This window comes from Falco cherrug, chromosome 4, assembly GCF_023634085.1.
Source record: "Falco cherrug isolate bFalChe1 chromosome 4, bFalChe1.pri, whole genome shotgun sequence".
NCBI classification, from domain to species: domain Eukaryota; kingdom Metazoa; phylum Chordata; class Aves; order Falconiformes; family Falconidae; genus Falco; species Falco cherrug.
Window position 1 is genome coordinate 14,454,899 of NC_073700.1, and position 1,153,433 is coordinate 15,608,331.

The following is a 1,153,433-nucleotide window of genomic DNA, read 5'->3' on the forward strand; positions in this document are numbered from 1 at the left end:
TGAAAGTGCTGGGTGTTAGACTGACGGTTCAGGCTGTACAGCCCAGACTTGCTTCTTGCTCAGCACACAAAGGTCACAGTATCTCTGAGCACTTCTGAACAACCTAACTGATGTATGCATGAGCCTGTATGGAAATCATTTTGCATGTAGTTGATGGTCAGGTTCTGGCAGTCACACTTGTCTCTAATTGTTATTTTTTTTTTAGTTAATTTCCATTGTTTTAAAAAATTATTTTAAATTTCAAGTGCCTGGAAATGTTTGTTTGCAGCAATTTCCTTCAAATATGTATTGTCCCAGCTGCATCTGTGTTTGTTTTGTTGAGGTGCAGGAACTCCTAAACATTGCTGAAAGTGAGGGCTTGGACACTGAAATACAACAGGGCAGCATGGAGAGATGGCTCAGGCTAACGAAGGGTCCCACTGTATAGTCAGAGCTAATGTACCAGAACAGGTCAAATTAGGGCTCCTTCTCTACTGTGTTTAAACACAACTTGCAATATTTCCCCACTGTTTTCAGGCATTATTAGCGCTTGCTGTATAAAGTATTAAACAGGTGCTCTCCATTTATCCACATTAATGATTCAGTGCAAACTTCTGCCTTCCCATTAATATACACTAACCTCATTCAGTGATAAAACTCGATTTAGTCTCCAAATTACCTCAGCACAAAATATCTTGGAGCAGCACTGCCTAATAGTTCAGGGCTACGTGAGCTGTTGTGATAGCCAAGTAACAACAGTGGCAGCATCTTCCTTTGAGGCTTGGTGGAAAAAAGAATCAATCCAGCCCATAAAGAGAGACACAAATAAATTGCTAAACAGTATAATCCAATGATACCATACATCTCAGAAACGAGTGCCTCAAAAATCAATAAAAATTGAAATTGAAAAGGAGGAGTTGTGGTTGTCTAGATAGAGGTGTGTTGAAGAAGGTTCAGGTGAAGGTGCCATCCGGCTGGGTGCCAGGCTCTAATGGGCAGGGCTGGCTCTGGATATGGGGGAGCATGCTGCCAGGGCAGAGTATACAAACGAAAAGGTGATGCTTGTCCACGCTGGTGAGGGTCATGGGGAGAACAGGAGAGGGAGTGTTCTTTGGGATTTGAGGGGCTGCTGCACCATTGCTTTTGCACCTCGACAGCTTTCTTGCATTTGGAGGCAGAGATGGGAGCAAGGCAGACTGCTCGGTGCCTGGGCTTTGCTTCAGTGGGAGGGTGAGGTGTTGGGTTTGGGGCACCTCTATACTGCTGTGCCTATAGGCTCTGTTTGTAGTGTTGTGGCTCCCTGGCCTCCAGAGATAGTGTTGGACACCCCTTTGTTGTGCCTGTGCTGGAGTTTGTGTGGGGCACTGGGGCTTGGTGCGTGCTTTGGGTGAAGGCGATTGTGTTGGAGGTTGCTGCTCTGTTTTTTGTAAAAGAGCTTGACTTTCCTGTCTTGTACAATGCACTGACCCATGTCCCCAAGGACAGATTTGAAGTTAGGATAATGTGGATTTTGTTGCTTTGTTTTTCCCTTGACTTTCTTGTGGACCGGTGGGTGCAGGTTTTTGTCCTAAGACTGCTGAGTGGTAGGTGCTCAGGCACCCCTCAGACTTTAATTTTTGTTCTAGTTTTGCATTTTTTTTAAAATGCCATTAAAATCCAAGTCTTCCTGCAGAGCATGAGCAGACCCAAGCTGTGCTGCTTGCTAGCTCAGATCTGTTTTCTACCCTGCATGCTCTCCTTATTGCTCCCTTTGGAGTCTGCTGGCAGCAGATCAAGCATGGCTTGTCCTTCTTGGTTTGCAGCAGCCTGCTGTCTCCAAAGGTTTTTGAGAACAGTAGGGCCATTGACTCACTCTGGTAGCCAGTTCCTCTAGGTATCCTGTTAGAGCCACATGCATTTCAAAACAACCATGGAAAGAAAAAGAAAAAAAGAAGAAAAGAAGAAGAGAGAACAAGGCAGAAACAAGTAGAGAAAGAAAGGCAAGGTAGACATCTGCCAGTCACCTGGCAAGGCAAGGAAGAGCTAAATAATCCAGAGAGTGACTTGCACAGTCTGAGCTCAGTTCCTGTTGAACTGAGTCTTCTGTCTCCCAAACGGTATAATTTAAAATCATTTGCTGCAGTTTTAGGCAAGAATTATTAAATGAATATTAATCAGTCATTAAATTCTTTGAAACTGCTTCTTCATTCTGGGCTGAATGAGGCCATTTAGCTGCGGCGTATTCAGCATGTTAATGTCTTTGTGTGGGAGGGTTTCTCCCCTGCCAGAGCCACGCGACACACTCAGCCCTGGTGACGATGGAAATCGTTCGGACCAGGCGCCTTTGGGTCTGGCCACTTGCAGTTTTTCCAATTCCTACAAGCAATGGATGACAGCAGTTTGAGGAAATGTCAGCCCAGCCTCCGCTCAAAGTCCCTCCCTACCTGCACTGAAACCAGTACATTCCCTTCAAATTAGGGAAGGTTTGATTGAAATGCTTTCCTCCTTCCCTTTCCGTGTCCCCCAGGCCAGTGTGTATCTTGCCTTGCTCCTGGAGCATTCAGCTCCCAATCTTGATTCCTGTGGCAGGAAAAAAACCCTTGCCCAGCTCCTGAGTCATGCAGAAGCTGAAATACTGAGGGGGAAACTGCAGGCATCTTAACGGTGGGTGTATTTTTGCTGCCAAGACACCAAAGACATTGCTCATGAAGGAGCAGATGTTAATGGTTGTTTGGAAAATAATCCCTTTAAAAGAACATCATCTCCCTGGCTTGACCTGTACCCCGTGCATCCATGCCATCTAGCACTGTGCCTGCTCTCTGCAGATGCAGGAGGCAGCGGGTGGCTTGTGAGGGGCGCAGGGTGGGGGTACTGGCTGTGGCCCAATGCTTACCCGTGTCCCTGTGGGGCCAGGCTGCCCACCCAAAGCCCTCTGAACTCTTCCCCTGCAACTTCTGGTGCTTTCTTGGCCCTAGAAAAACGTGAGAGGCTTGAGCTGGTTAGAGGCAAGTATTGACTAGTGCCAACTCAGCCAAACACACCACATTTCCAGAGATGTCACAGTCCTCTAATTCTTCTTTTTCCAGATTTCTCCTTCTTCCATATATAACAGCAAAGATGGGGAGAAAGGAAACTCTGGATTAATTCCTCCAGCCATCTTTCCTTCTCCAGGCTCTGGCAGTTGTGGATAAGCAGCAAATACTAGTTAAATTCTGGTGTGTATATAGTGAAATCCTGGAACAGGTGTCTGGCCCTGTGTTTGGACTATGTGCCAGCAACAATCATCATTGAAAACTGTAAGAAGGAAGAAATCTCTTTTTTTTTTTTAAAAAAAAAAATCTTTTATTTGCCAGGATGACTTGTGGCAGGGGATCTGGAAACATTTCTCAGAGGATATCTAGAAAGTAGCTCTTTCCTGCTTACTCTTGAAAAGATTAGTCCCTGCAAAATGTGCCTGCTGAGCAAGGTGGCTCGGTGGTTGCTGCTTCTGTGGAGCAGAAGAAAAGAAATGCAAGGTGGTACCTGGTGGACCGCTCCTGGCTTTGATGTCACAGAAAAGGCCTTTGGGTATAAAGCAAACTCCAGTGAGGTGTGCGGATCTAGAAGCAGCTGTGGAAGAACTTTCCAGATATGTGGGAGACTCTCAGCATTTGTGGCATTGCCTAGGTTGTAGCTAAAAGCATTCCTTAGACAAATCATTACAGAACTCACCCAGAGCGCTACAGATTGCTGACTAATTATCTCAGAAGGTGGCATGTTGCTGGCTTGTTGTTTGGTTTTCTTTTTTTTCTTTTTTTTTTTTTTTTTTTTTTTTTTCTGTTTAATAATTAGCAGGAGCAGGAACAAAGCTCAAAATCTTATAGCATGTGTCAAACGTTTATGTGTGCATGTGAGCTTGGTCTAAGGATATAGTGGTGAGGTTTCACTAGCCTAATATTCCTGGAGAGAGTATTCCGCATGGAGGACTATTACTCTTGTAAACAAATCTGCAGGTTATAAAAGGTAGAGTGCTTATAATAGTTTTTAAACTAAAGAAGTCTCTTTTGTGTATGTTTCACTGAGATTTTTTTTTTTTTTCATTGTCAGGCATTCTTTTTAATGATACATAGAGTGAATAAACCAGAAGGAAACCACTAAGCCCATGCAGGAAAAAAAAAAATAGCATGTTCTCATGCTTTCAGGTCTAAAAAATAATGAATCATTAAACCTTGAAGTCACATGGACATTACCAAATGAGTTTGAAATCTGCTTGGGCCTGAGAAGCTATAGAAAACCTGTCAAGTGACTAAAATAGATACTGATGGTGATGTAAGAAATTGGAAACATCTATTAAACAGACGCAGCTTTCCATTTCCTAAAAGTTATTGGTTGGAGTAGTGCAGCGCTTCCCCCGGTGTGCATGTGCTGCAGGGGGACAGCCACAGGCAGAACCTAGTTAACTGAAAACATCACAACCAGTAAAAAGCACTGTTTTCCATTTACTCCTGTTTTTTAGGGGTTTATTTTGTTGCAGCAGCAGAAGGCATCAATTCAATATCAATTCACCTTCTGGGTGGGGAGAGGGATACAGATATTGGCTTTTAATTCTTGATGAAGTCTGTGACAACACTAAGCTTCCTAAAATTTAGACTAAGTGCTGTTTGGTACAACACGGGGCACCAGCTAATCCTGTGTTCAGTAAACAGGCAAAGCAGAGATCTGTTTTGATTTCATGCTTTCTAGCCAGGAACAAGGAAGGGGTTATTTTCCATTTAATCCTTTCTTTTGTCAAACTACTGAACACCAGAATTTCTTACTGGCTGAACTGAAGCTCAGCCTCTCATACAGGGTGTCTTATTCATCAGAGATGGTGCTTCCAGCCAAGGGAAAAATGCCATGTCTCTTTTTTTTTTTGTGTAGATGATGTGGAGTCATTACCTATCTGGAGTATCCCCATACTCTGGTGTGGTTCATGCTTGCTGTTTGCTAATGTCTGGTGTCGTTGTGTTCGCTTCTCTGTGGCCCTTCAGCTTTGGGAGTGCCCTGTGGCCAGGTTTGAGGGAAGCTGGTCTCGGTGCCTGCTAAACAGGCATCTGTGTGTAGTTTTGCACTGTGGTGTGGTTTTAAGAAAAACAACAGAAATTCTTCATGTGGGTGATGCATTTGTGTGAGATTCTGTGCATAACTTCAGTCAGCAATGCAGAACTGCGTGGGGGCTAGATCTGTTCGGAGGCATCTTCAATGATGTGCTTTTCATGCTCAGACCCCTGGGACAGGTCTACTGTGAGCACATTAAATGCACTGCTCCGCTGGCTGCAGCTATTATGGCCTTCTCATGACAGCCGACAGCTCTTCATGTGAGAGAGTCTATTTTGACCTTCTTTTTTTGGAAGCTGATTGCCAGTTTAGTTGTCCTTTTCTGCCCATTTGAGATGGTAATGTGAGAAATGAGAACTGACTGCATTTTAAGTGCAAGCCCTGACAGAAATTGGATATCTACACATCTTTGTGGAACAGTTCCAGCTCGGAGCAGGAAGAGGAGCGCTGCTTTAATACTGACCTGGCTCTCGGGCTCTGCTTTTCAGAGGAAAATATACTGCACTAGAAAGTTAAGTCAGCAAAGCTTCTTATGACCCAAATTCTAAAGGGAAAACCTGAGGCAAATGCTGGGAAAGGAGCTTCATCAAAGGCAGAGAAATACAATATTCTCTGTCTCTTTCTCTCTAAGAAAACCTATTTAAAATGTAATAGAGGAAATATTTTGCTGATTCTGATCCCTGGGTAGCGGAATGTTAACTGCTAGGCTCCAGCTTGAATTCTCCTGTTGTGCTGGAAGAATATTCCCCTGTGTAAAGCAATCAATGATCCCTTTTCAGAGAGTGCTAGCTGGCCACATCCTGCTGGATCCTGGACTCCAGGTGCTCAATTGTGTTAAAAAGGTATTAAAAATACATTACATACTCAGTTCACACTATTTTTCTCCCCTTAACTACAATGCCTGCTGCAGAGATGCTATGTGATAATGAATGTGTTGAGAAGTGGAAGAAGGTAGGTATCAGTATTTTCTTTTTTTCTTTTAGAATTTAAAATTGGCTCTAATTGCAAAATGGATTGACTAGGAAAACATAGGAGCAATAATCTCATAACTTGTGAGCTTGAGGTATAATCTGGTTTTAGGAAACATCTCTTCCTGGAAGGCCTTTGCTGAAGGCTGCTGAAACTTCTTTCCACTGATCTAGATGCAATTCATTTATTCCCTGATCTCTGCTAGCTACCATTCCAATAATCAATTGTACTTTTTCTTTCTTTGTCACAGTGCTGTTTTGGCTGGGGTAGAGTTAACTGTTTTCGTAGTACTGGTACGGGCTGTGCTTTGGATTTGTGCTGGATGCAGCGTTGATAACACACCGATGTTTTCATTACTGCTGGGCAGCGCTTACAGAGCTGGAGGCTGGGGGGGCACAAGGGGTCGGGAGGGGACACAGCCGGGACAGCTGACCCAAGGGATGTCCCACACCATATGGCACCATGCTCAGCATGTAAAGCTGGGGGAAGGAGGAGGGAGGGGATGTTCAGCATCATGGCGTTTGTCTTCCCAAGTAACCGTTACACGTGCTGGAGCCCTGCTGTCCTGGCGATGGCTGAGCACCTGCCCGCCCATGGGAAGTGGTGAATGAATTCCCTGCTTTGCTTTGCTGTGTGTGTGTTTGTGTGTGGCTTTTACTTTACCTATTAAACTGCCTTAATCTCAACCCACGAGTTTTCTCACTCACTTTTAGTCTTCTCTTCACCCCATCCCACCTGGGGGGACTGAGTGAGCAGCTGTGTGGGGCTTGGCTGGGGTTAAACTATGACAGGCACTAAGGCAATATAAGGAATGATATTGTCCTGCTGGTTGGCTGCATCCTGTTTAAGTAGTTTAAGTACTTAAGTAATTAAGACAAGTTTAAGTACTTGTCCTAATTGTTTTGTGCTGTCAGTAAACTCAGTTGATGGCATTCTTCCCATCTGGTCCAAGCTGTGACTGGTCCAAGCTTTCTCTTCCCATCCCTATTTTTTGTGCTGAAGGACAGAAACAGGTAAATTATGGACTGTGAGCTATAGACATATTCGCTTTGGGGTAAATTTGAAGACGTTAACATCCTTTTAATGAAAACCCCACACTTTTGAAATAAAAGTCAGATGTTTTCCTTTAGGAGAGCATATAGCATTTTGGCACTGCCCAAGATATTTTTGTTTTTTGATTAAATGATGCTGTTAACAGAAACTGAACTTTTCTTACGGAAAACTGTTTCTTTTAAAAATGCCACCCTGTTGTATTTGTGCAATACTTAGGACTGACCACTGTGTTTTGTGAGATCATGTCATCCTCTTGCTCTCCTTTCTCACCTTTGATTATGCTTGCACTAAAAACACAGGAGGGTGAAGGACAGAAGCATTTAGCACGTTTTTTCCTTATAACTTTGCAAAATCTATTGATTTCATACAAAACTAGGCTTTGATCATTATCTTTCTAAAGCAATTGGATTTGCTTTATTCCAGCCTATGAATATGGTTTAAATTTACTTGTCTTTCTCATATCATACACTGTATGTCTTCTGGTGCATGCTTTCAAGTTTTAAAGTTTGATTTATTGTAATTTATTACCTAGAAGGTGTTCTTAAATTAGTGCTTCAATAATATAATCTACTAAGAACTCTGAGGATTCATCACATCACACCTGTATTTGACAGCAAATTGATCTGACAGTATTATTACATGTTTTTGACAGGCTTATTTGGAATCCTTAAATCCCAGTTCCCTTTTTGTTTCATTACCATAACATCACTGGCATAGCCTTGTGATCAATTATCCACTTAGGAAGACCCAGACGTCTGCCAGTTAGGTTTCCAAAGAGGTATTCGCTTCAGTATCTGTTGAATATGTTTGTTTTGTCACAGCTTCAAAAAAAAAAATAAAAAAAATTGCCCTGCCCTGTTCTTGCTGGAGAGTTACACACCGATGCTCTGATGTGCCTTTGCTAGACTCACCTTGTGGGCAGGTCTGGTGGCAGTGGGAACCCTGCAGGGGCACAGAGGGTCTCTCCTCTTCCCTGAACATAACGTTCCTTTGTGGAAATTGCAAAAAGGGTGAGCTGCCCAGCACTGCTGTGGCTTCTGGGGAAAGTGATACAGGCTTGCTTGCATTTAATTCTAACTAGATTCAGTTTGGGGAATAGAGTTGGTCCTCTTCTTGCAAACTGGGCATCATCGTCGGGCCAATGTCCCTGGAGGAAGGGACTGACCTTTGTGCCAGCTCGACATCTCTGTCCCAGGATTGAGGAGTGCCTCCGGCTGTTTGCTAGGGTGCCCTGGCCATGTTATCTGCCTGGCTAGGTCAGGGCTTGGTTTCTCCCTGCCTGTTGCTGTCTGCTGAGGTGGGGAGCTGCTGCCTGTCTGTCTGCTGCCCCGCACTCACTGAGGCAGGAGCTTGGATGAGCTGCGTGGTCTGGGATGTCTGTTTCAGTAAAGCACTTGAAGTGCACATGTGGCTGCAGATACAAGCGCTGCCCTGTTGCCATCAGTGCCTGCACCAGGCTGAAGCACCTTGCAGAGTTGCTTCTCCACATGGATTACACAGGCAGGACTTCGTTGGCAAGGATGTGCTTGTTGTTATTAATAATCCATTTTTAAGGAATGAGAAATTTAATTTTTTTCACAAATAGATATCCTACAAAAGGGATAATAAGCTATTTTAATACTGCTAGGTAGACTCAGGGGCTAGATAACTATTTTGATAGCTGAACTTTTCTCCTGGTGTTTCTGCCCATGTCATTAATTTGTACTGATAGCTTCTGCAAAGGGCTATGCTCTTGTTTGTCATGCTCTTGTTACTGGATCATCATTGTACACTTTTAATGTAATAACGGAAAATCTTTCAGCCATAAAAGAAAAAAGTCTCGCAAAATGAGTTTGCCTTCCAGACAAAAACATGCTGTTGGCAACATACTTAATGTAACACCTAGAGAGTTTGATAATCACTGTGTATCTGTGATATTAGCATTCATGTTGCTTATGGCATTTAGATCAACAACAGGGAAAAACTACCTTTTCTCAGAATGAAAGTTAGATTTTTGCTTGAAAACAACCAAGTTGGGACCTTCTTGTTATGTTGCAGCATCCTATGAGTTGGGAGTTTTGAGCTCCCCGTTAGCATTTCAGCTCCTGAAGCAGCATGTTACATTATATTTTGAGTTATATTACACAGATAAGTAGGGCAAATGGCCAAGTGGATTAACAAATGAAGGAGCAAGCCTCAAGAAGAGGAGTGCCACCAGCGTATGCTGTAAAGAGGACGAAGTATACTTTAATGAACATGGATGCTTCTCTACTGATGCAATTTTAGCATCAAGGTCTAGCTTTTGGCTGTTTCAAAAAAAGGCTGTTATCTTGCACAGATAAACTGAATCCGGAGTAACTTTGCTGCTTTAAATAAAATGAGAATTTGACCCAAGAAACATGGGATAGGTTTTCACCAGCCCTGCTGTGCTGGTTTTGGCTGGGGTAGTTATCAGCGTCATGGCATTTGTTTTCTTCACAGTAGCTGGTACGGGCTGTGCTTTGGCTTTGTGCTGGACGCAGCGTTGGTAACACACCGATGTTTTCGTTACTGCTGGGCAGCGCTTACAGAGCGCCAAGGGCTTCTCTGCTCCTCACCCCCCCAGCAGCGAGGAGGCTGGGGGGGCACAAGGGGTCGGGAGGGGACACAGCCGGGACAGCTGACCCAAGGGCTGTCCCACACCACATGGTGTCATGCTCAGCATGTAAAGCTGGGGAAGAAGGAGGAAGGGGAGGGATATTCTGAGTGATGATGTTTGTCTTCCCAAGTAACCGCTACACGTGCTGGAGCCCTGCTGTCCTGGCGATGGCTGAGCACCTGCCCGCCCATGGGAAGTGGTGAATGAATTCCCTGCTTTGCTTGCGTGTGCGTCTGGCTTTTGCTTTACCTATTAAACTGTCTTGATCTCGACCCACAAGTTTTCTCACTCTTAGTCTTCTGACTCTTCCCCCATCCCACTGTGGGGGGGAATGAGTGAGCAGCTGTGTGGGGCTTAGTTGCTGTCTGGGGTTAAACCACGCCTGCTAATGTGGAAGGCTTCACATCCTAAGGATGCTCCCATCAGATCTCATTTGCTGGCAGAGTCTGACTTAAAGGTTAGTGTGAAGATGGTGGTGAGCACCATATGCCTGACAACTTGGCATAATGACATGTGACTTCTGCTTGTGTTTCTCTTTAGAAGATGACTAATGAGTCTTAGACTCATAGAAGACATTAAAACACAATTACACGTTATGTTAGCTCAGCTCTCACAACAGCTAAATTTCGGAGTGGTAGGCATAATATAGTTCTGGGAGACGTGGGGGTTTTTCTGCACTGGATCCCAGTCAAACTCCTCCTGATGCAAATGTAAGTGATAATTCACTGCAGGGACAGAAATATATGCAATCCTGTATTTTACAAGGCAGATTTTTTCTTATGTTTTTACAGGTTTTTCTAGCTCTGGTAAAGTCTGTAATGAAATTCCAATCCTGTAGTTGCCTCATTAAGCTTTCCTTCAATCCATCACTGCAAAACTGATTATCAAGATGTTGTCTTTTGGTGTTATCAATCTTGAGTGACTTTTTTGGAGACTGATGCACGGTCATTCTTATGACTGGCTCAGATGATATTTGCTATTTATCTTGATCTCCTTTTATTTAGTGTTTTAACTTAGAAGGTTCTACTGCCTTTTTAAATTGAATTTTAATGATGAGGTCTTGACTACAAGACAGACCTTGCACAGCTTTCAGTCACATTTTACAAAATAGTGTCCTCAGGCTTTCCTTGCTGACATGTTTCCAGATTGTCATCTTCATGCAGTCCCAGAGGGGCTTTGCTCCACCTTGTGTGTGCTTCTACCCAGGTAGATGCGCTGTGGAAGTACAGCTAGTTTTAAAGGAGATTGGGGATAGGGAATTACTCTGTAGCATAAAGCAGTTATTTGCCAGTTTCCCAGCAGGAGCTGACAGGTCTGCAAGGGGAAAATTCAGGTGTAAAGGAAAGTAAAAGAAGCAATACGTGGTTCTGTCAGCAACAGAATCACCAATAGACTGACACGTCAGTGAAATGTCAGGTCAGCTGTGGCCAGCAAAGTCATAGTTTGGTTAAGCACAGACAAAACCAAGCAAAGAAAACTGAGGAGGAAGAGAAATAAAGGGCCGGGGGGGGAAGCCTCCGAAGGGTGGTGTCAGCACCACATTCCAGTAATGGGATAGTTTAGGGCACAACAGAAGCCAGACCAGTTGGGAGATGTTTTTGAGGATGGTCTCTGAAAGCCTTTTGAAGGGCAGGGCAGTGAAACTTTGAACTATTGTGGGAAATCCGTGACACTGAGAGATGGAAGTTCCTGCCCCTTAGTGTTTCCTTCAACATGTATATCTGACCTATGGCACATCCCTTTCAAATCCATCCATTTTTAGGACCTGCACTTCTCTTATCTAAGAGGACTGTAACCCAGTCTCTGCAGTACCTTGCAATAAAGTTGCCGGCAGGTGCCTAGGACATTGACAGCATCTCGTAGACAGCCTTTGTCAAAGATGCTGCTGGGAGCCCAGTCCTGGGGTAAAGCTGCCAGTATCTTCAGGATAAACATACTGATGCAATCCTGGAATTCATGCTTGTCTTCCACAAGACACAGCTATTCCTGCTAGCATGGGGGCTGGTAACTGTTTGCCCTTGGTGTGGGGGGCTGTGTCTAGCATATAGCAATCTCAGGAGGTAATACCTTTGCATCATTTAGTTTCTTGTTGGGGGTTCCTGTTCACCCCCAGGGAGTCAGACCACTGTACTGAAGGCTTGGGAAGTACTCCCTTAGTTTCTGCTGCAGGACACCATGAGGGTGGTATCTTCACAAATGGATCCATCTGTATTTGTTCAGGCTGATGTCAGAGCTCTTACAATGGACAGAAAATAAGGTGTGCTTAGGTCACTGTTTGACATGTACTTAAAATATGCACCCATACCCCCCCACCAGATGGACACAGATACACACACAGTCATTTGTAACGTGCTTTCATGGTGCTGTATTTTGGGCTCAGATCTTCTGCCTGTTCCCAGCTGCACTTTAGTATCCAACAGGGATTGTAAATCAGCTGATGCATTTTAATGTAGAATAATAGATTTCTGGTGAAAAGCTTTTTTCTCTGTGCCTCCTCTGGAGTTATTTACATCTTTCCACTGTGTCTGCGTGTGCACCAGTAGTTCTGGAGATTAACCTTAATCTCTGATTGAAAGCAAAGCAAAGTGACGTTAGCTTGTAAAACAGACTCTGTGAGAGATACATTTAATGATTTTTTTTTTTTCCTTCAGTAGTCAGAGGTAAACTGCTACTAGCAATGTTACTGGACCTGGGTATCTTTTTTAATTTTTTTTCTTTCCTCTTAAAAGTTTTACCATTCAAAGACATGACGTTTTAGAGAGCTTTTGGATCTAATTCATAGATGCTGCATAGCTCCTGAATGCATCCTTCCTGATAAGGAATCAACTGTTTCTTTGAAAATATTTTCTCAATAAACAGGTCCAATTGATTTTCTGTGGCTGCTGCCAGAGCTGAACATCTATTTCTTCTTGGGGATGAGAAAGAAGAAAACATGTAATAGTGAAGCTGGGTACTTTGTGACATTTGTTTGTCCAGAGAGAGTAAGTTGCTTGGAAAGCCTCAAATCTTGCCAGGTCACACAAGTGTGTAGCTGTTCTGGGTGATTCATAAAGTTCTTAAATGTGTCTTAGCTCTCAAAACAAGAATCATAATATTTCTCCTACTTTTTTTTCTTTCAATTAGTATGTGGGTAGATGTACAGCATCTGTGCCCTTTGCTGTTCTCTGTCCTTGGGGATGACTCTATCAGGCCTCTAGGAAAAACTCCAATCGTGCTGTAATATTTAGTTCCAGAACATCAGAACTGGCCTCTGTATTCCACAAGCCGTCTGTCGTCGGCATCCCTCTGGAGCCTGCCCTGTTCTCAGTAAGTCATCCCTGCAGGGCAGCTGGAGCACTAGATTTTGGCTCCTGGTTTGCAGTGCTGTGAGAGCAGGAGACAGAGCTGATGGGTGAGAGGAATCACTTGCCAAGCACAGGCACACTCCAAAGTGGAGCCTCAATGGGCAGGCAGTTGCTTCGCAAGCTATCATGAAATGCAAATTCCAGTGGAAGTTATTTTTCATAACTCTGCTGAAGAACTAAAGCTCAAGGCAATGTTTAATCTGTCAAATACTTATCAGAGAACTACTACTTCATGTGTATGTTATACTCTGGCAGTGCCCAGCTACTGGGAAAAGGCATCGATTCGAGCAGAGATGGATCTGTACATGCTCGTTGTAGAAATGGGCAGGAGGGAAGTGTTAGAAAGGAAAACCAAGATGCGAGTGCAGCCCTGGGAAGGGAGCAGGCAAGGGGCATCGGAAGTGGCTGTGCTGAAAGGAGGTGCAGCTGAACACAGAGGAAAGCCTGGGCTCAGCATCACCCTTGTGTTGCAGCGTATGGCTGCACCCGTGGGGTGGGAAGGGAATGGTGTCCCCAGGGGGCTGTTCCCTTCTGTCTGCTGCATGTTAGAAAAGCTCTAAAGTGGGATATTTTCAGGTTTTGGTGTACATGAACAGCTCTACTAATATGTCTTGGCAGCAGGATTATCACTGCATGGTTGGGAGCTCTTTCTCCTTGGAGGTTATTGATGGAGCCTGGTCCCAAGAGGCAGCTCAGCCATAAAGCTACTGGAGCAGTTTAAGGAAAACTCTTTTTAGTTGCCTTGTGATACTGGCCCTGTGGTACGGGTGAATGCTTTTGGTGGCTGGAGTCATGCTGTGCTTTGCTGTAGTTGTGCCCAGTGCTGGGCTGTCTGGGATGGCCCTGTTTTGTTGTCAGCTGTAGCTCAGGCTGCAGTGCATGCTGCTACCGTGGCAATATCCTCTTACACTCACTTTGCTTTCCATATCTCACTTTTCCAGCTGTTTTTCAGAAGGCAGCTAAGTGTTTCTTTATGGCTTACAACAATATTCAGAACATGAAGAAATGCCACCTTTGTTTTGCAGCCAGTGTGGCATCTGTATTTTATAATTTCCTCTTTTTATTGTTGCCTATTTCCAAATGCCTTAAAGTCATTGGAAACAGCCTTTAGTGCTTCTTTCCATAGCCTGTCCTTATAAAGATCTCCCATTAATTTTTGTGTCAGTTCAATGGGAGGAAGGAACATGGCCTTTCTTTAGCCATGTGCTATAAACATTTTCCTTTTTATGTGCCTGCTGCAGTTCACCTCCTTGGCCAGGCTGTGCTTTCTTTGGCTTTCTAGTTATTTAAACCAGTGTGGTTTGTGGACCTTGTGCTGTCCCATGTCAGTTAATGTCACGCTGAATTACACTGGCTACTTGTGCACTATTGATGACAGCCTCTGACAGCTGTCCTGGAGGTACCATTTGTCAGATGTTATGGTGATACATCTGAGGAAAGGGCCTTGCACCTGACAGAACGGTTACCTCCATCTCTTCCTCCAGCACGAATCCTTTGGAGCTGCAGAGCTGTCTGCAGCAGACTGCGGCAGTGCCAGCTCCTGCCTGCTTTGGGGGATGTCTTCACTGCTGGAGGAAACAGGTCTTCATAGCATTCCTTGTAAGGATCTTCAGCTTTTTAGGTCAAATCCCTATCTATTATGTTCTTTGAATGATGCAGATTACTTTGGTTATGTTACACCAGTTTCCTTCCTTCCATCCTTTCATTTTTTCTTCTCCTCCTTTAACATCACTATAGCTAAAGAAATCAAAAAGAAGATTGCATCAGCTGTTTTATATTGCTTACAAGCTGACAGTATTGGAAAACTCCTTCCCCCCTGCTCAACCCAGTGCCTTTCATGAGCCCCTGCACCCATGGTGCAGTGTTGCTTCTGCTCTGCAGAGGAGATGATCCAGCTTCCATATGTGCAGTCTCAGCTTCTTCCTGCTCAGTCCCTGGGTGCAGCAAGGGTGGGGATTTACTAGACACTGTTAATGCGCTGTCTGCCTTCGAGTGCTCCAACTTTCCCTAGACTTGAAGTTTTGAGAGCAGTCTTGAAACTTCCCATGCAGGTCTGTTTGATCTTGGAGGGGAGAGATGAATGCTGTTCGTACAGGTTCACTTCCCCAACAAATGGTTCATTGATCCATGCTGGAAATAGTCAGCCTTGTTGACTACAGGGAGCAGAGTACAGATGGGGAGCTGTGTTTCCTTTTCTCTGTAAGCCGAATGGCATTGATTGCCTTAGAACCAATACATTTTCATTAGGCTCATTTTATTTTCCAGATTTTCATCGTTCATAGTGTTTATGAAAGGAGGAAATTAATGGCCCTTGCTAAATAGTGCAGAGAGGAACTGGGAAGGCTTCCCAGGGCTTTGGTCTGATCCTTACTTTCCTGCATTATATCCTTGGCTTTTGCAGGGGTTGTTCTGGTAGCAAAAGCTGATATCGCTTGCAGAGCCTGGCTGATGGGCTCCCGCACTCCCTCACTGTGCCTCCCTGTCTGCTCCTGTGCGTGCCGGAGGTGGGCAAGGTCTTCAGGGGACAAAGATACACACGTTGTCCTCTCTGTTTACAGCCACAGAGCTGACAGTAACGGCAAGCATCCTGGAGGGCACAGGGGAGTGCACACTCTTAACACGAGTGGTCTCAGAGGCAATCATGAGGCAGCACTGTCCTTTCCTGCTCTGATGCTACGCTCTGCAAAACAGGGAGATGCAAAGTTTGAGATCAAAGGGTGCTGCTGCTCCCAGTGAGAGTGGAAAGGCTGCCCAGATCCTGGCCCATCCCACATGGGGCTCAGTACTGTCCTGAGTGGGCAGGAGACTAAAGATGCAGAGGGAGAAGGGTCTGGTTGGGGTCTGTCTGTGGGGTGGTTAGTATTAAAGCCTGCTGGTGTACCAGGGTACTAGTGGTTGTGTATGTCCGAGTCCTGTCCGAGACTCTGGCTCTGGTCAGGGTCTTGTGAGGACTGAAAGCTGGAGAAAGCAAACCAAAACCCAAACAAGGTAACTGGTGTCTGTGGGCTGGGAACAGGAGGCTGGCCTGGCTGCTGGGTGCTGTCCTCAGATGTGACTGCTGCAGACTGGGTGAGGCCTCGGTCCTACACCACGGCAATCTCTGCCTGCCTCAGTTTCTTTCCTGTTGCATTTCACTCGCCTCTGTCAGCAGCAATCTTCCCCCAGCAGCCCTTTACCATTCCACCTCCTGCACCCGGGAGCCCTGGAGGGAAGCCAGCGCCTCATACAGCACCCAGGGTGCGGGGCTGCTGCCACGTTGGGGTGCAATGTTGCTGGCCACTGCTTCTTGGATCTAACCCTTCTGCTCTCTGGCTTTGCAGCCAAGCAGAGGCTTAAAAACAGAAAACAAAACGAAGCTGTCAGAAGATCTGGTATTTGCGTTGTTTCCCTGAAGGCAGAGTGGCATAGCAGGCAGCTGGGCAGTGCAGTCACTTCGGAGCACTGCAGAGGCTGTTTCTGTTGGAGGGGTCTGGATTTTATCACATACTTCTTATTCTGCAGGTTTGCTAGTCTAGATATATTTACTACGTGGTTTCTTGGCTAATTATTTCTAGCGTGGCACTGATTGAGCTGTTAATAAAGTGTGAAGGTGCCTCGCAGGCACTTTTTGAGTCTTAAAGAAATGATGTACATCTAAATTGCAAATAGTAAAATTTCCTTACCCACCAATATTAAGGTGATAGCATCTCCACTATTGTAAAATTAATCAAACTTCTCTTGGTGACAGAAACGTTAATTTAAATTTTTCGTCACAATTACAGAGAGAGTTATTGCAGCCTCTGACTTGTAATTAATTTCTCTTTCTTTTCATCACTGTGTTACAGCCCTTTGTAATAGTGATAAATGAAGTATCTACCTGACCTTTTTTTCTTATATAATGTAAATTACTTTTAGGTTTAAAAAAAATTACTTCTGGTTAATCAGTGCTTTTCCATAAACAGGAAGATAGGAGAGAATACCTTGAGCTTGTTGTTATTTCAAATAAGCATTACTGCAGTTAAGATGACAGGCAGCAGGGGACCAGAGTTGAGAGTAGCAGGGACCAAATACAATGCTAGACACTGTCCCCAAGTTACACCTTGTCCCAGTGGAACCAAGTGCACAGAAACAGACAACGAGGAGATTTGCTGCTGCTGAGGAAGGATTTAAAATAGGATTGACGGAGGACGGTGGTGCATCAAACCACTGGCAGGAGTGAGAACTGGGAGAGGTTGAAGGATAATTGTCACAAGAACAAAATTAATGGGTCCATCAGTCAAAAGTTTTAGATGGGTCAGCACAAGGAATAAAAAGGAGGAACTTCAGGTCTTGTGTATAATCAATGTAATAATTTAAATGCCATAGCAGAGGCTTGGTAGAAAATGGCCGTGGCTAGAGTCTTGATAGAAGAGCATACAGCTTGTTCAGGGAGGACTTGGCCATGTGGGAGAGGCTGATGCTCAGATTGAAGTCACGGTATGTCTGCTGCAGGCTCCTGGCGCTGGTTGTTGGGAACAGGCGGTCTGTCAGACAGCCTGCTATGGACCACCAGAGACATGGGGTGAACAGAGCTGCTGCTGAGCATCTGGCAGGTCAGATCACTCGTAGCATGTGGTAGGATTTGGAAAGAGAAACACAGCAGGACACAATACCCAGCAGCTTTGTAACTGGCTGGGCAGGAGCATTTCTGAAGAAAAAGGGGACACAAGGGTGGAATGGGAAAAGGTAAAAAGCAATGCAGATACGGTTGTGAAAGGCAATGTCATTTGGGATTGACCCATAAGGTCTATGGGACAGCAAGAGAGACCAGTAGGGCTTGAGCCCCTGGGCTTGCCTGAGCCCTGAGGAAAAAATATCTCCTTCTTGCTCTCTGGAAATGAGTGCACCAGCAGACACTATAGATTTCCAAATTTCTGCAGCTATTAGGATACGGGGGCAAACTGAATATTCCCAGCTTTTGGAGTATTTTGAGAGGAGGCTGGAGCAATTTTCAGGGCCAATTAGTAGTTATCCTTGAGAGCGTGAGGAGGTCTGGGGAGACTGCAGGGGAAGAGAAGAGATGTGGGTAGCACCTGCCTGTGAAAGAGGGAAAAGAAAAGCCAGGCCAGTCTAAACTGGTCTGTTTGAATTCACTGCTGGGGTAAATGATCCAGTGATCTGGAGCATCACAGGTGATAAAGAACAGCCAGCACAACTGTCAGGGACAGCACAAACAGGGTGGAAGGAGGGGTGTCAGATCAGCTGTGGTGAGGCTTTTCATGCCATCCATGTCAATCTCCAAAGCAATAGAAGGAAACTGAGTCTCTAAGACAGGCTGTGAATGACTGGCAAATTGTGTGCAAGGAGAAGTTATCAGTGGTTTGCTGTCAGACTGGGGAGGGCTTTAGGTGAGGTACCTCATGGTGCCTATCAGGGGTCCAGGACTGTTTGACACTGCACTTGTGACTTGGGCAGCGGAGTTAAGAGTCTACGTGCAGGGCCTGGAGGTGACACCAGCCTAAGAAAGGTGGCGTCACCTTGGAGATCAGCATTAGAATTCAGTGTCACTGGAAAAACTGAGAAATGATCAGAGAGCAGTTCAGTTAAAATACATATATATATTTTGTGAATATATGTATATTCACACACTGTACATAGCTTTGAGTTGTCAGTAGCAGAGGCACAAGGTGCCCGTGTTAGAAAAAGTATGGCAGAAAAGGATATGAAGGCTTATCAGGGATCAGAAACCAAATGGGTGAGCAACTGTGTGTTCTTGCAGAAAAAACAAACCGACTTCCACTTGTAGACTGATAACCCCAGGTGTCGTATGGGAGAGGGGCAGGTGCCTTTCACCTTCCCGACACCAGCAGGGCAGGGGCTTGAGCAGAGCGTGAGGGTTTGGTGTGGGGAGCTGTGGGGAAGATGGGGAGCTGGAGCAATCCAAAGGAGAGCTGCAGGGAGCCTTGCCGGGCGAGTGGGCATGTGCTGTGTGGGAGGTCTCGGGAGGTGGGCTTTTTTAATTTGAGGTAATGGAAAAAAATGTGATGAGGCGGTAGCTTTTTAACTCTGCAAATGACTGCAGCAAGAGAGAAAGTAAGTGAACTATTCCCAAAGCCCAGTGTGGCTCGGAAAAGGGGGTTTGACTGTTCAAATAGGTTTGTTTGAGGCTTATCCAGGGATGCGGTATACTGTTTTAGTGAAATCACTTGGGCGTCGTATGTCAGAAGTGGCTGTGCATCTAGCAGAGTTGATATTATTAGCCCCTAATTACAGACTATCTTATCTGAATTACTTTATGACATTCAGTGATCTGTGTTACAGTGGAGAATAGAATAAATTACAACAATACTGCCTCAGGCTGTATATTCTCATAAATCAGCAAATATAATTTTTTTGTGTGTTTTTGATATGCATCCGCTTCTTTGGATGCTTGTTTGAAGCATGGTTTTTTTATGGTTAAGTTTCCCACCTGTAAAATTTGTGTCTCTGTTGCAATCTTCGGTTTTAACCCAGAAGAATCTCTTGTTGGAGGCATTTGGCCACCAACCAATTTGCCAGGCAAACTACATTTTTCACTCAAATGTAGTTAATGACCCAAACAAAATGAAATGCTTGTTATGGGCTGATTTAAACAATGTGCTCTAATGACAATGTTCTCTCCTTTCTGCCCACTCTTACTAACAATTCCACTTTATTTCAACTAGGCAAAAAGGAAATGAGCTTTTTAAGCAAGGCTCAGGAATGTGTCTATTGGCTGGAGGGAAGGAGGGGGCACATTTAGCTGGAGATTTTTACTTTGAAATTTCCTGACAAAAATTAATTAGAAGAATCATGTAATTACAATAAATGTATCTCATTGGTCCCCAGTGGCTTGTTTCTAAACACAGAATGATTATTTAGGCATTCACGACAGAACAAAAAGTACCAAATAAATGTAATGGGTTCTTTTAATATACAATAAAAATGACATACAGTAGCTGCATGTTTTACTAATTTGGCAACAGGATCTTAAAGAGGTGGGCATGGTTGTGTGGTTCTTTTAATCTTTGCTGTGGCTGCAGAGGCTGGACTTGGACATGCAAGGGCTAAGATGCTGCCTGGTGCTCCTGCTGGTGTCCCACAAGGCACTGGGGAAGAGAGATGCCCCAGCACCCAATATGTGGTTATCTCTGCTTGCTGTGTTGTCTGCATTGCATGTTCTTCCCATGAGATGGGAGATGTAAATGTTCCTGAAAGGCGGAGAAAGGCTGCTGACCAGTGCCAGCAGAGGCTAAAAGCCCATTGCCTGCAGTGACACCAGCTTGAGCCCATGCAGGGAAGGTGTGGAGGGTGCTTTCACTACCCTACCTGGCGTTCTACACTGACACAAGTGCTCTGGTCCTCTGGTATCTTTAAAGTGGCTTTTTGAGCACGCTTTTGGGATGCCCTTGGTGCTGTCATGGTGCAGGTTTCTGCCTCCCTCAATTCCAGATAATGCAAAGATCCCTACTGAATTCTCCAAGGGAGGAATTGCAATTTGGGGCTTGCTGTAGATGTTGCTGTGTATCCTTCCCCTTCCCACCAGTAATGCGACTGGGACAGCGTTTTGGGTCACGTAAGGCACTGGTGCCTGTACAGCTCCCCTCTGCTCTGCCTGGCTAGGCATTGCTGTGCAGACAAGTGCTTCCATGCTGAGCAGAGCTGCAAAATCAGAGAGGTGTGAAGACAGAGATGCTTCACTGCTGGGTGAAGCTGAGCTCAGTGGCTGTTGCAGGATGTGGTGGCTTGGTTTTCATCATGTGTGTGATGAACTCTCTGTTGTTGCATGAAAATGGGTAAACCCACTCTGGGGCACTTTTGCAGGAGTGGTGCACATATAGAGTCAGGGAAGAACTGGGATTAATCCACCTCTGCTGCTTCTCTCTGCTTGTTACGGGGCTTGCATCTGCAGAAACCTGAGAACTGTGATGTGATTTAGCCTCACAAATGCCTTGAATTCAGGTCTTTTCACTTATTTTTGTTTCACTGTGTTGCCAGGATAAGAAATTTGGAGGGGAAAATCTCATTGATCCAGCATACAAATTGGACTAAAACAGATATATACATAAGGTGGACATGTGTCTTCTTAATAGACTTCCCCCAATCCCTCCCCCCAAGTTGTGTTGCTTCCAGGGCAAAGGTGTTAGTGCTCTACAGCATGGATAATCTCTCCTGTGCTACTGAACATATCTATACATGTAGATGTATCACCAGATAAGTATGTAACTTCATTTTAGCTTGGATTCATCAAGCAGATGGTTGAGCTAGGTGGGAAGACTCATGATCTGGAGATGCCTTTTCCTTTTCTGTTTTCTATAGAAAAAGAGGCTATATAACAAAGCAGGCTGACTGCCTGACTTTGGGATGTTGGTTAGGTGAGGTGAATCCCACTCTAAGTGTGTTCAGATCTTAAAGGTTGTGCCTAAGAACCATTGATGGAGACATATGAACACTGTAAATCTTTTTACTGCATGTACCAACCATAAAGAGAAGTGATCTTCAAATGACATCATCAACACAAAGGGCACTAGGAGGAGTTCCAACTTATGACACAATAAATCATCAAGTAGTCTAGTAATGGACATTGAGCCTAGACAGTTTTGCAAAGTGAGTTCTCTTATAAAATGGTATTCTGCATTGAAATGTGGGCTCCAAACCTGCTTAGCTAGTACCACTTAAGCTGCTTTAGTGAGATCATTTTGGATTTCCACAGTCGACCAATCTTCCCAAATTGCTCCGTGTCTAATGTAATCCCAGATGTATTTACCATACTTCATTGTATTTATAGAGGTGACTAGGCCATGAAGACATGAAGACATGGCTTATTTCCAGGGACAAGAAGTCCAGGTTCTTCAGTGCATTTTCCTCTTCTAAAAGCAATGCTATGGTGCTCTCAGAGTTTGCGGTGAACACATTTGTCTTTGCTCAGTGACGATCGTTGATCATTAGCAAAATGTATTTCGGTATTTATGGTTACAGGCGTATTGACCTTAATGCTACGTACAGCAGTGATCGGATCACAGCCAGCCACCGTTAGGAGGAGGTGCGAGAGTTACTATGCACAGCTTTTTTCGAGCAAAGAAAATGCCTCCAAGGTGCACAGCAGCTGAGAAGGGCAGTATATAAGAGGAATAAGTCCTTGGTTCAAATATGATAAACTAGCTGCTACGAGTTCTTGTCCTCAGCACACAGGCACTGTTAAACCACATGCTCAGCTGGTGCTTTTCTGTACAGCTGCCCTGCAGCAAAGGGAGTTACACTAATCGGTATCGGTGGAGGATGTGGCCCATAGACATGCCTGCTGCTGCTGGTGCCAGAACTTGTGCTTGGGAGGTGCTGTGCTCCTGTTTTGTAGTGTCCGGCTGTAGTTTTGACAGTTTACTGACAGTGTATGTACATTCGCGTTGCATGTTGCTTTATTCTCAGAAGTGCCTAAAGTTAGGTTACGTTTGCAAGACAAATGTATGATATCCTGAAGCACAATTTGTTTCTTGCTAAAGGTTTAGTGTGATTCCCGGCAGCAAAGGGGTTTGATCTAAGCCAGGCAAAAGGCATAATTTTCTGTTGAGCAACATGACAGTCTTGTGACATAATGAATTACACACAGCTGTTTTTTCTCTGGCTTAGGAATTTTGTTTCATTATTACTGTATCTGTGCAATTTCTTAATATTCTTGAATCTGGGCTCTGCTTACAGGCATATCAGATTATTCATATGCTAGAGTGAAATATGATGTGGAGAGGAGCACAGAATGTGCTTTATTTGTGGGTAACTGGGTATGTAATGGTGTATAAAGTCAGGAGCTGGTACTCAGCTGCATCGTCTCTTCTGCTTTCTCTTTCATCCCCAACCCCAAGTGTACAAGGGACTTATAATTGGTAAGCCTCCTCTCCTAGCACTGCTTCTTTTCTCCATCTTACCTTTCTAAAATTCTTTCTTAGCTAACATCCTTTTAGACAGCTGACAGTGGTAATTAAATAAAATAGACTTTAAGGGGATGCCTGACATGCCTTGTGTTCAGCTGCACAGCGGTAACAAGGCTGGCCTTTGGGCTGGGAGCTGTGATCTCCTAGGGTGTTTGTGGGATGCACTGTGCTCCTGTTGACTCCAGACCAAACTGAGAAGGGAATTTAGTATAAGAAAAGGTTGGGGGGGAGTGCTTCTCCTGGCCTGCACTGAGATGAAATGGAGGCTTTTGGAAGGGAAATCTCAGAGGACAGGAGCACCGGTTCTTGCTCCCCAAACCAGCCAGGGGCACAGGAGTTAGGGGTCTGTTTGGGAATATGGAGGCAGACTTAGGATCTTGCTCTATGCCCCAAATCAAGGCCTCAAATTGTGTTTTTTTACACATGAGGCTGGGTAACTCATAACTAGAATATTCAACTTATAATTTATCTGTGGTGAAGTTGGTGTGTGTGATGTTACGAAATACTTTTTCAGAAAGCGTAGGTTTGCCTAGCAGACAGTTTTGGTAGTGTATTATTACTGATCACTTCTGACTCCACATCTTCTTAATGAAGAACACAAGAAGCAATGAATTTGCTCTTTGGGTGCTTCTATTGGTCAATCACATTCCCTAACTGTATGCCCAATTTTACTAACTGCCAATGCCCCTGAATTTTCTAAGTGATATTTTATTTATGCAACTGCATCTTGCTTTTACCTTAAGATTTTACTACATCTTCACACCAGTGATAAGAGACTTCCTTTTGCATTTTGTTAATGCTTCTGCCCACCTCCAATGAAATACATCAAATACTGTGCAGTTTATTACCGAATCCACTGTGCCTACAAGTTTCCATTTATGTAATAGGGTATGCCTGACTTGGCTGCTTCTAGGTGGAGCACTTTGCTCTTGCTGTTACAGGCTCAGGGTCTGGGTTAGATGTCTCTGGAGAGCAGTGTTCTGATTTAATAGCTGGTCCGCAGTTCCATGAATTACATCCAGAAAATTGCTCAAGATGGATGATAACACAAATGGGTTTCTTGGGCTAATTCAAGACACTTTCTTGAGCGTACTGGGTCAATTTTCTAATGGATCAAATGGGTGTGTTTTGGAAAACTGCTGGCACACATGTACATACATTCCCACACTGTATCACGTAGTTCGAGGCAATTCCATATTCTGTTCTGTTTCAGTCTATTCACATTTCACCTCTCTTTGAGACTTTTAAAACTGAATGAAGCACTGGATATTGTCCTATAAGGAATGACCTGGGACTGGTGAGTGGTCTGTATGTTCCCTTTGCATCGCTTTGATTTTGTGAAATCTAAATTGTGGGACAGGGAATACTGGTGAAGCAGAGAGTCCCTAGGCTGAATTTACAAACTTGGTTGCCCTCCAGCCTGGTGATAATACCAAGCAATGGAAATGTATGCAGTGAGATGTCTGAGTACTTACCCTAAGCCTTTCTACTTTGGGATCCTTTTCCTCCACTTGATGAATCAGTGTTGTGGAAAAGCCACAGCAAGAATCCATAGTATGCTATCAAATCAAGCTAAAGCAAAACCTCTCCTTGTTGCATAATTTGGCAATTTTTCCATCCCTCTCCTAAATTTGTACAAATGCATCTTGCTTGTGTAAGCTCAAGCGTGCAGCTGAAGCAGCAAGCTGTGGACGCCCAGACATCTAGAAATGGAGCACAGTCAAAACCTACGGAGGGACATGGGTTTTACAGACACATTTGTCCACTTAAGTGCACCAGAATCTGCTGGATGTTTTATGCTTAAACCTTTCTAGGTGAAAAGAAAGGGAGGCATTACTTGGAAGGTATTAGTGTGGTGAATGAAGAGATGGGGGACAGCTTGATGCAAGCAAATGTCAATTTATTGTACAGAAGCATGAGTTTATATACACTTTCAGAAGCTGCGCGTTTTAAACAGATTGGTTCTTGAAGCTAAGCATTGCATACTAGGCAATCCCCGATTGGTGGATGTTACCTTTCCTTGGCGCCATCCGTACCCCACTCCCCTATGCTCTGTATCATGTTAATTGTTGTCTAGACAAGCTCGAGCACGTTCCCCTCAGCTAACTGATTGCCACGCATGGTCCTGGTTTCCAGCCCGCTCCTGCAAGTTAGAGCTTGTCCTTTCCATGTTAAGGCAGTAGTTTCCGAAGTCAATTAGTCTGGCAGTCCTCACCATCTCCTCTTCAGTAACTGATCGTGTTATGCCTGATGTTCTGCTGATACTCAGTAGAACAGCAGACCTAGCACATTGATTTGTTTTCATCTGTTTTATACAAATTTGCAAGGGGTGTACGGTTTCTGTGAAAGATACTGAGAGACCTTATCAGAATGCAGACTGTGGATGTAATGAAACTCTCCTGTGGCAAACACGTGGCAATTGCCCTTCCTGTACAGTCGTTAGACATAACTGGATTTTGCTGCCTGAGAATGAAGTTGCTTTCCTATTTTGTATCCTGTGTTTTGTAGGAAAACTGTAAGGGATAGACTCCACTTAGAACTTTATTTTCAACTAATAACAACTCAAGAAGACTGAAGGTGATATAAGAAGTTTCTATGGCACCTCAGTTAAACATGAATTCTTCATTTTCATTTTCATTCTGGCTTTTGGTACTGAATTTTCTCCATTTCTTCGTGAATATGAATAACTTCCTGAATTAGTGTGAGTTTTTTTTTGTTTTCAGTACTGGGATCTTTTTGTTGGGTGACACAGTGGCTCATTAGTGATTGTGATGTAAAGTTAAAGTTGCTTAAGTTTGTGGCCAAAACCTGCAGTTTTATGTGTCCAGTGGTTTGTAAGAATCTAAGTGTGGAACTTAGTCAAGTACACTGCTCCTCCGTCCAGGTTTGGGTCATCTCATGGACAGGAACCACGCTGGCTCTGGGTGCGCGCTTTGGGTTTGGATAGGACCTTCGCTCACCACCTCCCATCAAGGAGAGGGCAAGCTGCAAAAGGGTACCCAGTCTCTGGTTATTTTGATGTAAAGGGAAGATACCTGTCAAAGTGTATTCATCCTCAAGAAGCCAAGTATCAAAGGAAGGTTATAAAGTTGCTGGTCAATGCTTCCTAGTCTTTTGGTGTAATTATTAGAGTGGAGGTGATAGAAAAGGTGATGTATCAGGGGCACTCACATTTCAAGTGATGTCTGGGGATGGAAGAGTGTCCTGGGCTGATTTTTAGGCAACTTTAGGACTGTTGAGTTAAGCTGGCTTACGCATTTGATATGGCATGCTACTTTTTTTTTTTTTTTTAATTAGTATTTTGCATAACTAGTTTAGTTGACAGCGTACTGGTTTTGCTCCTTTGATCTCTGCTCAGTTTGACTGTATTTTCAATAACTACTTAGTATAAAAATAAAATGTGCAGGCCGCATCCAATAAACTAATTAAAGATTAGAATGAAAAAGTGTCAAAATCCAAGACCTCGCTGAGGCAGATTAGTCACTGCATACGAGACACGATCTAATAACTAATGGGTTGCTGTAGTAACAGGGGAATCAATACCCCTTGGCTGGTCAGGGAGCTGACAGTAATTTCTGCTGGGTCATAGATTCTGGAAAATGAAGTGCCACCTACTACAACACAAGTAATCTCTGTGGACTTTTTGACAACAGAGCATCCTACAAAGTTTATATCAAAGAAAATATTAATCTCCCAAGTCTGCTTGTTTATCTCTGCAGGGGTTATATGATATTGTTACAGCCACAGACAATTAAGTTTAGCCTCCTGTGTGAGCTTTTGATGGGTTAGCTTTGGAAATAATCCTTTGGTTTTGCTTACTAAATGATGTGTTTGTAGGACGTGCCAGTACCAGGATGTTGGACTGTGGGAAGGGGGACCTGGAAAAGTCTGCTGCTGTGCCAAATCAGCTCTTCTTACTGAATAAGTCAATAGAAGTCAAAAGAAGTTCAGCTCAAGTGGAGAAGAAGAGATATACTTGGGCACTTAAAAGAATAAAGTGGTTTGCAACTGAGCTGTAAAGCCCAGCTTGCTGTAGACTGCGTGTTTTTGTGCCTCAGTACCCAAAGTTTCCAAGGGAATGACCACCCTTCTTTGTCTTCTCTGAACTGATTGCAAACCCTGGGGGTTGGGGACACCCTTATGTGTCTGAGCAGTACCTAGAGCAATGTCAGCTGTATACCCTGACTGCTGATGGATGGCAAAAAGGGACTTTATGCTGGGACAGGCAGCACAGCTCTTGATCCACGACTGGGAGCTACAACCACCCAGTGCAGAAACATGTGCAGGCATTTCCCAGCTGCAGGCAGGGAGAGGACAGCCCTGCGAGCCTAAGGAGTTAATGCTAGTCCAAGAGCTACGGGGATATTAAGGACTTTTTCCAAACATCTAGGGGGGATGGTAGTGCTGGAGAGAAAGTAGGCCACTCACTAATGAGGGGAGTGGTGGTGTTAATTATGTCTTGAAATTGCCTGAGATACTGAGCTCCTGAAATTCATCTTCAGCAGAAAACCATCAGGAAAATAAGTTCGGGCAATTAGGAGATGGGGGAAGAAACAGTGTAAAAATAGCCTGGATAATTAAGAGCAGATAAGGGAACATCTAAGAACTGGCAAGAAGTGCAAGGAGAGCCTCCTTGCCTTTGTTGGACTCCACTACAGTGATCTCACAGGCACAGGGCTGGAAGCCCTTGCTGGCACAGATGATGTGAAGGGCAGGTCCCCAGCCCCACTGTTGTGTGTACTGGTGGCTCAGCTGCATGGGAGCTGCTGGGTGGCAAGGGCACATCTTGTACCATGCTCATGGCAGTGCCACTGACACCGCTGTGCTGCAAAGCCCTGAAAAGTCCGTGTGAAGTTGGTTAGGGCAGGTCTCAGCTGTGGGTGCAAGAGGGTGATTGACACGGAGCAATTACAGCCACAGACCTGTGCAAGTGGCAACCTGCTACCGGGGTTGGCAGGGAGCAAATGTAGCTCTGAATCTCTTAGATGGGCTGTGCTGTGGAAAGGCATGGCTGTCTTCCACGCTCTGCAGCCTCCTGCTGTGGTGTCGGTTGTGAAAGTGCATGTGCCCTGCTCTGCACAGGGAGGGAATGGGGAGCTGCTTCCCCTTCAGCTGCTCCCCCATTTTATGGGACCCAGGGTATGGCAGGGAAAAGCCCAGTGCTAACTCTGATAGTCAGTGACAGCTCTGCAGCTGCTGCTTGTGTTCATGCTTGTTGGTACATAATGTTGGTGAATAATAATACCTGACCTAGTAGAACAAGAACTCTTTTATCAAACACATTTAAAGAAGAATGACAGTTTGTGTAGCATGTAATGGAATGGATGATAAATAACAAAATGGGGAAAAACAATTGTGTTACTCCTGCTGGTATGAGTTCCTGTTCAGGAGGTCCATATGTTATGTTTTTTGATGACATAAATTTAATGAAATTCTCTGGAAGTCCTGACCAGAAGTCAATGTACAACTCAGTCCCGAGAAGTTTCCTAATATCTTTGTTTGTTTTAGGTAATGGATCTGTTGATGTGTATCTCTCCTGTTAAGTGCTGTGATCGGATGCTATGATGAAATCACAATATGGAATGGTAGCTCGACTAAAGCAGCATTATCAGAAATGTCACCCCCTAACAAATTAGCAATTGCAATGTTTGCCCTCTGGTTACAAAACCTTGTTCCTTTTGTCTTCTACTTTGACTTATAATAACAAAGCCTGTGATGTAAATGTCTGTAGGGTATGTTTCCAGTAGCTAAGAGTGAAACATGTTTCAGTGGGGATATGGGCAGGAAAAACCAGAATTTTTTTAAAAAAACTCAGGACAAAGGATTTTTGGCCTTGGGCATTCCATCTGCAGCTGCTGCCGATATGGGTGAGATGGGACTGTATTTCTATTTATTTATTTTTTTCTTTCTAAAGGAAAAAAAGATACCCACATATTTGGTTATGTAATCCACAACTGTTAAACAGATAAACAATGCAAAACAATCTCACCCACAAAAAGTAGTAATTAATTGCTCTGGAGTTTGGTTTATGACGGACAGGTTGCAGATTTCAAATGAGTGAGGTGCAGTTTGTATTTACAACTTCAGAGCCTGGGCATCAAGTGAGGAAACAGAGTGAAGTTTGGGGGTTTTGGTTGGTTTTATTTTTTAAGCTGAAAATAGAAATTCACGGGGCTTGCTCCAGTGCCATGCAAAGACCTCTGTTGGGTCCTATGTTTTTACTTCAACAGGGCATAGGAAGAACCGCAAATTTTAAAAGAAATTTAGAAAAAAAACCCAAAACAACCCACAACCCTCAAAGCCATGACTCACCTCAGCCCTGCATGTGTTGGAGTAGGTGGAGGTGGACTGCCTATCTCTGGCTCAGACTGGGGAGGCAGATTTCTGGGAAGCTGTCCCCAAACCTTTCCCAGTGAGAGCAGGACACACAGCATCTCACTGGAAAGCCCACCTAGCTCTCAGCTCTCCCTCTTCTAGCCTTGCGGGGCTGCTCCTTGCAGCTGGGAGAAGATCTTGATGGGAACTTCTCCTCCCTGTCACTGGCCAGTGGCAGTGGTCCCCGAAGTGGCCAGTGAAGGGTCATGAGCTGCCCATGGGGGTGGGGGTGCAGGGTTTGGGCAATGCAGGGCTGCCTCCAGGGGGGCTGCAGTGCATGCAGGATGTGAGACATGCTGAAAATTGGATACCTGGGAGCAGGTGAGAAAAAGAGATGATGGATTTGGTAGGCATGGCAAGCCATAGAAAATACATGCATGGTTTAGCATGTACAGTTGTGCAAGCCAGCTGTGTGGCAAGGGTCTGGAGCTGGTCTTTTCTGCCAATGAGTTTTCGTTTTATCAAACCGGCATATTCATGGTTAATAATCTTTGCCATCACCCTTCCTAGGAATCAAAGAACAGAATACCTTGTGCTCTTCAGGAGCAACACCTGTCTTAATTTCAACAAAGGAGTCAGAGCCAGTCTTCAGTTAGGTATAATTAAGTGTTGGTTTTTATTTTAAGATGCAACAGAGAAAACTTAGAGTATAGAAGCTTAATCCATAATGGTGACACTTCACTTATTCCAGGCAACTGGGAAGTGCTTAAATACTGAAGCCTGTGGCTTAATTATTTACCTGTGGCTTAATTGGGTGTAATTTTACTGAGGAGTCTGTTTATTTTCCTATGGAGAGGCTCTAAGATGCTTCTAAATGAAAACGTTGCTGGTCCCTACCTGTGCCCCCTGACGTCAGTAGCAGAGAGCTCATTTAAACCTGCAGGAACCTGGAAGAAACGTGTCTTCTCTGGTGCAGCCAGCCTGTGGTTTCCTACTGCTCTGCAGCTGGGAACATGCGCTGGGAGGTGAGAATGACCCTCCCGTGTTCTGCACACATTGCACTGGCCCAGGAAAGTTCAGCAGAGCAAGCTGATACGCAAATTCTTGCTGATGCTGTGCTGGGAGCAGAGTCTCCCCAGAGGGGAGAGGGAATATTGTAACCCCTAGAGCTGCCTCTGGGATGATCCCACAGCAGCACCTTTCAGCTGCACCCGGAGGGCTTAGGAACAAAAGTCTAGATGGCCTTAGAGAGGCTTGTGCTCTTCTTTTGTTTGTTGGGACCTCACCGGGTTTTCATGCTCTGCAAATTCAATATTGGTTATTGTTTCTTTCCCGGAGCTGGGAAGGATCATTTTTGCAGGATCAGATATTCAAAGTTATGCTCATATCAGTGTGTCTGGGGGTATTTGCTGTTTACGTTCCAGGCACAAACCGCTGGTGAATAGAGACAGACCAGGGGCCATACCCTGGCCAGTCATCCTTGTTTAGATGATCTTTTCAACTTCAATGTGTTATTCTTATATGCCCAAGAATAGTTCTGCATGAGAGGTTAGAGGATTCACTATCAGGGCTTCCCGTTTGCATACCCCGGTTAGAGGCTAACCCAGTGCTTGTACCCAAGAGTGTGGAAAAGCTCTTTTTACTGTTCTGCCAGTGTAAAGTGCTATGAAAAGATTTTTATCTTGAATATCCATTTAATTAAAACCAAATGTGCTTGGACACCTTCAGCCTAGGTTTTCAATTCGGCAAGCTGATTTTCCTTCTCCCCGTTCCCCCTCCTCCCTAGCACAGAGGCTGAAACCAGGAACCTCCTTTTGAATATCTGTAGGCAACTTCCTCACAGTGCTTGGATCTCCAAGCTCCTTTGGGCTTCAACAACAGAAGCTTTATATCATTGGTTTTTTCACCCCAAAATGCTTAGTTTCTATTAACAACCTTACAAAAAGGGCAGTGTATTACTACTTGGAGATCCCAATGATAAATGAAGCACATTATATGTGAAGTAAAGGCTCTATTTATCCTTGCTCTTTTTTTTAAAGTCCCAGCAGGTTTAATGTGAGTAGCTTTCTATGACCTTCATAACAAATCAAGAATAAACCTCAGTGCATTCTCATGAAGGTGGACAGTATTGTGGGCATTTTTTTAATTGAAATAACAATAACAGCAACAAGCTGTATTAGGAGTATTTGATAATGCAAAAAAGTTAATGCTCACTGAAAGCCAGGTGCCAGCACTATTTGATTGTTTACCAACATAGTCATAAAGAAACAGAGTTATTAAAGGATCTGAAATCACTCAGTAATTCAGCTGCTGACGTTGATGGATGGAACTTGGCTGTTCCTCTTTGCTAAAGCTGCTGACTGGATAAATGTTTTATTCATGAAGCCCAGGGCAGGAAGAGATGCCAAAGGTTTAAGAATATTTTAAGAAACTCTTTGAGATGTCAAGCAAGTTAGCAGGTGTTGTTAAGCAAAGGAGCTGAAGTACTACATTTAAACATAACCGAGCTCTCAACATATACAACAACAATACATCAAAAGCCAGGATGTGATTCTTGTCTCAAGCAGTATATGGAATGATGAGTTGGGAATACGAGCCCTTTTATTTCCTGCACCTTTGTACCTTCAGTCATCTCGCAGCCTTGTCTTTTTGAGCATTGTTATACCAAAGGGAATTTTCCCACATCACACTGTGAATTTAGGCTTGGAAACAAATAAATATTTAGATACCAAACACTACAAGGTCACATATTTATATCAAAGACGAAATGAATGATGTGATGACAATGTTCATGGAAATTGCAGCCAGGGATGAACAATTTAGATCAGAGCAAGTGGATTCTGCCTGACCTCTTAGTGTGAGAACTTGTTCAAAATGATAATTATTGAAAGAGGCTATTATCAAAATATAGAATAATGAGGATTTTTTGGATTTTTCCCTCTGTCATCTTCAGTCTGCCTCAGCCACCTCTTTGTCTGAGGGCAATGTCTGCTGACAGTGAGCCTATAGCTCAACATCTATTTGGTGGGGCAGTGCTGCTTTGCAGCAGTGAAGGATCTGGTTGTAATTTAAGTGATTCTTTCAAATGCCTTGTTTCTGTTCTACAGGAATTCAGATCTGAATCCTTTGTTGATTTTTTTTTTTCTTTTTTTAAATGGAAAGATGTGTTCTGTATAAAGAATTTTAATGAAGAGATCTTTAGCCCCACAAGCTCCTGCATGGACAAGTGTGTGAATATTTCATAATCAATATTAATAACTTCTTTTAAGTTTCTGCAGTCTCCTAAGAGCAGAACAGATGAGCTCTTGATGCAGCTGAACTGTCAATCCAAACACGGTGACATTAGAAAATAGCTCCATTTCCAAGTCTGGCTGTGTGAAATGTCCCTTCTTGCCAAGGGAGCAGCAAAGTATAGCTTAAATGTGCCTTGTTATGACATCTCAAGAGTATAAAAATTGGGAAAGGTATTAAAAATGAGTAATTAAAATTGAAGACTGATAGATAATGGCTAATAAAAAGCAGGTAGTACTGCACTCCCACTGCCCTTTTGATTTGCAGGGATTCAGTACTGAAGACCAAAAACATATTTCTCATGGGCCCCAGTTAAAATTTAAATCCGATAGACTGACAGTGAAAGCTACTGTCAAAAACCCCTGTCAGGTTGTATCACAATAAGGTACTATTACCTCTTTTTATCTGTCAAAGGCATTGATTATTTTCAATAGAGGAGCCCTCTGACAGTTGCTGAAACCGAAGAATCCCATGTTGAAACGATTTGGTTGACACATGTCACTATTTCCTAAACAGATAAGTCAAATATGTTGCTTTTGACTCTTGCTGTAGGAGAAAGTGTGTTTATGTAGCATTTTACGAAAGATAAATAATGCAGAAAGAAAGGAACATCCATTAGCACTGCACTTTCTCAGCTATTTGTATCAGTGGATTTTTTTGTAGCATCTTTTTAAAATGTTCTTCTTTGCATAAAATCATGTGTTCCTTTGGTGGCTGTGATACATTGCAGGGATTTGCTAAGATACCCTGAAGTAATTCAGATAATCAGTGAACCATGTTGGTGCTACTTTTGATTGCAGCTGACAGTTTACTGTTGACTAACTGACTAAACTTCAGTTTTCTACCAGCCACACATACGTAGTTGTGATACAGACATTAACGGTCTGTAAAATGCCCATTTGTATTGCAGATGGACAAACTGAGAAAGGCAAAATAAGGACGGTGTCCCTGACTTGCTGTCAGTTTTTGGAGTGAAGCTGGGGCCAAGCCGTTGCCCAGACTCTTTGTGTAACTGTCAATTTGCACGTCGTGGATGTGGGCACCCCTGGGTGCTGCCTCGGCGATCCTGCCTTTGCGATTTTTAACAGAGGGGAAAGTCTAGCTGGGGAAACAGCTCAGTTCTGTTACGTCTGGAAGTAGGTGCCTCTTTCCAGCTGAAACTGTACAAAATGGAGAATGTTTCCACTATGTTCCCTTGAGAGGAGGCTATTGAGTGGCAGAGCCATTGTGAATTGCTAACACTATTAAGAAGGTGAGAACTGGCTCAAGCAGCAGCAGTGGGAGACAGGCTAATACCCTTGTACACAGTCTTTGTTATTCATTAGCACATATTGTGCTTCCTCCTAAATATAATTCAGGCTACACTTGTATCACATTAAGATAACACTAAATCTTTCTGTAATTTGAAGGAAATACTGCTCCCAGCTGTTGTCGCAGAAGTGAACTAAACAAAATCCGAAGAGGTGCTAAAGGAACAACCGTAAAACTCCAACTGCATTTGGCACACATCTCCTTTGCTGCCGTTTATCACAGAAGTGGTCGTGAGCAGTGCTCTGCGCTTTTCAACGTGATGGCTCTGTGCTCGTGGCACCTCGCACCTCGGGAATTACTCTGCCAAACTGAAACGAGCTCCTAAATCCCTCAGGTACTTGAGCACTTTGCTGCTTTCAGGGGAGCTGGCTACCTCCGTGACTGATGAACTGGGCTGTCAAGGTGCTGGTGCAGGTTGTCACGAGGGACCCTACGGTACTTGCTTGTGCCCCGAGTGAGGCACGGCTGTGCAGGGTGCTGCCGCTCCAGGAAGAATCTGTCAGCTACCACTGAAACCAGGTGCACGGGGACCGAAAGCCTAGTCGTTAAGGACTTCTGGGTACCTAATTCTGTCTCACCCCGACAGAAGTGGGGCCCTAAACTCTGTGTGATGACCTGGCATGTTTCTGTTTACACCAAATCAACCTGAATGAAGTCGAGCATTTAAACGTCTCCTGGCTTACAAGCTTCTCCTGAGACTGTAAGCTCTTTGGAGAGATGTTGTTTTGTACAGTGTTTAGTGGGATAAGGTCCTTACCCGTGTGGCTGCTCTGGATGAGTTAAAATTAATAATACTAAAAATAAACACTTGTAAATAGGGATAGCGACAGGCTTAGAGTTCTGACAGCCTTGGAAGGCTTTGCTCCTGTATGGGTAGAGATCAGGATGTGCTGCCTCCCCAGATGACAGGGTTGGATGGAGAAAAGAAAAGAGCTATAAACATAGTCTGTAAAGTATGCCTCTGTCGTCCTCCTCAGGCTCCCTCCCCCATTAGCTCTAATGATTTACTAAGAGAGCGTGTCTAAGTACCAGCAAAAAAGCAACTGAGAAATTAACCCCAGCAAACTTACAATCTCACACCTGACCCCAGAAGTGTGTAGCATTGGTCATCCCAGTAGTAATGGCTCAGTGTAAAGCAGAGGAGAATGTGCCGTTAAAAGAAAAACATGGAGTGAGCTGCTGAGTGGTGACAGCCGTGGAAAGATACAAACCAACGCGTGATTCTGACAGCATATTATATCCAGAAGATAAAGAGAGGCGGAGAGAGGAAAAAGCAAAACAAATGGGGTTGCTCTGTACATATGGCCAAAAGGGAATCACAGCATAAACGCCACCAGCCACAAATTATGGCATGTGGATGGAGTGCCTGCCGGGGAGGGAAGCAACAGCCCTTCGGGGCCGGCGCTGGCCAAAAGCCTGGCAGTGAAAGGCAAATGCTGCAGGAGATACGGGAGAGTGTCTGCCCGGCGGTGGGCTGGCAGGTGCTGCCGGTCGTGGTGGTAATGGACTGAAGACAAGGAAGGAGCATGATTTAGGGGGAGGTGGCAGGCTGTGATTTTTGTCTAACTGCAGATTTGGTTTCTGAGCGGATCAGATTTATGCTTCCCTCAGACAATTTTGCTAATAAGCCGATGACTCAGAGCCCACAGCAGATGGGATTCTTTAGCTGAGGTAGAAACTATTGTTTTTGTCCTAAAAGGAAAGTAGCCATTTTTCTTTTCTAGAAAACGGATCTCTGGAAAATGTGATGATTTTTTCCTTCCCAGCAGAAATATAGCTTTTTTGAATAACACCCAGCTATGCTTCTGGACTCCTACCTAATATGGAGAAGTTCTTATTAGATGTAAGTGACTTGTGACAACTTACTATGCGATATGCTGGGGAAATTTTTTTTCTTTTTAAATCATCTGCTGTAATTAATAACATCCCAGACGCCATTGCCAACAACCACAATACTAAGTGGTCATTTGAAGTGAACTCTTCAGCTATCTGAAAGGCAAAATGCCTCCTGTCCATGGGTACAGAAAGCTGCTGCCGAGAACTTGGGAATATTTCTCTAGCCAGACCATATCTATCTAAATCCTTGGAAAGGGTCTTATACTTAGATATGAAGCTGCTGAAGATTCCAGTCATCTCTCTCCTTCCTCCTGTGGATGTTCAGAAACTTGATTCCCACTAAAGTAAATCAACACTTTTTTTTTTTTTTTTGAGGGAAAAGCATCTACTCTATAGGAAGTTTGGCAGTGAGCATGAATATATCATTATAAAAAGACATTCTGCATTCAGAAACCACATGTGGTCTGAATTTCACTGAGAGGGGTGTTTCTTTTCACAGGCTATAGAGTTGTATGGTACACAGGGTGATGAAGCCTTTTCTGACATTGTTTTGTTTAAAATCTGTTTGAAGATTGTCTTGTTCACCTTTCTTGAAAATTGTGTTAGAGCAGGTAGAGGGGTAGGTTTGTTTGGCTTGGTGCTGTGCCTGAGAACGTACTCTGGGAAGCGACAGTCTGCTGTCCTCCTTCCCTCTTTGGGGGCTTATGGTGCAGGTGCAGAAAGATGAGGTTTGAAAATGCTTTAAAAATAAATTAGGCTTTTATTTCTGTTATAATATGTGCATTCTTTATAAATTTTATTTCTGTGGAGGGCACCAGTAATTACATACGCAGTCATTTGTATGGTAGGCACCCCTTGAGCCTGTACCCAGTATTTTATGATCATTTGAAGAAGACAGTAAGTAACAAATTGATGACATTTAATGCTCCAAAGTTTAATGAAATCTAAACATGATTAAGAGTTTTCTTGGAATTTACCAAAGCTATATTAATAAAAAGACTGGTAGAAAAGCGCAACGTGAGTAAAAGGAAATTACTATAATTGGATGGAACAGTCGATCTGATAATGGGGTAAGCTTCAAAACAGAAAGAGATCTTGAAGGGCTCAATGGAAAACATCTGCTCAGGTCTGAGCGGTGATCAGGAAAGCATCAATATGAAATGGCATGACATTAATTTGCTGAATAGAGGACAACACTGAAAATATGACAGTGTTGTTCTAAAGATGGTGATGTGGCCTCACCTTGAGAGGCATGTTTGGTTTGGTTACCCTAATTAAAAAATGATAGAATAGAAGAGGTGCAGTGAAGGGCAACAAACCTAATCAGAGGCATGGAAAATACTTTAGCGCGAAGATTTGCATGCAGGCAGAGACTGCAAAGGTTAGGTCTGTTTATTTTAGGGAGAACAATACATGGGATGTGCCACTGAAAGACAGGCTATGATGGATGTAAATAAAACAACAACAACGCCATGACTTTTTCCTCTCTTGGATAAGAAAAAGAGACATCAAATTAAATTTGAACTCAGTGCATTGAACAGCTTTAATAGGAAGCACTTTTAACCTAAGTTTTAATTAGCCTATGGGACTCATTGCCACAAGGTAGGATATGGAGACCAACAGATTGGCATCATTTGTATGATTAGCAATATCATCTACAATTAGGTGGGCTGGAGTTTCATCCTTTGTACGTCTGGCCATATGCTAAACACAGCTTCTCCCTCAGGCATACTGGTGCATAATCTTCCATTATGGGATTTTACAGTGCCTTTTGAAGCAGCTGGCACAGGTTGGTCTCTAGGCTATTGCTCGGCTCCAGCACTTTGAATCCTGTGCTAGTGATAAGGACTGGGCTATAATTCCTGGATAAAACCCCCATAAGTGTAGAAGTTTGGATTGTTCATATTTTCCCCCTCCCCAGATTTATTGACTTCCCTATGAGCTGACTGTGAATACATCAGCTTGGAGGAGAGATTTTTACTTCCCATGGAAGATGTCTATTTGCCCATTCTGGACTGGTTTGGTTTACTTTCTTTGTCCTTTTAATAGCTTGCATCCTTTACAGTCTTTAATTATTGCACATTTTGGACTTTTTTACTCCAAACCAGCTGCCATCAATAAACTGGTCTAGTAATTATTTCTCTGGCTTCAGAAAATGGCTATCGTGAAGTCAGCGGCACTAGGAACAGGTGGACTGCAGAATGCCTGTTTGATTTGGTAAACAGCATTAAAAAATTGGCACTTTGACTTAGTCCCTGTAACAGACTAGTTCTACAGCTTTTGTTAATAAGATGCTGTATGTTTTCCAATGTCACAGCATACGAATATCTTGCAATGACAAAAAGCATTGTTGGGTTTTTTTCCTTTTGAGAATGTGGAAAGTTAAAAACACATATGAAATATCCATGGGATGGAAATCCTTCCAAAATGTACAGTGGTGTTTGGTTGTGGAGAGCCCTTTGGGAAAAGGGGAGGGTACAGATGGACAGACAAAGTCAGAGCAGGCTAAGCCTGGGGTACAGCGCCGGCACAGATGCTCTGCTCTGTGCAGTTCCTACTCCGTGCCCAAAAATTGTGCTCTGAGGCGCTTTATGCTTGTAGGACAGTTTAGCCTAATGTCGAGCTGGTAACTTGGCATGCAGGAAACCTGCGGTCTGCTCTTGGCTCTGCTCAGCCCTCCTGGGTAAGCTTAGGGAAGTCACTGCAGAAACCTCAGCCCTCTGCAAAATGGGGATTGTGAACCTCCAGTCCCACGTACAGGCTCTGTGAGCTACTGGGGAGCAGTGGTACTAAATGGGGGGGTGAGCTGATTACCTCTCCTTTCCAGGAGGGGCTGGGCATGGGGCCAGGTCGAGCTGCAGTTGCCACACAGCGGAGTGCCCCAGTGCTGTGAGCTTTCCTGCCCCACACAGCATCATCACGCAGCTTCAATCCTAAATAATACATCTGGGCTTCTCTGTTCTTCTCGTAGTCTTCGGTTTTATTCCATATTTCCCTCAACAGCCACTGACATTTGGGAGTGCTGTTTTCCACCGAGGCTCTCAGTAACTAGGTCCTGCAGGAGGGGCTCTGTAGGGCAGACAACTGTTACTGAGGGGCTCGGATGAGCCGATAGCTAATGAGAAAAGTGGTCCTGCACCTTCCACCTCCCGAGCATAAACAGCACTGAAAAAGATACAGGGGACTTCAGTTCCCATCCTGTCCTCTCCATGTTGCCTGGCAGAGCAAGGCTGAAACTGAGAGAGAGCAAACTTTATCCCCTTGGGAGGGGGAGACAGTGGCTGTTCCTCTTGAGAGCACTGTTCAAAATGCATTCTTCCTTGCAGGTCACAAAGGAGCAAGTAAACAGATTCTTCTTATTTCCCCCAAGGAGTGGCTGCAAAATTGTGACAGGGGACTTGTTCCATCTGCCACTGCTCAGCATCGAGGCACATATGTGAGGACCCTGTGCCATGAAGGATAATGAAGGAAGAGACAGAAACTGTGGGGTTTTGGAGGGGATTCCCTCCACCCCACAAACTAGAGGTTTGCTTCTTTCATGTTAGTAGGTCCTCCCAGTATAGCAATCTGGTGATTCTCCATCTAAAGAGCAAGCTGGGTGACAAAAGTGGGTTGAAACCAGCTTTGTATGAAGCCTAGTGGATTTTAAATTGGAAAGAGTGATGTCCCTGCACACACGGACATCTGAGAAGCCTGTTCTTCTGCTTCTTGTGCTAGCAGTGCAGCTGTTAAAGCTCTGGAACATTTTTGGACAAAGAGTACTATGTTCCTGTGAGACGTTAAAAATGAATTAATAGAACATTGATTTAACTTACTGGCTTTTTGTAATGCCTTTGTTTCCAGGCAGTAAAAGCCTGCTTGCCAGTTGTCCAGCCAGAAGCCAGTATCTATAAAAACCTGCCCCAGGCAGTTTGTGGAGGGCCTTAGTTAATTAAGATATGCATTATCATCCCTGCTTTGGGCTGCTTGTGAGAGAATGTAAAAAGCGCAACTAGACAACTGTCTTTTCCTCCTGTTTTGAGACTCATTCTTGATCCCACTGTGATTGCCAGCAGCAGACAAGGAACAGAGCCAGAAGAGTGAAAATTAATAGTGGTGGCATCTGAAATCTCCATCCGTGAGCTTAAAAACATGCCCGCTTTAGACTGGGACTTTATTTGCAGGAGGGAACAGCTCATTCCCCCAGTATGAATGCTGGAAAATTTAAAAATAGAGTGTAAAGACCTCTGCTGTCATTCTGCACAAGGCGTCAGACAGCACATGGACTTCCGTGTGATCAAATGGGATATATCCTGTTGTCTGTGTAACTGTGTCTATTCAGGCATATGCCTTTTACAAAGTGACTGTGTTCTTAATAGTCAGAGGTAAAATGGTATCCTGAAGAGCTCCTCCTCGAGTATTAAGAGCTTTTGATTATTGACACATGGTCTTAGTGAATGAGAAAACAGCAGTGCTTTGTTCTCAGTCTTTATCTCCCCCTTTGCCACCTTCCTTCTCATGTAACTTCTTTGCTTCCCTCCCTCTAGCTGATTCACACTAAGGTGTGGACAGTCCTTGTTCTTCCCACAGGGACCTGCCCTCCCTACACACCTTTCTTGCAACCTGCTCAAAAGCACAGAGTGCCCAGGGAAGTCCAAATGTGCAAGTTTTACATTCTTCATAAATGTTAAAGCAACTAGGTACCACTTGGCCTGGGAACATAGCAAGCTCCAGGCTTCAGCACTTCAAGTATACCCTTTTCCTTGAAGATGGGTGAATCATAAAAGGTGTCTTCTTGGATGTGAGCCTATGGCTGCATTAAGGTTCCCACTACCTTTTCCTAGACCATCAAAAGCTTGTCTGGTGGTAGGTTCTTCAGGCTGCTATGGTTGAGTTGGGTTTGACCTAAAAGGAGGTGGAGGAGGGCACTGAAGGCAGTCAGCGACTTCCAGAGCCATCTATTCCCCCTAGGAAGAAAGTAAGCTCCTAACACCTACATAAGACACTCATCACTTAGACAAATGCGCAGAGATCCTCAAATCCTCCATAGAAATAGGGGATTGCAATATTAAACATAATTATGAAATGTCTATGGAGCTGCAGCTACAGATGGAGCTTTATGGCTGATTTGAAGTAATGCTGCACCAGCATCAATTATCCCCAGCAACTGCACGGAAATATTTTTGGGGTGATATTTTCATTTTACAGCAACATTCAGTCTCTTGCGGCTACCAGCCAGGTGCCTCCCCATTTGCACCCCAAGCATGCAGTGATCTCTCGGCAATGCATGGCCTGTCATGTCGTGTTGCCTCAATAATCAACAGCTCAGATGAACATTTTACCCTATCTTGGCACCTACACTGTCAAAATTACTGTGAATGAGGGAGCCTGCCTCTCTGCTACTGCAGCTGTGAATATTAGCTACAGAGTAGCACTAAATCTTGTTTAAGCTACAGTCATTCCACCCAGTGATGAATGTCACTACCTGAATAATTTGGGTAATTTCCTGCAGCTCTAGTGTACTAGCAGAGAAATGAATGTTAATTTACTGCTAATTTAGTATACTAACCCTTAATTAGCAACGAGCAAGCTCTGAAATATTGGATTCTGAAAGCCCATCAAACTTTTACAAAAAAAAAAAAAAAAAAAAAAAAAAAAAAAGAATCACCCCTCCCAGCTGAACTCTTCACTCGATTTGAGGTTATTAGCAAAATGCTATGGGAGTGCTGTTCATTACCTCTCACTAGGATATATGTAGCTGGGAACACCCCCCTTTACCACTCTCACTGCAGAAGTCCATTAAGAAGATTCTTGCTCTTATGCAGTATATTCAGCTATTGTACAGTATTGCAGTGTGCGGGTATGCTGCAGGTTTAGTGACAGGTAGGATTAATCATAGAATCAGTTAGGTTGGAAAGACCTTTAAGATCATCGAGTCCAACTGTAAACCTAACACTAATGGCACAGCTTATCAATGACTGGTGGCTAAAAAGGTGAAAGAAAGGCTGAGTGCATTTAATGGGCTGGGTGATCGCTACAGGAGGCAGTACCTGGCTATGTAAAAAATCTGGATGTGACAAAACTATATCATCGCTGACTTTCTTCTCTGGGCTGTTTTGTACTTTCCAGTCAGGTCTAATGTACCCTACTCAATAGCTCTGTTGATATTTTTAATTTTTTTGTGTCTGATAACTTGCCCAGTAAGGCACGACGCAGCCCAGACAGCTCTGTGTGACCCAAGTAGGGCATCACATGCAGCAATGCCTGTGAGTGGAGAGCATGTGCAGTGGGCTGAGTGGTGATGGAAGCGGTGGGGCAGGAGGAGAAGGGACACTAGGGAAATGGAAGACTGGAGAAAGGAAATTGAAGAAAGATGTGTGTCAGCTGAACTGCTGAAGCCAAACCAAGCACTAAGCTGGGCAATGGGCCAGTGCATGACTTATCCATGCCTCTGTGTGGTACTAGGGTATCTTTGCAGAGAAAAGGCCAAACTGTCAGGTGAAACTTCATATTGTTGGAGATGAAGTTACACAAAGCCCCATAACGCTGGAGTGGTTTGCTAATTGTCCAGCAGCAATTTCCCCTGCTGTCCAGGATTATTCAGGTATCATCTAGCCCAATAGCTCAGTAATGAGAAGAGCTTTCAGTGTTAAGAAAGACTTTTTGAATGCCTCTTCCATCCCCGTGAAAGATGGACCTGTCTCAGAGGTGAGAGAGGGTGGGAGCTGCTCATGGTGTGGGGTCATGCCCTGATAGCAGGGAAAGGTTACCCACCACCCATCATTGCAACTTGATTTCCCACATCAAAAAAATAATGAACTTCCCTGTTTTGATCTATGCAGACTTGTCCTTCCTCAGTGCACTTTGAGTGTGGGCTTCTTTGATGTTTCTGCCTGGGACCCCAGTATTTCCCTAATATCTGCCAGTCCCCTTCTCCTACTATCGCTTTTGCCTCTTGCGCTCCTTTCCTGGCCTCCATCGGTCACCTGGTTGAGCAACGAAGACTCAATTACTAGTGCTAGGGATTACCAAATGTCCTCTGTAACACAGGATTCACTGCGCAGTTTCAGTCAAATCCTGAAAAAAGTTAATGCAATGGTCTTCTGGAAATACCCAGTGGCTGGACATTCAGAGAAGTGGCTGTTGCAGATAAGCTGTAGCGTGCCCAGGCTCGCTTGCTGTGAGTGTGGGTGGGTGCAAATTGAAGCCTGTCCAGCTGTGCCAGGACTGCTGCAGTTCCAGATGGGCCAAAGACATCAAACTGCAGTGTTGTGCAGCCTTTTCCCATTGCCAGTGCCAGAACAGCCCCTGGCAGCACACAGGTCACTTGCCCTGCATCCATATTGCCACGTTCCTGGTCCTCCCCACTGCCCTGAGACCAACTCCACCTTAAAGAGGTTCCTCAAGAGGATTTCACAGTCAGACAAGTAGAAAAGAACTGTGCTGAGAAAGGAGTCCTCTCTAAGGTGAGTGGAGCTGCAGGGTGGTAAGCCAATTTAAAGCATAGGTCACCCCTCTAGAGGCCACCTTGTTTCCTTCTCTCCCTCTGTTCCCCACTCCCTTCACACTGTGTATTTTGTCTTTCCTTAGGACTGGCCAAATTTCTCTGCAGTTGATGGAGTTTCTGGTGTGTTATCCAATATTTTTCTTCTTTATGTAAATCCCTGTTCAGTGCCAGAGGACCCATTTCACACCACAACTAGCACCACTGCACGGAGGACTCTCTCGCTGTCAGTCCTGCATAGAAGTGCATGTTCAGAGGCTGAGACATGCAGCTCTTCCTTATAGCACCTCTTACCAGTTTCCTTGCAGCTTCTGTTGTGTGCCTGGCCAGGGTAAAGAAACCAGTTACCTAGTGTAAGCTGTGAGCATGGCAGTGGGCTGCGGCACAGTTTTTCCATTTGAATTTTCTGAGGTCTTTGGTATTGGGAGGTCAACATTGCTTCATTAGTTGCTCCTCTTCTCCTGCCAGGAGGAGTGGAGAACTGTTGTATTTGCACATTAGAAAAAGCTGATGAAAAATGGCAATGTGAGCTTTCCATTCAGTGTTCTCTTTGGAGGCTTTCTGAGGGTTTGTTGAGCCCTTCTTCCAAGTGATATAGTTTTCTCAACAAAAAATTTGCTATGGCCGAATGAGCCATTCCATGAAATAGAAAGAGAAGAAGAATGTTGCTGGACTGTGATACTCTCCTGCCTCCCTAGGCAGAAAGCGACTGTGATGTTAATATATAGGTGAGAGGTATGCATTCTTCACCCCTGTTTTGTGGTGCTGACCGTGCTGGAGAAGGGAACAACCATCTCTATGTGCCTATTTTTGGAAAGGGCTGATTCTACCCAGCTATTCTTTACAAGGACTGAGCTGGGAGAACCCCTTACTCCCTCTTGTTTCGCTATGTGCATATAAGAGCAGAATCTTGACATAAAAATTAGCGCTTAAAATCCATTATTTAAAGAAGTATGCACTTCCATATTTATGTGATGGGTGTTTTACTACTGGAGCACTTTAATAAGGTTATACATATTATAATATATTTATTTGCAGTGTATTATTTAGACTCGAAGTGTGAGAGTCACCTAACCTGATGTAGATGTGTTCGTCTTTAGACACATACAGCTTCTGGTACAGTCTGTGGAAGGAAACTGGTACTTTACAGGTGCCATTCATTGTCCAAAAAGATGTGTAAGACAAGTGAAATGAAATGAACCCTAAAAGCCCCTCTTTCTCCCCAGTGATTACAGAGGACGTTTTGGGTGCCAGGCCTCAACGGGTCAAGTCTGCAGTAAGGTGAGTGCCATCCCATAACTAAGGCTTCTGCAGAGCTCCAGGGGAGATATGAGCCTGAAGAACGTGGGAAGAGAAAACTGAAGTTCAGGGTGTGAAAACTGTTGTGTGTGTGCTTCCATAGTTACCGTTTCAGGTTATGGGTCCATTTTACTACGGCCAAACAGAGATCAGTAGTTAAGTTTACAGAGTGGGAATTGCTAATCCTGGAAACAGAGATTAACGTAAAACTTGGAGCACAGGTTGGACTGTCTGTGGGGTGGGAGAAATTCTGATGTGATGTTGTGGTCAGACGTTGCAGAGCAGATAACTGTGTTTATTAACACGACTTTCAGAAAGATGCTGCTGCCGTAATATCTGGCACCGGGTGCAACTATGCCTGGAGTTTGAGAAGCATGCTAAGAACTGGAGTAACCTCAGAGGACCATGAGAAAGCTCAGGGCCTGTTTCCATACCCGTTTGAATGAGAAAGTCTGAAAGATCACAGCCCTGATAATGAAAACTCAGCCACCATCTGTAAGTGCTTGTACAGGGAGCAAGGGCTTGCCAAATTGCCCTTCATCCTAGCAGAAGGGAAGGCCAGTGGTGGGTGGAGTGTGGAACGGAACAAATTGGTGGTGGAAAGAAGCAGGGGTTTCAGTGGGAGCCGGCCCCTGGTACAGCACACCATGGTGATGTTGGCTTCTGCTTTGCTGCCAACTTTATAATCAGGATGGGTGTTTTTCTAACAGAGCTGCTGCAGTTCAAAGAGGGATTAATTCAGGGAAGTTTGTGCTGTGCAGCAGGTCAATATAGCTGATCATGACAGACTCTATGGGAAAAAAGACGGTGTCTCCATAAATCACAGCTGCGGTTTTGTCCAAATGGTTTGGAAGCAGGCTCTTGTTTACTAATCTGTAAAGTCTTTAAGCAGAAATTTAAATTTTCTTTCTGGAAGCTCTTTAAAATTGATTCCCACAGTAAACCCAGCTTCAGGAAATCCAGGACAATGCCAGTTAATTAATTAAGGCGATTAACAAGTAAACTGGTGCTTCCTTTCACTGTGGGCGAGCAGTTGGCATTTTAGCAAACTTTGCTTCATAATAATAGTAATGCTTCTTGGGGCTGTCACACTGTCCTCCCCCACCTCCACCCTTTCCCAATTATAATTCTCTTCTTTTGATCTTGGAAATGTTTTTTATTTTTTAATCTAAAATATGCTGCTTGGAGATGACATTTTATGAAATGTTCATTTTAATTATACAGGGATGGTTATCACTGCAGGGATGTTGGCACTGGCTTTCAGTGCAAAATCCTTCTTTTCTGCTGATTATATCTAGGAAAGCTCTCTGAGCCTTAGGCACCTGAAAATTGTAATGCATCGTTGTTCACTACTGTGAACAGCAGGGAACAGAAATTAAAGCAGAAGTGGGAGGGCAATGGTGGTGGCATCGAAATCAGCAGTCCGTGAGGACAGTGGCAAGGCTGGCATGCAGGTGTGCTGCTCCTGGCCCCAAGCGGGGGAGCGGGACCACGGCAGTGCCCTGTGCACATACTGAGGGACCAGGGTGATGGTAGCCCTCACCCAGGGAGGTCAGAGCCATGTGTCCTCCTTCCTTTGTTGGCTGCTAAAAGTGATTGAGGAGGGGAGTCATGAAGGTTTTCTAGCTGGAGGAGCAGAGATACCAGCCGGTAGACTAACTGTTAGAGCCTGTGGACATCAATGGTGCAGGTCTTGTTGGCTGGCCAGTCCTTCAGTCTGGGGTCTACCAAAGCCTCAGGGTGTAGCACAGGGTCCCTGCACAGCTGTGCTGCACGTCCCTGCTCCCCCAGACCTGCGCAGGGGTAGTATGGCTCCATCGTCTTTTTGGTGCTGGCTCCAACCACACCGATATATCCCGACGGAGATTTGCCTTGCTGGCAGCAGGCTGATACGGGCCAGAGCAGATGCAGGCTAATGGAGTTACTCTCTCAGGTCTAGCAATAGAGCTTCTCTGTTCAAAGGACCCATGTATGACAGTGGCATTTACTTTGGGCCAGGCTGCTCCTTCCTGCATATCTAATACTTCTTGAGGCTTTTATCCGTCTCAGCGGGACTGCCTGAACAGTAAAGTGCTCCTTGATATGGGTAGGGGTGGTGTAATCTAAGGACACAGTAATAACACTCCTCAGCTTTGGTGCTTTCATAAGGAGATATGAAAAACCTGTGACAAAGGAAGCTGGGGCTGTTTTTCATGTAGTGAGCCTGGGGGAGACACGTGCTGAGCCCTGCCCGGAGCACGGGTGGGCAGCTGGATGCAGAACTTGAGCTGCGGTCACTCCTTGGCACAACTTCACAGCAACGCTATTGCAGCTTTGAGAGATGCCCTGTGTCTTCAAATGAACTTTCCTGGTGTCTTTCCCTGGGTTTAGATTTGACCCAGGGTACCTACCTTAGCATTTCTGCTTTTATGCCTACCTGTGCCGGCTGCCTAATGAATGCCACGGCCGTAAGGCAGTCCTGTTACACGTGTCGCAATATGGTCTCGTGGTGAACTAAGATCTGAACTTCATGCTGAACAAACACATGACTAATGGCAGGTTCTTCCCTAAGGACCTTACGTTAAATAGATTATTAAAACTTCTGGTTTGCCACCTAGGCGAAGATGGAGCTGGGTAGGTCATTGGTATTTTGGTTCGGTAGTAAAAGGGAGAAATTGGCTAGGTAGAACAAGCAGTCATGCTTTAGTGCCAAAAAGAAATACTCCTTACTCTGAAAAAATACTTAGTTTACCTCTCTGTTCTTTAATTCTTAAAACTGTCCTGTCTTTTAAAAACCTAGCTTAATAATTAATTTCAAAATGGCATTTAAAAAAATAATGGTGTTGACAGTTTGTTTCCTTTTGGGGGCTAGAGGAAAGGGAAGGGAGTGACAGAAACAACTCATTACATGTCCTTTTGGTCCTTTCATTTCTTCTTTTCAAGAAATTTCATATTGAGAAGAATTAATAGATCTGCATGGAAATAATAACATAAAATGAAGCCTGTCTGCCTAATGCCACCCAGCTGTTTTACAGTCATCAAAAAGAAACAGTGAATTTCGTTCATAAATGCAAAAAGTGAATGTAAGAGCTGGTTATAAGCTGCTGCTGTTGCACCAGGCAACACAGGCAAACTCAGTTACTAACTGAGCTAAAACCACAATGAGGAAAGTGATCATTAGAGTAGCTGAGATTATTTTATCGTTAACGAAAACTAGTTCCAAGTGTTAAAACAACTCCAAACATCTTTAAAACCTGAAGAGTTTATTACTTGGGGAAGAACGCTCAGATACGAAAAGATCAACTTTAAAACTTTTTTGTCTTAACACAAAAGCACAATTTAAAGAAACAACACACCACCCCCCCCCCCCCCCCGACCCCCAATTTCTTGTGCAATAGGATGTTTTGCCTAATTTGATATATTCAAAGAGCGGGAGGGAGGCGAGTAGTGAGGAAGCTGCATGTGGACCTGACGGCAGTGGATGTGGAGAAGAAGCAGGAGGTAGAAGCTCGCAGGGGTGCTGCAGGCTGGCAGCTGCCCCTGGGCAGCAGGCGATGCTGTGCCGCGGCACACAGCCACCCCAGATGCCAGTCAGCCACCCCCTGCCCCGGGGGCTGCCTGCTGCCTTGCCCCTGGCACCGCTGTGCCAGCCAGCATCGCAGGAGAAATGGGTTTGCAAAAAGGTCCAGCATAGCAGAGTGCAGCTCCCCAGGTCCGAGCGTGCAGGGCAGCAGGGGAGGATGCCCCTGGCCTGAGCAGGGGATTATAGGATCCCTCTGTGCTTTCAGGGCAGCTTAAGGGGCTTGCGTGGGAAGAGCTGTTGCAGTTCAGAGCCTCATCCCTAAATCTGCTGGAGTCTGCAGAAGAAGAGCACAGCTGCCCGACAGCCCTTTCCACATTCAGCATGCCCTTTCCTGCAGCTCCACAGCTCATACACCTCTGGTTTGTTATAAAATTGGAAAGAGCTATTAGCTAACTACCTAGAAAACTAATTAACCTATTGTAGCACAAATCCTGGCTTTACTGTTAATCTCATTCAAGGAGTTGTCCTGTCCTGGTTTGTCCCCGGAGATTAATGCAGGGAGCAGCGTGAGCTGGAAGTGTTCAGCACCTTTGAAAAGGAAACCACATGCAGGTAGCCTGCATTAAAGGATGCTGGAAAATAATCCTTGGGCACATTAGCTCATGGATGTGTATGTTGGCAGAGATCAAGTCAGCAATTCATGCTGAGCATCTGAGGTCACAACAAAACCAGCTTCTGTAAAATAATGCTGGCTTTTTTTAATCCATATTTATTTCCTGCTTTCAGGCACTTTCGTAGGTATTGATCTGATCCATGTGAGTAACTTTTTTGACAAACAGGCTTCTTAAAATGCCTTAAAAGCTTCATTATTAGGGTAATGGAACCAAAGTTAAAAACAAATCAAACAATGCACGTGTAAAAGGTTTCCCCCAGACAGCTTGAAAATAAATTGAAAACAAATTCAATTAAAATAACAATCAACCTTTTTGTTCCTTCAGTGGTATGATTTCTCTGAGGCAGGTACACAATGATAAGAGATTTCTTTGAAATGCTCGGGATAGCACACCCATAGGCAGAACTGTGACAGATCAAAGCAGTATTTTTGCTAAAGAACAGCCTGCTACTATTAAGTTTCTACTTTAAGGTCTGAAATGTTTCTTTTTTTTCCCCTCTCTTTTCTTTCTTTTTTTTTTTTGGTTTTGTTGTCAGTCCCAGATGCTTTTGCATCTGTTACTCTTCTTTCCTCGTGCCTTTTACCTCACTAAGCCAGGCCCTAGATCTTGACCCAAAGGAAATGTCTTATTAAAATTTCTTTTTACATGTGTTGTTGTTCTCTCCCTGTTCTATATAACCAGTACATTTCTATTTCCCTGCTTACTCTGATATCCTTATACCGGAAATTTCTTTATGCCATTAATCTTTTACATCCCAGCTGTAATGGAAATGAAGCCCTGCTTAGAGCAGTGCAGGGAAGCAGCGTGGTCAGAGGCCAGTCTGTGCAACGGGGCTGGTCCTGCCTGGCTGAGGAGCGATGTGCCAGCAGCACCGGGGCACCAAAACAAGCTGCCAGCTCCCTTCATGGTCCCCTTGAGGACATTTTGCTGTTACGAACAGAATTACAAATGGGTTGAGGATTTGTTTCTCTGATACTTGGCATCATGCTGGCAGCCCCACATCTGCAGCATCGAGTGCAAAGGCAAGAGTAATGAAGGTGGCTACTGATGTTTGCTAATGATCGTGCTGTATTGGCTCATAGTAGTAAGGGCATCCAGTTACTTACTGTTTTGTATACGATACAGAACACCTTGGCCTTGCAGCCACTCTGAAAAAGACACATTTTCTGTTTTAACCAAGGTCTGGTACTGCAAGAACTATTCTTGTACTATCCATTGATTAGGTGCCTCTCAGGGCTGCCTGTGCTGTGTGCTCTTGTGAAATAGGAGCCTCTCAGCTTGGGCTAGTGATGCTTTGGGTAAATTACAGTGCTATCTATGGAGAGCATATGATGTTTGCAGAAGAAACTTGCTGGGTTTGTTCACAATTTTTGTTGCAAATGTGCTTGATGGCTACTCCTCTCTGCCAAAGTACCTTTTAGTCTTCAAGATGATGATGGGTTTTCTGTTTTGAAGATCCACTAAAATGAGGAATGATGTAGTCCCCTGTCATCTAGTGTGCGTTGAGGCATCATGTTCCCAGGCCTGTAACTGGAATTGGTTTGAATTGTTACTCTGCATGAGGTGGGTACTCGGTTCCCCGTATTGTCAATGCACTGGTAGGCAAGTATGGCCCTATTACACCTTCTTAACAGAAGCAAACAGATGATTAGAGGGATCAAGGGCCATATCTTCAATCTCCCTCTTTGGGCAGAATGATAGCACGCTGCAAGTCTACCATGTTAGACAGGGCCAGGAATGTGCTGTTTGGGACAGTCTTGGGTGTGAAAGCAGAGCTCTGGTAGCTTCACCAAAGCCAGGCAAGCAGCTGGTGTTGCAGCACTGATTTCAGCATGCATTTTTTTCTTCTTCAAGAATGGTGTTTCACCTGGTGGTTCTGTGTAGTAGCTGGGTTCCGAGCTACTACTTGTTTGGTTTGAAACAACGGTGTTGCCTAAGTGTGCTTGTAGTCAAAGGAAGAGTTTGTCTCATCCTGAGTGCAAAGTGTATTCCTTGTTTTTCCAGGCACTGTCACTTCCACAATCACAGACTGTGTTTTGAGTCATCAGAACTGATTTTCATGCCCCACTAATTACTGCCATGTCTGTTCCTTGGAAACCATGGGCAGTAAAGGCGTAGTTCATGGGCATTGAACCAGTACAGTTTATTCTGCGATGAGTTAGTGTCTGGAAGGATATTTGGTGTTAAATAGCTGGAGAGGTCTTGCAAGGTTTCTTGCTGCTTTGGAAAATAATATGCTTGCTGTTACTATTCTGCAATTTTTCTGTTTCCTTTCCTCTTCACTAGGTGACCCAGTCAAACTACACATCAGCTGGCATCATTTGCATTTTATACAAGCTCTGTGTTTTACTGATTTTATAAAGGACTCTCTATAAAATGGTAATTTAAAGATAATTTTGGAAGATGTTTACTTTCTGTCAACTATTGCCTGCCAGAATAAAAATAAGAATTTGGGTTGGTGATGTATTTAGAGCTGTGCTTTGATACATTGAAGAAGAGGCAAAATATGATAGTGGCAGGGGTATAAGAGCTCGTGTGCTGCATTCTTCTGTGAAAGCAGCCATATCTGCAGGAGATTCTAAGCTGGGTGTACCTGGTTATGAGAAAAAAGTTCTGGTAATAGGAAGATCTCAGGAATTACACTGGTTGTACTGGGTAAGAATCCAATGGGAATACTGTACAGGTTAGATACGTGACGTTAACGTTATTTCACAGCGACAAGGCAAGGGGAGAAAAGACAGTTCTTGGGTTTATTTTTCTTCCAAACAGATATGATTTTTATAAGCCTTTATTTACAAACTTTCTGAACGTTGTACTGCTTTCAGCAATTACCAAGCCTTACTTTTTGAATAGGCAGAACACAGGTTTATATTAAATTGATGGGAGCTACAGGTTTTGAATGCCTGTGATTAAGAGATAAACCAAGGCAAGCCAGCTCTTGACAAGCTTTTCTCACTGGATAACTCAAATGTTTGGACAAGTTTGAAAGCTGAACCTGAATCTAAATTTTACGAATAACCTTTACTTTTTCAAATTGCTGAACCCATGTTACAGGTCCTGCCAGCACTGGCTCTTGAGTATTATAGCTTGACCCCATCTATGATGATATAAAAGAATCAGTTTATCTGTCTACATCATGTAGTCATTCCTGGGTGAAATGGCTGAAAACTCTTTTTAGCAGCATAAAGCACAATTTTAGGTAGGAGAGCAAATGATTTTACAGCCTACTCTGAAAGTAATTAACAGAAACAGGGTGTAAACACTGGCTTCTATGCTCACTGAAGTAAACAAAATAAGAATTTATGTTATTGACCTTGTTAAGTAACTAACATTTTTCTCCTCTGCAGTAGCTTTTGCTTTCTCCCATAGTTCAACCCCCCTTGAGTCTGAGGCTGCATGCTACACTGAAATGTTCAATTCCACATTTGAATAAACTGAATAAACCCAGCCATACTGCTAAACATATGGTAAGTAATAGCATCATTAACAATAGCATAGTGCACGTTTGACAACTGAAGGGATTTGGCTGCTTTGTGCCAGGGGAGTGACAGCAGAGAAGCAGCCCTGGCTGCTCCTGCCAGGCTGTCCCCTCTTTCACCCTCCCTCCACCCCTGCCTTGACCTTCTTGAAAATTTGAAAGGCTTCCCACCTTCCTACCTGAGACTTGGGCTCTTATCTCACTCTGCCAGCTCCGGGGCTACCTAACAGTGTCTCTGCGAGACACCCTTTCACCTTTAAACACTGCTGCTGCTTCTGCCTGGGGTGACTGCACGGGTGGGGATGAGAGCATAGCGGGGAGCAAATGCCCTTGGCATCTGGTGGGGGTGATCGCTCCGGGGTATGCCTTCGTGCTGACTGTGTCCTTCCACGGCTGAGCACTTCTCGTGGCATTTAAAGCTGGCTGTGTGACACACTGGGGATGCCGACAAAGTCCCAGCTACTGCAGCACAGTCAGGAGCACAGAGAGCTGGCACATGGCACGTTTACTGCTCTGAAACGAAGAGACCAACGGAGTGGGGCACATGAAAGTAGTCGGTGCAGTGATGTCTGTTAGTTTTGAACTTGTTCAGGGGAAAGCACATCACTCTCTCTCTGTACCCTGACCTGTCCTGAAGACACAGGGGCTGTTGTTGCAGTCTAACCCCAGAGGACCTGCACAAGACCCTGCCCCTCCTCTGCCAGAAGTGCTCCTGCTGCCATGCAGCGGCAGGATGCAGCTGTGCTCGAGGGTCCTTGGGGTGCCTTGGCCCCCGGCGCCTCTTTCCTCAGATGCCAGTAGTGGCTGGGAGACACTGTTTGCTTGGCTTCTTGCTGCTGCTGTCACTGGCAGCGCTTCATAACCCGCATCCCCTGCCTTCTCTGCTGCCCTTCTTTCCTCCCCTGCTCCATCTTTCCTTCCCCTCCAAGCTGTCCTTGACTTGCTCTCTCTCCTTTCCCCTTCTCTCTTTACCAGATTTGAAATCCATAAACCCAGCAAGCCCAACCCCTGCCCATTTCAGAGCTGGAAACACCAGGAATTATTCCAGCTGCCCCAGAAAGACCAGACCTTTGCCTTCTGCACCTCAAAGGGCAGCCAACACCAGCAAATGTCACTCCCTGTCACCCTGGGGCCTTGGCAGCAGGATGCCTCGTGCCCTCTGATTTATTTCAGTAATGGATTTATTTTGCGTCTCCATGTTGTTGCTGGTCTGGTGCCTCATGACAACACCCACAGCCAAAGGAAACTTTTCCTGTTTTGATAGCCAGCTTTGCAAATTCTTTTAGACTCACCCACAGAAACAGCAGATGGCTTCTGACCAAAAAGTCACTCCATCAATATAATGCTTAATGCTAGGGGATAAGTATTAAGACTGCTGCTTTACTATGCATCCTGGATACATAAAAACAGTTCGCTTCATCATCTCTGAGCTCCCTTCACTTGCCACCTGTTATTCTCCTCCTGTGGATCAGCGAGCTCCCAGATAATCTCTCTTTCTGTGGCGGTGTGATGGGCAGAGCTCATGCAGCTCGCCCGCAGCCTGAGCTGGCTGAAGGTGAGCAGCAGAGCCTTCTGCCAATGCTTCCTGCTGTGCAAGAGGTTCTCCCCAACAATTTGTCTGGCAGTATTCATATCCCAAACTTCTGGGTTCAAACCCATCCATGAGTGTTACAGATAGGTCACCAGGTCACACTGTCCCTCTGTTTAGATACTGTTCTCAGTGTCTGTTAGCTGCTGGGTTAGTAAAAACACCTCCATAAATGAAGTTCTTTCGTTTCTTTATTTTCAGCAGGAACGTTTTTTTACATAAATGAGCATTGCCCTGAAGCATTTGCAATCCAGATTTTGCTGCTTTATGTTAATGAAAAAGGACCCCAAAGTGAATTGACAATAAAGTGACGATACATTAAAGAGTACAAACAAACCCGAGAAATCAGGTCCTATATTTTGCACTCTTAGAAATGCGGGAAGAGAATAAGACGTAATAAAAAAAGAAGTTAAATGCAAATGTTTAATATTTTTTTACTTGAATCGTTGAATATGCTTTGAATAATAATCAAGACAAGGACCTTTTTTTTTTTTTAAATAAGAGATTTTAAACAGATTATTTCAAGGCAAAGCCATGTTACGCTGCTGGAGAGAGACACCGTTTTATTCATCTAACTCACCCTTGTTTTTAAAGGAGCATGAGTGCGTAGGGGGCAGGGAGATTCACTGCTGGCCTGCGTTGGAAAGACCAAGAGCTCAAAGATGTGTTTGGCTGTGCCTCAGGTCTGGTGTGACGATGCAATCCATATCCATATGGGAAGCTAAGGAAGAGACCAGGCAGCAGAAAGGAGTCACTAGTAATAGCTGAGAACTTATCAGTGCTGTGGGCTGAAAGTAAGAAAAAACCGTTTTAAAATAAAAAAGCAAGCAACAACGTTTTAACTGAAGGGGACAGTCGGAAAATGAGTTGTTGCACAGGGGCTGTGATTTTCAGCATGAGAGGGAACCCGTAATGCGTTATTGTACCTCGGGAGCATCATCCCAGGTGTGTGCGCTTGCACAGAGCATCGAGTAGGGCTTGTGGATGATTCTCTGTGTAAGCAATGCTTCTGTGTGCGTGAAGCCGTGGGTTTTGTGAAGCCGTGGGTTTTGTGAAGCCGTGGTTTGCTTCCCAGTGCTTGCCAGAAGGGCAGTGCCTGGTTTAGGAGATGTACAACGCACGCTCCCTGCGTTTGGCTTTGGCTGACTTGAAAGATTTAGTGCCCTGGTGCCAGGCGTCGATATGCCTCGAATTTATCGCTCACGCTGAATATTCCTTCAGCCTTCAGCCTTTCCTTGTCCCTTGTGCGGGAGCCCAGCAGATGGAGCAGTGTTCCTGTTCAAGAGGGATGCTGGCGGGGGGAGGGCTGGCGCTGCCGGGGGCCGGATCCAGAGCAGCACCGGGAGGGCCAGGAGAGTTAAGCCGATCGGCCCCCCGTGCGTCTATAAAACACAGAATAAAAGGCTCAGTATAAAAAATATATGTGAGATTCCCAGTTTCGGGGAGGGCTGTGTGTTTTGTAATATATATATATATATATAAGATTAATTGAACAGTTTATATAGAAATATATCGGCTTTTCCAAACTTTATATGCTCTACAGTGGATTGTTTTTACCTGAGCTCTAATTTACAGTTAAAACTCAGACAAGGGCATAACAGAATAATCCTTTTGATCACGTTGCTATTTTATGATAACGATATACTTTATTATTTTTAATAAAACACTAGTAGCTGCTTTTAGCAGTATTCCCACAGCAGCAGCCATGAGCGGTGGCACAAACAAGCACAGAGAACCCTTCTCCATCTCTTTTTTTTTCCTTGATAAATAATTGAAGGAAAAAACGAGAAAAATATGGTGTAGGATCCAAACAATAAACAAAAAACAGGGTCAGAAAGCAGGGCACATGCTTTCTTCTCCTTTAAACCTAACTACCCATATGGTTGTTTTTTTTCTTGCTGTGACAGAGAAATGTACTCAACTCTTTTTGTAGTGAATTGTATCCTGGAACAACATTTTTACATATGGCAGTGCTGAGCAGAGTAACATGTTTAATAGCACATTTTCATCTATGTTACAGTGGTGGAGCTGAGACAGCTGTGCTGCCATGTGAATCCGGCTGTGCCTGCCCTTAACTACCTGCTGCTCGTCCAGAACAGATAATGCACCCAGGTAAGTTTCAAATAAAAGAGGTCAGCATTTGGCTCCTGCAGGCTGATGGGAATTTAGCCCTTTTTAGGTTTCCTTGTCCTCTCTTGACTTCACTGATGGGGCAATAGCTTCATCTTCCAGCTGCCTCTGGACGTTGTGCCTTGCTAGTGTTTGTGCATCTCTGCTTACTTCCCAAACTTTCTTACTCCACTGTATGTCCTTTGGCCATCTTCTGATTTTCCCCTCTGAGACTGCACTGCTGTGATATCCCTCTACAGCATCCTGCTGTCCATTTGTCTGTCTCTGTGTCCAAGACACCCAGTGTTCAATGCTTTTCAAAAGCATCAGAAGTTTTTAACTGCAGAGCAGACCTAACAGGAATGTAAATATCTTCCTCTGAATACAGGTATTTTGCATTAGCGAGACATGTCTGTTTGGCAGGCTTCCCTCCATTTCAAGAGGGTTACATTTGGCTTCTGTTCACCCATCCTACCTGGCTGCACAAGGTAAGCAGTAGAAGTGTGCTCTGAGTTGCTGTGTTAACCACCCTGTACGTACTTCATTTGGCTGGTGCCTGTATTTCTAGTTTTGTGCCTGTAGCAGGAAAAAACTATCATGTTATTTTAGTTCTATTTAAAATCTAATGGGAACTGCTATAAAGTCATAGCTAACAAATAGATTTAAACTTCAGCTTGACCTCCTTAGCCAAGAAAAACAAAAGCTGGAAGCGATTAGGTTGCTTCCTATGAACACATCAAGGGGCAAAAGCCCAAGCGGGTGGGGAAGAGCTGTTTCAGCTGAGGGTAAAGCTAGCAGGAGAACAAAAGGGGCTAGATTTGTCATTAATTAATTTAGGATGCTGGAAGCTGCCTCGTGTCTGGTGAGGGCAGTTCTGGGACAATGACTTGGTAGGAGCAGTCAGGCAAAAAAAAACAGAGCTGACTTTTCAAAGGAGCATCCTCAGGGTGTGAAAAGTATTGTGGGGGTGAGTCCTGCAGGAGCCTGGACTCACTGCCCCGGGAGCCATTCTCAGTCCACCGCTACTTATTCCTGTGTTAACACCATTTAATGCTCTAGTTACGGAGGTACAGAAAGAAGCATTTCTTGTGGCTGCATTGCTTGGGAAGAGCTGCCACTGAGCTGGGAGGAGTAATCAGCTCTCCGCCTGTCTGCTGTTTCACAGCTCTTGCTTGGCAGCTAGGTTGAGCTTGTGCCTCTGCTGTTTCTGGGTCAACCCACTGCATGCTCAAAACCCTTCTTCATCTTTCCACCAGGTCTATGTCCTGACTTTGAAAGCCACTCTGTACTCTGTCCTGGCCTCGCTCTCTGGGAACCTTATCCCATGTCCTTCTCCTTCCCCAGCCCCTTAGCCTCATCTGCACCTCCAGCTGCCATTCGTCTTCCCAGGGAGACATGATCTGTATCTGTCATCTTCAGGTATCTCATTTGGACCCAGTGCTCCACTCTTTACCACCACCACCTCCTCTTTGGAGTCTCACCTGAGTCTGAACAGACGCCACACACCTGCAGTGAATAGGATTGCCTTCCTCCTGCGCTCAGTGCCCCAGTCTCTGCACCTCCTTTCTCAGTGCTGGAACATCTTACACCTGCTATCAGTAGGATTTTGTGGAGGCTAGAGCCAAATTTCTTACTGTGGCTGGTGAACTGTAGCATTTTGACATGGTGGACACTTGGGTCAACATCACTTGCTTGGGACTGCTTTTGTGTCTTGCTGAGCACAGCTGCAGCACTCGATGTTATTATTAAGTGCTCTGGTTACAGTTGGGTGCAGGGAGGAAACTTAAATTAGTGGAATTCTGGGTATGATAGATGTATTTTCTGGGGAGAGATGATCCAATTAGAGTTCCAGTTGTTTCTCCGAGGAACTGCCTTGGATGTTTTATCAACTTTGTCAGCAGGTAGAAGCCATGAGAGCAGATGAGACTTTGTTCAGAGGCTGTGTAGTCTGCTGTTGGGTTGGGGTTTGGTGCTTAGACAAAAGTGACACTTGTTACTGATTTCCTATGGCTCTTTGCAGAGCATGGCTGTTGTGCCCATCACCCATCCAGATGAATGCATCTGTGAGAGGCTGTGGGTCTGCAGTACCCTGGGACAGACCCTCACCAGCCCATGGAGCAGCGGGGCCACTAGCCAGGCAAACAGGGGCTGTTATGCTCTAAATCAGGTGCTACAGCAATTCAGCACACACCGTGGCAATGTATTCCAGCTTTGTACTGCTAGAATGGGGGTCCAATCTATCTGATCCATCTGCTGTCAAATTAAAGTCCAAAGCTGGCTTTTGGATTCGGATCTTTCACAAGAAGCAGCCTGAGTGACAGCTAGGGGAAAGAGTACGGAGATGTGAATTTCCTGCACTATAACTCTTGAAGAATAAAATAGTTGGTATTCATAGTTCAGCTCAGCTTTGGCAGGGTGCTTTGAAATCATAAGTTACACAAAGAACAAATCATGCATGCTCAGATACACTAGATATTTTTTTTATTGTTATTGTACTAACTCTTCATTTCTAGGTAGCTACATGCCAGATGCATGAAGGTGTCCCATCCCACCTTACAACAGGATTTTAAATTCTGAAACCAGTTCTTGCCTGAACTTTTAAGCTCAGCAAGCATTGCTAGTCTTTCAGAGACATAGTCAATAAACTTCTGGCACTTTGCAAGTGCCACAAGATAATATTTTACTTGATTATGAAGTTTGTGCACTTCACATTAGTAGTACTAATACCTCAGAGGAACAAAAGAACATTTTTAGCATTTCATTTACATAATGGCTGAAGTGAGAATTTGTTCCTTGTTGAATAGGTACCCTGGGGGTCTTTGATTTGCTGTAGAGCTCTGTATGGCATGGAAACAGCACAGGAGTTAGTAGCACTGATGGAGCTTGGGTATTTTCTGGCTTGTCAGTGCCTCATTACTCAAACCCATTAACTTGCAACCAGCAGATTAGGTGACTTCGTGCATTTGCTTGTACCGATGCTGATCCACCAACCATTAAGCGCAGTGAGAAACCCGTGATTTCCAGGCAAGTTTAAAGGAAGGTAGTGGACAACAGCATATTTGGAGAAGGGTGCTGTGAGCCCTGGTATATCTTCTGTTGCCTGGGGGGAGAGGGGGACAGCTGGCACCCTGTGTTTGAGTGGGGAGGCACCGTGTGTGTATCGTGGCCCAGGGCTCCCGCTGTTCTCTGTGTTGTGCGTGACCACACTGAAGGATTCTGAGCCAGTGACGTGGGTGGGCAGTGAGCAGTTGGAAACATGTGTCTCCTGACCCTTTCTTAGAGGAGACTGAGGACCAGGCAGGGAGTTTCTCCATCATACAAGGCAACACAAGGAAGCGAGTGAGCCCTGGAGCCAGGCGCTGTTTAGCACAGCAGCTGCCAGTGCAAGACCCCAGCAAGGTTGATGCTGGTGGCCCAGGCACTTTTCTCAGCTATCATATATCCACTGGGCTTGTCCAGTATGATAGACAGAGCTTTTGTTTGGAAATGTGAATCTCAAAACACTGTCTGCTATTGCTTGGTGCAATAACCTAATCTCAAAACCATCCTTGCCCTATAACGTGCAATTAACAACTTCCAGCATGGAAACAACGAGCCCAATTTGTTAACCCTTGTAAAAAAAAAAATCCCATCAATTTATTCAAGAACTTTTGCTACATAAAGGAATGCAGAATCATTATTTTTTAGTATTTCTGTTACAGTTTGGCACTTGCAAGCCTGAAGAAAGGGGAACATGTGTTGTGGTGACATAAAGGAAAAGTAATGAAAATTAAGTAGATATATACATTTAAAGAGAATTAGTTAAACTGCATTTAACCTAAGTGTGAACAATCATTCAGAATTAGTGAAGTCTTCATTTGCTATAATTTACTTTGAAAGTGGATTAAGGTAAATTGAATTAAGGCCTCTTTAATTCTGAATAGAAGCATCTACAGAGTGATGCAATTAACCTAATTTGTTCTGAGAGTTAATTTGAATAATGTATCTAGACCCATGAAAAAGGCTATGGGGCAGTTGCTTAGTTTGAAGAATCATATTTGCTCTTAAAATGGGCACTGGAAAGTATTAGCTTATTTCAGAGATCCATGAAAATGCTATTGGAGCCGGTTGCCCCTGTCCTGAGCCATGCAAAGGCTCTCAGACACTGTCTGCAAAACCTTTCCAAGCAACTTGTACTCCTCAGGCTGTGGATCCTCTGATGCAACTTTCTGAGCTGCTTGGTTCAGTGCTCCTCTCCTCAGCAGGAGTAATAGGCAATGGCTGCTGGTTCATGGGACTGTAACTTGAAAAGCAGATAGAAACTCAAAGGTGATGGTTAGTAAGAGTTATTTAAAAAGTCCACCAAGTTTTTTTATGAATGAAAATGTCAGGTGATTATCGTTAACCCTCTCTGGTTCCACAGCACAGGGTAAATGTTTCCTTTTTTACCTAAAACTTTGTGTATTCTAGCCTGAGAAGGAACATACAGGTGCAGTGTCTATGCTGCTATAGACTGATATATTCTTTTGTTTCCCCCACAATGACTACACTTTTCTTAATTTCCTCTCAATTACACTCAGGCATTAACTAATACTGACTAACTACGGCCCAAAATAATTATTGCTATCTGTTCCCTTTGTAAATATAACTCCAGCACTGAGCTAGAAGAATAATGGCATATTTACAGAAGGCAGCTAATTAAATTGAGCTTCAATTGCTTTCAGTTTGCCAGAAGGAGCCATTTTTACAGCAAAAAATGTGTGCAAGCCTGCATGCTTACCAGGAACAACTTGGTATAACATAATTCAGAGTTCCCAAGACAAAAATTCAGTTCAAGACAAATTTACACTGGCAATAAAAATCTCATTAAGGAAGATATGAAGATCTCTCTACTACACCACGACAGTTAAAAGAGGTTATCATTTTTTCAGTTTATTTAAGGAACAGTATATATTTCATTGTTCCAGAGCAGCTGTAATTGCAAGTGTCTTTCAAACACTGCTTGCAGTAATGCATTTGTCTTGTGACTGTAACTTCAGAACCAGCCTGTTGATGTATCTTCATTAGGACAGGAGAAGATGCTGGAGTTTCAAAGCTCTTCGATGCTTAGTTGAGTTTCTTCCCTGTTTTTCCAACCCTGGCTCCTGCACTTTGGGAAGTCTCTCTCCCCTGTATTAATCAGCCACCTGCGAAGATTTCCCATGGTCACAATTTGTCTCCAAATGTTTGCACCCTCTTTTGTTCCTTTGAGATGTTTAGCTAAAACCATTCATGATAATTACAGAGCAGCAGTCCTTTGACAAATCAAAGTTTGAAAGAGCCATTCTTGTTTGAAGCCTGTTGTTACCAGTCCCCAGGGCCTTTTCTCTTTTGCAGAAACAAAAACAAGGGGATTGTTTTGGAGTTGTTTTTTTTCTCTATAACAAAGAATGTGCCTGTCTTGTCCCAGTGTTCAGATAGAGAAGCCTGCTGTACTGATTGTTATTTACAGTCTTCCTTGCAATAGTTCACTGAGTTGCTGGATGGAAAACTGATTTTCTTTTCCTGTCTGCATATCATTCCTGAATTTGTTTTTATCTGTTGGAAGTAACAATTTGGCAGACATCAGCACTTTTCCCATGTTTAATTAATTCCTTTAATTTTGTGGTAAATGAGAATAACGGGGCTTAATTTGCTATTTATGTAAAACTCATTGGTAATTATGGAAATCACAGGAGATTTGGCTTTACAAACCAAAATTAAGTGACCTCTCCACGAGGATGGCTTGGCACGTCTCCTTCACTTGTTGTGTGAAAGTGGAGGTGGCATGGAAGCAGATGTCGCTAAGCTACATTTAGGTTACAGGAAGATGAAACGTGGAAATTTTTCATTTAAAAATACATTACATGAATGGAAATTAATTCCAAGAGTGAAACACAACGTGCTGTACAAAGACTATTCCTACCAGCTCCTTTTCTGATACAGTGCTGCTTCCCTTTATTTAATAGAAAGTGTGACACTGTCGTGTCTCTGAGGTCTGGGGAGCACAGGGAAAGTCGGATAAATGGATTGTAAGGAGTGTCTGAGCTTGAAGCTCGGGCCTGGAATATCTGGCTTTAGTTTCTCTTTCTGCCACAGAAGACTTCTGTGCACTTGAGCAAGCTCCTCGTTATTTTCTGTTGTACCAACTAGGTTTGTAATATTTCTGGTCTGCTTTGGCTAGTTTGAGTGCCAGTGCTTTGTGGAAGGATTTGTCGTGAAAAGGGCATAGCAGAGGCAGGTCTGCCTCCTGTTGGAGACCTCTGTGTGCTACTAAAGCAGAGATGGTACGTAACACCATATGATGTGTACCAGCATCTGGCGGTTGTGGTTGTCTCCAGTGATCCAGGACCTGGTGGCGCAGAGATGCTGTAGGTGGTGAACTCTCCCCATCCTGGCTCTTCTGGTGAGTTGGCTTTGAAGAAATCTGGATTTCAGTTTGTGCATCGTGCAAATGTGAGCTGAACTGCACCATCCTCTTGGAGTGGCTTTGCTGGCACTGCCGTGAATTTGCAGCGCTGGCTTGGCCTCCCCTGGCTGATGCAAGTCCAGTGCCGATGCCAGCCCCCCCGGCAGCCTGTCAGTTGGGTGCTTTCAGTTGAGCCAAGGCTCTGGGATGAGACATGGCTGGCTGGACCCAGAAAGAGAGAAGAGCTTTTGTTACCCTCTGTCAGAAGTGCCACGGGTATTTGCAGGGAGCGGGACAAGCTACATGGGCTTCTTTGAATTTAGCCTCAAAATCTAATTTCAAAGGCAACCACTTGCAAATTTCCAACTGTCTTTTAGTTTTAATGTTGAAAGCCGCTTGCATTCCCCCAGTGGCAATGCTCAGCAGCCCTTGAAATTATTTCCAGCATGTATTTTAAGTTTCAAAAGAAGGAAGCATGGGGAAAAAAAGACAATCTAGATTCTCCTCAGTGATGCTACATCAATACTTGGCTGATCTGTATAATGCTAAGCACAGCAGAGCAGAGCTGAGCTACCAGTTGCTAGCTAACGAGAGGATTAGCTGTGCCTGCAGATGGGCTGGCATAACTTAAGCAAGAGGGCAAATGTCTAGAAAAGTCAAACTTGGCCTCTGGGTGAAGGTGGTACAGCTTTTCCTCCAAAGAGCGTCCACGGCACAAATGGTGGGCAGGAAAGCAAAGTGAAAGTGGTTGTTTGGTGGAGACCTGAAGAGCATCTTGCAGTGAGTCGGTTCAGCTTCACTTAACGTTTGTTACTACTAATAATTGTATTTATATCCCTGGCCAGCCCAAGTACTCTGAGGTTTATACGTGATAATCAAATCCAATCAAAATTTATGCACAAACTTTCACGAACAGCATTCTCCAAGGTGGGCTGGAGAACTGGGAGATCAAACAAATTGACAGCAAAAAGTTTTCAAAGCCAAGAAATAACACAGCAATGCCTTTTCCCCTTGATCTAGGCAGGGATAGGGATGTGAATCCAGCCTGTGGGTGTAGCGGGGTATGTGCTGTGGTCACCCTGTGAAACCTGCTCAGGACTGGGGTGATCCTGAATTTCTTGAGGTTCCCTTGAGGCTTCCTCATTGAGCAGATGATTCAAAAAGAACGTGGCTGTTTCAGAGGGATCTTTGTCAATTGTTTTAATAGTCTGGCAGGAAAATTATTCAATCTCACACTTAAATGTTTACATTTAATGTCTGTTTAAAATCTGTTACTGTTGGAATAGAAAGTGTTGCAATGTTGCTGTAAAAGATGACGAAATTTTCCATCATTTTAAATACAGAACAAAAATGTTTGCTGTTTATTTCTGCATTTTCTGCATGATGTTTGACAATTTTTCCATTCATCTATTATGAAATCTGCAAACTTACTAGGATTTAAGGTCATGCTATTATATTAAACTTCCATTGTGATATTATTATATTAAAAGTCATAGAATGTCTATTGATACCTTTAGGTTCCTTCTTGAAATTACTCTTCCTTGTTGCTGATTTATACTCTTTGAGATCATAGCCATCATTTTTCCATTTTTGACTGAATTCTGAAATTATTTTTACAGCTTGCGTTTGAATTAGATTTTTTTCCTTTTCAACTAAATAAACCTTCTTTGATGGTTGTAGGGTGGTGTATTTTTTTTGTTTGGGTCTGGGTTTTTTTGCCCCTTATGTCCTGGATATTATTCACTCACACCTTATTTGCCTCAAAAGCATTTGCAGTTTCTGTTTTGGCTTGTCAGTTTTTCAGAGAACCAGTAGTCAGCATTAATGGTCAAGGCAGTATCTGCAGAGAAAGATGAAGTGTGGTCGTGATTAACCAGTAGTGAAGCCATGATGAATATTTAGTTAGGTGATTTGTCCTCTTTATCTATTTTTTTCGTCCAGGGAGGTTGACTACTGAACCACCTCAATGTAACTGCTATATTTTTTGTGTTAGAAAAATATTGGTTTCTAAAGTGTTTCCTGAAGTTGAACCCCTGTGGTAATGTAACTTCTTCTGCATATTATGGCAGATGTATTTCAGTAGGTCTGGAGGGGGTCTCAGAGAAATGGCTCTTAATGCACTGTGGTGGCATGCTATACTAACTGGGTCTTAAATTTATAGACAAGCCTCTAATTCTGTTTTCTTTGTGTTTAGGAGGCAAATAAAGCAGTTTGAGTCAGGAAAAGCAGGAAGTACAGCCATGGGTGATTCGATAAGGAGATAAAAGGTACATATTCAGCAAAGGACCCAAGAAAGCTGCCGATGCAGGATGGGTCAGGTCTAAAGGCACACTAAGGCACAGAAGTGAATTTCTGATGTGTGGGCAAATCACCCTCATGGGCTGGCAGGTGGAAGACGCACCCCTTACAGAGACCTTTAGCTCTCCCAGGGGAACGAGCAGAAGGTGAAGCTGTAAGTACTCAAACATATTAAGCCAAGACTGAGGATGTTGCTACTGGGGGGGGAACTCAGCTTTTGGCTGTGGGGAGCACGGCTGGCAGTGCAGCGCTGCCGTCTCATGGCACTGGCATGAGGAGGGCATGATTTAAGGAGCTGCTTCATGGAGCAATGCAAGCTGGAGTAAGCAGGGGAGGGACTGGTCAACTGTAAGAGCTCATGGTGGTAGAAATGAAAGAGAAAATCATCACTACAAATAGCAGGTGAAAGCAGTTGAAATTAATTAGGACTGCAGCGTGAGGTGAAGTTGCAGAAAGCTGTGCTCAGTGCTGTATGTAACTACCTGCTGATTATCACAATCTCTTTGTTCATCCACAATTCCTCGAGGCAAATCATAGCCCCTTCACTTGAGGAGTCAGAGGAACAATTGGATTTTGGCCTCAGAGAGAAATCCTTGTTAACTTGAACAAGTAAAACATCCATGCTGCTTATTCTATGCTTTTCATATGCTTATTGGCTGTTAGTTTAGCATTTTTCAAGTGAGACCAAGAAGGGGTAATATTATTTTTTCTTTTCACGTTTCTTTCTGTAAATTTATTCTTCATGTTCTGCAGAAACCAAGTTTCCCCCCTATTGTTCTTGTTATTGGCATTGTACATAGATAAAACAATTTAAGAGAGTATTTTTCCTAGTTAGGCAGAGCAGAGATACAATATACCATAGGCACATCTGTCAACATGATGCCCCTGCCTGTCTTTATTTTCTCAGTTTGCTTGTGGTCCATTTAAAATTAGATTACAACTGATTGGTTCCTGCATTCAAACTATTTTGCACAACACTCCATCCATGGGCGTATAAAACAAAACTGAGGTGACTGGAAAGCCTAAGGGATCCATTCCTAATATCACTGTGTAGTAAAGACTGTATTTCCTTAATTTTTTATTGATTCAGCACTCATTCTTCTGTAATGCTGCTGTGGTAATAATAAAACTCAGTGACTGACAGTGGTGCCCCATAGAAGTGATTTAAACAGCCATACCAGGGAAGAAAGCAGGCTTTGTTTTTGCAAAAATTTTGCCCAGACTGGCTCAGAGAATCTCCCTTTCAGGAAAGGAATAGACTGTGTACCTTTTCCCCTTTGAAAATGTATCATCTGTATTTCTTCCAGCCCTGTACTACACCCTTGAAGCCAACAAGGCGCCTGCTGTTGGCACCGCTGTGTGCAGCCCACAGCTTTCAAAAGCAAGTATGAGTATCTGGGTTGTAGATGGCAATGAGTTATTTGTGTAGGGTATGGAACTGATGTTTGTTCAAATGTAACCCCCAGACTATTCATGTGATCCATGATACAAAAAAAATGAGAAGAGCATTCCTGTGAAATGGAAGGAATTTGGCTAATTAACAGTCACAAATCCTCTGCCATTTACAGGTGGGAATTTCAAAGGACCTGGTGAGGTTTGGATTCACAGACCCAGCAGTGAAGTGGGAGCTGGGCATGGGAGTCCCTCAGAGTGCCTGGGAATCCTTGCCTGCCCATGGGAAATGGGATGGAGATTTTGTTTCATGCTGTGAACCTCCAGAGTATGCAACCCTGCGCTGATGAGAGGCACCTCTCGGTCTCTGCTGCCCACGAGGCATTTGGCTGGGGGAGTGGTGTGTTCACAGCACTCTGGCACGGGTTTCTGCTCCCTGCAGACAGGCACAAGTGAAGGAGAATGCTAAGATGAAATAAAACTTAAAAGCAGATATATGGGAGCTCTAGAGGCAGCTGGATGGTAACTGGTTTCTCTGTCAGGAAAGGTTAATCTGCTCTCATGAGCGTGCCAGAACCATAAAAAAGCCATGGTCCAGAGTCTGTTTCTGGACTAGGGAAATGTTAATGGAAATAGTCTCCTGGAGGAGTTCCCCAGGGTCTGGCAGAAATAGTATTTCATGTTGGGGTAGGTATAAATCTACAAGTTGTTTGTGGCCTAAAACTTGGGAACGAAAGCCAGAGAAAGTTTGATCAGAACTGTCCCGGTTGAGATGTGCTAGCCGTACCCATTCACAGAAACTGAACTGCGATTAATGGGCACGTCTGAAGTAACCCCAAACCCTTCAGGGGCGATTTGTGGAAGAGACTGTGGCAGAGCCTCTGTAGGGGCTGGGTGTAGAGGCAAAGCTGAAGGCCTTTTCCCTTGGCTCAGCCTGATTAAAAAGCAAATCAAACCCACCCCTGAAAGAACAAAAAGCTGAGGTCTGGTCCAAAACCAGCACCTCTGCACCCAAGAGGGGAAGCGGCACCTGCTTTTGCTCTAAGTGGCAGTTTCGTTTACTCTGTAAGCTCTGTGCTTGTTGTTGATATCAGATACTAATTAAAAGAGTGAAAAAAAAGGTGGCTCAGGCCTTGGATGAGTGGCATGAACAGCCCTTTGAGCTGTGGTGGGGCACGAGCATCTTTGCCTCGATGAAGGGTGAATGGAAGGTAGCAGTGCTATCAGCTCAGCCAGGAGCAGCAGACAGAGGGGAGCACAGCCCATGCCACCCTCTGTCACACCGGGAAGGTCTCTCACCCGGGTCCCAGTGAGGGATGAGTGCCCCGTGCCATCATTGCTTCCCAAAGTGGAGGGCTGGTTTCTCTGGACTTGTTTGCTGTTGACTGAAGTCAGGCAGTGGCATTCTTCGGGTGTAATACTGAATGAATATTGAGTGTGCCTCTAAGATAAAGTCATTATTTAGGAGCTCATTAAAGTACTGGCCTTGAAAAAATTTCCCGCTGCTAATATCCTCTTCCATCACTGTGTCAGGGATGGGAGCTGGTTTAGAGAAAGCGCAGTGTGCTCCGCAGCTGCCTCCCTCCTCTTACCTGGGGGGCTGCTGGGACCAGGGCTGGGATAAAACTTTTTTAAGCCTAGAGCTAAGAAAGTGCCAGGTGTTAACACAAGCTGTAAATTGCTAAGTAACTCTGACAAAGTCCCTCAGCACCCTCATTTCCAGAAAAGGCCCTGAGGCTATTTTCTCGCTACTCCTTCCTTTAGGGAGCTGGGGTATTGCTCCCTGCTGTGAAAGCATGCTTCTCCCTCCTGGTTTTCCACCCTGCTTTCTGCTTTCGCTCATGCTCCTGAGATTCACCTCTTGCTGTGCCTGCTGGATCCGCAGCGGGAAGGGAGAAAGCAGCCACTGCTGTTCCCACCCTTCTCTGTCCCGTGTGCTGGGAGGTGGCTGGAACCCTGGGAGATGCCATGGATCCATGTCCCATGGGACACCTCTGAGCCTGCCACCTGGGGAGTGGCGTGAGGCTGCCCGCTTTCAGTTGCTTGAAGGTAACTTCAAAAAGGTCGAAAACGAGCTGCTGGGGTTCACCATCACGAAGTGCTTCCTTGCAGCCCCGTTGCGGTTTTCCAGGTGGACCCTGTCAGCATCGCTGCTGTGTGGGCAGCTCGCAAGCTTCTCAGCCACGGTGGTGGTGGCATTCAGGACAGCAAGTGTCTGTGCTGGGGAGCCTGTCTGCAGCCCACCTTTCTCCCAGACGGTGTGCAAAGGCCTGCTGGAGCTTAAATAAATACTCATTTGCAGTAATGGCATTTAATCCTCTTCAAACCATAATTTACAGTATCAGATTATTATCATAATATCTGATCTACAGTTCTTAATACTTTATTGTTATCCCATTACAGGGAGTTCTGCTGGCACTGCATATTGTCTATTTCTCTTACAAATGTTCTACAGAAACCTTATTAATTATTAGTCTCATAAAACACCTGTTAATGTTACCATTTTAATAAATCTCCTCCTTAATTAAATTAGGTGGTTCTGATAGTAATCCTCTAATGTCCACTGCCTTTCTGTTCTCATCACAGTCTGATTGTAGAGTGGGAAGCAGTGTTCAATTATAATTGATGTAGGCCATAATTCAGAACCAAATTATAACATATAAAGCCATATGATCATCGAGGAATATAATAGATCTCCACACTAAAGTGTCATTTGGATTGATTAGTGCTGTTTCTAGAGCCTTGTTAGAGGTGAGAAAAGGCTTAATTCAAAAGGATCTTTTTTTGCTTTTCTTTTTCTCTCTTTTTGTCTTAAATTCGTGCACTCTTATTTCCTCCTTGATAAGCAGCTAATTCATCTACTTTGGTATAAAGTTCACAACACCTATTTTCCCACTCTTTCCCACTTGTATTTCTGTTCTAAAGCTGACCTTTTCTTTTTTTTAATTTTTATTTTGTAAAGGCAGACTACATGATGATTTTATTTAATGATTTAATAAAACTTTTCCTCCTGAGATAGGTGCAAGAAATAGCAAGCACCTATTACTGCTGCTACCCGAGCATGAAAGTACAGTTATGTATGATACAGCAATACTAAAGCTATAAGCAAAACATTAAAAGTATATCAGAACGAAGACCTTACCCTAGCTGGAAACTTCATTAGGCACCAGAAAGGTTTCCTACACTGGACCAAACATGCTCCTCACTTGGGACTAGGTCAGCTCCTCTCTGCTAGGGAGTGTCTCAGGAGAAACCTGTCCTGGAGACCAGGCCGGTGCTCACGCAGTTCCTGTTAGCATGTGTCCTCTGAGCACCTCTCAGCCTTGACTGCTCTTTTTCAGCTTCCTGAGTAGAGTTGTGCCATGTTTTATGGGATTAACGATGACCTCTTATCTTGCAGGAAACCCTAGAGCAAAAAGCAGAGCTTTCCTGGGACCATGGGGAGAACCTGACTCTCAGCTCTACAGACTTTTTCTGAAGCTGCTGGGGAAAGCCTCTGTTTTACATTGCTTCACCGCCTGCTTCCCCTGCCATCATACTCGTTTGCCTTCACCGTGACCGCTACAGTCATTTATTGCCCAGGAAAGCAATGTAGCAAAATGTCTGTGGTTTTAATTGATTTTAGTGTAACTTAGAAGCTCATGTCGTAGCAGTTCTTCAGGATCTCTCACTTGCCCTGTGCATGCCTGCCTCCTCCCCTCCCAGTCCTCCCACTCTCCTGTGGGCTTCAGTGTGCCCCCCCCACCCCCCCCAGTTGAATGTCCTCCTCAGCAGGATATCGGCTGCTTCTTGCTCCATTTCATGAGGTGGATCCGACCCTTATGTCTCAAAGAGGATCCCATGGTTGCAGTTTCTGAATCATTTATGAATCAACCAAAGGATGTCATGGCTACATTGTATATGATGATCTGACCCTTCAAAAAAAACCCAACTTGCTTTCTTCCTTTCAAAACTGAATTACACACCAAAAATGGTTTGGAGAGAAAAAGCTGCAAGCTTCATCTGGAAGATGTTGAAATGAAATATTTTGACTTTTTAAAAATGAAACACTTTGGTGTGTTTGGATTCTTTGCCTCTTGTTTTCCAACAGTGGAAATATTTTATCATTTTTTCCCCACATTTACTCACAGCTTGCTGATACTCTGTTGTTTTGACTCCTTCTGCAGTATTAGCTTTGGGTGCTCATTTGGTCAGCTCCAAATCAATCAATTTTGGGGGTTGCATTCCTGCCCCATGTGTAGCCACACTATATGCCCTTTCAAGCAGGGACTGAATAGGGATGGAAGATGAGTACTTCAGTCTCAAGTAATTAAAAACAAGAAATAAGTGGAAATCCATGGAAAGCAGCTGTGGAATTTGGACTACTAAGGGGTAGGTGCAACACAGGTAACTTTCAAGTGATTGAAAAGCCCCATGAACAAAGTGAGGTGCTGGTTCAGTATGTCAGACTGAATTGCAAGTTGTCTTCTAACATTTTCCTACTGCCCGAACCGCAGCCATTGCTTCCTGTAGGCCTGCAACGATTTGTAAGGAGCAGATTCTGCAGCCGAGGCTTGCAGTGAGACATTAGCTCCTGGTGCCCACGGTGGATCTTCCTGTGGGAAAGAGACGATGCCTGTTTCTCTGTCCCCTCCCGGCACTGAGCGGAAGATTCCCCATTCACTGGCACACAATGTGATAATTGACATTGAGTTTCCTGGAGCTGAATACTGCCTGCCCGAGGTCAGCATCTGCTCTTCCATCTTGCCTGCCTTTGACGTCCGATCTGAACTCCCAGCGTCTGGGGATCGAGGGAGTCCCCCAAGCTGCTGAGCCTTTTTGTTGCTAAGAGATGATTTCTGGAGAAGCAACAGTCATTAACTCGTTGGGAGTGGATACGGAACTGCAAATTAAAGTAATTCGAAAACATTTCTCCCTTCATGCATCAACTGCAAACAGAGGGAAATTATCCTGAAGTCTGGGATATTCTGGTTACTCTTGGAGGATGCTTGTTCCAATGGATTGTTTGGATGTTTCACAGCAGGGCTACAACTGTGCGTAAGTATTGCTGTCCTCCCCCCTCCTCTCTCTTTTGGGGTGCGTTTAACCCATGCAAAGTGTGGCAAAGCCCAGCATCTGCTCAGTCCTGTCTTTGCTCTCCACTTGTCACACAGTGGAGACTCTACTCAGAGACTATTAGTTGGTTAAATGCGGTGATACTCGGGAGCAGTGCGGGGCCCAGCCTCACTGAAGTTTCATAGCTGAAGCATAACTGTTGAGATATACTCCTACTAGAGAGAGATGCATTATTCCTACTAGGAGAGAACGCATTAATTTTCTTGATTTCAGGGTGGTTTTTTGCAATGTCACACATTTCTGCTGGGAGAGGGGAGGCAGGGCATGGAGTCGCTCTTGACCCAAGCACACCATACTTTGTGCCTCACCCTCCCCAAATAATTCTTTGTACCATTTAACATCAACAAGATGTTAACATCTTTGCAAGAAACAGAATGTGATTTCTGCCTCGGGGGAGCTGATCCTTCCCAGCAACACCTTCCTGTCCAGGAGGAAGCCCCTTGGGCAGTGCAGCTTGTTCTCTCTGCCTTCAGCCCCGTGGTGTTTTAGCAATCAGCTGGGGTGAAGGCTTTGGCCGGGGAGGGGGGGACTGTCTCCAACCTGCTAGTGTGGCTGCATTAGCATCCTTTCTGCTCTGGCCTGGGGCAGCACAGAGTACAGCTGTGCTGTAAGGTGAGACACCTTCCCTGTGTCCTGCACACAGACAATCACTTACTACACATTAGCAGGATGTAGCGGAAAATTTATGTATGATTTCCCTCTGTTCAGATTGAACTGAAATACCATTCTGTGGGAGAACTGGGCCTCAACAGAGCTGAATGGCTCAAAGAATGGGTCCTATCGAGGCTGATAATCTTCCTGAGTGATAACACAGTGGATTATACAGCGATTGGATGTTGAGAGTATGCTGACCTTAATCTCCCTTAACTTTGGTTTTCTTTCCCATCTGATAATAATGGAGAAATACGACAGTACAACATGTGCCATAGAAGATTACACACATCCTGCTTCACTTTGCAGATGGCTGATACAAAAATCAGAGACAATGCTAAAATAATTAAAATGCCCACAAAAATAAACCAGTCTATTCAGCTCCTTTTGTGAGGCTGTGGCTAAGGAAACTGAGCCAGCCAGCCTGAAATGCACAATACAAATGTAAGCAGATCTTATTAAGATTCTGTGTGGCTGTTAAAGCATCCTCAGCCGTTGCTTCCAGCTTAGCTTCACTGCTAATGGGGAAGAGAGGAAAGATTAGTTTAGGCTACTCTGAGACACCACAGATATACGTGGGAGGCATCCTCTGTTGCTTGAACTTGTATTTCACTGACCTGCTATGTGACGAGTAGAGTGCCAAAAACACAGAAAAGCTGGCACATAAAATCCATGTCTACTCTATCTACTCTGTCAAGGCTTAAAAAAAAAAAAAAAAGTCCTGAGTGAGCATTGGAGAGTCAACAAATCACTAAAACAGCAGCTAAAAGAGGAAGTTCAGCACGAGTTCAAGTCATTAAAATTCCCTATAATGTATGCTCTCGCAGACTAGTGGGCTGAGTGTGGTCCTGGCGAGCGGAAGGATGTATGCGAACTTGTGCTCAAGTAGAAAATGGACAAGGTTGATGTAACTGACCTTCAGCATTGAAGCCTGATCATTCCTGTCATTTGGGATGGTTATGTGCGAAGAAAAGGTCGGTGGTGCACCTCTGTGCTGGAGATGGTGAGAAATCGGTTTTCTGTACAGCTTTCTTGGGCAAATCCCCACCGGTGAGCAGAGGAGTGTGACATATTTATGTCTTGGACTTCTGCTGGTACTAGCATGCGGTCTCAGAGGAGAAGGCAACTAGGTAAAGGAGTGGCTGTGGTGGGTGTGGACATAGATCGTTTATTTAGAAAACACCTTTTTCTAATGGCAGCATTTGTCTAAAAAGCAGACAAGACCTATGAACGGTGAATAGGTTCCTCTTATGTTCTTCCACACAGGCAACGTGAAGAAAAAGGAGATCTCGTTGTCTCCCTTACCCAAATGTCTCATCGCCCCCAATGGGGGTTTAGTTCAGGAAGTGCAAAACAGATCTGGTAACTATATATCCATTTAATCAATAGCTCTGAGATTGAAAATGGTGGAGACTGGGCAAAGGAAATAACAGCGGCATCTCATATCCATGTGTCGCTTCATTAAACATCTGAAAACGGCAATGAAAAAGCAGAGATTGCAGAATGAGATTCCCAGGCAGCAGGATGACAACATAAAAGGTTCTGTCCTCTGTTTGTACAATATATGTGTGGTCAGAAAAATAAAGGCAGCAAACTATCTTACTATAGAATAGACAAGGATTTTCATAGCTGCTAGTTTGGATGCACAGGAAGTAGAAAATCCTTTACACAGGGGAGTCACTTGTTAACTTTGGATATGTGTATGTGTAACTGAGATTAAAAATAATGTGGTTTCGTCCTTCTCCCTGTCAGGAAATATTGCATTCAGAAGCTCAAGAAGTAACACCAAGTAGCCAAGGAATAGATGACAATATATTGTAAAGCTAACTGATGTGTGCAAGAAAAGTAGTCTTTACAAACCAGGTTGTTTGCTTTTATTGCTGTTTTAAATAGAAAAAAAATTGATCAATCTTTGCCCCCTCAATATGGGGGAAAAAGTTACTAGACCACAAATTGTTGCAAAGCTGCCTGAAGGCATGACAGTTGTTGAAGGAAGGGTTGTTTTTTTTTGTACTTGCAGAGGTGTCCAGTGGCCATGGGCAGCAGAACACTCCTTCTGGTTTTGAATCCATCTTTTGGAAGTTGTAGCATCCAGCAACTCATCCCCTTCTTTCTGAGCCCCATCAAAGAGGTGGGACAAAGCAGCCCCATGGTTTAGTAAGCCTGAAGTGCCCAGATCTGAGGACTTTCTCCAACTTTTGCCAACAGAGGTCTTGACACTAAAAGCATCCCACAGCTGAGATGAATGGATGGTCTTCATAGCAAGGATGATCTTTGAATGATCAGTTTGAGTGGAGGAGACAGCATTGGGTGACTCTGGCATGGGACCGAAGTCTTTGAGGAGCCCAACAGGAACTCCTGGGACTGGACGTGGTCTTGCTGGTCCTAAATAAGCAGGCTTTGGCTCACAACCTCTCTGTTTTTCCTGTGCTCTTTTGAAGGAGTGCTTTAGTTCGCATTCACATCAGAAAGGGAAAAGCAGTGAAAATATTTTGACCAGAACAGAATTCAGATGACTGATTGCAACCTGTCAAGTCCATTTAAGGCTCCAAATAAGTTTCCTTGATCACATCCATCTACACAGTTTAGTTTTTGAAATCTGGTGTTAAATCTGAGGGTAAATAATTAAAATGCTGGGGATAGGCAGTCTCTCAGCCATCCTTATGGAAAATTTGGTCCTGATGCCACAGGGATTGACTCTGCAGCTGTGGAAGTTGGAAAGCTTTCAGCAGCACCTGTAAATCTATGCTTGTGGACTTTCAAAGCCCATCTTTGCCACTGGACAAACTGTGTAAACAGCAGTGTGTTGGGATCTTGCTGTAAGAACTGAGGTTTAGGCCGGTTGCTCGTCATCCTTGCTAGTCCCTTGCTGGCGTCGTCCCTGGAGCAGACATCGCCTACCAGTGACCTCCACCCTGAGCAGCTCCCTGCCAGACCTTGTCACCCTGCCTCTTGCTGACGAACTCCTGTGAAACTCTGAAAGCTGTATCACCTCTCGGAAGCAGAGGTAAGAGCAAGCTCTGGATCTGGTGTGGGGGCTGGGGTCAGAGAGACCAGCATGAGCCCTGTCTCTATGTGGATGACTTGTCTTTTGGCTTAGCTCAGCCTCCCAGCCCCCAGCACCAACCCGATGGTCCCTCAACCAGCCCTGCTGCAGTGGAGATGTTCTAAAAGCCTTTTCTGACAACGGGAAATTTGTAACATAAATTCATACTTGAGTGCTTTTTTTTTTTTTTCTTTTTTTTTTAGGTTTGCCTTCGGTTTTTTTTAGGGAAAAAAGGGTTTTATGCTTTGGTTTGTACTTGCTTGCGCTGTTGCACTGTTAGGTCCCGAGGCAGGCTTTTCCCGAGGACAGCTGTAATTCCAGCTGTGTCTGCCCATCAGGCTTGCTGCTTGGTGGCCCTTCATGTCACTGCGATCTTTTGGCAGCCGCCTTGTCACCCTGGCACAAATCTCCTGAAGGAATCACCTCCTTTACCAAATTCGAACTCAGCTCCCTCATGGGGGAAGGGCTGCCCCTGAGCTCTTGCTATCCATTTGCATCCCCCAGAGTGGCTGAGCTCCCAAAGCAAAGGGAGCAGACGGGCCAGGAGGAGCCCAGACAACACTGGCAGATCAAGCTTTTGCTCACCCAAATCTCACCTGCTGTCCCAGTGGAATGCTGCTAATTCTGGGGCTCTTCCTCATTAGCTTCCATGTGCTCTCCTCTAGCTGTTGTCCAGGACTTTGCCTTTTCACTTGGGGTGTTAAAAGAGACTTTTTAATTAGGTTTTTCGTGCATCTGCATCTGTACAGCATTTCACAAATGATGTGGGTCCCTGCACACCTTTGGTTTGTGTTGGCTTTGTAATTATAGCAATGGAGAGGGATTCCCCAGGAGCTGCCAACCTTGCCAGTGCAGCCCTGCTGGTGGCACCCAGGCTGTGGGCTTTAAGTGTGTTGTGGTACTGGGGTGAGAGCAGGAAGGTGATGAAGATCTCAATCCCTGCACCAGCATCCAACCAGCGCTGCCACAGGCAAGTAGCACATATCGCAGCAACAGCAAAGCCAGCAGCCTCTGGAGTCCAGATGCATTAGAGCCTAAAGAGAGTGCTGTGCTCCCTAATGGGCACATGCTGTGGTTTTGAGCATCTGCACATCTTTTCCTGATTGTCTGCTGTTGAGCAGTGCTGGGTGCTCTGCTGTACACCAGCAATGACTCTTCCAGACTTCCTTGATTATGTCTGTGCCTGTTGCTCGGTGCTTGTGCAATGAAACGGAAGGCAGCAAGAGTGACGGAGATTAAATGAGCAGCGAAAGGAACCTGAGCTGAATTTTGGGAGGGTAATTAGTGGTGCTGGTGGCTCCGAGCAGAGTAAGGGGTTTTGCTTTCTTCTATTATCCATGTGGCACTGGGGGAATGCCAGGCAACTCCCTCCTGATCCTTCTCTAATTAAAAGGTTTTTCTGCGTAAGGACTGGAATATATGAAGAAGTGATAAATTAAATGCTGCAAGTTCCCTGCTCTGTGCTCGTGCTGCAGCAGGAAATAGATTCTGCATCTCGCAGTCAGGCCTGCGAAGAAACTGCTCCTTTCCCACTGCAAACAGGAGCTTGTGGTGCTTTCAGCAGCAGCCAGCTTCCTTCGGCACGAGGAGACAGGCTGCCGTGCTTTCTGCACCCAGACGCCAGTGACAGGGCCCAGCACTATCGAACCAGCCGCGGGACGTAGGAGCTGTCCCGTGAGCAAAGGTGCAATAAATGATTTGAGCAGGGTAGGGCTTTGCTGGCATTAGTCCAGGAGAGGAAGGCGAAGGCACTGCCTTCTTCCAGCAGTTAAAAAGCAATAGTAGAGCTGCTTAAAGCAGTTGCTGCAGCCCCTGGGCTGCACTGGCCTCCTTCCCGGCACGCAGGGTGAAGATGCAGCTTTTCTGCCTAAGCGCAGCAGCTCAGGCTTCCACCTGACATCCCTCACGGCGGGCTGGAGACAAGCAGGGTGGGTAGCAGGGAGGAGATTGGCAGCCCAGAAGGATGGAGCAGGAAGAAATTGCAGCCTTTAAACCCCTGAGGTCCCACAGCCCTGCCGGGACAGCTACAGGAGACCGTCCAGGGGGTATAACCTGGAGACAGAACCCTCTGCTCCCAGCTGATCACCTCGGTGATGGGCAAAAAACTAACACACTAAAGCAAATCACACACAGACAGAGAAGGAAATGTGTCAGGTTGATCCTAAGGGATTTTTTGGAAGTTTTCTCGGTAACATCAATATATTTTATTTTTTTTTTTAAAGACTTGGTTACAATGAAATGGAAAAGGGAGGCTGTTTTCCTGTGGCCCGGAGTCAGTGTTTAAAAAATGTAGTTGTAAGTGAAAAATCCTTTCAAAATAAAATAAAAAACTGCCTCTCAATGCTATAAGAATGTCAAAATGGAATTTCTAAAGTTTAAAGGTCAGGTTTTTAACCTGACCAAAACAACTCAAGAGTTCAATAGCATTTCAAAATACTTGAGTGAATCCAAATCCATGTGTTCTAGAGAAAAAGCTTTCTTTCCAAAAAAATTCAATAAGGTCTCCATAGGCATCACCTCCTGGTCTGTCCTTGCAGGAGGGATGGTTTGTTCCTATCCTTCGGATAGATTTTCATCTATTTATTTATTTATTTAGTAAGTAAAACTCATGCATAGTGTAAACACGCCAAAAAGCACACGCCCTATTGAATTTTCAGAGATAAGTATTTTAAATCCAGCCTTTCCCAAAGCTCCAGACATGCATTATTTACAACAGAGAATAATAATGTAACAAAGCTGTATTATATTAAAATTGTTCCATAAAATATTACGATTATCATTTTTTGTGGCTTGACTTAAGGTGCACAATTTATATAAAACAATATGAATTATTTTCTGTTACAAAAAATTATTCAGTGTGGGCTCTCTGTATTACAGTTATTAATCTTTCTATTTAAATGCAAATTTTTCCTTTCAACTGAGAGCTAAAGATACTTTTTATACAACTAATAAAACACAACTTTGATCTTCTGATCCCTCATCAGGGAGATGGCTTTCTCAGTTGTGTTTGGGATGTCTCTGCCAGAACATGGTGTTCCTTTACAGCAAGGATGCTTTCTTCATAAATACATTAAAAATTATTCCCCGTTAAAAATGAAATATTCATTTTTACAGCAGGGTGTGACTTGGGCAATCTTTAGTTGCTTTGTTTTTGTAATAAGAGAAAAGAGCTAAAAAGTATAGTGTCCTTTGTGTGGGTATATGCCGTGCCTGCATTGTAGGAGGGTAATTTATCCTCAGAAAATCTTGCTTTGTTTCCTAGTGGGTTTGCTGCTATGAAAAACAATAAATCAAGCTTTCTTTGAGCAGGCTGGTGTCAGCTCAGGTGGGAGCTGCAGGGTGGCACTGTCAGGGGAGTTGGATGGGGTGGCCAGAAGTGTTTCATCCAGCCATGAGGCAACAGTTGAAGAAATGTCAGGTTTCCCGATCCCCACAGTAAGTTAAGAAACTTCAGAAAACTTCATGTCACCCCCAAAATACTGTTTCGCTAGAAATTTGGTGCCGTGGGAGCAGTTTGTTTCGCATAAGCATCAGAGACTGTCTAAACCCTCACTTCTCCCATTTGCAGGAGGGAGTGGAAGTGACCCCATCGGACCAGGAAGAGACTTCCAGTGTCTGATCCCTGGGAGCTGCCATCAGCCGGTGTTTTTGCGGGTCTCATCATACATGCAAGAATGTGACGGTGCTCAAGGAGAGAGGTAACTCCTAGCTATCTGGCAGCTTGTGTCCTGAAGCAGAAATCGAAGTTGTTTATGTCATTTCAGGCTAATTTCTGCCAATTCTTGTTCTGACAAGTGCTACTATCACCCTGGGCAACTCCAAGGACAGCTTCCTTAATAATAATTATAGCGTTGGACTTTTAGTTACCAGTATTAACAAAGGAAGTTGAAAACTTGATACTTGCTGTATCTCCATCTTTCAGCCTTGAATGAGCACAGACTTCCCATCCCACCTTCTGAGAAATGCCATCTCCTGCTGGCAGAAAGCTTTCCTATGGTCTCCCAGGTCCTGCATTGGCCAGCGGAGCGTGTTGTCCTCTGTTTGCTGGCCACCGCTTGGTCTCCTCTCTTAGTTTTGGTCTGACTAACCCTTGGTGGGAGCTTGGCTACTTCAGCCAGTGAAAATGTGGGTAATTGAAAAGGCTAAAGCAGTGAGCAGTGTTATAATTAACTGGCCGTATTAGGCGTTTTACAATTCTGACACCTCACAAGAGTGGAAGTTTAATGAGAATGGAGAGAGGCTCAAAAGCAATCCATTTTCCTAGTAAAGATTGTAATGAAGGTGTGAAATGATGCACAGCTAACTAAACCTGTCTGTAATAGCCTCTCTGTAATAATGTAGCGATCTGACAGACTTCAGAAAAAACAATACAGTGTGCATGTATGTATACAGATAACACATATATATACAGCGTTAACGTGTAATACAGCTTGACTGGATGTGCCATGTGTAGGTCAGGTTCCAAAATGTGTAAAGAACTGATTTTTGAAAGAAAATGCTCATTTGCAATGTAAAGATGAGTGCAACCCAAGGAATGCCCCATAGAAACATGTCCCAGAAGAGGACGTGCAAGCAGAGCACGTGGGGCTGTGAGGACCTGTGCCAGGGCCATGGCACAAAGCACTTCTGTGACCCATGTGCGCGGGCACGACCTCCTCGCTACAGTCCCAGCTGGGATGAGTTCCTTCTGAATCTTCCACAGAGGGGCAGAAAGCGTAAAGGTATTTTCTTACTATTTGTTTCCGAAGAGGCTGTGTCTGTGATTATTAATTTAAAATTCAGCAGCAGCAGCTGTAAACGGAGTGTACTTTGCACAGTGAAACCCTGTAGTCTGTCATTGCAATTGCATCTATTTGCCTTCATTTGCAAGTAAAAGATCAGATTAGGGTGCATACGGAGGGAACTGGAATGAGTATAGCACATACCATGTGACTTCTGGTGGCACTTTGGAGCAAGCCGCCCTCTGAGGATATTTTTGGAAATGGGTGTTTTCCCGTGTGATCTGGTGCCCCCCAGCCTTCATCTTAAAATTCTTTTCCAACCTAAACGATTCTGTGACTCATAGGGTCTTACCTGCCACCCCTGCAGGTTTTGCTCTGAGCTGGCGAGCAGCTGGGTACCCCATACTCCACAGAGGTGGGTATGCTGCAGCACCCAGGTGGTGTGGCATGTGGTCAGGAGGTAACTTCTGCCCACCAAATGTCCCAGAGCTGTCCACATTGCAATGAGCATTGCTCCATGCCCCATGGAGCAATGAGGGTGGCTCCAGGTGTATCGCAATCAAAGGACAGGTTTCATTTTGAGTGGGTAAGTTTGTCCGTCTACCTGGGAGCCCTTTGCCACCCGATGCCACCTTTGCTCTATAGCATGTGCCCGTTCTCAGCTATCAGCATCCTCATGTGGTGGGAAAATCAGTCTGCTGCTGGCTCTGCGTTTCCAGCCAGGCTGAGGGACGGTTTCTGTTCTGGGCAGCTCTTGCTCCAGTTTGATCCCAAAGAGAGCTTTTCCTGGCTGACCTGAATTACCTTTTCCTTTCTCAAATGTATGATTTGTATGACTGATATAAATGTCAAACACATAGATGAAGGGTAAAAATGGAGATAAACACGTTGCTAATTGTAATCATTATGTAAATACCCGAGCCCATAAATTTCAACTCACGTAATTAATTTTACAGTTTCCTTTACTTGTCAGGACTTGCATGAATACGGCTGAGCTTTTGCATAGCTGCTTGCAGGATAGAGCCTTGATTTCTAAAGTACGTGTATTTTGTGTGTGGCATATGGTGAGGGCTCATGAAGCATAATTGTGGAACATTAATGTTCAGCTCTCCTGCAGGGAGTATCACATCGTGAAGGGTGACTCCTTTCAGTAACATCAAGAGCCTATAGGAGAGGCACTTCTTTTAAAGATCTCAGCCATATGATTTATGGTAAATAACACTTGCATTTCCATACTACATGTTTCTGTTCTAGAGGCTTGCCCTTGTTGGTGCTCAAATTTGTTTTTGTTTATCATGTCACAGGACTTGAAGCAATACAGTTTTTGCAAAACATGTGGGAAGACTATGTAAACACTATGCAAGCTTTCTATATACTCTGTGTGTCCTCTCCAATATTTTTAAATGTTCTAGCTATGCAGTTAAAGCATACCCATTAATACAAGGTAATACAAAGACATGGTTATTTAGTGGGAACACTTAAGTTACATTTTCACAAAGAGAACAAGAGGATCCCCTGAGACTCTTGTACAAATAACAAAGGACGGAAGCTCAATTAGTGAAAGCATGGAAGTGAAAAGTGAGACAAGAATTGTCCAGAGTAAAATTCAGTAGGTATATTAGTTTTTATAATATACCGATGCTTATACATTAAAAGGCTGCACTGAAGAATGAATGAGTTACTTTTCCTGTGCCAGTTTTCTAAACTGGTGTTGTCAGAATTTTTTTGCAGTGTTGTGACTGAAGGTATGAGAAGTTGATTCCTTAATTCTGATTGATGGAGGAGTCACTTTGATACTTCCATTTACTTTTTTCATTACAAGAAGAGCAGAAATTGTCCAGAATTATTTTTTCATTTTGTGCTTCCCTGAGACTCAAGCAACTGGTGATTATTTTTTTTATTTGTCCATATTGTTTTAGATTAATATTTTCCAAGCAACAATATCTAGAAGCATGAGCCTCAACAGCTGGCCAGAAAGTAAAGAAAGAAAGACGAGTTTACAGGAAATAAACCTAACCCCTATTCTTTTTCCTTAGAAGCCAACAGCGTGTTTCCAACAAGGTGAGACTAGATAACAAAATGCTGCACTCTGGCCCGTGCCTGCAGAGCTCTTTGGTAATGCGACTTCTGAAGCCCTTTGTGCTTTTCCTAGAACAAAGCTGTGGTTTCCTTTCTGATCTCCTGAGAGAGCCCAAGGGCTGTCAGGGCCGCTCGTGGTGTGTACGATGTGGGGATTGCACAGAGTTCAGAGCCTTGAGAGCCTGATTTCATGCGGCTTCACATACTTTAAACCTGCTGTCATGGTAGTTCCCTCTTGGGGACTGCCAAGTGTCTGTACCAGCCAGTGGTCTCAGGGGGAAAGTGCATCTGTACAGAATCCTGGGAATAATCCCAGGGAAAATGGTTGCTAAGAAAAAATGAAATGCCATATACACTGATAACTTCCATTGAAAGCGCTTCCCAATTAATTGGCTCAAGGTGACTGTTGTTGGTAGCCACCTTCTGTCGGTCACTGTTCCCATGTATTTATGTTTAGCTTAGTGATGAAACTACTTTGAAACGAGTGCAAAAACATATATTTTTCAAATTAAGTTACTCTTCACCAGCTAAAAAGGAAAACCAAGGAGAATAGTGACTGGCAGAAATAGGGTCTGTAAAGGGAGCCGGGGCTGTGAGCACCAGCTCTTGTTCTGGGGAAATGTGTGGCACAGTAAGGTTCAACTCAATCCAGTGGAATTTGGCTGCAACCTCCAGCTCAGCGTGCTGCCACCCTGGGAAGGGAAAAGGCATTTTCCGAGCAAAGGTTGTCTTCATAAAGCCTTTTGGAAGAATGTATGAATGTGTCCTTTTCTGAAACAGTGGTTTGTTTCTCAATTACTTTTATGTTCTTATACGGAATTGAAAATCACACAATTCCTTTGACCCCTTAAGTCATCATTATACTACTAAATGTCTCAGAACTTTAATCACTATTTTTTTCTGACACCAAAAAATGACAACGCATTGCTCCTGCCACAAAGATGCTATGAGCCAGGGTTTGGTATGGGCTTGTTTTCATTAGGGTTGGTATACAATTTTAGAATTTTTATCAGCATTTTGCCAATGTTATGATTGGGTTTGCAGGCACAAGAGCACAGTCCTATTCTCTTTTTGAACAATGACTAGGCTGGCTCCCTGTGTGGGCAAACCCAGAAAGCAGTCTTGAAACCTCCTTGCGAAATGTTATATATCACCTCTCTGATGACAGCACCCAGAAGTGAAGCAATACGAGCAGCATTGCTTCATTTAATAGTGAGATCCTCACAGTGTGCTTCAGTATATATTATTCCAGAGATAAGAATCTTTAAATACTGAAGGAACATACAGTGTACAAGCATTGTATTGACATTTTTCTATGCTATCATAACCATGGATTCATCTGCTTGTCCTTATGTTAGCAATTTAATTTTAATCCAGGGCAATAATGAAAAAGTGCATTACTGGGGAGAAACAAATTCTTCATAGCCCATGTTCCTGATATTTTTGGGGGAATTGAATTGCATTTTCTGTTGACAATAACAGTCTATCTTTAGTTCTTCTGTGAACATCTATGAACAACAAAAATAGGTTTGCTAATGTATTGTTAGCTGGAGGAAAATAGACTATTTGTAGCTCTTGTATTTGGGGGCGGATCTGGAGCCCCCATCTGTGCCCTGTGGCACCTTTACTCTGCAATTCCCCGTGAGGCATGAGAAGACAATTCTGCGTGTGCTCACCTGCAGCTGGGAGCCTTGCCCCATCCGTGGAATGTTTTTGCCCACCCGTGTGGCTCAGCGACAGTGCGGGGCTGGGCTGAGCTGCGCTCCTGGGTTGGAGCTGTGGGTCGGAGCCGTGGGACGCTGTTGAAGTGCTCATGCAGGGGTGGCTGTTTCTGCTGGGCAGCCAGCGCTCAGGCAAGGCAAACCTCCCCAGGGCTGCAGTCCCTTTAGATGCTGAAAACCAGAGGTTTCATTTATTTTAGGAACAGGTCAGTGGTGCAGGCATTTGCCTTACACAGTCCAGGTGACCAGCGCTTCTTGCAGCAGGTACTGGAGCGGTAGCTCCCAGCCAGAGCATTCCAGCTATGGAGAGGAGGCTGATCCTGATGCCATGCAGGGAAAAGATGCAGCTTGCGTGGGTGCAGACCGTGGTGTAGCGTAGACAGGGAAAGAGTGTTCAGCGAAGGTGGTCTGAGAAATTCACATTAAACAGTGCTCTTCGCCCTCTTGGGAGACCCAGTTTCTTGTAGGGATCTGGGTGTGAAGTCTCTGGGATGGTGGGTCCTCCCCAGCTCTGGTCCCTTCCAAGGAATGGAGGCACAGCCCACAGGCTGTTCAGGCATAGGTTTTCATTGTTACAACACAACTGTAGTCACAGATTTGTTCAAGACTGGGAACAATCCAAAATCTAAAGATATTCAGATGAGAGGGCAGACTTGAGTAAGTGCTCAGGAGTGTTGTAAAAACAGAATAATATGGATTCCATTTTTTCATAATTTAATCTTTATATATATATATATACACACACAGAGAGACTACTCAAAAATCCTACGTGATGGAGCACTGTATGAGATTTATTTCCTTTAGTTATTTTTGCTAAACTCTTGCAAAGAATCTTCTATTACAATTTTGAGCTTTATTAAAAAAATCCCAGGGGAAATGTCTGCTATTCTTTATTAAACTACATAGGACGTATTTCTGTGAGTTACACTCCTCCCACATGCACCTTCCCACACGTGAGATAAATTAAGAATGTCGCTATCTTTAATGCCAAAAGTATTTCCATCTTCCACTGCAAATATGCAGTGATGCATCTAGAATAGCACTGTCAGGGGAAGAAATCTTCACATGAACAGAATTTAGCTATTTGCGTTCCCTTTCTCCATGCACTTAGTATTTTATCCACAGGGGATATTTTCTTCAGTGGGATCATGCTAGCTGCAGGTAAATGGAGAAAGGAAACTTTTGTCTAAACCTGTTCTGAGTCCTGCCCCTTGGCCAGTCTCTCTGCCAGCCTGTGCCCAGGTCAAAGCCTTGCAAAGCTGTAGGAGATGTTGACTGAGAAGCATTGAGCTTGCTGATGGTACGGTGGGTGCTGGGGAATCAGTCCCACATAGTGGTGGTGCTGAGCGTAGCCTTCACCTCCTGGGTCTGTGCAAAGCTGCTGGCTCCAGTGGGGAAGCAGACAGGAGTGGAGACTGGAGAACTAATCTTGTGTCTGTGCTTCTGCCTCTGTGACTAATTGCTCTGAAATTTGCACATGTAATAGCTTTCACTTTTCCTAACATCTCTTACTAGGCTAGCGTTTAAAAAAGATGTATTTTCTTGTTGTTAACAGTGCGAGATGCAAATGGGGAAGCAGATAGATATGCATTGCTTAATAATTAAAACAGAACCACAAATTTCAGGGAGTGTGGTCAGGCACCAAAGAGTACCTGATCCCGCGTCCAGTGCTCAGTACAGTAGCAAGAAATGCACCCACTGCACCAGTCCTCTATGGGAACGTACAAATTAGAAATTTCAAGGGCTGTTAAACACTGTGAATTTCCACTGTGGATCAGCACAAAGTTATTTGGCACAGGAGGTTCTGTAACTGTGATACATTGGGGAAGTTCATATTGTGCAATGGCCCTAAAACTCACCCTTCCTCCTCTAGTATGCAGAGATCCAGTGCTAAGACGTGTTTAATATAAAGCAGGTAGGATACTAGCTGACTGGAGCAGTTTTTTTGTCTCTTGTTGCCTTTTCATTATTCATCTTAGGATCATCTCCTTTGTTATTTATATTCAGCATAAATAATAATTAAACCAGGGGACAGAGGTGCGATGGTGTGAATGTGAAGAAAAACTCCATGTCCCTGATGCTGCAAAGTTGCTAAACTGGCCGGGACTGGTGAAGTACTTAGTCTGAGGAAACGTGGTCCATTGCGAATGCTTGCTGGCAAGCAGGAAAGCATTAACATGCAAGCGCTACTCTTAAGTGGCCAGAATGTAGTGATTAAAGTGCTCTTGCTGTGTGATCTTGGGCCTCTTGCCCTTTCTGTTCCTTAATTAATTTCCTCTATCACTTATGTATTAATAAAAACAAATTACCTGCTGCATGGGAGGTGAGAGGTTTTATTCATTTATGTTTGCAAACAGCTTAGAGATCTGAGGGAGGAAGGAAGAGGCTACAGAAGTGAGGTGGTTGTATGTAGTGCATGAATGATGTATGACAAGGTTTTATTCCTTGGCAGTCTGATAATTTGGCATAGGAGTAAGTTTTTTTCCTTTTCTTCTGTCTAAGTTTCTTTTTCTGACATTGTCGAATAAGGCACAGCTTTCACCTCCAGTGTGATATGTAAATTAATGGGTGTAGGGACACTTTGATTTTGGGTTCCACAGTCCCTTTGTCATCTGCCGGCAGGTTATATATTTGAAACTGGTGCTGGGATTAAAAATTGCTACCATGTCCCATCTTGGAACAAACATGGGTTTATCTCCTGGAATAATGCTCTGCTTTCTGCTATTACCAAGAGGGTAGTGGCTGCGGGGGTTATCCTGCATGGGACAGAGGTGTACACAGTGGAAGTTGCTGTGTAGATAAGTAGAGCTGGTTGTTCTCTGTTGTCACAACTTGCACTAGAATTCAGATTTTTCTTGCTGTTTAGCAAACCAATGTGCAGTAGCGCTGGCCAGAGGCTGCCTGTGTCGTCGATAGCTTTGTCGGTGGAGTTCAGCAAAGGCTGATGCATACCCATGAAAGGCAGAACGTGCTGTCTGTGGACACCCTTGATGTCTTTCCTCCTGGTGAGTAATGCAAACAAACATGACATTCCTTCCTATCTGAAAAAAACAGTCTCAGGGTGGAAGCAACGTTAAAAGTCAGCATCTCTTCTCTTGTAATGTCCAATAGCAACATCTAATTCCAGATTTTCAAAGCTATTGCCTTAAGGTTATCCTGTGATATGGAGCGTGTTTGTGCACAAACACCACTGCAAGAGCCGCTCAGCACACTTCAGTATGCAGTGAGCTCCTCAGCTGGGGTTCCACTTAGAGTTCCTCAGCAGGAACTAAGGATGTGTCATCCTTTGAGTCACCTCTTACTTTTAAAGCAGCTTTCCTCCGTGAAAGTTTATTTTGTATTGACTCCAAAAACTTTATGCAGAACACCGCATTTCATAGCGCTTTGCCACAGATTTTTGTAGGGAGAGCAGGTTGGGGTGAGATGATGAGAGCTGCCTTTGAGGCTGTGAGTGCCTTCTTCCCTTGTGTATATCATGCTTTTGTCATCAAGCCTTTTTCTTTGTGCCCCTTCCCAGTTTGCTCCTTCCAGGGATTTTTAGAAATGGTTGATGCTCTCTTGCACTGAGCTGTGTGGGGTGGGGAGCTTAAATTGCTTTTTGGTGGTTGCAGTTTGCCTCTTTTAAATCCCTCCTTCTTGGATGCCTGTCGCTCCATCTCCCATCTCAGATCAAAGCTCCAGAGGCCAGTTCCCTTCTCCTTCTTGAATATTCAGGATTTATGTTTCTCATGTACTTATGACCTAGGTTCACCCTGGGGCAGAAACCCTTATGGGGCAGGGAGAAGGGGAACTGTCTGCCTTTGCAGCATGAGTGACTCCAGTCCTCCCACAGCAGCCTCCCCTCATTTTTGGGGGGAGATTTCCATGCTGCAGGGTGCTCTCTCATGAGCTGGCATCGAAACCCTCCTGGAGGCTCCTGCTGATGCTGACATACAGCCAGGTCCCCGTGGGCAGGAGTCGTCTTGCACTGCACCCCTGAGCTCTTGGAGCCAGGTCCCTGTGGCAGCCCAAAGTGGTGGGCTCCTGTCACCCAGTCCTTTGGAGCCAAGGTCTGGTTAATGACATGTGTAAAGGCCTCCCGCTGATGAGGCCATCCATGCTGCTCCAGAAAAGTTGAGCTAATTGCGCGAAAGGTGAAGCCCCAGTACAGCGGCGATTGATTCAGCCTCGGGCCCTACACAGCAGAGAGCAACTCATGAAAACTGAAGACAAGGCGTGTGATTTGCAGACCCTTAATGCAGCTGAAACACTGTGACACCTGACCTCATTAGAAAAAAGCCACAAAACACATCTCCCTGGATTGTTCCTTGCTGTGTCCAGTGAAATACTGGGAGCTCAGCCAACCAGCCAGATATTTCTCCCTCTCCTGCAGAGTACTGTGTTTTCCTCTGTGCCTTGGAAACACTCATAGATCCAGAATTAACTCCTATAAACTCACACAGAGGAAAACTTATGACTTACTAATTAATACATAGATATAATGTGATTGTAGCCACAATAAAAAAAGCTGATACATGTCACACAGGGTGAGAGAGTAAAGCAAACAAGCAAGGCACATGTGGGGTCTTACCAGGGGTCAGGAGAATTTGTAAGCTGGTGTTTCCCTTAGATCCTAATTTTGTTTCCCTTAGATCCTAATTTTATGGGGAAGTAAATGCACAGCCACCACACAGTTGTGGGGCTGCCAGCCCATAGTCTGGCCTAGCCCCTGGTATGACCCCCCCCTCTCCCAGCAAGTCTGGTCTGCTTCAGAGCATAAGCTTAGGTTGCACATAGAGTAGGATGGACTTCACACGTGGCAGTGTCGTGCCTTTGCTTTCAATGCCTATCATGTTTCCCTAGCACAGACAGGTCCTTGCTTCTAACAGCAGACAGCTCTTGCTCCAGCCAATTTGGATGCTGAAGTGGTATTTGAAATTCATGTACGGGAAAGGCGGAGGGGTATAATGGCACTTCCATGCATGTGGCTTAGTTCTTTACAGTGGTTGTCTGCAGCCCATGAATCATGGAGGAAGTATTCCTACAAGGTGGCTTGGTCTCTACAGAGGTGGTACTTCATTGGAGGGAGCAGGCTGCTGCGTCCCAGAACCCTCCTCTTTCTCTTGCCCTTCTCAGTTCAGCACTAGTAGGTGGTCCCAGCAGCACAGAGCAATCTTCCCTTTCACAGCTGCACCACAGGCAGAGGATCAGGGCAACGAGGGATTTGGTTGGTATTTGGGGACTGGGGATGATTAATGTTTCCCTGTCACTAACACATCACCGCTTGTGTCAACCAGCAGTGTCAGAGCAGCTTGATGCAAACCAGCTGAGTGTCATCAACGATTTGTCGTGGTCATTAGCACGGTGTGGAGTGCCGCATCCGCAGGCTCCTGCTGGTGTGCAGCGCTATGGGGTGCTGTCTGCAGGGCCTGCGGACCCCTCTGGGACACTCGCAGGCAGCAGCTCCCATCTGTAGCATTCACCATTAAATGTCAATATGAACCTATTAGAGAGAGGCCAGGGGAAGCAGGAATGGCAGCTCAGCAGGCAGTGACTGATCATGCACTTGGAGAATGATTGATTTACTTATTTAGGGCTCCATTCAGCAGATTCACATCCATGGGGCTTGGGCTTAATGTGAGTTGGGGAGATGAGGCTATTTCAGCAGCAAAGGAAGCCACCAGTACTTCTGTACTGGTACTCTCAAGCACGGCACTTCGGTATTTATCTAACCTGTTGCCCAGCCTTGGGGCCAGCCCCACTGGCAGCGGGATGCCCTTTGCCCCACCACCAGATCCAGCCACCATGAGAGTTTCAGGTGCTGCGGCAGCACGGAGGGAATCTTGGTAGTGCAGGTTTTGGGGGCACTGGGCCCACCCAGCCCAAGCCACGCTGAGCAGGTGCAGCCCCTTGTTGCAGGGGCTGCTCGGTTACTCTCCACCTTTTGCTTTGCTGCAATACACAGGAAGGGGAGTGATAGCACAGGCTTGTGAATGAGAAGGACCATCCTGGGAGCAGCAAGGGCCTGGAGCAGGGTGGTCCTGGGGCCGTTTCACCAGTGACCATAACCAGCTTACTAGTTTGGGAGCCCTTTCTTGTGAAATGGTGTTAGCACACCACAACGCTAACTGGGACAGAGACTCAAGCTGGCATTGCACCCTACAAACCTCTGGTGTGGTCTAGCCCAAACTTCATGCCCAGGCTTTGCTATGCACCTTCTGGATCCAGCTCACATGTCTGTTATGGTCTAACTTGGCAGGAATTGCCAGGCATAATCAAGCTAGTGATTCATGTGCTCTGGGAGCCTTTCTCAGGGCGTAGGCAGCACCAGCTGCTTCCCAGGGAGGTGTGAAAGAGCCCTGTCAAACAGCTACGCCTGACACAGAGGTGTCACTTCCTGGCAGCAGTGTTTGGCCTGGAGCATCAGCCTTGTCTCAAGTGAAAATACAGCAAAGCACAGTCGTAGAGTGCAGAGATTGCAAGGAGAAACTCTAAAAAGGTCTCCCTGTTTCAAATGCTAGCCGAGGAGGGCAGCCACTCATCCTCACAGCTGCGTGTGGAAGAGTTAGAGCCATCTCCCTCCTCCCTGAGACAGATCTTTGGCTGACAGCAGCAGTTTTGATGGAGCTGCCTGGTTTTCCTGCACGCTCTACTGTACCAGGACACCCTTTAGTTTCATTACCTCCTCTGTGCCCACTTACCACTTTCTGGGACCGTTTCTTGGCTGGAGCTGCCATTCTGCATCTTGGAAAAAAAAACCCAAAACAAACATCTATTAGAAGCAGTTAAGTTGCTAATGGAGACAGATCAAGTGTGAAGTCCATCACCTGAAGGCTCAGCACTCGGGAGACCAGGAGGAAGCACTTAGCTACTTAAGAGAGGGATGCAAAGCTGTGGGAGTGAGCTGGAAGGCAGTTGTTGAAAAGAAGCCTTCATCTGTGGGATGCTTTAGCTACCTGTGTAAGGTCTCTGCAGCTCTGCCTAGTCTTTGCTAGTATCCTCTTCATCGGGTGGGTGGTACAGTAGAAAAATGAATAGGAATTAATTAGGAAAGCTGGGAATTTAGGGTGTTATCTGTAACATGCAGGTGGAAAAAACATGCGTTCTCTCTTAAGGACTTCCCACAGATTTAAGTCTCTTGTGTCTTTCCTTCTAATGTCAGTGGTTAAAAAATAGGACCGAAGAAGAAATCTAATATTTTTGCTAGCGTTAAGCTGGCAGCTAGTTAGTGCTGGCTATTTATTGCATAAGGCAAATAGCTCAGCTGAGACTTGCTTTATGGATGTGCAAAATAGCTGTGGCTCTCAGGAAGCAGGCAAAGTTGGAATCTTTTGTCCCTGTACTTCTCAGGAGTCACAGTGACCTGCAATACCTTAGCTTAAGGTAATGAGTCTCCCGTATCTGTGCTTACCCACCAGATAACAGCAGGTCAACTGGGCTCCTGGTAGAGTTGATGAGGCTTAAATAAGGGCGAACGAGTTCTCTAATAATGTCTGCTGCACTCCTGGGGGACACTTACCTGGGATGATGCTGTCCCCTACTGAGTGACCATCATCAGCCTTTATATTCAAATCCGCTGCTTCTCCTGTGCTTAAGAAGGATTTAAGCCTGTTAGGGAAAGGCAGTGTTCAAGTAGGGAGAGGATTGGCTCTGTGATGCACTTTCTTCTGGGTGCTGGTCTGAGCTCTGCACTGCTGAAACATCCAAACAGTGATCACAGGTATGTCTGTTTGTGGTCCGTACTGGAGTTGCCAAACCTGTTTACGGTAGTACTAGGATGCTGTCCCTTCTGCTCCCAACAACTGAACATTCAATGATTTCAGTTCTGATAATGTTCCTTTTTTCTTTTCTTTTTTTTTTTTAATATTTTAATTTAAACAACAGAAAACCAAACCCCTCCAAAACAACTCTGAAATCTGAAAACAAATTACTAGTTGCCACTAATTTCACTAGTGTAGATCCATAAGCATCAAAACCAATTCTTTTCCTGAAGAACTTGTAGTGGTTGCAGCCTGGAGTAGGGTGTCTTCAGGGAGGGGTGGAAGGAGCAGAATGAATCACCAGGCAGGGACTTGCCTTGCAACGGGTAAGGCAGTGCTGGGAGATGGACTTCAAGCTCTTCAGACCTGCAGGTCTCCCCTGTAAGGCTGCATTTCAAATACAAAACAACGTATTTTAATCCACTGTTTGAGAACATATGTTGGGAAGGGACTCTGCATTTGCTAACTGTTTGGGTTTGCTGCCTGGTAGAGCAGAGCCTGCTTGTTGCCTATGAGGTGCTGTGCTGGCTGAACATGCTGCTGCTTTTGCCATGCATCTGATTTTAAGTTTAAAAGTTACTGTTTTGGGGGAGTGGTGTAGCTGACTGAGTGGTTTTGTGATGGCCAAGGAGAGGAGGCTGGGATCCAGCAGTAGGAGTGCAGTGAGGCAAACTTGGGCTCAGATTCACCGGCTGAGCTGCTGGCTAGACCCTGCAGGAGTCTGTTAAAGGCAGGAAAATGGTGATGTGAGGACAGGCTGAGAAAATGGGGACGTTTCTGTCTCTCAGGGACTCCTGCCTCTTCCTCTGCCAGTGTGCATGTGTTGGGGAAAATGTTTCTTCCAACCTGGTACCTTCCTTAGTGTGGTGAGGAACGCTGTGGACTGAACTACTCTTCTGTGGAAGTGTGCTCTCTGCAGCGCGTGAAGCTCTCTGTGGAGCTCAGTGGCCCAAGGAACCAGGCAATAAGAAGAAATCCTGGTTCACGGGTGGTGCTTCCCTGCAAAGACATACAGTCCCCACCTGCCAACACCTTTGGAGTTAGCTTGGTTTTCATTTCAGATATGTTTAAAAACTTCAGTCTGGCAAGATGGGATTCCTCTTCTCAGCTACCTGCAAGCTGGCTCTTTCTATCCTGTCCTGCTCTTTTCCCACCAGCTGCTGTGCTTGCCAGCACGGATCTGCCAGGCAGCAGGAATCCCTGTGGCTGTGGGAGAGGCAGGCAGAGCCCATCTACACAGTCTTTGCTTTCTCTGGAGGATCTTCAGGCTTGATCTGTGCCAGCCAAGCAGCTCTTTTCGCTGGTAGCATCAGTGGATGTTCATTGTTTCCTGCAGGCCAGGCACTGGGGAGGGAGGGATGGTGACCCCACATTGGCACAAGCAGTTGCAGATGTTGCCAGTTCAGGGGTCCACAAAGTATATCTGTGGTGCCCCAGGAAAACATATCCCTCTTTCTCAAAACTATATGAGACGGAGCAGCATCTTCTGTTTATGCTCCCTCTTGCCAGGCTTTTAAATGTTATTTATTTAGCAGCTTGAGAAGAGCTCACCAGCCGGCAGCACCTTCCCTTTGAGCCATGGTCCATGCTGTCCCTCACCATGGCAGGCTGCCCACTTGCCGAGTGCGTTTTGCTGGCTCTTCAGCTGTTTTAAGGACCTGCTCACCAGCTAGGCTTTGGAAAGATTAATAATGTCTCTTTTCTGCACAATGCCCTCCACAAGCCAGAAATCCACCAATTCACTGTTTCAAGCAATTAAAATGATGACATGGCCATCAACCCCCACGCAACCAGTTGGCGAAAATGCTCTGCGATGGAAACTCACAGTCCTCGGTGAGTGAATTTGTATGTAGTTTGGCACAGAACAGCCCTACTGACTTCCCAGGCCGACACTGCTTTGTTACTCAAATACAAACATCTAAAACCAGCATTAGGCACTGCGAGCCGCGCCAAAGCCGACTGCTGTCGTCGTATAATAAAACAGCACGTTGGGGTTTGCTATTCTAATTGGGCAGCCAGGAACCCCGGCGGACGGCGGAGCTTATTTATTGATTGCTCTTCAGATCAGAAACTGGACGGCACCACAGGGAGCTAGTAAAGGAGGAAAACCATTTTAAATACACTGTAAATGCTCCTTTGCAGGATTAATGAGTGGGAAACTGTAATGTGTGTTAACAGGATGCACAGAAAAGTGAAAGCTGGTAAACTTGCATGCCTTTCCCTTCCACAGGAGAATTCTGCTTCAGCAGAGGTGGGGAAATACAGGCTGAAGTGGATGTTCCTTATTTCTGGGGCCTTATAGTGGGAAAATAACCTATATTCTTTCACTTAAGTTCTTGCAAAATGGGAAATTGTTAGAAAATATGGGGGAAAATGCTTTTTAAAAAGAAAAAAAACACCTGAAAAACTAAGGACGAGGGGGAGTTGGAGTCAGCAGAAGTGGGAACCTTTCCTGTTGGCTGCTTATTCCCTCAGGCCTAGCTTGCAAAAGGCATGAGATGCATGCTGTGCTGCCTCTCCTGCATAGCTGGAGGGATTCACCAAGCAAAATCACTGAAGGTGTTCAGTAGGGACAGGTTCCCCGCTCTGTAATGGACACAGTACCATGAAGCATCCCCAAGTCACCTCTCACCATGCAACACATGCCCACCCTCAACAGCTGGTCTAGTCAGTGTGAGGGAGGAGAGTGGGCTCTGATCGCAGAATCATAGAATGCTTTGGGTTGGAAGGGACCTTAAAGATCTAGTTGCAGCCCTGCTGCTATGGGAAGGGACGCTTTCCCGTTTATTGCTTTGCTGAGTGTTTGGATCTTCACCCAAAGTTGTACTTTCAAAATGCCTGGGAGGGGGGCTGAGCCACTGATGCACAGATGTGCAATGAAAGTATAAAAGCCTGTGCTGTTGTTTTAGGAACATGTGCTGTTCCCGTGGTTTGCCAAACTCTCATAATTATCACAACACCTGCAGCTTGCCTGCAGTTCAATCCTGGGTGCTTTTTTCTTGCTTGATCAGCTCATTTCCAGCTGCCTGTCATGTGGGAGATGCCCTCTCCAGCACAGCGGTTATCGTTACTGAAGCAGCTCCTGCAAGTCGGCAGGAAGGGGAGTGCAATTGCTGCGTGCCTCCCGTGGGCGTTTTGTGATCCTGGCTGGAGGAGACAGGTGACAGGCACAGCCAGGAATTAGCACATAGAAGTCCTGAAGTTTAGGCAGTCTAATGTCTTCATAATGAGCTGACTCCTTGTAGAATCACTTAAGAGTGAAATATTAAGGAAATTAAGTAAACCAGAAAGATGCTGGAATTTCTCAGTATAAGAGGCTACTGTTGCATGGGGAATGAACTCACCTGCAAAGCCTGTTTTGTTTTAATATGATGTCACCCTGTGCTTGCTTCCCCTTTGTGTTTGTCCACTTGACACATTCAGTCCGAAATGTGAGCAGCTTGCAACAGGGTATGTTTTTCTTGTGTTTGTAAAGCCTGGAGATCTTGGGCTGCAATGTGGAAAGGGGCCTAGGTAATCTCTGGGGGAGCTAGACCTGATGCTGAACTGAAGCACCGCACCGAGACCAATGAGTTAGATGCTTAGACTTCTGCAGCCTCAGGCATTTGCCATCTCGTGACTTTTAAGACAGGGTTGGCAGTGTCCTCTGGGAGACCTGTCAGCTCATCCACGCATGGGTGTCTCCTGGACCCTCTGCCTGGGAAGCAGCTGCCCAGGGCCACGGCGTGCCCAGTGATGCGCTTTCAGGACATCTTGGCACACTTGAACGCAATGGGCTGGACTGTCCTCACAGGGCTCAAACGCTTTGGCGGTGACGTGACTGCTTCATTGCTAGAGCTATCGGCTTGGAGCTTACTGAGAGATCTCCGCTTGTGCTCAGACCACCAAACACTGTGGCAAACGAGAGGGCTGTTTCTGTTATCTAATCCTTTCTTGTGGAGCGTGAGTGATTACTTAAGCACACAGAGGTTCATGATGCAAGTGCTCATTATCTACCCCAGTTTGTTACAAATGAATCATAAAGTAAACTTAATGAAACAAAGCACACAAAAGTAGATTGATGTTTGACTTGGCTTGGCTTGATGTTTTCTCTTCTGAGGATTTTTTTTTTTTTTTTTTTTTGTCAGTTTGGCAAACACTCTAGGTTTTTATCCAGCTTTGTGATCCCTTTAGAGGCTTTCACAGATCAGTCCAAAGTAAGGAAGAACCACGAAAATGAGAGAGAAACAGAGGTAAAAGCATAACAAGGGTACCAGGGTGTATTCTTTCACTCAAGGTCTTTTGGACCCATTTGGGGTCATCTTGACAAAGAAGCTTGGTTTCTACAGCTGTGGATGTTATTTTCAGGGGACTTTCCTCTGCAAAATGCTTTGCCATAACTGAAGCAGCAAAGATTGGCATGTCTGGGCGGTCATTGCTGCTGAGGGTAACTTCATGTAATGAGTGGAAAGTAAAGTAAAACTTGAAGAATAACTATGGAAAAAAAAATTAGAGGTTATAGTCAAGTCTCAGGGCACATTGCAACTTGTTGCTTTAGCAGACGGGCTGTTTTGTTAGTATCTGTCTTAGGCCTTCAGTGCCCCAGCAATGAAGAGCTATTCTCAGAAGGAATCACCTTAGAGGCAGTTTGTGATCTACAGAGCCTGACATTTAGATTATATTTCTGGTGGACTTCCATGGGCACCCAGGGAATGGTAGCCGTTGGGAGCAGGGAGGTGGTCTGAAGAGGATGTAAGACATACCTTACTTTTTATGCTTTTTTTTTGTCCCATCTCACTAAGGAGTTATAACAGGTTGTGTATTGGAGGATGAATGGTGAAGATGGGGTGTGCTGTACAGAAGTGAGCCATGTCCCTGGCTGAGCTGAAGGCTGTCTCTGCTTTTGAGGGCAGCTGCCAGAATGCGTCTGCAGCAACTTTTGGTCCACCAGCTGCGGAAGGCCCTGGTGCAGAGGGCAAATCCAGAGCCCCTGATGCCTTCTGGTGCAGCCAGACTTTTATGTTCCTTGTTGAAAAGCTTCCCAGGGGAGCAGGAGAGGGGTCTGCCTTGCTGCGTGAAGAGAAGCATAAATAAAAGCCATCAGAAAAAGGAATGGAGAGTTATTTTTCAGGTTGAGTCCACACTAGCCGACAACTTTGTCTCCTCTTAAAAACCAAAATCTCACTGGAGTCAGTCCTCTGGCAGCATAGAGCCTGCTTTAGGGAGGCTTTCTTTCTGGTTGCCTCAGCAAAACAAATATACTCAGGGTATATCTCACTCTGTGGGCCAGGTAACAAGCAAATAAAACCAATCAGCCCATCTCCAGGTGGTTTTTGATGCCTTTTGGTAGTAGCCTACCTGCCAGGACCATCGCTGCAGCCCTGCTGAGAGCCGGAGTGCTGACAGAGTGGTGCAGGCGCAGCTCTGCACTAACAGTGGTGTGTGTCTGCCTGTCCTCTGGGCAGTGTGACGGCTTGAAATAATGTAGTAATTCAGTCTGGCGGGGTGCTGAGGACTCTCATCTCGCCTGAGGCTTCAGGAGGTCTTAGTTCTGATCCTAAGTACAGAGCACCTTGGAAACGTGAGTGTTTGGAGGGCAAGCCAACTGCCCTTGAAATGGGTGGCAAAGCCAGCACCTATTTTAGAGGATGCATGTGGTTATGTTTACTGCTGGCTTGGATACATCTGGGATCCAGGTGATAAAGCCTGGCTCCAGAGTGTCCTAGGTGGCAGTTTTGCAGGCAGAGCATTAGTCTGGTGAAGCCAAACCTTGAGGGTCAGATCCTCCACAGACAGAAGCAGATGCAGTTTTTAGTGCTTTTGGAAAAGCTGGGCCATTAATTATGAATAGAGCATGTGTACTTGCCTGCTTCCAGGGGACACGGAGCATAAGGGTGTCTGCCTTTGTACAAGGCACACAGTGAAATACAGCGATAGTTAAATGTTAATGCTCACGATCTGATATTTGGCTGTCTTCCTGCGTTTCTGTTTGCAGATGAGAGGGTTTTTTTGTGTGAGTTTGTTTGTTGTTGTTGTTTTAATTAAAAAAAGTCTTGAAGAGCAAAGAGCCTGAGAGCCCTCTGTGGAAGATCTGAATGCTCTCCTAATCGGAAAGGAGGGGGGAATAATTTAGAAGCCAGCCAAATAAAACTCAGGTGCCAGTTAAAAGCAAAGCAACCTTCCACTGACATTCGGAGTGGTGTCTCCCTCCTGGAGAGGGAATGGCATCTGTGGAAGCCTTCCAATTCAGACATTTGAGAGACACTTCTATTGACATTGACCTAATGGCTCAGGTCATTTGGATTTGTTACAATTACAATGGGACTTTGATTATGCCTTCTGTGTGGTCATAGCAAAGTCATGAGACTTCTGGACGGTCTACAAGTCTTTGGCTGCAATACTGTTCTTACTTGATGGTTAATAACAACACCACCCATTTAGAGTTGCTTAAAGAAAAATAAAGGCTGGGCAATTGGTGAAATTGTATGTAGTCAGAGTAAGGTAGTATTTTTTTTGCTATTTGCTAACAACAAATACACCGACGTATGTGAAAAGCTTAAATTGTGTTATTGCTTGGGTAGTTGCCTTACAATCTGTGAAGCAGCACAGCGTGAGGTCACACAGTCCTGTTGTCTGAGGATGAGCAGCTGCAGGGAGCAAAGGCAAATTCGACTGCGCCTGTGGCCGCAGGAGAGCAAGGCTGGGGGAAGGCTGCTGGCCGTGCTGCTGGCCCCCACACAGGCTGTGTGTGTCCTGAGGAGGAGCCTGCATGGCCATGCAGCATCCCCACCGGGAGAGGGGGGGGGTCTCAGCAGTGGGAGCTGGGGGGCAGGTAGGGGGCACTGGCCCTCAGTGCAGGGTGTCAGTGCGCTGCCTGGGGGGCTTGGGGTTTTCCACTTACTTTTGTGGAGATGCGAATTCTTCAGCCAGCCTCATTAATTGTGGTTTAAGCAGAAAGTTATTTTTCCAGAACATGGTTTTCTCAATTTGTTTGCCCTCTGGTTTGATGACTCTGTGCGTGATAGATCACATAGGGAAAGGTGTGGGCATGATGTGCCTGCGCAGCCATATTTTAATCCTTCCTGGCTGTTTTGCATGTAAGTGATACACTTGTTCCTGATTTGGTTTTTTTTAACGTTTACTTTGTATTGCTGTATTTGATGTATTTGTATCATTTTATAATCAGAAGTGTCTACAGTGTTAGTTAGTAAAAAACCACATAAGAAAATTGGGCTTTTGTGCCAACATTCCTATGCTAATGTACCAAAAAAAAAATCATATTTAAACACCAATAACATTAAACTGCATTTAAATTAGAACCACTGAAATTCACCCCTTATTTCTGTCAAGGTCTCCAAAACACGCTTTTTCTAAAATACAAAAAGTAACATAAAAGCCTAAGGCTTCTAAAAGGTCATCTTTTAAAGAATAATCTGGATTTCAGCTGGAGGCTGCTAGAAATGCAGCAAACCTTTTAGTGACTGAGCTAAGCAACACTGAAAATCAGGTTTACAGGACTTGTATCAACAGACTGGCTGTAGAAGTTCAGCTTTGTTATCGTGGCAGCTTGCTACAAGTGGTAGGGCAGTATTGAGAAGCTGAGGTTGTGCTATGGGCTGCACTGAGAAGCTACAGGTGAGGATGTGGGGGTGCGTAATGTGAAGCGCATTGCATTTGTCTGTGGAAAACCAGGCCAATTTATTAATGTACATTTCTAACTGGAACTCTCGCTTTCAGTTTGTCTTTGTAAGGATTGAGGACCTTTGCAGTCGCACGCTGCTGTACCTTGCGTTGCTGCCGAATTGAGCGGTCCCTCAGGAGCTTACCCTCACTTACCCTCGGAGGCCGGACCAAAGTGATGATCTGCCAGTCCCATGGATGAGCTGGAAGTGGCTGGTGAGCAGCTGGTGTGTGGAAACCACAGCCCAGCACGACGGGCTGTGTTGTGGGCAGTTCATAACCCCTGGTGGGAATGGCAGGACTGGGATACGGAGGGGCCATGCTCAGCCTCCATCCGTGAGCAGATGGTTTTCTGCTCTGCTCTTTTCTGAGCAGCAAAGGGGCAGAGAGCAGGGGCAGGGCACAGCCCTGGGCTGCCCTGTAGGGCTCCAGGGACATCTAATAAGATGCATTATATTTTCCAAATGGTTCTCACTTCTCTGTGCTTTTACTTCCCTGCTGTATTTGTAGCTAATACAGGAGCAGCTGGCTGCTATTGCTCTCTGACTTCCAAAGATCTCCAGTTCCTCACCAGCCCTGCTGAAGGAGGCCCCAGTAGCCTGTACCAGTGATTTTTCCTACATGACCTCGCCTTCTCCCCACCAGTCTTCAAAACCCAGACACTCTGGCAAAGTTTCAGATGACCCATAGAGGTCCAATCTAAAGAGCTAAAGTGACAGAGAATCTGTTGCATCCTCAGGTAAATTGTTCCAGTGGTTAATTAATAACCTTAAATGTTCTGCACCAAGAATAATTGTATTTCTTTGTAGAAATGCCTTTGGTTTCCAGCCACTGGATCTCAAGATGCCTTCATCTGTCAGATTAAAGAGCCTCATCTTATTACTTATTACTGTGTAGGCACTTGCTGACCGCTCTCAGGTCACCTCTTAACCTTCCTAGGGACAGACTAAATGGATTGAATGTCTCTAGTTCCCCTCTGTAAGTGAGGTTTATCAACCTCCTATTCTTCTTGCTTCTGTCTGCTGAAACCCCTCCAATTTGTTCTCTTCCTCCTTTCCAGCCAGATGCAGCAGGGTCTTGTGCAGTCTTTCGTGCCTTCTACCATGGCTAAAGAGCTTCTGGGCACCCGCTGAGCCTTGTCCTGCTCTGTGCATCCCAGGGCTGAATTATTCCTCAGCTGCTGCTGTGTCCAGGGTCAGGCTGAGCCCTTAGTGCCTCTCTGGTGTCCCCATAAGAATGGAATGGAGAGTGCAAAGAAGCCAGTCCTGAGCTTGGGATCAGCCTGTCATGGCCCAAGGGGTTTTGGTGCCTCTAATTTGGCATCTACCCTGGCTATGCAAAAAGAAAAGGAAGGTCCTGAGACAGGCGGCTGGGCTGGGCAGGAGGGACAGAGGAGCTGCTGGGGAGCTTGGGGCTGTCTCCTGTGTGAGTCTGCTCACACAGAAGTTCACCAGCTCCAAGTGAGTGTAATTGCAGAGACAAAGTCGGAGCAGCCTGAAAATCACAGGGACAGCATAACTTCCAGCCGAGGAGAAAAGGGCCTTTACGAGGTCTTGAACCGGTGTCCTTAGGTAGGTTGTGCGGCGGCGTGATGTGTGAGCACTCAGCCACTCCGCTGCTGGTTAGAAATGAGAAATTTCAAGGGCTATTGAGCACTTTGTGAATTTTCACAGTGGCTCAGCGCAAAGTTATTTAGCACAGGTGTTTTAGTAATTGTGATGCATTGGGAAAATTCACAGTGCTCAATGGCCCTCAAACTTCCACCTGCTTGGTGTGGTGGTTAAGTATTAGTGCAGTGGATTATAAGATAAAATATGCAGGAGAGACTTGCTGGCTGCAGGAATTTTTCTGGCACTGGTTATACTTCTTTGTTATTCTACAAATGGTTTGTTTATCTGATGTGTATTAGAAGGACAGAAAGTTGACTTCAGTGGCTCTTAAAGTTGAGTGTTCTGTACCTACTGAGGCTGATGGGTCCACGTCCCCTCATGGCCCAGCCAAGGGCACTGCAGAGGGAAAGGGGTCTGCAGACCACATCCCTGGCCGTGCTCAGCGGTATCTCTGGGTGTCCCATTCTGGGGCTGCACAGCTGCTCAAAATGCCCAGCCATGAGCCCTGGGTAGGGGGACAGGGAAGAAGAAGGACCTCTGCCCACAGTTCTCTGAAGGTACGCAACTGTACCTGCAAGTCCTGGGTAAGTTTTCCTTTAATTATCCCTTTCCAAGTCACCTCTGCTCCCATGCTGACTGTGCTAGGAGGGCCCCTTCGGGAAGGATGCTCTATCTGTCCTTTCATGCACAAATGAATTGATTAGGCATCTTTGCAAGGATGTGATGTGGCCAAGTACAAAGAGTCAGAAGAAAGCTTTAATTTTACTTTTACTTCAGCCCTGACAGTGGAACATTGTGGAAAGCACAAATACCGAACTGATGACACAGGCCATTATTACAAAGTAATTAAATACAGAAAATACTGTTTTCTGCTGTCTCCTAAACTGAATTGATGGAGTAATCCTGCAAGCTTTACTGATTTTGCTGTGCTGTGGATGGGCAGCTAAAGCACAAGGACCTGTGGCAATGTGGGATGGCTGAGCTTGTTGGCTGCTGCAATTTGCAGAGCAAACTGTTTTCTCATGTTTTAGTTTTTGATGCTGAACGGATATTAGCAATGCGATTCCCCTCCTTCCCCAGCTTTCTTCCCAGATAAACACACATAGCTGACTGGCTTTGTTCCACCCAGTTCTCTCCATATATTCACCCCAAGCCCAGTTATCATGGGAATGGGCCTGCACCACTGAATAGAAATTTCCGAGGAAGGGAGGGTTCAGCATCTGAAAGCAAAAGGTGATAAGCGAGAACACACTGAAAATCCCAGATCTGTGCTGTGAAAGGGGAAGGCTGGTTGGGTCAGCTGAGACTCGTTGCTATATTCTTACATGGAGGTGTAAGTGCAGGTGAGGAGGAGGAAAGCGGTGGTTGTGGTGGGAGTGGGAATACTCAGATTGGGAGCTGTCGGTGTGGCTGCCACACGGCAGGAGCTCTCTGTCACCGACACAACCCCATCGGCCTAAGGGCAACTCAGATCCATCCATGGGGGCTGGAAACCCCTCAGTGGTGCTGGCGATGCTCAGCCCAGAGCTGCTTTTCCATTCATGGTGCCTGATCCTCCGCCACACGCGCCCCTCAGCCCTGCTAACACAAGCAGTGACGCTTTCTTTTCCAGCTCCCACAGCTGAGAGAGCAGCACTTCTACTTTTGCTTCTTTTCCCCACACTGCGTTTAGACACTGACTTTCTAATTGCAACCGGCCACCTCCTCTGTGCTGGGAAGCGAGCGTGTCTCCTGCGAACCCTGGTGAGGCTGCGGGCTGCCCTGCCGTGCATCATGCTGCGGGTTTTCAGCAGGGTGAAACACTGACTCTGTGGCATCTTTGGGTCTTGCAGGCACAGGTGGGACTTCAGTGATAAAAAAGCAAAACCAAAGCAGGCAAAGTTTGTCATGAGCCAAATGCAGCCATTTGCAGGTCTCCGGAAGATTAAAAGCTGGTGTGTAACTGGAAAGTCCTGCTGTGATATGCTAATAAAATTAATGAATGGACTCTATTTTGAGCTTATTGAAATATTTCAGAATTCCCAATTCTAACAAGATTTCAAATGGAAATTTCAGATGTCTTCTCCCCAGTTTCTCCTCAGTCTCCTCTCTCCCTCTCACACCATCGTTTTTGGTGATATTAACATGTAAATTAAGCTCAGTTATAGAAAGTAACATTTTGACAAGTTGACAAGTGTTGTACATGACAAGAGTTTGGGTTGGGAGGGGTTCCTGTTTCCACAATTGCTATTATTCCCTGGCATGGAAATATAGCTGTGTGCAGCAGTGGTCAAGGTGCTTGTGCTGTATTTAGCCCCAGTAGCCGGGATACCCTGCTGGACGCAGTCATCGGTGGCTGTGCAGGGTCTCTCCAGGTCCTACCAAAGCCAGCAGATGATCTGCTTTGTTGCCGCTACAGGAATCAGGTTTGGACCTGTGTGTTGCATAGCAACTCTAAATTATTATAAGGGTATTATTGCTACTCATGAATAAATACAGTTTGTCTCTTTCCTGTTTATGAATTGTTTTTATGCCGTTCCCCAGCCGAGTGAAGGCTTTCATCTCCCCAAACAATGAAACTCAAGTTACTGCCAGAAGCCTGGTAGCTGTCACTCAGCAGCACAGAGGCTGTAATTAGTCTTTTCCAGTGCACACTTCTTGGATTTCATTTTAAGGAGGACTTTAACTTGTTGCTTATTACTCACAGCTGACCCGTCTCAGCTCCCAGTTGTGAAATGGGTTTCCTGGTAAGCGTTGAGACAGGTTGTGTTTCAGGTGTGGGTGTTTTTCTGTGTGGATCCTCATTCCCAGATGGAAAAAGCTTACAGCTCGTCTGTCTTCACCACTTCTAGGAAAAAATCATCCCTGAAAGCAAGTGATATATTTTGCCTTTTTCTCCTATTCTTTGAAAGCTGTCAGTACTAATTTAATTAGTTGAAGCATAATCACAGTTTATCATTTCCAAGTCTAATGTATTATAATGTTGTTTATACTGATTTGATGATTAAAGGCCTTGTCAGAATCTTTGTTTCTTTTCAAAAAGAAAATGTATTTATCACCCTTAAAAAAAATAAATAAGTCTTTGTTGTTATGCGAATGAGACACACCAGATTAAGGATGCTTATTTTACCTGAACAGGTATTTACAATAATTTTCTGTACCTTTGTTGTCTTTTTTTCTTGACTGCAGTGCCCTTGTCTTGCTCTGCAAGATGAATCCTCACTGGGACCAGCTCTCTCACGCAGTGCTGTGGCTCTGCCCAGCCTTGGCCCGTGCTCGTGTCCACCCACACCCTCTTCTCCTTTACCTGTGAGCCCTGTCCACCCTCAGAGGGGCCCTCCATCACTGTGCCTGCTAACAGGGTCTCTCAGAGCTTCATCTGCAATGTGACCCCCTTGCACAGGACTGTCTCTCAGGGATGGTCCCAGTGCACCGGCCCAGCTGTGGGTCCCCAGGATGCTCAGTGCAGGTGCTGGGGTGGCTGTGGGACCCACTGCCAGCTGGGGAGCCCATGTCTGGGGGTAAATTGCAGTGTGTCCAGGGGCAAAATCTCAGTTTGGAGGCTGAGGGAGCTCCTTGCCTCTGCTTTGCTGGTGCAGGCAGTGTTGGTGGGTATGACCCTGTCCAGCACACAGGTGCTTCCATCCTTGTGTTGATGGGTTTTCCCAACTGCCCTTCCCAGAGACCACGGAGCCTCCACCAAGGTTTTACCAAATCCCACTTTATTTCCCCAGTCTCCTTGCAAGATCAAACATCTCCACTTTGCAGCAGCGCTGGACTGAAGATCCAGTCAGGTGAGTAAATGGGGAGAGGCCTGTCTGCTCAGAGCAGTATACCAGGTAAAAGCTTCTGGGTTTGGGCTGTTCACTATGTTCTGCTTTATTTTGCATGCATAAATACGGTGTCCTACATCTCATGGCCATGGTTGTAAGCTGTGTTTCTGGTCCTTGAAAAAGCAATATGTTTCATACACCTTCCTGCTGGAGCCTTAGCTGCAGTTTTCTGCAGCTGGGTGAATGATCATATTTGTGTCTGTCATCAATTCCACAGTCTGTTATTTAAATTACAAAGCTCATTCTTTGCATCAGTATATGCACAGCAAGTTAGCAATCTATGCATAAAGTCTCAGCAGGCAATGATTGTCTCCTGAGGAAGGCAGAAGTAAAGGCCGCCCACTGGATTGACAGAAATATTGCTGAATTCAGATGAATTCCTGGAACAACTGGTTTTCTTTCGAAGAAAGTTGCCTTTAACACTGTTGCGACTGAGCACAGGTGAGCAGGGTGTTGGAAATTAGGCTACCAGCATAATTACAAGCTGGTATAAAAAAAAAAAAAACACCCCAGTGTCATCAGCTTGTTTATGACCTCAGTAAAAACAAACCCCAGACCTGAACAATTATGCTAATTCTGCTTTGATTTACAGCAATGATAACCAGCAAATATGCTGACAGAGCTGCCTGATGCATGTGCTGGAGGAGCAGGCGGGGACCTCATGGGGCTTTCTGCAAGGTTTTTCTTTAATGGGTCATTAAGGTTTGGGTTCTGTTTAGCATTGCTCTCTCTTTGGGTGTCTCCTCCAGCCATGGGTGAAGGGTGATGTGAGCCCAGTGACTTGTTTTTAGTGGTGGGGGAGAATGTGGGTGTGGGGAGCTGCACCCTATGAATTGGGGTATCAGTGATCTGTGCGAGCTGGCGAGGGAGGCAGGAAAAAAGAAAAGGTTTTTTTATTATTATTTTATTTTTTCTTTACTTGCAGACCCTAATAGGGTTATTCTCCCCTTGGCTTAGGCGGTGGTCAGGCAGGGAGACAGAAGGGACTGGTTTAGCCCTGTTTTGCCTCTGTGGTGTGGTCTCTTTGGGATACTGGTAGCAAGCACTGCAGTCTCCCAGATGTGCAAGTTTCAGATGTGCTGGTCCTTCCTTGAGCAGCTCCGAGAGTGATGCCCTGTCCCAGCAACACCTGCTGGGGCCAGCAGAGCTGGCACTGTTGGCTGTGAGTGCGGTGGAGACAGCAAGGCCACCTTTGGTCCTCTGAAGGTGCTGAGCCACCTGGATTTTTGAGCTTACTGTGGATAAAAAGGCTATTTTCAAAGAGATCACTGGTTAAACTTTCAGTGGACAAAAAAGGAGCTGAACTTTAAAAGTAACTGAGCCCTCGCAGGACATTTCCAAGTATCTTTGCGAGGGAAAGTTCTGGGCTCTTGCTGTTTAGCTGGCAGGGACTGAGGGATGTGTGTATGTTTATTTTATATCTACACACACACACATGCGTGCATGCATGGGTGGGAGGGATGCCATGGAGGCTCTGAGATGTCTCTGTGTGCTCGAGGCTGGCAGCACAGGGCTTGTGTACGGACCAGGCTGGGAGTCCAAGCGGGTAAGTCACCCTGGTGGTGGCACCTCCTCGGGGCACTCTGGCTGAAGCCTCCACAGGCACCGGCACTGCTGCCCCGTTCTTGTTTGCAGTGCTGCCCTAACCAAAGTTCATGGTCGCTGACCCCTGGGGGGTCTGTCCTCTGTCTTACCAAATAAATCGGAGGAAGTGGCTCGTGCTTGGGGGGAGCCCACAGTGCCAGTGGATGGGGAGCATCATCCCCTGGCCACCATGCCGCAGCTGAGCCCGCCTGCCTGTCTCCCCACCCCGGGTAGTGCTGAGCGTGTGGAGGAGGCTGTGAGTAATTTTAACCCCTGGAACAATTTCTGGGTCCCTGGTAATGGGCTTTCTTCTTGCAGTAAAGCAATCTGGGAAAGTCTACCCTTCACTTTCAGGCTTTAAAATGACCTTTTTTTTTCCCCTGACATAAGGATAAAATCATGAAAACGAATGCCATAGTTCTTGTTGTTCGGGGTTTTATAATGCAATATATTTTGGCTGGTGTGAAAGTTGCACTCCCTGGTTGTGGCTCCTGCATGCTTCACCAAGCAGGCTCTGAGTGATAGGATTACAATGGCATGTCTTTCTCTAATGAGTTTAAGCACAAAGAGTTACTATTTCTAAATAAATATGTGCTATTAAGTGCTGTCAAACTTCTACAGAAATTATTAAAACATTGGATGAAAAACTTTATAAAAGGCTGAACTCTCACTTGGGAAGCAGCACATAATGCAAATCAATAGAGCTGCATTCCTTTGCCGTTTGACTCACAAACATGCAGCTTGTAAGAGTCCTTCAGGATCTCCTCCCCCCTTCATAATGCTGTTTTGTTTCCAAATACCAGTAAAGGAACGTTTTTTTCCTCAAGGTAATTGCATAACTTCCTTCTGTTTCATGCTCAAAAAGCACCTGTGCAAGTCAATGGACCACAGAGCGTGTTTAGATATCTCTTACCCTCTGCTAATGATGTTCAGTAGATCAATCGAGGAAGAGAGTAATTTTTTTTTTTTTTCCCTTATAGAGGATCTTGATCTTTCTCTGAGGGGAATGACCTTGACTTCGTAAAGCAGCTAAACTGGGAAAGCTGTTTTGCTATTCAAACTGAATTTAGACTATCTAAATGGATAGTAGGCAAAAGAACAAATCTTCTCCCTCAAACAAATGTAAGATATTAAGATGTGGCTTTGGAATGATTATAGGCTAATACACAGCTTGCTGAGAGGTGGTATTTTTGCTTTTTCGCCTGTGTCTCTAACCTTGAATGTTCCATTCATCTCTGTGGAAATGCTTCCTTTTTGTCAGACGTTTTGTGCACACAAAGAACAATTTAAAACTTACATGGCATGGTCAATCTGAGATACCTAACTGGCTCTTTGGAAAACATGAATTGTGTTTTTTTTGGGTTTTTAATACAAACACAAAACAAGTCAGTGGCACCACATTAATCATTCAAGCCGATTGGACAGTCTCCAAGCACCAGTTGAGTTTAAAAAAAAAACAAAAAACAACCAAACAAAAACCCTACACACTTTGATAAGAACCAACTGGGAATGAGATATTTCTCCCCACCCCCACCCCCCCCAAAGTTTCGAAAAGAACGACAAAAAAACAATTGGAAGAATTGGCAAGAAAACAAATTGAACTACCATGGCTGGTTGTAAGGGCCATACTTTGCCTCTGGAGAAACGATTCATAAATATTTATTAGCCTGGGGAAACATGAAAAACAGGATTAGACTTATTCGTGGGAGTTCATCTTTAGGGTCAATGCTAGGGTGTGAGAGCCAAGACAGGCAAATTGCAGTTTTATAACATATTTCCTGGGACAGGCAAGATCTGTGGTCTTCCCTCTTAAAAACAAAAAGGGGGGAAAATCCTGAAAAGACAACAAAAAAGTATTTTCATTTCTTTACACAGCAGAGATGCTGTCTCAGCTCAGGACTGCCCCATGGGTGATGCACACCCCGTGTCCTGAGGCACCGTGCCATGGCTCTGGCTGCGTGTCCCGGGGGCTCTGTGTGGCACGTCCCCAGGGATGGGTGCTGGCCCGTCCCTGCAGACTGCGGCACTGCTCCCTGTGCTGTGTTTGCTCCTTCTGTTGTTGCCTTGGCCTGTTCATCCCTGGGATGCTGGGGGGTCCCCTGTGCTCCTCGGCACTCTGTGCAGAGAGCCGCATCCAAGCAGCCCTGTGCTGGTGGGGGATTAGTGCCCGTGGCACGATGTAGCCCTGTACAGCGATGGGGTTTTTACTGCCTGAAAAGATCCAACAGTTTTGAAGCTGGCAGGATTGCTCCTGAAGTCCTTCCACGCAAAGCTGGTGCACAGCGGAGAGCTAATGAGCTCAAAAGGCTGATGGGATGGGAAGAGTCCATGATGCTTCCAGGAACCACCCCCAATTTACCAAGGGAAAAGAAAATGACTGTGACCTCTGGCAAGATGGCCAGGAGCATGAAGATGTCCATATGTCACCTATCCGCTAGAGGCTGAGATGATGAAGAGAAGCGAGTCCCAGGGAAATGTAGCCAGGTCCAGATGATAACTCAGTATTGCAGGACTTGGAGTCACTACCTTCCTCTGCTTCCAGGGAAAAGGCTCTGTTTACTCCTGCATCCCTTGGTTGCCTGTTTAGAAGGTGACATTGGTATTGCCTGCTGCCAAATGTACGTGTAATTTCTTATAGATTGCTCTCCACTGCCGGGATGGATGGCTATGTGCTGCCGTGAGACACAGACTGATATTAGCAACAGAAGTATGGAATCTGAGAGCGAGCCCCTGTGCTAATATTAAAGGAAAAATGCAGCATGAGCGTACGCAACATACTTTATGAAATCTAGCAGACTGATGACATCTAGAACCATCTGAAAAATCAGACCTCCACTTATCCACCCTCTGCAGCACACAAAGTTAATCATGCCGTAATGCCGCTAAAATGAGTGGGTAAGTGATTTTAGAGACTTTATCCATCATCAGTTCAGGGCAGATACACCATTTGTGATTCCTACACTTAAAATCATATAACCATAGAATCATTGTACTGGGTTTGCATGGCAAGGTTCTGGTAGCAGTGTGGCTGCTGTGAGAAGCTGCTGGAAGCTTCCCCCATGTCCGACAGAGCCAGCGCCAGCCGGCTCCAAGATGGACCATCAGCAACGGTGGTAGCACCTCTGAGATAACGTATCTAAAAAAGAGGGGAAAAAACCTGCGCAACAGCAATTGCGGCTGGGGAGAGCAGCGAGAATATGTGAGAGCAACAGCTCTGCAGGCACCAAAGGCCAGTGCAGGAGGAGGCAGGAGGGGCTCCAGGCGCCAGAGCAGAGATTCCCCGGCAGCCCGTGGTGAAGCCCACGGGTGAGGCAGGCTGTGCCCCCAGCCCAGGGAGGTCCAGGGGGAGCAGATCCCCACCTGCAGCCCCGGGAGGGCCCCGGAGCAGGGGGATGCCCGAAGGAGGCTGTGAGCCGCGGGCAGCCCGCGCTGGAGCAGGGTTGTGGCAGGGCTTGTGCCCCCGCGGGGACCCCCGCTGGAGCCGGCTGTGCCGGAGGGACCCCCGCTGGAGCAGGGGCAGAGGGTGAGGACCCTGTCCCTGAGGAGGGGGGAGCAGCAGAGACAGAGTGTGATGGACTGACCCCAGCCCCGTTCCCTGCACCCCTGCGCCGCTGGGGAGGAGGAGGGAGAGAAAACCGGGGGTGAAGTTAAGCCCAGGAAGAAGGGAGGGGTGGGAGGATGGTGTGTTTCAGGTCTGGGTTTATTTCTCATTATCCTACTCTGATTTGAATGGTAAAAATCTAAATTAACTTTTCCCCAAGTTGAGTCTGTTTTGCCGGTGACGGTAATTGCTGAGTGATCTCCCTGTCCTTGTCTCGACCCTCGAGCCTTTTCTTATGTTTTCTCTCCCCTGTCCAGCTGAGGGAGGGGAGTGATGGAGCAGCTTTGGGGGGGCACCTGGCATCCAGCCATGGTCAACCTACTGCAAGCATTCAGGTTTGAAAAGACCTTTAAGATCATCAAGTCCAATCATTAACCCAGCACTGCCAAGCCCACCACTAAACCCTGTCCCTATGTGCCACATCTACATACCTTTTAAATACCTCTAGCAATGGGAATCCAATGCTTGATAACCTTTTGATGAAGAAACTTTTCCTAATATCCAATCTAAACCTTCCCTGGTGCAACTTGAGGCCGTTTCCTCTTGTTGTATTGCTTGTTACTTGGGAGAACGACCCCATGCCAGCCTCCTTTCAGGCAGTTGTAGAGAGCGATAAGGTCCCCCCTGAGTCTCCTTTTCTCCAGGCTGAACCACCCCAGCTCCCTCAGCTGCTCCTCATCAGCCTTGTGCTCTAACCCCTTCCCCATCTTAGTTGCACAGAGGGATGTGATCCTCAAAATCCGGTAGCTGGGACAAAGTGTTGGAGTCTCACTGCCAGTGCACTAGAACAGGGAAACACAATATACCTTGTAAAGTGTGCATGGGCAAGTGCTGCCAGAGAGTCTTGTCAGAAATTGCACAGGTTTTGTAGACAAATCAGGCAAGGATGAAGCTGAATTTAGGAAAACAATAGCTAGAAATATTTTCTGCTTTGCTATAAGCAACAAAAACCTTGGAAGTGAATTGGTTAGTCTGCAGGATCCTGCTGTTAAATATCAGCTTTCCCAGCTTCAATGGGAAATGCTTTGCCCCATGGTAACCGGGATACTGTAATATTGCCTTGCATTTTTGTCTTTTCTATGTCTGCGGAGCTGTTTCCTCCATTTTTTCAGTTACTGCTGTCATTTCTGGTGCCTTTTAATATGCCAAAGTAACTCCTAGCAGAAGCACCAGAGGCTGAGGGGAAATTGGGCTTTCTCTGCCTGAGCCTTTTTGTGCAGGGTTTTCTGTTTGCTGATTATTATCTTGAACAAGCAGAATTCTGACAAACGAGGGGGGGGAGAAGGGGCGCTCACATTGCTTGAGCCTTTGTACCTTCCCCAGGTTGTTTTCCTCTGCTTGCTGGGTTACAAAGATACAATCACGGTACTTTAATACTCTTGCTTAGGAGCGAGGGATTTCCAGCTCCCCAAGGTGGATTTCACTGAACAGCTCCAAGCCTGATGATGTGGGAAGGCAGAGGCTGCAGGACAGGCTGTGCTGTGCAGCTTTTCTTGCTTTTGATTAGAGCTCATCGCGTGTTGAGGATAACTTGCCGTAAGGGGTAACCAGCGCATGCTAAGGCAGTGCCAAACAGCCGATTGCTCTATTATAATAAGAAGACTTAAAACCTTCCTCCACAGTGGGTCACCCCGAGTGTGCTTTTATCCCAGCCCAGGTGTCCCGTGGCTGTTTGGGTACAAGGGCCATTGTTGTGGTTTAACCCCAGCTGGCAGCTAAGCCCTGCACAGCGCTCGCTCACTCCCCCCAGGTGGGATGGGGGAAGAGTCAGAAGACTAAGAGTGAGAAAACTCGTGGGTTAAGATCAAGACAGTTTAATAGGTAAAGCAAAAGCCACACACACAGCAAAGCAAAGCAGGGAATTCATTCACCACTTCCCATGGGCGGGCAGGTGCTCAGCCATCGCCAGGACAGCAGGGCTCCAGCACGTGTAGCGGTTACTTGGGAAGACAAACATCATCACTCAGAATATCCCTCCCCTTCCTCCTCCTTCCCCAGCTTTACATGCTGAGCATGACACCATATGGTGTGGGACAGCCCTTGGGTCAGCTGTCCCGGCTGTGTCCCCTCCCGACCCCTTGTGCCCCCCCAGCCTCCTCGCTGCTGGGGGGGTGAGGAGCAGAGAAGCCCTTGGCGCTCTGTAAGCGCTGCCCAGCAGTAACGAAAACATCGGTGTGTTACCAACGCTGCTTCCGCCTGACAGGCGGCTGCCAACTTTTGAAGGGCAGATCGCTGCTGTTTTCTCCCCCCGCATGCTTAGGCATCTCAGACACCACCAGCCGCAAACAGGGAGCCTGGAGCCCCGTCCCTCCCCACTCTGCACTTGCTCCAGTCTCTTGCTGTTTTCTTTTTCCTGCCCTGCATTGATACTTCCTTCACACTTCTTCTGGTCCTCGATCACCAGCAGCCAGGGCATTGCAGCTGTCTATATTTTAACTTAAAGTGAGTGGCATCTTTTCTCCTGGCAACAGGCTGCCTTGCTTTCTTCCCCTCTCCTTCGATAAAAAGTGACAAGTGCTCCTTCACAGAGCAGCACAATCAAAGGAGCCGCTCAAAGAGAGCTGACAGTAAGTTGTGTGCTGGCTGCAAGCTGTTTTACCGTGGGACCGCTTAAATAGAGTTCACATCCTTCCCATCTCTCTCCCTCATGTGACAATGCCTTGCACCCTTTCTGATGATATCAGAGATTATCTCATGGTGGCTTATCTGAATAATCAGCTCTGGGGTTTCTAAACTGTCTAGAGGGATTTTTTTGGCAGCTCTGCAAAGCTCTCCGAAATGTGGTACAATGCAGCTGAGAGCCGTGCCAGAGGGCTTCGCTCCTTGCTCTGCCGCTCAGCACCCTGCTAATGGCTAGGTCAGTATATAAGAGGCTTTTCTAAACATTTCAGGATGCACTGATGTGTCTTTAGCCCTGGTTCAGGCAATCACAGACACTCTTTGGATGCAGGATTGCATCTTACTGAGTGCCAGCACTGCCTAACAGCAAGGGAGCCTCTCGGCAATGCTGCAAATCAATAATGTCTGTAGTTTTTCTCCAAATTCCCTCGAGCCAAGGGTTTTACCTCTCCCCTGCCTTCATCTTCAGCAGTCTTCTTCAGTAGTAATGGGCATCTGTTACCCACTACCTCGGTGCCAAACATTTTCAAGTCTGTGTTGGAGGGATCTTGACTGAAACCGCTACTGTTATTGGTAGCAAGCCGACGATGAGCATCTGTGCTACCCAGCATAGCTCCAGTCTCAAAGGGAGTGTTTGTCAGGCTCCTTTTGGTTTGTAATGGCTGCTTTTACAGTACAGCAGTCAATTCAGCAGATAGCAGTGTAAGCACTGATGGTGGATACGGCTGCTCCCCTCTGCTCACCACCGTGGATATGCGGAGGGCAAAGTCAGCAGGATGGTAGCACAAGCTTTAAGTTAAACACATGCTTAAATTCCCTCTAGGGTAAGGTTGGGTTTTGTAACCCAGCCTTGCAATTAGGAAGGAAAATGCCTGCCATGGCCACGTGTGCTGGGACAAACCCATTGCTGCTGTGGCGATGCCGCCAGGAGGGCTCGGTGCTATTGCTGCCGCAGCTACGGAAAGGTGAAGAGTCCAGGGAGTGTTTTTTGCCTCAGGCTTAAATCTGAGTCTGCTTAAATGCCACTCCATTTAGTTCTGTTTGGACCAAGTGCATTTTAAGAAGAAGTTTAAGAAGAAGACTTTCAGAAAAAGTCACCAAGTCTTCCAGTCTGTCCTGCTTTGTATCACCAGTCATTTTATTTTGGCCCATTTTCCTAGAGATGACCCAGTAACGTGCACTGGACTCCAGCATATTTCCAGGAAGGCATCAGTCTCGATCTTCCTGTGTTTGGTGGGTTTTTTTCTTACTTTTATCTACAGTATGTTTCAGTGAGTTATCACCTTCGCTGTTAAATTATTTATTTTTTTCACTCCTCTAATTTAAATGAATGTCGCTTTAGCTAACAAATGTACCTTGGTAAAGAGCATTAAGAAGCTCAGATAACTACTTTGCAAAGATTCTCCTTCTGCTGCTGTGTTAATGAAACTGAAACACTCTTCCTTGCAGTGGTCTGTGTAAGATAGCTGGACTTTTTACATTTCATAATTAGTTTCTGGATGATTATCTATTAATATTTTCATGCTTGATTCCATGCCCACGTCTGCTTTTGGCCAAGGTCTCTTTTGGCCATCTTATTTTGCATATTTGGACTAAGCCGTTGAAGAAAATACTGCCTGTGCTGGAATCAGGGAGACTGCATTTGCTGAGCAGACTGGGGTAGCAATTTGGGAACTTCAATAATTAGTCATTTGTTTCTAGAATTCTGCTTTGGATGGCATGTAAATGTGAACTAACCTTTAGGAATCCTCTGCAGCTCTGACACCTAACATCAAACTTACACTTCGCAACAGGACAGGGAAGCTATAATTTATGAGCTAGTGAAGTATCTTTAATTAAACCAGTATTTTCTAAATTTTGACTTAATTTAATTTTAATCTAACAGAAAGAAGCAATCTGAGTCCAACCAAGGTTTTCCTTAAATACCATCCTTGTTATCTGGGAGGCTTTGAATCAAGTAAGATAGATGATTTTAATTTCCATGTTCTCAGTGTAACACTTGGGGTCAATGTTTGCATACTTATCATAGGCAGTTTACCATTGACAACCACTGTAATTGTTCAACTTTTCCTTGGTGAAGATCTGATTGACTATTATGCACTGTATTTATTATGTCTCACACTAAAATATAGATGATTGATTATTCCATTATTCTATTGACCAAGGCTGTAACAAGGTGTGACAAATATATGCCATTACAGTCCATAACCAACTGTGGAAGGTAGTGCAGTCAGGGTAGGAGAATTCTAATGCGTGCGACTCTCTGGAAAGCTTTAGGAAACTTTCAGGACACTGTATTTAAAAGACTTTACCTGAATAAATGTTCTTCATTCCTGCTAGGTACTTTCTAAGGATAAAAAAAAAAGATAACAGCCCCCAATCTGAAAAGCTTAGAATATGATTGAGAGCCCACTGGATCCAAGGGAATTTCTTCCAGTGAGTTGCTGGGCTTTGGCAGGGTCCTGAGGGTAATCCCTCTGTTTACTTCACTGGGAGTTGTGTCAGCCCCTGGAAATATCACCATTTGTTAGCTGCATTAAGATGTGTGGGGAAAAAAGTGTCTTCTGTCACTGACGTAACACGTTAACGTGAATTATGTGCACATATAAAGGGGGCTTATAGTCGGAAAGAGAAAAACCCTGTATTTTAAAGCTCTTTATCTGCAGCTTGGTATTTGAAATACATAATTTAATTATCTTTGAACTCCTTTGTTCCTCCTTAAAATAAATCACGTTTAATTTTCCTTCTAAATATCATGCATTGATGGACACAGCACTGGGGATCATGGTAACAAAATGGTGTTGAACCAGCTACTGGAAATTAGGAGTAATAAACAATGCATTTGCTACCAGTCTGTCATATTAATTAGTCTTCAGAATGTGTCAGTGCTTTTCATTTGTATTTAACGTTGCCTGAGCTTACTGCCAATTAAATACAATGTTGTTATCAATTCAGCTCGCACGTGATTACATTGGATTAATGTGGTTATTTTCTTTGATCCACTATAATTAAAAATCACAGTTGTGATTTTAAACAAGTGTAAAAATATAATAAGTTTGCATTCACAGCTGCCTTTTTCTTCTAATTTACTTTAATAACATTTGCCTCTAATTAACAATTGTGGAAGTCCCGGGCCTCATTTAGCAGCTCAGAGGAGACAACAGCACTTTGCACGTGCCTGGGTGCTGTCCTCGCCCCCTGCCCAGCTGCAGTGGGCAACGTTTTCAAGCCAGGTCTATGGCAGTTCAGTCCCCAGATCCTCAAGGAGAACTCATCAGCCTCAAGCCAAAAGAAAATACCACCTTAAAACTCAATACTGTTTCTCATGAAGCCTGATGGCTGAGTCTAACTAGCGTCTGCACTGTGCTTAATTCCCAGGGAGGCTCGACCGCTGCGAGTGCTGCAGCAGGCTGTGCTGTGCAGCCGCCTTGTCCCCACAGGACCTGTCGCCCCAGCAGTTACACAGCCAAGAGGCACACGGAGACATTGGTTCGTGCAAAATGGGAGACCATGACATGCTGAGAAGACGCGAATGCCTACAGGCTGATCTACCCAGTTCTGGGTTTTTGGGCTTCGGCTTTCCACTGAGTCGGAGCTCTTGATTTTGAGACCTTCCACCCAGATGAGGTAAGGAACAGGCAAAATGCCACCGCCCAAACCAGAAGGATGTTGTTTCCCATTGCAGCCCACTTCTGTGCTGCTGACAGACAAGACCCAGACAGCAGAAAGGCTGGAGGAGGCTGCTCTTCTACTGAAGCAGATAGAAGTAATTAGTCAAATCACTGCGGCGCAGAGAGGGATGCTGGCCCATCTTCTGTCAGGCAGCAAATGACTCATTGCATAACAACTTCAGTAAAGGAGTAATTTTTTTCTTTTTTTTCCTCTTCCACTTTCAGCAGGGAAACAGAGAGATGGATTTTTCAAGAGGCCACCAAGGCTTTTGTTTGGGAGCTTTGCCTCCCAGGTCGCCTAAAGCCACTGAGAAAGTTACCGCCTGAATAATTGTCATCAGCAGTCACTCTGGTAAGGATGGAGACCAGAGGCATTGCTCCCCTTCAAGAGGCATAGACATACTGAGCAGCTGGTGGGTGAGTTTATTCCCTGTGTGGACCCAGCACTGCTGGATCCTGCAGGAATAAGGCAGCCCTGGATGCTCACCACCTCCCACCACCCAACCCCTTGTATCCCCCTGTCCATGCCGGCCATGGGGGTAGTGCACAGCAAGGACATTGCCGTGCAGCCCCCCGCAAGGCACTGCTGGCTGGAAGAGCATTTTCCCCACAAGCAGCAACAAACAGAAAAGCGCTCTCACACATTCTTCATCACTTCCAAGTGAATGATGAGCAGCAAGCACCATGTTTGCTGAAAGCTGACCGCTTCAGCGACCGCTTCAGCTGAGTTTTGCCCACTGCTGTGTTTCATCAGGGGCCACTGCAAAGGTCTTCTGTGCTACAAGAGGCAGAGTCTGCCTGTCCTGCTGCGTGCCCTTCCTTACCAGTTCAGAAAGCAGATGAATAATAACGAAGCAAAGAATTAAGCCTGAATGAGTAGAAGTTAGCGAAACAGGAGCCATGCCTTGCTGGCCCTTAGGTAAGTAATGTGCAGCGTTCTGCTGAGGCAGGGCTCTCTGTGCACATAATAAGTAATGTTCCAGTGAGATGAAACCTCAGGCTCCTGATTCAGCTGGTATTTCTGGCAAATTGTTGACCTATTGCAGTTTGTTCAGGATTTTTCTAGTCTTGGTAGAGTGGCTCTTAACAGTGACAGATATGTCTGGCTGTTTCTAACAAATATGCAGCTTTTGTGACTCTAAAAATTCTAATACCTTGAAGAACCCCAGATAATAATTGCTCCTGTACTCTGCAGTAGCACTCTGTGTTTATAAGCAAGGAAAAGAATTAATTAAATATTAATTAATAGGATTTAATATAGCTGGTGCTATCTTGTGTCATAGAATAACTCACAGGGACAATTTTAATTTCACCTGACGTACGTATATGGATGATTTCTCTCCCGGGCTGGAACCGGAGGACAGTGCAGCTGTGCTGCAGGCAGGGAGAAGGGCAGCCTGGCTAATGAAAGGTGGCTGTGGGGAAAGGGTTCAGTGGAGCCGTTTGCCACATGGGAAAGATGTAAAGAGGAAAGCAGGAAAATGGCCTGCCTTTCTGTTCACCTTGGGAAGGAACAAATGCAGAAACCATCTCCTTGCCTGGCTTTGATGCAGCAGGTTTGATGGAGAAAATCCTGCTCTTTTAGAGCCCTTTTCCCTGCTTTATGGTAGCACAAGCAAAATTTTAGCCCAATTTTGGATCTGTTAAAATTTAGAGGAATTTTTGGAGTTCCTGTGAAGCGAACAAAACATAAGGGCATTGCTTATGTCACTACAAAGAGATGTGTCAAATGGAGTGACAAAACCAAATGCTAGCTTGTGCTTCACCACCTATTAAGCCCAGCAAGAGGCTGTGATCAAACCCCTTCTCTGAGTGTTGCTAAAAGGCTTTTATTAGCGGAGCGATGCAGCCTGTGGGGACCTGTCATACTGATGTTTCCCTGACAGGGGTCAGAGATCAGACAAACTACTACAGCACTGTACATCCAGGTTGTCTCTCAACATCCTTTGGCCTCACGTTTCATGTCACATTAAGGCTTTTCTCCAAAGTACTTGTGTTTAAGGTGAATCTCAGGCTGACGCTTGCACAAGCTCGTAGATGTGCACCAGCAGCTGGTCGTTTGGTGATTTCAGGGGGCTTGCCATCGCAGCCCGGAGGTCAGGCAGTGCATGGCTCACCTTTGGCTGCCATGGGCTGGATCTCCATTGCAGCCCAGCCTGCATGGGTGAGGATGCTTGCAGACAGCTGAGGTCTTGGGAATTGCTAATGAAACCAACTGCTCTGCCAGCAAACTATCCCGGGTCCCCCACTGGCTGTGTAATTAAAATGGGGACTGTACGGGTGTGAAGTTAATGCTGTATACATAATGTATCTGTCCCAAGGTAAGCCTTCGCATCTGTTCTCTGTAAAACTGTAAGTGCAGGATATAATTAAGCGAGTGAGAAATAGTTTGAGCTGAACACAGCATTGTCCACCAGCAGCTCAAACCGCCTCTCCCTGAAGCAGTGCAGTGAGTCTAACCAGCCAGAGTTAGAGCTGGCATAAAACAAGGCTGGAGGCGCTGGCGGATAATAACGTTTGTGGGTTTGGCTTTTTTTCCTTTCCCCCCTTTATTCTGTCATCGAGTACAAGGAGAAACTTCAGTCTGTAAATGCCACCGGATCTCCATTTCACACTGACATTCCCAGGGACAGCAGAACTGCTTGTAAAGTGTCTGTCACCCAACGAAAATTGGGGAAAAAAATATCTTCCAGGCTTCTGCACACCTTCATCTCTCCTAAATAAGCTGTCGCTTAACCCTTGCCTGCCCTCCTCCTCCTGCTTCTGCCGGAGCTGATGGTGAAATGCTTGATCTGCTGGGTGTGGGCAGTTCTTGGAGAGCTGCTCACGAGATAGAAAAGAGGGAGGGGAAAAAACTTTTCCTGGATTTTTAGGAACATGCCTGAAAATGCTTTTATGTTCGTGACCCAGAAAGGCTCACCCAAAAGATTTGCAACCACAGCCAAACACTGAACTGCCCATCCGGGCTTTTCCTCCCACCTCACCTGGTTTTTTAGTTAAATGTCAGCTTGCTTGTCAGCCCCCGGCTGTGGTTTTGATGTTATTTCCTCCCTTCTTTCAGCAGGATGTCTTTGCTGCAGAAGGACAGAAGTGCCGCGGCGCGACAGCTCCTCTTTCCCAGCCAGGGCTGCGCATGTGAGCAAGGGGCTCCGGCAGCGGCCGGGCGCACGAGGGATGGGCAGGCAGACATCAGACAGACAGGCATCACATCTCCTGGCCGGGCTGGTGCCAGGAAAGGAAAGGAGGTGTCAGGGCATCTGTCAGGCCCCAAAGCAGCAGTTGGCAGATTTAAAAGTGAAATGTGCAAACGGGGGATGTCCGCACTCCAGTGGCCTCTCCAGGCACCAAGCAGGAGGATGCCGCACGCATCCAGGGCGCTGTGCTGGCCCCTCGGCTCCTGTTTGCCCACGGCTTCTCGTGAGTCAATGGTGTGCATGTTGTGTACGTATTGCAGGGGTTTTATCCAGTTACACCTGACTTCATTTACAAATACACACTTTTCATGTATAAAACTGTGCAGGGCTACAGGGCTCTCCTCCTCTTCTATATTACTCCTCTTCTCCTACAATTTAGGTATAATCTTCGGTGATGGGCTGCTGATCTTCTACACTGTTTGTGCCAGCCCAGCCTCGGAGAGCCCCACCTGAGCAGCTTTTCCTTCTGGTGCTCCCGGAGATAAGTACAAGCTGCTCTGTCTGTCTGTGTATTTGTGTATAGGTATGTCCGTGCATACGCCTGTGTGTATATATATAGTGTTGTCTTGGATCGTTAGAGGTTATTACCTAAATCTTTTCACATTTGTGTCTGCCAGGCAATAAGCAAGTATTATTAAAACAGGGCTGCTTAAATGAAAGCAGCTGGAGAATAGTTTTCATTACAAGGCTGCCAAATTATTTGAGCAATCTCCTCACCTTACCTCAGGCCTACCCAGGGGCTGCAACTCAAATGCCAGAAACTCATTTCTGTCGTTTTACTTTTATTTTTTCATTCATTCATATGCACAAGTTGAGATACATAAATATATATATGTGTACCTGTATACATATGTAGACAGACACCAATTATACCTATATATAAAGACCTTAAAGATCTTAAAAAATGTACATTCAAAATATATGTAGAATTATAACAGTATAAATGTACCCAATGAATAGCACAAAAATATAACATATTGTTTTCATATAATTGTGTATATTATATAATTATTATTAGTATATCATATAATTACCGTGATGATAAGTAGATATGTATATATAGTTAGATTTATTCATTATATCCATTCTATATTATATGCATATATGCATATTCACATAAACAAATATACACATATCTATATATAAAGTCCTTCTAAAGTACCTTCATATGGTTATATTTATATGAGGTCTATAATAAATATGTTAAATGTATATATAATATTATATGTGTATATCTATATATAGAAAGGTCTTATATATGTGGGTGTATATAAGTGTAAATACATACGTCTGTATGTATATATATATATAAAAATGTTTTTTAAAGGTCTTTATAGATACATACACAACCAGCATATATATATATGCATATAGAAATGCATATATACACATTTTATATATTAAAAACAGAATTTCTTTTTCAGCTCTATAAAGACCTTTATATACAACTACCTGAAATCTGTCTATGTGTACCTAGTTAACGCATGTATTTTGCTGGGAGGGCTGCGGCGCCGGTGCCTGGCACAGCTGTGCTCGGTGGTGGCCACATCACCTGCCCAAGAGGTCCGGGGGAAGCGGCCGGCCCCCCGTGGGCTCTGCAGCGCCGGTGCTGCTGCTGTTGCCCCCCCTGCCCAGCAAAGCACGGCAAAGTTGCCTGTAGCATCTCGCTTTCAGCTTGCACCAGAGTATTTGTATTTGTTTCCCTGTCCCTTCATGCTGCCCTGCAGGGAAAGGATGGGATCTCTATCTGCTTGCCCCCATCCCTGACCAACATTTCATCTGTGTTTAGACCTGATAAACACGAAGTGTGCAGAAGCCTGGCCCGTGGGAGATGTGCATGTGCACACAGGCACCTGGGGCTCACTGTCTTGCAACTGTTCATTTTCCTCTCCTGTTTTATTGACAGGCCTTGCCTCAACCTACCCCAAAAGTCACTGCAGAGAGTGGCTGAGGCCAGCATAGATCCAGAGCACTGCTCCAGGGCCAGCAGTGACAGTAGGTCTTAGGAGAGGAGACCACGGGTGGAAAGGGTTGCTTTTCTTCTCAGCTGCTGCATTTGACTGGAAACGTCTGTTCAGTGTTTTTAGTACAGGTACTTACTGATGGTTTGCTTATGATCTGCAGCCTGGTTTATGCCAGGGGAGGTCTGGGATTCCAGCCTTCCCTTCCCTTCTGGTTATGGGGCTCAGGGGGGCTTGTGAGCGCTGCTGGAGGAGGCTGAGGATGCGGGCGGTACCTGGAAAACTCAGTTTAGCTGGGGCACAAACATCTGTGCAGGCTTAAGGCGGTGCCGAGTTTCTGCCTTGCGTGCAGTTAGCTGAAGTTGTTGTGTTTGTTCGTGCTCCCTGGAAAGACTTTTAATATTTTTTTTTCCCCCCATTTTATTTTATATCCCTGGCTTGAAATTTATAAAGCGCTTGATCACCCAAGGAGCTGTGCCACTCTACCATCTGCATCGTTGCACAGCGAGCAGGCAGGGACAGGCCACCTGCTTCAGATCTGGAAAGTGCTTCTCAGTTTAAGGGGAAAAAAACTTTTAGGAAGGAGTTGGAGGCAGAATTGGATGAAAAAATGTCTTCTTAGAAAGACCAAGAATTAGCAGAATCTGAGTGGCGCGAAGACGGAAGCCCTTGTAACAAAGCAAGGTCAGGAAAGGAAGGGATGAAGGGAGACTTGCTTAGGCAGACCTACAAACGATTATTCAAATGCACAACTTCTACAACCACAGGGCAAGAGGAGACTGGAGCGCTGCTGGCTCCTAGCACAGGGCAGGAGTGTGGGGGCAAGCATCATGTTTTGTACTGTCTTCCTCAAAGCGGGAGCAATGCCTGGCTTTTGGTTGAGAAGGAAGATTTGGAGCATGGGCTTAAAGGCAACATGGCAAAGGGACTGAATGCAAAACAGGAGGTTAAGAAGGGTATGCAGAAACAAAATTCCAAATCCAACAGCCCACAGTGAGTTAGGTTTTATGACACTCAATTACCCAGTGGGAACTTGCAACAGGTTGGGTTTTTTAGGTATTTACATACTTTTTGGGTTTTTTTAGGCACCGAGGGAGCAGGCTTGGGTGCCCAACAGCAGAAAGTGGGCAGTCTCTGTCCTGAACTTTGGAAGGATCTGGCCCATGGACCCACAGGTGGGTGCTTAACAAGTGTAACAGCTCAGGGGTGGGACTGTGTATATGGAGTGTGGCAAATGTAGTGCATCTATTTAAGAGGGGCTTGCTAAGTGTACAGGGTCCAATACTCAGAACTTGGAGACATTTTTCTGAGAGAAAGACCATTTACAGAGACAGGAAGGCAAATGGGATAAAATGCAACATGATTTACCAAGCAAGATTAACCTGAAATCCCTAACTGATCTCGCAGATAAAAGAAATCCAACGGTTCTCCTCCTCCAGGATTTCAGTGATCCCCTGCCTTCGTGCTCTGAATATCTAACAGTATAAGCCATGCTGGACAAGATGTGGATTAACTGAATACCTCAGAAATGGGCTGGGAACTGGCTAATAGGGCCAAGTAATGGTAAAAGGAGAAGTTTTTCAAGGACTGTCTGTCTTCCTTCAGCATGGGTGTTTGCTGATGGTACCTGGTGAGGATGGCACAAACTCACAAGGAGCTTCAGAACATTTTAGCGAAAGGACCTGGAAGACTGTGAGTACACAGGAGATTGCAACCAGCTGGTACAACATGGTCAAGGGCACCCTGTTGTCCCCCAAAGGCCCTGTGGCAAGAGGGAGCACGCTCAGCTTGACACATGTGGTGTGCTCTCCTGCAGCCGTGCACCAAGGTGCTGGCCTTCCTGGCAGCAGACGGAGCTACATTTTGGATGCCACTAGCTACACAAAGCTGTGAGTAATGCTGGGGCTGTCCATTAGTGGACAACTATTGCCTGCGCAGGGTACACCCCGTTGTGGTGGATGGGCACCTGGTGCTCCAGAGCCTCCTGGGAAAACGCTGTATTTCAGCATATAGGAAGGTACATACAGGAGACTAAACTGGCTGATGGGAACATTGCTCTTGGGAAAAGCATGTGCTGCTCAGCCCCAGAACGTCTCTAGGGAAAAGCAGTGGTGCTGGTGGCATCACGCCTGGTTCAGCAACCCCCTTCTTCACAGCTACCAGGGAAACCCATCACAGCTGTGCTCTGGGTTTTCTGGCTATGCTTCTTCTTGCTGTCACCCATCTCTCTGCATGCCTGAGTTCTGACTAATGTAAATACCCTCCCCCTTCTTTAGCATAATGAATACTAATTCCTTAATATGTGTTATTTTCTACTGTATCTCTATTTCCCTTCTATCCGTCTTAAGAGTGCCAACAATTGCTATCACCGTTTGTCTGCTGTGTGTATATAATTAGAACAGTCGGCTCAGGTAATTACTTTTTGCTTCCTTCAGTTCCTTCCTCTGCTTTGTACTGGTTTGCCTTGTTGGGGTTTTTCTTCATTTCAGGCTCTTTGGAAGAAGTTTTCAAAGCAGGGTGCGTGGCTTTTTACCACCCATTGAATTGGAGGCCACCAGCTGCTAAAGCCTCTAAACCCTCTAAAACCTCAGAGCTTCCTAAAACCTCCTGAGCAGCCAGCTCTCTCTCATTCTCTATTTCTTATCCCTGAGGCTCTAAGTGGAACTTGGTAAATGGTGTTTCTGCAAGTGAATTGCCTGGTTGAGAAAACTGCCCAGCTGCTTTTATTCCCCCAGGGCTGCCAAGCACCCGGCACTGCTGGTGCTCAGCTCACCCCCAGTGTGCCCAGGGAAGGGACACACAGGAGATGGATCTGGCCAGCCCCTTGCCTTCTACCTACATGGAAACCAGTGGCTGTCAGTGGGCCATGAAACCTTCCTCGTTCCAGCAGCAGGGAAAGGAAAACTCCCAGCAGTTTGAGGGATTCATGCAGAGACACAAAGCAAACCCACATCGGAGACCTGGGAAATTCCTGCTCTCCTCCAGCGTGTCAGTTTGCCTTGAAAGATTTCCTTTCACAGGTAAGTATCTGTTTAATTACAGCTATCGCAAAGACAGTTAATAGCTGATGAACATGCCAGTATATTTAAATTGAATATATTGAGCACGCTGAACAAAACCGCAGCTCTTGACCTTTCTCGTAAGTGAAATGTTGGAGCAAGCTCCTCTACATTTGGAGCCCAGGGAGAGCGTGGAGGGGACCACCCACTGCTGTTAATGGGAGCCACCCATGTAAATCCCTTACATGCCAGCTCAACAACAGGCTGCTTAATGTCCAATTATTTTCATTTCATAGAGTTATTGTTCCTGTTGGCAGGGGAAAAAGTGGGAGGAAGGGTCTGGCTAAAGCAGAGCGCTCCAGGTTGCAGCATCTCTGGCCACACCAGCCTCAGCCATCCTGCACTAACACTTTTGTTACCGCCCTGAAGGCTCGGGGTGATTTAATGCTGGTGGCTACAGTTTGTCATTGGGATGGGACAGATCTGTGAACTAACCACCCTCCCCTGCCCTTCAGGATCATGACAGGACAAAGCCAGATTTATTCTGGATGCTGGGAAATGCTGGCCCTTTACCGGTCCGGGTGCAGGCGCTGCAGGGATGTGCCACCCACCCCCCTCACCGTCCCCTCGCCCCAGCCAGCTTCTGTCTTTATTGATTTCTCCGGAACGTGAGCTTGTGATTAAAGTTTGCTTGTGCTTAGGTACTTTCCTGAATTGGTGCTTGGGTCCTTACTCCAGCAAAAACTCTCATTGATTTGTGCTGGAGCACAGGCTGAGTAAGCCCCCGGGGACTGGCTATATATTTGCAGCACGGTTCTTTTCAGACACATGACAATTTCAGGGCAATTTTGTAACATTAAAACAGCATTACCAGTGTGTCTTTAACTGGCCATAAATAGAAACCTTGACTTGTCTATAGTGGTTTGATATTCCAGGCTAGGCAGGAACATTCAGTCCTGGCTCACAATCTGTTTTATCACCAAAAAGAAATTTTGTAGGTTAGACAAGTCAAGAGCTTACTCTTGCAAAACTTCAGCCTGTGTCTGTGAGCTGCGGTGAGGCTGCATCAAATATTCAAGTGCAGGAAGGCCCTTTTTAAGGCTCATTAGAGATGGCAAAAAGATACAAAAAGACCAACACCATTTTAAACTTGTAAAAATACCCCTACTAGATTCATATTTTTTAATCTTCAGTACAAAAGCTCCGTAACTACAGCAAGGCATTAGTTTCCGATGACTAGCTACCTTTTTTTCTATAGCCTCTGGCATTAAAGCTCTCAGTGAAAAGACACTTTAGAGCTAGTTCAGGCAGTTCATTTTCTGTCAATCAAGTCTCAGGCTGGAAGTATAAAGGCAGTAACATGACAAGATTTCTATTTTAATATCTTTACTCTTGATAAGATAATCCTAGAGGAACGGTGGTGATCAAATATTTACAGGCAGTGCTCGCTGGCACAGTCTATTGTAAAATTAAATACACAAAATTATGTGGGGATAATGTTAATGTTGTGATATGAGGACAAAAGGCAGCACGCTTGAAATGAAGGTTGACTCTTCTTAATATATCCTCCTCTGTGGCAGGGACTGGCGCTGCTGGAGCGGAGAACAGAAGAGCAGCTTTCATTTCACATTTTCTGACCTTTCTCCACTTTCCAGTAGCTTGTTTGTTATTTAAACATATTTGCGTACTTAATGATCTTGATTTTTAAGTATGTATTTGTGTGTGCATATCCTGTGGGTCTCTCGGAAGCACTCGACGACTCACAAAAGCCTGGGAGGGAGCAGTATTTTGTACTGAGCTAACCCCTTGCCCCATCATGAGCCCAGGTTCGGTCCCAGCCCTGGTTTGAGCCCCCTGGGAACAGCCAGTGCTGCAAGAGGCCATGCAGAGTGGGGACTGCAGGCGGGGGGTACATGGGGGGGTCTTTGCCAACTCGCCGCATGGGTTGCAGCCAGCAGTTACCTCTGGGGAGCTCTGCCTATGCAGCCTGCAGCCATGCACGTGCCCCAGAGCAGACAGAAGTGCCCCGAGTTCCTGGTTTTACAGACCAGGAGACTCGCAGCAAATGCACTCATGGACAAACCTTTGCAAAAGTGCATATTTTTCTTTCTTCCCCTTTTCTCTGTGCATCCTTGCTGTGTGGAGGTGGGGACATGCAGCGACCTGAAGGTCCTGTCCCTGCCCAGCCTGTCCAGGAGGAGCTCTGGCAGCACTGCGATGCACCGGGGCCCCTCTGCCACCACTTTTTCATGCCGCTCTGCTGGGGCTTAGCCGGAGCCTGGGGAAAATGAAGCGCTGATTTAGGCTGAAAGGCCAGTGCTAGCTAATATGGGAAATTACTCCAGCAATCATCACTCTTCTCCTGTCACTATGGTGACAAAAGAAATGACAAAAGCCTGAGCAGAAAGAGATAGAGTGACACAAGTAAAAAGGGACAGAGCAAATGCTCGGCAGCTGTGGCCGGTTCGGGAGCAGAGCTGAGGAGGGAACACACGGTACTCAAAAACTGCGCCGGAGCCACCTCTCACTGAGGGATGCAGCTGTGTCCCACCTGTGCACGCAGGGCTGCAAACAACACAAGTACTAAGCCCTCATTATACCAAGTGCAACAGTCAATGCAGCTTCCACAGGCCTAAAAAAAATTAATCCTGGCTGTAAAAGGCTTTTATGCCACAGCTTTAATCCTTAATGCACTAACCATTGATTTTTGCACCTCCTCCCTCCACAGCACTTGTTATTTGCCACCTGCCATAAGGACAGGGTCTGCAACCAGCCCAGCCTCCTCCCTATGTTTCAGCTCTGAGCAACGCTAGAGGACACAGCGAGGATGTCTGCGCTTTCCAGCCAAAGCAATGATCACCCATGACCGAGAAACACATGTCCAAAAGGAAGGGGAAAGCCCAAGGGGACACACCTGGAGGCAACCCAGAACCAAGAGGAGCAGCTGAAGGCAGGCCAGTGACTCTTGCTGCTCGGCCCCTTGTCTCTGCAGCGCTGCTGGTCAGGTTTATCTCAAGGCCATTCCAGCACCTACCATCTCCCCATGAACAGACATGGTTGCCAGCTCCTAGACGCCTAAACAGCACATTTTAGCTGCTCAAGGAGAGGAATAACTTCACGAAACTCCAAATAAGTGGTAAGTAGCAGCAAAAAGTGCAGGTCCAAGGGCAACTTGCCCAGGAACCCAGCTGGAGAAGGTGCCAGCGGGTTGGTGCCCCTTCTGCAGCGAGACTCCTTACCCTGGGGGCCAGGAGGAGGTCACCAACAGATCAAACACAGCATCCAATTACTTTCCCACTTTAAGTTAAATTTTTATTTTCTTGGAGTCACTTTCAAAAAAACGGGGTTGGGAGGAAAAAGGGTGGAGTGCAGGGGAGAGCAGAAGAGGGTGCTTGAGGGAACAGTGGAGAAAATGTTCACCCTGACATGCCAAGCCAAAAGTACCCCCTGCCCCACCAATTTTTTTTTTTTTTTTTCCCCCCTTTTGTCAAGAAGGAAAATTGTATTTTCCAGCCAGCTCTATTCATGAGTGATTGTGCAGAGCTCTGCTAATGGGCTATGCCAAGCTGTGGTCACCCTACAGAGCTATTGGCAGGAGAGGTGGCAAGTTGGAGAGGACTACAAGGGAACTCTGCATGATATTTTTTGATGAGCTGATTATTCAGAAATTTCACAAGAGCTGAAATACATCACTCTGTTCTGAAACTCACAGCCCTGCCAACACACAGGACAGCTTACATGAGCAGCAGCGTTTTCTCCTTCACAGTGCTGCTGGCCTGTGCATTAGCAACCAGATGCAGGAATCGGACAAGACTTTTCAGCAGCCATCGACAGCAGTGACAGCGAGAGATGGAAAGTGGGTAGAAGGACACAGAAAGCTGAGATAGAAATGATTTAGGTACTTTCACAGCTGTCACTATGTGAGTATTTGGGCTTGAAAGTTTTTCATTAGCTCCATGGGTACTAGGACATAATAATTTTTATTGCTTTACAGCTAGGATGTGAGATCACCCCCAGATCCCACATGTATTCAAGTATTCTTTTTTCAGGGGTTGCTCAGTCCCCAGTCACATTTCAGGGTGCTATCACAAGCCAGGAGCTGACCTTGACTCTCCCCGTCGCAGCCAGGAGCCTCTGCCTTAGGCATTGTCCTGAGTCTGCAGCCAAGTCAGGCTCCCACAGAGAATAAACAATCATTTTCCCCTCTCTGCACCACTAATTATAAACAAAACACGGTGTTAGTTGAGCACAGGATCAACTGAGAGCATGATACCTGGGGGGGTTGGGCGCATGTGTACTGGAGTGGGTTAGAAGCAGCACGGAGCTGATTTTGGAAATACTGCACAAAGACTCCAAGGAGCTGATGGGGCATGTCCCCAGACCATTGATCTGTCAACACACAAGCACCTTTGAGCTACCTGGAGTGGCACCGACTGTCCCCTGGAGGAGCAGAGGCTGAAGCAAGACTGGTGCTGGATGGCAATTAAAAAACACCCTCCTGCTGTACTCACCACCTTTGTTGTAAGCACTGTAGAATCCCTGCCTGCCTTAGTGCAAGCAGATTTGCTGTAGGTCAACTAGACTGTCTAAAGCTCTCTTTGTGCACCAAGAACCATAATTGTGGTCCAGGCGAGCATACTAGAAAGCCAAGTAGAGTCATCCAGAACTGGGTGCCTGCGACCTTGCACAGCATTGGCCCACGCTGCTGCCACGCCAAAGCCTTCAGGGACCATTCCTAATGGTTTTGCCCAGCCCTAAAAATGTACATGCATGAACCGATGGCTGCCAGGTAGCCTTCTCTCAGGACCGGGTACCTGGGCTGCCTGGCAGGGCAGGGACCGGGTGCACTGGCTGATTGTGTGCTCCCAATAACCCAGCCATTCTCCTACCCGCAGGACTAACCATGCCCAGGACAGCTCTTCTGCAATTTCTGTTTCAAGGCAGGCAGGGGAACAGGGCACGTGGAGCCACATCCTGCTCCCAGCCTGGTCCTACAAAAGTGAATGAAGAGCACTGTAGCGGAACCGCAGCTGGTTTACTAATGAAAATAGAGGCACACAGCCACAGGCACTGCACCCCCTTGGAGGAAATGCTCACTTCAGCAAAACAAACTTTTGGCAATGAAAAGAGTCTGGGAGTCTTGCTTCTGTATAAGAACAGGGAAGAAGAATCCGAGCCGTGTAACAGCAACCACAGTTAGCTCTGTCCTGTTACGAAGCCACCCCATTGGGACCACTCCACTTGCACCACATCCATCTAAGCCCCTGCATGTGCGATTTTTCTCCTGTTTTCTGCTTTTGGTGGAGGAGCTCAGCACTCTGAGGCATCCCCCAGCCCAAAGGCAAGCCCTGGGCCTGACCATAGCAAAGGCAATTATTTAAGGTTTTAAAGGACAAAGTTGGTTACAAAGACCATCAATGCCTTCAGCACAGCATATCCTCACATTTCCAGCAACTGCATCTTTGTATGCAGCACCCTGCCTGTGGAAAATTAAGTCTATAGGAAGCGTATTAATGATCCAGACACCATCCTCGAGACTCAAGTCTTATAAAAAGGGAGGGTTTACGCCACATACTGCTGCAGGATGTCATGTACTTCATGATCTGCCTTTTCTAATCTCGCCTTATCTCTCACCCCAATCCTTTCTCATGTCCCTCATCTATTGCAAATTCCCTTTTTAAGCTGGAGTGAAGCACATAAATATTTTCATGCTGCATAAATAGGTTGTTTTGTGCATAATGCCACAGGCGGCTTTTTTTTTTTAAAAAAAACAGGTCCTTTAGTGCTGTGATAACGGCCTCCTCATTTACACAAATGAAATCTTCCATACAGCTCAGCACTCATCTGCTCAGCAGCCCCCATGCAAAATGGTTGGCGCAGCGCCCACTCATCACAAGCCACAGAATTAATACAGAATATTCCATACTTAGTAGGAAGCCACTGAGCATCAGGTTTGGAAATACCTTGCACACGTAACGGATGCTCAGCTTCTCCTTGTAGCACTCTGCTGGCAGTGCCACTGTTGTCTTCTGCCTATGTGAAATCACAGCTACTTTAAATATTACAGTGCAAAAGCAGAACTGTTTGTGTCGGGCCCATTTGCCAGCATCTTTGCCCACCCTGCCTGCTCACCTTTCCTCCTCTGTCACTTCTTGCCCCCTGACCTTCATTTCCTGTTTATTCAGTCCTTGTTCAGGGTCCAGAAAGTGCAGACACCATCAAAATGGACTTCTCGTTTACTCTGCATCGAAAAAAAGATAGTGTTACAATCTCTACAGTTTTTAAAAGGGCTAATGAAAGACATCGGTGGCCACAGTGGGTCATGGTAAATCTTTGAAACAAACTGGCTTTTCAGGAGCAGTATTTTAACAGCACCACCATAAAATCTAGAATCAAACATCAGTGATTTTGTTTTAGTGTTTCTATTTATATTTGACCCGCACAAAGACTTCAGACCAAAGGACTGAATTCCTCTGCAGTATATAGCAGAGAAAGACTTAGGGAAAATTATGAGAGTTCATCCATTGCACATTTTCATACTTCTCAGGTCAGGCTGCAACCCTTTAGGACATACTATTGTGGAGCATTTTTATTTGTTCTGGTCAGTGACCACACTGTGCTGTCAGGCATGCAAAGCACTGCCAGGCTCTGGTTTGGACCTGACCCTGACCTCCTCACAAGCCTTCAAGCAGACTCTGTGCCCTACAGCTCCCCTCAGCACGGCTCTTACTGAAAGGCTTGGTTCAGGGGACACAGAAAGCTTCAGTTGTCACTTCCCTGCGATTCAAGAGCAAGATTACAGGTGCTCTTTTCATGCATATCTCACGGTCTCGTTTCTTCTCTCCTCCATCTGTTGTTTGACTACTTTTCCCTTATTACACGTTAGCAATCAACAACTAACACGCGTGGTGGGTATATTTCTGTGCAGGGCTCTGAGCGCAGCATCTCCTCCTGCCGGAGTGTTCCACACGGGTGGCTCCCACTCGTGTTGTTCGTTGCTGCAAGCAGGACATTAGTGTCAGTCTAACCCTAATGCGATTACTATGCCATTAGCACCTTTACATATTCATTGATTTGCAGAGGTGGTTTATACCACCTTACGCTCCAGAAGCACTGTGACAATGAATTAAAAGGAACAGAGAAAGGGAAGATCTTAGGAAATGTTATACCACCTTACCTGACAAAACGGTAGCTCTCCAAGCTTCTTTTGGCTAGTCTGTAACAAAGCCTTAGGTTTTATGAATTGTCATACTGCTAAAAAAATAAAAATCTACTTTTTCTGTCATACACAATAACTGAATCAAAAAGTGCAACACAGAGTAAATGCTTTGTAATATACCTAAACACAGTAGCTACCTGATTTTGCTAGCACTTTATTTCAATTTAGGCCAAGGGACAATTTAAAAAGATTCGTTCCCAAGTACACAATTCAGAAAAATATGAGTTACTACTCAGAGCAATATTTTGAATCAGTGCTGTTAGTTGTCTTAGCTGAAATTCAACCTTGATGATATCCAAAGGTCCAATAAAATTTTTCATGGAAGAATCCCATATTTGTAGAACATAATAAAATTGCTCAGCTGCAGCTCCAGGGCCACTGAGAACCGGAGAATGAGGTCTGTCTTTCTGGGAAGTTTCTTATGTCACAGGATATTTTTCAAACACTTTGTTACCTGAGAAATACCAAACATAACAGATAGTTACATATAACAGTATCTCTAATCTTTGTTAGTAAGATAAAGTGTAAGGCTGTTTATTGCTAACGACTTAGGTGCTCATTACTATGTTCCAACAGGAAACACTGACAGCGACAGGCAAAAGGAAATGTTCGGTGTTAAATCCACACACAGCACATTTTGGCTCCTATTATAGCCTGTGCAATAGAGAAAGGAGAAAATCTTTGCACACAACTATTTTAAAATTATATATCAAAGCAAGAAAGAGGACCATTTGTTTGATTTATTATCTACTTTTTCAATAAAGTTCACTTCCAAATAAAACTAATGCCTGTCTTTCACATTGCGCTTTTCATTCCTAACTCACAAAGCACCCTCCAAAGGAGGTCAGCAGCATTTTACAAAAAACAAACATGAAGTGAAGCCACCTCTCTGATGTCCCTGAGTAAGACAGCACAGTCCCCAGCTCTGTTGACCGCTAGTCATAGGAACAAAGGATTAGAAAGGGCATCTTGTGTCATCAAATCCAGTTTCTTACTCTTCAAATCAATTTTGCTATAATAACCTCATGCAAGAGTCTTTGGGGTGCATGATCGCTTATATAAGCTCCCTGTAAATGCTCTTTCAAAATCATCATCTCTTATGTATCCTCATCTAGGCTGACCCTGCCACGGGACTGTACCTGATGCCAAGGTATTACACACCAGTCATTTGGAACCATCAGCCTGAAAATGCTGCAAGTCTCACACACTGGAGAATGAATGGGGTATTTCTTCCCATTCCTGCTCTGATTTTATGACTCTCTTGGTGGTCCATCCTAGTAAAAGACCTGTAATAGGTGCCACGACAGACCTAGATGGTGTCCCCAAAGCAGAGAAATAGAAATAGCTGCAGCCAACTGCAGCTGCAAAAACGGCGTGCAAAATCCCTGCACAAACTCGGCACAGTTGCTATTGCAGTGCTAACTGGAGGGCTGCAGCAGCCCCAGACATTAACACAAGTGGGGCATTTGGGTTTACCGGGCACATACCTGCCCTTTTGGGTAGAGATTGACATCCTGGCAAACAAGGGAGCCTCAAGTATGCTCAGTTCAATATATTTCCAATGTCCATCACCCGCTTCCTTTTTCAAATAACTACTTACTGGAGAAATTATTAATGCCTTTCCACCTACGCAGCCTAGATATCAAAACTCACACAAAGGAAGCTTTCAAGCTTTGAGGTCACTTTTGAGTCGCTGGCTGGAGTGTTCCTCTGGACAGTTCTATTATGCACCAGCTACAGCAATAGGATAACACAACAGAAACCTTTGCTAATAACTGAGCGTGGAGTGGGCTTTTTGCTTGGTATCTTCAGTTTTGTACCTTCACTTCAAAGCATGTTTAGAGCTGGCTTCAATACTTGGAAAATTATTTCAGTTTATTAAATACAAAGCTGTTACTCAAATGTTACACGAGGGCACGGCCCCCAAACTCGTTTCCCCGGGGCTGTGTGTGAGGCTTGGATCCTTGCTGCTGTTGCGGCTGCAACTCCCCAGCCACCCACTTCTTTGTTTGATTGTCTTTTCTCACTGAAACATATGTTTCCCCTTTCGATGGCATTTTGAGCAACAGTTTCCATTGTATGCCCCTCTTGACTGGCAGTTTGATGGCAGCCTGGAAATTACTTGGCACATGTTTTGCAAATCTGCTTGAAGGAGGGTCTGGCTGTTTACTATCCTTTTGCAGCTTTGGGGGCAAGAGATTAGCACCATTTTAGCACAGGTTTGAGTATAAAAGTACTTGACCACAGTTGATATTATCCTTATTTGAAGCTCAGCATTATCCTGTACCTTGACTCTTTTATCCCAGGTCCTGGGACACGATGTCTATCAGTTATTCTTGGCTTTCCCCATTTTCCTTTCATACAATGCAACATACATAAAGCTTAATGATGAACCAAGAACAGACCAGACTGAAAATACTTGGCATTTAACAGACAGCCCAGGTAAGTATCCAGACCACTGGATGTGCAAGTTAAGAGAACATCTGGCCCTCTATCAGCTTCCTTTGCTAACAGTAATGCACTTGCTGCTTTGCCTTTATAGGGTACAATCTTGTCTGTGTCTCTGACCACGACTTTTCTACTGTAGCTATACTCGCAGGATCCGAGCAGTGCTGTATGGGATTCATGTACTCTTTACAGGTGATTTAAATGGCCACCTACAGGGAACTGGGAGTCCAGAAAATGAGGTGTATAGCTTTCAGCACGGTACTACTCTCAGCCTTAAAATAAAGCCCTGGAATACATATGAGGGGGACATTATGTTTATGCTGGCCTCCCACAAGAGAAAGACATTTCGCTTGTAATCATAGCTAACTCCATCGCAGCTTTGTTTTCATAAGAATAATGACATGCTTCAACCAGAAAAATAATCAGCCTCGACGCTGAGGCTGCTGTGCATTAGCACACCACATTTATTTGGGGAAGCCTTTTGCCCTGAGCTTTCTAGAGTGGGTATTACTGCTGTACACAATCGTTGCACTTCTTTTGGCTTTTTACATCTTCCCTTGAAGAGATAACTTAATTCCTGTGCATAAACCTTCTCCCTGCTGCAGAGGTGGTGGGTCTGGATTTTACACTTAAAAACACCAGCATGGGCCAGATTATGTTTGTCTGCTGGATTTGTGTTGATATAAACTTCTCTTGCATTCCATTGAAATGACAAAAAGATTACTTTATATATATTTACTGCAGAAATGGGGAAAAAAAGCATAGAACCTATGATATGATCCATCTTCTCTTTGCTATTTCCAACTACTAAAGCATAATGTCACACTGAAACGCACACTTGGAGTGCTGCATTCGCTTCCTCTCACAGATTGTTGTGATGTTTTCCAAGGTGACCTTTGTAAAGGTTTCTTTTCAAGCTTATATTTCACTCTCAGGTCATAACACTTTCATACAGACACGGAAACCGTCAGCTCCTGCTTTCTAATTAATGGTTCTTGGAGGCTTCTGAGTGGGGGATATAATTAATAGCACTTAAGTCTGGAGTGCAAGAGAAATCTATAGCTGATTATTAGGATGTGTATTTACTTAGGGATTATACACAAACAGCTACTAAGTGCAGCCATGAACAGCTCTCAGCAATGCTCTGAGAAATCCCCAGGACCAGACACCACCTTGAGTCTGGCTCCAGTGGAAGCACTCCAAAAATTCCCCTGCCTGTAAAATGAGGCTCTGAAACTGAGGGGTCCCTGCCTGCTGTACCCCTTTTCCTCTTCTCCCATTCCCCATACCAGAGTCCGCAGCATGTTGTATTTTCTGTGACTCGTGGGGACTCTTGCCAACAGGCTGCCTACAGCGGGGGAGCATCTACTGCTGAAAATACCTCTGACCACATCTGTGTTATCACTGTGGCACCCACCCAGGGGACAACCTGTGCTGGGTCCATGCTGCAGGTACAGCATCTTCTGGGGCAGACTGTGTCCTCACTGCATGGCATATGTCCCAGTTCCACTCTGTGGATCCACTCCAAGACATAGTTATTATTTCATGGTTCTATTCAGTTTAAAGTACCAGAAATAATAGGAGGGCTTTTCTTAAAGTAAAGCAACCAAAGAAAGGTGGTGCAAGCCATCTTGTTGTACTTGCTTAAATGTAAGGCAAGCGATGGGATTGCTCTGGTACTCCCTTTCATGCATACAGCATGGATTGTTAGAGATGCCAGTGCGAAACCAGATGCAAGCCAAAACACCAGTTTAAATTCCCACTGGTCAGCTGCTGCTAACAGTGGTTATTTCCCTGCTGAAGTCAATAGAACAGCATCTTTCCACACATACTGAGATCTTGGTGCAGAAGAGGCAACTGTGAGACAGAAGGAGCACTCTCAAAGAATGAGATTGTCTCTTTTTCACAGTGGGGAAAAAAAAATAATCTATATTCTCTGACAAAGTTGAAAAGACTATATTCTCTAGAAATATTGCCAGGCTGGGGATAAAGGGGAGAACTGACTTCAGAAATCTTGCATGACTACACAGCCTGCATTATTTGGAGAGATTTTAAAATGAATTTTGCATGTTGAATGACACAAAATATTTAGATGGTTAAGCAATTAAAAGCTATTGAATATTTGTAACTCAGCAAGCACTAGGCAACAGAATATCACTGTCAACTCCTTTATGCAAAGGGATGTTTTGACACCATACTTAAGACTGACTGGTTTTCTAATGGCATAAAAGTATTACTTCAGTTATACATAAAATAGGAAAACTTCTACTGAAACTTGTACAGCCTGGTTCTTTCTTCAGAAACAACAACACAGAGTGAAACTGCCTTTGAAGAGAAACATTTTTCATATACTATCTGAAGGTTAGTAACTCTTTTAATCTTTACCCTTTTTTCTAGCATATGTAACTTAAAATGCACAAAACAGACTATCGAACCACTTATCCAGCTACAGACAGATAGAAAATTTAAAAAGTGACTCTGAAAACAGGCTTGGAAATTAAGATGCTGCATCAAATCTTGCTCTTTGAGTAAAAACTCTTTCCCCCTAGATCCACCTCAGAAAGCAACCAGTTACTAAACACAGCTGACCATACGACAGCTGATATTAAACAAGTAATGGCTCATGAAGAGGTCAAATCTTGGTGTTACTAAGCAAAAGAGCAACTAACTGGGGCAATTATTTATTAAATACCCCATCCACAGAAAGTTTATTTTCCTTTTCTTGTCCTCCTCCAGAGCCACATAAAGTTCTGCTGAACTTTGGCCCCGCAGACACAGTCCTGCGAGCAGCTCCACAGAGTCTGCACTTGCTGGGGGTGTTCAAGAAGTGAGAAGTCCTTCTAATGAGATAGGATACAGTGACATGGGCACAAGCAGTGAAAGACTAGAAACACGTACAAACCACAAATTCGCTCACTGATTTCAGTTTCATCCACTCAAGGCAATTGCACACACAAATAAATTATTTTAAGACAAGTATTTTCTCAAGCGTGCAAACTTAGCAAGGCTAAATGGGGTTCATTTCTTTGAGCAAGTGGCTGGTTATTTCTGATCATCTGGAGACTGGTGTAGAAGCACTGAGCTGTGGCAACCCAACCTGCCAAGAGGGATCAGCACCAGCAAACCTAGTAGGGAGAGAATCAAGAGCTTCTTCCTGCCTTGTTCTAGTATTTCTTAGGAAAAAGAAAAGTCACCTGCAAATCCTTCTTGAACAGACAGTCTACAAATACAGGTAAAAGGCGCTACTGTACCTGGTCAAGACATACAGCAGTTGTGACAGTTGGTGAAAGACTTGTGATAAATGTAAGAGTAACTGGGAAAGCTCTGAAACCCAGCTCAATCTGTCCAGGCTAATCCAGCTGAGCTGGGCTTCTTGGAACCAAACACTTAAGTAGAAAAATAATGCATGAGGCCTTAAAATTTTCTATTTATTGGCTCCAGCACACCCACATTCAGCTCTTTCTGAGTTTCCCTGTGCCGCCTGAAAGAACTCAAGTCAAATAGCATCCAGGTAAACTTATAAATGGCAAAATAAATCCTTTGTAGGTAAAAAACAAAAATAGCTTTGAAGAAGGATGCATATAGCCTTGTTAATTTGCCAAATGTTTTCAATCTTCATTACTTCAGAAGCAAGGTTAAGAGCATAGACAAAGGTTGAGAAATTCAGAAGGTGCTCAGATACACCTTTATCTTAGTTTCAGAGCCTTAAACCTCAGAAGCAAAACAATGTCGGGGGGAGAGATTGACAGTGGTGCCTTGTGTTGGGAATCTAGGGTTGGAAGGACTGCCTGTACTAGGCAAAATACTCTCATGATAATGATGCCAATAAGATTTAATTTACCAGTATCAAGAGGTCATTCATGCAGACATACACTGATTTATTTTCATAATAAATGGAAATAAAAGTCCAGCCACATGAATTTGCTTGCAGGAATGAATTTAAACCCTCTATCCAGTTTTGTGTTTAGTATCAAAAGAGCCTAAGAACATTTTATTGATATGTGGGGATTTAATCCTAAGCCCTTTGAGAATCTCTGCAGAAAATCATTGCAAATTCATTTTTAACCAGACCAAAAAAACCCCACCAAATATATAATGGGGAACATCATCACGTTGGAATAGGGATGTACCATTTTATCCTAAGTGCTGTTCATTTGCTGCTGCGCCATTGATGAAGCACTACATAATGCCTCTGTTAGTAGAAAAGAATGCTTACATATGCATTACCTAAGAATATGCTCTTTCTGGCTGAGTAAATAATTTTTGAAAAGTATATTTCTAAGAAGGTGAAAAGTGAGTGTCTAAATACAAATCCAGCAGCCACTGTGGCAACTTGCCTGTGTAGTCCAAACCCTGCTGCTCCAAGCCCTGGAGGACCCTAGGTCCCAGGTGCTGAGGACAAACTTCCTTCACAGATGGGACAGTGTGTGTTACACAGCTTTCTCTGTGCCAGTCCACAGAAGCGTTGGCACAGCTAAGTTAACTGGAGAAGATGAGAGCATGGTCATCATGCAGAAAAAAAAACAACTGGAGAGTCCAATGAACCAGCCCAAATGGAGATGCCAGAATGGCACTGGAGATGAGAGCTGCCACATGCACACTGTGTAGTTTAGCTCAAGATTTCTCAAGCTGAGCTGCAAGCAGTGAGTCACAGGCAGAGAGGAGGGATATTTATGGCATTTCAGTTCGTCAGAGGAAAAAAATATGAAACAGTCACAAATGACAGAGAAATGAGAGTGCTGGACGATGGCAGACGACATATGGGGAACAGGGAGAGGGAGGTTTTGGCATCATTGCTGCAGTGTACGTCCCAGCGTAACTCATATTGATCTCCGGGGGCCAGTTCACTTCTACTGGAAGAATCTGGCTTCTGGGACTCCAGGTACAAAATGAAAAACTCTCAATTTCTAGAGCACCAATGTTAGTGCCTGCCAAGTGTTTTCTTTTTTTCTGTTTCTCCCTGCAAACCTCTTTTGCTTCTACGGCCAGTGGAAAATTTAGCAGAACAGGCAGCTTTCCAGCAGGCATAATTTTGAAAGTTGAACTGATCAGATGATTTAAGATTTGACAGATGAAGTTAGCATTTGTTTAATCACTCTCTAGTCTGAATTCTTCTGGGATTTTGTATGTATAGGTGCATATGCATGTCTGGGTGTACACAGACACACCAGTTTTTAGCTCTTCATAGAGGTACCAAGGCTATTTTCTGTTCTAAAACCAGAGGGAGGATATGTTAGTTTAGACATTCCTCTTAAGCAGCTGATGATGATTCTAATTTCCAGATTTGTTATTTTTTGCTGTCTGGAAACTAAATGCTCTAGGATGATGCTGATTTGTTCAAGAAAGAGAACATTATTTCAGCCACTGTAGGAGTGTTCTGTTCTTTTGGAAACAATACAAACTGCAGAGCTCTGGTTTGCTTTGTTCTATTCTGCATCTTCCCCCTCTGACCTCAAGAAGCCTGTGGAGGCTTGAACAGAGTTTTGGACGTTGCAGGAATAAGTCAATATGTAAAACTTTACCTTTAATTTTCCTGAAAATACTTCTTCAGTATTGCTGCTTCAGCTGCCATTTCTTCTTCTGTCCTCCACTTGTCAGGGGAATCCTCTTTGTCATGTCGTTGCAACTTTTTTGAGGAAGAAAGAAGAGAAAAAAGAACAGTTAGTTGATATCTTTTTTCTAGTTTTATTCCTAAATTCAGAGCATGTCTGTATGTAACCAATCTAACTATCCACATGTCTGTGGGACGGAGGGCCCTGATGATGAAGAGATGAAGATTACTAGTTTAGAGTGGTGACAGTAGTTAACTGGCTCTGATGGATTTATGACAACGCAAGGTACCAGGGTGAACTGTAGGCAGTTGACAGAGTTCACCTTTGTGAATTGATGGTCAGATACCTTGCAAGTCTTTGATGCAAAGCTGGTAGGTAAGTTAATAGGATAACCAACGCACTCAGATATTTTGAGGTGCCCATGACATCAGTGGAGTGAGCTAGGCACAAGCTACCATGCCAGAAATTCATGTAAAACTTTCTCTCTGGCTTTTCCCTTGCCCATGGGGCCACCTTTCCCATCAAAGTCCTATTGTTATAACAAGGCCCTGTTGCAGCTCTTTCCCACCAGCAGTTTATATCAGGAGTTTTCAGAAGAGATACGTTCCCTCCCTGCATGCAAGTTATTAGTCCTTCCTTGCCCTTGCTGAGAGCGAGGCACATCCCTGGTCTAGAAACAAACCCTGTTATTTTAAGCAAACTATATTTCATTGATGATTTACTAGGGAAAAAGATCAAAAGTATGCGAAACAATTTTTGCATCTAGGTTGCATAATATGCCCACAAAATAAATTATAGCCCACATGCAGTATTAAGTAATATTTTTTCCAGCATGACAATTTTAAATACACATCCTTTGTCTCTCCAGAAGAAGGGAGAAGCTGCTTGTTTTCCCGCTCTCCAGAAGAAGGGAATTCTATTTTATGGCAAATAAAACGTGACAGCACTTGAGTGACTATTTGTACACATGTCCACTCAAAGAATCCCTGACACTCAAGGGAAGGCCACATTTAGAGCAGAAACATTTGCATTAACAGCCTAAGTATTGAGATTTCTAGTGCGTCTCTAGGTACAGAGCACAGCACAGATTGTGTTAACAGTATCACTGCTGCTGAGGAACATTGTATCGACTTTTTGTTAAAGTCACAAACAAAGTTGGAAACTAATGAATTTATACCTTTTATTCCTGTACAAATTTTAGTAGAGAAGGTGAAGCAGTGAAAAACCAAAGATGAAGCAATATTGAACCTGCCAAGCAAACTGCATTACTGTATATGGCATGTTTAGCAATAAACTAGGATTGTTAGCATACATCCAACTCAAATGCTTTTATTTGTGCTGTGTTTCTCCTACTCTGAATTTCGCTGCCAGCTATAGTCCTATGTAGGTTTATATTCTGCAGCACAGATTTCTTCCTGCTCAGCAGATGAAGCTGCATTAGAAAGCTATTTCCTTTCATGCCAATACTATACAGTAGCTGCAGGCAAATTAAAGTGTATTACTGTTCTCGTAGTAGAGAACTAATCTTCATTGTTACATTAGCTCTAGGTGTGTTATAAATCCATCTTGTAATAATGCTACAGAATTAGAGAAAGATTTGAAAGCCATGAACTGGCACAACGTATACACTGTCAACCCATGTCCTTTGCGTCCATGTGCCTGCTCTCCCCCACTGTACACACCTATGTGGTGTATAGGTACCTCATCTGAGCTGGCAGTGAGAGGGAGTTATAAGAAACAGCATACATCATCCTGTACTTTCCACGGCCTGTGAGCACTTACACTTCACAAGAGGATGCACCAGGACAAGCCGAGTGGTGGTAAATCAATTGTCTGTGTGAGGTGTGAGCTCTTTTTCTAAAAAACCAATGTCTTGCTCATTAGACCTAACACCAGCAGGAGATACAGCAGGCAACAGCTAGCAGGCAAGGGAGGGCAGCCCCTGCTCCTCACAGCCTCCTTGTTTCACCTGCAAGAAGTGCTTTTGGTGATGTGATTTGGCTGCTGCCCTCCCCTGCTATCCTGTTTCTGTGCAACCCAGGTGAGAGCTGACTCCAGGAGGAAACCAGTAAAGTGGGGATTTGACTTGTAGTTTTTATTTTTGTTTTTCCTGTTCAAAGAAACTGAACAGTAATTAGAAGGCATATCCTGAAACGGCTGCTGTTGTCCAAATTAAAACTGTGTGAAGTCACAGACCATAGTGACTTCTCAAAGCTGGCAAAGGAGAGGGTTTCTTTTGCTACATAACTGCTAACCTTTCAAGATAATCAATCTTTGACTTAAGGTTAAAACCTTAAGCTGCTCTATGGGGAGCAGCAATGCTCTGTGAAACTTGCCTTCAAACCCAACCAACTCCAGCAGCCCTGGCTCCGGGTGCACAGCCCGCAGTCCCAACAGCCTGCCCCAGCCTGGCACAACAGTGCCCGAACACCCCTCACCGCGCTCTGCCGCGGCCACGCGCCCCTTACTGAAAACACGTATCCACAGTTTGTGGGCACACTGGGTATGGCGAACAACAGTCTGCGGTGTTAAATCACTGCCACGGCCAATGTATTCATGGTTCAACTGACTTATAGACGATATTATGTCACTACGAAGGCGCTGTGTCTACCCTAACAGGATCCCAGAACTATTCTGAATTCAACCCTCTTAGCATGTCAGTAATTTCTGAAGTGCAATAAGCAATTAGCACTCCAATGCCACTTAGTCTCTGATATTATCTAACCACCACTGTGGACATTTGGAAGACTTCTCCAGTGGCCACCTACCCTTCTCCCACCACCCTGCAGCTCTGACACAAGCCAAACTGTATAGCCGGCTACTCTGAAGCCAAATAGTTAAATTACGGATAACCTTTTACTAGATGATGTTCTGGATGCCGAACATTATGCAGGTTTAAGATTAACAGTACCAATAGATGAAAGGCAAATAAATTAAGGTCTGCTGATACCACCTCTAGCTCAGGGATTCTACATGCCACAAATTAATGGAGTCTGGAAATCACAATGGAGGCACATCCGTGCATCTGCCCAGTTCTTCAGATCTTCTCTTCTCTTCAGATCTTCAGATCTTCTCTTAGCAGCTGCTAATGGTGATCTGTGATCATAGAGGAGTTGGTCTCACCTGGCTATTTCATGTTTTCTTATGTAACATACTTTTCAAACAGGTTCAGATCTCCACGTGAAGACCTCTGTAAGCAAAACTACTTTATTTAATTTTTTTTTTTTTTTTTTAAGAGCCTAAACCAGTCTCCCTAGTATTCTGGCTGTTGTAAAACAACATTCAGGAAAGAAGAACATACATATTTCCATATTAAATTGTATTCAAATAGAATTCAGGTGGGAGACACATGTAACAGTCGATACTTGTTTCTAAGGGACTTCTGTGCCTTGGAGTGTGCTTCTATTCACATGCACACCCAAGTCCCAGCCGTGCATTTTGCAAACATTTGACATGCTATTGAAAGTTTGGATTCTACAGGGGAAGCAATGCTCTCTCACACCTGGAGAACACTCCAAAGTTCTGCTCAAAGGGGAAAAAAACCCTCTCTTTGCCAGCTATCCATCTGTAAAAACCAGTGATTCCCCTTGCTTTTCTGCCCAGTCGGACAGAAAAAGCCCGAGAACTTAAGCCGACATCCTTACTCTTCTATTCAAACACAGACTAGCTTGAAGTCTGTGATAATTTCTGTAGAACAATTCTACTTCTGCACACTCTGAAAAGAAAACAAATGAAATTTTATCCAAAGCCCCACATCATCTGCCTGACACTATTTTCTGTGAAAGATGTTTCGCCTGGGTTTCCCTGGACAATCTGAACAGTGGTGGGGACTGACTGATCCACAGTGTCTCAAAACCACTTTGGCTACCTTCTCTACAGTTCCTGGGACAAGGCTTCTGTGTTACCCAAACACTCCTAAACAACGACCATTGTCCTTCTTGCAATAAACGCTTCTAGAAGAAACTGCTCACCTTCAGAATCCTTTCCCAAGCAAACGTATGCATTTCCAGTTGTGATAAGTAACCGCTAGTTCAAGTGACATGGAGGTAGCACATGATGAGGTTACAAGAGTCACTTTTGTGCAAAACACTGAAGCAAAGGGGACAGATTTTGCTCAGGGTCTTCCAGGGACATCCATGGGGTGATGGGGCTACTGCCAGGGGCTGTGGCTGAGCTCTGCTGGCACGCCAGGCTCTCCTGACAAGCACTCTTTGGTGGATAGCTGGAGACTTTTTGTCTTCCCTGAAACCCAGATCCCTCAGATGTGGAGCAGAAATGCGGGGAAGCACAGCCTGTCCTCAGCAATGTTGTGGTAATGTTGGCCAAAGCTGGCCAAACACAGACTAAAATTTACAATCTCTACAATAAGTGAAAGAAAGAATAATTAGGAAGCTATAACAATTAAAATAAAATAAAATAAAAAAAAGCTATAAGCTTCAGGCGAGCCTGGCAGGAGCGGAGACAACAAATACCAAACTACAAGGGATGGATCCGCATGGTGGTTTATACTGACATGAGCTCAATCTTCTAACTCTAAGCCAATCCTTCCCTTCCAGGCTGCATGCCAGGAAGGAAGCAGCATTTCTTGGTATCTGGACAGCAACTCCTCCTGCAGGACATGGCACAAGGGCTGGGAGGTGGGGGTCTGCCTACACACAGCGTTGCATTGCTTCAGGCCACAGGGCATGCCAAGGCACACACAGTCCGTAAAACCTTTTCTGTACAACTCCAAGGTAGTTACCAATTTAAAACTGCTGGTACGTTGCCTGTTTTCACAGAAGAGGGGTGATGCAAAAACACCACACCAGAGAGACAAGATGTTCTACTGCAAAACTCAGAAAGCCCCACATTCTCTGAAGCCAAACCCATTGCTGTATTACAGGAGTCTCAGAAGCACAACCATTAAAAATAAGGTAAGCAACCAAACTGGCATAGCTCGCGTAACTTCGAAAGGATAGGAAGAGAGAGCACCAGTATTTCTTTTAGACAATCTCTATTATGCTAACTTTTTCTTTTAATATGCTGAACAAGCACCGAGACACACATTAGTCAATTCTCTAATCGCAGCTGCCCAGCAAATTACACACTGTATCTGCTCAACATTCTTCAAGCACTAAAACTCTTGTTTATAACTTAGTACATCTTCTTGCCTTGCAGTATAAATAAACACGCTATTTCTAAGATATGCCCTTCTTCAAGCAGATCATTACTGATGTCTGACTTCTTGGGCTTCCTGATAAATTATCCTCTTCTTTCACCTCAAGCAGAAAATGCTCTTCCACCAATAATCTATGACTGTCAGTCTTGATTACTTGTAAACAGTGGAGCTCTTTGAATATTTCTGCTTGTGAAAAGTGTTCATTTTCTCACTCCTGTCTCCCAGTGTGAGATGCTGGCAGACCTGACAGCTGTGCTTTATGTTATTTTATTAAAGTTGTTAGTGCTGCAGAATGGTCTATGTTTTTATCACTGCAATTCTTAAGGGAAACACAATATTGTTTTATAACACATTCACATTGGGGAACCTCTGCTTCTTGCCCTTTGTGGAGAAGCCCAGCTCAATGCAGCAGACTACAGGGGACCTGGGTCTATGACTGACTGGTATTTGAAGTAACATCTATATTATGGTTTGTTCTATTTATGCCATAATACCAGTAGAAAAACAACCCGTGTCAATATAGGGCACTAGCCAAAAGTATTGGTAAAGAAGCTTTTGTGGTAGTTAGCACTATTCTCACTGCCCATGAGTATTTACTGCTTGATAGTTAAGAGTTTATAACCTCCAATGCATTTAACTAAAAGAAAAATTACAGTGATGGAGAACAGCTATGCCAAACTGCAGCAACACAACAGAGCTCAACTGCTTCAGCAATTGTAAAATATAGTATTATCAAACCCAGCAGCCAATAGCAACAAAAAAAACAGAACAAGAACAAATTTTTGCCAGCAGTTTGGATCAGATATTAGGCATTACCCAGCTGCTGGTATGCATTATTACCAATGCACCTTGGGATACCCAGGCATCATTTCCACACATTTCCCACACTTGGGTGAAATCTGCAGAGTGACATTTCAGATATTCATCAGATCAACATGTGAGCCATGAGGAGGCTGGATGTCTTATCCCCTGTCTCCAGTGGCAACTCTTTTCCAGAGATGGGAGACAAAAAGAATCCCAGGGCTGCTACATGTAGTTTTTCCTCCAACTCCCTCATGGATCCAGAATCTTGTGATGAACACACACCCCCAGCACATCCTCGCCCCCTGCTCTTGCGCTGCAGCGAGCAGCTGTGGTGGGGCTTCATCCAGAGCATGCCACCACATGGGAGGAAAATGTGACAACTGAGCTGGCTATAGCTCCTCAGCCTTTTGGTGATACTAAGGGCGTCCTGGTGGCAACTTCCAGTCATCTGAGCCTCCTCTTGTTACTGCTTTTACATCAATCTAACTCCTGAATTGCCTCCTTTGCCTTCTTGTCCCTGGTCTTGTTCTCCTGTGCTTTCTTTCCTCTCACTTCTCTTTATATTTAGCTTATATCCTCATCGTAAAACTTCATTTCCACCCCTTCCCATAATACAATTGTGATATTTACTTCTATTATCTGTACCCTCCTGCTATGCTTTAGCCTTTCTTCTCCCTCTGCTGTCTTGCTGAAGGAAGTGTGGGCTTTTTGGTGGGCAGCCTCCTCTGCCAGCCCATGCCTTCTGTCTCCACCTCATTTGCCTACAGTTGTGGTTTGAGCCTCAACTTGACTAGCAACATAAATTGAAAGAATAATTAATGAAACACAGAAGTTTCACAAAGCAGCTTCTCAGGGATGCTGCAATCGCAGCTTCTCAGGGATGCTGCAATCACATGGCTCTAAATCCTACCTACCTGGGGGTAATCACCGCAGAAGCTCCCAGCTGTGGGCATGGCCCAGCTGGATATTCCCCCCTGCAACTGCTCCGGGCAGGGCCCCAGGAAAGGCAAAAATACAGGCAGAGAAAAAGCATTGCATGCTCCCATTTGACCACCGACAAGATATTGCTTTAATACAGTGCAAGAGGCCTGGCTTGCTGATACAGGATCAGGATGAGTTTCCAAGCCCCTTTTACCATTGCTTCTACTCTGCAGCTCAGGCAGTTCAATGCTTTCTGCATCTCTGGGCTCATCTCCATATTTAATTACTGCTACAAGACTGCTGTAATTTAATTGCTCTAATTTACAGTGAACACTGCAGGAAAAAACCCACATCCTATAATTTTCTCATCTGCTGACTTTGCTTAAGATTCTATATCATACCAATATCTGCATTTGCATAAATCACAAATCTCTGATTTTGGGGTGGTTTTTACTCCCTGCGTTAAATCTGAGTTATTTAAGGAGATGGAGAAGAAGCTCAAGTTGCCTGCATTCTATATGAGACACAATTTTTTAACTATCTACTGGAAAATCCTCCTCCAATTGTTTCACCACTTCTGCATGAAATACGCTGCTACCTCACAGCTGCTGATATTATTGCTGCAAAGCATATATCCCATTGGAAACCTCAGTTTTTCAAAGCTGCGTTTTAAAGAGTGGTGTTTTTTTCCTCTCCTATCGACTCTTTGTCATAGTGGCTGCAAATATTTTTTCAGTTTTATTGTTGTGCTTTGGGGAAAGACTTGAACCTCACACTTCACGTGGACATATGAGTAACTGCACCCTTTTTAGCAAAGCACTCAAAGAGAATTTTGTGGAAACACGTAAAGGTTAAGTAAAACCCTTAAGCATATGTGTTTAAGTGCTTAGCTAAAATAAACTCTGCAAACACTAGTTTCTAACAATTCTGCATACAAAAAAGAATAAATATAAAAGGAATCCTAAGAAATTTTCTTTTGAAAGTATGAGACACAAGCAAGCCCACAAGCAGAATGACGGTTGTATAGAAAACACATTTACCATTCGGCAAAATATGTAGATTGCACTTTGAAGAGCTCAAATCTTGACAGATTTCCAGTTTGGCTCCAACTAAGATAAAAATCCTTGGAAAGTCAACATATTACAAAGGAGATACTTGAAGGAATATTCACTGGGGTAAGAAAGTCCTGCCAAAGACTTGGAGAACTGCTATTCACAACCTGATATGAATCCAGGACAGAACCTATAGAGATGTTTGAATATATTTTCACTGTGCCCATTATCCTCCTAGTTATCAGATAATGTTAGAAAGACCTCTGCAGTACTCCTCACCTGGGAAGAAAAGGTAGATGATTGTGGGGAGCTTCCTAATGACATTGGCTAGAGAGGGTTGCCTACACAAGAGAAATGTGTTGTATGGAGAGCCAGGTAAGAAATGGCAATGTCATCAATGTGATAATGTTGGAGGAAATGCTACCCTGTTGTGCATAGCCTGCCATGCAACATTACTCATTTGGAAAAAGGCTATTTTTAATCAAGGAAAAGCACTTTAATCAAGGATAGAGTCAGTGATTCAAAAATTTCATGCAGGTGCATGTATTACTTGACTGAAAGCCTTTTCCCAAAAGGTCAGAGCTGCAGAGCGATGTGTATGTCCCACTCCAAGAGCAGAGATAACCTCGAGGCATCTGTATCAGGCTGATGTATTCTGGCTCCCAGCGCAGGGAGTTTCAAAGTCAGAACTTCCCCTGCTAATCTTCTTAACTTTAGACAAATATTTGCCATACCCTGAGCACACTCAGTAAGATTCATGACATGCCAAGGAAGACACATGTGTTAGGGAGGTTGATTTGGTTTATTTGTTTTCTTTGTATTTTTCTGCCAGCACAAAGGCTATCAGCTGCAAGTCCTACAGCGCAGGCACAGAGCCGACTCAGCGTGCAGAGGGACATGCAGAGCATGCCCCCATCTCCCGGGGGGAGCTTCACCCACCCTGCTCACCACATCTCTCGGAGCTGCAGGGAAAGCCCACAACGGTCACAGCAGAGAGCAGATTTCTTCTCTGGGGAATTAGCCTATTCATATTAAACAAATGCCCACCCCCTCCCAACACTTTCTAAAATTAAGAAGAAAACATTCAGTCAATGTGTCCTGGAGGAACTCATACTCTGAGTCACTCTCTCTGCTGACTGTAGGAGGATTTTAAGGAGACTTCAGTTGTCTAAAATGACACATACTGCAAGCTTGAGGCAAACCACTGGGGTTTCAAAGCTGCTTTTGCGTGTGCTTCTCAGGGGACACCTCACCAGCCAACAGATCTTCCTAGGATAGCCCTGTCTGCTTTCCCTGCGATGCTTAGGATCACAGCGCTCCTGGATGAAGCTACATCCTCAGGACAGGCTTTTCCCCCAGGCATCCCTCAAATACTTCTTTAGCTTTCAGCCTTGCACACGCCAGGCTACCTCACCTCTGAGATTGCCTCCCCGGGATTTAAGCAGCCAATACCCTCTAGTAGGTAGGTACTAAAATAGGTTGAGGAATAAATTGCTCTCATTTAACATTCACTCCAAAAAATACGGCTGCATTTATTATGCAGCATATTGTTTTATATACTGTTTTGTTATAATAAGTCATGTTTAAAATGTCATGACATTTAAATCAACAGCAGTAAGAGGGAAATGCTGAAAAAGAGCAAGATGATCAAAAAGGATTTGAAAAATCTTGGCGAAACATTATGGGCTAAACAGCCTCATTATAGTAAAAATAAAGTCACAAGAGAGCTTAAAACTCATCTATATGAAACCTGTTGTAGAGAAACCCACTCTGTCCCCCCAGGTCTCTGTGTCACTGTGGCTGTCCCCAGGTCCAGTGGCCGAGGAGCAGGTGCCACCACCAGCTGGCCAAGGGACTCGGGCACCTGCAGCAAAGCCTTCTTGGTGCTCTGCCTTCCCTTGCATGATTAGCCTTTCTCTATGCTGCCCTTTGCCACTGAGCCACCGCAATACTCTGGAAAACTATTGAATACGTCCTTGGAACCTGTTAATGCCATTTGTCTCAGTGAGGAGCTTTATTTCAATGACTGTGCTAAGTTATATGAATGAACTTTACATATAATATAAAAGCCTACTTTAATGTGGCTTCATAGCCTTTGAGGAGACACAGAGACTATCCGCCACTGATGATCTACATGCATAATGGCAAATTTTCACCAGAAAGCCTTTTAATGTTTAAAAAAAAAAAAAAAAAAAAAAAAGATAGCTTCGATCAGAGGAACTACCCTGTTTCTGCATATTCGGTGCTCATCTTCTGTATCAGGTCTGGACCCATATGCCAGCATCCCTCACTGCTGCCTCCATGCTCCCTTACCCCCCACCAAGGGAAAAAACAACAACAAGTGCAACAACAAAACAGATGGTGATGCCATGAAACATTAAACCCAATCCCAATACCTGAGCCATACCATGAATACTTCACCGAGGCATGGGGTAGAAAAGACAAAAAAAATGACCTTTTCTATGATCTTAAGGGATATCTAACCTTGTAATTTGTATAGACACACCAAAGACACACAAGAGGGAGACCCAAACTACTTAAAAGAAGCTGTGTATATTTTTATAAATTAGTATCTCAATGTTCCCATTATAGCCTGCCAATATGAATGACATTTACTCTTGCTCTGAAAAATGAAAGAAACTCTAAAAGACCGACTGCATTAAGAATCTATTGATATTCCACTGACCTAGTGACATAAGAACCAGACAAGTTTTGTCAAGGGCAAATGCCCCAGAGTCTGCAAATTCATCTTTTAAAGTAGCAGTAAAGTGGGAAAAAATATCTTCAATGTCTACAATATTTATAAAACCAGTGGAGGCTTGCAATTCTGGATGTTATGATGGAAGTGGATGGCACCAGACACAGATAGGGGAACAGAACTGGAGATTTCAGATGGTCAGTCACCTCTTCCGGTTTTCCCACTTCAGTTAATATAGCCAAAAATCTTATGCAGATATTCTCTTAAGAAACATCAACACGGGATTTTTACCCAATTTCTTTTTTTCCTGTTGTACAACCTTTACAAAGATATGTTACCCATAGCAGAATATGGTCCAAGATTCTATTTGGGATGGATGGGTGCAGAAGGAGTAAGCTTTGCAAGAAGTCCCTGCGTTGCCTTCCCAGCAGCAGTGGAAAGACCCAGACAAGGGAAGAGCAGGGAAAATGAGGAACAGTTTGGTATTGTTCAAGCAGGCTCCTTCATGCATCAGATAAACTTCTTAACTCATACACTAAATCAAATGGGAACAAAATGTCACAGGCAAGGGGCCCAATACAGGAGCTCTTATTTACTTGGTGAAACTCAGACTGGGATAACAGGGGCTTTTTCAGTGGGCGGAGGGGCACAGGCTGACTTCACTTGGAGGAGGAGGAATCTATTTGCTCCTCTTCCAAGCTGCAATGTTGGCCTTCTGTTCAAATTCTTTTTCTGGGGAATAAGACCACAGTTGTACCCACATAAAGCCCACGCTGAAGAACAGGGACAGTATAATAGGCTGGGAATATAATATTCTGCAATTAATTTCAGTGAAGGGACTGTGAATTTGGGGTGAATTAATTTTAGCTGGATACATGTTGCAGTTAATTAAGGCTGATAGCTTCTACTAGTAGGAAGGTGTTTTTGATGAAAATACTTTGAAAAATCTTATTAAACTGCCTGGGAAAAAAACAGTTGCCATTACCCGTGCTATAACCTCCCAGACATCCTGAAGTTTCTATATAGGAATCATGAATTGATAGCATTTGCATAACAATTATTATTCAATATGTAGACTTCAGTATCATTGCTTTTGGACAGAATTAACATTCGAACATTTGAGCACAGACATTTTAGAAATATTCATCAGGAAGAGTCACAGGAACTTTTTTGTTTGCAATATTTTTGCAAGTTCTGTTCCTGTGATGATACCCTGGCAGCAGATCACCACCTTGTCTTACTACAATTCAAAGGACAGGCTTCAGAGATACAGAAAATCCCACACTGCATGGATGGGGCGACCACATGAGCATGGGGGTTGGAGGGTAGGAAGGGTATGGCGACAGGAAAAGCAACCCAAATATTCCTAATTTTCAGAGACAAAAAGTAATTTTGTTTGCTTTCAGTTCAATCAGCTTGTTCATGCCTTAGGAAACAATGAGATCAACAGAAATGAAAGCAATTTCCAGCAGATATGAATAAAACACATGGCTCAGCTGAGAAGAGGCTGTACATTACCCCAGAAGCTCAGTCAAATACTTGTGGATTAAATGCCATGAGAATGAATCTAGCATGGGCTTGCTTCATCCCAATTTGCCAGACTAGGAATTTGCAGGTTCCCCATTCATTCTTCAGGAGAGAGCTGACTGGGGCATAAGCTGTACAGTCACACACTTTGGGGAGGATTTGCAAAATAATATTATTCATGTAGACACAATTCAAAGTCAAAGCAGGGTACCTTGCAAGCAGAACTTCTTCCACAGAAGGTCTATTGCTGCATTTTTCTCTCCTTTCTTTATGTCTGTCTTTTTTTTTTAACTAGCCTTTAAACAAAATTATTAATAATAAAAATAATAAATCACATTTTCATTTTGCATTTCCAGGGTTTTCTGTATGCATGTACCTAGGTGTACTGAGGTCTACAGAGGCACACAAGCTCTCCTCATTCATTCTGACCCATAAGCATCATTACGTTACATTTAATTGCAGAAGACACTGTCTTCACAGCTTTATTTCTCACATGACATCTTGTGAATTGCTTTTAAGAAGCCATTTACATGACTTCTATATATAATGTAAACTAGTACTCTAATGTCATGTTCTTGTTTGCACATACCCTTGTATTCATGTCAGCTAATCCTAATGAAAAAAGCAAGTGGCCCTTCATATATTTCAGTTAGGAAACAGTAGCATGGATTTTCACAAAACAAAAGTTTGACTGATACTATGCAAAATCTGTTCCACTGGAAAACTGGCATCTTGCCCATCATCTTCCACAAAGTTCAGTATTTTTGTCAGTGCTCATCTACTTGACTTCTTAATTGTCTGTGTTCACTGGCTGTATCAAATGGAGTTTTCTTTTTGGTTTTGCTCACTGTGTATTACATCTTTTAATCGGTATATATAATTACTTACCACAATCTGCCATGCCAGATTTTCTAAGCATTAGTCTAATTAACTTAAGCTTGATAATTATGTTTCAGATATCATAACAGTATGCGCAGAACTTGCAGATTGTGCTGTTGGCTTAACTGTTTCTGATAACATTTCTCTCCTAGTCTTACTTTTCACTTTTTCCTTTTGCTTTTTCCTTTGTGCAGGATGGGAGTACAAGAAGAAAGAGACTGCTGTTCTGTTTAAATGACTGGAAAGTTCTCTAAAAGCAAGAGCCGGCTGTTTCTAATAACAAGTCATCAAGTCAGTCAACACAAATGAGAACAGATCCAAAATGCAAGAATTTCCTCTTTTTATAAGAATAGAAGAGAAATATCACTGAAGAAACTTGAGCTTACGATAACAGAAATTGTAGAGGATTCAAGCACAAACCTACGTGCTTACTGGCCAATTATGAAAGTACTCAGACTTTCCAAGGGTCTCCAGCCTGAGCTAGTCTAATTATATGCCTGTTGGCGACAGCATGCCGCCAGGGAGGCAATAAATAAGTGATAACATGCATGGGACCTGGCACACACACCTTTTCAGCACAGAAAGATCATCCTTCACAAAGTGATGCAGGCCATCTGGGCAAATGAAATATGCGAACCTGAGACCCCAAGTAAGAGTAAATAGATGCAGAGGACACATGTCACAGTAATAAATCAAGGAAAGCAAAAGACAACTGTAAAAGGCTATAGATTGGTATTTGGCTTTCTGATGTAAACCAAAATTTCTTCTCGCTTCTGTCCAACTTGCTTTGGTATTGTGCTTTTATGATGGAGAACATATCCCATGTTCATTTGTCTTTCTCCTGCATGAGGGCATGGATATTGTGTCCCACCACACTGAATGGCTTCTACCCAGTGGGAGGTGGGGCAGAGCCAGGAAGACCAGACCTCCTCTCCCTGCTCCCAAGGACCAGGAATCTCTCTTGCTGACTGGAGTCCAGCAGGCCACATTCAGGCACCCAGACCACAGTTTGGGTTGCAACCCCACTGATGTTATGCCTGTGCCAAGAGCTCATTTGTTTGAATTTTGGGTGCAGTGGTACATCTGTTTTTGTCAAGTCGCACAAAGAACCACACCAATGTGTTTCCTCTAGAATTATTGCTGAGGATTTAATCAGCTATGAAACACTGAAAGGATGTTCAACTGCTCCTATTTTTAACACAGACTTTATTGATACAGGGACAGGAACAGGCAGTTCCTCTTGCTGAAGTTCCCCTCATCCAAGCTCTTATTTTCAGGTGATTGAAGGGCTGTCACCCTTGACAGAAAACATTGCCAGCAGTCAAGGAAGTAATCAGGGTGGCCAGTACATAAATAAGCGTAACAAAAATCTGAATATTACTGATTAGCATTTGATTCAATCAGACTAAAAGTGTTAGGCCACTTAAGCAGCGATTCCTTATAGGAAACTATTTAACATTCCAATTATCTTTAATGAATTAACCTCAAAGTATGGCTGAGGTGCAACATCCTATGAATCCCTTTGCTCATCTACAGTCCACTTGCAACTAATTTCACTTTACAAGCCTACCTCAATTAACATTTTTCTGTATTTCACACATGAGTAACTGCAGTACTGAAATATGCACTCCTTTCCTAAATTTAATAGCTGAGATACCTTAATTTTTTTTGATTCTATAAATGAAGGAAAATCATTTCCTGCTACTATCTCAAACCAATTAAAATTCTTTTTATATTGGCTTTGCATCTCTTCGATATATGTATGAACCAAAAAGGTCTTGCATTTTTCACATAATAATTACTTGGAATCGATCTGCTATGTAGTACTCCAAGACAAAAGGGTTTACAATTAGCAAATTTTAAAGCTTGGTTTACATTTTCCATCACTAGAGTTTTTAAAGAATGGTTTTTTGGTTGAATGTTTTATATTAGGAAAGAAAACTCAATTTGAATTAAAAAAAATTAGAAAAAGTGCAAATTTATCGATAAGCCTAGAAAGAAAGGAGAGCACACTGCCTTCTTGCACTATGCAACTACAAGTACACAAATAGCTATTGTAAAATAACGCACAAGGTGTATTATACTAGTGTTCTTTATGTGGCATGGGTAGAATGACAGATCTCAGAGTTACCAAATGCCTCTAAGGTAGGTTGAGACTGGTCAGTGGCTTCCCTATCTGCATAGCAGCGCAGCTGCTGGATGTCATGACTCTTTCCTTCTGCTTTACTTGGTTTCCTCTGTGAAATGTATAAAAAGACATAGTGTCATTTAATATCATTCCTGCTTTAGTGCAGAAACATGGTGAGGAAGCTCTTGCTTTGCACCAGGGTTGCAGTAAAAGGAGCAGCATTCTTGAACAGATTATAAATCTGACGTTATTTTCCTTTTCACTGCATGTTTGCAGCACTATTTTAGCATTAAGAAAAATGAACACACATGTAGATAGCAGCATCCACGCAGCAATATGGCATAGCTGTTATTCTTCTTACAAGCATCCAATTTAATTTTATCATCAGATACCACGCAGTACAATTCTGATGTTCTATTCCTTACTGATTTTAACCTTAGAGCAAAGCATTCTGTGCTTGCACATCAGCCAGAGCTCACTGTGGAGGGCATTGCTGGTGGAGACACGTGGGGGTATAGTACATGAGTCCTCCTCATATCAGGACTGTTGAATTTTCTTCTCCATCTGAAGCATCCATGTGATGCCACAGAGCTTCACTGTCATTTCTTCTCTGAACTACTGAGTAATGTTATAATGAAGTTACACAGACAGAGACACAGACATAATATAACTTGCCTACATAGCTACATAAATAGAGTGTATTTTTTCATATTAATTTTTATAACAAATAGGGATATTCATGGCCTGTTTGATTATATGAGCAAATTCATGCCCTGAAAGACTATGTTCTCATTAAGCAAAGCTGCAAGCCCGAATCTTATCTGAAGTGCTGTTTACTTTGCTGGCAGAACAGCCAGCATGCTACAGAGCATAAGTCTTTCACTATTGCCACTCAAATTGAGAGCACCCCATAGCAAATTCTGAAAGCTTAAAAAAAAAATATTAAATAAACCAGTGAAAGGAAAACATATTAATAACCAGTAACTGCTTAATTTCGCTAAACCAACATTTTTATATAGAGTGAGGTTTTTTTTTCTTATCACACTATTTCTCAGTAGTATTTTATCTACCCTTGGAGAATACTGAATATTCTAATATTTTACCCTTACCTGAATTTTTACCAGCTCTTGGTTTTTATAGCGTACTACACTTTAGAAAGTCTAAATAACAGTTAAAAATAAACTCTTTGCTATCACCCTGTTTCCACTGCTTCCACTTATAACCAATACCACACTGCATTTATGCATGAATCTGTTCTTATTTCAAAACCTGTTTCAAGCCTGCTTTTACTCATGCTCTTTGTAAATGTCACTGGGCTCCTGGAATGGCTTTGGTCCACTCGGCCAAGTCAGGGAGAAATTCTTTACATCAAGGAGGCACTTTTATGCCTGGGCAAGCGTCCAGGGCCAAACCCTTGCATGGAGTTCCACCAGAGCTAATGCACCCTCCAGACCTCTCTCCACATCTTCTCATGCGTTAGGAACCCAGTCAGGACCATCCTGCTTCTAGAAAAGCACTGGTAGGACTATCAGCTGCCTTACAGCCAGGCTGAGCCGACAGGGTAACAGTTCATCGCCTCCCAGCACAGCTTACTGGCACTGACCTCTGAACTGATGCCTTTTGGGTGTTTTTTTGTTGGTTTTTTTTTTTTTTCTTGTTCTTTTAAAAGTTTATTTTAGGTGTCAATGCCAAGCATCTGGAGACATTGCAGGAGATAGCCTTGAGAACATTAGGAAAGCTATAAATACTGTGTTAAGGATTATCTCTGTGACACAGATCAGGTCAAGACTTTCCATCTTTCCAACTCATATCTGGCATTTTGGGGCACCAGTAAAAATCTGGATAAATCAGTCATCACAGAAATAAAAATTGTCCCAGTTCACAACTAAAAAGTCTCCTGAAAATTAACATTGTGAAGCATCTCATTAATTCTTTAATACAGGAAGAGGGAAAGGCTGAGAATAATCTAAAAAAGCAAAATAGTTTGTATCATCTTGCTGCATTAAGCTTTTGCTTACATTGTGAAGACAGATTTTGTGTTGTTTTTGGGACCTGTAGGAAAAGGCTATTATCTCCAACTCATCTAACAAGATCCTAGGAAGGATTGAAATTTTCTTTAAATAACAATTTTGTCAGTAAATCAGAAGCTGATTCATGTCCCCATTCAACAGTGCATTTAAGTTCTCTCTTAATACTGAATGTATGCTTAAGATCTGTCTTAACTCACTTAAGCTGATCATTTGCTTAAATGCTAAAATGGGATTGCACTAAATACCAGTAGGCACATATATAATTAAAAAAACCTTCTGAGCCTAACAAGCATAGCTGGCTGTGTGTTACTCATTGTCTGCATTTGAGGGTAAGAATTTCTGCTTTAAAGTGATTGAAGATGTCTGAATGCTTACATATTATGACAGCAAGCACAGTACAGAATGAGAAATTAAGTCACAGTGTGAGTCAGAAACCACATGCAGAGGTCAATTGAAACTAGGGAAAAGTTATGACAAATTTGCTGAAATCCTTCATGAAAATGTTATCTGCTAGCTCACAGTCAAACATTCTGACAAATTTTAGGAAAACAACACTTCATTCTTAGCATCTCTTCTCTTGCATCTTCAGAAGCTTCTCCTGTTATGACACTTCTTCACCGTCACGTTTCAATCGTGGCTAATGAACACTTAATATTATCTACAGTATTCTTGTGCCTCAACATAGAAAAACATGCATGGCACTTAAGGGGTAAAAGGAGACCCAGCAAGGGAGGATCACATCCTGCAGTGTTTACTCATAAGTATTGTTCTCATTCACTAGCATGTCCCTTGACCTGCTGTGATAATTGGGGTCTGCAGGTCTTCCATAATTGTGAGCTCAGCACAGGAAAATGTAAGGTTTCACATGATAGTCTGGAAACCTGTAACGATCGCTGTTGATAAAAACAGCACAGAAAGGGAGGAGCCTGCATTCATCCTAACAAGACAGCTTTGTATGTAAACCCAGAATAGTGATTAACACATAAAAAATTAGCAGTAGATCATAATTGGCACATCCACAATTACACTGAATTCGTGAAAAAATAAGGTAATGCCTACTCTAATATTTCCCTCTCACTTTGGAGCTTCAAAAGGAGGTAGTGCGAGAAGAGGGGTGAAACAAGCTCCTGTGGAAGTGGGGAGGGTGCTGCTTTTTTGCTCCAGATACTCTGTTCCAGTCAGGACTATAATCTGCTGCTATTGAAGGAGATACACCATCATCCTTGCCATCCTCCCCCTTTGTGTGTTTTCCCATCCTCCATCATGTTGTTTTTCCTCTCACTTTCAACTTAACCTGATGCCCAGCCAGATGCCGTGCAGTACCCAGCGTGACTGCAGGAGATGCCTAACCCAGCGACGGTGGGTGGACAATGAGAGGGGTCTGGGATTTTCAATGCAGGGAGCATGAATTGAGGAGAACTGATTCTCATTCAAGTCATGGTGTCCACAGCACTCTTTCTTCTAACAGACTGTTTCAAAAGCATATTCAAATTAAAACCCTGTACACCATTTAACAGTGATGTCAGAAGTGACGTGTGGCTCTAATTTGATGCATTTGTCTGCGAGGAGAGCTGTATCACTTGCATTCCTGTGCCGCTGTAAAGCTGCTGTGCAGGCAGAGATGAAAAATCCCAGCTGCTTATAAAGAAAGTATCCAATACCCATAGTTCTTTTTTTTCTTTAAGGACACATTTTTAGTATAGATTGAATGAAAAAAATGACACTTTTACATATTTCCCCCAGCAGCCACTTTTGCATTAGATCAGTCCTTGGCAAGGAGCAAAATCACAGCGGGGCTGGCGGCGGAGCCGCAGCTAGAGCGAACAAGCTCCGTCCTGCCAGGCAGCCGCCGCTGCTCACGTCTGGGTGGGCAGCAGGAGGCCGGGGCACGTCTTGCCGGTGGTTATTGTGAGCTATCCGGGATAAGCCCTGGAGCCGGCTTGGTAACTCTGGATTTGCAGAGCTGTAATGGGGCTTTGATCTAATGTCACAACAGGCACAGGCCCCATCTGCGGCAGAATTTGACCCAGCCAAGGGCCTGCTGCAGTCAGTGGAAAAACACCCATTGGCTTCACTGGGAGCTCGTTCAGCGCTTCAGTGCCAGCAGTGGGGCTGGGGGAGGGGAAAAAAAGCTCGAAAGGTCACATAGAGAAAACATAAAGGGGAAATTGTTCCAAGGCACAAGGAGCTGCTTCATTTTTTTTTTTGTTCAGGCTGGCCTATCAGTTTGATTTTCAGCAGAGCAATGCATCTTACCATGCAGCCTCCCCTAACTAACTAGGCAGCAGCAGGATCAGTTTTTAAGAAAATACTGGGTTTTGTCTGCAGACAACTCAATATTTCATTGCATCAGACCCTGTTCCCTCATACTATTTTTTATTGATCAGAATACCTCAGGCTATTAAGTTTATTAATTAAATGATAATTTTTTTCCTGGTGAGTATACAAGGAGATAAATGTCTTACAAATAAACTCAGAGCTTGCAGGCTGAGTCATGTGGTGATTTAGAAGTCATTTATCTTTTTCTCTCCCCCTCAGCAAAAAGTAATCATTGCCACAATGCTCTGCAAGTCTAATGTGGCTGTGAAGTATGCAACATAAAGAGATATTTTTCATTTCCAGAACAATTATACCAAGCTTTTATGTTATACTAATTTGTAATTGCAATGCTAACAAGAGGACATGGATAGCTGCTAATCCATTTAAGCACAAACTGCCACCCTTCTGAAGTAGGGAGTGGTCTGACCCCATCGGCTGAAGCCAACCTTTGTAGAGGCTGAATTTAGATTCGAATGTCTCTATTCTTCAGTGACATACAAGTTTGCACAGGCCTGAATTTTCATTGCTGTTCTGAGTCAGGCCTCTGGTTGACAGGAATGCACTAAAGCTGCGAGACAGTAGCACTTTGAAGAACTTCCCCCCCCCAGTGCTGTTTTTCCTGGCCGAACCACTGGAGAGCACCCAGCCTTTCACTGCACCACCACCCCCCACCCCAGGGCAAACAGAGAAGCTGGCCAGGTGCCTGCTGAGCACATAGAGAAAATATCACCATTCTTTGGTCAAAACCCCAAGCAAACTGGTGGTGCCAAGCAGCACCAGGTGGAAGGGCCAAGTAACAGCAGAAACTAAAAAAGCAAGCATCCTGGTAGACAGAAATGAAGAAAAGGGTTTAGGTCCACTCTGGGAGAGGAGGGCTGCCGGGGACACGAGGACATGTTCAGATACAGCAGTGGATGTAGTTAGCAACACAGACAGTTCAATCTAAACAAAGCCTCTGGACTGCAAAGAAGCTGCATGAAGCTCCCCATACAGGCAGGTTTAATATATGGTAGCATAGCTATTGCTTTAAATGTTTTTAACACTGAATGCACAGTGAAGCTGAGCCCATTCCAGAATCCCTTATTTTCTTCTTGCTTCATCAACAGGACTTTGACTTAAAAAGACCATCATCATGGCAAGCCCATAGTTTATAGGGTAGCAGCTGAAAGCCTGAGTGATCAGAAGAACACTGGAAGAAGGAAAAACAGTATGAACTGAGAGCAGTCTAAATAATTAATCTGAAACTGGAATTGTGTTCTACAGCAAGACAAACCAGCAGCAGTTGACATTATCTGTGTGTAACTGCATTAACTGCAGCAGCCCACAGAATGGTAGGAGAGCTGGAGGAGTGCCAGGGGTTCCTCCTGTGCTGAAGACCACAAAGGTGTGCTTTGCTATTCTCAGTGAAAGTAAGCAAGAATCCAAATAATGCACCTTTTTTTCGTGCTCTTTGTTCTAAAAATTGCAGCTTTTTGTTTCTTCCAGAAGAATGTTACATTTTCTTAGGACGCTCAGCACAGAAAGGGACATAGCAGCATATGGGAAAAGAATGGTGACCTCTTGTGTGAAAAAAAAACAACAAAACCAACCAGACTCCAGTCTGGATCTCTCTTCCCAGGCCTCTTACTCTGATATGGTTTTGCTCGAGTCAAGACAGACTAAAAGGCCTTCAAGATTTGGTTCATACATTTCTCATCCTTAGATCACCTGCACTTTGAATACAAAATATCAAATATTAGGTTTTCTTTAACATTTACCAATCACTTAAAATCACAATAATTTCCCATTGACGCTACCCGTGGCTTTAGGCAGGCTGAAATAATTTGTCTAAGGCTGATTTGCAAGGTGATATTCAAAATTAACATAAGAGCCACATTCTCCTATGTTTGCAGTGTTGCTCTACCAGTCTGGAACTGGAAGAAGGGCTTAGCAGAAAGAGTCATAAAGAGGCAAAGGCAGCAAAGATAGTGCTCACAGGGACATATTTTGAAATAAATAGCACAGGAATATAATGTAAGGCCTCTAATTTTTCATCCCCTTTTCCTGCAAGCAAGCAGCTGCTACAGTACCAACCTTCAGGTAGTTAAGGGACATCTGCAATTCCTTGGGGGAACCATGGATGCTGTTCCAATAACACATTTGATAGTAAGCTCAAGAGACCTTACTGACATCTTCCAGCTAGAAAGTAGGGCATGGTGTTAGCAGCATGCACATGTACAGTACACACGTCTTTTGGCCTTCAGCATGAACATCACATTCTCCACAGACCCACAGCCATCATGCCTCTGCTGGTAGTGTGCAGGTCAGAGAGCTCCCTGCACTCTAAACCAGGCTGCTTCCATCAAAGCAGCTCAGGGGTATTTCTGCAATAACCTATCCTGCTCTCTAGAGCTGTTTACTCACTGTTCCAAGTCAGCATCTGATACAGTTTGAAAGAACCATCGTGTTTAAAGAAATGAAGACCACGAATGTCCTGTGACAGCTACACAAAGAAACAGTGATGCTGCACTGAGTGCTAGTTTGTCAACCTTTGCTACTCACGCAATTCACAGCCAATTTAATTAAAAATGTAACAGATCTGAAAGCTGCTAAAATGCTTGCAATGACTATCAGTCATTTGATAATGGTATGAAAGAGCCATTAGAAGTGAACTGTAAGCAAACTTTTTAAGATTGAATAACAGGGGCATTACAGTTCCAGCCATTAATGTCATAATTTTCGAAAAATTAGCTGTCCATCTCAACATAAAAACTAAGCTTTTGTTGTCTCACACACGCATTTACAATCAAAATACATTTATAAAATGTACAGTAAATTTCATGGTTATGAGCTGCACATTTTGCATACTGAACACTAAAGCAGCCTCTGCTGACTCACTTCATCATTTACTTGATTTAGTACAAAACTTTTTTCCTCCCCTTTTCTGCTTGTTGCTAAGATGAATACTCTGTATTCATTAGTAATCAAATACAATAGCAAATGTAATATTGTTGCACACATGAACTCTTTTTATTACTAACACCCTCATGTTTAAATTATTTCCTTTAAATAGTTGTGTCTTGTTATTCTGGTTCAGCTCATGAAGGAAGCTCTGACAGCAACAGCTTGGCCAAAGAATGCAGAATTAAATAAGTGAAAAAAACCTACAGAATCAATGCGTACTGGTTACATCATTAAAATAAAATCATGTTTAGCTGTGCCCCAACAAGCCTTTGGGATTGACATTGTGGGATAGTGCTGGGAGAGAATTCTACTGCCAGTCCTAAGCACAAATCACACACATTCAACTGCTTTTGTCAGCTGAACACTTAAATATAGGTTGCCTCAACTTTGGGACATGGATTGGTCCTAGAAAGTCTGCAGAGTCCTGCAGGTCTCTTCCAGCAGAAGGTACCCACTAGATGAGAATGCTTGACTTTCAGGTTGTGTAGTCCTGCAGGTGTTGGAAGACCTCTGAGCTTTCAGAAGTTTGAAAAGGTGGATTTTCAGACCCAGGAAGGTACAACTGGGAGGTCGTGACAATATTAGCAATGTTATTTGACTGATGAGAATTCTGCAAATCAATTTTTGAATTTAATTCTACTACCTTAAAGCCACCAGTATTTGTTTTATGAGATACATTTCTCAATTCTGTCTTCTAACTGGAGGACTTCAGATTACCTGCAAAGAAAGAAATGCAAATAGCTTCGGTGCAGAGTAGCTTGGATGGTGCTCCCACAGCAAACTGCCATACACAAGTGCAGATGTAAAAGGAAGCCTGCACTCCTGTGAGCCAGGGCAGCCAAATGCAAAGCTCTCCTGGGGAGAGCTCAGATTTTGTAAATTGTCAAAAACATGAACCAAAGGAAGAAAAGCAAGCTGTGGCTTCCTTTGATCACATAGCTCCAAGAACAGAGATTTTTTTTTTTTTTTAACGATGCTGTATTACAAAGAAAGTGTATATATACACACACAAATTTATGTTTAGATGAAAAACAAGAGTTAATAAATCTTGTGCTGGAGATTAATCCTGATTCATCAAGGTCCTAAGCTCTGTTTTGAAATTCATTTTATACTTGTTATCACAGAATATTTTTTCTGTTTAAAACTAACACAAATTACTTGCTTTATTGAAGTGTTGCAAAGTTAGAATATTTATATGTCTAGCAGATGCTGCTGTATCTTTGTACAATATAATACAACTTTATATCATATACTGCCTTTCACACCAACTGTATTCCCAAACATTGAACTGAATTAAATACAAGGAAGCAGTGGATGCAGGCAGTATACAGTATAAATTACAGAAACCAGTGGTGTAAAGACACTGCATGATGAATAAATTAAAGCACTGAGCCATAAGGCCAATAAAAGAGTGAGAAAAAAAAATTAAGAGGCATATGCAGATGAGAAAATCTACTTTAAAAAAAAAGACAAAAGTTGAAGAGATGGAGGGTTGATGAGGCAGAAAGATACACGGAGGCTGCTCCAGATGGTAGAAACAACAGCAAAGGTTCCTATACCAGAGTGGCAAGACTATGTACAAAGCAGCATGAGGTGGTTGCAGAGTCTGCAAAAAAGACAGAAAGCAAAAAACAGGGGCTGCATGCATTGCTGAGATGAGTCACTGCTGTTTGAAATAAGGAAGGACCCTGAAAAGACTGAAGAATGTATTCCGAGTATGGTCATATTGCTTAAAGTACAAAGGCACCTGAGATTATGGCTGTGAAAGGGTCCTTTAGCTCTGGTGCTTGAGGAGCCTCTATGGCACAGGCAGGGATATCTGCAGACACAAAGGTCTGAAGGGAACATGTTACCAGTTAGATAACCACTGCTTAACAACTGGCACAGACATCTACATGAAACCACGCAATGAGTACACACACATGTGCACAAGGAATTACTCATATACATCACACACACTGTATAAAAAAAAACATTTGCCCAAAGGTATGGTTGACCTGACATCCCCATAGTAACCACTAGATATATACTACTATGTATGTGGTAGATTCGCCTTATGGCTGGGCACATTTTATGTAAAGTGCAGAGAAGTCAATCCATAAAAATACCCTGCTACCTGAACAGATTTTAGCACAGACTGAAATGATGCACTAGTGTCACCATGTTGTCTAATATTTTGAAAAGTCAAACACAACTGTGCTATGCTACACTGTTTTAAAAATATTAATAAACAAACATTACAAATCCTCAAATTTAGATCTTTGGCCTGAAGCTACAATACATGAGTGGCAAACTGGCATAGATGTGTTGGCCACAATTTACTCAGCTCTGAACTAAGTGGCAAAAGTGATGATAGTGCTACTTGAAATCACCAAGCACACATATTTGTGGATCCATTTCACTCTGAAGTTGTCAGTGTGAGAACAGTGCTGAAAATAAACATTCCTGTGTCAACCTCCACTAACAAGCCTGCACAACCTTTAGGCTTTCAGACTAGCAAGGTCTAGTGCTCACACGTGGCTTCCACAGTGGCATTTTCAAGCCGAGAACGACAGCAGTGACACATTTAAATCTTGCTCATCTCCTTCCCATATCCAGCTTTGTTTCCTTGCCCATCATCTGTAGTCTCTGCCAGTCAACTCCCAAGAAGACCCTAGTATATCAAAACAGGATTTAGCTACAATGCTTGTACACGTGGTCTTGCATGCCTCAGAAGACCCAAACATATAAATGCTGCACTTAACATTCATCAGACAGATTCAATAGAGCTGTAAATGAAAAGAAATGGAAAGGACTATGTGCCTAGGAATAAAGGTAAATTAAGTAGCAAGTGTTTATAAGATCAAGACCTAAACCACTGGCTCCTACAACATGGAATCAGTCACTCTGGCACATCTGGGCATTCAGTGGCCAGAAATGAGATCGATTCTCATGCAGAAACCCAGTAAATAACTTACAGGTAATTTAAAAGCCCTCAAGAGGGCACACAGAAAAAGCCCAAGTCACTTACTGAATTAGTGGTGGGACTCTGTATGGTGGCTAAACATCCATCTCTCTAGTGTCAGCTTTGGAAGGCAGTAAACGTAAGCTATCCAGTGCACCCAAAGAAAACAGCATGCAAAGGATTGGTAGCAATATAGATTCACTTTCCTGGCTACCTCCTAGCTTTTGAACTCGGGCATTTCCTTTTAACAGCAGATGCTTTAGACATTTTGGCATTATCAGCTATGGGTAGCCAACTCAAATAACTCAAACTATTTTAGGTCAGATACTTTTATGCTCAGCTTTGAGGATGATGGGTCATTACAAAGAGCTTGCATTACACAAATGCTGTATGATGTGCTGCTGGGTCATACTCCTACCAACGTGACAGTCCAAAATATGAAATGCAATATGAATGGATGCACTAAAAAACAAATCAAACCAATAATTGGTCTTCAGGTTGAAGACAGGACACTGCTGGTTTATATGAAATAGCCCTTGGAAAAAAGTTGCATTATTCATCTATAACCTAACTTGGCATTTAAATAAATTTCACTTAACTATTAATACACATATAATTAATTTTTTTTGCATTTATTTTTTAGATAAAGTTCTTATTAGCAGACCACTGAATCGAATATTTAATGGCATGGTGCTTTAAAGAGCATGCAAATGTCATGTGTGTCCAATGCTCGTGCAACAAATACAGAACAACCCCATGACCAGAATTGTATGTTTTCATAATGGATTTAGGATACTGTCAGTCACAATGCTTTACTCGGAACATCATGCTGATATGCCAGCTGAGATCCCCAGACTAAGCAGGATCTTGGGCTGTCAGAGCAGTCCAGATCTGAACTTTGAAAAGGATTAGGTCTTCCTCTGAGTCATAGGCAAGAACACAGTGTAGCTTCTTATGAAACTCGGAGTAATCTCTATCCAAAGCTACAGAAAAAGTATAATATTTATCAAACCTAGAAGGAAGATACAAACGATCATGGCCAGGTGCATGCACAACTTGGAAAAAAAACACCAATCACAAATAATCCACGGCAGGTAAGCTAGCTGCAATTATTAAATCTGATTGAGCAGAAAAAGCATTATTAAAAGAATTAACACATCCCATCCTGCAATTTATTTGTATGGAACCAACTGGTGGGTGAGATCATGTAAGAATTGATTTTTCTGCCTTGCTAAAAAAATAAGGTTATGCAGACACTAAAAATCATTATCTGAAGTGCCCAGAAGGTCTTAAGCAAAACTAAATCATACCTATAATTCACCCAGTGCATACACACATTTGATCAAGGGGTGGTAAAAGTAGTTGTAATGGAGAAATTACTAAATGCTTTTATTTATTTCAATTTTTAAAATATATCAAATATTTTGAAGACACAGACTAACATCAATTCATTTATTAACTAGGTCAATAAAAATTGCTGTAGCCAAGAGCTCTATTAAAAGTCCATAATGTTACCTTAATGGAGGAAAAACTAATAGAGTTCTTTTGGAAGTTGTCCATAAAATTAATATTATAGAATTCTAGTGGATGTCTTAAATAGTTTAAATAGACATTTTTATTAACAGAACTAATACTAGAATTAAAAAGAAATAAAAGCATTACTTTCTCTAAGAGGAAGTATTTACATTCCAAGCATCTTAACAGAGTTTATTCTTAAAAAAAATTTAGAAACAACACGCATTATTCAACATCATGAAGTCAGAATTGGCTAACTGGCATCCACGCACAGAAGATCTGCCAATTTGCAACTACAGTAGCACTTACTCGGAGCCTCTCTGTCTAAACCACTTTGCGTGGCTGCCATCCAGAACCTAGACCTGCAATACAATCCACCTCCTTGTCAAGAGCCATTCTTGTTGGAAAGCATTAAACTCACCCAGCAACCAAGTAACAACCCCCCCCCCCCCCCCCCCAACCAAACAAAAATATCTGGGTGATCCACAAAACAAATAATTATTGTAGCAGATATCTGCTCATACCGTGTTTCCCTGGGCATTTCACCATTTACAATCATGCCCTTGGTTTATCCCAGGTTATCCTGTATTAATTATTTCTGTGGCTAACTGCTTAGTGATGGTCTATGCACATTTGGAGCTGAATGAAAGCTTTATATTTCAATTGGACTGAGTACTTGCCTGTAGGATTAAAACACCCACCAGGCAATGTAGATGAGCTCAGTGTGAGCCTTAGAAGACCGTCATGGTTTAAGATGCAGATGGCATTCAAGGTGCTGGGAATGGCACATCCTGCAAAAGCAAGCATAGCACTGGAGTAAAGTTTTTGGCAAACTCTTCCAGCTCACAGGGTAGAAGCATAGAATCACTCAGGTTGGAAAAGACCTTTAAGGTCATCAAGTCCAACTGTTAACCAAGGACTGCCAAGTCCTCCACTAAACCATGTCCCTAAATGCCACATCCACACCTCTTTTAAACACTTCCAGGGATGGTGATCCCACCACTTCCCTGGGCAGCCTGTTCCAGTGCTTAACAACCTTTTGTTGAAGATATTTTCCCTAATATCTAATCTAAACCTCCCCTGGTGCAACTTGAGGCCATTCCCTCTTGTCCTATCCCTTGTTACTTGGGAGAAGAGACTGACCCCACCTTGCTACACCCTCCTTTCGGGCAGCTGTAGAGAGCAATAAAGTCTCCCCTGAGCCTCCTTTTCTCCAGGCTCACCAACGCAATTCCCTCAGAAGTCCTATGCACCTTGCACAGCTAGAGGAAACCCAGACTAAGAAGCAAACTTGATCTGGACACCATCCTTAATTTATTGGGGGGGGGGAGGGGGGCAGAAAGCATATTATTATATAGCTATTTAGGCCAAAAGCAGCCATGGAGCCTGTGCCTAGAACTAAACCCCACAGAACCACAGATAAATTTTGCTTTGAGCTTACCCAGGCATTTCTCAGGTGGTTTATGGAGAAGAGGGAAGCCCTGACCTGACAGAAGGGTACTGAAGCAAGTTTACCTTCCTGTTGAACTCTGTAGACTTCCAATTCTGTTCCTAAATTACAAAGCTGATGAATTTCTGATGAAGCCACTGTATATTTAATATCCAATTACTGTATGTGGGCAATTGAAATTAATGCTTTTGGAGTTTTATTGGCCTATGAACATCATCACTCGTCTTTGGTTAGAAGAGTACGTTTTCTTGACATGTCAGAGCAGATTATAAAAGGCATTTCCAGCACTGTTTTGTACACCAGGGTAATGCATGCATGTGCCTTCCAAAGTGAGCAAAAAAATTCATGTGACACCCACACTTCCCTTACCTCCATCACATAAGGGTGAGCGGAAGGTTGCCATGAGAGTGCTGTTTGGCAGGCACAGCCTGCCATGAGACCCAGCACAGCTCCCAGACTGGGGACCTTCATTAAAGGTTTTTTTACCAAGAACCCATCTCTTTTGTGCAGGTCACGTCATGCAAACAGGGACTTACCGCAATGCAAACAGCAGATCATACAGAAGTTATTGGCCATTATGGACTCAATAGTGATAACCAGATTTTGCTTCTTGTTATCAAAATTAGGTTGGAATAGATATTGGTAGAGGTTTCATACCACATCATAATTGCTGCCAAAAGTGGAAGATTTCCCCACCCCACCCCAAAATAGCTTGCCAGAGAGTTATAGCCCTTCCACAGAAACTGGCAGTACGTTAACATTCCAAGAACAAAGCAGAGCACTGGAAACTATTTCACCCATTACCTTACCAGACACATGCAAGGATCAGATCCAAAGGCCATAAAAGCTCCAGGAAACTTTTCATAGTCTATAACAAGGTTTGTATCAGGCTCCAGGTCCCAAGTGGCTATCCCTAGTTTTGGTATTCATGTTTGCTAAAATTGCAAAATGTCCTTTCATTACAGAGAATCTTATCAGAAAATTGATCTCTTTATATATAAAGTCTTCAGCCAAGCTAAAGTCCTTTCAGGAGTTTTATGGTTTCCTATCATTCTTTTCAAAACCCTCTGGAAACTGGAAAATATGCTGATACTGTTTCTGTGTTAAAAAGAATGGTTAAATAAAAGAAAAATATAGTTCTCAAGTGTTTGCAAATATCCAGCCTTTTCTAGTTTCTTTGACAAAAATGGCAAAGGTTAATAGCAAACAGGTAAAAAAAATAAATCAGAATGACACAATTATTTACAGAAGTACCTATCTGAATGTTATCTCATTCAGTTTCTTATAAAGACGACCTACAGCTGTGCTCTATGTATTTAAATTAAATTATCAAATGCAAGTATTATATATGAACAGCTCAGCAAGACACTGCATTGTAACAACACACCTTATTCCATGTAAAAGTGGATTGCTAGTTTTGGGATTGTAAATGTGTCAGACAATTTTATTGCTTCACAGGTAGAAGAACACCCAACGTTCTTGTTCCCAAATGGTGATTGAGTGATAGCTTTTAATATTGTCTAATGATCACAAACATGTGGAGTCTTGTATTAACATCTGGTTTATGGGTAAAGTCGCACACAGAAACTACTCACAAACAAATAACCCCCTGCCCTCCAAAAGCTAGAATTAATAGAACAAGCACATGCTTTTTTATTACTGAAGAAAAAGTAGCAGGGCACACACCAAATATTTCTAGGTATGTTTTATGTAGTGTAACTAACTGAATAGATCACCGTGTTAAAAAAGTTCTTAGAAGTCACAAGCTCTAAAGAGGGGAAAACAGTTTGTCAGGAACACTGGAGGAAGCAAACAACCACAAAGCTAAATCTTGTAATACTGAGCATAGCAAGGTTTCCACTGCAGACAAGGAGAGCTTTGCCTAAGGACAGTCTTAGCCACTAATATGTGATGTCCAGGTACGCTCAAGAACTCCTGAAGGTAAAAATAAAAACACTGTGTTGGTTATTCCATCCTTATGGCTCATTTTGTCAGCAATGAGCATCACATAACCAATAAGACCTTAAGGACTATTAGAAATCTCCTTGGTCAGAGCTACGTTTTATTTGCAGATCTTCTTCTACAAAACTGTATTGAACAGGCTCCACTGTGGGATTTCCAGCCTTTTCACATTTATTCCAGTATCCCAGAAATTGCACTACTGTACTTTTTTCCCTTTAAACTATTTTTATTTGTTCTATCCCATTTTTGCTGTGGGGTTGGACTTTGTCCTAGATGCATAGATCCTTCCAGATGTGTGTTCACAGCCCAGAGCCCTGCTACTGACCGGTATGAATTCCACAGAAGACATTGCCATTTGCAAGGCAGAGCAGCAGCTCTGCTCAGGGCTCACACTGCATGAAAACAAGTCCCCCACACCTCTGGCATATCCCATCACACACCCCAAGGCCAACTTGCACCTCTTGCTGGGCTGTTCTGGAAGGGATGGGAAATATCTAAGACCCAGGGCTGCAGAAACTGCAGAGATGCAGAGGATGGAGAGGTATTTATTGTAATTAACAAAGCACCAGGGGCATTGTGGCCATTTTACAGAATTGAGATGCAGAAAAGGAATTTTTGCTCTGAGCAGAGGGTGTAAACAAGGCCTGCTCATTACACATATCCCATGTGCACCAAAGATCTCAACCCAGCAACACTCTTGCACCTGGGCCACAGGTGCATGTTAAAGACCCACCAAAGCAAAAAGTTTAAGCACACCAATACAGACTTGGCTAAGTGCTGCAGAGAGCTACAGGCCCTGTGAGCCTCTTCTAGTCCTCAAAGCATCTCTGTCAGACAACTTTCAGAAGAGAAACAAAGTATGATTAATGCTGTGAATAATACAGAGAACAACCTTTGGCATTACTGAAGCTTTCACAAGTCTGCCTCTTTACGTGAAACTGTAGGGCACAACTGCTCTTCCACCTCAGCACCAAATAGCCCTTACTGTCTGCTGCTTTCCATGGAGAGCAGATTGCTCAAAATCCCAAAATGCCATGGCTGAGATTTGGATGAGACTCAACATCTCCATCCTCTAGACCCCAACATATGCATATACTCCCTTTCACGCTCTCACCCCTGCAATTAATTGAAGAGATATTTTTTAACAAACCAGTTAATTGAACGGAGCTAAGTTGCAAAATTTAAGAAATTTTGCCACATTTATATACACAGTAATGAGATCAATTACTTTCAGCTCATGTAGACATATTGAGAACTAATGAGGTACTTAAAACATGCACGGAGAAAGTCTACTTTCTATTTCCATGCTGTAACTTAGAGCTTGTTAGGGATTTAGCTCTTTATCAGTTTGAGCTATGGCACTTCCATTGATAGAAGGCCTGTTAGCTGTGGCTCCCGACTGCATTAAAAAGTCTTTTAATGCAGTTTTGTAGTAGCATACATCTCATTATAGTGCAAAAATGGGCAAACACTGAAGACCGCATTGCTGGAAAATACTTTGTCTGAGAACACAGCAAGCAGAAAGCTTATTCTTTGAAGGATAACATCCACCTCACTCATAATTTAGATAAGTAATCCGGAGACCCTTATAATAAGAAAACCTTTATCATTTTTTTAAAGCTATTAAAAAAGACCTGCAAAGTGCCAAATTCTAGAACTGTTATCTTTATGGGTCACTTTTAACAACAAAACACTCTTTCTCCCAATACAAAACACAGTGGTAATTTATTTCTTCAAAGAAATTGCACTGAGAGAACATCTACAACACGCTTCCCTTCATACACTGAGCTCTAGGTTATTACCTGGGAAGCCAATTTTCAGGCAGCGATTTCAACATCTGAGCACAGCCTTGGATACAGCTCCAGGCACATCCAAAGTTTCTCATTAAGTTGGACATGCAATGAAAATGTTGAAAGATGTTTAAGGGTGAGAAGAAAAGGGATATAGATATTGTACAGGTACAAGAAAGAACAGAGAGTAGAGAAACCTTTGACTCCAACATGGAGAGTTACAGGTGAAGTCAGCCCAAGACAGTCTCACCATAGAGCATGTCCCCACTTCCATTTTCTGCACAAGCATACTGGCCAACCCACAGCAGAGCTTTAAATCTTGCTGTTTAGCAGATAAAACCAGCTTCTTTTTAACTATCCTTCTGACCATGTTTTCTGCCTATCAGGCCCTCTAGACATCTTATTTCCCTGGCCCAGATATTAAATGAGACCCTAGGTATGCAATAGCCCTCAGCCATCAGGCTGTCTTCCAGCTCAGTGCAACACCTTTCCCTGAGGGAAAGGGAGTCCTTGTCCACAGAGGGAACGCCACTGCACAGATATCTCAGCTTGGCTCCCTGGGCTCATTCAGGTTACCAGGGACATCTCTGCAGCATGACCAGGAGCTTCCTCTTCCCAAGATGCACAAAACAGCTTTTTGCAGCTCTACCAGTCCAAAGTCACCCTTTTCCTCCTTCAGTCAAAATGGCTCAACAACTTAATTCTACTCATGCACTTGCTGTTCTCCTTCGAAATGCCCATTTGCAACGATACAACACCCACCAGGACAGTACCCCTTCAAATATCAAATCAACGCTGGATGTGAGGCTCAAGGCAGGAGCCACAGGCACCACCTCCACTTGAAGCAGAGACTTTCAGATCTGACTTTGGGCTGCTAAGGGAAGGAAAAAAAACCACTTACTCAGCCGTGGCCAAGTGAAACACCCCTCAGGCAGCAGGAGAGCAGCAGCAAAAACTCAAGGCTGTTTGAGGGAGGATTTAAATAGCTATCTCTCGACCCAGCTGTGATCCTGCTGGGCTTAACCCACCTGCAGCACAGACTTGATTACCCAGCCTGGGTGAAAACAATCCTGTGGTACTCAGGTTTGTTGTTACCAGGCTGGAAGGCAGCTTAGCCCCTGATTCACTCCAGCTGTGGGTGCGTGCCAGGGCTGATGCTCCCCACCTGTGCCAGAATTGCCCTTTGGTTTCATCAGTCACCTGGAAGAGGAACAGACTCTACCCCTATCAGGCTAAATCAGCTGTGTGGGATTTTGTGGGCTTAGAGCTGGGGCATCAAGGCTCCCAGTTTACAGTGAGAGTTGGGAGCAGGTCTGTGGGTCCACCAGCTCTTCCTCCCTGCAGGAGATGACAACCTGCAGAATGGGGGAGAAGCAGACAGCTACAGGCTACACCTGGCTTTGGTTTTCCTTACACCCAGCATGCGTATGCTGATATGCAGCATGTTCAGCCTGAAGATACCGCTTTCTGTAGCACTGATCGTACATTTGCTTGTCATTACAGTGCCTATAAGTAAATACACAGAAATAAATAAGAATACTTAGCACTTTAAGCCCATTAAAGCATTGGCAAAGTTTCACATAAGATGGTCCTTAAAGCTTGATGTATGGCAATAAAATTAGATCAGAAAGAGACAGCTGCATAAAAACAATGTATGCCTTCACATAAAACTGTGAAAAATATTTTGACTGGCACAGATTTTAAGGTAGGCTTATTTATTGGAGCTATGCTTCAGTAATTTACAAAATACACAATCTGATAAATAGGAGTGTCAGATGCTTGCAGAGACGAAGTCCAATGTGCACTCATTTCAGCTGATGAGTTTGAAATCACATTAGGCTCATACCAAAGATTTATACCCAATGTTGGGGAACAATCACACTTTACAGAAACTGACAGCTAACAAAGTAAAATTAAAAATAAGTGGTATGGCAGGCTGAAAAGATTATCTAAAACTATAATATGAAAGGAATATCTAATGACTAAAGACCCATTCTTTTTAAAAAAAATCTAGGAGCATCAAGTTGGAATTAAAACTAGTATGTATTTTTCAAATTCTGCTTCTGGACTACGTGTGTCAGGAAAAAAACATCCAATCTGTGTCTTTTATCCAGTTAGCAGTAATAGAAAACACTTTCCCAGAGAGCGATGCAAAGGAAAAACAGATTCATGAGAGCATCCGCTCCTTATTTATAGCTTTATGCAATTTTTATCTCATATCCTTCTTCCTGTCCTTTAATTGAAAAGCAAAATTTATACCTAAGAGCAACAGTGCAATGAGAGATGGTGCCTGTAGATTGGATTTGAGTCTCTAAAGCGAACTGAGTCACATGAATGATGCAGTGTTCTAGTTTTGGTGTGCTCTTTGCTATCTATTTAATGATATTGTGAGACAAAGGCACAGGACCAGCAGCAGTAGCCTTAGCTAGCTCTTTCTTACCCTGTTTTAAAGTGGTGAATATAGTGGCCTCAATTCACACAGACCAAAGGAAAATAGGACATCTTACTCTCTGGAAATTGTAAAATGAGACAGAAACTTCATATTTTTAAACAAATATTAAAGGCTGATGTCTTTTGACAAGACCTTGGGCTTAAGCAAATAGATTGCTTTACCTTTTCATATCAGAAAAAAAGTTTCAAATAGTCAATGACAATTTGTACAGGTTCTCCATTTACACCTGGACTACCACCGAGCCTGTCTCACATGAGGAATGTCCTATTCATGCATTCTCTTAGTTGTCCATGTGATGAATTCTCATTACAAATTGAAGCCTTTGCAGTCACATTAAAGTCCATTAATCCTCTGATATATACATACATGTTAATTCAGATTATATTCCTCTAATTGCACAAATTAATTGCTCTCTGATGAATTTTACAACACCTTATTTCTAAGGGTTTCTCCTGAAAGTACACTGAAAAGGTCAACAACATGATCAAATGCTACCCTGTTAAACATGCTTTGAAGATTATAATTATATCTAATTAGAAGGTTTTGCAGTTAGCACATACTGTAAGTTTTCCATTCTATGAATTAATAAGATCCTTTTGTATTTATTTACCCTGCCAAACATGCATGCACATACTACACAACTGCTATTGTTGACGGACTATTATAGCTCAGTGAGGACAACAGGACATCACCGTTACTTGGTATTTTTCTGAGGCTCAGATGTCCTTCTCCCTGAAATCTTACCGCTAGTGTCTCCAGCCTGACCAGGACTTTTGGGACAGAAGAAGAATATGAATGAGCTGATATTTAATGTCACAGATATTAGCAGTAGTCTATGCCTTTGTGCAATTTTTTCATTAAAAAATGCTACCGTGAGGAGAAACTACTGATGTATCGGGTACTCTGTGGTGCCCGCTGTATATCGCCACTAAGCAAAGGACAGGCATGAAACCAATGCATTTCTGAGTCTGCCATAAGGCACATTTTTCTCATTCAGAAGGGTACAAATAACAGATTAGTATTCCAGGTACTGGCTGATTTTCAGCTCTTCTCTGAAAGCTACACATGCACTTGTACCCCAGAGAGCAATATTAGAGGAAGACTGTCAAGCTTCATCTTTGCTGTAGACTAATTACAAAACCTAGGAGCCTACTTTGCAAAACTAGGCTTCCTTTGCTGCCTATCCATGCTATTTTATGTATCTTAACAATATGAGGGATATTTTATCATGGTAACAGATATGCTCAGTTTCTGGGTCTCTTTGAAACAGCAAAACAGGACAGTGACGGTATTTGCAGCGCCATCAGGAAGAAAAGCTAGCAATGAGCTAAGTTTGCCTCAAATTAATTGCCTGTTGAAATCACAACAATTAGTTTGTTGATTCGAATTTTACCTAGGATACAAAAATAAACAGAAGAAAAGATTAAAAAAAGGAAAAAACAGTAATGGTGAAACTGAGGTTTCGTTGTCACCTCTTGAGACAGGATCTCTCTCTAACTCTCCAGCACAAACGTACATGGCTATGACAGAAAGCCCATCGCTCTCAGGAAGATTTGATTACTTTCCAAACACAAGAAGGAAGCATCATTCCTCAAAAGCCTGTCTTTCAGAGCATACCTGGGGCTTTCACATCACCATTCATTTAGGGTAGCAACTCACAACATAGCCTCTCCCACAGCAACATCATATCAAACTTCATTTAGAGAATGGCTCATCTCTAAGTCTGTCTGCTGCTTGAGTACGCCCAAAACTGCCCAGAGAGCTAATGACTAGTTTAATGATCAGATTTTAATATTCCTGAGCTGCCACCACATTGATCCTTTCACTGGATTGTATCCACATGTACCCTACAGAGCCATTTGTATATCTACTTGTACATCCTCAGGCATGTTCTGTGCCGATTTGCTCACTGTCTTGGATGTAGTATCTGTTTGGAAGACAAAGAGCTAATTATAAATATAAATAACAATAAAAAACATTTTATCCTTCAAGGCATTTTTTTTAATGTACATACATTTAGCATATATGTGGCTTCCATATCTCAGCTTGAAGAATTACAAATGTATTATTGAGCGTTGGTAAAACTCTTCTGATTTGCTTATATTCCTTACATTCACATCCCACTGAACAAAATCTCCTTTTGTGGGATCTGTTGTCCTCCATCAGTGACATCAATATAACAATCCCTCACCACCAAGGGAAACATGAGTCAGGTGTCTCATTAGAATTGTTTCATTAAATCCTTTTTTATTGTCCCAGAAAATTCAGGAAAAGGTGAAATTTCATCCATTGCTCAGCTACAACCAACTGTGGCATGACTTCTAATTGACCTTGACATATGAGAACTTCACAGGATGGCAAATTACTAAGAGGACCTATGAGTCAGCAAGGTTAAGAGAAGTCAAATAGTGAATAGCGAGAAGGGCAACACAGCCACCAATATGTAAATTAGGAATTGTATTTAAGCCAACATATTGCATTATGCATGAAAAGGTGAGTAATAGCAAATAGTTTAAAAAATCTGTCTGCAATTAATGAATCCTAAATAGCTTTATTAATGTAGGTCAAATTCCATCTTCTTGTGGGAATTTGACATTTACTAATATGTCCCTGTATGAATTATTCAAATAATACATATTTAATATATATACAAAATTGTATTGAGTATGTTCTTCACAAAGGCTGCATTATACTTGTATTACAAAATCTATAGGGGCTACTTAATTTCTAATCCAGTAATCATTAATTAAATAATATTTAAATCATACTCTACTATATCTAAATCCAAATGTTATGCAGAAGTCTGCAAAATACTGTTTTATTTGTAGCCTGTAGCACAATGTCATCACCCATCACAAAGCAGGTATTCAAATTCCGTCTTTTGTCCTTGTAAAATATAAACCTAGTATCAATTCCCACTGTGAACAAAAACTATGATTAGTAATTAAATTACAGTGCATTAAACTTACTTAACTTAAGTTCACCAGCTGGGAAAATTCTATGCCTCTGGGCTTAACAATAACTCCTAATCTTGCTGTTGGCTGTACCTATTTTTTTAAGTTGTATTATAATTTTCTTTATTGGAATTTCATTAAAAATGGTAATGTCATTACTCCTGTTAATGCTTAAAACCAACACCATAATCCTGAATTTTAATTAGTAATTATAATTAATCATTATTTCATTAATGAAATGTTTAGTTGCTAATTGTCTTTGAGCACCCCAGTCCCTAGGTTTATAAGCATTTCACAGCATTTAATTTCTCACAGTTTCTGATCGAGTGGAACCATCAACCTTATTCACTTTTAACACTTTCATGTGGTGTAGTACTTTGAGCCTTTTATTTAGTATTTACACCTGTTCAAATGGATGGCTTCTGGTCTTGATTAGCGTTTCATTAACAGAGAAACAAGTGCCTGAGGTATGCAGCAAACAACACAAAATACTTGGGAGGTAAAATCAGTTCATCCAGGGCTATTCCCACTCACTCTGCTGTAACTGTAGCTGTAGATCTTCATTTTCCACTGTCTCAACATCACACAGGTCTGGGTTCATCCACCTGACATTTGGTAATACAAGGAATGCCCAATGTTAGCACCTGTTCTGCCTAAGAGGGACAGTGGGTGCCTGAGGGTCCCAGGCTTTTCATGGGCATGGGCAACTGTGCCCCCGACTACAAGACCTGGGGTGTTTGGAATTAGGTTGGATGATCTTGGGCCAGTGTGGTTAGATGCAAAGACACGTAGATACAGTGAAGATGTAAACTGCTTCTGAAAACCTGCCTCAGCCCTAGAATGACTGCAAGGAGAAACGTGCCAGTATGACACCTGGGATCCACACACCATGAATTCTGAAAGATAGAATACAATAGCAAAATTTTGCAATATGTAACTCATTACACTATTCTTACAAAAATGCCTACAACCGCTCTCTTGGGATTAATTTAAAACCAGGTGCTGGCTAGCCAACGGCTGGGATAACAAACTTTCTTTTGACAGGGTGTTGGAGGGTGCGAGAACCAAAGAATTCAAATTAATGGCTTAGTTCATGTGTGCTCTAAGAAAACTAACCTCTCACTGCCTGCTCTGAACTTGGGCAAAACCACAGGGGAAGGGGTTGAACCACAAGTGCCTCTAGCCTGGGACTCGTCTCCATCATTGAGCAGTTGTGGGTCCCAAGGAAAGCACAAAAGAACACACTGAGCATATGTTGACACTTCCCCAAACTCTTCTCAAAACTCTTGAGTTTCCTGAACCAGGCTGCTTCTATAATTACTCATAGAAGTCTATAAGTTGTTAATAGTCATTATATGTATATATATGTATACAGGCATGAGTATTATGAATTAGGCGTCATCCTAAATACAACAAAAGAAGGTTTTAGAGATGATCGCAAGTCATGATAATTGTTTTTTGAAGCTGTGGGGGCCGTGTAACAATTGGCTTACTGATGAACAAATATATCACTGCTAACACGAATATATTAACCTTTAATTTATAAATGGAACTCAGTATGGAGTGTAGCCAATTTGATCTGCAAAAGGGGCTGTGAATCTTACAAGGAATGACTGATATTCTGCATCACCATTTCCTAAGTTAAGGTTCACAAGTTACTGACAGTCTGTTCAGCTCTTGCTGGAAACCCTATCTGGTCCACAGAGACATGATGCCCCTTGGGTATTTTTAATTTAATGCTCCTTTCTAAGGCTGCAATGCTATCCCTAAGAAGTTATGAGGACTAACAAATGGATGCTGGCCCAAAAGGGTGGAAAGCCGGAGTTCCAGGTTTATGCTGGCATCGCTGTTAACCTGAGCCAACATTCACTGTGTAAAATCTTGAAAATTGAAAATAAGAATTAACCTGAGGTCTTGGTGAAAATCTGCTATTTTTGTTTCTGCACAGATCTTCATTTTCCAGAAGAAGTAAAGCAACAGAAATACTCAGCATTTTTGAACCCATGTATTTTTGGTTCAACAATAAAATAGTATTCAAGTTACACAACTTAAGTGTCTACTTATCTTGTGAATACACACACACAGCATTCTCGGGGTGGGGTGGGGAATATTTCTGTAAATGATTTTATGCTTATTTTACACTAAATATTCTTTAATACACCTAATCACGTGCAGTCTGTTACTACAAAGCACAAAGAACTTATTTTCTCCTTTTCAAAACAGGATGCTAGATATTTGATAGCTACCCAAGAGACGGTCAGTGAAAATGTCTGGAAATATGGTGGGATTTACATATAAAGAAGGGCTGGATTTTGAAAAAGGCACAGTGTGCTCAGGGAGGCACCGGCTGAGGGAGGCGCTTGATTCCATTGGCACAAGTTGAAGTTGGAGTATTTGTTTTAGGGCTGAAGGTTCAGAATACAAATCTCGGCCCCAATGCACTCAGGGACAAGAACTGCATGAAATACAGTAACAGAAAATAGACTTCCTCATGGTTCACCATCTGGATATTATCTATTTATTAGGAGATAGAAGATATGAAGGAAGGTACCTCTTTGTAAGGTATGGCCTACCCCCAGGAATATCTGACAATGCGCATATCCAAAACCATGATATTTGCAGACAAGGGCATTTAATTGAGATTTATACAGTATTTTCTTGGCTGCACAGGAAATAAACATGCAGAAAGCCAAGAGCATTTTTCTGTGTTATGGTGGCTGATGGATGATAGAAGTACATTTCTACTTACTACACCTCTAAGAGCAACTGGGATGCTGTGCTCTATCATGTTATGGTACTAATGTAGTACTTGATTCAGTGAGAGAAATGCTTAAAAGATCATTTTGAAGCAGATGGGGGATCAATAGTTTCCTGTACAGTCTGTACTCTCTATAGACCAAATAGTATTCATACATCTGAAGTTTAGCAGATGGTGTTTTTGCATTAATTTTCTAAACTACCAACTGTAGGATACTCTGTTTTCAGAAAACCAGTTGCCTTAAGGCTTGAATTTTTAAGAGTATTTCAAATGTTTTCATGTGTTGTAAGCACACCTCTTTCTCAGGTTTTCTCTCCCAAAGGTGCCGTTCTGATTTTGGATCTCAAAAAAAATGAATTGGAACAGGCTCAGATGTGCGGGTTCGCACTACGTTTGTAACAGGAGGGTGGAATACGGCAGCAGCATTTCACCAGAAGGTGTTTGCTCCACTGCCCGACCACAGAGCCACTCCTATGCCATCGTGCAACCTTGCTGCTTAGAAGGAAGGAAACCAAACTGGTGGGTGGAAAGTACAATAAAACCATTCAACATACTCACAAGATGCCGAAGACCATTTACCTCTGTTTCACATAAGTCTCCAAAGCCCACTCCGCACTTGGAGCACCTGTTTTCATCTATCTGCACTTCTTTTCTGACTTAAATTATTCATGTAAACAGAAGCAAACTTTAGAAATTACGAGAAGGCATAGCGCCTCTGAATATTTTAAAGATATTGGATTCTTTTTTTTTGGCCAACTATCACAAGCAACATTTTTGAAAATTTGATTATAGGTATATATATCAGGGCAGAAAAAGTCACCTGAAGGTCACTGTCTCATGGATTTTATCTGAGTTCCTAAAGAACTCACCAAAACTGAGAAGTCTTTGATCCACACCAAAAAGGGCAGAAAAAGAAAACTTCAAAGAAGAATAAAAATACTCCTACTTTGCACCTGCCTTAACTGCAGTCAGTGTGTATTATTTATCATCCTCACCTCACTTCTGCATTGCTCTAAGCATGCCGAAGTCATTCAATTTAGCTTTTCAGTTTGGTCAGCCTGCCAGGAAGGAGTAATCTTGCCTTCACCTTCCCTAGCCCTCTTCTGAACGTAAATATAGTGTGACTGCTAATTTGGTGATTTATACAAGGTTTAATCCACTAGAGTCATAAAATATTAAAGGAATCTTTCTTCGGTAAATTTACAGCTAAATAAAATCATAGCTCTCAAGACTTGCAAGAAACTAGAGTGACATTTTATTTGCTTGAAATGCATTTTCTGATTCACTGAGGTGGACTGACATGGGCAGCTTGCTTATTTAAACCACAGCGTATGCAATGGGCTTGGGTGGTATCTTTCTGAGAGAAAATTTGTTTCCTATTTCACACAGTAATGTAACCATTGCCTTCATCTCATCTTTTATTGTTACTACTAAATAACTGCAATGAAAGAGCAGTTAGTCTCTGCTGTAATTAATGCAAAATAATTAACAGAAAACCCCAAATTAGTGCAAGATGGAAGGTTGGCTGACTTGGATTGAAAAACATTCCTAAGCACCCTGGAAAACCTTGAAATAAGATCTCTCCCACTCCCTCGCAATTAGCAACTAATGGAGCTGGTATTCATTTCTACTGCAAAGTGAAGACTATGGTGTAAGTATCCAAAACGCTGGATAAAGGAGATTCAGTTTCCTACAGCACATCTGCAAACACTATTTCTATCAGTGTAAATTCTGCGAGCACCAACAGTCTAGACAACAGAACATGAAGAAAAAAAAAAAAAATTACCCCCTGTATATATCAGATTGGAGAGAGGTCAGACAAGGCATAGGAAAAATAATTTGATTGTAAAACCATTAATTTCATCCCAAGCATGATCCTGTCCATTTTTATTTCCATGTTTTATTTTACTTTTCATCAAGAGTCAGGCAATTCCATTTTGTTTTCTTGAGTACCTTACAGGGGTCAAACAGAACCTTTTCAGCTGTGTACACCTAGCATTGGACTTTTATTACATAGGGTTATATGCAACTACTATTTAAAAAGAAAGAAAAGACCCATGGGGCTACATCTTTTCTGAGCAAGAGAGGATGGGGAAATGGCCTATAGATTTTAACTTCCCACTGACAAGAATGGACCATAAGATGTCATTTGTGTACTATAGAAATTCCTTTACATAAGTGTTCTGCATATTTTTGGCAATTTCTCTACTGGAAACGCTTGTTTAGATGCTTGGTGTGAGTTCTATAAGGCAATAGAAGTTCTGGGTAATAAGCATTTTGGAAGACTGATTCCTTTACTTAAATGCCTAAAAATAAGATTAAAGAACAAGTCAAGTACCTGTATTAGTTTTGTTGCAACAGATTATTCAAGTGTATCAGAAAAATATTAGAGAGTGTGAACTCAATGAACATTAAAATATACAGATTAACAATGGGAAAACTAACAACTTCCATTTTTTAAGATGTTTATTGAAGAGCCTACACTTAAAAATGGTTATTTTCAATAAAATATGCTATTCCTATTAGAATAAAATCCTTTTATAAGAAGTATGGTTTAGCTTGAAATCAGAGTTGTTCCTTAGCATGGTTTGGAGGCACTTATTGATGAAGTTAAAAATTATTAAAGATTTTAAATCTCCATGTGTGGTTTTCTAGATATAATCATAGTGTAGCTTTGCTGATTTTCAGCCTGCAAGGCAGAACAACCAGTCCTTGAATAAGACCAGTTAACAACCAACTTACAGATCCCATATTTTCCACACACTTATCAGAATTTGGCAGATTCTGAATCCCCAAACTGCAGTATTGCAGAGAATCTCTTCTAAGTATGTCTGTGTTGCCCAAGATAATCTTTTTGATGTAATAAAAACCAAACCACAAAACAAAAAAAGGGTCTGCTCTCTGTGGTGATTTTAAAAAAGGGGACTAAAAAAATTATAATATTTATTCTTTCTGATGGGCCTGCTGTTAAAAGAGCAGCTAATCTCCTCTGCCTCTTCATCACAGAATCAAGTCTGTTTCCTTAAGGATGTAGCTCTGTGGCTGTAAATGATGCTGCACTTCTGCAGGCACAAAAGCCCTGGCACTGCCCCTGCTGCAACTCCAGCCACCTCCAGAGTCCCACAGCCCCACTGCCCAGACACTGGGCTGCACTGCTGTGGCACACTGGTATTTCCCCAAATGCTGGGCACTGGAAATATTTAACCATTCTATCATCTCTATGTCAGGATTGGCACTGTCTAATGAAAATTTCATTTCAAGCTCTCTAATTTATTTTTGAAAGTATTTATTTCATCTCAGCACTGACCTATAGGAAATCATGCTGTGAAGATATTTGGGGTTTATACAAATGTTTACATACATACATAGCAGAAAAAGTCCACTGTTTCCTTCCATCCTGCGATTTTTGTATTCTTTCCCTGTAGTCTGATGTTTCTGTGCCCATTGCATTGGAAGCAGTGTGTCAGCTGGTAAGTCAGCTACATCACTTCTTAGAACTGAGTTTCTCACTACATTTTCTTCTGGTTTATCTTTAAAAATCTGCACCGTTTAACAGTAATCCTCCTGCAGGTCTGCAAGCAGGCTGCTCCATTGCCCTTCATACTAGGTTCATTTATCACCATTCACTTCCCTCTCAGACCTTGCCTCTTTCCATAACAAATGTTCCTGTAATCTCTTTTTCTTCTTTCTCCTAAGCCTGCACAGGAACTTGCCAGAGTTTCTGCAAATCTCAGTATGGCATTAGGTGTAGCTTTGAATTCAGCTGCTGGCTAAACTCTGCCTGCTTGAGCCGAAAGCCCTGGGCCAGTACACCTCTGCTCTTGCCTTGATGAGTGGCTGCAGCCTGCTGCAATTCCAAGTAACCCCAATTCCACCCCTACATGAACCCATACTCCTTTCAAATTTAAGTCTTTCACTAGCCCCAAACTCATCTTCATTTAACTTAATGTCGACTCCTACTCTGGGAGACTCCAGCCATAAGTCTGCAACCGGGATGCTAACTTTTTATATCAGACACTTCAGCTATCTACAGAGGTCCACCACGTGGCTTGCCAATACATGTTTCACAATCCAGTTCTCAGCTGCTGAAGATCCTGAAATTCTTTGCAAATTTCAGGAATTCAGTTATAAATGTGCTCCAACCACTAGCTTCTGCTATCTGTGCTTTCATTGTACTTTTCATTCAATCAGTGTTTTATTTTTTCTCTCAAAGCCTTCCTTTCCTACTACTGGAGCCACAGCTTGGTCTGACACCATTTCCATCATGTTGCCTATCACCTATTTACATACAATATTGCAGCAAAAACGGTTGGAACATCCAGCATTTGGAGGTTCTTGCAGTGGGATTTATCCACCAAGAGATAAACTTGATTTATATGTTGCAGACTTTACACCTTCAGTTCTGTTTTGGCATACCCCTCGTACATTCAATATTCATTCCTGTCACTCTTATCCTTGCAGTTGTTGAGTTTATAAATCCTAATCTGTCTCTGTGGGATGGTGAGGTTGTATTGCATCTTCTGTAGTTCTTTGGCTCCTTGAAGATTCACATCATTTATTAACTGTTTGCGAAAACATGAGTTTGGGAAAAAGCTTTAATGCAGGGCCATGGATTAATCATAGTTATCAGAGCTCCTTTTTAAAATGGATAGCAACAAAGCATACACACACACACACTGCAGTTAGAATTTAAACTGCATTACTAAATTACTTTTTCCATTTATATATAAATTATGCATCTAAACGGAAGTGTTAATAATTTAAGTTATGAAGTTTCTCAGCTAACATCAGATCTTAATTAGTCTTTAGTATATCTGTAAAGTATAAATAGATTGATTATAACATGTAAATTAATTATATGTCTTTTCAGCTCTGAGTACAAAGTGAAAATTTGCTTTTTGTTTGTTTGGGGAGTTTAGGTATCCCAATTGCCATGTATACTTGAAATGTTGTTGTTATTTTCTCCAATAGGCAACAAACAGGAAAGAGCAGATAGAAATATTTAAACTAATTCAGAATTTTACTAGTAACAGGTTTTGGACATGCTTGGGACTTCCACTTTGAAACGCATTCTGAGTGAGGGAAGTAAAGATTTACTGCCATGGAGCTAGCTGCAAGGAAATATTCTGGGGCAAAACAGAGTATCACAGTCGAATTCAAGGCACGACCTCAGGTTCAACAATGCTGGGGAAATAATGATGATGGGAAAAAAGGCACTGATCTAAAAACTGGAAAAGTGTTTTGAAAGTTACTTCCTTCACCTTCAGCAACACAGTTAACCCAATAGTCACATGCTCCTTCTTTGCTTTCTGACCAAAAAGAGATGCCACCTGCTTGGCTGCTTGCAGTCAACCTTCTTTTATTTACATATCACATATTTCTAATTGGTACTTATTCAGCTTTGAGTTCTATTTGGGGGTGGAGAGGACATTAATTTAAATGCAAATGCATAAATATTATGCTTTGAAGAAAACATAGTTCAATAAGAAAAGTTTAGAGCAGGCCTGCTTTTCTTGTGGTTAGAAATTTGAACATGAATATGTGAGTACATAGGCATGTGTGCACCCTGTCATTGCAATACCCCATCCTCGGCACCTCCAGCCATGGGCCTGCAGAATGGTGATTTGCCGTTCAAAGGGACCAGTGAGTTCTGGAGACACCTGAAAATGATGAAGCACCTTGATGGTGTTGTGGATGGGCACAGCTGGTGCTGCCATCCTGCAAAAGACCACCAGCTGCTGGGAATGAACCCCCTAAGCTGTGATAACGGTCACCTCAAACACTCTCTAATAATGATGGCTCAGCCAGATGAGGCACTTGAGCCTGGTCTTGTGCCCCTGCAGACATGGCATAGTCCCGGGTCTCATTTTGCATTTGCTGAGCTGGACCAGGTCCTTGTCCACTCCCACTCCAGGCGGGACTGCGGCTCCTGAGTCTCTCAGGTCCATTTTCTGTTTTTCCCTTTGCAGTCAGTCCTCTAGGAGTTCCCCCCTTGGAAGCAGCTTCTCTCACAGCATCCAGAAATATATATCTGGGTTTGGGGTTTTTTTTCCTTCATACATCTAAGACATTTGCTTGGACTTGTGAGTTGTATTCTTTGGTACAAAGTCTGTCCGGGTGAGCCGTAAGAGCCTCTGTCTCCCAGCCCTGCTTCGCTGCTCCTGGTGCTGCTGTAATTTCAGAGATTAATTTTTCATCCTCTGCTTTCAGTACTTTTTACCCCAGCAGTTTTGAAAAGACATGACTATGGAAGGTTTCCAGACACTGCTTTGCCAGTTTAAGTGTATTTCATCTCTGTAGTGCTTGATTTTCTTTCCAGGATGTGAGAATTATACAAAAAATGCCACCCAATAAGCAACTGTCTGTGTTCCTCTGTTAAAGAATATGTATGTGTACACACAGAGAAATGTATCTGTAAGTGAGGAAATGAATTGCGCTCATGGTGTGTGAGGATGAAGTTTTCTAAACTAAATTCTCTTTGACAGAAGAATTCCAGCTTCAGGGGGGGAAAATAGTAACAGTAACTGTTAACACAAGGCCATCAGCATTTCCATGCGAATTATGATGAGGAAGGGTGACTATCACCATCCAAACCAGAGAAAATAGTCAGCCTTCATCACATATAGACAAATGTTTTCATTTGAAAATTTTGCTAGGAAGTTTCCAGACAACAAATACATCCCTTTATCAACGTCCACCTTTGTTCATAATGTCCAGCTTCATAAGTAAACTTTCTGAAGCCATGAGCTACCAATCATCCAGTGAGCAGAGTCCTGTGACTTTGCTGAGTTACCACATTACAGTGAAATTAAGATGCAGTCTAACACCAGAGAACCTCAGGCCTCCGATAAAAAATGATGCATGTATCTCCTCCTAAATTACATGAAAGATGTGATATCTGCCTCATCAAACAGTAAGGAGATCCTCGAGGCTGAGCTATTGCAGTTAATGAGGCAGTCCCAGACCAAGCACCCTAACCTAAGAGGTCAGAAACTGAAAATGTGCCCATAATTTGCAAAGTTTTTAAATTTAATATTTCAATTAAAAACTCTCCCTCACAGATCTCTTGCAGATCAGGGCACTTTGATCCAATGAGGGAATGTAAGTGTGGTGCCTCTGTCGTACATGAGCAGGTCCCCCGTGCAGCAGTGCTGAGCAGAAGGCACAGCCGCACCAGCCTGGCTTGCGATGGCAGTGCAGTGGCAAAGAGCACCGTGGAAAAATTGGATCTGGGAAGAGCTCAATTACAGACATGTTCTGGAAAAAAGAGTGAATCTGTCCTTGCCAATGCTGACAAATGCCTGACACAAAAGTTCCTCTGGGAGACTGCTTTGCTTCCTCTCCCAGGCTTAATGGAGTTTATTAACAAAAAGTGGGGTTTGTTGCTTTTGTCCCCACATCTAACGCTTTGCTTCCTAGACAGCACTCGTTACCCAGGGGCCAGGGATTTTCCCTCAAGCCCAGACACAAAGTCTGGGCTCTTTCGGCTGTTCAAAATCAAAATCAAAACAGCAGACACTAGTTCAAGGATCAGTCTGCAATTCAGTGGGGCCTGTTTTCCCACTCTCCAGAACCGAAGGGCAGTGAGACCCCGATGTGGCCACCCCCAGTGCTCTGCTGAAGCTGCTCAGCTCCATAGGGCAAGAAACATGAGCCCTCACCAGCATGCCAGTCGCAGCCCTCCACCACTGCCATTTCCAAAGGCCAGGAGGGCCAGCACAGCTTCAAAACTGCTTCCAGACTTCACCGTTCAACTGTGTACCACCTAATTCTATTGTTTGTCTCAAATACATTGCTTCAAAGTTTCATGAGATGTTCCCTTCTGCCCTTTCTTTGGAGGAACAGTGAATAACCCATCTCTTAGTCACCTTTTCCATGTTACCCTATGATTTTTATAGACCTCTGCATTTCCTTCCTTCTTTGCCTCTTTTCCAGCTGGAGAACCTTAACCCTCAGTCTGCCTTCCTGGGGAAGTCATGCGGATTCTCCTGAAGCTTTTTGGTCGAACACATTTCACTGAAATTTCCCTACATCCAAAAAATTCAATAGTGTACTGAAAGCAAATACAATAAATGCAATATGCCCAAGAGGTGCTTTTGTTTATAGAAAGCTGTGAGTTCTGGGTAGAAAAGAGAAGGAAGATTATAATGGATGCTGCATTTCAACATGAATTATATAAAAAATGTTTTTAGTTTCTTCTGCAATTTCACATCTTTGTTGTGTGTCCCAACCACAACGTGGTAATTTTCATTTATTCCACAGTCCAAATGCACGTATCTCTCTCCACAGCCCTTTTTTAATTAGCAAGAATATTTTTTTAGAAACTATTATATCTTACAAAGTTAGAGTGAACTTAACACTTGTGCAACTAGCATCTCACCAAAATAAATGCCCAGACTAGAAACTATGCTTTAGCTAAAGACAGAATCTCATTTGCAATTCTGGTTTGGGACAGAGCAGTTATATTTTAAACTACTTCAGATTAAAAGTTCTTGCTAGCCTTAGATGATGAGAAAATCATACATTTTTAAAATTAATTTGGAGGGATGGCAAGAGCTCAAAGATTCACATTCAGGGTTACAGAGCAGACACTGTATGAGTGATTATAATTTACACCTCCAAATTGTTTTAATAAATATGTAATGCTAAAAGAGGGATACTCTTGCTAGGCATTTGGGGGCTTTATACATTGAATAAGTTATTTAAATTATTTACTTAAATTCCTAGCAACCGAGCTATGTCTTGTTCACACATGCTTTCAAAACTTAATTTTTTACAACGGAAACTGGGTCTAGAGATCCTGGAGACTTCCACATAAAAGTCAGAGGCAGGGATGGGAGGAGGTCTGAGGACAGCAAGTGAGATATCTGACTTTAGGCACGTAATTCAAGTGACATGGTCCATCACCCTTCCCCCCGCAATCAGTACAAGCTGAGGTCCCTTCCATCGAGGAGAGCACTTACCCACTTTGAACAGATTTGTACGGATTAGTATTAGTATAACACATCACTCAGCCCCATGAAACACTCAGAGACAAATAAATGCAAAACAGGGATACAGATGAAACCAAGCCCCTTGCTTATTTGTCCCTCATTTTGTTATTTAATCTTTTGCTTTGCAGTTATGCTGGCTATTCCTTCCCATGAAAAGCATGAGAGCTTGACGTAAAGTTGAGCACATCCCACACCACGGTCCAATGGAACCAGAGCGAGCAAACCTCACAGCCAGATCCTCCGGGCAGGTCTCTTTCACCGCTGCCATGGGACTTACTGCAGCTTCAAAATGATTTCAGAAGTGCATTAATGGAGCTCATTTTGCCTCGGAGCACTATTAGGAGGTTACCATGCCATTGACTTCGTTTGCTGGGGAGAGTGGATTAATTGCCTTTGTTAAGTTATCATTACTGAGGAAAAAAAAAATTACTTTCACTGGGAATATCTCCCCCAGGCACCATCAAGTTATCTTACAATCTCCTAACTTGTTCATTTACTGGTAGAAACTTCATCATTTTCCCCTAATTTATATACATTCGTATATATTATATATATTCCAGGCCAGTGACAGGTACCTTGTCCAATATCTTTCAGCCCATCAGGGTTAGTAACAGGAGCTTTAAGCCATGGAAAACTACAAATCTCATTTTCCCAGTGGAATATGGCTTTATTTCTAGCCTTGAAAGGCCATGAAATGATAGGCTATAAATTGCATGTTTTAATATCTATTTATAGGCACTTCTATGGTGCACATCTATGTATAAAAAAACTTTCTGATCTCTAAAGTACTAAAATATATTACTGTCCTCTATTTCCAAGGTCTTTTTGGTGGAAGTCACAGATCTAAAGAAGCCAGGGTTTCCACATGGCAGGGATCAATAAGACGTGGATTAATTCATGCCAAAGTACCAAACTGCTGCCTCCCTGGACACTACACTCTGTCCACAGCAGCATCACATTCAGACTACTTATCCCATTAATATCTAATGAATATTGAAAAGGAAACAAAAGCAGGTAACCAGGACAGCTGATGCAATGAGCGTCTAGTGCAGAAACTGGTTCCTTCGTGCCCCCCCGGCTCCAGTGACCCACACAACACTTTCATACAGTCACTTGTGATCAATGTGATAGGAAATGGCAGAGTGCTTCCTGCCACTTCAATCTAGGCAAGAGCACAAGTGTGTTAACACGTGAAGAACAGTTACACTGAAAACTTCGCAGGAAGCATTTCCTGGTGGGCCACATCTCTGCACCTCCAACAAAACCCCAGCCCCTCTGGCTTTGTACACACAGCAGCGAGCTGTGGTGGTGAGTGCTCCAGGGGTGGCAGCAGCAAGCTCCAAACATCTGCCAAAACACTGAACAAACCTTCTTCCTGAAAGCAGTATTTACACTAAGCCTCAGGACCTTCTCTTGGACTGGGCGCCATGCAAGCCAAAGTGAAACTGAAAACGGAGAAGCTGTGCAGGTACCGTCAGAGCTGTTAGGAGCAGGCAGCTCTTTCTGGCAGGAACTGCCTCCAAGCCCCTTCTCAGCTGCAGCCCACGCAGACAGCTTTTCCCAAGTCACAAGGCTGATGTATTAGGGATATGCAATGTGGAGCAATCGTGCAAGACTCTGGAGCATCACCCCAGCTGGGCTGCTGTTCTACACTGCACATTTCCACCTCCATTCCCTTTGCACAGCACCACCGAAAGCAACCCCGTAACAGAAACCCTTGCAAGACCCAGAAGCACGGGTTTCAGTGGGCCACTTCAGCCTTCGCAGGAAGACCAAAACACATTGGAAATGAGACCTGACTAATATCAGCTAATGAGAGCTGTGACTGGGTTTATCCCTCTTTGCGTCATAGAAACCGAGAAAGTAGTTCCAGGTTTGTGCCCATGCACCAAAGCGAGGGGCCAGCCGGCAGCGCTGCTTGGCAGGACATGCCGCAGCAGTGCACAGAAGAAGAGGACAGCTGCAGAGCTGATCCGAGAACTTCAAACAACTTTTTTTTCCCCTTCTTTTTTATGTTGACACAGGCCTGAGCAGAATGCTTAATGCTGGTGCACACAGCTACCACCACAGCATACGATTTATGATTATTTTCATAACATAGTCCTTGTCAGGGATTTTTGATTTGATTTTGGTTGGATTATCTATTGCAATGCCAATAACATGTTTCACAGGTTTTTTTAGAATGCAATGCAGTCAAGGCTGGTGGGAAGCAGGGACAGACCCACTTAAATGCGATTTGTTAGTGTCCTCAATTCTAGGAGCTGCTCCCTAGGGGCAGCAAAGTTTGCAATGCTCTACAAAGGAATTACTTATTTTTTTTATTTTTTTTCCTAGACAACTACTTCCATTAATTATTTGAATAAGATTTAACTGAGATGAAAGTCTTTGGTCTGCCTTTGATGTGAATGCATAACTATGATTAACATTTTCTTATTAATAGGAGTTGGGCACATACAGAGGGAAGAATAGATCCCTTCTTATTTAAAGTAAAGCTTTTCCTCTTTTTTCCACCCTGTTCCTTTTACCTCTAATGACTAAAACAAGGGATTAACAGCTGGACACATGCTTTAGTGGTGTTAACAACCCACAAAACATCCTTGTTTTGATGGGAAGCATTTGCCAGCCTCCAGTACAAAGGTGGCAGAGCAACCTGCACTGAAGTTTCAGCTGTTGAGTGACATCCTCATGTGCTTACTGTGGGGGTCACATTTTACATGGCTGATGCCTGCCTCCCCAGCAACTTTTTCCTGGAAAGCTGAGGCATTAATTTGGCTGTTATTTTTGCATTCCAGAACAACAAAAACCCCTAGACTTTTTCCCCTGGAGCCTTCTTCATTAGAGTTAGGTACAAGCTGCCATCTGAACCTTAGAAAGCATTTATCCCCTGCAAAGACCTTACCTACAGGAGGAAATTGGACTATAACCATGACAGTGAAATTCCCTGCATGAGCAAACTACTTTAGAAAAAATATTTAGTCTAGGAAGAGCTACATTACAATGGTATAACTATTGCAATGGAAGTATTTTACTACACTACTGCCAACTGGTTTACAGATGTGGACAGGCTTCACATCTGAGACATTCATGAGGCATTAGGAAAAATTTAAAGGGTATAAACACTGGAAAAAATTACACTATAACCTAAGTAGGGTTGACAACTCTTAGGAGTTTGGTCAAGCCTTAAACAAGTTCCAGCTTCCTCCTAACAAAAATGCATATCCTCATTGCATATCTATTCTCCTGGTTTAGATAAGGAGATTGTGTTTCTTTCACAGAAATACCATGTGAGCAAATTAATGAAGCTAACAGAAACTTAACTTTTTCATTTCCAGACTATATCATTTTAACTGTGTTGGTTTTATGGTGCATTAATGTTGTTGTTGGCATTTATATGGCACATTAATTACATTGCACTCAGTTATTTTCTCTGCTAAACTTAAAAGGTCATATCCTTTGTGTATACTTCTCTATATGGAAATTTGATTTCTTTAGCATACCAAATAGAAGCTAAATCAATGAAATAATGCATTTTCTACGAAACGAGTAAACAGTATTCAGTGAAAGGACAGTTAATCTACAGGCTTGTTGTGAATATTTGAGCAATAGAATTAATGTTTTATTCCATTTCCTGCAGCAGAGGAACTGTGCTGTTCCTGTACAGCACTGCACGTGTTCTGTCAGTGCCAAGAACATTTACACCTGAGAAAGAAAAAAATGAGGGCGTGTATATAGCTTTCTATGTGCATAGTATTATACATGGTATAGAAATACTTTCCCCAAGAAGATAGCAGCATGGAAGACATCTGATATACTACAAGCTATTAAGTTGTCACTAAGTCTACACTGTATATCTTCCCTTGAGTGCAATTCTTGGATGTTTACCTTTTTAAAAAAAACTGGTTATATTTTACCCCCAAAAAATTCCCTGCAAAAATGAAGATCAATGGGGTGAGTAGAGAAGTGTAAATATTGTCTAGTGGAAAAAGCAGTCAATGCATAAAAATTATTGACAACAGCTGGGGCAATACAATGATTTTCCACAGAGATGAGACCATTTCATCATGAAAAGTTTGTATAACAGGAAAATACTCATTCTGCTAGGGACCTGCTGTACTATATTTCTCACAGATTTCCTTTGTACCACAAGCTGACATGCAGAACGCTAGTATGAACTGCAATGATAAGGTGCTTTTTGATCCTTACATTTCAGAAGTACACACGATCGACAGTGATCTGCTTGTGTGCTTGGGTTTACATTTTCTCTCAAAAGTGCAAAGGTCCTGTGGTCTGGGTACTTGGTCCTTGGAGGAACGACTCCCTGAAATCCACAGAAATTGTGTCTGAGGGAAGCAGCAGGATGCAGGATGCCAGCAGCTGCTGGCAGCTCATATGAGGTGTCAGTCCCGTGAGCACAGACGCTCTGTCCAGGGTCAGGGGATGTGTGTCCACCACTGCTTTCTTAGCTAGAGAAATGGCTCTGATCTAACACAGGGAGACATTACATCTGAGCCCTAAAATGGAAAAGAACATGAGAGAAACGTGCAGGACAGCAGGAGCACAGACAGGGGACTGTGTACAGGGACATGATGGGACACTGCCAGTGCTTGCTGTGGAGTCAGGCTGCCCCTGCCTCCCTGCTCTTCATACAGACACCAAGACACCAACATCCTTGTCCCCACCAGGATCTGGGAGTTTCCCCACTACAATAATGCAATATGCAATAATTACATTACAGTGTAATAATACTATTGATGCCTTACTGGAAAATAGCTAAATAAATGTTACTTAGAGACCTGATCCACCAGCTGCAACAAGTTTTTGCACCATTTAAGTGTCTGCCTTGAGACAACCACATCTGAAAAACATTTATTTTGGCCTCTCAGTGACTGAATTCCCATCAGCCACAAAATATTACACTGCTGCCTGGTGCTTTGTAAAAGGCATTATGCAGCTACAGAATACAACTGCCATGACAGTATGGTCAGTTGTGCCCCATCTGACCCAGCCAGCTGCTGGGTCTCGTTGGGCTGCGCTCGGTACAAAAGCCACGGAGAAAGGTGCATGAGGGTTGTCTGTCTGATGGCTATTCCCCACCACATCTTAAAGTCTTGTTCAGTAAGTTTCTGCTAACAGCCCCCAGCACCATCGCATTGTGTGGGGCAGGTTGGCATGGAGGGATATCTAACGTAGTTGCCACCCTAGCTCTTAACTACTTGAGTTTCTCTTTAGTAAAGGAAAATACACCAAAGCATTCTTGGGTTCACAAGACAAAGCGCAGGTGAATTAAGGTATTTAAGTTTTAGCATTTTAGCTTTTTTTTTTTTTGAGAGAAGGCAAATTCCTTTCCGTCAAAATAGCACCCATCCTGCAAGGCAACAAATTACATCTTTTCACCTCAAAAGGGCAGGAAAGAATAGATGGACGTAATGACCATCTGGTTTCCTCAGGCCATATCTGTTTTCCTTCTTATGACAGGCTGAGTGATTTTTTTCTATTTCTGCTAAAATGAAGAGGGAATTAAGGTTGCAATTAAAAAACCAAAAATGTATTAGAAAAGCAAATAAAAAATATTGACATATATACATAAACCCAGGCAAGCACACCGAGCTACAGCATTCCTTCAGCACCTTGGGCTTTTTAAATATATTTCCTTTGGAGAGGGTGGTTCCCTCCTATCACAACAAATATCTTGAAGGGCAGGAAACTGCCAGCAGTGGCAACAGCAATATATGAAATTGCTTCTCAATTCTTCATATCTCCACTATGCCAGCTACTGTAAATCTAGCAATGTAAAAGCAGTCTGAACCTGCTGGGCTCCAGTTGTGCTTATTGTAGTGTGGAATGGCCAGAAACTAGAAGTGAATATATAACCTAGTGGCCATGCTTGTCCAGGCTCCCCCCCCACAAGTAACTGGTGCACTCAAAAAAAAAAAATTTAGGAAAAGATTGTTGCCTGTAATGGATCTGTTTGCTTCTTTTCATTTGTTTTGCAGGAGGAATTTATGTTTTGTTGTGAGGTTGCCCACTCCTCCATGATGAAGTGATGGGGCAGGAAAGGTCTAGAGCCTCCTGATGCTAAGACTGAGGTACATAATGGTTTTTTTCCCAAGGCAGTACTCCCTCTCAGGCAATGCACTACATGTTATTGTGTTGACTTCAAATTTTTCCTGGTTTTTGGCCATGGGGCAGGAATGTGATGGCTGTCACTCCCATCTGCTGCATGGAAGCAGCCACCAGAAGTGCATCCCCTTCTCCTCCAGTCCTCATATACCCTCCAAGGAGGCTCCAGAGAATTATTCCTACAGCTGAGGAAGAGGAGAAACAGATGGCAGAAGAAGACAGGGAGAGGACAACTCCCTCCTGGCTGCTAAGACCAGGCTGTGACATGTAGGGGAGAAGGAAGACAGGAAAGAGGTCAACTCCCCCAGCATGTGGTTCTCCCTCCCTCCTCCCAGTGCACAGCTGTGGTGCAGCCTGTGCTGCAGGGGCTGCAAGCTTCACTGGGGATCAACACCCTGACCTGCCTGGAGCAAGCAAAACCAGGCTCTAAAAGCACAGGGACTAGGTCAGCAAGGTGTGTGCTTGTGCTCCCACACATTTAGGAATGGGCTGAAACCCTGTTGGAAGCAATGACAGTCAAGCACAGAGAGCCAAAAGCTTTGCTGTATCAGCAAAGAAAGGCAAGCTCAGAGCAGGGTCTTGCCCAGGCACCCACTGCCCCCAGGCAGCTCTGCCCAGAGCCATCAAACACCATTCCCTGCTCTGACCCAGCCAGCCAACCCCACCTCACAGCTTCCCAAAGTTTCAACTTTCTTGAAGAAATAAAGAAGAGGTGCCGAAATTGGAAAGGACATTACTCTTCACATTTCTGGTGGGTTATCAATGTTAGAAACTTAAAATAAATTAATAATAGCAGATTAGTACTACAATGAAAAATTAATTCAATCTTTATTTTTTTAAAGAAGATTCCTTTCATGCTGCCGGTGTCACTGTGATATTAACAGTGTTGAAGCATAAATCCTTCCCTCCATGAAGCCCGCATAATTGCACGCTGTGTGCTACCTATTCTATTCACATTGGAAATGCATCCTTAAAACATTTCAGCTTAAGCCTTGTCAGTGCTAATCCTAATGCCTGATGCTGAGATGTGTATTTTATTACTGTGTATAAATGAAAACGGAAAACCTTCATGGAGGATTACAGGGTGTAGTAATGACCTCCACAGCATTACAGCATGAAGATGTTCCCAAGCACAAAATGGGATTCTGGGATAAAAGTGACATGTGCCTATATAACCTTGGCACCCACTCCCGGTACACATGTACCTACCAGCTGTGGGATTGTAAACATATGTCCCTTCTAGTGAACTGAATTTTCATTTATGAGGAGGCTAAAAATAAAGAGTGAGCAGGGGAGATGGATTTTGTCTGAGGCAGCTAATGGGCTCTCGCTTGCCCCTAGCTGGGAAAAAGACTGTTGTTGTTTCGTGCTGTCATGAGAGTGTGGACTAAGGGATGGCAGTGAGAACAAGAAGAAATGGCAGGAGAATGGAAAAAATGGAGGAGAAAAAAGCTGGAGGGTTAGGAGACAGGAAGGGGGAAGGAAGTGAAGGAAGACACAGGAGGAGGAGAGGAGGCCACAAAAGGGCTGGGGCTGGGGGATGCGTCTCCCTGCTTTCATGTCCCACCCCTTCAAAAGGACTGTCCCTCGTGTGTTTTTAGGGATCCCTCGGAGAGGAGCTGTGACAGATCCAGCCTGAGCTGTGTTGCTGTAGCCCAAGTGATGGCTGTGCTTGGGATTACTCCAAAAGAAGAGGGGGAGTACATGTGGGGAAGGAGAGAGAGAGAAAAGTGGGGAAAGAGGCAAGGTTTATGTCATCCATGCTTCCTAAAAATGGCCCTTGCTGCCTTTTCTAATAGCAGTGAAATAGAAGTGAGATGCTTTGAAGCCTCATTTTATTTGGCCTGGTTTTACTCTAACCTAACCTGAGCCCAGAAACACAACTTTTCAATCTGCCAGAAAGTTGTTCTGCTGACCCTGAAATGTCAAACTGCTACAGGGGGCTGAATCTGAAACTGATTACTTCAGAGATAAGACAATAGCCAGTGTTGTAGTGATTTTTTTAAAAGTCTTTCCTATGAACATAAAAAAAAAAAAAAGAAAAAAAAAAAAGAGAAAGAGAAGAAAACACTTTTGCAATAAGAGCAAGTGACCATGAACACAGGGCTTTCTGAGACATCAGCAGTGGCTCTTTGCAGAGGAGGGGAATGAAGCATAGACTGATGCTGCATGTGGTGCCTGCTGCCCCAGGGCAAGAGTGAGATCCCAGGGGTACAGCGCGCAGGGCGTATTTTTAGCCCAGTACTGGTACGCAAACATGGAACTGGGGCCAGCTGGCTGCCTTGACTGACTCCCAGACTGTTTCCATCACGAGCTTACCCCTTGCAGACTTGCAGAGAGGCACATGCCTTTCCCCTTCACCCTACAGCAATTCCCAGTGGCTTCAGGATTCATCCTGCAATGTCCAAAGCTGCAGCAGCTGCTGTTGAGCCACTGCAGTCACTGGGGAGAGCCCCCTCCCACCTGCATCCACCAGAACTCCCTCTGCCAAAGCCCCTTTATTTAACTTCCCCTCCAGCAATGAGAAATGTACACAGGAAGCATTTGGATTACTGTCTGCAGCTATTAGACCATCGCAAATACTGTAATCTATATGTTTATTCTCTGTAGTAAATATGTGCTCTTGCTAAATTCCAGCAATTACAAGTGCTTCATCCTTTTCTTTAGCCAGCCAGCAATATAAATACATTTAATTAGTTAACACCCCCTGCCAATTACAACATCTGAGGAAAGTATTGCTGAGATTGTTGGTCCTAATTATTTTAATATTCAGGAGAACCACTTTAACATAACAAGATAATTACTCATGGATAAGGGTTTATGAGAGCTGCAATCCTTTTCTTTATTTTCTACAGTGCAAGCCTGGGCCTAGTTAAATTTCTGGACACATTTTCAATTTAAGATTAAAAATTGTAATTTGTGAGAAATCATCAAAGCACCACATGTTGGAAGAAAAATAACTATATGCAATCTCTGTTAACACTATAGCAAAATAAATTCACTGTGTATTACATGCGATTAAGAGTGGAATCTAAGGGAACCAGTTTTATTTCTTTTTAAAAAGATCATTTCACATGTACTGAATTGATCAGCTATAAGAAAAACCCTGTCTGTTCCTCATTTTAGACAGAATGTGAGTTGTCCTTTATTAATCTAGCCTGTATCCTTTTGTAGCTATGTAAATCCTCTTTCCCTGCTAAAAGTAAATGGAAAACCTGAGCTACCTTCTCTACTGCATATCTGCGAAATCTTTAACTCATATTTCTGTTGTTTGCAGTATGACCATCAATGGAGGAGTTATTCAGCTGAGAAAAGGTTGGTCTCGGTATCTGTTATATGTTAATAGTATAGCATACCCAAGGAGATATCCCACAAGGGTTTTTCACATGCCAAATACCAGAAATATATGCAGGTATTCATTTAAAAAGAGTTTGGCCAGGGCTGCTGAACAATAAATTGTGTGCTGTTCCCTTCACAAGCATTCAGAAGGAAGCCTTTCTTCCACTTCCCTAAAGACAGCTTGAGTACATATCCAGTGAAATATTTCAATTTTCTGTTTCGCTTTCAGTATTTGTACTCATGGAAGTACAGCCTGTTCACAGCAGAAGCCCGTTTTCAAAGGAAATTTTCCTTTAAGAAAGTAATTTGCCCATAACTCCTGTATTATGTATTTGCTTGGTCTCTACAGTGCACTAGTGGGAAAAGCAGAAGATGAGAGCTCAGCACCACCATTAAATATCTCCAGTTGCTCTGTGTGTAAAAAAGGCACCTGATGACGCAGCTCTTGCTCGGGATGACAGACCCTACTGGCTTTTGGGTTATTCCTATCCGACCATTTGACTTTAGACACAGGAGATTAATAGGCCAGGCACCAACTAGTAATATGAGCTAATCATTAGTTGTACTCCTTTCACTACTGCCACCACCAAATATTAGAGCTAACCTTAGGTGAAAGAGGTTGGCTGCTAATTAGATGTTTAAGTATTAAAGAATAATTTAGAATTAGATAAAAAAAAAAAAAAAGAAAATACCAGCATTGACCATTACTTTTACTCTATAATCAAGATCATTGGAATTTATTTACTAGAATATTTGCCATTTTTACAGTGGACTACCAGAGCGCACAGGGAAAAATCTGTCTGAGTAAATATATAGTAACAGAGAGGGAAAAGAAAGCAGCTTGATTTAGTGAAGCAAACTTTGCCTTTAGCCTGACAAGTGTGCTTTAACTCAGTTGCAAGTGTTGTAAAAACAATGCATATCTAAACAGCGGTGATAAATTAGTGAAATTAATCCAAATAATAGGCAAATGTTAAAAGCAACATATGTAGAATGATTGCAAAGTTAGATTAATTTAAAATAAAACCCTGGAGTTATGTAACCAATTACAAAACTTGCATTTAGCAGTAAAAGGGCAATTAAAAACAAAAAAATGCCCTAACCCCAGACATTATGGCTGGGAACAGGGACAGGGCTCATAGAGAACTCAGAGATGAGCTGGAAAAGCAATTGAACAGAAAGTTTGTCTGGTTTTACTGTGTTATGGAATCAAAGTGCTCAGATATGGCCTCATAATACACAGATGAAAGGCTCGTTTCTCCCCAGATGGGGCTTCGTAATCAGATATAGAAACAGCTATTTTTAATGAAGACCTGCAAAATCATAAAGGCTTAGATGTTGCTGGCTGGGATAAAGCAATGGGAGGCAGACGAAGCAATTTGCTAATCTGCCTGGTGGCACAAAGTCAAGCCCAATCAACACATTTTTCATAGCAAATCACATTCCTTCAGTAGGGCTGGCCCAGAAAGGCAACCATGCCAAGCAAGAGGGGAGACTTGTGCCAACTGGCACGCATGCTCCTCAGGTGGGAGAGCCCAAGCTGCATTACACAGCCTTATACATTAAAAGACAGAAAATACCTGCTGTATTTTTCAGTCCATCATCCTGACAAAATGTTCCCATCAGTTCATCTCTTTTTTTTTTTTTTTTTTTTAAAAAAAAAATATCTCCAGTCCACTCTATTTAAAATCTTTCCAGTCGGGGGCATTTATTTGGTATGCAGGCAGAGATCCTGATAATTACAGTGAGAGTGAACATCTCTGCCTTAACCCCTTATTTTCCATTGTACACATTACATATCTTTTGAATCCAATATACTCTGATATGCAAAGCCAGCATCATTTTTTAAAATGAGGTACTATCTTCTATTGGTAAATATATTGAACAGTGATGGCAGAGAGGATTTACTTCTCATTACAGTACGCTGGAATGCTAACCCTGAAGCATAAAGACACCAAAGAAACAAGCACCAAATGCCTAACAAAAATCTTAGTTGAACAGTCTCAAGCACGTCAAATAAATAATTTCTAATGGGACAAATCTGTGTATTTCTACACTAAGCAAATGCATGTTTAAATCGCTGTCTGAATCAAGTTGAAGTTTTATACCAAAAGACCTGCAGTGTGGAGGTTGTCTGTGGCACCCACAGACACAGCCTATGTACTGGGCACCTGAGATTCACCAACATTCCCCACCTGTTGTCAAAAAACTCAGATAACAACTCTGCAAGAAAGAAGTGATGTCAGTGCTTCCTGGAAGAAGCGACATATATTATTCTTGGCAAAACAAAGTCAGGCTGGTCCTGCCAGAACAGAAATGGAAGTAAGAGATCCTGGCAAAGCAAAGATAGTAGTAGAACTCCTATTCTAGAAAAAAAATATAATAAAACAAAGCAAAAAGAACTTTACATAATTCTTGGCAATGGAAGTATATTGTGTGGGTTTGATTTCCTGACAAGACAATCTGGCATTTGCAGACAAATAGTACCACACAGACACAGGCAACTACTCAGCTCGTGCTTGAGAGTTGCCAGCCCACCACAAAGAGAAAAAAAGCAAACATAAAACCCACAGTAGTTCCACAAAACCATTTTTGTTTCTTTGTGAATCCTGGCCAAGTTATATATCTCATGCCCACAACAAAGGAAGTCTGTCTTTCCCATGTGAAGGTTCTCTCAGGAGTGGAAAATGGTGGGGGGTGGGGGAGAGGGGGAGGCGCGTTACATCCTCATTTCAGCAGTGCCATGACTGTAATATTCCCTTAATAAAGAAATAAAGGCACACAACTAAGTTTCATAGAAATGTTAAGCACCATTAGCAAAAAGCCAATGTATGGACTTCTCAGCCACAGCAACCTCAAATCCGTTAAAAAATAGTCATGGCTATGAGAGATATAGGACATTACCAAATGTCTATTAGCGAAGGCTAGCAAACTGCTGTAAGTGGACTGTCAAACTTGCAATGAATAGAACTCAATTATTTGTCTATAGCCTTATTTGAGTTCAGTGTTCTTCTGACTCACCTGGATAAAACCCTGAATTTCAGACACCCTGTTCACGCTTTTTCTGCTTCAGATTAACCCCCCTCTACTGGTACTGGATCCCAGAAATAAAAAATAAAAACACATATACAAAAACATCGTTCTGATGATGGTTTACCTTACTGTTGGCAAGATACACTGTTTTCACACTTGCTACTGCTTCCTTGTCTGGTATCTATGAATAAGGCTGAGGATGTGTGAAGGATGAGAAACCACAGAAATCTAGCAACTTACAGTTTTGTACTGAAATAATCTTTATCTTGCACTCCTTGGTAAAAGAAATAAATTAAAAAGGAGGTCATAGCATTTCTAGCATACTGATGAATAGGTGAAACCAGCCTTACTGTGAAGTAAATGCTTCAGTAGCCAAAGCAGGAAAGAAGTCCCACCAGCCAGGGACCCTAGCAAACTGCCTGAGAGCTGAAGTCAAGGAACCACGTCTTGGCTGATCTTTTGACCTTGCTGCCTCAAAAAAGCCAGCAGAGCTACCTGCTAGAGCCCCCAGCTCGCTCTCCCTTTTACAAATGCTCAAGGTAGGAGGGTGAGGAGAAACACCATCTTTAAACATGGGTCTGAACTGAGAAACTGCAAGGCATTCAACCAGATTTCTTAAAAGAACTGTGTCCAATCTAGAGAAAAGTCTTTGCAAATGCAGAGGTCGTATACTCTTCTGCTAAGAATGAGCAGACCTCATGGGCTGATAAAATAGAGTGCAAAAGAGGGTCTAGTCTCAGGCCCAGAAAATTCCTCTGTATCAATGACAGCAAAAGAGACATGCCAACCGCCCAAAAGGAGGAGCTCCATCACTTAGCTAAAGAGGAGAGTGAGGGTTCAGCTATGTTGTATGTACTCACTGGAGAATTTTTAATTCAAGAGCCCAGTTTAATGCCAATCAAGCTTAATATATCTTCACACTGGTTTAAATAGGAACAGGACTGGACCCCAAGGAGCCTGTGTGAGCACAGATGTCCTCAGCTCCCAATGCACTGAACAGAAGCTGGTGGTCCACATTCCCACGATCAGGCACTAACCACCCCCATATGCTATCTCAGTCAAAAGTGTTAACCACCTTCAGAGTTTAACATTAACTCCTGATACAGCCATAAATGAGTTCCCAGCAATAATCTGTTCGTTTTTTGTTGGTTGTTTTTTTTTTTTTTTTTTTTTAATCTTGCTCTAATTATTAAGGAGCAAAACACTGATGAACAACACTGATTGCATATTCTAAAAAAAAAAAGTACAACCCTCCAGCTGCTCTGCTGGTGAATCCCCTGCTTGCTGCTTGTTGGGATTTACTCTCAGCCCATTGCATCTGAAACTAATTACTGCAGCAGCATCTTCAACATTAATTCCCTTCTCCTCTCTGGAATCAGGAGCAATATGGTACATTCAGAGGATAATTTTTCATCTCTCTTCATAAAGGGAAGATCTCAGCTGTTCGATGGAGATAATGGTAAATGAGTCACCAATTTCAGAAGGTGAAGATTTCCGACGTCCCTTTATCAGAAACCATTGTCCGAAATTTCAGCTGGTGATTTAGGAAACTTTTTTATATGAATGTCACTGAGACCTAGAGAAATCTGTCAGCTCTCTGTGTGGTCTTAAAGACAAATTGCAGCAATATCTTGTCAACCAGCTCTCTTAAACTTACTTCAATGTCTATTTTCATTGTACCTGTTTCACTATTATTTTTTCTCCCAGAAAACCTTTTGCCAACTTCCTTCAGCAATACCTGCTGGAAATTAAATATTTTTCTTCCTTTTTAATTAAGTCCTTTTGTTTTCAATGAGAAGAAGCACTTATTAAGTGACCAGAATTATTAGGCAGTTGTATTTATGGTGTGGCAATATTAAAAAGAAAGATTGTGCCATCAGGCCCTGATACATCAGTGACATGCCCTGCCATGGTTGGTTTCAGGAAGGAAAGCCACCCCTTGCCACCTGCCAGTACTCACTCCTGTCCTCTGTCACCTCATCAGCCCTATTCCTGCATCTGTCTGGTCTCTGCTTTCCTGTGCAGCTGTACGTCTGGTGCACCTAAGTTTCCCTCCAGTTAAAGATCCTCAGCTCACACTTTAGTCAGCAGCAAATGTGCTGCTGCCCACCTGCTCCATTGGCCCAGGCATCTGAAGAGTGGCTTTTCAAGAGGCAGAGCCTTTAGTCCAAGATATATTGCTATAGCAAATATGTACTCTTACATTTTTCGCTATTCAACAAGATGCTAAAAATAAAAGGAAATGAAAAATCAGTAATTCATTCAATTCAGCAAGCAGATGTAACTTGTGCCCTTCCACATAGACTTCCCTATGCTAAATATTAATCATAACAATTAGACTTTCTAGTAGATGACACTGTGCTTTCTCAAATTGCTGCAGAGCATTAAGACTCACTGCTCAAGTTCTCTGGTGCCTGAACTATTGCATTGCTATGCATAACATTAGAAGAATTAAATAATTCAAAGATGTACTGTTATGACCAAAATTACACAACTGAAGCAGTTTTCAGTTTCTGTGTGTGTTCTCTGAATACAGTCTGAGCCTTTCTAATAATACGTTCAAAACATTTACATCCTGACAATGCATTATAAAGGAAGTTAGAAAAACAGCAACAGGATAAAACGGAACACAGCCGAGGATCTCCCTAGTCATGTAGGTGAAGATGAGAATGCAAAGCTATGTCATTTCAATGAAACTCTGGTCCAAGTACTCCCAAGATCTATCTAGTCTGTATTTTTTAATCTATCAGGTTAAAATGAAGAACTGTTTGTTTAGCCTTTTTTTTTCTTCCTATTATGTTGACTGAGAGATTACATCTGACACTTGCCATTCGTGGTTCACTGATATTTGAAATAATGCAGCCAACAAGTTTTCAATGGATGAAACTGAAAAAGAATAATTGAATGGAAGTGACTTTCATGCAAGTCCTGGAAGAAGGGCTGTTTCTGTTGGTTTTAGTCTGGTTTGATCCTGATGTGAAGCTTGAGTCAGGCACACATCCTCTGTCCAGGCTGATTTAGATTGGAAATTAGGAAAAATTTCTTCACTGAAAGGGTTGTGAAGTATTGGAACAGGCTGCCCAGGAAAGTGGTTGAGTCACCATCTTTGGAAATATTTTAAAAGTATGTGAATGTGTTGCTTAGGGACATGGTTTGGTGGCGGACTTGGCAGTGCTAGATTAGTGGTTGGACCCTGTGATCTTAAAGGTCTTTTCCAACCAAAACGATTCTATGATTCTATGATTTTGTATCAGTGCTGCCCTATACAAACCTTTGCATGGACAAACCCTTACTAAAGCTGTACAGAGACGGTGAACAGCTATATTGCTCCAAGAGGCAATGTCCCACTCTTTTTGTTGCCCCATTCCCTGTGTTTGTGGGCTATGCAGACGAGTCACTGGCACCTTGAGACGATTCTGTTACATTAGGAGCTGTATTTTCCCCCTGCATAGCCCACTTGTGCTTTGAGCACAGTTTTCATGCCCACACTCTGGAACGGGAGAGCTGCAGAGCCAACAGCCGAGCTGAGAGCAAGCTTTGACTGTGAGGATTAGAAGAAATTTGCAACATCGTGTTTGCAATATTTTGTACTCCGTTGTTCCCAGAGATAATGCCTTCACTTTTATTTGGAAGATCTTTGTGTTCCCCACTACAATCAAGGAGAGGAAATCTGACTGTAAACCTTTTTGTTCTACATTATCATTTCACGTTGGTTTGGTGCGTTAATCAAAGTGTCAGTAATGGCTGCAAAGAGAACTCATTCAATCCTCAAACGAAGAGAAAACTGAGCTTTCTAACACTGACACATTTTCCAGTGGGTAAGCTTTTTCACAAAGTAATTATTTCATTTCCCAGAAAGATTACTGATTACATCACACTGGGAAAAACTAAAAGAGGGGCCCTTTATCTTCCCCATGTTTCTGCAATTCTTGTACAAACTTATACTTGTTACCATGAAAAATGACAAATTTGCCATCTGATCAAAATGTTAACAAGGTAAGTGTCAGTGAGATGGATCACTGACTGTCACTGCAAGCCAGAACATGAGGATACATTGATATTTCTCAATATATTCACTGCTTCCCCAATGTTCGCTAACAACATTTCTACTGCGAGTGTAATAAATCAAGCAGAAATAACAAGCTGCATAGGATCTCTAGGATATGATAGATTTGTCGTAATAGCAGTATCTGCAAGGTAGAAAACAATTGGTAATGATCTATAGAAAGACCTAATCAACTGTCATTTGCTATAATGTGGCAGATGAAGCAAAGATATGAAATCCCCAACACTTCTTTAGCCACTGCCCTACCCCTGCATATACACATGCATCAAGTGGGGAATAGTAAAAAGAATTAATGAGCTTTGGGGTCGCAGAAGTAGAAAAGAAAGTTAATAGCATGCCCTGGATGCAATCATTAAATTATACACTGCTGAACAAGGCAAGGGATAATCACAGAAGGTGCACAGTCCTGTAGCAACGTAAAGGCTTTTACCAAGCCTGCTCCTTCTCCTCTGCTTCATGTCTTTTTCATAAAAAGTGCCTGTGTCGAAGTAAAACCAAATGCAAGTGGGGCTGGATAACCAAAGGAAAGGCTCATCCTAAGTTCACAGGGAGGCTCAGAGGACTTAAGGCAAGATGTGCCAAGGCTCTCTATGTGTTTTGTGCAGCTCCAGAGATCAAAAACAAATGGCTGTTTTGTGTTGAAATGTGCCAGATCCTGAACTGGCTGCTAAGGCTTTAGTGTTCCTTTGCCCACTCCCATGTGGGAGTGAAACACCCACCTTTACCAGCAGACATGTGCAAGATGTGCAGTTTCAGTTTACTGGAACACAAAAGCTTATCAGAGCTACTTTCCAAGGAGCTCAAGTGCTACCTAGGGTTAAAGCCTGAAGTCTTGCATTTTTTGTACACTGAAATACCCTCTCCCCATCACATTCTCCATTGCCACCTGCCTGCAATAAATTCCAGGTCAAGAATTAACACTCGATTTAACCCATAAGCTTTCAAGGTTCCACAGACTATTCTGCACAGATTTTTCTTGCTAGCCACATCAGGGGGGAAGCCTCTCTGGAGAACATGGCAGCACAGTGCATCCAAGGGGAATCTTGGGTTTAAAATTTCAAAAGAAAAACTCAACCTGTTTTTATAAGGTGCAAACAAATATTTTTTCTTTTTTTTTCTTTTTTTTTTTTTTTTTAATTTATTTTCATTGTTTTCCCCGGGAAGGCTGGTGGAAGAATAATAGCTGCTTTGTGCTACTTTGCTTGCAAATCACATTTTGCTAAGTGAATGCATTTTTGGGAACAGAGGAATTGCCATGCTGTCTCAGCACAGCAGTGCTCTGCTCCAGCACCCTGCCTGGCAGCTGCTGCAGGGGAATATGCAGGAAACCTCCTAGTGGGCAATTATGGGAAAACCTGTGCAGATCCAAAATTTCCTCCCAGCTCCTCTATCGGTTGATAAAAATTGGCACATCTTGAAACACGAAAGTTTGTCTCTTCTTAAAAACTTGTTTCAAGTTCTTCCCATGTTTGTAATTTAATGTTTTCCATATCAGAGAGTTTGCTAAAAGCTGTATTTTCAGAAGTCCTCATCTTCCAGCTTGGTGCTAAACAAAGCTGGGCAGATTTTGGAAAGGGCTCAGCTCCTTGGTGAAAGGGAACTGCTGAGTTCTTTTGCAAATCTGTCCTTAAAGGGTCACAACAGGAGCTGCTCTGTGTTGAACAGTTCTGAAAATCTGTCCTCAGTGGGAGCTGCTAAGCCTTTGGGAAGCTTTGGAAAGCTGGTACTCAACACTTTTGATAATCTGGCCCCAAGTTAAGTAACAGGGGCCAAATTATGTGATTTAGAGGCAGAAATTCCCTACTGACAGCAGTGGAGATTTCCACTCAGCGATGAATGGCTCAATAGGATTCTGGAATAATAGAGCCATGAAAAGTGGATAATGCAACAAATAAACATCAAAGGGTAGGACTTTCCTTTTCAATCATGTCCTCTTGCACTCTACATAAAAAGGCTGAAATATTCTGACATGAAAGAGGGAGAAGGAATGATTAATTATACAGCTCTGCATTTCCTTCTAAGATGAAAACAGCATTTTTTAGGAACAGTGTATTCATATAACATATAATTGGTAGTTTACACAATATATAAGACACTGGTGGTATTTGGACTAGTCCTCTCTTCATATGCACGGACATGCATCAATGAGAGAAGAGCCTTACATTTCTCCAGTCTTTTCCACACTGGGAGGAAAGTTTTCTCAATCGAGCCCATCTTTCTTTTGCTTAGGAACAAATGACCTTCCCCTCTCTCCCTTAGGTATTTTCAATATTCAGCCACTTCTGTCCACGATTCTGATCAAAACAGGTTTGCACACAATTTGCTTGTGGCATTTTTGACCAAGAATTTCAGGGGAACTTACTGGTACTCAAATGAGCTTGGCAACCACAAGGCTTGAACCTCGGTCAATTTCCCCATGTTTCCATGACAGTTTTGGCCCCATGACAGTTTTGGCCCTACTTACTACTATCGTTAAGCTTTCTGTCCTTCACTTCTGCTGGAATATCCACTTATTGGGGGTTGTCTGTGCATTTAGAGGTGTAGGCTTGAACAGAGAGCTAAGGAGGGTATGCATGTTGTGGACTAGATGGGAGTACATCATGATTCCTTCATGGCTTCAGGTCTCTTCCAAAGCCCTGGACAGAAGACTGTTACTCGCAAGTCCCTGTAACACAGCCCGCTGCAGGGGCACACAGGATTTTTGGGGCCATAGGAACGGCCTGTTTGCAGAAGCTGAAGACACCCTATTAGGAGGACAGTGGGTTGCATGCTGGGGAGAAAATTTGGGCACTGGACTAATTACCGGAACAAGGTTGTTTAGCAAGTGTTAATGGAAGCTTTCTGTTGCAGAGGTTATTTGGTTTGGTGAAACCATGGGATAAGGCAGAAGACACTGAGATGTGGAAGATACTGCATGCTCCCTCCCCGAAAGGAAGGGAGCAAGGCAGAGGATGAACATTTTCATTTCACCAGAGGAAAACTGGTTATCAAGATACGATTTGTTAATAAATGCTGTTCCATGTAATTAAAAGAAAACAACAACAAACAAAAATGACTGCAGACCAGCAGGAAACAAGAAACTCTCCATGGAGAGTGGCAATTCAGAGAACACCCACCAAGCGGCCCACCCTCACATTTTCCCTCTAGAAACAGACCCATTTTATACATGGCGATTAAGGCACTAAAGAAAAAAGTATTAACATGATTCACATGTAGAAAACAAGGTTATTCATTTTGAGCACATTGTTCTCCCTAATAAGCATAGCAACGAGTAATTGAGTTTCAGGCAATCTCCAAGGTGGTGCTTTGTAGAGAAAACGGAACTTGGCATGATGTCTACTTTTCCTTTAATTACATTGCCCTAATGAGCAACTTTCTTTACTCTCAGCAAATTTATTTCTTGAGAAGAAGTAAGAGTAATAAATGGGTAATAAGGAACACCAGGTAGTACCAGAGAAGAAATATCAGCACCTTAAAATGACAACAGATTGCAAAAAGTGGTGGAAAACCAGCAGATTGTTCTCAGCTTCATTACGTTTACCACACTTACAAACAGAGTAAAGGATGTTAATCAATGGAGCACATTATCTAACCTGGGAACTGCCCTTGTCCTACTGTTACCTTCCTTCTGCACATGTCCACACAGCAACACAGAAACATGAAGTGCTGATACACCAGTCCAAAGCTCCTTTGCTTATATGCAGCAGAGGGCAATTCTGCCTCATGCCCTTGTGCAAGATAAGAGGAGAAAATCATATGCCAATAACATCCTACTGTCAATACTGCTCACCACCTTCCAACAGAAGGATAAAGGTCTGGCTTTTCAAAAGTCTTTAAGGCATTTAGACATCTGAATTGAAGGTTGCCCTGGCTGTTTTGCTTATCTTCATTTAAAAAACTCCACCTGAGAACCCACTTATGGCAAAGGACTCCCTGGATGTGCCTTTCTGGAGCACAAAAAGATGGGACACACCATATGTATGTTCATCCTTATCATCTTTTCTCTAAGCATTTGGTAGGAGATATCACACCAGTGAAGGCAGACCCCCAGCCCTAGTAAAACCATTCTTACCTACAGGTGGGTGAACATGTCACCTCTTAAAATACCTGAGATGTCCACCTTCGGAGAGTAGCAGTTGCTACAGCTCACAGGCCTTAGTTCAATTAAGCCAGTGTACTCCCAGGTGACAGTCTGGCTTTGTAAATGCCAACAGTATTATTTTCCAGAAAAAAAGCTGAAGCAAAGCTCTTTAGAGCCATCCAAGTTTTCAATGTTGCTCAAAGCCAAGAGGCACATCCCATCATATCTATCAGCTGCTTTAGGGTCATAGTTTCCTACAAGGAAGCATGAACTTCAGGTGTTGAATTAATCCATGTAGCTGTGGATGGGTCATCAATTCACTTCCCTCCTTTTCCTTGTTCAGAGATTCATGGATGTATCGGCACTCAGCGGCTTTACCCTGACTCGCTCCATAACTTCACAATGTCCCTTCGCCTCTCTGCACCACACTTGCAAGTACTATTACTTAACGCACTCACAGAGCTGGTAGGAAACTTAATTAACATAAGTAAAAAGAATACTCTGAGGTCTCCAAAATCAGGCACTTCAGATGTAAAAGTGTGACATGAAATTATCTTCAAACAGAAAATCTGAAAGTGTCAGTGGAAGCAGACACCGAAGACCTTAAGTGTTTGTGCAGCTTTATGTATTGTTATTTCTTCAGTAAGGCTGCCACAGAAATGGCAGAGGTATGGGAAGAAAGTATGTTAGCACTTAGAGTCTACTCGTAAATGCATTAAGTGCAACTATTTTACTGAGAAAAAAAATCAGGAAAAGAGCAGAGTCCCTTCTCCTGGGGAGCTAATCTCAATTACTGCTCACAATCATGCTTCAGCTGAAGAAAAACCTGCATAACTCCCATGCTGTACGTGATCTGGCAGTTGTGTGAATTTGCCACTTCAAAGACAGTAATGTAATGAACAAGACTAGATTTTTCCTTACAAAAAGAAATAAAAAAGTGATCTTTAATTCTAAAAATAGGCCTTCCATTAAAAACTCTATTTATTGCATTAGCTTCCCACTTCTATAGAGAATACAATCCCTAGAAGAAAGTTGCCAGTACACAAAAGTAATTTGTGTAGGCACAAGGGAGATACAAATGTTTAGGTGGATTTGCTTTGTGAATGTTTACCACAAACTCATGATCAGTTTTTGCAATTAAATACAGGAAGGTGCTCTTTGCCAGCCCCATCCACAACGCTGCGACTGTCTGGGCAGTGTGGGACAAAGGCTGCCTTGGTTCCCTGCTTTCCCTGGTTATTGGATTACCTGCACTTGGATAGCTGTAATTAGGTTGCAACCCAGTCAGGCAGGACTTTGAAGCAGTAAATGATGCTGCTCAGCATGGGCACCAATAAACACTCTCCATTTTGCAGAATACAAAAGCTGAAATTTGGGGAAAATGCTGCACCGCGCTACTTGAAACCCCTTCAGTGGCTCTCTGCAACATGGGAGGCATTTTCAGCCAAATGAAGCTGTTAGCACACAAGTTAGTTGTCAGAAAGATAAAAGTTTTCCTATACATGGAAAACAGAAACACTAGCTGTTTTTGGAAACAGATCATACATTTCAAGTAATTAATTAGATTTTGGACATGTTTCATTTTTGCCCCCCAGGGAAACGCTGTTAGCTCCTCTCTTCTTCTGAGCATCCTGCGTGTTTTAAAACACACATTCAATTCCACAGAGAATTAACAATTCTGAAGTCTTTGCAGTCATACGGGCATTTAAGGCTCCCTGCAGAGAGACATCACCCAGTGTGGGAGTTAAAGCTCTTCAGTCCCCCCACCCCAATGTTCCTTGTGGTTCGAAGCTGAGCAGTGGTCACTGTGGTCTGCTGGTGGCACTGCTGAATCCCTCCTGTCCCTGCAGTACCACATAAACCCTGTGCAGGGTTATAAACGCTATCTAATAAATTTGAGGGCTGGAGAACAGTAGGAGAGAGGGGAGCAGATTCTCACATCATCAGGAGGGAAATAGACTTTTAAAAAGCCAGTTGTGTCTGTGCACAACAATGAAGCTTTATGTCTATATAAACTGACAAGTCAAATTGTACTCCTGGGCCCAATTCTCAACATCAGCGCCATTTGACGGTGATAGCTCGCCTCCTGCCTCTGCAGCCTAATGGCTCTGTCTGCCAGGAAGGGCAGGAAGGATGATTAAAATAAGCATTAGCAGAATGGTTTGGTGATTAGCTTCTCCCTCTCTCTTTTTTCTCTTTGCTTTCTCTTTTTTTAGATATAGTTTTGGTCTGCCAAAGATTGCTAAAGCCTTTTCTTCATTAGCAGTGTACTTAACAAGTGTAAATTTAAAGTATTCATTTTCTTAAGGCCAAGGATTAAAGCAATTAAGGAAAACTGCAGCAACCCAGCACTCAAGTCAATCCTTAACATGAAAAAGAAACAATGGTGCTTAATGTATTTAAACAAAACCAAATTGTGTATAATTATCCTGACACTCTGTCAAACTGAATTTTCACTCTGCTGCAATGATTTGTTAAAATCTCCTTTCTGAAACTGAAATAAACACTTTCTTTCCCAGTGTGGGAACAGGTCTGCGGTCTCTTTGGACTACTTTCATGGCAAAAACATTGAGACAAAAGCTAATGTCCACTCTCATTCTGTACTCATTTTATCATCAGCTTTCTTCCTGATATCCTGTGGGCTTAATCCCCTCACCGGGTCTGCCCACGGGAGGCCTCAGCCCTTGCCAGCCCAGCAACTGGCCTCTGTACTGGCATCGTCAGGGCCCGAAAGAGAATAAAATAATTTTGAGCAAATGTTTCTAGAAAGGGAAGCCATATTCCTGCAGTATTTGGCCTAAAATAATGTTGTGCCTTTGCCCTTTGTGCACATTAGGTCCTTCTTAAAATATGACAATAATTGTATAGAATGGGGCCTGGTCTATCTTTCACAATGATTTCTTCAGCTACTGTTTTAAATGCATGAAACCGAGATGTGCTTATGTGTGCTGGTTTTGGCTGGGGTAGAGTTAACTTTCTTCCCAGTAGCTGGTACGGGCTGTGCTTTGGCTTTGTGCTGGACGCAGCGTTGGTAACACACCAATGTTTTTGTTACTGCTGGGCAGCGCTTACAGAGCGCCAAGGGCTTCTCTGCTCCTCACCCCCCCAGCAGCGAGGAGGCTGGGGGGGCACAAGGGGTCGGGAGGGGACACAGCCGGGACAGCTGACCCAAGGGCTGTCCCACACCACATGGTGTCATGCTCAGCATGTAAAGCTGGGGAAGAAGGAGGAAGGGGAGGGATATTCTGAGTGATGATGTTTGTCTTCCCAAGTAACCGCTACACGTGCTGGAGCCCTGCTGTCCTGGCGATGGCTGAGCACCTGCCCGCCCATGGGAAGTGGTGAATGAATTCCCTGCTTTGCTTGCGTGTGCGTCTGGCTTTTACTATACCTATTAAACTGTCCTTGTCTCAACCCACAGGTTCTCTAACTTCTACTGTTCTGACTCTCCCTCATCCCACTGTGGGGGGTAGTGAGCAAGTGACGGGGTGGGGCTGGGGCTGGGGTTAAACCACATACTGATAAACTCTAGCATTTTTGTTAGCCCACAAACTGTAAAGTGTCCTCTGCTACAGAAAGGTGAGGTGTTAACTGTGAAATAACAGTGAGCTGGTGAACAGAAAGGTGTTAACTCTGGAGCCTTAAGGATGGCAATTTATATTTCAATGTTGCTAACTGTTTCACTGGAGATCTTGTTGCAGAAATACTGAGCAAAGGCATGATGTAATGAGATTTTGCTCAGAGATGTAGATGATGGCTCAAACCCCATACATTTCTGTGGAAAACAGAAAGTCCACAAGTTCCCACAAACTGTTTATGAATAAACCCCAAACACACGTCTATAGCATGCTACAATAGGAAGTGCAAAAATGCAGCATTATTCCTTATCTTAGAGGGGAACAAAAATACTGCCATGCTCCTGAGCCCTCCACTCTATCTATATGTGTAAGCCTATAAGTGTATGTCCATAAAGTGTATGCCCATAAGTATATATGCAAATATATAAATACAAATATATAAATACCTTCTTATTAAAAACAAAGTACTTTTCTTCATAATTTATAATTTTCACTTTTATTTTAATAAAAAATCCATATTTTAAAGTGCTTAAATAAGAGGTTTAGTGATTTTTGTTTCAACTTGAACTGTCAGCATGTCATTTTGGTTTCTGAAAACCACAAACATTCAGTTCTCTGTTTTCCAGTTTAGGCTTATTGATAGGGTTTTTTTAACTGTCTTTCAGCTCAGCTTCCTTCTACACTTTAACTTCCCCAGGAAAAAGAAAAAAAGAAAAAAAAGAAAAAAAAAAGAAAACAGTGGGCAAATATATAGAGGAAAAAGAAAGCATACTTTTTTTCTCCTCACAAAACAAACAAAACCAAAATACAAGCACATATCTGGAAAGCTTATTTCTCATATCTAGATATTTTTTCACTCTTTTGACTCAAAAAATAAATTAACTTGACCTTTCAGATATTGGCAAACCCATCCCATCAGACTTTTATTTACTTCCCAACCAGGAAGAACACTTGGCTCCATTAATATACCACCACCTTCATTTACAAAGAAAGTGATAGATAGGATTGCATCCGAATCACTGAAGCTGGTCATTCAATGCTGGGTAAGCCAGCAAAACTGCCAGCAACAACCAGTTCAGATGGTGTCTCCTATGAGATGATCACTTCCCAGGTACCCGGTCAAAGCTGATCCATCTGACCCATATTTGCAAGGCAGCAAAGAAACTGCCCCAAATTACAGGGTACAAAGAGCTCTTTCCTTGTGGGATCACAGGCTAAAACCACAGCATCTTTAAATAGCTGCATGTGGGTCAGAGGGTTGGATCGCTGTATCAGAATCTCCAAATTCTTGCTATTGCAGAACAGATCACTGAAGTAATCTGTTGTGCAGAGCACTGGATTTTAGTGCTATTTGTTTTGTGGATTATGAACTAGCTGCTCCCATAGCCTGAACCTTAAACAGAATGCAAGGCTGTATTTAATTTTACGTTTATGGCAACATTCCAGTTCAGCAAAGAAAAAAACTCTCTTTGGAAAATGCCAACTACCGGATAGGTTTGTTTACTTTCCAACTCATCAATTCCAAAAAGCCAGGTATCTAGGATACTAATGGGGCATGTTCTCCCCACTAGCATGAATTCACTGTGCATCAAAGAGTAAGCGGAGGTTGGGAGACAGTTTTACCTCCGGGACTGGGAATACACAAGAAGCACCTGAGCAGCTAAGCAAGTCCAAGCACTGACAAAGTACACTGGCCTGAGAGACCATGTTTGCTTAATACCCTTCACAGCAACTTGTTTTGGTTGGAGGCCCTTTGTCACTAAGTTGTTTGCCAATGAACTACCATCAAGGACACAAAAGAGCAAATACTCCATGAGCTAAACACAGTAAACATCCTACAGAAGGGGTCAGGAGATCTTTTGTAATGGTCATAATAATTTGTGTCTGCTATATTATAGACTAAGTGTAAATGATTTTTGGAAGCAAGTCTTTTTTACCTATGAGGAAAACAATTGTAGAAACCTTGAGGCAGGAAAGGGTAAGAAGCAGCAAGAGCAGTGACAGAATGCAGAGAGGCAGGTGGGCAGAAGGGCAATAAGTTTACACAACGGTATGCTAAATGCCAAATGTACCTTACCTTCCAGACAAAGTCTAGGTGTAAAGGGCATGTGTGTGACCATGAGGGATGGCTGCCTTAATGGGAACCCTTCTAACCACTTTGATTTGCTCCTATACTTGAGCTGATTCCAACTCTTTTGATCTGATGGAAGATATCAGTGAATGAAATGGCTCTTAATCAGATCTGATTATGATATCCGGCTATCTTAAAGTAAGTGCAGCAATGTATGCAGCATACAGGAATGTGTCAGAGATTTCAGGTATCAAGAAATGTCTCACAGGGTTGGAAAAGGGAGAAAGTACCACGAACAGTACGGTTTCCATCTAGGGAGATACATGTGATGATAGGATGTCTCCCAGTATTCCTGCTGGTGACAAATTTGTCAGTTTTGCCTTATGTAGGTTGGGCACATGCAAGAAGCTTGCAGGGCATGCTAGCAGTCTCCAGGGGCTTTCAAATCATAATCAGATAAAATATCATGGTCCAGAAAACAAATAATCCTGTTTAACTCAAAAAGGAAATTCATTTGATGGGGGGCAAAAAAACCTTTCAGGTCAACTCAGAATGACTTTTTGTCTGTTCAGCTCCCAAATCCAAAACATAATTATTTGGACAGTTCTAGCTTCTACCGCAATACTCTCCACTGGAAATATTCATGCACAGTTAATCTGACTTGCCCTGCTGGAGTCGCTATAATATCACAAGACTCATGAAGCAGCTGGGAAAGGCTTATGCTCCTTGGCTGGCAGAACCTCCTCTGATGCTCTCAGTCAGAAAGAGCAACATTGGCAAGACCAGGAGAAAATCCACCAGGATAAAATCCACAGCCTACTGTGAAGGATTTACTTGCTGCTGCATCAGAAGAAGATAAGGAAATAAACTTGTAACTGGGAAAAAAAAGAGCTTTTTTTTTTTAAAAAAAAAAAAAAAAAAAAGCACAACAGTTTAGATTCTGTGCTGCTTCCCTTCCTTTCCATGGGTTTATCCATGCAGGATGCAAAGAAAGCCGAGTCTGGCCCCAAGGGAGTTCAGATGCAGCAGACTGATCTACCAGCAGGCTACAATATGTTCCCAGAAGGTGCAATATAATTCCGAGGCCAAGGAACAGCCTATTAGCTCTGCATGCCATTAATTTTCATGAATAGTTCAATCCAATGCTCACAGAAGCTGTTGGGCATCTTTCCATTTTGTCTCGCAGGACCTGGATTAGGGCTTATTTATCTTTTCACTATATACCTTATCTTTAAGTAAGAAGCAGCCCAAACAGTTCAGTGCAGCTGTGCACGTTTCAAGCCCTCCACCAGGCACTGTGCACAGCAGCCTGCGCGACTCTGTCTGTAGGTTGGAGTGAAGGCATGTCACAGTCAAAGCCACTCACGGAGAATTAAACTTCAGGCTTGTTTAACTAAACTTGTGAATTCGCCATCATTCCCCTGTTTTGCCAGCCTGAAGAAGCAGCCCAGCAGGCTACTTGAGTCACATGCCAGAGTGCCTCCTTCATCCCCCCTGGAATTTGAAATGATTACTAATAGGTATTCTTGCTGAAGTGATTTAACATAATATGTTGAATGAGATCACTAAGTCAAAATATCTTTCCCTAAGTGACTCTCTTGCTGCTTGCCTGAATGCCAGAGGGGAAGGAGGACAGCATGAAGCAAATTCTTTTGCTGGCTTCTGCGTTTTACAAAATCTTTCAGTTACTGAAGAATTCACGTTAGGAAGTTTCACCCAGACTCATTACAAGAGGCCAATGATATAGGTCTGGCAGGCAGCCAGGGGATGGAGACACAGATGCTTGGGTTAACCTCTCTTGTTCACACTCTGCCCTTTTGCAGTATTTTCAGTGCTCTTCAGTCTACATTGGGAACTAAGACAGGCAAGGAAATGAGGTGGGCATGAAAGCAAAGCACTCTTTGCCCTGCATGCACAGCCCTGGACGAGCACCACTATTGCAGCTGCCTGTGTTACAGCAGGATGCAACCACCAAGTGAAACAGAATTCATGGAGGAACAGAGGCGTGCACCACAAAACACATCCCTGCATGCCAGGGATGCACAGGGTTTCACTGAGAGGCCAGGCTGCCCTTACCCGTCCGAGTCTGTCAACCTCAAATTTAAATTATTGAGGTCAGTACTCATAACAGCGGTATCGCGGGCTTTTGATTCAGTCTTCCTTTCTGAGAAAGCCCCATACTCTCTGGCCCAGTACGGCTATTACCTGCCAACCTAAAGGATGATGAATTTTATATATATTGCAGTAATGGCTAACCACTCAGTGGAGACCAGGGACAGGCTGTGCTATGGACTTTTCACACACTGAATGAGGACTGCCCACAGATGGCAGAGCGTATGAAACTGCTGAGACATTTCAGGATAATGTTCTTGAATGCCTTGGACACGATGACCTCCAACAACTCTGCAGTACTTGTGCTGACTGTAACAATACAGGGTGCCATTCTACAGTAAGGATGTTCATTCATACCAAATTACTATCAGTTGCCCTGACATGGCCTTATGATAGCAAGAAACTCATCTAATTCAAAGCAGGCAACTCCTTGATAGGAAGGTATTTAAGTGCCTTGATTAACAAATGTAAAAATTTTAATCTATTTCAAACTGAACAGAAAACATAGAGGAATAAGGAGATATTCTAATGAGAAGTTTTCCTAATATTTGGCTGCTATAGTTTTGGCTGTCCAAGAAATAAAGTGGATCAATGAACAAGAACTACTCAAGATGTAGATGAGAAAAGTAATCCAGCAATAGTAAAACGTGAAGGACCTGAACCTATAAAAAAACCTGTAAGACCAATTTAACTCTGACATGTTCACACTTGCAGGATTAGGCTTCAAATAATTGCAGAAAAATGTAAGAACTGAAAAACTATACCTTTAGCTTTCTACTAGAGTGAGCCCTGAGGGTGGATAGCTAACCATTCCTGGGAAATACCCTCCCAAGAAATAGTCCCACAAAGATGCAGAGGAAATAAATCTAAAACATTCACTGCGGATTTTTTTCTCATTATTAGTCATTCTCTCTGTAACTCAGAAAAATCACACAGTGACTTCTTTCATATGCACTGAGGTACAGAAACATATTCTACCACGAACTGCCTTAAAGAAGGTGCTGTGAAAGAGGCGTCAGCCACTCTTTTATCCCTTCTGCAATTAATGTTCCAGTATTGAAGTTCTAAATATATATCCAGAAACCAGCAGACATTAGTATCCATCAGCAACCTTATTAAAATACAAGTGCTAAAGATATAAGTTACCTTTAAATATACTCTTTACACTTAGAAGTTGCTTTAGATGAGGCTGTGTCAGAGCTTCATAGCCAAAAGCCTGAAGATACCAAAGCCCAGCAAACAGACTAAGCAGGGATCAACCTGATACACTTTTTTCTCTATTCAGTCAGATGAGCGGTCACTCCCAAACCAAATGGGAGAAATAAAGCACACTGTAAGAGACTGCAAGTACTTTCTAGCTGTCTCAACTCTGAAAGTCTCCTAAGAGGACTGATATCTCAACAGCTGGGCACTCCTTTTGCTGTCAAACACTCACAGAGCAATGGGATTTGTCAGCAATCTGCTGAGCATATACAGATGACAACTGCCAAGCTTGGAGAGCTCAAAGGCATTTACAGAGAGATAGGGGTTTGCGATAGATACGTTGAACCAGAGCTGCGATCCAGAATCTGTGAAAATTGTGCCCAATAGCTGTAAAGCCTTTAGCTGTGGTAGTTAAACCAGGCACTGTAATATGCAGAATTTAGCCTGTTCAAGGGAGGATGATCAGCCTCCATGTCACATACTACAAGGAAAAGGGTGTTGGTATGATTTTGGAAGCTGATGTTTGCTGCCTAAATTACAACTCTATTTATCAGTCAAATATATGGAAATGAAGCATTGCTTAACAAACAGGTTTTGATTTGTCCCAGGTACAAATGTACAAATTTCATTGTTAACGGATTTAAAGCTCTCTCCAGCACCTACACTTCACTCAGTGGTGCTCCATCCCTTGTAGATTTTCAGCCTGTTGCCCCACCATGATCTACATATCCCTAAATCTTTTTAAAGATCTTCCTGACAAAGGGATATGTTTTGTTGGTACAACACAGAGATGTATTATATCAAAAGATTTTTGCCTTACTGACATAAGCTCCAAATGATTCCCAAAGTCAGCTGTATTTTCAATAATTTGCCCATTTCATGTATTTCAAAACAGGTTTATCCACTTATGACAGCATACTGCTTAATCCCCTCCATCCTCCAATCCCACCAGTGATAGAACTTTGCATCAAACTTTTTATAGCATCAAATGTGGTTTTTTTCCCTGGCATCCTGAAAAAATGAAATTTTTGTTCAGCTACAGTCTGTGCAAAAGCGTAAGTTAGCTCAGTGATATTCAAGAATAACTAGTTAAGACTCTGAGGCTCTACATTCTGCTAAAAGATACATTGTCACATCTGTGTCTTTTTTTTGCTTCCTATGTCTGCTAAAAGCAACATCTACAACGACTATAACCAAAAATAACAAGTTAAAAATGTTTTTCACCAATTTGTCACCTTTTTGCCCTTAACAACAGTAAATGTATAATCTAGTTCATTAACAGTTTCGCCTGTTTATACTTAATGTATAACAAGGGAAAAATAAATGCATTACAAAAGAAGAAAATGGAATTGTAAGTATGACAAAAATGGAAACAGAGTTCATGGATTGGTGCAGCAATTAAAATCACTTAACACATTTGAAAAGGAAAAAAATCACAGAATTATAGAAACATTTAGGTTGGAAAAGACCTTTAAGATCATAGAGTCCAACCATTAACCCAGCACTGCCAAGCCCACCACTAAACAACGTCCACATCTATGTATCTTTTAAATGCCTCCAAGGGGTGGTGACTCCACCACCTGCCTGGGCAGCCTGTTCCAGTGCTCGACAGCCCTTTCGGTGTTAATTCCAAGGTGCCTCACTTAACTGCTTTTATCTACAGCAGCATATAAAATGGCCATCATATGTTTTCATTCAATCTTCTTGCTCAGCAGTGTCATTACAAGGTTTTACCCTTAGTAGTGGGGTTCTCATTCTCTGTGCTTCATGCAACTGGTCAATAATAAACTTTTTTTCCACAACTTTTGCATATTTAAGTCATTAGAAAACTTTAAAATACACTACAGTTTTTTTTTGTGAGTGGGGAGTTCTCATCATGTGTGTATTACAAAGGAAAAAATACAAAAGCAGAAAATGTCATTAATTCTCCTTCAAGCAGATGGTAATGCGGTAGCAATGAACAAGTTTATATTAATTACTTTCAGAAAGAGAAGGACGTGTCATATTTGAGATAGAGGATCCTACCAAACCTACTAAGCATCATCAGTAAATCTAACAACAGCAAAATTTTTCCATTAACTCATTGTGACAGCTGTCAAGCTAGGGAAAACTTTTTGTTAATGCCAGTATAATTGTTCATTTAAACAAAAGCCAGGAATTCAGTCACACTGGAACAGCTTATGTCTCCAGCTCTGCCGCACAATCTGCACACATGCATATATTACATCTATATGCATAGTTGCTCTTTAATTTTCATCTTTGAGGCTACAGTGTGATTTGTCCTGAGCCTGAGCAGAACCCTACAGAAAGCAGACCAGAAGGCAATTTGTGATTGAGTTGTAATGAGCCGCCTGTGTTTTCCCTTGTTGGAAGGAAGGCTTGGCACCCCAGCCAGCAGCTGGGGTAGGACATGCTCTCTGCATGCCAGGCTAACTGCATGGTCACCGATTTTCTCCACGCCTTCAAAATAGGAGAACACAACTATTGGTAGAAATGTCACCTCACTTTTTGTGAGGTGACAGATTGAAGTACCAAAGATGTAGACTGCATCCTCCCTTGGGACCCTGTGTGACCACAGCCTGACTCAGAGCTCACAAGGAAATCCCGGTATAGGTCTTGGTGCTATCACAGGGTCTTTGCAACCAAGGAAGATGCAGAGATCCCATTACCTACCTCCATTCAAGGCAGGGCTGGTATCATTAAGCTGATCTTCTAACAGCAAAACTAACCCTGAACAAGAAATGGTGTGCAGCCCTTACCTCCTCGTAGACATCGTCATTCCTGCTGAAGTCTCCAGCCCTCCTTGGAAGCACGTGGACATGAACATGCTGTCAACATGAAACAAAATAATGGTGATAATCAAGCTCATGACTTTCTTTTCTGGATTGTCAGCATTATTCTCAACACACACAAGTAACCATGCACAGGCTCCCACAGCATTATTTTCAGAGAAAAATACATTAACCTGTTCCATAACGGTATCTCAAGTCTTCAGAGAATATAAAAGGAAAAACATGAGAGAGCAGCTCTGCTGTATTATATGAGCTTCAGAGTGAAATGCCTGGAAGTTTAGGGACTCTGTGAAATTATTCATAGTTGTCATTCAGGAACGTATTTAGCCTCAGCTTTGAAATGACAATGTACCTCTGAACTGACAAGAATAAGAAGGTGCTGGTACAGGACCTGGCTGTAGCAGGTGTGAGCAGAGGGCTTGTGTAGGCAGCCCCGGGCTCAGTGCTGTGCTGCACGGGCCGGGGGACAGAGGAACCAATGGTATACAGCGGAGACCACGCAGGTAGGAGGGCTGTCAGAAGAAGACACTCACTGGGCTGTACAGCATGGCTAATACAATGTCTTTTGCAAGATTAAAATGGTTTGCTTTTCCTCCCAGGAGCTCATAGCCTGAACGCAACAGACTGAAGACCCCGGTGACATGAGGTGTGTGCTGGGGGCACGCGCCTGCAGGGACATGGGCTGCAGTGTATCAAATGGTACCAAACCTGTGAGGCACAAGAATTATGAGCCCAGTTTTGCAGAGGCTGAAGCGTAAGTGTCACTCTCCTGATGGCAGGGCCATTGCTTGGGGGGTAGAAGAGCTAAGGACTATAAGCTGCACAAGCAGCTTTGAGCTACCCAGTATGGGAGGCTAGGAGGTGCAATGTATTTTTGTCACAAATGATGAGAGAAAAGACACAAAAATATGGACAAGAAAGCAAATATATTACTTGCCACCTTGCCAACTTGATGTTGTGTTGTTACTATATTTTTTTTCTCTTAAGAGACTATGACTGTCTCTTGATACGACATAGGAAGGGTAATTCAAGATTCTCAAGACTCAAACTCTACTAGGAAATTAAACAAACACTCATCTATCTGCTTTTCTACAGTAAATTCAGATTACATTGCAAAGCACTCCTTTATCATTTTCCCTTTCTCTTTCACTCTCTTTTGATGAAAAAAATCCACACCACAACTGAGAAGTAATTCTTCAGGAAAAAAACCACAGCACCTCATTGAGGAGAGGCAGCAAATGATCTGAGTGACAGATCACATTCATGCATCTCCAGATCTTTTTAGATGGGGCTTAAATCCTTTAAAAAAACCCACTGCATCAGAAACAGCACCAAATGCCTCACATAAAATTTAGATAGCTTGCACCTGACTCAATTTGATGAGGTAGAAATCAGCTGAAATTCATGCACCTCATTGAAACACTCTCAAAACACGGCTCAAGTCTATAATGAAATCCAAAATCAAAAAAGGTTTTCTTAGGCTATTTGTAAGAAAATTCAAACACACCTATATTGTGTTAGCTTCAATCCATAAAAACATTTGCTCAGTGAATAAAATGAAATCACAAGGATGTTTCAGTTAATGAAATATTCCGAATACCACTTTTTTTTTTCTCACTTTACCCTAGAGAAACTGAATATGCGATTGCTTATTCTTATCATTATCCACAGCCTTCAGTGTATTCAGCCTAGAGATGAGGATGATTCTTGAGGGTCAAAAACTGTGTTTTTGAGTAATACATCAGTGATAGTGTTCTGATAGTGTATTATACTAATATATCATGAGAGTGAAAGTGCTCTTGTGATGTATTAGTGCAATGTATCATCTGAACATCACTGCTCTCATGATGTATTGCTCAAAATCGCAAGGCAAGTTTAAAGATGGTCTTCAGTAGCCCAGGGCCTGAAATTTTGTTTTTGAACAAAGACTTTCAAGTAAAATAAAAGTGAAGATTAAAGTTTGCAGTGGTACTGTAAAATTTTGCTAGTGTGTCACACTTGTGGTTCTTGTTAGATTTTAAATCTACTCATGAAAATAGGGATTAATCCGCCAGTCAGTTTTTTTCTCTTCTACTGCTAGGAGTGAGAGTTTTGCTACAAATATCAATTTTCAGGAATTTCTCCTGATGACACATGTATATACAACCTAATACCAGCTATCAACAACCATACCCCCTAAATGTTCAGGTACCTTTAAAGTATTTTTTATCTCTGTGGCAGAATGTTCCAGGATGCACATAACAGAAGATCAGTATACCCATGACAGACAATTTGGAATATCAGAAAGCACGCAGGGACGTAGTCCAAAGCTCAGTGCAGAGATGCTGCACTGCAGATGCACAGACCAGCACAGCAGGTAATGAATGAGCCTAATGTGATCTTCTACCCAAAATGGGCTCTTGCGATCAGCATGAATAAAAGAAGAAAAAGTGTTTATGACAGCATATGGGCCACTTGGCATCAGTGAGGACATTCCCAGGGGTTAGTCACCTTTACTACATGCATTATGTTCCTACACAACACCAGGCTGCATAGCAAAATCCGTCAACTGTATTAGAAAACAAATTAGTATTTCCAAGGGTTGAGGTAACTACAATCAGTTTAAAAGACAGTAATTTTTGCCAGACATTCCAAATTTTTTTAAAAAAAAATATTTCTGTGCACGAAGCATAAATATATATCTGGATTCTCCCTATTGTTTATGTAACAGAAACAAATGGGATCAGCAATAGAGTCTCAAGCAGTTTCCATCTCTTCAGCTTTACCAAGAAAGCAGGGAAATACAAGCTGCACAGAGCAGCGGCTATCACAGAGAAAGAAACACTGAACAAGAGGATTTCACACCTTCTCTAATCTGCCTTTCAGCTTCTGGCCTTCCCAGCTCAGGGAGGCTGATACTTTGATTTATTAGGAGTTCTTTAATTGATCATTTTTGCTCCTTAGTGCTATTTGTTATTGCTAAAGCCTCAATCCACCAAGGCACTTAAGCACCAGCTCGATTTCCAGCCTGTGAATTGGTTCAGTGGGAGTATTCACATCCTGGATATTATGTATATGTCTGTGCTTTGTGTCCGCTGCATAGGCTACAGGGAGGTCTCCCCAACTAGTGGTAGCAGAAATAACCTCAAGGTACCTGCAAATTACAGTTGCTTCCTTCCAGTTTGTTTTCCAGGCAAAACAAAAACCTGCACGTCCAAAAAAAGACATTTGCAGTTGACTGAAATGTGTCAGTTGATGCAAACAAAACATTTGGCTGCATTGTTTTTTTTAACCAAACAAACAGATTTAGGCAAATCCTCCCTCAAAACACTGCTCGGAGACAAAAAAAATCCAAACATTGTGTATACAAACTGTCAAAATAAAGCATTTCAACTTTTTTCTCCAGTTATTGAGGGTATCCTCAAGTCTGGTGGGTGGCAGACAGCCCCATCACATTCCAGCAGGCTGTATTCAATCACAGTTGATAGTATTTCATTTTTTTCCTAAAAAATTGCTTTCCCCTCATTTTGCATTATTTTGATTAATAAGCAAGAAAAGCAACATACAACAGCCGAGACATTTACATTAATGGACCAATCAATGTCACCTGCATCAGGGTAGAAAATAATGCAGGCACACGCTTGCCTTGCTGAGAGTGTTAGCTACCTTTCCCTTCTCTTGTCAGACACTGATGGAGAAAGCTGCATGCAACTGGAGGAGGTGGGCACACTGGGTACAACAACATGAGGACACAGCAGTATGCCCTCAGCTAGGGGACATCATGTGGGTCAAAGATGCCTGAGCCCCACCAGTTGCTTCTGATACTGGGGACAAGATTTCTTGCCAAGGAGGGTCTGGGGCAGCAGTAGCTGAAAGGAGGCTGTGGGAGCTCAATTTTATAGGACTTTCAAAGTTAAAATTATTAGCCTGAGAGTTTTCCAGGGCTGGGACTGCAGCTTCCTCTGTTTTCACAGTGGCTACCACATTACAAATGAAATTGCAGTTTGAGAAACACCCAATGGTGACAATTATAAAGTGATGCAAAATCACTTTTAAGATAAGTTTTTTCAAGACATCCAGAATGGCAAGAATAGTTAGAAAATGTACTGCAAGGAACAAATCTATAGTGCCATGGGGAAATCATAAGCCAGAGCCAGAGTGATGTCTCTGACCTCCCACTGCAGCCAGAGGATCCTCCCCTGGAGCCCTGTGGCATTCCCAGCATGACTGGGAGCATGGGGCTGCTGCTGGGCACTCTGCAGCACGCTCATCCGTCTGCTGCTGAAATCTGGCAGCAGCACAGGCATTTGTGGGATTATATGGCTGAAGTTGATTTCCAGTGAACCAGGGCTGCAAAATGCTCACAAAAGTCTCAGTCAAAAAACTTGGAGCCTGTTTTGTTGCAAAAACAGCCATTCTGGTCAGGTGAGTTTTGCTTCAGCACTCAAGGCCATGCAGAAAGCAATGTTCCTAGTTACAGCTGGTTTTATATACTGAATTATGGTTGAATAACCAATGTGTCACCACTGCACTGGATGTAAAGTAAAAATACTAGGCAAAAATAGACACTGAAAGAGATTTCCTGGGTAGATCAGAATAGTGAAGAGCAGATGACCCTGCCACACACCACTGGGGAGGACATGGACGTTGCCCGCAATAATTCATGAACATTATGTTGTGTTCGCTCAGCTGCTGTGCTGGTTAGCAGAGCAACAAAGCTCAGCTTCCCACAGAAAGGGAGATAATAGCCTGTACAAGAGTTCCTCAGCATGCACTCAGGGTCTATTAGCAATAAATGTTGCTATAAGATGAATACATAAAAACTGGCAACGCGTCACGCAACCTTGAGGACAGGGGGCTGCCAGAAAGTCGGTAGAGGAAGAGCTGTTCCCACCACACCTGCAAAAGCAGTATATGGTCGAGATGTGCCTTCATACAGCAAAACCAGGTGCCTTTCAGCAGCTCAGTCCTTGCCCTCATTACTTTTCATTCTTTTTACAGAGACAAAGCTTTGCAGTTATGAGCTTCCATGGTCTCATGGTGCAGCAAGATCAGGAGAGGCTGTGATGTGGGGCACAGAGGGACGTCAGGGCCAGGAAGAGTAAACCCCAACGTCCCTTCCACTGTTGTGTTTAGGCAGGAGGAATGGTAGGAAGGGCATTAGTGGCTGCAGGCAGCAAGACTTGCTGGCCAGGAGACCCCCATCAGCCAGTTCACTGGGAAAAAGGATCGTGGTTCGCAGATAAGACCTTGCTTGCTGCACAGTCCCCTGTCCATTATAGAGACACGGGCTTCTTACAGGAGGCTGTGGCAATGCTTCTTCTAAACTACCAGATTAACTGTAGAAATTCCAAACTAATAACCATTCTCCAAGTAAGACTGTTAGTGGGTGATAAAGAAAATCAACAATAATACTGAGATAGCCACATGAAAAATAGGGCAATTTTGTCCTCTCTGTAAACTGGGCTTCCATGGAGCCCTTGTTTGCTATTCTTGATTAACTGCTCAATTATCCCTGATACAAAATTATTCCACGGAAAGCCCTGCCTGTATATCCATAGCTCATTAACAGAAAGCACTCCCTCTGCCGTCCCTGAAAATACATGGCGTTACCCAGGCGCCAGCACACTTCGTACTATCGCTCTTTCTAGGCACTGAAAGCTGATTTCTAGGGCCCTTGACTTGCAGACCCTGGCAAAGGCATCTTCATGGGAAAGCAATTTCTGTTCAGTGAGTACTTATGAGTTCTTGACGTTTTTCCTAGTCATGAATTAGGTTGGGATGGAGAAACAAATTAAAAACTAAATTACGTCCTATCCAACACTAGGAAGAGTTTTGGTCAATTAAAATATTCTGTTTTCACAGCCTTTAAAATTATTTCCAGCATTAATACTATTTACACGAAGCAGAGACCGCTTTGAAAGACCTAATTTTTGTGAAATATTAAAACATGACAGGAAACTACTTGAAACAATTCCTTTCCTACAAAAATGCCTCATTTCCAGCAATCAGCATTTTCCTTTCCAGCTTCCCTAGAACCTCATGCATGAGACTGTACAGATGCAGACACTCGGTGCCTCCTCCCCAGATGGCAGCTCTGGCATTCTGCTTGTGGGGGTGGCTCTGAACCCACAGGTTCGAAGGCTGCACAGACTAATGCATCTTTAACACCTTTGCTTTGGCCCCAGTTTATTAAAACACGAAACTGAGGCTTGGTTTTCTACCTTCATGAGAAACACAAGGAAGCGATACAGATGGAAAGGAGCGGCACAGACTGCCAGACTGGAGAGCGGTATGTGCAGGGGGACAGAGGGATGCTTTGGAAGGGAAGGACAGGGAAATCCACATCTGTCTCAGAAAGCCTAGGCCAACAGCAGAGGAAACAGGTGGGAATAGACTAGAAGAGCCACCAGAGAACAGGAATGGTAGGAGCTACTAATGGGATACAGATAGTGGTGGAAGTTTTGCGAACTAAAAAAATTGTGCAGAAAGAGGGTGCAAAGAGAGAAAACAGAAGAAACTGGAACAAGTCTTGGGAGAGGAGGCCACACAGGCTGACCACACAGTACCAAGCTGGAACATGAGGGCCCTTTCAGGAGACACTTGCATACACCTGGCATGGCCCTGCACCGTACACATACCCTCAGAAGGAAAAAAGAAAGCTCTGCAATGCTCCCTACCAACCTTTATGGATTTGTCTCTGGAAGAGTGAGTATCAAGATACCTGCTCAGCACAGAGGACACGTACTTTGGAAAGCAACAGAATGGAGAGAATTTGCAAATATATCAGAAACCAAACCAGGTGGGGGGGCTTACAGCAGAGTACATCTTCAAAAATGTAGATTGAGAAATGTGCAGATTCAGCATCCTCAATAAATAATGCATCTGTCAACTGTTATAAAGTTTTAAAGAAATGAGCTGTAGATGAGCTAGAAAAGGGATGTAGACCTAATGAAAACATGTGCAGGAAGATTTTTAAACCCACTTGAGATCCGCAGTTATAACTTCCACAGCTGAAGGCAACTTCAGCGTTTGCAAGAACTGCTAAGCCTCCCTTCCCCCCCCCCCTCCAGCCCCAAACCCAAGAAAACTGGCACGATAATGAGGGTAATTAGCCTGGTTTTTGGAAGTAGTGATCCAAATGTAATTTGGACATCTCCTATGGGATCCTCTAAAAGGCAACAAATGAATAAACTAAATGGAAATAAGGGTGGGATGGTGCTTTTGAACTGATATTTCCTGACTTCTAATCTGGTCCACAACTCTAGGAATAAAGGGTCCACACACGGTGGTAGGAAGGTCAGGCCAAGGACCATCACCAGCTCCTCTCACCTGCCATTATTCAGTGCCTATCCCCTGTCTAGCACCCACAGTGGATGGGACAGGCAGACCTGCAGGAGCATCAACCATTACTCTGTGTGAATCAACAGGAAGAACAACACCTTGTTCCAGCCAAGGACCCTGATGGGAAAACTGCTATACCATGTTTCCTGGATTATATGTCAGCAACACCACAAATGGAACACCGAGAGACCTGTACAACATCTTCAACCCCCTGAATACCAAAGAACTGCAAAAACAACCTGACACCCTGGAAACCCCTGAATAAAGTATCACTTCCATTTTACAGATGGGAAGGCTGATGCACAAACCAACGAAGGTGCTGCTAAAGCTGCTTGAGAAGGTGGTGCAGGTTTAGGAACAGCTGGAGAGCACCTGCCTTGAGGTCCTGCCCCTTTGCCTTCCCTCAGGGTCACTTTGCCCAGGTGTTTTTGTGCAAGTTTGGTGTTGCTGATATGCAAATGAAAGCACAATTGCATTTCCCCTCACCTCTGATCTTTAGTTAAGTCTTGATAAATGCATATTGTTTAAACACTTGTGATACGTATAATTAGGGTTCTTTAATTTATGTTTCAATAAAATGTTCTATAATAAACATTTACTGCTCTGTGAATAAACATTTAAATGAAGCTCCTAATGGGGGTTACATGTTTCGAAGCAGTTCATGGCTTTGCCGAAGTTTCTCCCTATATTTAATGAGAGTCATTTCCATAATCTGTGCATTATTGCTTAAGCCTCCCTTCAGGAATATTTTACAAAGTAAAATTCTGTGAAATATTATCAGCCAAAAGAGAAAATGCTAAGAGGATTATCAAATTGTCCCGTTAAAGGGACAGCATAAGCTTTCATTTCCCCCCGAGATGCTAACATTGTAATTATGTAGAATGTGCTTACTAATTATCACACCGGTGTGTTATTACAGTTCTTTTTCCTCAGAGACCCAGTCTAAATGAAAAGGATGGGAGACTTCTGAAAGGTCTGATATGGGGGGCAATATAACGCTAATTTACTTTCTGATATTAATAAGAGTAAGGATTCAATGCCCCAGGCAAATTTTGTAGACGTCAGTTAAGGTCCAGCTCCCTCAGGGGGGGTTGAGTGTTGCTGTGTATGAAGTTGCGTACAGCTGATCCCACAACATCGGCCCTGCAGCCCCACGATTGACACCCAGGGTCTCATCCCCATTTTGCTGAAACTTACACCCATTTTCTCCCTGACTCCAATAATAGCAGGACTCGGCACCCCAGCTGAGATATAAAGTACACTAAGGTTGAGGGCAAGATTATTGTTGGAATACAGAGGGTTTTCAATTCTCTGGAGTATCTGCAATGATACAAACACCTGTAAGATATTTCTTCCATGTGTCTGAGTACATTTGAGGAGAGCATAAAACTGAAATATATCTTTTCTCCACTCACAGGGAATAAGAGCACTATAGCAGCAATGGCCCACTCTCCCTTTAAAGCAGAGGGTAGGGGATAAGAAGAGACAATAAATCAGGAATGGATGTGGCAGGGGAGGACAACCCTTACATACCAGTTACTCTTATTCTGAGAAGGAACACATTATCTCTAATTTTTGTGCTTATTCCCTTTCTAGACAACTGTTGCAACTTCTTCTATGATGGTGAAAAGGTGCCTACGGGACTGAAATACTGCCCTATCTCCTCTTTCCTTAAAGGTGTGTATTGCCTTTGCATGGCAATGTTTTGGCAGTGGGTGGCTTCTGTGAGAAGCTGCTGGAAGCTTCCCCCATGTCCGACAGAGCCAGCACAGCCAATACGGACCCGCTGCTGGCCAAGGCCGAGCCCATCAGCGACAGTGGTAGCACCTCTGAGATAACGTATCTAAAAAAGAGGGGAAAAAACCTGCGCAACAGCAATTGCGGCTGGCGAGAGCAGCGAGAATATGTGAGAGCAACAGCTCTGCAGGCACCAAAGGCCAGTGCAGGAGGAGGCAGGAGGGGCTCCAGGCGCCAGAGCAGAGATTCCCCGGCAGCCCGTGGTGAAGCCCACGGTGAGGCAGGCTGTGCCCCCAGCCCAGGGAGGTCCAGGGGGAGCAGATCCCCACCTGCAGCCCCGGGAGGGCCCCGGAGCAGGGGGATGCCCGAAGGAGGCTGTGAGCCGCGGGCAGCCCGCGCTGGAGCAGGGTTGTGGCAGGGCTTGTGCCCCCGCGGGGACCCCCGCTGGAGCCGGCTGTGCCGGAGGGACCCCCGCTGGAGCAGGGGCAGAGGGTGAGGACCCTGTCCCTGAGGAGGGGGGAGCAGCAGAGACAGAGTGTGATGGACTGACCCCAGCCCCGTTCCCTGCACCCCTGCGCCGCTGGGGAGGAGGAGGGAGAGAAAACCGGGGGTGAAGTTAAGCCCAGGAAGAAGGGAGGGGTGGGAGGAAGGTGTGTTTAGGTTTTGCTTTTTAGTTCTCATTATCCTGCTGTGATTTGATTGGTAATAAATTATACTGATTTCCCCAAGCTGAGTCTGTTTTGCCCATGATGGTAATTGCTGAGTGATCTCCCTGTCCTTGTCTCCACCCATGAGCCTTTTCTCATGTTTTCTCTCCCCTGTCCAGCTGAGGAGGGGAGTGATGGAGCGGCTTGGGGGGGCACCTGCAGGGCATCCAGCCAGGGTCAACCCACGACAAGATGGAAGAGTGATGGTACTACAAGGCAAAAGAAAAGGTTTCTGATGACAGTAACGTAACTGAGACTCATAACTTTCTGCAGAGGATGAAATGCATGAAAGCCACGGTGCTTTCCATCACAGTATCTATCAGTGCTAAGGGAGATTTCCAAGGCTCTGTGTCAGTTCTAAGGCATTTTATACCCTTAAGAATACATTTCCCAAGAACTGGCAAATATCTCTTTGCATACCTACAGCACTCACTAGACTGTATTTAGTTATTTATAATATTAAAATTATATATAGCAGCATGGGTTCCAAAACATGGGCTGTTTCCCTGTTGTATTGCCGAATGTGCACATTCATCACTAAGGTTTAGCTGCTTCAGTTAAACCTTTTAAATGTAAATTATTTTCTATTATAAAAAGCTGATTGTGGGAGTTTTAGTATTACAAAGATGGTAATTTATGTGACTGGAACAAAATAAAACATTCAACAGAAACAGAATTTTACTTGATCAGAAACACTTTTATGTTTCAGTATAGTTTTCTTTTCACATTTTCCTCCTGCAGCAGTGGCCTCTGTCTTTCAATTAGCTTGAAACAGAAGATCTTAAATAAAACTATAATTTAACTGCATTTGCATATGTATCATTCCACAGCTTCTTCACCTCACATCTGAAGTATTTTTAAGCTATCATGAAGCAATGCCTGGAAACCCTTACGCAGCTGCTGAGCTGTTCACCCGTTAACAGTCCACCAAAGTCTCTGGGATGGTGACAAACAGGACCATTTTCCAAGCAAACCACAGGAGTAAGTCTCCTCTCATGTCACCTCAAACCATTTTTATGGCATATCCAGTGAGGAAGCTGAGAATCCAGAAAGCAGGTTTTGGGCATGGATTATATGACTGCTGGTCATACTTTTCTTTGACTTACTTCCCACACACACCATTGAATCTGGGACACAAAATGGTTTTGTGGAAGTAAACGGCCTCCTTGAAAATCAGACTTCATAGGTCACCTACAACATCACCCAAAGGTGACTGAAATCCCCATAATGACTCCTCAGTCTCAGCAGCTACTGGATCAGGCCTTGCAGAATACCACAGTGTCAGCGTTGACACAAGTCACTTTTGAAGATTTTGACAACAGCCTATACAAGGTAGTATCTTCTCCCATGCTACCAGCGCGAAAGTACTTTTCTCCTTGGTTTCCCAAGTAACTAGGATTTTTCTTGCCACTTTTCATAATATGCAGCCGTGCTCCAATTCCCTTTCTGCTCAGGCCAGTGGCAGCACTCTTACTAACTTTAGGTTAAGTCCTTCATGATTTGAAGAGATTTGTCAAGCAGACGTGCTAATAAAGGCAAGGGATATACAATACTATGTCCTTAAACTTCAAAATAAAATAAAATGCATTCCATTGTCTTTATTCACTGTGTAATATTTTGAAACCAGATTCGAAAAGGTACCAATGTCCCTTTCTGAAACATTTTTTAAACTTCTTAAAGTACTTCTTTTGTAAGCCCTTGCATGGCATGCCACATTTGCCCATCTGCCACCTAAGAGTAGTGAATGGCTACAAGGCCAACACTGATAAACACACAGAAATGCATCTTCCATTGACTGTTTGCTAAAACAAGAACTCGATCATTTTAACTTAACCAATTTAATTACAGAAATGTACTATTGATTCAATCTTTCTTCATATTCATGAGCTGGCTAGAGTGAAGAGTGAACTGTTCTGCTTAGTACACTTTCACCTTGACAAGCATGAATTACCCTAATTGGGAAAGGAGTTCTTTCAAAATTGTTTAAATCCACAAAATCCTTTCAACGAGGGAACTTTGGTGGATTTGTAATGCTCACTAGTGTTTGCCAGGAACCCAGCTGAAACCACCAGACTTGCTGTCCTGGAGACCTTTCAACAGACAGTTTGTCCAAATGGACTTTGACTGTGACTAGCAGGGCCATATGGGCAGAATGGTAGCAGAGGTGAACAGTTTGTGATTATGTCCCTAAGTCGTTTAACCTTCAGAACTGCAATTCAACATACTCTGCCACCCAACAGGAGGCTGTACAAGCAGGTGAAAAGATAGATGTCTATTCTTAATGACTGTTTAGGAGACTGCTGAGCTCTGGTCTGTGCCCATGTTGGTTCAGTTCATTAATGTAATTAACCAACAATCAATCTTTTTAAATTAGTTACACAAAAACAGCTACAGCCAGATCAACTGACATGGAAGTTAGGTCACGCTCCATTTCTGCACGATTTAACATCCACACTGGAACAGAATACGGGGCATGGAAGCATAAGAAACTGGAGCCAAATTCATTTGAAGTCCTACAACTTAATTAAAGTGTGCAAGATCTGTGCAGCTGCCTTGGTCTTATTTGCATGGCCTTCCAAGCTTGCAGCTAAACACCTTGGCAATATAAAAAGTGCTCAGAAAAAAAAAGAAAGAAAGAAAGAAAGAAAGGAAGGAAGAAAGAAGTGCTTCCAGGAAATACTTAGCAGTGAAGGAATTTAAATAATTTTAAACAGTGTAACTTTATGCAGGGTTTGAAACTGGACGTTAACAGCAGCTTTCATGGTTCACCAGCATCTCTGTTAACAGAATAAAATGAAACCAGAAGGAGCTTAAGTCACTGTTAGTGTCTGTTCCCTTTCTTTGGGCTAAGAAAAGACCAGCTAAGCACTGTCCGTTTTCACTGAACGCAGGGGTTACCCGGGAAGGGTTACAGCAGTGTCATAGCCAGCCTCGACATGCTGATCTGCTGTCCCGGATCAGAGCGGAGGCCCAGCTATAACTCAGGCTCACAGCCTGCCTGCCTCTTTCCCCTTCCTCGGGGGGCTGGGGAAAATATCTGGTTGGCCTAAAAGTGGTGCAATGCGTTCTCCAGAAGTGCTGGCCGAGAGCTTGCTAAGGTGACCGAATCCTGCCCCTGCTCACCTTCCAGCCCATTGCTACAAGGATGAGGAGCAAACAGCAGCCCTGTAGAGCCTGCTTTGGACCGAACAGACCTCACATTGTACAGACGTGCTCCGCTTGTGCTAGTCTGAGAGGTGGTCTCAGAGGAAGCGGCTCAGTGACCTCTGGCTGCTGCCTGTGCAGCTCCGCCAGGCTGAGCAGGGCTGCCAGGGGCAGGACGTGCCCAGCGTCGCCAGCAGGTCAATGCACGGCTCTGCCTGGTGGGCGCCGAGCATCTGCGAGCTCGGTGTGGGCGCACTGTCAGCCTGGTTTGAGACTAATAGACAATTACTTTCTTAACCCTCCAAGCTGAACCTGAACTAAACTGCTTTCAATTTCCCCAAAAGGCCAAGTGTGCGACTTCGCCTTATGCTTGTCCATTAAGACAGCATCTGGCTTTTTTAAATCCCTCGCACTAACTGAGTTGATCCAATTGCTTCCACTGGGCCTAACGCAGGCATTGCTGCTGAATGACTGCCATGAAACCAGGTTCCTCCCCCTAAATCCACCATGAAATGGATGGGCAGGAGCCTCCCTGCAATGCAGTGCTGCAGGAGGGTTCGGTAGTGCCCAGGCTTGCGAGTCTGCAAATGGCTGAGCACATCCCATGGAGTGCTGAGCACCTTCTCTGCTGTTTGCTGGAACAGCCATTGAAGGTTGCAGGATAAGGCCCACAGATTCCCCTTAAGCGAGGAGTAAGTGAAACACTCACCTGGTTTTCACTTTCATGAAATCAAGCAATTAGGCTGGTGCAGCAGAAAAGGAGGAGTGGGAATTGGGGCAGATGGGAAGGAGAGGAAGATGCCTGCTCAAGTTTCATTTTGAAAGCTGCATGTAAATTAGTGTGACTGGAGGAAAAAAAAGCCACTTCTAGGAGACCAAGGAGGAATGTACAACCAGTCACTTACCACTCCCCACCCTCTGCAGCATTGCTGCCAGAAAACCACCAGAGCAGGTGCCTCTGGAAATGAAACTGAAGCAGACATAAGTGAATTTAAAACTAATAAGAGCAAGAAACTTTAATGAAACTCTCTCTGACTAGCTAAAGCAGCTTTTCTCATATAGGATTTTCTGAGCTTTTATAACTCTGCACTCAAAAAAATCCTAAAAAATGGCAGGTAGCATATTATTACTTTGTGCCTCTGTGTGAACATACATGCATCTTTCCTGCAGCATACATATAACAGCAAAATGCAAGGAGCTCACCCTGGCTAATTCCTTATTCATTACCACAGTGATCTCTTGGCATATGCAATTTGATGTCATTGCTCTATGATATGCATACTGCTAACTGCAAATGGGCTGCTTCTGTAGCTGGAAGACTGGGTTAGGGGAGCTGGGGGAGTGGAGATCTTGCCCCAGGGGAAGCTCCCAGTTTGGGTTGGGTCTGCCTCTTTCCACAAGCTGAGCACAGAGCCTGAGCTATTTGTAGTTTTAGTATCCAACATTGCTGCCAGAGTCAAAAACAGGCTGCAATGCACAAGGAATACAAAATAGAGACCTAGAGGGCAGGCAAAACTTTCATAAATTCAGCTCATCTACCGACATTGAAAGAATTACTAATCAGAGAAGGCAAGCTATATAAGTGTTAACATTAATTCTACTCTGCTACAAGCCACGTGGCTAACACCATGACACCTTGCCATTTACTGAGGGAGAGCTATTTATTTATGTAACCTATAGCTCACATTTAAATAATTAGTCTGCCTGATAAATTTTAGAACTTGCAATCTGTGTGCCACATTTGCGTAAGCACAGCATATTTAATGCAGGTACAATTGTTTAACACCTCCAGCATCATATTAAAGAGTTTCATATAATTAGCAGAGTTAGCCACTCCAACTTTCAGGCCAGTTACAGACTGAAAAAAAAAAAAAAAAAAAAAAAAAGTGTACAGAGTGAAGCTGCTGCTCCAGAAATGTAGCCTGCACTCCTAACAAGGGATGTTCAGAGTGTGATATGTGCTGCCTAGGAATAAGCAAATCAGGTCAGATAAGACAGGACTTGATCCAAAGTTCCTCTCAGACTTTCTGTTATCTCCAAGAATCTGAACGCTCCCCAGATCAGTCTGCTGTCTGGTTTTCTTTCAGCCTACCAGGAGCAAAGGCCTGAATTTAAAGAGGTGCTGACTACTTGTTACTCTCTTCAGCATCAGAAACTCAGTGCGCTTCCTTATAGTCAGATGCCAAAATACCACCCACAAGACTGTGGATCAGAGCTGAGCGGTTTTTACATGAGGCCAGGTTTCTAGAATGTGAAGAGTAACAGTCCTGGGATCCTATTCTGGATGCATAAGTTCTGACTTTTCAATAAGCAGCAGCAGCAGGAGTTGCATAGGGATACAGCTAATGAGCTATATTCACTCCTCAGCAGAATGGTCCTCACTTCCAGGAGGTGCATCAGGGATGAACTTGATCTTTGTTATTATTTTGACATAGTCAAGTAAGCAGAACCCTAGTTGTGTGAATCATATCATGGCAGTCTCTTCGCATCTCAGTAGAATAAGAAAGCAATAAATACAAACATTGTAGTTCAGATTGTAAACATTAAAATAAACCTGAATTTCAGCTTAAAAATTTAATCAGTGGAGGAACCTGAGGTAAAAGCTATGCTCACAGAGAGCGGATGCCCTTGACATTCCTACTACATTAGAATTTACTGAACAACATGAAGTCAACTAGCCTGTATTTTGGAACTTAGGGTGTGCAAAGTGACAATTAGAGAGCAAGGTTATATTCTGAAAACAAAATCAGAAATTCAGACATCAGAAATGCTCACTTAAGAGCTTTGCCTTAGGCACGTCACCTGAAAAGAAGTCCAAAAAAAGTTTATTTGCTTCTTTGGTAACTGTTGCTCTCTAGGCCAGATCTTCAAACATCCAAATTTAAAGCCAAATTTCTGAAGTCATTCTGCAACTAGCAGTTACTGTGACATTGACACTTCTTGTCAGATTTTCAAAGCACTTCAACATTCAGTATGCTTCAGATAAATTAGCCACCTGTACTATCACCAATCAGTTCCGAAAACCCTGTTTCATCTATGTTAAGCTCTCATGAAAGCTTCTACCTGTATGTCTTTTCCAAATGGTGTTTAGGCACTTCAGAAGCAATTCTAAGATTGATTATTTTGAAGACATGTCAAGGTCCTTTGCACAGGGAATTATTTTCTAGTTCAATCTATAAAAAAAATGTAAAGAAACTGCGATCAATCCTATCATGCCTGTTTATCACAAAATCTTGTATCATCACATGACATTCATCCTAGACAAGTAAAATGAAGCCAAACTTAAACTTAAAAATAGCACTATGCAGACTCCTACTTTGGTAACTTAGCTGCTAGGAACATTTACCTGTATATTGTACCAAATTCAGTCAAGCAAATAAACATCTTCTTGCTACTAGTGGAGAGAAGGAGCAAAGACCAATATATATTAAACAAGCCTTGATAACTCTGGGAAAATAAGTTTTATCAGGTGATAAGAATATCATTTCCAAGGAGAACTGCCATGAGCAATGAAGACTCTTAGCAGGAGGTGTGGGGTGAAGCACTGCATGATACTATAAGGGACATAAAAGACTTTTATACTGGCACAAGGAGAGTATAAGCAGCAGAAGAAAGGAATGAAATATTCCATATTCTTCGGCATGAGAAACAAAGCAGTCCATATTCAAAAGACCAAGGAAAGAAGATGCCTGTTCTTTGTTAAAGCAATGCACAAAAGTTGGCCTGGAAAAAAAAAGGACCCTCTTTCTCCACAAAGAAACAAACACTGCACTGAATTCAGTTACACCAAAATCTTCAACTCAACAGGCATTTTAAGGGAAGGGTTTTCCCCAAATTTTGTCCACAACTTGAAAATAAAGAAATTCTTCCCCCCCGTCATTCCTATGAGGAAGCAAATGCTCAGTTTCCTACCTCTCCAAGCACAGAACCAGATCCCTGCCCCCTCCACAAGTGAAAGGAGATGGGGAGATACAGGAGAGAGAAATGTCTCCTTTACCCCCACAGAGAGGTTGTTCACACAGAGAAACAGGTCCTGTCCTGCCGAGGAAGGATGACACTGGGAGTGGGCTGGTGTTGACATTGCAGCAGGATAATGCGTAAAGCTGAGACCAAAAAGACAGTGGCAATGCAGCTGTGTGAGGTCCATCCATGTGGTGTATTTCAATGTCACGAATCATTTCTCATATTGAAACAAAGCCAGAATAAATATAATGGAGTAGTCTGGGAAATCATCCTTTGTAATCTGTAGCTCACAAAACCCAGCCACCCAAAGGGGTATTCCAAAACAGCTTCTGAATTGGTGATTGACAAAACCTGTGTATTCTGAAATGTTAATCAGAGCAGAATTAGCAGAATCAGGGAAACACCAAGTTAGATGAGGACAGGAGACTAGCAGCAGATTACAGTCTAAAAAGGTTTAAATAGACTTGTTAACATCTGCTTAGGGTACAACTATAATTAAGAGATCTCCTCTCCTTGTTTGGGGGTTTGAGAGTTTTGTTTGTTTGGGGTTTTGTCTTTGCTAGTTTTCTGCCTTTCCAGTTCTGACAATGAATTTTGTATCAGGACCCTGGGGAAGAAGAGCAGACTTTCAGCATTCACAATAAGGAGAAGCAGAAGATCATGGCAATGGAAAAGCAGTTTAGTCCCAGAGTTGTTACATACTTTCAGAAGCTTTTCATCTTATGAATGCAAATCTCTGAAAATTCTCTTTGCTCATGGATATACTTCTTTGGGCAGTTATATCAGTAAACACCTAAATTGGCACAAGTCAGTGTTACTCATTTTCCGTACTTGTTTTGCTACCTTAGTCAGAAAAATTAGCTAAAAAAGATCAATTCCTTCCATGTGTATAGGCTGTTAAAAGCAGGTGTCCAAATTATACAACCCTCACTTGATCCCTTATCCCCCTTCAAAAGTATGGAGTAAGCCAAAACTTACGAGCAGGATAATAGTTTTCATAGTGCTTAAATACATTTCAAGTGGCAGGTTTTGAAAGGCAGGGGTTTTTTGACCATCACAACCAAGAGACATGCACTTGTGGTAGCCAGAAAGCACAGCTTTGAGGGATAGTGGCTCATGACAAAAAAAGAGGTCACAGTTTATACAAAAAATGGAAGCCTGGTATTTGTCTTTGGTAAGTTAATGTAGACCTTTCTAAGCAATTTTTTAGGGCCTACTTTTGCTTTAGACCGCTGAAACTAATAGGTGCTTCCAGCACAAGGAGTGCAAGGGATCCTTTGGTTAGGGAGCAACTTGCTGGGAGAGTCAAGAGGACGTTATAACATGAAAATGTAAACATAAATTCCAGGCTTTTCCTGGAAGGAAAACACAACAGAAGTGCAAAGGGCTAGGGAAAGACCATATGATCCAGAGTAATACTACAGGACCTGGTGATTAAATGGAGCTAGCAAAAGCAAGGTACCTGCGTGCAAATTTAGCTACCTAAATGATTGGTTTGATTTTCAGAGGTGATGAATGCCTGCAGCTCCTGTCAAATTCAGGTGCCCACATTTGAAACGTTTGGCCTTTAGTCTTCAACTCAAACTAATTGAAGGATTTAACATTTCAAAGCTAAGGAGGTTTATCCAATCCAAAGTGCCATAGAGCTGCAGTTCCTAGGCATGAGAGATATGACACGCGAGCAACTCAAAGGCAAAGCAGGAGAAGAAAGATGATTATTCCCCAAAGTGCATATACTTGAAAGACAGGCTAATGAGTTCTTAAATGACATAATTTAATCCCAAGGCTTCTCAAATACAATGCTGGAGTTTTCCCTTCCTCAGTCATTAAGGAGTGCATAAGGAAATTTTAACTGTACTTCTCCTGCCCTTTGAAATGCAGAAAAAATGTGCCCCTCAGTTCAGTTCCCCGAGCTGTGCAATAGATCAAACTAGCCAGCAACAGCCCTGCACTACATGTGGGCAGGAAAGCAAGCCAAAGGGGTTATGCCCTCCCAAAGAGCAAGAGACACAACATTTTCACAGTGATCCAAGGCCCATCAACCCTTGGAAGCAGCCTGAAAAAGAAAATTGCCAGGCACTGCGACAGGCTTAGAGACACCTTGCAGAGAAGGGGACACCTCTAGAGAGGTCTAGACTGGTGCAGGCAATCCTACAGAGTATTAGGTCCTCAACATGCTCACACAAGGGATGAGCAGGTTTTCAAGAAAGCCTTGTAGGCCATTTAGCATCCAGTTCAACAGCTGCGGTGCACACTGTGGGGTTTTTGTAAAAGGGCTATTCCTAGGAGCCTCTGCCTACCAGGATCCCCACTGGCTTTGCACCAGCTTTACTCTGGAAAAACTTACATCGGTCTATATGATGATAAGCAATACAATATAGCTGCTTAATTATTGGTTAAACATTTAGTCAAAAGCAAGAGCAGTGAAAATATTGTTCTAAGAAAGGGGTGATAACATTTAAAGCTCAAGAGAGAGTTCTAGCAGCAGATTGAGGTTAAGTGAGGCTTTCTGCAATATGGTCCTTGCTCTGGTAGAGACATTTGAGAAAGCACAGTAAATTAAGACTGCATAAGACTGTCACAAGAAAAAAGTTAAGAATAAACCCATGGATAAGGTAATCAAACACCACTTTACAGAACTGAGCCCATCCTTTTCTTTGCCACGATTTTGTACTGCTAGGAAAGTCACCTCAGCCAGAACACCTCACAGTTGGTCAGCTTCTGGGCATCCACATGAAACATGCTGGCCTGGTCTGCAAAAATCCTGAGCGATGACAAGTGCAACTGTAGTCTCTAAGAGCCATGAGCTGAATCTGTCATTTAAGTTGCTAAGTATGCAAAAGAAATCAAGCTCTAAAGCTGTCACCCAAAGAGAATGAGCATTACTTAAAATATAAAATATACGTATTAATGCTTCAGAGACTTTCAGATACTCTGCTGAGAGGCTCCGTTTGAAAGCTCAGAAGACATTAATAACCTTGTATTCAGGGCAGAGTTAGGATGGCATCTAAGCACCGGAACTTCACACTGAACGATGCAGATAAAAATAAACACTTGATCTTGTCCACCCTGTGCACAGGATAAAGTAGCAGCTTGTGATCGAGTCTTTAAGACTGTATCTCATTCAAGTTCCAAATTAAAGCTATACAGGCAGTCTTAATTCTATCTTTTCCTAATCCTTCAGAGTCCAATTTTACAGTTCTAACTTTCTTTAAAGACAGACCTTTTTGCACATCAGTAATAGTTTACCCATCTCTGGCAAGAATGTTTTACATCTAGTATACTAGCACAGTAAATTCTACTGAAATTATCCCATTAACAACAACACAGCATTACATTTAATTGCTATATTCTTTAAATAAAAACATTGGGCTTTTTTGTAAAATTAGAAATTCTGAAGTGTTATCAAGTAAGATTAAACTAATAAGATAAGATTTGACTGAATGTTACTTGTATAAATAAGATTTTACACTGTGCTATATTCTAGCTTGATTTTAATTTGATTTAGGACACCAGCATCAAACTTTCAGATTCATTTCAGTTAATTTCACGCTAACTTTAAGAAGCTGAGTTTAATAATGATTGCATTGATAGCATATTGATTTATTTTCCTGTTACAGGTGATGTTTTCTGAGCAACAGCACTACTACTTCACAGAAAACACAGAAGGTGGACAGGATTTGTTTAGGTGCAAAGGGCACCTACTTATACGATGGAGAACTTCTACGTAAGCGAGTGTAAGATTAACTTGGTGGTGATGTTTTAGAGCCATGTAATTGCAAGTCCTACCAGGCAGGCTGCAGAGTTAAATGTCTTGGAAACATTCACATGGCCATTGGAGAATAGGAAGGGTTTTTTTTCCTGGAGATAGTCTTTCTTTTGGTGACTGGCTTGCAAAATTAGAGCAGAAAGACCTGGGCATCTGGAGAAGAGAAACAAGTCTCCTTTGCACCAGGTCCTGTCCTTCACAAGTATAAAAACAACCTAGAAGCCTAATATTATAGAATCATAGAGCCATTTAGGTTGGAAACGAGCTTTAAGATCATTAGTGCTGACCATGAAGATTTCAGATGCTTTTCTGTAAGAAACGCTGTTTTACCTTTGAGCATCATCTACTCAACAATTACCATAAAGTATTAATGTATACAGTGACTCTCACAAGCACCACAGCTTCCACCCACAGCAAACCATTGCAAACATTCATTTCAACGACTCTGACATGCTCTTGCTTCTGTTTTGCAAGGGACAGTCCCATAAGATGTCCACCCTTGATGTTTAACTGGAAAAAAAAAAATAAATAAAAAAAAAGGCTGCAGAGACCAGCAACAAACTGTCACACAAATAAAGCAAATACCTGGAAATGCCCAGAAATGAGAACAGAAATAGAGTGTTTCCATTATCTAGTGGGCATTAAAAGCCATCTGCAGACTGTTGAAATTAGACTTGAGTTAAATGGACAGTGTAACTGAATAACACTGGACCATGTGAACAGCATGAAAATCAGCAGTGTAAGTTGAGCAGCCCATTTGGGCAAGATACAGAAAAACAGGGGGTCTTTTGAAAAGGGAATTGTAATAAGTCAAGTGTGAAGAAATCTTTGACTGAATCACACTTGTAGTTGAAGGCAGAGCCACTTGACAGAGGACTTCAGAAACATTAAGCAAATGTTATCTCCGAGTCTGAAGAACCAAGAAGGCAAAAAAAGACACAACTGAAAATGCTCTCAAGATCATCAACAGCACAATGGGGCAGAACAGCACCATAAAGAAAAACAAATAGTTTGATAACTGATATAAAGGCTGTATAGTATAAGCCAACTTAGATTTTGTAATTCATGTCAGAAAAAGGATGTGGCTTTTAGTGATGCTGAGCAACTGAAATCAAGCTCAAGGACACATTCCTACTAAACCTCACTTGGTTACACACTCCTTGCAGGCACAGACTGAACAACAGCATACACAGTTGGACCTACCAACCTCACAATTAACTGAATTTTCAAAAACATACACTTCTTCATTTCAGTACTCCCTGGGCTTTTCCACAGTGCATACTCAGATACAGGTTTCTCTAAGTTCAATAGATTCATCTGCACTTCTTAAGGATCATTACCCTGTGCTCTCTACTTTTGATCTAACTATGCCATTCTTAAAAAAAACCCAAACCAACAAAAAAGCCCTAATAATTTCCAATTTCCATGTCTTTGTTTATGTATCTTCAGAATACAAATGTAAAATCTGAACAAATCCAAAGACCCTAATACTGTTTCTTCAACGCTAGGATCTCTGCATTCCTGCCATATTACTGACATACAGGTGGAGGGTATCAGAGGAAATCTGAGAGTGATTATGGTTTATTCTCTAGCCTAATATATAAAGCAATATAGCACCTCATTAACATACACTTCAATTACCATACTCCATAGCTTAACAAACCACTTAGAGAAAAAGAAGCCTTTGAAAACGGTCCCAGTTCAGAAGGGCAAAATTACCTCCTGCCACTCATAAAAGTGACAAATCAGAGCCTCTCTCCCTGGAACATCCCTCCCCCCCCCAGCTATGATTCTGTCTACAGTCTTTTGAAGGCAGACAGGAATTCATCATTTGCATGCCCAGAAGGCCAGTGTGGATTCAAGCACCAGGACCACCTTCATAAGGTAGATGGCCCAAGCTTGCTGGGTTTATTAGCTTGCATCACGATGATGCTACCACAGTCTCAGGGCTTTTGGACCAAGGCTACTTTGCATTCCCCTGACCTTCAAGCAGACCTCACTTGCAACTACCTCAAAGAACAGGTAGCTAAAGGGCTTGCACTGTCTTCCATGACTGTGAATTACAGCTGTTTATTTGTCAGAGTACTTTTCACAAATAGCTAAGGAAAAAAATCTTTACATACCCTTACTGTGGCTTCCTCCTTTAGAAGCATGAAACAGGCCTTTTTTGCCCTTAGCAAACTTTTATATCAACTGTGCTTTGGTATGCTCAAGCATGGATCCGGTTCAAATGTTACAAAAGACTATTGGATATCATACCAGAGCTTTGGATCAGACACCATAACACTAATGTCTTTTGTTTTCACATGAAAAATCATATCCATATTAATATTCTGAAAAGAGCCTGTAAAAACACAATCCACATAAAATCTAATGAGATATACTATTTGTTAATAAGTTGTCCCAGGTCTTTTTTTCATTAACACTGCATATTTTGTTGCAAGAAATAATTCCAAATAAAATAGAAACTCTTTGTGCATTTATGCATAACTCATCTACTATGTGAAGCTCCTCTGGAGAATAGTATGTGGAGAACAGAGACAATAAAATTTTTTGGCAGTCTTTCTGACATACAGAGGTATCTTGTCACAGAGCAGATGCATATGCTTATGATAAGAGTATACAGTAGGTCATATTGATATTGAAAGTTTGATAACTCCCACAGTACAGAGCTGTCACTTAGCTGCTCCATACAACAGCAATTTGTTTGTCTGACATACAGTAATTCACTTCTGTGAGACAATTCAATAGAGCTAATGGCCAGAGGATTCTCCTAGTGTTGGTTACACTGATTTTACTGCTTGAGAAAAAGCTATTAGCTAATGACAAGAATTTCTTTTGTAATCTTTCTTTCATCTTTGGGGAAAAAAATAATCACGTTCCATGTACGTCAGCATTGCTCAGTTCATTATTTCTGGTTGCAGCTATTTTGTGTTTTTCTTAGGTTTCTAAGAAAGCCTAGTGTACATGCTTTGGTTGATATAAGAAATAAAACGTTAAACACCAAAAAAACCCTGTTTATCTAAACTCTTGTGTGGAGTTAACATTTATCCTCTTGTCTGAATTCTGGATAAGAATGTTATCTTGTTTGCTCTCTATTGCCATGGTTATGTCTGTGCAGGTCATGAAAGGCTGTACTTGCATAATCTACATTGAAGTAGCAGGAATACTCAATCTGTTTTGTGTAATATGAAAACACCACCACCATTTACAGCACTTCTGTGCCTTTTTTATACTGCTAACCTCACTGGGGGCATTTCACATTCTTTCACAGATATCTTTATGTGATGGAGTTTTGTCTCATTGACATTCAGTCTAGTCTACTCTTTCAGTTTATGCATAGAATTAAATTGAACAGAATTGTTTATTTAAAGGAGACCAACCTGCTTTTCATCCAGACCACTTTAAAACTGAATAGCACCTGACTACAATAGGATGATCTGTAGAATAAAGCAGCACTCTGTTACTCTGGTAGGGTGCAATCCAGACCTTTACACTGCAGGTTTATAATGTGAGTGTTTATGATCAACCCAAGCAAAATGAAAAAGTGCTTCATTTTCTACAAAGTAAACCCAGCTTCACCACAATCACTGCTCGAGTAATTTGCCACTTGGTACATTCCATTGAGGTGTAGGTAGACAGAAAAGAATTACTCAGTCAAAGGTGGCAGAGTTCAGTGCAGATTAAAAATTCTGTAAAAGTAAAGGAGGAAGATAACTACAATCTTTCCAACACAGAACCATTCTAATGTGTACAGAACAGCTTTACCTAGTCTCAATCCACATATATTTTCATTTAAATACAGTCCTTTGTTAATTCTACCACTCTCTAAAGTTTACTGCAGGGAGCTTGAAAAAGATGGTCTTTATGAACAGATGGTCTTTTCAAGGAAATGTAGTTACACTTAAATACAGATAAATGTACTGCAGACTAATGGTCCTGTTAGAATGCAAGTTCTGAAAAGGGAAATATGGGACCACATAATATGCTAGCCCTTAATTACAGAGGGTTTTTTTCCCCTTCTGAAGACAAACTAATCGCTAATGAAGCTTAATTAGCAGTAAACAGGTACCAGTGTACAATCATTCATGTACAAACAGATGTCTATTGATTGTATTTGACTGAATACAAACGTGACTAACTGTTGTTTAGGTATTATTTGTACAGAATGGGAAACTGTAACACAACTGCTGCCTTCTCTATGACAAGTGAACAAATTCAGTCTGTCATGCACAGCTGCATTTTTACTGTAAAGGATCAGCTTCCAATCTGAACACTTGGTAGCAACCTTTTAGTGTCCAGCATGCTATCCAATGAGCCTAGTTACATTTGAGAGCAAAGGTGGACAGATTGTACCAAACTACAGCCCAAATGAGCAATATACTTTTTTTTTTACTTTTTTTTTTCTTTTACTTTTTTTACTTTCCAAGACACCTCCTGATATTTGCTCTTTTCCACATTTTTGCAGAGATCCTACAATTTTGTGCACGCTGCCTGGGCCAGCTGAAATGCTGACTGCAACAAAGGACCAACCAGGACGCAAAAGCCTGTTTGGTGGGTGGTTTTTTTTCTTTCTAAAGAGCCTCTCTTCTTTCATCTTCAACAGGGTTCTTTTATGAAGTCCATCAGACCTGAATCTGTGAAAGGCCAGCTCAACCTGAGGAGGCCAGATGACTTTCATAGGAGCAGAATATTTGGGCAGTAAACACTGGCAGATGGGGAACACAATCATGCTAGGGAAAAGATACAAAGAAACCTTGAAATTGAGAAGAAATCCTAACCTTTAAACTATATTGCTTTTTGTGTGCATGTGTGTTTGTTTTCTTTGAAAGACTTCTTGAGCTTACTATCTCAAGTTTAGGGCAATGCCTTTCAATCCTTAGCAGCCAGAATCCACTTTCAAGTCTACAAATACAATGAAATTAAATTATGGAAGATAAAAGCCCTCTGAATTCTTTGTCCACTGACAGTTTGCTGTTAGGTATAATGTTTTTTTGAAAAACATTTAAGCCAAAGTAGCCAAAATGGTATTTTTTTTTTCACTCTCTAATGAAAATGGTGAACTTTTCACCTTCCAGAGATAAGCCCTATGGTCTTCCCTATAGGTCTCTGGAAAAGAGCAAAATTATGTGGGTACTGACAACAGCCAAGATCATTCCCCCGCTGTGTTTGCAATAGGTGCAGCAGGACTAACAAAATTCCACACTCGGCGGTGCTTCCTGCTGCAAGACTTCAATTTCTAGAGATGAAAAGTGAGCACAGCTTGGAGCTGCACCACCTCCCCAGGAAACCCTGCTCTCTGGTTGCGGTGGCACAGATGCATCGGGGTCTAATTGAGGGCAACAAGAGTCTTTCTGACATGATGAGGAAGGATAAATATCAAGAGCTATTCCCACCCCTACAGTTATCCAGTGTCCTCAGTTAGGAGGCTCTCACAGTCACTGGGAGACACTCAAAGAAAAGTCAGTCCTGCAGAAATCCACGTGACAGATCTTAGCAACTTATTTTGGTCTGCTCTAATTGGTTTTTCAAAGTGAAAGAAGCAGTGAATCTGGAAAGGATGACAAGACATGCAGTGCATAGCATTGGGCCAGGACTTTGGAGTATCAATTTATTTCAAGTTCTGCCTGTGGCTTCTTCTTTAAATTTCAGCGTGTCACTTCTCTCCCAGTGTCTCTTCATAAAGCAAGATAACAATGCATCCTTTGCCTGTTCAAGCTCAAGTCTAAGTATAGTTGCATATTTCATCAAAGTACTTCTCAATATAGGAGTGGAGCATTCAAAAGAATTGAAGCTGTGTCTCTACAGCACATACAGTGATTTCAAATGCTGCTGCAATATTAATATAATATTAATAATTTTTTAATAATAAAGCAAGTTGTATTTGAATATGCTAACAGAAATTTTAATAATGATCAGGTTTCCAACTATTACTTTTTCTAGTATTATAGTGGAGAGTGAAACATTCTTTTGAAGGCAATTAGTGAAGAAGATTGAAAAAAAAGAAATCAGTGATTAATATATTGAGTAAATAAACGAACACTGTAAGGCACATAGTGCCAGATAGTATCACAGCTAGGAGGAACCTTATTTCTGTTTTCCCCCTTTTATAGAGTAAATAGATTCAGCTAAAGAACAATGATGCTACATTCTCTTCAAAATCAGATGAGTGAATATGCTCAAAACTGGTTTCTCTTCACTTGGGCAACAAGGATGATATGGCTAAACTTATAAAGGTATTTAGCAAAATAAAGGATGAAAACTCTAACTAAAGGAATGCCAATTCTATTAAGATGAAGACAAAAGAACTATAATACATATTAAAAAACAGGAAGGCTTATTTGATACCAGCTGAAATATTCATTCTGTTCTTTTTGCTGTGGCCAGTATTTCAGCTGAAGCCCTAGTGAGTGGCCCAAAATTTGGTCTTGCCTCTTAGGTATAGCAGTGAAAATCCAGAATAAATCCACTAAAGCAACAGAATTAGACAGGATTTACTCTGGTGTTCTTCAGAGTACACTGAAACCAGTTGTTCCTTTCGCTTTTAACTTCAGGATTTAGTTTTAAACAGGACAGAAAGGATGTCTCACAGTACAGGTCTATGCTTATACCACAGATATTCTGGCTGCCCAACAATCTTTTTTCTTTCCCTCAAAAACCAGCTTGATTCAGAGAAATCAGTAAAGGAACATGCAGATACAACACCAGAATTCCTATCTTGAAAAGAAGTGCTGAACCAGTGTCTCATTTAAAGCCATTTGGGACTGTGCTATTGATTTCATGCAGCAGTCACCCAGCTTCATTAAAGTATGTCAGGTGTGTTCAGTAGACGCATGTGTATCCAGCCTCCTGTTTCTGTTCTCCTCCCTTGTTTATTTGTTTCACCTCACTGGTGCATCGCAGTATTTACAGAAGAGTTAAATTTTAACATATCTATCCATTTGATGGCTTTTGACTATAAACCTTGTGAAGGAAGAAATAACCCTATTTAAAATGTTAAATTGCATGCTTGTCTACCATCCAGAATGGCCTCTGGTCTATGCCTCAAGGAACCTCTGAAAACAAATAACATTACCATATTGCTGAGCATGTCTTTCATGTCTTTCCACCTTGTTTCAACTACAGACATGAAATTTCCTTCATGCAATAATAATCTTTTTGTTTGAAACACAAATATGCTTAGTAACAACAAATAACTGAATTTGCCAAGAAAAGAATTAATTTGAAAAGTCTGTTTTAAATATTTCTTCCTGCTGCAGTTCTAAGTAATACCCATGCTTACTGTAAATAAGAAAAGTTTTGTGAAAATATGTTTTTGTCCTGGCTTTATTTGTGTAGAGAGCAATACCCTGAGCACATCATTCACTCTCTACTGTAGTTGATCAGATATCAAATTTTCACTTGGCTCATCAGCCATAGTGGAGGTGGAAAATAGTAAAATACTGGCCTCCTTGAAGTCATCAAATGTGTCTTTGGCAAGTATTTCTGTAGAGACAAGAATGAACACTACAGCAGCTTTTAAGGAAATAATCAGTACTGAACTAACTTAGTTTGTGCAGTTACTGCTGGAAGTTTGATTGCAGAAGTCAGTCAAGTGGACACAGGCTGATGATAAACACTTGGAGAAAAATCCTTATTTTATAAAAAAATAAATATACTCAACAATATCAATGCTTTGACAGCTGTCCTATGAGGAACTTAATTTTTCTTTCTTAATTTGGAAGTAAACATATAGAAAAGCGGCAATGTCTTTAGCATTTTCTTATTTCTAGTTTAAGAAACAGTACAGAACAAACAGATTAGAGAATATTTAAGAGTCTTTAATAACTTTCTATGCATTTCCCCTTGTATTTTACCTTGATTCATAAATACCATCTTTGCACTGTTTCTGAAATAGGTGACACACAGTATGCCTGCACAATTTTAGGTTTAGAGATTCAAGACACATTTGTAACTGATTCTGTAGCACAGCCACAGATCAAAGCGATGATTAAAATCTAAGTTCTGGTGGGAGTTCAATCACTTCAAAGCCTGTACATAGCAACATTAACATCCAGCCATGCATAGCTGTAGTGTGTGGCTGGGATCAGGAGTCCCAGAGGGAAACAAGGCAGTCTTTCTGTGGAAGCAGATAGCACTCACAATACTCAAAAGTTTAAATCTTGACTACTGTCAAACCCTCTTGGATGGTGAGGAGTCCTTTTGTGTTTATGTCAAAAAAAATTTATATTTTTTTTTTACTTTTGCTAAAATAGTAACAACAGCATTTCCATATGTGAGATTAAATGCACTGCTGTTACCACACAAATGCAGTGTGAAGAGCAATCTTTGCATCAATTGCAAAAAGACATCTGCCCCATAAATCCAAAATAAAATATGTTTTGAAATCATCATATACTACTTCAATGCTCAGGAATGTTCCCACTGAATACCTTTATTGTCTTATTCAATAATACCTCTGCACATAAATGGTACTAACACAATCAGTTTACCTCTGCTATTATTTATTATTCATGTTGTGGGAGCACAGAGAACCCCAGCCATGGGGCCTTGATCTTATTTGTACTTGCTGAACAAATATATCCTAAGAGACAAGTTGCTGTCCTGAAGAAACATTTTATTTACAGCCTAATCAGACAAGACAGACAACAGGTGGGAGAGGAAATAACAAGGTGAAAAGGCTTGCCCACAGTCACACTACTAACCACTGACTGATTGAGGACAAGTAACAAGCCACCATGAAGTCCAAGAATAGAAATCTGGTCATTGGGACTGCTGCAAAGAGCCAAACTCCCCATCCTGGCCCCTGGAGCACAGAATTCCGTCACCCTCTCATAGACACTGCCGTGAATGATCTTATATGGCAGCTGTACAACCCATCACATCTCAAATGCTTTTGCACTGAAACCTTGAGGAGAAGCTACTAGGTTTTCGGGGTTACAGGGAGTATATGCTGCCATAGCTGTGGATCAGTGGCACAGGTTTGTCCTGTGAGATGGCCAGTTCCTCCAGCTTTCATTCCTGTCACATGATGCACATCGAATTTCTTGGGATCCCTCATAGTAACAAAGTTACTATGCTGCAAGTTTGCCTGAACTGGGCCAAAAATACATTTATTTATTCACTCGTGCCTGTCTCAGTGGCATAAGAAGCAATTAGTGCTTATGGGGACTAAATGTAGAAGTCTGCAGTAATTAAAGAACATAGCATGGAGAACTGCTCGATCACCTTCACCACTCCTGAAAGACTCAGGCTCATTAGCTCATCTGTTCATGCAGAACAATGTTAATTCACCCTGAAAAGGATGGCAGGAGGGGTGAAAGGTTGCTACACATCCCTAGAGCTTACATATGGCACTGATAAGGTACAAGCGATAAAAAAACAAACAAATGAAAAAAACCCCAAAACCTGGAAATGAGTGGGAAAGGCCCCTGGATCCTAATGTGGCTGGAAGTGAAACATCTGTCACGTCCAGCTTTCTTCAGAACCAGAAAGAGTCATTTGTTACCCAACTCTCTACTCAGAGATTTATATGCACAGTAACATCTAATGGGTGAATGATGTAAAATGTAATAGTTACAACTAAAAAGGTAGAAAGATATTGGAAACCATCACCAAAGCCGTAAGACTGAAGTTCTGACTCCTGATCATCCCAAATTAGATCCCAGACCTCTGTTCTGTATATGCAGACAGGTTGGCACCAAGGTCCTGGGCAAATTGCAACTGAAGTAACATCGGCCCAGCTAATTTACACCCTACTTCCCCATCTTTTAACTAGCCATTAGATTTTTCTTACTACATTTTCACATGGTGCTTTTAAATGATAGCACTGTATTTTTCCAAAGATGTGGCTCTGTTTTCTGACAGATGGAATAATTTTTATATATTGTTTTGACCTGCCTCGCTGGGGAGCTCTGCAGTGTAATTAACACACAGGACAGATGAAGAGGTTTACAGCACAACTGCATCACTGCAACATAATGTTTGCTTGAGCATCACTTATTTCTTCCTGTTTCCCAAGGATGCAGCAGGCAGTGCAATGCTTGCTGGATGTCAGGCTGTTTGACTCCTCCTAGTAAGTGACTGAAGGACAAAAGAAATGCAGTAATTCTGCCCCATAGTTGCTTGGAACCATCTCAGCACCCAGGCTTCTGTTCCTAACTGAAAATATTACCTATATCAGAAAAATCTGTTCTATAAGAAGGCAGATGAATCAGGTAATGGGACCTCCCAGTGTTGGACATGGGAAAGAGAAGAAACAAATTCAGATGTGCCACTAGCAGTGTATTATCGTGTACTACACTACCTGCTCACATCCTCTCCACAGTGCTAGTGTGGTGGGATAATTCAGAAGTTAAAGAGAAGCAAACCCAACCCCAAACAAAACAACCCATAGAAAGCTGTTTGGCTGTCCTGGTACAACTTTGTTCCTAGTATTGCTTATTTATTAATACTGGGATTTTCAATGATACCTCCCAATGAGATTCGTGCATCTAAATCTCTCAATCTTCTTCAAAATCCCAACCTGAAGGCTGCCTATAACCTCAGCGCTAAGAGCTGTAGCAGTACATACATAAAAAACCACCAAAAACCTTGAAACACAAAAAAAGACCAAACCCAAAAAGCAAACCAACCAACCCAAAAGCCACAGCTGCAAACCAGAAACTGCTTGGAAAGAACCACGGTGGTAACTTTCTTACCCTCTAGAGATTAAACCAACATCAAAGAGCAGTAAAGGAATGTATATCCAGAAGGCTGACTAGTGTATTATTACCTACTATAGACCTTCCTCCTGATGCACATGAGATTGGCCATTATTGGTGAGAAACTGCTAGACTTCAATCAATCAGTCAATCAATCACTGGTGTGAACCAACCTGGCTGTACATGTCACCACACTGCTCCTATGTTATTTCTTAGTGATCTTTTCCCAGTTTCTGTCTTTTGTCACTTGTTGGGCATGCTGTGCATGCGATGAAGAAGCAGCAAGAAACAGCCAGTTTCTGGATTAAGACTGACCTTCTGAAGCTACTATGATAAATTCATCCTTGCTACTGCTAACGATGTAAGTTCCCAAGGGTACCACCAGCTGTAAATGGCAGAGAAAGAAGACTCTGTTCCAGGATTTTAGGGTGCAATCCATAAATGTGACAGAACTACCCATCTCTGATAGTCTTTATACATACAGAATAAAGCCCAACATTTTCATGTGGGCTCCAGTTTTCTGATGTTATTTAATTTTCTTCACTTTTGCACAAAGACAACATAAAATATACACAATATTAAACTGATATATGAATCTCTAGACAAATGTCTAGAGAATTTTGGAGTGAAAACTTCATTCCCATAGCACTTACAAAGCGGCTTCACAACCCAGAAAAGACTGGCATTTTTTTGGTGAACAAAGGAAACAATACAAATTTTTTAGCATTTTGATTTTTATAAACTACCTTAGAATGGAAATTAAGTATAAAGACTTCCACAAAGTCAGCAAATCACCAGATACTTGGATCAAGCCCATGTGAAATGAATGGTTCAAATGGACACAAGTAGATGACATTAACTTAAAAATCCATAAAGTAACAAAACAGTAGAACACAGATGAACCACGAAGGCTTTGCAGACAGATGTTGTTATTGAGGTGAAAAACTACTTTATCTTGGCATGCATTAATAACCCATAGGGAGTGTAGGTATCTGTTCAATAGCGTGAACTATCTGCAAGATCAGCAAAACCAGAAAAAGTTATTGATTGCTCTATCATTAAAAATCAGTTGACGTGAAGTCCTCTGTGAATACGCACTTAGGACTAGCAATATACTCATTGCCAATTTTTTTAGTGACAAGATGAAACAATAAATTGACTATTCAGACAAATCTCTCTTCTCACATTTGCCTTGGAAATACCAGTGTTCTGGAAAAAATATCAGGGAATACCCTTTGTTAGACAACCTTCAGCATATCATTAATTTGACTGGAATTTTAAATTTCAGTATTGGAAATCTGAAAATAAAAATAGCTGCAGATAAAAGTTCTGACATATTATTATAACAAATGGGCAATGTTTAATAATAATAATAATAAACTAAAAATGTAAAACACTCTTTGCAAGAAAATATCTAGAGGAAAAAGTGAAAGAATGGATTATTTCCGTATGTTAGCAAATTAAGTTAGCTCTATTGTCAAATGAATTTTTGCTACAATTTTATATTTAAATAATTCATGCTTTTTTTTGTTCCTCCTTTTACTAACAGGCTTATGTTTCCTCTTTTTATGTGTAGCAAAATCAAAAAGCGTATTTTCTTGCGTAAAGCTAAAAACATTCTGGTGTAGTTAGTTTTCTGACATACATTGTGACGGTTTCTCTACAAAAGCCTTTAAGACACTATGGAGTGAATGCAATATTCAGGGACATGTTCCTGCTTAGCCATCTGCAAAAATAAGATCTCAGCAAACCTACAGAGCAACAGGCTATCCAAAAAGCCCTTCTGGCCACAAACACAGTTTGTTGTTACATAAATGATTATGTGAAGAGTTCTTGGAAAAGGAAGCATGACCCTTGTATTTCTAGCCATCTTTTCCTAATAACATCTCCTTCCTAGTCTGTGTGGCTCTCTGAAATCTTGCCCTTCTTTTGCCAGTATAAGACTACCTTCTCTTGGGTTACTTCCTACTTTTTGATCTTTTCAGTTTGCCTTCAGAAAAACTTTAAATTTCTCTGTCATTTCTTCTTCACAGCTTCGTTGGAACTGTGGCCCTTTCCCTGGTAATCCTATGCATGCACCCCAGCTGCTACCCGCTCTAACAGAGGACACGCGGTAGGTATGTTTCTGCACCAGACAGCAACTGCTGCCTGTCTTGTTGGGCTGGGGCATTGCCCAAGACCATGGCAAATTTAATCTCCTCCACTTACACCTGTCCCCAAGGCCCTGTAAAGATCTTGCCTTAGCCTGTTATTTTGGCCATCTTACCTCTCTTTGCATCCCTGCATTATCTCACTGTCACTTCTTGATTTCACCAAACATTAAAGTTTTTCCTTCAACAGAGATCTACCTCCAGCACCAATTGCACTCGCCTGTCGCATTCTCTTATGCTGTTTAAATACTTTATTTTAAGATAAGACGACATTTGTTCAATTGCAAGCATGATTATAACGCTTCTGCTATGACAGAGGCAATGCCTGGTAATAATTTCATTTTAATTTTTAAGTAAAGCAAAAGGATATGCTTATGCATTTTAGTCAAAAATTAATTACTGCCAACATTTTCAAACAGGTAAAATTACATGAGCTAGGCATATAGAAATCTCAGATAGGCAGAGGATGACTATCAGACTTCGCCTACTGAATCTGTATTACAGAATATCTTTATGCTGCACATAGAGGATAACTCTGCATTACTTCTTACATGACAGATTTTTATTCCTTGTTCTTGTTATACAATATAGCTTAGTAGAAAATACCCGCATTTCCTTTAACAGCAGAATTTAACTCTGGATTTTGCCCTTGTTCTAAAAAAAACCGCAGTAATCCACTGCTGTCTACCTGTTGAGGAGTGTGGTGACAGTCACTCTGTCAGTTCTCTGTTACACTTGGTAGGTGGTAACAGAGCCATCACCTGGGAGCAGCTGCAACATAAGCAAACCGCTCCTCTCTTTCCACCTAGCTGTTCTATAGAAGAAAAAAATAAAGGTAGAGCTGAACTGGTACCACATGGTGCCATATTTACCAGATATAATTTTAACATTTATCACTACAGGTGATGGCATAAAGCCTGTCAACCATGCTCTAAGTTGTGCAGGAGACTGCAGAGCAGACAAATCTCAGTAGATGAAACTGTACATAGTTGCATGGGGAAAAATAAAGAATGCCTTAAATTGTGAATTGTGGTGGGTTGACATTGGCTGGATGCCAGGTGTCCACCCAAGCCGCTGTATCACTCCCATCTTCAGCTGGATGGGGAAAGAAAATATAACGCAGGGCTCATGGGTGGAGACAAGGACAGGGAGATCACTCAGCAATTACCATCATGGGCAAAGCAGACTCAGCTTGGGGAAATCAGTATAATTTATTACCAATCAAATCAGAGTAGGATAATGAGAAATAAACCCAAACTTTAAACACACCTTCCTCCCACCCCTCCCTTCTTCCTGGGCTTAACTTCACCCCCGGTTTCCTCTCCCTCCTCCTCCCCAGCGGCGCAGGGGTGCAGGGAACGGGGCTGGGGTCAGTCCATCACACTCTGTCTCTGCTGCTCCCCCCTCCTCAGGGACAGGGTCCTCACCCTCTGCCCCTGCTCCAGCGGGGGTCCCTCCGGCACAGCCGGCTCCAGCGGGGGTCCCCGCGGGGGCACAAGCCCTGCCACAACCCTGCTCCAGCGCGGGCTGCCCGCGGCTCACAGCCTCCTTCGGGCATCCCCCTGCTCCGGGGCCCTCCCGGGGCTGCAGGTGGGGATCTGCTCCCCCTGGACCTCCCTGGGCTGGGGGCACAGCCTGCCTCACCGTGGGCTTCACCACGGGCTGCCGGGGAATCTCTGCTCTGGCGCCTGGAGCCCCTCCTGCCTCCTCCTGCACTGGCCTTTGGTGCCTGCAGAGCTGTTGCTCTCACATATTCTCGCTGCTCTCGCCAGCCGCAATTGCTGTTGCGCAGGTTTTTTCCCCTCTTTTTTAGATACGTTATCTCAGAGGTGCTACCACTGTCGCTGATGGGCTTGGCCTTGGAGCCGGCTGGCGCTGCTGGTGGACCCACAGGAAACTTCTAGCAGCTTCTCACAGAAGCCACCTGTGTAGCCCCCACCCCGCTACAAAAACCTTGGCAGGCAAACACAATACTCTTAACAAAGCCATTAAGTGATTTTCAAGAGACATAAACAAACAGAACAAGTGATGTGTCATGATAAGAATTCTCCTTTTGATCAAATAGCTTCCTCTTTTTATCTGAGATATAGCAAACAGGCAGCTCTGACTTCTATCACCTTGAACACTTCTGGGCCTACAGGAGAAAGATGAGGAGCGTCAGTTAAGTGTTGCAGCCCATACTATGTCTCACCTAAATAATTTTTACAGAGATGCTCACATGCAAATCCAACAGAGATTTTGCCTTGCAGTATATGTTGGGCTGTGGACTGTAGACAGTAGCCTAATTGAATTTTGCTGTATGTGCAAGCACTTTCAGTGTACCTCTTGCTTGGGGTGCTAAGCTTAAGCATCATTAAATTGACATAAATGCAATAGACTTCAAATAGCAAGCTCAAGCATTAGACATAGAACACAATTCTTGAACCATCTTGTCCAGACCCCTACCCCTCCAGGACTGTTCCCTACAATACATGCTGAGATGTTTTACCTAGTGCTGTTGTATCTTTTTTCAGTCTTGTATAACATCAGTGATTACTGCCTTGTTAACATTCTATACAAAACGATATATAAGGCCAATGTTTAGTGCATTAGCAGCACCCTGTCCCAAGACACCACCCTGTTTGGAGACATTTGTAAACCTAAGCCTTGGTATTTGGTTTTTAATTAACAAAGAAAGCTTAATACGCATTTTTTGTTTAAATCCATCTGGCACTAAAATTGCTGAGTTGCTTCTGTGCATTTTCAGGAAGAGTTTAGGGCTATTAGAAGAAAATTACAGTATATTTCTCTCTCTCTGGTCCATTTGCCTATTTCAAAGGCAAAGGGTGTTTGGAATTGAGAAAAGTGTTAGAGAAGATACTAACTATACTCATATTTTTATGCATTCTTTCTACTGCCAGTAGAAAGGTCTTTTTTATTTGCCTTTTCACATGTTTCCACTGTTCTGTATCAGGTCTCTGCATTTCCCCCCCATCAAATCTTGACACAAAAAGAAAGAAAGAAGAAGAAAAAAAACCCAAAAAGAAAAAAAAAAAAAAGAATCTGCAGTTAATGCATTGTCCACAGGTTGAAACAGGCCTAACTTCAGTGATCCAATTTAAAGACCCTGATGTGGTGAGATGACATAAATGTGGAATAATTTTATATTGCAATCTAGCACTTGTTCTCAGTGATTCCTTTATCCTCTTGAGGGTACCTTCAGGGACTATATATTGAGTTTTTAAATGAAACTCACTAAGTCTTTTTCTTCTCTTCCTTTCAAACTTTTCACTGAAGGAAATGTTTGTGAGCTCTGCAGAGTCTTCTGCAGTGTTCCTCTATCCATATTCCACCTTGCCTATTACAACTTTTCCAAGTACCACATTATAAACAAATGCAAATAAAGTAGAAACAACGTTGTTTTGAACTAAATCACAGAAAGGGGAGAACACCTAAGGAGCATGTTAGGAACTGCTCTTTGCTGACTTAGTTTCATTAGATATCCCAGTGGAAATATAACACAGAACATATGTTCATAAATAAAGTGAACATCTGATTAATTCTATTTCTATGTTTTTAATTGATCTGTTTCTCAATACATAATGCACAAATTACCATATCTAGGTTGCACTGGAAAGCCCACATGAAACCATAGAATATGCAGTGGAAGAGGCTCTGGGGAATTTTTAGCACAAGGTAAGCTTTTTAATGAAATTCATTTTTCTATGCTTTCTGAAAGGCATCCAGCACGCCCCATCTTAACAGCAGCTCCCTGAAATGGATCACCCTATGACACCCTCCATACCAGTAGTACCACCACCTGCCCAAGTGGTCAAAGTAATCCATCAGGGCCAATCTCTTGCTGTGGGACTGGCAACTGGCAGATGCCACAGCAGAAGCTGAATCCCTCTTAACAGTACATCTAATGATTTATATTATCTCGGGGAGGAAAAAAGATTTCTTTATATCTCCACATGACAATTGATAGGTGCAGAAATTGGAGATATAATCTTTGACTTAACTATAATTTGTAACTTGTCTAGTGCCACCACAGATGTTATTCTTCAAACAGAAGCTACCAAAGACTAGATACAAACTTCTGAGTTCGTTACTGCAGACACTGACAATAACATCGGTGTTTTCCTTCCCTGGGAACGAAGGGCGTGTCTATACCGCTACCATTGCAGTCTATCAAATGCTAAGTATTAACTGTCTTCCCTCTACAGTCATTTACCCCCAGGACCAAATAGCTTCTGTAAGAGGAATCAGAGAAAAGTGGAAAATACAGAGTACCAGCTTCAGAACTGCAGAGTTCAAGGAGAATTTCTCTAGATATGTTTTCTTTTAATAAAAGTCCTGTGCAAAGGAACAAACCTGCAAAGCTATGGACTCCAAGGGTGTCAAGAAATCTCCAAGATTCCAAGGACATCCTTGAGTATTGGGGAAATTTTTACAAAGACCTACTTCTCTAACAAGAATTTTCTTCCCTATGTTGGTCCCCAATACTCTATGCTTACCTAAATAACCCAGGATTTAATTCTTTCATTCGTTTACAAACCAAATCAGTAAGTTTTGAAAAGATGCAAAAGCAAGAACCTTTGTCTTTTAGTCTAAAAGGTTAAAATGCAAAAGGCTACATATCTAGGCCTACTCCAGAGTTTGCTGTAACCAGTATGAAAAAAAGGACACAAACCGATGCAGATTATTCCCCTAGAAACAGGATTTTTAATTTACATTAATTTAATCTAAATACATCAAAAGTAACATCTTAAAACAGAATGATGTTCCACAGTTCATATGGCAATTAGTACGAGGTCATGTTGTCCATTACTGTGGCTCTTCTCCTGCACTGTGTGTTTTCATTGCTTACTAATTACAGGAATGCAAAATCAATTAAGAGAAAATAATGAAAGGGAATATATAATTTCCATAAATAAAAAGAGCCACTTTCTTTAGAAACATTATATAAGCAAATGAAGGAAATCAGCTTTAATTTAACAGATGGCAATCCATTTGAAGATGCTGCTCACCACTAAGCCATACTTCCTAATTAGAGAATTTTGCCTCTGTGAACCTTTACTTATAACTGCATTATGATCTTTCCTGCCTAATCTGCTATGAAGGGCTAATTAATAATAACCCACACTAGCCAATACAGATAGACTAAAGTGAAAAGAGTATTAGATATACATTATCTGGAAATAATGCTCACTCTCTGAAAAACAACTAAAGGACTTTATTGACCTATCTTGTTTAACAAATGACACATAAGTAATCCATTGACAAGCTAGAACAATGACAGGACTGAAAGCCTATTAAGTCATTTTTCTAACAGACATCACACTGCATTGGCTGTACATTTCTGGTGTAATTAATTAATTAAGATTTAAATATTTCAGTGATTAATTTCTATGAGCAATTCATAAAATAGCATGGTGCTTCAGGAAAGAGATTAAGGTTACTAGCATCTATTGACTGGGCTGTTAAAAAAAATAGTCTATTTAGAAAAAAACCTCCTAGTTCAGCCACAGAACACTGAAAGCACTTATTGCAAACACTGTGAAAACAAAGTGCTGATATTGCTCTTACTTCTGGTGCATTTTCATTTTTCATTTGAGGACTGCTTTTAGCAGATTTTATTTAGGGATGAATATTCAACTCAGATGCACACAGCATTCCCAAGTCCCATCATCCCAGGACTAGCTTACTTAAGGATTTGGCTTAAAATGGTCGTGTATCTTGCCCAAATACCACAGCTCCACCTCCGCAGCTCTCTGCTGAGTTTGTGCCACATCCAACCCAATCTGTAGACAGGATCATGCCAGCCTTTCCCATCTATCCTCAACCCTGTACCACTCTTCACTGTGCCTTAAGCCTTTTCCCATCCAAGACTCATACTTCTTGTAGCATCTGTTGCCCAATATAGATTACTCTTCTGCTTGCAGCAAGTGGAGGAGTCTTTTTTTTTTTTTTTGGGGTGGTGGTGGTGGTTTTACCATGTTAAAGCAAACCAATCAGCTCATCCTGCCTGTTAGAAACAAAGATGATATACTTTTATCCCTCTTCCACGTTAAAGTCCCAGTTGCACACAGGGAGACCTGGATACCAGTACAAAGAAGCAGCAAAGCCATGAGGCACGCAGTGCCTACACAGATAAAAATTCCTTCCAATCTGTAGAAGATACTCACAGTTTTTACAGCAGGGGACATTAGATTACCCGCACTGACCTCTGTTTTACGGCACATTAGATTCCTCCCAATTACCATTCCACTGAGATCTGCAGGTTTAGGCCAGCCAGCTGACTTTGCAGGATCAGGGCTAACCTCTTCCATCCCACGGGAAGTAATAACAAGAAAAAGAAACTTAGAGGAAAATAAAAAAGAAAATAATTTCCTGGCATTCTAGCCTTAGCTGTTATCAATGCATATTGCATTTCACTTCATCTTCTATACAACTCTTAGCATATTCAGCACCTCTGATGGAAATCAGCATGGTAGAATGACAACAAACACACCCAGGGCTCTTCAACCCTCTTGGCTGTATCATTTCTATTTATCTGTTGTCTGCGTAAGTCCCTTTATTATAAACTCTTCCTTGAGGCTAAACATTAATGAGAGATATTGCAAACTCAAAGCTCAATAGAATTTATAATCACTACAAATGCTTTATATATAAAAAGCTAATATTTTCAATCTTTTTTCTTTTTTTGAATTAAAAGCCTCTTTCATATTTGATGTATTAGCATTTGTTCTCTACAGATATTAAATCTCGATGATAATTATTTGTATGTTAATGCTTATTAGTACATCCAACTGGATGTGAACAATAAATAGGAAAAAGTCTAAAGTGCAAAACACTTCACGTTATGTATTTCTGGAAAAGGATGGGAAGCCGAAAATACCAGTGAGTGCAGCCAAGCCTGCAATAATCAGAGTGAAATCTAAGGTGAAACTAATATGAAAACTGTAATGTAGTTTAACATAAGTTAAAGGTTAGATTAGTTTATTTATTTTAACTAGAAAATAGAATAAATTTAGTTTCTTTACATTTTCTCACATACAGCATTTTGAGTAATGTAAGAAGTTAATGTTTCCCCATAGCCCTCTTCAATTCTCACCAAAATTGACCTGTTCCATGAAGCACACAGAAACGCCAGCAGCCCCGGAGCTGGAGAGCTGCGGGGTGAACACAGCTCCCACCTGAGCCAAAAGCCGTGCTGGTGAGCACCATGTGTGACTGCACACCTGGTCATACATCAGCTCTTCAGCTTTTTGGTGCATCAGAGCTGCTTTCCCACAACTGCTTTTATGCCAGTATCATTGTGCTGACACTGAGGGTTTGGTCTGCATGGGAGTTTTGGGAGTTTTTTGTTTGTTTGGCTTTGTTTGTTTTAAAAGGAAAATATTACTTGGGGTCAAATTGAAGACCTAGCAAGTACAGGAGAATCTTGCTCAGCCTGTTCTTCAGGGTCATTGTCTTTCCCTATCCTTTTCTCACAGTTTTGCTCCTCAGGGATTTTATCTCCCTACTCTAATGGATCACTGTGGGGCTCCCTTCTCTTTCTAGTCCAGAAGCTTCCCACCCTGCTGCCCACTGCCCTGGCAGGCTGCTGGCACAAGGAGGGAGAGATGCCCAGAATGACTCCCAGCAGCAGGAGGGGCAGGGGCAGGATGAAGCAGGGCTCTCTCACCACTGTCACCTCTCATTTGCAGTGAAATTATCAGTCCTTTGGGATAAAACCTGGGTCTTTGTGCACAGCCTCAGACGAGAGGCTGGCTCTGGATCCCACAGCATTTTGGGGAGCTGCTGGTTCAGGGGAACAGATCATCCCATCTCCACTCCACAGTGGCACGTGGCCAGCTGCCAGGGCTTGTGTTTTTTCTCCATGGGGAAAGGGTAATCTCGGTTTAGGATAAAAGGGTTATTCCCTGTTGATTGTTTAAATTAAAACTGCTATCAGACAGTGAATATACACTTGGACTGTGACCACTGTGATTTGGACTCCAGTTCCTGAGAGCACTTGAAAGTCTCTTAGCACAGTCCTAGTCAAATACAGCTCTTCAGTCTGATGTAGGACCTGACCCTAATACAATACTGGCCTGAAGGCAGGAGACCAGCTAAGCAAGGCACACGAACACCTACTCTATGTCAAGACAACCTCTTCTTTCTTAGCGAAAACTGAGTTTAATTGCAGTTTCATTCATGATAATGACCTACATAATTTTCAACAATTAGATACAATTTATCTTTTCTTAATGAAAAAAATGGAAATTAGCAAAGAGATAGGATACTAGAAAATGCTTCATTTAACACCTCTTCATTAATTATGAGGATGTCTAAACACCATTTTGAGAAGTACAGTTATAAAACAAGAATCCAGCTAATAATTTTTTTCATTCTTCTGTAGAGTTTATTGTAATACTCTACGTCAAAAATAGCACCTAGTTCTAGGAGGCACCTGTTTTATTTGGGTACCATTAACTCCACTTCTGAAGTAAATGATAACTCCACATGTACTTGAAGATGCAGCACAACCACCAGTATAAACATGAATGAACACTATGACCTCATTAAATTAAGATGTTTAGGACTTACTGACATTCTTATAAATTGCTTAGATCTTCCCAGAATTTTTAGTGGGCTTTCTATCAACCACAAAATTCTTAAAATCTTTATTTTAAAATTAATTATTGTAATTCACATCATGTTCCTCATAACTAACTCTGACATCAGCATTTGATGGATGAAACAGAACAAGCAGGGCTTTGAAAAGACTGGTATACCTGTTATATTCCTCCCAATGACAATGATTAATAAAACTCAGTGTAATGCACTATATTTACCAAGTCTCATTTTACATTTGTCGACTTACTAAATTACTTTGACTTATATCCAGTTTATGTTCTATTACTGAAGAATAACTACACAACAGATGGCAGTATGTTTGCATAACAATTTTTTTCAACGGGTCAATCTACAAGGTGGTTATAGGGATTGATATATATTGGTAAGCAGAGGTTTTTTTGGGCAATATCAATCAGACAGTCAGTGAACATAGTAATTTCTATATTGCAAAGGAGAGGTTTAGTGAACATACACCATTAAGGACAATTCTTTAAAGAGTAAAACTGTAGTACCAAGGACTAAGATTAGAGTAGAGCCAGTATGTTGAAACTGACGTTTCTAGATAGAATCACTTTTCAAAGAGGGACTTGAAACTTTGAATCTTCCAGCAATATTAACAAAGAATGGCTGTGAAATCATATTAAAATTCATTTGGTACATAATTAAATAGCTATGGCTATACCTATTGCATTCTTCAGCAATAAGCAATAGATAATTACAGACTGTGTCATGTCAAGTGAAAATAATATCTTGCAAAAAATGAAATTATTATAAAGGAAAGCTATGCTGCTTCAAGAACCTTATTATTTATTTTTTTTTAAAAGCAATTCTGAAAAAAATGCCAAATCCTTCATTCCTGGAATACAGCCAAAGACATATGATTGAAAAGTTGCATTTTCCCCTTACACTGCAGACTGAACTAATGGGAAGGACTTTGTTTTCCCCCATATTTTGGGTTTATGTGCCAAGATTTTGGTATTGGGGGGCTAAAGGGGTGGCTTCTGTGAGAAGCTGCTGGAAGCTTCCCATGTCCAACAAAGCCAGCACCAGTTGGCTCCGAGATGGACCTGCTGCTGGCCAAGGCCAAGCCCATCAGTGACGGTGGTAGCACCTCTGGGATAACGTATCTAAAAAGAGGGGAGAAAAAATAATATCTGTGTAACAGCACTCACAGCCAGAGATTGCAATAAGAATATGTGGGAGCAAAAACTCTGCAGGCACCAAAGGCCAGTGAAGAAGAAGGAGGGGGAGGAAGTGCTGCAGATGCCAGAGCAGGGATTCCCCCAGCAGCCTGTGGTGAAGACCCCAGGTGAGGCAGACTGTGCCCCCAGCCCATGGAGCCCATGGGGGAGCAGATCCCCACCTGCAGCCCCAGGAGGGCCCCAGAGCATAGGCATCCCGAAAGGTGACTGTGACCCATGGACTACCTGTGCTGGAGCAGCTCCTGGTTTATGGTGGGCTGTCTCCTGTGGGAGGTACCCCATACTGGAGCAGGGGCAGAGGGTGAGGACTCTCCCCCCCCTATGGGGGAAGGACCAGCAGAGGCAGAGTGTGATGGACTGATGGCAGCCCCATTCCCTGCACCCCTGTGCTGCTTGCAGGGAGGAGGTAGATGAAACCAAGAGTGAAGTTAAGTCCAGGAAGAAGGGAGAGGTGGGGGGAAGATGTGTTTAAGGTTTGGGTTTATTTCTCATTATCCTACTCTGATTTGATTGGTAATAAATTGTACTAATTTCCCCAAGCTGAGTCTGTTTTGCCCATGACAATAGTTGCTGAGTGATCTCCCTGTCCTTGTCTCGACACTCAAGCCTTTTGTTATATTTTCTCTTCACTGTCCAGCCGAGGAGGTGCATGATGGAGCGGCTTGGGGGGGCACCTGGCGTTCAGCCAGGGTCAGCCCACTGCACCTCATTCACCACTCTGCAATGTTATGTAATGTGATAGTACTGATTAATAAACCAGAACAGTTTCATCCTGTGTTAAGATGAAACAACTCTAGAGATGGGGCAGAAAATGTGTTGACCTGCAGTTCAGGACATCTGGCTTCCATTTGTAGAGCCACCCTTGCGCTGTTGCTTGGTCCTGGACAAGCGACCAACTATTTGCATTTCAGTAATGAGGACAATAATTCACTCTCTGAGAGCTAAGAATATAAACCATTATAACAAAGTGGGGTACACTAGTTACTTACAGTAGACATACATTGTAAATGGTTTTTTTCTATTTTGTCTGGTTGTAAGAGCCATTAAGTGACATTCCAATTGATTTTCAGCCAAAGAGACAGCTAATATTAATGACTTTCTGTCAAAGTATTGAAATGAAATAATAATGACAGAGTTCACAAAACACTATTATTGTATGTTCTTCTTAAGGAACATCTGTCAAAGTATTGAAATGAAATAATAATGACAGAGTTCACAAAACACTATTATTGTATGTTCTTCTTAAGGAACAATACAAAGTTCTGATTACTCAGCGCATATTTTAAAACATCTCTTGCCATCTTACTCCAGTGTATAACTGCCATTGGAGAGGGCAGGGAACAGCTGTTTTCTGTAAGAAATTCTAACTTGTCTCTGTGGGTCAGTATTTCTGCTTGTTATGTACCCAGCTTAGTACCAGACCACTAATTTTTAGTAATGCAGGCTCTGTCTTTGATGCACAAAAAGGGTAAAGCAGTGTAATAATTTGGAGGTTGAAAATGCACTGCTTGATGCCTCCTGTAGTAAATTTGACCCTGGAATATTAAGGGGTGTTAAATAAATTGGACAAAGAGGTGTTTGGGGAGTAAAAGTGCCAGACACACTGCCATGAATGAGCAATTAGATGTTCACGAACCAGCTTATCACAAATTACATGCCTACAATATCTATTACTGTAATGACCTTGAGAGTTGACTCATATTCTCCCTTAACCTAATGAGCATGCTGAGTATAATCAATTACGTCTGCAATTAAAATTATAATTTATCTAACAAATTCTTCTTCACTTTCAGACGTTTTTTAACAAAGCCTGTTACATACTGGTATAAGATAAACATTAATTTCCTGTTGTGTTCTCATTTTTTCAGTTACTCTGTGGCTAATTTATTAAATCATATTACCTTTCTCCATTATTTTTTAAGTTTTCAGCAAAATTTAGTTACGTTTCAGTCCTGAATGTCATGGGATAATTATAACATTTAACAGCAATTTATCATTTCCCAACAGGGTTTGCAACCTGTCTTTGCCTGCCTATTGGAATTTGTTTGCATGTTCCACTCAACAGTTACTGCAAATATTCTGCCTTTCACTTCTATACACACATCCTGTTTTACTGGAGCGATCAGAAGATATCCTGCTGAACAGAACTGACATCCATTTGCCAGCCCGGACCGGCTGAGGTCCAGTCAACCCAACACAAGCAAAACACAGCCCTAACCATTAAGGAACAGGATGTCATTCATTGCAATCTGCTGCTACATATAGAGTCAAACAGGCAGGCAACTACAGAACAACATTTTTTGCTTATGTATCCAGGTGTTCACAAACACTTAGAAAGATTCATACGGAAATTCAACATGTTAATCATAAAAAAATGGAAAGAACTGGAAGAGGGCTTTAAAATATAGGTCCATGCATTTTATGTAATGAACAAGCAAAGGAAATCCTTCCAGTTCTTAAGAAAGGACAACCTTGGCTCTTCCAATGTACAACTAGTTCAAACTCCCCAGAGTCCTGAATCCTTGCACTGAGCTCAGAGAGTTTTGAGTGAACCCACGTACCTCAAAACAGTCACTCCACTTTGCCAGGGCTGTTACTTTGCGTGTCACCAAGTGTACAGCACCAACTGGCATTCTGTCCTCGCAGGGAGGGGAATGAGCGCTCAGCTGGCTCTCTGCCACAAAAGTAGCAGTTTGGCTTTGCGCAAATGAAGGCCAGGATTTGTAACTGCAAGCATCACACAAAGATGCTCTATCAAGTAAAGCCAACCTAGAATAATGCTCTGCCCAAGGCAATATGCTCTTCTAAAGTCCTACCACTAGCCTAGCTGCAGTGAGCTGGCTTGGCGATAGTGTTCCCCAGCACAACTGCAACCAAATGCGTTCCCAGGTCCGTACAGATGTGCAGACTCCTGCGCAGGTAGGCTCAGCGCTTCCTACAACAAGCCAAGGAATCTGCCTCCCTGCTTCAGTCTGCTGCCAGGCTAGTCCAGCAAATGTAAACAAAACGCAGCTTTAACAGCTAATGAATGAGATGCCATTGCTCGTCCTGCAATTTTCTCTTAATTATAGAGCCAACCAGGTAGGCAACACCTGAGCCACAGGTGCTGCCAGGGTGTTGCTGTGGCAAGGTGCTGGGCTGAGGAATTACACCCAAAGAGTTTTCTTGCCTGGGACAGCAGTGTTCTGGCACGTAGCATTTTATATGCGGAAGAGAATTAGCTGAAGGACTCATTTCCTGCTCCCATGATCTGCTCTTAAAACTCCCAATTAAGTGGAAGTGTGTCAAACTGAAGAGCTTTATTTGCTTACTTTCCCTTCTTCGATGCGCTTTTCCCAGGACCTTCACATACTTAATGCTCTCTATGAAATATTGATGTCTACCTCAGAAATGCAGAATGGCGAAGTTGTTATTTATATGAAATTAATTAAATTCTGTGTCCTCCGGATTTTGGATCTTTGTACTGTACTACACCTGGATGGAGCTGGAGGATGACTGACTACTGTGGAATATAGTTAAAAGCACAGGAAATGGGGAAAAAATGGGCCTTTCAGGTACAGAAATATCCATGAGTCACTTCTCTCAATATGCTACAGATAATGAATGAACTATCCTATATTTTGTATTTATTTTTGTCAACAAAATCTAATCAAAGTTATTTTTTTTTAGAAACTCAATAGTTACCCTATATTAGATTACATAGAAAATTAAATCATAAATCCATGTAACTAGGCCCTGCCTCTGTTGCTCCAAAACACAACTTTGCTCTCTTGAACACCTCATTTAATTCGAAGAGGCTGAGCTTCCAAACTAGTTATGGATTTGATCATTTAATAACATGAAACAAGTAATTGTGTGTGTGGAAATTTATTATTTAATTAGGCCTTACTGTTAATCAATAGCAATTTATTAATTCATTAATTTGCATATCCCTTGTTTTTACATGTGTCCACAGATTCTGCTAGATTTTTCTTTTAATTTATGAACTTTATACTTTTACTATGCAAAAGGAGGTGCTCAAACTGTATATATTAAGTAGAACAAATAACGGAGAAGCAGGAATGCATGTCTGCCCTATAGAACTAACTGCAGGACAAGATTTAACACTGAAAACAAGGAAAAGAAATAAAACAATAGGGCCTATTCTCCCCAGGATGCATACATAATTCTCATTAATGTTAATGAAAGATACTAAATGTATATGCACTGAGGGGAGTTTATTAGAACCTAACAAATTCTGGTATTTTTTATCTTTTTTTTTTTTGTAAACTTGATAGTTACTACTGTAACAGTGAACTTCTTCAGGTGAAGTGGAAAATATTTAAAGAAAAAACACCCACTGCTATATCAAATTGTGCTTCATAGGTTATTGTCTCAAAATACTATTTTGCATTTGGGACTACTAGATTTATACATATTACTAATAATTTAGGTTTAAATTATAAACTATGTGAAATCAAAGAGTTGTTTACACCAGTAGGGTCAAAAATGCATGTGTAGAAATGGCAAAAGCTCTATTGATTGAGTCCACATATTTTCACAAGTGAACAGAACCATTTATACCAGAGAATAATCTAGCTCCAGACATGAGAGTTGTTCTACTTCCATGGGACTCAGAGAATTGAAGACAGGTTACAGATTCATATTCTGCTAGATCATATTTCTAAATGTAACTCAGAATGGCCTCACCAAAAGGCCACAATTGAAAGAATGGCTTTTATAGAGTTCAGAGATTACTTATTTGCAGAAAAAAGCATCCATTAAATACGGTGTAAATTGATCCACTTCTTAATCTGGGCAGACCAACCACCTGCTAATGATAACTTCTCTCCAGCTGAGCTGTGCTGGAAGGCCAGATGAGAAAACATCACTGTATTATTGACCTTTCTATACCTTCCCAATGGATAACTAATACAGTTCATTCGTAGATCCATTTAAAAAAAAAAAAAAAAAAAAAGGAAAAAAAAAGAAAAAACAAGTGCTACCTCTAGGCATTATCTTCACTTCAAATATTTATAACTAGACTTGAAATCAGAGAAATTAAACATTCATAAAACCAGATAGAGAAATTAAACGTTTCAGATTTTAACATTTTTACAAGGCAGATCAAGACAGTCATTCACACGAGCGCTTTCCCTCCAGTCTAGTTTATTTTCTTCCAACCTCTCACAGAATTTGGATCAGCGATGCTAGGCAGACAACATGAAATGAAGACTGTCATGATAGCAATGAAGGAGGTAACTCACAAAAAGAATAAATGGAAAAGAAAATGGTTTGATTTTTCAGAGATAATAATCTAGGAGCTAACCAAAGGAGAAACCATTTTTGTCCTTTGAAAGAACTGAGCAATCTAGCAAACAACACAGGACGTCTTTCCAAACTTCAACCTTTACCACAGGCTGTGGATTTCTGCTGCTCCTAGCCACAGAGCCTTGCTCTGAAGTGCTACAGGGCAGGATTTATTTAGAAGAGATGTGTGCACGGACGTACCACACTTAGCACTGGTCCTTGCACATGGGTATAGGCAGAAACAAATTTATTCTGACTGCATATATCATTCCCAGTCCAGAAGCAGAGGCAGCCTCTTAGCCTGAACCCAGCCCCATGCTAACAACCTCAGCCTGTTTGCATCTGTCCATGTAGACATAACCTTAATGGGTTTCATCAAGGATGAAAAACTAACCAGTCTCTTAGGGCTCTCCACTTGGGCATGTGGAGCCATGTCCGAGGTCACAGGAGACAGAAAAGCTCAGGACAGAAACAAGATGGTGCAAATGCAAAGCTCTGAGAAGAACACAATGTCGTGCACAGAGGTGAGCTCTCCTGGCATGGTCAGAGCAGGGCATTGCCTCTAAAGGACAGTGCCATTACCAACCCCAGCCTCTTCATCCACTCAACAAAAGAGGAATAATGACTTGGCCCTTCTTTAAATCACTTTTGCCGCAACAATTTGGTTGGTAAAATTGAATTACCAGTGTACTGCACCTAGCAAAGGACTGAAAACTCCTGAGGGGCACCGAGGCACCTCAGACTCCAGAAAAAAACAGTCTGTGATGGAAAAGAAGAATATGTATGTAGACCTAATGGTAAAAAAAGCAAGCTTCAGGATGAATTTTATTCAGTGGGCTAATTATTACAGGTGAATTTTCCCCTTTGAAAGTGAACAGTTTACGTCTAAAGTAGGTAACTGTGTCAAAGCAGGGAATCTAAGCTTCTCTCCTCAAATCTGTCTGTAATCTCAGATAAGGGGACAGTGTAATTGTTAAGAGATTCATTTGGTTTTCCCCAATTTATGCTAACTCTGGTATCATTCCTAGAAATCTGAAATACTAACATATGAAAAGAAATTTAAAAAAATACCCAGAAATGGTTTTATTTACAGAATTCTCTATTTGGAAGTTGCAATTCTAATTTTTTTTTACCTTCAAAATGAAGGGGCTGCAGAGTGTTTATGTATTGAAAGAAAATCATGAGCAGCAGCAGCTACTTCAGAAAGAGAATAATTTTTTTTAAAAAAAAAAAACCTTAATCCTCGCTGGGATTTTATCTACTAGTGAAGCAGAGAATTTCTCTCCAGAAAGGCCTGGCAGTTGTGCTGAACTGCATCCGTGGATGCCAATTTCTTTTATGTGATCCAAAACTGAGAAACCCACAAACCTACCAACCCGATTTTACGAAATAACAGCCTACATTTAAGTAGGAATCATACTTTGTCTCATGATTATTCCTTTCTCTTTTTAAAGACATGTTTCTTAACATTTGGTACATATATGTGCGTGCAAACCATCCAGAGACATTGGCATTCGGATTTCTGCAAAAGGGAAGGTATAGAGTGTTTCTTTAGCTTTTGCTAACACTTGCCTAAAAAAGCACCACAGCGCAAGCAGCAGAGCATTGCTCAGTAGCTGTCACCGAAACAGTAAAACAGAAAACAGCCGCGTGGAGTCATAGACCTCTGAAATACGTAACTAGCTGAGTTACTGCCTTGCGGAGTCACCACGTGAGCAGCACTGCATAAGCTGCAGGTTTTCGCTCCCATCACTAAAGCAAGTGAAAGGAAAACGTAAAATGGTGAGCACCACACAAGAGGTGCACTGGCATCTGCTCTGGTTCAACCTCAGAAACTGCTACTCCAGCAATATTTCCATCACCAGACAGCATGTGCTTTTCCTACCGCTAAGCAAATGAGGAGGGGCCATTGATAAAGCTCCCAGAGAGTGATTTTAAAGGCATATTTCACATTCTTCAAACTACAGCTTCGCATTATGGAAAGAGCAGGAGCCCTGTGGATGAGTGGTCTTGCCAGAGGGCACCCAAGCAGCTTTCAGGAGGATGGGGAACTGAGGCTTGAGAGAGGGGTTTTGCTTTCTTTTGCAGGAAGCTCTTGCTTGTAATGAGCTTAATACAAAAAAAAACCCAAACCAAAACAAAACAAAAAAAACAAACCACAACACTGCAGTATCCAGAATGACTGATGTGTTTTTCTTTTAGTACTTTTAAACCAGTAAAAATATTATATACTCTTCACCCTGTCATCTTGTCTGGAGCTTGCTGAGCAAGTTTTATTCTATTATTTTAACCTTAGTTCTCCATTTCTGAATCATTTCAGCACAGGCTTTTCTTTCTTTGAAAGGAAGTCCTCCATGGGCTAACATGGTGCTGCCAGAACAGACTAAAAGGCGTGGACTAGATCAGATATACTTGTATTTCAGATGTGTTTAGAATTTCAGTAGCTTACAGGACAGTGTAACCACCTACTCTTTCACATGATAAAGGAACACAGGGCTAGGAAAGGCCCCCATTCCCTTGTTAACCACACGCAAAAACATTACATACGCTCTTTCCCTGTTGACATTTTTTAACAACAAACTCATTCAAGCTGTGCAGGTTCTCTGGGGAGCTGAAGGGACAGGTTTAAGTAGACAATTCTTTCATTTTCAGAAGGGGAGGTGACTTTAAGGGGAAAAAAAAAATGGAGCCAGCTTCACATTTTCTTTATTATTGCATTGAGAAGGCAGCCAAGGACTCTAATAAACAGGTTCCCTTTGTCTGGCTGAAACTGGGTCATTAACACGAGCAAAGCACAGTGATCCTGCCCTTCCCTGGGAGACTCTGGATCCAACCAGACCACTGAGGCACAACAGGTTAACACAGATCAGTCAACTGAAGATGCCTTTGGGCAAGAACACCCAATAAACTCGACCAAAAACCAGTTCAATTGTGTGGTTAAATGCCTGCTTATTGAAGGCACACATTGGCATGAAGAAACCTGTTTTGTACAGGACCCTTTGACATCCCTTCTAATCTGTCACCGGCATACAAATAAATTTATGGCAGCTCTTTGGAGGAGGCAAAAGCAGTAGTTGGTAGGTAAGAACACAAAGACAACTGTGCAAAATCATATGAGGTCAGAGCACAGGCACACAATAACCAGTTATAAAGCATTAAAGTAATTTTTAGAAAGAGTTAGTCAGAAACTTATTAAATTGAAATCTAACTTTGCCACACTTGCTTAATAAACAATTTTCACCTACTAAAAACCACTGAACAGCAGCAAGTTACACATCTGAATTAAACAGGAAAGCTTTTGCACATTTCTTGGTGTGTTGCACTCTAGTTGAAAGCAAAGTTTTGTAACAAAAAAGAAAGAAAAAAAGGAAGGAAGAAAGAAAGGAAAGAAAGCATTCCCTGTTAAATGAAGAGGTTTATAAGATATGAGCTTGACAAAAAGTATTATGGATGAGATAGAGCTTGGAAAGAAATTCATACAGTAACCACACAAAAATTAATCAGACAGCCTTGACTGTGCTACTAATGATTTCAGACCTCATACATTGTCTGGGATTTCCAGAGGTTTTACATTTACAGTACAATAGTGCATTTGTAGGACCTGTACTCAAAAGTGGCATTTGATTGATTGTACATACCCTGAGACAGAGAATAATTTAAATGCAAAACATATTGCTGTAACATGGGAACAAAGAAGTGAAAGATACTTTCTAATTAAAACATGGGATTTTTGATCCTAATCTCAGTCATTGTGGGGCAAATTAAGAGCAACATGTAGAGCAATTCATGGATTTCTCAACACCCCTCCCTGTATTGTTTTTGGGGTTTATCAAAAAAATGCCAATTCAGTAAAACAGAAAGCATTTCTAAAAGAGGTTTTGTTTTCATAAAGAAAACATTTTTGTTGTCAAAATACCCTGTTACAACATTTTCAGAGGAAAACTTTTCCACCTTTCTGCTAAAAATATTCTCATTTTTAAATGTTTATAAAAAATATCACTGATTTGTTCAAGATTCTTCTGTCATGAAAATTGTAAATATCTGAACACATACCAGAAAAAGAAGGAAAAAAAAAAAAAAAAAAGTAGTACATTTGAAATGCTTTTGTCAAAGCAGGAGCAGGCACTCCTGGAACTGCACAGAAGGGCAGAGCATGGGGAGCCTTGGCATTGCTTAACCCTTCCCTGCAGTAATCAGTCAGGTCACTGTGGGCAGCCTGAAGCATTGTGTCAGCATGAGCAGGGCTCCATGGGGTGACTGCTCACTTTCCACTGGAAAAGCTGCTGGCACAGCCACCTGCAGCCCCAGCCCTCCCCAGGTCCTCGGGGCTCTGCTGATGCATGATGCGGCTGCTGGGGACTGGGGCAGGCGCCACTGTGCTCCCACGGAGGTTCCTGAAAATGCACACACTCTCCACGTAACGGACATGCAAGCACCTTGCAGGTCTGCATGTGCTACCCACAGTTTAGCTCTCACCCATTGACTTTTGGGAGGACAAAAGCGCCAGCAGCCAGTGCTCTGAAGGTCTGCTGCTGAAGGGGATTGTGCCCAGCAAGGGAAGAACTAGACAGTGGATGTGGCCAACACGTGACTTTTAATATCTGTACACTAAAGCAAATTAAACAAGCATTTGAGCTCACTTACTTGCTTATTAAAGTTTAATTTAGACAGTGTCAATAACTCTGACTAGCTCTGGGGGTATTTTTGGAATTAAACTGTATAAAGAGAATATTCATCTAAGAAATCCATATGGCAGGAAAGAAGTGTAGAATTGCTAGCATGCAACAGTAAAGTCTTCCTTCTCATTACCATTCTTCAACTTACATCTTTTGAAGTTTCTTTTACTTCCCTCCTTTACAGTTGCACATTTGTAATCCTGTTTTGTTTTGGAGTTTTTTATTTACACTCTAGTGCATACAGAATATTCTGTGTTTGTCCAGGGACAGAGAATGATATTACTTTACAAGTCAGTGGTACAGCATGTCATGACATTCACTACTGGAAATCCAAAATCATCCAGGTATAGAACCATAATTCACTGCTAAAGAGAATCTTTCAAAAATTTCTGTTCCCATCCCTTCAGGGAACTTTCACAACCTGATATTTCTAGACCAGACTTCATTATCCAGGTCATCATTTCAATTTATCAGTGCCTTGGAGCCTTTGGTATTCTCAACTAGGATAGTGCCACGTCCATCAATCACTAGGCTGTTTCCACATTCCCAATTTTCTTTCATCTCCTTCAGTCTTCGAAAAACCTTGATAACTTTACATGGGTGTATATTGGACACAGACACTCTTACTTTCGTCAACTGTTACCATGTTTTAAGCACAGGAACTGATCTGTACAAACTATGAGGGCCTTAAGAACTGTTTTCATTCTAGGTCCTGTATGTTATTATTTGTATTAAGGGAGGGTTTACAAATCCACCAGTGCCTCTTTGGAGTATAACCATGGCAAACAGAAAAGAAATACAATGCTTTTCCTAGAAAACTTAGAGTTCAATCAAAACCTGAATGTTAAATATAACAAACAGGAGTAAGAACCTGACAAAGCAAAGAGGAAACTGGGACTCTAGGGTTATACTATTACTATATGGTATATACTACTATATAATAATAATATACTAAGTGCATCTCAGAAAACATAGGTCTGGCCATGGGACTGAATGGAGAATTAGACCAACACAAGGCAGATTTTGAAGACAGCCCTGAAGGAAAGGGCAAGAATTTTTATTTAGCGTGAGTAGAAAACAGCTAGCAAAAGGTTTCAAGGGAGGAGGGACAAACTATCTGCATGCCTGTGCTGCTTCACCATTTCTGTAAGCACCAGTACAATCCTAGCTTTGAAAATACACACCACTAACATCCCACCAAAACCCATCCCAATCTAAGTATCGTACAAAAACAGAGAGAAAATCATGAGCTCAAGAGACATAGCAGCACTGAGACTACTGAATTTGCTGTACCAATTACCTATCTGCAATATTACATATTCTCTAATCAAATACTATTAGTGTGCTTCTCAAAGCAATTAAAAAAGACTGCTGTTCTTCATCAAATCATTTTTGGACATCCCACAAGCTTTCAAGACAATCATGGTTCTTCAAAGTAAAGCAAACAAGACCATTTGTTCACATGCTTGAGTACAATCTGGTTTTCATAACCTTGTTTCTTTCTTCCATGGTTTTATTTCTCTTTCTTTCCTACTTGAATTTTTATATCTGTTTAGAGGTAAGAAAAATCTTTGCATTTCTCAAATGTCAGGTTTTTGTTCTTTTAGGAGAGCAAAAGGTGGTTTCCAATACTTCATTAAACAAGGACTCACATCTGCCAGTTTGCAGGGAAATCAGGCTGAGGCATCAGAAGTATTTCAGTTAGTGAATTTAATCCTTCTGATGCAATCAGTCTGCAATGCAATCTGATTAATTTTAAAGACTCAGACCTGAAGTCTAGTACTTCAGGTCCAGAGATAAGTAGACAAATAGTATGAAAAAGCAGTCTGCTGTGGGCTTAAATAAACCCTAGACTCCACAGTTCAGGTTAAGATTTCTAAAGAATGTAAGCCAGGTGGATTGATTTAACACAGCATTAAAAAACCATCTGGGAAAGAAAAACATGTACATCAAAAAATAATCGTAAGACAATCTTCTCAGTGTAAAATAATTAGTGGAATGTTTGACATAAAATAAATTTCTGCACATACACCCACACTGCCACCCTCAGCCTCGCTTTCTCATTTATTTACGTGAACCTGTAATTGGAAAACAGGCACTTACTCATGGATAACAGTGGAGGTGCTGAGCTGCTGGAGACTTTGACACTGCTGCAAAATAGAGTATGTGTTCGTATGTGTTTGTGCAATGGACACTTGCTGTGCAATATTATCTTGTCTCTACAGATAAATTAGTTGCATCATGCTCCCGCCAGCTTGATTTGTTTGGCTTTTACAGAGTACAGAGTACATGGAGTTTCTTGTGATTGAATCTCACATAAAAGGTAAACCTGAAAGTTTATTCTACACTACGCTATACATCCACCAAGGCAGCTAGAGCACTTGCTGACTTGATGTTAAAAAGAGGGCTATAAAATATACCAGGGAAATCTTGAAACGTCACTCACTTGACATAGCAATAAGAGCCCTGCATTAAGATGCAGAGCTGATTTCCCTGATCCATGAAATTACCTGGATATTTAAGGCATTCTCAAACATAACCAGCACGAAACGTACCCTCCATTCCTGGCACAAGGACACCATAAGTTTTGTGCTCTCCAAGAAAAACAGAGCTCAAAATTACAGAAATAAATATTCTTCAAGAACTTAAGCACAATTTCCTTCCTTTCTTAGGTAAAATGTGCTCAAAGAGTCTTTAACGCTGGAAGGTGGTTATACTTGCTGACACACAACTCGGAGATGCTCAGGTTCTTTGTTGTGAGTTGGTGCAAGTACCTCATCATAAAACACAGTGTGGAAAAGCCTGTGATCACTTTTGGAGAGGGACATTTCTCCCTCTCATATATAGATGACAGGGCTGGAATAGGCATAGTCTGTTGACGGCTATGAAAAAGATTATGCAGCAATACATTGTATTACTTTATGGTCTGAGAGCTGGGACATGGTTCAGAATTCCTTAGCAAACGTATATTTCCAGCTGCTAACAGGTATGAAAAGACCCACCTACATTTCCAAAATGTTGGTGAGCTGAGGGTGAGGTATCATTTACTCCAAAGATCCATCCAATGCAAACACACAGGCTGCACAAATGGGGGAATGTGAAAGGACCATAAGCTTCCCTAGAACACTGTCCTGCAGGCTCTGCTAGCTTAGATTCAAAGGAGTACAGTATCCACAAGGATCAGAGTACAGCAATAATGGAGATACATTTTAGACTATGAACAGCTTCCCATTAGATAACAAGGAAGGTTTCAGTCCAAGAGGCACCACTGAAGTATCCTGACATTACAGTACCTGGTACATCTAACTGAAACTTGCACACGTCAGCAGGTTTCACACCAGCACAATGAACATGTAACACTGGTAGGCAATCTTACTGATTTCTATCCAAAATCAGACTGAAAGGGTAATCTTTAAACCTGGTGCATGCTTTACGCATAACATTTTTTGACATCTCCATAGCAAAGAAAGACCTAAAACTCATACTCAAACTGAGATCCAATATTAGTCTTGAACATGTATTACCATTCCTCCTTCTTGACAAAGAAAGAAAATTTCCTAATCTTTTTCAGATAAAATTTCTCAGTCAGTTTTTGTCTTCAGCTAGCCTAACAGTTCCTCCCATTTTGTAGTAAAGCTTTGCACTGACCCATTTACAGCCAGTACACTTCCCCTGCTTCCTGTAATTATTTTCCTACATAGCAGATACAGTAGCCTGTATTTATACAGGTATACAGAATTATGTACTAATTATACAAAATTATACAAATTGTACAAATTATTACAAAATTATACAAAATACGAATCAAAAGGACTCTTGAAGCCATCTGGTATGTGACCCTGTGCAAAGCAAGATCAGCTACACCTAATTAGCTCCTGACATATGCTTGCCTACCCTACTGAAACAGTCTCCACAAATTCCCTTGGATATTTATTGTGATGCTTTGCTAGTCTTACTATTTAGAATGTTTTTCTAATGTTTAGTCTGTTCCAGAAATTTTAATTAAAACTTTCCTTACAGGAAGATTGGGTTATTCTGCATTCTGATACATGAAGAAAAATACATACAGAAAGACACGACACATTGAATTTAAGGTTCCTAAATTATTTGTAGATCACATAGGTGTTTTTTTCAAACTTTCTGATTCACAACAGTTTAAATGGAACCAGCTATTTATGTATCTACCTTATTGTTCACTTTAAAGAAGATCTTGATCATAGTAATTTCCTCCCTAATTCAAGTTTTGAAAGCTCTAAGTTCTCTGAAGAAAATAGTTGTTGGCACTTTTGGATGATAAGCATCCCAAAGTGATGATGATAAATTACAGCGTTGACCAATGACGCAGAAAAGTAGAGAAAAGCAAACGCTAACCTCTGATTTATGAATACACACTCTTTATTACAGAGTCTAGGGGTTCACAGCTGTAAGAGCAGGCCATTTTCATCTCATTGCTTATTAAAACTGTGAGAAGGAAGCATGAAGGGTGGCTACCATCCTGCAATATATTGGATAGATTAACACTTAATGCACTTTGTCTCCAGTACAAATACAAAATGATACAGATTTTCTTGCCTTTTTAAGGTCTACATGAGTGTACATTACTGGTCACAATCACAGAAGATGGGAGTTTTGCATCTAGTTTTGCTTATTTGTATTAGTAATTTTTTTCGTATTTTAAGGTAAACATCCCTATAAACCTTTTCTTTACACAGAAAAAAAATATTGCCAAAAGTATTAAAATAAATCCTGTGATCTACTAGTTAAAACACATCGGTGTTAATGACAAAATTTGCTTTGGAAAGTAGTTAAACTTAGTATTTTACCTATCAAAAGGCATTCCCAGTGAAACCCACCCAGTGCACTCTAAGTCACAAGCAGAGGAATCTGTTTTGTCACAGTACAGAACTGAATTGCATTACATTCCTTCATCACTCCTCAGCTTCCCAAAGGCTGGGGATTTTCTAATTTCTTCGTCTCTTTATTACCTCTCTGTTAAATATTCAAAGCAGGCAACAAAAAGGAGTAAGAAAAATAAGGTCAATACAGCAAGTTGGAAAGTAGTAAAATATTTCTTATACGCCATCATTTGGTTGTTACAGTTGCCTTAATCAACCCAAACAGCAGCTTTGAGACATCTAATTTGATTTTACAAAGTGCTAACCCATAGCCATATTTGACTTTCCTTTGATTCCGAATGTAAAAAATAGCCTTTGTCTAATGTTCAGGCATATAATCTAACCACACACGCATTTGCATTATGAGGTAGTGAAACATGGCTGGAGAGCCATCTTGGATGTTATCTATGTTATTACTCAAGTTGAGAGTATAATCATAAATCCTTCTCTTCCCCTCCACCCCACTGTCTTTTTTTTTAGAAGAACACTTAAAATCTGTTTTTAAGCTTCACTGGCTCCATTACATTTGAACTTCAGCAACAAGAATGTGATATGAATATATAGAGAGAAGGAATAGACAAAAGGTATATTTTCATAATGTGGTTCAGTTTAACTGTTGCTATAATTAGCTACAACTCATTAGGCAATAAAAAGACAAACAAAGAGATTATGAATGGAAGGGCAATATTTTCTCCATAAAACAAACAAAAAAACTTAAACAGATGCCTCTTTTCCAAGGCTTTCCTTGCATAAATACACCCAGCAGCTTAGAAAAGATATTTTCATGATTGAAAATTTTTACCTAGAAAAAAACCCTTGTAAACATTATCCTGTGCAATTTCAATAAAAAGTATTTACAGTTATTGTACACTTGGGATTTTTTGATCTCAGGGATAAAATAACAATACAGCAATGGTCTGCAGATGACTAGCTTTGATCTTTTATTAGTGCTTTTAATTGTCTCTTAATTTGTATTCTGCATAATAAGCACTCACCTTCACCGTTTGTCCAGCTTCGGGGCCATCCTGTAAGCAAAGGGAGAAGTCTTGGGTTAGAGAAGCTAACAAGGATCATGCAGCAATTCAGAAATCTTACTCAATAATCATTTACATCCAATTTCACTGTATGCTAATTTAACATGTTTTCCTGGGGACCATTCAACACAGTTTTTGGACAAGACGCCTTTCAATATAAGGCCACGGCAATGTTAGAAACTTGTCTTTATCTGACCACAAAACCGACAGATGTTATTTTTTATTCTTTCAGATCATATTTTTTAATAGGTAGCAAGAGATTTCTGATCCTTGTGAATATAAAACCAGACATGTGAGAATTTAATCAAAGCAGGCTTGCTTAAATTCTTATTCTAATGAAATGAGCTTAGATTCCTGATTTGCTTTAAACAGAGCTCTTTTTTGGTATAGAAACACCCAGCACAAATAACTGAAAGGTCAAGACCGATAACAGATTTAGATGGCTACATCTCTTTGCCTGCATATAAATGGCTGTGAGCAGGAATTACCTGTTTCTATCACAAGCAGTAGGTTACCTGCTGAATGGGGTGATGTGGCTGCCTTCTCTAGGTCAATCCTGCAAGCACTTCTTTGAAGAAAGAGTATGAAGAGTATTTGCTGAAATATGCACAAGTAAGCATCGTGCTTGGGAGAATTTGCAGGCTTATTCCAAAATCTTGCACTTACTAATTATCCACACTTATCTGCTGGTTTGTGTTTTAGTTTTCAATGGTAAATCTGGCAGACTGCAATGCAGTTATTGTACTACTTTTTATTATTATTATTATTATTTTGCATTTATTGCCCCTTGAAGTTTGAAAGTCCTTTTGTCATTGGACTAGGGAAGAAGGTTGAAAGCTTGATAAAACAAACCATTAAACCTTTTTTAGTTGACTGGTTTACGAACCTGAATTGAAATGGTGAGCGAAGTGCTGCAGAAGTGTTTCTCCACCACATTGCCAACCCTTTGCGCTGTACAAAATAAATCGGCGACTTCCTCAGGACACAAGTCACGGAAACGTTCCACTGGCCGGAGAGGACAAACAAGGACATCTGAAGGTGGCATTGTCAAGGCACAAATGCAAGTCTGAGTGGTCCAGAAGGACAAGGGTCTCAGTCCCTAGCCTGTAACCTGCTTCTGATCACCTTTGAACTGGCTAAACTCTTCCTCTCCAAGGATTACAGCAAGAGCAACTAAAATATAAGGCTAAATACGGATAATCATATGATGTTTTGTTCAGAAGTTCCCTCAGATATGGACAAAATAACTAAATTTAGGTTGCTACTGAGACATCTAAAAGGAAAGCAAAGTTTTCAGAGACTCAGAGTTACCACTTTGATGGAGAGATACCTGTATTTAAGACCTCTGAATGTCAGAAACATTTCCTTTTGTGATTAAAAATGGGGGAAAGCCAAAGGAATTTAAGATGGGTTTGGGTATGTGATCTGAAACAGCAGTTTTGCAATGCTTTTGTGCATATGTGGTATGTATTTTCAAAAATGTTATTCTTACACCTCTAATTTTAGGTACCTAAATGTGAAAAGCTCACACTATGCTTATAGTAGCAGAATGCTTATTTCTATATCACATTAATTACCAATCACAAGGAATGCTCACCTGTTATAAATATTACATGTTTTTAGAAATACATTAAGATAATTAAGACTATTTCCTTTTAAGTGTGGTGTTCACCACACTGTAAATATACCTTGATGTTATTCTACCCTGGTGACTGCTCTTCATAAGTCAGTGAAAGGAAGCTATAAAGTAAACAATGGAAATACACAGGCACTATTCACAGTCATCTGATCTGCTGTCTTCACAGGAACTAACATTTGCTATGATTCCTCACTTGAACGTCAGTTTCGTAACATTATTAATAGGGTCCAGAATTCTTAGCCAGAGACTCAGTTGTGTAAATCCAACAAGCAAGTACTTGGGACTTGATTCTTATTTCAATTCCCTGCAGACAGGATTTTTTCTCAGATGTACAGTATTGTGTTTGCAGAATAAAGACCTTAAAATCACCTTTAACACCACTTGAATTTTCAAGACCAAAGGCTATGAAAATTAACAACTTCTTATTTTTCAGTATTGAATCGAGTGTTCAAAGGACTATTTGAAGAAACTAAAGTTCCATGCCATTGTATTAAAGTAATCTTTATTTTCACTGCATCTTGAAGTTTGCAGTTATTCAAGAATATTCTCTATACTTCAGAAAAGGTAACTAGGAGATGTTCTCAAGTTAACAGGTTCACAGAAAGGTTACATCAACCTGATTTTCAGGAACCACATGAGGCATTTGAAATAAAGATTAATACATGTGAAAAATATTTATTTCCATAAACAGAGGCAACATGTTTACATTCACCAAGTTTATCATAGGAATCTCATTTTTAATCCCAATTGGAGAGAAAACCAGACATTTTCTGGAAGAAGTAGGGGCAGGTTTTGACCATTTTTCAGAGTCAAGACGAGGACAGACAAGATTGTAATGGATATTTGCTAAAGCAGAAGCAGATTTTTCAAGCAAGCTCCACAGCTAGTAGCTCCCAACAGAACAAGGGAAGACTGGCCCCAGCTGAAGGTGTTAATTTGAAAATCTGGCCCTCAGGGGTTTTCAGTACAGCATCAGCTATACCATCACTATTCTCTTTTTCTTTTATTACAACTTACAGTATTAAAATTTAAGAAAGGAGAAATATATATTTAGAAAGGAAGAACTTGGAAATAAACCAATCCTGGATGGGAACAAAAACCCTAGTTTTGTGGGGTTTTAGTTCTAAAACGCTGTGCCTCTTGGCAAGCTACTGGACATAATAAAACTCCTGTAATTTATTTGTGCCTTCCCAGCACACTGTACAAAGCACCTCCATAAAGGATGCTGTTGGCTGAACTTGGGGCCCAAGGGAATAGCTGGAAACTTGCTTGGCAGACCTGATTTCCATACCAGGAATAAAGGAATAGAAAAACTAATTAATTTTACTCATAAAAAGAAAATCCATGTCAACACTAAAACAGGAAAAAGGACATTTTTTTAATCTGAGTTCATTTTTCAAAAGGAGAGAAGGGAAGCTTTTACCCTTAGGGCATCTGATACTTAAGTAGATAATTATCCTTCTTCTGCAGCACTGCTTTATTATCATGGGTCAACGAACCATTTATAAATGAAGAATTTCCCCTCACTTACCTCTAGCAAAACTGCTGCTTACATTAAGACAAGTTTCCTTTTCTCCTTAAGGATTTTTCCCCAGCAGTTTCTCCACTCTCAGACTTGCACACGCCTCACCAGCGATTGTTTGTTCTCTACCTAGCTCAGGGCCACAGCCACAAGTATGAATTTTTGCATTAATCACGGTTTCTATAACCTTATATTAACACTGTGCTATTTGCTACTGTGATGCATTGTGAAAAACATGGGCTAAACACTGCTTGCAAGAGCTTTTTTTTCCATAGAACATAGCAGAGGGAGAGAGCATGGTGTAAGTGCTGGTTGTGACCAAGACAAGAGATCTGTTTTCTCTTCTTAGTTCTGTCACTAATCTGCTCTGTCGTTTAGGCAAGTTGTCTTTGTACCTCTCTCTCCCTCTCCTGTTCCACACTTTATCTGTCTTATCTGCTCAGATAGCATTTGCCAGTTGGTACAATGGATGTTTTCTTATTTAGCCATGAGACCTTCTTCTCATGTGGGGCCACAAAGCACTCTTGCAATATCAAATGATGCACCCATAAACCATATTGTTCTGAAAAACGGATTTTCAATTCCTCCTTACATTAGCAAGACACATTTACAACTAAAACTAGATTTTAACCATATTTCTGTCTTTGAATGCGATAAATAATTCAAAGGCACAATCACACACTAGAGCATCTTTACTGAACTTTCCATCATTTCAAAATAATTCTACAAAGAATAATGATAGAAATTCTGAATCAGAGCTAAATTAACATGAGAATGTAATTAGGACAACATTCAAGTTATATTTAACTATGAATATATAAAAAGGCAAATGTTAGAATGAATCCATGGATTTGAGGTCATTAAGAAAACAACCATTTGCTGCAACTTTAAATTATACTTTTAACTACAGTTTTTAACATTAGGATAGTGTTTAACTTTATAGCCTGGTCAGATTTTAATCTAAGTTCTCTATTCTTTCTAAGAACCTCAAAATTCTTCCTAAGTTTAAAATTAAATACACTGTTCATTGCTTTCTGCAATTACCCACTGCAAACACTGCTATGAACTACCAATGTGCTTCAGGTGACTGTGTATTAAAGATGCAAGTGAAAGTGATTCTGTACTTATGTCTACATGCAATTACTCCTTAGAAGCATCTACTGCCATCTGAGATGCCTCAGGGCATCCAGCTGACACTCCAGAAGGGCAGAAGTCTTCCGTATGCCCTGTGTCATATCTGTCAACCAGGTGGGAAGCCTGACTCAACTTAGGATATCTGAAATTGCAGTAGGTGCCTATGTTTGGGCAACAGATCCCAGTTTTACAGGGTGGTTCAGCAAGACAAGGGGCTGATACCCAGTAGACATGCTGCATGATTGAAGACAGCATTCTGCCTTCAGAAAATTTGAACTTTGTTTCCTTTCTCTAACCATCATAATTAATAATTTTGTGATTTCTTCATTCATTCTGAACTGTTACTGACTGATGAAGTTTCTATTTTTAAGCTTTGATGTGCACAGCTGTTACTTCCTTCAGATTCTCCCGAGTCAGTCTACATCATTAGAGTATGTGCAATTTAGTATATCAACTTCTCCATTTTAGAGTGTGGCAAACTTTTACACCTTGTTATAATCTGTGATCATATATTCCTCTCTAAGTCTTACAGGAGTCTCTCATCAGCTTTACTTTTTTCCTAATACCTAAATATGCTTACACAATTCGATATACATACCCTTATATGCACTAAAAGCTCCATTAAAGATTCATTAAACGATTAGAAATGTCAGTATTTTCCAAAGACTACCAGTAGATAGTAGATGAACTGCAGGTATATTAGTGGAAGTGCATAACCATAAAGTAGTGGTAAAGCAAAAATGGATCAGACCCATTACCCTCAAACTGAGATAAAACCCAGGGATGACCTACGATTTCAACAAAATCACTTGTTCTTATATATTTGGCACAATAGACTACTCCCTGCACAACCAGGGGTAGGTAGATTAATGCACCAAAGCCTGTAAGCCTCATCCATATTTCAAATTAACAGCCATGCCTGTTGGTCTGTTAAGATTGTAACCTGTTTGGAAAAGTTCAGGCTAGAGGCCAAGCAGGCACAGTTCGACAAGTTTCTACACACCAGCAGAGCAAGGATGATGAAACACGTGCCAGCTCTCAGCCCCCAACAGTCAAGGCTGCACACATTTCTGTAAAGCTCTTTCACTCTTTCATTGACTTTTTAGACCATAGTAACTGGAGCCCTTTGAGAGTGGCATTCAGAGGCATTTATTGCAATGTGTTTCTGTACACATTTACATCCAAGTATTGAAGGATATGCTCACACTGGAGATTATGGGTCACTACTGAAAAGTGAGCATTTGTTAACCACACAATGAATTCAAGTTGATCAGACAAAGAGGGCCCAGATTCTGCAAGAAAAGCAAAACACAAGGCCAACATTTGCAAGCTGACTACTTCAAATGCAGTTTTCCTTCCACTAATACAGAGTGGAGGCTGAAACTCCAAGGCACAGCAGCAATTTTTATTTGCTTTACACAAATTTTGACTTTGAAGCCTATATTATCGTAATTCCATATTTAAGGTCTAATCCAGGCTCTGTGTTTCCTTCAACAGGATTCTGATCAACCCCACAAGATGCCCATTATAAATTTTCACACACAGGTATCAAGGTACACATGTTCTGTAGTTCTGAAACATTGGAAAAGTGGCCATTGGGGGAGTAAAAAAACAGTAAGAAAACCAAAAGGAAACCCAAAAGAAGTCAAAATTCATTTTATGTGACAAGCTTTAGAACAAAACACAGCTTTTTCTTGGTTAAGTGCATTAGTTTGCTATATAGAAAACACTTTCGGTTTTGACTTTCGTTTTATTTCTGAGTTTGAACTTCAAACAGAACAATTCAAAGATTTATAAAGGAAAAAAAATTAAAAGCTCTCCAGGTATTGACATTCTAACAATAGGAATAAAGTTCCTTTTTCTTTTTTTTTTTTTTTTTTGAGAAACCAGTTAAAAACATTAAAATTGACAGGTTTTCTTAATATGTGAGGCTTTAAAAGAACAAAATACAAGGGGAAAAAGGCAGAATATCTAAAAGTGAAAGAGTAATTACTTCTTTATGAAGCTCCTGCATTTGACCATATTGTTAGTTTTCTAAACTATTCTTTACAAAAGGGTTTAACTTAGGAAAATGATTTATTTTCAATGTGTCATGGTCAGGAATCCATAGCTCATGTTGGGTTGAAAATACTGTTTTTGTTCAGGAGATCTTTTATAAGATTTTAAAAAGTCTTCCCTCTCACAACAGCACAAGAGTCAAAAATCTCAACAAAAATAATTGAAAAATATAATTTAAAGATTAGTAGTAGTAAATAAGATTTCATAAACTTTTAAAACTCTTGACCTGTTTCAGCATTCTAACATTTTTATACAAAAAGCAGTTTAGTGAATGATAAAATTTTTCCTTAATAAATTAAGTTTGGGAAACTCATAAAAACTGACTTTTGTATTAATATTTTGACTAACTGGTTCACATTTTTTAAAAACAAACAAAAAAGTGACCCAGACTATGGTACCTAGGGATACTTAATATTGCTTCATGTATTTCATAAGCTTGGGCGAGTAACTTAAAGCACAGCAGCATCTTGGCTGAAAACACCCTAATCATTTACAAAGCAACTCTCACCAAGAAGTCCCACCTTGGAGATCAGAGATTTGCTCATTTTGGGATTAGTACAGACTATAGCACCATGGATACCACGACCGCTTCTTTCTAACAGCAGGAAGCATTTGAGAGACACGTAGAGAGGGTGTCCCTTGAGTGAGAGGGCTGCTCAGTGTCCAGTTTAGCCCTCACTGAGGTGTGAAGACAGTACCTTGGTGTGGCTGCTGGGAGCTCAGAGGCCAGAAGAACCAGCTGCAGAAGTCTGCAATAAGTGATTATTTCTAACCATCTCATGTGTCTGTATGAAAGACCCCTTCTGCACATCCATAAGCTAGTTGATGGGAATGCAGAAGTAATGCACTGTGGGGAACTGGATGAGGGATTATTCTTTTCTTACACTCTGTTTTACATGAATTTGCATCAAGTGCCCCAAGCAGAGAAAATCAGTCAGATGAAGCTTCAGGTATTAAAACTCACCACAATGTTGTCCCCAGATTCAACTGAGGAGTGTAGGCAGGGGTATCGAATTCATCATTGCATCTAAGCAGAAGTTTTCTTTGTTCAAAAGCTCTAATTGCTAACAGAAAGTAGTCCCACAGCTCATAAAAAACACAGGAGAATGCATGAGTAATAAAATTTATATAAATGAAAAACAACTGCCAGTCATTTATCTTTTTTTCTGCCCTTGAACAATTCTTCGCATTTTTAAGGCTATGGGAGAAATTTCTCTATACGAAGAAAACAATCATGGTTCCACAGACACTGCCTATAGGAGGAGTTAAGAAGGAAGTGAAAACAGCTGAAATAGTGCATGCGTATACACATGCAAGACATCAGAAAGCCTTTAAAAATTAATCAAATACATATTCTGCAACAATACATCAAGACATGCGTTCAGTCCCCACTAAACCCTCTGAATTAGGAGATACATAAAACCGTAGTAATGCAAGAACTGATGTCTACCCCCCAGGACAAATCTTACTTGGGACAGAGTGACTCACTTTTGGAAGGAAATCTATAGAAATCCAAACTCTTATTTGGATTAAGAGTGATCATCTCATAATAGGAAAAGTTGGAGGACCACTCTTCCATGAGTTTTACATGTAGAACTGGATTTAAATATATTTTAGAAGGCTGCTTTGGTACAATACAGGAAGAACTTGTTAGTTTGGGAGAAAACTTAGTTGTGAACAATAAAGATGATTAAGAACCAATGAAAATGCAATGAAATTACAATAAAAACTTCAAAATTGCTTCTTACTCTTAAACCCACATACACTGCATTTTTTAAATATTGCTATGGCACATCTCAGCATTAATAAAATAAGTCATTAAGACAAGAAAATTATCTAAACATAGTTGATCTTGATAAGGCAGATCAGTACATGTTTACACTAATACAGAAGACCAGATCTATTCAATAAAACAGAGAATTAGTGGTTCCAGTGGAACCAAGAGCAATCAGGATAAATCTTTGACATGGATCTCTCTGTACTATAAGTTTTAAGACCACAATGCAGCTTTTATATAGCATGGTTTTTTACTCTACCTGATCTTCTCACCCCACTGAAGCTACTTAAAATAGCTCTTCATGTCAATGAAACATGCAATAGTTCCAAGAAAGGAACAATAAATATTATTTTACTTTTTCTGTAGAAAAAAAGGCAATACATTAAATATAGAAATGGCTTATAGTCTAAACCATGCTAGATAGCACACCAAAGTACAAAGTACTGCTACTCAAAGCACAGCTACTCCACAAGACAGAGGGCCACAGCAGGGAAATGTGAGATTTGGAACTGTTCACTTTTCATTTTAAACAAGTCTTTCGTATATTTGATATTCCCTTTAAATGCCTTTAGGGTATGTCAAGTAGGTCAACTGAAAGCTCAGTTCCTCATAGCAAGTGGTATTTTACTGTAGGATTCGTCCTTTTCTGCTAGCTAGTGACCTCAGGGGCAGCCTTGGGCAACAGCAGGTGCCTAAGTGGAACCACAGTGAGAATAGCCATGGGAGAATTCGTGGCTCAGAAACATGCCTCTGATCCAAGTTTCATTTGGTGGAAATTTACTGCAGATCTAAACTTACATTTGTACTAGGAATCATGATCACATTCTAGAATCACGTTAAGCTTTTGATCTTAGAAGACTCAAAAGCAATAACCAGTGGCTGAATTGGAAATGTAGAAGTTACAATACAAAAGGACTTCATCTACAACTGCTACGATGATCTGAGAAGATCATGTAAAAAAAATACGTCTGTACAACAACCCAAAAGTACTATGTCTATATTCCTCCAGACGATATATCATATTTCTAAGTATATAATGAAACTATTCATAATTACATGAAGATATCTATGCACATATACCAATTATACATGTATGAGACCGCTGAAATAAACAGCCATGCCTGAAGCTGACAGGAGACACCCAACAACATCTGGGGTGCAACACTCAAAGAGCATTTTTTTCTGCCTAAACATTGGAGCAATGGCATTTGCCATAGAAACTAATACGTTCATGCAAAGCAGCTCAGCAGCTACAAGTCTTGTCCAAATGATCTGCACCACCAGAAGACTGCACTGAACTGAATTTACCAAAGTTAACCCTGCTGGAATTGCAACATGTCATTGGAAAGCCTCATTTCAAACAGAGGAAGTAAGCTCATGATCCAGCCTCTGCACCTGAGAACAAGCAGCAACTTGTGAGAAAATTCTTCAGCATTGAATCTTAATTAAAGCTGTGGCATCATTTTATATAAAAAATAATGTGATCGTTATGAAGTTTATTCTAGCTCATGATTCAGGAACAATAGTTAGGGAATAATTAATTACTAAATATTAGTTATGACAAATTTACTTTTTTGTAATTCATTGGATGCCATATTCCAGGCATTAAGTTTTATTGGAAACAAGATTTAACCTGGTAGAAAGACACCATAGAATGCGTTGGGAATTAAGGTTCTGTACAAACCATAAGCATTATTGACATTGTTGTCTATGGTACTTGAAAGCACAATCTTTTTTGCTCCTCTGGGCATCTATGGCAGGACACACCAAAAAAACCCACAACCCAACAGATAAATATTTGGTGAACCTCCCTGGGATTTATCTTGCTTAATTTTGAAAATAAATTGGTTTGACCAACAGAGCAAACCATTGGATTTGGAACTGTGAAAAGGCAGTACTTCATGGCAGCGCTGAAGTACCTCGCTGCTTAGGAAGTATCACTCCTCCCATCCTATTCTGTTTTCTCCAGAATTAAGTTATTTCAAGGAGGGTTCCATTGGACCTACTGCTGGGGAAGCTGATAACAGGTCCACTTTCTCCAGCTACCTGTTGATGGCAGATGAGCAAGAGCTTTGTGCGTATTCTTTATAGCTCTGCACTAAGCCTATGCCAAACAGCACACAGAAAGATGAGCTTGTGGTAGCGCATGCCAGACAAACAGTGCCTTCATTTCATAACCAGTGGAGCATCAGCTGGAGGAATGCAGTACAAGATCAATTATCAGAGTATCACAGGGGACAATGAATATGTTTGGATAATCAAGGTTTCAGGTAATGAAGGTAATTTTGAAAGTAATTGATAGATAATGAGGAACATGAATAACAGGGAGCCCTGGAAAACTGAATTTGGATAATTCAGACTGGTTTACACTAAGTGTATTCCTCAAAGAATATTGTAACATATGCTGGGATTTTCAGAGTTTGTAAATGGAATAAACCACCTGATTCCCATTAATTCCTTTGAAGTGGTTTTCTACCTAGTTCTGTTAGGGCATTCAGACAACTGCTCCAAATAAAGTTAACGGAGAGCTGTGTTTACCTTAAGTTGGAAGCTCTCATGGCATATTTTGCACACTTAGTTACTGAAATTGCTTCTAAAGCAACAGGAAGGGCTATGCTGTTCCAAGGAACTATTCCATCAGAATACAATGGGCCTAAATTACAAAGAAGAGAAAGAAACTCTCTTGCAAAGAAGAAATGCTCTCTACACCTCTTGCAGGAACGGCTTAGCCCTCTGTAATAACATCAGCACCTTTAGTAACAGTCTGGAAAACAAAAGAACCTTCTATCTGCCTTATGAAAGAGCCGTTGAGCACATTTGCATGGCAGAAAGGCAAATCGTAGTGCCCTCGCCCTGCAAGACTACATCTTTGCTGCTGCACCTAATAATAATTCTCAGTGTATTTCCATCAGTTCCTCTGAATGTTTAAAATTGAAGAAGTCCATGATGAAGAACCTAGATGATTACCTTTTCTGCATTGGCAGTAACATTTAACACACAGTTGAAGTAGATGTAGTAGAAAGATGACTTTGCAAGTGAAAGTTTATCATTGTTTTTGCAAATGTTATTGCTACTTTGCTGTTTAGCAGGACCTACTGGAAACAGTACTGTTGACATCCCAAGTTCTACATTATTCACCAGTAAAGCCCAGGAGCATGCACATAACCCTCCATGCATTCAGGAGAGAAGTGCTGACCCTTCGAAACAGTAATAGTTGGTGAATGGTTTACCTGAAAAGGTAAACAAGGGAAATTTAACTGAGGACTGATAGAAGTATTTCAAAATGAAGAGGAATATAGCAATAGCCTCTGCAGTTTATGTATCTGGGGATTAAAACAACCAGTGTAGCAGTGCAGGGAATCAGCCTTCGCTCAGCTGCAGCAGAGAGAAAGGTGGGGTGGAAATACCAAAGACCTTACGTAGTGTTTAAACAGAGACTCAGAGGCAGTCTAACAGGAAAAGAAATTATTTTAAGCCACTATTCTTTAGCTACTTAACTTTCACAACTTATTTCATATCTGCTTTAACACAAAAAGCTTGATATCAATAAGAACGTTCATAGAAAGTGCATGTGTTAGGGCAAAATTCTCCCAGAGGTGCATTTTCCCTCACCTGCCAGGGGACTCAGTCTTCGGATAAGTCATACTTAAAGGCTGAGGAAATGTAAAACAGCCGTAGAGTAGTTAATCACAGAACTACCGATATTAAGCCCTCCTTTTAATACAAAAATAAAACTCAAGCAGAAATGGTAAAACATAGTTTACAAAGCACCAGAGACAATGAAAGCTATAAAGGAGAAGAGAATCAGAAAGCAGTTCTCCTGCCGTTTTTCACTTGCATAATAAGCCCTCTTGGATAACAACAGGGCCCTGAATCATGATTGCTTCTGTAGATGTTGTTCTAATACTATCATTGTCATTAACGCTCATTGTTCCCAGCTCTGTGCATCATAGCTAGGCATTTCAGCCTGCACAGTACATAAATTCATATCCTCATCCAGGACTCTTGCAATATTCAAGAACATGAGAATGAAGAAGACAAACTAGCAGTTTAACTCTGAATAACCTTATTTTGTGTGAGTGTCATCTGAAACCATTACTTTAATGTGATTATCTGTTTTTATTATTTCCTTTCTGTGGACTTGGAATAAAGACACAACTGAGACTCTCTCAGACACGGTCATTGGCATCATTACAGTCTTTCTGCTGTCATAACAGAGATCTAATCTGTAAATCAAGTTAGACTGTAAGGGCTACTGAAGAGCAAGCACTCTTTATCATGCTATTACATACCCAAGCTACCACTTCCTCTGGCTCACTGAGTAAACCAGACTGGTTTAGTTCCTTTACATAACCAGAGGAGTTCTTAATGCACAGATTATTGACTTACTGGGGTTTTATCATGTCCCAGTGTACCAGGGGATTCCTTAATCCAGGACTTCTTTACATGATCTATTTTCATGGGTCTTTTTATTGTCACAGTCTGTCATTATAATGATTTGCAAATCCAGACCCAGCATACGCTTAGCTCTTTAACAGTTGCTCAAGGAGGAGAGCAGGAGAAGGCATTTCCTGTCTTGTTTGCCCTCTTGCACTCCATAAACACTGAACCCCATCACATACAGCATGATAAAATCCCTGCAGGGCTGACTGCAGCAGGGAGTTGTGTGACACAACGTTGGCTTTCTGCCAAGAGCATTTCCACATCAGTCCATCACCTTCACCAAATTGCTAGGATGAAGATCCTCTTTTGCTGCTCTTCACAGAGGTCAGCCTTTGTGGGGAGGCACAGAAGACACACACAAAGAGCCAAGTAATCAGACCAGTGCTCTGCAGAAACAGGAGTCTCCAAGAGCAAATATAGATCTCAAAATGGTCTGCTGCATGTCAGTTACTAGTAAAAGCCACCAATGTCTGATTCCTTCGCTGATACTACTGAAAGTAGCCAAAGATGTTCATCCCTAGTCCAGGGTCAGTGCTGGGAAAAACAAATGTTCCAAAGCAAGTGGGTGTTGTCTCAGAACTGGCAAGGGAAGACCCTGAATGTCTTGCAGTTCTGAGATCAACAAAAAACTCAACAGAACAAGGGGTATGAAAAGATGTTTTCAGAAGTGAAATCTCCTATGTCTCCCTCTGTGAGTTTCTGGTCAGTAGAGACCTGAAGCTGCTCTTCTCCCTTCCACTCCCTCCTCCAATTTATTGAGACACAGTTGCACAGGCCCAAAGAGAAACATCCACATGAACCTCAATACCTGCTGGAAGCTCCCCGAGCACTGTACAGTGTGAGGACAGGGTTCAAGGTTATCAGATGCTTTAGGCTGAGGTCCATCAAGGCAAGCATCTGCTTTTACAGCCCTTAAACCCTGACATCCTACCTGACCCTCATTAATAGGTGTTTCTCTTGCCACTGTCGGAACTAGTGTGGGAAATCTGCAAGACCGCTGTGCACTCCAAATTAATCACAGGCCTAAAAGTCTCCCTGGAGCAAGGTCTGAGTAGCTGTTAGCACTTCACAGCACGCCTACATACCCCCAAAGATTTGGGCTGTGATCTCTGGTTTGGACCTCTCAGTGTCATCATAATATAAGCTGATAACAACAGTATGTCACTGTCCTTGTTGCTAGCAGACAGTTCCCTGGAGTGAAGAAAAAAAATGGTTTAAATCTGACATGTTTTCAATGTTAAAAAAAGAAAGTAAGTTTATAAAAAGAAAAAGCCAAACCAAAGAAAGATGACAGTACTCCAACTGCATCCTTGATGCAAGGGAAAAAACTGATGTTGCATTTGGTATCACAAACTTTGTTCCAGTAAGTAAATTTGTAGATCGCTCAGGTTTTTCTCTAAATTACAAGCACACAGCGTTCTTGGGGGTTTATGACCACCATCAAAGCCGTCTTGCTGAGAAACATAGATGTCTTTCTCTCTCCGAAGGTCACAAAGTAGATATCCCATATCTAGGGGCTGAAAAAGCAGGAACATTTGGTACTCCTCCAAATGAAAGCATCTCCACTGTCATTTGTTCAGCTTCCTCTTGTTAAGCTGCTGGATGTGAATCACCCAGTGACCTCTCAACATGTCAGTGATGGCTGTGTACACTGTTATAAAACTCACTCTTGCAAAAGCGATGTGCATGGTTGTTGCTCTGGAAATTAAACACATGTTCTCTACAGAGTCTCCTTGAATGTGCCTGTCTGCATTTCACATGCAACCCCATGCTGCTACTTACCACTGGTGTGAAAAACACTTGCGAATCATTTTTCCTGGGCTTTGCATTGCTATCTTATGTTTCTTATCAGGCCAGTCAGAAACTGGTGGCACAGTCATTCCTGGCTGCATGTCACTGATACAGAACAGAAGACACAAGAGATGCCTAAGTGGAAGCAAGCAAACTAAAAGCAGTATAACTAAAAAAGGCAGAAAACACTGCTTTCCAGTTGTTTATAGGAACTTCAAAGTTCTCCTCAGTTATAAATCATTCTGAGCTACCAGTCTGCCTAAGGATGGCTGTGCTTTTGAAGGTGAAAGCTTGAAGATCAGACCTTGGGTGATAAAAAGAATGTTGGTTCCACTACAGACAGTAGATTGCAGAGGAGATAAAATGGTGTCCAAGAATAGGATAGATCAGGCTGAGATGTTTTTGCCATGCAACTAGTCACCAAGAGATAAAAGTGCTTCTATAGGATAGATTTTCAGTAGGGTAGAATTTAAGGCCTTTTAAGTCACATTTTCCATCAGAAAGAGAAAAAGTAAATAAAAATTCCATTTGACTACCACTTTCTTAAGACGGGAATGAAAGTAACTAAATAAAAACCTCAATCTTTTAAATCAAACTTAAAAAAAAAACCACCCTAAACAAACAGTGAACAATTTAAAAAAACCTACACCTTTGCAGCCATGACGCCAGAGCCATTTATATTTGTTCTACTAATTTTTAAGTGCAAGATTAGCAGTTATCAATGGAGATAAGAAGCCAAAGAACTATATGAGGGAAGGGAAATTGTTCTGTAGCAAAACATGCTCAGGATGTCCTCAAAAGAGGAACCGAAAAGCAATTTAATGTTGATTCAGTCTCTTCTGTTCCAGAAGAAGCTCATCAGACTGCATATGAAAACAAAGAACTGGCTCATAAAACTTTCAGACAAATTACGTTTAGAAAGCTTTATAAAAAAAAAAATCAGCCTTTTCTGGGAAAAAAAATTGATTTGTATGCAAATATACCCCAGCATTTGTCACCAAAACTAAAGGATTTTGAAGTGAGAGCTTTTTTGAATATAAAGTTTATCACTGCTTTGATGAAATGAGATGCCAGCTGCAAGGTTGCTGCTGTCTCCTTTAATACCAATTAAAAGAATGGAGAATGGAGCTCTAGCTTGTGCTCACAGGCAGAGCTGACACCACACATGTAGCACAACTTTGACACCTAAGCCTCCAGTGGCAGCAGCCAAGACATCAAGGGGCCTACATTTAAAAGTAAGCCACTAGACTTACTGGCAGCCTTTATGACCAGAAGCATTACAAAATGCATGAAACACATATTATTTACAGTAATTTAATGTTTTCCAGTGAGAGGAGGAATGGGGAGCCAATGTTTGAATAGAATAAAAGCACAGTTGCTTCCAAGAAAGAATGGGCAGATGTGTCATTTTACATTTTAGCCTTCTTTCAGTTTGTTCAGAAGAGTGTGTTTGCCCTTGGATGTCCTGGATGGTTTCATTTGACCCTTCTAGCCAGCAAGGATAGAGCAGGAAAGAAGTACTACAAATTGAACCCAGTAGCCATGCCTCCCTACCCAAGCAACAGGGAAGGGACAAGTCTTCCAGCACACTTTAAAAGTCAACAAGATCAGACAGAGCTCAAAGCCATGGGGTCCACACGTCAGCAACTCTGTCTTACAGGTCTTAGATCTGGAAACATTTGATAATCCCTCCATTCTTTTTAATTACACACTCTACATTTTTATCTGCACTTACAGAAATCCTGCAAAAATGAAATCCTGCAAGGAGGAGCTTCTTCCTCTCCCAGTAATTTTGAACCTAAATAAGTACTGGAAAATTCAAAAGACTTGCTCAGACTCAGAAAACTATCCAGACTTCCAGATGCTATCACCATTGCTCTGCAATAGTCGATTGCTAATTGATTTCCTTTAAAGTTGTGTAAGCTATACATATATAGATGTATACGTGCGTTGAAACTCAAAGTGTGTTTCCTTGTTCAGAACTCCAATATCAGAACTTCTACAAGCTCCCCAAGTGTACTCTAGGACAACCTTCAGGACAAAAGTAAATTAGTTTTGACAAAGCAGTACAGATTGCTAGAGTAGTGAACATGTTAACACATAATTTTTTAAAAAAATATTTTCTTGCCTTAACTCATATAGCCACACAATAGTTGTGTTTTAGAGGATAACATTTCTGAGACTGGCAGTGATCTATAAAAAAACCCCAAACAACAAAAACTTGCCAACAACCACAGAACACTCACTTGGAGGTTTAGCTTACTTACCTACATGTACACACCTGTTTCTTGTGTTTGCATGCTATAAAGATGTTCCAGAAACAGGTAAAGGCTAAAGTAATTAAACATCATTTTGAACACATCAGATAAAAAAAGTTCCCACAATGGCAAGCACAATGCAAAACAGTATATCTGCACATTATGGCAAGGAAAATACTGTGGAAGTAGACGTCAAGAAAATGGTTTTATCTTGATTAAGTTTCCTCAAGCAGGACTTCAAAACATTTTTCTGAAATATAGCTTAACACTGATGGACAAAAAGCTGGGCTGAGCAGCTGGGACATTTGCACCCCCCTTCTCCCACAACATATCTATTGTGTAGGTAGCATAGGTGATAGCACATCTGGATCACTCACTTTGCTTTGGGCACATGCAAAAAAACCCACAAAGCATGGCTGGTTGTACTGCTGACTCATGGGAGGCTGTGCCCAGGGAGCAGAGACATGGACAGTCAATGGCATGCATCAGCTCCACTGCAGGCAGGAGGATGCAGCAAGGCAGGGATGCAGCCCTCAACCTTGTGTGATATACCTTACCAGTACCCTAGTGTATCCTCCCAGTGCTCACGGGCTATCTCATAGCACAAAAAACATGCCATTAGAAAAGTGCAACTAAAAAAAAAATCTAACATACTACATTTTGTATATTTAACTACAGAAATAGATGCACACACAGAAAAAGCCCCTTTAGAGTTATCAAACAAGTTTTGAAACCCAGTTGCTTCAGCATGGGGCACACAAATCTTCTGCAACAGCTAAAGATCTTGACTGATGGCAGGAGTGCCACACTGATATTGTTCTGTTTTCCACACAAACATGCACAAGGCAGAAACAGTTCTGGATTTCTGGTTTTACAAGGTAGTTTTACTATTCAGAAATGCTAACCCTTGAGATAAAGCAAAGCAAAAAGGTTTTCTGAGATAAGAACTTTTTTTAGCTAAAAGAATGCTAAAAAATCCCACCAAAAAGGTAGAGAAGAAAGGACCTTGGGATCCATCCATCCTGCTCCATATAATCCCCAAACAGGCTCTGTGCAATAAGGAATATATTACTATTTAATACTTTTGCCTTAGATAATTTAGTACAGCACTGGATGTTGCAAAACCATTTGACCTCTGCGTTTTTTTTCTCTCTCAATTTCCACAAAACCTGGTGACTTTTCTCTAAGGAAGTAAGGCATACAAGTTAATAAGTTGAGTATCATTTCATCCTCACATGATAAAAATTCATAAAGAATTCTTAAAAACACCCAAACAACCAACAACAGAGAAATCCGAAACAGAAGAAAATCATTAGTGCTGGAGTTTCAACAGAGGGCAAGAAAGATGGCCTCACTTGGAGCACAGTCCCTCACTCAGAAAAATCAAGGGTATCTATTGCCTTTTTTACAAATGCAGTTTGGAAAACCCATAAAAGCAGTTGTAACACCAAGTCAGGCAATGTAAATACTCAGGTATATGTCCAATTAATTCAGCTTTAAAGATTGGTGCAGTCTATCTCTTTATAAGCAGGCAGGGTGCACACAGGTTTTGATATATATGCTTGATGTATTTACCTTTGAAATCTGGCACTGCTGGTGACTGTTGTTGTTCAACCGAAGCGTACGTATGCAAAAGCTAGATCATTTTCGTCATGCTGTGCTGTGTGTAGCTGCACCTTTCAGACTAAATATCTATACTGCTGAAGAAAACGCCCTTTTTCTTTTGAAGTCGGAGAGCACAAGCCTCAAAGGTTCATTTCTTTGCAAAGACTAAGGCCCTAATGAGCATAACCAACACACTATTACACCAGCTCCAGAGTTACATGCAAATATATCTAAGGTAGATCTTTGTCAATACATCTTATAGCACAAATCCACATTGCAGAGAATAAAGTTGGTATAAACTATGCTTTCATATATTACTTCATATTGAAAGAAATATTGGTGACCTTATCCAGCATGACTGTTATAACAGTAATAAAACTGAATCTTGGAAGATTACACTTCTGGTCAGAGTAGTAAAATGTGACCTTATGCTATTCAACGTTGACATTTATAATATTAATACAGACAAAAAACTGCATTAAAATGATGTTAAGTGTCTAGCTTTCAAGCACAACAGCTAAGAAATTTAATCTGTAAGAAAGACTTCTTCACCAACTCTCCATTTCGCATTTCACCATTGCAACATATTGCACAAAATACTTATAGCTGTCCAGAGGATCTCAAATCTGAAAGTCTGGGCTCCTTAAATAAAAATCTGCTTGTATCTCAGCCACAGGGATCACGGCAGGGGTGACATAATGCATTGTCACATCTACAGTGCTCATACATTGTGCCTTCAATATAAAACCAAAAATAAAAAAAAAACCCCAAGATCAGGAATTCATCTTTGACCACCAGACTCCAAGAATGAATTTTTTCACAGCCATTTTTTAGTATCACAGCAGCACGTTAATTTTCAACACAGAGGAAAAAAAAAACCACCTGTCATGGTTTAACCCCAGCTGGCAACCAAGCAACAAACAAAACCAAACCTAGTCTCAGGTCAGCAAGGAAGATCGAGGATTCTGCAGTCCCACGTACTGTAAACTCCCACCGATTTCACTAAAAATACAGGACATACAGAAAGAGCAGCGTATCAGAGCAGAGATGTGCACTGCAGATCTCAGAACAGAATGAGGTCTGGAGCTATTTTGGGATTTAGCAAAAGTTGAAAGTAGAGCTATCTGACATTCTTTTTTTATTTTTCTTCTGTAGTTGGTGTTTATTCACAGGCAAATACTGCTGTACTAAAAAAAGATTTTTCAGGGTTACAAGACAATTTCTGGTTTTAAAATAATAACAACAATAATAATAATTTAAAGATTCCAGTATCTAAGTGATCTCAGATCAGGCAACAGTATGGTGATTTGAGCATTCATTTGAAGATCTGTCTCATGTTATGAGTATCCTGACTGTTCTGTCCTGTGTTACATGTTCACAGTGATTTTTAATAACTAAATTCAACAGCCATGTCAGTAACAACAAATAGCAGGACATCAAACATTTTTTTCCTAGATCAGAACTCTTATTTTCTGGCCAGCCTAAATTTGCAAATATGCCTAATTTTAACAATTCTGCAAATTAAATGAGAACACTAATGCTTCCTGCTATGTTGGCAAGTTGCAAATTTCTGTTTTAAATTTCAGACAGAAAGTGAAAAACATTGGCTTTTATTATCCAAGTTGCGTAATCTGTAAAGAACTATGATTTGCATCTGGTAAATGCTGATACGCATGTTTAGAAGAGCTAAGCAACAGCAGCTCTGTGAAGAGTGTGGAATCCACCCCCACTCCCCCCACCCTGGCTTGTAGGCCAGGCATCGCAAAATGAAGCTTTACGGGGAAAAATAAACAAAGTGGGTTTGTCATCAGAGTGGCAGACAACCATGCCTATTACATGTCAGTAATCTAGAACACAGACTTTGGTTTTTTTAGGCTATAACTGACAGAACTGCAGCTCTCCTGTAAGGGTGACACTTCATCTCAACAGCAGCTTCACCTCAAGACATCTTTTGGGCATGCACACTAGTCATACTCTCTTCCCAGACCATACAGCTTTGCTGGAGCACCTTGACATCACATTTGTGCAGGAGATCTACTGCTCTTCTGCCTCGACAGAAGCTGTTCCCCCAGGGATGGGTTGACAGTGCAGTGCTCAGTGTCTATGCAGATCCCTTGATTTTGTTCCCTTTCCCTCTCAGGGGTGCAACTGGGTCAGGCTTTTTTTTTTTTTTTTAATTTCCTTTTTGACACATTTCAGCAGGTTTTTCCTAATCCAACCATATTCCTGCCTCATCTTCACATAATGTGCTCTTTTAACAATGCATAATGCTCAGCAGGCCCCAACACCTGGATATAAAAGTCTTCTTTCTTTGCTCTTTAGCTCTTCTCCTACGTTATTTGCATCCCACTAAGATCCATCTCCTCTTATTTATGAGGACAGAAATGTGACTGGTAAGGCATGTTATGAACTAGAGTTTTTCACAAAAAATCTGCCAAGCCCTCCATGGCCAAACTAATTATAACTGTACTCTCTCAGGCTTGATGAAGCTAAATGGAGACATACAAACTGTCTTTGAAAACAGAAAAACATGCAAGTGAAAAATGTTCATATGGAGAAATATGCATAGAACATTGAGGCTTCAGGAGCAGCAGTTTATAGACCCAGTTACTACTACATGCATTTTAAATTTGAATGCCTCCTCAGTATTCATGAAGTGTACCACAGTTCAATAGTTGTTTTCATGAGTTGTGCCTTCATTAGGTGAACAACATTAAACACCTGGGATACTGTTCAAACTAGTCCTAAGGGGCAAATTTTCATGAAAAATGAGCTGAGATAAATTTTACACCTGAAAAAAAAAAAATCTCAATTTTGCAATGGTAAATTTACTACTTGTTTCAAAGAAATAAAATAAAGCAACAAAGACACAAAGTTAATATTAATATTACTTCTACAAAATCCCCACAGAAATGCTTTCAGTTGGCTGTGCAAATCAGAACACTTTCAAATACCAGAAGGAGAGTAAATATTTATTGACACGTGCTTTTTTTTCTCCCTTCAGGTTAATGGGGTTAATTCCTCGCTATCTTTGGAAACTTCTCTATATTCATTATCAGGGTGACTTCTAATGCCTTTAAGGCTAACAGTAACTTACAGATTTTGTTCAAATCTGTTTCCTTTTTCCCTAAGGCTTGCAGCAAGCTTGATTCAATTCTTATTTGGATAAGGTTCCATTGGAGACGTTACCAAATGTACATTTTTGTCTGCCCTCTCTCTCATTGGGAGCCTGCTTCATTCAGCACTGCACAAGTGCCTCAGTGCACACACAGCCCTCCTGCTCAGCCAGCCACAGGTGTTTTCCCACCCAAAAGCTTTGGGAAGGCACAGAGACAGCTAACTGCAAAGAAGTCCTCTGGCCTTGCAGGCCTGCCATGACTTCCCACAGCTCTGGCCATCCCCACTGCATACATGAGAAAGGTTTATTCCCCTCTGGATACTGCTATCAGGACAAAGAAACATTTTATATATGGGGTTTTCTTCTCTTCACTCACAGTTAGCCCTGTCCAAATGGGTGTTAACCTTGACAGCTTACCAAACTGTAAAAAGACTTAAAATACTTTGGACTGCAGGACTGACAGCTCAGGACTGGATATCAGTCTGATATCAATGACTGTCATACAGCCTGGCTGAGTCAGGGCAAGTCTTTTTCAGCTGGCTCCATACAATCTGGGCAGCACGACAATTTCAGTCACATGCCCTGCAGAGAAATATTGACATCACCTGCACTGCAAAATGACACTCATGCCAGAGGCAATAAGGACACAGACAGACTTACACCTCCATTTTGTTCAGACACCAAGGTCATAGAGAAGACATGGTGGAGAAGAAGCAAGAAGGGGCAGGACAACAAGCCTGCTAATCCTAAAGGCTGGTTTAATCATATGCAGGAATATTCAGCATGTGGTCCTTGCACCTGGCATATTCCCCCAAGCACTACAACAGTTGAAAATAGGGAAAAACAGCTGTATTTTGAGATAATTCTAATAATTACTATTTCCATAAACCTTTGTTCTAGTTTCTTAAATCACTGTTGCCCCCTTCTTCAATGACACCATCGCAGTAAGATAATACTGTCTAGCTGAGTAATATGCATAGATGCACAAAAGCCCCTAGCACAACAGAAGCTCTCCAGATATTTTCTTCTCTGCCTCTTTTTACTATCTTTCTGTTTCATTATACCCTAAACAACTCTTCCCTCGGGAGACCTTCCAGCTCTCTTCCAAGCAGCCACAGAGCCTTTCATACTTAATAAAACATAAAAATTAAAGCAATGAATATTAGAAATATCCATCTTACTCGATTACCTAGTCCACAGTGAACTGTAACCCTTTGAATGAGGTTGACTAATCCCATTAGCTGGTCAAGCAATTTTCTCTACTGCGTCTAGAAGTACAGAGCTCACTAGAAAATACATTTAGAACCATGCTCAGCCTTTAGATTAGATTAAGCTGCCTATACAACTCCAAAGCTTTTTTCTAAGGTTTAAGACCTGTATAGTAATCCCTGTATTTTTCACAATTCAGCAGGTATGCAGTGCTCCTAAAAATCACTACAGGCTTGCTTTCACTTAAAGGTTAGACCCTCCTCCAAAGTACCAATTATTATGGAATTACAGGCAAAGGGAAGAAGGACTTTCTTTATAGATTACTAAAAAGATCTTTTTCCTTATACTGAGAAAGAATTTTCCCAAGTTTGATTTATTAGCAGATTCAAGGTAGGCTTGAACAGGAGCAGGCTGGCTTCTCTGGATTGCATTACAACAGCTGCCAACCTTGCTGTGCCCGAGGTTGCAAACTTTGATTCAAGTCTGGTCCTCATTCATGAGGACTCTGTGATTTTGGTTTATTGTTGTAAGATCAGGCTTCAAACCTTCCCTGGGAGAACAGGGGAAATAACGGAGGACAGTTGGAGCCTGCCTCCTGCACCCAAATGTCTCCATTCAGTTATCAGGGAACCCCTGAGAACATAATATCCCCCTTCCCTTCCCACCACTTGAGACCACTTCCCTGTCAAAGTTGGTTAACAGGTTCAAAGCACGGGCAGGCTCCAGGGGATGCTTGGATCTGAATCCAATTTTTCCCTTGGTTTGAAGGTGGACAAGATGGTTCATTATCAACATCAGTTATTTTTATCTCCACTATAAAATACCAATCCCTTCGGGCCCTAAAAGCAAAATTAGAGGCAAGGTGCTAGGTCCTGCACAGATGAAGTAAGAAATAGTCCCTGCTCAAAAACCATGCAGGGCAGACAGGGGACAGGAACGCAGAAGGAGAAGAAATAAAACACATGCTCAAAACAGATATACAGCACAAGCATATAAACATCGTTTCCTAAGGATCCTTTGCTAAAAATCTGCCACAATCTCACTCAGCAAAATATGCAGCAGATGACTGAAAAGCCCAGTAGTGTTTGCAATGTAAACCCTATCCATGTGGATTCATTTTAAAAGTGCAAGAAAGCAAATCAGCACCAAAGTTTAGCTGTTTACATCAGATGATAATGTCAGAAACATGTTGTGTCACTCTGTACTGTATGCTTAAACAAAAGATACTAGAAGCGCAGAAGGAAGATATTTGAAATCAGTAACTAGAAAGGCAAATTAATTTTAAAACAGTGACATCTTGAAGTCTGTTTTCATAAAACGTTAATAAATTGGCTAGTATTAAACCTGAGTTTAGCTCAGAATATTCTTCATAGGTGATTATTCAATCAACATGAGGCTACTGAGAAAACGTTCTCTGAGCTGAACCCTAATATAACTGGTACAAAATTATAACAGTATAAAACATACCTCTCTACTAATAGAGCACATCTTTCAGCGACGACTCTTCCCAAAAAAATGCTACTTTTTGTAATGTGTGAATTCTCTATGTTTTCCAAGAAACAGCAGAGTAATAGTAAATATTTGCTTGGCACACAGCACACAGATCACATACTCTGAGATTTGAGGGCTCCGAGTCAAGAAAATGCTTCAGTGAATGCTTAAGTTTGAATATTCACACATCACCTGCCTTTTTTCCCCACAGTTGCTCCCCACAAGGCCCCCGCGTGACAGCACAACCCAGTAGATTAGACAGGCTCTGCTACAGCTAAATCAAAAGCTGGTAGTGCTGGTATAGTGCTGTGAATCTGGGAGGGTCTGCAGAATGATGTCTGCCCTAAACCAGGGATGTAAGGCCTTTATTTTCATAAATGAAACATCTTTGTGAGTGATACACAAGTGAGGACTTAAGCAGGAAAAGGACAGACTGCAGAAAATATGCCACATCACAGGTATGCAGAAAAAAATCAACTGTAACATTTGCCCAAGAAAGGAGATAAACAGGGCTTTGATGGGTAGGTTCTTAAATAATCCCCAGGGAGATGTTTAATAGGAAATGCATTTAGAAACATATTTATCTACTTTGAAAAAAAAAGCCCACATTTTTATAAAGTCAGGAACACCAAACAGAGGACACACAACAGAGGAAAGCACCGACACAGATCACAGGCACTTGCTCATGCCCAGCACAAGCTCAACGGGGAGCAGACAACAGCATAGATCCCTAAGCACACAGGGTCCCGTGTGGTCACACAAACCTCCAGAACGGGCGTGGAGAGGGGTGCTTACCCCAAACACCTGCCCAAATTGAGCCATGCAATGTCACAGTGATGTGGCTAAGTGGTCCCATGGCCATGCTGATTTCTCACAGCTGCAGCTCTAACCCTCCCTGGGCAGTGCCACTGGAAGCCCTGAGCATTACTGAGGCACTAGAGGTCTATCTCTAAAGGCTGCTGCTGTGTATGTGCATCGCTGTGCTGTTGCTTAGCTATCCCCAAGTCCAGACTGGTCCTCTGCTGCTGTGCATAATTTAGAGGAGTCTGGGGAGCCAGAGCACCACAGCCTGGAGTTGTATTGTTTTCCAGCTTTAACCTTTGTCCCTTCTGCCCCTCAAAGAGTCAAGCTAAGCTCTAGCACAACAGAGAATCTGCATCACAATGGATTACTTGGTAACTGAAGTGCTGGACACTGAAAGAACCAAGTCCATAAGCAGGACAATAGGAGGAGATTAATCTCACTGCAGACACACCTTTTATCTACTTAGCAGCATTTGACACGTTAAGGAAGCCAACATGCATGGAAAAGAGAATGCATTTCAGTCAGTGACATTTTCACTACAATACTGAGTTAAAAATGCATTAGCAGTATCTTTCCATCTATCAAAAGCACGAGGCAGGAAGCAACACTTGCCTGGCAAAGCCTAAGAATGCTATTAAATGTGCCAGAGGCCAGACTCTGTCCTTTTTTTATGATCCATTTGCATAAGTAGGACATTTTCACATAAGTCTACATGGCTCTAGGGCAGCACAACTTGCCACCTCTCTACCTGACTGCTACTTGGATTGCCTGACTACCTAGCATCAAGGGCTGACTAAACATGAGTTTTAAAAAACATTTATACCTTGACCCATACAATATTTGCTCATTATTTGAATTTCTATAACATACAAACAGCAAATAATTACAGTCTCACACAAAGCTACCACACATCAGCTGATTCACAGTAACTGTACAAGTACACACTGTCTGCCCTCAGTGAATACAAGGGACTTAGCCTGCGCTCAAGGAAAGAAAATTACTGTATAGCAATGAGGTCTGGAAACCCCCACATGCTGATGTAATCACCTCCCCTCCTTACGTGCGGTCACTGAGTCTCCATCTTGCCATGGACTTGCCTTTCATTTTCAAACCCATGAACCACCCCACCCTCCTCACCCTTTTCTTGTTACACAGAAGTAGAGATCACTTGCTGTCCCACAAAAGCAGTTCATACTTGGAGCTCCCCACTGATGAAAGGCAGCTCGTGTGAAACTGGTAGAAAGCTCAGGGCAAGAGGAATTAAACCACCACTCCACAGCACCATCTGGTAAGCCTCTAAACTGCTCCATTCAGAGAAGCGGTGAAGTTTGTTACAAAAAGCTAACAGTAAAAAGTTCCCCAAAGCCTTTCACGCCAGAGGCTGTGCATCCATCCAGCATGATCCAACGTTGCCCATAAGAGTGGCCAGGGCTTTCCTGGTTTGGCTGCCAGTGCTCCACCTGCATTAGCTGCTGCTTCCCAGGGGCTTCTGTGTTTGTAGAATAAACACCAGAGTCCAGTATTCTGTGTTACAGAGTGCACTCTGTTAACTTTTATCTGCATATTTAGCTCTCTACAGAAGACTTGTGTTACAGACTTTCAAAGAATCTTCTTTGAAGTGGTGTAAGGTAGGAACCAGCCACAGGCATGCTTGCTCCTGCTCTCCGTGGGAGGAAAGAAGAAGGGCAGGCAAATACCCTTGGTGTCACTACTCTTTCTGCTATTCTAATGAATGCTCCTTACAGCTGCCTTTCTGATTGAAAGCCTGCAGTTTCTTTACATAATGACTTCAGAATAAATTGCATGGGGATCAGAACAGAAAGAAAATTATAACTTCCAAGTACAGTTCCCCATCTTTGCTTCTTAGTTGCTTCTTTATTTGGATCATACTCACTGTGTTTCTGATGATACAAACACATCAATGTATGCAGTGCCTTTACCGTGACTAGCAGTTACTCTGGAGTAGAGCCACGTGTGCAGGGGCAGACATTTAAAGTAGCCAGATGCCTAACTGTGATTAGAAAAAAAAACAGGTTTCCTTGCCATTCCTTCAGGGTCACAATAGTTAATTTTAAAACCTGTTTCCTGTCAGTGAATTTTAGACACTACTTGAAAGAAACCCACAGGTTTAGGAGTAGGCAAACTATCTTTTATATCTTCTTTAGATGCACCTGTTGGGTAATATTCTTTGGGAATTGTTATGGGCATCTAAGGACTGGGGCAACGTAGATTCTTATCAGAGAATGTTGTTGTCACAGACAGTAATACGGGCAAGTGGTCAAGAGCTACTGCAAGTCTTGCCCAAGTAGCACTTGGAATGGCAAACCTATTCATATTAGTGAGGGCAGGGCAAGGACCTGAGAACAGCCATTTGAAAATGTAGTAACCAGCCCAGGAAGCTTCCTGCAAACAGAAGTTCTTAAAAGGCTAAAAAAGAAAACATTTATTTTGTTCTTGAATCCAAGAAATGCTCTGGGATGAGCCAAGGCAAATTTTCCTGGGCCTTAAATATGATAGCGTGAGAGCCAAACTCCCTCACTCATTTCTTGCTATACCTTGGGCTCACTTCACCTAACTTCAGCCATCTAATATTAGGGTAGTGTAAATGTGTTAAAATCTAGTTTAAAGCTATCCTCAGGGGAAAGAGTGAGTCTTCTCTAGAATGCAATTTTCCTGTGGCGGCTGTCTCAGGTAACCAGGATAAATTGCTTCCTGGAATTATCTGCTTCTTTTCAGTCTAGATGACTGCCTGTCCTGATTTTGGCTGGGATAGAGTTAATTTTCTTCTTAGTAGCTGGTACAGTGCTGTGTTTTGGATTTAGTATGAGAATAATGTTGATAACACTGACGGTTTAGTTGTTGCTGAGCAGTGTTTGCTCTAAGTCAAGGACTTTTCAAGTTTCCCATGCTCTGCCAACGAGGAGGTGCACAGCAGCCAGGAGGGAGCAGAGCCAGGACAGCTGACCTGAACTAGCCAAAGGGTTATTCCATACCACAGAACATGATGTTCAGTATATAAACTGGGGGGGTTGGCCAGGAGGGGCCAGTCATTGCTCAGGCTGGGCATCAGCCAGCAGGTGGTGAAAATTGTATTGTGCACCACTTGTTAGTTTTCTCCTTGGACTTTATTTCTCTCTCTCTCCTCTTTTTTCTTTTTTGTTATTTTTGTTGTTGTTATTGTTATTACTTTGTTTCAATTATTAAACTCTCCTTATCTCAATCCACCGGTTTTACCTTTTTCCAGTTCTCCTGCCCATCCCACTGGGGGGTGTGGGGGAGTGCAGGTTAGCTCTCAGCTGGCATGGTACTTGGTTGCTGGCTGAGGTTAAACCACAGCATGAGCTTACAAAGGCAGTACAAATTCTAGGAGTAGGTTCTAATTTCTAACACCTAGATTAGGTATTGTGTCTAGATTGCTCAGCATTAGCAAGTCATCCTCTCTGTTACTTGCCTCACCCTGGTCTGCATCATCTGCCAAGCTGAACAGTAGCAATCTAGTGCTTTCATCCTGACTACTGATAAAAATACTAAAAGTGACAAGTGATACCAAGTTGAAGGATACCTGGAAATCTTACACCGGTATTATCAGCTTTAGCAGCACAACTTGGAATGAAATTTAAGAAGTCCACCCAACCAGTCTCATAAGAACCTTTGCTGCAAACTTACAGTGATAAGAATTACCTTGTTTTCATTTCTTTAGCATTATTAGTTAATTTTTACATCAATTGCTCTGTTATTTTATCATAAAAGTCAAACTTACAATTTTAAAATAGCTGCAAAACATTAGATTTGCTCTAGTCTTCTAAATTGCACAGTCTTCCGAGTCTTATTAAGTCAACAGTAATGGTCGACTCTGAAAAAGTTCAAGAATGTAAGCCACACGTTACATGTAATAATTGAAAACAAACAAAAAATCATGGCTGGCTTTTGCTTGAGTACTAAATTATTTTACACCTTTTTAATTTCCTAACTTCTAATTCCTGTTCAATCATTTTCATGCAGAAGTGGACTAATAACACTGTCAGGCTTGCTTTCTGTCCCTATCTTTCCTGGATCACATTTCTACAAGACTTAGCTTCTGATTTACACCAAAGGATTGAGCACTTGGGGCATCATTTAAAGTTTAATGAAACTTAGAAACAGGTTGTGAATTTTATTCCCCCCAATTATTTTGTCACAGGCCATAATTTTAATTTTAGAAAATAATTAAATTTTAAACCCCCAAAATGTTGAAGTTATGAAGTTGCTATAGACACCTAGCTACATTCTGAATCTCTAGGACAAAAAGCTTTGGGGGGTGGTGGGGGGTGGTGGGGGGTGGTGGTGGTAGGCGAGGAAAGCGCACACGCGAGAAAGCAAGCAGAACAGCAGATATATTTGTAGGAACTACCCACATGTCTAGATTGATAAATATATGTCTGTATAGACATTTACCTAACAAAAAGATAGATAAAATGTGCGAAGAGAAACAGTAATAGTAAATAACAGTTTCTGTTGCTGTTGTTTCTTTCTAAAATTAGTCAATTTGATTTCTGAGGTCTTGATCTACATTTTCTATTGCAGACTATTACAAACACAAGAAGTCAAAGCATCTACAGAACTTCAATCTATTATTAACCTTGGGACTGGCAGCTTATTAAAAGTCATAGGTTGAGTATTTCAATTATCAGCCAAGGAGATGGAAAGAAACAAATTAAACATTGTGGCAAACAACAAGGGTCTTATGGCCCACTGCATGCAGTAAAATCTTGTTTAGTCTAGTGTCTATTCTCAGAGGACTGCAGATTGGGCATATTGTGCTCTTATTCAGAGATTCTTGTGTATTTGTCTCTGTTATGTAAATCCCTGCACTCATCAGGGATGAGAGCTATTAATAGAGATCACAAGGACTCAGAAAATTGCTGTTTCTCTTCCTGTACTACTTTAGACTTTGATCCTGTAAACACTCATGCATCTTAACCCCCCCCCCAAATCTTGCAGTACTTACAAGTGCAAGTGTCCATGTCAAAATGCATGCTGTATTTCCTACCTTACTTTTTACAGGCTCACAAAGTTACTTTTTCATTTCAAACACTAAAAGTTTGTACTGCAGCATGGAAATTCTTCCTCTTGAAACCTGTCAATTACACAGGCCATGCCACTTACAAGCTTGAAACTCTTGTGTAAGAACGTACCCCTTTCTAGTAGCCTGATAAATTGTAAATATTGGCTATTTAATGTCACACAGAGATCACAGTTGTTAGCTTATGTGACAAAATCTCTGGGTTTGGGACAGATAATCTACGTGTTTGCATATGTAAAAGACTTGCAGGAGCTCTGTGTTTTACAGCATTTTAACTGCCTTTTTTATTACTTGCTATTTCTATCATCCACACAACTTTGAACCCACAATCATGCATTTATGCATGATTTGCCCTGCTTGTATCCAAATAGCTCACCAGTGGGACTATAAACGAAGCTTTCTCTGCAGAAAAACTAAGTGGCATGAAGAAGCTGAAGCTACTATTTCCTCCTGTGCCAGTCTTTGCTTAATCACAGGCATTGCAGCCTTTGACCCTTCATAGTAAATTTGTTAAGGTAATGCAACGTTGAGAATGTTACATTTTCTTTCGCAGGGAAGGAAAGCATATCTAAAACTAATTATTTTTCATTCACCAGTGCTACAAAGAGACTTGCTGTGTGGTCTTGTTTGCCACCAAGCATTAAATAGCATTTTTTTTGAAATAGCACTGCAATAAATGCTGATACAGGCACTAGAGAGAAAAATTTGAGGTATGCTTTTTCCCATTAAGGACTGTTAAGTGAATCTAAATCAGTCACCTCCATAGATCATTATCTTTTTTTTTTGTACTGACTTGCAGGGCACTATAGCTCAGAAGTATTTGTCCAAATTTCTACTTGGGTATACAGTGGGTAATCACAGTATCAGATTGAGAAGAAACAAATTTCCTTCAGACAAAATGAATAATGGATTTTTTTGCAGAAAACCTCTCCTTACTAATTGGAAGCCATAATTGCCATCATACAACTGTACAGAGGCGATTTTTGTGCCCCACTTGAAACACAAGTCCCACAAAGAATTACCAGTTAGGAAGACATAGTAAGAAATATTACACTGCATACAAATGAGCTGTGGAAAACATTCATACTTCTGAAGTGTCACAATTAAAATGCAGAATGGTATAACAACATATGAAGAGTGCTATAAATGCATAGCACATCAGCACTTTGAAGGAAAACATTTTTTGTCTTTATATATCTCTTACTACAATAGTACTTCAATTCTGGTATTAATTTGTTATATCCAATCACATTGTTTAGTGACTCAAGAAGAAGTAGAGCATTTTTTTAAAAAAACAGCCAAAAATCCAAGGGAGCACAAGTTTTCTTTTCTTACCACACCCTAAAAATATAAATAAATACTAAAAAGGGATTGTTCTGCAAAGCAATAGAAGCCCCCTAATGCGGAACAGCTGCATAGCACAACAGTAACAAAAGAGTAATAAGATCTGAATGTCATCTCATAATATGATTCTCTACAGAAACAAAATACTTTATGAATAATAGAACACTCCCATTCAGAATTACAGTCTCATTCTTTTGTATTTTTAACCTCTCTTCTTATGTGATAAGGAAGGTACCCTTGACTGCTTTGTACTTCTATCCTCTTGAAGCTGAAATGCACTGGCATATCGTCTATGAGGCACAGAAGAGACTTCATTAGCAATTCCAGGTTCAGGATGCTATGAACTGACATCTCTAGTGTGCATCTCCTTGTCACTTTACCCTTCCTTGGGGGGGGGGGGGGGGGGGGGGGGAGAGTAATCCTGTCAAACACTCTTCTAGACACATGAGTCTCTAGATGGAAAAGAGTATTTTTAAACCAAATCCTCTAATCAGAAAAAGCAATAAGAAACCTGGTTAGTAATGCACAGTGATAATATTCCACATTGATTATGAATCTTCAAAAGCCCAGTGGTATTACTCTAAAGGTTTCTTTTCTTCTACACAAATACTAAAAGTAGCTGCTTAAGCATAAAGTAATCTACTTACAGAGTAAGTGGACTATTTGTGAACAAATAAAACTTTGCAAAAGTAGAATTACACATTGGTGATATCCATAACACCCAGGAAATATATCATAATAACTATGGAATAAGCTTCTAGTTCACTGATACTTAGTGTAAAAAAATAAACAGTATTTGTTTACTGAATACCCATACTCTGGTACAAAGGAGGCTTATGTTGCCTTACCAATTCTTTTGGCTTTAAAATATCTTATGGCCAGCACAGAAACAAGAAACTGCTTCCAGCACCACTTGGCTTCCTTCCACACTGAGTAACATTGAGAGCAGTTCACCTTGCCTTTTGGAAAGCAATCTTTATGGACCTGCTCTACCTACATGTCTCAACTGTCAGTCACAGGGAGACAGGACAGTTCTGGCATCACAATTATTTAAATGTTTAAAAGAATTGAAGAGGGTTGCAAAATGAAATCTTCCTTTTAGGAGAAATTCTAGAAGTTCACCACTAGTTTTCACCTTGAACAGACAAAAATTAAAGCTCCCGCAAATTAACATGTTAAAACTTTGACATAGTTTTCAAATCTTAAAATAAAAATACAAACTTGATACAAAAGATTGAAAACTGTCATCCAGCTGCATGTTACATGATTGGAACCCATTAAATAAATTTTTAAGCATAAACAATTTTTAGCATGACATGGTATGAAGTTCTATGCTTTTTAAATACTGTGGTCAGAAGACAAATCTATATACAGTTAAGTTTACTTTTTTTGAATTAAAATGTTAAGATGAGGGCTAATACCAAATTTGTAAGAGCATCTTTACTCTTCAGGTTTATACATTAGTCCTAAAGTTTCATCTGGAAGATAGATGATACTTTGCATTCACAAAATAATAAGCAAAACATTAATCTCATAATCCTCACTGTCTACTCTGTAATATATATATATTATTAAAACCATTTCACAAAGAAACTGAAAAGCTAGACAGGTTGACCACAGGCAAAGCTGCTGTTTATGCTCAAGCCTTTCTAATTCCACTCTCAACCCAGTTTTGTGCACCTTCCTGTGCTGCCTGGACTCTGTGCAGCCTTCTCCAGTAACACATCTGCAACTTCTCAGCACTTACAGGCTGTCTCATTTCCAGGTAGTTTTGGTTATTCCAGAACAAAGAACCAACTCTTGAGAACAGAAACTCAGCTAATGAGAGATATTTTAACTATATGACAGAAAGGTGCCCTGCCCAGCACAGAAGGCGTACAGAACACACACAGCCAGCCAGCCAGCTACCCAGATATTTCTTTCAGCTAAAGATGTAACCTAGGGCTGGATTTCAAATACCTGTGTGGCCCAGGACTACTTTGGTACAACACCACTTGGTGACCTTGGTCCACTTTTATTGAGAAAACTGTTGCAGAGCTGGGATAGAGACCATGAACTAAAGAGCTGTAAGGTAAGAAGAGTAAAAAGACTGAAGCGTAACTGTTGAGTTGATAATTATTGGCTACTGAAGTGAAAAATATTGCCATGAAAATATATAAAACTATAAGAAAAAAAATGGGCTAAAAAGGAGAAGGTGTCAACTCAGCAAGACTGAGGATCAGCCTTTACCAAGAGACAACAAAGCTTAACACTTCCCCTTCCCTCCTGCCTGGCCAACAGAAACTCTTCGGTGTCTGCTTGGTCGTAGTAAGCATACTAATGCTAAATACATTATGTTGTGCTTATACATATGTACATATAAATACATATGTTGTACATAAATACAATGTGTTGCCATGCAGCACATTTGTCCTAGCTCTTGTATATGTGTATTTTGCACTTAATAGCTGATGTGTCCTCAGATTACATCTGCTCTGCCTGCTGTTTCTCTGTGCACAGTAAAAGATGTCCAGAAAAAAAATTGCCCCCAAAGTGGAGGGGATCACAAACATCGATTGGGACTTCAGTACCAGATCCTACCTTAGGATTCAAGCAGTTTAGTCACACTGAATGGCAATCTGGAGACAGATAGAATAAACATGGTTACAAACACTGGTCAGCAAATTGACTGAGAAAGCCAAAGACAGCTTCAGGCATGGGATGCGTATGTCACACAGTAAATCTTGGGGATTTGTAGAATTGCCTGCTTGGTCTTCTGCTGACTGCATTTTTAAACTCCTATACTACCCAGAAAAGAAAACTGAAGAACTATATCCAAATGCAGCACATGTACAGCCATGCCAGGCAGTGAAGGAAGCTCTTTCCAGTTACCAGCTCAAGGAGCTGTATTTCAGACACCAGAAGGCAGTAAGAGTCCTAGCAACCCTTCATTGCTATGGAAAATGCAGCGCACCCTAAATAGCTTCCTTTGCAGCAAATGAAAGAGTGGAGCCTACTAAGTAATGTGCTGCTGCCCCAGTGAAGCAACAACTGTCAGTGACTCATTAAGAAATGTGCAATGCAGGGCACTTGTACAGGTGCATGGGAGAACGAGGTGGATGCCAGCATCAGCAATCAGCAGCCTTTTCTTCTGCCCATCATGCAAACCTCGGTGATCAGACCCTAAGTTCCCCATTGCCTCATCACTTGTGAATCCAACTTCTGAGTAGGAACAGCATTCCTCCTTCCCCAGACAGAGGTTCAGATCTGCCACATCTCATCTCACCACCCTGCGCCATCACTTAAAGCTAGAAGCGAGTTAGAATTTCTAAAATCCAACTTAAAAGTCCATGAGCAAAAGTTAAAACTATTACATGGTCTAGGATTTTACACAGTAAAAAGTTAGTGGAATTAAAAAAAAATAAAATTATCAAACAAGCACATTAGCACCTGCCAGGAACATTTGGGATCCAAATATTGTAAGAGTCTGCAATGAGTAGAGCAGAATAGGTAGATACCCTCCCATAACATACAAAATGTCAGACAGGTGTCCCTGAACATGCCTTGTTCCCCATTCCTCTTCAAGCCAGCACAAAATTACATCTGGTGACTGAGAAAATACACTCTAGGCTCAATCATCTGTAACTCCATGAAGAGTTGAAGGGTGTTCAGCTTCAGGTGTGAAAGCGAAGTGAGATATTTTAGTAATAGATTTGAGTAGGTTCCAAGAATTTACAAAAAGTCCTACCTTGGTGAGACTTTCATAGTATTAAAGGTTTGCAGAACATCTAAAGCCAGAATGTGACCTCCATCTCCAAATCCAGATTTGATTTGAAAGGCAATTAATTTTAGCACTGTTCTCCTTGGCATGACAGTGATTTCTTTTTATGCCAAGACATCCGATTCAGAACTAAACTAAACAGGATGCTCTTCCAGTCAAGAACATGTGACATCACATTATCTCTCACAGACTCAGCGTGGGTTTCTCAAGATGAGACACCAATTATCTAAACATTCTTTATTCTCTTTTCATAAAACAATTTGGCAAAAACTTAACTGAACCAATAGAATGGTAATGGATAACACATGACACTGATTTGAGCTTATAGCTAAAGATGCTGAATTTCTAGAACCAATCTTAATGAAATTTAATTTAATTTCACTTTTTGTGTCTCTCTTTCAGCAATAATAATCTATAGCTTACTATACTTCCCTAGTAGGAGTATTAGGTCTCGAGGCTGACTTCAAAGAGCCAGGGAAAGACTACACAAAAATGGGAAGTGGGCCAAAAAGCAATTAATTTTTTTCTACCATTTCATTATATTTACACATAAACAGAAATATATAGCCAAATATCATCCCAAGGCTTTCTTTAATCAGGCTAAACAAGCAATGCTCAGCAGATGTCTATTGGGCAACAGTTAATGAAAAGTTGTCTCGGACTGCTGGGGCTTTCCTGACAGCACCAGACCATTTGATTTCTCGTACTACACTGTCATTCCCAACAGTGGAATCCCTGCACACATATATAAGTACAGGTCTCAAGTACTACTGGATTCCAATATCCTGGACTAGGCTTTCTAGTTAGTGCTTGACTATGGGTTTGGTTTTGGGGTTGGGTTTTTTTGTTGTTGTTGTTCATTTTGGTGTGTTTTTTTGTTGTTGTTTTGTTTTTTGGTTGTTTGGGGTTTTTTTTTTAGTTGTGTGGTTTTTTGGCACTTTTTTTTTTTTAAAAACTTGAGTATTTACCATCATGCTTAGTGTTTCCTGAGAGTTCTCCAAAGTCACTGGAAAGGCTTTCAATGAATTGCCTGAGTTTTCAGTCAGGTCCTATGGAGCTTTTTCAACTAAACCAGCACAGCTCCAGGCAGCAGATAAACTACAGAGAGTTCACACTAGGCAACGGTACCTAGTAATTTTAGGGGTAGGGTAGAGAATATCTTAGTTCTCAAAATCTTGTGACTTTATGTGATCAAAGAGATAATTCACAAAAGATAGTTATATATGTATTATTTATACTCCTAACAACCCAGCTGCTTATAGTAGCTCCCTCAAGCAAGAACGTCCAATCTGAATAATGAAATTGTAGAGATCATGTAAAATATAAAGAGACAAACTATTTTTAAATAGTTTCACATTTCCAAGGTATATCTGAGTAACCTATTTCCTCTTATGTACCCAACGTTGCACTAACTGTAATAGCAGCAACATAAACTAGACTGATAATTCTGTAAATACAATGTTTCCAAGAAAAAAATCCAGCCATTTTGGGTATAGGTGGTTGACTGTCTCAATTGACTAAATAAGCAAAATAACTTGTTCGTATACTACAGAGGCCAAGTTTTTAATACCTTCAAATTGGTAAGTTTCTGGAAGTAGGAACTTTGTATCCTTTTAGCAGTCAATCAGTCTTGAGGCGCTGCTCAAAATCCCTTTCACAGATACTGCTCATTAAGTCTGATGATTTTAAACATGCATGCGCGAGAATCTCTATGTGCTTTTATTCATAACCACTCAAATGGCGAGACAAACCATACCCACTTAATGCCAGTGTGGGATCAGAACCAACCTGCGTACATATTATGGCTGCAACTGTCATCTCCAGCCTTACTGTTACACCCACAACTATGTTTGCTGCCATTCTTGTTCCAACATTGTAATCCAGATGTAGCCTCACTATGAATAGTAAGGATGAAGAAGTGGGTCTTCATGTCTCCTCCGTAAGGTACCTACTATGCCTTCAGAGCATTAGGAACTAATGAAATCCTATTATATAGTACCTTAAAAATATTTTTGGATTGCCTCTTCTAAGGACCTAATGAGAGCAGGTAATTCATGCAACCATACTCAACAGTAATTGGTAACTCACTGTTTGGAATTAAAGCTATTGGCTTCAGCGTACTTGACTAAAGCAGCATTGTGAGTCAAAGCTATGACCATGAAAACTCTTTTGAGAAGCACTTGTATAACTTACGGGGCTCATTTAAAGACACCTCAGACTTGCATTTTGTAAAGTGCTGTGCACAAGTTTTCCAGAAGTCAGTGTCCAATCTTTCTTCTTTCAGGCACCCCAAAACTTCTTCAGTTTTGGTTTTAACCTGAGCTAGTATTTTTCCCATTGTAAAACCCAATTTGATTATTTCACATTTTGGGACCCTGTACTTTCTTCTTTTAAACTCTTTCATTCTTAACTGCTTCAATCTGCAGGCAGAATCTAGAAGGAAGTCTGGCTCTAACAAGCTTTCACATATGGAAAACTTCTGCTCTGTTGAAAGGCCACAAAGAAATGCAACCTTTCCATTTTGCACCAAACTGATCGATACACAGAAACCGTATTTAAGAAATTCACAATCTTATAAACATCCTTTTTGAACTTAGCTGGCATCTCCTGAGTCATAATTCACAGCTCAAGACATACTTCACAATACTGTCCTAAATAGTGTTAAATTGGTATTCTCTGCTCCACTGGGCAATCTATCTAGATGTGTAAAGAAAAATCAAGACAGTCACAATTATTTATGGTTGACAGACACTGGCAACAAGAAATTGCAACATAACTCTTGGAAGCTCTATACCTTGCTTGAACCATAAAAAGATAAAACTTCATAGCAAATTAATTATTATGATTAGAAGGAAATAATAACCACCCCAAGCCAAACAACTACCTTGGCAATCAAATGTCACTTAAATTACTTGATTCATTTGACATATCTTTAATGCAGAATACATATTAATATAACACATGAGGAGTACAACCAAGATTTCAGAGGACAGCACTCCAGTAAAGCCTGAGAAAAATCAACCTAAAATGACTTTAGATCACCAAATCGATATCTAGGGATTAACTAAGGATCACTGAATCCTTCATTATTGATCCAACAAAATACCGTCCTTTTACTATGCAGCACACAATTACTTGTTATTTTTACAAATTCACACAATAAGAATCAACAAACTGTGTACTGATTAAAATTCAGTGCTGAATAAATTACATTATGAATTAAAATCATCTCAAAAATGAGAGCATGTTGTTACAAAATTCATAGGCTTCATGTCTTTACTGGAGATATAAAATGCATGCTTGCTTCCTTGTCGTCTCATTTCAATCTTTCTGGGGTTTTGATGTTAACTGGTCTTCTACACCTTCTGCTAACACAGAAGTAGATTTTAAAATGAAAATTAGTCGAAGAAACTCTGTGAAAAGTTTTCACTATATATTTCTACTTTGTAAAAACAACTGTCTTGACTGTTTTCTGCTAAAAAAACCCATAAACTGACTACATTGTATTTGTGTGTTCCAATCCCTTATTTTATCAGTGACTACTGCATTATATAAAGAGAGCACTGCCACACAATTCATATTTCTAACAAATTGTATCATGCTAGATTATGTTTTTTCTCTGTTTTGCACCTTACACTCAAAAAATATTAAATAGGGTGAGACTGGTAAACAAGAAGAGGCTTTTCTGACAACAATATTAAACTTAAACAAATCCTGTTCTCCATAAATAAGCTGAATCTCCACAAAGCATGCAGCTTTTCCCTGCCAATTCCTTGCCAAAAAAGTTCTACTCTTGTATTCAGGTCTGAACAGCCCCGACTGAAAAACCCAGGGCACAGTTCAGTTAAATCCATCCAAGAGCATTCAAATAATGCAGGATTGACTAATTAGCTACACTTTAAGGAAAAATATGGTAAAAGCTATTCACTTAAAAATCTACCACACTCACAGGAATGACAAGTACCTTATAAAGTTATATGCACTGGTTTTGAACAGGAATCTCTCAAAATGCTTAAACCATTTGTTACCCATATTGTTTTCCCTGAAATAACAGTTATTGCTATTTTATTCAGTATCAGAACCTCACAGGGATATTGTCCATGAGTGACCATGTTTTAATCTTCTGGTTTTGCTTCAGTCAGAAGAGTAGAAGTCAAGACTATGCCACAGTCATGATTATTACAACAGCTTCAACCAAAAATAGAGAAGGCATTTTATGTTTCTCTGGTTTTGTATGCACAAACAGAAATTTGTTGATATATAACAAATTTCAGACAAAATTGCAGAGACCCATTAACTATGAAGTTCACACAAGCCAAAACATTTTCACCAGAAGAATGTAATGTAAAAAACCAAACCAAAACAACAAATTGATGTTTAGTTCATAAATATTCTTTGGACAGTTTATATATAATATATATATATATATATATACACACACACACATATATATATAGGTTTTAGGTTTCTATGCAGATCCATTCCCAGAGCATGCAGCCACATAACAGAACGTGCACAAAGAGAAAAAATACTCTCACAAGAGTCCAAGAAATCAGAAAAAATTTTAGATAGTGGAATTTTGTAACACATTTGTTAGAATAAAATTAGAAAGGTTCCAAGAGTGCAAATTAATGACTTCCCACAACACAGAAATCATATAAGACATAAAATGAAAGGGCTTTATAGCTATTTTTTTTTAAAAAAAACAGTAAATTAAATAAGGCAGTTAGGAGAGGCAAATACTCAAACTATCCTGCTAAATTATCCTGCCTTATATCCAGAAATCAGTCTCCAAAGCTTCTCAAGTCTCACCTTGTGAGACACAGTTCCCAAAGGATGCCTGTAAATACAGCCCTGCTTGACAAGCTTTCAACTCAAATAAAAAAGCTGTTGCATTGCAAGTAAATTTAATTTTTAAAAAAATAATTCCCTAGCACAATCCTACTATCTTTTCTACTTCAAAAGTAAGACAAAGAAAAAATAAATCATTATGTGGAGGTAGTAAAACAATATGGTTTATAATTTTCCTTTTTCTGACCTTTGAATGTGTGCAGTTCTCTCTGAACTTACTTCAGTGAGCTGTGCAGTGGTTGGCATTTTTCAATTTGAAGCAGTAATGAAGGAGTGTAACTATGACTAATGTGCCATAGTTGCTTTGCTCTATTCTGTCATTTCCTTCCATCCTAAACAACAATATCTACCATGCATTTTAGAAGCACACAGCAAAGCTTTTCAGCACGCTCTCTATACCATTGTGCCACTGATTTCAACCCTGTTGTAAACAAGCTGCAATGATATTCACCAAGGAAAATAGGTTGCACTGCAGTCTAAGGGAAGCAGCTGCCACTGACAGAGGAGCAAATGCAGACACATCTCAGGGACGGACAACAAAGGTGTTAATTTTACCTATTTTTACTTTTTATACTTTTCTGTTTTTTCCATAATGCATCTTTAAGGTATCACAGAAGGCGTAACATTTTCTGAGTCAATTCTTTGGGGAGGTGAAGGGCTGGATACTAAGCAAAGAGAAAATGCAGAATCTGGGAAATGTGCACCAGTATATTCTAATAGAAAGAAGGTCCTCTTCAATATCTGAATTATCCCTGTAATCTATGTTTCTATACTACAAAAGGAATTTAGCAAATCACAGCACATAAGCTATTTCTGCTGGGTTCCTTCTAGAGGTTTCTCCATATTGATGCCAGCAGGGTATACTGGGAAAAATCTATATATTCAATCCTACATTATCATGCAAAATGGGCTGTCTTCATAAAGGGTGGGCTAAAAGAAGTGAAAATACTGTAACATTTGAGCTTCTCTTAGCACAGAAAGAATAACCCCTTAACAAACAACACTTTTTTCCACACAGTTGGAAAGCAATCCCTAATTCAGGACTACTTTATATGTTAGCTCCATATTTTCACTGAAATCAAATCGAAATTGTGTCTTACTCTAAATAAGCATTTCTTCAATTCAAAGAGTATTAAATAAACTGCACTTCAAGGCAGACAAAATGTTTACTTCCCAAGCCCTGACCTTAAATATTGTTAAACTGCAGAACCCAGGATTATTTTCTATATGATTAAAAAGTTGAATTCCCTTTAAATTTTTGACAAAATTAAGAAATATGATTAAATAGTTAATATTCTTAAGATAGCGTAAATATGTTTTAAGGAAGAATTGACTTCCAAGGGAAAAATCCTCAGCCTTTCCTCCACCTTGAGCAGTGTGACACCACTTTCAACAAACTGAACTGGGAAAACTATAACAGCTATCTAGAAATTATGCATGTCCTACTAATAAATGAATTTTTTCTGAAAAAAAGTTCTATGGAAGATTTGAACACTGGCTATTAGTATTACACACAAAAGAAACATGAATAAAAGCTTGCATCTCATTAGAATTGCATTATTTTCTTAAAGTATTGAGTCCATTTCATTTGCCCAATAGAAAAGAAAAAGATTAAAGTGCTTCCCTTAAACTGTAAGTCGCATGTGAATTTTTTATGTGATCTAACTGCTAAGTGGATGCTTTGGAGAAGTGGTAGTCTCCTGATCTCCTCTGGGGAGGAAGCCCAGGCAATAAACTTGCTCTGTGTCCCTTGCTCTGGGCACCAGCCTCTCTTCCCTGCCTTTCCCATCCCCAAACATTTTGACTTTGAGCAATGGGGTCTGATAAACCTTAGCTAGGAAGTCTCAACATTAAAAAAAAAAAATACCATAGCTATTTCAAGGAAATCAGCACATAGGAGGAGAGGAGAGAGTTGGAGATAACACCACACAGAGAAAGGCTAGGGACATTCAGCAGCTGCAGCCTCTGAGAGCTGTTGGGACCACTTGACTGCATGACTTGCAGGCACATTTGGGATGTGAGAAAACATATGATGGGATGCGAGAAGACATGTATTACTCCATCCATGAACAGACAGCTTCTCTGAGAAGCATGCAATTCAGGGTTCAGGCTGCAAACAGATGTTGGGGGAGATACAAATGTTGATCAAAGAAGGACCTTCTCAAACTCCCCCCTTGTACAAATACTGGCTATGGGAGAAGCCAACACAAGTGCCTAGAGGGCCGTGACTAACTTGGGGAGTGTGAAGATCCACAGAGAAATGCCCAACACCACTGGAGAATAGGAACATCCATATTTTCTGAGTAAACTGAAGATGTGTGAATAGGCAAAACGTTGCCATACTCCTCTTCTGAGAATAGGATGCATCTTCTCCCAAACACTGGAAGCTACAGTCGCTGTCTAATTAGGAGTGTTATTAAAGGTCTTGTTCCCTCTATGATTTCCCTTCAAATGACACACGACAAGGTAATTTCTAAAACAGAACCCATTAATCATATATGCCAGGGAGCCTGCAGCTTGCAGTAAACATCTGGCTGTTTGTTCACTGATGCTTGCTTGTCTTGAAGACTGCCTTACAAAGGTGACAATATTTGCACACCCCTTGAAACCTTATTTTATCCCTACTGGATTTCACACAGTACTGTATGTCCTAGCTCCCTTCACACTGACAAAAAAGAGACCCTACATGTTGCAGCACTCTTGAACAAATATCTCTGAGCAGATCAGACACCCCCTGGCCTACAAGCTGGTGGTGGTCAGAGAAGCTCTCCCAGCTACATCGTTTGTTCAAGCTACATCAGTTGGAAACAAGAAAACTGTTTTATTTCAGCAGAGAGAGTATTACAGTCTCTAATACCATTACCTAAAAGAGGTTTATTAGTGGGAACAAACATATTGTCATATTTGCTAAGGTTTTTCTCATCCTCTCTCTCATTTCCCTCTGGAGTCCCATAAAATTAATATATTAACCCAATGTTGTGTCAGTAGTACTGAAAATAACCCAGGAGTACAACCTATTAATGTTATGGCACATTGTGGCAAACCTTGCTGAGACTTATCGCCACAATAGCTGCCTTTCATTTGGGATAGTTGTGGGGGATCTCTGAGCTTACTTACAGACATGGAAGGAAAAAATGTACCAGGTTCCAGCCCTTGAACGCCTCCACCAAAACAAAAAAATTATATTTAGAAAACTAGTTAAATCTGTTGTCATCCACAGAGGGAGAAAGAGGGAGAGGTCAGAAACAGGTTAAAAGGAAAGCACAACCTAACCCAGATTCAGTGAACCTGAAACAAAAGAAAAAATTTTGGGTCATACTAGCATGAACAGCAAAATTATTTCTGGCTGATTCCTTCAGTGCAGTGTTGGCTCTTCCCCCCCCCCCCCCCCCTCCTCTAAGTAATCTGCAATGGAACAAAGAATCCACTGGATCAAGCACCAATCTTAACTTCTAAGTGAAATAAATGCTGGAGATCCTAAATTTTGACAAAATTTCTGACTCAAGGACTACAAAATTGCTTTACTTACACACTCCACTTATATAACAGCTCTGGAGCACTGCATTTATCAGCAGAACTGTCATTAACAGCACCTAGAGAAGTAGCTGGCAAGAACAGCTTGAGATTTTGCTTGGAGTGCTCCAGAATCTGTATTTGGAAGTTCTAGAGCCTCCAAGAATATATGTAATTACTTTTTCTTGATAGAAAGTTCAGATGCTTCCTGGAATGATTTTTATCTTTTAAAATAAAAGAAATAATGTCTTGTCAACAAGCAAAAATACAACCTTAGTAACAGAGCAACATGGTAATGGCAGAGGGAAAAGAGAAGATCTCTTGGTTAAAGTGCAGAGGACAGACATGGAGATGAGCACTAAATACCATATCACACGATCTACTTGTCCTACATATAGTCTTCCTTGGGCTGTATGGGCTGTTTCTGACTCCACAGAGACAGTGTGATGAGACATTCAGTAATAACTAGGGAGTGTAGAGATACTGCACTAGTTTAGAAAACTGGTTTGCTGGCCATTTCAGCCAAGACTGTTGATCATTCTTTAGGGTTCACACAACACCTTGCTTATCCATAATTTTACCATACATTCCTCCTTTGTGTTTCTGCCTAACTCCTCACTCTTCTTGAGCAGTGAAGCATGCTGTCTATGCTTAGACTGAAAACCTTTATTACAATTTTTCCAACACTCTGAGTAGCCTGCCAGGAGATATTTAGAAGAATAATAAATCTTATTGGTGCCAGGGATGTAGGAGAAAGGCTCAGGACTGATGCAGAGGTCTGGTTTATGGGTGTCATCTATTTCTGTTCTGCCAAAGGAAGAATGGCATATTGAAATTACTCTGCTGTTGGCAAGAACAGCAAGGACAGCACATTATCCTCTCTTGGTACTGGGGCAGGGGATGGGGTGAGGCGTGGAAAAAACATTGATGCTAGTACTAGGAAATACAGCAGATGATGTGGTGCAAGTTAAAGTGTTAAGTTACTATTAAGTTACTTAGTTACTGAAGCAGCAAACATTCCAGAGAGTTGCATAGAGTAGGTTACTGTTCCTGTTTTTTGTGATTGGAAAGATTTCCAGTTGCATTACAGCAAATAAGCATGATATCCTGTAAGTAGAAGATACACACTAGTGAAAGTGAAATGGCTCTCAATTCATACATCTGCTAATGGAAGCAAAGAAGCCTGGCACAACTGAAGCAACCAACGCATATCAGCTGTCCACAGAAAGACCTAACGAGCTTAGAAAGATTTTATTGCAAAATTAAAAAGATCTTGCACATCTTTAATCTCACTTGGCAAAGAAAATGCAGTGAGGGCAGCTACTTCTTTCATGCTATATGAAAGAAGGTCTAGAAGATGTGAGCATTTAAATCTTTAATGGGGAGGACAGAATAAATAAAGTTGAGAGTAAAGGGATTTTTCTTCTTCTGTTTATCAGGATTTGGTCAGCATGTACAACATCTATATTGATGATGTTAATTTATGATAAGCCATCACACATCAGTGACCACCGAGACCTTTACAATTTTTTCCGCCCAAGGAGAGTGCTGGAGGCCTTAGATAAAAATTTTAAATGACATTACTGGTAGTGGGCTACAGGAACCTAAAGAAGAAAATACAGGAACACAACAGTCTTGAGATATATATATATATATATTTATCTATTGCAAACAGAAGGCACCGTTCTCTCCATGTCTGGTGGCCAGAAAACATAACGAGCTTGAACTGTTGCATGAAGGAGCCACTGGAGAAAGGAAAGTTTTTCTGTTGGGGGATGCCCAGTAGGGCTCGGGTGTAGATCCTATGAGGCTGTGGGACCTTGGCACTGGTGATAAAGTCATAGGTGATTCTGCCCTGGGGCAGGGAACAGATTAGACAACCTCTGAGAGTCTTTCAGATGTTTTTGTATAATCGACACAAGAACATGCTTCAGTCATCATGATAGGGAAGCTGTGATATTTGATAAAGCCATTGTGAATGGCTCCTATACCAAGTGTGGATGAGTTCTAGAAAACAGCAGATGCTAAGGAGAAGCAGAATTCAGAAGGAAAGGTGTTCCATTTTCCAGTGAACAATGGTCATAATTTGGAGTAACTAGATACAAACCAAACATCTGTGGCAACGAGGCCCAGATGGGGTCTCATCATTGGACACATTGTGCACACAGAGCTGCCAAGACAACCAGTATTGTTTTGCCAAGGGCAGAGGATGAACTACAGGCTGGTACTCCTGAGACTTCCCCATGATTTTATCTGAGGGTTTGGTCTTTATTTTTTTTTTTCCCCAGAGACCCAGAAAGGCCTAGAGTAGCAGGCTGTTTTATTCCAACTGCAAAATTCAGTACACACATTGACATACTTTTGAAACTTCAGAAAGGTAAAATTTCAGTCTGTAGAACAGGCTTGGCTGATTCTTAGGGTAACCATATCAAGTGACCCATCATAAGCAGAAACTCTTTTTCAAAAACAGAATTTTCAAGCATGGCTTTCATCTCCTGAGAAGGAGGAGAAAGTTGCGTTTAAAGATCCTAAACTCAGTGCAAATCACTTATGAGAATCATGTGGAAAGAATCTCTTCAAACAGAAGCATGGACACAAAACAAGTGTCATTTCAAGTGAAAATATATCCTGTTTTTCTCAAGAAACCCTGGAAACTGAGGAGGGGAACCCCATATGTTAATGTATTCCAGGCATTGAAACCCCCTGATTCACAGCCTTCTTCCCTGCTACCAATGCTCCATACACAACACCATCTAGCTGCTTTTTTGTGCACAGCAGTACCAGCACAGCAAGTGGTCCTCATGCAAGCTCCCAGTCATGGAGCACTGTATGCAGAAAAAAAACCCCTAAAATATCAAGGCTTACATGTAATAAAGGAAGAAAAGAAAACAGGAAAGCATAGACAGATGTCACTAAGTTACATTCTTAAAACAAAAAAAGTCTATTTTTTTAGCATGCCAAGTAAGTTATGTTTTCACAGACCAAAATGGGATATCCCTCCATCATTGCTGGCATTACTTTTTTTTTTTAAAAAAAGGAATAAAACAAGCCAGCTTTCATTTTCAAATGATTTTTTTAAAAAATCCTTTCCATAAAATATTAAAAGCATTATTAAAAAAAACCCAAACCACTCCTATTTCTGTGCTGATAAAACCACAGGTTGATTATAAACGTTTGTCCTTTTTCATGTATTAAGGTAGCATTGTGCAATCATTGCTGACCTGGAATGAAAAGAAAACAAAACAAAAACAAAGAAGCATAGACCTACAACTATCATTATCCACATAGGCTCACCATGCAGATGCTGGGATATTAGCTTGAATTGTGCAAGTATGAGAGGGAAAAAGACCGTGATAGATGAGGAGATAATATTGCACAATGTCACCTAGCAAATGGTGATCACTGTGCTCATAGGGAGCCAAACAGCCACGCTGATATCCAGCGGCAACATAATTATATTTCAAATTAGTTTTCCGCAATGCAAAAGGGAAAATAAGAAAGATAGTCTGATGTGATCAAGCTACAGAAAGAGACTTGAGCAATATATTTGCTTTTCTGGTCCATTATTATACACAGAAAATGAGGCTGTACAATTCCAGCTCATTTCTGAAGGTTCAGGGTCATCTTATTAGGAACAACATATTTACTGGCTCTTCAGGTTCACAGTATTGATTTGAATATAAGCATTTATGCTTGTTTTTAGGATCTGTCTTTTTCTGCACTGTCCTAATGAGCCATGAAAATAACCTCAGCTAAATCAGAAATGCCCAACCATGGCTGGAAACAGGCCTTGTAACTGTGCTATCATTTTGATACCAGTAACATGGAAGCAACAAATTTCCAGCTCAGTGATTTTTAGGAGATACAGAAAACCAGCAAGAGGATATGGGAACACCAGGACTGATTTGCTGTAGCAAAATACTAAACAGAGGCACAATCCAGGCCTGTCACATACATGTAATTACAGGACCAGCCAGTTTTTGTGCTTTGTTTCACCTCCTTCTGCATTGTCTGAAAATGCACAAAAGTGGCAGCATAGATGTTGCCAAAACTTGAGTTTTGGCCCAGTTCACACATGCATCAAGGAAAAGCAGTATATAGTTGAGCAATATCTGAACCAACACAGGCTTGTATCCTAAACTCCATGCTAAGATGACATAAGCAGGCTTCTCAACAACAGAAATAACATCAAACTAGTGTATCATCCTGCTGTGGGATTTTTTGCTGGATTCATTACAAAAGCATAGCCATTTGGAGAATTCTTTCTAAGTAATACACTTTGAAATTAGCATTTTTATATTCTCTGTTACTTTAATGGATTCCCGCCTCTTGTTTGATACTTTGCTAGAAAGAAAATGCCTCCCTCTACACAACAAACCTAGGAACTGAGTCAGCAAACTACTGTTATGTGTGAAACCTCTTTGAGACATAGGCATTCGGCAGCTCCATTTCATTTGGACTAGATGTAAGCAGCAGTAAGAAAGTGGAATAATAGAAACAATACTGATTCATCCACCCAAATCCAAACCTCAGGAAAGCTTATTTAGGAACTGGCCTATATGGACAAAAACGTTTTGTTAGATATTACTGTTATGAGAAGTTTATGTATGTAGAAAGTAGAAAGAGAGAAAGAGAACAGAAACACCTTAAACCTTTCAAGCGTTAGAGAGAAACATCCCAAAAATTATACAGTAAGAACAGAACTGGAAAAGTTGCCCTGTGAGAACAGAAATGGAGCCTTTAAGAAAAGCACTAATGAAGAAAGAAGCCCCATAGACAAAGAAAAGTAGTCTTGTTATCTGCTGCCTGAGGTGTCTGGGGAATCAGGTCACAGGGTGCTTTCTTCTTGAATAAACTTGATGATAGCAAAGAAACAGCAGACTGCGTCATCAGCTTCTCCTCCCTGAGGAAACAGTCTACTAGACTCCAAATGCTGGCTTACCTTCTCAGTAGTACCTTCTCAGCAATAGTACCAATTTTATGCCTAAAGCTAATTTTAAGCCTACGCATTGTGTTTAAGTACCTCACTGCACAATGACAAATGCATAAGAGAAAAGAGAAAACTACATTTTTACAAGTAATTTCCTTCTGGTTTGGTAGCAAGTTGTTATTGATACTAGGAGTGAAAAATGTCACTTCTGTGCTTAAATGCAAGGTGATGGTGTCTTAAAAGGTAGTTTCTTTATCTATCAGGACCAGGCAAGCACTGGTCCTACTGAGCTCATTGGCAAATCTGCTGCTTCCTGTAGGACCGGGGTCAGACCTGTACTTGTGAATCCTGTCACACAAATAAACTCTGTAAAATAACAACACAAGGCTGGCAGCTCAGGGGCACCACGAGGCTCATGGGAGCAGGCGGCCTTATTTAATTTCATTTTTGAAGATGTTATCCTGTCTCCTCCTTTCTGGTTCCATTCCTTTTCTTTCTTCCATTTCTATCTGTCCAGAACATTTCTGTCCATTCATTCTCCTTTACTCAATCCCTCATCTATTTATCTGCTCTCAAATGTCAATTTTGTCTTGTCCCAAACCCCCCAACCCTCTCACTCCACTATCACTTCTTTTAAATTAGCACTAATTCAAGGGTGAAGAGACAAGGAAAAAAAAGGGTAAAGATGGCGAAAAAAGATGACTATTGGTGCTACCACGTTTTATAACTCATTTCTATGGCTTCCCCTGAATCCTGCAACATTTTCTAGCCATCAAGGAGTCACAGCAAAATATAACCCCTGATTATGAGGGGGGGGGGAAGTGAGTGGCACAGAAAACTTGGTAATTCTCAGCCAAGGGCTGCAACTATCTACCAGCAGCAGGGCTGCATTGACAGTCTGCGATTTAGGGTCTTTACCAGAATGTATGCTGGTATTATACCAACTAATAAAGAGTTGCAGCAGAGATGTGCTAATTATATTTTTCCACTTCAGTGTGTACTGAACATTGTAAACTATCATTTAGTGTCATTATTTTAATGATATATTATGTTGACAATACAATCTGGGTTAATTCCCAAATGTGAAATATAGGAAGAAAAAGTTATTCTGATATTTTTAAAATGTGATTTCTCATTAACCCTAAACCAGAAACTACTATAGTCACAGCTTCAGAGAAAGCATTAATTTAACAGCAAAGGTAGCAACTATAATTATTCTGGAAACAGTTGTCCCAAACCAATTGTAAGCTCTGTTATTTTAGTACCAAAGACCCAAAGAAGAGATAAAACCAGTATTTTGTATAGTAAGGCCCATGATTAAGTGCTTTATTTTAAGGCATCTCTCACCTTTTGCTGAGAAAGGGCAAACAGCAGTGTATTCAGCACTGGCACAGAAGAAAAACATATACTTTTGTGTGCCTGTCTCAATGGGACGAGAACACCAAAGTGTAACAAAGTACGTAATTCTGATCACGTGTGTTCCCCATCATTTGAAGCAGTATCAAACACTTGATACTTTAAATAGCAGGGGCTTTCCCCCTAGTCTATTAGCCTGTGATCAGCAAGTAATCATTATCTCTGAAATTCCAATTCCAATCAAGAGACAGATATTTTCATATGTATTTAGGCAATAACTCCAACACAACGCGGGATGTGATGGCAGGTCATACAGGCATTTGCTTACTACTATATACTTTGTCATCGTGTATCTCTGGACTGCTGCAGAAGCAAGGAACGAACCCTCTGTGGGCTTACTGCCCACGAAGTATTTAACTAATTGCTCAAAGCAAGATGGAGGTGATCATTATCCTGGCTATCACAGAATCACATTTTCTTCAGGTAGGTAGTTTTACCTACCTTGTGGTACATACTCATGGTTAATATCCACATATCTCTCTAAAAGAAGTTTAAAGATTGTACGTAAGATTTCAGCTTTAAACATACTTGAAAGCCAAGAGTCTGACTTCCTCTACCTACACTCATATAGCCAGGAATGATCACCCTAAGTAACAGAAGGGTCTGCTAATATGGGATATGCCAATGGGACAAATGAATGAAGTTCAGGATGTTCAGCATCTTCCTCCGCTTCCTGCAGAGGCAGCTGGGGGAACACTGATCAGCAGATGGGCTGAATAGGCTCTCTGCTAAACCCCACGCACCTTCAGTGCCAACTACCTGTTAACAAAGCCCCAACAGATTCATTCATTGTTTATCAAACCATGGAAAAATTAAGTTTTTCCCCAGACAGAGAGAGGCAGAAGAATTCAAACAGACTCGAAGAATCTACATTAGGCACTTCTAGCAGCAGATCACAGGGACAGAGAATAAGTCTTAGCTACTGCAGCCACTGATTACTGGGTGCAGGACCTTGTCCCCAGCCCTGGAGGAAGGGCTGCTCCCAGCAATTAGAGGCAGATGAAACAGTTTGAAAAACAATGGATTTTAGATATTTAGAGGATGCATCAGAGAGTGGTTAAGGCATTTTTCGCCATTTCATCAACAGCAAGGGTTTGAGCCTGACTTCTGACTGTTGTTAGTTGACCAAAGCACAAATAGAAGCTTGCCAAGGAGAGAAGCAATCCAAATACCTTCATTCTATCCTGTGCCATCCTATTTTTACCCAGAACCTACCCCAGCATAGGGAATATGTGAGAATTTACAGGTTATGCAACTTGTATTTTCACTGTAGTTCAACACTGCGATGGCTATAATTGTGCTACACTGAGAACACTTGCAACCTTTTGCAGATCTCACACTCACATTTCTGCCCAACGGGTGTGATGTGCTCGTATTATAACAGCTCAACACGTCACAACCAAAAGCTGTCAAGAATGCTGGCTCATTGATTTTTCTCCATACACTGTCCTTTGTTTAGGACTTTACATCTAACAGTTGAAGCAGGGGATGGAGATTCAGTGCTAGTCACAGCCTTTCCAATTCCTTACTATGACACTGGGAAACCCACCTAATCTCTGTGTCTCAGCATGTCAGTCTGATATACTAATACCCTGCTCACAAAGGCAAGCAATCACAGACTTTAGAAAGGAAGGGCCAGGTGGGTGGTACCACTCTACAGATAAATTATGTAAATCAGATGGAGGTTTATGACAGATTAGGTATCCCAGCAAAACTAGCAATCTTGGTGATTCTGGTCATATCATGGAACAGTCAGCTGTATTTTCCATCAGCTTACTAATGCCTTGAGGCAAGAATAAGAAAATGTTTCCCAGCAGCTGCACTCAGACAGAACAGCAAACACTCTTAGTAAAAGATCCTGACTGTAGTGTTCAAACCTCCCAGAGTCTGAGAAGGAACTAACAACAAATGAAATCTCTCAAAGGAAGCTGCTCCTTTTCCATCTCAGAACATTGCTGACTTGCATGTTTTGCCCAGGGGATGGAAGTGGAGGGGATTTGTTTGAAGCTTTCTGTGTTGTCCGAGGTTTTTTTTCCCTCTCAGACTTCTTGACCCCTTGGGAAGCTTCTGCTCTGTCAGATGAGTACTCAAGCCCAAGGGGAAATCAAATGGGCTCACTTACACAGTCATCATTGGTCTCTACGAAGCCCAAGGGGCTCATGCTTTCTGAGATTTGTAAAATAAATTGAGAAAACATTGTAAAATAAAGGAAATGAAGAGGGGAGAAAAGTTGGAACACATGACCGAGTAGGTCTGCTGGAGGCACCCTATTTTTGCAGCAAGTCCAGCAGCCTCCGTTGAGATTTGTTGTAAGAAAAGAGCCATCAAATCTGAATCACTAGTCCTTTGCAAAGTTTTTTTTCAATCTGCACCTCATGCATCACCTGAATGTTCTAGCTGGAGACAACTCAGCTGTCTCTCTCAAAAAAGCAGATTGTCTGAAAAACATCAGGAAAACAGGCATAGCCTATTAGGAAGGGCTGACAATAAATCCCTTATCTTTATTAAGATTCAAATCTTTCTCCACCCCACACTTATCAAATATATTGATTTCAAAGTAAACAAAACTCTCTGTATAGATTGGCTGTACTATGGATTTTGAATTTAATCTAAGTGTTCAGGTACCATGATTTAAGCAATAGAAAACCGTATCACCACAACAGGCTAGGAAATCATCTTTAAAAATTTGCATTCAATCAAAATATATGCTATGTATGCTATTTGCTATATTGTGTACTTCTATAATTTCTGTATATTAATTTAACCCCTCATGAGTCACACAACTGTACAACTGTGAAGCATTTGAACATAAGAATCTAGGGAAAAAAGAATGATGAGTTGATCTGCAATTTGTTTTGGAAAAAAATTGTTATCCACTTTATATCATCACTGGAGAAATTGCTTTTCAAATCTATTACATCTCAGGCATACTAAGTATACTCTAATGAGTTCAAAAATGTGTAATGACACTGTTAATTCTATGGCTAGCTTAGAATCAAGACTGTTTCTTTTCTTCAAAGGAAAATAGGATTATCAAGTGCACTAGGAGAATTTCCTTAAGATGATTGATAGGAAGAAAGAGTAATCACCTTTGAAGTGCCACTACATATAATACCTCTCTAGTGTTCTCTTTCTCCTCCTGACATCCACGAGTAATTGAAAGTAAAGAAGCTGCTTAGTGTGATCAATGAAGCCCAGATGACAGCCCCTTCTACAACACCCAGCAGCACTGTCGGGTGACAACATCATCATCTTTGATACCTTAGAGTTGACATAGGGCAACATATTTTGGAAGTGCCAGACTTCAGTTTGGCAGGTATCACATTTCCAGGAATGCTAATGACTTGTATTAGGTGCTCCTCCATCAGCACAGAGGGCCTTGCACTCTGTGGGAAATAACGTTGGAAGTTAGGTTGGAAATCTGAGCCAGACACTTGCTGGGTTTGGACTCAGTCTCATACCACCAGGCTTCTACTACAGGAAAGTCTCAGGACCTTAGTTTTGCAGCTATCAAGTGTATAGTCCCCCTCCTGACTCTGGCTGTGACATAGGCTGCTGAGCCCCTCCTAAACATCATCTTTCTGACGTTGCACAGAAGAGCAACAGTTCTGCACAGTTCCTTAAGTCGAGGTACTCAAGGGGCAGGGAGGCACTACCGTGTTTCCCAGCGTGTGATAAACAAACCAAGATGCATATACACTGTTAGTCACAAATTGTGTTATTTGGACAAAATAAAAGAAAATTGCAGACCCCAAGTACGCTGGAGTTAACTCGCTGCAGGTTTCTGAGGGATTACATTGTCTAAAAAAATACCTGTTTGAATGGCTTCAGATTTATCCATGTAACATTCCATAATATTGTTTTGGTATCAACAGCTTAGATATTCATAATGAATTCAATTACTGTTACATAAGGAAGTAGCAAAACAACTGTATCTCTTCTAATGAATTCTTTGCAAGATGACAGGCTGGTCTGAGCTGACTTTTTTTGGAGAATATTTCTCATAAAACCTACAAATCAAGAAAATATGAACAAATTGGGCTTCTATCTTGAGCACTAGAAAAAAAATAATTCCTACACACAGAGCTTCTCTTAAAAAAAATAAAATTAAGTCCAACTTTATTGAAGCTTCAACAGCTCAGATCTATTGTTTCACAGTCCTAGGCACTGAATTGAAGGTGGTACACAGAGGTTAAATCACAGTATTGACAGCTTCTTTTGTCAGACACCTGTCAAAATGTAATAAGGAATCTGTGAAAAGAAATAAGATGCCAGAAGAACATCACAACAGCTTTTTTTTTGTTTTTGTACATCATGATTTGTAAATCACAGAAACCGTATACCTATGAAAACAAGGTGACAGCTACATGCCAACACTTCTTGTTTGGCAGAAAGTTAGACTGGGTCAAACCCTAAAGTCCTGCCTGGGCATGCTCTACAAGGTTGCGTACTCCCACGCGTGGGAATAACCTACTTAAGACATTGGCAAGTGGCAAATTTCTGCTTCACCTGGTAAAGTTGACAGAGGCAGCAGAGATTGCTGAAGCCTGGCCAAATCAATGCCCCAACTCAGCACCTCATATCTGCTGTGTCTGCAGCTTCTCCCTGGGGTCTCCTGCACACCTGTTTTCTGTGATTCCTAGTACATACCAAAATTCCAAGCTCCCTTTTCTTTACAAAGAACCCATGCGCATCAGACAAGCCGACCCAAAACAACAGAAGAAAATCCAAAGCCGTCAACTGAGTCAAGCCAGTATGTTCAAAACCATATTTAGTTAATGTATTCATAGGAGTCCTATCAATACTGGACTAGGGCACTGAGTCTGAGGAAAGTAGGACAGTCACAAGATGGACAGTTTCAAATCTGCAGATAGGTGCACAGGCATAAGACGGAAATAGCTCGAGAGTTGTAACACTGACTCCTTTTTGCTAAAGGGAATTATTTTAATATCTGTTCTTTGTAATTAAGGTGAAGTGACTTCCACGTAGATGAGCTTTCTGAATGCTATTCCAGTTACCAAATGATGCAATCACAGAGTAACTTAAATACCACACATACCTCTTGGCTTGCAAGCCTGCTTTAATGAATTCTAGCTGTACAGCAATAAGCAACCTCCAGTAAATCCCCTTTTCTGTCCTACATTACCTTTATTTATATGAGAAAAATAATGAAAACAGTGGCCAAAAGATGTATATACATTATGTAAAGGCAATATTAATTTCCATGCAAAGAGGACTTATTTCAGAGCGCAGTCACCTTTTTCTGGTTTGTTTTAAAATAGCCCTATTCTGTAATATAGGACAGTACTGTATTTGCTGGAAAGTCTGCTCCTTGAAGTCGATTTCTTTAAAACTGTGAATGATACTGTCTGTTCTGAGCTACCTATGCAGGGCTTTGGCAATAACACGTTATTGGCAGGAAAAGGAGTTTATAGCTGCAGTTTTGCAAAAAACAAGTAACATTTTCCTGTGATTATTGATTGCCATCTATTTTTATGACACATCTGTGACTTTCAGTGACTTACACAGTAAGTGTTCTGCATTAATAATATATCTGTTCCAGTTATTTACATATTTACTTGATAAATCAAAAATTACATACTAATAAAACAAGTCTAAGATTTTCCAGAGAGGAAAAATATTAAATGACTACTTTCAATGAAAGGCCACAGAGCAACACCCAACGAGATACTAACTAGTGGTTTGTATGTACATGTCACATATCCACACACATCAATGAACATACAGAACGTCCCTTTTCTTTTTGTTCCTCCCCCTTTAGGTGGTTCAATAACTTGTTACCTCCTCCCTTGCCAGAGGGGCCAGTAGCTGGGCTTGGCTCCACCTGCTCCTTCAGGGGCCCCAGAAGATAAGATTCCAGACCTTAGGCTTGACCCCTACCACAAGCAATTTGAAAGGGATAAAGTTATCAACAGCAGTCATTTCCCAGAGACTATTCATGCCTTTGCTACTGGCAGGGCTTAAAAAGATCAGCTGCAAAATAAAAATTATTGTTTACTATTTTTTCTTGCAATTTCTAAATATCTAAAAAAAATAATTTTAAAAATGTCTTACTGTGGCAGGTGCACGCACACCCCAACAAAAGAATCCCAGTCTTTGCCATAAGGTTTTCAACCCAAGTGCCTTCTCCTGTACTTTGGTTAGTCTCATGCTTACCTGCAGTTCAATGACACATCCTCTGTGTTGCACGCTACAATCTGCATGAATTTATACCATAATAAGACAATAGATATATTAAAAAAAAAAAAAAAAGAATGAAAGAAAAAGCAGCACCGCTAAAAAGTTATTTCTATTTCTGTCTGTAGCAGTTTTCCAGGCTGGCATTTAGTCCTTAAAGTAACTACGCCTGATGCTGTCCTCTGTGCATCTTCAAGCCCTCCTGCTCCTCAGCAGTTCATGTTCCCAACAGTGCTAGCTCTGTCCTTCTCATTCCTTCTGCAGTCTGATGCAGCACCACTGAGCTAACTGGTACCTCACAAACTAATCTTTTACTAAAAAGTTCAGAACAAAGGCACTTAGGTGTTGGTTCTTACATTTAGAATTTCAAGAGGTCAAACCTTATGTGACCTTTTATATCTACATTAGCGATCAGTTCAGATGAAATGTAAAAGGTTATGACACTCCAAAATTGTGCCCTGCTGCTTGTCTAATGGAAGCTACAATGCACAGAATTACCCTTTAATCAGAGTTATCCTAAACCATCTTCCAGCGCTCTGCATTTTGTAATTAAAACACACTAGCCAGAAGGAAATGTTAGATTAACTAGCATTCACAGCATGCCTTTGAGCAGAGATTTACAGAGAACAAGTCACTTTAAACTGAAAAGATATTCCAATCCATTCTCAAAGTTCTGCAGAACACGAACAGAAAAGCAAAGAGAATAACCAGAACTATTCATACAGACTGCTAATGTCAAAGATGATGAAAATACAAAGTTGCATATTCCTGTTACTGGAGGAAGAAAGATTTCACCATCGTCCTGGTTTCAGCCAGATGGGGTGAAGCCATGACAGCCAGGGACCAAGATTTGCTGTCAGCTCTGCCACCAGCCTGCCAGCTAACCCTGGAAATCAATTTACCCACTTGCACCTCTCATTACAGAGAGGTTCCTCATCTACCCCTCTTTGCTCACACAGTTGTCCTTTTAAAAAGTGCTTTAAAATCCCCTAAGCATTTTGAGCCTGTATTTGTGAGGCTGGGTATCCACATGATGGCCTGTAGTCCACCAGGGAAGTCCCTTTACCCAGGTCACCATGTTGTGCTGCTGTAGCACAATGGGTTGCATGAAGTTAACAGCAGGAGCCAGGGGACATCAAGGGCAGAAACCACTAAGCTACCACTAATTGTGAAACCACAGCTCAACTGAAATGAACTGGGTACATTTTCAGTAAAACCATGAAGCAAAGGAGTTCAACAGCCAGGCTGCCATGTGGCAGGAGCACAAGTCAAAAACACCGTAGCATCGTTTGCATCTGAGTTTTTTTTATATGCTCATAAAACTGCCCGCTCCTTTCCACCTCTAAAATCAGGCACCTAAGAGAAGCCTTTTCACACCGGCATCCCTCAATAGTCTAAGAGGCCCTTTCATACTGTGGAAGTGCGTCTTTTTGGCCACTGTCTATGGAGAAAGCATTATGGACTGAAGTGCCTTAGCTCTGTGCCCACTGCTAAGCCAGATGAACCCCGAGCCTAGAGTTCAACATCCTCTTTCATATTGTGACAGGGATTTCTGGTGATGCTATGGAAACCATTACTTTTCTCTACAGAGACTCAAAGCTGCATTAAATACTTTGCTTTACAAGCTAAACTTTCCTTCCTTCAATGCTGGTCCCATCATGAAAACGGATGCTGACGGGCTTTGCTCTTGACCTCAGTTCAAGCTCCCTGTGTTTCTCTGTCTAGTCCAAACAAAGAGGTAAATGCTGAAGGTGGCTTACAAACACTAACATCTAGGGAAAGGGTGAGGAAAAACTGCTTATATTATCACCTTGCTACTGCGTAAATAGTTAAAGCAAGGGACTAGGTTAGATGCTGCATTTAGCAAGTTATAAATCTGAGGTTTCAGTCTTAAATTCCAAGGCAAATACTGCTCAGCCAGCCCTTCTCTTTCTAGCCTTTAAAAACTGTACCTCATCCTCAGTCCTTTAAAATATGCAACTATGCATAAGCAGAAGGTGTTACAACTCAATCACTGAGTTCTTTCTTAAAAGGCAGGTTTTCTTTTATGCAGCACACTTTAAAAATGTGTAACATAATAGGGCCAACAAAAGGAGCAGGGGTCATTTGTTAGGTCCTTAGGTCCTTCAGTTTAAGCTTCTGGTTTTGAAATACCTCTGCCTTTCTAACTGGATAATGGTTCCGTTGCTATTTTCTTAATCATTTTACACATATCCATTCGCTCCAAACAGATTAAGATGAGAAAATGGGTCACACATCTACAACTGCTAAATAGATACCATCTACTAAAGTGTTATTTGCATGCATACCATGCTGTTACAAACATTGAAATAAAATGCATGTTCCAATGTTCCATGGCATGTAAACTAAGTCACAACAAGAGAGGAAAAAGGAGCTAATTAAAATACAAAGGTGAAAGACAAAACAGAACAAGCAATGAGCCAGGTGACAGCATTCTTTGGGTCATTACAAGGATGCTATTTCTCCATACATTCTTGGTAGAAGCACATGTCTCTGATAGAGATAGTTCTATTATCCCCTGTAAAGGCTTTTGTTTTTATTGACACCATCTTCCTGATGGACAAGAAAAGCCTGAAAATTTATCTTAATACACCCAAAATATTCAGAAACCAAAGGACAAACAATAATAAATCCAAAGTTAGTCCTTTCCTCTCAGTCTCTTATTATATTAAGATAATTTTGTAAGCTTTGGAGGCCAACTCATGCTTCTTGAAAACCTGAAGGCAGTCATAACTACTACTAGGCCAGTTTAATAATAGCTTAAGGGAGCTCCTCTTTTGCAAAGAAATTATCATGTCCTGAGCTAAGGACTTCCTCTGACCAAGAAAGGGCAGCTCTCCAGTTAACTGGAAGCCCAAACGATTTTATTATACTGAATATACTCTCCCTGTTATTTCTAGGGCTCTGCTTAAGAATTACAAATTGACTGCACAGGTAGGTGCTTTGAGAGATCAACTACCTGTCTAACATCGTTGTGTCTTCTATACAGAGTCACTACAGCAGTGGGCAACCTAACCCCAGCCCATAGCAGTGGGTATGGCTTTGAGCACAGTGGAGTCCAGACCCCACCTGCAGTCCGTACGGTCAACGCTGCAGCTCCAGCCAACTCCCTTCTACACTGATTTAAGGAATCTCTGGCTTTGTGCCCACGTAGATGAGTCATGGGAAACCTTGCACTACAAAACCTCAGAGTTAAAACCACCGGAGTTCATCTTCTCTTGTACCACCCATATGCCTGCAGCCAAGCAGAGAGACTAAAGATACAGTTTGCCTCTTAACCCTTAAATATTTAATCCATACCTTCTATACAATATTCTAGCTTCTAGATACACTCCTGTAAAATCACTGAATGTCTGTAAGTAGTTGCCCAACTCTAGATTATTTTTTTTACATATTCCATTCTGTGTCACATACACATATAACGTGAAGGCTGACTGAATTATGCCTTTACATATTCTGACAAGGTCTTCCCACAGTGCTCAGGAATATTTCAGGCAAGAGAAGGAAACCATACTGAAATACAGCAACTTGGCAGTTCTCACCCTTGCAAATAGTTTGCCTTGAGTCCATCCTCAATGCTAAATCCTGCAGAAAAACAGATGTAGTATGTAAGAAATAGTGCAAGAGAGACATAGCCAAGGTGGTGGTGGTGGGGAGTGTATTTTATGCCAAGCAGTAATCTGTGTTTCTCTACAAATACACAACTGAAATTAAACAACTTTCCCAAAAGAAAGACACATTACACTGGTAAATTAATAAACTGTTAAGACCTTAACCCGAGAAACCTGAATCGTCATCAGTGACTACTCCTAAGAGAACTTAGCTGCATCATTTTGTAAATGACACTTTGTTGCCACTGCATTTCACTGCAGCTGAATAATAAGGGATTTACGAATTGTGAGCATTGTGGGAAAGTCAGCAGGATTTTAAGTATCACAGGTGCAATTTGCATCTAGGCACGCAGTGAATGAAGGACAAATGTCCATTTTTACTTCAATGCATTAAATGTATTTATGCATTTATACAATACAAAAATAGGACCGTGTTCTGAGCAGTACTCTTGCCTTTCAAAGATGTGAAGGGACAGGATTATATGTTAGCAGGATAAGGTATGGCTGAGTACTTGACTGCTCAGGCATTTACAGTGATTTCTAGAACAGTCCTTTCAGGAAGGGAGTTACCTATATAATTTTCTCTTCTATTATGAAATAAATAATCAGGTACAATTTCCACTATTGTTCACTAGAAATAAAGTTCCCTCATTCTCCAGGATGGAACACTACCCACGGGCAAAATCTTGGTTTTTTCTTTCTTTTTTTTTTTTCTTCTTCTTTTTTTTCCCCCTTTCCTTTCTGTTTAACAGGAAATTGCTATAATGCTAAATGTATATGTAACTAAGCTCTATGAGCAGGTTTGAAGAAAGGCTTTTATAGCTTTAGTAGTCAGGTTTGTGGTTTTTTTCATCTTCATAGTATCCTTTAACAGGTCTTCAGGATAAGTTTGTTTATTAATTATATCTGTCACACCAGGGACACAAATAGCATTCAGATTATTTCACAAAAGGACAAAAGCACCAATATCACCCGCTGGCTATTGAAAGAAGCTGAGAACAGAGCCTAGAAATCCCCATTTCCACATTCTTTGTCTCCACTAGACCACTGCAGCTCAAGTGGTCTAAAACAAGTTTGCTGCCACATGTTAAAATGCCATAAGCATTTAAAAATGAGAAACAGCCATGGTTGCTCAGAAGTAACAAGGTACTAGAGAGCCAGTGAGTAACGGGATAGGTTCTAAAACAGGAAACTGATTAAGAATTCCAAGTATAGGTTAGATTTTGCTTGTTTCACCTCTCCTAGAGGGGATCTACTGTCTCCAAGTCCTTAAATTAAAAAGTCAGCAAAAGTATGTGCTGAATCCCAGATGTTAATTGCACAGACTCACTGGATTATAACTGCAGACTATTAATTGCCAGTTTTTAATACATGCTGAACTAAATGGATGATGAGATTTCCAGTAGGTAGTTCTGAGGACCAGAAGGGGAAGATTATTTCTTAAAATGAGAGAGCCCTAGAGGCCAAAGTCATCTAAAATGTCTGATTTCAGGAAGTTAGAGAAACTTGGGAGACTAGTGGAATGGCAAGTGAGAAGCTTTAATGCTTGGGTATACAGTGCAACAGCTCAAGGGACCTTATATGCTCCTAAATTCCTTTTGGTAAGAAGGAAGCAGCTTTTCAGCTTTTAGAAATGGGCAGCCTGTTTGCTATGTTTGTTATAAGGTAAGCTATACACAAACTGCTCCATTAGATTTTGCTTAAAAAAACCCCGCAAAACAAGAACTCACACCATTTACTGCTATGATACGATAATCTCATTGTCCCAGTTCTTGGGAATTTAGTTCATCAATTAACACTCAGAATAAAATTATGTAATGACAGTAGAATTAATATACAAACCTTTTTAAGGGAAAAATGTCTACCTTTATGAAGACATTTTTATCTGGAGAGTACATAAAGCTAAAAGAACAAGATTAACACATAGAGAAGAATTCTTTTTATAATTTATACAATAATATAACTGGAAGACTCCAGCCATGATAACAGCCACACTGTACTTGGTGTTACTTGCTCATTAAAATCTGAATTAAAAAAGAAAAGCAAAAGTATACAGTAGCATAGGCTTTAAGACATATATAGTCTATTGTCTGATCAGGGAATTGAATCTTGGTCTTGAGGTCTCTGACTAGTTTGTTACTGCTCCTTTCTATCTTCACGCACTACAGCACTACCCTATTGCACACTGCCTTCCTGGTGTTTTCACTGACACAGGCAGAGTAAGATGTTTTGAGGTTGTTTTTTTTTCCCCTGCAGAAATGTGCTACGGAGACTCTCAGACCTAAATTCACAAGTGTCTGCTGTGTGCTTCTAGCATTTTATTAGGAACTATGACTGAGAAGTATAATTTGAAACTATTGTTATACTGATAAGGCCACAGTTTATTTTCCTATAACAGGTGACCCAAGAGAAGTAATTTCCTGTATGACGAGACACCTAAATGACCATTAGCTGCGGGTATCAGGAAAACATGCCCTGCAATTAGATTTAAAGAATGATGAGCTTATTTTGGCTGGTGCCTGATACCTTTTGAATTACACTTCATCCTTTGTGGTGCCTTTTAAAGGAAGTTTTAGTGTGTCTGGTTTGAAGGTTCATGACCTCGAGGTCATCTTGGATATCAGCCCATCTTTTGATTCTCAGTTTAGCTACATGACAAAAACTTCTACATCTGCAGAGGATAGTAAGTAAGGCTACAACCAAGGCTGTCTCAGGAGGGTGCTAGGCTTTCATTCATGCTTTCATTACATCTCAGCTGGATTATTGAGACACATTGTTCACAGGCCCTCCAGATCAGCTGCTTCAGAAACTGCAACACAGCAAAAATATTGAAGCTGGAGGAATAAGTAGCTGCCAGCGAGCACAGCCCCTTTCACCCATGCTGAGAGCTTAACAAGAACCTCAGGCAGGACAGTAAAATACACTTCTGGTCTCCCAACCCCAACTCTAATACTAGGTCTTCACACCTGCACCAGCAGCATACCCAAGAAATAGACTTTGCCCCTCTGGGTGTTATTTGGTTACTAATGACAGGGCAGACAGAGGTTCAGGATTTGTTGAGTGCTGTGTGGCACTCTGCACATCAGACATCCATGGGGAAAGCAGATTTGCCTTCACACTGTCCCAGAGACTAAGGATTTCCTGTCAAATTTAACCAATAGACCCACTCTTCATTTACTCAGATCTATTTATTTTGTCAAAAGGAAAATGCTGCAGGTCACCTGGACATCACCTAATTCACCTGGGTGAACCCCAGCTCTCTAGTTTGGAACCAGAACTGTTTATTTAAAAAAATAATAAATTACCATTTCGACATTAAACCAAACTTATGTAAAGTGAGAAACTGTACTAATCACACAACAGCTTAAAACATTACTTAGCTGTGAGGTTTAAATACAGAGCAGATAATTTTCTCTATTAGCAGAGGGCTGCAGCTATCGCTCCCTACTGAAGGAAGCCACAGAGAAGGTGTTCACAGGAGACCCTTGGGTTAGATGGCTTAAGACTCAGCTGTTGTGCAAACCTGCTCCGGCTCCACACTCATCTCCTGGCAATACAGTTACAAAGTCACTGTACAGTTACTTTCAGTCTGCATGGAAATATAGCAAAACAATATTAAACACTCTTGGAGAAGAAAAATTAAGACAGGCCAAATATGACCCCAATGTAACAAGGATTTCTATGTTAATGCAATCATGAGAGCCAAAACATCCAGCATGTATCTTTAACACAGAGGGTTTACATTAAAGTGAGTTGAGTCATAACTCACCGAGCATCACACTACAGTCTTGGGATACTCTTAGACATAGTATGAATTTATTTATTCAGCTTTTTTTTCACAATTGTATCTCAATATCTCTTCCCTCTAAGAACTAACTCAGCTTTTATTCTGTAGTTTGTTACTTCTGTGATTTTCCTACACACGAAGGGCATTCAGAATTTTACTGTATTTTGTAATGTATTGGTATAATTAAAAAAATCTCATTAAGGAGGACTTTATTATTGATTTACTGGTTTTCTATTCATTAAATTTCACTATAAAAAGGATTATTACTTTTAAAGTCAGCATGCTTAAACACAAATGGAATTATCGTAAGAGAAACAACATAAAATGGAGCTATTAATATTAGAATAGCTATAGTTTGAAGATTATTCATTTAATAAATCTTTGTGATATTAGCAAGATTGATGAGTAGTAGTACAAACGAGGGGAACATGGGAGAGATGATAATTTATTATCATTACAGAGATATAAAGTATGATTCAGTGTTTCATAATGGATGTTAAATTTGATTTAACATATGGCTGACTCATTCTCTGAAAACTAATCTTAAAGACATAAACTCATTGAAAAGTCAAATCCATTGTCTTAATAATACACATGAATTATCTTTTGATAAGAAAATAACTACTATGTCCTAAGACAAATCAGGCACATTATGGCAAAGCTGCCACGCTGTTTGCCACCAGTACAGAAAATGCACACCTTACATGTAGAAAAAAAATAAATATGCCTCAAGCATGTCACTGTAAGAGAGAATTGAAAACAAGTAGAAAATGTCTTCTACTTTTGTAGCAATTCCACATGCCCACAGACTGATGTTTGCACTGTGCATGTATGCCAGGTACTGCTTTTACCTAGTTAAAAGACAATAGCAACAGCATATCTGATTGTGAAAAGGGACAAGGCTTGCTAATTCACATCACACAAGGACCTGCTTGTACCTCTTTGATGCACAGACAAGGATCACTTCTCTATACACATACATCTCGCCCCACACTCGGACAGAATAGCTTTTTACTAACCAATGGGCTTTGAATCAAGTCTCTGCACAAAAATACCTACACCCAGGTGATGTAGCAAACCCACCGAGGTTTGCTGAAAACACACTTTAACCCCATTCAAAAAGTATGTTTCAGTACTTGGTATGTATAGATCAGTTCCTTGGACAGAAACGTGCAGTCCTAAGTTAGAATGTCTACACAACTCAAACGTTACACTCCACTCAAATGCTGAGCAACAGAAACTGAATTTTGTTACACTGTTAACAACATTTCTTTATATAAAATCAAACATACTGTGAGAAAGGACGATTAATTGCCTGATCATCTAGAATGTACTACTGCTTTAAATACCCTAGCAGATTAAAATACACGTTTAACAAACGAGTCATCTTAAATGAGTGACTAGTATTTCTTGGTGAATAAAGTCCTGGCAGGCATTTTCTGAGTGTATATCTGAAAGAACTGCCATCCAAATTAACTGTGTACTCATGACAAGTTCTGTGTCATAGTAATGTTTCTGCTTAGCAATCTTGGCCTCAAAGACTTCTGAAAAATACTCCTGTAAATTCATGGTTATTTTGCTATGAGTTATGAGCAAACAAAATGTCTTGTCCCCTACCCTGCCCCAAGAATTTCACCCACACATGGAACAGACACAGATGAGACTGAATGAATGTCACGTAGCACCCTCGGGACATTCAACATCTGTATCATGCAAAGTGTCACCATTTTCCACAGAGGGCACTTCTGCTGCCTCTTTCCTTGCCTGCAGTTATCTGCAATAATTTTTGTTTAATTAGCAAAATAATTGAATCAATACATCACCACCTCACTGTTTCACTCCCCTGAAATGCAGTCCTAACAGGATATTTATTTATTTATTCACACTATTGTGATAGTCTAGTCCTTGTTAAAATATTGGCAGCACAAGTCCCAGCAGTATGGTTTACTGGAAGGTTTACTGTTCTGGCCTATGTTGTTCTTGCTCAGAAATCATCCTCATAAATAGACTCCAGCAAAGGTCTGATGTTTTAATTTCTCACCTCTACAGAGTTTTACTTGTTTCTACACTCTGTCATATGCTATAACTAATCCAGACTTGTACTTAATGGAAAAGGATTGCTGAGCTGCTCTGTTACCTCTTCTTATGAAACAATTTACATTTCTAAAGGAAAGGCTTTGTCTTATTCTAATAAATTGCAGGCCTAATCCTGGAGCCTGTTGCAGAATCTGGCCTTCAATAACTTGTATGTTCCTATACATACATCCTCCCAAATATCATCCTAAGTGAAATGTGACAGGCTCAAACATGCAGAAGAGTAGGAGTGTTTATTCTTTGAATATTATAATAATCTAATCATCTGCTAAAATATCCCATTCACTACCTCAATTCAGCCATTTGTTTATTTGGGTAGGAACTGAATCTGCACATCAACATTACATACATCTCAGACACTGTTATACTTCACCTTTTCTCCATCTGTTCTGTGAGAATTTACTTTCTCTTATGCAGCACTATTCAGGCAAACTTCCCAGTTGTTAAATGCACTAAAGAGGTATGAGAATAAAAGTGTGACAGGATGAAAAGGTTTCTGAATATTTGGCAACGGATGGATATGTAGATAATCCACTGAGGCAGAGATGATTCGTAATAGGAAAATTTTAGCATTTACATAAGTTTTAACTCATTCTTCTTTCTAATTTTACAGACTGACAACAGTTTCAAAAGCTCCCAGGAGAAAGTGAGCATGGCTGAAACACAGGAGGTCTAGTACAGAGATGAAGAAGCATTGTTAAGTGAAACTTTTTGAATATATATATATATCCTTTTTTGTTCGCTGCAGTGAGTTTCTGTACTGCTAGTAATTCACTTCTGCTTGTTTACAATTAAAAGATACCATTCCTGTTAGAATATACAAGTGAAAAAGTGTCTTCTGCAGGTGAATAAATGTCATGGAAAGATAGAATGTAAGTTAGACGTGAAAACTGTTAATTGCAAATATACTCCAACATTAGCAACACTATCCCTGTCATAGTCTCCTTCCTAGCAAATCACACCAGAAAAAGACATTTGCAAGTCACACAGAAGCATGGACATGTTTTGCTAATGCTTTGTTGGACAATCCAGTGATTCTCATTTTGTGCAGTTTCTTACAGGTGAATAAACTAACAGTAAAGCCCTGAATATTCAGTGAAGTGCTGAGGAGACAGAATTAAGAAAAAAAGAAATATTTAATTGCTTTTGCTTAGTTTGCGATTAATCAAGATTATATTTTCTCATGATTACTTATCTTACAATTTTAATCAGGCACATACACATCTTGGGCTAAGTTAATCAATGGTGAAATAGCAGATCAACGACATTCAACCAGCAATGAGATTTTCCTAAGTGTACAGGAGTTGTAAACACAAACACAATATTTGGTCTATATGGCAATTTGATGCTTATAAAAAGATCAAAAAGATACTAACCATGCAAACTGTGGCTTCAAGCACACTTTATCCCCCATCATTAGTTCCAGTGTTGGGCCAATCCCAAGTCATTATCCTTGTACCAGCATTTCTTTGTTAAACTAAGCATGTTTTGCAAGCCTTGCAGTGTTTCACTGGACAGATCCATCCGTCAGGTATGGGTTCACCTTCTGCTGATTTTACTTCACTTTCTTCAAAGTTTTATTGTTGCTGATTCAATCTTCTTTCGTGTTATGTGGTTGTTTGTTGTTTGGTGGTTTGGTTTTTTTTTTCCTTTCTTCCTTTTCTTCATATGATGGGAATATTTTATTTCAGAATTGTATCCTTTAGACTTCGGTCTCATTCCATCTCTTTGAACATTTCTAAATGTAACAGGTGTCATGTGAATATTTGAAGCAGAAAAAGACTTGTTCATTATAGTGTTTGGAAATTCAAAAAACATTGATCTATCTTTGATGCTAGTCTTCTCTGGCCAAGGTGTCATAGACTTCTTAATTAGCACTCAGTTCTTTTACATCCACTGTAGATTTTTCCTACTTCCTGGTGTGTGGCATGCATATATATATATGTATCTATAACTTTATATGAATTTCTGAACTTCAAAATTAATAAATTTACTTTAAATAATCTTATAATAATAAATAACAAATATCAAATAATAAATAATAAATAATCTCCTTTGTCTTAATTCTTAAAGTCTTATAAAAACAACCAAAATAATTTAGTGGCTGGAACTAAGTTTATGACCTTAAAAATGCTTTCTCCTGATGTCTCTTCAGTGGGACTACCTTAACATCTTTACACACCACTCATCACCAGACATGAGCACCGTTGATTTGAGCACATTTGCACGACTGGGAAAGTACTACAAGCCTATGAAAATCATCAGAGCCCCAAGAACATGAAGTACTGAGGTCTGAAAACACTAGGCATGCATATTGTTCATTATGTCTCTTTCTTCTCATGGTCCTAGCTTCTAAAACATCTCTCAAAATAGGAGGTGAAGATGTAAATGAGAGAAAGGCTTTCTTGTGCAGCACCATGTTTTATCTCGATCTTTTCATTCTCTCCCAGCGAAGCTTAAACACCATGTAAATGATTTTCAGAATATATGGATTTTCTGTTCTTTTTTCTTCTTGGGCTTCCAACATCGATGCTATTGTTGAGCACTGAAAGGTTCTTTGTAGCCCAAAATAGCCGTACCAAAGACTTTGCCGTATTCAGTCATTTTACCCAGAACCTGATTCTTATTCTGTGGAGTAGTGACGAGTTTTTTAAATCCTGCATGCTTTTGCAGGCATTTAAGGTTCAAAAGTCCCAATGCCTAGTTAATCAATACTTTAGGAAGATTTGTGTAATGCTCATTAAAGTCTAATTCATTGTATTTCTTCAGCTCCTATGTACTCTGCGCTCAGAACACCCTGCAGCTTCTTTCCAGCTAAATGGCCTTTGAGTTCCTCACACAGCTTGTTGAGGTGTTTTCCTGCCCATTTTTCAGTGATACAGCTTAACACCTCAGATAAATCTTTTGTCCCAAATCCTCCCCCTCCTATAGACAATCTGCCAAGAAAATAAGGAGGGGTGGGAAGAACCAACTTCTCAACTGTTAATTCCTGGAGCTGCTACTATGCTTTTTGCTCTAAAGTGGAAAACCTGCAGGCTGTCAGAGGCAGCTGAGCACACAGCAAGGACACCCTTGTGCTCCCCTAGTCCACACAGATAAGCGGCCAGATGCCTTTGAGTGACACTCATCTTCTCCATCTCACTCTTTGAACTCAACTGAGGGCAAAGCTGACAGGCTATATTGCCTTCTCTTCTGTCCACTGCCTCCAACATCAGACAGATTCCAAGTGATGCCAGTCCAAACAACACTAAGTGTCATTTAACCTTTAAGGAGACCTCATCTCTGTAGGGAGAGCTAGAAAAAAATATCATACACTGCTTATTTACAATTTCTGGCCTATAGAAAAGTTTAAGTTGTCACACATATAGTTGCTAATTATGTGCTCAATTATCTGCTAGGTATCTACCCAGGACTACATTTCACCTCAGACTAACTTCCCACACTCTGAACCAGTAGCCCAAGCTGTTCACAGCTGGACCTCCAACAAGCTACTTTGCTACATTTTCCTTCAGCAGTAATGATCCTGACAGACCTACCAGCTATGGCCATACTGGGGAGAAGGCGGCTGCTACGGAGAAGCATTTATACTATGTAACTGCTGCCTGGGCATCATTCAGCATATCACTGGCTTCTGACCAGAGGCACACACCAACCCATTACGTTACCTGGGAGAAATATTAAATAGTACAGCAAACAAAATCCCTATTTTATTATTCCTGGCTGTAAACCCAACCCATCTTCCATTCTGCTATGTTAGGGCCACATTCAAATGAACATGCTGTTTCCATTTTCTCCTTCCTTATTTTCTCCATTTACATTAGTACAGATCAAATGAGATCATCTTGGTCAAAGTAAACACCTGACAAACTTCTAAACAAGAGGCCAAATAATTTTTGAAAATAAATTTATATTCTCCTAATTGAGAAGAAAGGATTATAAAACGACCAAACTGATGACTAATAACTATTTAGACAAGTTGAGATCTTCTAATCTTTAATCACCAAGATAGGCTGCTCTCTCCAAGTCAGAAAGGCAGGCCAGTGTTTAACCTCAGACTGCGCTTGTTTTATCACACACAAGCTAGAATGTACTAAGTGACGTAAACTGCAAGCTACTGTCACTCTCACTTGTAGCTGTGATGCTTGAAATAACAGCTCAGAAGGCATATTTATCTTTTGCCACCTTATCTGGAAAGCACTGTAAAATGACCACCAGTCAATCTTAAATCAGAGCTCATGACAAGTGAGAATCATGTCTAATACAGACATAATTTTACATTCAATTGATTTTTCAAAAGTAGACTTTACAGAAATTGAGCAGCAATATAATCATGCAAGCAACAGCTTCACAATGTAAACCAGTATGTTTCTTGGTGTGTAAAGACACTTAATTAAAAGACTAGAAGAAAACCACAGATGTGTCTATCTTCAGATATAAAGTTCACATGCCTGCCCCACAAGTCTGGCAAAATCTTAGTTTGATAAGCCATGGATTTGGGAACATGAAATACATAACTTCCATAAACGTAATCTATACTACCACACACATCCATTTTCATAAAGACAGCAGAATGATCTCCATTCCACAAATTTATTTGCACTCTTCTGAAGGATATTAGTAACCTGATGTGACAAATAATCAGAGGGGAGAAACACCAAGTAAAACTTGTTTCACTAAAGATGCCTTACTACGCATATCTACAGTGAAACACCTCTACCGCCCCACCTCAGCCTTGCTCCAATGAAGCAAGGCCCATACAAATGTTGAAAAAAAGCATCCCCACAAAAAGGTCAATGAGAATTGCTGGCCTTGGCACAGGGCACAGTTTCCTAATGGCAACAGCCACTGCAAAGGGATGCTGGCTTTAGACACTATCTGACCCAAGCTAGTTAATGCTGTCAGAACCGGCCATTTCACCAAATTAGATAACATTTCTCCTCTGGAGGGTGACTGGCATTTCCAGAGCAAGTTTGCTCAGCTTTCTGCAAACTAAACCTCAGGCATATGAAAGTCAATCTGTGCTCTTTCTGGTTCACACTGAAGAGGCAGCAGCAGCAACAAGATTCTCCTGACCAAATCTTGCCCTCAATTACACTTGTGCAGTCCCAGCTCTGTGAGGCTAACTGGAATACAAAGCAAGTACAAATGTGACAAAAGCAGCATGCTTGGCTCAGGATACACACAAGACTGGTTTGTTGGCAAAGGTGGTGACATTCTTAGGTGATTTTTTTGATCTACACTTTAAAGCAATGTCTGTAGCAAGCTAATTGTAGCAAGCAGAGAAAAAAAATTGCTGCAATTTGAAAAGAGAATTTAAGTAAGGATTTTTTAGATTAAGTCCATTGCAAACTCCAAGAAACTCCCCTGGGAACACATTTGAACATGTTTACTCATGCCTGTGAATGCTGAAAGAAGGGTCTATTTGTTTTTCCAGTACCCAGTACAGAGGAGTTGACTGACCACTAAAGAGTGCACAGCACCAATCTACCTGTTCAGTGACATGGAAAGTAATGGGGTGCTTTAATTCCCCTTCAGTCTTTATTTCTATTTCAGAACATCTTATTCATAGATTCCTAGCATTCATGGAAGCAGCAGATGCCAACTGTTCAATTCCTTTCCTCCTAAATGAGCTCTATCCTTTCTGTTGCAATGCAGTGTCAGTTGGAGTAGGTATACAAATCTCCGATCTATGTAGTAGGTTCCCAACCATCCTTGATTTCAGCTTTGGAGAGTCATAATGATTTCTTAAGGTAATGCTTGGGAGATAAATGCTTAGAGCTGATTTTGTTTTATTCTAGAGAATGAAATGCAATAAACCTACTAATTTCTGAGTGCTTTGGAAATAATCACTCTTTTATTTAGATGATGCTTCTTGCTTTCAGTCACAGAGGTAAATCCAAAGCAACTACTTGAAATCAGTGGAACAACCTCTTCAATTTGACCCTTTGTTTTCATAAGCTTATATAAAAATACTTGACTAGCAAAAGCTACAAATTATAAATAATAATAAACTACAATTTTAGTTTGACTGAGAGGAAAAAATTACCCTAATTTTACCTTAAAGAATAAAAATTAAAGCTTTTCCACATATTGCCAAAAGTTAATGGAACTCTGCAGCAATAATTACAGCAGGAGCAGCAAAACAAGAGTAGCCTCAGTCCTGACCACAGATGTGAGCCTTTTAGAACAAATCACTGGCTTCCCACACAGCTCTGCAGGATGTGCACTGCCCTCTGAATAACAAAGAGCCTCCTAACACCTTATAAAGCAAAGAACTCTATTTTACCATGACAGAAGCAGTATCCTGTCACCAGCCAGGTGGAATAATCCCAGGCTCTCTGTTCAATAGGATCATACCCATATCCATTTGTTTATTATAATACTCAGCTTTTCCCTTGCCTATTTCCATGACCTTCACATTTCCATGAGACAAGACTAAGTACTATCACCCTACCCACTTTCAATTATTGCTTTGATATTTGTTGCTCAAAACTATCAAATTCAGTGTGATTCCAGTCTTGCAGAAAGAAGAAATAGGAACGCGAATATTATTAGGAGAAAAGTTTTGAAGCACCTACAAAAATAGCAATAATAATGAAACACACTTTCCCAAAGATGCCGTATATCACCTTTGTTTAATATTTTTGTCAGTTCCACTTAGAAAAATTAATGCCTTGCGAAGAAATAATTGAAAATGTCTTTCTGGAGTACTATAAGCAACCCCTTGGGGTCTTTATTATTCTAACAATTTCCCATTTTAAAATACACAGGTACTAACAACCAACAAATTATTACATTTCCTTTAAATGAACTGAAACAACAAAGATAATTAACTAAGAACATAATCCTGCTTTCCATATGGTAATACACATCCCAAGGGCAAAGCACTTCTCTTTTAAGGAATTCCCCAAAGACTTCTTATCCACCTTGTAAGGGTAATTAACAACTGCAAAACACAACTGAACTTGCTTTATGTCACAATATTCTGCAATGCATTACTTTTTCCACAGAAAATGAATATGATCTGTAAAAAAGAACATAGGATCTTGAAAGAGTAAGGTGTTATTTTCTGTGATAGAGCATGCTGATGTAAGTAGCAGTATGATTTAAAACCTGAAAAGGTGTTTAGAACAATGTTTACATTGAGGGCTATGTCAAAAAGAAAGCTAAAATGGGAAGCATGGTTTCCCACTTAGCTATGTAGTAGTTCACAGTATGTTCTGTGAACAACAGTTTTTGGAGAAAAGAGAAAGGAACGCACTGGTTAATAGATATCCAATGTGTTAAAGATTAGGTTAGATAAGGCAAACTATGGTTTTATTATAATGTCATTAGTTGAAGCAAACAGTACACAGACTACTAACGCTTTCTTAGAGTGCACAGTGCCTACTAAAATTCAAAAGCATCTTGTCTACACTAGAATTTTAAGCTTGGAAGTATAATAGACAACAAGCCTATTGTTACTAGGAATAATATAAGCGAGAATGCGGTAAGTGCAATGAACTTAAAAATCAAGGGCTAAAACCAGTAAGCACAGGGGAGCAGCAAAGGTAAAGAGATGTTTCTGGATTGGCTGTGGATTTCCATGGGAATACAGCTAAAGAGACAGAACCCCACTCAAAGCAATCCCAGAAAGGAAAGATATGCCCAAAGTAGATCAAACCACAAAAGCAGAAATTATCACAACTTCTCTCTTCCTACAGTAAATGGCATGTTCAGTTTTCCAAGAGAACTTTTCTATGGATATACAAACCCTTTGCATTAATGATATGTCTTTCACTATACAGGAGACTAAACTTGAAATTCAGAGCTACCCTTCCTGTGCAAAAGTCTTCAGGCAAAATTATGGGCAGGTTAAGTCAAAGTAAACTTTGCCATCAACTTCCATGGCATGACTACTTGGTTTTAGATATTTTTTCTTTAAAACAAACACCACCACCACTCCACAAACTGAAACAACCACCTTATTTCCTTAAGGAAGATCCAAAGTAATATCTCATCAAGACTAGTCTTAATGTCTGCCAATAATTGCAGGAAGGCAGGTAGGCCATGCAGTCATGAGTAACCCAACTCTGGTTAGTGTTCAGGTTTTCAAATTTTATGATATTGCTTCAGTGAGGGATTTGACATGTTACCATTGGTGCAGTGTGGACCAGTTTTAAATTCAAGAACATTTTTACATAGGATAAATCACTGAGCTAGAGGGAAGTGAATGATTGACATAGGGCCGAAGTACATTTTGCTTCAAGGCTCTGGACTGTCGTTTGCTAGAAAATCTGTTTTATTAAATGCCATTCACACTTCCCAGATAAGTCACCAAGGGATATGCCAGATTCTTTCCCAAATACTACTTGATTTTCAGTGCTGGTCACTGATGCGAACACATCTCTTTTGATGTTCCTAAACACTGAAGTGTATTACATTTCCCAATGCACCAAATGTTTATAAGGCTAAAAGAGAAAGATATCAACCCTTCGAACAGAGAAAGAGAAGAAGAAACTATGGCTTTATTTAAATAAATATATTACTTGAAAGAGTTCAGGAAAACTCAAAATAGGTGCCAATTGACAGTGAGGTTTTGCGTTTGGTTTTGTTTTTTTTTTTACTTTAGTTACTATAAGTTTTACTTAAGTGTAATTTCAGTCAATCAAGTAAACATTTATTACCAGGAGACAGGAAACAAGAGGGCAATAAGGTCTACTGTGTTAACAGTAATATACCAAGATATACCACCGGGGGCTCTGATCTGCTCCTGTGAAATATGTCTCTATAATCTACCCATGCAGAGAAGGGAGAAGGATCACAGCCTAAGTTTGCAGGTGACCGTGAAGGCCAAAGGAGTAAAAGGAAGCTGACATATATACATTCACTTGTAGACACATACAGATGCATTTCCTTGAACTAAGGCCCCTCATTTGACTCAGTCTTTTTCAGATGTGACATCTAAACACAATTATATCATCCACGTCAATGGCTGCTTTCTACTTCTGCTATATATGTCAAAGGACAATAAATGTATTCCTGCGACACCCAGCAACTGGGCAATTACCATCATGAAAACAGTACTGTTACTCAGGGACCATACAGAATGCTATTCTGCTTAGTCCCTTCAATCATACAAAACATCTTAAACCATTTTTTTTTTCAAAGACTTTATGGGTTCAGATCACCTTTAAAGAACTGTAAAGTGCTCTTATGTTAGAAGTCTCCTAACTGATCATTTAACATACACAGTATTTATAGCAATAAATGAAGTAGATTTACCATTAAAGCTGTGAAAATCAAGGTTGTTACTACACCAAATCTATCCGTCACCAGCCCTTATTTCAGATAGCCTTTTCTGCAGCTTAGGCACGTATACATATTTCTCAAATCGGGCACTGCATTCAAGAGTGATATGTAAAAGCACATCTCTAACACACAGCATGCTTTACAGCAGCATTTTAAAAAAAAATAATGTGAAGATTCAACCAACTAATCCTCATTGAGTATTTTTGCCTGCACCATCTGCATTGCTGTTTTAACCTCCTGCTTCGCTTTGTATCAAAACCAATGACTAACTATACGCCCACATGCACATTATCAAGAAGACTCACAACTAACCCTAATACATTATTCTAATTATTTTCTACAAAGGAGCACATTATACTTGATAATAACCACCAGCAGATCATTATAAATTAAATTTACAAACAGTAGAGGCAGGAAATAAACATTTGTATCACAGGCAAAGATCACTTTACCTCAAATGTAGTTCAGATTATGAACTAAAAGACCACTGATGTTTCCAAGGACTCTCAGCAAATGCAGTACATCCAGTGTTGCCGACATGGTCACACAGAATACTAATTATCAGTTTAATATCGAAGTGAAAATAACATAACACCCTTACTCAGCTGAAGGCTCCGATTCCTGGCAACCGCTGTACAGGATTTGCCCAGTCTGCAGATGCAACCCGCAGGGCGCCATTTGCAGGTGAGCCCCGGGCTCCTGTGTGAAAAGGCCCCTCACAACCCAGACACTGGGGTGCCATTGTTGAATGCACAATTCCACAGCCATCCTGCACAGCAAAATCCCCTGCCCCAGGTTACCAAAAAATCACAAAAATCTACGTAAGAGGTTTTTTCCTACAGCTGCAGGCATGCACCACCATTGCAGCTGGGCTTAGCACAGAAACCCAGCACCGTCTAGGACCACAGAGGCTATAATCCACCCTACAGCCAGCTTCCCACATCCCTGGGATGGCCCCAAGCTCACTTTATTAAGCATTTTTGACCACTATTTAGGTCAGGTTCTGTTGCTCCTGCTCTCGGCTCAGCCTGCTAATGGGGAAGCCCAGTAAGGGAACACCAGCACAGGCCACGGGTAGTTTCTGTATTAACAGGCAGGCACCAGTGGCAAACTGACAAAAAAAAAAAAAAAAAAAAAAAATCAATCTCATGCTTCAGGCCCCTTCTGACACTCACTATTGGGACTGAAAATTTTCTTAGTTCTTTTCTCGGGGCTCATTCCTCTCACACTCACCAGAGCTTTGGGCAGGGCCTGTGTCCCCCCACAGCGGCCGCTTCCCGCCATGGCCATGCCAGCCCCACAGCCTGCGGAAGCGGAGCCCCGGGCACTGCCGGCCTTGGCTCCGAGGCTGTGCAGCTGCTCCAGAGAAAGCCTTGTATCCACTTCCAAACAGGTGATTAAAACATAAAACAACTTGGTCTTGGTGCAAGATTTATTACAAGAACTGACAAATTCCAGCAGCTCCAAAACTTTAACCAAAGCCTCACATGCTTTTCTTTGTTCCCTTTTCTTTCCTTCACAATCTTATCAAGCATGTTAGCAGCGTGCTACCTCAATACATCATAAAATATGTAAGAACATACAGGATAGCAAAGTGAACAGCTCCAGAAGCAGCGAGGCCCTTGGTATTTCCTGACTTTGGGGTACTTTTCATTCTTAAAGCTGCATTAGCGCTATTTTCAAGTGTTTGATGCAGTATTAACTAGCATCACTTTTTGAGGAATAGAGCTGTACAACACTGCCCGAAGGAAAGAGAAAATACCTTGAAATGAAAGATGTGATCATTTACAATGCCAAAAGCTTTTTAGCTATGGGCATTATTTCATAGCAAGGTAAGCTCTCTCTCCTATGAGTATGACTACACGGCTGCGTTACCAGCCCATCCTTCCTTCTTAAACTCACCCTGATGAGAACCAACCTCCCAGCCCTAGAGGTGCCACAGCTGCCCCCAAACCAGCCCACGAGCAGCCACAAAGGGGTTTTCCTCCGGCAGCCCCTCCAGCCTTCTGCAGCACCGCCCCAGCACACAGGGGCAAGCGTAGCTGCACAGAAACCTGCAAAGCCAACAGACATACCTGACCCAGGATGCTGAGAAGGATATGAAATCTGGAGCTGACGCGATGTGCTTGAAGGTAGTAAGGTACCACAGGCAAGTCACTGGCGCGAGGCCAGTATAACCAGCAAGGAGCAGCCATTCCACTGTGAGGGTGAAGTGAGGGCCCCTCCAGAGACCTCACCCTCACACAGCACCCAGGACACAGGTTCCTCCAAGAGTCCATCAGCTATCCTGGAAACAGCAAGTGATCATCCAGAACCCTTTCAAAGCCAGAGACAGGCACACACAGCATGACTCAGGGCTGAGATCAAAATGGAGCCCTCAGAGCAACAAGCTGAGGGGGTGTTGGTAGAGGTCCCAGGTGACGCTGGTCAGGGCAATTAAGCACAAGCAGAGCCCTGGGGATGGCTGCACATGTGTGCAAGAGCCTTGGCAGGTGTGTTTGTGTCTTCAACTCAGAAAGAAGCAGGAGGAAGCAATTTTCAGATCCCCCCGGTTTAAATATATTCTGAATTGCAGGGCTAAACCAAAAGGTTTCTACAAGTCCTTCCTTTGCCTTTGGGCTCTCCAACCCCACCCTAGTTTGTAGAAAGCATGAGTGAGCATATGCAACCCCTCTCCATCAGCTGGAGCACACAGTGAAAAAATGAGTTAACATTTGAATTAAAGTAAATAAATGTATACAGCATTACGGGGCAGACATTTTATTTAATTTCTCAGGTTGCTTATCCCTAAAAAAGAAATTAAGTTTCATCTCATGAAGACCTAAAAGCTGGACAATCTCTGGAAAAAAAATCTGCCTTTCAAGAATGCTGGAAATTGGAATAATATGTTCTATGCAGCATAAATAAACCTTAGCCTACAAAGAGGCTGCCTTCAGCTACACATATATTAATGTGCAAACATATAATTGATGCATAAATTTATTAATGCAAGCTCAGAAGCTTTACACCTTGTAGTCAAGTTGACATATGATCTTTTTATTTTATTTTCCTATAGGAGAAAAAAGTAGTGCAGAACTGATAAAACTGTTTGAGATTAAATTGGATTTTCCACTACAGAAAGCTGTTTGGAGACAGGTATTCCAACAGTGAGACACGGTACAAAAAAGTCTCTCAGAGCCTTAATGAGAGTGACAAGGGGGAAAAAAGTGTCTGTGCTCTTCTAGAATGTTACTCCAAACGCTGCTTTTGTCATAAAATACTTCTGCTTCTTTGCAGAAACTCTTTTCTTGTTGTCATTATTTTGCAGCATTTAGCTGAAAGCTTGGAACAAGAAAGCTACATTATGCAAAAATGTCTTATGTGCTATTCAAGCAAAATAAGACACCAGCTTTAGATTTAGGAAGTAATACACTCATGAATTCAGATTCAAAGGTCTAAATTCAATATAATGAATATGGTATATTAGGGTTCACCTGACAGTATCAAGGGGTTGGCATTATTAGTAAAGTTATCATAAGAAATATGGGATAGCAGTGAGTCTTAGCTCCACAGAATGAGTTCACTCAGCCCAGAGCTTCCTCTGTGCTTCCATCCGTTGCACCATGCTGATCTCCTAACTAGTCAGCTCCTCCTTCCCCACACTGCATGAAGTCTACAACCCCTCCTTCATAACTGGGGAATGGCTTGTCCCTCCTTCTCTGCTCCTTCCCAGGACAGAGGTAGCTCACCATGTCCCTAACACCCTCGTATCCCTTCTGCCTTTTCAGTTGTCTTCCTCTTCTCCTTCCAAGGAATGTTTCAGCTTCACATTTCTCTCTGCCACCAGGAAGGGTTTCTTATTCTCTCCCCTGTGCCGATGACAATGTTCATTCCTCAACACAAACCACCTTCCAGCCCATCCCAGGATCTCTCAGTCCTTGACTCCAACTCATCTCTAGGTACACATGTACTGCCTCCTTCTTCAGGAACCCTGTTATCTCCTGTTCCTGTGGGGTGTCACAAGTCTTTCATTCCCTTCATCACTTATACTCACAATTCTTGGGTGAAGACAAAAGAAAACCCACAAATCCCCAATTCATGCCATGAACAGCAGGACAAATGAAAAACATCCTTTCCTTCAACTCCTAGATCTCTGCCGTCTAGAAAGAGAAGAGCTCTCATTGAAGCTTAGACAAATTGAAGATCCCATTGAAGATGTGAAGCCCCTTACAACTGGAATTATTCTGTGATTCTATGTGATTCTGATCTGCACTGGAGCTGGCAAAAATTAAAGTTATGGCTTACAGGCAGCAGCAGTTGGGAAAGCGATGTTAACATTTTTTTCAGCCAGATCAGACAGTTCCAGTGTCACTGCACATGCAGATAAGTTCATTGAACCAGGAAGGTTTCAGCTCAAATGCGCTCAGCTAAACGAACCGGTATTTTCTGGTTCAACTTTGTCATTTCACAAAATAACTCTAAATTCACACAGATCAAGGAAAACTTCAGCTCAAAAAAAATTATATGTAATTTATTTTACTTTCCTGAAGTACAGAAGGATAGCAAGCTGTTGCTGGTACTGCTAACTGAGCAGTTAAAGGGAATTTGTCTTTTCAGTGAAGAGCATTTGCAGGCTGAGTTATCAGTTAAATCTATCAAAATACTTTGAATCAAATACTGAAGATTTAGACAGTAAATACAGACTGGCTATACAAGCTGCTAAAGAAGCTATTTGTTGTGTCATTCACCAAAGACCCATATTAACAAGTTCTGATATACCCAAGGTTGTAAACACGGAAGTGCAAAATTTGATATTAATTGGGCCTAAACTGTGTAGGTAATGATGATACGGTATGTTCATGTAGCAGCACTCTACTTGGAGTGACTGGGAAGTTCCAGCTGTAATATAATAAATTTTCTCTTAGGTGACGAGTAAAATATCACCTTAGCACTGCCATTTTCTGCACAATAATGCAAATATTCATATTTTTTCAGAAAAGTAATTTATTTTTGCCCCTTTTTTTTCCCAAGCAGCACTCATTACACTTCGCCCTACCATCTTCAACACAGGCATTTGTCTTTCTCTGCACTCCTCAGTGTAGCACTAAGTCTAGCTATTGCTGAGAAAAACAGAACATCACAAAAATGTCATGACAAATGCACAACAGCATCCAGTATAGTTCATGTTATCACAATTCAGAATTCAGTTTGCCCTGCTCATAACAGTTTCTGTTGCATTTTTACCAAGTGAAAATGTTTGTCACCTTTAATAGAGACCTTTGCAATAGAAACTCTTTGAAAAGGATGGATTGAATAACTTCTTAAAAGCAGTAACTGACATGGCTATGAACGTTTGAAGAAGTCTGGAGCCTGAAAAGCAACATATATATATTCTTTGCAAAGAGCCCTGGCTTGCTTGCATGTGGGTCCTGGGGAAACACTGCTTTTCAAGTCTTCCAAAGAAAGGAGCCCCAAGAGCATTTCAAGTCCACAAGCCTGGAGTCACATCAGCCCAGTACACAACAGATAGCGTTGCAACATGCACCCTCCCTGCGAGGGAAATGGTATGAAGAAAGACCAAATCAGTACATCTAATTCTTTGATAGAGCACCCAGTCTGCACTAGGAACATGCAGTCCCACCATTTTCTTTCCTTCCTTCCTACACACTCTACGAAACTCAACCTTGTGCCTACATAGGAGCTATGGACTTTCCTGAATTTGCTGTCTCTTTTCTCCACACAGTCATTGTCTGTACCCACAGTTTCATAGTATGAAGATTCTGGCTGCAATGGTGGCTGACAATTCTTGTCTATCCCCGCACCACCCTGTTGTACCATGCCTCTACTCCAGTTGTGCAAATGTGCATTTTTTGAGGGCTGCAGTACAAAACATTCCTCAGGACTGATGTCGTAAAAATCTTTATACCACTGTTTCCATCACACATCTATTGTCATGGACTGGATACCTGCTATCAGGTCAGAAAGTAGACTGTAATGTTAAGGCACCTCTAGCTGGGAACATCTCTTCTTATTAATGCCAGTTTCCACATTGTTTGCAGTTACTTTGTAATGTCAACAAGTTTTATTAATTTGGACTGATATTTTCTAATTTGTATGCCTTGAGATTTTTGTTAGTTGTTTTTTAAAGTTTTTTGGCCATAATGGTGAAGGTCTTTCTGAGGAACAAGCTAAGGAAAATTACTTGGTATTGTTTTGGGGTGGTTTTTTTTGCACAAATTTGAAGATTCCAAGAAATCTTTGTTAACTCCATTTACCCCACATCTTCAGTATTGCCCAGGACCTTTCTTTTGCCATCCATACAGATGTCTGCTCAAATTCAGCTAACCTGAACTTCTTTAAAATCCTAGCTGTGGTCATTTATGTCATGCTATACCATTTTAATGCAATGCTTATTCATATAACAGACCAGTTTCTCCCAGTAGCATATTAAGCAACAAAATTAACAGCAATAATGTTGTCTAGTCTGTTCCTTGATGCTCGTTACAGTAGGCACTTCCTGGAATTTTGCGGCTTCATCTACTACAAACTCTGCAAGAGCAACCTCTTTGTGTGGGTCATCCTGTTCAGCAGCAACACCCCACCACAATAGGCCATGAAAGGTTTGCATCCAAATGGAAGGAAAATGGGACTCCCCACACTCTCCATTGCTTCCATTCTGCATTTGGATCCAAGTAGTGAACAAGAGGAAGTCTTTTCCAGCCAATTGCACATGCAACCTTAATTTAAGAATTTCCTAACTCCACTTTGCTACTTTGGTATGTGCTTTTAAAATAATTTTCTGCACTATGTAAATTACATAATTTTTTTTAGAACCAAGCTCATGCTTTTGGTGTTTGATATGTTTTAATAGTTCAATGATTCAACTATACACAGCATAGGTAATCAGTCAGAAAGACAGTGCTTACTGACAACTACACTTGGCATGTACATTATAATTTACAGAAATCTTTTTTCTAGATACTTAACAGTTATTTACCCAAATTATCCTCAAGGAACTACTTTTAAAAGAGGAATTATCATCCAAATTCAATGAAACAACTTCAGTTGATTTCAACTTCCAAGAGAAAGGTAAACTTTTTGAAAACAAAAGAAAACATTGGCAATCATGTATGGCAAATTTTAACTTGACTTTCTGTCAGCTTGCATTCAATAACCACTCTGAATAGAACTAACACATTATTCAAGGTTGTCTTGGGCCTACTAATCTTCAGTATATCATGACTTCTGAGTCACTATTATTACCGAAAGATAGATGATACTAATAAAGGACTTTTTTGGAGGATGTATTTTAGGGATTTCATTTCCCACTTTCAAATACCGTTTATTTGTAGGTTTCAAGAAAAATATTGATGTTGAAATTAAAACCCATCACTAAACTCAATCGGATTTTTCTGTAGCATATAGATAGTGATCAGGAATTGATCTGGCACAAGCTGAAGTCAATGGAAGGATTATTATTAACTTTTAGGTCATACTCTCTAGAGAGTGAAAGGGATTCTTTAACAAAAGCATAGTAAAATGGCCACAGTGTGTCAAAATCCATATCTAGCTCCCTCTGCATAGGTCTGCACTACACATTTTGCATATTTTAAGTGTGTGGAGCCTTAAATTGCTGGAGGAAATGTTAAAGGGTACCTTGAAGCTATTCTTTACCTGAACAGACTGACTATCCTTTATCTGGGAAAAAAGGATGGAACAGGGGCTGGAAGCAGTGAGAGCTACCACGTACACCATAGCATCATCTAAAAAGTTTTGGGCAAATTCTATTTCAGAGCAAGAACAAGAAGTGTTTCTTGGAAATTGGCTGAAAACTAGTGATTGTCCCAATACTTCAAATTAATTAAAGCAGCAGAGGAAAATAGTCATGGATATGGCTCCAAGAGCAAGAAGAGTGTGATTTATGTGGCCCTAAAACCTAGCAGAAAAACCTACTCAGGAAAGCCAGCTCAAGGATCACTGAACAACTAAACGTGCTCTGTTTAGGGGAATATCATTTTGTGTAGAAAAGATAGGTATAAAAGGTATATATGACTGTGATCTCTACTGAACAGAAAAAACTGTTCAGCATTCAGGGCTATTATTTGGGCCAGAGAAAGACGAGATGAAGAACTGAGCCATAATAGTCTGGACACAAGTGGAATAAACTGTACTCAGTAAGGAAGATAACTATTGAGGGAAACTTTCCAGAGGAGGAATGTGAAAATAAGGGGCCCTAGACTCTTTCCAGAAGGACCATAATTTGATAAACTGATAATACAGTCACACAAAATCTGCTAACACACATTCAAATTTCACCTGCTCTGTGTTACTGTATAACCACTGAAACAGGCTACTATCTGTAATTTATTAGATGAAGAATTATTTCACTTTGCCCTTCACTTAAAGGCTATTCACATACACATAAAGAAACATGACCTGCAGTAAATGGAGCATTTTCACACTACTTCATAAAACATTTAGAACACATTGAAAGTAAGAGAGAGTAGCGGTACAGTGTAGCAAAACACTACTGGAACAAAAACTGACCAATTCTTAATTTCATGTAGCCAATTTTCAAATAAAGTAAAGGGTGAGTGAATTGCTGAAGTTCTATGGCTAGACCTGCAGTTTCTGAAAAATCTCAGAAATACATGTAATTTACAGCAACTTCCCCAAATTAAACTCTTTCACCTTGCATATTTTGGTATTTTACTTCCCTAAATAGCCAAAGAGGTACTAAACATCCAGTTTTTGATCAACACAAACTCTCTTTACCTGTAGTTGGAATTTTGCTGAAGTATTTTCTACTTCATGAAAATCCATAAGAAGGTAATATATAAACAGAGAATCCAGCCAAAAACATTTTACTTTTCATTTGTCTAAGTGGGTGAAACTCTAAACACAGTAAATCAATTGTAATTTTGCCTGTGACATTATTAAATCAGCCGTTTATCATTTAGCTTTATAGTTTTAGCTGCTCAGCAAGGTATCTTCAAAGGATAGAACAGGTATAATTTTTCAGGGACTGAATTAGAGTGTAAAAGAGTAGATGGTTTGGATAAAATTCATAGTAAGTGTTCAGAACCCAAAATTTGGGCTCAGTTTATTGCAGCTGGTCACTCAATTGGAGCCCACCTGAAAATTTTCTTTAACTGAAATGTGTATATTTTGTAATCCAGCATAAAGCTTAAATGGTCACCTTTAGGTATACAAATTCCCCTTTCCGTAAGTATTGTGCCTTAGCTGGTAAATATTTTTTTTTTTTTCTACAGCTGGCCTGTCTAGCACATGCATTTATTAAAATAATCAGAGAAAGCTAACAGGCAGACAGGGATGTAACTTGGCTACAAATGGAAGAAAACAGCAGCAGAAATTTTGGAGCACAATATAACCAGCTCTAGTACAAGGCCAATACTGTTGAATCTGTAAGATTATCATGAAAATAATAAAACAGAAAAAGGCTTTCAGCATTCAAGTGAACCTCTGATAATTTTACTATTTATGTCAACAACAATTTGTAACAAAGTTTAACATGTTTATATTATCAGGGATTGTTATAAATATAGAGATTTTTTAAAAGGAAGGTATATTTCAGAATACGAACTATATGGCTCTTGGTCGTGAGGTGTTTGTCTCTTCTGCTATCGCCATACATCCAAGAAGAATCCAGTACTTTCTTTTTTTGTAGTAAGCATGTGTAAGCTTAACATATTCTATGTAATAAACATAATTTAAAAGCTGTAGAGATAACATTTTTAATTGTTGCCTAGTAACAGTTACATTATTGGAACTGACCTTCAGCTAAAAATAAAATATTTTAAAACAAAAAAAAAAGAAAGAAGAAGATAACATTCCTATATTAAAAAAATAAAACTATTTTAAAATTACCGTGCTACCATTTCTAAAGGTTCATTTCAGCTTCTTCCTATTAAAATGCCTGGAAGATTTAAATCATTCACCTATTAAGCCATTTCCCATTTCACCATCCAAGCTAAGATTTTATGAAGTGTTGCTAAAACATGACACACAGGATGAGTCTGTCACCTTGACAGCAAAAGTGTCCTGGTTTCAGCTGGGATAGAGTTACTTTTCTTCCTAGCAGCTGGTACAGTGCTGTGTTTTCAGATTTCACAGATTTCAGATGAGAATACTGTTGATAACATACCGGTGTTTTAATTGCTGCTGAGCAGTGTTTGCACTAAGTTAAAGCCTCTTCAGCTTCTCACCCCACCCCACCAGTGAGTAGGCTGGGGAGGCACAAAAAACTGGGAGGGGACAGTTGGGACAGCTGACCCCAGAGGGCCAAAGGGATATTCCATAACATATGGCATCATGAGCCACTGCTTGGGGACTGCCTGGGCAGCACCAGCAGGTGGTGAGCAATTGCATTATGAATCACTTGGTTTGTATATTATTATTATTTATTTTCCTTTCCTTCTCTGTCCTATTAAACTGTCTTTACCTCAACCCATGAATTATACTTTTTTTCCTTCCAGTTCTCTCCCCCATCCCACTGGTGGGAGGGGGAGTGAGTGAGTGGCTGTGTGGTGTTTAGCTGGCTGCTGGTTTAAACCGTGACGAAAAGGCAAACTGAAACCTAATGTAAGTGAACTTTTGATGTCTGGGAAATTTCAAAGAATAACATAAAAAATGGACTACATTCACTGTATTTGCTAAATGCATAGTACCTTTGTTTTTCACCATAAATAAAACAGATATAAAATTTGCACTCACCAAAAGAAATGAGCAGATTCTGGGACAGTTCTTAGTTGTTAGCATGCACTTACATGCAGCTCTGGTTGGAAATCCTCTTTTATGTGACCAGACAAAATGCAGACATATTTTTATAAGCAGAAATATTTTTACATATGTTAAAATCTGAGGTATATAACATCCCAGATTACAGTTTCTCTTAGCCGTTGAGCTATTCATTTGTAAATATTACTTACATTAATAAACAGGACACAATAATGCTAAAAAATAGTTCTGTATACATAGAAATGGCAAGTTTTTTTCTGCAGCTGCTGAATATTTCAGCACTGAAACAGATCCTTCATAATTCAGAGATAACAAATCTGAGGTCCCTTTGCAGCAGCCATATGTACTGGAGAAGATATTTCTCCAAAAAAAGAAATTTCATAGGTGTAAATGGTGATCTTTATGTTAACCAGATATATATCTAAAGGGCATTCATGAAAGTGTTGTCTGTTTTCAGGTCAGTTCCCTTGCTTAGAAGGCTCAGCTTTAATTGAAGCAGTAAGTTAGCTGATTTTACACATTTGGATGGAAGAGGAAAATGGCTTTTGTGATGAGCATCTGCTGTTTTGTTAAAAATGTGGTTAAAGACATTAACAAAAGTGACATTACCAGCTGTTCTAATGTCAAACAGCTTAGTAAAACTGTTTTTTGTCAAATGACAACATATGACACCAAAATCAATTCCAAACCAATAACACTCTCTTAGTTGCAAAACAGGCTGCAATCTAGAAAAAAAAATGTTAATTAAAGTACAAATTATACTTTTTTCCCCCTGAAAGACTAGAACACCAGATTTACTGACAAAACTCAACCTCTTTTCTAAGTTCATAAAAGGCAAAATATAATCTACAGTGAGTTCTCTGATGGATAAATAACACCTTATTCCCATAATATACTCATAATAGCAATAAAACATGACAGGCTGTGCCTTTCAGGGTAATTAAAGCATGCCTCAGGTGGTTAAAGTATGGTGGCCTTTGGACTTGCAGCTTACAACCCCCCTGCCCTCTTGTGCTGTAATCATCAGGCAGGCAGTGCCTGCTGTGTGCTGCTGTTCAACTATCCCACGCTCGTGTTTGCATCATTTATAATTATCAGATTATTAGAAGGTGACACATTAGCAGCCTTTGTCAGCCAGCATTCCTCTAAGAAGCAGATTATAGTCACAGCTAAGCTGCGCGTATTTGGGCCAATGCCCTTAAAATTCTCCAAAAATTTACTTGGAAAGAAAGAAGCAGGAAAATAAATTACCAAAATAAAAATGGCATCATTTATACCTTAATGTTAGGCTTCAAGTCAAAACTGGACAATTTTGCCTTCAACATCCTAATCAACCTGGCAAGATCAGATAAAATGAACCCCTAAATTCCTCTTGGTGCAGACCTTATTTAAGTGGTATACCCTGTTATTTGTGTGTGAGGTTTTTTGTGTGGTGGGTTGTTTTATTTTTGTTGGGTTTGTTTGTTTGTTTTGTTTTTTAATTAGGAGAAAGTTGCCCATCACAAATGTTTGGGAAAATGCCTTCCTGAAACATACGGTGAATTACATGAGTAGAGAGACTCAAGGTAAGTTTAGTCCTCTGAGACAGCTATGCTGCAAAAGAGATTGGTGGGAGAAGCAAGCAAACAGCTGTGCCTTCTTGTTAACTAAATAAAGGACAAATACTTTAAATCATGATCGATGTATGCAAACTCACAAACCTTGAAAAACATAGAAAATGGAATAATGGCTTCCAGATGGAATTGCCAGTAGTGCTTAAGTGACCGAGGTATAGAAGTCTGGTGGCATTCACTGGATTCAATGCTTTTGAACATTAACCCAGCTTGTACAGTACACACCATGGCAATTTGCATTTCTATATTAATCTCAGCCCGCTAAAATGGTGATTTTTATTAAACTATTTTTAAACGGATATCATTTTCCATTTTAAAAACCCAAACACATTTCAATACGCATTTTTAGCCAGCTCCAGTAAAGAAACAGGATATGAAACATAAGTGTTTGTTGCTGTCCCCTCACACCACAGCATATGGTAGGTGAGTTACAGACACTTGTGTTGCTGCTGCAGCTCTTCAAAACTAAATTGTTACATTAAAACCTTAGACACATGCTATTTTCAAGCTGTAAAATACCTGCTTACTTAAACACACAGATGCCAATAATCCCCATATGTCTTGAGAAGATTTTGAACCACTTTTAATAATTGATTAGCTCTGCGCAATGCAAATTGGAAAATGTAATAATAAGAAGGGAAAAATAATTCTCACATTTGTCACAAATAACTGAAGTGCAGAATCCAGCCCCCTTTGCAGGCTGAATGCACGTCCTGGACTGGGTCATATCAGCCTTCGTCATATACTCAGTTGCACCTTCCCTGCTATAGGTACCATTGCTCTTTCCCGTGGGCTAATTAAATCCTAACTTGGAAATGATGCATGTTGCAGAGGATGGGGAGGACCTGGTCCTCTCTCTTCAGTGCCTGGGAGAGAAGACACCCTCAGGCAAGGTGATCCCTCCTGGGGAGAAGACAAAGAAATAGGAAACCCATAAATGGCAGGAATGTGGGGAAAAAAAACATGCCAGGAGAAAACAGAAACTGTGCTTATGAAAAGAGGGAGGCATACTAAAACATCCTGGATGCAGGATGTAGGATGATGTCCTGAGCAGCAGCGTATTGACCGAATTGGGAACTTGTGGCCCTCCAGCCTGTCCAGGTGCTAGGTGGACTCAGCACTCTCTTATCACTGTGTTTACATCATTGTCGACTGTGCATTAGACAGCACAGCAAATATTTTGTGTTCCATTTTCAGTAGGGAAAACAGCGTGTGATGGTTGTTTGTTTCTTCATTTAGGAGAATTATTCTTTTCCAGTCATTCAGTCTGATAGTATCATGTGCACATACCACTACATTTACAGTAGAAAAAGCAGGACAAATGCTTTACCAGTTGTCTGAACAAGATGGCTGAAACTTGGTAGCTTCAGAGTGAATCTGTTGCGTGGTCCTGTTCCAGGACAGATGACTTCACCATTGCTAGCATTTTCCATTCTGAAGCATCCCAACACCCTCCTGACAGCTCAGGAGTGCACTGTGTTACCCACTGTTCAAAACAAAAAGATGGTTTCTGCTCCTGCAAAGTAGTTTTGAGGGGTCTCCAAGGGGGCTTAGTCTATCCAACAAGGGCTCCCAGCAAGGTTTTGCTACCACGGGCCTAGGCCATAGGAAATCTTGAAGAGAGGACCCACAAAGGCCCAGAAAGGGCCAGGTCTTCTCAATACACAACAACCCACGACTGAGGAGGAAGGCCACAGTGGTTCGGTCATGCTCTATTCTTAGCAAGAAGAGTCAAGCAATCCTGAGAATGGCTTTTCCCCTTTGCAGATGCTTCTAAAACACAAACTTGAGAAATGCAACTGTTGCACCAGTACAGGATGTCTGGAAAACAGTTGCCTAGGATTCCTCTTTGAAGGGTCCCTGCTGATCTGGAAATTTCAGTAAAAGGGAGAGTTGCCTGGTTGAAACCACTATTATCTGAATGCACTGTCTCTGCAGACCTGTTTGCAAGGCCTCACTTAGATACAAGCAAATCATTACGTACAGTAAATATAAGGGACTGAACTCACAGTACAACCATTAATCTAATGCTCCCACTGCATCCACCTAAGTAATGAGATTTTTCATTCCAGCCATCTGCAGAACTATGGATTCTCCTCCCACAACTTCTTGCTTTAGCTTGCTCTAAAACAGCACATTCACACAGAGACACAAATCAAGATATACATATTCCATAGTAGTTCATTAGGATTTCCCATCTGCTAATATTAATGATTAGTAATTGTTTTCACCCTGCTGCAAGTGGAATTTCTATTCCACATGTTAAAATGAGGCACCACCAAGGAAACTAAAAAAAAGATGCAAAAGGCTGACAATACAGATCAAAGAGTCAAAACTAAGCACTAAAAAAGGCAGCAGCAGACTGATGTTTAAAGTGTAGAATTAATCTGTAAACTATAGCTTAAACATTTTGTATGTTTTGATCAGGACACAATCATATAATAAAGTACACACAACAACAGGCTGCGTGCATGTGAGTCTGCCATTTCTCCCCAGCTGTGCAGCAGCATGTTGCACTGGTAAAAATTAGAAAGCAATGTAACCTCAGCTGACAGGTTTATTAAGACACAGAAGACATTACACAAGCCCCTTTGACATTATAATCACTAACTCAGTCAGGAGTAGAAATCTACTTGCTGTCATTATTGGAAGTAATTGGTCAAAAAAAAAAAAAAAGAAAGAAAAAAGAGGAAGAGAGTAAGCAAATACTCTTGTAAATGTCACGCTAATTATTTAGAATACAGGTGCTTTCAGCCAAATAGGTTGCATCCCATCTGTACTTTAGTATTTTTCAGTGATCAAAAGGAAAGACTCAGTAAAAGAAGTCTACTATGACCTTGCTCCATTAGTTCAACTGCTCTTATTTATGTTGATGAAACTGTTCATGCTCCTGTTCCACAGCTAAGGCTGTATCACTGCTACTAGTCCCAGTTTGCAAGGATTTATAATTAAACTATACAAAATTGCTCTAGGCTGGGACTTGGTACACACAATCACAATGCAAGTTCTTTCCTTTTTTTTTTTTTTTTTTTTTTTTACTTTTTCCTAACCAAGTTTGATTTTAATGGAGTTGTCTGATTTTGTTATATGAGTTAGGGGAGGAGAAAGATTTAATGGACTTCTTGTGCTCTCCTATATGGGCTTCTACCTTAAATATATCAGAAAATGAATGCAAGAGAGTCAATATTTCTGGGATACACATAAGTAGTTTCCAGCTCTTCACCTGGTGGGACACAATCTAGTGCAAGTCAGAAGCAAATAAAACCTGTTGCCATCCCATCTTTACAGCCCTGCTCATTGCCGTTCCACCTCTGCTGTCCCCCTGCTGTTCCTGATGTGGGAGAAAGCATCATGTCAGGCACCAAATGACAGAAAAACACAATTCCTGCGTTTTTTGTAGTCTGCAATCTACATACAAAGACAAATATGAAACAGGTCAATGGGAAATACGAACTACCATAGAGATGGTATCATCCCTCTAACAAGGATCAATCTAATTGTAATTTTTGTTGGCAAAGGACAGAAGTCGTGCAGCCCTCTCAGAGCCTGGGCTGGCTCCTTATGCCATACACTGAAGAGTGGGGCAGAAGACTGTGTAGCTAATACTGTTTCTTTCTCTACTCCATGATTTAAAAGACTCACACACTCTTCACCCAACTACTTCCACAGCTCTAGAAAACACTTGAAAACAAGACTAAGCCGGAATTTCAAGAATGCTCACTCTACTTTCATGGCGACATGTATGTGTGAGTGCATGTGGAAATGGTGCCCGTAATACACAGCTCCATCCACTCCAAATAAAAGTCCTACAACAATTTTTATTATTTTTTTACACAAACTGCATAACATTTTAAACCTGACCTCTTTTTTGGGGAAGGAAACAGCAATTTAAAGTAATTTTAGTCTCAACATATTTGAACTTGTGCTTTTGCTTTCTGCTTCTCAGGGCAAGACCTCTTTTGCTCCTTGTGTCCTGAGAGAGCCTAGAGCCACAGGCATGTCCTGTGTAGACCTACTGAAACTGCCTCTGGCTCCACTGATTGTTGCTCCCTGCCTTCAGGCACAACACAGGTATCTGGCATGAACTCCAAAGGGCAGCAGTCTCCTTAAAAAGAGGCACAAAGCAAAGATGCTCATATTTGCAGTCTCCTCCATGCATTTTTATAGGACCCCAAACCAGTTCACTTACAACCCTGATCCAATCCCATAAGCCACAGAAATCAGTCATTTGCAAGTGCAGATAACAGCTTGTGAGTTTATGTACACAGAGCTCCTCTGTTAACTTCAAAGGGGAGACCACCTTCAGAGAAACACTGTGTGAGTGTCACTGCAGGTATGTGCATGGATGAAAGGAGATACGAAAGTTCAGAGCAGTGCACTGTATTTATTTTATCTTCAAACTTTTCTGAATAATAATAAATGCAAAGCTAACAAACATTTACCATACTGGATTTCCTGATTTCTACTAGACTGTGTCACAAGGGTCCATTTAATACAAAGGAATTGCAAAAAGACTTGAAGATGCAACCTTTTAATGCTGAGCAGCCACTGCAAGCATTAAGTGTTCAATATATCTGAAAATACGCTTAAAAGAAGTTTATAAACACAGGTGGTGATGTGACTCAACTAGCTTTAATTTAAGAAGAAACCATACAGAGGCCTTAGGTACTCCTGTTTGATAGACATGGTAATGTATGCCAACACTTGTGCCCTGGAGGGATTTAGGGGATGATTTAGCAGGTGCAGAACTGCTTATGTTAAGGGATTCCTTTAATTTATTTATTTTGCTTTTAGAGCTTATATTGAAGAGTACTCTGTGAAGATATCTCAGGAAAGGTCATATTGCTTGGATTTTTACACCTTGTACAGAAAGTCCTCCAGAGAGCTACCTGCAAGCAGTGGTGAATAAACATTCTTTAGTGATGTTTGCTCCCAACTTACCTCAGCAGCCTGCAAGGTAGTAGCAGAGCTCTGCTTTCCCTTGCAGGATGCATGTCTTTCATTTTAATGTCAGTGAGCTAAGACAAGATCTGCTTTTTGTTTCCTCTCATTTCCAGCTGCCTTTTTTCTTTGTCAGAACTGACAACTTAGCGGACAATCGAAACACCGAGTAAGAAACCCTGTTTGACCTTACTGCCAAGAGTCATAAAAAATTAATGTTTACATCTATTTATATGCATTGGGAAATCACTCTTTCACCTTTGAGTTTAGCTGTTTCAAAATGTCTTTTTCAAGCTCTCTGGACTTCACCAAACTCTAAGAACTTTTCACAAGCCATGATCTTCACTTTAAGAAATGTACAAGGGCTGATAAGAAACTAATGTATCTCAAACACCCAGAGAGACAACTTCCAGCCACTGTCCAATGGGTAGATTCACCATAACACAATTCCTAGCATAATATTTTTTCAAAGCATTTAGCTTGCAACCCCACCTGTATCACATGAGGTATTTTCTCCTCCAAATCTATTCCAATGCCAGTCCTGAATCCAGCAATACTTTCTCCATACCCAAAACAAAGGGACATCCTCTTGTCTGTCTTTTTAGGTGTTCCAGCTGATCACTCTGCTAATCATATCATTTGGAATGTTTTGCAGGTCCAGCTTACTTTCCCAATAAAAGGTACTGTTTTAGTAGTAGTTGTAACTAGTGACTGTTCAGTTAAAAAAGCAAGAATAACAAGGGAAAATAAAACAAAATGATTGCACGCATTATTCTATTCCCTACCAAAATAAGTATTTGTGTTCAGCTTCCGTACATCTGTACTCTCCAGCTTGTTGGCAGAATTGGACACAAACTCATTTGAAGCTTAAAGGTCAGAGGGTGCTTCTTTAACAATTGATACTGTTCTCTGAGAAAACACTTGTGTTTGAACAGTTATATTTTCCTCTTGCTTTAAAAAAAAAAAAAGAAAGAAAAAGAAAAAAAGTGCATGCTGTTTTAAAGCTCCTAAGGAAGAGCACCAACAGCCGTGCAGAAATCAAACCAGAAAGACTAACTTGACACATTAGGATTCATCAAGCAAACTTTATCAGACATCAGGCCCTCGGGTAGTGCTTGGAACTATAAGCCAGGATGCTCTTAGCACCAGGTGAAGGTGTGCATTTGACCTAAACAGTGAAATGGTCTTAGTAGCCCTGTGTGAAAAAGCGCTTAATACATTGCCCATGCTGATGTTAGACATTACATTTACACAGAAAGGGGAAAGAGATAAGAAAGGGAATGCACAGATTTAATAAGGAGAAGATGTCATTTTCTCTCTAGTAGGAGGCTAGCATCAGGGAAATGTTTGAAAAATTGTTAAATCAACTTTTGTGGCAGCTGAACATCCTTGAGGTTAGCCAATGTGATCTAAGCCTTCACAATGTGATTTGAAGATCCCACAAAGCAACCTGGACTGGAAATTGCAGTCAGGGTGAAAACATAGCTTCTAGGTCTTTAAGTGCCAGGTAGAGATTGTTCTTTACAATTGCTTCCTACGAGGAGGAGCTGGAAACACGGGGACTGTGAAAGGAAGCTCTGTCAATCAAATTTTACAATTTATTTTTTCCATGGTTTAATTTTCACCCCAAAGCAATACAACTCACCTGGGTGGGAAAAGTGGTTGAAAACCTTTAGAAATGTCAAAGACCACTTCTGTACAAGAAAGGTAGGGAACATGCCTGGCGTGTGCCATTAGGCTGGTAGTCAAGACAGTATCAATACAAGGTGGATGACGGCATGGATGTTGCTTTTTTATCCTGTCTTTTTCCAGTCGTATTGCCCCAAAAGAGCCATTAGTGAGAAATATAGGCAAAGATAGCCAGAATTATACCCTATCAATGAATTGAAAAATAAAATTGTATCAATTTTATAGATATGCTTAGATTTCTGAGGGGTATATTACATTTCCATAACACCTTTGATTGCAAGTGCTCTGCAGACTGTGCATGGAAGAACCACAATACCCTCAGCCAGTTCTAGGGTCAGCAAGAGTAACTGTCACAGAGCTTACAGAACCTCACTGATGGTGGCTAGAAATGTTCAGCACAAGGACCAAAAACCCAGTCTGTATATTCTCAGGTGGGAAGCAAAAAGGAACACAGTAATTATGGTGCAGGAGGAAGAATTAGATAAAACAGAATGTAATCCTGAAACTTGCAAGTTAGCCAGGATATCAGATTTATTATGTAACGTTCAGCAGGCTTAGCAAGAAGAGCAATGCAATTTTCAGGAATTAGTGGAATCCAGGTGGTCTTCATTTACTCTACTAGACTGAAAGTCACGGAGAAGCTTGAACTCCTCAGCATTCTGCAACAGTTGCCACATGTGAAAGACTGAAAAGGCACTTTCTGAGAAAACAAATGGTGAAGAAACCTAGTGATGTATTGAGTTGAAAGTGAAACCCCAGGCACATTTATTCCTTACACCCTGCTGTCTCTAATGATACCCATGCATCCCTCCCATAGACTGGACTCCACTAGGCTGCTGCTGAAAAGGAGCAAGATTTACAACATTGCTCTGAACAGCGCTATCACAGGATAATTGTTGTTCCATTGGATTTGGGTTAAATGTTTACCAGTACTTTGAAACTACAGGCTGAACAGGAGTCTTTGCAGATGTATGCACTCCTAGCAATTCCTTTTAACTAAGAGAAGAAATGCCAGTGTGTGACACGAGGATTAAGACTTCTTTTGCTGACCTCCCCTAACAGTTGGGAAAAATCTTCCCGGTTGTCTCCTCAGCTTTTCTGCTGCACTCTCTCCAAGCAGCATTTACACTTGTCAGAAAGCTGTGCTATTACTACGCTCTCAAATTTTATCTTGCATAGCCAAAATGCTATGTTATGCCTATCTACAAATTTCAGCACAGTGCATTGCAGCATGTTCATAAAACAGAAGTTCATACACACAAAGCCAACATTAATATGCAGCAGTTGAAAATGGATAATCTCAGCACACTGAATGCCAATGTTGTAAAACTGTGGGATACACTAAACTTAGATATACTGTCATATTAAATACAAAACTAATGTTACTTTAGTGGTGAAAGGGAGCACTGGAATTACCAAAAGTGTGTTCCTACTGTTACAGTGGGAATAATTACAGGGTATTGAATATATTATAAAGGGAATTTGATGATGTGAAGCAATGATGTAACAAGGGAAGTGTTTCCATACAGTTTCTGCTCTTAATTCCTTCGGGTAACAGTGACAGAAAAAATAAAGAGGGTAAGAGACAGAGAAAGAACACTAAACTATTTCTAATCACCTTAAGTGTGCATTAGAGAATCTGACTGCAACATTAGTGAAATTACACAGCATAGCTCAGATCAGGGGGACTGGATTTAATATAAAGAAATCCTTTCATAGGCTGTACTGAGGATAATATGGTAAGGAACATTGGGCTGAAAATTTGCAGGGTGAAAAAATGCACACTGTACAGCCTCATTAAAAGTTTGAGAGCTGTTGATATTCTCGGTAACAAATCTTTCAAGAAGCTGCAGCAGCAAGACACAAACTAGCATAGCCTTAAGCTGCTATCAATTGCACAACAGTTTAAATACAATACATGCCTGGCCAGGACAGCGATTACTGTATTAATAGGTAGTCTGGGCAGCCGATCTTGAAGACAGGAGGATTAGCTTGTGACATCAATTATTGAAGAATCCAAAGATGTTTTTTGACAAAACCAACCTAGAAGGACCAAAAGCACTAGAAATTGCCCAAAGCACAATAGCTGAACAGAAAGTAATGCTGACTTACGCTGAAGTCCCAAGGCTCAGGCAGCCACTTGACAATCAGCAGCATGTACACACTTTCAATGCATCTCAGAAAAGAAGAAACGTCTGGGAAGGCAGACGGAGCTCCCTAAGGCCATATAGGAAAATGTCCATTTGTGGGCAAGAGATGGGGAATGTGCGGTGGGGAGAATGTGTGTATGTATGATACAGACAAATGCTGTAACTTACATTCAGACAAAGGCCTTTGCTAGTCGAAAATTTAGCTGTCCAAAAGAGGCGCACCAAGACATAAACTCAAACAAGAGAAACAGAATGTTTACAAGGGGAATTGGATTTAACTAGGTCAGTGTCAAGGCTATCAACAGTGGAGATGTCCATGTGACCGGCAAAAGGGCAACAGATCATGACTGGCGAGGAGGATCCCCACACTTGTTATCCTATTTCTCCATAGTTTTCACTTCTTTTCACAGTTATCGATAGAAAAAGCAGCACTGGATTTTTCACTGCACAGATTAGAGGAGAGATACATAAAAGGGTATAGCACAAAAATAAATATGTGGAGAGAGGTACAGAATGATGGGTAACAGATAGGAGCAGAACATCAGTGGAAGGAGAGTTTTGTAGGGAAAAAGAAGATTTACAAAGACAGGTGTTCAGAGGAGCCAGAAGCTGTCACACAAGTAGAAAGGAGAAACACACAAAGAGCTGAGGAGGCGGCATTCATCTGGAATAAAAGAGCAGGCAATGAGACATATAGCAGACACACAGAGAGAGCAGAGGGTCTGGAAGAGGCAGAAGTGTTTGCAGACTTTCTGGAGGGTGAAGAAAGTTCATGAGCATACATGGAGGTCTGCAGTAAAGGACCAAATGCTGAAAGCCAGTTCTCCCTCCAATCCCTTCATCCACATCAACTGACTTTTAAGACATGCTATATGGCTGATCTGTTGCTGTAGTTTTAGGTGAAGGCTGTGAAATGAGGAGGAGAGTTGTTCATTAAGATGGAGCAGTATTTTATACTGTGTAGGAGGGTGTTGATCTGATATGATGCACTGTGTAGTGTTTACATTTACAGGAGTCCAATAGCATAGACAGATGCTTTATAAAACAAACTAGGAACATCTTAAAAGTCAAAGGTACATGGATATGCCAACACAAGGCAAACGCTATCCTTGTCTTTTCTAAGAGCAATAAACAGCACATTCACACAGATCAAATGTGGTTAAGGCACATAAAGCTAAACTAGGGCAAGATTAAGATTGATACACTGTCTATTTAAGCACTTGCAGAAGAAATGTTGAGCTTCATTCTCAAAGGGCAGCGCTCACAACCTGGTGACTCCTCAGAACTGGGAACATGCATTTTATCTCTTATGAAAGAAGGCATTTATATAATCCATCTCTGTAACTCTCAGCTGTCTGCCTATATCTTATCTTTGGCTGGGACCACAGCCCATCCAGCATATAAGCAGTGAAGATTATTTCTCTTTTTTCTGGCAATGGAACCAGTGGCAAGCTTCACTCTACTAGGGTTCTTGCAGAGCCAACATGGACATCCCCATTTCTCCAAAGCAGGTTATGGGTGGCTAGTGTGACCAAAATAAAGCTGGCTAAAGGACAGCTGCTGAATAGTAAGAAACATAGAAGCGTATAGACTTAGTATCTGAATATTTCAAAAAGGGCTAGCAAGCAAACCTTATCAGAAAGGGATAAAGATACAGGAAGAATCCAAAGGGAGGCGCACATCCATCCTCTTGCCTACGCAGTCAAAGAGATCGCTACAGCAAGGACAAGGACAGCAGAGCTATGCGGCTTTTCTCAGCTCGCTTTGTCTTAAGCTCCAGAATAGTTCATACAAAAGAAAAGAAGCTTTCACACAGGTGGCATTGCTACTTGAGAAAGGAAATTATTTCTGCCTGTGATCAGCTAGAATCCCTTTCTCTACATAGCTTGGGGAAGGGTCATGGGCCTAAACAGTCATCCACTATCTCCCACAGAAAAAATATGCCCTGAGCAACTGAGGCTGGGAAGAGCACTGACAGGTAGGGAAGATCACAGAGCATCATCTCAGAAAGTAACAGCTAGAACAGATAATGCATCAATTTAACCAGGTGTTGTCAGATCAAATCAGAAACACTGCTGCTACCCAGCTTCGAATTAATGTAGGTCAAGGCGCTCTGTTCCTCTCTTCTATATAATCTCCCACACTTGTTATGTAGATAAATGCAAAACAAACAGCACACTAAAAATAGGCTGAAAAGCCAAAAAGATTTCTCAGATTATGCCGTGAGCGTGTAAGACAGCAGGAGAGCAACTGCTCTCAGATTTGGGAGATGAAGCATATTCATGTTGTTTATTTGTCCTGTTTTCAGGGTATAATTTAATTGCTCTTAGCTGATGGGTTAGAGAGCAATGCCACAGGGTATACTGTATTCACAGTAAATACAGGTATATGACCAATGCAAAGCCTTTCAGTGGAATTTACAGAGGTGATAAAATGAGTCATACCAGAAATGTAGTGACCAAATCAAATTGCCAGGCCTTTCTTGACAGAGCATGCACTCAGATACATATAAATTGAGTCACTCTGTAAGAAACCCTTTTTAAAACAAGCAGAAGCTAAAAGCAGCAGGAGAAGCTTAATTGCAGTTGTGTTACACTGTTATCAGTTAAAAAGCCTAATTCAAAAATATTAATTCTAATTTTTAATTAAAGTTTGAGAATATCGTTACACCAGTCAAGGCCCAGTGAAAGGAAATGGTGCATAAAAGAAAGTTGGATGGGGGGTTGTTTTTAAGAAAGTGAATAACAAAAAAAAAACCAACAACCTTCTGCCTCACACTTGCCTCATGAAATGACACCAGAGCTTTTGGTTTGCCCAACTGCTCCTCCCCTCATTTCCTCTCTAGAGTGTGACTTGAGAAAATGTACGAAAAAGAACTGCAAGTGCTGCAAATTAGACTGACTGGGTTTATAAAAATTTCTGCTACTTTGTACACTGTCATTGCAAGCACCACGTTACATTGCTGAAAACTACATTTCTACAGGAACTTTTAAAATAGAGGTATTTGGTAAGTCCCATCTTCAGCATTGTCCTGGTACTGCTGAACCATTTTGCTCTACAAGCTTCTCATTTTCCCTGAGTCACTGTAGCAGCCACTTTTTCTTGGGGTAATAACCCTATTCAGGCAGAGGCTGGGAAGTTAGTGTCCAGCTGTGAGATACATCCCTTCAGCTAGGACACACTAACTGGGCATGTGAAGCAACCAGTTTTACCTCAGTGCAAAGGAAAATACTTCTACCTAAATCATCTTCAATTATTTAAGACCACCTTGCTGTGACTTGCACTGGAAAAGCCCAGACATACTTATGATTTCCTTTATGAGAGGAGCAGTAAATCCCAGCCGAGGCTGCTATCAGCCCTGATACGCATTTTCACATGATTTCACTTTTTGGGAAAAGGATGCTAATCCCTCCTCAGCTGTAATGCAGAAAGGTTAGGACAACTGTCTTGTCTTCAGGCAAGCTCAAGGGCAGTTTCTCAGCTGAAATTACTCCACCTGGACCCTGTCATGATACCATTTGTTGTATATTAAGATCGCCGTGCCTAATGATGGAGGGCAGGGATGTTCTAGTGTCATTAAATGTATTAAATCTGTCAGTTTTTATTTCTGGTCAGTAATTTCACCAACATCTCAGCCCAGCTGAGCTTAAAATGGTCAGACTGGTAGCAGAAGCATTTCAGTGGTGAAGACAACATGGGAAGTATTCTAAGACTATATATGTAAAGAAACTGTAAAAGACTTTAAAAAGGAAAATAAGTAGCCTCGCAGTTGCCTTTGCAAAACACAAAATATTAGTGTTGGCTTACAAAGCACTAAGTGGCATTTAAATATCTTTGATGCATATAGCGTAAAAAGCAAAAATAAGTTCAGAAACCAGAGTCAGGAAGGTGGTTTTGAAGTACTCTGTAAACAGAGGAATAACCCAAAGCGATATAACTGAGGTATTACCGTGGAAAGCCACAACTTACATCTCCATCTTAGCATATTATTTTTCAGTTAAACCAATTACACACAAATCCACTTTTGATGGCTATCAGGAGTTGGTAAAAATATTCCATAAAGCGATACAAAAGCTACATTCTGAAGTAAAAAACCCCCCCCAAAAAAACCCCAAACAACAAACCAACCCACACACGACATAATTTTGTCATTTATTTTCAAGTAAACATCCCATGAATTTGAAATGCATAGCCTGGGCTGGAAGTTGACAGGTACCATCAAATTATGAGGTACTAAAATTTTTAATTCCCGATTTTTAATCAAATTTTCTACCCTAAACATCAAACAGATTTTATGTCTAAAATACCATGAAAAAATGACACTCTTCCCTAGGAGATTTATTACTTCACAGCACAAACACAAAATCTGATCCTGCAAATGCTCCCACACGAGTAACCCCTCGGATACAGGTTAGGTCTCAGATAACTTACTGGCATGAATCTAGTGACCAAAGAGTCAAAGATGGTAAACACTCTTAAGTACCACAAATTACCCGACCTGAGCATTTATCTCAATTTCTGCAGAATTAGACCCATGAACATGGGTCCATAACACAGCTGTTACTCACTGTTGATAGTAACAGCAGCAGACAACTCTCAGTCAGAATTGGAGCCCTACTGAAAGGCCTTTCCCACACACAGAGCCTTTAATTCCATATTAGTGCAGCAACTTTGTAGTATAAAATGTGGAAAAAGCAAGTAACTCTCCCAGTACGGTATGATGGATATGACACGGGGAAATACATAAAACTACCCTGCAGAAGGAAATAAGGGGGAAGATCAAATCTTGCCTGTGTTAAATGCACAACAGATCCATATTCCTTCAGTAATCAAGATTTCAGAATGGTCCAGCCTATTCTCATGAAAACGAGTGTTGGAGGAAAATGCCAGATCAGTGCTACTGTAGGCTGTACACCTCAGCTTTGTCTTTTACAAAAAGCTTTTCTTTTACAACGAGCAATTGGAAAACAGTTTTAAACTGGAAACAACAAATCAGAATAAGCAAAAATGGAATAACTCCTTTGAAGTCTAAAATAACATTTAAAAAATTATTTCAAACAGCATCATAACAACAGGTTGTTGTTTGGGAGTATGGGGCGGGAAACAGAGGACCAAACCAGCCTTGGCTTCACCAGTGTCACCACAGCAATTCTTACCAAAATGAACAGATCTGGAACCTGTACCTCCTCGTGCCGTGCACTGTGCTGGCCACCAACAGCTATGACCAATGGCCATACTGGAAGATACTGGTTCACTTCGTCTCCACTCTTATGCCTATAAACCCTTCAATATTTCAGGGTATCTCACCACTACAAGTGCCACAGCTAAAAGAAATGAAGGCTGATTCAGCGGAAGAAAGTCTTTGAACTGCAACATGAAGCACCTTGAACTCCTGTTCCCTGCTGTGCATCACCCTGCTCAGGACACAGGGTGCTGCCCCCCCTCAGCACGTTGCTGTCTACCTAACCAACCTTCGTTCATCTAACCTTCCTTCCTGCAACCACTGTTTTCTCTTCCTATACAAAGGAAACCATTTTATGACGACTGTATTCACAAACCCTAAAAAACAGTGATTCAGTTCTAAAAGAGATGGTTGTAACATTTTGTTTCTTGGTGTACACATCAGAGATAACAGCGACAGATCCACTTGATGAAACCCTTTGTAACGCATCTCAACAGGAAGGGGTGCTGGGCCTACCATTGCCTTTGCCTCACGCACAATGGTATTGTAAAGGAGTGGATTTTACTGCAGTATGTCTTTTTCAACACATTTCCCAGCAACAGCATTCATAAGCACCACGAGAAGACAGTAACATTTCAGATGACAATCCAATTCCAATTTCAAGCCTCACAGGGTGCTATTACAAACAGCAGGGAAAAATTATAGAAGGTACTTTGGCACCTTTAACTTTTAATAGCCATTTTAATGCAGATGATCTTGACATAATTTTACTGCCTATTTGGTAATCTTATTTGGAAAATGGAATGAACACAAGATCATTTTGCAATATACAGTAACATTTATTTTTTTCAGTATCTTTTCCTGAGCATCCTTCTAAGGGATCTTATCATAAATCAGTATACCCTGAATTGCTGGAATTTATTTGACTGTGTTGGCAGCTGGTGCTGATAGCTACAAATGTGAGTCAGAGAACTGTAAATTAGAATATAGTGCATCAATGGATTTCTTTAGGCAGAGACTTTTTTAATAGCATCACAGGAGTGACTGCATTTATGGCTCAAGTAGTATCTTGAGTTCTTTTCCAGCTTAACTTGTGAAGTCAGTTGAGTGGAATAGGACTTCAGCAAATTTTCCCCTAAAATGACTATCAAAAACCCACAAATGAAATAAAAACAACTTTTATTTTTTCAGAGTACTTAGTGGAACCCTTTTAGGATATAACCACCGAGGAAATGTAGCTATCATTTCTTACTAATGCCTCTTTTGGGGGGAAGGAAAAACAAAATAATCAAACCAAACCCCTCCATAACACCGAGATCAGTGGTATGTCCACACTGGCCAAGATTTTTATGAAGATTAACATAAATTATTTTTGCTTGTGTTCCTTCACGCTTCAGCATAAAGATGATGAAACTATAAATAAAACCTCTGTGTAGGGCTTTACCAATAAAAATACTTAGAACAAATAACAGAGCTTTAGCTAACGCTGCAGTGCAAAATCCCAAGGATGATTTGACATCCCACACATTTGTCTCTCTGCCTTCTGGAGATACTGGTGGGCCAAATGGTATGTTTTGTATTTACCAACATTTTTGCCATGACAGCAGGACCTCAGAACTAGGCATCCACAGGGTTTGTGTTTACATGTTCCCCAGAAGAAAATTTTTCTCTCATAAAGCTATTGAAAGGAACTTAATTAGAGCAAATATAATTTATGTGTATACTAAAATAAACTCTCACACATTAGAAATCAGAAGTAAAAACAAGGCAGATACTTAGATCATAAAAAATTTAAAAAACCCCAAAAAAACCCAAAAAACAAACAGGGGTGGATGGGAGAACACCAAAATTAGTTCCAGTTGAAAATGAAAATAATGATTAAAATTTATTGACAGACCATAAATAGGAAAAAAAAGTTCTTCTGACAAAATTAAAATGTTACATTTCAGCCTCAAACTTAAAGAAATTGGGTAACTTTTAAGGAAATGGTTTAAAAGAAATCTTATTCTAAAAAAGGAAAATATTTTAGAAAATGACAAGATCAAATATTTCAAAATTTGTTTTGTTCATAAATTTTAAAATTGAAAAATTTACTAATTGGCATTTGTGCCAAGTGAAGCTCTGCTCCATTCCTTCTGTTATGTATTTCAGGTAGCCCAGTTGTTTCTACATTTACACTGATGGAAATGTATGCTAAGTCTGTGTTACCAGCAGAACTCTCCTATGAATGCACACACATTTAGTTGGATGCGTCATTTTACAGGACAGTAATTCTGCCTAATCCTTCCCCAAAACCTAGAGAAAAAACAGAAAAAAGAATGGAAAAAAATCGAATCAATTTTACTTCCTTAGTGAAAAGAAAAATCACATAATTACATTCATTGTCATTAATCAATTTTTAAACAACGGTATATTTTGGAGCTTGGAACATAGTTTGAATATAAGAACAGTAAAGCAACTATTCATATACAGATAAACCTGCTAGAAGTGACAGTCAAAATCTGCTATATTCTATCCTCCGTATACATCTTAATGTATTTACAATGCCAATGCATAGAAAGCTAACTCACTTTTTTCTTTGGGAACTCAGCCTTCCTAGGCTGTCCTATTCCTATGGAATGGATTACCAGAATCGCTCTACAGAAAAGCATGTATGCAACACGGAGTCCAACCTGCTAACCAGGGCAGATGGAGCTGAAGTCAGACTGTGTAAATATTTGTTAGATGCCTGTGCTGCAGTGACTGGACTAGTTCGTATTTGACCTCTAAATTCTAGAAAAAATGTGTAAATTCTGCATGCAGGTACCAGTTGGGTTTTTTTTTTGTGGTTTTTGTTTTGTTTTGTTTTTTTTCCAGAGGATCACAGACATCTAAAAAAGCAGAAATAACTATAACTTGGTTGTTTTTCAGGTCATTATTCCATCTAGAGGAAGGTTGGCATACCTAGTGGTACTGAAGACAGGTAATAAATTTGGTATAAATTAATGTTTGACAATTTAGAGATAACAAATATTAAAAATAGTATACTATATTCCGAATGCTAAGGTTTAAGGAAACCAGAATTTTATCACACATCAATAAGAAGTCCTTAAACCAACAAAATACTAACATAAATAAAGGCTGCCTGGAACTTAATACTTCAGAGGTGGCAGATATTTAAATTGTGATTTCAGCTAATTTCTCAAATTCTAAGAGTAAAGCTTCTCCTTTTATTTGAGCTATGTGATCATATTGGTCTATATCTGCCCCAGAGCTCTGGCTGCCTTTTTTTTATTATTATTCAATAAAAAAAAAAAAATGAAAGTGATCATAATTAGAGTCTGCTGGAAGCAAGTAAATCCTAGACAAGGTCAAAGAAATGTTTTTCTGTCCCGAGGGCACCACCAGAAATGAAGTGGTGAGAATTCTGAACCACTTCCTTGTCCTTTCTGTGCCTGTTTACAAATGATAAAAAAGATTTCTCAGTCACCCACACACTCACAGAAATCACACCAGCCAATCCATCAATGATATAAGTCCTTAATACTGTCACACTGGACTCAAGATATTATACCTTTCACTTCTGCTTCTCATGCCTTCTAAAATAAAGACAAACAGATGGATAAAATTATAGATATAATGCAAAAAGAGAATGCATAGATGCTGAAGTTCTGCTAAAAGGCTGTCCTCTGAGACCTGAAGTGTATAACTTTGTAATTAGACTTTGGATGGGAGGACTACCATGTCTTAGTCTATTGTTGTTCTTATCAGTGGTCTCTAGAGACTGTGGACAACATCCGGTAATGATTGCAAAATTTGATCATGTTTCTAAATTAATTGAGCTTTGGCCTGTTGGGAGTATGCAGTCATATCCAGCAGAGAGGAAGGGAATAATACTGTAGCGTGCCAAATAACCCTAAATAGTCATTGTACTCAGCCTAGGCTGTGATCTAAATCAACTCAATTTACATAATCAAGTTGAATGTATTAATTTACATAATCAAGTTCAAATACAGTAAAGGTATATAACTGCAGCACAAATATATTTCTTATTCAGAATTTGGAGTCTACTAGTTGTATTCAAATGATCTGAAGTTTGAAAAATTTCTCCACAGTGTTAACATGGCGAAGAAACTTATCTATTTTGCTGAACAAAGTGGGATTGGGAGAAAGATTAAAGAGAATCAAACATTCCAATTTTTACTTTGTATTTCTTTAACATTCCTTTGTGCCTGATCAGACAGTGACTAATGAATACGCATCTCAACATCCACAGCCACTCTGAACAGGATTCTCACGAGGAAGTAAGCTGTTGTGGAAACCCCAAACAAAAACAAAACCCCAAATTAATATTACAGTACTTAGAATAAAATAAAAATAAATAATTAAAAAAAAAAGGACCTTAGAGCTGTTGCATTATTGAGCAACCTGAATGTTTCCATTCATCAAAGTTTTGTAGATTCTTAACTAAAGGAAAAGCCGGTTTGTTTTTTTTTCCCTAGACAATGAGAAAGCCATAGACTGCTGTTTAGCTGAATGTGTCCTTTAGAACTCTTGAAGATACTGTAACCTCGTCATCTAAAAATCACATCAATATTTAAACAGGCCACTATAGTTGAGTGCCTTCAGTTGAAGATGATGGCTGTGGGACACGGGACTGGCTGGGATACAGGGTATGCCTGGCCAAGGGCTGCGCTGCCCAAGGAGATGGAGCATGGTGCGGAGAAGCCTGAGTGAGCAGAAACCCGGGCTTCTTATCAGCCACCGTGAAACTCTGGCACAGCTGCTGTCTACCTCCTGTGTATGGACAAGGCACTCACCGCTGATCTGTGCATTTCACTTGCAATTCTTACAGCCCTTGGGTTAGGGCACTTCCACCTGTGCCCATAGACTCACCCCTGGACAAAGGCCAGTGCAGAAGCATCATCTTCCACAAAGTCTCACAGTTCCCTTCACCCTGTCAGCACAACTGCCTCTGCTGTGGTGCTGATGCCATTTTTGTCCTTGAGAAGCACCAGGACTAGCTTTGCCTGGGCTCCCAGTGCTGAACCAATAAACTCATTTATTCCAAGTACTACTTCAGAGAAGCCCTAAAATTCTTCCTTTGGCAGCCATGTCTCCTCTTGCTAAGCATAAGCCCATGGTAGAGCAGCTGCTTGGTCATTTGTGCATCAGCTGCCTGTACCACATGTCCAGCCCAGGGCATCTGAGCCCGCACAATCAGCACTTTGTCACTCGGAGCAAATACTACATTTCTGGGCTCCTTCTCATGTTAGCCACAGGGCACCCCAGGAGATGGTAAAAATTAATTACACTTCAAGTAATTTCTCTAAGAAACACTGCTGTGTAAAATGGGAGTGCTTCTGTTCTGCAGTTGTTTCGTAAGGGCTAAAAAAACAGAAACAAAACCAAAAAGAAATTTGCAGGCCTGCAGATAAAATCTGCTTCCCTTCCACAGTTTCTAACATTTCCATTCCAGCACTGCCTTTGAAAGCCAGTTTGAAACAACCCCTGCCTACCAAATTGCAGAGGAATTATTCTCAATTACAGCCCTCCGTCTGTTAAAAAGTAGAGTCACTGATCAGTGCTGACCTCTCCTGTGACAGGTCAAACAGATGAAAAACTCTGACAGCCACTCAGTTTTGAAGCTCCAGGGAGAGGGAGACAGAGAAAGAAGGAAAGAAATAAGGTTTCTTTGCTCAGTTTGATTTCAGTCTTTTTTTGCGCTATTAGTAAAACCGCATTTGCTTTCTCTTTACTGAATAAATTGCATATGGCAATGCAATTTTCTTTAAAGTCATTAGCTTAATGTTTTAATTTTGGTATCATTTGTGGAAATCTTCACACAATCAATCACTTCAGCTTTTTTTTCCTAGTTCTGGACAGTTTTGCTGAGCAGCACAACTTTGCTCCTCTCTCTGTTCCGGTACCCTATATAACTAGATTGCATATAAATCTGATAGGATTCAGCAATGTCAAACAACTGGGAGAGACCTATTGCTGGGGACACCTTGCCAAGCTGTGGAGTAATCACTGAAAATGCCCTTTTGAAGCAGATTTGGGTTAATCAAATTTAACTGCATGAAAAGAGTTTTCTTAAAAAACTGACATTTACCTGTGACTGTTCCTTCCAAGAAAAGAGTTTCTGTGAAGGAAAGAGGCACTGACCTAATGAAAGGTAAACACAAAACCGTCTCACTTAAGACTTAGCAAAGTCTATACACTCCTGCATCCTCAAGGTAGAGCTGTTAATTAGGAGTGGGAACTATTTATATAGCTGGGCTGCCACTTCTAAGGATTTAAAAAAGATCAAAAGGACCAAAGGAAGAAGTATCCCCTCAGGAGCACTTTCAGCCCACATTTAGGTCATCTCATGCTTTATCCTTCAACTATACCAGATGTTTTTTTATTAGGGAATATGGTGTTCTGCCCCAAAAGAAATGCAGCTACTTAATCTCAGTGGAAAGAGTACATACCGGCTAGTGCAGCCCAGGCAGGCCAGCGGAAACAGGAAAGCAACGTTTTTGACATTTTACTTACGAATGACAGTGAAACTCTTAGAGAAAATGCTGATATCCATATTCATCTTCTACTCTGCTATTTTTTTCTACAACTAAAATAAACAAGAAAGGGAAGTCTAGAGCTGTCAAATAGTTGATTCTTGAGATCACTGGCTAAACAGAAAAAAAAAAAAAAAGAGAAACAAGCAGAGAGCCTATAACTTCACAACAAGCCAAAATGTAAAAAAAAAAAATAATAATAAAACAAAAAGCTTTTTTTTTAAATTAAAACAAAAGCAAAAAACCAAGCCAAACCATCTGACATGACACCACATTTTTATTAGGTCAATCAGAACTGTCCCCTTCAATCTGTACTAAATGATTTCCAAGTTGGGGTGCTGCATGTGTAATGATAGTCCTTGCTGAATTAAATCAGACTGATTTCAGAAGAAAATGTTTTTCTGGAAAAAAAATCCAAAAGATTTATTTTTAACATGTCAAATATAAGGAATATTTTCCTACAGCTGCTCATGCCAACCACAGAAACATTTTTTTCATTGACTATTTTAAGAAGCAGATAAGTTATTTGTGTGAAAAAAAGAAAAAACAAATTCAGTTGCCTGTGTATTTTTGCTTAAGTTGGCAAGAAACCATGTTGTTGTTGCTTTTGTCTCTCAGCTAATTGCGGGACAAACTTTTGGGTTTTGTTACCCTCAGCTTTAAACTTGAACAACCCTGGCGGGACAATTCCAACCAGTGAAGCTGGTTCTTTAGTTTCCATTCCTGTAAGTTGTCTGCCTTATTCCGTAAGCCTAAGAAGCCCATTAGCATGCAATATTTTCTCCTCACAACAACACTTACACCCGGTAGCCACAGCATCTCTCAGCCTTCGTTTGATTAAATGACCAGGCTGAACAATGGTTTCTGCACTCTTAGGCATTTTCTCCATTTCTTGACTCATTTTTATTGTTCTTTTTTTTTTTTAAAAAAAAAAAAGTGATTTTTGCAGTCTCACTATTTTTCATCATCCTGTGAGCACCAGAGCTGAGCACAGTACCACAGCACTGGCCTCATTGATGCGGTGCATCAGAAAGTGGAAGGCTTTGGAGGAGATCATTCTATCAGCTCCACTGTTAGCAGAAGACTGCTCCAAATTCATCAAAACAAAAAGTGCCATAGTCATGCAACTCTCATTAAGTCCCCTGCAATTAATAAGTGGTTAATATTTTCAAACTCTTCAATTCTAGCTAACTATTTCCCAGGAAACTGATGGGAAGGAAAAACAAAAAAAAAAAACCCAACAAAACTAAACCAAACCAACCAAACAAAGCCCATTTCACTTTGAGTGCAATACATATGTAGGAATGGGAGAAATCTCAAGGCAGGTTTCCAGCACAGCAGTACCAGGGCTGACAAAGCACTGGTAATGTGATTCAGCCCTGGTGATTCAGTAGGTGATCATTCCCCCATGTCCCCTGAGATATGTCAGATCTCACTGCAAAGATATGGTGTTGCAGAGGCATTCTGAGGACTGAGATTTGGCACAAAAACTGGGACCTGAAGACTTGTTGTTCTTTACTTTCTATGGTAATTCATATAATCTCTGGGATGGGCATCTTGGCACTTTAGGTGCTTTCCAATTACATTTTGACCACAACTCCTCGCAGACCTTATTTTTTATATAAAAGCTGGTGGCTTTTTTCCCATTTCTTACATATTACTGGACACTGCTGAAAGATTTCCATCTCTTTCCTTAGAAAGGATGAGCAAAGCAGCTACTGTAAAACCTCTTGCCTGCCCCACACCCCACCTTGATCAGTTGAGAGGTTGTCCTGACTAAGACTAGCAGAAAATGACCTGTGTTTCACCTAGTCCTTGAGAACAAAAGACCCCACAATAATTATCTTGATTATAATTGCAGTTTTAATAATCTGACAAGAGACATAGCTCAGAAGATACTCTAGAGAGCTTTATCAATTAAACTCACCTCCTCAGTTACTACTGCTACTCATACAAGGACTACAACATTTTTTAGCTTTGCTATCTTGGGTGGTGATAAATATACTTTTATGACTTTCCAGATGTTAGTGTACAAGTCTCTTTCATTATTCATGCTCCATAAACCCATACGAAGAGCTGGGCAGAGATCAAGCACATGGGAAACCTAATTCCAACTATCTCACCATATTTTAGAAGTAATTTAGCAACAGCATGCTCCGTGCTCTTATTTATGAAGGTTATCTGCTTTAGAAATATATAAAGCCTCTACTTGTCCTTTTACAGAAGCTTTTCACGACTGAAGCTTGTAACACATCATGATAGCATAAGTCACATGAACAGCCAGCGAGGGATAATGCCCACATACAACAAAGTGTCTGATTTAACTGACAGTCTCTGTTTTGAAAGTAAAACTTCCCAAGGAGTTCAGGCCTAGAAGTTGACTTGAAGGCCCATTTATCATGACTTTGTGCTGTTAAACATGAAGGATTCAAAGACTTCAAGAGTACAAGAAGAGTCACGCAAGCATGGATGCATTTCTCTTTCAAACACAGGATTTGTAAAAATTTATTTTGCTTTTTAGTAGATTTAAGTTTAAACTTTAAGTTTAAAGATCTTAGTTTAAACCAGTTCTTAGCTACCTGGTTGACCACATTATATCCTGGGCCTTCAAAATAGGTTTTTGTTAGTCAACTAAAAAATACTACCAAAAGATCTATTTTATATGGATGTTGGTAAAGACTAAAATACTTCACAAGATAAAAATCTGTGGTTACATTTTACATGTTAGAAGCATTGTCTCCTTTCTGCAGATGTGTTCCAGCCTTTGGGATCAGAAACCCGCAAACCACTAGTAAGCAGCAAGCAGAACAACAGAGAGATATTCAGACTAGCCTCACTCCCATTAAAAGGTCTAAGCAATATCCCCAATTACTCTGATACCTCCCTTATGAGTGATACATGTGAAGGCACTGGCACAGTCATAAGTGACACAGGGTGTGCAAACCACCCAGTGAAGCAAGTGATGCTCTGAGAGAGCCAGCATCTTCTGATGACAAGGCCTAGGACTACAGCAAACCAGCGAGGACCCACAGGATGAGGTTTAGCTTTTAGTTTTCTCACTTCAGAAGATGCTGCTAAGCAAACCAAAGGGCATCGGACCTTTGGTATACTCAGAAATTTGTGAGCTCTAGTGGCAAAACATCCTTTCTTGCTTCATGAAAGGTGGAGGCAACAGTACCACATGCTTCGGAAATTCCTCCAGCTTAATTCATAATCTGCCTTTCCCTCTATGCAGAAATAGAGTGCAGGAAGTATTCTGCCATTAGTAGAAGAAAATGAAGCAAAATCCTATATCACATGTATCTGTATGTAGGTGGATGCTACCTTTTTTAATGCATAGTGTTTCATTGCCAAGGGATCAGTTAGAACATATGTATCAAATCATCACTTTCACGGAGCCAACTGTGAAGAAAAAAAGGGATTTTGTTCTCATTCCTTTAAGGGACACAACCAGAACAAAATAAACGCAACGCTTTACCGATACTAAGGACCCTTCTAGCCCACTTCTCACCTACAGCTTGGATAGTCCAGCTTAAAGGAGTGTGCCTCTCCTAACTTTCTGGACCTAAAAGCTCAAAGGAGCAACTCCACAGCAACTGCCAGGGTGAGCTCTAGCTCTCAACCGTCAGCTTGGTGAGTGTATACGGGTGAATTCATGGTTTCTGCCCTCTCTCTGTTGCTGACATAGCCCCTACTCTATGCAAAGAAACGAGAAGATAAGGGCTCTCTGGGACACACCATCACGTTCTGCACACTCTGCAAAACCTTAAAAGGTCACTCACACACCACCGCAGGGCTGCCTGGGACAGAGGGCTGGGTTTGCACCAACAGAGCAGAAATCCAGCGTTACATGAAAGAACTCACTTTGCCTTTCAAACTAAGCCAAGGAAAATTGGCTTTGATTTACCCCAGACATCTTCCTAGCTTGCAATACTCAGATGCAGTAACACTGAACTATCTTCTGACCACTTCAGGTTAAATTAAAATTCCGTAGAAATGAAAGTGACAAGCATAGAACGAAGAATGACTGAAAAGTTCAGATCATTTCAAGAGGGTTTGTTATTCTGAAAAGCTCCCAGCTCCATTTATGACATACAGGAATTTCATAACTGATTCACTGAAATTAGGATCAAAACAAAAGTTTAAGGAACTCTTGAGGAACCATGAAGTGATTGTACATCCACGTTTTTAATCTATAAACTCAGTTCTGTTGTAACAAAATCTTGCCTGCCTTTGCTGATGATGGAAACAACAAATGTATAATTTGCCTCAAAGGCAAAGCAGAAATTAAAAATGCATTAATTCATGCAAACTGAGATCTGGGATACAGCCGTTTTGTTTTGTTCTATTATTTAAAAAAGAAAGTTTAAACAAGATGAAAATTTAGCATGAAACATAATCCTGAAACTCCTAGGGTCCACTACAATGCTTGGACAAAAATCAAATACATTTTATCTAAAGTATGGCACCAGCTTCTATCAAAAAATTACATGTTCAGTCACAAATGGTTATTGTAAAATCTTTATTAACCTAAGTGCATATAAAAATTGTGAATTCTTAATACAAAGCAGTATTTGACTTTTAAATTTCATTTTAAGCTTGCCCTGTTCACTTGGAATGTGATTACAGAGTAAATTAAAAAGTAATCACATGTGAATTACATTTCCTCATGAATGTAATGACTTCAGGAGACTGATTAATGTTAAGCAGTGCCTGTCCTACCTCATGCATACCTTCCCAGGTGAGATGTGCAAGATAGCTGTCGTGAGTTGATTTAATTTCCTTTCTCTGGTAGTCCAGTGAGAAATGCTGAACAGAAACCAATTCAGCACGTTCATTAGATCTGTATATGTTCGCTTCTTTTGTCCATCCAAGCACCATCTGCAAAATGCTATCAGTGTCAGCTTATGATTGTGAGCAAGACCCAAGAGACTTAGCTCATCCTGTACACTGTATTCTAGCCAGGAAAACTCTTTACATTTAGATAGAACAACTCAGCTGGTGCATAGAGCAAGAGATACATATGTGTCAGCATATTAAAGACTGATGAAAAAGAATACCTTGTCAATAAACCAGGAAATAGGTCTGTCTAGGAAAATACCATCACACAAATATATATACCGCTGTTAAAAAAAAGCTGTACGTAACAAAACATGTCTAAAATATTTTTTTGAAAACAAGTGGTTTTTTAGACATATGTAGTAAATTAAAACTCACCATACTACAGGAATAGTTTATTATCTATGAGTAAAATAGAAGCCACAGAATTCTGTGTCTAGTACAACAGTCCCACAAAGGTCCAGTTCAAACTTTGTTTCCCAAGTATTACTTTTAATTTAAGTAAGAACCAGAATGAATATCAGCCTTATCCTCAGTTTGTTTGAATCAGTTCTCCTTACATCTTCTCTTTCCCAGGGAAAGATTCATATCTCTCTTTCATTCTTAACTTTAATAGTAAATCGGAATTCACTTAATATCGTGGCTCAAGAAATAAATCTGTCTTTCTGCACAGGCTTATATGTTTCTATACATGGTTTCTATCCAGATAACAATTTCTGGACCTTTTGTAAGCAAAGCATTCCACCAGACACAGAGGTTCAGAAGGGTGTTCAATGCTTGTGAGAATAAGAAGTAAATGCAGAATGTCCTCTGAAGACAGGAAAGGAAAATGTCCCCAAAGGAACCAGTCCTACCTGACCCATCACTGGTCTCGGATGGTAATACTGATGTTCTTCCAGTCTTAGATGTCTTGATGGGCAACAGTATGAATGTGACATGAATATATGCATATCAGCATTTACAAAGCAAACCTCTCACTTTGTTTTCACACAGCCAGGGGAAAAAAAAAAAAAAGAAGAAAGAAAAAGAAATTTAAAAAAGTATAAACCCAGCGATTATTTTATGATTTTAGACTAAACTACCATAAGGTAAAATGTTAAAGCATTAATTCTGCAGCTTAATTCAGCCTTGTAAATACTAAACACAAAAGTACGGTCTAATTGTTCCAGAGCACAGTTTATTTCTGCTGGCAAGAGGACTGTTCTGAATTCTAAATGTGCATTTTAGTGGCAGCATGACAATAAATTCCAGCTTCTTAACAAGGCTTTTTACAATTATATATACATAAGTGTGTATATTCCTTTTCATCACCTTGTGTTGTCACTTTCTATCATTTGTACAGCCTCAGCAGTAAGGCTTTGTTTCTTATTGATTTGCCTCCCCGTCCCAAGCCCACTCCATCTCCTCCTGGCAGTGCTCCTAACACAGCACAGCCTAACACCTCTGCTTTCGCTGCCCTGGTTAGGTCCCAGGTGGAGCCATCCACTCACAGCCTCATTTGTTGGCTGGCTCTGCAGCAGTGCATCCAGCTGTGCCCAAACAGGTCACATTTTGGACTTAAAAGGTAGCAACTGCCCCATTCAAAACCCTATTTTAGAAGCAGCAACAAATAAAACCTCTGCAAATTGGACTATATCCTGATAGGAATAAAAATATCTGCAAGTAATGATTTGTAAACTATTTTATATAGAAAAGTTCAAAATATCTAAAACACCTACTTGCAAAGACGAGGATACCTGTAATGAGACAACATTCAAAGGGGAGCCTTTACATGTCACGTATACCATGCTCATTTTCCAAGCCCATGAGATTACTGCTTTAAATTTTCCTCTTGACACCTAGTACTCCAGTTTCCCTTCCTAAGAAGAGCACGCAATCACAAGAAAACATTTTACAGACGGTATATGGCATCCTTCCTACTATCTGCTTCTTCCCCCCACCCCCCCCCACCCCCCCCCCCCGGACATCAAGGATCAAAAAAGACTATTCATAAAGACACAGAGAGATACTACTGCCCCAACTATCATTCTGTCACTTAAATAATATAACTGGAAATGAATTGGCATTAATTCACTTGTTCAGACTCGTATAGGAGATGTTCTTTACAAAAAGCAGCCATGGTTGACTGATTAGAGATAGGTAATTAATTTAGAAAAAAGGATACTGTAAAATAAGAATCCAATATAATCTCAGCAGGTGTCACTGTAGTCAGAAGAACATATCAGAGCAAGAATTCTGAATATTTAGACTGCACTGGCATCACCTGTCCTGTAGAAAGGAAATCTTTTCTCCATTTACCTGGCCTCTTCCGCTTGTAAACTAATTTGTAATCTCAAATTTCAATTCAGAGCTTGACTTAAGTCAGTTGTTTAGTGGAATAAAGATTCAGAGTGCAAGCACAGTATTTCTCTGCCCAGAATGAGAATCCTACAGCGCACACTGCTTGTAATGACTATTACCATTGAGACATTTCTCTGCAAAACGTGTTTCCTGAATTATAAATGAAAATAAAATGAAACATCTAGCTTGGCACAGGTTACTTCAGTATGCACCCACTGCCATTTTTCAGAGCAGGCTATTTTCACAAGCAATGCAGTGAAAAGGACTGGATGTTAGTGGGGGTGTCAGGATGCCCGAGTCTATTTCAGCTCTGCCATTCGTGTGCCATACCTCTTTTCCAAATGACATCTTACCTCCATGCCCCGTTCTCCTGCTATGTTTACTTCTTATGCTTAGTTTCCAGTCTCTTCTAAATCACTTTTTGTTTGTGTAGCATGTAGCTTAGTGGATTTCCAGCTTTGACTTGGACCAAAGAGAGTACAGGCATGGCTCCGACAGAGGGGGTGATGCACATGTTCTGCATGAACCTGTCCCATGATTGCACTTTTGTGCAATACCCTGGCTTCCCCCTGCACAGCCAATAACCCTGACACTGCCTAGTCCAGATGATGTGGTTTGGTCCAGTCCTATTTCTTACTGACCTGTTCTTTCTCCTTCCTCAGACATTATGCAATGTTGATAAAGCAACACAAAAACCTTGATAAGCTTAGCATTTCTCTGCTATCAGCACTTTATACACAAAATATAGAACTACTAGGAGTTAATATTAAACTGACGTGGCATAGCTGTGTGATAGATATGGCAGCTAAAAGCAGTGCCCACATGCATTTTTTTCAGCTATATAATAAATTTTCTCTGTTAGAAGTTAGGTACTGCAAAACTGGTAGCATAATCAGCACTGAACTATGCCACTTAAGAAATCATAAGGTAGCCTGGGGAAAGCTTTAAGAATAGAAAGCTTAAAATTTTGTCAAGTGTTCTACTGACTATTTTCCATTTATTTTTGAAAGGAACCAAACAAGACAGGATTTTAAAATATGTATTTACAAGGGACTTATTTCTGAAGCCATCTTCTATCACATAAGGCAGTAGCACAAAGAAAAGGGAAAAAAACCTAAAAGAGCTCACGTAAGGATGCTACCATCTGTAACACTTAACTATTCTCCAGCTTAGTTGATATTACAGGCTTCACACTGAAGATCTGCCCAGCTCCCAGCATTATGCAGTGCAGAAGGCTACTCACACCCTAGAAAAAATACAGTTCAGCTATAGAGTGAATATAATTCCTGATGGGTGTTTTTTTGCTTCCTGACAGCTTCAAAAAAATCCCATCCCTGGTGTTTTTTCCCTAACAGCTTGGAAACTCTGGTTCAAGGCCAAAAGAATGAAGAGATGGTATTCCAGCTACTTGCGTGTATTTGCAGCGTGGCATACCAGAAGAAAATTTAGCTCAGAGAGACCTTCTGAGGAAGCTGAAGGAGCAAAAGGGAATCAGTATCTCCTCAACAAAGCTATTGTATTATTATGGATGTCCACAACACTACACACATGGCAGTGTGGCAACTGAAGTCTTCTAAACAAAGTCAACAAAGTCAGCTTGAAAATCCCTCAAGGGATGGGAAAAACCATTCATCTGAACAGGCTTCACTTTGAAAAACTTATTTGACTGTTACCAAAAGAACCAGCAACAAGAAAGCACTACCTCTTTAACTGCCTATGCTCAGCATGTAGAAGAACAAATTTATTAAGCAGACAACATAGACAACATAGAGGGGGGAAAAAAAAAAAAAAAAAAAGACCAGTATACCTTTTAAAATTAAGAACACTCATTTGGGATGCAGAAAACCTAACTTCAAACCCAGACACTGTTTCCTTCAGTGGCTTGAAGCTGGTTCATGCCAAATGAATGCCCTAAGCACTTAGTAACTTTGAAGTGCAGCAGATTACTTGCTCCTGTATTTTTAAAACCTTTCAAAAGAACTTTTCATTCCGGTGAAAATGAAGCTGATTTCACAATATCATGTTTTTGTGCACCTTGGAACAGGTGTCTTCCAGCCAGCCATATTAGAATTCTCCAAGATTTGATTAAAAAATAAATGAAATTACCTTACATCTTCTCAAAAACCCTGAATGCAATTTAGGATTAACCTTCACAATAGCCTTCATCTGTAATATTCAAATGTGGATCGATTCATTAAGGTGTTAAGCAAATATTTCTTTAACAACCGATTTTATCTTGGCCTTTACCACCTATTGTAGGAAGTCAAGCTAATACAGAAAACCAAGGATTTCCAACAAGGAAATGAAAGCCTTTTTTTATTCTGACTGGTCTTGGAGTCCCATTGTCTCATAAAGAAGGCAGTTACCTCCCCAGTAGTTACAACTGAAGAAACAGTCTATTTAATGCATTGATATTTTTCTCTGACTTTTGCACTTAGGCCTTTTGCTACATTAATGCCAAATGGCAGCAGCAAAAGGCACAATAGTAATTGCTTCAAGTGGCACCACAACCTTTAGGCATCATTAAGAAGTGCAGCTAGCTTTTTAAAGGTAACAATTATACCCTTACACTATGTAATTTTAAGACAATTGGCTGAAATTCCAATTCACATCTTGTGTTCTTTGTTTTACTAATAAAATAAATAAAATATATTCCACTACTAAGAGTATTAAGAGGTACATTTTCCTTCTGACAGAGATATAAAACTGTCATTAATATGTTATAAGAGAAGATTATAGTCCTAAATGTAGCTATCCTTTCCACTTCTGACATGCCAAATTAATCTTTGCTTACACCATTACATAAACTAGACACAGGATGAAAATTCATGCCTCTGTAAAAAGACACTGCAAGACCTCTGCAATACTGAATTTCCATTGTAAGTGCTAAGTGAGAACATGGACCTTGCTGCTGCTATGAATCTTCTGTGAAAGGCTCTGGTATTTCTGTGCCAATTGACAATATAACCTCCTAAAACTGCTAGCAAGACGGACAAAGCACTACAAGTGTTACCTGCATCGACCAAATTTTATCTACCAAGGACAATTCACATATATCATATATGTTATGTGTATTTCTGTTAAGAGTCATTAATTCATGATCCAGATGAAAAACCCACATGGTTAATAACCACACAGAACTTGAACCGCCTTACAAGCCACTCAGCAGATTATATCCAATTTGACTACTCGTGATATAGACCTAATCTTCAGTTCTCCATGAAAATTGCTTCAAAGTTGGACTTATTTTAAGATTACAAATGAAATAAAGACCAAGGTTAATAACATTCACACTGTTTAAACAAAGACTGCCAGCTGACATCTTTTAGGGAAAAGGTCCAAATTACTTCTGTCGACTTCCTTTTATACAATTGCACGTTACAGCAATGGCAGGGGTGAGAGCCACGTCTTCAGAGTCAACTGCGGAGGTGCTCAGAGGGTCTGAGCAGCACCGTCTATTAGAGGCTCCAAAGGAAAACAAATACACAGGCTGCTCGTCACAATTAATCCCCAGAGCTTCCAGCCATGGCCGTGTAACCTCCGTTCTTTTGTGAATACATTGTGAACTACAGGGATTCAGGAAGCGAGCAAAGGAAGATGAAGTGAGAATGCTTTATCACCAAAAGTTTGAAACCACATTGCTCCTTGTTTAGCACCAGACATTCCGGCTGTTCTGACTGTGCATTGCTTGGTAGCTAGAGGAGAGTAAATGAGAATACACCCTATCTCTACGGTACGTGCTTTTAAAATATCACATTTCTCCACATAAGGAAGAGCATCATCCAACAAAACCCCCGAGGTTTTAAGCTGGTGTGACTGCATCTAAAGTAGGATTGCATCTCTTGTTAAAAAACCCCACTGATGCGGTAAGCATATATTTAAAGCATTACAACACTGAAATCTGGGAGTGTTTTTCTAACACTGAATTTCCTGCTGTCTTCACCTGGACCTTTGACAGTGTTCAGCAGCATTTGCTGAAGCGGGGCCCAGAATGCCAGGTCCTGGGGAGCCCCATGCAGCTCCCAGCTGTGTTCAGAGAGGCTCTACCAGCTGAAAGCCTTCCAGGGGGACATGGGCCAGCAGGATGTCCCACCTCCCAGCAGCAAGCTACGGTGCTGGCTAGACAGTTTGTCAGAAGCTCCTGAAAGGTGTAGCTCACAAAAGCTACCCATAAATTTACTTTATTTTATTCTGCACTCTTGATCTTACCAGAGCTTACCAGCTGCTTATGCTGATTTTGGTATGGTGGATCTATGTTCATCCAAAGCCATTGTGGGCCATTCACGCTGAAACAGGAGCCTCTGGGAAAATGGTTCTTTGTGCCTGTTCTCACCTCAGCATGCCTGGTTGTGAAGGAAGGACTCAAAGTAATCACTTTACATGGAAATATCACAATTTAAAGTCCCTTTTCTCCACACCTGCCAGGTCCAGAAAGGCTGTTCAGAAATCTCTGATACTAGCGTTGAAAAGCTCAAGCTAAGATCTGGTGTGTTGGAAAACACTGTACCTTAAACTGGGATTCAGTATTTTCTTTGAGCAGTGAAATCCCTCACTTGGATGTGAAACGATGAAATCTCTGTGGCAGGCAGATGTTTTAAAGAGAACCTGAAACAGCCTGTTACCAGACAGAAAGTTGAAGCATATCCAGTCAGACGTGATATGTATACAACCTACCATGTGTGCATCAGGAGAACATACAGAAAAGCATACGTGTGTGCTATCTATAAATGCCTACACGTATATCAACACACACATACACGCACGTGCTGCTGAACTACAGCTGTTAAAATTATACATTCAAAGAGTACAGATTCCATCTGATCAATCACTTAAGATGTATTTACCTTTAGTCTGCATAAAGGATACCATGAGAAAGCCAAATATGTCACTGTGAAGATGTGCTAAGCCAAAGAAATTCTGTGCTTTGGGCAAACCCCCAGCATTATTAAGCATTTTAATCATATTTTTATAGGGGCAGTCATATAAATGTATGACATTGCTGGAAACATGACCAATTTTTTTTTTTTTTTTTTTTGATGGCTTACCAAGCATGAAGCGAGCCAAAGATGCTCTGGAATCAGCCAACTTTATTTGTAAACTCACTTTTTAAAATGAGATATTAACCTGCAGTAAAGTAAAAATCTGAAAGGGCAGCAAAATAGCCTATTAAAACCTACTAAGTCTATTTAAATAAGAAGTTATCTAAAGTAGCAAGAGCACAGCAACTACGATCTTCACTTAGATAACATATTTCAACTTGAACCACTATAGACCTTTCTCAGTTGGTTCTTTCCAGGCATTTCAGAGTGCCTTGAAAACTGAAACAGGGCCTCAAGATTCTCCAGTTGAAAAAGAAAAAAGAAAAAAAAGGAAAAGAATAATAAAGAAAGAGCTTCTTTAAAAACAGCACAGCAAAAGGCAGCCACGACACTACCTTCTGGACACACATCCTCCATGTCACGTTAGAACTGGGGAAAGGCCAACGTAACAAGCAACCTGTAAAACAGCATGGGAAGATACTACCAGCTTGTTTAACTCCCCCTCCTCTCCCACCCACCCGGTTCGGTTATTCTGAGTGCCTTCCATCACTAAATTTGCAGGGTCAGGGTGTTAAAAAGAAACCAGCATGCCTTCCTTCTGCCTGGGCTGACAAAGAGATCCTCTACACAGAATCATGCTAATTTCCATTCACAGCAATTTCTTGAAATAGGCAGGTTGGTAAGATATTGGAGAACCAAAACCAGGGATAATTAGACCATCAGAAAATCCATTTGCACCTTGGTACCTGCAAGAAGTGAGAGGACTAGGAACAGGGAGTGCGGTAACATAGAACGTATACATGTGTGCATGTATGCGTGCAAATGAGAGAGAGAATGTGTATACATACAAGTAATGGAAATCATCAATGTCATGGATTATAAATACAAAATAAGAAAGTAACAAAGTGCAATTGGCTTTCACTCAGCAGAACTCAGCACTGTTGCCCACAACAAGACGTGATTAAGTAGCCTCTTCACAAAGTTCTGAGGAATTTTTTGAATGGAGACTGACATACGTTTCCTGATGGGCGGAAAACCCAGATACATGGTTTGCATGCTTCTGTATGTCTAAACAAATTCTGTTCCAGTTACAAGTGTTGAGGCTGGCTCTCACTAAGGATGCCAAAAAGCCAGCTGAGTGCTTTTTGTTCTGCCCTTCCAAAAACATGAACTGCTTAATGACCTAAAAGTCAATACCTAAAAATGTTACTGCAACATGATCTATGTTACATCCTAAAAGAAAAGAAATAATCCCATGATTAAGATATTTAACAGGAAATTAATAGATTTTACTTCAACTTCTTTCTTCTGTCATAAACTTTACTGTGTGACATTAGCAAATAACTTCATATCTCTGTGTCTTCATTAACCTTTCCTGTTACAAGCATTTCATGCTGTTTGGCACTATATATAGCCTCATACCCATTATTAAACATGAATACCCATTTATTCATGAGGTTATACATACTTTTCCTGAAATTAGTGCTGGAAATCAGTAAAGATAAAGGGGGGGGGGGGGGGGGGGGGAATCCTGAAGGTAAAGAAAGAGGTGCAGAATGTGCTGTACAGAGGACAATGTTTTCCATATTCTAATAGCACTCCTTGTTCGTCAACTAACAAGAAGAGCACTTTCTCTAGCATTTTGTAATTGTTATGTGAATATCTGCCAGTTAAATACTGGCACCAACTTGTTTGTTTTGATTGCGAGGGTAGAAAACTAGATGTAATTGTTCTATTAAAATGTGAAATTAGAGTTGGCTAATTTTACTAAAAAACTGAGGGTTTTTCTCCCCCCCCCTTTAAACCTACTGCAACTTGTTTTAAAGACCTCTCAGTCCTCACAGGATGAAGCCATCTCTGATACTTGACAACTAGACACAGCTTATAACTATACATAAAAATACATTAAAAACCAAAACTAAGTTAATGGTACAATAAAAAAGAAATTGTAGAGAGTTTTCAGTAAACCTCATGCAAGATGGCAGAAAAGCAGTGTACTGATGGATAGCAATTTATCTAGGAAAAACGTGATTTCATCCACAGGACTGCATGGATTACCAAAAGACTGTAGGTAATTTCATAGCATTACCTCCAAGAAAATAAGAGTAATCTTAGCATATTGCTGCAGGGAGAGGTCGAGATATTAAGGGGATGATGATGACCTTGAGATATAAATGGGGAAGAAGAGATGAAAGGAAAATTATCCGTAATTTTTTGTTCTCAAGCACTAGTAAATCTAAAGAATCCCTAGGTGAGCTCCATGCCTCATGATTCTGACAGGAGCACTGCATACTGAGCTACTTAAATATTTACTGGTGATGGATACTTGCTTATCCCATTGCCATGTTTTTAATAGGAAATTTCATCCAGTAAGTTTTTCTGTTCTACTCATGAATACGCAGAAAGTTTGTTAGAGCAACAGGTACATTTCAGCAGGTTCTTTCAGAAACTTCTTTCTATTTTCCTTGGGCAATACCAGTTACTGTTTTAAGAAAACGGCTTTTGCCAAGAGCTATCAAACACTAAGCTACTGCAATTATTCATTCCTTGAAATACAAATAGTTACAGTACTATTCATTTTTAGAAACAACAGTACATTTTCTCCTTCTATCTGCTTCAGTTCGGGTATTAAGATGAATCACATGGAAATACTGAATCTGAGTTGTCTGACCAGCACTGAGCTGCTTTGCTTGTGGTAGTGTTATTATGCAATTTGTTGCCTTTTTTGCTCAACAATGGTGCCACCTTTAAAACTATTAGGTGAAAGATGTACCCTAGCCAATAGAGGACGAGGCATTCCAAGCATTTTATATTCCCTTTTACAGTCCCCAAGATACTTAGTCCTCTGGTTCAGAGAGCAGTGCCAAAATTAAATTCCAGCAGTAGTTCACAGCACTCACTACCACAGAAGAAATCAAGACATAGAAACAGATGCAGAACCTGTTGAAGAGGAAAACAACACAGGCAACTGCTGAGTTCCTGTTCTTTTATTAGTCGAGCTCAAATAAAAAAATTGATTAATGAGCAAAAGCCCACTAAGGGATGGAGCCAAACAGCCCATTGTTTTGTACTTTGGTACAGGCTGTGACGGTATGGAAGTATGGACAGGATGAGATCAATCATTCCTGTAGATTTGGTAACACATATCCCCTAGGTTGCTCAGTCTAAAGTCTGAGCTAATAAAATGTTCAAGAGTAACTAAGAAACAGCAGTGTGACATGCACGCGCAGACACAGCAGAGTCTTCCTGAAACGTGCAATGAGACACAAAGAGTAGAGTGTGAGTAACATTCAGGCAATATATACAGAGTAGGCCAGAATGTACAGTGAAGCGTGTTGCATCTAAACAGCCAAATTACATATACTGTATTTTAGTAAAAATAATGACGAAGTGAAATCAAAGGCACCTCATCTAAATTTGAAATGGAAATATGCATCTGCCACGTTTATTTCATTATTATTTCATGAGGAGTCTATGCTTGTTTATGAAATCTTAAAGTATATTTAAGGAATCAGGCATAATAGTGGTGTAATTATCTCAAACCTATTGCAGTTCCAGGACTTTATGAGAAATCTAAGTGCATTTCATGTAGCTAGCTCCTAAGGTGTCTCACTCATGAGCTTATTCCCCGCTGTGTCTCATTGAAAAAAAGAGGCACTGGCAATCACCAGACATGAAAAAAAACATCACATTACGTGGGTGGGGAAGGCAACCCAACGGTCATGTACGCTGACACCAGTCCCATAAACTGTGCCCACATCCTTCACCGCACCAGCCTAAAGCCAGCAGCAGAGATCTTACAAGACGGGGCTTTTACTGGGTTCAAAGCTAACTCTGCAACGCACTTCTGACCTGGGCATCTGTGCCTTGCAGCCAGCTTGCAATACAGTTGCCACCTTCAGGGGAAAAGAATACTGTTGGGGAGCTGGTATAAAGTGAAAATGATTGAAAAGAGGCTTTGCACTTAATAACACTGCTGCCATGGTGATCCCTTCTCCATTCTGCTGCTCACCAGATAGACAGCACTGGCACGTTCCCCTTCAGGTGTGCTATCAGCTGTTTTTAAGAGGCGGAGGGGATAATGCTTGGCAGCTGGCATAGCAGCAGGGCAGCATAAAGCAGATATAGCTGTTTCCTTTGTCCCTTCTCTTATGGCCCAACAGAGTTTAACTTGCAAAGGGGTTTGGATGCATTTTGGTTTTTTTTTTAAAACATAAGAAAGACAACCCATGTTGTGGATTGTCCCCAGCACAGAAACAAAAAGGCACCACAAAGGATTGCTCAGCGTTCAGCATTTGTGGAAAACACATTTTCTGTCAATCCCCTCAAAATGCTCCTATCAAAAGTTAAGAGTTTGTAGAAGGAAAGACAAGGCATGCAAGGGAAAGTGACAGGCACCATGAGAAACCAGCAAAGACCTTTCCCTTCTCTCCAAGCTGACACAAATATCATAGCTCAGAAATTAGCTTGTTCAAGCTAGGCAAAATTCCTGTCCAGGATTGCTACTACTAGGGCACGTTTCCAGTAGATGTGGGCCAGTTTTCCTGTGAAATTAAATATGGAGATTAGATTTAATTTCAGAGTAGAACTCTGAAACTGTCACCTTGGATTGGACTCGAGCTCCAGCACAAATTATCTTTTGTCCTCTTAAAACTGATCCAGCTAACTGAACTCTTCCCACTCAGTAAAAGCAAAATGAAGTCAAATACAGGCAAGATCATCTGCTCCACAAATTATTCTGAAACTAAGCTTTTCACAGACAACATACCTAATTAATGATTTGAAGAGTGTGAAAATTGAGCTCCAGGAAAACACATCTGTAAATCTCACCTGAAACAGCTCAAAGAATTGCCACTGCTCTAAATTCTGATACACACCTTTGAACTTTCAGTTTTGCTGTGGTAAAATCAAGACAAATGGGAGGTGACAGCTAAGTAGCAACAGTTCTTCAGTATAAAATGAAAGTCATTAGATGAACTTTCAAAGGGTCTATACAGTGTTTCATACTGAAAGAGCATCTTTTCTATGGCCTGTTTCAAGATGTTCAAGATTATATTGTTCCAACACAACTCTGGCTGCAGGGGAGTTTGTAAAAAAATTCTGAACTGATACAATAACGGGATACACAGTCATGGACAAGGATTAGGAGGTTTCCTTTATGGCGCTACTGTAAAAGGATTAGTTCTTTGGGTTTACAGCGTAAATCTCTAAAGAGAAATTTCTTCTTTGAGAAATTTCTTCTTTTTCTTTTTTAATGTATGAACAACAAATATATCACAGTATTTCTTTGTGAGATATGAACTTACTGCAATTTTTAAAACACGCTTCATCCTTATCTTTATTGCTGTATTACAATCAACAAACAGCATTTCCCATGCAATCCTTCCTTTTATCTCACCTTTTGCTTTATTAGCTCTGTCCTTTTTAGACCTAGCTCTACCTTTCAGGTGATATTTGATTAATTTGTGATCACTGCTTCTAGGCATCACATTCTGTAAGACACGCTATTGTGCAGATGATTATACATGGGAAACAACATCCTTTATATTTACCTTTGTTTATAACTCTTTCTCACTGTTCAGTGCCCATTTTTCCTTTTGTGCCAGACATACTGTGTCTGACTTTACACTAGCCACAGAGTTTTGGTCTCTGGTAATTGAAAAATTCTTTATCTAGTGTTACTGAGGTCAACAGCTGTGGACATCTCACATTTTTGAAATGCATTGAATGACACGGGCAAGTAGGTTTTCAGTTGTTTAAAAGAATCATACACAACTGTTTTTTAATCAGCAAAGACTCTTCAGATTAGTTAGTATGGTGCTGTTAACAGAAACTGCTGTTTAGATGTTTATATGAAAAGCACAAAGATTATTCAGCCTGCTTTAACCTAAAATAAACTCATATTATCCAGCTCCAAATCAATGTGCACACACATAGTATAGTCCATATTCTAGCAGTACTTGGCTCATAATTTCTTTTCTACTAATACTGCAGAATTAAAACATACAGTGTATCCCTTTGAGATACAAAAACTGTAGAGATACTCTTGGATCCAATACTGCTCTATGCTAAAGGACTTATTAGAATTTAAATTACTATTGTGTATTGTTTTAATATGCCTTCACAGCATGCACCGTAACAGTTCCTTTGCAGCTATTATACTGTAGATTGGCTACATCAATTAACAGAAGCGCGCGTTATATATTATGGACCTATATAATACCTAATACATTTTTCTACAGTCTATTTATTTTTCCTAATGTACATTCAGAAAACATACTAGGAGTTTTCCTAAAAAAGACATGTATCTGTGCACTTATTCCAAGAACAGTGTGCATATCTACATGTAACTGAATCTAGCGACTCCTTTTTAAAATGAAATTTTACTGTTTCCTTTTGCTAATGGAGTAAAAATCCTACTGTGTTTCTTTTAAAATACCTATTTTTAACTATGGCACTAAATTGATGCTGTGTTCCTAATGCTGAATTACAGGAAAACCCTTATTAACTGCACCCAGCAGCACAAAGAAAAAACTTGTGCAAGTTCAAGTGACAAATGTGAAAAATGTCAAATCTAAGCCAACATGATCAGATGATTACACTTGATATGTAATATCACACAACAAACAGACTGCAAAATACCTAAATGTGATTCACTAAATCAAGACAAAATGTTGAAACTGGCTTTCTTACAGATCACTATTTTAACAATAAACTTGATATTTGTGACTCTGCCTTTAGGAAGAAGAAAAAAATATCTTTAAAGCAGTGCTGAGAATTTAAATATTTAACTTTGACAGTCTGAGAAAAATAGTCAAGCATTTCTAAGAATTTCAATTATGTAAATGAGAAAGTTTTATAAATAACTGACAAAACAAACTGTTTCTTTGGTGGCCTATTAGTATTGTATTGCTAAACCAAAGTCACTGTTATGTTGATCATAGTGATTTATAAGCATACAGTGACTTATGGTTAAGCATCATATATATATTTACATTTATATATATACATTTATATTTATAATGCCACTGAATGCAAAAGCCTTTACACAATTCCAGGTTTGAAATGACGCATACGTATGCAAAGAAAAACAAAAAAGGGGCTTAAAAAAAGAAAAGCTTTTCTAAACTTTTTGCAGAGGGCTAAGCAGCTCTGGCTGTTCACAATAAAATAAAATTCTTCCTATTTCAAGACTGCTGATTTAAATTCAGCCTACGTTGGAAATGACCAAAAGCTGCTTAAATGTGACACGGTCTGTGTGGGAAGAAATGGTGGCTTTGCAGCAGCGGATAAGGACTCCCACCTGCGAAAGTGTCCTCACCAGGGCTGAAAGTCAGGGCCAGCTCAGGGGGAGGCTCAGCTCCTTTCTCCAGGCTGTAACACACCCTTGGCACAGTCTGGGGCGCTTGACGCAAATGATTTAGTGAACCATTGTTTTAGTGAAATGTTCACAGTGGCTCCATACTCTGATGGCAGCTCATAAACCCCTCCAGGTGAGCGTGAAAGACCATTCAAAGGTTCAGTAACAAGGCAGCTTTTTCAGAGGTCTCCAGCAGTGACTTCAGTGCAGATTAGCTGCGCACATCCTCTTCTGCCCTGTCCAGAGGACATTCTAGGGGCCTGGTATATGGATTTAATGTGGGTTGAGGAGAGTACAAAGAAAGATGGAGTGGGTTCATAACGCTTCACAAATCCTTCTTTTTTTCCCTGTCTTATTCCCCTCCTTTAATGTCTCCTTTCATGTTTCTTTTCTTTCCTTCTTTCTCTCTTCATGCCCAAGCAGTGGTGCTGAATGCTAACGAGAGCAGACCCAGTCAGTGAGTAACTTTGGATAATTTCTTGGGGTACAAGCCATGCGATTCACCCTTTGTGTACACCACCCAGCTACCAAAAGGTTAGACTCTTCATTGAAAGTAATGTTTCTGGTATCCAATTTTCAAAACCTGCCTACCTGATAGCAATCTCCTGATTCCATGTCTATTGTAGCTTTGGTTCTCTTTCACAGAGCCTTTTTCATTTTCTCTTCACGAAAGTGCTTCAATCTATCTTACATTTTAATTGAATCAAATTTAATTTAAACCAAATCAAAGGTCCTTTCGATACATCTACATAAGAAAGCACTTAATCTTAATAAACTACCGTTTAAGATGGAGAGGGTATCTACAGTAGCAGTGAAATATATAGCAAATCAAAATTCTCTCTGTTCATATAAAGGAATGAAGCCAAAATAAGCTCACTCTACTGTTTAAACTGTGCTGCATGTAATGTGTGAGGAAGAGAAATGTGCTGCTAAAGTAATACACTGTGACTGTGAACTATTCGCTGAAATCTGAAAAGAATCCCATTTCCCAAAGCAGCTTAGAAAATGACATTTGCTGGGACCCTGTATTAATGAGATGAAGTTCCTTACCCCCTTCAGATTTTATTACATTTCAGAAGACATTTCAAAAAGTCAAATAATTTACTTTGCTTAGGTGAGGAGGAGTTAACCCTCTGGGATTCTCTGTCTCTTCAGCTCTACAGTTGTCTAGCATATGAATTTTACTAGAGCTGTTAACTTTTATTTCCTGCAATGCATGGATATGAAATACTAACTGCTCCTCCTTCCTCCTTTGTGCCTTTGCATTGGGAAGTGCGTACAATTCTTCAAAAGCAAACACTGCATAGTCCTACATTAGCTGGACTATACGTTCATGTATTATTTACTACAATTTACGTAAGAACTAGCTCACATCGAATAAAGATTTGTGATCTTTCAACAGGATTGGATAAGAGACATTAGTTTACGGTAGACAGCTCTATTATCTTTCAAAGTCCTGCAATAAGATCATTAGATTTCTCCTTTAAAAAAGCATTTCTACAGGCTTCTTCTGAAGAAAAAAGCAGTGTTAGGTACGACTCCTTAAGTCGATGCATTTTGAAAACCTTAACATAGAGCATTTGTTCTGGCAAAAACGGTTTAAGGTTGTGGAGCCCGGACAGGCAGCTCTGGTGCACACCTCGGCTGGTTTTTGTAGCAGGGAGCAGAAAGCAAGCAGGCTCTTCGATAGCCTCTGCGCTGGATTCAGGGTCACTTTGTGATAATACCGCACAACTAACAAGACGTCACGTGCTCCGGCTGAAACCTTGGGCATGGCAATAACAGCATTTTTACTATCAGTGGTAAAAACATGAGATTGAGAAACCATGGAAGAGCAACACCTGCACTAAAGCATCTCTCACTCTGCTCTTGCAAACACTTCTGCTTCCATGCTCATGGTGAAATACGTAGTGAGAAATTTTGGGATTGTAATGCACACATAAGAAAACAGCCAAAATCAGTGATATGAATTAGTTTCCTCCACCCTCCACTTGTGGGGCACTGTTGTTAGCATAGAATGTGGCAAGAAAGGGTACTTACTGATGGTTAGCGTGGGTTTGGCTGCTAGAAAAATTTCAGGATACCAATAGTAACTGGTTTGGTCAGTAACACCTGGAAGACTAAGGCTTTTCTGTTTGTAGGAGTGAAGGCCAAGAAATGACAGCTAAGCAAGAAAGGGCAGGACAACACCTCAGAGGTAAAGAAAATAAAAATAAAATAAAATAGGCACAGACTGTGTTATACTTACGTGGCTGGTGGCAAATGACTACACACAATAAACTTGGGTAACTAAATATCTCAAATCTAAGGAGTAAATACTTATCCTACACATGTATTATTAAACGCATGCCTGCATACCATACCAGTGTGACACATTTGGTAGCATCAGGCCAATTTCTTCAAGAGAATCCCTTGGCAACAGCCCCTTGCTTACTTTTGAGGCTCTTGCCAACATTTTGATGCACAGGAGGCATCAAGCTGGCTGAATAAAGGGGACAAAAATTTATACCTCAGAAATCACTCATTGATGCAGAGGATGAGAAGATATAAAATAGAAGATGATATGCTGAACCATGCAGGAGGACTGGCAACAGGCCGGACCAGAGGGAAGGGAAAGATGACTGTCAGGGGGGTGAAAAGAAACAGATGAGCGCTGGAGTTTTCAATGCATCCATGGTAGTGGGAAGTCAGTGCGCACTCTTGAACTTCCCCCATATTAAATACTCAAACCACTACGATACATCAAAAGAAACAGAACTGTACTCCAAGCACCTGAAACGTTTCCTAGCTAAGCTGTTCACGCCACTTACATTCCTGAAAGCATATGGATGTGCCCAGGGTCTTTCCTGGATGTAACATCAGTCTGGCACGGAGTTACCCTGACGTTATGCTGTAGGTCAGCCTGACTTTTTTCTCTTGCTCTTTTCATTATCATTCAATCTCTGAAACAGACACATTTATAACCACTTCATCAGGAATTTCCATCTCTTTTATGATTCAAAGTGCTTAATACCACAACAACAGGCCACTGACAGTGCTCAACTCAAATGAGTCCTCTGTATCAGCTACACAGAGGTGTAATGTGTGGAGTTATGAAGACCATGATACTTAAAAAAATATAATAAACCCTAAAATTTAGTTCCTAAATACAGACTCAGGTATCTGCCTGATTTTCAGAAGCACAAAGCAATTATTAGTAAACTCTGAGATACAAGTAGGATTTCGGCTCCTCTTCCTGAAAACCTTGGCTTTGGTATATATGCCTTTTGTTATCTAACTGGTTTTAAAATCCAGCATGTACAATACATTGCACGTTACTCATATCAACATTCTTTCTCTCTTTCTTGCCCTTTTTTATTGTTGTCTTAAAGATTAGTCTTTTTTTTTTTCTGGGAAGCTAACACTGTATTTGTTGAAGATATGTTTATGTGGCAGCTAGAGATGAATTATTGTCTGGCATTCCCTCATAGGGTTACAGGTGAATACAAAAGCATAACTTTCCTCACTTTGTTACATGTGCTAATGGACCAGTGTTTTATTTTGCTTTCTTTAAATTCTTTCCATATCTCACTTATTTGAGGACTTGTATGGTATAAGGAACGTCAATGACTGACTCGATACTTTTAATATTAACTGTTTCCTGATATATATGGTGTTTCTGAGCTTATGAATTTTCTGGCAACCTCCATTGCTCCCATGTGTTTGACCCCACCAGATGCACCGGTGGGTAAAAAATGGACTTTCCTCCCCCCCTCCCCCATAGCTATCACTCATTTGAAGCTTGTTTTAGCTGAGGAGACAAGGAGAACACACATCAACAGAGTTACTATTGTTTCTAAACTTCCCATTCCTAAAGGTCCTGCTGACACGGCATTTCATTAACCACCAAACAGCTTTGATGCTTGGGCAAACAAAAAGTAACACATTCTCCCAGGAGCAAACTTCCCATTTACGCATGGCTCAAACATCAAGCTAGCATGTTTAGCAAAAAAAGAAGCTTCATACCTAGACATATCTCTTCCCCAACACGTATTGTAGAAGGAAAAAATGTCCATGGCACAACATCAGCTCACGTGTTGCTCCAGGGACCTGTCTCCCCATCACAGGGCAGGAGACAACACAGCTTCACAGCCGTGCCACCGGCACAGCGAAACTGCACTTGCTCTGCTGCCCCGCTCTGAAAAGCCCAGCTAAGTTTCCAACAGGCATATTTGAAAAAGTAATTTAACCACAATCAGAGAGAGCACGGACTAGCTGTATGACTAGCAGGGATAGCCAAAATAGTTAACGGTAACAAAAAATACAGGATCGTTTAAAACCTCATGGATTATGCATAGAGTCTGTTCAGAACTGTATCAAGGCAACTACTTACTGCACCATTCTTTAAAAAACTGAGGGTCTCCAGAGGAGCTGCAAGATACTGTATTGACTGTACCTGAAGCTATTAGTTCTGATAGTTCTGGAAAAAATAGGAGTGGGTTATCTAAAATGTTGAGAGTTGGCTCAAATAGAACAAGGGAGAGCAAGTTCTGAAAAGTAAGAAAAGTAAAAAAGTAAGTAAGTAAAAAAGAAAAGTAAGAAAGGAAGATCATGAGGACAACGTCTGATCCTATCCGTTCCTCTTTGCATTTCCATCTGGAATTCAAGCATAAAGATAAGGCAATTCATAAATCTCTAATATTTTTAGTAGAAGTGTTAATGTTCAGTGCTAAACCAGAGATTTTATACAAGGTAGCTTCTACTGCCCTAGGAAAAACACATAAAATATTTCGAAGTAGACAAAGCAAAATATTGTTTATGCTTAATATTTTTTTAATGACTGGCCTTCTTCCAACTGGAAATCACCTATATTTAAGCCATTTGAATTGATGAACTGAGGCCTAAAATGCCTAGAGATGCTGACAGAAAGATGATTCTTCCTTTAAGTGGTTCTCTATAGTCTGTGTTAAAGCTTCCTGCTATATCCAGTATTTGTTATTCTACTGTTAACTACCTACATTATTCACAAGAACAAAAGTTCCAGTCTCTCCCCAAAAGATAACAAATGTTATGCTCTTTTTGTGACTTCTGATCAAAGTATAGCATATATGACAGAATTCTTCATAATATGGCAGGTATCAAATAAGGAGAAATCCCTTAGAGATAAATAACATCCTATAAACTAGGTCAGTCCATCCTCTTTAAGGTGAAAGGGTCCCCAGTACTTGTGAACTATCACAGAAAAAAAAAAAAATAAAATCCTTATTCTGCCTGACCAAGATATGGATAAAGATGAAAATAAGCCAGAGAAGATCTGAGCCAGAGAAAGTGTAGGTATATTTAAAAGCATTCATTTGCAGACAGTTATAATGACTATGTCTGGTTTCATTCTAATCAGAAAGATGAAGAAGAATTCATAGGCTCCCTTCAGCAGTACCGAGGACATTATGTGGCAGCTGTTTGTTCATACGGTAAATGTATAACACCATGTCTTGATTATTAAATATGTATTTGCAGGTTTACAGGAATATTCCTCTGTCAGACATCAGCATACTTTATATTCAGGTGCAACAGCCTTATCTAATGTTAAGCAACCTCAGCATATTAAGTACACTTTGATTTTCCTTCAGTTATTCCATGACGCTCAAAAAATTGATTTTTAAGATTTTTATCAATGACCTTTAAGGTTCTTTTAGGGATGATTCTCTGCTATCATGGGGATTCATGATGGACTTACATGCCTGGTTGTTGTCCATCACTCCTTTGCAGTGTTCACTTTTTTATATACAATATCTTTTGAGAAACACTTAATTCTTTGTGCTAGATTAGTTGCAGATACTTTTAAGCCCTCTTTGAGATTGCTCTTTCTGTGCAACTTCCTGAACTACGATTTCTCCATCTTAAATGTTAAAACTAATGACCAGGAGCTTGCAGTACCTGATTACGTTGCATGATAATGAATTTCCTCCTTGAATGTAATTTTATGTTACTGTTCCAATTACATAGGCAAAGTGTATAGATTTCTACTTGCATGCATAATTTCTTTCACAAAAGTTTAAGTACAAATTGCCCAAAAACTCATCTAAAGAGATGCTTTGTACTGTGCTGCAGCCTAGAAAACAAACTCAGATCAAGCAGTTTCTCTTTGAAGGGTAACACATTGATCCATCCACTCCCTGTGTTGCACAAAAGAACAGACTACCTTATCTTAAAGGCTCTTTCTACTCTGAAAATCTAAGACTCAACTGCGATATTAGAATAGCTATCTGCTCTCACGATTATAAAAGGATGCTTAGCACAGAGCCAACAGTCCAGAGGTTCTTGCCACAGGTGGTCAAAAATATTCCAGCAAATTATCCTGATCCATGGATTCCACAGAAAGCTTACTGAAGTAGCATCATTTTCACAGTCCCATGCATACTCAGAAAGGAGAGTATTAATGCTTATTTTCCTTACAGCTAACGTATATCTATTTCTCTTCAAATTAGATGTGAGTGCTCACAAATTAAATATGTAAGCAAAACGAGAATGTACCTTTCCCACACGATAACCCCAAATGTAATAGCATTCTCAGTCTATTTGTCATCCTAGCCACGAGTGAGCTGAATCTGGCATCTGAACTCCTTTTTCACTCAAGCAAACACCTATATAGGTCAAAGGAAAATTGCTTTTGTAAAGACTGTGAAAATTGAGCAAGGAACATAGGACCTGGTATACAAGTAGCAGGATACAGTATGCTACAGGGAGATTATGCAGTTTAGCTATCCATCTCCACAGTACTCTGATTTCTCTTAGCAAAAGACACTGCAGCAGAAGCATAAAATACAGCCTACACACATTGTACATTTGAAATGTAAGCGAAAGTGTCAAGAGCAACTAAGTGAAAACAGTGTCTAATACAGACACAAGTGGAATCATGTCTCCCATCAAGACAGTGGAGTTAAATTGGGTACGATCAGTGACTTTGGTTAGGCATCTCCTCCTGTTGTGAACACAGATGTGCAATTTTCCCTTTTTTTCCAGAGGTATGGTGTATGGTCCTTATTGTTCTCTCTGATAACAACATAAATAACTCAGCTACTAGATTAAAGAAAGGTCCATGCTGGAAGTTGGAGAGTATTGTGGGGAAACCTGACTATTTACTTGCCCTGTTCTGCTGGCCTCTTTCAGAGCCAGGCCAGATGAACCTCCGATGGCTGTCCTGGTTCAGTTATGCTCCTTCAGGCAGAAGAGAGCCTCAGACAGGCTTCTCTGGGTCCTGCTGCCTCAATGAGGGCGTACAACCCAAGCTTAATAATATGATGTTGCCTTTGAAATGTCTGTACAGCTTGTACTTTATACAATTGCCAAAAAAATTGATTTACAGAGCCTTAATGACACCTTGAAAATAATTGTAAAAGGACTTTCACTTCTATGATCTGGTAATAGAAAGAGTAAGGAAAAAAACCATAAAGACCTTTTTAGGTTTATTTTTCCCAGATGTTAAAAACACCAAAAGGGAAACATTTCAGAATGACTCATTTGTAACCTCACAATTGAAAAAACTATTTAAAACATCCCCCAAACCTGACAGCCTACAATCAAATGAATCAACCAGGAACAGAACCCAGCCAGAAGCTCCTACCACATATTGATGCCTGGAAAATGTGACGCTGGGAAGCCATCATTCTTCAGCTACAATGGCCTGAAATTATTTGGTAAACAACATGACTGCAATGTAAAGGTAGAATAAACAGCGCAATATTAAAAATTCAAGAATGACTGCAGGGACTGATGAAATTATTACTCTATGTTTTTTTGTTTTATTCAAGTGCCAACAATATTTAGTCATCTTTCTCTCTTGTTTTTCTTTCTGGCATTCCTTTCAAAATGCACTTGTTGTGGTAATGCACTAGGTTAACCCTAACTGAACTACTGAACAGCTAGCTTGAGCACCAGCCACTGCAGTCTTTACAGCACTGAGGAAGGCTTCAGCACTTACTGTTTTAAAGAAAAATACACACATGTATGAGGTGCGGCTGGCTCACTCTGTGCAGCTTCTCCACAGCTGCTCTGACACCAGTGAAACCACACCGCAGTGAGCATCAGCTGAGTTTAGCCAGAAATCACAGCCATTAAATGTAAATGTGGCATGTTCATACCCAGCTGAAAAAGTTCAAGATCAAAAACACTGTCACACTGTCCGAGCTGTAGGTAGCACGATTTCAAGATTATTCTGCCTTCGACAACAACCACAGCAACATTCGCATTTTTGTCATGGGAATGCTCAGAGTTTGGGCAATTAAAATCCATGAGGATTAGGCCAGAAGACAGGACAAATCTACAAGGTCACAAGCACCATAGTGCAGCGTGTCTCTGAAAAAAAAACAGGGTGAAATAGCAGTCTGTGACTTCCTGAGGACTTAAATTGCTACTTTGTCCATGCTGCAAAGAGCTTTTCATGTAAGTGCACATACACAGTATTAGGTTCAATTAAAAGAAATGCAAGAAATCTTGCAAGGATATCACAGAAATTAGTTTAATTTTCCTGGGTCACAGTTGATGCATGTCTTCTCTGCATCCCCTGTGTCAGAGGGTCAGAAGATAATGTACTTCCAAAAAGACAGAGAGGCTGGTTGAATTCGTAGTTATCCTCACCAAAGCACTTTGTTGGTTTTTTTTTTCAGTTCCTCTATTGTTATCCTTCAATAACAACTCTTCTGAATTACAGAGGAAGATCTGCATTTCAAGTAGAAAGCCAATACCTTCCCTTTGGTTCTAGAGAAAGTGGAAACCCTTTTGGTAGATAAAACGGGAGTGAGAGTGACTATTCTACTCTTTGCATCCCCAGTTGTGTTCATTTTTCAACAGGAGAAAAAACTAAAATCCAAGCACTAAACTTCACCTTTCTGTAAGAGACCACACACATGTTGAGGTTCTTGAGCATAGAAATCATAAACTTCCAAGTGTGCAGACACCCCCCATGCTAGGGCAACGTGAACTGATAACTCTGAATTCACTCTTTGGACCCTGGGTTTCATTTCCCTACAGTTATGAGTTTACAAGGAACTGCCAGGGAATTTTATAAATTGCACAGCCCTCAAGCCCTTAACTCAAACTCCAGGCTCTCTCGTCACAACCACAAAGTAATCTCAGGTGAAAATTATGACATTTTTTATTTTAATATTCCAAGTATTTATTGATTTTTATTGTTCTTGACAGAAATTAATTGAAACTAATTTGAATAAAATTAGTTTCTATGTCGATTTAAGAAAGCTCTGCATTTACTTTCTGATGTATCAGCAAATTGACATGGAAAAACATTTGAACCATTTGCGAATATCAAGTAAGAGGTTTTCTCTTGAGGAAATTACTTTGTAGTCAAAAACCTGTACATGCTTTCCAAATAGGGCCATATAAGTTTCTAACTTCTTTCTAGACATAACATACATTAAACAGTCAAGAACCCAGATAACTAAGCCTGGAGCAATCACTTTTCCTCGCCTGATGGCAGAAACCCAAAATAATTTCCCCGTTTCTTTTTGTCCTGAAACATCCTCTCATTTGCCTTCTTACAACTTCTACTACACGAGCAAGTAAAACTGAAGAGAACAGAATCCCTCACTGATGAAATAGTTAAACTTTACCGGGACCTCGGAGCACATTCAAGTTCAACAAACTACAGAAAGTAAAACCGGGTCAAGAAGAGGTGGGTGGGTGGTATAAGCAAAGGTGTGTCACTAAGATTTTGAAGTGATGCGAAAAATACGGCTTCGTAATTCTTTGAAGTTAAAGAAACAGAGCACATACTACTTGTAATTCCACAGTGACACAGCCCACAGGCTGGATCCTCCCAGACCTTCATGAGGCACCCCCTTCCAGAGCTTCTCGATTCAGAATACTGAAGGGTTAATAGAGTTTAAAACCATTAGGCTTCACAATCATTTTATGATAAAGTCCACCTTGCAGAAACTGGAGAATTTGTCTGAAATCTATCTTTCTGAGACAAAACTGAATAAACAGTATCTCAGCCTGACAGAAATATTATTATTCTTTTGTAAAACAACAGACTATTGACATGTTTTGTACAAGATGGCATTTCAGAAAAAAAATAAAAAAGCCAGTACAAAACAGAAGGATTTTTAGTTGCTATTTTTAGCTCTTCTGAGAGATTTATGTATTAAAAATAAACTTGTAAAGAATGTAGTTCATCATACTCATCACATCTGCTACTCTGTTTTCCTTTTAATGCTAGAGAAAAAAAATGAAAACTGTCTGCTAGGTTCATGAAAGAATTTTTAAAAATTATAAATTAAATTATATTACAGCAATAATGGCAAACATTTCAGTAATTACTTCATATCTTACTAGAACATAGATGTATTTGTATTAACTAGGTAATCAGAACAAGGGCAAAACCCACTCATTAAACAATAATAAGAAGTATATTAAAAAACATAACCGAGGCAAATGTTGCCTATTTTCATTGTCTTCTCACTTTGCATTGACACAAAAGTCCTTTTCAGCAACAACAACTGATAAAGGCTCTGCTTGCTCAAGCTGTAGACCTCAGATAAGTATTTGCCCATCCAGTGACATTAATAAGGCTTTTGGTTACTATAGGGATTTGCCTGTGTCCAGTCAAAGCAAGGTCAGACTCCCCACCACAAAGGTCAGGGACTATTCTCATTATGCACAGTTCTTCCCATTCACTCTCCAACCTACACAACTGGTTTTGATGAGAACCCACTTTGTCTTTGAACCAACTCATAGACAACCATCTGTAGTTTACGGCTACTTCTCTCTTTGTTCATCTTCATTTACAAGACACCTCCTGAGAACCATTTCTGGGCAGCTCTGATTAAAATTTCATCACTGAATATTCAGATGTTTCCTCTAACTCACGCTTGCCCCTCAATCGCCTGCATGTTCCCTGTGTCTACCTCTGATAGCTTTCTTTATCCACACTCAGTTCAGCATTAACTTCACATCCTAAAAATAAGGTTTCTTCTGGTTTACTGTAAGACTTAAAGTTCAGCATTTTGTGTAATCTCCAAAATCCTAATACATACAAGAGTTGCATACCTTCACCCATTTTGTTTTTTTCTTTTTTTAAATGGAATTCATTTACTAGCCATTAAGAAAAACTTTACCTGTTCCAACCATTCTTCATGTTAAGATTAACCAGCTATCTCAATCTTAACTACTTAGTAAAAAGAACCATCTTGTTTCTTTTTCGTATTTATTCTAACAATCTCTCTCTTATTCCTTTTCTGGTTATTCCTGTTCCCATCCAAGTAACAATTGAGCCTGGCTCTTGCTCTAAGTATAATGCTTAACACATGTTGAGGATTTTTTCCTTGAATGCAAGTTACATTCTCTTAAACTTCAGTGACTCTTTGCAGTCTCATGGTTGAATTCTGCTCATGCCTTGTAGAAGCGAGGCACTATAACCAGAGAACACCCAAGTTTAACTATTATTCTCCTTGGTGACAACAAAACCATTCTTAAGAGTTCGTTGAGCTTAAAAACATATACCATAGCTTATAAATTCCTTTATGAGCACTTCCATTCAGTCTCGACTGATGAACACACCACAAATGTTGATGGTAATGTATATAACTAAGGCACGTTCTGTTTGGCTTCAATGGTGTTTATCACATTTTGTCAATAGTATTTTCAAGTGCTGCACTATAGTTTCCTTACATTGATCAAATAGATCCACTTATGCTCTTGGCATCACTGCTACCTAGAAGTTAGACATTTTTGCCTTTAATGGAAGTCTTTCTAGACATGTACAATCAACTGTCTACTGGCATACATCCCTCTCCATTCGTTCTGCTGGTCACCATCGGAAAGGATTGAAAAGATTAAATGCTAATATATGTGCACAGACATAGGAATTTCTATACCAACCTTTTAACTGGTGAAATACTGTTCACACCATGTATTTTTAGTCCAAGAAATTCAGCCATGAACCTCTTTCATGTCAATTAGTGTCTTAACAAATTAAAGACAGATGTACAATCTGTAGCATAAGCTTACATGATGGAAAGCAAAAAAAAAAGTAAGTTTTTCTGTAATTGCTTTAAGAACCTTTTTAGGATATACAGCCTTCAAGTGTAATTTGAGTTATTTAGCCATTCTTAATTCCAAGAAAGGAAAAAGTAAGTAATGGCTTAGATAAAAACCTTAACCATGTGTAAGGAATTAGCTCAGTTGTACAAATTAATTCTTGTTGATAACAGATACTTGACTGATTGATTTGTTTTAATTATGTCATAAAGAAATATTCTGTGCATTCACTGCAGTTATTCATACAATGCAAAACTCCTAAACGTATATTAATTTTGGCACTGAAATCCCCAGCATCGTAATGTTTTGATCTGAGCATGATGCTCATTAATCTAGCACAATTACCACCTTTTAAACATTACTGCAGTGTTTACACTTGGATATAATGAGACAGACATTGTAAATTGGACAACACACTAGGGCAATTGAATACTTTTAAAACGAACAAAAACACCCCTAACATTCTGTCAAAAGGCACACAGCAAATTTAGGTGACAGACATTTTCTTAGATAGCCTTGGTTTTTAATTTACTTTAAATATTTTTGAGCTCTGGGAAAACACTTTAGCCTTCTAGAAAGGGTGTGTTATTAGTGACTGTCGATTGATCTGACTAAAGCCTTCATCATAAAAAATTTATAGCTCCATATAATTAAAAAATCCAAGCACTGTGAGTTGACTAAAATACTGTGGACTCTTAAATAATTCAAATTTGTGTTTAGTTACAGCAGCTGTTTAATTAAAAGGTAGAAACTGCAACTAATCCACTATGGTTGAATGAAATATAATCTATAACAGAGTTTAATCCCCCTAAGACAGAGAACAGTGATATGGATTCTAGAAGTCAGGGGCTCCATTTAATGAATCTCACAAAAGGGATCATAATACAACCGAGCCAGCGCATCTTTGTTTCTCTGATTATCCAAATAATGAATCATTTCCCAGCTTGGTGCTGAAATTATAATTTTGTATTTTAATATTAAAAAGAAAGTTCTTTCACATGCATTATGTAAACTCTTCTGTTGGAATTTGTACTCAAAGCTTTACCAGAGTGAGAAATTAGATGCACAAGAAAGAATGCATTTTTTGACTCTTAGCTAACTACTTAATTGTTCATAATTAAAACATTTTGTAACAAAATTCTTGCACGAATGGCCTGGAAGTATCTTTTGTAAGTTAAAAGTCAGCTAAGGAAACTGCTGCACACACGAGTTCTGCAGTTGCTTGCTCTAGCTCGGATGCAATGATTCAGGCACGATTTCAACTTTATATCAATTCCCAGAAGTATACTTCAAGGCAGGAGCACAACAAAACATTTTTTCTTCACTTCTGTATTTTTAATTACAAAACAGAATGAACAAAGCTAAAAATCACCACGTTTTCCTTCTCTGATCCAGAAAGCATTCATTAGTTTGGGATGTTTGTAATCATACTGAATTTTGTTTATACCAAGGTAGAGGGGCTATCAAAGCAGAAAATGGTAGTCCTTAATTAGAGAGGCCAGGTGGCACACAGAGTCACAGCACAAGTGCCTCTCCACATCCCTGCCAATGATTGAAGACTTGACCTCAGCAACCATTCTTCAGGGGTGAAAAATAATACAGTCACCAGGTGGCCATCTCCTCAACAAAGACAGCCATCTGCACCAAAATGTGCTCAATTATGTTTAGTTCATTTTAATGTGAACCATTATCTATTAGAGTCACGGCAGGAAACCACGAGGTCCTACTAATTGAAACTTCAGCTGTGACTTAAACCTCGTCCCAGACAGAAGACAGACACTTTACCTGCTGAGTCCTTCAGTCCAACAGGGTTAACATTTTTTCCTGAGTGTCTGATCAGATACACAACAGTAAATGCCTGATCTGCAAAATAGCTGAGGTTTTGTGGTAGGACTCATTCTGTGGAAGTTTTTATAGGTTTCTCAGTGCTGCCTGTCAGCCCAAAAAACAGTTTGATTTTGCACACCACTGTTTATTTTACTAATGAGCTGAAGGAGTTGTACTTGTGACTTGTTAACAAGCAGCTATTAACTGCTTTGAGGAACACCCTGAGAAAACGCAATGCAATGCAGGCTGCTAGTGCTGAGTCACATACAGAGGGCAAGCTCTGCTTCTGCAAAGAGAACCCCAAATTCTGTGCTAGTCTGTGACCTCCCCCAGCATACAGGAATCACACTGTTTGCTCGCTCATCCGTTCCTCAGGTATGGGGAGACTGAAAACGTACACCGAAATGCAAACAGAGGGTAAACATCTTGGGGAAAAAGCACGGCCAAGGGAAAACAAGAGAGGAGTTTGTACCCATCATAAAGATGCTCCTTCCAATGCTCAAATTTCCCTAAGCACCTTGACTTCTGTAACCGGGAGAAGCTAAATGGGAACCTCCATCTTTATGAAGACCAGTGCCCTGCCACTCAGCAGTATTTCCCCTTTGTTATTTCAGCTGCACTTGAAATAGATCCAGCACTGAACAGGAACTACCGTGGGGAGCACCCACCCGAGAAAGACCACTTCAAGGATCCCAGCAGAAGGCGCACCAGCAAGGCAAGGGAACGTCTGATGGAGCTGGAAGCTTGGGACACATTGACCCACCGCATTCTGCATTTGGAGGAGTGGGGACTGCATGAAGTAAAAGATGCCTGTCATTCCTGCGAAGACTTGATTGAAAGCTCACAGTCACCTCACTGGCTGTAAAGTATCAGTGGCATCACCAAGCCGTCTCTAGCTGGTGCATTAGGAGCGCTGTGCTAGAAGTTAACTTTCTGTGCTGTCATTTACATCTCCAAATGCCCAGGCAATCCTTGTAACATGGACAGGAGGAGATGGTCACAGACAATCGTGGATCTTCACTCAAACAAGTTTTTATTCAAACGAATAAAAGAGTAAAGACAGAGTGTTATGACTCCAAGCACGCACATTAACAGAATCATGGTTCATCAATTTTTAAATCCACATTTAGAGCTTCCTCCTAAAAGCCAAAAAGTAGATACAATACTCTTGAAAAACACAGCATCTGTTCTCTTTCATTCCTTGGTTATAGATAACCTTCATAAGCTGATTTGCTCATGACAATAAATTTATTTTCAGAAATTATACTCCTGATCTAATATGAAACAATAAATAATTCAGAAGTTTCACATTATTACAGGGAATTATATTTAGGAGATCAACTAGGGATCTCTGTAATGAGAAACATTCACCTTGCTAGAGGAATGCTACTCTGCATTTAATCTTATAATATTCCCTTCAGGGTGTACAAGACAGCTTGCTGGAAAATATAATGACTCCTTGACTATTTTCTGAAGGAAAAAAAAAAAAAAAAAAAAAAAGAGTAAAGAAAACAGTGATATGGAAATGAGATCTACATTTCATTTGAAATTTTATATGCACTATTTTAAAGCCACCTTGTTTCAATATGGAGAAAATCAAAAGATTTTGATGGGCCTGATGATGTTATTTAGAAAAAAAGAGATTAAAACCACAAAGAAACAAAGAGTTGGCAAATGCGGTCATATTAATAGAAAGTGACTTTTACGCCACAAACAGGAAAAGATCTGCTTCAGCTGTTTTTGTTATATTATTTGTTACTAGAAAGAGAAGGGAACAAAGTTCCCATTGCCCAAAAAAGCAAAAGCATCTGTTGAGGTCACAAGTGACCAGCTAACCAAGCACAGCAGCACCAAGGACGCTGGCAGCAGCACCGCTCCACTCTCACTTTTAGGCAATCAGCACCAGCGACAGTAGCTGAGCACTGTGGGAACAGAGGAATACATTTTAGAGGACTGTGATGTTGGGCACTCATCTCAAAGTAACAACATTGTAACTAAGTATTTTTCTCTCTTGCCCCCCCATTCGGTGTAATTTATGTTGGCCAAAAGAAGGAAATTATCTACTTTTTCCAACCAAAGCTGATGATGGGGGTCTGCTGCATGCAGGGTAATGAATATTGATGTATGCAGACCTTTTCTCAATGAGGTAACTAAACAATACACACATAGTTTCCACCAGCATGGAGTCTCCAAGAAAAATCATTAAATTGTCAGTATGTATGATCAGCTCTAAAGAAAAAATAAATATTATTGATGATGACAGCTTACTATTGTATCTCTGCATCATTATGCAAGAGGTGTACATTTTCAGAGCATGCTATGAGAAGTAGGCAGACAACACCATTAATTGCCTGTGGGATTTAGGTACGCCATTTAGATGCAACAGCCTGAAAAAACATGTCTAAATTTTCCAAATGCTTTATTATTTTTTTAAGCATGGTACCTTCTGCCTCAAAGTATTTCACATTACATTCTTCAGAGTAATTAAAAATCTACTTATAATTAACTTTGTGGCAAACCAGAAATTTTGTCTTAATGACTATAAATGGATAATCTAAAAGATCAACTTTGATACTTTAGAAAATACAGTGATATTTAATCTATAAATACAAAAGAGCTCCAGGAAGAAGGATCTTAAAAATTTCTATTTTGGTTTCCACCTATGTTGTTATTATGCATCAAATGTCCATAGGCAACTGCCATCACAAAAACTATAAGGCTGAAAATTTCTACTTAGGCACTAATTTCAGAGTTTCACTTTGAAACAAGGATTCTGATATAAATACAGTCTTACTGTGATCTTTTTCTCTAAAAAGTCTCAAAACCCAATGGTCTATGTTGTATTTATGCAATAAACTATAGTGAGTTGACTATCTTTCAAACAAAGTTCCAGTCCCTGTATCGTAAGATTCCACAATAGTAATATGGAGACACTGACCTCTGTCAACTATCTGTATTTACATTTTTCTTCAGATTTGGCAGCTTTCCTCCAGAATTGACTTTATCAAACACATTCACAAATTATTATCTTCCTGCTTTCATCCTAGTTAATTGGAGAGTAGGTTTACTACATACAAATACTATTTTGTAAACAGTCTAGCAAGATATGCTGTGCAATCCACGTGAAAAGAGACACTATGAATATGTAGTATCCAGATGTAATTCCATCCTTAAGTACTCACAAGAATAAAACTCAAAATCACTGCAAATCCTGAGCCAAATAAAAAAGTGTTCTTTGCCATTATCAAGACAACCTCATTTCTTTTACCCTAGGAAATGCAGCTCAACTATAAGTTACAGGTATCAGTTAACAGCATTCGCTACAAATATGTTAAAATGGCATGTATTAAAATTAATTAGATTTCCAGAGGAGTAATGTGGTATTTGGACTTTGACATTAAATCAATTCAAGCTTTACAAATACTCTTGACAACCCCACCCGTAAAATCAATAGTAAAACCTTGTAGCCTTTGGAAAGGACAATGGTATCTATGTGCAAATAGGAATTTAAATAAAATTGGAATTGTCTGTAGTAGATAGGTTTGGGATTATTCTAGCATTTGCACAGTATTTAACATGACTTCTGAGTTATTCTTAATCTTATATTCCCAGTCACAATACAGAGGTTCTTTAAAGATGTAGTTGACTATTGTGAATATTTTCTGTATGATACCTTGTACATTGCACTTTTTTTTTCTCCATTATTAAAAGAAAGTTCTGGGATTAGTTTAAGGTAAAACGTGTATCTTCTCTTTGCACTTACTCTACCAAAGTGGTTTCACAAATCACGCAGTGATGGCAAGATTCTAAATTATACTTATGATAGCAAGCAGCTGTGAAAATCACTATGGGAACATTGGTAGGAGGTGGTGATATCATTTGTCCAGAACTAAACTTTTTATTTTTGTGCTACTTAATAAAAATTACTACTTTTTAAGATGGTTTTCGTTGTTGTCACCATTCATCTTCCAGTTTCTCATTACGTTAAACAACAATATCAAAGAAAAAGTAGGTGTTTTTTTCCAGAAAGACACCATAAACATCAGTCTAGAAACCAAGACCTGACAGTGACAGAAGAAACTGGTGAGACACACTTTCACAATCATTGAAAATGTTAAGGCTTCAAATGAAAAACAAAATGAAAGCATCCCGAAGGATGCAGCTACCACAAAACAATCCTGAATCTCCCAGAGAAGAGTAGAATATAAATATTCATTGTTCTCAACAGAGAATAGCACATTGCAAGCTCACTGCAAAATAGAGATACCTTAGTATATGTTGAGGCCTCATAACAATGGGATTTGCCAATTAAATCTGAGGGGTGTGATCATTTCTGTTGTGATATGGTGAATAACATGCTGAGAGACACTCAGATGAAAGGGTTTTGAAGCAGGCTTTTTTTTTTTTTTTTTCCCATCCTGTGTAAATATGAGAATGAAATGTGGTAGACAAGCCTGGGGAGACATAAAGGAAGGTTATTTTGAGGTTGTTTTTCTTTACTTAAGATAGCTAAATGCTAAACTAATACCAGCTATATTTACTTTTATTTTAAAGCCTGTAAATTGCACCTAATTATTAGACCCTGATGAAGTAAGACCGAAATCCGAGAAAAGGCAGGTATCTAATGGAATTATTCCCTGTTATGTCTCATGATTAAATCTTGGGACTGTGCTGTGCATATCTAAAGAAACAAATCCCCTTGGTTGCTTCCACCAAGTAAGTGTGAAGGACAGAGGATGGCCACCCTGCCACTACTGTAATTTTCAATCCTTTTGTTACAAGGGGCAAAACCCCCTGACTGTGACTCTCTGAGGCTGAGGGGGGAAAGGAAGGTCCTAATGCAACCTGACAGCATTCACAGAGAGCAGCTCACCACATTCCTGCAGGATTCACTGCTAATAATCCTCATGAAGGGGTTAGCAGGTTCCCTATGCCATCCTTTTCAAAGGCTGAGTTAGGTGAGGCACTGAAGTGACAGACCCAAGATTATCCATCACCATCGCTGTTCACATTAACACAGTATGTGGCAGCCAAGTCATGGGCCTCATCCCCCAGACTACACACAGTTTAAGCAAAATATAAAGCCATCTTGCTTGAAAATCTTATAATCCAGCAGAAGGCAAAGAACCCTAATAGATGGAAATTCAGAATAAAAAGCTGCTGTCTGGCATTTCTACAGTAGTCTCTAGTTATTAACCACCTCTCTCAATAACCTGAAATCATTACATTTCTGGTGTATATGCCATAGAAAAGGAGATATTTAAGGAGAGTTTTGAAGGAGAACCAACATTGCTTTATGGGAGTGTGTTGGGAGCTCTTCTGCCTGCGGGCATGGAAGGAGGTGCTGGAAGCTCTGCTGACAGCGTGGTCCATTGCACTCTGCATTCACTTCTTTTCTGAACTGATCTGAGGGCCATATGTTTCCAGTATGGTCATTAATACTGTTTAACTGGCAGGCACAGATATTTAAAGAAATCTAAAGGGAAAACTCCTTTATGTATATCTATATTTAAATAATGTTTCAGATCTCTTGTATAAGCACCGCCCCTACTAGCAACTACCACAGTATTTCAACCTTCAGTAGACTCTGTAAGACGTCATCTATCATTTTAATGTGACATACACTTATTTTCTTAGAAAATGAAGCCCCCAAAACCTAAAACACTATGCTACCAAAACAAAAGGCTACCAAAAGGGATCAATGGTAATACGTGGCTCTGTCTGGAAGATCATTTAGAAGAACTGAATAAAAAAGACCTAGCTAATATATTTAATTAACAACTTCTTGTCCTTTAACATCATGTCTTGTATTAAATGACAACTAGCAAAGAGTTTTCACAGAGCATGAAGTATCTTATTTCAGCTTATATTCTACAGAAATATATTTGATGGCCAGTCCCCATTTTGTCAATATGGCAGATACCATCTAATCTTCGTGCAGCAACATAAATCAGATATATCTTCACTTTTCTTGATAAACTCATTTACCCTCTTTCAGTAGCCACCAGCTCCCAGTGTATGTACAGCTATATGCTAAACCCTATTTTGGTCTCTCAAAATCATTGTCACAATTTCCTTTGACTTCAGCAAGACTTGGATTTGGCCTAAGGAATTTATCCCATTTATTTGCAAAGCTTTTGCTAAGTCTGTAAATCCCTGGAGTAATGTTCATATTGCAGGAAGAGAAATCTCTTAAATGTGACAGAGTTTATAAATTTCTGAGGCACAGAAAAGTCTGGAGAATGCTATTGCTATACTCTGAGCAATCGCCTGGCACACTGGGTGACGGCAAACTGGTTAATGCAAAGGGTTTCATGAGGATTTTTTAAAATAATTTCTCTTCCACCTTTTTGAATGGCCACACAACTACTATCAGATTCTGTATTAATATGCATTATAGGGACAAAGAAGTGAATAAGTTAAGCAGTAGTCTCCTTCCAGGCACTTGCTGCTGATCTATAAACCTTATGAAGTGTAGTATCATCATTTTGTAGGTCATACACCCAAGAAATTTAATTTTGCTTAGTTTTCATAAGAACTTCATTGCTGCAAAATAATTCAGATTCAGCTAGAAAAATAAGCTCACCAATTGGTTAAGACTTAGCTCTAGATGCTTCTTGTCAAGAGTAATCCAGAAAGAAGCTGAAGAATAAAAACAAGTAAAGGGTAATGACAATTTTCATAAGCAAACTAGGAACAGCTGCTCCAGGGTCAGTAACTGGAAAAATGATGTTAATGACCCTGCATTAGCTGGGTAAAGTGTCACAGCTAAAACAAATCAGTCCAGATTTGAACCATTGTGTGGCTCTACATCAGTACCAATTAAGGTGGCAGACGATGTATAAAGAGCATGGACAAGGGATATTATTATGTTACGAGCTGCATTGATTTTTACAAGGCTTGTTTGATTGACTGACTGATACTATCAAGTAATTAGCTTTAATCTTGGGTTACAATGACCAGAAGAAATCCTGAATCAGGTTATATTTGATCTTTGATAGTACTTCACTGATAGGAAAGCGCTTAAATAAGGCAGAACCCTAGTTTCCTTTGTAAAGGCAATGTTACACGAATAGTCTGTGCAGAACTTGGCACGCTCGGGAGGTGCCCAGGCTGCATACAGATTCTGGCCACACAGGCAGCAGTCAGTAAAGAATAACATGAGAAGTCATTCCAGCCCAGGAGTTCTTCATAATTGGTTTAATGTTTTGGCAAATCCAATTTTAAAAAGCATATATGTAAAATAGTATGCAAATCTAGAACTTTTTTTTTTTTTTTTAAGATGTACATTCCCTTTCCTAAAAGACAGCCACAAAGGACAGAGGGGGAAGATGCCCAGCCCACTCGTCCACTGTGGCCACTTCTCTCACCAACAAAGCCAGGACCTTTACAAAAGCATTTACAATTTGCAAGCTCATTATCCATAAGAAAACCAGACTAATGTGGTGTCTGGAAGCTGGCCTTTCGAGTGAGCCCTTCCAGTGCATTTCTGATCCCAAATCCCAATATGACACTTATCTGAAAGGAAATTCTGTAGGAACAGAGGACCAGGTTACAGACATATGCAATACCTCTCCTAGGACAAGTAACAGCAAGATACCTTCATTTTGTCTTTATTGGCCCCAGCTCTTTTAAATCTATTTTACATATATGCCTAAGTTTAGACCAAGGCTATAAGAAACACTGCATTTTTTTAATCTTTGAGTTCCTCAACACACCCGTTGATTTCTAAATACATACTTGCCTTCCCTCCATTTACATACTTGCACTTGCTCAACATGTGGGCCACTCCGCTTCCTTGAATATCACCTCCCTCCCTTCACACATTTGCTCTCACACCCCTGTCCTCCTGACCCATATAATTCAGCTACATACTCATGAAGGTCTCTACTTTCTCCTGCTCACACTATTTTTTTTATATATGTATAGATACTCCCCATTTTTGCATAGGCTTTTCCCCTCTTCCCAAGCAAAGCTTCTCTAAAAGTACCTAGCTTTCCTATTTCAGCTAATAAACCCAACAATTTGGGACTACGAAACCACAAGGAAATACCATCACTGAATTTGCTGGCTCGGGCTTCTCCATCTCCCTTCAGCATGTCAGCTCTGATAAGCTACACATGCCTGCAACCATTTCAACATACTTGTTTGTAAAGCATCTGTCAAATCTTCAATTGCATGCAAATTATAAATAATACCATTGGAAATGATGACAGCAGATGTACGGTGATTTTTACAACAGGCAGCCCCGCTGAATTAAAACCTAGCATAGTGCTGAAGATACCCATCTGTAAGAGAAACAGAACATTATTTCTGCCACTGTGCTAGCTATTGACTTGCAGGATTATCCAGGCTCAAATATAATTTCCTTTCATTAGGATAATTCTATATTCATAGCATTTAAATAGTTTGAAAAATAGAGGTAGCATGAGCAAGCTGCAGCTCAACTTATCTCTTTAGTGCTATTAATGTAAACCCCAGTTCCTGGTCATCAGTGTTGGGGCAGGGGTGGTGTTGAAACGCAGTTAGTTTTCTTGTTAAATCTCTCTTTCCCCCCCCTTTGTTATTGATTTGCAGATCTTTTCTCCTAGAATGAATTCTCAGTTCCTTTTCTGGTGACACATTTGTGCATTGATATTTATTGTGGGTTTGGCTACATATATGTATGCCCCAGGGCTTCAGCTCTTATCAAGAGAGAGATTCAGTTTCTCAAAGCTGCAGGTCCTGTTTTTTCTGGTTCAACACACCCTTGCTCTGGAAGTTTCTGGGTTTGCTTGCCTCCTGAGAATTTACAAACTGAGCCAAAGTTCCAGAGTAAAGATAAATGTCTGTATATGCAACAGAAAAAAAGAAAAATGACAGCTGTTCTGATAAAATAATGCTGCCAGCTCATTTGAAAACTGTACTAATTTAAATTGAGGCAGCATAAGCTGATGCTTGCAGGCAGATATTTACAACCACCCTGCACCCCAGCACGGAGCTTGTACCCCAAGGACCTGCCAAGATCCAGGTGGCCCTCAGAGCCAGGGACAAAACTTCATTTGGCCTATCGACAGCCTAGCTCATGCCCTCGTGAGACCAAATGGAGATTTGCCATTCTTCTCAAAAATAATATATCTGAGTTAAAATTTTGCTAGCTACCACCAACTGCATATGCAAGTGGGCAAATGATACATTATCATACACAATTAGCCTCTGTGAATGCAAATGACACACAAAACCTCCAGTAATCAGGTGCGGAAAAATTGAGTCCGTTTAAAAGGAATTCTTATATTTCTTCTTTTTAAAAGGAATTTGTACAACCTGCCATGGTTTTTACAGTCATTCTTAGGATGATGGGGCATATTAAAAAGAAAGTTTAAGAAAGCAATAAAGGAGGCTGTTCCTTACTGTAACTTGTAAATCTGAAACTAGTGCTGTCTGGGAAAACATCATTGGTGTTGGAGATCATGGGATGGGGAAGACAAGAAATAAAGCATCACGTATGAAAATAAGCATATGCAACTGAGATTTTTACATCTCTCATGAAATCATCTGTCTTCACTTTGAAAACTGTCGAGTTGGTGACACAATTATCAAATTATTAATTATTTTTTAATATTTTTTTGTGAGTTAGTTAAATATGGCTTCCAGGAGGGAGTTAAAAAGGACTTGCATTGGATAAAGGCTTCCCCCCATGGGAAGGCATACAGTCAGAAATGGCTGCTACGTATTCTCAGGGACTTCTCTCTCGTTCTCATTCAATACTGTTTTCTTTGCTAAAGAGAGATACAGCGTCCACATAGCTTCTTACAATAACTGTCCTTTTCCTTCTGATGGGATAACAGTTAAGCTAATGGGATAACCTTAGGAAGCAGAAATTCGACACAAACCAGACAGCAGGTACTTACCAAGCAGATTGCTCTGAAACAGAAATAATGCCACCATAAAGCCTCCATCCAAAATGCCAAAAAATAAACCAAGTCACAGTCCCTAAAACAGTTTTTAGCCCGAAAATAGAGGTTGCAGAGTCTCCGTGAAATCTAAGGACATGCTGGTTTGGATTTTCTATGGAAAACATTCAGATAATAACAGAGCATACAACAATTTAAAACCTTGAGATAGATTAATTTAAAATAAAGCCAGGAAAGACAGGCTTAAATTTGTACAAAATGAGCATACTATGTACTAAGCAGCAGGAGAATATCACATGTTCATCCCATTTTGAGAATGATAGCCAAATTCTTCTTTCTTGGAGTGAAATCCTAGCCCCGCTGAAATCAATAGCTGCATTATCAGAGCTTCACTGTCATCTCAGTCTTTATGACTGCCAGCTCTTTGGCCAATGAAACAAAATTTCAAAGAAAGAATACCATCTTCAAAGGATCTTTATTCACTCTAATATACAGGCATGTATACCAAGTAAATTTTTTGCTATTATGACAGACCTGACGTTCATTTTTTGGTCATATAAAAGCAGCAGATGCCTAACTAGGCAAAATGGGAGAGACAGGAAGGATAATGATAGCATAACAATTCTGTTTAGGAGGGGACAATGTATTCCAGTGGGTTTGAAGAGTTTTCTTTTATCTGCTTTGCTGGAAAGAACTGTTTCTTTGTGAAACAGCCAATATGCAGTAGCTGTGGTTGTTCTTTTTCATTCTAAAAAACCCTAAGACAAACCATAGATAAATTTGCAGATTTTAGATTTGCTCTTAAATTCCAGATGCTGGACTGGCTCTGAATTTAGAAGTAGATGTAACCCCACATCACTGCAAAGGTTCCCCATTCCTTCTGCCTGCTCCCCTGAATGATTTACATGCAGGAACAGAAACTGGAATGAGAAACAGCAGATGCCAGATAAAACCATACAAGCCACGTGCTAAGGAGCTGTGAAAGTACAACTGTAAAGGGAGATGCGTGAATCGCCAGCAGGATTTGCAGCTCATCAGCCTGCCTGGGCTGGGCACTCTCCTGGGGTAGCTGCATTCCCCGGGTGCCCGGCGAGGGTTGCCCACCACTGCTCCTAGGATTTATTATGTTCTTGCCTAAGCCACACCAATGACAGTTCTCTTTAACTAGTCTAAAGCTAATATAGGTCTTATGCAAGCTACAGAAGTGACTGCAATACAGATCTATCCAGAGAGATTGTGTTTCTCTTGGGCCAGAAAACCATGAACTACTTTTGTGTTTTTTCTATTTCAGCTGCTATTGTCTCGTTCCTACAGTCAAAATTCAGTTACAAAGCTGTTCTTTGAAGCTGAATGTTATTTTGTGATATCTATTTTAACAGTAGATACCAAAAAAACCTCAGCAACATTTCATATTACCTTAGTGTCCTGAAAGAGCACAAAACTCTCTGAACACAAGGGCAAACCAAAAGTAATTCAAATTCTGACAGCCTGAGCCACTACCAAAAGGGTTCCCCACATACCATGTGTCCTAAGGAACACAGCTATCTTTGTTCCCAACTTTAGCTGGAACTGGTATAGATATTTTTATCATAGAAAATCTACCAGTAAAGTAATTTTCTTCTCGTCGTTATTTTCTTCATAAAGAAACCTTAGCATTAAAAAGCATTTTAGGAAATTAGAACTGAAAAGCCTTTGTTTAAGCAACAAAACCTGCGCTTTGATGATTCAAATAGCACTGTGAATCCAGTCAACATTAATCATGACAGTCGGCATCCATTCAAGGCAGCAATTAAAATAATGTTATCTCCTGAGTTTTAAGAGCCACTTACTTAACGGGGAAAGGACTTTATATATACAGTGACACACAGATGGCACTTTAGTTCTTACAAAAGAAACAGACACAAATACCTCTCAGAAACATTCAGAACCCAACTGGTAATTTTAATATCTCTATTCTCAAGAGAATTGTCTGTATCTGAAGATCAGTTATCAAATCCCATGATTATCAGAACATGATTACATATAGAATTTACAGTGATAAAATCAAACTATTTCTTTAACAAGCTCACAACAGTCAGAGGAGGGTTTCAAATCACAGCACCACTTCCTATGGCCCTGCACCTCCACTATGGGCAAAGAGAGCACACAGTGGGACATGCTGAGATGCTGCCATCAGCACCAAGAGGGGGGGTGACAACCCTCGTGGGCATGCCTCAAGGCCACTTACTTTTGCTAGCCAGAAGCACAGCATGCCTCGGCAACATGCAAAAAGGAGGTGAGACAACAGGACTCTGCAGTCCACAGCAGCATGGGAGAGCAAACTGAGATTGCCTTCAGATCAGCTATGGAAGAAAGGCTAAGAATTTACTTATTAATCTAATTATTATTAATTAAATTACTTATTATTTAATTATTATTAATAATTATAGATTCATCTCACTGCCTGTGAGAGCAGCATAAGAACAGTCTAAGAGCTGATGCAGCAGGTACTCGTTCACACTGAATTATATACACTAAAGGCTTAGATTTGAAGTAATTTACTTTCCTTACCAAAATCAGAGCGGAGAGAGAAGATGCAAGACTGAATTCAGGGACTTGGCAGCAGTACATTACATTGTAATACTTATTTTTCAACTCCAATTATAAAAGGCAACCTATTCTCAACGTGAAACCTGAATGGGGTATTTACATTTACTGTATGTGCACTGGCAGAAATCAAATACGTATAACATAAATGCTTCCATTGCCATATTTGGTTCAAATCCAGGAGTGACTGAAGGCTGTGACCATCTGGGGGCATATGTATGATCCCTGTTAATTAACTCCCTGCTTCACCCCATGTTCTCATGGACAACTGTCTACAGCATAGTTGCAATCACTAGCCATTTTGGCAGTTTCACGGCTAAGCAAGATTCATGAAAACTGGCTCTGGAAAGAGAACGGAGCGTGCTCACAGAGAGCTGGCAGTTGTGCTGGCTGGTTCTGCCACTGGAGAGTTCCTCCTCCAAAACTGCTGGTTCTCACCTTTTAAAAGAACTAAACCTACACCTGCACAGGCCTACAGAGTATGTACACATAGGTGCAGAGTGGGAACTACCACCTTTTTATGGCCCAACAAAGGGTTACATACCTGAAGAACTTAAAATATTCCTTTTTTGAGGAGAAAAAAAAAAAAAAAAAAAGCTCATTCATTGCTGGCAGATGCAGTGAGCTTCCAGACAGAATAAAATAATTTTGTGAACAGTTATTTACCCTGAACTCAAGGTTTCTCTGCCTACACATCTGCAGAACTACAATTAACTCAGCAAAACTTTGCCTCCTCCACAGTGTCAGATTTTACAGTTAACTGGTGGACATCAGAAGAATTCCAGTAAGAAAGCCAAATAATTGGAAACACCAAGACTTTAACAAATCAGCACAGATGCACAGATTTGGTTTAATTTTCAGTTTGAGTTAGTAATTCTCAGTTCCAGAAAAAAGCAGAGAACAAAACAGTAGTGAGCATCCACTGTTCACTGGAACTTTTAAAATTTTTTACATCCCTCTGCCAATTTACTGCTCACCCTGAGCCGCAAAGTATTAGGAGTGAAACGTAAATCTTCAACTAAATAATGCAAATGTGATCGAGCCAATGTATACTACGTGCGAGTAAGAGAGAATGTGGGAATATACATATGCAATAAGGAATATTAAAAAGTTTCTTGGGCACTGCAGTATGACAATGCACTCTGATGATTATTAGATAGCACTGGATAAAGAGCCAATTCATTAAAAATTAATGGGACAATATTTCCATCCATACATTATACAGGCCCATAAAGTGGATGTGGAGCTAAATGTTAAATCTGTTGGAAATAACTGCAAAGTGAAGTCAGAGAGTGTCATAAAATAATAGGAACCATGTAATATGAAGGCCATACAATAAAATGGGAAGAAAAGAAAGACAACCTCACTGTCTGCTGAGTCTGCAAAATCAAATGAGGAAATTAGAAAAACTACAATAAACCAAAATTTTCCCTGAAAAATTGTTCCCGGAAAGTGTGCAACAGCAAATAAAATAACCTTATTAAAGAGTTACACTGGCGAGTGGTGAATACAATGACAAATGGCAGAAAGATGTTTTATTGCAAAACAGCAGAGCCATTCACAAAAAGAAAACAACCCTATTGTGTCTTTTGATGAAAGCTCAGCAAGGTAGGGCATTAATATCACCGAGGCAGAATCGGTAACAGGCATCAAAATAGTACAGATAAACCTTTTTATTCAATCAGAAAATGAGAATTCCATTTATTCCATGTTTTCTAATTAAATACATTTCTCTTTTAGAGCAATTTAAAAATATATGTTTCAATATTCTAAGATTTCTTACAGTTTTTGATTACAAAATGAATGCCTGTGGCAAATTACATGATTTTGGATTAAAACCACTACTCAGAATACTCACATCTGCTAGAATGATTATTTCCAAGGTTTGTAGAAAGCTTTTGCGTGGACTTCAGCTATCAGGAATAAATAACCATTTGGTGTGTACAGCCCTAATAAGATATGCCTTTATGAACATTTACCATTCCACATATTTATACAGCAAGATACTTTCTGAAATGATTTTGTTAACAAATGATTCCTTCACAGTGCACTGAGAATTAACATTTCTTCATAGTAGCGATGAAGAGGAAGAAATGGAACTTCAAAGAAAAACTGCTTAGTTCAAATATAGATGTATTTTCATAAACACATAAATCCTAATATTCCCAGAACTTACAAACAAGGCACAAATATTCAAAGAACTCTATCTTTGCAAATCAAATTTCAAGAGGAAAATTATATAGAGAACCTATCTGCTTATCTATGATATCTAGCAACTTGGTTTAGGAGCGCAACAAATACACATTGATGCAATTTAAGAGCCCGCACAGAACTGAAGGAACTGCAATAGTTAGCATAAGGCCAATTTTTAAATTTGACCTGGCTGAGGCACAGGAACAGTGTTACTCATATTAAGAATGGCATTACAAAATGTATCTAAAACAGACAAAGCTCCCCTCATTTCTACTAAACTGAAATGAGATCCTGACCCTGCAGCTCTAAGAACCACCAGCCTGACAGTGACAGCAGTAACAACATCCCGTGTCATCTGCGGATAACGGGCACTGGCATTTCTGAGCCTCTGTGAACGTCTGTACTTTGCGTTTCCAGGACGTACACGGCTTTTAATTATCATGTTGCATCACAATACAAGTCACCCTAAAAATGTACTGGTGCACCTCAGTGGAGCTCAGCTCCCTGGACTGAGTCTGAGACACAGAGCCCACCATTCTGCTGTTTGCAGACTTCTCTCTAATAAAGCTGTGTGTTGCACATCTGGTTTTACAATGTATTTATCATCACCGTTAGTCTCATACTTTGATATTTCAAATACAGATCCTTCAGACAACCGACAACCTTTTCATTTTAGCATCTTCTAATGACAGCTCTTTAGAAGAAGCTAGACATAGAGAAAGACTAATGCAAAGAGAACCTGAAAAGCAAGTTTTGAGTTTGGGGTAGGAAAGACCCCTAACAGAGCTCGGGAAAACATCTATTCCATGCTGCAAAGATCCTTGTGGATTATAAATGTGGAAACTACGAACAGAAAAGGAATTATTCACCATATTATTAAACATGACAAAAAGCTTCTGAATTGAAGCTTAAAACAGGCTATTTAAGATTCCAGCAATCCCTGGGACTTTGGCAACAAAAATGTTCAAAAGCCTTTTATAGTTGCTGTCAGATTTATGTAAAGCATTTGAGATTCCTGTGAACTTATTTATATAACAACCTAAAACTTGAAGCCAACTTGAAAGTCTTTCTATTCTAATTATTCAGAATTGTAGGTGCTGCACAAAAGATACAGAACACTCTTTCTTGAACATCTCCTAAAACGGTAGCTAGCAAAACATAAGACTTAGGTGAACATTTTATGGAATGACTGTTATTGTTGATGAGCTGCATCATTTGATATAAAAATTATTTGGTGAGATGTTTTCCTGTTTTCTATTCAGAGACAACAGGGGAGATATCACCGTATGCTACATTCAACTCTAATTGACTGCTCACATTCCACCCCGCTCGTCTCGCATAATTATTTTTAGGAAAATGCTGCAGTATGTAAAAATAAAATAAATGTTTCCATCTCTTTTCAGAAATATAGCACTGGAATACTTCCTGGAGTCAGGCTCAGGATGGACACCCAGATATTGCTGGGAAGTGAGGTCCAGCTGTCCTGGATGCAAGGCACTGTCATTCAAAACCATTTGGGTTATATCCCGCAGGAACACTGTGCCATCATTCTGGGTCACTCCTCCAGATCCAAAATGGAAAGGAGCATCAGCAGCAAACACATCTAGCCTCTCTCCAACAGCATCCACCCAACTGCATGTAGGGGTCACTGTGGGAGTGCAGCAAGACATGATCCAACAGGGTCTGCACAATTCAGTAAGAGCTACTACACAGTAAAAGAGCCCCCCACCCCAAAAAGCCTTTCAAGCTTTATCTTTCAGGATGATTCGATCACGTTTTCCCTTTCATATTCCCAACAGCTCTCAATGCATTTCCTTCCTTCCCAACTCCCAATTTTCCTGTTCCCACCATTGTGCTGTCTCAATGAGGTCTCTCCTGTTTCAACCACCAGCTTCACTCCTCCCTCATCCTTCACGTCAGCACTTCTTAACTATCTAGGGTGTGCATACTCTCAAACACAGACTTGTCAAACAGACTTCTAATTAGCTTATATGTCTTTATATAGATACTGCACCAGGGTGTCTGCAGCTTCAGAAAACCACAGGTCTAAGAAGAAATAAATACAAATGCTAGAGTATTGGCATTCCATATAAACATTGTGAATTGCAGACACAACAAAAGGGCATTTGCCTGTATTACCTGGAATGTGAATTATCTTTTGTAAGTATTGTGACACCACTGAAACTGTTTTATCCCTACACCTCCACAACTGCTCAGTGCCCAAATGTTGCAGTCTCTTCACAAAAACATATAGTTCCTCATCATTCTTATTTCTTTCATTACTATACAACTCATTTAATACTAGCTTATATTAACTATTCAAAGCAGGAGAAAATTTTTAACTCAAATGAGACCAGAAGCAATAGTACACAAGTTCAAAATTCTTTTCATTTATCAAACTTTTGCCATGTCAGTCAAGAACTAGAATTGTTATTGCAGTAGACCTAAAAAGAAGTCCACACATACAGTACTGCAAGTAAATATGTTAACTTGGTTTGGTTGGGCTTTTTACTTGTTTGTTTTCTCTGTCTTTGGGTGTTTTTTTTTTATTGTGCTGATGACATAGTTTAACACCCATGGATTGTTATAAACCAATGTGGCTTCCCTCTCTTCCTCTGTTTCTTTCATATAGGATTATTCCATATACATTCTGGCTGTGGGATTTTTATGGATTAAGACAGAAGCCAGAAACATTCTTTATTTGCTGCTTTTGGCATTAAAACACCACTTTGATTGCTTTCCTTTTTTTCTACTTAATCATGTTTTAGACAGACAGCATCCAGATTTAACTCATCCAAGCTCTGCTTTGCCATTTTCCCTTTAGCCATAAGAGCTACAGACAGAGGTTACAAAGAGCAAAGAAAAGGTAATTTAATATTTAGTTCAATGACGCCTGTGGAAGTGTCTTGTAAACCTGTGCTGATATCTCAATGAATCACCAGTCACTTATGATGCAAAAACAGTGACATAAAGGGGTAAAATGTTCATAAAGTCTTTAAAAGACCATTAGCTACCAGAAATAAAAATATTAATATCTCTGATAAAAGCATCCTTCAGACATCCACACTGCATTGCAGGCCCCGGGTCAACCTCATCCAGCTTATGCCAGGACAGATCCTGCTTAACATGAGGGTGGAAAACCTGTCCACACAGGGAACACATCAAACATAAGCACTTACAATTTCCCTTGTGTTGCTTGGATCACTTGAGTCAAGCAAAGCGAAGCCTCCACAACTTGCGATGTATTTACTTTATGGGCAGGTGTAAGAACAATCCCACCTGAAACCTCTTGGGAGGCAAAAAGCACAATCCAGTGTTTTACCTCCTACAGCAATTCCCATTGCTCAGGGATCAACGTACATTCAAAGTGAACCAGACCATCTCTCATAAGCCACACAACTGTCCTATGAAAACAAAAGATTTGAGAAAAAAAATATCTGAAGACAAACCAAAAATGTGGGGTACATACATCTCATTTTTCCTCGCAAAAGACGTTTTTCATTCTGACAGAGACAATACCCAGTGAAACTCACCACCCACGACAGACAGGCGTGACCTTCCTAAGCCTGCTGATCCACACAGGAAGCCTGCACTTGCTTCTCAGAAGGGCTGTTTCCATGCTTTGTGATCAGGTATCATTTACTTTGGGGGATTGTATGATACTAAGATTGTTAATAGGATACAGAGCCTTTCACCTGTAGGTCAGCGTCTTCAATTTCACCCCAGCTTATGAAGCTTGATCTTGCAACGTGCTGTGCGCTCTGCAGCGACTGCCCTCCGCTCCTGCCGACCCCCAGGAACTGCTCGGGGCGCTCGGCAGGGGACAGGAGCACTCAGCTCCTGGGAGAAGCAAGGTCCTGCTGGCTAAATGTCAATGTGTGCTGTGCAAGAGACCTAGGTGAAACAGTGCTGTTCCCAGGTTCGTTCCTATTACATTAATAGAAGGACCCACCAGGGCTGCCCCATTTGTGGCGTGAAATCGTGGTGACAGATGCAACTCCACCAGGCACACACAGAGCCTTAGCCACTTCTGCAGCCCAGAAGAACCTGTTCACGGCACAGCAGCAGATGGCCTGCTCCAGCCAAAGGCTAATGATGCCTATGATTAGCCACAGAATAACTAAACAGAGTGGTTCTCTAATAACACAAATTCAGGGCTTTTTACAAACATTAAGTTTCTTTTTTCTTATTTAAAAAGGATAACAATGTCTTTTGAATAAACTAATGGCACCCAGGAGTTGGGAAAGAGTTACTTGCAAGTATGCGTTATTTAGACCAATTTTTTCCTCAGGAAATAATGAGCTGAGTAAGACCCTAACAATTCCAGCCTCAGGTACAGCAATGGAGAAAATCACTCCCTCATTTACATATAACTGTGTAACACATTTCTAAGCGTCTACATTACCAATTTGGAAATATACTGCAAGTTCCCAGGATGAAAATTAACAAATGTATGTAGCACAGCTGAACTCTTCAGTTACAGATAACGTTTCTTGGACTAGAAATCATCAGAATCACCTAGAAAAAGATTTCTTTTCCCTAGTAAAAGTTTTAACATTTTTCAGGGAAGACAAATAAGAGAGACTTGTCCGTAGGAACTGTTTAACATATCTGAAAAGCTAATGCATTTACTTTAGACTGAGGTCAAAGCTGCATGTCTTTTTGTAAGTCATATTTTACTGTTATTTTGTAGTAGTATAACAAAAATACAAATTTTACAGAATTGTAAGTCAAAACTGCAATTCTGACTATAAAATGGGATCTTATTTTGTCTTTTAGTCTCAAAAACTGGAACTCAAGTACTTTGTAAGTCAAAATGAAATTCGTTCAAAATATTATCTTCTATTTATTATTAGTAGTCTTTTGACTGAGTAAATATTTTCTATTAAATAGAAAAGTTGTTTTGACAAAATTATATTTTTGTTTAGAAAGTATCTTGCACAAAAAAAAATCAACCTTCTCTAAAAAACCAGAGGGTTTTTTTTTTTGCATATGCCTCTTTCTGTGTGGAAGAGGTGGCTGCTCTTCAGTCTCTCAATTTTGTTGCCTTCTCCTCTATTCTATAAACCCACTGTTAGAGATGCCAGCACTGAACCATCAAACAGCAGTTGGCATTCACCAGCCCAGTGCTCCTGTACAACAAAGATGTATGCCTGTGCATGTCTAAATTTTGGCAGGATTTGACTGAAAAAAAAAACCCTTACTGTCAGCATCCAGAAATAAAAATTATGATGAAAACCTGATTTCCTAATTGCATTTTTAAATGGAAAAATGTACAACACATTTATTACGAAACTACAGCCATCAGAAAACACAAAAATAAATAGAAAACTCCTATCAGTGTACCAATTCTAGGTCCGTGACTGTGATATTTAAGGGCTTTCTGCTTGCTGATATATATTCTGCTAGCTGTCACTTTGTATTTCTAAATTGTTAAAAAACCCCTTACCTATCAGCCCCTAAGGCATTCATTTTTCCCTGGACTTTATAAAAAACTAGAACATGTTTCCGTGATATTTCTTTTAAAATAGGAGGCCTGTTAAAAACAGCATCATGAATATTCTAGTTATGACAGATATGAAAGGACATAATATCCAGGAAACAGTTCTTTCTTAACATATTCATGAAGAGGTCCTTGTCAATCACAGCTAGTGAATTGAATAAAAAAATAATACTCGGAGTCTTAGGAGGATACAACTGATTTTTACATGCTGGAGATATGAAGACTGAAGTGAGACCAGGTTCCACTAACAAGATTCCTGGCCTGAAGAGCCTTTGTGAAATTATTCAGAAACCTGCCAATAACAATATTGCAGGCTGCAGCTATCTCCTTGGCACTTGTGCTCCGTGTGGGTCCGTGTGCTGTTGCCACACAGTTAATGGAGTCTTTCAGCTGGTGCTTTAAAGGAACAATGTCTCCAATTTTCCATTCATCTTGGAGTTTCAAAACAATATGTTTTATGCCCCTTCTTCTTCTGAACATTAAAAAAAATCACATCTTGAAATATTCTGGAAATAAGAAATAAACTGCCAAATGCCTTAAGCAGGTGAAGAACTTACAAGGCAACTTATATAAGTGTAAAGCAACATTATTTACTATTTATGCTGTGTCTTCAACTTTTTCAGTGGTATCCCCATAGATAATTAAACAAAATTTTATATTAAAATACTTTTTTGTTGTCTTTGCTACTTTTAAAGCAGGTAAAAAGTATAATATTTAAAGGATACTACTCAAAAATATACCATATATAGTCAAACTTTACTTGATTTTTTTTACATATATCGAAAGCTAATTCCAAATGTTTTAATACACACAACAGCAGTCTGAAAAAAAGCCAGTTTGCTAAGACTATCAAACAAGGGCACCTCTTGAACCACATGTCATTTTCCTAAGCAAAGCCTAGAGGATAGCTCCTCCTGCAATAATTTACAAGCCAATTTTAATGGCTGTGTCACTTTACAGGTGTAATTTTCACCTTTAATATAATTACACGTCACTGAAAGTTCTGCATCAAAATGGTAAAAAAACAAACCCCAAGTATAACAGATACCTCATTTCATATAAAATGAGTGAAACAAAACGAAAACCGTAATTAGAACAAGTTGCTAGAGCACTACACCCTGGGTTTCACTGCTGACCACTCTCCCCACAGCTAGCAACCACCAGGGTAACTCCCCCAGCATTCCTTCACAGCAGCCTGTTTCCAGGGCACTGAAAATACCAAAACGACTGGCCTAGGAAACGCACATGGATTCTTCTCATACAGCTTCCTACTGGTACTTCAAGCACTTGCCCCAGGATATATTTTATTTTCTTGTCTGGCTGAAGATAGCACTTTGTTTCTCTAACATTTAAAAGCAATCCATCTGAGATCCATTCTGAATTTAAAAGTGTATCACCCAGTCAGATGACATCAAAGTAAAACAGAAAACACAGGTAAACTTGCAGGCTAATGCAGGTAGAAAAGGGGAAAGTTATGAACTGGCAGCAGCACTACCAGAATTTTGGTATGGGGACCTCTTGTGTGAGTTTGTTGTGGATAAAATTAACCACAAGGCCTGACTCCAAGAGGTTTGCTGCTGCACTCAGATGTTATGTGTATATACAAAAAAACCCAACCCAAACAAAAAAGAAAAATCCTGCTTGAAGGTAGAAATCACCTCAACCCAAAACACTGGAGTAAATTTGCAACAGCTTTCAAATTGAAAATAACCATAAAGTGATAGTCAGATTAATGCATGTATATGGCATTTCACAGCCTTGCTTCCTCATGGAGATGGAAAAAATTGTGCACTGCTGGACACTCCAGCCCACAGGGTGATATATTGTCTTGACAGTTTTCATAGATTTGGTCTTTGCATCCTTTTCACAGTGCATCTGATGCCAATTCAATGGGATTACTTTCAAAAAGATAGGTTTCGATACCTAGATTCCAGCGAAGAGCCAAGATTTGCCAGCTCTTATTGGAAAGACACCTTTAAGGCTCACAAAAATACTGCAGTGTTTTTTTGTTTTTGTTGTTGGTTTTTTTTTTTTTTAACAGGAAACAAAAATAATGTGAAACAACATCACAGAGCACATTGCAATGAAATCTGAAATATGGGTTACCAAAACCTTGAGGCAGAATACCAAATTGCCAAGTGACTGCTTCTTAAATGGAAGTGTCTCAGACTTTTATTTTCACCTACTTGTGGCAGAGTACACTGAATTGCAAACAAAAATATCCAAACACATTTTGGACTTCGTTTGCAAGTACCAGCAGAATTGCAAATAATAATAAAAAAATATAAATATATATACATATATGTATCTGCCTGGCAGTCATATATTAGCAATACTTACTACAGGTAAAGTTTGGCACAGTACCACATGTATTATGTAACTCACCCTGTTGAAAATAGTAACAACATAATAACATCTGAATAATGTTCTGCTGAACAGAACACTGCTGAATCGAGCTCAGCCCTGGTTTCAAATTCCTCTCATGTTTGGACTAAAATAAATAAACAGGTTTTCTGAGCCACAGAGGTAAAATTTAATCACATTTTTAAAGTTTAAATATGTGAAAGAACAGCATCAGCATGTACCGGCGTGAAAACTGCAAGAATAATGAGGAACCACTGTTTGAAAACAAAACACCACAGATCTGAAATGCAAAAGGATGAAATTTCTGTGCACAGAAGCTATGTAATTCATACTTTTCCACTGGAAGTCTAAGTTGCTTCACCTTTGGCAAACTTGATTCATCAGTGTATTAACTGACAGTTGTCGTCTTTTCTGCATGATTGTTTTCTAGGTCTATTATGTACTGTTAAACAGCAGCACATGATTAACTACAAATAAACTAAGAACTTTGCTAACAATGGGATATTTGAAAGCCTCCTACCTTCAGGGAAGGAAGTCTGACACACATGGCCAGTTGAGTTGTTTTCTGGAGATTCCCTCACAGTCTTTCAAACACTGAGCAGCACTGGTATCTCAAGAGATTTTGGCTGACATTTGAGGTTGATATAAATGCGTTAATTTTTATTTTGTGCCTTACAAAATCACCCCTTAAACACACAAAGTCATGTACCAGTGTTGGTCCACACACAGAACATCTATCAACTGAGAAATCAGAACATATAAGGAGGACAGCAAAAGGCTGTACCATCAGCCACTTTATAGACCTCCAGCATGAAGTCCAGGTCCAATAGAAAGCCATCCCAGCCCTGGAGGCTTCCAAAGAATCCTCAGATCGATACAGGGAAATTAAGATACTTCATTTTGCTGTCAATATAATTAATACGAATGCCACTTAAGCAAACAGATTATCTATGGTCTCACGGCTCCCCAGAAAGAATTGGAAACTTAACGTGTTGCAATACCAAAGATATAAAGGCAGACGGCTGGACAGAGACCTCTGACAGGCTATTTATCACCCACCTCAGCACTAATGGCAGGAGTTCATAATGATTAAGAAGAAACATTTTGTCTGAGGTTGAAGTTGAGACGGTTTAACTTTCCCTTTCAAATCTGTTTGTGATGGATTTCCAGGGCTATTATATGAACAGTTACTTGAACTGCAAACCAAAGAGGCTTGCATCCCTTCTTAAATGTTCCTCCTAGCCCGCTGCCCAGTTTCCTATTACTGGGGTGAATTACAAACTCTTTTTCTTCTAAGTCAGAAAGCTTCCCCCTGCCTATATTTCTTTTGGGCTTATCTGAAAACTAATTTCAGTAACTAAAATTCCTGAAATTACAAGAAGTCCATGAAGTGTACCCTGTTGCTCTCTTTCAGACCCTATAAAAACATTGGAATCACCTACACTGGAATAGCTTGCTATTTCTACAGTTCAGTTTTAAGATATTTCCAAAAGAACAGAGTTACTGTTGTTTAGGAAAAAAACACTCCCACGAGTAAAATAGTTTTCATCACTTTCAATAACATTAACAGAAAACAATTATTTCACTGTGGAAAACAATTGTGGTCTTTGTATCATGTAGCCAAGATTAAACATCTGAAATAACCACACACAGCAGAAATGGAGACCGCCAGGTGTTTGTTTTATTCCTGTGAAAGCTATGGTGAATAGTTCTGGTAAGTCCACGGTTCATATTTTCAGATAGGTTGAACATGGCCACTGGAATTTTAAGTAAATTTCCCTACACCTCTAAAAACAAATAAATAAATTAATAAATAAAAAATAGATAGGCTATACATACAAGAAAAAGATGATTTACCTTGGCCCATCATAGAATAAAAGCCAGATGCAGTTAACTGGACCCTTCAACTAAAGCTGTTAAAATACATACGTCAATCATCATTTGGGGGCAGTCAGGAAAACAACAGTAATGAAAATTGGTACTTTGATCTTTTGCACCTAACTTTCTTTGTAAAAAGACAGACACATGCACAAGCAAAAAATCTATTGGAAGTCAAAATAAGTTATTTGCCAAGATCCTCAGATTTTCAAATTGTAAACAGCCATGATTAACATGGCTTCTTTTACTTCCTGGACATTTATTTATTTATTTATTTACTTATTTTAAAGCAGTTGTATTCAAAAGAAAGCCCGGTCTATAGCTGCCAAAAAATGCAAAAACAGAAGAGCCTAGATCTTTGTAACATGAACAAGGCTTATTTATTTCAGCTACTGTTAAGATGCAAAGATGAAGCATTTTGCTGGCTGTATTTTTCATTAATATATATACCATTAAATAGTATTTGTTAAACCAGTAAGAAAAAATGATGCATAACACATGGTATGTACATAATCCTGTACTCATCTCTGTAATCTTCGCTCAAATTTTTCCTAAAATGACAAAGTCAGAGAACAGCATCCCTGGGACCAGTTTCCTAACCGTAAAAGTAGAGGTGAAAAAGGTGAATGAATCACTTGTTAAAGCTTTCCCTCTATCACAATATCCTTCTTTTTCTGGCAGGATTTTCTCAACCAAGTAATTATTTATTGCCACAAAGCACTAAATACTCATCTGAAAAAAAACTATTCACTTTTGAGAAGAACATCATCTGCTTCATCAGAAACATTAATCTAAAATGTTTTATTATTAATATTCTGAGAAACATTCTACTTGCACCCCTTCCTAATCCATTCCTTCATAGGCTTTTCTAATTCAGAGATTATCCTGCTTTGGGGATAATTCTCTATAATCTCATCACACTTCCATACAGTATCTTACTGCTGACCTACTTTGGGTCAGATGCTAAGCCTAATAAAGATAATCAAGCACCTTTCTTCTATATAAACTATATTTGCATCTTGAAAAACCTTAAATTTTGCTTGCTTTTTCCCCACCCTCCAAGAGTTGCGACCTTTAGTTACACTTCTTCATTGTTGCATTGCTTCCATGCCTTCAAGCTCAACTTCTCTCTACAAAATCTCCAAAACTGACAGAAGACAAAGAGAGTGAGTGAACTCTTCTGCTGAGGGAAACAAGTGAAGTTTGTGGGTTAAAATGAATTGCATTTAAAGTATCTTTGTGACATATTTATAACAGACAAAGGTAGATTGTCCCATTAATTTTCAGAAGAAACTTACTCAGCATAAGAAACCCCAAAAGTGGAGCATGCCTACCTGACAATGACCCAGAAACATAGGTCTCATTGGCTACAAGTCATAGAAAACTACTGTTTTCAAAATTGACTTTAAGTCACACACAATAAAACTGAATTTTAAAAAATTCAGCATTTGAAAAAGGAAATGGATGTGTACATATTTTGTTTGGCTTGAATCTTTTATGACTAATGTTTAGGCACACAACGGAAGGCTATATAATCCTTTTGCTATATTTCACTGCATTTTATGATTATAATTATTTCATATTTCTGAGTGTAAGCAATCTAAAAATAACTTGTAAGTAGAATTTGAAGAAATCTCAGCTTTTTTTAAAAAAATAAACTTGGAGAAATGAAGTAGCAGATGTATTAAAAGATCAAATCATCATATCATGTAACTGACGGAACTATTCCTAATTCCATTTCACAAATCAGCTACAAAACTTCACTTTGTGCTTTATCAGGAACCATCAAGGACCAGAGTGTGAAAACGTAAAGGACAATGTATTGAATAAATGGAATGAAACAAAACAGTGCATGGTATGTGATGCAGAATCACTCCTTACCTTTACAGCTTACATTCAGTGCTGTCAGGGAGCCAATATCTTGAACAAGAATTAGCCAAATAAAACACTGCTGAATTCCCCTGAGCTTTAAATGCAGCTTTGGAAACAAACCCACTAGGTCAAGCCCCGTCTTGGGGCATTTTGCAGTCTCTGTGAGACACTTGCATTGCTGGGGTATGGACTGCAGGAGCTGAGTAGAATGAGAGGGAACAGCTGGGAGCCAAAACTCACATAGAACCAGAGTTAAACCTCATGCTTATAGAAGTACCTATGCCCCACTATATGCATTCAGCTTGAGTTTCATGCAAATTAACACACATAAGAAGATATACATACAGAATCCCGGAAATGGCTACATAATCCATAGTGTAATTTTGGTGCTCTTATAGTAACTTTGATCAGTTTTCACAATTATCACAGGCTTTTTTTGCCCCAATCCCCCCCCCCCCCCCCTCGTTTTTCTTTTGTTTTTGTTTTAGAACTAAACAAAGCAAAGAGCAAATTTTGAGCAGTCTTGTCCCTTTGGAATCATGCATAGAAACATGACATTTTCCACAAAGGATTTTATTATGCCAAGACTCTAAGACCCACAACAGGCAACATGACAGAAGAAGGATCAAGAAAAGACAAGTATGCCAGAAGAAAATAGGCAGTGCTGCTCAAGCACTTCATTTGAAGCACAAGAAGCTCCTTCCATCAGTAAAACACACGCATCTGGAAAGCCCTTAATTTACAAGTGACAGCGTCTGAATATAGAAATTTACAGGTATATTGGAACTTGCATATAATTGCACAGTCACTAATTTGTCATGAGAATACACAGGCCACTTGACCCTGCTGCTGATACGACTCCTCAGGGAGCTCTCAGAGTTTACTAAATCAGCAGAAAACCAGTGGAGCCAAAAAAACCCGGTGTAGTTTGAACTATCCAGTTTCAGGATAGCTATATTTGGCCACAATAGCACAAAGCTCAGCACCGGGAATTAGTTGAATATTTGTTTGCACAGACCACAGTGAGCTCCATGCTACCACAGCTACTTGGATAAAACAAAACCCAGGTGTGCAGGACTAGCAGTCAAAGCCAGGTCAGGTATGGTTGTCCAGTGCCTCACACTGGTGACGTACCTAAGTTACCTTTGAACGCTTCCATTGTGCTGACTGTATTTATAACAATGATTCACTATGACTGTCACCTGCAGTACTGCAGTTCAGCTGTATGCACTCCAGTCTCCATGCCCTGCCGCACAGGTAGGTGAACTCCAACATCCACCCAGCCATTTGCAACAAGACATCAGTCTCCATTCAGCACGACACCCACCCTGCTGGAATACCTGCATGTCATAGCCTTGCTCAGAGCACACTGCTTCCAAAAGAGCACCACCCGCATCATACTTTATTCTGCTTGGATCACCAGAACAAGAGAAGGATGAGACCAGCCTTGTTTATAATTCTGGTGTCGCTCTAGTAAAAGCCAAAAGGTCTAACTAGTAACTAGCCTCTAACACTTCCCAGCTGCTTCTCAGGATCAGCGATTAATTCTAAGATCACATGTTTAAAGCTATATGAAGTCCTAAAGGAACAAAACTAACCCCCACCACATTAAAAATATATCTTAAGATCTAACCCATTCTAATTCCGTAGTTTTCCTTTATTTTTATTGCAACCATTAATGACTACTTAGATATTTATTAGAGCACCCCATATTTCTCCATTAATGCAGACACTTGCCTGTTTAAGGTAGAGGCCGTGTTATTTATCTGTCTGATAAGTATCGTGAGCAGTTACTGCACTGCATAAATAACAACATATATACACAGACAGATAAGGGACACTGGGCCCAGACAGCTAGGTGTCTTCCCCAAAAATCTATTACCATTGTCAAAATCTGTGCAGTCAAGTTATATAGGGCAGAGAATTTAAGGAATAGAACTGTCTCTAGCACAACCTACATTTTTCCTAAGATGAGAAATGTTCAGCAGTACTCTGAGACACATTAGCTATCAATAGACCAGGGGTCCAGAAGATCAGTACAGAAGGGATGTGCCCTGGAACCACCTACCTGCCTTGTGACTGCTCTTGACTGAGAAGAAGGGCAGAAGGAAGTCTCTGTGCTGTTTTCTGAGCAAAGTCCTAAACTATAAGACTCCTTCATTTCAACCTTTTGCCGTGCTCCCCCTCCCAACAAGCCCTGCATCTTAGGTATTAGCAATGCAACCCCTCTTACCTGATGGGTCACATGCATTTTGGGGTGGGTATCATTTGGGATCTTCTCCACCGTGTACATAGCACAACAGATGATATCTCCCAGCAGGACACTGTGCTCATGTGGGCTCAGCTGTAAGGAACATTTCCCTGGGAAAGCCCAGTACCCTGTCCCCTCCATATTGCCATGTGACCTTTCACACTTAGAGAAGCACCTACCATATGACTACACCTGCAAGAGACCTTCAATAATGTAAGAAAGGCACTTGTCCTATTATGCAATCCAAAGCAGAACTCTCACCCATTAGGATGCTAGAAACTTGTGATGTCTGTATTTTAAATGGGGGAGAGCCTTTATCAGATAAAAAAAAAAAAAAACCAAACAAAAAACCACATAAAACAAACCCAAAACCAAACCAAACAAACAAAAAAAACCCCACAGCACAAAACCAAAAACCAACTCAAAAAAGGGTGGCTTCGGCCAGGGTTTCAGCTGGCACATTGACCTGCAATGCCGCCTTCAACAATTCATCTACAGTCTATCTTTGGGGGGCTAAACAACATGGAGATCTCAATACTGAAGAGCTTCACAGTGCATGTAAGTAAAACTACGCAGGAAGAATTGACAATATAAAAATTACCATCAATAAAAGCAGTTCTACATTATTCTACCCAAAGCCAGGTATCATCCTTGACAATGTTTCAGTGCCAGAAGGCTGCAAGCAAGCACAGAGTGTGCACCACATTATGTGCCTTCCAAGTCTAAGTACAAATAAATCAGAGTATCCACCAGCTTCAAACCCACACTAAATTAATGTTTTCTATAGCAACATATCCTCACTGCTACAAATGTTTAGGTAAAATGTGCTTCAGGGAAATATTTTGTTGACTGCTTATTACAGAACAAAAGGTTGGTTTAGATTAATTTTCTTAATACTAAATACTGGAGTAAACTTTAGCTTAAAGTTGTTTAGCAAACTTGTGATTTAGCTGCCGCACTGCACATTTACTCAGGGTACCTGAGAACTACAAAACATGCATAGTAAAATCTGATAGTACATTTTTCTCTCTTTTAGCTGCTTATTTAACAACAACAAAAAACCAAAACAAAACACACACACACACACACCAACAACTACAAAACCCCAAACAACCTCAAATAGATAGTTTCTTGAAATTTGAAAAGACAGTCTGGTTAGACACCAGAAACCTTCCCCCCAATACATCCCCAGATGAATAGTATTATACTGCAACAAATTTTCCTGGAGGTGTTGTGGAGCCTCCATCACCAAAGATCTGGAGGGGAAAAAAAGGTTAACCAAACATTTGAGATGCAGAGCATCAGCATAACCCAACACAGGCTGATACTGCCCTGGGACAGTGGGGCACACTAAAAGACCCGTTGAGAGATCTTCAAACCTATTTTTCTATGATTCTAAATTGTGTTTGTGTGTGTGTGTGTTCACCACAAAAGGCAAACCTACATAGCCTAAGAGAAATACAGCCTTTAGTTTCGAGATACAAAAGAAAGTGCTTCTCTGGGTGGGTAGAAGTGGGAAAGGTTAAGAACTTCAAACATAGCTGAGCAGATAGTCGTCGTTTCAACATTGCTTTGAACATGCTTCACAGTGCTGCAAAACTCTCAGATATAGAAATAATCAGTGAAAAAGCAGCTTGCTTATGGCTCATCTCATACAGAAGATCCTGTATGTTACAGGATGATTTATATGTAATGTTGCATCTCTCAAAAGAATGCAGCTGACCAGGTAAGCGTGGGTTCTTTTAAGCAGTCACGTTTCTACTTCTCAGTGCATCAGTACTTCCAGTTATAAGCAAACTATGTACACACAAAGGATTTCACCTCATATTGTTTCATGAGAGCCTCTGTATTATGGCAGCTGATGCACAAAACACAGCTGCAGGTGCTGCCAATGGCCTCTCCTCACCACCTATCCATATGTATGAACTAAAGTTTGGCAGAAGAGCTTTAAAAGTTTCCCCACGTGCAGAGGCAAGGAAGGAGGTATGACAGGAATTCTCTAACAGGTAAGAGCATACGCAGGAGGTCTTTGCATCTCTGCCTTTAAGGTGCCCGTCAAACCTTCCTACAGACCGGAGGGGACTTCTCTCTCCGCACTGCAGTTAGCGAGGCACGCAGAGCATCGACCCCAGCCTCGACAGACCAGTGTTCATTCCGGGAGAGCAATTCCAGCGTGGAAGTCTTTCAGGCTAGTAACAGTTTAAGTATAAGGTATTATTCCTGTATGATTTCTAGAGCCAGAGGCTTGTATAAATTAGACGTGTCATGAAAAATCTGAATTATGTGTCGCATAGTGCAGCAGAGGGTAATATACAGACCTTTATTATGTAATAAAACAATTGTGTGCTGGGGAGATATTTATGGCATAATCCTGTATGTCCTCATAGTACTCTTTGGAAACATATAATTTAATACACACTGTATATTTTGTCTATGTGTGTTTACATTTAAAGTAATGCAAGTTTATTCCCTAAAATCCCAGTAATATATCTGGATAGGTTATTGCATGGCAATACTGGTAAACACTACCAGAAGCCATACTCTCTTGAAAACGGCCACTTACTGCTACTGACTCATTCTGCATATTTCTTTAATATTTTTCTTTTTAAGTCAGAGCAAGCTTCCCAAATGCTTAATGAGTAGGTTCTAAGGCTTTAATTTTCAGCCAATCCAAACTTTATTACAAAAGTTTATCAAGCTATAAACACACTACTTCACTACGCTGTCATGTTTTTATAAAGTAGTTTATAAAAGGTGACATCTGGCAAAGAGGCAGATCTATAAAAATCATGCTGGTGGATGTAGTGTCATTTTTTCTGCCATCCTCCCAGAAAGAGTAATATTATTTTGACACACACATTCATCCCCACTGTCAAGCTTCTATTTTTATAGTTAGCTTACTGCACATATCCTTAAGCTATACAAAACCTTTGGGCTAATGTAAAGAATGACATTTCTGCATATTTATTATAACACTTATTTCAGGGGTTGACTTTGCCTGATAGGATATTTCCAAGTACAATGTCATCTTCATGACAATACAGTTCATTCAGAAATGATAAATAAAGATGCACAATAAGTCGTGAAAGGCCAAATATGCACGGACAAGTTTACAGCAACTGAGCTTGGCAAGCCCTACATTTGTCCTTCTTTAATATTTTATCAGATGTGTGAACTTGGAGTTCAGTACAAACTTCAGTGTACAAAACAATGAAATCTCTCTAGGACATTATAGACTCCAGCAGAGTATAATTTTAATACTGTGGAGTTTTTAGCTCTGGTGTGTTGGGAACTACTTTCTTTCAAAGCTTTTTCTGTGTTTGTGTTGGCTCAAGCACAGCCAGGATATAAGCAAGTGAAAGACCACTGAAATCAGAAAAAAGAAGGAGCACTTTTTTGTGATTTAATTACAGCAAATAACCTAAGACACAGCAGAGACTAATCAGTTATCTACTAAAGTAGATGATACAAATCCCAATATAACACAAAAAAGTTGTTACATTTGATTGTGCATAATGACCTGCTCCTTCCAGTCTTCCTCCAATGCAATGGACACTTGATTTTTTTACATACGAAGTCTATCATCATTCACCTTTGTTGAAAGCTAGAACTCTAAAATATTTAGCTTTTAAAGCACATCCGCTATTCATGAAAAGACTTTTTAATGCCCTTTCGCAGTATTTAAAGAAGGAATGGAAGTGTGTATTCACACCAAGTCCGGAAATTAGAATTATTTAACTGCTTTTGAACATGACACTGATGCAGACAAAACCAAAAATAGGACTAGGAATCTATTACCAGCAGAATTATTCTGCCATCAAAAGGCTTCAATACTAAAACATTCCTGAGAAGAGATCATTATTGGCAGTTCACTAAATGATAATTTGGGTTAGAAACAGCATTCTGATCCTTAAACAGCGTATTATCTTTGAAGTTGATGAGAAACATTTTATACTGTATTTTTTAATGTCTAATTCAAACCAAAGAATCTCAGAGATATGCTAAGAAACCAACGTCACCCTCTGGATTGTTCACTATAATTGTGCTACAGATAAAGGCTTGTTTAACTTTATTGTTTTAGGTCAGAAATAAGGATTCAGTACAGTTTTTATTATTGTTGCCATTGCCCTTTTGCAGATGCTATTTTCGGTTGCAATTAACCATAACATCCCACTCTCTAAGATCCCAGTTCCACAGCTGCACATGAATAGTCAGATCTTTGCATCTGTCTGATGCCCCTATAAGCTTCAATTACAGAATCAGGGACTATTTTGCTCTCTAATTAAAATAACTTCAGTTTTAGTCACATAAGAGAAGGTTCTCAAGTGCACTACGCCTGGAGTTTCACAGGATTTCCACTTCTAGGGCACAAGTAAGGGCAAGAGACAGTAAAGAAACAGGAACCCACTAAGGGGGTGTAAATAACATAACTCTGCCATGAATCTATCCTCGCATCCGCTGCTGTAATGTCTTTTCATCTTTATGTACAATCAGTGCTTAAAAACGGGTCTTCAGAAATACTGGAATATATGCTTAATTGTACTGAAATATATACATTCACGTATTGCTATCTTTCAATTTGCCAGGCTACCTTCACAAGTTACATCGGTAGCTAATTCATACCTACGAGCTCCTTTTGATCACTGCATTATATTCAGTGCAGAAAGCGTAATTCTAAAATGCTAATTTACTACCTATATTGCATATGCACTTACTGGGCAATTGGAACAATCCACCACTTGCAATTATGCTGGCATAACCGGGGGAATCCTCTCCTTTAAGCAAAAATTTTTGGCAGTGGCTCTATCTTTCGATATCATCAAATGCAAACCAGCATGTTGTGTTTGGATGGTAAGGGAAAAGGGACATACACATATAAATGTGAAAAACATTACAGGATCATTACAAAGAGTGTTCTGAAAATAGTAGAGTGAAAAATACTGAAGAGTCATGTAAATATAATGCACTGGGAATGCTCTTTATAGATCTGATCTATTTTTGATTAGTTTTGTGGTATTTTGCAAGGCAGTACATTGTAGTGTCATGGTAATCAAGGACTGGAAGTACTATTACCTACAGTCAGCAATAATGAGAACAGAACCTTTAATTTCAAACTATAAGATAACACATTGATTAATAACTGTGGGATGATTAGTCAATCCAAGACCTTAATGCACAATGGAGAAATTCATCCATTATCTGTTCAATGTAATTCTTCTTTCATCTTGGTGACTTTAAAAACAACCAAGGAAAATTACTGTCCCTCAGTAAAGGCTTTTGAATTTCATATGCATTTAATTAGATAACTGCCAGCCCAAGGACAGGAACCATGACAAATAGTTGTTCTTTTCAAATTAGAAGAATAGACTGTTCAATGAGCAATATTGATGTTCTCTTGTACCGAGTTATACAAGAGTTCTGCTACTACTTCCTTTAATTTATCTAACCTTTTTTAACATTTAATGAGTTTTTTAACATGGTTTTAGTTACATATGCTAGTTGGTCATTTTAAAAAAATGTTGCTAACAGCAACAGTACCTTCACAGACATAAATGCATACCCCACCACAATTTTCTTGGAATTAGGTATGAAAGTATAATTTACATAGGGAAAAGAGCATTAGAAATTAAGAAGCCATCTTTATATTAGTAGAAAAACAACAGTTAATCCTGTTTAATCTCTTCAATTGCTTCAATAGCCATAATAATAAAGATTAGCTAGCTGTGAAATACTAACTATAAAACAAAGGAGGATTTTTTTTTTTCCATTTCTGGTCCCGAGATGTTGTTTTCTGCTTTTGCAGGATGAGAGTAGAATGAAGGAAAGATTCTTTTTCAAGTTTTGTTGTTACTTGGTTTTTGGGTCTACTTGGCTTTTGTTTGTTTGTTTCTAAAAGCCTTGCAGTAACAGACTATTTCCTTTTCCCTGCAACATGTACACATAATCTAAAGACTGCCTAGCAGATGAGGAATGGTTTATTTAGTAAGAGAGAACCACCCTCCTATTTCACAGGAGGTTAAAACTTGACCACCCTCAGTTTGGTACAGCAAGAGCACTTTAGATTTAAATGGCCAATGACAAAAATAAGAGCAAAAGACTACCCCTGAATAGCTTCCTGGTCTTTCTATAAGCAAGTTGCGATGAAGTTGTGATGGCAGGCTTGTCCTACCCAGACACAGTAGAGAGGCAGGTTAAGGAGAGGCAGCAAGGAAAGTAATTCAGATTAAACAAAACAAAACAAAAACCAAAAAACCCCAATAAACTCTTCAGTATTCCACTAAACACAAAGACAATTTTTCTGAAAGTTAAAAAATTATTTGGAGAAGTCAGAGACTTTGAACAACCACCCAACCTGGCGCTTTTGGCTTTCTATCTAGCAGCCACTGTTAATGCTACTAATGAGAAAATAATTTCCAGCTGTCATTTGCCTGTGCACTGTTGTAAGAACACAGGAGCTTCCAGCTTGAGCACCCAAGGGGCTACACTACAGCACCTGCACCGACGGCACTGCCATCCTTGGTGTCTGCTTGCAACGATTGGGTGAAAGATTACAACAGCACGCTCAGCCTACAGAGCCCTCCTGAACTGCCTCTTACCAAGGTTCCCCACTGCAGAGACAGGATTCCAGCTCCACTCTTGCCGTGGACTTACAAAACCTTGTTTATGATTAGAAAACCCACAAAGGCCATGGCCATGCTGACTGCTGCCACCCCCTTCAGCTTGGCTTTAACTTAAGAGTTGCTCAACAGGCCAAAGCTGGCAACCAGCCCGGGCCTTGCCGTGGGCTCTGCAGAGGGGTCCTGACTACCCCCAGAAGTGAATTTTGCCTCAAGCTTCCCTAGAGCTCTGGGCACAGATTTTCTGCCCGCAAGAGATCAATTGCATTCCGTAATCACCTATAAGACATGTTTGCCTCAAAGGAACCCTTCATATGTTAAATGTCAGATCTGAAATAATTTATTCCTGAAAGGGTTAAGCTGACAGTACATTCTACTTGACAAGTAAAACAGCGTGCTCTCTAACCATGACATACCGATACCCCGTGATAAAGCATTTCCCAATCTTTATACCATTTTGATAATTCAGTGTGTGTATTACACACAATCAAGACGTACAGGTTTCAGAGGGATTCCGAGCACATCGCTCAGACTGACAGAGCAAGTATTCCAGACAATTGGCTCCCCGAGGGTCAAGACAGTGATGCTCAATCAGGATTCAAACGGGTCATAAACCCTTCATGGATCTCGCTCAAGTGGGTGGTGATGTCTCCCTGGGGCAGCTCATCATTTTCTGCTACAGTCAAGCACTTGTCATTACAGACAAACTCCCTGTCAGTCTTAGGCACTCATTTAATCGAGTCTTAGTGAGAACAGCAAATATTATCAGTGCCACAAAAACCCTAAAGAGACAAATATATTAATCATAACTGCTGTGATGGTAATTTAAGACACTCTCAAAACTCTGCTGGTGGTCCTTATACTATGACTGCTTTTTAATGTAGACTCACATTTTCAAACATGGGTGCAGTAGTCAGGCACTGCCATTTGGGTTTTAAGCTCCTCAAGTGAAGAGAGAAGAGGGGTACCAGAGTACCCAGTTGCTGAGTATGGGAACTGGGACCGTGGCAGAGCACTCCAGAATTTTGGAATTCTTTCACTAGAAATACAGGTCAGGATTCAATGCCCTAATTTTAAGCATAAAAAAAAAGGAAAGAGTCTTCAAACAACTAGAAATGCTAAGAATAATTAAAAATATTTGCTTATGCAACAGTTCAGTTAACCTGGCATATAACCAAGGCAGCTATAATACACTACAAGCTTGAAATGAAAACCTAACACAATCCTGGCAGCTTGGGACACAATGTTTTTATTGTACTGTTTTCATATCTAATTATGCTTCTATGGAAAAAAAAAGGGGGGTGGGTGGGTGGAGAACATTGTTATGCACTAGAAAAGGATTGTAATAATCTAACATTAGGCTTGACTGGCTTTATAAAATCTTCCACACAAGGTTTGCTCCCTTTCCCTATACCATCCTAAATCCACACAATCCCATACTCATACAGTCGCAAATTTAATCTAGCTCAGAATCTCTGACCTGCTATAAGCAGCTAGGGTTTTTATGTTCAGATCATGTTTTAGAGTAAAGCTCAACACATGATAATTTATTTCTTGGGTTACTGTAGCATGCAGAATGAGCTCCTCACTAATTTAGCTGCACATGCACAGGTATAAACTTGAGACTGGATTTTTTTTTTTCCCAGCAAATGAGTCAGCCAACATAAAAGTGATGTCATGTCCCCATGAGGATAAAAAAGCCTCAGTGATATAAATCAGTCTGCAACCTAAATAACTTACTGAAAAAGAAAAAAATACCAAAAACATTTCCCAGCCTTCCCTTTCCAGCTGGTTCTAGTCCTTACAGGATCCATATCTCTGTTTTCACTCATGACAACCCTTCCCTCACTGTCTGCTAGTTTTCTCTTGGCTTCCTGGGTAATTTCAGTGCTAATGTATCCCGGGATGCAGTGGTGCAAACCAATAAACAAGCCAGGTGCTGCCTTTGCACCTAGTCTCCAGGAAGCCCAGTTAACCTCTACAGCCCAAAACCTTTTGCAATTACCAGGGGTCTAGTAGCTCAACCAGTCCATCTGTGGGCTCCAGGTAGCTTCCCCACTGAAAAGCACAAACATAATTTCTGCCTGGCCTCCCTGAGCGATGGCTGACACTCCCATGAGCCTAAAACTGCTTACACATCAGAAAGCTGTGCTTAGCACCCACCAGCTCCTTTCACACAAACACATATCTCAGAGGCCTCAATCTCTTTCTGTCTGGAAACAGGTAAGATACTCTTATCACTTCAATTCTAAACCAAATTTCCTTCACATTGCACATTTATCAGAAAGTTCAGGAACATATAAAATACATTTCTACATACCAGGTGGATAAAATATCTTATTAACGTAAAACTGTTTTAAGATGAAAATTTTGTGACTATATTCCAAAACGCTAAAGCATAAAGCAAAGTAGCTTTTAGCAGGATAAATGAAATCAGAAGCTGTACTTCAGTAATGGGGTTTTACAAGCTACTTGTGATCAGTTTTCAACACTAGTATCAGCAGCACAACAAAGAGGAACAAGGCTCACATGGCCCTTGCTGTTATTACACAGGCTTCTTGATCCTAAACTTCTTGAGGCTTTTCTTCAAAAGACCTTGGATCTGATCAATACCCATAACTAAACAGGCCTGAATATCAATCTATTTGTGTTTTCAATCCCCCACATTTTATGAAAAAGAAATAAACTATTGCGTATGAAACAAAAACCAGATAACCCCAAAGCAATCTGAAACCTTTTTACAATACTCAAGACAGATTAGTGTAAACAGATTCAGTGACCTTACTGAATAATAGATAAAGTTATATACATAGTGACCATGACAGAAAGCTCTGAAAATAATATACAGCTAATAATACACAACTAAAAATTTAATAAGAGTTGAAAAGGATTGCAATATTGGATATTTAAGCCCTGTCCAGCAAAGTACACAAGTTTTGGATTGACTTAACTGCTCATAAGTTCTGGATTGATTTACAGAGTATTTGTGTAACCTGAATTACTGAAAAAGAACTACGTATAAGAATGAACCTGAGCATGTAGCTCTCTTCCAGTCTGGTCTGGACCTTCATTTCCTAAACCAGTACAGGTAGGAGGAGGAAGATTATCCTTACAGTGAAGACCCCCACCAAAATGCAGAAGAAATTTTAAAAGATACCCAAAACCCTCAGATTTGAAAAGACCTGTAATTGTCCAGCAATAATAAGCCTAGAAATGCTGCAGAAGTTCAAGCTGGACAAGGATCAGTCTGGTATAACTTAGGCTCAGCTGAGCATCACTTTGGCAGGGGGATAAAATAGATACACTCTCAAGGTCCCTTCCAGCCTATGAATTTTGTAAAGTGGTTTAGGATCTATAAAGACAAAATGCACCACATAAACACAAAAGGGCAAAATGCTGCTCTTTCTCTAGTGCATGCGAGGCCCCAAATACAGCGGAAGAAACCAGCTTTCACTTTAAAAGCATAAAAAGCTTTAGTGCAAAGCCCAATGCTACGACTAAAAGGAGGCCTGAGGTCCTGGATCGGATGTGAGAGAAGGGATCCTATTGCTGATGCTGCTGAGCACACAACAAGAAGGGACAAGGGGATGTACTTACCTTTGCAAAGTAAATAAACATCATGTCATGGGAAGTGTCTTCTCTTGACATCTTGCAGATACAAGCAAAAGCAACTTGCTACCTGGATCCATGCTAGCTGAATACATTTGTTAACAACTGGGAAGGTGGAAAGCATGGGGTCGTCCTTAAAACTCTGGCAAAATTCTAGAAGAGTTTTGCATGTGAAACCACAGTGAAAACATACAGTATTAGAGATTACAGTCATTCTAAAATGAGAAAATATTTTTCTACCCAGGGTTTTTTTTCCTGATGCCTGTTGTTTCTGATATGAAACTAAAACACTGGGTCTTTATTTTCCATGTATATGAACTCCCAGTGTCCTGAAAATAAATAAACAAAATATGCTCACTTGAGATTTTATTTGAGAAATACTACGAATGAACATGCACTTCATTGTGTCACTGAGGGATTATTTAGTAAACTTATAATTGAATAGAAAAACAGTGCATTAAGTTTACAAGTTTCTTTTCATAAACAAGTTACATTTCTCTTGGCTAATAACAGTATTTCAGATTGATCCATGCATAGCAGGATATTGCTGTGTTGCAAAAACACAAGAAAAATAAAAGACTTAAAAAACATGAACCCTAAAATAAATACAGGAACAAAGCAGCTGTTCAAAAACATCCGTTCATTTAAGCATGAAGTCTGTTAGCTTGGTTTCTCTCATGTAACAACTTTGTTTTAACACACTTGCATTTTACTTGGCATCAGCTCCTTCAGGCTCCTGCCTGGAGCTCAGAGAAATAGTTCTATGCTATAGGAGGGCATACCACAGTGCAGACCATTGAAATGGTGAAGCCAAATCATCCCCATTTCCAATGAGTAGAGATGAGAATTAGGGGTAAGGAGAACCACAGCATCTACCTTGTCAGACCAGAGCAGCTCAGAGTTGCACAGTTCATCATGGCTTGGTACTCAGCAATTAAGACTACACTTTTATGAAAACGGGTGTGAAGGGCACTGAAAAAAGTTATGAAAAGGCAAATTAATTAATACAAACAGCACAAGAGGAATGAATACTGCTGAAAAGGACTGCTTAAACAGATCGGAATTAATTCTGATGAATTTTCCTTCCCTTTCAAACCATTTCCATTTGTGTCTGTAGCATCTCAGAGGGTGAACTAGACATGGTAAAAAAAAAACCCTAATGCAAAATCAGCAATTAGCTCTATAGCCAGATTCACTTTGAAAATTGTTAAGTAGTGGAGCAAGGGCAGAGGGAGAGAAGACAGAGTTACATTTGCAACTAGCTAGCCTTTTACTACCCAATTTCAAAATCGAAGCCACCATGGCAACTGAACACCATTTTTTTTTAGTAATGCAGAATGCTATTTATCTTCACAAAGAAACACTCACTAAAATAAAAGAGCCATCTCTGTAAACCGGACTTCTTGAATGCACTGTTTGAACGAATGCATTTGTCTTCAGTATTACAGACGCATTCAAGAGTTCTTCCATTTCGTACCATGAACACTTGCTTTCCTGGCTGCACTGTGGGGAACTAAAGATAGCTGACAGTCTTGCAACTTACAAGTTCTGTCTTCCATCATTATCCTTATTTTTTGCTGCCTGTATGAAAAGTAAGGGTAGGTAGTCACAGCTACTTTATTGAAAGAACCCTAGCTATGAGTGCATGGAAAATTCTACTAATGTCAGGAAAGGTGATTTTTCCATAGGATTTTTACTAAAGCAGCTAACTAAAGTAGAACAATAACATATGCTGGAGCACGTCCACGTAAATCCTGAATTATTCTATTTGAATTGAGCTTACTGTACTCTTCTCTGGTATGAAATATTCATGGCAAAAATGCAACCTCTTTAGTATGGGGTTAAGCTTTTAAATATTGGGAAGAGCTTTAAAATGTCATGGCAATGCAAAAGCAAGCAATATAAATATTATGAGTTTTCATAAGTCAAATCTTTGGATTTTCTGATAGTAACAGATTATATTCAATATCATTTACACATCAAGGGTTATGCTTCAGGTAAAATCTATAGGGTTTTATGAGTACAGAATTAGTGTGCTACTTCCTACACTATGGGACCTCTCCTTCCACAAAATCTCGTTTCCTGTAGGAACTGTGCATGGGAAATGGCCAAGGTGAAAGCATCAGACCCAGCACATGGAACTTAACTTGCCACCTTCCTTTGCTGACATAGGATCATCTGTAACAGTGAGGAGTTTCAATCCACCATGGAGCCACTCACATCACAGATGATGTGATTAAGAGGATATAGTTCAAACTCAGATACAGAAACATTTCCTTCTGGATCTCACAAAATCCCCTTATTTGGGAGATTAAACCTCTCCATTTGAAAAAGTAACAAGAGGAGGAACCACCTATAACTTCATCAGTCACTGCTCTGATCATTTTATTTTCACACTTAACGCTCTCCTTATCCTTCCTACTGTTGTTGGAAGTCCACAGGGAACAGAATTATGTGTTAGTCGGTTGTCCAGTAACATATAATAAAAGGAGAAGGCTGACAAAATAAACTTCTCTTTCGCAGTCCGACCCCTGCCTCTAGCAGCAAGAAGATAAAAAGATCAACTGTCCAGTTACTGCAGATAGAAATAATGGACACCCAACAATTATCCAGATCCTCAGAAGTGAGACTGTTGTTCATTTAAAGACTTCATTGATCTGTCTCTCCTTGCCTGCTTAAAAGGCCTGAAAGGGTACAGAGGAGCAAAGAAAAATCCAGCTTTGGTAATCAAGCTGTTTTGCACTTCAAATTAATATTTTCCTATTCACTGTAATTTAAAGATGTTCAAATCAGCACATATTACCAAGCTGACTTGGTTATGCGTAATTTTAATTCTTGCAATTTGTCACTTGCTTTCCAGACAATAATGTCATGTTGTTTCTAAACACGGATCATAGTGACTTTCTCACTTTATGCGTCCTGCAAATTGCTTTGTTTTACACAGTCATACTCTGTTATATTTTCAATTACAGTCACATTTTATAACTTTGACATTCTTAAAAGTATTATATGTTAATATATTAATTTAAGGAATGTCAGATGAAGTGTGTAGACTTAGCACAGAACATATTCTGACAGACCTGACAAAAAAACATGAAAAATGTGTGCTTTCTATCATAATGATTATTTTTCAGATAACACCAGCTGTGCAACTATTAAACCAAGTGACTGCTTTTCCACATAACACCAAGTACCAGCATTCAGTCATGAAAGAAATATAAATCTCCATGGGCTTTTTCCACATGCTTTAAATCAGCAGCAATCTGTGCATTTGTATCTGCACTAAAAACATGGTAAAAACTGGGAATGTCTTCCAGCTGGAAACTCTTTGGCATCTTTATTGATAGAGACTATGAATGGGGTTTGTAGTGCGATGTTTATAGGGACACAGTTCAGTTTTAATCTAAGTTCCAAGTTAAATATGACACACACAAAAAAGATTTCACTAACCAAATAAATTGAGCAACTCTACGAATCTTTCATTTCATCCTTCCATTACTTTATTCTGGAAGCCTTGGATTCCTCATCAACTTCACGTTAAAATTGTTCAGATCAAATGCATGACAAAAGGTACCATTCCCCTTATGAAACTCAGAGGTTTTAAAGGGGTCTTTAGTAATTCTTAGGTACTACAAGATTCTGCCTACAAGCTGCATGTTCAATAGCAGCCTTTCCTGACAGCTAACTGGATAATGCCATCCTACTTCAGATGTTGCAAGGTGAATAGAGTCTTCTGCCTTTTTTCTTTCCTACTCAGATGTGCTCATTAAACACCTTTAATTCTCTTTTATATTCATTTCAGCCTCAGAATCACATATCATCACTACATCTCAGATCCTGAGGAGATGAAAAGGAAACAGTCATTTTTCTGGGTACACTGTTAGTATTATGTGGTAAGCTATGAATTCTCCAAGGCAACAGCCTTTTGAAATGATGACGTTTTGAACTGGTCCGTAACTTTAGAATATGATAAATGGAACAGCTTAAAAGTGTAATAATTACATAAAAATATCTGCTTTCAACGATGATGCCAATTCTGGATTCAAAATATGCATAAAATGTTCTATGAAAAAAGGTTTGTGAGTTATAATGTGGAAAAAAATAGTATACCTCAGGTCTGGCTTGATACTGCATGTACATGTAGGGCATATAACTCTGGCTTGTGAGTAATATGGCTCATAAAAGGTCTGATCCCATTGAGTGATAAACAGTTACTTAGGGCCAGCATGAATTAACCAAAAAAGCAAACTCATGTCAAGTCACAGCAAGAGAAACCTTGTACAGTGCAATGAAAGATGAGCAAAACCCCTCCCTGGAGCTTCTGCTGGCTCTCTCCCAGACATGCCACATTCTGTTGCATTTCTCTCGTTTATGATTATGGAAGAGAATAGCAAGATCTTTCACAATTTTTTTAAACGTAGCAGGGCTGAGCTGGCAGCTTGCAACACACATGGCTTCCTCTTAGTGTTTCATACAAATACCGCATTAGAAGAAAAAAGAAAAGAAGAAACAATAAACGAAAAAACCAACAAAAAACCACACACCACGTTTCTTTTAAATCCTCTTGTCCTTACTCTCAGTTCAGGGAACTGCAGAAGAAAAACGTTCCAGAAGAGTAAATAGTCCACATACTGGTAAGATACCTCACTGGAAAAATCACAGGATCTAAGTCAGTACAAAATCTTCAACAATTTCAAAGCAAATCTATACTGGGTCATTGTGTTTAGTCAGAAAATTGAGTCAAGGTGTGTTTAAACCCACAGGGTACCAATGTCCCTATCTGCTAGTGGGAAAGAACAGAATGCTTGTGACCTGCTTATAAGACACTCAAGACACTAAATTACAAGCTCTGCTAGATCTTCTGCTCCATCCACATTCTGCAGCTTCCCAAACTCCAGCACACAGGTTACAGTTATGCCCTTTCTCTCAAAGTTCAGCAAGGCTTGCCAGCAGTCTTTTTCTAACAGCTGTGTGGCTCCTTCAACATTCAGCTCTACTCATGAACCACAGCACACTGAACTCTCTCAGCTCACACCATATCTTCACAGTTCCTTACAATTTTCTTTTCTTTCTGGTTCATGGTAAGAGGAAAAATCCTATCTGAATGAAATAAATAAAATCAATAATAATAATAATAAAAAAAACCAAACCAAAAAAGCCCAACCCAAATCTGCATGCAACACATCAATAGATGATTCTCTGGTTCTTAACAGGTGTAAATCACATGAATAGCTGAAATTATCTGCACTGGGCTGTCAAACAGATGCATCTGGAAAGGTCCCTAGATCTTCCATTCCACCCACCAGTAACTTAAGAAGATCAGGATGTTCTACCTTCTCATCTCTTTATTCTTCATTGTAGCTCTTAACTTTAACAAATTGTTACTCTATTTGGAATGTCTAAGAACAGGAATCTCAATGTGGTTAGTGGATGTTTTCCTCATGAAAAGGCAGAGTAGTGCACTGCCAATCAGTTACTGCAAGTAACTGTTACATTCCTTGGGGTGATTTTTCATGCAAGTATTTTAATTCCAGTTCAAGCATGGTTTCTCTTGTTTCAAAAATCTTTTGATTTTGGCTTACTGGACCTAGAAACATTACTCTTAAACAGTTATGGTTCCACAAACACAATATAAGGCTGAAGTATTTACTTGTTCCTCAGTGAATCTATTAAGGAATGTATTGGCATATAAAGCTACAAAATGGAGTGAGGCCACTTGGAAGTGTCAACAGAGGAAATGCTGGGATTCCTCAGCCATTTATGTCTGGCCAAGAAAATAAACAGAGAGAAGTCCCTAGCAGATGAAGCTGACCTGCTGACTGTTATCTTTCCAACCTTTTGATCCTACCTACCTGTCCAGTCTTGTCTCAAGTAGAGCTAGAGGGAATTGGTTTTGGTGAGTTTGCTGAGCAATGTTGTTTGAGTCACTTCCACACATTTCGCACATAACAGATAAAACTTATCTAATAGTATCACCTGCACAAAGTATTTTCAAGGCTAAAAGTCACAAAACTGCCAAAGGACTAACTCATGTTTTCTTTCACTGAACACCCCTGTCAGCAGCCAGTAGTTTCCTGATGGAGGGAAGCTCTGAAGACTGTCCATGGAGGCTGTTCACACCTTAGCAGCAGCTGAAAATTCAATGGAAACAGGAGCCAGGAACAAAGCACATCTTGAGCTAAATAAGTTCAAACAATCATTCTTTCTAAATGCCTTTGATTTGCATGGAAATCAGAGAAATTCACTGTATTTGGGAGAACTTTCCTTTCATTTAAGCCATGAAGGTCTTGAAGCTGCTCTTTAACCTTGATGAAATCTGTTCACCCTTTAAATCTGCCTTTTCCTCTCACAGTCTTTCATGAACTTTGCCTTTTTTAGATGGTATGATTTTCAAAGCATGAGATAATCTCCTTCCAGGTACTTAAATGTGATGAAATTCAAATACTTGAACCATTAAACTTTATCATTATACAAATAATAATATGCGTTTCCAGGGCTAGCTTCTTCCTTTTGTAACTAGGCTAAAGAGGGATGCAAAGAAACTATAGTCCAAAATAGAAAACAAAAAAAAAAAAGTATATTATACAGTTCCTTAGTCTGCGGTATGGAATGACACCTACAGTGCATGGTGTATGTGCGTGGGTGCACACACAGGTTTGTCTGGTTCATATACACACATTTCCATTCCCCTTTAACAGTAATAACAGTCTTTTTGAGGTACAGAAGTGCCACAGACATATTATGGAAAGACATGGCTACAGCCGTTAGTGGCAAGCGGCACTCTGAAGTAGAGCAAAATGTTGTTGCCGGGTAAACAGCAGCATCATGCAGTCAGCAGCCTGACCTCCAGCTGTGAGTCGGTGCTGCTGGTTTATCGGAGTATTAAGTGATAGAGGCTGTTAGCCAGAACTTCTTTATCTGCTCTTATTCTGAATCCTGTCACGTTATCTTTAAAATTTATCTAAACTACCATGACAAACAAGTAGACAGGCTCTCAGTTTTCAGCTGCACTTCAAGCAGCTTAAGCCAGTAGGTTGCGCTGTCTATTGCCAGACAGAAGAAGAAGAGTACCTGTAGCTGGGTCATCTGCCATCACCCAAGGCAGGCCAGGAACACTGAAGCACAATTATTCACTCATGAAATATTTTGTGACATTTGGCATTATGCACTCCAGATTTTGAGCACACCAAGAGCACCCTGACCAATACTCTTCCATTGGCCTTGGTATTTCTTCGCACGCTCATGTTGTCGCCTCTTGCACTGTGTGTTTCCTGACCAGCTTCTGGTGGCAGGCACTACCTGTGATTGTATCGCATGCAGCACAACGTACGGTTGATAACAAAGAATCCCAACTAATACTATATCAGACCGATTTTCCATATCTAACAGGAGACCTACACATCAGGATTGCATGCCTCAAGTGCAGCACGGCATTTGGTCCTTTTCCCGGATACAGATTTCACACTTCAATTCACATCCAGGTTAGTGAAGAATGAAAAAAAAAAATACTGTTCAAAGTCAGCTGTATAGTATATGAGTCTTCTGTATAAAACCTAGCCAAAACAGTTCTAGATAATGAACATCAATCCATTTTTCTCATCTCATGAATGCTTAAGGAGAGATAGAACAAGATATTTTATTTTTTTAAAATTTTTTTTCTCATAAATTCATTTCCCCAGGTTTGACACTGTGAACGGCTTTTCTTGTAACAGAACTCCAGGCTCAGAAGTGCAATGTTATTGATTTCTCTTGCCAGCATGCCTAGCAGATTGGTCTAACAGACTGGTAATATAATACCTCATTTTTTCTAATGGGTGGAGTTCTCCTTCACAATCTTCTGCTTACAAGCAAGAAAAAAGCCTACCTTTGCTTACAAGCAAGAAAAAGCCTACCTTTTCTTTACCTTTTTTAAAGAAATTCAATCATTTCTGTAGTTCAGTAAACTAGTAAAACCACCTGCAATATTTTTGGGGTTTCAAACTGTGTTATGCTTAACTTTGCTGCACAGAAATTACTTTATAAAGTGATTCAGTGCTCTGTACAAACCACAACCCTCTTTAGAAAACTGGTGCTGTTGACTGCAATAGATTTTTCAACAGAACAGTCAAACAACACAAGTGATTTGCAACATTGCAGGACCCAGTAATTCCCACTATTCATCTTTTCAGAAGAGCTATGAATCCAATGAAGATTTATAAGTGGAAAGTCACTTTCATTCTCAAATAATGTACAACTGGCAATATAACGCTCACACTTTTAGCAGACACTGTTTATAACATGCTGCATCACTTTGTGTTATGACATGCTGTAAAGTCTGACCTAATTTGACACGACAGCTAGAATTTAAAGGACAACATTTCCCACTTCACTTCCAAATGGGATAACCACAATGTTCCAACAAAAGCTGGCCAGCAGAAGAAGGGCAGACGGGAAAGTGTCTGTGGTCTGCCAACTTCAAATTACTGTTGAGTAGTTCAGCATATCTCCAGAAAAAAAACCCGAACTCACCTTAAAAGAATAATTAATCATCATTTAGGAAAGGTCTTCAGTGAAGTGCATTTATTGCCTTGTATTCATGCATTCCAGTTTATTAGCAAACACTGAACATTTCTGCACACATGTCCCTGTACTGCTGTCAATTCTAAGCTAGTAGTTTTCAACTGAATCAGAGAAATATGGTCATTCTAAAACCCAAGGCAAAAAGTGCTCAATGGTATCTTAATATTCTCCAGGTTTGGTTTGTTTGTTTTTTTTTTTTTCTAGAGATGTTTGAATCCAGTGACTAGGACACTTGTCCACTATTAACACACCTCCTGGGGTAATCTCTCTGAATCTGAATTATATGCTGTACTTACAAACAAATAAATAAATAAAAATCTGAGTTTCACAGATTGCAGCAAAACAACTGAGTGATTCAGAAGTTCACACAGCAACAAGTATCTCCTAACCAGTCCAAAATTTCTGCCTTGTGAGCTTAGCCTGTATCCATGTCCCATGAATAAGATCCTGAATGATTTCTTGTTACTAGGACATGCCCAGGACCTAACATCTCCATGCAGTACACGAGAAAGTTATCAGATTTGTTTTAACTTGACTTCATCTTAATTTCTCTCTTCACCAAAATACAGAAGTTTCAGAACAACATATTAATCTAATTTGCATCAACCTGTAGAAAGTAAATCAAAATGCCACCTCAGATTTGTATTTAACTTTATTAAGCCAATATATACACACCTGAATTTTAAAAGCTAAAAGAAGATTTTTTTAAAAAAAAATCTCCATAATTCAAAAACTTCAAGACAGCAACTGCAGCCTGCACTCTACTTCAGTCCCCAGTCAAGCAGACATTGGAGTGCATGACACAGTCAAAGCCTAAGAAAAATGCTATTCAATCAAAGCAAATCCTAATCTTTTGTGCATTTCATGATGGTGGGACATTTAGAAAATGGGATAATTTTCCCAAATCATCTTAATGTGTGGAAGTCATGAAAATCTCCATTTTCCTTCACCTCTGTACTTATTTCCCTGAATGAATGCTTGAGGCAATAATTTTAAAATGCTGCTAAAAAAAAAACAAAACAGCTGGGGCAGTAGAAACATGCTTGCTGTCAACGCTTGCCTTTATCTACTTCAAAATTAGCACTGATTATAGGAGACCTTATAAAACACTAGTAAATTCATTTTTCATCCTCAGTGGCAGGTGCCCTCAAAATCTTGGGGGAAGTGAACTCTTGCTTGTCCTGTCTGGCTTAAGTCTTAATGAACTACTCAGAGCAGTGCAAAGGCACTACTTTCTCCAAGAGAGATAAAACAGTAATTTTTATAGTAACTCTCATTTCTTCAGTGAATTAATAACATTTCAAAGAAGACTTCTGACCTATCCTTTCAACCCAAATTATCCAGTTATAATTACCTGGTAAAATATTATGTCATTTCCATATGCGTGGCTAAACCTGGCCTTCTCATGACTAAGTCTGATTACATTCCAGAGGTGTAAATTATAGAATTTTGATATCCTTAGAGAATTAAAATATGTTAAAAAAATAAATCAAGCAATGTGATTCTCATTAGGGAATTGTCTCTACTAGGTCAAGCAACCCTTATAACATAACAACTAGCTTGATTTTTTTATGCCATTGGCACATCCCTAGAACTTTTGCATAGTGACGTTTACTATTGATCTCTCAAGAAATCAAAGAAAACACTTATCCATTAAAAAAAAAAATTCCCCATTTAGGACAGCAGGGACTATGGCTCTATTCTAATGGCAGAGACTATGGCTTTATTCTAAATATCCATCTCTACTATCCACCTTGATATTATTTCTCTAAGTGCTCATTTTAGGAATATTAAAATAAGGCAATGGAAAACCAGATTAATGCTAAACTCTTTGTAACCCAAATATTTTGATACCTCTATTAAAAAAAAAAGTATCTACCTGTAATGCTAACCTTTGCAGGTCAAATAAATGTTATTTATAGCCATTTATAAGGGGTGTGATGAGAATGTGCCAGGCCAGCTATATTCTACAATCTATCTATCCAGCGTGTTATGTGTAATGATGACCTTGCCAGATGTTTTATAGGGAAGAGCAAGAATCACTGCAACATGCTGAAATAAGACAGTTTGTGTCCTCCACTGAAGGTCTCAAACTAATTCTCAGCAGTTTAAGATGGGGTTCAAACATTGAAACAGAAGCCTTTTCCTACCTCCAGTCCTCCTTGGGTACACAACCTGGTATCATCTGCAGTCTTACTGAGGGTGCACTCAATCCCCTTGTCTAGATCACTGATAAATATATTAGATGAAATTGTCCCAAACACTGAGCCCTGGGGAAACACCACTTGCAATGACCCACCAGCTGCATGTAACGCCATTCACCACCACTCCTTGGGCTCAGCCATCCAGCCAGTGTGTTACCCAGTGCAGAGCACACCCATCCAAACCATGAGCAGCCAGATTCTCCAGCAGAATGCTGTAGGAAACTGTGTCAAAGGCTTTACTAAGGTCCAGTTAGGGAACATCCACAGCCCTTCCCTCATCCACTAGGTGGGCCATCTTGTCGCAGGAGACCAGGTTAGTCAGGTAAGACCTGCCTTTCATAAACCCACGCTGACTGGGCCCGATCACCTGGTTGTCCTGTACGTGCCGTGTGATGGCACTCAAGATGATCTGCTCCATACCTTCCCCAGCGCTGAGGTCAGACTGACAGGCCTGTAGTTCCCCAGATCCTCCTTCTGGCCCTTCTTGTAGGTGGATGATACATTTGCTAACCTCCGGTCAACTGGGACCTCCCCGGTTAGCCAGGACTGCTGATAAATGATTGAAAGTGTCTTGGTGAGCACTTCCACCAGCTCCCTCAGCACCCTTGAGTGGGTCCTATCCAGCCCCATAGACTTGTGCGTGTCAAAGTGGAACAGCGGGTCGCTGACCGTTTCCACTTGGTTTATGGGGACTTCATTCTGCTCACCGTCCCTGTCTCGCAGCTCAGGAGGCTGGGTACCCAGAGAAAGACTGGCCTCTTACTGTTAAAGGCTGATGCAAAGAAGGCACCGAGTACCTCAGCCTTTGTCACTGTGTGTTTGCCCCTACATCCAAATAAAGGATGGAAATTCTCCTTAGCCCTCTTTTTGTTGTTAATGTATTTATAGATATTTTTTTTTTATTGTCTTTTACAGCAGTAGCCAGCTTAAGTTCTAGTTGGGTTTTGGCTCTTCTGATTTTCCCCCAGCATAACCTCACAACATTCTTATAGCCATTCTGAGTTGCCTGCCCCCTCTTCCAAATGTTGTAAACTTTCCTGTTGTTCCCTGAGCTCCAGCCCAAGCTCTGTCTTCCCCACCAGCTTGTCTGTCGGCACACGGGACGCCTGCCCCTGAGCCTTTAAGATTTCCTTCCTGAGGAACGTCCAGCCTGCCTGGGCTCCTTGGCCCTTCAGGGCTGCCTCCCAAGGGACTCAGTCAACCAGATTAAAAATTTTAAATTCTAGAGCATATAAATTATAATTTGCGGTGTTCTTTGAAGCTCTTTAACTGAACCTAAATACAAAGATTCCCAGGCTGCCTACAATCTGAACTATTCTGGTCATGAAACATTACCTTCCCAGCATGTGGTATGCCTATCAGCAGAAAAGTGGTAAAAAAGAACTGACTAACTTTATTTATTACATTTGTATTGCTTACAAAACCATTTACTTAATGGATGACTATCATTAGCAGTCCAACCACAAAAAAAAAAAGAATACAATGATGTGTTTCATAGGTTCATTAAAATAATATTTCAAAGCAATCATTAGAACAAGAAGCTAAAGATCCAAGAGACAGTAAGTTATCTGCAAATAAATGAGGCAGAACAAACATGTTTTGAAGTTAAGAAACATGTTTACCAATATATTACACCATAAAGAAAGCAGGGCATGAAGCTTAGAGACGGCTGTTCATGCAACTTATTAAACAATAGTTGTAACTAGTTTTGAATCAAGGGTCCTCAGACTTGTGGTCAACACGCTCTGCTAAAGAGCGTGTGCTTGTCTGTATGGCATATAGAAGTTCATAAAGCACCATAAAGGTTACATATAAGAGTCCCTTAGGCTAAAGCCAGAAAACTATGAATATTGTCATCCCCTTCTGTGTTTAAAAAAAAAACACCAAACACCACACACAACAAAAACAACAAAAAAACAAAATACCACAAACAAACCAAAACAATGAAACACAAAACAAAGCAACCAAAAAGATGACCCACACTATTGCAGAAGCAATAAGCATCCTTATGTCCACAGGCTTCCATGGTGAAACAGAAGCCTTTCCAGTAGACCAGGCAAGGGTTGTAGAAACATGCTGGTGTGATAACTAGAGAGTCATAACTTCTCCCTTATGATAAATTCAGCCACAGAAATGCGGGTGAAGATTCTTGAGCATAATACTTATTTACTGTGATAGTTACAAACAGAAAAGATGAAAATAGAAATAGGGGGAAAACTGATTTGTCCAACCATAGGGATAAAAGGATGATACCAAAATCATGCTGAACAAATGCAACAGGACATAGTTATACTAGAAAAAAATTAAAGACTACAAAGCAAAAAGGTATAAAACCTTTTTCTTATGAAGAATTACTAAATAACATCAGGATTTTTCAGCTTAGAAAAAAAAAAAAAAAAGACAACTGGGTGAGGATACACCAGACATGTAGGAACTTGTAAGAGGTGTGGAAAGATTGATTTCAACTGTTCACGATAACTTCCAGCACAAGAACTGGGGAGATGCTAAGCTATTAGGTAGCAGTTCCACATGGCTGAGCTATGGATAGTCTTGTCCTGCAATAGTGAAGATTGTAAAAAGCTATCGTGACTTCTAGGAGTGCCTGAACATCGAAGAGAAATTCATTGTCAGCTGTAACACATACAGACGTACTCTGGCTCACAAAGTCCCTAGACTGTGATCAGCTGGGTGCCAGAGAGCATTGGAGTAAGTACCACCAGGTGCGCAGCCTGTCATACCCTCGTGCCCTTCCACAGACACCAGCTTTGGCAACTCTCAAAGACAGTTTCCTGGCTTGAATGGACCCAAGATCTCACGTGGTTTAGCCATTCTTACATTCAGAGATGGAAATAACGTATCAGAAGTCAAGACTAGACAAAGTGACTAGGAAATGGGCCTCTCTGCCCCTCAGCTGGACCTTTTTGAGGTCTTTAAAACTATATTTCAGTAGCACAGAGGGAAACTGATAGACTGAACAGAAGGATGCTCTATTGTCCCAGCTGTTTGTTCCACCTTGAATGGCACCACAGCCTACAAGGTCTTCACCATCCTCAGCCTTACAGGTATCCTGGCCAAACCACTTGCACTTGGCTTCAGGTAAAAATCCAGGTCTAACCACAGCACAAGACATCAGTTCCTGCTGTGACTGCCTTTTCCTTTTGCATCCCTTATCATCCTCCCTTCTCAAAGATCTTTTTTCATGTCTCAGGTTCAAGCACACAGGATAACATCCTTTGCAGTTCTCTTAAAAAAATTAGAATGAGAAAGGCTAAAAGCAATGCATTAATTAGTCCAACAATGCCTCTCCATCAGTGAGACAGGAAGAAATAATCAGCACAGGAGCCTGTCCTCCTTGCACCCACTGGTCCTTTCTGCTCCCTTGAGCCTGCTTCCCTTCAAAGAAGAATCAGATTTGCAAATTGTAGTGCTCACAGTTCTACTCCATTTTAATATATTCCTCTTCTTTCTTAAAACCAGACTGTGAATATTGCTTTTGGTGATTTTTAAATAAAATCTAGCTTAACTAGAGGGAAAAGGAATAAAGAATGTTATTAGCATAAAAGCCTTCTTCATTTCATATTAAATGCTCTAACTGATTTTCATTGTTTTTCTGAATCTTTAATCTTTAAAAAAATGTAAACAATCGTTGCTGTCATGAATCTACAAGGAATAATAACTCTGGCCTATAATCAGCTGCTTAGAATTGTCAGCACCTTTAATTTTCTGGACCACCTCCTATCTAATGAAATTAAGAAAGCTGTCTTCCAGACATCAAAACATAGAGCAGCTGACTGTTTGAGAGGAACTGTTATGCTCCCAGAACCACCTGTGCCACAAATGTTTTGTTATGGGCCAGCAGTTACACAACTGTGCCTGCATCAAACGAGGAGCATGATAGAATGATTTAATAACGAGTATACTGAAGGGGAGAGCAAAGAGCATTACGGAAAGGAAGTAACAGCTCCTGAGTTAAAGCTGCAATCAATTCCTATTACAAAGCTCTCTTTTAGCAGTCTTATAATCAGAACCAGATTGGAAAAGGTGCTCAGCTCAAAAACTCAGATTTGCTCTGAAAGCAAAAGGCAAAGTTTAAATGGGCTTCAGTTCTATCCTGTTAAAATATTGCCATGTTTCAAGATTGCCTTTCACATTTCTTAGTCCCAGTCTCTCTCTCTCTCAAAAAAAAAAAAAAAAAGACCTTTCTCTTACACCCCTACACTATACTTAGTACTCATCATAAACTGTGCTAAACAACAGCAATTAATAGGAAATCTATGTATTCTTCCTGTGGATAGTTTGGGTCATATCTGAGATATCTGGGAGTCTTGACATTTGCTTTGGTAAGATCTTCCACACACATGAGTATGCACTAACTAGTGAAAGTAATAAAAAGGGGAGAAAAAAAAAAAAAAAAAGAAGGCAGCGGTGAGGGAAATCATCCAAACCAGAAAACCACTTTTACAAGTGACAGAGACTTTCCTACAGAGTGAGCACAGAAATCTGGAGAGCTAGTACAAGTGTTTCTGAAGTCATAGCTGTGTACTGTCACAATAGGGGGTTAAGTGACAGGTTTTCTACAAGTGGCAGAACAATTTGGATTCACTTAAAATTCCAAATCAAGAAGCATTGCAAGAGTTCACAATTTATTTTTTTAAGTCTAAACAAAACATCTCTGAAGTGGAAAAGTCTTCTGGTTGAGTTCAAGCAGTAAGAATGCATCATCCAAACACGGATGAAGCCTGAATTTAAGATATGAGAACTTACCCCTTTCTGAAATTTTCCTGACAGGTATAGTAGTTCCTTATGAACCTTTATCAGCCCTGCAAATTAAACATTGATATTGACACCAGTCATGGAACAGGCAGGTTTTGTGGCCAGAAAAAAACCCACCATATTGCATTGATTTGAAATCAATCAACGTTTTCAGGGCAGATGCAGGCACGCTATCAGATTGTATGATGCACACTGCAGTGGACAATGCTGATGCACATGCAGAAAAGCTAGACCTGATGTTCTATCAATGAATCATAGAACAGTTCAGGTTGGAATGGACCTCTGGAGGACATCTTATCCACCCCTGCTGAGCCTCCCTGTTCAAGCAGTCATCTACAGCAGGTTGTCCAGGATCACGTCCAAGAGGTTTTTTGTGTCTCCAAGAATGGAGACTCCACAGCCTCTCTGGCAGCCCTTTCCAGTGCTCAGTCACCCTGAAAGAAGTCTTCCTTCTGAGAGATGAATTCTGTTTCTTCTAAGAAACAAGAGACTTCTAAGAACTCAACCAAAACCAAACAAAAGTATGTTGACACCCAGCTTTCTTCTAACAACTGCTTCTAAACTAGTATAGAAACTAGTCAAAATGACTTCCACAGACTGGGAAGTTGTATTTTGCATTTCCATTTTTATTTTACACTGAAACATCTGCTTAATCAAATAAGAAATGTTGTATATGTTTTTTATTTTTAAGGGGAGGGGGCAGTGAGGACAGAGGTTATAGCCTTTGACATTGTGTTTAAGGAAGTTTAAGTGACTTTCCAATATATACACAAGATAACATTAACTGCAGACTAGGAAAGAGCAATGCTGATTTTTTAATTTATTCTTGTATACTTAAGTATATATTCAATATATCTTATTATTGGAAAACTCAGGCTTGTTTAGTGTACAAGAATAGAAGTTGACAAAGATCTCAGTTTTGTAATACCTGTAACATAAGTGATTGTGATGGAATAGAAGACGACAAAAGGAAGGAAGAGCTGTTAAGCTAAAGGACAGTGTAGGCAAAAAGATAAATGAGTATAAATCAGTAAGTGGGATTTTTGTTTGTTTAGTATTCAAGAGAATAAAAAAATATGCCATGATTCGTATGTCTTAGGAAAACAGCAATCATACACAAGAAAAAAATTGTTACCACTTAATGCAACTAGTTGGCTAGGAAATGCGCAAGGTGAGGGCAGTTTCTGCCTGGGGTTAGATAAGCCCTGCTCTGCACACCCAGGCTGGCATGCAGCTGCCCCAGGCATTTGCCATCAGGCTTCGGACCTGAGCTTCCTTGTCTCAGGAAAATTAATGGGTGAACTGGGATCTCAGCCTGCGCAAGAATGCCAAAGGGTCTTTGTATAAATAAACCCGGAAAAAAATAAAACAAGCAAGTAAGCGAGTGACCCAGTTTGATCATGCCATCTTCACTGAGCCTACCCTCAGGCTAAAGCAGATTAATCTTTTTCTTTGAATAACAACATAATTAAAGAAAAAGTTCCCAAGAATGTGTGGAGTGTCAGCACCTGCATATTTGCAGAAATGGCAGCTTTTAGAGTAAGCAAATCCCAGTCAGTACGCAACACAGGGCATGGTGACCTCTGTGCACATCTGTCAAAGCAAGGACTGCACACATTTGAAAAAAGGAATTCTCAGACTGCAGAGCACCACAAAAATTTGTAGAAAAACAGTTGAGGAGAGTCCTAAATTGATTGATTAGAGATATGAGCAAATTGCATAAGAACAAATTCTTATTTTACATTAATTTACCTGTTTGCAAAACTAAATTATAATTTAATAAGCTTCATATTGCAAATATACTACAGACTGAATTAGTAAAAGTGATACTTACCTATAACATTTACTTGTGTTGAAAAATGCTAAAGGATTACTCGTAACACAAAAAAATCAGCCAATTTTTGATCTTGCACTTTCAAGATTCACCATATGAAAAGTACCTATAATTCTGTTTACTAGTAAGCCTTTAAGAGAAGTTGGTGGAAAGAACAAAGTATTAGAAACTTCTGAGTATGACCTGAGTTTACAGGCCGAGTACTGTCTGCAGGTACCAGCAAGTACTACCTCCATTTTCAGTGCCATGAATACCTAGGGCAGGGTTTTACTAAGCATCATTAAAAAAAAATGTGTTGGAACACACCAGTTTTATATAACTTCATTTATCAATCATATGAATTTAGAATTCAGACCCATTTAACAAGCAAGCTGTATATCACTTCAATAGGATGCACATTCTCAAGAAATCAAATGCACTATTTTTTACATGGTTTTGTCATCTTGAAAAATTCATTAAACACAAACATACATTAGATAGCAGGGAGATCGAGCCACAAAACTTTGTAAAACAAATTCAAGTAATTCCAATCACAACCGCTAATGAAATTTAGGCATGAATAAATAAAAATACCCACAAACACAAAAAACTGCAACTTTTGCTGGGCATCAAAAATGACAACATGTATATAGTAAGGGGACCATGACAATTTACATCCTGAATTAACAATAGTTCCAGTAGATTTCATAGTTTCTCAAATGCTTATACTTTCCTAAGGAACACCTAGCATTATCATCCTGCCCTTTTTGACCAACACAGCAAATAGCTCATCTCTAAGGAACAGAAGGAAACAAGAAAGGAAAAGAATTCACCTTAGTTAAACTCTTTTCTGAAAAATCAGCTCCAGTGAACCCTCCACAAAGTCATTGCTGAAGAAATATACTAAACAGCTCTTAATTTATTGCTTCACTCATCCAGTGAGTACTTAGAAAAATCCAATACTGAATTCATTAATAATATTAAAGCACTAAATTCTATGGTAAAGTTTACAATTTCAATCAACCATAATTCAATGACATTAAATTAGTGCAGCCATAGCAGGTGAGAATTAAAAATTACAGTTACTAAAAAAGAAATTTTGTTGTTGTTGTGGCACATCTCTAATATACTCCACAGCTCATTATTGGTAGTGACAAGATTAAAAAAATTACTCAGTTATAATTTCAGTATGATAAATACATCTAAGGTCTATCTAAGCAAAAGATAATATTTTTAAATGTACTGACCAACATAAGACCAAGGCACTCAACACTATTAAAAAAAAATATTGTGTGAATAAGTACAGCTATATGGGACTAAATACTATTTCAAGTTTTTAAAAAATTGTATTTTCAATATTTATTTTGATCCTTAAGTTCTTGAGGATGAGGACAAGTTTAAACACTTTGTGGAACAATGTTAAGAGTGAATGATTAAGGGGAATGCAGATTGGAGTCTGATTTTCTGGCAAAAAATACTGGTTTTTCCTTTGAAGGTATGGAAACCAAAAACACAGAAATATTAAGTTACCAAAAATTTTTTAGCAAATTTATATAACAGGTACAGGAAACCTCAGTCTTCACAGCCAGAAGAATCACCATCTTAAGAAAATCATTATATTAAAAAAAATAAAACCATATATAATAGCAAACCCTTCTACCTTCAGGGTAAGTACTGCTCCCAGCAGCACGATTTTACCAGTTTGGGGAGCTCCTGAAATCCAAGTAACTTCTGCTGAATTGATGCTAGAAGGTAGAGGAACAGCCTGATTGCTATGTGAAATAGAGAATTTCAGGAGAACATAATCCTTCTACACAAACTGGCAGGTAAGTGTTCGAGTCATTTTCTGTCACCCAGCTGAACATCTTCTAAAGATGCCAATATAATTCTGCCAACACAGAATGGGGATTTTCCTCCTTTGCTGAAAAAAATAACAAAATTTCAAAGAACTCCAAAAATTGAGTAACTGGTTCAGTGTATGCTTGAAAGGATGCAACATCCACAGCTATTCATTGATACACAAAACTACTCAAATTATTTGGAAAACAACAAACTTGTTGGAAGTTGACACAAAAAATTCTCAAAACAAATTCTAAACAGTTTAGTCCTCTGTCTTTAAGAGAATGGCAATGACTTTGTTTTTAGTATGAAATAATATTGTTTACGGATTTAGTTTTTGTCACTGGAGTTTTGGAAAGATGTTTGGACAGCAAAGAACAGGGTAATATCAAAATGTTGGAAATGATAGTTCTGTGCTGCATACAATCGTATGCTGACTTACCTAGAAGTGACATAGTAATTACAAACATGATTAAACAAAATTGTTTAAATTTAAAATTGAGGCAATTGGGTCTCTCTTCAAAGGACAGAATATCAGAGGAGGTTACTAACTTCAACTCAGACAAAAGTAAGTGATATTACATTCTTGCATGTCATGAGCCACACACTTCTAAGGGCTATAAATGGACTTCTCCCAGGCAGAGACTGTACACAATACCGCAGTGTGGATAAGGGCAACCAATTTCATCACCCCTACCATGGGAAGTAACTGGAATTCAGCTGTGCTTATCTGTACAACAGAGTTTGTCTTATATGCTATTAAAAGTCTGATATATAAAAGTGAAACTATTAAAAATCACAGCATCACTGACTCTGAAAGTGTCAGTAAGACAGGGGGACTGTGACACTGCAGCAAACCAATTTGAAGAAGTGAAACATTCGATTTCCAGTTTCAGGCTGTTTTGCTTGGCTGTGCATTGAACAGAAAACATGAAAAGCATGAAGAAATAGACTATTGTCCTTGAAGACTCTGACCCCCAACATGAATCAAGGTTTGCTTGCTCTGTCTTCCAGGGCTAGAACTATTTGATTGGAGATAGTTGTCTTTAATTAAACTTATGTCACAAAACGAAGGGTATTGCTTAGTCAATTCAAATGGACTTCTGACCTGAAATTAGAGTTCCGTGGTTTGGTAGCAATGCAGTCTTTGAGAAATACCAAGGAGATTTATTGTAAAAGTAAAGAGTACACTCAGTAGCAAGAATAGACAGGGTGAAGCCCTTTTTCATATGCAAACATGCACACATAGGTACACACACACTCTAAGCATTCAGTATTTGTTGCAAGTTTCATCTCTGCTTTACAGCTGAGAATGAAGAAAAATACAGGCAAAAAGTACTCAACACGAACATACAGTGCTTCTCCTTTTATACAAATGTAAAACCTCCCTCATACAACAGAAAGATAAACTTCAAAGAGTCTATCCATGCTTATATTTCTACATACTTTTTGGTGGCTTTAGGCTATCTTTGCTTGAAAAGCAGGGATGTGATCTGGCCCAAGACAAACAAGTAGGATCTACTTAGTTATATACCACTTAGTTGTGACATCAGTTCATTCTGTCAGCAGTCAGGCAAGGCTCTCGGACACAGCTTTACTTGTGTACAATACATATAAGATTAATAAAATGCACTGCTGCTTGGCATAGCTCTCCAGTGCCATCACCTCAAAGCTCTTCAGCAAGGAGAAAAAGCTGAAGTGGGGGACGTGGGGAGAATTGGAAAAAGAGAAAAGCTTTCAAGGAGCACTCTTAGCATTGCTGACTTCAGGAGACCTGTCTCAAGGCATACAGAGAATTAATTACTCCATGAGGTACACAACTACAACATCACTTGAAACTATGCAACATTTGTGGATAGTTCCCAGGCATTTGTAGCCAACAGGTGTCTAGTAGTTGCACAATTTTCTAATTAGTTCATGCGCTATACTTCAAAACTAATTACAAAAATGGCTGGATTATAATGTTGCAGGGAGTCATTCATGTGCCACCTACCATTAAAGGGAGGGAAGTTTTGTAAAGGTTAATTAGCATTTTTAAAGTACTTTGGAGATGAAAAGCTTTAACTATAAGCCTAATAAAAGAAGCAGAAGTAATACTTTCTATTCAGTGAATGCCTTTTTGCATCAGAAGTGAATGACAAGGGTTGCTTTAAGTCTGAGAACATAAATTTTCATGTACAAGGAACTAAATCAACGCCCAACAGGATCGATCTGTTAGGGAGTGGAGAACTCCTGCAAGATACAAATCATCAGAGCTGACCACAGCATCCTGGTGCAAGAGGAGCCGGTGCTGGTTCCCAGACAGAGGATGCAACTAAAAGTAGACACTTCCCTATAACATGCCCTTGAAGAGGTCAAATAATCAAACCACTGTGAACAGGTACACTTTTAATTAAAATAACACAGAGATGTTCCCCTCTTGGGTCACATGCTGGCTGTTCTCTGCTCAGACAACACCCACTGGCCTCTCCAACAGGAAATCAAAGTGCATCTGAATCTGTAACCGAAGTGGCACCCTCAGCATTTTGCACTCTTGCATTATGTTAAGATTTTCACAGTGACAGAGGACATTAGACACATGTTCTGTAAACATAAAGTTATTTTCCCCAGACTTAGAGTTACATATAATATTTCTAATGAATTTATAATTGCTTTTTGTGAGCTTGGGAGATAATATACAAATCATTATTAAGCATACACACATATTTTGTATAAAATCTGTTTTTTCATAAGGGTAATAAGGGGGGAAAAGAGTATTCATTAATTACAAAAAATACATTGCAATTATTTGGTTCATATGATTACTATTTATGCTGTAAATCCAAAATTGCCACTGACTTAGAAATTTATTACTGTCATCAACAGAAAGATTATTTTAGTGCTACAGATGGTTGTCCTTTTATAGGCCATTTTAATGACTTGTTCTTATCTAATCTGTCATGCATTATTTTGTTGTCATTATGAACTTTTTAAGTTTCATATCAATCCATTTTGATGTTTACTAAACAGATGGTGTTACAAAAAAAAGAAAAAGTGAAAAGCATAACAATAACATTTATTTCTCAAAATACTCAAACCGCCACACATTCATTTTGTCAAATATGAAATCTATGTCATTTGTTTTAAAAAAACTTACATCAGAAACAAAACTATTCATAAGCTGTAAACTCAAACAGCTTACAAAGCAGAGCATGAAATCAACCAAAAGGTGTTTTTTTCTGCAAGGAGGTTATTGAACTTCAAAAATGTTTGTCAATTAAGATACATTAGGAACCTATTTACTGTCATTCTCAGCATTCCTTTTCTTTATAGAAAGCACTATTGGTTAATATTTGCAGTAATTGCTAAGTGAGGTAGATAATTATTTAATACACAGGTGTGACAGCTCTGCTGCTTGAAATCTACTTGTGAGCTGTGGTAATTATGTAAGCACCTCAATTTACAAAAAGTTTTGCTTTGTCTTTATAATCTTTATGATTTTTTTGTTTAATCAGTGCACTGTCATCAAATAGACACAAAGACCTGAGAACTGAGCACTACAGCAAACAAAATTACTTACACGTAAATGAACTAAGAGTTCAGAGGATGGTAAATAAAATTCTGCAACAGAACAGTAACACAGTTCAATCTCACCTCAACATTATGGGATGAAAAACCTCCCCAACTTCTAAGATTTTGCAGAAATCTACCTCAGAACACTAATATACCAAAGTGAAGCATTCTTAGATGAGGAAATTCCAGAGTTCAGGATCTCTTAACTCTACATCTTCCACACCTGCATTACAATACAGGCTCCAGTTATAGGATTACCTTCCTCACAAGAAGAATACCTACAGTCCTCCTAATTTCAAACAGCAAACAAAAGCTGTTTGTGGAGTTCATCTGATTAATCTCCTGACAAATACTGTAGTAGCTAAAAAGGAAACAATATAATAATCATTAGATCATAGCTCAGTGCCTTCCCAAGCGTTGAATATATCAAGGGATGGTTATCCCACAGATTCAGTTCCAGTCTGTAACCACTTTTACTGAGGAAGATGTTTTACCTGACATCAACCCAAAACCTCCCTCTCTGCAACTTGTGCCTGTTGTCCTCTGTCCTTTCAAGCTACTCCTCTGAGGAAAGTCTGACTAGACCTTCTCTCCAGCCCCATCCAGGTGGTGGGGGACAGCAACTGGATCCCCCTCAGGCTGACCAAACCGCATCTCTGACTCTCCTTCACTCAGGACACTCACTTTAAAGAGATCAGAGGGCAATGCATCTGACTTCCCACCTGTGTGCACACTCAGTCCCCCCTGTTCCCCATCAGCAATCAGCCATCTTCAGGTGACAATAATAGCTTGAACTAGAGCAATAACATCACAATAACAAATTTCAGCTGACGAATCTAAGCATGCTTTCAGGTGGCCAGGGAAGTGTTTTCTCCCTGCTTTGTAGAACAGGAAATAAAGGAAATCAGGAAAATGGATGTTGTTTGTTCCAAGTACTGTCTCTTAGTAACATTGTTACTGGGCTCTCCATAATTTTAGGCAGTTTTATGATTGTGTAAAATGTCCTGAGTAAAATACAACTAATTAGCCTTTGTTAATTGTTACCTGTTTATAGTACGCTGCAGTAGAATAGGTAGCATTCTGTATCTGTTTTCTTATTTAGCCAACAGATGTGTCCCCAGCAGGAAGTTACTTCTACAACATATACTTAGCACAGTGATGTTCCCGCAAAATGTGGATTTCTCTTGGCATAGGCAAAACGTTAAAAATGTGGTAAAAAAAGGCATGTTACAGATGTACTATTTCTGCCAAAGGAAATTAGTAAAACCTGTCAATTTGTACTGTTGTTTCTAAGAGGGAAGGACAGAGTAACTGAATTCCCATTGCCCTAACAAGAATAAACATCTTTTAGTGCAGTAAGTGGCTCACTGGACATGACATGGGCCTGAGTGCTTGTATTCCTGGTATCTAAACTGGGCAAAATTTATCTCTGGTACAGCACTTTATAAGCCACTGGAATTTCACCAACTCTGCATTTGTTTTGATGGCAATCATTAACAATAAGCTGAAGGAAGGGCTGTTAGCAAGGCTGATGTCATTGCCTTTCATCAGATTCCTACAGGGAAAAAATTAGAGTTGACTTAAACTTAGCATGACTTCAGGGTTTTTTTTAAATATATTTGTACTAGTACAACATCAGTTTCTCATTAAACTGAACTCATTCAGGCAGAGATTGCAGAGGATGAAAGTTGAAAACTTTCCACCTTCTCTAATATATCTACTTTTAAACCACTGAAGACTGTCTCATTCATTACTAAAGCACAACTCCAAGCCATCTCTAAGCACGCTTGTATAGAAGTGAATGAAAGACACAGTACCTGTGGCTACAAGCTTATACTTAATGAATAACATTAAGTTTCTTAAATGGACAAAATCAAGTTCTTTTAACAGACCAATTACTCCCTGTTTTATCTCCACAGTCTTGCTCCATTTGCATGTCTGGTGTGCCAACTGTTATTCTTTAAATTAATGCAATCATCTGTTCACTGGAAAAAAGAAAACACTGAACTATATTTAACAAGATGAAAGGACTGGATAAAAGACATCTCACAGGCAAGCTTTATGTTGTGTCAATGATGAGTTTCATCTCAAATAAAGCTGGCTGTAAACATATTTGTTTCAAAACTCACTCGCTGTTCCTGGCTGTACCAAGTGTCACAGATACAGCGTGCTCTACTTTGGGCCATAGTGGGAGGCTAAAACAAGACTCATATTCCCTTTTCTACAGGCTGGCAGAGGCTGAATATGTCATAGTCATAAAGAAATACAAATGCTGTTTATCAGAATAGACATGTCTTTAGGCTGCCACATGCAACAGTATCTCCTGAAAGCCAGCCAAGCAGCAGTCAAAAATCACATCCCTAGCGTTAGGCTGGATGTTTATGAGAAGCAAGGGCTTACTGTGTACTGAAAGCTCATAGCTTTCCCAAGAGTCACGGTTCCCCAGAGGCTCAAGAAATGCCTCAATCACAGATGCAGTCACAGTTTAATGATCAGAGGGCTGGAACACCTTTCCTATGAAGAAAGCCTGAGAAAGTTGGGTTCTTTTAGCCTAGAGAAGGGGAGACCTTACTGTGTCCTTTCAATACTTGAAGGGTGCCTATAAGAAAGGCGGAGACACTTTTGACCATGCCCTGTAGTGACAGGACAAGGGGTAACACTTTTAATCTGAAATAGGCAGAATTTAGATTAGAAATAAGGAAGACATTCTTTATGCTGAGGGTGGCGAGGCGCTGGCACAGGCTGCCCAGAGCAGCTGTGGGTGCCCCATCCCTGGTAGTGCCCAAGGCCAGGTTGGATGGGGCTGGGAGCAGCCTGGTCTGGTGGAAAGTGTCCCTGCCCACGGCAGGGGGGGTGGGTGGAACTAAGTGATCTTTAAAAGTCCCTTCCAACCCAAACCATACTATGATTCCCACCCTTTGATTCTGCTTTTATTTTGGGGGGTTTACCTTTACAGTTTATATTTTACCTGTAGCAGAGCTCTCCTTAAGGGTCTCTACTCAGAGCTTGGGCTTCACCACTGATCTGGAGATCTTGGTACACAATGTTGCTGAGCCCCAGAAGCTGATCATTAAAGGTAAGCAAGCATTAGCAAAATGATCAAAGGAAGGCAAAGACTGGAAGACACAGATCCCAAGCACTGATGCTCTTATCACACAGCTGTTTCAAAGGGGGCCTTCTAACAACGTGCAGAGCAGAGCTCAAGATTTAAAGAAAAAACAATACAGACCGAGAGCTCCCAAGAGATCCTCAGGGCATCCCAGAGAGCCTGCAGCATTCCTTGATTCAACTTAAAAGCAAGAGAAGTCCAGGGAAGTTGGTACATAGCCACTTCTACCAAAGAATAGACAAAATAGCTTTCTGCTCAGGGTTGCTCCCCATTTAAGGTCTGTATCTCCCTGTAGAGGAATGAAGCTGGGTTAATTAATATTGATAACATACAGCTGTGGGCTGGCTTCAGGGGCGGTGGGTTGGCTGGTGTAGACAAGGTGCAGCTGTGGCTGGTTCTGGTAAGGGGTTAGGCAGCCAAGGAAGAAGGAGAGAGAAGAGTGAGGATGAGGAGAGACTAGGAGAAGGCAGTAGAGGGACTGGCATGAAGAGTATGTTGGTATGTGATAGTAAGAGACCTTGTTGCAGCTGGTAGTTTGGAAAGTGCTGTGACACTTCCCTTCTCTTTCCAGGGCGTCAGTAAAGCTGGGCTCTAACCAGACTCCCCAGCATGTGGAAACTGTACTAATGGGTAACAATTCCCCAGTCAGAATCAACCACTGACTGGTAGGGCTTTCTTCCTTCCCCATTCCCCACTTTCTATTTCAAATATAAACATCCCTCTTCTCACTTTCCTCTGGCAAAAGGAATTACTGGTCATTTGTAGTACTGAAGATATACTTTCTATATCAGTAAGGCTCAAATAATTAAAATATATAGAGAAAATTCATAGCATTGTTTTAAACGTCTTGGTCATTTGTTTAAAGAATATTTCCAGTATCTGTCTGCATGAAACTTCACCATTAACTTTTAGAACTATATCACAAAATCCCAAACAAACAGAGTTGGAAGAGTTGTTGCTGCCAGATGCTTGATTTAATTCTGTACCAAAGATAATGAGACCACCTTGCTGACTGTAATTTTCCATTACTATTTAACAAATTATCTGGCAGGTCGCTCTATGAATATTCCTGGTTTCCATAATACTGTGACTTTCACAGCTAAATCCATTAACCAGCTATTTTTTCCAATGACTGTCCATAGAAGTATCACATGGGGTCTGAAAGTTATTTTATTAGCAGAGGTTGAAAACATACAGAAATTGCAGGGAAATATAACAGGAAAAAAAAATAGGACTGCATGAAAATTAAAACAGCTCCTATGTGCTTTGTGTTACTCTAGCTCTTCCATCAGTGAGAAAACCTCTTCTCGCCTATAAGCCAAAGGCATGCAGTGGGTATGGATTAGGTTTTCAACTCCTCTTACACTTAATTTCAGTGCTCTTTCTTTCACTCCCTCCTTTTGCATCTTTATTTTCAAACAGAATGAGGGGTGTGAACGCCTGAATAAGACTTTTCTCAATCTGTCCCTTAGGAGATGCTGACACAGCTCAATATCAGAATTCCACAGAGCCTAGAAAGATTTTCCAAAGGAAATGCCAACAGAACATTTTAAACCCCAACATTTTTCGTAATATTCTTTCTGGAAATAGATTAATAACTTCTCCTAATTCTGTAATATAATCAATAAAAAAAAAGGGGAAACATGCAATGAAACCGTTCAGCCTAAGATCTAAAATATGTCTGTATCATGCATGAGAGTTTAGCCCTGAAAATAATACCTGGTAAAGCTACAAGCAAATGAAAACAAGATGTTTGAATGGGATGTTTTGGATATCTCTAAATCAGTTCCATGTATAAAACTGTCATTTTGTAATTTTAGAACAGTTTTGAATGATATCTGCAGAGCTAGGAGTCCATCATGTGAAGCTGGCCACAAGTTTCTGTTTAATATTATTGCGTTCCTACTCCATGTGGATTTTGCTACCTCAAAGCAATTTTAAAACACATCAATCAAATCCCTGTGAATCAGCAAAAGCAGATGCTGCTAAATGTTACAGGCAATATCACTTGAAGTTTCATTTTCTGCAGTGCTCATTTAATGTAAAATGCATAGGCAGTCCTTGGAGTGGAGGCTGGATCCTGGGATTCTTGCCTATAACTAAATTCTCCAATCTCTAGACTATGGTGTCAGACTTTCCATTCCCTCTCTCTGGTTGTCTGAGCTTGAAAATATTCATAAATTTATAAATACATCCTCACTTTTTTTCCTTTTCAAAAGGCACAGACTCACCTGAAACAGTGAAGCATGCCTTCTTGGTAGAACAGAAGATGTTCTGGTAAACTGAGAACATTCCTGAGACACAAGAGCTGAGGATGGACCAGCTTGACAAAGCCCAACATCCCAAAGGAGCCCTTCCTCTGCTGTGTGGAGGAGTTGCTATCCCTCTTTCAAGTTTGCTTTCTAAGAGAGGGCATTCCCAGTTCAGCCTTTGATGCTATGGGTGCTCAACTTCAAGAGGTTTTGGTCTGTGATTCTCTGTCACAAGTATGTACATTACCTAATACATGAGAAAATGTTTAAGTACCCAAAGCAGGATTTAAACAACACTTTTTCTTCAGTGTTCAGCATGAATAAGCTCAGCTCACAAAGACAGTGGCTGCTATATCCTTCTCTCCCACACAGAACACTGTAGGAGCCCGAACATTAACTTACATCAAGTCCAGAGGCCAATTAAGCACTGTGACAACTCAGCATCAGAAGGTCCAAGTTCCTCTGTAGATTTGGTCAATAGGGCACTATAAGAGCAGCTAGTCTCCCTTCCTGCATGTTTTGAGGAACTATTATGGGAAAGAATTGGGTAACCCTATGTACTATGAATATGTAAATTAAATGTTAAGTGGCAGAAGTGTATTGTGCCTTTAAGGCACAGAGTAACTACAGGCCATAAACCACTGTTGGCTCACACACAGATCTCCCACTGCTGTCAGTGGGAATCTCAAACACAGACCGAGATCTGTGCATGCCCTTGAGAGTCTTTATTCAAATAGGAAATGTAAATGACTGGTAAAGCTATAGGAAAAAAAGTCGAACCCAAATCCTACTGCCTTTAAAACTGGTAAATAAAAATAGGTTTAGTGCCGATTTTATTTTTAATTTCCTTCTTGATTCCACGAAAACACAGGCTTAACAATTTGAGCTTTCCTTTCTTTCTCCCAGAAGCCATGCTCTGGCTGTGGAAATCATGAAGAATGTCTCTGAAAACAGCTAAATATTACTTTGGGCCAAATGTCTGATTTTGCTTACTGTGAAATTTTGCTTATTTAACACTATGAAAAACATTCAATGACAGACTTGGCTCTTTTTCATATCAGATCAAGCCCACTAAATGTTGTTAATGCTAAGAATTGCCATGAAGAATTGTTTTATTCCTGGGGAGCGAGGGGTGGGGTGGGGTGGTGCAACCCAAAAAAACCCAACCCCAAGCACAAGAAGTTAAACCAAAATAAAAAGAATCATAAAATCACAGAGGATTAATATCCTATTAAAGTCAGTTTTGCATGTCACACAATAATTTTAGTTTCATCAAAGACAGTTTTCCCTTTCACGCAACAGGAGTTAAGCAATTTGCCAGCTAGTACTGCCATCTAGAAAATGGAATGATTTCTAATAGGATAAAACCTTCTGCAATGTAGACTTGGGAACTACAAGCCAATCAATTAGACCTTAGTGAGGAATTAGTGCGATAGTAAGAAGTATTTGCTTTCTGTAACAACATCTTTATAAGTAGATGTGATCCAGAAAATGTAAGCTAACAGTGAAAAAATTACTCCATGTGTATACATGTGTCTAAGTAAAATGAGGATGAACCTAAAGCTAATGGGTATTTAAAGAACTCCAACTCTGTTGCCAAGACAAATCCACCCTATTCTTCAATAGCAGGTCAAGGAGTAGTTCTGGGAATTCAAAATCTCTGAACTAAATGATTTAAATCAATAGGAATGAATGTAGAAACAGGGTAAGTACTGATCATAGTATACTCCCTCGTAGCTAATACTTGGTTCTACCAAACATTAGCTTTACATTTCACAAAGTATTAGAAAATGCACTGCAAGCTTGATCAATATGAGCTATACCCGCAATAAACTGCTCAGAAAGTCTGTTATTATGTTAAGATCAAAATGTTGTTCCTTTGTCTATATTAGTACAGTGAGCTTTGTCTATAGTAAATCTGTCACTTTGAGGTAGAAAGTATAAAATTCTATCAAAGAAATAATATTTTAGTAAGAAAACTGTTTTTTAAAATTGCATAAAATATTATAAAAGCTTAACCTATTCTATTAACTGCTGAAATTATGTCCAGAATAGGAATGATATATATGCTGTCTTTTGTTCATCCTTAAAATACACATACAGAAAGAATGGTTTAGTGTTAGAAACATTAGTAAGCAGTCAGATCAAATAACCTGACACTGGTGGAAAAGCTGATATTGAAGCTTATATAAAAAATTCACAAAACACTGAAATCCGTAATCCATATTCTGGCACTAAAAATATGACTTCTGTTTCCAACCGTTTTGGTTTGCCCCTGTCCTTACCCTGTATTTTGTGCACCTTGCAGAAGAGATAAAAGGTGACAACATTCTTCCACCCTCATTGCTACAGTCAACTTCAGAGACCTGGAAACCTAGGGTGTTATCTTTTATCCTGGGATCAATTTTTGCCTTTCAATTTAGGAGGTAGAGGCTGCTTCAAATGGCACGGAATGTGAAGGAAAACTCTGTTCTTCCCTGCAACAATTGATAATAGAGCAGGAAACTGGCAAACAAAAGCCTGAACAGAACAAGTCAGAACTTAAAATCTGTATTCATGAAAGTCATGCTACGGAGGCAATTACCTCTGTTTATGAAGTTATAGTTATTACCATGTTAGAAAAAAGCTTGTAGAAATGTACAACTAACGTGCCATATCTGAAAGATGGATACTAGCGTGAAGGAACATGGTTTGAAATAATTATTTGAAAATACATTTTTTTCCTCAAAGTCCCATACAAAAGACTATTAAGGAAAATAAGTACTGAAGGGTCAGAAGTATGATCTTCAGTCAAAATTTGTCTAAAATAGTGCAGATATTAATTAAGATGATAATAATTAAGACATAGTCAGAGGTCATAAAATATAGCTGAGATGTTCCTAATGCATTCTTCTTATTAAAGAAGAACAATTATTTAAATTACTAGATGAGATCCTCCCCAGACACCCTCTCCCCTTCCCCTCCCCCATGGCATAAAAAGCCCATAGAAGATATGGTCTCAAAATTTTGGTACAGTAACTTGATAGAAACAAAACACAGATTAGATATTTCTAAAGCCAGGACAGTAAGGAGGAGAAGAACTGTATGTGCATACATTTTAAGAGCTATAAGCCAGCCACAGTGTTAGAATTTTTCTTCCCAGCCTCTACCAAGGACCACGTCATTCCAAAATGCTATTGTAAGTTAATTGGTTCATTTTCCTTTCAGCATTTCATTTTCAGCACTGTTAGAGAAACAGGAGAATGGACAAGATAGACCACTAGCATGATATTGTAAAGCAATGCTTACATTCCCAAGATATATTAAAAGGATCTGTTAGTTCTTCACTGAAGCAGTGAAAGCTCAATTTGTTTATCAGAATTCACACTACCATGACTGATTAACAATTAATATACACAAGAGAAATGAGACAACATTATAGACTGAGCAGGAGAGATGTTTCTGATACCAATTTGGCATTTCAGAATCTTTCATTGCTAAGCGATAGTGAGAAATAAGATATTAATCATTTGGAATGGAGGACATATTATTTTAGCACCAGATACTCTTTTTAAAAACACGCTTAGATTTGAATGGTATAAAAAGAGGTTTTATTGAGGTTATTTCCCTAACAACAATTAATTTTGTTGTCAGGATTTATCACTGAGAAGACACAACTCCTGGTCACATGGGCACATCTGTTAAATGAAGGCAGTATATTGCAATATGACATGAACTGCATTAAATCTTTGCAGTGTCCCCAAAATTTTAAACACATGAGCATCATACAGTTACTATGTTGTATTGTGCTGTACTTTGCAATGCATATTATCATTATTGTACTGTGTTGTATGATACACAGTGTATTTCAAATGTGTTAAAAAATAAAAATTCTTTAGGGATTCTTAATAAGGTTCAATTTTTGCACATGACCAACCTTTTATAGCCACGAAGAGTTAAACTCCAGCAGAAAATTATTACATTGGATGGCAGGTAGGAATGGGGGAAAAGGAGGGAAATGAAGTGGTCATCTGGCTTTTTATGCTTTTTTAAGCACCTACAAATAAGTAAAAAACCAAAATGACATCACAAAAGTGAATGTAAAAATAGTTTAAGATCTTCAGCTCTTCTGAGATTCTTCACTAATATAAATCTGTGTCGCCTCCTCAGACAAGGCTCTGAGAACATTAAAGACTGATAGCCACCACAGCAATGTCTGATGTTTGAAGTCTTAAAAAAATTAATCATACTTGGAACTCTTAGAACACTGTGAAATGTTACATGTCCAGTGATTCCATGAGTCTCGGACAAACCTCAAAGTACTTAGACTTCATAGGAACTCCTCTCTGAGTGCAAGCACAATGCAAACTGTCTATTAAGGGAAGATAAAACATATCAACAACTTTTCTTGGATGTTTTTTACATCACTCAAAACCTTGCTCTCCTGAAACTCTCTAATATTTCAATTATAATTCTTATTTCCACACTACCAACATAAAACCTGAAAAACAGGAGATGCAAATAGATGGCAACAACTTTTTCAGCTATAGGAAATCTAATTTATGCAAGAGAACACATTGTTTGAAAGTCCATATACTTTTCAAGACTTGACCATGTCTTCGATTAGAATACATAAAGAAACTTCCATTTAAAAACAGAAATAAAACTATCATCTTGAATCTCAAAGCATACAAAGCAGAATACCATATCCACTACTAGAACCATCCAATGTAAACAAGGTGAGACAGGACCACAAGTGACCTATCACTCACCTACCAAAGCAAATTAATTACCCCTTGACATAAGTATCATTTTTATGTATGGAGTCTGGATCATAATGAGGTCTTTACTATGCAACCATATTTCAAGTAATTGTCATCTTAAGTAAACATGTTTTAATTACTGTCACTTTTTTCATTATTCATTCTGACGCCTACAATACCTGTCAGGGTTTAAAGGATTGTCATCTCCTGCTACTTTCCTGTGGCAACATATGTCCCCATTTATTTCACCAGCAAACTAATTAAAATACCTAGACTATACTATGAATTTAGGGTAATTTTCATGGTGATGGTGTTGCAGTTGCCCATCCTAACAAGTCTTCGGATCTTTTATCTGCTTCTCTGACTACTTTCATGATGCTTTATAACTGAAAATAAGGTGCTGTGTGACTGTGGTTAATAAAGTGACATTTGCCACAAGCACTGTCATTTTGAAGAATATCCAAGGAATAGAAAGGGAATCAATGTAATTGCCAGTTATCAACTTTAAATTTTCATTCAATTACATGATACAGAATAGCATAATTTCAGTTCACATAGTGCTGGGAAAGAAGTGTACATTCTGGGAAAAAAAGTACTGCCTTTTCTCATATCTAATTCTTAATACCCTTAAAAGTAAACAAATAACTTCATCTAGTTATATGCAAGCTGATTACTTCTCTGTTGAGATATTTTATTTACATTGGTTTTTGCCATTAACAGTGGTCCACCAAGAACTTGAAGGCCAGTTCACTCTGCCACTTGAGGATGGTCCTAAAGTTTACTACTTGCACTACAAATAAGGCATCTCAAATATTAAACTAGCTGCCATATTCACACCAAACACTTGTTGAATCTACCTGGTCCAGCAGTTCTTCATCAATTCCTGACAGATGTTTTCCTGGAGCCCTGAAGAGAAAGCAACAACTGGGGACTGTGTTCAGTCCTGTGCCTAACCTTTATATAAATAAAGCAATAATTCTGACAAAAGCAGCTTCAGAACACATTTAAAACACAAGTTAAAATGTAAAAGGGAAAATAACAGGAGCAAGAGAAGGAGAACAGAGGAAAAGACATAGTAGCTTGGATTATGTCTACTTTAACCCCACTGACTATAGGGTCTTTACATCAGAGATGATACCAGATACATCCTGCTCTTGGAGCTATTAGTGCTATTTCAAAGGTAGTCATCATATGTACAGTGAATTATGTTTGACTCATTTCCAACGTTTCTGTTCTGAAGGGAGACAGTAAAACTGCAGTGTCTGCAGAAAATAAATGCACATGCCTTATTGGTAGAAATTCTGCTCAGCATTATAAAGTGAAAGATAAATTTAATACTTTTAAGGATATAAAACCTCAGTGACTTATTTCTGTAAGCCACATATACCTCTCATTTCCTTAACATACAAAGAAATGTCTACTTGAAAGTCAAGTTTTGGAATTAGCATCTGTCTGTTTTTACCTATCAAACACAATCACGCTGGGTACAGCTGAAACTTTTATTGCTCTCCTGACAGACACCTGGAGCCTGTGCTGTCATTGCTCCTTTTTGTAAGCAGTGAAAAAGTGAATGAGACGGACAGTTCTTCAAAGAAATGTTTAACAAAAAGCAGACTGAAGCCTTTTACAAGGACGTCACCTTTTGCAATTCAAAAAGGTTCTTTTTGTTTGACTTTCTAGCACTGTCATATTTAGCAGCTCACCTTCTCTCTTCTCAGGCAATTTTCCCCTGTGATGAACCTACATTGGGGAGGGGACGAAGATAATCGCCAAAAAGCAGACAGAGGAATTCAGGTCGGGTTGTGAAGGTGAGGTAAGGGGAAGACTGTGATTCAGGCAGAGGCCTGTACAGGCATTATCAGGTCCTGGAGCAGCATGGGCAGGAGCTGAAACCCTGCTGTACTTCTGAGGAGCACACACAAGATTCTTCTTCAGTTCCAGGGTCACTGGGGCAGTAGTCAAGGCTCTCACTTCACCTCCTGCTCTGTCTGGGGCAAGGAATGGCCAAGAATTACTCCAGGTAGAGTCCTATGTTAGTACAGGAAGCTCTAAAAATATTCTTTGTCAATCTGACACTGCAGAAGCTGGACTCTATTCATTCTTGATAAAAGCACACGGACACTGCTTCTGGGCTGGTGGGCAGCTGTATGAGCTGGGGGGTTAATAACAATTCTGGTCCTGTTTGGATGCCCTTACTCTGTGTCAAATAGACTACACTGAGTGCTGCGATGATACTGCAAACATGCCTGTAGCATCCCAGAAACCTTTCAAAGGGTTCAGTCGAGCCTGTTAGTTTATGTGCTGGACAGCTCCTGCCAGAAATGTCCCAGCACAGTGAGGACCATGGTACCTTAGTACAGTATCCGCACACCCTTGGATAAAACAGCAAAATAGTCAACAGTATTTTGAAACTGCCCAGAGAAAGATGAATTGATTCCTAACTATAGCCTATTTCTAATCGTTGCTTCCTCTCCAAGTGATAAGAAATATTTGCTTTTCTTCATCAGAAAGCAACAGTAGCTGCTGGAGCCATGGTGAATTATTTCTTTCATATCCTTGGAAACATACTATACAGCCTTAATTAAAAGAGATTTCCAAAAGAATAGCAAAACACTCTTAATGGAAAAAGGACATTCTGGCTTTCAATAGCAAGGAAAAAATGCTTTTGTTTACTTCCCTTGATATTTTATAAGCCAGGAAAGGTCTTCTCTCCATATCTCACCTCCCAAAGCTTTGATTTACTCTGTTCTGCAGTATTTCACTTCCAGCAAAGATCAGGGGCTATAACATGCCAGTTTTCTCATACAACAATTTTATTTCTCCTCTGCACCTACACTTAATACAAGCCATTATTTAGAGAGAAGAAGAAAAAAATACCAAGAAAATGGGTTCTCCAAGGCCTTAAGATCCAGAAGCGTGGACAGCAAACCTCCTTCAATAAAGGAGAGACCCAGAAAAGACTGCTGATTGTACATCATACACCAATATCACTAAACTGGAAAAATCTAACAAGACCCTTGGGAAGCCTCTGAGCAGAGGACACAGAAACAAGGTACAGAGTGGTGTAAGTTACACATCACTGAATAAGTCACAACAGTGTCATATGAACCACATTCATATCTGGGTGAGAAGGGAGGTAAGAAATTATTACTACAGTGCCAATAAACCAAAACATGAAAGAGGAAAAGCTGAAAGTTAGGAGCAATTACTTAAACAAGACTCATTGACTAGCTTTGTATCAAAAGAAAGAATATTTCTTTCTTACATTAGCTAAAAAATTCATACAGATTTCTTCATGGAAAACTGGAATTTTTTGGGCACAGGTTGAAAGCCAGCGCCGAATATGGTTCAAGAATTGTCACTTATAAACCACCAAAGAAAGTCCATATGCAGTAAAGCAAATTTAAATTGATTTTAATACAGTGAGTAAATAAGGTAGTAATCAAGACTTGTGACAAACATGTATGAAAACTAAGACAATTTTCTTGTACCATTCCTGTACCATTCCTGTGATACAGCTCAGGGGCAGACCATGATTACACTCCTATCTGTTGCCTAATCAAAATCTAAGCCATCCAGCAGTAAAGATTATGCATCTCTTCACTTAGTACATGGACAAAACCCACCTATGAGAAAAGCCTCATGCATGCAGAACAGGGTAAGATAGTGTATTGCTCTGAAGCTGCACTATCTCAATAATTATAAGGATATAGTTATTCTAAACATGTTTGTGATCACATGTTCTAGCTTTAAGGGTAATACTTAGGAGGTTTGATTTAAAAACAATAATAAAGAAGAATAAACCTCTCTTTTCTGATCTTTCCCGGTTCCTCAGTATCACAAATCAGGTCCTGTGCAGGCTTTCAGTCATTACATTTACGCATCAGTGCTTTTCCTAATCAGAGATATACAGAAATCACCCCTCTACATATTGCCCTCTCCTCAGTCCCTCCATTTCAGACAATCTAAAAATTTACTTGCCTCAGAAAAAACAGTGAGCAAACTCTTCAAGATAACTGCTTCTAGGAAAGCAAGTCTATCAAATCTTGTATCTTGTAACATGTTTAGAGGCTTAGCACCCAGTAGCTATTCTTCTGCAATGCAAATCCACACATACCTTCCACTATCTTATCAAATATCTATAAAAATCTCCTTAGCAACTTTGACTTAATTTTTCTGGGTACATTTGACTAAATTTCTACTGAAAATCAAATAAAGGACAAATAAAATGAGCCACCTTGGGAGAAACTCACAGTGCAGGAAAAATACAGCTGATCCTCTTAAAGCCAAGATCCAACTCCCAGGATTTTTCTTTTTTAACAAACAAGAAAAAGTAACCCACTTGACACTGGGAATATGGTTTCCTGAAATCCATTCCAACTGCTGCAATTAAATGTGGCAGGCACATAAGCCAAAGACACAGAATTAGTTAGATTATACCTGACACACATGAACAAGATTAACCTTAAAAAGCATTTATAATAAATTGTTCCCTTGCAAAGTCAAGATTGGTGAGGTTAGACAATTTCTGCTATGAATGTCCTTTTTTTGAAAAATTGATCACAGGTGGAATCCTTTGCAGTTTCTTTCCATTCAAAGTGCTTTAAAGGATGTTGCCAGAAAGAAAAGCACTCACACATCATGCTACCCATTATATGCCTTGAGTTTTCTCAGTTTACTGAATTCTCGGCGTACATCCCCCTCCACAATCCACAGTGAATCAGTAGTGATGCACTACTCACATGTCCACCCAAAACTACTATTTTAGCTCATGTGGAACTGTCCCTTCATTACCCTTCACCTGACTGTGAGTTTTAACAATTTACCTACAACTATTATGTCCCCCATCATTCCTCTGAGTCATTCACTATGTCTCATAATGCATATAGAAGAGTAAAGCATAGAAATGCAGCCTAAATTAAAATTGATTTATTCAAAAGTTAAAGTATTGACAATCAGAGAAGGAAAGGTTAATCCTCTGTTCTCCAGATCTGCACACAAGCAGGAACATTGACCCAAACATCTTTCCCAAAGCTCTACATTATACAGAAAGTGACAACGTTATATGAAAAAGCTGTTATCTCAATATTGGTGGGAAATTTTTCAAACAGCATGTAATTAAGTTGGGGAACACAACTCAACAGAACAATGTGTAGGATAAAAGCATAAATGGATTCAAAGAGAAATTAAATAGAATCATGGAGAATAAGTAATCTGTGATTATTATGATGATGATTATGACAATGTTGTCATAATTCACAGACTCATGAAGACTGTAAATCACTGGTGGTTTGAGCTGGAACATGTACTAAAGGGGAAAGCATCACTCTATACTGACCCATGCCTTGCAGGCCATCCAAGAAAAACTACTGCCAGGTGCTGGATACTTACCTTCTGTCCCAGGTATGCATGCATAGTTTGAACTGCACCACTGACCACTGTACTTAGCGTCACATTTATTGTTAAAGTCTATTTAGTGGTTCCAGCAAAGTGTTATACAAATGGAAATGAAAACACGATACGGGAGCACCTTAGCATTTGGCCTTAAGCGATTTTCTGCTATAATCAAATCTTCAAGGATAACTCCAAAAAAGATGGGTGCAGTTTTCCAAGTTCACAGGAATGCCAGCATTCGTAGACATAGCCAAGCCCACCAAGTAAATATTTCATGCCTGAAATATTTATTCTATGCGAGCAAAACATCACAGTTCTTATGTAACATGTTTGGGACAGAGAGCTATTCAAACCCAGACTTAATGGCTTATTGCATTCTGCTATATTACCCAAGCACTTGCAGTAAAAAGATACAACTGAAGGGATGTTAATTAGCATGTGCTGCAGAAAACCAATGCTGCCTGTGCTTACTACAAATATATTGAAAAAGATTTGTTAATCCTAGTTCAGAAATGCCTTCCTTCCTTGTGAGGTTGTTCTCAGCAGCTAAGACAAAGCTTATTCCACGTTTTTCCCCAGACAAATGCAATCAAACAGGGAGTTTCTGAAACACATTAAAGCTTGTCTCTCAGACATCTGGAGCCAGGGCTGCCACAGACACGCTGCTATTCAGAAGAAAAGTGAAAAAGACAATCAGCACTTCAAAATAAATCAATTGCATTTATTAGCTCTTTTTGCTGATGTTTTGGGGCAGGAAGGAAGGGAAGAGAGAAGAGAGGAAGAGGTTTTCAGCATTAAAGGTCTTATTTTCTTTGCTATTTAAAACTCCTATTAGTTCTAGTCAGATCAATGGCATTGTGCATTTTCCAATAATTTGTCTGAGATAAAACTAGAGCTATAAAAGCTTCAGGATTTACTAGGGACATCTATTTCCATTCCAAGAGCTAAATAAAACCAGAAAGAGAAATAGATCAATTTGAGCCCAATATAGTTGGGTATATAGTTCCATTTCCACACACTGAAACCAAGCATGACTCTCAAATTTGCCTTGAAGAAGTTCAGAAGTCAAAACATTTGCTTGCACATATTAAAGAATATAATTTCTAAGAGTACACACATTGCCCCATACTGTCACCGTAGAAGCACAACCGATACGCATTTTAGGAGACATACTGCAGTAGCTGCAACATGCTGGAAAGTGGATTTTTTTCCACCTAAAATTAAACCTGAGTGTTTTATGAAGTCCATAAGGAACTGACCACCAGAGAGAAGAAATAAAAAAATCTTATAACAACTTTTAAAAGATCTTTTTGGATTGGAAGAATTTGTCAACATACTCAAGGCTTCACACGGAAGTCTGGAATACCACATATTGTTTGTCAACCCAAAGTGAAGTCTTCTAGTCACTTTTTCAGACAGAAAAATAAAACCTGATAAGCTGTCAGAATACTGGAGATTTCTGAGCTATATGCAATTGTATTGTCTCATTTCTCTTAAAATAATGCTTGACAACACAATTAAACACAGAAATAGAACAGCCAATTAATTAGATTCAGTTTTCCTTTACACTAACATAAACTGGGAGAGATGATGTGAAATAAGCTGAGTTAATTCCCAATTTATACTGATGACAATCAGAATCTGGCTTAAATATGATCATCTGCTAAAATACATGAACTAAGAATTTAAAAACAAAACAAAGTCTCTTCCTACAGAAGGCAACTGTGAAAAACAGATGTCTCTGCTGTAAGAATGTTCAGTTTGATGCTATTATAAGAATTATAAAAAACAAGATCCACGGAAACTTCCTTCCTGTTGGAAAATACAATATGGTTCGCTTCACTAAAACAAGCAAAATCTGCCATGTAAAAAAGCCAAACAAACCTACACTAGTGTTGCAGTCATTAACAGTAGTTCCTACGTTACAAATTTTGCCCCATCTTCTCATAACCTGAACAAGGTCTCAAAATACTAAAACATTGTTTTAAAATAGTTATGATTCTGCTTGGCTTCAAAGTAAAAGTGATTTGGCTGATGAGTGGGAGTGGAACGGGAGGCAAGAAATAAGAATACTGTAAACTCATTTTTGAGTACAAATAAGCTGAACATGGTGTGGGGAGAATATTGCTGTGGGCATCGTATTAACCACTGCAAAAGGATACACTCGGTTCCACACAACTATGTAGAAAAGAGACAGTTTCTGAAGCTGCAGATATTGAGTTCAAGGCAGTCCAGAAAACCAGTCTGAAACAAACTCTGCAGTGTCAAAGATCATTAGTAACATAAATACAGTAAATAGTAGAAGAAATGGAGGCATCTTTTTGATACCTACAGTACTAGTCAGCACTCCTGTGACTGCCCACCAACTACAATTACTTCAAAGCAGGCTCAGTAAAGCGGTTCGAGCTACCACCAATTTTCCTCCGTCAAGCTCTATGGATTCTCAAGTCTGGCTGAAGCACTGCAACTATTATTTTTCCTATCCAATATTTATTTCAAGAATTCTTCTCCCAAAAGACTTTCCAAAATAAGATTTTATGTCTTTATCTTGGCTTTGAAGCTGACACGTGTCAGATGCGGATCAACTTAAAGGCAGGAAAAAAGATCCTTTTGCTCAGCCCCAGTTTAATTGAAAAAGATTCTTTTCCAGAGTCTCAGAAGCTGCACTGCAACCAAGCTACAGCCATTACACTTTCCTCCTCTATACAAGAAGCCACTGGCAGAACACTTGTTGCTAAATAAGCCTGGGGTTTTCAGTGCTTCCAGTTGTCCATCAGATGTTCAACCTAATCAGATAATGCAGACATTTTAGATGGAACCATACAAATCAGCACATACTCCTACCATCAATGACAGAGTCACTGAGACTCGGTTTACACAATGTGTAATGCAGAAACCTTTAGAAAAAAACACCTGCATCTTCCACCTAGAGTCAGATGATTCCAATCGACCAACTTTGCAAACTAAAAATCATTATTTGCAGCAACAGATACTGTTTGAAAGGAAAGTGATTTTCTGGCTGGTTGCTCTGTGCGCTTATATCTATATTGAGATATCAGCTCAGAAATTCATATGGATAAACTTACACAAGGTTATACAATGTTGTAATTATTGACTGAAACAACACTGTTAATTTAACATACTTTGTTGCTCCTTTGAGCCATTGACTGGTACTGGGCAGCTCTGCGCCTCCAAAAAAGAGTGGGAATAGTGGAACACTCCTAAAATTACTGAAATAATACTTGAAAAGTTTATATGGAAGCACTTTCGTCATAGCATTTCCTGTGACTGTTCTGATTCCATGACAGAACTAGCACAATCAAAAATACACGTTAGAAATCCAGGGGAATACAAAAGAAGTTCAGTTTGTTTTCATAGCCTTGTTAGACCAAGGCATTATCCTTATGTACACTGCAGTTTGCCTTTTGGGATCAGAATGACAACCTGCTACTACACATTTATATCATTTGTACTTTGTCCATTACATACTTCTCAGGAAGATATCAAAGCCAAATAAATAAAAAATAAAAAAAAAAAAAACACAAAAGAAGTCAAAGTCCTTCTGGAGAAACCCGCAGAAGTTTGAAGAGCTCTGTCTTTGCCACAAAAACCTCAGAATTTGAAGGAAATACAACACAGCTATAGCTGCCTCCTGCTTTATGAATGAAAAAAAATACAACATTAAGTATTCTATTCCACCAGCAGGTTAATTAGCAGCAATGACTGGACAACAAAAACTACTTTCTGGAGTCTACACACCTTCCAGTGATACACAGTACCATCTAACTTCAAAGAAACTGCATGTTATCTTGTAAGAAATAAGATGGAAAATATACACTGACTTTACTTACAAAAGCAATTTCACTATGCATTCACAAGAAGACAGGAATCACATAATACTGTCTGTTATTAAAGCACTCTGAAAGCAACAAAAATTTGAGTGCAAAGAACCCAACAAGGGAAAGCAAATGGCATTGGTGACTAATCATTTAAGACTTGCCAAAGAATCGCAGACCTCTGAATTATAAAACCTCCTTTACTTAACAAAAGCATTTGTAGAAAAGACATTGGCTGAGGGGGGAAAAACATTCAAACACTTTTCAGACATTTCCAGGAAGTGATTTATCTATTGGAGGAAAGGTTAAGGGCTCAGAGGAATAGACAGGTTAATTTTGAATGCAGGAAGGGAGTCCACAGAGCCTGTACTATCTATGTAGGTAAAAATAACACCAAGGAAGAGAGATCCCAAGCTTTGACACCTATTCCTAATTTTTTTTCCCCCAAGATGAGAGAAAAAAATGCAAAAAATTATTTTTGTACTTTCTGAAAGCTAAAGGTTCTTACTAGCAGAATTAAATGAACACATGTTTATCCAGATGGATTAAGATGGAAAACAGTTATGCAGAACCATAATCCTTCCTCAGGTTAAACAGGGCAATGCAGGAGAGATGGACAAGGTCTGAAGATGAACTAGAGACCACAAAAACACATCCAGCAGCCCTACAAATTGTTACTTGCAATAATGGCACAGGTTAATATCACACCTGTCAGGAGATTACATGCAATTTCCCAGAGGGTTTTGTGGTGGATCATGGAGCTACAAACCAGGATTCTTCAAATGAAATTTGTCAAGCGACAAGTTTATAAGAAGCTCTAATCACTTTTCATAGTTTTGAAGGTAGGGAAAAGAGAAATATCAGATACCCATGTTTCAGTTATGGCTACTCTGGATAATGGCTACTTTGCATGTATATTAAGAGCTTTCCCAAGGAATTTTACCATACTTTTTAATGCACATAATAGAAAGGAATGGCTCCCATTAGGAAAAATTATATGTCCTTAATAAAAACATATAGAAAGCTAGCTCTCTAATAAAATAACCAAGCACCATTCAACACTGGCAAACTTTTAGAAGACAAAATTACACATCGGATATTATATAAGCCTGTTACTGAAAAGAAAGCAGCAACTGCAGATTCTCTTGCCTCTTGGCTCTGTTTCTGGTCCTCCACTACCTACAACACTGAGGATGCTTTCTCCCCATCCCCAGCTTACTAGCTAGTCCATATTCCTCTCCTAATTTTCTCCAGACTCCATTTGCCTAAACTTTGTGGTCTTTGTGACCCTCCTCTTCCTAGCACGATTTCTGATTGTACTCAGTTTTCCTCCTGCTCTCTCTGTAGCTGTGCAATATCTTCATCTCCCTCATTCTGAATTCCCATGTACTTATTCTGTGCTTGTTTCGCACCTCACTTGTTGCTTTATATTGTATCAATTCAACTCAGTTTCCCCTGACCCTAATCTCCTGAGGTTAGTGGGAACTGGCTGCTGAGACCACTGGATCAGAATTTTACTTTTCATGTAAGGAAACATTGCAGAGGATTTTCTAATCCCCATGATCACTTCAGGGATCTGTGATCAAAATCTGTCCTATATAAATGAGAGCACCATAATCTCTCACACCAACCAAAAGGCACAAACACATGAAAACATGCGAACTCATTCCCTATTCAGATAGCATATGGATCTCATTCACCCGTATGACAGCCCTTGTCATTGCTCCTCCAGGAAGGACACTGGGGCTTCTTGTCTGTCTCACATCAACCATGAGACACGTACAGGGCAGAGGCAGATGTGACAGAGTGTCTGTCATACACACACACACACACACAACTCACACAGGTGCCTTGGTCAGACATGGCACGTTAGGAGCTCTCCGTACTGTGTGCTTCTCCCAGAGCCCACTCGACAGCGCTGGATTCCTCTCCCATCCAACCATCTCCTTGGCCTGGAGGGTGCTCTGACAAGCAGCCCTGTTAATCAGCCCCAAACCTGTCATTGTGTCAGAGCTGACACCACCCACTTTGCAGCGAGATTGGTGGCAAAACCATGCAGCTTAATGGTCAAGGTAGAGGCTTATACAATGGTGAAAGTGTTGAAGCTGCTACTTGGTGACAATGAATTCTAAAGCCTGGATCTCTTAAATGATTAAAATCATCTAACATAGAACAGAGTATGAAGCTGCAAAGTTCTGGTTGCAAAGAGGCCTTGGAAAGAAGGCTAAATCTTTAGCTACCACTCTGACAACAGTGCTCTGTGGGATCTGAGTTAAGCAGTACTCTAAAATGTAGTTCATGACATTTTTGAAGGCAAATAGATATAAACACGAAAAATAGTTTAGCTGCTTACTCAACTTAGGCAAAGAAATGCTTTCAGAAAAAAAGAAAATTAAGAACTTGTATTCATTAATAACTTCCTCTTTGGGAATCTTGGACTGATTCCTTATGTGTTTCTGTTGCAAATATCACCATTCTTCGATGATTATATAACTGGTGGAAGCATCAGGAATATGCAATGTTGGATCTCACTATAAAGCATTCTGGGCTCCAACTGGCATTAAGTTCCCTAAACAGATTAGAGTGAAAGGCCGGTCACAGCAGATGCCCTGTCTCAGTTCATTACTCAACACCTGTTAAACTTGATTAACAGCCCCAGCTAATTATCTGTTAAGAGTAACTCATGCTGTAACAGATCCCAAAGGTCTGAGAAGTTGACTTCATTTACATGTTTGTCTCCTCTCACAAGGTCTCAGTGAAGCAGCACCAAAAAATACCTCCCAGAAAACAATAATAAAACCTCTTTAACTAGAATACCATTAGCACCCATATGACCTGCTTCATAGTTCCAGATGTACACCTGCAGGGAAAGCTTTACAACAGGACTTAAAATGCTCCAAATACACACCTGCCCTACAATTTAAAACTGTCTCCAAACAATGTGCAATAAACTATAGCCATGTGTACTGTAGCAGCTGAAACAGATGTCATGGCAGCCAAACAAAAAAATGTTCTAATTTCAAATTCAAAATTCTGTGCCTGGGCAAACACCACTTCCCTAACATAATCCAGAAAGTGATATTTTCAGGTGCTGAATACAATAGAGATACATGTTATGAATTCTGCTGCTTAGGAAGCTAGAGTTGACACCATCACTCTATTTAGACTCAGTTTTCACACCTGTTTTAGTACTTTTCTAGATTTAAATAAAATTTTGTGTTAGGCTCTACTACAATAACTCCTACAGTCCATGAATTAAGAGATTGTGGGTTTGGTGGGCACAGTGTTTCATAGGACACTGATTCCTCAACAATGATTTCTGCTCTTTAAGTAGGCTGGACAGCTGATCACACGATATGAACCAAAGACTGTTTTCCAGCATTTGATAGTCTGTTTTGGTGAAACAAATCATGTTGTGGCAGTCATTTCACTCCATTCTACAGATGTGTAGCAACATGTAATACAGTAAATTATACCCACTTTTACACTAAATAGGTATTGCTTCCATAAAACTGTACAAAACTGTATAGACCATGTCAGTCGTTTCCTTTCTTTTCCAAGCAAGCCTCAGTGCTATCACTGAACCTCATTTCTGTCCAAAGACCAATTCCCTTTGCCCCTGGAAACACTGCCAACATGTTCCTCTGGGCTGCTGTTGCTTCCTCCTTGCACATCTTCCATCTTTTAGCACCCTAGGTGACTGGCCATTAAATGAGGCGTGTCACATCTTTTGTCTGATATTCGTGCCCTCAGAGCTCAGATCTGTGTGTATCAGCAAGACCCACCGCTCTTCTTCACGTGTCTCCACCCCGGGGCACCTCCTCAGCTGCGCAGGTGCCGTTGTACACTCATGTCCACTGACGTTATTTGCTAGAAATCTACATCCAAAACGTCCTTCTACTGCATGATGTAAATGTTAAAATTACAGCATCACAAATGGATATGTCTCCTTGCATTCTGCACAAATGCTTGTATCTGGATTCTTCCACACTGCAAGGTGGTTTTGCTTAGACCCAAAATTCAAAAGCAGTATCTAGGCACTAGCCTCATACTTGTAGGTGTCTAATTTTACATGCAAGTCTACCATGGAGTAGTTTTTTACAAACAGTGGGGCACTGTGCACTAAAGTCATTGAAGACACAGCCTAAATATAAGACTGACTAAAAGCAGTATATACATTTTTACTTTGGGCAACTTAAGAACACTCTTCAGATACAGATTAGATTATCCTGACTTGCTGCATCTTTTGCAACTCTTCCCTTATAATCATACTAAACCTTACAGTAACTTGAAGGAGGAGTGTCAGCTTTAGTACAATCTCTGTATTCAGTCAACAAGCAAAGAAAACATTATTTTATAGACATTTTACCATTTTAAAATTCATTAAATGAAAGTAGACATGACAATTTTAGATCATGTTCATAAAAGTGAAAAAGACAGTAGTTTTCAAAAGTCCAAATATTCCCCTACTAACTGCCTTTTAGAGGAACTGGCACATTGCAATATTGATGTTACAGTAGCATGCTATACCACTGTACCTCAGACAGAAAGGAGAGATTTAAAACTACATTATTAGCACCATTTAGTGTTAATGGGCCACAAAATCTCTAAAGACAAAATATCTTAACTCATCCTAACAACAGAAGAAATTTCTGCATCTGAGAAGAGATTTCTCAATCTGTTCATGTGAATTTTAAGACAACACACGCAAAATCTAGGAGAAAAATATCTGTAAGATCTGGTACCAAGCAGCCAAATCAGTTTGTAATTAGATATTTATTCCAATCAGCCACCACATTTCCTAAGACTGAACTCCAGAAAGACTTCCAAACAAAACTAAAAGATGAATGATACTGTGCAAAAAAAAAAAAAAGGGAGAACAGCATACCAGGTCAATCAGGACATATATAACAGTAAGTGAACCACAACTAAAGAGCTGAAAACATGCTTTTGTCTCAAAATATGAGGGTTTTTTTCCCCAGCAAGACCTTACTTCTTGCAACCATTACACTGCTTATAATTATTCTAGCACTTCTTTAGCATCCCAGATGTCATATCCAATCACTTTTATCCGTTTTACTCCTTTCATGTACTTCATCCCCCTGATACTATTGGAATCGACCCAGCTATAATCAGAAATCTTTTGTTCTTCCTTTCTTTTTGCCTTGTGTGCATTTTTCAGGGCATGAAACAACTGGTTAATATGGGCTGTAAGGAAGGGAAAAAAACTGCAGTATCTATATTCATACATGGTACAGAAATTATTTTTGCTTATATTAAAGAAAACAAATTTCTACATTTCTGAAATGATATATTTTTTTATACCAGCTGAACAGATAGAAAACAGTTAAAGAATGTGGATTTCCTCTATAAATTCAAACCCATTGCTTCTTTAGCTTTAGGTGTTTATTTTTTTCCCCCTGGAAGGACTGTATTTGAGAGGATATAACACAGGAAGCAAAATAATTTGCACTACTACTGGAAAGCCGTATGTTTTTGTATTTCTTCTAAGCTTCCTAACAGCAGCCAGTATTAAAGTCACTAAAAGCTTTTCCTCTTTTATTCAGATTATAATTTTCAGCTTAACATTTCTATTTTTTCCCTTTCTATAGTACTTTTTGTATAAATACATATACTAACAAACACTTCAATCAGTTCCGTCCCTCAGCTAGAGCAGCACTATACTTGTTATTATTCTTTTTCTTTGTAAGCAACATCTTTAGTCTAGTACATGTCTATGTTTCCCTTTCTTGTATCACATCAAGATGCAGAATTGGGATTTAACATTTCAGATCCTGATATTATCAAATATTAGCTATCTCCATTATGGAACATTTGCTGTCCCTTCAAAAACTAAGCACTTTTTCTCATGCTTCCAGCCTGTTGTTATAAAATGGAAGAATAATTTTATAGATTCTCTGTAAATACAGACATACACATTCATTTCACACCTACAGCAAGATTTTCGTGACAGTGCATGATACTCCAAGACATGTTTCTTTCAGAAGTAACGGATCACAGATACATAAAAAGATGCAATTTCAAGCTCTAGGGGCAGGAGTGAAATTATCATGTCACCAGTCTAAATGTCACCTTTTATTTTACCTCCTACCACCAGGTTCACACTGAAAACACATGCATTAGCTAGCCTGACAAAGACATCATCACATTCATTGTCATCTTTGCTTCATTTTTTTCTTTAAAAATGTTGCCAAGCATTCAGTCATCATCCTTCATTCTGAATCATGATAAACTCTCTTTTTGTCCTCATGTTTATGAAAGTATTAATTGTTGCACAGCATATATCTCTCTGTATAGATACACAGAGGTATGAAATAGTCTGTAGTGGTAATACCGAAATAAAGAAAGCTCTTTTTCATCATTGTTATGCCTCTGTGAAAGAAACAGGAAGCAGCAATTTTATAAGTAATATTCAACTTGAATCCATAGCAGAAACAGGGAAGAATTGGTCATGCCAGAAAAGATGTCTTGTAATCCTCCAGTTTACCTTTCTGCATTACATGAGATGGATATATTTTGAATTTTTTAAAAAAGAGAGAAAAAGAAATTTACCTTTTTCACTGCATGAAAAGGGCTTAAAATTTGCTTTTGATTAGGGGATGTGACAATTTCTGCACTAGTAGATGTGAGACAACAAAGGGAAAACGGCAAACAGTAGAATAAAGATGTTGCTTTCAAAGAAAGTAGAGACAAATAAGGACCATGCTGATTTAGTTGGAGGACAGAACTAGTAGAAAAAACACCCAGTTCATTAGTAAATATATACATTTATAAAGCAGGAAAAACTGACAACAATGGTCTGAAAAATAGTTTAATGCTGCCATATTTTATTTTATTTTATTTTTCATTTTTAGAAAAAGAGCTCTCATTTCCTTACACAATTTTGAAAGTCATTTATGAGCATCAGATATACCTAACTCGTTTCAGCAGCAAAAGGAACACTGATAGCTCTTCAGAGTACAGTTCATCTAATGTCTCAGCTTTGCAATGCGATGGGAACTCTCAAGCTCTCCTGTAACCTGTTGGAAAGGCTGAAACAGCCTTACAGGACATAGGACGAAGGAAAAGTGGCAGAAAAATAGGATAAAGAAGCTGCAAAAAAGGGAGGAGGGAGGAAGTTTCTTTAACAAAAATGAACACTGGGGAAGATGATGTATTGCTCCCTAGCATCAGTCTTGATCTTTGAACACACTCAGACTCTACCAAAGCTACATGTCCTTCACACCATTCTTTCAAAGTGAGGATTTCAGAGGGGCTAACAGGAAAGGAAATGCAAGCTAAGGACATTCATCTAAGTTTATTTTACCTGAGTGAAAATCATGTAAATTCCAGGCATATAAATTACACTTTCAATGCACAAAGTGTAAGTCTGGTTATGAATAGAAAGTGGCAAACAAAGGAGTTATCAAAAAAAAAACCAAAACCAAACCTAAAAAAACAGTCTCAATACTGAAAACAACTAATGAAATAAAACTGTTCCATGAGGCAGAAGCAGCAGTTAGAACTAATCTACTGCAGAGGAGGCACAGCATGCCTCTAACATCACAAGAGCACCTAAATGTTGCAGGACAACATAAAATAAACATACGATTTATGTTATATGCACACGAGTTACAGAAAACAAAGAGTATTTTTTCCTTTCTGGAGAAGCCAGATAAACTCCAAACGCCATTAAAATCTGTTGGGGAAAATAGAAACTTCATTGAATGGACCATAAAGTTAGAAAAGACATAGACTGAGAGCAAAGGTGACAAAGCTGTCTATGAAGATAAAAGAAAATGGAAAACTAGTAATAAAGACATGAGAAAACCCACCAGAATATGGTTATCCCATTGCAGTTATGTGTAAGAGAGGACCAAAACAGTCAGCTAATTCATATAACCCAGTCTGCTCACTTTACAACTGGAACACTTTTTTGAAGATGTACCTGCTCACCTTAGCAGCATCCTCATTTTGCAGTTGTAATTTATATTACACAAGCAGCAAAAGAGTAATCAAACTGAAAAAAAAAAAATCACTTTTGCCCGCAGGCATCCACAGGACATGAAAACAAGCAATTTACTTCGTATCTATCCTAACTTCCGTGCCTAGTTTTAATCAATGGCACTTCTGCAAAAACATAATGATTAGAAATATCACCACTTATCATTTGCCTTCTGTATGAAGAAGCTCCTTGAGCAGAGAGAGGCATTTTTGGTTTATTTTGATTGTTTATCACTTCTGTTGAAGTTCAGGATTCATCAGCTTGCATGTGGCTTCTTGCCAAGCCCACAAGAGATTGACACGCAAACCACAAACACCTTCTGCTACTTAACACCAAACTTAACGTACAGAATATAAAAATGTGTCCAAAAGAATTGAAACCCTTTTCCTTATATTTTGATGGATGTCAGGGTAAACTGGTAGGTTAAACAGTTCCAGCAAAACTCCAGTCATATATAAGATGCTGCATGGCATCCAATACATCCAGCCTTGCTATCAAACACTTTCTAGTCAAGAGCAGCTCCTTTCTTGCATCACTAAAGTGTCAGATGGTATAAATACCTCAAGGTTAATGGAAGCACAATTATTTATACCCGCTGGGACTCTGGATACTGATTTTAGTAAAAATATCTTCTTAAACTGTGCAAATTATTTAAAAGCTATATATGCATCCTTTCCTAGTGCTGAACTCTAGTGCATAACGCAAACCATTATTTTATATTTAATGTACCATGTCCAACATTTTACTTTTTCCCTCTGTTCTAGTCTTTTTATACAAACCTTTCATTTATGTTTAAAGTATTTTATTTTTAGTTTAAAAAAACTGCACCCATATTTTGTCAGTTAAACTTTTATGAAGAATAATGCACATGTGCAACTCAAAATACCAAAGTAAAACATTTTAATTTACATGGGTAAGGATGCATGAAGGCAAATGCCTTTCACAACTTGATAAAGGTAAATTCACTCTTTTGGAAATGCTTTATAATGATGATAAATGAAGACAGAGAGAACATTTTTGAAGTACACTGAGTGACTGTACATCCTCATACACTGAGGTGATCATGTTTCTTTTCATTTTCCTGATAGCAACAGACTTTATTATGGTCAGCAGACAAGTTTCACCTTTTTCTTTAAATGTCTTTGATATTGCCTGACACACCGCATTGAAAAAAATATTTGGGCACTGCTATTGATACTATCTTGGATTTCAGTATTACAGCTTACAGGTTACTATTTTGCCTGCTTGGAAAAAACAAAAAAAAAAAAAGTAAGATCCCATGTTTCCCATCACAAAGCATAGCAACACAGCATTAACTACAACAGCTACGTGCCCTCTGCTTTCTCTCCCACACAAGTTACTTATGGCACAAGCAATACATGGGAGGTTGCTGGGCAGTGTACCACTGTGAATGGATTCTTTGCAAGTAAACTGGGTCATGAATAGGGTCATGTTTCGATAATAAGGGGAACAGTGTGAATAATTGATTTTCTGGCTGAACAGTGAAACTGGAAAGTAAAAAAAAACCAAGCAGACAACACACTAAAGAACCCCAAACTGGTTTTGATTAAGCTATTCCATTATTTATCCTGTTTTTTCCCCATCAGACTGCAATGAAACAGCACAAGACTTTCTCAGTTCAGCACAAGATGGTTAATTCAACCTGACATAAAATATTTATTGTGGATATCTGTAAGAAAAGCAAAGGCAAAACAAGAGCGTGCTTCAAAAAAGTTGAAGGTAGAGCCAGTTCCCTTTTAATGGTACAATTCAGAGCTTAAAATGCCCTTCCATGAGCCCAGAGGTCTGTGTTCATCTTCCTCCGCTTTACTTCCCTGGAGATGTATTATAGATTACTCTGCTGCTGGAGTATTCTCAGTCTCACAGTTAATGCTGTTCTATTGCATTCACTGAAGGAAGTCAGTTACTCCAGGAATCCTCCATGGAATAAGAAGTTATTCTTTCTCTCTCCTTAAATGATTACTTCAGTATTTCAAGCCAAACAAAACACCTCCAGAAGGAACCGAAGGTGTTCAAATAGTTAGGGTATTTACTTAAGCAGAATTTCAGCTTAATAATTATTGCACTCAGTCCAAGGAAGGGACTCGGGTTCTTCCAGCAGAGGTCTTGTAGAACTATTCCCTGAAATGGTCTGAAGCGCTTGCAGCTACACACCACTCCAAACTTATCCTATAGGGATTTTCAAAGAGTGTACACAATCTTATTAAAGCAAAAGAAGAAAGTAAAACATTGCTTTCTATAGATTTATTTAGTAGCAATGTTGGGGTTTTTTGCCATTATTGAAGGACTTGAGATGCTGCAAGAGCTTATAAATATGTATCTTCATTCACAGAAAAACAAGTAATGAGAAAAACATACATATATACATACACTATATATGCTCTAACTTGGAAAACACTCGGAAGGAAAATGTTACAAGTATCTTCTAAAGATATTGACAACATTTAAAGACTTTGTTATTTTTATGTTAAAGATCTAGAACTAGGAAACTATTTTCTAACTTGCATCTATACATTTCTTCAAATGAAGGTAAATTTAATAACTGACCATTTTAAGAAGTAATGTTATATGTGTAGCAGTTCTGTTTTGGGCAGTTGAAACCAAAACCAATTCCGAAACATTTTTGCAAATACAGTTAAGACTGTCTTAAAATTCCTCATGACAGAGTAATTTGATTTAGCTTGTTCTGTTGGAAGCTCACAAAGATATATTTCTTTGTACAATACAGATTGACAAGTAGCATCATACGTTATTGTATCTTTATAGAAAAAAAAAAAAACAACCAAACCCAAACTTGTTTATATGCAAAACTACAAGAGCAGAAAAAAATTGTGACTAGCAATTTGTAAGAAATAAATGCAGATGCTCTTCTCAAAGACAATCACATCTGCAGAAACAGTAAAAACAATCCTACCTCATTTAAAGATAAAAAAAATCACATAGAATCACTTAGAATAACGGGCTAGGGCAGACAATATAAGCATTCAACTAATTTATCATCTCAATTTGCTCCCAAATCCTGCTATTTCTTCAGTATTCCCACCATGGAGGACAGTCAATTGCAAAGAATATTTGATTAATGTTCCATTACTTGTACCAAATAAATACAACACAGACAACAATACCCTAGTTACCATCTAATGAAATGTCTCTAGATGAGCCCTCCGGTCAGTTGCTTTGAAAATAGGCAACCACACTGGAAAAAGGACAGAGGGAAATGCCAAAATTTGGTTTTGACTGTAAATTCTTTCCATTGTTTCCGAAGCTCTAAATTCCAAAGCTTGCCTACACAGGATCATCTTGTAACTTGAGCAGGTATTTTTATGACAATTGAGATCAGTGATTTGACTTTAAATTTATTTTAAATAGTGTCTTACTTTTAAAATGCCCTTTAGAATTTGTTTCCTGCAGTAATTATGCAATCAGAAAATAAAATCTAAGTTTTCGATTTTCCATATCGCAATGATCTGAGTAGCTAATATGCAAAGCGACAGTGGGCTTGAACCATTATGAACACATTAAACAAACCTCACATGAAAGAAAACCACTGTTTTATTAAGCAAGCACATATGGGGCAAGCGTACTAGAATTATTAGTTTTACAAATTGAAAAAAAACTAGGTATTGAAAACCTAAGTAAAATAATCCAAGGTCACACTAGAAACCAAGTACCGTCCTGGTATTTTTCCAGAATTTTTTTTTCCTATCAAAATAATACTGCCAGTTCACTGCATGGTATATTGAAAATTTACCACGTGCATACACACAAACACACACACTCTTCTCCCCTCTTTTCCACACACATACACAGGGATGCCAATGGACACATGAGCTTGCACTGAAGCTCACAAAGGGCTACAGAGAAAGTTAGCAGAAGCTCAGCCAAGTTACTCTGGCTGCCTGCTCTCCACATACTGGGTGTTAAATATCACAGTGACTGCAGGGAAAAAAACCCTAAGATCATCTTTGCTGGACATTGATTTAATGTCCAATACGCACAGACAAAACAGTGTGCTTTCTGCAACAAATAGATTAAAGCCAGGTTTCATTGTTGTATATGCTCTGTTTTGCAAAATGGAATATTTGTATACATTCACTAATTGGATTATTTTATGCTACTGGTAAATGTGATTCACATACCGATTCTAAAGGAGCATGTACCGTTACAGTACTACTCAACACATTCAGCAGAACTGTGCTTACAAAAAAATCTGTCACTTTTTAATAAATTAATGCTTATAATACTAATCCTATGCCAAAAAAAGCTCAAGACTCAGTTGACTATGTTCCTTAAACTACCAATTTCTAGATTTTATGCTATAATAAAATATTTACCTTTACAGTTCTAATACGTCATTGGAAGTGCAGGCATTCTTTATACAGTGAGTCCCTGAATTAATGGACCCAGACTTTTCCAGTCTCAACCCCAAAGTAATTTTCCCTCCCCTACAATCCTATTATAAAAAAAAAAAATAAAAAAAAAAATAAAAAAAAAAATTGAACATTTGCTCCTTAGTGAAGAGCTGTTAGAAATGTGCTTCTGTTTTGCATGTGGATCATTATCCAGCTAAATCCTCGTTTAATGCCCAACACCATTGTTTCTGAGCAGCTGGCATTTAACCAACCTTTTAGCCATTTTGGACGGACAACGGGCTTTGGGGTCAATAAGTATTTTTACCTATTACAAAAGTTTGGTGACCTTTTCCTTGATTACCCTCCTGCACTTTAGGAGTAAGTAGTGGGAAGGAGCAGCTCACTGGGCATCTTTGTCAAAAATCCCTCTACATTTGGATGTGCAAAAGCCAGTTGAGGTGCCATTCTCAGTCAAATACAGCGTCACCATACAGCCTCTATATGCTAAGGCTTGATGCTTCCACAGCTTTTAGTGCTAACATGAAAGGGCCCGCTCTGTTCTTACAAAGGACCAACAGGTTCCTCTTCCTCACATACCTCTCATGAGATACAACCGCTTGTATGCTACCCTCACCACATGTCCTCATAGGTGGAGGAACTCCTAAGTACTGTTTCTACTGCCACTAAAAACTGGCCCAGACCAGGAAGGAGAATTAAACTAACTGGTATAAGTGTACCTATGGATAAAGACTTCAGTACAAAAAATAAATATATTTAAGCTGCTTTATTTTCTTAAAGAGCTCAGAGACCAAGAGAATTAGTGGTGAAGAAAGGGAAAGAGTTAAGCGTGAAGATTTTGAAAAGGATCAACCAAAGAAAAAACTGGTCAGGTAGCCAACTGGCCGTGAGAGAAAAGGATTGGGACTACCTAAAGTGAAGAGGACAGGAGGATCATGCTATCTAGGAAAGGGCAACAGAATCTAGACCTGCAGGGTGTGATGCAAAATAAGTTAATTCATTTTGGTTTCTCATTGATTACTCCTTAGTTTGGTGTAGTCCTAATTTGCAGAACTACTCCTTTTTTTTTTTTTCTCATAGCTGCAAATAAAGGAAGAGATTAACTTTGTAGGTAAAAAGGCTGCACAAAACAGAGCTTTAAAAAATCATGGCTCAGATTTGGCTTCCCAAATTAGCTGATGTTTATGCCCACTCTTCCTCAGCTCCACCTGGATAAATGAGGATAAACACCATCACATCATTTCCCAGCAGAGACAGCATGAGCAGAAGTTCATTACATTTGTGAAGTTCATACATACAGCTGTGCTAGGTGTCACGGAAAGTCCATAAAGCAAATAATACTGCAGATAGTCCTAGTACAGTGTATAAAAACTAAGGCAATATAGTGAATCATGCAAGAAAGCAAAACTCTCAACAGCTGCTCCTGAAGCTAGCGCCACTCTTTCTGCATACTGAAAGATGCAGAGAGCTTAAAAAAAGAAATAGTGTGATCATGTAATTAGAGATGGCACGTATACATAGGAATGAAAAATACCGCTACAATTTACCTTAATTCTCGTATTTCCTAATTCCTGACCGGCTTTGCAATTTCAGTTATGTTCTAGATTTTCTGTATTTATAGAAATATAGATTGAGATTGAGTTATCTTGGAAGGATAACACTCCCTTGGAGACTTCATTAGTTGTGGTTGGACTTCACACAGTATGACAAGCTGTGTCCAGCAAATAAGACCCGTTATTTTTCTGGTAATAATAATAATAGCTTCACTTACTCTAAACAAAAAAGCACTGTTATTAAAGTGATTTACAGGATGATACATATGCTTGCATCGACTGTACTGGAACAAGATTATTGCTGCTGAAATTATAATTACAGCTTTCAAAGTTGACACGGGAGAAAGAAGGACTCTAAGCAGCTGTCATTTTGGGAAAATAATGATAGGATTGTCATATTTGAATAAAACACTCTTAAAAACCGGAGTGATTTCTGAGAATGGTGCATTTGTGTGTTATATTTTAAAGTAATGCCTGTAAGGATGTCATGCGAAGTACAAATAATCATGGTAAGAAAGGAAAACAAGTTGAAAACAAGCTCAGACATGCAAAAGTGGATTGCAGCTGGCCCTGAGGTAAGGCATTTCAGTGATGTGGCATGTGCTTTTCCAATATGTGCTGTCTATGGCTGCAAAACTAACAAAGCGAGGGAATGTTGATACCTGACAGCAAGCTTGTTGTTCTTGATATGCTTTGCAGAAAGCAACTGCTTTTTAAAGAGGGAAGAAAAAAAAAAAAAAAAAAAAAGCGAGAATATACCCCTGGAACAATTCTATTTTGAACCTTTTGTAAAAAATGTTGCTATTGGTGTTACTTGGAAGAACAGAAACAAAAGGATAAGGGGCAGGGGGTTTGGGAGGGTGGTAGGAAACAGGAAAAAACATGTACTGTGGATTTATTAATGATCTGAAACGCTGTGTGAGGACATATTCCAAGAGCACCATATAACAACATTCAGGTTAAAGTCTAGAGGAAAGGCTATGAATACAGATATTTAGCAAGAAGTAAACAAAGGAAAATATGTGCTTTTAGCTTTTCTCTTTAAAACCTGCTATGCCTCTCATGAATTTTGTAAATCATCATGTTCTCTTCAGCCTCCTCCTCTACACAACGCAATGTCCCGTTCTTTTCAGATCATTACTGCTAGGCAACTCCTTTAATAACTTGATTGTTTCAGCCACCCTTCTGTATTCCAAATTGATGTTTATGCTTTAAGAACTGAAATAATAACAAGCTGGGAAAAGACTATTGAGACACTGTCAGATCAGTATGTCAGATCAGCCTGTATTATCTGTAACACAACTGAAACCACGTGCTTATAACTCTTCACATCTTCCCCACAGCCATACAAGAATGTTCTTGACAATATGAATAGCAATGTAAGTCTTGCTTTGAGGTCAAAGGCCAAATATATTTGGAAGCATCACACCAGAAACTGTCTCTGGAAGCAGCAGAGGAGGAAGAGATGCTTTCATGTTGTTGAACCTCTTCTTCAAGTGAATAATAAGCTTCTGTATGAGAGTACTAAAAGTACATACTTCATTAAGTACAGTTTGAAAGAGTATGAAGTTGTTGCCAGCTTCCCCCAACACCCATCAAATACTCTATGGCTGGTAACACTGCTGAAAACAAGATTTCCTCTTGCAGAGCATTTCCACATTTTTACAAAGCCTGTTCTTGAAGAAGCTATATAAGATTATGGTGTTTAATTCCAACATTCTCTCTCTCTCTCTCTCCCCCCCACCCCAATACATACAGTATCAGCATCCTGAAGAATCTTTCTGTTGAAATAAATAATTCCTGACGAGTGGCACCTTCGCATATGAATTTATCTTTGATTCTTCTGCCAGTCAGATATGGTTTCTATTTGTTCACAACAGAACACCAGACACTGCCTGGATACAAGCTGCTGCTTAAGATAAGCTGACTATAATTTCAGAATACAGTGGTATGTTTCTTGCCATAGAATAACCTGACTTTATAGCAGCTGGACGTATGCCAGTTTCCAATTGTTTGTCTTTAGACTGCTGGCTTTCTTCTAATTATTCTCATCCTGGGATACTTGGCTCATCTACTCCTCATTTTGTGCTAAATATTCCTTATAAAGTCTTTATAAGCTTTCCTGCCTCCTTGTATTACTAGTATTTTCACTATGAAATAGTCTTTAATTATTCTAAGCCTAGCAGTCAAAACCTTTCTAAGTTTTAAAAGCCCATGTTATTTCATTTGCCTTCCCTTTAGCTAATAGCCATTTCATTGTCTTCTTCACATTTGAAACCTGCAGTCCTCTCTGATCTAACAAGTTACTAGGACATTGTACAGTATGTTTACAAGGAACCTGGAAGGCCTTGTTTCTCCTGCAGTATCTCTTGTCCACTTTTATGCTGTGTTCTAGTAAATGAAGACGTCTTCCTGGCACTTAGATTATAAATTGTCTTCCCATAAGCACTGGTTTGTCTCTAATCTGGTAGGGTAAAGTAATTTTCTTTCCATTCCTCTCTTTCTATGTGCAAATCTCCATATACAGAAAGATCAGGGGACAATGGGCATTTACTGTTCAAATACACCACTACTAAAGGAACTATATGCAATTTGCACTCTCAACTTTTTGGGGCAGGAACATCTTGTTCTGTGTCTATGTTGTAATTAATACACTATCACTCCTGATTTCCAGTCTGCGTCCCTAGGAACTAAATTACAATGAACATATATTATTATCAAGCCTGTGAAAAGGATCATGTTTTATTTTTTAAAAACTTATTTAGTTAAAATGTTATTGGTCTGTTCATTTGTTGTGCTAGTTAATAATTTGGCATTACATTCACCCCGTCCACTACACAAACAAGAAAAAAGACATCCCAAAAGGTCAATTATAGACAGAGCTAAGGCCAGCTAGCGGTATTCTTGAAGGAATCAAAGCTACCTTGTATTCTGACTCGTTAGGTAACTTTTCTTCTTGATGAGAACCGCAACCAGTTTTCTACACACTTTGAAATACAAAGACTTTGTATACAAATTTTAAACCATCTCTTTGGCTTCCAGAGTAAGCACATGTCTGGTAAAGAAATAACAGGTTTTATTCATCTTTTAAACCAAATCTATTTATTAATGTATATATTAGTTTATACTACAAATAGCTCCTTCTTACGCTTCATGCATAATAAAGGAGGGTCTGTCTCAAAAAGCTTACGATTTAATGAATATGTTTTTAAAAAAGCATGGGAAGGAAGTAAAACAATTATTCTGTCCTGTTATATGGAGAAACAGAGACAGAGGCTTAGATTCTGCCTAGCTAACAATCCTGCTGCTTTCAGCTCACTATCATCCATGGAGAAATTGGCTCTTCTTCCACTGCTTTGTTTCAGAAGCTATGTGAAATCTGAGTGCTTGGAACTTCTACTGACTGTGATTATCGTTTCACTATTGCTAAAACAAAAAAAAAAATAATGAGGTAAGAAGAGGCAAAAATATTTTCAAGGTCAAAAACAGTCACAGGAAGACTTGAGACTTGACCTCATGTCTGGTAAGATTCAGTGTTGCTTTTAATCCTATTTTACATCTTGATTGAAGGCCTATTGAATTCAATGGTCAGACTCATGTGAGCGACAGAGATGAAATCTTCTATTACAAAACCCAAAACGGTGGAGTTACTAATTTCACATGATGAATCCAAGTATAAGAAAGAGTACCTTTAAATATCTGAAGATTTAATAGTAGTCCAGTAGTAACTGATCGCGAGCTTTCAGAACTATCACTCAAGGATTATGATTACTTTTAAAAACACTCCTGCAAAGTGAAAAAAAAATCTTGACTGAGAGGGAAAAAACCACATGTATATTTATAGCTCTCAAGGTACATATTTTTTTCAAATACCACCCTCTGAACTGAACAAATGAGAGCACAGCATGGACACTAAAAGCCACAACAGACTGTTGCACAGACTTAAATAAAGGGTCAAATTGCACTTCCTATACTGTATTTCAAAGCAAAAACTCACACCAACACATAAAATTTCTGTATAGTGACTACAAACTAGAAGCGTGAAAGTATGTATTCACATGAAAAATGAAATAAATTCATCCCATTTAGGTTCCTAATAGTACTGAGAAAATTTCAAATAACTAGGTTACTTGAAGTCCTGCATGTTGGTTTGAATCAGAGACAGATCAGAAGGTGTGGCAACTAATGATTGCATTATGAAACCAATTTAGAAAAGTAGTTGTAACTTACACAGTTCACACAAACTTCAAGGGGTTTTCTAATTTTTGTGGTTTCAAAATACACTCAGAGCAATTCCTCTAGGAAATGTTAAAATGAAATTAAACATCATTACAGAGATTTTGACACTTTGCCCTCCAATGATCCAAATTACAGAAACAGGACTGTGTACATAATGATGTAATTACATACAGTCAGGAACAGTTTAATTAGCGTATGCCTGAGCAAGCTTTTGTTTTAAATTTGAGGTCACTGTTGGAATTTTTTTACTTCTATACCTGACTGATTTTAAGTATATTGATACTGTAGTCCTAGATTGCCATGTCAGCATATAGAAATTAATTCCCTTCTGAAGCAGCACAACAGAAACAGAAAGCAAGTACACATTATGGGTTAAGAAGTCGCTAACAGGCATTAAATGACACTTAGTGCTTCTTTTATTCCTTAGAAAATATTGCCTGTGGTCAGACAGAACTAGAAAAGGTCTTCATTAAAAATATATGCACCAAATTAATTCTGAAGTTGTTGTTGGACAGTCAGCTGCATCTTTAGTTTCTAAACACTTCTTAAAGCCTACCCTTAGCTTTTACATATTTTTATAGAAGTGTGACACATCAGATACACAAAGCATGTTCCCCTGAGGACTGCATCGTACTGCAAAGAAAGCTTCCAAACCCCATTTTGGGATGCACTGGTGCAATGCTGCTCACTGAATAACTAAACTGTAAAGTCATTTGCATTAAAGAAAAACGTGCATGATTCAATGGAGGCTCCACAATAGCACTGTGTGGAAGTTCTGCTGGCAAGCTGGGAGTTCTTTCAAGTGTACATTCACAAAAGATTGTAATTTGGATCACAGTTAAGAGTCAGGCAATATCAGGTTTTCCTAGAATTTTCCTGCATTTCAGTAGTCACATTGGATCTATAAATGAACCTGACAATTTTTAAGTTTTTTTTAAACCTTCTCATTAGCATTTCCACTGGATTAGCCAAGCCCAGTGAGAAATACATTTCATAAAATTGCTTAAGGTACACGGCAAGGAATGATCTGTATGACATTGCGAAGCTAGGAGGGAGCACTAAACTGGTTGTCCTTCATCATCAGGAAAAGCCAGTGGGGTTTCTGGATGAGAAAGGGAAACCAAAACCAGGTCTTCAATTCTCCGTTAAAAAGAAAGCAGACAGATGCATGCCTTAATACATTTGTACTCTCACACTAAAAAGGTATCATGAAAACTCTCGTTTCTCCTAAATATTTTGCAGCACTGCAAGCTACAATTACGTTAGATCTCCAGTATGCGTAACTCCTTAATTAATCAGAATTCACAACCATATTTCACACACTAAAAATAAACCCTTGCTCATCTAACCATCCGAAAATCACACATAAACATGTGAAGAATCTACAACTGTACTGGGGATCCCGCATCTCCACCTACAAATGATTTTAAAATCTAATCATTTTGGTGGTGAACTATCCCACTGAACAGATGAATATTTGCATCCAAATATTACCCTCCTCTGCCACATGAACTCTCCAGGCTTGACAGTAGCTGTCCCAAGTCCTACATCTGCCAGCAGGACAACAAAACAAGGAGACATGTTAAAGCAGAGATGGAGAGCAGGTAGAGGGCAATTTAAACTCAAACCCAACAAGAATCTTTTTTGTTTTATTCTAAGCTTGGCTTTGCCTCAAGCCAATTCTCATTATTAAATGAAATAGATTCATCATTCCATAAGTGGGAATGTGCATTGCCAAAAAGGAAAGCACCCAACTATGATGACCAGTAAATTGCTCACAAACTTTTACATAGGAACATTTTTTCTTGAAAACAACATTAATTTTCTGTTCTTGATTAAACAAAAAATACACTATATACAACCATTGCTAAAGCCATGTTTCTATTAATATTAATACCAAAAGTAAAGTATCTTTGAGACTGAAAGTAAGGCAACCCTGATTGCTTTGAGAAGCACCACAAAAAATTAAAATCCAGAAACCTTCCTCAAGCTGGAATTACTTGAGACCTGCACAGTTAAGTACTTTCCGTTCAACAAGAAGTCCTTTTTTCTCCATATCATCAGTTCTTTACATTCTACTAATAATTTAAGCACAGCCCTGTCTAGTAATAAGCTTTAAATTCAATTAAAAGTGCAGTAGCACTCTTGAAAATATATTCTTGGGGGAAAAGCATCTCAAAATTCAAACTCTAATTTTAAGAGGAGGAGGACGGCAGCAGCAAGGCAGATGATGGAATGAGCCTTACCCACCCCACGTGCACTAGTGGCACAAATTACCTCAGTGTTCCACTTGGTAGTTTCAACCCATTCACTGGAATTACTGCAGGACATGTTGGAACAACTAGAGGTACATCACATGGAAATGCAGATGATAACTCATGTCAGCTCCACTGAGGCCTGCTTTTAAAACATACTTTAAGACAACACTAATTGCAGAGAAAACCGTATTTGCTTTAGATTTTTTTTTCCTAAGGGTTCAGCTGTTTATCTCCCTACAGATCCAAACATTTACTGTACTCTGAGAGTTCACTGTACTCTAGCAATTAAATTAATGGCTGCAGCAACAGCAAGAAATCCTTTAAACCCCTGTGGGCTTGTTCCTTTGATTAGACTAGATCAGTGAAGCTACAGCTATTTGCAGGCAGATTAGATAGGCTAGGTTTTTATTGCCATTTCCACTAGAGATTGAAAGGTCATGTTTGTTGACATCTTACCAAAACCCATCTGTGAAAGTTTACTTTAAAAGTTACTCTTCAGGAATATTTCTAATTTTTAAAAGAGTACCATATGGATCTAAGAATAAGAACTGACCTAACTATACCAATACAAACCAGAGTACTCCATTTTTGCAGTGAGCAGCAGAACATATCTAACACCCGCACATATATTTTCTCTTCTCTAAAAGCAAAGTTTGAACAAATTACAACACATGGGGCACTATTAATATTAGGCTTTGGGGATGAATCATAAGGTAGTTCACGATCTGCATCTCTCTCTGATTTTGCTTTGGTTGAAAGAATGGATTCAAAGAACATTCATATTTCTAGTTAAACTGTGCCATGCTATTTTTAACTCTATAATCTTTTTTTTCCTGCTAATTAAGAATGCTTATAATGACAATGTTGTGGGTAGTAATGAGCATCTCAGAACGTCTTTACAAGCATTAATGTTCCTATGCTATTTGAGGTGTCAAATGACAAACATTCTGGTATCAGAAAATATCTGCACAGCCTTGCGAGAACAGCACTACAATTCCCAATTTCCTGGGACAAGGGTAAATTGACATGGAAATTAGCAGCAGAACTGGGAAGTGAATCAAGCTTTCTGAAGACCTTATCGCCTGCCTTAATAATGAGATGATCACTTTCTCAGATGGTTTGCTTCTCTGCAGTAATACAACAGTCATGCTTGGGATGGTAATAATCCTTCAAGAACTTCCCCAACAAAGCGCAAAAGACACCAGAAATTAAACAAAGTCCTATAAAAAGTGAGATCCTCATATTTGTACTGCAAGGAAACAGCAGTAAGCTAATGGAATTTTAATAAAAATCTATTACATTCCATACAATCAACCAAACCAACACCTTTCCCCATACCTGCGCACTCCACACGCAGTACAAGTCACGGGCCCACTGGGCATTAATGCTCAAACTACTGAACTGTTTGCTTGCTTTAATTTCAACACTAAAGTCAATAATACTTATCAAACAGAAATGGGCTAAAAATAAAGTGCTGTGTATTTTGATACCACATTCCTTATTATCACCAAAATAGCTTATTTTCCTTCTTTCAAATTTAAGGTCATATCTGAAATAGTTCATCGAAGCACTGTAAAAGATGAGATTTCCACCACCCAAATGAGATACCTGTAACTTGGTATTTTAAGAAATCCAGTACATTTTGAGATCTTCTAAGTTCTCAAAACTCACTAATTTTTTAAAGTCAAATTTGTTTAAACAACTAAAGAGAAACCCACAAAAACTTATACTTTTTTAAAATGTAAAATGTTTTGCTCTTTGTAACACGCAATGTTCACACCAACTCATTCTACTCCTACTGTACTGCCAGTAGTAGGTCTGTTTCAAGAAAAAAATATCTTTAATTAGACTCTTATGAGAGAATTAAAAGAAATTATAGTTTAGTTTTTTTCTAAATTATACTACAATAATTCTCTTAGGCCATTGCGTTACAACTCTAATTCCACTCACTGATTGTACTGCTAGGGTGAAGCAGATTTCTTCAACTCTGTTTACAAAGGCATTGCTTTCTGTATGGAATTATGTCTCCTAAGGAGATGAAAGGTTTCGACATTTAACTTTGAAGCATGTGACTTCACCTGAAATGTTCAGTTTTAAAGACTACTTGCAAATAGTAGTACTCATTCCTCCATCCCAGTTGCAGCCCTGCAAATTCGTCATTTTCCACTCTTTTAATTGATAGTACATGGAATTATGCTTGAACCATAATTTTTGAAAAAACAATTAAAAAAGGATGTATGTGGCCATTTCCCAGTAGATTTAAAATTATCTTCCTTAGGATATATCTTATTTTCTTAAACCACATAAACCATACAAAATTTTATCCAGAAATTACATCTCTTCTTTGGCCAGTCAGCTCTTCGATTATTCCATTTTTGCTGACACAAATGTATTCTATTGTTTAAAAAATTTGGGGTGTGTGGAAGGTTAGAGAAGAGACTAGAGAAGAGGGAGCCACACATCTTCCTAACTGTCACACAGATCAAAAAACTCTCCTGAAATATCTGTCAAAAGCTCCGCAGGCAAAATTTCCAGACTGTTCCTTACATATAGCCATAACAGCCTGTTTTGTGAAGGTGTGTGATAACTGTAATCCATGAAAGTTACAGGAGAGATTCAGGGAAATTAAAACAAGAAGATATTAATGGCAATTCAATAATTCTTTTTTCTATATCTCATTTTGAAGAAAACGAAGTAGAATGCTTGAGGAAATAGCCTGTAAAAAGCTGGAAATGGGATGCATCAGATTCCCGAGACCAGGAATCAATCTGGGACCACAAGTTGCTTCTTATTATCTTGGCTCCCCAAACGAATGCTGTGAATAGCCAGCATGGAGCTTCAGGGACTAACCTTCAGACTGAGGGTCACAGTCATAACTCACTCACCCTTACTTCCACATGGATAGTAGGGAACATAAGATTTTTGAAAAATATAATTCAGTTCATAATACAGATCAGCTGTTTTCGTCTTCTAGAATATACAAGTCTCAAACCAAGTGCCAGTACTACTTCATTTCCACTTGGTATTTTTCAAATATTTATATGGCACTACAGAAATGTCTTCTAAAGTAAAAAGCAGAACATAATAGAACTGATCTTAAATGCTTTCCAATTTCAAAATCCACACAAAATATTTTATGGCTTATATTCCTGCAGTTTTTCAGTTCAATATCAGTGCAGGAATCCACTGAGAGTGAGCATGTAAGAAAACCACGAGGCAGCAAGAAATCTGGGTTGTGACTTACCTCCTGATATCATCACTCCTTCTTTTCTTCACACCCTGCAGCACAGCCTCTACCTGATCACACATTTGTTAAAGAGTCTTAGGAAAGGTGTTATTATTTCATACATAAGGCAGTAGCAATAAAAATATCTCTTAGATGTAATTTTTTTAGTTCTTTGCGTTCTAAAGGAGGAGAGGAAGCAAGACACCTACTGGGTAAAGTTTCTGGGTTGGTTTTCTAAAGAACAGCCACCTCCCACCAGAGAATAAAAATCTTTGCATTCAAGTGGAACTCTCTAACTCTTCCCCAAAATCACTGCAGCTGCAAAAGAAAAATTACTGGATTTTCTACCTAAACAATAAAGTTCACAAAAGAGAAATGAGGAAATACATCACCTCTATGGCATCTTTGATTTTTTTTATTTGTATACTAGCTTTATGCCATGCACTGGTAATAAAACAGAGAAGTTAATCATTCAGTGAACTGATATAATTCAATAAGCCACTGAACTTGAATACTCATCTTGGATAATAACAGTTTACTAGTTGCATGATCTGCGCATATCTTTGAGGAGAATTCAATTATCAAAACCAGATTTTCTCTGCCTTTTTTCTAGACTCTATTCTTTCTCATTGATTTTATAGTAGAAATCAACACCAACTACTGAACATGTTTATTCACTTTTTCTCATGCCTTACTGTCTCTAAAAGTCACCCATATGTAACCCTCTTAAATCAGAATGACTAAGGAAACATGGACCAATAACTTCAGTTTATAAAGCATAAATACAATAGATGCATGAAATAAATATGACATACAGAAGAGGGACAAAAATATGTTCTTGAATCACTGCATGTGCTCCAGAAAAATGGTGTTACATATCAGCCACAACTCCTGGATGCATTCTGTAGGAAGTTAACCCATTACTTCCTCAGAGTTTCTATGTTAACCAAGTTTTAAACCTTGCCAGATGTTCTTTCTTTCTTCAGATTGGAGTGTAAGGCTTTATCTCAGGCTGGAAAGGAAATTCTTATACATAGGAAAGCCCATTTGCCATTGCTTTGCAGTGACACAGCTTCCTAGAAAATTTATCCAAAGTATGACACCTACCAGATGTTGCTTCTCTATAGGAAGCCTCGCAGATATGTTCTCTTCCTCCCAGGGCTTTTTTTTCCCAGGACTTTTCCCCCTGATTTTATGGCATTAAAAGATGCCTCATTTATCTGCAAAAAGTAAACCTATGCATATTAAAATATTTTGGTACCCAGTTTATACAACTACTGGGGTCCTATCATTGTGATGTTTTCTGTCCCAGATTAGCCCTAGTTATTTTTTACAATGTTCTTCAGCCTAGAAGACCTTTCCAGGTTTTATTATCACCAATTAAGAGCTTTCCTTTCAGAAAAAAACATGAATGGCATTTGAGTTCTGTAGTCTTCCTGCTTAAGGACACCAGAAAATTACAGTAGTTTCACACAGTTGATATTTTAATATACTGGCAAATAGGCAGATGGGAATGAGGTAATACTGTGGAAAATTTGTAGTTAACTGCAATCAACAAATGGGTTATAAATTTAGGTTGCTAATTTGTCATGTTTGAACCTAGTTTGTGAACTACTGCAGAATGATCTAGAGAAACATCCCTGTACAAGGACTTGGATGCACATGCTTTCACTCTTGTCTGATTGTAGTTTATTGTTTTAATCCATAATCTGATTGTGCTGAGTGGGGCTCATTTTCTAGATATTTAATTGTGATCAAACGTTAACAGGCACAGAATCTAGGATAACAGTCTATGGACCTAATCCATAGTGAAAGCACTTCCTAGGGGGAATACTACTAAAGGTATTCAATAGCCCATTGCTATAGCCCATGTGATAATGGTTAGATAGTAAAAAAGACTGTGTGAAAGCAGATACGTAAAAACCTGCATATGCAAAAGCCCTATCGTCTGACTGTGTTGATGACAAAGTACAGTATATATGGTCCACAGCAACCCGGAGCACAGACTCCAGTCCCAACTACATCACCTTAGCAAGTCTGTCACTGGCCATGCTGCACAAACTACTATTTCACCCAGTAGCTTTACAAACCCTTTGGAAGGTGCCGGGAAGTCACACAATATTGGTTGAGATGTGCACCCTGAAGAGTCTGTTTGCCTTGTGCTAACAGCAAGACTGTGGACTGGGCAACAGATCTCATGGCAAGCTACTCACAAAGGGAAGACTGGATCAATCACAGCATAAAAACATTTTTTCGGGAAGTGAAGTGGCATGCACTGAGCAGCTAGCAATAGTAAACTGTCCTAAGCACAAGCTTGATAAAACTTCAGAACCAGCTAGAGGAGAAAGCATTTCTCACAGCTGTTGTCACCAAATCAGACAGCGTAAGCACGCCCAGCGCGCCCTCATCCTCGTACCCAGCGTGGCCTCACAGGCACAGCAACACACCCAGGGACTGCAGGCACTCCCCCAGCGCCGCAGAGAAACTATCGGGCCTTCTCTGCTTTTCAGGATATAGCAATGGGATGTCTGTATGACACCCACAATGGAGAGACATTTTAAAAAGCAGACTCTTGAAAATACAAAGATTAAAGTACAGCGCTACTGCTGACTGCATTTATTTCTAGTCCATGGATACCACTTGCAAATATTCTCTTCCTATCATCTTTTCCTTTCAATTTCAATGAAGCAGCATTACCAGCATGTTAGAGTTCATTCATTAGAATTAGAAACTTTCTTATAATACTCTAATAGTTTTTTTCTTGATAATAGCATATTTAATCTCTAACTGCATATTTATATATATATGCATACATCCTCTTCATTTCAGATGCAATAAAGTGAAGTTCAGCACATAGATACTTTTGTTCCAATATTGGCAATTCATGGATTTCCAGGGTGCTTAATTCTCTCCTACTGACAAAACTCTCCACAATATTAATTTCACACAGAGAACCATCATATTGCATGCACTCCTTCAAACATATTACAAAAATTTGGGATTTTTTAAAGCATTTGTACAATTCAGATTAATAGAAAGTCCTCACACACCCAAACACATTAGTGTTCAAATGAATAGGACTGGTTTTTTGATCTTAAAATTGCAGCAATTATCATATCTCATAAATTGCAGGAAAACCAAGTAGTTTGAATAAATATTATTTGCTTCCCTCCACAAAAGTGGCATCTAGCATCCACCTCATTGAATGCTAAAGCATACAAGACAAAAGGCTGCTTTCTTTTTTTCTTTATCTTATGTAGAGCAAGTGTCATTAATAATACCTGCATGTTATTAAAACCGACAGTAAAGTCTTGCTTTTTCAAGAAAAGTAGATAAATCAGGATTATTAAGTCTAATTTATTACCATCAATAAGCCATGTAAAAAATGCTGTGTAGAAGAAGAATACTTTTTAGAATTGAAGAGTTCAGGTATGAGGTCCCTCCGGCCTTCATTTCCCATATGTCAGACTCTCAGAAATTTTAAAAATACTTATTAAATCATCTAATAGAACTTCTCCATAAGCACAGATCTCTTCACCTATTATGTTGCAGAGTTGTTTTTAATTCTTAAATTTTAAATTTAAACATAACAGAGTATAAAGATATTGACAGTACATCTTTCTGATAGTCAAGATTTCTGCTGATGCTTTTTCTCTCTCCCCATTGTGCCTTCTTATTAACCATCACATTGCTTTTTATGACTTGATAAAACTTTATTTTGTATTTGAACTTTCCACAGCAATCCATTGTTGTCTTAGGCAGGATGGTTGTAAGGTACACCTTTCCTCAAAGAACAACCTCATTGCCTCACCCGCTTTGATATTCATCGTAACAGTACGACAACAAAACGTTTGAAACAGAACAGCATTCTCCTCCATCCCTCATGACTGCTGAGGTAGACCAAGTTACACACTGGAGATTGAGTCAACATACCAGGTATTCTCAAATCAGCACCAAATATAGATTGCTTTTGGCTTGGTATCACCGCACTATGCAGTCCAAACCATAATGAGTTGATCAAATCACATGACAAGGTTGTTTATTCACCATCTGTCAGCACCTATAGGTGGTCACCTTCTTCCAGAAGAGTATCTATGCCTGTATTCTTGCTCTCCCAGATGTTATGGTGATTTTTCCTACCTGTATCCTATCTATCAAAGCCATGTAACAACCTGCTGGAGGCATACACAGCAGTGTTGGACAAATTTACCACGAAGCCTTTTGCTATCTGCTGGGAGGCAACAAGAGATTTAGCACAATTCAGCTTAATGATACTCAAACATGCTCTTCCAGCTGGAATGCTCAAAGAGACACTGTCAGCATCATGAATTGTTTGGGAAGGATGGAAACAATTTTGAGATTCTTATTCCTGGGATTCTGCTACTCTAGAGACACAATGCCCTTCCAACATCTAGAAAATGCATCTCTCTCCCATTAATGGGCTTGAAGAAAGATAACGACTTCTGTGTGGGAAAACATCTCTTCTTTTCCTTCCACTCCAAAAGGAGTGATGTGTACGTTTTCTCTCCCCTTCCCTCCCAGTATTTATGAGAATACATGGGCCAACGTTCTTAGAGCCCCTCCAGAGCAGATGCAACAGCAATAATACAGGTATCTACAGACACAAATGCTAAAAAGGTAGAGCACAAGGATATAGGAATAGAAATTCATCAGAGATGACTCGCTGGAGAAATCTGTCAGCAAAGGACGGAGGTGAAAACTCTTGAAAAAGGAAAAGTTCAAGGAGATGAGGTTTTAAGCATTCTTTGAAAAGTTATACTAAAATAATGTTTTTTAACAAAATATTTCTGAATTTTCAGAAATAAATGTTTTAACTGTTTTAAAATTTAAATTATATTTGTGTTATTACTTTAAATATTATTTTATGTTCAAGAACAGAGCAAACCCTTTTGATTGAATTGAAACAAAAATGTTCAGAAAATTTTCATTTTATTCTCTATGAGTAAAAAGATAAGAAGGAAAATATCTTTTTCTAGTCAACTATTTTAAGCTACATGCATGGTTACTGTTGTCCACCATTCAACATTACTTTCTAGGGTCTGACCAGGATTTTTGCTACTGTTGTCTTAGTCCCTGAATTTTTCAGTCATCCCATTTTTCTGTCTAGGTATTTTACTGGGTCTGTTTTCATGTCCAACATCTCCTGGCTTTTCAGTCGTAGCTTTGCAAACAGCTAGACAGAGCACCAGACGGCTAGCTGAATTAGCAAAAATAAGCAAGCAAGAGAAAACACCACCCTAGGTGACAGGCTCCCAAACCTTTTTATGCTTGTTTCCACAACTGCAATTCAACATATTGAACAAAAAAGGTTATCAAACAAATTGCAAATTTTGACTTTCTGACACCTATATGATTTGTTGACAAGAAATAATTTTTTGAAGTGACACATCAGTTTGGTTTGCAAAAATAAAATTTCTAGTTCATGTTCAGCTAGTTAGCTGTGGCTTTTTTAAGAGAGTATAAAGAGCTAATTTAAATTAAAATTCAGTGTTTCTACTTGCAAAGTTCAACATAAATGAAAGGATTAGACAAGACTTTCTGATATCAGTTCAATATATCAAAGACAACTTGTATGGCAGGAAACATTCTGGCACATCAGAGGAATGAAAAATTACAGTCATCCTTTGTAATATTTATCAACTTCTCAATCAAATGTATTTGATACATGTGTATCTCTTGCCCTATTTGGAAATCTTCATAATCCTTCCATTCTGTGATTAATATTCAATAAGGAGAGTACATGGGATTCAGCATCCCAGTCACACCAGTGCGAGATAAGCTACTCTGCACTATTCATGCACTACTCCAAGACAAACACTTCAACACTGCTGCATTTAGTTCCCTTAGCATTTAAAGAAAGGAAAAGAGCAAATCAAAACAGCTTAGAGAGCTGCATTTTTTACCAATTACAAAGTGGCATAATCTAAACCTTCTCACTGGAGCTGCTACACAACAAACATCCACCTCAACCCTGGGAAAAAAAAATATGTAATACACACAATCCTTTTCACAAGCCCTGCCTAACCTTGTTGGGTTCAGTGGGACTTGTTTGTGTACTGTTTGTCAAGCGTGTGAATGCTCCTTTCCAGGAAAGAGAAGCAAGAGGAAAGGTATGAAAGAAAGAATACAGCTGAGGGAAAAAACCCTGTAACACCAAGCAGCAGCTTTTTCTACATTCAGATATATCCAAAACGTTGTGATGGTTCCCTGATATTTTCCTTTTTTTATTTGTATCACTGACTACAGTAGATTCTGTAGATGGTTTAGTTTGATACAAACTCATAATTCTTGGTTGCTGAGCCCACTTTTTTTTTCCTTTTTTAATTATTTTTTTCCCCCAGAACATTACAAGTAGCAAGCCTTCACCAAAAAGCAAGAGATATTCCTAGGACAACTTTTTAAAGTCCCTACGTGTTGCAGACCTCTGCATGCAACCCCTCACCCGTGCCCTGACACAAGTCTGGCAATATTGCCAATGCTCCAACACCCGTATTTCCAAAGCTCATTCATTTTCCTACCAGGACTATGGGAAAAACATAAAACAGACTCTCTGGGAAACACAGAACAGAATTATTGTATGCTACTCAGACTAGAGTATGAAAGCGGTCCAGCCTCATAATTTTTCCATCAATACACAATAAGGACATGCTTTAGGAATGCAGATATAATTATATAATCAACAATAGATACTTAAACCTTAACAAGGTGGGGCAGTATCTGTCAAACAGATGATAAATGTATGGAAGCATGTGTAGGGTGGTACAGGTTCCCAATCATTAATGATTTACTCGCTTTTATGACTTAGAATAAGAGTGTTTGGGGTTTATATTTTCATTTTTAACTTTGAACAATCTTAATTCACTTCCAACTAAATTTTTGTTTGCTGGATTATGAATTTAAGTGTTCTCTGTCAGTTTCTCATTAGTTTCTTGTAGTTTAATCTCACTAGATGACTGTACTTTACCATATTTAAATTAAAAACTGTAAGTTAGATAAACAAATGCAGAGTCCGGCAGATTCTTACAGGGTGACTGTGCAACACACAAATTACCTACCAAACATATGCTTTGAGAGAAACTGTATTTTAATTTTCAGTTTATTTATTAGTGATACTAGTGTGAAAGAACTGGACAGAAAAGCACCATAAAGTCAGTTGAGAGGTGACTTTAGCGTTGCCATGGCAATGTGTCTGTGAGCGTTCCTCTGTGTGTACTTGGATGTCAGGAAATTCTGTATTGAGCAAAGTGAGCCGATAAGAAGGTTTAGTCTATTTTAGGCTAAAGAAGCTTGGAGAAAAAGCCTGCATCCCAGAGCCAAATTATACAAGGAGGTTGGCACTAGTAATGTTTTTTAATTTCGTTAAGCATCTTACAACTATGAATAATTGATGTACAAAACCAAAAGCACCGTATCACCCCCATTCACCCAGAGCACCCAATGATGACGGCAGCCCCTAGCTGAGCTGCGTACACTGAGTACCCACCGATGCACTCAAAGTGATGTTACACAGCGATCAGATCAGTGATCAGTAACACCACGATCAGCCTCTACTGCTAATGTGGTAAGTCTAAAATGGGAAAATAATTAAAATTAGAGCTTACGTGTAGAAAGTTTCTTACTGCCGTACCATCTCACTGTAGTTTTCATCTCTGCCCTCTAAAATGGCCCTGTTCTGTATCATAGTTTTGATTTAGATTTAAACATTTAACTATTTACCTATGAGTCTAGCTAAGCAAGCACTGCTTTGCACCTTAAAAGTTGTTTCTATAACAAGTCTCTGCTTTTAAATAACTCAGAATATTTCTTATAATAAAACATCTAAGTAGAAAACTGGCACACAGGCACACTGACAGAAAGGCCTTTTGACAAGGGCTGGAGCTTCCTCAGCACCTTTCTGAAAATCTGCTATTTCTAAGCAACCTTAACAATTTTATTTTGTTTACAAACTTCTTATTGCAAAAAAGGAGCAATATTACAGTGAAAACATTTTCAAGATGCTGCTTTCGATAACATTTCCTACAGGTAAATTGTCCAAGTGAACTTTCACCTTACAATAAGCTTAAAACATCTAAACTTTAAAATTTTGGTTCATTTTATTTTAGTACTTCTGAAAATTAAAACAATTCTGTTAAGGAACACTTATACTTTCTATGAAAGATGAAATTCATCAGCAGGAGATATCTTCATACAACATAAATCATACTTTCATACCACAGAAACTGTATTTTTATTAAGATTCAAATATTGTATTTTTGTGACTCCAATTGAAATCAACCTAGGTTTCTGTTCCGGAAAATAAAGATAATATTTTATACGATAGTCTTGCTACTTCACACCAAGATCTCTCCCTAAACAGTTAACAGCATTCTACACTGATATCATACTTTAGAGATAGTCCTTATTTTATAATTCATAAAATTTGCTCTTAGTTGCTATGTAAGTAACAAATGTTACTGAAGGCCTGACTACTCTGGGTAGGTATTACAAATTCTCTGACTATTAAGGGTGTGTTCATTTGTGTGTGTGCATGCATACATCCACATATACTTTTTTCCAAATAAAGAATTGTGGTGGGCTGACCCCTGACACCTGACGCCAGGTGCCCCCCCCAAGCCGCTCCATCACTCCCCTCCTCAGCTGGACAGGGGAGAGAAGACAGAACGAAAGGCTCGAGGGTCAAGACAAGGACAGGGAGATCACTCAGCAATTACCGTCACCGGCAAAACAGACTCAACTTGGGGAAAAGTTAATTTAGTCTATTACCATTTAAATCACAGCAGGATAATGAGAACTAAAAAGCAAAACCTAAACACACCTTCCTCCCACCCCTCCCTTCTTCCTGGGCTTAACTTCATCCCCGGTTTTCTCTCCCTCCTCCTCCCCAGCGGCGCAGGGGCGCAGGGAATGGGGCTGGGGTCAGTCCATCACACTCTGTCTCTGCTGCTCCCCCCTCCTCAGGGACAGGGTCCTCACCCTCTGCCCCTGCTCCAGCGGGGGTCCCTCCGGCACAGCCGGCTCCAGCGGGGGTCCCCGCGGGGGCACAAGCCCTGCCACAACCCTGCTCCAGCGCGGGCTGCCCGCGGCTCACAGCCTCCTTCGGGCATCCCCCTGCTCCGGGGCCCTCCCGGGGCTGCAGGTGGGGATCTGCTCCCCCTGGACCTCCCTGGGCTGGGGGCACAGCCTGCCTCACCGTGGGCTTCACCACGGGCTGCCGGGGAATCTCTGCTCTGGCGCCTGGAGCCCCTCCTGCCTCCTCCTGCACTGGCCTTTGGTGCCTGCAGAGCTGTTGCTCTCACATATTCTCGCTGCTCTCCCCAGCCGCAATTGCTGTTGCGCAGGTTTTTTCCCCTCTTTTTTAGATACGTTATCTCAGAGGTGCTACCACTGTCGCTGATGGGCTCGGCCTTGGCCAGCAGCGGGTCCGTATTGGCTGTGCTGGCTCTGTCGGACATGGGGGAAGCTTCCAGCAGCTTCTCACAGAAGCCATTCCTGTAGCCCCCCGATACCAAAACTTGCCATACAAACCCAATACCACTAAGTGGTATAAGATGTCCTTTTCAGATCTATGCTTTCTAAAACATAATGTTTCCAGTCTAATTACAAAATTCATAGGAAATCCTGATACTACCTAGGGCAATAAAGTCCTGGCTAATAGAAAAGGCTTCTTTATTTATTTTCAGAGACTGAGAGTCAATAATTAAAGCCTGGAGCTTACCCACTTCTCTGAGCAGCTGTAATAACCAAAGGAAAGCTCATTTTGTTGGAAGTAGCCTGGTGAGATAGGTGTTTTAACAATAGGCAGAAAAAGAGAAGTGGGTATGGTAGTCCTATTTTCAGCTTTTATTTCATATTTCTCTTGTGAAAAGGTCAAGCATGAGCAGCAGCATACAACTCTAATGAACAAAGCCCTTAGTGTTTTCTCAGCTTTCTTTTTCCTCCAATATGTGAAACATCCTTACTTTTAACTACATCAAGTCTAAAACATATCGAATGCTGCGTTCCAAAATTCTGTTTCTCAACTTCCTCATCAAACTTACTGATCCTATTATCTCAGAACCACTGATACAAATTACATCATGGTTAAAATTTTCATAATTATGACACACCGAAGCTGCTTTGAACATATTATTAAGGAAAAACTAAATTTCACCTTCAGAATAAACACAGATAAATCACTGTACATTATATTACATTCAATAGTGTACTTCTGGTTAATAATCTAAATAACTAACTTTGAAAAAAATGAAAGAGATGCTTTCTATTTAACAGATAGTGAATGTTTTGTAATTTTCAGTTTTCATTATACCGAAACACAAGATCTCCCACCAGTAGCAAAATACGTCTGATAATAACACTAGTACTAAACTGGCATACAAGATACATTTTCAGATGCTTCATTATCCATTCTTTATTATACTGCAGCTTCTTGAATAACCAGACTTTTGCAATAAATACATTAGCTTGTTGAAAATGCATTTACTATTATCACAGAAGGGCCTGTTTGGACACACATTGAGTCATGCTTAAGCTCACAGGCCCATCTTTTTATAAAAACAATTCTACTGCTGATATAAAGGAGAGAAATGCCAGAATACCTTTTTGCTGGTAAAAATCAAGCAGCTACAAGATACCCCTATTAGAATTCCTTTTTTAAAGACATATCTTTAGCACAGAGCATCTGTATAAAAAGTCATGGAACCTACACTACACCCATCTGTTTTATTTCCCTTGATTTCCCCATAATGATACTACATCAGTGACAATTGGGAAGACAAGATTTCTCAAGTTTTGCATCCACAGGCATACTCCATTGCTTTTAGAGAAATTATCTGGACATGCTAGAGTAAAGAATCCCTGTAAAATTTTACTTTTTATGACATGGTCTTCCCTAAAATAGATCGACTACTAAATAGACAGTAAAAAGCTCTAAAATGCTAGGGGGTTATTGATATGTTTTTCTAATATAGGGCCTGGTAAGCTAACATTTTAATTAATAAATATTACGTACAGAATGGAATCCCATAGTTCAATGAGCAAAGGAAAGAATGGAGGGAAGAAAGATTAATTAGCAGGTTAAAAATATTGTAACTGTATTGGTCAGGTCTGAACATGTTTTTATCCAGGTTATAAGCCTTGGAAAAAAGGAGTCTGTGACACATATACTGACCTAAAACTATAGCCATTACAAACACAACATTATCATTATGGGGTTTGATTGCCAGCTGGTTGAAAGATCTGCCATCCAGAACAAAATCGTAATTTCTAGCTAGAAACAATCAGTCAGAATTCCCAGATTGTAGAAAACTCATACGAGACACTATTATCTATGCAGCCACAGCTAGATGATGTCAGGGAATCAATTCATATAACATGCCAGCTTAATAAAATCTGCATACAAAATTTATGAACACAGTAATATTCCTTTATATCACAAGTTATTAATGGTCAATTTAATGACTATCTACAGCTGAAGTGCTTTGGTTCTGTATGATATTTTAATCATCTTCAGCCATGTATTTAAATGCATTTCATTTTATAGCCATCAGCTCCTTACAGATAAGACAGCCTTTACATTCACATGGAGACATTTGAGGTAGCTACTAATTCTGTCTTTATGCTGTTATTGATTTTCTGAAAATTTACTACATCAGGAACAGAACTACATGTGCCATTACAACAGTACTTGTTTTAAAGCCCAAACTAGACTAAAAAGGTGTTTATGAGAACTACTACATACATAATCATTCTAATATTTCTTCATGTCTACAATACACAGTCCTACACTGCTGGAAATTCAACATTCCCTAAAGACAAAGAAAAAAAGTTGAATTAAAATACCAGCATCCTTAAGACGAAGCAGTGTTCTCCTTATTCCATATTTACATCAAAACAACGGACTTGTTAAAAGTTTATTTTGATTTTATTTTAATGAAGGTATTATTCAAAAGTTCATTTTCTTGTTTCTGTATAGAAACAAACAGTCATGAATATAAATAGCCTCGTAATAAGTATCTGAAACTTCTACTTGGATACATGGTAGGGCAGGAAGGCAAACTAAAGAAAGTAAGTCCTAGGAGACTGGAGATTATTTTTTTTATTATTATTATACAGGAAAACAACATCTTTAGATCAAAGCTAATTATTGTTCAATGGAATTCACTATAAATGACCTGAGAATCCCTACAGGACAGTAGAAAAGACTAAGACTTCAAGATGGGACATAGCAGGCATAGTTTTAAAAAGAATTCCACCTGCTGAAACCTAACAGCCTTAAGGACATCAGTTTTGTTCATGGTCAGTGATTTCTACATATGAAAGTGACAAGACCTATTTGGCTCTGCCATTTCTTTTTTAAACATATGAATCTGTCTTGTCTTTCTGGGACAAGAGCTCTTTTGAAACAGGGTACCAATTTGAAATAAAAAAATAATTGTGATTATAAATGACAATTCTCATTCTAATTAAGCTGTTTTACTAACCTTAAAATAAGCATGTAATCCATAAATTTTTTTCTGAGAAACAGTTTCTAGTGGGAAATTCATGTCCTACCCATAAGCATATGTAACGTTAAAAATTTAATTTCCATAGCTGTTAACAATTGAAGTACAAAGTACGTGCTAAACACATGGCTTGACTCTAATAATATACACAAAGAATTGATGAGATGCAATTTTTATCTTACTATGTTTTGAAGTGAGCAAGTAATCATAAAATTAGGGCTATTCTTTTTGTTTGCTGTTTGTTTGGCATGCATAGCCAAAGGAAAAGAAGTTAAGAGACTCAGCATAAAGAGATAAAAAGACACAACGTTGGATACTTGGGCATGATTAGTCTTCTTTCAAGTAAAGTCTAGAGCAAATGTATACTCCTATGCAAAACCACAGTCACTTGCACTTGAAAAGATAAAAGACTAAAAGTAATTTTCATGCTTATTTTTCATATTATCACTCAGTTTCTCTTATCATTCAGTATGAGCTAAATATAAATTTTGTACCCTTATAGAATTCAGATCTTCTCCTATAACTCTAATGGCTCACAAAGCTATTTCTTCTTCAATACATGTTATGAATACAGGTAATTATAATTCATTACAATTCACTTTAATCCATTTCAATTTTCCCTGTCTCATCAAGCAAAATAGCATATGCACAAGCATTGGACTAAAGCAACAAACTAACCTGAGAATGGAATTGGCTAAATCAAATTATATTGTACTAGTGCTGTAGATTCTCAAAAATAAAACATATGCCTGATAAACAATACCAGGAGCACCTAAATATATTAATTACATTCACATACAGGTATATTTTAAGCTATAGTGTGATTACAATATTATATACGTATTACTCAAAGACTTCAAAGACTTCAAGAGAAAAGAACTATTAATCTCTAAATAGGAACATGCTTTCTTCATTTCTGTATCATTAATGATACTATAAACAAAGAGTTTTATGAGCAGTGAAAAATAATTAAAAAAAAACCCACCTCACAAAATCAAACTGATTTCCTGTGGATTTATGCCTTGGGGAATCAGTTTAGCATGATCTCTTTACTGCCTTATAAAAGGCAAGACCCTGTAAAATCTTCGCTTTGGATCATCATTAGTAACTCTCCTCCACTCTACTGCCTACTTACATCTGACATACACTCTGCCACTCTGCCAAATCTGCTTAAAATTGGGCAAAGAACTTTTCCAGCCTGAAGTTTAATGATAACATTTAAATGTTATCATGATACATACATGGTAAATGTTTACTGTTGTTCACATACAAAATGCTTTCTACTTAATTTACTTGCAAATTTAGTCTAAACTGATACTCTTAGGAAAGACAGTTGAATCTCTGAAACTGTAACTTATTGACCCCACACATATGACATTCCTTTTATTTAGAAGATTTAAATGTGCAACCAAAGACAGTAATATGTAGTAAGATTTTTTATTATGATTTCATAAAACTTTAAAATGTTATTTTTGTTATATAAATACATCGTCTGTTCCTACAAAGTTTTACTCAAAGCTAGTTTTATTGCGTGACCTCATTTGAATCAGTAGGAAGAGCTTAAATTAATAAGGACCATTCACCGCAGTACACAAAGGTCAAATTAGCACCACCTTTACTGCTTCTTTCTGTTTGTTTTATTCTTTTCTGTAAGATAAGAGCAGTAAGATAACCAAACACAATTTTGAAAATTGCATAGGAATTTGTTTACATCGTATACATGACCGGGGTCAGAGCCCTAGGCTCTGCAGTTTGCTAGCACTGGAATTTTTCTTTTGGAACTGCTTTGCAAAGTCAGGATCTTCTGTATTTGGAGGAGCAACACACTGTGTATATGCACAACATAACTTGCAAGCATCTGATAAACACTGTTACCATTCTGCTACAAAGCCACAACATGCAGCTCCCCGAGTATGTAAAAACACTTGTCCACCCTGTCTGCTGCTGGAAGGATGAACAACTGGCACACTCCATCACTTTGGAACTGCATTCTAGTTTTTTAAAAAGAAAACAATGATGGCAACAATAACGTCTCTCCTCCCCATTGCCAGACTTTCATAATGGGTGAAGGGTTATGTCTCACCATCTTTTGCATATTCAAGGATAGGCTACTTTTCAGCTCCCTGGTAATAAGTTATACTACAAATCACATACACACACACACACATACATGTTTAAGGTTTCCATTTACCACTCGAGCAGTCATTTGACAGCTTGTGAAGTGGGAGTTCTGGTGAGATTGAAAACTTGTTGACTGAGGTAGAAGCCCAGAGCAGCAGGGAACAAAACAGGATTCAGAAGTTTTTAACACTCTGACAATAAGTATTGGAAATCACCTGGCCTTCTGTACAGGGACTTAAGAGAAACCATGCTTCCACAGAAATTCCCAAGCTGCCATCTTCAGCCTGGTTTTACAACTTATACATCATGACCAAAAGGTAAATCAGATTGTTATGACTGTGACTTAGGTTTAATACACAAATCAAGAAGCACTTCAAATTACTGTGAGTATGTCTATAGGGAAGAAGAAAAAAAAGGGGGGGGGGGGGGGGGAGTAAAAAAAAAAAGAGACATTTCAGCTGAGGCTGTACAGAGCTGAACAGAAACTGCAAAATTCAACAGTGAAGTAAGACAAAAGCCAATCTTACAAAACTCCATGCTGTAGGTGGTTAAACTGTAAGAGTACTTCACCAAGACAGTAGTTTGGGTATCTTCAGATGGCATGCGTTCACCTAAGTGTCTATAGGAATTAGGAGGGTTGTTAGTCTTGGCCATCTACCATGGTCCATCATGGCTTTTTTAAAGCTTCAAAGCATAGAAGTAACTGTGCTAGGAAGTGAGCAGGGACACCTATCCCTTACTAAAGCTATGAACACCTACCATACAACCCAAAACCACGGTACAACCCCATCTTAATATAAAAATGATATAGTGGTGTATGATCCTGCAGCACGGCATGCAGCCCTCACTGCACAGCTTTCCTGTTCACCACGTGTTTGTTCTGTCCTTGGCCATACCATGCTGCAGGCACTGGCCTATCTACAGGCTACCTCTTACTGATAAAAGCCTATTTGTATACCAAATACACATTACTGACCCCTACAAATCCTATGGCGACTCCAGGAATTCTGAGAAAATTATCTGTCCTGTGCAGTCAGTCAAATAATTTGCAGATTCATCCTGTTTTCACTGTGAACATAACAGCTGATCCTTCAGGCCCTTCTTAAGTGTGCCACCTCCTACTGGCAAGAACAATGTGGCTGGTATCTGCAGGTCAGGACCTCAAAATTATCATTTGGTATGACTCAGACCTAGCAGAAAGCATGTCATAAAACATTATTACAGTTTTTGTCCTGATAGGCAAAATCCATTTTCACAGCTCATTCATGTCTCCGGTGTAAGATCTTAATTATCCAAATCAATGCAGGTTACTCATCATTTATTTCTATAGGCCATAATTCAACAAACTGCATAAGTGTGTGCTCAGCTTTAGGTGTCTGGATGGCCTGTTTGAAAGTCTATGGTAGTTCCTGACCTAGGCCATCAATTTGCTGTGGATTTTAGTGAAGGAAAAATACCTAGTTGTGATTTTAGTTTAAATTCTAACCAACGACTTCTTGGAACAAAAGCCTGGACTCTGCATTTAGGCTTCTGAGAATAGAGAGTCAAATGTAACTTCTACTGCAAACAGTCTGTATGATATGTTTTCTTTCTACTAATCAGAAAATCACTCAGAAAATTATGATTAGTGATATATATTCTTATGCTGCAAACAGTCTGTAACCTAAGATGCTTTCAATATTTAGCAGAAGTAAAAGTAGAAGTAAAAACTATCACTAGTAGTTACTCTTAGAGACTTAATACATGACCTGACCTACTGAAAATACTTTTCTGATATTATTGACATTTGTTTAACCTATAACATTAATTCTTTGTAGCTCAATAAATCTGAGTATCTTCCCCCTGTATCATCAAGAGACTGGCACTGACAAAGAAAGTCAATCTGCGGCCCACACACAAATAATAGCTTTCCATTACATTTGCCATTTCACCTGAATAATTCCTGATAATCATGAATAATGATATTATTTGACATTCTAATGATATCATGCTGTGCAACTTCAATCCATCAGTCACTGTCAGGAAGGTCAAATATTTGTATTCCATTACATTATGCAGAGTTCATTAAACAGTTAAATGACATTATACACCTTAATTATACTTCCAAATGAAACTAGCACATATCATTTAGATTTTAGAGTCTATGTGATGCATCTCCATTTAAAAGAAGGCTCACGATTTTGAATATTCATTCATGACAATGAAATACATTGAAACTTCAAACAATATTTTTTTTAGCTCTATCAAATCCTGATGTACAAATGAGTTTACTTGATACACCTAAACACAATGTTCCTTCACAGCCTAAGAAAGTTATCATATTTTCTACTGCATTACTATGGGTTACTTCTCAGTGTTCCTATGAAGGGTTCAAATACAGGGTCATAATGATATAAGAAACTGATTATTGACTAGAGCTATCCATACACAAGATGAAGATAAATTATTTATGTAAGAAAACAGGCAGGAAAAAAGAAGAGAAATTTTGTTGTCAGCAATATTTTCTTCTTCAAAGCCACAATTTAAAGTATATCTCAACACAATGCAAAACCTGTTGTAGTGGATCATAACCATCATAAGAAAGAAGAAAGAAGCATATTCAACTGTGACATTAAAAGAGTACTATTTTTTTCATAGATATTCAAAAAACATTATGGTCACCCCAGGTTATCAGTGTAAATATTTACTAACTAGCTACCTATGGCCAGTAATCTAAAAGACTTATTTCGCATAAATACAGTTTCTTATTTTTCCCCTCCCATCAAAACCATTTTCCTTGACAAGAAAAAGAAAAATAATAAGGGATTCTAAGGCAGTCATTAAGTAGCCATCAGAAGCTATGTATTGATTTAAGTAGACTTTTAAAGAGATCATAGCCTTTGTGATTGTACTGAGCATCTTCACTCAACCACAATCTTCTAAATGAGCCACACACAATAGGCAGAGAAGTGGAAAGATTAATACAAGGAAAAATATGTTTAAAATCCACAAAGAATCCAAGTAGGGACAAGACCTTTGTTAGATTAATGTAGTTTACCAGCTTACAAAAGCCTTATAAAAATGCAACTTTCTTCTTAGCTACAAATTGGCTGCTTCCTAAGTGAATCTTTGGGTCTAATATTAATAGACCAAGCCAACCTTTTTATCAGATTCTCTTTAATTCATTACAGTATTTTATGTACAGGAAAAGAAGTAAATTAATTAGATTTCACCAGATGCTATGTGTGTTCCTCAGTTAAAACATACCATGTCATAGAACAGTTTGGGTCAGAAGGGACCTTAAAGATCATCTACTTCCAAACCCCCGCCACCAGCAGGGACACCTTCCACCAGACCAGGCTGCTCAAAGCCCCATTCAACCTGGCCTTGAATGCTTCCAGGGATGAGGTATCCATAATTTCTCTGGGAAACCTCTTTCAGTGCCTCACTGCCCTCACGGTAAAGCATTTCTTCCCAATATCTAGTCTAAATATATACTCTTACAGCTTGAAGCCATTATCCCATGTCCTATCACTACATGCCCTTCTAAAGAGTCCCTCCAGCTTTCTTTAGCTCCCCTTTAGGCACTGGCAGACTGCTATAAGGTCTCCCTGGAGCCTTCTCTTCTCCAGGCTGAACAACCCCAACTCTCTCAGCCTGTCTTCACAGAATAAGTGCTCCAGCCCTCTGACCATCTTCATGGCCTCCTCTGGACTTGCTCCAACAGGTCCATGACCATCTTAAGTAGGGGACCCAGAGCTGAACACAGTACTGCAGGTGGGGTTTCATGAGAGCAGAGTTCTTTATCTAGCTTGAACCGCTGATGGGCAAGGTAACTTTAAACAATCAAAATCAACTCAGTTATGAAACTGAAGAAGCAACAAAACACTACAGGAAAAAAGCATATCCCCTTCCTCCCCCTAGAACATGTCATTGTGAATTCACAGTCTAAGTTCGATGACTTCATAGGTGGAAAACAGATTTGGAAGTTCAGTTCAAAAAAGCAATTAATACTTACTTATTCTTAAATATTTTATTTGAATTATTAGTTTAGCAAAATTTTAAGAATTCTCTTGAACTTGACCTGAATAAATAATAGGGTTTCCTTCTCTGTATTGCATATTAGCTTAGCCTCACTTATAGGGCAAAGCATGTATGTTGGCACCGCTAATTTACAGAAATATAGTTGAAACAACCATATCAATACAGTTTTGGAGAACAAACTCAGACGTTAATTGGGTTAATAACTGCCATCTTATAGACCTAGATAATCTAAAGAGTTTAAGTTTAATTATCTTCCTTTCACTAAGCTATCTATCTTTGTTTTCTGAAGAACTGGGAAAAAACTATTCTTTCCTTCAGATTACCTGTTCTTTCACTGTACTGAATCTCTCATAGATGCCAAAAGGTATTGGAGGGAACAGGGAAATAAGGAATAACAGCCTTCCAGTTTTGGAGTTATTCCTTAGTGTTTCTACAGCTCCAGCGAAAGACATTTTCAAGTTATTTAGAAACTAATTCCAAACGTCCATCATGTGGGGTATTTTTATATTCTGAAGTGAGCTGAACTGCATTGTCATCTGCAGAGTCAAGTCCAATTAATTACTTTTCTACTTCCTTTTGTCAGTGCCAAATGCACCATCACATCCCCATTACCAAATACTGCACAGCAGCGAAGGCCAGGCCTGGGCATCAGTTTCTAACAGAGCAGATTCAAGGCACTAAAAGAAAACAGCACCCAATGTTACATCCTCCGTATTCAGTGTGCCTAGCATCACTAATTCCAAGGAGCATAATGGAAAGATGATGACTGCCTTTTTGTTTTTCTATGGCATGGCTATTTAAAACAAATTTCAACTGAATCTGCATAGAAAGTTTTAGAGTTAAATTAAGTCTCAACAACATAAAAGGGAAAAACATTTTAAGGCTACCATTTTTACATCAAAAGGCACAAAACAAATAAAACCCTAAGATAAAATGTGCCTCTGAAATCAATCTTAAACTTTGCTAATTGGGCAAACTGAATTGCTTTCAGTATATGCAGCACACTGCTGCTTCCCTTTACTTAACGAACAAAATACAGACAATGTAGTAGTAAGCAAAGGTAATGATATTTAATTAGTGTGAATGGCAGTTTTTCAAGGTTTATCACTGTGTTGTGTATATTATAGTTTATATTAAAATTAATTTTGAAAGTTTTCCATTTCATTATTGTACTCAACAAAGCAGGACTGTCATGAAATATAATTAGGAAGTCACAGAGGACCTTCTTAAACAGATACTCAGAATTCTGTGTCTCTGACAGCAGAAGCTTTGCAGAGTGCAGCAGCTCAACTGACAATGAACAAAAATTAGATTCAAGATTTGGAATAACATTAGGTTTCTATGAGTCTGCTGGCTTTCAGTGCACTTAATACTAAGGAACCCATGGGAACCTTCTCAGCCATAGAACAGTAGGACAGTCAAACACGCACTGTCTCTCATGAGAAAAACAAAACACATTATACTTCCACATTGTTTTTCTTCCTTTTCTGTCCAGTATTCGTACCGGCATTATTTTTTTTTAATCTACTGGATTTTAAATGAAGCACTTTTAAATACATGTTTTCACATGCCATATGTTCCTAATCCCAAATATCTGGATTCCAACTATAAAATATTCTCGAATTCCTTTGGATTAAGAATATATTACTGCTAAGCTACCTTCTTTGGGGGTAGAAATGGACAACAGTCTGTGACTACTGACCAACTGGTACAGCATAAGGAATAAGAATACACATCTTGCTTACAAAGGGACAAATACTGATGGTTTTTAAGTTAAAGAAACTGCCCTCCCCACACCCGCAAGTGGAAACAATCATCACTGGAGTCACTCATCATAATCTCAGCAATGGCTTTTAAAATCTAAACCATCAACCATAAATGGCTTAAAAAAACTTGACCATTTTAAGCCACCATATGAATTAAAGACATAATTACATTAGGTAAATCATTATTTTTCTCCTCAGATCTGCAGTGATAAAGAACATAGGAGGTCTCTATGACAAATGAGAACCATTTCATCTCCTCACAAAATCACCATTTCAGTGAAGAGATTTTAGAAGTATGTACCCTTTAGTTGTGCATAAGTAAGTAAATGGGCACAACAAACACTTGAGATCTATAACACTTCCCAATTTTTCTTGCAAAGATTAAAAAGTTTCAAAAGGGAAGGGGAAGTAATGAGACGGAAGACAGTTATTGCTGCCGAATCCTCAGACAGATCAGATGACAATTCTGATTCGGTTTTCATTATGTAAAAAGACAAACTGAGCATCGCTCTGTGCCTTTTCAATCATGACAAAACACAATCATCAAATCACATTATCTTCTTTACTCTGATACCTTGTAGGCAATATAAAATGATCCCCTATGGACAACACTTCAGCTGAGGTACAAAGTTAGATTCATTCAGGTACCACCAATGTGACAGTTAAAGGTTAAGGAGGATATAAGAACATACTCAAAGCTGGACCGCACATCGCTGCCCTTCCCCTGACCCCACCCTCCAAATGTTGAGAGAATTAAAGGAACATCTCAAAAGCTGTACTTTTTGGAATATATATAGGCACAACAGCAATCCAACCATTGCACAGAATAGGCCCTTGTATTTCTACTGGTTGGTTGAAATACTATTTTTTTTCTCTTTCATTTAGCAGTGTCAGACTCATCAATTTCACATCAAAATACTCATCATTATGCATCCTGTTATTTAATTTAGGAGTATTAAACCCCCTTGCATTTCTAGTCAGGTTTACAGACTATCCTCTACTCTGCAAGCACTGTAAACACACGAATGAGCAGATACATCCGTGGGCTTCTAAGAGAGTGATGACTGTTGAAAAACATACAGTCATCAGCTAGAATAAAGAATCCACACTACATATCAGAGTTAGACTAAAACAAACAATACTGCTGTGAGCGCCATATAAATGGATCAGGTTTTTCTTGTTTAAGGATGAATAAAGTCTGACCTAGACCCTTACTAGAGGTTTGTATTAGGTGTACCATTCACACATACAGGAAAAAAAAAATCTCAACTTGACTTCTTGTGCCCCCACAGCTTCAAATTGGATCAAAAAAGTTTAAGATTTATATATAAAGTAGTAACAAATGTTATTAAAAAATCATCAGAAGAGACCTTTACATGCAAGTGAAGGAGCACAGCACAGAAATACATATCTGCACACAGTGCTACAGCCCCTCGCTCCCTAAATAAAATTCATTATTTCCATGCATTATTCCCATCTTCAGAGGCTAACCTGAGCCTGATATGCTTTCTAACATGCACAGTCCTATTTTTTTTTTCTATGGTGCTCCAGTCTGAATAAGATCTGCACCAACTCCATTATTATTAACGACTGTAACTGAACTAAAATATTTCTTCCAACTTTTAATGGTGTAAAAATCAAGCATAGATTACTAGTTGAGCCACGTGATAAAAACCAAGCCAGATGTTATAAACATTAAGGAAAGCAGTTCAGTTTAGTTCAAAATTCTCTCCAATTTTTCTCTTTCAACTGAATACATAAAAGCTATTGTAAGCTGTTTCTTGGTTTTGCTTTCTGCAAACATCTGATTGCACCGGTTCCTTTCAGCTAATGCCTAACTTTCATGTAAGAAGCATGTTTCTCCACATTTAAAAAAATGATTCAGTACCATATGGTATTTATAAGCAAGTCATAATCGATATTAAATGCATTGCATTTTATTTTGTTAAGGAACTGGAGAGAAAAAAGTGAGACTTTCACTGTTTGCTAAGCTAAAATAACATCACCGAAATATCATGCTGAGTCAGCAGTGTTCCATTAACATCACAGTTTTCAGAGTAAGATAAAAATAGGGTTATACAACTCCACAATATTTTTGTGATGAATGTTCTCCAGGTCAGATTCAGAATTTTTTTTGAAAGACCAGCAAGTATAACTTACTTTATTAATATTGATAGGGTCATAGTAAGGAAACGTTAATTGAGCAGAGATGTCATTAGCATCCTTCCACATGACTGGATACCAATTAGGTGGCTTTTTTTGCCTTTTTTTTTTTTTCTAAAGTCTTCCTACTACCTAAGAAGGGTGGCAATTCTATGTTTTACATTCATTCAAAATGACTGCAGAAAGAGAATACCCTAAACAACAAACATTCTCACAATACTCTACTAGTTCCTCTGCAATTCTATATAAGCAGCCATGTCTGAAGTCTCTCACTAATTTTTTTTAAGGAGAGTCATTGAAAAATACATTGAACTTATTCCAAAGTGCTTATAAAGTTCTTGCTCCTGACATAATTTCCCTCCACCACAATAGGGCTATGCAAAATTTAGTATGTTAAAAAATTTGCTTTCATTTTGTCTTTCATTTGCACTACCTGGAGTTAAAGTAATTGGGGGCAGACATGGGGGCATACCATGTAATTTCATTTTGCAAACATGATAGGTGGACCTTCTGCCAAAAATGTCAATAGAACATTGTGACACAAGGCATTTGGCTCTAACAAGGAAGTTTCAGGCTGTTTTCAACATTGCTGGGCGGTCCTTGTACCCAGACATTCAACAGATAGGTAATGCTTGGCAGAGGTATCCTGCTATGTCCTCATGAATAGGCAAAATTAAAATCCCAAAACGTTGATCTCTATTTCAGATACAGTTCAAATTAATTCAATTTTGCTACACACTGGATACAGCTAACAGAAGTTATATTAGGTGTGTAGATGTAAAGAAATACAACCAATAATACACAAATTAGGCAGACGTGTAACAAATTCTAAATTAGCTATTAATAGACAGTTAACAACACAACTTTATGTTCCCTTCCAAGCTCCTGGCAGGAATTTCAAGTTGCAGGTCAATAAAGCTGTTTTGTTTGTAATTCTCTACTACTGATTTCAAAGTTAAATGATATCCCTTCAAAAGTAAGACCCACCTCCTCTGTGAAAGGTTATCCAAATATCTTGACTTCAGTTCCTAACGCAAATCTTTTCCTTCCTTCTTATATCAATCTTTCTTGTAAGGAAGATGAGATTTCATTTTGAAGACTTGAGAATGGAAAAAAAAGTCACAGCTCATTGTTGTCCCATGAACTGTCCATGTCATTCAGCCAGTGAGAAAGAGATAAATTATTCTGATATCCTCCAGCTAACAGATTCCATCATTATCATTCCTCCATGAAGATAATAGCATCTTATTAACCTTAAAGAGAAGTCCAATCTTGATTTCAAAGTACCAAATAATAATAAATGCACCTCAATTCCAGCAGTTTCTTTCAGTCACTGAATTACTCTCAATACTTAAAAAATAAAATAAAAATCACTGCTTATAGTTCATGTATCTCTAGCTTTAAATGTATGGCTACATCTCCTATTAATGCCTTTGCTAGGCTAAGACTTTTATATATTGCTGGAAAAATTGTTCCTATATACAGACATATGATCAAGTCATTTTTCAGCTTCCTCTGGCAAAATCATTCTGACAACTTCTTTTATATTCCTTGTAATGTTATCACAAGTCTCACTACATTTTGAGCTCTTAAAGATTCTGAAATCAAGACTCTTCATGAGCTTATTCACCACCACCACCAAACATGAAGAAAAAAGACGTGTGCCGAAGAAGCAGCTGTGTAACCGTATACAAACAGCACCCAGATGCACCTGAAAGGGCAAAATTAAGATGGCAAACATAAATCTAATTCTCTCTCCCCTTTCTCTGCTTTTCCCTTCTTCCTCTTGCTCCCCATATCACACATGATTTTGAATTCAATAGCATCAACAGAAATGCACTGTTTTCACAACTGAGGTCTGGGTTTCTTCCTGACTTGGAATGCCATTTATCTGCTCAACTATATCATTACAATATTTTGGCTAAACTTTATCCTCAGAGTATGAATGAGCAATGTGAACTAAATACCAAATGAGATTAATAAAACTGAGCCTAAGAAAGTGTTGCTGAAATGTGCACTTATAGTGATTCAACTGCAATGCCTGAATTCTGGCAATGTTAATTTCTATGGCATGATATAAATATATAATCTGTGCCATATATTCTTTCCCTGCAACCAGGCAAATTCTACCTGGGAGAGGCAGACAAAGAACTACAGAAGCACACAATGACACATTTTCAAAAAACATTCATAAATAGCTGCATTTTTACGTACACATCAGAGCAAAACCTTGTATTTGGCTACATGTTCATCAGACCAGACTGCGCTAAAAAGCAGAATTTCCAGATTCACCTATTCAAACTCATACTTGTCACACACAATTTCTAATTCTATGAAACAAGGAGCAATGAGGTCATCTCAATGCATTTCCAGTTATTAACTGATAAAGATAATAAATTCTGAACTAAAACTAACTGTTCTTTAGCAGCTTCTGTAGAGAGGTCACTCATCTGCATACAATATGATGTTAAACTAAAGAGTATCAGTAGGGGAATTCTCAACTTTTATTGTACAACATGAACATCTGCTCAAGAGCTCACTCTAAGACTTCTGCTGTTTTGATCAGAAACAGTAGAAGTCACAGGTTACAAGGAACATCAAAAAGCAAAATACATTAGAAAATGAACAGCAGACTACACACATATGCAACCTTAGAAATCTAGATACTGTATGAGAGATAAAGTGAAAACACCTGTATCACTGAATTATGCATTCATTTCCTACTGTAGCATCATTTTACAACAAAGCCTCCATTGTCTACTATGTTCATCTATAACTTTACACAAGACAAATTATTAATACATAATTTACCCAATTAGCAAAGATCTCCTAAACAATTGAAGGAGCACAACCAAGCAGCCTTGAGCATGCAGCAAAGTGGGAGATACTGTATGTGCTACCTCCTTGAGCAGGCAGTGAAGGAAAGCACACCACTGGGCATGAGTTAACTGCTACGGGAGTGGAGAGGAGGAAAAGAAGGGGAAGAACTCTAAAAAACAACAGATAAAAGAAGGGATAAAGCTCAACAGAGTCAGGGCCTTGCATCTCATAACTCAGTTATTTTGCATGTGTATCCAGAAGTCTAGTACTGCTTCAGAATAAAGCAATTGTTTTCAAAATATTCCTTTTGTGAACAGTTTTCCTTAAGCTGCCTCCTAATAAATCTGTATTGGTGACTGGACTCTCTTCAGACCTCTGTGTCTGCACTTACTGGGAGAATAGAGTAAATTGGATTTCCTCTCAAAGGACTGACACCTGCACCAGGTAGTCTGAAGAGATTAGCCTATGGCATTATTTATGCCCTGGTGAAGGTATGAGGAAGGCACACCACAGCACACTATTCCTTCATTTCTATATGTTTAGCGAGCATTCCTGCTTATTTTTCATTTACATGGCATGCCCTTTTTTCCCTTCTTCACTGTTGGAGATTGCAATGATTTTGCCTGGGACAGAGTTAATTTTCTTCATAGTAGCTAGTATACAGCTGGATTGGATTTGATTTGTGCTGGACGCAGCGTTGGTAACACACCGATGTTTTCGTTACTGCTGGGCAGCGCTTAGAGAGCGCCAAGGGCTTCTCTGCTCCTCACCCCCCCCCCCCCCCCAGCAGTGAGGAGGCTGGGGGGGGCACAAGGGGTCGGGAGGGGACAGAGCCAGGACAGCTGACCCAAGGGATGTCCCACACCATATGGCGTCATGCTCAGCATGTAAAGCTGGGGGAAGGAGGAGAGGGGCCCACACATTCGGAGTTACAGCATTTGTCTTCCCAAGTAACCACTGCACATAACAAAGCCCTGTTTTCCTGGGGATGGCTGAACACTTGCCTGCCCATGGGAAGCAGCTAATAAATTCTTCATTTTGCTTTGCTTGTTCACATGGCTTTTGTTTTGCCTATTAAACTGTCTTTATCTTCAGTCCATGAGTTTTCTCACTTTTGCCCTTCCCATTCTCCCCTGCATCGCACTGGGGAAATGAGTGAGTGGTGGCTTAGCTGTCAGCTGGTGTTAAACCACAACACAAGTCCTTTAAATATATGATGATGATTACTTCTGAAATTATGAAATATCTTCATTAGATTATAATTATGGTACACCAGGGAATATTAAGGTATGTTTCACAAGAAAAATGCTACATATTAGGCTCTTCACAGCAAATAGATGAGATGACAGTTTAACATTGTATCTCTACATCTCCTCTCAGGAGCTGCAGAAGGACGTTAGTATCAGATGCCTCTGAAAACTATTTACTTGAAAAAAACACATAGTTGTATTACACTGAGTAGCACAAAATATTCCAATATGCTAGAAACAATAAGCAATAAATGAAAATTCCAATTGACTTTCCAGCAAATCTATTTTCATTACAAATGGAGATTTTGGATGTATTGCATTACTTATGGTAATTGTGTGACATCTATTATGAATAACCATGTATTCCAATCATCTCTTTTAATTATATTCTGCCATAAGAGCAATCCATGCAATACCTTGCCCAGACTTAGTTAACTGTGTGTGTGCTGCATACCACATTCTGATGGCTCTGTTGAGGACAAAAGGTCCTAGGCATGCACAAACTGTAACGAGAATGGCTTGTAATTGTCACCCCCTTCATTACCCAGAAACTGCTTAAAACAAGAGTGAAAAAAGCTGAATTTAAATCCAGTTATGTACTGAGGAAAAAAAATTATCTTTTTATTCCTTTCTTTTAGAAAGCTCATGGTAGTTGGTACCTGAATGCAAAGCACATGGCTATCTGCTATTGATGCAAGCACTTACATTTTCTATAGTGGAAAAACAGCAACAGCAGCAATCACCTCCTTTGTATCTGTTATCTATTGTCCATTTATGGCTGTTGAGTTTGTTTGGGTTTCCTGGTGTGATGAAAAGGATAAAATTACAGGTTCGTTCCATAACCACACCAATTACAAATTTGCTCTGTACTAGACTAGAAAACATCTCCTGGACCAAAAATATTCATTACTTATGAACAGGACTTCACAGTTTTATAACCAAGAATGCCAATTATTGTGTTACATCTCAAAGGAAACATTTTACTTTTTCTGAAACCTACCTCAGTTTCCCTGCCACTTTTCATACAGAAGTTTGCTACCTTTTTATTTTACTTCCTTCTACACAGCTTTGCCCCTGTCTTTTAAACTTGACTTCTTCCAGCTCCTTAGGATGAGGCTTTTTCACTAAACATTTAGCCAGGTCTCTTGCTATGCTGAAATAAGAATGGGTAAACTTTTTTCCCAGATATCTCTGTCACTCCAGTGAGAGGAACCTCAAAGTAAATTCACTTAAGTCAGTTACTACAAAACTATAGCTTTAAGTCAATGTGAAAATGCTAACATGCTTTGCAAGTTGTTAATGAAGGTAAAAATGACAAAATGGGAGGCTGTAACTAACCTAACACTCAGTGAAATATGAATGTAAATTTAAGCAAGTATTTTCAACCATCAAAAAATCAGCTGCTTTCATACAAAATAGGGTCTCAACAATTATGTCATAAAAATAAAAATCACAACATTGGGAAGACAGTAGGCAGTTTCTGTGAAATTTGATCTTCTATAGCCATCATCAGTCAACTGATCTAAAATTTAGATGGTTTACATTTTTTCACGATGACAGGAACAGGCTTTCCACAGTGTTCTTTATGGGCACAGTGTAAGTATGCAGAATGTACTTAACCCCCCACAATGAAGGGACTCATGGACTAGGTTTCAAAATTTCTTCTGCGTGTCCCTGGAGCTTGTGAGGACAAGCAGTTCCACTTTTAGAGGACATACATGAGTAGCACACCTTCAAAATTGTACCGTGAGTGCCCCTGAAACACACAAAGCGGTGGAGAGGTTCATTCATAATATGGTTTTCTTTAAGTCATTTATAAGTTCCAAATAACGATGATGACAAACAGGTGAATAAAAAGGATTAGATGACAATGGAATTAGAATTTTTTAGCCGCATTTCAGCATGTGTTAGCAAAGTAGCCAAGAAATTTAATTGCACAGATCGAACCCATTATGACACACAGTTTACGAGCTTATTTTTCAGAGATCTCATTACTATCCATACAGCTAGGTTTGAAGGTCAGTTGAACACATCACTAAGACACTGCTCATCCCTCCATGGCCTTTGGTAAGATGCACCAAGCTCCAGCCTAGGAGCTACTGCTACAGCTTTTTAATATCTCTTCCAGTGTAGGTTGTGCTACAATCTGAGAAATTCTTATCGCTAACTGGAATGCATGCAAATGAGTAATTTAGTTGGTAACTTACTCCATTTGCAATTCAGCAAAAATTAGTTGTGATTTCATTATTTTTTTTATTTCCATTTGAAAAACTGGCACAAAGCATTTAGAATGGGATTTTCATCAACTCCGTTATATTTAACGTAACAGTAACAATGCAAACAGAATAAATAAATCCTTATGGTGAAGTACATTCTCCTTCAACAGTGAGTACCTTTCAAGTCAGACAAGATCGGAAGGGAGAGAATTTTTATCAGACCAAATCATACAGTTGAACTTCACCCCCACAAATAAGGGAGACAGATAAGCTTTTGTGCACAGAGCCCTGAATCTATTATCTTCAGAAGCAGCATTTCTTAATGCGAGTCAACCACCATGCCTTTGTTTGTAGACCGCAAACAAAATGACTGCAGCTCTGAGATAATTAACTGGCCTCTCTATCACCACTAAATTCAAGTGGTTTGCATACACAGAGCCGAGCAGTCATTCTTTGGGTTGTTTGAAGAGAACCTTTTTTCCCAGAAGGTAGCTTGAGAAGTGAAGCTGATATACTCGCTGGCTGCTGCCAAGGTCCAGTCCCACTCCTTACCCTCTACACAATATAGTTTAATTTAGCGAAAAATTATTAAGCACAGGAACTGGTTTTCTTACTCTCATTTGTGCAAGTAGATGAGGGACCAGGACTGATCATAAAGGGAAAAGTTATGGAACAGCTTTATTTGGGATTTGAGGGGGGGGAAAAAAAACTTGGGACCTTCCACTGATGGTCAACAGCTTCAGACTGGTATCTCACAAAGAATTTGGCAAACACTGACAATATAGAAAGTAAGTCTGAATCTGTTAGCATTCCTGATAAAGAAATAAAGTCTATACTTCCCCCACATTTTCACAAAAGATCCATCATTTACATTTGTTCTTCCATTCAGGAGGTCTTTTCTACACCAGAAAAGGTACTTTATCCTCTTCCTAGTACTGTCTTCTAGACTTAACTATACATTTTGGGAAAATCATGTAAGTAGTTCACTCCACAGGGTAACAAACATTTTCTGTCTCCACGTGAGACCCTGGCTATCTCTAGCATCATATTTAGCTTACAGAGTCTTTACCAAACCCCCTTATTTTTAGCTCTTTGATAAAGAGCTAAAAGAAGCATGACTGCTCCTTAGCATTGCACTAAAGCAAACTAATAATAATAGTAAGGCATACAAAGCTTCTGTAATAAGCGCTAAAGAGTACTTTCCCACAGGGTTTGATATTTGTAATGTGAAGTTGTAACAATGCAGTGTACATTATTGCGATATGTAAATGAAAATTTACATATTCTGCAATATAACTGAATTTTATTTTCTAAATCTTAGTTTTATGGCAAATATTAACACTTGTTTAGGCTAAAAACTATAAAATTCATAATTACATAGCATAAATACAGATGTGATAAATGTGCAATGTACAAAATACCTAAATCACAATAAAAAGCAGCTCTGTAACTTTATGAAGAATTAGAATTTCATATACATACTAAACCACATGATTTCCAACCAAACTTGTAAGAGAATACTACTGTTGTTTCCAGAGCCAGTGTGCTATCTTCAATGGAAATTTTGTCAGGACTTTTAACTAAATTAATTTTTTTTAAATATATTAATAAACAGTACTAATCAAAAGGATTATTTCTTTTTAACTGCAAATCTTTTAAGAAAAGCATTGTCACAACATTTGTGACAATACAGAATATGTCAGTCTCAAGTAATACAGCAATTCTGACAGCATATGACAGGGAAGCTCACAAACAGACAAATCGTACAGCAAAGCAGATGCTATTCTTATATTGCCTGACCCTGGATCCCATCCCACCCATGCAACAGATCCAGAACAATTACATGGCAGCATAGGGTGTTATCAAGTCTTTGAAGGAGCATCTGGTTCAACTAATGTTTTCTCTACTCATTAATAAAAGGAACAAGCTGCAGTAACTCACAATACAGTACGCTGTCTCGGCAACAAATTATGACCATTAACCTCATATAGTGATGAAGTTGCCAGAAAATATCACATGCTTTGACTTTTTATGTATGGTCTGTTCCCACAACCAGAGTACTTTCTGGTGAGAAACACTAGATCTCTGTGGAAATAGCAATACCACACAGTCCAGCAAAATTCAGTATACAACAGTTAAACAGTGCCTTTGGGGGGAGTTGTTTTTTTGTTTTGGTTTTACTTTTTTGATTGGAAAAAGCTTTTCATAATCAATCCCAGATGAAAAGTTATTGTCAAATGTTTATTCTAATTTATTATACACACATATATGTGCACATACTGAAGGAGCCAAACTGTTCACCACAAATTTCTATAAAATTGTTTGGTCCTGATAACCCTCAGCTCATTGTTCCCAGCTGGAAAGCCTGATCTTTTTAATAACCAGTTCAATAAACTGTAGAAAAATGCTTTGTATAATATAGTATTGCCATAGATCTGATGTTTGTCTCTATCATTACATATTGCATTCAATCAATTTACAAATGCCGTGTTCCTTTTGTGCTAGTTCTTCTTCTGGCATCCTGAAGACAAATCTAAAGATCAATACCTTGTCTACTGAAAAAAAAAAAAAAATGGACATAAAAAATGAATAATTGTATTTATAATAAAAAGTCATAGTCCCCAAATGGATTCTACTAATGTTCAAATTAATTTTTCATCTTTAACACAAGATGAAAGCAAGTATCCTGCACAATGCAATGAGAAAGGCGGTGTTAATGAAAGTTCATGCTTATTGAAGAAATGAGCAAAGCCATGTAAAGTTACGGCATACGGTGAGGAAAACAACAATAAAGTAGGTCATTCACAAGGTATTTTCTACCGTATTAAAGAGCAAAAAGTCCATGTCAAAGAGCAGATGGATTTTCTTTAAAAGACACAACAGTTCTGCTCTGAACTATGGAAGCAGCAAGGCTCTGAATGAAATAAGTAGGAAAACAAGTAGAAGCTTAGCTCATGCTGGTTACATGAGATGATACAGTTTATCTTGTGCCTTTTGTGTGACAGAAACAATGCATTTGCTGACTACAAATACATCCCTCCCTGCACTATTCCAGCTAGTGAATACCTATCTCCTCTGAAACAACTACATAGCTGTTCAAGGGAGCCACAAATGACTTCTTTCACAATCACTCTTTGCAAAGCAGCAAGGTAAAAGAACTTAGAGGACACACGGACTCTGCTTTTCATAGGAAATGTTATTAGTACCTGCATAAGTGTACAAATCCCAGCAAGCTTACAGAATAACCAGCTCACCTCCTCCTCACTCCCACGCTGACTGCTAAGATGTGCACTGCATGCAGTATTCCCACCTAGACTCTTGGCTCCATAACAGTTCACAGGCATTAATAAAACAAAATCATACCATTTCTGTACAAAAGAGAAAACGAATGTAAAAACACACCCCGACATCCAATATATCATTAATCAAGACTGTCTCAAATACCACGTGCCTGGCCAGTCTAAGAAAGACAAGTGGAAAGGGGCAGGCAAGCCCCAATCTTCTCCTTTGACCTACATGCAAGAACAGGGCAGGTATGCATTCCTCATTCTGTTGAGTGACTTGATGTCTTCAGACAGACTCTGGTCAGACATCTCTGAGCCTTTAACCATTTCCCTGTTAGGTGACAGCAAAGGGACTGGATGTCCTGAGGGGAACACGCACTAATCCTGCACCCTGACCACGTGTACCTGTCCCTCTCCATTTGGTAGTGCCAAAAGAGGTGAACAAGTTTGCTACTATTGTCAAACACATGCATGTATTTTTGCTTACACAGCAGAGATTCCAGTTTAATGCCAGCTATCCCCTACTCAATAGTGAGAACCAAGTTGCTTCCTGTTCAAGAATCTGCAAAAACTGCTCAAAGGAATCTCATTACAAACAAGTTCCTGTATCCATGAACTCATTAGACAGAAGTCTAATGCTGAGGCAAATGAGGCGGCTCTCGCCGGGAATGGGGGAACTCTTCCCTTACCATGAATAGCATGTTATTCCTATTCCTGCTCTTAGTTACTATTAGCACAGTTTGACTTTCACGTGTCAAGCTGAATACATGGGATTGGCAGCTGGAGATAAACAAAACAAAACTCTGTAATGTGTTAACTGAACAAGCATGCTTTGGCATTGCTCAAATCACAAACACTGAACTCCACGAGACAATTTTGACTGATTTTTTTCCAGAGTATAGCCTTATTTTAAAACTATTAAAGCAAATTCACAGTTCCAATCCTACGTTCTGTTTCAAGATGGAATTTCAACCTTACCAGTTAATTAAAGCCACCACCTGGAGTGAGCTGGCTTTCAAACTGATTTCCTTTGTCTCTCTAATTCACACACATTAAAATTTTATTTTCTACTTGAATAAAGAAATGAAAAGGGATGTCACAAGTGTGCCAATGATGAGGCAGATAAAATTATTGCAATAAAACAAAGAAAATACACTTGTTACTGCCAGGTCTCAAGATGAATGCTGCATTATACAGACGTTTTAAAGGCTTACAACTGCAAATTGCTCTATTTTACACACTGTATTGTAGCCTTTGCATCAAGATCTTTTCTAATTTTTTGTTACTGCAATGAGAAAGGGAAAGGGTTGGGGTTTTATTACCTGAACAGTTACTCAATGGAGAAACAAAGACTACATCATATATTACAACACATGAGCTATTAAAACAATGTGACACTATAAAATATGCTGCAGTACTCATTATGGGATAACAAAGCTAAACCTGAGCAAAAAAAATTATCTGCCAAACAGCAATAGCTGTACAACTAGAGTTTATAATCTTTAATTATTTAAGAAGGAAAGAAGCTTGTAATAATTAAGTTTTATAGGCTCCTTAAATTGTCATTGCCAGGTGCTCACAAAACTTTAAAACAAGGATCTTTCATCTGAAATAACTCTTATTTTTAACAACAGCTTCAATTGTTCACTTAACTGATTAATTAAAAAAAATCATTAACTTTTTTTTTTTTTCTTCAAACTTCCACACACAGTACAGATAACATTTTATTTACTCTCTGATCTGGACAATGCGTATACCAACATTCTGCTCAGGTGTTTACAGGCTCTGCATCTTAGAGTCACTGATGTGATACCGTCTTTAGAAAGCTTTGAAAATGTTGGGGGTTTTTTTAGGACAAATCTATAAATGACATTGATTTACATCAGATACTTCAGAAACATGAAGTTGAGAAGAACTGTTCACTTAATTCACTGCAATATATTGGTAAGATAGGAATATTTTAAAGTTTCTATAAATGCATAAAGATGCGTAGACCTTATAACCAAAAGGTGGTCTGACTAGTGGTACAAACAGACACCATTCAAAGCAGGTGTAGAGAGAAGTTCTATATTGATTCTGTATCAAACAACTATAATCTACAGAAGTGGCAGGAGAAGAGAAAGGTCTCATGTTTTAGACAAAACACATTTACGGGTCTAACAAAATATATTAAAACTTACAAATTATAAATTACACATTAAATTATGAAAGAAAACATAAAAATACAGAAGAACAAGAAAGCTTCTAATAAGCTTCAGATGACTCTTCTTTTCCCAAAATACATTCAGCCATTGCCTAACTGACTCCCTACTAAAATTTTACCATGGACCTCAATGGAAATGTTCAGCCTTGAGTATTTCTGAAGAATTCCACCTCCAGCCACTGAAATCAGCACAAGTTACACAGCAGCAAAGTTTTGACTGGAAAATAACATGCCACACTACAAAATACACTAAATAGGTACATTTAGGAGCTTGCAGAATCAAGTTCCTATACAGTTTCTAATGAGAACTTTACTTGCAACATGAGGCTTCATTTTTTCCTGAGAAAATGTGCGCACTATACAGATGGTTTATTTAATCTATTCCTACCTAAATTAATCAATCTGTCCCCAAAAAATAAGAGTCTTCATAACAGTCTTCATTAACGGTTGGACTCGATGACCTTAAAGGCCTTTTCCAAACTAAAGGATTCTATGAGTCTATACAGGATTGTGCTGCCATTTGCCAAATTGTGTACCTTTAGTTAGGAGAATTCAAAAATCTGCTGTAAAGAAGTTACCACATCTAAAAATAAGTGACATTATTAAAAAGGAAGCAGGATGTGCTATTTAGCATAATATGAAATTTAAACAGTACTTTCTCAGATACACTTTAAAATGCTTTTAGTAGCACCTGGTTGTTTATACATCTTCTGTGATGAAAAGGTCAATAGAAATTCACCTCTGAGGTCACAGTTGCTAAGCAACCATTTTCGGCAATTCTGCAACACCGATCAAGTGTATTACGTTCCACTGCCTGGTTTCAGAATAAACCCACACACCATCCTACCTGGTCTTCAAAGCGCACCGAGCTTCTCCCGTTTTCCCCAGAGCGCCGGCACCCATCATCAAGGCGCTGCTTGGAAGGATACGTCCTGGGACCACCGGCTTGCGGTTCACCAGAGCAAAGGAGAGCTCAGTCTTCAGGAAGACCACGGAGGGCTTAATGAGGTGCTGCCCAAATCTCAGCATGATAAATGTTAATCTTCAGGGTCTGAAAAAGACAATAGTTAAGATAATTAAGGGACTCACTTTGCCTTCCCAAACAACAGGAATAAGACAGCCAAATTGTTTTAGGCAGCTTCTGAAAGAAAGCATCTCCTGGGCTCACCAGGGCATTGGGTGTTTTGGAAGGGTTGGCAAGGCTTTCCTACAAGTATCACATCTTTGAAGGCGTGGTGGAAAAGGCTTTCTTTCCAAAGAAAAACTCTTACGTATAATTTCTTAAACCCTTTTCTCATCATTTTGGCAGGGCTACAAAATTCTATACAGAGGATGTCACTTCTCCCTCTCATTTTCATTTGTTCTGCATTGTATACATTTGGGTCATATGTTCTCGGAGAAGCATGAACAGTATTCCACATGACCTTTGCCACAATGCAAATCAATGCCCACAGGACTTACAAAATAAAGAAGGCACATTTTCTAAATCAATCCCTCCCTAAATACCTCAACTGAAGAAATACTGACAAATTAAGGAAAGTACATTTACTCATTTTCCATGCATGCTTTCTAGTTCGAGCAACTGAAATGTGAAGACAATCAATAGTTGTGTGCAACATTTTCTCTTACAGAAAGAAAGCCAAAGATTTCCACTTTCATTCACTGAAGTTTTCACTCGTCCTGATGAGAATAAAAATCCTTCTTAAGTAGCTAAGGCACAATCCTAACAGTGTCTATTTTAGGTCTTTAAGCCCTAGAGTATTTAAAGTATTTCATCAATCAGAAATATCCAAGGTACTGCAGGGTAAAAGATGAAGTAACAAAGATTTCATGTGACAATACTTCAGACACATCGAAAGCATTACACTAACACTACCTCACTTGAACAAAGTGACTAATCAGAAAATTCAGTTTTATAATTTGCTTCAGCTGAGGAAAGATACTGTTAAAGTCATGGAGGATCTTTTGCGGCAGTTCTTTTCTTGCAAGCCTACTGTGTTCGGTAAGACACAAACTTTGTTCTTAGTCTAAAAGATTTATCATAATTAAGGACCCACTCCTTGTATCTGCTCCAACAAAAGGGCATACATATAACAACGCCCTCTAAGTGCACACACTTTGAAAGTGTCTGAGAAGTGCTTGTTCATTGGAAGTAAGTTCTGGCATTTTAGCAATCTGATTCCACAGAAGAACTTAACTAAATTAGATTAAGGATAGCAGATGCATCTAGCCAGGTTTTCTACCAGAAAACCATGTATAAAATTAGTATAGGATACAGTAACCAGTCAGATGACATATTCAAGCAATAACCATTCTCTAAGCAGACACCATGTCTTGTTTTATTTTTGAAAATCACAGATGAAAGGAAATGCTTGAACAGACCATAGAAGAGGGGAGATATTAACCATCCCTGATTCAAAGATCTGAAAAGATTATATAATTATTCTTTCCCATAAAGTCAACAGAAGATTAGATGTCTGAGAAGATGTGTCCCTTAACATACACTAAACCTGAAAAGCAACAACATACAAAAATCAAGTCTCTTTAGCTACTAGAAGAATCATTTACCAGAGGAAACACCTGCTGTCTTGTGCTGATGTCTGAAAAAAATAACTATTACAAACTTCAACCAATCTTCCTCATTTCTCTTAAGCAGTCCATCAGCAACACCCCCTGTAGGGGTTTCTCATTCTGATTAAAACATACAAGAATGGTTCTACATGATACCATAGAGAGACATGGGTCTCTTTGCAATGAAGTGTTTCTGATAAAGGAGCGAAACACGTTAAGTAGCCAGGACTACCATCCAGTGATGAAACTGTAAGCTAGTTGCTCCGGTAGCTGGAAAATCAAACGTACCACCGCAGTTGCCATTGCATGTAGCAATACACTGGACAGAAACAAAAGTACTAATGATCATTTCTTCTTCTGTCTTCCAGGCTACCGATAACTCAAAGCACTGTCTAGAGACACAGAACAGACTTAAACACAGAAACAAGGCTTCAAAATAACAGATGCTGATTTTAAAATCTGATGCTTTGAAATTCAATTTCAGGTGGCAGAGAACCTGAGATTTTGATAATCACCAAGTGCTGTTTGCTGCCATAAGCAAAAAACAATAAACCACAGCAGGATAAGGTTGATCACACTGGAAATAAGGCCTCGGTCCCATGCTTCAACAACTTAGACTCCAGGAAAGCTGAAAATTGATGAGCTGATGTTTTTCTATTCTAATTATCTATCTAAAATTACTAGGATCTCCTATGGGTCTTTATCAGATTAATGGGGACTCTGAAACTCACTGTTAAAAATAACCAAATCCCACTCTAAAGTGTATGTTGCAAAATTAGTTTCAGAATGGAACAAATATTGATAATTACAAGATCCAAGGTTAAAGCTGTGTTAAAGGCTTCATGTTAAGGGCAAGGGCATCCCCTGAGGTAAAAGTTTTGCTTAGTCAAAACACCACTGCAAGTAGTAGATTTGTGACAGAAAGGGGCCATACTGGAGAGTTCATAAGCTTATTATTACCACATTTTTATTTGAACAAGAAAACCAATATGAAGATCTTTTCTTTTGACTTAAATATTTACATATCCTAAATATTATACTATATATATAAACATCCTGCTATCCTACCCAATATCCTACTATCCATATGATAAAAATTTGTTTCTCTCTCCCCTTTTAACGCTCAGAATTTGGATTCCTATTTAGATTTAATGGCAGACTACTAATCTGGCCTTAACAGCTCAATTCAACATCTGCAAACAAAAGATGTTAAATTCATGAGAAAGTTTTCAATATCTCAAAATGGGAAGAGCTAGTGCCATGAAGCAGTGGTTAAAATGAACCAGAATGATGGAATGGAACCCAAACTCCAAAAGTGACATTTGAGTTTACCTGAAGTTGAGCACAGCACTATAGCTGGTAGGTACTGCTCCAGCAGATAACCTGTGGCACGCAAGGAAGTGGCAGAATTCCCTCAGCCCAAGAACCTTATTCACAACTGGAAATCAAGACCACGACTCTACAGATCCCTATATAACCATAGGCTGTTAGTGTAACCTCCAATGAACCTAAAGAGAATATGTCTGCAATCCACAGAAACACCGTAAATAAGAAGTGTCTCTTGAGGATATTCACCATCATCTAGACCCTACCAGCTACTGACCATAATTTCATCACATAATTTATGTTAAAATTAACCCTACTGGGAAAAATGCATATCTGATGGCCCTATCAGAAGAATGCCATACACGCTTTTTCATACCTCAAGACAGATTTAAAAAAAAAAAAATGTCAGTTGAGTTGACATCCTGTATAAATACATTAAACATTTGCCAAGATAAACACGTGCAACATTATTAGCCACAGAGTTTAGGTCATCATTGCTCTCCAGTATTGATGGATGGATAGGGTGGGCTGACCCTAGCTGGATGCCAGGTGCCCCCCCCAAGCCGCTCCATCACTCCCCTCCTCAGCTGGACAGGGGAGAGAAGACAGAACGAAAGGCTCGAGGGTCAAGACAAGGACAGGGAGATCACTCAGCAATTACCGTCACCGGCAAAACAGACTCAACTTGGGGAAAAGTTAATTTAGTCTATTACCACTTAAATCACAGCAGGATAATGAGAACTAAAAAACAAAACCTAAACACACCTTCCTCCCACCCCTCCCTTCTTCCTGGGCTTAACTTCACCCCCGGTTTTCTCTCCCTCCTCCTCCCCAGCGGCGCAGGGGTGCAGGGAACGGGGCTGGGGTCAGTCCATCACACTCTGTCTCTGCTGCTCCCCCCTCCTCAGGGACAGGGTCCTCACCCTCTGCCCCTGCTCCAGCGGGGGTCCCTCCGGCACAGCCGGCTCCAGCGGGGGTCCCCGCGGGGGCACAAGCCCTGCCACAACCCTGCTCCAGCGCGGGCTGCCCGCGGCTCACAGCCTCCTTCGGGCATCCCCCTGCTCCGGGGCCCTCCCGGGGCTGCAGGTGGGGATCTGCTCCCCCTGGACCTCCCTGGGCTGGGGGCACAGCCTGCCTCACCGTGGGCTTCACCACGGGCTGCCGGGGAATCTCTGCTCTGGCGCCTGGAGCCCCTCCTGCCTCCTCCTGCACTGGCCTTTGGTGCCTGCAGAGCTGTTGCTCTCACATATTCTCGCTGCTCTCCCCAGCCGCAATTGCTGTTGCGCAGGTTTTTTCCCCTCTTTTTTAGATACGTTATCTCAGAGGTGCTACCACCGTCGCTGATGGGCTTGGCCTTGGCCAGCCGCGGGTCCGTCTTGGAGCCGGCTGGTGCTGGCTCTGTCAGACATGGGGAAGCTTCCAGCAGCTTCTCACAGAAGCCATTCCTGTAGCCTTCCTGCTACTAAAACCTTTCCATGCAAACCTACTACAATGAATATCTTCAATGCTTCAAAAACAACTAGAAATACATTTTCAGCAAATGCTAAATGGATCCATACACAGATTCTGTGCACCACAGAATCTATGTATTCATAATACACCTACCACATGCTTCTTATTTCACTGCCATCTTGTTAAAAAAAGTCCAGAAAGGTTCAGTAAAGTAAAAGCAATGGCCTCACACCTCACCAAGCAACAGTTTGAAGAATCAGGTTACAGCCCAACTTGGTTGACCCGGAATTATTAGAACATTTTTAGATCTCACGCATAGGATTAATTAATACATTATAACCTTTTCTATTTGCTTCCTATACAATAATATATCTGAATAATGTATTACTATCTCTTGACTCGGACTAAGTACAGCATGTGTTTCAAACAATTGTGTCAGCTGTATTGGTTGTGCTATGTAATATTGCAGGGTTTCCAGTGCTGTTCTCTCAAATTCTGAAAAGGGTTATGGGAATTTTTTTTTCTTAAACATTTATTCATGATCTATTATATATTACTTAAGCTGTTTTCTGCCCTTGTGATCCTCTGTGTTTTTCTGAAAAGCATGATTATCTGTGCTCAGAACCAATACAAATGCTAAAAAATATATTAGGGAAATGAGTAATGGGTACAGCTGAAAAATCTGTGTCTGTGCAGCAACACACTGCAGCAAGGCTGGAATATTCCAGAGTGCAGCGAGGCAGGAAACTGCTACCAGCAGAGCAAGTTTTTAGTCATATGAATACTACCTGCTTATTGCTTGAATGGCCTGTAAACAAGCAGAAACCAATACAGTAGAGATGCATGCATGCAGGTCATAAGATGCAAATAGCGTTCGCACAATTTTTCCCGGCTGATTGGGGAAATCGCCTCACTAAGTCTGTGCCTCCAGGGATTTCCATTTTTCACATAAAGAGGAGGTCATTGCCACCTAAAACGGAAACTAAATATAATTGGTGAAAGATGCTCCTTCTTTAATGATAGTAGTCTTTCTAATCCCCAGTAATAAGGAAAACAATTACATACTAATGTTAGAAAATGAAAGAAATCCATTTCTGGTAAAATTTCAGCCCAGTTTAACACAGTTGCTATTCTGACTATTCAGATGAAAAGTGTATTTACTCTTCTTCGTATTGCACATACACATTACATTGCCTATTTCATCTGCCTCATTTTCCTAATTAAATTTCCTTCAAGCTGTGTTCTTGCAGTTGTAGGTAGGAATATAGTATTAAAGGCTAACACAGCAAGTAGACTAATTTTACAGCCAGAACAGATCTCAAATTTGTATAACCTGTGCTAGAAAAAAAATATTACACTGGCATTCTACATTGTACCCTGAAAAATAAGACTGTTAAAATTAAGAAAAATGTTGAGATACGCTGAAATATTTTCACATATTTTTACAGTTTTGTAAAATTTCAAAACTGGGCACATTGCATTTGCCTAGCCTTTATAATTACTACTTATACATTTAATGTGTTTTTGAGAAGAAATTGAAACACAGTTCTCAATTCTCCAAGTTTATTTGGGTTTGGGGGCTAGGGGTTTTGTTCTGTGCTTCAATTTTTAAATAACGTAAGCTGTAGAATCATTGGTGCCAAATACACAGGGAGAACTCTGAAGAGAAGATTAAGATCACCTAAAAACAGGTCCCTAGGACATCAGAGTAGGTGTCTGGTTGTTACACGTCATCTCTAGAGTCAGAGACCAATAGCCTGGAATACTGTTGGGAACTACTTTTTCTGTACTGACTGTAAGGAGTGATGGCACTATAAAGGCTGTCTTCCTGCCTCCATAGATCTCCCCACTGGATGCTTAATTGAGATGGTGCTGGTACTCCAACATGCCTCTTTATCATGCCATTACTTGTCTTAATGACAAGGTGTTGAGATCACCACCCGCTGGGAACCAAGCTCAAGACTTTTGCTGAGCAATCACGTGAGCACTGTTCTAGGAAAGCGACAAATCCAATAGTAAAGGGGCTAACACAAGACAGTGCAAAATGGGCTGCTAACTTAAAACGTGTATGTTCAAGAAAAACAATTACAATACCATTATATCTCTGTCCTAATATAAACGAATATTTTAGAAACATTATGAGGAGTATTCTTACATTTTAGTTTGTCATTTTACCATATTAACGTCACCCGTTCATTGATTTTGACACTTATGGTTCTGCTACTCAATTGTCACTGTAAAAACTGTGAAAATTTATATGGCAAAATGAAAACAAGTTAGCTGATCTTTTTAACATCTTACAAAAAAAAGGTATTTTTTTTGTTTTATTAGCATATTTATTTATTAGCAAGGTAAGGCAACTTGTGTCACAAGTTGTAGTTAAGGGAACAAAGTAACTCGCCAGGAAATGACATTTATGGCCAAGTTCAGATTTTTCAATCACATTTTCTAAGCTGCTCTCTATCCTACAAAACTGTATCCTTAAATGCACATTTGGCATTTTTCCCTCTAAAAGGTTTGATTATGTGGAAAGTGATATTTCTACTTAGCTGAATTCTGCACCATATTCAAGAAGTGATGGTACAATGAAGAACTGCCCCGCATGCCATCTCCCCTCTCTTCATGCTTTATTATTTTTCACTCATTCCTTCCCATCACTGCCACTTTGTGAGGATGAAATCTACACAATTCAGGATATTACTTATTTAACTCAAGCACATAGCAATGAATGTCCTTGTTCCTAGCAGCCAGGTTTTTCCATTTTGATCAAAGTATAAGAAATAATTTTATTCTAAAATCACTCAGTTTTTCTACTAGGCCTTTGTCCCTAGAGCCACTTTATCGCCCAGCATTCTCCCCTCCCACCCTTGTACAAGATTTAACTACTTATTTTGAGTTCTTCCAGTTTCAGAAAATGGCCTCTAATTAAAAAAAAAAAATCCCTCTCCCTTTCAGTGAGCCAAATTATCGCATACTACTGCTATTTCTGTACTGAAAAAGCCAAGAAGAATTACAAAACTAGAAAAGGTGCTCAAGTATCTTTGACAGCCATAGCCTAGATTCTCTCCATGGGGATGGTATTAAGTGCTCTACATGGGGTTGAAAGGAAAAGCTTGTGTGGATTATTTTCATTTTTCGCCACCCACAGCAGCTACTGAACAGAAAGCCCATTAAATGTGATGCATGCAACCAGTCCTGGCGATGTTGACAAGGACCGATTTCTCACGTCATATACAGATTATGATGGACTTGAATTCACTACACGTGGCTTCCCTTGCTTAATCTAGCAGGGAACAAAACATCAAAATTATTACTGTTTAAATATATTGCTATTTTCTTAGCATGGTCAATCAAGCTAAAATACCCAGAAGTAAAATAGACTGTGGTCTGTTTGCATAGTACCTCAGCACCTTAACGCGTGTGATGCTAAGGGTCAGCATTTTCAATCCCATAGCCCACCTTCCTCCCCTTGCAGCTGGTCCCTTTCACCCAAGCTGCAGCAGCATTTCCCAGTCCCTCTAGGACAGTATTTTTCCATTCTGCTCTCTCAGTGTTGATCTTACAGCCTTGCACCTGAAAGCCCTGGTATTGCTGTTATGGATGAGTCTCCTAGGGTGTGACTGTGACCACCAGGAGAATCATCCCTTCCTTTGCGCTCTTCTCCTGTTGCTTGTTTGTAGCTTTTGGGTTACACTAGTGGACCCAAGAACGTGTCTACACGAAGCTTACCAACCAAGCAGCACCCAACCCTGAGCACAGCACGCTCGAGTTCACATCAGTAGCACCATGAGCAGGAATGTGAAGGAGGCCTGAGTAGGGCCTGATGAAAACTAGATAGTTCCAAATCTTACTGGGTCTGTTCCTAGTTGTACTGGATCTGACTGGGATGGGGTTAACTTTCTTCAAGCAGGAATGTGAAGGAGGCCTGAGTAGGGCCTGATGAAAACTAGATATTCCAAATCTTACTGGGTCTGTTCCTAGTTGTACTGGATCTGACTGGGATGGGGTTAACTTTCTTCACATAGCCTGTGTGGTACTGTGTTTTGGCTTTGTGACTAAAACCGTACTGATAACAGACAGTTTGACTATTCCTGTACAAGACCTCTTTTTTTTCCCCACTTTGTCCACCACCACCGAGTTGATATATGTCTTCACCTGTGGTGCCTGATGGTAAAGCTGCATACCTCTAAATCTGTCTCAACACCCTTTGCACAACCAGTCTAGCCCTCAACATCATATATTAAAATGGAAGATGCAAAAAATGAAAACAGAGCACTCCTAGCGTATTTAATAGCTACAGATAAAATACAATACTAGCATACAGTAATTGTATTGGGATCTGAACTTACAGCCCCCAGAATAAAGCAAAACTCAGATCCATTTTAAATGCCAGTATAGACAAGTTACTTTTTAAAGGGAGCCTTACATGCTACTGAAACATCTTCCTGTTACCTCCCTTTGGATCTTCATTTGCTTTGGTTCCCTTTCCCTTTTATTTATTTATTTATTGTTAAAGTAAACTTTATACATTATTTTTCAAAATTGTTCTTTTTCAAGCATTTAACAGCCTATCTACTGCACCTGATAAGCTAATGTGTGGGTACACACAGGTGCATGTATGTAAGCTTATACTCCGTTTCCTCTCTCCTAGTCATCTTTTCTGTCATTGCCATGACTTTTAAAATCTTCATTTAAAAAAAAATAATAATACCAAAACAAAATCCCGAAAAACAAACACTCCCCCCAAAAAAACAGCTTCCCCCACCAAAAAAAAGGCCCCAACCCACCCCAAAACAATTAAAACTTCCAGACACCTAGGTCTTTTGTTGACCAAGATACAAACATCTAAAAGGAAGAGAACAGCTCTGTAACAACACTGTAAAGTAATCACATTGACAAGTTAATCAACAAATGCAGTATCAAGCTAGATACAAAAAGAGATATACCATCCATAACAGATGTAGAGAGCATAAATATTTTTAAATGCCGTAGAAGTAGTTGTCAAATTCATTTCTATAGCAAGCATTTTAGAATACAAATTAGGCCAACTTGTTTGTTTCTTATAATTTAGGTAAAGAGTGCAAAGTTACACACAATAAATGAAGAGGTTTGTAGACGCAAAAAAACTGTGTAATGTATTAAACAAAGAAAAATGAGGCCTTAGAAGAGTCATGAAAGCACTAAACACACTCTTCATTCTTCAACTGCCCATATGTATATCATGTTCACTAGAAGATGACTCATAGCATTTAACCATATAGAGAAAATAATTCTGCCAGTGGAAGCTCATTGTCCCTCTGCACTCAAGTAACAGCTCAACTTTTATATATACTAGGACGTGTTTCCAAATATCACATTCATAATTTATTTGCTATTTGACAACTTAGCTATACCTGCAACTTTGATTTTTTCAAAAAAACTTTTATGATGACTAACATAAAACAAAATTCCTGTCTTGCATTATACTGGAGTTGTTTTATGTCCATTTTATGCCAGAACACATAAGCATGAACTTAACACACCACAATATTACGGAAGCTACCTTTCAAACAGAATCAAAACCCCAAGACTTGATCTAGAGTGTCACAATCTTTTCTGCCAGATGTCTGTGCTGTCTTCCTCATATTAGCAGAGATGATTCAAGATTATAACTCTTCCTTCCACCATCATTCAAGATGACATGAATCCAAAGAAAAGTCTGATAACTATGAATTTTTCAAAACCCATGTACTATATCAGTGATTTTAAGTGATTTTAAGGAAGACATTTTATGAAAAGGGATACAATCATTGGGTTAACCCCTTCATTGACTTCTACTGAAAGAGCAAAATATGTATAAATGTACATATGCAATACAATAAATGGCCTTTTCCTTAGTGTTAATCTCCTAGAAAAAAAAATCAAAACAAACTCACACTATATTTTAAACATTGTCTAATAACTTGCATGCACCATAGCTATTAGCCTGATGCATGGAGAAATCCGGGTTTTGGTTTTGCCTCTGCAAGTCATTCTGATGAACGAGACCTTTAGAGTTGTAATAACTACTGTGAGTAATGGAACAACCAATGGCTTTTATTAAGAAGGAACACTGAATAATGTATTACCAACACTAAGATCAAGGGAAAATACATTTTTATCAGGGAAAAATATTAATATCAATCATGCCATTTTTTAAAGCAGAAAGATGAAAGGCAGAAAAGGAAAAATTTAAAAAAATGCTACACAGTATGCAGCAAATGGCAGAAATTATACTATGAAAATCCTTTTTTCTAGTGTGGTTACCTAGGGCTACATTACATGTTAAAGGAACAATAAAAGAATGTGACATTTCTTGAGATATATAAGTGTAAGGAAAACTACACTGGTGAAAGGAGAGATGGGGGAGGAAGGTCGCTATAGACACTAGCACACTGCACATTGAAACACTTGAGCTTAAGCTCATTTCTTTTGAGGCTACAAACTAAGAGAGCTGACATGATGGAACAACTAGGAAAGTTCTTTTGCTATACCCTTCAGTGGAAAAAAGTGGCTTTAAAAATGTGGAGAGAAGAAAAAGCTGTCATGTTTTAGCATTCTTATTTATTACTTATATAGCACTACATAAAGCCACTTTATAGGGCTTAGAAATACACACCAAGACTAAGCCTTCCCCTGAAGTGGCTTACTATTTCCTTTGAGTGAATGCAATTTGGGCATCTATAGTATTGGACAGAAGAAACGGGCCCAACAGAGTTGCAGAAAAGCTGCAGGGAGCTAAGTGAAAAGATTGAAGGAGTAAAAGTCCATGGGGAGAAGAAAGAAATGGCTCTTACCAAAATTCTGTGATGGTATAAACCAAAGCACAATCAGAAAGGGAGAGCACAGAGTGTGCTATGGCAGAAGGATGGTCCACACAGCTCTGGGCTGGCACGAGGTGAGACGACAGCAAGTGTGCCATGAGCAAAAGATGTTGCATGGTGAGTTTCCAGACACAATCCAGAATTTTTTAAGTTATGCCACTGAGAAACCAGGTGCGTCACTTAAAAAAACCCTATGCATTCACTTTACACTTTAGAAGATCAGTTTTTTGTATTTTATTCTTTTGTCCTTTAAACTTTTTGATACTTACCACCAGGGAAACTGAAAGATGCAAAAAAGTTTTGCCCTCTTCAGATGAAACTACTTTAGTTAAATGACTGCAGTTAAAAGAAATCCAGCCTTACTAAAAAAGAAAATTATCAACAGAAAGACTGAGGCAGTTGAGACTTCTGAAAACTCTAAGAAAAGAAAAAAGCCACACATATACAATGACTTCTGACTGGAATTTTTGCCCATGTAAAGAAAAATAAGACACAAACATTAAGAAAAAGTCTGGGATTAGCATTACCATACTTAATTTCATTCTGAGTGCAACATATTAATATTAGACTGTGGATTTGCCTCTGTAATACTACAAATTTGTTACATTTGGAGCAATGCCTGTGATACCCAAGTGTCTCCAGAAGCATTTTATCTTGCTGAATTAATAAATGTAACACAAACATTTAGAGGAAAATGCAGACACTGTACTTTACTGAGCAATTCCTTAGGCATAGAGATGAAGAGAGTCATTTCGTGAAAATTTATTGTTAGATTTACATTTATATATAGTTAATAATACTAGATAGTGGGTTCTTTACATTTATGTCTAATGCTCGATGTTGGAATCTTTAAGACATTCCATTAGCTTTCATTTTACCACCCTACATATGTACGTGCTCTCCAAAATAAAGCCATTTAAACCAGGTTGTTCCATGGGCACTGGCATTCATGAAGCCTTGCTTCAAAGGATTTATGGTGCCATCTTTCCTCCAACACCCAAGAACAAGAGCCCTCCCCCATGGCCCTTAAGAGTATCCCAGCCAGGTAAGTAATAGCAGTGCTGTGGTTAATTGAGATTTCTGCATGTGATGAGTTGCGAGCCCAGAGGTGCACGTTGACTGCTGACAAGCAACATGTCCAACAGTTGACAGGAAAAAGATGCTCCCATCATGATAAAGCAGGTCAAGGCCACTGCCCAAAACAAGGCTGTTATAACTGTACAGTCTAATCCTATGACCACCATGTACACGTACATACCTAACAACAGTCTACAGAATTCAAAGATGAAGTGCTTTTTTCATGCTGAAATTTGTTAGATTTAAAAAAAAAAAAAATGTTTGTACAATAGTCACTGACAAAATGCAAGTGCGCATGACTTTTTCTTACTATTTCTGGTTCAATTAAACCAGTAGGACTGCAAACTGCAAGCAAACAATGGTGGAAAGAAAAGAGAAAATAGCTGCAAATGCACAAAATGGTTAGTAACTCTTTAAAAAAAAAAAGAAAAAGAAAAGAAAAAGACTGTATAGTTTAGTAAACCATTTGAAGAAAGGTAGTCATGAGGAAAGGAACTTGTCTGAGAGAAGGAGGTTGTACACTTTTCTAGGTTTAGCTTTCCCTCTCTGCACATATTTTCCCTCTGATTTTCCACAAATGCCCTCTGTATACTTGACCATATGTTCCAAAAATGGCAAATAACATTCCGGATTTCTGGCTGCTTCCCTGTCTTTGTCAAAGATACCTGTGGCAGCGATCATAGCGTTCTGCATTGTCGTACAGTGCCCTATGAGGTACTCGGTCAGCATGGTAATCTTGAGTGATAACTTGGTTGCAAGTCAGCTGGAAGAATAAGCAAATTTTGGAACAGGGACCAAACTCACTGTTAAACCAGCAATAAAGCATGATGGGAACCTACTTATAGTTTACTGTGGTTGGTTAGATAATTCTGAACACGATGACTTAACTAAATGTAGGCAAAAATAAGCCAGTCTTATGTGATTATTTTTCAGGAGATGTTCTGGTAGCAGAAAATCGACCCTACTAGGGTTATATCAAAATACATCTATTTACTGAACATGACTCCTTTTCATAAGATACTTTCTGCTGAGAAAAAGTGGGTTGCAGTTCCTGTCATCTAATACACACATGCATTAGATTTAGTCCAGTCCTAACCCTAAGAGGTTTGTGTTTAGATTTTAGCAGTAAGACCTGACTATTCTTCCTCTCCTTCTCAACCAAGAGAGTAGAATTTCCTTGTAAAGCCAACATGAGGTTTGTCAGAGCCTTTAATGGACACAGACCTCAAAACATACGTGACAGATGCTTATAAAAAAAAGGGTCAATGCAGGCTTTGTCCACTTCAGCCTAAACTTTTGTTGGGAACATTGCCATGGACACAATCATGCTAGGGAGAATTTGGTTTTGATGTTTTCTAGAAAACATTGCTACAGCAACAGGTCTAAGTGAATCCATCTCCCTGTATTCAACCGTCTGGACTTTGGAGAATAGGCCTTAGTGTTGTGTCCTGACGTAACAGTAGTGAAACTTGGGCTCTCAAATAGGAATAACAGAGGATAATAATTTCTCTGCAACATTGTAATGCTACAATAAGCCTTATCTAGAGTAGGACAATGACTACTACACTACCTGCTGAAATAGCCATCATTGTTGCATGCATCTCCCAAGCACATGTTATATTTAAATATGTTCACCTTAAATTGCTTTCTTTATGAGTCTTTTTCCACTGTAGACATGAGCTCTTAGCAAATTAACCACTAAAATGTATCATACAGTTTTCTAGCTTCAGTAGGTTACTTTCAGAATCAGGACTTCAGTCCAGTATTTGGTCTTTTGATTAATTTAGACAAACAAAAGAAGTCAAAGATAATATTTTCAATATTCTTAAAATCAATTTTCAAAAACATAGATGTAATAAGGTATTTTCTCTACTGTAATATCTGCAGCAGAAATACAGAAAAGCCAAAACCAGAGGGGAAGATGCTGTTGTAAAGAGCCTAAACCTGCATTTTTAAATATAATGGCCAGCATCTTCTTTTGTAAAAGATTAAGAATTCCTTAAAATTTTTCTTTAAACACAGGAAAATTTTTAAGCACACAGAATCTCTACAAGTATATTATTTTAATGGTCATATATCATAAGTACGTTACATAGCATGTACTAATTATAAGATTTAACAGTAAATGCATATCATTCTCCAGATTGCTCTTTACTTCATATATCCTGAAAAAATATTCATTTTAATCTATCTGTAACTACCCTAAGGTTCCTGATTTTTTTATTTTAGACAATAGCCTATATGATTGTTTTTTGACCTAGTCTCATCATACACAATTTGCATGAGTCACATAATCAAGCCATAAAATAAGCAAACAATTTTGTATGTTTTTGCTGTATTTCTGACTTCTTTCCAACTCTGCATCACTTCAGGCATCGACAAAAAAAAATGTTTTAGCGTTACTGCTTTTAACTTTTCAAGATTTAAAAAAAAAACCCACACATTTGTGGTCACACAGTAAACTGGAATAACTAAGACAGTATTATGTTCCCATTTGTCAGTAAACCTGTTAACATTTTAAATCAGAATTGGGTGCCAGATGACTGGTCTGGAACTAATTCTGGAACAAATTTCTGTATAATCTACTGAAAGTGCTTTGGAGTTCCTTGCCAGCAAGATTTTCTAGTAAGATACTCATGAGTAATTAGGAATCTACAGACATGATTAAATCTTAATTTACAGTCTGCAGGATGAATGTTTAGGCTGAAGTGCAGCAAACTGGCAGAGAACTGAAATGGAGATCCCTCTGTAGGTTCAAGAATTTGGTTGCCATTTGTCAAACCTGAAGCTCTGATTTATTTGTGAATTCCTCAGAGTGCATTGGTTTCCACTGGACAGATAACTCATAAAACAGACTGCTAACTTGGTTCCACAGCCCTCTACTTTGCAGGCCTAACAGCTTGAGTACCGATGTCAAATATTTCACAGAAGGTGGGCATAAATTGGTTATTTCTAATGAAAACTTCAGATTATCATTGCACCTCTTAAATAATTGATTTAATTTGCCTGGTCTTTATTATTTAAAAGGTCATTTACTTGATACATATGTACAACACAAGCTACCCAATAGATAATTATACATAGCCAAGCAAAGTTCTCACAGTCATTTTTTCCTCAACAGCAAGCAGTTGTTCTGTAATGAATGCTACAGAAATACCATTAAGCTCTGGGAATAGCTGGTTCTAAGCAGCCTGGAAACGGTTACAACTGTAAACAAAAGAGATTTTGACTGAAACTACTGAAAAATTAATTTTCTCTTGTTGTTATAACAGATGTATTGGCTTACTCAAGTGCACTTTATAGCCAGGACAAAACCTCCCAACTTCCTATACACAGAGTAGCCTTCCTGGCACAACAGGAGGAATGTAGTCTAATAAGAAGCTAAATGTAGGCTAACGCTAAAAAGATATTTAAAGAAAGTGCTTCTATAACTAGCTAGGCAATTACGACATACATAGCCACTGTTCTGATAGGCAGAACCACACTGAGCACAAGAAAGATTTCACTTCTCTATTGTCAGCTAAAGATTTCAAAGAGCTTTGGAAAAATACATAGAAATATTCACCTTATGGATAAGAAAACACAGCACAGATAGGAGAGCAAAAATTGCCAGAAAAGGACACAATAAAATATTTTTTTCTTGGCCAAACTAGTCAAATTAAAATTCTTCAAAATTAACAGAAAGACTCACAGTTCAATATACTTAGCCTTTGTTCAAATCCATATTGCTGGTTTTAAATGACTATGAAGAACTAAGATGTTATCTTGAATTATCTATGTTACTATTTTAGCAGCCAGCAGGCCTAAAAGAACTAGCATAAAAAAAACTGCCAACAGAGAAAATACAAGTAAAATCAGGTACATGTAAATGTACTTGCTACACAAAATGTGGACATAACACATAAAGATCACCAATTAAAGTTTTCCTAAACAGAGGAGTAATATTTTGCTAGACTTGCTCATGAATCTTTTGCTATTTGGAATGTCTTCATAGAGGAAAGAAATCTGAATATAGGATGAAAATAAATGGAAGTACACTTGCAAAGATCCTGTTACTATGTCATAGAATCATAGAATCATTTAGGTTGGAAAAGACCTTTAAGATCATCAAGTCCAACCATAATTTATTATAGAAAAGATGGTACTACCTTTCAGGCAATATGGTTTCTCAAGTAATATTTATTCCCCAAATTAACTGGATCACAAATTTCAATATTCCCAATTAATCTTTCTCCACTGCAAAAATCAAATAATCAAATTGACAAGGATGAGAATTCAGATAGCTTGTATAATCCAAATTTAAATGCAAGCATTAAGGAACAGTCTTTAATAACAAAATCATACATTAGAGTTTCCAACAGGACCCACTGCCTCTTCTCTGCAGGTGATTCACTGAAGTTTTGCCTTTTTCAGAGAAAGCTCAGAGTTCCTGTGTGATACTACACAAGGTATAAATCAAACTTTTCCTCAGCGATCAAGAGTGCCATGTAGATTTGCAGTTTACACACTTGAGAGGCAGGGGAAGATATCTAGACACAAGAAAAACACACCTAAAGATGAAGTAGCGAGTGTTGTTTTCTGAACACAGGATGTACTATATGATCTGAAGGGCTCTAAAAATCCAATCTTATGTCTTAAAATGTGCATTCAAATTTAGTGAATTCTTCTGACCTTAATCTCTGTCAGTTTTCCATCTGTAAAATAGAGATAATACCGCATTCCTCACTGGGGTTTTGTAGAGATAAATTTAATCTAAAACCTGTGAAGCACTTAGATACAGTAGTGATGAGCAGCACAGAAAAGCCTATGAGAAAATTAATAATTCTGACTTCCGAACAGGGTCTGAACAATGCGCTGTAAATAAGACATAGGGTCACATATCAAACACTGAGGAAAAAACAACATCTTGAATAGCTGCTCATTAATTGAGTACTGTCCATCTTGAGTACTGAGTAAGGAAGAAATCTTCTGGAAAAGTATTATGTGATCCTAAAGACTTCATCATAATGCATATGCACAAGAGAAGCTGAGTTTCGATTGAGATACCAACCTTAATACTAACACCCTTTTCGTGTGACTGCTTGCTTTTGCGCTGTTAATAATGTTCTCTCCATGCAGTTTGTAGGTGTATCATTTATATACAAAGAATGAATTATGATCTCATTGTGAATCTTTGATTTCCATGCACATGTGTTAATGAACAAAGCTTGGTTAAAAAAATTCCATTAGAAAAATAAAATACCAAGCTTGCCTAGGCTTGGTAAATTCAGCAGGGCTTCTACTGAATTTTCTCTTCAATTGCTTGAAATGGTCCAACTGCTACTGCTGTTAACACTCACTATGTATTATCATAAAAGACTTGGGAAGGGAAAAATGTATCAAGGGGCTGTCCTTTCAATTTTTAACACAGGCATTCAATTTTAATTCTCAACAATAACAGCAGCTGACATTTTCCTTTTGCTACTTCCTGTGAAAATAAATCAGGCAGAAATTAAGCTAGACGCGCAGGGGGATCAAGAAGAAATAATATCTCTTAAACATGCTCTCCAGTGCTGCCTTCCTCTTCCAAAAAGAGCTCCTCTGCACCTTGTAGAAGGAGGTGATGGCCCATTTTGTGAGGGTTTATATGCAAGTTCTTTTCCAGTGAAAACTGCCTCCTTGTCCAGACTGCACACATACACTCTCGTGGCAAGGGAGACCATTGCGATCACCCTCCGACAGCACCGCTCTTACAGAATGAGCCCTAAACAGCCCTGCCATCTGACCTGAGACAGTAGACTCTGGGAAGCTGGACAGTTTGAAGTCCTGATTTCACTTAGATGAGGGGTACATGGCTTATTAAAAGCAAGAAGAGTTACACCTAGCGACAGAAGATCAGCACCAGATCCTGCAAGTTTCAGCTCAAGAAGTTTCCTACAACTCAAGTACTGAAAGAGCATAATGTATACAAATTAACATGAAATTTTTGAATACTAAATCATTTCAAAGTGATCGTATATTTATTGATCATTTGAAAAATTAGACTCCCGAGAGGCTAATGGTAAAAAACCTTTATGAAAATAATATTTTCTTTTAATTAATTGCATCTATGTAAAATTATCAACGGTCTTAAATATCAAGGGAAATCTATTATATTCCAGCTCAACATATATGTCTTCAGAGAGTACTTAGAAGACATTCCTTGTTCAAATCAACATTCACTATACTTCGTCAACAAATCTTACATATTTATAACAATTTTTACAGTAATATGTAATATGAAGCCAGAAGATGTTGTACCTAGAATATTCCATCTTCTCAAAAGGGCAACAGAAAGCCAACATCTTTTAAATATTTAATTAGGACTCAAATCAAATTTACATAGTGATATAGTGATATGCCACATTTTCAGCTAGTGATGAAGACAAACATCTCTGCATATTATCAGTACTTGAAAGGGTAGTCATTTCTATTTCACTTTGCTTACAGAATGTCTCCAGAGGTTTTCACACTATTGTGCATCATTTCAGATGCTTCTTTTAGTTTTTTATTTAACTAGTCCATTGTTGATATAATTTGGGACATTACAGTTTCAACAGTGGAATATTTGGTACTTGATCAAAGTTTGAGATGTGCCCTAAAATAATTGTATTTGCCTTTAGCACACATTTTATTTGAGTTTTGAACAAAAACGCTGATGGAAGCTGGTGAAAATTACTCCAGCTTGAAATGCACTGACACATGTGCTATCTAGCAAGGGATTTCCCTGGAAAATTTCTAATTTTCTTTCACTAATTTAGAAAAGGTTTATTTACAATCTGTTAGAATGTACTGAAGTACAGGGTCACATAATATCTGGTCATGGCAATAAAGATAAATTGTAGCTGAGAAACCTAAGTCTTGGCATCTTGAAGAGATAAAAAATAATCCAGAAACCAGAAGTCTTTAAAATTAGTTAATATTTTCTACTGAAAAGAAAAGAAAAAAAATATTTAAACCTATAAAGTGACATGCTTTTCTCTCTTTATGAGCTTTTGGACAAAAGGAAAGGGGGAAAAAATCCATAGAAATCTTTCTTATTTTTCTTCTGTGTTGAATAAGTACTTAATTGTCAAGAAACCAAATTTCAATAAAAGGCGACAAATACACAAGCGCACGAACACCACATAAAAAGGCACTACAGAACTCTTAATATATTTCAAGGTTATGACTTGCAGACATTTCAAAAGTTCAAACCTAGATGTTATCACCTGGCAGTGTATTTCCCTTTCCAAAGTCAAACTTATATGAAATCAAAGAATTTCATCATTAAGCATAAAACCAAAAATGAAAACATGGCTAAAACAAACAAACAAAACAAAACAAAAAAAACACCTTACCTTCAAACTTCTATTAGCTAATAATTTTCCTTTTTCTGACAGCAATATAACCAGCTGAAGCAAGCATTTCCCTCTCACCCCCAGCATGAGAAGTTTGTTAGTCAAAGGTGCAGAGAGAAGCAGTAGCTATACAAACTTGGCACAAAAGTGTAACTATGGCAAACACTAGATCATTTTAGCCATGATTTTGGGCAGCTGAATCTCCAAGGATGGAGATTCCACAACCAATTCCAGAAACTTGTTCTTCAATATGGAAAAAAAGGTAGATTATGAAAGATCACTGAAGAAAAAAAAATAATCATCAGGTCTCCACCAAAAACATTGCAAGCATTATGGGGCAGCAGGCTCTTAATATTAGATAAGTATTACTCCCTTAACTTCTTAGATGGCATGTTGCCACACATTGGCTTTCTAATAATCATTAGAAATATGGAAGGTTGTGTTTCCCCCATCCACTTCCAATCTTTTTCCACTGCTTCCTTGCATGATTAGCACAAGCATAAGTACCCACATGCCCTTCACTGAAAGTATTTACAAGTGCACTGAAGAAAGCTCCTTTCATATTGTCACAATCAAGTTCTCCCAACTTGCCTCTTATAATGGTATTGGGAAAACCTTTCTCTGCAGTAGAAATAGGTAAACTAGCTCATTTTTGCTATATGATTAAACAAAGTATCAACAGATGCGAATTTCCAGACATATCATTGTGTGTCTTGTATCAGTTAAACCTTCAAAAATTCAAAACTTCACAAATTAATGTAATTTGATAGGTAATCACTTCCAAAGGAAGATTTTCTTTGACAGTAAGTTTTAACAACTAATTCTTATTCTTGTGAACTCTGAAGTAATTGTATTAACAATCTAACCTGAGTTAAATCAGGTTATTTAGCATTAATCTTGATAAATTATTCTTATTTTAATATATGCTCATGAAGTTTGCATTGCACAAGTTGAGTGAAGCTTCTACCCTCTAGCAATCCAACATTCACTCTATACATTCCCCTTTGACCTGTTCAATAGCCCTTGCATGAGTGATACAACATAGGAGTTGACTTTCCAGCATCATACTGCTATAGCGTTAAAGCACAGAAACCCACCTCCAAAATGCTGAACATTTCCTAAATACGATGTTTCAGGTGATTAAAACACTTGGAGATTTTCTTTTGTTGTCTTGCTTGCATGTAACACACTCTTACTGCATTTAGGTAAATGGGAAGTGAAACTCAACTGCTACATAGAAACATGTACCAAAATATTCCAGTTCTATGTGCAACACACGCGTTCCAAGCTGTGACCTACATGTTAACTTTAAAGAATGGAATTTTGGGCCTTACTCTTTAAGATGTAGGTCTGGTATTTTGTAATTCATTGTTCTAAGTGATGTTTAACTAAGTGTATACAGGTCGCTATCACAATGGCTAATCTGTATTCCTACAACTGAATACTTTACTCAAAATTATTACTTTTACAAAGGACTTTGATAAGCACAACTCTTCAGAATGTACAGCACAGGATACTACATCTCTAGATTTCCTCAGATGCAGCTTCTGAGTTTGTGCCCGTGCCCCAGACATTTGCACTATTAGAGCAGGCAAGTACGCTTTTGGGAACCTCTGCATTACTGATAGAGAAGCTCTGCAGAATTAGCAACAGTAATCTTGGATGAAAGAGTCACATACACTCACAAGAAGTCCCTGAAGCAATTGCATCTCTTGAAATGTGATTTCAAATTGAAAAGCAATGTGGGGAGCAGCCACATTGCCCCATAGTGAACACTCGTACTTCTGTACATAGGGGTAAACAGAGCGCAATAACCTCATTTTGCAGGAGATTCACCTTCTGAAAGGCGCAATGAAGGAACCATGCTTATGCCTACCCTAGGATAGTGTGGTCAATTACTGGGCAGGGTAAATTCTTTTTCCTTCAATTTCTACATGTCCATAGAAAAAAAAATCTGGCTAAATTTGCAAAACATCCTTTTATTTAATGAAGAAATATGTATGATGAATTATTTGGAGCATCATACTTCATGAGACAATTCTGACACAGAGCATGTTATTAGAATATTTATTTTACTGACACTTGGTGCACACACATATATGCTTATACCCACTCAGCAACACAAGGAAAAAAAAAAAAGGCTATTTATTGCACACATTTTGTCATTATTTCCATGTTGGAGAAAAACCGCAGTAAAGCATGTTTCTCCAGCTAGTTACAATCCCCTTTATCTTTCCCATACACAGGTATTCCCTATCCCTACTGAACACAAACACAGTCAAACATTTATTGAGCACATAGGAAACAAGCCAAGGCACCAGGAGCCAGAGCTATTACTTTCTCAAGTTCAGAATGTAGAATTTACCCACCCTGGTGCAGGGTGTTCAGGGAAAAGACAGAAGAGAGCAGGATGATAGATGAATCTGGACTGAGCAATCCTTTATTCCACAAATAGATCTTGCTAATACAGTAGCATATGAATGATCAGCTCTTCCCCAGAGGCAACCCTGCCCCCCAAAAAACCTAGGTATGGAATCTGACATGACAAATATTGATTTCCCCAGAGGAATTTATTTTCCAAACACAAGTGAAGTATTATTTCAAATCAGTAATCAAACCTCAGCAGCAGTTTGCATTTAAAGACATTTAAAACTATTATACTGTAGCGTATATAATATGTAAATAACCAGGGAAGCCTAAGTTCAGTATGTATTTACATACAATTCTTGAATGTATTAGATATGTGTTGCCATACTTATTTATTTCTGAATCAACACTGTTTGAAATCAATTTCTTGGTTTATTTTGATTTAATTTACTAAAGGCACAATCCAAAGCCTCTTCACTGGAAGGAAAAAATTCCATCACACTAGAATCGACCTAAGATATGTTTGCAGAAATCCTACTTATCAATATTGTAGATCTAGTCTTCCCTGCTATCATTTAATGCCACTTCACTTACATAAAGTTAAACTAGGTGAATTTTCCATAATTTATTACTATTTGGAAGAATTTATATCCTATTTGTGTATTTCATCCATCAATGGCATGGATCTCCTAGACATGAAACTAGTATTTGACCCAGATTTAACCGATTTTAATAACGTATAAGTTCCCCAAACTTGAAGATGAATGAAAAGTGTATTATATATGCATATACCTATTCCATTCAAACCCACACACTTGAGATTCATGCTGTTCTTTCAACCTGACTATATCAAAACAGCAATATGAAATAACATGGAACTTGGAAAACTTAATACTTAAGTGGTATATACAGTTCTCTGACATTCCTCTGGTGAATAAAGGGCATCCATTACTAATCCCCTTCTAATTTACTTACTCCACTAACTCATAATCTATTTGCATAATTTATTTGAACCGCCTATTCAGGGCAAAGAGTGATTTCTGCAATCAAAAGTAACCCTAAGATGATACTAGTTAATTTTCTATGTCATCTGATGAACTTTCAACAATATGTATACTCTTTCACTGTTACAGCCAGCATGTTTTACATGAGTTTTATAGCAGAAAAATGTTCATATACAAGAGCAGCAAGACCAAAGCCAAGCAAAAATTTTGTGTCTCCAAGTATCAGTTGGAAAAATAAAAATAAATATTCTCTAAACCAAAACCTTATTATCCTCAAATGTCCTTTTGTACCAAAATGATCCAGGAACAGTTTCTTCTCAGGCAATTATTCAAGTGAGGAAAGAATCATACAATAATCATGTTTATCAAGCTTACACTCAAACTCACAATCTATGGATAGTATTGTTCCAGTATTCAATCTGTCTGTCAACTTCTACCTCAAAATCTATATTCCAAATCAGAGCAGTTGAATACTTCATCTAACAGGCATGTCTTCTCAAAAAATTATAAATAGATTTCTAGATTTATTTCTTTTTGACACTATAAATAAATTTCTAAATGTATTTAGAATACTTAGGCCAAAAATACTTAGTACAAATTAATAATACCTTCCTTAACCTATACACCTCCAAATCAAACTCCATTTTTCTATGAAAATCAAATGTATACTTTACAGCAGAAACAAGGTAGACTATACCAGATTTATTTACTTGGTTAATAAAATCTGATTTCTTTCTATGGAATATACACAAATATTTTCCCTAAGCACTGGAAGGTCTATCCACAAGGACGTGTTACAGTTATTTTCTTATGATTTTTTTCTAAACTATTGACAGGAAACTGAGTCCTTCATCATATACACCAGCTCCACTGAACTTATACTGTTTCCATTCCATTAGATGATCCATGGTGTTCTGTGATCTTCTAGCGCCTGGCAATACTAACATCTCAAATGAAGCCCAACTTTTAACAGTCCTTTTCATTTGCATATATTTGTGCACACTTCTGTTCAAGAAGCTAAGAAATGGAAATAAATGTGCTATAGTCAAAGAAATAGATTGATCTACTAATCCTAGACTAAAAAAAAGAAAGAAATATGATAACAAAGTTCTTGGAAGACCATTCAGAAAACATCACCATCTTGCCTTTACCACTTCTCCAAAATTGTAAGTGAAGTTAAGATTCAGATGTACAAAACTATACACGATGCAAGAGGACAAAAAATGGTGAGAGTAAACCAAGTAAATCTTCACTACACTAAGCAACTACAGAAACCTGGATTTAAAAAAATGTGTAAATCATTCACTACAAAAGTCAGTTAAGACCAAGTGATTTGGAGTGTATTAAGTCGGGCATATGTTACAAGCTCACAGAAAGTCATAAGTCAAACAGAAACTAGCTCAGATTGATTTTAAAAAAAAACAAACTAATGTGGTTTAGATGAGTAGTAAAAGATACATAACAAATGGAAAAATGAAAAGCTGTTCCCAGCAATACATATGAGTCAGAACTAAGAAACTGCATAACTGACCAGGTAAAAAAGAAAAATATAGAAAAATAAATGGTCAGCAGAGTTTTGGACAATAAGAAAGATTTCACTGAGAACACAGAATTTATAAGTGTGCTGTATATCTGAATTGTTTGTGGCAAAAGCATTAATGGAAATAATACAGAAAAAACCAAGAGTATTCACTAAGTATTAGTCTTCAGGAAAAAGCTAGATGATGCAGTTGCAAGGTGAGGTGCTTTCTACATCAATAATTAGGGAGAGAATTAATTAACAGTTGCTGAAATTAAATAGATCTGGATAACTTACATCCCAGAATTTTGAGACAGCTAGCCAAGCAGCATCAAGAGTGTCAGAAAAAGATAACATTGCTAAGCTTAAAAAAAAAAAACAAAAAAAAACACAAAACCAAAATCCACAAATTGGGCAAGTCAGGCAATTATATTGTTATTAGTCTGAAATCAGCTAATGGCAAAATACTGGAATGGTTGATATACGACTTTACTAATAAGCAATTTAAATAAAGTAAAACTAATGCCATTTGAGATGGATTTGTGGGAAATAAAGTCAGATATCTGGAATCTAGTTTAGTTGCGGTTTTTTAAATGCATTTGAAAGCTTAACTGATGAAAAAAGCTACATCTTCAAAATGACACGTTTCCAAAACCAACTTAGCAGCCCACGCAATTTTCATTAAGAAATTGGAATTATGTAAAGTCAACATAAAATACACAAAATGTATTTTTTAAAAGAATCATTAAGAGACATCAGTAAATAACTGTAAATAAGAATCATCTGGTTTTAGCTGAACACTTTTGGCATTTAACCCCATACTAACATTTTGACGGGTATTTAAAAGGAAATTTAATCCATTACAGATAAGGCTTGGGCGTAACAGACTGAAAAATGGTCTAGAATGCAGGACACCAATGCTAGGCAAGAAAATGGGTTGACTGGGAAAGCTGAGCAAAGAAGAGTAGAGGCTGTGCTAAACATAAAGTTTAACAAAAAGTATGTTGTGATATTTGCATATCAGAAATCTACGCTGAGAATCAGCAGTTTAGAAGAGACCTAGGCATCTGAATTAATCTCATAGACCTTGCAGCAAAGCTTCAGCATCATCACTGGATGTGCACACAGGGAAATCCCAAGCACATAAACGGATGTTAAATTACTTTCTGTATTTGGCACTGGTACAGCCACAGCTGGTATATATTTTTTTTTAATCAGGTGGATATATTAGAGAATATTCAAGTGAGACAAACACAACAAATCAATTAGAAAACACACTTTGCAAAAGGGCATACAACTCCATCTCTCTCATTTATTGAAAGGAAGCTTGATGAGTGTCTTGAGTGCAAAGGCAGCTACGAACCACACAGATCTTCACAATTTAGGAACACAAAGGTATAAAAGCTTCTCTTGATGGAAAGTGGTAACTATTAAAAAAGATCAGATTAGAAATTAAGTGCATGTTTTATTTGCTGTATTTCTTTTAAGAATAATTTATTATTTGAATAAATTAAAGAAAGAGTAATTTTAACAAATAAAGGTCGGATGCTCTTCTGAATGATCTAATTCAACCATGAATTAATTTGGGGAAGTCGTATGGCTTTGTCCAGTGACTCTACGAGCCAGAGTAAGGTGACCACACTGGTGCATACCTCTCTAAACTAAGAAATAGTTCCTTTAACAATCTTACTGCTGTACATAGCAGGTTCACCAATATTTTGGTGCTTTTAGTGTCATAATAATGATCATTAAGCAGACAGGTGTGATAGAGGACTGAGTAAATAAGGTGATTTGTAATTAAAATTAAATGCAAGTTTAATTTCTGCTACACCTTTGATTCTGTTATGAATGCTAGTCCAGTACTCACATAATAACCCACATTAATCAACATTATCTTTGTACCTTTTCAAAATCATGGTATGCAGCCTCTTTTCTCGGTGCCAGAAACATTTGCCACCACAAGCAGAAAAACAGTGATCTACATTTGCTTTCAAAATATAACTTAAAGAGTTTAGGATGGCTGTTGGAAGGCTGGTCATCCCTAATCATACATATGTCTGTACTTGCAATCAGGTATAAAATGAAGTTTAAAAAGCTGATTACAGTGTAGACAATACTTAAAACTAAGTTCAATATTTTTGTAAATAAGTAAATAAAGATTTGGCTTTTTTTCTCTTCAGTCTCTTCCAAAGTTATTTAGCTTGAATTTATTTTGATAAGAACAAAGCTTATTCAAGAGAAAACAAACAAGGGTGGTGGTTAAACATCTGTATTGTCTGGTATTCCATCAAGTTACCAGCTACTAAATTACTACCAGTACCAGAAAAATTAATTAATCCTTGGAGAGTTTATACAACTCCGAATGTACACAACCCGCAGTGACCTTCCATTTCCAGTTGTCTTTTTCAAGATTAGATTCCCATTGAAATTCATACAAGTTCTAAATTTTCATAGAGATTCAGCTGCCACTGCCAGTATCATATATGTCACAGTGTTTCTCTAGGCAGGAGAAAGTGACATTTCTAGAGTTCAGATATTGATTCAGAAATGCACTTATGCATGTTTGTTTGTTCATTTGTTTGTTTTTAAAAAAAGCCATTCCTATTCCCAACAACAGTCAAACCTTGTATTGCCTGCATTGAGACTTCTGGTGAATTTCAATGCCATCTAAAATATAAGCACTATTCTAAACAGAAAACCTCTGAAAATTTTAAAAAAGGACATGCCAACTCAGAACCAACAGAAAAGTGCAGTGTTTTTTTGATCTTTAATGTAGATCAAAGCATGCTCACTTATATTCCATTAGAGCACCGGTATATGATTCTGGGGAAAAAAAGAAACACAATAAAAGTGTGTTTTTGCCAACTTCTGAAATGCATTTCCACATACTACAGGGCTGGTGCAAGTCCTATCAAAAGTCTAATAAAATCCTCCACGAATCTCAAGAGAAAGTTACTCCAGAAACAGCCTTACTACAAGGTTATGCTAGAATATACTAAATACATTCTACGTCTGGTTAGGAAGAAAGTTGCATGCAATTCTTACAGATCTGTGTAAGTAAATGCATTCTGAGATAAGTCTAAAAAGTCTAAAAGGAAAATCAAGTTTCGTATAAGAAAAAGCTTACATTCATAGCCCAGTTATGATTTACCTGATAGGAATCCTTGCAACAAGAAAGGCATAGTAAAAGCAGAGGCTATTACCTCCAAATAACCCAACTTTCTTGACAAGCTATAAAACCCAATTTACAGGTTATTTACATGGGAATAATTTCATTGATTCTGGAAATGTAGCCATCTTTGGGATAAGACACAGAAGTTATACTGCCAATCCAGAAAACTGTCAATATCTTCAGCTAGCAGTGATTAGTAACAACATATAAGCTTGTGGGCTCCAAATCCCTTAAAGGGGAACCAGAAGTAGCTTTGCTAATTCTCTTGCTAGAAACCAGCACTTAGCAGAGTACTGTTTGTCTTACTACCTACATGCCTCTTTTGTCACCTACCTACTCACATCCAGCTTTAAGTTTTGGAGGAAAAATTAGAGTCCACTGATCCAGAGAGCCATCTCCAGAAGAATACTACATGGATCCTGCTTGCTTTATGCTCCTTTCATTAGGATGCGGAGACAAAAAAGGTAATTTCTCCGCTTTAAACCAAAACTAAGATCCTAGACAAATGACAAATGCTAGGCAGCAGCTTCAGCATAAACACTGGAGAGAAAAAGAATTTGCTATCTAATTCCACAAGCTGAAGAGATGGATTCCTAAACAGAGGCCCAAGAGTGAGAGATGATTTGTCCAATGGCTAATACCACTTCAGCAAAAAATAAGTGTGGCAGGCCTCCTGAGAGCCAGAAAAACAGTTTGCCCACATTTAGCAAGCAAAACAGCAAAGACTAGCAAGAGTCCTAACACATACATACACACCACCCCACACACTCCTTTAGAATTTAAAATTGAAGTTTATTAGCCTCCCACTCTAATGATTCCATAGTTTTGAATACGAAAGGACCTTATTTAAAATGTCTCCCTTTGCATGAAGAGAAACATTATAATGATTACAGTGTTGTATAAATACCTCTGCTCAGGGCACATCTTCATTTGTTTAAAAAGAGAAATCTTGTTAAAATGCAGCTTACTTTTTACTACAGGATAAAATATAAAAAAAATTGTCTTAGCAGGAGGCCCTGTACTCTTTAGGGATTGAAAAGTAAAGAAAAGAACAACCTAGAAACCTATCAGCCTTAGAGTCAGTATTCTGTCCTCTTGGAATCAGGTATAGAGATCAAGAGCAAACAGATTAGCAGCCCTTTAGGCAAGGCTTAAACCTTGACCTTATCTATCACAAGGCAAGAACAAAAAACAGTAAGAAAAGCTAAAGAGTGTGCTTGGTTTAACTTTTATTTTCACATTACAAAAATTAGAATGGTAAAATGTTCTCTTTGAGCGAGGATACATCTCTAATTATTGAAATGTTTAAATTTAAGTATTAGACCTGAGCTTTGGATCCAGAGGCTAATGCTGAAATGTATCCATTCCCTGTTCATGATATCATTTATGCAGATAATTATCTTTCAGTCCCTGCTTATGTGTTATTCTAAGTTATGTGTGAATTATGAATGATAGAGTGGCTTGGGTGGGCATGTGGTATCCAGCCAGGGTCAACCCACCACGGTACCCTTGCCAGAATTTGTTCTAAAGGCTGCAGATGTGCAGTGTGATGAAAAATCTCTTTGATAAACGGGAAATGGAGGAGAAAAAAAAAAAAAAAAAGGTCAGCAGACCACTTCTCTGCGTCAGACTTCAAAACTGGTTTCCATTCTAATTAGTTTTAAAATGTTTCCTGCCTATTTCTTTTCCATAACACTTTTCTATTTCTTCCTGCAAAGTTGTCAGTACTAATTTTTAGAGGTGCCTGTACTCAATGTCTTCTCATAGAGTCACAGTTAAACAAGTTTTATTTTTCCTCCATGAGAACTACAAAGTTCTTTTCCCTGTTGTAGTTACAGTAGTCAGATAGCCTGAGTTGGCTAAGGTGCACCCTTATAATTTCCATTTCAATACAGTGCAATATTCTTGCTTGTTTTCCAAGCTAACTGCTGCATTCTGGGGCTGTCTTAATTATGCAGTTGCCAAAGTCTACCTCAGGAAGGACTGCACCCTGCAAACCCAGCACAAATACTTATGTATTTAGTACACAACATAAACTTCAGAGGTTTGAAAGGATGGCACTGCATTTCCTAGCCTCATGCAAACCCAAGCAATCTCACTTGTTTTTAATACACACGTATGAAACTGAAAATTGAGAATATGTAATAAAACCAAGGGACTAAATTATCTTCTCAGTCCTTAAAGAAGCAAATCGAATTAGAGCTGTATCTTATTCACAGAAATAAATGTACATAGAATTTGGCCCAAAATTCATATCAAAGATAATCAGTGCCCTAGAGCTAGCCAGGAAAAGCTGCCAACAGTGCATCAAGAGTTTTAAAGAGAGGCCATTACCTACTGCTGATTTCTTTTTCAACCTAGGAAAAGAAATCACTTGCCAGATGCTGAAACCTTCAGCAGAAGAGAATCTATCGTTCTCTTCTCATTACCATGGCATACATGAAAAGTACCTTCCCTTGACTTCAGTGCAGTTAGACGAGTACAGACTAGAAAGAGGAGAAACAGACCTTATGTTTTATTAAATACTTTAAAAATTGATACAAAGAGTGCTCTGGTAACAAGAGCTGACAGCTTTGATTAACGTAGCTGCATTTCCTTCCTATCCCTATATCATACCCATTGTAATATAAAAAAAAAAAAAAACCTCATTCTACTTCATAAAGTTCATGAAACTTCTAAAAAACACCTATTTGTAAATTCAAAGCAAATAGAAAATAAGCCTAAAACTTTACTCTCCCCACAAGTCATGCTACATAAAACAGAGAAGTCTATAGCTAGGAAGAAGCCCCTGCCTGCATTGTGTGATTAAACATTATTACATTAAGCACTTGAACAGGTGTCTAGAGTCACTACATTACATCTAGACAGAAAAAGCAGCATGCTCTCTGCCCCAGACTGTCTCCAATTTTAATAGCTACAACAGAAAGACAAAGGGAAAACATAGACAATTGCCAAGAAACAGAAAACATTAGTCAACGTGAAGTCAACATGACAGTCTATTTTCCTTAAAAGACTACAGACAGAGCCAGCATTCCCAACAGTCCCATGCAACACGAAACAATGTTTCTCATGTGTTAAGGGTATCATTTTGCCTTAAGATCATTCAGGCCTCTTTTAGTCACGTTTTCTGTTGCTATTTTGCATTTTTTATTAAATTAGGCAAGAGCAAACAGTTTTAAAATCAAATTACCATGTCTCAGCCAATTGTTCGCCAATGAAACAATATTAGTATTGGAGTGTATATTAAAGTTCAGAAGTTAGACTTCAACGCAAAACCTACTGAGAAAGATTACTTAGAACCTATAAATTAAACTGCAAGAAAAGCAGTGGTAAGGGTTTGTGGTTGACTATTGGGGCAGGAGGGCACAAAAGGAGAAGGCATCATTTAAACCCTTCAAGTTCATATTTTAACTTTTAAAACATTTGTGGTTTAAATACAAATAAAACTACTATTTTCATTTATGTATAAATAGGCTGTGATAGCACTAGTTGTCCAACTGCCAGGGCATGTGCACGTGTACATGCTTCCAGCACTGCAAATGTTCTGCTTTTGAGGACAGAAATTCCCTCTATTACTTAGTATTAACTAGTAGTAGGCAAATTCATTTTAGTAGGATTATTTCCAGGCTTACCGACATACCGTGTGCACAAAATCAGACATTTGTCTACTGGCTACAGCATCTCAGAATTACTAGAATTCAACCAAGATTTGATTTTTCTGGGCTTTTCATGAAGCAATTTGGGAGAGAATTATTACCAACAAAAGTTGCCACAGAAAAGACTGCAAAACCTTATGAAAAACTGAAAAGGCTAAGGGAGACCCTAAACCCACATTTTTTCATTTTCTGTCCAAACTGACTTGGAGCTATTCTTTTAATTTATGCTTCTGTCTTTGATGTAACTATTAACTGAATGTGCCACTGACCTTGGCTGGATGACAGAGGTAATCATTTCCCAAGGATGAATTGCTCTTGAACAGTTCTTTATTATCAGACAGGCCTGTAATTTCTTTTAAATACTAGCCATGCCTCTATCTATTATTGTTTTGTTTATTTTGATAAAGCAAGTGTATTTCATTACTTAAAAACATGTTAAAAAACCTATTTTTTTTCCAGCTTGCTGTATTCCAGAGTACAGATTATCTTCCCATGTTTTCTTGAAAGAGACCTGTAAGAACGTTAATGAGAATTACTGGATACAGAACACTTCTGAAAATTGCATTTGATTCACAGGAGCACACAGGAGGTTTAATCTTCATTTAACATTATTTTTTTTAATCTGGCCCAAAAATCAAAGTATTAAGCAGTCAAAATCAGCTAACTCCAGCGCCTAGAAAACTGATGCGGTAGACCTTATCAACCCTGCAATCTCTTATAATCAGGGAAAACTTATTTTTGGTGCCAATTAGTCTTGGATGACTCAAAATGGGAAGAATCTCCCTACAGCTATGGTGTCCTTTGCTCACAGAGGAAAAGAGGACTTCCCAGTGTTACTGCTGCACATTTGCCGCTTTATGTTCCTCATAGGACCACTGGCTTTAGAATAAAAAAAAATGGACAAAAAATAACAACAAAACTTTTTCCTCTTCTTGTCCTCTGTACTAACTAGAAAAATATACATGTAGTAACTTGGTATCTTTTAGCACCTTATTTTTCAGGATTTGTAAAATCTAGACCCTCACTCTGATAGGATAATAATAATAATTTGTTCTTTTCTGTCCACCAACCAGCATGCTATTTTTCAGTATCACTGCTGAAGGTGAAGTTTCTGAAATCCAAATCTTTGCTTGCATTGCATGCATTTACCACCTATTCTGTCTGTATATTGAGAAATTCTGCCATGTTGGTTGACATAACCTGCATTTTACAAATCTACTTATCTGCAATATAGAAAGCCCCTTTCCTGCATATTAACACAAATTAATTCTGCTACTCTATGCGTTCTGACCTGTCATATGTCAAATATCCTTTCTACGAAGGCACAGAATGACACGAGATCTTTTGTGCACCTGAGGTTAAAAACGTTGGCCAAAATTTAGAAAACACAAACACTTAGCTCTTATTTCTGAGATGCCATCCACCAGGTCTCTAGGAAATATTTTAGTCTTATAGGACATTTTTCCAAATGGGCAAAGCACATCTCACATACAAACCCCAAAACATCCCTTCTCAAGTCAAGATAGCATAATTCTAAAGAGGAATTTGGACCTCATGAAGTTATTTGGTCAGTCACTCCTATTCACATTTTCCCTCCTTTAACATACAATGAAAAACAGTTTTTAAGGAGCACAGTTGTTCTAATTTATCTGTTGCCATCTCTCGTTCTTAGAAGTGAATATGCTTTTTCCTATCTCTATGATTTTACTCTTTTTTTCCTGTTATTTAGCTATATTGAGGCAGGGGAAGCAATACCTTACATTAGTCTTCTAAATTCTAGTACATGGGTTGCTCAATATTATATGCAAATACTTCATAATATATTGATTACTCCCTTTAAAGTTTCCTAGTCTCAACGGAGCTGAGAAAAAAGGTGCTTTAAAAAACAATTCACTGACACTGAGTATTTCCAGTTCTTATTATTCAAATTAGTACACTATAAAGGAGAAAGATTTTTTTTACCTATGATCATTTTACTGAATGATCTTTACCTAAAAAGCTCTCAACTGGCTCATCACCTGCTTTAAAGCAGAGTTCCATCCATTCAGTCCATGCCTCTCCATAGGATGTACTCCCCCTGTACACCTCTTTCCAGTCTGTTCATCCTGTATCCATAGATTTCAGCCCTCCAGTCACAAGACCACCCCACTACATAGCTGTTCTACCAATGAGACCAAACTCCGGCAGTTCTGCGTGAACTTGCAGTTCTTCTGGTTTGCTTACTTTGCTGTGAGTTTTTAAGTATCAGTAATTAGAAAGAAGGAAGTGAAATCAGAATTCCTTAGTCATTGGCAGCTGCTCTAAAGCAAGTAGTGTAGCTGCTCAGACTTCAAAATCAAACTTACTGAGCTGAAAAATTTCCTTCTTTTAAAACTACAAGATTCGTATTCTATAACCTTGTCAGGTCATGGTCAGTTGATGGCTATTGTAGAACATTCTCTGAAAGTACGTATTTTATAAGACAACTTCTGAGACACAAAAAGCTTGATGCTGCCTCAGCAATAATCAAGGGCACAAATAGTCAATTTATTTTAAAATTGCCATTACTTGAACAGTAAACACAGCTCTGTCTTGTATATAATAACTTGCAAGTGCTTATATTGGACAGTAATTTTAGCAAGCTATTTGATATAATTTCCCTGTCTTTTAATTAAATGTAACTGTTGGAAATAAGGAGGTACAAGTTGACTCAAGGTTACCACAAAGCACAAGCCCATGCTTTTCTAACTGTGGACTGAAGTCCAAAACTCAGCTGCTCAGGGATATATGGTTTCCATTGATGTAGCTAAATGAAGTTCTAAGGAAAGGGAGGGAACTGACTCCTTAGCAGATTTGCTCTCAGACTTCAGATTCTCTAGAAGAATCAAAATTTACCTACATGACAAAGAATTTCTGTTATTCTAAAATCCTGAACCAGGGGGCTATCTATCTTGTTTATAAGCTTACTGTTGGGGAAGAAAAAAAAAATCCCCAAAACAGACTGCTACCACCTTGTCTTTAAAAACAGGTGAAAGGGAGGCAAGGAAGATATACACTGTTTGTTCAAAATTGTATCAGCATCAAGTACCAAATCAAAGACTAGCAGGAAGTATTTGCCATACTTCTGAATTATCTGATAAAATTTCGGGTTTTTTAAACAAATCTGATTATTCAGGTTGAGGATCCTATACTAAAAGATTACCAGTATTTTGTAACTAGGGCTATAAATTTTGCCCCCAAAAAAGTGGATTTCTTCAACTTCCCTCATTTTTCTGAGATCATGATTTAAGAATACAGTCATTACTTAAAGTACGTTATGAACTAAATTTCGTAAACTTACTATTTAACAGAACAGATGCTCAGCACTTCAGAAAATGCTTTATTAAAATGGATTAAATGCTGTTGCTTCTAATATAGTTTAGGGTTATTATTCTGCTCAGCACCCTAACAGAATTGGATCACCTACTACATCATTCAATTTCTTGTTTTCAGAAATCTAATAGTCCTACCAATGTGAACAGGCTTCAGCACCACAAAATTCTTGTCCATTGCCCACACAGTGAAATGCAAAAGTCACATTAATGCACAGATAAATTATCAGCTGAGCAAGGTCACAAAAATTAACAACATTAGCAAATGGGAATGTTAGAACAAGAATATTAACCTGCCTGTATTTCACAACTTCTGCATACTTTTCAGATTAAAAACCCCAGCAACAGAATTCCCGCTTGGCATTTTCAGGGGACTTTATGAATGCTAGATTTCAACCTGTAGGGTAAAATACTTAGGAAAATTAAGAGCAAGTTAAAAGATTAAAAGAATTCTACAACATTTACATTTAGTGGTTACCTTCATCCGCATTATAATGTCAAATACATTCTCTGGAACTGAAGTTAAATCTCACAGATTTACTGAGCAGCCCAAGTAGAAACATCAGACTATTTTGATATTAGAATACTTCCATTAATAAATGTTTAATATTAATAATTTCTGGTGTGTCCATTTTAAACTTCTATTTCAAAGAGTCATTTCTTAAGGATGGCCTAATGCAGGACAGCATGGATGAAACTCAGAAAGCTTTTACTTTCCAAGTGGTCATCTCTATTTCCAGGCCAAATCCTCAAAAAATAAATTAGGCAAAACTGCCTATCTTGATGGCTGCTGAAGGAAAAGCAAGTTTCGTTTGAGTAATCACCACAGGACCAAAAACAGGGACCGTGAAAGGAGTCAGTGCTCAGGAAAAGCAGTTTCTAAGCTCTCCAAAGGACAGAACTGCCAGACTAGGCATCTTTCAACATTAAGCTTCATATTCCCTAGGAAACCAAATGCAAAACAACCTTACAATGTTAATGAAATGCTAAGATGGAATACCAAATAGTCAGACGTAGCTAATATTAATCTTTCTTCTATGTCAGCTGTGGTCCCATTTTTCTACATATTTTGCAAGTATTCTTTCTTAAATACAAACACTAGCGTCTTTTTTGCAATGTGAAAAATCAATATGTAAAACCACCCCAGGTCTAACCAGTTAATACTTATGTTGTTGCAGTCTTGGCCTAAAAAGATACAAAAGTCCCATCTCACCCCAAACCCTAGTCACAAAGTGGGATTGTGTAGATATTTTATCATTCATGAAAGCCATCAGAAAGTGAGGGGAAAAATTTTGCCCTCCACTACAATCTGTTTGGAAATTATTAAAACAACACAACATATGGAGATATGCACTTCTGGAGACAGAAAAGAAAAAGAAAAAAACCCAAACAACAACAACAAAAAAATAACAGCAAAGTCTAACTTGCTTTGGGAAAATGATGATTTACCAACTTAAATACAGAACTTCTGCGTGTGGAAAAAACAGTTTCCACTGTGAATGCTAACAAGCAACAGATGACTGAATGTCTTATGTTTCTGAGAAGTGAATGTCAAAAATTGAACTTTAAACTGTCAAGCAGGAACCTGACACTTGTGACTTACAACAACTTACAATTATGAACTGGCTCAAAATTTTATTAAATAGTGGAATAGAAGTGTTGTGTCCTGAATCCTCTAATTAAGAGAGCTACATGTGAGCTCTCTTAATTAGAGGATACTCTCTCACCTCCAGTGAAAAGGCTGAAGACATGCTTTTGCATGCCTATGTTTAGATTGGGAAAACCAGACAGCTTGAAGTTCTGGAAACTAGAGGAAGCTGAAAAGAAGGGTTCCCAAAAAGAAGCAGTGGTCTCAGAAGTGGGCCAGGGAAAAAGAAGCTTAAGATCCTGGATTGAGGAATGATTCTGGAGGCAAGAGAAGATCTTGGAGATCAGACAGGTGCATGGATATGAATGCCAGCGGATGCCCAGGGACCTTGCTCAGTAACGCCCAAGACCAGTAACTCAGAACTTTCTGTCCAACCTTTCAGAGCAGCAGTGATGTCCCAGCTGGGAAGGGATGTCAAGACCAAGTGAACACATTGCCAGCAGGGAACAAGTGTGATAAACAAAGAGGGTAAAAGCTCTGGTCTTTTTTGTTCTTTAAATAAATCCCAATATCCAGATCCATTACAGGTTGATTACACTGTGTTGCTCATGACAGGAATTTCTCCTTCAAGAGAAACCATTCACCACAAATGCTACTATTGCCAGTATTTAAAAACTAAAAAAAAAATAAAAAAATCCAGGCATACCAGGAAGAAAAGTCAGAGTAAGTAAGGCAAAGAAACCCTATGATACAATCAAGTCTTACCTGAAGGCAACAAAATAAAATTATGACCCTTGGCAAAACTTTTAGGAGTCCCCCCCTACCAGGTTCGTTCTTGGAATGGTCAGAGCAATATACTATTATTTTTATAGATGTATTTGCAGGCGTGTATATACACTTAAATATACATACGTGAATTTGGATCAATTCGAAGATACACAACAGACAACTGAATGCAAGATGCTAGTTCTGCTAAGAAAAAGATATGAAGTCTCATGTAGTAACATTAAGAAAAAAACTATGGATTAAACTCATAAACTGAATACAGATAATTTTCTTGGTTAATGCATGTACTCTCTCTGAGTCTACAGCCACAGCAAATAAAAAGAAATTGCAGTGTCTGCTTCCAAAAAAGCAGGAAGGAAGCCTAATAAGCCTAACCATGAGACTGAACTGGATAAACTTTCTGTTGACCAGCCAGTACCCTTTCTCTGATTCCTCTTAATGTCTGACTTTTCAAACCTTAGCAAAAAGATTTGTGGGTTCATGTGACTTAACAGAAAGCACACACATTTCAACAGCAATAATCTTCAGTTTATCTGAGTAGAAAAAGCAGGATGGAAAAAAATAAAGTAGTTTCAGTCAAGATAACTAAATTCTGAATCATGTGAAGTACAACTTCAGCACAATTAAGCATTAGATTTGGTGAGAATCAAGAGTAAAGCAGACGCAGTTTTCAACCCTCAAATATATACCTTTCATGTGAAAAAAACTGAAATCCCCAGGATACTGCAACTCCTCTCTAAGATGACAAACAAGACAAAAACAATTAGTAAATGATCAAGAAGCAAGAATGCAGATATAGGATTAAAATATCTGATGTCGTTGCTTGCTAACTCCATTGAGAGTGAGGTAATGTCAGGAGCAAACCGATGACTGACACCAGGCAAAGGACTATTAAGACTATGGGTCCTTACCTATGCTGCTGCATATTCTTCTTGATAGAACAGGCAAAGCATTATTGGGCATGAACAGTACACATGTAATGACTAAGCAAAACATGAATGCAAGCATGCAACTAATAGCTTTCACCAGTTTAAGCCATAACATTGTAGATAACTGATTATCTTTGAAATCTCCAACCAAGAACGCCGCCTGGTACAAAACAAAGGAAAGGAGAAGCCTTAGATCATAAAAGAAATTATGGCATTTTTTAATAGTTCAAGCACAGGGAACAGTAGCCAAAGTAAGTTGGATTTGTCCCTCGAGTTGAAGCTGATACACAGTGACTTGTCATCTACAATTTTGTTTTCTTATTTCCACAGGTTATGTTGTTTTTTCCTACATTTTTTTTTCTAGCTATCAAAAGAGAACTGCAGTACGCAATACCTCATCAGACCTGCTAAGCAATTACAGTTTATACTAAAACTCCTTTATCCCTAGGAACCACTATAACGGAAGAATTAAATGATACCTATTTAAGGCCAGAATAGGTGGAGACTGAAAGTTTGACATATTGTGACTGTTCAATCCAGAAACAACAGGAGTGAGAGAAATGCAAGTAGCCCAGATATACATTGTTTAACTCAGGCATCTAGTATTCAGTTACCAATGAAGAGATGAACATACAAGCAGCGAGGTAATTTAGGTGCTCAGCTTTATTTAAGTAAACTATTATTTAGGTTAGCAGCTTATTGTCAATACAATGTAGTTTTAAAATAGTAAGATGCTGAACCACGTAAAGGTAAAAGATGAAAAGGAAACACTTGTTGCTCTGTTTGCCTTACTGGAGAGTGTATTCAAAGATGATGATCAGCAGAGAATGTCACCGAGCTTAATAAAAACAACAATGGGAATGTTGAGGTTACAGTGAAAGCAATGTCAGCTCAAAGGCAGACAAAAACACATATAAAGAGATGATTTGCCACTTATTTTCAAGAGACAGTCAACACATCTGAACTGCAGCCTTAAAACTTAATTTTTTTTCCTATAGTTAGCAATAAATTTTTCCTTGTGTACAAAGGAGACCTAATCAGTTGTACTTTTCCCTAACAAGATAACATCTGGCAATAACAATTATATTGATTATCTGATTCCAGCTACCTTTGCAGAACAAAGCCTTGGCCATGAATGAATAATTCTCACCTCTCTATTGTGGTTTATTATGCAGTAAGGCAGTGATTGAACTGGGGGAGGAGCTTTCTGCTACTAGTCTTTCAGGTTGTTTTGGTTTAACCCCAGCCAGCAACCAAGCACCACACAGTTGCTTGCTCACCGCCCCCCCCGGCCTCACCCAAAGGGATGGGAGAGAAGAATTGGAAAGGAATGTAAAACTCGTGGATTGAGATGAGACCAGTTTAATAGGGAAAGCAAAAGCTGCGTACACAAGCAAAGCAAAGCAAGGAATTCATTCAGCACTTCCCATGGGTGGGCTGGTATTCAGCCATCCCCAGGACAGCAGGGCTCCAGCACACATAACGATTACTCGGGAAGACAAACACCATAATGCCAGATGTCCCCCCCTTCCTTCTTCTTTCCCCAGCTTATATACTCAGCATGATGTTCTATGGTATGGAATTCTTCCTTGGCTTGTTTGGGTCACCTGTCCTGGCCATGTCCCCTCCCAATTTCCCATGCACCCTCCAGCCCTCTCGCTGGCAGGGCCAAGAACCTGAAAAGTCCTTGATTCAGCATAAATATCACCCAGCATCAACTAAAAACATCAGTGTGCTGTCAGCGTTGTTCTCACACCAAATTCAAAACACAGCACTGCAACCAGCTACTAAGAAGAAAAGTAACTCTATCCCAGCTGAAACCAGGACACAGGTATATTTAACTACCACCTAGCTTCTTTTCCTAATAAAACACACAGTGACTGGATAATTAAGCCTCATTCTGTTTACCAACTGATTAGATTTTCAGAGCCCTCTTCCATTTTGCTCCTCCCACAAAAGCCGGCATGAAAAACAGCCTGCATGAGTAAACTGCTGAATTGCTGCACTGTCAGAAACACTGTGCTTTATGACAGCAAAATACTTCTTAAAAGAGATGCAAGAGAAATGAGCTTTGATAAATCACCATTTTCAGACCTAATCTGTTTTATAGCTAGAAAGCAGATGAAACAACACTTCTAGTGCATGGGAAAAAGCAACATCCTACCCTGTCTCTTCCACCTTCTTCTCTTTACTTACCCATTAAAAAAATAAAAAAAAAGACTCAAAACCAGACAACAGCTTCACAACCAACTTAGTGCAGGATGCTGAAGAAGGGAGATATCTGGACCAAAATCTAGACAGATTGAGACTAGCTTCCTGGCATGTCACACTATGAGAAACTCTGCAAAAAATTGTAACCATTGTCAACAAATAAATACAGCAGTAACATAGAAATTATGTTTGCAATTAACCACTTGTTCTGAAAATTCTAATATCATTCCATTTTGTAGATTTATTAATAGCAAATTAAAAAGATTATTTTTATTGCTGTACCACAGTTTGGGCTGTGTGCATTATGCAGCTAAATAATATTGATAAAACTACTACACTGTTTGCAGAATGTAATTAGCATTCCACTTTGCATATGCAATTGCTGCTATACTATAATAAAGAATGAACTGATAAACAAGATTCAGGATATGACCATTTGTCCTCTTTCCAATCATTATATTTCATAATGAAATGGCATTGCTCAATTTAGCTTCTAAATATCTTAACGGAGAATAATGAACTTGAGATGTTCTGGAAAGAAGGCTAGGGAATGCTGCATTGATAACAGCATTGTGTTCCCATGATAGGAATGAACTGGTAAAGTCTAGGACATTAAAAAAAAGCTCATTGTGTGATGAGGATAACATTGTGTTTATGCTGTATTAAGTTTGTTCATTCTCCTTTCTGTGCATGTGCCTTTTATTTCCAATGCATCACAGTTGAGCATTTGGGTTTTACTTAATTATTCCACAAAGTCATAAAGTGGGGAAAAAACAGACTTAACTCCACTGCAAAACAACTAATTCCCAAGTTCCGGCTTCTATTCTTTTAATTGAGTCTAATAAAGTTTGCCTGTGGGCACTGAACACAAGTGCTAACACCATGAAACACTTGATCTTACAGAAGCTTCGTTGTTCACCACAATTTCATTTTCAAAACAAAAAAGAACAGTACAAATTAGGAGGCACAGCCCTGCAGGTGTCTGTCATATGATTTACTATTAGCTAGTCCTACGAGGAGCAGGGAGTTGGACTTGATGATCCTTATGGGGCCCTTCCACTTGAGATATTCTAGGGTTTTATGGATCCATATACCTGGTATTTGAGAATGCCTTGTTTGGCATAACACATTACAATACTGAGACTGGCAGCAGGAAGTGTAAAACAGGAAAGGTTACTCGAAGGATACCCTATAAAAAAAGCACCACATGAATTCTGTTGTCTGTAAAAAATAGTATTTTTTATTAAAATCGCTATACCAATACACTTTCTTGTACTCCATTTCTACCACTTCAGGAATCACTAACGTACTATGTCAAACTTCTTGCTGCAACCAAAGATGTCATTTTATAGTGGCTACGTCTTGTCTATTTTCTGTTAATGTTTGGGATTATATTTTACAGAAATATGCTGAGATTTATTCACTTTACCAAGTGACAGACTTCAAATGTTTTATATGTTATGCTTTTATTTCACTCTCCTCTAGAAGTAGATTATCTGAACAATGTGTATGGGGAAAAGACAAGTCACTGAAGAAAGTACTTGAATGGCTCAAAGGCTTTAAACGCGCACAGAATTTTGCCACCTTACCTCAAATCACAGTCCTCAACTGTCACAGTCTGATCTTTATCAGGATCTAGAAAAAACTTGACCAAGCATTTCAATATTTTCTTCATGGTATCCAACCATATTTATTCCGATGTTGCTGTTAAATTGGAACTAACAGTTGTGGGTAAGTGCCATCTACCCATTCTCTTCACAAGTAAAGCATTTCTCTAAACTATAAATGTATCTGTGAAATTAAAGGACACTCCCATTTCCAGAATATACCACTTGGCATTAAAAGCAAAATATTATATCACTGCTTAAGATGGAAAAAGAATTACAGAGACAAAAGCAAGCTAGGGAGTAACCAACCACCAACAGCCACCTCCAGCTACATTTAAAATTCCTTTATATTCTCTTTAAACAAACTAAAACCTTGTATGATTAATTAATCCAACATTAGGTTCTCAGAATCTTTAACATATCACTAAAAGTTAAAAAGCATTACAAAAGAAATGGACCAGTGACTAATTCACTGCAATGTGATGAGAGATCACCCTCTGTCTTGCAGTAGCAGTATTTTTTAAATAGAGCTCTAATTAAATCTCTGGAAGTATGGTCGTTCCCCAAGTCTTGCATGCAAGATGCAGATTTGAGAATGTTTCCTCCCAAAAAATCAAAAGTTGTTTTCAGAACTGAAGTTTACCAGTAACACATTTAGAAAAGCAATGCCACCACATTATAAATCTTTCTCATCTTGAAAACACTTTACAATACCAAGCTGGCATCATTATCCCTTTGTTACTGAACAAGGCAGAAAAGGATAAATAACATGGCAAAAGCCTTAACAGTGACAAAGCTGGAGACAGAATTTAGATGACACCCTGTTCCTTATTCTACTTCCAAGGTTACACAGCTTCATATTTATCCTGCTATTTACATGAAAATACGAAACCTATTAGCATTTAGGGTATCTTTGTGCCAAAGGAAAGTTAAAATGTATTAAAAATACTGTGACACCAGCCTACAAAACCATCACTGAACAGGTTCTAGTACATGCCAGTGGGAATGTCTCAAGCTGGCCTTTAAAATTAATTCCTTGTTCTTTTTAGATTAACTTATGCGGAACCAGAACTAGTGTTAATACATTTGAAAAGAAGAATTGCAATGCCCTATGTTATGCTTCATTTGACATCAAATCTGTGCTGGATACAAACCCCAAATATTGACTAAGCTCCCAGCATAGAAGTTTGTTACATCTAAATTCTAAAGTGTCTCTAAAACATTTCAGAAAGAAAACAGCCGAATCTTCTAAAGGAAGTGGAACAGCACTTTCATTTTAAATCAAGACAGATTAATCTCTAGATTTCACTCATTAAAATGGTTTTGGCTGATTGTGTTTCACCTCAGCTCTACTACTGCCACACTAGTGCTTGTTGACTTGTTAATTAAAAATGCAGATACATCAAGGTACTCAGAAAATGAAAAGCCTCCTCAGAAATGGTAGTCTCTATAGCAGCTATCTTTTGCATGCCTAAAGCCCGTTTAGTACACAGGAGAGCAAACTATAGAAGATATTTTTTTCTTTATGCAAGAGCAATGAACAATGAGTAATAAAAGGCATCAATTATTCACATTGTTTCCCAGCAGTTTAGAATTTTGAAGAGGGAAAAAAAGAATTTAAAAAAGCTATACAGCTTTTGAGTAAAAAGTAAAAATTACTTGGTGAAACGCAGATATCTCTGAACAGAGAATTTCGATAAATACATTATTAATTTGGAACTAAGAAAAATATATCCAGCGTGGGGTTTTTGTTTTTTTTTTTCTTAATTTCTTAATGACGGAGATTATTTGCCAAAGTACAATTTCAAGAATTGAAAACTAAGATCACAAAAGCCACTGAATAGCTCATACTTGCTGTTACGAGGCCAAAAACTACTGCCTTACAAGAGCTGATGCTTTTGGGAATGCTGGGAAACCACAGTTGGCCCTTTGCCTCCCTGGCTTGAAGCTAATGTACTTACACACGAACAGCTAAATATTCCAAGAGTTGCTTCCACAGATATGGCACTTGTCTTCAGCTTGCTGATGTTGGAAATATGGTGTATATTGGACAAAGTCAGCTGCCCTTGGGTTTTGGGGTGTTTTTTGTTTTGGATTTTTTTTTGGGAGGGGGGGGTGGGGGGTGTTGTTTTTTTAAAGAAAGAGGTATGGAACATGAAAATTGGAAGTGTCAAATGTTTCAAAATGTTTATTAGTACTTATGAGCTACTAAATACCTTCTACAATGAGGTAAAGCTTTCCAAAGGAATGCAGATTACACATTCTATGCTTAAGAAGTTTTTATCTTGGTGTACCTAATACGAATAATTAAATGGAATACTTCTTCCTGCCATTTTTTTCCCACTTCAGTATTCACCCATTCCCTCTCACTTAACCACATAGAAAAAGCATTTACATTTAGGTTTGTTGGCCATACTTTAACTCCTCTGCTTTATTTATGATCTGAAAGAGTAGGAAGCATCCTGGAAGAAAGCAGAGAGCACTGACCAATAAAAATAAGTTCACAAAAGACTGATCAGCAGAAAAGTTGTATGTTGCCATTGAGAAGACACAGCACCAATAGAACTGGAAAGAGTGAAGGTACGTTAGAATTTTCAAAGATAATTTTTAAAATACTAGAAACTGCTTTGATTATTTTAAGAACCAGAATTAGATCTGCTAGGAAAAGAGCAAAGATGACTACTGCAGATGCTAGGAGGACAAGGAGTATGGACTACAGACAGGGACCAGGTACTCTCCCTGAAAAGCATCTCAAATTACTGCTGTCAGACAGAATGCTGTCCTAGATGTGCCACTGCGCTCATGAAGGAGGCTGTTTCACATAATCTAAGCCAACTGAATTGAAACAGAAATGTTAGATATGACAACAAATAAGGACTAACAAAGGTGAGGGCATAAAGAGGGAAAGCACTGCATTGGCAGATAAGCAGAATTCTTTGTGGATATAATCATACAAAATCGCTCGACAAGAGCTGATGGCAGGAAACACGGACAGACCTAGCTCTGTCAAGCCCAAAATACTGACACCACAGTTTTCATAGAATACATTTTAGAATTAGGGTTAGTATTAAGGAGTTAATGAAATAAGTCAAAGAATAAAAACTATGGTTACCCTATACAGTATTCAAGCACCTGCCATACCCATGGTAACAGTATTACATGGTCTGCAAGAGCTGCAAAGGAAAGGCGTATTAGCTTTCTAAGCCTTTAAAAGGTAACCACCCTATCCATCAGGCATTTGATGAATTTGCCCATATTAGCTCTTCTTAACAGAAAAAAACTCAACAAAAGACTGGCTTCTGTTTTCTTCCTTCCCCAAAGTCCTTAAATTATTACATTACAGTGGTTTAGAATATTGATATAACCATGAATTTTTCTAAATAATAAAATGCGAAGAAAAGAAAGGGCTAGCTTTCCTTTATGGTATTTTTTTAATGAATTCAAGAGGGAAAAAAGGATATCAAGAGTTTATGAACTGTTTAAACATAAAGCCAAAGAATTATAGATAAAGTTCCAAACCATTAATCCATTATATACTGTGAATTGGACAGCCCCAGTGAGATATCATTTCCAGAAATGAATCGAGCAAAGCCATCAGCAAATAGTTAACACTCTGAACCTCTGAAACACTCTGATTCAATTCAAGCTGCAAACCTCTATGTTTAGAAGCTAATTTACACTGGAATCTGGAATTTAATCATCTCTCCTCATGCATTTGAAAAAGGATGACTTTACTTCATATAGTCTAAATTAACTTTGAAATTTTGCTACACATAGTAATATAATATCCAGTCAGATATGCTGATCTTACCTTGAAATAAATTAATTGCTTGATTCCTCCTCTTAATATTATCCTGATGCTAATAAAATTTCCCTAGGCAGCACTACGAGATGCTCTGGACTTTGCTCAAATAGGATAGGATGTATATAAAATTACATAAAGATCATCAGTGATAGGGAAAGAAACACTTTTTAGACAGGAGGAAAGATGAGATGGAAGGCAAATAACTTTTTGTTTGATCCAAAGTTCACTGGTTTCAAAATAAATTATCAAAAGGCCATAGAAATAAATAAGAAAAAAGTTGCAAAATGAGTGTAATGTTGAATTTTCTTTTTTTGTTGTTGTTGTTGTTATGTTTAAGTCAATAAAACTTCTACTTGTGCCACTATTTACATCACATTATCACGTTACTGCAAGAACACTACCAAAGTGATTAGCTACAATTTCCAGAAGTGCTCTGAAGAATCCTCTGGAAGGGGAAACTCTAAGTAGTCTAGATGTTCAGGTGGTAAATACAGGGAAAAGTTTATGATTTTCTCTTCCTCAAGAAACAAATTCTGCAATCAGTAACAAGGAAGGAAAAAAAAAAAAAAACCCAATAAAAAAACAACATAATCAATATGAAGAGAGTCTTCCTATGCTTCAGACTGTATGAAGGCAGATGTGTTTTCTGATAAGAGTCCTCTTTCTCAGGAAGAAAAATGTCAAGTATTAGCACGATCTAGTGGGTTTATTCTTGTTCAACATCTGAAGAGCACAGCAAGTTCTTTGATCCTTCTTAGCCAAAGTCCTGACCTTCACAGAATCACAATGCAGTCAGGCCCTCTCAAGTAAAACCAGGTGATACTAGAATAATTTGTTAATATTAACATAATAAATATTTAAACTGTTTTATTAACACCATGCTGGGCTCTACTGATTCATAGGAGTTCATACTGATGATCCTTCCAGAGAACAGGATCTGAGAGTTGCCATTTTTAAGGACACTAAGAAATTCACTAAGAGGAAACTGTATAGATGGACATTTAAAGCAGAAATTGCTGTAAGAGGATGGGAATTCTTATTTTAATTCTTTGTGACTCTAAAATGAGAATTTTTCCATGCAGTAGAATTACACAATAGGGGAAAGCAGCTTTCCATATCTTTTAGCAAACTGGAATAACCAAGACATAGTATCTCCATAAAGCATACTGGTCCACAGATTAAAGCAAGGCTTTGCTATTTCTACAGGATATTGGCTTCATCCATTAAAGACTAAGCAAATGCAATGAGTGCCCAATTTATTTACAGCAGATTCATATTAATATTATCCCTTTCTTACATATTCCTTCAAAATTAGGAATTAAAATGTTGAGGTCTGATACTGTATTTTTAAATACACGTTCCACAAATCAAAGCTATGCATTCATATTATCTCTGTATAATTTTAACCAATTTTAAACAAAATAACATTTGCAATTTTTACCTCTTACAAAAAGTGTACGCTTTTATAGTTCTATACTATTTCTTATTCTTCACAATGCAAAGTACATTAAGCATAACATGCCTTTATTTACAGTGGAATACAAAATGGTAGCTAGGTGTATCAAGTCCTTTGTGAAGTATTTACGTACCCAAGAAGCAAAACAGTAATATCGTTTGTAGATACAGGCAAATGCCTAATATTGTAAACTTTCAACACAAATTAACGATTGTCCACTACACAAAGACGCTAATCCACTCCATTGGAAGAACTGGAGAGTATTACACACAACTGTGTTTTTTTTTTTTCTCCTTTAAATTGCCAAAATAAAATGTCATTGCCTACCTATAAAATCACTTCTCTTCTGCCTCTTATGTTTAGTAAACTTGTAGTCAGCACTCAATTGCTAATATAGCTTGAAAAGAATGTATGGGGATTTTTCACAAGCAATTAAGGTCAATTAATGCTCAATACACTACTTTACATTTGATAGCTTATACTATAGCAGATATTTAACTTGTAACCACTTACTAAATTTCCTGCTTACTAAGCTAGACTGAAGACTTCCGACAGATTTTTTTCCTGTTGGATTTTTATTTTTAGAGTTCTATGAAAAATGTAAATGTAAACATTTATTCTTAGACACACAGTTATCTAACATACGTGAGTTTTTACTTAAAAGTCTCTTTTTTTGGCCCTGAATATAGGCAGACTGCAAGGTATTAATTTCTCTACTTGGAGAAGAGTCAGTGGCTCGGCAGCCAGTCTTAGTACACATCCACCCTGACTTCCAGCAGAGACAAAGAGCAAGGTTCAGTCCATGACAGGAGTAATGCTACAAGGTGATGACCAAGTCTTGTGCTGAAACTTCGCTCCTCACTCAAAACATCACGTTGCATCAGCATTATTCAGCTAATATGGAAACTGCAATCTGTTCACTTATGAGCCACAGCCACCAGCAGTTAACCAGGCAGATAAATAACTGAACAATAAATCAGCTTAACCTTTAACAGCAGCATGCAGGAGGAATCCACATCACTTGGTTCCAAGCAAACAGTGAATGCATTGAAGAACAGGAAAGTTGTATTTAATAAACTTTAATGTTACTAAAAACATCAGAATCTATAATCATTCATGACATTGACAAACTGACCTCTGTGGCATTGTTGTTGTTATTAATAATACAGTAATAATAGTAAATTATAAGTTTTCATGCATGCAGCTCCTTTTAGTGATTAACTAAGTAATGTCTAATTTCATTTGAGAACAAATACATTTCTGCCTTCAGGAAAAAAACATGATAACTAATTTAGATAGGCAGACATATGAATATCTGTTTTAAAAATTAAGAAAAAAAAAAGGCTTTAAAGGTAATTTTCCATAAAAAATGTGCAACCAGAAAACTAAAAAAAAATTGAAGAAAAAAGGTTTGTAAAAATAGAAGGAATATAAATTGTGGGAAATGTTTATGGCATGAGTTCTCAAAACAAATGCTATGGAAGATGCAGAAAATTCAAATATATTTGAACTATTTTGACTTAGTATTCTTTGTAATTTGCATTTGGCAAATTACAGAAAAGCAAAAGGTTAATTTGAAAGAGTTCTTTCCCAAATGGATTCCTGCCCCACAGTCTTTCCTGTATGCAGAAACTGAGCTTTACAGGTATAACAACAAAAACGACTAATGACCCTTAACATTAGAATTTAAAATATCCTTCATGGACATACACTGGTTCCTTGATTATTTCGTAATACAACAGCAAGGACGTATTAGAAATGGGGGGGGGGGGGGGGGGGGGGGGGGAGGGAAGAAAAAAGGCAAAAAGAGGTGCATGGAAATTACACAATGAAGTAGTTTCATTGTGATATTGAGAGGAGAATGAAATGAATACAAGATAACACTGACAGAGGAGTCTAGAAAGCCTTTTCCCCTCCAACTATCCATTCACTTAGATTGTCTTCATTGCAAAAAAAGGTTAAAAGAAATTACATGATTTAATCTGCTCAGCAGCAGCTTAAAAAGCAGGAAACAATAATTAATTTTAGCAAGGAAATGATTATTTTTTTCTTAAACAGATAGTGTCAAATGAAATCGACCCACAACTTACATATAATCACATCAGCTTTCTGAAAAACTGAGCAATGGAATTTCATATTTAGAAAAAATAGAAATTAACATTTATTACAAGAAGTCCTTTGCCTTTCAGTACCTTTAGCAAATCCACATTTGCACTCCAACATTACTTGAACAGCTAAAGAATGAAGTTACAAAGAATGGCTGCACAAACTCAGTTTGCCTCTAAAAGGGGAATCCTTCTCTGCCTCTGGAATTCCTCTTCCATGTCCCCGACCTTCCAGACTCGCTCCCTCTGCTCAGCTTTGGCAGCCAGCATGCCCTTCAGAAAGCACACTCAGAGCCAGCATAGTGTGCACTTTGTGTTCCATTACAAGTTGAATTAGTTCAGAGATAGGTTCAGCGCTTGCCAGAGCGGGGAGAGCAGAGTAACAGGTCCCCTGCAAGTGGTGGGGAGTTGTTAGAACAGCCGAGATGTCCCAGGTAACTTCCCCTTAAATGCAAGTCAATGACAATTACTCAGTTTCGAAACTTCAAGAAATGGAATAGATTACAAGAATTAAACATCTGTTATTTTAAAAATATTTTTATAGCTAATGTTATTTCATTGGCAATGTAGTTCTAAAAAATTAAATTGAGTTGTATAGACAAGATTATACCTAGCATTGTACCAAAACATAACAACATGAGAAAGACTTTCCATAGTAGATTACAGCTTAAGATCTCAAAGGAACATTCATGATTTCAATTGGCCATGAACCACCACAGGATTAGATCTGAATTTAAGACATTTTCCTTTTAACCAGTCCACCTTTTACAGATTCTCTAGAAAACCTGATTTTCAAAAGAAAAAAATGCCGAACAAATAAATCTTTTCTAAAACACATATGAGCAAAATTGCCTGTCTTACTGTTAGCCCCTTAACATACCAAAGCACAGAAACAGATAAATATTTGTCATGGAGGAAAACAAAAAGAGCTCAAACAAAAAGGACACAACTCTATTTTTTTTTTAGTTTCTATTTGGTTTACTTTCCTACAATGACAATGGTCTCATTTATTGCTGTTCAAAATGTCTTTTTTCTGCCAGTTTGGTCCTTCTCCATTGATCAGACATTGATTACTTTGAACCTCCCTTATGCCTAATAGAAAACCAGAGCAATGCTGGGTTGTGTAACTATTCATTTGCGTGCCCTCCATCATCAGTGAACATTAGAATAAAACTGGAAACAGTTTTATGAAACATGTATTCCCTCTGCCACAGCAAACCCAAATATCACCCAACAAGATGCAATCAAGGAAAACCAATTTTAAGCTGCAAAAAAGTGCCTGACAGGGAAAGCAGTAAAGACACTGCAATGTTTCTTCTTCATCATATCAAAAGGAAGAAAAAAATATCAAAGTAGTGGAGACATTAAACATTTACTATTAAAAGAAACTGATACCACGAGATATGAATACCACCAAAAAAAACCCAACCCAAACCAAAACCAAAACAACAACAACAAAATCAACAATACTAAAACACAAAAAATCAAACCAGAAATCTATTCTCAGACTGTGAGGGTCAGATTTATTACCAAAAGAAAAAGACACTGAAATGCAGGTGTTTCCCTTGATCCCAAGCAGCTTTATTGCAATTAGTGATAGCTAATTAGTGACAGCTACCTTGCCTACAATCCAAATCCCAGGACTAAACTGCTGCTCAGCCAGAGCTAGATAACCATATCCAAATCTCCTAACTACATGTAATGCAGAATAGCCTGGTAAAGCTAAACATGTTTGGGATAAGGCTGAAATAGTATCAAGTTATTTTTATTAGACCGGTCTGACAGGTTTCCTTCTGCAGTTCAGCCAGCACACCATACAGGAATGATTAAAAGATGCCAGAGCACAAGTTAAAGAAAGATGAAAATATTTAACTAGAGATATAAACAAGTAAATATTGTATTTTTCTTCGTTTCCACAAGAAAAAGATAAACTGAACTTACGAATCAGACAAGGATATGTCTCATGGTTACAGCTCTATACATACTGAGAAATAACCCAAAACTAGCTACTATATCTAAACTATAAAATAGGCTGCAGATGGGAAGAACAAGTGACCCTTAAACTTTAGTTTAACTACATATTACACAAGAAAAATTGGACAAGCAAAACAATTTACTTTGCAGAATTCACACAAGTAAATACTATTTGCAGAAGGCTAAAAACGTTCTCCCAGTATTGCATAGCATTTGGATTATCTATTATAAGAAGAAGCAAAAAAAAAAAAAAAACAAAACAAAAACTTGAAAATCGGATACGCTTGTCATGAAAAGAAAGTTTCTGCAGAATAATAAAAAAGGCTCCAAATGGAATGTCATCAAAAAACAATGCAATTGATCTAGTACCAAAATTTAAATGGGAAAAGAAATGCAACATATCAAGATTCCAAGACTATTTCTTGTAAACTAGAAAGGTAACATTTCAAAGGTCCTTTCCTGAATGCTTGTGTACAGCAAAGACCAGAAGTACCAGACCATCAGTCATCACCTAACATAAGGTCTATAAAGGATTGTTAAAATTCCTGTGATTACTTTTGAACAGGAAGATAGATGTGTTGAAGAAATTAAGAACTGGATAAAACAAAGCCAGTATTGAAGACTCTGGAAGCTGTAAAACTTAGGAAAAAGAAAATTCCAAGCAGGAATATTTTCAATTTAAATACTCTACAAGGAAACAAAAGCAAGGGCATGGGGGCAAAGGGGAGTCAAAACATGAAACAGTTCGCTCCACAAAATTTTCATACTCAAAGCTTGTTGATATGTTTTTGGACAATGTTCAGAAAGCCTTAAGATCTAACTACCATCATTAGACCAACTCTCACCTCAGAAATACGTATCTTTTTACAGGACTGGAAAAGGTATTTTCACAAAAGACAACCCCTCAAGAAGCTACAGGTCAGCTCTATTCCACATTCCCATCTCTTACTGCCATTCACCTGATATGCAAACAAACCTGGTACTGGAGATGTGCCCCTCACAAGAGACTTCCCCTCTGCTAGAGGAGATCTCTTCGGGCAATACCAACATGGCTTCATTCATTTATTGCTATTGAAGCTGATGTAGAAAACGGGGGAGTTCAGTGTTTAGAGCCCACCAAATTCTGAAACAAATTTCTAAAAACCTACCAAAAAAAGGACAGAAATTCCAGTGCAATAAAAGCTTAGAGACAAATCTCACTTTGCATGGATTTCCAAATTATACATCCTGTAGACCACTTCAGAGTATCCTTTGAACAAGACTACTTCAAACACACTTGTCAATCTTCTCCTCATCCCCATGTTGATGTTCTCCCTGCCACAGTTCAGGCTTGATTATCCAACAGCAATGAAAGGGCTGTTCATCTACAGCTCACTTGCCTGAATTTAGCTAAACCTTATCTTTGATACACTTATTTACTATGCTGCTGTTGCTCCTCTGATACATAGCAGAAGTCAGAAAGCATGATTTACAGAGTCTTGAGCCCTTCATTTCAGACACTTACAGGGAGCAGAGAGTACTACTTCATTTATTAAATGACCAGAGAAAGCACTGACCCCATCCATCACCCAACAGCTGAGGAATGCCAAGACATCATAGCACTACACGCCTAGGTGATGCAACAGGATACGATTGTCCCTTTCCTCCAAAAGGAAAAAATACATTCCCCACTTTATTAGCGAATTACTATTCTAAAAAGGTGCAACTCCAGCCATAGAAATTACTGTAGGAATAATGGTAATGTATGTCTTTATAGGAAGGGCCCCAATTCTCCTTGTAATGTCTGTAACTCTCATAAAACATAAGCGCACTAACATAGCACATTAAACCTGGTGAAAAGGCAAATCTTTTATGAAGGCAAGTCCAGCCATACGTTTGGTGGGCAGTAAGTCATGCCATCTGTCCTAGATTCAGCTGGGGTAGAGTTAATTTTCTTCTTAGTAACTGGTTGCAGTGCTGTGTTTTGGATTTGGTGTGAGAACAACGCTGACAGCACACTGATGTTTTTAGTTGATGCTGGGTGATGTTTATGCTGAATCAAGGACTTTTCAGGTTCTTGGCCCTGCCAGCGAGAGGGCTGGAGGGGCACGGGAAACTGGGAGAGGACATGGCCAGGACAGGTGACCTGGACTAGCCAAAGGGATATTCCATACCATAGAACGTCATGCTGAGTATGCAAACCAGGGAAAGAAGAAGAAAGAGGGGGACATCCAGCATCATAGCGTTTGTCTTCCTGAGTAATCGTTACACGTGCTGGAGCCCTGCTGTCCTGGGGATGGCTGAGCACCTGCCCGCCCATGGGAAGTAGTGAATGAATTCCCTGCTTTGCTTTGCTTGTGTGTGTGGCTTTTGCTTTCCCTATTAAATTCTTCTCATCTCAACCCTCGAGTTTTATGTTCCTTTCCGATTCTTCTCCCCATCGCTCTGGGTGAGGGGAGGTGAGCAAGCAGCTGCGTGGTGCTTCGTCGCTGGCTGGGGTTAAACCATGACACCATCCTACATGCACACAGCACAGTCAGAAGAAAGCTGTCCCCACAGCACTCAGAAGTTAATGCAGCCCTTCCTCAACCTGTAACAATGGAGATACCATCACAGTATCTAAGAAAAACTGGAAAGGAGCTCAGCACATAATCTCACATGCCCCTTTATATACCCTTTTTTCTTTCATGTTTACATCCAGTTGAAGAATAGTTCAGCACTAATACAACCATCAAACCCTCTCCTTGACACATGAATTCACAGGTTTTCCAAGTTATGTCCACTGAATCATGTCCAAATTTAGTCATTGAATGCCAGTTGCATCACCTTTCGCTAATCCCTTTGTTCCTTTAGCCCAAGGCTAGTATTTCTTTTGATCAATATAAATCTTTTCTGTCATCTTATTTTTGCCATCACGCTGTGAAGTATTATGTTGCTGAGCCAAGATCTTCATTTATCCCTGGTATTGCAGTCCTGTCCCTCCTGACAGTTACCCTGTGAATATATCATTATCAATCTCCCTGATCCTCCCAGGTTTGTACATAAATTCACTCCTCAGGAATTGACTTCCATAAAGTCTTGAGTCCCACCCCATTAAATGCTACCTGCTGCAACACAGACTTTACTTGAAAGTAGCACTATAGAGACATGTTTGTTTTATTCTGTGGTGAAGAGAGCCATCCAGCAACAGTCAAGTGGGGATGCAAGGAGTTCAAATTATGGATACTGGAAGCTCCAGCTGATTTTTCACATCTGTTCAAAGCAGTATCTAATTTTATAGTGCAACACCACTTCCCACTTTTACACTAGAACACCTCTCTATACTTGAACTGAAATACTAATGAAATAATCACAGAAAAAGATAAAGTTAATTTTATATATTTGGCACATAGTAAATATGAGACAAGCATTTGCATGTGCAATAGCTAGACCTTATAAATCTTTGCATCCATATAAACATAAAGCTAAATCCTTTCCATTTGAAACAGCTGAAAATTAAAGTCTTTTTCTCTGCACTGCTACCTGATTATCAAAATCCAAGATATTTCATTATCAGCTAAACAGAACCCCGCTCCAGAGCTGGGGGAAGGAAAATGGTCATAGCTTTCAGAAATGCTGTTTTCATAGCGGTATTCATAGCGGTATGGATTCATAGTGGTAATAAACTGTAATAATGCTATAAAAGTATTACCATTCATCATAGTGCAACACATTTTTTACTAATTCGGAAAACACTCAGAGGCTGGTGTATTTCTGTGCTTTTGCTTGTCCATCCTTCTCGTGTACGTTCCAGAAGACAATATATCAACAGTACAGTTAAGCAGCCAGAGTAAATAGATAATGAGAATATTTAAATACCAGCACTAATCAAAACCCTTTTTCCCCCCTTACTCTTATTCACTTGTTAATACTACTGTTCTTGCATTTTGCTCTCTGGATAATAAGCCCGTATACATAAATACATACATATATTTAGGTTTGTATTTACACCAACATAAGACAAATTAAAACATTTTTTCTGTTCAATCCACCCAAAAGCTGACAAATTCTGTAACAGTAAATAATGTCTTACTTTTTATCATACCAAAGTATAACAACAGGAAAACTAAGTAACCTCTCCATAGACACTACCTTCTGGGTTTGGTATTAAATCCAACACTACCATTGCAAATTTTTCATGAGTGTCTTCAAACCGAGAAAAATTTCCAGAATTACCAATCTCAGATTAGACATCTTAGTCCTTGGTCTTGGCTCAGCCACAAACACCACATCTGTCAACAGGAGCAGCTAATTTTCAGTAGCCTTTCCTACATCTATTCCATTAATTACCTAGTTATCTTTAATTTTGGAGCAGACAAGTGTATTACCACAGTAAATAACAGGGGTAACCACATGCAGAAACAAACTAGAAAAGGATACTAATGTATATCCTTTTCCACTTCCCTTGTGCATGTAATTTTCACAGCTACTGCCACTGAGGCCTTCAACACAAAACAAGATCGTTAGGATGTTCTCCCATCAGCTGTTGAGGTTTCAGGTAGCTGGTTTGGGGGCTTTTTTTTTTTTTTTTTTTTTTTTTTGGCAGTGTGTGTGTTATACATTTTTCAACATACATTGGTTCAATTCTACCAAACTTTCCAAGTCTTATCAAAATGTTAATTTCTTTTTCCACCAAGAATGTTCTGCTAGTGTTCCCACATGTTTACTTATATTAAATAGAACCTCTTTTGATCATTATATTCTGAGATAAAACTATTTACTCCTGGTAACTAAATGCTTGAGCAATATTTCAGAAGGAAAAAAACCCTATACCCAATACTGATGGATGGCTTATTAATCGTAGGAATCTCCCCAAGGCAAATTAGGATAAAATTAACAAATTATGGCAAAACCAGCAGGTAAGTAGGTAGTTTAATTATTAAGAATGTCTCTCAGGAAGTGTTTTTTTGTTTCCAGCACCCATTTCTAGTGTGTGGTTTTATCATAGGTTCTCCTTGAAACAATTTACGTTATCGTGCAAGCCATGGTGGGTAGGTGGGTTTGGGGGTTTTTGTGTGTTTAAAAGCAACTGAGAAAACACCACTTCTGATGTCTTGTTGTTCTCATTCTTCTGGAAAAAAAAAAAACAACACCATAATCATCAAAAAGCAGATAGGCCAGTCCTCCCACAAAGACCATTAATATGTGTGTATCCTGATATGACTGAAAAGGTATGTGATAATTATAGACAGAGGCCAATTTGGATCTCATTATCCCCACACTGTTTTGTTAATGTTACTGCATTTTCCATGACTGTATGTAACTTGGCAAAGCATTATTCCTTTATTATAACTCAGTGTAAAAGTACTTTATGTCTTCGTATATGAAGGATACGACACAAGAAAAAATTCACGTATTGTACAACAATAATATATAAAAGCACTGTCTGGTATACTTCATTGCCTAAATTGATTTTAAAAGGCAGATTTTGTTTTTTCTTAGTCTAAAAGATTCAGCATAACTGAACTAAAATACATCGTCAGAACATCAGAACATTTTTTATCTTACTGATGACTATGCAAGTAGGCAAAAATCTTTAACGTTATATCATTGTATAATTTTTCTTCTGAAGCTTTAATTGATGGGAAAAAATTATTTGAAAAGAGAAGTCAGAAACAAAAATAGCATTTATTTTCTTCAACATTCTATATTAGCAATAAAGAGCTGCAGTAATTCAGCAGGATTATTATGGAGCCTCCTGGTAATAACCTGCCACAGTGAGAAAACAGTAAATAATAGACTGACCATCAAGCCAGGGGAGCCTTTACTCTCTGCAGTGAAATGTATACTGCAGCAGATGTAGAACAAGAGTCACTTTCTGGAACTTGAATGGATGAAAAAATATTTATAATCCTTAATACATCATAATCCCAGTTTTCTATATGCTCTTCTGTAAAGGGAAACATTTCACCTGTACTGTAGGAAACAGAAGAAGCCAGCTTTAGCATATTTGTTCTAGCAGCTCTTGTGGGGACATGAAATTCTGGCAAATAATAAATATTAAATGGTTTTTGAAATTTACAGTCTTTGGAGACTGTCATTTGAGAGCTAGATTACACTATTATTTATTATTCAAGGGGCATAATCAGTGAACACCCTAACTGTGTTTAACATCTAAAATAAGAACGCCAGCAGAAAATAATAATTGGTTTAAATAGGACCTATTTTAACTATAACTGTAACCAGGACAGTTTTGTTAATAATTCAATGTTGGTTGAAAACCACTCTCTTATAACTGATTTATACAGACTGAAGTAGGCATATGTTATGCTACAGGTGGATGTGAGGTCGTAAGAAACCACTTTACAGTCTTCCCAGAAGTACAGTGTCAAAAAGGTCACCTGTGGTAAAGGATCTTTCGGATTAGTCTTTCAAATCAATGCAAGAATTAAAGGCAATTTACATATAAATGGGCTAATACTCTGGCTTTGAAATTAGATGAATTTTTAAGAGATTTAAGAAACAGCAGAGAAGGTCAGTTGGGCATTAAGTATACATAATGCAGTTTTAAAAAACTGCTTGTCTTGGAACTAAATGTTTCTGGTTTATTAATATTTTGTATTCAGAGCCTGCTCTGCTCAGAGAGGTATTGCCAGTTTTTTGTGAGCAAATGCAGGAAAATGATCCATGCTAGGGATACCAGATTTCAGGTAAGTATGGTCTAAGACTTAGAAAGTTAAATATTTTTAATATTAACATAGTTTGAAAGCATATTTGTTCTCATAAGGCAAAACTACAAAGCTTTAGTCAAAATCAGTGAAGATTGTTATATACTGGAAAACAACAAAATTTTAGGGAAACTTCTCATATGACTTTTTATTATCTCCTTCACACAAATCAACGTTCCAGTATGGCTTCATTCCACCCTATTTAGACCCTTATGACAAAAATACACCACAAGCTGCACTGAATTTTACTGCATTAGCAGCACAAATGCATGCCACAGATGAAGGCAAGATCTAAGAATTAACCTTTCGTTTTGTGTGTGCACATATGTGTGTATGTGTAGATAAACTTTTGGAGTCAGGATTTTTCTTCCTCGTCTTCAGAAAGAATCCTTAAATCTATTGTATTTAACATGGACATTTTTTTCCTTAGGCATTTATGTTATTGTCTCGTTCCATAAAAGAGGCATTACTAACTCCTACATGCTGTTACTTTTTCACCACAGTACACTTTGACAATGACCTTTAATTCACAGAACTAGGAAATTACAGTGATATGGGATCCAGTGTTGCATTAAAAAAAAAAGTAAAATGCATTATTACCTCCCTTTTCAATACATCTGTGTAATTAAGTAGTATGTTCAACTTCACGTTCATGGATGCACAGAATTCATATACAAAGATGTAGTCAAACAATGGACACGGAAATAAAGTACCTTGTTCAAGGCCAAGGTTTGACAGACAGTACTTGCTCAAACCATCCAAGTAAAATTCAGTGCCTCATAAATAGAAAATAACAACATGGTTCAATGTTGAAGATGTTCTACTAACAGTACTTCTGCATTCTCAGTATTCATGCCATAGACTTGATGTCCCTGAGGAGGGGGGAGCAGCAGAGACAGAGTGTGATGGACTGACCCCAGCCCCATTCCCTGCGCCGCTGGGGAGGAGCGGGGAGAGAAAAACAGGGGTGAAGTTAAGCCCAGGAAGAAGGGAGCGGTGGGGGGGAAGGTGTGTTTAAGGTTTGGGTTTATCTCATGTTAAACTGTTTTGATTTGATTGGTAATAAAATACATTAACTTTTCCCCAAGTTGAGTCTGTTTTGCCAGTGACGGTAATTGCTGAGTGACCTCCCTGTCCCTATCTCAACCCCGGAGCCTTTCGTTGTATCTTCTCTCCCCTGTCCAGCTGAGGAGGGGAGTGATGGAGCGGCTTGGGGAGCACCTGGTGTCCTGCCAGGGTCGGTCAACCTACCGCAATTCTACAGTAGCTGATGAAGATAAAACTAGTATGTGTCACAGATACTAACAATATTTTTTTATTAAAAGTTTCAAAAACATTTATAATAAAGTCCATAATCCTTCCATACAGTTTATTCCAAAAATCAAAGAATTCTAAATAAAATAGGATTATCTAATCAACCTTGAGCATAGTTTGCTTAAAAGCCTGTTTTCTATCATACAGTACAGTGCAAAACTTAATTTTATGTGGCAGTTATTAAATTGGCCCCTTCCATTACAGGAAGGCAAAAGAAATCAACAGATGCTTGCAATGAGCCCTGCAGCAAGGCACAATCAAAACCAAGAAAATTTTATTGAGTTGATTTCAGAAGATAAACAATGAAATTGTATAGATACAGATAGAATTCTGAGGCACATTAAAGGAGTAATAAAGGCACAGAAAATACACTACAACTAATAAACTGTGTGTAAGTGGTAACAGTACTATTAAGATGATTACTTAGTTAAGTGTTAAAGTAACCCGTCAGTGTCAGATGACTTACGTCCTACATAAAGTACATTATCAGAACCTGATCAGCTTTAGCTTATATTACAGAACACAACCTTCTCAAGAGTCCAGACAGCTAAGCTTTGGAAAAAATAAGGAAAAAATAAATATTTTTATTAAAAGATATCCAAGAGTCCAAAGATAAAAGTACTTCCCAGTAATCTGACAGACAATTCTGATATTACAGAAAGTATTAACCATAAGGGAAGAAGGGACACCATACATCTAGTTACTGTGAATGTATTATATCAGGACTCCTTATAACAAGAGCTAACTGGGCCCTCAAATATAAAAGATAGTTTAAAAGTTTTTTTAGCAACAGTTCTAACAAAGAATTTGAAGATTTATTTTGTACTCTTCCTACAGAAAATTCATTCCTACAGAACCAAAAAAAAGCTTAAACCAATTACTGCAAAGTTGAGAGAAAATTCACACAGTTTTACCTTGACAAACTACCATTCTGTGCAGATACATTTAAAGCAGGTAGATGAACTTGTACAGCCATTCAGTTGATAAAAAATCTAGATTGCCTTTGCTATGTAACTGACTTTTTCTAGTGCAGATTATGCCCATAAATGGGATCATTTCTTTAGGTGCCAATTATACAGAAAAATCTTTTCAGTAAAAGCTACCAGGAAAAAAAAATAATGAAAATTTAACCTTATAGTACAGTGAGTTCAAATGCAACAAATAGTACTTATTTATATCATTTTGAATGGTTTCATGTACAAAAATTTGTAAGTCAGAGGAACATTATCTATTTCATATATATGAGACTCAAAGCCCATGTGGAACAATGCTGACATTTCCAATTACTGATTTATGAGAAGTATGCGAAAATAAAAATATAGATCAGTCATGTACGTACTGGAAGATCTGGGATAATAATAATAATTAAAAAAACACCTTAGAGGAATGAGGTCTAGCCTTTGGAAAAAGAAATTAAGAGCAGATCTCGCCAATTTATAAAGGAACAAAAGGTATACTTGATGAGGCTACAGGAGCTTGTGTCAAATATAACAAAGGGCATGAATTTAAGCTAAAGAAAGGTCATCTTCAAAGAGAATGTTGGAAGAAATGCTTTACACAGAGAATAATTACGATGGAAAATAAACCACTATGACAACTTTTGCAACAAGTGATATAAACTTTAAAAGGTGACAGGCATTTGAAAGACAGTTACTGTGCAAATAGAAAGACGGAGAGAGAGATGTCTGGCCTTTCCAAAAATAGGCTTCGCATCCATCCGTCTTTAAATCACCAGCATTACATCACTATCTGCTGCCTCATAAGCCCACTAAAAGAGAAAATTGACACCAAACTGAACTGAGGGACCTAACAAGAGGATAGTGACAGTTGAAATGAGACTTAGAGATTCCATCTCCAAACGTTATTGCCTGAACTAACTCATTTCAGTGAAGGAATAAATCTTGTCCCATCTATTTCAGAGCCTTCATTTCTCTTCTAATGATTCTTCCACTTTAACAGGCTTTGATTCAATAATTTGGGTGCTTTAAACCAAACATACAATCTTAAGTTGTTATCCATCACAAGTATAATGAAGGTGTATGTTAGAAAACTTAGAATTTTTATCTTGTGTCATCTGGACATCACCCTGAATCCCACATCTTTAAAAGTGAAAAAAAATATTATTTTTACCAATTATACGAGATATCAAGAACAGTTGAATACTACTTTTTGAGTCCTGACCAACAGCAAAATAGGCTAAGGAAAATGTTGGCATGCAGACAAGCCTCTAAGGAACTCCAAGCTATGTTTGGAACTGTATCCTTAGGAAGGCTCAAAAGGAGCTTGACATAATTTTTATCAAATGTTCAAGGGCATACATATACAGTTTCAAAAGTAAGAAGAACTCTCACTATAAGAAGTCTCACTGAAACAAATACAATCAAGTCAAGGTGGCTCCAGATCCTCAGTTATCTAGTGAAGGGATCAATAAAATAATTTAAATTACAGGATTCCTTTAAAAAGAAAAAGTAACTCCACTGTATCCTACTATACACAATACAGAAAACAAACTCCACTAACCATGGCCGCCTGCTTGCTTAAGAGGGAAACTACCTCTGGAAGTTAACATTTACTACTGTCTGTGCTAACAGATTCTACTATGAGATTGGTCTTGGGTTACCATCATTGAATGATGTAGTTAAGAACAATTTTTACCATAATTTGTGTATTTTAGAAAGTATTAACAAGTTGAATGATTGCTAAAATCTTTAATGATTTGTGGTGACTTTCACCATAAAGATGACAATATATTAGTTTATCAGATGCCAGATCGTGCAACGCATCATTAACAAGAGGGTGTTTTCTGAACATTTCCCAAACAAATACCAGCTGGTTTATTTTCAGCAAGCAGCTGTAGTCACAAGCATCTCTTATCTGATTCACTAAACTGATGTCAAATACATAATGTATTAAAATCTCTAATGTTCATTTATAACTTCTTTGTCTCAGAAGCATTATGCTATGTACAGTATACTGCAAAGATCCAAAATGATACGATCATCATTTTCTGACTTAAAAAAAAAAAAAAAGTATCAGGAGTTTAGTAAATTTTCTAAAGTTTATATAAATAGAAAAAATTATTATATTACACAACTATTCCAGATGTACCCTAGAGATTATCTGATTATAAGATAAGGAATAGCACATTTCTTATCTGTCAAGAGTACTTTGAGATCAAGACAGCTGAAGAGGATCATTTCAATGGATTAATAACTTTAGGCCACTTCATTTGAACCATCATATCCACACATTCAAAATCCAGACTAAACCAAACACACTGGGCTATCTGGAATTCACTGGGTATTTTAGGCAAAGCAATATTGATGCTCACTGAAAATCTGCTGCTGCTCATCTTAGAGGCCCCTGACCCTTGCACATCTCCAACATAAATGTAGAAATGCCAGTGACCAGCATTGCCTTGTAAATGGTGAAAACATTTGCAAACGGTACTTGTATCGCTTTCCAGCCCCTTTCCATGGGAAAGGGGAAGGGGTAGGGGGAAACCCCAAACCCAAAAACCAACCCATCCTACTCTTAGAATTCAGCTGTGTCTCTGTCTCCTTTGGGGAGCAAGCTGGCTCTAACAGACTCAGTCTCTAGTGTCTGCCACTTTCCCACTGTAATTGTAAAGCTGGGATCAGGGAATACACATGTATTTGCTCCTCCCTATCACTAAAAGGAAAATGTCTCCTGCTATTTGGTCAGCTTGGAGTATCCCTCCACTGGACAAGATCTCAGTTCTCTAGAGTAAAAGCATAGCTTACAGGGGGAAATCAGAAGAAAAAAAGATTTCTGGAAAGGGGAATAACTTCAAATTTAGTTTATTTTTTCTAAGCAACCTGTTTAAAAAAGAAAAAAATCTTGGTCACAGTTAAAGAAACAGAAATTCCTTGAATAAAGCACAAAATTAAAAAGCCGTTTCTCCCTATCATCAAAAAGCTATAGTTACTTCAAGAGCTGATAATGACAATCTACAGCTTTATAAAGGGAAAAGGGATGAATATCAATACGTGTGAGAGCTGCTGGTTATCAGCAAATAATTTAGAACTCTTCTACTAGGCATGTGTCTACCAATGCATCAATTGCTCGAGTTGCTCATTCCACAGCTAAACTACTGCACAAGTAGCAATTGCAAAACAATTTTTTACATAATGTTTAACAATCAATCAAAACATATCCATTGCTTTTCAAATGAACCATTTTTCCTTTCATGTTAAACATTTAATAATAGGTTTATTCTTAAACTGACTGATGATAATTCTTTGTCTTCATAAAAATACAAATGGAAGAGGGAAGAAGTTCAGTATCCCACTCTCCTGCAGCATGTGCAGTTTATGCCACTCAGTGAGTCAAAGGGCAAGTATCTCTAGATATTATCTAGTTCATATTTTCAACCTACGGCAGGATAAACCCAGGTCATTTCTGTTTTACTCACCCAAGATGATCAAAGAACCAAAGAACTGCAAGGTAGCCTGAAGAAGTTTTGTCCTAACCTGTTCATGTTCATCATGGGAAGATTATTGAGTTTTGGATCCATTTGTGTGCCTAACTAGCCTTGCTGTATTTCTTACCTAACCTGAAACTTTGTTTAAATTTCAGTCTGTTCTGTTTTAGATGTTCTGTTTAGGTTGGGGGGTGGAAAACAACCAACACAAAAAATTTCCCCTCTTTGTAATGGTCATTTATGGAGGTGGGGGTGGAGGGGGGTGGGGTATTTTGTTTTGTTTTAGGCTTGTTTGGGGGCTTTTTGGTTTTGGAGTTGTTGTTTGGGGGGGTTTTTTTGGGGGTGGGGGGGGAGGTGGGGGTTTTGGTTGGTTGGGTGGGTGGGTTTTTATTGCTAAACCACCTCAATCTTTAGGGATTTGGAGCCTGAAAAGTACTCAAGAAATGACAAATCAAGTGAGACTCCTCTTTAACTAGATCAGTTCTATATTAGCCAAGAATTTTATTTACAGAGTAGGAATATAGCATACTTCCCCCCACCCCCAATAGCTGGGTCCATAGATGATTAACTGATGATACCCAGGGCTTTGATACTTCAATACATTGTACTGCTAGCCACATACTCTTACCTCAAGCTTTTTTGGATCATTTCCAACTCCACCAAAACAAACCACAATCCTATCAAAGAGGGGCACCATAATAAGATTAATGAAACCCAAATGTAAGAACCTTCTTTGCTTCCCAGATCAGAGGTATCATGGTGGTTTCCTTGTAAGAAGTGAAGGCAGTTTAATATTAAGATTTCTCTCTTAGCTTTAAAACCATTGAGATTTTTCCTTCCTGAAAAACTAACAGTTCAGTATTGAAAGGTCTGGATTTCACTACGTAATTTCTTTAGGGAATTACTATTAAGTTACCAGCTCACTAGCATGACCACTTGGGGTCCTATTATGGCCACATACATTTGAATGTAAAAAATTGAAGGCTTCAGTGTCTGGAGAGACTCTGGTTTGACTAAACTTTAATTTTAGAATTCTCATAGGCACACCAACTGCATAATTCAGCACTAAATAACATTAGCTTGGTGAAGAATTAGAAGATGCAGAAGGCTACAGAAAGGAAGGCAGAAGAGAGCAGGAGTAGATTTGTATTTGAGCATATCTGACAAAACACTTCAGCAGAAAGTCAATCTCTCTTCAGAGGTTAGGGTGCGTAGCTGGGTACTCTCTTTACTAATGCCAAGCCTCTTGGCTTCATAAAATCTCCTGCTGTGATGGGATTAAAACATTTTTGCAAAAGATACAGAGGAATAAGGTCAATCACAGATCACGAAATAACCCTCACCCCAACTCTGTCTGCTGGGGGTTGGACTCTCCAGCCTAATCTTATTCAAACAAAAAGCCATATATATAGCCTGTGTCCTGAGTATCTAAAGCTGTTTCACATTACTGGATCTACTGTAATCCTTCTGTTTTTAACAAGTCCTGATGCACAAAATTGTGCTCCCAGTTCAAAGACAAGACATGTAGGTTTAGAGACCCACAGAGGTTCCTATTACATGATTCTGGGGTCAGGTTCCCCACCCCCTGCCCCAAGGTGTTTCCAAACACTTTTTAAATAGGTACTGGAATGGATATGTGTTGCATAGATTTTGTTATTCGTTATTCATTGCTGTCAGGAGAAATCACTGATGGGTCTCATGTCTCAGTGAACAGAGCAGGATGTTCATATGAGAAACACACACTTACATTAGGAGGTTGCAGGAAGCTTCTTCTATTGCCTAATCTTTACCTGAAAAAAGAAAACATAAATTAGAGGTCTTTAATAGAGAGGCTCGCAAAATCATTCAATGGAGATATTAATCCACAAGCGCTTGTTGTGTGGGAAGAGGTGTATTCTCCATGGGAATCTTATTGAACTCCTCAGAACAGAATAGTTCAGTTTGGGGAGCACCTAAATTTCTATTTGACTTCCCCCGCCCATATAGTTACAAAAGCGTACATTACTTTGCAGTACATACTTCTGCCACAAAACCACCAAAGAAAAAAAAATGCAATAATCAGTAACATTTATAGCATCAATTATCAGCTACCTGTTGAATTTCCAGTTTCCAAAATATCTACTTAGTAAACAGTATTGTAATTGGAAAGCTTTACAATCAATACCACGTATTTTCAGATACACAAATTTCACCATAAAGCAAAACCTTGACAAAACTAATGTTTGTTTGGTGAGAAGCTTCAACATTATGTCTTTTCATTCAGGTTTTCTTTTAAGTATCAGCCCAAAAATGATGAATTCTGAATTTTAATTAGATCTCCTCTTCAGAACAAGCCACAACTCTATCCTTACAGATAGCACAGCTAGAACTAATCAATCTTCTAAAAGGGTTACATGAAACAATATTAACTTCCCGCTGCTATAGAGTAAACCAATGCATTTTCTGGAGACTAGAAAAGCAAGGATATTTCTCATTTTTGTATACCACTAGGAGCTCCTTGTTAGGACCTATTTTAGCCACACAAGTATTTTAGCTCCAAGAGTAAGAAAAAAATCCATACCATATAGCTCAGTGCAGACGATGATCAGAGTGATTTTGTAGTGTGCAAGGAAGGGACAATATGACCCTATGCATTTCACTCTCAATTACACTACTCCATTACAGGAGAATGGAGATTAAACATTCCCATCATGCACAAGATGTATGCAGCTGCCTCTTATTATTTGGTGAAGGTCATGAATAAGGCCAAACCTATGACTGTATTCTAGCTAAGTAATTCAGCAGTCCCTTTCTCAAATGTGATTTGATAATGAGTTATTAGGAAATACAAGCCTGGGGTAAGAAATATGCCAATGTTTAGGAGACGAGTACGTGCAACAATCCACACTGTTACTCTAAATTAGTGACATGAAGGTTTCTCTGAGCATAAGTACAAAGCCACCATGAACAGAATTAACCTAATGTGGCATTTTGTCAGTTTACAGAGCGTTTAACAACACTTGAAATTGCTTTACCTAGTAACTCACTGATTCCATTAAATCCATCTATCCAGGTGTGCACTTTGTGGGACAGTCATTTCCTCATCAGTAATTTGTCTATTCTTTTGTTGCCATCAATATGATTTACTGTGATCCAATAAAATTATTTTGGTTTCATAAAAGTAACATAAGCATCTATGAAGAGGAAATATTTTCTTTCAGAAATGTAATTCCAGTGTTTACGGTCAACTTTTGTTGAATCAGAAGAGTAAGGGAATTCATACACTGTTCTGTATTCTTCCAAAGCACCTTTCTCAAATGTAAACAAAAAGTTAGCAACAATGTGCACAACATTAGGTATTAGGAAAGCATAAATTCTAGTTGGTAGGGACACAGTATTTTAGAATACAAGGCCTCCTTCCTTTTTTTTTTTTTTTTTTTTTGACTACTCATGACCACCCTAGAATGTTCAGTCTAGCACTGGTACCTGGATTAGAACTGCCATATGTCAGAGTTGACACCCAGAGTTTGGGTTACAATGCCCTGAAATGACCACTTGGGACTGCCTTAATATCAGCTACTGGGAGCAATGCCAGAGCAAAATACTCAGCTGACAAGTTTCAGCAGTTTCTGAGCACCACATTTAAACCGGGATCTGTACTAAAGATAAAAAAATAAAAAAAAAAATCTTCCCAAGATTGAGAAGGTAACAAAAGTAACTCCAAGGAAAAATAAGAATAAACTAATTCATGGATAATTTCATAACAATTCTGTGAAACCAAGTCTGGAGAGAAGCTGCAATAACCAACCACTCCAGCAGCAATCCTCAAAGAAAGTCAGAACACTGGGACAGGCTCCTTGAGACAGAGAGGTTTCTTCAGGAACACATCTTCAACATCACCACATTAACATTTGGAATTACAACATCAACAGAGCAATTGTTTGCTTGTTTTTGTCTCCTGCTTTTACTTTTTTGAAACTTCAACAGTTTACTGTCTTAGTGGCTAAAGATCAAGCAAGAATGGATCCTCCTGTCCCAAATATTCTGTGCATACAACGCAGTCCACGTGCCCTGCCCTGAAGGGCCTCCATGGCCCAACACTAGGGACAAATACCAAGTCATATGTAGCTTTTAATATTCACCACTGCCAAGAACAAGGGAAGGAAGATAAATGCTGATTCTCTTTTTTCTGAACTAGAAGGAGATATCTAATAAACCCATTCCAACAGAAAGGGATCATTTTACAGGGCACCAGATCTCTGGAGAGATTATCGTGGATGTTCTTTGCTGGATTTTTTTTTGTTTACTTTTACCATTTCCTTACTTTTTTCCTCTTCCGTTCATGGCTAGCAGATTTAATACTGCTCTTTCAAAAGCCATTATAATTATAGAATCCAAGCTGTTAAAAGAAATCTTAATAAAAAAATCATCCTCACCACATAAAAGGAAACACCAAAATATTTCATCTTCCTTATTAATCCCATTAAAAACCTTCTACTCTTTATCCTGCAAAAAAGCATACCCATATTTTTCCAGCTAACAAATTTGAAAGTATAAAGGCAACTTTAGAGGCCAATTTAAATATGATGTATATATACACACACATATATATTGTGGGTATAAACACTAGTTGTCAAGCCAACATTTTAAAGAGACTGACGAACATTAACAAAAAGCCTAGCCATCTACTAATTAAGCTTTATACTTGAACATATTTCAGGTATGTTTTAGAAATATACTAATATTTCAGTTATTTGACCTTCCTTGATATCACACCTGTTTGTTCCTCAGCATGTCTCAGAATCATTATTTAAGACTAAAGCAGATAGACACATGAAAGATACTTAAAAGTAACCGTCAAAGGTTACATGAAGGATTTCAGCTCATGATATTAAAACTCCATTGGTTCTCAGTTCCATGAATTTTTATTCTGTTGCGTGGCTTCAGTGCCCACCATTTTGATTCTTTGGAATAAAGAACATAGGATTTAAAACCCAAAGGTATAAGCTCAGGTTTACAGGGCAAAACCCAGGACAGCCTTTTAAACAAGAAGTAGCAAGAAACTTGATTCTTGTGGTGGGTTTTTCATCATGAACTAGAGCAATAAATTAGTAATTATCATTAATAATCATGTATCTTCAAGGATGAAGAGGGCTTAAAGAAAAAGTATAGAAAAATCAAAGCAGCAAGCACAAGTTTTATATATCTATCAGGAACTTTTTAGATGGATTTGGCATTTGAAACATTGAAGTGAGGAGACATTCATTTATCTTTGTATATGGTTTTTTTCCCTAAATTTGTCTTCTCAGCAAGTTACTAAGACCAGTGGAATAAAGGCTATAACTTCTTTATGAAAGAGTTTGTATATATTATTTATAAGCTGTTACATAAGCACGTCTACATAACAGGACTGATATTCCATCATTTAAAAAAATGCAGTAACAAGAAGGATTTGTTTGTTCAAAGTATTGTAGATTTTTAAAATTAGCATCTATATTTTTATCCTTTGGACACATCCATAACATTAAGATTTATACTCCTACCAGTAATTTATAGTAAGATATATTCTATATCTAGGATATCTGAATTTCAATGTGGACTGATTTTAATTCCTACTGACATCGGTGCATCCTATTTATTAAGTCCCAGTAAGAACAAATACAGCTCCACAACACCAAGAAACATGTACAGAAGTATGAGACAGGAGCCTAAAGGCTAAAAACTATCCTGAAAGCCTGTCATGCTACCTGCCACAGATGATTTAAAAAAAAAAAACAAACTGATTTATGAAATATTTCATAATGAATCGGTCTTTTGAACTTGTCACTATTTTAATGCTACATCTTGCATCAAAAAATTTCAACCAAAACACTACCATTACCTAAAATATAACCTTCTCCCTACTCCAATCAGACATTCCTAACTGTGAGGTAGGAGCAAACATAACTTACCAAACCCATCCAGGACATTTATTTAGTCCATCACCTATATGCACAGCAAATATGTCAGCTACAAGGTTTAAATTTAGCCACAAAGATCTTTCAGTGTTTCATTCCTGAGAAAAGGCTCACAATTGTAGCTTGCTCTGAGAAAACTGAAATCCAAAGACTACTTACAGAAGCAGTTTTACTGTATGCTTTAGTCATTCTGTTAGTTACAGAGTTTGCTTTTTTTTTATGAAGATATGCAAAACTACATTCTTCTAATGAAGCAGTAAAAACCTGACAACACTTCAAATCGCTTTTACTAAATGGGAGTATTTAATATTTTTCTGTAATTGCTAAACCAAAGACTAATCATACACATCTGTGACAGCTAATGGGTCTGTATTAGTTAAGCTAGTCAGACAGGATTTAACCTTCATTTCTGTTCAGGTGATGTCCACAAATCATTAAAGGAGAGAATTACCTGCAGTGTATCCAAGAATACAGTGCAATTCAGGGGTTAGCGCTGCTTAATAGCTCTACAAAAAATAATAATTTTTTCCTCTTCAGTTTTTTTAAGTTCACTTTGCCTACATACCTACAAAAACCTTAGCAGCAGTTAAGGAATTGGTCATTTAAGACAACTGCCCAGCACGCCAAACACCTTATTTCTATGCTTCCATACTCCCATCTCTTGGACTGATTGTTTCAAGCCTTCCACTTAGAGGACTGGATCAGAGAACTTTTTCCTTGTAGTTTTGTAAGGCAGCTCTCAAAGCAGGTACTGTTGCAGCTTGATTACTCAGCGCTACAGTAATTCAATTTATGATTATGTGGCTTGTCAAACCTATGCTCTCTAACGTGAAAAATTAAAATACACTGAGAAATTCAAATATCTGTAAAGTTCTACCATTGTGTGGGAGTGAGATGAGCTTAGACCAAGTTGAAAACACAGAATAGTTGTTTGAAAACTGAAACTTATTTTTAAAAAAATCCTTATGCACACAAGCCTTAAAGTAGCAGCTTCCAGTAAAAGTCATTTAAGAGCAGCTTCCACTAGAGCAGACTTTAGGATGGATACTTTAACAGATACTGCCACAGTTTAGTGACATGAAAAAAACCAACTATAATACACAATAAAGTAAGAAAATCATAAAGAAATAAAGTAGCAAGTAATTTTTGTAATATCAAAAGTTTCTAGCAAGCTGCTTGAGATTTTTTTTAAACTATCTCATGAAGTTGAATTCCAGCCTACTAGTAAATGGGACTCACTGGGGTAACAGTGTGCTGAGTCTGAGGAAGGAGAAAAATGCCAAGAGGATATATAAACACATTAAACGTAATTTACATTCTGCTGAATTTAGTGTCTGCCAAGTCTGGCATACTGCTTGAAATGTTGTGTTTATCAGACATCTGGGCAAAATTTAGGAAAGTTGGGAGATACAGAAATTTCAAAACCATTTGGAAGAACCTCATAATAATTTGTTGTCATGCTTCATGATAGGTCTTTTTATAACACAATGACTATATGGTCACTATGAAACTATGATAACATTCTAATCCTTGAAAGTAAAAAAAAAAAAAAAGAAAAAACACACCACAAAAACCCCAACTTTTTGCAACTGAGTGTTTAGGGAATTCCAAAAGGATGGGAATATTAAAACACTTAAGTTTTGGAAGACAGTCTGCATCCATAATCTTTAAACCTAAGATTTAGAGAGGTCTGCAGGACAAAAGCAAATAAATATTTTTTCTACCTTTAACATTTTTTCCAGTATTACCTTTTTTTCCCCAGCATTTTTTAAAAATCTTTTATGGGAAGATAAAAATTTCTTGAAAATTGTTGAACACAAATTTGAGTGTTGTTGCAATATTCAACAGTGCATTGTTTAAGGTACTCAGCTTGTGCTGAATAGTCCATAAATACTGAAGAAAGCAAAACTCACAAAAAATGCCCCCACAGATTAGGCCAGTGAACTGGTCTGATCCTTGCCTTGATTATGGCACAGCTTTTTTAGATTTTCATCTTCAATTCTTGCATTTCAGAAATTTCTGTAAAGAGAAGCCAACAACACAAAAAAAGGCTACTGAGCTTATAGTATTCATTTGTGAGTACGATGTAAAGCTTGGCCCATGAAAACAGTCAGCATTCCTCTTGTTTCCAGTAGGGCAGGACTTCGCTTGCACTTCCCGGACCATTATTTTCCTAATAGGTGGGATATCAAACTGCAGCATTTGCAAGATGACCGTACTTGTGGAAGAACATTTTCTCCAAAAAGTAGACATAAAACTGAAGACATACTTGTATCCCCAGGTCTGCTGCAAGCCCAATAGCCAGGGAACATAGTAAACCAAAGAAAAATAAACATGAAATTTTTATCACCTTGAGACATAACCATGCCCTGTTCTCTCATCTTCCCACAGTTTTGGGGACATGCCTTGTTTCTCATGTGAAAGGCCCGCAATTCCATTCACCCTCTTTAAAATAATTCCTCTATCTATTCTCTCACCACCTTTATACACCTTTTTTTAGAAAAAGACAAAAAGCACCACCACCAAAAGCCCCACCCTCAAAACCCCCTACACAATGCACCCTGAGCATACACAGCCACGGCAGGAAAGCATTTCCCACCATAACTTTGTAGCTGAACTTTGAACCTATAGCTCCTAGGAGTCCTGCTGAGTCTAGCTCAGTAAGTAGCTATACCTCCGCTAGTAGAGAGAAATGTGAGTTTTAAAACAAGACTAATGCTCAGAATCCTGGCCAAATAAGGCAAAACCTCAACAAGTCACATTCTCCTGTACTTCGGATGGTTTCCAGTAAGCCCAGAGCCACATATTAAAACCACCTGAAAGTGCTGATGGCTTGAATTCACCAGACGAAAAACTGAGATTACAATGGGCTAAAAGGAACCAGGCTAAACACAACAAAACCTTTATGTTTCAACAAATATTTGCCCAAAGGCTACAACTGAAGTCTCTGGTTAATAACTTGATCACCTCACAGATATATAGCTTATGTCAGCATGTGGTCCCACACCCACTACTCTAATCCCATTCCTGGAACTACCTAATGGTTTTTTACTTTCATGCTTTTTCTTTCCTGAATAAACGTTTCTTTAGCTAAAAGCATGTCTTGGCTACACCAGAGATTTCAGACTGTATTTTGCTACACAATATAAAGTAGCAAACACACTTTTGGCCTGTACAAAACAAAAAAAAATAAATAAATAAATCTAAGGTTGTACAGAAATCCCAAAGCCTCAAATACACTATCAGCCAGTTCCCTCCCAGAGCAGGCTGCTGCTGCCCTGATGGTTTTCAATTCCTGTTGGGAATAATCCATAAAATGTTCAGGAAAAAAAGCATCTAGAAATGTCCATTATGTTTTTCATGCTTATCTGGGGAGGTCTCTTCTTTAGTTAAGAGAATAATTTCAAGCAAAGGTTAATTACGCACTAGCCTTCTAAGAGCCTATAAAGGATTTACAATAGGTTGTTGGCATCATGTTGTAGCACTGATCACCTCCCTGCATGCCTGCAAAAAAACTTCAGATTTAGCTCTGCATAAAGCAGCTATCAACTTTTTCCTTATTCTCCCTTTAATTAAAAAAAAAAAAACCAAACAACAAACCAGAAAACCTACTGTTCTGCAGTCTAAATTCATTAACAGGCTACACATAGCAATGAATTGCAGATCTCCTAGAATCAGTGGCAAAGCCTCTGTTAACTTGAAATCAGCCCAGATTTGTCCAAAAGGAGTGAAGTAAAAGAATGACATCTAAGGTTCTCAAGGTTACATAGAAAATATGAACAAAGGGGAAAGTTCTTTTACCAGCAGCTCCCTGCAGCTTTCCTTCACAGCCCACGTTCATCCACCCAAGGAGCCTGAGGCAGTGACCTGCTGGCAGCCACACACAGAATTCACTTCTGTCCTAGAAGCAACTTCACCCAACTCCACTAGTCAATACTCGTTATTGATAGGTGAATATGCAGCCTAGATACCATATTCTTAAGTTTGTGAATTTTCAGGATTTCAGAACAATATTAATAAAGACTATGAAAGGCCTGATTCATTACTGGAAATAGACTAAAACTTTTCATGGGATAAATTAGTCTTTTTATAAATATTCATAGCAACAGAAGACTATGAGAAAAAAAGTTATTGAAAAACTGAATACACCACAGGTATCTTTCAGGTACCATATCTACCATGTATATATTTTTTAATGCTGCACATGCCTAATTATGTTACAAACCATAATGGGACTACAGAGGTAGTTGGGTACAAATCACAAATAAAAGCATGGTTCTGAACTGCATCAATACAAGAATTGCTCTAGCAGAGCTCAGAGTAGCATGTGTGCAAAGAAGTTCAAAACAGAGTAAACAGATTAATATCTTATGCACATTTAAAATCTGTAACACTAGTTAAGCATTTATGAGCTAAATTACAGGTCCATGTTTTGAGTTTGGATTAACAATAAAGCAAACCTCACGCAACACAAATGTTACAAAAAAGCAGCCAACGTAAAATTCACATTTTGTCTTTTTGCCAGATGATAAAAATGATTCCCCACATGGAAATTAGATTCTTCAGACCTACCATACTGAATCATTTAATTTGTCTAAGTACTCCTAATGCAGTTGCACACTGCAATGAGCATTTGAATTTTAGATTAAGCAAATGAAGGGCAAGGTATCTCTTCATACACAGTTAGAGACTACTTAACAGCAGGGTGCCACATTGCTTATAGAGACAGACAGTAACCTAGCGCAATTTTTCATCTAGCCATCAGAAAAACAGATGTATCTTTTACCAATATTGGTTTTACTTAAATAGCTTCCCTCTTATATGTAACACTGTCTCATAGCTAATGCATAGAAATAACCTGGTATAGGGTAACTACAATTTCTATTTTGACTCACTGCCATTCAAACTTTCACCCCATTCTAACTTTTAAAGGTCTCTTTAAATAAATTAGTTCTGTTTAGGCAGGGCAGGTCTTCCAACTGTCAAGTTTAAAGTTTGAACACAGAGTATTTAGAGAGAAGTTAAATGATCTTAAAATCTCTTAATAGTCTTAAACTACTTAGTGCATATTTACTAACCCTAAGCAGCTCAGGCACGGCTGAAATAATTCTAAGTATACTTTGTGTTCCATTAAACAAAAAAAAAAAAAAAAAATAGAAGAGCAGAAGTCTAGGCAAAAGGTTTCTAAATTATATCATAAAGCCTTTATTAATAGTCTGAGTTATTGCTACCCTTTTTTACCAACAATTAGAAGTAAAATAGACCCTGAACGCTACTCATCATAGATCATGCAGGCACTCAACTATGACCTGGAGATATCATCATCATCACAACAACAAGAATTACAATAATAATACAAAAAAGTAGTGCCATCTTCAGTACTTCATCTAATTACGAGTGAATGCAGACATCAGTTTAGTGAGAACTGAATACTCCATTGCTTTCTGGAGAAAGAGAGATCACCTATTAGATTTAAGTGGCCAGAAGATGTTGTCAACAAAAGGAAATAAATTGAAAACATCATCAGACAGATGAAAGGCTGTTATGCAGGGGAGAGAAATTTCTAATATGAGGATTAGAATATACTTAAAATCCATTTGACACCTTCTTTCCCCAACCACATTCTCACTATCAATTGCTCTGTTTCATGTGGTTTTAATGTATACTGGTCATTCTCATGTTACCATAAGCACGATCTTACTCATTTTAAGCAAAGAACCCAGTCCTGAGTTAATTATCCTACAGCCTGGCAGGTCTGCAGGCATTTTGTGACCCTTACATGGTAACGTGCACTGTGTTCAGTAATACCACCCCAGTCATTAGGTAAATGGGGGGCACTGACAGTTTTCCATAGGCATCAGAAGCATGCACGTGGTTATTGCAGAGGTTTAACTCCACAGTCCTGCATGGCTCTAAAATCCATGAAAAGGATGAAAAACAGTTGAACAGAGATTAAACATCTGCGCACTATCCAAGTGCGCCTTGTCTCAAGTACAGCTGGATATCTTGGAAAAGACTCAGTGGATGGGCTAGGTTAAAGTGAAATATTTTAGTACTAAGTCTCTCAGAAGTGGTCTGATTGCTTGAATGACTGTTTCTTGTCCTACTACACTATTTAGGAACTGCATGGGATAAGTTAGCAAGTCACCTGCTTTCCCTGACAACTAAACACAGAACGGTTTACTGGTACTACAAATACTAGACGGGAAAAGATTTTTAACAATCTGCAGTGCACCTGGAAACCTAACACAGGGCTTCATGTCTACTGCCAGTAGACTTCAGTTAGAGAAAACTGAAGTTATATTTGCTAGCCCTATAAGACAAGCTGTCACTTTGTCAAATGATTTCTTACTAAACCTGACTGCAAGCATAAAGCATTAACATAATTCATTAGAACAATTAGAATGCATCCTTGTTGTCTTCTAATTGGATTGTTCCTTACACTAGTAATTGCATCAGACAAGAAAAGAATAACAACTTCAGATTTCTATAATCATCTGTAGAGAACGTGAGAGAAGAATGATCAATAATGCTAATCTACTGGAACACAAATTCCCAGAAAGAGATATTTTCTCATGAGTTATTTTTTAAATAATCAGCATTATTTCTCAAAGTCTATGTTACTCCCATGCGTACTTAAAAAAGCATGAGCAGACACTGAAATAATCAGAAACACTGAATGATAACTGTACTTGGAGGGCTTCTGGGCAAAAGGCACATTACCATCTTCTCCCACTGGCTACAGACGTGGTAGTGAGAGCTATCATTACATTATCTTTATACAGACAAAGGGAAGAAAGTGGTGCAGATCAGCCCTCCTCCCCCATACTTCCAATAGCAGAGATGTTCCAAAACATCTGATTACTTCTAATATCTAAAAAGAGTATCTTTCCAATTATTTTCTCAGTGGCAATACCATCAACTGTAACAGAAAACTGTTCACCCACACAGGCTTTTTTTAACCATTGCCAAACTTCTCGGAACTTTGTTAGCACTCTGCATTGACTATGTCAATCAAAGTTGTCCTCAGCTTTAAGAATCATTAAATATTTTACAGCTAGGGAAAAAAAATAGCACGAAGGAAAGCAGGGGAGGATGCAAAAACAAAGAATGAAATCCAGCAAAAATATAAATACAAACAGAAGTAAAAACTCCAAAAGCAGAGCACAAAAAGATACCATCTGATTTCTCCACATTAATGGAAGTAGCCCTGCAGCTGGAGGACATCTCATAGAGCAAGAAGGCAGAGCAGTGTCAACTTTTATTATACTCCTGGTCCATCCTTTTCCTACCAACGTGAAACCTGTACGCAAATTGTAACATCATTGTTGGTTATTTAATTTAACATTAAGAACTACAAAGCGTGTTAAGCACACCATTTTTCAGGATTGTACTCGAGAAACAGGTGACACATGAACTATTATATCTGCTACATTCCATCCTTCAAGCTGTCCCATTCACTCCAAGAGGGGAATACTCCAAATCTTTAACAGTTTTTCACTATAAGGATCCTACTTTTTTTTTCCCTGTATTTCTGCAAAATCCTTGGGGAGGTCTTACAGTCCACTTTCACATTTCACCCACTTAACTATTAGCTTTGGGTGAGAAGAATCGAGAGGCAAAATGGTTTGTAGCACTTTACCTCAAGGTAGTCTCTGGACATTACTGAAATCCAGAGCCTTTAAAAAGCCATCACCCCAGTAAATACCATAATAGCCAACGAGAAACCACACATGAGAAGAACCCAGGTTCTAATGAGGGCACTCTAATCTAATAAAATTCAGATCATGTAAAATAAGGAATGGGAAATAACACTGGATCAGGGAAAAGCAAACTCATGGCCAAAAAGCTAATGAAGCAAACCAGAGGAATACCAGTTTTAAAACTGGAACTTTGAAGAAGAGGAAAAAGCTTACTGAACTTTGGTAATTCACATAAGTTTAAAAGTAAAAATAAAGGTAGGGAAGAGACTGAAGAAAGTGAACAGATGAAGGTAATTACTAAGCATTTTAGTGGACTTCAGCTGGGGTTGATTTCATTACACCTCTGTATGGGATTCTAGAATTTATGGTAACGGATAACACAACAGAAAGTTCTGCAACCCCTCCTAAGACTTCTACTTTATCTAAACTGAAGATAAAGCCTGTAGACCATTTGAACAGTAGACAGTATTTTAATAGTTTTCTTAAATTGTCCATCTTAGGAAGAGGGGTTTTCTTCTGAAGATTAAACACTTCCAGTTTATTTCCCCTAAGCAGTGTTTTGTACCTTGATTAATGGGAATTAAATCCACACTGACTGACAATTTCTAGACAGACACCTTCCCCAGCAGAATCTAGGGTCAATATACTTCATTCCCATTATCTCTTCTTATATATCTGTTCTAGGATCTTCTACAGAGTTTTACAAATCTCAGACCTTTCACCACAGTTGTACTTTTCCAGTTAAGATAATCAAGTTGTCCAAAGGCAAGAGATCTTTGAGCAACTTGAAGCATATTAGCCTTGTCCAACCTAAACCAAAAACTTCATGGAAATACATAATTCATACCATACACTTCCATGCTTGTCCTTCCTTTTAGGGTGATCATATCTCAATCTAAATTACATTAGAATTTTTTTTCATATAAACCCAGAAATTCAAAAACCAAATAATTCCACACCACAACCTTTAAACAAATCACACTCATCTTTTACCCAGAGAAGTATCTGGAGGTCTACTTGAAATAAGAAAAAAGCAGCCAGATGAAACAGCCTTCATCGTGCCCTGCTAAAACTGAAGTCTGGGCCAAAACTTTAATCTTCTGTGGCTTCCCAATAGAGTGCAAGGCTTAATCCATAGGGTTTAAAAGATGGACATACAATCTGGGATAAGCCTGAAATCATCTGAAATCTTCACCTGGCGCTCAGCTGTTCATTTGTGCCTTTTATAATTAGAAATGAGAAAGAACATATGCAAGTGATAAATGCAGCACAAAACCTCAAATTTCCCTTCCTCACAACACAAAGCTCTCAAGTTTGCATAACAGACCTTCTAGTGGGAAGGAGGCCAACATTTAAGTGTGATGGTTTAACCCCAACAGCAACTAAGCCCCACACAGCTGTTCATGCCCCACACGTTAGGATGAGGGAGAGAATTGGAAGTGAGAAAACTCACAGGCTGAGATCAAGACAGTTTAATAGGTAAAGCAAAAGCCAGACACACACGCAAGCAAAGCAGGGAATTCATTCACCACTTCCCATGGGCGGGCAGGCGCTCAGCCATCGCCAGGACAGCAGGGCTCCAGCACGTGTAGCGGTTACTTGGGAAGACAAACATCATCACTCAGAATATCCCTCCCCTTCCTCCTTCTTCCCCAGCTTTACATGCTGAGCATGACACCATATGGTGTGGGACAGCCCTTGGGTCAGCTGTCCCGGCTGTGTCCCCTCCCGACCCCTTGTGCCCCCCCAGCCTCCTCGCTGCTGGGGGGGTGAGGAGCAGAGAAGCCCTTGGCGCTCTGTAAGCGCTGCCCAGCAGTAACGAAAACATCGGTGTGTTACCAACGCTGCGTCCAGCACAAAGCCAAAGCACAGCCCGTACCAGCTACTGTGAAGAAAGTTAACTCTACCCCAGCCAAAACCAGCACAATAAGATACGTGCTTACATGAACACAACACACATTTCCCTCCCTACTGTGGGGTTAACCACTGGATCCACACAACTTGTAAGGCCCAGAGTTTAAGATGCTCCCTTCCCTCCAGGGCCACAGGGAATATAGGGCCTGATTACTGATCATGAAAATAAAGAGGTAAGATCTAATCTATCCTGAAGTCTCAAAAGCTGAAAATATTGTTATTTTTGAGGCAGAGTAACTAAGGAAAGCTCAGATCAGGAAGTGGTCCCTAAATCAATGTGTTATCTTAAAAGTAAAATTATCATTTTATGTTATAAAAAATAAATGCCCTCAGCAGCCCTCATTATCATTTCAGCAATGAAGATCTGGATAAAAATATGCAGCAGTTTTTTCAGTGCTCACTCTGGAACAACTGCAGCTGTTAAACTCAAGTAGAAAATTCAGCCTTTCACATTCTTTACTTTCAAGGATACCTCAGACAAGCAAAGACCTGACTTATCTATTGATAGCTCTGCCAGCTTCCCTAAATGGACTGCAAATAATTTTCTGAAAGCTTTGTAAAAGTCTAGGCACTTTTCAATGCAGTAAAAAGACAACAATCTTGAATTTCTTTTCCATCAGACATTTCCACATCAGTGAAACCGTGCTGCACTAGGCAAATAGGAGATGATACTGTACAAGTGATTGCACCTATCTTCAGTAAAGAAGATACTGAGAATAAGTTTTTCTAAGAGTCGTCCCAAGTCTAAAGTCCTTTTATCTTCTTGGGAGTTTAGAGTTTGTTTAGGGTGTTTATATGGTTTTTGAGGGGTTTACAGGGACAGGGGGAGAAAGGAGAAAGAGGAGTTACACACCTTTCAGAATGCAACAACAAAAAAATCACAGCTAATTGCATCCTATGCATTTAACAGACACTAAATTCAAGATGTAAAATAGCTGTAAAGAGATACTTACCATTTAGAAAACAGACCTAAATCTAATCCTAACAGACTTTTCCCAGCCCACTAACAGGAAGGCACCCTACAGTGAGCCAACATGGTTAACTGCTGATGGAGAGTTCACATTTTATGAATCCAATGGATTTGTAACTGAAGCAAACAACATTACTATACCTAGGAATTCACATCTGAAAAAAGAAAAAAAAAAAAAAGATTTACAATGGTTCGCTCAACTGCAACTGCAGGAGAGATCTAAGTTTTATACCAGTTAACTGGCAGTAGAACAAACCCACAAAGAACATGAATGACCTGAAGGTACAGAATTACACAAGTGAGACCACAAAGACACAAACATATACAAAGGAACAAAAGAAATATGTGAAGCCAAACAAAAAGAATAACAGTCCACATAGAAAGACAGCATTGCTACCAGAACCAAGTGGCACCAAATTCTCTTGAAGCTGTGCTGTTCTTGTCTCCACCACCTAATCAAAAAGTACAGGAATTTCCAGCTGGAGTACAAGTTGAAGTAAAAACAAGAAATTCACTTGACAAAACCTTATTTTTTAAAAAATACCCAAGGAATTTGGAGATTCTCGCCACATCACCTATTTCCCATTGTTTTTGTGCAAAGCTTCCCATTGAAAACTCACCCACAGGAGTTTCACACAGTCTCACACAGAAACAAATTTGCCACAACAAAACTAAAGTAAACACTAAAAATGAGGAGATTTTCCAAATCTATACATCGGAATATCAAGGTGCAATTTGGAGACAAAGAAATTTGGAGAAATTTGTTGCATAGATTTTCATTAAGGATTAGCTTTAAGTATTGTAAGTTTGTAAAGTCAGTATATTCCTATAAGCCTGTTAACAAACCACAGATATAGATATGCTACCATTTGGTGTGTTCATACATTATTTATAAAGTAGCTTTAAAACTCCATAATAAAAGCTACAACCAATAATCTCAATGAAGCAGCTGTCATCAGCAGTCTGCAGGAAGTCTGAGAAAACAGGCAGTAGCATCGAATCTTTAAGAACTCTCCTCTACCACCTTCCACAATTATCTTCAATATAAATTACAGTCTCCTCAGTGACTGCTTCAAGTTGTGCTTTTTTTTTTTTTTTCCTTTTCTGATTTTTTTCCCCTTTTAATTCCTTTAATGACACAAAACAAAGATACAGTTTTTCCAAAAATAGAGGGGGGGGGGGAAACCACCAAGTACTTAATGCTTTTGTTTAAGAGCATCCCTGGAGAGATTTGCTTCCTGAACTGCCCCTTTCACAGCAGAAAGTTTGACTCATGCTACAGATAACTCTGAGGTTTGAAATTGCTTAGAAAAAAAAAAAAAAAAACCAAAAAAAAAACATGAAAAAACTTTGTTTAGTTTACATTTCACAGAAAATTCCTTTCCAGACCTTATTCAGCAGGCATAATTTTATCATGTAGTCACTAGATTGAGATTCATGTTACCTGAGTTCAGCACTTTGCTTTGTCACAGACTTCAAGACTAGTTTTTCCACACAACACTTTATCTTTTTGTGGCTGTAATGAGGGCCAGTTCATTGATGGCTATAGAGCATTCAGATGTCAAGAGTAGAAAAGGAGGAAAAAGGCAAACACAGGGATATCCCCAGTTCACTAGCATCTGGAGGCTTTCCAGCCGTTTGCAAACTCAGAACATTATTGCAGTCCAAACAAGCAGTTGCTATTTTTCAGAACGAAAATAACATGTTAAGTACAAATTTACATCAATGCCTGCAACCCTAGAGGATTTAAAAAATAAGGTTTGAATGCACACCAGAACTTACAGGGCTTTGAACATGAAAAGGCCTAAAATAACCTCTTCCCTCCACAAATACCAATGTAAAAACAAACAATCTAAGAAATATGTATCTGTGTTATTATTTGCAATATCAAAGACACACAAAACCCCATAAAAAACATTCAAATAATTTTTTCAGCTACTGAAGGGTGATTGTTTTATTTCAATGCATCAAAAACTGAATTTTAATATTTTACTAATCTAAAATAAGTTTTATAGATGAAAGAAAATAATCCTTCAGTTACACAGATTCTCTGGAAAAGATTTGCTGGTGTTAGTTGTGTAGGTCACAGACAAAAGAGAAGGACAAATTTTAACTGAATCAAATTTCTGTGTGCATGTTTAAACTTGTCATTGCTGAGAATCAGTTATAGGAATAGTAAGCTTCTTGTATTTGTAAAAGTACATTAAATTAATAAGAACACTGAAAAATATTCTCATATTAAGGACATTATATCATGCATTTTTTAAAAAGGAGCATCCATTGCAAGTGCAAGGTATTAAGGACTGACATGAAGGCCACTGTTTATTTATTTATTTAACCATTATAACAACAGTTGGCATTTACATGCAGCAAAAAGGAACAGTGAGCAAAAAGCACTATTATCACCTACTACGGAAACCCACATTTACACACAGAAAAGGCATTCTATTCAGCTGCCTGAACTACATTAGCATCACCTATTTGCATCACTTCTTTTGGAAACAGATTCAGAAATGTCCAGTAGTAAGATAATGTTGAATTGGCACTTTGACCATCTGGAGCAGAAGTTAATTCTTTGTTGTATTTTAACCTTATGTAAACATGTAGTCAAAGAGAAAAGCAGATCGATTTACCTCTTTGTACCAGATAAACTTGCGAACCAATTTTCCTCTTAATAAATACCCCACACAGAGACAAATTTGCCACAACAAAACTAAAACGAACACTAAAAAAGAGGAAATTTTCCAAATCTATCTTAAGGGTCAAAGCAACAGATCTGATCTTGACAGTCCTTATAGATATAAATGATATACATAGATAGCCACTAAAAACAGGATTTACTTTTCAGGATCCTTCACAAATGTATTTTCCCCCATCAACCCAGAAGTACCATAGTTTCCCACTAGTTTCCCACATCCATTTGCTGCACAGACCAGAGGTTCCTGGCTTGTTTCTCAATGTATGGAAAGGGTTGCAACCCCTCACACTCCTCCACATCAGCTAAAGCCACCACTGTTCCTCACAACAGGCTGCAGCAGTGGCCATCAACCTTCCAAGCTACACTACTTTCATCTGGCTATTTCCACACCACATATGTCCCAGTAATCCTACTCCAGGTAGCAGGGACCAGACACATCTCACTAGCTCTGCACACAGGCAGCACAGAACTGGCCAACCTTATGTGTTAGGTCCCTACTCTGGGTCTCACTTGCTACACACTTGTTCCTTTGTAGTGTGGCTTACCTGCCTGGCTAAGAAACAATACGTTTCCTACATTACAAACCAAAGGTCAACACACAACAAGTTACCAAGATATTTCAGAAGTCTACATTGCCTGTCAGCAAGAGAATGAAAAAGAGAACACTGAAAACTTGTTCCCAAGGCAGGCGTCCTGTAAAGGACTGAGCTCCTTCAGCAGTAGCACAGTGTATAAAAGGGGTCATTTAAAAACAAAAAGAAATTGCATTACTGGCAAAGGCATGATGAGACACATTAAACATGGATCATAATAATTAAAATACAGAAGAAAAATCTGTAAGTTACTCAACTCCTAGCTAGTTTTAGATGGAAATGAAATCCTGTGCGTAGCAAGTCAGCATGATCTGGTGTTACACATTTTCAAACTATTTAATGAACCTTTTCATTGCTGTTATTTGTAGTTTGAAGAATAATTTACAAAGAAAGAAGTGTTTTAAAGCATGATATTTAGCCAAAAAAGACTTAAAGCCTGGCAATAACTCTGAACTCCTTGCACGTCCATCACATCTGTCATCCCAAAGATGAGTAGAAGCAGAGATCATATGTCAAGCAAAGATGAGATGGGAAAAGATGCCCAGTCTGGGGAAGAGGGAGAGGAAGCAAGGGGAAATGGATTAAATTAGTTCACTTAGCAATTGCTATGAAAAAATTAAGTACTGCAGGCTGGAGTAATAGCTGATTTTTAGTAACTGGATTCTGCACAAGATATTGCAAACAGTTCGAATTTCCTGTTGGTTTTTTTGTTTGTTTTTTTTTTCATATAGAAACTTTAGCATTATTAGTAATAACAGCAGCACTGCTAAAGCACCACCTTACTCTTAGGATAAAAATACTTTGCACTAATATTGAACAAAGGGGAAATACAGATCCTACAGTCCACGTATGCAAGCTAATGAACTAGGAGAACAGGTAGGTAATAAGTGGTAGATACTTTAAGTCTTCTACCTGAACTGGCTCTCTGAAACCAACAGAAGGCCAGGATATCAACTCAGAATCTCTCCTGAAGAAGATCCAAAGGGCTTTCCTTAGGGAGGAGCTCCATTCCATCCCAAAACTGAAGAAAGCCAAAACCACTCTCAGAACAGCTGAGGCTCTTCAGACACAAATGCAGAATTAGAAAGTCTAAACATGGAACCTCATGATTTTTCTCTCTGCAAAAAACACACAGCATTTTATTGGTTTTTGCATGTTTGAATATTTTTCAACTGTTCTACTTGTTCAGCATGCCTACTGTATCTTCTGTGGGAATAACACAGAATGTAAACGTGCTTGTAATGTAATGCTAGACACTTCTAATTCCTACCAGTCTGGTTCTCCATTAATCTTCACCTACATCTTATGCATCGGCAACTGTAAACAAACTGAGATTTCACAGAAATCTGATAACTACATCTTTTAAGTGTTTTGATGCAATGCAAGCTTAAAGCAATGTCTAATCAGTTTTTCTAAGAAGGAATAATATTCTGTGAACCACTGCAAGACCTACAGTGGTGTGGTTGGAAAGGAAAATGTTGACTTTGACTTAAGTATTTTAATAACCTCTACTAAGTAACTGGCATTTTGCACCAAGATCTGCAAAAGTAAGGATCAGACACTAAAAAGAAACAATACATGACATCTTAATGTGAGAGGAATCTTATCTCAATCTTAAAACTTTTCATGCATGAATTTACTGCTAGAACTTTGGAAGCCTGTATGAGCCAGTTCCCCTAGATCACTGTGACACCTGTAACACTATATGATATACAACATCATTAAATACACAAATGTCTAAGCCATATATCTGAATTTCTACACCATAAAGCGCAGTGTGCTCAAATAATTTGAAAAAAGTATATGCCTGACAATTCTGTAAAGCTAACCCAGTTGCCATGCATTCCTAAAACAAGCACAAAACCTTAAATAAAGGAAAGCCACCTTTCAGAATTTCTCAGTCAAGTTGGTAAGAAGGAAACATGCTATTATTAAGATGAGACAAAAATGTTTTACCCATTTGGCATGGAAGTATCCACTCCCTTAAAACACTGACAGATGTTCAGTGAAATGTTACACCATCTATGCCATTTACTATAGTCTGCTGTCAAGATCTTCAGCAAACTTATTACCTCCTCTGGCAGTTCTGCTGTTGCACTGAAAGCTTATCTGAACAGCACTTAACATCTTGTTCTGCAGTACGGCTGGGTAATGTAAGGCCAACACTGCAGCTTTCGTTTTCTGTTTCCCTGCCTTTATTAGGATCTCAATCCAAATGTTTCAAAGATAATTATTACATCATGGCTTTCAAGCAGACATATAAGTACCTATACAAACAGATTTTACACAAATAATTTTACAAGTCTATGGCTGGTAAGCTTAAACCAGCCCAGTAGTCACAGTTGAAGTGTGCTTGGAGATGATGTAGTTTTTCTCCCTTTTTCTTGGAACACAACGGCAGAAGGTCTTAGTATTCCTCAAGCTCTTGAGGATCCTGTCACAGACACGATCTTGAACTCCAGAACTTTGGAGCAAATGCAAAATTATCCTAAGATATTTTCAAAACTTCCCATAATCCACAACATACATTAGGCGTAAATGTATTATTCTAGGAATAATACATATAGGCTTGGCAGAGCCAAGCTGAACAAGAATGAAATAGCAAACATTGTAGAAGGAGAAAGCTTTTAGACATCTTCTCAAAATTATTCAAATTAGACGTTGCTGAGTGTTTCTAAACATTTCTTAACCTTTATGACCAAAGCCTTTTCTCTCAGCTACCCTCTTTTACCTTAAATGTTTCTTGTTTTTTTAAAGCTGTGATACAAGAATGAGTAGGCTTAGAAGTCTAGCTTAAGAAAGAACACAGGGAATTGAGCTGAACCTTCGTTTTGGCTAGAATTCAAAGTTGATGTTCAGGCAAGCTATATAAACTGTATATACATAAAACAAGGTCTGCACTGGCCCAACTACATCAGTTATGAGAAACGAGGTGCAACCACTGACCACACTTCTAAGCTCAGCAAGAATTTTTACGAGGAAAATTGTCTTTTCACAAACAGCACACTCTACATACAGGTAATGGACAGAATAAACTGTAGCAGCAACAGTACAGTTCTTAGTTGCATTTATCTTATGGGTGCTATTGCAGCAAACTTTCCCTTATCCAGACCCACCAACAGAATGGCAAACAATTCAAGAGTTTTCTAAGTTGAAATATGTTAATTAGTGATGTAGTATTAACTTGATCCTATCCATAAAAGCCATAGAATAGTTACTTTTTACTGACATAAATCAGCATTACAGGATAGTAAAACCTAGGGAAGAATAATTATACCAACATAAGAATATTCAGTGGTGTAGCTGCATTCAGAAGAATCAAAGAAAACATTTTCCTAATATAAATATGCTGTCATAAGAAAAGCAGAAGAAAAGTAGTAAAAATGTGCATTTCAATACAGCAGAAGTAATACCCACATTTAACAAGATTCTTCAAGTTTCTCAAGGGAGTTGTTTATTTGTAACACAAAACTCTATCATTTCTTGTTTCCATTATGTCATGTGTCATTTGTCTTTCTGAAAGAAATCTGTTATCAATATCTATTTTACTGTTCAGTAAATTTTCATTACATATGCCATTATGTCTACATTCTGTTATTTCCCTGGTAAACTTGCCACTTTTTATATTTTCTAAACAGTGATATGTATTTAAATTCACACACAAAAAAAGAATCCCATAAGTGGAAATCCTTGACTAGGCAGCCTTCTTACCAACAACTAGCATTTCTTTTATTTAAGAATAAATAAATTATTTGCAAAACAAATTATGTCTACAGTGGACTGACGATTTAGTTTCTTTGGAAAAGCACTCACAGGTTTGTTTGTTTTACTTTAAAGGATGATAAAAGTTTTTAGCCCAGGGCCTGGCGATGGAAATCAGCCAAAACCTTTTAACCTGGAATCACTTACAGGCCTTCACCCAAAGCACCGAAATCGATTTACCAAACAGGATTTTAACATATCTGCAGTCACAGGCAGAGTACAGAAAGTATTTCTATCCATTATAAAAAAACAATCCTCCAAGCCAGCAAACTTATGTCATACATAAAACCACTGCATTAAAATTCAGAGGTGTATCTCTCTTAGGCCTTTAGAATACCGCTGATCTCTGAGCTTCAGATAGCTTTTCTCGTGCACACATTTCACATGGTTTCAGATGACAGAAGCAGTTTGAATTTCTTTAATTATTGGTCTGCTTTTCAAATCCCTATGGTGACATTGTTTCAAGCTGATGCTGTAAATTTAGAATTGAAAACCACTTCTGAAATAGTCACACCAGTGCACCATTTCTTCTTTGGTCTAGAGGAATCATGCCATTGTATTGTGGAACAAGACAGAACAGCACAAAAATGTTGTATAGACACATATTTTTCAACACTAATCAAAAGTTACCCATCTCAAAAAAAGCCTTAAGACAAGCATGTTAGAATGGCTTATTAGTATACAATTCTAAGTTTATTACTAATATTTTTAATGTCTTTTGTTCTTTTGAAGCACCACTTCAGAATTCTTTTTTTCAAACACCACCACCACCACCCAAATGATAAAATTCATCATATCCTTACTGATGGCCTCTTGAGGGGAACTTATTTTTAAAATAAATACATATGGAAGTCAATCTTTACATAATATAAATAAAACTAGTCTAAGTAACACTGCCTTCTAATTTATCTTCCCAACACCATAGGTCTACCACTCCTGCCAGTGACATTCCTGTTTCCTGTGTTGTTATATCAAAGTGAAGAGACTCTCTTTTTGGAGTGATTCTGATGAAGGCATTCTAAGGGGGCACTAAAGTCAGGAATAAGTAGTTTCTACAGTTTTGAAGAATGTTTCAGATCAACACACATTTATGAGTGATCAGATTTCAGGATAATATTTGCATTTACATGTTAAAGTATGTCAAGGCTTTTGTCTTGCTTGTCTATACACCAAATGACTGCAGGTGTCAAATTTACTTACATTTTCTGATCCTGTTTAAGTACAGGAGTCTTGAAAAAACACGTATTTTGTTCCTGTTGAAAAAAGTAGTAGTGTTAACACCTCACCCCCCCTACCTCCCCATCTTTGTAATTCTATATAAAATAAGACAAGTAGAAAGAGTGACAAAAAGAAAAGGAACTATTCCTCCAAGGAAGTGCTTTAATGAAATCGAAAAAGACATAAATATCTCTGGATGCCTTGTGTGGAACATGGGAAGTCACATGAAGAAAAAATAGAAGGAACTTGAAAGCTTAGTAAAGCATTCTGTGCCCTGTCAGAAAAGGCTTCTAAATAAAAGAAAAAAGTTACTGCCTTAAGGGAAACCTGCATTTTCTTTGCTGTTTTCTGTTTTCCATCAGGCTTTCCTGCTACAGTGACACTTTTTAGCAAGACAGTGTCAACAGGCTTCAATGTATGGAGAACGAGCATACAACAACGTAACGTATCCAGGCTGTCAGATGGAGTATGTAAATTGGTTTAAATTAATTGGCAAAAGCTATCTGTACACATATAGTAAACTTCTACTTAGACGCTAATAAACCCTTATCACCAATTAAGAACATATATTCCATTTTAACCACTACCAGACTCTTCAGGTGCTCATTCAGATCAAGACAGATAGTAAGAATCACTGAAATCACTCTTACAGTAAATAAAGAATGCTTATGCTTTAGGCAAAACGCCACTCAAAATATTCCAAACTGGACTTAATATCACAGTAAGGAGGCCAGAGGTGGTGTTGGGGAGCATGAACAATAGATATCCTGCTGGGGATATACACCAAAGGACTCAGAAATACGTACAACCACAGCAGAAGTTCATACCGATAGTGGTTTGAGTCAGAGTCCATTGAAATCAATGGAATGAAAAATCTAGCCTGAATGTCAGATACTGAGAAATTGCTCACAACTTAAATGGTATAATTTCACGTACAACTGCAAGTTTAAGAAGAAATGATAACAAGAATGTATGCCTTTTATTTCTTCCTGAAATATCTCAAGGGCAAGTGTCAAGACGATGAGGCCAGGCTCCCTTCAGTAGTGCCCAGGAAGAAGACAAGGGGCAATGTGTACAGACTGTAACACAGGGAGTTCCATCTGAATATGAAGAAAACTACCTTAGAGTGACAGAGCACTGGAACAGGCTGCCCAGAGAGGCTGTGGAGTCTCCTCCTCTGGAGGCTTTCAAAACCCACCTGGACATGAGGCTGTGCAACCTCTTCTGGGAGAACCTGCTTTAGCAGGGATGTGGACTAGATCTCCAGTGATCCCTTCCAAACCTGACCTTTCTGTGATTCTTTGAAATTATTTTTCACATATTTTTCAAGTTATCCAATAAAATGAAGATTAATTCATAGCAATGGTTTATGGTTTTTCAAGTTTCTTTTTTGTGTCTCTGGTTGTTAGTCAACTCTGCAAGTGCCATAAGAAAACTCCCTGCAACCTGTTAGTATCTGCAGTCAACAACTATTAGATCTGCTAATGATCTTATTTCAGTGAAAGTAGGCAAAATTAATAATTCAATTAGCAAACTAGGTTGCACTCAATCACTTCGCTGCTGTTTGGCTTGAACTATGAAACAGGGAAACAGATTTATCTGTGAAAATTAACGGGTATCCTGTGTTACACATTTTTTCATGCAGTTATGCAGTGACAATAAGCAACTCTCCAAATTCCACCTGAAGAAGCAAGGACAAAAGGCAATAGGTACAAACCTATTTCCTTACATTCTGATCATGTAAGGAAAGATTTTTTTCACAAGAACAATTAAGTACTGCAACAGGTAGCCCAGAGGGGCTGTAGAATTTCTCACCCTTAGAGATTTTCAGAGTTAAACTGGAAAAGCTCCTGACAATCTGTTTTAGTTTTAACTTTGAGCAGGCAGTTCATCTAGACTTCCACTATCCTCTGATTTCAAAAAATAACAGTGGGTTCCACTTGAGAACCACAGAATCTGGAAAGCCACTGCATCATAACTATGATGGTCATAATTAGTCTAAAATGGTTACTGTAGTAAGAGTTCAACAGAAAAAATCTGGATAGTGAGGAAAACTGTGACAAAAGTAGCAACGTAAAAGATCTACTTAGAAAGCACTATCTAGAAAGACAATAATGCAAAAATGCAAGTAGAGAAATAAAGCAACAGCAGAAAGCCCAAAATGCTTAGGATGCAGAAGAGCAAGTAGTAACAAAGCTGTAAATACAGCAAACCAGAAATTAATATAAAGAATTTAGACGTTTGAATTTGACACAAGGAGAAAAGGAAAATCAGCAAGGGAACAGAGAGTAACGATATAATGAAAATAGTGGGTGAGGTAGCTGCACTGGCATCAGGGCAACAGCAAAGAAAGTTAAAGCTTTTATCTCACAGTGCAAGATTAGGAAGGTCTTAAGTGCTTTGGCACAGTCACAAGAGAGACATGGAAGAGTTACTATCAGTCCATCTTTTCCTGAATAGCACTGGTGCAACTGAACTAACTGTATCTGAAAGAAAAATAAGTCAGTCAATGAAAAGAATATGCTTGAAACTATTTCACTATAATGATCAAAGTATGATAGAAACAAGAGAACGGCAGTTTTAAAAAGAAAAAAAAAAATATCTATATTTGATCTAGCCCAGGCTTCCTTTGTGTCAGCGCTTTAAATAACACAGCAAAGGTGCTGACAATAGTTCTGTTCACATTACTGTAAAAGCTACTAAAATTGAATGAGGTTTTAAAGACTGCTTATATTTAACTGATGGCCTGAATTGCAAACCAAAAAACAAGATGCTATCCCACCATATCCCAATTTTCAGTGTATTTGGCCTATGTAGAAACAAAGCAAACTAAATGGAAAAGCAAAGTCATTCTTTAAGTGAGAGAAGGAAAAACCCACCAGTAATTCCCAATCTTGCTAAGTTTCTAGCTCAAAAAGCTTTTCAGAATATTCCCCATTTACTATCAGCGCAATTAAACTGCAGCTATTAAGACTTCAAGCACTTTATCTTCTTCATAAATACTGAAGTTCCTTTACTATGTTATGGTGCTATCTATATTACCACAATTGTTATAAAAGCAGGGAGCTGCTGAAAATATCATTCATGACAAAATTATCATTAAAGTGTTTAAAGAATCATCGGCATAAGAATTATTTATTCATTTAATCAGAGAGAAAACAGTAATAGTAAATAGAATATCCAGCAGACTAAAAATACTGAGTTGTGTTAACAGTTGCATGTAATTAACTCTCGCAGCTTTCTGGACAGAACTTGTTTCTGTTCCACTTAGCTTTACTTGTACTCACTGTACTGGAAATTATGGCTCCCATTACTCCTGCTGAATTATGGACATAGTCCAGAGGGCCTGAGAACTGTCTCACAAGTCTAGGTCTCACCTCAAAGTATAAAAAACAACTGGTCCAAGAGGTAGAAGATCCTCACTGTGTGATAAACATCCTCAGCATCATGGTTTAACTCCAGCCAGCAACACAGCCCCACACAGATGCTCACTCACTCCCCCCACATCAGGATGAGGAAGAGAATCAGAAGACTAAAAGTGAGAAAACTCGTGGGTTGAGATCAAGACAATTTAATAGGCAAAGCAAAAGCTGTGCACATAAGCAAAGCAAGAAAACAAAGCAAGGAATTAATTCACCACTTCCCACCAGCAGGCTGGTGTTCGGCATTGCCAGGAAAGCAGGGCTGCAGCACGTGACAGTTATGTGGGAAGACAAACGGCATCATTCTGAACATCCCCCGCTTCCGCCTTTTTCCCTCAGCCTTATAGGACATGGTATGGTATGGAATATCCCTTTGGCTAATTCAGCTCAGCTGTCCTGGCTGTGACCCCTCCTAATTTCTTATGCCCCTCCAGCCCTCTCACTGGCAAGGTCTAAGAAATTAAAAAGTCCTCGACTTAATATAAACATTACCCAGCAACAACTGAAAACATCAGTATGTTATCAACATTATTCTCACACCAAACCCAAAACACAGCACTGCATAAGCTACTAAGAAGAAAATTATCTCTATTCAAGCTGAAACCAGGACACTCAACATTTCTGTATGTGCATCAACAGCCAGAGTACCCACCCCTGTGAATAAACCCCAGTGCTGCCCCTTTCCACAGCTGCTGCCATGACTGTTCCTGCAGGGTGCATTCGTAGTACAATTTTCCACATCACAGTCAGCAACGTTGGACTGTACTTGCCTCTTCCTAACCATACATGCTTTACTACCCCTTAAAGAAGGAACAGTGCCATGGCCATCATTAAACAGCCACTTGCAAATTTCACAATTAACTTTGAAGAAACTGGCACTTTAGGTGGTCTTAGGCAGCAACTTATGAATTTTACTTTTCCTTCGAAAACAAAAACGATGGAGAAGAATTACTTAGCAGTAATATGTAAATTTAATCTTCTGCTTTAAGAAAATAATCTCTGATTGCACTACATAGTTCATACAACATGTCAAGTACCTGTTTTATTATACATGAAGCTATACTGGAGTTGGTTTTCTTATACAGAGAAAAAATTACAAGTTGTTGCTTTATGCTACCTTTTGGTATTCCCTTGTAAAGGGCTGAGGAATTTACACAGTGTTTCTGAACATCAACACTTTCATTGTGTAATGGAAAGTGAAACAACTTAAAATCTACCAGTAGATCTCATGGTATAGTGCATGATTTTGTCCCATTCTGTAAGGTCATTATTTTCCCTTCTAGAACATTTTAGTAAGTTTTGCTTTCTTCTGAACTTTTAATGTGACATTTTACACTTTCTGTTGATACAAATAAAACCCTAAAAATTAGAAAAATTAGGTATTTCTATTCAGTGTAATTAATCAAAAATCAGATTGGAGAATAAAAAAAAAATTAAAACAGAAGAGCAGTGTTACAAAATGCAGTACAGTTACTGTTCTTCAGAGTTCTTAGAAGCAGTAATTAGGTAAAGCTGGCACAACCACCAAATGGAGATGCTTTCTCTAAAGTAAAAGACAGACGTGTTAATTTTTAAAATGCTACACAGGACGTTGTAGTATTTCAATAAAATGCAGGCAGCTAAAACATCATAAAATAAAAAGCATTAAACCCCAATTGCTTTCAATATGAAAAAAAAGGAAGTCAGAGTAACAGCCAAACCCCAGTGACAGACGAACTTCTAACCAAGAAAAAAGGCACAATTTTAGCTGGTTTTCCTCTTTGAAGAAACTCCTAAGCAGTATATGCTTATTATCTCAGAGTAAAGTCTATAACTTAAGAAAAGCCCACCTAGCAGTCTTATGAATAGTATACTAAAGCCGCCAAAATATTTTCTCTTAACGACAAGCAGATTATAATTGACAGTGTAAGAGATTAAAGACCATTTTATTACTTCTCCATGCCACTCTGTTCTTACAATGCTGTAATTATGACTGGTCAAGTAGATCTTTAAATTGCACCCCTCTTCCAAATACTGATTATCTGTGTTCTGCAGACATCTGCAAATACATACATCAAAGCTGCCGACTTTCACAGAATGTTAACCAGGATCCATTGTTCTTATATTCTTTTTAAAGTTGAAATCCAATGCTTTAGGTCTACAAACAAGTCCACTTAGTCATTTTCTTACAAGTTATTCATGTAGAAACTATAATGTTCTGTTCTCCCTGGAAGCTTATAATACATCACATGGATAATAGCATTTGAAAAGATTAAATGAAATACAGGAAATACTGACAAAATTCAAAGTATACCCAAGTTATCACTGGAGAAATTCTTTTATTTTTTAAAGAAATATAATCTATTCGAAGAATAGATGCATGTAAGCACTGTGCAAGCATATAGCCATCTCCACTGGGCACTGGCACTTACAAGGTACTTTTAAAAAATGAAATAATTCCATAGAAATACTTCTGTGTGGTAGAAAAATTTTACATTCAGAAATACTCGTAAACAGTAATACTTAGAATAAACAGAAGCCAAGATAAATGGAAGAATGTCTCTATTAGCTGACAGAATTGAACATGAAGCAACACTAATGAACATCAAACCAGGTATTTAAGCCTTTGAATTATATACAAACTGACCTCAGACACAAACAGTATTCAATAAAGTATTAAACACAAACTGAATTAGAATCAGCTTCATATACACGCAATAGAGCATAAATCTCTACTTAAGTCTTCTGAAACATGCAAAATACTTATGCAAATGAAGCAGTGAGAGAAGAATTTCCTGAGCTGGTGAAAGAGAACAATATTCTGAGCTTTTGCACCAGCTCGCCCTCTCCTGAGGCTAGAAAGTCTTGCCTAAAAATGATGATATTCAAGAACTAGAAAGTAATTTTTTAGAGGTTGAAAAACTACCCAAGCAGTTTGGAAATTTCATTCACTGGAGGTTTTTGAGAATAAGTTCAATAATAGAGGCAATGGTCACAAATTCTATCTTGGGAGATTTCAGCTGGGCATTAAGCATGGTAGTAGATCAACATCCTTAGAAACTGAACTAAAAAACTCCTGGTTGAATTGATCTATTGTTGGCAGTAATTACGCTTTAAGCAGATGTTTGGACTAGATGATACATAGAAGTCCCTTCCAAGCAACATGCTGCCCAGCCAGGCTATGAAATCTCCCAGCTGTGGATATTTTTTACACCTAGTGGACAAGGCTCTAAGAATCTCATTTGAAGTTAAAGTCAGCTCTACCTTGAGCAGGACTTAAGGCTACGATCCAGGCATAACATAAAGTTCATTATTTGTCATCTTTGATATGCCACTGAACCTGGTTGGTCCCTGGCTAAGCTTACAAATATGCCAATTCAATACCTGCTAGCTACACAAGGTCTACAATGCCTAAGTTTTATGTGAGAGCTTTGACTTAGCATACGGAGTGACAACTTTCTGTCTGAAGTTACACAGCTTCTCACTCTCAGAGCTCAGAAAGATCTACCAATGCTCTAAAAGCCTCTATCATAGAGTATACTAAGAGTAGTAAATGTAATACTTAATATTAATTTGCTACTTCATTAGTTCATAAACAACATAGAAAAAGACCATAGCAACTTTTAAAATAGCAACAATCACTTTGTAAACGCATGTAGAAATTGTAAAAATAAGATTTCACATTATTTATATCAAAAGGAGACCCAGATCCTCAGCACAGTCTTGAACTTCTTTACTTCAGAAGTCATTCTTTAAGCAAGCAGGGATTAGTAGCAATACAACAATTACTTATACTTACAAAAAACTCCACTACTTTGCCAATTACCTAAATAGACTTGCATTGCTGCCAACATCTGAAGAGAAAATGTTCTCAGTGATCAACACCTCTGACACAGCATCTCATTGTACCATAATATAGAGCAATAATTATAATTTAATAATGCTGTCTGCAGTGCCCAGCCAGCAGCTGCAAGCATAGAAAATAAGCAAGAGTTTCAATACAAGCAAAATGGCAACGCTGCAACAACTAATAAAATTTCCTTTCTTTTCTGTTTCTGGTACAGTAGGCAGGGTTAATACTGAGGCCCAGAGATGAGAAAGATCATTCAAAACAGTGAATTAATTCAACAATCTGGTTGTAAGACTTTGAAAGACAGCAAGACAAATAAAAACCCTAAGCACAGAAGATTCATCCTTTCTGCCTACCTGGCTTCTTTAGATAAATCAGTTTAACACTCATGACTAAACTCATACATGTCACTTCACACACCAAGTAAACAAGAAATAGAATTAACTTCTTTTAGCACAGAAACAAAATTAGAAGTACGCGGAAATCTTCCATACCCAAAAAACATTACTTAAACGAGTTTAGAACTCACTTTGTTCAAACCCTGAAAGATTGGGAAAAATTGGTTTGAGAGCAAATTTGTTACAGAATTTGTCAGCTCTTCTGACACTCACTCCATTTAGTCCTGGACAGGTAAATTGAAGAAAAGTGAAGTGCAGAGAAAGACTGTTAAGATGATTAGATGAACAGAGGATCTCACAACTTACAGCTTCAAAGTGCAATGTAGAAGCAACTAGCTCATACACAAATTGTTTGTCAAAAGTATATTTACATTTGCAGGGATAATCTCCAAGTTCTGCAACACCGAGTAAAGGTTATTCTTCAGGTGATCTATATGCCAAATGTAAACAACATACGTTGCTGCAGTATATTTTCTGCCTTTTTTTGTCTTTCCCCCTACTCCCAAATTTTGGGGTTTTTTCCCCTAGAAAGTACTGTGGGGAACAGTAAACGCAGCTCTTCGGAAGAAAAAAAAAGTTGAATAACCTATCTCATAATCCAGAACTAACATGTTATCATGAAAGTTTCCAGACATGTTATTTCCTCTATTAAAATCAATCTGCATTATGTTTCATTACCTTGGTTTTGCTAATGTAGTTAAGAGCACTGCTGCTGGTGGTGATAATCATTTTGCACAAAATTAATCTCCAGGGGCCTCAGAGTACTGTAGATTTAACAGAGTGAACACCTATCCCATTACGCTTAGAGGTCTTAATTTAAGCACTTAGACATAAAGACAAATTTTACTAGTGACATGTATTTAAAGTCTGGCATATTTTCAGAAATTACAAGAGAACACACTTAAGCACTGTTCTCAAGTAAGGTAAGAGCACAGAGTTTACATATGTATTTGACAGTTTTGTAAGTATTCAGAACATCATATGACTATGACTTGGACAGTGTAAAAGCAAACCAGCATTTATAAGTGTTTCTTTTCTCACAGAAAGTAGTTTTGAGTCATTCTTTTTTGTTCCTTCCCCCACCCCCTACCCCACCCCCCCAGCATTCAGACTCAGTCTTGGCTTCTTTGGAGGGATCTATCAATCTAATGTGTCTCTGTTACAACCCCTAGGTTCCAGCCATTACAGTAGGCAGTACTAACCTTATTGATACATGAAAGACTACAGATATGAGATACCTCTGATTTCCAAAAGAAATAGAATTGCTCCTTCCTTAGCACCCAGCACAGTTCAACTCCTTTCAGTTGTCAGTTTTTCCCGTTTCCCTTTGTTATTCTCCAAATCAGTAGAAAAATATCACTTCAGTATCCAACTATTGGTACCATGGTATTTAAACTCACCCTTGCTGCTGTAGCTAAGCACGTTCCATATTCAAATCACAAGTAGTAGTCAAGTGACTAATGTGAAAATGAAACTTCTGGTTTTCCTGTTAAAAACATAAACCTCTACTTCCATAACACACACAGAATCTGCACTACTCATTCTTATCACTTTTATAAAGCTTTAAACATTGACTGCATTAACTAATTAATTTGACGTTAACTAATTAATCTACTGACCAAAGAAAGAGAAACCGGCACTGGGAAATTATTAGTTTGGAGGTTACATTAATTAAAAATAGTACAGTAGTGACATAATTTAATCTCATACTTCTCATGAGAGGCATAGAAACACTCACAGCTGCAGCAATTTGTGATAAATCCATGGAGAAATTTCATGATGGGAGTAGAATTAATTTGTGTCACCCCTAAGAGTATAGGTTCTCACTCAGCCTATACTAAACAATATTAAAAATACACAAACTGAACAAACCAAAAGAATCTGTTGTTTCAGCTAGCATGTAATACTTGCCCTTCAATATCAAGATACAATTACTTGTATCAACAAAATTCAGGACATCGCAACAGTGGTCAGGAAAACCACAGCAATTTTTACAGTCTGTCTTTATCTGTGTGAATACACCGTATAAAGTGTAGTCACTTCCTTGACTAGTTTAATTTTATTCTTTATATTCTTCTTTAATCACGATACCTTTTAATCCAACAACTTGAATACCAGGGAATGATTTTAAAACACAGCTGAGAAAAATCTACACGTGATTAAGGGAGGTAGGAAGAGAGAGGAAGATAAACAGAGCTGGGGACAGACAAGACAGAAAAAGGCTATCACAATACCCAGTCTCACAAATACAACTACTAATCAACAGAGCTGCAGACAGTTACCCAACTCAAAAAGAAAGATGGACGACGCCTGCAAGTCATACTTAGTACACAAGTACACTGAGCAATGTACAAAGAAGCAAACAAACTGTACACACACTGTACTCATTCAGAAATATTTTGGACAGTTTTGATGCTGATGAATAAAAAGCCAGTCATCATTTTTTTTTTCTGATTAGCAGGCAAGTTCTTAAATTAACAAAGATACTGTCCTTGGACAGGAGCTCAGTTACATTAACAAAGTATTATCTGTGACCTCAGAGAGAGCCATAGCTCAAGCTATAACCCCCTGCTGAATGGGTATAAGAAAGGTTAATATTTTACATCCAGTCTCCAAAAAAAATCTTAAAGACTGTTTTATGCCACTTGGCTGCAATCACCGCTCAGAGCAGAAGCGGAGCAAACTAAGCTGCCCTGAACCTGCCAAGCACTAGGCTACTCCCAGGCTGGCTCAATGAAAAAAAGCTGCCTCTGTTGAGAAGGCAGGAGCATGGTCAGCCCTGAGCAATGGAAGAGGCAACAGAGGCAGTTCTAGTTCCTGTTGGTTAGGACCAGGAGCAGAAGAATAAAACACTCCAAACATGGATTTACAGAGATAAATCACTCATCATCCTCCACGTTGTGTTTCTTCTCAGCTCACTTACCTGTCACTAGCTATTGAGTTCTTCCATAGCAGAGTACAAAGGTAAAAGAAAACAACTCCCCAAGGAAGAGTCCAAACATGTTTCAACCTGCAGAACTCCTTTTCCCATTTTTAGACTTGCGTTGAAACACCTTGGTGCACAACTCCAAAAATAAATGAGATCCTATGGCAGAAAACTTATTTAAATATCTGCTGTTCATATACTAGATAAAAAGACAATCAAGGCTATGCATAAAGAACCCAGCAACACACAGGGCAGTGAAGGACCACAAACAATACACCATCAAACTCAACACCTCCCACCCAAAACCAATCACTACTTCACTTTTAAGAACCTACTACCAACTCAGAAGTCTAAAAGTTGACAGACCTCTGGGAATACATAAAGAGAGCAACAACTAGATTTACGAAAAAAATAAGTGGCAAAGAAATCTCAGAAGGAAGAGTGAGAAATGGAAGTATGAGCTACTCTAACCACAGGAGTTAGGCTTCTGCAGTAACTATTAACGTCTCCACTCAACTCTTTCCTACATAAAGCCTTCTACTAAAGTAAGGCTCTAACTATCCATGTACCTGCGATGTTTTGAACAGAGGATGAAAAAAACACAAATTGGAAGATTCTTTTGTCCCTACCTCTTAATAACACAAGTCTGATGATAGAACCTGTTTGCAACACAGTATGCTTACAACTGAAAGTAAGAGATGTTTTTGCAGTTTACATATATATAATCCAAATGGATTCAAATTTACTGTTGCAAGTATTAGTGACAATGTAGTTGTAGCAGCACCGTTTTCAGCATTTGTACAATTCTGCCCAGAAGCTAAAGTAGGTGCTCACATTAAGCATGCCATCTGTAAAAGAGAGATAATATTTTGTCCCTCTTCTAGTATTATTGGCAAGGTACCTTATATGTGCAAGCAGAAACTTACACTGCATCTTATGACAACAGCCATATTCGCTAGATGGTACTGTCAAGCAAATAATAGTAATGCTAATAACTAGAAGGAACTATTAAGGTGAATCAATATAAAAAGAAATGACAATGCTTATGTAAAGCATTATTGTCTATTTATTGAAAAATTACAAGCCACAGAATACAACTGATCTGGAAACACAGCTAAATTGTTATTGATTGGCATTGAGAATTTTTCCCTTCTTCTTGACACTTCTAGAATATTTATATTACCATATATTATGGCTCATAGTGAAGATAGAATCTATTATAAATTCTACACATCTGCTGAGATACGCCATTCTGAAATTAACTGTCCTGAAACCTACGTTTGGAGCACAAGAAAGTCATTCAATTTCCCAATATTAACTCCTCTTACACCAATACCTGAATTTAAGATAATTTGCATTCTTGTTCACATTGTAGAACAAAAACCAGAGTCTCTTTCCCATGGGGTCACAAGAAACAAGCAAAACTAGTATTTTTTGAACAGTTGTTCAGAGAACAGATTCAGCTGAGAAGGCTAACGTTTAAGTGGCTGAATAAATCAGTGACTTAAATTCTAAATAAATGTATGATGTAATCAAATTTTTATTACCATTAACATTATTCCCTTTTTTATATAAGCAATTTGAGTCTGTTTTAACAAGGATTTTGGCATACGATATAGACTTCTAACATCTAGTATAGACTAATGAGCTTCTGCATAGCTACTGAGGACCCATAAGTATAGCAATGATCAATGTGAGATACACGCCAGCATCTCTGAAAATGATACCACTCACCGTGGGTTGTGAGTATGTAGACATGTAAATATGCACTGATAGAAAGTTACAGTAATGAGGGGACTCTGGTGAGCATTACATATCTCAGTTATGATGCAGGTACGAACCACTAAGAGGTTTGTTTCAAACAAAATTCATTGTGACTTAAAACCCTCTTAAATTATTTTTCTCCTATGCTGCTGTAATTTCCTGTTGAAATAAAAATTGTGTGATATCAAATGATATCTGAATATTTGAGACACATTATACATGCTATTTGTCTCACAGGCACTGTCGTTAGTTTTACATTAGTTATCTTCAAAACTCGATGGTGATCTAGCAATACTGGATATAAAGACGACAACCATTATTTTGTGTGAGGGAGGTTAACATTTAAACTTCACAAACCAGCAAGCTACTTCCCAATTACTCTCCCTCAAACCTTATCACTGAACTAATGTATCATGTCTGTTGTCCTTCATTGTTAATCTCATACTCCCTCACAAGGAACTAATCAGACAGCAATAAACCAATACCTATGCTATCTGATACCATTAATGATGCGTTTCTTTAGTATTAAGAAAAATCTATTTATCAAAGTTTCAGCTTTAGGTTTTACAGGCAGCTGTGGGTCCAGCTTCAGAAACAGAACCACACTGAAAGGGCTCAGAAAAACATTTCCTTTGATCATTAGCTGATAACCTTCCTCCTCATGTGGACAATTTTAGACTTGGACTACCATCTAGCCTTGCCATCTAATTGGTCTGTAATACTCTACCTGCTGTAAAACATTCATTCAGGAGACACCTGACCAGGAAAACACTCGATACACTAAGAAGATGAACTAATACGTACTACACCAGCACAGAGGCCAAGGGCTAGTGCAGACAGGCCAGAATGTTGTAAGACAGAAAAATTAAATTAATATTACAGAATGGAGTACAAACTGGGTCAAAGTAAACAATGAGTCATTCAGCGGATAGTAAAGTACAATTTTCTAGGGAAAAAAATGGCAGGTAGGCTTTGCGGAGAATGTTGGTGCTTTTTTTTGTTAAATAATCAGTATTTTTGGTTAAAGTTGGATAGACCTTTTCTCCAAAGATAAAAGTCAAGTCATAAAAGACTACAAAATTATTATTTCTTGCACCCACTTCTGCAAACTATCAGAAGTTAAAACACATAAATAAATGAATACAATATGCTGTAAAGGTCTTAGATTTTTATCTGATACTTCACTTGATACTCAAGGAGAAAATTGTGTCTTACTTTGAAGACGCTCCTAAATTAAATTTCCTTGTACAAATTAGGAACTTTGACATTTAAAATTAATTTTAATAGGGTAATAAACTCAGGAAATTTCATAACTCCATCCATGATATGAAGCACCTCTGACCTACTGACAGCTTACACTGAATGAAAGTCATCATTAAAGCCTCACGAGGCAGCACACCAATAGCTACTTCAGAGTGACTTATTTGAGTGATAATGACAAATATGAAGAAAAAACAGTTGAGGCTATTTTTAGCACTATCTTTACAAGGACTTCAAAAACAAGTCACAACATTGTGGAATTTGCATTGTACTCACAAATGTACAGCAGGACGCAATCCTTGATATTTTTCTTAAACACCAAATAGCCAAACTTTTTAAAATAATTCCATTATTTAAAAATTCTACTTTCCACCTCCTTTCTCTGAGTAAAACCTGAAAGTTGACACCAACTGGGCTAAGCGCTCAGAAACCAGGAAATAAATAACAAGAACATTAAAAGTTACACATTTCCACCTACCAGTTCCTTGGACCTTGACTTCTTAACAGACTTTTTTGTATAATTAATCTGTAAAACAAGAAGCACCATATTCAGTACTACTTGGCAAGTCACACAATATAAATATAAAGCTTTAATATTATTTTAAAATAAAATCAGCTAGTATCTGATACTTTTAAAAATTATGTTCCTCTTATTGAACCCTAATGCTACAATGCACTCAAAACCAAGTGCTTGCACTGCATTTCTGCCTGGTTTGCTGTTACAAGACATTGATCCAAGAAGCTTTTGGGATCATCAGCACCTCAAAATCGGAACCATTACATGATAAATCGCTGCTGTTCACACAGGCTTCAGTAAGACTTATTTGTCCAGCACCTCTCAGCACTGAGCTCTCTTCCTCAGAATCCTGCCTGGCAGAGGGCTGCAAAGGTTGCCTTGGTATCCATCCCACAAATACAACCTCAGAGTACAAGCCAACCTTAGGTATTCAGATCCTGTATTACCGATGAAGAGATTGACATAAACTGCATTTTATACTGGCTTTTATGTGATTTTATAGATTGCATTCCTGGAGTTAACATTCTCTCCCTTTTTATCTTTAATGTACTATGATTTTACTTGGGATTAAACATGGGACTTTTTAAAAAAATAATTATTCTAACAGAATATTTCACAGTAAAGAACGTGGAAAATACAAAGCAATACCAATGAACTGAGATAATCCAAACTGCAGTAGTAACACAATTTTAATGGAAGATATTCCATAAATTATGCTAATTATTTTTTTTAAAGAAATTCCTTTTTTCATTCATCTTTTCACAGTTACTTGACTGTCCATCTAATAAAAGCAATCATTCCACTCCTTTTATTGCAGTAACAATCAGTTACACCAACAGCCACAATTTAGGTTTGTATTTTTGGAGGGTTGTTTTTTATTTTGCCCTGGTCATAATCATCAATAGTTATTCTCTACAGTTAGAAGTTTTCTAAGTATGCTTTTGTTATTTACTTTTCCTAGTTTTTCTTAATGTTCCAGCAGAAAAGTCTGTCATATATACCTTTCCTATTATGAATAACTACTACCAAATTAAACACAGAAAATGTTCTAGCTCTCTGCTAGATAGAAAAGGGACGTCTCCCCACTACTAAACTGTTATTCCTAAACTCAGTAGTTATACAAGACATGTTAAAAATTGGCCCAAAGCAACCAATAATTCTGATTTCTGTGTGCCAACTGGCTATAAGAAATGCATACAATCTCTTCCTATAAATCAGGCAAATGGAGAAAGAACCACCAGACTTCTTACAACAGGTAAGTACAGGAAAAGGTAAGAGAAAACGCCAAAAAATATTTATTACAAGAAATTAAAAGTTCCTCTTCTAAAAATGACTTAAGTACTTCAAATCAAGTAGGAGAGATACTATATACTAATGCAGCTTGTTTCTACTAGTATTGTAATGAAAGAAAGAGCTTATAACCAATTGTTCCATAGCCAGCCCCCATCCCCGGTGCCTACCATAGGAAGGACTCCACCTACATCCCCACTCCAGCATAAATATCAATTTGCTGCAACTCCACTGATCTGTACAAGTAATGGAAGAACATTCCTGAAACTACTAAATCTCTCAAGTGCTCACTGATAAAATGAGACAGGCTGGCAGAGATTTACTTGATTTAGAAACAATTTTCTGCTTTACCAAACTGGGTTTAAGCAAGCATTCACAATAACTAGTTTTAATGGAATGCTATAGCTTTATAACAAAATTGGAGTTTATTGCACTGTAAGATGGAAAATAGAATGCTGTTGTTTAAGACTATTAAAACTGAAATAGCAACAGTAGCCTTGGAGGGGGTAGGAAGACCACCAGCTGCACTGCTATTCATACCCTGCTAGCAAATTCATGGAAAGGCATTTGCAAATGGCTTCATAAAGAACACTTCAGCACCTTTCCAACAATAATAGCTTTACAAAAAAAAAAATAAGGGGGGGGGAAGGGAGGGAGGAGGGAGAGTGCCAGAAAGTGCAGGAGAAAGAGAAAGAGAAAGAGGAGAAAAGATAGATAGATAGATAGATAGATAGATAGATAGTTGGAGTAGAAAAATTGAGGACTAAAATGTTCTCTACATGATGAGAACAGACTTCATTAGTAGCCCAAGTTTTCTTTGCAAAAAAGCTCAAAGCAACCGTACATTAATTATATCAGACTCTGTGCCTCGTCCAGAATATCTGTCAGTTTACCATTACTACTACCATACGAGAAGGGGAGAAAAGTACTCAATGCACAATACACACTTTGATTGTGTATAGACACAATTGATAAGACTTTTTTTAAAGGACAGGATTTTAATTATGGAAGTGATTCAGTGCTAGTTATTGATTTACTGGTCAAATGTAAAACAGATTCACTCCTGTATGCCATAATGCAGATTATGAAAGCACATATGAAAACTAATTGCACCTGAATTACGGTGGAAGATACACAGTGTATTGTAACTTTAATTATAGTCAGAAAAATTTGGGGTTAAGACAAGAAATGGAATCAGTATTTCTGCAGGTATCAATACAGCAGTTACTAGAACAATTGTGTTACAACATTCTTTCTTATAAACTAAAACATGACTTTAAAAAGGATTAAACAAATCAATTGTCCCCAAAACACTTCCAAATTATGGCTCTGTAGGTGATTATGAAAAGGAGTAAATTCTATATATGCAGGTTTTTGACTGAAGTTCAAGCTGTGCATGCTTCCCAATGAATCTCATCTCACAGAGATTTGATATAAAAGTCACACTCTCAAATAACTAAACTCCAGACTAAGAATCAAGACTGTCTTGCAAAAGGAACTGAAAGCCCTTACTGAGGCTTAAGAACCAGGGGTTCCCAGTGGGCCATGACACTATTTATGCTTTGACTGTCTGTTAGAAGTAACTTTCCTCCCTTCTCCCTAAAACAGAGGATAGGATAGGCTAAAACAGTCAAACCTACAAACAACCAGGTCATAAATAAGTTACAGAAGCTTCTATAAACCAGCATTAGAAAATGAAAGGCTGCAATCCCCTGGCCAGCTGAGATATCAATGACCCTACAGACTGCCAGTTCATAGTACTCTCAATATTCAAATAACAACGCATCCACCAGGCTTGTCAAGACAGGAATCATTTGGGCAAAAACTGTACTGGTAACACCTGCATTAGCATCTATCATGCATCAGAATGCTTCTTTCTCTCAATTAATACACCTTCTAATTCACCTCATTAAATCTACTCTATTAATTTCACTACAGATCAACAGATTCTAAGATAGCAGCAGTAGTGTGGACTCTTGAATAAAAATTGATAACTGCATGTTCCCAACTTATCTTCAAAAAAAAAAAAAAAAAAAAAAAAGGAAACACAAATAGAAACACTAACAGGGATAAAAATACAATTATGTGTGTGCCTGTGTGCACAAAAATTAGATAAGCCATACAAGCAACAGTGAGGAATTCAGCTGTCATTACACAAATAATTTAAAAGACAATACTGAAAGGCAAATGTTAAGTATCCAGACATCTTAGAATCACTAAAATAAGCATATCATGGTCTGTATAAGTAGAACATCATAAAAGATTATCTCCCACAAACAGAATAACCTTTGTGAGTTTTAATCAAATGCAATACTCTGTTCTTTTCTTCATTCTGCTATTTAGGATCACAGAGGGAAGAGAAGTTTGGAGGAAAGAGGAGAAAAAAAATTGATTTGACCTATATCAACTTCTCAAATTCATTCATTTTTGTGTCATCACCAAGCCATAACATCCACTGGCTATTCAGCTGTAGTGGAAGGGAATCCTGCAGAAACTTGCATGTCAGATTTTCAGGGAAGAAGTACTGTTACTACCTTTTATGTCTGAGAAATTTAAACTATTGCCAGGCTAGTCAGTCTACTTGTGCAAGACTGCAAATTAAATCAGCAGCATTACTCACATGACCAGTAATATGAAGAGGAATTAAGAAACAAAGAAATTGTGGTACCATTACCACTGCATATCAGTTACTCCACAGTAGCTCTACACACACCCTTGGACACAGCCTGATTTTCACCATATAACCCTGTGAAAGACTGTTAAAATCCATCGTGTTATAAAATTCTGCTGGAGAAAGGGCTGCCTAAAAGCCAGTCGAGTTGCACAAAACTGCCTCAAATACAGCCTAAAAAGGCAGGGGGATGGGGAACATACACACTAATTTCTGTCAAGTTAGTTCCACAATTCATTAATGCCTCAGTGGCAGGGTTCCCACCCTCCCCACCACGTACACCATCAATTAGTACAGGGTTTTTTCATCATTATTCCCCCCATCCTCCCCAAGGCTAATTTCAGCATTTTCCCCTTTGACTTCTCCCCCAACTTCTTCAAAATCACTTACAGGAGCTTAAAAGACAAACGCTATAGGGTTTTTCCTTATCTTTAAGCATACACGGCACCTGACCATCCATGTTTTGTTAAGATTTATGAAAAAATTCTCTCATACTTATTCTGCATAAAATGCCAGCCCTTGTCGTCCTCCTCCTTCTTGTACATACTTAATGAAATTAAGTGGGTTTGAAAATTGTTCCACATTCTCACGCTTCATTATTTCACCTCTCACTCATCTTACTAAAAGATTGCTTTATAGATGTCTTATAATCACAGTTGTTTGTTGTCGGTCTTTTTACATTATCAAAGGGTAAGATTTAATAATAAAAAGAATTCTACTTTATTGCATGCCAGAGAGGCTTAATTTGCAATTAAACACCTTCTGGTAAGCCAAAAAATATCCAGTAGGAAAAAGAGAAATATAAGGAGACACGCTACTAATTTTGAAGGCAAAATCAGAAAGAAATTTGGAACACAACACAGATACACATATACATTAATATGAGCACTAGTTGCAGAATCAAAGCCTTTCTCAAATTTTACATTAAAAATGTATTTCAATTAGCCGGTGAAGAGTTATTTCTTGATTTTTCAGATTTTAACTGAGTATAAACACTCCTAAGGTATCAATAGCAATGACACTGCAGTATAGCTCTTTTCTCATCATTTGACCAAAAAGTGAAACAATATGAAAAGAAACACATATTCAAATAAGAATATCTAAAATCAGCATTAATAAGTTTTAGGACAGATGTCCTCCTTTCTCATGTACCAGTAGAGTTGATTTTTAAGCAAGTGACATTAGTTTTAAGAGACAAAGAGCAGCAGTAATGCTGCACCACTCCCACTGCACTGAACAATAATGACACAAGGGGCAGAACATCATAACTACACTTGGGCAAGGTGTTTCAAAAGAAACAGGGTGATTTAATTTACAAATTAGGATTACAATATGCTTATAAAAACTAAAAAAATGTGGATGTATTCATAAAATCGAGAAACAGAGAAACCTTTAAAACAAAAAATCTGTATACTTGGCTAAAACCCCAAAATTTTGGGGTTTGTATTCATAGATGTTATAACTGGGAAACCAAGTAAAGACATGAGCCCGGATATTTGTTTCTGCCCAGTTTATCTACCTGTTTTAATAGGCATTTAATTGAAAACCAAACCATGAAGGAGACAAAAAATAGCACTGGTTCTGTGTACATGCAAAGAAAAAAGCTTGTACATACAGCATAATTTTACAATAACTGCCTCTTGTTCTGACTTATCTATTTAGGTGAGTGTGATTTCATCCTTGCTATTTCAATTTATTATTGTCAAATACTATCTGAATTGCAGGAACTGAGAAATAAGCTGAAATTGTTATTTTACAAACCATGCCTATGGAAAAAAAAACCCCACAACCAACAGATTTCCCAAATTTTCATAATTCTCAAGGTTTTCTTCTATCATGGCTTTTTGTGTTTCTTGAAAATAGTCTTCCTATTAGATGTTCTATCAATTTAGGAAATTCTTATTTTGACTAAAATTTGCCTTTGGGGTGCCATGTTATTATTTTTAGTATCATAAACCTTATCAGGGAATAAATACTCTATAAACATGGGTCAAAGCAGGACAGCTCACTCAAGAGACTGCAAAAGGCAGATGAGAAGTTTAATGGAAACTATGAAATAACATCATTGCTGCAGACATGCACTAGTATTAGAAAACCTGAAGCCTACCTAATTGTTAAAATCTTTGAGATATCACAGTTAAAAAGATATGGTCAAGTTCCCATACATAATTCAGTAGCTATAAATGCATTTAAGGGGCGTCACTACCAAGTGCAAAGGGCAGCATGACCAAAAGCACAAGAGATGGTTACCAGTAAATTTAATTCTATATAATAATTTAACTTTCACTAAAACTAGTGGACATCAGAGCTGAGCTGACACATAGGACCAAAGAAGGACTAATATACTTGTTTGTATGGAGTAACATAGGTTACCACTCCTAATTCACACTTGTAAACACCTCAGGAGTTCAGAGAAGTTATACCACTAACATACAGACAATTTCTTGAGAATGTCAGTAGATCTGAGTACACCTACTGTTCATGGAGCCATGTTCAACTTTCTATGTCAAAGAAACAAAAGCACGTACTTATGAATTAGTGCAAAAGCCAAGAACATCATGATAATAAATGCAGAAAGCAGCATCCTGAGAGCAGTTAAATGACAGGGTTTTCAGGTTCAGAGGTGACTGCAAAGGGTAGCTTGGAGCTAAGTGCAAATCAAAGTTGTCTCTTCAATTCCTAGTGCATTAAGGAAAACAGATTCTGTAGCCTTGCAAGTAAATAGATTTACTCCTAACAATTCTAACATCCTTTTCTTCTGATAACTTCTGAACTGAATAATTGGTTAGGCTAAAGGAATAGCATTAAGCAAGTACAGGACAGAAGCTGGCGTCAGAGACAGCATTAGCATCTCAAGAGGAAATGAGATATGAGAAGTAATATTAGGACAGATAAGGGATCCTAAAAACTGATGCAATTTTCAGGACGTAAGAGAGATAGGTTGAGCCTGCAGAAGAGATACTCAAGGGCCCTTCACAGAAAGACAAACTTTACTTAGAAGGCTAACTTTGGTTCCATTTTAAGTATGTGACTGTCATTGATCTCAACAAATACAGGAATTTTATCATTAATAAACTCAAAAATGAAAGTTGTACAGAGGAAGTACATGTATAGAAACCATTTCCTCCTATGCTTGCTGTATCTTTTACTTGCCCTGTGACCCACAGTGCATTGCTCTGTCATACTCCATTTACTAAAAAAGTTGTTATAATATCTGCACTTGATCTATAAGAAGAGAATCATACAACAGCAGCTCTTCTACATGATGGGAGATACACACATTTGTAGCACCTGGTATCCTACAAAAGTTCTTCAGACAGTATTACCTAATTCTACTCCTAAAATGCATATGTTTTTCTTGTTCTGGATGAAGAGCTTGCTAATGAACAGAACAGGATTCAGCTACATGAAATGAAATGTGAAAATTCTGGCCTTTCACAAAAGTGTAAAATCCTAACAATTTCCTTCCTGCTTCCTCTGACTTAATGGGTGAAAAGAATTTACTAAACACCCAGTGATAAAGAACTTAGCATATGATCCGAATATTTCTTCTTCCTTTGCATACAGTGCTAACTATTTTGATTCCATCCAAATTCTACCATAGAGATATTCAGGAACATCTTTTTTGGTCAGTGTGCTTTCTTCTTCCATGCCTTATGAGACAGAAGCACCAATATCATCACTGCAGTAATGGTCCATTAGGTGTAGATTCAGTGCGACAGCTCTTATTTTTAACTGTTTTAATTCCTTTTTTCAAAATAGCATACCACTTTCTTAGAGACACTCCACCGTTCAGAGCAGAACCTTTCTTCCTGACACTTCTTTTCCTTTTAGAGCAACAATGAATTAAAAACAGACTGTCAGAAGGTCTTGATGTTCAGGGACCAACAAAGACAGACAGACAAAAATAAAAACAAAACCAGAGGCAATGATGATATGGGAATCACAGCAGACCACCCAGCAAACTCTAGGGCATAGAGATGTGAAGAAAGGGTGGCAGCAGAGGAATGACGTCAAGAAACTTGAGTGAAATGCAAGGACAAAGATCACAAAAAAAGCATAGCAGGAACACGACTATAAATCCTTGATAGCCACAGCCCTTGCTATAGAGATGTGTCTCCACAGAAGCAGGTACGGTTTATTTTGTGATTATGTAGGCTTGCTGTATTGTTGTGCCATTTTTTAATTTAAAATACACCATTAGAAGAAAGCAGAGATTTTACAGAAAAAATATCTTTTTTTTTGAAGTAAAACATACATTCAGAGATTTTACGTGGCTGCTAGAGAACAAATTGCTAATTGGCAGACACTTCTACTTGCTGTAGAACCATCACCACTGCTCAGACATCAATAAGGAATACTGAACCCCCACCTGCTCCCCTCTTCATCATCATCATCACTGCAGTACTACCGAGTGAAATGGTCAACAAAAGCAGCAGCGTACAGTGATCTTCATTTAACTGACCAGTCCTCTGTTGTTACAGGGTAGCCTGGATTTCTCACAGGAAAGGAGAAAAAAAAAAACAAACATTAGTTATCCTGGACAGGTACCAGCAGAGTTTTACAGCACTTTGGGGATTCTAAAGCTTTTAGAGATGCTAAAATTTGGAAATTTTCCAGTAAGCACTAAATATCAAAAATAGCACCTGTACTCAGTTAAGCTGAATTACCTGTTTACCACTCATGAGAGTAAAATCATTTAAAAAACTATTATTCAAAGTTCACCAAAAAGCCAACACAAGAGACCAAAGATCCAGAGACCTTTTATACTTTTATGAAGTATTAATTTGACACACACAAGGCTGAGAAAAAAATGTTAGAAAAAGACCTAGATAGTTTTATAAATTAGGAAAAGAACTTTGTGTTAAATTTTTATTGAAGGAATTAGACTTTAATGGCCAACCTATGTAATATTCTGTAAATCAGTATTAGACCCTGGCAACAAGAGCATAACAGCATGGGATTTAACACCGTCATCTTGCTAATTGAAGGGACCTGACCTCATCAGGGTCATGCTCTGCGAGTCAGAATGATAACACTGCAAATTATCACTGCTTTGCAGATGCTAGTGTCTCCTACCTGTAAAGAGAATGTAACTTAAGCACGTTACATTCTGTTGATTAAAAAGTATTTTTTCCCAGTCTACATAGTTTGTAGAAGTTTTAGAAACAGAAGAGCTTAAGATAAGACAGAATGTTGGGGTGCAAAGGTTTTTTCCCCCCACAATTCAAAGGTCTCTATAATTTAGAAAATTAATACACTGTTCCATGTATCATTCAGATTGATATTCAAGTTAGTCCTGGAGCTTTCGGGGAGATGACAAATGAGAAGTTTGTAAGTAGTGATGCATATATGCAGTATTGACCGAACTTTACAAACTTGACTCATGCCGTTTGCCTTTACTTATACAAATAGTACCACTGAACTCAATAAGACAACTTAAGCTAAAAACCTGACTCATACAAGAAAGGGTAAGAGAAGAATAATATTACATATGTACTTCAACATGTAGTTTCAGGACACTCAGTGTCCAAGATTTCTTCCCATTTTTGAAAAACCACGTTCCAAATATATAAGCAAGAGGATGTGACTGCTGGGAATAAAGTTTCAGTTCCCTGTAGGCACTTTTCCTCTGATAAAGGTATATTCAGCATATGAATATACTGAAAATTCAACATTGCTGTTCTTGGCATTTAATTAGGGGTAAAGGAAAATGTGCAGGACTAGAATTTTAAGTGTTGGTTTCATAACCTTTATCCAGCTCATTTCTGAATGATTTTCTTCCTCTCTGGAGAGGCTTCTAATGTCAAACACTGGTATTAAGGTGAGTCATGGTTACTGAAGAGGCACAGAGAAGGCACATGACAAAATTATTAATTATAAGGAGGGAAGGAGTCAGAGTATTCTTTTCACTCCATAAATGTCCTTCTAAAACAGAAGATTTAATATTGAATTCAAATACACTTTCAGTAGTCAATAGCCATTAAAGTCTTACTGGTGTCCATAAAAGTTGAGGATTTAAGAATGTCATTTAAAAACTGTTGTAAATTAGATTTTCAGAAACCACTGGAGATTTTGAGAAGGCACAAAGATTTTAAGTACAATAAAAGAAACTAGGCAACTATTCCCTATCTAAAATATATGGTAATTTAAGTAATTTCAATACAGTAATTTGAAATATACTCATACTGCTGGCTGTTATTGTTCATTTTTCAGATTCCTTCCTTTCATAACAAACGTTATGAATTGTACCTACGAAAAGATGACAGGAGGGGTTGGCCAGTGCTATTTTCTGCTAAACTGAAATCCAACACCTTATGTACTAATGCCAAAATGTATATATTTGGATACATAAAATACAATAATACAACTGAACAGGTGGAGTTTGTGGTTGTTTTTGTGGGGGTTTTGTTGTGGTGGTGGTTGGGGGTTTTTGTTGGGGTTTTTTTGGGGTGGGGTGTGTGTGCAGAGAATTGTGTTTTTACTGTAACCCATTTTATTTCAACTAAACTACCACAGTTATGGAAACTCAAGACTATTTGTTTATGCTTTTTTATTTTGTATGTTACTTGCAACTTCCTATGTGATAAAATAAGCACAAACTAACTCCTGTAAATGTATTCCTGCAGGTGACATTAAGTTATTATGCACTACCTTATAACGATGACAATATACAAAGTAATCAAAAACTAAAATGAACAGTGACAGCTAAAGAACATTAAATTCATGAGCATCACACAGGCTAAAGCCATTGCAGCCATTTTCTTTCTCTGATAGCTTTCTAACAGTGAGCAGCCTGTTTGTGTTTGTAATGCAAATGGAACATGAGTAGAAGAAAAAGCATTTAAAATAAAGACCTTTGCAAAAAATCAGGAATACAATTTCATTTGATACAAGTTCATGAAAACTATGACACCACTGTAATTAACAAGATGAAAACTAGAAGAAAAAGACTGCAAGATCCCTAAAACATAAAAGTAACAAACAAGCACAAACTTTAGCCAAGGGCTTGCAGGTCAACATTGACCATCACCAAAACTTTAACTTCCATTAGACAAAAAGGATAAACTGCAATCCTACAGTGAGACCTAAACCAGTATTCCAACACCAAATTTAATTCAATAATATTACAGATGATCATCTAAATAAATCCAGTAATATACCCTCTCACATTTAATCATAGTGCATGCTTTCTTTACTTCACAAGACAATAAATACTAAAACCAAAAATGGTAATTTGTTTCATAACAGTTATTTCACATTGCAGAAAGCAATATACCTAACTTACTGTTTGACTATGATTGTATATTAGTATGAAAGTTTGACGAAGAAATTGTGAATCCATTTTAACTACAAAATTGTATTATTTAATACTGCTGTTTCAGAATGGAGTTTGCCTTTAGTTTCTAAAACAGACAAGAGTAAACTCTGCTGCCAGTCACACAACTGCTAATCATTGTAGTCTAAGCAAACATACCCTGTTCTACAGCAGTACTGTTCATTCACCTCTACCAATCCACAGCTCTAATTTCCTCCAGTCTTTGCTCTTTCCTGTTCTGTGTGTCTTCCCTAGTCTCCAGCTGGTTTTGACCACTCATATCCTTTTTCGTTGTTTTGCAATCCTTTTCCTAGGACAGACCTGACTGTGCCTTCTCTTCCATAATTCTCAGAGGTTATCAAATACAAACTCTTTAGCATCATCACTCCTGCCACAACACATGAAGTGTTTGATTCTTCTCAGCTGTTAAACATATGCACAGAAAATGTTTTTTTTTTTTTTTTTAATTAATCCTGAGACCCCACCCCCCAAAAAAAATGTTCTCTGCCCTACTGGAGCTCCATCCTAAAAAGTGTCCCCTATTTTATGCAGCCAGCTCCTCAAGGACAATCTCTCCCTGGACTACAGAATGGCTATTTACAAGGTAATGTTTTACATCTCATCTTAAAAATTCTAACAGGATTCAAAAACACCACACTGAATCAAGTAAGAAACATATCCATTTTTAATTAAAAATACAGTTTCTAAAATATCCCTATGGATATCTCCTGCTTCTCTCACCCACAGTGACAGAAAAGAATAACTCTACAAACACAACACACAGTAGGGAGCTCCCTATTTCCCACTGCCCTTTCTGCATTACTCCAAAAATGTAAAATGTTATTTCCAACACGCACATCTCAAGTCTACAATGACAGATATCTAGCATTTCTGGGGAATGCTTATTTTGCCAATATTCACTTAAAAGACAGAATTTGCTTGCAGACCCCCATAAACACAGATTCTTAAGCACAATAAATGCACAACCCTTGAAGTCGAATGACTTTACCTGCCAGTGAATAATAGCCACAACAGTAGATGCTACTGCTTGGATATTATTACAGAACAAAACACAGGCTTATAATATATTCCTCTGGAATTATCTACAACAATATCAGATTAAATTAATAGATTTTCAGAAAGCTATAATAATCTATTTATAATTAATCTGCTATAGTCTAAGTACTTCTGTGTAATAGTCTGTTACAAATACCAGTTACTGCAGCTTAAAAGCAAAATTTTGCTGAATTGGGGCCAAGGAGCTGCATTTTAGCCTCCTATCTACTATGCTGAGCAGCCTTCATTATGAATTGTATCTTTGAACTAACATCCTAATCACAATTTAAGCAGGAAGCTCATGTAGAAGAAAGCAGAAAATAATGTTAACATATCAAATACAATTTAGGCTTCCAAAATGAAACATTTCCATTAAAAGTAAAAAAGTCTGATGATGTTTTTGTCTAGAAAACACTATTCGCATTACAGAAAGTCTACAGTATCCTGAATTCAAGTAATTCTTGAAGTTAGTTTGCCTGATACCATCTTACTTCTTACAAACATCAGAACATTTAACTGTGCCAATGAACTGTGTTTATGAAAAGTGCAACTTGTGAATGCCAAAGGCCACATTTGTCAATGAGAAAAACAATACATCCTTGAAAAGATGACAGTTTTCATGAAAGCCATTCCTCCTCTTTCCATTAATGGAAGTCACACTGGGAATAGTAAGCTTAACATATATGTGGCAGCTCACCGACAAGACATACTATTACCTATACAAAAGGTTATTTCTGAACATTTTGTCCTTAAAGTTTTGATTTTTCAATGATTACAGGTACAATGATGAACACAAGTGCAAGCTACTTGTTAGAAATGGCATATCATCATCCCTGCACTCTGTTTTACCGTACCTTCTACATTAAATGCATCTTTTCTGTAGCTTCCAATACATAACTTTAGCCTAGAACTTCCTCCACGTTCCTTAACATCTGAACTCCTTAACAGAGTTATCCCTCTTTCATTTTCTACAGCTTCCCTTCACCTGGCTGCCTACTCTTCCACCACATCTATCTTTTAAAACCTTTTCTCTGATCCTGAAAAAATAAGCAAGTCTCCTTCACTGACCCTTTAAAGGCATAATCTGTTCTCTCATTATGCAAGCTCTTTTTCTGGCTCCCTTCAACAATATTCAAGCTCTTTGTGTGATAGCAGTCATTTCTGACCTTATCACCAGGAGACAGAATTTGTTGTTGTGAATTTGGGGGGTTTTAAATACAAATATAAAATGTGAGAAAGGGTTTTTTTAAAATAACAGAGAGAAAAAGAAGGGGTTGTATTTATGAAGAACCTTCTGCTACCAGCTGACAGCCCGCAGAAGGTGTCAATAACCATGGTTTTGAACATAAACAAAGTCTTTTGGATATTAAGGGTCATACTGATGCACAAAACCTAAAAAATAGGATGCAGGCATTAAAATATTCACAGAGGAAACAGAAGTATTGATGGAGGTTTCATGTTTCTAATAATCCCTGCTTTTGAGACAGCTGGGTGCTGTGTTCAGTACTGTGCAGGCTTCCACTTTATATCTAAATGTAGAACTTCACAAAAGCAAAAGTCAGATGATATAAGGGATGGGAATCATCACAACCAGATCCGAGTGCACAATATCTGCATATAAACTTGTGGTCACACACAAACTGAAAGTGAATATTTCTCTCAAATTTGAATTTCCACACAAGTATAGAATTTAAGAATGCTACATTTTAGCAATCCAGTAACAGATTTTAAGATGCATGGGGAAGTTCTCTGGAGCTATTAAAGAAACGGAATACAGAAAAGTATGTTGTAGTATTCTGTAGTTTAGCTGAATTTGTCCATGTAATAGGTTTAGAGACAAGTACTTACTTTTTATTTAAACATAGCTTTAATAATGAAATAATACATAACAAGTACCAGCATTTAAATAGGTAGGCCAATACAGTCATCAGATAAAGCCTACCACATCCCTAGTCTCTGTTTCAGTATTAATCTTCATGTACTTAATATGTAGCCCCTACTCAATATAAATTAGAAGTGAGGCAGGTGCTAAAAAGGAGAGAGTGATTACTGTTTATCCAAGCCAGGAAGAATTAGAGGTCACTGCTTTTTTAAATGGGAGAGCACAGGTGAGCTGGTGGCCTCAGCCTTCCTCTTCCCCTATTACCCTTTATTCTGTAGACCCTGTTCATCTGGAAGAAAGAAAAAAAAAAAATACATATCCTATTTCTGTTGGCAGATTATTTTTGCCAAACTCAGAACTTGTATTTTTTAAAGCATTTCTTTGTGACCACTTTTCTAACAAAAAATACAAATACAAATTTGTATTTGACTTAACTTCAGAACTCTTTCCCAGCCTCTGTAAGGAAAGTAGGCTTTGGAGAACATGGGAAAAAAACTGGGATTATCAATGTAGACAGAGACTATCTATGAACATACACAGTCCAGTCTTAAAAGCAAGAATAAGAAGTTTGACCTTGTTGCAATGCAAAACTGATTGGAACGAAAATGAGCTATCCAGATAAAGCAAGGTGGAGGAGGAAAGGAGGGAGAAGGGAGCAAGAACAAAAGATGACTGGACCAGCAGCATTCAGATGGATTGGACTTAATGTGTTTCATTAATTATGCTTATCGTAAAAGTAGTAACACAAACCAACAGTTCTGTATATGAGAGTGATGCTTCCTGTCATAAGTGAAATTTGAAAATAAAACCACCACCTCAAATTTAATACTCTCATAGTATTTCACAATACTGAGTCACATTTGTTAACATTAGAAAGGGCTCACTGAACTGAAGACTAACACAAATTCAAAATGACAGAACAAAGTACTGTGCACGACTCAGTTATAAAAGTTGAATATTCAAAAAAAAAATCATCGTTTGTTGGCAGCACACAACATAACCAATGTAAAATCTCATCTAAAACCTAATTTTTTAAGATTTTACTGTTATTTACCTCTCATGAATTTGGTTTTGGTTTTGCAAGAGCAGGGAAGTGGATGCAGAGGTTTTTTGTATTTCACTAGATGAAATCCCATACACAAATTCTTTTTCTTGCACTACCTCTTTTTGTTTTCTGCATCTATGTTCAGGCAGCCAAAGGGCCTAACTAGCACTTTCACTGAAAAAAAGAACTAATAAAATAATAGATTCTTCATATTCTTTTCAGCCATCTCTGTCTCTCCACAGATGCAACACAGTGAAAACTTAAATCAACTACACTCTAATCAACACTGTGTCACAAAAAGACAATCCACAGTTACACTATGTTAAACTCTTAAGAAAAAATAGAATTTGATTGGCTCAAACCTCTTTTTAGTTTTTCTCCTGTCCCACCATAAACTTATCACTGAATGGAAGTGTTAAATGCCTTTTTAAAAATAACAACAACAGTATGTTAAAATTGGTATCCTATAGTATTTTTTGCTTATTATTTAAAGCAGCATTTCATTTTCTACAGCAGAACAGACCAATTAATTATGTAGTCGTTTCATTTGCTTTACTGATAACCTAACTCATTCAGAAAAGACAGGGGGTACTGGATGGAGCTAAGACAGGAAAGACTTACTAGAATTTGTCAAGATTTTACAAACAGGTTGTAAACATTCCCTATTTCTCATATAATTATATTTAGAACAAGTCTGTTGTATTCTGAACAGTCAGTTTGATCCTAGAGTTCTGCTTTCTCTTTTTGAGTGAGAATACCACTGTTTAACCAAGGAGAGACACTGACATCAATAATAGGACAAGTGCCTCTTGACAAAGCAGCAGACAATGGGGAACAGTTACCCCAAAAAAGTCAACATTACTGAACTCATCCAGAGATGTTCTTATCTCTAAACACCCTTTGTAACAGACATTTCTGCAAACCTTCTATTCAAGGCTTCAGGAAAGAGTCATTGATTAGACAGAATACGTGCAAACAAGATCGTTCAACACTTCCTTCCCTTGTACAGACCTTAAGTAGTGCAGCTTGCATGACTCCACCCTACTAACCTCTTAACGGAGATTTGCTAGTGAAGTTACAACTTAAATGAATGAGATCAAAGATCTGCAATTTATTTTCCACTTCAATGGAGCTCAAAGAGTTTTACTAACTCATGTACAGTGACCTATTATTTTTAAAGGAATAAACCTTCTCCTTTCTAAAAATATAATTACACTGTATTGTAATTTATTAGATAAACAGCACTTTAACATATCTTAAATGGAATTGAGAAAAAATCCTGAAGAAATAATCAGTATGCATAAATGCAAACTTTTTTTTTTATTGGTGATGAAGAGAAAGCAGCCTCCTTTGGTTTGCTTAATTTGCAGAAGCAAAATACATACAACCAGACACTCCCTTTAATAAAGTGTTTCTGCTAAGTATGATTACTGTCCAAATCAATTCTGTTCAGAAATGGATATTTAATTACTAATGGAAGTTAATTGGAGCCTCAAACTCCACCCACAAAAAAAAAGAATAGTTTAACTAATTCAAAGTTTCTTCCATTTCAAATTGCCATAATATTGGGTTTTAGAGACAAAATATATGCCAGCATCTGTATTAAGTCTTTAAGATACTGAAAGCAAACCTTTTTACCATGACTTCTTTTTAATGAATCGCCTGTCATACTGAATGTGATTCTCTGTATGAAATGATACAAGTGATAACATACTTAAATTATAAAAAAACCAATGGAAGATTGTTGATCTATATTTTATTGCTTTTGATATTTCTTTAGCAATCATAGCAGTCTGTCTAAACAATTCTCTGTGCACTGACATTCACAATAATGTGTTTTCATCAAAAAGTTAGACACTGTCATTAGGTTTCACGAAAGGCTATACATTACAGTTCCGAGCCATTTTTTTTTACACCTCACTGCATCATTGGGATGTGGATGCAACAAGTTTTACATCTGTCAGCTTTAGTTACATTTACTTGAATACAAACATTAATAACAGATTACTGGAAATCTGTAGAAAGAGGATGAATTAGTTGTGTTCTTATTAACCAACACTGAAATGGGACCAAGAGAGGAGGGTTTATCACGTCCTCTGCTAAGAGAGAACCTATCCATCAGCCATAACAATCTTCTAGAAACCTTGAGAAATGCAGCTTGTGAAACAGACTTATTCAGACCTCATTATTTCACAGCTGATATTTTACATAAGAGCTCTTAAAATACTTTTTTATTTCCTAGAACAGTTTGGAAAAAAACCCTACTTAACAGCTTTAGTAACTCGAGACACAAGTAGAAAACATACTAAACATACTCTAATGCCTATTACTTTTCATATTCATCTACCAGTGTACAGGGGCTCTGATACAATTCTTTTCCCCCCTTTTACAATCTCTTACACTTAGAAGCACTTGTGTGTGATGGAACCTTAACACAGGAAAGTGTTGGGGAATTTCTATTGTACATCTTGAGGCAAATTAAGCACACATTTCTGCACACAGACCACACAAACTTTCCTGTCCCCAAGGAGGGTCTTTGCCTATAGAGGCAAAGTACTTATGTAGAGTACATAAGGCTCTGTAGAGAGCAAATAGAATCACTTGATGATACCTGCAGACAAAACAAATCTCTGCCTCCAACAAGGGGGGAGGGTGGGGAGGAAAGGCATGCTCCAGCACAATGACATCATCCTAGCTACTAAAAAAAAGGGGGGGGGAATATACAGCCTATCTATAAAAAACGAATACAGATAAAGGTTTACATTAAAGCATTACATACTGAAGGGTGGGGGATCTATTTACAAAAAATATATACTTCTCAAAAAATCTATTTCTAAAAAAAATATAATCTGTTATAAGAGAACTCTGTTTTAAAAGACTGGCAGTTATGAATATGATAAGTAATAGCTTCCGAATTTTAGACTTCAGTTAGACTCAAGCCCCAAACTGCTCCCTTCCAAAACTTCAAGTGATATAGATTTTCTTAAATAAACCTAGTTCCCTCTTTTTTATATATATACACACCCCTCTGCATATATATATATTTTTATATATATATACACACACATATATATAAAAAGCTCTTGCCTAAGAGTGATTTTCTTACACATCTATTTAGATTTCAGAACATCAGTGTATTAATCCTAGAATGCTCTCAGGTAAGAAGTATGAAAAAGAAAACTGGGGTATAAAAGTTACAAATAAATGTTGTCTTAAGGTTCTTTAAATCTCAACCAATTAAGCAACAATTGCCAGAGAGTGCGAGCTGCTTCATAAGCTCCTCACAGATATGAAAAGCCTCCTCATTTATTCATGTCATTGGTGAGTTCTACTCCGGGGACAGCTGCAGTCAGGTACCCCCATGTTCAGCTGCAAGTGTCATTTCTATGTAGCCTAATTCCTAAAATGTTCAGAAGAACAAAGGAAGATTTTGACCCAATGAGAAAAAAGGCATAACAAGTTGAACATCAAACCAAGAAACATTTCTTTAATGTCTATTCGATGGCTGTGGCTTTTTTCTCTGCAGTTGCACTGCTGATTCTAATAGTAAAAGTAATGGTCATCCTTTAGCCTACACTGACAGTAATAAAGCAAATCAAAACCAAGCATGAATATACCTGACTGACAAAAGGTTTTAAAAGCATAAAACTAAGTCATCTGAAAGATCAAAACAGTGATAATTGCATTCTACACGTAGCCTGAACAGTATCATAAGAAAGTACAGCTTCCTCCTTTAAACTTTATCTTTCAGTTCAGCCCTACAATAGACTGCCACCCACACTGCTGCTGGGCTCTGCAGGACTGCATTTGTTCCCACAAAAGCCCTGCTGGGATTGCAGCACAGGTTTCTCTCCCTGTCAGGCTCACTGCCTACCCAGTAGCAGAGGACAGCAAACCGTAAGAAAGAAGGGCCAAGTCAGCTTAAAAACCTGCCATCGTACGTTCTCCAGGTATTGAAAATGAGCATCCACGCAACATCAGCCAGCCATCAGAAACCCACCCTGCTCCAGCATTCTGCCTCTCTTGCCCAAGGAGCAACAAATGCCAGAAAAGTATGTCCAAAGAAAGAGATCTGTGGGGCAATCTGCTGCTCATCCACGTGCCATCTACCTTTGTGTGAATTGGGCAGTACTGAAGAGGAATGAGTTCTTAATCAAACCTGGTTAACAAACACCCCCAGCAATTAGCTTCAGCTCTCTGCAGCTGAGATCCTCACCCAAATATCACACACTTATCTAAAGCCGCTAATCTGAATGCTTCTCTTCATACACAGCCAAGTGCTTTGAAAAAGAGACTCAAGAAAATAGATGTTATACCTGCTTTGGTACTGATAACGTTTGCTGCTCTCTGCAAGTCTGTATGCAGCAATGGCCTGCACAAGGAAGGTCTAAATTCAGGCCTAAGCTCAAACACTTCCTAACCATCTAACTACCAAAGAAATCTTGAAGCAAGATTAATTCTGCATAAAAAATATGTTAGTACACTTTATCTTTCAGGGACAAGGAATTTGGGAGGAAACTCTGAACGCAGGTCAGATATATAAATACCATCTAAATACTTACGATGGAAGACACTATCAGGACAAATTTATTGGCTAATTAAATTCAGTGCCCTATACAATTAAATTCTTAGTCACGTTTACTAAACATATCACTATCAGTGCCACAGAAACCATATCAGCTCGTTTCAACACAGCAATGATATATGGTATCTAACAAGCTGAATTAATCCTGCAACAATAGCTAAGAATTATTTTTATTAGCAGTTCACTAGAGGGGCTTAAGAAATACTTTGCCAAATGCTCTCGCTTCCTCATCAGCATTACTCACAAATCACCTGACATGAAACACTTCACACCTACAGCTCTCAAACTAAATACTACTGCATATTTTCAAACAAGCAGATCAAACATCGCGCATTTCGCTTGAAAGTATTTTAGTATATACTCATTGGCTTAACACTAGGCATTCCTACAGTCAAACCCATAAAGTGCAAACTAGAACTTGAAGCATCTTTCACAAACTAAAGCGAGTTAAAAACAGACCACGCACACTGTCTTCATCATTTTACTTGATAATATGCATGTTATTCGGCATGCAAAAAGAACAGATACTGGCGTTTGCTTCCTAATTTAAAGCAAAAAGGCACGGTTTTAAGTCAGTGAAGTTTGGTTCATCTTTTAAAACCACTCTAAATGCAAAGGTCTACAGACAAGTCAGAATCAAGAGCACATAAATGGAGACTCAACTGTTGCTACACTAAATCAAGTTTCTGTAATTATGTTTCATTGTCTTCACAGATCTGGTATTCCTTATAGCTATAAAATTAAAAATACCTCATAGTCAGTAAACGTATTATTTTTATTCAACTGTTCAGCACCAGTACATCTCCACTTTTCTTCCTCTTTCAAGAAACTTCTTCTATGACAATGCCCTACACAGACAACAGTCATCCTGCTTCCCTGATATATGGGTATTTTAATTCATTTTTTTCTATTAACAAGGAAACAGTCCATTAAAATGTGTGAGTGAAGGGGAATAGCGATGGGGGAACAGAGGGGAGCAACTTTATTTTTAAATCTAGGGATAAGACTAGTTTTCCTTGCTGTTTTCAAGCATCTCTTTTCCCTGGGAAGTATATACCCGTTTACTCCTCTGTATCTTGGGGGGGGGGGGGGGGGGAGGGGGAGGCGCAGAAATTAAAAAAGAAAAGAACCTTTAGGGACATGCTGCCAAGAAGCTGAGAATCTCAAAGGCTACATTAATCAAGGAAAATCTATGCTTTCAACACTTCACAACTTTCACAGTGAAAAAAATGTCAAGAGAATGAAAAAAGCAGTCTTCCCTAGAATCTTGAAGCCTGTTAAAGCGTATTTGTAAGAACAAAAATTCTACAAGGAATAATATTCATAGATAAACCATTTTCCTTATGTCACATTCACTCTAAGAACAAAATAGTCCCTGAAAGAGTGACATGGTGGTCAGCTGTCAAAATGAAATTTAATTTAACAGTAACAATAGGCAAGATATGTCAGTCTAAGTGCTCAATAAAAAACATGAAGACTTCCTTGAACAAAGTTCTTTTAACATTAGCTGTATCCGTAATAAAATTTTAGATCTTCATCTCTGCAAAAAAAAAGTACTATGGAATACTTTCTTATTATTATAAATTTTAAAATACATAAATTATGTAAAATACCATTTGGATTTTCTTCTGAAAATTACCATTTTGCTCTCTTTCACCATGTATCTCTGCACAAGGTACTGATGCTTCTTCCAAAAATAGACCAATTGCTTCAACAGTCCTGAGCACATTCACTTCCAAAGACAGCACCTGGTTTGTTTCTATTCTGCAAAAGTACAGCATAAAAAGTTACTGTACAGCCCAAAATGTTACTAGCCGGGCTCTGAAAGTAGCTCGTGTGATTTGCTGATGTTTACTTGATTATTTTTATATTAATTTACTAAGCCAACTTTCTTTGCCTAAATGGTATAAGCACTTAAGCTCCTTAATACACTTGTAGCTGAAACAGCAGAAGCTGCTTACCAGTCGCTGGATCACTCCTAAAGGCCTATGCTAGAAGTTACTCTTGTAAAATAATAAAGTTTTAAGTGGTAGAAGTGTTTTTGTAAAGCCTGGGGCATTTCATTGATTTAACACCCTGCAGCTTTGTCGATGCTTCAGAAGGGGGGGTGGGGGGGTGGGGGCATGTCAAACAAAACCCTCCCACAAACCACAAAAAAAACCCTATCCAACAACAACAAAACCCACAACTTTAAAAGGCCAAAAAGCAATTATGAGCTTAAACCCAAGAGAGCAGAAAACAACACCGTGAACCTAGGGAGGCAGGTCTGGAAATAGCAACCAAGGATTTCCTTTACTGAAACTATTGCACTCACAGCTGGAGAGGCATGTGTCTTTTACTAGAAAGGGGCTAGAACCAAAGAACTAGCTGACTTGTATCATCATCTTCTGACGGAAAACTTGCAAGGCCAGGTTGTTAGCTAACCACTGGAGCAAGGGGACAGTGCACCAGCTTCAGAGCACCACTGCTCCAAACCTAGCTCACTACTTGTGGAAGCTGAAGAGCAACATCCTGAAAGAAAAAGCCCAAGATCTCTTTTATTCTGGTGAAGACGATGCTACTCTGAAAAGCTGTAACCATTGTTTGAAAGAACTACTGTGAGGAGTGCCATTATGCAGAGGTGTATAGCTCTACATTGTTTATCTTTTACTTCTGTCCCCTAGGGTCACTTCCATTCCTTGCAGTCATTTCTATTTCAGGTGGATTTGAAGGAGATTAAACCCTATTTACGACCATCCTGCTTCTCATCTGAATTTGCACTATAATCCTCATTCTTCAAAGGTGAGACAGACAGTTACACTCTAGACTGAGAATCAGGCACACATGATAAAGAGTCTTCAGAATCAGATGTTTCCTATTCGCTGCTTCTTTAAATATTCGTACATATTTAAAAAAATCAGAGAGGTACAAACCAAATTAGCACAGGTGACAGAGATCAACAGGTGGACTGCATGGGTGCAAACATGCACAGTAACTTTCCAAAATTTTATCTATGGCATTTCCAAAAAAACCTCTATGCAGTTAACTGTTATGCTTCTCTGATATTTTTTGCAAGACGCATTTCAGTCTAACAGCTATAAAAATACACTAGAAGAGCTCCCCACATATTAAAAGAAACAGGTTTTACACAGCACTTTTTCACTTGGAGATGTCTATTTGCCACAAACCAAAAAAAACATCACCAATCATTGTGTAAGCAAAAGAAGCTCCTCTAATTTTATGTAATACCAAAATCTAATAATGCAGGGGTCTTAATATTATCACATACACAAAACAGTGTTTTTATTTAAGGGTAAAATAAACAGTTGAGGCCATTATGAGCAGAAAAGGACAGTCTTCTCTCTAGCAAGTTCATCTTGTCTGTGAGTTTTGATAACACCAGATGTTTTCTAATGCTGTACAAACAGAAGTCGTTAAAATTTATTGCTGTGAAATCAGATTCCTTTCTAGAATACTTATTAATATGCAAAGACACAGATTGAACTTGTGTCTAAACATCAAATGGGAGTCAAACTTCTATTGGGAAACTGAAAAATGTCAATTTGATTGATTTCTAATACTAAATTTGAGCTCAACACAGAACAAAATTAGTGCTATTCTATGACAACTTATGTAGAAACAAAAAAAGAGGTAGTAGTATTTGACAGTAACTGCCTAGATTTACTTTAGGAATTTAGTATTGAGGAAAAGTAACTCAGTTTTACTGAATAAATCTTTCCAATAAGACTGACTTAAGACCTGTGACTTCAAGGAAGGACAAAGAAAACCTAGAGCTAGACAGGAGATGGTCTGTCCAAGTCAAAGGCTCATCTGTCTTGATTCTCTTTCTTACATCCTGAAGTATGAGAGATGGGCAAAGACAAAAAGAAAGAAGCCTTGCCCTCTTTGTCTAAGTAATTATTTAATTTCCAACCCTTAGGAAATCTTCTGGAGGGATAAGTTTTTCCAGGTCTTCCTCAAGACACCTGACTGGCAACAACAACTACCACTACCACCACACCACTCAAAAAAAAAAAAGCAAAAGGCACAGATACAGCCTTAACACTGCACACTCCCCTGCTAAAAGGACTAACTTGCAGCACTGTGAGAATGATCTAAAGGGTCAGTTTGTTCCTAAATCTACCCACTGAATGCACTCCAAAAAATTGACACTTGCAAGTCATCATTCCTCTGTTTCTCCCAAGAGAATAGGTTTCACATTATATATTCAAAGCTATGAGTATGTATGTATATCACAAAGTAATTCCTCTGTAGATCAGAGTCAGAGATCCAAAGAAACAGCAGTGGCACAGCATCAACTCACTATCCTGTGTCCTCACCAACAGTCCAAAAGATTTTTGCACTGTGCTGATGCAGCAGCTGTTATTTAAGGTAGCTTCACACAGTGGGTAAAAATGTGGCTGAGCTAAGTTTTTATTCAAGCCCCTAGAAGTGAGCAGCTCTGATGAGAAAATCAAAACAGTGTCAAGTTAGGTAAATAAATGCTCAAAAGTCTGGTCATATAATGACGTGGGTACGATAGTCATGTCCCTTTCACCATGGGAATTTCCAACATAAGCCTCAGTAATCAGAGCCAGAAAAGCTTGAGTCTCTGTAGTGAAATACAAAAAGGTCACCTTTAGTGAATTAAATTAAATGCACTATAAATCAGACAGCAAAGCTACATAGGCACTGCAACTTATTTAACTGTTCATTGCATATAACAGTTAAGGAATCTACACACACAGTATTCCAGCAGGATTTTTTGCTATTCATCCCCACAAAAGAAAACCTTCCTAACCTTCATTTTTTTGGTGACATCTATAGCATTTTACAGCTTTGAGCTAGATTGACTGAATGCATGTTTTCTAATAATTCTACAAATAATACATTTCCTGAAATTACTACAATAAACTTACTATCTGGTGCCAAGATAGTTTTCCATGTTATTAAAATCCTCTAATAAGTTTTCAGGCTTTTTAGCAAGAGGTTGTAGCATTATCCAGCAGTACTACTAATTTTTGCACACACATAATCTAGACAGCAGACATACCCTAATCTATAGCTTTCCCAAGAAACAGCCAATGTAAGACAAACAAAGCTGTTGTGCATCATCATAAATAAGACCTCTACTTGTTCTGTTGCTAAAAGCCTTGATGTTTTAAATCTCTTTACCCATTATTAAAAACCTTACAAGCCTTATCTAATTTTAATAGCTTTTACATTGAAAAATAAATTAAAGCGATTTTATAGTTGTCAACAAGCAAAGTGCATATCTATTTTGCCTTAAAAATAAAGCAGTTGGGAAGACATCTTTTTAAACAGAACAGCACAGGCTGACGGGTAGGTACACGGCTGAAAGTTGTACCATTCCAGCTGGCGCAACCAGCTGGCTATTTCAAGTCTGCAGGGTTTTTTATGCATCATACAGGATTATTTTGATTTGAACCCATTAGTCTTCCGAGGACACCAAATACATTTTTGTATGACTGTAGGAGTCACTATGTCTCAGAGAAACACAGTACTTCCAGGAATTCTTGACATGCCAAGGAATCAGGCTTATTACTATTGCTCCTTGCTGAAAGTTCTTATTATCAGTGCTGCCATTAACTTAGACTGAAATCCAATTCTGGCTAGGTCCTTGACAAGACTTAAGGCAACCAAATACTTACAAAAACTATTATACTTTTTTCAACCAGACAAGTTTAGTTCTTGTTGCTGGTTTGTATTTTGTTGTTTTAATTTTCTAGAGAAGAGCTAAAACAAAATCCTGCTCATTGAAATTTTCATGCAGAGATGACAATCGCCAGGACATTTTTCATGCATATGTATCAAACTTTTAAGTCCTTTTGGGGTTTTTTTCAACCATGCTAATATTCAGCATACCTCTAAGAAATCTGCTGACACAATAACAACTTATTATACATGTATACAAATGTGCTTTTAAAAAAAAAAATCGAATGTCTTTCATTTGCTGTTTTTAAGATTTCAAGGAATTTTTAACATACCATAGTCCATCTCCATGAATGAATCCCATATAGCCTTTTATGAGTTCTGGAACTTTCAAACTGTCCCAGTCCTACTGGGATGGTCATTGCCCATGTGCAGGAGTGCAGTTCCCATGTCCAGTGAAGATAATGTAAATTTAAAAAAAGGAAATAAAGAAAAGGAGTTATCATCATCCATCTCTAAATGGGAGTGAAGAACGAAAGGTAAGATTTTTCAAAGTAACTTCTACATCTAAGTTCCTTTGACTTTGAAAGCCACTGGGATTTATGAAAAAAATCCTCAAATTACTGGACAAAACCAAAATGATTTGTGCCAAGCAGGAAGTCAGTAAGGAGCAAGAGCCAGGACCTGAGCTTGTAGCTGCTGAACTTAAATCCACTACTATCACCCCAATCTTTCCTTTATTCTTCAGCACTACTGTGATATTTGCAACTCCATGGCTACTTTAAAGACTAGAAATAATCTTCAGTTCAAAACAGCTGTCTGTCACACTTGATTGAAGAAATGTATTCTAGAATCTAGGTTAGACTTAACCAAAGAAGAAATTTTTCTGCAGTTGAGTTAAAAGCTCTTCGGAAAGGTTTTATCTTAAGGGGGGTGGGGGTGGAATATGGCAAAACAAAAAAGAACCCTGCCAAAACAACAGAACAACCAAAACCCTAACCCCTTTAATTACCAGTAGTGCTAATGGCCAAGCCAAACTGAGAGAAACTTTTGTTTAACTTTCAGTGGTACAGTTTAAGTCTCCCTGAGAAACTTTCACTTATTCCCCTTTCACACAGAACAGAGTTTTCCAACTTAAACTTGGAATGTAAATTAGTTTCAAGTCCCACCTGTGGCAGTAAACAGAGAGGAAAGTACAATTTAAACAGTGTCTGGCATCAATAAGTGCAAAAGTTCTATTTTAGAGTTATGTGTCTATTCTCAAGGCAATGGCTGAAAAATCTGGCTGAACAAGGAGGCTCTTGACTCGCTAAACAAGCCAAACACAATATCAAAATCTACTGGACCAAGACACCTATATCAATATCTACACAGGTAGTGTGAGGGAAGCAACCCGCAGCCCAGACTATGTGCATAACATAAAGCAGAATTGTACAAGTCATCTAAATGTGTTCTTCTAACAAACTACGTTAATATATATGTGTGTATATATATATGTAGCATATAGAGAGATTTATGAAATAAGAAGACTTTCTCCTAACTAATGCACATTTAAATTAACTATTTGCAAATAACGGTATGAAAGCGGAACGAAAACAGAAAAGTGTGAGCTGTGGCAGAAGAAAATTTAGGGATTGGGGGAAAAGTAGTTCCTTATTTTGGGGTGCTGAGGGCAAAGTGATGAGAAAACAAGTAACCAGCATAAAACTTAACTGAAAACTCCTCCAGGTAAAAGAACAGCATAAATATGTCCAAAAGAGTGAGGGACTACTAGACTGCAAAAAGAAAACAGTACACAAGAGGATTCAGATGTAAAGTGACATATAGAATGCTTCCACTTGGTATAGATATTTAAGAGTTTTAAAATACTTAACTCATATCCACAACATGCTTACACAGACTAAGATGTAAAAAAATATACCTGCTAGCAACAGAAAAGTTGTTTCAAAATGCTTGAAGTACACAAGACAGAATTTGGTAGGAAAAAGACTGGGACTAATCAAGTAGACAGCCCCTCCAACTGCTCAGGGAGACTGTCAGAATATGGCAAAGGACAGCGCAGTCTGAAGGGTAAGAATTACTAGAATGGAGTCAGCACTCTGAACAATTGCTATTTGTAAGAAACAATTAGAGACTGGCATATGTCCCAAATCAATACATGGAGGTAACTCTCAGACAGTATAATGGTCACGTAAGAGAAACTAAAATGCATATAATTTTGCACTGAACAATATCTTGGTTTAGATGCCATACAGCTTTAGAAAATCTACCCACCAAATACCCTGCCATACATTTTAATTTATTAACACTTCTTCAAATAAACTACATACCGAAAGGTGGTCTGCCCCTTTTGGGGGGTGGGGGCGGAACAACCAAGAAACCAAAAGCAAAACACTGCATGTTAAACAGGTTCTATAGGAAACTGACCTAAAGCCAATAGAAGTCTATGAAAAGATATTGTTCACTTTGAGATTACTTGAGCTGGGGCCTATAGAAATAGTTCTCTGTATGTGAAATTAAAATAAGCCTGAGTGTTTAATCAAGAATTTCTAAAGACACAAAGTTACTCCCTTTTCTTTGGGGCTGCTGACATTAAATTGAAAGATTTTAGAAATACATTAAAAAAAAAAGGGTAAAAAATATCATGGTAATTGAAATGCAATTTCATTCACATTAAAGGAGTGTTATGACCATATTTTTAATACACCAGAACATTATACACAGCAATTAATGCAAAATCTACAACCACAGCACAACTAAACTAAAACCCTATACTATACATATAACAAAAAAATATACAGCACCTTTAATTCTAACTACTCTGGAACCTCAGCATCTGAAATATTTGATCCTTATCTATAACCTCACCACCTTCTAGAATGCCTCTTTCTAGGTATCTTTTTTCCCCCAGGTTCTGTTTCAACCGCTGTGAAATTGTCGAGTTTGATAGTGTGCCATTTTTGCCTGGGGTAGAGTTTATTTTCTTCACAGTAGCTGGTACGGGCTGTGCTTTGGATTTGTGCTGGAAGCAGCATTGATAACACACCAATGTTTTCATCATTGCTGGGCAGCGCTTACAGAGCACCAAGAAATTGGGAGGGGGCACAGCCAGTACAGCTGATCCCAACTGACCCAAGGGATATCCCATATGATGTCATTGCTCAATATGTAAAGCTGGGGGAAGGAGGAGGGAGGGGATGTTCAGATTGGTGGCATTTGTCTTCCCAAGTAACCGTTACACGTGCTGGAGCCCTGCTGTCCTGGCGATGGCTGAGCACCTGCCCGCCCATGGGAAGTGGTGAATGAATTCCCTGCTTTGCTCTGTGTGTGTGTGCGGGGGCGGGGGGGGGGGGCTTTTTCTTTGCCTATTAAACTGTCTTGATCTCAACCCATGAGTTTTCTCAATTTTACCCTTCCAATTCTCTCCCTCATCCCACCAGGGAGGAGTGAGTGAGCAGCTGCGTGGGGCTTAGCTGCCAGCTGGGTTAAACCACAACAGCTGGACTGGCTTTACAAAAGCTACTTGCAAATCTTAAATTTAGTTGCATCAGGATTTCAGTTGGAGAGAAGCTTCCTCCCACAAGACAGACTTGGATGTTTTGGATTCAAGAAACAAAAACCTTACTTTCAACCCTCATTTTAAACAGCTTAACCTAAATCGTACTATAAAAAAAAAAAAAAATAATCAGTATTATACTACAAGTTTGTTGAAGGCTAAGAACTTTCCTGGGAGAAAAAAAGCTTTATTATAAACTAATTCCCATTACACTAAAAGTATACTGTTCCTCAGTGCAAAGTACAACATCCATCTCCTGTTAAGTAACAAGTAAAATGTCCATTAATCAGGAAAGCTTTTTTAAAAAACACAGAAAAATTGTAAACTAAAAAAATATTGTGAAGTTCAAATATCTCCTCCTCCCCCAGCCTGTTAACACACATAACTTTGGAAGCCCCAAGAGAATACCTTACTCCTTTTATACCTAATCACTTGAGGACACACTCTTATGGCAGTGAGGGTGACCTTAAAGGAGGAAACAAGTGTCACCTTGTTCCCGGGCAAGCAGGGTGCTACAGCGTGGTCACATTGCGCAAGCACTCCACAGAGAAAAGTTTTCAGATAACTTTGAAAAACTCATTAATTCATTCAACTTACTTTTCTTCCACTGATGCTTTTATAGTTGTCCAAGGGCTACTTGGACGTTTAATTACTTATTTTTTTAAAATATAAAACACTTGAGCAGTTGCTAAGGCAGCACTGATTTATCAATGTTACCTCAACATATTAACACTCAACTCTCTTTGCCCAATTTTGCACAATTACAGGCAAGTCCCCTTGAAGAGAGCTAGAAGCAATCAAACACCTAGAAGCAATCAAGACCTGGAGTGATAAGCACAAAATGGAACTAAAGAGGTTATTCCCTCAAGGTGGTTACCCTGCCCAAATGAGAAGGGCTGCAAGACTTCATGCTGTGAAGCTGCCAACAAAGAGAGCAGATAAGGATGGTTCAGAGCCATCACTGCAAACAGCTGTGGGTATCAGCTCCTTGCACAGACCAATATGCACCATTGTCAGGATAAAAACCTGGTTATGATCTTAAGTAGATGATGTTTGGTCAAGTGCATGCCCACAAAAATTCACAGGACCTCAACTCTCTGAGGTCATCATCACATTTATTTGACGTTGATCCCTGAGTTTGGAGAGGACTGATAGAAACACAGCATAATTACATAGGGTATGTGATTTAGCAAAGAACGACAAAGTTATGTTAACACAATAAAGGGCAGAAGAGACCAACTTATACAACTCGGGAACACAAGGGACCTCCTAGAATACGTAATTGAGTCCAGTCTCATCAACATCCATTTGTATAATCACATTCATTCATATAAAAAGTCCCATCTAGATCAGGAATTTTATGTTCCACAGTTCTTAGTGAAAGATTCATCTAGAATTTCATAAACTACAGTTAAACAAAACCCACAAAATGACAGTATTAATAAAATTGCAACACTGAATGCTGGAGGTATAGTTACTTAATATAACTAACCTTTTAGGTCTTTTCCAGACAAATTTGAAGTCATGACATTTAGGTCAAATCTCTTAGAATACTAAAACAGTAACAAAGACGAGCTTGTAGATAGATAGATAGATATACAGTCATGCCCTGGAAAGAATGCTGAGCAGAAAAAGGAGAGAGGAAGTAACAGTGGAGTTTGACAGTCATGTTTTCCTTACTCCCGATCTAAACCAAATGGAAAAAGATGAGTTTTCACTACTGTGTGAAATCCAGGCAAGACAGAATATTGAATCTTGTATTAATGAAATAAGAAGTGCTACATTTTTATATATGAGAAGTCTCAGTTTGGAAAAACAGTAAGTGGCTTCTTGAAGATAAAAGGCAGAGAATTGGTAAAATGGCTATGGGGCTTCCACACACTAATTCAGGCAGTAAAACGCTATAACCCAGAATGGAATCCATCTCACAACTTTGTCTTCATATAGCCCAACTGCACAGAAAACCTGCTAGAATTCAGAATTTGTCTACCTTTTTATTGAAGTTTCTAAGCTCTATGCAGTAATTGTAATAAGCACACAAGTATCTTGAAAAGTGTTTTCTAATCATTTCTAGTTTTAGTCATAAGACTGATGCCACTTTATTATATTTTGCAGATATTTACTCCTAGGTAAACTATACAGTGTAACTGAGTTTGTCAGCATGCACTGTTACAATCTTTATTTCTACTGCAAATAAGAAAATAAAAAGGTTTAAATACAAGGGAAATTAAAACATTTATGTGAATATTTCATCTTATAAAGCCCTTTCATTTCCAGCACTCTAGATATACTTAAAAAAACCACACTACTCTGCACTATTAATTTTATTTACACTTTAGTAATTTAAACTAAAACATCTATTACCACATATTCAAAGACACAAACAGCTGAATTTGGCCTCCACATCAGGGTTACAAGCAACATGAACTACAACCAGGAACTGAATTCAGTGTTTGATTTCCCAGTTTTGATTCCAATAGTTATTTTAATCAAGTTGCCTTTAAAGAGTCAACTGTATTTCACAGAATTAAGGAAAAGTAGGTGTAAGGTCAAGATGACAGATTTTTTTCTATTCATCCTGTTCAGAGATTTTCAGCGTGGAATCACATCCCATTTGCAATATCACAAATCAAAACACTGTGGACCTTGAAGAAAGCATAATTATTTTTTTTTCCAAAAAAAGGGGGCATTTCAAGTCATTTCAGATTTTATTCTCTTCCCAGATTTATACAGGGTATTTGGCACAAAGGTTTCTTCCTTTTCCTTTCTAAAGCTGAGCCTATATAGCCTAGACAAGAGACGAGTATTCAGACTGGCTGGCTGTCTTTGTGTCATACTTGCTGTGCTTCTAGTTAATAATATACCTTTAATAAGCTACTTAAATAAGGGAGACTTAAACAGATGATTTAAGGACACAAGGTAAAAATTCCTACAGTTTATGAACATCACTGGCAACTTGTACTTCATCATTTGTTTAAGCAGGGTTGAAGTATTTAAATCGTGTAAATGCGAACTAAAATAAAACAGCTGCTTATTCTTGATCTGACACAGGATATTTGTAACATATGAGATACACTTGCTATCCAGGGGTCACTAGACACATGAAAATACTTTTTATTAACAAAGTTGCACATTGCAAAGAACATTTTAATGCCAGTCAATATCACTTCTTGAACCACAAGATACGTAATGCTTTTAATTTTTGCTTTTTCTGTAAAGAATCTTGCATCTGATATTACTACTACACCAGAGAGGTCGAGACCTCTGGTAAAATGAGACAGATTGCAGTACATACTTCAATTGTTTCTTTGCTTCCAAATAAATAAATAGTTCATAATTGTGTTGGGGTGGGGTTTATTTCAGGGGTGGGGTGGGGTGGTTGTTTGGAGGTGATGGTGGGGTTTTGGAGGGCTTTGGTTTGTTTTTTCTTTTTTTAATGTAGCAAGTTTCAGGAAAATATATGGTCTTGAAAGGTTCTCTATAACCCAATACCTACCATAATTATAAATCATAATTCTAGATCAATTTGTGTATATAATGATAGAATAAGGAACAGATAAAAGGCATCCATATTTACAGATTTTGATCATTTACACTGACTTCAAGTCTTGAATTTGATTCATACCTCTTTTTCTTTTCTAATGTTGGATTAGCATGACTTCATAAAACTAGTCACAACTGGGGTTTTGTTTGGGGGTATTTCTGTTAGTTTTTAGAGTGAACCCTGTAATTAAGGGCTAAAGAAGAAAGAGAAGAGCAACATTAGCTCAAGGTAGGCCAACAAAAGGAAAGCTAAACACATATCAACTTAAAGCCTGGTTCAAACCTCCCCACACTAATATTCTCAGTAAGACACAGCAAACCTTTTTGTGAGCTCCAATTACATAAATTAGATTATCTCACACATACATTTGTAAAAAGCAGCAATACAGGTAAACGGAAAAAGTACAAGCAAAAACTGTAAGACACAGTCGCCCTTATATTCGTACCTTAAAACATTAAAACCCACCTTTGGTAAAGACATGCATTCTGCTACTTCAGATCTGCTCTAGAATATTAGCAAATATTGTACAAGCAAATCCTATACACCACAGCTGCAGCAGCAGGAACCAAAAGTTCCTGTGAAACACTTGGTTTATGCATCCCATTTGTACCTAGTTTTGCTTCTTAAGCTACTGAGATACCTTTTTCCCCTGACACTTTTCTTGAAATAAGAAAAAAAGGTAAATAAAATCACAGTCCTATAGCAGGGTAATAGTAAAAACAAATTTTGATGTTTCAGTACAACTATTTCTGTAAAACCATAAAAAAACTAGTATACACATAGCAAACAAACTTTATATGTTATATGCCAAGTACAGATTTCAAAATACATTGAAATTTTATTTTAGTGACAACAAAATCTAAAATGAAGGTAGGAGGTTCAGATTTATTTTGAACAAATTGATAAAAATGAATGTAGCACCACCTAAAATATTCTATTTGCCACTTCACTGCCGATTTGGCAAGTAGCTATGTACTTGCTTATATTTAGATACCCAAGTAATTCCCTTGGGATAAGGCCATAAATTCTATAGTACCAGCATCGGGGTGGGAGTACGCTTTCTATCCTTAGTCTTTTGCCTCTCACCATAGATTACTCTTCTCTCTCCACTGGCCTAACTGCAAAATTAACTTTGAAGTCTGATTGAACATTTATTTAAAAATATAAAGTGGGAAAAAGAAAACATCTTAGTTATGTTGGGTGTTACATATATAAAGATGGAAAGAAGACACAGACATAATATCATGTTTAAAGAAATGGAAAAATAGTTTTAAGAATCAGTAATGGCATGTTGTGCTTTGAAAATACAAATTATCCCAGGGCCAAAATAGGATTTCATTATGACTGTACACTAATGAGTTCATTTACATATGTCTTAGAAAACTGCATGTACCACAACTTCAAGTAAGATTTAGTCCCAACAGAATTTAACAAAAACAATTAATTTTCTAGTCTCAAAATAAATACTTGGTATATTCTATCATCAGTAATTCAGTCTTTGCACAAAAAAGTTACAACATTTAGAATTTCATTTTTAGTCTTACACTTTTTAATGAAGTTATGACAGATCAAAGTATTTCCTGCCAATCAAAAGAAAGGCTATTAATACCACTCGGTTTAAAGTTGGAGAAATTTTATCTTCACTTCAGACCAACAACTTCACCAATCACTGAAAAGACATGCTTTTCTATTTAGTGCTCTTCTTCGGGGGGTGGAGGGGGAAGGACACTATATGCACAAGAAGAAACCCACCAGGATTAACATCTTGCTATCTGCAAGTATCCAGAAACCCCACTGCTAATTTACTAATTTAAAGTAAGTCTCCCAGAAGACTACCATCCTTCAACACTGCCAGGTAAGACGATGAACTATACACGACTATATATCTTAATGTTGCTATTCAGATGCATTACTGGAATTGCTTCAATTTGCATGCTTCCAATTTGTCCCTACTATGACTTCCAAAAATAAAGTCATGCTAAAGAAAAAAAGCTGGATCATTCCTTAAACAAACAAACAAAAAATAACCACCAATCCACTACATTCAGAACAGGTCTAAACATCACTGGGAAGTTTGGGGGGTTTTGGTTTTTTTACTTTTTTTATACTCTACTACACTGAACATTCACTATGAACTTTATCTCCTTATATGCATCATAACTTAATATCAGAATAGCAAATCCTCAGTGAAATGCCAGGACTCAAGTCCAATTCACAAGTTTCTGTGTCTCTCAGGTATGCAAAATTTGATACCATGTCTACTATGTGAATACATACATTAAGTTGAAACATGCAGCAAATCTGGGTACAAGTGAACTCAAACACTGAAGTTTATAAGCAGTTTCTCTAACTAGAAAAACTATTTGACAAAGGAGTATTGACTTGTTATAAAAACTTGTAAGAGTTTGAGCCTGGTCTTAAAAATCTCATGTTCCTTGCTTTCTAACAAAAGTGAAATTTGTGACATTAAAGTATGTCAGCAGCTTCTGTAGCTTTAGTCATGCATAACTGTCTTTTATAGCCTCCAAGGCAGCAGAGACCTGCTAGCTCCTCTGGAGATCCTCTAAGTCACACACTGCATCAGCTTCCCCCCCACCCCCACCCCTCTTCTGAATATGAAGAGAGGCCAAGGACAATTAGTCAACTCACCAGGCTAAGTTATGTGCCTAGAAAGAGGAGAAAATGTTAGAGGCTTGATCAAAAGATATGACATGATAGATGAGAGTTACAAAACAGCCATATGGCAAAGTAAGAATAATGGTAGGATAATCGTAGTCGCTGTCTTTTACTAAGATCCTGTAAGCAAACAAGCGTTTTTCCCCCCTATGCTGATGCCTTACTCCTTTAAACCAAAAGTACAGGGAGAGAAAGGCAGCAACAACACAAGATCCTCATTGAACATTCTCAAATTACAGGGTGTCAGGGTATGCAGGGATACACCCAGCTCTGTTAAAATAATCATAATAAAAAACCCACAAAACCTACAGCAAAACAGATTTATTTCAGTGCGAGCAGAAGCCAAATTTATCTCTTCTCCTCAAAAAGATTTAGAAAATGCCATTATTTATACAGCTTATCATAAAATTCAAACAACTTCCCCTGCCATAATGAAATTATAGATTGGTTTACAAAAACATTAAGTTTAGAACTATAAAAGCTCACCATTTTGCATTTATTGAAAAGCTACAGCTACAGCCTTGCAAAGAGTTATGTATATACTCAACTTGATGCAGGTGAGGCATTCCACTGTGAAGGCTGTTACAGAGAGGCAGTAACAGCTGGTATAAGCCAACATTAATTTGAAGCACATAGTTGTTAATAGTTAGAAGGGGTTTTCATTTGTGTTAAACACCACTTTTAGGCAGGAAACATTCTTATTAACACAAAATAACTCCTACATTAAGTTAGATGCACAGCCAAACTACAAGGAATAGCACCTTTTTGTTCCCTTTTACTTTTGAGTTTTCGGTCACTGATACACTTGATTAATATATTCCAACTATAAACATGAGAAGGAGTCAGATGTTTCTCAGCCCTTATTTTCATTATTTAGTTCAAAATCCACACTTTTTTGCCTTCAGATCTCAGAGCACTTCACTAAAGTACTTGATGGAGCGCACAACAGCAACGTAGAAAGCAAGGACCATGGAAAAAAGGGTGGGGGACATGACAAAAAAACCCAGAATTTTTCCTACTTTTTTTGTTCACATGTTGAAATCAGGCAGTAACATGTTCTACCCCCTATATTATAGCTGTCTGTAATACATTATGCTCAAAGCAAGTCAGTGAAAAACCTTTTAAACATTTTTAATGTTCATAAATTACTGTCTTCAACAGCCATTTGAGCAGTCATACCTTCAGAAGCTTCACATTCTGCCCTTCAGTTATAGTATGAACTCTGCTATTTTCCCTAGTTACTTTTATAAAGAAAAAAGGAAATCAGTTTTCTTCCAAAATTCTCAATTGTCAAAACCTCTTTTTAGTAGATTTTTATGCTTTGTAATTCCTGTCATAAAATCATTTCTGAGTCACTAGACAAAACCACAACAAATTTGAGTATTAATAAAACAAATCCCTTTATTACATGCAAGAATTTTTAAGTGAAAAATTCTTAGGCATTTGACAATCCACAGGCATGTAACAAAATGAGATTAACTGGAGAAAAGGTAAAAACTTTCAGAGTTAGCATTAACCCATAGTTTCTTTTGATGCTTGCCCCTTTGAAACTAGGTATAGGCTCTCCCAAGCCCAAGTGCTCAGATGAACTGCATTACTACCTCTAGTAAGTCTTATTTACCAATGGAAAGGCATTAACATGAAGAAAAAAATATGGAAAGGCTCAAGTACCTTTGAAAACCCTAAGGCTGTTGCAAACACAGGGGAAGAAGGTAACTTCTTCCCTGTCCCTGAACTCTTAGCCCATAAATCCCAGGAAACTGGGACCGTTGGTATTTAACCAGCAAATAAAAAGAAACCGTGAAATAACTTACCAAGACCTACCAAAAAAAAAAAAAAAAAAAAAAAAATCTCAATTACAGCCTCAGTTATTTTTTGCAATACTTATACAATGACAGATTCTACATGAAAACAACTTGTGTAGTGCTTCAGCATTACTTGGCTAACATGTCTGTCAGAATCTGTGGCCAACATATTACAAGAAAATTAGGCTGTTTTAATTGCCCCTTGGCCATCACTGTTTTCCAGCTTGACAAATACGTACCCACTCACACCCAAGGCCTGCGATGTATATTTGAGTCTGGTCTGAAACACTTAGGGAGAAATACCAAGACAATCCTACCCAAAAAAAAAAATACCCATCACCAAAAAACAAGGAACACACCTTCATTCGATGAAGTTAAAAAAAAATCTTCATTTCCTGACTTGAACAGACATACGAACATGTCTACAAAAACCTCAAGTAAATTTTCAACAGCATCTAAATGATCTAGAGTATGAAGTCCTATTTTTATGGCATAGACAATAACACCTCAATGTTCAAAAGATCTGAAGATAATACCAAGAGAACAAATTGACTAGAACATTCCCGCCTCTGCTATTACATAATACACAACTAATAAATACTGTCCTAATCATAGTGTTACCTTGAGATATACTCCCTGGACATTTGCATCTAATTTTTCTGAGAATACAATGTAAAATCTATTTCTATTGAGAAATAAATCAACTGAAGAAACTGAACTTCCATTCTGCAGAAAAGCTGGGTGCTACTCCCTGCTAGTATTGTTCTAAGCATGCCTGTGGGATACAGAAATACTGAGAACAATTTTCTATCTGATAGGACACTTTCTTCAACAGTGAAGTGCATCAGCTCTATACCAGTTTGCAAGTCCAAAAGAAATCAATCCCGTTTGCCAAAGTAGCCTTACATACCAGAAGTGACCCAAATTTATGTTTTCAAGAACGTAGTATATGACCAAGACTACCAATACTACAAGGTTAAATACTCTGGTGCAATGGATAACTTCTTTCTTCTATTTAGTACAGTACAAATATAATTAGACAAATCTTGGAGGATACCTTTGGCTGGCACTGTTTTTGTTTGCAACACGTTCTTGAAATTTCTCACTTGACTGGGAAGTTAGTTTGTGTTTATGTACAGCCACTTCTCATTGTGGTTCCATGCCTCAAGCAGCAATCACATTCGAATAAGAATAGTCTAATAAATACAGGAAGCTTTTACCAGCTATTAATTTTACATCTGTGTAACTGAACAACCCAATCTACTTTCTCAGAAGCCTGACTGGCAGCAAGACTAAACATTTCCTAGTCAATCCACTTCTGATTGAAGTAATTTTCTGCAGCATACAAAAAGAAGGAAACCTGAAAAAGTAAGCTATGAAGTACATTATTAAAAAAATCTTAACTTTAACACCAGCCATATCACAGCTGCCCCTATTCTGTATGGCCAAGTAATTATATGCAATGAATGACTAATGTATTGGTAGAATATTTATTAAATCAACAGTTTGTCCTGGTTAGCATGTTGTATTATTTATATTATATTGCACTTACAGGCCACAGTGCCATTATGGAAATTAGAAAGTGAAGAGACAGATTTTAAGTTCTTGCAGTTAACACTAAGTAGACCACTACTTTAAGAAAAGTCTTAGAAGCTTTCTTATTGCTTGGACCAAAATAAAGAAAGAACTCCAGGAAAACCAGTATAGAGTTGGTGAACTACAAATACATGCTTGTCTTGAACCAAAAACAAGGTATGGGAAAGCAAAGACAGAGAATAGGAAGTATCGAAAGGTTCAACGGTCACCTTATTTCTGAAAAAGAGAAATCTTCTGAACATATTAACCTGGATGTTTAAAAATCTACTGCATTTGAAGCTGTAAAAATCTTTTTAAATTAGATGAGAATGCCACATCACATGATTTTCCTATTTAAAAATTTAGTACTCATTTATGCACTTATCATTACCTTAGAAGCAGCAATGCTTGAAGAAAAGGTCATCTTGTGCCACAACGATATGCCCTACCTAGGTGTTGCATTACTGGTAATCACCAATCACGATGAGAAATTTATATGGCATTTCAAAAAAACCTTTATGCCTTAATTTTATTTTATTTGTTAACTGCAAAGAAATAACTTTACAAATCAGACATTTTGGTGCGTAAAGTCAAGCATTGCTAATTAAAAAGAATGAGTGATTAATTCCAGCCTCGTTCATTAAACAAAATTGCATTTAACTAGGATTTATTAGACTGAATCTAAAGTTTGAAATAAAGGTTATTTTATTTTGAGAAGCTTCTAACACTATTATAGTAAAAATAATACTTTCCTGGTCAGAACAATTTTCAAACTTTCACAGCATTTTACAATTATTATGCAGATTGTGCAAATCCAGAAACTATATTAAAAGGAGTTTAAATGACTTGTCAAAAGGACACAAAAAACCACCACCAGGAGTCTGAAGAAGTTGCAGGTTTCTCAAGACTCAAACATCATCACTTTTACTACTAGATCTGCATAGTTGAGTATAAGAGCAGGAAAAACAGGGCTATAAATCAAAGAAAATAAAGTACTCTTTCCCAAATTACTATCCTTCCTATCAAGCCAGAAAAACTACAGAGATGGATTCCTCCAGAAATAATTTTTTTTTCTAATAAGTTTCTTCAGCTGAAGTTGTACCTTTCATTAATGTGTGAAAGCATTTAACAGGAAATAATTTTTATATGTTTTTAAATTAGAAGTGTTGGTTATACAACTTAAATAATTAGAACCAACAGAACATATTACGGTATGACTTTTTATTTGACAGATTTCTTTTCCCCTCAGTTTTCAATTTATGTGTTATCTGTGTTGAACTAGATTAAGTGAAATTAGAACATTTCTATTAAAAACTCAGACCAAACAGGAATGCCAGTTTTAACAAATCCTTTGACATAAACTAGCACAAACTTGCACATAGACACACATTGCACAGACTATTTTTTATTCATCTACTACGAGTTTCTTTTAAACCCAGCTCAAATGCAACTCCATTCAGTTGACAATACTCAAAACTTGCTAAGTACCTAGATAAATTTAAAACTGATATGGTCACTTCAACTCTATTTTGTGCATAGACAAAGCTTATTATAACTTGATAATAAGCCAAACATGATTTTCAAGCACAAAAATTATTTCAGAAGCACAGCCTAATGGTTAAAGCTCAAGACTGCAAATCCATTTTTAAATAGAAACCAATTTCATCACAGATCACTGAGTGACTCTGGGCAAGTTAATTAACCTCCCTGCAATCTGTGAAATTGGGATAATACCTACCTTGCAGTGAGGCTTAATTCATTAATGCTTATGAAATGCTGTGAGATCCTTAGATGGATATACTATAGAAATACAAACAAGCTTAGTATTTCAAATGGTACTTTAAAACGTAATTTCTATTTGAAAACACACCTCTCTGTCAAGTAAAATGTCAATCCATAAGTACTATTTGAGTGACTTTAGGTGCACTGAAAATATATTCAACACGATATCAAATCACAACCAAAATAACAAAAAGGCTACATAGTACATGTCTTTTCCTTCAGCTGTGCATAGAATTATTACCATGCATTTATAGAGCTCATCAGATACTTGTCAGCTGTAACTACATACATTGCAATTTACTTTGAAGAGTTCCTCAGAGTCTGCCAGTGCACCAGAATTCTTCTCAATTCAGAATCTAGTTCTGACTGCAAAGCTGTAAAGCTCATTTCCAGTATAGCTTCCGTGCAAATATTAAAACATTTCACTGTACCTTATTTTTACATACTATGTAGCCCCCTGATTCTTACCTTCCTTCAAGACAAGAGTGCGATAGGAAATAGTTCATTCCAAGAACTGAGGTTAGATATGAAACCTGAATGGATGAGGTAATTGGCAGTCATTACAACAGGTTACCAAAGTTATTCAGGTAGAAAGGGGATTTTGAAAAGATGCAGCATTTCCAGGACCAACATTCTTTCTTACAGCCATCATCGTTGGAAAAGTCTTGGCAGCATGCTTGGACTTTCAAGCACTCAGCTATCTCAAAAGGAAATAGGTTTTGCCACAAAAAAAATCTGCAAAATATAAAATTTAACAGTAGTTCCAAGTTTCCTCCCCTGAACACCTGTAAATCATTACTTTTAGATTGCTTGCTCTTTTTAATTAAAACATGGTCTTCTGCTTCTGAAGTCATTAATGCCTGCACTTATATTCAGTTTCTTTCTTTTAATATTCTCAGTAAGAACAACGATTTTTATTTCCTTTGTTGCATAACTACAAGCTGCTGCTGCATAAGAGATTATATTCCAACAACTTTGATGTTTCATTGAGCCTTCACAATCTCTAAAACATTTAAGGACTGGAAAAAAGTCTATAATCCACTAGGTATGCATAATTCCCCCACCCGCACAAACAATTGCTAATACAAAAATTGAATGTAGATCATTCAGTGCATTTTTAATACTTCATTTGACATCCTTACTAAAGCTAATTTAATGGAAGGTGATTTCATATAAAGAAGAGTGCATCTAGAATGATTCATTATTTAAATAAAAAAAGATTTTGTTCAAGAATTTCAAAAGGAGAGTCTGTGGGAACTTCATACTTTGGCCTTTGTTAGAAGTTTTAATCTTCTGATAACAATCCCTGGTATCAAAAGTTTCAACAACAAACAACAATAATATTGTTAATGGCAATACTTTGTCACTTGTATATAGACAAATACATAGACAAAATAGACAGTATTAAAATACCACGTTACAACTACGGTGGTATGCTTTAAATAAAGTTCCTGAATGTATTCAGTCTTGCAGAAAATAGGTACCAAAAAAACCCAAACAAAATGCAACACTTCTAGTGCAAATATGAGTATTTACATTGTCAACAACCATTGAAATAAACATTGTTACCAGCACACCTTTAAAGCTCTAGCTAATGTGTTTCATACAATTACTCTTTATCATATTATGGGCTCTTTTTCTTAATGCTTTTGAGAAAGTTTTACATAACGTATTTTAATCAGCTATTGAATGCAAGTATTCTAATTCAGGGAATACTTCCAAGTATTTCTGTGGTATCTTCTAGCAACCATTTTTGTGCCTGTGCTTCAATAACTATGACAAAAGGCTTGAGAACAAGTAACTAAGGCCACAAAACCATTAGCAAATTCTTCTAAGAGCTCACTGATGGCACATTGAAATATTTTTTTATCCAGAAATGGAAAATATACAAATAATTGTTTGACCACATGCCAACACCTTTGAGCCCAAGAATACAATACAAAACTACCAAAGAAGCCACTACTACTTTACTTCAAGTTAAGGAGCATGTTTTCTAAAAAGAAATACTAAAAAAAAGCTTAGCTTGAGAAACAGGTCCAGTACATTTAGGTCTATTATTTAGTATTGCAAAACCTCATCTTAGCAATTACATTTTCTATTTTAAATATACCTTAATAGGGCTGTTATAGGAAACGGCAGACAAAAATGCAGAAAATCTGAATGGCTGCAACAATGCTGTTACTTAAATTTCAGTTTCTCTCTTTTGCATTACATACTTGGAACATTACCAAAATAGAAAAGCAATGCTTTTCCATGTATTTGGAAAAGGTTACAAGAAATATTGTTATAACATAACATACATATCATCACATACTACACTGTTCTGCAGTTTGTTTAAAATGTCACAAGCATTCATGGCTGAACACACCTTCGTAACGTCTAAGAGGTTAGAACATTTAGAGAAAAGCATCAGTCTTGTAAGAGAAGTGCAACCTATTTTGTTTATAAAATTCTTGTACATGTCCTTCTTCCTAAAGAATATTATGCTTCAGAGCTAGCATTTTTTAGAATAAGTGTTTACATAAGGCATATTAATGACACTGATGACAAACTTTTTTCCCCAAGCTTGGAAGCCAGCAAAAACACTCCTATAACTCATACACTCGATAAAAAATGATCTTTGCTGTTTCCATTCCTGAAGTACCAACTCACAGCCTTTAATACTTCACACACAGACACTGAGAGTGACAATACAATACTGCGACACAAATACAAGCAAAGCAATTATCACTCTTTAGGGCTTGATGACTCCTTTCTCCGCCTACTAAAACACAGTTCACAGAAAACTAATTTTATTAGAGATTAAGGAACATTAATAAGGAATTTATTCCTCCATAAGTCAAGACTTACTGACTACCTAAATACAACAGTGATCGATTATAAATGCATAATAATAACCTGTCAGCCAAAGACAAGCGAACTGCAAAAACACATCATTAAAATCCTTTGGGCTCAAACAGATTGTTTTCCACAACACAAATGACTTAAGATAATATTTAAGGAAGATATTAGGAGCAACTAACTACTCATTTTGATAACAATTTAACAGAACTCTGAACTAGTTAGGACAGTTGTGTTGTCAGAAAACCAATTGATCAGTATGACGCTAATTCTTAAGTGATCCTAAAACTAATCTAATTTTCCTTTAAATTGAGCGATATATATATGAAAAACTTTAGACTCATAAACGTAATATTCTTTCATTTTCACTGTGCTTTACAATTTTCTTGTAGTCTAGACCAACACACAAACATGTCTCAATATAAAAGATTTTAAACTCCAAAACCTGTTAACACCAGTAAAAGAATCATGTTTAGCTATGAAAAGAAGTTACTCTGCTAGAGTTACCTTGCTGAAATAAGGCAAGTAAAAACACAACAAAAAAGTGGATTTTGACATTTTATATTTTGTTGAATACCATTACTGCACATGCAATCACTGTCTCTTACATATAAATTAACATCCTACCATCTGTCAAGTGTTCAGATAATCACAGGGTTTAATGCACAATATGGTTATTAGAATGTGACCTGACAAAAAGAAAAAGAATACAACCTAATTTGGACTACGAAATCTATGATCTCACTTGCAAATGACAGTTTGACAAGCTATTATTCTGCATTTTGGCTCCTACAGTAAAAGCAATTTTACGCATATGTAATTCTATTAGTCATACTGCCAACTGCCTGTGGAAGATTACTTCAAACTATTTGCTTGGTCATTCAGGATTTTGAACTTACACAAATATTTGCACCATGAATAGGAATTCAGTGATCTGTATATACATACCTAGGAATAAGTCACTACGCAAAATAATCCTCTCTGATTCTACTATTAACTCTAACTACAGACTTCTCATGTCAGTTTTCAAGAAAGCATGCATGAAGTCATTAAACCCATTAATTATCTACATATCAACCGACATCAGCTGTTTCGGAAGTATAGTATACAGGACAGTTCTGTATGCAATCTGTTTCACATGCAACTGTGTCATCTACTAATAAGCACCATTAATGATTACTTTCATTCACATCATTACTTACTATCTTTACGGCTTATTTCACTTGCAATACCTTGTTTTGCCAAGGTAAACATTACCAACAGTTGCCTCAAGAGCACTAAAAAAATCCCATTACTCCCTACTAAATAGAAAATCCTAGCTGGCAAGCCCCATGTGCCCATGGCTCCCACGTTTTTCAATGACTCAACTACATCGTTAATGCTCTAATAAAGTAAGTTTCCAAAGGATATACTCTTAACTGTCACTTTGAAGTGTAAAATACATGCTTGGGAAAGGTGAAATTGTGTCTTCAGGAAAAAACAAACAAACAAAACATTCTAAGAATGTGATTCAAAATAACCAAACCACCACAACAACAGAAGTTTAACACAAACAGTTTTATCACGGACAGAATTTCGGCAGGACAACTATGTAATAAGTAAAATCAACAAGTGAGGTAAATTTTATTTCTTTACTTTTGCCTTCAGTCAGCGCCTCTAATTCTAACTTTCACGTTTTCTTTAGGCATGAAACAATTATGCATTTTCCTGTCGTGTTGGCTCAATACACTTGTGAGTCAGCGCACTGAAGCCTCTGCGGTAGAGAATCACCAGATCAGCCTGGGACTATCAAACCCATAGAAATTTAATTTAAGAACAATGTGATAGATTTTTCATCCTTTAGTTACACTACACAAGAACCTGCCTCAATAATAAAGCATCATGATCTTGCCTTCTTGCCAGAAGGCAAGAAAAATCAGATCATGGTTTATGCAAGGCTTGTCAGCACTTCAAAGCGTAGTACTGCTTACAGCTATACAAAACAGCTCTTACTAGACACAGGTCTGCTATTCTGATTACCAGTTTCTACCAAAAGGGAAATAAGAAAAAACAAGAACAAAGCACAAGGAAGAAACTTTCCAAGTACCTCGTTTAGGTTCAGTTTTACATGTAGTAAAAGATTTTCTCTATTACATGCCAGAAAATATCAGTTCTACAAGATAAACATCACAAAGTACCATTTACCAAAGCACCTGAGTGACCTACTGGCCTTATCCCCATTTTGAAAGATCACACAATCTAATTACTGCAGGTCACCAAACTCTCAAACATCTAATAAGGCAGGTAGCAGGAATTATAAGACATGCTCAGCTGCATCATCTAAACCTGTAATTGCTTTGTGAAACAGGTTCATGTGTTTCTTCTAATGAAGAAGAACATTTCTTCTAATGAGCTTCTAAGATTGTCTTCACCAGGAAATTACTGATAAACAAAGGTGAGAATAATCGTGATACAATCTACTAATTCTCTGGATGTCTCCTAGAGTGTACTAAGTGTGAAGAAGTGCAAACAAAAGCATCTTACCTTAGCTTGCTCTGCAAATGTTTACCTGAATAATGACCACAGAGTAACCAACCACCAAGCAGTAAATTCAGTCTCTTGTCCACTGAATTCATGAGGTAAAAGTGTTAACCTTACTGAAAGTGAAGCCTCTTCCAAAACTGGAATTTAGGCACTTCAGTCAGTTGGGTATATCTGAAAGATTTACCCTTAAATTCAACCATTTGGAACATTATTCTTCCATAACAATAACTGACAGCTCAAACCAACTTTAGGCTTTAACTAGAAAACACCACACATCAGACCCCACATTATGAAAGTTGGAGAATTACACAGAATTGTATGTGCCTATAGTTATTAGTGTTTGAGTCCTCACGGCAGACTTACATTGAAACTAAAACTTAACTCTCTGCAATGGCTGCTAATTGCTAGCTGCTCAAGTGACTGGAAGCAGATCTATGTGACCACAGCTGCTAAATCACACCTGATCAGCTTTACTGCTCTACATGACACTTTGAACAGAATGTAGTTGGGCAGCCTTAAATAACCGTGCAGATGATGATTTTATGTTGCAGTCTTTGGTAGGAAGCTGTGTAGCTAGGAACATTTCCAACAGGATATTCTAGAGACTTTACAATCTCACTTTGGACAAAATGCTTCTAGAATACTGCCTCTACTGCGCTTTTATAATTCACAGCTTGTGCCAGCAGAAGTAGGGTTGGGGAGCAGAATAAAAGACTTCTGGGTCAACCGACAGATAGCATAGCTCTCAGGTGAAGGCACTAGGCAGCAGCAGGGCTTGCCAAAAATTGTTTACAGCCAACAGGTAATTTTGGTTGGGTCTGGAACAGTCACTTCTACCACACTGTGAAGAACCTCCTTCAGCACCACCCCCAAACCAGCTACGTAAAGACAGCACCATCCTGGGACAGGCTGCACACTCCCAGAGGGACTGGCACAGTAGCAGATTGTGCGGTAGAGGTACAGGAAGAGTAACATTTTCCAGCATTTTCTGCTTGGGCCAGGCAAGAATCTCTCTTTATGTGCGCTAAACAACTCATCCATTCTTTTCTGTTTAGAGGCAGCACACCAACTCTTTCTTCATTTTGGGCTTGTATTTTTTTAATCACTGCTACAGTTCTGCCAATAAAGTTCTAAGGATGAAGTTTAGGTATTTCAAATCATTTTCTTGTATTTGCACATCCCAGTGGAAAAAAAAATATTAAAAATGAAAGGGAAGAAAATGTATCAAATCACATCAAAAGCTACCATTTTCAGGACTGTTACTCTTTGAATCCTCCAAACAAGGGTGAGAAAAGGTTATAGGCTTCTAGGATTCTCTACTTTATAAGACTTGGGTTTCCAAAATACATTTAAAAGATATGTGTATATATAGGTATTCCACTTTCACTTTTTTTTCTAAGCAACTGATATATCAAGATGCATTTCATTTACCAATGGAAAGGTCTCATTTTAAAGATTCAGTACACCAACTTCTAATTTTCTTTTTCCAGAGAAAAAGTGTTTTCACAGGAAGCTGATAAAGCTTTTGTGTTTTAAGGTCAATTTGCAAGTAGTTTGGCCTATACTGTTCCACAAGGCATTTATATTATTATGATTTACTCATATTCTCTCATGGGAGCATGAAATTGAATACATTAATATCAGAATAACCAAATAATCAGAAAGACAATGTAAGTTTCCTTACTGAAACATTTAAAGTAATTTCTCAGTAGGTCAAGGACAGGGGAAGATGAAGATTAATATCTGATTATCCCAAATCAACCAAAACACATGAGTAGCAGCTGACCTACAGTAGTATATTACAACTATCAAACCAAGTGGCAATGAGAACACCTTTGTAAACTGTGAGAGGAAAATACGTGAGAGGAAAACACTAAAAAGAGTACCTTTGGTAATCAAAGGGGCTTCATACTTCTCTTCCTCCTAGAATATTCAGCAAATTACATTTGCTTCTCCACAATAATTTCATCCCTAACAAGATCAGAAGAAATGATTTATTCCACCCCCAGTCTTTTTACATTTGTACGTCACCCTGTGGGACACTGACTTTCTGAATTGCTTTTGGCCATCTGATATTATATTACTGCAGCCTTCTGCAGAAGGAGCCACGAAAAAAAAATTTGATTAATGCTGAGAATCAAAGTTTATTGACTTTCCCTTGAGCTATAATACCAAAAAGCTGGTTACAGAAGTTGTCAACTTATTTAATGATACCACCAACTCCTCCCTGAACTCATCAAAATATCTTCTGAAAACATTCTCAAAAAAGTTTTTGATGTACAGTAATATATTATTAACTCTAGTTCATATCAATGCCAAAGTTATCTGCCTCTGCTCCTTCTACCTGTTTGTGCCTACCAGAACACTAAAAAACACTGACATTGTAATGAAAAAACCCTTCAAGGGTGCTCAGAATAGTTGCATTCCCAAGCAAACCAACTTCTCATTTTTACATCCCAAGTATGTCCTACTTATTCTACAAAACTGAGGAAAAGCTCTTATTAGAATACAGTTCTCATAAAAGTAAACACCTCATACCCACATGGTAGCTTGCTCTGAGAACTTCAATTCGTAGCATGGTATTCTGCACCATGCTTCAGTGGACAGATTGTCCATAGATCATTATCCTTTTTTTCAGCTTTCACTCACACTGATCCCTCCCAAGCAAAGAGGGCTACCTATACATCTATTTGTTCAAAAAGTTATCTTTGAAATTGCTAACACTTCTTCCCCAGATGTTTTCCTTTGGAGAGGAGATTTCATCTCCCAACACTTACTCCTAGACCAATAGTATCAAAAGCATATTTTCCCTTCCCTCCCTTTTTTAAAATGACTCTAAGGTACAATGTATTACTTGTGGGAAGAGGAAAATAATTACTTAGCTGATAATGAGAAAAAACTGTCAAAGCTACCTTTTCCATAAGGGTCAGCAGTGGAACAGAAGATACCACCTCTAACAAAAGATTTGTCCTTATATCATTTACAATACAGCTTATTTAAAACATACTGGGAAAATACCACAAAAAGATTCATAAGACAAAGCTGTTGTCACATTTTCTGAATACTAACAAAACCAAGTAGTACTTAATTGAAAGAAGAAGCTATAGCTAATCACTCTCTCTTTCAATATATTGTGAGCATGCTACGGAATGTTTCTAGTAAACCTCTCCCTCCAAAAAGGCTGGGGCTAAGAATTCTTTATTTTAAAATCTAAACAACATACAATTCAAAAACCCATAAAATACAATGCCTAAAATATAGCGTGTAAAAGAATGTTCCTCTTCACAGTTTGGGATAAAGGGAAGTTGGAACTTCTAAATAAGCGAATGAGTTAAATACTCTGATTATCTCCATTATTAAACCTGTTTCTTTAATTCACTTATGGGACAAGACAAGTTTGCTAGGTTTTTCATCTGGTGATTGAAAAAAGGGATTTGTTACAAAACACTCTTGCCAACGTAAGATACCTGCACATGTGTAACTTAATCTAACACGTGTTAGTAGCAATAGACAGACCCTTTGACGCTGTAGTGAGTAGGCCCTTTGATACTCATCCACAGTCAAACACCATGTTTAAGATCAGTCCGCAATGTAAAACTGCTTTGAAAGTTTGGCTTGAACAAGATTATTCAAGAAAACCGCTCAAACAAGATACCATAACATGACAGATCTGAAGAAACAGCTTTCAATAAAAGCAGATGGGGCATGCTTCTTTTCTTCTGCAAGGCGATTTGTTCTGTGACATTAGAAGGGACAAGATCAGACAGAACCAACAACCTAATCAATTGAATCAGTGTCACTGCCTCCCACTACAAACAGAATCTCCCATTTAAGCATCTATCAGTCCTATGAGAGGAAGTCGAGACACACTCAGGGAGCAATACTCATATTAAATAGGACCAAACAGAATTCTGTACACTTCCGAAGTGTTATCTGGTTTGCTTAATTAAAGTAGCTTTTGTCAGGTAGGGGAAAATAAAAAAATAAAAAAATTAAACATTTCTAAGTTAGGAGAGGCAAAATATGCATGATAATACTCTCCAATTAATTTAAAATATTGTATTCATCACTAAGCTTTTATTCTTGTAATTAGTTTTTAAATATATAAGAAAAGGGCAAGTCCTTTTTAGGACTTTTCAGTGTTGTCCAGGATTGGAAGTCAGCAAAGATTTTCCTGGAAAAAATTCAGTTTGTAAAACTATTCGAACAGCAGCAACAGAGATTTGCATTACTACAGCATTACCTAGAGGAAATTACTAAATTTCTACTAAATACTAAAATAATTTTTTCTAAAAACATTGGGTTAAATAGCATAAAACGTATCAATAAGTTCATATTACCACTGTCTTACCCAACACCTCATTTTTATTATAATAAAAATAAGGTTTCCCTACCTTCAGGTTAACAGGTTTACCTATATTTTAAACCATACATGTGAATTTATGCTCCCTCATGCAGAGTACAGAACACTAACATTGGGGGAAAAGAGGAATCAATTAGCTACCACAGCTGCTTAGTTCTACCCATTGGTAACAACATTTGAGAGGCAAAATAAAGACTACAACATTTCATTACAAGGACATGGCAAAATGACATCCTCACCTTGTAGCACTGAACCCAAGTTTGAGTTTCTCTACAGCGAAGCCACTCCTGACCACTCAGCTTCACTGAAACCGCTCACCTCAGCTTACCTGAGATGTGTCCCCAGGGCAGGGAGGGACAGCTATCAGACATGGTCTTCCAGGAGAACAGCTGGAACAGTTTGCTCATCTTATTCCATTGAGATGATTAGCAGAGATTCCAAGAAACTCTCTTTCCATTTGAAAATGAAGATGGAGGACAACAGTTTCAGACACAAAATATGCTGTGGCTTTAAAGACGATAATCAGAAGCTTCTTGAAAATTATTTAAGAGTAATTTATTAAAGATTAATTAATTAAAATGTAGAATTATTGAATTAAATATAGAATTAAATCACTGAATTATTTAGTGATAAAAAATACTGCAACTGATTTAAATTGTTATAAATTTCTATTCTTAAATCGGAAATACTGTAACATACAATACTGTGCATTTGCAGTAGTATGATTATGTAGATATTAAACTTTATCATCATACAACAATGGTACTATAGACATCTAGCATGGATAAGCAGGAATAGTGCCTAAGCTCTGTAGCAATAATGAAAATTACAACTTTTAGATATAAATTGGAACCCTCATTGAATTAAGTCAGCCTTTTATGTTGACAGTATACAGTATGAAAGACAAAATTAGAATCTTTATTTAATTTCTACTAGGAGTTCAAAACCGCAATTTCAGAAGTGCTTGATACAGAATGTCTTTTTTAAAAATTGATTTGCATTAACCTTTTGACAGTCTTCCTAACTGAATTAGTTTAAAGGGTGCCTAACATCTGCACTGACATGTACTATCCCTGTTTCTATTCCTAACAAAATTCCCTTGCCAGGCTGATGTATTTCAGTGGCTTTTCCTTCAGAATTATTTTAAATAAAACAATAAATACATGCCAGAGGTTATAGAGCCGAGGGTAGGGGGGTTTTGTTTGTTTTGGGTGTTGTTTTTTTTTTTTAAAAAAAAAGTATAGTTGAAGAAAATAAGACCCTCCTACAAAAGGAAAAATTTATTTTCTCATGCTTATTGTCAAATGATGTCCTGCCATATCTAGGCTTTTGAGTTCAGTTTTGGGTCTGCTTCTACTCAAAAGGCAGTTGACTGGTTTCAAACATTAGTTTTGTCTTTACCCTGTGGGTAGGTGAAATGGAGGGACTTGAATGTGTCAAGTTTTCCTGCTAAGTATTCAAAGCTCTTTGCTAAATCTTCCTGGTGACTTCAATTCTCTGCAACTGAGTTTGAGCACCTTAAAATAAACAATTTCCTATAATACCTTTTGGTCCCGCTGCTCTCACACAGATGTGTGATAGTTAACTTTTAAATAGTAAAATTGTACAGCAGTTTCCATTGGATGAAACCTTGACAATGTAGGTTTCATTAGTAGACAATTTTTAGGCATACAAAAAAAAAGTAAACTACTATTATGTTATTTTTTCAACTACCTTAAATACAAACCATTCCTTTACAAAACATTCAACAAGGTAGTGCAAATAGCATACTGTTTTGCAGTGTCAAGCAACACATACTACTCAGACCAAGCTTTGTTACTGATCTTCTTGTGTTAAAAAAGTTAAGCCAAAAGCTTTAATTGAATGATTAAAGTTTAATCTCTTACCAACTATGATTAAGTGGAATCCCTTTAACTGTAATCTGAACATCTTTTTGCCATTTCTGCCCAGAAGCTATGGCTTCAAGAGACCTAGTATAGAGAATTCTGTTGCACATTATACTTTTACCAAGAACATCAAGCATAACATCAAGCATAATGCATCTTTCATGTTTAGCCTAGTGAACAGGCTTCTTTCCCCAAGACCAAGAAGTTAGCCTTTAACAAAAGCAACCCAGAGAAAAGGATTATGAGAAGTACATCAGCATTACCAATGGGCTTTAAAGCAATCTAATTAGGTAGCAACATGTTATGTTTTGTGAGAAAACAAGCAACCTAATAACCAGATTGTCATTGGAAAGAAAATGAAAAATGCATGCTAGCAGTGAAATACTAGGTTTTCCTCTGCCATCTGCATCCTATAAAATCCTGTCGATATCTCATTGAGCTGACAGACTCTCTACTAAAATGCTTTTGATTATATTTTTTAAGAATTTATAGCCTTTGGAACATTATTTTAACTTAAGAATTACCTGCCCTATTTCAGGCTTGGAACTACAATGAGAGGCATTCCAGTGTAAGTACCACCTTCCAAAAGACAATGATTAAACACCCATTAGATACTGAAGTTCAACTCTATGACGAAGTCATTTTGTATTATATTTATGACAAAATAAAGTAAGTCATTGATAAGACACAAGATATTAGTTATCCTCACTTAAAACTTGAGGAACATATTATTGCCTAAATTCTGTTTGTAGAATAACTAACTTGATTACAAGTAGGCTTTTACACCACCACTAAACCACCTTCAGAAAAAGTGAACACATTTCCCAGAATTACAACTTATGAAGGTTAACTGCTTTGTTTCACTTCGAAAAAAACATCCATAAGCGATTTCAATAAATATTTCCATCTTAGCCAAGAAATAATGGTATAACAATGGAACAGTAATCCTGAGACAGCTGCATTTTCAGTATCATCTAAACCTCCCAGATCAGAAATGTGACATGATCTGACTTGCAGTATAAAAATCACATTTCAGGTTGTATGGAGCCACCATATTTTAGTCCTATCACGATATACAGAATTTTAAGACTGTATGATACAGTCACCTGGAAACCAGGTTGCCACTGCTATTATCTCATTCTCAATCCACACTTAAATTCTAACATAAATTTGGCAAGTAGTATGCTGAAAACCTTTAAAGTTAGAAATCTATGTTGTATACAGCCTGAAAGCTGTAATCCCAAATTTCAAGATGTAAAAGGCATTAATCTTCAGAAGTTTGAAGAGCAATGCCTGCTAAGCTTATGCAGCAAATGCACTGACAAAAATGATTAGTTGAGAAACCAGAAAATCCTTCCAAGCACTGCTTCTATACCAACACTGAGAAATAAGAAAGAACTCTTCCATAAGGGGACAAAAACCACTGGCTCTTGTGGAAAAACCTTTTTTTTTTTTTTTTTTTAATTCACCTATTTAAAATTTACATCTTTAAAATCCCGACACTGCATGCAAAATATTAAGGAAATCTTTGTAAAAAAACTACATACAGCTATATTCTGGTTTTGATAAAAATCTTTCTTCTCTTCTATAAAGGAAGAAAGTACATGACATCACTGCTGTCCTTGACTAAGGCATTGCACATCTTTTGACTGATGTGTCAATAATATTTTTCCATAATACATAAAACTGAGGAAGCAACTCAGAACCCACCAGTCCTCAACTGTGAACAAGGAATTAAAAATTAACATGTGACTGCAGTATCACCCTGGCTGTATCTAAAGTATTTAAGACAATATGATATAAGAAAACCACTACAGAAACTAATAATGGAAAAAAAATATTTCATTCACCTGTTAAACTTATCCATACAAAAAGATGCAGTACCAACATGCCTCAAACTTTACCTGCTCCTACTTCAGTTTTACTTCTTTTCTCAACAGTTCATCTTACTGATGTTACAAGAACCACGGACAGCAAATGGACAAGTGTTCTTAAAATAATGTAATGATTCACTTTTTTTCTTCTTTTCCCTATAATCCCCCCCCCCCCCCATTTTTCAATGAACCCTCTTAATGTGAAAACCTGCTTTTCCCTCAAGCACTCTTTTAGGAGCATTTGATTTCTGACCAGGTTATTTAAAACTAACTACTTGTTATCATTTACAGCAAAGCTCCCATTGATGCCCTTTCTAGTACCGCTGTAGATTAGTTACTATATGCAGCATTGCTTTGTTTCATCAAGTAAATGGTGTGCTATCATTTGAACACTTTATCCTTATATCAAGAACTTCAGAAAAACTGCTGTTCAATAGCTATTGTATAAAACAGTACAAAAAATTAAAAACAATTTAAATCCAGCATACTGTTCTAGTCCAATACAGTAAAAAAAAAAAGTTTTTTTTACTGTCTCATTTCAGAGACAATATACCAGAAAGACAACAGAAAATGCTGGAAACAAACAGAAAATATGAAAGACAATTCTTGATTATAAGCATAACATCCAGTCCTCATTTTATTCCCCAAGTCTCAGTAAAAGAATAAAAAGATTCTTCCTCCCTTCCCAGGAAATAGATTAGGTAGGCATGACATTTTTCCACTTCACTGTTGTATGCGTTTATAAGCTTTCCTTTTGTAGCATTTATGAATTCAAACAGTGCTAGGGTTAAGCTGGAGCAAAGCAATTTGGCATGCTTGCATCTGCTTTTATCAGGGAAAGCAAAAGCAATCCATGAGGTCTGGACTGACCTTAAAGCACAAGTATTTATGTGGAGATTCTAAGGGCTTACCAATTGTGTTTGGTAAGAGGGAATCTAAATTTGATCACGCTTGCACACAATGTCACCTTAATTCAAGCAATCACCTTTCAGTTCTTCTGGTGCATCAATAATATAATTGGCATTCTATTACTATAAATATTCCCTCTTTAAAAAGGACATACTAACCATACAGTCCAATTCTATAATGCTACTTTCTACAGGACAGTCAGGTTTCCAAAGTCAGCTATTTCCAAAATCAGATAATTTATTATAAAAAATTAAATCCATGCTGTTCAATGCAATTATATTTTCAATAAATATATATAAACAGTGATGCCTTCCACAAACAACTGTCCTAGAAAAATATTTAAATCAATCACCTCAAAAGAAAACAAATACAGAATATTGTCTTAGAAATCTCAGATACATGAAGGATGGATGCAGTTTGGAAAATAGGTCTTCATTGCTTTCACTAAGCAAGATATTTCTAAATTAGTCTGCTGAAGTATAAACGCATTCAGAGAACTCACTTTTCTTCCTCTAGGAACTGGACACTACTACTTTGTTCCAGGGTAGGATTACTCCCATTCTTTTGTGGGATTTGAGCAACTATTAGTGTTTCCAACTTTCAAGTCCACAATAAATTAAAAGAAAAGCATATAGGAACAGGTAGTGGGGAAATTTTTGCTGCCTCTCAATGACAAAGATACTTAAATTTATCTTTAAATTTATTTTATATATATATTTTATATTATTTTATATATATAATATAATTTATATATATAATTTTATATATAAATTTATATCTTTAAATGTATTAAATTAAATACAAATTTAGATCCACTGCAGTGTGAGCAGTAAAACAATGTGCATACACAGTCTGCTGCTTTGCAAATGGACTGCTTTTCCTGAACACATCTGTCTTTCCACCTAATAAGCCTTACCATTATTGCCAGGTAGTGATGTGCCAGTGATTAAGATTTTGTTTTAATTTTTCCTGCTTTAACCACTTCCTCCATCCTTTTTTGTCCTTCCCAGGTTACTTCCTTTAACTACTAGATAATCTGAGACTATTTTAAAACTGGTAGTACACGGAACTCATCCTCAGTAACATGACAACAAGTCCCACCTCTCATACATTCTAGGTATGTCAGCATCCTATATTTGAATACAATCTGGTGTCCTGTGGCCCTGACTAATGTGTTTTGGGCTTTTCCCTGTAAAGAGTACTGATAAATCAGTATTTAGGATTGTTTGTTTCCAAATAACCAGCATCTTAAACACCGGACACCATTTTGACATAGTATTGTTCTCTCTTCCCTTTGATTCCTTCAGTCTTTTCTAGCTAGGCTACAACTATTTATTTTAATATTTCAAGAAAAAAGGCAGGCTTTTTTTTTCCCCACCGCTTACTGGAAAAACAAACTTGCTCACATCACTCATTTTCACCAACAGTCTAGTCACAGCATGTCCTTTGAAGGATTTTTCCTTCTTTTTTAAATGAATGGCATGAGAAGAGCAGCTGGACATTAATCCTTCAACATCTCTAAGAAATTAAGGGTCATCTATAATTTTCATAGCAGCCCAATGGCACCTGTTATGCACCATTACATTCTTACTACAATGGTATTTCATTAGTCTATTCAAACTTAAATATATGTTATCTTTAGGTTTAAAATGTTGGGCTGAGCAGCTATGTGTGCTAACACCTTCAACAATTTCCATGGCATAGAAATTTACACAACAGAATATGTTCTTGAATTTTTTACGCCTGGCTGTCTCAGGATGCCAATTCTTACAGAATTCAAAATTATGGCGGCTACACACTGTCAAGTATAGTCCTTCCATTCTGCCTACGCTATCAATCCCTTTCTTACATCAGATATCGAGATTTTTCTTAGTTCTAGTTGTCCAAAAATATTTCTGATTTTGCGGTGTCTCTAATCTGTTATTTGAGGATTCACACACACAAACGTACACTTCATTAAAAGAAAATGACCACTGGCCTACCAACAGGAAAGAGAATTGTTGTAGCTCTTAACAACTCCTCTACTATCAAACTGAACACAGAATTGCAGAAGGAAAGACACTTGCATTCCTTTCTTCTCAGTTGCCTTTGGAGCTCCAGACTACTTGCAGTTCAAACCAAGAATGCTCGGAGGACTGGGAATTCAGGCCACATGTTCTCACAAAAAGACAAATTGATCCAGTTCACCATGTCTGTTCAGGGCTCAAAACCAAAGCAATCTGGCTTTCAACTGAGACAGAGACCAACACATACAATTCCATTACCACCAAGTACAAGGTTCAACAACATACTCCATCACTCTTTACTGCTCAGCCAGTCTGTATGTTAACATCCTACTAACATACTCAAGGCATATCTACGCTGCCTTTTCAGTTCAAAGAAAACCTGCATGATTCTGTTAATCTGACATCAAATCCAGATTAGTAGCTTATGCTGAGGGGCAAGTCATAGTAGCTTGACCTCAGCTCAGTGCTAAAGGGGTGAGACAGCAGCTCATATTCACCAGTTCACAGTGACGGTGTGAAGAGCTTCTAAGAAATCTGCTCTTACTAAGGCAGAATTAAGCACATTCTCCTCAGAGTTTTTTCATCTTCAAGTATTCCTCCATGGAAAAGCAAGTCTAACAATTAATGCACATAATAGCATCTGACAGCAGCTATGCAGATGTGCCACCTAAGGGATGCAGACACTGAAAGGAATCTAACATACGTCTTCACTCTGTACCCAAATAAAGAACAGGAGAAGGAGAACAGGAGAAAGAACCGGGATGGTTCTGTGTGTATAGGAAATGGAAGCCAAAACTATCTGAAGTAAAGATAAATATAAAGAGAATAAGGATATTTGATTCACAGGTCACCTATGGCATGCAACACCAGAGGTACCGCGATAGCTACTGTTAAACTAAAGATTACACAGGTACAAACAGCTGTAAATCTACAAATTGCTGCTGTCACATATATAAGTACATTTTCTTGCTTCTCTTAAAACTTTAACTTTGAAAATACTTCTATTCATGGCAAATATTTGCTCCAATCTTTTTTTTATTCATCTACCTATAACCAGCTTAACTATGCATATAATACTAAAAATTAATTTACCATATCATAAAACGCAAACATGGTCAGGGAGAAAAAAAGAAAAAAGAAAAATCAAAATTCATACGCAGCATAGCATACATTAGTTTCTTCTACGTTCTACAAATCTGTTGTTTAACAAGTGTTTAAACAGTTGATCATAGTGATTTACATTTTATGACACCACAAATTCATAGCAATTTAAATTTCATGGCATAATGTGACTAACTTGAATTTCTAAATCTTTCTTTTATGTTGCAGGCTGCTTTAATTATCACAGTTCAAATTTCTGAAACTGACAACAGACAATCTCAAATTGCAAAAAAGTTGTTGAAAACAAATATAAGATTATAGAATATTTGAATTGGTCCAAAAAAGTTTATTGATGAAAATGGCTCTCTGCCATGGTGCCTGATTTATTATCTAACCTCTTCTTAGCAAAAAACTATTTCTACATTAACTATTAATCAAAGAACAATTAAGTTACACATTTATGAGTAAGTACAGAATGCTGAATTATCTTCAAAGCAAACACTAAAATTACTATGATACTTATACAGAGACATCTATTATGCTCTCCTACCTAAATTTTAGGTATTTATTCACATAAGACACAGTAGAAAATCCACAGCTATGCTGTATTATGTACCTTAATTTCCTGCTTTCTGTAGAACGGCTTGATGCATACTACTACATAAGCAATCCTCATGCAAATTCAGAACCATCATAAAAAAGCCACTTTTAATTAGTCTTTTTCCCCCACCTGGCATTACTCAGCTGGGGATCAAAACCAGTACCAGTGCATTTATTTTTAAATACACTAGCATTAATCTTCGTAAACATAACTAAACCAGAATAACTTAACCACTGTGAACAAAGCAGAAGTTGGCTGTCAATCTCCAAGACTGGGCAAGCCTCAGCATGTCACCTCTCTTTATATTATCCCTCTATCCCTCAGGATTTTTGTATGATAAGACAGACACCTGGCTTCCCGTACTTCAAGGCTACATAAAGGATAAACATGCATATGTGAAAGTAAGGACCTGCCTATCAGTAAGAAAAGAATATTTGGCCTATATATTAATAACCTTTTTCACTTTGTTCAGCTACTACTGTATGAAAAAAGTCTGTACTAATATGATGTTGCTTCTCCGTACTGCTTGAATGATGCCATAATTCAGTTGTTAACACTAACATCATTCAGTAGTCATGTACATAGAGAGGGAAGCCAAGGCTAAAACAATTTTGGCCAGTACCTATTTCCTCTTAAGTTACAGGGGTACTGCCCTGCCAGCCTAAGTGATTCTATGATTCTAGGTTTGTCAGCAAGACAACCCAACATAGCCAAAAAAATCAATTTGTACAAACCAAAGTTTCATCTGGAAGATTATTAACAAACTAGTAGAACCAATTACCAAAGGAAGTGGACACTCACTCCATGCTCAGTTTCTTCAGATGAAGACAGCCTTTCCAGCAGGTACACTTCAGCCTAACACAAGTTATTTGCCTCCATCATGAGAAATGAGTGAAATTTACATTCTGACACAGGAGGCAGAACTAAACACTTCAATCGTCTCTTCTGATCTGTACTACTATGAATCTATACATCACCCTAGTAACATTATGTGCAATTTAAATCTTATTTTAGAACAATAAGAAAACACGAACTTGTCCAAAACCAAGTTTTTATGAGTCTTTTCTTCAGTATTCCTGGAAGAAGAAAATCAAGTGAGGGAGAATTACCTCCTAGGTTCACCTCGTTACTGCTCCACTGAGAAAAAACATTTCTACCATCTTCCCTCTTTTAACTTCACAGCTGCACCTGAATTATAATGATTCTTCAAGTTATTTGGACTAGCAAGATCTGGTTATATAAGGAACAAAATATGCACTCCAAAATTGGGTCAAATGAAGGGACAATGCTGCGTATGTATTAGCTAGGAACAGAGGATTTAGGAAATAGGAATGCAGATTTCAGGTGCATACATCTTCACTATTGTTGAACATTTTTAGAGACACCGTTAAGTGTGCACATATAAATTGTATATCCATGTTTTTATTAGCATGCCTTTGGGTTATCCTCTCATAAATCCCTCTCTCATGCACAGAAAATCTGATTCATGTCTCAGTCTTCTACCAAAAAAACCTGAACAGATACAAAATACACTTTAGCCTATGTTGAAGAGTTTATTACAAGAGCAGCAGCCTTTTGCTGACTTTTAAAAATGTTTTTGTTCACTTACATTTTACTTCAGAGCTTGTTTTGAATATTCTTTTTACATCTGTAACATTGCCATTGATCCGTTCTGGTCAGAAGTCCTACGTTTACTTCTTTTGAGCAAACTAATGGGCTTTCTGAAGGAATCATTTTATTTATTTATTTTAAAGGAAGCTAACAACTAATGGTTTTAGCAACAAACCACACTGTGGCAAGTTACATTACAATCAGTCTTCAAAATCACCAGAAGTCATTCTGGTTCTTTGTTATGCTCTGAACTACGATATTGAGTGCAGGTGCTGTCTATAATGACCGGGCAAACGGAATTCAGCTGAACATCTTAATCTAATTTTTCAAACCTAGAACATTATGTCCCATTTCATTTTTACGAGACTTATTTCAAACTTTCCCCACACAGATCTGGGGTACAAAGAGGATATTTTTCTTTGGGTTTTGGGGGGGGGGGGGTTTCATAGCTCTCTAAGCCATCCACAGAACTCATCAGCTGGATTCTTGTCAGCTGTTGTCGAGCTTTACAACAGTCATATTGATTGGTATCTCCCAAAGGCATATTGTAATCATTTTACCACTGATGGGTAATAGGCAGACACACACTTTGACATTCCCCTTAGATATGATAAATGCAATCCTCATTTTCTCAGATCTTGTGCAATTCACCACATATCCATCCATCACCTCAGAACGACCCTTTCTATTCCACTGAAGCTGCAAAGCCCAAAGATATTTGTGTCTTCTTAATTCATACATATGCCATACATTCCATAGTCCTATTTTTGATTAGTTCGTGGTGGTTCACCTCATCATTTCCACAGTGAAAATATCGGCTGGTGTATTTCTTTTGAATAATTTTGTACAGCATCACTTGGAATAAAACTTTATTAACAGGCTTCTCCCCCAGTGTTATCTATCTCAAATACCAGAGGGTAATGCTGACACATGTGCCTACCATGGTTTAACCCCAGCCACTAAGTACTATGCAGCCGCTCATTCACTCTCCCCTAGCTCCCCAGAAGGATGGAGAGGAGAATCAGGAAGGCATGTAAAACTCAAGGGTTGAGATAAAAACAATTTAATAATTAAAATAAAAAAATTAAATACCAATAATAATAATAATTAGAATGAAAAGGAGGGAGAACGGGAGAGAAATTATAATCCAAGGGGAAGGGAGGAAAAAAACCCAAGTGATGCACAATATAGTTGCTCACCACCTGCTGACCAATGCCCAGTCAGTCCCCAGGCAGCCACCAGCAGACCTAGGCCAACTCCCCCCAGTTTACATACCAAGCATGACGTTCTATGGTATGGGATACCCCTTTGGCTAGTTTGGCTCAGCTGTCCTGGCTGTGTCCCCTCCCAGTTTCTTGTGCCCCTCCAGCCTTCTGGCTGGCAAGGCCTGAGAAACTGAACACTTAGTATAAACATTACCTAGCAATAACTAAAAATATTTGTTATCAACATTATTCTCACATCAAATCCAAAACAGAGTACTGCACCAGCTGCTAAGAGGAAATTTAACTCTATCCCAGCTGAAACCAGGACAGTGCCACATATGGAACAATTTGCTTGTGGACTGCCACAATTGCTCTTATTATTAAGAACAGAAATCAGTTTGTGGTCGTTACTAGCTAAAGCAAAGATCCAATTTGTCTGCTTTTAACAGCATATTCTCCACTGATGCCTATTACCCTCAAATGATCATCAGTTCTAACATGCGTCTAGTTTCTGAAAACGCCTGCAAACCAAACCCACCACTGAAGTAGCCTGTTACTGCCATGTTAGAGAAAACCTGTTTTATCCTCATAGGGACGTTTTAAGACATGCACAATGCAGACCTGGTTAAGGTGCTATGTGTTTATGGAAGCAACAGATAAAACATAATCAGCATAATCTTTTAAATAAAAAGGTCATAAGGATTCCACAAGCACTATAATTAAACAGAAATTACATTCTGTGTCTGTAAACATTACATCCAGTATGCACAGTACTTCATATAGTCAGTTTTCAGAGACAGCTGATTCAAAGAAAATTAATTCTCTTTAAACAGCAAGAGAACAAATCCATGTCAATATAGCAAGATTACTTTTCCATATTAGAATTACGCTTGTATTCAGTTTTGCAGTTAAAGTATTTTTAAATATCAGTCAAGCGCACATCTAACTGGATGCAAGTTGATGCGAATTAGAATAGGTAACTCACATAAGCATTTAAAAAATATAAAACCAATAAGAATATACACATTTTAAGTCACAAACTTGCTAGCTTACCAACTAATGTGCACATTGTTTCAGTTACCAAAATTAGGGGTACTGAGGAACTACATATGTTCGTATGCATTAGGAAGAATAATGCCTTAATTCAGAAGGCTAGACCAAAGCAGAAAGTTTCATTATAAAAAAAAAATATATTGTGATTATGTGTGAATCACCTCATTATTGTAACACCTGTAATGATTAAAAAAAAATAAGTGTCTTAAGTATTTCAAGTCTTAACTATTACACTTCAGGTCAATGCCATTTAAAATTCAACCCATAATATTTTTCCCTAAAGATTTAACTTTATCAATTGCTACTACTACTGTTTTTATATCTGAGAGCTGTAAAATATTTCTAAAATATACAAATCTATTAACAATACTTAAATATGATCTACCTTCAGTGTTCATACCAGAAAAATGGACAGTAAAAAACATTAGTCAGTACTTCAAAGAAAAGACTAAAAATCTTCTAATTTGAGAACAACAAACTTTTCTAAAAATTTATTAAGTAGCTACAACAGATAAAATCAAGGATCAATGAAACAATTATTTTTCAAGTTTTACTCACGTAAGTTAAATATTGTACTACTGTAAATCAAAATATTTGGTTAAATGGAATTTCCATCATAGCTTAATAACCAAACATAAGCAAACAGAAATTGAAGTGTTATGTACTTTCTGTGGTTACTATAATGGCTAATTCAATAACCCTCAATGGAGCGTTACTGCTGATTATTCTAAGTTGGATAAAGTAACTTGTAACAGTTACCGTACTTTGAAATTTTACTCTAGTAAAAGTATTTTTAAAACTATATATATATATATCATAAAGGACCAGAAAAACTTCTTGCTATGGTTGACATGAGAAAAACCTCTAATCAACATTTACTAAGCATTAAATTTTGTGCTTCTTTTGTTAATACTTTCAAAATGACAAGTAAAAATTTGTCACTGCAAAAGTAAAGCAGTCAAGCCAGCCACATATGAGCTTCAAAGAGCAACCTACACAAACTCAGAGCCCTAACATCGATATCATCACAGAAATTCAAAGACTGTTGAGATTATGGCAACATTTGGCCTAGTATACAAAATTCTAGCTGCACTATTTGGGGAAAATATAATAAAATCTCCATAAAAGTTTGACCATTTCAAATTCTAAGAAAGCACTCATAATGAAAATGGAGATGACTGTCACTGGCCCACTGAACAATAAAACTGTTCTTAGCATTGGATCTTAAATACACAACTAAAAGCTTTTTCATCTTTCTTTTCAGATAATGTAATGGCAAACTTTCTTTGGAAATTAACTTTCCACACAATACGAAGCCCTCCATGTAGTTCCTGGACAATTATTTTTTTTTTTTGAACCACAAACCTTTTAATTATTAAATGTGGCTTACATTTGGATCTCTGGAAATATTTTTTTTTATTCGCTATTTTTCTAGCATTTCATTTCACTCTGTTACTCGGGGTGTGAGCAGGTTGGTGATTATGCTGATAGGCAGAGAGTGGGGAGAAGTACTCTCTCCACATTTCATTCAGATAATAGAAATCTGCAAGCTGCTCAGTGTGACAGATGAGCTATGTGAGCTAAAGCAACTTGTTCCGCTTGTCAGACTCCAAGAGCCTCAGCAGCAAGATACAATTGTGATGACACCACGATCGCAGAACTGGGTCAAACATACGGTCACTTTAAAACAGAATGTCAACCATTCTTTCTACTTGAGGAATTTGATTCAGTGACACTAAAAGCTGTTAGATACCATTAGCTTTATATCTAGGTTCAAAATGAAACTGTTACTTTGACAGTATTTGAAGAATCCTCTTGTGAGCCCTACATCACCATTAAAGTTTGTAGGAATCACAAACTGTCAAATCATGTTACTATTGCCCATAGGGACTGGGTACTTTATGACCAGAACACTCTCCTGTGTTGCAGCTGGGGCTCTGTGCCTTTGGACCAATATTTCCATTATGACCTTTGTGGAGTAAATGGATTAATATCCTCACAGGTTTTTAAAGAAGATGCAAATTTTTTTAATTGCAGAAATAGAAAGAAAATATACCTTCAGTCATGCCTAGACCTATTATTTTGTTTAAGTTTACCTCATACAGAAATTATTGTTTTTATTATTTTTGTGGCATAGGAGACTTACTAACTGAATTATAGTACACATTTAAAGAGAACTTAAAAGTATTATCTAATAACCTATTCCAATTACTTCCTTAAATCTTGGAAGATTCACTTGCATTATAAGGTAATGATGAAATACCACATGCAATAATACTAGCATGCAAAGTTCAAAGTTTAAATAACTGTGGCATATAGATGATGCTACATGGTGGACCTAGGTAACATTTGGAAAAGCAGATACTGAGATGAAGATAGTTCTGGTCTTATTCTGATCAGAATTTGACCATCAGAATCGTTATTCAATGACATACAAGACTATTTTCTTGAACAGAATTACACCATGTCTAAGTTTCAGCACAGGTAACTTTCCTCCAAAAGCACTAGAAATGTGGAAGAAAACAACAGAAGATGGAGACATCCAAAAGCAATTTCCTTCTCAATATTTACCAATCTGCGTTAGCAGTCTGAGGCAAGCTCAAATCATGGACTCTGGCCAAGCTCAGATTCCCATCCTATTAGATTCCACAGTTGAATTTATAGGTATTTCAATACACCACATTCAAAACATTTTATATATTTCAGGGTTTGAGGTATATATTTTTCTGGTTTGTTTACATTACATAATTGCCTTTCTAGTTCAACATAAAAATTTTCAGGAAAAATATTTTCAAGAAAAACTTCTGATGGAGCTGTTCAGTTGAGTGCAGTTAAAACCTTATATAATTCTTAAAAATAATTGTTGTTTACTTGCTTTGATTTCTAAATGTCTTTGATCTCATTCATTAATATTCATTAGTCTTCTGATGTTGGACTAATGAGAATCTTACACATTTCTGAGAAACTATTTAAACAATGTTATCAGATTTTTTCTGATTTATGTTTTTCAACACTGACAATACTTTATTCTTTGTATTCTCCAGCTTTTTCTTCAAACTTCCTGAAGACACAGTCTACATACTCTAAAACAAAGTAGAATTCAACAAATGTTTAACTAATTCAGTAATTATGAGCATAGAACCCTAAACGGATACCAGCATAAGCACATAATATATATGGACAGAATGAGTAATGCTCATACTCAGCATCATTTATTTCCATGTTTTACATACATTATTTATGTTTATGATGGAACATCTCTGAAGCAAAAAAAGTAGGAATACAGCCGCTTTTCAGCCTCAAAAATTTACAGGCACAAAAGCAGGGGTGTTGTTGCCAGAAGACCATACCAGCCACTGGTATTTCACATCATAGGTGCAGATGCAACATGCATGAATAGCTAGTCACTTGTATTCTTTGCATTTAAGAAAACATTAGTTGCTTTCATATTTAGTTTCCACTGTTTGCAATACATACCCACAAGAATTTGAAAGCAAAGAGTGTCCCAGCATATGCTTGCACAATGTACCTGCAGTATATATACTGCATAAATTAGAAGCGCCCAGGGGAACCAATGTAAGCTTACAGGCTGAGACAATCCATCAGAACATGCCAACAGTTTCAGGTTAAACAGCAACGGCTCATTCACCCTTCTTCTATACTGTTAAGAGTTTTGCTATTTCCCCATTCAAAATGCTGATTAATGCTACAAGTAACTTGGGCAAAGCAGTCCCATCCTACTACATCCATGTGTATGCAAAGATAATGACAATATGCAGTAACTTTCAAAGAAATACTGAAACTTCAGAAATAATAATCTATGCAATCAGTAACTCTTACTTCTCCAAGCAACTGCAAAGGTCTTTTGTTGAAATATCATTTTGGTTAAAGAAATTATTTGGCATAAACCCCAGTGTTAATCAAGTCAATTTCACACATTCACATTTGCTTCACAGGCATCTGGATTTATGCATCTACCATAGTTCTTATATTCTGGTCTTTCACTGGTATTTCCAACTTAAAGATCAAATAGAATTTTATTTTCTTTTAATTATTTTGAGATACAACTACACCAATTTGACATTACAGCATTCTATCTAGGAATTAACTCTTACATCACAAGGGAAATATCCAATATAAGCTTTCTAATGACAATAAATGTGCAAAAGCAGGAGAGTACATAATTGTACAGTGCCCACTATGGCATACAGAGAGCAGAACATTTGACTGCACACCCATATACCAAATTGCCATAAGCATAGAAAACCATTACTCTAGTCCTAGTATCAAATAACAACAAAAACGTTCAAAGGACTAAGTATCTCTAATTCTAGGTACTCCCACTGACACAGGAGTGCCACTGGACACTTAGTACCTAATAGCACTGGAATCCACCAAACCCAAACATTTCAAGATAATCGTTTTAGGTATATCAAAGTTTAGATGATCTTCACTGGTACAAATGTTGGATTTATCTGTAAAGCTATGCATATTATTATGAATTTGGTTCTACATTACAGTGTGATTCTGGAAAAAATAAGGAAGTAATCTTAGAAGCTGCAGGTAGTACCCAAAGTACTTATATAAGCCAGATCCTGTGGATAATAATCCATCTCTAATTCTGATTATGTGCAATATCAGGCTTTATATATCCCTCTCAAATGTAAGCATTACTAATCTTCCTCTAAAGAACAGTATTGTCTCACTCTACCTTTTCCCCCTTTCTATTCCTCCCTTTTCAGCTGAACTAACATAGGTCTACAATTAGATACTGATGCTTGGTCTTTAATTTTGATACTCAAACTCACCACTTGGAGATGAGCCATTATAGCATATATCATATTGAGATTTTTATCCCAGCTAATCAAGCCTTTCAAAAGCAAGCCACACAGCAGAATTTACATGACACGAAAAACGTTAATGTCACAATACTGAAGGCAATTTTTTTCCTGATATCTGGGAAAGTGAAAAACAGGATAAAATTTTATTTAATAGAAATTGTTCCAAGTAACTCAAACATGTTCAATAGTTCTGTATGGTTTATGTTACAAAAACACTTACATTTTAATTTATACTTAAAATACTCTTAAGTACCCAATTTTTTTGTTTTGTTAAATCACACTGTCAAGGCCTAATAGCTACTGTTTCAGTTGCAGCACTGGGAAGGATACATATAGGTATAAAATACTAGAGCTATTTAATGGACTAGGATTGAAACAGCAAAACTGAGGAAAAGCTGACACAAAAATCTCTCTCACTGAATACACTTATTTAAACAGAAAAGACAGTTCCTGCTACCAACAATAATGAATCAGTGGAGGGAAGCTTACAAATTATACCAATTAGTAAGAAGTAGGCAAGAAAAGAAGAGCCTCAAAGCAGTAGCAGCACCTTGGCAAAATGCCCACAAGCAAACACACTACTAGTCTAGGCCTCACCATCCTTTCTGCGTCTTTCAAAGTACATGGACCCAGCAGTCCACTGTCTGCCATATGAAATTAGAGTCAACCAGCCTGGCCAAATACCCAATTTACTACAGCAATTTTTTAAACTAAAAAGAAATCTGTGAGACCAATCTGTTGCTACTAATATCCAGGCTTGGTTACATGCACACGAACCAAAGCAACTGCAGATTAAATATATACTAAATTAATCTTTGGCAAGGAAGATTAGTGCTCTACTTAGAAAGACATCTATTACTTACTACTGAAAGAGCCGCAGCTTCCTAGATGAGATTTATATTCTTTTACCCATAAAAAGAGACTCAGAACAATTTTTTAACCTTTCATATAGCTGCAAAATATGTCCATCCTTTGCATAAAATGTGCACTAAAACATAGAGTTTTGTTATGTTTTGGTATTATGTTCTTTCAATAAACATGTTCTGTCTCATTCAGATTTAATCTCCTAAAGTCAGAAAAGAAAGAATGTCAGAATACTTTTCACAGAAAAATCTGATTTGGTTAAACAACTCAAGACTTTCCAAGGGAATGTAAACTTTTGAAAAGGCACTTCTGTTCAAGTGAAAAATTGTCATTATTATTGTTTAGAAAATCTCTTTATTGGTATGAGTTACCATTTAAAAAGTCAACAAAAATATTTCTACCAGTATGTCTAACAGACAGAAGTACAATGTAAGGGGACTTACATAACAGCCATTTTTAGGACAAAAATTAGGCACCTTACAGAAGCAGTTTCTTTCTTATTTAATAGACGCCCACTTTATTACTAATTTTCATTGGTTCTGTGATGGAAAACTGCAACTAGTTATGCTTCACTGACACACATGAATCCTTTTGTGATTATATTATTCAACCTGAACATTAATAAGCAGGACTGTGAGAAATTCTAAGGGATTGCACCACCACCCCTATTAAACCATTTGTGACAAGACACAGTTAAATATTGTGTACCTCTTAAATACACTATTCTAGCTAGGAAAATATTAGTCTGCCACATGAATTAAACAAGCCAAGAAATCAAAACCCAAATAAGGCTACTGTTTAATTGTGCAAACAGTACTTAATTTTTAAGATCCCATAAAATATGAAAAAATAACATGCATTACTAATACTGTTGTTTGGTTTTTTAAATGGACCTCAGTTACAAATGAGATCCACTACAGAAACAAAACTGACATCAAAAAAAACAACAAAGGAAAACAACTTTCATTAGTTCAAATGAAACTAACAAGGGCTACCAGCAGTAAAAACCTAACTTCTTTAAATTCCAAAATGAATCTCCTCTCCTGACCTTTGTAGAGCTCAAGATGCATACGTACACAGAATAAACAAAGTAATTTGAAAGCAAATTCACTGTGTGTGCCTGACCTTTGAAACAGCACAGATAATTTTAATCAGATTTGCACAATGTTAGTCTGTCTCAGTTGCCATGTAGCGAAACAAAGATGACAAAACTACTTAAGGAAAAAAAAAAGACAACATTTTACCAAAACAAAAGCATTTCAAATATTTTTTTAAATAGCCAACAACCCTAGAAGTCCTAGGTTCAAGAGAATTTCCTCTGAAATTCTACTTTTACTGCTAAAGCTGTACAATTCAGCTCTAGAGAGAAAAGCCCCTTCTGCCAGTTATGCAAGTTTCTGTCAGTTACACAGAAGAGCTGACACCTAAAAGAAAAAAGCAATTAAAGTTACACAAACATTTTAAAAATTGGGTTTTCTAGGAGTGCCCAGTAGTTGCCTTTGCCTCCTTGATCACCCAGCATACAGTAGGCTATTTAAAGCTTCTCAGTTATGTTGATTATCTTAGATTTTCAGAGATAATGAGGGGAGAAAAAAAAAAATATCAAGATTTGCAGCCTAAATAATCTGACAAGCAGTGCTGACTTGTAAAAATCTCTAGCTACAAAGAAGAGGAGTTCTCAGAACTATACACAAATTAGCCTTAGTTGAAACTAGCTGACAATACTTTCTTTTCTGGAAGGACAGATGTTACAAGAAGAGTTGTAAACAATTTATCAGCCATCAAAGCTGACCATCGCTTGAAATACTTGGAAAAATAAAGAAAGAAACCTTATACTTTATGCAAGCTCCAAAACAGCTTACTGTAAATAGTTGTATTACTTATGTCTGATGAAATGAGAAGAATTAACAGAGAGCTGAAAGCCCTGTTTAAATTCAGAATGTGCAACCTCTATCAGATTAGACCTTCCACACTGACAGTGACAACAGGATTCTGCCCAAGCTGGAAAACATAGCATGACAGTAAAATATAACAAACTAAACAAAGACACTTTTAAAATGCTCTAGTTTGGCTTTGGTACTTTTGAGAAAAGAACAGTGAGTAGAACAGATATCCTTATTAATTTAGTATTTACTCAAGACTAAACTCTATTTAAGAGATGCAACAGGACAACATAGCTTTGTCAAATAATGTGCTTCAATCTAACAGCTGTAGTTGAAATTACTTCTAGCCTAGTTGGTTTTAAAGCTTAAATTCTTAGCATTTACAAGGTTCAGTTTAACAAACCACTTATATATCAGAACAGCCAGAAAGGAAGTACGAAGTAAATGCTGTTAACTACATATTTCTAACTATGCATGGCTCACAAATGAACTTTGTATATTGGTTGTTTCCTTGTAAAACCACCACTACCCTTGTAATCTCTAGAAGCAGCAAGGTGAGCCAAATGTGTTTCTAAAGACAGAATTTTAGGTGGTCACCTGATCCACACTCAGATCATTAAGAACAAATATCAACATTTGACATAGCCTCTGAGACAATAAGCAACAGAAGAGTTTGTAAACCATTTAAAAACAAGCATTGCTGAGAGCTAACACGTTAAGGTGGGATCACGAACAGGACAGTTTTCCAGAACAGCAATCCACCATTTCTGTGTCACTGATTCATTATCTGAACTTGTTGTAGGCCAGCCAATCCTTTTTTATTATGGCAACAATCACATTCCTCTTCTGCCAGACTATTTTGGTCTTTTTCTCTCTCCTTTGCTCACAGTGGATTCTATCCTAGAGCTTCTCTTTTGCTACAGCTATCTGAGGTCCTCATCTTTTCCCAATAAGGGGGTTTAACTTATTCAGCTTATCAGGGAGTTTGTGGAGGGAGCTGATCACTGTGTACAGACACTTACAGAGTCTGACAATGTAAAGCATTCTGACCTTGCAAACAGTCATACAGGACCTAGCCCTTGGAAATGAACACTGGAGAAATTGAAAATTGAATAAGGTCTGATTTCCAGACACTGAAAGTAATCTAAAAGGAGCTGAAAAATTTGTAAATAAGTATTGAAGTAACTTATGACCATGTAATTGCATTAAAATTTATTTACCTGAAATGGAAATTACCGTTCTGCTGTAAGGTAAAATCCAGTTTTGTTTTGTTTTGTTTGGGGTAGAAGAAGGAAGCCTACATCTACCACTAACTACTACAGTTTCCAGCTAGGAAAGCTCCAATCTATAGGATGTTCATCAGAGACTAGTGGAAAAAAAAAAATTACTTCAATCACTCACCTCATTAAAGAAGAAATAATTTTTCTATAAAAAGATGTAAAGAGATGCAATACTCTGTTGAACTGCACTTTCAGGAGAAGATTAGTCAAAACCCGCTTTTTTCTTCAAGACTTTTTTAAACAAATTTAGAAAAAAATTAGACTGAAGAAACCCCACCCTTGTCTGATTATTAGTTAAAATTGCTCTTCTATTTTTTTCAATTACACCTTTCAAGATCTTTTCTAACATCCCTAAAAATCAAAATGGACAACTACACGTTTCATTGTTTTCAATAGGAAAGAACACTAACAGCAACATCTGTTAAGCAGCAACATCTACCTTAAACAGAGGGGTGCAGAGACAAGACTTCACTGTTGACATCCACTCTAACTTCTAATAAAGTCTCCTAAACTGTCAGGCAAATTTTAACGTAAGACGTTTCTCCTATGAACACTAAATCTTTATAGTGACAGGTATTTCAAGCTGTAGGCTTTAAGGTAGTGGGTTTTTTAATTTTTTTTTTATTTTATTTTAATTCAATAAATATACTGTGCTGGCTGCTAAAGGTATATAGGGGAAAATTATTCAGAAACCATATCCAAGAAAAACTCTGTTGATCCGCTCACAGTGTAGGCCAACAATCTATCCATGCTTATTTGATTAGTTAAATTTACAATGCAGAACTTCTATGACCTGTTCAGAATACACACTAATATATTTTTTTTTGTTGAACTTCTGTACAATATTTTTATGTCAATAGATACATTTTAATGTATATTTCTATGTCAGTACTTGTGTACACAGTAATGCAACTCAGCTACTGATCCATTACAATACGGCCATACCCATGTTTGACGCTAATATTCAATAGATCCACTTTTGATGCAGTGCCCATATAGCTGGAAGTCTGTAAATAGTATCTGCAAAGAAATTACTGCATTCAGCTTATCTCTAAAATTGACTGTAAGCATCCCACTGTCATTAAAAGCTAAGAAGCAGTAGCCACCTTTCAACACAGAAATCCAATAATAGAAGAGGTATCTAGTCAACTTTTGATTATAATCAAAATGGTTTAAATGAACCTGTTGAATTTATGGAAGTATTTGCAAAGATATGGCTAGTGCAAACAAGTTGTTTAGAAATTGTTGCTTTTCATCTCAGTTGTAGCAATGCACAAATAAAGCAGCATTTTGTTCATACTACTCCAGTGTAAATCTGGTTCAGAGGATGAGGCACTCAGTTATACCACATTTCCAAACACAATTTTCTGGGTGTTAAGGCTAGCAATTCTTCCACCTTAAGCAACTCCCACTTCTCTCGCCAGACCTTGCATAAGCTTGTGCGAGCAACTGTCTGTAAGCTGTAGAATGAATTGGAGCAACAAACTTTTCAAGTTTGTCAAGGTTGAAAACAACCCATTTTTGTATAGTCAATTTGCTCAGATGTCTCCACTGGTCTGACTCACCACATGATCCAAGAAACAGCTGTACCAGTATAACAAATGCATTACACATGGGAAAGGAAAACAGCAGCTGAGATGGAGTTGTTTGACCTGGAATTCCTTGAGCTGGTTATGATACTAAAAACAAAATAAATAAATAAATAAATAAATTAAAGCTTCTGTTAGTAACTCCTTTTTGTAGTGGTTTATCTGTCCTAAAACAAACAAACAAACAAACAAACAAAACAGTAGTACTTATGCTGTTAGCAAGCAGTTTAGAATCTAGGGGTTTTTTTAATCATTTCTCACTTAAATGATTACACAAGTATCTCTAGAAAGACCCCTGTATCTCTAGACAAACTGCTATATCCACACTAAAGCACTAGCTCAGTATTTCTTGCATCTACATAGCAAGAAGCTAGCCTTACAAGTGCAGATGTAGCTCACTCCCATTACCAAGCTACTCTTCCCACCCTTGACTTTGAACATTTCTGCAGTGGTTTCTGCATGGGCTCAATCCATGCTAGCGCAGCTTCAAAACTCACTATCACTTCAGCTGCCTGTATGGCTATATCCTTCTAGATGCTAGTACCATAGAGCAGCAATACATTTGATCTGGCAACAGCAGTCACAGCCTTACCATTTGAACGATTAATATGTGACTTCATCCTCTGATGCTTAGAGGACCATCTAATCACCATCAGCCCCAAGGTATCTCAGTTTCCATTATATGTTTTCAAAAGATAGTATAGTACAAAAATATTAGTGAATTAACAGCTCTACAATAGGTGGTTTCTTACAACACTGGAAAATATTTTTGGTAGTTGCATCATACAGTCTCAACACACAAAACTGAGAACTAGTTAAGATTTAGATCTTGGAATAAACAGAAAACATTCAAGGAATAACATCGGATGATTTTATCTTTTCTAATGCTGCCTTTATATTCCTATTTTCAATGTACCAACAAAGAACGCTCACATACATGCTAAGTCTACCTCAAAAACCAACATTACAGTAGAAAAATACATTAAAAACAGCTGTCAAACACAGAATGATGCCTCTTTCTACTTTGATATTTTATTTTCAAATTTTCAAGCACCTGTCTACATCTTTAGGCACACAAACACTTTAAAAATACTTGTTTTGCTAAGAAAGCCCTTTTCATTTGACTACTCATAAAAGTATGTATACTAAAATGCACTACTTTGTCTAGCATTACAGTACTTCAAATTGTATCCTGATTTCAAAATAAAAAACACATTAAGATTCTTTGCACTGTACTGCATGAATATCCAACTACCACTAAATCTTTCCTGTTTTAAATCCTGCACCTAGTAACCTCTTAGGTAACTGCAAAAAATAATCCTGATTTTTGTTACAAAGTTACAGACCAGTAACTCCTTACCATCCCACTCTGACCAGTTTAATTGCTACAGTGCAACTGCCAAGAATACTTTTCCTTTTCCAATTCAGTGCTTAGTAGGACAAGTTAAGATAAACAAATTCATAATGTCTTATAAAATAATATAGACATTAATAATACCTATTACATAAATAATAGAGGTTTTGACAGGCCAATGACTACTGTTACGCTATCTAGTGTATCTTTACATCTATCATTACATCTGTAATGATAAAGGAACCAAAACCATTCGTTGATAATCTGCATGCAGCAGCACACAAACAGGCACAACAGTTTGACAATCAGCATCTCACAAAACAATAGCATCGCTGCAGTTTCATGATGTCTTTAAATACAGCTTCTACAAAAGCTTGCATAGCAATGGAGGCTGAAGTCCAGGGTTGTAAAATTATCTACTGAAATATTGTGTAAACTTTTAGCTCTTCATTCAAGATTTTCTTGTCTGTATTTTGTTTTTTCCATAGATACAAGAAACTAATCATATTTTAAACACGACTGCACATTTTCCTCAGCAAAACATCTGCCTAATAAGAAATATGACTTAAGAGATTTATAAACCTTAGATTTAGGCAAGCTTCCTTCTGTCCATCCCCCATCTTCTAAAACTGAATGTTTTAAAGTCAAATTTGACCTGAAAACTTCTCTGCAATGAATAAAATTCTGCTAGTCTGAAATAGTATTCATCACAACTATATAATTCTTAAATATTTAATAACACAACATGCACTCAAGAAGAGACTGAAAGCCTGGAATCATCAGATGTCCCAGCACAAGAAATAAAAAGGAGACATACATTTCCCTGCAAGTGTAATTTCAAAGTCCTTTCACATACGGATCTAAAGACTGTCAGGTTGGTTGATCTGCTACTGTATATTAAATAAGCATGTAATGAAGCTACTGGTTTTGATTAATTGAGATGCCAAAGATCATGGGTAAAGTATATAAAAATAATGATGGTGGGGGTTTTTTGAAAGTGGAATATCAAGAAGATGGTAAGAATCAGGTACAGCATCAACCCCCAAAATATTGACAACAGAAGACAACATAAAATGCAGCACCACTTCATCTTAGTGACCATTTAGAAAATTAATAACGCATAAATGCCTTTTAAGAGCCATTTCCAAATCAAAAAAATACTTGATTTCCTATCAGTTCAGGGAATCGTTACATCATTCTTACTAACAGAACACTGATTCCCAGTCTTAATACAAGCCAAATGCAAATTTGAGCCTTGTATGTTACCTAGCACTTTCAAACATGCCTTCATTATCTCTTAGTTCTCAGTTAAGACTTGCACACAAATCCAGCAAAACAGTTTAGAAGGTACTTAATTTTCAGTATTTGCATAATAACCTTGAACAGGACAAATAATATGCATGCTTAGTGCCAAATGTCAGCACTATGCCAGTTTAAAGCCTTATTCTTTAAAAATTCAGAAACAATTTTGAAAACAAATTAGACACATATAAACTATTCCAACAAGTTATTTGCAATGGCTTGTAAAAAACAGAATACCTCCCAAGGCCAATACCTACCAAAACATTAGATTTTTAGCAACTAAAGACCTTGTTACATCTGTGCAAATGCTAATGTTAAAAACCATTTATGCTCAGATTTAACATAATTTTTTTTGACTATTCAAGCACTAAGCCACAACATTATTTTGATCAAGTAACAGGCCAATACAGAACATCTGTACACTGGATTATCTAAAAATGTGAAGCTGGTAAGTGTAGTTGCCGAGCTGGTTGCGTTACACTGCAAATCTATGAGCTATTCTGGGAATATTCCGTATTGCAGTGAAAACTAATGAGAGGAAAAGCATACATTCTTGTTAAAATAAAAAAATGTATTTACATCTCACAATTAGAACATTTTCTTTAGTGTTGCCCACAAATTTAAAAATAGCTTTTAACAAGGCCTATTTATCATTTTTCAAGTTTACTACTAGAATAACCACACCACTTCCCAAAAAAGTAGGCCTTTAGAAGCACTATATAATTTTGAAAATTTCTACCGCAATTTCAAATGTTTGAGAATGAAGGTTTGTTTTTGAAGAATCAGATTTAGAATTACCCAAACCTCTCTACCATCCAAGGATAGTCTTATTTCTCATGGCACAAAACAATCTCTTTATCCCCAAAGGAAATACAGTATGCAGCATACCTGTTTTTTTTAACATAGGAAAACCAGGTATTACCTATCAACGACCAATCTTGGATTCATTAAATCACTACCTTGCTTTGTATGATCCATCCAAACTCTGTATTTTGCCTATCTATTCACTGTTGACCATTAAAATACGCCTGACCTGACTTTTCCAAGTTCCTTCCAAGAAGAAACAGAAAGCAAAAATTACCAGGGGCTTCTGGCCATGATAATCTATTTGGTTTTCAGCAAATAACAATGCTTGACTCTGCTATGGAGTTGCATGTTGATAATTATAATTATTTTAAGTTTTCAGTGATTTCTACATGTTTCCTTTTGGTTTTGTTGTTGTTGGGGGGGATGTATGTGACAGGACTGTGTTATTCTGTGCAGTTTTTCTAAGATCCAAGGTACTGGTGACTCTTATACAGAAGACAATACTGCCAAATGAATTAGTGTTCAACGGCTTTCACTTACATGAAGACAAGTCAGTATTCTGAATCTTTATAACACAATCACCATTTCTGTGCTGTGTACATATAAAGCAAGAATAAACTGTAGTCTAGGGATTCCTGCCAGAAGGATGACACCAGGGCCAACAGACATACACCGCTATTTATACAGCTATTCCTTCTACCAAGCTCTTCCTTTTCTTTTTCAGAAGTCAGTGCTCTAATTTACTTTTACCTTAAGTATTTTAAAATACACATTCTCTACTCCTTGGTCTTCATTACAAATATTTGCAAGGAGAACATTTCACTTGAAATGTACATGGGAACACTGTCTGGCCTGTCTCCTGCTCCAAGGAAGCTGAAATCTGGTAACTTAAACAGAACAACTGGCAGAAGCAAACTGAAGTAAACTCACAAGATCTGAGAAAGCAAGTAGAAGTGGAAAGGTCCAGTATCAGCAGATGACTATAACAAGGATAAAGCATCAACAATGGAAAATTAAGTTTAAAAATGGTGTTAGCTGTTTTGTCTATTCATTATGAAAACTTGCCTTTTTTTTTAACTCCACTTGGTCTGTGACACCACTCTATACATAAGAAACAAGACAGGAGGAAAAAGAAATTCTTAACTACTGCAGTAAAAAGGAGTCTGGTCAACAAAGCATTTCCTTAGAAATGTCAGCAACATACTGTTCATAATTATAACAACCCGATTACTGTAAGATGTGCCTTGAGAATGCCAGCTTTCCTATATTTGAATGATCGCTATGCTCATCAAAAACCTCTTCAACACTACCTCAAGCTAAATTTTAACCAAACTAAGGTTTACAGATGATTCCTTCAAGTTCCATTTGCCGATCAAAATAAATTCTCTGGCTCAGTATAAATAATAATTCTATTAAAATGTAGCTAATGAATCATCTAATTACTGTCCCAATCTGTGAAATTCCACAGAATGATATCCAGACTGGTGGAATATCACAATAGCAGCAAAAGATCATCATAAGTAAAACTGATTATCCATTAAAATAATCATGAAGTTTGCAATGTTTGTCTCCTGTACTTCACCTGAAGACAGAGGAAACAAGAAAAACAGAAAATAGACCTTCAATACATTGTGCTGTCTAGCTATAAGATTTATGTTCATGATTTCTGCTTTTGGGGGTGGAGTGGTATTTAAAATATTAAAATAGCAAAGTCCAGCACACTCAAAACCAGCCTTTTCTTCGCTCTTACCACAACCATCTGCGGGGACCTATCTGCATACCTTCTCCTCTCTGAAGGTAACCTCAGCTCTCCCACTCTGATACATCTCCCTGAGGGATGACATTTTGTTGAACCTCCACTTAGGGTCCTTTTACAGTAGGGAATTCTTTCTCACAAGCACTTGTAGAGGAGTGCTCTTTCTAACAACTCTCCAATCTGTTCCTTGTAGGAATACAATTAACATACTTGTCTTGAAATTTAAGGAAGGGAAGGGAGAATCAGTCTTAATTAAGGACTTCTGCAGAAGCTCTTCCAGCAGCTGAGTCACTCACTGGCTTTTGAGAGAACAGGCAAATGTTAATTGGATACTCACCAATAAGACTGCATCAACATAAAAAGTGATGGGTTAATCATAAACAGGACTAGACCCAGCTTACAGAGACAACCAAAAAAAGCATGGGAATCAAGTTCAACTAATGAAGATTTTATTTTAATTAGTAAAGCTTTCTAAATGCTGAATATTATGAAGCTGCCTCTCATACAACCCTATTTTATCTCTACTTTGTGTGGACACTATTCTATAAAGAGGTAACTACTTTGCTATAAAAACTTACACTCAGAAATCAAAGGCTTCAAATTCAGACACTGAGTATTTATGACAGATATTCAGAATTACCCTGTAGCGGCTTTAAGGATAATCATATTTCCCTCATGGAGACTCAACCACCCAAAGGAACCCAGCAGGAATTTTATCACCAAATACACCAAACCCAGATTGAGTTAGGCCTGGGTTTGGGGTTTTTTTGTTGGTTTGTTTTTGTTGTTTTTTTTTAAATCCAGTTACATAGAAACTTTACCATTGCATTCAGAAAACATGACTTATAAACTACAAGGCTGCAGAAAGAACACATTCTGCCAAATAAATCTGACAGTTTTATTTGATCAATTACTGGTATAGTAAGAAAGACAAGAAGAATGAACATAATTTATTAAGACCTTCTTTAAAGCATTCACCTTTCCTTTAGAACTTATGGAAATAACAAAGCAACAAAACCATGTAGCCCTGTCAGAATAATTTAAATATGAGTGCAAAAAATCTATAGTAAGGCAAATAAGACATTTAAGCTATTATTTTTTAAAAAGGAGATAATAGGTATGATACTGGTCAACCTAAATTCCACTTAAAAACAATTAATCTTAATGCAGTAAATAAAACATTGCCTACATAACACAAAATTATTTGGAAATAATCAATTACATTTCAGAATCATGCTAATATAAGAGTTTGAGCTATAGAACATAACAGTTATCTTGCAGATTTAATAGACGTAACATTGAGGCCTCTGTAGTAAACGTTACCAATTTGTCTGAAACTGTTTATATAAACATTAATAACATTCTAGGCACAAACCCACTGACAAGGTTGAGACATGGCAATATTTTTACTTTTGCAGAAAAGGAATGATAAATAAATAGAATTATATAAATAAACATAATTGACAAACAAAGCTGCATACACTGAAGAAAGAATGACTTTGACATGTACTAAACTGAATAATTCTATTTACTACAAATTCATAAAAGGATTCCTCTGACTTGACAAAATGAGAGGATTACACACTGTAACCACAAAAATGGTAATTCTATACAGTACGTACACAGCTGTAATATGCAAGACAATGAATATGAGTTGACCCAAGCCATCATTTCCAATATCCTCTCTATATCCTCCAATTTTCTCAACATGTAAATCAATTTTGTCACTAGTGAAGTCAATAGAAACTGCAAACATACAACTCAAAGCATGTCTAAAATATTTGACTCTTGCTACACCCTTAGTTTAACACTCTGTTTCCATTGCACTCAGAGAATGAGCCATAAGCCATAACAAAGGTAACAAAATTACAAGCTGAACACAAACATCTGAAAAATTGATACAACTAAAAAAAAAAAGGTTTAATAAATAAGTAAATGAAAACAAGTAGGCACCACAGTTTTCACATATTGCTGCCTTAATTCTTCTAAGTTTTCTCAAGACTATAATATCAATTAAATTAGCATAATTATAAACAGCATGTTTTGAAGAGATTTAATTAGAACTTGCATCAGAACTGCTATACTTGGAAATGTAACAGCTCAAACCGAATGAAACTAACAAGACTTCTGCCCAAACTTCCTACAAGGGGAAAGGGGGAAAAAAATAAACAAGCCAGAAAAGATACAAGGGGGTGGGGGGAATAAACAAACCAGAAAATATACAACTAAAAGTTTCATAATAAGTGGCAAAATTGACAAGTGAACTAAATTCAACTTTTACCAGCACACTATGCCCAGCATTCACAGGGAAAAAAAACCTCTGTGTGTGCACAGAATTTCTTTTCAGCACACAGAATGTAACTTTTAAAGATAAGAACGGTACTCACCTGTCATTCAAAGATTTAAAACTACTCAGAATATCTAAAAATGTATTTGAGAGGAAATATGAAAGCAGGTTATGAAATCAGGGGGCCTACTATTTATTGGAGATAAAAGACATCTTGCCCTAAGGAAAAATGCAAAGTATTTACTGCCATTTTTCCATTAGGCATTTCAGTTATTAAATTTACAATTAAGTAGCCAGAATCTTAGCACATGCTCTAGAACATCTTATTTGAATCAACTGCATTCAACATTTGAAAATTAATTACTCAGAAAACTGCTTGCAGATGACATTTTGTGTGCAGTTATTCTTTGAACTGAACTTTCTATTTTCCTCTTTAGGAATGTTACCATTTAAGATTTGTAATTACATTACACCCCACAAAAATAATTTAAGCATCAGCTGCTCTTCATCTCAAAAGCAACTTTCAGCTGAACATTCCTGAGCTCACATTATTTTCAGTTCTTGCCTAGAATTAAGAGATATTTTTTTTTTAAGTTCTCCATCTTGATTTTTCTCATTTCCTAACTGACTTATGATGAATCTGCAAAATTAATCTGTTCGTTGGACACACGCTATCCTCACAAAAACGCAACTCCCTTTACTAGGTGTATCATGTTGTCACCCAGTCTGCCCAGGTGCAGCAAAATTCCTTTACGAACTGGCGGTAGGAGCACCGAATCGATCACTTGAACAAAGCGCGTAAAGCACCTAAAATGATTTTAAGTGATTGGCCACAGTCAGCGTGATCCTAACACAGGCAAGCTATTACAACTATTTTGGTTTTGCTGGAGCACGAAAATGCAGGAATTTGCTTTAACCCGCTACATTTCTGCCCAGAAGGCGGGTTCCCCCCCCCCGCCCCGGACCACGCGGACGGCGAAGCCGGGCGTGCGCGCAGCCACCGGCCGCGCCATGTCCGCGCCGTCCGCGCAGCGCCAAGCGCCAGCCCCGAGCGAGCGGAGATGGCCAAGCGCTCCAGCGAATAAACACTTAAACCAGTGCGAGATGCTTTTTCAATATCCAGCCGGGAGGAAAGGGGAGAAGAAAGGGCCGCCGAGCCAGCCCCAGCCCCGGTGCAGCGGCCGCCCAGGGAGCAGAGCGCGGCGGCGTCGGCAGCCACCTCAGGGAGCGCGCAGCAGGCGGTGTTGAGGCGGGGGGCGCAGCGCTCCCCCCCCGCCCGCGCTCCCCTCCCTGCTGGCACACTCAGCGGCGCAGCAACCGGGAGGGAGGAGGACAACAAGAACACAAAATGGAAACTTACACTCCCTCTCCTAAGGCGCATGCGTGGCGCCGGCCGAGCGGGGCGCGCTGCGCGCCGGCCTGCAGCAGCCAGGGGGCGGGCCGGCAGGCGGGGCCAACCGGTAGGCGGGGCCAGCCCGGCAGTAGTGGCCGCCGGGGCGGCACGTGTGCGCGCGGGCGTGGTGATGTTCCCGCGTCTCCCACGCGCCGCTGGCAGAGGGGTGTTCCCGCCTGTCGCGCGCGGCCCTAGCAGGGGCGGAGAGTCGCTTCCTCATCGTGAGGAGAGAGGCTGTTTTGCTGCGGTGGCCGCCCCTCAGCTAGCCTTAGGTTACAGGTTACAGCTGGTGAGTTGAGGAGCCTGCCTTTGCTGTGCCTGGGTTCAGCTGTGGGTAAAGCGAGCCGGTAGAGGAAAGTCCCGCAGATTTGTGTGGATGCGCCCCCTTGACTCAGTATTACCAGTAGATCACGCGGTTAGAAGTGGGGAAGTAGTGTCATGGTATGTGTCCCGTGCTTACGCTGTTGCCTATGTATCTTCATGGCTCACACAGGGTGCAGAGTTGCGGCCCTACCATCAGTTTTACCTTTCCTCTCATGTGGCTTCAGTTGTTGGTTTCTACATAACAATAGTGTGACTTTATCCCTCCTTGCCTCATTTCAATCAGTGGTAACATCCCTGTTGAACCCCCTGGCCCAAGCCGTGAATACTGGAGCACCTCAGTTCAGTATCACTCACACATCGCCTTGTGCAGCTGCGGGCACCTTCCAGAAGAGTTCATCTAGCACTGTGAAGAGCTTCAACCATTAAATATTTATTTCCCCCATCCCTTTCCTAAAGGGAAACATTGTGGTTGGTATCTTGCTTTAGTTTACATGGACTGAGCTTTTATTAGTGAAGGCAAGGTCTTACAGTAGAAAGCCAGGTTTCTAGTGGAGCTTCAGTTTGTAGGAGAGTTCATTTTCAGTCTGGTATCTAACAAAGCTCTCTTACATAACTGCTTTTATGTATATCCAATGCAGAGGAATAAAGTTGCTGAACATCACTGTTATTCCAGTGCTTCAGGGAATCAGATATGCTGGGCTCAAGCCCAAACCTTGAACTTTATTTTATATTCTAAAGGAAATGAGTATAACAAATGGAAGACAGGTTTGATGTATTTGCTGGAGCCAGTACCCCTGAGAATTAATGCAAGGCACTCCTCTTATTGCTGTATTAATGAACACTGCCACAAATAATGACCAATACTGCAAATATCATAGCTTATCAGGTACGCTCATTGAAGACACTGTTGTCACCAACCCATGAATGTGGTATCAAGTGTTATTATTATTTAATGCCAACAGAGAGCCATTATTGCCTTTTGATGCTACTGCCATGGATAATGCCTTGGTATCTGTACTTGCATACATCAAAGTCCCATGCCTAATCCCAAGAATCACTCTGTGCTGAAGTGACAGCATTAATTCCCCCTGCTGTTACACATTTTGCCAGCCCTTTGTGACACTGCACAGTGACAGCTTCCTTGTGTCAGTTGTGTGCAAAGCTACACTAGATATGTCCCTTTTACAGTGCATACACCTGTCTTCTAGGATTATGCAATTCATAATCCAGTACTGGCTGCTCTTCCTATATCCAGTCAGTCCTGAGAAACATACTGAGCACTCATTTTGTTTACGAAAGCAAACATAGTGTATACCATTCACTTACCTAGTACAAGTGAAGGATTTTGCCAACACATGGTCATGTGTGTATTTCTTAATTATTATCTTCTGCAGTTACACCCTGGATGGCAGACAGACCTTTCCCTCAAATTACCAGGTCATTGTGAATGCTAATTTCTTTGTAGTAAATCTTGACTGTCGGAAGATTACTTTGTACTTTCATTAATTCCTAGTGTTTTTAATAACATCACAGTTGTGGATTGATTTTATTACCTTGCACTGATTTGGTATTTTTCCTCATGTATCATTGATCTCACTGACCTGAGTGGATATATAATAGTATAGCAGGCAAGTAGCAGCAACTGTTTCCCCAGATTAACTCACTTCTGTCATTAAGGAACATGAAGACAGTGAAGTCTGTCTCTTCACTTCAAAACCTAATCTGTATCACTTTGTGGCCTTTAAGTTATTTGACTTTTCTGGTCATCCTACCCTCTAAGGATCTTACTTTTCCCATCATGTCATGTTTTACTGCCATTAATTTTTAAGGAGATTATAACAGTAGTAAAAGGAAAGACCGTCAGGCTTCTATGTAGAGTTTAACTGCCGTTTGCAGATGTAACTCCATTCAAGTCAAAGGGTACTGTGTAAGACTCAGTGCTCATCACATCCTGATGAAAAGATGCTCATTTATCCTTTTATTGTGTACTGTCCATTGTTTATTTGGTATTTTAAAATAGTATTAAAAAAACACTCCCTTTTGAGGTCTGAAAACAAAGATAAAAACTCAAGACTACTGTTGTCACACTGTGAAAACAAAAAACTATACTGAAGTGTATGCTGAAAAGAACGCAGACTTCAGTAAAGCAGCACATCAGAAAATCTGTTTAAATGTCAGAAAGTTTTAAAACCAACAAAACAAAAAAACCCACCCTGAATGTTATTCAACAGTGTTGAAAACAAACCACAAATCCTAATCTCTTTGAATAGCTCCAGTCATAATTCTCCATTTCTAAAGCTGCAATCTCTGTCTGTAACCAGAGATTGTGTGTTACATAAATACTTGCAACTGCTAAAATATGTAAAAAGCACATGAAGAGGTGGGCTACTGCTATGGCAGAAGCCTATGCTTACCAAAAATAGATTTAATGTTCTGCTATTAACAAAGAAAAACAAATGCAATGCATAAGTAAAACTGAAGTGTGTTTCTAGATAATCTGCTTCTTACATTCAACTGAGCATGAAATCTCTTATTGAAGAAAAGCTGAGTAGAGATCCCAGGGAAACGTTCTTTTAGCTCACTACTTCTTACTTGTTCAATGGGACAGTTCACTTTGTTCCTTTATACTGAGCTGCTTTATACTTATACAGAAACAATATTTTTTCTCCCTCTAATCCTTAGCAGAAACATGAGCCCTTAATAGCTTGTCTCTGCCAATCTCACAGTTTCAGTATATTAAGTCCTTACAGAAACTGGTTTTCTTGCAAAGTGATATGTAAGAGACTGTCTGGCTCTGTGATGCATGGGAATTAAAGTTTATTTTTCAGTGAATTCTGTGGTTTCCATTATGAAACCGTTTTTATCTTAAATTACAAGTCGTAGAGCTGTGATGTTACATAGCGTGTATTTTCAAACAAAGTTCTGCCTTTTGCCTTTATGTTTCTTGTGTATCCCAGAAGTAGGAACACAGTAGTTCTATGGAAGTAACAATGGTATTAGTAAATCGAAATCTTGCAGCTTTGTTGTCCTTCATATAACAAGGTGATTTTTCTTACAGTCTGTTTCTGCTGGGTTCTGAGATTTAAAGTCTGTGTCTATTTCTTCTTTCTATGTGAAATGACATCCACAATCCTCAAACATCTGTAAGAAGAGACCATAGTGTATAGCCATCAGAAAAGTAACAAAGTATCATAGGACTTTTGTAAGTTTTCATTGTTTTCTTTTTTTTAGTATGAAATCCTAAAGCTATCTTTCCATTTTATTTTGATGGAATCCAGAGAATATACTGTTCTGGATTACCACTATTTTAAGGAGGCTAGGTCTTAGGCATTAATACAGTTCCGTTTTCATGGCTACTTCTTTCTGTGCTGCAGGTTTGCTCTCACCAAGTATTTTCTTCAAGCCACAATGTATTATCCACTGGTCAACTCAACAACTACTTCTTTAAGACCAATTGGCCGTTTCTTCTAACTCACTGTTAGTCATTTCTCTTTTCCTCAAAACTGGGAACAGTATTCATGTTTTTGGCAGAGTAACAACGATACTGCATCTAACCAAAACAGCCCCTTCTGTGAAGCCAGTCATTAATTCCTCTCTGGTAGCTTGTTATCACCAGATGTCTGCTGAGTTTACACCCTGTGCATTTCCCCTGACTGCACCCACAAGGCATCCACAAATGATTCTGTATTTTCAATAAGATCACCACATCCTTTTATGAACTTTTTTCTTCAGTACCTCAGCAGCTGCAGCTGCTGACCACAGAACTGCAGCCTCTCTTTACGTTACGTATTGTACCTCTCTCTTGACTGAAAGAGTCTACAAACAGTGTAATGTTAGTTTTACTTTAAGGGTGGAGTTTCATCATTTAAGATTTTGGGAAATGGGTTTTGCACAGAAAGTAATGAGAATTATTCTACATCCAACACAGAAAGGCATTTGCAGGTTTATATCAACAAGTACAAAGTGTTTTTGTTTCTCATAAGAAGCACTGACAATGAAGTCTAACCCTGCCAATAAGAACGCATATCTGAAGGACTCAGTTATATCTAAGCATGAGGAGAAGCGTAGGCATATTTCCCACCAGAAATCTGCACTCACTGAACATAAATACCAGCAGTAGATGCAATTAGCTATGTCCAATTTACATTTTGAGTGCAAGGGACAAGCTCTCACAGCATGCTTAATACAGTGAGCACAACAAACTGGTTTTTGTGAATGCAATGCACAGTTTCTCAGTTCAACGGGAAACCTCACAAAATATATGTTCAAGGTGTAATTACAGCATGCCACGAATAAAATTTCAAAGGATAATCCAAACAACACTCATATCTTGAACAAGAAACTGGTTAATTGATGTAGGTTCATAGACATATGTCATAGCATACAATACAATAAATAAAATATAAACACTGATTTTCAAATTGACGTGCTGTGATAACTTGAATTCAGATTGTAGGAACAGAAAAAAAAAAAAAAAACCCAACAAACAACCCCCCACCCACCCAAACCACAAAGTAACCCCTACATTACAAACCCTCAACTAACTGGTAAAGAAGAAGGAAAAAAATGAGAACTGTTAATATTTTTCTAACTCATTAGGAGTCTTTCTTTCATCTATTTGTTTCTTGCTCTCTGTGGCCATTGAGACTAGTAGGAAACCAGCCAATTTAGTCAGAAAACTTTGCAGCATAGCAGGGAGTCTCATTTGTCATCACATGCAATAGCAGCTGTCTCCATCAAGAATGAAGTTAATCAGTACAGACTAAATAAATTAGGTAATTCTTCAGATGGTTAATAATGTACTTTGAATGAGCAAAGACCAGTCTGGTACTGGGAAACTTCTCTTTCAGATATACTGATTTTGTGGAAACTAAGGAGCAATGAAGCTCCTTAATGTGTTTTTTGCACAAATATTTCTAGCAACTGAAGATACTCAGTTTACACAAGAGACACGAAGTGTTAAGAGCTATATCCAGACTCACGTTTTCTTTAGCTTTCTTCAGCTTCTTCCATTCTGTGCTTAATTATTTCAAATTCTTGCCTAAATTTCTTAGCCAGGTCAAATGAGAGAATTGCAAGAAACAAGTATAAAATCTTGGGAGCAAGTTTCTTCACGTAAAAAACCTGAAATATACTGTTGTACTGGTTTGAGTTAATATGCTGAACATGTAGCAAATAAATCTATAAAGATACTGAACTTCATGCAAATTTGCACCCTCCCCAACCTCTGCACTAAGTAAAGCAGCTTGTATGCCATTCAGGAAGACAGAATTTTCTTCTTAAAAATTCATTTTGTACAGCCTTGAGAACATACAGGACCTTTCTAACCCCAGGTTTTGTCACTTAGCAAATGTCTCTAGCCTGAAAACATAGATTGATGATGTGGCTAAAATCACTCCCATGGACATAAATGAAGGGAAAAACTGGTTGCATAAGCTTTATGCCTCCTCTCTTTACTTACTCTATATGTTTATTATGGAACTTATATTTAAAGCAGGTAACCAAAGAGGAAAAAAATTATCTATTCTGTAAAATATGAGAGTTACTGATTTAGAACTCTGGCCTATAGCTGTAAAAGATTTGCTTAGTTTTCCTCACAGTTTATGTCATTGTCATCTACTCCTTCCTGAAAAGATCTGGACTGCATGAATATGATACTGTAAGAATATGTGATATGCAAAAAGAAGAGCCCACACATATCAGCTGTCAGTTTTGAGAAGAAAGTACATCTCAGAAGGCTACTGTTTCATAACTCCAAGAATGATAGTAAAATGGAAAAAAGAAAAAAAAAAAAAAAAAAAAAAAGCTAGTATAGTCATAGAATCATTTAGGTTGGAAAGACCATCAAATCCAACCTTTAACCAGGACTGCCAAGTCCATCACTAAACCATGTCCCTAAGCCCTATGTCTATGTGTTTTTTTAAACACCTATAGGGATGATGATTCCACCACCTCCCTGGGCAGCCTGTTCCAGTGCTTGACCACCCTTTCAGTGAAAAATTTTTTCTTAATATCCAGTCTAAACCTCCGCTGATGCAACTTGAAGCTGTTTCCTCTTGTTCTATCACTTGTTACCTGGGAGAAGACACCTACAGCCACCTGTCTACAACCTTCTTTCCGGTGGCTGTAGAGAGCAATAAAGTCCCCACTAAGCCTCCTCCTCTCCAGGCTAAACAACTCCAGTTGTTTGGCATCAGTAGTACTGATGCACTAGTTTATGGGAAAGCCTGTGAATTGTTTAGGTTATTAAATGACCTTACTAATGGTATGACTTGGCCTATGTTGCAATCATAACCTACTGGGAAAGGACACACTGAGTGAGCTAAATCACAGGTATATGAGGTATATATACTGTGAGCATAATGGTTTCTCAGAATGCTGCTTGCCTGAGTGGACAGAGGGGCTATTCCAAAGATGCCATGTGATGAATAACCTCAGAGACTGTCAGGAGACAATTCATAGAATATCAGAGTAAAAGGAAGAAAAAGAAACTGGTTTGTACATAAGGACTTCAGCATTCACCTTACTCTTACCATCACAGTTCATTACTGCTTTCTGAAAACAATAAAGATTTTCAGTTTGTTTTGGGTTTCATTGTAATTCTTTCTGCAATGCTTGAAAAAAAGATGGTCTATGATGCCTGTTTAACTAAAGGAGCAACAAAAAATTAAGCAAAATAATTTTAATATAAAAAGAACTGAATCTTTATCACAAAAAAAGAAAGCAAGGAAGGTCTCATGTATTACAGAAAACTCATTTAACCTTCAAAATCTGCTAGGCAATTTTGTGAGGAACCACAGCAACTAAAACACATATTACAATAATTAAACACAGAAGTAAAGGTTGAGCAGCACATATGTTATCTTCAAAAGTTGTTAAACAATGGATGGGAATATTAATGCAAAGAGTATTCATACTGTGATGCTATCAAGGGCATACATCAAAGTAGAGTACTTTTTTCAAAATCAAGGGGAAATTACTTTTGTTTTGGCACATGCCATGACATCACATATCAAAAGAAATTAGAAAATGTTCTAAAATGTACCAAGTATATTACTCATAAAGTGTTTTGCTTTACTAGGAAGGAAGAAACAAAAGGCAGAAAAGTTGTGGGATACTAACAGCACTTAAAGCAGCATAGGTAAGCATTCTTATAATCTTTGTTCTTTTGCAAACTAGCTCTAGTCTTCACACACAAGCTCTGTGTGAGGAATATGGTTCATACAGATTTAAAGAACTTAGACAAAATTTTAAATTTCTTACGTGAAGTGGTTGCACCTTGATAAACTTCAAATTATCTTTTCCTCCTGAAGATTCCATAAGATAAGTGGATTTAGAGCTCCATTTTATGTAGGAAAATGCTCTAAATTTAAGTATGTCACTGGAATTAACAAAAACAGTCATAGGTTTACTCAAATGTATTTTAAATTAGCTATTGCACAAATGCTGAAGAACTACTTATAGCTGTGGATTCACTTGCAGTGAGTAATTTTTATAAAATTTCCATGTGTCAGTGACACAATGTCATTTAAGGACCTTTTTTCTAAATCACATAAAACTGACTTAAATCAGTTATTGTTTTTAATCAAGTTCTGCTGGCCCAACTTAGAACTTTTCCTTTGAATCCATAAATTATCTGAAGAAAATTTACCTTGAGAACAGTATGATAAAGTATCAACAAACACATAACTCATCTTTTGACAATTCTAGGTGCTTATGAAAAACGTTCAGTGGTGAAAACAGCTGTGCCAGCAGCTATTTAAATGCAGTTCCAATCTTACTTGACCAAACCACAGAAAACTGAGAAAGCTGAAGAGTTTTCACACCCCTGATAGCTTAAACGTTTCGTGTTTTCCTCTTTATGCTGCAATTTTAGTAGGTAAGGGATATTCCAATATTTTTAGATTTCTTCTTTATTTGATTTCTCTGGTGATTTCTTTTTGTAAGGTGTTGAAAGTGACTGTAGGTTTCCTAAACGGTATATGCACATACCTCTGTGAGCACATATGCAGTCAACAGAGGAAAGATGCTAGAAAAAAACTGTAACGAGTTTTAAACAATAGTAAAATACTGTCTCATACTCATTTTTATTACAGCATATTCTGACCTTTGATGTCTTAAGGAACTGATATTATTACTGTAATTTTTGGTAAATGGGAGTCATCAAACTACTGTTTCTCGACAGTTCTCTGAACGGTTGCAAGGGCAGTTGCTTCTGTGGGGCTGCTGGTGGGGACGAAGGAGTCCACAGAGTATCACAGTCTCTCCCTGGTCACACATCATGCTGTCTATATCAGAAAAGGCAAGGCCAAACTGGGAGCAGTAGTACTCACCTTCCCATCAACCAAGCTGTTCTTATAATCTGTATCACAGTATCACTTCTGTGAGGGGAGGGTAAGCCTCCACAACAGAATTACCACAGTACAGATACGCAGTACAATTTCAGATTTTAGTATAAGCTGAATTCTACCAGAGGAAGCTTTACACCTGGTTTTAGAATTATGATTTGAACGTTAAGAAACTTGGATTTGGTGCCATTTTTTAACCAGTATAAATCACAGATAAGACTCATTTGGTAAATTCTTTATTTGGCATCTATAACCAGTCAGTTTTCTCAACTGTTCAGAAGAGGTAAATTATTACTTTAAGCATTAATTAACTGGATAGTTGAACTACAGCCTGACCCTCATTTGTTGACTGGTTGCTCTGATATCAGTATGCTTTTGTTTGCTGAGATTTTGGTTTGTTTTAATTATATGCATAATACCTTAGCGTTAATGATAGTTTTGGTAATATGACTTCTTGCTAATACTTGGGTGTTTTAACAAAGCATGTAAGATCCTGTCTTATATTTCTTTCAGTAAGAAACCTATGGAGTTTTGAATAGGTGGTCCCTGATTAACGTAAGAGTATGACCAGTTTTCTCTGGTAGCATATGGTTCTTATGTCTGGCATTAATCTGGGCATGTAGTCTGCAAGCAGGAAGGCAGTAGCAGAAGAAGCATGGCCTTGTGCAATAAATGACAAAAATCTGCAGTACTCAATGCCGCAGTTTCAGCAGTCTTGTCACATTATTTCCCTGAACATCCCTCCTTTGGGGAAAGCACTTCAAACTGCGATATGAGCAAACGTGCCTTTACTGCTGGTTGTAGAGAGGGAGAATCTAAAGGTATGTGATTTTATTGATGATTTACAGTAATTAGCCATAGGCTGCCACTCTGCTTTTGCCTTCATCATTACTCTGTGGCTTTCTTCTCTGTGCTCTCCAGCAATTGTCCAGAAGCAAACTGAATCATCTGAGACTAACCTTATAAAAATACACACTGTATAAATTAATCAAAAGCTGTGTTGCTAAATTCAAGAGGAAGACGAAGGTATTGGGGGTTTAGGTTCAGTCCTTTATAAGCCTCCTAACTGGATCCATTATGAAATCACTCGTCTTCTAGAATACAATGACTCAGTAGAGAAATTCACAGGTCTTTAAATTGTTGTTTTTCTTTCATACTTTTTGGCAGAAAGATTAGAGTACAAAGCAAAACTGCACAGCTATCACAAGAAACCTCTAAGCAAAGCAAAATTAACATGAGAAGCAAGTAGAGGATTAGAGAGAAAAATGGTGCTACTCAAGAAACAGTACCATTAAGATCCTTTAGTTGGCAAGACAGCAAGCCTCGACTGATTGCCAACAGAATGGCAACAAAAACATTCAGATAAATTCCAGTCTCACAAATGTTAGGCCACATGGGAACTTTTAAATGGAATGTAGTATGCTTGCCTAAATAAGTGGTGGAAGAAAACATTTCTTTTATTTTGGTAGAGGAGAATGGCTAAAAGCTATAGGCAGAATTTTAACCTAGATTGGCATTCCACTCAGGTAGTGTGAGTAGGCAAAAAGGCTTATGCTAGCTGATATATTTTATGATTCCTGTAAGATGGGGAAGGACTCTCAAGTCCTCACTCATTCCTTACTCAGTTTTTAAAATGCACAGGTAGCTACTCTTTGCTTGAAAGAGAAGTAGCTTGCAGTTTGATCTGTTAACACCATAACAATACACTGAGTAGCATGAGAATGGGATATGGATAATAGGATACATAAAAAGTCAGTAGAAGACTATTCCATCTTGAAGCTAATGTTCAAATGAGTGCAGCCCCATGCTTGGGCACTGAGGAGAAATGATAACCAATTTATTGTGCTGAAAAAGAAAGGCCCCATGTTTTTTCCTAATGCTTATTTTCTCACTTCTACACTTTATGATGATCTACCTCCACAGGGAGCAGAATCTAGCCCTGGCTGCTCTAAATTTTTTACGTGATGTTTAATAAATGGCTCTTGGTTTCAGTCTCTTCTCCATAAGATGTCATTTGAATCTTAATATATTTAGCATAAGATATAAGGCCTATCCCTGTGCAGGTATTTTCCCTATTACAAAAAATTACAAAAAATGCAGGCATTCCATTGAATGCTATGAAGGATTATACCTGAAGAATCCTAAGATACAGAAATATCTATTTTAAAATTAAGATCATTTAAAATTAGATTGGAATGATCATTACTGGTTTTTATGACAAGGTTCTTTACACCTACTACCTGTGTACTACCTCCCCATGTGTAAGTACACAAGACCAAGATTAGAATGATAGGTTAGAAAATACTAGCTATTCTGGATTTTTGCTTTTGCAGTGTGAATCCCTAGGCAATAGTGAGGTGGTTGTTTTATATATAATTTTAAATCGTTGTCAATATTTGACTTTAGTATGGCCTTTGACTGAGTGTCATGCCCAGGGAATAATGGCATTCATTAGGGCCCCAATTTAAATCAATTGAAAAAATTGCTCTACAGAAAATAAAAAAACTAATTATCGGCAAAATGTCCACCTCAAGAAGTTTTAAATAAACAAATACCAGTTATGTTTCACCACTGTCTCCTTTCCAAATAATATGCTTATCACAGACATATTTACCAAAATAGCAGTATAAGCCTGTAACGTGCTGTTTATTGTGTCAAAACTCAGAGCAGCTATCATTGTCATATTAATTGGGGTGAATATTCAAAGGTTGTAGAAAATACTAAATATAAAGAAAAATATACAGAAAAATCATAACTGAGCTCTACACTGACATCAACTTAAGCAGTGCAGGACAAACTTTAGTAAGTTGAACAGAATCTGATGAAAAATTCTAAGATTTAGAGTAAATTTAAATATTTGTACCCCATCTTCAGAAAAACAAGCCAGTGAAAAAGATATCACTAGAGTCTGAATGATAAAAACCTAATTTTTCTGATCAGGTTTAAGTGGTTTAGATTTGTTTTCTGTCTAGAATATATAGAAGCCTTTTATAGTATATATTGCAACTCACTTGAGAAAATCACTTTTCTCTGAAATATCCAATGTGGTCACCCATATTGGTCACTTAGAAAAGCCTGAAGAATTTCATGCAGAAAGGAGATTTTCATAATCTTGCACAATAGGAAGCATGTTGCATGTAGTATCTCTTGTAATGAGCTGGACATAACAACGCAGCTGCAACGAGGGTTTGAAGTTTGAAGCCAATACTGTTTCTGTTTTCAAACATGGATAGTATCAAATAACAAAGAACTGTTACTACAGTGAAATATTCCACTTACAAACAAACATACAACAAACATGATGCACAGTACGTTTTTGCTGCACAACATTTATAGTATCTGCTTTGTATTTAATATTCAGTATGATACAGTAGGGGTCTGCAAGGGATGATTTGTAAGAATTCACCTGCATCAGGTTCTCCCCTCTTTGTATAACAACAAGCCATCCCACTTTCCAGAGATGTGAAGAGACATGCAGCGAAGAAATGGTCCAGAACCAGAGCACAGTGTCTGATCATATGTTTTAAACATTATGCTCTAACAAAGAGCCTGTGATAGGGACAGAGTAGCACCCAGTAATTACAGGCATCATTTTGTTTCCACTCCCTCCTCTTACAGGAACAGAGAAACTCTGGCAGCTGGCAGGCTTGTAATTCAACTCATGCTACCTGGCATAGATGACTGTTCACTCAGTGGAGTTGCACTAGTGTAAAACCAGTGAAAGCAAGCTGCAAAGCAAGCCGTTTATGGTACAATAGTAGGTGTAATCTGTGACCTTTAGCTGACACATCCAAATGCTCAATGATGTTTGGTAACTGTGCCATATGTCTGGTAGAAGGAAGCAGACTCTGAGCCCTCCTTGTATTTACTGGAGTATTACACCTAGCAAGTAACAGTAATGCATTGCCACACTAGAGACACTGGTGGAGTTAGAGCTGCACAACACTGGAGAAGTACTGGTGATTCAGTCCGTTTTTCATATGAGTTTATTTATTAATGATGGCAGTCGTATTTGTTGATTTACTTAAATATCACTGGCATTTTGCAACAAACCTTTGGTAAATACTTAGGAATCTTCACTTTATATTTAGGTGGGCCCCAATAATCTGTCTGTTTATGACTGTAATTATTTTGGTAGAAAAGGGCTTTTACATACTAAAGAAAGAAGACAAGCAAATTGGAAAGTGTCCTGTTGGCACACCAGCATTTGGGAAAGGATACAGACAGTACATCCTTAGACATTTATATTTATTTCCATGCTACAAACTGGCTAAGATATTTTATTCTATGCAAACACTGGCAAGACATCAATATAAACAAAATGATCTCAGATGAGCAGCTCCAGCTCATTGTTTTGGCCATTTCTCATGCAACTGCCTGTTTTAGCTATTGAACAATTGCTGGTATTTCTGACATGAAAGTATCAGTTACTTGTCTGTGAAGAATCTCAGAAGTGAGGAGTAAGTGACAGTGGAAAATTGTATACTATGATGATATAAACTATATAAAATAATAATGATTTTGAGGATATTTTTTTTATTCATAACCATAATTTTCATGCTATTGCATCTCTATTTATCAGCCTTCATAGCAAGTCAGTTTTCACATTCATTCTTTTGGCTCTACAGCTTCTAGCAGCTTAGCCAATAAGACAGATACTCAAGATCTCTATCCAAACATGCATTTTCTAGAACATAAGGTAAAACCAGATGGAAGCTGAATTACAAAAGTACAGTAATCACAATCTATATTAATAACCTGTAAAAGCAGACTGAGTCTTTGAAATGCATTCTACATATAGTCCTTTTATGTAGTGTCTGAAGGTCTTTTTTTATTTATCATTATTGATTCTGAATCAAATAGTTAAGAAGGTAGCTTTTACAATGAAAAAGCTACAGCTGGACCCATGGATATTTACAACAAACTTTGGCTTCAATGCAGTTAATATAGTGTCTGTTTTTTCCATGTTAACCTTAATTTTTAAGAAATTCAGAATTTCAACTCAGTCTATTGAGTTGGCAATAAGAAACGGCACAAAGAACTTGGAAGAATAAGTCCCTTTTTGTCATACCTATAAAGAGATGTCTAACTACTCAACATAAGAAAGCAACATCCTTAAAAACTCAGGATGCAGTTCAAAAAACTACTCCCAAGCAATAAATTAGAGTCAGACTAGAAAAAGATGCTACATTCTTTGATCAGCCTTAACTGACAAGTCTGCAGATGATGTGACAGTCCCACCTTAGCTTTCAGCCCCACTTGCACATACACATGAGCATCAATTACATGACCAAATGCCATACAATTAGCAGACCTCTCTGGACCCTACATTTAGATGACACTCCAACTATCTGCATGATGCAAGTTTTGTTTCTCTGGAGTAATCATTGTTTAAAACTTATATACATATACAAATATACTGTAACAGCAGTTATAGTATAGCAGTAGTATTTTTTAGGGGTTTTTTGTTACACATTACCCCAAAATTAAAAAAAAATAGCAACCTGTATCAATGAAGATTAACAACAAATAAGAAACACCTTAATTTTACAATAATTTTTTCTCTGTGTGAAAATATTTCTTACCTGGAATATATTGCCCCAATTCAGCAAACTCTTAGGCAGAGGAATAATGTTACTGCGTTGCAACTTCTACTAAGTCCATGGGTCTAGTTCTAGGCTTAAGGTAAAATCTCTGTGTAAGTGCAGAATCAGAATAAAATCCTAACCCAGCTGAAGCTGATGGCAAAATTCCGATAGGCTACAGTGATGCCAGCACTTAATCACACAGTGTTCATGTTCAAACATCTGCACCTAACAACCCTCCTTAAATTACTATTTCAAATTCCATTATTTTAAATTAGCAAAACTGAACAGACATTATTCTTATATAGCTGTGTATATGAAAAATATATAAAGTACATACTTTAGTATTTTTATGAAGCAGTCGCATTTAAATATACAAGTTCTACATAGTCCCTTAGTCATAAGTAGGGCAAAACAGTCCATTTACAAAATGACAGGAGGAAAAGAACATAATAGATAAGAGCTAAAAATACAAGCAGCTACATCTGTAATACAGAACAGTAGAAATAATAAGGAAGGGAGAAGGCGAAATAAAATTCAAGTGAAGGGTGTAACCTGGGAGAAGAGATGAAGAAAATAAATACACTGTGGATAAAAGAAAACAAAGATCATCCTAAATCAAAAGAAAGGTCAGCTGATACTGGCCAGAGAGAAAAAGAATTGTTCAACATCTACATTTTTTCCTAGTATTTAATATAAAAGAAGAGGGAAGCATGGAGCTTAGTGGAATAAATATTAATGAGGCTTGGGGAATATCTAGCAGCAGAATTAATAAAAAGCAGGTAAAAGAATATTTTGATAATTTAAATATTTATGATTCAGAAGGTCCAAATCATATTCAACCAAAGGATCTTAAGGAAATGGCTGAGAAGAATCTGACAGACATCTTTGAGACCTCATGGAAGAAAGGTTAGGTACCAAAGGATTGAAGAAGGATGAATCTTAGGAAGCAGAAAAAGGTAAAAAATGGAGAATTTCAAGCAAGCAAGCAAGTTCCCACTGTTCCCTACCATGCAAAATAACACAGTAAATATATAATTAATAGCATATAATTTAATGAACAGCAACATCAGAATACTCTTTTGAGACTGTAAATTCTGTCTCTGTCCATCTCTCTTTTTAGTTAATGTCGTTCAGTCTTAATCATTCCTGGATAAAAGTAAAAGCTAGTGAGTTTCAAAAAGCTCAAGCCAGATTATTTGGAAATAAACAGACTTTTTACACAATAAAACAGAATATTTAGCTACAAAATTGTAGAAGCTGAAAAGTTAAACAAAGATTATAAAAGGAAAAAAAAAAGAGGGCTACACATAAAATTACTTAGAATTACACATTTGTTTTAAATTACAGAAGTTCTTGAATGCAGAGGTTCAGTCCCTGCATAAATGAGATTCACGGAAAGCAATGCCATTTCCTGTGGAAAGCAATACAGGATATGACATAAGTCTGAGTTAGTAATCTTCTGTTTGGATCACATAATCATGTGCCAAGATCACACTTTTCACTCCGAGATGAGTGAGTAAGGTTAGTATTCAAAATATATTATTTCATAGGATAACGTTCTGGCATGGCGATTCCTATTTTGTGGGCTTGCCACCACTGTCTCCTGCTCATCCCATTCACAAACTGTTCACATACTGTATTAGAAACCACTAGGTGTTTGGCACTTATTCCTATAGGAAGTTGTTCCAGTATGTCACTCCTTAAATGACTAGAACCATCCTTCTAATTTCCAACTAAAATGTATGCATTGCCAATGTGAAACTGTCCATGATTGGCAATACATTAAATAGCTACTCTCTATGGCTGGTGTTTACTTCTCTGCATTTGCAGACACTAATCAGAACCTTTGTCAATCTTTGTTTTGCTGTCTAAACAAGTCTTACATGTAAATTCTTTACATTTTCTCTAATCACGTTAGTAATCCTTTATTTTCAGCCTGTGATTTTCTGCTGTATTCAAGGTAAGGTCTTACATCACTGTCTAAATGCAGTACTCTTTCCCATACCTTCCTGATGGATGGATCCTAAGATGATGTGTTCATTTCTCACTACTATATTGCCTTGGTCCTTAAAGTTATCTTGCAGCTGATTAAGACTCCTAGATCTCCTTTTGTGGAGATCCACTAGATAAAAGCAAAAATTCTTCTTTTTGCCTTCGAACCCATGACTTTGCAGTGTGCAATATTAAAAGTCATTCTATTTGTATTTCTGAGATCATCAAATCATCTAAGTTGTCCCACATGATATTCTGGTCCTCTTCTGTAATGATTGTATCTCCCAATTTTCTGTTTTCAGGAAGTGTCATTACCACATTTTTGCTTTCTGTGTCACACTCATTAATGAAAATATTAGATTGGTCTTTGAAGAACTTCATTAGCATGCTCTTTTCATCGCAATGCTTTCCCTTTAAATTGTTATCTCTTCTTTAGATATTTCCTTGCCTACTATAGATTTCTTTTACTATTCCCAACTTCTCTTGCTTAACTAGTAATTTCCCAAATGGTATTATATCAAAAACCTTTATGAAGTCCAGATAAATGAGACCTACTTCATTTCCTTTGTCAAAAATCAGTTACTTTATCTGAGAAAAAATATAGATGTTAATAGATTTACATTTTGCTGGTGGATATACTTTAGTTTTTCTACTGCATTTTGATGAAACTTATAGTACTGTGTTCTCAATTGTGAAAACAACTATATGCTGTACTTATCCACTATCTGCATGTTGTTAAAATTTTCATGAGGATTTTTAGTATGCAGAGGCAGTGCTCGTGCTCATCAGCTACATTAACACAATGGCTCTTTTGGAGCCATTACAGTTGATCGTGCCAATGATCCATGGATTATATACTTTTATAAGGTCTGATGCACTTGCAAACAAAAGGTTTTTTCCTTTGCATTTCTGTTTCTCAAGAGACCTTCTTTCTCCTCCCCAAATCATCCTTTAATATTAATGCAAAGCAACCAAACAAAGGAAACCAAGCCACAAAAATTCTATCTATGATGATATGATGAATACACTTAATCCTGGAACAGAAAAGTAATTTCTGTCTCTTATGTAGGCTCTTTGTGGCTGCTTTTCTGTTCTGTGCTTCCTTAGTACAGAAAGGCCCTGACCCACTGTTGGGATCATAAGCACACATGCAAATTTAGTCCCATTTTTAACCATGCCTCCAAGACAAAAACTGTTCCCTGAGAAAAGCACAGCTGTACGTATTTTTGTCTTTATATCACAGGTTATACTTATCCCTGCTTCTCACCATTCCCAAATAAAACTGTATTCTGAATCAAGTCCATGGTGTTATCCCAAATCTGGGTTCTCCACCCAGCGTGCAAGAGCTGATTCACACACAGAGTTGAGATATTTGTTTATTGCACATCTGTGCAGAGGTGGTTACTAGGTGGTGATCCACAGAGCTAGCACACCTCAACATATAGAAAAATTTTTTATACACTTTGAACAATTACTTACAATTACATTTAGTCACACTGAATTCTCATTGGTTCTTACAAGCCTTGTCTCCATTTAAAGGTACAGAGTTCTTTTTTTTCACCATACATGTTCTGTGAGGAGGGGGCTTTGTTAGCAGGGGGCTCTCTTTGATCAAGGGTGGATCTCATAGTATGCAGATTATGATAGTTCACACACAGTTCCAGTAATTTTCTCTTTAGCCTCTTTAACCATTTGGTTCCTCTTGAGCTTATCTTGTGCCCCAGCTTGACGTATTGATGGTGTCAGTTCCTTCTCCCAAGGCCATGTTTTGTTAACTGTTTGTAAGGCTTTAACTAACATTCTCTGTTTTTCAAATTCTTTCTTATTTTTCACTATAGATACTTACTTTTTTGTTTTTCCCTATCTTTTAAAAAGTAAATAATCCTTATATCAATGGTACTGTCCACCTGTGGTCTTGACCCATGCTGGTAGCCATGGCTTCTTGAATAGAGAAAGCCCTGGAGGCTTAGATGATGTCTAACAATGCAGATTATTTAAGGTATTTGGGAATTTGTTTGTCCCTCCTAATTGTAGTTTTCAGGCCATGCTTTAAAGTTGGAACAAATTGAGAAGGGAATAAAAGACATTGGTGCCACCAGATTTCCATGCTTTTCCTCTGCTAATCCTTTCTGCTGACAAGACATCTGCGAGTATCTCAGGGAAAAGGCCGTGCTAGAATCAACCAAAAGTAATCCCTGTGCCGAGTGGAAAGATTCAATTAGCATTAGCTGCAATGCTGTGTTGATTCACTTGTTTGTCTCTAAGCCAAAGCTTCTGATTGTCCCCATTATAAACATACTGGTTTCTTGCCTAACCCCATTCTGAATAAAACCAATTCGTTTGCTGGACAGAGACACCCCAATATAGATTAAAGGGCCGGTGTTACACTCTGTAGACACAGTACAGTCTGAGACAAGTTGTATTCCTTCCACACAATACAGAGTGGTAACTCAGCTAGCTATACACTCTCACTTTAGCCCAGATTTAGTGCAGATCCAGCCAATCTGCCCCAGAAGCCATTAACTCTACTCAGTATGTGCACAAGCCAGTTGGCTTAGGTGCCTACTGCACACATAGTAGAGACAGTATTAATATAACCGGGGACATTGGCCAGCAATAGGGGAACAATGAAGTTTAATAAAAACAAAACAAAGCACCAGGAGGAATTCAGGTAGGGTTTCCTTGTACACAAAACAACAAAAGACGGGACAAACAACTAAGTCAACTGCCAGCCCCATGAAAATACAGGTACTGAATCTGCAATGATTTGTCTGAAGGTGATTAGTTAGAACATCATAGAAGATTCCCATGAAAAGCCCTGCTGTAAGTTGCTTAAAAGAGAAAATGAGATTTAACAAAAGAGCTTTAACATCCTTGCTACTCGCAGTTCATAGACTTCTCACCAAAGAGTGAAGGCTTTGTTTGGAACATGTCTGTGCGAAAGACCTCCTGTGTGACCACAGGAGTGTATCTTACTTTCCCTGTACCTTTGTTACTTATCTATAAAATGGGTAATATATTCTTCCTTTCTCCATCCTTTATCTCGTCTGTTTAGATGTTAGTTTCTTTAAAGAAAAAATTGCCTGTCACAGCAAGGGAGAAAGAGTGCAGGCTCAGTAATAATAACACTGAGACCTAGACATTGTTTGACAAAGGGAGATGATTTCCTCTTTGTCTCCTTGCTCATCAACGAGGGGTGTCAGGATGTGCAAGTCTTATGAGTCAGTGGGCATATAATGGAAGGCTACCTAGCTGGGTAACCACAGGGGCATTCAGTGGCTTTTACCAAGGGATATAAACTGTGTTTGAATTAGGAGCAACTGACATTCAGGGTCTCCAACAATACAGGTAATTTGGTCTTGTGTAAGGAACTAGGAAGTACTTATTAAATAGAAAAGTTGTGCAGAGTACTGACCAGAAAAAGAATATATAAGGGCTATTGTCAATAAGTACTTGAAGTCATCATCCCAGTGAATTGGAAAAAACCCCACACTTGCTGAAATGCATCAATAGAAAGTGGAAAATGCAGAGACATAGAATACTAATGAAAAGATGTAGTGTATAAAATCTAGTTCTATCTGCAGTATTGCAGTCAGCTTTGATTACCTTATGTATGGGATGCTGTCAGTCCTAGAAAGGTGCAGTGCAGGAATTCAGGGTGGTTCCAGTTTATGAGAGTCTTTGATCCAAAGCAATTATGAGGAGCTAGGTTTGTTTTCTCTGGGGGATTTCAAGGACAGTCTAATAGAATAGAATTCAAGGTGACCAAAAGTATTAGGTACCTTTGTACTCAGCTAGAGAGAACCAGACACCTCTGAGAAGCACATAGCTAAAGATCACAGTCTCAAAGAAGGACTGAAGGTGGAAAAAACTTACTCAGGACAGCAACTTAATAATTTCAACAGAGCTCCCTCTCTTTTGATGATACAGATTATTGTTTGGTCTCCCTGGTGCCATGTAGCTCCATATGCCACTCTACTGATGAAGGGAGCACTAAAGGAGCATTTAGGTCACTCAAAGTAATTCCCATTATATGAATGGCACACTGTTAAGATGTATGTTCTATCATTATATAGTTACAGATCATCTTTTTATTTGTGATTTCTATATAGAAATGTCACAGAGGCATATAAAAACCAGGTTTTCTGAGGAACAAACAAGAGTTCTTTTCCTCTGCCTAAATAAACAAGTTAAAATAAGGCAGTCTTCTGGTTTAAATGTTAAAAGGTCACCATTGGCCTCTTTTTGTCTCTTTATGACATCCCTCAGCCCAACAGATTTATTTTTGTGCAATAATTTCCCATGCTAACAATTTTTTCTTTTAATATTCCAATTCCCCTTAGCCAGGTATGTGTCCTCTCAAATGTGTAACCATTACAATTTCATATATTTGGTGATTGTCATTATGTTGGTAAGAGTAAGAAAATATGTATTGCATCCTTATAGACTTTTAGAGGCTGTGGAAATAAATGAACATACGTTGTTAAGATTGATTTGTCTGACAGACCAAAAAACCTCTGATCATTGTGGTAGGCTCAAATTCAGCACTTCCTTCAGCATTATTATGCTGGCAAATGAACAGAATTAGTATTTCAAACTTCTTGGAAGGAGGAATACATTTCATTGTTCCTTTTTAAAATTACTGTGAAGGACTATGGACACTTATGAAACAAAAAAAGGTAAAATACTGTAGGACTAGATGTGCTGATCAATACCTTATAATCCCAGTTGCACAAATTATTTCACTTGCACAACTATAAAAGAAAGTATCGTTTTGTATAGTTAGTTGTAACAGATCCCAGATCTCCATTGTTCATTAAAATTATTGTGGTTTTAGACATTATTCTAATCATAATATAAAATATTAAAAATTTAAATAATTTATAATTCCCATTCTATAGAACTGAAATAAAGGTGCCCCTCTTCTGTCAACTGGTACAATTGAAATTATTGAAGTTACTCATAGATGAGAGTATGAAAAGCACAGAATGACACCTTTTTACAGCCCTAGTTATTCACCTGATAACAATTCACTAAGAGCAAGATCTTCTAAAGTGCTTTACTGGACTTAGATACCTAACTGTGACTTTAGACACATCACGTTTAACCTTCAGATTCACTCCTCAGTTGCCACCTGAAGTCTATAAATGTAAAACTTGTCCACCAGTAATTCATCATGATCATAAACAGTCAAGTAGTAATTGATCATGATCAGAAATGCCTTTTGTCATAACTGAACAATTCAGTCTGTCTCAAATTTGCTGAAATGTTTGATTGCACAAATTGAAGATATGACTGATTCATACTGTTTTCTCTTTTCCTGAGGACTTGACCCTGCCAATTCCATCATGTTGTCTTCAAAACCTAATTATTGATTATTCTAAGAGAAAATACTCACCTCTTGAATTTGTAGCACATTGCATGGAAAATTGAATATTAATTAAAAATTCAATACATGTGTTTATAGAAAGAGATGAAATAGTGAGTGCAACTACAATCTGCCTCTCCACCTGGGAAGTGAGGAGGCCTACGTTCTTTCTCCAATGACTGTTTATATTTTTTAATTAAGCATATTATTTCAGATAGGTCATGTCAAATGGAAACAACAATAGTCAAAACCAACTCTCAAAATCAAACAGACTGCTGGGAAACAGATGAATATGTGTCTTAAAATCTGCTCAAGCTAAGAAGAGATTTGAGGCTGTATTTTTCATATCCTTCACACTCTAACCCTTGATCAACTAGATAAAAGGTAGTGGCAACACTACCACTTCTTCTTGCTGTATTTTGTGAAAAGAGACCTGAAGTAGAGAGCCAGCCATACACATCTATAAAGTTCTGAGGGGCGAAAATGTCAGAAAAAAGTGGAGATTAGGAAATAACTATTTTCTCTCCTTGACATTTACTGTTAGGCAGCATCTTATTCAACAACATAGCTTTGAAAGATACCTAGTTCTTCCCTGGCACTGGCATAAGGAGACTAGTTATTTACTCTAGTAGAGAACAAGAAACTCCAATGGTAAGCCAAAAAAAATAGGTATTGCATGCTGAGCCTAGGTCACCTTTGTGGAAGAGTTATTAATTATTTAGTGATTATGAGGAATTCTGCCAGCTTCAGTTGTTCTGATGAATTTCTAATAAATCACTATTAACATAAATGGGAAGTGTAAATTGCTTGCATTATGCTATAGGCAGTAGTAGCAATGAGAGACTTCTGCACTCAGGTCCAAGATATGCTGCTTACTTAACAGAAACTGACAGCTGAATGATCCAGTTCTCTTGGGAATGTCCTGAAAAAAACAAAATCTTTTCACCATAAAGGAATTCTATTTTACAGTTGCCAAAAAACACCTAGAGCATTTAAGTTATCTGAAGAACTGACAAGAATAAAGAGTATTTTAGTGATCTGCTCCAAAGAATTACCTGAAGATGGAACTATCTGCAAAGAGAGAACTCAATTGAGCCAAAGGAGCTTTGTTTCCTAAAAACATCTAGCAAAAATAAAATTCTATTAGGAAAGTGTAAGTCTTCCTGAAGCACAGTATCTACCGACGATATTTTCCTAAATATAATCTGTTGTTCTTGAAAAACAGTTTAAAGACCAAAATAGTAATTTAAGGATTCATTATTGCTAGAGGAATTCCAGTGCTTTCTGTTTTCTCAGGAAGTTAGAAAATATTTAATAGGTGTTTGCATTAAAATAGGTTGGTTTAACACCTTCTATATTTTGACTGGTGACAGGACAGTGAGTCAGCCACAACACTGTTTTCAATGCACCTAGACCTTCACTCCAGAGCAGACAGAATGGTTTTCAGTTCAGAAAAGCCCACATTTACTTGAAGAAATACTAGAAATTAAACTTTTTAATGAAATACTACTTAGAACAGCTGGGGAAGACAGAACTTCGTTACAGTTGATCCCTTCCAGTGAACAAAATTACTTCCTAAGTCACTGAGTAAATTCCGTTCTCCTTTTGTCGCTGGGATGGTCTCTTCATCTTTTGTGACATTTGCTAGACTGCAGTCTTCCTGACTCTGCAGTGTCTTTGCATGAGCTTCAACCATCAACTTCATTCTTTGTAGCTTTTGCCTGTCCCAAGAAGCCTGGAATTGTTTCTGTCTCAACATATTCAACAGCTTCCCCGAGGAAAGAGTCTGCACAACCTCTCTGCAAGGCTCCACCCAGACAAGCTTCTTAAAAGAACATCAATACAGTTGTGAAGACATAAATAAAACAAATACCATCTGTCATGCTAGCATTGCCCCATATGTGTAACCACCTTTTCTTAGTCCTTTCAACTGATTTTCCACCATACCCAAATACACATTTGGTGTATCAAAGAATGTTAGCACTTTATGGATGCCATTCAAAAAAATTTTGAGTGTAATCCATGGAAGTACCCAATTCTGGATTTTTCTCATCCAGCTACAGCCATTTCTACTTCCTAATCAGCTGTAGATCATCTCTGTGGTTAAGTCCCTTTTATCCTAATTATCTATGGTTGTTATAGTCCTTTCTGGCTGTCTTTTTCTGAGCATCTCTTAGCCCTCACATAAAGAGAAAAGTGAATGGGTCAGACTTATTTGACACAATTTTCCTGAAATCAGCAGTGTTACAGCATATATGACTTTACTGAAATCTTTGCTTTGTTGCTGCCAAATACATCTTTAAGGCTACTCTTAGTCCTTAACTTTATCTCTCTTTTTATCTTTGTAAAAGTCCCATTAAAAATGGCTAAATTTTATTTACTAAAAAAGGATCATTTACTCCTTTAAAGTGGTGACAGAATCACAGAAGTGACACTTGTGAACCAATAGGTTGCAAAGCCAGCGAGAATGTGTGAAGAGATGCTCAGGGAGTAAACTGGTATATCTCCACTGTGCTTCAGGCCAGGTGGACAAAATTGTGAGGGAGCTGAACCAGAAAATGAAGCTGCTCAGTATTTCCCAGGCTTGGGAAGTGTTGTAAAAGCCATCAAACTTCCTCACAGTGGAAATTTTCTGTTGCAAGCTAGCTTTATTGTTGATCCAAAAAAGCCATGATCACTAAGTAAGGTAAACCTGTTCTGTTTACTGAGATTAAATTAAGCATCAGGTTATCTATGGTATTTCACATATATAGTGCAGAAAAATTAATTTCATATAATTTATTACTATATGTGATATGAACTGCCTGAGAGTCATACTGTTGCTTTCAGACTGAAGGCTAAAAACCAAGTGTGCAATAAGTGTCCAGTTGTCCCATGATGGAGGGAGAAAAATTCTGACTATAGATGTCAGTTTGAACTTAAAATTAGCCATACTTACATAAAGGTATGCATCTCAGCTGACAAATTATATTTTAAAAAATTCATCCTTCAGTTAAAGCTGCAGTAGTTCTGGATTAATAAAAACAAAAAAAAAAAGGGGGGGAAATGTAGCATAGAGAGTGTATAAAAGAAAGCTGTGGAAATTCATCTGCTCCTTGTTCAAAGATCAAACTTTACTGAGACTAAAATTCTGAGAACTAGTCTTATTTTAGGGAACATTTAAAATTATTTTCCTGCATAGGGTAGGAATCAAAGAGGAACTTGTCCTATAAAGAATTAGGCCAAAAGAATTACAATGGCTTTGTATACTATCTTATATTACATTTGTTGTCATAGCCATGGTCTTATTTCGAAGCATAAGATCACGATATGAAAGACAGCTCAAAAGGCAACTTGAAAAAACTTGTTGACTGTGTAGCACAGAGGTTTACAAAAGACTACGAAATACAGAAAATTGGCACCACCACAGACAATTTGTGCATCCTTGGGTAGAACACTTAATTTCATGGAGACCCAGTCTATCTGTTTATAATGATGATTCTGCTTTTTCCTATCTTTTGTCTGTCTTGCCTGTTTATATTGCAAGCTTCTCTACAGGGCAGTGCAGTAGAGTCTCTCAGCAGTGGCGTAATGCAAATCCATGAATTAAGAGAAACTCTATACTGCCTAACAGTGTGGGTTCCATGACATTAGAATTTGTCATGCCTTGATAACATTCTTCTTACCATAACTTTATTAGCATGATAAACTTCTGATTCTTATGATAGAAGTGCAAGTAAAAATGATAACATGGAATTTTTCTGCATTTCGGCCCTATGGGACCATAACTGACAGTGTAGCTCCTGAAGCTGATTGACAACTGTAATTGCAAGATGAACAGCAACCTCATATAAAATATCCTGCTCTAGAAGGACAAGGAGTCTCCTACTTAACTGGCCACAGGCAGAGGAAAGCTAAAGACTGAGGAAAAGATCAGCTGGATGATATGTAGTCAGAGAAGGGTTAATTTCCCCCTCTTTTACCAGTCAGTTGGCTGAAATTCCAGTGTTGTTCTGTCAGTGTTAAAGCATTCAAGTGAAGGAAAAATGAAGTTCAGACTCAGTTGCCACAGGCAGGCATACGATCAGCAACAGTGCTCACCTCAGCCCAATTACCATTTAGCAGACATTAGATACTTTCCTTTCTGCCATCAGGCCTGTGTTTTTGCCTATCGTATACTGATATGTTGTATTATAGGCGCTTAATTTTCTCATTTATTATTGCAATATCAGAACACATTACAGTGTCAGATCATAACGGAGAGAATGTTTATGTCTCTTTGCAAGCACAGCTGTATTGGTTACTTGGTACGCTGTAGGTAGGAGGGGGAATGACAGTAAATATTAAGTAAGGAAAATAAAACAGATTTAAAAGCATGTAACATTTTGGTAAGGAATTTTTTTAATGGCCATGGCTTTGGGGAAAATTACTTTTATGGCCAGCTTTTCAACAGGCCTGCACAAATATGCTTATAGTGTTTGCAGGTGCAACCATTTGTATGCAAGGCATGACTGTCTAAAGAAAAAGCTTTCAGCAGGCTGAGAGAGTTTCTTTTTAGTTCCTACTTGCTTTTAAAACACAAGTCTTCTAGGTAAGAAATAACAGCCTCCAGCTGAGCTCCTTAAGCTATGTGGTTGGAAGAGTGAGAAAGGCTCAGCATCTCAGGTGTTAAACTTCCCTGAGAAATCCAGTACTGAATTCTTCTGAATGTCACAGTGGATACAACTGGTGCAGAAGCTTGAAAAATCTGGCCTTAACATCTAGATGACTCCATCTAACTTCGCTTTAGCTTTTCTTTCTCTCACTCTTTTCCTGCTCCCTACACCTCCATTTATATACAGACATGCATGCATACACACACGCATGCACACATGTGCACACACACATGTGTGTAAGATTATGAGTGCATGTATATGCATAGACACACCCACAGAGAGAGAAACACAGACTGTGTATTTCAAAAAATGCAGATTTTTCCTATTCAATCATAACCTGCCTGCAAGCAATGTGTTTAATCATGCTAGAAAAGATATAAGTTGATAATTTTATTCAAATGAAGGAATTGAACAGAACTTAGAGGTTAGAAATCCTGAAGGCTGATTGCTAAGGTTGAGAGCATATATTTATAAGCAATTAATGGTATGTTTGATTTTTTTTTATTCCTACACATTTTTTGCAAAGATAAAGTACTCCCTGTATGGTATCCACCAGCTGTATTATCAAATAGAAAGAAGTAGATGAAAGAAAAAGCCACAAAATCCTGCAATATACTTATTCTCTGCCCACACACAGCTATTCTCTCCTCCTTTTCTCAGTGGGCTGTAATTTCCCCTTGCCCTTTGAAAGAAAGCAGGATTATGAAGAAAATTGTAAACATGTTTAAGAATTGGTCCCAAAATGCTAATATATTACAGTCCTGTTGTGTTCCAACCTGTATGTGGTGAACACACACTCATATGCAGTAGCACTAATTATCAGGGACATTGACTGAAAGTGGAGGTAAGCAGGAGCAAATGGTATTTTCATTGAGTATTAGACATGTACGCCTTTAAGATAGGACAGATAAAGATAAAAATATATTTTTATTAAGGTTTTAAATTGTTACATTCAAATTAAATCCATATTTCTTTTTGCCACACAGAAAACCATAAACCTTCTCTCCAGATGTTGATTGGAAAAGACTTGGAAACAAAGTGTTTCCTGGAAAAACAGTGATTTGTCAAAAGCAAAAGTTTTCACAGGAATGTGCCATATTTTTTGACAGGCAAAAAAATATCTTCAGAAATTTCTGGGAAAAGGTAGAGAGGAGAAAAGAGACTGGGAGTGACCCTAGAATATCTTGAAGGTAGGGTGTTTGCACAAGTGTGGGAGAGCAGTCCAAGACTTCATTTGAAGGAACAGTTAATTACTTCTAGATTATTCCACCATGAGAGACCCTTCTTGTGGTAGTCTGGTGTAAAGTTCTGTCTTGTGACATGGGAATATTGACTTACTCCTATATCTTCCTCCTGTGGGAGTGGATTAACATAGCTAAATATTGTATTAGTTCAAGCTGAAGGACTACAATGACTTAAGAAAGAAAAGTGGGCTTGGAAAGGACCTTGATAGATCCTGTAGTCCACCTTCCTGCACTGCGTACACAGTGAGGGGGCTGGATTAATTCAGTTTGGAGAAGGGACCTATTTGTGAGGTAGCTCTCTCCTTTCCCTTGTTGGAAACTACAGACACTTACTTTGGAAGGATAGCATAATTTGGAGTTGGGAAAAAGAGAAGAAAGACCTTTGTTTGTGTAAACTCTCCAGAATTGGCATTTATTAAATAAAACCCATGGATTTTTTCCATCAATCAGTTTTATTTCTTTTCAGAACAACTGACAAAAGTTAAGTATTTTAGCAGAATTGCTGAGTGTGTCAAGAAGTGTGTGTGAATTACTGGCAAAATGGTGTTTTCCAGTCAAAAACATCCATCAGTACCAGACTTCTGTAGTTTTCCCGTATATAGACTACTGTGTCACTGGAGTCACCAGATCAGCATTGAGAGAAGACCTGTTAAACTAAAATATAAGTTGTGTGATCTGAAAAGTATGCAAATTATTTCTTCTTGTACAAAACATCTACCTTAGACATTTGAATTTTGAAATTGAAATTTGAATTGGAAAGAAAAAAAGTCAAGTTTGTGTTTTGACATTGAAAGCTGTTAGCCCTCGTGTTCTCATATTTTCTGCCTTTATCTGTGCAAATATAAGGAAACCATCCAGATGCAGAGTGTTCAGTTTTATGTGAGGATTTTTGTCCTACTCAGCAGCACAGAAGTCATCCAAGTTCCTTCTCAACAGTCATTTGTTGTTGAATGATGGAGTCCAAAGACTTTAGAAAGTTCAAAGACATAGAAATTTCCTGTAGTCTTTTCTTGCCATGGGGCTAGTCCTAAAATTCCTGAAACCTGTTTCTCCAGGAATTCTTAACCCGTAGCAAAATACTGGTTACTTTATAGAAGTGTGTTGCTGTGCTGTCATCTAGTGGCAAGGATGAATTACACGTCATTCAGTGTCATTCAGTGACAGTGGCTGACAAGGTGTCCTTTTGCTAGAAACAAACGCATGATGTTTGGAAGCTCTCATCATTGCTATGTGCAGCACCACCGCAAAGGTCACTCCTCTGTGCTCTACAGAAAATCACTGTTGCGTAGAGCCTATGGCATGGGCCGTGCGATGGAAACTCTTGTTGCAAACAGGCTTTACAGAACCATGGCACTTCCTGCCACACAGTCTTCCCCTCCATCTTCTGTCATCCATCTTGCCTGTTAACTATTTGCAGACAAGTACTTGAAACTGGATTTTAAACAGTGATTGATATTTTCTTAACTACATCCGTACAGAGCACTGTCAACTAATGAAATGAGTAAATAAATCTGTAATCATCTAAGATGAAGATACTTTTCTCTCAGCAAAACGTCCTTCCTCTTGCATTCATTCCTAATTGACTCTTGGGGAAAAATTGAAAGTGCCACAGTGCAGTTTTCCAGGAGAAAACAGACAAAAATACCCTCCAGAATTAACCACATTTGTTCAGTATTTAGCAAGCTGACATGAAAGTGGACAGACTTCCTGCCATTGATTTCTAAGGGCTTTCACTCAGATCTGTAATATCATACACCAGGTGACATTACACTTGCTTGTCCTTAGTTTGCATTGGTAATGTTATTATTAACACACATAATCACTTACAGTCCCGATTTTCTTTTCAAACTGCAACTGTAATGCTTGAATTAATGCCTTGCATTACTTTTTGTAAACTGCTTATTAAATTGTGTAGAAAGTAATAGAACCTTAACAATTAAACTTGTCACAACATCTGTAACACCTTTCTGGCATCACCTATTGAACACTGCTGGGCTTGGTTGGATTAGATAAACCAGCTGTAGCATATCCTTTGCTCCTTGAAATGCTGATCTCGTTACCATTTTAATGGGAAGCCTGGCAGCTTCTTTGCATAAGTTACCATCTTCTTTATAGACAGAGTTACTCATACGAATGGAGTGACTGGAGGACAATCCATCAGGCAAAGGTGGACTTTTCATAATTATCAGACTCTGAAAAGGAAATATCAATGAGCCATCCTCCCTGCAAAGCACCACTATCAAAGAGGCATTTTGCAATTATGTATAACCGGTCTGTTTTCATTCCTGCAAAATGGAGTCAACAAATAATGCTAAGATTCCTTTTTATGAGAAAGTTGGAATTTGTGTTTATATTTCCCTGTCTTCCTACAGTACAAATTGTGCTCTATCTCAGAATTTAGAAAGATTCCTCAGCACACTAAAAAGATACCTAAATCTCCAAGAAAACAGAAGAATGTGCTGATGTGCTTTACCAATAGGGGACATTTAAGCACATTCTTAAGCACCTTGTCTCTCAGGACTTCAGTAGATTCTCAAAAGAGAAAAAGAATGATGCTCTATATTTATGACCTTTCTTGTTTTGTCCAAGTCACAGACCTCTATCCCTATACTAATGGAAAATATTAATGAAGGCAAGAAACAGTCTGTTTTCCAAATGAATTATAATTAGTCAGAGGCAGTAAATCAATGACCTTTCACATTGGAATATGATAAGAGATTTCTTTATAAATTCCAGAAGAGGTTTAGTTTATTTCTGGCTCAGAATTTCATCTTCCTTAGGTGCTTTATAGAAACAAAATTGCACCTTCTTAATTAAGGAATTGAAAGACAAGCTGGAACAAGGTCAATCAGGTTGAAATAGCTGCATCTTCATTATAATGTAAATGCTTCTTATATTAACTTATAGTATCTTGATATAGTAAATGGTTATATATGTATATAAAGTGTTAAATACAAATAGAAAGGTTTAGGTCAAATACAATGAGTAAAAGTGTACATGCTTGTATGAAATAGAGAGCTAGGTTTTCATACAGAAATAGAAAAAATACAAGCTCTTTGTTAGCAAAAGTTAAAAATGATTTAACACACATACACCAAAAAGAGGTGGAAAAGATACACAAAGCCTTCCAGTGTCACCTTGAAACACTTGGTCAGGGCTTTATGGACAATGAAACTTGAAATTAAGATTGGGTTAAAAGCAGTATGTGAAGGAAGATGAGAGCTGCAATGTTCACTGCCACGGTAACAATTCTGTGGTCATCACGGAATGTTGCTTTTCATGAATGACCATTTGCACATATATTTTATCCTTTTTGCAGTCATTTTTTGTATGTTCACATTTCTTTAAGTGGAAGCCGTTTGTGTGTGTTCACAAATCCAGACCCTGCTCATGATCCTTGCTCCGGATGTTCACATTACCTACATAAACACAATTTAGCAGTTCTGACACTGAATGGAGGAATAACTTGTGAATTATTATTTTTCATCACATGTAAATTTTTAATTTCCTCATCAGAGTGACTGACAAAGGGAAAAAGAAGCAAGGCTGTCGAGTTTGACTTGCTTGTTTCTCCATTTGATTACATGTGGAAGTAAAAGCATAATTATTCCATTTAATGTCATAATCATCTCTCAGCCTCCTACTTACGAGTTTATTTCTCTTTGTCTAAGCATGGAAGGTGGCCCATAAAATTCTATCTTTGCTGATGATTCCTTTGTATTGATAATCCTTGTTTTGACTTGGTTCTTTCTGAAGATGCTCTTAAATGTAATGTTACTGTATGAGGCAACTTTCAGATTTTCTTTGTTTCACCTCTTTCTCAGCATACAAGAGATTTTTTCCAATTCTTTTCAGCTCCAGAACAGACATTTAAACTTTCTCTGTTTCATAAACATATTCAGCTTTGGCTTTACAAACATTCAGTCTTCATCATACAAGTACATCACCACAGAATTTTTCATGCAATTTATGCATTTTGCTACTATTTAACTCATATAATGGCTCTCGTAAGATGGACTTGTAATGAGGATTGATTATTTTTTGTACTTGGAAGAAAAAATTATATATATATATATATATATATATATGAAAATACTAAATTTTTCACAGAGATAAATTTGGTTAAATTCCAAGAAAACTGAATTTTAATGTATATAGTTTCCTTTATTAGATGAGCATGCAATTCCTGCACCCACAGAGAATATGTATGAATTCATCTTACTTTCTTGGGGTATGCAAACAATACCAAAAAATAGCCAAAGTTAGCATGTTCTATATAAAACACATTTGCATATGCTACGCACAACTTCCTACGCTCTTCATGTTTAATTTAGCAATGGCTGAATGATGAAGCCATTGAGTCTTAGGAATATGCACAGGTCAGGGTCTAAATCTTTATAATTCATCCAAATACCATTTCGGTTTGGCCCTTTTTACTGAGGTGCAATCCATCGTGGTACAGAAGATATAAGTGAGCACCATCAATAAATTAAGCAGAAATGAAAGTTCTACTACAAATTATGTTGCAACCAGCTGCAAATGCTACATGACCAACTCTTTTTTTCTAAGTTTGAGGTCAAATCATGAGATTAAGGACTGACCTAAGGTTTGTGGTTGTAGAAAGGAATCCAAAAAGAACTTGGATTCATTAATATCTATGATGAGAACTGAACCTACACAAATACTGTTTCTTTGCCTTTGACAATAGGTATAGGAAAGGCTCTTCTGACTCAGCCTATGATTTGTGCATACTTAATGCAAGTCTGTCTCTGTAAGCAGCAAGGCTTTTTACTTCAGTGATCAATCTGTGCTGTTTTCATAGCTATAGTTAATTCTGTTGTATGCCACCATGAAGGCTATGTTGTAGGAGACAAAGATTCTATTGCTTGGGAAGGCTGATGAAAATATGGAACAAAATATTTTGCTCAGAATGTTACTTTTAACTAACTGTAGTGGTATTGACTTTGTGAAAGTTGTTCCGAGCTACCACAGCCAAGGAAATGGCCCCAACTTCCCATCACATTTTTTTTTTTTATTTTGTATTGGCCTCCATGACTTTCAGCAATCTCTTTTTCAGTCACTGGAGAAAGGTGAAAGCATCCAGCGCATCTTATAATAGCACTTAAGGTTAGGCAGCGAGAATGTGTCCCAGTGTATTAAAGAGCCCAGTTAGACATAATGAATTTAAACAAATGACCAGTTTGTCCTGGAGAGTTCTGGAAAAAGGACACAGCTTCTGGGTGGAAACCTTTAGAATGCTAATTCCTCCTGGAGTTCTTGTGAGGATATGGGATTTTCTCCATCTTTCTTGTCAAGTCAGGGAGCTGAATGTAGGAATTTTGATTGCTGCAGGAAGAAAAAGTAAAAAGGGATTCCAGTCCTTTGTATCAAGTAACCCACTACAGTTGGTAAGTTCATTGCCACATGCCCATAGCTCTGTACTGTCAACCGGAAGTAAAAAATCATTCATGTAGGAAACCTTGTGGCATGCTGAGAGGTAGACTCAAGACTGTGAACAGGACAATAAGCTGTTCCACTTAAAAATTTTCAACACAAAATCCTGTCAGGAAACTCTTTCAGTTTGGAACTTAGAGGTGTGTGCTGCAGATAAAGAGGGCATAGTATTAGAAACATAAATCATTCGAACAATTCCCCTTTTGACATGAAAACTTATACTTTCTCCCAGTGATTAGGTTTGATTGGTTGGGGTTTTTTCCTATCACATATTGGAATATAGATTGGTATAGTAGGTACCCAGGTTGTAAACCCAGAAATTAGATAAGGGAAAGATAAAATAGATCAGGCAGAATTTTATTGTTTTTCTATTAAAACAAAGTAGTGCATTTCAACATCAGTCAAAATTTGCATTTTTCTGCACTGTAACAGACAACCATTTAGTTGGTATTTGCTACCGAGTGTGACTTGCTAATGTAAGATTCCTGTATTAATTTAATGGGGATGTAATTGTGTTGTAAAATACATAATCTCAGGTAACCTACTATGACATTTACATTTGATTACCATATCAATGGCTGTTCCTTTGCATTACAGATACCTTTGGTGGTGTTCTTTAAAAAGTGCTGAGACATAATGCAGTATGCAGTATTTCAAGCAAAAAAATCTCCATTAGGAAGGAGTTATGGTGGTAAATGGCACTTCAGTGTTTCTGCTCCTTAATTGGGATATTTCCCTTTTTTTTTTTTTCTCCATAAGAATACAGATAATGCTTCACAAATAATTGTACTTGTTTTCTGCTGCTAATGTCACATACATCAGAGAGGAGTGCTGGAGCAGGTAGCCAGATTGTTCTATGCTAACACTGTTCCACCAGCTTGTAAATGCATTATTTCCCTGTAGCATGTTGGTTTTTTGTGGTTTGGTTTTTTTAATATTCTTATGCCATGAGATATATAGTAAGAAAAAACACAGCAGGCAATATGGAGCTGCATAGGGAATGCTTTTCATTAACCTAGAATACTATTAATAAAGCTAAATTAGACTTAAATATTTCCTGAAGCACCTTATAATCATTATTTTGGGGAACAATTTCATTAAGAGACAGATGTTTCATATCAAATACTTCTAGCCAATTGTCAGAGAAGATATTATTTGCCATGTTTCCTATAAACCATACATTTCACCCTTCACCTTAATATCGTCCAGAAATAGCTTCCAGACATCTTCAAATTAGTCAATTCACTTTAATTAAATAAGTTATTTTTCCTCAGTAGAACAATGCACTGAATGTACTGATATTTTCTGTTCTTCTTCCAAATGAATATTTTTTTGCAAGCAGAAATGTAATGTGCAACACTGGGACGTAACTTGTGCAAATTCTCTCTAAACATATTTACATTACATAGCTATTTCAAGAATGTTCTAACTCTGTAGCTTTTATTTCATTGTCAAGGTTCAGAATACTTTGAGTCTCTGAACAACTCTCTGAACAGCTACATGTACAAAACAAACTTTAATATTATATCTCTGACAATGGCAATAACAGCGTGAATGCCATCTTTAATTGGCAGACCTGCTAAAGGAGAACAAATTACTACTGTTATCAGCAGCCTCAGGTTACTCTCTAGTAAAAGAGTTCGTACCCCTGGACGCAGGACTTAATCTTTCCCTGGCTGAGGGTTTCAGTGTGGTTTTGCATTGCTTGCTGAAATAAGAGCAGTTCTCCGTTTTTCATTACAAGCTTCTAGAGACCCAAAATAAAACAAAAGAGATTGGGATTGGCCCAGTTCTGTTGTTGAAGGGATTCTAAGTGATTCAGGAGACCTAATAACTGCTGTAAAACCTTTTTTTTTTTTTTTTTTTTTTTTTTTTTTTTATGGAGGCTTTCTTCCTATCCAGACTCACATGAAATGAAATAAATGAAAATTTAATACTTTGCGTGACATGAACCCCTAAGATCTGCTCAAATTCTGATTTTTCTGAATGTCACCTTCTTCAGAGCAGTCTCTCTTATAAAACATGGATAACACGGTTGAGTGGATAGATCCCATTAGTAGAAAAGTGCTCAACTTGATCTTTCAGTGCTTTCCAAACACTTTGTGTAAGCACACAGCCAACACATGCAAGTTACTTGCCTCACAAAGCTTTGATGATCCCAGGTATTTAAATTAATTGAACTGACCTATGGGTCCACCTCAGCGTAACCACAAAGCATCTTACAAATATATTGTGTCTGCAGGATTTGCCCCAAACAGACAAGCAGCTTTGTTAACTCTGCCTTCTCTTTCACCCTTTCTTTTTATTCTCTCAAAGCACATTGCTCAAAATCCTAAGTCCACATCTACCCAATATTATTGCTGCATCTTTCAGGCCTCAAGGAACCGGACTCTTGGTTTACACTGGGAATTTCTTCACAGGGCCTTTTAATTATATAGTGCTCTCAAGGAGAAATTTTGAAATGTGAAATACAAATAAATTGTTATCGTATATGTAGTTCCTGTATTATACGGTTGTCACCTGACGTTTTTATGAAATGAATAGACTAGGAACTCAGAAATAACAAAATCTTTTAAATGAGTTTTCTAAATAGATAATCTTGCATTTAAAAATCATTTCATGTAATGAAGATTTTTCTTTTTCAAAGTGAACTGAAATTAGTTCCCAGACTGAATAGTGTGGTTTTTGCTGTGCAGTTAGATACGTTTAACCTCTGGGGTTCTGACTTGCATCTTTTCCTATACCCAGATGGTCCTTAAGACATAAGGTCAGTGGCATAGATTTTGTTGCAAATGCATATTAATAAAGAAGGAGGAAGTAAGCTTTGCAAAGACTGACTGTAGGCCTGTTAGGAGAACCAGTGCACTACTACATGGTTAATTATTACTTCAGTGCCAAAACACTTTGACTAGATATAATTACCCAATTCTAATACTAGAGTAATTAAATCTCTTTAGACTTCTTGCTGCAGAAGTGTGGTAGCTGTATGATTACAGCTCTGCAGTTTGGTAGGACAGTTACATGTGGTACTTGTAGCTCTGAGTGGCAAGCACATTCCCCACCATGGTCAGCCTTGCTCACCGGCATGTTCCTGTCTCATTCAGCTCCAGGAAAACAGGCTTTGCCCAGCACAAGGTCCCTGGACTGGGATGCCCCTTTGGCTCATGGTGCCCCCAGGGAGGCTGTATCTTATATGCAAGGCCCCCTTTCCCTCTCCATAGTGCTTTATTAATGTTAAGCCTTGACATTAATGCAAAGCATTACTGTATATCTATAGCTACTTTCATCCAAGCATATAAAAGTACTTATAAATATTAATGTCTTAAACCTAATAACACCCCTAGGAGGTAGATGAGAATTTCAGCATACACTGTACCGGTGCGTAAACATCAAGAAAGAACCGACTTCAGACAGTGGTAAAAGGCTGAGATGATGAACAGAGTGCCTCTAGGAGTGAGTCTGGATCAGAGAGGCTGTGTGGCTTGCCTGTTTCCTACACTAAGCCACTGACTAGAGCTAGAAGCAAAATTCAGAAGAACTAGTTCCTACTAGTCAGTATTACTATTTCTGTTGATTGGTTGGTTGGTTTGTTGGGTTTTTTTCTTTGCAATTATAGTAGTACCCAGATATTCCAATTAAAATTCAGGGCCCCATAGATTTCAGGTACTGCGCTGGTGCATAGTAAAGCCCCTGCCCTAAAGAACTTAAAGCCTAAGTAGATGAGATATAGAAAGCTTAAAAGAGAAAACAGAGTAGAAAAAAATCCCCATAGTGGAGATGGGAGGACGCTCCCTGAGTCCCAGTCCAGGGACCTTGCCTCTAGACATAATTCCTTTCCTTTGTATTATTCAGGGGATAACGCTGCCCCTCCTGCCTGCCCCCCACCCCCTCCCCACCCCTCTAAATTAAACACTTCCATTACTCAGGCAGGCAACTCTACTGATAGCTTGTAACATTAGGAAAAGGTTACTTAATGTTTTCTGAACTGGAACATGACAAGGTGCAACTCAAAAGAATGAAAGGCAAAGTTGAAAACAATAGTTGAAAGGTGAGAATTACATGAAATCACTTAATTCTGAAAATTCAGGAGTGTTTCTTGCTTATGAAACCCTTTCTGAAAACTATCATCTTTGAGATTAAAAAATAAGATTTTGCTAGACTCAGAGTACAGCGATGAGAAATGAGAAGGAACTGATGTCAACTGATGTCAACAGCTGGTGGATGAACATGGTGGGGACCATTATAAATAAAAGTGTGCGTGGTATGCAGCAGGACAGCAGCTGATTGTAGTTTTCATGCTCAGTGGCAGAAGACTGCCTGGACAGGGTGAAAAGGCCAGAACTTTAACATCACTTCAGCACTTACTACCTATTGCACAGAGAAATAGGAGGAAATCTGCTGCACCCCCATGCCACCTTGTATGTACCTGTGCTGCAAATAATTAGGCACACTGCAGGGCAGTCAGAAATCTGTAGACTTCACAAGCATTAGGATGCCTGAGCAATAGTATTTCCCAGTCTGCACCCAACAAGTCGGATGTCCACAAAGAGGGGCAAATACACTCTCCCTTTTGCACCAGGGCACTCCCCAACAGAATAGGAAGAAGCACTGCAGCCCAGCTATCACTTAACACAACTCACCGACATAAAATGTTCATGCATGAATCAAGACCTGTAAAAAGGTTGCTTGGGAAATGGAAGAGGAAGATCCCACCATTGATGTGGTTTGGGGTTTGGATGCAACCCTGAAGGAAACCTTGTGTTACCCTTTCACCTTTTGATTGTTGGCTTTTTGCTTATAAATATTACCATGGAGGAGATGCCCAGGCTGACTGTGCCTGTCATCTCAGCACTGCTGAGCCATTCCCCAGCTTAAACCTATGTGCAGATGTACATTGGTAATAAGACAACACTCTGGAGCTTAATGGGCTTGTTTCTTCGAGGATAAAAACAATTATTAATAATTGAGAAGTCCTGTGCTAAGGGAATTTATAACCAATTAATAAAAATGTGGCTGTTGCAGTTAAACACAATAAAAATTACTCTTTATGCACTAAAGGAAAGACATATACACTTACATAATCACGTTCATGTCAGCATTGTTTAATTTATAAACAGATTTGTGTGTATGTAGCTACATTTACAGATAAAGAAGTAATTATTAATCAGAGTTTGTACACTATTACACTAAGTATATGATGCACTAATCTGTTATCAGAGAATGGGCTTTTATGATATTCAAAATCAAACTATAGGAGAGCTGTTGAGTTGTACCCGTGTCATAGATCTCTGCCAGGGGTGGCTGCCAGCCCTCACCTCTCCAGCTCTCTCAGGCTTGCAAGTCTGAATGAATCCATTAGCTCTGTGATAAGAAGTGAACCAAAACTGTACTAAAAATAATGAGATGTAGTACCTTGGTCAAGATTAAGGACTTCAGACAGTGGATACCAAGGCAAAACAATATGCTGTGACATCAGTTTCTGTTATTTCGTTATTATGCTGAAACAACTAAACTCCAGGAATCTAAAATATATGATCTAACAGAAATATCTTGGGAGACCCTCTAGCAGCACTTTATTGGAAACAAGAGAAAGCTCTTTACTTTTCATTTTATCCACAGGATTTTATTCATCTTCTTCACCTGCATCTTTATTTCTTAGGAAATAGAAGCCTTTTTTCATATCATCTAAGGCCTGACCAGCTTCTTAGCACATTAGCATCTTTGCAGATTTACTGTGATTTCCACTTGGGGTTATCTGATTTTTTCCACTAGTCAGAAAAGCAGAATTTGCTTGCATGTTCACAGTAACATCAGAGGGAAAAGTACCTGGCACTACAAACTGCAGTTATTAACCATTGGGCATAACTCTGGAAACCAAAAGATCCTTTCTGATTTGTGTGGTGTTAGGTTACAAATGTAACACTTGCAGATTTCCTGGCAGAGAGCAATAGATTGAAGAGTGAGAAGGCTATGGTTAGGCTAAAAGCTTAAATTAAATAGAAAAGAATTTAGAAAATTAGCACAGCATAAGAAGAGCTTGTTGGCATTGTCTTTTAAGGGTAACAGTAAAATAACCTGTGGAAGTTATGCTTAGAGTACAGACAACATTAATTTCAACTTAGTTTGGGTAAATATAGAACTTTCTGATAGCAATTTTTGAGGAACCACCTCATCTTGCAGTTCTTTTCTGTGAGTGTCAGGAAAGGAAATCTCAAAAGTAGAAACCTAATATTTTAATCTGATTACTGTCAGAGAGCAGATGATTCAAACCATGACAAAGCCTAAGCAATGGGAATGGAAGGGGGCGGGGACAGAGTGGGGGAATATTAAGAAAAGTATAAAGCAGACATGCTTCAGTCTGGTGGCATCAGAAAAAAGCTCCTGGTTTCTCAGAAGTGCAGGAAAATTTGATTTTTGCTTTTCTGAAGGAAACAGCTGGGACTGAGGAGCAAGGAGAGATTTGTGCATAGTAAGGCAGAACCTTCTGCTTTTGTGGGAGGAGCGAAGAGGATGTTACTGCTGCCTCTCCCCACATTTGTCCTGCCCTGTCCTCTCCTGTGGCATCAGAAGGAGCTGTCAGTAAGGCTCTGGGCTAAGCAAAATAGAGTGACAACCCACAGCCAAGCCCTGGCAATTCTGACACCAATGACTGCTACTCTAGGTACCTGCTTTTTTTGCCCAAGCTCAAGCTGAATGGTGCTGAATAAAGATGCCATGTGTCAGAATATAACAGAGGGAACTGGAAGGCTAGAGCTGTGGACAAAAAGAGATGGCCAAAGATCAAAGAAACAAAAGCAAATCCAGATCTTTGGGAGGGGAAGCAATAGTCTCCAAACAGCAATTTAGCAAGTCAGACACATTTGGAAAGCAGTGGAAGAGATGCAAGTACAAAACCAGACACCAGAATACAAATCCAATGTGAGATAATTCCACATCAGATCAAGGTGTAAGAACATAGACAAATACAGAATAATGTACTCAGCAGAAGCATTTGGGGGAGAATTATAGAAATCATCAAGGGATGCTGAGGCTAGTCTAAAGAAAAAGATTTAAACAAGGAAGCAAGCTGCATTCATGCAGCTGCAGTTCCAGCACTAACTTCCAGTAGGCACACTTTGATCAAGCATGTAAGAATCATGTAAGAATTAAAAATAATAATTAAAAAGGGAAAGGTTCAGGGTTGCCAGTATGTCAAAGTAACAGAGGAGAGACAGGGGTAAAATGCAAGATGCCTACATCTCTCATAAGCAAAGGTAGTTCAACCTGATATCAAGAGGAGTAGCTTGCACATATCTGAAGGCAGAATATGCCCAGGAATCATCCTTTGAGACTGTCAGCTAAGAACCTTTCAAAAGCATTAAATACACATGCTAAGATATATCCCTAGCTGCATGAAGCCACTTAGCAAGAACCAAGTGACAGACCTGGGAATGCTTTGCAAGATCAAAATCTAGGCTACTACGCCTACTTTTTTTTCCATTTGTAGATGAATCCACCAGTGAAAATCACTTCCAAAATACTTAAATAGGGAGAGTCCACATTCATAACAAGTAGTTCCCTGAGCAGTGTGAACTACCATTGCCTATTTTTCTGTGGATTACACTCGGATTGCCTCTGTGTAGTTCCCAGTATCTAATAAGGCATGAGATGTGACTGAAGGTTTTTCCCCTTAGCAGTAGCGTAAGGATGCTGCTTTCCTCTCACTGACTACTGCTGTGTATGAAAGCTGTAGGAATTAGACATCTCCATCCCTGTACCTATCTCCACAATTGCATGATCCTAGGTAACCTGTCTGAAACATTGCATGTTTCAGAAACATGAAACATCCACGTTGTCAAGCATCACAGTCCTGTCTGCTGGCCAGAGGCTTTCCAGTGGACTTTTTGCAGTGGTCCTATGTAAAGCCACCGCATGTCCAGAGCTGCTGCTGTTTTAAGAATTAAAGCCCTAAATGTTTAAAAATTAAATTTTCAGTGTGATTACTTAAGAATCGTTCCAGGATACCAGGAAAAAAATATTAATTCCAGGAAATCTGTCATGTCACTACAGAATCTACAAGGCTGTTTCTTCTTTTTGCTTTTTGATATGTCCAATCTCTTTCTCTCTATTTTATTTTTTCTAAGTGTTTTCATTGATTTCTTTTTCATTTTATGCACAAACTGAACACAGTTAATCAGTAGATACAAAATGCATCCTGCAACATTGCCAGTAGCCTAACATAAGGGGATTCAATTGCTGAATTGTCGTAAGATTAGGCCTAAGCCACAGTATAAGCTTCATTGATCCAAGCACAGCAAGATATCCATTCAATAATATGTGTTTTAGCAAGGTTTTGCACTTGTAAAGACTTCCTGCAAATTAGGGTTCATCCAATATGTGCTATAAACACAGTGGATCAAATCTTCTATCAGTTTAAAAAGCAACTCACTCCTTAGGAAAGAAGCAGTGTAACTGGCTGTATTGTGTAAGCAGAGACACACACATGTAATGAAGTTAGCTATCAAGAGAGCCATATCTGTCGAGCTGCATGTTTAATAGACACTGTGCTTCCTGACAAGCTGCCTCTAAAAAAACCAAAGGATGAAAGAACAGATGATGTGCTGGTGTTCATAAAACCGTAGGTTCAGTAAAGCTGTTGTTACCAGCTGAGCAGCTCTTAGATGTAAGCACTTGCGGTAGAGAGGTTACAAAAAGGTGCCTGGCTCTGGTCATTGTGCAGTCCCATCCCTGTAGTATCTCAAAGTCTCACAGTGCAGTGTTTCCCCTCACACCACCATGCAGTGGGGCAATGCTGCTGCCCCACTGTGCAGAGGGGAGATCTGGTAGGCAGGAGCCAAAGGACTGTTCCAGCCCTCATGGCGTTCTCTGTGACCCTAGTTGCCTCTCCTTCAGCCTTGGTCCCCACCTGTTGAGAAGAATATGAGGTTTCAGTGGAAAATGGTATAATACCACAAGAGAGAAATAACGTGGGATTCCAAATTGTGCTGGGGGAAAAACAGGCCTCTAGGGCACCAAGCAGCGCTGCTAGCCTGTTTGTGCCCACTGCCACCTGTTCGTGGATACAAAGGACCCACATAGTCTTCAGTTTGCAAACTGGCTGATTAGCTTTGGTCTGGAGCAGAGACAGGTGCCAATACATGATTAATTTGGAACAGAACCCTGGTGGCATTTTAAGTTAGGAATTGTTGAGTTCCTCCACACAGGATTCTCTTTGTCAGCAAGATAGGCAAAAACTCAAATGGCAGAGGTGATCTAAATGCATCCAAGGGTTTGTGTTGCTGCTTACAATGGCCATCACCCAGCACAAGGCATGCAATGACATATTTGTGATTAGACCTTAGATTCAAGCCACGACAAATGAAGTGGGCATGCTGATGCCAAAGGAAGAGGCTGAATAGCATACAGAGTTTCAAAATTATATACCTCTACCAGGAAGATACAGACTTTATAGCATCTAAGGCTTCTTTTTCTTTAGAAGATTTTCTTTCTTTGGATTTTGCCCAAATCACAACTCCTATTTGGTTCTAAATACCTAAATGTAGATATTTTTTTTTCAGTCCTTCATCCTAGAATTTAAATGCACAGCATGCAGACTTTGGCATCAGAAAGGACTGACAACATAATGATTTTATAAATCTGTGAGGCTTAAAATTACCGCCAGTATGGTCTTATTCACTGGATGCTGCTCTTGAGAATAAACTTGAGTACTGGTAAACATATTCCTGAATACAGTCTCAGCTGGTACAAATACCTTATCATCTTTCCACACAGATTAAGAAAGCCCTTTATTATATAAATGTCCCCATTTTTTCCAATTGGGAACTGATAGCTTATGTATACTTAATTGTTGGTGTTGCTTGAGGAATGAGTCATCCCTATTTCCACTGAGAATTTCCCTGAACTACTTTAGTTCCATGTAGGGAGCAGTATTATTTTGCTTAATTATATAAAGATTTCAGATCACTAAGATTTTATGTTATTAACACAAACGTCAAATGATTTAAGCAAGTTCCTAGAATACCTAAGTAGAAAAATCAAAACAAGTGCCTTAGAGGAACTGCTTCTTAAGTTTTGAAAGTGTGGGCAAATGAAAAATATTAGTTAGTATTTTGCTCACAAGAAAACTAATAAACAGAAAGGCACAGATACCTTCCTTTGAATACGAAACTTCCTATGGCTAATGTTTCACCTTCTTTTATTTAGCCGAAACCCCCACCCTGCAAAAGTATAAACAGATATTTGAATTTATGAGCTTGAGAGGTCTACCCACATGAGCTTTTGCAGTATCGAGACCTGAGAGAAAGATTTCTGTTCATAAAGCATTTTTAAAGTTTTATGTGCCAAATTTTGAGAACAATCTATTTTCACCCACCCACTCTGACCTTATTTGCTCAGCAGGCACTATTTCTAGAGCTGCCAGAAAAATCAACATGGCCATACATTTTGCTGTCGACTCTTGAGGAGATAAGGCTAGTGTTTTCAAATGCTTTATGCACTTAGTCAGCTGGTTGAATGGTTCCTCATAGACATGCTGGGTATGGGATTTTTCAGTGAATGCAGATTCAGGGAGACCCTGCATAGTTCTATTTATGCCATGATTACAATCCTGAGACAAATCTCCTTTGAATGCGAAGCATGACTTGCAGAGTCAAAATGGGGAAAAATGACCTTAGATAATCTTTAGTAAAGCAGAAACAGATGAAGAGCTCAGCTAAGAGGGAGTCTGGTTCCTCTTCCCTGTCCTCTCTCCGGGAGAACCAGGTGGCTTTTGTCACAGTGAAAATCAATCATACTGTTCCCTGTTCCCATCTAGTCACTGTGTGTGAAATAAACCCTATTTCTAGGGCTTAAGTGAGATGCTAGGGGAAACTGTAGCTTGCTTCAGCCTATGGATAATACATCAGGTAACAATCTAGTGAAAGAACTGGATTTAAGGAAAAGTTCCTAAATATGTGTTTGCCCAAAACTTCCTCTTTTCCTGGGAGCTGCAAGTGTGTGAGACAATGCACAGGCCTCACACCGGCTTAAGCTCTACAAAAATAATTGAAAGGTATCGGTTGCATTTTAGTGTTCAGTATCTTTGAGTTTCATACCAGAAATGCTTCTGTAATATTACCTTGCACTTCATTATTAAAAAGAATATGAGGTAACTCTATAAATGGTAATGGAGCTTACAGGAATGTACCTTCCTCCATGATTGTTTTCTTCTCCTCCTCTCCTGAAAGATCCACTCACTGCACAAGCTGGTAGATGAACGGACAGCTTTGTTGAATAAAACTGACAGTATCTGGTTTGAAATTTAGACTAGTAGCTATTTTTTAAAGGCAATGGCTTGTTTGAGCTTCTTAAGAAAAGAAAAAACTTCCTAAAACCCAATTCTTGATAAGCATTATCGCTTCCCTCACCTTTTACACCCAAGGCCTCTAAGCTGTCTTCTTTCCACACTTGTTGAAAAAACAGTTGTCTTACACTTTCAACAGGTTTATTTACTCTTCCTAAAATTCTCAGAGACTTCAACTGTTGTTTTGGTTTCCATGATTCTATGACGAACAGCCTGCAGAATCATTTCAGTACATCCAAAATCTTCCATGGACACTACCAAAGCCTGCGGTAAAATGAAATATAACATTAATAAGTACTAACATTCAGCTCTTGAAGTTTCCTTTATGTCTATCAAACTTAAGTTTGAGCATGCAGTCTGTGAGATTATTCCTACAAGTAGTCACTATAGGATGCAGCACATTTCTGGGACATACTGGCAATTGCCACGACATATCTGTGATACAAAATACTTTGGAAACATCCTTTGTAGGCCCTGTTGTGGTCACTAGACACAGTATGGGAAGGGATGTCTTCTGAGAATTCACTGAATCCTTTTATTGCTGAAGTAGTGTTTAGGAAATACAGGGAGTGCTGCATGGGACACATCACACAGCATGACTACAGGATATATCACAACAGGTTCCCATTTTACAGATGAATCCCAGTAGTAACTGTGAAATTTTACAAGGCTCAGGCAGATCCTCTGTGGTGCCCACCCATTCTACTTCATACTGAGGCGGCCTGAATACTCAGAGGGGTTAGTCCAATTTTAGTTAGCTGAAATAATTGCAAGAAAACATAAAACATTGCTAACTGAATCTAACCATTCCTATGTCACAAGTAAAATTATCTCCTGTTGGTTTATCCTACAGAAAATGAGAGAGTTTGGGCTATAGTTAAAAGCTGGAAAAAGCAGCACAGAGGATTAGACAAGCTCAGTTTTGCATTTCTGGCTATCTAATTCACCAGCCCCAGTTAATTTAAATATTTTAAAACCTGATTTTAAAGTAATATAAAATATTAATAGACTGTAATTACAAATGACAGTGAAAAGCAGAGTTGGTTAGTTCAGACAAAAGTACCAACAGACTGAATTGGGTAGCAAACTCCTCCTCTGGGGTTGTATAGCTTACTAAAACATTTATATTGAAAACCCAAGAGCCTTTCCCTTGTAACTCCTGGGAGGAGAGTTTTTCCCAGGTGTATTCTGCTATAGGGATTGGGCATTACTTTAATGTGTAAGCAGCTCACCACAAGGTGCTGTGCTAGAAATGGAAATATGGCTACAATCTCTCTGCAGGGCATGACAAAATAAGAGGTTGCAGGAGGACTTGGAGTTATTGCCTCCTGCCAGTTTAATCACTAAGACAGCCTGTGGTTCTCATGTGCATGCTTGGCCACCTGCACTAAGCTGTTGTCACAGAGCTAACAGAGGAGATGAAATGGGTAGCCAGTGCTGGCCTGATGTCATGGTGTGCTCCTCTGAGCCTCAGCATGGATAGGATTGGGAAGGATCTTTCTTAGCTGAGGTCAGAACACAGTGGGGAAGAAAAAGAGGGCAATATATTTCTCTTCTTACCTCAGCTATGGAATACAGATATTTTTAAAGAGTCAATATTTAGGAATCACTACTTACAGCTTGTCTGAAGAGAATCTACATTTCGGTGTAACTGAGCAAGAAAAATATGGCGTAGGCTCTATCTTTGATGTCTTGCTCGATGGAACTTAGAAAACTATGACGGGTTAGAAGTAAATATCGACACCATGAGTTTTCAAAATGAAAAAGCATCATTCAGAAAAGCTCAGATCAAACTCAAAACATCACCAGACACCTCTGATAACTCATGTGTGAAATGGACCTCTGCTGCTGGCACGTGAAGCTGTGGGAATGCTAATGAGACTCTGCTGGAGGGCCAACAATTCAAAACTGTGTGCTGAAAGCTTATACCATAAAGATGGAAGCAGAGGATAAACTCTCATGAGCAACAACAAGTAGCGGTCCCAATATTGCATGATAGGCACCATTATAAGAACATGGAAAAGAGGAATGTCTTTAGTGGAGACGTAAATAATGCAGACAGGCACAAACACATAGGCTGCATGAGCTGAGATAGACTGCCTTTCAGGGCAAAATAGAAGTTATTTGCAAAAGGGCTGAGGAGTATGGATTATAAACTAAGTGTTGAAAAGCTGGTACACCATAAATATGGTAAGAGTAGTTTATCTGCAAGAGGATTCAAAGACTACAGAGAATTTTGCATGCTTAGATGAATGTATTCCTGAAATTCTGCAACTCAACTGTGGCTTCCCTCAGTGTGCAAATGGCAAGCAGAGACTTGATTTATTTATCAATAAATCCACAACATAATTGAACATAGAGAAAAAATAGTACTTGAGGATAGTTGAAGCAATATTAAACTACCTCCCAATGTTTGCTGAATCTACCACTTTTGTCCCTGCAAATTACACTGTGTTAGTACACCACTGCGTGGGGAATGGGTTCTCCCAGTGTGTGGGAGGAATCTGCCTAAGACACTCTCTTGCTGTCCTCTCTTGCTACCTTTACATACCCTCTGAACTCTTTTCTGGGGATCCTCTGTCTGGAATCATAGACTGTGTGGTGCTGGAGAAGAGCACGGAAATGCTGGCCATGATGATCAAAGAGATCCCTTTGTGTGATCCTTTCAGCTCCAAAAAATGTTATTGATCATGCATCTCATAGGGTCCCTTCCTGGACTCTCCCTGCAAAAGCAGGGAGTAGAAAAAAAAGAACGAGAGCTTCCCAGCTTCTCTGGGAGATTAAGATACAGGGAAGGCTCTTAGAGGGTGGGTAGCAGAATAGGTATTGCTTATTCCCCAGTTCTACCTTCCCCACCTTCAGCATTTCTATGCCTCTAAGTCCCATACCTCTGTTAAAACTCAGCTGAATCTGGAATCATCAGAGTAAGCAAAAAGATATTGACTTGACTGACTTACCTCTGATCTTTGAAATGCTAGGATCCACATTTTCAAGTTTCTTTTTGTTGTTTTGTTGTTGTTGTGTCTTTGTTTTTAGTTAAAATTAGGGTGTATATGCAACTACAAAACTATGCAATTACAGCATTTCAGGAGCTGAGGAAGACAGGGCTAGCAAGGACCTGAAAGGATGTGTGGTGTAAGTCCACCTCTGCAGAGGTATGCAGGTCAAGTATGCCCAGCAATGCTGACACCTGTTTTATCTAATCTGTTCTTTAAAAACCCAAGTAATGGAGATTCTACAGACAGTCTGTTCCAGCGCTTACCTAGGTTTATAGTTAGAAAGATAATTTAAATCTCCTTTGTTGGAAATTAAAGCAGTTTTCCTTGACCTTACCTCAGTGGATAATGAATTACTATCTTTTTTTAGTAGCTTCTTATACACTGGAAATCTGTTACCATACTCCCTTCAGTTGTGTAAATAAACCGAACTCAGTTTCTCCAAACTTTTCTCATAGCTTATGCATTTACAGGTTTCTTTTTATTCCTGTTCCTGCCCAGTGGGACTGAACCTTTTATTTAAAATACTTAGTACTTAAGCCAGATTCAGTATAAACTAGTAAATCTCCAATAGTTCTGAGCTCAGCAGAGTAACAAAGTTTGGTATGTTACAAGCTGCGCTACTGTTAGTACATTTTACAAGATTTGCTTTCTTACAAGTACATCTCACTTCTCATTTACTGTGGATGTTATCACCTTCAGATCTTCCAGGCTTCTGCTGCCTCTTTGGTATGTGGAGAATTTGGCTTCTCCTGCCTATATGTAGTTCTTTTTATTTCACTTGAGTGAATTTGACCTTGTTGAATTGGGATCATTTCCCAGGTTTATCAAGAGCACTAGTTCTAATTGTAGTGCTATAGTATTTCTAGTCCTTCCCAAAATGGTATCATTCACAAATGTTAAAATCTGTAATTTATTCTTTCCAGTTATAGCTTGCTTAAAGTTAGGATGAGAAGTCCATGATTTCTTGAGCAATTTCTTTTTCCATTTTCGTGAAAGCAAGTACTATATTTGCCCTCATCCAGTTTTATGGGACTTGACCTACCTCCACAGTTTCTAAGAGATGGTAACTAATAATTATGAAATTGCACTGGTTAATGCCTTAACTGCTGTAGGGGAACAGATCTTGCTGTTTGAGTATATGCAACTTAGCTAAATCCTCTCTAATTTTTTTCCATTCCAATTCACACTCCATCACCCTGTTAGAACAAGTTGTGATAAGGATCAAGTTACAATTAACCTTTTTTGAGGTAAGACCCTGAGATAACATTTTAAGAGTGAGCAAAATTGCTACTGCATCCTCTTGGATCCTTTCCCCCTCCAAAGAAAATCCCACAAAGTTTACAAGAGGGAGAATTTGCAAAAAGTAGAGAGAGAATAGCAAAAGCTGTTATGGCAAGTTGAAGTCTTCCTTATTTATCTCTTTGTGTTGTCTGCTAGACTTCCCTCTTTGTTCTAATTAATTGGCAAACTACTGCAGAAGTCATTCATTTCTCAAAACTTATTTATTTTGCCTTACAACATTTATTTGCACAGCACTACTGTTGTGTACAAAGATTACTCTTTAATGGAGTTCAGAACACCCTTTCACAGCATGCATTTCTGTTCAGTCCAAAGAATACAATACAGCATATACGTGAGTTTCTAACTTACATTAATTTTATTTGGTTTTACCCTGGTTGATTACTCTATGTGCTTTCTTCAAGTAATGGGATTTTTACTTATTATTTTGACTACTTTAATTACTTGTTTTCACAAAATATTTACAAGGATATTCCACAGCTTTTTTCAGAACGGTTTGTAATACCTAACTGAAATAGATTTATTTTTAAAAGATCGAATTTAAAAGAACACAGTTTTTTTTATATCTCAGGTGTGTATTTAAGTAAAAATGAGTAAAAACCAGTAAAGTCACACTAAACTCTTTAATATTTTGGACATTGGAGAAAATGTTGGCACTGTTTCAGCATCTCTGGATGTGAACATGCCCCATGTGAAGGTCTGTTTTATAGGCTGTATTGGCTGCAGCCATGTAAAGCACAGCAGGAAGACACATCTGCAAGAGGGTGTGTATTTCTGGAGATCAAATAAAGCTGTCTATTGGCAGTGTTGATCTGAACGTCTGCCCAGGTTTGATCTTCAGTCCTAGCTTACAGACAAAACAGGAAAGAACCTATGTGTGAAAGCAAGGGCTTTAAGATGAGTAAACATCGCCTGCAGCAAGGCTGAAATATCTAACCTTGGCAGAGGTAGAGGACATCAACACTGAGCCTCTCAGACCTGGTGCAGTCAGTCTTAGGAACTCATGGAGGCAGAACTCAGACCTATCTGTCTTGGGCAGGGCAAAATAACAATGAAGATGGTCCCGTGCTGGCTCAAGCAGAACTCTAGAACCTCCAGCAGATCCTGAAGCTCATTCAAGCAGCTGAAGTCAGCTGCTATGCTATCAATACTCAAACTAGCTAGAACAAGCTACAGTAATGTGTCTGCTCACAGGGCAGGCCCATTTCAAGGCTGGTGTCTCAGGCTAGGTCTGCTTTGCAGCCCACACCGCCACATACCACCAGCACTGACGGCAAACATCAATGGTGCAAATCCCAGCGCAGGCTGCAGGCTCCACTTGAGAAGCTGCCTCAGGCTGTCAGCAGTTGCTTTGACCTCCAACTGTGCCAGTAACAGCACCAAAACTAAGAAGTCTGAAGGGAGTGTGTGTCCTGGGAATGCTCTATGACTTTTGCTAGCAAAGGGAAATGAAGTTTCTATACTCTGACTGTGCTGGGTGTTTCCCTGAGGACAGTGAAAGAGCCCAGGGCAGAGGAACACCTGCACAGAGCAGTAACAAGAGGAAAGAAAGATGAAGCTGTGTTTTGTATCTTGTTGTTATTTAAGTGGCCAGTTAAGCCAAAGTCTGTAAGTGATAGATAGGAATAACACCTACTTGATCTGAAAACAGGAGCCTCAGTGACTTTCACATATACTGCAGATAAGCAATATCTTGCTTGGTCATAGATGCATGTATTGACACTGCTATTACTGCCAGTGTCTCAGAGGGCAGCTGCCCCCATCTGCACATCCAACAGATGCACAGATGCTACTGGTACCTCTGCTTGCTAGATAAAGCCAGCCAGTAATATCAGCAGACTCCAAGCTAGCTTTATCTAACTAGCATGTATACTAGTGACATGTGAGGGGCATGCAGATCTCAGGAGCTGCCCTCACGCATTCTGGCAGTAACATGGTGAAATGGTCCATTAAGGGTGGAGTTGTATGCTGCCAAACATTTTAAATGCAAAAAGAAAGCCAAGTTATTTATCTCATTTTATTTACAGTAATAGGGGAATGTTGAACAGCGTGTAAGTGCACTACAATAAAATCAATAGAGAATATTAAAAGTAGAAATAAAGATCAGCCAACCTGAGGAAACTACTAACTTGAATGAAAGGATCCAACAGGAGGCCAAACTGAACAGCTCAGGAAAACCAACCCACCAAAACAAAAGGGGCCAGTACCCGTTTGATTAGATAAATCCTGAGCCTTTTACTGAAACAAACTGCCCTTGACAGGTTGGTTTCTCTTAAGCCTTTAAAGGGAATTTTGCTCAGCAAGTACTTGAAAAAGTTTCATAATCGAGGATCTGAAAATGCATAATCTCCACTTGGTCTGGTCTCCGATGAGTATAATTCCAGAAGCTGATTCATCTACACTGTTACTGCAGGACTGGAAGCCAAAGAGAGCAGCTAACAAGTCAGCAGGACTGACTAGTCTGTCCCTTCTGAAGTCAACATGAGTTTTGCCAGTGGCCTGAAAACAGTGGCAGAAATTCTCACCTCATGTAGAGGGATGTTGGATGAGTATAGATAGACTAATGCTCTCCTTTCAGATGTAAGCAACAGATGGCTGGTACTCTTAAGTTAGCATGACTGAAAGGTTTCTCTGTGGTAAAGGTACTCAGATTCTGAGACAAAGTTTAATGGGTAAAATTCAAGTCTGACTAGAAAAGCTGTTACCTGGATCACTGACGAAGGTTAGTCCAGTTTGTGAACAATTTATATGATAATGTACCGAGAGGTCTGTTTTTAAAAAGCCAGAAATGTATTTCCTGTCAGGCTGATTTCTGTCTGGTTTAACTGGGCTATAAATGAAGTATCAAACCCAGCTACCCATTACTGGTGGTTATGGCAAAAGCCACAGCTATAGTTTGCTGAATATCCTCTCAGCAATTGCCTGATCTCCTCCGGTTGTTTGTAAAGGATGTATTAAACCAGACACCTCAGCTCTTACTGTAGGATTTCAGTCTGTTGACATTGCAATAGGTTAGAGATGTCGCCTGGCTTGTTTCTAACCAAAGACTGTATAAAATTGGGAGGACAATGTAAAGATGAAAACTTGTAAGCAGTTTGAAAACTTTAACCTGATTCTCTAGAACAATGTATTTGATCCAAAATAATTATTTTCTGTGAAAATCTGACACCCTTAAATGTTTTTGAGCTTTCCTTAGAAGTTAGAAATTTTGAATCATCATTGTTCAGTGGTGGCTGTTTTTTAACTGTCCTTTCCTTCATCTTTCTTTCATTCTTTTCTGCCACTGAATGTCTTACAATGAATGATTTGAGGGTTCCATTCTTTACTTTTCAATTTTTCTGTTTCTCTATTATTAATTTGTCTTGTTCTTTTGCTTTTCAAAACTTTTACGTCTCTGGTAAAGTTAAAGAACAGAAAAAAAATTTAAAAAGAACTCTGTCAGTCTCTTGGCTGGTAACCAGGGGGTTCCAAAAACTTTTCAGCTGCACATTCCAGTTTCACTGATCCCAAATAATTGTCCAGGTAATTGAATTGGAAGTAGTTCACATTCCTGTTCATAACTGTTAGGCCCAAAGAAAACAGTGAGTAATAAAAAAGAACCATGGTCATGGCTCATACTGAGAGTGGCCTGTGCATAGAGAGAGAGGTAGGAGGGGGAAAGGTCCAGTGGGGAAAAATTAAAAATTAACTTCAAAGAGTTTCTGTTAAAGCTGTAAAATAATATTTGCATAAAAGAAAGCATTAAAATATGAACACACACACATACTTGTGCATTTAAAGGAGATGCTTATTCCATATCGTAGTTCAGCTAAAAATTCTATGCCACAGAAAGCAGTAATTATTCCGGCTTTGCATATTGTAAACCTGGTCCCTGTCATTCTCTCTTTCCCTCCACATGCCTCAATGCCACATTTTCTACAATCGTGGGGAGATTGCCTTGGCTCTTACTCAGCTGGCTCAGCTAATGCAATTCACAGGCCTTCAAATGTAAGCTTGTAAACTATTTAGTTCTTTTTCTTTATAACAGCTTGTCTATTAACAGCTCATTCAATGGAGGAGAGAGAAGAAGCCAGTGAGACCTCTTTTGGTATTGTTCAGCAGTAACCCTGGCATTCTCAAATTGGTAGCCGATACTCACTAAACAGTGTTTGTCAGTACCTGTTGTTTTGCTGGACAATAGTATATTGTGCTAGCAGCAGTCTGTATTAGTAGCAGGTAACAATGAGCTGGCAAAGTAAGTCTCCTGTGTGGCATGGTAAGGTCATAAGAACAATGTATAAAAATCCAAGAGAAAGCTCATTAGGATGGTCTGATGCAGTGCTGGAAAACCTGTGCCCTCTTGAGAGATCTTTGTCAGCACTTCCCTTTGCGCGTTGTTCAGGAGCCTCATCACTGGGTTGAGATGGAATCGTGGAATGAGGATGGTTCACCCCCTCAGATGATTTTCATGCTGTATGTCCATGATTTTCGCCTGTATGTCCACGGCTCATAGCCTGTACTTCACAAAAGGTGTGTTTTGTCAAGATACCAGGCTCCTTAAAACCTAGGTGTACCCAGAGACTGCCCACACCATGGACCATGCCCATTTTTCCTGTAACTATATGGTAGAAGGCTGTGCTATATACTGCAATGAAAAATGTGTTCTTGAAATGCCTTAATCCTGCTGCAGCAATGTTGTTCCATTTTCGCTGTGCTAAGATAATGTGTTGCCATGCCATGCAATGAACCTGCCACACCCCCTGCCTTCCTAAACGATTAAATAAAATCTGGAGTATTTTATCACCTGATGGCTGATATTTCTTGAACCCTTCTTAGTGTTCTATATGGAAATACCAGGCAACTTTGTGGCTTAAACAGTGTTTGATAAAGAGAATCGTGCTTGACACAGATTTCCCCACCAACAAAATCCTATCCACCTTACTTATAAGCAGTTCATTTATAGAAACATCATGGTTTAGGCCTTGTTTTCTGCCCTGCCAAGTGTTGCAGGTCTTGTGTTATCGCTCAGACAAACTGACAAAGCTGCAGTACAGAGAAATCAGGTTTCAAAGCGAGTGATTAATGCAACACGAAGTTCTCCGCGCAGGCAGCGAGACTCCCCCGTGTGGTACGGCCGCTCCGGCCGGTGCCGCAGACGGCGGCTCAGCCAGCCGGGCTGCAGGGCTGGGCAGGCTGACATGCCGGCAGTTAACATAATTAAATGTGGCCCAGTGAAGACTCCCACGTTCAGAAGTGGCCATCAGTTTGCAATTAATGTTGACCGCTGGAGAATAATGTTGTTCTGTTGTGTTTCTGCTGTAGAAAAAAAATTAATATTTTACTAACTGTGATACTTTGGGAAGAATTATGAGGTCTCGTATTTCTTTACCATGAATTAGTCTTACATCTTTATTCTCAGTTTCCTTTTTCCCCAACAATGTGTCTTAAGATGATACCTTTAATAGATGCTAAAATCTATTTGGACATCATTAGTTATTTTAAAACTGGGAATTATAAATTCATGTGGATTAACAGAGCAGTTCAAGGTTCCAAACACATTTTAATAGTACTCCTCTTCCAGTCATTTTATGATAAACATTCCCCTTTTCGGCTCAGTTCTGAAAGCCTAGTTTTCAGTCCGGAATGGAATGCTTTTACCCAATACTCCTGTAAAAAACTGTTAATTAAAATTTCTTCTACAATCTATTGTGTATCTTAAATATATTTTCTTGGGCATGGACCAGAGGAAGCAATTGTATTCTTCCAAATTAAAGGGCTCGACTCTGTCCTATATTATACCGACTCAAATCTACCTGTCATCTGGATGGAGAGACTTCCGATTTACAACAGTGCAGACGAAGGGAGAATTTGGACCGAAGTGTTTATTGTTCTCTGGAACTTGGCATCTTCTTCTCCCATTCTCCTTCTGAAATCAACATAAAACTGATGCTGAAATTCTAAAATGTTTTAAACCCTCCAATACTGTAGCTATGAGCACAGTGCATTGTAACCACCAGACCTTGATGGCACAAAGATATGCATCATGAACATGAAATCTGGGTAGAAAAGATAACGGCACAGTCTTTCAAAGTAGCAAAACACTGTAGAAATGAACAACCGCATTTTTGTGGTATTCGGTCACATCCCTTCTTGCATGGGCAAAACTTTGACTTGGATCCAAGTAGGTGTAGTTCCAAGAAAGTGAATGCCCGGTCATTTACGTCAGTGGAGTTGTGCCCAGCTACAGTGGATCTATATTTGATGACAATTGAAAAGATGAATGAAAATCATTTCAGTTGCATTAAGGATGTAAGCTGGCAGGGGTTTGGATTACTGCTTGTTCAACTTTTTGGACGGCATCTTTACACTTCCAAGAAACCTTTTTTAGACCAGACATCAAGACGAGATGAACTCCAGCAAGAAACTGGTTTCAGACAAGTAGCTCATGCTCATGACACTGATCTTTGATTGGAGAGTAAGGGAATGGAAAGCATAACTATAGAAAACAGAGGATACTTTGTGGGTGTGCTGTACTGCCAAACCTCAGTGGCCTAGATATGTTGTTGTTGTTTAGCTATTTCCATCAGTGCTTATGGATATGTATTGATCTTACTAGCACTCATGTCTGTGGGGTCACTGTGGGTATCTGATTTTATCCTTTTCTTTGGAAGGTTTACTAATATTGACGCTTCTTCATTTGATTGGGGCACTGGCTATGGAATCCCTTTTTCACGGAATCGTATTAGCTAATGTACGGCTTGTCCACACTCAAATCCAGAGAGCTTCACACAAGCCTGTATTTGAGTAAATGATAATAAGAAGCCCCCCTCCAAAACACGAATCTATGAAAAAAAGAGGAATGGCAAAACCAGAACTATGCTGCAGTCTGCAAACTGCATTTCTCTATTGCAACGTATGAGGCCCAAAATAAAGTAAGGTTACTTGTTCCTGTAACACGTTCTCTCCCTGGAATGTAATTATTCACATCTGTACAAGCTGTTGTAAGATATTATGAACAAAAAAAGGTGGACAGAACATACAAATTTGCATATCATCTTATAACTTGCACTCAAAAAGAGTCTGTCTCTGAAAGAATATAGGTTTGGCAAATGTTCCTCTCTAACTTTCTTTTCTTTCTTTAAACAGATTTGGAGATTGGTTCTACCATTTATAGAACAGATGTTTCTTTTCTTTAAAGTGCTCTCCCGGGATTGGCTCGGAAAGTTTTTTTGCAGCCTGCTGGATTGGTCTTCATTGTGGAGCAGTTTCAGAGGTCTGGCTTTGGACACCATTTGCAATGGGTTTATATTAAAAGGTCATGTCTTGTTATAGAGCCATTATTGCCTTTCCAACTGAGACCACTGTACACATGTGACTTATCCTTCACAAGGAGGTTCTGACACATCCTTTTGACATCCATGCAGGAAGGCAGGAGCATGTTGCACTAACTCCTTTGATAGAAAGCAGCAGTGAAATGGAAGAGGGGGAAAGGAACAGTGGAAGTTCCACCTTCAATAAATTTATTCATTCTCACCAACTTATTTATAGTGGAAAAGGTAGAGTCTGATGCTTTGGTTGTAATGCTTGAGGCCTTTAAAAAAGTAGATATCCTATTGTGATGCTGACTTTCTGAGTTCTCTGGAACACAATGGGTCTGGCAGCTAAGGTTATTAGAGACAAGAAGATTGCTCCTATGAACTGTGTCTATAATATGTCTAGGTCCAGCTTACTGCACCCATGCTGTTCCTTACAGCAGCTTATATTCAGCCTGAGTTCATGCTGCCTGCAAAACCTGCCTGTCCTTGAGTCAACTTTACTGTGTAGAAAAAAATTGACAGTTGCAGTTATCTTGCTAGCAAGCTGCATAATAGCGTTAAAAACATAGATTCTGGATAGAGCCTTCCCATTCAAAGAGATTTTTGCTTTTCTGCAACTGATGTTCCCAAGACATACATTGAACCCAAATATTATTGAAGCCTATAAACAATTTTTTCATCAACAATAGAAGTTCATAAGTCTGTTGTCTCACTAGTTTCCACCTTAAATTCTGCAAAGACAATATATTCCCGGTGAGCTACTTAGATGGTAACAGACAAGCAGGACAATAAGCGGGGTCTTCCATGCTCATCCTTCAGCTCCATTCATTAACATGCTTGCTCTGCTCACTGCTACACTGATAATAGATTTTTTTTTCTTCTTTTCTTTTAACAAGAGAGGATTTGTGAATTAAACACACACAGCCCTAGCAAGGTCATACCACAGGACTCTGAACTACAGCTGCTTTTGAAAGAGAGAAACTCATTGCTACTCAGTCTGACCCTCCACTGTACCAGTTACTTACATGCACTTCTACAGAACACAGTCATTTTGAGGCCATTTCAGGAGACAAAAGAGCTGGATGACTTCAAGATTAAGTTGAAGTTTTCCAGTAGATATTTCAGCATGTGACCAAGTGTCTATTCCAAATGATTTAGCCTAAGGGTACCCTAAGGTGGAGGTTCTTTTTGTAGACCACACGAAAATAAACCTATTGGTCTTCCGAAAGAACCCTGTGCAAAACCCTGTGGGACACTGCCCAGCCAGGACATCTTGGAGGATCAGTGCTCAGATACTCTCATTCATATAATGCTGGTAGTGCTACAGATAGGCATCCTAATAATACTTTCAGTAATCTCTGACCTTACAACATATGTACCTAGAGTCTGCATCACCCATCAACATTTTTCATACATTTTGCTTTAACTGCCTCTCTGGGTTAATCCATTTTTATGTCTTCATAAATCAAACAACACAGCTCATTGCTATCATTACATTGATTTTTTTTAATTTTTTTTTTATCACAGCTGCTTTGCTTGCCCTCCACCTCTGTTTCTCAGCAGATCCTCAGATGCCTTGTTAAGACTTTCAAAGCCTCACTGCATACTCCGAGAATGCATCTGTCCTGAGGCTACGAGAAAGTAACTCTGCAATAATACAATTTATGAAACTCCAAGTTCAGCATCCTTTTTTTTTTTTCCTTTTTATGCAAAGCTAAACAGGAACTAGGGCTCTTGAATTAACCTGGAAGTTTATACCTCACATCACTTATAATTGAACTGCAGCTGCTTCTCTGTACTTCACGCTGATTTATCCTTTCAGAGCTGGATCCTCACCTGCTATTTTCCCCACAGGTTAACCATTCCTGTGAGGCTGGCTGGACGTAAATCAGTGAAAACTCATCCCTTTCTTTCTAAACACAAAAAAGTGTGACTTTCTATTTCTGATTTCTTTCTTTGATTTTTATTCCCCAATCCTTTATATAGTCATTATAGATGTTAAGAAGCCTGTTTTGGAAATGATTAATGCTATTAATATTTTTTCTAATTCAATAAACCCTCTCATCTTTGAACTCCTTGCAATATTTTTGTGCTTTCTTCAGCTTTCCACTAATTCAAACATATGACAAATGTGAGTCTTCGTTTCAGTTTTCTATTATTTCTTCATGTCTGATCAAATAAATTAACAGACTTTCATTTCTTTCCCAGGAGTGATGCCCATATGTTGACGAAGGCAGCATAAAAATATTACCTGTTCAAACAGGAGGAAAAAAAAGATAAAGGCTATCTTTTACGCACTGTTCCATGCAAACCAGAGATGCTGATCCTATCCCTTTCACCTTGACAGCGCCCACTATGTGTAACGGTAAATATTGCAAGATTTGCAGAACACCCATCTGGTTTAACTCCACAGTATTATAATGTCCCTTTACAATTTCTTCATACAGTAGCAGTTATTTTAATCACACCACAGTACTTCAGTCATTGGGAAAGAATCAGCTCTCCTATCTAATGTACACTCTCCCCAGTCACATGGCACCAGTCCAGCAGAGCAGCATGCTGCTAATGCAGTTTTCTCTGTTTGGATAGTTAAAGATACATCTCCAGGCCAATTTGTACCTGTGTATTGTTGATAGACAGCGTGCCGCAGGCAAAGAGATACTGCATGCAGGAAATGGATTCTCATTTAACCGTGTTTAATTTTGTTCTCTGGATCTCCATCATAGCATCTTTCCATTTCTCTGCCCACACAAACCGCTAAAGTGAAACAAAGCTACTTCCCCCACTACAGCTCCTAAACTGATGTGTGACAATGCAATGATTGATTTGCCACTCTGAGAAAAGTGGGTCATTGTACACGTTGTACCACAGCATGCTGAACCAAGCTGTCCGTGCTGACATTGGGGTTTTACAGATTTGTTTCCAGAAGTTCAGACCTGAGGGGACCACTGTGAATATCCAGCCTGAACACTTCTGGTTTGTGATGGGAGCACTGCCATTCTAAAATTTCCCTCAGCAGCTCATAGAGATCTGGAGTCATCTGTGCTCCTCAGGACACAGTATTCTGCTTGTGTGTTTTGTATCTTACTTGCATGTTTGCTCTGAGGATGGAATACATAGAATTCCCCCAATTCCAAGACATGGAGGCAGTTTCAGATTTGTCATTTTCCAGGATAGTAAACCCTAAACTACTGTAAAAACATAATTTAAATGTAAAATGGTGTACATATCAGCTTTTGCAGAGGATTTTGAATCAGTGAGAAAAATATTGATGCAAACTTCTCTTTGAAAAAAATCCATTACTTTTATTCTTTTGTGAGATTGCAATAGTGTTTAATAACTTTTCTCATGTAATGAAACCTGTTGAGACTCACTTTAAGATTGCCTCTTATGATACCAGGGAGCCATCATTTGAAGAGGTAAGTCTCAGTACTAGAGGAGAGCCTGCCTACCTGTCTGTTGCATTAGATCAGTAAAGTTAGGAATCAATTGCTGAAAGGGGAATATTTTGCAGGTTTTTCTGGAGCAGCCAGATAAGTATCTGAGCCCAGATGTCACTGCAGAATCCAAAAGGTCAAGGCAGGTGGGGATTTTGTTTTTGGTTTTCATAGGAACAAAAAATTCAGAGAAATGTAGCCCTTGAAGTTTTATCTTTGTTTTTATGAGAGTTGAAACCAACCTCCAAACTCCACCTGTTTTGGGAAATGATTTAATGAACAATCAATTGGATAAGAACTTCCTTCAGGGCCTATAATTTTTTTGCTTTGATTTAAATAAATCCTTACGCAAGTGCCTTCTCTGCTCTTTGCACACCTCAAAGGGTGGTGCCCTCAAGGGCAGAGAACTCCTAATCAGGTCCTTAAACCCTTACACTGGTAAAATCCCTGTTGGGATAAACAGTTTTGCCTAGTAAGGACTGCACTTTTTAACTTCCAACTAATTTTTGGCAGGCACAACCTGGGCTGTGGACAGAAAGTCAAAGGAAAGCCTACGAATGCCGCCTAAATAGGAGCCCTTTGGCTGCAGTGTAATCCACTGATTTGGCACCCCGTGCTGCGTGGGGTAAACCTGGATGGACTCAAAGCCGCAGCCTCTTCCAGAAAAGTCAGAGCACAACAGTGGTAAGTACTCAAGCCCTGAGGGCTCTGCTGTAGTGATCCCTAAGCTGAGGCAGGGGGAGAGAAAATCACTGCCATTCCACTGAAGAAAATATGGCTTCTGAATCTTCCTCCTCTGCTCTCCTCCTGCTGCCCATCTCCTCCCCTCTGAAAACACCACAGATGCGGAAGGTTTGCAGGTAAGCAGGAGAGATGGTCACAGCAAATGACAGAGCCAGAGCTGAGCATAGCATGCACTGATAAACCCCTGCCAAACCCTTTCCCTTCTGAAACAGAATCCCTGTAATGGAAATAATTACCAAAGAAACAGACAAAAACTACTTCTGAATGAAATTTAAGCTTCAGCAGACCACAGCACCGCCAGGAAATGCCAAGTACAAACACCCATCCCCTCATCCTGAATTCACACCATTTTCTGTTTCTGTTTCCTGTGCAAAGTTATCAATCACTCAGAAACTGGTTGGGGTGTGTGTGTGTGCTGTGGATCAAGGTTTGGATGCAGAGTGCCTTGGGACAGCCTTCGCCTGACTCTGCAAAAATGTCAACTATCTCACTTTGGGGGGGCTCTCTGGAAATACGTAGTGTGCAATACTGGGGGAAACCCAGCATTTTTGTTAGGGAATCACTGGCAATACCCAGAACAATGCATATTAAATAAATATGTGGGGTGGGGGGTGCAGAGGGGGGCCCTCTGGCAATACCCAGTGTACTATTGGGGGGGTGGGAAATCTGTATGATTTCGTGGGGGAGCTCTAGCAATACCTAGAATTATGCACAGTACTGGGGGAAGAAAAAAAAAAGCTGTGTGGTTTTGGTGGGAATTTCTGGCAATACCCAGCACAGCATTCAGCTGTATGGTTTTGTGGGGGATCTTTGGCAATACGCAGCGTGATACAGAGCACAGAAGGGGATGGAGGAGAACTGTATCATTTCGGGGCGGGGGGCGGGGGCGGCCACGTCTGGCAATAGACGGGACGGTGCACACAGCTGGGGGACATACACGGACACCCAACCCCAAGCCCCGGCCCCCTGCGGCACACCGAGGGCGGCAGAATGACACAAGTAACTTCAAACGGGTACCGCCGGGGTAAGAGCGCAACGTCCGAGATTCCCGGCGGTGAATTAGCGCGGCTCCATCACGCACTTTCTCCCCCGCCCGGCGCTGCGCCGGCGCCCCCCTCCCCCACCACACACTCGGCAGGCGAAGGGGAGGACGCCGCCGCCGCCGCTCCGCGGACAGTGCGCGGGGCGCGGTGCAGCGCCGGGCAGCGGTGCGGGTGCGGGTGCGTGCACAGGAGCGACCGTGCGCGCCCCCGCCCCGCCGCCGCGGCCGCTTTAAGGGCGGCGGGGGCGCGCCGCCGGGGCGCCCGGCGCGCCGCCGCCTCGCCTCGCCGCCGCGCCGCGCTCCCTCTCCCTCTTCCCTCGCCCCGCTTTAAAGTCTCCGCCAGGATCCGGGCTCGCCCGCCACTTCCTGTACGGCAGGATGGAGCGCGCCGGGGCCCCGGCTGACCGCCGCCCGCCCGCCCGTGCGCGGAGGCGGCTCTGAGCGCCCCGTCCGCGGCATGCCGCGCGCCCCGCCGCCGCTGCCCGCCTGAGCCGCGCCGCCCCGCGCCCCGCCGCGCCCCGCCGCGCGGGGTGTCCCCGCACCCCGCCGCCGCTGTCCTCCCCCTGCCCCGCGGCTCTGGGATTTTTTTCCCCTTTGAGGAGGCGAGTAGGAGCCCCCCGCTTTCTCCCGCTGGAAGAGGGGTGCGGGGAGAAACTTATTTTCAACAAGTTTTTTTTTCCTTTTTTTTTTTCCTTTTTTTTCTTTTTTTTTTTTTTTTCCTCCCCTGTGCGTTAATTATTTTAGCCCCTCTCCCCTTTCGATGTGCGGCTTTGGACATGCGGAGGCTACTGCAACCGTGTTGGTGGATCTTTTTCTTGAAAATCACCAGCTCCGTGCTCCATGATGTGGTGTGCTTCCCCGGTGAGTGAGCGCGGCGGTTGGGAGGGTTCCCGGTGCCTCCGCCACACGTGTCCGCGACCCCCGTAGGGTGCCGGCGGGGCACCCCGCGAGTGCGGAGGGTGCGCCGGGGGCCGCAGGGGGCCGCTTTGCCCGGGTGGTCCCCACGTAGGTTTTCCTGCAGCACCCTCCCGGCTGCGGGCAGCGCTGCCCGCGCGTGGGGCCGTGCGCGGTGCAGAGGCTCGGCTCCGCGCTCCCGGCACGGTGCTCCCTCTCCCCGGTGCGCTGCAGCCCCCGACGGCGTGGGGCGGGCCGAGGGGGTCCTTACGCGCTGCCCTTCTTTTGCGGGGCTGCCTGGGGGCTCCCTTTGTGCCGCGGGAGTGCCGCCCGCCGCCCCGAAGGGAGCGTGACTCCGCGCTCCCATCTCTTGTTGCAGCCCCCCGTCCCCCGCCAAGAACTTAGTTTCGCGTGGGTCTGCGCCCTCCCCACCTCACTCGTGTCCGCGGTGGGTGTCTCGCCATGCCGGAGCGCTGACCTTGGCGGGGCGGGGGGAGGTGGTGCTGTTGGCGCGGGGCTGCGCGTTCGCTCCGCGCCCGGGGCTGGCTATGTGTCACCCCCCACGCGTGGGAGAGGGGCCATGGGAGCGGGGGGCACCCAGCACCGAGCTTTCCACCCCCCCTTCGCTCCCCATGGCTTATGTCTGTGCATCGCTCCTCGCCCGCCACCGAAACGCAGGGGCCGCGTATAACGGGACCGGGTGAGCGCTTGCCCCGCTCCGCGCCCGCGGTGGGACTCCGCGTCTCCCCCCCCTCACCGCGGGAGCGCCCCCGGCCCGGGGGAACTTGCAGCGCCAGCTCGGGGCTCCAGCTCCCGCTGCCCCCGCAGTACCCCGGGCCCTCCGCCAGGGGCGCTGTCGCTCCGCCGGCGCCCCCGCGGGGCCGCGCGCCCCTCCGCCGGCGCGCAGCGCGGCCCCGCCTGCTCGCAGCCCCTGTGAGCCGGCGCGTAGGCACAGCGGGCTCTTCAGTTTTTTTCTGTCGTACCCCCCGCCCCTTGCATCTGCGGCTGAAATGATTTTGCTGAAAATGGTTTAGCACTCCCGCACGCCCCGAAATGGTTCATTTCTTTACTTTTTCTTGAGCTTCCCCCTCCTGACAGCGAGGGGGCGGGGGGGCCGCGCGGAGGGGTGTGACCTAGGTGGGTGCGATGTGGGCTTTGGCCAGAACAAGCACCCCCGTGAGGCCCTTGTCCCCCGACTCCTCCTGTCCCTTCTGTGGGCTCCCGATGCAGCCTAACGCGTCGGCTGTGTCCGGGTATGCAAGTGTGAAAAGAAAAACCTAAATTCTGGAAGCTTTACAGGAACTTCCACTTCTGGGGGGGGAGGGGGGGTTCCTTTTCTTTTTTTTTTTTTTTCTCTCTTTCTTTTTTCCTAACCCCAAACACAGAGCTCAGCAGATAGACCCATCATCCCAGTCCTTCCAGCAGCTTCCTACATGGTAAAATGATTTGAAGGCAAAAGAAAATAAGTTGGAGAGAGGGTTAATACCTCTGCAGCTCTTGAAGAAACATTTATCTTCTTTGTATTGATTTCTTCTCAATTTCAGCCCTCAGAGTGAAGCCTTTCTCTCTGCTTCTGATATATATTGTACAGTAATTACATGTAGAAGGCAGGCTCCAGAAACGCTTCAGGAAAACAAGCTGTGATGTAGGTTTAATATGACAGTATTGTATGACTTGCCGATTTAGATTAGTGATATTTGAACCAGGTAATATTTGCATTATCGTTTGAATATAAAGATGAATGCAAGCAAGGAGTAGTAGGTCTATGGACATTTGATGTGTGTAGGTAAACTCTTTAATACTAGCAGCTGTAGAACAGTGGTGTAATACTTGAGAATATTTCAAGGCTGTTCATCACTAAAGGTCTGCTTGGGAAGCAAACTGTTTTCCAGAAGGGCTTCTATGCATTTAGTTTTTGTACAGAACTACCATATTAGATCTCAGTGACTTGCTTACTCTTATATGCCTTCTTCTGAAAAGCAGCATTTGTGTGTGTGCGTGTGTGCAGGGGGGTGGTAAGTGAAACATCGTGATAAACAGGGATGCTCCAGACTCTGATCTGGTACATCAGATATGCCCGAGGCAGGAAAGCTGCAGGGAGGATCTCAGTGGACTATAACAGGACATCGGTGCTGACAACATCCAATGGCAAATCATTGGAATTTGTGTTGGCGGGGAATCCCGGCCAGATATTAACCATTTAGTATCTACCACAAATGTTTCAGTACCTTTTCATAATGTTTTCTAGAGAGGATTAGAGAATTACGGTGTGTTTTATTTATTTTATGTGTTAATTTACAAGCATCTTTCTTCCCTCTGCTTGATATCTAGCTTTCTAAATGAAAAAGAGGTCACTGTTTATTTTCTCTCCTGTAAATCACTTTACTTGGTGAAGAAACACAAGGACTGTTTTTTCTTTGTTCAGCAACCACAAATGAACCATGTAGAAAATAAGTCTTTGCAGTGTTCCTTTGTTATGGTGATTGTAATAGGTTTTCACTGTTTAAGTAGGTATTTTTGTTGCTATTCCTTTGGTTGCAATAAGAGGAAGGAGTCATTCTTACACAAAAAATATGTGGGTAAGGTTTTGCTCTTTCTGAAGTGTTTAGTGCATTTCTCTGTGGGCATGTCACTGGTAATTGCATTGCTTAATAAATCAAACTAAGACAAGGTAAGAGAGGTTGTTTCCATGGGGTCTGTTTGCTCATTAATCTGAATTCACAGTACCAAAAATCAGTAAGGCATATTAACATTACAGTGATATTCTTGCTGCATAATTGCTCATGGCTTTGCCAAGAGAGGATAAATATTTTTTTTGTAAAGGAAAAAGTACACATTTTTGCTGTTCTTAGCTGTGACAATCCTGTCGTCTAAGGAGTGACAATCGTTAGCATTCTCTTAGGCTAGAGGCAGGAATGAAAGTAATTTTCTTGAGTGTAGATTAGCTTTTTGGTAATGGATCAAATTGTTGCTGACCTGGTAACTGCCTGTAAATGGGTTTTGGATTTTGAGTCTTCATAGTTCAGAACTGAGAGTTAATTTTGCATGTAACTGTCTTCTGCTTGGAAGAAAAAATATACTAGGAGCTTTTCCCTATGAACTAATCAAATGCTACTTCAGATATTTTTAAAGTTACAGAGAATATTGGCTTTCTTTATTAAAGATTTTTCAAAGGAAGGTGTGTTGTGCACGTAGAGAAATACGGAATGTACAGGAGAGGGCCCTCCAAGACTTTATTTAGTCCTGTGGCTTTTATGAAGATGACACTTCTTACATTTTAATTATCCCTTATTTTCAGTGCCTTTTGGAAAATATGCTTTATGTTACGGGAAGTTGCTAATGGAGTCCTTGCAGATAAAGAATGTAAAGTCAGCCTTCCCAGGCTGTAAGAGCTGAGCTTGCTGGTATGCTTCTGGGGGGGAAAACCCCAGGGAGAGCTTTGCTGTCTGTTAGCAGGTTTACGGGAGCTCATTTGTGGTTAACAGAGCTTGGACACAGCTTTCAAAAGTCTTCAAATAGTCATGGGAGCTGCCTGCACTAGCAGCCAGAGTAAGAGGCTTCCTAAGTTGGGGAAGGAGGAAGAGGCATCACAGAAAGAAGGGTTTTCAGTATATTCAAAAAAGGAAGGAACACAGTTTGAGGGCAACTGGAATTCCCTTGGCCATATTGGGGTGTTTTGCAACAAAGCCTGTATTCAGACTGGGGACCTTGCTCTGCCTCAGAGTGAGGATTTTTGCCTGTGTGAATGAGTTAGAATATCTAGAAATTGGGGATGAAAGGGTTTTTGATCCTTTTAAAAAAATGGATGTGTTGGTCAGAGCAGTGAGGAACTTCTGTGAGTCTAGTCCAGAGGTGTCGTGTTGTTCACCTGTCCCTTGTCTGCACTGGGAACCCCTGCTGAACAAATAAATCGTGCTTGGGATCATAAAAAACACCAAACCCCACCTATTGATTTCGGTAGGATGATGGTTTCACTCGCAGTTTCTAGGTCTATGCAGGGATGAGTGTTGTCTTGAAGTTATCTATGTGCACTCAGTTAAAGCTGTACTGTTATCAAGTTGTGGGAGTTTAATAATTGGGGTTTCTTTCCAATTACAGAAAAGACAGATAACAGTGAGGACTCTATCCATCTTATGATCAGTGCTTAAGGACTAACATACTTAGTTTTCTGAAATAAAATGTTATTAACGTGGACTCTAATTTCAATGTTCAAGTTTCATGGTTAAATTAAAGAAATGACTTCAAACTATTAATCTCAACTGTTCTTGGAAGAAATGCTAATGATTTGGTTGCTGCTTTTTAGCAGCCAAATGAACATGTGGCATGATGTGCTCTGAAGCCTGAGGGTACAGTTATAACACTGTACTTTAACTAATATATAACTTTAATCTGAGGAATTATGAAAAAATGAGACTAATTTCTGTTTGCCTAAGTTACTGTACTTCCATTTTTAAAGATCAGATTTGCTCCTGTGTGTTGATAAAATTGTAATTATTTATATTTACATGCCATGCTACTTAAAGCTTGATGCTAAACAACCATTTTTAAGTGTTTTAGGAAGTGGAATCTCATCAGACAAATGTTCTTAAAAGACATGGAGTTATCTGAGGATGTAGATGTGCACCAAATGGGCTAACTTATGGTTGTATATCCCTTCTGGGAGACTGCTTGCTGCTTTAGGTGCCTAAAATATCTTTACAAATTTTGCCCTTCTTTATGAGGTTAACTCCTATCTATGTTTCTTCCAAGTGGAAATTGTGGACCTGCGTCTTCTTGGACCAAGTTGGTGGGAATGTGACTTCATCAATTGCCAGAGTTACTCGCAGGAAGAACTGAACTTATCAGTTTTGTAGAGACATGCAGAGGTTGGAAGCAATGCAGAGAAGGAAGATATAAATTAATGCACACTTTCATACAAAGCAGAGGAACCTGGGGCATGGCCAACTGGAGGTGTCCAGTAACGTATGATGAAAGCAACTAGTTTTTACATTTGTGTGTCAATAAACCTTTAGAGGAAAAAAAAAATCACAGGAAGATGATCCTTGGTTGCTGTTAATTTCTCCGTTACTCAGTATCTTGTGCTAGTGTTGCTGATCATGTTATGCATGTTGTAGGCTATAGATACCCATCCATATTACTTGCTCTAGGGCAAGTCAAACTGGCTTCTTTCTTTTAATGCTGCTAACATGTGATACAGCTCTCCAAAGTGATCTTGTTCCACTTCAGTGAGGACAGGTGTACTCTTGGATGAATCGGGGGCTACACTGGTCATATCTTCAAATGCTTCCTTTCAATGTACAGTCATCTTGGGGCACAGTTGCCAGGACACAGAGCATTCCTGGTTTATGTCTTGAGCTGCCCCATATTTGTAGCCTAAGCAGAGACTCTTCCTACGCAGAAAGCAAGCAGATGAATGAGGGTGCAGGTTGCAAGCACAGCAGTGAAGACACTGTGATACTCCATGGGTATTGCTGTTCTTGTTTCATTTTTCCTTTTCTCTGACTGCTAGCAGTGTTAATGGGAAGCTGACGAAAACAGTGGTGGTGAATAAGCTTGCCAGCTGACTGGAGGAGGAGGGAGGACATAGGGCAGTAAGGAAACTAAGTTCGTGCAATCACTGTAAGGTAACATTTTTATTACACCGAATGGCCTCACCTTATGGCAATTTGAATTAGTTTTCAAGTGAACTATGGTTGAAGTAAAATCAGATAGTACATGGCCTTTTTTTTTAATGTGGTTTTATTATGCATCTCTAAGTTTGCTTGGGAGTTGAAGTACTAGCGTTCTTAATTATCAAGTCATTTGAAAAATGATGAACACTTTTCTAGAACTTAAAGCTTGACCGCATCACGCACCTGCCAGCAGTACTGACACAGAAAATCTCAACTGATGTGGGTGTTGCAGTTCTCTATGCATAAATCCTGCAGTGATGCCTGAATGTGTTTATCCTATGCCAGTGCCTGCTTTGAGGGACTTTGCATTCATAGCATGAAGGCCTTTCTAAAGAAAATCTAGGTGTTTTGAGACTTGGATGCTTAGCTTACGAAAGCTGCTTTGAAAAAAAAATCCTTTTCTCTGCTTGCAGATACGTAATGAATGAGACCTTGAGCACTGAAAAGCTGCACTGATATTTAGGAGCAAAATATGGGATGTTATTTGGTCTTGTGGCAGCTGTTTTGTTCTGTTTTTTTGTTTGTGTGTGTTGTGTTTTTGGGGTTTTTTTTTTTTGAAATAAAAAGTGCCTGTCTCTCTGACAGAGTGCTGTTTAAGTTCTTCTGTTGGGTGTCTGTTTATTCTGCTGACAGTAAAGGAAAGCTATCTGATAGCTCCTTGCAGGCAAAGCAACAGTTGTTCAGTTTTCCCACACTTCACTCTTTCCATCTTCTGTCTTTGCAGGAGACCTGTAAGAGACATATCAAATGCTATAATACATGCTTTAATCAAAGCAGTGCCTTACCCTTTCCTTGCTCCTAGAAAAGAATCTACAATTTGGATTATCATTTTTTTAGCAGCCTGAAATCTTAGACCTGGAGTTCTTTGGTCAGTTTGTCAGACTGGTTGAAAAGCATGTTAGTTGTCCCAGAGTGGAAGAGGGCTTCACCGTAACAAGTGCTGAATGCTGAATAAGCAGGATATGAAGACAGAATCGTTTGTGCCAATGCACTAGGTAGGCCATTTTTCTACAGCAGCAGTAAATAGAAACAGGTCTGTCCTGACCCTTGCTGATCCTAAACAGTAAGCAAGTTACTTTCTTTGGGCCTCATTCCATTTCTTTGAAAAAAGGATGCCTGTGAAGTAACCCTTGCACCACTGAGGACCGGTGCTTGCCATTTTATCAGTTGGGTGTGCTTAGAAATGCTCTTTTTATATTTTTCTCCCCTACTCTCCCTTTCTGGATTTTAAAATAACTTATTTTACATCTTAACAGGTAGTGAAGTTAGTGATATACATCTCAATAAATTTAAGTCTTGCCTAAGAGGGTTGTTTTAGAGAAAGCTTAGGAATTTGTTTTTTTTTAATGGATATTTGTTTATATAAGCCTCAACATGAAACTGTTGCAGTTTCCTGGGTGTGGGGGAGGGCAGATGGATACAAGTTCAGACAACAAAGATGACTAGTAGCTTTCAAATAATTAAGTACAGATCAATGTTACTATCACATGTGAGTTTAAGGATTAAATTTTCAATACGCTTTCACTGGTATTTAGATTCCTAAGGTGCTTTAAGAGTTCTGGAGATGATGGTATAGATTTGCTGCAGTCAAAATAGAAATGAGGGTTTGCGCAGCATGACTGTCTTTTAAACATTGCATCCATTTAGTAGATAGGCAGAGAGAACCAACTATTTTTTTCTTGTTGGCCTCCATGCTACTTGTAACTAGCTTACTTATTATTCTTACAGTGCAGTAGGTTGTGTATTTTGTATTTAAATCCTTGCTTAAAATATAACAAAAATTTGCCTGTTGACAGCAGTTGCATCATATTTTAATTGGTGAGCATTGCTAATAGAGTGTTCAGGTTCTAAAATTAGTTGTTTATTTTTCCTTCTTTGCCCAAGGGTTTTGCATCAGATTATATGCCTTCTGTATAACTGTTTGTGTTCCAAAGCAACACCTTTGTGCAGTTTTAGCTATTTAAGTAAGTGTTAAAAGTATGGGCTCCATGACAGCAGTTTCAGAAACTGTGACTTTTTAAATTGTTTCTTACAACGTTGTTTATGCACTGTAAAGTGCTTCTCTTTTGTTTACTGTGAATTAATTCATAGTTATCTTTGTAGACCTAGGGCACAAAATGTGCAAGTTTATTATGTTTTATCTTGGTATAATGGCAGGTCCTCAGCTGCTGCAAATTGTCATAGCACAATTGATGCTACTGTTTCTGTGGCAGCTTTCATCAGGTGAGGATTTGTACCATAACAGTCATCATGACATTATCCTGAAAAACGGGTGTGTGTGGCTCCCCCCCCCACCCCAGTATTTCCATGGGCTGGCTTTGTCAAAGCTGCACAGTTTTGATGCTGTCTTCATGCTTCTTGGAGGGTTTTTCTTTTATTGTGTGGTGAAATGCAAAACCTCTTCTTTGTATGATTCTGCTTGCTGTGGAAGAGATGTGACCAGTCCTTCCATGAAAATTCAGACCTTTTGGAGGATGCTTGTTGTGCATATCAATCCTCAGGATTGTTCTGTTGTGTTGTACCTAGTTTTTTGACCAAAGCTGTGGCTGTTGCAAAGGTGTTCGTGAGGTTTTCTGTCAACAGCTATCAGTTTTTTTTTTAAAATAACTTGTTTGATCCATCATGAAGTGATACCCAAACTTCTTTTCCTTGAATGAAGTAGTTGAAGTAAATAGGCCACCAAAAATGTGGTTGTTTGAATTACTTATTGTAGCTGTGAAGGTCAAACTGCAAATATATAGCCACTTTAACAACTGTCTTGTATCTGTTTCACTTTTCTCTACTAGCTTAAAGAGCCCTCTGATATTTTGTTACCATGAAAGTACTTACACATTACAATAAAACCATGTCACAATGTCCTGATTAACCTAGTGACCCGAACTCCACAAGGCCTTTTCTAGCAGGTTTTATCTAGTCCTTGAATAATTTTTGTAGCAAACGTTTTTGCCTTTTTCTCCATTTTTTAAAACTTATTTTTAGAAAGGTGCACACCAGAACTGAAAACTGGTTTTACACATACCATATGCGCATGATGATATGGCCCTTTCTGTTTGTCCAAGGATTTTCAGTGACCTATTTTTCTGCCACAGCAAGAAAGCTCATGTTGATTGTTTGCCTAGTTTGACTTCTAGATCATTATTTGAGTCAGTGCTGAACAAAATAGTCTGCAGTTCAGTGGCTGTGGCCTGGATCACTAATTCTTGGAGGTTTTAACTTTATAATGGCAATTTTAGTATTAGAAAGGTAGGCCTCTTTGACTTAAGTCCTCTGCAACCTTAGTATCTTAGATGCATCATTTGTTCTGATTTTGTTAGTTTCCCAACAGTTTTTAACAGAGTAGCAGTCAGTGCATCCATAATAGTCCTGGTGCCTGTTGTGGAGTTATCTAGGATGGGTGTCTTGGGGTTTGATTTCCATTAAGCATTGTAATACTGAAAGCTTCATGCAGGTCCAGAGCATGACTGTGACCTGGTGAGAGTTACCACCCTTGTGTGGTAACAACAGTGATGTGGATAACAGTTGAGCTTCATCAGAAACTTGGAGTCGGGGTTAGGATTTGCATGTAACCCCGAGGAGGCAATGGTTTTCTTAGGAATGTGTTTTTATTCCCCATCTGTTTGCTCACCCTGTTACCATTACTCATATTGCTGGTTTTGGTAGGCAGTGTTTACTGTAGTGTCCTTATTTTCTTCCGCTGCTGGATGCAGGTGGGTGTGCCACTGGGTAATAAACTATCTGAAAGAATTTAGATCTGCTCTGTTACTGTGGCCCTGTTTCCATTAGGGTGGCCTCGCTTGGATAGTTTTAGCTTTGCACCTTGATGGTGTTTGTTTTGGGCAAGCATGTACCATGCAACAAATGAGGAAAAAACATCCCTTCTGCCCCAGCTAATATATATATATATATATATATAAAATAAAAGACCTGTCTGGTAAGAGGCTGGTGTCTGTGAAGATGGAGAGACCCTTATGATTAAAGTAGAGAGGGAGTCCAATCTTCCAAATATGACATCCTTCACCAAAAACCTCTGAGAAGTCCTGATCCATACCTATCAGCTAATATTGGATCAGGTTCTGGCATGCTGAAAGGATCATAAAATTAATTGTGCTTGATCGATACTGGTGGTACTTGTGTGCTTGTCAGGAGAACAGGGCGCAGTATGAGCCAGGCAGGCCCTGGCAGTGCATGCTGCCTGGAGAGCAGAGAGCACTGACCAGGCAGTCTGCCAGGAAGGTTTTAACTAGCCTTTAAAATGATGGACTAGATGGCCATCACCAAAAGTCCCTTCCAGCATTGTTCTGTGCTGCACATACTCTTACTGTGCACCCTGCTTGCCCTGGAGAAGTAAAGCGTATCTGCAGCTGCTGCAGCCTATGAGAGAACCGTGGTCAGAGAACCTCTGCTGTGCATGGACGGGGAGTGTGATGCCCAATGTTATTACTTGCTAGAGCGTGAAGCCTGCAAGTAATGCTAATACAAATGTATTTCAATTTGTAACCTGGCCTTCTGTATCAAGATTGGACTACTTCTATTCTGTTGCACGTGTGCATCACTTGGGGAAACATGCTGATAGTACTTAACATTTAATTGCTTCTCTTGATTTTATTTGTAAATTAGAATCTAGAGGATCTGTAAGAAAAAACAGTAGAGCTTAATTGGACAACATTTTAGAGTAACTCAAAAAAAAAAGACATGTAGCTTTCCAGCTTTTGGAGCTGAGACAAATGCAAACTTACTTATTGATCCATCTATATGATATCATATTTTAACTACTGTCTAAACTGGAGGTCATATCTATACTAGATTGCTTAAGAATCTGTCTATCTTATCACATCTTGTACTCATTTATAGTTGTTTCCATTTCTGGCTTTGCTAGAGAGACAGCTAGTGTTTCAACCTAAATTAAAATCAATAAGAAGCAATTTTGTTTGTTTTTTAACTACTAGAGCAGGCTTTTTTTGGTGGGTTTTTTTTTGTAAACCTCTGCATGTTCAAGTTGGTCACTTGATTCTTTCCGGCATGATAATTGCCAGACCTCGTTAATTCCTAATTTTTGCATATGTAGGAAGGGGTTTGCATTCCAGTGTACCTAACAAAATGTCAAATGTGATTTAAAAATAAAAATTTATTTTAAATCATCACTGAGAAATAAATGCGGTAAAGAATACTTGGCAGTTAGAAGTAGTTAAAAAACATCTTGAGGGGAAGCATACGCCTGGGGGCTGTGGTAAATGCAGTTGACCCAGGAGTCCTGCTCTGGCAGGGTAGCACAGGCTTCCCCTGGCACATTTGGGCTACGTCCTGCAGGGATGATTTCCAGTGGAAAAAGCAGAGTCTAGGTCTCTGTGCCTTCAGTCCTTGGCTTGGATATTTCTGCATCACACCAATTCACGTAGGAAGCTGTTGTCATGTTGTCAGCTGGCTTTTACCATACAGCCAGCAGATTGCCAGCAATAACAATTAACCTGGGTCAAATTCAGTGTGGAGTTCCAACGGAAGCAATGTTGGTATTTCCTAGAAAAGGCAGTGGTGAACCATAACATAATATCAGAGTAAATATTTGAAGGTAATGCTCTGATGAAGTGTCCAAAATAGGATGTGTTGCTGCTCTGGCGAGTTGATTACAGGGTGCACGAAATCGTCCTCTTTAACTTGCAGTACAGGCCGCCCAAATGCACACAGGTGGACATATTGCTGTGTAATGGTTGCTTTCTATGTTGATAAAGTTTATGAAGGTTCAGTTTTCACTGGCAAAGCTTCTTGTCGCTGACGTAGGTATCCAGTTGGAAGAAATAGTTTGTGTCTTAAACAGCATTTCCAGAACAGGTGGGCCAACTGCTGTGGTCAATAATCTGGCTCTTGCATAGAAGCTTTTGGTAAGGTGTTTACTCTGCCTCTTCTGGGTGAAGTTCAGCACCTAGCAACGTTGGGCCAGTGTCTATATAAACATTTATCATCTTCTGCATCTTGTTTTAAATTGTACAAGGTGAAACTTGAGTCCCTGGGAAAATGAATACCAATATTTTGATCAGGTGGTTCTTTCAGTTGCTGTGATCTTGCCCAGTGCTTCTCACGCTTTCAGAAATGTTTTAAGAATTCCTGGAATTCTTAATTCCAAATCCAAGAACTTTTTGAATGGTCTAAATCACTTCCTGTTTAACTTTCTTTTGAAGTTCCTAAGTATTATGAGCTACCTGTTACTTTAGTCTCTTTGGTTCAGTTTTCTCTCACCTTTTCTTCTGCTTCCACTTGCTTTGATTCAGATACGTTAATGAATCAAGGAAGAGGGCAAACCAAGGGCAAAAAGAAGCAGAACTGGCTACTCTGGTAATCAAAGCAAGAGTCTGTTCCCTTAAGTAAACTGCTAAAGCAGTGTTTTGTAGGAACAAAACATAATTAGTAACTAGATGACACTGAAGAGCACATTTCCTTCATCCTTGAAGGCAAGTTGAGTTGCGTGTGAATTTCTTAAATTTGATGTCAAACCAGCAAACCATTCATTTTTTAACTAATCACTTAAAACCACACCAAAATTTATGTGCCAAGAAGCCAGCTGTGTTTAAAAATACATGAGCAAACCTGGTACACAGTGATCCAGGAACGTGAAGTAAAAGTGACTTGTCTACGTGCTAGTAACACCTATTGTGAGTGAATCCCAAGCCATAGTTCAATGCAAGGAGTGATACATTACAGCACAAACAGATTCTTTGTCAAAAAGGTGATTAATACTTCATGTCAAACACTATCTGCATGTACTGCTTTCTCTATTTCGTGTTATTAAGCAGTGTGACCTTTTCTCTTTCAACAATTAGCTTTCAAGGTGAAAACCAACTTAGGAAGAAAATTAACTTTTTTTTTTTTCATTGGATCTGAGGAGTCTTACCGTTTTGCAGTAGTCTTGATTATACCTTCACACTTCATGGTTTTGATAGCTGTCTTGATCAATGACTCTCCATTTCTGCAGTTTGAGATTGCATTCCCCTATTTGCTTCTGTATTTAGGAGATATCATAGGGTGTTCTGGGTGCAGACTGTGTCTGTAGATGAGGCTTGTAAGATGCATGCTGTCAATGGGTAACAACTTTAGCTTGTCTCATTTGCTTTCTATTAGGAACAAGTTCACTTGCTAAATAATTCTGTTCTGATCTTCAGTTTTTAATTTACCTGACAGCGTGCTTTCTGTTGAACTGAGACTATGAACACTCACTGTAATCAAGTGCTCTTTATTTGCAAACCCAGATGTTTCTAAACGGCAGACACTGAGTATGAGAGATGGCTTACAATTTGGTTTGCCTTTCTGCTTCAATTTGTGAAACAGAAGCCATCCTGGAGTTTGCTACATTTGGTTGCAATTCTTGGAAACAAGGTTGAAGCACATGGGCCTTGCAAAGAATATTCTTTCTTGATGAGCTGGAAATAAAAGACGTGGGTTTGGTGAACACCATTTCTGTTATCACTGACTGTCTGGGCCGTACAATACTGAGCGAAATAAAGGATCAAAGCCAGTAGCACCGTAATGTCTGCCCTGGAAAGCTGATGAATTGTTCAGTGCTTCCCTTGGTGCCTTTCAGTGACTTCTGCTGTGATCAATACAAGCGGCATGAACAGAAATTGGACCCTTCTGCTAGCTCTCATGCTTGCAAGTAAAGTGGAGAAAGCTTGATTTGTTTTGCTGCTTAAGCCCTTGCTGTCCTCACACGTATGCTATATGAGAGGCCTGCTTACCTGTTTGCATTCTATTATGTGGCTCTGCTGTCCTGCCTTCCAGGATGACACTTCAGTGGTGCCAAGCTGGATGTGAAGGAGCTAATGCTGTGATTTTGGATATATATATTAAAACAAACCAAAAAACCCCCAAACAAAAAAAAAAAACCCAGCACCAAACTCCAGAGAACTTTCAGCTGGACTGTAAGGATAATACAGTGCTAGTGTCTTTAATACTTGCAGTCTCTCAGAAAGACCTTAGACTTAAGGTCTACTGTCCATTATTCAGAATTACCAATACCTTTAGAAAGCTGCTTTGCCATTCCTTTACCCTTTCATCTAGACTATTTTCCGCTGATGAATTGTTCCGATGGTCACTGGCCATTGTAGTTGTTCTTGTAGTTTTTGCCACGTGGGCTCCTGAGCCGTTGTTCTTGTTGCAAAACCAAAATCCAGCAACAGGTGCAGTGCTGCCTTCCTGAGCATGGTGTTGTCTTTGCTGTAGGTGTTTGCCTGTCGTCTGCATGAATGCTCCCACTTGGACTGGGGGCTCCTTTCTTTGCCCCATGCCTCTCCTGGTGTAGCTGGGCCTTTACGCTTATGCAGTGTTTGCTAGCCAGGCCTTTTGCGGGCTTCAAGCAGGAATTGTCAGTGCCTGAATGCATAAGCTGAGGCTACCTGTGTCGTTCATCCCCTTGCTGCTGAGCGGTTGGACCAGTCTTCCTGATATCGGGACCTGACTTCTAAGATGTTTATCTCGCCCGAACTGGTAAGGAGGATGCTCTGATGGTCTTGGATCAGTCTTCTGCTCTGTCTGGTCTGTTGCGTGCTTCTGAGGTGCTATTTTGCATTGAGGTTGATATATATATATATATGTATGAATACTACTGCTTTTAAAAGCTGGCATAATAATAATTAAGCTTAGGAATGATACACCTGAATAGGTTTCTTCCATTAGTAAAGCAGTTAATAGGTGGATTAGAACGAACATTCAGCAGATGTTGTAGTAGCAGAGTAGAACTGACTTCACATTGGGGATTCATAATGTGTGTCTGTATCCATGCTTATAGACAAAATGGTGAGATGAGATTTTTTTGAAGAATAGTCTTGCCCAAAGAACAGATGAGGCTACTTTATAGGGCAGGAAACTTCTTTGTTAGGTGATACTGAAGTCAGATGGCCTTGTGATTCCTTTAGCTGAAGTATTTTTAGCGAAAGGTTTTTTGTTTTTTTTTTTTCTTGTAAACTTTGAAGCCAGATTTGTATGTATGCATACAAAAACTGATAGCACCTGTTAATTTTGCACCAGAGCTGAAGTGGTACAGACAAAGGCTCTATTACATAGTAACAGGTAATTAGTTATACAGGACTATTGGTTCTGGTCTGAAGGAAGCCCTCCCTGTTCAGTTCAGTGGAGATTTCCACCTTAAGTGTGATAGGGCAATGTCAGATGCGATCTGACTAGTGAGTGATTTATTGCAATGTTGACAAGAAAAAACTCTACTAAAGGAAATGTTGATAGAGGACAATGATACTTCATTGCAGTTTCTTCCCTGAAAAGCTACAGTGGCATTGATGTTTTACTGTTTACATGTTGCTTCATCAGCTTGGGCAGTTTGTCATGGAGGGGAACTTGTTTTCAAGCACTAATGCCTATAGACACACTTTTTTCAATGAGGAAAACCAGTGAAGAAGCAAGCTATTTGTACAGTCATGTTCGTGGTCAGATTGCTCCCTTTTCCTGTCTATGCTCCATTTTACCAATTATATATTTTCTTTAGTGTTTCGGGGAAAAGACTGGAAAAGCAATAGAAACAGCATCAACAGTCTGTGTAAAATACATATTAGTGTTCTAAAAATAATTTTAATTTTAGCATGTATTTTAACAAACTTCAGCTATGTGTTTCTTTGTCACTTCTTCCCAAGTTCAGCTGTTTGCCCTTCCATGCTGGGAGTGTTTGTGAAACCCATAATTCTCACAGTGCAACACATGAGAGTTTTGCAAGTGACAGTTATAAGGAAATTCCATGGTAAATTATACTAAATCACAGGTAATTTGCCCAAGGCATAAAATAATTGAAGGGATCTGATGATAATTCTGAGGAAAAAAACCCAGCCTGATTCTGGGGGACTGTGTGTTGTAGATTCTTAAACTTGATAGTTTCTTGTATACTCGTTTGAATCTTACTTTGAAGAAACTTAGGCCTTTAAGAGCTATAGGGTGTGTTGTCCCTGAAGACCTCAATGTCTTCTGATGTTCTAGTATCCTTAAGAAGGACACCAATGGACTGGGCTGTAGCTATTTTTAAAATGATGAAGCTGGACAAACATGCTAAAAATACCTTCTTAAGTTGGCTTGTGTGTAACCAGCACTTTTCAGATGACAGTCTGCATTTTCATCACTTCCAGGATGTTGAACCAGGTTGAATCACTCTAGCTTTTGTTACTTTGTTGGATCCAACAGCTACAGAAAAGCAGAATCTGATGTGTAGTCTTCCTTGCGATGAAGGCCAGTGTGAACACATCGTACCCGTGCCTGGCAAACTCTCCTTTGTTCTCCTTAGACCAAAGTCACTCCAAATTGAGAAGCATTTACATTTAATTAGATTGGAAGAATTTGGACCATATTCATCATAGTATACCCGTACACACAATCTGTCCTGGCTCTTTATTAAAACGTTGCAGTGGAAGGAGACACTAAGGAAAACATCCAGTTGTTTCCTTGTGTTCAGTGACATGGATTGTTTTGGTCAGAGAAACATTGTGAGATTCCTCATTGCATTCTCCCAGCTATGTGAACGTGGCTTGAAGGTTCTGGTTTGGTTAGTGTGGGAGCTTGGATAACTGAAGATGTATGTTTGGATGAGAAGCTCTGAGGAGGTGGCTGTGGTTTTGCCCTCCTAGACTCTGGCTCAGCAGGGTGCTGGCAAAGTTATTGATGGTGCTTTCAAGACTTGCTGTACAAGGACAGCAGTTGCATGCCCAGGCATATGGAGTCAAGGCTGACTGAACCAGCTTGCCAAAGCCAGGATGGCTTTTCTTGCTGTTGTGGCAAAGGAAAAGATGAACTCTTGTGCTGCAGTTCGTTGGGCTCAGCTGAATTTAGGTATCATATGGCAAGACTTCCTCCTGCTTTAATCCCTATGGAGACAAAAAGCGAGAGAGCAGCCAGGATATTGTGGAGCTCTGTGTATCTTGGGAGAGAGGAGCACCTTTCTGGTGGGGAATTCAGGATCTTGCTGCATTGCCAATCCCATCAGTGAATTTAGGCTGCCAGAAAGCCTTCTTGACCTGGGAGTTATACATCCAGATAGCAGCCTAGCTGGTTTCTCCCTTTGGGAATGAAGAGAGGGGGAAGTGTATGTTGCACAGCAATAGTTTGATCTGAGTGGATCCAAGATGCTTGTGAGGACTCTGTGGTATCTATGTGGGCACTGTTTATCAGGTTAGGAGACGTTTTTAAGGGCCCTAATGTCTGCTAGGACTGAGTATAAGTACCTTGACAACGAGGAAGACATGGTGTACATTCTCCAGATAAATTTTTTTCCTTTAATGACTTGAATACCTTTTGGATGCATCTGTATATCAGACCTTTCCTCAGTGTTATCTGAATTCCTCTGACCTAGAGGACATTACAGCTACACTTTCACCCTTTGGGCTTCTGTAAGGCTGGCTACAGCATAAATCTGGTTTTCTGTTGAGCTTCATAATCATGAAGTCGGCATTGATACTGAGCTGGTAGACTTTTTCAGAGGACAAATAGCAGTAGTCTTTGCATTTCTCTTTAATCAGATAGCCTCTCGTCTGAGAGAGGCTAGGAGCTGCTAAACTGATGTGCAGTGGCTGAGACAGATAAAAAATGATACATCCACTAATTACTGAATAGTTTCTGAAAAAGAAATTATTTTTGGTGTGTAAAATAAATTGTCTCTGGGTGATGGCATTGATATGCTGTTGATCATGCAACAACCATCTTTGCAAGCCTGAGTTTTCTTTTAAAAAGGCATGATTGTCTGTTAAATATTTGGGCATTCATACTCCCCCTGGGTTGATCAACTATTTGAAATGAATTATCTCACAGTCCTGTGACAATTAGAGTGGCATGCTCAGGTGAAAGGGTTTGTCTGTTTCATAGATTGTAGAGATACGCTCAGTGAAAATGAACATCCTCCCAAGGTTAAATTATCTATTTAAAGCTCCTCCAATTACAACGTTGGATAGAAGGATTATTATTTTTTTTTAATGTGGATAAGAGTTAGCAGAGGACAAATGACATAATTGGAGGGGGAGAGAGAGACTTCATACGTGCTTGCATCTAAAAGAGTGAGAGGGGTAAGGAGAAGATGGTGCCAGAGAACTGTCTTCATAGTCCTTTCTGGTTGCCATAATCTCAAGCAGTCTTTGCAGGTCAGGAGAGTTAGTACTTGTGTAAAAGCTTCCTGCAACTTCTCCCTGGTGTGCGATGTGGCACTTGATGCCATCTGGCCTTTTTGTAAGAGAAAGTAAAAAAAAAAAACCTGACCCTTATATTGGGCTGTATAAATAGCCTGCTTTTTGCTCTTATATAGCACAGAAGAACTAATAGCTGGTGAGTTGAACTGACATATTCCTTTGTGCACAAGTTACAGCAACTTAAATGAAAATTACACTCCTAGCAAGAGAATGGACCTCTGTTTAAATTAGATAAGGAGATTATGACAGAAAAAGATCATTGAATAAAGGGGTTTTTAAAGTAGCCAGTGAAATAAATGTATGACTTCAAACTTTGTCTTGCCAGAATTTATTAATAAAACACAGTGAGGTTTTTGGAATACAACGAAGATCCTTTCCTTTGAAGGTTACAGTGTAATTTGTGTAATTGTGTTTGTATAATTTGACTTCAAGATATGTCCTTGTAATTTGGTAAACTGCAGATCTTGTGCCAATCTATTGCATTTTTCTTGTGCCTCATATTGATGGACCTAATTGCCTCATAAGTATATACTCAGTTTAAAGCCATTGCACTGCCCTCTGGACCTTGAGAAATTCGCCTTCCAGTCTGTAATGATAATCTCTGTATGGATCTTGTCTGTGAAGCAGCTGGCCATCTTTGCTTGCTTCCTTACTAAGTATACATAGATAATTGCTGTTCTGGATAACCTCGTTTTGCTATTGTATAGCTGAAGAAAACACTGTATGACACCTACATTTTTCCCAGCTGCAGGATGCCCTTTTTTGGCAGGGAAGCTAGAACACAGCAATCGCAGGTGTCGTCTTGTCAGGAACTGGCTGATACTCACTGAGAAAATCCCCTAGAATTGTATGTGCACAGCACTGTTTCAGCTGGTCCTTCACTGAAAGTGTTTCCTGATGGAATGGGATAGAAAAGTGGCTGTGGGCAAGGCAGCGACCAGTGTTGGTAGGGTGTGTATGTATTTCTGAATATTTATTCTAATGACACTCTCGTATTAAATGGGCTTCATGCTCTTGCGCTTTCTCAGTACAAAACAGGTGCTGAAACATCCAGACAGGCTTGGAAAAAAGTTACCATTTCAGTGCTATCTTGTTGCTGAGGTCCTTTGAAGTCAACAGAAAATGTGGGCAAACAATTTGTGTTCTGAGGCATTAATACTATGAGTTGTTTGCTCACCCTAAGAATCTGCAGTGAGATTGCTCTTGGCTGCTGGAGCAGGGAGAAATTGTAAATACGGGATGAAAACGCTCGAAACTTTCCTCAAAATGCTGCAGAAGGAGGTAAAAAAAAAATAATGGGTAAGAGGTGTCCATGGAAGGGTTGAGGGCAGACAATCATGCTGAGGAGTTGAGTCACTGGAACTCGAGGTGTAGATAAAGCTGATTTAAAGATGGAGTTTGATTGTGTTGCAGTAATTTCTCTGTTGCCTTTATGTGGTAGGCCCTGAAAAAAATGGCTGTTGTTAAAACCATCAGAAATGTAAAGTGTCTTTAAATCTTAAAATTGCACAGAATTAAAAAAAATTTAGAAAAGGTACCTCTTCACATAGGTATTGATTCTTAAATGAATGGTATGAAACTTGAAAAGAAATTGCACTATTTACAACTTATTTCTACAACCTTGGAGTGAAATATTATGTATCGACTTCAGAGCAGAAGACGTTGAGTGAAGTTATACAAGCTTAATGAAAATAAACCTACACATGACTTTGCATAAAGGGGGTGAAAATCAAAGGACTAACAAATTTGCATAGATAACATTTGAATTGATAATTCATATTGTACTTCATTGCAAGGATGTAATTTTTAATTAAGAATAAAATGTGGTAGATATTTTAAACGGGAAATGATTATAATTGCAGATGGAAATGGAGGTAATGAGAACTGGTTTAATTAATTGTTAAAATTTTTCTTTTTCTTTTTTTTTGTTTATAAGCTTGTGGCCTGTGGACATGACATTTGTTTTGTAGATGTGTATATTTAAACATACAATGTTTAAGGCATGAAATGCTGGTAGCAAACAGTTTGTCTGAGTTGTATCAGTTACTTGAAGGGGTCTGTATGGATGGACTTCTGAGCATCTTTGATAGACAGACTGCTGTTTGCAGGATTGGTGTGAAATTGTGGTGTAAAAACTCTATTTCCAAAATGTTCTTTTTAAACCATATTTGTCTTTCACTGTGGGTTTCACAGATGGCGGAGCTACTTCACTGGGGAAAAATGAGGTGGTGTTTGTACCAAGCAACTGTTGCCTCTAAAGTTCTCCATTGATGAATATGACAATACTGTGTTGACCTGAATTTAACTCGGCAAGATTTTGTTGATCTGTTGTACTCTGTTTGTGGTTAACCAACACAGCCCTTCAGGAAGCTGCGGGGGGCTCTTCATACAGCTGAGCAGATCTGTGCCTGCAGAGGAGGGAAGAACCTGGGGTTATGCAGCTCCTATCATCAATAACTCTACATATGTCTGGGAGGGCTCCCATAGCTCCACAGAGCAGTGTGTCCAGCAAAAGTCTGCCAGCGAAGAAGATAGTGATACTGGAGGGAAAGAAACTCCAGGTCTGTGCAGAAGCAGCCCTGCTATTTTGCTGTGCCTTGAGGGTGTTTTGGACACAGCCTGTTGCAAGCAGCATTGGATTCCGCCACTTATAGAAGGTCCTTCTTCAACACCAGAGCATGGGCCCCTGTGGGGGCTGTGAATGGGGTTTGAGAGTGGGGAGCTGTGGGGTGGGACATAGCTTCTCAGTATGCACTTTATCATTTTTTATTCTTGAAACTTTGTCAAGGTCTGTTAAAGTTTACAACCTTGCGTTTAGAGAAATGCAGCATGAAAACCTACAAAATCACCATTTCCTATTCACTTATGACACCTGAGGTAAAGAAGATAATTTGCATAGAATTCTTAGAATAGAGGGTACTTGTGCCATTTGAAAGCTTGGTAAACTTACTTACCAAGCTTAGAGCTTTGCATCCAGATTTTGAAGTGAACAAAATTAGTGTTGCCACTTATGTTAAAAACCATGTATGAAATCTGTCATCTCTGGCTGCAGAGGGACTTGGAGAGAGCTACAATTAGCACTAATTGGAGTTGCGTCTGAATCTTCTGTCTATTGGTGTGAGAATGGACCCTCAAAGTGATTGGCAGAAACTACCTGCCTGCCCCAGTTCCCTAAGGAGCTGCTTTGTTGCATTGCAGCACATCACAAATGAAATAAGTGTTTACCAGAAGCCACCAGCTACCATGCCTGAATTACCCATGCAGCACAGGTGCTGAAATTTTATGCAAGCTATGCAGTGTGCTGGGTACTTGTAGCTGTAATAAAGATGCACTATGGTTTCTTTCTTGGAAGTCTATGGAGTTTTGATTCTTGCAGGTTTCATTGCTTTGTGATGCTCCACAGAATGGGTGGAAAAGAAGGCTGGGCATACCAAAGAGTTGTCCAGCTCTAACCTTTTCAATGTGTGTGTATTTGGCGTTTTTTTGTTTGGTGTTTGTTGTTGGCTCTTTTTTCTTAATTTTGGATTGTTGTTGCTTGGAAAGCAGCATGTCACATGAAATTTATCTTGTGTTACCCATGCTGTTCATGGGAAAATTTTTTTCCAAAGTAGATAAAACCTATATATGCAGAAAGACACATCTGTACTTGGTTTTGTTGCCCCTGGGTAAATAAAGTAGAAACCTAAGTAGTAAACTAATATTCAGAAAAATGATGAAAGAATTTACTTGAATGACAACATAGTGGTTGTTTTTTTTTTCCTGAAGTACGCAAGCAGAAATATGAAGTATGGTAATGTCACTAGGGTAATATACAGCTGATAGCAGTGCATTCATTTGCATTTTTTCCCCTTACCTTGTGTTTCTTTTTTTTCCCTGAAGCACATGTGTTGGGAATTGAAAATGCAGTTTGCCTATTATACACTGGCAGTAATCTTTCAATTTTTTTAATGTAAAAAAATGAGTCCACAAACATGAGCAGCCAGTGATGTATGGGGCTATTGATGGGAATTGAATTTGCAAAGGGAAAATGGGATTTGGTTGTAGTCTGAAATGATAATGATGCAGTCCAAATGGATTTGTAATGGTCATTCATTCATTTTTTTTTTTCTGCAGTTTTGTGGTTTTGACAAAACATATTTATGCAGGTGACTATGAAAGTAGCATAGGTTCATTCTGAGTGGGAGTTTATAGCTAATGGCAAACAATAAGTATGCAAAGCCTGAGCCTGTTCCCACAGACTTCATTAGGTGAGGGAAGGGATGTTGTGATTTATTTTCCTAAGAAGGCAAAAAATGGTCAGGGTAGCGCTTCTTGGGGAGGTTTAAGAAATAATAAAATGTACATTGACATGAATTCTTAAAAATGTATGGATTTGTAGTATCAACCTAGTGAGCGCTTTATGCAGTGCAAGTATGAGACCTATTGCTCAACACCCAGATAAATAAAGACTGCCCTGAAGAGTTTCCAGTCTTAACTACGATCAAACCAATGTGCATTATGTTGAGGTGCTGTGCTAGGTATTTGAGTTCCTGTAAACTGTAGCTGTACCTGTGTGATAGTCTCCCCTCAGCCTGTAGTCTGAACTTGTAATTTGGGCTGCCAGGGGACTGCAGAAATTCCTGTATACCCCGGCTGCAGGTCTGCGTGCCTTTAAGGTAACTTTCCTGTTGGTCTGATTTCAGGGGAGTCTGTCTTCCCTTCTCTGAAAGGAAGGGAAGAATGACATGCCAGTGTTCCTATGGTCAGAACAAACTGGTGGTGACAGGAAAATGATAATTTAATGGTGTGGATGGATTTTTGGCTTTGTTTTCCTTTTGTTTCTATTTTTTTCTTTTATTTTTTTGATGTTTTTGAATGTCACAGTTGTAAACTGCCTTCCATTTGAACTGGACCATAGTCCTTGTTGAACACCATATAATTTTAAAGTATGAATAGAAGTAATTATGGCATATAGGGAGAGTGTTTCTGGTTTTATAAATATATTAATTGTTATAAATCTTTCCATTTAAAATCAATGCAGCCAGTGGTTCAGATGCAAAGGATGAAACACACGCCCATGTAAAGGAATCTGCTTTCAAGCTATAGAAGACAAAAAAGGGAGCACGTGTGGGGGGGGAAAGATGCAGATTTACCTGTCATTAATATTGCCCCTATTTTCCTCTTGCTGCTGATTAAAGCCTGAGCTTTCTGAAGAAGAGCTTGGTTTAATGCTCTGAAGCCAAGCTGTGATGCAATCCTTGCGGGGCCTTCCTGGGGGAGAACAGGCAGCTCGGGGAGCAGGAAACCGCCCATTGTGAGCAGAATCGCTTAAGTATTTCCTGCAATGTAACTTCAGCTATTTTGGCTACAGGCCTCACTGCTTTTGAATTTTTTTTTTCTTTTGATAAGCATTCCATGAATGGTCCTGATGCAGAAAGCCTGTGAGCATCATAAGTCTGTTTATTTTAATTGGCTTTGCTATCCTGATAAGCTAAAGGCAGAAGGAGCCAGGCGGCTCAGAGGGCTGTGGGTGGGGTTTCGTTTGTTCAAATATTGGCATTTGGAAACTGTTTTATAACCGAAGGAGGCAAATGTTGGCAGGGTTAGTCTGACATCCTGACTGTGTGAACTGGTTGGGGCAGAGACTGTTTCTCTGTCTGTACAGCATTCAACACACTGCAGACCTCTTCAGAGCTTGACTGCTAACAGTATAAATAGCATTAAGGGACGGTACTTTTCTGTCTCCTTCCTTTGTAAAGGATGGAAGTTTCCTCTTATGGTCCATTGTTTTGATCTGCTTTTCACAATGCTAAAGAAAAAGCTGCAAATACCAAGACATGCCAGTCACTCTTTGAATCCAGGAAACCTGTGCTGGGTCTGCCCTTATAAGAGTGCTTAAAGGATAAGTGCTGGAAGAATCAAAGAATTTTGTTTTGACTATGAAATTGCTAAACATTTTCCCTCTGAATTTTCAAATGTTGAAGAAAAACTAGATTTGCCAACGGTTATTTTAAAAATACTTCTGCATCATTTTAATCTCTTGCATTGGTTCTAATGGGGTAGGTTTTCTGTGAGGGATTTAATTGGGATTTTTTTCCCCAATTTAAGACTGGCTGCTAAACAAGCAGATCTCTTGTCATTACATAGCAAATCATGTTTGTGAAGCAGTGGTCTCACAACTACCTGGACTGTGAGGTAATTTGCACTTTCAATGAATGTAATCTTGGGGGGAGGTAGGCCCCTAAAAAGTTATTTTGCAGTTTCAGCCCAGTGCAGTGAGTGTTGTGAAAGGTCAGATGCCAACAGTTATAAAGCTTAGCTGACACAGGGTTTGCGGCTGTCTCTTCAGGAGCAGCATGGTTGCAGGCATTGATGGAAGCCATGCAAGCTTGAGCTCGCAGGTAACACAAGTCTACAGATAGCCTATGTGACATTTTAACTTTGTGCTTGAGGGACAGCCAAATAAAGGTAGATGGAAACGTTCTCTTATTGACTGTTGGAGCAGAAGCTCTTAGCTAATGTAGGAGAGACTTATACTTTGTGATAGTCTTTCATACTTTGTGTGCCCAGCTAAGTGTCTTATGTTGCAACCATCAGCCCGTTTGGTTTAATGTGGTGTTCCTTCTATGTTGGGTCCACAGCACATTTTCACCTCTTTGCTTTAACTCAGGAACGTACTTAAACATGAACTTAACTCTTGAATTCTTTAAGTGTGTTACTGAATTGGAGCCAAAATGGTGAAAGTGAGAAGCTTCTCAATAAATAAGTAGAGTATTGTTTTGACTTTTGGTTTGGGTTTTTTTTGTGGTTTTTTTAATTATTACAAACAGTATTAGTGAATTCTTAAGCAGCGTAGGTGATTACACTGCTTGGAGTTTCCTTTCTATTTTTGCAAACTGTAAATAATTGTTGCTTTAATAATTTTCTGCGTGTGTACCTAAAACACCCTTGTATGCTCTCCAAAGGGAAGAAAATTGATATGCCATTGCAGCCAAATTTGCCTGGATGGAGAACTCTTGTGAAGTCTCTGTTTTGGTCTGAGGTGGGTTGTCTTCTATTTTGTCTTTTGCAATTCAGTAGAGGTTTGCACTGCTACAGCTCCATTATGAAGTGTTTTGGTGATACTGTATTAATATGATGGAATTGTCAAGTGTAAGCCAGTAGCGTTCTGGTTGATCAGTGAAAGTATTTTTAATAGTGTAGCTATGTATGTGCAGACATTTGTTCTGAATATTTTCATTCAATGGCTCAGGGTTCAGTTGTTTTACTGGAAGTAGCAAGTATTTTTCGTCTTTTCCGTACTTAGCACCCGCATAAAACATTATGCTCATGAAACATTTATGGTAGCAATCCATTAACAGGAAGACAAAGGTTTTCCTCTAAAGAGAATCACCAGAATGTCTTGCTGAAATGAAACCTGTTCTCCAGCTGTTTTGTATGCATTATTGCTGCCTCTTACTGAAAGTTTAAAAGGTCCGTGTGATGTAATGCAATGATACCTTTGTGTGCAAAGCTGCTTGGAAGCAATCTGAGTCAACAGGAAAGCAATATCTTCTTAAAGCTTGTGACTTATATTAGTTTTGTGATCTCAGGTATGAAGGAGATAAAAAGGGCAAGGGTTTACTGTAGATTGTCTTGAAGGCATGTAGAGTTCTTGAAGTAGTAATAAATGGCAGATTAAAATTGATCTCAGTGAGACTTCCAATGTTAACCAGTGTTACAGAAGTAAATGACTTCAGCTTTTTGGCCGCTTCATCAAATGGATCATGTTGTATGGTGCTGTCAGGAAGCTGCTTTACCTGAGAATTTCAGCTGTGGGAAGAGCCTTTCCGGAGTGTCTCTAGAATAGTAAGCTTAAGACTATAATGAATGATTGAATGACTATTTGTGTGTATATACACACACATCATTTTAATGGAAGAGATAATGTTCTTGAAGACAAGATTAAGGATTCAGAGGAGCATTAAAAGCAGAAATATTATTTCTAAGTGAAAGGGAGATGAGAATTTATTATTAAAATGTTAAAATAATAATTAATACTGCTAGGAAATGGTAGAAGAAAAACTGTCTGGTTCAGCTGGTATAGATGAGCAGTTTCAAAACCACAATACGCGATGAATCACTTCCTCAAAGCACCAGGATCATTTGGTGTGTGATGATTCTGTTGGCTTGGGTGCCTTTCAGTAGAAGAAAGAAAGAAATACGTTCTTTTACAGTGGAGGGCAACTGACTTTACAACTGTTAGATGAACATGATGACCAGCCTAAAATAAGCAGTTGTTTTGAATACAGAGCCTTGATCAAATTACACCAGTCAAAAAAAGTGCATTTCTGCTGAAGTCAGTGGAGTTGTGCCTGTTTTTACTACTTAAGAAACTGGCAGATAGTTTGCTTTTGATGTTCGGGTATGAACTGTATTAAGTGTCTGGTGCTGTATGGAGAGTATGGGGGGACATTCTTGGTATTCTCTTCTGCTGAAATACCACTTAATTGCACCATGGGTTTCCATGTACTGCCCCCCCCCCAAAAAAAAAAAAAAAAATTCTTAAAAACTTCCCTTCTCCATGTAACTAAACATGGAAGACTTTTATAAACTGTTTTTTCAGTTTGTTTTGCTTTTAATTTCTTCAGATGTGTGGACCATAAAGGATGGCCTAATAGACATGCTTGGCACTGTTAGTACCTCAAGATCTGTTTTCAGCAGTTCTGTCCCTCACAAGAACACTCAAAGGGTTAATCTTGTCCTGGCAATTGCTTAGAGCCCTGAATGAAATTCTGTTGTGTTTGCTTGTGGTTTTTTTTAATGAAAAGTATGATGTACTAAGTAGGTTATGTGTTTTGCTGGGCCCTGTGGTTTCCAGAGGAAAGAATCACAATTTTGTGAGTGCTCAAGCACTTAAAATGTCCAAAGTCTGATAGAGAAGTGATTGGTTTTCTATTGAAGGCTAGAACTTAGCACATTATCTTCCATGGATGAATAAAACAATTCTATTTTTGTTCTGCCACACTAGTGTTAAATTCATTAAATGCAAATCTGAAGTGTATGTACTGTGCATATTTGCCTCAACTCTGGAATGGAATGGAAGTTTATTACTAAGCACAGAACAATTTTTCAAGGTGTCGGTTTACATTCCTTTTGCTTACTAATGAACTATGGAAATTGCTTACTAATGAGCTATAGAAATGGAGATTCTGCTTTCTCCCAAGTATGAAAGTGTTCTCTACACAGTAAGTAAAATGACTAGTTACAGGTTGTGGAGAATACAGCTGTTCAGCATACCACTTGTATGTTCTATGGGGCCAAAGCTTCACCAGCTCCCAACTTTGCTATTGCTGCCTGCAGGTTTTTTTTCTAATAGTTCTGAAAATAAAAATTTGCCACTAATGCATATGTCAGCAGCACTCTAGTAAGCAGATTCTTGCATATAGAAATAATAAGCTAGGAGATACTGAATCAGAACTGAACTTGGGTGATCTGGGTTTGCTTGGAGAAGTTTTATTTCAAATACTGAACGCTGTATATTGACCCTTGTGTGCTGTGAGGTACTCTAATGTCTAGTTTGTTGTGTTTTTTTCTGCTTGAGCACAAAAGCTAGGGGGACAGGATGTGTCAAATCTGTAGAAGGAAGTAGAATGTAGGTTTCCCATCCATTTACAAATCTGCTGGAGATTTAAAAGACCTTTTAAAAGAAATTAAGTAAGAACACTTCCAGTTCTGTATATGAATTTCAAATCTCATGAACTTGAAGCCAGTAAGTTTATGTGCAAATAAAATGTTAACCCAAGTTAGAGATGTTGAGTGTGTGATTGCATACACACGTGCATATATAGTAGTATGCAAAGGCTTTAGAAGGGTTGTTAATTCCATATTTAAAGAGCCACGAAGAATTTACTGATTGGGAAGAAAATAGTTGGAAACAGAAATACAGTTGGTAACTATTTAAAATGCTTTGTTGTACACCCTTCAAAACCAAATAAACAATAATGTATGTTTTCAAAACAAAAGTTCTAGTTAGGGGGACTAGAAAGTGTAAATAATAACAAAAAGGGAAACTTGCAGGAAAAAAGATAAACAAGGCAGTAGCAGTAAAAGCAGCTGGTAAAGGAAGGTAAGTGTCAGGAATTACTGGTCAACTGATTTATGTACAATGAGAATAAATATTTTGAATGAAGGGAGACAAAACAATTACGAGATGTTATGAACAAGTATGGTAATTTGTCAATATCCACTCATCTGTATCATACTAAAATGTCTTTTTTGTAGTAAGAGGGGAACTAGACACTGTGTTCCCATATTGCAAGAATAATACCATAAATGTTTTCCAGTAAGTAAAGAGAATGTTAAACAGTAGTTTACACCCCCAAAGTATCAGAGGCTTCTAGTACATTTTAAGACACTGAGAAGCATGAGGTGATTAGAGAACAACTGTTATTTTCAGTTGGCTAAAATATAGATGGACAGGGGACAGTGTGTTGGTCTCGGATCCATTCCAGGCAAAATGAGGAAAAGCAGATGTGGGAAGCAATGAACAGTGTGAATAAAAGACAGTAATGTAATTCATGCTGACCATCACTGTTTTATGGGAAGCAGTCAGGCTTTCTGCAATGGAGCTTCAAGTTTGACTGCAACACAATGATATGTTATACTTTGATTTCTGTAAGGCATTTGATGTAGTTCCACATGACAGCTTAACTTGAAAAAGAGAGTGGGCTAGAAGGAGAGCAATAGCTAAAACTGGGCAAACTCAGTCTTGAAATAAAGCAAAAACACTTAGTCCATATATCCCTACTGGGTTGTAATTGAGTTTGGGTGCTGGTCCACCAGCACTCCTGTAGTGTTCCTGTGATAGTAGGATTACATTATTTCTCTAGAAATGGCAATTAACAGATGCTTTTTTTCCCCCTTACATGAGCAGAAAGAGCTAGTGCAACAGGAAGCCACATCCGATGCGAATACCATCGGTTTGTTTGTTTTGCCAGTGTAATACTGTCAAAGCTTTATTGAATGAGCTGACTTCAAGCTGTTGATATAGTTCAGACCTTGGCAGCTCTCTAATCTCCTTGAAGCTTTAGTGTTTGATTGCATTCGTTTGCCCTGCAAATAGTCAACTGTGTAAGTTATCTCAAAGTGAGAATATATCTAAAGCCTGTATTTATAATGGACAAGGTTCACAGGAGTGCAGAGACCTTGTAAAACACACATGAGCTCTTTTTTGAATATGCAGTGAAATATTGAGTTCTGCTTTCTGAAACCTGTCAAAACTGCCTGGTTACAAGAATCCTTTAGACACTTAGCTTTAATTATTTAATGATACATGAAATCATTGTCTTCCTGTTATTGGCAGGTCACTGTTTAGTTTTATGTTAATAATACATGTTAGTGCTGTACCTGCTGTATATACATAAACCGCCATTTTTTTTGTCATTATTGGAGGAGAGAGTGATGACATAGATGCAGTGATTTTTTTTTTTTAATTGTTTAATTTTGTTGTGCTTTTCATGTTTTGTTATCTGTATCCAACAAGCATTCCTTTGCAGGTTTTGGTAGGGTAATGAGTTCAGGGAAACAAGTGCATGTAGTCTTTTCCACATTGATAAACTGATTGCTTTCAAATACATGATAGCCCAGGCACAATGTGACTACAGCAGTTGAGGCTCTGTAAACAGTTTCTTTCTAAATGGCTCCTCCTAGGGCTTTATGTCGTCTTTTGGGTACTGATTTGACAAATCTGTGCTTAGTGCAGAATAACATTGCTGAGAATTTGGGTAAAAGTATATTGGCTGCTTTCTAAGACTATGGAGAATGACAGTGTATGTTTTAAGAAATGCAAATTTTTTTGTATCTTTTTTTTTTAATGAATATGTAAGCTTCTTAGTGGGTTCTTTTTACAAAATAAAATCTGCTTTGGAGGGGAGAGGAAATAATAGGAAGGACTCTTCTACTTCAGGGAAAGTATTCAAGCAAGGGTGGCTGTCCTCACTTTCCTACCCACAGTTTCTTTTGTGGGGGTTGGTTTTTTTGTTGGGTTTTTTTTTTTTTAACTGTTCATTCAGGAGGTAGTGGGTGAATAATGCACACTTGAAAACTTTCTGTTCCTGAACAGTAACAGGTAACAGCAGTCTATGAAAGGAAAATAATGGGGCCATGAAGTCCTGTATTTATGCCACCTTCGTACTACTAGGAAGCAAGAAAACAATTAAAAACAACCAAACAAAACCCCATAGATGCTGACTGTCCAGGAGGCTTGAGGTTGATTATCCTATATCTGATCAGCACAGACTCCAATAGTTATCACTGCAAATTTTTTGTTTTGTCATGGAGAGGAATGGATGAATAGGAGTAGATGTATGGTCTTTCTTTCGCATCTGTAGTTCTGAGCAGCTTTTGCTGGAGGCTTTGTTGTTCTGACTAGTGCTAGCTATTCAGTCTTAGCTCTGTGTGGAGTCTTCCATCCTGTGTTGGCACAAGTATTCTTCATGTCAGGACAGTGATCAGATTTTGGGAGGAAACACCGAAAGCTCTAGAAATGCGTCCTTTTCCAGATGGATCTGTTTCTATCTGGTGCACTGCACAGCTGTTGAAACTGCTATGCTAAAACAGTGGGGGAATTAACTACTGGAAAAGCATGGGAGAATGTCTGCTTCCAACAGTCTAAATGTATCATGGTGTTAAATTTCTGTGGTTGTTTCTTGTTCAGCTGTACTAGGTCATAAAAGCTGCTGATCAATGTTACAAACAGGTGATTAGCAGTTTGAGTTATGAATATTTCTTTTAATTTGGTTGATGTATGCAGTGAAAGGCTAGTGGTGGAATGAATGAGTGAAGGAAAGAAGAATTAGGTTGTTTGGTTTTTCTTCTGAACTGACGATAATGCCAAGGGCTCATAAGTTGTCAAATTGGAACTTGTTGCATGCTTTAGAACCAAGAGAAAATCACTTGCTTACTCAGGATCGTTGGATCTGCGAGATCACTCGATGCACCACTGTAGGAGATACTCAGTGCTTGAAGAGAGCAGTTCACTGCATTTGATTGTACAAAGGAATCATTTTCCCATTGAGCATATTTTCATCAGACACTAAGGATTTAAATTCCTCCCTCATGCCTCCTGGTTCCACCTTCAGAAATTTCTTCTTTTCAAGCAATATGTGTGTATGTCAAAATTCAAGTGATAAGGTCTTAAAACTAATTGAAAAGAAGCAGAAAAGTGAGGTCTGTCAAGAGTGAGTTTTCTAAAGTGCAGCACAACTTGAAAGAGCATTGGAGTGCTCTGCTAGAATATTTTGTTTCTACAGGTATAAAGCTCATAGGTAGTTCAGGGTGTTGGTGATGTGTTCCTTGGTGCTCCCATTCCACTTGTGCATTGATTGTGGCATGAATCTTTTGAAAATGTATTGTCTGATAATTCATCTAAAGACTTATAGTATCACACAAATACAGCAGGCTAAAAAGTCCCTGTTGTCCAAATTGCTTTAATGTTTGCGCTTGAACATTTCAAGCTGCAGCCTTAAAATAACTTTCAAATACAGCTTTCTGAATGGAATATATAAATAAATGCACTCTTCCTTTCCCAGAGAGAGGCAGGAAGGGTGTATATGAGTTTAACTATTTCATAATTCTTTCTCAGATGAGTTACTAACACAAAACAATGCTTCCCCTCCACCTCCCTGTCCTGTACCGGGTTTGAAAGAAACACTTACTTCTTGGTGGAACGTGTGGTTGTATCCTGATGTGATTAAAGACTTGGTTCAAAATTCATGTTTCCCCCCCAGGCAAATAGAAGTTCAAATTAACACTTAAAGTTTGAAATGGCAAGTACAGAAATGCAGAAAGCCCTAAGGAGGGTTGTTAGATGTATTAACCTAGTTCAGAATTGCAGTCCCATCCTTACCTCTAAGAAGACCCTTCAGTTAGCAGCTTGTGAGGCATACATACATGCAGGCCCTTCTATGGCCTGACTTTTCTCTCTTTTGCGTTTTCAATATTTAAATCTGCAGAAGTAAATTGCCTTCAGAACATGTGAATTTCTACTGCTTAAAAACTAAGCAAACATGAAACACTTATTTCAGTTTTGCAACCCCAATTTACTTGTTAACTTTCTCCTTTCTTCCTTTCTGTCTTCTTTCTGAATGTTCAAGGTTTGTTATTACAGACAGTTTAAATTCCTTTCCCTCCTAATAATCTCTTGCTTGCACACACAAGATAACAGTCATGTATATGGGTTTGCTGGATTACTAAATTGCTGTTTATTCTGGTGCTTTGTCAATGTGTTGTGAGTAGAATTAGCTGATGTTTAGCCTTCTTTTTAATTTATTCAGGTTCTCTAACTCTGCTTGGCTCTAGTAAGAGCAGACCAATTGCTTGCTTCAGATCATTCTGTGGCATGCAAACCGATTACACTAACCTATCAAGATGAATACTGGGTGTAACAGGGAGAGCCTAGAGCCAGAATATTTGCAGGATTTCTTCGGCAGACATCCAGGAAGAACCTGTTCAGTAATCTGCAAATGTGTAATCCTTTTAATGCATCAACTTTGTTAGAACACATTAGTGTCAAATGTTAAGTGTAATATTTTAGTCTGTGAAGCATATTGTGGAAACAAAATAAAACTGGAATGTAATGTGGTGATGCTGAGGAAAAACTCCCATGAAATCTTTTGGAAATTAATCTTTATTAGCTTCATGAGGTGTTTTTCCATCAGCCTCCAAATGCTGGTGGCATTACATTTGTATGTACCTGGGTTGAAGGTGTTTGACCTTGAACCTGATGAAGGCTGCAGGAGACCTCATCTGGTTTGAACTAACTGAAGATGAGCCTGTGTTGCCATTGAAGTTATTGTTTGGGATTTTCTTGTTAATCTCTTTATTCATATTTGCAGTGTATCCCTGATATATTTCTAGTGGAAATTTGGCTAGTTTATGGAGTTGCTTTGTTGCTAAAGGCTTCTGTTACAGGAATGTCCCTTCCCAGTGGGGTGCAAGGAAGCTTGTGGGGTTCAAGCTGTTATGAAACTTTTGAACTGTGTACTTTCAACTTTGTGTGTTTTGGAAGGGGGTGGGGGTGGAAATGTTCTTTTTGGTCTGCAGACCTTTCCTTCCTTTGTAATTTTAAATCCATTTCCTCCCCTTTTTTCTGTGAACAATCCAACCTGAATATTTTTTTTTTTTTCCCTAGTTATGGGGTGAGGGTGGGGAAGGCCTGTGATAAATGTCAGTGCAAGACTGGTGCAGCCAGGGGCCATAGCCACCTGGGTAATGGATAATCATTGTTCAGTACTTCTGCTGTACTCGTTTCTTTCTGCCTCTTCATTGATTTACTTAATAGTACCCAACCTATACCTGGACTTGGATTATTGGCAGGTTTCCTAAGCTTTATGTTGGTTGAGGATAACTGTCCCCACCATGATATCCTCCCAGCTTGTGGTGTCTCCCCGGTGAGTTCACCAGGGAGTGTACGGACAGGTATTAGATGGGCACTGAATCTTTAAAATCAGAAGGAATTAATATAAATCAAATCTTACTTGAATTTAAGCTGCATGTTGGATTGAGCCTTTTTATCCTTAATGCTACATCCCCCTGCTCTGGCCAGACACTGTAAATCTGCAACCTGTTCAAACTGCCTTGTGCAGGTACTGAAACATCCCAACCTTTTCCCTAAAATTTATCAGTGTCTTGACATTAAATATTTCAAGTGGGTTTTGTTGAACAGTGTAGCTTTTTTGTGTGTGTGCTTCTTAAAGGTTACTTCTTGGAACAAAATAGAAGGTTGGGAGTTCTTAGCAGATGTTATGATTAAATCTGACTGGTTGTAGGTTCCTTCCTCCCCCAGCTCCCAAATGTAACATTTGGGGTGATGAATAGCAGAATTTATAAGTGATGTCAGTAGCTCTAATTGTTCAGGTTTTTAAGTATGTGTGTGCACGCGCATGAATAAACTCTTTTCTGTGAGCAAAACTAGGCTGCAAAACTGATGGGGTTTATCTGGCTTTAACTGTATTTAAATATGTCAGTTAGTTCCCTTCATATGGGAGCGTCCTGACTTCAGAAGTATCAGCTGAAGATAAATCACATAAAGGACTTCATGTGTGTTAAGCTTTTTCTACATGTCTGGTGGTCAAATTTAATGTGATTACACATTTCAGACTTAGTGTTTTTGAGTGCGGAAACTACATGTTACTAAATCTTACTTTCAAAACAGTTCTCTTTACAAAACAGTTCTCCTTAAGTCTTTTTTTGTCTTATAGTGAAATTGCCCGCTGTCAGGCTAGCGTTGACCCAGTCGTCTAATATGTGCCTTTTTTTGCCTGTGGTTCTTCACCCTTTGATTGGTAAAAAAATTAAATTGAGCTCAGTTGAAAGCCTGAGTGGTCCAAAAGCTGCTAAAAAATGTGATCATCTTCCATGTACATAAGTGTATCTAAAGTCTGTAGGATATTGTGGAATTATTTTTTTTTTTATTCTCTGATAAATTATTGAACTTCCGGTTTTAGTGGCAGTGCTGTGTAATATAAATGAAGTCAATGCTGCTGTGTCTGAGCCGTAGAAGCAAACATTAATATACTTTTTAAAAAACACTTCATGAACATAAGTGCATGTGTGTATAGAAGCTTATACGTTCAGATCAGATGAAAACTGGGCTTTTCTTCCAAGGAAAGCCCAGGACTTCCAAATCCAAATTCTCAAAATTGAGTCAGACACTGCCCTGTGCATTCATAGTATTGAAGCCTACATAGGTTTATTTGCCTCGACTATTTTGTGCTTTTGTTAGTTCTTAGACTTCTAAATTATTCTTTTTGAATGATAATTGCACTTTTTTTCCTTGTGATACAAGATCTCGCCAGTATTGCCCATGTGAGTGTAGTGTTCTGAGAGATATGAAGTGATCACAGAAGATTGTGAGCGAAGTATTTCTTCCTTCATGAGGTCCCTGACCACCTCCTGCCGAACACATCAGGGAGGTGAGCAGGGTGACAAGTATAATTATTGTACCTCATCACTTTTCTTTATTGGTTTTTTTTATGTAGAACCTTATGTTTGCAACTGCTGTGATAAGTTTCTAGTGCCAGCAGAGATTTCTTGGGCGATGTCTGTGAAGCAGAAACCTTTAGTTCTGTAATATATACAATACTATACCCTTGCAGTGAAAGGAATGATTTAGGGCAGAAGTCCATTATTTCTGGGCTAGCTAAAGTTACTACTTCACCTTTGAACTGCTGTTCGTTGTCTAGTGGCTTTACAAAAGAGCAGCTAAGGCTTATTGAAACTTAAAAATCAATTAAAAAGATAATAATCCTGCATCTCTATACACCCATTTGTGACCTCAAAGTGGAGAAGGCACACAGATGCCAGATTGATTCCATTTTCATCTTGGATAATGATTCCATTTTCATCTTGGATAAATATTGATACTGTAGTATGTTTTATAAAGATCTGCTGAAATTTCTAGAAATATCTACCTACTAGAGATTGTTAGTGCCCTGACCTAGCTGAAGATAAAGTATATGTTAATATTATTAAAATAGGAAAAAAATTAAATAGTTGAGTACGGTGGGTTCCAATGTCATCTCTTCGTCTAGAGGAGCATTGAGAAGGCTGCTAATACAACTTGAATACTGCTGCTGGTACGTTCTGGGTCTGACAGTCTGAACTAAGCAGGATGTTTTTGGTTGTCAGAATGACAGTAGACTCAACATTTCATTGTCTGTGCTTATACAGTAACAGTCTATATTTAGTAATCTTGAATCCTAGTTAAAAAACAATACTGCTTAAAAGAGAAAGGGGGGAAAAAAAAGCTGTTTGACAATTATGGTAGGCCCTGTGCCTTACTAAACTCTACAATGAGGCAGATACAGCTGCAGCAGGGTCAGACCTGGTAGTCTGTGTACTGTTCCAGGTAGAGATGAAATAGCAAAGAAAAGATCCTGAATTATAAAGCAGGATTCCCAGCTAGGATTGATCATACTGTTACTTTTACTTATCACTCAAGTATTTGTCTAGCTTCTAATTTTAATGGCTTTAGGAAAGTAATATATTACTTTTAGTCAGAAAGTGTTTTGTAGGTGGAAGATATAAGGAGCTTTTTGTTATTGCCTTCAGTGAATCCAGAATTTAATTTGTTTCTTGGTGCTTTGTTAAAAAACTGTAAAGGAAAGAGAATAGTCTCTAACAGACGTGAATCTCCCTTGTACAGCTGCACACGCAGCCTCAAAGCAAGCTGCCATTTTCGTAAGACAAAACCGTATGATTCTTGTTAAAATTATAGCCAGAACATTTCTATGTTAATGCTTCAGTGGGTGCTGCATAAAATCGTCCTGTTCTTTAGAAAGCAAAGGACATAGACTTCTGGAAACAACTGGCTTGCTGTTTAGAAGATGCCAGTGACCTAAGTTTGAATGAGATATCCTTTTGGGTAAATCTATACTTATTATTTCTTTAATATTATTAGAATGAGACATTGTATGAAATGTAGGCTTCAGCAAACTGGATGGCAGAACTGCTAATTTGAATATGCCTGGGCTTTTTTCTTCTATGTCTTGGTTGCTATTACTCCTTTTTTCTTTTTTTTTTTTTTTTTTTTTTTCCCCCCCTTCTTCCTATCAGCCTTGCAATGAACTGTTCAAGGAAAAGAGACGAGCAAGCAAACTCCACATAATTTAAACTGTCACTCGGCAGTCACCCTGCGCAGCAGCTGAAGGAATGTGACACTCTTGTGGTCATATGCCTTGACGGTGAACTTGGACCCATAGAGACCTCTCCAAGAGTATGCTTAATCAGTGTTTCTCCAGAGAGTTTTGTCATTCTTACTTTCTTCTTGCTTATGCCACTGTAAATTAGAAGTTACTCCACTGAAGTTGAAGTAACTAAATCAGCATTAAGTGAGAAGAGAATTAGACTTGTGCCTCTTGATTTTAAATGAATAAAAGTAACACAACTTTTTTTTTAAAAAAAAAACCCCATGATTCTTTGAAAAGTAACATGTCTGGTAATTCACAACTGAGAGTAGGCATTTTTCTGTTTAACTGAATGATAGTCTTAACTTCACCTCCCTCAGACTATGAAGTATTGAAATAACTGAAGGTCAAAAACCAGTGACACTTGCTGGCATGGGTTTTTGGGGGTTTTGGGGGGGGTTTGTGTCATTGCTCTGTGCTTTCTGGCAAAACTGAAAAACTGGGTTCAGTCCAGACAGGATCATCTTTAGGAAGAGACCTTTTCAGTGAGCATCTTCCCTCCACCAGTGGCCTTGTGTAACATACTGCAAGTGGATGTTGACTTGCTGCCTCCTTTAGACCTCAACTTCCTTACCTTCAGGGAACCTAAAAAGAGTTTTCCAATATGTGGCAGTAGAGAGTATGGAGTACGTAGAGGCTGTATTAATGACAAAATATGCTCAAAGCTGCGTGTTGTTGGGTTTTTGTGTGGGTTTTTTTTGTTGGGGTTTTTTGGTGGTTTTTTTTTATGTGGTGGCCATATATGAAGTATCTGGTCGCACTTAAGAATTACTGCTGTGGATACAAAGTTTGAGGTCTTTGGTTTCATCTGTTGTGCCATTGAGTTAATGTACTCTTTGCTAGACCTGCTGGGCTTTCTACTTTTATGCAATTTATTTAGAATTGCTTATTGCTGCAAGTAAATGTAAACTGGCTGAAAACAAACAAAAAACCACCTTACATTAACTTAGCACTGTTGAAAATAATGTAAGGTGCAAAGATAACCTCTGTTTTCCCTTGGAGAATAAATTCAGGAACTTGTACTGTCTGCTGCTTTGCTCTTTGTGTTTATGTAGGAACTTTGCACATCTAAGATTCTAATCTTTGCTGTAAACTATTAAAATACTAATACAAATGTCTTAAACTCATATACGTATAAGCAGTCTACAGTCCCTGTGTGTGTGTGTGAGGAACATGGTGGCAGTCACTCAATGGTAACACTTACTCTAATGATGCAGATAAATTGTGCTTGCTCTTCTCTCTGTATATACATTTATATTTCTTCCCTGCTGTGCACAATTTTAGCGCCTGATTTATCAACCTCAATTACAGGGGTAGAGCTTGATCTCTTTTCCTACATCACTTCCATATGCAGCCAGATGGGTGCATTGGCTGCCATGTTTTTTAAAAACCAAAAACATTCAGCAGCCCATCTGGAATCTCGGTTGGCGTTGGCTAAAGCCAGCATTGAGCAGAGATTCCAGATAAGTGCCAGCAGCAACACATTTCTCCCTTTCAAAAAAATAATGTCATTTTTCTTTCAGTTCTTGAGTTGAAACTTAAGATGGAATCAAACTATGTTAGTTCAAAAAAATGTAGAAGCATTGCAATGTTAATGCAGATAACTTCTGAAATATTCAGGGATTGTTCTGCAAATGTGCTGAGGGTTCTGCAGCTACTTGAAGAGGCTGAGGTTTTGCTGTGTTTGAAAAGAGGATTTCAGTCTGTGTTGTCATTTACATTGTAGCTCTGAGGTAGCTAGAACATGTACCGCTAAGCATGAACTTTGCTAGTATGGGCTTCCACATGGAATGTATTAGCCCAGCAGGGAATCTGTTTACAACTTTGGCTAGCTTTCCCAAAGTAAAAACAATGATTTTGAAGTGAGGTAGACTGTTGGAAAAATCTGACCTTCCCATTTAGCTATATATATAGTTGTTCAATGCAGAGCTAGAAATGTCTTTCCGCTCCCTAAGTTACTGACAGCATATGCATAATTTTAAAGTTGATATAATAAGCAGTGTGTGCATGCGAAGAATAATACCCCATGCCTCTTGCATTTAGAGTAGATATCATATGCTTATCTTTGATTCTGTGTGAATGAAAAGTAAAATGCATGCCTAGATTTTTGAAATTTTTGTAAAGGAATACTGTTTGATTATTGTTAATTACAGAAAAAGACATGTGGCAAGAGTGGGAAACACTCCAGGATCTAGTTTTGAATTTTTTTTTTCTGCAGGTTTTACTCTTATTTTTAATGTGAAGTAAAATGGGAAGCTTTATGTTGTGACTCAGTGAAGCAAAACTGACCCATCTGAATTCTGCCTAGCAATAAGAGTGAATGCAAGGAAATTCTGTCCCAACCAAAGTGTAATGACTGCTGTAATTACTGTTGTTACTGAAATTCTGCTTTTGTGTCTTAACAGACTACCTCAGCATCATTTTAGGGGGAAAGAGCTAGCAGAGCAATTTAGAGTAGTAAATACTTGTATTAAAATGAATTCAGATTCTTTAGTGTAGGTTTACTTTAAATAAAAAATAGCTCAGTACAAAACATAACAAAACCACAACAAACACCAAAGAATAGTGATGGTTTTCTCTCCTCCTTTAAAACTTGATGCATAATTCGAAGTTGTTCCAACTTCAAATTCCATTTTTCAACAAGGAGTTTGAATCTGTGAATATGTGTTCTTTGAGTACATTGCAAAGCCTTATTATCATGTGCATGGGTTTTTAAAGTTGTTTCCATTTTCATCCATGATGAAGTATTCAGAGACTGTATGCTAACACAAGAGCCGTAATAAAGTTAGCTTTATTTACATGCAAGTTACAGAGTATAAAATTCAAGTTAATTCATACTGTTTTGCTGCATTAATTTCTCTCCATCTTCTTTAGAATGCAAGAATATTTTTGTTTCTTTAGACTGGAAATTTACTTTTGTCTTTCAGATGGTAGAGAATAGATGGAACTGGAGACAAGCACTTAGTCTGCTACATCTGTGCATATGGATCAATACTGAAACCAGTGCTATATACCTCACTGATTATGTTAACAATTTTGAATTTTTTTAACAGTGCCTTCTGGTATATCAACTCTGATCTCTCTCCAGGCGGTCCTCTTACACGCTTTTTATTGGGAGTGCATGCATCTAGGTGAAATACAATAGCTAATGCTGTGTAACGGTTCTGTAGACTAGACTGTAGTATTTAGTGGCTGGTGGAGGTGAACTGAGGAAGCCCTGCTCTATTACAGGACTCAATAGCCTTATACTGGCAAGCAGTGAGTGTCCTTCTTGGTAGGTCAAGGAATATGCCTCCCATGAGTGCTTTCTTGCCTACCTTCCTTCACTTTTTCCTCTCACATCCCCATGTAAAGAGGTACAGCACTTTAACCAGTACCTTCCTTAAATACTGAGTGAAAGGTGAAGGAGCTTGAGTTTTCTATGGAAAGGGAGATTTGATACACGGGGAATTAAGATGTTGTGGACAGACTTGGGTCTTGCTGTCTTCAGTCACTGCTTTTGAAAGTGCTATGCTTCAGCAGACTGATGTGAGATGCGATAAAGAAAAGTTCTGGTGCCCCATGATCTGTGAAATAGCCTGGGCTGGTGGGTCAATTTGTAGTACAAATAGTTGCTGCCTGGTTATTACAAAGTAAAGCTTGGAGGATTATGGGCTGAGCTTTTGAAACCTGTCTGCTTACTACCAAAGGGTGCCACTGATGTGAAATGGTTCCTCAGCCACAAAATGTTTTATTCTAATCCCCAATATTGTATTTTAAAACAGTATTACAAAATGCAAGGATTGGATACCTACTTACAATTTAGGTACTCTGTTTCAGCCAGGCCAGTCTTCTACTCCACCAGGTTGTCTTTTGGCACATGAGAAGTGACTGGGCATGAGGGAGCACAAGTAGGGGCAGAATCTTCCAACTTATGTTTTGAATTTTCCAGGTTGTGTTTCTTTAAAACCGGAATGACTTTGAGCAGCCAGAAAATGCAAAAGCTTTAGCATAATGATGTGTGGGTGTGGTGCCAGGAACTGTTATTTCCCTTGAGAATATTTGTCATCCTTTGAATAAGATCAGAAATAGATTTGAGTGCTCACTACTATGAGGTTTTTCTTCTTGGTATTTATTTTATTCTTTTGTTAGATGCTGTTCCCCTTATTTTTTATCTCCTCCTTCCAATACCTCTTACTCCTTCTGTGTGTTTAGACTCCAGCTTGTCCTGTCTGCCTTGTAGGTTATAACCTGTCTTGGCCAGGAACCAGTGAATTCCAGGAAGGGAAGCGGTGTCATTTGTTGCTCCTCCTGCACCTTGCACAGCCGGGCTGTCAGCCGGTGAGTGCCCTCAGAGGTGTTGCTCTAATGCAATGGTAAATATTCCTGCCTACTCCTCTGGTGTATTTCTCATCTTCTGAAGATAAATCTAGCTTAATTTTTTTTTTTTAAAACGAACCAAATGAAAAGAAAGTGCCTACCCAGAAACAGCTCTATACACTGAAAGAAAGATACACACCCACACACCCCCCCATTCTTGCTGAATAGTGATTGAGCCAGTTCAGTTGAGAAACTTCCTTCCAGAGTGATGCTGTAGTTAACACAGGCTTTGGCATCCAGAGGGGTTTGGAGGGGTGCAGCCTCAGCTGGTCATCTGTGTTGTAACCTCTGAAACCTTATCGCCTGGGCTTTCTTAGGTGCTGTTACCAGAAGGGAAATTGTGCTCTCATCTTCTTTTGGCTGGAAGGAAAAAGGAGAGGGGCTGCTCTCAGGTTTATTTTATTCTGCTCTTGAAAGCTAGTCTTAAACCATGTATAGTCTGGGCACAATACTGCTGCATAAGCATAGGTATGCATATAGAACCTTTAAAAATGGTGTCAGGCATTTGAGATGACGCCCTCAGGGTCAGCAAACCTGACACAGGACCTCTGGGATATGCAGGTCCTTCTGTAGCAGCCTTTAGAGCCCTGGTGAGTTATCTCAGAGTATCTTGGATGGCGTGTGAATGAGAAACTACATCGTTTCATGTGTTTTCTGCAGATATTAGACATACAGTTTCTGAATTGTGTGCTGATGGAGACGGGAAGTATCTTCATCTGTACATTGGAATAAATCTGGCACAGCTTGGGTACCACATAAGCAAAACTGAATCTCATCATCCATAGCTCATTTTTATTAACTTTTGTACAGGTATCAGCATTTCATAAATGAGAACAGCATCTCATACCAAGCCAGCTTTCTTTTCTGCTGCTCAGTTGATGGAGTCTGGGTGGCAATGGGCCACTAACTCAAGGCATAATTTTGGTTTATGCTCTAGCTTTATTATACCCTGTTCAAGGAATATATATATATACACACACAAACATGTGTTTTTACTGGCCTTTTCTGTTTACATGGGTGCATGTTTTTTGCCCGTGGCAGGTTTTTTTTCTGTGAACTTTCCCAACTATCTGGACCTTCATTGTCTTTTTCAACTTTTTGTTTGTTTGGTTATTTATTTATTTATTTATTTATTCATCACAGGGAAAGAATATTCTTTGTGTTTTATCTCTGGCAGGATTGTTGAAATGGGGCTGTGAAATTAATTTTTTGCTCATAGGGAGTTTCTTGCTTTCTGCCAAGGTGGAGTTCCCTGTTCTTTCTATATATATAATATTGTGGGGTTTTTTTCTGGTGTCCCCAAGGAGTTCAGAATATGCAGCAGTTATATCATGTCCTGTTTCTCTATGTAACTGCAACTTTGCAACTTGTCAAATTTTTGAGCGTGTAGACTCCCGATACACTTCTTTGAGAGGAGTGTGTGTGTGTTTTGTATTTGGCAGTATGAATTTACAAGACCATTAGGAAGCTATTTTGCATATCTGGAATTTGGAAGGGTTACTTGTGTTACTATGATTCTTCACTTGTAGAAAACCTGGAGTAGTGGTGGCAACTGCCATCCTGTGTGGACAGGACAATGTGGCTTTGTTTACAATTGTTCTCTGTCTGCTCAATAGTTAGTAGATGGAAGAGCACTTATAAACCATGTGTATTTAAATGCAAAAAACTTGCAACAATCAATAGACACACTTTAGTGCAGAAGTCAGATCTGCAATACACAGCAGATGTAGCTATCTCCCAAGTAGCATAAGGATGCCTAATAAATAAGCTCAAATCCCTGAGAAAATTATGCTGTGTTTGAGGGGATATGTTATCTCCTTTTATCAGCTTCTGAGCTGCTGTTGTGCTCTCTACATGGGATTAGTAATAGTGGGATTAGTAGTAACGTACTATAACTAGGCAAAGGGAAGGGAGACATCACATTATAAGCTGTGTGTGCCTCCAGGAGGAAGAGTGTTTTATGTGTTTAGAGGTCAGCTGTTTAAGCTCTGGTTGGTGTGGGGAATTTTTTGAGAGCAGAAAGGACTATGTATGTAGTCATATGCTTGGTTGCCATTTACAGTACTAAGCATCTAAATTTGCTGTTTAAACGTGTTTGTAATAAAAATTATAATAGGCTTGTTTTGAATGGCCAAGCAATTGGTCCTTGACACTCTTCCTCTTCCATGAGAAGCTGCTGTTTTCAGTTGCTACTTTTCCCCAGTGATTTTGGTTGTTCCTTATGGCTTTGTTCTAGACCCTTTACTCTTTTCCTTGATCTTCAGGTAACTTTTTAAATTCATAGCTGAGGATATCACATCTCTGTGCAGATGATCTATAAACATGTCTCTCTGTCCTCAGCTAAGCTTCTTCTGCTTTTTGATCTTGCATATTGGCTTGTTTCTGTAAAATGCCTTTACAAATGTCATCTTAGACTAAATAGTGCTACAGAAGCCTCTGTGTCTCCTTTGGCTCAGGACCACACCAGGCAGGTTACTCTGAATTTCTTCCATCTCTGCAGGGTATTTTCTTGTTCAGGCATTTCTCTGCTATCCTGTTCTGAATAATATATGTTAAGTAAATCTGTCTTCCCAGTCATAGCCATTACTCCTGTTGGTCCAGCCAAAGCACTTCTACTAACCTACCTGTCCATGAAATTCCTTTCTTAGAAATCCCCTGTAAAATCCTCATCCATTTATTGTATCTGATGGATACTTTTTGGCAGTCTTGAAGCTATACATAATTGCGACCCTCTCAATTTAGCTTCACTTGCTAGACTTTCCAAGGTCTCTTGTCACTTCTGCTCTGCTACTTGCTTGTCAGATGTTTCATGATCCATCTTTGTGCCTCCTGTGTGACTCCCTATATGTTAATTTGCAACCTCCCTGCATTTATCTGCACAGGTCCCTATCCTGTCTGCTTTGTAAGTCCCTCTTGAAGACCAATGTGTACAGTGCTGCTCGGTGAACCGAGCTGACAGATGTACAAATTGCTGACTTTTCCCTGAATCAAGGTTCAGAAAAGTGTTTGGAAAATGCCTCACATCTCTATTTGCTGGCAGCACCCACAAAGCAATAATACTTGAAGTGGAAATCAGTCTGACTTCTTGGTACAACTTCTCCACTTGTAACTCCTGGCATGGATGGCTGAATCATCTTCATCTAAATAGACAGTACTGTGAACAGATGGTAAATAATTTACGAAAAGTGAAGCTATGAGCAGGCCTAAGATTGAGCTTCATGTCATATCTTTCTTACTGTCATAGATGTAGACTTGCAGCTCTGAATCACAGCAGACTATACTCCATTTGTAAGATGAATTTTAAATCATTTAAGAGTAAATGAGACAAAGCTGAATTTCTTGAATTAGGCTAATAACAGGCAGTGATCCCCCAGAACAAAGGGCTGCGAAGGGACTGAAAAGCATTGCCAGAAATTCATCTTCTGCCTCTGCCCAGAAGCCCTGGTCCAAAGTAATGCTGAAGCCACTTGTCATTTTCACTTCAGCTGTTCCACTGACATGTTCAAACCCAGCACTAGATGCTGTGTCAGAAAGTTTCTTGATGTTTGAAGAAACAGCATTAACTGTGAAATCGGGAAGATGCTGCAGGAGGAATAAATTCAGTATTTTGTAAGTAAGGGGCCAATACTGGAAACTGTGCTTTAGGAATGTTTGCCAACAATATCTTTGTAAAGTTGGGGAGACTTGGATAGCAGTCCCCACTGTCTAAGATCGTAGCATCTGCTAGCATTGAAGAAAGAAATGAAGGGATTTGTATTCCCTGGCTAAGTTGCAAACCTGTTCCTGGTTGTAATAAGGGGTTGAAAGTACTAAATGGCATTATTCCTCAATTTGTTACAGGTAATCTTGTAGACACCTTTAGGTTTTTTGTTAGTGTGTTCCCCCCCAGCTCCCAGTTTAGAGCTGTGGCTCTCTCAGTTGTTTTAGGGGAAACACAGAGCATTAGTATATGTTTGATGTCATACACCAGTATATAGAGCACTAATTATTTTTCTGTCCTTGCGTGATTGCTTTGAAAGCAGAACAAAGATAAAAAGGAAGGGATGCTTTGACAGCAACCTACATTTGCAGATAACCAGTTGAAGGCTGCATTGTCTCAGTGCTGTATTTTCAACATGGAAAACTGGTGCTAGCTCTTGCAGGGAGAAGGTGATCTGGGCCAGCATAACAGACCTTGGAGAAAAATAAAGGAAAACAAAGAGTTATGGTATGGTTTCTCCTGTCTTGATCAGTAAAGTCTGTCCAGATGTTTTGCATCTCCCACAGCAGTGAAGGTCCTGGCAGTGGGTGGCTGCCCAGTTGCTCCCTCTAAAGGCTGTGTTGGCTGGGGACTGTCTGATCTCTTACCATACAAAGTGAGTGTACCTTTGCTGAAGGCTGAATATTTCCTTCTATGGCTTGAACTAGTCACTGCTCTTCTGAACAATTCTCTGTTTTACAAAACACCATCATTGCCCTTTGGAGGATTCTGTGACTGCTTTTCTTCTGATGTAGACACTTTTTCATGCTAAGATCTCCTTTTTGGCAATGCCTATGGATCTGTTGACAAGAGTTAGTGGAACCACTGCTTAATTCAGTGGCTTCTAGCCAGACTAGCCATGCTTTGTAATGATACCTGCAGTTGCCCTAAGTAGTTGGAGTTTTGCTCACCTTTTGGGTGTATGTACAATAGGGACTGTGTAACCCCTTAAACAAGTGCTTTGTTTACAGAGCCACAACACCTCAGAGAAAAAATAGTTGGTAACATTTGCCGGAAGCAAACTTAGTCCAAATTGTATCTGACATACTATAGTCAACATTTAGTTCTACGATTATAAAATCATAGAAAGGTTTGGGTTGGAAGGGACTTGAAAGATCCTCTAGTTCCGAACCCTCTGCCATGGGCAGCACCACCTTCCACTAAACCAGGGTGCTCAAAGCCCCATCCAACCTGGCCTTGAACAGAAGGGAGTTTTATGGTAGTTGATATGTGAAAAGTCTTGGATTCAGTTGTGGATTATAGACACTTTTTAAGATCCTTTCATAAGTATTCTTTGAAATTGCACCCTTTAATCAAAAGGTCAGTGCTAAGGCTGTTCTGCCTGTAGTAACAACAGTCATGAAGACTGACTTAGTTTTCAGTCAGACGTAAGAGTACAAATTTTGTTTGGACTATCAAAGTAGTGATAATATAGATGTTTTATCATAGCAATGGGCGGGGAGTTTTTTGTTGGTGTCCTGTCCCCCCCCTCTTTAGTCAGCGTTGTGGCTAATGGTACAACTGGTACAGCTTAGGTGACGGTTCTTGCACAGAGAAAAAGAGCATAATTCTGCCAAATGAAAAGTTACATGATTCATTACAAAGACCTTTAATTTGCCTTATTAATTTTTTAGGAATAATTTGTGAAATCTATTAAGCATGGTGGTCTTTCTGAACACAGTGTGATCTCAAAATCACAAAAATTCTCAGAATTCTTTTCAAGATGAGTGCTATCCTGTGCTAAAAATACGTTGCACTACTGCAATCATTTCGTAGCTGGATTCACTCCATCACACAAGCTCTTTATCTGAAATTGCTATAAGCCATAACATAAAGCTTTTTACTTGCACACATCTAATTGAAAGAATATTTATTTGCTGCATATTAAATTCAAACTGGCCTACTTCTGAAGGAATATTTATTACTTTAAATCTCAGTACTTTGAAGAGAGAAGTTTTAGAACAACTCATTCATATGACAAAGTTAATTAGAAACTGGTATTTTAGTTCCTGTAATATTTGAAAGGGAGTAGTGCAGTATTTGACAGAAAGGTATAGTAAATCGTGATTTCTTGACAAAATTAAACTGTAACGAAAATTTAAGTTTTGTTGGGCACAGTCTGAAACAGTTTACAGGGTACACATGGAACTTCACAGACAAATCTGGTGTGTTATAGCTTAGAGTTTATAACGCAGCAACATCTATTCTGGCTTTTCCAGCTTGATCTTGCATTATGGATATAATGTAACGTGGGGACATGTTCCCTGCTGTTGGTTTGGGGAAGCAGTATGGCTAACAATCCCAATGTCTTTTTATAAACTGTTGGATTTTATGCATATGGAAAAATGTCAAAAACCAAACTGTCAAGAACCAAAGCTATGTCTCAAATATTTATTAAATACAAACCAGCCTGCTAGTTCTCACTAGCAATAAAGCTGTGCTTGTGAATTTTGAGTAGACCCTGTAGCACAATAGCTGGCTCCTTCCACTGGTGATTTACCAGCTTACTGCAACCATGGCCACTTGTCTCCTCCCCCATGAACTCTGAAGTAGTACTATGTGTGTATTTTAAGAGGAAGCCCTCTTCCAGTAAACTGTGCTATTTTGCTGATGATAAAGATCAAACTTATGTGCTAGAAATCAGCAGTAACAAACAGCAGTTGTAGTTATGTGCAGCACATCTTTAAAAAGAGGTGAGAGAAGTAATTCATTGATCTTTACATAACATCACAAAAACTTTGAGGTTGCATGTCACGTGCATCTATGTAGTCATGTTGTAGTGAGCTATTTGTGCCTTAGACAGGGTTCTACTTAGGACTTAGAGCTGTTGTATGGTTACAGCTCTTCTCCACTCAACCAAGCGCTTTTAGCCTGAAGTGTACTAAATCCCCGAACAGTGTACTTGGGATGTTACATACTCATGGTTGGATGGGCTTGGATGAAGGTTTGGTGCAGCTTGTGTGGGGAGTTGTGTTTCAGATAGATCACTTGTTAATATTTCCCCCAGTTTATTTAGTTATTTTGCTTGTGATTTCCCTAAAATTGGATAAAATCTAAAAAACATTCTTTGCTTCTCTTGGAATTCTTAAAGAAAAAAAAAAATCAGTGATCTGGGCAGAGCTCGGGTTTCAGTGTGAACACTCAAAGGATTCTACTTTATCTAGGCATGTATAGATATATATGCAACTGCATATATTTTTTTCAAGAACTCTCTACTTTGCAATTCTGTAATGCGTGCATAATGTCTGAGGTGTTGTGTAAAGTCCAAACAAGTTACAGATACAAAGTATCAGCCAACATTTGAAATTGGATGTTAGGTCTTTGAATCTGCCCACGTGCAGCTGAGAAAACAGCAATGCTCTCGGCTCCTTTTGTTCAAAATTATGTGAAAGCTATTTCATAGTATTTAAAAGTACAAAAGCAAAGACAGATTTCGACCTAGCTACAGAACTGACACAGGCCAAGGAAAAGGAGATGTTGAGACGGTATCTGCTTAGACCATTCGAAGTCTTGACCTTCTATCAAAGAGTTCTGGAGTATCTCGTAGAGGCACACCTTATGCTCTGAGTGCCTCCTGAATTATTAAAAGGTCATTAATATATGTTGGAAGTATTAGAGACTGATTTTAAATATAAATGCAACAAATCAGAATGTAATGGGGAATAGGACATGAAACCAAAGTGAAGGTTATAGTATATGAAAGACAGTTTAGGGAAGAAGGGGTGCAACAAAAACACTGGGAATACTGGGCACATGAGAGTCTGTAGCATTTTTTGTGTCAGATTATTTGAACTTTGTTCCTAGGATTTCTTACATACTTTTCTTCCTCTGGCTTGGTATTCTTAAATTGTACAATGTAGTAGCATAGCTTATAGGCTACCAAAGCATAGATTCCCATCTTGTGACGTAACATCAAGAATAATTTTCTAAAAAGGTAAAAACCAGATGCTTAGGGAAATAGCCTATCACAAAGTAACTGGAAGGTGAATGCCATACGCTATGTTCTGCATCTTTAACCATGTAATCATAGTCAAAATGGATATGCTGGTGAAATGGATAACCCAACCACAAATTCAAGGTGCCATTGGCTTTTGACTGTCTATCATAATGTCTTAGTTGAATTCAGCCTGGGAATATTATGGAAAAGGAGCAGTAATATGGTTCAGTGATCTCTGCAGATGGAGACAATAGCTGAAGGTAGCCAGAGGAGAAATGCTAGTGAATCGGTCTAAGCTGATGAGTAAGTGAATCAAGAATCGCTCTCTGAATGTTGCTAATACCATTATTAGATTTTTGGTATAGGTTTTTATATAGTTTGCCAGACCAGGGGATGGATATTTCTTCTCTGAGTAAACATTAGCTAGATGGGAAGCAAACATAGCAAGAGTAGACCTACTGTGAAAGTATAGAAATAACATTGGCTGCCAGCCTTTAGCAAAAAAACCCCTAATATTACTGAGAAAGAGACTTCAGATGCTGAATGCATGGAGTACACTGAGCTTGTACTTTAACCACTTACTATCTTTAGTCCTGTCAGTAGTTACAACTACTGCCCTCCAGTGCTTATTTTTCAAGCTCTTGTTGCATCCTGTCTGTTAAGGAACCTTGTTTTCACTTTTTTGGAACATGACCAGCTTTTTGTACAACTGATTCCTTAGCATTAAGTCAAAAGTTTCATTAAAAAAAAAAGCATGTGTTTCTGGAGCACTGTGAATGTAATGTGATCAGGTATCTGAAGTCATGTGTGTGGGAACTGTTAAATATTCTGCGAACAGCAGCTTGTTGGGTTTTTGTTTGTTTTTTAACATAGTGTCACTTGCACAGAAGTTTCTTCTCTATTGAGTTACTGAAGGTGTTTGAGGGGAAGGGAATGTTAAACTGGATGTTACACCAATGCTATAACACACTATGATTTTAACCTGTTGTTGCCTAATTTACTCACTGGAAGATCTGCTTAGAGCATGATTCAGACACCCTTTGAGAAAACTGGGAGATCAAAAAATAGCTCAGTACAATGGCTTGCTTCTCATGGAACAGCTCTGTTTCTCAAAATTATTTTGGTCAGGGACTGAGAGTATGTTTGCAGGCAGTTGTCAATTCATGCTCTGCTTCAAACAGATGTGGCTATGCTCTGAGCTGTGATCATGTGGTTAACACAGCAGATTATTGGCCAAAGTGAGTTAAGTCCAGTTTGGCAAACGTGGCGGCACAGAATCTGGTCCAAGCAAGCTTGCATCTGCCTGCAAAAGACTATGTGGACAACCTGTGGGGAAGAGTAGACTTCCCTGCTGCTTCTTCATCTCCCTTTCTGAGAGCTGCTGCCCATACTGAGTGTTGCATGACGAAACCCAGCAACAACACAGCAGGTCTTTCCAGGACTGCAGACCTGTTTGCACAAAAAGAGCTCAGAAGGCGGTGTAGCGGTGCTTCCTCGCATTCAGAGGCAGCCTGCTTCAGTAACGGGCAGGTTGTGAGATCCTGACCCTCCTAGGAATATTCCTAGTATATTCATGGTACTCAGAGATCTTGCAGTGTTCAGTGGGATTATTTGTGATGTAAGGTAGTATGTAACACAAGTAAGGGACATCACAATCTGTCTCTCTAAATTAGCAATCTGTTACAAAGATCAAATTAAAATTAAGGTCAGATTTCCATTCTCCCATGCACATATTTGGCTGACATGCAAGTCAACAAGAGTTCTGTGTGCGACTCAAGATGCAATTTGGCCCTAAATTAATTTCATTAGCAAAACTGAAACTCAAACATGGTGCGAATGACATCTGTTAGTCTGCTGATTCATGTCTAAAGAGAAATGTCATAAGGATTTTTAGAATGCAATGCTGCATCAGAGGCAGCTGCACTGACGTCGCAGATCAGTCTGTTTTAAATGAAGTCTTAAACAACAAACCCTTCTGTGATTCTTTTTGTTGTGGATGTATGTCTTTGAAAATGCAGAGAAATTACTGTGACAGTGAAAATGAGATAGAAATGCAGGGAAAGAAGCATGGAAGCTTCCCACTAGTGCTGACCCATCAAGCTTAGGTAAATTGTCACTGTACCTTACCTCCCCATAAATCCTCTTGGTGCTTCCCTTCTTCCCCCACCTCTGTGAAGAGAAGGACTTCGGTTAATTGTGGCAACACACAGTACTAAAGAAATCATATACCTAGGAAATACTAGCTTTCAATGACAGTCTGTTACCCTCCTGTCTGAGCTGGCATTTCATCTGCAACTTCCATTTAATTTAATTGGGTGTATTTTGTATTGGTGCTTTTTGCTTGTTGGAAATATATTTGCTCCCATTGAATACTCACATAGTCACAAACATTCACTAATGGTGACAAAATGTTATTTATTTATGTTTATTTGTTTTTTATTGGCTTTTATAGCATCTGTTTCCTTTGGCATGTGAGCTTCCCTGCTACTATAACTGGGATTTCAGGAACATGAGCTGAAACTGCAGTGGGATTACACTTAAAACTCCTTTCAATTGTTTGTTTTTTTGTGTTTTTGGTGGAAGCTTGGGTATGCATGAATAGCAGGGTAGGTAGCATGCCTCTTCCAGTGAGAATAAGCACTAGGAACACAAGAATGTCAGAGCAATAACAATCCTGTTTTCATGCAAATTTCCCAGGAGTAAGAGAGGCATATTGTAGATGACACATTAACAGGCTTGTCTTTAAATAGAATGTTTTTTCAAAGTCTTCCTTGGGGCACCAATGGCTGTTCAATGCAACATTAATGGATGCATTCTCCTGATAGAATAACAAGAATTTGGAGGCTGAAAGAGATACTAAATTTGCCTCCTGCCAGATGTTGCATGTCTTGTGTTTTTCCTCTAAATACATACCTGGATTGATGGCTTGCTGTCTCATAGCAAGGGAAAATCCACTCTCATGTCTGTAGTGCCAGTTGCCCTCTTTTAGAAGGGAAGTCTTCTACTGTGTAAGCCTGAGAGATTGTGAGTATCAAGTGCAGTAAGTGCAGCTGCTCCCAATGATTTGAATACAGGAGATATACGCTCCAGCAGCTGGAGTGCTGTGGGTTTGTGGAGTGTCTTCTGAACATGGCTCTGGTGATGGAAAGATAATAAAGAGCCTGTACATGGATGCAGTTCCTAGTACCCACAAGTACTGTCCTCTGGATCAGTTCTGCTTCATCATGCAAGAAGCCTCGTAGCTGCTTGAGAGTTCATGGGGCAGTGAACAGCTGCACCACAAGCAGTGATAGAAATGAAAAGTGAATACAAAATACAATTTGGCCGTACTTTGAAGAGTGAAATATATTTCCCCTTCTTCCTTGGTCCCAAAGGAACTTGTCTTCCTCCCCCATATGACTTGGTAAATCAAATAATTTGGCTGTTTTTCAATATATTTTACTATTTGACTAGTTGTCTGTCTTATTCTCCTCACTTTCTTTTTATACTTGTTGCCAAAATCAAAAGCTTTGAAAGGTGTCTCTTTTCTTATTCAAGAGGGCACTGCAAATCTGTTTGGGCAATAAAACTCACCCTTTTGTTCATCTCTTACTCTTTCTGCCTTGTCATTGCAGCGCCCTGTTATACGATCGTCTCCAATCAGCTTATGCAAAGCTAGAATAGCATTTTAACATCAGCATATTTAACTGGCTGTGATGAATTGGCACAATTTCCATCTGCATTATGCATGATTTCCAGATCTCTACGTCAGAGGGGCGTGAAATGTTTTGTCTTTTGACAGGTGTCTGTTTTTTAATTTACTTACTGGGACGAAGTCATAGACTTGTTTGATGAAGGTGGCCTAAGTTAGCACATCCATAGAAAGCCTAGATTGCTACAGCAGTGTTCCAGGGACATAAAGAATTACAAGCCTACCAAATGTGTCTTCTGCTCTTCCAGGTTAGGTCTTTTGTTAGTTACTTTCCACAGAAGCTGTTCAGCTCTGCTTAATTTAAATACTCATTTTAGCAGAATCTGGAGCTTGAGTTCTTTCTGTTCTTCTGCCCCTGGCAAATTCTCTTAAGTACCAGGCAATTGAGCCTTTTTCTGATCCAATGAATATTTAAATATTTTATACAAATATTTGCTATATATTAATTGAGAACAAGTGAGCAGACAAGAATAACTCCATATGCTGATACTTACTGTAGTTTACTGGTACTGGGGAAACAGGATGTTGATACAGCTCCAGCACATGCTTTTGCAAGTGCTTGTTAGGCAGTGAGTAGCTTTGATGCAGCAGTCTGCACTTAGAATATTCTGTAGCTCACTAGTGTAGGGCCACTTGGTAAGTAGGATTGTCAGAAAGGAGATTTAAACTTCCTAGTTTCCAGGTGAATGTTATAATTGCTTATTTAAATTTGAGTTAAGTTCATGCACAATTTTTTTTCCTTAAAACTGCATTTTTGTCTTTTTAATTCTTGGAAGGAGGAGGAACAGTGACTTTAGCACAGAAAAGGACCATTTTGGACTTCACCAGTTTATGCTACGAGAGTCACCTATACCTCTAAGGCTTTCCTTACTTCTACATAAGCCTGGCAGAGCAGGGAAGTGCTAATGCAAAAACCCGCAAGATTAAAATGCTCAAATATACTCCAAGCACTTCTTTTTAAGCACGTGAAAATTAGAATGCACCATATATGATAATTTAAACATTGCTTAATTCATGACTTGGCATCACTGATACACTGGAAGAACCTGTATAGAGTCAAATGTAATTCTAGCCATTAATTCCTTTGCCATAACGTCTTTCTTTCTGAAGAGTAAGTAGTAAGAAGGAAATGCAAGAAACAAGATCAAAAGGGAGTGGCTAATCTTTTTGTATTTTTTTATGTTCTTAGTTGATGCAATAAGAATGATGAAATAATGTTACTGCTTTATGTTCTAATACATAGGTGTGTTTGAATGTCGGTTTCTTGTCAAGTAACCACTTCTGGCTAGTACTGAACTGTTAACTTTAGAGTGGACAAAAAGGCTTCTGAGAAGCAGAACAAAATTCTTCTTTGTGTGGTGTGTTTTTTATAAAGCCCTGAGATACCTGATGAGAGAGAGTGCATGGCAGAGCACATTGCAATAGGCCACAGGGCTTTTTGTCTTTGAAAAATATCTTGGTTATATAAGAAAATTGCTTGTCTTTGTTGCCAATCATAATTATTCTTCATTGGATGGCAGTGCAGAGTCTTACAATATTTTTCACTTGGACTTTCAGAATTGAAACCTGTTATCTTACTGTCTCTTAATTATTTCTGTTAATAGCAATAAATACAGATATTTCTCAACAAAGAAGCACATACTGCCGTGAACGAGCAAATCTGGCAATCATCTTGCTAGCAATGCTGCAGGAAACAATAAAACATACCAGTAAGCATATAATTCTTTCTGCATACCCTTGAACTGAAATCAGTGGCTCAGACTATCAGTCACTGAAAGAAGGTGTTGATACAATGTGTATATCTTCTGTTGGATCAAAAAGACTTGAAGGAAGGTTTTTCTTCTGAAGACCATCTATTTTTCTTGGTTGAAGCTAACAGTAATTCTGAATTGTTTTGCCAAGGTAGGGGTGGGAAATGACAGACACAACAAAAACCCTTCCCAAAACAAATCTCTAATTCAGTAATTTGGTTAAGCTGAGACACACATCAGAGCTGGCAAGTTTTGAAACATTGTCTTTGGAAGCTTAATGCTAAGTGTTTTCTCTTGAAGCTAACTATTCACTAATCCCAAGTTAAACCTTGCCCTCGGCAAAACCCAGAATTCCAATAACACACTTGCACAGAGCCAAAGCAGGCTGTCATGGTAAAGGAGTGGGGATTTTGTCCTTTATTTTTTCCTCTGACCATCCTCCAGAAAATTGACCCAGAATATTCATTGAATTTTACCACTTTAGCCTCACCCATTAAGAACCAAGACTATCCAATAAATAGTCAATTGTGTGTTGATAAACCACAGTAGTTCTTCAGAGAATAATTATTAGGGCTCTCCCACAGAAGAGGGAAGCATTGGATTTCTGGGATTTCTGTTCTCAGCTCTTCTTCTGGATTGCTAATGGAGTTGCTTGACCTTAATGAGTTTATTAAAGGAAGCTTAGTCAAGAACTTTGGAGCATCTGTAAAGGTGGAACAATTTTCAGGTGGTAGAGATTCTTCATTAGAATAAAAAAAAATGAAAAACTATACTTTTTTCCCCCTTCTTTTACTAGATTAACAAAAGTCTGAAGGATTTTTAGGCCAATGCTTATAGGAAAACTTGCTTGGCAAAGAGTGCTAGTAACTGTTTAGAACAGTTCACTGACACTGCTTTTTAATGCCTTTAGCACCCTTATACAACAGATGAGAGTATTACAGAAACAGTTTTGAGGTGTTGTGTTAATATTTAGCAGATTATGGTAAAATCTCACAAATCAATTGATAAAATGTCTGCAAATAGGAAAGCTTAACTATCTCCTGTCTAGTAAAAGCCTCAAAGCTGTTGGCTCAAATCCATTTCAGTGTGGGAACTGGGCTATGAAAATTCTAGTGATATACAGAACAAGAATCAGGTATTTCAAACTGCAGTTCAGTTTTGTCCTCGTTTAGTGTTACCATTTGATAGTCTGGTGCATCAGAAACAGTTCTCTAGAGCTAGCAGCGAGTTCTTATGCTCCCAGATTTGCTTCACTGCATTTTTTTTTTTTTTTTTTTTAATTCGAGCCTTACTATTTTGAGAGATCTCCATCAGGCAGCAGAACGTGTATGTTTTTGTGCATTGCTTTGATGCTTTGGAGGTTCATATGTTTAAACTCATGGGAAAGCTAGTTGCTGAGAAGCTCAGGTCAGTTGGAAGGTGAAGATTCAGCTTTGCTGAGGAACTTGCCTTGTGCACAATCTTGGCACTTCAGACCAAATGCTTTGCATGTCCTGTGGCACAGCCAGCTCAGAGTGCAGGCTGCTTCCAGTTGCTAATTTCTCCCTGAGCCAGCAGCTTTAGCGGGTTTGTGCCACTGGTTGCTAGTGCTTTGTGTTGCTGATTAGAATTAGCCCAGAAAACCATGACACTGAGGGGGCTTTTTGAAGGGAATTTGAACATAATTTTGAGTTTGACTACGCCAAGCGTTCGCTGTGGTGATTACATAGCATACACTCAGCGGATAGTCTTTGTACAGCTTATGGCTGATCCTCCGCCAGACTGGGGGAAGAAAGCAGCAGCGCCTTTGTACAGTGGGAGAGCATAGTTTATTACCCAGTAGGTGTAATTTACAAAGATCTGAGGAAGAGAAGACAGATGTGAGGAGAACTTCTGTCCAAGTAGGGTCAGTTATATTTAGACACCCTGGTATATTTGTGTTTTGAAATGGCTTTTTGAGAAATAGCAGTCTTAAAAGGAAGACCAAAGCCTAGCCAAACAACATGCTGTTTGATTTTTACATCAAACCTTTAAGGTAGGATAATATTCACTCCAGGGAGAAAGAATGGTTGAATAAACATGTAGAAACCTAAAGGTACCGAGAATTTGAGTAATCAGTGTACAGAGATGTCTACTGAAATGCTACGACACATACGACACAGCTTTGTAAATTTAGTCAGAATGGAATTTAAACTACACTGTAATTATAGAGCTGGGGGTTTTGCAGAGGCAGTCTACTCTGCAGGTTTGTACCAACCAAAATTTGCTGAACCTGGTTGTTTTTGGTTTGGTGGTTTTTGGGGGTTTTTGTTTGGTTGGTTGGTTGAGTTTTTTTGTGACCCAGGACTCTGCCCTTTCTACCCTTTCTAATTCATCAGCTGTTGAACTTTAACCTCCACTCAATATTGCTAAACATTGTCATCAAGCTCTTCAGGTCCTTATCTTCTCCCCTGCCTTGTTCACCTAAGCTGAACACTTCTGTAACTGCATGATGGTGGTCCTCTGTTCCTGCTTCCCTCTGGCATCATCACCTATTACCTTTCCTTTTGAAGTAGAGTAACAGCTCCTTGGGAGGGTACCTAAGTGTCTTTTGTGGCCATGCAAAACTGAGCCTGGTGGATTTTCACAGGCAGGGCTTATGAGCCTTGATTCCTAAGAATGTGTTTTATTCACTAATGAAATGACTAGCTGGAAAACACTGGTGGAACAAAACCAAAGTGGCAAAGTATTAGAAAAATACTACTAAGAGAAAATAGATGATCCTGTGTTTTTTCTTTGCCAGTTTAATTTTTCAATATAGACAGATTTGGTTTTTTCCCCACAATGAGGAATTATTAGCAGTTGTATAATGAAGCATGAATTTTTAATTGTGTGTTTTTGCCTTTTTTATGTAGGATTTCATGCATTTTAATGTAGGATTAGCCTGTTTGTGGTTTTGGTTGTTAGTGGTTTTCATTGTTGTTTTTAAATTCATATGTGACCTAAGTTAGGCTGTGTGGGACTCAAATTTAAAGAACCAACCTTCCCCCGCTGGCCTCCACCTCCACTCCGGTACATCCTTATTTGCTGCCTTAGGTCTCTGGCTTAGTCAAAGCTATTACTGTTGGTTTGGTTTTGCTTCTCTCCTTTTGTTCATCCATTTGGTACTCCCACAACTGTCTCTCTGTCAGTTTGAGAAAAGACCTGGTGTGCAAGCAGCCAGTTATGTGCAGCACTAGCCGAAGCTTTCAATCTTTCCTACTATAAGGCACCAGTAGGGATTCAACATATTTCTGTTCCCCCTGCACCTGTCCTCCCCCTGTCCAGCTAATTTTCTGCTGATACTGTGTTCAGTTTTATTTACCACATATTGCTGCTACTTCTTTCTAAGTCATGGAGACAAGTTTGGGCCACCCTTGGTGCCAAAATCATCGTATGCGCTCCTGGGAAGTCCCTGGTGTGGTGTTTATGACTCTACACAGTGCTTTTCCCACATGTTAGTGTAGAACAATTCTTCATAGATGAACAGGACAGAGGGATGTGCAGGAAGATGTTCTAGAGTTTAGTGACTGTGGTTTGACTCCTTTGTATTGGTTGCTCCAATTCTTGTGATATTTAATCAAAAACCTACAGTACTGCTTCCCTGAAAGGCCTAGTTCCTGGAGACGTGGGATTATATGAGGAGTGTTTCTGGGTGGTTTGTGTTTGTTGGATTTTTTTTTTTCCCTTTATCATTTATTTATTTATTTATTTTTAATTTGAGTGCAAGTTGTTTGCCTTTTAGTAGAAATAGATCCCGTGGTCTTTAGAGCTTTAGAGAAAAGCCTAAAAAATGTCACCTGGTAAGGTTCAAAACCTGATGGGGAAATTAAAACATAATGTATTATTTCTGTAAAAAAACACACAAGAAAAAAATTCTCTTGTGACTGTTTCAAGCTGTGTTTTGTGAAAGGTCTGGATTGTAGTGTACACTGGGCGGTAAGCATGAAACAGACCCTGAAGATTTGTATCTTCTTGTATTGCTTTACCCCTTTTCCAAAAAGAAAAAGGAGCGGGGAGAAATACAAAGAAACCTTTGAGGTGAAGTGTTGTCAAGGGGGGGATATTGTGCACATCCTAAAAAAAAATAATAAAAAATTCCTAGGCAAACAGCTGCTGCTCGTCTTTTTAAGTAGCTTTAAAATTATAAGCTAGATAGTGAGGAGGGTGGAATCTTTGCCTGCTTCTAGCTCAGAAATGAATATTTAGTCATGTAGAAAGGGTTTGTGAAAGTAGATTCCCTTTTCAAAGATGATTGTCACAGTAGCTTAAATTGTCTGCCAAGCATCATAATACAGTTTTACTACTGTAGGAAAACAAAAGCAAAAGATAAGCTTAACTTACTGAAACAAAAAGAGAACAGAGTCGAAGAATAGCAAAGAGTCTCATTGATGACAAGAGAGCACAGTGATTTCCATGCAAGTAACAACTTGAAAGGGGCTTCTAAAATAAGGTTAGTGCACTAAACAGATTAAGAGGTGTTTCCCTTTTGCAACAGGGCTCGGGTACTGTGGTAACAAGCATGGGGGGATGGGTTTGGGGGCTCTGGAGAAAAGCCACCCTTCTGTTCTCAAAGGAGGGACTCTGAGGCAGTATTGAGGGCCACATGCCCATCCAAAAGTCCTGTTGAGCAGAGAAGGAAAAAGATTCCTAGGTGGGAATCATGAAGTGATGGAGACATGACCCAAACTAGTGTCTGACAGTTTCATTTCTTGCCATCTTTGTTCCTGTGCTGGAAACTCAATGAATTGGCTAATCTTGCTCTTTGCCTGTTTTCAGTTGGTACTAAAGGCATGGCTCAGGCCAAAAGATGACACGAGAGGCATCTAGGTAAAGCAATGGCTTTAGAAACTGTTTGCCTTTCAGGAAGAAAGGAGGTATTTGCCTTTTGAGATATGCAGTTGGGAGGTACTAGCACTGTCAGGAAGCCAGAGCTCACTATTAGGTTTAAAATGTCACACATCATTCCCATCTAGCCCTTGCTGTCTTGCTATTTTGTTCTCATTTTTTAAATTTGTTTATAAATATTCATTATTGGATATGAAATGAATGAGTGAATATCAACCAGGTGAATGGTTCCTAGGACTGTAAGACATACTGTCTTTCGGGATTGATACATCTCTCAATTTCCAGAAATTCAGTCCTGATCCTGCACATGCTTAGATATTTAGGCTTCTTGTAGTGAATATTTGTGTGTCTAGATAAGAACATAGGATGTGAATAATATTATGCTGAAGTATGGAAAGACTTGCCAGGACCTCACAGCAGTGCTCCATGAAACACCCAGTGAGCTCCACTTTCTCAATGACAATGGTAAAGAATGTATTGCACAAAGCCTTAAACGTAGCTTGACCACACTACTTTTTCCTATTTAAATGTTGTGTTTGTGGTGGGTTTTTTTTGTTGTTGTTGCTTTATTTTTAAGTTTTTAAACTACATGTAGAAAGAAATGATGAGCAGAGTGGCAGATGTGATCGAGGCTCTCGCCAAGCTTTTCTGTCTGCTCTGCCCCTGACAGTCAGTGGTGATGCTGCAGGTAGGGGGACTGGATCGTTGAACCTCATGTTTAGACTTTTAGAAGTAATTTATCTCTTTACTTGAAAAGGGGTCCCCAACATGTGCTCCAGAGCAGTGATAGGAGGCATGCCATTGCTGCCCATCTCCGTCAGCTGATGGGCTGCATGACGGACAAAGAAGAGTTGATCAGGTGGCACCTCCATACAGCGAGGCAGCAGGGTGAGCTGGAGTACCTGTGTACCCCAGGTTGCTTGTGGGAGACTTCTGCAAGCTGCCTTACTTTGGTCATTTGCCTTTCATGTAAATTTTCAGCATAATTTCATAACCAACTTAGGTCTTTGTTACAGTCATCATGGCTTGCTAGTACGGATGTATGTCAAGCCAATCTAATTTTTTCTACAGTAGGATAACATCCTTTGTGGACAAAGGAGAAGTGGCTGTTAGAGATCTTGACTTCAGTGCCTTGCTGTGTATCTATTGGTAGGCGTTGGATGCAAACCTGGCTAGATAATGGTGATGGGAGTTTACTTATCAGTGTTTTACTTACAGAAACGTATGGGATAATGTACTGAGCATGGCTTGGAAAAGGTCTGTCCTGGCACTAGTTCTGTTCAGTATTTCAGTTTTCATAATGATTTGGATGATGCAGAAGGGAGTGTACTTACTAAGCATGCAGATGATGTGAAGCTGGGATGGGCTATAAATACATCACTTAAGTAATCTTTAAAAAAAAACTTTGTTCCTACATTTGCCTTCAATGAATCACAATCATTTGGATTTTTGCAAAAAGCTTGGAGAAAAAAAAAGACCTGGAGCTGTGGTTTGTCACAAGCTGAACATGAGTCAGCAATGCCATTGCAGTGAGAACGCTTCACAGAAATCAAAACTCCTTGTTGTGAGAAGCACAGCAGTCATATTCGGCTGTGCTGCCTGCACGTCACCTGGCATCATCATTCTGCTTCGTGCTGTTCCTGACAACAGTGTTAAGCTACTGTGGCTGGTTTGGGGCACCGAGCTTCAAGGGAAAAGGTGGGGTAACTGAGCTGACTTACCCTGAGGAAGGTTGCCAGGAGCTGTAATAATAGGCTTCAAGAGAGACATTTCTCTGTGTTCTTGGTACAAGAACCTTAAATTTAATAAAGTGTCAGGTACAAGAAAAAGCCAAATGGTAAGGCTGGGAAGGTGTGGGCTAGACAGTTTGAGAGACTGTGGAGTCTGTTTGACAGCCTTCAACAACAGGCAGGAGAGTCTGTTAGCTTTATTGTAAGCTTGGTGCTTTTTGACTTTTTCCTGTGAATTACAGTTGATGCTGCAGCCCTGCTGAACCACAGCCTTGCCGGGAATGAACGCCACACATCAGCAGTGCTCGGTGTGTTGTATGCTTCACAGACAAGTGCTCACTAAGCCTACTCCCCTAGGAGCTCGAGGAGTGATGGTGTGAATGTTGGGTAGAGAGGAGGGGATACATGTTTTATTTATAGCTATACTTTTGTCTAATCCCAATGCAAACAATTGTGTTGAAAGGCTTTATGAAATCTGTGTGCCTGCTCCCACTATTGTGCATATCCAAGGACATCAGGGTGACTCTGTACCTCCATGCTGGAGCCCTGAGAAGGGTGCTTTTGCATCTGTGTGGATTCTGTGAGGGCCAGCTCGTGTCTTTGGAGCTCGTCAGGGCTGGGATTAGTGCTATGAAGGTGTTGGAGGGAACTCTTGGCCACTCCAAGAAGGCATGCCAAGAGGAAATACCAGAGTCTATTACCTACCTGCTCAGGGCATGGTTTACTGCCTCTGCTATGGTAGCAGTGAATGCTCACTTCTACTGCTGCCTCCTCTTCAGTTGTGTTGGCACCACTTTAGACGCTACGTGATGTTTATAGCCCACATGGTGACCTGAGTCAATGAAGTGAGCTAAACTAGCCGTAACCATGAAAGAAAACTGTTATTTTGCTGGAGGCTTTTTTTTGGCTTAAGTGTGGCTCCCCACTCGAACCTACAGACAGCTGTTACCAGCCCAAGTGGGTTTTTTGAGCTGGGAGAGGAATGAATGGCATGGGAGGGCTTGGAGGATGCCTGAACTTTCACTTGTGCCAGGAAAAGCATGCCTTGCTCCAGCCCAAAGGCTCCCATGTCTGGAGCAAATGGCTCAAATACAAGAGCTTCAGAAGCTGTCAGCTTCAGGTGTGCCACAGAGGCTGTATGTAGTGTGCAGGTGTATTGTCCGTCAAGTAGCAAACATGTGATTTGTATTCTGTTGCCTGTGTAAGCATTAAATTACATGCTGTTATGGTTTTGAGGGAAGATATTTAAAGCCATCTAAACTTTAATGGAAACAAGATTTCAATTATTCTTGTAATGATAAGGATGAAGGTTTTCTAGTTTATCTAGAAAAAGCCCTGTTCTTTAATGAACCTCAGTAATTAGAAATGCACTAGTCTATAACTGAATTTTGAATGAATAATCTATAGATTTAGCAGCTTCTGTCTTCATTCGCCTTGTCCTTTATAAAAAGTTCCCAGTAAGCTACATATTTCCCACTGTGCACTCAGAGCACGCTACTGTCTTGCCATATGGTTACCTTCCTCTAGCAATTAATAGGATTGTATGCAAAGGCCCCTGAATCTTTGGGGACTATATATTTGCTTGTGGTCTTGTCAGAACATGCAGCATTTTGATAGGCAATTTCTCACATTTATGTCCACTGAGTAACAAGTTGCTTGAAAGACGGCATAGTAACATAATTGTACAGAACTTAACCAGAGGAATTTGGTTTATACAATTTTTTTAAAAATAGAGAGTGGATATATCTTTTCAAGCTTCTTGGGTCATTTTCTAGAACTAGTGTTTATGGCTGGATGCAGGTTTCATGGATGCATGTAATCAGTTTCTTGGCAAATGTATTTACAAGGACATTATTTACAGTCATTTTTCCCTTGCATTATTTAAAAACTAGCATGACCCCAAATAAGCAAACTTGAAGGATTCAACTAACATTGACAGAGATGTAGTAAGCGAAGGAGGAGAAAGATTATGGAAGCAATAACCAAAGGTCCCTATTTCAAAAAAGGAAAAGTGATTAAATAGCAGTGTATTGATGTTGCTAAGCAGTGCACCTTTACCCCATTTACATGAGCACTGAAGCATTTGAAGACTATTTTAGATAATTTCCACACACATTTTTCTTTAGAGATGAAAACTGTAGGCAGCTTTTTAGAGCAAATGTTATCTGAATTATCTCTTCTTTATGTTGCTGGCGCCTACTTGCATGACATTTGAAAGTGGCTATGCATGATTTCCCCTTCTTCGTAGCTCTTATTATGCATCGTGGCAGGAGCAGTTCTGTGCTGAGACCCACAGCTCTCAGGAGTTTGAGCTGCTCTGTGTTGGAGCATCGCCTCCGCCATGGCTGTGCCATGACAATACCGGTTTCACTGGGTTTTTACTCTTTGTAGGGGTATCCAGGAAGTGGCTGACGGGTGAATCTGACCTGGGCTTAGTGAGAGAAGTGGTGTGTTCTTGTGCCTGTGGAACATGGGCTGCTCTTGAGGAAGGAAGGGGTTTAGAGAGTGAAAAGATCAGTCAGTTGCCTTAATGGAAACTGAACTATCAGGGCCAGTCCTGCAGTTTGGATAACCCTGAACAAGCCTCTCACTTTAGAACTGTTTAGACTGTAAAGTTGTAGAAGGTGGAGCATGTCCTCTTCTGTGTACCCTACAAAGTCTAGTAAAAAAGGACCTTTTTCTGCATGTCTCTGAGGTAACATTAAGGATATCTTTTTAGGTGGAGTCTAGTCCTGCCAAAATAAATGAGGTGCGGGGAGGATGTATTGTATCTTCTGCACAGAAATCTTAACAGCATTGGGGACACCGTGGGTTAACAAATCTGACACTGAGGAAGTCAGTAGGCATTTTATTGCACCAATATTATGGTGACTTGAGAGCTTGCTTACCTGCCGAGGAATTCAAGGTTCTTCAAACCTTGTTTTATTTCAGTATATCAGGAAGGGAAGGCAGAGAGAGGATGATGGCAACTAATCCTCTTGCGATGCTGGAGATGATGGTTTTACTAAATCTGTTAAGTTTCTGTGGGTCTGCCTGGGAACTGGCTTAGGGCAAGGGATTACAGGGCTTTAACAACTGTCAGATGCGGAATTGCAATGGACTGTTGCCGGGTCCTTGCCTTAGCTGCTTCTAAGGTCATGTCAGCATGTCTGCATCATGTGCCTACCTTGATTCCAGGATACCTCCTCAGCATCTTGGGGAAAAGTTCTCCCCACACCTCCAGGTGAACTCTGAAATGTCAGAACCTGTACTTCTATTCTTCTTTCCTTCTGCTCCCCCTCCACCCCCACTCCCCACCCTTTCATTCTGGAATGGACATAAAAGTATGTCACACTCGGCTGTGCCCTGTGAACATAAGATAGTTTTGAGCAGACGCAAAGGATACCAGATCAATTTCTACCTACACGCATGTTGAATCTACCTCAGAAAATTTGGCCAGAGGTTTTAATACTGAAAATGCAGCTGTCACTCTGTTGTTGCTTTTAAAGATGCTGATATAATCTGACAGCGTCAGTGAGTGGGTCGGCTGAGTCTACAAAGCTGTTGCACAGGAAGAGTCCCTTAAATTTCATGGCCATGGACATATTTTGCTTTTTTAGCTACCTTGGTGAGGAAAGAAACTTACTTATTGTAGAGTAACCCAAACAAATTTTGAACAATTGTTCAGCTTGCGTCCCTTTCCCATAAGGTAAAATGGACAGTGACTGTACCTGGACTGGAAGTAACTAGAATGCTGTTGTACCCCAAGGAAGGTTGATATGTTTATAAATGTATCTTGTGCAGGAATATCAAACAGCAAATGAGTGAATAGGAGCTGTACTGATATATTTTGGGCTTATCTATTTGGCATGTGAGTGGTGGGGAGGTGTTGGCCCCCCTTCTATAGTGGCTAATTACATTTCCCACATGACATTTCTCTCTCCTTGACATATCCCATCATTCGCCTCAGTGATGATTGTCACCAGCCCCCCGGCATCTCCTGTGCTTGTTTGAAGGATGAAGCCATTTGTTTAGGGGGAAAAAAAAAAAATATCCCAGTGTTTTTTTTTCCGCTGTCCTAATTTTCTTGCCAATTTATTTGAGATAACTTTGAGGTTTTTATTCTCATAAACAAGCTTACTCTCTAGATAAGCTTTTCCCAGATGTCCCAGTCTTGTTAGATACCTTGGTTTCCATGTGTTTGTTACCGTGAGAGAAGAGTGTATTTGACATGGTATTTTCCTAACTAGAAAAACATATTTATATTCCATACTTTACAGAATACAGCTGTTCTGTGTATTAAGTTTGAGCTGTTGAAGGTTTTTTTTGAGTAGGCATTCTCTACATATCTAAGTGTCCAAACATATTCTACGTACATACCATATTAAAAATGACACCAGCTTCTAGTTTGCAGGAGGACAAGAAGGCTTTTATAATTCTAAAGGCCTCTCAAGGAAATGAAACAAAGCAGGTGGCCCGGTTTATATGTCTTGCTACTGTTGTTCCAGTATCCCGTTTCAATAGTTCTATTCCAGAATAAGAATCCATGTGGAGGTAACAGCATTCCTAGTAGTTGTTCCAGGAGCTGTTGCAACAGAAGTGAATGTGGTGCAGCTTCCTGGGAAGATGCTGACCTTTCAGTCTGGTACAGGGTAGCCTTTCTGCCTAGTTTTCCTCCATGGTGCGAAGTCTTGTAGGAATGGGATCTACATCATGACTTACAGGAGAGTGCTGCCTATTTTCTTTAACTACAACATGAACATGGCCGAAAGCTGCCCAGATAAAGAGTCTCTAACTTTATTTTTATTAATGAAAATAATTTTCCCTATGATGTTGCCAAACTATGTTGAAAAGTTGTTTCACATTTACTCAGGCACTGCTGTGCCAGCAGATGTCCAGTTTCTGCCTCTAACTACCTTTTAAACTCTTCCCCAATAACTAACTCGCACCTTGTTAAATATTCCAGGAAACTTGAAGCTTCATGTTGTTTTTACCTCACAAGTTAGGACTTAAACCTGGCCAAGGAATGGAAAATTAGATATAGATCTGGGAAAAGGCTAATAGTGGGGATCCCTGTGCTCCTTTTGAAAGTGCATTCAGTTTCTTTGTGTGAGTTGAAAGAGGAGACTGGAAATGATGCAGAGTTGAGATAGAGGAGCAGTGGAAGGAGTGTCAGGGAGACCTGGGAGGGAGGGCAGCAGGGTGGTAGGTACAGTATGGGGGACTCAGCACAGGAGGCATTAGTCCTGTGGCTGAGCCTGGCTGACTTCCGAATTAGCAGCAGTCTCATGGCGACAAAAGACTTGGGCGTTAAAGGTGAGCAGCTCCCTGCAACATGGTGGTGAATGGTTGATGGCAATTATTGATTCAGGTCTCAGAAACTGGCATATATATTGGATTTCAGAAGTCATGTGTTGGGCTGTTGGAGAGGAGCAGACATTTTTGGCTTTCCCCCTGACAACTGAATTCAGTCATGAGACCAGTAATTGCAAGGCATTAAGCTTGAATGGATCTAACTGCCTGGGGCCATTAGGGTGGTGCTCTTCTGGAGGGTCTGGTTAAAAAAGCAAAACAAGACAGAACTTAAAAGCCTTCAAGTCTTTATCCTTTGCCAAAGGCACTGTTGAAAAGTGCAGTAAAGGAAGATGAGGGAATGTCATCTATATATAGGTATGTCTATATAAAAATGTATACATCTGTTTATGTGGGGGTTGGCAGAGGGGAATTTGAAAAGGTTGCTACTCTTGGAAGCTAGAAACAGATCCCATGTCTTGGATAGGTAAACTGATATAAAGTGGGCTCCCAGCATATCACTGAAGAACATGTTCCTGAAAAAGTCTGTCAACCTTCTCTTGTACTGAAGCGTAAGATACATCAGATGCTGCATATCCATCTTAATCTTTTTTCTTAGTTAAACAGAAGTGCTCCAAGAGTGCTTTTATTCTGTCTGACCTTGGGCTCAGGTTCCCGAAAGATCTGTGCAGCTAGTGAAAACCATATTGGACCTACATGGTGGTGAGTGGCTGATACTGTATCAAGGTGGTATACTTTGAACGTGTTCTGAAAATGAGTTACAGTTAACCTGGAATTTTGCAAGCAGGTACCAGGACAGCAGTGTTGCCCTTGGCTGTAATACATCAGTGGCCTTAGGAACTCAAGATTTAGTTAATGAAAAACTCTGCTTTGATGTCACCCTCCTCTGTTTCCTCGATTGGCATTGAATGGGAAATCCTCCAAGATCTTTGAAAAGAAGACTGCAAAGTCTGGGAGATGCAGAGGCAGAGGGACCAGAGGTATGAAAGCCACCGCCAGCTGCAGTTTCATCTATGACATTTTACATAAAAAGAACGCACAGCAGTGAAATACCGTTCAACTGTCACGAGATAAACTTTAACTGAAGTATAACAATGGTTTGGGGACTTCTACTCTTATAGGTGTAAATCTGTAGATTCACTGGGTTTATTCTGATTCAAAATTGTGCAGTTCAGGAAAAGCAATGGTCCTCTATTTCTTTAGAGCTCTGCTTATCAGAGCACTTAGGATGAAATCACATCCTTGTTGAAGTCAATGGCAAAGCTTCCACTTATTTTGATGGTGTCAGATTTCATCCATTGCAAATTGCTGAACATTATAGAATTCAGTCACATGTAATCAAAATATAAATGCAAATTGGTATCATCTCATAATGTAGCAAATACAGGGGGAGTATCTTGCTAGTGGTGGTATGAAAGACACATCTGTGCATATTTTTAATGCACCTATGCTGTGATGAACAGATTTAGATACTATGTCATTATGATCACAGGGGAGATAGATTTGCACTGTCATCGACTGATTGCTTCTGCTTATTCCTTGTTATTTCACAGTAAGAAATCTAGGAATTATGATGGACAAGGCAGAAAAAATAATCTAGCTGTTTGTGCTGTGGTTTTTGATGCTGGTGACCTTCTTTTCACCACTTGGATGTCAGATGCACTACTGAATGCTGAGAGGCAGTGGAGTTTCATTCTTTGAGAAACTGTGGAAGGGGAGAAAAAGTACCTATCCATTATTAGGAAGTTAATGTAATGGTGAAATTAGTGAGTGCTGATTAAGTATTGGCTGCTTCAGAGCCTTGTGTAGATCTTCTTAAATTGGTGTTGTATTGGATAGTGTTTTGACATGATTGCTTTAGTTATAGGAAATACTTCCCAGAAGCTTTTGATTTTCACAATGCTTTCCAGAGAAAAACTTCTCAGGACAGTGAGAGTGCCAGAGATGGGATTTAGGTTACTTACTTGGTACAATCAGTCAATTCCCTGATTAAACTGTTCTTGAACCTATAAGATAATCATAAGTTTAAAAAAAACAGAACTGCTATTTTAAAACTCAGCCTTTAAAAACATTGAGGGGGAAGACTTACCTCTTCCAAGTTGTCTGAGTCAGGGTGGGAATCTTTGTTACCCAACATGATTAATTTTAGGGAATGAAGCTTGTGAATCAGAATGGGGCTAGGCTGTTGAAGAAGGGGAAAAGTATCCTGTTTTCCAAGCAACAATTTTAACCTGAAAGCTAGTTCTTTCCTCTTATTCCCTGCTAATATAATGGGACATAGCAGTGGATGAAAGGTATAAGCTAGCTGGCAGAGTTGTAGACAAGTTGGACAGTGATGAGATAGTTTTGGAAATGATTGTGCGGAGTTGCATAACTGTCAAGTATTGCAAAGAAAATGGGGTCAGCATGTTTCTTCACTAGCAACCTGTAGGCCTGTATCTGTTACAAGGAGGAGTACAGGTGGGGTTTGCAGGCAGTTCTGGATAAAATGAGCTATATATTTGTGGTCTGTTTTTTAGGAAGCTTTGATTAACAGCTCTCCGTGAGGTTTCAGAGTCTGTTCAGCATTTCTGTCGCCAAATATTTTGGGAATGAGGAGAGTGTTCCCACTGTTAAGGCAGTCACAAAAGAATATGTGAAGTATTTCTGGTAGCATGGTGAGTCTCCTCACCTAGGGTTTTGAATTAAAATTTCTCCATGAATGTGTACTGTGGTCAAAGGAGAAAAGTCTGTAAGACTTTCTTCAGAAAGAGCTAATACATCATTCTGATGCCTGTTACAGTGTGACATGAGATTCCTTTTATGCTGTATCACCATGACTAGAGATGTTCCCTTCCTTTGTAGTGGTGGTTGGAAGCTACCCAGGACACACGAGCTTATGTCTCATTTCTGTAATATAAATCCTAAGTGCTACTGTAGAGCTTTTAATAGTTAACTGCTTCGATGTCAACATATTAAGCTGCAGGGTGTCCCCTAGATATTGTAAATTCATAGGAGTGTACCTACACCAAGGGGATGGAGGGTGGGGAGGAGGAGGATAAGGCAGGCGGTGGGTTTTTGCCTGGGCTTCTAATAAAATTTGTGTAATTGAATATGTACTAAATGAGAGCAGGCTCTAACAAGAGTAGATGAGCAGAATGACAATTAGGGCTGTGCACTTCAAGCTTGAAACGAGGAACGAGGGCAGTAAACATACCTGGTATTAGGTAGCCAGATAACAGAAAGTTTAAGACTTAATAAAAATGAGCAATGTTCTTTCTTCAGCAACACAAAAAAGAGCAGTCTTGATTCCTGTAGCATTGTATCATGTCCTTTCTTTGTCCTTAATCAGCTGCAGCAGAGGCTTGGAGTTCAATACATATTGACTTAGAGCATATGCTGAAGTCTGAACTACTTGGGTTTCAAAACTTCAGTTGTCAGGAGCAGCATACAGATCTGGGTTAAGCTATCTGTCCCTTTAAAGTTACTTCTGCAGTATAGTCACACTTCTAATTCTAACATATTAAACTTCGAGGTGTTTAAAAATCCATGCATCCTTACCACTGAGCAGCTTGTTGGAAGAGCATCTGTATAACTTATTACAGAACTCTGATTGCCTTTAGGATGGCGTTGCCTATGTCCATTAATCTCAGTAACATTATATACACATAATATATTGATAAAATGCTAATGACCTAAGTTAATGCCAATAAAAGCAGGAAATGAGGGTGTAGGAGTTCAAAGTGTAGCACTCTTTAGCCTTCAGTCTTTCTGGTTGGTTTATTTGTTTGCTTACTGATTATTTTCAAATCATATCACTACCACCCCACCTCCCACCACCCCCTGCATTGCACCAGACTGTATGCAAAAGCACGCATTGTGCCCAGATTCTGAACTAGCTATTCACACATCAGGGGATGAGAAATGTCCTCGGACTAGCCAGTGCACAAATGTTTTGATGTTCTGATCTTCTTTGCCAATTTGTGCTGTTCTTTGGGCACCTTCTGCACACATTGTTTGTTGCACCACTGCTACAGCCAACAGTCAGAGCCTGCCGTGCTCCTGTTGGCAATCAGTTATTGAGTTGTCTCATAGCATGCCAATCACTTATTCTTTTATTTAAAAGGCAGCTGGTCGCTTAAAAGATTTTCCACTGGGAGTAAGAGCACATTGAATGGTCTTGGTTGGAGCCTCTCAGAATATCTATCCTTATGATCAGTAAAACTAGCAGCAAATTACTGCAGAGCCAAACTTTGCTGCTGCTGGTACCTACACAGCATTGTGAAACCAGGTGGATTTCTGTAGCTGGAACTCAGAGGAGAATGCAGCCTGGAAAGGTATTAAGGCTTCCAAGTATTTAAATTAAAACTTAAATCTGAACTCTGTAACACATCAAATGGACAGAGGAGAAAGAGCAACAAAAATCAATATAAAAAATAGTTAATGCTAATGACATTTAACAGTGCTGCCCTGCAGTGTGTTCTCATTCAGGGAGGAGGCAAGTGTATTGGTTATTGAAATCTTACATAAAGTGTGAAATGAAGAATGTATGCTGGAGGGCATCAATATAAATCTCATAATATATTTTAAATTTTCCCCCTCCTAATTAAACCAAACGAAGCTTATGGTGATCCTCATGGGATTTTTCTTGAGAAGAGGGAAAAATGAACTGAATCTAGATTCTGTATGTTGAAGGTTAATTCTAATAAATCAGAAAGCAAAGATCTTGTAATGGGAAAGTATTTTCTGCAGTCACCCAATTAAATGTTAGAAGCTGGATAATGGAATAATTGTAGTTAGTCAATTGCTACAAAGTCATAATAGCTTGAGTACAACTAAGACTCCAAGGCAGTAAAATGCCGGTGGTAAAATAATAAACCCATTATTTCAATAATAATCTCAAGTTAATTAGAATAAGGCAGTGCAGCGTATTTTTAATACTAGACAAAAACAATTAGCATAGTACTTAGTAACAACAATATCCTTATTATCTGAAAGACAAAATAGGATTAATACAGCCGTAAAGCATTGAAGCCATATGTCAACAAAAGAACACAGAGCAAAAATAACTTTGTCAATAGCCCAAGCCCCAGCACAAGGGATGGAAACTTCCACCTCCAAGCAAAGGAAAGCTTGGTTGTAGCAGATGTGTGGTGGAGTTTCTTCATATGAATGTGGTCTTTTCCCTGTGCCAAATGTTTATTTTTGTGGATTCATTCTTCATGAAATGTCTTGAGTCAGTTCTGGTTATTCCTTCTGCTTTTTTTTTTTTCTTGGCAAGATTAAGACATGATATATCTCCACGTGCCCGCCTGTGTACAAAATAACTTAAAGTTAAGGCTGGAGGGATTATTTAAATTATGGTCTGACCTCCTGCAAAGCACAGACCAGAGAATTCTGCTCTGTTATTCCTGTATTATCAGGCTGACATTTGAAGCAGATACGTGTTGTAGATGCCTCAGGTTTCAGGACTGTTTTACAGCATGCAGCAGTCAGTATTCTGACCCCATTGCTTCTTTAATGATAGGGCGAAAAACTGCAGTATGTTTTGTTGCAGTTGCCCTGATAGGGATCTGGAAGGCTGAGAAAACATTCGGCATTTGAACCAAGCCTCGTCCTAGAGCTGCAGAAAGCTTTCCATGGGGACGTGTGAACACTGCCTTTTAACTTGCAGAGAACAGTCAAGAACAAAATGCTGATTTTTGTTCTAAAAAATCTTTATTGTTGCTTTCAAGCTGATCCACTGATGTTACAGCATTTTGACTTTGGTGCTTTTGTCCCCCGGAGGCTCTTGGGTATTTGCTGTGTTTTGCAGGTTTGAGGTGAAATGAACAGTCTCCTTGCTCGCCCTTACCTGCATTGTTACTCACGAGGAAAATGAGGTACTCTTCCTCCATGAGGGAAAACGGTGACTAACAGTAGGTTTTGTATTCGAACCATAGAATCATTGAGGTTGGAAAAGACCTTTGAGATCATAGAGTCCAACCGTTAACCCAGGTGATTAGCTCAAGTCCTCTAAGCTTCGCTGTCTCACTGCCTCTGGCTTGCATTTATTTGCAGCCTAATCTCAGATCAAGAGGCTGGTCAACCTGTCTTCTCACCCTCCTTTTGAAATTTTAGGAAGGATCTGAAGTGTATCCTTGCAGGATAGGGTAGTTTGCAATGCACTTACTTTGCTTTTCTGCTGAAATATGTTACTTGGTCGTTCAGGAATAGCACACAGGAGAGGCTTTCTGCTTGTGCTGCCTGACCCTGTGCTCAGCAAAGGCAATGCTGAAGGTCCTGTTGCCACAAAGGGCTGGAAGCTGTGCTTGGTTTCCCTGCTGAGACACCCAACAAATGCTAATCAACACGGTTCATTATCATATGTTGTAATGCAGCCATCTCATGGTAAGGGCTGTCAGCTGGGTGGGACCTGGGCTGAGCTGGAAATGGTTGCTGAAACGGGAAAAGCATTGGAGAGTTGTGGTATAGAGAAGAGACGGGGAAAGGGCATGTGGAAACTGAGAACATGGGGATCTTGTAATTTGCAAGCTGCTACTCATCGTGGTATATAAATCAGGAGTATTGGAGGTCTTTGAGCTTGCTACAGTTCTTTTGAAAATTAGTTCGTTCTTGGAAGTCATGGTTGTCTTGCTTTCTGTATGTGTTTTACAGACGAATACACATGTGTGCATTCTGGCAGATTTGCTCATTGATGTTGGTATAAGGAAGGCAGTGGTTTTGAGAAATTTGGCTGTACCAGAGAAATACCAAACATTCCTGCATAGCTACCGATATCTGGATTATAGTATCTGCCACGTTGCAATAATATTTTGCAATTTAAGCCCCAAGACATAAATCCAGGAACTGCGGCATAGTCGATAAACTAAAAAATTGCTTGGTGTGGATAATTATGGCAGTGATCTTACATTACATTTTAACCTACATGAGACCCTGCTGACTTGACAGTGTTAGTTAGTTCCTTTTCTTGTAATGCATGTTGCACTGCTTTGGTCTAGTATTCTGGGCAGAAAAAAAGGGCCATGGCTCTGTTCTGCTATGTCTACTCCTATTTTACAGTACAGCTGTTTGATAATCACTAACTAGTTTCCTGAAAAATCTAGGAGATGCACTGTAGGAAGAAATGCTCTAAAAGCATAACTTAAGTTTATTAGAATGGGATCTTAGCATTTTATTACTTTTTATTATCATTTATGATTTTGCTGAGAGTTGTGCATTCCTCTTGGGCTCTATCACTGGGAATAATGGCTGACATTTGGTTGGGGAGCGTGGGGTGGTGAAGGTTAGGGAACTTCCCCATTCACTGTCATGACAGTTTCCTATTTAATCTAGATAAAATAAGAATCCCAATGAAATATGGCCTATGATTAATTTATCTCATTTTGCCTTCTGTTAATTATAACCTACTGTCTGGGGAATTGGTAAGAGAGGGCAAAGTCTCGCATACAATCAAGCGTTTGAAAGAATCAAAAGATATAAGCTAATTCCCACAAACCTATCTCGGAGAGAGAGGCATCTCCCAAAGGCCCTTTACACGGTGGGAAGGCTCTTATTTTCAGCAACATCCTAATGTCTGTGTGTTGCTTGAGATTTTCATGATGCTGTCAGCTGCTGCAGACATATGGCTCCAATTGATTTGTCCTGACAATAACAGTTACCAGCACTCATTTCTCCACACTCAGAATGAGGCACATCTGTTATAAATTTGTTGACTGTCAAGGACCAGTAAAGACCTATCTGAAAAACATCCTTTTTTGTTCTGTACTTCCCCCACCCTCCCAGCCCCATATTAAGTGTGGTTGTGGCCTGCTGTCCAAGACTGTGGCTATTTAAAGGTCATTTCCATGGTATGATGTGTATCATGGGCATTGATTTTTATCCAGAATATATTGCTGTGACTAAATAATTCCCGGCTACACTTGCTCATTTTATTCTGGGAGTTCTTAGTTGTTCGGAAGGGTTTTGGGGGGCTGGCTTGGTTTCTCCTCCGAGACAGTAATTCTGCCCCTTAGTCCCATTTTAGGCTACTGGTGATTATTTTAGTGTGTACTTTTCCCTTTGAATGAGTAACAGAGCTTTATCTTGAGTCTCAGCTAGAGAGTTCCTGCAAATTATAGGGGGACCTTACAGAAGAAAAAAAAGGCATCATTTTTTACAATATGGCAAATATACATAGAAATGCTTCTCCTGCTTTTAGGCAAGTGTCACACGAGCACATGCAGCATAAGGATATTCCTCTGCCACCCAAACCCCCTTTGTTTCATGTACATCTGCCAGTTTCTTCTGTGGTTTAATTCCTGGATGCACTTTGTGAACTAGTGCAGTGTTTGAATTTCTGTCATCACCCTGTGTTTAACTTTTGAAGGACAAATCAGTTCAACTGCCTGGATGGAATATTCCACTGGTGTTCAGGTCTGATTCTGCATTTTAACCCTGATTTGGCTGATAGCCATCAGATGATACTGAATAATGATTTATCTTCTCTGCACCTCAGTTCTTCTGTTGCTGACCACCTTTGCAAAATACTATGGTTTCTAACATTCTACAGGACTATATTTTTATCTAGCTGTAAGCTCCAATGTGTTCCCATTGCTCTCATCCACCAGAGTTGGAAAATGTAAATATCTAACACATATAGGAGGTTTATCTCTGTTGGCACTGCAGGGAGGACGTGCCTGCCTTGCAGGTAGAAGTAGGATGCACAGGCACTGCAGGTATTGTGCTTCTCCTTGACTGGCTTGACTCATTTGAGGATGAGTTCTGTTCCTTTGCTCTGCACTTCACCTGGCATAAGGATGGCTGTAATAATACAGAGCAACAGGCTGTAACTGTTATCCTCTACTTCAGCAGGAGGAACGTGCATCTTGACTTAAGACCTTTGCCCTGAGACCATGCAAAGATGGAAGTTTTAGCTTTCTGGTATCCCTGAGACTTAATGAAGTTTAGTTTTGCATTTTCTTTAAGTTTGCATAAAAATGGAAAAGTTTCTTTTCCTGCTTCTCATTTAATAGCTGAAGCTGGGATTCATAACACTGCAAGGGAAATATTAATTTAAAAGAAAAATCCTTTTCTTCCACTTTAAATTAAATCTAAAATGAAGGGAGACATTTCTATTCCTCCTGCAGTAATCTTTCTTTTGTTTTTAATACAATGTATTATAACATCATAAATAGAAATGTAATCTTACTAAAAGACATGCAGCAAGTACTTCTTTACTAGAAACTTTTTAAAAAGAATAATTTACCAAGGTGAAATATTAATGCAGCTGGCTGGAAATTGCAGATTTTTACTAGGGCATAGTCATTTTTTTAAAAAGCAAATTAAAGTAGATATATTTTAAAGAAGTCAAATTCCAATTGTGCCAAGCTTTTACTATAATATTTTGGCACCGCTGTGTATTTCTAAAATATTTTTTTTTTAAAAAAACCCTCTTTAATTTAAAATTTATCCAAACATAAATTAAAAAAAAAATCTGCCCTGTTTTTCCTTCTTTTCGTAATCGTAACCTTTAAGTGTGGAATAGGAACAGTTATGTTAGTCTCAATTTGACTGTTGTTTGACTTTTATGTAGTACAAATGAAGTTACACCAACAGAAGGCCCTTACCTTTGAATGACACAGCGTATATGTAACACCTTCCCACGTATCGAATTCTAAGGGGCATGAATGCGGCATGTGCTGCATCTCTCAGCTGTGTTAGACCTCAGTGGCAATTAAGAACTTGCAGCTCTTTCAATGATCCTTTCCTCCTGACTTGACATATTCCTTACTGTGACCTGAGAAGCACCTTTTTTCCTTTCCTTACCCATACAGAAAATAAAGAACAGTTATCGATTACATGTTGCTTAATGGGCTCTAATAAATTTACACTTACAATTAAATTTTTAAATAAAGCATTTTCAGATTAATTAGGGCTTGGTTCATTTGCAGTTAATGCTGCTCTGCTGCAGTGGAATAGCTAAAAATTGCACAAGCAGTCTCCTGCTGTGTCTTTCGTTTGTTTGTTATTATAGTATTAGGCTTACATGACTGGTTTACCAATAAGAAAGTAATCGGTGCCATCATAAATTCATGAAGGGTACTCAGCAATAACTTTGGCAGTTCCTGGCCCTAAGTAGAACACCAGTCTGTGATGTTTCTGTTAATATTTGATCTGTCTTGCAGTTGGATTCTCGCTTCTTTGCCCTGCCTCCAGCCTGCTGTGGCAGTTTTGGCTTCATGTTGCCCACCCTTCTGCTCCGGCTGCTTAGGGCCAGAAGATGCTGTTGTGTTCTTGTCCCAAAAAATTTTCTTTTTTTGACTGCTGTGAGCAGTTCCTTTCTGCTCACCCACTGGACCTGCCACCTGAATGCGTTCTTCAAGCCAGACCTTTCTCAGCGTAGCCTTGCTGTGTCTGAGCGTTTTGGGTTCTTTCTGCATAGCATCTCTTAAGAAATAGTCCTCCTTCTGCATACACCCAGCTACATTTTCCCTGCAGGATTTTGTCCCTGAGCGGTTTGAATGATCTTCGCTGCTCTTGTGTCTATTTAGAAAGCTGTTAGGAAGACTGGTTTTCAAGCCTGTCTCTTAAGGTCTGGAACCTTTTTCTCTATTGCACCAACCTCCACATTCCCTGTGGCTCAGTCTTGTTCCACACATCCTGACTCTAGCTGAGGCTGATTGGCCCACTGCTGCTGCTCAGTTTTGAAGCCTCAGCGCCCCTTCTCTGTGCTTTTTGTGGGTTTTGTGGGTGAAAAGGAGGATTGTTTGCTGGGATTTTTGTGGGTGTTGGGTGGTTGTGTTTAGGACTTCCAAAATCCTGGCAAGTCCTAGTATCCATCTTAATAGGATAATAGCTAAGAGCCAGCTCTGCTGGAAGCTAAGCTTCTTGCAGCTTCTTGCTATTTCAGCAGATCTCCTTAAACTAACTTCTTATCTCATGTTTGTATCTTGTAGTTCCTTGCAAAGCAGTGCAGTAAAGAGATGAATATACTCCATGTGAGCAAAGACGGTCTTTGTATATGCCGTGTTAAGATGGATAATATCAGTTGCCAAATACGCTCTGCATCAGTCTTTATTTTCCTGCAGCCTTAAATCTAATCACATACAGTAGATGTTTTACAAATCATTGTTAACATTTTTTGTAGCTTTTTAAAATCCTGTGTTCAAAACTGATTTGGTTGTCAGTTGGCAAGTAGCTTGAGTATATAGATGCCTCCTTGTAATACATCACTTTGTTCATCAAAGAAAATTGCAATGTCAAGAGTCCTCCTCCCCCCATCCCTGAAATTTTGATGCATGTTTTTTGAAGAAGTCATGAAAGGATTTAAATCCAAAGCTGAAAAGCCTGACTGGAACTGATTGCTTTGAGCTGCTTGTTTACAATATATGGATTGGGGGTTAAAAAACACAGACAACAACATGGGGGTTCCTTACGGATAGTCTTACTTTTGATTTCTCTAGTAAAGACTGTGGTGTGGTGTATATGGAGAACATAAAGAATAACAATAAAAGCATATTTAATAATGAACAACTTGTTTGAGGAAAACTAATTTTTGATAGTTGGTGCAGTATTGACAGAAGGTTTTTATAGTTGTAAGATGCAGATTTGCAGATCCCTGTCATGGATAGGATAAATTCTGTCACAGAACAAGCACTGATATGCTGTCAGTGTTTAATGCATTTGTTGTTTAAAAAGTAGTTTCCTTAATATAACAAATTTTTAGATTGTTTAGAGTGAGAGAGAATACCTGTTGTGATGGCAATATCTCTTTTTTGTGGATGAATTAGAATATAGGATATTTCCATGAAGAAATCTTTTAAGCATTACATGAAAGGATAAATCTGGGTTGTTTTTTTCTAACACTGATGCCAGCTATATAGGAGGTGGAATATTGTTGCGGTTCACGGTGAAAGCATAAAAGAAGCATAAAATATGGAAATAGCAACTGTGGTACACATGCACACAATTTGGAATTAATTTGCCTGGGGGGAGTTATTTTCTTGAGTAATTAAACTTTCTGTGGGTATTGAGGACCATTCTGGGGCTTTCTGAGTCAAGTGGGGGCTAAGTACAAAGCTGTATTGTAATTAAATAGCCAAGCCGATCTGCTTGGAAAGTGAGAAACCTGCAGCAGTCGACAACCTGGCTTTCTGCAGGTGGGCTGAAGTCTTTATGAGGGTTCTTACAATCCTTAAGAAAACAATTACATTTGTCAGGCTGCAGGCTGTACACTAGATCACTCTTCCGTGGCACGGTGCTTTTGTTGTGTTTTTTAGCAATTTAAGTGCTTGTAATAACTGTAGGCTTAGTAACACTGGGAACTGGGGAGCGTTGCAGGGTGGTTGAGACTGGAATAGGAAGGGAGTGAGCTCCTTTGCCTGAGCCTTCCCAAGAAGAGTTGCTCTGGGGGACGTGAAAGCTTGAGCACTGAGTGTGCAGCTTTCCAGCTTTCTCCTACCCCTGCCAAGAGCTGACTTCTCTTTTGTTGGCCTGGCAATGTGGACCCGTTCAAAGTGGTTGGGAAGGCTGTATGCTTCTCATGCTATGGTCTCTGTTCTTAGCCAGAGCTGATCTGTAGTGGCACTCAAGCAAAGTATGTGTTGTTCCCACTACTTGTGTGCACAGAGCATCTTCTCTCAGACCTGCCCCCTGCTTAATAGATGGTGTGCATTTGAGCTCCCACTGTGCCCACCACAAGGTGAAAGCATCCCTTTGTTTCTTACCGAGCTCTTCATCTCCTTGTCTACTCTTGTGCTGTGAGAGCACTTCTTGCCTGAAGATCAACACTTCTGAGTGCTCTAAAATCTAACTCTTTATGAGGCTTGTTATGAAAATTGATGTATGAAACAAGGAGGTACAGTGTGGAGTGGGACATCTGAGAGTTGAGAGGATATGAGCATGAGCACACCAAGGCAATGCCAGGCAGGGCTGAGCAGCCTGTGGCTGGGCTGGCTGGGCCAGCACAGAGTGGGGCACAAGGCTCGTGTTAAAGATGCTTTGATTCATTCTGTGTATCGTGTGTCATCCCTCGTTGTCTCTCCCTCCCCGGCCCAGGTCTTACATTTTTGGTTAAAAATGATATTTTTTTTCTTTTTTTTTGAGTAATGGGTCTCAGACAGCATGTGGCACTACAGTGACAGTCTTGCCAAAGACTTTCTAAAACTGAGTTATTGCCTCCAGTATCTCTGTGCATGTGCCCCAGGATAGCAATTGGCTTTTTCTGCAGTGGTATTGCAGCATGAACTTTAATCTAATTCATTATCCACCCTAATGCTCAAGTCTTTCTGCATTACTGCTTTCTAAACAGCAGTCTCTCACTTCATTCCTGCACTGATTATTATTTCTCCCTAACTGCATAGCCTTACATCTATCTTCAGTGGGATGTCTCACTTACATCAGCCCATTTTAGTGAGTTTGCCAGACAGCTGAATATTTTTGAGTCATTCTTGCTTGGTTCTCCTCCTCTTGCTTTAGCATCATTTACATTTACTGAGAGTGGCATTAGCTTTGTTATCCAGATGGTTAAATTGGTTATATAGGAAAGAACAGTGACCCTGTGCCTTTTCAGACCGTGCTGCATACCATTACTGTATGATTACAGCGTGCGCCATTGCTGGCAATTTTTATCTATTTATTTCATCTGAGCTCAACTACTGCTTTCTTGCTCTTGCTGCCAAAGGCCTTTGTGCTCTTGCTCTCAGTAGTATGAGGTTTTGTGTAGAGATAGTTATTGCATTCTCCACAGACAAATGACCCAGGAACCAAGTATTATTTTTGGACCCTCAACACCACCAGACCCTCCTGCTGGGAAACTTCAAGAAAAAAAATTTGCCTGGGTGAAAACCTAATTGTGAACTGCAAAGCGAAGATGGAAGTTTGATTCATTTAACAGATTAGCTCTGTAGTATTTATAGTGTCTTTTCCCTTTGAACAATGCAACCTATTTGGAAGGAAAGGAGAGAGTTCTCAAAATGGTAGGTCATGTTTTGGGGGCGTATCTCCCTGACTAACAACTTGTTCAGTCAGCACAAAAAAATTTCTATCTCAGTTTCCACTTTAGATTTTATATTTTGGGAAATAAATGTGGATGAAACCCTGTGCTACAAAATCTGTATGTAATACAAGCTGTCAGCATAAAAAAAGAAGAAAAAACATGTTTTGTAGATCATAAGCCAAATTAAATACATTTTTACACAAATAAAAATGAATGCTTGTTTGCTTGCTTCTACTCGGCTTTTAAGTTTGATCCTAAAATAATTTTTGTGGATCTGGCTGGAATTACTGTCACATGCTGGAGGCACTAAATCTGGCTACCTGAGTGCTACTGATCTCTTTCAGTGCAGAGTGATACAAATCTCATGTTATTTCTGTTCAGTCTGGGGGAGCGTGCTGGTTTATGCCTTTCCATCTTTTCTCCAGGAGATTGTGTAGCTATAGATGGTGAGACCTGATGGCAAACTGAGAGGAAGATATCTCACAGTGGGACTAGAGCATTTCTCCTTTCTTTTCTTAAATAGTTCTTTATTGAGCTTTCCACCTTCTGCATTAATTTGAGAGCCTGAACCAAATAACCAGGAAGAGATTGATGTGGCCTCACTTTATTTCCCACAGTCAATAAATTGTTAAATGGGCCAAAGGACATGGGTTAAAAAAATCATTTTGTATAAAGAATGAGGGATTTTTATTAGCTGACAGAGCCCCTGTCTCTAAAGACTTTATAATGGTGCAAGTTTGATCTCATGCCATGCAGTGGGAACAGCTCTGTTGGCTTCATAAAGTGCCTCGCTATTCTCCATGTGAATGAAATTAGCACTGTGCCCTGCATTTTCTGCTGAATGAATACTGGGTTTGCTGTTCCTTCAGTGTTAGAGGCAGGTGAGTTTGAAGGGATGCCCTGGAGTGAGGACTCTGTGCGGTGTCAGTGCGGACCTCTCCTCCCCAGGAGAGATCTGTCATGTACACAAGAACAGAGTCTCTGGGGTCGCTGCATAAGTTTAGCAGAGAAGACCTCGGGTTGAAGGTACGTGCATGCTTTTTTTGATATAAGGCAGAGGTGGCTTTAATGGGATGATGACATGAGTAAATGAAACTGTAGGCTACCTACAGGGAAGCAAGATGGCAGCCTGGGTGGACGGAAGTCAGGGAGAGAGCAGGTCTGCATCACAAGGTCCTTGCCATGGTTATTTGGATGACTCTAGTACACTTTTTATTTATCTTTTACCAAGATACTTCTTATGTGACTTAGGGGAATCTGTTCTAAAAAATAAGGCTGTACTATGACAAATACCGTCAGTGGATACAAGCAAATTATTTCCAGAGGAGAGAGGTGAAACTGGTGATTTTGTGTGAGTTAGTGTGGTTTTGTGAGTATTACTGGATTTAGTGAAATGAAAATGGTATGGTTCTATATTAAACAAGGAAGTGAAGGTACAAAATACTCCATAAATATCACATTTATCTGCTCTTCAGAGGCGGCTCTTCTAACACTGTGCATGCTGCAGCACCTCTTCTGTGAGGGTGAGAGTAAGACAGGTGGATCCAGCCTTAAGGTTTAGGTACTTGCAATAAGGCATGAAGTGAAATAAAGCCCTTTTGCTATTGTTAATTCATCGTACAAACAAGTCACTCGTATACATGTGTGGCTTATACATTTCCTGGATAAACCATGCCATGAATGACGAGACCAATCTAGCCCCTTCTGGGTGTGCCAGTGCTGATGGATTCGGGTCTCTTCCACACAAATACGCTGTGCTGCCTCTGCATTCCAGCTTGTTCCAAGCTTGACTTCAGGCTTGCTCTTGGGGAAATGGTGCAAAGGCACTGGAGCTGGCTGTGTAAGCAGTCATTTTGCTGTGAAACCTTGGTTTCGTTGCCTTGGTTCAGTCTGGCAAGGTTACTCTAGATATCAGAGAACTGACTTTATCTGTTTTCTCCCTAATATCTGCTGTGATTCAGTCAGCATTGGCTGAGAGACCATCAGCTTTCTTGTGGAGGTCAGCCTTGCGTATGAACCTCTGCTATGAAGTTTTATTTCTGCTTTTGCATCGTGCATTGTTATGAATAAAATTCAGAGGTGACATGACCCTTCTGAAATACAGCATGGAGAGGTGATGAACAAGGATGAGGATTCCTCCTTTTAAGAAATGCAGATAATGATGGTTAACAGAGGTCTGAAGGACTGTGAAGGATGCACAGACTAAGAGTTTTCAAGGTTACAGAGTTTTCAGATGCTCCCAATTATTTTTCTGTCTTGCTACCCAAATCAGAAGTGCTTAAAAGGAGTCCATTTTTTAAGATGTAATGTGCATTAGTCTTCTCTAAGGTATTTCGACTTAGATGACCAGAATACCATTCTGGTACAAAGAAAACTTTGTCTTAAAGTTAAATGGAGTTTATTTCTGCATGCAGGGAGGTGTCAGGGAACAGTTTGGTGGGATGAAGGATTTTCTCTGGGTTTGGATCACACACAGCTGGTTTTGATGCATTTGCAGTTCTCAGTGATGGGGGATGGATGTTTCTGAAGCGGGGGTCCTCAAACATCGTTTCCGCACCTATCACCATTGCATACTGTTTGCACTGTGACACAAACAGCAGACCTTCCGTCCTGGAGGAGTGCCATTGTCTGAGCTATTTTTTTCTGCTAAGCATTTCTGCATTTTCTCAGGGAAAAGATTACAGACTGGGGTTTTTGTTCATGACTTGTTGCTCACACATGGGTAGATTTGAGCTCACGTAGTGCAGTCTGAGAACCCTTATTCTAAGGGTATTCCCCAAGCTCTCTGGCAGAAAATTTACTGCAGGGCACCACCCTCCTGGAAGGGGTGGGAAGGGGTGATGTTGCATTTGGTTTAATTTGTGTGGGTTTATATTGAGATGGAAATTGTTGGCATTGTTGGTTATCTGGCTGACTTTGCTTATTCCTAGCAGAAGTGCTGCAGGTGATGCCAGTTGACATCAGTGGTCCAAATTTACCAGCTATATCATATCTTGCACAGCTGATGCCAGCAGACTGTAAGCCATGAAAATGCAAAATCAAGCCTTTTCTAATCATCCAGCAGCATCTGTCTCTTCCTGGCCTCCCAAGCTTCTTTTTCTGGGTCCCCTTAATGGGGCATCATTAATGCAACTTGAAGTTGCATTACTGTCTTGCTAATGAGCTTTTGCTCATCTTGCTTATAAAGCCAGGCAGCCTGAGAGAAGGATCTGTGGGAACTCATGACTGAGGAGACTGGTTTGCTTTTCCTTGGGTGGGCATCTGCTCTGCTAGAGAGTGGCTGATAGCACCGGGCATTGCGGTACACTTTGGTGTCCTTGTTCTAGTTTGCCATAAGGCTTGCTCTGAAGCAGGCGATTTCCCTGTCACGCTTAAGCTCCGTCCCTTGTAATGCAAGGAAAAGACTGCACTGCAAATCTGTTTTCTGTTGCTTGTTGACATCAGGTGTAATGCCTTGGGACTGGCATTGATACATTGGAGTAATATAAAATTGCATTACACTTTACTTGCTGGCTTTGAACTCAACAGGTTACCAAGGGTTAATGCACCTAGTGACTGGTGTATTCATGTTTGGGATAAGGGCTTTTAATTCTGCTAGTTAATTTAATCCCCACAGTTTGACAGCGTGTTCCCTGGACTATTTTTCATCTTCAAATTGCAGTCTGCTGGTTAGTTCCTGTGAAGGCCTGCTGTGCTCTGCATTTATATTCTTCTTCTTGGGATTTGCGCTGTTACGACGTCATCTATCAGACACGTGAAAAACGGAGAATGAATGGTGTGAAAATTCCTCATGTCATTTTTAGAGATAGACCTGTGGATTGTGCTCACGCAGGAATTAAGGGGTTGCCTGAGTGACTGTCATCTGGGAAAGGGATATACATGTCCTGGCAGATGTAGCATCTCGGTGTCTGTTATTTCACTTAGTTGCAAGAAACTTTTGATTTGTAACTCCCATATTTCATTAATGGAAAACTGCGAAAATTGCATGTGCATTCATAAGAGAATAGATTTTTTCTTTTATCTGGTAATCAGAAGAAATCTCTGCAGTATAATCAAAGGAAGAAGTCTCAATCAGAATATAATTTGTTGATACTGTCTGACCACCATATGTTGTTCTAAATTTCATCCTTCTTTGGCAAGATATAAAATACTCTGCAAAATATAGTTGAAGAGTCTGTTTAAAGTAATGCACTATCAAAATGGATTAGCTGTGTCTGAAATATTTCTAGATTTATTTGCTGTCAAAAGGTGGTAAAATATTTAAGGCAAATAGCCTAGTTTTGTTTAGGAAGTTGCCTGTGAAAGAGCATAGAGAGATGAATTTAACCATTATTTATTTTAATTGTACAAAGCTATTTCAATTGTTTAATAGTATACATTTATTTCCTATCCGTCCCATGTCCTGTCCATTCCTGTCTCTCCTTCCCTCCCCCCGCCCCCCCCCCCCCCCCTTCCCTTTTAGCTCCTTTGACATTTATTCTAAGAAATTGCCCAGAGGACTGAACTGTTTTCAGCAGAGGGTGTGTTACAGTGTATAGCATTGTGGTGTCTTCAGCTTACCTGCTTCTCTTTAGCACAGTTTGATTAAAAATACAGTAAGTGCACCTAGATAAAGATGCTGCTTTTCTTCAGCTAGGCTTGCTTGAAGCTTTAGGCTTGCAGATGGCTCAGTGTCTTGGCTCAATGATCTCTTAAACTTCATTTAAGAGATGATACAAAAGTCCTTCAGGTAATGTTTCTGTGCCCCCTCCACCTTGTAAAATGCAGTGTTGGTTGTGCAGTCTTCAAGGAAAAATTACAGGCATTGATTTGGTACAGAACTAATTGCTAGCATTCCTTCTGATTTGGTGCGGTTTTGCTACACACTAGCAAGAATTTATTTTTAACTTCCGTGCCTTAAGTGTTTTCATAGTGTGACACTGCTCCAGGTTCCAATAGCCATGTCTCTTGGCTCCACTTGCTTTCCAGTGGTAGCAGCAAGTTGGACTACATCAGTTAAAAAGCATGGCCATGTTAGGGACTAGGAGTAAAACTGATTCAGCTGCTAGTGTAATCCACAGTGGCAAGTCACGGAATGATTATGAGCTGGGCAATCTGTTTACCTTTGACTTTGTACCATTTTAATCGGAACAGCTGAAAACAGATTTGAGTGCAATCCATGTCTTCAAAGAAGGCTTAGAAGAATCCATGTTTGGCACACAATCTAGTTAATCTACCATCATAACTAATGATTTCACCATTCAGACATAAAGTATCGACCTTAAAGGATTTTCCTTACATAGCTGATGGCTTGATACCTTTTAAACACTAATGCCAAGGGTATAATCTCTCTGAATAGTATAATAGCTTTATATTTAAGGTAGATTGGGGATAAAATTTTGTGTTTTCATGTGAACTATGAATACCAGTAAGGTATTCAGGCAGGAATTACGTTATCGTACCTCTGAGGGCACTTATCAAATAATTTTTATTGGAAAGTTAATACATTGAGACGGAGTGAATGGAAAGCTGATCAGAATGCTAAGGCATGTTCCAGCATTGCATTGCTTTTGCTGCCTGCAGATATGCAGCATGGGTTGATTCATTTAGCACATCATCTAAAATCATGTAGCGTTCAGTACCGATTAGAATTATATGAAATTGTGTGTAAGAGATTTCTCCATGTTAGCTCTGAAGGATCCTCTATTCCTTGCAGAAGTAGTTCTGATAGGCACAGCACAACTCCACTGACTGCAGGTGTTACGCTTCATAGGTGCCAATACTGCACCAGCAGCCAGAGGAGTTGCTCAGGATTTAATTTCACGCTTGTGTATCTGAGTGTAAGATTGGTCCCCTTCTCTTCTAATCGTGTATCTGCAAGTCTCAGACCATATATTATAGTATTCATTACTCCTCTTCCATTAGCACTGGCATGATGTATCAAATGAAACCTCACATGGCAAGGGCTTCTGCTGTCCCTTTTCTTTCCCTCTGCCTCCTGATGCACGTATGTGCCCATATTCCAGCCCACCCCTCTATGTTGGCTGCTGCATTTTGAGCCTTGTTCCTGCCCCTCCTATTGGCCTGATTTCCACTTCCCCAGCTTTTCAAGGGTTCCCAGAAGAGTGGAGCTTCCCTGTGTCTCCTCTGTGCTGGGCCAGCACATCTAATTGCTGGCTCTTCATCAGCATCCAGTTTTGCAGGAGTGGAGCAGGAAACCACTTGGCTGCTCTCAGTTCTTGAGCTGTTAACTGTGTCCCAGCTGAAAAAGTCTTGTGGAAACCTGTAGCGATTGGTGCTAATGTAACTTAACGTTCTTAAATATTTTCCTCTAAACTTGTTTGGATGTTAGAACCACCAGAAGATACCAATTGAGTTAGTCTTTTATTTGCATGTGTAGCTTTTGAAACTGTGGAACTGAGCATTTCACAAAATAGAATAAATGTACTCTAATGGCTGGAGCTGAACAAAGTATTTCAGCTGTATTTATTTTCAGTGAAAAAAGTAGATTCAGGAGCACTGAGATGGCTGTTAAATTTTCATTGGTAGTATCAAGTTGTTTTGGTTGGAAGGTGCACCTCCACCCCCACCCTCAAAGTCTGGAAAAAGTAACAATTCTGCCTGAAATACGAGATGGTTTTGATTTATGAAGCAGTTTCTTTTTTAAAATAACTTGTCTTGAATGCTTTGGCTCTTCCGAACTTCTACCTGAAAAGCCACTGTTCTGTACTTTGTACTTCTTCAGTGTGAGAAAGTCCAGTGACCCCAGTTGATATAACGGAACAAAAGCACCATGAGATTGAGTCTGTGGTTTCCTGATGACCTTACCAGTATAAGATATATTGCCAAAAACAGCTATTTGTTCCCACAGTGTGTTCTTGGAGTGTTTGTGTGGCCCCATCCAGACATGCGTGGTCATACAGTGAACAGACGAGGCAATGGAGCTGGCTTAGGGAAGAAGGTGGTGTCCTGATTTCTGATAAGAGACACACCATTACCTTTCCAGTTCACAGGCTTGCCGGAGATCTTGACCTGTCATCCTCTTCCCAGAGTTTTTGCAGCTATCCAGTTAACATATATCTTTTCTACATTGCTAATGACTACTGAATTATTGCACGTTTGTAAAGGGATGATTGACATTAATGCTGGGCTGCCTAAAAATGATGCAGGATTTTACTTAGAACAGGCTGTTCCAATTTGTTTCTTTTTCAGTCCTACAGAAGATGTTTGGTGGTATAACCAGCAAGCTCCTTCCCACAGTTCTATTGACACATACTTCAGCTGCCCTCTTGGTTTGTAACATCCTTTTTAGTGGGAATAAATTTGTGTACAGAATGGCTCTTCACCATTTATAAGTATAGATAAATGTACAGATCTATTAAGTGTCTATGCAGAAAACTAAACCTGCATATTTTTACAAGAATGTCAGGGTTTTAATTGCATAAATAAGATGCTGACTGAAGCAAATGTTCTATTTTATATTAAGGTTAGGCATGAAGGCTTGGATTTGCATAATTTTCTGCACAGAGGATACTGAAAATCAATGGTATGATTCATAGCCACATCGTGGTTGCCATGTGGCTTTTTGATGGTTCAAGCTACGGGAGTACAAAGGGGTTTAGAACTTCAGATGGTTTGCATTGACTCAGAGCCTTTTTACTTTGAACAAATATAGATTATTTAGATGTAGTTTCTTTCGTCTGATGGTGAGTAAGCCAGAGAAGGGCTCACTGGGCAGGTACCTGCAGGAGTACCTTATTCCTTGTAGGGGGCAGGGTGAAATCTTTCATCTGCCTGCAGGAATCAATTTTTCTGGGTGACAGAAGCCTCACATCTATTTGCCTCCTCTATGTAAAGGATGCTTGGAAGAAAGCTGCTGTTGTCTTTTATTTTGTAATAAGGAGAGTCTGTAGGTGTATTTCTCAGCACATGTGATATGAAAGTGAATAATTGGACCTTTTTTACTGATAGCATTTACAGTCATCCACTTAGTTTATTCCGATGTTCTCTTCCTTGGGACTTTCATGGTCTCTGATCTTTGCTCAGGTTTTTGGATTTTTGTTTTGCTTCCCCTGCCTCCCTGAGAGGGTGTGGGTCTCCACATCCCTTACCTGTTCGTTCCTGCTGAAATGAGCGTCTGTTGCCCCCCAGCCAGATAGACATCTTAAGGTAAACCAGAAGAGGAATGTGATGATATTGTGTTGCCTACAAATCCTGGTAGCATGACATGTTCCAGTGTTTCTAGTTTGCAGCCTGAAGTGAATTAGCATTTAGGAAGTTGCCAGGAAATCTGGAAAACTCATTCAAATCAGAGGCTCACAATAAATTGCACAATTAGTACCTTTGCTTGCACAAGAGAAAATTTGGCAGCAGCAAACCTGTAATAGCTTTCCTGAGACTGAATGACTTTCTACCACTTCAGGATTCCAGAATCTGCAGAAATCCATGATCCATGTTGTGGAGTGAAGGTTATCTATAGAGCCGTATAGCGTACATGGATAGTCCTCAGACACAGCATGCTCTTTGCTACTCTGATACTGAAGAGGTGTCACCCAGAAGCTTATCTAAAGGGAAAGCAAGCCAAATGCTGACTTAATGGTGCTTGATGTTCAGTAAAGTCCTGTTACAAGCTTAGCTTCAGCCCAGATGTGGTTGACCTGGAAACAGAAAGGAATATGGTGCTTGGTGACTGCATATGGGTAGCAGTACTTTACATTGTTTTCTGAAGTTTTAATTTGCATTATTCAGCTTGTTTATTACCAATCAAACAAGTGGTTTGGAATCAGTTGGACTTAAATTGCCATAAAGCCAGTTGTTGCGTATTTGTTCTTTGTTTGTGGATGTAAGGTCGGGTTTTTTTTGGTTTGTTTGTGCGTGTTTACTATAGCAGAAAAGTTTTTGGTTGAGGTGCTCTGAGAAAAAATAATTGGATCTATCATAGACTTTCTCTTGACATTTGTGAATTTACATACGTCCAGTTTGGTTCAGTCAGATGCATAGAAACAATAAGAATTTTGCATGTAAAAAACTGAAATGACCTTATGGAAGTTAAGCATTCCTTTACAAGAGAAAATAATATATGGTTTGATGTATAAAAGAAAATCCTGGGATGCAATGTAGGATGTGTTCTTATCTGTTTTGGTTGATGAATTTAATTTGTTCTAGCTTGTGAAGTCTTACAAAGATTTTTTCATTACTGGCTTCTTGGTTTCATGTTGCAAGGCATTGGTGTTGCAGCTGGCTATTTTGTCTGACATATGCAACCTTCCTCAGGCTAGAAGGCAGGGCTACATGTCTGTCTTGCTTCAGTGAATTGCATGAAGTGATGTTACTCAAGCCTTGCTTGTATTGGGACTGCTACCCAGTGTGCTGTGGACTCAGGTCCGGGGGCTCTGCATGGAGGAGGTTAATTCAGTCCTGAGTGAATCAGTTCTACGTGGGATTTTCAGATGAGTTTTAAAACAGGTACAGTTATGATAACCAGGGTAACACTGTACTGGCATATTACACACACTTGCATCTGTATTCTTCTAAGGATCTTGATAATTTTGGTGTTGAATTACAATTAGGAGCTTGGTAACCACTAGCAAAGGAAGCTGTCTTTTGGGTCTGGACAGAGGAAGCTTGGTCAGATGACTTGGTTCATACTTGTCTATATTGGAATTTCTTTATGGAAGTTACTGGAGTTATGCAGGCATGTGCCAGATCAGAATAACGCCATCAGTGAGTCCTGGCTTCTGTGAATCATCTTGGGATGGTGGGTTTTCACGGGTGAGGAACATGCCTGTTAAATGTTTTCTAAGCAATGCCAACTTTGTAGTCTCTTTTGCAAAGATTTAATCTCAACAGTGTAAACTCTAGGGAGTAAATAGCACTTTCTTAATGATTTATGCTTTTTCTCTTTCCAGCTCTGACTGAAGGTTATGTTGGTGCTCTGCATGAAAACAGACATGGTAGTTCTGTGCAGATACGGAGGCGAAAGGCTTCGGGGGATCCTTACTGGGCATACTCGGGTGAGTTGACTTCTTCAGAGGACTGAAACATAAAATATCTCCAAAATCAAATTGTTTACTTGCTTTTTGCTACTACTATGCTCAGAAATAGTTTAGATTAGATTTACAGTGAATTTTCTTCTGCTGACTTCCTTGCAAAACTGTCTCTACAGGCATCCTCTTCTTTCTTGCATTTATGCCATTTACCTGCAAGATTTGCCTTGTTATTTTGTTCCTTCTCTGCCTTCTTTTAGTTTAACGCACCCTTAAAAAGGCATCCTCTCACAAATTTTTCTTTACTTTTCCTGTCCAATCAGTACATTCTCAAGCTCATAATTTGCTTACCCTGTCAAGCCATCTAGGAAGACTGAAGGCATCCATATATATATCCAGATGAAAAAAAAACAAAAACAAGCAAACAAAAAAACCCTAAATATTTTACAATTATTTCCTTCTATGCATATATTTTTGCGGTAGCATATAATAACAACAATGAGACCTGTCAGTGCAGCATCACACCAGGATGCATGATGCTGAGAAGGCAGGACATTGGGAGGGTATTTGATTGTTTGTCCCACTGCTCTTACAACTCTTATGGAAAACCTGATGTGTCTGCACAATTTTGAAGTGCCACAAATCAAAATATACTTCAGAGTGATGTCTTTGATGTATGGTTTGATGGATGGTTCAGGTCTAGAAAATTCCAAGCCTGTATTTGAAGTTGTTAAAAAAACCAAGAACTTGAAATCTTATTAATAGCTATGTTGACTCTGGGGGAAAATGTCTAATATCTAGGAAGTTTTTATTTCAAGATTTCAAACATCGTAATGAACTTGTGCTTGCTTTTTTGGAAGACCTGAGATGCATTTCAAACATTTGGTGCTCATCAGAGAGGAATGTTGTGCGGGCCTGCTTTTAGCAGAAGGAAAAATACTACTTTCTAGGAAGACTGAATACTGATACCAGATAAACAGACAAATGTTGATTTTTAACTGCCAGCTCCTTTCTTTTATACAGACCATAAATTTCAGTGGAAATGAAATTTTATGGGTATACTTAGATGTTGTTTTCCATTGATGTACAAAATACCAAAAGTCACAAGATTTCTCTATTAGATCTCTAAATACAAGGTATCTCAATGTAGTCGGGCAAGAAAAATTACATAGTAATGTAGGACAAATGGGCGCTTTTGTTAAACTTTGAGATTATCAGATGGACAAATGTTGCCACAAGATATTATTTCCATATTGCAGCTTAAAATAACTTCAGATTTTTTAAGCCCCCAAACTCATTAAGAGTAGAAATAAGAAAATAGAGGAAAATTTGTATGTTGGAATGAATGGCCTGTTCCTATCTGCTGTCTTGTGTAAAATATTACAAGTTAAGTTCCACTTGGCAGGGTTTTTTTTGTCTCTGTCACCAAAAAATGTACAGAAAGATGTCCTTCAACCAACCAACCACACCAAAAAAAACCCCCAAAACCCCCAAAGCAAGCAAACAAAGCATAAACCCCCCACAAATCTATCTAACACCAGTTTATGCATAGACAGTTTTCCTAATTCTGTTTTTGTGATGGTGGTGTTTTTCCTTTGAGTAGTATCACTTGTTCACCCCTCTAAAAAAGCTTTTACCACCCACAAATCCTTTTTAGATTTATGTCAAAATAAAATGTATAGTCCTGATGTGTAATTACACCTTACCTTTTGGGGTTTTTCATAGTTTTGTCTATTGATAAATCTCCCGCTTCTATGAGGAAAATAGTCAATCTGTTTTTCAGAGAACAGATAGTGACTTCTCAGCTGTCAATCACATGCCATTCTACCTGATTAGTGCTATCTAATTAGAACCTTTTAGTCACTATTGCTGATAAAAGGAGTAAATTAGGAGATGGAAAAGGTGGGAATGATATATTTACCAGCACTTGTCAAGAAACCAGAAGAGGGTGTAATATCATTTCTTAGGATGCTTTGTCAGGCTACTGTTTGAACAGGGTGATTTGAAGTGGCATTCCAGGCAAACGTGGTTTGGGACAAAGTATTCCAGCTGCAGAACCTGGGTCTTCATCCATGGTTTTGTGACTTGAGGTACACGTGGGAGCAAACAGCCTGCGTACTGTATGCCCTGGCTATGTGGGTCATGTGTGTACTGCATCTGAGCAAGAGAATCTTGGAGGTAGATGAAGATCTGGTGTCCTGAGCTGTGTTGTTGTTTCTGCCTGCAAGGAGGAGCAGCTTTGCCCTGCTGAGCCCCACGTGTGCCTGGGAGCAGGAGGGACAGGGCCATGTGCTAAGTGTGAATGCAGGCAATGATTTGGGTTGTGTCTGAGAGGGAAAAGACAAGTAGAGATTCTAAAGGAATTTTCCAGGGTTGATGCTGTGTCCTACAGAAGTCTCAGTACTTCAAGCATCTTCCTGAGAAAGGGACGAAATCAAGATGGCAATCAGATGGCAGAAAGGAGCCTAGCCTGTGCTCTGTTAGAAACGGGATATTTCTATAGGCTGCTGCTTTGTCATGGCTTTTTATATGTAGGAGTCTCTCCCTCTCTCTTCCCCTCACTTGGTTCCTTCCAGCTCTATGTGGGATGTTCAGCGTCCCTTATCTGATGTTTTTTGTCCAGATTTGCTCACTGAGGTGACCAGAAGTAATGAAAATGCCTAGCTTCTGTGTTTAGGTTGAAGGTGGGAGTAAATGGTGAGCCAGATGCCAGACAGATGTTTGTTTCTAGCAGAGCACAGTGAGGAGGATGACTATGTTATCTGTTTCTCCTTGATTCCTCATTCTCCAGAATATTTCCTAGGAACCTGAGCAGGGCTTGACTAAGCAGTTTGTGCTAACAACGATTGTCCTACGGGCAGGGTTTTGGACATGACTAGGAAATATACATCAAATGAGCCAATGGAGAGTGGAAACTTTACTCTGCAGTAAGCAATTAGCCTGTGCCAATGGTTTCCAGACTCTTCTACAAACATTATCTGGTAGGCTGCTTCCCTTTCCTATCCTCAAATGATTAGGCCAGTTCCCCTCCGGTTAGTTGTACAACATCTGCTGGCCCAGCCCCAGCAATTACAGACAGGGAAGAAAGTTATGTTAGACTGTGCGCTCGTGAATCTGAAGTTTCTTCTAAGGGAATTTGCCAAATGGAGTAAATGATCTTAAAGACCTTTTCCAGCCTAAATGGTTCTACAATTCTACAAATAGAACCAGGACAGCTTCCAACAGCTGTCAGTGGACAGTTATCTGTTGAACCCCAATATTGACCAGCACGCCTATACGTCTGCTGGGTCTGCATTAGGCAACTGTGGCTTTATATTGATTTTGATTGAGCGGTACTGATTTATAGCTGCAGAAGCCTCTTTACATTTATAGCTGTGCCTGCCTGCTTGCAGAGAGCTTTTGTATTTTGGGGCTTAAGTGTTCTGTAATAAATCCTGGTCAGGGTGGAGAGGTCTGAATGCAGCCAGCCAGTTGTGGCTTTCCTGCCCAGGGGTGGAAAAAGGGCATAGCCTTTTTGCTATGGCAAACAATTTTGTCGTATTGCAATATGCAAAAAAAAAAAAAAAAAAAAAAAAACCAAAAAAAAAACACCCCAAAAACAACAAAAAAAAAACCAAAAAAACCCACCCCACCCACTATTGCAATATGCAAAAGCCATATTGCAGAGAGCCCTCAGTCTTTTCTCTTCCACAGGATATTATCTGTCCTATGCTGTTCTTTTAGAGTAATTCCTCTGTAGCCTGTAGGAAACCCTTCTGTGGCTCCATGCTCTTGTGGAGGGCGGATGGTCCAGGAGCTGGTTTAAACTCTGGAGAATCAGGAATTTTCCTGGTTTCATAAGAGATCTGTAGCATTATTGTGTGCTGCCTGGTAACAGTGCTCCTCTCAGGCACAAGAGTTTAATGTGAATAAACCTTAATTATTGATCAGGAGTCAGACAGCCCTTGGGTCTGTAACATAGGCACCTACATACCTAAATGTCCTGTGACAGGACCCCGTGAGCCGCAGTGCCCTGTGCTCATACTGCATGTGCCCTGGACAGAGCCACGGAGCCAGCACCACAGAGCTCTTGCTTCACTGGCTGATTGTAAAGAAAACTATTTTTAAGCCTTATAAAATAAGCCTGTTGTTATAGTCAGAAGTGTGTCTGTAGACATTTATTCCAGCTCAAAAATAAAACTTGCAAAAATAAAGACTAGATAATTAAATGAAGAAGGCCCATTTTAAATGGGTTCTGTCAAAAAGGTAGAAGGCAACACAATCAGCCTTTCAGAACAAACTTCATTATGTCTACACTAGCAGCTCTTTAAACCAAATTTGGAAGTGAGCAAACACTGAAAACCAAAGACTAAACTTGTCTTTAAGTAGGAACTGTAAAAGTGAACAGACTGAAATCTCCTAGATATTCTTTTTCAGATTTTTCAGGAAGCTCCAACTACATTTCTAGCAGGGTTTCTCTGCGTGTGTGTATTTGTATGTTTTGCCGAAGTATTTATTCCATGATAGTGTCTTATGGTTTGCCAAAGACTTCCTAAATTGCAACTGGCCCCATTACTTGTAGTCTAACAGGAATGTGGGATAGGTGCAGCACAGTCAAAGCAAGAAGTAGGTATGGATCATGAATGTGCTTCAGTGTAGTCTTTTCACAATAATCTTTTCCGTTAGGCTAACCACTGAATGGACAAGTTTGAAATGATTTCTAGGACATCCTTATAATTGCCACAGAACTCGGTATGTTTCTAATACCCGCAGTAGTGACAGTAGTTCGGGTGCCTTGTCATTAGCACAGAAATATTTTTGTAAATACATAAGCTGTTTTTTAAAATAAAACAAAACTTAGAAAGAAATCCTACAGAAATATGCAACTGAGACATCTAGCAGATCCAGGGCTTTCTGACTAGCCCTCCCTTGTGTAGTGTATGCTACTTCAGAGCATAATATTCCAGATATTTAAAGATGCCTCTCGATGTCAAATGTTGCATCTGTTGACGCTGAGAACACTTTGCTGGTGACCTGAGCAGATGCTCTTTAGCCTTGCAGTAGGCTGAAAAAATGAATAGTGAGAAGGTCAGGACTTTAGGAGGAGATTACAGTATTGGATATTGATGCAGATGCTTGTATCTTAAGTGCTAGTAGCTCTGAAGGGACTATACCTACTCACAGCTGCTTTTCTGAAAAACTATTATGTAAAACTAATGTGACAATTATTGCATGAGATTGTGGAAAACCAGAAGTGGCTGTGGGGAAATGTTCCTCCTTACTCGGTTACCTAAATCAGGAAACTCCTTTTTGAGCCTTCAGATATGTGATATCTAATTATTAACATATGTGATCTATGGATATAGAATGGGAGTTTGCACTGTCCTGGGGCAGGATGTTGTAGGTGATGGTGCTTTTGTTACCGGAGTTTCCCAGTTGAGTTGTGGTGCTAGCACTGGCGGGGCTTGTGTGCCTTGCTCTCTTGGTGAGTGTTCCACTGATCAGCCTTACTGTTGGAAGCTGACTCATTCAAGGAATGCTCTATTTTAAGTAATCAGAACCATCTGAGTTTCTCAGAGAACAAAAAAGCAGACAGTAGCCAAGCATGTATATGTGTTGGGGTTTGTCTGTTTACTTAACTATGGCTTTGTAAAGAGAACCCATGTAGAAAATGCATACAGTTGTTTTTCTCTTTAATCTTATGGTGTATTCAAGGCATCTCTTTCCTATTTGTGTCTTTGATCCTTCATTTTCTGTGTGAAATTATTAGCACTACATATGATGCTTCTGTTCTTTTTCTGTGTCCTTACTGATGTGTTTTCTGTCGAATATGTGGGATCCTTTCTCTCCAAGATACTATGCAACTACCATGAACATTAGTAGAAGTTAATAGAAGTAGGCTTCACAAGAGTAAGGGATGTGACCCCGTGAGTGAGGAAAAGTGTCTATTAAGAATAGGAACTGTGGCCATGCTGTCATGCTAGTGGGCACTAACTGTGTGAATGCTTTGTTCCGCAACACTTAGACTGTCACTGCTGTCCTTTAAGATGCTATTATTTAAAATACAACTGGTGGGGAATATAAGAATTGAGTGTTCATCTCAAAAGCAATTGCTGGCATTAAAACAGGGAAGATCAGTAAAGGTTATTTCCTGAAAGAATAGCAAATGGTGTTAACTGTGATGAAATGTAACTTGGTGATGTTGTTCGTAAATGTGTGAATTTCTCTCTCGTTGCTGAGTGTTCTATTAAATAAGCTGCTAATGTGAATTAGACAGGAAACAATCAGCACATAGTAAGGAAAGCATAAAGACTTATTGAGCTGAGAAGTAACTAATGGCCTATTTGCCATGGTCAGTATTTCATTCTTTCTGTCCCTCAGAATAATAAATCTTGATATTGACCAAAACTCTGGCATACCACGTGCGCAGTTATCGTTCCACTGTAAGACTACTCATCTCTGTTAAACACAGGATGGTCAAAATGAGTAGGTTCTGGCTCTTTCCCTTCCTCACTCATTTAAGCTGACTTTCTAAAGAGGAACTAAGCTGAGAGGTCTACGAAAAGTATTCCCATTAATATCTGATCTGATCAGTAAACTGAGCCTTGAATATTTTATCTCCATTCCTCTGAGATGATTGGTAGTCTTTGCTGAACCCTGCTGAAGCCAGCTGTGTTGCATTTGTTTTCATGTGCAATCCTATTAGAGTAACAGTTGTTCCAGAAATCAGCGCTACGCTCTTTCATAACAGAAATGTGGAAAACCATAGCTTGAGAGTCTGCTGTTACTGTCAGTGCATGAACTCTGATTTTTAATGTGCATAGCTAAAGCAAGTGGTATACTGCTGTGTGTTTTCTCAAATAAACAGGAAATACCATCTGTATATTTTGATTGTTTGTATTCTGACGGTACTGGGTCATGAGTCTTCGTGTCCATGGAGCTAGGCACTGTAGAAATGTGCGCTAGACACATACTTGTCTGCAGAACCTGTACCAAGACGTGTCCTTACTAGAGGATGTCAAGGAGAATGCTTTTTATCTTTCTTTAGCTATTCTGCATTATGAAGTAACAAATACAAAATACTATCTTTTGGTTTTATTATGAGAATGAAGAAATGAGTTTTCAAGTTCCTGTCCCTGAGAACAGGATATATCTTCCTAACCATAAGCTAGCATGAATAAGGACTTTACAGTCACGTTTGTGTTGAGTGTTTAACATTAGCAGTCCTTTAAGGAGAGCCAGCCTTGCCAGAGTCCAAGTCTGTATCATTTTTACTAAGCCATATTACAGGGGAACACAGCTCTGATTGAGAGTCTTGTCATTTACTTCGTTTGTCTATTGGCAAGTTTCTAAATAATCTGCTAAGAAAACCTCGGATAGTAATTTAGTTTCTACTTAGACACAGACACGATTTCCTTATTGAATACCATTAATACTGTTTACTCTCTCTTCTTGCCACCTTTTCTTCTGCGGCATGCTTACAGTTTATTCCAAGTACAGTTATAGTCAATCGTGGTATCCAGTTTGTAATGAAATGGTTGACTGAAATTTTTAAATGTTGGACATGGTTATGGTGAAATTGCTTTCTTTTTTATTTTAGTTCTTATTTGGCAAGGTTCTTTCTGGAAGTTGATGGTTTTTCATTATTTATATACATTAAAGCAAATCTCTGATTTTTTGAATGCTCTGAATTCTTTCTTTGCTGTTTCTTAGTAGATAGGCCTTTGGCAGATGACCAGCTTTGAGAAGCTTAAATATAAGAGGTGCAAAGAGCCGGATGTTCCCTCAACTATCATTCTTTCAAGAAGTTTTCCCTACCACAGTTCAAAAGGATAAAACAACTAGAGCAGATGCTAGATGAAATCTTCAGACCTTCAGATATAGTTGTTCCAATACTATACCAAAGTATTTTTACTTATCACTGCTGCAATCATAGCTCTGGCTATATCTGTGCTGAAGTGAGGAAGCACAAAGAGCTGCTTTTGCTGGAGATGGGGGAACCTCTCACTTCTTTAAACGTACTGTGCTTTTTGTTGCATTTTCTTTCAATGTGAACACTGGGACATTTGTAGAAAACCTCTGGAATGACAACAACCAGCGCACTGTTCCATAAAACCGAAAGTGTGCTGAAGTGCAGCAAAAAGTTGTCAATTTAGCTGATTTCTAGGCATTGAAATAGGAAATAGTATAAAATATTTCAAGCTCCTTAGACATAAAAACATGTGAAATGACTATATTTTAAGCATACAAAAGAAAGATGGAGTATTTGGGTAGCAGCTGTAATACAAGCTCAGCAAATGGACTGGAGAATACATAGAAGGTTGGAGCCTGCTGTTGCCTTGAGGTTCTTGAATGATTGCAGTAATACATTGAACTTCCAGTCTTGATTTCATATGTAACTGAATGCATATAGGAGAATAACAATGGGGAAAAAAGTATGGGAACAGCAAGGATACTGCAGTGAGAAAGAAAGCAAGCAGGGAAGCTTTGAATAGCCTTGTAGTGTGTGGATTAAAAAAAAAAAAAAAGCTGGCACAAACATTATTGCAATAGTCCAAGCATGAAATAATCAAGGAATGAATCAGAATTCTAGTTGCAGGATATAAGTGGAGTCTTTGTATGAAAGGGCTGAGCAAGGCCAGTACTGCAGTTGATGCAGTAGATGTAAATTTATTTCTGTTATTCTTGTGATGTCAGATGGCTGCTTTGTGTCATTCCAGTTGCTGTTCAGAATATAATCTTCTTTTCAGTATCTCTGCTCCCGGAATTGCCCTATCTTTCCCTCTTCCCAGAAAGTGTCTCCATCTTACAGAATGTGGCATCGAAGACTTGTACTTCTTCAGCATTATGATCCTTGAAAAAAGAGCCCCTGGCTGCCGGAGGAGTCAGTCTGCCCCGCTGGGTTCTTGCAAAGGGATGAGCGAGCAGGAGCAGTGCAGCGGTGGGCTGCTGGAGGGCATTGCCACCCAGCACCTGGCCAGCTGCCCGTGGGGCAGTCTCTGCTGCAGGTGGGCAGAGGTCCCGTGCATTTCTTCTGTGTTGAAGGTCACATGCCTGTCAGTGGAAGGTAGAATTAAAAAGTGTCTCATCTATGGCTGTTCTGAGGTGTCAGTTGGTAGTGCAGTATGAGGGCTTAGCAGTTGAGGGAGAATATCCCTGAGGAATATGTGTTTACGTGGTGGGAACTGAAGGGCAGGACAGTTAAGTAACTTATTTGATAGACCCCATGTGGTGTACGGCAGAGTGGGAGTCTCAGTGCTGTGCACTGATTCTTAGGCCACACATCCAACCTTATCAAATGCTAATTGAAGAGATCTTGGTTGCCTTGGAGACTGCCTTTTCTTGGGGGAGACCATGTCAGTAGCACAGGTGTTGAGAAGCTCCTGAGCTGACAGGAGAGGCCTTCCTGGAGATGATCCAGCTATGGAGATTTATTTTTTCTTCAGCAGCAAACTGAACTTCTCCCTGTGCCGGCTGCCTTGTTGGAGCTCTCAGTCTGTTTGGTGCTCTTAGTGCTTTCCAGCAGGGTTGGGACAATGTTGGGCTTGAGTAAGAAGACATTCTTTTCAGATTCAATACACTGAACATTTGGCTCTAAATTACAAAGTTTTTTTATTAAAGACTCTGCCCACAGAGTTGGATGGGCAGACTTTTAACCATCAAATTAAATAAATATGAAACCCTGCAATGGAGTGCAGAGCTGTGCATATAAATTACATCTTTAAACAGCACTTGAGTGATTTTCTGGAAATGTTTTTAACTCTCCTCTGAACTCTTAAGGGTCATCTCTGTAGCCTTCCTATCTGAGGGAGGCTGTTGGCACTGGAATGATTTATTGAAGAGGTATGTTGTTCTGCAATATAACAGTAATGTCAAGCCTTACTGAGAACCTGAGTATCAAGCTTCTGTTTTTGTAGAGCTGGGAAAGTAAGTAGGTTTAATTCAATTGAACCCTGAATGAATGATTCCTAAGTATGTGTTCCCACCCACTCCCATCTCTTAACACTGCCCAGCTGTGAGGTGAGTGTGACTGTGCGTTGATAATGTTTTCAGGACAGTTAGTGAGATGACTGTTTGCATTCATGAAGAATTAGGAGCAGAAAGATGAAGACGGCAACTTGAGCTGACATAGTACTAGTGGGCATTGCTGACTCATGGAGTGTTTATGGTTGAATCTTCAGTAAGGTGAGATACCTTTGAGATGAGTAACTGCTTTAAAAATACTGAAGTGAACTGACTTGACCAGCAAGTTACTCTTCCACCAAAGGAGCCTGCCATCTTTCTCCATCTCAAAGAAAATCCTGCCTGTTGTCTTCCAAACAGTACTGCCAAGTTTAACCTAAGCTGCTCTATTCGATTGGTGACCAAAGTACACCCTTCCTCCCCTACATTCCTCTTCGAATGCAGTCTTACTTCACGCCTGTTTGCTCCACACTGCCACAGGATTACAGCCTTGCAGGCGTGAGGGCTGATACATGTCTATCCCAGTGTAGCTGCTATAAGGTAAGGTCATACTGTGATCACAGCTGTAAAGACCAGGAGGGCGCAGAGAGGCTGGGTGACATGTCTCAGACTACCCAAATTTGGCTGAGCAGAGGGACAAACTGAGATCTCCTGTAGCTGGCCCATACTGCTTTTTTTACCTTGCTGTAATTAGAGCATTCAGGCCAACATCTCAGTTGTCCAGCTGCCAGAAAGTTCAGGAGGAACTGTTTCACATAGCGTTCTTAGTCTCGGAAACAGGTCAGAAATATTCTCCACTGTCTTGATGTATAAATTTCCTCAAAAATGAACAAAAGAAGAAACGACCTTGCAATTGAATGCCTGAAGGTGGTGTATATTGGCATGTGAAGGTAATTTCTGTTTCTTTTCCTGTGTGGAATAGTGAAACAAATATCTCCTGTCCCCTTTCCAACTCACTTGTAATACACTCGTAGCTAGAGCTGAGGTGACGAAGGTCACTTAAATGTTGATCACGTGCTTTTGACCTCACAGGATGACTTTGATGTATTTCACATCATCTGGTCCTTGAGCATTTGGGTCAATCCCATGTGCCGAGCTCCTGTATGAACAAATCGGTAAGTGGACGCACTCTGAAGAATTGGATGTTACATGATTTGCTTTGCGTTTGTGAGAGTGTATTTCTCAAGTACAGAAATAAGATTTACCCTGAGGTAACGATGACAGTGAAGTCATGGAGAGTTTAGATCACTTCATGTTCAGTTTTACATGCTGTCTTTTGCTCCCGAGGTGTGGTGGTGTGTCTCAGGCTGCTGCTGAAGCCTTCTGGCCCCTTGGGGTATGAAAAGCCATTTTACATGCCAGATGCTAGTCTGCTCCTAACCAGAGGTGACATGAACTTTGGATATGTTCCAACTTGGAAGCTTCTGTGGCACTTCAGATCATGTTTTTAATTTATATTTCTGTTGCTGGAGACTTGAAATTGAGGCAATTATCTGCATGATATGGTATTATCATACGCTTATCTCTGAGGAAGGGTATTTGCTATGTGAAGATAAGTTTGCAGAGAGAATTGGATGTGACTTCTATAAAGAAGGGTTTGGTATATGTGGTTCAGCTACTGTTTATATTGCACAAGGCCTGCTCAGATGTCTGCAGGACTTAATTGGTCTCAGTGCAAACACAGCCAAGTTACCTCTACTTTAAACTTGTAGAAGCCATCTGATATGGCTTGGTGTTAAATGCATGAATAGCTGAAGCAGGGTGTAACAAGGTGAGGACTATGAGCTGGAGAAGGCACTAAGATCCTTCCCTTTCTTTGCCATTGAAAAAATCAGAACTATACGGCTTTACGAGCAGCTAGGTGCTTCATATTCCTGTGAAAAGTCTCTAATGCCTAAGAAGCTTTAAGCTTCTTTCACAGCCTTCAGTAGCGCTTTGGGCCACTGTTCCGTGTGTTGATGCTTTCACTTCATGAAACCGGTGGCTATCATGCATCTGAAGATCACCTGCTTCTCTCGGATTTGATCAGTTAGCTGGCAGGTTCAAAAGTGGTAGGTAAGAGAAGGGGAATTGGTAGACCGGCTGCAATAGAAGGATCAAATGCAGAAGCCTGTTTCCTTAGGAAACAAGGCTCATCCATTATGGACCTCTAGTCAAAATTGCAAGCTCTCATGAGTGGCTTTTCAGAGTACATGCCAGTTAAGTCCTGCTTCTGCAAGGAAGTCTCTGCCATTTCAGCAGATGGGTTCTTAATAGTGGAAAATGTCTGGGTAGTTCAAGTGAGCAAAGTGTTGGTCACAGTTCTGTCCTGTTGTGCTAAGTGAAGTATAACTCTCAGAGGAAACAGTGCGAGTCCCTGCAGCCCTTCTGTCTGAGGCCATCCGTGGTCCTGATCAATGAAGAGGTCTGCACAGAAAACCTTGGAAGAGCACATGGTAGACAACCATTTGTTTTGCATTAACAGAAGACCTTAAATTAGGGAAGGTGGTTGTGGTGCCTGGATACCTGGTTCAACATTGCATCTTGCGATGTCTGTTAGAACTGGAGTGCAGAGTACAGTAAACATTTTCAGCTTTTTCCCCCAAATACTATTGGAAACTGTAATAAAAAGTAACTGCAGGGAAAGTAGTTTTGCTGAGTTATGCTACTTTTGAAAATGCGTAGTGCTCCATAAGTGATACTGGGCATATTTAACATTCTTTGATGTTAATTTCCTGGCATATGGACATCTCAACTTATTAAAATAAATAAGTACTTTCAAATTTAATGACATGATGGAGGAAATGGCCCTTTTTCACATTCACGTCCGCTTCGCTGGATAATTTAATGTTTTAAAATGTAAGTTCATATTAAAGTTTAAAATTCAAGTATTGGTTTTTGAAATTCTGTAATAAAAAGGTTTTGCTGTAGGAGAGATGTATGAATTAGGGCGCATGATAACACGATTAACAAAGTCTAGCTGGTGATTTCTTCTGTACAAAATGCTAGCTGTAAATCCTCCCACTAGGACCTACAGCGATGGTCTGGTGGTAGGATCTTCGGGTACTAGTAACTGTTCCTTTCCTCGGGGCATTGCTGTGTAGCCTGTCAGGCTTGCCTACTGCCTGTATTCCAGAGTGAATGTACATCTGTGGGAAAGGTCAGCCCTTAGGTGCTACCATCTTATTACTAAGTGTAAGAAATGCACTTTGATCCTCTCTTTTGTGCTAAGGGAGGGTAACAATTCCCTGGAGGATAAGTAATGCTCAATATAATTGAATGGGTATAAATATCTGAGTCCTAAATAATTAATACAGATCATTGTGTTTGAATTTTGGAGTGTGCAGATGGTGGAAGTTTGCTCTGTCTTGCATTCCTTGAGAGACTGCTTACATGCCGTTGAAGCCAAGGATAGCTTTATTTCATTTCAAGGCAGACTAGAAACTGAAGAACTTATTTTCAGAGAGAAAAATGGCAAGGGACTCGAATGAAAAACCTACTCGGCTGAAGCAGAGGTGACAAAGTTCACTTTGATTATATTGATTTTAAATTACTGTGTAGAGCTGGGACTAGCCTATGTCTAGTCCTGCTCATGATGAGAAGAAGACCGGAAGAAGGCATGAATACTCCTCTCTCCTCTGCTTCCAAATACTTTGTTACCAGTATGATAACTGAGAGCAGTCTCATCCTCCTGACCTTCCCAACATGCAGAGGCAAGGGCATTCTGGCATACTCAGTGGAGCTGAAAGGAGGTAAGAGGCACAGAGAGACTGAAACGTAATTTGGTGGTGTGGTTTTCCCCCCCTCAGCAGCCCAGCCCTGCGCGCTGGCTGCCTGAACCGGAGGAGCACGTAGTGCCCTGTTTGGTGTGTAACAGGTGCCTCCAGTCTGTGTGTGCCCCCCGCTCTACAAGAGATGATGACATTAATAGGAAACGGAGCGCGGCTGAGTTTGATGCATTTTTGGTGAAAGGTACTACAACCGCCTATACCACAAATCATAACTAAGCTACAATTAATAGCAATTAACAGCACCAACATTCATTTACTAGGAGTTTTACAGAGGAGCCATTAGTGTTTAAGTAGTTTGCATTTGTTTCACTGTCAATGAGAAAATTATTCAGTCAGTAGGAGTTAATGTTTTATTTTAGACCAGTCTTATCTATTTTATTGCCTAGTGTGCCTTTTGGGAACAAGAACCAAGAGCAAATAAAGCTAATTTTGATAGAAATTTGATACGTTATTGTAATGAAACTCTTAGTTGCCACATGACTGAAAGAGCACAGAAAAATGTCTTGTACCTGCACTAAATCCAGCAAAGTTGTGATGGGAGATGTTGTGTCTCCTTGTTTGGTGTGATGGAGAGAATGCCTGAGGCACTTGGGTAGGGAAGATGACTATTTCTGTTTCTTCCCCGTGGTTTTTCAGCAATCTGACATAGTGTGCATGCCTGGGCCTATGCCAAGCAGAGATGCAGCCTCCAAGTGAGACTTTATTACTACAGTCCTAGATGATTAATTTTGTACCAAATTGTACGGGCCTGATTAACCCAGAACACAGCAATAATGCTGTTTTAAAGATCTTTAGCACATCCATTACTTCCATTTCCAGTGTGCTGCTTCACAAGGAAAATATTTGTTTCTTACTGTCAAATCTTCAGGTAGAGTCTGGGCCATAAAAATCACACTGAGCTCACGGTAGCTTGTGCATTTGTTATGTTTAACTTTGACCTCATTGAGGGAATGGCTGAGAGATCCTTACTTGTAGCACTTTAGTAAGGGCAGACGTTATTGCCCCCCCATAACTGTAAGGGAGACAAGAAAGGCATTATTTGTCCAGAAGACTAAGAAGGCCGAGACTAGAATTAAAATCGGGATTTGTAGATGTGCTTCATCCCTTTCAAGGTGCTGGCTACTCTGTATGTGGTAGCACACTCCTCTGATCCGCCCAGGGTGGCAGGTACTTTGTGTATTATCTAATCAGCGAGGCTGTAGCTAGCTGGAGCAAGACCTGTTACGCTCACGGTGCAGTATTTATTGCAGCTGCAGAGCAGGCACGAGGATGCTACCTGCATGTTAGTGCTGGATGTGTGGAAATGGGAAGAGTTGAGGTGGTTCGACAGGCAGGACAGGACAGGTTTTGCATTCCTGACTCTTTTAGCTTTTGTTGTTTGGGGTTTTTTTCTTAATAAGATGTTGCAATAGATTTGGGGTATGTTTGTTGGGGTTTTTTTTCTCTTTTTTTGTTTTTAATTTTAAGCTCCAAAACATTTTGTAGTTCCTTTGCAGAAGTACAGGTTAGAAAAATCTATCCATATTTTGCAAATCACTGAACTCTAATATCTTTATTTAGAAGTATTTTTTGGGCACTGCTTGACTTTTAGAAATCTGCTGTTTGTTAAATCACTTTTGAGTTGTTTTGCATAGTTCAGGTCTTAAAAAGTAAAAATAAACCCCACAATCTTTCTATTGTTCCTGGAAAAGCCTTGTACCCTTATCAACATCCTCTGGCTTGTCTGGGGAAAGCAGATACACTCTCTCGTGCCAATGGCCATATACAGGCACAGTTTCACATTATTCCTGTAGGATCATGACTTTTGTGACCCCTTGCAGTGGAGTGTTTGCATGAATAAATAATGTGATAACGTGTTGCTGGCTGAATTTACCCTTATGGGGAGAGCAGTGGTGGTGTGAAGCAGGGAGCGCCCATTTCAGATGCTTGCACTTGTGCAAAGAAACACTTTTGCCAAGTCTGGAGGAAGAAAAAATGAGTGTGGGAATCCTTTCTTCATACAAGCAGTCAAAGCGTTACCTGTGTAGCCCCATCAGAAGGCCCTTCTCCTAATCAAAGGCTTCATATCTGGTGGAGAGGCAGGGCAGACTTCACATAGGCCTCCTGGGCCTTATTGATGTCTTTGGAGATGAGGGTGCTTAGCAGGATCAGCCGAGGTGACCTCTGTTTCCCAACACGCGGCAGCTCTGCTGTCTGCTGCTTTTCAGCCTAGGTCAGATTTCAGCTAGAGGTGACAGACTTGGGTCTCATTATCTGTTCTCGTCAATTTTCGATTTCCTCACCGCCACACATCTTTCTTCCTCGAATATCCGTAACAAGGCAGAGATCTCCAGCCAGTTACACTGCTCAGTCTCTTCTGCAAACACTTTTTTGAATAATTGTGCCCTTTCTCCCCAAGACTCGCTTTCACAAAAGGATATATTGCTGACTTTTTAGACACTAGATCCCATTATCTTGATGCAAAGACTTTGTCTCCCTAAATGAAGGGGAAATTATTTTTAATCAATGAAACTATAAATGCCATTCCTGTATGGTTTTAAACCCAAAGTACTGGAAACAATCTGGCAGTGTCCTGCCAGCCGGTGCCTCTGAGAGGTGTTTCTCAAGTGAGCTACGTTCCTGGAGGCTGACAGGGAAAACTTACTTCTTAAACAAAAGTGGTTCCAAAAAGTAAGGTTTTGGCTCCCTGAAAACCTATATTTTTGCAGCCACCTGTCCTGACTGCTTCCTGGTGTGATTTAAGCCTGTGCAGTCTGCCAGTGTATGATGATAGAGATTGTTTTACAGTAGGCTGGGCTGTGGGACTGTGTCAAGATGTGCTCTAAGAGTATTTCACTTTCTCCACTACGTGGAGGTGGGCAAAACCCCCCAAACCCTGTGTTGAAACTCCTCATGGTTATATAAAGCTGTTAGACTGCAGATGTACATGGCACACAGATCGACCTGTCAGAAACTAGGTCCGTCTTCACTTTCAAAAAGGACAGATAAAGGAAGAAGCATCCCCTGCAGGCAACTTCTGTAAGTGGAGTTTTATTACATACAGACCTCCAGGACAATCAGACAAGGATTTTGATTTATGAGATAACTGTTACTTTTAAAATACTGAAGGGAGAATTCAGGAGAAGGTTATTGTTAGATTAATTAGTGTTGATAGAATTGACACAGGTATAATGTAACATTGTCATGGCAGGTGGAAGTCACCGGATAGACAGCCAGTGAGAGAATGTTTGTTTAGTTTTGTGCTCACCTTATCTCATCTTTTGCTGTGAGGTGACTCATGAACAAATCTGTATGAATGTAAAATGAGGCTTTCTGTGTTTAATGCTCTCATAAAGAACTAAATTAAAGTTTTTAGACAGAAATTGCATTATAAATTAATTGAAATTAGGTTCGGCTTTTGACAGTCAGTTTCCTAGTATTTAGTGATCCCTGTTGTTGGGTTTTTAAACTGGTTATCAATATTAAAGCAAAGCCAATTGATGGAAAAGAGGAATATGTATTCTACGGCGCTAAAATAGATTGAGTTTTATCTTCAATGGTTTAAGAATGTGCTTTCAAGACCTTACAGTAGGAGTAAATTCTCCAGACTTAAAGGGTTTTTACCTGTTAATCCAAAATACCCGTATCTCCTACAGAAATTGACAATACAAAGAAAGTGTAGGACTTGATTTTCAGGGAGATTAATTTGTATGAATAAATGCTACTGGAAGGGAGAGTTTAGGAGAAATCTTAATAGAAATCTCCAATTAGTTGAATGGCTGGTTATCTGTGAGAAGACATAATATTTACTAGACATTGGAAGCTGCATGAGTACTTACAAAGAAAAGGGTAAAGTAAGATTAAAGTTTGTGTACTGTGTGTTGTAAATTGTGGGCAATCTTTCAAAGGCTTTATGGCTTATTTAAGTTTTTGAGAAAATACTGGGAAAGATATTAATAGAGCATAATGTTATGAAAATGACAGTGTTTGGAGAAAAGATTTTAACAAGGTGCCCAACAACCATTTTATTACTTTTGGCTCTAATTTGATAAGCAAGGCTGGCAGAATTGGGATCTTCTATTTTTGTTACTAAAGGCAGCTCTATGAAAATAAGGAGGAAGAATCTCTAACCCTTTCAGTGCACAAATAAGACCAAACTGAAACAAATTGAAAGCTATGTGGTAAATGCTATGAAGTGTGACTCCTAAACTCCAGTCATCAGATACTTCAAGTTTAAACAAAAATAATAATGAATTCCACAGGAAGTAATGCTATTAAAATTGTAAATTCTGTTCTTGGTCCTAGAGATCGCTTGAATCTTGCATTGATTAGTCGTAGGCGTGAGGATCAGGTGAAGTGGTGTTAGCTCATTTGTAATTACAGAGGGAGTTTTATGATGTGAAATGCCTATATGTGGCTGACAGTGTAAAAGAGAAAAACAAGACAGTTCTTGAAAATGAGTGCTATATGTGAAATGTGGTTCTTTATCCATCACTGATAATTTCCCAGGTAATCCGCAAGATATCTGTCAGTCCTCAAGTAGTGACGTTTCATCCTGTTCATATTTTAGTGCAAGGTCAACCTAGGGTTTCATCACCTTTCCTGGAGCCGTTTAATATCAGATTGAAGCACACACCTGCATTAGTGTGTACCCCTGCTTTTGCATCATTGGTTTTGGTTTTCAATAAGAGGTGGAGACCTGTGGTGATTTATGTTCTAGTTTTGCTAAAAATATTTTCACCTGATCAAAATAGACGACATCCAGACTTTTGAAGTACCCTGGCATGGCTGGGAACTGAAGTAGCAAAGGAGTGTTTAACACAAGTAAATGAAAGGCTGAAAGGCTGGAGGCATGAGATAAAAAGCCACTGGAACAAAACTGGGGGATGAAAGTAAACCAGAGCTGCATCATCTTTTACTGTACTTTACTGCTGAAATGTGAATGTTCCTACTTAGCAGTTGGGAAGTAAGTGTCCTAGGACGTGGTCTTGAAAGGCCTCAAGTGCATGTTGTCTGTATCATAGAATCATTTAGGGTGGAAAAGACCCTTAAGATCACTAAGTCCAACTGTTAACCCAGCACTGCCAAGCCCACCACTAAACCACGTCCCTGGAGTGCCATATACAGTGCCCAGAGTTCATGTTCTAAAAACCTGAAGGGATGGTGACTCAACCACCTCCCTGGGCAGCCTGTTCCAGTGCCTGACAGCCCTTTTGGTGAAGAAATTTTTCCTGACATCCAATCAAAACCTCCCCTGGTGCAACTTGAGGTTGTTTCCTCTTGTCCTACCGCTTGTTACTTGGGAGAAGAGACAAACCCCCGGCCCAGCCTCCTTTCAGGCAGTTGTAGAGAGCGATACGTCCCCCCTGAGTCTCCTCTTCTCCAGGCTGAACCCCCAAGCTCCCTCAGCTGTTCCTCATCAGACCTGTGCCCCAGCCCCTTCCCCAGCCCCTGCCCGGCTCTGGACACGCTCCAGCCCCTCAGTGTCTGTCTGGGAGTGAGGGGCCCAAACCTGAACCCAGGGTCCGAGGTGCGGCCACACCAGGGCAGAGTACAGGGGGACGGTCACTGCCCTGGCCCTGCTGGCCACACTGTTTCAGGTACAAGCCAGGATGCTGTTGGCCTTCTTGGCCACCTGGGCACACTGCTGGGTCACGTTCAGCTACTGTCAGCCAGCACCCCCAGGACCTTTCCCACCAGGCACCTTCCCAGCCTCTTCCCCAAGCCTGTAGTGTTGTGGGGGGTTGTTGTGACCCCAGGGCAGGACCTGGCACTCAGCCTTGCTGAGCCTCATACAGATGGCCTTGGCCCACCAATCCAGCTTGTCCAGATCCCTCTGCCGAGCCGTCCTGCCCTCAAGCAGAGCAACACGCCCTGCTCACCTCCCACCCCCCCACACCCAACTTTGTGTCATCTACAGTCTTACTGAGGGTGCACTCAATCCCCTCATCCAGGTTGTTGATAAGTCATTAAACAGGACTGTCCCCAGCACTGAGCCCTGGGGAACACCACTTGTGAGCAGCCATCAACTGGATGTAACTCCATTCACCACCACTCCTTGGGCTCAGCCATCCAAACCATGAGCAGCCAGATTCTCCAGCAGAATGCTGTAGGAAACTGTGTCAAAGGCTTTACTAAGGTCCAGTTAGGGAACATCCACAGCCCTTCCCTCATCCACTAGGTGGGTCATCTTGTCGCAGGAGACCAGGTTAGTCAGGTAAGACCTGCCTTTCATAAACCCACGCTGACTGGGCCCGATCACCTGGTTGTCCTGTACGTGCCGTGTGATGGCAGTCAAGATGATCTGCTCCATACCTTCCCCAGCGCTGAGGTCAGACTGACAGGCCTGTAGTTCCCCAGATCCTCCTTCTGGCCCTTCTTGTAGGTGGATGATACATTTGCTAACCTCCGGTCAACTGGGACCTCCCCGGTTAGCCAGGACTGCTGATAAATGATTGAAAGTGTCTTGGTGAGCACTTCCACCAGCTCCCTCAGCACCCTCGAGTGGGTCCTATCCAGCCCCATAGACTTGTGCGTGTCAAAGTGGAACAGCAGGTCGCTGACCGTTTCCCCTTGGTTTATGGGGACTTCATTCTGCTCACCGTCCCTGTCTCGCAGCTCAGGAGGCTGGGTACCCAGAGAAAGACTGGCCTCTTACTGTTAAAGGCTGATGCAAAGAAGGCACCAAGTACCTCAGCCTTTGTCACTTTGTTTGCCCTTACATCCAATAAAGGATGGAAATTCTTCTTAGCCCTCTTTTTGTTGCTAATTTATTTATAGAATATTTTTTTTGTTGTCTTTTACAGCAGTAGCCATATTAAGTTCTTGTTGGGCTTTAGCCATATCATTGCATTTTACAAACCCAGAGAGAGAAAGAGGGGAAAGGGATGAGTGTGTGGCTTGGTTCATTTGGTTTTGTTTGTTGTTTTTTTTAAAATCTGCCTGGAAGACTCAGAAAAGAAAATAAGAGGCCAGTGACTTGGTGGCCAGTGACTTATCACCTGTTGCTCCAATGAGAGCTGAACAGGGGTTAGTATTCCCTGGGCTCCCCCTGCTACTCCTGCTCTCAATCTGAATTTTTGTCTAACCCTGTTTGAGATGAAAATGCAACAGTCTGGCATGAATGAACACTGATATAGATCTGTCTAAGCTCCTTTCTCACTTCAAACTCAGTGATAGTTAAGATGGGATTATAAAGAAGCAAGGAAATTCAGCTCAGAAGTCTTAAAATCAAAGCAGTTCACTAAAACTAAGGTATTCTCAAACCTTTGTGCCAATTAACACTGAGCTGTGACAGCACAGTCTCTTTTACCTCATAAAAATTCTAACTTGTGCGTATTCAGGTGGGTGGATTTAAGTAGGGGGAGCCTATAAGACTTCCTTTTGATTAGCTTTCCCGAGGCAGCACGTCAGATCAAGCAGTGCTTGACAGTTGGATTTTTATCACTTCAAAGAAGAAAATATTTAGCATGATACAGGGATTAGATGCCCATGCTGATGCTGTTAACCGTGCTGAGGACACCTTTTTTTCAGCCAAATAGGTGTCGCGGGAGGAGTTTTTTGCTATCGAACAGAAGTATTTAAATTTGGAAAAAATTCTACAGATTTTGCTTCAGATCTTACTTACATGGAACAAATTTGTGAGCTCAGAATTTGCAGTCACTTAAGCAATCATGAAATTTAATTTGTATCAATAGTTCTGTAAAACTATTCATGTGAATTACAGTGCATATATGCTTTTAATAATGTCAGGACACTGGCATCCAGCTGTGCAATACTGTTGTTATCCTCATCAAGCCTGTTTGAAAAGTATCAATTCAACCCAGGTAACATCATTACCGATACAACAGGTGTTTTTACAGTAGACCTTTTCCATTATAAAATTCAATTAAACATTATTATTATTTTTTGTATTCCTTCCAGGAGAGAAATAATTAGCTGGTTTTACAAAATGTAGTTGCTTTAAAGAAAAAAAGCAAAATAAAATTACAACCTTTTCTAACTACATAGGCTACTCTGAGAGCAATGATGCTACAATATACAGAGTTCATTGCATGCACAGCTGAAATTTGGTCAACCAGCTTCACAGCGAAATAAGTGTTTTAAACCACTTAAGAACAGCACAAACCAGATCAGTATGTGAAGTGAGGAATATTAAACTTCACTAAAAGTTTTAGGTGGACAGACTGTCATTACTAAAATTGAAGTTGTCAGGCTCCTGGGATTAATATCCCTGTACTTAGAAAAATTGCTGTAATGTCAATGACCACGAGTAGTCATGACCTCTGTTCTATTTGGAGAGCTTTTAAAAGGTCTCCTACTGACCTTAAAAACCCAATTTCCAACATTTTCGATAAGACCATTATTGCAAAGATAGGAACATAGAAGGATCCATACTGGAGCAAGGATTAGGTCCCTTAGTTCAAGGTTACATCTCCAGCCATAGTTAGTGGTTTGTGCTGGTGAATTTTTTATTAAATAAAAGTTATGCTACCTGAACTACAGGCTTTAAATCGCCTCTGCATGCTGCTACTTTGTGCAGTGTTAGGGCTGCCAGTGGAGTCAGAGTCTGAAGAAAGAAGGAGCTGTTGCCATGGGAATTTTGAAAGCTGTCGTTGTTTCAACCTTTGCTAGCAATTGTGGAGAAACGTGACTCACTGGAGCAAATTCTTCCTGGGGTGTAACTCCGCTCAGCCACGACGAGATGCCTAGAGATGCAGAGACTGGGATAGCTGAGGAGGGGGACAAGGAAGGGAAAGCTTCCTTTTCCCCTGCCCAAATCACTAGCAGAGTTCGCAAGTAACTGGGCAGATTTGGAAATTCATGACTGCTGGGAGTATTAGACCATCTCATTCTTTTCCCAAGGCTTGTGCTTCTCCTGTAGACTCCAGGAAGAGGTTTTCAAAGGAGTTCTGTATTCCCATAGCAAATGATTGTGAAAATGAAAAACTCTCTCGTAAAGGTCAGCCTGAGCGGGGGGCTGAGCTGACATTTATGCCTTTCAGAAGTTCCTCTCAGTTGTTGCTTTGTTACGCACGATGAAGAAACTTACTTACAGGGCACTAAGTAATTTTGGTTTATTGTTTTGTTTACTTGTGTTGTTTCTGGTTATAGCACCTGTTTGATACTCTCTGGGCAATACTGTTATAGTCAGCTGCTCTTGTGGTTCAAACCCAGATTTTCCTGGTAAAATTTTCCTTCAGTCTGACACTTCACAAACTTTTCCCAAGCCAGATATGAACGAATAGTCTTGGAAAGTCTGCTAAGAATCTTTAGCCTGCTATTTTCTGAGCTGTCTAAGAATTTAATCCAATAACCATTTCTAGTGGCTGTGTCAGGCTTTTGGATCAGGGGATCAGACCCAAAGCGTGCCCCTCTTCCTGCCCCCCCCCCCCCCCCCCCCCCCAGTTTAAATTTAGATGTTTATGAGGAACGTCCATATCTTACCTTAATCTGTGAGAAAACGTAGAGCTCTGCTTCTGAAAACATCTACTGGGATATCCACCTTTAGATCACATGCATGTTGGTGAAGAAATCAGTGCTAATTTTATTCCTGTGCTTCCTGCCCATTTACTTTCCCCAAGCAAAGGATGACTTCTTCGTTGAGGGCTGGTTTTCTTCAGTTTTCAGAGCACAAAATAAAGCAGCTGTTTATTCTAATTTCTTTTGTACTGTAAGGACCATTTAGTATGCAAGAGACCAAAAACTTCACATGTACCACAAGAAATCATGTGAGTCTAATGATGCCATTTAACAGACAGTGTTTTTCTTGGTATAAATTAAGACCCCATAGAAAAAGGTTATAAAAATTGGAAGAAGCTGTGTTGACTGAGGAAGATGCTGAAAAAGAGAGGAGTGTATTAAGGAAGACAGTTCTGTTGTTTTAAAAGCTGATGATTCTTCAGCTGAGCAAGAAATTTATGTTGCCATACACTGAAGTTCAATAATTGCTGTTGTTTTCTGAGTTGAGATGAAGTTCCTTTGCTTATGGAAAGGCATTAATTAGAAGAGGGGTTTTTCTGGTGCGTTTTTTTTTGGCCTAGCTTCCTGCAGTTCTAGGGCATTGACTTTTGACTTTTGAGAGAAGACATTGCACAGGAGACAGTGTCTCAATTAAAAGAGCTTTTCAGAAAGCAGCTAGGAAGAATTCATATTTCTAATATAGACATGCAGAATACGTGCTTAAGAGATTGATCAAAATGGCCACCCACCTAAACCTGACAGCCAGAGCTCTGTTGTGCTTATAGCCTGAATTCTTAAAGGGGAATTCCTCTCTTAAGTTCATGTTCTCAATTTTTAAAATTAAAATAGACTGACATTATCATTGGTTTTGGTTTCCTTTTTCACTGGACTGTTTAGGATTTCATTAGGTTTCCCATTGCTGTTGTATGTGGTACCTTCCTTACAAGGCAATCCTGAAACTCTTTTCTTCTGCTGTTATTCAGCACAAAGTTAGATTGATTGACTGGTTTATCTTTAATAGTAACATCCCAGAATCCCATTGCCTATCTTTCTTGCATCAATTAGCTCTCTGTTAACCAGAGGGTGCTATTACCTTCAGTATGTCTTGAGAAGTTGTAAAAAGATAATTGTTAACCTAGATACCAATAAGACTTTACTGAAGACTTGTTTAGGGCTCAAAGGTTTCAGCAGTAATCGATTTGATAAAATAATGGCTTCTGTTCCCATGTGGATATATTTCTGTCTTTTCAGGCACTGTTTGTTGAATGGAGGGAAGTGGTCATCGGATCTATGGCCCTTAGTAACAGGCTGCTGAAAACAGTTGTGACTTGTTCCCTGTAATTTGCGTCTTCGAATTCTTTTGATTCTGGAAGTTAAAGAGAAGCAAAGATTTTGTGTGATTCTGTCAGTACTGCTTTGATGCTTGTCAGAGCATTTTCTGTTATACCTCCCTATCCAATCCCTTGTGTTTTGCATAATTTATTTTATATTTTTTTTTAACCAGGCTTTCACTGTTTAAACTTTTGATGGATGTAGGTGCTGGCTGTTTTAAGCATATTTAAAAACCTGGCAAAAAATCTTTTTTAATTGGCATCTAAGTGTTCGTGCAAATCACCTGCATGGCCATTTGGGGATGTCTGTGTACTGCTGTGGCAGCCTGCTGGTGTTGAACAGTTATCTTCAGCGGCAGGTAGGAGGGCTTGAGAAGCCAAGGCCATGAGTAGCTGTATTGAAGCCTATATTGACAGATGCCCCTGTATTAAGTGGCGACTCCGCTGCTCCTTTTCGCTTTAACTCTTTATGTTGCTGACGACCAAGTTGAATGCTTCCCTGCTGCTTGTTTGCAAGCAGTTGGTATTGTTTGGAGGGAGCTCTTTACATTGGTCTGGCTTTTTCATTTTAAATTCATGCATTGTAGTTCAGAAAGATAAAATAGCCACTTCTAGCTAAATGACAGAAGGGTGTATCAGTTTCTGGAAGGAATAACTTCTCTGCCTTTAATGCATCCTAAGGGAGAAGTAAGTATGTTGAGACACGTTACCAGAGTGGAAACTTGCTGGGAGATTTGAGGGCAGCAAACCGAGGAAGAAAGCTTTCCTCAGCTCCCTCATTTTTCCTCCATTCACCAGTAATCTGTTGGGGAAAAGTTCCATTTAACCTTTTCCCTCTTCTGTTTTTTTGTTTGGGACGCACTCCTGGGAACAGGGAATATCCACACACTGGAGATTTTTTCAGGAGTAGGAATGGTAATGGTGCCCAGATTTCTGTCTCTGGCAGAACAGCTGAGCTTTCTGATCCGTAATCGGGTTTGGGATAGGAAGAACAGGAACTGATCACCCACCTGACACTTCTTTCTGCTTGACTTCTCAGGGTCAAACTGTGATCACAGGCTACAGAGTTTTTCCAGAATTTTAATAGCACAAACAGATTTTTACAAATTCTACTAATACATCATAGTTTAAACTGACTTAAACATTGTCAGGAAAACTTGCCATCATGGTGTCGATTTCTGTGATGTGATAGAGAAGACTTTAATAGTTTGAAAATGAATGAATTTAAAATTGGGTAGTTGAAGGTCAGAACCCTATAGTGATAACTCAGCTAATGTAATATTCATACCTTGGTCTAAAGTACTGCTGTATATCAATGTTGTCCCTGTCTGCCATGATTATATAGGGTAGAAATGCATTTGTGCACTGACAAATATCTAAGGGAGAAAGAGACAGGGTATTATACAGACAACATATAGGAAAATTCAGGAGTAAGGCACCTGAAAGAATTCATAGCCATGAACCATTATTCTCTTCTGACTAAAGCAAACTTTATCCTTTAAGTGTTAACCACTGTCAATACTTGTCACAGCAGAATTGCCTGGACCATCCTTCAGCTGGTTCTGTGCACCAGATTAACAGCTCATTTTTTTTAAAAAAGCACTGAATTAGGAAGGGGGAAAATATCTGATTTGTTTCTAGTGGGCTTAGTTCTCAAATCAAAAATGTGCCCTAAGGATTGAAAATTACTGTTGCCTCTCCAGTATGGATGGACCAAATCAAACGTGATGCACGAGGTATGGATAATCTAACACCACGTGCTGGCCTAATACAGGTCAGCATCTATTCCAGGTCTGGGAAGCAAAAATGTGTCCATGGATGTTTTAAAAGTCAGAGGTCTGGTGTGTGCCGGCAAGGATTTCATGGACACTGTTCATCGGCTGCTATCTCTCCTTGTCTTCTCTCAGCTGTGTTGCCTGGCTAGGGAAGTTATCAAGTTGAAGTTTTCAAAATCTTGATTATCCTTTGTTGTTCTAAAAGCAAATATGTGATAAATTTTGCAAATTGTTATCCATCAGTTAAATGAAGGTCATCTGCCCCCTTGGTTTTAAGAAAGGACAGTGCTTTGCCCTAAAGATGCATAAAATGAGACTACAGGACAGAGTCAGTTTCAATACCGTGATTACCAGTTAAAGAATGAGGAGGCATTGCAATTGTATTTGCAAACATTTACTTGGGGAAAAAAATACTAAATTAGCATTTATCTATGAACTCCAGTGAATTGCTTACCAAGTAGACTTACCACCTGATTTAACAGTAAATACTTTTAACTCTAACTGGCTAGATGAACCGTCTATATGCATTTATACTCTTCTGCTCCAAAAAGAGCACTTAGCCCTTTACTCTGTAGCACAAGCAAAGGCCTGAACTGTAGAGTTGAGAGAGGGGCTGTAGTGGTTAGCTGAGCTGGATGTGATGGGATCAGGATTTGGTATCCCCTCCTTGGTATGCTACTAAATATTCTGGGCAAAGGTTGAACTTCTGTTGTGATTTTGTTGTTGTTGATGTTGTTGTTGCCATTTTGGTTTGGGCTTGTTGTTTTTTAAATCTTTGAGAAATTGGTGATGAACTTGAGAGGTCTTGAGGCTGGTTTAAAATCCCATATCTCTATGTACCACTCCCATAGATTTTATAGACATTACTGTGGTCGTTGCCAGGCTAAAAAAAATGACACCTCTCTGCTATCTTGACAAAAAAGGGTAGTCTGGAAGAGCTAATCTGCCTGAATAGGAGATGATTTATTTTCTCTGGCTGTCAAAAGAGCACCTTTTACAGACACATAAGGTAGAAGATCTGCAAAGGAGGAGAAGCACTTATATGCAAAATGAGCTAAAAAAAAGGAAATCTTCAAACTTGTTAGACAAACCAATTTATAAACACAAGTGTTCTTCCTCTGTTCCTGTTACCAGATTTCTGAAGAGTCAAGAAAATTAATCAAAAGTAAGCTTCCTTAAGAGGATATCTAAATAGATATTGATTTCTTTTTTTAATGCACTTTGTATTTTGCACAGTTTTGTAGTTTATAAGCCCTTTTAACTCATGAGATGGTGGAAAACTCATTGTGGTATTTGACAGGTGGTTGCAATAATGATCAAATGCCTGTCATTTGTAATTGTGCAGCAGTAAGGCCAGGGGAGTGGGGGGTGGGGGGTTGTGCTTTCATGCCATTACTGAGACTAGCATGGAATTGAATTATTTGTATGAATATTTTGAAGAAGTTATTTGAATGCCCTGTATTTTGTGTACAACTAGAGGAAGATGATGTTTTCTTTTCAAAAAGGATCAGTCAGTTACTTTGAAGACAACATCTGAAATTGTAATAATCTGTGGGGGTTTATCTTCTGGATTTATATAAACAGACCTCAATCTCACAAAAAGCGATTTTCTTATACAGCAGAGACAGAATTCAATTTTTTTTTTTTTTTTTTAAAAAAAACCCAGATTTATTAAAATGTCCTTTTCAGGTTCTGGTGACCAGTAGGGAAGTAAGAAAAGAGCACCTTTGCCCCAGGCTCCCTGTTTTGCCAGCTTAGCCTGTCCATGACATAAATGCTTTTGCTCTGAGCCATGGGAGCTCATTTGGTGGCTGCCTTGGTGGACACTCAGATGTAAGATTTTGTCGTCTTCCTGCTTGTTTCTTTGCTCTTAAATGGATAACAGATATCCATCCTGAGCTTAGGCAAGTTGTATAAATAACTGAACATGTGAGGTTCATAATACCCATGGCATAGAGGAAGGGTGGGTCTCAATAGGTGGTAATGTATGGCCTGTGACAACAGGAGATGCTAATTCCAGCCCAACAAGGAAAAGTTCACTGAAAGTAAGCAACCCTTAGAATAATGAAATTCCTTCTCTTATTTACTCTGAGGAATGAGAGTTCAAGGTCCAACCTCCAGTGGTCTGGTGTGGCCATGTTGGATGGAGATCAGTAGTGCCCTCCCTTTGGCTTCTCCATTGTCACTTCATCTGTAAACTAATCTGTAATCACAGCACAGGGAGAAAACTGATGTGCAGTCAGGAGCTGGGCCTTTGGTGTGACCAGCCTGCTGGTGTTCTCCCAGTGCCTCTCTGGTGGTCCACTGAATATGCCCACAGTGGTGGAGACTTGTCTCAGTGGTAGTGGATCATGTCCCACCCATCAAGGCAATCTTCACATCCCAGATTCCATTTTCATCCCTGTAGCAGAGGCTCAGTGTGCCATCCCTGTAAATGGGCTGTCTGTACCTGGGGGGGGGGGCCGATGACGACAATGGGGACACAGCTGAGAGCTCCTGTGGGATGGCATCAAAAACACCCAGTATAGTTGATGCTTTTTGTCTCTGTCATCAACACAGGGAAAAATAAATAAATAAATAAAACCCAAAAATATCCCTGTGAATTTCTTCTTGGCAGTTTCAATAGGGAGAGTGTAGCAAAGTAATAGGTAACATTTTTACACTCCTACTGGATTAGAAAAAAAGGGGGGGGGTTGTGTAGGGTTTTTTTTCCTTTTTTTCTTTTTGGTTTAAATACAGGCTGAGAAGTCACTGCTGTAAATGTATTTGAGAAATAACAGATAATGTTCTTTCACATAAAGCTTTAATGTTTCCTTTTTCCTTAAGTAAATAACACCTTGCTGAGCCATACTTAAGTGTGCCAGTTTCTCTCTGATAAGAAGACTGCAAAGGTGTCAATTATAGTGAGCAAACTAGTTATTAATGGTATTTTTATATTCTTAACATTTATTGGTGGCTAAGGGAGGATGGTTGGAAGGGATGTTTAATTTGTAATACAGGTTCCTTTCTACTAGCAGAAAAAGGATAACAAGAACAGGGAGGATTTAAAATTTTTCTACAAGGGTTAAAGGAGCTGGCGTTCATGCATGGATGGCTGGTTGATAAAAGTTCTGAAGAGTTGCCTTTACTGCCTTTCACTTAAGTGATCCGTGAATGAAAGTGTCCCCAAGTAGGATATGACACAACAACCTGTGACTTGCTCATTAAAGGCTCATATTAAGGCCTGTCTGGGAACTCTCTAATGCCAGATCACTGGGACCACGTACTGGAACAGTGCCTTTAGAGCTCCTGCGATCCTTAATGGTAATGCCTCAATATCTGGCTCATGGGCAGAATATGCAGCATCGCTGTCCTATGGGACTGTTAAAGACTGTTCTCAGAGACCCCTAAAGATGAAAATGATTGATACAATGGGCTTAAAGTAGTTACTGTTCTTTGTGCCAGTAATCTTCATCAGGTGGCAGTAGAGCCATGAGTTGATAGATATTACTGTAGCATAGTAATGCTGTATCATAATTGTAATCACCTGACAGTGAAGTATGGCCAGCCTAGGAAGTATCTCAAAGACTTGTCTGTATGTTTACTTTATATTCCTGATACATAAAACCTTGGTGTGTCCGTGTCTTGAGTTCTTTGTGCAGTGCTGGCATTTGTACCTCAAGAAATGTATACCACTACCTAAAAGAACAGGTCTATGAACAAGAGCTAATGGGAATTTTCAGAGATCCACCTCTTAACATTCCTGATCCTACAGGCTTTTGTGCACCTCCTAAAGAGCTCCTTCAGTTGCTACTGCTGGAGAGAGGGCAGTTGGCCGGGCATCATTCTGACCCACCAGGACATCCCATCTGCCTGTACAGCCCATTAAAGAACGTTGTGCTGGAACCCAGTCACAGTAAAATTTGACCAAAGCCAAATGAGAAGAAACAGCAGGGAGTAACTTATGTTTTGACATTAGGCTGCTTTGATCATCTATTTCATCTCAGTATTTTTGAACATATAGTTGTACAGTCAGCAAACATCTGGCAACGCCCTTTCATGCTGACGGAGCATAGAATACAGGGTGATTTTACTGATAGACCTTTTTCTGTGAAGAGACGTGATGGAACTTGGGTACAATCAGTTATTCAGCTCAGAAGATTCATGGTGCTGAAAATGATATTGTGTACACATGTGTTTTAAGGGTTTCTATTGTGTTACAGAAAGATTAAATGCAAATGGACTATAGATAGTGTTTTTAGGAGGTTTTGAAGAGGAATTGTTTGGATTTTGGAAGGTTTTTTGGGATAACAGCATGAATTGTAGCATTTATGTGTTAGCAGGAGCAAGGACAATCATTTACATGCAAGTGTAAAGCTGCATTTCTATCGTATCTGTGCTGTTGGTGTATGCAAATTCAACACCACCCCAGACCACAGTTAGGTGCTGGTAGTGAAGCAGCAGCTAAGCTAAAAGCTGTGGTTGCAAAGTGGGTCCTGGGAGCCTTGAACCTGGCTTAGACTACTCCTGAGCATTGGCATGGACTGTGTGAACCCCCTGAAGAAATAAGCTGTGCCCGGCCCAGTGGGAGACACAGGCAGTGATGCTACTTTAGCTTAAGTCCTAAAAGGATATGGATATGTCTGTAAACTGTGGGAGCTGATGCTCATAATGGCAGAAACTTTGATAGATGGGAAGTAATTTGGGGATTTAAAATATGTAGCAAAAGGGATTTTGAAGACTGTGGTCCTTAGTCTTGATTTCCTGGTTTGAATGAGAAATGTAATGAAGATATATGTTGTACTTCAGTATTAGATGAAATTGTGTTGGTTCAGGATCAGTGTTAGCCATTTGCTTCTTTTCACCTTCCCCCCCACCTCCCAAGTCCCTCAGAGTTTTCTGATGTTTTCTCAGTATACTGTATTTTTTTCCCATTTTGAGTTTTTTCTGGTTTGGGTCTGTCTAGTTAGGCATGTGTGTTGTTTATTCCTGTGCTGCTGTTATTGCATGGTCATTGGTTTTGATCCCTCTTATTTTTTTAAAGATAGTTATTGCTTCAATAGTTATTGTTTGGTTTTAGTTAGTTAGAGGTTGTTTAGCTCCAGCTCTTCCTCAGAGACTGTGGGTCAAACCTTTAGCTGGGTAAAATCAATGTAATCAATAGAGCACTGCTGATACACATCAGTGCAGATGAGCCCTTGTGTAACATCAGCTCAGCAGAATCCTACTTGAATCTTTGCTTTATTTCCCAGTTCAGCTTTTTGAAGGCATTTATGGTCACAAAACACTTCTTTTCTTTCTGCAAACCCCATGGTTTTCAAAGGACAGAGCAAACAGAACTCAGTTAAGAATGATACTTTCCCATTAGGCATGTCAGAAATGTACCCTTTTTTTTTTTCTGTACAAATAAATGGAAGCTTGGGATATTTTAGAGGAAGAATTCTGATCTTTTCCCCCATGACTGAATATATTAGTGCAAAAGTCCCATATTCCAGGCATTAGCCATTTGCCATTTCGTGACACACTTTCAAGCAACAATAGTAGCAGTTTATGTGGAGTATAATTAGGAAAATATCTGATGCCTTTTTGCCTTTGCCTTGGCAATAAATCCCACATACATGTGTGGGAACAAGGAAAGCCAGCAGTTCTTTGCCAGCCAATTTCTCACAACATCAACCAGCAAATGTTCCCTCTGCAATTGGTGTTCCACCGACCACAATTCAAACCCACTGGTTTAAATACCTGACCCAGCTACCACTGAAGAGGCAGCAAGAAAGCTACCAGTGGAGCCCAGCAGTGGTGGCTGTCAGTCTCCTTCTCTAACCTTTATATATGCTGCCTCTGTGTGTCAAGAGTCAGTAATACATCTTCCTAAAATAGGTGGCTGCAGGATGTGCGGGTAAATTGGTTGACTGACAACATGAGATAAATCATCAAGAGATACACGATAACAAGCAGTATCCTGCACCCTGTCCTGGAGCATCTGCATGGGCAGTCATTTGCAATGAATTTGAGAGATGTATTGTCTTTTTTAAACATCCATTGTCTGAAAAGGAAGCTGCTACAGTGGAAAGGGAGGATCTTTCAAAATATGACAGTAATTAGGATTTGTTCTTGATGAAAAGCCTCTTCACTAATGGGTGGATACCCCACATGGTTCCTTTGCATAGCACACCCACTACCTGTCCCCGTTTCAAATAGGAAAGGCTTAAAACAAAGAAGGGAAGAGCACTGATTACCAGGAAATTGCAACACAAAACGAAGGAACACCAGAAGAGGGTTATGGTACAAACAGGCCTCTCTTTCTGACCTGAGCTGCAATGACTTGCGGGTCACAACACAGAATCAGCTCCTTCATCTACAGATGCTGCTGGGGCAGACTGGCGGGAGTTTAGCAGGTTTCTTCTGGTGGAGGTCGTATGCCAGGTGAGGTGAACTTGGCGTGAAAGAAGCAAAAAAAGCTAAGTTTGAGGGATGTGATAGAGACAACATCATATTAAATATTTGTTTCCTCAGTAAACTCTGCATTTCCCCCCAGCAGGATCTTTCAAAGTCCTTGCAAGAAGCAAGGCCATTGTTTTCCCAAAATACTTGTGTCGTCTTGAGCACCTCTTGACATACAGATGGAAATCTGGGCAGGATAGTTGCATCTCCCTTACGTGACATCCCCTTCTGTCTCAAACTGTCCTGTGTCAAGTTTCCATGACATTTTTTAGAAATCCTGCATTTTCTCTTAACTTTTTGTAAGCAGTAGTCAAGGCTACATTGTCACCAGTGGATGAGCACTGTTACACCGCTTACTTGACAGCTTAAGAAATGAGGATACGTTCATGAGTTAGGAGAGAAGGCTCTGAGCAGACCTTAGAGCAGCCGCCCAGTATCCAAAGGGGCCGACAAGGAAGCTGGAGAGGGGCTTTTTACAACAGCAGGCAGCGATAGGACAAGGGGTGATGGCTTTAAACTGAAAGAGAGAGGATTTAGATTAGATATTAGGAAGAAGTTCTTCCCTGTGAGGGCGGCGAGGCGCTGGCACAGGCTGCCCAGAGCAGCTGTGGGTGCCCCATCCCTGGCAGTGCCCAAGGCGGGGCTGGACAGGGCTGGGAGCAGCCTGGTCTGGTGGAAGGTGTCCCTGGCCCGTGGCAGGGGGATGGAACTAGGTGATCTTTAAAGGTCCCTTCTAATCTGAACCATTCTATGATTCTGTGATTTATAAAAAGTAGCCCACTTTAATGCATAGCTGTATAAAACTCTATGCAACACTATCCCGAATGTTTATAGAAGTGTATTTGTTGGAGGGTGCTGGTAGCCCTTTCCCAGCTGGTCCCTGAAATCTAAATCCTTTGCGTATTTCGGCAACTAATCTATAAATAAGAGTTAGGTGTTTAAATGTCTTCATGAAAGTAAGCCTGGTGTTTTTCCTGTTCTGGAACATTTTTCTTTTCCTTGGTTTAACCCTTAGTTTTGGTTTTAAGTGGTGCCACACATTAAAGAAATTCTTCAGTTCAGAGAAACCATGTCTTTCAATCTGAAAAACAGTATCCTAGCTTGTGTCTCAAGCCTGTCTTTGAAGATACCCTTGATTTAATTCATCAATACCTTTAAGGAAATAGAAAGGAGACTGTTCTCAGTAAATTCCAGAAAAAAAGATTATTACTACCTAGTCATATACACATAGGAAAATTTCAGAACATTCAAGGTGATTAACGATACAATGTATAATACTTGGCACTTAATGTAGACGTACAGACCTGAATTTAAGGAGTTTTAAGTCACAATTTTTAGGTGCATTAAAGAATGAGTAACATTTTTATTTTTTTTTAAAAGTCTTATACTTAGAGTTTTAATAATTTGTTTACATATTTTTAAATACTCTAGAGCTCTTTTTAGTGCCTGAGCGTGCATTACAGACCTGCCAAGGTTCTTCCTGCAGTTACACATTCACCTGTAATGACTTTGTCTTAATCAATAGTTTCTCAAATGGAGACGCTCAGATATTCCAAAAGTCACCTTAAAGGACCTCTGGCAGATAAATAATTAAACGACCCTCTGGCTGTCTTCCTGCATGCAGGGAACTTCTGGTAGAAACCTAATTGTTTGATTTCAAAAATCAAAACCTGTCAACCTCTTGAAAAAAAGGCAGTTTTAGCTGTTTGAAGAATCTCATTGTTTATAACAGGTTGTTGTAATGATGGGCTGTTGTGTGAAAGAAGAGTTCCTTTTAATCTTTAAATATTCTGGCTTACAGAAGAGAAGTTGAATGGAGGGAGGAAGTATTGAAAACTAGTAGAAAAAATCTCATCTTGTCGGGTTGCTAACTAGGAGCTTGATCCCGGAATTGCTCAAGTGCTTTTACAACTTTGCTAGTGTGAGTTGTGTTGACCGCATTATGCATGTGCATGTGTGTTTGAAAGATGAGACACGTGAAATCTGAATCAGTTTCCGTTATTGCCCTGACATTAACTTCACTGGTAATAGGGAAGTCTGAGTGCTGGTGCTAATTGTCTCTCCTATATGTCCTTCTGACCAGTGAATCCTCTGCTCTATTTTGAACTTGCCAGAAATAACTTGGACATGGTGATAGGATGAGTGTTAAGCTTCACAAATGTGCATATTAATCTGGTAATGAAACTAGTTCATATTTGTCATTGTTGCTGATTAGGTTGGTGTATTATCTATCTAGGCAGAAGTCTGCATCTTTTGGAGGCAGTGATTGAGGGTGACAGCTGCCAGCACAGAGAAGGGATGGAAACAGGGGTCTCAAACTCCCTACCTTCAGGAAAAGTTGTTTCCCAGAACTGGTCTGTTAGCAACCTTTGCACATTCGGTATGTCCTGTAGTTTGTAAATCATTGCAGGCTTCAGTAGATGAGCTTAGTCACCCCAGAGAGTAGACTGGGCATTTAATTCTGTTACGTATATTGGATTAAATATTAAGGTAGACTGTCAGATCACTTGCAAAATGCAGTGGCTGGTTCCTTGAGGAAGCAAGATGTGCAAGTCCATGTTATTAGATTTTAGGCAACATCTGACACAACATTTTACTTGCAAATTATGTGAACAGTGTTTCCTGCTGCTTTAAGACTGTTCCGAATGCCAAAGGGCTCTGCTGTCACAGTCTGGATTTCAGGTACCTGCGTAAGCTGATGTGAGCTCTTAACGCTGCGTAACTCCCATGGGTGATGGTCAGATCTTCAGCACCATGGTGGTAACTTTTTTCCCGTGAAAGGTGCTTGCAGGGAGTCAGGTAATCAGCCTTGCTAGGATGAAAATATGCCATGTTTGGGATTAGCTGGGAATGGTGGCAAAAATGATATGTTGCTGTGGAGTTTGGTGGGATCAGCACAGAATCTTGATGGATGGGGTGGTTGAGTGGATATTACTAAGAATGTGTTAAAGAGCGTAACTGAAGTTCTTAGCCCCCTTTGTTTGAATTACTTTTTGGTTCTCTGTTTTTAGCTTCTCTATTCACATGTCTTAGTATCACATATAAAGTAGTACAAACACCATCTTTGCTTTACATTGAAGATGAATATAAAAATGTCTCAGATTTCTCAAGGAATTAAAATAATAATTTAGGATAGCATCTGGAAATAAAAAAAAAAAGAAAATACATTAAAGGAGAAAACAAAAAAGTAATACCTGAGAATGAATAAAGGATTACATCACTGTGAGTGCTGAGGGTACGTGGCGTTGACGAACAAATTCTTCTAAAGTTCATTAGCATCCTAAGACTAGGAAGAATTCAACTCCTGTACATTTTGTGTTTCAGAATTTTGGTTCATGTATTATAAGACAGTGTATGGTCCTCCAGATATATCCCCTTTCCTATGCATCTCAAAACAGGGGTGTGAGGTTGCTTTCTCTGTTCAGCTGCCAAGTACTAAGTTTCTCAGATAAACTGCAATTTTTTTTTAACTAGTCTAGACCTTGATGTATTTAGTTCCCTGCAGTTATCACATGAGCATCTTGGTTATAGCAGCTGAATATGTAACTTGATATTTATAAATTTAAGAAGTTTGGAGAAACCTGAAGTCCAGCCATGCTCAATATCTCCTGTAAAGCTCTCTGTTCAAATATTTCCACCATTACTGAGAAAGGAGTTGCACCTTTCCTTCTTCCCTAGCCTAGAAGATTCTACTTCAGGTAGAGCTGTGTTTCTACAATATGGTATAAAATACCTTCTGTCAGTTTAATTTGACTTGAAGAGGAGGTGCCGAAGTCCTCACCTCTTCTAAGGTGGTCAGCTCATAGCCATGCCTGCTGTCTGTCATGCATTTGGGCAAATGGTGGCCCTCGGACAGCATCTCATTGGAAGCTCCACTATGCAATACTCTTGGTGGACTCCTCCATGGATGCATTCCCAGGAGGAAGAGGGTCAGTGTCTTGTGAGCTGAGAGCCAGGGTGATCTGGCAGTGTGCTTTACTTCTCCTTCCATAGCTGTGAGGGACCTGGGCAGACTGGCTGTCATTGCATGTACTCTGCAGATCAAGATCATCTGCCTGTGTCCAGTGATATTCTGATAAAAATAGTCAGAGAAGCATAAGCATAATCTGTAGCATGGAAGGAGAGTTTCAGTCAAGCAGTCTCTGGTTATGTGGTTTTCTGCTAGTTGTCCCCCTCATGGCACTTTCAGGGCATTTTGCTTCTTCCCAAGCAGATTTTCCTCGCGTCTTTGGAAGCCTTCCAGGAAAAAATGCAAATAGAGCAGTGTGATGAAGTGCATGGTAACACTGATTAGTTTTATTCTGGAAATGCCATACACACAATCTCAGCTAATCATGCTATATATATATTTATATTTTTTACGAAAAATTATACTGTTGGTCTGTAAGGAGAAGGGGTTCTTCCTCTAAAAAATTAATTTTTAATTCCTTATTCTTACTGAGAAAGGTGGTGTGCAGTCACGGATTTAATTAGGGGTATAGCAGGCTTTGTCAATCAAGGGAGGCAGAATTTTACTTTGGCTACCTTCCAAAATGGCAGAGGCTTAAAATCAAAACCAAAAAACCTTCCCCGAAGTGTGTTAACACACCTTGACCATTATTACAGCTCGTGTTTGTTTGTTTGCTTTTCTTGTGCCAGTAAGAGAATATCATTATACTGAAAATCAGATATAACAGATTCTAGTCATCACTGGCTTGGAGCTTTACATCCTTCTCTGCTGCTCTGTCTAGCTTTAATTAAGCATTAGGTCAATCTTGGAGGGGGAGAGCCTTTCGTGAAGTAATATGTAAGGAACAACATTACAATATTTATTTCATTTCAGTAGAGATTTTATTTGTTGTCAGGGCAAGAGACACATAGAAATAATGGCAAGTCGGCAAGGAAGTATGTATCTTCTTATGATAATGGAGCTTTGTTTGCCTGACCTTCCAATTAGTCAAATGTGGATTCTTGTTTGTATCCTGATTACCTGATTTCTCTGGGTTTGCCTGGTTCAGGTACAGATGCAGTTTAAAAAAAGAAAAGCGAGCCCCTCAAAGTTGATTTCCTACACACACCCCCACCCCCACAGCTTGTAAAAGCAAATAAGATTTCAGCATGATGTTAATGAGTAGTAACAGACAGTCAGAATAATTGGTACCTTCCTGGTTGTGATTAGGATTCAGACGAGTTACTTAACAACCACTGTTTCTTAAATATGAATTCTGATGAATAACAGAGACCTTTTTCTCTTATCTACTGTGTCTGTTACTAACACACTTAGCAGTTGCAATAGTTTGAAATTATATATTTCTTTTTATGTACTGTCATGTCTTGAATTGTAATAATCTCAGTGGGAAGTTTTGAGCAGTACATGCCAGTGTGACCCTTGGGTTTTATATTTTTATTATTTTACTTTATTTTCTTTTCCCTTTATGCTTGTGGATTAAAGTGGTACTGTTTAAATCTGCTGCCTCTTGTAAGAGATGCTGAGATAAAGGTTCTTGGTTACCTCTGGCAATACACATGCTTTCAAGAGTGACTGTTCTGTAAACATACGGATGCTATAAGTGATTTCATTATACCCAGTGAGTCATTATACAGAAAGTGTTAATGTCACAAAAATAACTTGGGAAATAAACTTTATTGTGGGTGATAGGGATTTTTTGTTTGTTTGTTTTAGTTTTACGGAGGTCATATATAGCTCAGGAAAAGCGTTGGACCTTTGACAGCAGTCCTGGCCATGTGCAATGCATTAATCCCAAGCTAGCTGCCATATTCACAGCTCTCCTTGCTGTTACAGTTTGGTGCATGTCAGTCTTCATTAACAGACTATTTCAGGAATCTCCAGCCATTCCCAGGCTGCAGCTAATTAAGAGTATTCTAGTTGTAGGAGTGCAGGAGGTCAGATGCTATTTTATGAAGTGCAGTTACATGGCCAGCAACCCTCCAGCTGCTGCTCAGATGTGTTGTTCTGGAAATCTGCGTGAAGCGAGGGGAATGAAAGACTCTTGTCAGTGCATTTTGTCTGCCGATTTTGTCCTGGGACATCGTGGTGTGTTGGACAGAGTAAGGAGTGCTGGTGGATTTGGCTGTTTATTGGATTTTTCGGTGGTCTGGAGGGCCAGAACTGTTTCTGTGTGTCGTGTTTTTAGAATTAGGTTTGAGGGCGTTCGAGAAAAAGTGCAGCATGGAAAATGAATGTTTCAGGGGTTTGCATTAGTATAGTAAAATTTGCTGTAAAAAGAGCAAAGTGGCAGATTTTTCATACCTTCTGAACTTGCTAACAGGTTTTCATATAAATTTAAAAATTTCCCCACTGATGTCAGCAACAGATATTTCAGAACTTACTAGGTCAGTTACAAGCAAGAAGCACTTACTTAATAATAAAGTATTAATATTTATGAGAATTGCATATTTATTCGGGGATCTCAAATCGTATTACAGATTAAATGAATTACTGCATACAACACAGGCTGAGGTACAGAGAAGTTAAATCAAATGCAAGTCATCCGGGCTTGGAGCCGGTGAGGCTCTTTGGAGAGTGCAATGATTTTATTCACATTCTGAGTGTTTGCAAGTGCTTTGTGGAGTCGGGTTTAGTGAGTCATTGGCAAGGCTGGGAATTGAGCGTTGCAGGGCTGTCTCCCAGGCCTGCACTTTAACCAGTAGAGCTTCTTTCACTGCTAATTTGAACTTCGAGTTACCCCAAGCAGAAAGTCAATTTGCCATTGTCAGACCTCCCTATTCTACATCTCTAGTTGATCAAACAGCAAATTCCCCTCCAGATGTAACCGTGTTCCATTAGGGAGTTTTTATTTCTAAAAAGGACTGGAAATGAAAGACTCACTTACTCAAATCATGTAGAGATGACTCAGATGCCAAACTTTTTAACATCCTCACGCCTTTTTTTTTTTAACTTTTTTTTTTTTAAAGAAATTTGTGAACAAACTCCAAAAGGAGCATCAAGAGACTTGAACTGAAAGGAAAGTGAGCGAGCCATTCAAACTGCCATTAAAATCTGGTGGTATGCCAGCTCCTGGTCAGGCACTGTTCTTCACAGTGTAATTTATTTTATTCCTAAAACAAATCACCCCTACCAATGGCAAACAAGAAAACTTCTTTCTTCCAGATTTTAATTGTTGAATGAAAGGATTAGGGAATAAGCAAACCTAGCCCACTTAAATTTCATGGCATGCACCTTCACTGGAGAAAATTGTTTTCCATTTTTGGATGGCCCAGTACGTTTTTGTGCCTCTCTGTTAACTTTTCCACTATACACTTGTGTTGCTCTAGCTGTCATTCAGGTCAGAGTAAGAGCCCAGAACTTAATTCCAGCGTATTATCTGTGCTTCACCTGGGCATTCTGGCCCTGTTTTTTGAAGTGGGTAAATCAACTCATCCTCAGCGGTGTGAGTTTTGTGGTGGTTGTAAATTGCATTGAACTAAGGGGGTGGCTTATACACTTACAGTTAGAGCGCATACTTAGGATCTCTCTGAATGGGGGGGGGGGGGCAGAGGAATCGGTCCTGTCAGCTTTGCCTATGTTGTGAACCAAAAAACTGTGTTAACTGAATAAATTTAAGTTAATTAGGATTAATGTTTAACAGTTTATTTTAAAGCAGAGCATGACTGAGATGTTCAAACTCTTGTAAGTACAGATTTGTAAGACAAGTGCTAAAGCTTGGAAACTTTGCAAGTTGAGTAAGTAGAAATTGGGTATGAAATGAGTATTTTGGAGTCTATAAACATGCCTCTGGCTGTGTTGCCCAGCCTGAAAGGCGATTAAATTGAAGTTTTCTAGAACAGTATTTTTTTTGATCCAGAGAACCATCAAACTTTGTGTGGATGTTTTAGCTTCTCTCTTTTAGCACAGATTGGAAAACCAAGTGTGAATACGCTCATTAAAGAAGGGTTTGTGCAGAAGTATGTATACAATTCCATTGGAAAAAAGATGCCTGTTATGAGGAATTATATGCAAAGTACAGATTAAGGTACTTTCAGATTATGAATAAATGTATTGCTTTCCGTGTGTGGTGTTGGCATTGTTTTGATCCATCGTACACATGTAATTTACTCCCATGTAGAAGCCGCTTACGCTGCTCTTTGCCCTTTGGGAGTGGTTTAATATGATCTTAATGTAAATGAGAGCCCTAGACTAAGGTCCATGCTTTGCCAGCCTGCTCCGTGCATCTTCCTGCCTGAGGCTTACTGCAATCAATGTGATTGGAAAGTGGATATCAAGGCTGCAGCTCTGACCCCTAAACCTGTACCTCTAAGAGTTTTCCAAAAAGAAACTCTCAGAACGCATTTCATTACCTCTGCAAATAAGTTTTTTAAGCAAATGAAAGGAGGATCCTTTGTAGCCTCCAGGAAACCTTGCCATGGACTGACAGACAAGAAATAGAGATCAGGTGTTTATGAGAAAGGTAGTAGTTCAGGCGAGAGATCCTGAAAGGTATTCTCTATTATATGAGCCTAATTAGAGCTAGTGGTCCAGAGATTTGTTACTCTTAAATTATGTGGGAGAGTGTTTCCAAACCTTGGGAGTTTCTTGGGTTTGTTTTGTTTAACTTGCCTGTAGCTTTCAGGTGTCAGAGATGTGATGGGCTTTTTTTTGAATCCTCAAATCTGCTGACAGATAAAACACTTTCTGGCTGACCTGCCACATGAAAAATAATTTAGCTCTGTGCCTTATGCTTTCCCCTGATATTTTTACAACTTGGTTTAAGAAAGTGTGTGTGTGTATGTAGGCATTTCCAGAACAATAAATTATTTGTGCTTTTACTGCGGTAATACATATGTCCTAGAAAATGCCTTGGTTTGGCTTTACTTACCAGTGCATGCAGAGCTGGGTTTCTCAGCTAAGGATCTGAACTAGAGTGAGCAAGATCCTGCTACAAGTGACTGGATCAGTGAGACAGTTGGATCTTGTTGCCTGGAAAAACAAAGCTTCCTGAATTTTAGTTCTCATTGAATGAATCAGATTTTAATTGTAGATTTTTTTCAATTTTTTTTTTCCAGTGCCTACAGGATGGGTTTGTATTTTTGGGTAGAATGACATTGCCATGGTGACCCTTTCCATTGAATGTCAAATCTGTGGAGCCACTCCTTGTTTCTACCCTTTTGCTGGTACAATTTTACCCTTGAAAAGGGATGGCTGCATTCACAACAGCTTCTGTTGTAGCTGGAACCAGCCTTCTGACTTCCAGTTTATCTGTCTGCATGCCATATAGTAAGGACCACATGCTTCTTACTGACAAGCAAATAAACATACTGGGGCTAAGGTGTCAGGTAAGAGCTTGCGATAACTACGGGGTTTTTTTGCCGTTTGATTCTGCTGTAGGCATTGCAGGTGTGACCTTTGAAAGTATCAAGAGTGTCTGAGCTGTTGTCTGGCCTGGGTCGCTGCAACAGAAGCTGTTGCCGATGCAGCTGTCCCTCTCTGCAGGACAAACCATACTGGTAATGGTCAATCAGACTCCTGAAGTTCTGGTGCTTTACAGCTGGGTGTGTACTTGGGTGTTCTGATAGTTTCCTTCTCAGCAGGAAGGCCAGGCTTTAGGCACTGCATATGGAGCTGGAAGTTGTCTTATTTTGGGCAAATGTTCCTGTTCCATTGAACCTCCTCTTACTGCACCATTTGCAGAGAGGTACAGAAGGGAACCTAGGAGAAAAAGTTATTGAAAGCCTTTCCATAAGTTACATATCAAAAATTTGTGCTAGTTATGAGAATAAGCCAGTTGTGGACACCTCTGTGTGTATACAGAGACACCCAGAGCTGCTATATGCATACAGTACACTTAACATGTATATGCTGCATATAGATAGAACGTGTTATTTGTAGCTATCAGAAAGTTTTGTATTTGAGCAGTTTTTCAAATTTTTGTACCAGTTTCACAGAGAACTAGAAGGATATATGCCTAACAAAGTAAGTAGCTCTAGCTTTCTTTGTGTTAGGATTTTTTAATAGAGCTTGCTTTGCCTTTAGCTGTAAAGCCTAACATTTAAATTGCAGCAGGCTTCCCTCATTTCCATGGTTGAAATAAATGCTCTGTATCGTTTTACTATTCATGTCATTACACCAGTAATCACCACACTCATCCTAGCACACTGTGTAGTATGCTCAGTTGAATATCTCTGACTTTCAGGAGGCTTCGTTGCTGGCTGTTGTTTGTTTCTGAAGCTGCGCAATGACATACTCTATTGGGCTAATTTGATAGTTTGCACTCCAGTTGCTGTGAGTTATGACCTGTTTTCTTTGTTTGCCATGTAAATGAAGAATTGAAATTTACAGGGGATCACGTGCTTCTCTGGTCTCTTGATCTGAATTTACGGATTGTAATTAATGATACAAGTTTGGTGAAAGTTCAAAACTTTCACCCTTTTCTCCTCCTTCCCCACCTCTGTAAAAGTTAATTGCTACCGCTGCATATTCAGCGGAGACCTGGGATGGAAATCTAGGAGAGTTAATTTCCTGCTGAATATTGGAGCACATTGCTACTTGGACTCTCATCCTGTGATCAGATTCATACACTCAAGCGTTCACGTCCTTGCATTCACGTGGTGACTAGTTCATTTCCCTTGCATGCCTGTGGCTGGAGGTGCTCCTCGTGAGCAGGGTGAATCGTCCTTGTCTGAAAAAAAACCAGAAGTGGAGGTGTGGAAGCCAGCAGAGACTGCAAGATTGTACTTAATGCTGCTTTAGGTATAAGTGGTGTGTGAGCATGAAGATGTGCAACTAGGTATGTTGGTGAGAGAAAACAATTTGGTCTTAAGCACTTTTAAAAATCCTTCCAGATTTGTATTATGGTTGGAAAAGTTAGTTGCCTGTCTACCCTATACTCCTGCGTGGCCACAAAAGGCTCAAACTGCTGTGGCACAGACAGCAGAAGTTCAGCAAGACAGGGTGTTCAGGGGGTCAGTACAGCTAGCAGATTTGTAAATGAAATTAATACAATTATAGGGGAGTTTCCCTCTTTTTGCCCCCGCAGGCAGCAGGCACTTATCCTTACTTCATGCATGGTAGGTAAGTAGAAAATGTATTTTAGGATATTAACCTTCAGTGGCAGTGATTTACTTCACAAAAAGAGCTCAATCCCTCTATTTTATTAGGAACACTTGGGAAGTAGAATGTTTCTCGGTGTGATGAGACATCTCAGATTATGGCTTTTGCAGTTGCTCATATTGTGAGAGTTAGCACGATCCGTCTGTTCCCAGTGCCGGAATGACTCTCTGCACCTGCCGTGCTTACCAGGTTTGAACTAATATTAAAGCCTTTCATACTCTTAAGAAATGATGTTTCATTTAGAAGATTGACCAGTAAGAGAAAACTGTACAGACATATCCTGCCCTTCTGGTCATGGTGGCAAGGAAAGAAAACCTTGTGTGGAAGTTTTTTGCTTGCTTGATATGGTTTTTAAAGCCAACGCTGAGAACAGGCATCTTAGAAGTTTCCTGACTAGAGGTTAGCCTACTAATTACTGTTTCTATTACGATCCTGAGATCCGCATCATGACTGATGAGGCAAGTGAAAATAAAGGTAAATATGCCACTTGTATCCTGTTTATTTTGTAGTAGATGAGACAAACATGTGCCCTGCTTACCATAACTAGACAAACGGTTTTAAGACTATGTCTGTGCAGATACATATATATATATACACACACATATATATGTATATTCATACTTTAGTTTATGAGTTCAATCCACAGAGGTATGGGGTCTTTATCAAGGAAGGCAATTTTAAATAATTATATTTAAAGAGTAATACAGGGGAAGTCATGCGCAGCTATGGAGCAGAAAGCCTCAGTGTGTTTTGTAGCTCTGTAATAGCTATTATTTATCACAAATGTGCCGTCTGTTTGTTCACACTGAGTAATGAATGACCTTTCTGTTTCCACAGCTAGACCTGTGCAGACTTCAGCTGATGGGGGTGTAGTGCAGTAGCTATTTATCATGCTTCACTTACACTGATCACTGGTTTAAGCTGCACCACCAGGGAAATATCCGGGACTTACATTATGGTTCAAAAAAGGAGCTTTTATGGGGTTAACAGCTAAGAAAAGCAGTTATATTCTGTCCCTGGCTGCTATAATTCAAAATTGACTTTGCTGGAATTTGAATCAAATTACTGCCAATATTGTCATAAGCAAATTTATCAGCCAAGGGCTTGTTTACTGTGTCTTAGCAATGCAGGGCCTGTATTGTTGTTGGGTTGGGGTTTTTTTGTGTGAGATTCCTTTGTAAAGCTTCAATTTCTTACATTGATAAATGGGATAGAATATATGAATGAGAACGAGGTAGCTCAGAGAAGGTAATGCATATACTTCTTAGCACAGAAAGGGTTTATGAAGAAGTTACATTTTTAGCTCCTCATATCGTTCAGAAATGAATAATGTAAAGAACAAAAAAAAAGATTGTATTTGGGAGGGCAAGAGAGAGGTTAGGATGGGGTGGGAGAATGAAGTAACTGAACTGTTCTTTGGAACAATCAAGGTCTCCTATTTTGTTCTTGCAGATTGCACCAATTAGTTATGTTTTACTGACGCAATCTCTGGATGTCAGAAGTCAGTCTATTCCCATTTGGCATGTTAAAAAGCAAAATGCATTATTAATGCTTGAGGTGGGACCTCTGGATCTGTAGTATAAAGCGTTAAATGACATTAATTTAGACAATAATACTATCATCACACTGTTTTACAAGCCAATAACCCAGCTCTTGTTCCCCCTAGTAGTTTATCTCAAGGAGGGAAGTGGATTATTGCTTTATAAAATAGGCACAATGGTATTTGTGCCATTATGCTGCAATACAGAAATACTAAACAAGTGAAGGTAGGGAGCTGAACAAAAGTAGAGAGAGACGGAAGACTGCAACAGAGCAGCATTCACCCTGTGTCACGTAGGTGAACTGAAAACTATAGAAAACACTTCACATGTGTAAAGACATGGATGGGAATGTCTTCTCCACTGTAAGAACATGACCCAGGAGGCACTCACACTTCTTTCAACACAGACCATTGGATTGGAAAGATTACTGAGAGAATTTTGGTCTTGAGACCACACTTGCAGTTTCTGCAGCATGCACGGTTGTGGTGCGGTTTGCCAGGTGCCCACCCAAGCTGCTCTATCACTCCCCCCACCCCACCCCCACCCCCCCACCTCAGCTGGATGGGGAGAGAAAAAAAGACTCGGGGGTTGAGACAAGGACAGGGGGATCACTCATCAGTTACTGTCACGGGCAAAATAGATTCAACTTGGGTAAAACTTAATTTAGTTTATTACCAGAGTAGGATAATGAAACTAAAAAGCAAAACTTAAAAATTCCCTGCACTTCTCCCTTCTTCCCAGGCTCTGCTTCACTCCCGGTTTTCTCTCCCTCCTCCTCCCCAGCGGCGCAGGGGGATGGGGAAATGGGGGTTGTGGTCAGTCGGTCACACACTGTCTCTGCCACCCCTTCCTCCTCACCCTCTGCCCCTGCTCCAGCGGGGGTCCCTCCGGCACAGCCGGCTCCAGCGGGGGTCCCCGCGGGGGCACAAGCCCTGCCACAACCCTGCTCCAGCGCGGGCTGCCCGCGGCTCACAGCCTCCTTCGGGCATCCCCCTGCTCCGGGGCCCTCCCGGGGCTGCAGGTGGGGATCTGCTCCCCCTGGACCTCCCTGGGCTGGGGGCACAGCCTGCCTCACCGTGGGCTTCACCACGGGCTGCCGGGGAATCTCTGCTCTGGCGCCTGGAGCCCCTCCTGCCTCCTCCTGCACTGGCCTTTGGTGCCTGCAGAGCTGTTGCTCTCGTATTCTTGCTCACCAGCTGCAATTGTTGCACAGATATTTTTTTTCCACCTTTTTAGACACACTGTCCCAGAGGCACTACCGCTGTCGCTGATGGGCTCCGCCTTGGCCAGTAGTGGGTCCATCTTGGAGCCAGCTGGCATTGCTCTGTTGGACATGGGAAGCTTCCAGCAGCTTCTCACAGCAGCCACCCCTGTAGCCCCCCTGCTACCAGAACCTTGCCATGCAAACCCAGTACAATGGTCCAGGCTGAATTTGTGCAGTTAGAGCAGATAGCAGGTAACTTACTACCTGCCTGTTGGCAAAGCTGTATCAGCCAGCTTGTTCCTGGAAAGCTTTTGTTATTCTAAACAACATTTACAGCTATGGACCGCAAATTCCAGGTTCTGCAGGGTGTTTCTGAAGGACAATATGGGGCTGAGACCAGCAAATTCAGCACTTAAAGTTGAGGTGATGCAGGGAGGCTTGGTTTTGGAGATGGAAAGGAGAGCTGGTTGCCTGTAACCCCCAGCCCCTGCCCTGGGACTCGAGCAGATGGGTGGGTGTTGCTGTAGCTCTTGCTGCTGAAGGGATGAGGTGTATGGTAAATTCTCCAGAGGAAGGAATTAACTTTTCAGGGTACAAAACACTTGTCTCTCGTCTGGCAGACTTGCAGTATGTGTTTTGGCACAAAATACCTTGTAGCAGTGCTTTTCGCATGTGAAATTAATGGTCTCTCTGCTCATTTGATCTTGAACTCCTTTTCAGTAAAAGCTTTTCAATAAAAACCTTTACAGTATTCAATAAGATAAGTGGTAAGACAGCAGCATTCGATTATCTAACCTTCCCTGTTATTTGGAACACGGTCATGTCCCCTGACATCAGTTAATTACTCTGAAAATTACCTCGGTTATCCAAAACCTCAACTCTCCACACACATACTGTGTCTTTGTGACATTCAGATGCCCAAGGTTGTTCTATATTAGCATAAATATCTGACCAACTCCCAGGAACTAAACGGACAGATTTTGGCTCTCATTACATCTATGTGTATTTCTGCCAACCTCAGCAAGTCTGCTGCTTTATATTTTATATATTTATATATATGAACACATATATATATTTATATATCTGTTTAAATCGGTGAATTTTGTATTATACTTACGGCTTCTCTGTGCTACATATTGCAGAAAACCATAGTAATATACTGTCTTCACCTGAATTTTTGAACTGTTCTACTTTTTTCCTTCATTTGTCAAAATAACATTTTTTTTTATTAATTTTTCCTTTGGCTACATTTAAAGTTAAATTGTATTGCTGGTAGGGCTGCAAAAATATCCAGCAGAGCTTGTTCAAGAAAGAGAAATTTAAAAGTATGTTGGTATTCTAAGTGTATTTTTAAATGTTTCACTTATTTTTTTTTGGAGTAACTGTTATTTGGAATGAAGTTTTGCCTTGTTTTTTGGTAAAAGCATTGGAAAATGTTTCTGCTCTCTATTTGCAACATTTTATGTGTTTGTGTACTCAAAAACACTGTGAAAAAGTGAAATAACATTATCAATTGATGTCTAGGAAGTGTTTCTTTTACTATACCACTCTTTCTGAGTCAGAAGAAATGGGGAGCTAAAAAGGAATGGGGACATTTTTCTATTACTAGGTTTTGTCTTGGAACTGTTGTGCATGTTGCATTTTACTAAACCGTTACTTAGGGTATATGAGGTACTTTGCATGAAGCAAAATATGCTGTATGTTTTTTAGGTTTCATCATAAATTACTGAAGAGAAAGTAACATGCAAGATCTGTGGGAGAACACAAAGCATTGTATTTGATATATCTGGGGTTGCATGAGGTTGGAAAGATGACTTGGAGTGATATAGATTAAAATACGTATTTTCAAACCTAAGTGTGATTTCAGTGGATGCTTTGTTTCTTTCCCCGTAAGTGATTCTAATGGGAAATACACTTACTTGCCATGGGGAGTCATGCTGCTGATGGTTTCGTTCATTGGGATGTTTTGGTTTTAGTTATTTTGTTACCCACTCGCCCAAAACACTTGGCATTAGAGGTGCCTCTTATTGTGAAGGTCACACCCTATGTGTGCAATTATGCTTTGAATAAATGTATCTTGATTGTTAAATGCATCTTGATTGTTATTTTTCTCCTACTGGAATAATAAATGAACTGGTGATCTATAAATCTGTTGATTTAACAGCAGTTAATAAGTGTTTTATGTGGATGAACTGGGTTGTCTTACAAGTGATGCTTAAATATATAACTCTGGAAGTGGTTTTGTTTTAAATGAATTAAAGCAAGCAGGGTTGCCATGTCCCTGCTTGTTTTGATTCTTTGTAATGTCTCAGTAAAAGAGCTGAATTCTCTGGAAAGTCATATGTGTTGAAAGCAGGGCAAGCATTTAAATAGGTTCAGAAATGCACTTTCACATTCTTGATTGTAGTTATTTAACAATTGTTTGAAATCAAGGGAGCTTGTAAATAAGGGAATGCACTGATACTTACATTGTAATTTGGAAAACCGGATGGTGTTACCGTCTTTGTCAGAATGCAGACAATAGATGTACCAGTGGATCTGGTCTTGAGAAAATTGTTCCCTGCTGCTCGCTGCCACATACCTCTCTGTCTCCTTTCTCACAGCCAGGTTTGCAGAAGGTGGAAACCACAGCTCTCACTGTTCTGGCTTGTGGATTACTGCACAGATATCCTCCCTAAATGCAGAGACGGCAGCTGAAGGCCTGGCTGTCCCTTCTGCTTTCTTGGAGACCATCAGTGCTGTCCCAGAGCTGGTAGGAGGGAGCAGGACTGGTCCTTGGCTGCCCTGTGGCCCATAGGCTTTGACTGCCAGCAATAGTGCATGTTTGTATTAACAAGCCAAGTCACGATCCAGAGGACTGAGGCCTGGGCTTCTGTCCCATCTTACCATTTCTTCCTACATCTAGCTGATGGATATTGCAATAACATCCGAAGCCTTGCAGAAGGGCAGCAGTCGGAACACAGCTCTGACTTTTTTGCGTTGTGGTGATAGATAGCAAGGATGTTCTAGTCCTCTGCCTGCTGCAGAGGGAAGAACCTCCTCCTTGCTCATTCCTGAGCTGAGCTCACAAGTTCAGCTATTCATTACTGAGGGGTAGGACAGTGGACATCAGATATGTCATGTTTTATGCTGTTCCCACTTGGTCTGTACAGTGAAAGGTGAGAAGGTGGTAGGGATTGGTAGTTAAAACACAGAGCTATCAGAACAGATGGGCAACAAAGTCAATTCCTGCTGTGGTTCTCTGTGGGAAATATCAGTTATAAGCAGCTTAGTCTTGGTCCTAAGCACCATAGAATGGGATCTGTTACTGCAGTAGAATCAGAAAAGATTCCCTTATCAAGAACAATGAATAAACCCAGTACCTTTCTTGTATCTGAGGACGATGCCTTCAAGCTGCTGTGTAAGAATGCAAAAACCCAAAATATGACAGTTTCTCCTACCTAGTAAAAACACCATGGGAAAAAAAAGTACTTTCCTGAGATAAGTGATGTATTATGTTTTCGATTTCTGCTTTTCCCCAAAAGCAACTACATTTTTTAAAAACTCTTTGTCTTTCTGGGTAGGTTGTGTCTATTAATATCTTAATTGGGGGGAGTTTTGAACTCTGATCAACAATGTTGTTAATAGCTAAATCATGCATGACTTACTACCCAGGTAAGATCTAGGAAGATGTGTGATATTCCCTCAGCCTCCATGCTTTTCTTTATGTTGACTTCAGGGCAACCACACACAAGCTTGCAGTTGAGAATCCATTAGATGGCCTAATGGGGCATTGAACTAACCTAAGGCAATGTATGTAGGGAACTGCTTCTCTCTTAACATCTTATCAGAACTCTTTCAAGTATAACAGGAGGCTAGAGGTAATTAAGCTAAAAATGCAAATAAACATGATGTGACCACTTTTATGCTAAGTGAGTGGCTGAAAATAAGTATCTGCTTGGCGTACGTCGTTTCCATGGAGCAGGGTAAATACAAGCTTGCTGCTTGTAGCAGGGTCATGGTCTCCTGCTGTGGCCCAGATTGAAAGGTGAAGATTCACAATATTTATCTTTTCAGCAAGTGTGTGGGATCCTGTTACAGGAAAGAGAAAAAGATGAAAGATTTGGTAGGTGGTTCAAGTAGTCTTCCCACACTGGGCCACTAGCTTACCTGCAGCAGAAGGGGGACAGCCATCATCAGTGCTGGCTGTGTGGGGACAGTAAAAATGAATTGGTGGCTTCACTCCAGCTCTTAATAAAGCAACTTGCTATAATTGTGCCTTTTTGTAGGTGCTAGAGAAGAAATGTTTGGCAGAACATAGAGGATTAACTGTTGTTCTGCCACTGGAAGTCTCTGACTGAGGAGAGCATGAGCCCGCTGGAGGCAAGATAGCCATGCAACAATTTGTATTCCAAGCTTATCATCATTTGAGAGTGAAATCAATCCATCAGTTTTCACAGGCAATATAACACTTTCCTTACAAGCATTTCTCATGGCCCCTGGTCCTCTGTACACCAATGGAAGCTTTGCCGCTAGCACTAATAGGTCTGGAATTCAAGATCTTTCAATTTAGTCATCAAACAACTATTGATAGAGCTGAATGATGCTCATCTTGTGAGTTCCTTTTGGCAGTGACATCATATACTGCACATGTTCACAAGACCCGTATCTTCTCTTTGGGTCTCTAAGGATTACTGTGCAAAACTAATGGTGTGCTGGTTTCTTACTGCATCAGTTTTGAAGAGGAGCAGTCTTCCTGGAAGCTCAGACCTTTCCTAAGCAATTAAAATATCCATGTAACTTTTCCTGAATGCTAGGGTTTTTTTCAAGCATGCCAACTTGTGATTTGGGCAAGTTGTATTTACATTTAATTTTTATTCTCTCAGAAGATTTTTCATTCAGGAACTGTCTAGCACAAGTTCACAGTAGAAATTTGCTTGATGCCGAGTGCCCTTTTCTCCTGTTGGCTTTAAAACGACTTATGCGTACTAAGCTTCTTGCAGGATCATGCACCATCATTTATTTTACACAAGAGTCTGTTTTATTTAATAAGATTTACAACATCAAAGACAGCAAGAATGTTCTTTTTAAGAGAAAGAGTGTGAACCCTTTACACGCTTGGGAAAAACATTCATATCCTGTATGTATTTCTCGCATACTGGAATGCCTGCTATTTAACAGCATCTAGGGATTTAAATGAAAGCTGACAACAGAAATATCCCAGACATACCTCTTCTGTAAATACCTTTAACTTCTTTTAGCTGCCTGTCTTCTGGCTTTGCACGGACAATAAAAGCCAAAATGTTAGAAGTAACTTTGTTCACAGGATTTCCAGAATACTCCAAATTATTTCTGTGCATGGTGAAAACACAATAAAGATGTAGGAGAGCACTGTCAAAAACACACTGAGGAGAAGCTATCAGGCTTTGTATTTTTTTCCCCCTTTCAGCTGCATTTCTATTGACTCAAATTAGGCAGGCCCAGGACCTTTCCTTTACAGCTTTTGCCTAAGGAAGGAGCTGTTGAGTACGAACCATGTTTCATTAATCTCATGAGTCGTGCTGAAAGGGCAGGAGTGCTCCAGAGAAGTGTTCGGAGAGCAAGGTGAGGACATCTGCTCTGCAGTGGCCTAGTGAGCACAGACCATGTCCGATCCACTTGTTAGATAACGTTTTCTTGATAGCAGTGCAGGGGCAGTTGAAACAATACAAAGAAAATCAGTAAGATGCTTACAGATGAAATGAATTAAATACACATAGTGTTATATCCTTGTCTTATTCACTTATGACAGTGTTACACAAAGGGTGGAAGAGGTGGACTTGTAATTTCTGTGGACCTGGTGGTCAGGAAAGGCCACTATACAATGCAGGGATTTTTTTAATAGGTTGTTTAAAGATGCTTAGTGAGTAGAATATATACTAGGAGTAACAGGTTGAAGTTAATTGCAGAAGTCCGGCCAGTTGATAAAAACAAGTAACTTTCAGCATATTGCTCTCTGAAAAGTTTAGACTCCCCATCCATTGGAGTCCTTTAAAGTCATTTGCTGTTTCATTGCCCTCTGTCATGCTTATCATAACCTTGTGAGATGGGCTGGCTCTGCAACCTGAACAGACTTTCTGGCAGCTGCAGTATCCCAGATTTGTGCGTTGTAAAAATTTGTAGGAAAAAAGAGATCCATGGCAAGCAAGAGCTTTTTTCTTCTTTTTTTTTTTTTCTTTACACTTTAATGTTTAGACTATTCCTGTGCAAGAAACCACTTATTTTTGCTCTATTGCACATAGTTGTAGGGTTAACTAATTTTGTTAAGATCTAGCATGTGCTTTTAAATATACTCTGGAGAAAAATTCTGCCATGGCAGGAAATGAAGAAGATGAACTAATTGGTTGTCTTTGTCACCAGTTTTATGATTCATTTTTATGGTGCTGTGTCTTTATGAAATCATATGAAATGTATGAAATTGTCCTTGTTTGCAAGACTTTTAAAATGTTATGGAATTCTTATTTGCAAGCCATGTTTCATATATAAATATATAAATACATCTAAATACATCAGCAGATTAGAATTTCATTGCTGCAGCTTTTCGAAACTGCTTCAAGCACAGTCTTCATGCAAACAGTGTAATCCCTTTGCTTTGCAGTCCCTAGGTCAAAACTGGGAGAATTTTTGCAGGGACCTGAGTGCCTTTTTTAGCTGGCTCCTATAGAAGAACAGACAGACAGTCATTGGAACAGCTCGTGACATATGTTTGGCAGCAAAAGTACCCCTGATTCCAAGTTCCAGATTATACTTCTCAGCTATGGCTGGCCCTCTTCCTGGGCACTCATTAGCTTTTCTTTTAGTCATTTTACACCCTACAGAGGTAGTCTTCTTCCACTGAGGGTTTTTTGGGGGTTTTTGGTGGTTTTTTTTAATTGCAGAAGACCCAATCTGTCCTTTGTAGTGGTATGAATGTGTTGGGGTTTCCTTTGAGTGAAAGGGTGGCTGGCAGAAAACGTGTACTTTTATATTATAATGAAGAGGGGAAGTGTGAACTGGGAAGAAGAGTTCCTGAGAAATCTAAAGCGCGTTGTGAGTCTTATCTTGAGCACATAGCCCTCACATATGCATACTTCTGTGAAAGGCAGAACCATTTCATCCCCTGTGTCTCAGATACCTTTGTGCGCAGACTGATTCTCTTGTGCTTGAGCAGCAGATTTCTCTAGGATTATATGGGTGGTGGCTCCCATATAGTCTTCTATAGAGTCCCAAGACTGTTCAGACTTGGAGCGATCTTCCATTCCTGGCTGCAGCATCCTGTCTTTCTGAAGGCAGCATCAGAATGATGAAAACCACGTACAGCATTTGAAACAAAGGAATGAATAGCAACAAGAGAAACCTCTGAATGCACAGAGGTGACTGGCTGGGATAATTTAAAATAAAAAATAGCTCTTGTCTAGCAGCTCCTTTATAACACAAAGTTACTGTCCAGAATATCTCAGGAAGCCGTTTTGTATTCTGCTAGTGTAAACCTAGATAGCAGTTTTATCTTTAAAGATTAGGAGTTATTTGGGAAAGTTTCATTTCATTGTTGTATTTAAAATGGGAGATTCCTGCAGCTTTGTCATCTAACTGTGCTTTACATTAATTACTTTAGTGAAGCTGAGTTAAATATTAGTCAGACTGCATATTTAAGTCTACTTGTGGTATCAAGATAAAAATCCAGTCATCCCATGTTATAAGCACTTCCCTTCTCTTCCCTTGACTCCCCCAAAAAAGGTTTAAATTGTTTGGTTGTTTGCATTCTTTGAAGAATATGAAGGTTTTGCACTTCAGACAAGCTCATTTCCTTTTTTAATGGGAAAAGGTCCAAGCATTTCTTTTCAAACAGAACTAGAAAGATTATTTTTGCAGACTTCTGTTGAGCAGTTTTGGACAACACCCTGTAACAGGAAACCATGGCTTCTCCTAAATATCTTCAAGATGAAAATAGATAACGTTCCTGTTTGAAATTACTAGCCACAATTGATGATTTGAGATTATGATAGTAATTTATAAATTGTTTTACCCGTTTTATATGAATGAGTTTATTCCATTATTCAACTCAAAGTTTGTTATTATGGTATTTGAACTTGCAAGGTTATTTTGTTACAAAGAAAGGCTAAGACAACCTACTTCTTACGTAAAAACAACATTCCTAAGAAATGGATCTGGGAGCAGACCTACTGTTTAGTCAGTATTGAGAGTAGTGGGTTTAAGCAAACGTTAAAAGGGAAGATCTTTAGTTAGAAGTGATAGTATGGGCCCTTAAGGAAAAAAGTGATGGAATTTAAGGAACAAGTATTCACAGTTGTGTTGCACATAAACATTTTGAACTTTCTCCTGAATCTTTTTGTTTTGTATCTGCTGATGAGTGTAGGTCAAAAAATATTTCAGGAATGTGAGTTTGACGTAACCACAACTTCACAAACTAAATATAACCACAATTTTACAAAGCATCAAAGCATTTATGCACACAGAATCATGCAGAGTGAGCTGAGAAAGGATATAAATGCCTATTTAATTTCTAAAAACTTTAGTTTGTATCTAAGGAGTAATAATTACTAAGTACACATAATCCACACAGATACACACGGGCATCCAAGTGGTTTTGCATGGCCAGAGGACCTCGTGTTTCTTTTAGCTGTTCTGCGTGTTGAGGACTGGGGATGATTAGACAGAAGATTTCTGTCTTCGCTCAATAGGATGACAATTTTGTGATGCTTTTTTTCATAGTCCATACAGTAGAATGACATGATTCAGCACTTGAGCCAAATTCCTAGTTATCTGCCAAGTTTGGGCTAGCAATTTTAGTCAAAGTGGATGCCCTTGATGAAGTGTGAGGTCGAGATTGCAGGACATGCAAAGAATGAATTGAAAATAAAAGTGCTATTACTGAAAATTTTCAAGATCTTAGATTTGATATCATAGATTGCAGATTTAGGATAGATTGTACTGTTTTGTTAAAAAGAGATGGTTAGCTATATCCAACAGGCCCGTGAGAGCCAGAAACTTCTTACCAAGAGCCAGTTCTGGGGGAAGTGGAACATAATCTTTTGAACTTTGGCTTCATTATGTTCTTGGTTCATTGTATTCCACGGAAGATTCATGAAGGAGAGTCCCTGCTTTCTATTAGTTTAAAAAATAAAAGAAAACAATCCTCCCAAACCACTAAAATGTGTTACGTGATGTTTAGATGGGCATATTTTCAAAAACCAGCATATCATTTTTTGCTGGAGTTCCAGAACCTTATGCTAACGTCTTTTTCCTTCTCTTTTCTTGTTTATTTGAACGATGAGTAAAAAGCAGAAAGTAGCTTTCTGGCAGTAAATGCTCTCCGGCATTGGAAAGTATTTGACGGTTAAGTTAAGAATGAAAAATACGGGGTTGGATATGTGGTGGTTGAGCTGCTGTGCTGGCTGAGCTCCTTCCCGGATGGCCAGGCATGTGCCTTGCTGCCATAGATATATGCTGCGGCATTTCTGCAGAAGGGGGAAGAAAAGACTATTTCTAAATGGGGAGGGGAAAGGCTTTGAACAGAGAAGCTGTTTTTACTTTGGTTTTTTGATGCTCTCTGAAGTCATAATTTGTTTCTTGCCTTCTAAAAGACACCACTGAATAAAGGAGTAATACCTTACAGATTGCCTCACACTTGCACTCCCTTCTGCAGTTCATCGCCATACCAGTTTTCCTCTTGCATGTTTGTAGAGCATCTAGCTCACAGAAACCCAATGCTAGTGGAGGCATACAGGCTACAGTATATTAATAATATTAATGCCATGCTACCCCATCTATGTTATGTTTTCTGTACTATGAAATTACCCCTTAGCCAGATAAGTGACTTAAGTGCCTGCTTTCCTCTTTCCATTTCCTGCAAAAGTGAGACTCGTTTCACTGCTCACTAGCTCAGGGAGAGGGCTTTGAGCATGAATTTCTTTTGCAATTGCCACAGTGGGACAGCACTCGCATACTAGCGTAATTTGCATTGCTGTCTGAGGACACTTCCATGGTTTAAGCACTTCGGGAGCCACCAAAGCAATTTATGCACCGGGCAGCCAAATGCATTCTTTCCTGCACCCTGCTGTGTAGCAGATCTCCCTGCAAAACAGAAATCCTGTGTATTGCCCCACCTTCCTCCCATGATCTCCTGCAGCTACATCTGCTGTTTGTGAAATCAGCTTTCAAGCCAGCGATGTGTGCAGAAATGACCTTTGTTCCTCAAGGAATCTCCCTCTCCCACAGCTCTTTTCCGTTGAGGTTAGCAGCGCCCTGTGCTGCACCTGCAGCAGCTGGATAGCGCGGTGCTGTGGGGTGCAAAGTGAGCAGGGAGAGCACCTTGTGCTTCCCTCTCTTGTGATTAGTTCCGTGTACGTTGGAAGCTATAAAATGGTGTTGGTGATGGTCTTGCACTCCCGTATGGGTAGCCTGACCAGAGTATGTCGCATGGAAGAAACTCATACTTAATTACAAGTGTCAACTTAGAATAGCGCTTCTGTTTATTTCTAACTAAATACATAGTTTAACTGTCATTGCAAACTGGGTATGCGTTCTGGTAGTAAAGTGCAGCTTATCTTTAAACTGAAACTGACTTTTGTGAATAATATGCTTCCTACAGCTTGTTTGTAGTGCTGTAACTGAGCAACTGGAGGTAAAAAGAATGTGCTTTTCCCATAAATAACTGCTATACCAACAGGAGTGCTACTAAGAACTGAGATACAGGGGGGCAAACGATGGTATGGATGCTTATGCATTGATTTTTTTGTTGTTGTTCTTTGATAGGAGGAAAGTAATGAAGACATTAGAAAATTTAGCAAAAGGAAAATAAATATCAAGGTAGTGATTGGTTTACATGGAAATAGTGTCTTATCGCATGGATACTTGATTTTTTTTATAACAATAGATGCTAAGCTAGTACTTAAAGCATGTGTAGCATGATTTATATCTAGGAGCCTAGTGACTGGTACTGTTTGAGGAGGAAAAGGCATATGGCTTTAATATATTAAAATTTGTCTTCAGCAACAGAATTGTTTTTAAATACTATTGCCTTTCCCTCTCTCTACACTTCTCCTATTTCTTGTTTCCCAAATTCCACGGGATCCAGCCATCTGGCTTTCTCATTATCTGGCCCACTGTATATTGTTAGTCTACTTTTCTCTAAAGAAGGGGAGACAAAGAAATTCGACATTTAATTTTGTGTCATTACTCATTCCCTCTTTGGAGTCAGATTTTAGTTTAATTTGTATTCCTTTACCTGTTTCTTGGTCCTGCCTGGTTCTACTCTGTGTTAGCGCCTGCTGATGGTTGCTAGCTCAGTGTGGCGGAAACACTGTGGGCTGAACGGGGTTTCGTTTTTTGCTTGCTGGCTAAACTTGGTTGGTTTTTCTAACCCTTTGCACAGCAGGGAGACATATGCTTTTTCTGTGGCTTGAGCACAGGTTCAAAAGCCTCAGCCTGTGGACTGCCCAGCCTTTGGTGGGTCTTTATGTGGAGCTGCCTGTTCATTTTCAGGAGCTGTGGTCCCAGCAGCTCTCCTGACTGAGAGGTTTCCTTGTGAGTCGCCTTTGCAGGGGCAAGGCAATGACAGCAATTACCCATGCTGAAGGCTGTTTTAACCTCCTTTAGTCCCCTGTAGTGCAGGCAGGGGAGAGCGATGGCTGCAATATAAACCCTTCGGAGTGGAGGGGGGTGTGAAGGTGGTCAGGAGCAGGTGGGATGGGGTCTGTACTGAGCCCCTCCGGCTACACTGCAAGGAGTGATATGGCGCAGCAGGGCAATCCAGGTAATGAGGACTTACAAAGAAATCCAGAGGTCTCCTCTGCTTTGTTCCGCCTGGATGCCTTGAAAATTTGGGTACTGTTTAGAGTAGTAGTAGGGGCAGAGCCATTTCTCTCTCTGCGTATCTCGGCTCTGTTCCACATGAACTGGAAAGGCCTCTATAGCCTCAAGGAAGTACAGGAGTCAAGGACTGGGAGAAGTTAGCAAAATCCATTGACATTAATCCAAATTAACCTTTGAACACCCTACGTTTTCTGAATGCAGTTTTTTTAAATGGCAGCAGACAGCAGTAAATGATCTTGTTTAATATCTCTGGGCTTCAGTGAATGTGAAACATTAGTATGAAATCTCCTTATTGTTATAATAAATATCTGGTTTAGCCTGATAAGAGGTGAGATGGTTCATAAAATGCTGGATGAGTAAGCCTAAAGAATCTGTCTAATTGAATCTTCTTTTGTACAACGTCAGAGTAGCCGAAAATAGAGGTCTGGGGAATTGTAGTAAATGCTGCTTTGGCATTTTCTCATTGGCAAGCTGGGCTGGTGATGATCCTGCTTTGGGTCCCCATGAAACCAATTGTAGGCAAGTCACTCCTAACAGCAGACAAGGCATTTTAATATAAACCTTGGCTGCATGAAAATGTGCATGTGTGGGTTGGGAGACACATAGCTTAATTTCATAGGTCAAATAAGGAAGCGAGGTTGAATTTAACTATCGAGTTTGGAGTAGCAGGAGATGTGTTTCTTAATGTCACTATTTTCCCTGTTCTTTTAGAAACTGTATGTGTTATATTGCACAGGGAACACTTAACAGTTGTGTCTCTGAGTCCCTGTTGTTTACTGATGTGACCTTTCATATAGCTCTCAAATGTGGTGGTGTTTTGGTTTTTTTTTTCCCTCCATGTCAAATGAAGCTTAAATTTAAATTTCATGTACCACTCACATTGGCATGGCTTGGTCTCACACAAGCTGAACAAGTATCCCTGCCTCATCTGCTGGAGCCACTTATATAAGGAAAGGCTCTGAGAAACGTTAGTACGTGCTACTTTAAAATATCCGTATTGCATATATAAGACCTTTATTTTAGGCAACAAAGAAAGAAGATAGAAGGACAAAAAAAAGTGATTAGCTATCACATCCTTTATAAAACCTAACTGCTTCGAAGCAAGTTAAGAAGTAGTTAAGGGGATCGTAAATCTTACACCTAGGTAGTAAATTTGGCAGGTATACTGTGGGTACATAATACTTGTCAAATACAAAGAAATGCTCATTTTGTTACACATAGGTCTGAGCTCTGACCTATAGATTTCTGAGACCTCTAAGAGAAGTTGCTTCTCATTTTATGTCATGATCTTACTATTTCCTGCCATGCTGCAGCCTTCTCGTCATCTGGGAAGAATCATGTCAAGTTGTCAAACAGACTAATTGCTTTAATATTTTGCAATTCTTTCACTTGAAAACTGGTTCTTGCCCAGTGATAAAATCACTTTTGTTTTAAATGTTAGTGTCTTTGGCAGATAGAAGTATTAGATAATGTGATAGGATTTTCAGAATCGCCCATGGGTTTTGGACGTTTAATTCCCATTCATTTCTGAGAGGTTCTTTGCTTCCCTCAGGACACCTTCAAAATCTCAGCCTTCATAAACCTTCTGGTAATGGCAGGTTTTAAAATCTTTTCAGTTTCAACTTAATGGCAAATCTGTTTCTCATGCGGTTTCTGCAAGTATAAAAGGAACACAGGACTTTTCCTTGGAGTACTGGGCAAGGGAGGCAGCCAAAACAAACACAAATAGGATCACAGCGACAACCTCACTGAGATCCTGACGCCTCTTTGGGCGGGAGCTCTGTTTGCTTTTGCAGCGCTGCGGGCAGAGTGCACATCCTCTCCTTGAAATGAGCTGCTTCCCACCGGGACCGAGGGAGGGAGAGGGCTTGCAGGCACAGAAGTAACCCAGCGCTTGTGATCCAGCGAGGACAGCTGTGGCTCCCACTGGTCTGCTGCACCTTCATATCTCCCCATGCCGGGGGCCATGCAGAAATTCCTGATCGTATTGCTAAAATATGGTGGTGGAAGAACTGGGGTAGATCTGATGTCCTTTGACTTGTTATATTTTGTATCTTGGAGCACGAGCCTATAATAGAAGGATGCTCAGCTGGAAGGCTGCGGCTCTGAAGAGATTAGGGAAAGGCCGGTATTAGCTACAAAACCTTTCTTACGGTTTCTTTGGAAAATACAGTTTGAGGAGCTTAGTAAATCCGGGTTAAAATCAGTAAGTGAATTCAGAGGCAGACAATATGGCCTGTGAAACCTGGGCTGATGACTGGAAGAAAGCAGAATGTGTAAAACAATGGGGCTGGAAGCAAGCTGGGAAGCTCGGAGCCAGCTGCGCAGCCTTAGGCTAGCCTGGGAGTTGCGATACACGTGATGAAAGCAGCCTGGTCCAGTAGGGAAATTCTGCCTGCAAACTTCCCTTCTGCCCTGAAATCATCAGCCTTCATCTCTGTATTGCTGACATTTCTTGGCTCAATGATTTGACTTGTCAGTAGCAAAAGACAATGTGAGAAAAAACATTTTGCAATTCGTGTTGTTCCTTTGCGTTTGTTCAAAATGGCTGCTGGGCAAGGGGGAGAGGCTGTTGCCGAAGGTTCAGCAAGGGAGGCACTGCAGAGTGCCCTGGGTCGTGCGGGGTAGTCTGGCGGTTCAAGCATTTGCAGTAATTCCCCAGGAGTTACTCTGGAATGCCCGAAGCTCCTAATGGTTGGGCCTTTTCCTTGTCCCGAGGAAGGGTGGGGAGACAAAAGTGACCTTTGAAGTGATCTTGTCAATCTAGGGGTTGCAAAAAATGCAGCGCTGTTGGTCAGAGACACCCTTGTAAAAATAAAGGGCATCCAGTATGCCATCATAATTTTTCTGACTTGCATTTGTCTGCTGTTAGTAAAGCCCTGTCCTTTGTCTTCAAAAGTGCTGGAGAGATGTGCAGCATAAAAGGAACAATCATGGGGCCACCAAAGAGTCCAGTCTTTGTTGTTGTTTATACCAAAGTATTATGTTATGCTATTGGCAAAGTAATTTTCAGCTCCGAGTGAGACAAGATCAGTCACAGTGGTTTTCACAAGATTGATGTGAAGAGCTAGAGTGGTGCTAATTAATCAGAGATGGGGAGAGCATGTGCCTGCATACTCAATTAGTGTAACATTTCCTAAATTGGAAAGGACTTCTGCCATACAGTAACACTATAGCAAAGCCTGAAGGGTGCAGAAATACAATTCATATTGAACTTCCTTAACTCATTACTCGAACACTTGCACCCCAAGATGTTATTGAATGGTAAGCCTAGAGTGACTTTTCTGTTGTAGGTATTGCAATGCTGGGAATTGCCAAAAATGCATGAAAGGCAATATGTCCTTTTATTTAGAAGATGTTATATAACTAGGCTCCCTAATTATATTTTTACTTACACAGAAAGAGGAATGGGTGTTCGTTACAGTAAATCATCTTTGACATAAACAATACTTAGTTACAGCTGCTTTTCACTGTTCTTTGAAATCCAGTCTCTTTGAAGAAAAACTGAAGGTTGTGATAGCTGCTACAACACTATAAACAATAATAAAATGGTAGTTCCAGCTTTGTTCCAGTACTGCCCATGGAAGTCTAAAAATGAAAACTGGTTTCCAACCTAAAAGCAGACATCGATGGTAGGATAGAATATTTTCTCTGCTTGTTATCTAAATTAATTTTAATATTGAACTCTAGTATTTTTGCTTGCTTGTTCTTCTGTTACAGCAAAGATATTTTTTCTTGCCTATAGGTAGAATAACCTGTAAACCATTGTGATCAAAAATAGCAGATTTTTGTTAAGTCTTTGGAAATAAAGTGATTTAGTGGTATAGCAGCTTTAATTTTATCCAGATTTGTAGTTTACATCAGGCACAGCTGTTGAGTAAACCTGCAGAATGAATTAGAAATGGATTAATGAAGCTGTAAGACAAATACATTAGAATATTTTAAACAGCTCTCAAGGAAACAGTTTAATTTTAGTCATGTAACGGCTTTATACTCTGAGCAAAATAAAGTAAAACAATAGACTCAAATTCTAAATTGACAGCCAACAGATAATATTTTCCATGGGGTTTTGAAGTATGCAAACCCATATAATTATTTTTCTGACTAGTGAAATTGATTCATATGGTTTATGAGGGAAAGAAGCCCTCTCTGACAAATATGGTCTGTGGCAGCTGGCCCGATACCTGTTATGCCACTCCAATGGCTATAAAACCAGAGATAACAGTCCAATTTCATTTGTAGTTATGCTGCTATAAATCTGGAGTAAGTTCATTGGTTTGATTCGAGCATTAGAAACCTAAGTTACTTTTCCTTTCCCAATGTCTGTCATTTGAGGTCATGTTCTGTGCAATATAGTGCGGATGAAATGTGTCCAGTATCTTTGATATCTTAAGCCAGAAATAGGTCACTGATCTTTGATTCTCCAAGGGAAAAATACTCAGTTTAGCAGCCTGACAAGGGGACAGGAGGGATGATAGCTTTTGGTAGACTTACTCAACTTAAGAAATCCTCAAGCTGATTATGTGCCTTATTCAAGATTCTGCCTCGTTTCTGCCGCAAACAGTCCTGGAAAACATGGACTTCTGGTGCTCCTAGGTTTGCTGGAGGAACCTGGGAACGAGTTGCTGTCTTGGTCTTTGTATTGTTGTCATAGTCATCCTTTGAGCATGTGTTACTCCTGTAGCGTGGCTAACACAACAGGAGCTGCCTAGCAAATCTAAGAAAGTGCCAGCAGGTTTACTTGTCTTAATCATACTGCTGTAGTTAAACTGCTGCAAATCTCTTACATTTCAGAATATCCTCCTCCTTGCAGTTTAGCTGAAGTGTTACTACCCGAGAATTTAATTTGGCAGGAGCAAAACTGTACCTGTATGGAAGGAGTGGTGGACTCCCACTGATATACGCACTCTTGCTGAGTTGCTCTGTAGCTGTTTGCTTGAGGTATGACTGTTGAAGCTGGCTAGAGATGGATTTGTTCTTTTTTCTGCTTATTTGTGGTGTTTGTTTGCTTTACAATTGAACCTATTCCTGTAAGAAGTTGAGAAAGGATCAGGAATGCTTAACAAAAGTGCAGGTACTTGGGAATCTGGGTAGAACGGTGTTTGTAAGAAATAATTATCCTTGCCTTACACTCAAGGCATACAAAGTACACTCTTCACCTAACCAAACGTAGGTCAAACTGAGCTTAGGCCACTCTTGAGAGATTTGAAAAGCCTTTGCATGTATTTAAATTCTAGTGCAGTGAAACAAATCCTCTGGTTGACTTCCTAGGATAGGTGGTTGTTTTAAAAACACCACTGAAATTAGAAAGCATATGTAGGAGTTTGTCCTGGCCCCCTCTTTCTTGCATTGTTCAGAATTTCTTACCCTATGGCCATTGAGCATGGCTGATCTGCCTCAAAGTTACCTGCTCTTACACCCTGCAGAATCACTTGCAGCAGCGTATGTCTGTCTTTTTCTCACTGCAATGACTTGGCTGTACTTAACGTCTGTGTGAGTAAAAGTAAATAAAATTCAAGTCAATAAAATGTAATAAATAGCATCCCTGTTACAGGTACAAAATGATAGTGCTGTACCTCAGTCAAGCAGTTGTACAGCAGAAACTGCTTCTTAGACAAAAACGTGATCTTTCACAATCCAGAATGTATTTTTCCCAGTTCTGTGTGACTTCATGGTCTAGTCAGAAAAAGCTCCTATTTTTTTTCTCTTAGACCATATTTTGTCTGTCTTTGCTCCTGCTTTGTTGAGTTCTATAATCAGTCCTAATTATCTCCATGTCTCTGTATCTGATTTCAAAGGATGGTGTCGTGCCATACCTAAAACCACTGGGGTTACCAATTAAATAAAATATTGCAGAGTGGGTTAACATATTAGCAACCTTTGTTCAGAATATTTTTGCAAAGATAATCCGAGTTATTAGCTAGCTGAACAGGGACACAAGTTTGGTCATTAAATGCAGCTGACTGAAAATTGAGTTAAGTCTCCTAATTACATGGACAAACAGCCCTGGAAGCTGTTTCTGTGCAAGCCATTGTTCTCTGATCAAAAGGAGTTTGTGATAGAGTCATCTCTTTTTATGAGATGGGAAATGTGAGTTCTATGAAATGTGCTACCTTAATGTCATCTGTTATGTATTGATGTTTTCAAACTTCTCAGAATGAAACATGATCCTGTAGTTGGCTGTAATGATAGTGTTTGTTGGGGTTTTTTGCTTTGTATGGAAATCACGTATTTCTTGTCTTTTTGTCACTGGTTGAATTTTAGTGTTGATGCTAGCTGTGCCATTCTGATGTTTGCAGTGACTTGTGTGAAATGGGTGACGTTTTAGCCACCTTTCCCAAGGAGCAGACAATAACTTTCCGTGAACACAGCTCTTCAGGAAGGAAACACTGCAGGCCTTTTCAGCGGCGAGAGAGGGAATGAAAACTAGCACTCAGAAACTGAAGTCTCGCAAATAAAAAAATGCATAGTCATGGACTGTTGGTCTGAGCATTTCTCATGTCCCCAGGTTCTTATGTCATCGCTCCAGGAGCAGCTGTGTCAGGGTTCTGGATCTACTTTTTGCTGACGGACGCACCAAAGATGACTCTGTACCGGGCACGGAAGAACTGGGGAACAGTTTGTAAAGTTAATTCAGCTAATTGAATGCAGAACCGAGCTGGGTATCTCTTCCCAGCTCTTTTCAGTCTTAGGGGGCGAGTTCCTGTTTAGGACCATTTGTGAAGCCCTGGAGCTAATAAGCTTCCATATTAACCAGTAGTTCTGGGTTATCTAATCCGGACACGCCAGCTGACTGCTTGGTGAGGCTGCTTGGGTCCTGAGCCGGCTGCTTGGGTCCTGAACCAACGGTAGCGTCTGGGATTTCCTTTGTCTGTTTGCCAGCTGGTGAGAAACTTGACTGAAAGGCACAAATTAGAATCTAAAGAAAGCCTTAATGGAAGGGCCAAGCAGATGGAGATCAGCGTGGAGACTGGTAAACAGGATAGTAAGGCATAAGACACAACTTGTACTGTTGCCCTCAGGCTGCATCTGTTACTGGAAATAAAACTTGGGGTTGTCATTATTTTAACTTGCCAAATATATATGAGCTGACAAAAAGCAATTCTCATGTCTCTAAGCATCTTCATGATAATGCATCTTATGTTTCTGTATTAGGGCACAACCCTTTTGCTGCAACTTCATCTCGTAACACAGACGCTGAACACATGAAGCAGTTGCGTGTATTCACACCCGTATTCACATCATGGATTTGCTGTTAATCATTGATAAATTGTATGCCAGACCAGCTGTACAGTTTAATTTCTGCCCTCTGTCTGTTTGCAAATAACATGACTATGCATATTGAGTCATATTCCAGATACTTTATTGACAGTAACTTTTTATAACCTGATACCCATGGCTATGTTTATCATTGCTATATAGCTACAAAATAAGCACAGTTATTTATAACAAAATGGCTCTAAGTAAAGCTGTGAAGTGATTATGGTATTTTTAATAAGTAAAGGATTTGGAAACCACTATGGTTTCCATTTTTTGTAAGTGTATTAGTATAATTACGTGTTTTAGTGACTAAAATGAAAAACAAATAGCAAAGCATGTTTTTATTCTATTAATAAACTTGGCTAAAATGCTGATTCTCCAAATGCATTCCACTCAGTAGGAAAGGATGAGGTTAATAATAAGATAGCATCCTTTCATCACCTCTGTAATTTGGAAGACTTGTTGATTTTCACTTTTTTTGATGTATTTCCTTTTTCTATTTTGTTAGGGGTTTTAGTTGGGGTTTTTTATTTATATTTTTGTAGGTTTTGGAATAGAAACGTGAGGATCATGTGGAGAGAGTACCATGTAGATGTAACCATGCAAGTATAGTCCTGTTCTAAACTGAGTAAAAGTTTCTAGACTGAATGCTCTAAGTTAACAGGTTATTCCTGTTCATTCCTTGTGGTACAAAGTACGAATCACCTGTAAAATTTTTTAAACTTCAACTTTAGGAGCTGTAATTTGAAAATATTTTGTCCTTCTGTTTAAATGAATATTTTTGCTTATGCTTTTTGACTTGGAAAAGTATAACAGAAGAGCGTTTAACGTGCGTCAAGTACATCAAGGATGATGCTTTAGTGCCCTGTGTAAAGGTGCATTTCAGCAGAGCATATTTGCCAGCAAGTATAAGGTCCATTCCTATACTGGGACCTTGACTCTCTTCTCTGTTCTCTGTCCTGGTTCTCACATTGGTAAAATGAATTCTGGTTTATCTCTCTGAAGTCTCTGAGCTTGTCAGGAGGAAAGCAGTGGGTATTTTATGCGTGAGGTATGTAAGATAAGACACATGGGAAGGTGTAGAGTGTCCACGGAAACTGATGGATGGCTTTCCTCTTAAACAGAGGTTGAATTGGAAGCTAAGAGAAATAGCCTTCCTTGGGTGGGAGTTCTACACGTTACAGCGTGTGCGTGCACACGTATACTGATGATGTAATTGTGAATGCACTTTAAAAAAATTGGCTTTTTATATGAACTGTGGTTTACAAAATGTTTCTAATAATTAGATTTTTATTACATAAACTCTTTTCTGCTTTTAATTAGTGTCTGGGTGTAAAGACTTTATTTTGTATGTCCTTTTGTAATTTCATACAGGAACAGTCAAAACCTGAAGGGATCCTGTACTGTTTGTATATTAAATCAGTCCTAATGTTCTTAATCTCATCGGTAATTAAAAACAAAGTTAACTTGGTACTTGATTGAGATGTAAGGATGTGGTTAATTCATTGTTTCCCTCTCTCTAGAACAGTAAAACTTTGCAGGTTTGGTTCATGTCAGAGTTCCACAGTTATTCCAAGAAGCTTAACCTTACGTGTGTGTGTGTGTTTATATATTTTTTTCTTTGGATAAACTTATTTTGACAGGTGGCAAGATCCATGCAGGTCTGATTGTTTACCATGCTATGCAGTAAGCTGTGTAAAATTTTTTTTAAGTCTCTCTGGGGGCGATGGCATCCTGAAGTAGCTGTATTGTTGCATAAGGGACTAGATGCCAATATCTTCCGTTCATATAAATTCTAGCAATAGTGGAAGTATTGTGTAGTCTGAGTCCCTGTGTAGGATAGGTGTAATATATATCCCATACTTTCAAAGCCAAGAAGTCCATGCTAATGTTTGTTCTTTGTATTGACACAGTTTGTATCTACAGCCAGCCTTTTCAATAGCTTGGTTTAATTCCCCTTGCTGCTAGGTTAAGGTGATTTCTGCCCAGCCACTCTGGGGTAGGTTAAAACTGGATTTCTTCTAGGAGCTCTTAGAGCCCACCGGTCAGCTATTGCTCAAGGAGCCTGTATAGCTGACAAATTAATTTCTGCCCTATTGAAATTAAAAACAAATAATTGCCACAGGGTGACGGTGCATCGTAATGTAAGTAATAAATTCATGGTAAATTATATTTATACTGAAACAGGGAGGCACCATGTATCTTTGGTGATTTATACACGCAATCTGCCAAGTTACTGAGCTAATATTAATTTGTGGAAGACATCAACCTTGCTCTGCAAGATAATTTAGATTATTCCTTGTACAACTCCAGTGCATTCACATGAAGCTGTGGGAACAATAAAAATATTAATAAAGGACTTAAAAATGGGAATGCTTATGGGAAAGGAAAAGCCTCATACGTCCCTGAATAAACTGGTTCTTTACATGCTGAGTTATTTCTTAATTCTCACTGTCTTCTAGTATATTTTCTATAGTTTTCTAGCTTGTATTCATCACCATGGTATTAGAATACTTTTGGGTAGTCCATTAAGTAGCATGTTCATCAGATCATTCTACCCTGTCACTGAGGAGAGGATTAAATAGTGATATTGTATCTATTAATCTGGGAAACTGTGCTTCAATTACAGCAGAGTGGAGAATGGATGAAGGGATGAGTTTTATTGGCATATGGCCTTGATAGAATATTGGTGGTTTACTTAATTTGGTAGTTTTTTCTAACATATTTGTCTTTTATAAAAAAATAAAATTAATTGAAAGTCCATGTACTGATAGAGGAGAATTGCCTATCTCTACTGGGTTTACTAGGTTACTTCCAATTGCCAATTGACATGTAATTGTCATATAAAGAAAAGAATGTTAGAATCTGTCTGTGTATCCAAGGAGAAAAAATAAAAAAATATTTAAAAAACACCCTGCAAGTGAGCAATCAATCTCCAAGGAAGAGGTGAGGAATAGAAAAAAATTACTGAAATACATTTAGATAAGAGTACATCTGCTGCAGAGGAAATCAAACCAGAAGAGTCCGTCTCCTGGTAGTTAAAAAGGAAAAAATTCCATCTGCCAACATCCGAGATCAGAGGGGACACAAATGAACATCAACCAAAGTTATGATAAAATATTAAAGAAATATTTAAAACTATTTCAATGCAGCATTCACACTTCACTGCAAGGATGTGCACAGGGACATAGAAGACTATGTAGTTAGACTATATTAGCTTGCTGGAGCCAGATGGAAAAATTCAGAAGTTACATAAAGGTTTTCAAACAGAGATATTGCATCCTGGCAGAAGAAACAACTGTTGGGATTGGTGACATGTAAAGTGATATAAATTTTTAATTAACCAGATTAAGTCCTTTTTTTGAAAGCTTTTGCCTACATAATTGAAAGTTTCCAGAATGGTGTTCTTCTGCAATCTTTGCCTTTTTGAAATGTAGCAAAGATTTTATGAAACTAAGATTTTATGAAACTAACCCATTAAGATACTTGTCTTCATCAAGTTACGCATTTTTTATTTATCTTTATTTTTAAAGCAATCATTTAAAACCTTTGAGGGGAGAAACTAGCAAAACTTGTATGTTCAGCTGAGACAGCTTTGTGGCCAGGGTTTCCCAGGTGGTAATATAAGATCATGATTATAACAGCAGCCAAGGGACCTGCAATGTGTATTCTGAGAAGGCTGTTGGCAGAGCAGAAGAGGTATTGACAGTGGCTCTGCATCCACTTGGACGTGGCTCTTCCAGAATTAAAAAGGTACAAGTTCAAAATAGGAGGTTGTAGGCTTAATGCTCCTTCTGTAATTACTGATTGCCTTGTAACGGAGCCCCGGACTGGAATGGGAAACAGTATCACGCTGAGGGTCACGCTGCCTGGGTTTAGATGTCCCTGCTCTGTTCCTAGCTCCTTGTGTAATCAGAAATACGGCAACCGGGGGGTTAGCAGGAGGTGACGTGAGGGAAAGCAAAACTAAATGTGAAATGTTCTTCAGGTTAAAATGCCCCCATGGGGAAAATGCAGAGATCGCTTCCTGGATACTTCTGAGTGTGAATATTTCTCATAAATGGAATGAGATTTAGTGGGTGCGTTGTGCCTGCTTTGCAGTAGGAACAGAACTATATAAAGAACAGAGCAAAACGCAAGCTTAGAAAATTCATTCATTCAGTGTATTGCTGTACTATTTCTTGACAGATGTAATTTGTTTATCTTCTGTTTTTACTGAAACAATTAGCTCACCCCCACTATTCTCTCTAAAAGTGGTGGTGATGAGCAGTTAATTACGGAATCTATCACAGTTTCTTAAATGCAGTTGGTTGATTGACCAATGACAACATGCTAATAATTACCTGTAACTCTTTCTGATTTATCTTGTTTTACAGTAAGCTACATTTAATAATAGCAACCTTGCCTTGCTTCCAACCCTCTAGAGACTTGCCTAAGTAATAATTACTTGCAGATGCAGCTCATTTGTGCCCTGATTCACACCCCTTCAGCCCCAGTGAGGTCAGGCCTTTCACATTTGTATTTTCCATCTTTAAGCAAAACAACATGTTGATAGAGAACAGAATATGAGAAAGAAATACTGCAGGATTTGTGTATGAATGCTGCCCATGGGAACAGGGGCTTTGCCTTACAACTTCTGGAGAGTCTTCCTCAAAGGGATACCTGCTGGCTAAAGGTAATAGGCACTGCCTTCTGCACAGTGATTGGGTTCGGCTGAAAACTTGAAAAATTGCTTTTGACCAATGCCACAGCCTGAAACGCAGATCAGGTGGCTTAACTTCTGAGGCTGATGTTTCTGTCCACCTGCCTGTCCTCTCCAAAGTCTTTACACCTGCTGGCAAGGCTCCTGAATATGATGGGACAGGAAAAGCACGGTTAGGATAGTTGAATACATTGCAGATTGACAAGTTTCGTGAAAACAGAACCTAGGGTAGAGAAACAGAGCTCTGTTAATGCCTCTCCCTGAAAGGAATGGTGCTGCAGGGACTGGGCTTTCATTAGACATCTGTGAATCCGCTGGAGAAACAGCTGTTGTGAATGTCTCGATTCTGGGATGGTAGACCCTTAAATCGGATTACACACACTATTAGTCACTGGTGAAGCTAGCCACTAGATGCAAAGTCCATTCCAAAATACAAATTTTAGTTTTGCTACCCAGCTTTCCATCATGTGTGCAAGGGTCTGTTCCTATGGGATGCTGAACGCCTTTAGCTAAAGTAGAGTCTGATCGTTGCTGTTCATTTGCCTTCAGCCTCTCCTGGCTCTTATGGGGATTTGAAAGGTTTTATGTTGCATAATCGACCCTCTTCTGAGTAGGCATTAGTGAAGAGGACATGGGAAATCATCCGGTGACAGGTTTTAGTCGTGAAATTTCAAAAGTGCTTTTGCCTGTGTGTGCCAAGTAAGGAAAGATCCATATATTTGCATGCATTGTCTTTGGGCAGCAATGAAAAAGATAACTGACAACTTGGTTTTCTGGGAAAGAAAGGAGCATTATCAAGGAAGATACTGGAAAAGTTAATTAGAATACTAAATGAGCAAATATTTTACTGTCATTACTTAAGCTTTCCTAGGAAAAGAGATAACTTAACATTAATTGCCTATCAGAGAAATGTTGGAGGATTATGACAAATGAATATGTGGGATATAGGATGAGCATTCAGATACAGGAGAAATAGGGCAAAACAAATAACATTAATAATAGCAATAATTTGTGAATGTGTATGTGTTAGAAATAGTTAAAAAATGTTTTTGAAATTTAATTAATCTTGTATGTATGTGCATGCAATACTTTTTTATTGGATTAGCAGGGGCATCTTTCAGAAATATGAAATACAAGCTGTATTCTCTAATACTGAGAGCTCTTATAATTGCCAGAAGTACAGTAAATGTCCCTATCATTCTCTGGGTTTAATCTCAGCATAATTAGCTTCTTGCACAATAGAGTGTTTAATTTGAATGGCTGCCAAGGCTCATTAAGTTAGAGAAGTAGTTCCTGAGATCTCTGTTGTTAAAATTGGGGCTCTTCTATGAGAGAATTTTCACTGGAGGTGTCACAGGGTTCTTTTTGGTATTGCAGTATTAATTTTAGGCAGGCAACTAAATATTTAAAGAGATACTGATGCATCTTTCTACCAGATGCTTAGAAGCGGGACTTCACACCTTGCTCAAAAATGTGTCTGCAATCTAGCAGATCTTTCAGAGCAAACCGGGACAAAACCAGTGTGCAACTAGTACTGCCTCAAGCAGTACTTGAGTATTTTTCTAAGGGAGGGGTATGTATCCATCTTTGCTGGTGATAGTTGCAAAATAATTACTCTTCCTAATTTGGAGAATAGGAACCCTTACAGTGAATGTTAATGTGATTTATTTGTAGTAATGGAATCCTTTCATCAAATATTTTCACTCATATTAAACATCAGTTTAATATGAATACTTGACTGAGGTTCTCTCTGTTCTGATTCTCAGAGTTGTTTTCCCGGTGCAGAAAACTATTTCCGATGCATGCAGCTGGCAGTGGGACCATGGTGCTGACTGAAGGCAATTGTGTTCCTCATGTTACCTGGCAATTACCTGTGACTCATTCATATTGTCATTTAAATTAAAGCAGTGCTAGACTGCATCGTCTTGAGGGATCTCATATTTTTGGTTTTTTTTCAGAACGGAATACTAACAGTGCTACTTCATATCACTTCTGAACTGTTTGAAATTAGATGTCAAAGGCTGTACCAAAAATGTTTGAAAAATATCAAAAGCCAACAAGCACGTTTGCAGAGTTTGAGGCTGCTTCTGTGCAGAATCGCATGAATCGCATGCTGCTTTACACCGTTGGGACCTTGTCTTTGTTGCTTGTTGCTTAAGGTGTAAGATAGCTATGAAAATATAAGGTGAAGTGAAGGAAAAAAGCCCCTCAAAAAACAACTGACATGTCTACAGCCCCTGTTATTTTGCTCCTTCCTGAAGCCTGATCTTTTTCGATTTATAGAACAGGCGGTGTCAGTTCCTTTATCATGTGCTTTGTGATGGTCTCAGGACAGTAGAAATTATAGGATAAAAAACCAATGAAGAATCAGACCCTTCAAGAAAAGAAACTTACTGTGTTCGTTGCTAATAGTGCTGGTCTGAAATTTGAGAAAGCTATACCAGATGTCTTTACATACGCGTCTTGTACTTCTTTGTACTGACTTGTGTTTCCTATCTCTTGAGATTTCACAGTGCTAGCCCAAGACTGACAGACATGGTTTCCATTTAAATTGCCTAAAATATACAGGGGGGGTTACTGTTGGGGTCCGTTGTGATTTATGCATATGTGAAATAAATAAAAATGTTTCTAGGGATCACTTTTCTTCAGATGTGGCACATTATCTGCATGAAATTCTGAAATGCTTCTCTGCAGTAGTTAGTAGGCCCGTGTAGAAAAATCTCATCTTGTCTCTTTTTGAGACGGTCTGGGAGAAGTGTTCAGGCATTAATTTAAAAACCTGAAATTTGTTCCTGATGCTCTGGTTTGGAGGAGGAAGAGCTGCCTCATCTCTGTTTCTATTCTCCCTACGATCCTTCTACTCTTTTTTTAATATGACTTGATGGCTCTGTGAAGCAAGAACTGTCTCTTCCTCTGTTTGCACAGGACACAATGAGGCCCTGGGCTCAGCGGGGTCTCTGACTTCTACCAGAATATCAACATAATTAGTACTAGCTTCAGACTGCAGAAGGATATGGAGGTTGAATTATTTGTTTATTTAAGAAAAGCTTAAAGAGCTTAGATGGCAAAATTTGCATGAATTATACATTGCCTCAAAGTGGCTCTTTACATTTTCTGCTTATTGCAATGCAGGTGACGGAGCAGTGGGTATCGCTATTTTTAGTGTGTGGTCCCATTGCACCACAATTAAATGTGTTAGAGCTTCATCTTTAGAAAAATACTGAAATGGCCATAGAGGTCAAACTAGAGGTCTGTTTAGGCCAGTATTTTATGCCTTTTGGTAACTCAACAAGATGAGCTATTGGTAAGGGAAGAGCTTAAGAAGGCAATGATGCATCTGCAGCAGCCCTGCCAGGCGGTGGTGGTCTGTGGTTGAGGGGTTTCTTCGGCCAGAGCTTGTATCTGCATAATCGTTTTTGATAGCTCTCGATTGGATTGTCTCCCAAGCATTTGTCTAATTTACTTTTTTGCACCATTTTAATATTTCTAGCCTCTGCAATGTCCTGTGGCAATGAGTGCATTAAGCAAAAGGAAGAAGTGCTTTTTTGTTGTAAACTTACTGACTTATAATTCCACCTGAGGCTCTGGAGCTCTTGTGTTGGCACAAGGCATGAACACTAGCTTTGTGTTCCTCTTCTCCATGCAATTTCTGGTTTTTAAAGACTGCTACCATATTCTTCTCTCTCCACTCTGCATCTTCTCTTTGCCTGGCCCAGACATTTTTTTTTTCTTCCTTTTTGAAACAGAAGCCATTGCATACCTATGCTCATCCTTCCTGCCTTTCCTGATAACATTTTTGCAACCTTTTTGAGAGGAGCAAGCAGAACTGCTCCCACCGTTCAGGACATGGATCTGTAAGGTGCTTGCTTTGGTGTTTCACTCTAATTCTTTCGTGGTGATTCTTTGGGTTCTGTTTGCCTTCAGGCTGCTGTGGAGCATGGAGGTGACACATAGAGAACTGCCAGCCTAAGTGATTACTCTGAAATCTTCCCTGAATATTAACAACTAATTTCAAGTCCATCATTGTATATATAATTAGGGTTGATTCTGCATTGATTGTCATTGAATTTCATCTGCTATCTATTGCGCAGTGTTGTGAGATCCTTGTACAACCCTTTGCAGTCATTTTTTGTGCAAGACAGGTGGCAAGATCTGCTGATCACCAGACTTGTTTATTTTTAAATTATCCACAGATAAATTTTAAACTCCTTTTTGCAGTTAAATTAAGATTTGAGCATCTGTCTTGAGTGGGAATCCCTGCAATGTCAACTTCCTTCCATGGAAAAACCTGTCCCTGTATTACCACTGTTTGTTTCCTATTTTTAAACAGGATTGCATCGAGTTAACATGCCATGTAAACGTGTTTATTTTGTTACAATAGTGCTGCCCCACCTAGGGTATGCTTATCTTAGGTAAAAGTAGGTTGTATTGTTGCAAATTAAGTGGGAACACATTTAAGTTTATTCACCCTCGTACTTATCCTACCAGGATTTGTGCCAGTTTAATTTGAATGGTTTAGAATTTAATTTAGGTTTATATCATAGTAGGTGAAAAACCTTTGCAGAGATGAGTATATGTGGAGTTAACAGTAGCATTTAATTCCAAAGTGTTCAAAAAAAAGGGAAAATCAATAAAATTTTTATATAAATTGGGGCCTTAAGGCAGCTGTTTAATATATAAAGTTACTGCTCTGAATTTATATTCTCTAGATTTGTCTGAGTCGCTGAATTCAGCTAAATATTTCAACATTTAATAAAGCCCTACTATATATTATTTTTAAGGGTCTTAGAGGCTGTCATTTAGAAATCTCTTTCTCTTCATCATATAATTAAGAGCAGTGAACTACAACAGCCAGTTTTAAAGTCAGGATAATGCTAGTTGTTCTATGTTGTTATTTTTAAAACAAAACCAAACAAAAATAACCAATGACGCATGGATGCTTAAAATCCTCATCTCGTCCTGCTTACAGGCTCTGATTAAGCCGGTGAAAGCAGGCTGGATCTAAAAAGGCTGGGGAGGGAAATGAAAGGTCCTCAGAGAAATCACAGAAGAAAATTGCAAAGTTAGTCTTCTCTGTGAGTCGAGCTGTGAGGAGGGATGCGGCTTTCAGCTGAAGTGGGTGTTTAAAACCAAATATCATCTTGCAGTTTGTAGAAGTGTAAAACTGAGTTTCCTTATTTCGGTCCTGCTCCATAAATGCGGCCCACTTAGCAGCCCTTAGAAGAAGTGATGTCCAAGGCTGAGGGGCAGAAAGCGTATGAATGCAAGTGATGGTCCCCTGGAACTTTCCACCTCCAGGGGACATCCTGGCAAGGAAGGTCTCTTTAAGTGAGGAAGGTAACAATTTGTAGTAGCTTGCATTTAGACATATTTTCAATGACCACCTAAAAGTTGTTGGAAGACGTGAAAAGGTATAAGTAGTGCCAGGAGAAAATCTATGAAGGTGGGCTTGCAGGCCTCTTGCTCCACAAGTCAAGCGCGGGAATGGCTGTGGAAACAGCTCCTTGCAGGGCATGGGTAGGTCTGGATGCCCGCAGGCAAGTAAAAAATTGCAGGATAATGTGATAAATTGTACTTGCACCATAAATGTCATTATATTATATTGCAATAGGGCTTTTTGGAGGTTATACTGTTTTATGTTAGAGGTTTTTCATGTTTAGGTTCGAGAAGTTGCCTGCAGCATTGCAGAGGTAGGTAAGCCCCAAGGTGTAAGCAGAGCTGTTCTTACCAGCACCATTTTTTTTTTAATGTATTGTATGGTCCTTTTGGATTTTTGTAGAGAGAAGACAGAGTTTAATGTGACCAAGGGGTTCTAGCAGAAAAACAGAAGTGGAATGAGGTTTGTGACTGCTGATAGTCTGCAAGGAGAATCTTGTCTTTGCCTTTTGCTGGGACTGTTCTTCAAACCAGTGCTGCAGCTGTTCTTCCGTTATCCCAGTGAGACAACTACAAAATACAATATTGATTAGACATAAAAGGGAGGGCACGGCCCGTAGTCCTGCAGTTCTGGGTAGACAAATCCTGCCGTTCCTACTGCTAATGGCTAAATTATGCCCTCCGCCCTGTCAGCCTGAATCTGGCCCTGCTGGAATTAATAATGCGGTTGGAACTGAGCTATGTTTTGCCTTTCATCTCCATTAGGGCTGGGGGTTGACAGTAGAGAGCAGGAATTGGCGATTTGCCTCTGACTACAGAGATGGCCAAAAGTATGGAAATACAATCTTCTTGTTCACTCGAACAAACGTCTGCCACAGGCTACTGAATCTTATCACACTTGTTTTGCTTGTGAAATATTGTTTGAACTGCAGTGATTACTCAGCAGCTCTTTTATTTCCATTCATATTTTACCTATATCCTTCCCAAAGGAGGAGGGGAGTTATTTTATGCTTAATTAAGTGTAAATAAGTGATTGCCTGTTTCTTTTTTTTTTTGTTGTCATGAGTTTTCTGAGCTTTTATTTCTTTATTTACATGCTTGCCTTTGGTCTGTGCTAGAAAACTGATCTATGGAGGGACTGGCCTCTTCTAGAAAGTGAAAGCTTGATCAAAGCACCAGTCGATACATGCATGCAGTTCCTGGGTGCTAAGTAAACTAATGAAGTGCTATGTGTACCCTGCCAATAAAAGGTGAAATATGGTTCCTATTTTCCTAATATTACTCTTGGAGCTTTGCAGCTGGAACTAAATTGCCGCTTTTCTTGTAAATTGAGTTGTAAAGTGCTTGTGCCAAAATGACAAGGAGTTGCTTGAGAAGTTGGATGAATGCAAGCCTTCCTTTGGCCAAATTACTGGGAGCCCAAGTTTAAGTGTATTGTGAGAGTGAAGAATGTATCTGTTGTGTTCGCTGGGTAATGTGGACTGTTGGCCATGAGCCACTGAACTCTGAAAGGGACTACGTAGGGTTGAGATTTATACAGGAATTGGAGTCTGCAGAGAGGTTGACAGAGAAGGTACAGCAGAAATTGGAGACCTCTTCACTGCTCTTCTCTGACACTTCTTAATCATTTTGTTTCCGGCAAAGAGATTGTGAATTCTTAAGGTTGTGATCTCAGAAAAACACACAAAGCAGCCACAGACTGCTTGGATATAGAGCTGTCCTGTAAGAACTGATACAGTATTAAATATAAAGCCTTTTATCTTTATACTGATTATCCCACATAGTATTAAAATGGAGGAAAAAAAAAACCAAAACCCCAACCAAAACCATTTACAAATCCCTTTACCTTTTTAGGCTTTTGCCTAATCATTCCCAGATTTTTCACAGGACCTTTTTTAGATTTGTTTTTTTTTTATTTTATTAGTTTGTTCTGTATCTGGAAGCCCAGCAGATGCCCCACTCTTGCCCCGTCTGGATGTAATGGATAAGCATGTTCATCTCTTTCACCAGAACTAGTTCACTTAGGCAAAGATTTTGATCCTTATTTTTTGCAACCTCTCACTTCTGTATAGTCAAGTTACTGTACAGGAACATTAGCTTTCATTTTTAATACAAAAGAAGTAGTTTCCTGGCCTTCTGCTTGGAAATAAAACTGCAGTGCACTTTTAAATTATGGCCTTTGATAATCTCACGGTAATATTCCTTCTTATTTTAACTTTGATGAAGAGTCTCTATAATTCTACATGCATTAGACTATTGCTGTAGTTGGTGGTGGAAATTTAGCTGTAATGCTCCAACATGTAAAAATGTTCATTTCTGCTGTTGAGAGTTTTTGGAAAAGTAAGTGAAGGCTAATAAAAATGGCTGGCTTTTTTTTTTTGTTGTTGTTTTTTTTGTTTGCATTACTAACAAAAGCTGGTATGTATGTATTCAAGGTATTTTATGCTTGTAATGCTACAGCTTTTCTTGCTGCATAGCTCATGGCAGATCCTTTGGGCTGTTGTGGACTTTGTGTTCCCTGCCGCATAGCAATCCTTTCAGCAGCTTCTGCAGAAGATGTTTCCTTTCTGCATTCCCTGGTTGGCATGTGGTAATGGTGGAATGTGGCTGGTTTTTTCCCTTGTGAAATCATTGAGACGTTAGGTGCTTGGAGTAAGTTTTGGGAATTGCAGCGTACTGTGCTTTTTGTCAAGTAGGAAGAAACTATCAATAAACAGAATCGCTGTGCATGGAGAGGAGGTTAGTAATGTTATTATCACCACTTTTAAAAATAATATTCATGTCATTTATAATGACATCAATTTTTATTTCTATTCTTCGTATGCATCTGTGGGTTTACGACAGATGAAGATTAAACCTGTCCAATTTAAAATCTCAGACATACCAGAGTTTGAAAGAGCCAGCTGCAGGAACTAGAGCTGACTGCATTTGGGTTGTCACCATAACAGCAGAAATAATGGAAACACTTTTTTTTGTTTGTTTCGTTTCTTTTTGGTTTTGGAGGGTTTTTTTGGTTTGGGTTTTTTGTTCTCATAAAGTAACATAGATACTTTTTCTAGGTTCCTCTTTCTCTCTGTTGGTTTGGGAAGCCTAGATGACTGATGCAGATGTTTCCCTTTGGTAGCTTAGGTGGAGCTAGACCCCCATTTGCTATCTGTGAAATGAGGCTGAGGCAACACAATTGCATTTGGCTGTGGGGCAGCCTCACTGCCTGAGCTGCAGAAAAGCAGAGGTTTGGTCTCTCTCAGTGAGCAGTTCCCCACCCAACAGCATGGAGTAACTGCTGCCTAATTACTAAAGCACTAACGTGACTCTGAATCGGCATGGAAAATGCTCTATTTGTGTGAAGTATTTGTTGTTGTAATTTTTTTCTTTTTTTAAACATTTTTATCCCTTAAATTGAAACGTTATTATGCCCCTATGGTCCAAATGAGTAGTTCTGTATCCATATAGGTATTTGTTTCAAAAAGACTATTGCATATGGTGATGCAATGGAAAAATGTTGTACTATGCCGTCTTCTGAGACCAGCATATGTGTTCTGTGTAACAGCAAACCCAAGTCATAAGTCTTTGGTAAAAGCCATGTTCTTCGGGACACATGAGAATAGGGTTGAACAGGGTGGTAGAAGAGAGACCCTGGAGAACGGTTCTGTCCTGGTGGGCATGTGAAGCAGTTGGTGAAGCAAATCTTTTTTTCTTATACTACTGTAAGACATCATATTGTTGAAATAGACATTTGTCGTTTTAAAGTTCTTTTTTAAGGTGTTGAATTTTCGTGGCTGCTTTGTAAAACATTACTCTGTGCAAGCAGGTGTTGGAAAGAGAAGTGTTTTGTGTAGTTATCTGTCTGTTGTGACTATAATTATGGAGAATTTGGCTCAATTAAAAAGAAAGGGGATAACATGGACCATGGTTATAACATACATCACTTCTTAATTTGTATAATCAGTTGTTTCACTTCCTGCTTGCTGAATACATTTCTAAAAGGTGTCTTTATTTAAAAAATCTACGAAAATTTATCATGTGCTATTTAAGCTACTGGGTTGTGCTGCTGCTTAAACTATGTCAGTTTAGTACAATATTTTTGTCCAATTGTTTTTAGCTCTTTTACCAAAGGTAGCACAATTTAGTTTTGTCCAACCCAAAAGCAGAAGTCATAACTTGATTAAAAACCTACAAAGCAGATAACGTTAATTTTATATCTAAACTTTTTGTTTTGTTCACCTGGAAACATTATAGGACTTATAGTTCTTAATGTGTTAAATGGCCTTATGGATTAATGCTGGTTAATAACTGAACAGAAGGTGTAAGAGGGTAATTAAAAGTCAAATTTTATGTGTTCAAAAACTATGTTACCAGTTTCCTAACAAGGAATGTAACAGATGTTTTTTGCATTCAGACTTTTATCTTGATAGGTGACACATCATTATCAACAACTGTTGATTAAGAGCATTTAATACCCTAGGGACATGATATTGTGGAGGTGAAGAAGCCTTCATTGGAACACACTTACATCCCTGTGTGCTTAAAATTTAAAAGCTGTTATCTGAGTTATTAGGACTCTGGGGTTTTTTTCCTTTCTTTTTCCTTCTTTATTTTTCTCCCCAGAAAAAGCATATGTCTTCATTTGTGTGAAATACCAGCACTGGAAAATGTTATCTAAAGTCAGCTGATCTTGGCAAGTATGGTAAAATTAAATGTCCCATTTAACGTCCCACACCAACTCCAAGTATTTTATGTTTGCAAGTTACCATGAACTTGGAAAATAATCAAAAGTTTGTTTTATATTTTGTTCCTTTTTGTATATGTTCTATTGGAAGTATTTTCTATGGCTTTCTCTTGCTTTCAGATCGTGGATGTGAGTCATCGCATATTTTCTCTGTTTTGATATGGTGCAAATAAATAGTGATCAGTAGCTAATCTTTTAATTTAAACCACAGTGCACGACCTTGCATTTTCTCAATGAAAGTCCAAAGCCTAGAAAATGTACAATGTACTTCAACAGCTGACTTCACTTTGGTAGAGCATTAGCATGTTGCCTTGTTGAGAGAAAAATCATGCACAGCAATGTTTTACAATTTAAGTTCTGGACTCTGGCATTTTCAGTTCTTTCTAATGGCAGGTCCATGGGTGTTGGGATATACAGCAAGGTTAGAGGGGATAGCCAAGCAGTGCTTCGTGAGAAATACTGTGGCTCAGGGAATTAATTAAGGGGGTTTTTTTATCATCTTCAGTTATTGAAGAAAAAAAAAGTGTATTTTATTTTAAAAGCTTCTTTTTAAAAAGATGCTTTATAAAATTACTGCTTTTTATGAAGCAATGTTTTGCTATTATGCTGAACTCCTCATGTCTCGGTTATGCGTTTTTGCTTATATAAGGCATTTAAGGAAGCAATATATGACTTGGGACTGCCTATAAATTCAAATAAATCCTCAGCTGAACTATTTAGGGGCAATAGACACAGACTTTTGGGGGAAGCGGGACTTCATTACGTTTCTGAATGCATTTAGATACATTCAAACAATGTTAAAAGTTTTGTTTAAACTGACAAATGCTGGAATATCTCTGAGTGAAAGCAGCAATTAGGGCAAATAGACTGTGCAGATAGAGATGTGAATCCCTGCAGATTCAGATAAAATCCAGTTTTATGACCCCATACACTGGTATACAACTTTCTGACCTCGTGCAGATGGAAAAAGATGCTGGAAGATGAGTTCTGCTGCTCTGGCCATATTTCCCACACCCACTAGATATGGGACGTGGGAAATTGCAAATACAGCCTGCGAAAAGTCAGGCAAGCACTGAACTCTGCCTGGGGATGGGTGTGTGTGTGTGAGATGCCGTGAGAGCCAGTCTTAGCCCTGATGTGCTGCTTGTCTCTGGCTGCAAAGGGGCTTTCTCAGGCCAGGACTGTTTTAGACCCAGGGGGTGGGAATGCTTTTATGTGATGGATGCAGGTTCTTTAGCTAGGTGACTTTGTTGGCATAAGTAACGGAAGATAACTAGCTCTGCAGTGATGACAGAGGGAAATGGAAGGAATTGCTTAAACTGTTGGTGGCTTTTCTCTCCTTTTCTTTTGATGCTGGAATACAGGGTGCCTTACTTGCTTATCTACCTAAGGAATCAGAGAGCGGGGGAAAAATCTCAATAACAGTATTGAATTGTTTGTGGATGTGATTTGAGAAGCTGGCAGGAAATACTTTTCTTGAAGGGCAAGAGGAGATGAGCAGTGAGAACAGGAGACATTCCTCTTTTCATTTGCCTAACACCTACAATTTCTAATCCCTTCTAACCTTTGAGGTTGCCTTTCACAACCCATAGAGGCATTATGCTGGTAAAACACTGCTCTATCCAGACTGAGCATTTTCAAGTGAAATGGTAAAATCCATATTTCAGTTGTTAAGAGCAAAGTGTATGTGCAGAAGTGTAGTACATTCCTGCAGAGTTCATGTAGCTGTCCGAGTCTGTAGTATGTGAATGTGGGTCCTTGTGCCTCTCTCAAATGTGAGTAATTCAGCATCCAAACTTAAGGGAGCACCCTCAGCCTTATAGCACTAATGCCCTATAGCAGCTATGACTATCACAAGAAAAGGATGCTGTGGGTAGCGGTTCAAATAAGGCCGGTGTGCTATAATAGTAAATATTAAACTTGTATTTGTCTTCTTCTGTTGTCTAGAGACATCACCCTGACCTTCGCATCCTGCTAGAATAACACTGACCTCCCAGTCTGGGAGAGTGAATCCTGCCTGGGCTTTTCACAATAGCAGGGGTTGTTGCTAATCCCCTGCCCGCAGCCCTTCTCAAGTGTAGTGAAGTTTTGCTGAGGTGGCATGCAGGCATCGTCATGGCTGGAGTGGACTGACTGTCGCTAGACCCTGCCCAGGCTCCCCCCTGGAAAAGCTGTTGGCCAGCTGTGTCTACTTATTTATGCCTTAGTTGCCAAATGTTACTCCATTGAGGCTGACTGGGTGATTGGCATGTCAGATTCACCCAGAAAAAAATAGATCTTTCATCCTGACCTAAGGGGCCGTCGGAGTCCCTAATCAAAGGAAATTGCTTCTGCCTTAGTGGAGAGGAAACTAAACGCTTTTGGGTCTAGCATCATCTCACAGCAAGGATTCTTCAGAAATCCTGCTTCAGCATCCCTTAATTGTGCCTTTAGACTTTCCTCCTGAAGTGCTTTCTTGGAAGAGTTAAATTAATCACCAAGTCCTGGTGCCGTAGCTGTTTTCCTGTTGTTTTTCTTGTGCTGTGAGATGATTAGCTAACTGGACAAGCTTGGCATCTTGAAATCTGAAACTGTCTCTTGGCGTTTTTTTATTGCTTTGAAACATTTTTTAACATTTAGTACACAGTATTAAATATTACTATACCCTGGGTGTTCTAAAAATTGATAAAACCATTAACAGAAACGCAGGGCGGTGAGCTTTCAAATAACGGTTTCTTGGAAACATTAAATATATTTTATATATACTGGAGACTTTTTTTTCACATGGTAAAAGTGACTGAAAATTATTTGGTTGATGTACCTGTTTAACTGCAAGTCTTTGTTAGTAATACATCTTCATGTAAATTTAAGTTAATCCAAATCTGAAATAATTTTTAAGTGGGCTTTAACTGACCCAAAGGACAAACGTCTGCTCCAAATGTTTGTACAATAAATATACATCCCACTCTCTTTCCAGATTTGAGAAATTATGGAAAGCAACAGTTGGAAATACCATGATGAATTTTTCCTTTTATTAATCTATTTGTTCATTTTGTTCTTGTCCGTCACCCTAAAGCTCTATGCAGCAAGTACTAAATTAGCTGGTGCCACTAAATACTATTTCTTCCTAAAAATATTGAATAAGCTTCTTTCATAGTTAACTGTGAATGCCAAGAACTTGGCTATGAAATATTTACCCACTATTAAGAGCATTATACTCACATCATTGTTCTTTTTTAAAAAAAAGTTGGTTTTCATCTCAAACTTGCTTTTTTTTTAATTTTTAAAGAGGTGAGCTTAATATCCAATTAGCTTCATTGATGTGAAGTTAATGTCTTATTTGGTGGAGGTGAAATATTTTTGGAAGGTTCTGCTTCCAGCAGATTGCATTAACATACATTATAATTACCTTATTTACTAATAGTTACAAAAGTGGGGAATTCCATACAAGATCTTGAGTAACGGAGGAATCAAAATGTGCCGTTGTAGTCTTTCAGGAAAAGCATGTACATTTTATACATTTTTGCATATGTCTTTTTATGACAGATCAATGTCAGACTGTGATCCCAGTAATGCAAATAATATCTTTAAGCCTTGCCTGAATCTGAGTAGTTTTTCACATCTACCGGCTCCTACATTGCTCATCTTGCGACACTGAGTTGATTTCCCAGATTCTAAACATCTCTCAGAAAATCCAAGTGTGGTAGGAAGGACTTCAGTGATGCAGTCAGTGTGGATCGCATCCCACAGTTCGTTCATTCACGTGATTCTTCCTGTTGCTTTTCAACGTGGGTCTGTACGTTGAAGGTCCGTGTAAGGCAGTGGTCACTATTCTTTTATTCATTATTAAATTTAGAGTTTTTCTGTTACTAAGAATGCAGCAGCCTGTAGCAGGGGGCATGGCACAGTAGGGTGAAACAGCTACTTGCCTTTCCCATTTTTTGTTTTGTGACATGTTCTGAGGACCAAAAGGTCATAAATACTTTTAGACCGATCTTCCAAAGCACTGGGGGAAATGTGAGCCGAAGAGGGAGCTCTTTAAGATACTGTACTCGTATTCCTTTTATATATGTAGCGTAGGAAGTCCAGTTCTAGTGCTCCTGCCCTGACATGTAAGTTAGTAAATACTAAAGATTTACAAATCAGAGTTTCTTGGATGTGATTTTTGAGTTAATAAAGCATCAGTATTAATTTCTGTGTTCTCTATAAGTGCATAGACATATATTTATGCGGACAATCAGAGCTACACAGGATATCAACTGTGCTATTTATCCTACAGAGAGATGGCCTGTTTCTGCCTTGTCTTTTTTACTAACACAGTTCAGCAATGAGCCCTAAGCATCGATCAGATAGAGCAAATAGGAATCAATTATGTTTTATGAGGTTAAATGGACCATAATGAAAAGTCTGTTGATATAGCACATATTTATTATAATTAATCTACCTAAAAAAGAATGATACTGATATAAAAATAATGTTAGCAATATCAGTGTGACTTGAATACTAAACTCCTTTTGAGGTCATACCATTGTATCTGCTCATCTCGGGCAGGGCAAGCAGGGATGGAACAGTTGTATGGTGTATTCACAAGGTCTGATTAAGATTTTTGTGTTTATGTGGTTATTCATTAAAGAACTCAGCAGGAACTTCCCAAAATTTTTGTAGCAAGGGTTCTGTGATTTCTGCAACATTTCTGTCCACAAGATAATATACAAAGAAAGCTCATCAGGAAATGTGCCACATAATTTCATTGCTCTGGTAAGTAAGAGATGCTCATTCTGTAAGGGTTCCGATGCTTTGAATCTCTTTCATTTTTCATCCAGAAGCTTCAAGGAACTTTGTGGTTCCAGGATTCTCAGGCAGTAGTAGCTTGATTTTAAAATATGTTGAGCTATTCTCCTTTTCACTCTTTTCAATCAGATTTATAGGTGATAGGAGCCTCTGGAAATAAGATGTGTTTGGCAAATTCCAGGTTCATCCTGACCTGTAAGTCACGCTAATGACCACCAGGAACTGTGCACTTAGCAGAAGAGCAAACTGATTTGATTTCATATGCTGTAAAAATGCAAACCAATCTTAGCTATAACGATAATAATGCAAAGTGTAACAGTAATATTGTATTACATTAACCCTTTGACCCAGTGGCATTTAAATCTTGAGTATTTATATATTAATGTTCTTCGAGAGGTTTCCCCCAGTACAGGAAAGCAGTGTGTTCAGGGGAGGAGTGTAGGGATGTTTTCATCTTAAGTGAGGAGAAATGTTTGCTACAGAATTTCATGCTGCTTGTAACTACCTACCAGTTAGTGATTATATTTCAGTGTTGTTGCATTACTGAGAAAATAAATGTGTAATTTTGGTTTTTTTTTAAAAACAATATTTGTCTGTAAAGCAAACTGATACTTTATAGATTTTTTCTTGGCTTTGTTTTTTTAAATTAAAATTTAATTACAGATTCACATTCTGTCATGTTTTAGCATTAGTTTTTCCTTATTATACTGTAAGCATAAATTTCACTTAAGAACAAAACAATTGCCCTTTAATTTCAGAGTACAGATTTTTGTCATTATGACTGACTTGAATATACTAAAAAGTTGAGAATTGAAGACACTTTGATGTTTATATTTCTCTTAGAATAGTGCACAAAACAATAAGAACCATTTTCATTCTTTTGTTCATATCCTTAACATTAAATCAAGACTAGAAGCTTTAAAGACAAATACACGTTTGTAACTATTATTTTTTTGTATTTAACAAATCATCATAGATCTGTAAAGTTCTGAATCATTGCCGAAGTTGGCAGAGCATAGTTGAAATGACTTCTGCAATGCAGAACCTAACGGAGATTCTTAAGCAAAATGCATAAAGATGTGGGAGTCCCACATTGATCTGATTTTTCTTAGAATTCTATTTAAGCTCTCAATCACTTTATCGTTTATTCAATAACCACTGTTTATTAGCATTGTTCTTTCAGTTGGTCTACCTCTGTATACTGTTAAATTTCTCTTTATCTTGATTATTTTTTTTCTTATGATCTGTATAATCATCTTGATAAAACATCGCCTTAGCATATTTGGTCCCCATCAGAATGTATCAAAAGACCTTGGAACTCAGGGCATGAATGCACAAGGAAATGCCCAGGTAAAGTCATCTGTTCTACAGCTTTATTATATTTACAGCCCTTACAGTAACAACAAAGTGTGTTTAGGAAGCAGTGAAGGACCTGTTCCCTTCACTCTTGGCCTCAAAAAAGACTGTAAGCTCTGGCAGCTGATGTTTTCCAAGTTCATGCCCTCAGTGACCTTTTCTTAGCATCTTGTGTGTCCCTGCCTGAGATTTACTTTGGGTGGACTACTGTCCGTCTTGTTGCTGCCTGTATGCGCTTCCCTTTTATGCCCTGTGCCCTAGAGCAAGTCTTTGGTTCTGCCATAGCCTATTTGGGGACTTATAGCAGCGAAATTGCCCACTTGAAGCACGGCTTCTTCTTTGCTAGATGCTTTTGCTGGTGCCTGTTGAACACTCTTTCTTTTGGAGACTTAATAAATGAATAGAGAAATTAAGAACGCTGGTAGCATACAGGGAAGAGGACTGCATGGAAGGGCACAGTGCAGCTTCCAACCAACAGCTTTGCGTTATTACCTGCTGAATGTGTTGTTGGAATGGAACATGTTGCATTCAAAAAATTGACACTCCTCTAATAGCCTGGTAATAAGCAGACTCAACAGGTAGCTTATTCATATAGTGTAATAAGGTAATCTTGTTAGCATGAGTTTTATCTAGCTTCAAAATTACTGAATTGGGTAATTTCCTCTTGGATGTTCCTCTTCCTCCTGTTTTGTGAATGGTCTGCAATAACCTTCCCTGTGCTTAAGCTAGAGCTAGGAGGTACTGAGAAGTTGTAGCCCCTTTCTGCACAATGCAGAGCTGCAGAAGTCTGTAGGGGGAATTCAGGATTCTAGTCCTGAAATGGGCTGTGTCCAGTCACCTTTTAATGACATGCAAGGCAAGTAATTAATTTTTTGCAGTATAGAGGTGTAAAGTCCTTGTGGATGAATTCGTGATGGTGCGTTGCAGCTCCTAGGATCCTCTGTGCAGGGAGCAGCTGCGGTGCTCTTCTGGAGGAAGGGGCTCAGCCATGTACAGGGCAGGGAAGCCGGGTGCCTTCCCTTCTGCTCAGGCTGCAGCTGCTTTCAAACCTCAGTCTTCCACTTTTTTTTTCTTTTTTTCTTTTTTTCTTTTTTTCTTTTTTCTTTTTCTTTTTTTCTTTTTTTCTTTTTTTCTTTTTTTCTTTTTTCTTTTTTCTTTTTTTCTTTTTTCTTTTTTTCTTTTTTCTTTTTTCTTTTTTCTTTTTTTCTTTTTTTCTTTTTTCTTTTTTCTTTTTTCTTTTTTCTTTTTTTCTTTTTTTCTTTTTTTCTTTTTTCTTTTTTCTTTTTTTTCTTTTTTTCTTTTTTTCTTTTTTTCTTTTTTTCTTTTTTTCTTTTTTTCTTTTTTTCTTTTTTCTTTTTTTCTTTTTTCTTTTTTCTTTTTTTTTCTTTTTTCTTTTTTCTTTTTTCTTTTTTCTTTTTTCTTTTTTCTTTTTTCTTTTTTCTTTTTTTCTTTTTTTCTTTTTTCTTTTTTTCTTTTTTTCTTTTTTCTTTTTTCTTTTTTTCTTTTTTTCTTTTTTCTTTTTTTCTTTTTTTTTTCTTTTTTTCTTTTTTCTTTTTTCTTTTTTCTTTTTTCTTTTTTCTTTTTTTCTTTTTTTCTTTTTTTCTTTTTTTCTTTTTTTCTTTTTTTCTTTTTTTCTTTTTTTCTTTTTTTCTTTTTTTCTTTTTTTCTTTTTTTCTTTTTTTCTTTTTTTCTTTTTTTCTTTTTTTCTTTTTCTTTTTTTTTTTTTTTTCAAGTAAAAAGCAGCAATGAAATTTTATTAAAAGCATTAGCTTTCTTTGCATTACTGCAGTGGAAAATAACTACCGAGAAGATTGGACCGGGCAGCCAGGCCACGATTCTCTGTCGCAGTGTATGGCTTTTCATCTTCATTTTTGAAAGCTACATTTATCAATTAAAAAGTATATTTTAATTTTATCAAAAGTGCTAGTTGCAATTAAAGAGCTACTGAAGGTCAGTAGTAAAAGGCTTGGAAGGGTGGGAGGTGACACCTGAGAATGTCAAGATTATAGCTTTCTTCAGTAAAACTGTGAATGTTTGAAATGAGTGTAAATAACTTATTCTTGGCCGACCTTTTTCAGGCTAGGATGCTGGACTCCTCCCTGGGGAACTTATTATCTCTTGAGTGTGCTCATCTTTACATGGGCTTCTTTTTGACGTTGGGGATGTATCTTGGGCGCTTCGCAGCCGCCTTACCATGCTCAGCCAGTGTGTGAAGGGCTGTACGTATGGTATGCTGTACACAATTTTGGCAGCGTCGTTTCCTACTCCTGCTAATCTGACAGGAACCTGTGGCTGTGACAGTCTTCAAGAGGCGGTGAAGAGTGAGCTCCCAGCTGGGAGCTATAATAACTGTTGTCAGGAGCATCCCAGCAGAGGGAAGATGGGTGGATTTTGGTTTTTTGTATCTTTATTTCTGTGGGGAGGGGCAAGCAGTGAAAGCCTTTTTTAATGTCATCATTTCCTCCTTTAATTTTCCCCCAGTATTTAGAATGAGCAAACAGAAATGAGTAAAATATGGCTGGCTGCCCTCAGGGGCATTGTGGTAATGTCCCTCTTTGGGCTTCTGCAGCTAGAGAGGAGCTTTGTTTGGGAAGATAATTGGTATTTTCAGTTGTGGTTACATCTACAGCAGTGAGGACCTATAATATCTGTTCAGTCCCTGTGCTGTCCCACACAGCTTGCTCCTTGGAGAAGAGGCTTTTGTGTGATAAACAGCAATAATATCAAACTGCAGATAATCTACCCACACCCCAAAAAAGCAGCAGTAGTAATGTGTCATCTGCATTTCTTTTAAAAGACAAAAAAATGATCTTAAACACAGCACAAAAGGAGAGGCTGCCTCCGCTTGTTTTTTTGTTGCCCTCAGCGTTTCCAAAGAGCGAGAGAATTTCTTGGTGATTGGTTTGAGAACCTGGAGAATTGTGCTGAAATCCTGATTAACACGCAAGTTTTTCAAGCCTCTCTAGTGCTTTCAGTGTGAAAGGAATTGGCATTTGCAAGAGAAAGAATCATTGTTTAAATAGCAATGTGAAATATCTTATTTATCTTGTCATTTTCACTGCCTTCATGATTAAGGTGAATGCTTGAAGCTTGCAGTCTTCGTTTTGCAGTGCACTCTGAGCTTTATATGAAAAATGAACAGCTGAGGCATTCTTTCCTTTTCAAACATTGGTGATGGAAGAAGTGGTCTTAATTCTGTAATTCTATGATTGTTTTGAGGTAAAAGGAAATTAATTTTCCAGCAAGAAAACCAAACCTACTGGGAACCCATTAGAAAGTGCATAAGATGACACTGTCACTATTTTGATTTAGCATTATATACCCGAACATCTGCATCTAAGGGAACAATAGAGCAAATCTTATGCAATGACATTGAACTGCAGCCAATTCTGTTTGCATTTACTGCCCCTAGCTGAATAGCAAAAAATAATTGCAGCCAATTCCTGAATTAATGTTCCTGTGCCTCTGTGGATTAGAAAATATGTGGGAAAATAAAATACAGTAAACTGCTCATCTACTGAAGTTAATTCTAATAAATCCAGAAACCAAGAAGCAAAGTCAAGTTAGGGCAGAAATTTTTAATAAATATTTCTGTTCAGTAAATCAGATGATGTAGTCATATTAGATGTTGGTGATTTAACTACGTACCATCACACTGACAAGTAGGCATGATATTGGACAGAAGGTATTAAAATCCATCATTTTTATATCAGTGGGGACAGATAACTTGTATCCAAGAGTTCTTGCAGAGCTGAGAAGTTGATTTCCACTAAGGATGAGTGGTGCTGAATTGCTTTGAAGGAGATGCATACCCAGCTGAGAGGCAAGATGTAAAACTACTTGCTGCTTTTTTGAGGCTCTTGTCTCTCCAGCTCTGTGGGATTCGAGGTCCAGTGTTTCAGATTCGGAGTTCAGTGGCCAGAAATTAGATGTAAAACTCCATACCCTGCAAGTGCAACAATGTAGGGATTGCTGTTTGTGTCTGGACTTTAATTGCAACTAACCTCAAGTCCTATAAAACTCTCAAGTCTCGGGCAGATTCTGGATAGCTTTCTGGGGCGGCTGTACAGGAGAATGATAGTTTTGCATTAAAAGTTGCGAGTACTTTTTTTTCTTTTCTTTTCTTTCCCTTTTGTGGATCATTGGTATAATCTGAAATTTTAACCTTATAAATAAGAGAACCTTGTACTTTCTCTTCCTTGCTAACACAGCCATGGAATTTTAATACATTTTACAGTGAAACTGTGTGTCAAAAACCACTTTATACATAATTACTAAAAATAATTATCTTTTGAACTGTACACTATGCTCAGGACTAAGCAGTAACACAGGAGTCCTTCATTTGAATTTGTAATTCTTGATGCTATAATTGCACCAGAATAAAATTTAAAGCATTAAATGTCTATCTCTTCCTGTCCCTTAAATCTTAGTGAATAAATGTGACATTCTTACCCTGATGACGAAGGTACAGACTCAGTTGGTTAAATATTTTAAAGCTTGTGGTTAGATCAATATTTCACAGCCCTGTGATGTGTACATAGGATGTCGTAGGTAGTTAGTCTCTTTGGAAGCCAGCAATTAGACTGATACGGACTTCAAAGGTGTGCTCAGAAAAATCATCAACTAATCAGGTGTGCTGGCTGACAGTGGTTGCGTTCTAGGTCAAAGCATTAGTTAATGCTTCATGGGCACGCTGCAGCTGTTGAAACAATATGGATTTGGTTGGTGGAGACATGCCAAGCAGGACTTGCATCTCCTTATTATGCTTCAGGAACTGTAGCTTTCAACAAGCCTCCTGCCCTGCAGTGGCTCAGATCATTGCATTGCTATGTCATGCTGAATAATTTGCAGCATTTAGCACTTAAATTGGCTCACTGCAGACAATCCAATTAGAATAAAGTCTATTATCATTTTGGAACCTTGGGATGAAATAGTGTTTAAGCGATGAGCGTTGCCATACAGCTGCTTCTTGTAGCTTCCCTCTAGTCTTGCAGGTCTTGTGTGCTGTGCCAAAATGGTGACCGATGCTGACGGAGAGAAGCTCCTGCTTCCAAGCTCAGCCCTTGGTTGCAAGCTGCATTTTCATCTGAAGATGTATGGGAAACACACAGTCTTGAGAGAGACCTGAGGTGCTTCATTTTTTTGTCTCTTCATACATAGAACTTTGTAAGCGTTTTGGTTTTTGTTTGTTTGGTTTTGGGTTTTTTTTGTCAGGGCAGACAAAATAGCTGGCACTGTGATGTCCGCACTACAGTGGGTGAATTTGGCATGGCTCTGCCTGAGCTGGACTGTTTCCCATGCCAGGCCCAGGAAGCCACGTGTTCTGCTGTGAATTTTGCTGTTGACCTTTTCCTCAGATTTTGATAGTCAGCAGAGGATAGTTTTGAAAGCCATACAGTAAGGTGCGTAGGGGATTTCACAAACCACCTGCATGATTTAGGCATTTATATCCCATGGACTAGCTGGAAACAGTGCCTGAGTGACAGGTACACTTGAAATCCTAACTAGATGTGTTCTGATGTCTTCAGCTTCTCTCTGCTTTAGGACACCTTTTTTTGGTTGTATTTATTGGTGACAAATCGGGTACAAGTGGCTTTTACCCCTCCTCCCCCAGCTTGTACCCAGCCACGTGCACTCCTCTGGTGCCAGTGTTTGAGCTGTGCAATGAACTGATTTGGGAACTGTCCCAGATTAAATATAACTCTTTTCTTCAAGCCTCAGCAGATGACGTAGCTAACGCATTCAGATATTTTTGCTTGTATCAGTAGAAAAATTGTAATAACGTAGATGGAAAACCATATATGAGCAAGCACCTATGTTGAAGTATTGTATATAAGCTAAACTACTGAAAAGAGAATAATACATGAATATTACATTATAATACTAATATTGATTTCTTATGCTTAGATAAGTCTCTTTGCACTCAGGACGCTTTAGCAAAAGGAGATAAGGGCCAAATCCATTAGCTCTGGTGAGATTTGGATCTGCTTACCTTTGGATTTCATGAAGTCAGGTGCTTGCATCCTGAGCAGCCATCGTGCTGGGTTAAATACTGCTGTGCAGAGCAGGGGTACGAGGAGCTTGTAACAAACAGAGAACGTAGCTCAGCAGTGAGAGCATTTTTCACGTAGGGAGATCAGATGTGTGTTCTGTATATCGTTCATCTTGTTGAAAGGTTTTTATTTACGTACCTTAGATCTGACTGTGTATCTAAACATACATGCATATAATAATGTTTTCTCAACCCTGAAAAATGTAGACTGGGATAGATTTTTGTGGTGCTTTGTATTTAAGTATTTGCCTTATTCCTCGGTGACATTAAAGAAATTGTCCACAGAATAACAGTAAGCGCATTAATCTTCCTATCCAAGAAGGTATTTCATGCACAGTGTTTGGCATGCAATAGCTGCATTTTACCAAAATCACTTTGATAATAAAATCCTTTCTCTATTAAAAAAAAAAAAAAAGCCAAGTGAAAGTGTTTACTGCATGACACTTCTACGCAGTAACATATTGAAAAGGAGTCTTAATACACTAACTAAAAAAGATGCCAAGTCTACATGTTGGAGTTTCCCTGAATCTTGTAATATAAGCAGCTCAAGATTTATCAATGGAGATAGCTGTTTAATATGGACAAATTAATTTTGCTGCAGAAGTTAGACTAGTTTTCTTGCCCAGACTCATGGTATACGTGGTACCTGAGATGAAGTCCTTGAGCTTTTAAGCCTTCAACAGCTAAGTGTAGCTGAAACATGTCCCCTATCCTCTGTTGGTCCATCAGTTGCAAAGGAGTGTCCCATTACATGCAAAAGCTTTTTTGTTCAGCAGGAAGATTTTAAAATATAATTGCCTTAGAGTCGCAGTTTTATGATGCACCTGAATCAATTCAAGTTTGTGCCATGCTGGAAAGCATGACTCTGCCCCAGCCATGTGCTGCTGCCTCTCCCTGGGCTCTGGTGACTATGCTCATCTGACCCCCTTGTCGTGTCTTTAGGAAGAATTCACCTTAGGCAAAAAGAAGGGAACAGTTTCAGGCCCCTGTGGCATCAGCCCAGCAGCCAAAGCAATGGAGAAGGTGGTAGGCACATAGGAGAGGAAGGTCCAGCCCTCTTAGCAGCAGTGCCTGGTTAGGATGGCTCAGCCATGTGGCTGGGTCTCACCCTCAGGTACCGCAGCCTGTGCTGCCTCGGTATGTTGTCATGGCTGGTATTTCATCACTGTGCTGGGGAACCCTGTGGAGCTCAAAGCAAGCAGAGTTTTTATGTTGTAAATACCTGCTTTGTGTTTGCCTCAGAGTAATGCTTTGGGAGGAGTGGGTAGGACCAAGGAGTAGCATCTCGGTAGCACAACCTTTTCTTCTCTGCTGACTGCAGCGCAGCCCTAGGAAAGGTGGTAAAAAGGCTGTCAGGCTGAGTGAACACTGGCTTGAGAATGAACTTAGCACCTGCTGCTCTCTTCCCTGCGCATCAGTGTGCTGGCCAAGCAGTCTGTCTGATGTGGTACTGGTTACATCGTGTGTATACTGGGGGATGCATGAGTCTTCTGCTGTGGTGGTATTCTGTGGTTGCTTTTAATACACCTGTTGGTGAGAACTAGGGAAAACACTACATGTCTTCTGGGTATACATTGCTGTAAAATGCAGGAAAGAAGTGAAGTTTATGTTGATTAAAAAGCCTCTTTGTTTATTCAATGGTGATTAGCTTCAGAGTAGTGGTTGGGTTTTGTTTTTAATTTGTACAATCACAGTCTCTCATAGAATAGCCAATTAAAGAAAACATACATAACAAACACTTACTTTTAACTGTCCTAAAAATAGAGGTTCATATTGGAAGTGTTATCTCAACTTTAACTACACAGTAGCATAAGCTGTAATAATGTGGTAATAGCTGGAGTTGACGCAGCAGGTAATGAATCTTCAGTTGGATATGAACTTTATTATCCAATGTATGGCTTCAGCTTGAGTTTGTCTCTTGTTGTCACAAGAGTAGCATTTGCATAATTAAATAAATGATCCTAAAACTGTCTGCTCCTGTGTGGCTGTGAAATACAACGCTTCTTTCTGTCAGCGCTCAAGCTCGTACTCATGGATTATTGGAAAATGCATCACAGAAAATTAACATCAAACCTTTGGTCTTTATGAAATATATAGTAAGCAGAGGACTTACTGAACCAACAGCCTGGGTTTTGTTTCTCATCTCACTTAATTGATCTCATCAGCAATTCTTCACTGAAGAGAAAAAATTAAAAGGGTATTCTGAGGGCCTCTTTACACAGGCTAATATTAAAAAAACCAACCTATGCAGTGGTAAGAGAGACTGAAGGCATTAGGTATTCTTGAAAGGTGGAGGAGATAAGCTTGTGTTTCTGGTTTTTATTTAGTTTCAGTATTTCACGAAGCAGATTACACTCACTCATTGCAGTGTATTAACATCAAAAGGCATTTCAAGGGTGTAGCTTCCACTCTCTTCCTATGTGGTGGGGTTTGTTTTTTTTAATTATTTTTTATATTTAATTCTCTGTCTGTTGTTGCTAAGGGCTACATTTTCTGTTTTTAATTGAAAAATCCAGTGCAACCCATGTGCTGGTGTGTTCCCATTGCCGTGCCCCTGGAGAACGTTGGCTGGCCATAGCTTTGCTTCAGAAGTGTTAGCTCTTTAGCTTGGGCTATACACCTAAAACCGTTTTAGTTCTGGAAGTCACCAGCTCAGTCCCTTGTTTTGGCCAAAGCAGCAGTAGAAGCAAAATAGTATGATAGTGTCATTTATTTTTGCAGTTTCTTTTTGTTGTAGTGGTGACTGTGTTCAATTGCAACAAGGTAGTCCCAGGGCCTTCACCTTCAGCACATGCTGCTTACGTGGGAGGTCCTTGGATCTGTCTCCTACAGCTGGTGGAGAGAGCTCTGCTTAATTGCTAATGAAGCTGGCAAAGCCCTGGGCATGGTGACGAAGAGCAGGAGTATTACTAAGGGAGAGAATGTGTAACCTCACCTTGAGGTACAAAATGAATAAAAAAATTCATGCTGAATTTCACAAATGATTTTCATACAATTTCCTCATGGCTAGAGACACCCATTAAGGGCACTGAACACAGGAAAATAACTGGCCAGTGAAGGAATGTCAGTGGCATTGATATTCTCCTTGTGTCCTCATCCAGCACCTACTAAAGCCCATGGAAGAAGTTCAGCAGTGTGTGTAGCTGGGGCTTATATCACTTGTGAATTGTTACACAGGCATTGACACTTCTCAAGGAGAAAAAAAAAAAAAAAAGAAAAAAACCACTGCTAAAATGGCATATATGTTTCCAAGCTTTGTGTTTCTATACAGGTGTCAACTGTACCATGATATTTTCCAGACATAATAGAATGTCATAGTTCTACCAAAAATCTGTGATTGATTGCCGCTATAATGAAAGCCAGTGTACACTGATGTACACATTTTAAACTATTTTTGCCTTTATGCTTTTCTTGTTTAACCTGACATTTCTGATTATTGTATCGGTGCCTAAATACGTCAAATGTTTATAGTGCGTAAAGAGCTTTTTTGTTTTTTTTAATAGCAGTAATCCTGTTTGAACCTGCGATTTCTTGAAGGTTTTTCTCCATTGTTGCACTTGATGCTCTGTTAAAAAAAAATATATATAAATACCGCTATGTGGCTTGTGAAAGGAGGACAACTGATTTATAACAGTAGTCCAATAGTCTCTTTTAATCCATTGACCGAATTCAGCTCGTTCATCCTAAATTTATTTCCCAAGACATAGAGCAAACATTTAGTTGAAAAGTGAGTACCTCATTCAATTTCCATATGTTTTTAATTGTCCAGTTCCTCTGAGAAAAGACCATTAACTGAACTAAATTACAGTTTGGATGTGAATTTTTCAGCATGGATCTCTGCCCAAAAGGTGATAAATTAGATGCTAAACTGTCTTTGATAGTGACCTGAGAGATTAACACAAAACTATTTTGAAAACAGAGGGAAAGATTTGTTAGCCAGTCAGTGACTGTCAGGTTTGGACATCATAAATTCCTGCAGTACTTGCCTTATTTGAAGTGAATGACGATAAATAGGAAAATTTCAAGCAAAGTTAACCCTTTGGCATCCCCATAAATCTTGGAATTAAATTTGAGCAGCAGTAATGTTGAAATTGTAAAGAAACCAAAAACCTTATGTGGACTACAGCTTGCTGTTTAGATTTTTGGTACCTTTGGTGCAGGAGCACATAGAGGGCTGGTGGGAAGCTATAAAGAGTAAGATAGCTGTAATCCTGGGGGGGGGTTCAACTTACAAATAAAACAATAACAAAATACAACTCAACAATTAAATCTCAAGTCCTCTGTGGCTTTGGTTCTTGTGTTTTGATTTTATGCAACAACAGAAGTAACAGAGAGGTATGTTTTTCCTCCACCACTTTTAACAGCCCTCAAGTTAAATGAGAAGTGGTTAGAGTGTTTTGTGCAGCTGCGTTTGATACATTAAATGCACAGACGTGCTGGCTGTGTTGACCTGAAAAAGGAGAGGATATGCGTTCCTGTAATTTTAGCTGCTCTGTGGTCGTTAGGAAAATGCCATTGTTTTTATGCTTACATCTGCTATTTAGTGATGACCTTTGGTGAATGTTCCTAGTACCTCTCAGCTTGTCTGTAATGCAGTGCCTTACTGCAGTGTGGCCCAGGCACAGGCCACCGTCTTGTTCTGGGTGGAAAGTCTAGATGTGGTCAGCATAGGGCTCCGATTCCTACTTTTCTTAACGACGCTTTTAAGAGGTATTTGCTTAAAAGGTATAGCTAGATCTTGCTTCCAGGATGAAACTAATCTTTGAAGGACACTTGTTCCCCTCTGTTAAACATTTTCCCCTTTAGAGAAAATATTTCCTCCTTCAAGGGATTTGAAGAGGGCTTGGGCATGACGTTGGAGTGGATAATCTTTGCAGCTGCCTTTTTCAGCAAACCTCTGGGGAGAGGGGGGTGAAGCAAGTGTCTGGGAAGCCTGAAGACAGGATATATCTTCAGACAAGTTGAGAAATAATCAGGGGCCATGGGAGGCTTCTCAGGATGAGAATGAAAAGGAACAGATGGATTCTGGAGATTACCCAGCGGGATTTAGTGACCACGTCAACGTGTAGGGTGGGGGGAGGATATTCAGTGTGAAGAAGTGCTCTGATTGCTTTTATTTTAAGGCAGCCCTAAAACTAGTGACAAGGCTGGTGCTGTGTGATATTTGGGTGCTGCCAGTAGTTTACGAGGTTTTGATTTGGTCGGTCCCCAATAAATGTGAAAGTAGTAAAGGAAGGGCAGGTGCTGGCGAGGAAATAGTAGCTCTTACTTTTAAGAAAAATATTGGACTTGAAATTATTGGGGAGCAGCTGGGTACTCGTATTTTTTCAGTTAAAAAATAATTATCTTTTTCTTTCATTGGGAGATCGCTGGGATTCAAGGCTTGCACCTTTCTTCCAAGTCCCTCTTTTCTGGGCTTACATCATTAAAATCCCTGTCTTCGTAATTCAGTGTCTTGGTCAGGTGCGAGAGCAGCAGGTCTGGAGCATGCCCCTCTCAACAGACATGTTAATTCAAGTCCAGCACGACCTTATCTGCTAAAATGAAGGGAAGACACTACATTTTCCAATACTGGAACAGGGCAAAATTTTAACACTCTTCTTTGGGAGCTGCCTTTTGTAATGACATGGTTTTGTTCTTTTTTTCTACAGTAGTTAAATAGTTAAAATTGCTGTGCAACAGAAGGATAATAAAAAGCACCAACTAGCCAGGTTATTTCTGGTCTCTCAAGAAGAGTTGAAAATGCTGAATTTTAAGATAATTATTTTTTTTAATACATTTAACCTATAATCTGGAGGCATAACTATCAAACATTGAACAGCGCTATTTTTGGGCTGTCGGCAAAGACATGAAGGACATGGGGAGACATGTTCTTTTCCTGATGACCCTTTCAATATAGTTGTGGGATTCCTACATTTTTCCTACCTGTTTTTAGATGTAGTTATTCTTTTGTTTCTTGTTGCTTGGCAAAGCAAATTGAATGAAGAAAATCTCTGCAGAAAAATCTTTATCATTACGTATAAGCAAGTGCCTACAGGGTGATGTTAAGAAGTGACTTGAAAAGCTTGCAAAATAGTTTGAATTGATTGGCTGGATTGGTAAATTACTCTAAAAACATAATGAAGAGCAAATGTAAATAAAATAGGAAACACTATTCTCAAAAGACAGGTAGCACTGATGTCCATTCAGCTCAAAATGGACTGTAAAATGCTTGTAGCTCTTTGTATAAATCATGCCCCCTTCAGCTTTGTGAAAGCTTTCAGTGGAGCTTTTGAATCTTAAACAGGCAAAGCAGTCGTATCAGATTTAGACTTTTTTTTTTCCTTCCCCTCCATAGGGCACATAACAGTAACCAGATGTAGTAGTAGAGGCAGAGCAGACAACTGTAATCCCCATTGCCTGTGTCACCGCTGTTGATCCGTTCTATTATGTAGCTCATTCTTGTACTTTCCGCAGTTTTAACGACCCATCTTCTATGTTGCTGAATGTAATTTTTAATCTGCAAGAGCCTCTTTCTGGGTTTTCTGGGTGTATTTCCACTTTCTGCTTTCAGAATGTCACATAATAGATACAACTCATAGACATAAGATTTATAGCTCCTCTGGGGGCTACAGCTGGATTTAGTGTCCAATGCTGTTTGTCAGGTTGATTTTTGTAGTGGTATCACCCCAAATTTTGTGCATCTGTAATGCAGGAACAATGAAACATTTAGATTTGAGACTGAAATCCTACCTTGACACCAGACACTCTTGCCTTGCAAGTCTCCATTTGTAGATGGATTTTTTTTTTTTTCTCCATTTCAGCAGATACCATTTTTTGTATATTAGTTAATTTAGGACAAATCTGTTTGGCCTCCTGGCTGACAACTAAGTATGGAATTGACTTTTGTGGCTCTAGTGGTATTGAATGAGTGAGTGTTCTTATTCTAAGCTTCCTAGCATATTTATTAGCAGTTCCTGAACGCATTGCAATTACTGATTAAACAGGTTTTTTTCATCTTTACAAACTGCTGGTGCTACTAAGATTTCAGGCATTATAATAGAAGAAAAAGGAATTCTTGGACTTAATTTTGAGGAAGAACAGATTCTTTGCAGCAAGTACTTAATGATAACCTGGAGGACACCAGCATTTCATCCTACTTGCTATCCTGTATTGGTTTCCTGTTTAAATCAAGATTAATTTTGGTGTTATACCTATTACAGTGTTCTATTTCCTTCTGTAGACAGTTACGTTTATATGAACTACTTGTCCATGTCCTTACAGTTACTGTTAGGTTTTTATGTTTTAGATTTGACTTGATTTTTGTGGTGGGTTTGGAAACAACTATGAGTTTCACTGGAAGTGTCATCAGAGTTCTGATTTTGCAAATACTGATGAGAAGACATAAGCACCACTCTGGTGCACAGATAGTGGAGACTTTGATTTGGGCTGCAGTGTTTGGGACAAATTAAAAACTTCTGATATCACTTTCACATTGTGATTTTCCTACTGCTTTGTAACTGATATATTATTTTAATCTGAAGTGCTGAAATATCTTGATGTAAAATGTTAAAATCAACTGATTCTACTTGTGGGGAAAGGGAGAAGCTTGATTCCACTCCAGCCTCCCCATGACTGCTTCCAGTCCAGATATCTGCCAGATTCATCTCGAATTGTAACCCGTTAGCCCCCAGATGTGCTGGACGGGCAGAAGTGCAGAAGGCAGGTGTTCGCAGCTGTACAGAGTCTGTCCTGGCTGTGGTGTGGAGACCAGCATGGCTTCCCCTTCGTCTCTAGGGGAATGTCGTGATATTGATACTGATCTGTGGTGATCTTTGTAGTTTGGGGCCTGGCTGGTGAGACTGCTTCTGGGGCCAAGAGCTGTCAGAACAGAGGAGATCAACAGGAGGCCCATTTGTTACATGTCAGGAGGAGGGTCCGTTCACTCAAGCAGCCTTAGCTTGGAATTACCTTCCCCTGGTGGATTGGCAGTTGGTATCCGCTGGCATTCGGGTGACTGTGGCAGGCTCATCTGTCACCCGTGCTTGTGCTCACTGTACTGATTGCAGAGATTGTGATAAACTTAATCTAGGGTGGGAAGTCTATTTTCCCTGACGTTAGTCAATAAGCCATATGTATTTGTGTACACAGGCCTACAGACCACACGGGATAATGCATTAGCAAATCCCTAAATAGATGACTTGCCTTAAATTTAATGAGCCCTTTTTATATAGGGGGGGGGTGGGGGGTGTAGCCACAGACCTCTTCCAATATAGTCAGCTTCTGCTTTTTTCCCTGTAAAACACACCTCACTTGATGCCTTTCTCACATCTGCTCTGGGATGGTACTGGTATGTAGCCCAAAACTACATTGACTCAAAGCATGCCTCCTTGCTATGTTACTGCTTCCCCTTTTGATTCCCACAATTGTGGGGACTGACTTGCTGACCCCTCCATGGGTGGATGTCAGCTTCATCAGATAAATCTCTAGCAGCAGCCCAGGAGCCAGCATGCCATCAGTTGGCATTATAGGAGGAGACTCACCTCTGGTCACATCTGCTGGCACTGCCCCTCCTGGCATCCAACCATCCAGCGGGGCTGGAGAGAGGCTGCTGAGGTTTCCCACATGTTGTCTTGTTGAAGAAACCTTGATGGTATTGAATTCCTGCTTCTGTAGAAACAAAGGTGGCAGTGATGGTGTTTTGTAGGAAGACACAGAACAGGTTGACATGCAGCTCGTGGGGGCAGAGCAAGCCAGGGAGAGTGGGCGAGTTACTATAATATATTTATGTATTGAGGAATTGCCTTAATATATAAGCTGTCTGCCATGTTGCATGACTTCGCTTCAGAAGCCTCTCCTTTTGCTAGCTGCTTTCTAAACGCATAAAACAGGAATGTTTGCAAACCAAGTGCTTGCAGTTTGCGCAGATCCATATCACACATTAAGCATTCGCCAGGACCACTGACACATGGCTCTCCAAGCAGCCAGCTGGCCACTGCCATATATAAAAGTTTTGGCAAAATTGTAGAAACAGATTTCACTCGGGAGAGAAAGATGCGCTGGCTTGAATATGTCTGATGAACAAGGTGGAGTCACAGAAACAAACCCCAGCTTTCTTGTCCCCATCTCTCCCTCCTCTCCTGCATCTTGAGCATTTTTTGGAAGGTGATGTAGTTGTTTTAGTAACTCCAAGTCTACAAATACACCCCAAGCCTGTACATGTATGTATCTGCCTTCTAGCACTAGGGCTGTGAGATTTTCTGAAGGTCTGAGCCTTAATACTACGTGATGCTCTGGTGTGTGTGGCCTTCTGGTCTCACAGGACCTTGAAAGTAAGTCTGCAGTGATCTTCAATGAGAAAAAAACCTAGCTCTCGAAGGGACTGCTGGTGCGAATTTGTGTTAGTGTTTTATGTGAGCCTTTGAACCTCTGGAATACAAAGCGCTATCCCGATATATTGGACTGTGTGCTCTCCTGCTATGAACCTGCCTCTGGTGGAGGGAGCAGTTGTTCATACCAGTATGTACTGGTATTGCTGGCATGAGCAGTTATTACTTGGAAGATTGTAGCCCAAAAATAGATATTGCTTGTTTCTGGATGGGGATTTCTTTCCCTTTTCCTACCAACATGTGCAAACACAAGCTGCATTGTTTTCAGGTAACCTTTTTTCTTTGGACCATAGAGAGATAATTTATCTCGGAGGCTTCCTGGGGAGAATTCCTTGTCGTATTTATGTTGTGAAAAAGGGCTGTATGTCCCAGCTTCAAAGTGAAACTTGGCAGTGTTGTGCCACCTATGTGAGACTGAAAAATATAAGCACCAATATAGGTGAGATGATCACTGGAGAGTAAACAGGCAGAGAAGACTGGAAAGCTCAGCTTATAATGCACCCCCAAAGGAATGATAAACAACTCCTTGGCTCCTTGTCTGAAGCAGATGTGTTTGGGGGTAAAAGCAGAGAGGTAGCAGCAGGATTTGGGTATGTTGTGTTTCACCCTGTGTAATTCAAAGAGCAAAGATGAATCCCCTTAGGGTCACAGATTCATTCCTCCTGAACTTCGGCACCCATCACCCCATTCTTGATGGTGCCTCTTTCCTCACCAGAACAGACCTCGTCCCATCAGACCTCTGTTCCAGAACTACCTGTCATCTGCATGCTAGCGCACATTTCCAGGTGCACCTTCCCAGCTTGACAAGGTTCCCTTTGTGCCCATAGTCTCCTGGCTCTCTTCCTAGTTGTCTACCAGCTGGTAGTCTGCCATTGCTGGTCCTGCACCCCAGGGTTTTTTTGTTCTTTTTTCTTTGAAGAGGAGGACAGCAACGTCGTGGCTGCCCTAAGAGCAACACTGCTTTTGCAGCCTCTCGCTGTATGGGGAATCTTAAATAGGCGTCTTCAGCCAGGCTGTGGAGACCTTGCCTGACCGCTGGTGGGAAGCTTAGCTGTGCTTTGCTGGGCTGGCTGCAATGGCAAAATGCCACGTGAAGTACCTGGGCTTAAATGTCAAAGACATTTATTCAGTTTCAATTAATCTGTGAAAATACCTTAGGAGTTCATTGAGAATCAGAATCTGATGTTGTAAAAGGTTTTCACACGTTGAGACTTTTGATGCAATAGAATGCCAGAAGTCTTCCCTGTTACTGGGGAATGTTGATGCCTCTGTGAAACTGGAAAGGCAGGAGACATGCACAGGGTTTCTGTCGCTGCAGGAGCAAATGTCCAAGGACTGGGAAGAGGGAGAAATGGGGCCAACTTTTTTGACAGCGCTCAGATGTCAGATGAGCTCTGCTGCATCATTTGACTGCGCTCTAAGTGTATTTCTGAGAATTCTGATTTGGGTGTAATAGGGTTTAGTATTTTTTAAGGACAGGAAGCATTACTGGATGTGGGATCAGTTTCATCTCTTTTCCGCAACAGTGTGTTAGTATTTTCCTGTAGTTAATATTTAAATAGCCTGGTGATTATTTCTAAGGAAATGAGATTAAACTATTGGTAAAGTTGCTGAGGAACAGAATGACCTAAAGTGTGCCAGAATAAGTTATTTTAGGGTGGGTTTAATTGAAAACAATGACTTAAGTTTCGCAGAAAGCCAACATACAGGGAACTTCACCGCTACTGGCAATTTTGCAGTTGTTAATTACTGTAGATCTGGTATTTGCTTGTTGCTTGATACCCTCATCTGCTATTGAGTTGTGATAGTAGAAACCTGTACATTTTTGGTGCTGGGATTCATGTTTAGGGATGAAGGGAAAAGGCTCCGGCTCTCGTGTAACTGGCAGGAGAAGGCAGTGGTCCGGTCGATGGGAAGGAGAACATGTCAGCTGTATCCTCAGAGTGCAACAAATGTGTGGTCTCCTACTTTGCTTTCCCTCCATAATCCCTTACTTAATGGATGTTTTCCCTGTGATTTTTTTTTTTCTTTTTGTGAACACTAAGGCTGTTTAAAATGAATCCGTTGTAATCCGTGTAGCAAAGCTTTGTGAGTTCCTCATAATGCCTGTTGGGTTGTTTTTTGAGTGAAGATCCCAGATCCCTAATCTTTTATCTGGCTGTGTCTTTCGACTAAATTTTTACAGCTGGGATTATCTCTTCTCTGGATAGCTGTGTCAGTAGTTCATTTCTTGAGACAGTGGCCAAACAGAGAAATAAGGGAGGGGAGGCTGAAGGTGGGAAATGTATCGGATCAATCCTAAAAGAAGAATAGTGTTTATTCATGCTGAAATGTAAAACAAACCAAAAAGTTTTCAGCTGAACAAAATACTCCTCTGAAGGGTGTTCTTAATCCTTTTCCAAAATGTAGCTCCACTGTAAAAATAAGTATTTCTTCAAAACAAAAATTAAAGTATTTAATTTAAGGCTGGTCAAAGTGGACATTCTTCCAATTTTTTTTTCCTGAAAATACTCAGCAGATTAGACTAGTTTGAATCAGATTTGTTGATTCCAGTTCAAACTGGCTTTTTTAAGCAAATAAACTCTGTATGTGAACAACCTAACAGACTAACTTACGTGCCTCCATGGCAAATCCTGCTACCTTTGTCTTCTGCTGAGAGTAACGTAACATTTAAAAAAGAAGAAAAAATTTCCAAGTGTGGGACCAAAGGTTTAGCATTCCCATATTTCTAACTGCAGATCAGGTGGAGGTGGGTTTGGTAGCGGGGTGGAAATATTATAGACAAAGGGAACCATCTGTTCCCCCTTTAGAAGGAGGGTTGCAAGAAACGCCTGCAATAAGGCGTAAGTCACTGTCTGCCAGTGGCTTAATGGAGGCAGTGGATGGTGACAAGAGCCAGCCGTGGTGGAGAAGCCCTGCAGAATTTGTTGGCATTTCTTCTACCTCTGAATCTGCCTGTTCACACCGAGGTCAGGAATAACAGCACCGTGTTTAGGAAAGGCTCGCGTATGGGAGGAAATTGTTCTATTAATTGCCATTGAGGTTTTAAAAAATTTGTATCACCTTGATCCAGGAAACCAAGTGCTACTCAATAATCTGAAACTATGCCCTGGAGAGATGTCTCCACGAACAGAAGCCAGGAATAATTAAATTTACGGATGGCTTTTTTTCTTTCTTTTTGGTTATGCTATAATCGTAGTAGAAGTTTTATAGGCTTCATAAACCTGACTGGCACATACCTTTCTTCAAACCTGAAGGATTACTATATATTACAGTGCTGGGCAGTGATCAATAGTACAATAACAGCAGTTATGAAAGGCTTAAGACCCAAAAGATGCACTAATGGGAAAGCACATTTTGCATCTTAAATGTGAATTATGCTCCTGCCACTAGAGTGCTGGTGAAGGGGAACTTTCTTCTATTCAGTTGATCTTGCATCGTGTCGGACACTAGAATTGAAGACTAAGGCTAAGACCTTCAGTGGAAGACTGCTAAACAACGGGTTTTAAGGATGTTTGGAGTGTTGTGGGATTGCACAGCCAGTGAATGGATTGGGATCGGGCCATGATCAGTCCCTACTGTACTGGGCAGAGCTCTCAGAAGCTGACTCTCCAAGAAATCCCTTTGATATAGGTGCTGGAAAGTATGAACCTGCATCTCTGATCATTTAACAGCTGTCTGGGTCGCTAGATCCAAGCTCTCAGTGTGTACCAATAGTGAAAAGCCTTCTGACAGGAGTTGCATCTCTTCTGAACAATAGCTATTTGGAATGATACTGGTTGAATTTCAGGAAATTTATTTCAAGGTGTCGAGTTATGTGCCAGGAATAATCCAGCCACTGGGGGTGGCACACTAAGTAATGTAACTTTCAATTCTGAGTTGTGCTGAAATGTTTATTTGAAAATTTAACAGAAGATTCTGACCAGAACATTATTAAAGAATTAAAATCTATGAAAATGTTTTAGTAATTTTCAAGATAAGAATTTGCTTTGTTGCAAGCAAACTATTTTGTAAAACATTTAAAAAGATTTGGAAAACCTTAGCTAGTAGGTTGTTTAAACCTTATCTTACTCCATACCAGGAGGAACAGTTTCCTAGACATCTTGTGGGTGTTATTTTGTTTTGATTTGTTTGTTTTTAAATCAGTTGCTACATTCTACACCCCCACACCCCCCCTTGGTGAAAAATATTAAATTGAACGATAGGAATAACACACAAGCTGCTCATTTCAGAAAACTTTGGCTGTAAAAGATTCTCAAAAGTGAGCTTATTTTTATTCATGGATAACACCAATTTTCCTTTGGTAATTGAATATAAATTCTGAAGGAAGCTTAGGCTTGCTTTCAGCATATTGCCCTCTCTGGGCAGGATACTGTTATCAGCGTAGGTATTTCCTCCAGATCTTGTGGTCTTGTGTGTACTGCGCAGTCTTCAGAGAGCAAAATGAGGAGTTAGTCGAAAGTTGTGTGGCGCCTGTACCACCTGCTATTGTTTTCACTTTTCTGCTTCTTTTCTTTTGTGTTTTTTTGTTGTTGTTGTTTGTTTGTTTAAAATATTTGGGGATTAAATCTTCAACCAAGGAAAAAAAAAATTCTTAATAGGTAGTTCCAAACTGAGATTTCCAAAGTACTGAGATTTCTCCCTGCTGCTCACCCTGGAATGTGTATGGGACAGACTTCCATGTATCACCTCTTCCCAGTTTTGTCCCTCATGGATTTCCCTAGGCATCATCTTCACTTTACTCGTGCACTATTTTTTGTAAAGCTATTCACTTAGGTTAACAGTCCAACCCATCACGGGAGGTGTTTTGCAGATGTTATGGCAGTGGAAGATGGGTTGTGTGCTGTAAGGGTAGATGTAGAGTAACTGGCTTTTTGTGTAGCTTTTCACATGCGTAGTGTACAAAAAATATCTAAGTGAATACTAAGGGTATGGGATGTTCTATAAGATTTAAACAAATTTCTAAACATGTGCTGGGAAAGCAAGTGAAAACACCAATTTTGCTTGGATCCTTCACAGAACTGTTAAGAAAACACTTTGTCTGTGAAACTGAGAATTAAATGGGTTTGCTATCTTCTTAGCCCCATTTGGCTTATGTCATATACAGATGGGTATAGATGTAAAATAGGCCTATATAATGCATGCATACATGCACAATAGATACACATGCACATAAACATTTACAATGTGCATTAAACTTCTGATTGATTTAGGCTTCAGAGAGAAGCCTGGGATATGGATTTTTCAATGCTTCTCACAGTAGTATTTCTCCTTTTGTGTGGAAGCAAATAGCCACTGTAAAAGCAGACTCTACTGGAATAATTAAAAAGCAATTAGGTCGGTATGTTTATAAGTAGTCTAACAAAGTGTCTACTGAAAAATAATCAGTGAAATCATGGTAGTCCTGCAGGGGAACCTGTAAAGAGAGTGAATACTCAGGGGAGCACCAGTCAGCAAGATGTGCAGTCCTCAAGTACTTAACAAATCAGCTGACAAAGGGAGCTTTGAAAAGAAAATCAATGTTGGTAAAAAGAATGCATTTATCAGAGTTTGATTAAACAATGCAAATATATCACAAGGAAAACAAAGGAATTTAAACAGCTGTTTTAAAGTTGTAGTAGTCATAATGATAGCTGTGTGTGCTGGTGTCTGTATGGATGGTGTGCAGTACCGAACACACAGACGTATACCTGCTGTAGTCCGTCACAGGTTTGCGTTTGTGGACCCTCGAGGATCCATGGGTTTTTTTTATAAAAGGTCCATGAATGGTATCTAAGAAAAGAAAACCCATTATCAATGGGCTTAAATCCACCGTCACTGGGATCTGCACCACCTTGGAAGATGTTTTGCAGTGTACAAATCACAAAGGTTTAAAAGCCTGGGCTGTGCAGCATTTGCAGCAGTAGGAAAATTAGCAGCTGCAGGATTAGGCACATAGCCCATATAAGAGCTCCCGTGTAGATTTACATCCTTCAGTACCTCATTAGTCTTCAAAAGTGTGTTTTGAGGGTTTGTTTTTTTTTTTAAACCTGGCTCTCTTGAGTTTTGTGACCCCAGGAGTTTGTTGTTATAGCAAGGAAATGATGCTCTTTTTTGTTTTATGAGAAGTGAATGTTAAATAAATTGAAATTTAATGTTTACTATGGTCCCAAAGGAAGACAAAACCATTAGCTAATGACCATAATGATGAACAGATTTTATTTAAATTTGCAATAATATTTGATCTGCTATGCTATTAATGGTGATTCTGTTAAAAAATTTCTATAAATATAAAGGAATAAGTGTGATTTATGCAGGCAGTATGAAGTTGAAAGCAGTATAAAGAATCTGTTTGGACTGGAATTTATTTATATGCAAGTTTGGATGTTGAATGTAGCTAGAAAAGTTTCCTAGTTTGTAAAAACAGAATAGCAAACTTCCCTGCAGTTACCTATTCCTTTGGAATATTCTTCCCTTAAGTTTACCTGAGCAATAAAAAGGGATTAGTAATTATCACAGAATGAACTTCCAGGAATTAAAATTCATAGCTCTGCACGTCAGAGCTTTGATTTTTTTTATTTTCATTGGAGTGAGCACAACATCTACGTTAACATTATTTTAGTGCTATTTACAGTGTATAATATTTGTGCATTTCCATGTATCATCACAGAGGAAATCGCCAGCGTTTCATTTTTCTTGAACATTGTTTTCAATTGATAAAAATGTGCAAGGTTTAAAAAAACAGAAAAGCCAAGTACCTGGGTGGTGTCAGTTGCCAAAAGCTGCTCAGAGAGATCGTTGACAAGTTTCAGACTTCCAAAAACATATTTATGTATTTCCGTGTAAGGCAAAGCCTTAGGCCATGTCTGTGAGGTTATTCTGGTTACACTTGCTGAAGAGAATCAGGGCGTTGTAGATCTGGGCTTGGTGCTCTGGCATTTAGAAGACCTTGACCTGGTCCTTGGGTCCAGAATGCCAGAGTGCTGCTGATCTCATCTGCCTGCACCAAATGAGGATTTGCAAAAGACCCTCTGTGCTGCCAAAATCTCATGTAAGTCTTCGGTGTGGTGCTTGGGGCTTTATGCAGTCTTCATCACTGTTGTAGGCTTCCCCTGTGCTGTTGAGGGAGTGAGAACAAGGAACCTGGGTCGTAGGGGCCTTTCAGAGTCCTGGTTAACATCTGGAGTTGCACATGGAAGGAAATTGCAAGCCCATAGAGGCTCTGGAGAACAGATGGAGCATGTTTCCCATAGTTAAACGAGTATTATTATCTTGAAATACAATCAAATTAAATAAAAACTGGCCTAAAAGTCTTTTATTGTTTCTAACCTTGGCTGTCCTACAAGCATTTGTTTTAGAACCATGATTTATGAGAGAATGAGGTGATATATATATCACCAAATTGGTTGTACTTCATCTTGGTGCTGCTGATCCCAGCCAGATGCTGATGACACATCCAAAGAAATTTTTCTTTAATCTTTTTCAGCATTTGTGAACTTGGATGCTGTCTGGGACAGGAGTGGATAGGGGCGTACATTTAAGCTGTGTGTCCCTGTATCGTCTGTGAAAGAAGCTTGCAGCTTCTGATAAAGAGTGCTGCAGGCCTCCGAGGGATTGAGTCCGTAGTGCTTACCCAAATCTTTGCAGGTCTGCAAGGGAGGGCAGGCCTATGGCTTCCTTGCGAAGTGCAGGCCACTGCCTTACTCAAAGCACTAGGTTATTCGTCACTTGAAGACATGTTGTGCCATGTGAATCTGGCATTAAAGCCCCGTTAGCTTGGGGGAACGATGGATCCCTTCATCCTGAACTTTGGTCGAGCTACTCATGGGAGAATTTCAGGGGGAAGCCTTTCCTGGCTCAGCACTTGTGTGCAGATTTATTTTGTGTATCGATTAAGAAGCTACCTTTTAAGTGATTCTGTAAATACCTTTGTAAAGAATTACTGACTGCTTGTAGGGGTTGAAAATGTTGCAGTCGGGTATTTTCCTAATGTCACCAAAATGTCCTGGAACATCAGGTCTACTACAGGAGAACTGCAGCAGGGATCCTTGCGTGATCCTCTGAGCTGTGTCAGATGAGCAGCCATGTGAACAGAGACACTGCTTTTCTGTGAATGTTCCCGCACATAACCTGGCAAAGAAAGCTCAGGACATTCAGCTGTAAGGACTGGTGTATTAAAACTGAATTAAAGTGTTGTCATACAGATTAGAATGGAAAAACACACAGCCAGATCTCTAATGTCTTCTCTTTACTGTGCACATTGAATAATAATGATTTTATGAAGATAGTGCATGGTAAATATTTATAAACAAACCAGGCAAACAGTGAGACCACAGTGAATAAATAGCTATAAATGTATCTAAGTCCTGTTTCAGAATAAACTACAATTACATTCCTTGCTATAATCAATACTTCTTCCCTTTCAAAGAGTTATACGGTCATCAGTGTCCAGTTCCAGTAGGATATCACCAGATACATTCTGGCTAAATTTTGGGTTAATATCAAAGTAGTGTTCTTGTTCCACATGTAAAAACAAATAATCTCTAAATATAGATCTTTTCTGGTATAGTAATTACTGCTTCTTCACCAACTATAAGAGCAATTAAGCCCCAACTAATGAGCAGTTTTCTATGTTATAGTTATTCTGCTCTATCTTAATAACACTTATCTCATTAAATAGCTTTTTTCCTTCGGAAAAGGAATGTCTAAATTCATTACACGTTTTATAGCTACCGGTCAGAAGAGCTTAATCCTTTTATCTTTTTCAGGCAATTTTAGTTTCTTTCTTTTCTCAGGTGTATCTGGTCCTGTTTACATTTATTTCCCCATTTTAAATTGGCTTCTCCAGCCAGCTTATAATCTAAATTTGTTATACCTGCAGGGCTGGGGCAGGGGCTTTAATCTGAAACAATGGGACTTAATACCAGGCAAGGAAGGAGTTCTGCTCTGAAAGCAGATGCCTGTAAAGTGTGAATTTCATTGTCTTTCCATCTAACAGCTTGAGAGAGCTGTCTTTGTACAAATTTGTGCTTTTGCCTTTTTTTGCCATGCCTTTTTTAATAATTTAAACAGATCTATTTCTAAACATCTGAAGCAGTAGCTAACAAACTGGTAAGGGACCCTGCGCTGTGTGGTTCAGCAGGGAGCTGCTCAGAATGGAAGTGGCCCAAAGGGGTAAGGCAGCAACGCCAGGTCTAGTAGTGTCATTGTTAGTCTCACAGTATTTGTTCTTTTTCTTAAAGCCACAGTTCCTGGATTCTTCTAATGAGAGGAAGATTCGTCAGCATCCATGTAGAAATGCAATAGTGGTTATGAGGGAGGAACTTGAAAGCCTGTCTCAAATATCATTTTGTGACTGGGGTGGGGAGAAATTGTGTGAAAAGACCCCCCAGAATGCTCTGATCATGTTTTTGTAATCAAATATCATCGTTTGGAGACTGAAATGCATGATGTGACTGGGGATACTGTAAATTGAGAGGCAAGTTCTCTAGCGAGGCCCCTTCCTCTTCCTGATGTAGCACTGGCTGCAGCCCCTGTGCAAGAGCATGGCTCTGCATGACTTCTGGGATATAGGGAAAAGCCTCTGCAGAGGTAGTTTTAACACAGGATAATTGTTTTTTATTTATTTATTTATTTTATTAGTTTAAGGAAACAAACACGTCTCTTAAAATGGGTTGAGAAAATAAGCCTAATGCTTTATTGAACCATGTTGCCACAATTGTAGTCAGTGCTAAATCAAGGTTCAGATATGAAAGGAATTGCAAGTCCTATGGTTATTTAGTTTTCCTTTTTGAAATGCCTGACAGTTTAGAACTGAATTCGTAGAAGTGTTATTGAATAAACTCTGACTGTGGCATATTTGCTTTAGGACCTTGTTTAGCAAAGCACTTAAGTAAATGCGTAATGTGAAGCCCATGAATAATATTTGTGCAATGAATAGAGCACATAAGTGAGCGCTCAGTGTCCAAGATATGAGGAGCCCTTGAACTGGAACTATTCACACAATTAAAGTTAAACATTTGCTGAAAAGACATTAGATTATTCAGCTATTTAAAGTAAAGCATGTGCTTAAGTACTTTGCTGAATCAGAGCCTATAAAAAGAAATGCTCACAAAAACATGTGAATGCTGAAAATGGAAACGAATCGCTAGCTAACTGATATTGTGTCGCAAACGCAAGCGAACTGAAGCTGGGTACGAGGCCATCGCTGGCCGAGTTAGCACCGTGCATCTCACAGCAGAGTTCTAGACTGTGAGCTTTGCTCTTGAGTGTTTGTGCTGACTGCCCTGGGTGACTAAAACTGGAGTCTTTTCTAGGGTGATAAATCCACTGCTTAGTTTGCAAATCGTCATACCAGGAGCATTATGCTACATGATGTGCATACTGTAAATGCAAGGCTTCTCTGAACCACTTAATCGAGGCATAAACTGGAGCTGTGAGGTAAACTCTGGAGGCTGAATGTGAGTAAAGAAGATCAATAAGATGTGTCTCAGTAACTACCAGATTAATAAACTTCTGTTACAGATTTACTAGCTTCACTGTGTTAGTGGAGCTGTAAGTGGTTACATCCAGAATTTACTTCAGAATAACCCTGCTTGCTTTTTTGCTGCTGCGAAAACCTGACAAAACCAGAGAGACCAGAAGGTGTGTTATGTGGATAAAAGTCAGCATCAGTCACTGATAGTTAAAAAGAGACATTAAAAAAGTTGGTGCAACCACTCTCACAAAATCCTACTATTTGCTTGAGCTTCCATCCCTCAGAAAATAATCTTCTCCACCCAAAGGTGTGCACTGGGTTGCATTTCTGGGAGCAGGCACTTGTACAGGACACATCACAACCAAAGAAGAAACAGGAGTGCTTCTTGTGCTTCTAAACAGGAGTGCTCTGTGCTTCTAAAATATTCCTTAAAGAAAGACCTGGGAAAGATCCAAATAAATCCGATTTTACTGCATCTCCTTTCTTGCTAGATAGTATGAAGTATATAGATGTCATCTAGAATAAACGCATCCTGAAGTAAGCAGCAGTCTGTGGTTTTTCACCCTTTTGTTACAAAGGCAATGGGAGAAGCTCAGAGCCAGGCACTGAAGGGTGACTGGCCTTTGGGCACCTGTGTGGATCATATGTATTAGCCCTGCTCTTGGTATTGATGGTTTTGGTTTCTTTTGTTATTTCCCTTGGCATTAGATGCTGTTTGGTATTTGTCAATAAGCTCAGGTATGCTGGAGTACTGCCAGGATCAGTTGCTTGAAAGTAATGAGACCGACCAAAACAAATCAGGGGAGACTGAAAAAAAGATAGTAATTTTAAGGTTCTTGTTTGCCTTCTGGCTCCTGGACCTTTCTTTCGTGTTTTCAAATTTTCTTCTGGAGCCACAGAGCCTGGAAACTTTCAAGTTTAAAAAGCTGGACATAATTCATTCTCATGAGACCAAGACTGAAGTCTCTCAAGCCCACCAACTTCAGCTTTAATAAAAGCATTAAATTACCTAAGGCATGCTCTGTAATCAGGAAGGTTGCTTTTAATCACTTATTTTGGTCTGTGTTCCCAAATACTGCTTCTGCGATTACCTTATAATACTCAGAATACTCTAACTCATTCCTATGGGTTTATGCTGACAAGAAATTCCAGTCATGGATTGACATGTACTTTGTATTTTACTCTGAACAATAGAAAACTGGAAAGTCAGTCTGCTGCTCAAAAAGCTCTTGGCTTCAGTTTAAGCTAATAGATAGCCCAGGAATACAGACAAGTGCAGCGGGACAGCATGGCTTAGCGTAACAAGTGATCTCACGCCCACGGTGAGCTTAATTGGCATCCAGATTTTTTTAGGTGAAACTATTAAGTGTTGACCTAAAGGAAGAAAAGAACTATTGTGAATATTTTTAAGTGGTACCTAGTCTGGAGCTGTTCATCTGTTTTCCCCCTCCATCGCCTTTTGACTGCTGCAAGTCTGTTGGCAAGTCCCATCAGAGCCAAAAGAAGAAATGTAGGCTCTTGGGGGCTATCTGACTTAGGAGGGACAGGTTTCCTTTACTCATCTTTGATCCAAGGAATCCTCTAGCTATGGTAGTGGCAGGCTCTGCTTAGGTCTGTTGAGTGTTTTCTCTGAATTCCCAGCCTGGCTGACTCCCTCACTGGATGATAGTTCTGGGCAGCGCACGACCTTCCCCCAGGAGGAACCTTGTCCAGCCCCAACTGCATTTACTAACCAAGACGCTCTGTAAATATATGGATCAGCCCCTTGAAGCGTGAATGTCCGCAAAGGGAAAGTGCAGGCTCCCGAAAACCTCTTGCAGTCTACCACTAGAAGGCAAACAAAAGATGGGTCAGGAGACCTGATGAGCTGACGTTAGAAGAAAGCTGCAGATTGAAACTTGGAGAGCAATTAAACACTGAAACAATCCTTAAAAAAAAAAAAAAAAAAAAAAAAACAAAAAACACACCCAACAAACAAAAACAAACCCACACAGTGCCTTCTCAAGTCTTGATTTCTTCAACACTGGACACCTTTCTGAACGAGGTGAAAACTTTTTAAGGCTCTGTTGAGAGGTAACTTTGGAAGCGTGTTCATCATGTCCATACATGTTATCCAACTGTATCTTCTGGCATGAAAATCTGTTACTTTTTACTGATATTGTAAACCAAACAAAACCTGAGATTCTTTCCCCTGGAACAATGTAAGTTTCAACAACCTGTTGGAGATACAACAAGGCTTTCCTTGATGTAGCATACTGTTTACAGACGTGAGTAACTATCAAGGATGCTGGTGGTTATTGAGGTAGTCTGGTTTTGATGGAAATCAGAAATAATGAAACCTCGTTTCTATTCCGTGCATTAATATGCCTGTCAAACAAATGCAAATACTATTTAAGGAACATCTAGTTTGTAAATGAGGAAAGATTTCAGGCCTGGAGTAGAGAATCTGTATCAACTACGCAGCCAAAGCAAAGACTGCTCTGTTGGAGGTGGAGTGTGTGGTTCTGCATAACAGGTGAACTGAAAATGATGGCTATGACAGGAGCTGTATTTAAATGAGCCAAGTTGAAAGCAGTGCAAGAATAGAGGAAAATGATATACACAAATCACAGTGAATTCTGTCCTCCACAGATCTATTTCTTTTGTCACAAGCAAAAATTGCTGCAATGGAACATGAGGAACTAACTTCTGTGACCAAATGAGTCGAAACAACAGTCTGAGTTTGGCAAAGGTACATGCCTTGTGGCACATGAAGGGGAAAGGAACAAATGTCTTCTGGACAAGACTGAGCAAAATACAAATTTAATTTTGCAGGGCTTCAGAAGGATTTTTCCTTGTGTAGAAGGAAACTTCAAGATCACAATCTCTAGTAGTTTAGGTCAATGCAGTCATAGAACCTCTGAGCAATGTGTCACGAAAGGTCAAAGTAGCTATTAATAATACTGTGAATGGGTCTTTATTCTAGCCAAGTCCCTGATATTTTTTTTTCATACATTTTGGTGTTTCAGTTACTTGTGGTTTAAAGGAAGGGTCAGGACAGTGTAGAGCAAGGGAAGTGGTTTTGTATGACACTAGCCAGGCTACGCCAGCATGGCATGAAGATCACATGCTTACCAGTCTCTGGTACTGAAAAAATATTTAAGGTAATTAAAGTCTTAGTTTAGAGCACATTTAGATTGGAGGAGCACCCCACAAAGGCTCTGGTGTCTTTATATTCTCAAGGGAAAGTCCTGGTGTTATCAAAATCAGTGCCAAGTCCTGTCACTTCAGACAAAGACTGGCTTTTGTGTTTCGTCCCACCAGTTTGCACTGGAGTCAGCCCAGTATCCTTGCACTGCTGCTGTGCTGAGTAAGTCACCATCTATTTGTATCATAACCTTTCATCTTACAGACAGATAAGTATAGGAGCAACTTTACTCCAGTTTTACCTCTTGACATTCCTGGATGGAGTCTCTTAGGTGGAATGTATAATACATTGCAAATTTTTATTTGGGGAGTTTTCACTGTCATTGAACTCTAGGCTTAAAAGCACTTTATGCTTAAAATAGCGAAATACTTTTATGCGATATAAAAGTTGAAAAGCACTGTTCTGTTCTTCCAGACACCAGTAGTCTCAGTAATGTGCATTGAAGTGAATCTCCTCTTTGCTTTGGGGTTTTTTTCCCCCCTTTTTTCTTCTGTACTGTATGGAACCTGTGTCTGTCCTTGTTATGTCAGACTTTCATAAGGGCCACTCAGGTTGATCTCCGTGCTCACCCTTTCAGTGAACGTCTTTACTGCTTGCCATCTTTTCCCCCTAAAGAAAGTCCCTACATATTGAGTGAAAGTGGTAAAAATGATGTAGTTTTTTTCCATACCACTCAAAGCTCCTGTTGGTACGGGCAGTATGGGTGCATGTTAGCGTCATATCAGGAGGAGCTGCATTTCTCCTAAGTAGCGCTTTGTTATGAAGTTCATTTGACTGAAAATATTTTGCATGCTTAACTACCTGCTAGTGAATTTTTCTATGCCAAGTAATGTGTCAGGAGCTAGCGGAGCATAGTAAGTTAATTACTTGTGTGCATACTGTGAAGGAAAAGCAAACAGCAAGGCACCAGTGATACGAAGAATGAGACTTCATTTCAGTCACCAGAGATTGTGTTGTTAATGAATCCGCTCAATCAGCAGGGAATTGGTAATGTAGATAAGACCAGGTACGGCTGTGTACCGATACGAAGATTAGTCCCTCAACCAAAACATTGTTTTTAGTGAGGGTTTGCTAATATTAAATAGTTTTTCAAAAGCACCGGTGAGATAGAGTAACAACCTGAATAATTATGACTGTCTTGAAAAGATGATGATGATCTTCTAATGTGCTCTGCAGACACCATATAAATCCAATATCTTAGAGATTTCACAGTTAACTGCTATACTCCAGATTCCATTTTATGGTATATGTCACTGTGGGCTGTGACTAAACAGCATAGGGAAGCGCGTTCAAAGCTGGCTGCTGCCTTTCTCACACCGGGACAAGAGGGGCGGGGAGCGCTGTGCAAAAGCATCTGCCTCGCTCCCGAGCATCCTCGGCGGCAGTGCAAGAAGACGCTTCCATCGGAGGGAGCAGGCAGCTGTGTGAGCTGCAGACAGGGAGGTGAAGGGACAGGTGATGCTCTTACCTTGCCCTGGGGAAAATCAATCCCAGTGATAAGCTGTGGCCCAAAGCCTGCAAGCTGCACTCTGGGGTGAATGTCCCTAAATGAAATGTTCATTCAGTGTTGGAGGAAAGAACATTTAAGAACATTTATCCCAGCCTTTTTTTTCTTTTTTTTTTTTTTTTTTTTTTTTTTTTCTTTTTTTTTAAATCAGTGGTTGACTGTGCACCACTGGTACTGTGGGAGTGAATCTCCTGCAACGCTCACCCCAGCTCCATCCGTCACAGCAGTCAGTGTGCTGCCAGCTCTCTGCAGCAGCTGGTTTTTCCCCGCAGCAGCTGCTCAGCTGTTTGCGTGCAGAGGCTTTGCCTGTCCTGGCCAGGCAAGACTGCAGAGCCAAGGGACAGTGGGGCGGGAAGGGGGGCTGCTGCCAGTGCTCTCCTCCAGCACTAACACACTTCTGCCTAAAACTCATCTAGGCAGGAGAGATGCGATGGAATAAGATACACCTTAGGAACATTAGGTACTTTTCAAGACTTTGGTTTGTTGGGATTTGTTGGGTTTGGGCTTTTTTTGTGTTTTTGTTTGGTGGTTTTTTTTTAAACTCTGGACTTCCCTAATTAGAAAACTAAACCTGGTTTTGAATAGTTTAAGCCATTTAGTGCAACATACTGGAAATAAGAAATATAGAACAAAAATGAGAAAAACAGTTGTAAGTGTTCTCTGGCAGCTACAGAAGCAGTGCTATCTGCTAGGGTACCTCACAGTGGATGCTATGGTTGCTTATTGTCTTCCTATTTATTCCTGCTCCTGATGCTCTTAAATTAATGGTAGAAACATAGACTGAATGTTAATGGAAGTTGAGGCCAGGGTTCACAACGTGTCGTTAAGTAAAAGCTGGCAATCTCCCAGAAACTCTCCTGGGAGCTATTTTACTGGTGCATATTAGTGAAAGTGACAGCTGGATTGAGAAAGCTGCTGTAACAGGGATGTCATTAAGAACTTAGTTGGACAAAAGTTGATTTTCACCTAAAAAGGAAATATCATAGCAAAGCCAGTGTTTGTCAAGGTTTAATGAGTGATTTAGGGGACTGCAGTGTTGTTAATATAATTAAACAGTACGGGCCTAGTATGGTGGCTGTCTTCTGGTCAGATTAGGATCACGAAGGGGTACTGGAAGGCAGAAGGTGATGTGTTTCAGCATCAGGTAATTTTATCTTCCTGATTTTAAATTTTAGTCTGCTTAGGACACTTCTGGTTTTTGTAAATTCTAAACCTGATCCAAAGCAACAAGTGAAAATCATTTTTGTGGAAGGTTTCTTTTGAAATCGCGAGTACTTTCACTCCCACCAGTGCCTCTGGATAGGCTTTATTGATATCAGCCCTCCCTCCCTCCCTTTATTCCCTTTCTATATTGCTCTGTGCTCTCTGTGGGTGTTTTATTAACCTGCATCCTGCAAAAATTCAATAAAAATATACAATTTTTTCCTTTCTTTCCTCCTCCTTTTTTTTTTTTTTTTTTATGCTGGCTTTCAGACAGAGCTCTAGGGAAGGCTCCTTTAGTTAGTTACGAGGAACAGATGGGAATCAAGAAAAGGTACTTTCTGTTCCCGTACCCACCTAAATTGGAGATAATTAAGTTACAGTGAGGCATCATTTACGTTAGCAGTTTCTTTGGTGAGATCAAGGCTATTAAGGGTACATGTGAGAAGTAGTAGGATTCAAGTCTGTGGTGCTTTGAGAAATAATTGGAACCGTGTTTTTCCTAAATTTGTTTGCAGGCAGCCTGGCCCTGAGGTCCATAGTAGGACAGCTGAGTCTTGCAGTTACTGCGCTTTTTATTTCTGCAGCTTTCCTCAAGTTGTGAGCAATCCTTGCAGATACTCTGACGAGACAGGTGAACTTCTCCTTTTTTTATAAAGGAAGAGAGTGAAATGGAGCGTGTAGCTCCTGGTGGTAGGAAGGAGACAGAGAAGCAAGATGGGAATTTGAGATTTCCTGACTTAAATGTCACGGCTTATTACTGTCACTGTCATTCAGCATTCATCTCTGAGCTGCTGGGCAGGTTCAGCAGCATGGGAGCCCTCAAACAAGCCAAGATCTCTGGTTTAAAGACAAAATGATCCCATAAAAAGGTTCCTTAGCCCACCACACATGTTCTTGCAGGTTTTCCTCTTGCCCCACTCCTCCTGCAGACGGAGATGTCTCTACCAGTTTCAGCTCAACAGCTGCTCTCAGGCTGCTGCCTGGGTTCAGCATGGGATGGGTCCTACAGGGGCCATCACCTGCGCTCTGGTGGTAAGGTCACAGGCACTGAGCAGCAAGCTGTCTGCTCGGCCCCCTCACTTTTGCTTGCTCTGGGTGCTGGCAAGGGATGTTGAAATTAGTACCAAGCAAAATTCAGATACTCTTCCTTCCTTTTCTTTCAACAGCCTTCTTGAAGACCCCCCTCAGGCCTCCATCTGCATCTCATAACTCTTGGGTGGGAAAGTTTCCTGCCCAGTTTCTTCTGTTATATTTTCTCAGGGATTTATTCACACTGTGCTTTCTTCTTGGAGTAGCTCAGATGGAATCACAGTTTACACCAGCATTATACGTGCTTGTGCTCCTTCATCTGTTTACTTCCATGAAACACCAGACTCATTTCTTCGTTTATCTTTGCTCTTTGGAAGAATTGGCATTTCTTTTCTCATCTGTCCCATGGGAAGGTCAGTTGCCTTTCTGGTGTGCTAGTGGGTTGTCCGGCTCAGGGAGACGGCTTTGTAGAAGAGCACATTGTTACAGAATAGGGTAGGTTAGCCCAGGAGGGTTGCACGCGCTCAAATTTGAGGTGCTTCGTGTTGGATTGCTTGCAGCTCTGTCTTAACATTGTTTGGTTGTAAGTTTTTCGAGGCAGGAGCTGTTTGCTGCTCTGGACGTGGAAGAATGGAGCCCCTCTTCCTTTTCCTGTATTTAGGCACTACAGCAATATAAGTGTTTCTGCTGTCAAAGTCCATTGTTATACAGCTATTGCCCTGTAAAGGAAAAAAGGACAGTGAGAGAGAGACACCCTTCTGCAGAGAAAGTTGTCCTGGACATGACCTGTCCGAGCCACCCGTGCCCTGTCTGAGGCACCCATTACTGAAATATGTCTTCCTCCCAGCAATGCAAAGCGCTGTCATTGAGCTACTGCATTGATTCATAATACATCGTCATTCAGTAATTTCCATTAGGATTTATACTTTTTTAAAATTATATTTAGGAAAAAATCTATTTTTATGTCTGTCCCTAGCCTTCATGGAGCTTTACTCAACTAGTACAGGAATAGAAGAAAGTTAATTTACAATGTCTGTATAAATTAATCTCCTGTTTTCTCCTTATATTGTAAGTTATCACCTCGTTTATTATATGCAGCTCAGGGGTGAGCAGTTTTTAAAAGGCCTCAGACAGTTATGAAATGAATGGTGTGAGATGTCAGATATATTTATTAAAAATGCAGAAAAATATAAAAAACAGAGGATGGAGATGTATATGGTCTCACTCACTTGCCACCAGCAGGCACCTTCTATACGACAATTTATCCTCCCACTCAGTGTGTTCTTCATGATAATTTATTTGATATTGTTGTGCTCTGTGCTCAATATAAATATTTTTGAACTATTAGAGTTACAAAACTCAACAGCTCATTAGTCGTGTCTATCAAGAGTTTATTGTGTGAGACACCCTGTAAAAAACCCCAGACTATTTTGCCAGCATAGCTAAACTTAGTACTATTTTCACTTCCGTGTGGTGGTAAATTATTCAGCTCACAAATGCTAAAACTTGAAATGTTTATGGAAAAAGCTTGTTTTAGTAATTACACTTACTCCACTTTATTGTGAGCTTCCTGCAACATTTGTCTTAAGGTCCTGGTGTTTCCTGATGTTGGATATTTATCATACATTTGTGCCACTGGCAGGTTGATGGGTACAGTGGGAGCTTCATACAAGATTCATGGCAGCACCATACTTTTTTGAGGACAAAATTAGGATGTAGAAACTATGCATATGTGTGTGTGGAGATACATAGTAAAAAAGCACTGTGTTTGTGACTGTGTAATACAGATGTTCACACATATACTACAGATTACAAAGGTTTTGCAAACATATACATTAAAATTTTTGCCAAAGAAGAAGATTGTAAGGTTTAATTAAAGAATCCAGCGATAATCGTAGCATCTGTGGATATGAAAATTTAAGGAGAACATGCACCTCACTCTGTCTTCAGGTTTAAAAGCTACAGACATTATGGGATAGTTTATATTTAGGAGCGTGATTTAAAGCCTTTCTTCGCATCTGCCAGATTCTGTCAGTGAGGCAGTATCACTGACAAAATCAGTTTTGAAGATCAGCTTTGCTTTTCCAGGCCCTTGGCTGGACATTTCTGTAGGTGTGGTGGCATCGCTGCAGAAAGGAGTTGGTGCTTCTGATGTTGCTGCTAGCAGTTGCTCAAAGTTTATCTAAATCCAAACCCTTTTTGTTCTGTCTTCCTGTATTTGTGTTTGTTCCAACAACTGCCGGTTAAGATATCCCTTATCAGAGATTGTTCTTGGGGAAAATGTCTTTCTTTCAGTTCTCAAAAAAACTGTTCTTGGCTGTTTACAACTCTTATGCCTTGTACGCTCATTTCCATACTGAGCTTGCATACTGGATGATTCTTAGACCTGTTCAGGTCTCAGCAAGCTTTTCAGGATCTTGCTCGTGGTATTCGGTCTCAATTTTCAAGCAGTAATTGGAATTTTCTGCAAGCATGAATGTCTCATGTTGAACAGAGTGGTGACAGAGAATAATAAAATGAAAAGCCCTTTTCCCTCTGGGTAGGAAATCCTGAAATCTTTGTTCAAACAGCACTGTGAACTCTAACTACAGGCTGTCCTTCTCCATCTCTTTGATTTTGGTATGCCATCATTTTAGAGCAGGACAATATAATTTCAGCAACTTTTCTCCCTAATATGATTCAACAGCCTGATTGCTTTCTCTGCAATGGGAAGACCTCTGGAAGATGCCACCGATTTTTTTTTTTTTTTTTTTTTTTTTTAATCAGGGATTTCAGGGATTTTTATACCTTTACCCTTGCAGCCTCATGGTAAATGACTCAGCAAGAGATAACGTCATTCAAATTATCCTTTTCTGCCTTGTATCTAAATACAGTCTTTAGGCTTCACCCTGTGGGGTTCACTTGATTTCTTCTTCCTGGGAGGGAACTGGAGGTGAGAGGAGAGGGTGAAGGGACGCTGATTTTTCAACCAGTCCAGGTCTGCAGTACATGCCCTGCCTCCTGTCATAACTCACATGGTGTAAGCACCTTCTCTGGTGCCTTCCTGGACTTACTGATATGGTTGCTTTTAAATGGCAAAAAGTGGTGGTGATCTTGGTTTATAGCATCAAGTAACAGTTCCTATTTTTTTTTTGTCCAAGATAACAGAGAGAAGACCCAGGCTGAGATTTGTGAAGGATTTTAAAATGCATTTGTTTCCATAGTGAATTTCACTGATATTTGATTGTCTTAAATTATTTTTTCCTGTTTGAAAATTCAGCCTGCTATTGAAGTGCATTGCTTTGTAGCTGAGAAAGGGCACCACTTCCTTGTTTTTTCTCAGTGTGAAAAAAGGAACTGGTTTTGTTACTGGTGGTGGCATTTCTTTACAGTGTTTCTTGAGATTTGGCTCATGGTATGACAGAGACTCAGAGGCAGAGATTCACATCTTCAGTGTTGCTCAGCTAAATGCTGAGGTGGTTGGGCAGATCATAGCTGCCGGTCCGTGCGAAGGAAAGCATCCCTATTTATCCAAAGCCTTTAAAACTTGTGATTTCTTACCGGCTGTGGTCCTTTAAGTCTTTAAGCTACCCACCCAGAGCTGTGCAAGCAAAGTTTGAGAGATTTTTGTGTGAAGAAGATGCGCTGTGTCATTCCATCCATCCTTAATAACTGGTTGGATTTTGCCATAAGAGAAGCCTGGAATTTTCCCTTTTATACCCACTTGCACTAAATGGCACGGTACTGTCACACATCCGAAATAGGGAGACGCTTTTGAAAACGCTGTGTCAGAGATTGTCCCCATTGACTTTCAAGTGAGATTTGGCTTTTAAGCACTTGAATCCTTTCTGTTCCTTGTGCGTAAGGCAGGAAGGCAACCTGTGGTAGATGCTAGAGATAACTTGGACATGCAAGCGAGCAGCAAGAGCCGTCTACATGTGGGGTGGTGAAGACAAAGTAGAGCTGGAAAAGGGGTCAGGGATATAAGCCTTTCTGCAGTGCCGTTTTTCTTACGGCTCTGTAAATACCTGCCTTACACATAATGACAGATGAAGGATCTCCCATATTAGGATAATGGGATAGGATGTCCCCATGAAATGACAAAGCTAATTTGCTTCATTTGCAGAAGTGAGGGGTTTTGGTTGCTTTGCAACCCTTGCTACCATTTTCATTCAAAAAGGGAAAGGTTAAGAGGCATCAAATGCAAAGAGTTGTCTAAGATAATTTTGTTAAAAACCCAATAAGAACAAATAATAAACTCCAAAATTAAACTCCTTAAACTAGTTCTTTGCATGCCAGGCCTGGGATTTAAAGTCAGATTTTTGTGAAAATGTTAAAAACAAGTGAAATAAAAAAAAAAACCCAAGTGTTGACATTTCTCCCTTTTTACTAACTTGTAAACAAATGATCAGAATCACATTACTCAAAATTTGCTAGTGTCTGTTAAACTATATTTGGATGTTGTGTAAAGGCATGTGTGTTAGACACCAGTACATACCGGAGTAGCTGATCCATTACTTGGAAAATTATTTAAAATCAAGGAAATGCCAGTGGTTTTAATACGAGATGTTTTAAACAAAAGATTGTGGAGGAAAAATATATTTGAATTTTTTTGAAGTGGAAGTTTCTGTACAAGTTTTAATTAGATTTTGGCAGAATACATTATTTTAATGGTTTTTCATTAATGGAAGACTGCTCATTGTTTTGGCTGTACAGTAAAAAGAAGAAAAAAGTAATCTTGGATTCTATTTAAAGAGCAGCCTGTGTATTAAAAAACTATTAAAGAAATTGCAGTCATTGACAGAAAGATTTTTGCATGAGAAAAGAATGCAGAATTCATATAGGAAGCATCAAGTAATTTCAGATGAGGATGAGTGATAACATCTCTGGTGTTACATGTTGTTTGAAACTTCACATGTGAGAAGCTGCAGTGTTGCTGAGGTTCCTGACCCCAGCTCTGCTCTCACACCTTGGAAGCCAGCAGCCCTTTTGCCCCTGATTTCAGTGGGGATAGGGCCAAGTCTCCAGAGACCTTGCTGCAATCCAAAATGAGCTCAGGGGGTTGCCAGCCCTGGGAGATCCATGGACCCTGCAGCTCCCTGAGCCACAAGCGGATGCGGGGCAGGGTTTCAGGGGACCTGGAGTTACTGGGGCTGTGCTGGATAGACGCTCTGTCCTTTGTACCAGCAAGTGTCATTTAGCTCTGTGTGGTGGGACCGAGTGAGAAAACACCCTGCGGCAGCTGACAGGGGGTGGCCTCCTCTCTGCAATACGCGGGGGTCACTGTAGCCAAATTCCCTTTTCTCACTGCTTGCTTTAGCCCCCAGCCCCATCCCATAGCTCAGGCATGCTCCAGTTGCCAGCTTATGTCGCTGCTGTTCATTTGGCTGACCAGGGGGTGAGCGCAGCCCTCCTTCCCCAGTGTGTGTACTTAGTTGTTGGACCTAAGCACATGATTTCCCCAAGGGAGGACACAGACTTCAATATCTGAAGATGCCAAGTGTTACCAGTCCATTCTGTTTCAGTGCTGCTTTTGCATCAAATGCTCCAGCTCCAGGACGGGGCTGTCTGATGTTTACCTTTGCTTGCTGGTTGCTCTACCATCTCAGTGGAAATGTGTAGTATTTATTAACACAGGTGAGGACTCTTAACTTGTTTGGGTTTTTGAAAACCAAATTATTTGTCAGCCCTTACAAGGGCAATTCAAATTTGTTCCAAATTTTATTTGATTAAAGCCATGATGCTTACTGTTGGAAAAATGAAATACAAATAGCTGTAAGTTATTCTGTTTCAGATGGGTAAATGTCACACACAGAATGAAGGGATTTTTTTTTTACCAGGTTTAAGTGAAACAGAGTCTTTATTTAGTGTCATGTTTTTATTTAAAAGCATTTATTTAAAGTTCTAAAAAACAAAGAATTCAATAAAGCAAGACAGGTGTAACTGCAAATGATTAATGATATAATTCTCAGTACTTTATAAAGTGTCTAACACTGAAGAGATTTATACAGTGCAGAATGGCAATTGTGCTTTGATGGAAGGAATAGGTAATCAATACCTGCAAGCTTAGAAAAAGTGTTCTATTTCCTCCTCTAATGATATAGGGTTTTTTGCAAGGCAAGGATGTCTGGAGCATGAGAACACTTGGAAGAAGAATTAATTTGAAATCAGTAGTGGAAGATCAGTTTCAATTAAAACTGCACTTGAATGTCCATGGAAAAAAGCAGGCAGTTACGCCTAAACCTTCTGATGGCTACCAGTGAATAAATTAATCCCACTGCACTATTCTTGATTACATTTTATAGATTGTTTAGCTTATTTTTTTCTGGTTAGGGGATATAATTTATTTACTTTGGTCTCAAACTAAAAATTTTTCTTCTTGGCCCCCTAGCCTGCCTTTTCACGCTAATTGTTAAAGGTGGGATGGCTCCAGTCCTGCGCCGCTGGGAATGGCAATGTTGGGGTCATGGCCTCTATTTCTGTCTAGAATTGCTGCCATAATGGTGTAGGTCATATTGCATGTAATAATTTGCATATCAAAAACTTCTGAAAGAAATTAATGGAAAACCTAGCCATTTATAAAATCCTGTGCTGATTTTAACTAGCAGGTCTTGAACTTCTAAATCAGAGCTTACCCTTATGACTGTAATTTGGGATGTCAGGACTTGGAGTCACAGCACCAGCACTAAGTTGGGGTTTTGAATTGCTGAGTGAGTTTCATTGCATTAGATTTTTCTTTAATAATTCAGCACCATTACAGAAACATTTTATGCATGAAAACTAATACTATCACACGAAGAGAGCAGATACTGCTAGGCTTTCTTTTGTAAATTATAGTTTTAGGAGCAAGTGAAGCTACTGTATTTATGGAAAGAGATGCATTGCTATTAAATTAATCCAAACAAGTTTAATTTTTAAAAAAGCAGACTTAATGTGTTTTTTTTAAATGATACAAAGCTATACAAGCCTTTAAAGGTCTGTGAAGAGCTACATTTCCACAAGAGTCAGTCCAGGTAACTAAGTGACTTGAGGTTCTAATTCAACATGGTGGTTGGTTTGTTTGTTTGTTCACCTTTATGGCTTATTTTATACATTTTGACAAGACAGTTTTCACTGCTAATTGATTGAGTTGGCTATACTTAAAAAAACCCCAAACAAGTCTTTGTGACAATATGCATGGAAAGAGCCATACAGTCCCTGTTAAATTAAATCTGCCTACTCAAAAAAAAGCCCCACAAATATCTCCCCATTGACACCAAAATATTTAAAGAAAAATTTGAGTGCACAGCTTCTTTTGAATGCACAGCTGAAACTACTGCGATAGCCTCTGTGAGCAGAGTGCTTTTGAAAAGCTTGCCCCATGTTTATAACAAAGCCAAAAAATTAGAGCTGGCAGGTTTGATGATTATGTGTAGTACTAAACATTTTAAAGCAAATTCCCAAATTTCATGGAGTAAACGCAAGGTTATATGAAAAGTAAATCTGAATTGCCAATTAATTTACTGCAAAGCAATTACTAAGAGCATCCTGATGCAGGAAAAATATCTGTGTTTGAGTGTAACACAGGTTTTTAATAATTCTGTTCTCCTTGGGAAATTAACTGGAAGTGGATTTTGCTGACAATGCAAGTTGAGCCATGAGATAAACGTAACTGATTTTTAACCTGTGCAGATGTGTAAATTATTTTTAAAGGATGTTGCTATTTGCCTAAATGTAGTTGAAAGTAAAACACTTTCTTGTTGTTTTGGTTACCTTACAGTGTTTGTGTGTGATGACTGTAGCACAAAGTCTTGCTATTGATTAAGTGTCTTGCATTAGCCCACAGGAAGATAGGAAGAATGCATGTTGCAACTAGACAGATTAAAACCCAGGGGCCAAAGAAGCTGGCCTTCACAACTGCTGGGTTTGGGTGGCACTAATTGAATTTACATATGCTTCTGAGATGGAAGAGTAATAAATGCATATTTGGGCATCATTTACTGCTGTTTGCCCATTGAACAGACACGCTGACTATGTAGTTCAGTGGTACGATACAGGTATGACATCAGGGGTCCCGGGAGAGCAGCGTTCAGCTGTGGGTTGTAACTTGGTTTTGGTATATGAGCTTGGGCAAGTTGCTTCCCTCCTCAGGCCATCAATTTCCCTGTCTTTACATGAGAATAATGTTGCTGATCCCTGCTGTAAAGCACTCCAAGAACCGTGAGCGAGAAGCGCTTTACAAGAACTCTGTGCTGTTATTTCAGGAGCTTAAACCACTGTTTGCACTCATAGGAAAATAATCTCTTAGTCCGTGTTAATACAATTTAAGAATTGGAGAGGGAGGTCATAAGAAAAATTTGAAATTCACTGGAGATGCTCCTGTATGTGCTGCTGAAGGTCCCTGTTTCAGAGTGCATCTAGAGCTGGTATACAGTGGGAATGACAAGGACCTTGCCTGAAACCTCTTTTTTTAATGTATTATTTTTATTGACTGTTCATGCTGGAGAACCCCACAGAATGGGTACGGTGAGTTGGGGCTGTGGTAGACACTCTCTGGCAGATTTAGTGGTGGTTTGTGATACTACCTCTTGCAGCTCCACCACCACACCATAAGATACTGCTGCTTTTCTTCTCCCAGCAGCAGTGCTGGTGCAATCCTGTCATGAAATTTAGTTAAACAATTTAGGGGTTTAAGACTCATAAATACACCAAAAAAATAATTTGGAGCTGGTGAAAGCTCTGGAACAGGAGCAGGGTGCACTCCTCCTCTGCCTTATGAGTTGGCTGGACAGCTGTAATAACAGTATCTTAAACTACTAAAAAGCACTTTAAAGCATTATGCTGAGCCTATGAGAACACTGACGGGCTGGGGACAGAGGCTGCTGGTGTCATTTCTCTTTGTAGCTGTAGGATGACTTTCTCTTATGGACCTTGAATGGTGGCTAGCAATGGGCTCACAAAATACAGAAGTTTATATTGATTTCCAGAACTTAAACCTACTCCCTGTAACTTTTTAAAATAAAAAAGAGAGCAGAGTGTGGAGAGGAGGAGAGGTGACAGTATTTGGTTCTGTGTCTGCTTTTGGCTAGATGCCGTGTAATACAGATGGCTCTGATGTGCTCAGGTACAGCCAAGTATGGTAGACTCTGCCCATCAGTCCTTGGAGCTTCTCATTTACTGTTAATATTTGACTTGACTTGTTTTGAGAGAGTAGTTTATGTCAGGTGAGAACAGACTGTGGTAATAAGGGAAACAGAAAACTCATGTAAGAACAGCAGCAAAAGAAAGTTATGGTGTTTTCCAGACAGGTCATTGTCCTCTTTACTTCATCCAGAGTAAATTTTTTTCTTTCATTGTTTTCTTCAAATTTACCAGTATTCATTTTGCTTAATTCTTTCTTTTTATCTTTTCTGTCCTCAAAACCTCCAAAATAAGTGAGATCATTAATAAAGATCATATTATCTAAGCAGAGTATTGCACAGATGTGGGTTAATGGGGAGCTGTTACATTATTTGTCTCATGTGAAAAGGTAAACCATATAGTAATATAATAAGGCTGAGGGTTTAGGATAAAGTTTCTGTAACGCTATGCTAATTGACATCATATGCATGAGGGGAACTTGGGAATTGCAGATAGTTTTATGGAATAGTAATTAAAAAAAAAAAAGGCCATTGTTCGTTACTGCTAGAGGCAAAGCTGGAGTACTATACAAAGCTAATGGATTCCAATCTCCTCCTAAGTTTACAAGTCTTAACCTCTTTCAAACACGGGAAGTGTGACTGCAGTGGAGTTACCTGAGGAGTTTAAGTGCTTCGTCCTCTTACTTAAGAGTAATCCAGAGCTATTGAGCCACTGGAACGTTAATTGGCGTTGGTATTTTTTAACAGGTACCTATGGTCCCGAGCACTGGGTTACTTCCAGCGAGAAGTGTGGAGGATCTCACCAGTCTCCCATAGACATCATAGACCATCAGGCTCATGTTGGAGATGAGTATCAAGAACTGCAACTTGATGGTTTTGACAATGAATCTTCAAACAAGACTTGGATGAAAAACACAGGAAAAACGGGTATGTTCTTTTTCATTTGTCTTCATAGCCTGCCTGCAGTCAATTAAAAATTCAAGCCATGTTCCACCCTCCTTTTTCATTGTTCTGTTGTTTGGGTTTTGCTGCTTTTCTTTTTTTCTTTATTTTTTTTTTAAATACAGTTTTCCAGCAGCAGCCACCTATGTCTGCCTCTGCATTCTGTGCAAAGCTAGTTCTGCAGATTGATTTTAAGAGGGTTTTTTTAAGGGTTTTTTTTTTTTAAGGTTCTCAGTATAAAATAATTCTCTTGGTAGTCAGTTGTTCCTCAGAATAAAAGGCTATATAAGAGTTTCAAGGTGTAACCTTGAATTATCAGCTTTCGGAGGCTGTAACATCAAATCCAAAAGAATGCTGAGATGCGAGGCTCAGGGGGAAGGAAAGAGGAAGTCTTAGAAATTGGAAGGTTTTAGAGAAGAAAGAGCAATAACTGCTCAGAGTAGTGGGGGCTTATTAATGTGTTTCTGATATGATTATTATAGCACTGTGTTCTTCACTGAACTGAATCCTCTTCTGCTCTGTCTGTTCTGGCTTTCAGAGAAAAGAACAGAGTACTGCTTATTTTTACCAAAACAGTTCACCGAAAGGTCAAGGTTGATTTATATGCAAAGCCGCATGCATTTGATGACTCTTTAATTCTAAAAATGTAAAAAGCTGAAATTATAAGGGCACCCTCTTCATTTGACAAGGTCAAATATTTTTAGGGAATTGGATTAAACCACTAATTAATTCAATTTTACTTATTGGAAGTATATTTTTATCTTTATTAACATTCTACATACATCTCTATAGTGCTTTATGTAATGTGTCCCTAGTCAGAGGTCTGCTAGCAAAACCTGGGGCATGTACCTGCTCTGGGAGTTTGCCGCACAGCTGTGCACGCAGCACAGCCTCAGATACACCCATTGCTTCCAGGGAACTTTGGATCCGAGCTGCAACCTGGAGTTCAGCAAGCGCTTCAGATCCAGTTCCAGAAATTCAGGATCTTAGGGGGAGTTGAGAGTTACTGCCCCTGAGATGAAATGGAGTGACAGGCTGTGATCCTGTTTTCCTTCGCTGCAAAGCAAATCCAGTTAACATAAACTACCACCAAGCATAGCTTGGGTTTTTGATACGATACTGGGGGTTTTTCCAGCTTCACTAAGAAATGCTTCTGTTTACTTTGAAATCCTGATTTTGTTGCCCTTTGTAGCAACATGAGGTTCAAGCAAGGTTGAATGCTATGGAAATTTGGTGTTTAAATAATCTATTCATGCTATGCACCCAGCCCTTTTAGTCACAGAGGGGTGTTTATACTAACCAGTAATAAATGTAATTAGAAATACCACGGAAAAGTGATGGTGCTGTTCTAAGAGAGATGCTAATGCTGTACTGTATGTGTAATAGGAACATATTGTTGCACATACAATAGGAAACCATGTTAGAATCACTGAATTGTTTAGGTTGAAAAAGGCCTTTAAGATCCTCAAGTCCAGCTGTTAACCCAGCACTGCCAAGCCCACCACTAACCCGTGTCCCTGAGTGCCACAACTACAGGTCTTTTAAATACCTCCAGGGATGGTGACCCCACCACCTCCCTTGGCAGCCTGTGCCGGTGCTTGATAACCCTTTTTTTTCCTGACATCCAACCTAAACCTCCCCTGGCGCAACTTGAGGCCTTTTCCTCTTGTCCTACCGCTTGTTACCTGGGAGAAGAGACCGACCCCAGCCCAGCCCAGCCTCCTTTCAGGCAGTTGTAGAGAGCGATACGTCCCCCCTGAGCCTCCTCTTCTCCAGGCTGAACCCCCAAGCTCCCTCAGCTGCTCCTCATCAGACCTGTGCCCCAGCCCCTTCCCCAGCCCCTGCCCAGCTCTGGACACGCTCCAGCCCCTCAGTGTCTGTCTGGGAGTGAGGGGCCCAAACCTGAACCCAGGGTCCGAGGTGCAGCCGCACCAGTGCCCAGTTCAGGGGATGATCACTGCCCTGGTCCTGCTGGCCACACTGTTTCGGATACAAGCCAGAACCTTGTTCTGTTGAACCAAAACGTGCCAGCAGATTTTCCAGTCTCCATGCAGTTGGCAGTGAAAGCTGTATCTTCAGTCTTCTCTGCTGGGTGATTTTAGCACTGCTGCTATATTTGATTTCTTCACCCACTGGGGTATGGATTTTTGCTGACAAGTTATTGCTTCACAGAGCAACAGTAACTGTCAGTTTTCTTGGTAACTTACGGCCTTTTACTGGTAACGTGAAGACTCTTTTTGCCTTGCTGTCATCCCTGATTTCTTCTGCTGAGCTTTTAACTCCTCCCTTATTTTATCAAATCCCATTCCTTTTCTTGGGTTTTCTGGCCTTTTGAAGAAACTTGTCTGAGATTATTTTTTTTTAGGGGGTAAGTGGTAGAGCAGCAAACCAAGTAGGATGTTTTGGCTTGTGGGTAGAACGTAGAGGCAGGCTGTGCCATGAATCGTGATGCATTTTGGCAGCAGAGTCATGGAGCAGATGGCCACATGAGACCTTCATATTGCAGACTGACAGAGACAGTAAACTAAATATCTGTTTAAGCAATGGTGACGGATGTAGAGGGCATTTCTCAGCAATTAATGACTGGTTAATAGAGACAGGGGTCCAAGGGAAAGCCAAAGGCCCTTAACCTTGACACTCATCAACTGGCAGGAAATGTGTTACTTGGGTTATTACTATTGGAGTTAGCAATTCTTTTTCTTTTTTCTTTCCCCTCCCCACCCCCACCCCCTCCACCCCGGATAGAACAATTATTTATTTTTATGCTTTGAAATGTTAAAGATAAAGAGATTATGGCTTTTTAGATGTGTTGTGCTTTTGCTTGTTCCCACTCCTCCACCACATCAGGTAAAGGGCAGACAGTGTACAGAAAACAGTGTTTCATTCAGAAAATGGAAATGGATTTGTTAAGCCTCTGTCTCGATGGAAATGCTTTTGTGCATTATTACACTGACAGAGGCACTAATGTGGGTTCGATTTCATCACCATAGTAGCTGGTCCCCTAGTGGTAAAGATCATTCGGAGTGTATAAGCACATTTCATAGTTACATTTGCATTATTTGTTTTCATCTGTGACACCTCATAATTGTTAGCTGGTGTCAACCAGGCCTGAGGCTGATGAGGCTTCTGCAAGCCTGACCTTCCCTGTGGGAAGAGTGCTGGTGGGAGCAGTACCCTCGCCAGCATTACACAGACATTACCACTTTACCACTTTTTATGTCACTGAGAACTTCTGAAATGCCTTCCACTGAGAAAAACCTGCTAAAATTTCTGCCAGAGGTGTGTTTTTGTTAAGTACTTTTCCTACATGATGTGCGTCACTCTGGCTTGTCCTGACCATCGGAGCCGCTCTGCTAAGACAGGCGAAGAGCTGCTTTGTATCCAGGTTTATTTTTGCTCTCGTGAGGGTGATGGGCATACAGCTCCAGCCCTGATCCTGCAAATGGCATCACACAATTGTGATCCTGGTGGCTGTGGTTTGATAATCTCAGTTATATAGTACTTCAAATTAGCAGGCCTCGGGGTTTGATTCCTTGCTGTGCATTCTGCAGAACTCATTGGATAAAGGCAGCAGCTCTCAAAGCCCAGTAAGGTGATGTTTGGTTACTTTAGTCCTGAATAGTAGAGATCACATGGAAGGGAGGGAAGCCACCACATCGCTGGCAATAAGGGGATGCTGCTTAAGATAGGAAGGTGATGGGAACACGTGTCGTACAGCTCAGCAGTGTAAGAAATACTGTAAAATGAACAATTAGATGAACATTTCAGATTGTACATCCTCCTAATTATCCTTTTAATTATTCATCTAAAACAAGTAAAATGACCCCTGACAGAGCCATAAATGATTTAGGAACTATCAAATATTTATTAGATGCAACTGAATCCCCACAGAGGTTCTTAACAGATGCACACGAATCTGCTTTCCTGTATTCCTCATCTCCTACAATTTTATCTATGGAATTTTTAACCAATTGAGTGAGATTTTCAGTATTTAAAGTACTGCTGAGCTCACTGAGAATTTTTTAAGGAAGAAAGAGAGCGATGGTGCTTTCAGCGCCTTGTGTTTCACAGATTTGGTGTAAGAAGATGGTGACCACCAGTTGTACCCTGGCTGACACAGGCAATATCCTACAGCCAGTCCTGCACCCCCCATCTTCCTACACAAACACTTTGATGCAAAGGGAGTGCTGAACGAACCAGAAATCGTGGAAGAAAATAGTCCCATGATATAAGTAGCACAATTTAGAAACATCTGAACATCTCAAACAATTTAACATTTAGATGATTTTAACATAAACAATTTAAAGTTGAGACGTGTCTGAATTGTACAGTTGAGCCTGAGACGAGGCTGCTGTAGCCAGCTCTCTGGGCTCATGGGGGGGGCAGCCCTGGTGCAGCAGAAAGCGTAGTCCGCAGCGAAGCCTGCCACTGATTCATGAACAGAGGAATAACTTTTCTTTCACAAATAGCTTTTTTTGTTTTTTCAGCAGTGAACAAAATCCTCCCTCTTACATAATAAATTGGATTTATATTAATGTTCCCATTGTGATGACACAGTTGGCTTGAGAACACAGAGAAATCCTTCTGGGTTATGCTATTCCCATTAAAAAAAAAATTCAGAAAACCAACACAAAAACTTTAATCACAGGATTCTGGGCACAGCAATGGCTTTTACAAGAACAAAATCCTAATTTTAGTTCTGTTTTTAAGCAACAGTTTTGTAAGGGATGAGAAGAAAGGATTTTGTAGGGTAGTAATTTTTAGGGATCATGCATATTGAAAATGGAAGATGCTAGAAAGGCAGGTAATCTTTTAGTTTGAGCAGCAAACAGGAAATTTTTTGAAAGCTGGATTCAGTTCTGGGTTGGACCATGGACCTCCCCTGTAACATGTACCAGCTTCCACCATATGATTTTGCGCTCTTGTTTGGACCTGCAGCTTTTATTGTTACATAAAATACAAAGGCTTTTGGAAATAAAAATACAAAGGAGATCCTTCTGATCCTTATTGAATCACATAATAATATTGTCAGAGTGACTAATAAAACCCAGTTCCTATGGAGGACATCTCATGAGTGAGTCTCAAAAACATTATTGTCACTTTCCCCATTTTACAGAAAGGAGGAGCAGGGAGGGTAAGGAAGGTACCCACCATGTGCAGCGGTGGAGGTGTGACAGGGCACAAGGATGTCTCCCCCTGCCCCTAACAAAACAGAGGAAATCCAACAGCCAGAGGATCCATTCTTTACCTAACTTGTGAGCTACTGACCTTCAGTGGTTTGTAAGGCCAAGGAACATAGTCAGCTGTTACTCTCTGGAACCACGATAAACAGGTTTTGATGGAGTTTGCTGTTTAAATTTCAATCAAAGTTCAATAAGGAGGACAAAAAGTCCTTGAGAAATTTGGACTTCAGGATTTTCTGTAGTCTATGTAAATTCATAATCACTTCCATAATTAGCCAGTATTACTTGTAGACTTTTTTTGTAAACCAATCCCTGTAAAGTGGAAAAAGATGACCCGACATTTTACTTACATTAGAAGTATTCTAATGTAATGAGCAAAAAGTGTAAATGCTTCAGAAAAACTGTGCTAAGAATGTGTTTCTCGTTGTTCTGTGTGTGCAGTTGCTATCCTGCTGAAGGATGATTATTTTGTCAGTGGTGCCGGGTTGCCGGGCAGATTCAAGGCAGAGAAAGTGGAGTTTCACTGGGGTCAAAGCAACGGATCAGCTGGCTCTGAGCACAGCATCAATGGCAAGAGGTTCCCTGTTGAGGTGAGTGGAAAGACATGCGCTTATGTTGTTGAAAAAAATAAAATCAGAATGTATTGCTGTAGTTTGAGACGACTGTGAAATAGGGCAATGTTTCCTTCAGTGAACATATCGCTCTCAAGGCCCTTCCGGCCCTTGCAGTACTCCATCTATCATCTCTTATGTGCTTTTGCAATGTCAGCTCTGAGCTCTGCTTTGCTAGTGTTGCCAGCTCTCGTGTCCCATGGGTTAAGTTGCAAACAGCCACTTTTCTTGTTTCTCCCATAAGCTTTCCATGTGTGGGAGGATCTCCTTGCAAATATCCGCAAAGTGACCTCGTTGTCCTCCAAATCTTTTCTTTCCCATGATGCTTACAAACAAATAGCAGCGGTTTGGAAGCCGTTGTGCTGAAACCACTGTTTTTCATTGGTATTGCTTCCTTGCACACGTATGGCCTTCTCCCTACCTGTAGTCAGCCACGGTCCCTTGCCTTGTACTAACAGGGCGTCTACATGGATTTGTGCAAACAGCCGTGCGTTTGCTGGGCCAGGGCCAGCCCTGCTCTGACAGCTGCCCAGCTATCACACAGTGCCGTGCCGCAGCGGGAGCCAGCACCCTGCATAACGCGGCCACGTTCATGGCACTGGGCCACGGGCTGCAGCTGGCCACAAGGACGTGCCTTCAGGTGGCAGGCAGGGCCCTAGCGCCGTGGACTCCTACTGCTGTAGAGGAGCAGTTGGGTCTTGGCTGGTGGCTAATAGTCCTAGGTCGCTCTGTCGTCAGTGCAGTGTTTTCTGTGTCAATAGAGTTTGTTGATACTTTCTACTCTATAGTCAAGGTTTTCCATGGTGAGATAAAACAGATGTTATCTGGGATTACCTTTGCCTGTGGGTAGGCAGATAAGCACTTTCAGAGCCTGGCATGTGGATGTGGCGGGTCGTGGGGGGCTGCGCTTGCCCATAAGGCTCATGTGTGGGCAGAAATGGTTGGCTTGTGAGCTGGGTCTTGCAAGAATTTGATTCAGCCTCCAGCTTGCCGTAATTCGTCCCATGTGGCTTTAGCCACGTCACATTTTTCAGGAGGTGGAAAGGGACTTCCAAAGATCAAAGGGACATTGTAATAGGTTCTGCTGTATGACCAAAACCTCCAACTTCCAGCTTCTTGCTCCAGCTGCCCCATCCCATGAGAATTAGAAGCCATTTGTTGTCTCCCAATTCAGAACCTGCATGGTGGATGTTCTGAGAGGCACAGATTTTTTTATCACCTTTTTAATGAGCTGCTGCAACAGCTTCTGGCTTGAGGTAGCTGTGATTTCTCATGTGGAGCCACTCCTGAACGCATAGAGAAAGGCCCAGGCGTTGTCCTGCTGCCCTGTCTGTCTCAGTTGGCAATACTGGTATGTGTAAACTTATTTCTGGGTGGCAGAAGGAGCACTCAGGAAATCTATGGAATCAGTCAACTCCCCTTTTGAAATTTCAGGGAGTGGAGCTGGTAAAGGAGCCTGGGCCTTCTTGTTTGTGTCAGAAATAGTATTTCCACTTCACAAACCCTTTCTTATAATGCCAGGTCTATTTGATGCTGGCTTGATGAATGGAAGCTATTTTAGTTTGGAAAAAAGGAAATTCCTAAGAAATAATTTTCCTTTGGTTTAAATATTCTTCATTTTCTTTATTATTTTTTTTTTTAGTATTCCAAGAATTTAGTATTCTTGGAATACTATTTTTTTCTACTTTAAAATTGAAGAGTGGGTGTGTGTGGGGAAGAGAGACTGCCTTTCACAATTTAGGTCAGTTTTTTATTAATGCTGTGCAAAATAAGTTGCTGCATCACATGGGTTCAGTGTTAATCCTAATAATAAAAATGTAGTTTTCCAAGTTATTTGTATTCCTTGCAATGACACAAACCTCTGTTCTCTGGCTTTCCTGGGTACGATGGCATTAGCAGAATTCCTACTGCCCTTCCTTTACTATTTTGTAAAGGAAGAACACTTTTCAAACTGAGCCTTTCCCCATTGTGATGCTATCTACCCTCCTACACAAGAACTCCAAATTTCATTCCAAACATGTGCTAAAAAGGATTTTCATGGGTGGATTTTGAATAGTCTAAGGTGATGACACTGAGTCCTTCTTGCCGACACATGCAACAACAATCCTCATAGTTGGGATTAGATGTCTCAAACAGTAACTGTACATGTATTCATGGTGGAGCTTTTAATTTGTAATGCTAATTGTAGTTCAGCTTGCAACTGTCTGATGCAACCCTAATTGCCTGATGCTGGGAGGTCTGTGCCAGAAATACTGTACTTCATTTGAGAACTGGCATTTCTAGGAAGGCTGTGGAAAGGAAAAAACCAAAATCCTATCCTACAGAAAGCAAAGCCCAAATCATTCTGGTTATTCTGAGCCCATGGACATAGGTAAAGCTTTTAAGGAGCATGTAGATATTGGTATTCCAGGTCTGCAGCAGTTACAGTGGTGATGCAGCTGAAAGGAAGCATTTTCTGAATCTAATTGTGCAACCAGATGTGGACTATGCAAAACCCATTAGTTCCAGAGCACATCCCAAGGGAATGCAGATAGATCAGTTTCATCCATAGGCTATGCTCTGAGCGCATGAAGTTTAGATGTTTTTTCCTCTGGGAAACAAAGTGCTTGCTGATAGTCTTTTTTTCTTGAAGAGGATGCAGAAACTAATTACAAACGTCAGATATAATACAGAGCATTATTGTTTGACCATGTTGTTTCGTTTTTATTATTACAACTAAAGTGTCAGATGGTAAGGCTGTCTACGTTAATTGGTTTCCTTCATTGAAGCCCATCTGGATCATATTTTTTTGTGATTTATATGTTAAATTACTTGGTAAGATATATGAGAACATCCTTTTGTTTCCTGCTTTAAAGGCATGTTGGATCAAAGGCATATTATCTTGCACTACTTTCATGCATATGTAGCGTATCGTGATTCCTTTTCAAACCATGGACATACATAATGGTGTTCTTTCATTATGTGGTCCTGATTGCTTATTTATTGATTAGATTTTCCTTGGTGATACTTGAGCCTTAAGAAGCCTTTATGAGCTTGGCTGTCTTTGCAGTAACATTCATGAACAGAGATGCCCACATGCCTCAAACTTTCATCCACAGTAAGATTCCAGTTTGATACCAGGCCTGGTCAGCATGGGCCTGAAGTTTCTTTTCCCCCCTCCTTCTTGCCTTTTTAGCACCATCATCTGGGTGAGGCCAGGCACTAGTGCTGTGGTGCTAAAGAGTAAAGTGATACCATTAGTGTGTCTGTGTGAGTGGAGTGCAAATCCTAATGAGGGCATGGGCTCTGTGCCAGTTTAGAAAAAGTCTCTCTCCTTTTTTCTTTAAGAAAAGGTTTTAACATTGCATTCTCCAAATTTTAATGAATTGCTGACTCCTTTGTATTTTGTTATTGTTCTTCTCCACTATAATTACTCAGGTTTTTCTTTTTCTTTCTGAAGTCACGGCAGTATAAATGAACATGCAAATGCTAGAAACCATTTAAATGGTGAAGTGACAAAATTAAAATTAAAAAGATGAGCTTCCCTCAGGCCAGGAGAGAACCCAGGTTCCCCTCATTAGAGCCAAGAGGAGTAATTGCAGTGCTTTAATCTCCAGTGTCACGGCACCGGTTAGCAGCCCTGCCGGTGCAGAGCTTGCGGCAGGCAGGGAACACCATGCGGGCTGCCTGCTAGGAGGGAGACCCGGCGCTTAATATTTCATAGGCAGGCAAACTGCTGACGTGGTAGTGCTGTGCTGGTGGAGCTCAGTACCACCGTCCCAGCATAACTGATTTTTTTTTTTTTTTAGCTGCTTCATACTCATTTTTATGTAAAATGCTGATTATTTCTGTGAAGAGCAGAAATCAGAAGAGTGATTTTAATCATGACTGTGTTAATTTGATGTGAGCTTTGGCTGTTTATGAGCTTTCTCTTTAATGGCGCTAATTGTCAGTTATAATGTGAACACCATTATACAGTACTATACAGTAATTTATTTAGTAAATGAGAATCTTATTCCAAGGACCATACTGCAATATGCCATAGAGACCTCATCCCTTTAATCTTACATGAACAAACTTGCACTGTCTAGGCCAAATTGGTAATAGGAACATCAACTTCGCTTCTGAAATAGCAATGTGATTTTGTACCCACAAGTGCCAACATGCATGTTTTTGGAGATCTCGAGTTCTTCATTTAAAAAAAAATAAAATAAAAATCCAATCCCACCCCCCCCAAAAAAAAACCACAAAAAAAAAAACCAAACAAAAAACCCACAAATCATCCCAGCAGAAAATGAAGAGCTAACACCCTTTTATGTCGATTAATGAGCTTCTATGTTATGTTCGTAGATTCATTTTACTAAATTATTATTACAAAACAATCATTTGCATTAACAATTCTTGCTCTTCTTTAGGTGTTCTTCTTAGAAGACTTTCCAGGTTCTAATGGTGTCTTTGTTCTTGCTGCTTCTTTGATTTTCTTCTTTTCCCTTTGAATATACATACTAACTTTGGCGTGGTCTAGATCTGCAGCTAGTTGCTCTGATTTGAATGCTCAGATCTCCTTGCCAAAGTTTATCAGTGTGCTATGTTACCTCTCGTTAGGCCATGTAAATTCTGTTGTATATTATCATAAGCAGAAGACAATCAATGTCATTAATGGAGAAGAAATGTGTGTTATCCAGTGCATAGAACCCTTTACTACAGGGAATAAACTGAGACTAGTTAATGTTTTTGGTTTATCCTGAATGTTAGATGGAGTCATTTACAGTATATGTCCAACCTTTTGTCCATCTGTTGATTGCAGGGGATATTTGCTTTTTAATGTTAGAATTGAAGCCTTTTCTGTTCTTTAGTTTTACTCTTGGTGCATTTGTAAGTCTGTTTAGATTTGTGCTTGCTTTTTGACATTAGAAGGTGAATGTATCACAGTATTTTCTTGATATACAGGAGAGCACTAACACCCTATGTTGCTGTGTTGCAGCTGGGTTTATTATTTCTGGCATCCAGCATATCTGGTAATTGTAATTTTGCAAAGATCTCTGGTATTGGCTTCAAGCACAAGTGAAAACTAATTGTGAAAGAGGGACCTAGTGTTGGGTTTATTTCCTTATATTTCATTTACTAGTTGCTCTTCAAATTTCCTTGCCTCCATCTGGCAGGATGTGGCAAAGTAGAAGTCAATAAATGATGGAGGAACCTAAGGAGGATCATTGGGAATATATATCAGTGAGAGACTCTGTCTGAAGTAATGTTACTGTAATACTCCCTCCAAGGATCAAATCCACAGTTACAGGGGGTACTTCGATCTCCCAGTAACTTTGATGGGAGATGTGCTGATGGAACTCTGAGTGAGAGTTTGGATCCATACTCCTGCTGTCTGTGCTGTAGAGCATCCAGGGAATTCAGCATGCTTTGCTTATTCCATCTACATCTCTTACAACACCCCTGACTTAATCATTCAGACAAGGAGGTGGTCTGGGGATTTTCACATTTAATTTTTTTTTTTTTTTTTTATTTTTCTCTCCCCTCCCAGGTGACACTTAGCATGGTTTTTTCGGTCTGTTTTCTTACCTTCTTCTGTCTCCCTTTCCCCACAGTGTTCAGGGGTCTGGATAGCCATAAAATACTCTAAAAATACAAGATGCTAAAAAGCCAGAACTGCTGCTCTGTCTTTTTTCCAGTAAAGTAAGATTTTAATCCAGGAGTCTCCAGACTTTACTCCTCTTTGCTCTTCAGACTTTACTCCTCTTTGCTCTTCACTGCTTTTAAAATTTGTTCGGGTTTCTCATCGTCAGGAAAGCAGCATGTCATAATTTTAAAACATAAAATGGATGGATATATTGAACACATGGCTGAGTTTCTGTCATGATGCACTGTAAAGACCACGAGCAGTGCAAGTTAAACGTCATCTTAGAACAGTCTGGTTTACTGTTTTGTTTTCCTTAGTGCAGCTGATACACTGTCTCCTCGCAGTTGTCTTTAGTGCCTCCCATATACTGACAGGAGAATCAGTTGAGACTTTAATTAATGACTATTGCAATCAAGGTTCCATTTTAGTGCAGAATGCTTCATCTTGTAGTAGTGAAATATTTAGTCTCCATCTGGCTGATCTTTTCTGTGAATGCCCCATGATAATTAAGTAGAAACATGAGAGGATGGTCTGAAATTAAAATATGTTTAGTGGAGGGGTTAGCATATCTTGGGACTGTTTGTGTAGAGACCCAAACAAAATTTAGGGATGTAACAGCAGTTTGGTTTTATGGCAGCATCTTCCTGTGGCCTGCCAGGCCCCAGTAGTTTCTGGAGTGAGTTAACGAATGCTACAGTGCATCCCGAGTTTTATTCTGAAATAACTATCCAGTAACACAAACCAGATATAACTCTTTTTACGTTGGCTGGGAATGTCCTGCTTTCCCCAAAGGATTTCCACTGTCTAGTTGCAAAGGTCAGAGGCAGTAGCACTACAGTGCAATTACAGTATGTTAATGATGAGCTAAGAGTTGTACATTTCTCTTAACATAAATCCCTGATTTTCTACATGATTAATTGGAGTCTGGAAAGACTGACAAGGAGAAGGAGGATCAGATGGGGTGCAAATAAGAGATAAGAGGCTGACAGCTAGTTCTTGTTGTAAAGGAGAGTTATTTTGAATAGGAGAAAAAAATCAATACAAAGGTTGGAGATTTTGACAGAGTTGTAAGAGCTACTTTAATGAAAGGTAGCAGATTCAATAGGATTGTTACTTGAAATGTGGGATTGTCTGAGTTAGAAAAATGGGACTGTCTCTCCCCAGTTGTAAAGGTGAGCTTTACGTGCTGAGCTTACTGGGTACTTAGGCCCTTGGATTTATTGGTATTCACCGTGGGCACTCAATGTGGCAAAAAAAGGGAAAAAAAGTATCTATGGGAGTTTGCTAAATTCTGATCTTCTGGTATAGCGACTTGATTATGTAAGGAGAAGGAAGAGGACAGCAGGATATAGCTATTGCTGCTGCTTCAGCATGTTAGGAAGCTACCACGTTAGAGTATCTTGCAGGCTTCTGCAAGGTAAAGTGTGTTTTATTATGAGGAGGGGGCTTCGTTTAGCCTTAGCTGTAAGGTCCAGGCTAAGGCTTTGATAGACTCAAAGGGACGTTTGACAGGACCTCTCCTCTGACATGTCCATGTCGGCCTCCTTCCCTCAGCAGTGCTGGTGGGAGGTGAGTTCAGGCAGGGAGGCTGTGGTGGAAGCTTTATAAGCCAGGTTAGAGGTGAGGCAAGGAGTCAGCTGAACCTCAGCATCCCTCTGTGCAGATACATCTTGGACAGAAGCACCCCTTCATTTAGTGTGGCTGGATACGGGGGCTCCAGTAACGCTGCAGAAAGAAACTCTGCAGTTGTTAGAGGGTTATTCTATTGCTCTCAGTGGAAACGGCCACCTCAGGCTTAAACAAGGAGCTGGGTTTTCCGACATTGCTCCTAGCTTTTTAAGTTTGGGAACTTAGGTGCAGGAAGGATTTTTTTTTTTCAGAGTCAAATGCACAGCCATGAGGTGCGTGAGGCTTACAGAGAGGTGCCTTGCAGGTCAGTCGAGTGTCTCTGGGCTGAGGGCTCTGAGCACGTGGAGGGGTGCACCGAGCACGCAGGTCAGGTGTGTTTGCAATGCCATACTGCACCAGGTCGGCTGTACTCAAGGGTCCTGGGACACTGGTTAGAAACACGTGAAGTCTGACCAGTGCTCAGCACTGCCCCATTCTGTCAGGCAAGTCTAACAGTGCTAGGACTTTGGGGCATCTTCCCCTGGAGATGTATGACCCTTCGTAGTTATTCCAATAGGCCCTCTGCAAATAACAAAGATGGATAACGTTGCGGGGGGAGAAATAAAAAGAAACATTGCACAAATGTGTTAAGAAGTGATAATGTTTCCTTGGCATGGAAAAAATCAAAACAAAACCTTAATGTGGTTAATGGGCTTGTTGGTAGCTTGTTGGGCAGTATTTCCCATGGAAGTCATTTCACTGGGTCTCAACAGTGAATATAGATTTCACCAATGTTAATCATGATTTAAGGCAGCAAGCATGAAAATATTTGAATTGTCTATTATGCTGCTGCTTTACTGATTGCATTTTTGGTTTTTAGGTGGGTATTTTTTCTGAAGAATTCTAAACAGTTGCTATAATTTAATGCCAAGAGAATAAATTAAGTTAGATATGTTTTTTTGCAGTTAGAAAAAGTACATTTATTCAGGTTTTAATCCCCCCCCCCCCCCCTTTTATCACATGTTACATAAGTGGTTTCTAAAGGATGATGAGCAAAAGCTTGTGTAAACCAGAAAGAAGGATGTAGCTTCTTGTTTGGTTATTCGTGTGTCCAAAAAGGTTTTCATTAAAATCGATTTCATAATGCAGGTCACTGAAAGGCTTTTTAATTCTAGGGGGAGACAGGCTGTCAAATACATTCACTGTGGACTGTGCTTGATCAGTAGTATCATGTTTACATTCTTGCCCTCCCACCTGAATGCCTCTGCTGTCTCTTATATTGAGTTTAAAAGCCCTTTGGGACAAAGCGTGTCTCTTTGCTGGGTTTGTGCAGTGCCTGCCCCAGTGGAATTCCTGCTCTGGGATACAGCAATGCTGCTGCTGCTATAACCACAGGCTTTGCAGGGGTGAATTGCTTTGTTTTTACTATGATAAAGCTTCACATGATGTAAGAGATCAGGCAGCAATATGAGTGTAGTCCCTGTTATTTCCGCAGTTCGCAGGCATTGTATTTCCAGACAGGATGGGAAGGTTAACTAAAGTTGAAAAAGGATCTAAAATGCAGCAAGAGTTTGCCGTCTGGTAGAAATGAAATAACAATCAAGTGGTTGAAAATGAGAAAAAAAGGTATGCGTTTGCTTATGGTTTGAGACACGCAGCACTCATCTTTCTGTAAAGAAAAAACAATCCGGGGAAAATAGTCGTTCCCTGAATACATGTGTCCTCCTGCTCCCTATTTTTCTACCCAGCTTATTAAGCAAAATTCTGTGTTGTCTAATTAGTTGGGCTTTTCAGCACATGCCTCCAAAGGCCAATAATGTCTTTTTCTATCACCATCCCATCTAAGCTGGCTGTCCTCAGAGGGAGCTTTCCTTTCTCCTCTGGCTCCAGGGGGGAGGCAAAGCGGGCTCCTATTTCCAGGAAAGCACAGCCCCCTGTTTCCTGCCTGCAGCTGCCTGCAGCGCGCTCCCTGCCCGGGCAGGAAAGCCTTTGTAATCTTATCCTTCAAAGAGGGCTGGGATATTGTTGTCCATTGACCATTCAGGAGATATATATTTATTTTTTTTTTTTTATAAAACATAGCTCCCGATCTACACATGTGCAAGAAATACAAATTTTGGCTTCCCACCAGAATTAGAAATAGCATTACTGAGTAGGAAAAAGCTTTTCCCCCTGCAGTGGGCTAACAGTTTGTTAATAGTTTGTTCAAGCACAGAAAATGGCACCTGCTCTGCCAAAAGAGCGTTAGTTTCTCCAGAGGGGACTGTTAATTGTCCAGGAAAAGAAGATTGAAAGTGTCTCCTTAATAATTTAAGGATGAATCATTCTTCCCTGGGACTGGGGGCAAATCTGATTTTTGAACAGACTCTCAGACGCAAAATCAAGGGTGGTGAGGCAACCTTGCACTTCTCAGGCAGTAACTTGAGTATAAAAATATGCATTAGCACAAGATCTGTCACACATTTGTTATGGACAGGGAGAGATCTTTGGGATTTGATCATGTCAGGGACGGATTAGAATTTTGTCATTTTTGTCTTTATAGAGCTTTAACTACATTCTGTGTTTTGAAGTTCATGCCTGCAACACCGCTTGTGTTTGCTCTTTACCTTAACTGGATTGCTGTAAGGTGATCTTAGTTGATTTTTGTTCCTACATCAAGCCTTTCCGTTCCTTCAGGATGGTAGTACCTACAAATAAGATAAATTCAGTACCCAATGCCTGTATGCAGTGCTCAAATGTTTTCAAACAGTAGCAGATTCAACTTCTGAAAATGCAAAACTACCCACAGATGGGTAGTCAAAATTACAAAAGTCATTCGAAAAGAGGAGGAAACTTCTTTAGTTTTTCATCAATCTTGGCTAGTGGGAAATTCTATTCTCCTTTCTCTAAGGTCTAGATCCTCTTAGAGCAGGTGAGTGTTCTTGAGGAGAAGGTGGAATGCTGAGAGTGACACATTAAGTCTTGTGTTGGCACATACCAGGTAGGACCATAATAGGCCCTAAGAAAAAGAAATGTCATTACATCCACTTCAAAATAGGAGATTGGAGATATAACAAGGCGGTTTTAAAAAAGATTAATTTGAAATTCGTTGCTTGAGAGGTCTTATTCTGTCCGGGAGGCAGGAATGTGACCACTCACTTAATGAGCTGCATTCAAAAGATTAAATTTCAAGAGAGTAAAAGTAAAGCCTGTTATTTCCTGAACATAAATGGAGTCACCCATCCTCAAAACCAGTCATGTGTTTCTCCTCAACCTCATCTAATATTCCCTTTGCTCCCCATTTAACTAGGAAAAATTTGAGGGGCCCTTGCCTCCAGGAAATACCCAAAGTAAATAACTTCAATCATATCAGTCAGTGATGTTAAACCACATGCTGTTTACTAAGTAATGCTGAAAGCTACATGCTGTTGTTGCTGGCATACCATTTATGAAAGGCCTGTTAGCCCTCCCACTGAACCATATGGTGATTTATCAGACAGTTTAGTAGTAGCAAGACCAAGACCCAAAATTGGTCAAAACTAAAAAAGGATGTTGCTTATGTTGCCTCTGATACAACGTTCCTGTTCCTCTTCCCTTTGTAGTATAGGGGATGTGTGCGCTGCGCTGCCTGTCCCCTTACGGGGCACAGCCTGGAAAGCAGTTGCTGTATTTCCAGGGTACAGGATTCAAATCTTAAAAGTTAGTTTTTCAAGAAACTTAAACCAACAATTTCTGGATGCTTGCAGCTCCAATAGCTGTTGTGTTGGTCTATTTAAAAAAAAAAAGAAATATGAAATATACATGAAACATGAAAGCTGAAGTTTGGGGCTCAGCTCTGAGGAGTTTGAAGGGTGAGACCGTATAAGAGGAAATTAATGTTTTCTGTAGAAGAAAAGCAAACTGTCATTTCAAAGAACACTTCCTAGCAAAATGTTTTAGCCCGCTTAACACCTGAGGAAGCAAAACATCCAGATGCGATCTCTGACTTAATATTGCTGTATTATTAGCAGAGTTAGTTCAGATTTTTTCCCATCATGATCAAGATAAAAGTGGAAAACATTTTGGTAACACTGCAAGGAGTAGTTTGGCAGCGGTCAGAAGCTGGAACTGCAAAAGGGCAGTAAGAGAGAAATAATTAACAAGGATAATTTTCAGGCCTTGACAGCCTGGCTTGTCTTTCTAGCAGTGAATGGATTCACCTGACACCCAGAGATAGCCATCTGATAATAGCACTCATAAGATCAATACATCAATACTTTATCCTTGAAACAGTATTTAAAGTGTGTTCTTAGGTTCATTTCTTTACTTCTGTAAAGTTGTAGCAATCTGGGATTTGAGATAATGCATTCATTACAGTCTCTTGGCCCTTCTTCATTTACTGTATTTTAATGCATCTGCCATGATTGCTGAAGAAGGATGCTCAGTAAACTTAATCTGCTTATGCTTTAAAAAGAAAGGATGCTCAAAAGATTAAAATGGGGCCTCACAGAGAACAGGTTTGAGAGTTTGCAGTGCTTACAATGGCACGGCATTTTGTGCAAGAGGTATTTCAAACATAAAGCTTCTGTGGTGCTGGCTCTGCAGACCTCATGGTGAGGAGAGGAGGGGGAGCTGGGCACAGCTGAGATTTTGCTTTTGTAGATTGAGATTCTGCCCAGGCTCTCACACGGCTGATAATGCCAGAATGTCACTGGGTTAAACCTAATGCTGCTTCTTTCTGGTAGTGTATCTTGCTGGTCCACATCTCTTCACGTTGTGGGGAATTATTTGTGGGATTGTGATGCACACCCCAGGACACAGAAATAGCATGTGCATGCTTGAAATAATGCTTATGCAGATAAGAACCCCGTATGTAAGTATGGCGAGAGATTTCGATCCGTTTCCTTTGTTACAGACTCACCAGATATCCCCAAACATATGCATTTTGAAAGAATTTAAATGGGACTGAAAATTTTCTTTTTAGTAAGCGCTGCTGTGAAGGTCAGGAGACGTGCAGCAGGGCAGTATTGTTTCTGTGATTGCACCACCTATGTGTTCTGTCTCTAGCAAGGGAGAAGCTCATGCTGAAAAACACCTATTTATCTAACAACATCAACGACAAAGAAATCCTTTTTTCTGATAAAACCGGAGAGAACAGTGACTGCCCTCTGAGCACCCGGGAGAAATGACTCGTACCTCTGTCTCGGTATCGATGGGCGCTTTCCCGCAGCAGCCTGAGGGGCCGGTGCCATCCCCGCCGCCACCATGCTGCCGGCCTCACTGTGAGGGGGAAAGTTTAGCACTTTCAAAACCGGTGGGATTTTGTTCATTTTAAGCAGATTATGGCGTGAAAGATGGAAGAGGAGATCAGAACTGGCAGGAGGCTGTAATTTGAATAGGACCTTCAATTTGACACGTGTTATGTCCTTAAGAGAGGAGCCAGCGCCTGGTTTTTGTTGACAGGTGTGGCAGCGGCCTTGAGGGATGATGGGCACTTTGGCAAATCGTTAAATTGATTTGATAATCAGTAAGTGAATTTGCTAAGAGCGGGTACTACGTGCCTTCTTTGGGGCTTGGTTCAACCTAGTGACAGCCTGTTTTAAATGTATTGGGAGTCTTTAGTTTATTTTTCCTTCTCTTTTCCTGGCGAGAGCTCTACACAGAGTTACTGCCAAATAAAAGAAGCCATTTGTCCTCTTTGGCTGTAAAACTAACCTGAAGACAACCAGACCTCACTTTTACAGAGGACCTGCTGTCCCAGGTTAAACTCTCTCCATTTTTCCCAGCTATGCCCAGTTAGCGGTGATAGTCATCGTCAGGTCTGTAATGTTTTATGTCCCCTCAGCGGGGCCACAGTATTTCATCACTGCTTCCCTCTCTGGGTGGGGAGCATCGGGGCTGAGGCAGCCTTTGACTCACCAGGAGCCCTTTACAGCTGCCTTACTCCAGTTCCCAGCTGCTCTTTCCCAGCTGGTCCTGGGAGCCACAGATTTTCCCCCTCAACATGGAGCAGAAAGCAGAGGTTTTTCCTTTCACTGGTGGCACAGATGATGGGTGCGGTAGAGCGGGCAGGCTCTGTGGCATGGGGTGGCAGCCAGCTGTAGCTGCAGGTGGTCTCCCTCGGGTGCCTTTCTGTGTGACCTTTAGGCTGTTTGTGTGGCTCATGCTTGGATTTGCAGTTATCTCCCCAGTAGCCCTGCTATTTACTGTGGAAACTGGACACGGGACAAGTCTGTCGAATTAAAACGCGCTGCCTCCAGCATCAAGCATATTTATTAGAGTTTACGCTGGTTTCTGTTGGAGCTGTTCAGAAGGGGGATTTTGCTTCAGGCGTTTCCAAACAGCAATGCAATTTGTAAAAGTTTAATGTGTGTTTATTTTCTGGTTCCCCAGCAATGTCTGTATTGTTTGCTTGGGTTCAGATTAGAAACGTTTGTGTTCTGGGTAACTCCCTTGCCCAACTATTACAAATAAGAGATGGTTTGGTGTTTTGTGGGGTTTTTTTCTTACATGCATTCATAATTGCCCACTGCTCTTAAGACACAAATTGAAATTGTGTCCTTCGTACCATGATGCTCAAACGATTTCCTTTTCAACAAAGAGTATGTAATAAAGGTTAAAAATTATTTTTGCAATCTATGCATTTAAGTATACATTACTATCTGTTTTAAGGATGGATAATCAATGTAAAAAATGATACTTCCGTGTATTCCTAATAGGTCACTGTGTAAATATCCATAATGGAATCGATCCCTTAGGTTATGGCAACCATTAGTACAGAAAGGGGTTTCACAATAAATGTATCAGACATTTGCCTTTCATACTTACACGCAAAATGATTATTTATTGATTATTTTCAGTCCAGGTTAATGATGTTGAAGAGGTTTCGATATCTCGATTTAAAGTACTTAGTGTGGTTCAAACAGAGATGTCATATCCCTTTCAAGAAGTTGTAACTGATACCTGATAAGTGATTTTGCTCCACATTCTCTCTGTTATATATGTATACATACATATATATATATAAAATATATAAATCAAGGATGTTTATGCAGAGACTAGACTAGAAAGTCTTGGTGACACATATCTGTACCAGCCTGGGTTGTAAGTTTTACTGTTTCTATAGTTTTGTATTTCTGTACAGCAACAGGGTGTTGCTGTAGCCAAACGCTCAGGGATTCGCTGTTCTCAAAGCGTGTGACTCTCATTGGGGTTAATAGCAGTCGTGCATTTGCCACAACAGGGAGGAAGATTTTCTTGCTGAGCGTGATTTTTTTTTTTTTTTTCTTTTTTAACTGCAAATGTTTTCACAAGTTGACTAATGGATTCAGTTATTCCCGTTAGAAATATCCTCGTAAACATGGGCATTATTATCTCAGGTAACCTGCTGAGGGAGCGGGAGCAGAGATGTGGCTGCTAAAAATAAGCTGATTCCCCCAATATCTGCCCAGCACCTTTTCTTGCAGAGCTCTGCTGAGCGCAGGGACCAACAGGATGGAGAGGGAGGGCACTGCTGTGCCCACCGGGACTGGCACCACTGTACGTGCCAAATTCTGGAATGCATAACCCAAACAGAAAAGCCTTTCAGGGGTCTTCACGGTCTCCATTGACAGAGAGGCAAGTAAGACAATCAAGCATGGTTGCTTACTTGTTGCAAGGTGAGGATACAACCTTTACCTACCCTGATGCTGTTTCGGTAGTGTTCTACCATCACACTAGGAAGCTGTGTTGGGCAGCTGGCTGGCCAGGCTCGATGGTTGCACCCCTGGGGGTGAGTACCTAATGGCAGCCAGGATTAGGCCACGACTGAAGGAGTACTTAGCAGTGAAAGTGTAACTGCAAGGAAGAAAGACTATTACGTTTCATCCCAGTTCAGCAGGAAAGGATTTCCAGGCTGTCAGCTGAACTGGTTTTCTTTAGATCTCTGAAGCTTTTGGGTCAGGAAAAATTATTATATTTTTCCGTTACCTACTATATTATCTTTTACAAACTAATTGTTGTCTAGAGTGGTTCGGCACTATGAGCATGAAAAACACATAAAACCAAACTGTATGCTAGAAGACTTACTTGATTATCTTAGAACATTTTGCATTTGTAAAGCTTTCCAACTGAATATCATAGAGCTCTTTGGCAATATTAATGAGCAGTGGGAAAAACAATTAAAAAAAAGCATAAAGTGACTTAGGATCTTGTGCCCCATTTGCAAAGTGACTTGGCATGTAGCTCCAAAGCCTTTCAGGTCAATACATAGTGGCTTCCTCAGTTCCTGAAAGTCAAGCCCACAAGCATCAACACAACTGTTAGTCCAGAAGGAGCCTGATCTCAGCTTCTGGCACTGTGTACCACTTTGGTTTGGGTTTTGGCATGTAAGAAGAAAACCCACTATTTGTGTTCATAGCTTAGCTCTCTTGTGCAAACAAGTATCTAAAAAGAGAAAGATCTCTCCCAGGCAGCCTGTCCCGCCAGACTCCAAAGGGACAAAGGGTGGCTGAGATGAGACATGGACAGAGTCTGTTTTTTATTAAAAGTGGAGGACATTTTCTTCCTCTGATATGTAACTCCAAAGCAACTGAGATCCAGAAAGTAACTCCATTTCAGTTCAGAAGGGTGTTAAGCTGAGATGTTTACCTCTGCTTGATCGTATATACAAGCAGGAGGTGGAGTGCTCGGTGACAGCTTGGTGAAGTGGTGACCTTGGCAGTGGAGGAGTGGGTATGGTGAAAATTCACCGGTCCTCTCAGAGGCAGAGGTGGCATCTGAAGGCTGCTGGCACATGCTGCTATGGCTGCTGCATCTAAGTTCTGAGCCTATAAGGCTGACATCTGCTTTTGAATAAAACTGTGCTGGAAGCTGACATCAACCATTTATGCTGCTTTAAATTCATATTCTCCTTGGAAAAAAATAATCTAGTATTTCAGTGCAGGTTTGAACTTTTTTTTTATTTGTGAGTCTCCTAAACATATTCCTGCTGAAGTGTAGGCCCTTTTTCAGTGAGTTTAAGCCTACTGACAGTAGACTGACTTTTCTTAATTATCTTTTCCAGACCCCTTTAAATTAGTCCCCCAGGGGTCTGTGAACCTCATATTGAAAATGACAGCTTTAATATTTCCTTGCTAAATACTTGCAGAGAGTTGTCCAGGGATGCTGACTCACATAAGATTGCTAATTCCCACTGAAAAACAAAAGAATCTGATTTTAAGCAGTAATGCATCTGAGGGGATGGGGCACAGTATGGAGGAAGAGGAGAACGGCCATCAAATGTGGCCATGGCTTTGTACATACTGAAAGTGGGAGCGTGTGGGAGGGGAAAAATCATTTGAAACCATTGAACTCATGCATAAATGTATAGCTTTCAAATAGCTAATTTTTTTGTGTCATAAAAGAAAACTGGCTGGGGCTGGTTCCTTTTTTATAGCCCTGTCATAAACGCTGAAAAATGAGGTTTATAATTTATGGTCTGAAACCACCTTAACTATTGCAATACAAACAGCATCTCTGTACTGCAGTTTATTTCTAAAATGCCTCCGGTGAAAATATTGCAGTGCCATAATTAACTAATACGAAGATCCTGTTTGTGGTGCTTTGTGCTGCTTTCTCCAGAAATATGCAGTTAGTATAAATCCTCAAGGCTCAGAAGATGGTGGTGCTTCAAAATAATGTCACATCACCATGTCAGTTAAGACAATCATTAATATTGTTTCTGTGACTTACAGAAACCATCCCATTGGATTTATAAGGAGGGGCTAATACAGTTTATATATATGTTTGTGTGTATGTATATGTAAAAAAAAGAAGTACAGAGGAGAACAGCATGCATGCTGTCTCCTAATTACTTTGTTTTCTGATATCTCAGCAACATTGATCTTTCAAAATGATCTCTTGCTGGTGGCATTGGTTTTATGTTGGAAAATATTCCTGCAATTCTGGCAATGATAAACTAATTACAGGCTATACATTTTTAATGATTTAATCTCTTGTCATATTCCTAGAGAGAAGTGATCCTGATTCCAAACAAATCTCCCATGCATGACCAAACACTCATCATGAAATGTATGGTTTTCATTAAACCCTGTTGTTAATACAGGCTTAGAATTGTTTTTGTTAAAATGGGGAGAGGTTGGGGAGTAAAAGCATGCTGAAAGATTACTGTAATAATGCTGCAGTAAGCGTTTTGAATCACACAGAGCTCCCAGCAACATTCCACTGACATGTGCCTCCCATTACGGAGGGCTCTTGACAAGCCATATGTAATGCCAGAGCCACATGTGTCAAAGGGGCTTTGGATGGGTAGCAATTAGGAAGATGCATTCATGTTACTTATTATGTGCTAGAAAGGCAGGTTTGTGTCGCTTGCCCCATCCATGTTAGTCTTCAGGTTTAAGAATAATGATTAGGCAAGCAGTGGATGAAAACAACAGCTTCAAGTGACACCCTTTTTTTCATGCACAGAGATTTCTGCCCTGTGAACTGCTGCCACGCGAGTGCAGTTCGTGCCCTTGTTGCCACCCCTCTCATCGCCACGTGCCTCCGTGGGGGTCTGCTTTTTAATCTTGCAGAAAGACTAAAGCAATGTGCCTTGGCCTCTGACTGGAGTCGGAGGGTGGTGCTGCGATGGGGAAACATGAAACGCTCCTGTCCTTTGCATTTACTGGAGGGACTGGATCTTTAATCCTCGTTGGTAGCAGCTCCTGTATTTGCGCGTCAGATCCAGAAATGGAAGAGGGACTTGGTTCTCTTGAGAGTGCAGATGTAAGAGGTATTGGAGAGATGACAGGGAAAAACAATTGTTAGAAATTTCTTTTACCTATGGGAGAAATTTAAAGTAATTTCAGTGAGCTGTAAACATTCCTGCCATTTTGCTTGCTTTCAGGTGCCTTTGCCCCTCTCCCAGCGAGCTGTTTTGTTGTTTTTAACGCCTCCAGTCTTCAGGAGGTCTGAAGATAAGAACAGTGTTTAGAGGAGACATTTAAATCAAATCTTAGTATATCTGGACCAACTGTGTGTATGCTGATATGCTTGGAAGAATTTGAGTGAGATGCACACACGTACATATGGCTAATAAAAATGAGGGCCTGTAATTCCTTAACCGAGAGAAGTGAGTATGTGGCGGGTGAATTAAGGTTCCTGTGAACTTCTTGTGGTTCTCCTGGCACAGTGAAGATGAAACTATTATTATGAACTGGAACTCCAATTTTATTAATGTTCTGAAGTATGGAAGGAAGCAACAAATCTGATTTAAGTGAAGACATTTGTCTTGGCAGTGTGATTTACTCCAGGGTTGTAAATTTGACATGATGGAGACTAAAATGTACTGAAACTTAAATTTCTCCCATATCTCACTCAAAGTCAAATGATTTAAATAGCAGGGTATGAGAAATGACATGTATCCTTGGATGCAAATATATTTTTGGTGCTGAAGATTTTAATTTCACGTCTGAGGAAATTTATCAATTTGAGGACTAAACTTTCAGGAAAACAAGGGTCGAAGCTTCAGGGCATGGTGTGGGGATGTAGCTGTAATGAGCACATCACCATATGCTGCAGTGAAGCTTTCCTGCCTGTAGCCTCCTATCCAGGGTCCAGTAATGACAAAACAGGTATTATCAAAGGTGGAATCTGCTTTGCTGACACAGATCCTGATAATGCTTCTGTCCTGCAGTGCTCACCATGCTTCTCGCTGGCACAGTGCCTCCTCTGTCTCCTGCACTGTAAAAGTCTGTTCAGGAGAAAACATTAAAACATGTTAAAGGTACAAAACCGTTAACAAACCAGAGTGGACCTGGGAGATGGCGGGGGGGGGAGTTAGCATCGCTCACAGAAAGCTCCCAAGGGGATGCAGCACCGAGCATCCTGCCTGCTCTGTCTGGGGGAGAGTTTGTTGTTGCTGGTTTTCTGTCCTTTTCGGACCAGCTCAGGTAGGTGGACCAAACCAGCATCCATAACGTTGGACTCTTTGCCCTGATTTGGTTTTCCTTTTCATTCAGTGATAACTGACACCTTGCCGAGGGTCACTGAGTCCTTGGGAAAATTTGTCCTCTGAAGAGGCCCTCTCCTGCTGAGGATTAAGGGAATTTATGGGAACTTCACTCCTTGCTTTCACATGTCAAAGGTGCCTGAAGTTAATTTTCAGGCTTTGACTTTTTGGTAATCAACAGGGAGACTTTTTTTCTGATGTGAATGTGAATTTGACCCAATGGCTATATGGTTGATTTGGCATAGCTCTAATTCTCCTGTTCATTTCCTGAGTAGCGTCTTTAAAAAATCCCCATATTCTGGAAGTAAAAATCAGAGCTTAAGTTTAATTTTTATTATTATTTTTTAAGATAAACCAGTAACTTTTACTGCCTTGCTCTGTGATTCCGTGAAATGGGATTAATTTCTTAGCAGCACTGGACCTGCTCTGTCAGTTCAATAAAAGTAATGTGGACAATTTCAGTCTATTACTTTTAAATTAACTCAGCCCATATGACTCTTCCTAATACACTGCCACCTTGTGAAAAACAGGGTTGCGTTTTATTGATTCGTGTGATAGATGAGAATATTAAGTGTTCCCTGGCAAACAGCACCCCAAACAACACGAGGCTCTTAAGGCATGCCAGGACTGGGGAACTAATTATGCTGAGACAGAGGAGGTTATTTTACTCATATGTTGTAAAATGGAAAAAATATTAAAGTAACTTTATAGCTTAAAAACCCACACCACCTCTCCTCCATCCCCCCGCAGCCTGGCTGATACATTTTGTCTTGCCATATTTTAAGTTGGTTTCTGAAACTGCAGAATTTAAGAAGGTCATTGGGGAGTGAATAAGAAAGAAACCAAAGCAGGGGAAACCTCAAGCCAGTGAAAATATAAGGAAATTAAAAGAGGCCCTTGTAACTTAACACACCTGATATTTCAGTGCATGTAGTAGCTCTATTTTCCACAAAGGGAAGAGGAATGAACGGGTTTTGCCCCTTCAAAGATGAAAACTTTACAGAAAGGCTGCTTGTTAAAATTTCACTCAGTGAAAAATGAAGTCTGGAAAAGCTGGTGTGATGATCCTTTGAGGACGTTTTAGAATAATTGTAACAATAATGCATTAAAATGTCACTAGGGGAAATGATTAATTGGAATTACCTTCATTTTTCTCCTCCATTTGCTTGCATTCCTGTCCTTAGTTCCTCATATAAAAAATAAAAATAGTAACATCCAGTCCTAGCACTATATATGAAGTCTTTTATTACTGCAAAGTGACATATGTGAAACCTTGCTACTGACATTCATGAACTTCTATGCCTACTACTTCAATTGCTTTATTAATGTTTTGGCTTTCAGCATAAAAGCTAAAACAGTGAAAACCACTGAAAATTTCTGACCATGGCACTGACATTTATCATTCTGTAACAGAAAGTGTGCTGGCTTGTTTGCTGGCTGTTGGTCTGTTCTTTCCAAGGCAGAGAACCTAATTTTCAGTTATTTTTCTCTCAACTCTTGTCCTCCTATAACAAGGACTAATCCAAGCTGGCACACTGTACAAAACAAGGATCAGTGATAGAGGTGACTTTTGTTCTTGAGGCTCTAAAACACAAGCAAAGTGGGAGTAAATGACAGACAGATGTAATAGGAGCAAGAGAAATTGGGAGCGGGAAGTTTATCTTCATGAACTCTTGCCTGTGCTTGCTGGTTACCTCCTCCAGATGATGAGCTTTAAAATAAGCTGCTGGGCCAGCATCCGAAACTTAACCTTGTGTGGGTGCATCTTCCCTTTGTGCATTTGCCTTTATAAAATCTGTATGGCATGCGGGATTTAAAACTCATCTCCGTATTTAAAAAAATATGCGGTTCTGTATGTCGTCAAAAGAACTAGAGGAGAGGAAAAAAAGAAAGCAACATTACAAATAAGTAAAATAAGTAATCTGCTTGTTGCTTTAGGCATGTTTCTGCTCATTTTAGTGTGTTGTCATTCAGTTTGATTCACTGAACTGATTCAATTTTAATGGTTCGCTTATGCATGCAACTACCTGGAAAAAAAAGATAAAAAAATGCCCCTAAAGCAAATCTTACTGAGATTTTGGTCAAAAAAGGATCATAAATAAGCAGAAGTAAGAGCAAAAGCTAAAACAATATGGCACACATCAAGTAAAAAGAAAGTACAATATGTGAACTGAAGAGTAGAAAACAAACAATGAGCTACAAACTAGAAGTTAAAAAATAGCACCTAAGGTAAAAAATGAAATTCAGTATGTTTTACAATTACACAGGAGAATGAGTTTCTTCAACCTTTAGCTTCTTTCTTTATTCAGTTAATTTAAAGACAAGGCTGGAAGGGTATCTTTTCCAAGGCACCAGCAGTTTCTTAGAGCCCTTGCTGAATGCCAGAAAATTTAGCAAGGGGGAAAATTGCATATACTAAGAATATAACATGATGAATATGTTGTGTCACATACATACCATCTGTGAGTTATTCTGATAGACAGAACAGCTTGTCTGCCAAATCCTAAAGCATGGCTTTGATTAGTGCATACATAGTAAAATAATAGTCTTGCGGACTTTAGATGAATTGAAGTATGACCTTGAACTTTTAAAGGTCATACCATCTAGGTCTGGAAGGGTAACTCCCTGCTTCTGTAATTAGGTCTTTCTGTAATGAGTGCTGTAGAACAGAAGTTTGCACAAATGAGGCTGCCGGCAGTTACCAAGGAGAGGAGAACATCAGGGCATAACTCTTGGAGAACAGTGATGGTGGTTTGTTTTGTGGGTTTTTTTTCTGGTGAACTTCATGATGGTTGTAAAACAAGATGTGTTGCATCCAGGGCTTTATACTGGGGGAGAGTAATGAGGAGGGGAGTTTCAAACTCACTGGGGTTGCAGCCACTCAAGGAGAGGTGTGCTGTGCACAGTAATTTGTTAATTGTCTATGCAGCTCCATAAATCTTCTGCTTTTGTGGTGGTCAGAGTGTTCCGAACTTCTTGGCCCCATGGCAATCACTTACCATGTGGGAAGATGATCAGCGTCTCACAGATTTGGTCCTTGCTATTCTGTTTTTTAGTACTGTTGGAAGTTAATTTCATATGTTATTATTTACTTAAAGCTGTTAGCCTGAGTTTAAAAAAACCCTCATTTTTGTGCAATAACATGATTCAGCTGTGATGGCTGCTGCAGTAAATGTCTTATAAAAGAGGTCCCTTCCTGAGCTATAGTGCCTATAAATATTAGCTTTATTTTTATAAGTGGTTGCTTTTTCAGCAGCAGAGTAGCTGTAACCATAAAAATGCTTAATAAGAAATGCTTTCTCAGTCACTGTTTATATGGTTAAACATTTTAAAAAAAAACATTTTGTATTTCCTGAATAGCCCTTAACATTAAATGTAAGTTCTAAGCAATTGTTTTTCTGTGGTTTGGGGGTTTTCTGCAAAGTGAGTGTGGAAGGCTTTCTTTTTTATTTTTTTCCTCCCTTTTTTTTTTTTTTTCTTTTGAAACTGCTGAGTGGCTCTCAGTGTTGAAGATTTAGATTTTGAGAACGAAGAAACTTAAAAGAGGCTCCGCACACATCCTCTTTTGGCACGCTGTTTTAATACAAATGTCACCAAGCGGAATCGAGGCAGTTTCAAAACATGAACTTGCTGTTTCTAATTGGTACCTGTTCTGAGTCACCCTGACTCGCTGTTGTGGTTTGAAAATCACATTTTCCTGTCTCTCCCCCTTTTGCATGAAAATAATAGAGCAATCCAATTAATTCAAGCTGCCTTTTACTAATTACATGGGGGGATGTGTGAAAGGTTCAGGTGTTTTACGTGCCTTTCGCCATGAGCTTCAGTGGGAGCAAGCAACCAGAACTCCGGGCATATCAAATCCCTGTTGCCTTTCTTAGTCTTTCCATGGCTAGAGAATCTCAGCATCTTTCTGATGCTCTTTGATAGGTATAAAAATCTGCAAGCGTTGCTCATGACTCTCTGGAAGCAGAGCAGAATCCTGTTAAATGATTTGTGACTCATCTAGTAGCACTTCTCTGTATTCAAGGTTTAAGAGCTACCCAAACCAGGAGAAATCTTTGAAGTGTAGCAGACTTCAGAGTGGGTAGGGCCAGACTTAGTCAACCCTGCCATTTGAGTCCAGTCCCAGGGTATCTTGTGCTTTGCTGTATGAAAAGGAAACGATCCGACTGAATCCTCTACAAAAATTTTATCCTACCCTGTTCATTGAGTGTGATCATTTGTAAGCTTTTGGAGAGAGAGAAGAAAATCTATTTTTAAAAGTTTCACTCTGTTGGAAAGTTTCACTCTGTTGGAATTTTTTATTTTGGAGTCTGCATTAAAAGAGGAAAAAAAAATGGCCATCAGCTAGGAACTTATCACTTGATAACCAGAAGGCATAGTGAAACTGCAAAACTCATTTCCATTGTCTCTTCGATTTGATCCTATAAAAATCATGACAATGAACGCAAGCAAGCATAATATATTCTTTCATTATGCTTCCATATTTATTTTGTATAATAGGCAGAAACAATAAGTATGTCTCTAGCAGTTTCCCTTAAGAATATTATTGTTGATTTAAATATATATATACTTTTTTAAAGTCATGTTTAGGTAATGCATTTTCATTTGGGATGGTTTTGTTGCACAGTTTCATTTTTTATAGCAACACTTAATCAGAGGTTGTGATCTCTCCTGAATAATACCTTTAAAGAAAAACTTTACTTTTACTGGCTTGCACAGATATCTAAGTTTCCTTCAGGCCCACATGGAAAGTCAGTACCTGTCCTGAATATAGGATGTGATCAGAACAAAATAATTTGTGATGGGCTATTAAGTTCCATTTGCAGAACACCCAGAAGATAACCACATAGAAGCTGTGGTTGCTCATGTTCTCCGTGGTGAATTTTATAGCATCAAATCAAATAGTGTAAATGAGTTCAGTGGTTTCACTGCTTCCATGTGTCATTGCCCCCCCCCACCCCCCGTTTTTTTTTTGCACAGGGTGCAGTAATTGCCATAAATTCTGCAGAGAATTTCAATCAGACATATTTTCTCTTATAACAAGGGGGCCCAGTTTGAGTGCCTTTGCCAGCAATAGATCTTGGCAGCAAGTCCTCAGGGGAAAAGTTGTTCCTGAAGCTGTTCCTGGACAGGAGACCAACTCTTAAAATGAATAAGCAGTAAGTGCAGATACTAGACCATTAGGTCATATATCACAATCCAGTATGAAAAATGCTACAGCTCCGTCTCCAAATGTCTTTTAGGTGCTGCCTTCACAGCACACTGTAAATGAAAAGAGAAGAAAAGGTTTTACATATTGCATTTGGGACAGCATAGGAAATATGAATTTCCACAGATAGATCAAGATGTTAAAGTTAGATCTGGTTACAGTGGAGACCAGTTCTGTGGAGGGCCATGTGTTAGGAAAGAATGTTCTAGTCTAGAATCAAAAACACTTTCTAAAACTATGTCTTAAAATACGCATTCAACTCCAGAATAGCAGATGCTCTCTGCTCCAGATGCCGTGTATTGGAAGAAGTCTGCATTTTTTTCAGTTGCTGCTAAAATAATGTGTATTGCATTTCAGATTGGAGACACTTTGCAGTTCAGGAAGAAGTTCCCCAGATGGAAGGATGTGAATTATTTATGCAATGTTTATCTCAAGGCCTACTTCCCATCACAACTAATTAAGGCTATTTCATTTCATTTCGTTTCATTAAAACTAACATTTTCACATTGGGGAAAACATTTGTCTAAGGAAAATGTTACAGTATCCACTACTTAAAAGCTTGGAAGGTTCCATCAATCATATAGTCTCATATTCTTCTAAAAACTTAAAAGATGGGAAAGTAAAGGCATTTCCCTGTATTAGGGCTTGCCAAATTGAATTGTAATTAATTGGAATTTAACGAATTAAGATACACGTTCTTTTCCTCTACTTAACAGGAGACGATGGGGTTCAGAAGTGGTGCTCTGTGACCTCAGTTTTGCAGTCCCTGGACAAAGCTCAGCTCATTTTTATCTGTATACGTAGAGCAGAAAAGGAGCCTTTGCTCCCTCTGAATTGCCTTAAGACTTTTTTTTTTTTTTTGCGTGAGCAAAGACTGAGATCAAGCCTCACAGAAACAGAACGTATTGTGAAATAAAATTGGCTTCTTGGTATGTAACTTGGCATTTAAAGTGGCTGTGTTTGCATGGCAGGGAAGAATCTACTGTAATTCTTGTCTTTGTTCCTCTCCTGCTGCCAGTGTCTGAGTGTGACTTGTGCAAAGTACTCCATTAGGTATCTGTGATAGCCAAAGCATTAAACTGAAAGGTCGTGCTAGTATTCATTTTAGAACTGTTTTCCATCTGAGATACTGCCAGGTCTCACTGAGGTTTCAGCAGATTAGATGGTCTTGTGTATAGACCTGCACTAAAGGAATATCATCAGTCTTGGGAAAGAGGGGAAGGGAGAAAGAGAGCCCATTACTGTCATTTGACAACTTCATTTCGGTTCTTGCCCCCCAATAATTATAACTCCTAGAAAAGCCAAATTTTGGAATCGGCGCAGTTAAGATCTGGTCAAACAACTCACGGCCTGTCACTGCATTTTTAAAAGCCTAGAGGTACAAGGATGCCAGCCTGTGAAATATGCTAGGAAACTACAGGCAAAAGTAATGAAAATAACATGTATACAGCTTTTTCTTGGTCTGTGATGGGTTTACAATTATAGAATATGCAGCAGCTAACTTTTCTGGTGGCTTTTTGTGAGGTCTGGATCAACGATATCATGGTAAGAATGTTAAAACATCGATTTATTCTTGTGGCAGGCAGGATTCCTGCATTATCTCCATCCTCTCAGGGGACAGGCATTAACAAAGGCCTTTGGAAGTTGTTCAAGACTAGTTTGCAAACAGCTACAATTTCGCAGAATTTTATAAGTAGGCTGTAGTGGTCTGACAATCAGTTATTGTGATTTCACGCATTTAAGGGGAAATAAACATTGTTTTTCACAGCATCCTGCTGGAAAATAATCTATTGTTTCCCTAAGCTTGTGGGTGTATGTGTGCATTTGTTTATGTGGAAGCTCTGAATCTTAAAACCATGTGCATATAACTACTATTTCTTGGTGAGATACAACAAAATTCTGCATGTGATAAAGAGGATCTAACAGTGGGTGAAATTTCTTTATAGCACGGATTTAGTAAAATGCCTGACATTATTCCTGTGGAGGAAAGTTCATCCTTATTTATGCCTTGCTGCTGTTAACATGGAAAAGAGCAAGATGATAGTGATTACCAACTCAGGTTTGTATGTGACTGTAATCGAGTTGTGATGTGGAAGGAAGGAGGAGGAAATCTCACCTAGGTTGAGTGTGCTCCAGTAGTTTGTTAGGCATTAGGTCTTCTTTAAACCATCTTCCCCCACAAATGTTTGCGTATCTAGTTAGGCCAGAGAAAATCCAAGTAATTCTTGCCTCATTTTTTAAGGCTCTTTTATCTGAGCTGAAAGTACTTTGCGGAAATCCTATGGTTTGCTGGCTTCTGTGGTTGTAGTGCCTTTTGAACCAGGCTTCGTGTTTGTGGGGTTGGATCCTGTACAAACACCAAGCAAGGAGGCTGCCCCTGCTCCGGGCAGGTGCAGAAGGGTGGCTGCAAAGTGAGCCTCCTGCAATGAGCCCTCACTCTCACTGACTACTGGTTTTACTCTCAGCATCCCACTTCCAAGATTTAACCCCTGTCTGGCATAGCAGTGTTTAAACTTGTTTCATCTGTGCGTGGGTGAAAAAGGAATACATGACACAATTAAGAAAACATACCTAAAAGTATCAATTATGCTGTGTTACGCTGCTTGTAACTTATTGCTTTCATCTGACACTTGTCAAGTTGTGCTGGTCAGATGCTTTACATTCTGAAAAGGTAATTTAGCGGCAGAACTTAGTTTATGTGTTCGTGCATACTCTTGCATTTGTCTAGAAGAATAAATTTACTATCACATAGTATAGCTAGCATGATTTTTTTGTGGTGTGGAGGCTGTTAGTGTTATCTGCTTTTGAATATCTACAGATCAGAGCGTGGCTTCCTGTAGCTACAGAAATCCCAGGTCTGAAACCTCACTGGGTGGGTCCAGACATCAGAATAACAGTCACTGTATTAAGGACATAGTCTTCCTTCATATCCGCTCTTATTGAACCATCATTAACTGAAATCATAAGATAGCGTTCAAAGGAGACTTTATCTTTACAAGCTTACGTCTGAATACACAAGAGCTTTGTTCCAGCAAGTCTCAGCACAACGGCTCTAGAAGCCTTTTCTATGTGAGGCTCTGAAAATTATCTTCTGCATTTATTAAATCTCAGTTAATTTCAAGATGGGAAGACACAGGGAATTGCTGCTTCTGTTTCTCTTGCTGACTTACTGATCCACAGAAACTGAAGCTCGGTATAATATAGCTGTTTGGAGGCAAACCCTTCACAGGTCAGGGCGAAGGTCGCATTTAGGTCCAGGATACGTGGTTACAAGTGCAATGAAAGTGCGATCTTGGGTGACCATGTCCCTCCAGGTCTGTTCCTATAGTGGCCACAGAGGAAATGTTCGTGACTGAATGCCACGCACAGACTGTTTTTCCCATGTTTTTCAGACCTTCCTTCTTTTCCACGACAGGATTTAGCAGAACAGCCACACAGCTTTGCTTAGTATTCAGCTGGGCTTCAATTGTCAGTGAGATACTAATGGAAATTTATCATATGCTGAACCCGAAGTGACATATATATATGTTAAAATGCTGTGTTTTATTGCACACCTAAAAATACTTCACTGTCCTTACTTTTTGAGCTTTTTTATGTAAAGTCCTCAATCATAGCTTAAAATCTGGCACTTCCATATTAATCTTTCTCTCTTTTTTTTTTTTTTTATGTAACTTTTTCTAATGAGGAAGAAAGTACAGTGGAAATTTTTGATCACCAAGTTATCAAATCTTTCATCTTGTTTTCATTCGTCATTCAAAGCAGAATTAAGAACAGAAGCATTTCATGACGCACTGTCAAATGATGATGAAACTATTTGATACTAGGAATCAGATAGTCAGCTGCTACAAATTGGCTGTATGGCAATGATTTTGACTTCTGCTTTCTCAGTATAAGGAGATGGCCTCTTTCTGTATTATTGATGGCTGCTTTGGAAATGAAGCTGGGACGCTGAGTGAACTAGCATGAAGGTAAATACAATCTGACATGGTTTGCTCTGGAGAGCTCATCATCTCTAAAGGCTTCTGAATGCCCCTGAGAGGTAAAACTATGGTCAGGATGAGGAGACAAGTATTTTTATGCCTTTTGCTTCTATCTTCTTGCTCTTGACTGTGAAGAAGCAACCTTCTCTATGGAGCAACATGCTGAATCACTCTATTCACAGACCTCTGGTGACCAGAGAATGCAAATTTCTTTCCCCAGTCTCTTTTATTAGCAGTAAGTAATATGCAAGCAGACGGAGTTTTAGGAAAAACATCTTTAGGGAACTCGAATAAAGGCCAGCATTTTGTATGAACAAGAGGTCTGCATTTTCCTGATATTCTAGAGTTTTGTGTGTTACATAAAAGCAGGTTCATCTGAAAACTCTCTCCCCAGTCATGGCCAGATAAACTGGCGTGGGTTTGGATTGAATACTTTTTCTGATCCCTCTATTTTTCTGCTTAGCAATTCTTCCCTGGAATGACAGAGGGATATTCTGGGGGAATAGAGCAATTATTCTTTGTGAGTTAATCCATAAGGATTATGGCATTTTCAGGAGTTCCCATTCAGCTATTCCATCTAGTTATTCTTCCTCTGATAATGTTTTGCTAGGACAGATTTCCCTGCGAGTCTGAGTACTAATTTTGCTCATAAGGAACCTTTGCCAGTGTCTAATAAGGCAGGGTATGCAAATTTTTCTTCCAGAGTAAGTAGGAGGGCCTACCCCCTAATTTTATCAGGAGTTGTCTTTGAAGTCCAGCTAACAGGTCAGAAAAAAATGACCTATTCCTCATCCACACGAGGACTGAAGTGGAGTGTAAGGTATTTATCACCATCTTTGTTACAATTCTGAGAGATTTAATAGTCCCCAGAATTGTTCATTTCTTAAGAGCTATGTGCTATTAAACTGAGGCATTATTTAGCAATCGGTGCTGTCTCAAGAGGATAATTACTCAGAAGTATCTATTTGAACATTCATCTACTGCTAGTTGTATAAATGTCTACAGTGCCTGAAGTATTTAAATACTAAGAGGCTTTATGATTAAAGTTACTATATTACAATATTTAACAGAATGGTGGATTTCCATTAATACTGTGTGTGCTTAGATCCAAATACTGGTATTTTCTCAGTGACTCGTGGGAAGCCGCACCTACTGATGGCAATCCCACTGAGTAAAAGAAAATCGGTACATTGTGTGACCTGGTGCCTCCCCGGGTGCAGAACTGAACACAGTGCAGCTCTCAAGTCAGAAATGCCCCAGTTTACCTGTGTACAGCACTGCTGAGTTTGGAGGGAACGTGACAGCGGCTGAAGTGGCTGCTGCCTGTGCTACGCATGATGATGAAGTGCTTTGTGAAGGAAGACAGGGAGAGTCTTCAATATTTGATCCATACTTGCGAAACTAATGGGGTCTTTCTTTACCTTTGCCGCTTAATTGCAAAGGAACTTGCACGGGTGTGAAGTTTTTGAGAACCTGAGCGAGCAGTCAGGTTTCGATTGTGATTAAATTGGCCGATGCGCTCTAACATTTTTACAAGGGACTGACATGTCATATGCAGACACACACGCAAAGCATATAAATCTCATTTTATAGTTTAACTAGGTCAAAAAGAAGACTGAGTTTGCACATGTAGTAATGAACTTTATATCAGTTATTGCCACTTAAGAAAGTGTTCCCAGAGTCCTTATACAGAGCTGTCCAAACGTGTGCTCAATGCTCAGCAGTAGCAAAAAGGCAAATAGGAAGACTAGAAGTTATTAGGAAATGAGTACAATCAACAGGGAAAAAATCTTTTCTCCGTGGTACATATGACTTGGCCAGTTCTGATTTCCCAGCCTCAAAAATGTATTGTATGTCCAAAAGCATAGCTGGCCTTCTGTGATACAAAACACCTTCCGTGAAGACAAGAAGATAAATAGTTTTTGTGACGTCTCAGCCTGGAAAAGGTGACTCAGGGAACGTGATTACAAAGGTCCGTGAAAGTTAAATAGGTGTTACTTTATATGCTTCATGATATAACTAAGGGTCTGAGGCCAGAAAGATGGAAGGTGCACATTCAGCAGAAAGGAACACGTCTCACGCAGTGTATCCAAGTACATGAATTGTGGAACCCCTTGTGAAATGATCGTCTAGCGGTCAGCAGTACATCCAGGTTGGAAAGAGGATTTAACAGTGTTTTGGACAAACCAGTCAAAGGATGGTTCTTGTGCACCTTCCAGCCCAGAAAGGCCTCTGAGGCTTGCTGGAAGATGCAGGGGTGTAGCTAAAGGGGACAGTTGCTGTTTGTCCATGTAAACATGCACTGTCTTGTTTTTACTTTCTGTTAGTACTTGGTACTGGAGATAGGATACACCTGTACACTAGATGCACCTGTAGCCTGAACCAAGTGTTTTTATGAGGGCTGTCCAGGGCTACATTAATGCAGCCTTGAGTATCAGACAGCATCCACAGCAACACTGCTCCAGACAAGATCAGTGTTTGACATTAAGAACCTCTACAGAAAGATTGCGGATTGAAATAATCTAAAAACCATGGAGATACCCTCGAAGGTATGAGCTTAAATGGGAAGGGAATGGAGCTAGAAACTGGAAGATCAAAACTGGTGTTTTGTAAATCATTGGTGGATGTAATTAATGGATATGCTCATGCCATCTGTAGCCCTTGGCTGGCAGTCTGTGTGAAGGAAGCTTTTGAGAGTGAAAGGGCCAGATGATGTATTGATGAAGGGAAGGAGACAAAATACAGTGCTTGCAATTTCTTGATCTCTAGGGATCTCAGGACCCTGTAATACCAATATACCAACTGCCACGTGACTGGGTGTTCTGGGAAGACAGTCATGATCCTGAGAGTGTTTTGACCTGCTCAGAGCAGCAGTGTGGGAAGCTATGAGAGCTGCCACTGACTGCACCTAAATCTTTAACAGCCCTTTGGCGTGAGAGATACGGATGCTGTCTCTTCTTTGTTTGTTCTTTTCTTCCCCCATCTCAGTTCTTTTCCTTCCTATCTCTTTCTTCCTTCTGTTTAAGGTGAGCCTGGCATAATGAGCCCAGGCACGCTCCCTTTCACAGCGCTGTTGTGATCCCGTGACTGGCGAGGCAGGGAAAAGCTGTGCCCCGTGCCACCCGACAGGGGCTGCCAGGTGTCGGAGTGGCTGATAACAGCCACTTTCATTGCCTGTTTTCCACGGTAATGAAGTTGCAAGCATCAGTCGCAGAAGCTGCTTTATCTGTCTGTGCAATTCTTTTCTTTTTGCTGTTACATTTTTTCCTGCAAAAATTAGGACTGGACTACAGAATTAGCTCCAGCCTACCTTACCTGTTTTTCTGAAGAAGAGCATTTGTCACTACATTTAATACCCATCCAAAGATTGTCCTTGTAAGAAAAACCCATTTGCTAACAGCGATGGGGATAAGGCATATGCTAAAGCTCAAATATTTAATTGGTTATTTTTGAAATTCTATATTTTTCTGCACTGTTCTTAACTTTTATACTATATCTTTAATAAAATGTTATAAAGTTGCTTAAATCATTAGTGTTTCCATGGAGCTGAGCAGTGTGGGTCTGTGCTCTCAACTCAAACCAAGTTTGAATCGTTTAGCGTTACAGGCTGGGTCATGTTAACACCTTAGCTTATGACTCTTCGTACTCCATTTTATTAACGTGAGTGAGCCAAGATGTTGGATGCTTTTTCCCCTGGAGTCACCAGCTCTGCTGCTGGAGGACAGAATGAGGCTCTGGGTCACTGGTGAATACTGTTCATGAACAGGGTGGTCCAACTCCCTCAAGATCAAGCAGGTGACATTACATCTGTTGGATTCAGGTCTCATTTGCTGCCTTTCCTCTACAGCTGTGAGAGCGAGATGCATGCTTTTAGTAAGTGAATATGGGGATTACTGAGTAAACACAAGACTTTTTTATCTAGGGCTCTAATTACAAATCTGCAATATTTCTGTCATAAATTGACCTGTAAGACTTTTCTTTGTGAAGCACTAGCATTAGAAGCTGACAGCCTTTGGAGTGTGTGTGTTTGACAAGGGATGCTGTGGAAGGAAACCAGGCACACTGGTTTAAAGAATGAAGCTAGCCAGGGTGGAAGAGGAAAGCTAAGAAAAAAACTGAAATAGGACATGGACTATATGTTAGAGACAGCAGACCCTCACCCCCTCCCTGCAGCAGGCACTGCTGCTCCTGGGGTGTCAGTGCAGGAGTCAAGAGGTGGTGCCCAGACCTAGTTTAAGAGAGAAAACACTGTGATATGAGTGTGACCTTTAAAACATACTGGGACATAGTTATTTTGTGTATCTAGTGAGGAGCACTCTGGTCTTTCTGAAATGCCCCCAGTAACAAACACTAGGAGATTAGTGATGTTCTCTCTTTGAGTGAAGAAATCATTCTCTTCATGAAACCGGATGTTTTGGAATGTCCTCTGGTGATACACTCTTAGGGGGTTGGTCATGATCAAGGTTGTATGGTTAGAGCACCATTCGCACCATGTTCTGTTTCTATGTAGAAAGATAACTTTAAAATTCTCTTTGAGATACCATCCTGGATTTAATCTCCTTTGAGTATTTGAGTGCAGCATATGCTCACCTTTTTCTAAACCTTTATTACAATAACAGAAAAGTTTAAAATTTAAATCAAGGCTTTAACTTTAATTCTGTTCCTTGAGCCATGGTGTATTTTAAATAGGTGGTGGTATATTTGAACAATCTGTTTGGCAATACCTTGCTGACCAAGACCAAGATTTATGCAAGTAGTTTTATCTCAGATTTGTGATTCATAATATATCTTGTATATAAAAAGGTTAAATAAAAGAAATACAACTTTCACAGAACATCGGCTATAAACAGACTCTTAAATGAATCAGTGATTTGTAGGTTAATGTTTGAATTTTTAACTTCAGTGCCACACTTTTAGTATATTTCAGGCTTCTTGATCCAAAGCTTACTTTATATTCTGAAGGTGTGCAATTGTTTGCTGTAATCTCAAGAGAAGATAAGCATGACATCTGGTTCACACCTGTGGTTTTAGGGATAAGAGTGTAGCTGCTTTATGTATTATTCAGGGCGCACTGTTGAAACTGCAAGGAATTTGACTCTTTGAGGCCCTTTGTCCCTAGGTTTTTATGCTTGCTTAAAGTAAACATGAAATATAGGAGTCTTCTCTCAGTAGGTATTGAATAGACTATTTATTCCAACCTATGCCTGCTGCCAGAAGGGAAATTAGTTATGCAGGTTAATTATCAGATTTATGATAAAGACTCTACTTGTGCAATTCCCGTATTTCAAAAGTTCCATTGAGGCATTTTGTGCTGTGACAGAGCAATGCCAGGAGAGCTGCATGTACTGGTAACACGTACAATGGTGTGGTTCAGTGTCACAGGTGACACCTTCCCTGCCCACAGGCAGCATGGGGCATGCTCTCTGTGGGATGTGACAGGGAGAGGCTGCACTATTTTGCAGGATTTCCAGTTTCCATTCCTGGTTACAGGTGCAAACTAAGTGTCTGGGGCTGGCAGAGACAGCAGTGGCATGAGCAAGAATTAATTTGGTTGGGCACTTCTCGAGCCAAAGACACCCACAGTCTGGAGAAAAGCCAGCAGCTGTCACACTGAAAACCAGAACTTATATGGTGTCCGCTACCCAGAGAATTGTTCAAATGTGAGATGCTGAGGCAGGAGAGGTGCTTTCAGAAATACACAGATGTGAGCTAGGGTGGAAATGTGACTCTCTGCCTTGAGAGTTATTTCTATTATTAAAATGCAGAGTAGAGGGAAGGGACGAAGCTGGCACGGAGCCTGGCTGAGCAGAGACACAACTGTTCATACCTCCCGCAAGGAGTGTGTACTGAAAACGGTACTGAACCACAGCCTGTAAAATTTGGACTCAAATGCCAATCTGGTAGCACTGTTGTGTGCATCAGGAACCCAAAGAAGTTCAATATGCTTTTCTTCCAACATCAATGGCCCCCTAAAAAATTGGAAGTGTTAAAGCTGAGAGGTTGTTTTATTTCACTGTTTTATTCACATCACATAAGGTGATGCCACAAGCGAGCAGCAGTCTCCGATGCACCAGGGGAGTCTCAACACGGCATCTGCAGACAGGTATCAGTGTGGGAAGGAGGTGAGAGTTAGATTTGTGTTTCTGTTTCATAGGCATGGAAGAATAACTTTGACATTTAGCAAAGGACCATTACAGATTGTGTTTGCAGATGTGACAGTGGACAAGGCTTTAACTTTAAAAGGCTACACAATTTCTAGCACTTTTGCTACTTCCTTGAATATTTTGCTTCTTGCTGTGCTGAAGTCCAGTTCTTTTGGATTTGCTAGTGTTAATACAGAATCTTGTCCTTAACAAGCTGGTGCCATTAAGGATGTGTATTCAGCTACTCTGCGTGTGTTTCTGTACACAAAGTCTCAAAGACAAGTAGTTTACAGAATTCTTCACACTGCACTTCAGATGTGTACAAACTTCACTTCCTGCTCTGATAAAGCAGTCCAAGGATAAGGGTAAAGAAAGCTAGAAAATTAGAGACAGAGTACAGAGATATTACATGCAAGGTTTTCCAAGAGACTGTGGAATTTGGGTAGGCACCCCATAGTGGAGACGGATTTCAGTTTGAGGTATTGTCAAGAGATCCTGGGTTTTAAAAAGGATATAGTGTACTTGCTCCTTGCATATTAAGGCCTTTTGAGAAACCTGAAGTAAACCAATCATGTTAAGCAGTTGCATTGGAAAAAATCCCTCTGGTGTTCAGGTGGGAAGTCTGTAGCAGAATTAGTGTCCCTGCAACACAGAGCTGTTCTGCCTTCCTCTGGGAATCTGCAAGTGGCTACTGAGACCTCTGATGCTGACCACTCCGCTGGCTTTATCTTTGGGATTATGATGCTGCCATAGATGGATGTGTATTCCACAAAATATGGGAAAGCCCATATTATTTTTACCCTCTATTACAAAGCCCTCCAAGTAAGCTCTTCTCATGGGCTGGTTCTGTGGTAATTGCCCATGTACTTCACAGTTCATAAATAAAAATAACTCTGCAAGTGTACAGCCCGGAGGATTTCACATCCCCTCAGAGACAGGAATGGCCTTTCGCCCAGCAAAATGCTTCTGAAAACGTGCCCCATCTGCTGCATGGCTTTGAATCCAGAGATGCAACAAAACTATAAATATATCAAAATTTGTTCTGAGGCATTTTGAAGATCATTAAACCTCATGGAAGAGCTTGCCTTCTCCTGTTCAAAAAAAACACACAGAAAACAAATAAACCACACAGGACGTTCTGAATTCCACAGTACAAAAAGAATAATTTGCGCTAAGATATGAGCTCTCCAAGGAGTGAATGCTTGTGCTAGTGCATCTTTAAAGTGAATGGTATATGAAATTGTATTAATCACACATGTTAGGAAAAGCGTGCTTTTGTAGAGTTTATTTTTAAAGTGTGGCTCCTTTCTTTTCCCTGAAGAGTGCTGGAGTGTTTTTGCTAGGAAATCCCAGCAGTTCTTTCCATTCTGGCGGCACTTCTTGATGTTTAAGAAAGTAAATGGATTCTTGAAATATGAGCTGAAATATGGACAGTTTGGGTATTTTGAAGTTTCACACTCTTTCTTCAGTAGTTTAGTTGTCCTTGTAGGAAGACCATGGGAAACAGATGAAGATGACATCTGAAACAGTCAGTTTTGGGTTGAGTTCAGAGGTCTTGTATTCATACAGTCAGTCCCTCTGGCTTTGGTTTTAGTCTCTGGCATTCAGTACTTAGCCACTTCCTAAATTGCCTGTTTCAGTTTCCCCCCTCTGCCAGCAGCTAAATATTGTTTCTAATTTTTCTGTTTGGACACTTTTAGAAAGCAAAGTTTGTCTCTCGCTGAAATGGGTCTCTCAGCGTTGCATGTTCCCGCACGCATGTGCTGGCTGTCTTGTTTGGAATATGCCATGATCAGACAAAGCCACTGTGGGTGAGGCTCAGATCTACTGGATAAATAATCCAAAAAGTCTCTGGCAGAGTCAGAGTCTGGTAGTGGAGCTAAAGACTAGTGAAAGACCCCAACTGACCTCCAGGAGCCTGGGAAGATGCCCTTGGGTATGCGGATGCAGCGCCTTGCGATGTGTCTGTGCTGAGCTCCTGTGTCATCAGCTCCATGGCAGATAGGAGCTGTTTAGAAGTTGGTACCAGTATTAAGAAGCAACGTACTGTCTCTGTGAGATACTTTTGTGACTATTCCTTATTGCAATATCAAACAAATGAACAACAACCCTGGAGTGTTTTTTTCCCTCCCAGTGGCAGTTTATTTCATGTGTTTTCCAGTTTCTTGTCATTCTTCCCATTTGTTTCCAATCTTTCCTATTTTTCTTCATAAAATATCTGGTTAAAGGAGGGATGGGCAATGACCGTAGACAATTCCTCACATGAGGAAATGAGGCACAGAAATGGGCAGTGATTTATGCAAGATAGTAGAAACTCTCTAGTAGTCTGGGAAGATGAGCCTTTGCGTTCCAAGGAGGTTGCAAACCTAGTAGGTTGCTGCTTGTTCTCAAATTACTTAAAGACCTGATTGGTAAGAAATACTCCTACCCAAAAATCAGAATACTGAGCTACTTGTTGCTCATTTGGTTTTACAGGCTTCTTATTCTTCTCAGAAGGGAAAGAGCTTTGCCTTTTTAAGGTTTTTCTCACAAGCATGAAGTCAACAGCCACAGTGATTTTTAAATTGCAGTGAAAGGTCCTCCTGGAATCGCTTCATTCCAGATACTTGGACTTGAAGTGAAATACCATATGTCAGGAACCCTCTGATGGAGGGGTACCAATGAGCAGTACTGTGTGGTGTAATCTTTTATGCTTCTTTTATTTTTACCTCCTCTCCTTGGATCTCTTCCATCGCTTGGACATGTGGTTCTCATCCTTTATATGAGCTGACTGAGCACCCTATTGTACACTTACCACCCACGTTTCCAGAAAAAGAGCCTCCTAAATTTGTGAGCCTAACAAGACACTGTGATATATCTGGATACAGGTATAATTATCACAGGATGAAGATATTTAAACATTTCTAGAAGATGAGAAAAGGAGGAAAGGTTCAAAAAGCCTCCTGCTCGTTGTTTCAATTCTTGTTTGCATCTTATGGTTTAGTGTTAGTATTATAATTTCCTATGTTTGGAAGGAGGTCAGATATGAAACAACCCTTGTAACAAGGAAGAGGATCAGAAATGAGAGGCACTGCATGGGGAGGTAATAACCACAGCTCTATAATTCAGGGGTCTTGTGTGTTGTGAAAGAGAAGACTTACTGCTGATTTTTTGTTGGTTTTGAATGATTTATAACATTTTACTTGTGGTGGAGTGTTGCAATCTATGTTGTCATGGAAATTCTATTGAATTTATAGTTCCATTTATCCAAAACGATTTTCCAGACTTCATTTCATGGTGAATCATATGGCTGTTATTTGGGAGTACAAAGCAATTGCAAAAAAGTTTCATGTTATGGAAAGCATAAACACTGAAACCGTTATTTTCATATTATGGAAATACAAATGAATGCAACACAGCTTTTTAGCATCAAATATGCCTTCATTGTGTAATGACTCAGTGTATATACAAGAGATGGATTTTCTTGCTTGGGATGGGAGCGGGCCTAAGGGGTATTTACCTCTGGCTGTAGAAATCAGGGAAGTTTCTGGCTTGCCAAGGTACTTCGCTCTTAGCAGTCAGGACTTAACACTGAAGATGCTGAGCGATATGGCTGTGATCCAGCCATGCGTTGAAGCCCAGGGCAACCCCACAAGCATCATGTTGCCTCACTGTTCCTGCTGGGCTGTTCCTGCACCACTCACCGGTTTAAACGCTGTTCAGAGCTAGACACAGAACGTGTAACAACTACCAACCTTAAGGCTGAAAGTGACTATGAAATTGCTTAATCTCGACTTATAACATAGGTATACCTACTGTGTTGTTTGTAGACAACAAAGCAATAATTAATGTTTATTATTAAAGAAGATTAAAGGGAAATTTACCATACTTCTAAGGCATGTGAATGTCTAAATTGAATTAAATTCTGTTATTTCACTTGTATGATCTTTGCTCTTCCTGTTGTTTCAAGTCCTTTCATTTTTTTCAGCCTAGCATTGTATTCATTATCAAGTTGCAATTACTTTAGGGCAAGGACCCTGTCTGACTCTTTGTTTTGCAATTTACCCAGTGCACATTAGGCACTGTAAAATACTAAGTTATGACATTCAAAATGCATCTCTGTACCTGCCTAACTATAGTTAAAAATTCACTGATGAATAATAGACCAGGCAGGAAAAACATGCCATTATCTGTTCCTGTTCAACTTTATCTTTTAAAAAGAATGCAGTATACTCTATGTTATTACATCAAGCTCTAGTAGAAGTGGAAAACATCACGATTCACTCTTCCCCCCAACCTTTTATAAGCAGATTCTGATTATGTTATAAATGATAGGTTTCATGGTTTTTTTAAAGAGAATATAATGAGAAGTCAAACATCAGGTTTTATTGCCCTAATGTACATCTCACACTCCAGTAAGCACACAGACTGCAGGACAGTTATTCTAAATTTTCAGTGCTGCAGTGAAGATTACATTATGTCTGTAGAAAATTTTTATTCCAGCCAAATGGATCACATCATCCAGTTCGCTAGAAATCTGTGCACATATTTAAAGCAGAAGTGAGTTACATACAAGCTTTCAATTAAGAAAAATCATGTATGATTCATAATCTTAGCACAGAATTTGTTTTTGTGCAAAGGGTTTTAAATCCAGCTGTAAAAGTGCCTGAGAATAATTTATTCTTACAATGTAAGCAGCAAAGGTACTAATTAAGAATTAGTATATTCAGTGATTAACTCCATCATTTAAAGCAAACATTTCAAGATTTTTGGTTCTCCACACTTGCAAAAAAAGATTTGCAATCTACCTGCAATGCCTGTGTGTTTTGCTCTTCTGAAAATACTCTCAGTCTCTAAAGCAGTACATAATAAGCCACGTAACTGTTGCCTCCGCATCTTGCTGCCTGATTCATCCAAAAATTGGCTGGCCTATAAAACCTTTTTTTTTTTTTTTAGCTTTAAATTGCGTAGTAGCCCTTGGATTACTGGAAGGAAATGAGTGGAAAGCTAATTCCAATGATCTTTTCCCTTCCACCAGAATTCCTGATACTATTGAATATTCTGTGCTCCACATCTGTGACAGCACAATGAGTCTTTGTTCATTTTTTTTTAATCTAAAGAGAAATCTGCTGTAGGAGGTTGCACAGGGTGATAGCAGCCCAATTTAAAAGTCTCAATTATTTATTTTTAAAATACTTGGCATCTGTCTATGGAAAACGTACTTGCTTGGTTTCCAATCTCTTAGAATTGCTTTGAACTCACTCACATCTTCTGGGATCTATCAAATGCTCATTGTAGCTTTTCTCTCATAAGTGCTGAATGAGTTTAGCCATGACAGTCTGTACTGGATGTAAACTTTGTGTCTTTGTAGTGGGGTAATAACAGCAAAGGGATGTCATGCACAGGAGTGGTGATTCCTGTCTGGGTGTCTGGCCAAGCAGAGGAGCATCTGAGCAGAGAGCCAGAGCCTTTTGTTTGTGGGTGGGTGGTGAGGAGAAGTCGAAGCAGGCTCCGTTTTTGCAAGCTGGTGACATTTCATAAAGAGAGTTTAATCACTCAGAGGCAATTGTACTTTATAAAATCAGAACAGATCTCTGGTGGGCAGTATTTCTGGGTAATACACATGCACATTTTAGGCAGCCCGTCCTTACAAGATCAGCGTGGTGACAGGCCAGTTTTGAGTCAAAAGTGTCTTAAGCACAGAGCAGGACTTGACGTTTTGCCAGGTCTGGGAAACACCAGATTTCTGTAGAGGCTGGAAGAACATGAAAAAAAGTGTTTCTGCAGAGAGGAGGACCCCAAGGAGGAGGGGATTGCCTGTCCCAGGGCATGGTGCAGGGGTGTTGTAGCTGGTAGAAGCCTGGAGGTAAAGATGCTCCAGGTTGGGGAATTACTTAGGTGTTGGATGTATGCAGTGTATTTGTTCATGGAAGTATTGTCAGTTGGAAAAAGGCCTGAAATGCTTAGGAAACATAATGCTTGGGTACTGGATTGTCCTGGACAGAAGAGACTAGAAAACATGACGTGGTTTTATAGGGTGACTGGCAATTATCTCTTGGGTTATGGCAGACTGAGGCTTTTCTCTCTAATCCTCTGTTTTAAGGCACTTGTAACATTCTGGATTTTCCCCTTCAGTGAGATTTTTTTCAGGTTTAATCTGTGCTGTACAGCAAATCTCTCTCAAGTTTGAGTGAAAACAATTCTACTGTTTTAGAGTGTAAAGAGTGTCAAAGCATGAAGTTTTTCCATTAAAAGCAAACTTTTGCTCTCACTCTGCCTTGGTAAACCTCTGTAGCTGCAGTACTTTGTAGCATTTTAGGATGGAAAGAGTCTTCCTGCAAGGAAAGGGCCATTGTCGCTAGGGACGGCTTGTTTCAGCTTAGCCTTATCAAAATACTGACAATTTCGAGTTGCTTGGGCACTGCACAGTTTTTTGTAATAGATCTTTACAAGGTACACGCAAGCATACTGCTGTGCTGGACATCTGAGATTAAGGAAGTCCATGTAAGCCTTCCCCAGCCTTGTTACTTGTAATGGAGCTAGATGTGAAAGACTTATAAATCCAGTATATTGTGCCACAGAGAACAGGACTCTTATGCCCTCTGGGACCTATGCCACTGGGAGGGCTATTTAGAGCACTCTCAGCTGGGATGTGTGGAACAGAACATACTGGGTGCAGACAGTGTCACACTATAGAAACTACAAAGAATATTTCAGGCTTTCCCATTGCTAAGGGATTTAGTGCCTTTGAAAATATATTTTTTAAAAAAATATTTGGAAAATAGGAGCTATTGTGAAATCAAATGCAAAAATTTACAAGAAGATTATGGTTTATGGTGCTGACATTGGGCAGTGCCACAATTTGGTTGGATGTGCAAGCGTGGATGATGCTTCATTCTGCATTTCACAAATAGCATATTATAATAGGATCCAAATTTTCTTTAGCTTAAATGCCCCTATGTTGCATTCTCTACTACAGCTTTGTATGTACCAGGCAGAGACAGTAAAAGTCATTTATATGCAAAATGCATCATATATTGTATATACTAATTATATAATAAGGAGTAATAATGAAAATTTTCTAGCATGTTTAGACCACTTAAGTCTGCAGTGAAATTAATTTTATGGTTAACTGTCTTATTCCCTATTTGTACATAAAGACCGTTATGCCATCCATAGAAAATATTAAATTAAATATCTACTGATAAATGCATTCAATATTATGTATATTATGTATAAAAGAACAAAAATACATTAGATGCATTTACATTTTATTGTAAATTGGGGAAAACAGATGAGACTGTATTATGGAAGAGAACAATATGTGATCACATAATTAGAAAACTGTCATAATACTAATGCTCAGCGGTGTCCAGGTGTGGTTTTATGAGCAGCCTGATCCATGCAGCTTTGAGGATGTAACTTTACCATCTTCTTAACATTGTTTTTGCAGCGTATGCATGTGTAAATTATATAATAGCAACTCCCGGGAGAGTCTACTCCTAAAATGTTCCTTCTAGCTGTGTGAACACATAAGGAAGCTACTGTATGACAGATGACAATAATTTTTCATACAAGACAGTTCCCCGTGACTTGATGGATGCCGAGAGAGGAACCATGCTCTCTGGAAAAACACCAGGGAGCAGTGGTAAAATGTTTCAATGTGTATGGTAATCAAGGCAGAGTGTGGTTCTTGATTAGTCTGTGAAATTGCACTGCTGAGACAAGGGATCTGAATTAAGCACTTTTTTACCAAAGCCCTTTGCACTGCTATCCAAAAGTGTATTGTAAAAATTAATTTCCTTAAAATGCCGTGAGCAAAATTGATCCAAAATGTTTTTGGCATATGCTGAACTCAGTCAGTGATGCTTTTCTTCATAAACTCCTATGGGGACTATATAGTGTTGTTTTATAGAAGGTATGCCTAATTTTAGACTTTATTTTAAAGGGGAGTAAAATGTAATTTGCGAATGTTTTGTGAGCCTTTGTCTGTGCTGGCTAAATTAAGCAATTCTACCTGAAACAAACGGTTTCTAGTTTCTACATCAATGAAAGGCTGTACCTCAGTCTAAATTTGTTCAAAGCACAAGTTGTCAGAACCTGGAGGCACCACCAACTTTGTGAGATATTGCCAGCATCTCTGTGTGTACTGGGAATAGGAAGGCCAAAATCAGGGAAGAAAATTGCTTTCAAATTTTATGAAGCTAGAGTGAGTGCCAGGCAATTTTTCCTCTTTTTTTTTTTTTTTTTTTTTTTTTTTTGTAAGCTATTCCGAGTGTGGTCTTACTTTATTCTCCTGCTGAAAAAAAGTACCTCTACATCTGAAGAGATTGATCTTCACCTTGGCCTTTTCTCTATATCGTGAAGTTTTATTAGATGTATAGTACTGGCAAAGTACCTATACATTACAGCCGATATATATAGGCAGAAACCTGGGAATCAGTAAATATGAGTAGGAACATAGCAAGATTAAAGGGTATCATCTCATCTGGCAATATACAAAATTTCAGGATACGGGAATAATACTCGCACTTATGAATATGGTAGGATTTGTCATGCAGCATGATCTGGAAAAACCTAAACAGCCCCAAACAAGTTATCGGTGCCAGCAGAGCATTTGCCTGCAGCCAGACTTGCAGGAGGGAGCGATGGTCAGACCGGCAGTGTGTCAGGAGGTGTGGACAGTCTCAGCTAGACCTTACGTCTCCATTTCACTGTGTACTGTGTGGCTATTTCTTATCGCCTAGTAATGCTGTGAAAAGCCTGAACAGGTCAGGTAACTGGTGATGGGCAGCAGAGAAGCAGGAGTGAATGTGCAGGTTCAGGCAAGAAGCCAGTGGCAGAGAAGCCTGATGGGTCCATTCCTGTTTCACAGCCACGAACAGATTTTTTTGCTGGAGTCAGATGTGCACAAATAAGCATATGTGTCGGCCAAGCGTCCTGCAGTAGTGTTGCCCCCACGGACACGCCAGCGCTGGCTTGGATTGTGAAATCCATCTGTGAGGATCCCTGAAGTGGCCCCAAGGGCAACCGCGGCAAAGTCCAGTTCTTGTGCTTGGCTGTTACCATCAGGCATATGTTTTTAATTTATAACGTGTAGAGCGCACATACGACAAATGTTACCAATGCTGAATTTATTCTATGAAAATGTACGCACCTGCATGGTGTAATGTTGAGAAGGGAACGCTGCATATTTTGGATGTAAACCAGATCCCTTGGAGCAAATCATGGCTGATACAGATGGACTGACACGAGGGACGACTTTGGGAATGGAGGGGCTGAAAAACTGCTGGAGAAGCAGCAGTGTGTTAGGACAGCTGGCAGAAGTGGTAGTTCAGTTAGTGTGGTAAATGGAACAAGAACCATACAGAGAATTAAGAGCAGTAGTGCCTACAGGCGTCTGTGAGTTGCCCTTATCCATGGTATGTGTGTGTACTGAAGTGGAATTGTTCAAGAGCAGAGTGTATGAAGGAAGGTATTTCTCAGTCTTATATTTGTGTAACTCTGATATTTACTGGTTTGGGATAATCATTGTTCTCACCTGCTTTCACTTTGGATTTGCCTGATTATTAATATTTATTATTCTTCCTAAAATGACATCAAAATATCTGGTTTTGTCTCCTACATTTTGCTAAGTACTAACACTTTGGAAAAAAAAGTAATGAAATTTAACTGAAGTCAGGGAGAAGTCTGACCCTAACTGATAGTCCTGAATATCAGAGGCTCATAAAAATGCATTGCTACAGAGACGGACTTTTATCTTACAAATTGCTTTAGGAATAAAGGAATAACTCTAAACGTTTAAATCCTTTTCAGAAATTCTCTAAGGTTTTTGAGGTAAATATGTTTAGCACATTTAACAGAGTAGGAGATGGGCCTGCAGTGAGCAAAGAAATGAAGACATGCTGGCTGAAAGCACAAAGTTTACCATCTAAGCAGACTGACCATACTGTTTATCCTTGGGTTTGGTATTAAAATGCACTGCATTGACTCTGTTCCCTGGTTACTGTCCCAGTAGGGCAGTCATGCTATTAATCAAGATACTGGTTAAACAATATTGTTCAGCAGAATTCCTTTATCTCAGGTTCATAACACTGGGTTTGGGTACGACAGGTATTCATTACCTCATTTGAAAGCTGTATGAATCAACACTAATGTGATTTTATTGTTGTTTTTAATTTATACAGATGCAGATTTACTTCTACAATCCTGATGACTTTGACAGTTTTGGAACAGCCGTTCTAGAAAACAGGGTAGTAGGAGCCATGGCCGTGTTTTTTCAAGTAAGTTTAAACAAGGGCTATATCCATAAACAAAAGCATTCACCAAGTACTATTTAATTCATTGAATTGTTTCAAGCTTAATGGATGCATCTGTTTTCTTGTTCCCACCTGTCTAAGTGAAAGATATTTCATATTGTCTATGTGTGATTTAAAATGTAAATAAGTATATTTAAAAACATAATGAAAAGTTTTGCATGAATTGTTCTGATTTTATAGCTACTTTACAGATGCAGGTTGGGGAACACATTTATCATGGAACTTCCTTCACTGCTGAAGCACATTGCTGCAGTCCTCGGAATACAAACAAACCAACATGAACTGATTCTGTCTAGAGAAAACTTAAAATTCAAACATAGCTTGAGAGAAAATTAATCAATAAGTTTCATCATTCTTATCTGTAGCAGCTTCTTCTAAATTGTCATAGTAACAAGTTCTTGAACAGACCAGGTTTCCCAATGAGTGAATTTATGCATCTCCTTTTTTAAAATGCATCCCTCAAGAGCATGACTGCTCGATTAGCTCATTTGTTGGTTCAACACGCTCAAGAGTTGTGGTGCAGGGTAGAGGCTGCTGCTTGCGATGGCTGGCAGGTCAAGCCACGTGGCTGTGGTGCTCAGCAATGTGGGCTTTTTGTCATGTTGCATCAGAAATGGAGGGGTTTTTTCCCTTCTGACTTGGGGGTGAATTGAACAGAGGGAGTTGGAGCAACTCCACACAACCAGGCTGTCACAGGCAGAAAAGTGGCTAATGATGATTTGAAATGTGTCAAGGTGTTGCTTTTTCAAAAGAAAGGAAAGGAGGGAGGGAAGAACAAGGGAAAATGCTGGTCGTCTGTGAGGTTTCACACTAGTTTTTACTCTGGAAGAAAGTGATCTTACTGTTATCTTTGTGAAGCCAGATAAAAAAGAATATGGAAGCACCCATATGTAAATACCTCCCTTTTTCTTATGATGTTAAAGTGACAAGCCTGACTCTCCTGCTCAAATTAAGTAAGGTTGTCTTTTTCCATGTCACTGATTTTGATCAAATGCTTTGATAAGGAGAAAAGGACAGATCCTTGTATTGCATAAATTGCTGTAACTCTGCTGACATCAGGCTAGTGGAAGCAAGCATGTTAAATTCATCACTGTTGAATTCTGAGCACTTGTGTGGCGTTTCATGTTAGGGTAAAGTTGGTGGAGCTGTGATAATTTACAGTGGCATAGCAGGATGATTTCCCAGACTTCTTAATCTTGATGTGATGTGGAAAGCATTGGGCAAATTGAATTTGGCCTTAAAAGACAAAAGTTTAGAAACAGAACAACCAAAGGCACTGTTACTTGATTTATGCCATAGTGGGGAGCTGTACATTATGTGAGTGTGCCGTTTCAGAAGGAGCATGTGTTCTGTCATGGTGTGCAATACGTGTTGTGGCATCGTCTGTCTGGAATTTAATTGTTAAATTACCCTCGTATGCTTCACATAAGCCATGTGAAGCTCTGGCCCCATGTCGCACCATTTCCTAGTCTGTTTGTGACATTTATTCCATAAAACCTGTTTTTAGAGGATCTTAAAATTGTAGTGGGACTGTATTTTGTATTCCCCACCTGCAAAGCCAGGTGTGATGCTTACTGCAAGTCCCACTTTGCACGATTCCAAGGGAGCCATTAAACTCACTAAAAATAACCTAAAATAGTCTGTAATGCTGTTAAAAAAAGCCATCTTTGATTGTAAGAGACCTCAGGCTCTTTCAGACCACAATCGAGCATTGCAGTCCCCTCAGGGAAGCAGAAATCTATACTTTTCATCATTTCTAGCCCTGCAGGCCACAGGACATTAGGCTGTAAAGTCTGGATGATGGTGCAGCTGGGCTCCTCTGCTCCAGGAGCCGTGAAATCTGAAGCCATTACTGATAAACAGTCTCTGATCTCTTCCAGAGAGTGGGGGTAAGGTAACTCCTTGGCAAAGTGACCCAGGGACCACCTGTTTTGCGGCTGCAAGGAAATGGAGGGTGGGGGGGTGGGTATTGCTTTCCTTGCCTTTGGGCTGAAGTGATAAATCAGTGGTGTGCCATTAAACAACTGAGTGCATCAGGTCTTCTTTCTGGGTAGCTCTGCTCCAAGATGGAAAGGTAGCTGCCAAGAAAGATTTGTAGAGGCCAAAGTCCCCGTTCTGGAAGGGTATGTGCCCCATCCCTGGCAGTGTCCAAGGCCAGGTTGGACGGGGCTTTGAGCAACTTGGTCTAGTAGAAGGTGTCCCTGCCCATGGCAGCAAGGTTGGAACTAGAGGTCTTTAAGGTCCCTTCCTACCCAAACTATTCCGTAATTCTATGAATTCTGGCCCATGTAAGTAAAGTCTAAGGACTTCCGTGTGGCAACCACTATTTTGGCCAACATGAGGGTTTTCCAGAACTTGTCCCATAGAGCTTGAGTTTGTGTACATAGGGTTATTAATTGGTGGTCATAATCCTTTGCAGATCCATACTGTGTTTCACCAAGATGCTGTTTAGGTTCCTTCAACTGCGTATCATGCGCTGGAGCTGGTAAACCACAATTTGGAAAAACCTTTACAGTTTTGTTCAGAAATACTTGGTGGTTTTGGCCTTGCTCCCCAAGGCACCATGTGGATAATCTTGCCATGGGTAGTATTTCATACAGCTAATTTAAAAGCTGTCTTTTAAAACTGATTCTTAGTAACTTCTGAATGAAATGTCCTGAAGATGTCCATGGTCGCATTTTGATTGGCAGCTTTGACTATTCAAACACTAATTTTATAGTTTGCTGTTTTCCAGAGCTGTAGTCCCATCTCCAACTCATTTATCTAGAACAGCTTAAAAATTCGTTGCAATTGAGGTCATACTGTTTTTTAGAAATACATTCAAATACTGAATTGTGCATGCTTTTCTGTGTAAATATTTTAACACGGAAATTATTGGCTAGGTTTGCCTTCGAGTCAAGACTTGGATTTTTGCTAATGCATTAATGCTGTGTTGGAATGAATGTGTACTGCACTGACTGAGTTTATAGTCTGGCAGGTGTTTTTTGTTTGACTGATGTTCACAAATGTTCCTTTGAAAATCAGGTTCTCCAGTGAGTGAACATTATACTGAACTATATAATTATTGGTGAAGCATTAAATAATTAAGAACCCTCTTTCCTCCTTTTTAAATAATTTAACTTGGACTTTATAAGAATTTTCCTTATTGAATTCACTGTTTCAGGGTAATTTCCAGGTGAAGTACATTGGTTCTGAACCTGGATAATTGAAGCACTTGGAACTTTGTTGAAACTGCTAATTAAATCTATGTTTTTCTCTTTGCTTTCACTGTAAATTGTTGATAAATTCTATTTCTGTTTGCATGCTGCAGGTCAGTTCTCCTGGCAAATAACAAAAATTACTAGTTAAAATCAAGAAACAATTCTTGCATATAATAACTGCCTTAATTGTACATCTTTGTATTTCATTGTGGATAGACACTCAGAGAGTCTCACATAAAAGAGCACTGTAGGGACTCTATGGAAGTTATTCTTAATAGGTAAATGAGACAAGCTGGCCTGAAATCTCTAACCAGACTTTGAAAGCTGCTTTTTGCACCGGAGTACAAGCTGTACAGTGAACAGATATGTTGAGAAAAAGGGTCCCATAATATTTGGTCCCTTTTCTGACCATAGCGTCACTTCAAGCATCATGCTGAGGACTATTGCAAATACAGGGGAGTGCAGTAAGTAAAGCAAAAGATGATTTGACTCTGCTGAAAATTCCTACAGACTTCTGTTCTGTAGCTGTGTATTTGGGGCAGAATGAGGTGCCTCACTGTGCAAAATCTGAACAGCAAATAAACAAAACCTTGCACCATGCTGTGGTGTTTCCTTCAAAATCCTCTCTCATCCTCACTGAGGCCCAGTGAGTGTAATAGAGGAGCAAAGTGATTTAGGAACCTCTGATCTTTTTCTTTAGTTCAAATTATTTTAAAATTTATTCAGCTGGAGCAACCTGAAGAGGGGACATGGGAGCTGCAGCCTACTGTATATACATCAGGTATCATGGTTATTAACGCCCATTGAGGGTGGAGGAATCAGTGGGGAAGATGGCCTTTTTGTTAAAAGTAGGAATGTCTGTGGGAAAAAGTGTGTTTTGAGAGGGAGAGGGGATCAGAGTGTTAAACAGCAATGTGAGTCAAAAAACTCTTGGGTTTTTGTTGATAAAGGGAGCTCACCTGTTATTTTAGCAAAAATCCAAATTGTCTGGAGACATGAGATAATGCCAATGATTTCTCTTTGCCTCCTGTTTTCAGGAGAAAACAATGTGACAATTCCTATCAGTATTGGGGTTACCTGGTGTTTCTCAAAGCGAAGCTAGCGCTAGCGGAAGATGCTTAACCACGTATCCGCTGCCTCCCGCCAGCAGTACCCTCTTGGTCTGCAGTGAAGGCGTCTGGGTTTGCAGATCCGGTAGTGCTGCAGCGACGGCACCAATGTGCAGGGGCTCAGAGTTTTGTGCACCTTAAAAGGTGCCTGTGGCTGCACGCTGAGGCCCACTGATCCGCTGAAACACGTAGCCGGTCCCAGTCAGGCAGATTGCAATGATCCTGACGTGAATAGCTGGGGCACGTGCTTAATTTCAGCACGCATAAGGTTCAACTTGTACTTAATGATATTCTGGCTCCAGGCCTTGATTAATTATCAGGCTGAGCCAGTTTTGAAGCAAGCCAGGAGTGGAAGGGAAGGCCCAGATTTCTCACTGGTCCCTGAGTCATCCATTCGTATATGCACATGTAATACATATTTACAAGTCACATTTAAAATGAGTAGTTACTTGGATTAAATGCATTCAGACATATTGCTCGGCTCTGTTTTAACCATCTAACAATATAATTCATTGCACACTTCACTACTTGCTTTATTAAAGCCAAACTTAAATGTGTTCAAAACAAACATATTGCTTTTGCATTTGAAATATTCATCTTTTGGGCCTGTGGTAGATTCATTACAGCAGAGAATACTTCATTCCTTGATTACTGCTGTGAAAAGACACAATACTGATTCCCTAAGCACTCATCAAATATTCGATAGCTCAGAAATTCAGGAGGAGGTGATGGAATTCTTGTTCCTACAGGGAGGGCATATAAATCTGTTTTATTATTTGCACAGAAAACCATCAGTGATTAGTTACTGTATCTCAGGTACTCAAACAAATCATCTCTAAAGAAGTTAAAATAAAAATTAATTTTAAAATAACTTTTAGCAATGGTTTCATCATTAAAATTATCTCTGTAATGATGAATGATGTTGATACCTGGATCACTCAAGAGCTTTAGCAGTGCAGGGCTAGATTTTTAAAGGTAATTAGTACTTGACAGCAAATATGCAACTAACAGTATTTTCAAAAGTAAGTGGGATAAAAGCCCAGAGGTTTACAGGTCTTAGACTGTAATTTTACTTTTCATTTTCTTTTCCAATACTAACATTCTTTCACGGTTGTTGAAAAAAATAACGTGTAGCACTTTTACATCTATGTGTATGTTGTATGTAAATGTCTTTATATTTCCTACTAATTTGCGTATGCAGAGATTTGTTCTTCAGTAAAACAAATACCAATTGTGGCCTTGCTTTTTGTAAGTTTTTTTTGGTAGTAGTTCTTGGTGTGCTTTATGAAGGCGACCAATAACTCACTTTTCACAGGACCTAAATGACCTAAACACAGAATAAATTGGTGGAACACCATCAAAGCCCTTGAATACTTGGCACAAATATGCTTTTTTTAGTGTATGTTTCTCAAATAACAGAATTCAAGTTTTAACTTCCCTAGAAGCCTTTTTTATTCCTTTTTCTTCCCTTTCATTAAGTGTTTCATGGGCTTGCCATCATAACCAAAGAAATTCAACAAGTGCTTTAAATACAGTAGCTGTTGAGAAAACTGTATCTGGTAGGAGACCAGGTTCCTGTGTTCCCATCTTGATTCCTGGCAATTCCCTAATTCCACCTCTCCCTTACTATAAAGCTGAGCATTTAAAATCTGAGCAAAACTAGCTTGATTGTGAAAATAAGAAGGGAGAGGCAGGTGTGCGCTTCTGCTGAAACATTATATCCACCTACATGAAGTATAATCACTGCTTCAGTGTTTAGGCAATATCTTAAAGGTGATTTGCAGTAGTTCAAATAACATGTAGCATCATTAACACACAGGGCATCATCCAGAGTCATTGAGAAGCTTTTCATTTATTTTAATAGACTTCAGATACATGTAAAGACCTTAAAATTAAATTACAGTATTAATTCTTTTAATGGTTACATTAGAACCCGTGGTGTTTTAATAATAGTAGCTTATGAATAATAAAACAATTATTATTGATTGGCAGTACTATTATTTAGTAATTAGTACAGGTATTTTTTTATCATCTTCATAACATGAGAATGTGTGCAAGCTAAAGGTACTTACTCAATGCCTTTACAAATCATAATTTATATTTGTCAAAATATTTATGTACTAGTAACTCTCCATGTAACGGAGGACAAGCAAAACAATTTGAAATGTGTTCTTGCTCACTAAGTCCAGTTTCCCAGCATTTTTAAATTGTTGCAGCTGTTTAAAACCAGTTTATTAGTTGTTGCTAATAAAAGCAGTACTAGGGCCCTTAAGTGGTTGAAGAATAATATAGAAATACAAAGTAACTACCCTGGCATATAAAGACCAGCAAGTCAGAGTAGGTAGAGATGGTCGGTACACCACTGAGAATACATGTTCTGAGAAACACCTTGTACAATACCTGTAATGATGTAGAAGGCAAATATTCATGAAAAGTGTCTGTTTCTGGAAAATATATTCTACCTTTCCATTAAAGAAAATAGAAATAATTTTTTAAACTAAGCCCCAAATTCAGATTTTTATTTCAACTTCCGTTGAATGTTTCTTTGGGAAATATGAATATTTTTGAATATTTTATGTAAAAGAAGAAAGGAAGGGGAGAACAGATGGGGAATAGCTCTGTGAATAAAAAATATATATCCAGTTTCAATTTTGGTGCTTATTGATTTTCAAGTGCTTAAAAATGAGACTTTAACTTTATTCTGATTCATACCTTTGCCCAGACTGCTCATGTTTAATAGCAAAATTGCTGTTTACAGCAGAGATTTTTTAAAAAAATTAAAGTCTCTTGTAATAAGGTTCTTCATCTTTTATTTTAGTACATAAATGAGTAGGCTGACTCTTGAGAGTACTAAGCAAACAATTCTTGATGAAGTCTTGAGTTTAACAGGGAAGCTTCCAGAGTGTTCTGGCAGTGGAGTGAGATGCTGTTGTGAGATGGGCAGCGCTGCAGCCTTTCTTGAAGGATCATAGCTTGAAGCAGGGCAGGCAGGTAGGGAAGCAGCAGGCTGCTGGGGTGGTTGAGCCCTGGGACTTCACCAAGGAAAAGCCACGAGCGCTTTGGGGAGCTGGGATGGGGTCGGGCTGTGAGCCTGGTGATGTTCATCAGTCATGCTGCTCTGGGCCCAAGAAACGAGGACTTTGTTAGCTGAAATGTGCAGGTGAAAAGCAGGCCCTATCACCTGGGGGGCTTTTGAACCAGATAATCTTCAGCACTCCAAATTTTCTGTCCATTGACAACAGCAGCGATACGCACCTTTGCTGGTGGGGTCACTGTGCAGAGCCTGGGCTCCTGGTGTCCCTCATTTCAGACCCCATACCAACATCAGCAGTTTCTCTTGGTGTGCAGGGTACTGTGGGCTTGCACGTTCTCATTCGCGTGGCTGCACGTTTGTCACAACTTATCTGTGAAAAGCAGCCCACGTGGCTAACTCTGGGGCTGCTAAGAGCAGAGGTGTTCACAACAGCAGCCTGAACATCCTGAGCAAGCGTGCTCGGAGGAGTGAGGTACAAATGCATGAGCAAAAGCGGGGCTGGATTTGGAGGCAGACAGACTGACAGGGCGGCTGAAACAGATCGTTCTTGGAAGCAAACACATCGTTCTGCTTCTGCTTGCCTGTGTTCTGCCAAGAGGCATTTGCAGTCTCTAGATCATGATGGCTGCAACCTGCTGTGTTGAAACTTTTCTATCCACAGGCTGACTGTGCAGTGTAGAAAGATAATCTACCTTATGTGCATTTCTTCATTGCCCAAGTTATCGTCTTCCTTTCCCTTCTCCTCTTCAGCTCTGTGAACTCGTTCATGGTATTTTCCAAGGAGGCAGAAGAGCAGGAAGGCTGGTTTTGTGAGGTGACCTCCAAAATGCAGTAGTTTCAATTAAAGCAGTTTTGTTAGGTTGTGGTTTAAAGGATATGGTCTGTACTGAAAGCGGTGTCATGCAGTTCTTTTTACAATGCAGACCAAAATACCAGAATGCAGAGTCTGTGACTTTTATTTGGTTTTTAGGCTCAGATATATCTGGAGAAATTAACTTCTAAAGTATTTGGAAAAAAAACTCTAATTGAAGGTAAAAGATAGATTTATTTATTTATTTATTCTCCAAATGCACTGTAAATGCTTTCTTAACTGCAAAGTTTGAGATCGTAACTTGTGCTGTCACTTCTCAGGTTTGGATGCAGTAGTAAGGAGGGTGGGTAACAACGGTGATGGGTTATCGAGTGACCTTAGCTGTTTGTGATAAATTGCAGTCCTTTAATGTATTTAACAGAAACATCACAATTATTGATGCTAGAAAGGAACTGTAAACTTTCTTGCTGTTAAAAGGACTTGGAATCCAAAGTTGTGCAACACTACAAATTTTAAAAACACTCTCTGTACATTTTATGGGGTCTCTCCTCCTCAGTATCTTGAACCATTAATGAGAGCTGGTTGTGTGCATTGCAGGGGGAATAGATCTCTGCACTTTCCCAGTTGAATGTTCATTTGAATGTCAGGATCACTGTCTTTCAGTTTACAGCATTGTAAACATTTTTGACTTGCAGCTTTTTTGCTTTCCCAATGCTTCCTAATTGATTAATGTATTATGATTAATCCCAGGTGGGATGCCATTATTAACTTGCTTCATTAAATTACATACCAATTTGTTAGCCTTAATTCTCATAATTGTCCCCTCATATTTTAGTGGCTTTATTTGAATAACTTGCCCTAAGAACTTGATCAGCATGCATTTGTATGTTCTTTTTCCTCCCTTTCCTTCCTCTCATTCTTGACGTTCAGAAGTGGAGTCAGTTTAGGAATATTTATAGTGTCTAGTGTCAGCATCTTAAACACAGTAATTTACTTCTCTGTGATGTAAAAATATCCTGTCTTTAAAAAAATAAAACAGCACTTTTGTAGCCATACCATAAAAATCTTGAAATTGACAGAAAAATATTTTGTGGAGTTTTCATTACCAGACTCCTGAAAATGACACTTAGATGTCTAATATGTAAAAATTACAGTTCTCAGTCTATAATCTCACCCTCTCTGTGGTTCAGGAAGATTGATACTCAGGAAGTCTGCTGATTATAACCATTAGACTAAAAAACAAATTAGTTCCCTAACTACGGTAATGCTTTTTGCATTTTACTCTCTGATGTGCTTTGTGGATGCATCACGTTGTCACTTCACCAAACATCACAAAGCAGACCTAGGGCAGGATGCCGTGAGAGCTGGGTCGAAGTGGTCCCCCAGCCTCCATGCAGGCTCCTGTCACTCGCCTGTTGTCTGCTCTAGGAGAGGGACAACAGCCCCTTGTAGCGTCTCTCTTTGTGTCTTTGAGCACTGATAAGCCATTGAACATGGCTTGTTTTCTTTGCTGCAAGTATGTTTTCTCCTCTCTGTGATAGCAATGATTGCTTCATCCCCTTCTTTCTCACATGTTCCAAATCTGGTGCATTTTGACATGACCTTTTTTGTTTCAGAAAAGGAAAGAGAAGCTGGAAATAAGGTATCTATTTTTTGCTATGCACGTCTTTGGAGAGTTTTGATAGAATTGGTCTTAGTTACAGAATCAAAGGAGATGTAAAGCTGTGTGTTCATCTTTCTCTTCTCAAGTGCAGCAGCTGCCTCTGATAAGTCCCTGTTTTCTCCCTGTTGTTAAACATCCAGCCTGGGTTCCAGGAAGATCGGGTTTTATGCCTATCTGCTTACCTCTTTTTTAAATTTAATTCGATTTCTTTTTCTGCAAAAAAACATCCTCTGTAGCCATCCGGGACTCATACCCCATTTGTCGCTCAGAGGACTAATCAAGTCAATTACATGCAGTTTACATTCATGGGCTGTAGATGGAGAAATCTAACATTTCAGGCAGGAAACTCCACCTCTCCAGTCCACATCACCCAGTTCTGCAGGATTTTGCACAGGATTTGTGTACCCCTTAGAAAAATTACACTTGTTTTCATCCTCTGTACCTTTCATGAAACTGTAGTCTTCATATGTCTCTGGTTACCGGTTAGTGTTATGGCACATTTTAAGTGAAGGTGAGCACAGGATCTATTCATAAATGATTGCCTAGTTTCACTTTGCGCCATAAAAGTGAGATTGGTTGTAAAGTCTGAATACATAAAATAGATGGGTAAAATTGGGGCTTCCTTTGCTTTAGATCTTCTGGCTCAGATGAAAAAGTTATTCTTATTAAATTTAAGCTGTTCTGCCTGAAGAATTATTACTGTAGTTCTCAGATATAACAGTGCCAAGTTTCTCCTAGTATTGGCAATAATAAACAATGTAAGCTTCGGATAGAATTTCCTGGGTAGCATACCAAACGTTCTAGAAAACCTTCTCGGACAGCAGCTAATACATTTTTAATACAAATAAAACATAATTCTTTAGTCTTGTTTCAGTTTGATCCCTAAGGTAGAAAAAGTATACCGACTATGCATAATTTATGTATTTGTTTGAAGTGTTTACCCAGATACTCCATTCACAGAGTCTCTTTTTTGTTAATAGGTTGCTGCGAGATGTAAGAATCACTTAGGGCTCAGATTGTACAAATAAATGGAACGTGTCACTTTTATATGATCAGTGAGGTGGCTACGTAGTAATGCTAATCCTGCCTTCGTCCACGCTGCCCACCTCATCCATCCTTAGCCCAGTCACTGAACAGGTCTGGCTGAAATGTCAGTATGTTTATCCCAGAATGTACGTGATGTGAAAGCATGGAAGTATGCAAGGGAGGGAAGGGGAGCAGTTGGGAGCAGAGGGTGCTGCCCACCCCTTTCGGGGACAGCATGGATTGGTGTTGGGTTGGCGTGTCCCTGTAAGCACCACCCCAGTTATTGCCAACGATACGTGTGGTTTCCTGTATATTACTGTATAATTCTGAAAAGTTACACATGGTGCAGAGCAAGCATGCAGGAAAATATCCCTCGGTAATTTAATTATAATCTATCCTAAATTATTGTAAATCCAGTGTTACAGATTGCTGCCGGAGGGTTGAGTTGTTGCTGGGTTTTGTCATTTGTAGTTTCTGTGCTGCAGGACAACTGTGGGAGAGGTGATTATTGAGGGTTTTCTGAGCCGGTGGTTTTCTTTCCAGAGGTCAAAGGCAGGCAATGAAAGTAAATCAGAGCCTAGTCTGGTCCCTTTCTTTATTTCTTTGTACAGAGGCAGACATTTGTATGTATGGCTGATGGCTTAACTGATAATGCTGATGGCATATTGCCCCCAAAAATAATTCTGCAGCCGAGATGGCAGCTTGCCCAGAGCAATCCTTGTATCTGATGTTTTGCCACCCATGAATCTAAATCAGAAATCTTCAAGTCCATAGAGTGGAGATGGGAGTGTGTAAACTTGGGAACCCTTTTACAGCGTAATTTTAGTAGCTTTCAGACGTGTCTTCTACATCTAAGATTCACTGAAAAGCACAATAATCCAACTGAGATGATGATTCTGAAATTAGCTAAATAATCCAACTGAGATGATGATTCTGAAATTAGCTAAATGGTCCCAGTTTGAGTAATATTAAACCTCCCTTTGTTTTAAGCTCAGGTGTGTTTGCATCAGAGTTCCCTGAACAAAAGCAGCAAAGAATTCGGGATGTGCTTTTATGCACATTAAGCTCTACTGGAGATAGATGAGAGTCAAGAATGCCAGTCACCATGTTATCCTGTGCCGAAAATTGAAATATGTGTTAAATAAAGATTGCATGAATCTGTTCACAGCATCTCTGAATAGTGATTTTTCAGAGGCTTGCAAGATGGAGCAGGATTTTTCCTATGAGCTTACAGTGTTTGCAACTGTTTCACAGCTCTGGGAGCACTGAGAAGCCAAAGAAAAGCCGCCTGGCTGAGACCATGAGAAAAGTATTTAGCTGCTGATTGTAACTGTACCATCAAAAATGCATCGTAATGTAGTCATTTTCAAGAGTAAAGAGACTTTCTGAAAGAAGGTATTGGTTTCACAGCATCTGTACTGTATCAAATGACGCCGAACTGGAGATTTGGCAAACTGTTCTTTATGAGTAAAATGATGTACCACGTTAGAAAGTAACTTGGTTATTAGAAAGCTCAGTCTTGCTCCTGATAAAATGGATTTTTTACTGTAAAATTCATCTTTACTTGCAGCAAGAATATTGCTGAAAGAGATTAACTTTGGATCTCAATGTGTTTTGTAGTGTGTCTCATGTTATTTTAAGGCTGTAAATATATTAGCTGATCTGTAAGCTTCGCTTAGGTTACTGCTTTCTGGGCTTTTGAAGAAACAGGTTCATGTTATGCAGGAATCAGGATGATTGAATTAAATCACCCCTTTTGATATTCATTTTTCCCTCAGGATCATGCTACCCGATCAATGTTTAAAAACAGCTATATGAGTAAGCATTGATTAGAAAGCAAAGCTCCATAACCCTAACAGCTAAACTAGTTAATTTTTTGTGTGTACTTTGTCTGTGGTTTTCATCACATTACGCACATGGCTGTGTTTTAGAAGCAGTCAACATAAAATTATTTCCTTACACCTTCCTTCCCCCTTACCTACCTTGCCACCTGGCAAACAGTCTTTATCATATCTAGATCCTATAAAAGCATCTAACGTAATTTGAAATGTTCTTGTGTGAAACATGATTAGACTACATCAATCACTTTTCAAAGTTCTTTTTTCCCTGGATTTTGTACTCTAAACCACTAAAAAACACATGCTTTTATATCCTGCTGCATTTTGTGGGAGACATGAGCAGACAGATAGTTCCCCATCTGAGGTGACCCAAACTTGTTACTCTCCCCAAGTACTCTCCCAAAGTGCATACCAGTCAAATTAAGCTTTAGGTTTATGTTTTGGAATGCTGTCCTCTTGCCAACTCATTACCAGTGATATGGGTAAGCAAACTGTTGCCTTCTGCTATTCCAGATATCTATGGAGATTTATTATATTTCAGCTAATAAGCTTACCTTCTCTAATAGCACACAGCCCACCCCACCTTACGGCTAGACTTGTCTCTTCTCATAACTTGGGCAGAGAATTCAAGGCCAGAAGTAAAGCTGGCTTTTAAACCTGTCTGGGTAGAGCTGTTTGGTGGTCCCTGGGTTGTGGATGGAAACACCCATTATTTGTGAGTCTGAACTCGCTTGTTATCTAGACCAGCTCTGCACTAGCCCTCAGGTCGATACCGATACCTCTCTGTGGACAGATGGTGGTGGGAGAGGGGGGTGATGCCTGGGCAGGTGGTACCACCTCGGTGTGCTGCAGGGCCATATGGGCCCTCAGGTTTCAGAGAAACTTGGTCTGTGCATGCAGTACAGCTGGCTGCTACCACACCTGTCTAATAGAGTTGCTGAAAGGCTATATAAATTCATGCTGAGCTATGGAGATTATCTCTGTCAGCTGTTCTTGTGTCAGAAGCAATTTTTTTTAATGCTGCATATATGTCGTAAGTGCCCAGGCTATGCCTACCTCTTAGGAAGTATCCTCTTTCTTCCTTCATTACTGCTTGCATTGCATCTGAGGCGTATAACTAGTGTCTTACCCCTAAAAATAGAAGAATTTTTTATGCCTTCCTTATCATGCCATATATTAAAATGTTTGCTCCCCCCCCCCCTGAAATCTGCAGAGCTGAGCTGCAGATGCAGGTGCATCCTACCAGTATGCAGGGGTTACAGGCCAGTGTGCAGAGAACGTGGGATGCTACGGCATCCAGCTTTTGAGCACTGGTGCTCGCTGCTGTTGGCTCTGGAAAGCCTCTCATCCTCACAGCAGCCATCAGTGCAGTGCTCCTTGTTTGCGCGTTACAGCTGGGCTGGAATTCAGACTATGTTGGGTCACAGGTATTTTGGGGAGAATTGCCTATGCAGCCTGGCAGCAAACATGTCCCTTTGCGACAGCCCTCTGAGGATTGCCCTGACAGAGTATTGGCTTTTTACCTTGCTCCAGACCAGCTCAAGCTTTTGGCAGGGAAAAGCCCAATGCAGGCTGCGGTATCAGTTGCATGTGGTCATATGAGCGTGGTGACATCAAAGGACCATGCAGCCTGCCAGGCTTTTGAGAGGAGAGATAATAAACTTTTCTAGAGGTGGATACCAAAACCGAGGTTGTGGCAAAGCATGTGCCTGGAGCCTGGATGCTCCAGCTGACTGGCCACGGTGTCGGTGATAGGATCATAACCAGCGTACATGATCTGTGGACACTTAGGAGTTAAAGCGCTGGGGTGTGAAAAGAAGTGAAAAAGAAGGAGGTAAACACCTCAAATTAATAGGCAGGTTCGCTGGCAAGCAGATTCAGAGTGTGTGAGAGGACAGGAGATGGAAGACCCTTCCTGAGAGCATTCCTGTGTACACCCACCTGCAGGAAGTGTCTTCACTGCTCTGGGTCAGACTAGACTTGTTCAAAGAGCACCTTTTGTTCCAACCATGTTTTAAGTTTTGTTTTAAATCGTATTCAGTTGCATTTTATTTCTTTTCTCCTACCTTTCCCTGCGATGTTGAGATTCTGGTAATTTTGAAGTTAGATCCTGTGTAGGAGGAGGGCTTCCTGACCAGAGCCAGAGCTTGAAAACCCCCTCCACAGATGGGTCATGCTCCACAGGAGCACCGGAAAAATGTAAGAAACCTGTGGAGCAGAGGCATGAAGGCTAGAGCATCCTGAGGAGATCTGTGGCTTTAAGACTATCACCTACTCACAGTGATTGGATAGCATTCACTGTGCCACTGCTGAAATGTAGAACATCTTGAAACAAGCATACATGTCATGTTAGTTTTTGTATTTCTTTGTATTTCAAGAGGAAGAAACTGCTGCCACAAACTGAATGTTTCCCAGGCTTTTAATGCACTTATGTTCTAAGTGGGTTTTCTTCTGTACGATAATTTCCCCATTTCCTCTAAACACAAGCCATGATACTTGTTGAAAGGGTTTTGTAAGGAACTGAGTGAGTTGTTGGGTCATTCTAACCGAGTGAAAAATAAACAGCTTGACATATGATCCTCACTGTTGCGCATAGTGTTACACCAGGTGAAATGGGGGGGCGGGGGGGGGGGGGGGGGGTTTGAGCTCTACTGTTATTGCTGCAGGAACTTGAGTAGCTTAGAAGCAGCTAAGAAAATTGCAGGCCACATCCTGCCGTTTTTAATTCAGTGGCTTGAAGGAGACTGAGATAAGGACTGCCTCATCGCACCTGCTTCTTGGAGCACTACTGCTGTGGCTGCCCTGCTGCTGGTACCCAGCCTGGCTGAGGGATGTGGCTCTTGGTGCACCTGCACTTCATGCCCATGAGCTCTGGAGTCCTGGGCAGTCCTGCAGCTGGTGTCCTTGGCACCCTGTCTGCTGGCATCCAAGTCTCCCTTGGATAAGGCCACTTGCCACCCTCAATAGCTGAGGCTACTTCTTTCCCTTGTCTCTATGAAGGACATCTGGGTGGGGGTGGGAGGGCACAGGGACTTCTGTGGTGATGCAGGAGGCCGGGGGTGGAGAGGAGGAGGTGGCAGAGTCGTGCAAGGGTGTGCGAGGGGTATGTGGAATGGTTTGGGAAGAGAGGATGCTGTAGTGTTGGAGGAGACAGAAACAGCTCACTGGGTGGGAAGAGAGAGCGAGGAGGAGGTGGCAGGTGGGCGATGGAAGAGGGAGGCAACTCAGAAATGAGAACGGAGGCAGACGTGAGGAAGCTCTGAGGATTAGATGGCGCTTTCTGCCTTAGGTACCATGAGCACTGAACTGCACAGGTTTATGGCGTTTTGCAGAGCTGCACACACCTGCAAGAACTTAAATGACACTCGAAATTTAAGAAGGATAAGTGAAGATGGAAGAACTTGCTTGAAAGAGAATTACAAATACAAAAATGTATCTTAGTTGACAGACTCATCCTCTTGTGCCAGAAAGCTGTTAATGAACACCACTGGTCTAACAGTGGGTTCTTGTACCACAACGATGCCTGGAAGCCGGAGAGCCCTCCTGACCCATGGCTGCTACATTACACATGGGGAATTTGCTGTAGCAAAAATTCCTGCAGCAGTTTCGGTAGATGAGTTCACGTCAATGTTCTTAAAAATGAGGTAAAAGGAATGGCAAGCAAACTACTTTGGAGTTTGATGTTTCAAAGTAAGAGAGAAAAAAAAATCTGCCCTACAATAATTTGTTTTCATTGGATCTCTAATTTAATTGTGAGGTGAGGTGTGGTTGTCGTTGGGGAAGTGGCTGTGTAACTTACTTGACATTTCTGCATCCTTTGTATTTGTGACTCATAGATGCCGGCTTGAGTCATCTCGCACTGGCGGGCTGGAGGGAGCCGCTGCTGTTGTGGGGAAGTGAGCCGAGGGCAGTGCTGGGAGAGAAAAAAATGAGGATTTTTCATACAGAATGAATGAAAGATGTTGGGAAGCTGAGATGACTGCTTTTCTTCATTTTAAAGGGGTGATTGCTGTGACCTCTCTCACCAAAATCCTTTGTGTTGGATGGAAGAGAAAGAAAAGGCTGGAAATCTCTGCTGCATCCTAGGCCAGCTTAGCTGGAGCAATTAAATTATAAACCCCTGCAAAATGCTGGGGTTCCAGATGCCCGTCTGAGCTGTTCCCTTCCACCCTTTGCATTTTGCCTAGCCCATTTTCTTGTTTAGCCATCAGATTTCATTGTTTTATTTTTAAAAAAGAAGAACTTTTTTTTTTTTCTCAGTTGCACATGTTTGTACCAAATTCAAGCCAGGAGCAGAAGAAATTGAAAGCTAACTTCCATTCTTGGTTTCACAGTTTTGAGTTTAGCCTCTCCAAATGTGTGAAGCTGTATATCAAAGAGTGGGTGCTGTAGGATGATCTGGTTGTAGTGCTTGTTATATTTTTTTCATTACACTAATTCATTTTCCTCCCTACTTAGGTCACAATGGTTATTCTTGCCTAAAAACTCCTGTAAATTGAGCAGATTGTGGAAACTCTAAAAGAGACTCAACTATTTTTTTTTCCCCTTCTTTTTTTTCTTTTTTTTTTTTTAAACTCAGATGGTGAGAACAGTTTATAACTGATGGCAGTTTTTATAAAATAGCCTCCATCCTGATAAAATGTTACCCCCTGGTGTGTCATTTTTCCAGCTGAACTGCTGGTAGGATTGAGAGATCTTGCACACTGCTGCTTAAATAAGTAGACTACATGCTCTATGAAGAAATCATATTATTTTCTCAAAGGAGAACAAGTAGGCTCAGTGCACCAAAATTGCTTTAAATAAACTTGCAGCTACTCTAGCCTTTTTTTTTTGCGCAGCTGCAGATGGTAAAGTCTATCAATCAAGCTTTCCCAGCTTTGAGAATCTGCCACTGAAGCTGTCTCTCCTCTGTGTTGCAATTACATTTTTGTCTTTTATAGAGTTTTGTATCTTAGATATTCTATTGCTACTAATCAGATTGCGCTTTTGGGCTGCAGATAACTTTTGGTTTTCCTCAGATATATGCGTATTAAGATCTTCCAATGATTTGTTAATTAAATATACTATTCACTTGCAGTAAATTAGCTGTATCATGCTTTCAAAGGGCAAGGATACTTTGGGGAAATTAATGCTTACCTTATCAATGGAATGAGTCAAAGTTCAGGCAAACAAGTGGCTTACAAAAAGAAAGGAAAATACATTGTTGGCTGTTTCTTACCATCCTGGTGGTTGCAAATCTTGTGATAGTGAATAGAGGTAATGCTGCAGGGGGAAGGCTGCAAAGTCTTCCTCAGCCTGGTGAGCTGATCAGTCAGCTGCCAGCATCTGTACAACACTCGATCAATGTTTCTATTCACTAACAAAGAAATTCAGTGTGCACAAACACAACGTACTCTGAGCTGAGTTATTAAGCAGTACTTAATTCTACCTCTGAGTTTCATGCTCTTGCTTTTTTTGAGACAGCCCCTTATATTAGCACGTTGCCTTGCAACATGCTGGTGCAAATTCTGTTGTATGTTCTGATGTAGCCTGTGCTCTCCCTTTGCTCTTTTTATGATACTGCTGTTTCAGACAAATTTTGGTGTAAAAGTAACTATTTATGCTTCTTGTATCTTCAGGCATCCCTACTAGACATAATGAAAGTGGAAGTTGTGATCTATAACTTAGTTTGACCCATCCTTGTCCCAGGGTGTCTTTAACTACCTGAGGTCCAGAGACAGCAGGTACAAAGCAATGGAGGGGGTGAGCTAAGGCTGAGAGGAGCTGCGGCTGCAAGCAGCTGCATTGCACTCAACCAAAGATGAGGAACAGCCAGAAGACCTGACCTCAATGTCAGTTCAATAGCTTTTAAAACTATTTTGGACTCCTCTTTTTTTTTAAAACCAAACAAACAAAAAAAAAAAAAAAAAAGAAAGAAAAGAAAAGAAAAAGAAAAAAACGAAAAAGTGCAGCTTCCTCTTTGGCACTGCTAGTTAATATCTCACTGTAGGTACCTTCCAAAGCTGTGATGAAATATGAAGTTAATAGATCACTAGCAAGCTTTCAGTCAGAATGATGCATTATTCAAAGTGGAATTAGCTAGAAGGATCAATGCACACCCATTACGCTATTTAAAATAATCATTGGAAGACTGATTAACTTCCCCTCCCCCCCCTCTTCCAACAACGTAGTGAATGATAAGTTTAGGAACACCCCCTCTGCTTACATATGCACCTCATAACTTCTGTATATTTTCATTCATAATGGGATTATTAACACCTGAAGGCCAAACCCCAGATTTAACTTAACAGAATTTGCCTTCAAATCACTGAACCTGAAACCAGTTGCCATAGGTAAAGGCGAACTCAGCTCTAATGCACATTTTGAAAAAATCAAAGGTCATGGCAGTATCTATGTGAAATAGTGCATGTGCCAGCATAAGGTTCAGTGTCACATCTTGCCTGGGTACCTGTTATTCTCTCTGATTTTCCACATGAGCAGCAACTTGAAGTATTAAGGGGGCTGTTTCCATTTCTTGTTTTCCCTTAAAATATATTCTGCAGGATACTTACTTTGGGCAGTCCATTCATTATACAGCAAATGCTTTCTGTCTCCCAGCTCACCTCTGTCAGGCTGCAGGCTCTTGGCCAGATTTGTCCTTTTGCATCGACTTATAAAGGAGATGTGCAATTATAGCATATATGGGGGAGATGGAAGAAAATATCATCTGTGGAGGAGCAGGAATACATCATTCTTGGATCATTTAGTGCTTGTGAAGGTGAAAAATTCACAGCACCAAATCTAGCTTATCATTGTGATGAGAGCTCTGTAGGCATTTTCTTGCCTTCACAGATTGCTCAATGTGCTGTAGTGTCGACCAGTATCCCTTCTCACCCATCAGTTCTCCTGAAAAGGTCCAAATAAATATTTCCTACTGTTTTTCAAAGCAAAGCACATGTAAAATTTTCCCGTCTATTCATCCACATTCCAGATTCTGCTGAAATCTTTCACTCCCTTTTATTCAGAAATGTTTAAGAAATGAGATATTTATCCACAACCAGATTTTACAATGTAGACTTCAAAAGGGAGAGAAGAGAAAGGGGAGATAATGGACTTTGTGCAGAGCAAAAGGCTGCGTACCACAAATCCAGGATGTATATCCTTTCGCAGTGCTGCAGAGCGATGCAGGGTTAATGCATCATTGTTCCGAAGGGTTAGGAGTAGGACCTACCCATGCTGTTAGTTATCTCTAAAATAATTTGGCCCAAAAAATATGGATTTGAAGAGTTTCACAAGCAATATGCCATGTACTTTGCTGAGAAAAGTATGTTTCTTTTGTCTGTGATTATCTTGGATTCTTTGAAATCTTATTGCTGTGATGTTAAAATACATAGTGTGGCATAACGTTTGCATTAATGGAATTCTCATTTCTGTTCTAAAGCGGTGAAAATCAGGTCCTTTCCCATAGAGACTCAGGACTGGCATCTGTCCAACAGTACTGAGCTGATAAGAGAATAAATTGCTTAACCATGTTGATTGTCCTGAAACCCTACAGGACAATTTAATCTCTGCAACCTACTTAATTTATAATAGTTTTCTTTTTCGTCTTAGTTGTTTGTACAGAGTGTTTGGAGACTTGAGTATTTGGCTGGTGAGCTGTAGATCTTAACCGCAAGCTGAATGGGAGCTGAAGGCATACGGTTGGGGGAATATTACCCCTGACTTTCACCGTTGTAATTGAAAGTAGAATTTGACACATTGGCATCTCTCTGTGTCAGCCATTGTCACTGGCTTCAGCTGCCACGGTTAAGTGTGTAGTCATTCATCCTTGGCAGACACTGTCCTTTACAGCACAAGAGAATGGTCTTTGGATGTTAATGCCACAGCACTCTGGGAGCAGCTGGCTATATCGAATTCAAGGCATGCAGATTGTCTTGGCCATTTTACTTAGCAGATGGGTAAGGCTTGATAGATTGAAGATTTAGTTTCCAAGTCAAGGGCCAAATGTTGCAGTGGGAGAGAAAAGTAAATTATATCACTATTCGGAGGGGAAAGGCTCAGGTACTGTATCACAAAATTGTTGCCATTCATTTTCCTCTGACTTGCACAAAATGCATGTCATTTCGCCTTTCAATATAGCCGACTATGGCATTCTCCTTCGTTTTGAGATGCTTTGCAATACTGTCTGTGAGCCCATTTAATGAGCTTGAAAGCAGTTGCTGCAAATTTATGACAGTTTAATAAGTCTAAATGCCAGATATTTTTTAAGGTGGAAATGAAAGATAAATTTGTATTTTGTATCACCCCGAATAGGTGGTTTTTCTTCTGTTCTTTTCTGCCCACACCCTTTTCTCCAATACAGCAGATCTATGTAAGCATATTTTTAAAAGAGAAGTGTATTCCTTCCTCCTGAGCTTCTTAAGCTATTAATATTCACCTACTTTTCACAAGGTGGTTAGCACCAGTGATCATTAGAGAGCTTTGTGGTGCTTCCCCCAGCCCTTCTCACGTTGGCTGGTGGGAAGATAACCTGACTTTTGGAGAGGCTGCCCAGAGCGGTGGAAAGTGGGAGAAGTCTGGCCCTTTAGGCAGGGTCTTGGAGGTAAGATCTGGTGTCGCTGTGTGGTTTAACTGCTTCAGTGTGTGTTTGGGGGTTCCTCTGCTTTTATTTGTCGCTGTTCCTAAAATAAGCATTGTAAGCTCAAAATTTTTGCCTGAGACTTTTTTTTTTTTTTTTTTTTTTTTTTGCTTTATAGAACAGTTTCCAGCAGACAGACAGGTCTTGGACCACATATATGACTTTAGCGTATGGTTTAGATTATATAGTATGGGGTATAAATTGTAACACTTTACAACTCTGCTGATTTTTGTAAAAGCAGAGACTTCAGGAGGTTCTGAGTTTGTCCTATAAAGCTCAATCAGATGAACAGAGAGCTTCAGCTACTTGGTGTACAATTAATGACAGAATATGAGAACTGGTTAGAGTTTTTAACTCATTAGGAGACCCTGAGCTTAGTACTGCTGTAACACAGGGACTTTCAGCAGAGTAGTACCTTGCCCGCTAACATCTATTTTTACATGCTGTGACTTGGTGCCTGTACTAGCATGGTCAGCCTGGCTGTGGTGCTGTCTCTGCTCTCATCATGCTCCTGCTTTGCTCCTTTGCTGGAACTTTCCTCTTTGGAGTATTAATAACGTTATCCTGAGAAGGTGCTTAGCTCCCTGACCTGCCCTCTACCCTATTGACTCTGAGGGTAGGGCTGCAGGAACAGCATTTTCAAGCCAGGGGACAGCAGGCTGTGCTGCTGAAAGGTGTTAACGCTGTTGTCAATAGAGTTCGTGACTGATCAACCTTGTTGTTCACTAAGGAATGAATCATTTCTCAGTCCCTGCACTACATGCAGGAGCTGTAAGTAAATGCAACCTGTCTAGAGTAATGATTTCCACCATGACTTCACTTGAAGAACATCTCTGTCTTATGCTCCAGAATGGGGTCACTTGTGCATTACCTTTTCCTACATTGCCAATGCTTGTTTTGTACATTGCATTAACATCAAGCCATTGCTTCTACTCAGAATGGCATGCACACCAGGTATCGAAGTCACCCACAGGGTATGATAAACAAAGAGATTTTGCTTCCTCATGTCATGTTCATCCCATATTTACCCTATGGTGAGCACTCTGTTAGCACAGGAAAGTGCTTAATGATATCTCTGTGTTTATTTTTCCCTTGCGCTTAGCATGATAGTTACCTATTTATTTCTGCTGAAGAGGATTACAGGCATTTTTCAATTATAAATGATGCACACAAGTATTATTTATCTTGCTTACTGCAGACCTATAGAGTGTTAGTCAGTCTTGAGCAAAAGCATCTTGTTCAGAAAAAAAACATTTGTAGTAGCGGTACCATGGGTATTTAGGGCAATTTCAGGATGGTTTTCCATCTGTCCATTAATACTTGCTGTGCAGCATGCTCAAGACCATAGCATAGCAGGTTTGTGTTTGTGTGCGACATTTCTGTGCTTGAGAAATTGTCATTTATGATGTGTCTTCTGTGCTAGCCTCTTGGAGGAGGAGAGGGAAACTCATTGCTTTTGTCTCACGGGAAAAGAAAAGCTTTGCAGAGCTTTGGCAGGCATGTGTTGGGTGAAGCCTAAGTGCTGAAGACCCTGTTACAGATGTACGGTCTTTCTCTAATTCTGCATCCGAGGCATTATGAGAAATGTGGCATGTAAAGTCAATCTGAAGAATTCATTGCTGTTTTCCTTCAGGATATATTCATAAGATAATAAAAACCGCACTGTTGTAATACAGATGATATAACAGAAAAAGATAAAAACAGTTTGTAGAAGAATATAAGCTCAAGTTTCATGACATGGAATCGTAAAGGAGGTCAGAAGGACACTTCTTATTCTACAGATTTTTGTCCTTTTTATTATTCTGCTTTTTTTTGCCCTTCCTTTCTTTTAAGTATCAGTTGTTGTCAGAGACAGGATTCTTGTATGGGTGAATCTCTGATCTCAACCAGCATGGTAGCTCCAGGCCAGTTAAACTAGAGATGTACAGCAATGGGGATAGAACTTGACATTTTGAGTTTCAGAAACCTCCTTTTCTCTGTGAACACAGGCAGAAAAAGGATACAGAGAAGTGCAAAAAAATAGAGAGGAAATTCAAGGTGGGGTGGGGTTTTTTTGAGAACCTGAAAAAAAAAAAAAAAAACCATAAGAAAAGTTTTGTTCTGAAGCCTTAACCATTCCACAAAATGAGAAAACTTTTGGGCACTTTTCTAATGGTATTACCATGATCCTGAAACAGTTGTAGTGAGGTTTGGGAGAACAGTGTGTGAGTATGAGGAAAAAGGAGAAAAGCATCTGGAAAGAAAGTAAGACTATATGCTGTACAGGTCTGAACTGACATCGCAAGTGGTACATGTTTGCATGTGATTTTTAAAGAAACTTGAGATACCAGTCCCCATACCCTTGGAGAAAACAAGATTACAGATGCACAGAGCATTTGCTTTCCAGCCTCCAAAGAAAGAACGTGACTCTTGATCTCATGCTATTGAAGAACACAGCACATTTGCAGAATATGCTATCAAAAAGATTGCGTAGCTGGATCTATATAGGCATACCACCTCAGCAGATTAAAGAGGCGCTGCCAAGGCTGAAGTGAAGAATTGATCTACTTTGACAGAAAATCCCAAAAGGAAGAGTTTTAACCTTTAGGATTCTTTCCATCTATTTGCTTTCTTCAAACTGATTGCAGCTGTCACCAGAAATAAAAACAAAGCAAACAAAATAAAACTATTTACCACTTATAGTTAGGCAGCAATAAATAAAACATTGTTCAAGTCCAGTGCAAGTTTTTCTTGCAGTCTTGTATTAAACTGTTTGTAGCTTTTTTAATGATTATTTTTTTTTTTTTTTAGTGGTAGCCATGGCTTGGAGAGACCTGAATAAATGGAAAAGATGCAGGAATGTGTCTAGCAACAGCTCTGCATTTTCAGTGATATGCAGAAGCCAAACAGAGCCTACAAAGTGGGTCAATGGGTCCAGTGTACTGTGATTACTATTTGTAAAGAATCCAAAGTGTACAGAACACCCCTTTGGGCATATAAAAGTTCACGCTTCAAAGCGCTTACAGCCTTCAGGGCTAATAATATTATTGCCAGTAACATCTAAGCTGTATATATTTCAAAGCTGCTGTTGCTAGTTTCATAATTTTATTGCATATCTTGCCCTACCTGATCATTGTAAGTTCTGGAGCACCATGATAAGAAAGGGATCTTCAATTTCCATTTAAAATGCTAAACTAAAAAAAAACATTTTGTCTCTAGACAAGAGCACGAAAATGCGTCCTGAACACAGTGTAGTAGTTAAAAGGCCCAATAAACACAAAAATGAAAGGTGGCTTGTTGTGGTTTTTTTCAATGCAGTTAGCTAAGAAGATAATGAGGTTTCTAAGATTCCTAATTAGTCATGGGGAGGAAGGACAAGAAGAGACATGCTTGTTCTTTTGAAACTTGGGCAGTGAGTCCTATTTTTCTCCTCAGGCCATTAAAAGTCATGATTTTTTTTACAATAAAGCATTTTTTGGATGTGCTGTGGTCAGTGATGTCCTTTTCCTAAGAGTGCACTCCAAGCTGGTGCTGTGCTTTACGCAACAGTGTGCTCCCCGCTGGGCGCGATGTCCTGTCTCATGGATTTCTTCTTTTATCTCCGCTCCTTTCCTCATATGTTAATACGTGGCCATAAAATGATTAAACTTTGTCTTCCCTGATGACATTGAGGTCATGGGCAGGCAATAAAGTACAGAGGAGCTCTTTTTGCATTCAATTTGTTTGCCATTGGCAGCAGTCCATCCAAAAATGATCAACACGGCACAGGCTTCTGATGCTGACCGGTGGCAAAAAAAAAAAAAGAGAAATAGACCATGTGGATGAGGTGCATGCCAGTATTTATTTCCCAAAAGTAAATTGGAAAGTATCTTAAATAATAGAACATGTTCACAGAAATTGTGAGTTATTCCTTTAATACCTCTGAAGGAGGCAAAAGGTTAAAAAAAAAATTGCATTATTGGTTGTAAATTCCTTGGCTGTGTTACAAGTAAGTGACTGAAGTGATGGGTTTAATTTGTAAGTTGTGGAGCTCAACAGGGTTAATCCCTCCTGCTGCCTTCGCCGCCTCTCTCTGGTGCTAGGTCTCACCGTTGCAGAGGACACGGGTGATCGCTGTGTGATAGAAGAAATACTGCAGGAAACGAGTTTTTGGTGTGGCAGTGCCAGCAATTACATCATCAAAAATCAGAGATTTCTTCTAGATCCTCTCACAAAGCTTTTTTCTCTCTCCCTTGTCCAAGTGACACTAAATTAAATAAGTGTAAAAATATGAATAGCAAAGAGATGCCAAGACCTAACTCCATTATGGCTAAAAGAGGTCCAGCTTCACTGATTTCAGTGGCAGCACCAGATTTATTCCCCTATCAGTAAGGGATGAACTGGTCTGAGATAACTTCTGTTTATCACAGCAGTTTTCCTCTGTGAAAGCAGACGTAGATGGAGAAAAATTCAGCACTCTGGTTTTTAGGCTTTGCTGGGCTGATAATATGGCTAATGTTTTAATGAATTCAGAGGACGCTTTCTTTTGATTTAACCTTCCTTACTTTATTTTATTACACCATGTATCTTTGGCATTTGGTGAGGAGCCATTGAGAATGTGAGAACTAAGCAGCTTGTTAGATAACATCTTTTTTTTTTTTCTCTCTAGAAGATTAAGCTGAGACTGTTCTGCCTGATGACAGAATAGATGTAACCAATCCTGTATCCTTTGCATGTAGGTCAGTCAGAGGGACAATCCTGCACTGGATCCCATTATCCATGGGTTGAAGGGCGTTGTACATCATGGTAAGTACCTGCTTAAACTTTCTTCTTGCTGGAAAGGGGAGAAGGGCAGGAATATTGTCCTTAAGGGACCAGGTCACCCCTGGAAGGACGCAGCGAGCCTGTATGTTCCCCATTCACTGATGTTTAAGGGCATCACAGCCATTATTTGATTGGTAAAGATCGAAGTCATTTGTTACCTGAAAATGGTTTGGGGTTAACAGTAAACGATTTGTTTCTTTTCAGCCAGTGCTCTAGAATGCATAAGTTATCAATCAAAACCTACTGCAATATATCATTCATATTAGTACTTCGAAGGCAGCGTTGATGCTTCAGTCCTGCTATTTATCTTCTGTTTGCTCTAAAAATACTCCTCTCTGAAGTTTCTATTTGTTTATAAATTATTTGTCTTTCAAATTTAGGGAGCTGATAATGAAACAGAAAATTAACTATCTATGAAAATTAATTAAACTTTGCAGCAGATGAACATCTTTCTAACACTGACATAAATACGATCATTCAGCTGTTCTGATGCATATAAACCTATTATCCTTGAACTTATAGCAGGTACTGAAATAAATATTAATATATTTAATACTTTTATAACCAATTTTTCCTTAGGAATTTTCCTGAAACCTTATCATGGGTAATGCATCATTAGCAGTGACATCAAGATGCTCCAGTTCCCAAAGTACTCTTGTCAGGTTTTAATATAATGATTTGTAAAGTTTTAATAATCTCATTGTAATTCAAATGGCATCTGCTGGAATGGAGCTAGGTACTATAATAAATCTCCGTCCCATCTATAGTGCTGTGATAAAACATCTTTGCACCTTTTCTGAGGATTGTCTTTAGATATTAGCTAGTGCTGTAGAGCTTAACAAACTTTTTTTTTCTCTTGACTGCAAACCTAAAACTAGTTGACAGTGTTAGATTAAAAGAAATAGGATTTTGTATTAATTGCTTTACTTTCAGAGTCATTTAACATTGCAACTGGGAACACCAGTAAATCCAAAGAAAATTAAACATAGGGGTTAAAAGATAACATACCATAAAGTCCTTCATTTAGAGAATTTTCCGTAGGTTTTGCTGTTTATAAATTGCAGGGTTCTGCTGTGAAATAAAAACACACTGTGCTGAAAAACTGTGGTGTTTTCCACAAAAATAGACGTTATTATCTACCACCCACTGGGGAACAAAACTGGCTAGCAAAAATAAAGCGAGGACCACTTGGGCTGCAAGGATTTTTCAGTGGCTATGCAATTTGACAAGGAAGTCAAGCTGCCATCTAACTGGACCAGGATCTTTTTCTAGCTTTGTTTTCTACCTGCCTTCTATTTCAAGACTCTCTACCCCCTGCAAGCATGACAGTGCTTTTTATTCTGCTCCCTCTCTTGCTCCTCGCTGCTGCAGCCAAAATAGCCACTAGTGGATAATCACACCGGTGTCTCCTAAGTGTGTTATTCCATTCCCCAAAATAATTGTTTCGGTAGGATGTGACACGGTCCCAAGGTTGTGATTGCCTGACCACATAATGATTAGTCTGTCTTGGTGCTGCCTACCCGCAGCAAAATCTGGGTGGATAAAAGGCATTTATTTTTGTTTTGCTCACAATGCACAGAAGGCTGGTAGTGTTTCAAGTAAAGGAAATCACTTGATATATTTCAATAGCTTGTTTCCTTTTCAAAACATTAAGGAAGAAAAAGAGGAAAATCTCGCTTTCCTTCCTGTTTCAAAGGCCCTGATTAAAGGCCTTTTCTAAGGTTCTTTTGGCGGCTAGAGGAAGGGAATTTCCTCCTGCAAAGTAGTTCAAAGAAATTGTTCTCTTAAACATTGATGGAACGCTTCAGTGAAGAATTCTCACATCATATCTCTCTTTTAATGTTATTATATGGAATAATAGTAAAGATGTGAGCTTTTATTCCAGACACTCATTTCTTTTCTTGGTGTAATTTACTTACATCTTACACAAGCACATTTTTATGAATTTATCTGAAAAGGTTCTTCCTGCCTTCCATTTGCATTCAACTGGAACCCTAAGGCAATGTGGACTTTTTGGCTGAAATACAGTGGAAAACTCTTGTGCTTGTTGGATAGAGTGGTAGGATCAAGCAGGGATATCCAACAAAAGAAGCTGGAGAAAGGCAAAATTGAAACCTTAAATTTCTTTGCATTTTATAACACTTTCATGCCCATGTTGGTTTTAGGTGGTCATCACAATACAAAGTCGCCTATAATATTAGAAACCAAGAACACATATGACTGTTGAGATAACTAGCTTGCTTTTACGCTAGACCACGTTTGTATATTGTCTGCTGGCTGGAGTGATCACCAGCCCCTCAGCTTTGCTCCTCTCATGTGCCTCATCTCAGCATGCCTATTTAAGGAAGATTTCCCTGGTTTTCTGTGTCCCTCTCCCTCCAACTGGCAGAGCATCCTTCCTGAGTCATGCTGGACAGTCACTCCTTCCTCTCAATTATTCAGTTGTCAAAGAGGAAATTGCTCACCCACACAAACATCATCACAGCATCACCCTCATATCTTCATTTGCCTTGTGGTGGTACTAGAAGGCCTGGTCCTGTATGAGGGCTGTGCTCTGCACCGTGCTGTGTAGGGCACCCACACTGGTCTGTCCCCATAATGGTGACACACACAGTGACCCTCAGCTATATGCGGGGGTGGTACTGGTGAGTAGTGAGCTCGTTTTTAACCATTCTTGTATAGCTTTTCATTTTTTCTGTGAAATTCTTGGATTCTCACAGTGCCCTTCCAGGGATAAGTGAACAACTGAAGTGTCAGGAGGACTTTCTGTGAAAGTGAAAGCAATTTTTGCTTGAGGTTTCGTCAGGGATTTGAATTACATACTAATTTGATGGAACATAAATAATTGTGCCCTTCACAGTGTCATCAGCTTAGTAACAATGATAGAGAAATGGACACATAAAAATCAATACAGACTCAGTTGCTACTCAGAGTTCACTTTGTTTCCTCATTCTCCAGGCATAATTTTGTAGAATCTTAATGCCACATTAAGCTTAATTTTACATGAGCAGCCATATAAAGTTTCTTAGCTGGAAGGAAAACCAGTGATGTACCAAACTGCCTCGCAATGTTTGGATCAATGATAATGCTCTCGGGTTTGCCCCGCATCTTCCTGCCGAACAGCATGTTCCCATCACGTCGACGCTCCCCAGCTCCCGCATCTGCCCTCACAGTGCATTGTAAAGGCACACGAATGCCGAGGAGGCTCTTTTCAGAGCTGTCAGATGCCTGTTGCTGATTTTAAAATTGCTTTCAGTTTTGTGCTCTGCCAAGGATTTTGTCACACCTCCCGCCAGCGAGGTGCCTGCTATTCTCACTCCTGCTTTCCCTGCCATAAAGCACACGGCAAGCGTGCGTCTGCCACGGAGCCTGCTGGGGACTGACAGCTGGGAGCGTGCAGCCCCCTCTCTGCAGAAGGGATGGAGTACCAGCAGGTGTGATAGGAATTTTCAGATGCTGACTTGCCAGTGGCTTCCAGCTCTGACCGCTGGGGCTCTTTTTTAGCTCTTCTTCAAATGCTCTTCTCACCACGAAAGCTGATGGGGAAGGTCTCCGGCAATGCGGGTGCTGGTGCCATGATGCACATCCTTATTTGAAGTTGGATCATTAGGTAAAGTAATAAAATCACTAGTGCCTGGCTGCACTTCCACTGCATGTGGTGCTGCAAATCAGACTTTTCTGCCTCCGTTGTGCTGCTGAGGTGCTCGGCTGGGTGCCCAGCCCTGAGCCCCTCTCTGCTCCTCATCCTTCCTCATGATGCTGAGGAGCAGGAGGGCAGAGCTGTTCTTGTGCAAGGACTGAGGAGGCTCCCAGGGCCTCAGAGAGATTGATTGTGCCCTTGTGGGAACAGGGGAACATGAAACGCCAGGTTATGTCTTAGACAGTTGATTTGCATTAAAATGGCTACTAAAGCTTTTGTCTGCCACATGCCTCAGCAAGATCTCAGAGGAGTACCTAGCAGGATGGAACTATTGCACAGAAACACTGCTTTTTCCCATCTCTGCTGTCTTTGACTTGCCCTTTTTAGTACCCTTTTGTATGTAAGCCACTTAGAGATGCCTTTTCCTTGTTCTTACCAGCTGCCTGAAAGGCAATAAAATGAGTCTCCTTCCCTGATGTCAGTCCTGAGGGCAGCGCCCGAGGCTGCGCAGCGTTCGCCCTCTCCCAGCCTGGCTGCAGGTGCTCTGCACGGTCCCGTTCTACCATGCAAGCAGATGGTTGTCAGAGGGAGCAGCAAACCCCAGGCCCCTGGAAAATCTTTCAGGGTGATGGAAACCATGTTTTGTCATTTTGTCCTGTTCCCTGTGTCTGTCACCAAGAATCTACACAAATCAGCAGAAAATTATTAGCAGAGCACAAATAAATTACCACAGCAGAAAAGCATCTATTAATGTCACAAAAATGGGGCTCTTATTCCCTTCCTTGTCAAAAGTGAGCACTGAAAATCAAAGTGCAGCCAGATCAAAAGCTTAGGTACAAAGTGAATCAATGGCATCTGTTGCTTGTTTGCGAACACGGGGTGGGGTGAGTGGAAGAGAGGAACCTTTGTTTATTTAAAAGGGAGTTTGGGGAAAAAACTTGCTTTTTTCTTCTGCCTTTGTATTATTAAAACGCCATAACTTAAAGTTAGCATGGAGCAGAGTGTGATCTTGGGTCTCCCTCGAGATGGTCGAGAGGTGTTCAGGCAAGTTGGTGGTGACCACCAAAGTTTCAGGGGCTGATGGGGAGACCATGCCAAAATACAGTGGGAGAATTGCTTTAATAATGAAAAAGGATAGAGGATAAATATGTTGCGCGTCTCTCCAGTTGTCCTAGGCAAAAAGGCAGCAAATAACCTGTTAAAATAAATCAGCACTGAAAAAGAAGCAATCCAGACAGTGTTAGTTACCCTGTGGATCTATCACACCAGAAGGCATAATAAGAAAACACCATTAGCAGCATGACAGGTTTTTTCTTTTGTTTTTAACTTTAACCATAACACCACCTGACAAGCTGTTTGTTTTCTGCACCAAATATCCAGGGATTGTAGAGAAGAAAGGCAGGGGATAGGGGTGAGGGTGAGATGTGATACCGTGGGACCTCATCTTTTAAAGTAAAACTTTGCGAAAGCAGCAGCCCAATTTGGAACAAGGAAGGCCATCAAAGGGATCGCAGCATGATGTGTTAAACTGAGAAGGAAATGTGGAGGAGCAGTTCTTTTTCCTCAGGGGTGATCTGGATATATTCTTTTGTTTTCTGATCTGTTCTTGTGTTCACAGCCAGAGTAGCCATGTGAAAGGGGCCAGGACACGATTACTGTGGAGCAAAGGGGAGGAGGAGGGAGGTGGGAAATGAATATAAGAGCAGAGGTGATAAGTTCACACCTTTATATAGGGCAGCTCTGTGCCTAACTGCAGGGCTCTGTGACATTTAAAAGAATAAATGATGGAAGTGTTGGAAATCTCTGCTCCTTCACCTGCCAGCTCTGCGGAAAGCAGTGCTGGTCACGGCCGAGTAAAGACCAGCAAGCTGACATAGAATTAATACATTGCACACAAAAATAATTCAAATTAACAAAGAGAAGATTGCAGTTGTTAAGAATTAAGGTTGATGCTGAATGTGAACAAAGCACCTGCAGGGGGAAGGAGCTGGGTGCATTGCTGGTGGGTTTTGAGGATGTTTGCTGAGAAGAGAGGGGTGGTAAAGTCCGAGAATGTGCGGCTTTGCTCTGGCGCCGCTGGAGCAAAACGTGAACGGCCTGTGCTGCTCTGGCTGCTTGTGCCTCACTTCCCCCTACCTCTGCCAGGGTCCAGTGTGCTCCAGGGATCATCTTCTCTAAACCCCTTGTCATAGTTTCTTTTTCTTCTACCTACTACTGGTGCCGATTCTATATTTCTTTGTTTCTGTGTCCCTCCAGACTTCCCTCTGCATGTTCCTCTGCCTTGGGCTAGGTTTTGCAGAACCTGGGGAAGTCTCATCCCAGTCTAGAGTGGCAGCAGCTGCTCTGCATCAGCAGTGCTTAAGCCTTAAAGTTTCAGAATTATTTTTCACTTCTTTAACAAGTTAAGACCTCTCCTCCCCAGCAAAACGTTTTCCTTCTAAGCTGTTTTAAGAGAGGGAGTAAGAAAAATTAAGCCCGAGACCAATACCTGGTATAGAAACAATTAACTTTAATATTTTTTTTTTCATAGAAGACTTGTCTTTTCTTCGTTCCTCCCGATTTTTGTACTGCTCGCTGGTTGTCTCAGATTAAATTAATCTGCAGGACTGTGTTATTGCCTCATTCCTTTCCTCCCAGCCATGCTGTGCTTTCTGCGTCCTTACAGTTCCTTATATTGTTCAGTAGAGGCTCTGGGTTTTTAAAAAATAAATACAATTGAGAAAAATAATTACACAATAAATGACAAGAATTACCCTAAGTACAGAGGACTGTCAGAAACTGCTCTTCATGCTGGATTTACAGAGCAAGTACTCCTCTGCTGATCATTTCAGTTGAAATAACATCCTATATTTGTAATATCATCTTTAAAACCACTGCTGTGAGTCTGGTCCCTGGCTCTGCTGTGCAGCCTGCTTTAGCTGGGGAGTTCTGGCTCAGTGGGTGTGCGGCATGGTGTCCTTTTCATTATTTTTGTGTGTTTGCCTTTTAAATGTTTGAATGCAGAAGCTTTAGAATGACTTGGCTCATCGTGAAAATGAAATTGGCAGTAACATTGTTGAACAAATTTAGGAGACTTTCAAAGCTCTTCATATTGGTATTGCAGATTTCAGTTATTCAAAGTGTAGCTGGGTAACGTTTCCACCTATCAGGCATTGCACATACATTAATTTTGGAAATAATCTCATTTTAAGATATTGTTTTCAATGCAGCCAAGTTCCTGTTTTCTTGCAGAAAAGCATGATGAAAGTCCCAAAGCAGTCCATGAGATATAAATGGACTTGGCATATAGTTATTTTCTTGTGATCTCCAATCTAAGTTCCTGTTAGGTTTAAAAAGGGGTTTGATCACAGATAGTTGTGTGCTGTTTACCTGCATATCTCAAGAAGCTTCTTGCTCTACAGTGATTTGGTTAAAAATTTGGGTCTATCTTTATCTAGCGTTTCACAGAATATATTTTTAGCAAGTCAGTCCTTGAACTCAAAACGTTAAATTGATGGCTCTTGCAATATAATATTTGTTGGCATCAGCTTGTGAAAACTGCAGTAGTTGGTGGAGATCCCCTACTGGTATCTGGTTTAAGATCTGATTTTTTCCTTTGCTTGGAAAACTATCATGTACAATTCAGTATTAATTCACATCTGTGGTGATGCCTTGACAAATAAAGAGTGTAAATAGGTCAGCTTTTTAAATCACGCTTGTAATTGCTCTACCTTTAGGTTGGGCTGTACAAAAAATGGACCTTGTTCCCATGCAAAACATTAGGGAGATTTACCAGCCCAAATAAAGAGTGTACTGGGTGTGACTTTTCCCATTGCCATTATGGGAGAGGGACCAAGAGGTAGGCATGAATGTTGTATCAGAAGATCAAATATGCTACCAGCTGGCTCTGTTATTTGGGGTTTTGTGAATGTAAGCGTTAAAATACAATCCTTTCCTTTAATGTTGTGGAACACTCAGTAGTTTAAATGTCACAATCATTGTCTTAATTGTCAACAATGAAGCTGCGACACTTGCTAATTTTTCCTTTAGAAATATTAGAGTCAACACATTTTTACGAGCCTTGATACTGTAAACAAAGTCATGCTGTTTGTTAACTGTCGATAAAACAGGCTGTACTGCGCTAGTGGAGCATCTCGGTGGATGTTTTGGGTGCTGCTCTTTTCTGTGTTGCCCGGGAGTGGTGGCCGCAGCAGCACGTTTTATTGTTGCTTCCCAGAGGAATGCTCTCTAGTTCGAGGGCCTGTCGTTATGGTCCTGATCTCTGGGGCTCCGATTTCCTGGATGTTTATTTTTTTGCTTGGGTGCCCATCTGCATTCGGGTGCTGGGATGGGAGTGCGACAAGGAGCAGCAGAAGAGACCGCTTCGGTGTAGGGCTCTGGTTTACTCGTAAGAGCAAGGAAGTGGCTCGTGGATCCGTTTGCAGCATTGATTGCGGTGCTTCACAGGTATTTGCAGGTGAACACATGTTTTCATTAGTGCGTTTTATTACTTTTGTTTGCCAGTTATTTCCTAGTACCTGTCAGCAAATGTTGTCTTCTGGGTCATGTAATACTCAGCTTTGTCCACTTTGTCCCTCCTTATAAATTCATCACCCTGCTCAGCCTGTTCCTGGGCTTCTGTGCCCCTCCAAAGCACTGAAAATAGGAAATAGGAGCTGGTCATAAAAGACAGTGAGGAAAGGTTTGATATTATTTCCAAACTTGTTCTTTCTTATTTAGTAGGAATTATATATATACACATATGTGTACATGTATAGAAAATATTTCTACCATATTCGGTGAACGCTGTCGCTTAGCTTGCAAATCATTCTCCTTACAGTTTTACCAACAAGGATAACCAATGTAAGGTTGAAATTTTAAAAGTGACATGACTTCAAAATCCTATCTTCAAAAATGTCTCAAACTCTTAGGAACATAACTTCGTGGCATTTACTGTTTCGATAGGCTCTTGAAGGATATGGGAGGCAGACTGCTGAATTTCTAAGTCCTTTTTTCTTTAAGTTTCACGTGGCGATCTGTTTTGTGACTCTGGTTTCTAAAAATCTGTACCACACGTCTAGATGGAAGCGATACAAATGAATGATCTGTTCTCAGAAGTGTTAGGTTATTAAAGCATAATCAATTGATTATCTATTTTAGTAGCCATTTTAATCCAATTATATGTTGTTTTTTTTTTATTTTAATCTTTGGAATTCATTAATGAAAACTTAACAGCGTTGCTTGTAGCCATGAAAAATTAGATCGAGTACACCCTGCCCTACTTAAACTGTGTATTAGCAAAGCTACTTTTTCCTCAAGAAATACTCTGTTTTAGAGCTGACTATGACTTTCCAAATTCTTCAGAAAAAACCTCCCTAATTGATAACCAAAATTTAATCATAGTCGGATACTTCCAGTTTGCATTCAAATAAGGTATTTCTCTGTCTAAATAAGCTTCCCCTTGGTTGATTATTCATATTGTAGTTCAAAATGTTTAAAAATGAAAGACAGAGTTGGATGAAATGTAGACTACTTAATACAGTGTGTATTTAATATAAAAGTCATGCATTATTCATTTTTGCAATTTGAATAACTTTGAATTTAGCATCCCTGTTCTTCATCTTTTCCTTTGATGAACAATTAATTATTAAAATATAATATTGTCAGCATATGGCACAAAAATCCTTGAAAGTGTAAAATGAGCTCATTCTCCTGCCATCCTTTGATAAAGGGATACTCCATATTCTCAGTTTCTCTACAGAATGTTTATCCAGCATCTTAACTGATTCCATCATTCTAAATTCAAGATTATGAAAGTTAAAAATAGTTAAATTGTTAATTTTAACTGAAACATAGTTTTTTTAATACAAGAGGAAAACTTTTTCCAAAATGTGCCTCTACCTCCCAACTATTCCATATGTAGTCATTGGCTGTTAACGCAAAGAGGATGTTTGCATGTTCAAATACTCTTTCAGATTCACAGCTGTCCGCTGTGTGCTCAGCTTCCATAGAGAGACAGTTTCTGAAATAGAAAACCCATGTCTTTTTGCTGTGAAGATGCGCACGCTGCGTTTGAAAATCACATCCTGTGACTGAGTTTACAGTTTTTCTAACCAAGTTTTTTTTCATAAAACTAAGCCAATCAAATTAAATATGACCTTTTGCTGTGATTATGACTTCTGATTAGCATCTCTTTCAACATTGGCCAATCATATATGTTTTACTATTTCTTATCTAAGCACACTTTTTTCCCAGAGGTATGCTATGAAGAGGAAAAAAACCTGTGGTTTATTATTTGTTTGTTTCCTTTTTGGACATGCAGAAGTTGTTGATATCTGTGTGGGCTAGAAGTAACCAAGTTGTTAATGAAGAGATAGCAGTATTCTATTACAATGTGTACTTTGACTTTAATAGAATTACTCCTATTTTGGAACACTAAAGACTATGAAAACATTGCACACCTGTTGATATTGTGCAGGAGAATAGATGTCTGAAGTGCATGATATATTTGCACCTTGCAGCAGCGGTGGAGGAAAAAAAGACCCTGATTATCAGACTGCTGCACAGAGGTATAGGCAACTCTGGATTTGATCAAGACTTCCAGAAAACTGTGGGATGCTTGGCAAGTGAATTCTGCAGACTTCATCCTTTTGCTTTTCATTCTGACTTTGGAAGGTGTGTGTGTCAGTCACCAGCCTACCTGTTTCTCCGCTCTGCTGTGCGGGGAGCGGGCTTGCTTAGCAGCTCTGATGAGGCAGAGAGAGAAGAGTTCCTACTACCCAAATGTAGACTCTTGTTTGAACCGTGAACAATATAGAAAGTGAGGAATAGAGATGTATGGGAGAACCTGTGTGTCAGCATGCCCTGAGGCAGTGAACACCTTTGCACAGGCTGAGAGGGAGCTTCGGCCTCTGAGTCAACATAAATTGCAGAGGATAAATGCTCAGGGATGGCAGGGAAATTGTCTTGCCTGCAGCTGTTCCTTCCTTTAATTTTTTTTTTTTTTTTTTTTTTGTCACAGTATTAAATATTACCAGCTTGTCACTGTTACTTGAAGCTAAATGCTTTCAGTGGTTAGGTTTGCATTTCAGGCTGTCCAAGTTGCTTCTCAGAGGAAAGAGTTTGTCCCCAGACTGTTGGACCCTGGGAAGGAGTTTCATGGATTAGGGAGAAGAGACAGTGGTTTTACCTCTGAAATGTATTTCTGGTGCTGTGCTGACTGCGTCTCACAACGTCGCCAGCAATGCCTGTGTGGCTGGCTGCAGGCAGTCCCAAACAAGCAGTTCCTGGATGCTGCTTCAGCCACCTTGTTGAGCTTCAGAGGTGCCCTCCAGCCCTGCTCCTCAGCTCATCTCCCTGGCAGCTCCCAGCGAAGTTTGGCTGGCATGGCTCTGCCTCCTCCATCTCAGCAACCTGCAGAGGGATTGATCCCACTCCTACATCCCTTTCCCCCACTGGTGGGGACGGGATGGATGTGCTACCTGATGCTCTTTGGTCATGCACCAGCAAGCAGGACCACAGGAGCCCGGCTGTGTCCCCACTGGGTCTTGGTGAACCCTCACTGCCATCAGGCTGGAGAGCCATTGACTGAGTGCTGAAACCACTGAATACGGTGTTATTTCTGTGCTAACATAAACCAGTGGGATAACAAGGGCATTTCACACCTGCGTACATTCAGAACTGGAGCGTGTGTGTTCGGTATAGGATTGACTAGCATTTTGGCTGCTCTTTTAATAATCAACACATCAACTCTTATAGAGCTTTCCCGATACGGTGTTTTCATCTTTCATTTTATATATATATGATAAAATATGTTGTTGCCATTACACCTTGTTAGGCTGCCTATCGATGTGATGTCTGTTTTAAAGGCATGTAAAAAAAGTGTAATTCCACTTGTCAATCTTTCCTGCAGAGAAGGAGACCTTTCTGGATCCCTTTGTTTTGCGGGACCTCCTGCCGACATCGCTGGGGAGTTACTACCGCTACACGGGTTCTCTGACTACTCCTCCGTGTAGCGAGATAGTGGAATGGATCGTTTTTCGGAAGCCCGTTCCCATTTCTTACCACCAGGTGTGTTTATTTTCTTAGTGAAGTCCATCTCTTGATTTGCTCTCTTTAAGACAGTGTTTTCAAAACCTGCTGGTTTAATTATGATATCAGGAATGTTTCTGTTGACAAAAAAGGAAGTGTCAGTGATCTTTTTTTTCTCTTAAGTAATATTGTTTCTGAACATGAGCCATCAGTCTTAGGAAGACAGTACAACATGAAACCCAGTTTCCTTTCCAAATGATTTATTTGGTATTGTTTTTGTGAAGATTCAATTAAGCTCTGGTGTAAATATTTACATGGAGTTCCTTTTTATTCTTTTTAATTGAAACTTGCTTTTCAAGGTAAAGTGAGTGATTTCAGTTCTGCTCAGATTTAGTAATTTGAACTAATTACATTAGAAAAGACATCTTTCCATTAATTCTCCATGCTTAACTGTTTTTATAACACAGTAAAGCTGCCATTATGTGCTCAGAGAGCTGGTGCACAAATCTTTAAAATTAGCACATAGCAGCTTCTAATGCAAATAAGCACAATGTCTGGGATTTGTCTGGAGAAGAATGGTCCTGATAAAATAATGTTAGAGTCAGATGTTTACCAGTTAAGTGTATTTTGACACTGTAAGACTGTTGTCTTTAGCAAGCCATCCTGCTGCAGTTAGTCTTTCCTTTTATTCATCTGGCATAAGCCACTGAAAACACATTTTTTGCATGCACAAATTCTGTAAAGGGAGTAGTTTTTGAATTCTGTAAATGCATAGTTCACTGGGAGATCCTGACTGACAGGTACTGGTTCTCAAAGATTTCAGAAGGGTGGTAGGCAATCGCCATGCCCCTGCTCCAGGCTTTTTTTGTGTTTTCTAGATCCCATTGCTTCTCCTGTAGACTCTTCCATCTTTCTCCAAAGTGCTGTGTTTGACACCAGTCGCAGCACCTCAGCTGGGGCCCTACCAAGGCCAAGGGACGTGGCAGGATTCCCGTGTCCAGCCCCCCTGTGCGGGGTGGTTATTTTGCCTTTTTCACAACAGCGTGACGTGACAGTGGGGCCCACATTCGGCTCCCGGTGAGCAGGAGCCCTTCCCGGGGGCTCTCTTTAGCAGTGCTGACACATCACGCGCTCCTGCAGCCCGCGGGCCTGGCTGACGCGTGGGGCTCCTCGCACATGGTCCCGGTTGAATTGGACCCTTTGTTTTTTCCAGGCTATTTCTCTGATTGTTGAGATCATTTTGAATTCTGTCCTTGCCTGCAGGATACTTGCAATCCCTTGTAGCTTTTCACTACATCAATAAGTTTACTGTTTATTATTTGGTGGCTGTGAGGCCTGGCCCACACTCAGCTTTATACCCTGTACATGCATCAGGTGGATTGTGACTTCTTTTTTTTCTTTTTAAAAAATACAAATAAACTGGTAAATACCAATTAAGGCCATCACTATAATGGTATAAAGGTACTTTATCCTTGCATAGCTTCTTTCCTGTGCTGTACAACAGTAACTGTGCCAAGTCAAGCCTTTAAAATTTGGCGTTGTGCTGCTTTATGCATGCGTGTGTGGTTGAAGGGCTGGGAATTCTGTGTGTAGACAGACTTTCATTGATACTACAACACATGTGGAATAAATAATAGTATTCTTCCCCTTGGCAGCTCTAGATGGGTGGATTTTAAGAGCCTGCCACCCTGCCATTGCTATGATTATTATTTGTTCCTCCTCCTCCTTCCACTGAAACAGTGCGACATAATCCATTGCCACAGTTTAACCTTCTTTATCACAAACCCCGTGAAGCAGCCTGTAATCCCAGAGGAGGAAAGTGATATTGTTTAAGCTCTGTTGCTGTTCCAATTAAACCCTTGCTTTTGTGCAAAATACCTTGCTGTAAAAAGGACAGTACTGAAGTGGTCCATTTGTGGAGGCTTCTCTATTTTATGCTCAGTGCTTCATCATCATCATCTTTCCTGATAATTAGACAACAAAACAGGACAAGCCGTGTCACCCTGCAGATGCATTGTAAAGCTAAGTGCATTCAATGACCCAAAGCACAGCATTATCTCTCATAATGCATACCTCAGAGTATCTCATTGTGCTTGTTACGGTTTCAGTATTTTTAATTGCCATTTGTATATCCAACCCTTAGAAAACTGTGCACATCAGGCTTTAATGGTTTGTAATTGTATGGCTCAGAGTTTTAGATCAGGTTTCTCTGTATCTACAGTAGTCTTACACCAGCTTTTCATTTCTTCTTCTGAACAGGAGTTCCTGTTCTCCTTTTACTCCTTGAAAAGCATGAAGGTAGCTCCTTGACTGCCACTCTTTATTTTTTTTTTCTGGCAGCTATAGATAAATTAATTTCTCATTTGTCGTAGATAATATTTTTATAGTAAAAATGAAGCTGAAATGACTTATATGTACTTCAACACATAAAAAGGGGAAGGTTAAAAATCATATTTGAATTGGCAGTTGTTAAAATGCAATTATACCTCCCCAAGGTAGCATGGCAGAAGAAAATATTTTAAAAGTTCTCTCTGAAAGTTTAAAAATTCAATTAATGTCATGGCTGTATAAGCCTAGAGACTTGACTTCAGAGAAGCAGTTGCTACCTAAGTTCTTGAGCTTTTATAAAGTAACCTTAAACCCTGTTAGCTGGCTTCCAGTGCATAAAGTGCAAAAGATATGTAAATATTCCCAAGAGTTTTGGTTTGTGATTTCATAGAAGGGTATAGCAGGATCACCTGCTGAGTTTTTTTTGTAAGACAGAAGTGTAAGATGATAATCCTTTTACTGCTTTTTTAACCCATCTATCAATGCTTCTGAGGGACTCCTGCTAATAATTAGGAAACTGTTTTCAAGATTTTCCAAGATGATGCTCTAAAGAATCAGAGAGAGAATTCCAGTTTAGAACCAGACAATAAGGCATCATCTAGGATGCAGAAAAAGTACAGTCCGAATCCCACCATCGGTACCTGCAAGGCTGGGTGGGAGCTGTACCTGAGCTCCCCGCCTGCCATGGGAACTGGTGACTGGCTGTCACCCCTCCCTGCTGGTCACCTGCTGTCCCTCTGCCTCAGTTCCCCTGCTTGTATAATAAAAGTAGTTGTCATAAGGGGGAAGCTACTGCTAAAAATGTACAAGCCTGAGTTGTGCTGTTATCTCAGAGGTAGCAGGACTCAGTTCCCATAGTTTTGTGTTTTATGGCAGACTTGCCAAACTCAGGATTAGAGCTGTGAGGTCCATCCTTTCTCACCCCTGCTATCCGTGCCCTGCGCCCGGTGGTAACATTCCTATACATATCCCCATCAGCCAGCTCAATGCACCACCTGCTCCAGGGGGACTTACTTTTGAAATTAAATGTGTAAAAATTGGCGCTCTCCTGTCCTGAGGGCCAAAGAAGTTTTACACATTCTGGCCCAATAACTAGGACTGTCAAGCCCAGCAGACTGGGCAAGCTGGACAGCAGCAGCAAAAAGGGGTTCAGATTACTCGTTTGAAGGAAAATGAAATGATAGTAGCAAGGGCCTCTTGATTCAGTGGAGGATGTTTAACTGCTCTGTTACAGCTTCCTTTGATTATTTCTATCAGTACTATCAACTGAGGCTACAATGACAGTTTTTCTCAGTTGCAAGTTTCAGGACTCTCATACACTTCTCTATAGCTGTTAGAGCAGATGCACTTTGTGGAAAGGGTGTAGCTTTCAAAGTGACTTATCATTTGGCTATGAGTGTAATTCAAGTCCCTTTTTAACATCTTGGGCCAGATTCTGTACTCCCCAAATCCATGCTATTAATGTATGTAATTTATGTTGATGTAAACAATATTGGGACCGAATCCTTTTCAGCTCTGTCTTGCTCAGTCTTTCAAGCAGCAACGTAACTAAATCTAGTTCTTGACCTGAATGATGACAGTCTTGTAGTAAATGCTATACTGACCTTGATAGATGTGAGAAAATTAGCTGAAAATATTTTCACCTTAGTTTGCTAGAAGTTTCTTTCTAAGAAATACTAATAAATGAAGTAACAAAAAAGTTTTCCAATTATAGTTCGTTCTTACAGGTTAATACATTTTATTAAAAATAGCTCAGATCTGAATCCAACAGAAGGAACTGATTCCCAGAGGAGTATATGCTAACTGCGCCTAAATAGATTTATTCTGTGGGTGTTTTTTTTTCTCACCCTGTAGTTCTGTATCTGAGGGAATAGTGATTGGTAGGGAAGTCAGGACACTTGGAGCTGGTAGTCCTGAGGTTGCTCCATTCTGCTACTGACCTGCTCATGGGGAGGCCAGCTCATGGGTTTGGTTGTCCAGCCCAGAAAGGTGTGACAACTGCCGTCACCTTCCCGAGAAAGTGCTGCAAGAGCTGTCTGTGAAGCTTAGCCTGGCAGCTAAACTTCATAAGGTATTCGGAGATGAGGATGTGTTGCCCTGTCCTGGAGAAGGCTTTTGGCATGGGATGACCTAGAAGCACTTTTTGACGTGATACTGCAAAACAAAACAGCAGTGAGGAGGGTTTGGCAAGGCTGTGTCACACACAAAGTCCTTCCAGACAAGGGGTCTAAGGGCAAATGTTTCCTTGCCGGTGACAGACTCCACAGGTTGCTGTAGGGCCTTCTCCCTGTTGGGCAGGATAAGCACTGTGCTGAGATAAGACGATAAGATGGCTGGCAGTGATTTCAGTGGGCAGCCTGAATTCCCACGTGGTTTATCAGTCTTGGCATCAAGGTTTTACTTCCTGCCATTTTACTTTCTTATCAGCCACCCGGATTGTACCACATTGTTTTTCTAATTAATGTCCTTTCGCTCCCCTGCCATGATGACTGTGATCAGCTGGAGGCGTTCTACTCCATATTCACCACCGAACAGCAAGACCATGTCAAGTCCGTGGAGTACCTGAGGAATAACTTCCGACCACAGCAAAGCCTGAACAACAGGAAGGTGTCTAAGTCTGCTGTGAAGGATGCTTGGAGCCAGGATATGACAGACATCTTGGAAAATCCACTCGGCACAGAAGCTTCCAAAGGTAGATTACGCTTCTGCATTTTGTGCTTGACTAATAAGAGAATTTTTTTTGTCTAACTTCATCATAAAACGATGTTGAGGGTAGCTGTGAGCTACCAAAGAAATAATGCAGGTTATGCAGGCATTCATTCCCTGTTGGTATGTGTCGATAAATCAACTAATCCTGTGGGTACCTGCAATTACCTTTCAAACTCACTGTCACAAGGTGCCATGGCAGTAAAGCCCCAGAATATGTGAGTCTCAGACTGGCAGTGTCCCTGTTTCTGCTGACTGGCGGTAGGGCCTTAGTGATGCCTGACAAAAGGGAAATGTGAAAGGACAAGGTCAGAGGTAAAATTTCAACCCCATTAGCACTGACTCATTAGGTATTTGAATGGGAATAGGGTATCCAGATGTGGTTATGGGTTTCATTTTTACAGTAACAAGCCTTTTGAAGAGCAGTCGACCTTTTAATTTGACGTTTGTATCAATCAGTTGGCAATGGTGACGGGGAAAAACCCTCTTCCTTATAGACAGGTGATTTTCTAATTTCTTGCTGAAGTGTTTCATGTGCCTTTTTGTCGAGCAGCTGGTGCTCGCTTCTGTCAGACACTGGATAATGAGCTGGATGGAAGGGGGTGGGAGGGAGGTTGCAAGTCATTGTGTTGGCACAGGCAGCCCTGGCTAGAGGAGGACATGAAAAATTCTGAAAGAAAAGCGTACTGGATAAAATAAGACTAGAAATAAATATCATTTACTACCTTTATTTGCCTTTATTTTATTGAATGGTGTTATTTATAGGTAGGAGGGATGACATGCACTTCCCAGTCTTCAGTCTTGAGAAGTGCTCGGTGCTTAACCAGTTCTGGGTTGAGGTAAGGAAGAGAGGGGCAGTTTGCCAGAAGGAAACAGCTAAGCAGATTTACAAGCTTCCCTTTCGTACCTGGCATTTTCACCTGGCCAGGCACAGAGAGCGTAGTTCTTAGAGGATGTGAATCATGAAAACAGCTGCATTCAGCAACCTTACCCTCCCAAGAGAGTGCTGGAAGAGTGTGTTTCTCAGGGCTCATTATTCTATGAGCATGCTTATTTATATATATATAATATACACGTACACAAACCTCATGTACATTAAAGGCAGCCTTGGGACGGAGAATTTACATCAGAAGTGAGAAGGAGATCTTGGGAATGAAGAAATCCTGCTACACTCTGATGCTCTGGCATGCGGTTTTCAATCAGTGTTTTAACAGCCACATGTGTCAATATTTATTTCTTCAGTTATATCCTGTGTACATATTACTTACCCAGAACAGTGATGAAAGTTAATAGGTTACGTTATGTTAAAAGTGACAAAACTGACTAGTTTTTATTTTGAGTAGAGCCGAGGTACCTCTGGTACATGTGGTATAATTTTCAAGAAGATTTTACTGCTTTGGCCACATGCCTGCATATTCCGTGCCTCACTGAATGGCTTTTAAGATTATATAAATGCTTTAGGTGATTTGCACCCCCATAGTAAGTAGCTGAAACCAACAATGTTGACAGAACGTTACAAACGCTAAGGTGTGTAGTAATGAGCTGATCTTGAAGTTGGAAGTATTGATGCCGAAGGAGCACTTGAATAACTGGAAAGATTGGCATTGATTTTGATCTTTAAGAACTCCGAGGGCCAGATTCAACCAGGTGCACATGGCTTAGTTAACATGGTGTGAGCCGGTCTACAGGAGCATGGGAGCCGCACAGCTGTTTGTCCACACTTAGATAGCTTGGTGCCTGGGTGCTTGACACCTGACGTGATTTCAGGACTGGTTTCCTGAGTAGGTTCTCTCTGGATCCTCTCCCATCATGTCCAGGTGCCATAATGCTCCGTACTTGTGCCTGCCTGGGAATTTGAGCTTGCTCAAGAGAGACCATCAGGTGGGGAGCATGCATTTCCCACGGCCTGACAACATTCAGCATGCCATCTAATGGCAGGGGTGATGCTACAGTCAGTGATTCTTTTTTTCCCCTTGAGCTTTTGCTATAGGAGGCTAATGGCTGGGCAGCCAGTCTTTTTGTACCAGCTCTGTCAACTTGTCACTTTTTGGGTTGTGTGCACACCAGGGAACACTGAAAATAGGTGCATTTTTTTCATGAACTTAAAAATAAATAGGTTGCTGCAGTGTTGCTAACACAAAATGGATTGTAGCGTATCCTCCAAAGGTTACAGGGATGAGTTATAGCTGTTCCAGAGATATAACAACGTGGATGTTTCTGGCCTCTTCTTTGACAAAGGTGAACAGTGATGATGTGCCTGGTCCACTGCACATTCTGAACTACTGACATATAAATAAAATGAGTTGAAGTCATAATACTTGAGTGAAAGCAAAACCTACTGTTTATTCAGCTAGTAAATACAGTACCTCTTTATATAGTGTCATTCATGCAAAAGTACTGAGGAGCCAAGCGCGCGGAGCGCTTCTCAGCCAGACAGTCTAGCATTACAAATATAAGAGTGCAGGGTTAGCGTAACAAATTTATTTTATGCAGATTCTTCTGCACAACCTCATGGTTGCATCTCGATGCTTTCCACATTGCATTAAGCAATGTGACCAGTGGCTGTCAGATGTTGGCTCTTGTCTACCCTCCCCGTGCTTAGATTTGTGCGTTGTAGAAAAAGGCAAGGTCACGAAAATGTGTCTGTTACTTGCTGCAAGGTGATATGGTTTGTGATGGTCTTCAGCTCTGGAGGGGAAGTTTGGGTTTGTTTGTCGGTGTGAATTTTTGCAATTTGTTTCCTCTGTCACACTCTATTAAGTCTGTGGGCAGTATTGCTAATCTAGAAAACAGCGTAGGGTTCATTATGTAAGCCTTTCTTATTTTGGAGGAAAACGTGCCCAGAACAATTTGCATATAATGTTCAGAATAATTTTCAGAATCCCCCAGTGAATAGGGAATTTCAGATCAGCACAAAGCAATGCAGCTCTGCCGTTGCCCATTGACAAACATGCTACCCCGAACAGTTTGGCACCAAACAGGGATGTCTCTTCTCCCAACTGTCAAAGCTATCTTGGGTCACAGAACCGTGACCAGTAGAGTAACCTGCAGATACACGGGAGGAAAACTATTTCTCACTTTATGCCAGTCCTCAGAGTATTTCCTTAGCAAAGCCCTGCAAGCAGTGGTATTTGGTAAATAACATGTCTTCTGGGAAAGGTTATTTTAGGTCAACCAAAACTGTCAGTGCATTTGGATCCAGTTTGTTAGCCAACATGGATGTTACCAGCCTTTTGTTTTGCAGTCACTCTCCTCTCCCTTCTCTTTTTTATTTTTAAAGAGGCAATGAAGGGAGGGGTGGTGTTTTCAAGTGTCAAAATATTTTTGCTAATTAGAAATAGTGTAGAGGGCTAATAGAGGGAGAGTGAAAAGTCCAGTTTTCCCTCTGTGTTAGTATTTAGCAAGAAGAGTTTTCTTTGGTTCCATTATCTCATTCCTTCTTCCTGCTGGCAAAAGCTGATTTAAAATAGTTCTCTTGGGGACTGCATGTATGCCTGGAATAAAAGCATATGCATAAGACCTTTGCTGAATCAGACCCCATGAGCTGAGCTTAATTCTTCATTTGACCCTGGAGCTGTTTCAAGGAACCGTACAGATCATCTTTAAATATCTTATTTCTGAAATATACCATTCAGGATAAATACTGTTCAGCTATGTAATTGTAGCAACTGGTGGATTTATAGTAAACCATCATACATTGATATTTTTTACAAAGATGAAACTTTGGGAGATTCAAAGTATATAGTGGATCATGCTGTTAAATCATGCAGATCATCGGCCTGTAAAAGTTAACAAGAGGGCTCCCAATGTTACAGTACTGATGTATATAAAGTTTTGAAAAGTTAGAGTTTCTCTGTACAGACATATTAAATCAGGAATGTATTTGTAAAATGTTCATCAGATACTGTAAGTGTCAGTGACGGTGACAGTGTTTGATTTTTGCAGGTGGCCATCTGTTAAAATTGCCTCCTTTCTTGTCTGGCCTGTCCTCTGTGGCTCAGGACTGTGTTGCTCTGTCACGCCACATATTGTGCTTCTGGCTTTTTGTGGGCTGCTTTCAAGCAGCTATGCTAGAGGGATTGTTAATTACTTATCAGTTTAATAGTGTACATTGCTCTTTAGGGACAAATAGACAGAATTCTTACATAAAGAGTCCATCCAGTTTGAAGACATGAGTTTGCATGTTCCTTACTACTTTCACATGTTGTTTCATCAGGCAGAGATGTATTTACAAAACATTACCTGCTTCAGTAAAGGTGTAGGCGTGGAAACTCAGGAGGAAAAGGTGTTTCATTTCCTTGTTTCAGAAAGTACCCCGTAAGCAACAGTATTTGCCCATTTTATTTTGCTGCTGATTAGGACTGTCAAATGTTGTTTCTTTGTCTTTATGTTTTTTAACACTTAAAAAAAGAAAAAAAAGCCTTTAACCTTTCTGTCTCATTAAACGTGCAGCAAGCCTTACAACACTTAAACAAGCATCCCGTGTGAGGGGCTCTTGACATCAGAGTTTTCTTTCACAGATGCCTGATTACTTCCCCAAAGGTGTCTGATTACTCTTTGCTGGAGTCTCAAATGATGCTGTTTCCCATCAGTGGGAATTCGCCTTAGAGTACCATCTTTAATTATGATCCTAGACTAAGTTAAATAATGAGCAGTCATAAATTCACTGTAGTAAAACTTACTTAGCTTTGGACTCTAAACAGGGACATTTCTCTAGCGGTGTGCAGGCAGTCATTTTCCTTACTGTTCTTTGTTATGCGGTAGTGATACACAGTTTGGAAGACCTTGTAACTTAACGCCGCTAAAAACATGGATAGAAAATATTTGAATTTCCCTCCAGCTTGCTTTGCACTGGAGGCACAGCTCCAGTTATCAGCCTGCAGTCAAAGCAGTTTAGTTCTTATTTGCTATCTCATGGCTCCTGGTGTCAGAAGTGAAACTGAGGCCTCCTACGAAGGTATTGCCTTTTCCGCATGGTGTAGCATCCTTGCGTTGGAGTGCACCTCCACTGCAGCAGCATCCAAAGTTCTGGGGATTCAGTGCAGTGACATCATCATTTTGAAGCAGATAGTTTAGAGCATTGGCGGCAGTGTTTCTGAATGAGAACAAGTTATTTGTCTCATTTATAGCCTCTGTTATTACTCCCAGTAATTTGTTTTTACTTTCTAAATGCCCATGTTTTATGAGAGCTCTCTCAAAACAGCTTTGCAGTCTCTTCATGCCCTCGGGTTCTCTCTGGGAGGTCAAAAAGAGCATTAGGCAGAAAAGTTCTACTCTTGAAGAATGTCGTTTATACGATATATTTTTGTATGACCACAAAATACTCTATAGCAGTAAGTGTTATCTATCCAAAACAACATAGTAAATGTAAATTTAAAATGAAATGTTATTGAAACCTTAAGTCGGGTTTGCTAAAGCAAAATAACTATTTATTTTCTTTAAATATCTTAGGGAAAATGAAAATAAGCAAGAACCTTTTTTAGTGATGGTTCTTGTACTTTGGCCAATTCTTGGAAAATTTCTTCATAGATTAACAACTCCTTCCTAGTTTCCTTGGCTAACTGGACTTTTCAGAGTTTCCTTTTTTATTTTGTTTCGTTATAAAGATTATTCTTTCCCGATTCCATTCCCCTTTAATCAGGTCAGTGCCCTACTACCGTGTGCTGGTGCAGATGAATCTATGTATCATTATTAGGATTTATGTTGGTGCAGCAGACTGTCTCAGTGCAGAAGGTTGCACTTGAAGGTGGTAACACCATGCTGCTAATTGCTTGCCCTGCATCTTCTTTGCACTGTAGACCTGCCCAGCTGCCTCTATGCATGAGTGCTCCAAGTAAATGTACTCACCTATTGCTTTAAGAGTCTCTTTGATATGCACCTTGAGTACCTGCTGTAATCACATTTTAGGCAGAGATCAGTGTGCTCCTGCGTATCTCATCCCTTCCACCTCATCTGTGTCTTGCTCTTCAGCGCTGGGTCCTCATGTATGTAGTTGGCTTGGAGCATGTTATGCAAAAGCAGGAAAGGACAAGCTGCTGCCTTCCGAAGAGTCTCAGATCAGTCAGGTGGAAAGCAAAGCATTTCAGGAAAAAACTGACTCCTTTTGAGGGGATTCGGGTACAAAAAGATGTGGTACATATACCTGACATAGGTCTCATGTGTCCCCTCTCAGCGGCTCTGTCCTGCAGGGTTCTCTTTTCACCTGTAGCTGTAATGTGAGCAACATGTAATGTGAGCTGAATGTAGTAGGCAGCTTACTAGTAGATTTATTAATAAACAAAAGTAACTGCTTGCACTTGTTTAGAGCTTATAAAGGGCCTAAACCAAGAGAGCAAGAGGAATGCAGTATAAACGTTTTAAGTGTGGTTTGTGTTCACAGCTGCTACTAAAGCTGGAAGAGCTGAGTACTTGTAAGGGAGCTTGATGATTTATTCCGTTTACACCTGCAGGGAATTCCTTTCTACACTGCCTATGTGCCAGTCCAGCTGTTTGGCCCACAGAAGTACAGATTTTCATTTCAGTCTTGACAGTACTTTGGACCATGAGTGTCTGCTGCTCATCCCTTGTGTTGGAAAAAGCCTCCAGAAGCTATGAAAGGGAAGCTGCTTTCCCAATTTGATTCTGGACATCCCTCAGGCACGTACTGGGATGTTCTACCAGCCCTGTTGGCTTGTGCTTCATACGCTCCCTGGTCCAAGCAACCCTCTCCAGGACATTGGAAAGGATGACTTGGCTAACATGGCAAATAGATGTCCTTCTGGCAGGAAATCCTCCTTTCTCCCCCTGTTGATGCAGCACGTGCCACTGAATGTGGTCACATGTTGCATCAGACACACTGTATAAATAAGGAGGCAGGTGTACATATTAAACACTGGTCACCCTCTGTGTGTATGTGTGCAATATAAACAGAAAACTTGCAGGGCAGACCCTTGGTGGACATCAGTTTAGCCCAGCATGGCATCTGACGGTGCAAGGCTGATCTGCACCCGCTGAGAATTCAGGCCACAGCTCTAGAAACAGTATTTGTGAAATATATGATATATTTGGGCTCAAACAAAATGTAGTAAGACCCAGAGTCCATGCCTTGCGGTAAAACAGGGTCGTTGCTGTGATGCCATGGAAACTCAAATGCTACAAAGCAAGCCATACAGGAATGAATCCGTGTGCTGGTTGTGTGTCGCCTCTGGAAAGGGACAGGCAGCGGAGGGGCAAAACCCAGCTTACCCAGAGCTCCTCCGTCGGAAGTGCCCCATGTGCCAGTTTGCTCATGAGGTTGTTTCACAGAGCTTATAAAACACGAGCAGGGTCTGTTTGGTGTCCCTCACTCCTTAAGAAACAACCCTGCCTGTTTGAAGCATAGTGAAAGGTAAGAGCGGGGAAGATAAATAGTCTGTCTCCTAGCTACATTCTGCCTGTGGATTGAAGTAGATCAACACAAATATTTGCGTGTATGGCATGCTCCAGAGCCTGCAAATGCCTGCTGGCAAAGTGCAGGCAAAGGTAAAGGAAAAATGCGTGATTCTCTTTGAAGCAATTATCCTTATATATTAATAATGTCATTTATAAGCACTCTGAGAAGTTAACGATGTACACTAAAGCAAAGCAAAAGAATTGCAAACATTTAGTAAAAAGAGAAAGGGGAAATGTTGTAAGTATGCCTCGTAGCACTTTTCTATGTATTAAAGCCTGTGTTGTCTCTGCGTATGAGCCTCGTAGTCTATTTGTTATCCTTTGGGAGCACAGCCCTCACTGAACTCTAGAGATTGAATCCGACGGCCCAAAGAATGCTGCTGTTTGTTATGGATCAGAGTCTCTTCCCAAGTTTCTCCACTGAGTCACAGCAACGCAAGGCAGCTGAATCTGGTGCTGCATCACTTCCCTTACCACAACGCTGTTGGCATGGCATTGAAAGCAACTGTGAGTTTTCTCATTGCAGTGTGACCCATACTTCTGCTTCAGGGCATATTTGAAGATTTGAGCATTTAATAATGAGAAGGAATATGTATGTGTGTGTGTGTATAGACATATATACGATTGAAACTATTTTTCTTCCCTTCTCTGTTGGTGGCATTGCTTCTGTCTTGTCTGCAGTCAGGTTCCTGGGGGCTGCTGGGGTGGATGAACTTGGTGCAGTATTTTGTTGATAGCACAGGCATTGGTGACACTTTTCAGGCTTCTCTGAAATCAGCTGGGAAACTTCTGGCTGAGTTAGGTGTCATTATGGCAACAGCAGCAAGTGGTCTGTCTGTCCTCTGTCCAGCAGGACTGGACCTTCCAGCTCCTTCCCAGTGCTGGGGCAGAGGGGAAAAAAACACCCTCTCTCCCCTGAGAGCCTGGCCACCAACTTCTTTGTCCTTATGGGGAAGAAAGGCATGAAACCCCCCATACTGACCTTTCAGTTTTTCTCCTACTGAGCGTGTAGGAAGAAATTCCCCATCTACCATCCTCTGTGCTCCGACTTTGTAAGGGAGAAACACTCTTCCCTGCTGCTCATCCCACATATATCCAGATCAGTAAGAAAAAGGAGAATTGGAGCCTCTCTCATCTTGCAGCCAGGAGCTGACTTCCAGAGCAAGACAAGACCCTTACCCCTGTGTTTTAGCTACCCCTGCTCAGTCCTGAGCCAGCAATGTGTTATGGGCACATCCTGATGCCAGTGTTTCCTCTCTCCACGTATGAATTGACTTAGAAGATCCCTGCCTATCTCGCCATAAGGGATGCAGGACTTCACTGGCATGTTGCTTTTCTGTGCTGAAAATTGTCAGGGTTTCATCACACAATGTGTATCCCACAGTACCAAGGAGAGGAACAGCAATTTTGCATTGCTGAGACATGCAGCAGGAGGGAGAGAGTGGGCTTTTCCAAAAGAGGGAATAGCACAGCTAGAAATAACTGTCTTTAAAGTGGTGACATTTTTATGCATGGAAGAGCTAACTTAGAACATTTTTAGTGGATTTTATAAATCCCTGTGAGCCCCATGCCACTGGATTCATCATATGAGGCACCTGTTCACAGGAAGAAGGTATACCTGCAATAACCCGACATGCAGTTCTTGCACTCTCTCAAACTTTCCCTAAATGGCTCTTTTTATAACTGCAGGTAGCATATACAAAAAGCATGATGAAACCCAGAAAGTTTGGCTGGTTTTGCATTTCTGTCTTTGAAAGAGAAATGGAGGCTGCTTTCTTTTTTTTTTTTTTTTTTCTTTAGGAAAAAAATAAAGCTGTAATATTCTCTTAGATGACCTTTCTGATTCATGGGTGTGCCTTAATATCAGTGGTTAGTTTTTGCAAAACAATAAGCCCTCTTTTTGTCTTTCAACTCTCTGAAATGGAGCTGCCAGCAGCTTTTGGATTAAGCTTTATCAGGCTTCAGTTAGGAAAGCCTTGTGGAGGTTACATAGCCAAATACAACATACAAATCAAATTATGGGAGAGATGAATGCAGAGTTGTTAAATTAATTTTGTTTGTTCCAGCCCATTGGAATGTTTTTAACATGAAGAAAATAATTCTCTGCTGTATGGCTGGCCTGGCCAGCACTTAGGACTGTATTAGCATGCTACATTTGTCTGCGAGTGGCAAACAGGTTTTCTCCAGGCTTGACTGAGCCCTGGAAGACAAACCTAGCCAAGATACTGGCTTGCCCCCTGCCTTCCCCAGTGGGCCAATCTGCAGGGAAAAAAGACTGTGGCAAACTCCCAGACAGCCCCACACATGGCCAACAGCTGGAAACATCGGCTGAGGCTGCCCTGTGTCAGGTCAGAGGGCTTCCTCCAGATGTACCCATGCAACCTCCCTCTTCTGCAGGACTTTTCCATCAGGCAGGACCCAGCTTGTTTGTCAGGTTCCCAGTTCAGGTCACCCCTGACAGGAGGGAGCGGGGCTTTTCTCACTCCAAGAGGTCCCAGGTGTGCCATGCTCAGGGCATTCCTGCCTGCCCCGAGGCATGCCCTGTGGCCCTGGCGAGGCATCTCTGCTTCCAGGAGTACTGGCACAGGTGGTCTGCTAGCCAGGACAGAGTGGCTTTGGTGTCCTGCTACACCTACGCAGGGCCAGTTCAGGTATCTGCTCAGTATTGCACTACAACACAGACAGACATCCTGGAAGCCCCCTCAATATTTTTATTATGTCTTAGAATCTGAATTTTAGAAAAAGTATTAGTAATATTTTTTCTAAAAATAGATGAGATGCTATTTCAATGTGAAATGATGCTAGTTGTTGGGTGTGGTTCTTTTTTCTCACGCAATCATGAATTCACAGGTTGTCTTTGGCTTATTGTTTGGGGTTTTAAAATAAATAAATAAATAAAAGCTTGTGTTTCTCTTTAGTGTGTTCTGATTCAATTCAGAGGAAGATGCAAACTTCTCCCTCCCTGCCCCAACCTCTTTCTGCATTTCTGTTTGTCCTTCAGGTACACATTTTGCAAAATCAGTATAGGTTCTTCAGCATCTAAAAAAAACCCCAGAAAATGAGGAGCCTATGACTCTTGTAATCTTCTTTCAAAAATCCAAGGCACACAGGTTATTGAAAGGAAAATTAGATCTCTGGAAAATGCCAGTTGTTTTATAGATGGTCAAATCATTGCACTTTTTTTCTTGCCTTTCAGACATTTGCTACGTTATTATGTATCACTTTAATTAAATCATCAAATTGAATTATTGGATCAAACGTGGGGTTTTTTTTCATTCCATTGTGTCCTGAGCAGGTTTGGTTAAATTAATAAAACCATATGTTTCATTTTATAAAAAAGATTTCTTTTTTGCCCGTTCATAATCTTTAAAAAAAAAAAAAGTAGCTGAACAGAAAAGGTTGGTTATTACTTAATTACATCAGCTACTGCTATGTGCCTTGGAGTAATTGGAACAAAGTCACACTAAGTCATGAAAAATTTGTAATATTTACTGTGAAATAGCAGTAGTGTAAATTCAGTCTCCTTTTAGCTGGCTGTGAATGAGGTTTGTCCTTGTCAAAACTTGTCTCAGTGAGGTTATTAAAGTCCCCCAGCTGCTTAAAAGTGCTCTCATGACCTTGGGTCAGGGTGCAGGGTCAGGGAGGGTCTCCTAACTTTGAGCCTGCAGTCTCCTATTTACCCTTGGAAAATACCCACTTCTTCTCTCTGGCTGGCATGAGCTCTTCTGAGTGGCATCAAAGCTGGCTGCAAAGAGTGGCATGGAATAGAGGACGTGACAGTCCCCGCTCCCAAGGGTGGCTTGGGGTCCCTTGAAAAACAGCTGGCTAGCCATGGTTCGGAGGGGTATTGCAATCAAGGTAGATGTCTCTGTCTCTCATTAAGGTTACCTGGTTGAATTATTTCTAAAACAATTTGATGCGTGATTATTTTAAATATATACATCACTGCGTGTCCTCCTGGAGGAGGAGGACTGGATAAGACTTGTAGGATTTGATTAGGTGGAACGACAAAGGCTGGTCTGGCATTTTGAAGCGTAATTCCGTGATGGCAAAGGTCTCCAAAGGGGGCAGTTATGATTTATTGGTGCAGTTATCAATAAACAGTGATGTCAGTGAGAACGGATCTGCCTATCTCAGTGGAAGGAGGTGGGCATGGAGAGGCATAACAAGGATGGTGAAGCTCTGTAAAGAGGGACAACAGCAACTACTTCCAGCGGTGCCTTCTCGGCTGGGTCCCAGCCACCTTTGTGCTGTGCTCTGCAGCACCCTGGCTCCACGGGCTCCCTGCAGAGACCAGGAAGGGAGCAGGAGGGAAGGGGTCTGCAGGCAGCTCACCAAGATGTTCTTTCTGGCTTTGTGGCATTGCCAGCAGGATGCCATTTTGGTTCCTTCAACTCAGTGTAAATAGTGACTCCTATTCGGTTTGTCAATGCTTTGAGGTACTGCAGGGTCTGTTTGCTTTGCTGGATCATTCTTCTGGGTTGAGCAGAACGATCTACTGTAAAACTGCAAGGTTGTCATCACTCGTGGCAGGAGCAAGCACCAAAGATCTTTCCTGCCCAAGTGTATTTCTGCAATATATGTTCTCTTGTGCAGGCTAGCTACAAAATGTAAGTTATAACTGCACAAATGCATTTGACAGGTATTTTTCTATTGCACTGGTAATGTTGGTGTTTACAGCATTTAATCATTTTTATTTAGGAACTGTAGCTGTTCCAGTAATGTAACAGCATTGCTGCATGACCAACCTGCAAGTCCAGGCGCAGGAAGGCATTTCTCCCCTTGAGTGCTGCCAGGACAGTTTAGAAGTGAAATAATGGCCAAATATACACACTGTCACATACCTGCAGAGTGCAAACAAGCTGAATGTGTTGGCTTTAAATGGAAAAGTCGTATTGGGAAAAATAATTCTGCAAACAGTGTCAGCCTGATAGGCTGGGTGACACTTTGACTTTCCCTGGCAGAAAAGAGCAGCTCCTTTGCCACAGCACCTGTGTTTAGGTATCATTGCACGGTATTTTGCTTGGTTCAGAGTTTATATTGGGAAAGAGAATGTGAGAATCTGTCCTCAGTTGTGTATTTTAAACATTATTTTTAAAGCTTGGAAAAAAAGCGAAACCCTTTATGTTTGGGAAGCGGACGATGTACTTTTTCGATAGCGTATGAGCGCCATCTAGTGTCCTTCGGTAGTACCTGACCTTTGCATTGCAGCGGCTTCAGAAGCGTTTTCTTCAGCGAGCGGGCTCTGCACATCCCACTCCTCCCGAGGCGCGTGGGCTGGTTTTGGGCTTCCCTGGAGAAGTTTGGGCTCTGGTGGCTGCCCCGAGCAGAAGCTGTGGGTTTGCCGCTGCTTAAGTTATCCCTGTGCTGGTGTTCCCACCGACTTCAGCCGGAGTGAGGAGTCACTCCTGCCTCCCCGCTGCAGGCAGGGTTAGGAGGGCTTTCGGAGGGCTCCCCAGCCTGTTGTGAGAAGGGGATGGCCAAGGGCCATCAAGTGATGCTCTCCCCTGTGCTGGTGATACCTTACTGACATACAGCTGAGAATCTATGAAGGGAAACCTGTAGAAAGAGGAGTATAAAGTAACTTCTGCTCATGTGCAAAAGTGTACCAGGTTAAGAGGTATATGCTGACCAATATAGTCATGTATGTGACACAACAGTGTCACATTTTCAGAGGTTCCAAGTATTTCCAGTGCCTGCAGAGCACGCTGGAGCATCTACCCCCTTCATGCAGCAGGAGGCTGTGGGCCAGGGGAGCTGGGGCTCAGGCTGACTGGGCTTCTTAATGTTCCAGCACAGAGCTCTTAAGTGACCAAGTTAAAGTGTATGTGTAAATGTCAGGACTGAAAGTAAGTTGAGAACTAAGCAACCTGCCTGCAGAAAATGGATTCTCTCACTCCCTTTACTCTGGAGCACGGAAAGCAGCTGCAGGTGGTATTAAATCCCATTGGTCTCAGTGGATTGCAGTCTAAGCTATTACCGTAGGCAAGGGCATTAAAGAAAAAAACCGGCTCTTAGAGTGAGGCGCAGTTCTTCCTGTTTGTTTTCTCTCGGTTATTTAAGAGACCCTCATATTTTTCCCTTCTGTTTTTTTTAGCTTGCAGCACTCCCCCAGTCAACATGAAAGTGCAGCCGGTGAACAGGACAGCATTACTTGTAACTTGGAACCAACCAGAAACTATCTACCACCCTCCAATCATGAACTACATGATCTCCTATAGCTGGACTAAAAATGAAGACGAAAAGGAGAAGACTTTCACCAAGGACAGTGACAAGGACCTGGTAAAACCACAGCATCCACCCCAGACATATGTATCAAGCTATCCTTATATTGTTATTTTCTCAGTAGAAGGAAGCAGAGGAGGAAAGCAGTTGTTATCTTATAGACAAGCTAGTGTTTGACTTGCAATGAATTGCTATTAAAATGTTCAGCATTCGTTGAACGTTGCCTAACAGACTACCCACAACACTGGAGTGTGAACTTATAGTTCGTGTGAGTGAATAAAGGACTAAATCTGCAGACACTTTTTCATATACTGTTGTTGAGAAGCAGCTGGCTCGGGAAATAGTTAGACTCTGAATACCTTGTGGCTTGTGTTCAGCTCACAGATTTTCACATAAAAAGTCTGATCCCCCAGAATCTTTCCTGGGCTCAGGCTTTTCACTGTGCATAGCCCCTTGCAGTCTTCAGAGCAGTTTCTGGCAGTAAGGGCTAGGAGGTAGGAGTTGCGTGGTCAGGGCTAGAAGATTATTATGGAGTGGCCCTGTACAAGCACTGCCCATGTCTGGCAGTGGCAGAAAAAGAGGGAAGAGCAAGACAGTTCCAGCACAGATGGAAACACCGATCAATCTCCTCCATTTAGGATTTGATCTGCTTGTCATTCTTGTCTAAGTTGAAGCAAGTATTGTACTGGTCTTTAACATCCTCTGCATATAAAATCAAAGTGACATATTCAGGTTTGAAAGGCCTCCGTTTATTGTTAATCAAAGAAAGCCTCTAGAATAATGAAATCAGTAATTGTATATGCACATGAAAAATGCAGCAGCAGAGTGTTATTCCTAATGACTGTTATCGTATTTTTTTTCAAATACACAGTCCTCTGGGCCCATTCAATCAGTTATACAATAATACCTCTCTTATTCCCTTAGATGAAGATTCTTTTACTTCATTTCCATTTATATTTTCAATTTCCCCACTAGACATTGTTATCTGGGTCACATTAGGGAGCGATGTGCCTCACAAAATCAGAAAGGAATCTATTGAAAGGCACCCAAGGTTATGATGTATTGTAACCTCTCTCTTGTCATAACTTCACACTCTTAAGGGAGATTTTTTTTAATCAGGTATAAGGAGAGCCTTAATCAGCAAAAATGAGGTGGGCACAGTGAAAGCATCCTGTTTTATGTAAAAGAAATAATTAAAAGTGCAGGGGATGTGATGGAGTGATAGCTTGGAAATAAATTGCGGTGAGACCCTGTGCTGTGCAGCAGAGCTTGGAGGTTAAGAAAGCAATGACAGCTTTCTAGAGGCAAGAAAAGTAGGAAACTTTTTCCGAGGAAAGTGCAGTTTCCTTTCACTGCTCTGGCAGAGACAGTTGGGCTGTCCCGTCTTGAACCAGTGCTAGACGGTGTTTTGCAAAAGAGATCACTGGTATTTTAAGGGACCCACACGGCTACTTCTGCTGTCTGCTGCAAGACATTAAATGATGTGATTGTGGACTAAGGCAGCACAAGAGAGTATCTGGAAGGCAGCAGGGCAGGATCTGAGATCTAAGAGTACACAAGGACATCCCAGGCCAGAGTGCTGAGCCATCACGTTGTGCAGGCCACTGACATGAAATTGCCATAGCCAATTTGTTGCAAAAAAAATAGTCAGTTTGAACATGCAATGACTTTTCTGGGCTTATCCCATATTTGGGACTTGGATCTGCACCTGTAAAAAAAATTCCATTTTAATTCCTTTAAGATCAAATATATTTGAGTTTTAGGTTTTTCTGAGGAGAGCAGAGACTTCCAGGTATGAAGGTTGTCATGACAGTAGATGTGGAACATGTTCATTTCTTTCTCATGGGCAGAGTCAGCAGAGTCTGGGTGCATCACTTCGGCCTTGCCCTCTCCCGGGGGACCAGTGAATATTTCTGTTTAGAAACAAGTTTGACTTACATGGCATAAATGTCCTGTGTTAGCACAATGCTTTTTATATTTCAAACTGATCGTGGACAGTACTGTGGGGGTAAAAAACTGAATAATATCTATTTTTTTTAAACAGAAGGCCATCATTAGCCATGTCTCACCTGACATCCTTTATCTGTTCAGAGTTCAAGCAGTTTGCCGAAATGAAATGCGTAGTGACTTTAGCCAGACTATGCTCTTTCAAGGTAAAACCCCACATACATATTTTTACATTAAATGACTCTTTGTTTGTTTAACATTTTCTTTGCAGCATGCAATATGGTGTCGAATGATTTCAGAAGATGTTTGAATGCATGTAGACAATGCTAATTTCAGATGTGGCCAGTGACTTTATCAGAGTCCTATTTCTAGTGATGGGAGTTTGCCTATACCTCTCTGCTGTCAGGTTTTAGGAGAATTCAGAGCTTTTGTCAGTACTAGTTTTCTCAAACAAATTCATCAGAGACTGCTTACGCATCAGAGGCACAGCTATGCAGAATGTGAGTCTGATCGGTGTCTGGCTTATGTAAAAAGGAAAGGAGATCAGTCCTACCTTGACAACCACATGTGGAGATGTTCAGGTTTTACCATGCACGCAAACCTCAGCAATTTCCAGGACATACATATTTAAGTGAAAGCAAAAGAACTGGATGCTAAACTGTCCTTTGTCATGGACTTCCTTTTAACTGTATTGGAGAAATCTGGTAAAGCTGAGATTTGGTGGGAGAACTTGATGCTTTGTAGATTTCTAAGTACTGAAGTTTGTTGTTCCTTCCTGGGACTTTATTACTACTATTTTATTAAGTAGGACAAAATTCACCTCTGCTGAGAACACTTCCTTCCACTCCAGTTTACAGATATATAAACCTCAGAATGGGTAATGGAAGAAGAAAACAAGCAGAGAGTAAAAAATTTAAATCCTTAAGATGAAGCAAAGAGTAAAGTCAGTTGGGTCTGATGCTGTATATGGAACAAAGTAATAGAGGCATTTTTCAGTGTGATATTTGGAAAATGTGGAGGTTTTAATCCTACTCTGTTGGCACTTAGCATCCAAAGAATATCAAGCTGTGGACACAATGTAGTTCTGTTGTGGTGTTAGCAGCATTGCAGAGAGAGCAGGGGAGAGTCAAGAGATGTCCTATCCAAGAAGCATCTCATAGGGAGCTCTCAGTTTCTTAGTATCTCAGCATAGTGTTCTAGCCTTCACTTTAAGTGCCAGGCAGAGGACCAAAACTTGTATATTACTGATTATGGCCTCTTTTTGGCAGATAATAGAATGGAAAAATTCTTTGAAATTTGACCATGATACCTATTTAATTACAGTTAAGAGTCAGTCATTATTGATGGTTTTGCTGGATGCTCTTTGATAACTCTGGCCCAGTGTTCAAAGCAGTGGAAATGATACATGGCATCTGCAATGGGAGTAGATGCCGCGTTTCCTTCTGTATCTCCCCAAAAGAGAGCTGTTCTTCCTGTCTTTGGTTGTACCCAAGATCTAATCTAGAAAAAGAATCCACTTGAGCTTTCAAAACATTCTTCACAGGCTATCGTTATATATATAGTTATATATATAGTTGTATTTGAGATAATAAGCAGTAATAAATAATGATATTATCATAAGGGCAGAAAAAACTGTTATTGTCAGCCGCTCTTGCTTCCTGTGCCAGTCAGGACATTTCATCCAACTTGGGTTTGAAGGAGAGCATGTCTTTTCTGACAGTGCCCTCACACCGGCACTGCCAGGGCTGAGTAATTAACCGAATCTGTCTTTAGCCTCAAGCATGAGGTAAGGTGGTACCCAACAAGCCCGGATGCTCTTGCTCCAGGCTGAGACCCACGCGCGCGTTTTGCTCGGCAGTTGTTTAGCAGTTTTACCGAGGCCTCCCTTGCCGGCCCGCTGACACAGCGTTGTTCTTTGTTTCTCAGCTAACACGACTCGAATTTTCGAGGGGACCCGAATTGTGAAAACGGGCGCGGTAAGTGGGGGGCGCGGTAAGTGGGGGGCGCGGGGGCGCCGCCAGGTGGCAGCAGGGGGCCGCGCAGCTGCGGCGGGGCTGAGCCTGCCGCCCGCTCCCGGCGGCCGCGGCGGGAGAACCGAGTGTCAGAAAAAAATATCTTCCCAAATACGTATTCGACCCGCTGAGAGGGGATTTGTAATCTTGGTGATGACTGTGGGAATAAATTGAATTTCTTTTATTAGCTGCATGAGCAGAAGTATATGCAACAGGAGCGGGGCTTCACGCCCGGCATCTTTGCTCTTCCACTGCTTCAGGGATACCGGCTATTGTGTGACTAAAGCTTTAACAAGCTCTTTGTTTTACTTTTAATTCAGGTGAGACTGTAACGAGTCAGTGAAGCTGCCTGTTGTATTCCAGAATCAGAAAAGTTGATAGTTTATATCATTCAATCAATCAAAAAAATTATTTACAATAGAACTGGAATACACTGTCTCAGTTTTGAAAGCACCTTATTAAGTTATTTAACATCAACTATCCATAACCTAAATTTCTTGCCTTTTGGTATACTGAAGTGTTCAGTCAGATTTATGGGCTGGATTCATACGATTTAAGTACATTGCTTCTGGTTTTATTCTGTTCCAGTTTGATATACTCCCTAGTAAGCAAATAACACATACAAAGCTTGAATTTGAATGATTAATGTTTATTTAATGATGTATAGAGGTGTTCTAGACATACAAAATCTGCCGTCAAATTTTAATACTCAGGCCAGCTTTGAGACTGTACATGCCAGTGAAAAGCAAATCTTACAGTGCCTTAGGGATTGACACTGATAAATATCCAAAAGTTTAGATGCTTATTTAAAGTTTTGGCTTGAACTCTCCAAAGCACAGGGTTTTTCCTGAGATCTCAGGTTCTCTGTGATTGCAGCTGGTCAAAAACAACGTGAGAAAGCAGCCTTTCTTGGTTTGCTGCAGCATTTCAACTACATGACCTGACTGAAACTAGGAATTGCAGAAAGATGCAGAAATACTGTTAAGTTACAAATTTCAGTTCCAAAAATAAACATTTTACAGTTTTGTTCAACGTTCGGTAGCACCTTTTTAACGCTTGTTTGTCCTTGTCTGACGCATACCTTTCCAGGTAATGCTCCTCTCGCTGATGAATTCAGTAACGTGAGACATTTTTCAGTAAGTTAGAGAGGGAGCATGCTCAGGCTGTCTGGGCAGAACTGCTGACCCCAGCTCTTCTACAGAATTACTGCTTGTCCTTAGTTAACTCACTCCAGTGTCTTTTTCCACATGTAATTCAGGAAGGGAAATGACTTCTTTAGTTCTTTAAGTATACACCGAGGTTTTTTATTTCTGGTGGAGCATACATACACACGTGTGCCCAGAGACCCGCATGTGAGCATACGTGCACTGGGTTGACGTTAGAATAACAGTGGCAGGGTGCAGAGGATGTACAGTGGATGGTTCATTCCCTGCTTCCTCTCAGCTCCCCCGTGGACAGTGGGCAGTGCCAGCCCTGGCTCTGGGTCACTGGTGGTAGACAGGGAGAACCCTGTGGATGGGGAAAGCTGGGTCTACCCATGGCTGCCACAGCCTGGTGGTCCTGAGAGGTCGTGGTTACTTGCCAAAGTGCTCCTGATGCTCTCCGAGTCCTTCATGAGTGCCCAGCTGGCCGTGCTGCTGGTCTTTCCTAAGAGAGCGATGCCTCTCTGCAGCATCGGTCCTTAGGAGAATAATGCTGATGGGTAGATCAAAGAAATAAAAATAGTACCGTTCAAGGCCCTGCCAGTGTGTGTGGGAAGAGCCAGAGTTCCCTGTCAGAGCAGACCCAGCAGCCACGGATGCTCACATTGGCAGCACAGCCCTTATTTTGGGACAGCCCTTATGTAATGCTATATTTTAAAATTGTGTGTTCTAAGGATTACAACACTGTGAGTAATGCAGCTAAACTCAAACTCCTTTACATCCTCTTTACCCCTGTGAGAAAATGTTACTCACAAGTCACTGGTGACGTGGGTGGAGAAGGTCCCACTGTAAAATAAAGATAAAGATAAAGAGGGTTTTGATGACAATGATTATTTGCAAGCGGCGAATGCAGGGAGGTTTCCCCAATTTGTGGTTTGCTGTGTAGCTGTGTGGCATGTCCCGTCCCTGGCTCAGCCCTGCAGCCACCTGCCATCAGTCTCATTTTAAGAGTAGCAACCAGAATGGGGGAAGGGAGGGAAAAGCAAAAGAAAAATGACCCCAGGTAGCATTGCTGGGGCCTCTGCTGATGCTCTCTGCTGTGTTTTCTTCCCCTCTGCTGCTGGTGACCTCCTCAAGCCCACAGCATCTCCTGCCTCCTCAGCCGACATGGCTCCCATCAGCTCCGGCTCCTCCACCTGGACCTCCTCGGGGCTCCCCTTCTCCTTCGTGTCCATGGCCACAGGGATGGGGCCTTCCTCCAGCGGCAGCCAGGCCACCGTGGCCTCAGTGGTGACCAGCACCTTGCTGGCAGGGCTGGGCTTCAGCGGCGGCGGCATCTCCTCCTTCCCCAGCAGTGTGTGGCCCACCCGGCTCCCTGCAGCAGCCGCCCCCACCAAGCAGGCAGGACGCCCGGTGGTGGCTGCCACCGAGGCCGCCGCGGCCGCCTCTCCGGGACCAGAGCGGGACTCAGCGCTGACGAAAGACGGCGAGGGAGCTGAGGAGGGGGAGAAGGATGAAAAGAGCGAAAGCGAGGATGGGGAGCGGGAGCATGAGGAAGAGGAAGAAAAGGATGCCGAGAAGAAGAAAAACAGGGCGACGGCGGCTGCGGAGGCACGCGATAGCACAGAGCCCAGCGTGGCCGTGGCTTCTCCCAACCGGACTGCTGAGGAGGAAAGAAATAAAACCATATCGGGTGAAGAGCCAAACCAAAATGTTGCCCCCACGGCTGGAGGTCCCGAGGAGGAGAGCTTTGCTGAAGCAGGCGCTCAGCCCCAGCCGCTCCCTTCCACCCAAGTGCCACCAGCCTTCACCAACGAACTTTACCTGGGGAAGATCCCAAGAAGACCAGAGACAACAAGAAAACCTCCCCCAAAGGAGGACAAGTTTCCAGAGGAATACCCCGCAGATAACAAATTCATCACCATTAACCCAGGTGAGTGACCTCCAGGAAAACTGTTTTTACTGATGTAAGACTGTTGGAAAAGTACACAATCCAAATTTCTTACTGATTTCCAGTAGATAGAATGTTTTTGTGGTGCCTGGCTTCATCCAGTGGGCAGGTCGTCACAGGATCCAACCCACACATTGTTACTGGGTTGACCAGAGGGGGAAGGATTATCCTTTTATTTTATTGGGACAGATTTATGGTTCTCGTAGCTTACTAGAAGAGAAAATTTAGGAAAATGTTAACCCCTAAGACACTGCATTAAGATTTAAAAAAACTAAGAGAGAGGAATGCAGTGAACTATGGCTATGAAATTAATTTGGAAGAGCAGTTGCTGTGCTGGCTGGTGTTTCACGGGGCGGTTGCTATATATGCTGTAAGCTAATTGAGTTTATCTGCAGGATTCTCCCTGACAGGGCTTTGAGATATTCTTCCAAATACAGGATCATCACTTATTTCTCACCACAAAACCTGCATGTTCTGATCTTCCAAGACAAGAAGCCTTTCGCACTCGAGTTTACCTTCTTTTTTTTCCTGTGAAAAAAGAATATCTTAGCCAGGCAGAGTTCACGTATTTTCTGTGTTTGTCCTGATGAGAATTACCAATGCTCCTGTACCCGCCAACTCTGGATGGATGTACCGACTCCGCAGTATGTACACAGCAAATATGACCTTTTGGAAGCGTGCCCAGGTGATCTGCGTGTGCACCAAGCCCTGTGTGGCCAGGATTTGCTGCACACGCCTATGCAAGCAGGTATCTTATGGTGCTCCCAGCTCGCTGTGAAGAAAGTCCAGTCCATATGCACATGTTTCTGCTTGGGGACCTCCAGGCACTGGTGAGGAAAACAGATCTTAGAAATGCAAGGAGCAAATTGGGTACATGCATATGGATTTCTTTGCAGAGTAAGGACTGAGATTTAGATATGGCGATGAGTTTATCTGAGTGATTATGTGTATTACCACAGCATTTATAAGGCAGTGCACATTTTTTTGTTTGGGGTTTGTGGGTTTTTTTACTGTTATTGTTTATTTTGCTAATCTACAGACTGTTTTGTAATTTTGTTTTTCCATCAAAGCTGCTCTAGAGTTAGAATACTGTGAAAAAACCTTACATACTTATTTTTCCCTGCATTTATAAGCACAAAAATGCAAACGTTGTGCACTCAGTTAGAGCTCAGAACCAATTTAAAAAACAAAGCTAAATCCAATCTTTAATAACATTTGTTACAGAAATGCTGACCTGACTCTAATGCTGTGAATCATAACTGTTCTGTAAGGGAACAGATTAACAATGCAGAGGCCAAGAAACCTGTACCAGGTTGTACTGATGTTTTTTTTAAAAAATACACTGCTGTTTTTCTTACTGCTCAACTGGAAATCTTCAAAGTCCAGTGCTTCCACTGAATGTGGTCTGAGATGCCTGTCAGTCAGCTTTCAGCATGCCACTTGCCCTAACCACCTTCTCATCAGGAAGGAGGGAACTTGTTCTAGCCATGCTTTGCAATGTTGAGAGTAAGCATTCAGCACCATTTGGGTATTTGGCTTCAAACCCCAGCAATTCAGTCTGCCTGGGTAAATCTGCCTCTGGAATAGTTCTTTGGTTCTTCCTGCCTTCTGCTTCCCTGTTTCTTATGTGCCAGTTTCTTGGATGTCCTAAGTACAATGTCCCTTATATAAAACCTAGAAAGGGCCTCATGGCTTATTCTCAGCCTAAAAAAATTGGAGGAAGGATGGGTAGTTGATCTTAATTCTTAGCTCATGGTGAAAGGATTGTTATTAGATTGGTTTTTATTCCATGGTGAAATTCAGATGAAAAGGATGAAAATTGCTGAGATGAAGAAATATTATTAATATTGCCAAGAAGTTCCTACTAGTTATTATGAATTGTATCCCCATAGTCTGTAGTGATTTCTATCTCTTTTTAGCATGTAGAGAACTATCACTGAAAGTGGTTCAGAGCTTTGCCTCCCACTAGACAGACTCTTTTAAGAGCTCTGCTCACTGGCAGGCTTGGAGGCTTGAAGAGACCATGCCTGAAGACTGCACACAAAGACAATTAGTCTTGAAAGGACTCCACAAATTAGGTTTCCCATGCTCATATGGGGAGGAAGGATAACTTACTAAGATCACTATGTCTTTCAAAAATGGCTTCCATGAGTAGGAAATGACATGTGAAATAACCAGCACGTGTTAGCTGGGGAAAAGATAAGTGGGAAAGGTTGCCTGTTTCATCCAAATTAACCTTAGTTAAATTAAATCTTAGTCAAAACTCTGGTGACTTACCTGGGATGGGGAGGAGGAACGGTAACATATTTTCAGCTTATCAGACAAGCCTCTCCCAGGCCCCTCAAGTGTCCTGAAGAGGACAATCACAGCTAAAGGGCTGGGAATGGCTACTCAGAGATGAAGAAGGGTCCATTTGTGCCATTTTCCTTGGGGTAGATGTTCATTCCCTGTCCTTGACCTCCAGGTGGAAGAAGATATATTCATCACAAACCTGATGACTCCCTGTCCAGACATTGAGAAGGGCTAGTGTTTTTCAACTCTTGAGAACATTTTAAGATGTTTCTTACTGGCTTTTGGACAGAGGTTTTCAGTTTTAATCTCTTTGTACCAGGTGTGAGGACCTTGTCCTTCAAAGTCTCTTCAGACAAGTCCTTTTGTTTGCATCTCATGTCACCAGTCTTCTGCAGTGGATACTGTAGTCCACCTAACCCAGAATTTGCCCAAATATGTTACCAGATGTGTCCGAGTCAGGTCTGGCTGACCTGTTGGCAGTGCCACCCTTGTGAGAAAACTCTTGGGAACGCAGGAGAAGGAGCTTTCCTCTGGGTTGGATCTAGGTTACTAAAGACACACACCAGCAAAACCCACAGCTGGCGAATTGTCCCATCGATCAAACACTAGCATGGAGCCTAAGATTAGCTGCTTCAGATTCATTGCTTTCCACGGTAATCTGGACATTTGCAATTCATACAGACAGACCTGACCTAGCTCACACAAGGAGTTGAGCTCAGTGAAACTCCAGACATAAGCAAGACCTCTTCCTATGAGAAAGGGCCTTAAAGGTTTTCCATAACAAGGTAAGTCTGAGATCAAGAGAACGACCAGCGAAGCTGAGAGGACACTGCCAGAAGTGTCTGGAAGCATTCCTGAACATCAGGACAGTTAAAAGAGTGTGAAGGCCACTTCCAAAGTGGGCAGAAAGAACCCCTGCAGCTTACTGTGTCCCATAGAGGGCAGAAACTTTTTTGGATGCATCTTTTCTCCAGGAAAGCAGTTTTTGAAAAACTGTCAAGGTTTCAAAAATGTTTTTGTGAGTAGGAAGTTTAATCATTTTAAAGAGTAGAAAATTGTTTCATAACAATGTACACTTGTAAAATTAATTATATAGCATCAAATTAGCAGTTGTAAGGAGATAACTGAATGGGAAAGTACTCATGAGTGTGGATGATTAGAGGAGAACAGGGAACACATGAGAAATTACAGGGAAAGTGCGAGGCCAATTAGTACAGCAAGGCTCATTTTCTTTTAGTGCTTATTTCACACGCACATACACACACACCTCTCCTGAGGCCGTGTCATTATTTTCCAAATGGCATTGGCCTCTTCTTGTCTGGTGGTATCGGCCAATGCTAATGATTTTCCTCTGTCACTGAACGCTTGCTTGCATTCTCCTCTTTCATTTTCCTGATCATCCTTTTCTCTGTTTTGGTGCCCACATTAGACTAATTGTACCTTTGATCTGCAACTGTTACCCACACAGCTGCTCAGCATTGTCCGCCACTCCGAAACCCGAACAGTAGAAGAACAGCAATTAGAACAATTCTCTACCCCACCAAAACAAAAAAAAAAAAAGGGGGGGGGGGGGGGGGCAGAACAGCATGATTCAGTTTAATCAGGCTAAAGTAGATATTATCCCACAGAATTTTGGTTTGTGTGCCGGACAGTTACACAGATCCTTTGCATTTGACAGGAGATGACTGGTGGGCTGTTGTGAGCAGTGACGGATGCCAAGTCGGGGCTTTGGCCTGAGTCATGAGCTGGGACTGAGAACAGAGATGTGGGTTTGGCCCTTGATCCGAACTTCAGCCAGGTCCTCCCACCCCTCCGCGCTCACCCACTTCTGCCAAGGGCTTTGTATAGAGAGATGATGATGGGCAGGGTTAAATTTCAAGCCTGATGTATGCTTTTAGCAGAGACTGAATTTTGATTTTTGGAACAGCCTTTGCCAGGTCTGAGGTTAAAAAAGCCTTTTGGGGATAACCTCATTAAGATAATTAAACATCTGTGTAATTCTTTCTTTCTCCATACATGGCAAGGATTATTAAGCTGTATTTTCAGGTGGCATTTTGAGCCATTTTGCATGGCAACGTACAGAAGCAAACAGTGGAATGGCTTGACAATAAAAGAATTGAATTATTTGACGTTTGCAAACAGCATGAATTTCAGATATCTCACATCAAGATAAAACATGATTGGCATCTGTTTACAAAACAGTGAAAAGCCATGCTTAGTTGTGCGCAGCCTGTAAGTACAACTGCTGCAGGAATGTCTTTAAAGAAACAGGGAGAAAATATTTGCACAATGCATGAGCTTGTATCAAAGGTAATACTTTTTTAAGAAACATGGGTTTGCATTTTCATGGTTTATTAATATGGCCGTTACTATTTTCCAGAATTAATTGATACCTTTGTGTAAGTCTGTGGTTTTATTTACTACAAGGGAAGATGAGCAGGTGCCTTTTAAGAGAGTGGATGGTGTGAAGCAGCTCAGCAGCAGGGGGTTTCTTTTGGCCTGCAGAACACGTGTATTGTCATCGGTAACAGTATCTGTCACAGTACAACAAACAGAACTTTGTCCTGGCGGTTTGTGCAATGGCAAGGGATGATAAAGGTAGATAGGTTATATATTACAGCTATGGTTGCTTATTATAGCCAGCAGTGTTACTTAAGGGAAATAAACATGTTTCTATTCTCAGGAACCAATTACCGAGAATACAAGGAAAAACAGTACATTTCACAAACTGTAGAATGCCTCTTTCTTGCCTTGACCTTTGTGCAAGAGTTGTACTGCCAAAGCCTCCCTTGCTGCCTAACGCCCTCTAACACTTTCTGTGCCAGGGCCTCTTCCATCCAGGGGCTGGGTGGCGCTGCTGAATGGGTGTTTCACAGGAGTTACGGATTTTTCCAGACACAGGAGTGGATTTATCAGTGCCAGGGCTTGTATCGTGTGGGACCTCCTGAAACAGATATGCTGTAATAATTTTTATTCCTTCTTACTGGGATGAATTCCAAGCCATTAAAAGGCAAACTGAATTAATTCAACGAAGGCATATGCCACTGGAAACTGTTTACATTTCTTAGCAAAGATGGAGTTTCCTGGTCCATTTTTTAAGCTCCCCCTCCCTGCTGCAAAGTACAGCGTATGGTGGGCACTTACAACGATATGCTGTTGACACTACCAAGGCTCAGCATTCTTGCTTTGGAAAAAAGTGAAATGCTGACTATTTTTTATTTTATAATATTTTGTTGTGTAGGAGAACAGGAAGCTATAAAGGCTCAGATCTGTCTTTTTTTGTGTGTGTGTATTTTCTTCAACTCTTTTTCCAAGTTATCCAGTGTGCTGCCTTTTGTTAGGCTCTTCTGCCATGACACTCAAGAGACTGGCGCCAGCACTCCAGCTGTACTGCTGTGCTTCTGGCCCCAGCTGTCATTCTAGTACAATTTGTATTGGCATTGGTTTGTTTAAGCTCTCTCAACACTTTACTTAAGCAGTGGAGAACACCTAAGACTTTTTCTTCAAAGCCAGCACAGGAACGGTCTCTTTTTTTCTGAAGCACATCACTGCTTGGGCATTCCCAACTGGAATTCTGGGGCGAGAATGGCATTTGTTATTCTGGCACACAGCATACTGAACGCTTTCTTATCCTCACATCTGCGGTATAGGGAGTTGGCAGGGTCAGATAAGTCTGTTCTCCACAGTAGACTGAGTAAGAGGAGCATCGTGAGCACTGCAGAATTTAATAGTGTGCGTTGGGACTTCAGCCCATGCTGTGCTTACAATGGAATTTCATTTTCTTCCCATGCAAACAGAAACATATGTTTTTGTGTTGAAATATGTGGAGGTGAAACTAAACAGAATACTGTCCTTGGAGAGAAATGAAGCAACACCCTAATGGATGTAAGGTGGTGGGACTATTTGGCTCTCCTACAAAGTTTCATTACATCGCATGGTTTTTTGTTTTGTCCCTTTTACCATTCTGATTAGTAACACTTACCTCACAGCCTTAATTTTTTCATGCTGTTAAATGATTTGAAATGCACTGATAAAAACCGATGCCTCAGGGCTTATGATTTTTGCGAGTTTGGCAAAAACAGAGAATAAGCCTTTGCTCTAATTTTGGGGCTGTTCTTTTCCTTATTCTCTGCTAGTCAAGGAAATCAAAGATGTTCAATCAAAGTGCACGTTCACTTCCCCCAAACATCCCTCTGATTAGCACCTCATTTAGGCTGCTTGCTAAAGGGCATTACCTCCATCAACCTAGTTCTTAAAACCAGAAAGATTTCTTGCTGGGCTTGCAGCAGCCTGCAGCCTTGCTCTGTTTTCAGCAGTCAGGAAAAAGCATTTACAATTAACCTTTACTTCCATGTTAGTTGAATTTTACTCCTGCCTATGGAGGAGTATAATCTAAATGCTATTAAAATAGAGTATGACTTCATATTATGTGACATCTGGTGACTTCCAATTATCTGTGTTTTGCCTGCCTATGGTGAAAAGGCAATTATGTTCTTCTGGTAGGATTTGCAGCAGTTTCAGAAGATATGATAATACAATACTGAACAAGGGCAAGGAAGCACATTGGTAAAGAAAGACTCACGGAGGCTAAAAAGCAGAAGAAGTCAAGTGCGCATGTTTCAATCCATGCTGAAATCTGAAGCTGTTTACGCTAATCCTTTCTCATTACGTCCTGTTGACAGGTATTGATCAACTACCGCCTGTTTGTTAGGAAACATGAAGAAGATACAGAATCTGCTTCTGTATTTTTCTTTTATCATTCTGTCTAAAACAATTTATTCGTCAAGTCTACACAAATTTGCACAAATTAGATGTCTTTCGAAATACCTTGATACTGTGTCTATGCTCATTGGCTCCAGTACTTGTAGAACCTCTAGATATTCATCTTAGAGATGATAAAGTAATTTTAATGAGATGTCATGCAAAAAGTGAAATGGAGTTACTCAGCCAGATCTCAGGATATTGACCAACTCTAATTTTGTTCAAAAGCTGTGGCGTAATGATTTCTTCTGTCAGTTACAACACATCCTATCCATTCATTCATCCATCCATCTTGACAATCCATATGCTAAAAAGTGCTTTCGTATGCAATAACTCACCAGATTGTGACAATTCTGCAAATGATGTGACATGACACCCAACATGTTGAGGATTTTTTATTTTAAGATAGTTACCAAGAAATTTATTTCTCAAGCAAAGTATTACACCGAGCTTTGCAAACAGGACTGTCCTGTAGTGTTGAGAAACAGAACGCATTTATCTGCAAACACTGATGACAGAGCAAAGTGTTTACTTTGTTACCGTGGTGAAATGACTTAGTGGGGTACTCCACATCTGATAATAGGTGCTTGCACGATAGAGTCCTAAAATTGTCTATGAGACTGTAATTACAGGCAGTAGTAAAATCCAAGCCATATTGTGGCAATAAACACCATACTTCTGTGCTCTCATGTCTCAGACTAAAGACGAATGGATTCCCACCCTGCAGTCAGAAGATCTTTGCTCTGTTTACTCATACCATGTAAAATGGACAAGCCATGTGTTTTGCTTACACGTTGGTCCATACGGTAATTCTCTTTCCATTTAGTGATTGGTTTTGTTCTGTTTTTTCACACAGCTGACAAGAACAGCTCCAGCATGGCCACGAGACCTTCTCCTGGTAAAATGGAATGGATCATCCCACTTATTGTGGTCTCAGCCCTGACCTTCGTGTGCCTCATTCTTCTCATTGCTGTGCTTGTCTACTGGAGGTGAGCCTGTTTCCTTTTGATTGGAAACCGATTATGATTTAAAACACATTTCAGGTGATGTTTTTTAACGTGGTCCTGTGTTTTTTATTTCACTAGATGTTACGGTGATAGATGCGTTAGATAACTGTCTGGATGCCAGAACAGCTCTGTTGGTTAACTATTCAGCTGTCTTAAATATTGATTTTTGTGTCATGAAAATGAGCTTGGTAGAGCTCTAGCAATGGTAGAGCCAGCTGTAATGCCAACAAATATTTTCACAATTAGGTCCTGTAATATAGTTATAAAAAGGTGTCTTTGTCTTGGCCTTCAGGAAATGTGGTCGTGGGAGAAAAGCCTGATGAGACTGGCCTTGGCTCAATGTATGGCTTTGCCACAGACCTCCTGTGTGATCTTAGGCAGTTCTTTTCTTCCTTTGGTTGTGCTTCAAGAAAGGGGAATAAGCTTGTTTCCCGTTGTATAGCAGTGCTCTGAGTAAGAGTTCTTTAGCATTGGTGAAGTGTTCACAAGTGCAGCCTGCAAGGTCTTGAAAGTAAAAATTGCCTCTTACAAAGAGATACTGTCCTTTATACCAATGGACATTGGTTCGGTGGTGGAGACTAGGATTAGCATCAATAAATCCATCCCCACTTCACTTATAGTAAATTAAAAGCTGAAACACCTTCTTGTGCCGGAACCAGAACCCAAAGATGCTTGGTTTGTCTGGTACTGAAAATTAACCAGGGATTAACCTCATAGAAGTTATTTAGGAATTATTTTAAAATCTGATTAGATGTGACACAGAAAAGTAGCTTTGATGAGAAATAGCAGTCCGTTGATCATCGTATTTGTAGACTTAATTAAAAATACTACCAAGCTGTTTTTCACTGCACCCATTTCACTGACAATTAATTGGCCAAATTGCTGAGGCTGGGAACATTTGAAAGAATATTAATAAACAGGTGACAATAGTCTTGTGAAAATCATTTCTATTAACATTTGCAAGTAATTTAACATCATTGCAGTAAGACAATGAATAACATTGTGTGATATGTGCACAAAACCTGAAATTGGCAAGGTTCTGAAGATCCCGCTGGAGTGTCCTGTCCTTCAAGATATATTTCCTTCATCTGAAGGACTAAACTTGGTCACATTCACACCAGGCAATCCCGAGGAATATGGTATATCCTGAAGCGCTGTAACGAGGGGTCAGTGATATTTCTCTTGCCTTGATACAAAATGCTCGTCTAAGGAGGAAAGTTTTTGAAATGAAACACTAACAGCTATTATCAACAAGAATGTTGGTACCTCTCATTGTTTGGAAAACACTTCCGTTTCCTGAAATTTCACTAATGGATTGAGAGAAATAATTGCAAAAATAGCATTTAATTCACTCAAAAAGTAACAAAACTGTCCCTGAGAAGATATTAAAGTTGGAAAGTACTAGTTTAGTGACCAATAGTTAGAGACTAATTCTTTATAAAAATTGGCTTCCACTATAGTCATAATATTACTCAAGTCTAAAATTAAGATGTGTTCATTAAAGTTAAATACATTTTTCTTCAAAATTCCTAACCATCCTCATAAAATTTTTATGTGCTTCATAATAACAAACATGCACATAAATCAAGAAAGATGCATGAAAACTGTAGCTGAAACACAATTACTTTTCCAGTAATGTTTGTTATTTTGCATATGGACAATAATTGTTTCTTATCTGCTCTCCATAATACGCATGAGTAGTTAACATTCATTAGTGGCTTTGGTAAAATTACAAACACTGTCATTAATATGCTTGACAGCGGTGGATCAATTTTTTTGTGTAAGATTAATACTAAAAAAGGTTGAGGTCAAAAATTAATATAAACATGGAAAGTACGTCATGTAGCAGTCAAAGTTTTTTAATAAATATGAAGAACAAATTGAAGAACAATAAACTTGAGCAAATGTATACTGGCTTCAAAATAATCTCCTGTGTCTAGCTTCATAGTTCTGAGGATTTTGTAAAAGTGTATAAAAAAAAGGTAAATGTGTGTTTTAGAGTAAATCAACAAGCAAGCAGAACACAAACTGTCCACAGTAACATTTCACGTTATGCAGACCGTGTCACTCAAGTGGTAACACAGCATTTTGTGTGCCCTTTTCAGTGTGATTACCTTTCCTTAGGAAAAATAAAATATTTATCTCTGTGAGTGTTTTAAAATAAGGAAAAAAAAAGATCCTCAAACACAGTGGAGTCTAATTTACAAGTTTGAATGGAACTGTGGTCTGGATTTTCAGGAAGAAATACTTTGCTTAAAATGTAATGGAATAATGAAATAATTTGCTAAATAACACCATCAAAGCAAATGGCATGAAAACGAGTTTGAGACAGATATTTCAGTAAGGGAAACATGGTATTAAAGTGCACAGCGGAGAAACCCTCGTTATGAAAGGATAACCCTCAAGGGGACAGGCGTGCTGGACCAAGGGGTCTTTTCTTGCACAGCAGCTCTTTGTTTTGATGTGAGAAAAAGCATTACAGAACAAAACCCAAAGAACTAGAAAATGCAGAAAAGACATAGTTACCCTTTGGCAATACATTTTGAAGATAAAACAAATGATATTTTCACTTATGCATTTTTGAGCATTTGTGGGATTAGATGATTTGAGACCAGAGGTGACATAAGCAGAACAATGAAGCAGAGAGAAGCCTTCTGCTTGTTTGCATTGCGTCAATGCCCTATTATTCAGGGACCAAAATAAGGAGTTAGGGAAGTTGTTTGTGAAGGTTTGGCAAAGCGTTTATCTCTGTTTAGATTTTTCGTAACTCATTCCATGATAGAGCAATGAAATAAGTCTTGTGATGATGTCTTGTTGCAAGGAAGCTTCATTTTGTGTTCCCTTTACTTGAAAAGGAGAGTGATAGGAAGCAGTCATTGTTTGATTGAAGCTTTTCCTTTCTTTAGCTGTTTAGCTTCCATGCTGTGTTCATTAGAGACTTCTTGTAATTGAATATATTTGGAAATTATCTGTGCTGAGTCTGAACAAGACTCCCTTATTTGCAGAGGTAATTTGCTGTTCTCAGTTCCTTTTCCGTGTGGATCCTGGACAAATGGTGAAAGAATATGATTGATGTTGAAGCGAAAGGGTCACTTCTGTCTTTTTAGCATGGTGGCTGTCTCAGTAATGAAAAGGGATGGGAACTTGCAGGCAAGCAGCAGCTCTGAATTACCTTTCTACTAGTTTCCTGCATTCAGTGCTTTTAATGGCACTGCTGTGCAAAGAGGGCTATGTGATTTTAAGTTGGTAGAGTGGAAAATAAACTAGGTCAGCATAATGAAGCTGCAAAAATTGTGCTGCCTTTCATCCCGGAACAATGAGGAGAGCACCATCATGGGATGACCAGGACCCCACGACGTCTGCTGGCGCTGGCTGGTGGTTGGGCTTCCTGGCCGGGAGGGACAGTGTCAGCAGTAGTTTTAAGTTTGCTTCCATGCACCTTTGATTGCTCTTGAGGAAAAGCTGGTCTGGCTGATCCTTGAGCTGTTGTGGGCACTATGAAGGGGACTGTTGCTCCCAGGACCTCTAGTGCTTGCAACTGGTTTCTTTTAGCATCGAGTAGAGAATTTGTCTTAGCAGACAGAAAAGGTGTGAGGAGACCAGATCCTCATTCTACTCAACATGTAGATTCAACGTTTGCTTCTGCAGTGACACAGCAGTATTTCTTTTGCTGCTTTCATTCCTTTCATACTGGTTTCTGAAATTGTGTGCTGTAGGGACAACCACTGGATATTTCTAAGAATTAATCACTGGGGTTTTAGGATCTTTCACTGGAGCACTACTAGCTCATCTAGAGGCCGTTAAAACGTGTGCATTGGGAGGTGTGGTTTCCCGAGCACATTAGGTTTTGCATTTCTGGGCATTTGTTTTGCATCTGTGATTTTATACCTAGACACAGTATCATGAGATCCTTCTGCAGTTCTTCAAGGTCAGTTTAAAATTTGACTTGGATTGTCTGCAGTCTTTGCCACTGTTATTCTCACAGCCTTTTCTACAAGCTCTGAGAATTGCAGAGTGTGTTTGGTAGTGACCTCCAAACTATTTAGGGATTGAGTGTGACTTCAGTTTATTTTGTAACAAGGTAAGTTCCTATAGCATGCTGAGCCATAATATGGCTTGAAACGTGTTTTTCTAGCATTTCCTCTATATTCTGTTGCAAATTGAACAAGTCCTGGGCATTGACACTTTAAGGGAAACCCACGGTCAGTGCCACTTTCTTTTTCACAGAGGTGCAGGAGGGTGACTAGAGTTAAGAAACCAGCTAAAATACTTCGATACACATTAAGTTCTGTCATTTTAGGAAAAAAAAAACCAATACATATTTTTAGGAGTGACTGGAGACCTTCCATTCTTTGTTTTCCATTCCGATTTTTAATCTAAACACTACAATCCTATAGAATGTGCTTTCAAAGGGAAAAATAAGCAGAGAATATTAAGAAGCAATTAAGATTTTAGAGTTTAGCCAACAGCAACTTTTAAATGGGAACTAAATTATAGCCATTTCTCATTTTCAGCTAAGAGGAAGAAATTAATTCACAACTATAGCTGGAGAGTTTTCTTTTTCTTTCTTTGGAACAGATACCATAATTCACCTTGAATTATTGCTGCCATCAACATTGTGATCCCAAAGACAAAGCGGGAATATTGTATTGCATTTCTTATTAAATCAAGCTGTTTATACAGTGCTAATATGTTTACATTCAGGAGGGATTTTTGGAACAACACAGCTGCTGCCTTTGAAAGAGCAAGCAAGCTTGCATTGCTTGTTTATAGTCATGTGTGTGTGTGAGACAGCTTGGGAAAAAGATGCCTTTAATTTTCCTTAGGCAAAACCCTATATAATTTAGTAGACAGTGAGAGTTTTCTTAGATTTTTATTAAGCATCCTGTTGAATTGAACAGAATCCTTGAGATAGGTCCTGTGGCAGAGCCTTGTACTTCTCTGGCAGTGCCTTTCTCTGCAGAAGAAATGACATTGAGCACCAGGAGATGTGGGTTCTTTTTCTGACTCAGTCATTGATTTTCTGTGTGACCCAGGGCCAAGTCACTTACGGTTTGACAGTATTGTTGTTGAACTCAGTGGCAAAGATCTCACTTGGGAGCAAGCTCAGGTGTTCAATATTTCAGCATCTGAGCTCTGTCACTGGTAAAATAGCACTGAAGAAGGTTGGTCAACCGTATTTGTAAATCAGCGTGTAATATAAAAATGAAAGCTGCAACGTAAGACCAAGAACATGTCGAATAACCATGCCTTGGAAAACT

General features: G+C 39.8%; 2 protein-coding genes and 4 long non-coding RNA genes across 15 annotated transcripts in view; 4 read left to right on the forward strand and 2 right to left on the reverse strand.

Moving 5' to 3' along the window:
• Positions 1-95,206: 95,206 nt before the first annotated feature.
• LOC114015747 (uncharacterized) lies at positions 95,207-97,966 on the reverse strand. The gene is made up of 2 exons (XR_003559845.2): positions 97,854-97,966; positions 95,207-96,022 (listed from the first exon to the last, which is right to left on the reverse strand). It is a non-coding gene; the product is annotated as an uncharacterized LOC114015747 (long non-coding RNA).
• A 748-nt stretch (positions 97,967-98,714) lies between these two features.
• On the forward strand, positions 98,715-102,731 carry LOC114016023 (uncharacterized). Its single transcript, XR_003560270.2, has 2 exons — positions 98,715-98,848; positions 99,143-102,731. It is a non-coding gene; the product is annotated as an uncharacterized LOC114016023 (long non-coding RNA).
• Positions 102,732-109,846: 7,115 nt separating this feature from the next.
• LOC114016021 (uncharacterized) lies at positions 109,847-116,667 on the forward strand. The gene is made up of 3 exons (XR_003560265.2): positions 109,847-115,485; positions 115,755-115,881; positions 116,284-116,667. It is a non-coding gene; the product is annotated as an uncharacterized LOC114016021 (long non-coding RNA).
• Positions 116,668-116,681: 14 nt separating this feature from the next.
• On the forward strand, positions 116,682-134,472 carry LOC129735936 (uncharacterized). Of its 7 annotated transcripts, XR_008731965.1 has the most exons (5): positions 116,687-118,970; positions 119,103-121,859; positions 122,290-122,376; positions 123,420-123,704; positions 126,412-129,442. It is a non-coding gene; the product is annotated as an uncharacterized LOC129735936 (long non-coding RNA). The 7 variants fall into 7 exon arrangements; XR_008731963.1 differs by having other exon boundaries at positions 116,682-118,970; positions 119,103-120,815; positions 121,770-123,704; XR_008731966.1 differs by adding an exon at positions 131,479-134,472 and having other exon boundaries at positions 116,685-118,970; positions 119,103-123,704; positions 126,412-126,819.
• On the reverse strand, positions 131,041-745,018 carry FHIT (fragile histidine triad diadenosine triphosphatase). 3 transcript variants are annotated; one of them, XM_055708614.1, is made up of 9 exons: positions 744,907-744,979; positions 663,135-663,182; positions 626,011-626,053; positions 560,594-560,715; positions 280,657-280,802; positions 279,732-279,761; positions 220,542-220,610; positions 138,873-138,976; positions 131,041-131,356 (listed from the first exon to the last, which is right to left on the reverse strand). In XM_055708614.1, the coding sequence occupies exons 4-8, from the start codon at positions 560,691-560,693 to the stop codon at positions 138,875-138,877; spliced, it is 447 nt and encodes a 148-aa protein (XP_055564589.1). In that variant the 5' UTR covers positions 560,694-560,715; positions 626,011-626,053; positions 663,135-663,182; positions 744,907-744,979; the 3' UTR covers positions 131,041-131,356; positions 138,873-138,874. The 3 variants fall into 3 exon arrangements, with proteins under 3 accessions (XP_055564589.1, XP_055564590.1, XP_055564591.1); XM_055708615.1 differs by lacking the exon at positions 663,135-663,182 and having other exon boundaries at positions 744,907-745,018; XM_055708616.1 differs by lacking the exons at positions 663,135-663,182; positions 744,907-744,979 and adding an exon at positions 713,666-713,752.
• Positions 745,019-806,289: 61,271 nt separating this feature from the next.
• PTPRG (protein tyrosine phosphatase receptor type G) overlaps positions 806,290-1,153,433 on the forward strand; it is a 409,035-nt gene continuing 61,891 nt past the window's right edge. The window contains exons 1-13 of one of the 2 annotated variants that reach the window (XM_055707510.1): positions 806,290-806,909; positions 896,665-896,769; positions 1,025,889-1,026,068; positions 1,031,708-1,031,856; positions 1,076,530-1,076,625; positions 1,102,657-1,102,723; positions 1,114,273-1,114,430; positions 1,119,219-1,119,411; positions 1,132,933-1,133,117; positions 1,135,105-1,135,213; positions 1,136,934-1,136,983; positions 1,139,299-1,140,094; positions 1,148,022-1,148,154. In XM_055707510.1, coding sequence (XP_055563485.1) covers positions 806,825-806,909; positions 896,665-896,769; positions 1,025,889-1,026,068; positions 1,031,708-1,031,856; positions 1,076,530-1,076,625; positions 1,102,657-1,102,723; positions 1,114,273-1,114,430; positions 1,119,219-1,119,411; positions 1,132,933-1,133,117; positions 1,135,105-1,135,213; positions 1,136,934-1,136,983; positions 1,139,299-1,140,094; positions 1,148,022-1,148,154 — 2,306 coding nt within the window. In that variant the 5' untranslated portion in view covers positions 806,290-806,824. The remainder of the gene's footprint in view (positions 806,910-896,664; positions 896,770-1,025,888; positions 1,026,069-1,031,707; positions 1,031,857-1,076,529; positions 1,076,626-1,102,656; positions 1,102,724-1,114,272; positions 1,114,431-1,119,218; positions 1,119,412-1,132,932; positions 1,133,118-1,135,104; positions 1,135,214-1,136,933; positions 1,136,984-1,139,298; positions 1,140,095-1,148,021; positions 1,148,155-1,153,433) is intronic. The other variant, XM_055707509.1, reaches the window with a different exon arrangement.

Excerpts from the sequence above, each read along its gene's own strand:
- FHIT (XM_055708615.1), bottom strand. The coding sequence starts at position 560,693 with ATGCTGAGATTTGGGCAGCACCTCATTAAGCCCTCCGTGGTCTTCCTG. Across the intron at positions 280,803-560,593 it reads CAAGCCGGTGGTCCCAGGAC|ATGTCCTTGTTTGTCCTCTC; the intron begins GTATCCTTCCAA and ends TGCCACCTTCAG. Across the intron at positions 279,762-280,656 it reads CGCTCACCATTTCAATTCAG|GATGGCCCCGAAGCTGGACA; the intron begins GTTCGTAAACCA and ends CTTTGCTTACAG.